Here is a 1052463-nt window from a genome sequence, read left to right on the forward strand (position 1 = left end):
CCTCGGGGCTCTTCCCATGGCAGCGCGGCGCGGGGAGACGCCTGCCCACGCTCACTCTCTCTCGCCTTTCGCCCCGATTTTGGCGGGTTCCCCGCTCGCGGAACGAGCGAACGCCAGAGTCCGGGGCCGAACTGCGACACGGGCAGCGAACATCCGACCGACGGAGGCCACCGGACCGAGCGAAACAAGCGGCGCACCAGAAAGCCGCAACCGAAAAACTCCACAGCCCGGCGGTCAACCGCGCTCGCCTGCGCCCGCTCGTTGCCGCCTCTGGAGACGAGCACGCGCTCGCTCCTGCAGACGAAAAAGGAAGGCGTAAGAAAAAACTGCTTCGGAAAAGAACGGCGCCGACTACCGGCAGCGGCGCCGAGGGTAAGCGGCGCTCTACGTCGACGTAACGGTAGGTAAGAAACAACAGCGACCCCCTAGCAAGCTCCGGAGCTTTAGCGCCCCCCATCTCACAGGGCGGCAAAGCCTAGCCGAAAGCGGGTAGACCTGGCAGCTACACGCAAGCCGCACGGGCAGCGACCCCTAGCCGCCGCCGCCGAGCACCACGGCCCGCTCGGAGCCGGGTAGACCGTGCCGACCTAGTCGAGCCGCATAGGCAGCGACCCCTAGCCGCCGACGCCGAGCACCACGGCCCGCTCGGAGCCGGGTAGACCGTGCCGACCTAGTCGAGCCGCATAGGCAGCGACCCCTAGCCGCCGCCGCCGAGCACCACGGCCCGCTCGGAGCCGGGTAGACCGTGCCGACCTAGTCGAGCCGCATAGGCAGCGACCCCTAGCCGCCGCCGCCGAGCACCACGGCCCGCTCGGAGCCGGGTAGACCGTGCCGACCTAGCCGAGCCGCATAGGCAGCGACCCCTAGCCGCCGCCGCCGAGCACCACGACCCGCTCGGAGCCGGGTAGACCCTGCCGACCTAATCGAGCCGCATGGGCAGCGACGCCTAGCCGCCGCCGCCGAGCACCACGGCCCGCTCGGAGCCGGGTAGACCGTGCCGACCTAGTCGAGCCGCATAGGCAGCGACCCCTAGCCGCCGCCGCCGAGCACCACGGCCCGCTCGGAGCCGGGTAGACCGTGCCGACCTAGTCGAGCCGCATAGGCAGCGACCCCTAGCCGCCGCCGCCGAGCACCACGGCCCGCTCGGAGCCGGGTAGACCGTGCCGACCTAGCCGAGCCGCATAGGCAGCGACCCCTAGCCTCCGCCGCCGAGCACCACGGCCCGCTCTGAGCCGGGTAGACCGTGCCGACCTAGCCGAGCCGCATGGGCAGCGACGCCTAGCCGCCGCCGCCGAGCACCACGGCCCGCTCGGAGCCGGGTAGACCCTGCCGACCTAGCCGAGCCGCATAGGCAGCGACCCCTAGCCTCCGCCGCCGAGCACCACGGCCCGCTCGGAGCCGGGTAGACCGTGCCGACCTAGCCGAGCCGCTTGGGCAGCGACGCCTAGCCGCCGCCGCCGAGCACCACGGCCCGCTCGGAGCCGGGTAGACCCTGCCGACCTAGCCGAGCCGCATAGGCAGCGACCCCTAGCCGCCGCCGCCGAGCACCACGGCCCGCTCGGAGCCGGGTAGACCGTGCCGACCTAGTCGAGCCGCATGGGCAGCGACGCCTAGCCGCCGCCGCCGAGCACCACGGCCCGCTCGGAGCCGGGTAGACCGTGCCGACCTAGTCGAGCCGCATGGGCAGCGACCTCTAGCATCCGCCGCCGAGCACCACGGCCCGCTCGGAGCCGGGTAGACCGTGCCGGAGCACCGGAGGCGCCACGGAGACGCCACTCGGCCGCAGCCGCGGAACGACCAGGGTGCACGTATGAGCCGGCCGCTGTTCGCCGGGTCGGGGCGCACCCGGGCTTCTCGGTTCGGCCTTGCTTGAAGCTGGCCGTCCCGCCACCGCCAACGCGGTTTTGCCCTTTTGTCTGCGTGTTTGTTTGTTCGTCCGTTCGTTCGTACTTTGGTCCGTTCGATTGTTTGTCTGTGCCCCCACGCGCCCTCTCGGTTTTATTATTTTCCGTTTGTTTGTTTGTTTGTTTGTTTTTCTCGTGGGTTCTTCTTTGCTTTCCCCTTTTTTAGATTTTGAAAAAGCCGCCCCGCCCCCCCCGCCTCCCCGGCTCTGCAGGAAGAGCGTGGGCGCGTGCGCGGGCCCCGCCCACCAAGGTCCGTTCGGGCCGGATATCCGGACTGCGGGCAGGCCGCGTGGCGAGGGATGGCGAAAGAGCGGCGGGAAGACGGCAGCGGCGAGAGGTCGGCCGGCGGGAGGCGGCCGCGTCCCCCGCGGGGTTCGCGCCTAGCCTCTCTCCCAGCCGGCAGATGAGGTGGAACGGTACGTGGGATTTTCGGCGAGAGGAGGAGGAGGTGGTGGCGGTGGTGGCGGGTGGGGCTGGGGGGTGGCGAGGCGTTTTGGCGGGCTCCGGTCGCCGAGTCGAGCCGCCATTGGGCCGAGCCGTCAGGAGCACCCCGGCGGAGAAAGGAAAGAAAAGAAAAAAACCAAACGGGCCAATCGGGTCCAAACAAATAACCGAGCGAGTGACCGACCGACCGACCAAACAAAAATAAAAAAACAAAAACAAAGACAAACAAACAAACAAATAAAAAAACACGGTCGCGGGCCGGTCGGGCGAGATGCGTCCGGGAGAGGGCGGGTTGTGGGCGAGGGCCGGGGTGGGGGCAGGCGGAGGCGGGCCGCCGTCGGGTACGGGTCGGGTTCCCGCTCGTGCGGTGTGGACTGGGGGGGGGGGGGGGAAGGTGGAAGACGGACGCGGGGCCGGGAAGATCAGGCGCCGGCCGGCAGCCAGGTCTACCCGCATACCCGCAACCCCGTCGCGGACCCCCGGCCACGCAAGCGACCCCCTTCTTCGTGACAGAGGCCGGGCCGGTCCAGGCCGGGCCGGGCCTACTCACGCGCGGGCGACGAGGAGAAAGAGAAGAAGGGAAGGGAAGGGAAGGGAAGGCAGAAGTCAAAGAAAAGTAGAAGAGAAGAAGGTGTGAAAAAGTACAGATAGATCGTAAAATGTCGCGGTAAAATAAAATAAAATAAAAGTAATAAAAAGATGGGGGTGGGTCAACGGCGGAAGCGGTCGGGTCGGGTCGGGTCGGGTCGGGTCGGGTCGGGTCGGGGGGCGGCTGGTCGTTCGTCGTACCCTTACCGCTTGACACAGCTGCGTGACGCGCGGCTACGGCCGACACGTCTACCCGCGGCACGGACGGGAAACTGCACCGGCCGACAGGTCAACCCCGCTACGGTTGACACGTCTACCCGCGGCACGGACGGGAAACTGCACCCGCCGACCGAGCGGGTGGATGGTCGCTCAGGTCTACCCCGCGCCGCCACGAAGCGGGAAGGTGGATGGATGGGGAAAAACCGGACTAAAGGGGGCCTGGCACACGCCCGCTCGCGACCAGCCGCACACCCCCCCTCTTTCCACGCGCCGGCGCCGGCGCACGGAACCCCCCGAACGGAGGACGCAAGCAACGCAGCGCCGGGTAGACCGTGCCGACCAAGGCGAGAGGCCGTGGCAGCGACCCCTAGACGCAACCACCGGGCCCTCGAGCAGCTCGGAGCCGGGTAGACCGTGCCGACCTAGACGAGACGCACGAGCAGCGAACCCTAGACGCAGCCACCGGGCCCTCGATCACGGTAGGAGCCGGGTAGACCGTGCCGGCCTAGATGAGACGTCAATGAGGGGCAATGGGAGTGAATTGGGGATAATTGGGGCTGGCAGGGGGGGGCAATAAGGGGCAATGGGGGGGATGGTGGCTGTTAGGGGGCAATGGGGGGAAATGGGGGAGGATGGGTGGCAATGGGTGGTAATGGGGGGCTATGGGGGTCTCCAATGGCCAATGGGAGGCAATGGGGGGCAATGGGGGGGTAATGGGGGACAATAAGGGGCAATGGGGGCAATAAGGGGCTGTTGGGGGGCAACGGGGGGATAATAAGGGGCAATGTGGGGCAATAAGGGGCTGTTAGGGGGCAATGGGGGGTAATAAGGGGCAATGGGGGGCAATAAGGGGCTGTTAGGGGGCACTGGGGGGTAATAAGGGGCAATAGGAGGGAATGGTTTGCAATAAGGTGATGTAAGGGGGGAAATGGGGGTAATGGGGGCAATGGGGGGTAAAGGGGGGCGATGAGATAAAATGGGGGGCAATCGAGGGCAATATGGGGCAATGGGCGGGGAATAAGGGACTGTAAGGGGGGCAATTGGGGGGTAAGGGGGGGCAATGAGATACAATGGGGGGCAATGGAGGGCAATATGGGGCAATGGGGGACAATAAGGGACTGTAAGGGGGGCAATAAGGGGCAATAGGGGCAATGAGATACAATGGGGGCAATGGGGAGCAGTTAGGGGCTATGGGGAGTAATAAGGGGTAATGGGGGGCTCTGAAAGCCAATGGGGGGCTAGAAGGGGGGAAATGGGGGGGATAGGGGGCTGGCAAGGGGGCAAAGGGCAATGGGGGGCAATATGGGGCAATATGGGGCAATGGGGTGTAATGGGAAGGAATGGAGGACAATAGGGGGGGATGGGGTTCAATGGGGGGCTAGTTAGGGGTCAGTGTGGGGCTGTTAGGGGGTAATGGGAGATAATAAGGGGCTGTTAGGTGGGCAATGAGGGGCAATGGGGGGCAATGGGAAGGAATGGGGGGCAATGGGGGCAATAAGGGGCAATAAGGGGGGCAGTGGGAGGCAATGGGGGGCAATGAGGGGCTGTTAGGGGGTGACAGAGGGACACAGGGGGGTGTCAGGGGGACTATGGAGGGTAATGGGGAGCAATGGGGGGCTATAACAGCCAATCGGGGGCTGCAATGGCCGATGGGGGGAGGATGGGTGGCAATGGGGGGCAATGGGAGGTAATAAGGGGCAATGGGAGGGTGGCAATATGGGGCAATGGGGGGCTATATGGGGCAATGGGGGGCAATGGAGGTCAATAAGGGGCTGTAATGGGGGCAATGGGAGGGAACGGGGGGAAATGGGGGGCAATGGGGGCAATGAGATACAATGGGGGGTAATATGAGGCAACTGGGGGGCAATAAGGGGTTGTTAGGGGACAATGGGAGGGAATGGGGGACAATAGGGGGCTATGGGGGAGGGATGGGGGGCAATGGGGGGGAAGGGGGCTGGCAGGGGTGAAATGAGGGGCAATAAGGGGCTGTTAGGGGGCAATGGGGGGTGACAGAGGGACGGGGGGAGTAGGGGGGGCAATGGGGGAGGATAGGGGGCAATGGGAGGGAATGGGGGCAATGGGGGGCAATAAGGGGCTAGTTAGGGGGCAATGGGGGACAATGGGAGGGAAAGGGGGGCAATGGGGGGGTAATGGGGGGGGATGAGGGGTAATGGGGGGCAATGGGGGGTAATGAGGTGTAATGGGGGAGATAGGGGGCAATAAGGGACAATAAGGGGCAGTGGGGGGCAATGAGGGGCTAGTTAGGGGACAATGGGGGACATTGGGAGGGAAAGGGGGGCAATGGGGTGTAATGGGGGGGATGGGCGAATGGGGGAAATGGGGGGCAATGGGGGGGAATGGGGAGCAATGAGATACAATGGGGGGCAATGAGGGGCAATATGGGGCAATGCGGGGCTATAAGGGGATGTAGGGCGTGGCAGTGGGGGCACTGGGGGGCAATGGGGGGCTGGTACGGGGGTAATGAGGGGCAATGGGGGGCAATAGGGGGGTATGGGGGGCAATAAGGGGCTGTTAGGGGGCAATGAGGGGCAATGGGGGGCTATGGGAGGGAATGGGGGCAGTGGGGGGCCATAAAGAGCTAGTTAGGGGGCAATGGGGGGGCAATAGGGGCAATGGGGGTGGTTAATTAGTTAATTAATGAGTCAATTAACAATAATTAGCATTAATTACCACATGGTGTCCAATAAGATGTCGATGAGGAAGTTGTGATTAAGTAGTTAATGAGTTAAATAGTGTTAATTAATTACTGTATGGTGTCCAATAGAATGTCAATGAAGAAGTTCATTAGTTAATTAATTAGAGTTAATTAGCGTTAATTAGCGTTAATTACCATATGTTATCCAATAGGATGTCGATAAAGAAGTTGTAGCTCTCGGCCGGGATGTTCCCTTTGGCCAGGAACAGCTTGTTGTAGCTGCCCTCCATTAAATACTGCAGTGACCCATAGCAAACTATTAGCCCCACAGCCAGCCCCATAGCCAGCCCCATAACCCCATAACCAGCCCCATAACCTGCCCCATCACCAGCCTCTTAACCCCATAGCCCCATAACCGGCCCCATAACCACATCAACAGCCCCATAACCGGCCCCATAACCGGCCCTATAGCCCCATAACCAGCTCCATAACCTCCATCAGGTACTGCACGGACCCATAGCGGAGCATCAGCCCCATAGTCAGCCCCATAACCACCTCTATAGCCCTATAACCCCATAACCAGCCCCATAACCTCCATTAAATACTGCACGGACCCATAGAGAAACCATCAGCCCCATAGCCAGCCCCATAACCCCATAGCCAGCCCTGTAGCCCCATAACCAGCCCCATAACCTCCATCAGGTAATGCACGGACCCATAGCGGAACATCAGCCCCATAGCGGGACCCATAACCAGCCCCATAACCAGCCCCATAGCCAGCCCCATAACATTGTTGTAGCTGCCCTCCATTAAATACTGCATGGACCCATAGCAAACATCAGACCCATAGCCAGCACCATAACCACCCCTATATCCCTATAACCCCATAACCAGCCCCATAACCAGCCCCATAACCAGCCCCATAACCAGCCCCATAACCTACATTAAATACTGCAACGACCCATAGAAGATCCATCAGCCCCATAGCCAGCCCCATAGATGCATAACCAGCCCCATAACTTTGTTGTAGCTGCCCTACATTAGATACGGCACGGACACATAGAAGAACCATCAGCCCCATAGCGGGACCCATAGCCAACCCCATCCGCAGGTGCTGAGAGCTGGCGGAGGACGTTGCTGAGCCGCTCTCTGTAATCTATCAGAGGTCCTGGAGAACTGGGGAGGTGCCTAAAGAGTGGAGGACAGCCAGTGTCAGTCCGGTCTTCAAAAAGGGCAAGAAGGAAGACCCAGGTGATTATAGGCAAGTCAGCCTATAGGCAAGTCTCACCACTGTCCCAGGGAAGGTGATGGAACAGTTTGTGCTGGATGCCATCTCCAGACACCTGGGAGATAAGGAGGTTTTCAGGAGTACCCAGCATGGGTTCACCAAGGGGAGGTCGTGCTCGACCAACCTGGTGGCCTTTTATGAAGATGTCACTAGCTGGGTGGACGGGGGGAGAGCGGGAGATGTAGTCCCCTTAGAATAGACTGCTGCGTGAGACAGAAGTCTGATACAACATCACTTGTGTGGGTGGAGTTTTACTATCTCTGTGTTCACGTCTGTTATGTGCTTTGTTTTGTTTAAATTCAACTCTCTGTGTGTATGGGCGCAAGTCTGCCTTTGCTAAATCCTTTTCTTGTGGCCTTAGGCAACAATCAAGGGGATCTCGAGCTTCAGCGCTGAGCAAGAAGCACAGCACTCAGGAAGGCCATGAAGGGCTCTGCTAAGTTGATCTCCCTCCACAGGTCAACTTTATTTCTTGTTTTTTTCCCTAGCACTGGGAATGGCTGCTCTGGTGGTTCGTTCCAGGGAAGCGCAGCTGCTTGCATTGCTCTGCTGCACAGCTGCCCTAAAAATAGTTGGGAAGTGGGAAGACAACTGCCTTTCCTATGTCCTGAAATACAGCTCCTCTGGTGGAGTGTGTCCTGGCAGCTTTGTGTGCATGGATGTAGTCCTGGGGCTGTTGAGAACTGGCTGTGCAGGGGACTGGAGGCGGCACAAGACCAGAGGGCACTTCTGATTCTTGTGCAAGCAGCCTGACTGGCTTCCATTTGTTTCTTGCAGGCACGGATGAAGAGATCATCATTGACATCTTGACCAAAGTAAATGCTTCCCAACGTCAGCAAGTTCCGATCACCTAAAAGGTCTACAGAGATGTGTGAAGGCGGTTGTGTCACTGGGGTGAAAAGTGAAAAAGGACCCAATCTCCGTGAGAGAAAGGTCGGCGGAGAATTTCCTTGACCAAGGTTGTTTTGTTCTTGTTCAGTTCAGAGCAGTTGTTGATGCAAGGAGGGCTAGAGCCTAAAGAGAAGTGGGGAACAGCTCAGTTCTGTCTGTCCTGGAAGGCTGTGCCCAAAGCACATTTGAGATGTGTCACTGTGTTTGTAAGCTAGTATTCCCTTTGAAGGACTCCAATAGCCATCTCCAGCAGCTGTTTCTGAGTGGGGAATTCTCAAGGGTTGCTTCCAGGAGATGCTGTGCTGAGCTGTGTCTTCTGTCCTTGAACCTTTGCAGGGTAACAGAGATGAGGGAATGTATGTGGATGATGCCCTTGCTCAGCAGGATGCTGTGGTGTGTAGGAACGTGCTTCCTTGCAAGTGCAATCTGTTCTTGTGCATGTGATGTGTGGTGAAGAGAAGCCAACCTGTGAAATGGGAATAAATGGGTTCTGCTCTTGTTTGCGAGTCTCTAATGAGACGTCTCTGGGCAGGCAAGTTACTTGGCAGGGGCAATGACATTTCAGCTGTGAGTTGCCATGCCTGGAAGGTGCTTTTTGGAAAACATCCATGATCTGGACACGTACAGGCCAGCAGTTCTCTACCACCAATGAATTAAAGACCTTGTGTATACTCAGGCTTCTCCACGAGCCTTACTTTGCCATCCATAATGTCTATAAGTGCCTGTACGAAGCAGGGGAGAGAATAGATGAGGTACAATTTATGTCTGTCCTCTGTACATGGAACAGGCATCACCTGCTCAGAGGTAGGACCCCTCCACAGCGTCCTGGGTTTTTCTTCCCTTCCTTATTTGTGTGTGATGCTTTTATAGGAGCTTCATAGGTGTTGAGTAAGTGCAAGCTCTTCTGGGTCAACAGGTGTCTTAGCGAGAGCCCCATTGCATCCATTCCCTTCATTTCATTATTTTCCCTTCAACCTTTGTTTCAGGAATGTCTTTATGGCCAAGCCAGGAGCTGTCAGGAGTTCAGGAAATGCTGCCGGCCATCCTGTAAGCCGGCAGATGATCACCAGCAGGTCTTTAAGTCACTCAGCCCCAGGCAACTCACTTACATCTACCTGATGGTGCTGGAAGGGCTGCAATGCCCACGGCCGCCTCCCTTTGCTATTTGCTCCTTTCATTCCTTACTTCAGCATGTGGCAGACCTCAGTAATGCAAATGACTGATAAAGCATCAGCATTTTCTCACTTTGCAGACCCCCATAGGGTGCCAACAGTCCCCAAAGAGCCCCATAGGGACCTCATATCACCCCGTATCATCCCATAGAGCCCCAAGCAGACTCCAAAGAGGCCCACAGGGACTCCAGAGAGCCCCTCAGGGACCCCAGTGAGCTCCGTAGAGCACTATATTACCCCAAAGAGCCCCTTAGGGACCCATGAAGACCTCTTGTGACCCCATAGAGCCCTACAGTGCCCCGATAGACCCCACAGGGACCCCATATTGCCCCTTAGTAACCCCATAATGACCCATAGGGTTCCCATATCACCCCATAGAGACCCTTAGGGATCCCAAAGAGACCCTTAGAGAACCCATATCAACCCAAAGAGGCCCATAGGGGCCCCATATCACCAAACAGAGCCACACTAGGGACCTGATAGAGACCGATAAGGACCCATAGAGATGCATAGGGATCCCAGAGATCCCCAGTGACCACACAGAACACCTCAGTAATGCAAATGAGTGATAAAGCATCAGCGTTTTCCAATGCGCTGATGTTAGAAAGGCTTCAGGGAGCGGCAGCGCATTCCTGTGTGTAGCGGTGAGGAAAAAGGAGTAACAAGAAGGTCTACATAAGGTTTTTAATTAATTTATTAATGACTTACTCCTAACACTAACATCTAATAGTATAATGGGCAAAAGCCCAACTGGATGAAGGGAAATGGGATCAGAAGGAGACTGGATGTTGGCTACTCTCTTCTTCCCCCAACGGCCTTCCAGAATGTGCTGTCTTATTCTACGATGAGGGGGGTTGTGTAGAGGGAATGCCGGATCCCAGAAGTGGAGGCAGGCGCCTGGGGCTTGATCAGCGTCACCTGGAAGGGCAGAAAGGAAAGGCAGATCAGCAAGGGCCCTTCTTTGCTGCCCTTGCTCCCTGCAAGGGAGATGTGGGGAAGGCCCAGGGGAGGGGGGAGAGGCGTGAAGGCTGTGCTTGTGAAGCAGAGGGAAAGAGCTGAGCAGCTGCCTTACCTGGCCTACGTTGTAGTCTGCCGGCCCGGGCTTCACTGCTTTGCCCTCTCCATGTTTTGGTCGGGCTGCCATGGTGTATGCGGGCGCCCTTTTCTTGTACACATCCACGGCCACTCTGGGGAGCGCCGCAGGACCTGGAGTCTGCAAGAGAGTCATGGCCACACGGGGCTGGGGTCACATTCAAGGCTCTCTCTTTCCCTGGAAGGCTGCATTAAGCAAAGCTGCAGCAGGGCTGGAAGCCCCTGTGGCACAGGGAGAGGAGTCTGGTTTTGGACCCTAACATGGAAGAGAGGAGCAGCAGAGCTCACCTTGGCTAAGTCCTCGTCAAAGCGACCGCGCTGGCTCCTTCCCCTGATGGAGTAGCAGGGGCTGGCCGATGTGTAGGCTGTGTTGGGCCCCATCAGCCTGGGCAGTGTGTAAGTGCCAGGACCTGCAGGAGGAGCAGCAGAGAGTGTGTGCGTGAGGGGATGGAGGAGATGGAAGCAGCAGCGAGGGGCAGCCTGCACAGCCCGCTGGTGGGAGCAGGAGGGACGTGTTGCCCCTCTGAGCAGCAGCCCGTCCCTGGAGGATGCTCAGGCTGAAGGGTCTGCCTTTGCCAGGGTCACGTACCTGGAGGGCGGTCTGTGCGGAGGGGCTCCCGCCGGAAGGCCATGGACTGCACCGGTGGGCACTTGAAGACGTGCCTGTTGGCTGCTTCGGTGCGGTAGTCACCTGGGGCGGAGGAGAAGAGGAAGAAAGCTGTGAAGGGCTGGTCTCCTTCTGCAGCCAGAAAGAGTCCTCTGAAGAGCTGCACAATTGCTGGGGGACACAGGCAGCACACGGGGACACTGCAGCACGTGGGGACACTGCAGCAGTGGTACTCACTCGGTCCGGGGGTGACGGTGGTCTTGGTGGTGGGTCGTCCTTGGAGATGGGCGCCTGGAACCACATACTTGCCATTCCTGGTGATGGCCGGCTCCACAAAGTAGCAGGGACCTGGCCCGCAGCTCCCTGCCGCAGGCCGTTTGGTCCCTCTAAAGGTGTAAGCGGGGGCACGGTTTTTGGTGGGGCTGTGGCCCACGTAACCTAGGAGGAAAAGCAGAAGAGAGCACACCCCTGTGCAGCCGCATGTTTCCAGCTCCTTTGGCCCCTTGGGTCACAAGGAGCAGAGCCAGCAGCATTGGCCTTCCTCAGCCAGGCCTGGCTTGCACCTGTGCCAGAGAGCCAGGAGGCTCTGCCAGAATGGGGCAAGGCTGGGGAGCTGCTCTGCCCCGTCATGTCCCCAATGCGCCTCACGCCCTGGGGATGGTCGCTCTACCTGTTGTCCCCGGGATGGAGTATTTGGGCCCGGGGCTGGGGAACTGGGCCGAGATGAGGCCACGTGGCCGATGGGGTCTCCAGGTCCCCACCCAGGCTCCGTCCATGCTGTTAGACATGTGCTCCAAACCTAAAGGCAAGAGCAGAGCAGTTACTGACGGGAGTTCCTGAGCTGGAAGGGCCGGCAGCAATTTCTCCTGCTCACTGCCAGTCCTGCCAGTCTCGTGCTACATGCCCCTCACACACAGCAGAGCCAAGCTGGGCTCTGCAGCCTGAAGTGTGCAGGAGCTCTCCCTCACCTCTCTGAGCCTTGGAGGACGAGCGCGATGAGACTGAGCTGGTCTGCTGCTGGGGCTGCTCTCAGGCACAGGGCACGGCGAGCGGCTGCGGGCTGCACAGCTCACAAATGATGCTCCTGGAGCCAGTGGCCGGCTGTCCTTGGGGAGGGCCCGGCGATGTCATGGCAGCGCATTGTGACAGCACACAGGTTCCGGATGATTCCATCCGTGCTGTGACATCTCCTGGCTGGCCTGCAGCCCTCCACGCCTTCTCGGCCTTGCACCCCAAGCAGGAAGAAGTCGTAGCTCACGCTGCCGACACCTGCAGCTCTTGGTTTGAGCCATGTGCCGCCCGGAGCTCTTGGGGCTTCATCAGCATCACCTGCAAGGGAGAGAATCCCAACGGGGAAATGGACTGAAAGTCCCGTCCCACCCTGGAAAAGTGTGGAAACTGTGCTTTGGAAACCCCATGGCACTGCCATGAGCAGCCAGCAGCCCTGCTGCATGCCTGGAGGGCACTGCTTGTGTTCCCCAACTCCCCGGCCCCATGCTCAAGTTGTGTCTGTTGACCTCCACTGGCTGTATTTGACAGAGCTGCAGAGCACATTGCAATGGCTGCTCTGGGATCAGGTGGCCTTCTGCGGAAGGATCTCCAGCTCCCATCCTTGGCTCCATTGATGCTGATGTGCTGGATGTAGGGATGTCACTGGTGGCTGGCATCTGTCACAGCGGGCACTTCCTGACAGTGACCCCTCAGATCCAGGGGTAGATCACACAGCAGAGCTTAGCCAGGTCCTGCTGGCTGTTCAGATTGGTACTTTCTCTCTTGTTTTGTTTCTTACTGATGGAGTTGTGTGTGTGAATGGGAAGTGCTGTGCAGTCAGGACCGGTCAGTTATGGTCATAGAGAATGCTCAAAGGGAGAGAGGAAATAAAGAGTGAAACTGAAGCCAGCACTTAGCGTCCTGATGTCTGTGTTCTGCAGCAGAGCCTGTGACAGTCACCAGCGTCCTGCAGGGAACTGCAGCAGGAGGCTGTTGCTGGGCACTGGGCCCAGATAGGCCGCCCTGCCCCCTTCTCCTGGGCAAAACCTCTCATCAGCCGTCACCTCTGGTCAGCCATCAAAGAGGAGTGGATCATCAGCGGCCTTGAGGCCTAATTCCTACAGGCCTGTGTGGTGGCCCTGAGGGCCTACGCCTAGTAACCAAGGGGTTAAAGGAGACCTATGGAACAAGAAGCTTTTCAAGAGGCGGAGAGACCAGGAATGCCAATGAGAGAGAGCACTAGACGTGGCCTGCAGGCCAGGAGAGAGGCCTCTAGTCCTCTAGCCATCTCAGCCTTCCTCTGCAGCTCCATGTCTCTAAGCCCTCCCATAGGTGTCTAAGTCCATACACCTCTGCACCTTCTTTGGTGCCTGAGTGCCCCTGGGCCACCCTGTGGCTCTCTTGGCCTCTCTGTCTCAAGACCTCTAGTCCAGCTTCAAGGCCTTCAGGCTTCTTGGGCTGTAGGTGTCCAGACCTCGAGGTACAAGTACAACCCCCAGCTCCTCTTGGCCTCTGCTCTTCTAGGCTTTCTCTTGCTTGGCCTCCATGCCTCCCTTTGGCCTCAAGACTACTAAGCTGCAAGGCCTCTTGGCCAGGCTCTGGGCCTCCCTCCAGGCTGTTTTACCTTAAGGCCTCTAAGCATCCTGGGCAACCTCTAAGCCTTTAGTCCTCCCCCTATGCCTCTAGGACAGCTTGCAGGCATCTATGCCTCCAGGTGTGTTCTCCATTACAGCTGTAAGCCTTCCTTTGTGCCGTCAATGCTCATGGACTCGTGGTCTCTTTTTTGGCCTCCCTCTGTGCATCAGGCCCACAAACCACCACTGCCCCTGATGCTCTGTCCCATAACCCCCACAGCTTTGCCCCGTAAGCTATGCACCATACGCTTCTGCTTTGCCTACAAGCTATGGCCTCTAAGGTTACCTCTGGGGCTCTACACACCACGGCCAGCACTTCCCGGTACAGACAAGAGGACAGGGATGGGGCTGTTTCTGCCCTCCTTATCACCTGCCCCTACCTCTGCCTCTTTGTCCCCTCTGTCCTTGGCAAGTGACAAATTGCCAGGGTGGGGCCACGGGGGTGGTCTGTTCCCACAGTCTGTCAGGGGCAGGAACCCACAGGACCCAAAGAGAACTCTTCTATGACAAAAGCCTGAGAGAAGGGGCTGAGAGGAGCATCCAGTGGAGCCAAGTGCCAGGACCAGAGGTTGCCACCAAACGTCAGGAGCACTCCTGCACTGTGTAAGTGCTGCAGCACTGGCACAGAGACCCAGAGAGGCTGTGGGGTTTCCTCTGGGAGATCTCCAAACCCATCGGATGTGTTCCTGGGCACCAATTCTGCTGGCCCTGTTGCAGCAGGGCCTGGACCAGATGGGCCCAGATCTCCATTCCAACATCAACCATTCCGTGCTTCTGCAACACAACACGACATGCTGTGTTTGGCTCAACCTGGCCATTCACAAACAGGTTTCTTCCTCCTCCTGCTCAGTGCCATCTCTGTGGGATCACACTGCCTCCTATGATCCAACTCTGTTCCAATCAAGGTCAACACCAAAACAGTGCTGACCTTCATGGAGCCTGGGCTTTGGAACACAGGCACAGGAATAACCACTGCATGGGTGGAACCTTGTGTATTTCTAAAACATGCTACTAAGTGCCCTGTTCAAACTGTGATGCAGAACCAAGGTTGCATTCCCAGCACAGCCAGGCAGGCCGGCACCAGCCCCAAGGCATCAAGCCACAGCCTGAGAGGCCATCACCAGCCCCGGGGCCTAAATCCATGCCTGGCAGGGACCCCGGCCTGCAGGCTTTTGGCCTGGAAGGGCTTCCCCAGCCTGCAGGCATTGGAGCTGGCAGTGCCCCCCAGAGCAGACAGCTGGCTTTTAGCCTGGCAGGGCCCCCCTAACCGCATGACCAGCTTCAGGCCTGGCAAGGTCCCCCCCGACTGCCTGGCCGGCTTTTGGCCTCACAGGCCCAGCAGCTCAGGCAGCCATTTTGTTGCCTGGCACTGAGCCCCGGGCAGGCTGCATAGGAATCCCCAGGCCGGCCAGCCGGCTTTTGGCCTTCCAGTGTTTGCACAGAAAGCAGGAAACTCAGCCCACATTTCTCTTCTGGGCATCCCACGGGCTTCCTGTCAATGCAGGATCACTTGTGCTGGTGGTGTCGTATCTCAGGGCCCATCCAAGTTTCTGGAAGCCTCTGGATCCCATGGGGCTGTTTCTGCCCTGCCTGCTGTGCTGCATTTGGGAGGGCGAGAAGAAGGAGATGACTGTGCAGCCCCTTCCCAAAGCTTTTCCTGTGCCCTGGCTTGTGTCTCTGAACAGTGGGAGAGGGCTCCTAAGCTCTGTCCCTACGCTGGATCAACTCCAGCTCTTCCTCCAGCCAGCCCATAACCCTTCCACGCCTCATTTCTCTTTCACTTGCAGGGAGTCTGGATTCCCACCTTCGGCTCCTTTGACATTGTCTCCAAAGAAATCAGGACTGCAAACGGGATCCTCCATCCTGAGTGGAGCTTTACTGGAGCATTTGGATGCCACAGCAACAAATGGACTGTGTACAATAGACTGAGAGTTTGTTGAGTTTTTTGGTTTACAGAAAGCACAACTAGCTCAGCAGCAAGTGAACTGTGTTCAGTTTTTGGTCCCTCACTGCAAGAAAGACATTGAGGCCCTGGAACGCGTTCAGAGGAGGGCTACAAAGCTGGTGAGGGGTCTGGAGCACAGGCCTTATGAGGAGAGGCTGAGGGAGCTGGGATTGTTCAGCCTGGAGAAGAGGAGGCTCAGGGGAGACCTCATTGCTCTCTCTATCTTCCTGAAGGGGGGTTGTAGTGAGCTGGGGGTTGGCCTCTTCTCTCGTGTAATCGATGATAGAACTAGAAGGAATGGTTTTAAGCTGCACCAGGGGAGATTCAGGCTGAACAGTAGGAAGTATTACTTCTTAGAAAGGGTAGTTATGCATTGGAATGCACTGCCCAGGGAGGTGGTGGAATCACCGACCATGGGAATGTTCAAGAAACGTCTGGATGTTGTGTTGATGAATATGATTTAGCCAGGAAGTATTGGGAATGGTTGGACTAGATGATCTTCTAGGTCTTTTCCAACCTTGATAATTCTGTGATTCTGTAATGAGTGATGCACATACACCCTGGTGCATGTACTGGTGCAGAGGCCTCTGCTGGTGGGCACAGCTTCTTCTTGCTCACCCAGCACCTGGCTGAGCTCGAGGCACCAGCAGGGGTCTGCAGGGAGGGACAATATGGGGGTTATGGGCGTCTGGGGGGTGATGATGGGGCTCTGGGGGGAGGGACAACATGGGGGTCAATGGGGGGTTATGGGGCTCCACGGGGTTATGGGGCTCTATGAGGTCATGATGGGGCTCTGTGGGGTGGTTGTGGGGCTCTGTGGGGAGGCACAACATGAGTGTCCATGGGGGGGCTCTGTGGGGTGATGATGGGAACCTACGGTCTATGGGGCTCCATGGGGCAATGATGGGGCTCTATGGGTTATGGGGCTCCATGGGGTGCTGATGGGCACCTATGGTCTATAGGGTGATGATGGGGTACTGACGGGGCTCTATGGTCTCTGGGTCTCTATGTGTTGCTGACAGGCTCTACGGTGCCCCATTTCCCCGCACTCACCCAGTGCTGTCCAGCACCATGTGGGGCAGCAGCAGCAGCGTTCCCATGTGGGGCAGCAGTGACGTTACTGATTGGGGCGCCGTAGTTGCGGTGGAAGAGGTTGGAGAGGCGCTTGTGCTGGCCCACTTTGGCCTTGCCGTGTTGGCGCAGTCGGAGCAGCACCGAGGCGGCGCTGGGCCAGCGGTGCCGGATCTGGGCCAGGAGCTTGCGGAGGTTGTTGACCCACAGCCCCACCGGGAAGTGCAGCTTGGCAAAGCGGGGGCTGCCTTCCTTGCGCTCCTCCGCAAACATGGCGGCTGCAGCAGGGGGAGATGGGGGACATGGGGGCACCGGGTGGGATCACGTGGCACCCACAGCTCAGACACAGGGCCACAATGCACCACACAGGGTCACGTGACCACCCCAACCTACCCCACAGGGTCACGTGACCACCCCAACCTACCCCACCCCCACCCCCCATATGGTCACATGACCTTCATAGCTCACCCCATACAATCACATGAGCTACCCAATCTACCCAATAGGGTCACATGACCTTCTCAACCTACCCCACAGGGTCACGTGACCTCCCCAACCTACCCCTATGGGGTCACATGACCACCCCAACCTACCTCCAAAGGGTCAAGTGACCATCCCAATCTACCCCACAGGGTCACGAGACCTTCTCAACCTACCCCCATAGGGTCACATTACCATCCCAATCTGCCCCATAGGGTCACATCACCTTCATCACCCACCCCATAGGGACCACATTACCCCCCAAGCCCCACATCTCGCCCCCTATTCACCCCACAGGACCCCATTACCCCACCCAGCCCCAAACCTCACCCCCTATTCAACCCATAGGACCCCATTATCACCCCAGCCCCTCACCTCACCCCCTATTCACCCCATAGGACCACGTTCCCACCCCCCAGCCCCACATCTCACCCTCTATTCACCCCATAGGACCCCATTACCTCACCCAGCCCCACACCTCGCCCCCTGTTCAACCCACAGGACCCCATTACCTCTCCACGCCCCACACCTTGTCCCCTATTCACCCCATAGGATCACGTAACCCCCCCAGCCCCACGTCCCACCCCCTATTCACCCCTTATAACCCCATTACCCCACCCAGCCCCACACCTCGCCCCCTATTCACCCCATAGGAACATATTACACCCCCCAGCTTCACACCTCGCCCCCTATTCAACCCATAGAACCCGACTGCCCTCCCCCCCACCCCACACCTCACCCCCTAGTCACCCCACAGGACACCATTACCTCCCCCCGCCCCATACCTTGCCCCCTATTCACCCCATAGGACCCCATTACCCCCCCCCCCACACAACTCGCACCCTAATCGCCCCAAAGGACCACGTTACCCCCCCTCCCCCCAGCTCCACACCTTGCCCCCTATTCACCCCATAGGACCATGTTACCCCCCCCAGTTCCACACCTCGCCCCTGTTCAACCCATAGGACCATATTACCACTCCCAGCTCCACACCTTGCCCCCTATTCACCCCATAGGACCACGTAACCCCCCGCAGACCCACATCTCACCCCCTATTCACCCCATAGGACCATATTACCAACCCCAGCTCCACACCTCGCCCCCTATTCAACTCATAGGACCCCATTACCCCCCTCCCACCCCACACCCTGCCCCCTATTCACCCCATAGGACCATGTTACCACCCCAGCCCCACGTCTCGCCCCCTATTCACCCCATAGGACCCCATTACTCCCCCCACCCCACCCAACACCTCGCCCCCTATTCACCCCATAGGACCCCATTACCCCACCCAGCCCCACACCTTGCCCCCTATTCAACCCCATAGGACCATATTACCACTCCCAGCCACACACCTTGCCCCCTATTCACTCCACAGGACCATATTACACCCCTCAGCTCCACACCTCGACCCCTATTCAACCCATAGGACCCCATTACCCCACCCCCGCCCCACACCTCGCACCATATTCACCCCATAGGACCCCATTACCCCACCCAGCCCCACACCTTGCCCCCTATTCACCCCATAGGACCACGTTGCCCCCCCCAGCCCCACACCTAGACCGTATTCACCCCATAGGACCATATTACCACCCCCAGCCCCACACCTCGCCCCCTATTCACCCCATAGGACCCCATTACCTCCACCCACCCCACACCTCGCCCCCTATTCACCCCATAGGACCATATTACACCCCCCAGCTCCACACCTCGCCCCCTATTCACCCCATAGGACCCCATTACCTCCACCCACCCCACACCTCGCCCCCTATTCACCCCATAGGACTACGTTGCCCCACCTCAGCCCCACACCTTGCCCCTATACACCGCATAGGACCACGTTACCCCCTCCAGCCCCATGTCTCGCCCCCTACTAACCCCATAGGACCCCATTACCCACCCCAGCCCCACACCTTGCCCCCTATTCGCCCCATAGGACCACGTTGCCCCCCCAGCCCCACGTCTCACCCCCTATTCACCCCATAGGACCCCATTACCCCCCCGAGCCCCACACCTCGCCCCCTATTCACCCCATAGGACCATATTACACCCCCCAGCTCCACACCTCGCCCCCTATTCAACCCATAGGACCTCATTACCTCACCCAGCCCCACATCTCACCCTCTATTCACCCCATAGGACCATATTACACCCCCCAGCTCCACACCTCACCCCCTATTCACCCCATAGGACCCCATTACCTCCCCCCAGCTCCACACCTCACCCCCTATTCACCCCATAGGACCCCATTACCTCCCCCCGCCCCACACCTCGCCCCCTATTCACCCCATAGGACCACGTTGCCCCCCCCAGCCCTACACCTTGCCCCTATTCACCGCATAGGACCACGTTACCCCCTCCAGCCCCATGTCTCGCCCCCTATTCACCCCATAGGACCCCATTACCCACCCCAGCCCCACACCTTGCCCCCTATTCACCCCATAGGACCACGTTGCCCCCCCAGCCCCACGTCTCACCCCCTATTCACCCCATAGGACCCCATTACCCCCCCGACCCCCACACCTCGCCCCCTATTCACCGCATAGGACCATATTACAGCACCCAGCTCCATACCTCGCCCCCTATTCACCCCATAGGACCACGTTACCCCCCCAGCCCCAAGTCTTGCCCCCTATTCACCCCATAGGACCCCATTACCCGCCCCCCGCCCCACACCTTGCCCCCTATTCACCCCATAGGACCACGCTGCCCCCCCGCAGCCTCACACCTAGACCGTATTCACCCCATAGAAACATATTACCCCCCGCCCGCCCCACACCTCACCCCCTATACACCCCATAGGCCCCCGTTACCCCCATCCCCACCCCTCACCGTGCCGTGCCCCACACGCAGCTCAGCGCTCCCCACGGCCCCTCCTGGAACAGGACGAGCCTCCCTTTGTCTTCTGCCCGGCTCTGGCCGGGTCACCCAGCAGCGATTTCCCCTCATGGGGGGGGGACAGGAAAGGGCGAGCCGGGCCGGGAGGGCAGAAGCCGGGAAGAGGAGGGGAGGGGCGGCAGGATGGGCGCAGGCTGCTGTGACAGGGAACGGCCGCAGTGCCGGCCCCTCCTGAAGGCTGCTGCCCCCCCCGGAAGGGATTTGTTTCCCCTCTAGCGGCCTTGCAGCGCCCGGCAGCGCCGCGCTCCTCCCACCACCGCCGCCATCGCGGCTTCTGCTCCCTCACGGCTGCGCCCGCCCACTTCACCTCAGCTCCCCCCCAACAGGCCCCAGCCCGGCCTGAGCAGTTCCGGGCCATGGCGGCCATGAGCGGGGCCGGTGAGCGGGGCCGGGAGGAGCGGGCTCTGTGCTGCCAACGGGGTCGGGCCTCGGTGCGGGGGCACGGAGGGGCTGTCGGGGGAGGAGCTCGCGGCGCTGCCGGCACCCAGAGGCGGCTCCCGGGCGGCTCCACGGTCTCGCTGTGCTGCGGAGTCACCCGGCCGGCCCCAAAAGCCTGGAGGCAGAGCCTGAGCCGGCCCCGGCCGTGTCGGTGTGCGTTGTTGTTCCGGGGCTGTGAATGAGGACTCCCCGCTGGAATTGGTGCCGATGGATCCGCACGCCTCGGTGCCGTGTTGGGCTGGGGCAGTGGGCGTGGATGAAGGTTTGTACGGATGGAGTGGGTCTGGATTGCGGTGAGCGGGACGAGTCCGGGCTGCGGTTTGGCGTGGTTGTGTTGGTTGCTTTGAAGGGCTGCCGTCAGAGTGTTGCCCGTAGTTAAAGAACACAAACCAACCTGAGTCGTTTTATGCGGTGCTTTATTGAGGGCCCGGGAGCCTGAGGACGAGCGTCCAAAGTCAGAGCCCCAAACTATAAAGAAGTCACAAGGTTTATATACATTTTCTTCAGGATTGCTTCGTCCTCTTTTGTCATGTTTCCTTGGTTACAATCAGGTAAGACTATCCCACAAAGACCTGAGGAAATGTGCTGTACATTCTTCTCCTCCTTCGATCTGTGACGTTACTGGATGTTCCTGTTAGAGGCCCCCTTTCTGTTTACTATTCATTTTCTCTAAAACGCTTTACCGCTCTACCATCACACCATAAATCTAAACCTAATTTTTACATACGCTGTGCTTTGTTCCTAAGCAAGATTTATTACTTAGATCCGTGCTCGGGTTCATAAGAAACACAACTTGCATTCCTAGATACGTGAGAAACACAGACTAGGCCTAACTACGAGCCTTAGCATGACTACTGCTCCTATTATTTAAAGCACACTGTAACAATAGGGCGGAGGGAGGGAGAGGGAGCTTTGAACAGTGCGGGCAGTCAGGAGCACGTGGCGTTTCATTGAAGCCTCCGTCCCGGAGCCTTGCTTTAACAGGCAGGGCAGCCTGCTCTGGGTATCCCTGCTTGATCAGAGTGGCAGGACTAGGTAAACTCCAGAGATTCCTTCCAGTACCAAACCAACGATGTCATTCAGTGGTTGAATTTCTTTGAAAACCGCTTCATATTTATGCATTTCACTACGTGGATTTCTTCAGAGGGATGTAGTGAGAGACAGATGTCTCTGTGCTCTGCAAGTAGTTATAGTCTTGTTTTCTCTTCAAGCCTTTCACGCTCTGTTGTCATCTATTACGTACTGGTCTACACGGGCAGTTAGACATAAGAATTCCTTGTTTGATTTTTGTACAGGGAGCAACAGACCCCAGAAATTTTGCATTGAGAAAGTTGGAAAGGAAAACTGGTTACCTGGAAGTCTCACCTAGTAAGTACGAAGGATCAAACTCTGCTGTGGTTCTGTTCTTACGGATGGCAATCTACTTTGAGATTTTAGGAAGTGGGTGTGATATGGAAGTGTCTGAGACTGTGTGAAAGCAAAGCACTGGGTTATGGCAGTAAGCTCTGCTGAGTAATAGCTGAACTTCTCAAAAGCAGTTTTGTTGTGGAGCTGATTCCATTGTAAATGCCATGGATTTGCACACCACTAAAACATGAAGTAATAAACAGTACTTTTTGCTAAAGACTTTGGGATTGATCTTTCATTATCACCACACCCGATCTTGGCAATGCAAATAAATAGCCACATTCACGCACCCTCTTGGCTGGTTAAAATGTAGCTTCTGCTCAGTTTCTCAGTTATGCTGGTGCTTTGTGAAGATGCTCAGATTTTAACTCTCAGATACAGAAGAGAGATAAGGTGAGACTTGTTACTAAATACGCTGCCAGTTCTGGAAAGTTATCGCTGCTCGGGTGCTTGTTGTGCTTTAATTCTCACTTTCATAGATAAATGCACGTCAAGATACAGCTGTTTTAGACAAATCCAGTTGTACAAATGCAGTTATCCCTATGAACAGGACAGTTCATATGCCTGTGTTCCTAATGGATTTTTTGGTGGTCTAAACTGTTGTTCAATACTGAAGGTTTCTCTTTGTTTTCAGTTTCAGTCGCTTGGACCTTCCACCCTACAAGAAATATGAGCAGCTGAAGGAAAAGCTGTTATTTGCAATTGAAGAAACAGAAGGTTTTGGGCAGGAATAGCTGCGATTTGCACCTTGAGGAATGTGAACTCAACGTGATGTTCTTCTTCGCTTCTTCTGCTTGTTGCTCACTTCCTTGTAAAGTAGACTTGACTTGGATTATTTAACAGTCGTAGCGTGTAAGTAAATGGATGTTATCCTGAGGTTTTATCCACGTAAACTCTGGATTTCTACCGAGCACTTTCAGAAACCAAAAGAGCAATCAGATATGGTGACAAAGGAATTCTGACCCGAGTAGAGATTTAATACAGCTTTGGGCTCTGCTTTGTTTTACCTTTCATTACTTAGAATGTGTCCTTAACGACTGAGAGATTTTTTACAATAGTTTTGTCTTTCCTTTTTAGTAGCATATTTTGCTGCTGATATACTGGGAACTTCATTAGTAGCTGCAATGCTGCCGCAACGTTCCTCCCTGCAGGGATTGATGGCCATGGGTGGAATCCTCTTGAGCTCCCCTTGTCCAGGCTGAGCAGTCACTTCTCTCAGGCTGTTGTCATAGAAGAGGTGTTCCGTCCCTTCACCATCATGGTAGCCCTCCATTGGACTCTTTTTAGTGTGTCCAGCTGTCTCTTGTACTGGGAGCCCAGACCCGGACACTGTTCTCCAGGTGCAGCCTCACCAGTGCCGAGTAGAGCAAAAGGAATGGTGCTGAGTAATGGTCCTTACCTGCTCCAAGAGAAGGAGCTAGGGCTGTGATGGGAGCACACTGCTTTATGGCTGACACGGAGATCTGCTAGGAAGAAGGCCTGGTGGGACTGAACACAGATGCAAGGTGGTCCAGCTTTTGTTTCACTGCAGACTCTGTGGGCAGCTGCATGGAGTTATGTACTCGATGTAGTTGTGCCCCTGTGGCTTCTTTCTGATGTGCCTGGGAAGTCCCCTTAGAATAGACTGCTGCGTGAGACAGAAGTCTGATACAACATCACTTGTGTGGGTGGAGTTTTACTATCTCCGTGTTCACGTCTATTATGTGCTTTGTTTTGTTTCAATTCAACTCTCTGTGTGCATGGGCGCAAGTCTGCCTTTGCTAAATCCTTTTCTTGTGGCCTTAGGCAACAATCAAGGGGATCTCGAGCTTCAGCGCTGAGCAAGAAGCACAGCACTCAGGAAGGCCATGAAGGGCTCTGCTAAGTTGATCTCCCTCCACAGGTCAACTTTATTTCTTGTTTTTTTCCCCAGCACTGGGAATGGCTGCTCTGGTGGTTCGTTCCAGGGAAGCGCAGCTGCTTGCATTGCTCTGCTGCACAGCTGCCCTAAAAATAGTTGGGAAGTGGAAAGACAACTGCCTTTCCTATGTCCTGAAATACAGCTCCTCTGGTGGAGTGTGTCCTGGCAGCTTTGTGTGCATGGATGTAGTCCTGGGGCTGTTGAGAATTGGCTGTGCAGGGGACTGGAGGCGGCACAAGACCAGAGGGCACTTCTGATTCTTGTGCAAGCAGCCTGACTGGCTTCCATTTGTTTCTTGCAGGCACGGATGAAGAGATCATCATTGACATCTTGACCAAAGTAAATGCTTCCCAACGTCAGCAAGTTCCGATCACCTAAAAGGTCTACAGAGATGTGTGAAGGCGGTTGTGTCACTGGGGTGAAAAGTGAAAAAGGACCCAATCTCCGTGAGAGAAAGGTCGGCGGAGAATTTCCTTGACCAAGGTTGTTTTGTTCTTGTTCAGTTCAGAGCAGTTGTTGATGCAAGGAGGGCTAGAGCCTAAAGAGAAGTGGGGAACAGCTCAGTTCTGTCTGTCCTGGAAGGCTGCACCATCTGCCACCTCCTTCCTCCTCTCTTGGCTTTCTAGGATTTGATTGGTGACTTGACGTTGCTGAGTGGGAATTTTGAGAGGGTGATGGTGGGGATGATGACTCCCACCGCCATGTCTGATGTGCACAAAGTGAGGAGGGCTGTGAAGGTTTGCAAATCTTTCTTTTGTAATTGCTGAAGTTCTGGCCAAGTGAGCCAAGGCGAGGGGAGAAGGAGTTGTATCTTCTTGTGGGTGCAGCTCTGTGCTCAGCGGTGAGGAGCTCCAGGCTGGCTTTTTCTCACCCGATGTGTCTCATGGCCTGCTCCTCAAACCCATCTTGTGCAGGGAGGGGATTCTGACTCTGGGTGTGCATGAATGCCAGGGGCTCTTTTCTCTGTGTTTCAGTAAAGTGGGTTGCTGCTCGTTTCAGAAGGAAGCCCAAAGCACATTTGAGATGCGTCACTGTGTTTGTGAGCTAGTATTCCCTTTGAAGGACTCCAATAGCCATCTCCAGCAGCTGTTTCTGAGTGGGGAATTCTCAAGGGTTGCTTCCAGTAGATGCTGTGCTGAGCTGTGTCTTCTGTCCTTGAACCTTTGCAGGGTAACAGAGATGAGGGAATGTATGTGGATGATGCCCTTGCTCAGCAGGATGCTGTGGTGTGTAGGAACGTGCTTCCTTGCAAGAGCAATGTGTTCTTGTGCATGTGATGTGTGGTGAAGAGAAGCCAACCTGTGAAATGGGAATAAATGGGTTCTGCTCTTGTTTGCGAGTCTCTAATGAGACGTCTCTAGGCAGGCAAGTTACTTGGCAGGGGCAATGACATTTCAGCTGTGAGTTGCCATGCCTGGATGGTGCTTGTTGGAAAATATCCATGATCTGGACACGTACAGGCCAGCAGTTCTCTACCACCAATGAATTAAAGACCTTCTGTATACCCAGGCTTCTCCACGAGCCTTACTTTGCCATCCATAATGTCTATAAGTGCCTGTACGAAGCAGGGGAGAGGAAGTGGGGAGTAGATGAGGTACAATTTATGTCCGTCCTCTGTACATGGAACAGGCATCACCTGCTCAGAGGTAGGACCCCTCCACAGCGTCCTGGGTTTTTCTTCCCTTCCTTATTTGTGTGTGATGCTTTTATAGGAGCTTCATAGGTGCTGAGTAAGTGCAAGCTCTTCTGGGTCAGCAGATGTCTTAGCGAGAGCCCCATTGCATCCATTCCCTTTGGTCTGTTTCATTCCCTTCTGAGACTGGAAGGGACTTCAGAAACCTAAGTACAATTTGCTGCTGCTCCAGCGTGGAAAGCAGAGATCGTGGAGTGTGACCACCATTGGGGCAGGGGGGAGAGGAGCTGAGAAATTCATCTGCCAGCATGAAGTAGAAGGTCTTGAAAATGGTAACAGCTGTGGTAGGCCAATTAGCAGGACTGTTAGCAATGGAAATGAATTATTTTAGTGGGACGGTCCTGATATATCTGGCAGTGCTGCAGGGACGATAGAATGTTCTTGCAGCATGTGAGGAGCTTGTTCTTGCCAAATGGCCCTTTGGATCTCTCTGACTCTCTACCGTGGACTCTTCCTCCTAGTTTTGGATGTGTACAGAGGCATTTCTATCAAGGACATAACAGACAGCATTAAATCTGGGAGGTCTGGAGACCTGGAAGATGCTTTGCTGGTTATGGGTGAGTGCTCTGCTGTTAAACCTTGTCTGCAGAGTAATGAAATGATGAGAGGTGCTGTGTGTCCCCTTGAGTGGCTGTTACAGGTTTCAGGGGGCAGACATGGTTTGTCTTTATGTGCACAAAGCCGGGCTGGGTGGGACTTGGAGCACCCTGGTGTAGAGGGAGGTGTCCCTGCCTACTGCAGGGGGGTTGGAACCGTGTGATCTTCCAGATCTCTTCCAACCCAAACATTGCTTTCTCTATCTTTGTTACTGTCCTTTGCTTTCTATTCACTTTTTGCCTCCGTGTTTCATTATTTTCCCTTCAACCTTTGTTTCAGGAATGTCTTTATGGCCAAGCCAGGAGCTGTCACGGGTACAGGAAATGCTGCCGGCCATCCTGTAAGCCGGCAGATGATCACCAGCAGGTCTTTAAGTCACTCAGCCCCAGGCAACTCACTTACATCTACCTGATGGTGCTGGAAGGGCTGCACTGCCCACGGCCACCTCCCTTTGCTGTTTGCTCCCTTCATTCCTTACTTCAGCACGTGGCAGACCTCAGTAATGAAAATGACTTATAAAGCATCAGCATTTTCTCACTTTGCAGACCCCCATAGGGTGCCAACAGTCCCGAAAGAGCCTCTCAGAAACTCCGAAGAGCCCCATAGGGACCTCATATCACCCCATATCATCCCATAGAGCCCCAAGCAGACTCCAAAGAGACTTACAGGGACCCCAGAGAGCCCCTCAGGGACCCCAGTGAGCTCCGTAGAGCACTATATTACCCCAAAGAGCCCCTTAGGGACCCATGAAGACCTCTTGTGACCCCATAGAGCCCTACAGTGCCCCGATTGACCCCACAGGGACCCCATATTGCCCCTTAGTAACCCCATAATGACCTATAGGGTTCCCATATCACCCCATAGAGACCCTTATGGATCCCAAAGAGACCCTTAGAGAACCCATATCAACCCAAAGAGGCCCATAGGAGCCCCATATCACCACACAGAGCCACACTAGGGACCAGATAGAGACCGATAAGGACCCTTAGAGATGCATAGGGATCCCAGAGATCCCCAGTGACCACACAGAACCCCTCAGTAATGCAAATGACTGATAAAGCATCAGCGTTTTCCTATGCGCTGATGTTAGAAAGGCTTCAGGGAGCGGCAGCGCATTCCTGCGTGTAGCAGGGAGGAAAAAGGAGTAACAAGGTCTACATAAGGTTTTTAATTAATTTATTAATGACTTATCCTAACACTAACATCTAACAGTGTAATGGGCAAAAGCCCAACTGGATGAAGGGAAATGGGATCAGAAGGAAGACAGATGTTGGCTACTCTCCCTTCTCCCTCCTACACAACCTTCCAGACTGTGCTGTCTTATTCCATGATGAGGGGGGTTGTGTAGAGGGAATGCCGGATCCCAAAAGTGGAGGCAGGCGCCTGGGGCTTGATCAGCGTCACCTGGAAGGGCAGAAAGGAAAGGCAGATCAGCAAGGGCCCTTCTTTGCTGCCCTTGCTCCCTGCAAGGGAGATGTGGGGAAGGCTCAGGGGAGGGGGGAGAGGCGTGAAGGCTGTGCTTGTGAAGCAGAGGGGAAGAGCTGAGCAGCTGCCTTACCTGGCCTACGTTGTAGTCTGCCGGCCCGGGCTTCACTGCTTTGCCCTCTCCATGTTTTGGTCGGGCTGCCATGGTGTATGCGGGCGTCCTTTTCTTGTACACATCCACGGCCACTCTGGGGAGCGCTGCAGGACCTGGAGTCTGCAAGAGAGTCATGGCCACACGGGGCTGGGGTCACATTCAAGGCTCTCTCTTTCCCTGGAAGGCTGCATTAAGCAAAGCTGCAGCAGGGCTGGAAGCCCCTGTGGCACAGGGAGAGGAGCCTGGTTTTGGACGCTAACATGGAAGAGAGGAGCAGCAGAGCTCACCTTGGCAAGGTCCTCGTCAAAGCGACCGCGCTGGCTCCTTCCCCTGATGGAGTAGCAGGGGCTGGCCGATGTGTAGGCTGTGTTGGGCCCCATCAGCCTGGGCAGTGTGTAAGTGCCAGGACCTGCAGGAGGAGCAGCAGAGAGTGTGTGCGTGAGGGGATGGAGGAGATGGAAGCAGCAGCGAGGGGCAGCCTGCACAGCCCGCTGGTGGGAGCAGGAGGGACGTGTTGCCCCTCTGAGCAGCAGCCCGTCCCTGGAGGATGCTCAGGCTGAAGGGTCTGCCTTTGCCAGGGTCACGTACCTGGAGGGCGGTCTGTGCGGAGGGGCTCCCGCCGGAAGGCCATGGACTGCACCGGTGGGCACTTGAAGACGTGCCTGTTGGCTGCTTCGGTGCGGTAGTCACCTGGGGCGGAGGAGAAGAGGAAGAAAGCTGTGAAGGGCGGGTCTCCTTCTGCAGCCAGAAAGAGTCCTCTGAAGAGCTGCACAATTGCTGGGGGACACAGGCAGCACGCGGGGACACTGCAGCACGTGGGGACACTGCAGCAGTGGTACTCACTCGGTCCGGGGGTGACGGTGGTCTTGGTGGTGGGTCGTCCTTGGAGGTGGGCGCCTGGAACCACGTACTTGCCATTCCTGGTGATGGCCGGCTCCACAAAGTAGCAGGGACCTGGCCCGCAGCTCCCTGCCGCAGGCCGTTTGTCCCTCTAAAGGTGTACGCGGGGGCACGGTGTTTGGTGGGGCTGTGGCCCACGTAACCTCTGGATGTGGGAATACAAGAAAAGCTGTTCAGAGCAGCAGCTGTGGAGCAAGATAAACAGCATGGGAACCAAGGACACCTCTGCAAGGAGAAGAAGAGTCTCACAGCTCTGATTGGTTATGTGCCTGCATGGACAGTTGAAAAGTGTTTTGTAGAATGCTTTGTTGACATGTAAGATGTTTGGGAAAGTTGTAAGGGCGGATGGGAAAGTTAGAAAATAACAACTTGTGAAGGTATATAAGGGATGTGAGAACTTGTAATAAACGATTTGGATCGTTCACATCTGAGTCCGTGCCGAGTCGCTGCAAATGGCGCCCAACGTGGGGCAAATCAACCCGCGGCTGAGCGAGCCCGGTCCGGCAGCGTCGCCCGACTGAACTTCGGAGAGACTGTTTGCGCGCACCCGCACCGTTCTGCAGGACAGAAGGTGAGCAGTCGGGAACTATGGGGAGCTCACTAACGAAGGAGCAGAAAGTAAATCTCGAAGTATTGCGGTCAGTGTTACCGTATCAGGATAAGACTGTGTCTACTAAAGCATTAGCTACTCTTCTTAAATGGATAAGCAAAAATGTCCCTGAATTTCCAAAAACTGAGTTCTCTCTCGATGGAGAACTTTGGGACAAAATCGGCTCAAAACTCTACGAGGCTTCTCTCGCTAAAGACAGAAAGGCTGCTAAGCTGTTGCCCGTTTGGAGCCGGATAATGGAAGGGCTTAAGCAATCACGACGGGAAAGAATTTATTCCGACCATTCCCTGCCGCCCTCCGTCCCAACCCCGCCGCTGCCTCTCGCTGCGGGAAGCGGCCCGTGCCCGGATCCGACTGGCGGCTCCGACCCCTCCCCGATTCGGGGAGACGAGGGGCCGCGGCCGCCCCCCTTCGCGCTCCCGCCGTTCGCTCCTCCCCCGACGTTCGCCGCGTTGCCGCCCTCTACGGCGCCCTGGCCCTTCGCTCCGCCTACGACGTTCGTCGCGCCGCTTCTGCCCTCCTCCCCCCGCACGTCATGCGCTGCTGCGTCTGTGCAGCCGGCGTGTAACGTGGTTAAAGACACGGACGGATCAAAACCAGGGGATCGTTGTGACCCCGGTCCAGAAGATCCAGAAAGCGAATCGGACACATTTCCTCCTGATGATACTTTGAAGGAAGCAGGAATGACAAATTTCCCTACAGCGTACTGTGATGTCTTAGAGCAATGCAAAAAAGAAACAGTATTAAGAAGTGATGCTGACACGTTGCAGACCTTTCCTAATCAGGTCCCCCGTTTGGAATCTCTGCCTTATGAGGCAGTGAAGGAGCTAAGGGAGTCAGTGAGAACATTCGGAGTTCAGTCAGCCTTTACATACAATCTTTTGGTTACAAACAGTGACAGTTACGCTATGACCCCTCACGATTGGAAAACTGTGTTAAGAATGATCCTCTCTCCTATGCAATACACCGTGTTTATGACTGAATATCAGCTACATAATTTGACTGATAGCTCTTTGCCTCCGACTTGGACAAATCCATGTGGCACAGCACCTCTTCAACTGTGTCAGACAGATGTCACTCACGTTCCTGAATTTGGCCGTCTAAAATATGCACATGTAACAATAGATACTCATTCTTCTTACGTATTTTCCACAGCACATACAGGTGAATGCAGTCTCAAGATTTAGAGTTTAAGGCATTAGCTAGGATGTTGTGTGCTTCTTCTATTTTAGTAATAGATCAGATGTGTATTAAACAGGATTTGATCTAATCAATGCTAGAATCTACAGGAATAGCTCTTTTAATGTTTTAGTACTGTTTGGTTATGATGTTATTAACCTATTAATTAGCTTTTCTCAATTTGCAAAGACAAAACCTGGAAAGGAATCCCAGGCAAAGAGATGACCCAGTATCATAGAACGGATACCTCTTTTACATCCAATTAATTGGGATCTGAAAATATAACCATGCATCATTTTAGACAAAAGTGCACGCTAATAGAACTAAATTTGATGGTTTATTCTGTTTTCCAAGCAGGTGTTCCACTTGGGCTCTATATCACGCACTGGCCATGCGGATGTGGTGTACAACTGGAAGAAATCCTTCAGACCCTGAATGCAGGAGAGAATCTGTGATGGGTGAGAGAGGAAATGTGCACCTTGAAGCAGGGGACGCCCTGCTGGCACTACCTGTCACATCCACCACCAACATGGCTTGCTGTTTCTCAAGGGTCAATAAGTAATAATGCCCTTAGTGATACTCTAGTACATTTGTCCTCTAAAATTGGTTCTATTTGACATGCTATTCCATTAAATTGTGCGATCATTAATCAATTATTAGCCCAGATAACTCAGTTGGTAGAGCATGGTTATGAACATCTTAAAAGCATTTACTGCACAAATTTTAGTGGTCATTAAAAATCAATATATCAGAGTATATAAAAATTGAAGCCTTTTCCTGATCAGTTACGGATTAACACAATGGGACCCTCATGGATTTATTTTCAGGTTGCAGAAACTTAGGTTGCAGTACAAACATGTTTGTTCTTTTTAGTGGGTTTAACAGTAATGTTGTTATGTTGTATTTGACTTGTCTCTTTTTTCACTTTTAGAGTATTGTCAATCGAGGCCTTGATTGAGTTATAATGATTATGTTATTAATATAATTAGTGTTATTATTTTATAGTATGGTAGTAGCTTGTCAATAAACAAAAAAGGGGGAATTGTGGGAATACAAGAAAAGCTGTTCAGAGCAGCAGCTGTGGAGCAAGATAAACAGCATGGGAACCAAGGACACCTCTGCAAGGAGAAGAAGAGTCTCACAGCTCTGATTGGTTATGTGCCTGCATGGACAGTTGAAAAGTGTTTTGTAGAATGCTTTGTTGACATGTAAGATGTTTGGGAAAGTTGTAAGGGCGGATGGGAAAGTTAGAAAATAACAACTTGTGAAGGTATATAAGGGATGTGAGAACTTGTAATAAACGATTTGGATCGTTCACATCTGAGTCCGTGCCGAGTCGCTGCATCTGGAAGCCTCTGGATCCCATGGGGCTGTTTCTGCCCTGCCTGCTGTGCTGCATTTGGGAGGGCGAGAAGAAGGAGATGACTGTGCAGCCCCTTCCCAAAGCCTTTCCTGTGCCCTGGCTTGTGTCTCTGAACAGTGGGAGAGGGCTCCTAAGCTCTGTCCCTACGCTGGATCAACTCCAGCTCTTCCTCCAGCCAGCCCATAACCCTTCCACACCTCATTTTTCTTTCACTTGCCGGGAGTCTGGATTCCCACCTTCGGCTCCTTTGACATCATCTCCAAAGAAATCAGGACTGCAAACGGGATCATGACTCGGCAGTGGCCGATGTTTCACCTGGCCAGCAACCTCATAGCTATGCACCACCTCAAGGAGGGAGTCCTTGCCAGGTTGAAGGGGGATTAAAGCTCTGATGCCTTTATGGATGGTGCAAACAGGGCCACCACCTCCCTTCTCAGAAGTAGACCTCCCCCTCAGAGGAACCCGTCCAAACGTGGGGCCGTTCTGGTTGATGTCCCTTAGTAGCAGTTCTAGGGAAGCAGCTGTGGAACAGCAACCGTATCATCAACTCTGTCCGTGGCATTTTTCAGCCCACAGGAAGGTGGAGCCCCTGAAGTACAGCCAGGTGGCTGCAGCTGCCAAGGTTTGAAATGTAAAGCCTCGCCAGGTCAGAAGCTGTTGTGAGCTTTGATGTGGGTAGCTGCCTCTATCTAGGGCTGCATGAAGGGGTGTGTGTGCTGGAGGAGAGAAGGAAGGACGCTGCAGATGTGTGCTGGCTGCAGAAATGGCACTCCGCTGTAGCAGCAGGAAGGCAAATGGCAGAAAGTACGCTTGAGGAGCAGAAGTTTGTGGTTGGCTGTGCTCAGATCTTCCTCCCAAGAGATGCTCTTCACGTCTTTCTTGTTTCCTTTCTGCCAGAAGCTGAAGCAAACAGGCTTGCAGTGAAGCGTGGCCTTGCAGGAAGGCAGGGCACTGGTGTGGAGTGTGGCCCAGCTGTGAAGAGAGCTACAGACACACAGCAGGCATCTGGGTTCTGGGTCCTGTCTTTCTAGTTAGGCTTGCTGTCTGTCCTTTCCTGGGACTGTTGTCATTGCATGTTGCTTGAGGTCTTGCAGTTGGAGGGGTTGACAGTGACCTTTCCTGTCCAGGACTGGAAATACAAACCCACAGTTCACCCAAGAGCCTAAGATCCATTGCAGTCAACACTGGAGATGAGATGTCCTTGTATCATGGCCCAGCTGGGGCGTTGGTCTCGATGATCTCTGGATGTCCCTTCCAACCCATCTGATTCTGTGATTCTATGCCAGTTTGCAGCCTGAAGGTAGTGCTGGACTCGTTAAATCTTGCAGCTTCCCCTTTCTTTGTTCTAACAGGGAGAGGTGCTGAGCCAAATGGCAAGATCTACGTGAAAGCTGCTCTCCAGGCTGGAGGGCTTCCTGGAACAGCAGGTCCCAGGACAGGGGGACGACCTTCCCCCACAGTTGACAACCATTCCTTCTGCAGGACCGTGGCTGCAAGAAAGCACAAGGGAGTGGAGGAAGAGGAGCAAAAAGCAGAGCTGTGGCCTGCCAAGAAACACTCGAAGGTGGAGCGCAGTGTGGCAAAGGCCCAGAGCCCACATCAGAGCAGAGGCAGTGTGCCAGCTCCAGCAGCACATCCTGGGCCTGCCCCAGTGCCGACTGTGCGGTCCTGGGCCTCAAAGCCAAGAGGTAAGAAGATGCTGTCGTAGCAGCCATGGTGAGGCACTTACTTTATCAAGCGCATGGAGTATGCTTAGGGTTTGCTTTGCTTTTTCCTTCTCTGGACAGAGAAGAGAAAAGAGTTGAAGGCTACCCAGTCCATGTCCTTAACCAGGACCATGCCAGAATGCCTGGCCCCCTCTTTTCCAATTAATTCCACGTCCCACTAGAAACCCCCTTCCCTGAGAGGCTTCCTGGTCTGTTTTCATGGTACCCATGTTTCCGCAGTTTTGCTGTTGACAAAATGAATTTCTCTTTCCTTGCTCTACAGCCAGATGATGATGACAACAGAAAGAGAGGAGAGAGGAAATGAAGAAGGCTTCTCTGAGAGCTGCCGCTGCCCATGCAGAGCTGAGTCCCTGGCGAGCACAGACGTGCTCTTTTTGTTCTCAGGGTCTCTGTCTGTCAGACACGGGCCCCTCCCCGGTCCCCCCCCAAACACCCACCCAACTCAGCCCCGCAGCTCCTCCCTCCCCCCAACCAGCCTCGAGGTGGGCAGAAAGTTATCAACATCTCTTCAGTGAATGATCAGTCCCTAATTAAAACCCTCTGGTAGACATCAGAGTTTAGGGGGTTTTAGGGTTTATTAGGGGTTTTTAGGGATTTTTAGGGGTTTTTAGGGGTTTCCGTGGATTTCCACTCTATACACGCAGGTGTATTCCGCGTTTCCCCAGTTGTTCCGCACATCCAGTTTGAACTTTCGATACGACTGAAGGGGCTTCTCCTGCCAATGCAAAGAGGAGAGGATTCGTTATGGGCCGGAGGGGGACCAGTGCCACATAGTGCCCCACAGATCCCACTGTTCGCCCCACAGATATGTGTGAACCTAATACACAGTCAGTGATTTCCTGGAATTCAGATTCATATTCAATAGTTGTTTAGCATGCAGACCCCCCTCTTGTTATTGCCCATCGTATCAGTGTGGGAATCAAATGTTGTTTCTGCCTTTAGAACAAGAGAAGAATCTTTTCTTTCAAGGTCTCAGTATATAAGTGAAGCAGTTTGTAGTTACTTCAAGGTCTCAGTATACAAGTGAAGCAGTAGCAGAGGAGAGACTTTGTTATGGGCATGGGAAGAGCCACGGCACAACAAGTGCTTCCAAAGGCTTCCAAAAGGGACCCTGCAGGAGTCGGCCATGTTGCAGAGCAGAGGGTGGGCAGGAAAGCTCTTTCTTCCCATGCCATGCAGGCAGCCCGGCCTCCCCCCTTGCACTTGCCATACCTGAACGTGGAAGGTCTGGGAGATCTCTCCGTCCACGTTGTAAACAAATGACCCCAGGAGAGTTTCCTCTTCGTCCTCATCCACTCCCTCAAAGAGAAGAGATGATAGCGGTCACACTTAGGCAGGCCGTGCCATAAAGAACACACTGAGGCCAAAGGTGGGAGCCCTTCCAACCCTCCCTGTGCTCTGGCAGGATTGGAGCACAAAGCAGGGTGAACCTGAGTCAAGGCATGTGGAGCAATTGCTCCCAGCTGCTCGGCCACAAAGAGCCGTAGAGGCTTTTGGAGACATGGAACCACCCGAGGGATTCGGTGCCCTCAGGCAGGATGCTCTGCAGCAGCCCACCACTGAAATTTGGGAGCTCCCAACAGTATGGGTCATATGGGGCTCTGTTGGGTGTCTACTGTGTGGCTCTATGGTGCTCTATGAGCTCTTGTGTGGCTCTATGAGGTCTTACAGGGCTCTATGTGGCAGTTATGGGGCTCTGTTGGGTGTCTGTAGGGCCCTTATGGGGCCCTGTTGGGTGTCTGTTGGGCACCATGAGGCTCTTTAGTTTTCTATGAGCTCTTGTGCAGCTCTACGGGGTCTTACAGAACATTATAGGGCTCTATGGGGCATCTGTGGGGGCTCTACAGGGCTCTTTGGGGTGGCTGTGGGGGTCTATGGGGTCTTATGTTGCGGTTATGGTGTTGTGTTGGTTGTCTCTGGGGCTCTATAGGGGTTCAGTGGGCTCTTATGGGGCTCTATGGCAAAGCTTTTTCCTCGGGGCCCTCCAGAAGCAGCAGCAGGCAGAGACTTACCAAGATGGCAAAGTCTCTGGGGGCACTGCTGACCTCCCCAGAGGGAGACACTGCCTTGGACACGTGCCACACAGTGAAAGCCGTGGGCCAGATGTTCTCTGGCAGCTGGATGACGGCGTGGCCCTGAGATCCTTGGAAAGCCCAGCAGCTCCCAGCAGAAACATCGGGCTGAAAGGAGAAAGACGCGTCCATCAGTGGGGAGGCAAAGAGCCGCCAGAGCTGGATGGTGGGCAAGGAGCACAGACCTTGTCTTCTATGGGGCTGCCCGTCATGGAACGCTACTCAAGGGACGGGAGGGCAATATGCAGAGGTTTGGACAACAGCTCTGGAGTCAATTGCCTTTCTCTGCTTGCACAGAGCCGGCGGGGCAGCCCTCCCCAGCATCTGTCAGCCCAGCACCCTCCCAACGCTGGTGTCAGCGATGTGGGGAAGAGTGTGGGCTGAGCAGAGCAGCTGGGCCAAAGGAAATGGATGTGCAGCCAGAATGGGGTGAGGATTGGGGGGAAGGATGGAAGGGGAAGGACTGGGGGAAGAAAGGACTAAGGGGTGGAGGGGGAGCCCTTATGGGGCTCTGTGGGGTGTCTGTGGGGGGAGGGGGGCGAAAGCAAGGGGGGGAAGCCCACAGTCAGCACTTCTCCTGCCATACCTGCAAGATGGTTTCCGGGGACTTCGCGGAGGAAAAGAGGGGAGAAAGCCGGCCTTTCCCACCATAACTCTTGGTTGTCCTCTCCGCATCAACAGTGGCACCTGAAATAAAGATGGACAGACGTGCACTGGAATGGCCCAGAGATGAGCTGAAGGAGGGAATGCTCAATCCCCAAAGCTCTTGGTGGGGCTCTGGGGTGCAGAATCCCTCCTGCTGTGTATGGGAACTGCTGAGTCCCGGCCTGAAGTGCTGATTGGGGAAAGGAGCCAGTCAGCCCTGGGAGCAGAGGGGAAGGGTTTGTAAAGCCTCAGAGATGGGGGGATTAGATGGGAAGTGAGGAGGAAATTCTGGACCCCCAGTGGACAGTGAGGCCCTGCAATGTGCTGCCCAGAGGAGCCATGGAGGCGTTGGAGACCAGGTTGGATGAAGCCCTGAGCACCTTGATGCAAAGCCCTGTCAATAGCAGGGAGTTGGGCTGGGATGGTCTTAAGGTCCCTTCAGACCTCAGCCAGCCTAAAGCTCTGTGAGATATCTGTGATGGAAAGCAGAGCTGGGCAGGTCTGGGGGAATGCAAAGCTGAGGGTAGTGAAGAGCTGTCTACATACCCAAGGATTTCAGAGCCCAGTTGGGCATCCAGTTGCTCTTTTCCACAGCTGCCTCCATTGCGTGCCGTGTCAGCTGCAGAATTTTCTCTCTCTCGAGTCCGTGGATCCCGTTCTCTTCCAGGACATCAGAGAGTGACTCGACAATGAGCTCCTTCCTGGCCGACAGCTGAACCAATGGGTTCCTGAAGGCAAAGGAAAAGCAAGTCTTGTTCAGCAATGTCCACCCCGCAGGTCAGAGTTCCAGTGCCATGAAGTGAAGGATCCCAGGGGGTTGTGCTCTTCCTTATCCCCCAGCCCCTTTGGTTCCTTTGCTTTGCCAAGGGCCACATAGAGCACACAGCCAGCTGAGGCCACACTGCAGAGCCAGGTGCATGGCAAGGAAGTGTCCTTACCCCATAGACAGGAGCTCTTGCCCAGGTCCTGCAGACACCACCTGGAAGAGAAAGGCATTGATGGGAGGAAGCATGAGGAACACGGCCAGAGCTTCCAAAGCAGCTTCCCAGGGAGCCGCTGGCAGAATTTCCTGCTGCTTCCCAGCACTTTGCAGAGGACCACAGCCTGTGGGCACCATGAGGCTCTTTGGTTCTCTATGAGCTCTTGTGCAGCTCTATGGGGTCTTACAGAGCATTATGGGGCTCTACGGGGTGTCTGTGGGGGCTCTATAGGGCTCTATGGGGTGTCAGAGCATCTGCTGCTTCTCCGTTTGCTTTCCCATCCTTTCCAGACTCCCCAGTCCCACGGATGGGCCAAAGGCTCCTTCTTCCCACGCGCTGTTGCCTTCAGCTCCGTGCTGGGCACTGGGAAGATGCTGCCACACCAAAACCTGTCCTGCTGCCAAGGCAACCCCCAGCCCGGCTCCGTCTCAGCAGTGATGAGCCCATGGCCAAACTGTCCCCACGGAGGCAGAAGGGCAGAGCTTTGGCCTCTGCCGCACAGCGTAGCACTGACCTGCAGGGCGTTCTCTCTCCAAACTCCCAATATCCAGAGGATGGCTCCAGCTGTGGGGGACATCGGTCGGGAGAGACCATTAGTTTGCCAGACTGCTCTGAGCCCTGCAGCCCATTTCCCTCCTCCCAACCCAGCCGTGTGGGACGGTCCTGCTCCTGGGCTGTGCTGGGATGGCTTTGGGTGGGGAACACTCACCAGAAAGGACCACTAGAGGCAGGACAGGAGTCCTCCTTCCCTCCTCTTGGCCGACGCGTTGCCTAAGGGAGAGATCAGATGGTGGTTATCACGGCCCAGCGCAGGGACACACACGGTCTGCTGGGATCCTTGGAGCAGACGGCTGCCATGGCTTCCTCTGCCCAGCAGAGATGTGAGTCCAGGGAGGGCCCGTTAGCAAGAGCTGCTTAGTGCCACAGCACCCATGGGACACGTGAGAGTGAAGGGCTGTGCTGTGCTGTGCCATGGGGGGCAGCAGCCTTGCCCCAGTCGGCTCTCCCCAGAGCAGGAGCAGGGCTGTGCCCACGGAAATGGAGTTTGGGCTGCCTGGCTGGAGAAAGCCCAGCAGCACGCAGCGGTTCTGCCTTCCCCTCCCCACATTCTGGCCCTGCTGCACCCACCTGCCCAGCTGGGCTGGCATTTTGGCTCCTTCACTCGCACAGACACAGAGAATGGCTTGCTCTCCTCCCAGGACACAAGCACCTCTTCTCCACTCGCCTGCTCTGCACTCCTCACAGGACTGCAGTGCTGCACAGCTCTGCAGCGTGCCTCAGCAGGACGGCAGGTTCTGATGTCATAATGGCTGACAGCTGTGAGGGCCAAGTGACGCCTTCTATGAGCTCACAGGGTGTGCCCAGGAGGGACAGACCCTGTGGGTTTGCCCCCAGCCCAAGGCTGGAATACCCTGCGCTCGGAGCTCCTTTGGATGCCCTATTAAAGATGTCTGTGCCATTGCACAGCTGCTCCCGTCCTGGGCACGGACAGGCCGTGTGCTTCTGGTGGGGGCTGTGAGAGTCACAGACTCATAGAATGGCCTGGGTTGAAAAGGAACGTCATGATCATCCAGTTCCAACCCCCTGCTGTGTGCAGGGTCGCCAACCAGCAGCCCAGGCAGCCCAGAGCCACATCCAGCCTGGCCTTGAATGCCTGCAGGGATGGGGCATCCACAGCCTCCTTGGGCAACCTGTTCCAGTGCGTCACCACCCTCTGGGGGAAAAACTTCCTCCTAAGATGCATCCTAAACCTCCCCCGTCTCAGTTTAAAACCATTCCCCCTTATCCTATCACTGCTCACCCTCGTCATGGAGTTATCTGGATCAATCTATGTCCATAACAGGGGGCTAGTTGGCCTTTGGGCTCCCCGGCCCCCAATATTGGGAAGGGAAAGGGGTAGGGAGATGGGAGCTGGGCTAAGGAAACAAACAGAGCAGTGGCAACGATCTAAGGAGGAAGACTTACTTTACTAACTACGATGTTGGGATGCAAGATTACACAATATAATACAGTCTAATTGAACCTGAGGGCCTCTGGAACGTGTAGTTCTTCTCTGAGCTCCACAGGATGTGATGAGGTGGGAAACCCATAGCAAAAGGTACAAATCCATGACAGCTTGGCTGGGGAGGAGTTCCCAGCTCCAGCGCTGCCTTCCATGGTGTTGCTGTGAAAGGGTGGATGAATTTGGAACCTGGAAATGCCAATTTTGGGGGTTGGATACGAAATCTGGGACTGGGGAGAGGGTGGGGAAGGAGGATCCCTTGGGAATAGAGATGGAGAGGAATGGGCTTGGATTTCAGTGCCAAAGGGGTAATGTTGGCCCAAGGGGACACACAGAATCATAGAACAAACCATCCCTGGTGGGAACAAAGCCACAAAGCGCCATCTTCACCACTGATGGGAGGGGAGCTGTCAATGGGGACACCAAAACCATGACAAACAGCAGCAACGATCTGAGGAGAAACAAAGGGATTTACTCAACATGGTGTGGGAATGCAAGGTAGCACGCTGTAATACCATATGATGAAGATTGAAGCTCATCAATCAAATGGAATGAGAGTGTCCAAAAGGTGGAAAGGCCTCACCGTGATGCTGAAGGGAGACGCACCGTCAGGTGGAGCAGCAGGGAGGAGAGCCGAAGGAAAAGGGATGTCAGATGAGCTACTGAGGCCCTACATGTATTATTGCCCCTAAGCAGCAATGAGAACAGCACAGCCAACAGCCTGCTGGGCAATGCAGGAGTTCTTCTTCTGCAGTGCCCCGAGGATTAACTCTTTAACTCCCAGTGCAATACATGGTGCTGTGATGTGGGATACCGATAACCAAAAATCATCAGTGACGTTCCACCCCTTATTCCACATCACTGCAGCGTGTTTAATACAAACCAACAAGAAACAGTCACTCACAAGCATTAAACACACGCACACACAAACCTATATGTGTGCATGGAATTACTGACTGCCCTTCCCCAGCATCAAATTCCCTTCTGGTGCACATTGAACAGCCCCATTTTACTCAATCACCCAACAAGCGCACCCAGCTCCCTGAGCAAAAACAGTTCCACGCAGAGGTTTGCCCTTCCAGAAGCTGGCAAGACCCAAACTGCTTTTCCCAGCATGTTCTTTACATGCACTGCAGGGACCTTCTCTCCCTTGACAGTATGTAGGGAGCTGGCAGGACCACGGAGACTGATAGATCCTCGGGTGTTGGCCAACCAAGTGGCTTCTGCCCAATGCTTCTTCCAGTGCTTCAATGTCCCACCACCCATTGCTTTCAACATGGCTTTTAACAACCCATTTTGGCGTTCAGTTTCACCAGAAGTTGGTGCATGGTAGGGGATGCGATAAATCCACTCCTTGCCATGATCTTTGGCCCGAGTATTTACAAGGACAATGTTGAAATGAGCCCCATTCTCTGACTCGGTTCTTTCTGGAGTGCCATGTCACACAGGACTTGTTTCTTGAGACCTAATATGGTGTTTAGAGGGTAAATGGGGTACTGCGTATGTTTCAAGCCACCCAGCGGTCGCCTCCACCATGGTAAGCACATCAGGATCTGGACAGGCTGGATGTCTGCACTGAAGCCAGTGGGATGAGATTCCACAAGACCAAGAGCCGGGTCCCGCACTTTGGCCACAGCAACCCCAGGCAACGCTCCAGGCGTGGGGCAGAGTGGTTGGAAGGCTGCGTAGAGGAACTGGACCTGGGGGCACTGGTGGATGCTCAGAGGAACATGAGCCAGCAGTGTGCCCAGCAGGCCAAGAAGGACAACAGCATCCTGCCTTGTATCAGAAACAGCGTTGGCAGCAGGAACGGGGCAGTGATTGTCCCCCTGTTCTCAGCTCTGGTGCTGTGTCCACTTTTGGGCCCCTCACTGCACGGAAGACATCACGGCCCTCTAGTGGGTCCAGAGGAGGTGACTGCGGTCATCTGAAGGCTTTGTTGGTATTCGGAGGGCTCCACTGATTGTCAGAGATGTTCACTGACCATCAGAAGGCTTCGTTGATCAACAGGGGGTGTCACTGGTCATCAGAGGGCTTCGTTGGTCATCGGGGATTGGAGGTGTCCATGGGAGGGGATATGCAGACCTTGATCTGGGTGGTGGGGTTGGGGCACTGATGCAAGAGGCCTAAAGCAGACCCAAAGGAGAGACAAGTGGCTGCAGTAAGAGGGGCTAAAAGGAGGGTGACGTGGTCACCTTGTGTCCATGCAGAGGTGGATCAAAGGGTGTAGGGTTCGGGAGGAATTGTATGGAGGAGCTGAGAGAGAACAGAGGGATTGCAGTGGGGCTGATGGCAGCATGAGGAGCTCCATCCTTTAGGACTTTGGAGAAGGTGATGAGAGAGGGTGGGGAAGCCCACAGGGGTGCAGGACATGGTGTGCATGGCATGGAGCTGGGGAAGCCTCCCAGCACTTTGAGGTGGCCACAGCCAGGCAGGAACAGATCCCAGCAGTCCCTGATGAGCATGAGAACAAGGACACAGACACACAGCGTGTAGCTTTGCTGAGGGATTTATTGATCATCAGAGGGTGTCACTGATCATCGGGAACTTCACTGGGCACTAAAGGGCAACACTGGCAAGGAGCAGCCTCGTCCCTGCAGGGTTTGTCTGAAGGACTCAGGGCAGGAGAAGGACTGGCAGCAGCCAAGAGACCCGGGACAGGACGTTGAGTCCCCTGGGGACAGAAGCCACAGCCCCTGTCCCAGCTGCATGGTGACTCTGGGCCATCCATAGGGCACCCTGAGCCTGCCCCCTCCAGATCCGTTCCTCTGCACGGCCCCATAGAGCGCAAGGGAAGGGCTGGAGGTGACAGTGCCCAGGTCCCCCTGGAACAGGCCATGAACAATCCCCTCCATGCCATCAATTCCCAGCCCCTGGTGCCCGGTCCTCAGGGCTGCGGAGACACCCAGGGTCCCCCAAGTGCCCTGTGGGGATGTAGGTGTCCCCTTGCCGCTCACCTGGACGTGTAGATCCAGGGACACACCGAGGGGACTGAGATAGTGGGACACACTGGGGGCAGTAAGACACACTGGGACACCCTGAAGGCACTGGAACAACGAGGCCAAGGCACGGTCCTGTAGCTTGCTGTCATGGCTTTGTAATGTTGCTGTCAATATTCCATATCATAACATCATGTGCAGAATCATTAGAAGGTTCATACTCCAGTTCCATGGAATAACAACATCCTGAATACTCAGCTCTCAGAAGAGAACTACGTATCCCAGAGGACTTCACAGTCAGAGATAAGTCACGGAGAATCTCTCTCTCTGTTTTATTCGATTTATTAGCCTCAATCATATTGCATTCTATTCTGTTATCATGTATTCCGATATCATATTCAGTAAAATAAGTTTTCCTCCTTGGATTGCCGCCGCTGTTCTTTTCCCATTCCCTTTATCCTTCCCTTTTGGGCTGGGGGCCCTATGGGGCGGCTGCCCCTGTCACGGGCACAGGTAGATCCAGGTAACGCATGACAGATGGTGATATCAGGGAGTAACGTTGGAGTGACATTCCTGGGGTGACATTCTCAGGGAGTTTGGTTGGGGACCTGAAGGTCTGTGATTGAAGAACAGTCCTGGGATGGAAGAAAGAATTCTGATCGTTTGAATGGAACTGCTGTTTGTGGCTGTGGCCACAAAGAACTTGCTTTGTAGAGAGAGCTGACCTTGGGCATTTATCTTGATTTGGCAAAGACTTATTTTGCAAGCAGGTGTTTCACCTGGGCTTTGTGTCGTGCAATGGACAAGCGAGTGCAGTGTGCAAGTGGAAAAAGGCCTGCAGACCCTGGGGAGAATAAAAGTAACTGTGACGTTCTCATTCTCTGAAATAGGATTAATGATATATTTTGACCCAAATTGTGGCCCTCACACACTCCAAAATTGGATTTATTGCATATTTTGACATGAGTTGTGAAGTTCTCACCCTCAGAAGTTGGGTTTTGCCCCTATTATGGCCCAATATATGATGTTCTTACACTCCAAAATAGAGCTAATGACATATTCTAACAGAAATTGTGACACACTCACACCCTGAAATTGAGTTTATGATATATTTTGACCAAAATTGGCATGGCAGATATCATTTGTCCTGAAAAAACAAATGGATTTTTCTCAGATTGCTCTGTAATAACAAACTAGAGCCAGGCAGACTGAAGAAATAGGAAAATCTATCAATCAATCCATCAAAATGCTCTGGCAATCGATGGAACTGTTGGTGCTACAGATACCGCTCGATTTGCCGTTTTTGTTAGAGGTTGTGATAACAGATATAGCGTCACTGAAGAAATGGCTTCTTTGGTGCCATTGAAAGTCAAAACTAAATCTCCGGAGCTGTATGAAGCAATAAAAGCAACATTAAAGTGATTTTCTTTCTCCTTTCACAGCACCTGTGTCTCCAGCATCCCTTCCCCCCCACCCCCAAGCCTTTCCACGATTCTGTTTCCATGATGTCAATGTGGAAACCTCAGCTGTGGTCTCCTGCTGCTCCAGATGAGTGCCAATCCTCTCCCACCACACAGTGCACACAAGCCCAGGGGGAACCTGGCCATGGCAGCAGAACAGATCTGCATCCTGGAAGGGATGTGAGGTCACAATGCCTGCCGTGCTCAATGAGGTCACAGTGCTCAGTGTGTGTACCCCAGCTGTTCCGTGCTGGCCCCAGCACTTGCTGTGGCTGCAGCGGTGGTGGTGGCAGCATGGCACGAGTGTGGGGGGCCGTGTCCCCCGCCCGCCTTGCTCTCCTCCTCCTACTGATGGCCATGTGTTCCAAGGAGACTTGTGCTGCGCCGTGGCGAGCTCCAGCAGCAGGTGGGTGGGCAAAGATGGGACCAAGTGTAACTACAGGCCAGAGGTCCAGGCTGTTGTTCCTGTGCCACACTGCCCCGGGACTGCCTTTCTGCAAGGGTTTATTGGGAAGGGGGCCAAGCAGCACCCCAGGAGCCAGGTGTGGGCTGAAGCAGCGCTCCACCAGGGCTGGCTCCAGCTATGCCAGGCCATGGCTCTGCTGCTGGCTGAGCCCACCCTGGAGGAGTCCTATGGGAAAGCTCAGAAGAAGCGTGCTGGGAAAAGCGTGAGCATTTCTGCTCTGGCTTCCCGGTGCTCCCCACAGGCAAATCCCAGTTCCCAACAGAGACACCCAGCTGGAGCCCAGAGGAAGGAACAGGCATCGTTTCCTCTGGTGCTTTAGTGGGAGATCCAGCAAGGAGCTCCCAGTAAGAAAGCCCTGACGGGCTGTATACCCTTCCATGAGGTCCCAGAGGTGTGTTACATGTGGCCTGGAGAGGGCATTTGAAAAGCTGCCGAGTGCCAGGCTCCAGGTCACCCCGGTTATTCTCTAGCTTTGGCAATCACGGTCTGAGTCTCCCATTCCATTACCTGACCAGTACCCAGTCACTAAGGGAGAAGGCGCAACATGCAATGGGAACATCTCTCATCTGTTCTTGATTTTAGATGATGATGTTGGAGTTCCTTATCCAGATGTTTTGATGGATACTGATTTTGTGCCTCAGGGGAAACCCAGAGGTAAGTTGTGTCTGTTTCCTGGAAGACAGAAAAATGAGCGCTGTAATAGTTTATTCAGGTACTTAAGAACCTCCAAAGGTCTTTCAGGTCTCTTTGTGCCTTAAAGGCCGTACACAGATCAGCTGAGAGTAGTTCTTTACTTGGAGAGTTGTCCCATTTCAGTGGGAAGGCAGCCCTTGCCACTCTTTGGAGGAGAGAACCGATGCCTTTGCTGTTTGGGCCATGTCATTCCCCGACCTGCTGCCAGTCTTTGCAGGTCACTGCAGAAAAACCAGGCCCCAGTGTGCAGTGGAAGCTCTCCTCACCTGTGTCTGATCACACTTGTGCCTGCAGGCCCTCCTGGTGGATTACCAGAATGGAGACCTGTCCCTGAACCTGGGGTGGATGCCAGAGGTAAGTCACCAGTCTTCACCTCATGATCTTTACTCATATTTGGTTGTGGAAGTTCAGGAAGGGTTCAGCTTTTTGCTGCCTGGTGGTTTCTCGTCCATGAGAAGCTTGGGCAGTCACTGTTCTTTGGGTGCTGTGTGCACCCACTGTCCCATTGGCTTTCTCTCCATCCATCGGAGATCTTTCTAGTAAGAAAACCCCAATGTTCTTCCATGCTGTCTCTGAGGACTGTTTCACGTGGCCTGGAGAGAGTATCTGCAAAGCTGCTGAGTGCCAGCCAACTGCCCACCTGGCCCCTCTGCAAATTTCAACCCAGCTCTGCCTCCTCTGTGCCTGCGCCATGCCCAAGACTTTGCCTTTCTCTCATTCTTCACAGCGCTGACAAATCCCGGGGAAGCCCACCACAACGGGGTCTATCGTTTTCTGAGGAATCCAGGTAAGCAGCGATCTGGCAGGAGTTCATAAGCAGGAGAAACATCCTGAAAACTAGGAGCGTGCAAGTTGTGCCCATGCCGGGGGGAAGGAAAAGGGGAGAAACAGGTTCAGGTGCTGCTGAGGGGCCCTGACTTTGCCCCCGAGGAGTGGGGTCTGAGTAGGGGGGGAGAGCTCAGGGCAGCACTCCCTGCACAACACGACCGTGGTTCTTGTCCACGTCACTCTTAGCAGGAACTGATTAAACAGATGCCCACACTCTCCTTCTGCTCTAATGAGTTTTGTTTAGTCAGACGACGTGTCCCAAAGGGTCACGGTGTGCCGGCCTGCGGCAGCACTACCCAGCCTCACAAGGCAAGGGTAGGTGAGTGCAAAAGAAATGTTAGAGCATGATGGAGAAGAAGGAGCAAATCTGGCAGAGCCAGAGCGTACCCAAAGCTGAGAGGCAAAATAGAGGCTCCAGAGCGCCTCGATGCGCGTTGCCTTTGGGAGTTCCCTTTGCTTCCCCTGGAAGCAGGGAAGCATTGCAGCCTGAGGATTTTCACTTGTTCCAGGAGGCCAACAAAATGGAAAAGAATTGTGTAGCAATGTCAGACCTCCTTGAGATTTCCCTTAAGGCACGAGACACAGAAATGACCATGTTGTTCCTCCAGGTGTGCCTGGTGCAGGACGTGCAAACGCCGAGCAAGTTAAAGTTGGTTGGAAGTTCTACCTGATAGTTGCTGGAGCTTCCTTGGGTTCCCTATTGCTGGGGATGCTTCTGTGCTGGCTTCTTATTTACTGGTACAGGAACAGAAAGTGAGTTGTTGACCCCCATCCCCATCCTGCCCAACTCTTTACTGTAGGGCTGCTGTGGGCCAGGAGGCGTTTCTAGTTAAAGCAGCGTAAAGAGACCAGTTAATTGTTGGCTCACACGGTCTGTGATTGACGCAGTTAGATGTTGTCATTGGCTTCAGCCCATCCTTACTGCTGGGCCAGAGACAGGCTGGGAGCTGAGGGTGGCTCTTTGCCATGCGCTGTGAGAAAGCAGAGCAGGGGCTCTCCTGTGCCCTCAGCACGTTCCTCTCTTTGCAGGCGCCGCTGGGAAGCTAAAAAATGGGCTAAACAAACCCAGGACAATACCATCATCTACAGGTCACTGCCAAGCTTCCTACCTGGACTGGATGTCTGACAAGTCCAGCAGCCCCCGGTCCCGACGGGCATCAACGCCGCCCCCCCGTCCCCCACCACCATCCTTCGGGGGACAGAAAGAACCCACCCGGGGTGGAGGCTTGCGGTCATCGGCCAGCACTGAAACAACGTCTGACCGGCAGATGAGCGACAGGCCCAGCAGCCCCCGGCCCCACCGGGCATCATCGCCGCCCCCCCCCACCCCCACCGCCATCCTTCAGGGGGCGGGAGCGGTCCCCTCAGCTCCGGAGCATCACCCAGCACCCGGACAACTGCTGCCTTGGGGAAGCATGAGAGGCCCGGCAGCCCCCAGCCCCCAGCACCAACTCTGCCTTCTTCCTCCCCTCCAGCATCCATCAGGGGACGCAGAGTGCAGAGGTGGGGAAACAGTCCAAGAGACAGACAACCACTGCCTGGGGGAAGCACAACCAGCCCAGCAGCCCCCCACCTCCCCAGGCACCGTCACCACCCTCCCCCTCCCCTCCACCATCCTTTATTAGGTAGAAGCGCCCCCGCCCCACCGTGTCAGCTTAGGGGCATCAGACACCTGGAAAACCACTGCCAGGGTGAAACAGACCAGGCCCAGCAGCCCCCAGCCCTTCCCCAGCACCACCTCTGCCCTCCTGCTCATCTCCACCATCGATCAGGAGGTGGGAGCACCCCCAGTGGGTTGGTTTGGGGCACCATCTGACATCCACAGAACCACTGCTGTCATCAACCAGAGTTTTCCAGGCCCCACACTACCAATAAATTGATAGTTATACTACAGTTGTCCGTGTACTGTTGTCGTGTCATTACCTGACCCACTACCAGACCCTCACACAAATGCAGCACAGCAGGCAGGGCAGAAACAGCCCCATGGGATCCAGAGGCTTCCAGAGACTTGGATGGGCCCTGAGATACAACACCACCAGCACAAGTGATCCTGCATTGACAGGAAGCCCGTGGGATGCCCAGAAGAGAAATGTGGGCTGAGTTTCCTGCTTTCTGTGCAAACACTGGAAGGCCAAAAGCCGGCAGGCCGGCCTGGGGATTCCTATGCAGCCTGCCCGGGGCTCAGTGCCAGGCAACAAAATGGCTGCCTGACCTGCTGGGCCTGTGAGGCCAAAAGCCGGCCAGGCAGTCGGGGGGGACCTTGCCAGGCCTGAAGCTGGTCATGCGGTTAGGGGGGCCCTGTTAGGCTAAAAGCCAGCTGTCTGCTCTGGGGGGCACTGCCAGCTCCAATGCCTGCAGGCCGGGGAAGCCCTTCCAGGCCAAAAGCCTGCAGGCCGGGGTCCCTGCCAGGCATGGATTTAGGCCCCGGGGCTGGTGATGGCCTCTCAGCCTGTGGCTTGATGCCTTGGGGCTGGTGCCGGCCTGCCTGGCTGTGCTGGGAATGCAACCTTGGTTCTGCATCACAGTTTGAACAGGGCAGTTAGGAGCATGTTTTAGAAATACACAAGGTTCCACCCATGCAGTGCTTATTCCTGTGCCTGTGTTCCAAAGCCCAGGCTCCATGAAGGTCAGCACTGTTTTAGTGTTGACCTTGATTGGAACAGAGTTGGATCGTAGGAGGCAGTGTGATCCCACAGAGATGGCACTGAGCAGGAGGAGGAAGAAACCTGTTTGTGAATGGCCAGTTTGAGCCAAACACAGCATGTCGTGTTGTGTTGCTGAAGCACGGAATGGCTGATGTTGGAATGGAGATCTGGGCCCATCTGGTCCAGGCCCTGCTGCAACAGGGCCAGCAGAATTGGTGCCCAGGAACACATCCGATGGGTTTGGAGATCTCCCAGAGGAAACCCCACAGCCTCTCTGGGTCTCTGTGCCAGTGCTGCAGCACTTACACAGTGCAGGAGCGCTCCTGATGTTTGGTGGCAACCTCTGGTCCTGCCACTTGGCTCCACTGGATGCTCCTCTCAGCCCCTTCTCTCAGGCTTTTGTCATAGAAGAGTTCTCTTTGGGTCCTGTGGGTTCCTGCCCCTGACAGACTGTGGGAACAGACCACCCCCGTGGCCCCACCCTGGCAATTTGTCACTTGCCAAGGACAGAGGGGAGAAAGAGGCAGAGGTAGGGGCAGGTGATAAGGAGGGCAGAAACAGCCCCATTCCTGTCCCCTTGTCTGTAGCGGCAAGTGCTGGCCGTGGTGTGTAGAGCCCCAGAGGGAACCTTAGAGGCCATAGCTTGTAGGCAAAGCAGAAGCGTATGGTGCATAGCTTACGGGGCAAAGCTGTGGGGGTAATGGGACAGAGCATCAAGGGCACTGGTGTTTCTATGGGACACAGCCAAAAAAGGAGGCTTAGAGGCCTTAACAGCCCTGTAGAGCCTAAAGTCCTTGAAGCTTAAGGGTAGGCCTGGAGCCGAGGTACTAAAGGGCTGGACTGGAAGCACTGAGGTTCTGAAGGCCTGATGCACAGAGGGAGGCCAAAAAAGAGACCACGAGTCCATGAGCATTGACGGCACAAAGGAAGGCTTAGAGCTGTAATGGAGAACACACCTGGAGGCACAGATGCCTGCAAGCTGTCCTAGAGGCATAGGGGGAGGCCTAAAGGCTTAGAGGTTGCCCAGGATGCTTAGAGGCCTTAAGGTAAAACAGCCTGGAGGGAGGCCCAGAGCCTGGCCAAGAGGCCTTGCAGCTTAGTAGTCTTGAGGCCAAAGGGAGGCATGGAGGCCAAGCAAGAGAAAGCCTAGAAGAGCAGAGGCCAAGAGGAGCTGGGGGTTGTACTTGTACCTCGAGGTCTGGACACCTACAGCCCAAGAAGCCTGAAGGCCTTGAAGCTGGACTAGAGGTCTTGAGACAGAGAGGCCAAGAGAGCCACAGGGTGGCCCAGGGGCACTCAGGCACCAAAGAAGGTGCAGAGGTGTATGGACATAGACACCTATGGGAGGGCTTAGAGACATGGAGCTGCAGAGGAAGGCTGAGATGGCTAGAGGACTAGAGGCCTCTCTCCTGGCCTGCAGGCCACGTCTAGTGCTCTCTCTCATTGGCATTCCTGGTCTCTCAGCCTCTTGAAAAGCTTCTTGTTCCATAGGTCTCCTTTAACCCCTTGGTTACTAGGCGTAGGCCCTCAGGGACACCACACAGGCCTGTAGGAATTAGGCCTCAAGGCCGCTGATGATCCACTCCTCTTTGATGGCTGACCAGAGGTGACGGCTGATGAGAGGTTTTGCCCAGGAGAAGGGGGCAGGACGGCCTATCTGGGCCCAGTGCCCAGCAACAGCCTCCTGCTGCAGTTCCCTGCAGGACGCTGGTGACTGTCACAGGCTCTGCTGCAGAACACAGACATCAGGACGCTAAGTGCTGGCTTCAGTTTAACTCTTTATTTCCTCTCTCCCTTTGAGCATCCTCTATGACCATAACTGACCGGTCCTGACTGCACAGCACTTCCCATTCACACACACAACTCCATCAGTAAGAAACAAAACAAGAGAGAAAGTACCAATCTGAACAGCCAGCAGGACCTGGCTAAGCTCTGCTGTGTGATCTACCCCTGGATCTGAGGGGTCACTGTCAGGAAGTGCCTGCTGTGACAGAAGCCAGCCACCAGGGACATCCCTACATCCAGCACATCAGCATCAATGGAGCCAAGGATGGGAGCTGGAGATCCTTAAGCAGAAGGCCACCTGATCCCAGAGCAGCCATTGCAATGTGCTCTGCAGCTCTGTCAAATACAGCCAGTGGAGGTCAACAGACACAACTTGAGCATGGGGCCGGGGGGTTGGGGAACACAAGCAGTGCCCTCCAGGCATGCAGCAGGGCTGCTGGCTGCTCATGGCAGTGCCTTGGGGTTTCCAAAGCACAGTTTCCACACTTTTCCAGGGCGGGACGGGACTTTCAGTCCATTTCCCCATTGGGATTCTCTCCCTTGCAGGTGATGCTGATGAAGCCCCAGGAGCCCAAGGCGGCACGTGGCGCAAACTAAGAGCTGCAGGTGTCGGCAGCGTGAGCTACGACTTCTTCCTGCTTGGGGTGCAAGGCCGAGAAGGCGTGGAGGGCTGCAGGCCAGCCAGGAGATGTCACAGCACGGATGGAATCATCCGGAGCCTGTGTGCTGTCACAATGCGCTGCCATGACATCACCGTGCCCTCCCCAAGGACAGCCGGCCACTGGTTCCAGGAGCATCATTTGTGAGCTGTGCAGCCCGCAGCCGCTCGCCGTGCCCTGTGCCTGAGAGCAGCCCCAGCAGCAGACCAGCTCAGCCTCATCGCGCTCATCCTCCAAGGCTCAGAGAGGTGAGGGAGAGCTCCTGCACACTTCAGGCTGCAGAGCCCAGCTTGGCTCTGCTGTGTGTGAGGGGCATGTAGCACGAGACTGGCAGGACTGGCAGTGAGCAGGAGAAATTGCTGCCGGCCCTTCCGGCTCAGGAACTCCCGTCAGTAACTGCTCTGCTCTTGCCTTTAGGTTTGGAGCACATGCCTATCAACATGGACGAAGCCTGGGTGGGGACCTGGAGACCCCATCGCCCACGTGGCCTCATCTCGGCCCAGTTCCCCAGCCCCGGGCCCAAATACTCCATCCCGGGGACAACAGGTACAGCGACCATCCCCAGGGCGTGAGGCGCATTGGGGACATCACGGGGCAGAGCATCTCCCCAGCCTTGCCCTGTTCTGGCAGAGCCTCCTGGCTCTCTGGCACAGCTGCAAGAAGGAAGGCCAATGCTGCTGGCGCTGATCCTTGTGACCCAAGGGGCCAAAGGAGCTGGAAACATGCAGCTGCACAGGGGTGTGCTCTCTTCTGCTTTTCCTCCTAGGTTACGTGGGCCACAGCCCCACCAAAACCCGTGCCCCCGCGTACACCTTTAGAGGGACCAAACGGCCTGCGGCAGGGAGCTGCGGGCCAGGTCCCTGCTACTTTGTGGAGCCGGCCATCACCAGGAATGGCAAGTACGTGGTTCCAGGCGCCCACCTCCAAGGACGACCCACCACCAAGACCACCGTCACCCCCGGACCGAGTGAGTACCACTGCTGCAGTGTCCCCACGTGCTGCAGTGTCCCCGCGTGCTGCCTGTGTCCCCCAGCAATTGTGCAGCTCTTCAGAGGACTCTTTCTGGCTGCAGAAGGAGACCAGCCCTTCACAGCTTTCTTCCTCTTCTCCTCCGCCCCAGGTGACTACCGCACCGAAGCAGCCAACAGGCACATCTTCAAGTGCCCACCGGTGCAGTCCATGGCCTTCCGGCGGGAGCCCCTCCGCACAGACCGCCCTCCAGGTACGTGACCCTGGCAAAGGCAGACCCTTCAGCCTGAGCATCCTCCAGGGACGGGCTGCTGCTCAGAGGGGCAACACGTCCCTCCTGCTCCCACCAGCGGGCTGTGCAGGCTGCCCCTCGCTGCTGCTTCCATCTCCTCCATCCCCTCACGCACACACTCTCTGCTGCTCCTCCTGCAGGTCCTGGCACTTACACACTGCCCAGGCTGATGGGGCCCAACACAGCCTACACATCGGCCAGCCCCTGCTACTCCATCAGGGGAAGGAGCCAGCGCGGTCGCTTTGACGAGGACCTTGCCAAGGTGAGCTCTGCTGCTCCTCTCTTCCATGTTAGCGGCCAAAACCAGGCTCCTCTCCCTGTGCCACAGGGGCTTCCAGCCCTGCTGCAGCTTTGCTTAATGCAGCCTTCCAGGGAAAGAGAGAGCCTTGAATGTGACCCCAGCCCCGTGTGGCCATGACTCTCTTGCAGACTCCAGGTCCTGCGGCGCTCCCCAGAGTGGCCGTGGATGTGTACAAGAAAAGGGCGCCCGCATACACCATGGCAGCCCGACCAAAACATGGAGAGGGCAAAGCAGTGAAGCCCGGGCCGGCAGACTACAACGTAGGCCAGGTAAGGCAGCTGCTCAGCTCTTCCCCTCTGCTTCACAAGCACAGCCTTCACGCCTCTCCCCCTTCCCCTGAGCCTTCCCCACATCTCCCTTGCAGGGAGCGAGGGCAGCAAAGAAGGGCCCTTGCTGATCTGCCTTTCCTTTCTGCCCTTCCAGGTGACGCTGATCAAGCCCCAGGCGCCTGCCTCCACTTTTGGGATCCGGCATTCCCTCTACACAAGCCCCCTCATTGTGGAATAAGACAGCACAGTCTGGAAGGTTGTGGGGAGGGAAAAGGGAGAGTAACCAACATCTGGCTGTCTTCTGTTTCCATTTCCCTTCATCCAGTCGGGCTTTTGCCCGTTATACTATTAGATGTTAGTGTTAGGAGTAAGTCATAAATAAATTAATTAAAAACCTTATGTAGACCTTCTTGTTACTCCTTTTTCCTCACCGCTACACACAGGAATGAGCTGCCGCTCCCTGAAGCCTTTCTAACATCAGCGCATTGGAAATCGCTGATGCTTTATCAGTCATTTGCATTACTGAGGGGTTCTGTGTGGTCACTGGGGATCTCTGCGATCCCTATGCGTCTCTATGGTGTCCTTATCAATCTCTATCAGGTCCCTAGTGCGGCTCTGTGTGGTGATATGGGGTCCCAATGGGCCTCTTTGGGTTGATATGGGTTCTCTAAGGGTCTCTTTGGGATCCCTAAAAGTCTCTATGGGGTGATATGGGAACCCTATGGGTCATTATGGGGCTACTAAGGGGCAAAATGGGGTCCCTGTGGGGTCAGTCGGGGCTCTATGGGTCTCTATGGGGTCACAAGAAATCTTCATGGGTCCCTAAGGGGCTCTTTGGGGTAATATTGTGCTCTACGGAGCTCACTGGGGTCCCTGAGGGGCTCTCTGGAGTCCCTGTAAGTCTCTTTGGAGTCTGCATGAGGCTCTATTGGATGATATGGGGTGATATGTGGTCCCTATGGGGCTCTTTGGGGCTTCTGAGGAGCTCTTTGGGGATTGTTGGCACCCTATGGGGGTCTGCAATGTGAGAAAACGCTGATGCTTTATCAGTCATTTGCATTACTGAGGTCTGCCACGTGCTGAAGTAAGGAATGAAGGGAGCAAACAGCAAAGGGAGGCGGCCGTGGGCAGTGCCGCCCTTCCAGCACCATCAGGTAGATGTAAGTGAGTTGCCTGGGGCTGAGTGACTTAAAGACCTGCTGGTGATCATCTGCCAGCTTACAGGATGGCCAGCAGCATTTCCTGTACCTGTGACAGCTCCTGGCTTGGCCATAAAGACATTCCTGGAACAAAGGTTGAAGGGAAAATAATGAAACACGGAGGCAAAAAGAGAATGAAAAGCAAAGGACGGCAACAAAGATAGAGAAAGCAATGTTTGGGTTGGAAGAGATCTGGAAGATCACACGGTTCCAACCCCCCTGCAGTAGGCAGGGACACCTCCATCTACACCAGGGTGCTCCAAGTCCCACCCAGCCCGGCTTTGTGCACATAAAGACAAACCATGTCTGCCCCCTGAAACCTGTAACAGCCACTCAAGGGGACACACAGCACCTCTCATCATTTCATTACTCTGCAGACAAGGTTGAACAGCAGAGCACTGACCCGTAACCAGCAAAGCATCTTCCAGGTCTCCAGACCTCCCAGATTTAATGCTGTCTGTTATGTCCTTGATAGAAATGCCTCTGTACACATCCAAAACTAGGAGGAAGAGTCCACGGTAGAGAGTCAGAGAGATCCAAAGGGCCATTGGGCAAGAACAAGCTCCTCACATGCTGCAAGAACATTCTATTGTTCCTGCAGCACTGCCAGATATATCAGGACCGTCCCACTAAAATAATTCATTTCCATTGCTAACAGTCCTGCTAATTGGCCTACCACAGCTGTTACCATTTTCAAGATCTTCTACTTCAAGATCGCAGATGAATTTCTCAGCTCCTCTCCCCCCTGCCCCAATGGTGGGCACACTCCTCAATCTCTGCTTTCCACGCTAGAGCAGCAGCAAATTGTACTTAGGTTTCTGAAGTCCCTTCCAGTCTCAGAAGGGAATGAAACAGACCGAAGGGAATGGATGCAATGGGGCTCTCGCTAAGACACCTGCTGACCAAGAAGCGCTTGCACTTACTCAACACCTATGAAGCTCCTATAAAAGCATCACACACAAATAAGGAAGGGAAGAAAAACCCAGGACGCTGTGGAGGGGTCCTACCTCTGAGCAGGTGATGCCTGTTCCATGTACAGAGGACGGACATAAATTGTACCTCATCTATTCCCCACTTCCTCTCCCCCGCTTCGTACAGGCACTTATAGACATTATGGATGGGAAAGTAAGGCTCGTGGAGAAGCCTGGGTATACACAAGGTCTATAATTCATTGGTGGTAGAGAACTGCTGGCCTGTACGTGTCCAGATCATGGATATTTTCCAACAAGCACCTTCCAGGCATGGCAACTCACAGCTGAAATGTCATTGCCCCTGCCAAGTAACTTGCCTGCCTAGAGACGTCTCATTAGAGACTCGCAAACAAGAGCAGAACCCATTTATTCCCATTTCACAGGTTGGCTTCTCTTCACCACACATCACATGCACAAGAACACATTGCTCTTGCAAGGAAGCACGTTCCTACACACCACAGCATCCTGCTGAGCAAGGGCATCATCCACATACATTCCCTCATCTCTGTTACCCTGCAAAGGTTCAAGGACACAAGACACAGCTCAGCACAGCATCTACTGGAAGCAACCCTTGAGAATTCCCCACTCAGAAACAGCTGCTGGAGATGGCTATTGGAGTCCTTCAAAGGGAATACTAGCTCACAAACACAGTGACGCATCTCAAATGTGCTTTGGGCTTCCTTCTGAAACGAGCAGCAACCCACTTTACTGGGACACTGAGAAAAGAGCCCATGGCATTCATGCACACCCAGAGTCAGAATCCCCTCCCTGCACAAGATGGGTTTGAGGAGCAGGCCATGAGACACATCGGGTGAGAAAAAGCCAGCCTGGAGCTCCTCACCGCTGAGCACAGAGCTGCACCCACAAGAAGATTCAACCCCTTCTCCCCTCGCCTTGGCTCACTTGGCCAGAACTTCAGCAATTACAAAAGGAAGATTTGCAAACCTTCACAGCCCTCCTCACTTTGTGCACATCAGACATGGCGGTGGGAGTCATCATCCCCACCATCACCCTCTCAAAATTCCCACTCAGCAACGTCAAGTCACCAATCCAATCCTAGAAAGCCAAGAGAGGAGGAAGGAGGTGGCAGAAGGTGCAGCCTTCCAGGACAGACAGAACTGAGCTGTTCCCCACTTCTCTTTAGGCTCTAGCCCTCCTTGCATCAACAACTGCTCTGAACTGAACAAGAACAAAACAACCTTGGTCAAGGAAATTCTCCGCCGACCTTTCTCTCACGGAGATTGGGTCCTTTTTCACTTTTCACCCCAGTGACACAACCGCCTTCACACATCTCTGTAGACCTTTTAGGTGATCGGAACTTGCTGACGTTGGGAAGCATTTAGTTTGGTCAAGATGTCAATGATGATCTCTTCATCCGTGCCTGCAAGAAACAAATGGAAGCCAGTCAGGCTGCTTGCACAAGAATCAGAAGTGCCCTCTGGTCTTGTGCCGCCTCCAGTCCCCTGCACAGCCAGTTCTCAACAGCCCCAGGACTACATCCATGCACACAAAGCTGCCAGGACACACTCCACCAGAGGAGCTGTATTTCAGGACATAGGAAAGGCAGTTGTCTTTCCACTTCCCAACTATTTTTAGGGCAGCTGTGCAGCAGAGCAATGCAAGCAGCTGCGCTTCCCTGGAACGAACCACCAGAGCAGCCATTCCCAGTGCTGGGGAAAAAAACAAGAAATAAAGTTGACCTGTGGAGGGAGATCAACTTAGCAGAGCCCTTCATGGCCTTCCTGAGTGCTGTGCTTCTTGCTCAGCGCTGAAGCTCGAGATCCCCTTGATTGTTGCCTAAGGCCACAAGAAAAGGATTTAGCAAAGGCAGACTTGCGCCCATGCACACAGAGAGTTGAATTGAAACAAAACAAAGCACATAATAGACGTGAACACGGAGATAGTAAAACTCCACCCACACAAGTGATGTTGTATCAGACTTCTGTCTCACGCAGCACTCTATTCTAAGGGGACTTCCCAGGCACATCAGAAAGAAGCCACAGGGGCACAACTATATCGAGTACATAACTCCATGCAGCTGCCCACAGAGTCTGCAGTGAAACAAAAGCTGGACCACCTTGCATCTGTGTTCAGTCCCACCAGGCCTTCTTCCTAGCAGATCTCCGTGTCAGCCATAAAGCAGTGTGCTCCCATCACAGCCCTAGCTCCTTCTCTTGGAGCAGGTAAGGACCATTACTCAGCACCATTCCTTTTGCTCTACTCGGCACTGGTGAGGCTGCACCTGGAGAACAGTGTCCGGGTCTGGGCTCCCAGTACAAGAGACAGCTGGACACACTAAAAAGAGTCCAATGGAGGGCTACCATGATGGTGAAGGGACGGAACACCTCTTCTATGACAACAGCCTGAGAGAAGTGACTGCTCAGCCTGGACAAGGGGAGCTCAAGAGGATTCCACCCATGGCCATCAATCCCTGCAGGGAGGAACGTTGCGGCAGCATTGCAGCTACTAATGAACTTCCCAGTGCATCAGTAGCAAAATATGCTACTAAAAAGGAAAGACAAAACTATTGTAAAAAATCTCTCAGTCGTTAAGGACACATTCTAAGTAATGAAAGGTAAAACAAAGCAGAGCCCAAAGCTGTATTAAATCTCTACTCGGGTCAGAATTCCTTTGTCACCATATCTGATTGCTCTTTTGGTTTCTGAAAGTGCTCGGTAGAAATCCAGAGTTTACGTGGATAAAACCTCAGGATAACATCCATTTACTTACACGCTACTATTGTTAAATAATCCAAGTCAAGTCTACTTTACAAGGAAGTGTGCAACAAGCAGAACATCACGTTGAGTTCAAATTCCTCAAAGTTCAAATTGCAGCTATTTCTGCCCAAAACCTTCTGTTTCTTCAATTGCAAATAACAGCTTTTCCTTCAGCTGCTCATAATTCTTATAGGGTGGGAGGTCCAAGTGACTGAAACTGAAAACAAGGAGAAACCTTCAGTATTGAACAACAGTTTAAACCACCAAAAAATGCATTAGGAACACAGGCATATAAACTGTCCTGTTCAGAGGGATAACTGCATTTGTACAGCTGGATTTGTCTAAAACAGCTGTATCTTGACGTGCATTTATCTATGAAAGTGAGAGTTAAAGCACAACAAGCACCCGAGCAGCGATAACTTTCCAGAACTGGCAGCGTATTTAGTAACAAGTCTCACCTTATCTCTTCTGTATCTGAGAGTTAAAATCTGAGCATCTTCACAAAGCACCAGCATAACTGAGAAACTGAGCAGAAGCTACATTTTAACCAGCCAAGAGGGTGCGTGAATGTGGCTATTTATTTGCATTGCCAAGATCGGGTGTGGTGATAATGAAAGATCAATCCCAAACTCTTTAGCAAAAAGTACTGTTTATTACTTCATGTTTTAGTGGTGTGCAAATCCATGGCATTTACAATGGAATCAGCTCCACAACAAAACTGCTTTTCAGAAGTTCAGCTATTACTCAGCAGAGCTTACTGCCATAACCCAGTGCTTTGCTTTCACACAGTCTCAGACACTTCCATATCACACCCACTTCCTAAAATCTCAAAGTAGATTGCCATCCGTAAGAACAGAACCACAGCAGAGTTTGATCCTTCGTACTTACCAGGTGGGACTTCCAGGTAACCAGTTTTCCTTTCCAACTTTCTCAATGCAAAATTTCTGGGGTCTGTTGCTCCCTGTACAAAAATCAAACAAGGAATTCTTATGTCTAACTGCCCGTGTAGACCAGTAGGTAATAGATGACAACAGAGCGTGAAAGGCTTGAAGAGAAAACAAGACTATAACTACTTGCAGAGCACAGAGACATCTGTCTCTCACTACATCCCTCTGAAGAAATCCACGTAGTGAAATGCATAAATATGAAGCGGTTTTCAAAGAAATTCAACCACTGAATGACATCGTTGGTTTGGTACTGGAAGGAATCTCTGGAGTTTACCTAGTCCTGCCACTCTGATCAAGCAGGGATACCCAGAGCAGGCTGCCCTGCCAGGACCACGTCCAAACCATGGATCAAGTCGCTGATGCAAGGCGTGTTCACATTCCCTCCATCCCTTTTTCTGTCACAGCTCTACCAATATGCAAGACTCGGAAAAAGGATTCCATATCAATTCATTACAAAATACCCTTAAACACACACCTTATTAAGAAAAAAAAAAGAATAAACATGAGCATAAAATGGATTAAAGAGGGCTTGTTACCCGTGAGGTCAGCAAATCCTGCCACTGGTAATCTGCACGTTCCAGTAACGAACTGTAGGAGTCTCATTCTCTTCTCGTTCTCTATTTCTTTCACAAACTGAAAGATAATAATTAACACTGATGTCAAGTTTAATATTGAGACGTTCACTTCCCCATCACCCCTAGGACAGCTGGATTAGCAGTTATCAGTTACATTTACACGCTACGTAGCTGTTGAGTAATTCTGACTGTTGCTCACTAAGCTGTTTGTCATGGTTTAATAATGTTGTAGTTTTGCTATCAGTATTCCACATCATAACATCATATAAAGCATGGATAATTTTACTGAATGTGCAGCTTACAGAAGAAGACTACATCTCCCAGAGAACAACACGACAGGTCACGGCCCCTGTCACGGACGCAGGTGGATTTTTAGTTTAGTTTAAACTGTGACACTGCCCCACAAGTTCCAACTCCTGCCCCACAAGTGCCCCCTCCCCTCGACATCATCCACCTCCTGCCCCACAAGTGCCACTTCCTGTCCCACATGTGCCACCTCCCGCCCTACAAGTGCAACCACCTGCCCCTAAAGTGCCACCTCCGGCACCACATCATCCACCTCCTGCCCCACAAGTGCCATTTCGCGCCCCACAAGTGTTAACTCCTGCCCCACAAATTCCACCTCCTGCCCTTCTAGTGCCATGTCCAGCCCCACAAGTGCCACCTCCTGCCCCACAAGTACAATCTCCTGCCCCACAAGTGCCACCTCCTGCACCACAAGCGCCAACTACTGCCCCACAACTGCCCCCTCCTGCACCATAAGTGCCAACTCCTTCCCCACAAGTGCCACCTCCTGCCCGACAAGTGCGACCTCCCGCCCCACAAGTGCCACATACTGCCCCACAAGTGCCACCTCCTGACCCACAAGTGCCACCTCCCGCCCAACAAGTGCCACCTCTTCCCCGACATCATCCACCTCCTGCCCCACAATTGCCACCTCCCACCCAACAAGTGCCACCTCCTGCCCCACAAGTGCAACCTCCTGCCCCACAAGTGCAACCTCCTGCCCCACAAGTGCCACCTCTTCCCCCACATCATCCACCTCCTGCCCCACAAGTGCCACCTCCCACCCAACAAGTGCCACCTCCACCCCACAAGTGCAACCTTCTGCCCCACAAGTGCCACATACTGCCCCACAAGTGCCCACTCCTGCCCACATATGCCACCTCCTGCCCCACAACAGCCATCTCATGCCCCACAAGTACCACTTCCTGCCCCACAAGAGCAACTTCCTGCCCCACAAGTGCCACCTCCTCCCCACAAGTGCCACCTCCTGCCCCACAAGTGCCACCTCCTGCCCCACTACAACCATCTCCCGCCCGACAAGTGCCACCTCCTGCCCCACAAGTGCCACCTCCCGCCCCGCAACTTTCACCTCCTGCCTCACTAGTGCCACATCCCGCCCCACATTTGCCACCTAATACCCCACAACTTCCACCTCCTTCCCCACAACTTCCACCTCCTGCCCCGCAAGTGCCACCACCTGCCCCACAAGTGCCACCACCTGCCCGACAAGTTCCCCCTCCTACCCCACTTCATCCTCCTGCCCCACAACTTCCAACTCCCTCCCGACAAGTACGAACTCCTGACCCACAACTGCCACCTCCTGCCCCACAACTTCCACCTCATGCCCCAAAACATCCATCTTCCGCACCACAACTACCAACTCCTGCCCAACAAGTGACATCTTCATCCCCACTAGTGCCAACTCCCGACTCACAAGTGCCACCTCGTGCCCCACAAATTCCACCTCCTGCCCCACAAGTGCCACCACATGCCGCACAAGTTCCACTTCCTGCCCCACAAGCGCCACCTCGTGCCACACAACTTCCACCTCCTGCCCCAAAACTGCTACCATCTGTCCCACAAGTGCAACCTCCTGCCCCACAAGTGCAACCTCCTGCCCCACAAGTGCCACATCCTGCCCCACCAGTGCCACCTCCCGCCAACATGTTCCACCTCCTGCCCACATTGCCACATCCTATCCCACAAGTGCCACCTCCTGCCCCACATCATCCAACTCCTGCCCCACAAGTGCCACTTCCTGCCCCACAAGAGCCACATCCAGCCCCACAACTTCCACCTCCTGCCCCAAAACATCCATCTCCCGCACCACAACTACCAACTCCTGCCCAACAAGTGCCATCTTCATCCCCACTAGTGCCAACTCCCGACTCACAAGTGCCACCTCGTGCCCCACAAATTCCACCTGCTGCCCCACAAGTGACACCTCCTGCCCCACAAGTGCCACCACATGCCCCACAAGTGCCACCACATGCCCCACAAGTTCCACTTCCTGCCCCACAAGCGCCACCTCGTGCCACACAACTTCCACCTCCTGCCCCAAAACTGCTACCATCTGTCCCACAAGTGCCACCTCCTGCCCCACAATTTAAACCTCCTGCCCCACAAGTGCCACCTTCTGCTGCACAACTTCCATCTCCTGCCTCACAAGTGCCACCTCCTGCCCCACAAGTGCCACTTCCTGTCCCACAAGTGCCACCTCCTGCCCCACAAGTGCCACTTCCCGCCCAAGTATTGCCACATCCTTCCCCAAAACAACCACCTCCCGCCCCACAAGTGCCACTTCCTGCCCCACAAGTGCCACCTCCCGCCACACTAGTGCCAACTCATGCCCCACAAGTGCAACCTCCTGCCCCACAAGTGCCAACTCCTGCCCCACAAGTGCCACATCCTGCCCCACCAGTGCCACCTCCCGCCAACATGTTCCACCTCCTGCCCACATTGCCACATCCTATCCCACAAGTGCCACCTCCTGCCCCACATCATCCAAATCCTGCCCCACAAGTGCCACTTCCTGCCCCACAAGTTCCACCTCCTGCCCCACAGCTGCCACCTCCCACCCCACAAGTGCCATCTCCTGCAAAACAAGCGCTACCAGATGCCTCACAAGTGCCCCCTCCTGCCCCACAAGTGCCAGCTCCTGCCCCAAAAATTCCACCTCTTGCCCTTCAAGTGCCATATTCAGCCCCACAAGTGCCACCTCCTGCCTCACAAGTGCCACCACCTTCCCCACTACTGCTTACTCCTGCCCCACAAAAGCCACCTTCTGGCCCAGAAGTGCCACCTCCAGCCCCATAGGTGCCATCTCCTTGCCCACAAGTGCCACTTCCTGCCCCACATGTTCCACCTCCTGCCCCACATTGCCACATCCTATCCCACAAGTTCCACGTCCTGCCCCACAAGTGCCACATCCTGCCCCACAGCATCCACCTCCCATTCCACAAGTGCCACCTCCAGCACCACATGTACCACATCCTGCCCCACAATGCCATCTCCTGCCCCACAAGTGCCATCTGGTGCCCCAAAAGTGCCACCTCCTTCCCCACAAGTGCCAACTCCTGCCCCAGAATTTCCACCTCCCGCCCCACAAGTGCCAACTCCTCCACCACAAGTGCCACCTCCTGTCCCACAGGTGCCAACTCCTGCCCCACATGTGCCACCTCCCACCCCACAAGTGCCACTTCCCGCCCAACAAGTGCCACATCCTGACCCAAACAACCACCTCCCACCCCACAAGTGCCACCTCCTGCCCCACAAGTGCCACATCCCGTTTCACAAGTGCCACCTCTTCCCCCACATCATCCACCTCCTGCCCCACAAGTGCCACCTCCTGCCCCACAAGTGCCACCTCCTGCCCCACATGTGCCAGCTCCTACCCCACAACTTCCATCTCCTGCCCCACAAGTGCCACCTTTGGCACCACAAGTGCCACCTCCCGCCCCACATGTCCCAGCTCCTACCCCACAACTTCCACCTCCTGACCCACAAGTGCCAGGATGTTCCAACTGCTCCCAGCGGTCTCCGCTTCGCTCGGACATTCCGCGGAGGCGTCCGGGGGTCTCAGCCGCGGAGGCTTCACTGCGCCGGGATGGTCCAACCGCTCCTGGAGGGCTCTGATCGACTCCAACGTTCCGCGGCGGCGTCCGGTGATTTCAGCCGCGGCGGCTCGAGTGCTCCGGCACGGTCCAACGGCTCCATGGCAAGCTCCAATCAGCTCAGACGTTCCGCGGCCGCGTCGGGGCTCTAAGCCGTGACGGTTCGATGACTCCAGCACGGTCCAACCTCTTTCTCCAAGCTACGCTCGGCTCGGACGTTCCGCAGCGGCGTCTGGAGGTCTCAGCCGCGGCAGATCGAGTGCGCGGGCACGATCCAACCTTTCCCGGCAGTCTCCGTTCGGGTCGGACGTTCCGCGGCGGCGTCTGGGGGTATAAGCCGCGATGGCTTGAGTGCTCCAGCACGGTCCAACCTCTCCCGGCAGGCTCCGCTCGGTTCGGACGTTCTGCCACGGAGTCCGGGGGTCTCAGCGGCGGCGGCTCGAGAACGCTGGCACCTTCCAACCTCTCCCTGCGGGCTCCATTCGGTTCGGACGTTCCGCGGCGGCGTCCAGGGGTCTCAGTCGCGGCGGCTCGAGTGCCCCGGCACGGTCCAACCTCTCCTGACAGGCTCCACTTGGCTCGGACATTCTGCGGCGAAGTCCGGGGGTCTCAGCCGCGGCGGCTCAAGTGCGCCAGCACGGTCCAACCGCTCCCGGCGGGCTCCGTTAAGCTCAGACATTCCACGGCGGCGTCTGGTGGTCTCAGCCGCAGCTGACATGTGCCGCCTCCCGCCCCACAAGTGCCACCTCCAGCCCCACAACATCCACATCCTGACACACAAGTTACATCTCCAGCCCCACAAGTGACACCCCCAGCCCCACAACATCCACATCCTGACACACATGTTACATCTCCAGCCCCACAAGTGCCACCTCCCGCCCCACAACATCCACATCCTGCCACACAAGTTACATCTCCAGCCCCACAAGTGACACCCCCTGCCCCACAAGTTCTACCTCCTGCCCCACACGTGCCACCTCCTGCCCGACTAGTGTCAACTCAAACCCACAAGTGCCACCTCCTGCCCCACAATTCCCATTTCCTGCCCCACAAGTGTCACCTCCTGCCCCACAAGTGCCACAACTTCCACCTCCCACCCAGAAAGTGCTACCTCCTGCCCCACAACTTCAACCTCCTTTACCACAAGTGCCTCCTCCTGCCCACAAGTGCCACCTTCTGCCCCACAACTGCCACCTGATGCCCAACAAGTTCCACCTCTCGCCCTACAAGTGCCACCTCCCACCCCACAAGTGCCACCTCCTGCCCCACAAGTGCCACCTCCTGCCCCACAATTGCCACCTCCAGCCCCATTAGTTCCACATCCTGCCCCACAATTTCCACCTCCCGCCCCACAAGCGCCACCTCCTACCCCACAAGTGCTATTTCCTGCCCCAAAAGTGCCTCCTCCCGCCACACAAGTGCCACCTCCTGCCCCACAAGTTCCACCTCCTGCCCCACAACTTCCACCTCCTGCCCCATAACTTCCAACTCCCTCCCCACAAGTGCCACCTCCTGCCCCACAATTTCCAACTCCCACCCCACAATTTCCACCTCCTGCCCCAAAACTTCCACCTCCAGCCCCACAAGTGCCAACTCCTGCCTCACAAGTGCCACATCCTGCCCAACAAGGGCATTGAGGGCCAATGGGGGACTTTGGGGGGCTATGGGGGCCTCCAATGGCCATTGGGGGGGAGATGGGGTCAATGGGGGGCAATGAGGTGCAATGGGGGGCAATGGGGTTTAATGCATGCAATGGGGGGCATTGGGGAGCTATGGGGGCAATGGGGGGCATTATGGGGCAATTGGAGGCAATGGGGGCAATGGGTTGCAATGGGGGGCAATGAGGGGCAATAAGGGGCTGTAAGGGGGGCAATGGGAGGGAATGGGGGGGCAATGGGGGGTAATGGGGGCAATAAGGGGTAATAGGGAGCACCAGGGGGGCTGCAAATTCCAACATGGATGAATGGGGGTCAATGGGGGGCTGTAATGGCCAATGGGGGGGAAATAGGGGCAATGGGGGTCTGGCAGAAGGGTAATGAGGGGCAATGGGGGGCAATGAGATACAATGTGGGGAAATGGTAGGGAATGGGGGGCTGGTATGGGGGTAATGGGGGGTAATGAGGGGGCAATAAGGGGCAATGAGGGGTAATGGGGGCAATGAGGGGCAACACAGGGACACAGTGGGGAGTCAGGCGGGTAATGGGGGGTAATGGGAAGGAATGGGGAGCAATAGGGGGCAGGCAGGGGGGCAATAAGGGGCAATGGGGGGCAATAAGGGGCTGTAAGGAGGGCAATGAGGGGCAATGGGGGGCAATAAGTGGCTGTTGGGGGGCAATGGGAGGCAATGGGGGAGTAATGGGTAGCAATGGGGGGCAATGGGGGGGTAATGGGGGGCAATGAGATACAATGGGGGGCAATGGGGGGCAGTGGGGGGAAATAGGGGGGTAATGGGGGGATAATAAGGGGTTGTAAGGGGGTAAAAACAGGTTGTTAGGGGGTAATGGGGGGCAACAAGGGGCAATAAGGGGCTGTAAGGGGGGCAGTGAGGGGCAATGGGAGGGAATGGGGTGTTAAGTGGTGGCAATGTGGGGCAATGTGATGCAGTGGGGGGCAATAAGGGGTTGTTGGGGGCAATGAGGGGCAGTGGTGGGGAATGCGATATAATGGGGGGTAATGAGGGGCAATGAGATACAATGGGGGGCAATATGGGATATCAGTCTGGACTGTCATCGGGAGTCGCTGTCAAACAACAAACCTCTGATGGCCCATCAGACTGAAGATCCGCACCCGACAGCAGGACGTGGATGGATCTACCAGCGCTGAACCGCCTCGCTTTGCTGCCTCTCTGTCCCTCCTTCCCTGTCTTCTGTCTCTACTCTTGGTCTTCTTTCATTCTATGGCTCATCAGAGCAGCCATGGCCTATAAGAACGGCCTCTAATTGTAATTAGCCCATATTAACCCATTAGCCAATGTTACCCCCAATTGGTTGTTGTTAGTTGTTAAGAAATCCCTCAATGAAATCCATATCATTATTCCCCTCAGTTTGGAGGTTGGGACCCTTTGCTTTGGAGATGGGGGAAGATTCCCCCCTTGAAAAGCACAGAGTGAGAGCAGACGTAGATAGGAAGAGAGATGGGATGGGCAGCATCCATTCTGCACTCAGATGCTGCTTGGTCTGCATGCTTCTCTTCTGCTTTCATATGAAGTTCATACATGAAGTTTACAGATGAAGTTTATAGATGAAGGCTGCAGGAAAGTGTCTCTGCTATGGAGCCCTGGAGGGGGATAGAGATGGAAAACGGGGAAGAAATGGCAACTAAAAGCAGAACCCTGATGCCAAATGGGTCAGCAAAGTGTATAATCCCCCTGTGGCGCAAGTGGTAGAAGTGCCGCTCTGCTGCATAGGAGGCTCGAATCCCGGGGGGTTGGACTCGATGATCTCTAAGGTCCATTCCAACCCGCACGAGACTATGATACTATGATACTATGATAACCCCAAGGAATAAAAGGGCGAACCCCGTTCAAAGGCCTGAACCCAAGGACCAAAGATTGAAGCCCTTTTAGATGCACCCCAATGCCCAGTGGTGCATCCCTGTCACCAAACCCTGAGCCCCAGGGCTGGTAGTTGTGGCTTTAAGGCCCCTTCCAGCAGTGTATGGGGAGAGCAGCTTCAGGGAAGCCAAGGCTGCAGTGGGTAAGGGATGTGAAGGGAAAAAGGGGGACAAAAAGGCTCTTGATGGGTTCTCTGCTCTCTGACATGGCTGTCTGGGATGGGGAGCAGAGCAAACCCCCACGATTCAAGAGGAAACAGAGTCCTGCTGTTCCACCTGCAGCACCACGAGTCCATGGGGCCGGATGGGATCCATCCATGAGTGCTGGGGGAGGTGACAGCTGAGGCTGTTGGTGTCTGTTGGTCTGCATTGACATCAGCAAAACTTCCACACCATCCGCCATGGGTTTCTCCTGAGGAAGCTGCAGCCCATTTGGGGGCACTTACAGGATCATTTGACGGTCATTTGGGGGGATTTCGGGTCATTTGGTGTCATTGGCATGCATTGGTGCACTCTGAGCTGGGTGAGGAACTGATGGAGGATGGGCCCAGACAGTGGTGGTTGAATGGAGCAAGAGCCAGCCAGCAAACAGCCATCAGATAACAGCAAGTGGGGGCATGGATTGATCTGCTATGGGGTAGTGAGGGTCTTATTGCTCCCTATAACCCCAAAAGGGAGGCTGTGGTGAGCTGGGGGTCGGTCATTGGGAGGACACTGGGGTGATGTCGGGAGTGATGCTGTTGGGGTGACATTGGGGAGACGTAGGGATGACGTTGGGATGACATTGGGGTGGTATTGGGGTGACATTGGGGCTGTGTTGGGGTGACGCTGGGGTGATGGTGTTGGGGTGACATTGGGGTGACACTGGTGTGATACTGTTGGGATAACGCTGGAGTAATGTTGGGGAGCGATGTTACGAGCGACGTTGGGGTATCACTGGGGTTGCTATCAGGGAGGGAGAAATGCTTTTGTTGCTGGGGGGCGGCGCTGGGGGGTCCAGTTGGGGTTATGTTGGGGTTATGTTGGGGTATCCCTTAGGGGGCGACATCGCTGGGGTGGCGATGGGGGGTCAGTTTGGGGTGACACCGGGGTGCAGTTCCGCTCTTTGGCCACGCGGTGGCAGCAGAGAGCTCTCCGCTCTCTTGACCACAACGAAACGAAGTCGGGTCAGCAGAACCGGACCGGAACCGCGCATCCGAATCCTTACGGAACACAAAACTCAACACTCCAATCTGCATCGTTCCCATTTACAGAGAAAACCTCCTGAGAAACACCCCTCCTTTTTCCCCCCCAACCCAGAACCGACCCAGACCCATAGATACGTTCCGGAACCAGCCCGTGTGCTGCCCTCAAGCCTCCCCCCTCAATAGGCGACCCAAAGGCACCAGAGCCCCCCAGCGCTGACACCGCACGTCCACTCTCCCCTCCCTGCCCCAAATTAGGGCCAGACCGCGGGGGGGCAACGAGGCGGCCGCCACCCACCCCCCATCTCCGTCCCCTTCATCCAACACGAAGGGGGTGATGGCGGCGGGGGGTCGAACCCCTTCCCACACCAAGCGGCTTTCGGGTCCCCCCCCCAGCGTTTCCCACATGGCGTCGAACATGCGGCGTCGCCTGGAGGCGTCCCAAGGGGGGGGGACGGCCAACGGTCGCAATTGAGCCGCTACGGGTAAAGGAAGGGGGGGCAAAGAGGAGACGGAGACCCCCCCCTTCCCCCCCGAGGAGCTGAATACGGCATTGACCGGGAGGAGGGGGGGGAGGGAGCGGGAGGGGCGCAGGGTGAGCCTTAATTCTGCTCCCCCCGACCCCAACCGCACCGAGCGGCCCTGAGCCCCCCCCCCCACCTGCAGCAGCAGCGCCAGGACGTGGAGGCGATGAGGGGGGGTCGCGTCGTCGGGCTCCAAACGGAGGCAAAGCCGTAACCCCCCCCCCGGGGCTCCCCATCGTGCCAAAGCCCTCCCGTAACCGCGGGGATCCCGGGGGGCACCGAAAGGCGGGGGGAGCGGCGGGGGGGGGTCGGGGAGGCGATGGAGGCGGAAAGGAGGGGGGACAGAGCGGAGGCTGAGAGCCGACCCCCCCAATTCCGTGGTTATCCGATGGGGGGGAAGGCGGAGCGGGGGGGCGGCCAAGACGGTGCCCAACTTGGGGGGACCCAAAGCGGTCGTTAAAGCGGCGTGAAGCGCAGCCCGGTCGCCGACGTCGATGTCCCCCCCCCCGACGCTGTGTGGGCTTAACGGAGGAGCTCCGTGGGGCAGCAGGGGGGCGGCAGCGCTCAGCACCCCCTGCCCCCCCCTCCACTCTCCGTCCCCCCCCCGGCTCCGGGCGGCCAAACGCCGCAGGTAGCGGCTGCACGCTTTGGGCCGGGGGGGGCCGGGCGCCCGAGCCAATACTCTCAGGTACCCCCGCAGCCCCCCCTCGTTTCGGGGGGGGGGCGCCCCCAGCACCCCCTGCCTCAAAGCGGCGCCCAGAGCCCCCCCCCAGCCCCCCGCCCCCCCCGCGGCCTCTAAGATCTGGGGGGCGAAATGGGGGCAGCGCAGCAGCAAAGAGGTGGCGGCTGCGACCAACTCGACGGGGGGGGTCCCGCTGCCCCCCAAGTGTTTAGATAAGGCCACCAGAGCCCGGCAGAAAACACCGGGAGGACCCCCCCGAGCTGCCAAGCCCACCACCAAAGCCCGGAGCCAACAGCTGCCCCGCTGCCCTTCATCCCCTCCCCCGGAACAAGCAGCGGTCGCCAGCTCTAAGTGGGGCAGGAGAAGCTCGGGAGGGTCGGAGAACGTGGGGAAGAGGCTGGCGGCCAAATGGGGGGGTAAGGGGGGCGAGGGGGGGGTCCCCAAGCAGAGGAGGAAGAAGAGGCGCAGGGAGGGGGGCAGAGCTGGGTGCTGGGCTAAGGAAGCCAAGCGCTGTTGGAAGGAGGCAGGGATGGGACAAAGACCCCCCCGGGACCCCCAGAGGGCGGCGTGGAGCAACGCCGGCTCCGCAGTGGGCAGCACTTGGGTTAGAATAGGGGAAGAGCTCGGGGGGGGCTTCTCGGAGCCCCCCAGCACCCACAGCAGCTGGGCCTGGGCTGCGGGGGTCAGGAGGAAGGAGTGGGCAAGGAGGTGGTGTGGAAGGGGGGTAATGGGATCCACCGAGGGGCTGCTATGGGGGTCCCCCCTGGGATCCTGAGGTGCTCCATCATTGGGAGCCCTGGAAGTGGTGCCGTGGGGGGGGTCCTTGTGATCTGGATCCCACAGTGCTTTGCCAGGGGGACCCTTGGGATCCAGCAGTGCGATGCGGAGCGGATCCCCAGCATCCAGTGATGTGACAACACTGGGACCCCCGGGGTCTGTAAGGGCTGCATGGCAGGGAGGTGCATTAGAAGGGGAAGGGGTGCACTGGGATCCAGAGGAGCTCAGCCCCACAGTGACACGAGGCTGCCCAGGGCTGTTGGGACCCAGTGGATCACAGTGTGAGGCTGGGCAGGGATCTGGCAGCAGGTTGTGGAAGGAGCCACCTGCAGACATAGGAGATGCTCCAGGATCTGGTCCAGCAGCATGGCAGGATTCAACAGGATCTGATGAGAAAGAAAAGAGATGGGGGTGAGATCCTCCATCCATACTAAGATCCCCTGGATTCCCCCCCTCCAGCCCCTCCTCCCCAGCCCTATAATGGGATTCCAATGGATCCCTTGATCCCTTCCAGTACCAAGGTGATGATCCCTGGGATCCCATCACCCCAAGTTCAGCCCCCAGACACTCCCCATTACCAATGCAGAGCCCCTCCCCCCCCCAATAAGATTAATCCCCAATCCCACCACGGGATGCCCTGCATCCCCTTCCCGCCCCCCCCACCCTATAATGGGATTCCCATGGATCCTTTCCATTACCAACGTGAGGATCCCTGGGGTCCCATCACCCAAAATTCAGTCCCCAGACCCTCCCCAGTACCAATGCAGAGCCCCCCCCCCCCCCCCCCCCATAAGGTTCTTCCCCCCCCCCCCCCCCCCCCAAAGCTTCTCACCTTCCACCAGCAGCAGCACCAGGGGCTGAATGGCAGAGGCTACAGCCAAGCGAACCAGCATGGACCTCCGAGCCCCACAAGGCAACATCCTGGGGGGGGTCCCCCGGCCCCCGGCCCCTCAGCAGCTCCCGCAGACACTCAGCTGCTGCCGCCGGGGCCCCCCCCTGCTTCACCCCCTCGGCTTCCTGCAGCAGGAGGGTCACAAAGGGGGCAACGACACCCACGGACCCCCCCGTGCCGGTGGCCAATAGGACGGTGACGGTGGCCAGAAGGAGCAGAGCCCGGGGGTGACCCGGAGGGTTGTGGGGCAGAGTCAGCAGCTCCAGTAGAGCCTCGTAGACCGCCGGGACCCCCCCGGGACCCCCGCATGCTTCACGGGGGTACTCGAGCAGCAGCAGCAGCAGCTCCACCTGTAGGGGGGGGACACACAGCCCTCCGTGGAGACACAGCTGACACGTTCCCACCCCTCTGAGGACACCCCCCCTAGCCCTGTAGGGCCGTAGGAACCAAAGCGAGGGCGGAACGCCAGTGAAGCGGATCGCGTTTCCCAGGGGGACCCATTTCCGCAGAGCACGCGTTCCCTCCGGGGGAGCGGGTTACGGCACGGACCCATTGGGGATAATGGGGGGAAACAGGAGAGGCCTCACCTGGCGGCGTGGGGCGGAGGGGGGGGAACGGTGCAGGGAGCGGAGCGCCGGGGGAGCGGAAGAGGTTTGTGGGCTGAGGGCCGCCAACAGCCGCCCCCAAGGCCCCAACATGGCGCTGCGGGCCGCACCGGAAGTGATTGCCCCGCCCCCTTCATAGCCCCGCCCCCTCGGTGCCCTATGGCTCCTATAGGGCCGATACAGCCCTTCGCAGCCTCCCTATATCCGCCCTAGAGCCCCCACAGAGCCCCCTTCAGCCCCCCCGTAGATTCCCCGTGTCCCTCATAGAGTCTCTACAGCCCCATAGAGCCCGCAGAGCTCCGATGGAACCTATACAGCTCCCTCTGTAGGCTCCTATAGAGCCCCCGTATCCCCTCGGAGCCCCCTGTAGCCCCTGTTGAACAGTGAAGCAGGAAACAGATGCTCTGCTGGAATTCGGAATAAAGGGGGGCTAAAAGGGGGATAGTTAAAGGTAGTTTATAGAAACAAGTAAAGGGAACTTAAAGGTAGTTTATAGAAACAAGTAAAGGAAACTTAAAGGTAGTTTGTAGAAATAAGTAAAAGAAAATTAAAGGTAACAAGTAAAAGAAACAAGGGGCCTGAGAGAGCAGGGAGGATGCAGATAAGGAGTGAGACCTCACAGACGACATCAGGCAAAGAGGAGAATAGATAATGTAAATACCAGAAGAGGAGTTGCATCCCCCTGATAAGAACAAGAGGGGTCTGCATGCTAAAGAGCTATTGGATGTGGATCAGAATTCCGAGAACTATTGACTATGTATCAGAATTCCAATAAATCATTGACTATGTATTAGATGTACCTATAATTGTGTCATGATTTTACAAGTCGGTGTGCAAGTTTGCTTGGAGCTATCCCCCTTGCACCCGGCGCTGGAATAAACAGACCTGCTTTATAACCCATCTCTGGGTTATAGAGTTTGATTCCGCAAGTCACTGGAGGTTGATGAGAGAGACTGGGGAATGGGAGATTTCCCTTTTAGTCAGGGAAGAGGTGGTCCGTGAGTGCCTAGGAAACATTAAGGTCTGTAAATCCATGGGATCTGATGGGTCGCATCCGTGGGTGCTGAGAGAGCTGGCGGAGGTCGTTGCTGAGCCGCTCTCTGTAATCTTTCAGAGGTCCTGGAGAACTGGGGAGGTGCCTAAAGAGTGGAGGATGGCCAGTGTCAGTCCGGTCTTCAAAAAGGGCAAGAAGGAAGACCGGGGTAATTATAGGCAAGTCAGCCTCACCTCTGTCCCAGGGAAGGTGATGGAACAGCTTGTGCTGGATGCCATCTCCAGACACCTGGGAGATAAGGAGGTTTTCAGGAGTACCCAGCGTGGGTTCACCAAGGGGAGGTCGTGCTCGACCAACCTGGTGGCCTTTTATGAAGATGTCACTAACTGGGTGGACGGGGGGAGAGCGGGAGATGTAGTCCCCTTAGAATAGACTGCTGCCTGAGACAGAAGTCTGATACAACATCACTTGTGTGGGTGGAGTTTTACTATCTCCGTGTTCACGTCTATGATGTGCTTTGTTTTGTTTCAATTCAACTCTCTGTGTGCATGGGCGCAAGTCTGCCTTTGCTAAATCCTTTTCTTGTGGCCTTAGGCAACAATCAAGGGGATCTCGAGCTTCAGCGCTGAGCAAGAAGCACAGCACTCAGGAAGGCCATGAAGGGCTCTGCTAAGTTGATCTCCCTCCACAGGTCAACTTTATTTCTTGTTTTTTTCCCCAGCACTGGGAATGGCTGCTCTGGTGGTTCGTTCCAGGGAAGCGCAGCTGCTTGCATTGCTCTGCTGCACAGCTGCCCTAAAAATAGTTGGGAAGTGGAAAGACAACTGCCTTTCCTATGTCCTGAAATACAGCTCCTCTGGTGGAGTGTGTCCTGGCAGCTTTGTGTGCATGGATGTAGTCCTGGGGCTGTTGAGAACTGGCTGTGCAGGGGACTGGAGGCGGCACAAGACCAGAGGGCACTTCTGATTCTTGTGCAAGCAGCCTGACTGGCTTCCATTTGTTTCTTGCAGGCACGGATGACGAGATCATCATTGACATCTTGACCAAACTAAATGCTTCCCAACGTCAGCGAGTTCCGATCACCTAAAAGGTCTACAGAGATGTGTGAAGGCGGTTGTGTCACTGGGGTGAAAAGTGAAAAAGGACCCAATCTCCGTGAGAGAAAGGTCGGCGGAGAATTTCCTTGACCAAGGTTGTTTTGTTCTTGTTCAGTTCAGAGCAGTTGTTGATGCAAGGAGGGCTAGAGCCTAAAGAGAAGTGGGGAACAGCTCAGTTCTGTCTGTCCTGGAAGGCTGCACCTTCTGCCACCTCCTTCCTCCTCTCTTGGCTTTCTAGGATTTGATTGGTGACTTGACGTTGCTGAGTGGGAATTTTGAGAGGGTGACGGTGGGGATGATGACTCCCACCGCCGTGTCTGATGTGCACAAAGTGAGGAGGGCTGTGAAGGTTTGCAAATCTTCCTTTTGTAATTGCTGAAGTTCTGGCCAAGTGAGCCAAGGCGAGGGGAGAAGAGGTTGAATCTTCTTGTGGGTGCAGCTCTGTGCTCAGCGGTGAGGAGCTCCAGGCTGGCGTTTTCTCACCCGATGTGTCTCATGGCCTGCTCCTCAAACCCATCTTGTGCAGGGAGGGGATTCTGACTCTGGGTGTGCATGAGTGCCATGGGCTCTTTGCTCAGTGTCCCAGTAAAGTGGGTTGCTGCTCGTTTCAGAAGGAAGCCCAAAGCACATTTGAGATGCGTCACTGTGTTTGTGAGCTAGTATTCCCTTTGAAGGACTCCAATAGCCATCTCCAGCAGCTGTTTCTGAGTGGGGAATTCTCAAGGGTTGCTTCCAGTAGATGCTGTGCTGAGCTGTGTCTTGTGTCCTTGAACCTTTGCAGGGTAACAGAGATGAGGGAATGTATGTGGATGATGCCCTTGCTCAGCAGGATGCTGTGGTGTGTAGGAACGTGTTTCCTTGCAAGAGCAATGTGTTCTTGTGCATGTGATGTGTGGTGAAGAGAAGCTAACCTGTGAAATGGGAATAAATGAGTTCTGCTCTTGTTTGTGAGTCTCTAATGAGACGTCTCTAGGCAGGCAAGTTACTTGGCAGGGGCAATGACATTTCAGCTGTGAGTTGCCATGCCTGGATGGTGCTTGTTGGAAAATATCCATGATCTGGACACGTACAGGCCAGCAGTTCTCTACCACCAATGAATTAAAGACCTTGTGTATACCCAGGCTTCTCCACGAGCCTTACTTTGCCATCCATAATGTCTATAAGTGCCTGTGCGAAGCGGGGGAGAGGAAGTGGGGAATAGATGAGGTACAATTTATGTCCGTCCTCTGTCCATGGAACAGGCATCACCTGCTCAGTGGTAGGACCCCTCCACAGCGTCCTGGGTTTTTCTTCCCTTCCTTATTTGTGTGTGATGCTTTTATAGGAGCTTCATAGGTGTTGAGTAAGTGCAAGCACTTCGGGGTCAGCAGGTGTCTTAGCAAGAGCCCCATTGAATCCATTCCCTTTGGTCTGTATCATTCCCTTCTGAGACTGGAAGGGACTTCAGAAACCTAAGTACAATTTGCTGCTGCTCTAGCGTGGAAAGCAGAGATTGAGGAGTGTGCCCACCATTGGGGCAGGGGGAGAGGAGCTGAGAAATTCATCTGCCAGCTTGAAGTAGAAGGTCTTGAAAATGGTAACAGCTGTGGTAGGCCAATTAGCAGGACTGTTAGCAATGGAAATGAATTATTTTAGTGGGACGGTCCTGATATATCTGGCAGTGCTGCAGGAACGATAGAATGTTCTTGCAGCATGTGAGGAGCTTGTTCTTGCCAAATGGCCCTTTGGATCTCTCTGACTCTCTACCGTGGACTCTTCCTCCTAGTTTTTGATATGTACAGGGGCATTTCTATCAAGGACATAACAGACAGCATTAAATCTGGGAGGTCTGGAGACCTGGAAGATGCTTCGCTGGTTACGGGTCAGTGCTCTGCTGTTAAACCTTGTCTGCAGAGTAAATGATGAGAGGTGCTGTGTGTCCCCTTGAGTGGCTGTTACAGGTTTCAGGGGGCAGACATAGTTTGTCTTTATGTGCACAAAGCCGGGCTGGGTGGGACTTGGAGCACCCTGGTGTAGAGGGAGGTGTCCCTGCCTACTGCAGGGGGGTTGGAACTGTGTGATCTTCCAGATCTCTTCCAACCCAAACATTGCTTTTTCTATCTTTGTTGCCATCCTTTGCTTTTTATTCTCTTTTTGCCTCCGTGTTTCATTATTTTCCCTTCAACCTTTGTTCAAGGAATGCCCCTCAGAAACCGCAAAGAGCCCCATAGGGACCTCTTATCACCCCGTATCATCCCATAGTGCCCCAAGCAGACTCCAAAGAGACCCACAGGGACTCCAGAGAGCCCCTCAGGGACCCCAGTGAGCTCCGTAGAGCACTATATTACCCCAAAGAGCCCCTTAGGGACCCATGAAGACCTTCCTTGACCCCATAGAGCCCCATAGAACCCCGATTGACTCCACAGGGACCCCATATTGCCACTTAGGAACCCCATAATGACCCATAGGGTTCCCATATCACCCCATAGAGACCCTTAGGGATCCCAAAGAGACCCTTAGAGAACCCATATCAACCCAAAGAGGCCCATTGGGACCCCATATCACCACACAGAGCCACGCTAGGGACCTGATAGAGATTGATAAGGACACCATAGAGACGCATAGGGATCGCAGAGATCCCCAGTGACCACACAGAACCCCCCAGTAATGCAAATGACTGATAAAGCATCAGCGTTTTCCAATGCGCTGATGTTAGAAAGGCTTCAGGGGGTGGCAGCGCATTCCTGTGTGTAGCAGTGAGGAAAAAGGAGTAACAAGAAGGCCTACATAAGGTTTTTAATTAATTTATTAATGACTTACTCCTAACACTAACATCTAATAGTATAACGGGCAAAAGCCCAACTGGATGAAGGGAAATGGGATCAGAAGGAAGCCGGATGTTGGCTACTCTCCTCTCCCCCGCAACGGCCTTCCAGACTGTGCTGTCTTATTCCACAATGAGGGGGGTTGTGTAGAGGGAATGCCGGATCCCAAAAGTGGAGGCAGGCGCTTGGGGCTTGATCAGCGTCACCTGGAAGGGCAGAAAGGAAAGGCAGATCAGCAAGGGCCCTTCTTTGCTGCCCTTGCTCCCTGCAAGGGAGATGTGGGGAAGGCCCAGGGGAGGGGAGAGAGGCGTGAAGGCTGTGCTTGTGAAGCAGAGGGGAAGAGCTGAGCAGCTGCCTTACCTGGCCTACGTTGTAGTCTGCCGGCCCGGGCTTCACTGCTTTGCCCTCTCCATGTTTTGGTCGGGCTGCCATGGTGTATGCGGGCGCCCTTTTCTTGTACACGTCTACGGCCACTCTGGGGAGCGCCGCAGGACCTGGAGTCTGCAAGAGAGTCATGGCCACACGGGGCTGGGGTCACATTCAAGGCTCTCTCTTTCCCTGGAAGGCTGCATTAAGCAAAGCTGCAGCAGGGCTGGAAGCCCCTGTGGCACAGGGAGAGGAGCCTGGTTTTGGACGCTAACATGGAAGAGAGGAGCAGCAGAGCTCACCTTGGCAAGGTCCTCGTCAAAGCGACCGCGCTGGCTCCTTCCCCTGATGGAGTAGCAGGGGCTGGCCGATGTGTAGGCTGTGTTGGGCCCCATCAGCCTGGGCAGTGTGTAAGTGCCAGGACCTGCAGGAGGAGCAGCAGAGAGTGTGTGCGTGAGGGGATGGAGGAGATGGAAGCAGCAGCGAGGGGCAGCCTGCACAGCCCGCTGGTGGGAGCAGGAGGGACGTGTTGCCCCTCTGAGCAGCAGCCCGTCCCTGGAGGATGCTCAGGCTGAAGGGTCTGCCTTTGCCAGGGTCACGTACCTGGAGGGCGGTCTGTGCGGAGGGGCTCCCGCCGGAAGGCCATGGACTGCACCGGTGGGCACTTGAAGACGTGCCTGTTGGCTGCTTCGGTGCGGTAGTCACCTGGGGCGGAGGAGAAGAGGAAGAAAGCTGTGAAGGGCTGGTCTCCTTCTGCAGCCAGAAAGAGTCCTCTGAAGAGCTGCACAATTGCTGGGGGACACAGGCAGCACGCGGGGACACTGCAGCACGTGGGGACACTGTAGCAGTGGTACTCACTCGGTCCGGGGGTGACGGTGGTCTTGGTGGTGGGTCGTCCTTGGAGGTGGGCGCCTGGAACCTTGTACTTGCCATTCCTGGTGATGGCCGGCTCCACAAAGTAGCAGGGACCTGGCCCGCAGCTCCCTGCTGCAGGTCGTTTGGTCCCTCTAAAGGTGTAAGCGGGGGCACGGTTTTTGGTGGGGCTGTGGCCCACGTAACCTAGGAGGAAAAGCAGAAGAGAGCACACCCCTGTGCAGCTGCATGTTTCCAGCTCCTTTGGCCCCTTGGGTCACAAGGAGCATCACCAGTAGAACTGGCCTTCCTCGGCCAGGCCTGGCTTGCAGCTGTGCCAGAGAGCCAGGAGGCTCTGCCAGAACGGGGCAAGGCTGGGGAGCTGCTCTGCCCCGTGATGTCCCCAATGCGCCTCAAGCCCTGGGGATGGTCGCTGTACCTGTTGTCCCCGGGATGGAGTATTTGGGCCCGGGGCTGGGGAACTGGGCCGAGATGAGGCCACGTGGGCGATGGGGTCTCCAGGTCCCCACCCAGGCTCCGTCCATGCTGTTAGACATTTGCTCCAAACCTAAAGGCAAGAGCAGAGCAGTTACTGAATGGAGTTCCTGAGCTGGAAGGGCCGGCAGCAATTTCTCCTGCTCACTGCCAGTCCTGCCAGTCTCGTGCTACATGCCCCTCACACACACCAGAGCCAAGCTGGGCTCTGCAGCCTGAAGTGTGCAGGAGCTCTCCCTCACCTCTCTGAGCCTTGGAGGATGAGCGCGATGAGGCTGAGCTGGTCTGCTGCTGGGGCTGCTCTCAGGCACAGGGCACAGCGAGCGGCTGCGGGCTGCACAGCTCACAAATGAAGCTCCTGGAGCCAGTGGCCGGCTGTCCTTGGGGAGGGCCCGGCGATGTCATGGCAGCGCATTGTGACAGCACACAGGCTCCGGATGATTCCATCCGTGCTGTGACATCTCCTGGCTGGCCTGCAGCCCTCCACGCCTTCTCGGCCTTGCACCCCAAGCAGGAAGAAGTCGTAGCTCACGCTGCCAACACCTGCAGCTCTTAGTTTGAGCCACGTGCCGCCCGGGGCTCCTGGGGCTTCATCAGCATCACCTGCAAGGGAGACAATCCCAATGGGGAAATGGACTGAAAGTCCCGTCCAACCCTGGCAAATTGTGGAAACTGTGCTTTGGAAACCCCATGGCACTGCCATGAGCAGCCAGCAGCCCTGCTGCATGCCTGGAGGGCACTGCTTGTGTTCCCCAACCCCCCGGCCCCATGCTCAAGTTGTGTCTGTTGACCTCCACTGGCTGTATTTGACAGAGCTGCAGAGCACATTGCAATGGCTGCTCTGGGATCAGGTGGCCTTCTGCGGAAGGATCTCCAGCTCCCATCCTTGGCTCCATTGATGCTGATGTGCTGGATGTAGGGATGTCCCTGGTGGCCGGCTTCTGTCACAGCGGGCACTTCCTGACAGTGACCCCTGAGATCCAGGGGTAGATCACACAGCAGAGCTTAGCCAGGTCCTGCTGGCTGTTCAGATTGGTACTTTCTCTCTTGTTTTGTTTCTTACTGATGGAGTTGTGTGTGTGAATGGGAAGTGCTGTGCAGTCAGGACCGGTCAGTTATGGTCATAGAGGATGCTCAAAGGGAGAGAGGAAATAAAGAGTGAAACTGAAGCCAGCACTTAGCGTCCTGATGTCTGTGTTCTGCAGCAGAGCCTGTGACAGTCACCAGCGTCCTGCAGGGAACTGCAGCAGGAGGCTGTTGCTGGGCACTGGGCCCAGATAGGCCGCCCTGCCCCCTTCTCCTGGGCAAAACCTCTCATCAGCCGTCACCTCTGGTCAGCCATCAAAGAGGAGTGGATCATCAGCGGCCTTGAGGCCTAATTCCTACAGGCCTGTGTGGTGGCCCTGAGGGCCTACGCCTAGTATCCAAGGGGTTAAAGGAGACCTATGGAACAAGAAGCTTTTCAAGAGGCTGAGAGACCATGAATGCCAGTGAGAGAGAGCACTAGACGTGGCCTGCAGGTCAGGAGAGAGGCCTCTAGTCCTCTAGCCATCTCAGCCTTCCTCTGGACCTCCATGTCTCTAAGCCCACCCATAGGTGTCTAAGTCCATACACCTCTGCACCTTCTTTGGTGCCTGAGTGCCCCTGGGCCACCCTGTGGCTCTCTTGGCCTCTCTGTCTCAAGACCTCTAGTCCAGCTTCAAGGCCTTCAGGCTTCTTGGGCTGTAGGTGTCCAGACCTCGAGGTACAAGTACAACCCCCAGCTCCTCTTGGCCTCTGCTCTTCTAGGCTTTCTCTTGCTTGGCCTCCATGCCTCCCTTTGGCCTCAGGACTACTAAGCTGCAAGGCCTCTTGGCCAGGCTCTGGGCCTCCCTCCAGGCTGTTTTACCTTAAGGCCTCTAAGCCTCCTTGGCAACCTCTAAGCCTTTAGGCCTCCCCCTATGCCTCTAGGACAGCTTGCAGGCATCTGTGCCTCCAGGTGTGTTCTCCATTACAGCTCTAAGCCTTCCTTTGTGCCGTCAATGCTCATGGACTCGTGGTCTCTTTTTTGGCCTCCCTCTGTGCATCAGGCCCTCAAAACCTCAGTGCTTCCAGTCCAGCCCTTTAGTACCTCAGCTCCAGGCCTACCCTTAAGCTTCAAGGACTTTAGGCTCTACAGGGCTGTTAAGGCCTCTAAGCCTCCTTTTTTGGCTGTGTCCGATAGAACCACCACTGCCCTTGATGCTCTGTCCCATAACCCCCACAGCTTTGCCCCGTAAGCTATGCACCATACGCTTCTGCTTTGCCTACAAGCTATGACCTCTAAGGTTCCCCATGGGGCTCTACACACCACGGCCAGCACTTGCCGGTACAGACAAGGGGACAGGGATGGGGCTGTTTCTGCCCTCCTTATCACCTGCCCCTACCTCTGCCTCTTTGTCCCCTCTGTCCTTGGCAAGTGACAAATTGCCAGGGTGGGGCCACGGGGGTGGTCTGTTCCCACAGTCTGTCAGGGGCAGGAACCCACAGGACCCAAAGAGAACTCTTCTATGACAAAAGCCTGAGAGAAGGGGCTGAGAGGAGCATCCAGTGGAGCCAAGTGCCAGGACCAGAGGTTGCCACCAAATGTCAGGAGCACTCCTGCACTGTGTAAGTGCTGCAGCACTGGCACAGAGACCCAGAGAGGCTGTGGGGTTTCCTCTGGGAGATCTCCAAACCCATCGGATGTGTTCCTGGGCACCAATTCTGCTGGCCCTGTTGCAGCAGGTCCTGGACCAGATGGGCCCAGATCTCCATTCCAACATCAGCCATTCCGTGCTTCTGCAACACAACACGACACGCTGTGTTTGGCTCAACCTGGCCATTCACAAACAGGTTTCTTCCTCCTCCTGCTCAATGCCATCTCTGTGGGATCACACTGCCTCCTACGATCCAACTCTGTTCCAATCAAGGTCAACACTAAAACATTGCTGACCTTCATGGAGCCTGGGCTTTGGAACACAGGCACAGGATTAAGCACTGCATGGGTGGAACCTTGTGTATTTCTAAAACATGCTACTAACTGCCCTGTTCAAACTGTGATGCAGAACCAAGGTTGCATTCCCAGCACAGCCAGGCAGGCCGGCACCAGCCCCAAGGCATCAAGCCGCAGCCTGAGAGGCCATCACCAGCCCCGGGGCCTAAATCCATGCCTGGCAGGGACCCCGGCCTGCAGGCTTTTGGCCTGGAAGGGCTTCCCCGGCCTGCAGGCATTGGAGCTGGCAGTGCCCCCCAGAGCAGACAGCTGGCTTTTAGCCTAACAGGGCCCCCCTAACCGCATGACCAGCTTCAGGCCTGGCAAGGTCCCCCCTGACTGCCTGGCCGGCTTTTGGCCTCACAGGCCCAGCAGCTCAGGCAGCCATTTTGTTGCCTGGCACTGAGCCCCGGGCAGGCTGCATAGGAATCCCCAGGCCGGCCAGCCGGCTTTTGGCCTTCCAGTGTTTGCACAGAAAGCAGGAAACTCAGCCCACATTTCTCTTCTGGGCATCCCACGGGCTTCCTGTCAATGCAGGATCACTTGTGCTGGTGGTGTTGTATCTCAGGGCCCATCCAAGTCTCTGGAAGCCTCTGGATCCCATGGGGCTGTTTCTGCCCTGCCTGCTGTGCTGCATTTGTGTGAGGGTCTGGTAGTGGGTCAGGTAATGACACGACAACAGTACACGGACAACTGTAGTATAACTATCAATTTATTGGTAGTGTGGGGCCTGGAAAACTCTGGTTGATGACAGCAGTGGTTCTGTGGATGTCAGATGGTGCCCCAAACCAACCCACTGGGGGTGCTCCCACCTCCTGATGGATGGTGGAGAGGAGCAGGAGGGCAGAGGTGGTGCTGGGGAAGGGCTGGGGGCTGCTGGGCCTGGTCTGTTTCCCCCTGGCAGTGGTTTTCCAGGTGTCTGATGCCCCTAAGCTGACACGGTGGGGCGGGGGCGCTTCTACCTAATAAAGGATGGTGGAGGGGAGGGGGAGGGTGGTGACGGTGCCTGGGGAGGTGGGGGGCTGCTGGGCTGGTTGTGCTTCCCCCAGGCAGTGGTTGTCTGTCTCTTGGACTGTTTCCCCACCTCTGCACTCTGCGTCCCCTGATGGATGCTGGAGGGGAGGAAGAGGGCAGAGTTGGTGCTGGGGGCTGGGGGCTGCCGGGCCTCTCATGCTTCCCCAAGGCAGCAGTTGTCCGGGTGCTGGGTGATGCTCCGGAGCTGAGGGGACCGCTCCCGCCCCCTGAAGGATGGCGGTGGGGGTGGGGGGGGGCGGCGATGATGCCCGGTGGGGCCGGGGGCTGCTGGGCCTGTCGCTCATCTGCCGGTCAGACGTTGTTTCAGTGCTGGCCGATGACCGCAAGCCTCCACCCCGGGTGGGTTCTTTCTGTCCCCCGAAGGATGGTGGTGGGGGACGGGGGGGCGGCGTTGATGCCCGTCGGGACCGGGGGCTGCTGGGCTTGTCAGACATCCAGTCCAGGTAGGAAGCTTGGCAGTGACCTGTAGATGATGGTATTGTCCTGGGTTTGTTTAGCCCATGTTTTAGCTTCCCAGCGGCGCCTGCAAAGAGAGGAACGTGCTGAGGGCACAGGAGAGCCCCTGCTCTGCTTTCTCACAGCGCATGGCAAAGAGCCACCCTCAGCTCCCAGCCTGTCTCTGGCCCAGCAGTAAGGATGGGCTGAAGCCAATGACAACATCTAACTGCGTCAATCACAGACCGTGTGAGCCAACAATTAACTGGTCTTTTTACGCTGCTTTAACTAGAAACGCCTCCTGGCCCACAGCAGCCCTACAGTAAAGAGTTGGGCAGGATGGGGATGGGGGTCAACAACTCACTTTCTGTTCCTGTACCAGTAAATAAGAAGCCAGCACAGAAGCATCCCCAGCAATAGGGAACCCAAGGAAGCTCCAGCAACTATCAGGTAGAACTTCCAACCAACTTTAACTTGCTCGGCGTTTGCACGTCCTGCACCAGGCACACCTGGAGGAACAACATGGTCATTGCTGTGTCTCGTGCCTTAATGGAAATCTCAAGGAGGTCTGACATTGCTACACAATTCTTTTCCATTTTGTTGGCCTCCTGGAACAAGTGAAAATCCTCAGGCTGCAATGCTTCCCTGCTTCCAGGGGAAGCAAAGGGAACTCCCTAAGGCAACGCGCATCGAGGTGCTCTGGAGCCTCTATTTTGCCTCTCAGCTTTGGGTACGCTCTGGCTCTGCCAGATTTGCTCCTTCTTCTCCATCATGCTCTAACATTTCTTTTGCACTCACCTACCCTTGCCTTGTGAGGCTGGGTAGTGCTGCCGCAGGCCGGCACACCGTGACCCTTTGGGACACGTCGTCTGACTAAACAAAACTCATTAGAGCAGAAGGAGAGTGTGTGCATCTGTTTAATCAGTTCCTGCTAAGAGTGACGTGGACAAGAACCACGGTCGTGTTGTGCAGGGAGTGCTGCCCTGAGCTCTCCCCCCCTACTCAGACCCCACTCCTCGGGGGCAAAGTCAGGGCCCCTCAGCAGCACCTGAACCTGTTTCTCCCCTTTTCCTTCCCCCCGGCATGGGCACAACTTGCACGCTCCGAGTTTTCAGGATGTTTCTCCTGCTTATGAACTCCTGCCAGATCGCTGCTTACCTGGATTCCTCAGAAAACGATAGACCCCGTTGTGGTGGGCTTCCCCGGGATTTGACAGCGCTGTGAAGAATGAGAGAAAGGCAAAGTCTGGGCATGGCGCAGGCACAGAGGAGGCAGAGCTGGGTTGAAATTTGCAGAGGGGCCAGGTGGGCAGTTGGCTGGTACTCAGCAGCTTTGCAGATACTCTCTCCAGGCCACGTGAAACAGTCCTCAGAGACAGCATGGAAGAACATTGGGGTTTTCTTACTAGAAAGATCTCCGATGGATGGAGAGAAAGCCAATGGGACAGTGGGTGCACACAGCACCCAAGGAACAGTGACTGCCCAAGCTTCTCATGGACGAGAAACCACCAGGCAGCAAAAAGCTGAACCCTTCCTGAACTTCCACAACCAAATATGAGCAAAGATCATGAGGTGAAGACTGGTGACTTACCTCTGGCATCCACCCCAGGCTCAGGGACAGGTCTCCATTCTGGTAATCCACCAAGAGGGCCTGCAGGCACAAGTGTGACCAGACACAGGTGAGGAGTGCTTCCACAGCACACTGGGGCCTGGTTTTTCTGCAGTGACCTGCAAAGACTGGCAGCAGGTCGGGGAATGACATGGCCCAAACAGCAAAGGCATCGGTTCTCTCCTCCAAAGAGTGGCAAGGGCTGCCTTCCCACTGAAATGGGACAACTCTCCAAGTAAAGAACTACTCTCAGCTGATCTGTGTACGGCCTTTAAGGCACAAAGAGACTTGAAAGACCTTTGGAGGTTCTTAAGTACCTGAATAAACTATTACAGAGCTCATTTTTCTGTCTTCCAGGAAACAGACGCAACTTACCTCTGGGTTTCCCCTGAGGCACAAAATCAGTATCCATCAAAACATCTGGATAAGGAACTCCAACATCATCATCTAAAATCAAGAACAGATGAGAGATGTTCCCATTGCATGTTGCGCCTTCTCCCTTAGTCACTGGGGACTGGTCAGGTAATGGAATGGGAGACTCAGACCGTGATTGCCAAAGCTAGAGAATGACCGGGGTGACCTGGAGCCTGGCACTCGGCAGCTTTTCAAATGCCCTCTCCAGGCCACTTGTAACACACCTCTGGGACCTCATGGAAGGGTATACAGCCCGTCAGGGCTTTCTTACTGGGAGCTCCTTGCTGGATCTCCCACTAAAGCACCAGAGGAAACGATGCCTGTTCCTTCCTCTGGGCTCCAGCTGGGTGTCTCTGTTGGGAACTGGGATTTGCCTGTGGGGAGCACTGGGAAGCCAGAGCAGAAATGCTCACACTTTTCCCAGCACGCTTCTTCTGAGCTTTCCCATAGGACACCTCCAGGGTGGGCTCAGCCAGCAGCAGAGCCATGGCCTGGCATAGCTGGAGCCAGCCCTGGTGGAGCGCTGCTTCAGCCCACACCCGGCTCCTGGGGTGCTGCCTGGCCCCCTTCCCAATAAACCCTTGCAGAAAGGCAGCCCCGGGGCAGTGTGGCACAGGGACAACAGCCTGGACCTCTGGCCTGTAGTTACACTTGGTCCCATCTTTGCCCACCCACCTGCTGCTGGAGCTCGCCACGGCACAGCACAAGTCTCCTTGGAACACATGGCCATCAGTAGGAGGAGGAGAGCAAGGCGGGTGGGGGACACGGCCCCCCACACTCGTGCCATGCTGTCACCACCACCGCTGCAGCCACAGCAAGTGCTGGGGCCAGCACGGAACAGCTGGGGTACACACACTGAGCACTGTGACCTCATCGAGCACGGCAGGCATTGTGACCTCACATCCCTTCCAGGATGCAGATCTGTTCTGCTGCCATGGCCAGGTTCCCCCTGGGCTTGTGTGCACTGTGTGGTGGGAGAGGATTGGCACTCATCTGGAGCAGCAGGAGACCACAGCTGAGGTTTCCACATTGACATCATGGAAACAGAATCGTGGAAAGGCTTGGGTGGGGGGGGGGGAGGGATGCTGGAGACACAGGTGCTGTGAAAGGAGAAAGAAAATCACTTTAATGTTGCTTTTATTGCTTCATACAGCTCCAGAGATTTAGTTTTGACTTTCAATGGCATCAAAGAAGCTGTTTCTTCAGTGACGCTATATCTGTTATCACAACCTCTAACAAAAACGGCAAATCGAGCGGTATCTGTAGCACCAACAGTTCCATTGATTGCCAGAGCATTTTGATGGATTGATTGATAGATTTTCCTATTTCTTCAGTCTGCCTGGCTCTAGGCAGACTGAAGGCTGCCTAGAGGCTCTCAATAGGCTCTCAATGCACGACACAAAGCCCAGGTGAAACACCTGCTTGCAAAATAAGTCTTTGCCAAATCAAGATAAATGCCCAAGGTCAGCTCTCTCTACAAAGCAAGTTCTTTGTGGCCACAGCCACAAACAGCAGTTCCATTCAAACGATCAGAATTCTTTCTTCCATCCCAGGACTGTTTTTCAATCACAGACCTTCAGGTCCCCAACCAAACTCCCTGAGAATGTCACCCCAGGAATGTCACTCCAACGTTACTCCCTGATATCACCATCTGTCATGCGTTACCTGGATCTACCTGTGCCCGTGACAGGGGCAGCTGCCCCATGGGGCCCCCAGCCCAAAAGGGAAGGATAAAGGGAATGGGAAAAGAACAGCGGCGGCAATCCAAGGAGGAAAACTTATTTTACTGAATATGATATCGGAATACATGATAACAGAATAGAATGCAATATGATTGAGGCTAATAAATCGAATAAAACAGAGAGAGAGATTCTCCGTGACTTATCTCTGACTGTGAAGTCCTCTGGGATACGTAGTTCTCTTCTGAGAGCTGAGTATTCAGGATGTTGTTATTCCATGGAACTGGAGTATGAACCTTCTAATGATTCTGCACATGATGTTATGATATGGAATATTGACAGCAACATTACAAAGCCATGACAGCAAGCTACAGGACCGTGCCTTGGCCTCGTTGTTCCAGTGCCTTCAGGGTGTCCCAGTGTGTCTTACTGCCCCCAGTGTGTCCCACTATCTCAGTCCCCTCGGTGTGTCCCTGGATCTACACGTCCAGGTGAGCGGCACGGGGACACCTACATCCCCACAGGGCACTTGGGGGATCCTGGGTGTCTCCGCAGCCCTGAGGACCGGGCACCAGGGGCTGGGAATTGATGGCATGGAGGGGATTGTTCATGGCCTGTTCCAGGGGGACCTGGGCACTGTCACCTCCAGCCCTTCCCTTGCGCTCTATGGGGCCGTCAGAGGAACGGATCTGGAGGGGGCAGGCTCAGGGTGCCCTATGGATGGCCCAGAGTCACCATGCAGCTGGGACAGGGGCTGTGGCTTCTGTCCCCAGGGGACTAAACGTCCTGTCCCGGGTCTCTTGGCTGCTGCCAGTCCTTCTCCTGCCCTGAGTCCTTCAGACAAACCCTGCAGGGACGAGGCTGCTCCTTGCCAGTGCTGCCCTTTAGTGCCCAGTGAAGTTCCCAATGATCAGTGACACCCTCTGATGATCAATAAATCCCTCAGCAAAGCTACACGCTGTGTGTCTGTGTCCTTGTTCTCGTGCTCAGCAGGGACTGCTGGGATCTGTTCCTGCCTGGCTGTGGCCACCTCAAAGGGCTGGGAGGCTTCCCCAGCTCCATGCCATGCACACCACGTCCTGCACCCCTGTGGGCTTCCCCACCCTCTCTCATCACCTGCTCCAAAGTCCTAAAGGATGGAGCTCCTCATGCTGCCAAGCAGCCCCAATACCTTCCCTCTGCTCTCTCTCAGCTCCTCCATACAATTCCTCCCGAACCCTACACCCTTTGATCCACCTCTGCATTGACATAGTGTGACCACGTCACCCTCCTTTTAGCCCCTCTTACTGCAGCCACTTGTCTCTCCTTTGGGTCTGCTTTAGGCCTCTTGCATCAGTGCCCCAACCCCACCACCCAGATCAAGGTCTGCATATCCCCTCCCATGGACACCTCCAATCCCCGATGACCAACGAAGCCCTCTGATGACCAGTGACACCCCCTGTTGATCAACGAAGCCTTCTGATGGTCAGTGAACATCTCTGACAATCAGTGGAGCCCTCCGAATACCAACAAAGCCTTCAGATGACCGCAGTCACCTCCTCTGGACCCACTAGAGGGCCGTGATGTCTTCCGTGCAGTGAGGGGCCCAAAAGTGGACACAGCACCAGAGCTGAGAACAGGGGGACAATCACTGCCCCGTTCCTGCTGCCAACGCTGTTTCTGATACAAGGCAGGATGCTGTTGTCCTTCTTGGCCTGCTGGACACACCGCTGGCTCATGTTCCTCTGAGCATCCACCAGTGCCCCCAGGTCCAGTTCCTCTATGCAGCCTTCCAACCACTCTGCCCCACGCCTGGAGCGTTGCCTGGGGTTGCTGTGGCCAAAGTGCGGGACCCGGCTCTTGGTCTTGTTGAACCTCATCCCATTGGCTTCAGTGCAGACATCCAGCCTGTCCAGATCCTGATGAGCTTACCATGGTGGAGGCGACCGCTGGGTGGCTTGAAACATACGCAGTACCCCATGCTACCCTCTAAACACCATATTAGGTCTCAAGAAACAAGTCCTGTGTGACATGGCACTCCAGAAGGAACCGAGTCAGAGAATGGGGCTCATTTCAACATTGTCCTTGTAAATACTCAGGCCAAAGATCATGGCAAGGAGTGGATTTATCACATCCCCTACCATGCACCAGCTTCTGGTGAAACTGAACGCCAAAATGGGTTGTTAAAAGCCATGTTGAAAGCAATGGGTGGTGGGACATTGAAGCACTGGAAGAAGCATTGGGCAGAAGCCACTTGGTTGGCCAACACCCGAGGATCTATCAGTCGCCGTGGTCCTGCCAGCTCCCTACATACTGTCAAGGGAATGAAGGTCCCTGCAGTGCATGTAAAGAACATGCTGGGAAAAGCAGTTTGGGTCTTGCCAGCTTCTGGAAGGGCAAACCTCTGCGTGGAACTGCTTTTGCTCAGGGAGCTGGGTGCGCTTGTTGGGTGATTGAGTAAAATGGGGCTGTTCAATGTGCACCAGAAGGGAATTTGATGCTGGGGAAGGGCAGTCAGTAATTCCATGCACACATATAGGTTTGTGTGTGTGTGTGTTTAATTCTTGTGAATGACTGTTCCTTGTTGGTTTGTATTAAACACGCTGCAGTGATGTGGAATAAGGGGTGGAATGTCACTGATGATTTTTGGTTATCAGTATCCCACACCACAGCACCATGTATTGCACTGGGAGTTAAAGAGTTAATCCTCGGGGCACTGAAGAAGAAGAACTCCTGCATTGCCCAGCAGGCTGTTGGCTGTGCTGTTCTCATTGCTGCTTAGGGGCAATAATACATGTAGGGCCTCAGTAGCTCATCTGACATCCCTTTTCCTTCGGCTCTCCTCCCTGCTGCTCCACCTGACGGTGCATCTCCCCTTGGCATCACGGTGAGGCCTTTCCACCTTTTGGACACTCTCATTCCATTTGATTGATGAGCTTCAATCTTCATCATATGGTATTACAGCGTGCTACCTTGCATTCCCACACCATGTTGAGTAAATCCCTTTGTTTCTCCTCAGATCGTTGCTGCTGTTTGTCATGGTTTTGGTGTCCCCATTGACAGCTCCCCTCCCACCAGTGGTGAAGATGGCGCTTTGTGGCTTTGTTCCCACCAGGGATGGTTTGTTCTATGATTCTGTGTGTCCCCTTGGGCCAACATTACCCCTTTGGCACTGAAATCCAAGCCCATTCCTCTCCATCTCTATTCCCAAGGGATCCTCCTTCCCCACCCTCTCCTCAGTCCCAGATTTCGTCTCCAACCCCCAAAATTGGCATTTCCAGGTTCCAAATTCATCCACCCTTTCACAGCAACACCATGGAAGGCAGCGCTGGAGCTGGGAACTCCTCCCCAGCCAAGCTGTCATGGATTTGTACCTTTTGCTATGGGTTTCCCACCTCATCACATCCTGTGGAGCTCAGAGAAGAACTACACGTTCCAGAGGCCCTCAGGTTCAATTAGACTGTATTATATTGTGTAATCTTGCATCCCAACATCGTAGTTAGTAAAGTAAGTCTTCCTCCTTAGATCGTTGCCACTGCTCTGTTTGTTTCCTTAGCCCAGCTCCCATCTTCCTACCCCTTTCCCTTCCCATTATTGGGGGCCGGGGAGCCCAAAGGCCAACTACCCCCCTGTTATGGACATAGATTGATCCAGATAACTCCATGACGAGGGTGAGCAGTGATAGGACAAGGGGGAATGGTTTTAAACTGAGACAGGGGAGGTTTAGGATGCATCTTAGGAGGAAGTTTTTCCCCCAGAGGGTGGTGACGCACTGGAACAGGTTGCCCAAGGAAGCTGTGGATGCCCCATCCCTGCAGGCATTCAAGGCCAGGCTGGATGTGGCTCTGGGCTGCCTGGGCTGCTGGTTGGTGACCCTGCACACAGCAGGTGTTGGAACTGGATGATCATTGTGGTCCTTTTCAACCCAGGCCATTCTATGAGTCTGTGACTCTCACAGCCCCCACCAGAAGCACACGGCCTGTCCGTGCCCAGGACGGGAGCAGCTGTGCAATGGCACAGACATCTTTACCAGGGCATCCAAAGGAGCTCCGAGCACAGGGTATTCCAGCCTTGGGCTGGGGGCAAACCCACAGGGTCTGTCCCTCCTGGGCACACCCTGTGAGCTCATAGAAGGCATCACTTGGCCCTCACAGCTATCAGCCATTATGACATCAGAACCTGCCGTCCTGCTGAGGCACGCTGCAGAGCTGTGCAGCACTGCAGTCCTGTGAGGAGTGCAGAGCAGGCGAGTGGAGAAGAGGTGCTTGTGTCCTGGGAGGAGAGCAAGCCATTCTCTGTGTCTGTGCGAGTGAAGGAGCCAAAATGCCAGCCCAGCTGGGCAGGTGGGTGCAGCAGGGCCAGAATGTGGGGAGGGGAAGGCAGAACCGCTGCGTGCTGCTGGGCTTTCTCCAGCCAGGCAGCCCAAACTCCATTTCCGTGGGCACAGCCCTGCTCCTGCTCTGGGGAGAGCCGATTGGGGCAAGGCTGCTGCCCCCCATGGCACAGCACAGCACAGCCCTTCACTCTCACGTGTCCCATGGGTGCTGTGGCACTAAGCAGCTCTTGCTAACGGGCCCTCCCTGGACTCACATCTCTGCTGGGCAGAGGAAGCCATGGCAGCCGTCTGCTCCAAGGATCCCAGCAGACCGTGTGTGTCCCTGCGCTGGGCCGTGATAACCACCATCTGATCTCTCCCTTAGGCAACGCGTTGGCCAAGAGGAGGGAAGGAGGACTCCCGTCCTGCCTCTAGTGGTCCTTTCTGGTGAGTGTTCCCCACCCAAAGCCATCCCAGCACAGCCCAGGAGCAGGACCGTCCCACACGGCTGGGTTGGGAGGAGGGAAATGGGCTGCAGGGCTCAGAGCAGTCTGGCAAACTAATGGTCTCTCCCGACCGATGTCCCCCACAGCTGGAGCCATCCTCTGGATATTGGGAGTTTGGAGAGAGAACGCCCTGCAGGTCAGTGCTACGCTGTGCGGCAGAGGCCAAAGCTCTGCCCTTCTGCCTCCGTGGGGACAGTCTGGCCATGGGCTCATCGCTGCTGAGACGGAGCCGGGCTGGGGGTTGCCTTGGCAGCAGGACAGGTTTTGGTGTGGCAGCATCTTCCCAGTGCCCAGCACGGAGCTGAAGGCAACAGCGCATGGGAAGAAGGAGCCTTTGGCCCATCCGTGGGACTGGGGAGTCTGGAAAGGATGGGAAAGCAAACAGAGAAGCAGCAGATGCTCTGACACCCCATAGAGCCCTATAGAGCCCCCACAGACACCCTGTAGAGCCCCATAATGCTCTGTAAGACCCCATAGAGCTGCACAAGAGCTCATAGAGAACCAAAGAGCCTCATGGTGCCCACAGGCTGTGGTCCTCTGCAAAGTGCTGGGAAGCAGCAGGAAATTCTGCCAGCGGCTCCCTGGGAAACTGCTTTGGAAGCTCTGGCCGTGCTCCTCATGCTTCCTCCCATCAATGCCTTTCTCTTCCAGGTGGTGTCTGCAGGACCTGGGCAAGAGCTCCTGTCTATGGGGTAAGGACACTTCCTTGCCATGCACCTGGCTCTGCAGCGTGGCCTCAGCTGGCTGTGTGCTCTATGTGGCCCTTGGCAAAGCAAAGGAACCAAAGGGGCTGGGGGATAAGGAAGAGCACAACCCCCTGGGATCCTTCACTTCATGGCACTGGAACTCTGACCTGCGGGGTGGACATTGCTGAACAAGACTTGCTTTTCCTTTGCCTTCAGGAACCCACTGGTTCAGCTGTCGGCCAGGAAGGAGCTCATTGTCGAGTCACTCTCTGATGTCCTGGAAGAGAACGGGATCCACGGACTCGAGAGAGAGAAAATTCTGCAGCTGACACGGCACGCAATGGAGGCAGCTGTGGAAAAGAGCAACTGGATGCCCAACTGGGCTCTGAAATCCTTGGGTATGTAGACAGCTCTTCACTACCCTCAGCTTTGCGCTCCCCAAAACCTGCCCAGCTCTGCTTTCCATCACAGATATCTCACAGAGCTTTAGGCTGGCTGAGGTCTGAAGGGACCTTAAGACCATCCCGGCCCAACTCCCTGAAATTGACAGGGCTTTGCATCAAGGTGCTCAGGGCTTCATCCAACCTGGTCTCCAACGCCTCCATGGCTCCTCTGGGCAGCACATTGCAGGGCCTCACTGTCTACCGGGAGTCCAGAATTTCCTCCTCACTTCCCATCTAATCCCCCCATCTCTGAGGCTTTACAAACCCTTCCCCTCTGCTCCCAGGGCTGACCGGCTCCTTTCCCCAATCAGCGCTTCAGGCCGGGACTCAGCAGTTCCCATACACAGCAGGAGGGATTCTGCACCCCAGAGCCCTGCCAAGAGCTTTGGGGATTGAGCATTCCCTCCTTCAGCTCATCTCTGGGCCATCCCAGTGCACGTCTGTCCATCTTTATTTCAGGTGCCACTGTTGATGCGGAGAGGACAACCAAGAGTTATGGTGGGAAAGGCCGGCTTTCTCCCCTCTTTTCCTTCGCAAAGTCCCCCGAGACCATCTTGCAGGTATGGCAGGAGAAGTGCTGACTGTGGGCTTCCCCCCCTTGCTTTCGCCCCCCTCCCCCCACAGAAACCCCACAGAGCCCCATAAGGGCTCCCCCTCCACCCCCCAGTCCTTTCTTCTCCCAGTCCTTCCCCTTCCATCCTTTCCCCCCATCCTCACCCCATTCTGGCTGCACATCCATTTCCTTTGGCCCAGCTGCTCTGCTCAGCCCACACTCTTCCCCACATCGCTGACACCAACGTTGGGAGGGTGCTGGCCTGACAGATGCTGGGGAGGGCTGCCCCGCCGGCTCTGTGCAAGCAGAGAAAGGCAATTGACTCCAGAGCTGTTGTCCAAACCTCTGCATATTGCCCTCCCGTCCCTTGAGTAGCGTTCCATGACGGGCAGCCCCATAGAAGACAAGGTCTGTGCTCCTTGCCCAGCATCCAGCTCTGGCGGCTCTTTGCCTCCCCACTGATGGACGCGTCTTTCTCCTTTCAGCCCGATGTTTCTGCTGGAAGCTGCTGGGCTTTCCAAGGATCTCAGGGCCACGCTGTCATCCAGCTGCCAGAGAACATCTGGCCCACGGCTTTCACTGTGTGGCACGTGTCCAAGGCAGTGTCTCCCTCTGGGGAGGTCAGCAGTGCCCCCAGAGACTTCGCCATCTTGGTAAGTCTCTGCTTGCTGCTGCTTCTGGAGGGCCCCGAGGAAAAAGCTTTGCCATAGAGCCCCATAAGAGCCCATTGAATCCCTATAGAGCCCCCGAGACAACAAACACAACACCATAACCTCAACATAAGACCCCATAGACCCCCACAGACACCCTAATGAGCCCTGTAGAGCCCCCACAGACACCCCATAGAGCCCTATAATGTTCTGCAAGACCCCATAGAGCTGCACAAGAGCTCATAGAAAACTAAAGAGCCTCATGGTGCCCCACAGACACCCAACAGGGCCCCATAAGGGCCCTACAGACACCCAACAGAGCCCCATAACTGCCACATAGAGCCCTGTAAGACCTCATAGAGCCACACAAGAGCTCATAGAGCACCATAGAGCCACACAGTAGACACCCAACAGAGCCCCATATGACCCATACTGTTGGGAGCTCCCAAATTTCAGTGGTGGGCTGCTGCAGAGCATCCTGCCTGAGGGCACCGAATCCCTCGGGTGGTTCCATGTCTCCAAAAGCCTCTACGGCTCTTTGTGGCCGAGCAGCTGGGAGCAATTGCTCCACGTGCCCTGACTCAGGTTCACCCTCCTTTGTGCTCCAATCCTGCCAGAGCACAGGGAGGGTTGGAAGGGCTCCCACCTTTGGCCTCAGTGTGTTCTTTATGGCACTGCCTGCCTAAGTGTGACCGCCATCATCTCTTCTCTTTGAGGGAGTGGATGAGGACGAAGAGGAAACTCTCCTGGGGTCATTTGTTTACAACGTGGACGGAGAGATCTCCCAGACCTTCCATGTTCAGGTATGGCAAGTGCAAGGGGGGAGGCCAGCTGCCTGAAAGGCATGCTAAACAACTATTGAATATGAATCTGAATTCCAGGAAATCACTGACTGTGTATCAGGTTCACCCATATCTATGGGGCGAACAGTGGGATCTGTGGGGCACTATGTGGCACTGGTCCCCCTCCGGCCCATAACGAAGCCTCTCCTCTTTGCATTGGCAGGAGAAGCCCCTTCAGTCGTATCGAAAGTTCAAACTGGATGTGCGGAACAACTGGGGAAACGCGGAATACACCTGCGTGTATAGAGTGGAAATCCACGGAAACCCCTAAAAACCCCTAAAAATCCCTAAAAACCCCTAATAAACCCTAAAACCCCCTAAACTCTGATGTCTACCAGAGGGTTTTAATTAGGGACTGATCATTCACTGAAGAGATGTTGATAACTTTCTGCCCACCTCGAGGCTGGTTGGGGGGAGAGAGGAGCTGCGGGGCTGAATTGGGTGGGTGTTTGGGGGGGGACCGGAGAGGGGGCCGGGGCGAAGGGAGTGGGGGCTGCGGGCCACTCTGCGTTGGCCCTGTGCTGCCTCTGCGGTGCTCAGGGCTTCTGCTTTCTGGGTGAATACAAACTCCACTTGTTTATTGATGAGCTGCAACCAGACTTGGAGCGCCAAGCTGGGCTGCTGCCACGAAGCCGCTGCCTTCTGACGCTCCTCCACTCAGTCTGTCCATTGCAGCTTCTCCGTCTTCATTGTAGAGGACTGAAAAGAAACAAAGCAAGAATCAAGAGGACACCGCTTCCCTCAGCATTCTACAAGCCCCTTCGTGTCTGACAGACAGGGACCCTGAGAACAAAAAGAGCACGTCTGTGCTCGCCAGGGACTCAGCTCTGCATGGGCAGCGGCAGCTCTCAGAGAAGCCTTCTTCATTTCCTCTCTCCTCTCTTTCTGTTGTCATCATCATCTGGCTGTAGAGCAAGGAAAGAGAAATTCATTTTGTCAACAGCAAAACTGCGGAAACATGGGTACCATGAAAACAGGCCAGGAAGCCTCTCAGGGAAGGGGGTTTCTAGTGGGACGTGGAGTTAATTGGAAAAGAGGGGGCCAGGCATTCTGGCATGGTCCTGGTTAAGGACATGGACTGGGTAGCCTTCAACTCTTTTCTCTTCTCTGTCCAGAGAAGGAAAAGCAAAGCAAACCCTAAGCATACTCCATGCGCTTGATAAAGGAAGTGCCTCACCATGGCTGCTACGACAGCATCTTCTTACCTCTTGGCTTTGAGGCCCAGGACCGCACAGTCGTCACTGGGGCAGGCCCAGGATGTGCTGCTGGAGCTGGCACACTGCCTCTGCTCTGATGTGGGCTCTAGGCCATTGCCACACTGCGCTCCACCTTCGAGTGTTTCTTGGCAGGCCACAGCTCTGCTTTTTGCTCCTCTTCCTCCACTCCCTTGTGCTTTCTTGCAGCCACGGTCCTGCAGAAGGAGTGGTTGTCAACTGTGGGGGAAGGTCGTCCCCCTGTCCTGGGACCTGCTGTTCCAGGAAGCCCTCCAGCCTGGAGAGCAGCTTTCACGTAGATCTTGCCATTTGGCTCAGCACCTCTCCATGTTAGAACCAAGAAAGGGGACGCTGCAAGATTTAACGAGTCCAGCAGTACCTTCAGGCTGCAAACTGGCACAGAATCACAGAATCAGATGGGTTGGAAGGGACATCCAGAGATCATCGAGACCAACCCCCCAGCTGGGCCACGATACAAGGACATCTCATCTCCAGTGTTGACTGCAATGGATCTTAGGCTCTTGGGTGAACTGTGGGTTTGCATTTTCAGTCCTGGACAGGAAAGGTCACTGTCAACCCCTCCAACTGCAAGACCTCAAGCAACATGCAATGACAACAGTCCCAGGAAAGGACAGACAGCAAGCCTAACTAGAAAGACAGGACCCAGAACCCAGATGCCTGCTGTGTGTCTGTAGCTCTCTTCACAGCTGGGCCACACTCCACACCAGTGCCCTGCCTTCCTGCAAGGCCACGCTTCACTGCAAGCCTGTTTGCTTCAGCTTCTGGCAGAAAGGAAACAAGAAAGACGTGAAGAGCATCTCTTGGCAGGAAGATCTGAGCACAGCCAACCACAAACTTCTGCTCCTCAAGCGTACTTTCTGCCATTTGCCTTCCTGCTGCTACAGCGGAGTGCCATTTCTGCAGCCAGCACACATCTGCAGCGTCCTTCCTTCTCTCCTCCAGCACACACACCCCTTCATGCAGCCCTAGATAGAGGCAGCTACCCACATCTAAGCTCACAACAGCTTCTTACCTGGCGAGGCTTTACATTTCAACCGTTGGCAGCTGCGGCCACCTGGCTGTACTTCAGGGGCTCCACCTTCCTGTGGGCTGAAAAATGCCACGGACAGAGTTGATGATACGGTTGCTGTTCCACAGCTGCTTCCCTAGAACTGCTACCAAAGGACATCAATCAGAACATCCCTCCCCACTGTAAGGGTAGAGCAAGTCCGAGAGTGCCTCCTTAGACTGAATGAATATAAGTCTATGGGGCCAGATGGCGTGCATCCCAGGGTCCTGAAGGAGCTGGCTGAGGTGGTTGCTGAGCCGCTCTCCATCATATTTGAGAAGTCGTGGCTGTCAGGTGAGGTCCCGGATGACTGGAGGAAGGGTCACGTCACTCCCATTTACAAGAAGGGGAGCAGGGAGGACCCGGGTAACTACAGGCCGGTGAGTCTCTATGTCCAGGTGGAGGCCGGTAACGAGCGGCGTCCCTCAAGGGTCTGTCTTGGGACCGGTGCTCTTTAACATCTTTATTAATGACATCGATGAGGGAATGGAGTGCACCCTCAGCAAGTTTGCTGATGACACCAAGCTGAGTGGTGCAGTCGATACGGTGGAGGGAACGGATGCCATTCAGAGGGACCTTGACAGGCTGGAAAACTGGGCTCGGGTGAACCTAATGAGGTTCAACACGGCAAAGTGCAAATTAGAAAAATGAAAAGCGAAAATGGCAGAGTAGATAGGCTTTCTTTTCAAGTCTGATACACATTCAGTACTGCCTTCCTAGAGAGGATTCTCAGAAAACAGGGAATTTGCTTGTTAGAGCGAAAGAAGGAGATTCTTATTATAGGCTTCAGTGCAGTTGTCAGCCGAGATAACAAATCCTTGTACCAAAGTGGCCTTAGAACAATGAGGCAAGAGCTTTCTTTAAAAAAAAAAAACAAACTTGCAAATAACAGCTTTTCCTTCAGCTGCTCATAATTCTTATAGGGTGGGAGGTCCAAGCGACTGAAACTGAAAACAAAGAGAAACCTTCAGTATTGAACAACAGTTTAAACCACCAAAAAATGCATTAGGAACACAGGCATATAAACTGTCCTGTTCAGAGGGATAACTGCATTTGTACAACTGGATTTGTCTAAAACAGCTGTATCTTGACGTGCATTTATCTATGAAAGTGAGAATTAATGCACAACAAGCACACGAGCAGCGATAACTTTCCAGAACTGGCAGCGTATTTAGTAACAAGTCTCACCTTATCTCTTCTGTATCTGAGAGTTAAAATCTGAGCATCTTCACAAAGCACCAGCATAACTGAGAAACTGAGCAGAAGCTACATTTTAACCAGCCAAGAGGGTGCGTGAATGTCGCTATTTATTTGCATTGCCAAGATCGGGTGTGGTGATAATGAAAGATCAATCCCAAAGTCTTTAGAAAAAAGTACTGTTTATTACTTCATGTTTTAGTGGTGTGCAAATCCATGGCATTTACAATGGAATCAGCTCCACAACAAAACTGCTTTTCAGAAGTTCAGCTATTACTCAGCAGAGCTTACTGCCATAACCCAGTGCTTTGCTTTCACACAGTCTCAGACACTTCCATATCACACCCACTTCCTAAAATCTCAAAGTAGATTGCCATCCGTAAGAACAGAACCACAGCAGAGTTTGATCCTTCGTACTTACCAGGTGGGACTTCCAGGTAACCAGTTTTCCTTTCCAACTTTCTCAATGCAAAATTTCTGGGGTCTGTTGCTCCCTGTACAAAAATCAAACAAGGAATTCTTATGTCTAACTGCCCGTGTAGACCAGTAGGTAATAGATGACAACAGAGCGTGAAAGGCTTGAAGAGAAAACAAGACTATAACTACTTGCAGAGCACAGAGACATCTGTCTCTCACTACATCCCTCTGAAGAAATCCACGTAGTGAAATGCATAAATATGAAGCGGTTTTCAAAGAAATTCAACCACTGAATGACATCGTTGGTTTGGTACTGGAAGGAATCTCTGGAGTTTACCTAGTCCTGCCACTCTGATCAAGCAGGGATACCCAGAGCAGGCTGCCCTGCCAGGACCACGTCCAAACCATGGATCAAGTCGCTGATGCAAGGCGTGTTCACATTCCCTCCATCCCTTTTTCTGTCACAGCTCTACCAATATGCAAGACTCGGAAAAAGGATTCCATATCAATTCATTACAAAATACCCTTAAACACACACCTTGGTCCTTATTAACAAAAAAAAAAGGAATAAACATGAGCATAAAATGGTTTAAAGAGGGCTCGTTACCCGTGAGGTCAGCAAATCCTGCCACTGGTAATCTGCACGTTCCAGTAACGAACTGTAGGAGTCTCATTCTCTTCTCGTTCTCTATTTCTTTCACAAACTGAAAGATAATAATTAACACTGATGTCAAGTTTAATATTGAGACGTTCACTTCCCCATCACCCCTAGGACAGCTGGATTAGCAGTTATCAGTTACATTTACACGCTACGTAGCTGTTGAGTAATTCTGACTGTTGCTCACTAAGCTGTTTGTCATGGTTTAATAATGTTGTAATTTTGCTCTCAGTATTCCACATCATAACATCATATAAAGCATGGATAATTTTACTGAATGTGCAGCTTACAGAAGAAGACTACATCTCCCAGAGAACAACACGACAGGTCACGGCCCCTGTCACGGACGCAGGTGGATTTTTAGTTTAGTTTAAACTGTGACACTGCCCCACAACTTCCAACTCCTGCCCCACAAGTGCCCCCTCCCCTCGACATCATCCACCTCCTGCCCCACAAGTGCCACCTCCCACCCAACAAGTGCCACCTCCCGCCCCACAAGTGCAACCTCCTGCCCCACAAGTGCCACCTCCCGCCCCACAAGTGCAACCTTCTGCCTCACAAGTGCCACATACTGCCCCACAAGTGCCCACTCCTGCCCACATGTGCCACCTCCTGCCCCACAACAGCCATCTCCTGCCCCACAAGTGCCACTTCCTGCCCCACAAGAGCAACTTCCTGCCCCACAAGTGCCACCTCCTCCCCACAACTGCCACCTCCTGCCCCACTACAACCATCTCCCGCCCAACAAGTGCCACCTCCTGCCCCACAAGTGCCACCTCCCGCCCCGCAACTTTCACCTCCTGCCTCACTAGTGCCAAATCCCGCCCCACATTTGCCTCTTAATACCCCACAACTTCCACCTCCTGCCCCACAACTTCCACCTCCTGCCCCGCAAGTGCCACCACGTGCCCCACAAGTGCCACCACCTGCCCGACAAGTTCCACCTCCTACCCCACTTCATCCTCCTGCCGCACAACTTCCAACTCCCTCCCGACAAGTACGAACTCCTGACCCACAACTGCCACCTCCTGCCCCACAACTTCCACCTCATGCCCCAAAACATCCATCTCCCGCACCACAACTACCAACTCCTGCCCAACAAGTGCCATCTTCATCCCCACTAGTGCCAACTCCCGACTCACAAGTGCCACCTCGTGCCCCACAAATTCCACCTGCTGCCCCACAAGTGACACCTCCTGCCCCACAAGTGCCACCACATGCCCCACAAGTTCCACTTCCTGCCCCACAAGCGCCACCTCGTGCCACACAACTTCCACCTCGTGCCCCAAAACTGCTACCATCTGTCCCACAAGTGCCACCTCCTGCCCCACAAATGCCACATAGTGCCCCACATGTGCCACCTCCTGCCCCACAACTTCCAACTCCCTCCCGACAACTACCAACTCCTGCCCCACAAGTGCCACCTCCTGCCCCACAACTTCATCCTCCTGCCCCACAAGTTCCACCTCCTGCCCCACAACTTCCACCTCCTGCCCCACAAGTGCCACTTCCCGACCAAGAAGTGCCACATCCTTCCCCACAACTTCCACCTCCCGCCCCACAAGTGCCACTTCCTGCCCCACAAGTGCCACCTCCCGCCACACTAGTGCTAACTCCAACCCCACAAGTGCCACCTCCTGCCCCACAAGAGCCAACTCCTGCCCCACAAGTGCCACCTCCTGCCCCACACTGCCACATCCTATCCCACAAGTGCCACCTCCCGCCCAACAAGTGCCACCTCCCGCTTCACAAGTGCCACATACTGCCTCACAAGTGTCACCTCCTGCCAAACAAGTGCCACCTCCTGCCCCACAAGAGCCACATCCTGCCCCACAACTTCCACCTCCTGCCCCAAAACATCCATCTCCCGCACCACAACTACCAACTCCTCCCCCACAAGTGCCACCTCCTGCCCACAAATTCCACCTCCCGCCCCACAACTTCCACCTCCTGTCCCACTTGTGTCAACCTCCGACCCACAAGTGCCACCTCGTGCCCCACAAGTGCCATCTCCCACCCCAAAAGTGCCACCTTCCACCCAACAAGTGCCACATCCTGACCCACAACAACCATGTCCCATCCCAGAAGTGCCACCTCCAGCACAAGTGTCACCTCCTGCCCCATAACTTCCACCTCCTGCGCCACAACTTCCCCCTCCTACCCCTCGAGTGCCCCCTCCCCCCCACATCACCATCCTCCTGCCCCACTGGTGCCACTTCCTGCCCCACAAGTGCCACCTCCCGCCCCATAAGTGCCACCTCCCGCCCCATAAGTGCCACCTCCCGCCCCACAAGAGTCACCTCCTGCCCCACAAGTGCCACATCCTGCCCCACAGCATCCACCTCCCATTCCACAAGTGCCACCTCCAGCACCACATGTACCACATCCTGCCCCACAATGCCATCTCCTGCCCCACAAGTGCCATCTGGTGCCCCAAAAGTGCCACCTCCTTCCCCACATGTGCCAACTCCTGCCCCAGAATTTCCACCTCCCGCCCCACAAGTGCCAACTCCTCCACCACAACTGCCACCTCCTGTCCCACAAGTGCCACCTCCCACCCCACAAGTGCCACCTCCCACCCCACAAGTGCCACTTCCCGCCCAACAAGTGCCACATCCTGACCCACAACAACCACCTCCCACCTCACAAGTGCCACCTCCTGCCCCACAAGTGCCACATCCCGTTTCACAAGTGCCACCTCTTCCCCCACATCATCCACCTCCTGCCCCACAAGTGCCACCTCCCGCCCCACATGTGCCAGCTCCTACTCCACAACTTCCATCTCCTGCCCCACAAGTGCCACCTTTGGCACCACAAGTGCCACCTCCCGCCCCACATGTCCCAGCTCCTACCCCACAACTTCCACCTCCTGACCCACAAGTGCCAGGATGTTCCAACTGCTCCCAGCGGTCTCCGCTTTGCTCGGACATTCCGCGGAGGCGTCCGGGGGTCTCAGCCGCGGAGGCTTCACTGCGCCGGGATGGTCCAACCGCTCCTGGAGGGCTCTGATCGGCTCCAACGTTCCGCGGCGGCGTCCGGTGATTTCAGCCGCGGCAGCTCGAGTGCCCCGGCACGGTCCAACCGCTCCATGGCAAGCTCCAATCAGCTCAGACGTTCCGCGGCCGCGTCGGGGCTCTAAGCCGTGACGGCTCGATGACTCCAGCACGGTCCAACCTCTTTCTCCAAGCTACGCTCGGCTCGGACGTTCCGCAGCGGCGTCTGGAGGTCTCAGCCGCGGCAGATCGAGTGCGCGGGCACGGTCCAGCCTTTTCCGGCAGTCTCCGTTCAGGTCGGACGTTCCGCGGCGGCGTCTGGGGGTATAAGCCGTGATGGCTTGAGTGCTCCAGCACGGTCCAACCTCTCCCGGCAGGCTCCGCTCGGTTCGGACGTTCTGCCACGGAGTCCGGGGGTCTCAGAGGCGGCGGCTCGAGAACGCTGGCACCTTCCAACCTCTCCCTGCGGGCTCCATTCGGTTCGGACGTTCCGCGGCGGCGTCCAGGGGTCTCAGTCGCGGCGGCTCGAGTGCACTGGCATGCTCCAACCTCTCCTGACAGGCTCCACTTGGCTCGGACATTCTGCGGCGAAGTCCGGGGGTCTCAGCCGCGGCGGCTCGAGTGCGCCGGCACGGTCCAACCTCTCCCTGCAGGCTCCGCTCGGCTCCGACTTTCCGCGGCGGCATCCGGCCGTATCAACGGTGGCGGCTCGAGTGCGCCGGCACGGTCCAACCGCTCCCGGCGGGCTCCGTTAAGCTCAGACATTCCACGGCGGCGTCTGGTGGTCTCAGCCGCAGCTGACATGTGCCGCCTCCCGCCCCACAAGTGCCACCTGCCGCCCCACAACATCCACATCCTGACACACAAGTTACATCTCCAGCCCCACAAGTGACACCCCCTGCCCCACAAGTTCTACCTCCTGCCCCACATGTGCCATCTCCTGCCTCACAACATCCACGTCCCACCTTACAAGTGCCAACTCCTGCCCCACAATTGCAATCTCCTGCCCCACAAGTGCCACCTCCTGCCTGACTAGTGTCAGCTCAAACCCACAAGTGCCACCTCCTGCCCCACAATTCCCATTTCCTGCCCCACAAGTGCCACCTCCTGCCCCACAAGTGCCACAACTTCCACCTCCCACCCAGAAAGTGCTGCCTCCTGCCCCACAACTTCAACCTCCTTTACCACAAGTGGCACCTCCTGCCCCACAAGTGCCTCCTCCTGCCCACAAGTGAGACCTCCAGCCCCACAAGTGCCACCTCCTGCCCCACAATTGCCATTTCCTGTCCAACAAGTGCCACCTCCCGCCCCACAAGTGCCACAACTTCCACCTCCCACCCAAAAAGTGCTACCTCCTGCCCCACAACTTCAACCTCCTTTACCACAAGTGCCTCCTCCCGCCCACAAGTGCCACCTCCTGCCCTACAACTGCCACCTGATGCCCAACAAGTTCCACCTCTCGCCCTACAAGTGCCTCCTCCTGCCCACAAGTGCCACCTCCCGCCCCACAAGTGCCACCTCCCACCCCACAAGTGCCACCTCCTGCCCCACAAGTGCTATTTTCTGCCCCACAAGTTCCACCTCCAGCCCCATTAGTTCCACATCCTGCCCCACAACTTCCACCTCCTGCCCCACAAGCGCCACCTCCTACCCCACAAGTGCTATTTCCTGCCCCAAAAGTGCCTCCTCCCGCCACACAAGTGCCACCTCCTGCCCCACAAGTTCCACTTCCCGCCCCACAATTGCCACCTCCTGTCCCACAGGTGCCACCTCCCGCCCCACAAGTGCCATTTTCTGCCCCTTAAGTGCCACCTCCTGCCCCACAAGTGCCACCTCCTGCCCCACAAGTTCCAACTCCTGCCCCACGAGTGCCACCTCCTGCCCCAAAACTTCCAAATTCTACCCTACAAGTGCCACCTCCCGCTCCACAAGTGCCAGCTCCTGCCCCACTAGTGTCAGCTCCTGCTCCACCAGTACCACCTGATGCCCAACAAGTTCCACCTCCTGCCCCACAAGTGCCACCTCCTGCCCCACAAGTGCCACCTTCTGCCCCACTAGTGCCACCTCCTGCCCCACAAGTGCCACCTCCTGCCCCACAAGTGCCATCTCCCACCCCACAAGTGCCACCTCTTGCCCCACTAGTGCCACCTGATGCCCAACAAGTTCCACCTCCTGCCCCACAAGTGCCACCTCCTGCCCCACAAGTGCCACCTCCTGCCCCACAAGTGCCATCTCCCGCACGAAAAGTGCCACCTCCTCCCCAAAATTGACATCTCCTGCTCCTAAAGTTCCACCTCCTGCCAGACAAGTGCCACGTCCTGCACCACAACTTCCACCTCCAGCCCCACAAGTGCCACCTCCTGCCCGACAAGTGCCACCTCCTTCCCCACAACTTCAACCTCCTTCCCAACAACTTCCACCTCCTACCCCACATGTGCCACCTTCTGCCCCACAACTTCGACCTCCTGCTTCACAAGTGCCACCTCCCGCCTCAAGTTGCCAATTCCTTCCCCACAACTTTTATCTCCCGCCCCCAAAGTGCCATTTCTTGCCCCACAAAAGCCACCTCCTGCCCACAACTTCCAACTCCTGCCCCACAAGTGCCACCTCCCACCCCACAACTTCCACCTCCTGCCCCACAAGTGCCATTTCTTGCCCAGGGAGGTTGTGGATGCCCCGTCCTTGGAGGTGTTCAAGACCAGGTTGGACAGGGCTCTGGGCAACCTGATCTAGTAAAGGCGTATGTTTGGTGGCCCTGCCAGGCAGGGGGTTGGAACTACATGATCCTTGAGGTCCCTTCCAACCCGGGTCATTCTGTGATTCTGTGTGATTCTGTGATTTCCTGCCCCACAAGTCCCATTTCCTGCCCCCAAGTGCCACCTCCCACCCCACAAGTGCCACTTCCCGCCCCACAACTTCCACCTCCCGCCCTACAAGTGCCACCTCTTGCCCATAAGTGAGACCTCCAGCCCCACAAGTGCCACCTCCTGCCCCACAAGTGCCACCTCCTGCCCCAACAAGGGCATTGAGGACCAATGGGGGACTTTGGGGGGCTATGGGGGCCTCTAATGGCCAATGGGGGGAGATGGGGTCAATGGGGGGCAATGAGGTGCAATGGGGGGCGATGGGGTTTAATGCGTGCAATGGGGGGCATTGGGGAGCTATGGGGGCAATGGGGGGCATTATGGGGCATTTGGAGACAATGGGGGCAATGGGTTGCAATGGGGGGCAATGAGGGGCAGTAATTGGCTGTAAGGGGGGCAATGGGAGGGAATGGGGGGCAATGGGGGGTAATGGGGGGTAATGGGGGCAATAGAGAGCACCAGGGGGGCTGCAAAGTCCAACATGGATGAATGGGGGTCAATGGGGGCTGTAATGGCCAATGGGGGGGGAAATAGGGGCAATGGGGGGCTGGCAGAAAGGTAATGAGGGGCAATGGGGGGCAATGAGATACATTGGTGGGCAATGGGAGGGAATGGGGGGCTTGTATGGGGGTAATGGGGGGTAATGAGGGGGCAATAAGGGGCAATGGGGGGTAATTGGGGCAATGAGGGGCAACGCAGGGACACAGTGGGAGTCAGGGGGTTAATGGGGGGTAATGGGAAGGAATGGGGAGCAATAGGGGGCAGGCAGGGGGGCAATAAGGGGTAATGGGGGGCAATAAGGGGCTGTAAGGAGGGCAATGGGGGGCAATGGGGGGCAATAAGTGGCTGTTGGGGGGCAATGGGAGGCAATGGGGGAGTAATGGGTAGCAATGGGGGGCAATGGGGGGCAATGAGATACAATGGGGGGCAATGGGGGGCAGCGGGGGATAATGGGGGGTAATGGGGGGCAATAAGGGGCTGTAAGGGGACAAAAACAGGTTGTTAGGGGGTAATGGGGGGCAAGAAGGGGCAATAAGGGGCTGTAAGGGGGGCAGTGAGGGGCAATGGGAGGGAATGTGGAGTTAAGGGGGGGCAATGTGGAGTTAACGGGGGGCAATGGGGGGCAATAAGGGGTTGTTGGGGGCAATGAGGGGCAGTGGTGGGGAATGCGATATAATGGGGGGTAATGAGGGGCAATGAGATACAATGGGGGGCAATATGGTGCAATGGGAGGGAATGGGGGGCAATGGGGGGCATGAAGGGGTTATGGGGGGGAATGAGGGGCAATGGGGGGCAATGGGGGACAATGGGGGGTAATGGGGGGCAATGAGATACAATGGGGGGCTATGGGGGGGAATGGGGTTCTGTTCGGGGCCAATGGAAGGGAATGGGGGACATTTAAGGGGCTGATAAGGGGCTGTTAAGGCGCAATAGGGGGCTGTTGGGGGGCAATGAGGGGCAATGGAAGGCAATGGGGGGCTGTAAGGGGGGCAATGTGGAACAATGGGAGGGAATGGGGAGCAATAAGGGGCTGTAAGGGGGGCAATGGGAGGGTAATACGGGGCAATGGGGAGCAATAATGTGCTGTTAGGGGGCAATAAGGGGCTGTAAGGGGAGCAATGGGGGGCAATGGGAGGGAATGGGGGGACAATGGGGGGAAATAAGGGGCTCTTGGGGGGCGTCAGGGGGGCAGTGGGGAGCAAGGGGGTGTATTAGGGGGGTAATAAGTGGCTATGGGGGGGATGAGGGGTAATGGGGGGCAATGGGGACCTCCAATGGCCGATGGGTGGCTGTCAGTGGGGCAATGGGGGGCTGGTAGGCAGCTACAGAGGGACAGGGGGAGTCAGGGGGGCAATGGAGAAGAAGGAGCGGGCGAGGAGACGTGGCTTCTCCTTCTGGATGCAGTGAGTATCCCCTCATTGCTCTTTGCCAACAGCAGCCGGGTTCCCATCAATGTGCTGATGGCCTGGACCCCTCTGCAGCCCCTTTGGCACCATATGGGGCTGTGCTGTCATGGGGCAGGGACGCCTCATTCCCGACCCTCTTTCACCCCACAGGACCATCTGCCTCATCTTCGTCTGCCTCCAGCTGCTGCTCATTGCTGTGCTGGGCTCTGCCCTATTTTACGCCCAGCACTATGACCAGGAGCTGTGGGAATACAAGAAAAGCTGTTCAGAGCAGCAGCTGTGGAGCAAGATAAACAGCATGGGAACCAAGGACACCTCTGCAAGGAGAAGAAGAGTCTCACAGCTCTGATTGGTTATGTGCCTGCATGGACAGTTGAAAAGTGTTTTGTAGAATGCTTTGTTGACATGTAAGATGTTTGGGAAAGTTGTAAGGGCGGATGGGAAAGTTAGAAAATAACAACTTGTGAAGGTATATAAGGGATGTGAGAACTTGTAATAAACGATTTGGATCGTTCACATCTGAGTCCGTGCCGAGTCGCTGCAAATGGCGCCCACAACGTGGGGCAAATCAACCCGCGGCTGAGCGAGCCCGGTCCGGCAGCGTCGCCCGACTGAACTTCGGAGAGACTGTTTGCGCGCACCCGCACCGTTCTGCAGGACAGAAGGTGAGCAGTCGGGAACTATGGGGAGCTCACTAACGAGGGAGCAACGAGTACATCTCGAAGTATTGCGTTCAGTGTTACTGTATCAGGATGAGACTGTGTCTACTTCAGCATTAGCTACTCTTCTTAAATGGATAAGCAAAAACGTCCCTGAATTTCCAAAAACTGAGTTCTCTCTCGATGGAGAACTTTGGGACAAAATCGGCTCAAAACTCTACGAGGCTTCTCTCGCTAAAAACAGAACGGCTGCTAAGCTGTTGCCCGTTTGGAGCCGGATAATGGAAGGGATTAAGCAATCACGACGGGAAAGAATTTATTCCGACCATTCCCTGCCGCCCTCCGTCCCAACCCCGTCGCTGCCTCTCGCTGCGGGAAGCGGCCCGTGCCCGGATCCGACCGGCGGCTCCGACCCCCCCGCGATTCGGGGAGACGAGGGGCCGCGGCCGCCCCCCCTCGCGCTCCCGCCGTTCGCTCCTCCCCCGACGTTCGCCGCGTTGCCGCCCTCTACGGCGCCCTCGCCCTTCGCTCCGCCTACGACGCTCGTCGCGCCGCTTCTGCCCTCCTCCCCCCGCACGTCATGCGCTGCTGCGTCTGTGCAGCCGGCGTGTAACGTGGATAAAGACACGGACGGATCGAAACCAGGGGATCGTTGTGACCCCGGTCCAGAAGATCCAGAAAGAGAATCGGACGCATTTCCTCCTGATGATACTTTGAAGGAAGCAGGAATGACAAATTTCCCTACAGCGTACTGTGATGTCTTAGAGCAATGCAAAAAAGAAACAGTATTAAGAAGTGATGCTGACACGTTGCAGACCTTTCCTAATCAGGTCCCCCGTTTGGAATCTCTGCCTTATGAGGCAGTGAAGGAGCTAAGGGAGTCAGTGAGAACATTCGGAGTTCAGTCAGCCTTTACATACAATCTTTTGGTTGCAAACAGTGACAGTTACGCTATGACCCCTCACGATTGGAAAACTGTGTTAAGAACGATCCTCTCTCCTATGCAATACACCGTGTTTATGACTGAATATCAGCTACATAATTTGACTGATAGCTCTTTGCCTCAGACTCGGACAAATCCATGTGGCACAGCACCTCTTCAACTGTGTCAGACAGATGTCACTCACGTTCCTGAATTTGGCCGTCTAAAATATGCACATGTAACAATAGATACTCATTCTTCTTACGTATTTTCCACAGCACATACAGGTGAATGCAGTCTCAAGATCTGGAGTTTAAGTCATTAGCTAGGATGTTGTGTGCTTCTTCTATTTTAGTAATAGATCAGATGTGTATTAAACAGGATTTGATCTAATCAATGCTAGAATCTACAGGAATAGCTCTTTTAATGTTTTAGTACTGTTTGGTTATGATGTTATTAGCCTATTAATTAGCTTTTCTTAATTTGCAAAGACAAAACCTGGAAAGGAATCCCAGGCAAAGAGATGACCCTGTATCATAGAACAGATACCTCTTTTACATCCAATTAATTGGGATCTGAAAATATAACCATGCATCATTTTAGACAAAAGTGCACGCTAATAGAACTAAATTTGATGGTTTATTCTGTTTTCCAAGCAGGTGTTCCACTTGGGCTCTATATCACGCACTGGCCATGCGGATGTGGTGTACAACTGGAAGAAATCCTTCAGACCCTGAATGCAGGAGAGAATCTGTGATGGGTGAGAGAGGAAATGTGCACCTTGAAGCAGGGGACGCCCTGCTGGCACTACCTGTCACATCCACCACCAACATGGCTTGCTGTTTCTCAAGGGTCAATAAGTAATAATGCCCTTAGTGATACTCTAGTACATTTGTCCTCTAAAATTGGTTCTATTTGACATGCTATTCCATTAAATTGTGCGATCATTAATCAATTATTAGCCCAGATAACTCAGTTGGTAGAGCATGGTTATGAACATCTTAAAAGCATTTACTGCACAAATTTTAGTGGTCATTAAAAATCAATATATCAGAGTATATAAAAATTGAAGCCTTTTCCTGATCAGTTACGGATTAACACAATGGGACCCTCATGGATTTATTTTCAGGTTGCAGAAACTTAGGTTGCAGTACAAACATGTTTGTTCTTTTTAGTGGGTTTAACAGTAATGTTGTTATGTTGTATTTGACTTGTCTCTTTTTTCACTTTTAGAGTATTGTCAATCGAGGCCTTGATTGAGTTATAATGATTATGTTATTAATATAATTAGTGTTATTATTTTATAGTATGGTAGTAGCTTGTCAATAAACAAAAAAGGGGGAATTGTGGGAATACAAGAAAAGCTGTTCAGAGCAGCAGCTGTGGAGCAAGATAAACAGCATGGGAACCAAGGACACCTCTGCAAGGAGAAGAAGAGTCTCACAGCTCTGATTGGTTATGTGCCTGCATGGACAGTTGAAAAGTGTTTTGTAGAATGCTTTGTTGACATGTAAGATGTTTGGGAAAGTTGTAAGGGCGGATGGGAAAGTTAGAAAATAACAACTTGTGAAGGTATATAAGGGATGTGAGAACTTGTAATAAACGATTTGGATCGTTCACATCTGAGTCCGTGCCGAGTCGCTGCAAGGAGCTGCTCCATCGGCTCCTGCTGCGGGTGCTGCCCCAGCCAATGTACGCTTCCGTGGCGTACTTTGCGAGCAGGACCCTGCGTGTGGGCTGTGATGGGCTGCTGCCCATCTGACCACCCAGCTCAGTAACCCCTCCCAGCTCGGGGCTGCGTGCTGGGATAGGGGACAGGGCTCTGTCCCCACGGAAGGGGCCTCTCCTGTGCTCCTGCCCCCAGGCACAGCAGTGGGGCAGTGCTGGCAGGCGGCTGAGTGCCACCACGTTGGACTTGGTGGAAATCAGTCTGGACTGTCATCGGGAGTCGCTGTCAAACAACAAACCTCTGATGGCCCATCAGACTGAAGATCCGCACCCGACAGCAGGACGTGGATGGATCTACCAGCGCTGAACCGCCTCGCTTTGCTGCCTCTCTGTCCCTCCTTCCCTGTCTTCTGTCTCTACTCTTGGTCTTCTTTCATTCTATGGCTCATCAGAGCAGCCATGGCCTATAAGAACGGCCTCTAATTGTAATTAGCCCATATTAACCCATTAGCCGATGTTACCCCCAATTGGTTGTTGTTAGTTGTTAAGAAATCCCTCAATAAAATCCATATCTATTATAGGTTGGGACCCTTTGCTTTGGAGATGGGGGGAGATTCCCCCCTTGAAAAGCACAGAGTGAGAGCAGACGTAGATAGGAAGAGAGATGGGATGGGCAGCATCCATTCTGCACTCAGATGCTGCTTGGTCTGCATGCTTCTCTTCTGCTTTCATATGAAGTTCATACATGAAGTTTATAGATGAAGTTTATAGATGAAGGCTGCAGCAAAGTGTCTCTGCTATGGAGCCCTGGAAGGGGATAGAGATGGAAAACGGGTTGGAAATGGCAACTAAAAGCAGAACCCTGATGCCAAATGGGTCAGCAAAGTGTATAATCCCCCCTGTGGCGCAAGTGGTAGAAGTGCCGCTCTGCTGCATAGGAGGCTCGAATCCCGGGGGGTTGGAATCGATGATCTCTAAGGTCCCTTCCAACCCGCACGAGACTATGATACTATGATACTATGATAACCCCAAGGAATAAAAGGGTGAACCCCTTTCAAAGGCCTGAACCCAAGGACCAAAGATTGAAGCCCTTTTAGATGCACCCCAATGCCCAGTGGTGCATCCCTGTCACCAAACCCTGAGCCCCAGGGCTGGTAGTTGTGGCTTTAAGGCCCCTTCCAGCAGTGTATGGGGAGAGCAGCTTCAGGGAAGCCAAGGCTGCAGTGGGTAAGGGATGTGAAGGGAAAAAGGGGGACAAAAAGGCTCTTGATGGGTTCTCTGCTCTCTGACTTGGCTGTCTGGGATGGGGAGCAGAGCAAACCCCCACGATTCAAGAGGAAACAGAGTCCTGCTGTTCCACCTGCAGCACCACGAGTCCATGGGGCCGGATGGGATCCATCCATGAGTGCTGGGGGAGGTGACAGCTGAGGCTGTTGGTGTCTGTTGGTCTGCACTGACATCAGCAAAACTTCCACACCATCCGCCATGGGTTTCTCCTGAGGAAGCTGCAGCCCATTTGGGGGCACTTACAGGATCATTTGATGGTCATTTGGGGGGATTTCGGGTCATTTGGGGTCATTGGCATGCATTGGTGCACTCTGAGCTGGGTGAGGAACTGACTGGAGGATGGGCCCAGACAGTGGTGGTTGAATGGAGCAAGAGCCAGCCAGCAAACAGCCATCAGATAACAGCAAGTGGGGCATGGATTGATCTGCTATGGGGTAGTGAGGGTCTTATTGCTCCCTATAACCCCAAAAGGGAGGCTGTGGTGAGCTGGGGGTCGGTCATTGGGAGGACACTGGGGTGATGTCGGGAGTGATGCTGTTGGGGTGACATTGGGGTGGTATTGGGGCCATGTTGGGGTGACGTGGTGACATTGGGGCTGTGTTGGGGTGACGCTGGGGTGATGCTGTTGGGGTGACATTGGGGTGACACTGGTGTGATGCTGTTGGGATAACGCTGGAGTAATGTTGGGGAGCGATGTTAGGAGTGATGTTGGGTTATCACTGGGGTTGCTATCAGGGAGGGAGGGATGCTTTTGTTGCTGGGGGGCGGCGCTGGGGGGTCAAGTTGGGGTCATGTTGGGGTTATGTTGGGGTATCCCTTAGGGGGCGACATCGCTGGGGTGGCGATGGGGCGTCAGTTTGGGGTGACACCGGGGTGCAGTTCCGCTCTTTGGCCACGCGGTGGCAGCAGAGAGCTCTCCGCTCTCTTGACCACAACGAAACGAAGTCGGGTCGGCAGAACCGGACCGGAACCGCGCATCCGAATCCTTACGGAACACAAAACTCAACACTCCAATCTGCATCGTTCCCATTTACAGAGAAAACCTCCTGAGAAACACCCCTCCTTTTTCCCCCCCAACCCAGAACCGACCCAGACCCATAGATACGTTCCGGAACCAGCCCGTGTGCTGCCCTCAAGCCTCCCCCCTCAATAGGCGACCCAAAGGCACCAGAGCCCCCCAGCGCTGACACCGCACGTCCACTCTCCCGTCCCTGCCCCAAATTAGGGCCAGACCGCGGGGGGGCAACGAGGCGGCCGCCACCCACCCCCCATCTCCGTCCCCTTCATCCAACACGAAGGGGGTGATGGCGGCGGGGGGTCGAACCCCTTCCCACACCAAGCGGCTTTCGGGTCCCCCCCCCAGCGTTTCCCACATGGCGTCGAACATGCGGCGTCGCCTGGAGGCGTCCCAAGGGGGGGGGACGGCCAACGGTCGCAATTGAGCCGCTACGGGTAAAGGAAGGGGGGGCAAAGAGGAGACGGAGACCCCCCCCTTCCCCCCCGAGGAGCTGAATACGGCATTGACCGGGAGGAGGGGGGGGAGGGAGCGGGAGGGGCGCAGGGTGAGCCTTAATTCTGCTCCCCCCGACCCCAACCGCACCGAGCGGCCCTGAGCCCCCCCCCCCACCTGCAGCAGCAGCGCCAGGACGTGGAGGCGATGAGGGGGGGTCGCGTCGTCGGGCTCCAAACGGAGGCAAAGCCGTAACCCCCCCCCCGGGGCTCCCCATCGTGCCAAAGCCCTCCCGTAACCGCGGGGATCCCGGGGGGCACCGAAAGGCGGGGGGAGCGGCGGGGGGGGGTCGGGGAGGCGATGGAGGCGGAAAGGAGGGGGGACAGAGCGGAGGCTGAGAGCCGACCCCCCCCCTTCCGTGGTTATCCGATGGGGGGGAAGGCGGAGCGGGGGGGCGGCCAAGACGGTGCCCAACTTGGGGGGACCCAAAGCGGTCGTTAAAGCGGCGTGAAGCGCAGCCCGGTCGCCGACGTCGATGTCCCCCCCCCCGACGCTGTGCGGGCTTAACGGAGGAGCTCCGTGGGGCAGCAGGGGGGCGGCAGCGCTCAGCACCCCCTGCCCCCCCCTCCACTCTCCGTCCCCCCCCCGGCTCCGGGCGGCCAAACGCCGCAGGTAGCGGCTGCACGCTTTGGGCCGGGGGGGGCCGGGCGCCCGAGCCAATACTCTCAGGTACCCCCGCAGCCCCCCCTCGTTTCGGGGGGGGGGCGCCCCCAGCACCCCCTGCCTCAAAGCGGCGCCCAGAGCCCCCCCCCAACTCCCCGCCCCCCCCGCGGCCTCTAAGATCTGGGGGGCGAAATGGGGGCAGCGCAGCAGCAAAGAGGTGGCGGCTGCGACCAACTCGACGGGGGGGGTCCCGCTGCCCCCCAAGTGTTTAGATAAGGCCACCAGAGCCCGGCAGAAAACACCAGGAGGAGCCCCCCGAGCTGCCAAGCCCACCACCAAAGCCCGGAGCCAACAGCTGCCCCGCTGCCCTTCATCCCCTCCCCCGGAACAAGCAGCGGCCGCCAGCTCTAAGTGGGGCAGGAGAAGCTCGGGGGGTTCGGAGAACGTGGGGAAGAGGCTGGCGGCCAAATCGGGGGGTAAGGGGGGCGAGGGGGGGGTCCCGAGGCAGAGGAGGAAGAAGAGGCGCAGGGAGGGGGGCAGAGCTGGGTGCTGGGCTAAGGAAGCCAAGCGGTGTTGGAAGGAGGCAGGGATGGGGCAAAGACCCCCCCGGGACCCCCAGAGGGCGGCGTGGAGCAACGCCGGCTCCGCAGTGGGCAGCACTTGGGTTAGAATAGGGGAAGAGCTCGGGGGGGGCTTCTCGGAGCCCCCCAGCACCCACAGCAGCTGGGCCTGGGCTGCGGGGGTCAGGAGGAAGGAGTGGGCAAGGAGGTGGTGTGGAAGGGGGGGGATGGGATCCACCGAGGGGCTGCTATGGGGGTCCCCCCTGGGATCCTGAGGTGCTCCATCATTGGGAGCCCTGGAAGTGGTGCCATGAGGGGGGTCCTTGGGGTCTGGATCCCACAGTGCTTTGCCAAGGAGACCCTTGGGATCCAGCAGTGCTTTACCAGGGGGACCCTTGGGATCCAGCAGTGCTTTGCCAGGGGGACCCTTGGGATCCAGCAGTGCGATGCGGAGCGGATCCCCAGCATCCAGTGATGTGACAACACTGGGACCCCCGGGGTCTGTAAGGGCTGCATGGCAGGGAGGTGCATTAGAAGGGGAAGGGGTGCACTGGGATCCAGAGGAGCTCAGCCCCACAGTGACACGAGGCTGCCCAGGGCTGTTGGGACCCAGTGGATCACAGTGTGAGGCTGGGCCGGGATCTGGCAGCAGGTTGTGGAAGGAGCCACCTGCAGACATAGGAGATGCTCCAGGATCTGGTCCAGCAGCACGGCAGGATTCAACAGGATCTGATGAGAAAGAAAAGAGATGGGGGTGAGATCCTCCATCCATACTAAGATCCCCTGGGTTCCCCCACCCAAGCCCCTCCTCCCCAGCCCTATAATGGGATTCCAATGGATCCCTTGATCCCTTCCAGTACCAAGGTGATGATCCCTGGGATCCCATCACCCCAAATTCAGCCCCCAGACACTCCCCATTACCAATGCAGAGCCCCCCCCCCCCCCCCCAATAAGATTAATCCCCAATCCCACCACGGGATGCCCTGCATCCCCATCACGCCCCCCCCACCCCATCATGGGATTCCCATGGATCCTTTCCATTACCAACGTGAGGATCCCTGGGGTCCCATCACCCAAATTACGTCCCCAGACCCTCCCCAGTAACAATGCAGAGCCCCCCCCCCCCCCCCATAAGGTTCTTCCCCCCCCCCCCCTCCAAAGCTTCTCACCTTCCACCAGCAGCAGCACCAGGGGCTGAATGGCAGAGGCTACAGCCAAGCGACCCAGCAGGGACCTCCGAGCCCCACAAGGCAACATCCTGGAGGGGTCCCCCGGCCCCCGGCCCCTCAGCAGCTCCCGCAGACACTCAGCTGCTGCCGCCGGGGCCCCCCCCTGCTTCACCCCCTCGGCTTCCTGCAGCAGGAGGGTCACAAAGGGGGCAACGACACCCACGGACCCCCCCGTGCCGGTGGCCAATAGGACGGTGACGGTGGCCAGAAGGAGCAGAGCCCGGGGGTGACCCGGAGGGTTGTGGGGCAGAGTCAGCAGCTCCAGTAGAGCCTCGTATACCGCCGGGACCCCCCCGGGACCCCCGCATGCTTCACGGGGGTACTCGAGCAGCAGCAGCAGCAGCTCCACCTGTAGGGGGGGGACACACAGCCCTCCGTGGAGACACAGCTGACACGTCCCCACCCCTCTGAGGACACCCACCCTTCCCCTTAGGGCCGTAGGAACCAAAGCGAGGGCGGAACGCCAGTGAAGCGGATCGCGTTTCCCATGGGGACCCATTTCCGCAGAGCACGCGTTCCCTCCGGGGGAGCGGGTTACGGCACGGACCCATTGGGGATAATGGGGGGAAACCGGAGAGGCCTCACCTGGTGGCGTGGGGCGGAGGGGGGGGAACGGTGCAGGGAGCGGAGCGCCGGGGGAGCGGAAGAGGTTTGTGGGCTGAGGGCCGCCAACAGCCGCCCCCAAGGCCCCAACATGGCGCTGCGGGCCGCACCGGAAGTGATTAGCCCGCCCCCTTCATAGCCCCGCCCCCTCGGTGCCCTATGGCTCCTATAGGGCCGATACAGCCCTTCGCAGCCTCCCTATATCCGCCCTAGAGCCCCCACAGAGCCCCCTTCAGCCCCCCCGTAGATTCCCCGTGTCCCTCGTAGAGTCTCTACAGCCCCATAGAGCCCGCAGAGCTCCGATGGAACCTATACAGCTCCCTCTGTAGGCTCCTATAGAGCCCCCGTATCCCCTCGGAGCCCCCTGTAGCCCCTGTTGAACAGTGAAGCAGGAAACAGATGCTCTGCTGGAATTCGGAATAAAGGGGGGCTAAAAGGGGGATAGTTAAAGGTAGTTTATAGAAACAAGTAAAGGGAACTTAAAGGTAGTTTGTAGAAATAAGTAAAGGAAACTTAAAGGTAGTTTGTAGAAATAAGTAAAAGAAAATTAAAGGTAACAAGTAAAAGAAACAAGGGGCCTGAGAGAGCAGGGAGGATGCAGATAAGGAGTGAGACCTCACGGACGACATCAGGCAAAGAGGAGAATAGATAATGTAAATACCAGGAGAGGAGTTGCATCCCCCTGATAAGAACAAGAGAGGTCTGTATGCTAAAGAGCTATTGGATGTGGATCAGAATTCCGAGAACTATTGACTATGTATCAGAATTCCAATAAATCATTGACTATGTATTAGATGTACCTATAACTGTGTCATGATTTTACAAGTCAGTGTGCAAGTTTGGTTGGAGCTATCCCCCTTGCACCCGGCGCTGGACTAAACAGACCTGCTTTATAACCCATCTCTGGGTTATAGAGTTTGATTCCACAAGTCACTGGAAATTGATGAGAGAGACTGGGGAATGAGAGATTTCCCTTTAGTCAGGGAAGAGGTGGTCCGTGAGTGCCTAGGAAACATTAAGGTCCGTAAATCCATGGGACCTGATGGGTCGCATCCGTGGGTGCTGAGAGAGGTGGCGGAGGTCGTTGCTGAGCTGCTCTCTGTAATCTATCAGAGGTCCTGGAGAACTGGGGAGGTGCCTAAAGAGTGGAGGATGGCCAGTGTCAGTCCGGTCTTCAAAAAGGGCAAGAAGGAAGACCTGGGTAACTATAGGCAAGTCAGCCTATAGGCAAGTCTCACCTCTGTCCCAGGAAAGGTGATGGAACATCTTGTGCTGGATGCCATCTCCAGACACCTGGGAGATAAGGAGGTTTTCAGGAGTACCCAGCATGGGTTCACCAAGGGGAGGTTGTGCTCGACCAACCTGGTGGCCTTTTATGAAGATGTCACTAGCTGGGTGGACGGGGGGAGAGCGGGAGATGTAGTCCCCTTAGAATAGACTGCTGCCTGAGACAGAAGTCTGATACAACATCACTTGTGTGGGTGGAGTTTTACTATCTCCGTGTTCACGTCTATTATGTGCTTTGTTTTGTTTCAATTCAACTCTCTGTGTGCATGGGCGCAAGTCTGCCTTTGCTAAATCCTTTTCTTGTGGCCTTAGGCAACAATCAAGGGGATCTCGAGCTTCAGCGCTGAGCAAGAAGCACAGCACTCAGGAAGGCCATGAAGGGCTCTGCTAAGTTGATCTCCCTCCACAGGTCAACTTTATTTCTTGTTTTTTTCCCCAGCACTGGGAATGGCTGCTCTGGTGGTTCGTTCCAGGGAAGCGCAGCTGCTTGCATTGCTCTGCTGCACAGCTGCCCTAAAAATAGTTGGGAAGTGGAAAGACAACTGCCTTTCCTATGTCCTGAAATACAGCTCCTCTGGTGGAGTGTGTCCTGGCAGCTTTGTGTGCATGGATGTAGTCCTGGGGCTGTTGAGAACTGGCTGTGCAGGGGACTGGAGGCGGCACAAGACCAGAGGGCACTTCTGATTCTTGTGCAAGCAGCCTGACTGGCTTCCATTTGTTTCTTGCAGGCGCGGATGAAGAGATCATCATTGACATCTTGACCAAACTAAATGCTTCCCAACGTCAGCAAGTTCCGATCACCTAAAAGGTCTACAGAGATGTGTGAAGGCGGTTGTGTCACTGGGGTGAAAAGTGAAAAAGGACCCAATCTCCGTGAGAGAAAGGTCGGCGGAGAATTTCCTTGACCAAGGTTGTTTTGTTCTTGTTCAGTTCAGAGCAGTTGTTGATGCAAGGAGGGTTAGAGCCTAAAGAGAAGTGGGGAACAGCTCAGTTCTGTCTGTCCTGGAAGGCTGCACCTTCTGCCACCTCCTTCCTCCTCTCTTGGCTTTCTAGGATTTGATTGGTGACTTGACGTTGCTGAGTGGGAATTTTGAGAGGGTGATGGTGGGGATGATGACTCCCACCGCCATGTCTGATGTGCACAAAGTGAGGAGGGCTGTGAAGGTTTGCAAATCTTTCTTTTGTAATTGCTGAAGTTCTGGCCAAGTGAGCCAAGGCGAGGGGAGAAGGGGTTGAATCTTCTTGTGGGTGCAGCTCTGTGCTCAGCGGTGAGGAGCTCCAGGCTGGCTTTTTCTCACCCGATGTGTCTCATGGCCTGCTCCTCAAACCCATCTTGTGCAGGGAGGGGATTCTGACTCTGGGTGTGCATGAATGCCAGGGGCTCTTTTCTCAATGTCCCAGTAAAGTGGGTCGCTGCTCGTTTCAGAAGGAAGCCCAAAGCACATTTGAGATGCGTCACTGTGTTTGTGAGCTAGTATTCCCTTTGAAGGACTCCAATAGCCATCTCCAGCAGCTGTTTCTGAGTGGGGAATTCTCAAGGGTTGCTTCCAGGAGATGCTGTGCTGAGCGGTGTCTTGTGTCCTTGAACCTTTGCAGGGTAACAGAGATGAGGGAATGTATGTGGATGATGCCCTTGCTCAGCAGGATGCTGTGGTGTGTAGGAACGTGCTTCCTTGCAAGAGCAATGTGTTCTTGTGCATGTGATGTGTGGTGAAGAGAAGCCAACCTGTGAAATGGGAATAAATGGGTTCTGCTCTTGTTTGCGAGTCTCTAATGAGACGTCTCTAGGCAGGCAAGTTACTTGGCAGGGGCAATGACATTTCAGCTGTGAGTTGCCATGCCTGGATGGTGCTTGTTGGAAAATATCCATGATCTGGACACGTACAGGCCAGCAGTTCTCTACCACCACCGAATTAAAGACCTTGTGTGTACCCAGGCTTCTCCACAAGCCTTACTTTGCCATCCATAATGTCTATAAGTGCCTGTACGAAGCGGGGGAGAGGAAGTGGGGAATAGATGAGGTACAATTTATGTCCGTCCTCTGTACATGGAACAGGCATCACCTGCTCAGAGGTAGGACCCCTCCACAGCGTCCTGGGTTTTTCTTCCCTTCCTTATTTGTGTGTGATGCTTTTATAGGAGCTTCATAGGTGTTGAGTAAGTGCAAGCTCTTCTGGGTCAGCAGGTGTCTTAGTGAGAGCCCCATTTAATCCATTCCCTTCAGTCTGTTTCATTCCCTTCTGAGACTGGAAGGGACTTCAGAAACCTAAGTACAATTTGCTGCTGCTCTAGTGTGGAAAGCTGAGATCGTGGAGTGTGACCACCATTGGGACAGGGGGGAGAGGAGCTGAGAAATTCATCTGCCAGCAGGGAGTAGAAGGTCTTGAAAATGGTAACAGCTGTGGTAGGCCAATTAGCAGGACTGTTAGCAATGGAAATGAATTATTTTAGTGGGACGGTCCTGATATATCTGGCAGTGCTGCAGGAACGATAGAATGTTCTTGCAGCATGTGAGGAGCTTGTTCTTGCCAAATGGCCCTTTGGATCTCTCTGACTCTCTACCGTGGACTCTTCCTCCTAGTTTTGGATGTGTGCAGAGGCATTTCTATCAAGGACATAACAGACAGCATTAAATTTGGGAGGTCTGGAGACCTGGAAGATGCTTTGCTGGTTACGGGTCAGTGCTCTGCTGTTAAACCTTGTCTGCAGAGTAATGAAATGATGAGAGGTGCTGTGTGTCCCCTTGAGTGGCTGTTACAGGTTTCAGGGGGCAGACATGGTTTGTCTTTATGTGCACAAAGCCGGGCTGGGTGGGACTTGGAGCACCCTGGTGTAGAGGGAGGTGTCCCTGCCTACTGCAGGGGGGTTGGAACCGTGTTATCTTCCAGTTCTCTTCCAACCCATTGCTTTCTCTATCTTTGTTGCCGTCCTTTGCTTTTTATTCTCTTTTTGCCTCTGTGTTTCATTATTTTCCCTTCAACCTTTGTTTCAGGAATGTCTTTATGGCCAAGCCAGGAGCTGTCACGGGTACAGGAAATGCTGCCGGCCATCCTGTAAGCTGACAGATGATCACCAGCAGGTTTTTAAGTTGCTCAGCCCCAGGCAACTCACTTACATCTACCTGATGGTGCTGGAAGGGCGGCACTGCCCACGGCCGCCTCCCTTTGCTATTTGCTCCCTTCATTCCTTACTTCAGCACGTGGCAGACCTCAGTAATGCAAATGACTGATAAAGCATCAGCATTTTCTCACTTTGCAGACCCCCATAGGGAGCCAACAGTCCCCAAAGAGCCCCTCAGAAACCCCAAAGAGCCCCATAGGGACCTCATATCACCCCATATCATCCCATAGAGCCCCATATAGACTCCAAAGAGACCCACAGGGACCCCAGAGAGCCCCTCAGGGACCCCAGTGAGCTCCGTAGAGCACTATATTACCCCAAAGAGCCCCTTAGGGACCCATGAAGATTTCTTGTGACCCCATAGAGCCCCATAGAGCCCCAGTTGACCCCACAAGGACCTCATATTGCCCCTTAGTAACCCAATAATGATCCTTAGGGATCCCAAAGAGACCCTTAGAGAACCCATATCAACCCAAAGAGGCCCATAGGGACCTTATATCACCACACAGAGCCACGCTAGGGACCTGATAGAGACTGATAAGGACCCATAGAGATGCATAGGGATCCCAGAAATCACCTGTGACCACACAGAACCCCTCAGTAATGCAAATGACTGATAAAGCATCAGCGTTTTCCAATGCGCTGATGTTAGAAAGGCTTCAGGGAGCGGCAGCGCATTCCTGTGTGTAGCGGTAAGGAAAAGGAGTAACAAGAAGGTCTACATAAGGTTTTTAATTAATTTATTAATGACTTATCCTAACACTAACATCTAACAGTGTAATGGGGAAAAGCCCAACTGGATGAAGGGAAATGGAATCAGAAGGAAGACAGATGTTGGCTACTCTCCCTTCTCCCTCCTCACAACCTTCCAGACTGTGCTGTCTTATTCCACGATGAGGGGGGTTGTGTAGAGGGAATGCCGGATACCAAAAGTGGAGGCAGGCGCCTGGGGCTTGATCAGCGTCACCTGGAAGGGCAGAAAGGAAAGGCAGATCAGCAAGGGCCCTTCTTTGCTGCCCTCGCTCCCTGCAAGGGAGATGTGGGGAAGGCCCAGGGGAAGGGGGAGAGGCGTGAAGGCTGTGCTTGTGAAACAGAGGGGAAGAGCTGAGCAGCTGCCTTACCTGGCCTACGTTGTAGTCTGCCGGCCCGGGCTTCACTGCTTTGCCCTCTCCATGTTTTGGTCGGGCTGCCATGGTGTATGCGGGCGCCCTTTTCTTGTACACGTCTACGGCCACTCTGGGGAGCGCCGCAGGACCTGGAGTCTGCAAGAGAGTCATGGCCACACGGGGCTGGGGTCACATTCAAGGCTCTCTCTTTCCCTGGAAGGCTGCATTAAGCAAAGCTGCAGCAGGGCTGGAAGCCCCTGTGGCACAGGGAGAGGAGCCTGGTTTTGGACGCTAACATGGAAGAGAGGAGCAGCAGAGCTCACCTTGGCAAGGTCCTCGTCAAAGCGACCGCGCTGGCTCCTTCCCCTGATGGAGTAGCAGGGGCTGGCCGATGTGTAGGCTGTGTTGGGCCCCATCAGCCTGGGCAGTGTGTAAGTGCCAGGACCTGCAGGAGGAGCAGCAGAGAGTGTGTGCGTGAGGGGATGGAGGAGATGGAAGCAGCAGCGAGGGGCAGCCTGCACAGCCCGCTGGTGGGAGCAGGAGGGACGTGTTGCCCCTCTGAGCAGCAGCCCGTCCCTGGAGGATGCTCAGGCTGAAGGGTCTGCCTTTGCCAGGGTCACGTACCTGGAGGGCGGTCTGTGCGGAGGGGTTCCCGCCGGAAGGCCATGGACTGCACCGGTGGGCACTTGAAGACGTGCTTGTTGGCTGCTTCGGTGCGGTAGTCACCTGGGGCGGAGGAGAAGAGGAAGAAAGCTGTGAAGGGCTGGTCTCCTTCTGCAGCCAGAAAGAGTCCTCTGAAGAGCTGCACAATTGCTGGGGGACACAGGCAGCACGCGGGGACACTGCAGCATGTGGGGACACTGCAGCAGTGGTACTCACTCGGTCCAGGGGTGACGGTGGTCTTGGTGGTGGGTCGTCCTTGGAGGTGGGCGCCTGGAACCACGTACTTGCCATTCCTGGTGATGGCCGGCTCCACAAAGTAGCAGGGACCTGGCCCGCAGCTCCCTGCCGCAGGCCGTTTGGTCCCTCTAAAGGTGTACGCGGGGGCACGGTTTTTGGTGGGGCTGTGGCCCACGTAACCTAGGAGGAAAAGCAGAAGAGAGCACACCCCTGTGCAGCTGCATGTTTCCAGCTCCTTTGGCCCCTTGGGTCACAAGGAGCAGCGCCAGCAGCATTGGCCTTCCTCGGCCAGGCCTGGCTTGCAGCTGTGCCAGAGAGCCAGGAGGCTCTGCCAGAACGGGACAAGGCTGGGGAGCTGCTCTGCCCCGTGATGTCCCTAATGTGCCTCACGCCCTGGGGATGGTCACTGTACCTGTTGTCCCCGGGATGGAGTATTTGGGCCCGGGGCTGGGGAACTGGGCCGAGATGAGGCCACGTGGGCGATGGGGTCTCCAGGTCCCCACCCAGGCTCCGTCCATGCTGTTAGACATGTTCTCCAAACCTAAAGGCAAGAGCAGAGCAGTTACTGACGGGAGTTCCTGAGCTGGAAGGGCCGGCAGCAATTTCTCCTGCTCACTGCCAGTCCTGCCAGTCTCGTGCTACATGCCCCTCACACACACCAGAGCCAAGCTGGGCTCTGCAGCCTGAAGTGTGCAGGAGCTCTCCCTCACCTCTCTGAGCCTTGGAGGACAAGCGCGATGAGGCTGAGCTGGTCTGCTGCTGGGGCTGCTCTCAGGCACAGGGCACGGCGAGCGGCTGCGGGCTGCACAGCTCACAAATGATGCTCCTGGAGCCAGTGGCCGGCTGTCCTTGGGGAGGGCCCGGCGATGTCATGGCAGCGCATTGTGACAGCACACAGGCTCCGGATGATTCCATCCGTGCTGTGACATCTCCTGGCTGGCCTGCAGCCCTCCACGCCTTCTCGGCCTTGCACCCCAAGCAGGAAGAAGTCGTAGCTCACGCTGCCAACACCTGCAGCTCTTGGTTTGAGCCATGTGCCGCCCGGGGTTCCTGGGGCTTCATCAGCATCACCTGCAAGGGAGAGAATCCCAATGGGGAAATGGACTGAAAGTCCCGTCCAACCCTGGAAAAGTGTGGAAACTCTGCTTTGGAAACCCCATGGCACTGCCATGAGCAGCCAGCAGCCCTGCTGCATGCCTGGAGGGCACTGCTTGTGTTCCCCAAACCCCCGGCCCCATGCTCAAGTTGTGTCTGTTGACCTCCACTGGCTGTATTTGACAGAGCTGCAGAGCACATTGCAATGGCTGCTCTGGGATCAGGTGGCCTTCTGCAGAAGGATCTCCAGCTCCCATCCTTGGCTCCATTGATGCTGATGTGCTGGATGTAGGGATGTCCCTGGTGGCCGGCTTCTGTCACAGCGGGCACTTCCCGAGAGTGACCCCTCAGATCCAGGGGTAGATCACACAGCAGAGCTTAGCCAGGTCCTGCTGGCTGTTCAGATTGGTACTTTCTCTCTTATTTTGTTTCTTACTGATGGAGTTGTGTGTGTGAATGGGAAGTGCTGTGCAGTCAGGACCGGTCAGTTATGGTCATAGAGGATGCTCAAAGGGAGAGAGGAAATAAAGAGTGAAACTGAAGCCAGCACTTAGCGTCCTGATGTCTGTGTTCTGCAGCAGAGCCTGTGACAGTCACCAGCGTCCTGCAGGGAACTGCAGCAGGAGGCTGTTGCTGGGCACTGGGCCCAGATAGGCCGCCCTGCCCCCTTCTCCTGGGCAAAACCTCTCATCAGCCGTCACCTCTGGTCAGCCATCAAAGAGGAGTGGATCATCAGCGGCCTTGAGGCCTAATTCCTACGGGCCTGTGTGGTGGCCCTGAGGGCCTACGCCTAGTAACCAAGGGGTTAAAGGAGACCTATGGAACAAGAAGCTTTTCAAGAGGCTGAGAGTCCAGGAATGCCAATGAGAGAGAGCACTAGACGTGGCCTGCAGGCCAGGAGAGAGGCCTCTAGTCCTCTAGCCATCTCAGCCTTCCTCTGGACCTCCATGTCTCTAAGCCCGCCCATAGGTGTCTAAGTCCATACACCTCTGCACCTTCTTTGGTGCCTGAGTGCCCCTGGGCCACCCTGTGGCTCTCTTGGCCTCTCTGTCTCAAGACCTCTAGTCCAGCTTCAAGGCCTTCAGGCTTCTTGGGCTGTAGGTGTCCAGACCTCGAGGTACAAGTACAACCCCCAGCTCCTCTTGGCCTCTGCTCTTCTAGGCTTTCTCTTGCTTGCCCTCCATGCCTCCCTTTGGCCTCAAGACTATTAAGCTGCAAGGCCTCTTGGCCAGGCTCTGGGCCTCCCTCCAGGCTGTTTTACCTTAAGGCCTCTAAGCAGCCTGGGCAACCTCTAAGCCTTTAGGCCTCCCCCTATGCCTTTAGGACAGCTTGCAGGCATCTGTGCCTCCAGGTGGGTTCTCCATTACAGCTCTAAGCCTTTCTTTGTGCTGTCAATGCTCATGGACTCGTGTTCTCTTTCTTGGCCTCCCTTTGTGCATCAGGCCTTCAAAACCTCAGTGCTTCCAGTCCAGCCCTTTAGTACCTCGGCTCCAGGCCTACCCTTAAGCTTCAAGGACTTTAGGCTCTACAGGGCTGTTAAGGCCTCTAAGCCTCCTTTTTTGGCTGTGTCCGATAGAACCAGCACTGCCCTTGATGCTCTGTCCCATAACCCCCACAGCTTTGCCCCGTAAGCTATGCACCATACGCTTCTGCTTTGCCTACAAGCTATGGCCTCTAAGGTTCCCTCTGGGGCTCTACACACCACGGCCAGCACTTCCCGCTACAGACAAGGGGACAGGGATGGGGCTGTTTCTGCCCTCCTTATCACCTGCCCCTACCTCTGCCTCTTTGTCCCCTCTGTCCTTGGCAAGTGACAAATTGCCAGGGTGGGGCCACGGGGGTGGTCTGTTCCCACAGTCTGTCAGGGGCAGGAACCCACAGGACCCAAAGAGAACTCTTCTATGTCAAAAGCCTGAGAGAAGGGGCTGAGTGGAGCATCCAGTGGAGCCAAGTGCCAGGACCAGAGGTTGCCACCAAACATCAGGAGCACTCCTGCACTGTGTAAGTGCTGCAGCACTGGCACAGAGACCCAGAGAGGCTGTGGGGTTTCCTCTGGGAGATCTCCAAACCCATCGGATGTGTTCCTGGGCACCAATTCTGCTGGCCCTGTTGCAGCAGGGCCTGGACCAGATGGGCCCAGATCTCCATTCCTACATCAACCATTCCGTGCTTCTGCAACACAACACGACATGCTGTGTTTGGCTCAACCTGGCCATTCACAAACAGGTTTCTTCCTCCTCCTGCTCAGTGCCATCTCTGTGGGATTACACTGCCTCCTACGATCCAACTCTGTTCCAATCAAGGTCAACACCAAAACAGTGCTGACCTTCATGGAGCCTGGGCTTTGGAACACAGGCACAGGAATAACCACTGCATGGGTGGAACCTTGTGTATTTCTAAAACATGCTCCTAACTGCCCTGTTCAAACTGTGATGCAGAACCAAGGTTGCATTCCCAGCACAGCCAGGCAGGCCGGCACCAGCCCCAAGGCATCAAGCCACAGCCTGAGAGGCCATCACCAGCCCCGGGGCCTAAATCCATGCCTGGCAGGGACCCCGGCCTGCAGGCTTTTGGCCTGGAAGGGCTTCCCCGGCCTGCAGGCATTGGAGCTGGCAGTGCCCCCCAGAGCAGACAGCTGGCTTTTAGCCTGGCAGGGCCCCCCTAACCGCATGACCAGCTTCAGGCCTGGCAAGGTCCCCCCCGACTGCCTGGTCGGCTTTTGGCCTCACAGGCCCAGCAGCTCAGGCAGCCATTTTGTTGCCTGGCACTGAGCCCCGGGCAGGCTGCATAGGAATCCCCAGGCCGGCCAGCCGGTTTTTGGCCTTCCAGTGTTTGCACAGAAAGCAGGAAACTCAGCCCACATTTCTCTTCTGGGCATCCCACGGGCTTCCTGTCAATGCAGGATCACTTGTGCTGGTGGTGTTGTATCTCAGGGCCCATCCAAGTCTCTGGAAGCCTCTGGATCCCATGGGGCTGCTTCTGCCCTGCCTGCTGTGCTGCATTTGGGAGGGTGAGAAGAAGGAGATGACTGTGCAGCCCCTTCCCAAAGCCTTTCCTGTGCCCTGGCTTGTGTCTCTGAACATTGGGAGAGGGCTCCTAAGCTCTGTCCCTACGCTGGATCAACTCCAGCTCTTCCTCCAGCCAGCCCATAACCCTTCCACGCCTCATTTTTCTTTCACTTGCCGGGAGTCTGGATTCCCACCTTTGGCTCCTTTGACATCATCTCCAAAGAAATCAGGACTGCAAAGGGATCGTGACTCAGCAGTGGCCGATGTTTCACCTGGCCAGCAACCTCATAGCTATGCACCACCTCAAGTCCCGCAGGGAGTCCTTGCCAGGTTGGAGGGGGGATTAAAGCTCTGATGCCTTTATGGATGGTGCAAACAGGGCCACCACCTCCCTTCTCAGAAGTAGACCTCCCCCTCGGAGGAGCCCGTCCAAACGTGGGGCCGTTCTGGTTGATGTCCCTTAGTAGCAGTTCTAGGGAAGCAGCTGTGGAACAGCAACCGTATCATCAACTCTGTCCGTGGCATTTTTCAGCCCACAGGAAGGTGGAGCCCCTGAAGTACAGCCAGGTGGCCGAAGCTGCCAACGGTTGAAATGTAAAGCCTCGCCAGGTAAGAAGCTGTTGTGAGCTTTGATGTGGGTAGCTGCCTCTATCTAGGGCTGCATGAAGGGGTGTGTGTGCTGGAGGAGAGAAGGAAGGACGCTGCAGATGTGTGCTGGCTGCAGAAATGGCACTCCGCTGTAGCAGCAGGAAGGCAAATGGCAGAAAGTACGCTTGAGGAGCAGAAGTTTGTGGTTGGCTGTGCTCAGATGTTCCTCCCAAGAGATGCTCTTCACGTCTTTCTTGTTTCCTTTCTGCCAGAAGCTGAAGCAAACAGGCTTGCAGTGAAGCGTGGCCTTGCAGGAAGGCAGGGCACTGGTGTGGAGTGTGGCCCAGCTGTGAAGAGAGCTACAGACACACAGCAGGCATCTGGGTTCTGGGTCCTGTCTTTCTAGTTAGGCTTGCTGTCTGTCCTTTCCTGGGACTGTTGTCATTGCATGTTGCTTGAGGTCTTGCAGTTGGAGGGGTTGACAGTGACCTTTCCTGTCCAGGACTGAAAATGCAAACCCACAGTTCACCCAAGAGCCTAAGATCCATTGCAGTCAACACTGGAGATGAGATGTCCTTGTATCGTGGCCCAGCTGGGGGGTTGGTCTCGATGATCTCTGGATGTCCCTTCCAACACCTCTAATTCTGTGATTCTGTGCCAGTTTGCAGCCTGAAGGTAGTGCTGGACTCGTTAAATCTTGCAGCTTCCTCTTTCTTGGTTCTAACAGGGAGAGGTGCTGAGCCAAATGGCAAGATCTACATGAAAGCTGCTCTCCAGGCTGGAGGGCTTCCTGGAACAGCAGGTCCCAGGACAGGGGGACGACCTTCCCCCACAGTTGACAACCACTCCTTCTGCAGGACCGTGGCTGCAAGAAAGCACAAGGGAGAGGAGGAAGAGGAGCAAAAAGCAGAGCTATGGCCTGCCAAGAAACACGCGAAGGTGGAGCGCAATGTGGCAAAGGCCCAGAGCCCACATCAGAGCAGAGGCAGTGTGCCAGCTCCAGCAGCACATCCTGGGCCTGCCCCAGTGCCGACTGAGCGGTCCTGGGCCTCAAAGCCAAGAGGTAAGAAGATGCTGTTGTAGCAGCCATGGTGAGGCACTTCCTTTATCAAGTGCATGGAGCTTGCTTAGGGTTTGCTTTGCTTTTTCCTTCTCTGGACAGAGAAGAGAAAAGAGTTGAAGGCTACCCAGTCCATGTCCTTAACCAGGACCATGCCAGAATGCCTGGCCCCCTCTTTTCCAATTAACTCCACGTCCCACTAGAAACCCCCTTCCCTGAGAGGCTTCCTGGCCTGTTTTCATGGTACCCGTGTTTCCGCAGTTTTGCTGTTGACAAAATGAATTTCTCTTTCCTTGCTCTACAGCCAGATGATGATGACAACAGAAAGAGAGGAGAGAGGAAATGAAGAAGGCTTCTCTGAGAGCTGCCGCTGCCCATGCAGAGCTGAGTCCCTGGCGAGCACAGACGTGCTCTTTTTGTTCTCAGGGTCTCTGTCTGTCAGACACGAAGGGGCTTGTAGAATGCTGAGGGAAGCGGTGTCCTCTTGATTCTTGCTTTGTTTCTTTCCAGTCCTCTACAATGAAGACAGAGAAGCTGCAATGGACAGACTGAGTGGAGGAGCGTCAGAAGGCAGCGGCATCGTGGCAGCAGCCCAGCTTGGCGCTCCAAGTCTGGTTGCAGCTCATCAATAAACAAGTGGAGTTTGTATTCACCCAGAAAGCAGAAGCCCTGAGCACCGCAGAGGCAGCACAGGGCCAACGCAGAGCGGCCCACAGCCCCCACCCCCTTCGCCCAGGCCCCTTCCCCGGTCCCCCCCCAAACACCCACCCAACTCAGCCCCGCAGCTCCTCTCTCCCCCCAGCCAGCCTCGAGGTGGACAGAAAGTTATCAACATCTCTTCAGTGAATGATCAGTCCCTAATTAAAACCCGCTGGTAGACATCAGAGTTTAGGGGGTTTTAGGGTTTATTAGGGGTTTTTAGGGGTTTTTAGGGGTTTTTAGGGGTTTCCGTGGATTTCCACTCTATACACGCAGGTGTATTCCGCGTTTCCCCAGTTGTTCCGCACATCCAGTTTGAACTTTCGATACGACTGAAGGGGCTTCTCCTGCCAATGCAAAGAGGAGAGGCTTCGTTATGGGCCGGAGGGGGACCAGTGCCACATAGTGCCCCACAGATCCCACGGTTCGCCCCATAGATATGGGTGAACCTAATACACAGTCAGTGATTTCCTGGAATTCAGATTCATATTCAATAGTTGTTTAGCATGCCTTGCAGGCAGCTGGCCTCCCCCCTTGCACTTGCCATACCTGAACGTGGAAGGTCTGGGAGATCTCTCCGTCCACGTTGTAAACAAATGACCCCAGGAGAGTTTCCTCTTCGTCCTCATCCACTCCCTCAAAGAGAAGAGATGATGGCGGTCACACTTAGGCAGGCCGTGCCATAAAGAACACACTGAGGCCAAAGGTGGGAGCCATTCCAACCCTCCCTGTGCTCTGGCAGGATTGGAGCACAAAGGAGGGTGAACCTGAGTCAGGGCACGTGGAGCAATTGCTCCCAGCTGCTCGGCCACAAAGAGCCGTAGAGGCTTTTGGAGACATGGAACCACCCGAGGGATTCGGTGCCCTCAGGCAGGATGCTCTGCAGCAGCCCACCTCTGAAATTTGGGAGCTCCCAACAGTATGGGTCATATGGGGCTCTGTTGGGTGTCTACTGTGTGGCTCTATGGTGCTCTATGAGCTCTTGTGTGGCTCTATGAGGTCTTACAGGGCTCTATGTGGCAGTTATGGGGCTCTGTTGGGTGTCTGTAGGGCCCTTATGGGGCCCTGTTGGGTGTCTGTGGGTCACCATGAGGCTCTTTAGTTTTCTATGAGCTCTTGTGCAGCTCTATGGGGTCTTACAGAACATTATAGGGCTCTATGGGGTGTCGGTGGGGGCTCTACAGGGCTCTTTGGGGTGTCTGTGGGGGTCTATGGGGTCTTATGTTGCGGTTATGGTGTTGTGTTGGTTGTCTCTGGGGCTCTATAGGGGTTCAGTGGGCTCTTATGGGGCTCTATGGCAAAGCTTTTTCCTTGGGGCCCTCCAGAAGCAGCAGCAGGCAGAGACTTACCAAGATGGCAAAGTCTCTGGGGGCACTGCTGACCTCCCCAGAGGGAGACACTGCCTTGGACACGTGCCACACGGTGAAAGCCGTGGGCCAGATGTTCTCCGGCAGCTGGATGACGGCGTGGCCCTGAGATCCTTGGAAAGCCCAGCAGCTTCCAGCAGAAACATCGGGCTGAAAGGAGAAAGACACGTCCATCAGTGGGGAGGCAAAGAGCCGCCAGAGCTGGATGGTGGGCAAGGAGCACAGACCTTGTCTTCTATGGGGCTGCCCGTCATGGAACGCTACTCAAGGGACGGGAGGGCAATATGCAGAGGTTTGGACAACAGCTCTGGAGTCAATTGCCTTTCTCTGCTTGCACAGAGCCAGCGGGGCAGCCCTCCCCAGCATCTGTCAGCCCAGCACCCTCCCAACGCTGGTGTCAGCGATGTGGGGAAGAGTGTGGGCTGAGCAGAGCAGCTGGGCCAAAGGAAATGGATGTGCAGCCAGAATGGGGTGAGGATGGGGGGAAAGGATGGAAGGGGAAGGACTGGGAGAAGAAAGGACTGGGGGGTGGAGGGGGAGCCCTTATGGGGCTCTGTGGGGTTTCTGTGGGGGGAGGGGGGCGAAAGCAAGGGGGGGAAGCCCACAGTCAGCACTTCTCCTGCCATACCTGCAACATGGTCTCGGGGGACTTTGCGAAGGAAAAGAGGGGAGAAAGCCGGCCTTTCCCACCATAACTCTTGGTTGTCCTCTCCGCATCAACAGTGGCACCTGAAATAAAGATGGACAGACGTGCACTGGGATGGCCCAGAGATGAGCTGAAGGAGGGAATGCTCAATCCCCAAAGCTCTTGGCGGGGCTCTGGGGTGCAGAATCCCTCCTGCTGTGTATGGGAACTGCTGAGTCCCGGCCTGAAGCGCTGATTGGGGAAAGGAGCCGGTCAGCCCTGGGAGCAGAGGGGAAGGGTTTGTAAAGCCTCAGAGATGGGGGGATTAGATGGGAAGTGAGGAGGAAATTCTGGACTCCCGGTAGACAGTGAGGCCCTGCAATGTGCTGCCCAGAGGAGCCATGGAGGCGTTGGAGACCAGGTTGGATGAAGCCCTGAGCACCTTGATGCAAAGCCCTGTCAATTTCAGGGAGTTGGGCCGGGATGGTCTTAAGGTCCCTTCAGACCTCAGCCAGCCTAAAGCTCTGTGAGATATCTGTGATGGAAAGCAGAGCTGGGCAGGTTTTGGGGAGCGCAAAGCTGAGGGTAGTGAAGAGCTGTCTACATACCCAAGGATTTCAGAGCCCAGTTGGGCATCCAGTTGCTCTTTTCCACAGCTGCCTCCATTGCGTGCCGTGTCAGCTGCAGAATTTTCTCTCTCTCGAGTCCGTGGATCCCGTTCTCTTCCAGGACATCAGAGAGTGACTCGACAATGAGCTCCTTCCTGGCCGACAGCTGAACCAGTGGGTTCCTGAAGGCAAAGGAAAAGCAAGTCTTGTTCAGCAATGTCCACCCCGCAGGTCAGAGTTCCAGTGCCATGAAGTGAAGGATCCCAGGGGGTTGTGCTCTTCCTTATCCCCCAGCCCCTTTGGTTCCTTTGCTTTGCCAAGGGCCACATAGAGCACACAGCCAGCTGAGGCCATGCTGCAGAGCCAGGTGCATGGCAAGGAAGTGTCCTTACCCCATAGACAGGAGCTCTTGCCCAGGTCCTGCAGACACCACCTGGAAGAGAAAGGCATTGATGGGAGGAAGCATGAGGAGCACGGCCAGAGCTTCCAAAGCAGCTTCCCAGGGAGCCGCTGGCAGAATTTCCTGCTGCTTCCCAGCACTTTGCAGAGGACCACAGCCTGTGGGCACCATGAGGCTCTTTGGTTCTCTATGAGCTCTTGTGCAGCTCTATGGGGTCTTACAGAGCATTATGGGGCTCTACAGGGTGTCTGTAGGGGCTCTATAGGGCTCTATGGGGTGTCAGAGCATCTGCTGCTTCTCCGTTTGCTTTCCCATGCCCTCCAGACTCCCCAGTCCCACGGATGGGCCAAAGGCTCCTTCTTCCCATGCGCTGTTGCCTTCAGCTCCGTGCTGGGCACTGGGAAGATGCTGCCACACCAAAACCTGTCCTGCTGCCAAGGCAACCCCCAGCCCGGCTCCGTCTCAGCAGCGATGAGCCCATGGCCAAACTGTCCCCACGGAGGCAGAAGGGCAGAGCTTTGGCATCTGCCGCACAGCGTAGCACTGACCTGCAGGGCGTTCTCTCTCCAAACTCCCAATATCCAGAGGATGGCTCCAGCTGTGGGGGACATCGGTCGGGAGAGACCATTAGTTTGCCAGACTGCTCTGAGCCCTGCAGCCCATTTCCCTCCTCCCAACCCAGCCGTGTGGGACGGTCCTGCTCCTGGGCTGTGCTGGGATGGCTTTGGGTGGGGAACACTCACCAGAAAGGACCACTAGAGGCAGGACGGGAGTCCTCCTTCCCTCCTCTTGGCCGACGCGTTGCCTAAGGGAGAGATCAGATGGTGGTTATCACGGCCCAGCGCAGGGACACACACGGTCTGCTGGGATCCTTGGAGCAGACGGCTGCCATGGCTTCCTCTGCCCAGCAGAGATGTGAGTCCAGGGAGGGCCCGTTAGCAAGAGCTGCTTAGTGCCACAGCACCCATGGGACACGTGAGAGTGAAGGGCTGTGCTGTGCTGTGCCATGGGGGGCAGCAGCCTTGCCCCAGTCGGCTCTCCCCAGAGCAGGAGCAGGGCTGTGCCCACGGAAATGGAGTTTGGGCTGCCTGGCTGGAGAAAGCCCAGCAGCACGCAGCGGTTCTGCCTTCCCCTCCCCACATTCTGGCCCTGCTGCACCCACCTGCCCAGCTGGGCTGGCATTTTGGCTCCTTCACTCGCACAGACACAGAGAATGGCTTGCTCTCCTCCCAGGACACAAGCACCTCTTCTCCACTCGCCTGCTCTGCACTCCTCACAGGACTGCAGTGCTGCACAGCTCTGCAGCGTGCCTCAGCAGGACGGCAGGTTCTGATGTCATAATGGCTGACAGCTGTGAGGGCCAAGTGATGCCTTCTATGAGCTCACAGGGTGTGCCCAGGAGGGACAGACCCTGTGGGTTTGCCCCCAGCCCAAGGCTGGAATACCCTGCACTCGGAGCTCCTTTGGATGCCCTGGTAAAGATGTCTGTGCCATTGCACAGCTGCTCCCGTCCTGGGCACGGACAGGCCGTGTGCTTCTGGTGGGGGCTGTGAGAGTCACAGACTCATAGAATGGCCTGGGTTGAAAAGGACCACAATGCTCATCCAGTTCCAACCGCCTGCTGTGTGCAGGGTCGCCAACCAGCAGCCCAGGCAGCCCAGAGCCACATCCAGCCTGGCCTTGAATGCCTGCAGGGATGGGGCATCCACAGCTTCCTTGGGCAACCTGTTCCAGTGCGTCACCACCCTCTGGGGGAAAAACTTCCTCCTAAGATGCATCCTAAACCTCCCCCGTCTCAGTTTAAAACCATTCCCCCTTATCCTATCACTGCTCACCCTCGTCATGGAGTTATCTGGATCAATCTATGTCCATAACAGGGGGCTAGTTGGCCTTTGGGCTCCCCGGCCCCCAATAATGGGAAGGGAAAGGGGTAGGGAGATGGGAGCTGGGCTAAGGAAACAAACAGAGCAGTGGCAACGATCTAAGGAGGAAGACTTACTTTACTAACTACGATGTTGGGATGCAAGATTACACAATATAATACAGTCTAATTGAACCTGAGGGCCTCTGGAACGTGTAGTTCTTCTCTGAGCTCCACAGGATGTGATGAGGTGGGAAACCCATAGCAAAAGGTACAAATCCATGACAGCTTGGCTGGGGAGGAGTTCCCAGCTCCAGCGCTGCCTTCCATGGTGTTGCTGTGAAAGGGTGGATGAATTTGGAACCTGGAAATGCCAATTTTGGGGGTTGGAGACGAAATCTGGGACTGGGGAGAGGGTGGGGAAGGAGGATCCCTTGGGAATAGAGATGGAGAGGAATGGGCTTGGATTTCAGTGCCAAAGAGGTAATGTTGGCCCAAGGGGACACACAGAATCATAGAACAAACCATCCCTGGTGGGAACAAAGCCACAAAGCGCCATCTTCACCACTGATGGGAGGGGAGCTGTCAATGGGGACACCAAAACCATGACAAACAGCAGCAACGATCTGAGGAGAAACAAAGGGATTTACTCAACATGGTGTGGGAATGCAAGGTAGCACGCTGTAATACCATATGATGAAGATTGAAGCTCATCAATCAAATGGAATGAGAGTGTCCAAAAGGTGGAAAGGCCTCACCGTGATGCCGAGGGGAGATGCGCCGTCAGGTGGAGCAGCAGGGAGGAGAGCCAAAGGAAAAGGGATGTCAGATGAGCTACTGAGGCCCTACATGTATTATTGCCCCAAAGCAGCAATGAGAACAGCACAGCCAACAGCCTGCTGGGCAATGCAGGAGTTCTTCTTCTGCAGTGCCCTGAGGATTAACTCTTTAGCTCCCAGTGCAATACACGGTGCTGTGATGTGGGATACCAATAACCAAAAATCATCAGTGACGTTCCACCCCTTATTCCACATCACCACAGCATGTTTAATACACACCAACAAGAAACAATCGTTCACAAGCATTAAGCACACGCACACACAAACCTATACGTGTGCATGGAATTACTGACTGCCCTTCCCCAGCATCAAATTCCCTTCTGGTGCACATTGAACAGCCCCATTTTACTCAATCACCCAACAAGCGCACCCAGCTCCCTGAGCAAAAGCAGTTCCACGCAGAGGTTTGCCCTTCTAGAAGCTGGCAAGACCCAAACTGCTTTTCCCAGCATGTTCTTTACAGGCACTGCAGGGACCTTCTCTCCCTTGACAGTATGTAGGGAGCTGGGAGGACCACGGCAACTGATAGATCCTCGGGTGTTGGCCAACCAAGTGGCTTCTGCCCAATGCTTCTTCCAGTGCTTCAATGTCCCACCACCCATTGCTTTCAACATGGCTTTTAACAACCCATTTTGGCGTTCAGTTTCACCAGAAGCTGGTGCATGGTAGTGGATGCGATAAATCCACTCCTTGCCATGATCTTTGGCCCGAGTATTTACAACGACAATGTTGAAATGAGCCCCATTCTCTGACTCGGTCCTTTCTGGAGTGCCATGTCACACAGGACTTGTTTCTTGAGACCTAATATGGTGTTTAGAGGGTAGCATGGGGTACTGCGTATGTTTCAAGCCACCCAGCGGTCGCCTCCACCATGGTAAGCTCATCAGGATCTGGACAGGCTGGATGTCTGGCCTGAAGCCAGTGGGATGAGATTCAACAAGACCAAGAGCCGGGTCCCGCACTTTGGCCACAGCAACCCCAGGCAACGCTCCAGGCGTGGGGCAGAGTGGTTGGAAGGCTGCGTAGAGGAACTGGACCTGGGGGCACTGGTGGATGCTCAGAGGAACATGAGCCAGCGGTGTGCCCAGCAGGCCAAGAAGGACAACAGCATCCTGCCTTGTATCAGAAACAGCGTTGGCAGCAGGAACGGGGCAGTGATTGTCCCCCTGTTCTCAGCTCTGGTGCTGTGTCCACTTTTGGGCCCCTCACTGCACGGAAGACATCACGGCCCTGTAGTGTGTTTAGAGGAGGTGACTGTGGTCATCTGAAGGCTTTGTTGGTATTCGGAGGGTTCCACTGATTGTCAGAGATGTTCACTGACCATCAGAAGGCTTCGTTGATCAACAGGGGGTGTCACTGGTCATCAGAGGGCTTCGTTGGTCATCGGGGATTGGAGGTGTCCATGGGAGGGGATATGCAGACCTTGATCTGGGTGGTGGGGTTGGGGCACTGATGCAAGAGGCCTAAAGCAGACCCAAAGGAGAGACAAGTGGCTGCAGTAAGAGGGGCTAAAAGGAGGGTGACGTGGTCACACTGTGTCCATGCAGAGGTGGATCAAAGGGTGTAGGGTTCGGGAGGAATTGTATGGAGGAGCTGAGAGAGAGCAGAGGGATTGCAATGGGGCTGATGGCAGTATGAGGAGCTCCATCCTTTAGGACTTTGGAGAAGGTGATGAGAGAGGGTGGGGAAGCCCACAGGGGTGCAGGACGTGGTGTGCATGGCATGGAGCTGGGGAAGCCTCCCAGCACTTTGAGGTGGCCACAGCCAGGCAGGAACAGATCCCAGCAGTCCCTGCTGAGCATGAGAACAAGGACACAGACACACAGCGTGTAGCTTTGCTGAGGGATTTATTGATCATCAGAGGGTGTCACTGATCATCGGGAACTTCACTGGGCACCAGAGGGCAGCACGGGCAAGAAGCAGCCTTGTCCCTGCAGGGTTTGTCCCAAGGACATTCTCAGGGAGTTTTGTCGGGGACCTGAAGGTCTGTGATTGAAGAACAGTCCTGGGATGGAAGAAAGAATTCTGATCGTTTGAATGGAACTGCTGTTTGTGGCTGTGGTCACAAAGAACTTGCTTTGTAGAGAGAGCTGACCTTGGGCGTTTATCTTGATTTGGCAAAGACTTATTTTGCAAGCAGGTGTTTCACCTGGGCTTTGTGTCGTGCATTGGACAAGCGAGTGCAGTGTGCAAGTGGAAAAAGACCTGCAGACCCTGGGGAGAATAAAAGTAACTGTGACGTTCTCATTCTCTGAAATAGGATTAATGATATATTTTGACCCAAATTGTGGCCCTCACACACTCCAAAATTGGATTTATTGCATATTTTGACATGAGTTGTGAAGTTCTCACCCTCAGAAGTTGGGTTTTGCCCCTATTATGGCCCAATATATGATGTTATTGCACTCCAAAATAGAGCTAATAACATATTCTAACAGAAATTGTGACACACTCACACCCTGAAATTGAGTTTATGATATATTTTGACCAAAATTGGCATGGCAGATATCATTTGTCCTGAAAAAACAAATGGATTTTAATCAAATTGCTCTGTTATAACAAACTAGAGCCAGGCAGACTGAAGAAATAGGAAAATCTATCAATCAATCCATCAAAATGCTCTGGCAATCGATGGAACTGTTGGTGCTACAGATACCGCTCGATTTGCCGTTTTTGTTAGAGGTTGTGATAACAAATATAGTGTCAATGAAGAAATGGCTTCTTTGGTGCCATTGAAAGTCAAAACTAAATCTCCGGAGCTGTATGAAGCAATAAAAGCAACATTAAAGTGATTTTCTTTCTCCTTTCACAGCACCTGTGTCTCCAGCATCCCTTCCCCCCCCCCCCCCAAGCCTTTCCACGATTCTGTTTCCATGATGTCAGTGTGGAAACCTCAGCTGTGGTCTCCTGCTGCTCCAGATGAGTGCTGATCCGCTCCCACCACACAGTGCACACAAGCCCAGGGGGAACCTGGCCATGGCAGCAGAACAGATCTGCATCCTGGAAGGGATGTGAGGTCACAATGCCTGCCGTGCTCGATGAGGTCACAGTGCTCAGTGTGTGTACCCCAGCTGTTCCGTGCTGGCCCCAGCACTTGCTGTGGCTGCAGCGGTGGTGGTGGCAGCATGGCACGAGTGTGGGGGGCCGTGTCCCCCACCCGCCTTGCTCTCCTCCTCCTACTGATGGCCATGTGTTCCAAGGAGACTTGTGGTGCGCCATGGCGAGCTCCAGCAGCAGGTGGGTGGGCAAAGATGGGACCAAGTGTAACTACAGGCCAGAGGTCCAGGCTGTTGTCCCTGTGCCACACTGCCCCGGGGCTGCCTTTCTGCAAGGGTTTATTGGGAAGGGGGCCAGGCAGCACCCCAGGAGCCAGGTGTGGGCTGAAGCAGCGCTCCACCAGGGCTGGCTCCAGCTATGCCAGGCCATGGCTCTGCTGCTGGCTGAGCCCACCCTGGAGGAGTCCTATGGGAAAGCTCAGAAGAAGCGTGCTGGGAAAAGCGTGAGCATTTCTGCTCTGGCTTCCCGGTGCTCCCCACAGGCAAATCCCAGTTCCCAACAGAGACACCCAGCTGGAGCCCAGAGGAAGGAACAGGCATCGTTTCCTCTGGTGCTTTAGTGGGAGATCCAGCAAGGAGCTCCCAGTAAGAAAGCCCTGACGGGCTGTATACCCTTCCATGAGGTCCCAGAGGTGTGTTACAAGTGGCCTGGAGAGGGCCTTTGAAAAGCTGCCGAGTGCCAGGCTCCAGGTCACCCCGGTTATTCTCTAGCTTTGGCAATCACGGTCTGAGTCTCCCATTCCATTACCTGACCAGTCCCCAGTCACTAAGGGAGAAGGCGCAACATGCAATGGGAACATCTCTCATCTGTTCTTGATTTTAGATGATGATGTTGGAGTTCCTTATCCAGATGTTTTGGTGGATACTGATTTTGTGCCTCAGGGGAAACCCAGAGGTAAGTTGTGTCTGTTTCCTGGAAGACAGAAAAATGAGCGCTGTAATAGTTTATTCAGGTACTTAAGAACCTCCAAAGGTCTTTCAAGTCTCTTTGTGCCTTAAAGGCCGTACACAGATCAGCTGAGAGTAGTTCTTTACTTGGAGAGTTGTCCCATTTCAGTGGGAAGGCAGCCCTTGCCACTCTTTGGAGGAGAGAACCGATGCCTTTGCTGTTTGGGCCATGTCATTCCCCGACCTGCTGCCAGTCTTTGCAGGTCACTGCAGAAAAACCAGGCCCCAGTGTGCAGTGGAAGCTCTCCTCACCTGTGTCTGATCACACTTGTGCCTGCAGGCCCTCTTGGTGGATTACCAGAATGGAGACCTGTCCCTGAACCTGGGGTGGATGCCAGAGGTAAGTCACCAGTCTTCACCTCATGATCTTTACTCATATTTGGTTGTGGAAGTTCAGGAAGGGTTCAGCTTTTTGCTGCCTGGTGGTTTCTCGTCCATGAGAAGCTTGGGCAGTCACTGTTCCTTGGGTGCTGTGTGCACCCACTGTCCCATTGGCTTTCTCTCCATCCATCGGAGATCTTTCTAGTAAGAAAACCCCAATGTTCTTCCATGCTGTCTCTGAGGACTGTTTCACGTGGCCTGGAGAGAGAATCTGCAAAGCTGCTGAGTGCCAGCCAACTGCCCACCTGGCCCCTCTGCAACTTTCAACCCAGCTCTGGGTGCCACATCGTCACCTGAGCCCCTTCCAGTCACTGCAGGTCCCTAAGGAAGAGAGAGATCACAACGCACAATGGGGATGTTTCTCACTGCTGTGTGATTAACGCTGTGCCTATAAGCAGTGCCTTGCCAAAGCCTCCGCATCATCTGGTCCATCTGACAGGAGCTGCTCAGGACGGATCAGAGCCTTGCTCTGGTGATGCCCCTGTGTCTGCACTGGCTTGCGGCATCACCTTCCTCCTAAAGATACCATCCTGATGAGAAGCAGTTACTTACAGCCCTACTCTCTTACCTCCTTTCTAAAGGGACTGATGCAGAGCCTGCTCACATGGATGCATTTCAGCAAGGCATCCGTCGCACAGTGCCCATCCCTCTGGGAGAAAGAGAGGCCTCGCAAGCAGCTGGCACTGCAGGTAAGGGCTGCTGGTAGAGCTCCGTGGCCATGGTTAGAGGTTGCTCCCCTCCCACTGCACCCAGTTCCCAGGGACTTAGGAACTTTGTCCTTTTGGGAACAAGGCCACCAAAGCCACATTCAGAAGAGATGGGAGGGAATAGGACCCTTCAGCGTACCTCCCTCACACAGTCCCTGCATTCTGAGCTTGCTGTGCCTCCCTTGAGGCTCCAGACACACCAGCAGCCCGGAGCGGGGTCCATCCTGCAAACTGAGGTCAAGAGAGATGCACTGACTCACAACTGGCGCAATGGCATAGAGGGAGCCTCCTCGTCCTTCTGCCTCCTCTGTGCCTGCACCATGCCCAGACTTTGCCTTTCTCTCATTCTTCACAGCGCTGTCAAATCCCACGGAAGCCCACCACAACGGGGTCTATCGTTTTCTGAGGAATCCAGGTAAGCAGCGATCTGGCAGGAGTTCATAAGCAGGAGAAACATCCTGAAAACTAGGAGCGTGCAAGTTGTGCCCATGCCGGGGGGAAGGAAAAGGGGAGAAACAGGTTCAGGTGCTGCTGAGGGGCCCTGACTCTGCCCCCGAGGAGTGCGGTCTGAGTAGGGGGGGAGAGCTCAGGGCAGCACTCCCTGCACAACACGACCGTGGTTCTTGTCCACGTCACTCTTAGCAGCAACTGACTAAACAGATGCACACACTCTCCTGCTCTAATGAGTTTTGTTTAGTCAGACGACGTGTCCCAAAGGGTCACAGTGTGCCGGCCTGTGGCAGCACTACCCAGCCTCACAAGGCAAGAGTAGGTGAGTGCAAAAGAAATGTTAGAGCATGATGGAGAAGAAGGAGCAAATCTGGCAGAGCCAGAGCGTACCCAAAGCTGAGAGGCAAAATAGAGGCTCCAGAGCGCCTCGATGCGCGGTGCCTTTGGGAGTTCCCTTTGCTTCCCCTGGAAGCAGGGAAGCATTGCAGCCTGAGGATTTTCACTTGTTCCAGGAGGCCAACAAAATGGAAAAGAATTGTGTAGCAATGTCAGACCTCCTTGAGATTTCCATTAAGGCACGAGACACAGCAATGACCATGTTGTTCCTCCAGGTGTGCCTGGTGCAGGACATGCAAACGCCGAGCAAGTTAAAGTTGGTTGGAAGTTCTACCTGATAGTTGCTGGAGCTTCCTTGGGTTCCCTATTGCTGGGGATGCTTCTGTGCTGGCTTCTTATTTACTGGTACAGGAACAGAAAGTGAGTTGTTGACCCCCATCCCCATCCTGCCCAACTCTTTACTGTAGGGCTGCTGTGGGCCAGGAGGCGTTTCTAGTTAAAGCAGCGTAAAGAGACCAGTTAATTGTTGGCTCACACGGTCTGTGATTGACGCAGTTAGATGTTGTCATTGGCTTCAGCCCATCCTTACTGCTGGGCCAGAGACAGGCTGGGAGCTGAGGGTGGCTCTTTGCCATGCACTGTGAGAAAGCAGAGCAGGGGCTCTCCTGTGCCCTCAGCACGTTCCTCTCTTTGCAGGCGCCGCTGGGAAGCTAAAAAATGGGCTAAACAAACCCAGGACAATACCATCATCTACAGGTCACTGCCAAGCTTCCCGCCTGGACTGGATTTCTGACAAGCCCAGCAGCCCCCGGTCCCGACGGGCATCAACGCCGCCCCCCCGTCCCCCACCACCATCCTTCGGGGGACAGAAAGAACCCACCCGGGGTGGAGGCTTGCGGTCATCGGCCAGCACTGAAACAACGTCTGACCGGCAGATGAGCGACAGGCCCAGCAGCCCCCGGCCACACCGGGCATCATCGCCGCCCCTCCCCACCCCCACCGCCATCCTTCAGGGGGCGGGAGCGGTCCCCTCAGCTCCGGAGCATCACCCAGCACCCGGACAACTGCTGCCTTGGGGAAGCATGAGAGGCCCGGCAGCCCCCAGCCCCCAGCACCAACTCTGCCTCTTCCTCCCCTCCAGCATCCATCAGGGGACGCAGAGTGCAGAGGTGGGGAAACAGTCCAGGAGACAGACAACCACTGCCTGGGGGAAGCACAACCAGCCCAGCAGCCCCCCAACCCCCCAGGCACCGTCACCACCCTCCCCCTCCCCTCCACCATCCTTTATTAGGTAGAAGCGCCCCCCCCCCACCGTGTCAGCTTAGGGGCATCAGACACCTGGAAAACCACTGCCAGGGGGAAACAGACCAGGCCCAGCAGCCCCCAGCCCTTCCCCAGCACCACCTCTGCCCTCCTGCTCCTCTCCACCATCCATCAGGAGGTGGGAGCACCCCCAGTGGGTTGGTTTGGGGCACCATCTGACATCCACAGAACCACTGCTGTCATCAACCAGAGTTTTCCAGGCCCCACACTACCAATAAATTGATAGTTATACTACAGTTGTCCGTGTACTGTTGTCGTGTCATTACCTGACCCACTACCAGACCTTGCATGTCACTTGGCATTGGCAGACAGCGATCATACGAGTGGGAATCGCTTTAAACTCCAAGAGTGGAAATGGAGGTAGATGGGTAGAGGAAATTCCTCCCCCAGAGGCAGTGAGGCCCTGGCCCAGGCTGCCCAGAGGCTGTGGGTGCCCTATGGCCTGTCTCAGGCAGGGGACGAGGTTGGGAGCACATGATGCAAAAGCTCCAGTGTTTCTGCATAAGGTTTCCCAGACAGCAGGCACCATCCTGCTCTGACTAGCAGGCAGTCATTTGCTTTGCAATTAGAAATAAGCAAGCCTTTATTTGAGAAACAGGCTCTATAGGAAAAGATATCAGAAGGAATGAACTCTGGGTGCAGTGCAAGAAAAGAGAAATTCATTTTGTCAACAGCAAAACTGCGGAAACGTGGGTACCATGAAAACAGGCCAGGAAGCCTCTCAGGGAAGGGGGTTTCTAGTGGGACGTAGAGTTAATGGGAAAAGAGGCAGTCAGGCATTCTGGCATGGTCTTGGTCAAGGACATGGACTGGGCGGCCTTCAACTCTTTTCTCTTCTCTGCCCAGAGAAGGAAAAAGCAAAGCAAACCCCTTTAATTCCCCCTCCAACCTGGCAAGGACTCCCTGCGGGACTTGAGGTGGTGCATAGCTATGAGGTTGCTGGCCAGGTGAAACATCGGCCACTGACGAGTCACGATCCCATTTGCAGTCCTGATTTCTTTGGAGATGATATCAAAGGAGCCGAAGGTGGGAATCCAGACTCCCCGCAAGTGAAAGAGAAATGAGGCGTGGAAGGGTTATGGGCTGGCTGGAGGAAGAGCTGGAGTTGATCCAGCGTAGGGACAGAGCTTAGGAGCCCTCTCCCACTGTTCAGAGACACAAGCCAGGGCACAGGAAAGGCTTTGGGAAGGGGCTGCACAGTCATCTCCTTCTTCTCGCCCTCCCAAATGGGAGGGGGCTGGGGGGGTAACATGTGGGGCTGGGGGGGGTAATGTGGTCCCTATGGGGTGGGCGATGAAGGTGATGTGACGCTATGGGGTAGATTGGGATGGTAATGTGACCCTATGGGGGTAGGTTGGGGTGGTCACGTGACCCTGTGTGGTGCATTGTGGCCCTGTGTCTGAGCTGTGGGTGCCACGTGATCCCACCCGGTGCCCCCATGTCCCCCATCTCCCCCTGCTGCAGCCGCCATGTTTGCGGAGGAGCGCAAGGAAGGCAGCCCCCGCTTTGCCAAGCTGCACTTCCCGGTGGGGCTGTGGGTCAACAACCTCCGCAAGCTCCTGGCCCAGATCCGGCACCGCTGGCCCAGCGCCGCCTCGGTGCTGCTCCGACTGCGCCAACACGGCAAGGCCAAAGCGGGCCAGCACAAGCGCCTCTCCAACCTCTTCCACCGCAACTACGGCGCCCCAATCAGTAACGTCACTGCTGCCCCACATGGGAACGCGGCTGCTGCTGCCCCACATGGTGCAGGACAGCACTGGGTGAGTGCGGGGAAATGGGGCACCATAGAGCCCGTCAGCAACACATAGAGACCCAGAGACCATAGAGCCCCGTCAGTACCCCATCATCACCCCATAGACCATAGGTGCCCATCAGCACCCCATGGAGCCCCATAACCCATAGAGCCCCATCATTGCCCCATGGAGCCCCACAGACCGTAGGTTCCCATCATCACCCCACAGAGCCCCCCCATGGACACTCATGTTGTGCCTCCCCACAGAGCCCCACAACCACCCCACAGAGCCCCATCATGACCTCATAGAGCCCCATAATCCCGTGGTTCCCCATAACCCCCCATTGACCCCCATGTTGTCCCTCCCCACAGAGCCCCATCATCACCCCCCAGGCCCCCATAACCCCCATATTGTCCCTCCCTGCAGACCCCTGCTGGCGCCTCGAGCTCAGCCAGGTGCTGGGTGAGCAAGAAGAAGCTGTGCCCACCAGCAGAGGCCTCTGCACCAGTACATGCACCAGGGTGTATGTGCATCACTCATTACAGAATCACAGAATTATCAAGGTTGGAAAAGACCTAGAAGATCATCTAGTCCAACCATTCCCAATACTTCCCGGCTAAATCATATTCATCAACACAACATCCAGACGTTTCTTGAACACTCCCATGGTCGGTGTCTCCACCACCTCCTTGGGCAGTGCATTCCAATGCCTAACTACCCTTTCTAAGAAGTAATACTTCCTAATGTTCAGCCTGAATCTCGCCTGGAGCAGCATAAAACCATTCCCTCTAGTTCTATAATCGATTACATGAGAGAATAGGCCAACCCCCAGCTCACTACAACCTCCCTTCAGGAAGTTAGAGAGAGCAGTAATGTCTCCCCTGAGCCTCCTCTTCTCTAGGATGAAGCATCCCCCAAATGCAGCACAGCAGGCAGGGCAGAAACAGCCCCATGGGATCCAGAGGCTTCCAGAGACTTGGATGGGCCCTGAGATACGACACCACCAGCACAAGTGATCCTGCATTGACAGGAAGCCCGTGGGATGCCCAGAAGAGAAATGTGGGCTGAGTTTCCTGCTTTCTGTGCAAACACTGGAAGGCCAAAAGCCGGCTGGCCGGCCTGGGGATTCCTATGCAGCCTGCCCGGGGCTCAGTGCCAGGCAACAAAATGGCTGCCTGACCTGCTGGGCCTGTGAGGCCAAAAGCCGGCCAGGCAGTCGGGGGGGACCTTGCCAGGCCTGAAGCTGGTCATGCGGTTAGGGGGGCCCTGCCAGGCTAAAAGCCAGCTGTCTGCTCTGGGGGGCACTGCCAGCTCCAATGCCTGCAGGCCGGGGAAGCCCTTCCAGGCCAAAAGCCTGCAGGCCGGGGTCCCTGCCAGGCATGGATTTAGGCCCCGGGGCTGGTGATGGCCTCTCAGGCTGTGGCTTGATGCCTTGGGGCTGGTGCCGGCCTGCGTGGCTGTGCTGGGAATGCAACCTTGGTTCTGCATCACAGTTTGAACAGGGCAGTTAGGAGCATGTTTTAGAAATACACAAGGTTCCACCCATGCAGTGGTTATTCCTGTGCCTGTGTTCCAAAGCCCAGGCTCCATGAAGGTCAGCACTGTTTTGGTGTTGACCTTGATTGGAACAGAGTTGGATCGTAGGAGGCAGTGTGATCCCACAGAGATGGCACTGAGCAGGAGGAGGAAGAAACCTGTTTGTGAATGGCCAGTTTGAGCCAAACACAGCATGTTGTGTTGTGTTGCAGAAGCACGGAATGGTTGATGTTGGAATGGAGATCTGGGCCCATCTGGTCCAGGCCCTGCTGCAACAGGGCCAGCAGAATTGGTGCCCAGGAACACATCCGATGGGTTTGGAGATCTCCCAGAGGAAACCCCACAGCCTCTCTGGGTCTCTGTGCCAGTGCTGCAGCACTTACACAGTGCAGGAGCGCTCCTGATGTTTGGTGGCAACCTCTGGTCCTGCCACTTGGCTCCACTGGATGCTCCACTCAGCCCCTTCTCTCAGGCTTTTGTCATAGAAGAGTTCTCTTTGGGTCCTGTGGGTTCCTGCCCCTGACAGATTGTGGGAACAGACCACCCCCGTGGCCCCACCCTGGCAATTTGTCACTTGCCAAGGACAGAGGGGACAAAGAGGCAGAGGTAGGGGCAGGTGATAAGGAGGGCAGAAACAGCCCCATCCCTGTCCCCTTGTCTGTACCGGGAAGTGCTGGCCGTGGTGTGTAGAGCCCCAGAGGGAACCTTAGAGGCCATAGCTTGTAGGCAAAGCAGAAACATATGGTGCATAGCTTACAGGGCAAAGCTGTGGGGGTTATGGGACAGAGCATCAAGGGCAGTGGTGGTTCTATCGGACACAGCCAAAAAAGGAGGCTTAGAGGCCTCCGCACTGAAGCAGCCAACAAGCACGTCTTCAAGTGCCCACCGGTGCAGTCCATGGCCTTCCGGCGGGAGCCCCTCCGCACAGACCGCCCTCCAGGTACGTGACCCTGGCAAAGGCAGACCCTTCAGCCTGAGCATCCTCCAGGGACGGGCTGCTGCTCAGAGGGGCAACACGTCCCTCCTGCTCCCACCAGCGGGCTGTGCAGGCTGCCCCTCGCTGCTGCTTCCATCTCCTCCATCCCCTCACGCACACACTCTCTGCTGCTCCTCCTGCAGGTCCTGGCACTTACACACTGCCCAGGCTGATGGGGCCCAACACAGCCTACACATCGGCCAGCCCCTGCTACTCCATCAGGGGAAGGAGCCAGCGCGGTCGCTTTGACGAGGACCTTGCCAAGGTGAGCTCTGCTGCTCCTCTCTTCCATGTTAGCGTCCAAAACCAGGCTCCTCTCCCTGTGCCACAGGGGCTTCCAGCCCTGCTGCAGCTTTGCTTAATGCAGCCTTCCAGGGAAAGAGAGAGCCTTGAATGTGACCCCAGCCCCGTGTGGCCATGACTCTCTTGCAGACTCCAGGTCCTGCGGCGCTCCCCAGAGTGGCAGTGGATGTGTACAAGAAAAGGGCGCCCGCATACACCATGGCAGCCCGACCAAAACATGGAGAGGGCAAAGCAGTGAAGCCCGGGCCGGCAGACTACAACGTAGGCCAGGTAAGGCAGCTGCTCAGCTCTTCCCCTCTGCTTCACAAGCACAGCCTTCACGCCTCTCCCCCCTCCCCTGGGCCTTCCCCACATCTCCCTTGCAGAGAGCAAGGGCAGCAAAGAAGGGCCCTTGCTGATCTGCCTTTCCTTTCTGCCCTTCCAGGTGACGCTGATCAAGCCCCAGGCGCCTGCCTCCACTTTTGGGATCCGGCATTCCCTCTACACAACCCCCCTCATTGTGGAATAAGACAGCACAGTCTGGAAGGCCGTTGGGGGGGAGAAGAGAGTAGCCAACATCCAATCTCCTTCTGATCCCATTTCCCTTCATCCAGTTGGGCTTTTGCCCGTTATACTATTAGATGTTAGTGTTAGGAGTAAGTCATTAATAAATTAATTAAAAACCTTATGTAGGCCTTCTTGTTACTTCTTTTTCCTCACTGCTACACACAGGAATGAGCTGCCGCTCCCTGAAGCCTTTCTAACATCAGCGCATTGGAAAACGCTGATGCTTTATCAGTCATTTGCATTACTGAGGGGTTCTGTGTGGTCACAGGGGATCTCTGGGATCCCTATGCGTCTCTATGGGGTCCTTATCGGTCTCTATCAGGTCCCTAGCATGGCTCTGTGTGGTGATATGGGGCCCCTATGGGTCTCTTTGGGTTGATATGGGTTCTCTAAGGGTAACTTTGGGTTCCATAAGGGTCTCTATTGGGCGATATGGGAACCCTATGTGTCATTATAAGGTTTTTCAGGGGCAATATGGAGTCCCTGTGGGGTCACTGGGGATCTATGGGGCTCTATGGGGTCACAAGAGGTCTTCATGGGTCCCTAAGGGGCTCTTTGTGGTAATATTGTGCTCTATGAAGCTCATTGGCGTCCCTGAGGGGCTCTCTGGGGTCCATGTGGGTTTCTTTGGAGTCTGCTTGGGGCTCTATTGGATGATATGGGGTGATACAAGGTCCCTATGGGGCTCTTTGGGGTTTCTGACGGGCTCTTTGGGGATTGTTGCCTCCCTATGGGGGTCTGCAAAGTGAGAAAACGCTGATGCTTTATCAGTCATTTGCATTACTGAGGTCTGCCACATGCTGAAGTAAGGAATGAAGGGAGCAAATAGCAAAGGGAGGTGGCCGTGGGCAGTGCAGCCCTTCCAGCACCATCAGGTAGATGTAAGTGAGTTGCCTGGGGCTGAGCGACTTAAAGACCTGCTGGTGATCATCTGCCAGCTTACAGGATGGCCAGCAGCATTTCCTGTACCCGTGACAACACCTGGCTTGGCCATAAAGACATTCCTGGAACAAAGGTTGAAGGGAAAATAATGAAACACGGAGGCAAAAAGAGAATAAAAAGCAAAGGATGGCAACAAAGATAGAGAAAGCAATGTTTGGGTTGGAAGAGATCTGGAAGATCACACGGTTCCAACCCCCCTGCAGTAGGCAGGGACACCTCCCTCTACACCAGGGTGCTCCAAGTCCCACCCAGCCCGGCTTTGTGCACATAAAGACAAGCCATGTCTGCCCCCTGAAACCTGTAACAGCCACTCAAGGGGACACACAGCACCTCTCATCATTTCATTACTCTGCAGACAAGGTTTAACAGCAGAGCACTGACCCGTAACCAGCAAAGCATCTTCCAGGTCTCCAGACCTCCCAGATTTAATGCTGTCTGTTATGTCCTTGATAGAAATGCCTCTCTACACATCCAAAACTAGGAGGAAGAGTCCACGGTAGAGAGTCAGAGAGATCCAAAGGGCCATTTGGCAAGAACAAGCTCCTCACATGCTGCAAGAACATTCTATCGTTCCTGCAGCACTGCCAGATATATCAGGACCGTCCCACTAAAATAATTCATTTCCATTGCTAACAGTCCTGCTAATTGGTCTACCACAGCTGTTACCATTTTCAAGACCTTCTACTTCATGCTGGCAGATGAATTTCTCAGCTCCTCTCCCCCCTGTCCCAATGGTGGTCACACTCCACGATCTCTGCTTTCCACGCTAGAGCAGCAGCAAATTGTACTTAGGTTTCTGAAGTCCCTTCCAGTCTCAGAAGGGAATGAAACAGACCGAAGGGAATGGATGCAATGGGGCTCTCGCTAAGACACCTGCTGATCCAGAAGAGCTTGCACTTACTCAACACCTACAAAGCTGCTATAAAAGCATCACACACAAATAAGGAAGGGAAGAAAAACCCAGGACGCTGTGGAGGGGTCCTACCTCTGAGCAGGTGATGCCTGTTCCATGTACAGAGGACGGACATAAATTGTACCTCATCTATTCCCCACTTCCTCTCCCCTGCTTCGTACAGGCACTTATAGACATTATGGATGGCAAAGTAAGGCTCGTGGAGAAGCCTGGGTATACACAAGGTCTTTAATTCATTGGTGGTAGAGAACTGCTGGCCTGTACGTGTCCAGATCATGGATATTTTCCAACAAGCACCATCCAGGCATGGCAACTCACAGCTGAAATGTCATTGCCCCTGCCAAGTAACTTGCCTGCCTAGAGACGTCTCATTAGAGACTCGTAAACAAGAGCAGAACCCATTTATTCCCATTTCACAGGTTGGCTTCTCTTCACCACACATCACATGCACAAGAACAGATTGCTCTTGCAAGGAAGCACGTTCCTACACACCACAGCATCCTGTTGAGCAAGGGCATCATCCACATACATTCCCTCATCTCTGTTACCCTGCAAAGGTTCAAGGACACAAGACACAGCTCAGCACAGCATCTACTGGAAGCAACCCTTGAGAATTCCCCACTCAGAAACAGCTGCTGGAGATGGCTATTGGAGGCCTTCAAAGGGAATACTAGCTCACAAACACAGTGACGCATCTCAAATGTGCTTTGGGCTTCCTTCTGAAACGAGCAGCAACCCACTTTACTGGGACACTGAGAAAACAGCCCATGGCATTCATGCACACCCAGAGTCAGAATCCCCTCCCTGCAGAAGATGTGTTTGAGGAGCAGGCCATGAGACACATCGGGTGAGAAAAAGCCAGCCTGGAGCTCCTCACCGCTGAGCACAGAGCTGCACCCACAAGAAGATTCAACCCCTTCTCCCCTCGCCTTGGCTCACTTGGCCAGAACTTCAGCAATTACAAAAGGAAGATTTGCAAACCTTCACAGCCCTCCTCACTTTGTGCACATCAGACATGGCGGTGGGAGTCATCATCCCCACCATCACCCTCTCAAAATTCCCACTCAGCAACGTCAAGTCACCAATCCAATCCTAGAAAGCCAAGAGAGGAGGAAGGAGGTGGCAGAAGGTGCAGCCTTCCAGGACAGACAGAACTGAGCTGTTCCCCACTTCTCTTTAGGCTCTAGCCCTCCTTGCATCAACAACTGCTCTGAACTGAACAAGAACAAAACAACCTTGGTCAAGGAAATTCTCCGCCGACCTTTCTCTCACAGAGATTGGGTCCTTTTTCACTTTTCACCCCAGTGACACAACCGCCTTCACACATCTCTGTAGACCTTTTAGGTGATCGGAACTTGCTGACGTTGGGAAGCATTTAGTTTGGTCAAGATGTCAATGATGATCTCTTCATCCGTGCCTGCAAGAAACAAACGGAAGCCAGTCAGGCTGCTTGCACAAGAATCAGAAGTGCCCTCTGGTCTTGTGCCGCCTCCAGTCCCCTGCACAGCCAGTTCTCAACAGCCCCAGGACTACATCCATGCACACAAAGCTGCCAGGACACACTCCACCAGAGGAGCTGTATTTCAGGACATAGGAAAGGCAGTTGTCTTTCCACTTCCCAACTATTTTTAGGGCAGCTGTGCAGCAGAGCAATGCAAGCAGCTGCGCTTCCCTGGAACGAACCACCAGAGCAGCCATTCCCAGTGCTGGGGAAAAAAACAAGAAATAAAGTTGACCTGTGGAGGGAGATCAACTTAGCAGAGCCCTTCATGGCCTTCCTGAGTGCTGTGCTTCTTGCTCAGCGCTGAAGCTCGAGATCCCCTTGATTGTTGCCTAAGGCCACAAGAAAAGGATTTAGCAAAGGCAGACTTGCGCCCATGCACACAGAGAGTTGAATTGAAACAAAACAAAGCACGTAACAGATGTAGAATGTAGAAATCCATAGTTTACGTGGATAAAACCTCAGGATAACATCCATTTACTTACACGCTACTATTGTTAAATAATCCAAGTCAAGTTTACTTTACAAGGAAGCGTGCAACAAGCAGAAGAAGCGAAGAAGAACATCACGTTGAGTTCACATTCCTCAAGGTGCAAATCGCAGCTATTCCTGCCCAAAACCTTCTGTTTCTTCAATTGCAAATAACAGCTTTTCCTTCAGCTGCTCATAATTCTTATAGGGTGGGAGGTCCAAGCGATTGAAACTGAAAACAAAGAGAAACCTTAAGTATTGAACAACAGTTTAAACCACCAAAAAATCCATTAGGAACACAGGCATATAAACTGTCCTGTTCAGAGGGATAACTGCATTTGTACAACTGGATTTGTCTAAAACAGCTGTATCTTGACGTGCATTTATCTGTGAAAGTGAGAGTTAAAGCACAACAAGCACCCGAGCAGCGATAACTTTCCAGAACTGGCAGCGTATTTAGTAACAAGTCTCACCTTATCTCTCTTCTGTATCTGAGAGTTAAAATCTGAGCATCTTCACAAAGCACCAGCATAACTGAGAAACTGAGCAGAAGCTACATTTTAACCAGCCAAGAGGGTGCGTGAATGTGGCTATTTATTTGCATTGCCAAGATCGGGTGTGGTGATAATGAAAGATCAATCCCAAAGTCTTTAGCAAAAAGTACTGTTTATTACTTCATGTTTTAGTGGTGTGCAAATCCATGGCATTTACAATGGATTCAGCTCCACAACAAAACTGCTTTTCAGAAGTTCAGCTATTACTCAGCAGAGCTTACTGCCATAGCCCAGTGCTTTGCTTTCACACAGTCTCAGACACTTCCATATCACACCCACTTCCTAAAACCTCAAAGTAGATTGCCATCCGTAAGAACAGAACCACAGCAGAGTTTGATCCTTCGTACTTACCAGGTGGGACTTCCAGGTAACCAGTTTTCCTTTCCAACTTTCTCAATGCAAAATTTCTGGGGTCCGTTGCTCCCTGTACAAAAATCAAACAAGGAATTCTTAGGTCTAACTGCCCGTGTAGACCAGTAGGTAATAGATGACAACAGAGCGTGGAAGGCTTGAAGAGAAAACAAGACTATAACTACTTGCAGAGCACAGAGACATCTGTCTCTCACTACATCCCTCTGAAGAAATCCACGTAGTGAAATGCATAAATATGAAGCGGTTTTCAAAGAAATTCAACCACTGAATGACATCGTTGGTTTGGTACTGGAAGGAATCTCTGGAGTTTACCTAGTCCTGCCACTCTGATCAAGCAGGGATACCCAGAGCAGGCTGCCCTGCCAGGACCACGTCCAAACCATGGATCAAGTCGCTGATGCAAGGCGTGTTCACATTCCCTCCATCCCTTTTTCTGTCACAGCTCTACCAATATGCAAGACTCGGAAAAAGGATTCCATATCAATTCATTACAAAATACCCTTAAACACACACCTTATTAAGAAAAAAAAAAGAATAAACATGAGCATAAAATGGATTAAAGAGGGCTTGTTACCCGTGAGGTCAGCAAATCCTGCCACTGGTAATCTGCACGTTCCTGTAACAAACTGTAGAAGTCTCGTTCTCTTCTCGTTCTCTATTTCTTTCACAAACTGAAAGATAATAATTAACACTGATGTCAAGTTTAATATTGAGACGTTCACTTCCCCATAACCCCTAGGACAGCTGGATTAGCAGTTATCAGTTACATTTACACGCTACGTAGCTGTTGAGTAATTCTGACTGTTGCTCACTAAGCTGTTTGTCATGGTTTAATAATGTTGTAATTTTGCTCTCAGTATTCCACATCATAACATCATATAAAGCATGGATAATTTTACTGAATGTGCAGCTTACAGAAGAAGACTACATCTCCCAGAGAACAACACGACAGGTCACGGCCCCTGTCACGGACGCAGGTGGATTTTTAGTTTAGTTTAAACTGTGACACTGCCCCACAAGTTCCAACTCCTGCCCCACAAGTGCCCCCTCCCCTCGACATCATCCACCTCCTGCCCCACAAGTGCCACTTCCTGTCCCACATGTGCCACCTCCCGCCCTACAAGTGCAACCACCTGCCCCTAAAGAGCCACCTCCGGCACCACATCATCCACCTCCTGCCCCACAAGTGCCATTTCGCGCCCCACAAGTGTTAACTCCTGCCCCACAAATTCCACCTCCTGCCCTTCTAGTGCCATGTCCAGCCCCACAAGTGCCACCTCCTGCCCCACAAGTACAATCTCCTGCCCCACAAGTGCCACCTCCTGCACCACAAGCGCCAACTACTGCCCCACAACTGCCCCCTCCTGCACCATAAGTGCCAACTCCTTCCCCACAAGTGCCACCTCCTGCCCGACAAGTGCGACCTCCCGCCCCACAAGTGCCACATACTGCCCCACAAGTGCCACCTCCTGACCCACAAGTGCCACCTCCCGCCCAACAAGTGCCACCTCTTCCCTGACATCATCCACCTCCTGCCCCACAATTGCCACCTCCCACCCAACAAGTGCCACCTCCTGCCCCACAAGTGCAACCTCCTGCCCCACAAGTGCAACCTCCTGCCCCACAAGTGCCACCTCTTCCCCCACATCATCCACCTCCTGCCCCACAAGTGCCACCTCCCACCCAACAAGTGCCACCTCCACCCCACAAGTGCAACCTTCTGCCCCACAAGTGCCACATACTGCCCCACAAGTGCCCACTCCTGCCCACATATGCCACCTCCTGCCCCACAACAGCCATCTCATGCCCCACAAGTACCACTTCCTGCCCCACAAGAGCAACTTCCTGCCCCACAAGTGCCACCTCCTCCCCACAAGTGCCACCTCCTGCCCCACAAGTGCCACCTCCTGCCCCACTACAACCATCTCCCGCCCGACAAGTGCCACCTCCTGCCCCACAAGTGCCACCTCCCGCCCCGCAACTTTCACCTCCTGCCTCACTAGTGCCACATCCCGCCCCACATTTGCCACCTAATACCCCACAACTTCCACCTCCTTCCCCACAACTTCCACCTCCTGCCCCGCAAGTGCCACCACCTGCCCCACAAGTGCCACCACCTGCCCGACAAGTTCCCCCTCCTACCCCACTTCATCCTCCTGCCCCACAACTTCCAACTCCCTCCCGACAAGTACGAACTCCTGACCCACAACTGCCACCTCCTGCCCCACAACTTCCACCTCATGCCCCAAAACATCCATCTTCCGCACCACAACTACCAACTCCTGCCCAACAAGTGCCATCTTCATCCCCACTAGTGCCAACTCCCGACTCACAAGTGCCACCTCGTGCCCCACAAATTCCACCTGCTGCCCCACAAGTGACACCTCCTGCCCCACAAGTGCCACCACATGCCGCACAAGTTCCTCTTCCTGCCCCACAAGCGCCACCTCGTGCCACACAACTTCCACCTCCTGCCCCAAAACTGCTACCATCTGTCCCACAAGTGCAACCTCCTGCCCCACAAGTGCAACCTCCTGCCCCACAAGTGCCACATCCTGCCCCACCAGTGCCACCTCCCGCCAACATGTTCCACCTCCTGCCCACATTGCCACATCCTATCCCACAAGTGCCACCTCCTGCCCCACATCATCCAACTCCTGCCCCACAAGTGCCACTTCCTGCCCCACAAGAGCCACATCCAGCCCCACAACTTCCACCTCCTGCCCCAAAACATCCATCTCCCGCACCACAACTACCAACTCCTGCCCAACAAGTGCCATCTTCATCCCCACTAGTGCCAACTCCCGACTCACAAGTGCCACCTCGTGCCCCACAAATTCCACCTGCTGCCCCACAAGTGACACCTCCTGCCCCACAAGTGCCACCACATGCCCCACAAGTGCCACCACATGCCCCACAAGTTCCACTTCCTGCCCCACAAGCGCCACCTCGTGCCACACAACTTCCACCTCCTGCCCCAAAACTGCTACCATCTGTCCCACAAGTGCCACCTCCTGCCCCACAATTTAAACCTCCTGCCCCACAAGTGCCACCTTCTGCTGCACAACTTCCATCTCCTGCCTCACAAGTGCCACCTCCTGCCCCACAAGTGCCACTTCCTGTCCCACAAGTGCCACCTCCTGCCCCACAAGTGCCACTTCCCGCCCAAGTATTGCCACATCCTTCCCCAAAACAACCACCTCCCGCCCCACAAGTGCCACTTCCTGCCCCACAAGTGCCACCTCCCGCCACACTAGTGCCAACTCATGCCCCACAAGTGCAACCTCCTGCCCCACAAGTGCCAACTCCTGCCCCACAAGTGCCACATCCTGCCCCACCAGTGCCACCTCCCGCCAACATGTTCCACCTCCTGCCCACATTGCCACATCCTATCCCACAAGTGCCACCTCCTGCCCCACATCATCCAAATCCTGCCCCACAAGTGCCACTTCCTGCCCCACAAGTTCCACCTCCTGCCCCACAGCTGCCACCTCCCACCCCACAAGTGCCATCTCCTGCAAAACAAGCGCTACCAGATGCCTCACAAGTGCCCCCTCCTGCCCCACAAGTGCCAGCTCCTGCCCCAAAAATTCCACCTCTTGCCCTTCAAGTGCCATATTCAGCCCCACAAGTGCCACCTCCTGCCTCACAAGTGCCACCACCTTCCCCACTACTGCTTACTCCTGCCCCACAAAAGCCACCTTCTGGCCCAGAAGTGCAACCTCCAGCCCCATAGGTGCCATCTCCTTGCCCACAAGTGCCACTTCCTGCCCCACATGTTCCACCTCCTGCCCCACATTGCCACATCCTATCCCACAAGTTCCACGTCCTGCCCCACAAGTGCCACATCCTGCCCCACAGCATCCACCTCCCATTCCACAAGTGCCACCTCCAGCGCCACATGTACCACATCCTGCCCCACAATGCCATCTCCTGCCCCACAAGTGCCATCTGGTGCCCCAAAAGTGCCACCTCCTTCCCCACAAGTGCCAACTCCTGCCCCAGAATTTCCACCTCCCGCCCCACAAGTGCCAACTCCTCCACCACAAGTGCCACCTCCTGTCCCACAAGTGCCAACTCCTGCCCCACATGTGCCACCTCCCACCCCACAAGTGCCACTTCCCGCCCAACAAGTGCCACATCCTGACCCAAACAACCACCTCCCACCCCACAAGTGCCACCTCCTGCCCCACAAGTGCCACATCCCGTTTCACAAGTGCCACCTCTTCCCCCACATCATCCACCTCCTGCCCCACAAGTGCCACCTCCTGCCCCACATGTGGCAGCTCCTACCCCACAACTTCCACCTCCTGACCCACAAGTGCCAGGATGTTCCAACTGCTCCCAGCGGTCTCCGCTTTGCTCGGACATTCCGCGGAGGCGTCCGGGGGTCTCAGCCGCGGAGGCTTCACTGCGCCGGGATGGTCCAACCGCTCCTGGAGGGCTCTGATCGGCTCCAACGTTCCGCGGCGGCGTCCGGTGATTTCAGCCGCGGCGGTTCGAGTGCCCCGGCACGGTCCAGCCTCTCCCTGCAAGCTCCGCTCTGCTCGGACGTTCCGCGGCGGCGTCCGATGATTTCAGCCGCGGCGGCTCGAGTGCTCCGGCACGGTCCAACCGCTCCATGGCAAGCTCCAATCAGCTCAGACGTTCCGCGGCCGCGTCGGGGCTCTAAGCCGTGACGGCTCGATGACTCCAGCACGGTCCAACCTCTTTCTCCAAGCTACGCTCGGCTCGGACGTTCCGCAGCGGCGTCTGGAGGTCTCAGCCGCGGCGGATCGAGTGCGCCAGCACGATCCAACCTCTCCCGGCGGTCTCCGTTCGGTTTGGATGTTCCGCAGCGGCGTCTGGAGGTCTCAGCCGCGGCAGATCGAGTGCGCGGGCACGATCCAACCTTTCCCGGCAGTCTCCGTTCAGGTCGGACGTTCCGCAGCGGCGTCTGGGGGTATAAGCCGTGATGGCTTGAGTGCTCCAGCACGGTCCAACCTCTCCCGGCAGGCTCCTTTCGGTTCGGACGTTCTGCCACGGAGTCCGGGGGTCTCAGCGGCGGCGGCTCGAGAACGCTGGCACCTTCCAACCTCTCCCTGCGGGCTCCATTCGGTTCGGACGTTCCGCGGCGGCGTCCTGGGGTCTCAGTCGCGGCGGCTCGAGTGCACTGGCATGCTCCAACCTCTCCTGACAGGCTCCACTTGGCTCGGACATTCTGCGGCGAAGTCCGGGGGTCTCAGCCGCGGCGGCTCGAGTGCGCCGGCACGGTCCAACCGCTCCCGGCGGGCTCCGTTAAGCTCAGACATTCCACGGCGGCGTCTGGTGGTCTCAGCCGCAGCTGACATGTGCCGCCTCCCGCCCCACAAGTGCCACCTCCCGCCCCACAAGTGCCACAACTTCCACCTCCCACCCAGAAAGTGCTGCCTCCTGCCCCACAACTTCAACCTCCTTTACCACAAGTGGCACCTCCTGCCCCACAAGTGCCTCCTCCTGCCCACAAGTGAGACCTCCAGCCCCACAAGTGCCACCTCCTGCCCCACAATTGCCATTTCCTGTCCAACAAGTGCCACCTCCCGCCCCACAAGTGCCACAACTTCCACCTCCCACCCAAAAAGTGCTACCTCCTGCCCCACAACTTCAACCTCCTTTACCACAAGTGCCTCCTCCTGCCCACAAGTGCCACCTCCTGCCCTACAAGTTCCACCTGATGCCCAACAAGTTCCACCTCTCGCCCTACAAGTGCCACCTCCCACCCCACAAGTGCCACCTCCTGCCCCACAAGTGCTATTTTCTGCCCCACAAGTTCCACCTCCAGCCCCATTAGTTCCACATCCTGCCCCACAACTTCCACCTCCCGCCCCACAAGCTCCACCTCCTACCCCACAAGTGCTATTTCCTGCCCCAAAAGTGCCTCCTCCCGCCACACAAGTGCCACCTCCTGCCCCACAAGTTCCACTTCCCGCCCCACAATTGCCACCTCCTGTCCCACAGGTGCCACCTCCTGCCCCACAAGTGCCACCTCCTGCCCCACAAGTTCCAACTCCTGCCCCACGAGTGCCACCTCCTGCCCCAAAACTTCCAAATTCTACCCTACAAGTGCCACCTCCCGCTCCACAAGTGCCAGCTCCTGCCCCACAAGTGCCATTTCTTGCCCAGTGAGGTTGTGGATGCCCCATCCTTGGAGGTGTTCAAGACCAGGTTGGACAGGGCTCTGGGCAACCTGATCTAGTAAATGTGTATGTTTGGTGGCCCTGCCAGGCAGGGGGTTGGAACTACATGATCCTTGAGGTCCCTTCCAACCCGGGTCATTCTGTGATTCTGTGTGATTCTGTGATTTCCTGCCCCACAAGTCCCATTTCCTGCCCCCAAGTGCCACCTCCCGCTCCACAAGTGCCACTTCCCGCCCCACAACTTCCACCTCCCGCCCTACAAGTGCCACCTCTTGCCCACAAGTGAGACCTCCAGCCCCACAAGTGCCACCTCCTGCCCCACAACTTCCTTGTCCACCCCACAAGTGCCACTTCCCGCCCCACAAGTGCCATCTCCTGCCCCATAACAAATGCCATCACCTGCCCCATAACTTCCACCTCCCGCCCCACAAGTGCCACCTCCTGCCCCACAAGTGCCATCTTCTGCCGAACAAGTGCCACCTCCTGCCCCACAAGTTCCACCTCCCGCCCCACAACTGACACCTCCTGCCCCACAAGTTCCACCTCCTGCCCCACAAGTGCCACCTCCTGCCCCAAAACTTCCACCTCCTGCCACCCAAGTTCCATTTCCTCCTGCCCCACGTGTCCCCTCCTGCTCCACAAATGCCACCTCCCATTCCATAAGTTTCTGCTCCTGCCCCACAAGTGCCACCTCCTGCCACACAAGTGCCACCTCCTGCCCCAGAACTTCCACCTCCTGCCCCATAACTTCCAACTCCCTCCCCACAAGTGCCACCTCCTGCCCCACAATTTCCAACTCCCGCCCCACAATTTCCACCTCCTGCCCCACAACTTCCACCTCCAGCCCCACAAGTGCCACCTCCCTCTCCACAACTTCCACCTCCTGCCCTACAAGTGTCACCTCCCACCCCACAAGTGCCAACTCCTGCCTCACAAGTGCCACATCCCGCCCAACAAGGGCACTGAGGGCCAATGGGGGACTTTGGGGGGCTATGGGGGCCTCCAATGGCCATTGGGGGGGAGATGGGGTCAATGGGGGGCAATGAGGTGCAATGAGGGGCAATGGGGTTTAATGCATGCAGTGGGGGGCATTGGGGAGCTATGGGGGCAATGGGGGGCATTATGGGGCAATTGGAGGCAATGGGGGCAATGGGTTGCAATGGGGGGCAATGAGGGGCAATAACGGGCTGTAAGGGGGGCAATGGGAGGGAATGGGGGGCAATAAGGTGTAATAGGGAGCACCAGGGGGGCTGCAAAGGCCAACATGGATGAATGGGGGTCAATGGGGGCTGTAATGGCCAATGGGGGGGGAAATAGGGGCAATGGGGGGCTGGCAGAAAGGTAATGAGGGGCAATGGGGGGCAATGAGATACAATGGGGGGCAATGGGAGGGAATGGGGGGCTTGTATGGGGGTAATGGGGGGTAATGAGGGGGCAATAAGGGGCAATGGGGGGTAATTGGGGCAATGAGGGGCAACGCAGGGACACAGTGGGGAGTCAGGGGGGTAATGGGGGGCAATGGGAAGGAATGGGGAGCAATAGGGGGCAGGCAGGGGGGCAATAAGGGGTAATGGGGGGCAATAAGGGGCTGTAAGGAGGGCAATGGGGGGCAATGGGGGGCAATAAGTGGCTGTTGGGGGGCAATGGGAGGCAATGGGGGAGTAATGGGTAGCAATGGGGGGCAATGGGGGGTAATGGGGGGCAATGAGATACAATGGGGGGCAATGGGGGGCAGCGGGGGGTAATGGGGGGTAATGGGGGGCAATAAGGGGCTGTAAGGGGACAAAAACAGGTTGTTAGGGGGTAATGGGGGGCAAGAAGGGGCAATAAGGGGCTGTAAGGGGACAAAAACAGGTTGTTAGGGGGTAATGGGGGGCAAGAAGGGGCAATAAGGGGCTGTAAGGGGGGCAGTGAGGGGCAATGGGAGGGAATGTGGAGTTAAGGGGGGGCAATGTGGAGTTAACGGGGGGCAATGGGGGGCAATAAGGGGTTGTTTGGGCAATGAGGGGCAGTGGTGGGGAATGCGATATAATGGGGGGTAATGAGGGGCAATGAGATACAATGGGGGGCAATATGGTGCAATGGGAGGGAATGGAAGGCATGAAGGGGTTATGGGGGGGAATGAGGGGCAATGGTGGGCAATGGGGGACAATGGGGGGTAATGTGGGGCAATGAGATACAATGGGGGGCTATGGGGGGGAATGGGGTTCTGTTCGGGGCCAATGGAAGGGAATGGGGGACATTTAAGGGGCTGATAAGGGGCTGTTAAGGCGCAATAAGGGGCTGTTGGGGGGCAATGAGGGGCAATGGAAGGCAATGGGGGGCTGTAAGGGGGCAATGGGGGGCAATGTGGAACAATGGGAGGGAATGGGGAGCAATAAGGGGCTGTAAGGGGGGCAATGGGAGGGTAATAAGGGGCAATGGGGAGCAATAATGTGCTGTTAGGGGGCAATAAGGGGCTGTAAGGGGAGCAATGGGGGGCAATGGGAGGGAATGGGGGGACAATGGGGGGAAATAAGGGGCTCTTGGGGGGCGTCAGGGGGGCAATGGGGAGCAAGGGGGTGTATTAGGGGGGTAATAAATGGCTATGGGGGGGATGAGGGGTAATGGGGGGCAATGGGGACCTCCAATGGCCGATGGGTGGCTGTCAGTGGGGCAATGGGGGGCTGGTAGGCAGCGACAGAGGGACAGGGGGAGTCAGGGGGGCAATGGAGAAGAAGGAGCGGGCGAGGAGACGTGGCTTCTCCTTCTGGATGCAGTGAGTATCCCCTCATTGCTCTTTGCCAACAGCAGCCGGGTTCCCATCAATGTGCTGATGGCCTGGACCCCTCTGCAGCCCCTTTGGCACCATATGGGGCTGTGCTGCCATGGGGCAGGGACGCCTCATTCCCGACCCTCTTTCACCCCACAGGACCATCTGCCTCATCTTCGTCTGCCTCCAGCTGCTGCTCATTGCTGTGCTGGGCTCTCCTGTGCTCCTGCCCCCAGGCACAGCAGTGGGGCAGTGCTGGCAGGCGGCTGAGTGCCACCACGTTGGACTTGGTGGAAATCAGTCTGGACTGTCATCAGGAGTCGCTGTCAAACAACAAACCTCTGATGGCCCATCAGACTGAAGATCCGCACCCGACAGCAGGACGTGGATGGATCTACCAGCGCTGAACCGCCTCGCTTTGCTGCCTCTCTGTCCCTCCTTCCCTGTCTTCTGTCTCTACTCTTGGTCTTCTTTCATTCTATGGCTCATCAGAGCAGCCATGGCCTATAAGAACGGCCTCTAATTGTAATTAGCCCATATTAACCCATTAGCCAATGTTACCCCCAGTTGGTTGTTGTTAGTTGTTAAGAAATCCCTCAATAAAATCCATATCATTATTCCCCTCAGTTTGGAGGTTGGGTCCCTTTGCTTTGGAGATGGGGGAAGATTCCCCCCTTGAAAAGCACAGAGTGAGAGCAGACGTAGATAGGAAGAGAGATGGGATGGGCAGCATCCATTCTGCACTCAGATGCTGCTTGGTCTGCATGCTTCTCTTCTGCTTTCATATGAAGTTCATACATGAAGTTTACAGATGAAGTTTATAGATGAAGGCTGCAGCAAAGTGTCTCTGCTATGGAGCCCTGGAGGGGGATAGAGATGGAAAACGGGGAAGAAATGGCAACTAAAAGCAGAACCCTGATGCCAAATGGGTCAGCAAAGTGTATAATCCCCCCTGTGGCGCAAGTGGTAGAAGTGCCGCTCTGCTGCATAGGAGGCTCGAATCCCAGGGGGTTGGACTCGATGATCTCTAAGGTCCCTTCCAACCCGCACGAGACTATGATACTATGATACTATGATAACCCCAAGGAATAAAAGGGTGAACCCCTTTCAAAGGCCTGAACCCAAGGACCAAAGATTGAAGCCCTTTTAGATGCACCCCAATGCCCAGTGGTGCATCCCTGTGACCAAACCCTGAGCCCCAGGGCTGGTAGTTGTGGCTTTAAGGCCCCTTCCAGCAGTGTATGGGGAGAGCAGCTTCAGGGAAGCCAAGGCTGCAGTGGGTAAAGGATGTGAAGGGAAAAAGGGGGACAAAAAGGCTCTTGATGGGTTCTCTGCTCTCTGACTTGGCTGTCTGGGATGGGGAGCAGAGCAAACCCCCACGATTCAAGAGGAAACAGAGTCCTGCTGTTCCACCTGCAGCACCACGAGTCCATGGGGCCGGATGGGATCCATCCATGAGTGCTGGGGGAGGTGACAGCTGAGGCTGTTGGTGTCTGTTGGTCTGCATTGACATCAGCAAAACTTCCACACCATCCGCCATGGGTTTCTCCTGAGGAAGCTGCAGCCCATTTGGGGGCACTTACAGGATCATTTGACGGTCATTTGGGGGGATTTCGGGTCATTTGGGGTCATTGGCATGCATTGGTGCACTCTGAGCTGGGTGAGGAACTGACTGGAGGATGGGCCCAGACAGTGGTGGTTGAATGGAGCAAGAGCCAGCCAGCAAACAGCCATCAGATAACAGCAAGTGGGGGCATGGATTGATCTGCTATGGGGTAGTGAGGGTCTTATTGCTCCCTATAACCCCAAAAGGGAGGCTGTGGTGAGCTGGGGGTCGGTCATTGGGAGGACACTGGGGTGATGTCGGGAGTGATGCTGTTGGGGTGACATTGGGGAGACGTAGGGGTGAAGTTGGGGTGACATCAGGGCTGTGTTGGGGTGACGCTGGGGTGATGCTGTTGGGGTGACATTGGGGTGACACTGGTGTGATGCTGTTGGGATAACGCTGGAGTAATGTTGGGGAGCGATGTTAGGAGTGACGTTGGGGTATCACTGGGGTTGCTATCAGGGAGGGAGGGATGCTTTTGTTGCTGGGGGGCGGCGCTGGGGGGTCAAGTTGGGGTCATGTTGGGGTTATGTTGGGGTATCCCTTAGGGGGCGACATCGCTGGGGTGGCGATGGGGGGTCAGTTTGGGGTGACACCGGGGTGCAGTTCCGCTCTTTGGCCACGCGGTGGCAGCAGAGAGCTCTCCGCTCTCTTGACCACAACGAAACGAAGTCGGGTCAGCAGAACCGGACCGGAACCGCGCATCCGAATCCTTACGGAACACAAAACTCAACACTCCAATCTGCATCGTTCCCATTTACAGAGAAAACCTCCTGAGAAACAGCCCTCCTTTTTCCCCCCCAACCCAGAACCGACCCAGCCCCATAGATACGTTCCGGAACCAGCCCGTGTGCTGCCCTCAAGCCTCCCCCCTCAATAGGCGACCCAAAGGCACCAGAGCCCCCCAGCGCTGACACCGCACGTCCACTCTCCCCTCCCTGCCCCAAATTAGGGCCAGACCGCGGGGGGGCAACGAGGCGGCCGCCACCCACCCCCCATCTCCGTCCCCTTCATCCAACACGAAGGGGGTGATGGCGGCGGGGGGTCGAACCCCTTCCCACACCAAGCGGCTTTCGGGTCCCCCCCCCCAGCGTTTCCCACATGGCGTCGAACATGCGGCGTCGCCTGGAGGCGTCCCAAGGGGGGGGGACGGCCAACGGTCGCAATTGAGCCGCTACGGGTAAAGGAAGGGGGGGCAAAGAGGAGACGGAGACCCCCCCCTTCCCCCCCGAGGAGCTGAATACGGCATTGACCGGGAGGAGGGGGGGGAGGGAGCGGGAGGGGCGCAGGGTGAGCCTTAATTCTGCTCCCCCCGACCCCAACCGCACCGAGCGGCCCTGAGCCCCCCCCCCCACCTGCAGCAGCAGCGCCAGGACGTGGAGGCGATGAGGGGGGGTCGCGTCGTCGGGCTCCAAACGGAGGCAAAGCCGTAACCCCCCCCCCGGGGCTCCCCATCGTGCCAAAGCCCTCCCGTAACCGCGGGGATCCCGGGGGGCACCGAAAGGCGGGGGGAGCGGCGGGGGGGGGTCGGGGAGGCGATGGAGGCGGAAAGGAGGGGGGACAGAGCGGAGGCTGAGAGCCGACCCCCCCCCTTCCGTGGTTATCCGATGGGGGGGAAGGCGGAGCGGGGGGGCGGCCAAAACGGTGCCCAACTTGGGGGGACCCAAAGCGGTCGTTAAAGCGGCGTGAAGCGCAGCCCGGTCGCCGACGTCGATGTCCCCCCCCCCGACGCTGTGTGGGCTTAACGGAGGAGCTCCGTGGGGCAGCAGGGGGGCGGCAGCGCTCAGCACCCCCTGCCCCCCCCTCCACTCTCCGTCCCCCCCCCGGCTCCGGGCGGCCAAACGCCGCAGGTAGCGGCTGCACGCTTTGGGCCGGGGGGGGCCGGGCGCCCGAGCCAATACTCTCAGGTACCCCCGCAGCCCCCCCTCGTTTCGGGGGGGGGGCGCCCCCAGCACCCCCTGCCTCAAAGCGGCGCCCAGAGCCCCCCCCCAACCCCCCGCCCCCCCCGCGGCCTCTAAGATCTGGGGGGCGAAATGGGGGCAGCGCAGCAGCAAAGAGGTGGCGGCTGCGACCAACTCGACGGGGGGGGTCCCGCTGCCCCCCAAGTGTTTAGATAAGGCCACCAGAGCCCGGCAGAAAACACCGGGAGGAGCCCCCCGAGCTGCCAAGCCCACCACCAAAGCCCGGAGCCAACAGCTGCCCCGCCGCCCTTCATCCCCTCCCCCGGAACAAGCAGCGGCCGCCAGCTCTAAGTGGGGCAGGAGAAGCTCGGGGGGGTCGCAGAACGTGGGGAAGAGGCTGGCGGCCAAATGGGGGGGTAAGGGGGGCGAGGGGGGGGTCCCGAGGCAGAGGAGGAAGAAGAGGCGCAGGGAGGGGGGCAGAGCTGGGTGCTGGGCTAAGGAAGCCAAGCGCTGTTGGAAGGAGGCAGGGATGGGGCAAAGACCCCCCCGGGACCCCCAGAGGGCGGCGTGGAGCAACGCCGGCTCCGCAGTGGGCAGCAGTTGGGTTAGAATAGGGGAAGAGCTCGGGGGGGGCTTCTCAAAGCCCCCCAGCACCCACAGCAGCTGGGCCTGGGCTGCAGGGGTCAGGAGGAAGGAGTGGGCAAGGAGGTGGTGTGGAAGGGGGGGGATGGGATCCACCGAGGGGCTGCTATGGGGGTCCCCCCTGGGATCCTGAGATGCTCCATCATTGGGAGCCCTGGAAGTGGTGCCATGGGGGGGGTCCTTGTGATCTGGATCCCACAGTGCTTTGCCAGGGGGACCCTTGGGATCCAGCAGTGCTTTGCCAGGGGGACCATTGGGATCCAGCAGTGCGATGCGGAGCGGATCCCCAGTGTGATAAAATGTTTGCTCATTAAGACCGGGATGTGGTAGCATTGTGGTGGAGTGCTTGTTCATTAGGACCGGGATGTGATGGTGGAATATGGAGGCCACAAGGGTTGCAGAGCACTCTAATTTTATGGGTAGATTGTGTACTCTGCATAGTTACAGGCAAAGCGCGCCCCGATGGATACAAAGTTTCACAGAAGGACCAACCAAGGAATGACACACCAAGTGGCACGATCACGACCGACCAATTAAAGGACAATACACTCGGGATGGACCTTACAAAAGAAGTTGCAAGGGACGGGAAGGTGCGGCAGTTGGAGGAACGAGGATTCCCCTGTCGCCCAGCGCTGAATTGCCTTTTTGTTTTACCCGCTACAATTAATAAAAGTTTCTAATTGGAACATTATCGGCTCATTGCTTGTAAATTGATGACAATTTGGTGCCGTGACTCGGACGGGAATACTGGCGTGGGTACGAGCCTGAGGGGGCGCCCCGCCTAAATAGGTGGCCTCGGCTCCTATCCTCCCGCCCTACTCCTGCCGACGATCCGAAATTTAAAACACAAAGGCAAGGAAAAACCGGTTAACCCTTTAAATTTCGTGCACGAAAGTCCGGACGAAGACGCAGGACAGGTGAGTATAGTCCGGACTGGGTTGGGAATCCGGCGTGTGGCGAGTGTTGTGTGCTTGTGAAGGGGGGCCGGCAGCCGGCACTAACCCGAGCGAGTGTGGACCCCACAGTAGTGCGGTTCCCATTGCCCGCGAGGGCGTGGGCCACGACCTGGGGGAAGCGAGTGAATGCAACACTGAGTGAGGGCACGCCGAAGGGTGGGTACAGGGTATAAGCGGGACCCTTTCACCACCACAACCCCTAGGGCTATGGGCTCTATGGAGGGTTATTCTTTGGTGTTCCCCTAGAGCTACGGGCACTAGGGATGATTATTATTATTTAGGTGTTCCCCTAGAGCTACGAGCACTAGGGATGATTATTATTCAGGTGTTCCCCTAGAGCTACGAGCACTAGGGATGATTATTATTATTTTGGTGTTCCCCTAGAGCTACGAGCACTAGGGATGATTATTATTTAGGTGTTCCCCTAGAGCTACGAGCACTAGGGATGATTATTATTCAGGTGTTCCCCTAGAGCTACGGACACTAGGGATGATTATTATTTAGGTGTTCCCCTAGAGCTACGGGCACTAGGGGGAGCTACAGACGTTGAATAAAACAAGAGAGCAAGAAGTAAAGAACGAGATGGGGCAGTGTAAAACTAAACCACCCACCCCTTCTAAACGACCATCCATTCCTAAGGACTCACCTTTAGGGTTCATGCTAATTGCCTGGACGCACTATCCAGGAACAAGAAATAAAGATAAAGCAAAGATGATTTATTATTGTATAGAAATTTGGAGCGGACAACAAATTGGCCCGGCAGTATGGTGGCCTAAGTATGGTTCTAATGAAGATTGGGTACAACAGCAATTAAATTTTTGGGTAAACTCCAAAACCCCTTTCAATCAAGAAGAAAGTGACTATGCAGCAGTATGGGTCACTCGCCCAGAGGGTTTAGGAGTCCCCATTTTTAATTTGACACGAAAAGAAAAAGATGTCGAAAAACGTAAACCTCGAAGGGAAGAGGAGGCCTTAGTGGGACCCCCACCATATGCTGTACCACCAGCAATTCCCCTACCTTCTCCTCCTCAGTTGGATCATGGGCAGATGGATTCGAGAGAGGGAGAAGTACAAAAGATAGAAGGGGGAGGGCCTGTGACACGGGCAAAGGCACGACAAAATAACCTCTACCCTTTAAGAGAAATGCCCATGGGAGGTCCACAACCTCAGATGGGGTTTATATCAGTGCCCTTAAATTCAGGGGATGTTAGAGATTTTAAGAAGGAAATGGGTAATATACTAGAAGATCCCCTGGGGGTGGCAGACAGAGTAGATCAGTTCTTAGGGCCAAATGTTTATACCTGGGAGGAACTACAATCTATTCTAAGTATACTGTTCACAGCAGAAGAGAGAGGTATGATTAGGCGTGCAGGGATGCGCATTTGGGATGCTCAACATGCCCACGGGCCTGCTGCGGATATTAAATGGCCCTTACAGAATCCGCAATGGGACCATCAAAATCAACATCATAGGACTCACATGCAGGACCTGCGAACTATCATTATCCAGGGCATTAGGGAGGCAGTCCCAAGAGGTCAGAATATAAATAAAGCTTTTAATGAAAGACAAAAGAAGGAGGAAACACCCACTGAATGGCTAGAAAGGTTACGCAAGAATTTACAACTATATTCAGGATTGGATCCCGATACACCGATAGGCCAGGCTCTGCTCAAAACACAGTTCGTAGCTAAGGCTTGGGAAGATATCCGCAAGAAACTAGAAAAGATAGAAAATTGGCAGGATCGGGGGCTTGATGAACTTTTGAGGGAAGCTCAGAAGGTATATGTAAGAAGGGAGGAAGAAAGACATAATAGGCAGGTTAGGATGATGGTAGCAGCGGTCAGAGAAAGTAGGGAATTGGAAAGGAAAATGGGGGGATGGACGCAAAATCGAATTCCAGGACAGCAAAAATTTAGGAAGCCTGAAAACAGGGAGGAGGAGAGAATATGCTATTATTGCAGGAAAAAGGGACACATGAAGAGGGACTGCAGGGTTAGAATGAGAGACGAAAAGTCCTTCCAAGAAGACTAGGGGTGTCAGGGGCTCTATATATTGGGGACCCAGAAACAACAGGAGCCCTTGATAAAATTGAAAATTGGTCCCCAAGCTGAGGAGGTAGAGTTTCTAGTAGATTCAGGAGCAGAAAGGTCTACTATACAACAGATCCCCCTCGGATGCAAACCTTCCCGGGAAACTACCAAAGTAATAGGAGCAAAGGGAGAACCTTTTACAGTAGGAATAGTTAAAAATGTAATGATAGAAGCAGAGTCCAAAGTGGGGTTGGGTGATTTCTTGATACTGCCTGAAGCGGAGTTCAATTTGTTAGGACGGGATCTGATTATTGCATTAGGCATAGGACTAGAAGTAGAGAATAAAGAATTGAGAATCAAACTCTGCCCTCTTAGGGTAGAGGATGAACAAGAGATCAATTCTGATGTCTGGTATACCCCCGAGAGTGTGGGACAACTAAAAATACCCCCTTTCACGGTAAAAATCAAGAATCCTGAAATCCCAGTAAAAATAAAACAATATCCTATTTCCCTGGAAGGAAGGAGGGGTCTCAAACCAGAAATAGATAGATTAGTGAGCAAAGGATTACTGGAACCCTGTATGTCCCCATTTAATACCCCTATATTACCGGTAAAGAAACCTGATGGAACATATCGGTTGGTTCATGATCTGAGGGAAATTAACAAGCGCACTGTATCTAGGTTCCCAGTTGTAGCTAATCCCTATACATTGCTAAGTAAATTAGGGCCCGACAACTTGTGGTATAGTGTCATAGACTTAAAAGATGCTTTTTGGGCTTGCCCTTTAGATGAGACATGCCGCGATTTTTTTGCATTTGAGTGGGAAGACCCAGATACTAACAGAAAACAGCAATTAAGGTGGACTGTACTCCCCCAAGGCTTCACAGAATCCCCTAATTTGTTTGGGCAAGCCCTAGAACAGATCCTGCAAGAGTATCAGCTAGATCCTGATACCAAATTAATACAGTATGTAGATGATCTATTAATTGCTGGAGAGGATGAGGGAAAGGTTCGGAAAGAAAGTATTAAATTGCTGAACTTTTTGGGACTGAAAGGACTTAAAGTATCAAAAAGGAAATTGCAATTTGTGGAAGAGGAGGTTAGATATCTAGGGCATTACCTGAGTAAAGGAGAAAAGAAGATAGATCCTGAAAGGATACAAGGAATATTGTCCCTGACGTCGCCAAGCAATAAGAGACAAATAAGACAATTGCTGGGATTAGTGGGATATTGTAGACAATGGATCGAAAATTATAGCAGTAAAGTAAAGTTCCTATATCAAAAGCTCAGTACCGATGGATTAATAAAGTGGGATAGACAAGATGAAGAGAATCTACAAAAGCTGAAGGAGGATCTCATCAATGCCCCTGTCTTGAGCCTGCCTGACTTAAAAAGACCCTTTTATTTATTCGTTAACATAGACAGTGGTACAGCGTATGGGGTTTTAACACAGGATTGGGCAGGGAAGAAGAAACCCGTTGGATATTTGTCAAAATTATTAGACCCTGTGAGCCGAGGATGGCCCACTTGCTTACAAGCAATTGTTGGGTGTGCGTTATTGGTAGAAGAAGCCAGGAAAATTACTTTTAACAGCAATATAAAGGTACTATCTCCCCACAATATTAGAAATGTGCTCCAACAAAAAGCTGAAAAATGGATATCTGATTCTCGTCTTCTAAAGTATGAGGGTATCTTACTGGAAGCCCCTAACTTAACCCTGGAGACCACAAGTCTCCAGAATCCTGCAGAATTCTTATATGGAAAACCCGAAAATGTGGGACTCATTCATAACTGTTTACATACGATAGAAGAACAAACAAAAATCAGACCAGATTTAGAAGAAGAAGAATTAAGAGAAGGGGAAAAATTATTTGTGGATGGATCCTCTAGAGTAGTGGAGGGAAAGAGAAGATCAGGTTATGCAATAGTAGATGGAAAGACCCTCCGGGTATTGGAATCAGGACCCTTGAGTAACACTTGGTCAGCTCAAGCTTGCGAGTGCTTTTACAGGCTTTTTTGCTTTTGCTGTTTTACAGGCACTAAAAAGATTACAGGGAAAAGAGGGCACTATCTATACCGATTCCAAATATAGTTATGGGGTAATACATACCTTTGGGAAGATTTGGGAAGAAAGGGGATTGATAAATTCCCAAGGAAAGGACTTAATACATCAAGAATTAATAAAGCAACTCTTAGTGGCCCTACGAAAACCAAAGAAGATAGCGGTGGTACACCTTAGAGGACACCAACAGGGGACCGATTACAAGACTAGAGGAAATAATGCAGCAGACCTAGAAGCTAAGCAAGCTGCCCTCAGGGAATTGGTCCTGAGGCAGGAGAGGCAGGAAGAATTGACACATGATGAGGCCCCTTCGTTTACACCGAAGGAAGAACAAAAACTGAATCAAATGGGAATAACTAAAAACACAGAAGGGAGGTGGTATCTAGCTGACGGGAGAGAGGTACTGCCTAAGTCAATAGCATCTCAGGTGCTGACCCAGTTGCACGAACGGACCCACTGGGGAAGCCAAGCTTTAATAGATCATTTTGCCACTAAGTACATGTGTATAGGCCTACATAATCTAGCTAGACATATTACTCAAGGATGTATTACGTGCTTAAAGATAAACAGAGCCGTACAAAGAAAACTGCCTATGGGGGGAAGACCCTTGGCCACTAGGCCATTTTCTAGAGTCCAAATTGACTTTACCGAATTTCCTAAAGTAGGAAGATATAAATATGTATTAGTCATAATAGACCACCTCACACATTATGTAGAGGCATTCCCCACAACTAAAGCAACAGCTCAGGTAGTAACAAAAATATTACTCGAACAAATCATCCCTAGGTATGGGGTAACAGAAGTAATAGATTCAGATCAAGGACCACACTTTACATCAAGAATCACTAGAAATATAGCTGAAGCCTTGGGAATAAAATGGGAAGAACATACTCCCTGGCACCCACAGAGTTCAGGGCGAGTAGAGAGAATGAATGGGGAACTAAAAAAGCAATTGGCCAAATTAACACTAGAAACTAAGCTCTCATGGATAAAATGCATTCCCCTTGCCCTCTTAAACCTTAGGGCCCAGCCCCGGGCTGACATAGGAATATCTCCCTTCGAAATGTTATACGGAATGCCATATGATGCAGGAACCCCTAAAGATCACCCGGGGGTGGTAGATCAGAACATTCAAGCTTATATCACGGAATTAATGAAGTATAAACAGGAATTGTGGAAAAAGGGACAATTGACTCAAAGACCCCCTCTGGACATTACCCTCCATCGAATAAAGCCTGGAGATTGGGTTCTGATAAAGACCTGGAGAGAAACCACACTGCAGCCTCGCTGGGAAGGTCCCTATCTGGTGTTATTGACTACCAATACTGCCATCAGAACTGCTGAAAAAGGATGGACACATGCTAGTCGTGTTAAGGGTCCAGTACAAAATCACGAATGGAGAGTCACTAGTCCAGCGGGTGATTTGAAAGTAAAACTGTCACGAAACCCTCCGTCAAGGAAAATGAGAACATGAATTAACAATGATTGTATAAACGTATCAGTATAGAATTTAATGTAGAAGGGAATATTTTGACTATTGTGAATGCAACTGTTGGGATATGTTTTAGAAAGGTAGTGGACCCACTGCGGAAACAGGGATACACAAATTGGTTATTAGCCTTCAGAGTGGCCGTGGAAATTTTAATAGAAGGGGGTAAACCTGGGGGTGAATTTAGATCCTTACCAGCATCACTTAAGTGTATAACCAGTGGGAAAAAGAATAGGGTGCAGTACCCCAAAGACCCACTTAAAAGGGAAGCAAAACCAGCCCCTCCTGAAGAATACTCTTGCTGCCGAGAAGATTATACACCCCATGGCTCGAGGCAACCGAGTCGATGGGCGAGGCAGAGGAGATAAAACATGTGGAGGGGTCTGCTCCATTATGAATGAATCCAAAGATTTAGAATCCAGAAGATACCCCAAGACTGGAAATAACTCCCCCGAACAATTAAAGACTCACTACTGCAGTGGGAAAACTGCCTATCTAAAACTAGCTCAATTGATAATAATATTAAGTCTCATTAATGAGGGTTGGGGTACAGAGGTACAGACACATGAGTCATTTAAGTGGTCCCATCAGAAGTAGTGTTACAAAATAGAAGGGGGTTGGATCTTCTCCTATTGCAGCAAGGGGGACTATGTGTGGCTCTTAAAGAACAATGTTGCACCTACGTTGATCAAACGGGGGTAGCAATAGATACAATGCCTGAACTAAGAAAACAGTTAGAACAAAGAAAAAGAGCCCAGGAGTCGACAAGAACTAAAACGGTTTAATGAGCAAAACAAAATAGTACAATAAAAGAAAAGGGGGGACTGTGATAAAATGTTTGCTCATTAAGACCGGGATGTGGTAGCATTGTGGTGGAGTGCTTGTTCATTAGGACCGGGATGTGATGGTGGAATATGGAGGCCACAAGGGTTGCAGAGCACTCTAATTTTATGGGTAGATTGTGTACTCTGCATAGTTACAGGCAAAGCGCGCCCCGATGGATACAAAGTTTCACAGAAGGACCAACCAAGGAATGACACACCAAGTGGCACGATCACGACCGACCAATTAAAGGACAATACACTCGGGATGGACCTTACAAAAGAAGTTGCAAGGGACTGGAAGGTGCGGCAGTTGGAGGAACGAGGATTCCCCTGTCGCCCAGCGCTGAATTGCCTTTTTGTTTTACCCGCTACAATTAATAAAAGTTTCTAATTGGAACATTATCGGCTCATTGCTTGTAAATTGATGACACCCAGCATCCAGTGATGTGACAACACTGGGACCCCCGGGGTCTGTAAGGGCTGCATGGCAGGGAGGTGCATTAGAAGGGGAAGGGGTGCACTGGGATCCAGAGGAGCTCAGCCCCACGGTGACACGAGGCTGCCCAGGGCTGTTGGGACCCAGTGGATCATAGTGTGAGGCTGGGCCGGGATCTGGCAGCAGGTTGTGGAAGGAGCCACCTGCAGACATAGGAGATGCTCCAGGATCTGGTCCAGCAGCACGGCAGGATTCAACAGGATCTGATGACAAAGAAAAGAGATGGGGGTGAGATCCTCCATCCATACTAAGATCCCCTGGATTACCCCCCCCCAGCCCCTCCTCCCCAGCCCTATAATGGGATTCCAATGGATCCCTTGATCCCTTCCAGTACCAAGGTGATGATCCCTGGGATCCCATCACCCAAATTCAGTCCCCAGACCCTCCCCATTACCAATGCAGAGCCCCCCCCCCCGCCCATAAGGTTCATCCCCCCCCCAAAGCTTCTCACCTTCCACCAGCAGCAGCACCAGGGGCTGAATGGCAGAGGCTACAGCCAAGCGACCCAGCAGGGACCTCCGAGCCCCACAAGGCAACATCCTGGGGGGGTCCCCCGGCCCCCGGCCCCTCAGCAGCTCCCGCAGACACTCAGCTGCTGCCGCCGGGCCCCCCCCCTGCTTCACCCCCTCGGCTTCCTGCAGCAGGAGGGTCACAAAGGGGGCAACGACACCCACGGACCCCCCCGTGCTGGTGGCCAATAGGACGGTGACGGTGGCCAGAAGGAGCAGAGCCCGGGGGTGACCCGGAGGGTTGTGGGGCAGAGTCAGCAGCTCCAGTAGAGCCTCGTAGACCGCCGGGACCCCCCCGGGACCCCCGCATGCTTCACGGGGGTACTCGAGCAGCAGCAGCAGCAGCTCCACCTGTAGGGGGGGGACACACAGCCCTCCGTGGAGACACAGCTGACACGTCCCCACCCCTCTGAGGACACCCCCCCCTCCCCTTAGGGCCGTAGGAACCAAAGCGAGGGCGGAACGCCAGTGAAGCGGATCGCGTTTCCCAGGGGGACCCATTTCCGCAGAGCACGCGTTCCCTCCGGGGGAGCGGGTTACGGCACGGACCCATTGGGGATAATGGGGGGAAACCGGAGAGGCCTCACCTGGTGGCGTGGGGCGGAGGGGGGGGAACGGTGCAGGGAGCGGAACGCCGGGGGAGCGGAAGAGGTTTGTGGGCTGAGGGCCGCCAACAGCCGCCCCCAAGGCCCCAACATGGCGCTGCGGGCCGCACCGGAAGTGATTAGCCCGCCCCCTTCATAGCCCCGCCCCCTCGGTGCCCTATGGCTCCTATAGGGCCGATACAGCCCTTCGCAGCCTCCCTATATCCGCCCTAGAGCCCCCACAGAGCCCCCTTCAGACCCCCCGTAGATTCCCCGTGTCCCTCATAGAGTCTCTACAGCCCCATAGAGCCCGCAGAGCTCCTATGGAACCTATACAGCTCCCTCTGTAGGCTCCTATAGAGCCCCCGTATCCCCTCGGAGCCCCCTGTAGCCCCTGTTGAACAGTGAAGCAGGAAACAGATGCTCTGCTGGAATTCGGAATAAAGGGGGGCTAAAAGGGGGATAGTTAAAGGTAGTTTATAGAAACAAGTAAAGGAAACTTAAAGGTAGTTTGTAGAAACAAGTAATGGAAACTTAAAGGTAGTTTATAGAAATAAGTAAAAGAAAATTAGAGGTAACAAGTCAAAGAAACAAGGGGCCTGAGAGAGCAGGGAGGATGCAGATAAGGAGTGAGACCTCATGGACAACATCAGGCAAAGAGGAGAATAGATAATGTAAATACCAGGAGAGGAGTTGCATCCCCCTGATAAGAACAAGAGGGGTCTGCATGCTAAAGAGCTATTGGATGTGGATCAGAATTCCGAGAACTATTGACTATGTATCAGAATTCCAATAAATCATCGACTATGTATTAGATGTACCTATATCTGTGTCACAATTTTACAAGTCAGTGTGCAAGTTTGGTTGAAGCTATCCCCCTTGCACCCGGCGCTGGAATAAACAGACCTGCTTTATAACCCATCTCTGGGTTATAGAGTTTGATTCCGCAAGTCACTGGAGGTTGATGAGAGAGACTGGGGAATGGGAGATTTCCCTTTTTGTCAGGGAAGAGGTGGTCCGTGAGTGCCTAGGAAACATTAAGGTCTGTAAATCCATGGGATCTGATGGGTCGCATCCGTGGGTGCTGAGAGAGCTGTCGGAGATCATTGCTGAGCCGCTCTCTGTAATCTATCAGAGGTCCTGGAGAACTGGGGAGGTGCCTAAAGAGTGGAGGATGGCCAGTGTCAGTCCGGTCTTCAAAAAGGGCAAGAAGGAAGACCTGGGTAACTATAGGCAAGTCAGCCTATAGGCAAGTCTCACCTCTGTCCCAGGGAAGGTGATGGAACAGCTTGTGCTGGATGCCATCTCCAGACACCTGGGAGATAAGGAGGTTTTCAGGAGTACCCAGCATGGGTTCACCAAGGGGAGGTCGTGCTCGACCAACCTGGTGGCCTTTTATGAAGATGTCACTAGCTGGGTGGACGGTGGGAGAGCGGGAGATGTAGTCCCCTTAGAATAGACTGCTGCCTGAGACAGAAGTCTGATACAACATCACTTGTGTGGGTGGAGTTTTACTATCTCCGTGTTCACGTCTATTATGTGCTTTGTTTTGTTTAAATTCAACTCTCTGTGTGCATGGGCGCAAGTCTGCCTTTGCTAAATCCTTTTCTTGTGGCCTTAGGCAACAATCAAGGGGATCTCGAGCTTCAGCGCTGAGCAAGAAGCACCGCACTCAGGAAGGCCATGAAGGGCTCTGCTAAGTTGATCTCCCTCCACAGGTCAACTTTATTACTTGTTTTTTTCCCCAGCACTGGGAATGGCTGCTCTGGTGGTTCGTTCCAGGGAAGCGCAGCTGCTTGCATTGCTCTGCTGCACAGCTGCCCTAAAAATAGTTGGGAAGTGGAAAGACAACTGCCTTTCCTATGTCCTGAAATACAGCTCCTCTGGTGGAGTGTGTCCTGGCAGCTTTGTGTGCATGGATGTAGTCCTGGGGCTGTTGAGAACTGGCTGTGCAGGGGACTGGAGGCGGCACAAGACCAGAGGGCACTTCTGATTCTTGTGCAAGCAGCCTGACTGGCTTCCATTTGTTTCTTGCAGGCACGGATGACGAGATCATCATTGACATCTTGACCAAACTAAATGCTTCCCAACGTCAGCAAGTTCCGATCACCTAAAAGGTCTACAGAGATGTGTGAAGGCGGTTGTGTCACTGGGGTGAAAAGTGAAAAAGGACCCAATCTCCGTGAGAGAAAGGTCGGCGGAGAATTTCCTTGACCAAGGTTGTTTTGTTCTTGTTCAGTTCAGAGCAGTTGTTGATGCAAGGAGGGCTAGAGCCTAAAGAGAAGTGGGGAACAGCTCAGTTCTGTCTGTCCTGGAAGGCTGCACCTTCTGCCACCTCCTTCCTCCTCTCTTGGCTTTCTAGGATTTGATTGGTGACTTGACGTTGCTGAGTGGGAATTTTGAGAGGGTGATGGTGGGGATGATGACTCCCACCGCCATGTCTGATGTGCACAAAGTGAGGAGGGCTGTGAAGGTTTGCAAATCTTTCTTTTGTAATTGCTGAAGTTCTGGCCAAGTGAGCCAAGGCGAGGGGAGAAGGGGTTGAATCTTCTTGTGGGTGCAGCTCTGTGCTCAGCGGTGAGGAGCTCCAGGCTGGCTTTTTCTCACCCGATGTGTCTCATGGCCTGCTCCTCAAACCCATCTTGTGCAGGGAGGGGATTCTGACTCTGGGTGTGCATGAATGCCATGGGCTCTTTTCTCAATGTCCCAGTAAAGTGGGTTGCTGCTCGTTTCAGAAGGAAGCCCAAAGCACATTTGAGATGCGTCACTGTGTTTGTGAGCTAGTATTCCCTTTGAAGGACTCCAATAGCCATCTCCAGCAGCTGTTTCTGAGTGGGGAATTCTCAAGGGTTGCTTCCAGTAGATGCTGTGCTGAGCTGTGTCTTGTGTCCTTGAACCTTTGCAGGGTAACAGAGATGAGGGAATGTATGTGGATGATGCCCTTGCTCAGCAGGATGCTGTGGTGTGTAGGAACGTGCTTCCTTGCAAGAGCAATGTGTTCTTGTGCGTGTGATGTGTGGTGAAGAGAAGCCAACCTGTGAAATGGGAATAAATGGGTTCTGCTCTTGTTTGCAAGTCTCTAATGAGACGTCTCTAGGCAGGCAAGTTACTTGGCAGGGGCAATGACATTTCAGCTGTGAGTTGCCATGCCTGGATGGTGCTTGTTGGAAAATATCCATGATCTGGACACGTACAGGCCAGCAGTTCTCTACCACCAATGAATTAAAGACCTTGTGTATACCCAGGCTTCTCCACGAGCCTTACTTTGCCATCCATAATGTCTATAAGTGCCTGTACGAATCAGGGGAGAGGAAGTGGGGAATAGATGAGGTACAATTTATGTCCATCCTCTGTACATGGAACAGGCATCACCTGCTCAGAGGTAGGACCCCTCCACAGCGTCCTGGGTTTTTCTTCCCTTCCTTATTTGTGTGTGATGCTTTTATAGGAGCTTCATAGGTGTTGAGTAAGTGCAAGCTCTTCTGGGTCAGCAGGTGTCTTAACAAGAGCCCCGTTGAATCCATTCCCTTCGGTCTGTTTCATTCCCTTCTGAGACTGGAAGGGACTTCAGAAACCTAAGTACAATTTGCTGCTGCTCTAGTGTGGAAAGCAGAGATTGAGGAGTGTGCCCACCATTGGGGCAGGGGGAGAGGAGCTGAGAAATTCATCTGCCAGCTTGAAGTAGAAGGTCTTGAAAATGGTAACAGCTGTGGTAGGCCAATTAGCAGGACTGTTAGCAATGGAAATGAATTATTTTAGTGGGACGGTCCTGATATATCTGGCAGTGCTGCAGGAACGATAGAATGTTCTTGCAGCATGTGAGGAGCTTGTTCTTGCCAAATGGCCCTTTGGATCTCTCTGACTCTCTACCGTGGACTCTTCCTCCTAGTTTTTGATGTGTACAGGGGCATTTCTATCAAGGACATAACAGACAGCATTAAATCTGGGAGGTCTGGAGACCTGGAAGATGCTTTGCTGGTTACGGGTCAGTGCTCTGCTGTTAAACCTTGTCTGCAGAGTAATGAAATGATGAGAGGTGCTGTGTGTCCCCTTGAGTGGCTGTTACAGGTTTCAGGGGGCAGACATGGCTTGTCTTTCTGTGCACAAAGCCGGGCTGGGTGGGACTTGGAGCACCCTGGTGTAGAGGGAGGTGTCCCTGCCTACTGCAGGGGGGTTGGAACCGTGTGATCTTCCAGATCTCTTCCAACCCAAACATTGCTTTCTCTATCTTTGTAGCCATCCTTTGCTTTTTGTTCTCTTTTTGCCTCCGTGTTTCATTATTTTCCCTTCAACCTTTGTTCAAGGAATGCCCCTCAGAAACCGCAAAGAGCCCCATAGGGACCTCTTATCACCCCGTATCATCCCATAGAGCCCCAAGCAGACTCCAAAGAGGCCCACAGGGACTCCAGAGAGCCCCTCAGGGACCCCAGTGAGCTCCGTAGAGCACTATATTACCCCAAAGAGCCCCTTAGGGACCCATGAAGACCTCTTGTGACCCCATAGAGCCCCATAGATCCCCAGTGACCCCACAGGGACCCCATATTGCCCCTTAAAAACCTTATAATGACACATAGGGTTCCCATATCACCCCATAGAGACCCTTATGGAACCCAAAGATACCCTTAGAGAACCCATATCAACCCAAAGAGGCCCAAAGGGACCCCATATCACCACACAGAGCCACGCTAGGGACCAGATAGAGATTGATATGGACCCCATAGAGACGCATAGGGATCCCAGAGATCCCCTGTGACCACACAGAACCCCTCAGTAATGCAAATGACTGATAAAGCATCAGCGTTTACCAATGCGCTGATGTTAGAAAGGCTTCAGGGAGCGGCAGCGCATTCCTGTGTGTAGCAGTGAGGAAAAAGGAGTAACAAGAAGGCCTACATAAGGTTTTTAATTAATTTATTAATGACTTACTCCTAACACTAACATCTAATAGTATAACGGGCAAAAGCCCAACTGGATGAAGGGAAATGGGATCAGAAGGAGATTGGATGTTGGCTACTCTCTTCTCCCCCCCAACGGCCTTCCAGACTGTGCTGTCTTATTCCACGATGAGGGGGGTTGTGTAGAGGGAATGCCGGATCCCAAAAGTGGAGGCAGGCGCCTGGGGCTTGATCAGCGTCACCTGGAAGGGCAGAAAGGAAAGGCAGATCAGCAAGGGCCCTTCTTTGCTGCCCTCGCTCTCTGCAAGGGAGATGTGGGGAAGGCTCAGGGGAGGGGGGAGAGGCGTGAAGGCTGTGCTTGTGAAGCAGAGGGGAAGAGCTGAGCAGCTGCCTTACCTGGCCTACGTTGTAGTCTGCCGGCCCGGGCTTCACTGCTTTGCCCTCTCCATGTTTTGGTCGGGCTGCCATGGTGTATGCGGGCGCCCTTTTCTTGTACACATCCACGGCCACTCTGGGGAGCGCCGCAGGACCTGGAGTCTGCAAGAGAGTCATGGCCACACGGGGCTGGGGTCACATTCAAGGCTCTCTCTTTCCCTGGAAGGCTGCATTAAGCAAAGCTGCAGCAGGGCTGGAAGCCCCTGTGGCACAGGGAGAGGAGCCTGGTTTTGGACGCTAACATGGAAGAGAGGAGCAGCAGAGCTCACCTTGGCAAGGTCCTCGTCAAAGCGACCGCGCTGGCTCCTTCCCCTGATGGAGTAGCAGGGGCTGGCCGATGTGTAGGCTGTGTTGGGCCCCATCAGCCTGGGCAGTGTGTAAGTGCCAGGACCTGCAGGAGGAGCAGCAGAGAGTGTGTGCGTGAGGGGATGGAGGAGATGGAAGCAGCAGCGAGGGGCAGCCTGCACAGCCCGCTGGTGGGAGCAGGAGGGACGTGTTGCCCCTCTGAGCAGCAGCCCATCCCTGGAGGATGCTCAGGCTGAAGGGTCTGCCTTTGCCAGGGTCACGTACCTGGAGGGCGGTCTGTGCAGAGGGGCTCCCGCCGGAAGGCCATGGACTGCACCGGTGGGCACTTGAAGACGTGCTTGTTGGCTGCTTCGGTGCGGTAGTCACCTGGGGCGGAGGAGAAGAGGAAGAAAGCTGTGAAGGGCTGGTCTCCTTCTGCAGCCAGAAAGAGTCCTCTGAAGAGCTGCACAATTGCTGGGGGACACAGGCAGCACGCGGGGACACTGCAGCACGTGGGGACACTGCAGCAGTGGTACTCACTCGGTCCGGGGGTGACGGTGGTCTTGGTGGTGGGTCGTCCTTGGAGGTGGGCGCCTGGAACCACGTACTTGCCATTCCTGGTGATGGCCGGCTCCACAAAGTAGCAGGGACCTGGCCCGCAGCTCCCTGCCGCAGGCCGTTTGGTCCCTCTAAAGGTGTAAGCGGGGGCACGGTTTTTAGTGGGGCTGTGGCCCACGTACCCTAGGAGGAAAAGCAGAAGAGAGCACACCGCTGTGCAGCTGCATGTTTCCAGGTCCTTTGGCCCTTTGGGTCACAAGGAGCAGCGCCAGCAGCATTGGCCTTCCTCGGCCAGGTCTGGCTTGCAGCTGTGCCAGAGAGCCAGGAGGCTCTGCCAGAAAGGGGCAAGGCTGGGGAGCTGCTCTGCCCCGTGATGTCCCCAATGTGCCTCACGCCCTGGGGATGGTCGCTGTACCTGTTGTCCCCGGGATGGAGTATTTGGGCCCGGGGCTGGGGAACTGGGCCGAGATGAGGCCACGTGGCCGATGGGGTCTCCAGGTCCCCACCCAGGCTCCGTCCATGCTGTTAGACATTTGCTCCAAACCTAAAGGCAAGAGCAGAGCAGTTACTGACGGGAGTTCCTGAGCCGGAAGGGCCGGCAGCAATTTCTCCTGCTCACTGCCAGTCCTGCCAGTCTCGTGCTACATGCCCCTCACACACAGCAGAGCCAAGCTGGGCTCTGCAGCCTGAAGTGTGCAGGAGCTCTCCCTCACCTCTCTGAGCCTTGGAGGATGAGCGCGATGAGGCTGAGCTGGTCTGCTGCTGGGGCTGCTCTCAGGCACAGGGCACGGCGAGCGGCTGCGGGCTGCACAGCTCACAAATGATGCTCCTGGAGCCAGTGGCCGGCTGTCCTTGGGGAGGGCCCGGCGATGTCATGGCAGCGCATTGTGACAGCACACAGGCTCCGGATGATTCCATCCGTGCTGTGACATCTCCTGGCTGGCCTGCAGCCCTCCACGCCTTCTCGGCCTTGCACCCCAAGCAGGAAGAAGTCGTAGCTCTCACTGCCGACACCTGCAGCTCCTAGTATGAGCCATGTGCCGCCCGGAGCTCTTGGGGCTTCATCAGCATCACCTGCAAGGGAGAGAATCCCAATGGGGAAATGGACTGAAAGTCCCATCCCACCCTGGAAAAGTGTGGAAACTGTGCTTTGGAAACCCCAAGGCACTGCCATGAGCAGCCAGCAGCCCTGCTGCATGCCTGGAGGGCACTGTTTGTGTTCCCCAACCCCCCAGCCCCATGCTCAAGTTGTGTCTGTTGACCTCCACTGGCTGTATTTGACAGAGCTGCAGAGCACATTGCAATGGCTGCTCTGGGATCAGGTGGCCTTCTGCAGAAGGATCTCCAGCTCCCATCCTTGGCTCCATTGATGCTGATGTGCTGGATGTAGGGATGTCCCTGGTGGCTGGCTTCTGTCACAGCGGGCACTTCCCGACAGTGACCCCTCAGATCCAGGGGTAGATCACACAGCAGAGCTTAGCCAGGTCCTGCTGGCTGTTCAGATTGGTACTTTCTCTCTTGTTTTGTTTCTTACTGATGGAGTTGTGTGTGTGAATGGGAAGTGCTGTGCAGTCAGGACCGGTCAGTTATGGTCATAGAGGATGCTCAAAGGGAGAGAGGAAATAAAGAGTGAAACTGAAGCCAGCACTTAGCGTCCTGATGTCTGTGTTCTGCAGCAGAGCCTGTGACAGTCACCAGCGTCCTGCAGGGAACTGCAGCAGGAGGCTGTTGCTGGGCACTGGGCCCAGATAGGCCGCCCTGCCCCCTTCTCCTGGGCAAAACCTCTCATCAGCCGTCACCTCTGGTCAGCCATCAAAGAGGAGTGGATCATCAGCGGACTTGAGGCCTAATTCCTACAGGCCTGTGTGGTGGCCCTGAGGGCCTACGCCTAGTAACCAAGGGGTTAAAGGAGACCTATGGAACAAGAAGCTTTTCAAGAGGCTGAGAGACCATGAATGCCAATGAGAGAGAGCACTAGACGTGGCCTGCAGGCCAGGAGAGAGGCCTCTAGTCCTCTAGCCATCTCAGCCTTCCTCTGGACCTCCATGTCTCTAAGCCCTCCCATAGGTTTCTAAGTCCATACACCTCTGCACCTTCTTTGGTGCCTGAGTGCCCCTGGGCCACCCTGTGGCTCTCTTGGCCTCTCTGTCTCAAGACCTCTAGTCCAGCTTCAAGGCCTTCAGGCTTCTTGGGCTGTAGGTGTCCAGACCTCGAGGTACAAGTACAACCCCCAGCTCCTCTTGGCCTCTGCTCTTCTAGGCTTTCTCTTGCTTGGCCTCCATGCCTCCCTTTGGCCTCAAGACTACTAAGCTGCAAGGCCTCTTGGCCAGGCTCTGGGCCTCCCTCCAGGCTGTTTTACCTTAAGGCCTCTAAGCATCCTGGGCAACCTCTAAGCCTTTAGGCCTCCCCCTATGCCTCTAGGACAGCTTGCAGGCATCAGTGCCTCCAGGTGTGTTCTCCATTACAGCTCTAAGCCTTCCTTTGTGCCATAAATGCTCATGGAATCGTGGTCTCTTTTTTGGCCTCCCTCTGTGCATCAGGCCCTCAAAACCTCAGTGCTTCCAGTCCAGCCCTTTAGTACCTCGGCTCCAAGCCTACCCTTAAGCTTCAAGGACTTTAGGCTCTACAGGGCTGTTAAGGCCTCTAAGCCTCCTTTTTTGGCCGTGTCCGATAGAACCACCACTGCCCTTGATGCTCTGTCCCATAACCCCCACAGCTTTGCCCCGTAAGCTATGCACCATACGCTTCTGCTTTGCCTACAAGCTATGACCTCTAAGGTTCCCCATGGGGCTCTACACACCACGGCCAGCACTTGCCGGTACAGACAAGGGGACAGGGATGGGGCTGTTTCTGCCCTCCTTATCACCTGCCCCTACCTCTGCCTCTTTGTCCCCTCTGTACATGGCAAGTGACAAATTGCCAGGGTGGGGCCACGGGGGTGGTCTGTTCCCACAGTCTGTCAGGGGCAGGAACCCACAGGACCCAAAGAGAACTCTTCTATGACAAAAGCCTGAGAGAAGGGGCTGAGTGGAGCATCCAGTGGAGCCAAGTGCCAGGACCAGAGGTTGCCACCAAACATCAGGAGCACTCCTGCACTGTGTAAGTGCTGCAGCACTGGCACAGAGACCCAGAGAGGCTGTGGGGTTTCCTCTGGGAGATCTCCAAACCCATCGGATGTGTTCCTGGGCACCAATTCTGCTGGCCCTGTTGCAGCAGGACCTGGACCAGATGGGCCCAGATCTCCATTCCAACATCAACCATTCCGTGCTTCTGCAACACAACACGACATGCTGTGTTTGGCTCAACCTGGCCATTCACAAACAGGTTTCTTCCTCCTCCTGCTCAGTGCCATCTCTGTGGGATCACACTGCCTCCTACGATCCAACTCTGTTCCAATCAAGGTCAACACCAAAACACTGCTGACCTTCATGGAGCCTGGGCTTTGGAACACAGGCACAGGAATAAGCACTGCATGGGTGGAACCTTGTGTATTTCTAAAACATGCTCCTAACTGCCCTGTTCAAACTGTGATGCAGAACCAAGGTTGCATTCCCAGCACAGCCAGGCAGGCCGGCACCAGCCCCAAGGCATCAAGCCACAGGCTGAGAGGCCATCACCAGCCCCGGGGCCTAAATCCATGCCTGGCAGGGACCCCGGCCTGCAGGCTTTTGGCCTGGAAGGGCTTCCCCGGCCTGCAGGCATTGGAGCTGGCAGTGCCCCCCAGAGCAGACAGCTGGCTTTTAGCCTGGCAGGGCCCCCCTAACCGCATGACCAGCTTCAGGCCTGGCAAGGTCCCCCCCCAACTGCCTGGCCGGCTTTTGGCCTCACAGGCCCAGCAGGTCAGGCAGCCATTTTGTTGCCTGGCACTGAGCCCCGGGCAGGCTGCATAGGAATCCCCAGGCCGGACAGCCGGTTTTTGGCCTTCCAGTGTTTGCACAGAAAGCAGGAAACTCAGCCCACATTTCTCTTCTGGGCATCCCACGGGCTTCCTGTCAATGCAGGATCACTTGTGCTGGTGGTGTCGTATCTCAGGGCCCATCCAAGTCTCTGGAAGCCTCTGGATCCCATGGGGCTGTTTCTGCCCTGCCTGCTGTGCTGCATTTGGGGGATGCTTCAGCCTAGAGAAGAGGAGGCTCAGGGGAGACATTACTGCTGTCTATAACTTCCTGAAGGGAGGTTGTAGTGAGCTGGGGGTTGGCCTATTCTCTCATGTAATCGATTATAGAACTAGAGGGAATGGTTTTATGCTGCTCCAGGCGAGATTCTGACTGAACAGTAGGAAGTATTACTTCTTAGAAAGGGTAGTTAGGCATTGGAATGCACTGCCCAGGGAGGTGGTGGAGTCACCAACCATGGGAGTGTTCAAGAAACGTCTGCATGTTGTGTTGATGAATATGATTTAGCCGGGAAGTATTGGGAATGGTTGGACTAGATGATCTTCTAGGTCTTTTCCACCCTTGATAATTCTGTGATTCTGTAATGAGTGATGCACATACACCCTGGTGCATGTACTGGTGCAGAGGCCTTTGCTGGTGGGCACAGCTTCTTCTTGCTCACCCAGCACCTGGCTGAGCTCGAGGCACCAGGAGGGGTCTGCAGGGAGGGACAATATGGGGGTTATGGGGGCCTGGGGGGTGATGATCGGGCTCTGGGGGGAGGGACAACATGGGGGTCAATGGGGAGGTTATGGGGTGCCATGGGGTTATGGGGCTATATGAGGTGATGACGGGACTCTGTGGGGTGGTTGTGAGGCTCTGTGGGGAGGCACAACATGAGTGTCCATGGGGGGGCTCTGTGCGGTGATGATGGGAACCTACGGTCTGTGGGGCTCCATGGGGCAATGATGGGGCTCTATGGGTTATGGGGCTCCATGGGGTGCTGATGGGCACCTATGGTCTATGGGGTGATGATGGGGTACTGACGGGGCTCTATGGTCTCTGGGTCTCTATGTGTTGCTGACGGGCTCTATGGTGCCCCATTTCCCCGCACTCACCCAGTGCTGTCCAGCACCATGTGGGGCAGCAGCAGCCGCGTTCCCATGTGGGGCAGCAGTGACGTTATTGATTGGGGCACCGTAGTTGCGGTGGAAGAGGCTGGAGAGGCGCTTGTGCTGGCCCGCTTTGGCCTTGCCGTGTTGGCGCAGTCGGAGCAGCACCGAGGCGGCGCAGGGCCAGCGGTGCCGGATCTGGGCCAGGAGCTTGCGGAGGTTGTTGACCCACAGCCCCACCGGGAAGTGCAGCTTGGCAAAGCGGGGGCTGCCTTCCTTGCGCTCCTCCGCAAACATGGCGGCTGCAGCAGGGGGAGATGGGGGACATGGGGGCACCGGGTGGGATCACGTGGCACCCACAGCTCAGACACAGGGCCACAGTGCACCATACAGGGTCACGTGACCTCCCCAACCTACACCTATGGGGTCACATGACCACCCCCAACCTACCTCCAAAGGGTCAAGTGACCATCCCAATCTACCCCACAGGGTCACGAGACCTTCTCAACCTACCCCCATAGGGTCACATTACCATCCCAAACTACCCCATAGGGTCACATCACCTTCACCACCCACCCCATAGGGACCACATTACCCCCCCAGCTCCACGTCTCGCCCCCTATTCACCCCACAGGACCCCATTACCCCACCCAGCCCCTCACCTCAACCCCTATTCACCCCATAGGACCACGTTACCACCCCCCAGCCCCACATCTCACCCTCTATTCACCCCATAGGACCACATTACCCCCCCAGCCCCACGTCTCTCCCCCTAATCACCCCATAGGACCCCGTTACCCCCCCCCGCCCCACACCTCGCCCCCTATTCGCCCCAAAGGACCACATTACCCCCCCTCCCCCCAGCCCCACATCTCGCCCCCTATTCACCCCATAGGACCCCATTACCCCACCCAGCCCCACACCTCGCCCCCTATTCACCCCATAGGACCATATTACACCCCCCAGCTCCACACCTTGCCCCCTATTCAACCCACAGGACACCATTACCTCCCCCCGCCCCACACCTTGCCCCCTATTCACCCCATAGGACCATATTACCACCCCCAGCTCCACACCTCGCCCCCTATTCAACTCATAGGACCCCATTACCCCACCCAGCCCCACACCTTGCCCACTATTCAACCCCATAGGACCATATTACACCCCTCAGCTCCACACCTCGACCCCTATTCAACCCACAGGACCATATTACACCCCTCAGCTCCACACCTCGACCCCTATTCAACCTACAGGACCCCATTACCCCACCCCCGCCCCACACCTCGCACCATATTTACCCCATAGGACCCCATTACCCCACCCAGCCCCACACCTTGCCCCCTATTCACCCCATAGGACCACGTTGCCCCCCCCCCCAGCCCCACACCTAGACCGTATTCACCCCATGGGCCATATTACCACCCCCAGCCCCACACCTCACCCCCTATTCACCGCATAGGACCCCATTACTCCCCCCCGCCCCACACCTCGCCCCCTATTCACCCCATAGGACCATATTACACCCCCCAGCTCCACACCTCGCCCCCTATTCAACCCATAGGACCTCATTACCCCACCCAGCCCCACATCTCACCCTCTATTCACCCCATAGGACCATATTACACCCCCCAGCTCCATACCTCGCCCCCTATTCACCCCATAGGACCCCATTACCTCCCCCTGCCCCACACCTCACCCCCTATTCACCCCAGAGGACCACGTTGCCCCCCCCCAGCCCCACACCATGCCCCTATTCAACGAATAGGACCATGTTACCCCCTCCAGCCCCATACCTCACCCCCTATTCACCCCATAGGACCACGTTACCACCCCCCAGCCCCACATCTCACCCTCTATTCACCCCATAGGACCACGTTACCCCCCCAGCCCCACGTCTCTCCCCCTATTCACCCCATAGGACCCCGTTACCCCCCCCCGCCCCACACCTCGCCCCCTATTCGCCCCAAAGGACCACATTACCCCCCCTCCCCCCAGCCCCACACCTCGCCCCCTATTCACCGCATAGGACCCCATTACCCGCCCCCCGCCCCACACCTCGCCCCCTATTCGCCCCAAAGGACCACATTACCCCCCCTCCCCCCAGCCCCACACCTCGCCCCCTATTCACCCCATAGGACCCCATTACCCGCCCCCCGCCCCACACCTTGCCCCCTATTCACCCCATAGGACCACGCTGCTCCCCCGCAGCCTCACACCTAGACCTTATGCACCCCATAGAACCATATTACCCCCCCCCCCCCGCCCCTCACCTCACCCCCTATTCACCCCATAGGACCACGTTACCACCCCCCAGCCCCACATCTCACCCTCTATTCACCCCATAGGACCCCATTACCCCACCCAGCCCCACACCTCGCCCCCTGTTCAACCCACAGGACCCCATTACCTCTCCACGCCCCACACCTCGCCCCCTATTCACCCCATAGGATCACGTTACCCCCTCAGCCCCACGTCCCACCCCCTATTCACCCCTTATAACCCCATAACCCCACCCAGCCCCACACCTTGCCCCCTATTCACCCCATAGGAACATATTACACCCCCCAGCTTCACACCTCGCCCCCTATTTACCCATAGAACCCGATTGCCCTCCCCCCCGCCCCACACCTCACCCCCTATTCACCCCATAGGACCATATTACACCCCCTAGCTCCACACCTTGCCCCTATTCACCCCATAGGACCACGTTATCCCTCGCAGACCCACATCTCACCCCCTATTCACCCCATACGACCATATTACCACCCCCAGCTCCACACCTCGCCCCCTATTCAACTCATAGGACCCCATTACCCCCCCCCGCCCCACACCCTGCCCCCTATTCAACCCCATAGGACCACGTTGCCTTCCCAGCCCCACGTCTCAGCCCCTATTCACCCCATAGGACACCATTACCCCCCCCAGCCCCACACCTTGCCCCCTATTCACCCCATAGGACCACGTTGACCCCCCCCAGCCCCACACCTAGACCGTATTCACCCCATAGGACCATCTTACCACCCCCAGCCCCACACCTCACCCCCTATTCACCGCATAGGACCCCATTACTCCCCCCAGCTCCACACCTCGTCCCCTATTCAACCCATAGGACCTCATTACCCCACCCAGCCCCACATCTCACCCGCTATTCACCCCATAGGACCATATTACACACCCCAGCTCCACACCTCGCCCCCTATTCACCCCATAGGACCCCATTTCCTCCCCCCGCCCCACACCTCGCCCCCTATTCACCCCATAGGACCACCTTGCCCCTATTCAACGCATAGGACCACGTTACCCCCTCCAGCCCCATGTCTCGCCCCCTATTCACCCCATAGGACCCCATTACCCACCCCAGCCCCACACCTTGCCCCCTATTCGCCCCATAGGACCACGTTGCCTTCCCAGCCCCACGTCTCAGCCCCTATTCACCCCATAGGACCCCATTACCCGCCCCCCGCCCCACACCTCACCCCCTATACACCCCATAGGCCCCCGTTAACCCCCATCCCCACCCCTTACCGTGCCGTGTCCCACACGCAGCTCAGCGCTCCCCACGGCCCCTCCTGGAACAGGACGAGCCTCCCTTTGTCTTCTGCCCGGCTCTGGCCGGGTCACCCAGCAGCGATTTCCCCTCATGGGGGGGGGACAGGAAAGGGCGAGCCGGGCCGGGAGGGCAGAAGCCGATAAGAGGAGGGGAGGGGCGGCAGGATGGGCGCAGGCTGCTGTGACAGGGAAAGGCCGCAGTGCCGGCCCCTCCTGAAGGCTGCTGCCCCCCGCGGAAGGGATTTGTTTCCCCTCTAGCGGCCTTGCAGCGCCCGGCAGCGCAGCGCTCCTCCCACCACCGCCGCCGCCGCCATCGCGGCTTCTGCTCCCTCACGGCTGCGCCCGCCCACTTCACCTCAGCTCCGAGCCCGCCCTGCGCCCCTACTGGCTGGCTCCACGGAGGCGGAAAGGGCTCGGCCAATGGGAGCACGTGCCGCGCGAGGCGTGCACGAGGCATACTTAGGCGGTAAAGGGCCTCACCAGCCAATCAGAATGCGCGCAGCGCTGGCCCCGCCCCCCGGCTCCATGTCCTCACAGAGCGCCGAGCCGTCAGAGCCGCCCCCCCATAGGGACCGCACAGAGACCCCAGATCCTGATCAGAGACCCCAGACCCAACAAAGGAACACCCCCATGGCCACGGAACCCCCACAGCCCCCAGACCTCCTTTAGGCCCCATCCAGAGGCCCCAGGCCCCCTTTAGACCCCCCCCCCAACGCCCCCAGACCCCCTTTAGGACCGCCTCCCAGAGCTCCCAGACCCCATTTGGATCCCCCGCCCCCCTTTAGAGCCCCCAGTCCCCCTCCATCCCCCCTCAGAGCCCCCACACGCCCTTTAGCCCCCTCCCTTTAGAGACCCCAGACCCCCTTAAAGTCTCCTGTCCCCCTTTGAGCTCCCAGACCCCTTTTAGACCCCCCGACCCCCCCACAGCCCCCAATTCCCCCCTTCAGACCCCCAACCTCCCCCTCCCCAATTTCCCCAACTTTGTTGCACCCAGAGGCGGCTCCCGGGCGGCTCCACGGTCTCGCTGTGCTGCGGAGTCACCCGGCCGGCCCCAAAAGCCTGGAGGCAGAGCCTGAGCCGGCCCCGGCCGTGTCGGTGTGCGTTGTTGTTCCGGGGCTGTGAATGAGGACTCCCCGCTGGAATTGGTGCCGATGGATCCGCACGCCTCGGTGCCGTGTTGGGCTGGGGCAGTGGGCGTGGATGAAGGTTTGTACGGATGGAGTGGGTCTGGATTGCGGTGAGCGGGACGAGTCCGGGCTGCGGTTTGGCGTGGTTGTGTTGGTTGCTTTGAAGGGCTGCCGTCAGAGTGTTGCCCGTAGTTAAAGAACACAAACCAACCTGAGTCGTTTTATGCGGTGCTTTATTGAGGGCCCGGGAGCCTGAGGACGAGCGTCCAAAGTCAGAGCCCCAAACTATAAAGAAATCACAAGGTTTATATACATTTTCTTCAGGATTGCTTCGTCCTCTTTTGTCATGTTTCCTTGGTTACAATCAGGTAAGACTATCCCACAAAGACCTGAGGAAATGTGCTGTACATTCTTCTCCTCCTTCGATCTGTGACGTTGCTGGATGTTCCTGTTAGAGGCCCCCTTTCTGTTTACTATTCATTTTCTCTAAAACGCTTTACCGCTCTACCATCACACCATAAATCTAAACCTGATTTTTACATACGTTGTGGTTTGTTCCTAAGCAAGATTTATCACTTAGATCCATGCTCGGGTTCATAAGAAACACAACTTGCATTCCTAGATACGTGAGAAACACAGACTAGGCCTAACTACGAGCCTTAGCATGACTACTGCTCCTATTATTTAAGGCACACTGTAACAATAGGGCGGAGGGAGGGAGAGGGAGGGAGCTTTGAACAGTGCGGGCAGTCAGGAGCACGTGGCGTTTCATTGAAGCCTCCGTCCCGGAGCCTTGCTTTAACAGGCAGGGCAGCCTGCTCTGGGTATCCCTGCTTGATCAGAGTGGCAGGACTAGGTAAACTCCAGAGATTCCTTCCAGTACCAAACCAACGATGTCATTCAGTGGTTGAATTTCTTTGAAAACCGCTTCATATTTATGCATTTCACTACGTGGATTTCTTCAGAGGGATGTAGTGAGAGACAGATGTCTCTGTGCTCTGCAAGTAGTTATAGTCTTGTTTTCTCTTCAAGCCTTTCACGCTCTGTTGTCATCTATTACCTACTGGTCTACATGGTCAGTTAGACCTAAGAATTCCTTGTTTGATTTTTGTACAGGGAGCAACGGACCCCAGAAATTTTGCATTGAGAAAGTTGGAAAGGAAAGCTGGTTACCTGGAAGTCCCACCTGGTAAGTACGAAGGATCAAACTCTGCTGTGGTTCTGTTCTTACGGATGGCAATCTACTTTGAGGTTTTAGGAAGTGGGTGTGATATGGAAGTGTCTGAGACTGTGTGAAAGCAAAGCACTGGGTTATGGCAGTAAGCTCTGCTGAGTAATAGCTGAACTTCTGAAAAGCAGTTTTGTTGTGGAGCTGATTCCATTGTAAATGCCATGGATTTGCACACCACTAAAACATGAAGTAATAAACAGTACTTTTTTTCTGAAGATTTTGGGATTGATCTTTCATTATCACCACACCCGATCTTGGCAATGCAAATAAATAGCCACATTCACGCACCCTCTTGGCTGGAGAAAATGTAGCTTCTGCTCAGTTTCTCAGTTATGCTGGTGCTTTGTGAAGATGCTCAGATTTTAACTCTCAGATACAGAAGAGATAAGGTGAGACTTGTTACTAAATACGCTGCCAGTTCTGGAAAGTTATCGCTGCTCGGGTGCTTGTTGTGCTTTAACTCTCACTTTCATAGATAAATGCACGTCAAGATACAGCTGTTTTAGACAAATCCAGTTGTACAAATGCAGTTATCCCTCTGAACAGGACAGTTTATATGCCTGCGTTCCTAATGGATTTTTTGGTGGTCTCAACTGTTGGTCAGTACTTAAGGTTTCTCTTTGTTTTCAGTTTCAATCGCTTGGACCTCCCACCCTATAAGAATTATGAGCAGCTGAAGGAAAAGCTGTTATTTGCAATTGAAGAAACAGAAGGTTTTGGGCAGGAATAGCTGCGATTTGCACCTTGAGGAATGTGAACTCAACGTGATGTTCTGCTTGTTGCTCACTTCCTTGTAAAGTAGACTTGACTTGGATTATTTAACAATCGTAGCGTGTAAGTAAATAGATGTTATCCTGAGGTTTTATCCACGTAAACTCTGGATTTCTACCGAGCACTTTCAGAAACCAAAAGAGCAATCAGATATGGTGACAAAGGAATTCTGACCCAAGTAGAGATTTAATACAGCTTTGGGCTCTGCTTTGTTTTACCTTTCATTACTTAGAATGTGTCCTTAACGACTGAGAGATTTTTTACAATAGTTTTGTCTTTCCTTTTTAGTAGCATATTTTGCTACTGATGTACTGGGAAGTTCATTAGTAGCTGCAATGCTGCCGCAACGTTCCTCCCTGCAGGGATTGATGGCCATGGGTGGAATCCTCTTGAGCTCCCCTTGTCCAGGCTGAGCAGTCACTTCTCTCAGGCTGTTGTCATAGAAGAGGTGTTCCGTCCCTTCACCATCATGGTAGCCCTCCATTGGACTCTTTTTAGTGTGTCCAGCTGTCTCTTGTACTGGGAGCCCAGACCCGGACACTGTTCTCCAGGTGCAGCCTCACCAGTGCCGAGTAGAGCAAAAGGAATGGTGCTGAGTAATGGTCCTTACCTGCTCCAAGAGAAGGAGCTAGGGCTGTGATGGGAGCACACTGCTTTATGGCTGACACGGAGATCTGCTAGGAAGAAGGCCTGGTGGGACTGAACACAGATGCAAGGTGGTCCAGCTTTTGTTTCACTGCAGACTCTGTGGGCAGCTGCATGGAGTTATGTACTCAATATAGTTGTGCCCCTGTGGCTTCTTTCTGATGTGCCTGGGAAGTCCCCTTAGAATAGAGTGCTGCGTGAGACAGAAGTCTGATACAACATCACTTGTGTGGGTGGAGTTTTACCATCTCCGTGTTCACGTCTATGATGTGCTTTGTTTTGTTTCAATTCAACTCTCTGTGTGCATGGGCGCAAGTCTGCCTTTGCTAAATCCTTTTCTTGTGGCCTTAGGCAACAATCAAGGGGATCTCGAGCTTCAGCGCTGAGCAAGAAGCACAGCACTCAGGAAGGCCATGAAGGGCTCTGCTAAGTTGATCTCCCTCCACAGGTCAACTTTATTTCTTGTTTTTATTTGTTTTTATTTCTTTGCCCTCCTTATCACCTGCCCCTACATCTGCCTCTTTGTCCCCTCTGTCCTTGGCAAGTGACAAATTGCCAGGGTGGGGCCACGGGGGTGGTCTGTTCCCACAGTCTGTCAGGGGCAGGAACCCACAGGACCCAAAGAGAACTCTTCTATGACAAAAGCCTGAGAGAAGGGGCTGAGTGGAGCATCCAGTGGAGCCAAGTGCCAGGACCAGAGGTTGCCACCAAACGTCAGGAGCACTCCTGCACTGTGTAAGTGCTGCAGCACTGGCACAGAGACCCAGAGAGGCTGTGGGGTTTCCTCTGGGAGATCTCCAAACCCATCGGATGTGTTCCTGGGCACCAATTCTGCTGGCCCTGTTGCAGCAGGTCCTGGACCAGATGGGCCCAGATCTCCATTCCAACATCAACCATTCCGTGCTTCTGCAACACAACACAACATGCTGTGTTTGGCTCAACCTGGCCATTCACAAACAGGTTTCTTCCTCCTCCTGCTCAGTGCCATCTCTGTGGGATCACACTGCCTCCTACGATCCAACTCTGTTCCAATCAAGGTCAACACTAAAACAGTGCTGACCTTCATGGAGCCTGGGCTTTGGAACACAGGCACAGGAATAACCACTGCATGGGTGGAACCTTGTGTATTTCTAAAACATGCTCCTAACTGCCCTGTTCAAACTGTGATGCAGAACCAAGGTTGCATTCCCAGCACAGCCAGGCAGGCCGGCACCAGCCCCAAGGCATCAAGCCACAGCCTGAGAGGCCATCACCAGCCCCGGGGCCTAAATCCATGCCTGGCAGGGACCCCGGCCTGCAGGCTTTTGGCCTGGAAGGGCTTCCCCGGCCTGCAGGCATTGGAGCTGGCAGTGCCCCCCAGAGCAGACAGCTGGCTTTTAGCCTGGCAGGGCCCCCCTAAGCGCATGACCAGCTTCAGGCCTGGCAAGGTCCCCCCCGACTGCCTGGCCGGCTTTTGGCCTCACAGGCCCAGCAGGTCAGGCAGCCATTTTGTTGCCTGGCACTGAGCCCCGGGCAGGCTGCATAGGAATCCCCAGGCCGGCCAGCCGGCTTTTGGCCTTCCAGTGTTTGCACAGAAAGCAGGAAACTCAGCCCACATTTCTCTTCTGGGCATCCCACGGGCTTCCTGTCAATGCAGGATCACTTGTGCTGGTGGTGTCATATCTCAGGGCCCATCCAAGTCTCTGGAAGCCTCTGGATCCCATGGGGCTGTTTCTGCCCTGCCTGCTGTGCTGCATTTGGGAGGGTGAGAAGAAGGAGATGACTGTGCAGCCCCTTCCCAAAGCCTTTCCTGTGCCCTGGCTTGTGTCTCTGAACAGTGGGAGAGGGCTCCTAAGCTCTGTCCCTACGCTGGATCAACTCCAGCTCTTCCTCCAGCCAGCCCATAACCCTTCCACGCCTCATTTCTCTTTCACTTGCCGGGAGTCTGGATTCCCACCTTTGGCTCCTTTGACATCATCTCCATAGAAATCAGGACTGCAAACGGGTTCGTGACTCGTCAGTGGCCGATGTTTCACCTGGCCAGCAACCTCATAGCTATGCACCACCTCAAGTCCCGCAGGGAGTCCTTGCCAGGTTGGAGGGGGAATTAAAGGGGTTTGCTTTGCTTTTTCCTTCTCTGGGCAGAGAAGGGAAAAGAGTTGAAGGCCACCCAGTCCATGTCCTTGACCAAGACCATGCCAGAATGCCTGACTGCCTCTTTTCCCATTAACTCCACGTCCCACTAGAAACCCCCTTCCCTGAGAGGCTTCCTGGCCTGTTTTCATGGTACCCACGTTTCCGCAGTTTTGCTGTTGACAAAATGAATTTCTCTTTTCTTGCACTGCACCCAGAGTTCATTCCTTCTGATATCTTTTCCTATAGAGCCTGTTTCTCAAATAAAGGCTTGCTTATTTCTAATTGCAAAGGAAATGACTGCCTGCTAGTCAGAGCAGGATGGTGCCTGCTGTCTGGTAAACCTTATGCAGAAACACTGGAGCTTTTGCATCATGTGCTCCCAACCTTGTCCCCTGCCTGAGACAGGCCATAGGGCACCCACAGCCTCTGGGCAGCCTGGGCCAGGGCCTCACTACCTCTGGGGGAGGAATTTCCTCTACCCATCTACCTCCATTTCCACTCTTGAAGTTTAAAGCCATTCCCACTCGTATGATCGCTGTCTGCCAATGCCAAGTGACATGCAAGGTCTGGTAGTGGGTCAGGTAATGACACGACAACAGTACACGGACAACTGTAGTATAACTATCAATTTATTGGTAGTGTGGGGCCTGGAAAACTCTGGTTGATGACAGCAGTGGTTCTGTGGATGTCAGATGGTGCCCCAAACCAACCCACTGGGGGTGCTCCCACCTCCTGATGGATGGTGGAGAGGAGCGGGAGGGCAGAGGTGGTGCTGGGGAAGGGCTGGGGGCTGCTGGGCCTGGTCTGTTTCCCCCTGGCAGTGGTTTTCCAGGTGTCTGATGCCCCTAAGCTGACACGGTGGGGGGGGGGCGCTTCTACCTAATAAAGGATGGTGGAGGGGAGGGGGAGGGTGGTGACGGTGCCTGGGGGGTTGGGGGGCTGCTGGGCTGGTTGTGCTTCCCCCAGGCAGTGGTTGTCTGTCTCTTGGACTGTTTCCCCACCTCTGCACTCTGCGTCCCCTGATGGATGCTGGAGGGGAGGAAGAGGGCAGAGTTGGTGCTGGGGGCTGGGGGCTGCCGGGCCTCTCATGCTTCCCCAAGGCAGCAGTTGTCCGGGTGCTGGGTGATGCTCCGGAGCTGAGGGGACCGCTCCCGCCCCCTGAAGGATGGCGGTGGGGGTTGGGGGGGGCGGCGATGATGCCCGGTGGGGCCGGGGGCTGCTGGGCCTGTCGCTCATCTGCCGGTCAGACGTTGTTTCAGTGCTGGCCGATGACCGCAAGCCTCCACCCCGGGTGGGTTCTTTCTGTCCCCCGAAGGATGGTGGTGGGGGACGGGGGGGCGGCGTTGATGCCCGTTGGGACCGGGGGCTGCTGGGCTTGTCAGAAATCCAGTCCAGGCGGGAAGCTTGGCAGTGACCTGTAGATGATGGTATTGTCCTGGGTTTGTTTAGCCCATTTTTTAGCTTCCCAGCGGCGCCTGCAAAGAGAGGAACGTGCTGAGGGCACAGGAGAGCCCCTGCTCTGCTTTCTCACAGCGCATGGCAAAGAGCCACCCTCAGCTCCCAGCCTGTCTCTGGCCCAGCAGTAAGGATGGGCTGAAGCCAATGACAATATCTAACTGCGTCAATCACAGACCGTGTGAGCCAACAATTAACTGGTCTCTTTACGCTGCTTTAACTAGAAACGCCTCCTGGCCCACAGCAGCCCTACAGTAAAGAGTTGGGCAGGATGGGGATGGGGGTCAACAACTCACTTTCTGTTCCTGTACCAGTAAATAAGAAGCCAGCACAGAAGGATCCCCAGCAATAGGGAACCCAAGGAAGCTCCAGCAAGTATCAGGTAGAACTTCCAACCAACTTTAACTTGCTCGGCCTTTGCACGTCCTGCACCAGGCACACCTGGAGGAACAACATGGTCATTGCTGTGTCTTGTACTCTAATGGAAATCTCAAGGAGGTCTGACATTGCTACACAATTCTTTTCCATTTTGTTGGCCTCCTGGAACAAGTGAAAATCCTCAGGCTGCAATGCTTCCCTGATTCCAGGGGAAGCAAAGGGAACTCCCAAAGGCACCGCGCATCGAGGCGCTCTGGAGCCTCTATTTTGCCTCTCAGCTTTGGGTACGCTCTGGCTCTGCCAGATTTGCTCCTTCTTCTCCATCATGCTCTAACATTTCTTTTGCACTCACCTACCCTTGCCTTGTGAGGCTGGGTAGTGCTGCCGCAGGCCGGCACACTGTGACCCTTTGGGACACGTCGTCTGACTAAACAAAACTCATTAGAGCAGAAGGAGAGTGTGTGCATCTGTTTAATCAGTTGCTGCTAAGAGTGACGTGGACAAGAACCACGGTCGTGTTGTGCAGGGAGTGCTGCCCTGAGCTCTCCCCTCCCACTCAGACCCCACTCCTCGGGGCAGAGTCAGGGCCCCTCAGCAGCACCTGAACCTGTTTCTCCCCTTTTCCTTCCCCCCGGCATGGGCACAACTTGCACATTCCTGGTTTTCAGGATGTTTCTCCTACTTATAAACTTTTGCCAGATCGCTGCTTACCTGGATTCCTCAGAAAACGATAGACCCCGTTGTAGTGGGCTTCCCTGGGATTTGACAGCGCTGTGAAGAATGAGAGAAAGGCAAAGTCTGGGCATGGCGCAGGCACAGAGGAGGCAGAAGGATAAGGAGGCTCCCTCTATGCCATTGCGCCATCTGTGAGTCAGTGCATCTCTCTGGACCTCAGTTTGCAGGATGGACCCCGCTCCGGGCTGCTGGTGTGTCTGGAGCCTCAAGGGAGGCACAGCAAGCTCAGAATGCAGGGACTGTGTGAGGGAGGTACGCTGAAGGGTCCTATTCCCTCCCATCTCTTCTGAATGTGGCTTTGTTGGCCTTGTTCCCAAAAGGACAAAGTTCCTAAGTCCCTGGGAACTGGGTGCAGTGGGAGGGGAGCAACCTCTAAGCATGGCCACGGAGCTCTACCGGCGGCCCTTACCTGCAGTGCCAGCTGCTTGCGAGGCCTCTCTTTCTCCCAGAGGGATGGGCAGTGTGCGACGGATGCCTTGCTGAAATGCATCCATGTGAGCAGGCTCTGCATCAGTCCCTTTAGAAAGGAGGTAAGAGAGTAGGGCTGTAAGTAACTGCTTCTCATCAGGATGGTATCTTTAGGAGGAAGGTGATGCCGCAAGCCAGTGCAGACACAGGGGCATCACCACAGCAAGGCTCTGATCCGTCCTTTCCTGCTGTGCACACTGCGGATGCTCCATGGATATACATGGAACGGCATCACTGAAGAGCAGATGGTGCCAGGGGGTCGTGCCTGGCTGACATTAGGGCTGTGAGCTGGTATCTCTCAAAGGAAGCAAAAACTCACGGCATACCCTTAGGAGTTGCTGGGGCTTTTGTCCTGGAGCTCAGCAGGGAAGATGGATCCCATCCAACGCTACCCACACCTGTCAACAAACACAGACAGAGCAGCTCCTGTCAGATGTGACCGGATGGTTGTTTAACTGGAATGACAGCACTGCTGCACAGCACTCTTCTCTCCCTACTACGCTGTGTGGAACTGTCTGCAGAAGAGAAGGGGGTAGAAGGAGAAGGGGAAGATCTAAAGGCCCTTTCCTGTGGGATTGCCCTGAGTCTTATGGACCAGATGATGCGGAGGCTTTGGCAAGGCACTGCTTATAGGCACAGTGTTAATCACACAGCGATGAGAAACATCCAAACACAACCAAATATGTGCAAAGATCATGAGGTGAAGACTGGTGACTTACCTCTGGCATCCACCCCAGGCTCAGGGACAGGTCTCCATTCTGGTAATCCACCAAGAGGGCCTGCAGGCACAAGTGTGATCAGACACAGGTGAGGAGAGCTTCCACTGCACACTGGGGCCTGGTTTTTCTGCAGTGACCTGCAAAGACTGGCAGCAGGTCGGGGAATGACATGGCCCAAACAGCAAAGGCATCGGTTCTCTCCTCCAAAGAGTGGCAAGGGCTGCCTTCCCACTGAAATGGGACAACTCTCCAAGTAAAGAACTACTCTCAGCTGATCTGTGTACGGCCTTTAAGGCACAAAGAGACTTGAAAGACCTTTGGAGGTTCTTAAGTACCTGAATAAACTATTACAGCGCTCATTTTTCTGTCTTCCAGGAAACAGACACAACTTACCTCTGGGTTTCCCCTGAGGCACAAAATCAGTATCCATCAAAACATCTGGATAAGGAACTCCAACATCATCATCTAAAATCAAGAACAGATGAGAGATGTTCCCATTGCATGTTGCGCCTTCTCCCTTAGTGACTGGGGACTGGTCAGGTAATGGAATGGGAGACTCAGACCGTAATTGCCAAAGCTAGAGAATAACCGGGGTGACCTGGAGCCTGGCACTCGGCAGCTTTTCAAAGGCCCTCTCCAGGCCACTTGTAACACACCTCTGGGACCTCATGGAAGGGTATACAGCCCGTCAGGGCTTTCTTACTGAGAGCTCCTTGCTGGATCTCCCACTAAAGCACCAGAGGAAACGATGCCTGTTCCTTCCTCTGGGCTCCAGCTGGGTGTCTCTGTTGGGAACTGGGATTTGCCTGTGGGGAGCACCGGGAAGCCAGAGCAGAAATGCTCACACTTTTCCCAGCACGCTTCTTCTGAGCTTTCCCATAGGACACCTCCAGGGTGGGCTCAGCCAGCAGCAGAGCCATGGCCTGGCATGGCTGGAGCCAGCCCTGGTGGAGCGCTGCTTCAGCCCACACCTGGCTCCTGGGGTGCTGCCTGGCCCCCTTCCCAATAAACCCTTGTTGGAAGTAACCGCGGGAGACAAGTCTCATGCTATCATGGTCAACAAGCCTCGTTTATTAGGTGTTACAGCATCTCATTTATACAATCAGTAATAAGTTCATGCATATTGCAAAAGTTAAGCTCAGGATTGGTGAATTAGACATTACTTCATCTGACCTTTGTGGTTAGTCTTATAGATACTTTTTCTTTGCAGCTTTGTCTACACCTTGCTACACATCTTGCTTTTCCCTTAGGCCGTCCTTGCTTCTAGATACATATTTCATCTTTAGCTACATACCCTGTCTTTTCACATACTGATTTCCCCACAGCTGCTTAGCTCGTGACCGTCCCTAGGATAAACCGTCTTTGTCTTTAATCACATTCATTCTTTTACAATTTAACTAGAGGAATCTCTTCATGTCCTTTCTCATGAAGCCATTCTGCATAAACACTCTCCACATTTCCCCCGTTTTCTTTTTGGACGACCAAGGATACATTGTATTTTGAGTCAACCATTCTCATTAGTGCATTTTGCAAGCATTTAAAGAGGCAAGGAACTATTAATATGATAGCTATCAGTACCAGACCGATTGTAATCAAATGCTGTAGTAGAGAAGTAAGCCAGGGGCCTAAACCTAAACTTCTAAGCCAGTCATCAAGACCAAAACCAGATTGCACCTGCAAACGGTTAGTTAATGCGTGCAGCGTTTGTATCTGTTTATGTATAGACACGGAGTGGTCTGATAAGTTCATACAACACATGCCTTCGAACTCCTCACATCCGTGCCCCTGTGCTAGTAATAGAAAATCAATTGCTGCTCTATTCTGGAGTGTAGCATGCCTTACTGAATCCACATCCATCAGTAGTTGAGATAATGCCTCTGAGGTGGCATTCGTTTGTTTTGCTAGCCAGCAGCCTAAACCATTTAGCATGGCTAATGCTTTAGCAGCGGCAACATTAGCTGACAAAATAGAGGCAAATATTCTTCCTGTTGTAGACCAAAATTGTACCTTATCCTTACAGTCTGGGGTAAAGGCATGAGTCACCCTTTTCACTCTAGAATGCTGTCTGTGAATTTGGAGGATCATAGAAGTATTTGGAGTAAGCAGTGTTAAACGACCTAATGTGCATGGTCCTCCTATTATCTTAGAGGGGACTCCTGCCCAAGCCCGATCCCCACATATCAGAAACACTCCATAGGGCAATGTTATAGGGTTGTTAGATGAAACAGATATACTGGTGCTTGTATAGTTACACCATGCTGATTGATTTCTATATACAAGCAGGCTAGAATTTACACTTCTTGGTTTGATTTTTGATCTGTCAGGCCCAATTCGATAACTGCCGGTCCAATTAAAATATATGCACCAATCGGCTTTTACTGATCCCAAAATTTCTAATTCTTGTGGTTCTAGAGGGGCTACAGGAAAGTGTGGTATATATGCATCCCAATGGTCTGCGTAGCCCTTTGTACCTTTTGATTGGCAAGGCAGAACACCTTCTGGACATGGAGGAGTGTCCAAAGGTATGCCTACCAAGCAGGTAGAAAAAGGATTGCCAGGAGATGATAATGCTAAACATATGGCATCTTGACCCGTCTTGTTGGCTAACGTAACCCAGACGTTTTCCTTAGGCTGCGGAGGGGCCCAAAATGCACCACAGCATTGCAGCCAGACCAGAACTCCTAGGGCTGTTAGGCCCCAAGAGCTCTGACTGTACCGCCGCATTGATAGCTTATGATGCGAGACCTCCTAGCAGCTCGAGCTCTCTGAGCGAATCTCTTAAGCACCCAGCAAAGACGGGTCACTGATAAAATATCTTCCGGTTCTGAATCTAGCGGTTGGTCTTCTGCACACCAGGTTTTATCACACTCTCTGCACCACAGATAGTGTTGGTTAATGTAAAAGACTGATTGGTGGTACCAACCCAATTTTCCACAACCACCACAAAGAAGCAACGCTTGAGCCTGATGCTCACGCACACCACATCCCCAACACCTGTAATATCTATTAGATGGAATCAGTCCTCGTATGTTAACCAACGCATGTATCAGTTCCATATATGGACCATAGAAATTTTGAGTCACTGTTGACTGAACATGCCGAATGAAGGTCTGGAGTGGCTCCTCAATCAGCTGGAGACACTCTTCCAACTTTTCTGCAGTCACCGATCTGTAGTCAGTCATCCAGGTTCACTGTGCTCTCCGGGATGCGATGGCGTCACCGGCTTGGTCCAACGAGCAGGAATCCACTCAGAACCTGTAGGGGTTGAAACACAAAGGTAGCCTCGCCCTAAATAAAGCACTCTTGCAGGGCCTTTCCATTCCCCAGTTTTCAAGCATCTATACCTAACCCACATTTCTTCTTCAAGATGCTTCTCTGATTCTGGGCTCTGTAACTTATGTTTTTCGGCTGCAGGACAATCTGAAGATCCTATTATGCATAAATGATTCAATACAAACAGTGCCTTAGCAAGCCTTTCCTGCATGTCCTGAATTTCTGAGAACTTCTTGAGATAAGTTTTCAAGGTGCTATTTGCTCGTTCAACTATTGCCTGCCCTTGTGGATTGTGTGGAATGCCAGTAATATGTTTAACACCCCATTGTTGTAGAAAACGTTGAACCTTTTGACCTATGTAGGCAGGACCATTATCTGTTTTTAACTGTTTGCATACTCCCATGACTGCAAAACATGCTGTGAGGTGTCGGGTTACATGGATGCCCCTTTCCCCAGCCTGAGCTGTTGCCCAGATAAAATTGCTGTAGGTGTCAATGGTGACATGCACATATTTTAACCTTCCCAGACTGGGTTCATGGGTAACATCCATTTGCCATATTTCATTGACTGATAAACCTCTAGGATTAACTCCAATTCCCAGACCCATTCCATTGTTGTGATTTGCACAGACTGGGCAGCTTCTGACAATGGCAGAAGCATCTGTTTGAGAGATCTGAAATTGCCTCTGCAGTCCTCTGGCATTCTGATGGAAGGTAGCATGAGCTTCCCTTGCCAGAGTAAATTGTGACATTGGTACTGCAACTGATACCAGCCGATCTGCCCTCTGATTGCCTTCTCCTAAACCCGTGCTTAATTTATGACTCCTGATATGGATAATGGAGTAAGGCTCTGTTCTGTTCCTGAGGGCTCGCTTGAGTTGTAAAAATAACTCATATAATCGCTTGTTCTGAACCTCCTTAACAATTGCATCCTCAATTCTTGAGGCCACCCCTACTACATAGAGAGAATCTGAAACCACATTCAAAGGCTCAGTGATATTAGAAACAGCCCACACTACAGCAAGAAGTTCTAGTGTTTGTAAACTGTCTTCAGGGACCGCCTCCAGTGTGTGTTGCTGCCAAATTCCCTTCTTTTGCCAAACAATAGCTGCTTTGCGTGTCTTTTTCCCAGCGTCAGTGTAAACAGTTACAGCTTCCGAGATGGGTTTGTCCCTTCGCAAAGGCACGCCAATCCAGCTCCATTCACCGATCCATTGCAATGCTCGTGGAACAAGTGGACCTGTTTCTATTTTAGCTCCCAAGGCTAAAAGCGCTTCAGCTAGATCTGGCGAATTCAGCAAATACCAGTCTAGCGTTGCTTTTTCCATGGGAAGATAAACTGTCTGTGGTTCCAGACCGCTAATTTCCAATATACGCATGCGGCCTTTTTTGACCACTGCTGCCAGATTTTCAATTTTTGTGGTTATTGTTTTCCGTTTTTGAAGAGGTGGCGAAATCCACTCCAGGACCCTTTCCCCCGTTTTCTTTTTATGCTGAGTAACTGCACCAAGGAGATGCATATCGCTGCTCCAAATGGTAAGAGTCAATGGTACTGTAGGGTCCATGCGGGAAACGAACCCTTTGGTAATACAGTCTGAAATTTTTTGTAGCACCTCCTTTTGTTCTGGTATAAGAGTCACTGGGGTGCAAGGGTCCGTGCCTTTCAGCAGGGGCAGCAGTTTTTCTAGCAGCACATTTGGGAGACCTACTATTGGTTTTAGCCATTGTAAGTCTCCAAGGAGTTTTTGTGCATCATTAAGAGTAGAAATGTCTGTAGCAATGGTTAATTTTTGCGGTTTCACCTGCTTATTGGTGATTTGCCATCCCAGATATTTCCAGGGCGTGGATTTCTGTACCTTTTCAGGAGCTATAACTAAAGAGGAGGTTGCCAGCACTGCTTTGATATGTTCAATCTGAGAGTCTGTGAATGGATCCTTTTGAGCCAGAAGAATATCATCCATATAGTGATAAATAATAGTGTCCGGCATTTCTCGGCGTAACGGTTGCAGTGCTGCGTCGACATACAGCTGGCAAATGGTTGGGGAGTTACGCATTCCTTGTGGTAACACTGTCCATTCAAATCGCTTGTCGGGTTCTCCCCTATTTATCGCTGGCAGAGTAAAAGCAAAACGTTTTGTATCCTGGGGGTGTAAGGCAATTGTAAAGAAACAGTCTTTCAGGTCGATGATGAGGATGGGCCAATTCTCGGGAATCATAGAAGGGTTGGGTAATCCGGGTTGTAGCGCCCCCATGGGCTCCATCTGGTCGTTGACAGCCCTTAGGTCGTGCAATAGACGATATTTTCCAGATTTCTTTTTGATTACGAATATCGGAGTATTCCAAGGGCTAGTAGACAGTTTCAAATGCCCCTGGGCAAACTGCTCCTGCACAAGTTGATGTGCTTGCTGAAGACTTTCCCTTTTTAGTGGCCACTGCTTAACCATGACTGGAGTTTCTGTAGTCCATGTAAGTGGTAGTGGGAAAGTCCAAGCAATGGCCATTATACTAAAGGGTGTTCATTGGTAAGAACAAGACCCAGTTGAGCCAGCACGTCCCTGCCGATAAGGCAGGATACCGTAGGTGGAAGTAGTGTAAGTGAAAAAATTGCTGTGGCTCTCCTGCCATCTATTTCCACTGTGAGCATGGGGGTTCGGCTTGCCAGTGTCATTCCTCCGACCCCTGACACTGTGGTAGTTGAAGATTGAAGCGGCCAGTCAGACGGCCACTCCCCTGGGGTGATAATTGATGTATCCGCTCCTGTATCCAAAAGTCCTGTCAGAGTAATACTCTGATCACGGTAGTGCAAAGTGCACGATTTTTTCGGGCGCGTTGATAAATCAAGAGTAAGCAAAGTTAATTTCCCAGTTGAGCCAAATGCTCCCTGTTTTCTTGGCTCTTGTTTAAGGGGAGTCAGTCCTTTTGCTAACTGCGGCAGCGGCACTAATTGAGCTAGACGCTGCCCTTTAAGTATTTTTACAGGCGGGTAAGGGGTGTGTACCATGATCATAATTTCCCCTTGATAGTCCGCATCTATTACTCCAGGTAAAACAAACAGTCCCATCATGCTGACAGACGATCTACCCAATAACAGTCCTCCTACTGCTTGTCCATTAATCATGACAGGGCCAAATAGTCCAGTAGGAATCCGATAGGGCTGATTAGTCAAAATAGTAACATTTACTGAGGCTGCCAAGTCCAAGCCGAGGCTCCCGCTGGTGGCAGGTTGGGGTTGTTGCTGTTGGGGGTTGCCGATACTGCAGCTGCTACTTGTGTCCGAGCGCGGCTGCTGCTCGCGCTGCTTTTCGAGTTTCCCGACCTGCAGGCAGCAGCGTTGTGAGTGTTGGATCGACATTTGCTGCACCAAATCCCAGTGGCTTGGCAATCGCGACGAAAATGTCCAGTTTTTCCACAACGGAAACATTTCATACGGAGGCTGTTCTGCGAGCGTGGGTTTGTAGCGACTGCAGCTTGGAGGGGTGCAAGGGCTGCTAGAACCTGAGTATGTGAGGATTTTGATTGCTCCTGAAATGCTTTTGCCTGCTCCTGCAACCCCTCACTAATTTTCTGCAAAGCACTCACTAAGAATGCCTGGGTTCCAGTTGGAACCGAAGCAGCCTTTTCTAACAACTCAGGGATCGACCAATCTCCGGGCAATGTATTGACCAGGGATCGGGTTGAGGAATTACCATTTTGAAGCACACATTGTTTAATCAAAGCCCCTTGCATATATTCCGGAACACTAGCCTTCTTAATGGCATCCACAACTTTATCTATGAAATTACCTAGCGGCTCCTCACGTCCCTGTTTTATTCCCATGTAAATGGGCGTTCCTCCCGGAGCTTTTATACTATCCATAGCTTTCCTGGCTAAATTCATAGTTTCTCGCAAAACTTCAGGGTCAGAAATCGCCTGAGCCTCTATTCGAGTCCATGCCCCAAGACCCAACAATTGTTCCATTGTTACACCTGCTAAGGGGTCTCCTGGTCCTCTCTGAACTGCTGCAGACGCCACAGCTAACTGATGCCAATGAGCATTAAACAATATTAACTGATGAGGAGTATAAATCAATTTCGTGATACTTCTAATATCTGCTGGGAGAAGGATATGTGCACTAAAAAGATAATCTAGCATTTGCCTGGCCGGTTCACTAGTCACTCCATATGACCCTACAGTAGCTCGCAACTGTGATAACATCTTCCAGTCTAGAGATTGAATCTCAGCCTGAACTCCTCCCTGCGGCAAGGGAGCATAAACAACAGGAAATGCAAGATTCTCAGTCGCTGCCTGTACTAATTCATTATCACCATCCTCTATTCCGCGCCTTGCCAGCATAGACCACAACTTGCGCCTTTCCCTTGCAACAGTCCCCACAAAATCAGACCCAGCTCCAGAGATCGGACCCGACCCGCGCAGAACTGACAGCTCCGGAGCTACCGAAAGCTCAGAGCAGCCGGACGGCTGCGGCTGCGGCACAGACGGTGCCGAGACAGGGAGCGGCGCCGAGTCGGCTCCGGACGGCGGAGCTCCGGACAGCGAAGGGGGGGGGCTAGAGGAGACCTCTGCGGGCTCCGTTGCTAGGTCAGCCTGCACTTCGCGAGGGGGTGCAGAGGGCACTGCGGCTGCAGACGGCAGAGTAACGGAAGAAAAAACAGGGGGGTTTGGAACGCTAGTGCCCCATGGCAGCCCATAATCTTGATTCTGTTTTTGCGCAGCTTGAGCTTCCTGAGCTGCCCTTTTTTCCGCCTGACTCATCAACAACTCATTATGCACTGCTTTCCACAACTTACTTATCTTTTTTGCCGACTTATCATCATCTAAAACTAACTCCCACAACTTATCCCCATACCGCCGCCACTCCTCTAATGTATGCACTAAGTGGGGGTTTGCAAAAAAGCCATATGAGACCGCGTGGCTCAATAAAGCAGGGAGATCCTTTTCTAAGTCTATACCCTTAAACTGTCTCCGCCTAAGAAAAGCGGAAAATAAATCATATGCTGCTTGCCTGTCCATTTTTACTCACGTCGGTACCGTTGCAGCCCTCCAGGCTTCGGCAGCACGTGTCGGTCGAGCCCACCTGTGTGGTCACTCGAGACGCGGAGCTCCAATTTTAGCTCTTTCGTCGTCCGTCGGGCTGTGAAATCCGGACCCGAACCCAACGCAGTTCTTCACCCGTGGCACCCTTTTTTCCTTATCACGTCGAGGGTCACCATTTGTTGGAAGTAACCGCGGGAGACAAGTCTCATGCTATCATGGTCAACAAGCCTCGTTTATTAGGTGTTACAGCATCTCATTTATACAATCAGTAATAAGTTCATGCATATTGCAAAAGTTAAGCTCAGGATTGGTGAATTAGACATTACTTCATCTGACCTTTGTGGTTAGTCTTATAGATACTTTTTCTTTGCAGCTTTGTCTACACCTTGCTACACATCTTGCTTTTCCCTTAGGCCGTCCTTGCTTCTAGATACATATTTCATCTTTAGCTACATACCCTGTCTTTTCACATACTGATTTCCCCACAGCTGCTTAGCTCGTGACCGTCCCTAGGATAAACCGTCTTTGTCTTTAATCACATTCATTCTTTTACAATTTAACTAGAGGAATCTCTTCATGTCCTTTCTCATGAAGCCATTCTGCATAAACACTCTCCACAAACCCTTGCAGAAAGGCAGCCCCGGGGCAGTGTGGCACAGGGACAACAGCCTGGACCTCTGGCCTGTAGTTACACTTGGTCCCATCTTTGCCCACCCACCTGCTGCTGGAGCTCGCCACGGCGCAGCACAAGTCTCCTTGGAACACATGGCCATCAGTAGGAGGAGGAGAGCAAGGCGGGCGGGGGACACGGCCCCCCACACTCGTGCCATGCTGCCACCACCACCGCTGCAGCCACAGCAAGTGCTGGGGCCAGCACGGAACAGCTGGGGTACACACACTGAGCACTGTGACCTCATCGAGCACGGCAGGCATTGTGACCTCACATCCCTTCCAGGATGCAGATCTGTTCTGCTGCCATGGCCAGGTTCCCCCTGGGCTTGTGTGCACTGTGTGGTGGGAGAGGATCGGCACTCATCTGGAGCAGCAGGAGACCACAGCTGAGGTTTCCACATTGACATCATGGAAACAGAATCGTGGAAAGGCTTGGGGGGGGGGGGGAAGGGATGCTGGAGACACAGGTGCTGTGAAAGGAGAAAGAAAATCACTTTAATGTTGCATATATTGCTTCATACAGCTCCGGAGATTTAGTTTTGACTTTCAATGGCACCAAAGAAGCCATTTCTTCATTGACACTATATTTGTTATCACAACCTCTAACAAAAACGGCAAATCGAGCGGTATCTGTAGCACCAGCAGTTCCATCGATTGCCAGAGCATTTTGATGGATTGATTGATAGATTTTCCTATTTCTTCAGTCTGCCTGGCTCTAGTTTGTTATAACAGAGCAATTTGAGAAAAATCCATTTGTTTTTTCAGGACAAATGATATCTGCCATGCCAATTTTGGTCAAAATATATCATAAACTCAATTTCAGGGTGTGAGTGTGTCACAATTTCTGTTAGAATATGTCATTAGCTCTATTTTGGAGTGTAAGAACATCATATATTGGGCCATAATAGGGGCAAAACCCAACTTCTGAGGGTGAGAACTTCACAACTCATGTCAAAATACGCAATAAATCCAATTTTGGAGTGTGTGAGGGCCACAATTTGGGTCAAAATATATCATTAATCCTATTTCAGAGAATGAGAACGTCACAGTTACTTTTATTCTCCCCAGGGTCTGCAGGTCTTTTTCCACTTGCACACTTCACTCGCTTGTCCAATGCACGACACAAAGCCCAGGTGAAACACCTGCTTGCAAAATAAGTCTTTTCCAAATCAAGATAAACGCCCAAGGTCAGCTCTCTCTACAAAGCAAGTTCTTTGTGTCCACAGCCACAAACAGCAGTTCCATTCAAACGATCAGAATTCTTTCTTCCATCCCAGGACTGTTCTTCAATCACAGACCTTCAGGTCCCCGACAAAACTCCCTGAGAATGTTCTTGGGACAAACCCTGCAGGGACAAGGCTGCTTCTTGCCCGTGCTGCCCTCTGGTGCCCAGTGAAGTTCCCGATGATCAGTGACACCCTCTGATGATCAATAAATCCCTCAGCAAAGCTACACGCTGTGTGTCTGTGTCCTTGTTCTGATGCTCATCAGGGACTACTGGGATCTGTTCCTGCCTGGCTGTGGCCACCTCAAAGGGCTGGGAGGCTTCCCCAGCTCCATGCCATGCACACCACGTCCTGCACCCCTGTGGGCTTCCCCACCCTCTCTCATCACCTGCTCCAAAGTCCTAAAGGATGGAGCTCCTCATACTGCCATCAGCCCCAATACCCGCCCTCTGCTCTCTCTCAGCTCCTCCATACAATTCCTCCCGAACCCTACACCCTTTGATCCACCTCTGCATGGACACAGTGTGACCACGTCACCCTCCTTTTAGCCCCTCTTACTGCAGCCACTTGTCTCTCCTTTGGGTCTGCTTTAGGCCTCTTGCATCAGTGCCCCAACCCCACCACCCAGATCAAGGTCTGCATATCCCCTCCCATGGACACCTCCAATCCCCGATGACCAACGAAGCCCTCTGATTACCAGTGACACCCCCTGTTGATCAACGAAGCCTTCTGATGGTCAGTGAACATCTCTGACAATCAGTGGAACCCTCCGAATACCAACAAAGCCTTCAGATGACCACAGTCACCTCCTCTAAACACACTACAGGGCCGTGATGTCTTCTGTGCAGTGAGGGGCCCAAAAGTGGACACAGCACCAGAGCTGAGAACAGGGGGACAATCACTGCCCCGTTCCTGCTGCCAACGCTGTTTCTGATACAAGGCAGGATGCTGTTGTCCTTCTTGGCCTGCTGGGCACACCACTGGCTCATGTTCCTCTGAGCATCCACCAGTGCCCCCAGGTCCAGTTCCTCTACGCAGCCTTCCAACCACTCTGCCCCACGCCTGGAGCGTTGCCTGGGGTTGCTGTGGCCAAAGTGCGGGACCCGACTCTTGGTCTTGTGGAATCTCATCCCACTGGCTTCATCCCAGACATCCAGCCTGTCCAGATCCTGATGTGCTTACCGTGGTGGAGGCGACCGCTGGGTGGCTTGAAACATACGCAGTACCCCATGCTACCCTCTAAACACCATATTAGGTCTCAAGAAACAAGTCCTGTGTAACATGGCACTCCAGAAAGAACCGAGTTATAGAATGGGGCTCATTTCAACATTGTCCTTGTAAATACTCAGGCCAAAGATCATGGCAAGGAGTGGATTTATCACATCCCCTACCATGCACCAGCTTCTGGTGAAACTGAACGCCAAAATGGGTTGTTAAAAGCCATGTTGAAAGCAATGGGTGGTGGGACATTGAAGCACTGGAAGAAGCATTGGGCAGAAGCCACTTGGTTGGCCAACACCCGAGGATCTATCAGTTGCCGTGGTCCTGCCAGCTCCCTACATACTGTCAAGGGAGAGAAGGTCCCTGCAGTGCATGTAAAGAACATGCTGGGAAAAGCAGTTTGGGTCTTGCCAGCTTCTGGAAGGGCAAACCTCTGCGTGGAACTGCTTTTGCTCAGGGAGCTGGGTGCGCTTGTTGGGTGATTGAGTAAAATGGGGCTGTTCAATGTGCACCAGAAGGGAATTTGATGCTGGGGAAGGGCAGTCAGTAATTCCATGCACACGTATAGGTTTGTGTGTGCGTGTGCTTAATGCTTGTGAATGACTGTTTCTTGCTGGTTTGTATTAAACACGCTGCAGTGATGTGGAATAAGGGGTGGAACGTCACTGATGATTTTTGGTTATCGGTATCCCACATCACAGCACCATGTAGTGCACTGGGAGTTAAAGAGTTAATCCTCGGGGCACTGCAGAAGAAGAACTCCTGCACTGCCCAGCAGGCTGTTGGCTGTGCTGTTCTCATTGCTGCTTAGGGGCAATAATACATGTAGGGCCTCAGTAGCTCATCTGACATCCCTTTTCCTTCGGCTCTCCTCCCTGCTGCTCCACCTGACGGCGCGTCTCCCCTCGGCATCACGGTGAGGCCTTTCCACCTTTTGGACACTCTCATTCCATTTGATTGATGAGCTTCAATCTTCATCATATGGTATTACAGCGTGCTACCTTGCATTCCCACACCATGTTGAGTAAATCCCTTTGTTTCTCCTCAGATCGTTGCTGTTTGTCATGGTTTTGGTGTCCCCATTGACAGCTCCCCTCCCATCAGTGGTGAAGATGGCGCTTTGTGGCTTTGTTCCCACCAGGGATGGTTTGTTCTATGATTCTGTGTGTCCCCTTGGGCCAACATTACCCCTTTGGCACTGAAATCCAAGCCCATTCCTCTCCATCTCTATTCCCAAGGGATCCTCCTTCCCCACCCTCTCCCCAGTCCCAGATTTCGTCTGCAACCCCCAAAATTGGCATTTCCAGGTTCCAAATTCATCCACCCTTTCACAGCAACACCATGGAAGGCAGCGCTGGAGCTGGGAACTCCTCCCCAGCCAAGCTGTCATGGATTTGTACCTTTTGCTGTGGGTTTCCCACCTCATCACATCCTGTGGAGCTCAGAGAAGAACTACACGTTCCAGAGGCCCTCAGGTTCAATTAGACTGTATTATATTGTGTAATCTTGCATCCCAACATCGTAGTTAGTAAAGTAAGTCTTCCTCCTTAGATCGTTGCCACTGCTCTGTTTGTTTCCTTAGCCCAGCTCCCATCTCCCTACCCCTTTCCCTTCCCATTATTGGGGGCCGGGGAGCCCAAAGGCCAACTAGCCCCCTGTTATGGACATAGATTGATCCAGATAACTCCATGACGAGGGTGAGCAGTGATAGGATAAGGGGGAATGGTTTTAAACTGAGACAGGGGAGGTTTAGGATGCATCTTAGGAGGACGTTTTTCACCCAGAGGGTGGTGACGCACTGGAACAGGTTGCCCAAGGAGGCTGTGGATGCCCCATCCCTGCAGGCATTCAAGGCCAGGCTGGATGTGGCTCTGGGCTGCCTGGGCTGCTGGTTGGCGACCCTGCACACAGCAGGGGGTTGGAACTGAATGATCATTGTGGTCCTTTTAAACCCAGGCCATTCTATGAGTCTGTGACTCTCACAGCCCCCACCAGAAGCACACGGCCTGTCCGTGCCCAGGACGGGAGCAGCTGTGCAATGGCACAGACATCTTTACCAGGGCATCCAAAGGAGCTCGGAGCGCAGGGTATTCCAGCCTTGGGCTGGGGGCAAACCCACAGGGTCTGTCCCTCCTGGGCACACCCTGTGAGCTCATAGAAGGCGTCACTTGGCCCTCACAGCTGTCAGCCATTATGACATCAGAACCTGCCGTCCTGCTGAGGCACGCTGCAGAGCTGTGCAGCACTGCAGTCCTGTGAGGAGTGCAGAGCAGGCGAGTGGAGAAGAGGTGCTTGTGTCCTGGGAGGAGAGCAAGCCATTCTCTGTGTCTGTGCGAGTGAAGGAGCCAAAATGCCAGCCCAGCTGGGCAGGTGGGTGCAGCAGGGCCAGAATGTGGGGAGGGGAAGGCAGAACCGCTGCGTGCTGCTGGGCTTTCTCCAGCCAGGCAGCCCAAACTCCATTTCCGTGGGCACAGCCCTGCTCCTGCTCTGGGGAGAGCCGACTGGGGCAAGGCTGCTGCCCCCCATGGCACAGCACAGCACAGCCCTTCACTCTCACGTGTCCCATGGGTGCTGTGGCACTAAGCAGCTCTTGCTAATGGGCCCTCCCTGGACTCACATCTCTGCTGGGCAGAGGAAGCCATGGCAGCCGTCTGCTCCAAGGATCCCAGCAGACCGTGTGTGTCCCCGCGCTGGGCCGTGATAACCACCATCTGATCTCTCCCTTAGGCAACGCGTCGGCCAAGAGGAGGGAAGGAGGACTCCCGTCCTGCCTCTAGTGGTCCTTTCTGGTGAGTGTTCCCCACCCAAAGCCATCCCAGCACAGCCCAGGAGCAGGACCATCCCACACGGCTGCGTTGGGAGGAGGGAAATGGGCTGCAGGGCTCAGAGCAGTCTGGCAAACTAATGGTCTCTCCCGACCGATGTCCCCCACAGCTGGAGCCATCCTCTGGATATTGGGAGTTTGGAGAGAGAATGCCCTGCAGGTCAGTGCTACGCTGTGCGGCAGAGGCCAAAGCTCTGCCTTTCTGCCTCCGTGGGGACAGTTTGGCCATGGGCTCATCACTGCTGAGACGGAGCCGGGCTGGGGGTTGCCTTGGCAGCAGGACAGGTTTTGGTGTGGCAGCATCTTCCCAGTGCCCAGCACGGAGCTGAAGGCAACAGCGCGTGGGAAGAAGGAGCCTTTGGCCCATCCGTGGGACTGGGGAGTCTGGAGGGAATGGGAAAGCAAACAGAGAAGCAGCAGATGCTCTGACACCCCATAGAGCCCTATAGAGCCCCCACAGACACCCTGTAGAGCCCCATAATGCTCTGTAAGACCCCATAGAGCTGCACAAGAGCTCATAGAGAACCAAAGAGCCTCATGGTGCCCACAGGCTGTGGTCCTCTGCAAAGTGCTGGGAAGCAGCAGGAAATTCTGCCAGCGGCTCCCTGGGAAGCTGCTTTGGAAGCTCTGGCCGTGCTCCTCATGCTTCCTCCCATCAATGCCTTTCTCTTCCAGGTGGTGTCTGCAGGACCTGGGCAAGAGCTCCTGTCTATGGGGTAAGGACACTTCCTTGCCATGCACCTGGCTCTGCAGCGTGGCCTCAGCTGGCTGTGTGCTCTATGTGGCCCTTGGCAAAGCAAAGGAACCAAAGGGGCTGGGGGATAAGGAAGAGCACAACCCCCTGGGATCCTTCACTTCATGGCACTGGAACTCTGACCTGCAGGGTGGACATTGCTGAACAAGACTTGCTTTTCCTTTGCCTTCAGGAACCCACTGGTTCAGCTGTCGGCCAGGAAGGAGCTCATTGTCGAGTCACTCTCTGATGTCCTGGAAGAGAACGGGATCCACGGACTCGAGAGAGAGAAAATTCTGCAGCTGACACGGCACGCAATGGAGGCAGCTGTGGAAAAGAGCAACTGGATGCCCAACTGGGCTCTGAAATCCTTGGGTATGTAGACAGCTCTTCACTACCCTCAGCTTTGCGCTCCCCCAGACCTGCCCAGCTCTGCTTCCCATCACAGATATCTCACAGAGCTTTAGGCTGGCTGAGGTCTGAAGGGACCTTAAGACCATCCCGGCCCAACTCCCTGCCATTGACAGGGCTTTGCATCAAGGTGCTCAGGGCTTCATCCAACCTGGTCTCCAACGCCTCCATGGCTCCTCTGGGCAGCACATTGCAGGGCCTCACTGTCTTCCGGGAGTCCAGAATTTCCTCCTCACTTCCCATCTAATCCCCCCATCTCTGAGGCTTTACAAACCCTTCCCCTCTGCTCCCAGGGCTGACCGGCTCCTTTCCCCAATCAGCGCTTCAGGCCGGGACTCAGCAGTTCCCATACACAGCAGGAGGGATTCTGCACCCCAGAGCCCCGCCAAGAGCTTTGGGGATTGAGCATTCCCTCCTTCAGCTCATCTCTGGGCCATCCCAGTGCACGTCTGTCCATCTTTATTTCAGGTGCCACTGTTGATGCGGAGAGGACAACCAAGAGTTATGGTGGGAAAGGCCGGCTTTCTCCCCTCTTTTCCTCCGCGAAGTCCCCGGAGACCATCTTGCAGGTATGGCAGGAGAAGTGCTGACTGTGGGCTTCCCCCCCTTGCTTTCGCCCCCCTCCCCCCACAGACACCCCACAGAGCCCCATAAGGGCTCCCCCTCTACCCCTTAGTCCTTTCTTCCCCCAGTCCTTCCCCTTCCATCCTTCCCCCCCATCCTCACCCCATTCTGGCTGCACATCCATTTCCTTTGGCCCAGCTGCTCTGCTCAGCCCACACTCTTCCCCACATCGCTGACACCAGCGTTGGGAGGGTGCTGGGCTGACAGATGCTGGGGAGGGCTGCCCCGCCGGCTCTGTGCAAGCAGAGAAAGGCAATTGACTCCAGAGCTGTTGTCCAAACTTCTGCATATTGCCCTCCCGTCCCTTGAGTAGCATTCCATGACGGGCAGCCCCATAGAAGACAAGGTCTGTGCTCCTTGCCCACCATCCAGCTCTGGCGGCTCTTTGCCTCCCCACTGATGGACGCGTCTTTCTTCTTTCAGCCCGATGTTTCTGCTGGGAGCTGCTGGGCTTTTCAAGGATCTCAGGGCCACGCCGTCATCCAGCTGCCAGAGAACATCTGGCCCACAGCTTTCACCCTATGGCACGTGTCCAAGGCAGTGTCTCCCTCTGGGGAGGTCAGCAGTGCCCCCAGAGACTTTGCCATCTTGGTAAGTCTCTGCCTGCTGCTGCTTCTGGAGGGCCCCGAGGAAAAAGCTTTGCCATAGAGCCCCATAAGAGCCCACTGAACCCCTATAGAGCCCCAGAGACAACCAACACAACACCATAACCGCAACATAAGACCCCATAGACCCCCACAGACACCCCAAAGAGCCCTGTAGAGCCCCCACAGACACCCCATAGAGCCCTATAATGTTCTGTAAGACCCCATAGAGCTGCACAAGAGCTCATAGAAAACTAAAGAGCCTCATGGTGCCCCATAGAAACCCAACAGGGCCTCATAAGGGCCCTACAGACACCCAACAGAGCCCCATAACTGCCACATAGAGCCCTGTAAGACCTCATAGAGCCACACAAGAGCTCACCATAGAGCCACACAGTAGACACCCAACAGAGCCCCATATGACCCATACTGTTGGGAGCTCCCAAATTTCAGTGGTGGGCTGCTGCAGAGCATCCTGCCTGAGGGCACCGAATCCCTCGGGTGGTTCCATGTCTCCAAAAGCCTCTAGGGCTCTTTGTGGCCGAGCAGCTGGGAGCAATTGCTCCACGTGCCCTGACTCAGGTTCACCCTCCTTTGTGCTCCAATCCTGCCAGAGCACAGGGAGGGTTGGAAGGGCTCCCACCTTTGGCCTCAGTGTGTTCTTTATGGCACGGCCTGCCTAAGTGTGACCGCCATCATCTCTTGTCTTTGAGGGAGTGGATGAGGACGAAGAGGAAACTCTCCTGGGGTCATTTGTTTACAACGTGGACGGAGAGATCTCCCAGACCTTCCACGTTCAGGTATGGCAAGTGCAAGGGGGGAGGCCAGCTGCCTGCAAGGCATGCTAAACAACTATTGAATATGAATCTGAATTCCAGGAAATCACTGACTGTGTATTAGGTTCACCCATATCTATGGGGCGAACCGTGGGATCTGTGGGGCACTATGTGGCACTGGTCCCCCTCCGGCCCATAACGAAGCCTCTCCTCTTTGCATTGGCAGGAGAAGCCCCTTCAGTCATATCGAAAGTTCAAACTGGATGTGCGGAACAACTGGGGAAACGCGGAATACACCTGCGTGTATAGAGTGGAAATCCACGGAAACCCCTAAAAACCCCTAAAAACCCCTAAAAATCCCTAAAAACCCCTAATAAACCCTAAAAACCCCTAAACTCTGATGTCTCCCAGAGGGTTTTAATTAGGGACTGATCATTCACTGAAGAGATGTTGATAACTTTCTGCCCACCTCGAGGCTGGTTGGGGGGAGGGAGGAGCTGCGGGGCTGAGTTGGGTGGGTGTTTGGGGGGGGACCGGGGAGGGGGCCGGGGCGAAGGGAGTGGGGGCTGCGGGCCGCTCTGCGTTGGCCCTGTGCTGCCTCTGCGGTGCTCAGGGCTTCTGCTTTCTGGGTGAATACAAACTCCACTTGTTTATTGATGAGCTGCAACCAGACTTGGAGCGCCAAGCTGGGCTGCTGCCACGATGCCGCTGCCTTCTGACGCTCCTCCACTCAGTCTGTCCATTGCAGCTTCTCCGTCTTCATTGTAGAGGACTGGGAAGAAACAAAGCAAGAATCAAGAGGACACCACTTCCCTCAGCATTCTACAAGCCCTTTCGTGTCTGAAAGACAGGGACCCTGAGAACAAAAAGAGCACGTCTGTGCACGCCAGGGACTCAGCTCTGCATGGGCAGCGGCAGCTCTCAGAGAAGCCTTCTTCATTTCCTCTCTCCTCTCTTTCTGTTGTCATCATCATCTGGCTGTAGAGCAAGGAAAGAGAAATTCATTTTGTCAACAGCAAAACTGCGGAAACATGGGTACCATTAAAACAGGCCAGGAAGCCTCTCAGGGAAGGGGGTTTCTAGTGGGACGTGGAGTTAATTGGAAAAGAGGGGGCCAGGCATTCTGGCATGGTCCTGGTTAAGGACATGGACTGGGTAGCCTTCAATTCTTTTCTCTTCTCTGTCCAGAGAAGGAAAAGCAAAGCAAACCCTAAGCATACTCCATGCGCTTGATAAAGTAAGTGCCTCACCATGGCTGCTACAACAGCATCTTTTTACCTCTTGGCTTTGAGGCCCAGGACCGCTCAGTCATCACTGGGGCAGGCCCAGGATGTGCTGCTGGAGCTGGCACACTGCCTCTGCTCTGATGTGGGCTCTAGGCCTTTGCCACACTGCGCTCCACCTTCGAGTGTTTCTTGGCAGGCGACAGCTCTGCTTTTTGCTCCTCTTCCTCTACTCCCTTGTGCTTTCTTGCAGCCACGGTCCTGCAGAAGGAATGGTTGTCAACTGTGGGGGAAGGTCGTCCCCCTGTCCTGGGACCTGCTGTTCCAGGAAGCCCTCCAGCCTGGAGAGCAGCTTTCACGTAGATCTTGCCATTTGGCTCAGCACCTCTCCCTGTTAGAACCAAGAAAGGGGAAGCTGCAAGATTTAATGAGTCCAGCACTACCTTCAGGCTGCAAACTAGCACAGAATCACAGAATCAGATGGGTTGGAAGGGACATCCAGAGATCATCGAGACCAACCCCCCAGCTGGGCCACGATACAAGGACATCTCATCTCCAGTGTTGACTGCAATGGAGCTTAGGCTCTTGGGTGAACTGTGGGTTTACATTTACAGTCCTGGACAGGAAAGGTCACTGTCAACCCCTCCAACTGCAAGACCTCAAGCAACATGCAATGACAACAGTCCCAGGAAAGGACAGACAACAAGCCTAACTAGAAAGACAGGACCCAGAACCCAGATGCCTGCTGTGTGTCTGTAGCTCTCTTCACAGCTGGGCCACACTCCACACCAGTGCCCTGCCTTCCTGCAAGGCCACGCTTCACTGCAAGCCTGTTTGCTTCAGCTTCTGGCAGAAAGGAAACAAGAAAGACGTGAAGAGCATCTCTTGGGAGGAAGATCTGAGCACAGCCAACCACAAACTTCTGCTCCTCAAGCGTACTTTCTGCCATTTGCCTTCCTGCTGCTACAGCGGAGTGCCATTTCTGCAGCCAGCACACATCTGCAGCGTCCTTCCTTCTCTCCTCCAGCACACACACCCCTTCATGCAGCCCTAGATAGAGGCAGCTACCCACATCAAAGCTCACAACAGCTTCTTACCTGGCGAGGCTTTACATTTAAACCGTTGGCAGCTGCGGCCACCTGGCTGTACTTCAGGGGCTCCACCTTCCTGTGGGATGAAAAATGCCACAGACAGAGTTGATGATACGGTTGCTGTTCCACAGCTGCTTCCCTAGAACTGCTACTAAGGGACATGAACCAGAACGGCCCCACGTTTGGACGGGCTCCTCCGAGGGGGAGGTCTGCTTCTGAGAAGGGAGGTGGTGGCCCTGTTTGCACCATCCATAAAGGCATCAGAGCTTTAATCCCCCGTCCAACCTGGCAAGGACTCCCTGCGGGACTTGAGGTGGTGCATAGCTATGAGGTTGCTGGCCAGGTGAAACATCGGCCACTGCCGAGTCACGATCCCGTTTGCAGTCCTGATTTCTATGGAGATGATGTCAAAGGAGCCAAAGGTGGGAATCCAGACTCCCGGCAAGTGAAAGAAAAATGAGGCGTGGAAGGGTTATGGGCTGGCTGGAGGAAGAGCTGGAGTTGATCCAGCGTAGGGACAGAGCTTAGGAGCCCTCTCCCACTGTTCAGAGACACAAGCCAGGGCACAGGAAAGGCTTTGGGAAGGGGCTGCACAGTCATCTCCTTCTTCTCGCCCTCCCAAATGCAGCACAGCAGGCAGGGCAGAAACAGCCCCATGGGATCCAGAGGCTTCCAGAGACTTGGATGGGCCCTGAGATACGACACCACCAGCACAAGTGATCCTGCATTGACAGGAAGCACGTGGGATGCCCAGAAGAGAAATGTGGGCTGAGTTTCCTGCTTTCTGTGCAAACACTGGAAGGCGAAAAGCCGGCTGGCCGGCCTGGGGATTCCTATGCAGCCTGCCCGGGGCTCAGTGCCAGGCAACAAAATGGCTGCCTGAGCTGCTGGGCCTGTGAGGCCAAAAGCCGGCCAGGCAGTCGGGGGGGACCTTGCCAGGCCTGAAGCTGGTCATGCGGTTAGGGGGGCCCTGCCAGGCTAAAAGCCAGCTGTCTGCTCTGGGGGGCACTGCCAGCTCCAATGCCTGCAGGCCGGGGAAGCCCTTCCAGGCCAAAAGCCTGCAGGCCGGGGTCCCTGCCAGGCATGGATTTAGGCCCCGGGGCTGGTGATGGCCTCTCAGGCTGTGGCTTGATGCCTTGGGGCTGGTGCCGGCCTGCCTGGCTGTGCTGGGAATGCAACCTTGGTTCTGCAGCACAGTTTGAACAGGGCACTTAGTAGCATGTTTTAGAAATACACAAGGTTCCACCCATGCAGTGGTTATTCCTGTGCCTGTGTTCCAAAGCCCAGGCTGCATGAAGGTCAGCACTGTTTTGGTGTTGACCTTGATTGGAATGGAGTTGGATCGTAGGAGGCAGTGTGATCCCACAGAGATGGCACTGAGCAGGAGGAGGAAGAAACCTGTTTGTGAATGGCCAGTTTGAGCCAAACACAGCATGTCGTGTTGTGTTGCAGAAGCACGGAATGGTTGATGTTGGAATGGAGATCTGGGCCCATCTGGTCCAGGACCTGCTGCAACAGGGCCAGCAGAATTGGTGCCCAGGAACACATCCGATGGGTTTGGAGATCTCCCAGAGGAAACCCCACAGCCTCTCTGGGTCTCTGTGCCAGTGCTGCAGCACTTACACAGTGCAGGAGTGCTCCTGATGTTTGGTGGCAACCTCTGGTCCTGCCACTTGGCTCCACTGGATGCTCCACTCAGCCCCTTCTCTCAGGCTTTTGTCATAGAAGAGTTCTCTTTGGGTCCTGTGGGTTCCTGCCCCTGACAGACTGTGGGAACAGACCACCCCCGTGGCCCCACCCTGGCAATTTGTCACTTGCCAAGGACAGAGGGGACAAAGAGGCAGAGGTAGGGGCAGGTGATAAGGAGGGCAGAAACAGCCCCATCCCTGTCCCCTTGTCTGTAGCGGGAAGTGCTGGCCGTGGTGTGTAGAGCCCCAGAGGGAACCTTAGAGGCCATAGCTTGTAGGCAAAGCAGAAGCGTATGGTGCATAGCTTACGGGGCAAAGCTGTGGGGGTTATGGGACAGAGCATCAAGGGCAGTGGTGGTTCTAACGGACACAGCCAAAAAAGGAGGCTTAGAGGCCTTAACAGCCCTGTAGAGCCTAAAGTCCTTGAAGCTTAAGGGTAGGCCTGGAGCCGAGGTACTAAAGGGCTGGACTGGAAGTACTGAGGTTTTGAAGGCCTGATGCACAGAGGGAGGCCAAAAAAGAGACCACGAGTCCATGAGCATTTATGGCACAAAGGAAGGCTTAGAGCTGTAATGGAGAACACACCTGGAGGCACAGATGCCTGCAAGCTGTCCTAGAGGCATAGGGGGAGGCCTAAAGGCTTAGAGATTGCCCAGGATGCTTAGAGGCCTTAAGGTAAAACAGCCTGGAGGGAGGCCCAGAGCCTGGCCAAGAGGCCTTGCAGCTTAGTAGTCTTGAGGCCAAAGGGAGGCATGGAGGCCAAGCAAGAGAAAGCCTAGAAGAGCAGAGGCCAAGAGGAGCTGGGGGTTGTACTTGTACCTCGAGGTCTGGACACCTACAGCCCAAGAAGCCTGAAGGCCTTGAAGCTGGACTAGAGGTCTTGAGACAGAGAGGCCAAGAGAGCCACAGGGTGGCCCAGGGGCACTCAGGCACCAAAGAAGGTGCAGAGGTGTATGGACTTAGACACCTATCAGAGGGCTTAGAGACATGGAGGTGCAGAGGAAGGCTGAGATGGCTAGAGGACTAGAGGCCTCTCTCCTGGCCTGCAGGCCAGGTCTAGTGCTCTCTCTCACTGGCATTCATGGTCTCTCAGCCTCTTGAAAAGCTTCTTGTTCCATAGGTCTCCTTTAACCCCTTGGATACTAGGCGTAGGCCCTCAGGGCCACCACACAGGCCTGTAGGAATTAGGCCTCAAGTCCGCTGATGATCCACTCCTCTTTGATGGCTGACCAGAGGTGACGGCTGATGAGAGGTTTTGCCCAGGAGAATGGGGCAGGGCGGCCTATCTGGGCCCAGTGCCCAGCAACAGCCTCCTGCTGCAGTTCCCTGCAGGACGCTGGTGACTGTCACAGGCTCTGCTGCAGAACACAGACATCAGGACGCTAAGTGCTGGCTTCAGTTTCACTCTTTATTTCCTCTCTCCCTTTGAGCATCCTCTATGACCATAACTGACCGGTCCTGACTGCACAGCACTTCCCATTCACACACACAACTCCATCAGTAAGAAACAAAACAAGAGAGAAAGTACCAATCTGAACAGCCAGCAGGACCTGGCTAAGCTCTGCTGTGTGATCTACCCATGGATCTCAGGGGTCACTGTCGGGAAGTGCCCGCTGTGACAGAAGCCAGCCACCAGGGACATCCCTACATCCAGCACATCAGCATCAATGGAGCCAAGGATGGGAGCTGGAGATCCTTCTGCAGAAGGCCACCTGATCCCAGAGCAGCCATTGCAATGTGCTCTGCAGCTCTGTCAAATACAGCCAGTGGAGGTCAACAGACACAACTTGAGCATGGGGCCGGGGGGTTGGGGAACACAAGCAGTGCCCTCCAGGCATGCAGCAGGGCTGCTGGCTGCTCATGGCAGTGCCTTGGGGTTTCCAAAGCACAGTTTCCACACTTTTCCAGGGTTGGACGGGACTTTCAGTCCATTTCCCCATTGGGATTCTCTCCCTTGCAGGTGATGCTGATGAAGCCCCAGGAGCCCAAGGCGGCACATGGCTCAAACTAGGAGCTGCAGGTGTTGGCAGTATGAGCTACGACTTCTTCCTGTTTGGGGTGCAAGGCCGAGAAGGCGTGGAGGGCTGCAGGCCAGCCAGGAGATGTCACAGCACGGATGGAATCATCCGGAGCCTGTGTGCTGTCACAATGCGCTGCCATGACATCGCCGGGCCCTCCCCAAGGACAGCCGGCCACTGGCTCCAGGAGCATCATTTGTGAGCTGTGCAGCCCGCAGCCGCTCGCCGTGCCCTGTGCCTGAGAGCAGCCCCAGCAGCAGACCAGCTCAGCCTCATCGCGCTCGTCCTCCAAGGCTCAGAGAGGTGAGGGAGAGCTCCTGCACACTTCAGGCTGCAGAGCCCAGCTTGGCTCTGCTGTGTGTGAGGGGCATGTAGCACGAGACTGGCAGGACTGGCAGTGAGCAGGAGAAATTGCTGCCGGCCCTTCCAGCTCAGGAACTCCATTCAGTAACTGCTCTGCTCTTGCCTTTAGGTTTGGAGAACATGTCTAACAGCATGGACGGAGCCTGGGTGGGGACCTGGAGACCCCATCGGCCACGTGGCCTCATCTCGGCCCAGTTCCCCAGCCCCGGGCCCAAATACTCCATCCCGGGGACAACAGGTACAGCGACCATCCCCAGGGCGTGAGGCGCATTGGGGACATCACGGGGCAGAGCAGCTCCCCAGCCTTGCCCCGTTCTGGCAGAGCCTCCTGGCTCTCTGGCACAGCTGCAAGCCAGGCCTGGCCGAGGAAGGCCAATGCTGCTGGCGCTGCTCCTTGTGACCCAAAGGGCCAAAGGAGCTGGAAACTTGCAGCTGCACAGGGGTGTGCTCTCTTCTGCTTTTCCTCCTAGGTTACGTGGGCCACAGCCCCACCAAAAACCGTGCCCCCGCGTACACCTTTAGAGGGACCAAACGGCCTGCGGCAGGGAGCTGCGGGCCAGGTCCCTGCTACTTTGTGGAGCCGGCCATCACCAGGAATGGCAAGTACGTGGTTCCAGGCGCCCACCTCCAAGGACGACCCACCACCAAGACCACCGTCACCCCCGGACCGAGTGAGTACCACTGCTGCAGTGTCCCCACGTGCTGCAGTGTCCCCGCGTGCTGCCTGTGTCCCGCAGCAATTGTGCAGCTCTTCAGAGGACTCTTTCTGGCTGCAGAAGGAGACCAGCCCTTCACAGCTTTCTTCCTCTTCTCCTCCGCCCCAGGTGACTACCGCACCGAAGCAGCCAACAGGCACGTCTTCAAGTGCCCACCGGTGCAGTCCATGGCCTTCCGGCGGGAGCCCCTCCGCACAGACCGCCCTCCAGGTACGTGACCCTGGCAAAGGCAGACCCTTCAGCCTGAGCATCCTCCAGGGACGGGCTGCTGCTCAGAGGGGCAACACGTCCCTCCTGCTCCCACCAGCGGGCTGTGCAGGCTGCCCCTCGCTGCTGCTTCCATCTCCTCCATCCCCTCATGCACACACTCTCTGCTGCTCCTCCTGCAGGTCCTGGCACTTACACACTGCCCAGGCTGATGGGGCCCAACACAGCCTACACATCGGCCAGCCCCTGCTACTCCATCAGGGGAAGGAGCCAGCGCGGTCGCTTTGACGAGGACCTTGCCAAGGTGAGCTCTGCTGCTCCTCTCTTCCATATTAGCGTCCAAAACCAGGCTCCTCTCCCTGTGCCACAGGGGCTTCCAGCCCTGCTGCAGCTTTGCTTAATGCAGCCTTCCAGGGAAAGAGAGAGCCTTGAATGTGACCCCAGCCCCGTGTGGCCATGACTCTCTTGCAGACTCCAGGTCCTGCGGCGCTCCCCAGAGTGGCTGTGGATGTGTACAAGAAAAGGGCGCCCGCATACACCATGGCAGCCCGACCAAAACATGGAGAGGGCAAAGCAGTGAAGCCCGGGCCGGCAGACTACAACGTAGGCCAGGTAAGGCAGCTGCTCAGCTCTTCCCCTCTGCTTCACAAGCACAGCCTTCACGCCTCTCCCCCATCCCCTGAGCCTTCCCCACATCTCCCTTGCAGAGAGCGAGGGCAGCAAAGAAGGGCCCTTGCTGATCTGCCTTTCCTTTCTGCCCTTCCAGGTGACGCTGATCAAGCCCCAGGCGCCTGCCTCCACTTTTGGGATCCGGCATTCCCTCTACACAACCCCCCTCATCGTGGAATAAGACAGCACAGTCTGGAAGGCCGTTGCGGGGGAGAAGAGAGTAGCCAACATCCAATCTCCTTCTGATCCCATTTCCCTTCATCCAGTTGGGCTTTTGCCCGTTATACTATTAGATGTTAGTGTTAGGAGTAAGTCATTAATAAATTAATTAAAAACCTTATGTAGGCCTTCTTGTTACTCCTTTTTCCTCACTGCTACACACAGGAATGAGCTGCCGCTCCCTGAAGCCTTTCTAACATCAGCGCATTGGAAAACGCTGATGCTTTATCAGTCATTTGCATTACTGAGGGGTTCTGTGTGGTCACTGGGGATCTCTGGGATCCCTATGCGTCTCTATGGGGTCCTTATCGGTCTCTATCAGGTCCCTAGCGTGGCTCTGTGTGGTGATATGGGGCCCCTATGGGCCTCTTTGGGTTGATATGGGTTCTCTAAGGGTATCTTTGGGTTCCATAAGGGTCTCTATGGGGTGATATGGGAACCCTATGTGTCATTATAAGGTTTTTAAGGGGCAATATGAGGTCCCTGTGGGGTCACTGGGGATCTATGAGGCTCTATGGGGTCACAAGAGGTCTTCATGGGTCCCTAAGGGGCTCTTTGGGGTAATATAGTGCTCTACGGAGCTCACTGGGGTCCCTGAGGGGCTCTCTGGAGTCCCTGTGGGCCTCTTTGGAGTCTGCTTGGGGCTCTATGGGATGATACGGGGTGATAAGAGGTCCCTATGGGGCTCTTTGCGGTTTCTGAGGGGCATTCCTTGAACAAAGGTTGAAGGGAAAATAATGAAACACGGAGGCAAAAAGAGAACAAAAAGCAAAGGATGGCAACAAAGATAGAGAAAGCAATGTTTGGGGTGGAAGAGATCTGGAAGATCACACGGTTCCAACCCCCCTGCAGTAGGCAGGGACACCTCCCTCTACACCAGGGTGCTCCAAGTCCCACCCAGCCCGGCTTTGTGCACATAAAGACAAGCCATGTCTGCCCCCTGAAACCTGTAACAGCCACTCATGGGGACACACAGCACCTCTCATCATTTCATTACTCTGCAGACAAGGTTTAACAGCAGAGCACTGACCCGTAACCAGCAAAGCATCTTCCAGGTCTCCAGACCTCCCAGATTTAATGCTGTCTGTTATGTCCTTGATAGAAATGCCCCTGTACACATCAAAAACTAGGAGGAAGAGTCCACGGTAGAGAGTCAGAGAGATCCAAAGGGCCATTTGGCAAGAACAAGCTACTCACATGCTGCAAGAACATTCTATCGTTCCTGCAGCACTGCCAGATATATCAGGACCGTCCCACTAAAATAATTCATTTCCATTGCTAACAGTCCTGCTAATTGGCCTACCACAGCTGTTACCATTTTCAAGACCTTCTACTTCATGCTGGCAGATGAATTTCTCAGCTCCTCTCCCCCTGCCCCAATGGTGGGCACACTCCTCAATCTCTGCTTTCCATGCTAGAGCAGCAGCAAATTGTACTTAGGTTTCTGAAGTCCCTTCCAGTCTCAGAAGGGAATGAAACAGACCGAAGGGAATGGATTCAATGGGGCTCTTGCTAAGACACTTGCTGACCCAGAAGAGCTTGCACTTACTCAACACCTATGAAGCTCCTATAAAAGCATCACACACAAATAAGGAAGGGAAGAAAAACCCAGGACGCTGTGGAGGGGTCCTACCTCTGAGCAGGTGATGCCTGTTCCATGGACAGAGGACGGACATAAATTGTACCTCATCTATTCCCCACTTCCTCTCCCCTGCTTCGTACAGGCACTTATAGACATTATGGATGGCAAAGTAAGGCTCGTGGAGAAGCCTGGGTATACACAAGGTCTTTAATTCATTGGTGGTAGAGAACTGCTGGCCTGTACGTGTCCAAATCATGGATATTTTCCAACAGGCACCATCCAGGCATGGCAACTCACAGCTGAAATGTCATTGCCCCTGCCAAGTAACTTGCCTGCCTAGAGATGTCTCATTAGAGACTCGCAAACAAGAGCAGAACCCATTTATTCCCATTTCACAGGTTGGCTTCTCTTCACCACACATCACATGCACAAGAACACATTGCTCTTGCAAGGAAGCACGTTCCTACACACCACAGCATCCTGCTGAGCAAGGGCATCATCCACATACATTCCCTCATCTCTGTTACCCTGCAAAGGTTCAAGGACAGAAGACACAGCTCAGCACAGCATCTACTGGAAGCAACCCTTGAGAATTCCCCACTCAGAAACAGCTGCTGGAGATGGCTATTGGAGGCCTTCAAAGGGAATACTAGCTCACAAACACAGTGACGCATCTCAAATGTGCTTTGGGCTTCCTTCTGAAACGAGCAGCAACCCACTTTACTGGGACATTGAGAAAAGAGCCCATGGCATTCATGCACACCCAGAGTCAGAATCCCCTCCCTGCACAAGATGGGTTTGAGGAGCAGGCCATGAGACACATCGGGTGAGAAAAAGCCAGCCTGGAGCTCCTCACCGCTGAGCACAGAGCTGCACCCACAAGAAGATTCAACCCCTTCTCCCCTCGCCTTGGCTCACTTGGCCAGAACTTCAGCAATTACAAAAGGAAGATTTGCAAACCTTCACAGCCCTCCTCACTTTGTGCACATCAGACATGGCGGTGGGAGTCATCATCCCCACCATCACCCTCTCAAAATTCCCACTCAGCAACGTCAAGTCACCAATCAAATCCTAGAAAGCCAAGAGAGGAGGAAGGAGGTGGCAGAAGGTGCAGCCTTCCAGGACAGATAGAACTGAGCTGTTCCCCACTTCTCTTTAGGCTCTAGCCCTCCTTGCATCAACAACTGCTCTGAACTGAACAAGAACAAAACAACCTTGGTCAAGGAAATTCTCCGCCAACCTTTCTCTCACGGAGATTGGGTCCTTTTTCACTTTTCACCCCAGTGACACAACCGCCTTCACACATCTCTGTAGACCTTTTAGGTGATCGGAACTTGCTGACGTTGGGAAGCATTTAGTTTGGTCAAGATGTCAACGATGATCTCTTCATCCGTGCCTGCAAGAAACAAATGGAAGCCAGTCAGGCTGCTTGCACAAGAATCAGAAGTGCCCTCTGGTCTTGTGCCGCCTCCAGTCCCCTGCACAGCCAGTTCTCAACAGCCCCAGGACTACATCCATGCACACAAAGCTGCCAGGACACACTCCACCAGAGGAGCTGTATTTCAGGACATAGGAAAGGCAGTTGTCTTTCCACTTCCCAACTATTTTTAGGGCAGCTGTGCAGCAGAGCAATGCAAGCAGCTGCGCTTCCCTGGAACGAACCACCAGAGCAGCCATTCCCAGTGCTGGGGAAAAAAACAAGAAATAAAGTTGACCTGTGGAGGGAGATCAACTTAGCAGAGCCCTTCATGGCCTTCCTGAGTGCTGTGCTTCTTGCTCAGCACTGAAGCTCGAGATCCCCTTGATTGTTGCCTAAGGCCACAAGAAAAGGATTTAGCAAAGGCAGACTTGCGCCCATGCACACAGAGAGTTGAATTGAAACAAAACAAAGCACATAATAGACGTGAACACGGAGATAGTAAAACTCCACCCACACAAGTGATGTTGTATCAGACTTCTGTCTCAGGCAGCAGTCTATTCTAAGGGGACTACCTCTCCCGCTCTCCCCCCGTCCACCCAGCTAGTGACATCTTCATAAAAGGCCTCCAGGTTGGTCGAGCACGACCTCCCCTTGGTGAACCCATGCTGGGTACTCCTGAAAACCTCCTTATCTCCCAGGTGTCTGGAGATGGCATCCAGCACAAGATGTTCCATCACCTTTCCTGGGACAGAGGTGAGACTTGTCTATAGGCTGACTTGCCTATAATTACCCGGGTCTTCCTTCTTGCCCTTTTTGAAGACCGGACTGACACTGGCCGTCCTCCACTCTTTAGGCACCTCCCCAGTTCTCCAGGACCTCTGATAGATTACAGAGAGCGGCACAGCAACGACCTCCGCCACCTCTCTCAGCACCCACGGATGCGACCCATCAGATCCCATGGATTTACAGACCTTAATGTTTCCTAGGCACTCACGGACCACCTCTTCCCTGACTAAAAGGGAAATCTCCCATTCCCCAGTCTCTCTCATCAACCTCCAGTGACTTGCGGAATCAAACTCTATAACCCAGAGATGGGTTATAAAGCAGGTCTGTTTATTCCAGCGCCGGGTGCAAGGGGGATAGCTCCAACCAAACTGCACACCGACTTGTAAAATCATGACACAGATATAGGTACATCTAATACATAGTCAATGATTTATTGGAATTCTGATACATAGTCAATAGTTCTCGGAATTCTGATCCACGTCCAATAGCTCTTTAGCATGCAGACCCCTCTTGTTCTTATCAGGGGGATGCAACTCCTCTTCTGGTATTTACATTATCTATTCTCCTCCTTGCCTGATGTTGTCCATGAGGTCTCACTCCTTATCTGCATCCTCCCTGCTCTCTCAGGCCCCTTGTTTCTTTTACTTGTTACCTTTAATTTTCTTTTACTTATTTCTATAAACTACCTTTAAGTTTCCATTACTTGTTTCTACAAACTACCTTTAAGTTTCCTTTACTTGTTTCTATAAACTACCTTTAACTATCCCCCTTTTAGCCCCCCTTTATTCCGAATTCCAGCAGAGCATCTGTTTCCTGCTTCACTGTTCAACAGGGGCTACAGGGGGCTCCGAGGGGATACGGGGGCTCTATAGGAGCCTACAGAGGGAGCTGTATAGGTTCCATCGGAGCTCTGCGGGCTCTATGGGGCTGTAGAGACTCTATGAGGGACACGGGGAATCTACGGGGGGGCTGAAGGGGGCTCTGTGGGGGCTCTAGGGCGGATATAGGGAGGCTGCGAAGGGCTGTATCGGCCCTATAGGAGCCATAGGGCACCGAGGGGGCGGGGCTATGAAGGGGGCGGGGCAATCACTTCCGGTGCGGCCCGCAGCGCCATGTTGGGGCCTTGGGGGCGGCTGTTGGCGGCCCTCAGCCCACAAACCTCTTCCGCTCCCCCGGCGCTCCGCTCCCTGCACCGTTCCCCCCCCTCCGCCCCACGCCGCCAGGTGAGGCCTCTCCGGTTTCCCCCCATTATCCCCAATGGGTCCGTGCCGTAACCCGCTCCCCCGGAGGGAACGCGTGCTCTGTGGAAATGGGTCCCCCTGAGAAACGCGGTCCGCTTCACTGGCGTTCCGCCCTCGCTTTGGTTCCTACGGCCCTACAGGGTGGGGGGGGGTGTCCTCAGAGGGGTGGGGACGTGTCAGCTGTGTCTCCACGGAGGGCTGTGTGTCCCCCCCCTACAGGTGGAGCTGCTGCTGCTGCTGCTCGAGTACCCCCGTGAAGCATGCGGGGGTCCCGGGGGGGTCCCGGCGGTATACGAGGCTCTACTGGAGCTGCTGACTCTGCCCCACAACCCTCCGGGTCACCCCCGGGCTCTGCTCCTTCTGGCCACCGTCACCGTCCTATTGGCCACCGGCACGGGGGGGTCCGTGGGTGTCGTTGCCCCCTTTGTGACCCTCCTGCTGCAGGAAGCCGAGGGGGTGAAGCAGGGGGGGGCCCCGGCGGCAGCAGCTGAGTGTCTGCGGGAGCTGCTGAGGGGCCGGGGGCCGGGGGACCCCCCCAGGATGTTGCCTTGTGGGGCTCGGAGGTCCCTGCTGGGTCGCTTGGCTGTAGCCTCTGCCATTCAGCCCCTGGTGCTGCTGCTGGTGGAAGGTGAGAAGCTATGGGGGGGGGGGGGGGGGGGGCTTTGCATTGGTAATGGGGAGGGTCTGGGGACTGAATTTGGGTGATGGGACCCCAGGGATCCTCACGTTGGTAATGGAAAGGATCCATGGGAATCCCATTATAGGGTGGGGGGGGCAGGAAGGGGATGCAGGGCATCCCGTGGTGGGATTGGGGATTAATCTTATTGGGGGGGGGGGGGGGGGGCTCTGCATTGGTAATGGGGAGTGTCTGGGGGCTGAATTGGGGGTGATGGGATCCCAGGGATGATCACCTTGGTACTGGAAGGGATCAAGGGATCCATTGGAATCCCATTATAGGGCTGGGGAGAAGGGGCTGGGGGGGGATAAACCAGGGGATCTTAGTATGGATCTTACCCCCATCTCTTTTCTTTCTCATCAGATCCTGTTGAATCCTGCCGTGCTGCTGGACCAGATCCTGGAGCATCTCCTATGTCTGCAGGTGGCTCCTTCCACAACCTGCTGCCAGATCCCGGCCCAGCCTCACACTGTGATCCACTGGGTCCCAACAGCCCTGGGCAGCCTCGTGTCACCGTGGGGCTGAGCTCCTCTGGATCCCAGTGCACCCCTTCCCCTTCTAATGCACCTCCCTGCCATGCAGCCCTTACAGACCCCGGGGATCCCAGTGTTGTCACATCACTGGATGCTGGGGATCCGCTCCGCATCGCACTGCTGGATCCCAAGGGTCCCCCTGGCAAAGCACTGCTGGATCCCAAGGGTCCCCCTGGCAAAGCACTGTGGGATCCAGACTCCAAGGACCCCCCTCATGGCACCACTTCCAGGGCTCCCAATGATGGAGCACCTCAGGATCCCAGGGGGGACCCCCATAGCAGCCCGTCGGTGGATCCCATCCCCCCCCTTCCACACCACCTCCTTGCCCACTCCTTCCTCCTGACCCCCGCAGCCCAGGCCCAGCTGCTGTGGGTGCTGGGGGGCTCCGAGAAGCCCCCCCCGAGCTCTTCCCCTATTCTAAGCCAACTGCTGCCCACTGCGGAGCCGGCGTTGCTCCACGCCGCCCTCTGGGGGTCCCGGGGGGGTCTTTGCCCCATCCCTGCGTCCTTCCAACAGCGCTTGGCTTCCTTAGCCCAGCACCCAGCTCTGCCCCCCTCCCTGCGCCTCTTCTTCCTCCTCTGCCTCGGGACCCCCCCCTCGCCCCCCTTACCCCCCCATTTGGCCGCCAGCCTCTTCCCCACGTTCTGCGACCCCCCCGAGCTTCTCCTGCCCCACTTAGAGCTGGCGGCCGCTGCTTGTTCCGGGGGGTGGGATGAAGGGCAGCGGGGCAGCTGTTGGCTCCGGGCTTTGGTGGTGGGCTTGGCAGCTCGGGGGGGTCCTCCCGGTGTTTTCTGCCGGGCTCTGGTGGCCTTATCTAAACACTTGGGGGGCAGCGGGACCCCCCCCGTCGAGTTGGTCGCAGCCGCCACCTCTTTGCTGCTGCGCTGCCCCCATTTCGCCCCCCAGATCTTAGAGGCCGCGGGGGGGGCGGGGGGTTGGGGGGGGGCTCTGGGCGCCGCTTTGAGGCAGGGGGTGCTGGGGGCGCCCCCCCCCCGAAACGAGGGGGGGCTGCGGGGGTACCTGAGAGTATTGGCTCGGGCGCCCGGCCCCCCCCGGCCCAAAGCGTGCAGCCGCTACCTGCGGAGTTTGGCCGCCCGGAGCCGGGGGGGGGACGGAGAGTGGAGGGGGGGGCAGAGGATGCTGAGCGCTGCCGCCCCCCTGCTGCCCCACGGAGCTCCTCCGTTAAGCCCGCACAGCGTCGGGGGGGGGGACATCGACGTCGGCGACCGGGCTGCGCTTCACGCCGCTTTAACGACCGCTTTGGGTCCCCCCAAGTTGGGCACCGTCTTGGCCGCCCCCCCGCTCCGCCTTCCCCCCCATCGGATAACCACGGAAGGGGGGGGGTCGGCTCTCAGCCTCCGCTCTGTCCCCCCTCCTTTCCGCCTCCATCGCCTCCCCGACCCCCCCCCGCCGCTCCCCCCGCCTTTCGGTGTCCCCCGGGATCCCCGCGGTTACGGGAGGGCTTTGGCACGATGGGGAGCCCCGGGGGGGGGTTACGGCTTTGCCTCCGTTTGGAGCCCGACGACGCGACCCCCCCTCATCGCCTCCACGTCCTGGCGCTGCTGCTGCAGGTGGGGGGGGGGCTCAGGGCCGCTCGGTGCGGTTGGGGTCGGGGGGAGCAGAATTAAGGCTCACCCTGCGCCCCTCCCGCTCCCTCCCCCCCCTCCTCCCGGTCAATGCCGTATTCAGCTCCTCGGGGGGGAAGGGGGGGGTCTCCGTCTCCTCTTTGCCCCCCCTTCCTTTACCCGTAGCGGCTCAATTGCGACCGTTGGCCGTCCCCCCCCCTTGGGACGCCTCCAGGCGACGCCGCATGTTCGACGCCATGTGGGAAACGCTGGGGGGGGGACCCGAAAGCCGCTTGGTGTGGGAAGGGGTTCGACCCCCCGCCGCCATCACCCCCTTCGTGTTGGATGAAGGGGACGGAGATGGGGGGTGGGTGGCGGCCGCCTCGTTGCCCCCCCGCGGTCTGGCCCTAATTTGGGGCAGGGAGGGGAGAGTGGACGTGCGGTGTCAGCGCTGGGGGGCTCTGGTGCCTTTGGGTCGCCTATTGAGGGGGGAGGCTTGAGGGCAGCACACGGACTGGTTCCGGAACGTATCTATGGGGCTGGGTCGGTTCTGGGTTGGGGGGGAAAAAGGAGGGGTGTTTCTCAGGAGGTTTTCTCTGTAAATGGGAACGATGCAGATTGGAGTGTTGAGTTTTGTGTTCCGTAAGGATTCGGATGCGCGGTTCCGCTCCGGTTCTGCTGACCCGACTTCGTTTCGTTGTGGTCAAGAGAGCGGAGAGCTCTCTGCTGCCACCGCGTGGCCAAAGAGCGGAACTGCACCCCGGTGTCACCCCAAACTGACCCCCCATCGCCACCCCAGCGATGTCGCCCCCTAAGGGATACCCCAACATAACCCCAACATGACCCCAACTTGACCCCCCAACGTCGCCCCCCAGCAACAAAAGCATCCCTCCCTCCCTGACAGCAACCCCAGTGATACCCCAACGTCACTCCTAACATCGCTCCCCAACATTACTCCAGCGTTATCCCAACAGCATCACACCAGTGTCACCCCAATGTCACCCCAACACCATCACCCCAGCGTCACCCCAACACAGCCCCAATGTCACCACGTCACCCCAACATAGCCCCAGTACCACCCCAATGTCACCCCAATGTCACCCCGTCACCCCAACATAGCCACAATACCACCCCAGTGTCACCCCAATGTCACCCCAACACCATCACCCCAGCGTCACCCCAACACAGCCCCAATGTCACCCCAACGTCATCCCTATGTCACCCCAATGTCACCCCAGCAGCATCACTCCCGACATCACCCCAGTGTCCTCCCAATGACCGACCCCCAACTCACCACAGCCTCCCTTTTGGGGTTATAGGGAGCAATAAGACCCTCAGTACCCCATAGCAGATCAATGCATGCCCCCACTTGCTGTTATCTGATGGCTGTTTGCTGGCTGGCTCTTGCTCCATTCAACCACCACTGTCTGGGCCCATCCTCCAGTCAGTTCCTCACCCAGCTTAGAGTGCACCAATGCATGCCAATGACCCCAAATGACCCGAAATCCCCCCAAATGACCATACAATGATCCTGTAAGTGCCCCCAAATGGGCTGCAGCTTCCTCAGGAGAAACCCATGGTGGATGGTGTGGTTTGGTGACAGGGATGCACCACTGGGCATTGGGGTGCATGTAAAAGGGCTTCAATCTTTGGTCCTTGGGTTCAGGCCTTTGAACGGGGTTCACCCTTTTATTCCTTGGGGTTATCATAGTATCATAGTATCATAGTCTCGTGCGGGTTGGAAGGGACCTTAGAGATCATCGAGTCCAACCCCCTGGGATTCGAGCCTCCTATGCAGCAGAGCGGCACTTCTACCACTTGCGCCACAGGGGGGATTATACACTTTGCTGACCCATTTGGCATCAGGGTTCTGCTTTTAGTTGCCATTTCTTCCCCGTTTTCCATCTCTATCCCCCTCCAGGGCTCCATAGCAGAGACACTTTGCTGCAGCCTTCATCTATAAACTTCATCTGTAAACTTCATGTATGAACTTCATATGAAAGCAGAAGAGAAGCATGCAGACCAAGCAGCATCTGAGTGCAGAATGGATGCTGCCCATCCCATCTCTCTTCCTATCTACGTCTGCTCTCACTCTGTGCTTTTCAAGGGGGGAATCTTCCCCCATCTCCAAAGCAAAGGGTCCCAACCTCCAAACTGAGGGGAATAATGATATGGATTTTATTGAGGGATTTCTTAACAACTAACAACAACCAATTGGGGGTAACATTGGCTAATGGGTTAATATGGGCTAATTACAATTAGAGGCCGTTCTTATAGGCCATGGCTGCTCTGATGAGCCATAGAATGAAAGAAGACCAAGAGTAGAGACAGAAGACAGGGAAGGAGGGACAGAGAGGCAGCAAAGCGAGGCGGTTCAGCGCTGGTAGATCCATCCACGTCCTGCTGTCGGGTGCGGATCTTCAGTCTGATGGGCCATCAGAGGTTTGTTGTTTGACAGCGACTCCCGATGACAGTCCAGACTGATTTCCACCAAGTCCAACGTGGTGGCACTCAGCCGCCTGCCAGCACTGCCCCACTGCTGTGCCTGGGGGCAGGAGCACAGGAGAGGCCCCTTCCGTGGGGGCCTCTGTGTCCCTGTGTTGCCCCTCATTGCCCCCTATCCCAGGAGGCACTTGTGGGGCAGGAGGTGGGTGATGTGGGGCAGGAGGTGGCACTTGTGGGGCAGAAGGTGGCACTTGTGGGGCAGGATGTGGGTGATGTGGGGGGTAGGTGGCACTTGTGGGGCAGAAGGTGGATGATGTGGGGGGGAGGGGGCAATTGTGGGGCGGGAGGTGGAAGTTGTGGTGCAGGAGGTGGCAGTTGAAGGGCAGGAGGTGGAACTTGTGGGGCGGGAGGTGGAACTTGTGGGGCAGGATGTGGCATTTGTTGGGTGGGAAGTGGCACTTGTGGGGTGGGAGGTGGCACTTCTGGGGCAGGAGGTCGAAGTTGTGGGGCAGAAGGTGGCACATGTGGAGCAGGACGTGGCACTTGTGGGGCAGGGGGTGGTAATTCTTGGGCAGGAGTTGGCAGCTGTAGGGCAGGAGGTGGCACTTATGGGGCAGGAGGTGGCATTTGTTGGGAAGGAGGTGGAAGTTGTGGGGCAGGATGTGGCACTTGTGGGGCAGGAGTTCGTACTTGTCAGGAGAGAGTTGGAAGTTGTGGGGCAGGTGGTGGCACTTATGGGGCAGGAGGTGGCACCTATGGGGCAGGTGGTGGAAGTTGTGGGCAGGAGGTGGCACTTGTCGGGCAGGAGGTGGAAGTTGTGGGCAGGAGGTGGCACTTGTGGAGCAGGAGGTGGCACTTGTGGGGCAGGAGGTGGAAGTTGTGGGGCAGGAGGTGGCACTTGTGGGGCAGGTGGTGGCACTTGCGGGGCAGGAGGTGGCACTTGTGGGGCTTGAGATGGCACTTGTGGGGCGGGAGATGGTTGTAGTGGGGCAGGAGGTGGCACTTGTGGGGCAGGAAGTGGCACTTGTTGGGCAGGATGTTGCACTTGTGGGGCAGGAGATGGCTGTTGTGGGGCAGGAGGTGGCACATGTGGTGCGGGAGGTTGAACTTGTGGGGCAGGAAGTGGCACTTGTCAGGCAGAATTCAGGAGAATTCTGACCCGAGTAGAGATTTAATACAGCTTTGGGCTCTGCTTTGTTTTACCTTTCATTACTTAGAATGTGTCCTTAACGACTGAGAGATTTTTTACAGTAGTTTTGTCTTTCCTTTTTAGTAGCATATTTTGCTACTGATGTACTGGGAAGTTCATTAGTAGCTGCAATGCTGCCGCAACGTTCCTCCCTGCAGGGATTGATGGCCATGGGTGGAATCCTCTTGAGCTCCCCTTGTCCAGGCTGAGCAGTCACTTCTCTCAGGCTGTTGTCATAGAAGAGGTGTTCCGTCCCTTCACCATCATGGTAGCCCTCCATTGGAATCTTTTTAGTGTGTCCAGCTGTCTCTTGTACTGGGAGCCCAGACCCGGACACTGTTCTCCAGGTGCAGCCTCACCAGTGCCGAGTAGAGCAAAAGGAATGGTGCTGAGTAATGGTCCTTACCTGCTCCAAGAGAAGGAGCTAGGGCTGTGATGGGAGCACACTGCTTTATGGCTGACACGGAGATCTGCTAGGAAGAAGGCCTGGTGGGACTGAACACAGATGCAAGGTGGTCCAGCTTTTGTTTCACTGCAGACTCTGTGGGCAGCTGCATGGAGTTATGTACTCGATATAGTTGTGCCCCTGTGGCTTCTTTCTGATGTGCCTGGGAAGTCCCCTTAGAATAGACTGCTGCGTGAGACAGAAGTCTGATACATCATCACTTGTGTGGGTGGAGTTTTACCATCTCCGTGTTCACGTCTATTATGTGCTTTGTTTTGTTTCAATTCAACTCTCTGTGTGCATGGGCGCAAGTCTGCCTTTGCTAATTCCTTTTCTTGTGGCCTTAGGCAACAATCAAGGGGATCTCGAGCTTCAGCGCTGAGCAAGAAGCACAGCACTCAGGAAGGCCATAAAGGGCTCTGCTAAGTTGATCTCCCTCCACAGGTCAACTTTATTTCTTGTTTTTTTCCCCAGCACTGGGAATGGCTGCTCTGGTGGTTTGTTCCAGGGAAGCACAGCTGCTTGCATTGCTCTGCTGCACAGCTGCCCTAGAAATAGTTGGGAGGTGGAAAGACAACTGCCTTTCCTATGTCCTGAAATACAGCTCCTCTGGTGGAGTGTGTCCTGGCAGCTTTGTGTGCATGGATGTAGTCCTGGGGCTGTTGAGAACTGGCTGTGCAGGGGACTGGAGGCGGCACAAGACCAGAGGGCACTTCTGATTCTTGTGCAAGCAGCCTGACTGGCTTCCATTTGTTTCTTGCAGGCACGGATGAAGAGATCATCATTGACATCTTGACCAAACTAAATGCTTCCCAACGTCAGCAAGTTCCGATCACCTACAGAGATGTGTGAAGGCGGTTGTGTCACTGGGGTGAAAAGTGAAAAAGGACCCAATCTCCGTGAGAGAAAGGTCGGCGGAGAATTTCCTTGACCAAGGTTGTTTTGTTCTTGTTCAGTTCAGAGCAGTTGTTGATGCAAGGAGGGCTAGAGCCTAAAGAGAAGTGGGGAACAGCTCAGTTCTGTCTGTCCTGGAAGGCTGCACCTTCTGCCACCTCCTTCCTCCTCTCTTGGCTTTCTAGGATTTGATTGGTGACTTGACGTTGCTGAGTGGGAATTTTGAGAGGGTGATGGTGGGGATGATGACTCCCACCGCCATGTCTGATGTGCACAAAGTGAGGAGGGCTGTGAAGGTTTGCAAATCTTCCTTTTGTAATTGCTGAAGTTCTGGCCAAGTGAGCCAAGGCGAGGGGAGAAGGGGTTGAATCTTCTTGTGGGTGCAGCTCTGTGCTCAGAGGTGAGGAGCTCCAGGCTGGCTTTTTCTCACCCGATGTGTCTCATGGCCTGCTCCTCAAACCCATCTTGTGCAGGGAGGGGATTCTGACTCTGGGTGTGCATGAATGCCAGGGGCTCTTTTCTCAATGTCCCAGTAAAGTGGGTTGCTGCTCGTTTCAGAAGGAAGCCCAAAGCACATTTGAGATGCGTCACTGTGTTTGTGAGCTAGTATTCCCTTTGAAGGACTCCAATAGCCATCTCCAGCAGCTGTTTCTGAGTGGGGAATTCTCAAGGGTTGCTTCCAGTAGATGCTGTGCTGAGCTGTGTCTTGTGTCCTTGAACCTTTGCAGGGTAACAGAGATGAGGGAATGTATGTGGATGATGCCCTTGCTCAGCAGGATACTGTGGTGTGTAGGAACGTGCTTCCTTGCAAGAGCAATGTGTTCTTGTGCATGTGATGTGTGGTGAAGAGAAGCCAACCTGTGAAATGGGAATAAATGGGTTCTGCTCTTGTTTGCAAGTCTCTAATGAGACGTCTCTAGGCAGGCAAGTTACTTGGCAGGGGCAATGACATTTCAGCTGTGAGTTGCCATGCCTGGATGGTGCTTGTTGGAAAATATCCATGATCTGGACACGTACAGGTCAGCAGTTCTCTACCACCAATGAATTACAGACCTTGTGTATACCCAGGCTTCTCCACGAGCCTTACTTTGCCATCCATAATGTCTATAAGTGCCTGTACGAAGCGGGGGAGAGGAAGTGGGGAATAGATGAGGTACAATTTATGTCCATCCTCTGTACATGGAACAGGCATCACCTGCTCAGAGGTAGGACCCCTCCACAGCGTCCTGGGTTTTTCTTCCCTTCCTTATTTGTGTGTGATGCTTTTATAGGAGCTTCATAGGTGTTGAGTAAGTGCAAGCTCTTCTGGGTCAGCAGGTGTCTTAGCGAGAGCCCCATTGAATCCATTCCCTTTGGTCTGTTTCATTCCCTTCTGAGACTGGAAGGGACTTCAGAAACCTAAGTACAATTTGCTGCTGCTCTAGCGTGGAAAGCAGAGATTGAGGAGTGTGCCCACCATTGGGACAGGGGGAGAGGAGCTGAGAAATTCATCTGCCAGCAGGGAGTAGAAGATCTTGAAAATGGTACCAGCTGTGGTAGGCCAATTAGCAGGACTGTTAGCAATGGAAATGAATTATTTTAGTGGGCCGGTCCTGATATATCTGGCAGTGCTGCAGGAACGATAGAATGTTCTTGCAGCATGTGAGGAGCTTGTTCTTGCCAAATGGCCCTTTGGATCTCTCTGACTCTCTACCGTGGACTCTTCCTCCTAGTTTTGGATGTGTACAGAGGCATTTCTATCAAGGACATAACAGACAGCATTAAATCTGGGAGGTCTGGAGACCTGGAAGATGCTTTGCTGGTTACGGGTCAGTGCTCTGCTGTTAAACCTTGTCTGCAGAGTAATGAAATGATGAGAGGTGCTGTGTGTCCCCTTGAGTGGCTGTTACAGGTTTCAGGGGGCAGACATGGTTTGTCTTTATGTGCACAAAGCTGAGCTGGGTGGGACTTGGAGCACCCTGGTGTAGAGGGAGGTGTCCCTGCCTACTGCAGGGGGGTTGGAACCGTGTGATCTTCCAGATCTCTTCCAACCCAAACATTGCTTTCTCTATCTTTGTTTCCGTCCTTTGCTTTTTATTCTCTTTTTGCCTCCGTGTTTCATTATTTTCCCTTCAACCTTTGTTCCAGGAATGTCTTTATGGAAAAGGCAGGTGTTGTCAGGGGTACAGGAAATGCTGCCGGCCATCCTGTAAGCTGGCAGATGATCACCAGCAGGTCTTTAAGTCACTCAGCCCCAGGCAACTCACTCACATCTACCTGATGGTGCTGGAAGGGCTGCACTGCCCACGGCCGCCTCCCTTTGCTATTTGCTCCCTTCATTCCTTACTTCAGCATGTGGCAGACCTCAGTAATGCAAATGACTGATAAAGCATCAGCGTTTTCTCACTTTGCAGACCCCCATAGGGAGTCAACAATCCCCAAAGAGCCCCTCAGGAACCCCAAAGAGCCCCATAGGGACCACATATCACCCCATATCATCCAATAGAGCCTCATGCAGACTCCAAAGAGACCCACAGGGACTCCAGAGAGCCCCTCAGGGACCCCAGTGAGCTCCGTAGAGCACTATATTACCCCAAAGAGCCCCTTAGGGACCCATGAAGACCTCTTGTGACCTTATAGAGCCCCATAGAGCCCCAATTGACCCGACAAGGACCCCATATTGCCCCATAGGAACCACTTAATGACCCATAGGGTTCCCATATCACCCCATAGAGACCCTTAGGGATCCCAAAGAGACCCTTAGAGAACCCAGTATCAACCCAAAGAGGCCCATAGGGACCCGATATCACCAAACAGGGCCACACTAGGGACCTGATAGAGACTGATAAGGACCCCATAGAGACGCATAGGGATCCCAGAGATCCCCAGTGACCACACAGAACCCCTCAGTAATGCAAATGACTGATAAAGCATCAGCGTTTTCCAATGCGCTGATGTTAGAAAGGCTTCAGGGAGCGGCAGCGCATTCCTGTGTGTAGCAGTGAGGAAAAAGGAGTAACAAGAAGGCCTACATAAGGTTTTTAATTGATTTATTAATGACTTACTCCTAACACTAACATCTAATAGTATAACGGGCAAAAGCCCAACTGGATGAAGGGAAATGGGATCAGAAAGAAGCCGGATGTTGGCTACTCTCCTCTCCCCCCCAACGGCCTTCCAGACTGTGCTGTCTTATTCCACGATGAGGGGGGTTGTGTAGAGGGAATGCCGGATCCCAAAAGTGGAGGCAGGCGCCTGGGGCTTGATCAGCGTCACCTGGAAGGGCAGAAAGGAAAGGCAGATCAGCAAGGGCCCTTCTTTGCTGCCCTTGCTCCCTGCAAGGGAGATGTGGGGAAGGCCCAGGGGAGGGGAGAGAGGCGTGAAGGCTGTGCTTGTGAAGCAGAGGGGAAGAGCTGAGCAGCTGCCTTACCTGGCCTACGTTGTAGTCTGCCGGCCCGGGCTTCACTGCTTTGCCCTCTCCATGTTTTGGTCGGGCTGCCATGGTGTATGCGGGCGCCCTTTTCTTGTACACATCCACAGCCACTCTGGGGAGCGCCGCAGGACCTGGAGTCTGCAAGAGAGTCATGGCCACACGGGGCTGGGGTCACATTCAAGGCTCTCTCTTTCCCTGGAAGGCTGCATTAAGCAAAGCTGCAGCAGGGCTGGAAGCCCCTGTGGCACAGGGAGAGGAGCCTGGTTTTGGACGCTAACATGGAAGAGAGGAGCAGCAGAGCTCACCTTGGCAAGGTCCTCGTCAAAGCGACCGCGCTGGCTCCTTCCCCTGATGGAGTAGCAGGGGCTGGCCGATGTGTAGGCTGTGTTGGGCCCCATCAGCCTGGGCAGTGTGTAAGTGCCAGGACCTGCAGGAGGAGCAGCAGAGAGTGTGTGCATGAGGGGATGGAGGAGATGGAAGCAGCAGCGAGGGGCAGCCTGCACAGCCCGCTGGTGGGAGCAGGAGGGACGTGTTGCCCCTCTGAGCAGCAGCCCGTCCCTGGAGGATGCTCAGGCTGAAGGGTCTGCCTTTGCCAGGGTCACGTACCTGGAGGGCGGTCTGTGCGGAGGGGCTCCCGCCGGAAGGCCATGGACTGCACCGGTGGGCACTTGAAGACGTGCCTGTTGGCTGCTTCGGTGCGGTAGTCACCTGGGGCGGAGGAGAAGAGGAAGAAAGCTGTGAAGGGCTGGTCTCCTTCTGCAGCCAGAAAGAGTCCTCTGAAGAGCTGCACAATTGCTGGGGGACACAGGCAGCACGCGGGGACACTGCAGCACATGGGGACACTGCAGCAGTGGTACTCACTCGGTCCGGGGGTGACGGTGGTCTTGGTGGTGGGTCGTCCTTGGAGGTGGGCGCCTGGAACCACGTACTTGCCATTCCTGGTGATGGCCGGCTCCACAAAGTAGCAGGGACCTGGCCTGCAGCTCCCTGCCGCAGGCCGTTTGGTCCCTCTAAAGGTGTAAGCGGGGGCACGGTTTTTGGTGGGGCTGTGGCCCACGTAACCTAGGAGGAAAAGCAGAAGAGAGCACACCCCTGTGCAGCTGCAAGTTTCCAGCTCCTTTGGCCCTTTGGGTCACAAGGAGCAGCGCCAGCAGCATTGGCCTTCCTCGGCCAGGCCTGGCTTGCAGCTGTGCCAGAGAGCCAGGAGGCTCTGCCAGAACGGGGCAAGGCTGGGGAGCTGCTCTGCCCCGTGATGTCCCCAATGCGCCTCACGCCCTGGGGATGGTCGCTGTACCTGTTGTCCCCGGGATGGAGTATTTGGGCCCGGGGCTGGGGAACTGGGCCGAGATGAGGCCACGTGGCCGATGGGGTCTCCAGGTCCCCACCCAGGCTCCGTCCATGTTGTTAGACATGTGCTCCAAACCTAAAGGGAAGAGCAGAGCAGTTACTGAATGGAGTTCCTGAGCTGGAAGGGCCGGCAGCAATTTCTCCTGCTCACTGCCAGTCCTGCCAGTCTCGTGCTACATGCCCCTCACACACAGCAGAGCCAAGCTGGGCTCTGCAGCCTGAAGTGTGCAGGAGCTCTCCCTCACCTCTCTGAGCCTTGGAGGACGAGCGCGATGAGGCTGAGCTGGTCTGCTGCTGGGGCTGCTCTCAGGCACAGGGCACGGCGAGCGGCTGCGGGCTGCACAGCTCACAAATGATGCTCCTGGAGCCAGTGGCCGGCTGTCCTTGGGGAGGGCCCGGCAATGTCATGGCAGCGCATTGTGACAGCACACAGGCTCCGGATGATTCCATCCATGCTGTGACATCTCCTGGCTGGCCTGCAGCCCTCCACGCCTTCTCGGCCTTGCACCCCAAGCAGGAAGAAGTCGTAGCTCATGCTGCCAACACCTGCAGCTCCTAGTTTGAGCCATGTGCCGCCTTGGGCTCCTGGGTCTTCATCAGCATCACCTGCAAGGGAGAGAATCCCAATGGGGAAATGGACTGAAAGTCCCGTCCAACCCTGGAAAAGTGTGGAAACTGTGCTTTGGAAACCCCAAGGCACTGCCATGAGCAGCCAGCAGCCCTGCTGCATGCCTGGAGGGCACTGCTTGTGTTCCCCAACCCCCCGGCCCCATGCTCAAGTTGTGTCTGTTGACCTCCACTGGCTGTATTTGACAGAGCTGCAGAGCACATTGCAATGGCTGCTCTGGGATCAGGTGGCCTTCTGCAGAAGGATCTCCAGCTCCCATCCTTGGCTCCATTGATGCTGATGTGCTGGATGTAGGGATGTCCCTGGTGGCCGGCTTCTGTCACAGCGGGCACTTCCCGACAGTGACCCCTGAGATCCAGGGGTAGATCACACAGCAGAGCTTAGCCAGGTCCTGCTGGCTGTTCAGATTGGTACTTTCTCTCTTGTTTTGTTTCTTACTGATGGAGTTGTGTGTGTGAATGGGAAGTGCTGTGCAGTCAGGACCGGTCAGTTATGGTCATAGAGGATGCTCAAAGGGAGAGAGGAAATAAAGAGTGAAACTGAAGCCAGCACTTAGCGTCCTGATGTCTGTGTTCTGCAGCAGAGCCTGTGACAGTCACCAGCGTCCTGCAGGGAACTGCAGCAGGAGGCTGTTGCTGGGCACTGGGCCCAGATAGGCCGCCCTGCCCCCTTCTCCTGGGCAAAACCTCTCATCAGCCGTCACCTCTGGTCAGCCATCAAAGAGGAGTGGATCATCAGCGGCCTTGAGGCCTAATTCCTACAGGCCTGTGTGGTGGCCCTGAGGGCCTACGCCTAGTAACCAAGGGGTTAAAGGAGACCTATGGAACAAGAAGCTTTTCAAGAGGCTGAGAGACCATGAATGCCAGTGAGAGAGAGCACTAGACCTGGCCTGCAGGCCAGGAGAGAGGCCTCTAGTCCTCTAGCCATCTCAGCCTTCCTCTGGACCTCCATGTCTCTAAGCCCTCCCAAAGGTGTCTAAGTCCATACACCTCTGCACCTTCTTTGGTGCCTGAGTGCCCCTGGGCCACCCTGTGGCTCTCTTGGCCTCTCTGTCTCAAGACCTCTAGTCCAGCTTCAAGGCCTTCAGGCTTCTTGGGCTGTAGGTGTCCAGACCTCGAGGTACAAGTACAACCCCCAGCTCCTCTTGGCCTCTGCTCTTCTAGGCTTTCTCTTGCTTGGCCTCCATGCCTCCCTTTGGCCTCAAGACTACTAAGCTGCAAGGCCTCTTGGCCAGGCTCTGGGCCTCCCTCCAGGCTGTTTTACCTTAAGGCCTCTAAGCATCCTGGGCAATCTCTAAGCCTTTAGGCCTCCCCCTATGCCTCTAGGACAGCTTGCAGGCATCTGTGCCTCCAGGTGTGTTCTCCATTACAGCTCTAAGCCTTCCTTTGTGCCATAAATGCTCATGGACTCGTGGTCTCTTTTTTGGCCTCCCTCTGTGCATCAGGCCTTCAAAACCTCAGTGCTTCCAGTCCAGCCCTTTAGTACCTCGGCTCCAGGCCTACCCTTAAGCTTCAAGGACTTTAGGCTCTACAGGGCTGTTAAGGCCTCTAAGCCTCCTTTTTTGCTGTGTCCGTTAGAACCACCACTGCCCTTGATGCTCTGTCCCATAACCCCCACAGCTTTGCCCCGTAAGCTATGCACCATACGCTTCTGCTTTGCCTACAAGCTATGGCCTCTAAGGTTCCCTCTGGGGCTCTACACACCACGGCCAGCACTTCCCGGTACAGACAAGGGGACAGGGATGGGGCTGTTTCTGCCCTCCTTATCACCTGCCCCTACCTCTGCCTCTTTGTCCCCTCTGTCCTTGGCAAGTGACAAATTGCCAGGGTGGGGCCACGGGGGTGGTCTGTTCCCACAGTCTGTCAGGGGCAGGAACCCACAGGACCCAAAGAGAACTCTTCTATGACAAAAGCCTGAGAGAAGGGGCTGAGTGGAGCATCCAGTGGAGCCAAGTGGCAGGACCAGAGGTTGCCACCAAACATCAGGAGCACTCCTGCACTGTGTAAGTGCTGCAGCACTGGCACAGAGACCCAGAGAGGCTGTGGGGTTTCCTCTGGGAGATCTCCAAACCCATCGGATGTGTTCCTGGGCACCAATTCTGCTGGCCCTGTTGCAGCAGGTCCTGGACCAGATGGGCCCAGATCTCCATTCCAACATCAACCATTCCGTGCTTCTGCAACACAACACGACATGCTGTGTTTGGCTCAAACTGGCCATTCACAAACAGGTTTCTTCCTCCTCCTGCTCAGTGCCATCTCTGTGTGATCACACTGCCTCCTACGATCCAACTCCATTCCAATCAAGGTCAACACCAAAACAGTGCTGACCTTCATGCAGCCTGGGCTTTGGAACACAGGCACAGGAATAACCACTGCATGGGTGGAACCTTGTGTATTTCTAAAACATGCTACTAAGTGCCCTGTTCAAACTGTGCTGCAGAACCAAGGTTGCATTCCCAGCACAGCCAGGCAGGCCGGCACCAGCCCCAAGGCATCAAGCCACAGCCTGAGAGGCCATCACCAGCCCCGGGGCCTAAATCCATGCCTGGCAGGGACCCCGGCCTGCAGGCTTTTGGCCTGGAAGGGCTTCCCCGGCCTGCAGGCATTGGAGCTGGCAGTGCCCCCCAGAGCAGACAGCTGGCTTTTAGCCTGGCAGGGCCCCCCTAACCGCATGACCAGCTTCAGGCCTGGCAAGGTCCCCCCCGACTGCCTGGCCGGCTTTTGGCCTCACAGGCCCAGCAGGTCAGGCAGCCATTTTGTTGCCTGGCAATGAGCCCCGGGCAGGCTGCATAGGAATCCCCAGGCCGGCCAGCCGGCTTTTGGCCTTCCAGTGTTTGCACAGAAAGCAGGAAACTCAGCCCACATTTCTCTTCTGGGCATCCCACGTGCTTCCTGTCAATGCAGGATCACTTGTGCTGGTGGTGTCGTATCTCAGGGCCCATCCAAGTCTCTGGAAGCCTCTGGATCCCATGGGGCTGTTTCTGCCCTGCCTGCTGTGCTGCATTTGGGAGGGCGAGAAGAAGGAGATGACTGTGCAGCCCCTTCCCAAAGCCTTTCCTGTGCCCTGGCTTGTGTCTCTGAACAGTGGGAGAGGGCTCCTAAGCTCTGTCCCTACGCTGGATCAACTCCAGCTCTTCCTCCAGCCAGCCCATAACCCTTCCACGCCTCATTTCTCTTTCACTTGCCGGGAGTCTGGATTCCCACCTTTGGCTCCTTTGACATCATCTCCAAAGAAATCAGGACTGCAAACGGGATCGTGACTCGTCAGTGGCCGATGTTTCACCTGGCCAGCAACCTCATAGCTATGCACCACTTCAAGTCCCGCAGGGAGTCCTTGACAGGTTGAAGGGGGATTAAAGCTCTGATGCCTTTATGGATGGTGCAAACAGGGCCACCACCTCCCTTCTCAGAAGCAGACCTCCCCCTCGGAGGAGCCCGTCCAAACGTGGAGCCGTTCTGGTTCATGTCCCTTAGTAGCAGTTCTAGGGAAGCAGCTGTGGAACAGCAACCGTATCATCAACTCTGTCTGTGGCATTTTTCATCCCACAGGAAGGTGGAGCCCCTGAAGTACAGCCAGGTGGCCACAGCTGCCAACGGTTGAAATGTAAAGCCTCGCCAGGTAAGAAGCTGTTGTGAGCTTTGATGTGGGTAGCTGCCTCTATCTAGGGCTGCATGAAGGGGTGTGTGTGCTGGAGGAGAGAAGGAAGGACGCTGCAGATTTGTGCTGGCTGCAGAAATGGCACTCCGCTGTAGCAGCAGGAAGGCAAATGGCAGAAAGTACGCTTGAGGAGCAGAAGTTTGTGGTTGGCTGTGCTCAGATCTTCCTCCCAAGAGATGCTCTTCACGTCTTTCTTGTTTCCTTTCTGCCAGAAGCTGAAGCAAACAGGCTTGCAGTGAAGCGTGGCCTTGCAGGAAGGCAGGGCACTGGTGTGGAGTGTGGCCCAGCTGTGAAGAGAGCTGCAGACACACAGCAGGCATCTGGGTTCTGGGTCCTGTCTTTCTAGTTAGGCTTGTTGTCTGTCCTTTCCTGGGACTGTTGTCATTGCATGTTGCTTGAGGTCTTGCAGTTGGAGGGGTTGACAGTGACCTTTCCTGTCCAGGACTGTAAATGTAAACCCACAGTTCACCCAAGAGCCTAAGCTCCATTGCAGTCAACACTGGAGATGAGATGTCCTTGTATCGTGGCCCAGCTGGGGGGTTGGTCTCGATGATCTCTGGATGTCCCTTCCAACCCATCTGATTCTGTGATTCTGTGCTAGTTTGCAGCCTGAAGGTAGTGCTGGACTCATTAAATCTTGCAGCTTCCCCTTTCTTGGTTCTAACAGGGAGAGGTGCTGAGCCAAATGGCAAGATCTACGTGAAAGCTGCTCTCCAGGCTGGAGGGCTTCCTGGAACAGCAGGTCCCAGGACAGGGGGACGACCTTCCCCCACAGTTGACAACCATTCCTTCTGCAGGACCGTGGCTGCAAGAAAGCACAAGGGAGTAGAGGAAGAGGAGCAAAAAGCAGAGCTGTCGCCTGCCAAGAAACACTCGAAGGTGGAGCGCAGTGTGGCAAAGGCCTAGAGCCCACATCAGAGCAGAGGCAGTGTGCCAGCTCCAGCAGCACATCCTGGGCCTGCCCCAGTGACGACTGAGCGGTCCTGGGCCTCAAAGCCAAGAGGTAAAAAGATGCTGTTGTAGCAGCCATGGTGAGGCACTTCCTTTATCAAGCGCATGGCGTATGCTTAGGGTTTGCTTTGCTTTTTCCTTCTCTGGACAGAGAAGAGAAAAGAGTTGAAGGCTACCCAGTCCATGTCCTTAACCAGGACCATGCCAGAATGCCTGGCCCCCTCTTTTCCAATTAACTCCACGTCCCACTAGAAACCCCCTTCCCTGAGAGGCTTCCTGGCCTGTTTTAATGGTACCCATGTTTCCGCAGTTTTGCTGTTGACAAAATGAATTTCTCTTTCCTTGCTCTACAGCCAGATGATGATGACAACAGAAAGAGAGGAGAGAGGAAATGAAGAAGGCTTCTCTGAGAGCTGCCGCTGCCCATGCAGAGCTGAGTCCCTGGCGTGCACAGACGTGCTCTTTTTGTTCTTAGGGTCCCTGTCTTTCAGACACGAAAGGGCTTGTAGAATGCTGAGGGAAGCGGTGTCCTCTTGATTCTTGCTTTGTTTCTTCCCAGTCCTCTACAATGAAGACGGAGAAGCTGCAATGGACAGACTGAGTGGAGGAGCGTCAGAAGGCAGCGGCATCGTGGCAGCAGCCCAGCTTGGCGCTCCAAGTCTGGTTGCAGCTCATCAATAAACAAGTGGAGTTTGTATTCACCCAGAAAGCAGAAGCCCTGAGCACCGCAGAGGCAGCACAGGGCCAACGCAGAGCGGCCCGCAGCCCCCACTCCCTTCGCCCCGGCCCCCTCCCCGGTCCCCCCCCAAACACCCACCCAACTCAGCCCCGCAGCTCCTCCCTCCCCCCAACCAGCCTCGAGGTGGGCAGAAAGTTATCAACATCTCTTCAGTAAATGATCAGTCCCTAATTAAAACCCTCTGGTAGACATCAGAGTTTAGGGGTTTTTAGGGTTTATTAAGGGTTTTTAGGGATTTTTAGGGGTTTTTAGGGGTTTTTAGGGGTTTCCGTGGATTTCCACTCTATACACGCAGGTGTATTCCGCGTTTCCCCAGTTGTTCCGCACATCCAGTTTGAACTTTCGATATGACTGAAGGGGCTTCTCCTGCCAATGCAAAGAGGAGAGGCTTCGTTATGGGCCGGAGGGGGACCAGTGCCACATAGTGCCCCACAGATCCCACTGTTCGCCCCATAGATATGGGTGAACCTAATACACAGTCAGTGATTTCCTGGAATTCAGATTCATATTCAATAGTTGTTTAGCATGCCTTGCAGGCAGCCGGCCTCCCCCCTTGCACTTGCCATACCTGAACGTGGAAGGTCTGGGAGATCTCTCCGTCCACGTTGTAAACAAATGACCCCAGGAGAGTTTCCTCTTCGTCCTCATCCACTCCCTCAAAGAGAAGAGATGATGGCGGTCACACTTAGGCAGGCCGTGCCATAAAGAACACACTGAGGCCAAAGGTGGGAGCCCTTCCAACCCTCCCTGTGCTCTGGCAGGATTGGAGCACAAAGGAGGGTGAACCTGAGTCAGGGCACGTGGAGCAATTGCTCCCAGCTGCTCGGCCACAAAGAGCCATAGAGGCTTTTGGAGACATGGAACCACCCGAGGGATTCGGTGCCCTCAGGCAGGATGCTCTGCAGCAGCCCACCACTGAAATTTGGGAGCTCCCAACAGTATGGGTCATATGGGGCTCTGTTGGGTGTCTACTGTGTGGCTCTATGGTGCTCTATGAGCTCTTGTGTGGCTCTATGGCGTCTTACAGGGCTCTATGTGGCAGTTATGGGGCTCTGTTGGGTGTCTGTAGGGCCCTTATGGGGCCCTGTTGGGTGTCTGTGGGGCACCATGAGGCTCTTTAGTTTTCTATGAGCTCTTGTGCAGCTCTATGGGGTCTTACAGAACATTATAGGGCTCTATGGGGTGTCGGTGGGGGCTCTACAGGGCTCTTTGGGGTGTCTGTGGGGGTCTATGGGGTCTTATGTTGCGGTTATGGTGTTCTGTTGGTTGTCTCTGGGGCTCTATAGGGGTTCAATGGGCTCTTATGGGGCTCTATGGCAAAGCTTTTTCCTCGGGGCCCTCCAGAAGCAGCAGCAGGCAGAGACTTACCAAGATGGCAAAGTCTCTGGGGGCACTGCTGACCTCCCCAGAGGGAGACACTGCCTTGGACACGTGCCACACGGTGAAAGCCGTGGGCCAGATGTTCTCCGGCAGCTGGATGACAGCGTGGCCCTGAGATCCTTGGAAAGCCCAGCAGCTTCCAGCAGAAACATCGGGCTGAAAGGTGAAAGACGCGTCCATCAGTGGGGAGGCAAAGAGCCGCCAGAGCTGGATGGTGGGCAAGGAGCACAGACCTTGTCTTCTATGGGGCTGCCCGTCATGGAACGCTACTCAAGGGACGGGAGGGCAATATGCAGAGGTTTGGACAACAGCTCTGGAGTCAATTGCCTTTCTCTGCTTGCACAGAGCCGGCGGGGCAGCCCTCCCCAGCATCTGTCAGCCCAGCACCCTCCCAACGCTGGTGTCAGCGATGTGGGGAAGAGTGTGGGCTGAGCAGAGCAGCTGGGCCAAAGGAAATGGATGTGCAGCCAGAATGGGGTGAGGATGGGGGGGAAGGATGGAAGGGGAAGGACTGGGGGAAGAAAGGACTGGGGGGTGGAGGGGGAGCCCTTATGGGGCTCTGTGGGGTGTCTGTGGGGGGAGAAGGGCGAAAGCAAGGGGGGGAAGCCCACAGTCAGCACTTCTCCTGCCATACCTGCAAGATGGTCTCCGGGGACTTCGCGGAGGAAAAGAGGGGAGAAAGCCGGCCTTTCCCACCATAACTCTTGGTTGTCCTCTCCGCATCAACAGTGGCACCTGAAATAAAGATGGACAGACGTGCACTGGGATGGCCCAGAGATGAGCTGAAGGAGGGAATGCTCAATCCCCAAAGCTCTTGGTGGGGCTCTGGGGTGCAGAATCCCTCCTGCTGTGTATGGGAACTGCTGAGTCCCGGCCTGAAGCGCTGATTGGGGAAAGGAGCCGGTCAGCCCTGGGAGCAGAGGGGAAGGGTTTGTAAAGCCTCAGAGATGGGGGGATTAGATGGGAAGTGAGGAGGAAATTCTGGACCCCCAGTGGACAGTGAGGCCCTGCAATGTGCTGCCCAGAGGAGCCATGGAGGCGTTGGAGACCAGGTTGGATGAAGCCCTGAGCACCTTGATGCAAAGCCCTGTCAATAGCAGGGAGTTGGGCCGGGATGGTCTTAAGGTCCCTTCAGACCTCAGCCAGCCTAAATCTCTGTGAGATATATGTGATGGAAAGCAGAGCTGGACAGGATTTGGGGAGTGCAAAGCTGAGGGTAGTGAAGAGCTGTCTACATACCCAAGGATTTCAGAGCCCAGTTGGGCATCCAGTTGCTCTTTTCCACAGCTGCCTCCATTGCGTGCCGTGTCAGCTGCAGAATTTTCTCTCTCTCGAGTCCGTGGATCCCGTTCTCTTCCAGGACATCAGAGAGTGACTCGACAATGAGCTCCTTCCTGGCCGACAGCTGAACCAGTGGGTTCCTGAAGGCAAAGGAAAAGCAAGTCTTGTTCAGCAATGTCCACCCCGCAGGTCAGAGTTCCAGTGCCATGAAGTGAAGGATCCCAGGGGGTTGTGCTCTTCCTTATCCCCCAGCCCCTTTGGTTCCTTTGCTTTGCCAAGGGCCACATAGAGCACACAGCCAGCTGAGGCCACGCTGCAGAGCCAGGTGCATGGCAAGGAAGTGTCCTTACCCCATAGACAGGAGCTCTTGCCCAGGTCCTGCAGACACCACCTGGAAGAGAAAGGCATTGATGGGAGGAAGCATGAGGAGCACGGCCAGAGCTTCCAAAGCAGCTTCCCAGGGAGCCGCTGGCAGAATTTCCTGCTGCTTCCCAGCACTTTGCAGAGGACCACAGCCTGTGGGCACCATGAGGCTCTTTGGTTCTCTATGAGCTCTTGTGCAGCTCTATGGGGTCTTACAGAGCATTATGGGGCTCTACAGGGTGTCTGTGGGGGCTCTATAGGGCTCTATGGGGTGTCAGAGCATGTGCTGCTTCTCCGTTTGCTTTCCCATCCTTTCCAGACTCCCCAGTCCCACGGATGGGCCAAAGGCTACTTCTTCCCACGCGCTGTTGCCTTCAGCTCCGTGCTGGGCACTGGGAAGATGCTGCCACACCAAAACCTGTCCTGCTGCCAAGGCAACCCCCAGCCCGGCTCCGTCTCAGCAGCGATGAGCCCATGGCCAAACTGTCCCTATGGAGGCAGAAGGGCAGAGCTTTGGCCTCTGCCGCACAGCGTAGCACTGACCTGCAGGGCGTTCTCTCTCCAAACTCCCAATATCCAGAGGATGGCTCCAGCTGTGGGGGACATCGGTCGGGAGAGACCATTAGTTTGCCAGACTGCTCTGAGCCCTGCAGCCCATTTCCCTCCTCCCAACCCAGCCGTGTGGGACGGTCCTGCTCCTGGGCTGTGCTGGGATGGCTTTGGGTGGGGAACACTCACCAGAAAGGACCACTAGAGGCAGGACGGGAGTCCTCCTTCCCTCCTCTTGGCCGACGCGTTGCCTAAGGGAGAGATCAGATGGTGGTTATCACGGCCCAGCGTAGGGACACACACGGTCTGCTGGGATCCTTGGAGCAGACGGCTGCCATGGCTTCCTCTGCCCAGCAGAGATGTGAGTCCAGGGAGGGCCCGTTAGCAAGAGCTGCTTAGTGCCACAGCACCCATGGGACACGTGAGAGTGAAGGGCTGTGCTGTGCTGTGCCATGGGGGGCAGCAGCCTTGCCCCAGTCGGCTCTCCCCAGAGCAGGAGCAGGGCTGTGCCCACGGAAATGGAGTTTGGGCTGCCTGGCTGGAGAAAGCCCAGCAGCACGCATCGGTTCTGCCTTCCCCTCCCCACATTCTGGCCCTGCTGCACCCACCTGCCCAGCTGGGCTGGCATTTTGGCTCCTTCACTCGCACAGACACAGAGAATGGCTTGCTCTCCTCCCAGGACACAAGCACCTCTTCTCCACTCGCCTGCTCTGCACTCCTCACAGGACTGCAGTGCTGCACAGCTCTGCAGCGTGCCTCAGCAGGACGGCAGGTTCTGATGTCATAATGGCTGACAGCTGCCAAGGCCAAGTGACGCCTTCTATGAGCTCACAGGGTGTGCCCAGGAGGGACAGACCCTGTGGGTTTGCCCCCAGCCCAAGGCTGGAATACCCTGCGCTCGGAGCTCCTTTGGATGCCCTGGTAAAGATGTCTGTGCCATTGCACAGCTGCTCCCGTCCTGGGCACGGACAGGCCGTGTGCTTCTGGTGGGGGCTGTGAGAGTCACAGACTCATAGAATGGCCTGGGTTGAAAAGGACCACAATGCTCATCCAGTTCCAACCCCTGCTGTGTGCAGGGTCGCCAACCAGCAGCCCAGGCAGCCCAGAGCCACATCCAGCCTGGCCTTGAATGCCTGCAGGGATGGGGCATCCACAGCTTCCTTGGGCAACCTGTTCCAGTGCTCCACCCTCTGGGGGAAAAACTTCCTCCTAAGATGCATCCTAAACCTCCCACGTCTCAGTTTAAAACCATTCCCCCTTGTCCTATCACTGCTCACCCTCGTCATGGAGTTATCTGGATCAATCTATGTCCATAACAGGGGGCTAGTTGGCCTTTGGGCTCCCCGGCCCCCAATAATGGGAAGGGAAAGGGGTAGGGAGATGGGAGCTGGGCTAAGGAAACAAACAGAGCAGTGGCAACGATCTAAGGAGGAAGACTTACTTTACTAACTACGATGTGGGGATGTAAGATTACACAATATAATACAGTCTAATTGAACCGGAGGGCCTCTGGAACGTGTAGTTCTTCTCTGAGCTCCACAGGATGTGATGAGGTGGGAAACCCATAGCAAAAGGTACAAATCCATGACAGCTTGGCTGGGGAGGAGTTCCCAGCTTTAGCGCTGCCTTCCATGGTGTTGCTGTGAAAGGGTGGATGAATTTGGAACCTGGAAATGCCAATTTTGGGGGTTGGAGACGAAATCTGGGACTGGGGAGAGGGTGGGGAAGGAGGATCCCTTGGGAATAGAGATGGAGAGGAATGGGCTTGGATTTCAGTGCCAAAGGGGTAATGTTGGCCCAAGGGGACACACAGAATCATAGCACAAACCATCCCTGGTGGGAACGAAGCCACAAAGCGCCATCTTCACCACTGATGGGAGGGGAGCTGTCAATGGGGACACCAAAACCATGACAAACAGCAGCAACGATCTGAGGAGAAACAAAGGGATTTACTCAACATGGTGTGGGAATGCAAGGTAGCACGCTGTAATACCATATGATGAAGATCAGAAGGCTTCAGTGATCAACAGGGGGTGTCACTGGTCATCAGAGGGCTTCGTTGGTCATCGGGGATTGGAGGTGTCCATGGGAGGGGATATGCAGACCTTGATCTGGGTGGTGGGGTTGGGGCACTGATGCAAGAGGCCTAAAGCAGACCCAAAGGAGAGACAAGTGGCTGCAGTAAGAGGAGCTAAAAGGAGGGTGACGTTGTCACACTATGTCCATGCAGAGGTGGATCAAAGGGTGTAGGGTTCGGGAGGAATTGTATGGAGGAGCTGAGAGAGAGCAGAGGGAGGGTATTGGGGCTGATGGCAGCATGAGGAGCTCCATCCTTTAGGACTTTGGAGCAGGTGATGAGAGAGGGTGGGGAAGCCCACAGGGGTGCAGGACATGGTGTGCATGGCATGGAGCTGGGGAAGCCTCCCAGCACTTTGAGGTGGCCACAGCCAGGCAGGAACAGATCCCAGCAGTCCCTGCTGAGCATGAGAACAAGGACACAGACACACAGCGTGTAGCTTTGCTGAGGGATTTATTGATCATCAGAGGGTGTCACTGATCATCGGGAACTTCACTGGGCACTAAAGGGCAGCACTGGCAAGGAGCAGCCTCGTCCCTGCAGGGTTTGTCTGAAGGACTCAGGGCAGGAGAAGGACTGGCAGCAGCCAAGAGACCCGGGACAGGACGTTGAGTCCCCTGGGGACAGAAGCCACAGCCCCTGTCCCAGCTGCATGGTGACTCTGGGCCATCCATAGGGCACCCTGAGCCTGCCCCCTCCAGATCCGTTCCTCTGCACGGCCCCATAGAGCGCAAGGGAAGGGCTGGAGGTGACAGTGCCCAGGTCCCCCTGGAACAGGCCATGAACAATCCCCTCCATGCCATCAATTCCCAGCCCCTGGTGCCCGGTCCTCAGGGCTGCGGAGACACCCAGGGTCCCCCAAGTGCCCTGTGGGGATGTAGGTGTCCCCGTGCCGCTCACCTGGACGTGTAGATCCAGGGACACACCGAGGGGACTGAGATAGTGGGACACACTGGGGGCAGTAAGACACACTGGGACACCCTGAAGGCACTGGAACAACGAGGCCAAGGCACGGTCCTGTAGCTTGCTGTCATGGCTTTGTAATGTTGCTGTCAATATTCCATATCATAACATCATGTGCAGAATCATTAGAAGGTTCATACTCCAGTTCCATGGAATAACAACATCCTGAATACTCAGCTCTCAGAAGAGAACTACGTATCCCAGAGGACTTCACAGTCAGAGATAAGTCACGGAGAATCTCTCTCTCTGTTTTATTCGATTTATTAGCCTCAATCATATTGCATTCTATTCTGTTATCATGTATTCCGATATCATATTCAGTAAAATAAGTTTTCCTCCTTGGATTGCCGCCGCTGTTCTTTTCCCATTCCCTTTATCCTTCCCTTTTGGGCTGGGGGCCCCATGGGGCGGCTGCCCCTGTCACGGGCACAGGTAGATCCGGGTAACGCATGACAGATGGTGATATCAGGGAGTAACGTTGGAGTGACATTCCTGGGGTGACATTCTCAGGGAGTTTTGTCGGGGACCTGAAGGTCTGTGATTGAAGAACAGTCCTGGGATGGAAGAAAGAATTCTGATCGTTTGAATGGAACTGCTGTTTGTGGCTGTGGCCACAAAGAACTTGCTTTGTAGAGAGAGCTGACCTTGGGCGTTTATCTTGATTTGGCAAAGACTTATTTTGCAAGCAGGTGTTTCACCTGGGCTTTGTGTCGTGCATTGGACAAGCGAGTGCAGTGTGCAAGTGGAAAAAGGCCTGCAGACCCTGGGGAGAATAAAAGTAACTGTGACGTTCTCATTCTCTGAAATAGGATTAATGATATATTTTGACCCAAATTGTGGCCCTCACACACTCCAAAATTGGATTTATTGCATATTTTGACATGAGTTGTGAAGTTCTCACCCTCAGAAGTTGAGTTTTGCCCCTATTATGGCCCAATATATGATGTTCTTACACTCCAAAATAGAGCTAATGACATATTCTAACAGAAATTGTGACACACTCACACCCTGAAATTGAGTTTATGATATATTCTGACCAAAATTGACATGGCAGATATCATTTGTCCTGAAAAAACAAATGGATTTTTCTCAAATTGCTCTGTTATAACAAATTAGAGCCAGGCAGACTGAAGAAATAGGAAAATCTGTCAATCAATCCATCAAAATGCTCTGGCAATCGATGGAACTGTTGGTGCTACAGATACCGCTCGATTTGCCGTTTTTGTTAGAGGTTGTGATAACAGATATAGCGTCAATGAAGAAATGGCTTCTTTGGTGCCATTGAAAGTCAAAACTAAATCTCCGGAGCTGTATGAAGCAATAAAAGCAACATTAAAGTGATTTTCTTTCTCCTTTCACAGCACCTGTGTCTCCAGCATCCCTTCCCCCCCACCCCCAAGCCTTTCCACGATTCTGTTTCCGTGATGTCAATGTGGAAACCTCAGCTGTGGTCTCCTGCTGCTCCAGATGAGTGCCAATCCTCTCCCACCACACAGTGCACACAAGCCCAGGAGGAACCTGGCCATGGCAGCAGAACAGATCTGCATCCTGGAAGGGATGTGAGGTCACAATGCCTGCCGTGCTCGATGAGGTCACAGTGCTCAGTGTGTGTACCCCAGCTGTTCCGTGCTGGCCCCAGCACTTGCTGTGGCTGCAGCGGTGGTGGTGGCAGCATGGCACGAGTGTGGGGGGCCGTGTCCCCCGCCCGCCTTGCTCTCCTCCTCCTACTGATGGCCATGTGTTCCAAGGAGACTTGTGGTGCGCCGTGGCGAGCTCCAGCAGCAGGTGGGTGGGCAAAGATGGGACCAAGTGTAACTACAGGCCAGAGGTCCAGGCTGTTGTCCCTGTGCCACACTGCCCCGGGGCTGCCTTTCTGCAAGGGTTTATTGGGAAGGGGGCCAAGCAGCACCCCAGGAGCCAGGTGTGGGCTGAAGCAGCGCTCCACCAGGGCTGGCTCCAGCTATGCCAGGCCATGGCTCTGCTGCTGGCTGAGCCCACCCTGGAGGTGTCCTATGGGAAAGCTCAGAAGAAGCGTGCTGGGAAAAGTGTGAGCATTTCTGCTCTGGCTTCCCAGTGCTCCCCACAGGCAAATCCCAGTTCCCAACAGAGACACCCAGCTGGAGCCCAGAGGAAGGAACAGGCATCGTTTCCTCTGGTGCTTTAGTGGGAGATCCAGCAAGGAGCTCCCAGTAAGAAAGCCCTGACGGGCTGTATACCCTTCCATGAGGTCCCAGAGGTGTGTTACAAGTGGCCTGGAGAGGGCCTTTGAAAAGCTGCCGAGTGCCAGGCTCCAGGTCACCCCGGTTATTCTCTAGCTTTGGCAATCACGGTCTGAGTCTCCCATTCCATTACCTGACCAGTCCCCAGTCACTAAGGGAGAAGGCGCAACATGCAATGGGAACATCTCTCATCTGTTCTTGATTTTAGATGATGATGTTGGAGTTCCTTATCCAGATGTTTTGATGGATACTGATTTTGTGCCTCAGGGGAAACCCAGAGGTAAGTTGTGTCTGTTTCCTGGAAGACAGAAAAATGAGCGCTGCAATAGTTTATTCAGGTACTTAAGAACCTCCAAAGGTCTTTCAAGTCTCTTTGTGCCTTAAAGGCTGTACACAGATCAGCTGAGAGTAGTTCTTTACTTGGAGAGTTGTCCCATTTCAGTGGGAAGGCAGCCCTTGCCACTCTTTGGAGGAGAGAACCGATGCCTTTGCTGTTTGGGCCATGTCATTCCCCGACCTGCTGCCAGTCTTTGCAGGTCACTGCAGAAAAACCAGGCCCCAGTGTGCTGTGGAAGCTCTCCTCACCTGTGTCTGGTCACACTTGTGCCTGCAGGCCCTCTTGGTGGATTACCAGAATGGAGACCTGTCCCTGAACCTGGGGTGGATGCCAGAGGTAAGTCACCAGTCTTCACCTCATGATCTTTGCTCATATTTGGTTGTGGAAGTTCAGGAAGGGTTCAGCTTTTTGCTGCCTGGTGGTTTCTCGTCCATGAGAAGCTTGGGCAGTCACTGTTCCTTGGGTGCTGTGTGCACCCACTGTCCCATTGGCTTTCTCTCCATCCATCGGAGATCTTTCTAGTAAGAAAACCCCAACGTTCTTCCATGCTGTCTCTGAGGACTGTTTCACGTGGCCTGGAGAGAGTATCTGCAAAGCTGCTGAGTGCCAGCCAACTGCCCACCTGGCCCCTCTGCAAATTTCAACCCAGCTCTGCCTCCTCTGTGCCTGCGCCATGCCCAGACTTTGCCTTTCTCTCATTCTTCACAGCGCTGTCAAATCCCAGGGAAGCCCACCACAACGGGGTCTATCGTTTTCTGAGGAATCCAGGTAAGCAGCGATCTGGCAGGAGTTCATAAGCAGGAGAAACATCCTGAAAACTCGGAGCGTGCAAGTTGTGCCCATGCCGGGGGGAAGGAAAAGGGGAGAAACAGGTTCAGGTGCTGCTGAGGGGCCCTGACTTTGCCCCCGAGGAGTGGGGTCTGAGTAGGGGGGGAGAGCTCAGGGCAGCACTCCCTGCACAACACGACCGTGGTTCTTGTCCACGTCACTCTTAGCAGGAACTGATTAAACAGATGCACACACTCTCCTTCTGCTCTAATGAGTTTTGTTTAGTCAGACGACGTGTCCCAAAGGGTCACGGTGTGCCGGCCTGCGGCAGCACTACCCAGCCTCACAAGGCAAGGGTAGGTGAGTGCAAAAGAAATGTTAGAGCATGATGGAGAAGAAGGAGCAAATCTGGCAGAGCCAGAGCGTACCCAAAGCTGAGAGGCAAAATAGAGGCTCCAGAGCGCCTCGATGCGCGTTGCCTTTGGGAGTTCCCTTTGCTTCCCCTGGAAGCAGGGAAGCATTGCAGCCTGAGGATTTTCACTTGTTCCAGGAGGCCAACAAAATGGAAAAGAATTGTGTAGCAATGTCAGACCTCCTTGAGATTTCCATTAGAGTACAAGACACAGCAATGACCATGTTGTTCCTCCAGGTGTGCCTGGTGCAGGACGTGCAAACGCCGAGCAAGTTAAAGTTGGTTGGAAGTTCTACCTGATAGTTGCTGGAGCTTCCTTGGGTTCCCTATTGCTGGGGATGCTTCTGTGCTGGCTTCTTATTTACTGGTACAGGAACAGAAAGTGAGTTGTTGACCCCCATCCCCATCCTGCCCAACTCTTTACTGTAGGGCTGCTGTGGGCCAGGAGGCGTTTCTAGTTAAAGCAGCGTAAAGAGACCAGTTAATTGTTGGCTCACACGGTCTGTGATTGACGCAGTTAGATGTTGTCATTGGCTTCAGCCCATCCTTACTGCTGGGCCAGAGACAGGCTGGGAGCTGAGGGTGGCTCTTTGCCATGCGCTGTGAGAAAGCAGAGCAGGGGCTCTCCTGTGCCCTCAGCACGTTCCTCTCTTTGCAGGCGCCGCTGGGAAGCTAAAACATGGGCTAAACAAACCCAGGACAATACCATCATCTACAGGTCACTGCCAAGCTTCCTACCTGGACTGGATGTCTGACAAGCCCAGCAGCCCCCGGTCCCGACGGGCATCAACGCCGCCCCCCCGTCCCCCACCACCATCCTTCGGGGGACAGAAAGAACCCACCCGGGGTGGAGGCTTGCGGTCATCGGCCAGCACTGAAACAACGTCTGACCGGCAGATGAGCGACAGGCCCAGCAGCCCCCGGCCCCACCGGGCATCATCGCCGCCCCCCCACACCCCCACCGCCATCCTTCAGGGGGCGGGAGCGGTCCCCTCAGCTCCGGAGCATCACCCAGCACCCGGACAACTGCTGCCTTGGGGAAGCATGAGAGGCCCGGCAGCCCCCAGCCCCCAGCACCAACTCTGCCCTCTTCCTCCCCTCCAGCATCCATCAGGGGACGCAGAGTGCAGAGGTGGGGAAACAGTCCAAGAGACAGACAACCACTGCCTGGGGGAAGCATAACCAGCCCAGCAGCCCCCCACCTCCCCAGGCACCGTCACCACCCTCCCCCTCCCCTCCACCATCCTTTATTAGGTAGAAGCGCCCCCGCCCCACCGTGTCAGCTTAGGGGCATCAGACACCTGGAAAACCACTGCCAGGGTGAAACAGACCAGGCCCAGCAGCCCCCAGCCCTTCCCCAGCACCACCTCTGCCCTCCTGCTCCTCTCCACCATCCATCAGGAGGTGGGAGCACCCCCAGTGGGTTGGTTTGGGGCACCATCTGACATCCACAGAACCACTGCTGTCATCAACCAGAGTTTTCCAGGCCCCACACTACCAATAAATTGATAGTTATACTACAGTTGTCCGTGTACTGTTGTCGTGTCATTACCTGACCCACTACCAGACCCTCACACAAATGCAGCACAGCAGGCAGGGCAGAAACAGCCCCATGGGATCCAGAGGCTTCCAGAGACTTGGATGGGCCCTGAGATACAACACCACCAGCACAAGTGATCCTGCATTGACAGGAAGCCTGTGGGATGCCCAGAAGAGAAATGTGGGCTGAGTTTCCTGCTTTCTGTGCAAACACTGGAAGGCCAAAAGCCGGCTGGCCGGCCTGGGGATTCCTATGCAGCCTGCCCGGGGCTCAGTGCCAGGCAACAAAATGGCTGCCTGACCTGCTGGGCCTGTGAGGCCAAAAGCCGGCCAGGCAGTCGGGGGGGACCTTGCCAGGCCTGAAGCTGGTCATGCGGTTAGGGGGGCCCTGTTAGGCTAAAAGCCAGCTGTCTGCTCTGGGGGGCACTGCCAGCTCCAATGCCTGCAGGCCGGGGAAGCCCTTCCAGGCCAAAAGCCTGCAGGCCGGGGTCCCTGCCAGGCATGGATTTAGGCCCCGGGGCTGGTGATGGCCTCTCAGGCTGTGGCTTGATGCCTTGGGGCTGGTGCCGGCCTGCCTGGATGTGCTGGGAATGCAACCTTGGTTCTGCATCACAGTTTGAACAGGGCAGTTAGGAGCATGTTTTAGAAATACACAAGGTTCCACCCATGCAGTGGTTATTCCTGTGCCTGTGTTCCAAAGCCCAGGCTCCATGAAGGTCAGCACTGTTTTAGTGTTGACCTTGATTGGAACAGAGTTGGATCGTAGGAGGCAGTGTGATCCCACAGAGATGGCATTGAGCAGGAGGAGGAAGAAACCTGTTTGTGAATGGCCAGGTTGAGCCAAACACAGCGTGTCGTGTTGTGTTGCAGAAGCACGGAATGGCTGATGTTGGAATGGAGATCTGGGCCCATCTGGTCCAGGACCTGCTGTAACAGGGCCAGCAGAATTGGTGCCCAGGAACACATCCGATGGGTTTGGAGATCTCCCAGAGGAAACCCCACAGCCTCTCTGGGTCTCTGTGCCAGTGCTGCAGCACTTACACAGTGCAGGAGTGCTCCTGACATTTGGTGGCAACCTCTGGTCCTGGCACTTGGCTCCACTGGATGCTCCACTCAGCCCCTTCTCTCAGGCTTTTGTCATAGAAGAGTTCTCTTTGGGTCCTGTGGGTTCCTGCCCCTGACAGACTGTGGGAACAGACCACCCCCGTGGCCCCACCCTGGCAATTTGTCACTTGCCAAGGACAGAGGGGACAAAGAGGCAGAGGTAGGGGCAGGTGATAAGGAGGGCAGAAACAGCCCCATCCCTGTCCCCTTGTCTGTAACGGCAAGTGCTGGCCGTGGTGTGTAGAGCCCCAGAGGGAACCTTAGAGGTCATAGCTTGTAGGCAAAGCAGAAGCGTATGGTGCATAGCTTACGGGGCAAAGCTGTGGGGGTTATGGGACAGAGCATCAAGGGCAGTGGTGGTTCTATCGGACACAGCCAAAAAAGGAGGCTTAGAGGCCTTAACAGCCCTGTAGAGCCTAAAGTCCTTGAAGCTTAAGGGTAGGCCTGGAGCCGAGGTACTAAAGGGCTGGACTGGAAGCACTGAGGTTTTGAGGGCCTGATGCACAGAGGGAGGCCAAAAAAGAGACCACGAGTCCATGAGCATTGACGGCACAAAGGAAGGCTTAGAGCTGTAATGGAGAACACACCTGGAGGCACAGATGCCTGAAAGCTGTCCTAGAGGCATAAGGGGAGGCCTAAAGGCTTAGAGATTGCCCAGGATGCTTAGAGGCCTTAAGGTAAAACAGCCTGGAGGGAGGCCCAGAGCCTGGCCAAGAGGCCTTACAGCTTAGTAGTCTTGAGGCCAAAGGGAGGCATGGAGGCCAAGCAAGAGAAAGCCTAGAAGAGCAGAGGCCAAGAGGAGCTGGGGGTTGTACTTGTACCTCGAGGTCTGGACACCTACAGCCCAAGAAGCCTGAAGGCCTTGAAGCTGGACTAGAGGTCTTGAGACAGAGAGGCCAAGAGAGCCACAGGGTGGCCCAGGGGCACTCAGGCACCAAAGAAGGTGCAGGGGTGTATGGACATAGACACCTATGGGAGGGCTTAGAGACATGGAGGTGCAGAGGAAGGCTGAGATGGCTAGAGGACTAGAGGCCTCTCTCCTTACCTGCAGGCCACGTCTAGTGCTCTCTCTCACTGGCATTCATGGTCTCTCAGCCTCTTGAAAAGCTTCTTGTTCCATAGGTCTCCTTTAACCCCTTGGTTACTAGGCGTAGGCCCTCAGGGCCACCACACAGGCCTGTAGGAATTAGGCCTTAAGGCCGCTGATGATCCACTCCTCTTTGATGGCTGACCAGAGGTGACGGCTGATGAGAGGTTTTGCCCAGGAGAAGGGAGCAGGGCGGCCTATCTGGGCCCAGTGCCCAGCAACAGCCTCCTGCTGCAGTTCCCTGCAGGACGCTGGTGACTGTCACAGGCTCTGCTGCAGAACACAGACATCAGGACGCTAAGTGCTGGCTTCAGTTTAACTCTTTATTTCCTCTCTCCCTTTGAGCATCCTCTATGACCATAACTGACCGGTCCTGACTGCACAGCACTTCCCATTCACACACACAACTCCATCAGTAAGAAACAAAACAAGAGAGAAAGTACCAATCTGAACAGCCAGCAGGACCTGGCTAAGCTCTGCTGTGTGAACTACCCCTGGATCTGAGGGGTCACTGTCGGGAAGTGCCCGCTGTGACAGAAGCCAGCCACCAGGGACATCCCTACATCCAGCACATCAGCATCAATGGAGCCAAGGATGGGGGCTGGAGATCCTTCTGCAGAAGGCCACCTGATCCCAGAGCAGCCATTGCAATGTGCTCTGCAGCTCTGTCAAATACAGCCAGTGGAGGTCAACAGACACAACTTGAGCATGGGGCCGGGGGGTTGGGGAACACAAGCAGTGCCCTCCAGGCATGCAGCAGGGCTGCTGGCTGCTCATGGCAGTGCCTTGGGGTTTCCAAAGCACAGTTTCCACACTTTTCCAGGGTTGGACGGGACTTTCAGTCCATTTCCCCATTGGGATTCTCTCCCTTGCAGGTGATGCTGATGAAGCCCCAGGAGCCCAAGGCGGCACGTGGCGCAAACTAAGAGCTGCAGGTGTCGGCAGCGTGACCTATGACTTCTTCCTGCTTGGGGTGCAAGGCCGAGAAGGCGTGGAGGGCTGCAGGCCAGCCAGGAGATGTCACAGCACGGATGGAATCATCCAGAGCCTGTGTGCTGTCACAATGCGCTGCCATGACATCGCCGGGCCCTCCCCAAGGACAGCCGGCCACTGGTTCCAGGAGCATCATTTGTGAGCTGTGCAGCCCGCAGCCGCTCGCCGTGCCCTGTGCCTGAGAGCAGCCCCAGCAGCAGACCAGCTCAGCCTCATCGCGTTCATCCTCCAAGGCTCAGAGAGTTGAGGGAGAGCTCCTGCACACTTCAGGCTGCAGAGCCCAGCTTGGCTCTGGTGTGTGTGAGGGGCATGTAGCACGAGACTGGCAGGACTGGCAGTGAGCAGGAGAAATTGCTGCCGGCCCTTCCGGCTCAGGAACTCCCGTCAGTAACTGCTCTGCTCTTGCCTTTAGGTTTGGAGAACATGTCTAACAACATGGACGAAGCCTGGGTGGGGACCTGGAGACCCCATCGCCCACGTGGCCTCATCTCGGCCCAGTTCCCCAGCCCCGGGCCCAAATACTCCATCCCGGGGACAACAGGTACAGTGACCATCCCCAGGGCGTGAGGCGCATTGGGGACATCACGGGGCAGAGCAGCTCCCCAGCCTTGCCCCGTTCTGGCAGAGCCTCCTGGCTCTCTGGCACAGCTGCAAGAAGGAAGACCAATGCTGCTGGTGCTGCTCCTTGTGACCCAAGGGGCCAAAGGAGCTGGAAACATGCAGCTGCACAGGGGTGTGCTCTCTTCTGCTTTTCCTCCTAGGTTACGTGGGCCACAGCCCCACCAAAAACCGTGCCCCCGCGTACACCTTTAGAGGGACCAAACGGCCTGCGGCAGGGAGCTGCGGGCCAGGTCCCTGCTACTTTGTGGAGCCGGCCATCACCAGGAATGGCAAGTACGTGGTTCCAGGCGCCCACCTCCAAGGACGACCCACCACCAAGACCACCGTCACCCCCGGACCAAGTGAGTACCAATGCTGCAGTGTCCCCACGTGCTGCAGTGTCCCCGTGTGCTGCCTGTGTCCCCCAGCAATTGTGCAGCTCTTCAGAGGACTCTTTCTGGCTGCAGAAGGAGACCAGCCCTTCACAGCTTTCTTCCTCTTCTCCTCCGGCCCAGGTGACTACCGCACCGAAGCAGCCAACAGGCACGTCTTCAAGTGCCCACCGGTGCAGTCCATGGCCTTCCGGCGGGAGCCCCTCCGCACAGACCGCCCTCCAGGTACGTGACCCTGGCAAAGGGAGACCCTTCAGCCTGAGCATCCTCCAGGGACGGGCTGCTGCTCAGAGGGGCAACACGTCCCTCCTGCTCCCACCAGCGGGCTGTGCAGGCTGCCCCTCGCTGCTGCTTCCATCTCCTCCATCCCCTCACGCACACACTCTCTGCTGCTCCTCCTGCAGGTCCTGGTACTTACACACTGCCCAGGCTGATGGGGCCCAACACAGCCTACACATCGGCCAGCCCCTGCTACTCCATCAGGGGAAGGAGCCAGCGCGGTCGCTTTGACGAGGACCTTGCCAAGGTGAGTTCTGCTGCTCTTCTCTTCCATGTTAGCATCCAAAACCAGGCTCCTCTCCCTGTGCCACAGGGGCTTCCAGCCCTGCTGCAGCTTTGCTTAATGCAGCCTTCCAGGGAAAGAGAGAGCCTTGAACGTGACCCCAGCCCCGTGTGGCCATGACTCTCTTGCAGACTCCAGGTCCTGCGGCGCTCCCCAGAGTGGCCGTGGATGTGTACAAGAAAAGGGCGCCCGCATACACCATGGCAGCCCGACCAAAACATGGAGAGGGCAAAGCAGTGAAGCCCTGGCCGGCAGACTACAACGTAGGCCAGGTAAGGCAGCTGCTCAGCTCTTCCCCTCTGCTTCACAAGCACAGCCTTCACGCCTCTCCCCCCTCCCCTGAGGCTACCCCACATCTCCCTTGCAGGGAGCGAGGGCAGCAAAGAAGGGCCCTTGCTGATCTGCCTTTCCTTTCTGCCCTTCCAGGTGACGCTGATCAAGCCCCAGGCGCCTGCCTCCACTTTTGGGATCCGGCATTCCCTCTACACAACCCCCCTCATTGCGGAATAAGACAGCACAGTCTGGAAGGCCGTTGGGGGGGAGAAGAGAGTAGCCAACATCCCGTCTCCTTCTGATCCCATTTCCCTTCCTCCAGTTGGACTTTTGCCCGTTATACTATTAGATGTTAGTGTTAGGAGTAAGTCATTAATAAATTAATTAAAAACCTTATGTAGACCTTCTTGTTACTCCTTTTTCCTCACTGCTACACACAGGAATGCGCTGCCGCTCCCTGAAGCCTTTCTAACATCAGCGCATAGGAAAACGCTGATGCTTTATCAGTCATTTGCATTACTGAGGGGTTCTGTGTGGTCACTGGGGATCTCTGCGATCCCTATGCGTCTCTATGGTGTCCTTATCGATCTCTATCAGGTCCCTAGCGTGGCTCTGTGTGGTGATATGGGGTCCCAATGGGCCTCTTTGGGTTGATATGGGTTCTCTAAGGGTCTCTTTGGGATCCCTAAGGGTCTCTATGGGGTGATATGGGAACCCTATGGATCATTATGGGGTTACTAAGGGGCAATATGGGGTCCCTGTGGGGTCAATCGAGGCTCTGTGGGGCTCTATGGGATCACAAGAGGTCTTCATGGGTCCCTAAGGGGCTCTTTGGGGTAATATTGTGCTCTATGAAGCTCACTGGGGTCCCTGAGAGGCTCTCTGGAGTCCCTGTGGACCTCTTTGGAGTCTGCTTGGGGCTCTATGAGATGATACGGGGTGATACGAGGTCCCTATGGGGCTCTTTGGGGTTTCTGAGGAGCTCTTTGGGGATTGTTGGCTCCCTATGGGGGTCTGCAAAGTGAGTAAACGCTGATGCTTTATCAGTCATTTGCATTACTGAGGTCTGCCACGTGCTGAAGTAAGGAATGAAGGGAGCAAATAGCAAAGGAAGGCGGCCGTGGGCAGTGCCGCCCTTCCAGCACCATCAGGTAGATGTGAGTGAGTTGCCTGGGGCTGAGTGACTTAAAGACCTGCTGGTGATCATCTGCCAGCTTACAGGATGGCCAGCAGCATTTCCTGTACCCGTGACAACACCTGGCTTGGCCATAAAGACATTCCTGGAACAAAGGTTGAAGGGAAAATAATGAAACACGGAGGCAAAAAGAGAATAAAAAGCAAAGGACGGCAACAAAGATAGAGAAAGCAATGTTTGGGTTGGAAGAGATCTGGAAGATCACACGGTTCCAACCCCCCTGCAGTAGGCAGGGACACCTCCCTCTACACCAGGGTGCTCCCAAGTCCCACCCAGCCCGGCTTTGTGCACATAAAGACAAGCAATGTCTGCCCCCTGAAACCTGTAACAGCCACTCAAGGGGACACACAGCACCTCTCATCATTTCATTACTCTGCAGACAAGGTTTAAAAGCAGAGCACTGACCCGTAACCAGCAAAGCATCTTCCAGGTCTCCAGACCTCCCAGGTTTAATGATGTCTGTTATGTCCTTGATAGAAATGCCCCTGTACACATCAAAAACTAGGAGGAAGAGTCCACGGTAGAGAGTCAGAGAGATCCAAAGGGCCATTTGGCAAGAACAAGCTCCTCACATGCTGCAAGAACATTCTATCGTTCCTGCAGCACTGCCAGATATATCAGGACCGTCCCACTAAAATAATTCATTTCCATTGCTAACAGTCCTGCTAATTGGCCTACCACAGCTGTTACCATTTTCAAGACCTTCTACTTCAAGCTGGCAGATGAATTTCTCAGCTCCTCTCCCCCTGCCCCAATGGTGGTCACACTCCACGACCTCTGCTTTCCACGCTAGAGCAGCAGCAAATTGTACTTAGGTTTCTGAAGTCCCTTCCAGTCTCAGAAGGGAATGAAACAGACCAAAGGGAATGGATGCAATGGGGCTCTCACTAAGACACCTGCTGACCCAGAAGAGCTTGCACTTACTCAACACCTATGAAGCTCCTATAAAAGCATCACACACAAATAAGGAAGGGAAGAAAAACCCAGGACGCTGTGGAGGGGTCCTACCTCTGAGCAGGTGATGCCTGTTCCATGTACAGAGGACGGACATAAATTGTACCTCATCTATTCCCCACTTCCTCTCCCCCGCTACGTACAGGCACATATAGACATTATGGATGGCAAAGTAAGGCTCGTGGAGAAGCCTGGGTATACACAAGGTCTTTAATTAATTGGTGGTAGAAAACTGCTGGCCTGTACGTGTCCAGATCATGGATGTTTTCCAAAAAGCACCTTCCAGGCATGGCAACTCACAGCTGAAATGTCATTGCCCCTGCCAAGTAACTTGCCTGCCTAGAGACGTCTCATTAGAGACTCGCAAACAAGAGCAGAACCCATTTATTCCCATTTCACAGGTTGGCTTCTCTTCACCACACATCACATGCACAAGAACACATTGCTCTTGCAAGGAAGCACGTTCCTACACACCACAGCATCCTGCTGAGCAAGGGCATCATCCACATACATTCCCTCATCTCTGTTACCCTGCAAAGGTTCAAGGACAGAAGACACCGCTCAGCACAGCATCTACTGGAAGCAACCCTTGAGAATTCCCCACTCAGAAACAGCTGCTGGAGATGGCTATTGGAGGCCTTCAAAGGGAATACTAGCTCACAAACACAGTGACGCATCTCAAATGTGCTTTGGGCTTCCTTCTGAAACGAGCAGCAACCCACTTTACTGGGACATTGAGAAAAGAGCCCCTGGCATTCATGCACACCCAGAGTCAGAATCCCCTCCCTGCACAAGATGGGTTTGAGGAGCAGGCCATGAGACACATCGGGTGAGAAAAAGCCAGCCTGGAGCTCCTCACCGCTGAGCACAGAGCTGCACCCACAAGAAGATTCAACCCCTTCTCCCCTCGCCTTGGCTCACTTGGCCAGAACTTCAGCAATTACAAAAGGAAGATTTGCAAACCTTCACAGCCCTCCTCACTTTGTGCACATCAGACATGGCGGTGGGAGTCATCATCCCCACCATCACCCTCTCAAAATTCCCACTCAGCAACGTCAAGTCACCAATCAAATCCTAGAAAGCCAAGAGAGGAGGAAGGAGGTGGCAGAAGGTGCAGCCTTCCAGGACAGACAGAACTGAGCTGTTCCCCACTTCTCTTTAGGCTCTAGCCCTCCTTGCATCAACAACTGCTCTGAACTGAACAAGAACAAAACAACCTTGGTCAAGGAAATTCTCCGCCGACCTTTCTCTCACGGAGATTGGGTCCTTTTTCACTTTTCACCCAAGTGACACAACCGCCTTCACACATCTCTGTAGACCTTTTAGGTGATCGGAACTTGCTGACGTTGGGAAGCATTTAGTTTGGTCAAGATGTCAATGATGATCTCTTCATCCGTGCCTGCAAGAAACAAATGGAAGCCAGTCAGGCTGCTTGCACAAGAATCAGAAGTGCCCTCTGGTCTTGTGCCGCCTCCAGTCCCCTGCACAGCCAGTTCTCAACAGCCCCAGGACTACATCCATGCACACAAAGCTGCCAGGACACACTCCACCAGAGGAGCTGTATTTCAGGACATAGGAAAGGCAGTTGTCTTTCCACTTCCCAACTATTTTATGGCAGCTGTGCAGCAGAGCAATGCAAGCAGCTGCGCTTCCCTGGAACGAACCACCAGAGCAGCCATTCCCAGTGCTGGGGAAAAAAACAAGAAATAAAGTTGACCTGTGGAGGGAGATCAACTTAGCAGAGCCCTTCATGGCCTTCCTGAGTGCTGTGCTTCTTGCTCAGCGCTGAAGCTCAAGATCCCCTTGATTGTTGCCTAAGGCCACAAGAAAAGGATTTAGCAAAGGCAGACTTGCGCCCATGCACACAGAGAGTTGAATTGAAACAAAACATAGCACATCATACACGTGAACATGGAGATAGTAAAACTCCACCCACACAAGTGATGTTGTATCAGACTTCTGTCTCAGGCAGCAGTCTATTCTAAGGGGACTACATCTACCGCTCTCCCCCCGTCCACCCAGCTAGTGACATCTTCATAAAAGGCCACCAGGTTGGTCGAGCACGACCTCCCCTTGGTGAACCCATGCTGGGTACTCCTGAAAACCTCCTTATCTCCCAGGTGTCTGGAGATGGCATCCAGCACAAGCTGTTCCATCACCTTACCTGGGACAGAGGTGAGGCTGACTTGCCTATAATTTCCCAGGTCTTCCTTCTTGCCCTTTTTGAAGACCGGACTGACACTGGCCGTCCTCCACTCTTTAGGCACCTCCCCAGTTCTCCAGGACCTCTGATAGATTACAGAGAGCGGCTCAGCAACGACCTCCGCCAGCTCTCTCAGCACCCACGGATGCGACCCATCAGATCCCATGGATTTACAGACCTTAATGTTTCCTAGGCACTCACGGACCACCTCTTCCCTGACTAAAAGGGAAATCTCCCATTCCCCAGTCTCTCTCATCAACCTCCAGTGACTTGCGGAATCAAATTCTATAACCCAGAGATGGGTTATAAAGCAGGTCTGTTTATTCCAGCGCCAGGTGCAAGGGGGATAGCTCCTCCAAACTTGCACACTGACTTGTAAAATCATGACACAGTTATAGGTACATTTAATACATAGTCAATGATTTATTGGAATTCTGATACATAGTCAATAGTTCTCGGAATTCTGATCCACATCCAATAGCTCTTTAGCATGCAGACCCCCCTTGTTCTTATCAGGGGGATGCAACTCCTCTTCTGGTATTTACATTATCTATTCTCCTCCTTGCCTGATGTTGTCCATGAGGTCTCATTCCTTATCTGCATCCTCCCTGCTCTCTCAGGCCCCTTGTTTCTTTTACTTTTTACCTTTAATTTTCTTTTACTTATTTCTACAAACTACCTTTAAGTTTCCTTTACTTGTTTCTATAAACTACCTTTAAGTTCCCTTTACTTATTTCTACAAACTGCCTTTAAGTTTCCTTTTCTTCTTTCTATAAACTACCTTTAAGTTTCCTTTACTTGTTTCTATAAACTACCTTTAACTATCCCCCTTTTAGCCCCCCTTTATTCCGAATTCCAGCAGAGCATCTGTTTCCTGCTTCACTGTTCAACAGGGGCTACAGGGGGCTCCGAGGGGATACGGGGGCTCTATAGGAGCCTACAGAGGGAGCTGTATAGGTTCCATCGGAGCTCTGCGGGCTCTATGGGGCTGTAGAGACTCTATGAGGGACACGGGGAATCTACGGGGGGGCTGAAGGGGGCTCTGTGGGGGCTCTAGGGCGGATATAGGGAGGCTGCGAAGGGCTGTATCGGCCCTATAGGAGCCATAGGGCACCGAGGGGGCGGGGCTATGAAGGGGGCGGGCTAATCACTTCCGGTGCGGCCCGCAGCGCCATGTTGGGGCCTTGGGGGCGGCTGTTGGCGGCCCTCAGCCCACAAACCTCTTCCGCTCCCCCGGCGCTCCGCTCCCTGCACCGTTCCCCCCCCTCCGCCCCACGCCGCCAGGTGAGGCCTCTCCGGTTTCCCCCCATTATCCCCAATGGGTCCGTGCCGTAACCCGCTCCCCCGGAGGGGACGCGTGCTCTGCGGAAATGGGTCCCCCTGGGAAACGCGATCCGCTTCACTGCCGTTCCGCCCTCGCTTTGGTTCTTACGGCCCTACAGGGGAGGGGGGGGTGTCCTCAGAGGGGTGGGGACGTGTCAGCTGTGTCTCCACGGAGGGCTGTGTGTCCCCCCCCTACAGGTGGAGCTGCTGCTGCTGCTGCTCGAGTACCCCCGTGAAGCATGCGGGGGTCCCGGGGGGGTCCCGGCGGTATACGAGGCTCTACTGGAGCTGCTGACTCTGCCCCACAACCCTCCGGGTCACCCCCGGGCTCTGCTCCTTCTGGCCACCGTCACCGTCCTATTGGCCACCGGCACGGGGGGGTCCGTGGGTGTCGTTGCCCCCTTTGTGACCCTCCTGCTGCAGGAAGCCGAGGGGGTGAAGCAGGGGGGGGCCCCGGCGGCAGCAGCTGAGTGTCTGCGGGAGCTGCTGAGGGGCCGGGGGCCGGGGGACCCCCCCAGGATGTTGCCTTGTGGGGCTCGGAGGTCCCTGCTGTGTCGCTTGGCTGTAGCCTCTGCCATTCAGCCCCTGGTGCTGCTGCTGGTGGAAGGTGAGAAGCTTTGGGGGGGGATGAACCTTATGGGGGGGGGGCTCTGCATTGTTACTGGGGAGGGTCTGGGGACTGAATTTGGGTGATGGGACCCCAGGGATCCTCACGTTGGTAATGGAAAGGATCCATGGGAATCCCATTATGGGGTGGGGGGGGCGGGAAGGGGATGCAGGGCATCCCGTGGTGGGATTGGGGATGAATCTTATGGGGGGGCTCTGCATTGGTAATGGGGAGTGTCTGGGGGCTGAATTTGGGGTGATGGGATCCCAGGGATGATCACCTTGGTACTGGAAGGGATCAAGGGATCCATTGGAATCCCATTATAGGGCTGGGGAGAAGGGGCTGGGGGGGGTAATCCAGGGGATCTTAGTATGGATGGACGATCTCACCCCCATCTCTTTTCTTTCTCATCGGATCCTGTTGAATCCTGCCGTGCTGCTGGACCAGATCCTGGAGCATCTCCTGTGTCTGCAGGTGGCTCCTTCCACAACCTGCTGCCAGATCCCGGCCCAGCCTCACACTGTGATCCACTGGGTCCCAACAGCCCTGGGCAGCCTCGTGTCACCGTGGGGCTGAGCTCCTCTGGATCCCAGTGCACCCCTTCCCCTTCTAATGCACCTCCCTGCCATGCAGCCCTTACAGACCCCGGGGGTCCCAGTGTTGTCACATCACTGGATGCTGGGGATCCGCTCCGCATCGCACTGCTGGATCCCAAGGGTCCCCCTGGCAAAGCACTGCTGGATCCCAAGGGTCCCCCTGGCAAAGCACTGTGGGATCCAGACCCCAAGGACCCCCCTCACGGCACCACTTCCAGGGCTCCCAATGATGGAGCACCTCAGGATCCCAGGGGGGACCCCCATAGCAGCCCCTCGGTGGATCCCATCCCCCCCCTTCCACACCACCTCCTTGCCCACTCCTTCCTCCTGACCCCCGCAGCCCAGGCCCAGCTGCTGTGGGTGCTGGGGGGCTCCGAGAAGCCCCCCCCGAGCTCTTCCCCTATTCTAACCCAAGTGCTGCCCACTGCAGAGCCGGCGTTGCTCCACGCCGCCCTCTGGGGGTCCCGGGGGGGTCTTTGCCCCATCCCTGCGTCCTTCCAACACCGCTTGGCTTCCTTAGCCCAGCACCCAGCTCTGCCCCCCTCCCTGCGCCTCTTCTTCCTCCTCTGCCTCGGGACCCCCCCCTCGCCCCCCTTACCCCCCCATTTGTCCGCCAGCCTCTTCCCCACGTTCTGCGACCCCCCCGAGCTTCTCCTGCCCCACTTAGAGCTAGCGGCCGCTGCTTGTTCCGGGGGGTGGGATGAAGGGCAGCGGGGCAGCTGTTGGCTCCGGGCTTTGGTGGTGGGCTTGGCAGCTCGGGGGGCTCCTCCCGGTGTTTTCTGCCGGGCTCTGGTGGCCTTATCTAAACACTTGGGGGGCAGCGGGACCCCCCCCGTCGAGTTGGTCGCAGCCGCCACCTCTTTGCTGCTGCGCTGCCCCCATTTCGCCCCCCAGATCTTAGAGGCCGCGGGGGGGGCGGGGGGCTGGGGGGGGGCTCTGGGCGCCGCTTTGAGGCAGGGGGTGCTGGGGGCGCCCCCCCCCCGAAACGAGGGGGGGCTGCGGGGGTACCTGAGAGTATTGGCTCGGGCGCCCGGCCCCCCCCGGCCCAAAGCGTGCAGCCGCTACCTGCGGCGTTTGGCCGCCCGGAGCCGGGGGGGGGACGGAGAGTGGAGGGGGGGGCAGGGGGTGCTGAGCGCTGCCGCCCCCCTGCTGCCCCACGGAGCTCCTCCGTTAAGCCCACACAGCGTCGGGGGGGGGGACATCGACGTCGGCGACCGGGCTGCGCTTCACGCCGCTTTAACGACCGCTTTGGGTCCCCCCAAGTTGGGCACCGTCTTGGCCGCCCCCCCGCTCCGCCTTCCCCCCCATCGGATAACCACGGAAGGGGGGGGGTCGGCTCTCAGCCTCCGCTCTGTCCCCCCTCCTTTCCGCCTCCATCGCCTCCCCGACCCCCCCCCGCCGCTCCCCCCGCCTTTCGGTGCCCCCCGGGATCCCCGCGGTTACGGGAGGGCTTTGGCACGATGGGGAGCCCCGGGGGGGGGGTTACGGCTTTGCCTCCGTTTGGAGCCCGACGACGCGACCCCCCCTCATCGCCTCCACGTCCTGGCGCTGCTGCTGCAGGTGGGGGGGGGGGCTCAGGGCCGCTCGGTGCGGTTGGGGTCGGGGGGAGCAGAATTAAGGCTCACCCTGCGCCCCTCCCGCTCCCTCCCCCCCCTCCTCCCGGTCAATGCCGTATTCAGCTCCTCGGGGGGGAAGGGGGGGGTCTCCGTCTCCTCTTTGCCCCCCCTTCCTTTACCCGTAGCGGCTCAATTGCGACCGTTGGCCGTCCCCCCACCTTGGGACGCCTCCAGGCGACGCCGCATGTTCGACGCCATGTGGGAAACGCTGGGGGGGGGACCCGAAAGCCGCTTGGTGTGGGAAGGGGTTCGACCCCCCGCCGCCATCACCCCCTTCGTGTTGGATGAAGGGGACGGAGATGGGGGGTGGGTGGCGGCCGCCTCGTTGCCCCCCCGCGGTCTGGCCCTAATTTGGGGCAGGGAGGGGAGAGTGGACGTGCGGTGTCAGCGCTGGGGGGCTCTGGTGCCTTTGGGTCGCCTATTGAGGGGGGAGGCTTGAGGGCAGCACACGGGCTGGTTCCGGAACGTATCTATGGGGCTGGGTCGGTTCTGGGTTGGGGGGGAAAAAGGAGGGGTGTTTCTCAGGAGGTTTTCTCTGTAAATGGGAACGATGCAGATTGGAGTGTTGAGTTTTGTGTTCCGTAAGGATTCGGATGCGCGGTTCCGCTCCGGTTCTGCTGACCCGACTTCGTTTCGTTGTGGTCAAGAGAGCGAAGAGCTCTCTGCTGCCACCGCGTGGCCAAAGAGCGGAACTGCACCCCGGTGTCACCCCAAACTGACCCCCCCATCGCCACCGCAGCGATGTCGCCCCCTAAGGGATACCCCAACATAACCCCAACTTAACCCCAACTTGACCCCCAAGCGTCACCCCCCAGCAACAAAAGCAGCCCTCCCTCCCTGATAGCAACCCCCAGTGATACCCCAACGTCACTCCTAACATCGCTCCCCAACATTACTCCAGCGTTATCCCAACTGCATCACACCAGTGTCACCCCAATGTCACCCCAACACCATCACCCCAGCATCACCCCAACACAGCCCCAATGTCACCCCAACGTCATCCCTATGTCACCCCAATGTCACCCCAACAGCATCACTCCCGACATCACCCCAGTGTCCTCCCAATGACCGACCCCCAGCTCACCACAGCCTCCCTTTTGGGGTTATAGGGAGCAATAAGACCCTCAGTACCCCATAGCAGATCAATCCATGCCCCACTTGCTGTTATCTGATGGCTGTTTGCTGGCTGGCTCTTGCTCCATTCAACCACCACTGTCTGGGCCCATCCTCCAGTCAGTTCCTCACCCAGCTCAGAGTGCACCAATGCATGCCAATGACCCCAAATGACCCGAAATCCCCCCAAATGACCGTCAAATGATCCTGTAAGTGCCCCCAAATGGGCTGCAGCTTCCTCAGGAGAAACCCATGGCGGATGGTGTGGAAGTTTTGCTGATGTCAATGCAGACCAACAGACACCAACAGCCTCAGCTGTCACCTCCCCCAGCACTCATGGATGGATCCCATCCGGCCCCATGGACTCGTGGTGCTGCAGGTGGAACAGCAGGACTCTGTTTCCTCTTGAATCGTGGGGGTTTGCTCTGCTCCCCATCCCAGACAGCCAAGTCAGAGAGCAGAGAACCCATCAAGAGCCTTTTTGTCCCCCTTTTTCCCTTCACATCCCTTACCCACTGCAGCCTTGGCTTCCCTGAAGCTGCTCTCCCCATACACTGCTGGAAGGGGCCTTAAAGCCACAACTACCAGCCCTGGGGCTCAGGGTTTGGTGACAGGGATGCACCACTGGGCATTGGGGTGCATCTAAAAGGGCTTCAATCTTTGGTCCTTGGGTTCAGGCCTTTGAACGGGGTTCACCCTTTCATTCCTTGGGGTTATCATAGTATCATAGTATCATAGTCTCGTGCGGGTTGGAAGGGACCTTAGAGATCATCGAGTCCAACCCCCCGGGATTCGAGCCTCCTATGCAGCAGAGCGGCACTTCTACCACTTGCGCCACAGGGGGGATTATACACTTTGCTGACCCATTTGGCATCAGGGTTCTGCTTTTAGTTGCCATTTCTTCCCCGTTTTCCATCTCTATCCCCCTCCAGGGCTCCATAGCAGAGACACTTTGCTGCAGCCTTCATCTATAAACTTCATCTGTAAACTTCATGTATGAACTTCATATGAAAGCAGAAGAGAAGCATGCAGACCAAGCAGCATCTGAGTGCAGAATGGATGCTGCCCATCCCATCTCTCTTCCTATCTACGTCTGCTCTCACTCTGTGCTTTTCAAGGGGGGAATCTTCCCCCATCTCCAAAGCAAAGGGTCCCAACCTCCAAACTGAGGGGAATAATGATATGGATTTTATTGAGGGATTTCTTAACAACTAACAACAACCAATTGGGGGTAACATTGGCTAATGGGTTAATATGGGCTAATTACAATTAGAGGCTGTTCTTATAGGCCATGGCTGCTCTGATGAGCCATAGAATGAAAGAAGACCAAGAGTAGAGACAGAAGACAGGGAAGGAGGGACAGAGAGGCAGCAAAGCGAGGCAGTTCAGCGCTGGTAGATCCATCCACGTCCTGCTGTCGGGTGCGGATCTTCAGTCTGATGGGCCATCAGAGGTTTGTTGTTTGACAGCGACTCCCGATGACAGTCCAGACTGATTTCCAGCAAGTCCAACGTGGTGGCACTCAGCCGCCTGCCAGCACTGCCCCACTGCTGTGCCTGGGGGCAGGAGCACAGGAGAGGCCCCTTCCGTGGGGACAGAGCCCTGTCCCCTATCCCAGCACGCAGCCCCGAGCTGGGAGGGGTTACTGAGCTGGGTGGTCAGATGGGCAGCAGCCCATCACAGCCCACACGCAGGGTCCTGCTCGCAAAGTACGCCACGGAAGCGTACATTGGCTGGGGCAGCACCCGCAGCAGGAGCCGATAGAGCAGCTCCTGGTCATAGTGCTGGGCGTAAAATAGGGCAGAGCCCAGCACAGCAATGAGCAGCAGCTGGAGGCAGACGAAGATGAGGCAGATGGTCCTGTGGGGTGAAAGAGGGTCGGGAATGAGGCGTCCCTGCCCCATGGCAGCACAGCCCCATATGGTGCCAAAGGGGCTGCAGAGGGGTCCAGGCCATCAGCACATTGATGGGAACCCGGCTGCTGTTGGCAAAGAGCAATGAGGGGATACTCACTGCATCCAGAAGGAGAAGCCACGTCTCCTCGCCCGCTCTTTCTTCTCCATTGCCCCCCTGACTCCCCCTGTCCCTCTGTCGCTGCCTACCAGCCCCCCATTGCCCCACTGACAGCCCCCCATCAGCCATTGGAGGTCCCCATTGCCCCCCATTACCCCTCATCCCCCCCATAGCCACTTATTACCCCCCTAATACACCCCCTTGCTCCCCATTGCCCCCCTGACGCCCCCCAAGAGCCCCTTATTTCCCCCCATTGTCCCCCCATTCCCTCCCATTGCCCCCCATTGCTCCCCTTACAGCCCCTTATTGCCCCCTAACAGCACATTATTGCTCCCCATTGCCCCGTATTACCCTCCCATTGCCCCCCTTACAGCCCCTTATTGCTCCCCATTCCCTCCCATTGTTCCGCATTGCCCCCCATTGCCCCCCTTACAGCCCCCCATTGCCTTCCATTGCCCCTCATTGCCCCCCAACAGCCCCTTATTGCGCCTTAACAGCCCCTTATCAGCCCCTTAAATGTCCCCCATTCCCTTCCATTGGCCCCAAACAGAACCCCATTCCCCCCCATAGCCCCCCATTGTATCTCATTGCCCCCCATTGTCCCCCATTGCCCCCCATTGCCCCTCATTCCCCCCCATAACCCCTTCATGCCCCCCATTGCCCCCCATTCCCTCCCATTGCACCATATTGCCCCCCATTGTATCTCGTTGCCCCACATTACCCCCCATTATATCGCATTCCCCACCACTGCCCCTCATTGCCCCCAACAACCCCTTATTGCCCCCCATTGCCCCCCGTTAACTCCACATTGCCCCCCCTTAACTCCACATTCCCTCCCATTGCCCCTCACTGCCCCCCTTACAGCCCCTTATTGCCCCTTGTTGCCCCCCATTACCCCCTAACAACCTGTTTTTGTCCCCTTACAGCCCCTTATTGCCCCCCATTACCCCCCATTACCCCCTGCTGCCCCCCATTGCCCCCCATTGTATCTCATTGCCCCCCATTACCCCCCATTGCTACCCATTACTCCCCCATTGCCTCCCATTGCCCCCCAACAGCCACTTATTGCCCCCCATTGCCCCCCATTGCCCTCCTTACAGCCCCTTATTGCCCCCCATTACCCCTTATTGCCCCCCTGCCTGCCCCCTATTGCTCCCCATTACCCCCCATTTTCCCCATTACCCCCCTGACTCCCCACTGTGTCCCTGCGTTGCCCCTCATTGCCCCAATTACCCCCCATTGCCCCTTATTGCCCCCTCATTACCCCCCATTTTCCCCATACAAGCCCCCCATTCCCTCCCATTGCCCCCCATTGTATCTCATTGCCCCCCATTGCCCCTCATTACCTTTCTGCCAGCCCCCCATTGCCCCTATTTCTCCCCCCATTGGCCATTACAGCCCCCATTGACCCCCATTCATCCATGTTGGACTTTGCAGCCCCCCTGGTGCTCTCTATTGCCCCTTATTGCCCCCATTACCCCCCATTGCCCCCCATTCCCTCCCATTGCCCCCCTTACAGCCCCTTACTGCCCCTCATTGCCCCCCATTGCAACCCATTGCCCCCATTGTCTCCAAATGCCCCATAATGCCCCCCATTGCCCCCATAGCTCCCCAATGCCCCCCATTGCACGCATTAAACCCCATCGCCCCCCATTGCACCTCATTGCCCCCCATTGACCCCATCTCCCCCCATTGGCCATTAGAGGCCCCCATAGCCCCCCAAAGTCCCCCATTGGCCCTCAATGCCCTTGTTGGGGCAGGAGGTGGGACTTGTGGGGCAGGAGGTGGGACTTGTGGGGCAGGAGGTGGCACTTGTGGGGCAGGAGGTGGCACTTGTGAGGCGGGAGGTGCCACTTGTGGGGCAGAAGGCGGCACTTGTGGGGTGAACAAGGAAGTTGTGGGGCAGGAGGTGGCACTTCTGGGGCAGGAGGTGGCACTTGTGGGGCTGGAGGTCTCACTTATGGGCAAGAGGTGGCACTTGTAGGGCGGGAGGTGGCACTTGGGGGCAGGAAATGGGACTTGTGGGGCAGGAAATCACAGAATCACACAGAATCACAGAATGACCCGGGTTGGAAGGGACCTCAAGGATCATGTAGTTCCAACCCCCTGCCTGGCAGGGCCACCAAACATACACCTTTATTAGATCAGGTTGCCCAGAGCCCTGTCCAACCTGGTCTTGAACACCTCCAAGGACGGGGCATCCACAACCTCCCTGGGCAAGAAATGGCACTTGTGGGGCAGGAGGTGGAAGTTGTGGGGTGGGAGGTGGCACTTGTGGGGCAGGAGTTGGAAGTTGTGGGCAGGAGGTGGCTTTTGTGGGGCAAGAAATGGCACTTTTGGGGCGGGAGATAAAAGTTGTGGGAAAGGAATTGGCAACTTGAGGCGGGAGGTGGCACTTGTGAAGCAGGAGGTCGAAGTTGTGGGGCAGAAGGTGGCACATGTGGGGTAGGAGGTGGAAGTTGTTGGGAAGGAGGTTGAAGTTGTGGGGAAGGAGGTGGCACTTGTCGGGCAGGAGGTGGCACTTTTGGGGCTGGAGGTGGAAGTTGTGGTGCAGGACGTGGCACTTGTCTGGCAGGAGGTGGAACTTTAGGAGCAGGAGATGTCAATTTTGGGGAGGAGTTGGCACTTTTCGTGCGGGAGATGGCACTTGTGGGGCAGGAGGTGTCACTTGTGGGGCAGGATGTGGAACTAATGGGGCTGGAGGTGGAACTTATGGGGCAGAAAATGGCACTTGTGGGGCAGGAGGTGGCACTTGTAGGGCGAGAGGTGGAACTTGTTGGGCATCAGGTGGCAGTTGTGGGGCAGAAGGTGGCACTTGTGGGCAGGAGGAGGCACTTGTGGTAAAGGAGGTTGAAGTTGTGGGGCAGGAGGTAGCACTTTTTGAGTAGGAGGTGGAAGTTGTGGCACTTGTGGGGCGGGAGGTGGCACTTGTGGGGCGGGAGGCGGCACATGTCAGCTGCGGCTGAGACCACCAGACGCCGCCGTGGAATGTCTGAGCTTAACGGAGCCCGCCGGGAGCGGTTGGACCGTGCCGGCGCACTCGAGCCGCCACCGTTGATACGGCCGGATGCCGCCGCGGAAAGTCTGAGCCGAGCGGAGCCTGCAGGGAGAGGTTGGACCGTGCCGGCGCACTTGAGCCGCCGCGGCTGAGACCCCCGGACTTCGCCGCAGAATGTCCGAGCCAAGTGGAGCCTGTCAGGAGAGGTTGGACCGTGCCGGGGCACTCGAGCCGCCGCGACTGAGACCCCTGGACGCCGCCGCGGAACGTCCGAACCGAATGGAGCCCGTAGGGAGAGGTTGGAAGGTGCCAGCGTTCTCGAGCCGCCGCCTCTGAGACCCCCGGACTCCGTGGCAGAACGTCCGAACCGAAAGGAGCCTGCCGGGAGAGGTTGGACCGTGCTGGAGCACTCAAGCCATCGCGGCTTATACCCCCAGACGCCGCCGCGGAACGTCCGACCTGAACGGAGACTGCCGGGAGAGGTTGGATCGTGCTGGCGCACTCGATCCGCCGCGGCTGAGACCTCCAGACGCCGCTGCGGAACGTCCGAGCCGAGCGTAGCTTGGAGAAAGAGGTTGGACCGTGCTGGAGTCATCGAGCCGTCACGGCTTAGAGCCCCGACGTGGCCGCGGAACGTCTGAGCTGATTGGAGCTTGCCATGGAGCGGTTGGACCGTGCCGGGGCACTCGAGCCGCCGCGGCTGAAATCACCGGACGCCGCCGCGGAACGTTGGAGTCGATCAGAGCCCTCCAGGAGCGGTTGGACCATCCCGGCGCAGTGAAGCCTCCGCGGCTGAGACCCCCGGACGCCTCCGCGGAATGTCCGAGCAAAGCGGAGACCGCTGGGAGCAGTTGGAACATCCTGGCACTTGTGGGTCAGGAGGTGGAAGTTGTGGGGTAGGAGCTGGGACATGTGGGGCAGGAGGTGGCACTTGTGGGGCAGGAGATAGATGATGTGGGGGAAGAGGTGGCACTTGTGAAACGGGATGTGGCACTTGTGGGGCAGGAGGTGGCACTTGTTGGGCGGGAAGTGGCACTTGTGGGGTGGGAGGTGGCACATGTGGGGCAGGAGTTGGTACTTGTGGGACAGGAGGTGGCACTGGTGGTGGAGAAGTTGGCACTTGTGGGGCGGGAGGTGGAAATTCTGGGGCAGGAGTTGGCACTTGTGGGGAAGGAGGTGGCACTTTTGGGGCACCAGATGGCACTTGTGGGGCAGGAGATGGCATTGTGGGGCAGGATGTGGTACATGTGGTGCTGGAGGTGGCACTTGTGGAATGGGAGGTGGATGCTGTGGGGCAGGATGTGGCACTTGTGGGGCAGGAGGTCACTCTTGTGGGGCGGGAGGTGGCACTTATGGGGTGGGAGGTGGCACTTATGGGGCGGGAGGTGGCACTTGTGGGGCAGGAAGTGGCACCAGTGGGGCAGGAGGTTGGTGATGTGGGGGGGAGGGGGCACTCGAGGGGTAGGAGGGGGAAGTTGTGGCGCAGGAGGTGGAAGTTATGGGGCAGGAGGTGACACTTGTGCTGGAGGTGGCACTTCTGGGATGGGACATGGTTGTGGGTCAGGATGTGGCACTTGTTGGGTGGAAGGTGGCACTTTTGGGGTGGGAGATGGCACTTGTGGGGCACGAGGTGGCACTTGTGGGTCGGAGGTTGACACAAGTGGGACAGGAGGTGGAAGTTGTGGGGCGGGAGGTGGAATTTGTGGGCAGGAGGTGGCACTTGTGGGGGAGGAGTTGGTAGTTGTGGTGCGGGAGATGGATGTTTTGGGGCAGGAGGTGGAAGTTGTGGGGCAGGATGTGGCTCTTGTGGGGCAGGAGGTGGCACTTGTGAGACAGTATGTGGCACTTGTGAAGTGGGAGGTGGCACTTGTTGGGCGGGAGGTGGCACTTGTGGGATAGGATGTGGCAATGTGGGGCAGGAGGTGGCACTTGTGGGGCAGGAGGTGGCACTTGTGGGGCTGGAGTTAGCACTAGTGTGGCAGGAGGTGGCACTTGTGGGGCAGGAAGTGGCACTTGTGGGGCAGGAGGTGGATGATGTGGGGGAAGAGGTGGCACTTGTGGGGCAGGAGGTGGCACTTGTGGGGCAGGACGTGGAACTTGTGGAATAGGATGTGGCAATGTGGGGCAGGAGGTGGAACATGTGGGGCAGGAAGTGGCACTTGTGGGCAAGGAGATGGCACCTGTGGGGCTGGAGGTGGCACTTCTGGGCTGGAAAGTGGCATTTGTGGGGCAGGAGTAAGCAGTAGTGGGGAAGGTGGTGGCACTTGTGGGGCAGGAGGTGGCACTTGTGGGGCAGGAGGTGGCACTTGTGGGGCTGAATATGGCACTTGAAGGGCAAGAGGTGGAATTTTTGGGGCAGGAGCTGGCACTTGTGGGGCAGGAGGGGGCACTTGTGGGGCATCTGGTAGCGCTTGTTTTGCAGGAGATGGCACTTGTGGGGTGGGAGGTGGCAGCTGTGGGGCAGGAGGTGGAAGTTGTGGGGCGGGATGTGGCAGTTGTGGGGCAGGAGGTGGCTCTAGTGGGGCAGAAGGTGGCACATATGGGGCAGTATGTGGCACTTGTGGGGCAGGAGGTGGAACTTGTGGGGCAGGAAGTGGCACTTGTGGGGCAGGAGTTGGATGATGTGGGGCAGGAGGTGGCACTTGTGGGATAGGATGTGGCAATGTGGGCAGGAGGTGGAACATGTTGGCGGGAGGTGGCACTGGTGGGGCAGGATGTGGCACTTGTGGGGCAGGAGGTTGCACTTGTGGGGCAGGAGGTGGCACTAATGTGGAGGGAGGTGGCACTTGTGGGGCATGAGTTGGCACTAGTGTGGCGGGAGGTGGCACTTGTGGGGCAGGAAGTGGCACTTGTGGGGCGGGAGGTGGTTGTTTTGGGGAAGAATGTGGCACTTCTTGGGCGGGAAATGGCACTTGTGGGGCAGGAGGTGGAAGTTGTGGGGCAGGATGATGAAGTTGTGGGGCAGGAGGTGGAACTTGTGGGGCAGGAGGATGAAGTTGTGGGGCAGGAGGTGGCAATTGTGGGGCAGGAGTTGGTAGTTGTCGGGAGGGAGTTGAAAGTTGTGGGGCAGGAGGTGGCACTTGTGGGGCAGTATGTGGCATTTGTGGGGCTGGAGGTGGCACTTGTGGGGCAGGAGGTGGCACTTGTGGGGTAAGAGGTGGCACATGTGGGGCAGGAAGTGGTTCTTGTGGGGCAGGAGGTGGCAATTCTGGGTCAGGAGGTAGCACTAGTGAGGCGGGATGTGGCACTTGTGGGGCAGGACGTGACACTTGTGGGGCAGGAGGTGGATGTTGTGGGGTGGAAGGTGGCACTTGTGGGGCAGGAGTAGGCACTAGTGTGGCGGGTGGTTGCTATTTTTTGGGCAGGAGGCTGGCACTTGGGCAGGAGGTGGAACTTGTGGGACAGGAAGTGGCACTTGTGGGGCAGGAGGTGGCACTTGTGAGGCAGGAGATGGAAGTTGTGCGGCAGAAGGTGGCACTTGTGGGGCAGGAGGTTTAAGTTGTGGGGCAGGAGGTTTCACTTGTGGGACAGATGGTAGCAGTTTTTGGGGCAGGAGGTGGAAGTTGTGAGGCACAAGGTGGCGCTTGTGGGGCAAGAAGTGGAACTTGTGGGGCATGTGGTGGCACTTGTGGGGCAGGAGGTGTCACTTGTGGGGCAGCAGGTGGAATTTGTGGGGCACGAGGTGGCACTTGTGAGTCGGGAGTTGGCACTAGTGGGGATGAAGATGGCACTTGTTGGGCAGGAGTTGGTAGTTGTGGTGCGGGAGATGGATATTTTGGGGCACAAGGTGGAAGTTGTGGGGCACGAGGTGAAAGTTGTGGGGCAGGAGGTGGCAGGTGTGGGTCAGGAGTTCGTACTTGTCGGGAGGGAGTTGGAAGTTGTGGGGCAGGAGGATGAAGCGGGGTAGGAGGTGGAACTTGTCGGGCAGGTGGTGGCACTTGTGGGGCACGTGGTGGCACTTGCGGGGCAGGAGGTGGAAGTTGTGGGGAAGGAGGTGGAAGTTGTGGGGTATTAGGTGGCAAATGTGGGGTGGGATTTGGCACTAGTGAGGCAGGAGGTGAAAGTTGCGGGGCGGGAGGTGGCACTTGTGGGGCAGGAGGTGGCACTTGTTGGGCGGGAGATGGTTGTAGTGGGGCAGGAGGTGGCAGTTGTGGGGCAGGAGGTGGCAGTTGTGGGGCAGGAGGTGGCAGTTGTGGGGAGGAGGTGGCACTTGTGGGGCAGGAAGTTGCTCTTGTGGGGCAGGAGGTGGCACATGTGGGCAGGAGGTTGCACTTGTGGGGCATGAGATGGCTGTTGTGGGGCAGGAGGTGGCACATGTGGGCAGGAGTGGGCACTTGTGGGGCAGTATGTGGCACTTGTGAGGCAGAAGGTTGCACTTGTGGGGCGGGAGGTGGCACTTGTGGGGCAGGAGATGGATGATGTCGAGGGGAGGGGGCACTTGTGGGGCAGGAGTTGGAAGTTGTGGGGCAGTGTCACAGTTTAAACTAAACAAAAAATCCACCTGCGTCCGTGACAAGTCCCGTGACCTGTCGTGTTGTTCTCTGGGAGATGTAGTCTTCTTCTGTAAGTTGCACATTCAGTAAAATTATCCATGCTTTATATGATGTTATGATGTGGAATACTGATAGCAAAATTACATTATTAAACCATGACAAACAGCTTAGTGAGCAACAGTCAGAATTACTCAACAGCTACGTAGCGTGTAAATGTAACTGATAACTGCTAATCCAGCTGTCCTAGGGGTGATGGGGAAGTGAACGTCTCAATATTAAACTTGACATCAGTGTTAATTATTATCTTTCAGTTTGTGAAAGAAATAGAGAACGAGAAGAGAATGAGACTCCTACAGTTCGTTACTGGAACGTGCAGATTACCAGTGGCAGGATTTGCTGACCTCACGGGTAACGAGCCCTCTTTAAACCATTTTATGCTCATGTTTATTCCTTTTTTTTTTTGTTAATAAGGACCAAGGTGTGTGTTTAAGGGTAATTTTTAATGAATTGATATGGAATCCTTTTTCCGAGTCTTGCATATTGGTAGAGCTGTGACAGAAAAAGGGATGGAGGCAATGTGAACACGCCTTGCATCAGCGACTTGATCCATGGTTTGGACGTGGTCCTGGCAGGGCAGCCTGCTCTGGGTATCCCTGCTTGATCAGAGTGGCAGGACTAGGTAAACTCCAGAGATTCCTTCCAGTACCAAACCAACGATGTCATTCAGTGGTTGAATTTCTTTGAAAACCGCTTCATATTTATGCATTTCACTACGTGGATTTCTTCAGAGGGATGTAGTGAGAGACAGATGTCTCTGTGCTCTGCAAGTAGTTATAGTCTTGTTTTCTCTTCAAGCCTTTCACGCTCTGTTGTCATCTATTACCTACTGGTCTACACGGGCAGTTAGACCTAAGAATTCCTTGTTTGATTTTTGTACAGGGAGCAACGGACCCCAGAAATTTTGCATTGAGAAAGTTGGAAAGGAAAACTGGTTACCTGGAAGTCCCACCTGGTAAGTACAAAGGATCAAACTCTGCTGTGGTTCTGTTCTTACGGATGGCAATCTACTTTGAGGTTTTAGGAAGTGGGTGTGATATGGAAGTGTCTGAGACTGTGTGAAAGCAAAGCACTGGGTTATGGCAGTAAGCTCTGCTGAGTAATAGCTGAACTTCTGAAAAGCAGTTTTGTTGTGGAGCTGATTCCATTGTAAATGCCATGCATTTGCACACCACTAAAACATGAAGTAATAAACAGTACTTTTTGCTAAAGACTTTGGGATTGATCTTTCATTATCACCACACCCGATCTTGGCAATGCAAATAAATAGCCACATTCACGCACCCTCTTGGCTGGTTAAAATGTAGCTTCTGCTCAGTTTCTCAGTTATGCTGGTGCTTTGTGAAGATGCTCAGATTTTAACTCTCAGATACAGAAGAGAGATAAGGTGAGACTTGTTACTAAATACGCTGCCAGTTCTGGAAAGTTATCGCTGCTCAGGTGCTTGTTGTGCTTTAACTCTCACTTTCATAGATAAATGCATGTCAAGATACAGCTGTTTTAGACAAATCCAGTTGTACAAATGCAGTTATCCCTCTGAACAAAACAATTCATACGCCTGCATTCCTAATGGATTTCTTGGTGGTTTAAACTGTTGTTCAATACTTAAGGATTCTCTTTGTTTTCAGTTTCAATCGCTTGAACCTTCCACCTTATAAGAATTACGAGCAGCTGAAGGAAAAGCTGTTATTTGCAATTGAAGAAACAGAAGGTTTTGGGCAGGAATAGCTGCGATTTGCACCTTGAGGAATGTGAACTCAACGTGATGTTCCTCTTCGCTTCTTCTGCTTGTTGCACACTTCCTTGTAAAGTAGACTTGACTTGGATTATTTAACAATAGTAGCGTGTAAGTAAATGGATGTTATCCTGAGGTTTTATCCACGTAAACTCTGGATTTCTACCGAGCACTTTCAGAAACCAAAAGAGCAATCAGATATGGTGACAAAGGAATTCTGACCCAAGTAGAGATTTAATACAGCTTTGGGCTCTGCTTTGTTTTACCTTTCATTACTTAGAATGTGTCCTTAACGACTGAGAGATTTTTTACAATAGTTTTGTCTTTCCTTTTTAGTAGCATATTTTGCTACTGATGTACTGGGAAGTTCATTAGTAGCTGCAATGCTGCCGCAACGTTCCTCCCTGCAGGGATTGATGGCCATGGGTGGAATCCTCTTGAGCTCCCCTTGTCCAGGCTGAGCAGTCACTTCTCTCAGGCTGTTGTCATAGAAGAGGTGTTCCGTCCCTTCACCATCATGGTAGCCCTCCATTGGACTCTTTTTAGTGTGTCCAGCTGTCTCTTGTACTGGGAGCCCAGACCCGGACACTGTTCTCCAGGTGCAGCCTCACCAGTGCCGAGTAGAGCAAAAGGAATGGTGCTGAGTAATGGTCCTTACCTGCTCCAAGAGAAGGAGCTAGGGCTGTGATGGGAGCACACTGCTTTATGGCTGACACGGAGATCTGCTAGGAAGAAGGCCTGGTGGGACTGAACACAGATGCAAGGTGGTCCAGCTTTTGTTTCACTGCAGACTCTGTGGGCAGCTGCATGGAGTTATGTACTCGATATAGTTGTGCCCCTGTGGCTTCTTTCTGATGTGCCTGGGAAGTCCCCTTAGAATAGAGTGCTGCCTGAGACAGAAGTCTGATACAACATCACTTGTGTGGGTGGAGTTTTACTATCTCCGTGTTCACGTCTATTATGTGCTTTGTTTTGTTTCAATTCAACTCTCTGTGTGCATGGGCGCAAGTCTGCCTTTGCTAAATCCTTTTCTTGTGGCCTTAGGCAACAATCAAGGGGATCTCGAGCTTCAGCGCTGAGCAAGAAGCACAGCACTCAGGAAGGCCATGAAGGGCTCTGATAAGTTGATCTCCCTCCACAGGTCAACTTTATTTCTTGTTTTTTTTCCCCAGCACTGGGAATGGCTGCTCTGGTGGTTCGTTCCAGGGAAGCGCAGCTGCTTGCATTGCTCTGCTGCACAGCTGCCCTAAAAATAGTTGGAAAGTGGAAAGACAACTGCCTTTCCTATGTCCTGAAATACAGCTCCTCTGGTGGAGTGTGTCCTGGCAGCTTTGTGTGCATGGATGTAGTCCTGGGGCTGTTGAGAACTGGCTGTGCAGGGGACTGGAGGCGGCACAAGACCAGAGGGCACTTCTGATTCTTGTGCAAGCAGCCTGACTGGCTTCCATTTGTTTCTTGCAGGCACGGATGAAGATATCATCATTGACATCTTGACCAAACTAAACGCTTCCCAACGTCAGCAAGTTCCGATCACCTAAAAGGTCTACAGAGATGTGTGAAGGCAGTTGTGTCACTGGGGTGAAAAGTGAAAAAGGACCCAATCTCCGTGAGAGAAAGGTCGGCGGAGAATTTCCTTGACCAAGGTTGTTTTGTTCTTGTTCAGTTCAGAGCAGTTGTTGATGCAAGGAGGGCTAGAGCCTAAAGAGAAGTGGGGAACAGCTCAGTTCTGTCTGTCCTGGAAGGCTGCACCTTCTGCCACCTCCTTCCTCCTCTCTTGGCTTTCTAGGATTTGATTGGTGACTTGACGTTGCTGAGTAGGAATTTTGAGAGGGTGATGGTGGGGATGATGACTCCCACCGCCATGTCTGATGTGCACAAAGTGAGGAGGGCTGTGAAGGTTTGCAAATCTTTCTTTTGTAATTGCTGAAGTTCTGGCCAAGTGAGCCAAGGCGAGGGGAGAAGGGGTTGAATCTTCTTGTGGGTGCAGCTCTGTGCTCAGCGGTGAGGAGCTCCAGGCTGGCTTTTTCTCACCCGATGTGTCTCATGGCCTGCTCCTCAAACCCATCCTCTGCAGGGAGGGGATTCTGACTCTGGGTGTGCATGAATGCTATGGGCTCTTTTCTCAATGTCCCAGTAAAGTGGGTTGCTGCTCGTTTCAGAAGGAAGCCCAAAGCACATTTGAGATGCGTCACTGTGTTTGTGAGCTAGTATTCCCTTTGAAGGACTCCAATAGCCATCTCCAGCAGCTGTTTCTGAGTGGGGAATTCTCAAGGGTTGCTTCCAGTAGATGCTGTGCTGAGCTGTGTCTTGTGTCCTTGAACCTTTGCAGGGTAACAGAGATGAGGGAATGTATGTGGATGATGCCCTTGCTCAGCAGGATGCTGTGGTGTGTAGGAACGTGCTTCCTTGCAAGAGCAATCTGTTCTTGTGCATGTGATGTGTGGTGAAGAGAAGCCAACCTGTGAAATGGGAATAAATGGGTTCTGCTCTTGTTTGCGAGTCTCTAATGAGACGTCTCTAGGCAGGCAAGTTACTTGGCAGGGGCAATGACATTTCAGCTGTGAGTTGCCATGCCTGGATGGTGCTTGTTGGAAAATATCCATGATCTGGACACGTACAGGCCAGCAGTTCTCTACCACCAATGAATTAAAGACCTTGTGTATACCCAGGCTTCTCCACAAGCCTTACTTTGCCATCCATTATGTCTATAAGTGCCTGTACGAAGCAGGGGAGAGGAAGTGGGGAATAGATGAGGTACAATTTATGTCCGTCCTCTGTACATGGAACAGGCATCACCTGCTCAGAGGTAGGACCCCTCCACAGCGTCCTGGGTTTTTCTTCCCTTCCTTATTTGTGTGTGATGCTTTTATAGCAGCTTTGTAGGTGTTGAGTAAGTGCAAGCTCTTCTGGGTCAGCAGGTGTCTTAGCGAGAGCCCCATTGCATCCATTCCCTTCGGTCTGTTTCATTCCCTTCTGAGACTGGAAGGGACTTCAGAAACCTAAGTACAATTTGCTGCTGCTCTAGCGTGGAAAGCAGAGATTGAGGAGTGTGCCCACTATTGGGGCAGGGGGGAGAGGAGCTGCGAAATTCATCTGCCAGCTTGAAGTAGAAGGTCTTGAAAATGGTAACAGCTGTGGTAGACCAATTAGCAGGACTGTTAGCAATGGAAATGAATTATTTTAGTGGGATGGTCCTGATATATCTGGCAGTGCTGCAGGAACGATAGAATGTTCTTGCAGCATGTGAGGAGCTTGTTCTTGCCAAATGGCCCTTTGGATCTCTCTGACTCTCTACCGTGGACTCTTCCTCCTAGTTTTGGATGTGTACAGAGGCATTTCTATCAAGGACATAACAGACAGCATTAAATCTGGGAGGTCTGGAGACCTGGAAGATGCTTTGCTGGTTACGGGTCAGTGCTCTGCTGTTAAACCTTGTCTGCAGAGTAATGAAATGATGAGAGGTGCTGTGTGTCCCCTTGAGTGGCTGTTACAGGTTTCAGGGGGCAGACATGGTTTGTCTTTATGTGCACAAAGCCGGGCTGGGTGGGACTTGGAGCACCCTGGTGTAGAGGGAGGTGTCCCTGCCTACTGCAGGGGGGTTGGAACCGTGTGATCTTCCAGATCTCTTCCAACCCAAACATTGCTTTCTCTATCTTTGTTGCCGTCCTTTGCTTTTTATTCTCTTTTTGCCTCCGTGTTTCATTATTTTCCCTTCAACATTTATTCCAAGAATGTCTTTATGGCCAAGCCAGGTGTTGTCAGGGGTACAGGAAATGCTGCCGGCCATCCTGTAAGCTGGCAGATGATCACCAGCAGGTCTTTAAGTCGGTCAGCCCCAGGCAACTCACTTACATCTACCTGATGGTGCTGGAAGGGCTGCACTGCCCACAGCCGCCTCCCTTTGCTATTTGCTCCCTTCATTCCTTACTTCCGCATGTGGCAGACCTCAGTAATGCAAATGACTGATAAAGCATCAGCATTTTCTCACTTTGCAGACCCCCATAGGGAGCCAACAATCCCCAAAGAGCCCCTCAGAAACCCCAAAGAGCCCCATAGAGACCTCATATCACCCCGTATCATCCCATAGAGCCCCATATAGACTCCAAAGAGGCCCACAGGGACTCCAGAGAGCCCCTCAGGGACCCCAGTGAGCTCCGTAGAGCACTATATTACCCCAAAGAGTCCCTTAGGGACCCATGAAGACCTCTTGTGACCCCATAGAGCCCCATAGAGCCCCGATTGACCCCACAGGGACCCCATATTGCCCCTTAGTAACCCCATAGTGACCCATAGGGTTCCCATATCACCCCATAGAGACCCTTAGGGATCCCAAAGAGACCCTTAGAGAACCCATTATCAACCCAAAGAGGCCCATAGGGACCCCATATCACCACACAGAGCCACGCTAGGGAGCTGATAGAGACCGATAGGGACCCCATAGAGACGCATAGGGATCCCAGAGATCCCCAGTGACCACACAGAACCCCTCAGTAATGCAAATGACTGATAAAGCATCAGCGTTTTCCTATGCGCTGATGTTAGAAAGGCTGCAGGGAGCGGCAGCTCATTCCTGTGTGTAGCGGTGAGGAAAAAGGAGTAACAAGAAGGCCTACATAAGGTTTTTAATTAATTTATTAATGACTTACTCCTAACACTAACATCTAATAGTATAACGGGCAAAAGCCCAACTGGATGAAGGGAAATGGGATCAGAAGGAGACTGGATGTTGGCTACTCTCTTCTCCCCCCCAACGGCCTTCCAGACTGTGCTGTCTTATTCCACAATGAGGGGGGTTGTGTAGAGGGAATGCCGGATCCCAAAAGTGGAGGCAGGCGCCTGGGGCTTGATCAGCGTCACCTGGAAGGGCAGAAAGGAAAGGCAGATCAGCAAGGGCCCTTCTTTGCTGCCCTTGCTCCCAGCAAGGGAGATGTGGGGAAGGCTCAGGGGAGGGGGGAGAGGCGTGAAGGCTGTGCTTGTGAAGCAGAGGGGAAGAGCTGAGCAGCTGCCTTACCTGGCCTACGTTGTAGTCTGCCGGCCCGGGCTTCACTGCTTTGCCCTCTCCATGTTTTGGTCGGGCTGCCATGGTGTATGCGGGCGCCCTTTTCTTGTACACATCCACGGCCACACTGGGGAGCGCCGCAGGACCTGGAGTCTGCAAGAGAGTCATGGCCACACGGGGCTGGGGTCACATTCAAGGCTCTCTCTTTCCCTGGAAGGCTGCATTAAGCAAAGCTGCAGCAGGGCTGGAAGACCCTGTGGCACAGGGAGAGGAGCCAGGTTTTGGACGCTAACATGGAAGAGAGGAGCAGCAGAGCTCACCTTGGCAAGGTCCTCGTCAAAGCGACCGCGCTGGCTCCTTCCCCTGATGGAGTAGCAGGGGCTGGCCGATGTGTAGGCTGTGTTGGGCCCCATCAGCCTGGGCAGTGTGTAAGTGCCAGGACCTGCAGGAGGAGCAGCAGAGAGTGTGTGTGTGAGGGGATGGAGGAGATGGAAGCAGCAGCGAGGGGCAGCCTGCACAGCCCGCTGGTGGGAGCAGGAGGGACGTGTTGCCCCTCTGAGCAGCAGCCCGTCCCTGGAGGATGCTCAGGCTGAAGGGTCTGCCTTTGCCAGGGTCACGTACCTGGAGGGCGGTCTGTACGGAGGGGCTCCCGCCGGAAGGCCATGGACTGCACCGGTGGGCACTTGAAGACGTGCCTGTTGGCTGCTTCGGTGCGGTAGTCACCTGGGGCGGAGGAGAAGAGGAAGAAAGCTGTGAAGGGCTGGTCTCCTTCTGCAGCCAGAAAGAGTCCTCTGAAGAGCTGCACAATTGCTGGGGGACACAGGCAGCACACGGGGACACTGCAGCACGTGGGGACACTGCAGCAGTGGTACTCACTCGGTCCGGGGGTGACGGTGGTCTTGGTGGTGGGTCGTCCTTGGAGGTGGGCGCCTGGAACCACATACTTGCCATTCCTGGTGATGGCCGGCTCCACAAAGTAGCAGGGACCTGGCCCGCAGCTCCCTGCCGCAGGCCGTTTGGTCCCTCTAAAGGTGTAAGCGGGGGCACGGTTTTTGGTGGGGCTGTGGCCCACGTAACCTAGGAGGAAAAGCAGAAGAGAGCACACCCCTGTGCAGCTGCATGTTTCCAGCTCCTTTGGCCCTTTGGGTCACAAGGAGCAGAGCCAGCAGCATTGGCCATCCTCGGCCAGGCCTGGCTTGCAGCTGTGCCAGAGAGCCAGGAGGCTCTGCCAGAACGGGGCAAGGCTGGGGAGCTGCTCTGCCCCGTGATGTCCCCAATGCGCCTCACGCCCTGGGGATGGTCACTGTACCTGTTGTCCCCGGGATGGAGTATTTGGGCCCGGGGCTGGGGAACTGGGCCGAGATGAGGCCACGTGGGCGATGGGGTCTCCAGGTCCCCACCCAGGCTTCGTCCATGCTGTTAGACATGTTCTCCAAACCTAAAGGCAAGAGCAGAGCAGTTACTGATGAGAGTTCCTGAGCCGGAAGGGCCGGCAGCAATTTCTCCTGCTCACTGCCAGTCCTGCCAGTCTCGTGCTACATGCCCCTCACACACACCAGAGCCAAGCTGGGCTCTGCAGCCTGAAGTGTGCAGGAGCTCTCCCTCACCTCTCTGAGCCTTGGAGGATGAGCGCGATGAGACTGAGCTGGTCTGCTGCTGGGGCTGCTCTCAGGCACAGGGCACAGCGAGCGGCTGCGGGCTGCACAGTTCACAAATGATGCTCCTGGAGCCAGTGGCCGGCTGTCCTTGGGGAGGGCCCGGCGATGTCATGGCAGCGCATTGTGACAGCACACAGGCTCCGGATGATTCCATCCGTGCTGTGACATCTCCTGGCTGGCCTGCAGCCCTCCACGCCTTCTCGGCCTTGCACCCCAAGCAGGAAGAAGTCGTAGCTCTCGCTGCCGACACCTGCAGCTCCTAGTATGAGCCATGTGCCGCCCGGGGCTCCTGGGGCTTCATCAGCATCACCCGCAAGGGAGAGAATCCCAATGGGGAAATGGACTGAAAGTCCCATCCAACCCTGGAAAAGTGTGGAAACTGCTTTGGAAACCCCATGGCACTGCCATGAGCAGCCAGCAGCCCTGCTGCATGCCTGGAGGGCGCTGCTTGTGTTCCCCAAATCCCCGGCCCCATGCTCAAGTTGTGTCTGTTGACCTCCACTGGCTGTATTTGACAGAGCTGCAGAGCACATTGCAATGGCTGCTCTGGGATCAGGTGGCCTTCTGCAGAAGGATCTCCAGCTCCCATCCTTGGCTCCATTGATGCTGATGTGCTGGATGTAGGGATGTCCCTGGTGGCTGGCTTCTGTCACAGCGGGCACTTCCCGACAGTGACCCCTCAGATCCAGGGGTAGATCACACAGCAGAGCTTAGCCAGGTCCTGCTGGCTGTTCAGATTGGTACTTTCTCTCTTTTTTTGTTTCTTACTGATGGAGTTGTGTGTGTGAATGGGAAGTGCTGTGCAGTCAGGACCGGTCAGTTATGGTCATAGAGGATGCTCAAAGGGAGAGAGGAAATAAAGAGTGAAACTGAAGCCAGCACTTAGCGTCCTGATGTCTGTGTTCTGCAGCAGAGCCTGTGACAGTCACCAGCGTCCTGCAGGGAACTGCAGCAGGAGGCTGTTGCTGGGCACTGGGCCCAGATAGGCCGCCCTGCCCCCTTCTCCTGGGCAAAACCTCTCATCAGCCGTCACCTCTGGTCAGCCATCAAAGAGGAGTGGATCATCAGCGGCCTTGAGGCCTAATTCCTACAGGCCTGTGTGGTGGCCCTGAGGGCCTACGCCTAGTAACCAAGGGGTTAAAGGAGACCTATGGAACAAGAAGCTTTTCAAGAGGCTGAGAGACCATGAATGCCAATGAGAGAGAGCACTAGACGTGGCCTGCAGGCCAGGAGAGAGGCCTCTAGTCCTCTAGCCATCTCAGCCTTCCTCTGGACCTCCATGTCTCTAAGCCCTCCCAAAGGTGTCTAAGTCCATACACCTCTGCACCTTCTTTGGTGCCTGAGTGCCCCTGGGCCACCCTGTGGCTCTCTTGGCCTCTCTGTCTCAAGACCTCTAGTCCAGCTTCAAGGCCTTCAGGCTTCTTGGGCTGTAGGTGTCCAGACCTCGAGGTACAAGTACAACCCCCAGCTCCTCTTGGCGTCTGCTCTTCTAGGCTTTCTCTTGCTTGGCCTCCATGCCTCCCTTTGGCCTCAAGACTACTAAGCTGCAAGGCCTCTTGGCCAGGCTCTGGGCCTCCCTCCAGGCTGTTTTACCTTAAGACCTCTAAGCATCCTGGGCAACCTCTAAGCCTTTAGGCCTCCCCCTATGCCTCTAGGACAGCTTGCAGGCATCTGTGCCTCCAGGTGTGTTCTCCATTACAGCTCTAAGCCTTCCTTTGTGCCATAAATGCTCATGGACTCGTGGTCTCTTTTTTGGCCTCCCTCTGTGCATCAGGCCCTCAAAACCTCAGTGCTTCCAGTCCAGCCCTTTAGTACCTCGGCCCCAAGCCTACCCTTAAGCTTCAAGGACTTTAGGCTCTACAGGGCTGTTAAGGCCTCTAAGCCTCCTTTTTTGGCTGTGTCCGATAGAACCACCACTGCCCTTGATGCTCTGTTCCATAACCCCCACAGCTTTGCCCCGTAAGCTATGTACCATACGCTTCTGCTTTGCCTACAAGCTATGGCCTCTAAGGTTCCCTCTGGGGCTCTACACACCACGGCCAGCACTTGCCGGTACAGACAAGGGGACAGGGATGGGGCTGTTTCTGCCCTCCTTATCACCTGCCCCTACCTCTGCCTCTTTGTCCCCTCTGTCCTTGGCAAGTGACAAATTGCCAGGGTGGGGCCACGGGGGTGGTCTGTTCCCACAGTCTGTCAGGGGCAGGAACCCACAGGACCCAAAGAGAACTCTTCTATGACAAAAGCCTGAGAGAAGGGGCTGAGTGGAGCATCTAGAGGAGCCAAGTGCCAGGACATGAGGTTGCCACCAAACATCAGGAGCGCTCCTGCACTGTGTAAGTGCTGCAGCACTGGCACAGAGACCCAGAGAGGCTGTGGGGTTTCCTCTGGGAGATCTCCAAACCCATCGGATGTGTTCCTGGGCACCAATTCTGCTGGCCCTGTTGCAGCAGGGCCTGGACCAGATGGGCCCAGATCTCCATTCCAACATCAACCATTCTGTGCTTCTGCAACACAACACGACATGCTGTGTTTGGCTCAAACTGGCCATTCACAAACAGTTTTCTTCCTCCTCCTGCTCAGTGCCATCCCTGTGGGATCACACTGCCTCCTACGATCCAACTCTGTTCCAATCAAGGTCAACACTAAAACAGTGCTGACCTTCATGGAGCCTGGGCTTTGGAACACAGGCACAGGAATAACCACTGCATGGGTGGAACCTTGTGTATTTCTAAAACATGCTCCTAACTGCCCTGTTCAAACTGTGATGCAGAACCAAGGTTGCATTCCCAGCACAGCCAGGCAGGCCGGCACCAGCCCCAAGGCATCAAGCCACAGCCTGAGAGGCCATCACCAGCCCCGGGGCCTAAATCCATGCCTGGCAGGGACCCCGGCCTGCAGGCTTTTGGCCTGGAAGGGCTTCCCCGGCCTGCAGGCATTGGAGCTGGCAGTGCCCCCCAGAGCAGACAGCTGGCTTTTAGCCTTGCAGGGCCCCCCTAACTGCATGACCAGCTTCAGGCCTGGCAAGGTCCCCCCCGACTGCCTGGCCGGCTTTTGGCCTCACAGGCCCAGCAGCTCAGGCAGCCATTTTGTTGCCTGGCACTGAGCCCCGGGCAGGCTGCATAGGAATCCCCAGGCCGGCCAGCCGGCTTTTGGCCTTCCAGTGTTTGCACAGAAAGCAGGAAACTCAGCCCACATTTCTCTTCTGGGCATCCCACGGGCTTCCTGTCAATGCAGGATCACTTGTGCTGGTGGTGTTGTATCTCAGGGCCCATCCAAGTCTCTGGAAGCCTCTGGATCCCATGGGGCTGTTTCTGCCCTGCCTGCTGTGCTGCATTTGGGAGGGCGAGAAGAAGGAGATGACTGTGCAGCCCCTTCCCAAAGCCTTTCCTGTGCCCTGGCTTGTGACTCTGAACAGTGGGAGAGGGCTCCTAAGCTCTGTCCCTACGCTGGATCAACTCCAGCTCTTCCTCCAGCCAGCCCATAACCCTTCCACACCTCATTTCTCTTTCACTTGCAGGGAGTCTGAATTCCCACCTTCGGCTCCTTTGACATCATCTCCAAAGAAATCAGGACTGCAAATGGGATCGTGACTCAGCAGTGGCCAGTGTTTCACCTGGCCAGCAACCTCATAGCTATGCACCACCTCAAGTCCCGCAGGGAGTCCTTGCCAGGTTGGAGGGGGGATTAAAGCTCTGATGCCTTTATAGATGGTGCAAACAGGGCCACCACCTCCCTTCTCAGAAGCAGACCTCCTCGGAGGAGGAGCCCGTCCAAACGTGGGGCCGTTCTGGTTGATGTCCCTTAGTAGCAGTTCTAGGGAAGCAGCTGTGGAACAGCAGCCGTATCATCAACACTGTCCGTGGCATTTTTCAGCCCACAGGAAGGTGGAGCCCCTGAAGTACAGCCAGGTGGCCGCAGCTGCCAACGGTTGAAATGTAAAGCCTCGCCAGGTCAGAAGCTGTTGTGAGCTTTGATGTGGGTAGCTGCCTCTATCTAGGGCTGCATGAAGGGGTGTGTGTGCTGGAGGAGAGAAGGAAGGACGCTGCAGATGTGTGCTGGCTGCAGAAATGGCACTCCGCTGAGACAGCAGGAAGGCAAATGGCAGAAAGTACGCTTGAGGAGCAGAAGTTTGTGGTTGGCTGTGCTCAGATCTTCCTCCCAAGAGATGCTCTTCACGTCTTTCTTGTTTCCTTTGTGCCAGAAGCTGAAGCAAACAGGCTTGCAATGAAGCGTGGCCTTGCAGGAAGGCAGGGCACTGGTGTGGAGTGTGGCCCAGCTGTGAAGAGAGCTGCAGACACACAGCAGGCATCTGGGTTCTGGGTCCTGTCTTTCTAGTTAGGCTTGCTGTCTGTCCTTTCCTGGGACTGTTGTCATTGCATGTTGCTTGAGGTCTTGCAGTTGGAGGGGTTGACAGTGACCTTTCCTGTCCAGGACTGGAAATGCAAACCCACAGTTCACCCAAGAGCCTAAGATCCATTGCAGTCAACACTGGAGATGAGATGTCCTTGTATCGTGGCCCAGCTGGGGGGTTGGTCTCGATGATCTCTGGATGTCCCTTCCAACCCATCTGATTCTGTGATTCTGTGCTAGTTTGCAGCCTGAAGGTACTGCTGGACTCGTTAAATCTTGCAGCTTCCCCTTTCTTGGTTCTAACAGGGAGAGGTGCTGAGCCAAATGGCAAGATCTACGTGAAAGCTGCTCTCCAGGCTGGAGACAGTTGACAACCATTCCTTCTGCAGGACCGTGGCTGCAAGAAAGCACAAGGGAGTGGAGGAAGAGGAGCAAAAAGCAGAGCTGTGGCCTGCCAAGAAACACTCGAAGGTGGAGCGCAATGTGGCAAAGGCCTAGAGCCCACATCAGAGCAGAGGCAGTGTGCCAGCTCCAGCAGCACATCCTGGGCCTGCCCCAGTGATGACTGTGCGGTCCTGGGCCTCAAAGCCAAGAGGTAAGAAGATGCTGTCGTAGCAGCCATGGTGAGGCACTTCCTTTATCAAGCGCATGGAGTATGCTTAGGGTTTGCTTTGCTTTTTCCTTCTCTGGACAGAGAAGAGAAAAGAGTTGAAGGCTACCCAGTTCATGTCCTTAACCAGGACCATGCCAGAATGCCTGGCCCCCTCTTTTCCAATTAACTCCACGTCCCACTAGAAACCCCCTTCCCTGAGAGGCTTCCTGGCCTGTTTTCATGGTACCCATGTTTCCGCAGTTTTGCTGTTGACAAAATGAATTTCTCTTTCCTTGCTCTACAGCCAGATGATGATGACAACAGAAAGAGAGGAGAGAGGAAATGAAGAAGGCTTCTCTGAGAGCTGCCGCTGCCCATGCAGAGCTGAGTCCCTGGCGAGCACAGACGTGCTCTTTTTGTTCTCAGGGTCCCTGTCTGTCAGACACGAAGGGGCTTGTAGAATGCTGAGGGAAGCGGTGTCCTCTTGATTCTTGCTTTGTTTCTTTCCAGTCCTCTACAATGAAGACGGAGAAGCTGCAATGAGTGGAGGAGCGTCAGAAGGCAGCGGCATCGTGGCAGCAGCCCAGCTTGGTGCTCCAAGTCTGGTTGCAGCTCATCAATAAACAAGTGGAGTTTGTATTCACCCAGAAAGCAGAAGCCCTGAGCACCGCAGAGGCAGCACAGGGCCAACGCAGAGCGGCCCGCAGCCCCCACCCCCTTCGCCCAGGCCCCTTCCCCGGTCCCCCCCCAAACACCCACCCAACTCAGCCCCGCAGCTCCTCCCTCCCCCCAGCCAGCCTCGAGGTGGACAGAAAGTTATCAACATCTCTTCAGTGAATGATCAGTCCCTAATTAAAACCCGCTGGTAGACATCAGAGTTTAGGGGGTTTTAGGGTTTATTAGGGGTTTTTAGGGGTTTTTAGGGGTTTTTAGGGGTTTCCGTGGATTTCCACTCTATACACGCAGGTGTATTCCGCGTTTCCCCAGTTGTTCCGCACATCCAGTTTGAACTTTCGATACGACTGAAGGGGCTTCTCCTGCCAATGCAAAGAGGAGAGGCTTCGTTATGGGCCGGAGGGGGACCAGTGCCACATAGTGCCCCACAGATCCCACGGTTCGCCCCATAGATATGGGTGAACCTAATACACAGTCAGTGATTTCCTGGAATTCAGATTCATATTCAATAGTTGTTTAGCATGCCTTGCAGGCAGCTGGCCTCCCCCCTTGCACTTGCCATACCTGAACGTGGAAGGTCTGGGAGATCTCTCCGTCCACGTTGTAAACAAATGACCCCAGGAGAGTTTCCTCTTCGTCCTCATCCACTCCCTCAAAGACAAGAGATGATGGCGGTCACACTTAGGCAGGCCGTGCCATAAAGAACACACTGAGGCCAAAGGTGGGAGCCCTTCCAACCCTCCCTGTGCTCTGGCAGGATTGGAGCACAAAGGAGGGTGAACCTGAGTCAGGGCACGTGGAGCAATTGCTCCCAGCTGCTCTGCCACAAAGAGCCGTAGAGGCTTTTGGAGACATGGAACCACCCGAGGGATTCGGTGCCCTCAGGCAGGATGCTCTGCAGCAGCCCACCACAGAAATTTGGGAACTCCCAACAGTATGGGTCATATGGGGCTCTGTTGGGTGTCTACTGTGTGGCTCTATGGTGCTCTATGAGCTCTTGTGTGGCTCTATGAGGTCTTACAGGGCTCTATGTGGCAGTTATGGGGCTCTGTTGGGTGTCTGTAGGGCCCTTATGGGGCCCTGTTGGGTGTCTGTGGGGCACCATGAGGCTCTTTAGTTTTCTATGAGCTCTTGTGCAGCTCTATGGGGTCTTACAGAACATTATAGTGCTCTATGGGGTGTCTGTGGGGGCTCTACAGGGCTCTTTGGGGTGTCTGTGGGGGTCTATGGGGTCTTATGTTGCGGTTATGGTGTTGTGTTGGTTGTCTCTGGGGCTCTATAGGGGTTCAATGGGCTCTTATGGGGCTCTATGGCAAAGCTTTTTCCTCGGGGCCCTCCAGAAGCAGCAGCAGGCAGAGACTTACCAAGATGGCAAAGTCTCTGGGGGCACTGCTGACCTCCCCAGAGGGAGACACTGCCTTGGACACGTGCCACACAGTGAAAGCCGTGGGCCAGATGTTCTCTGGCAGCTGGATGACAGCGTGGCCCTGAGATCCTTGAAAAGCCCAGCAGCTTCCAGCAGAAACATCGGGCTGAAAGGAGAAAGACGCGTCCATCAGTGGGGAGGCAAAGAGGCGCCAGAGCTGGATGCTGGGCAAGGAGCACAGACCTTGTCTTCTATGGGGCTGCCCGTCATGGAACGCTACTCAAGGGACGGGAGGGCAATATGCAGAGGTTTGGACAACAGCTCTGGAGTCAATTGCCTTTCTCTGCTTGCACAGAGCCGGCGGGGCAGCCCTCCCCAGCATCTGTCAGCCCAGCACCCTCCCAACGCTGGTGTCAGCGATGTGGGGAAGAGTGTGGGCTGAGCAGAGCAGCTGGGCCAAAGGAAATGGATGTGCAGCCAGAATGGGGTGAGGATGGGGGGGAAGGATGGAAGGGGAAGGACTGGGGGAAGAAAGGACTGGGGGGTGGAGGGGGAGCCCTTATGGGGCTCTGTGGGGTGTCTGTTGGGGGAGGGGGGCGAAAGCAAGGGGGGGAAGCCCACAGTCAGCACTTCTCCTGCCATACCTGCAAGATGGTTTCCGGGGACTTCGCGGAGGAAAAGAGGGGAGAAAGCCGGCCTTTCCCACCATAACTCTTGGTTGTCCTCTCCGCATCAACAGTGGCACCTGAAATAAAGATGGACAGACGTGCACTGGGATGGCCCAGAGATGAGCTGAAGGAGGGAATGCTCAATCCCAAAGCTCTTGGCGGGGCTCTGGGGTGCAGAATCCCTCCTGCTGTGTATGGGAACTACTGAGTCCCGGCCTGAAGCACTGATTGGGGAAAGGAGCCAGTCAGCCCTGGGAGCAGAGGGGAAGGGTTTGTAAAGCCTCAGAGATGGGGGGATTAGATGGGAAGTGAGGAGGAAATTCTGGACCCCCAGTGGACAGTGAGGCCCTGCAATGTGCTGCCCAGAGGAGCCATGGAGGCGTTGGAGACCAGGTTGGATGAAGCCCTGAGCACCTTGATGCAAAGCCCTGTCAATAGCAGGGAGTTGGGCTGGGATGGTCTTAAGGTCCCTTCAGACCTCAGCCAGCCTAAAGCTCTGTGAGATATCTGTGACGGAAAGCAGAGCTGGGCAGGTTTTGGGGAGCGCAAAGCTGAGGGTAGTGAAGAGCTGTCTACATACCCAAGGATTTCAGAGCCCAGTTGGGCATCCAGTTGCTCTTTTCCACAGCTGCCTCCATTGCGTGCCGTGTCAGCTGCAGAATTTTCTCTCTCTCGAGTCCGTGGATCCCGTTCTCTTCCAGGACATCAGAGAGTGACTCGACAATGAGCTCCTTCCTGGCCGACAGCTGAACCAGTGGGTTCCTGAAGGCAAAGGAAAAGCAAGTCTTGTTCAGCAATGTCCACCCCGCAGGTCAGAGTTCCAGTGCCATGAAGTGAAGGATCCCAGGGGGTTGTGCTCTTCCTTATCCCCCAGCCCCTTTGGTTCCTTTGCTTTGCCAAGGGCCACATAGAGCACACAGCCAGCTGAGGCCACGCTGCAGAGCCAGGTGCATGGCAAGGAAGTGTCCTTACCCCATAGACAGGAGCTCTTGCCCAGGTCCTGCAGACACCACCTGGAAGAGAAAGGCATTGATGGGAGGAAGCATGAGGAGCACGGCCAGAGCTTCCAAAGCAGCTTCCCAGGGAGCCGCTGGCAGAATTTCCTGCTGCTTCCCAGCACTTTGCAGAGGACCACAGCCTGTGGGCACCATGAGGCTCTTTGGTTCTCTATGAGCTCTTGTGCAGCTCTATGGGGTCTTACAGAGCATTATGGGGCTCTACAGGGTGTCTGTAGGGGCTCTCTAGGGCTCTATGGGGTGTCAGAGCATCTGCTGCTTCTCTGTTTGCTTTCCCATGCCCTCCAGACTCCCCAGTCCCAAGGATGGGCCAAAGGCTCTTTCTTCCCACGCGCTGTTGCCTTCAGCTCCGTGCTGGGCAGTGGGAAGATGCTGCCACACCAAAACCTGTCCTGCTGCCAAGGCAACCCCCAGCCCGGCTCCGTCTCAGCAGTGATGAGCCCATGGCCAAACTGTCCCCACAGAGGCAGAAGGGCAGAGCTTTGGCCTCTGCCGCACAGCGTAGCACTGACCTGCAGGGCGTTCTCTCTCCAAACTCCCAATATCCAGAGGATGGCTCCAGCTGTGGGGGACATCGGTCGGGAGAGACCATTAGTTTGCCAGACTGCTCTGAGCCCTGCAGCCCATTTCCCTCCTCCCAACCCAGCCATGTGGGACGGTCCTGCTCCTGGGCTGTGCTGGGATGGCTTTGGGTGGGGAACACTCACCAGAAAGGACCACTAGAGGCAGGACGGGAGTCCTCCTTCCCTCCTCTTGGCCGACGCGTTGCCTAAGGGAGAGATCAGATGGTGGTTATCACGGCCCAGCCCGGGGACACACACGGTCTGCTGGGATCCTTGGAGCAGACGGCTGCCATGGCTTCCTCTGCCCAGCAGAGATGTGAGTCCAGGGAGGGCCCGTTAGCAAGAGCTGCTTAGTGCCACAGCACCCATGGGACACGTGAGAGTGAAGGGCTGTGCTGTGCTGTGCCATGGGGGGCAGCAGCCTTGCCCCAGTCGGCTCTCCCCAGAGCAGGAGCAGGGCTGTGCCCACGGAAATGGAGTTTGGGCTGCCTGGCTGGAGAAAGCCCAGCAGCACGCAGCGGTTCTGCCTTCCCCTCCCCACATTCTGGCCCTGCTGCACCCACCTGCCCAGCTGGGCTGGCATTTTGGCTCCTTCACTCGCACAGACACAGAGAATGGCTTGCTCTCCTCCCAGGACACAAGCACCTCTTCTCCACTCGCCTGCTCTGCACTCCTCACAGGACTGCAGTGCTGCACAGCTCTGCAGCGTGCCTCAGCAGGACGGCAGGTTCTGATGTCATAATGGCTGACAGCTGCCAAGGCCAAGTGACGCCTTCTATGAGCTCACAGGGTGTGCCCAGGAGGGACAGACCCTGTGGGTTTGCCCCCAGCCCAAGGCTGGAATACCCTGCGCTCGGAGCTCCTTTGGATGCCCTGGTAAAGATGTCTGTGCCATTGCACAGCTGCTCCCGTCCTGGGCACGGACAGGCCGTGTGCTTCTGGTGGGGGCTGTGAGAGTCACAGACTCATAGAATGGCCTGTGTTGAAAAGGACCACAATGGTCATCCAGTTCCAACCCCCTGCTGTGTGCAGGGTCGCCAACCAGCAGCCCAGGCAGCCCAGAGCCACATCCAGCCTGGCCTTGAATGCCTGCAGGGATGGGGCATCCACAGCTTCCTTGGGCAACCTGTTCCAGTGCGTCACCACCCTCTGGGGGAAAAACTTCCTCCTAAGATGCATCCTAAACCTCCCCCGTCTCAGTTTAAAACCATTCCCCCTTGTCCTATCACTGCTCACCCTCGTCATGGAGTTATCTGGATCAATCTATGTCCATAACAGGGGGCTAGTTGGCCTTTGGGCTCCCCGGCCCCCAATATTGGGAAGGGAAAGAGGTAGGAAGATGGGAGCTGGGCTAAGGAAACAAACAGAGCAGTGGCAACGATCTAAGGAGGAAGACTTACTTTACTAACTACGATGTGGGGATGCAAGATTACACAATATAATACAGTCTAATTGAACCTGAGGGCCTCTGGAACGTGTAGTTCTTCTCTGAGCTCCACAGGATGTGATGAGGTGGGAAACCTATAGCAAAAGGTACAAATCCATGACAGCTTGGCTGGGGAGGAGTTCCCAGCTCCAGCGCTGCCTTCCATGGTGTTGCTGTGAAAGGGTGGATGAATTTGGAACCTGGAAATGCCAATTTTGGGGGTTGGATACGAAATCTGGGACTGGGGAGAGGGTGGGGAAGGAGGATCCCTTGGGAATAGAGATGGAGAGGAATGGGCTTGGATTTCAGTGCCAAAGGAGTAATGTTGGCCCAAGGGGACACACAGAATCATAGAACAAACCATCCCTGGTGGGAACAAAGCCACAAAGCGCCATCTTCACCACTGATGGGAGGGGAGCTGTCAATGGGGACACCAAAACCATGACAAACAGCAGCAACGATCTGAGGAGAAACAAAGGGATTTACTCAACATGGTGTGGGAATGCAAGGTAGCATGCTGTAATACCATATGATGAAGATTGAAGCTCATCAATCAAATGGAATGAGAGTGTCCAAAAGGTGGAAAGGCCTCACCGTGATGCCGAAGGGAGACGCACCGTCAGGTGGAGCAGCAGGGAGGAGAGCCGAAGGAAAAGGGATGTCAGATGAGCTACTGAGGCCCACGCAGAGGTTTGCCCTTCCAGAAGCTGGCAAGACCCAAACTGCTTTTCCCAGCATGTTCTTTACATGCACTGCAGGGACCTTCTCTCCCTTGACAGTATGTAGGGAGCTGGCAGGACCACGGCAACTGATAGATCCTCGGGTGTTGGCCAACCAAGTGGCTTCTGCCCAATGCTTCTTCCAGTGCTTCAATGTCCCACCACCCATTGCTTTCAACATGGTTTTTAACAACCCATTTTGGCGTTCAGTTTCACCAGAAGCTGGTGCATGGTAGGGGATGCGATAAATCCACTCCTTGCCATGATCTTTGGCCCGAGTATTTACAAGGACAGTGTGGAAATGAGCCCCATTCTCTGACTCGGTCCTTTCTGGAGTGCCATGTCACACAGGACTTGTTTCTTGAGACCTAATATGGTGTTTAGAGGGTAAATGGGGTAAATGGGGTACTGCGTATGTTTCAAGCCACCCAGCGGTCGCCTCCACCATGGTAAGCACATCAGGATCTGGACAGGCTGGATGTCTGCACTGAAGCCAATGGGATGAGGTTCAACAAGACCAAGAGCCGGGTCCCGCACTTTGGCAACAGCAACCCCAGGCAAAGCTCCAGGCGTGGGGCAGAGTAGTTGGAAGGCTGCGTAGAGGAACTGGACCTGGGGGCACTGGTGGATGCTCAGAGGAACATGAGCCAGCGGTGTGTCCAGCAGGCCAAGAAGGACAACAGCATTCTGCCTTGTATCAGAAACAGCGTTGGCAGCAGGAACGGGGCAGTGATTGTCCCCCTGTTCTCAGCTCTGGTGCTGTGTCCACTTTTGGGCCCCTCACTGCACGGAAGACATCACGGCCCTCTAGTGTGTCCAGAGGAGGTGACTGCGGTCATCTGAAGGCTTTGTTGGTATTCGGAGGGTTCCACTGATTGTCAGAGATGTTCACTGACCATCAGAAGGCTTCGTTGATCAACAGGGGGTGTCATTGGTCATCAGAGGGCTTCGTTGGTCATCGGGGATTGGAGGTGTCCATGGGAGGGGATATGCAGACCTTGATCTGGGTGGTGGGGTTGGGGCACTGATGCAAGAGGCCTAAAGCAGACCCAAAGGAGAGACAAGTGGCTGCAGTAAGAGGGGCTAAAAGGAGGGTGACGTGGTCACACTATGTCCATGCAGAGGTGGATCAAAGGGTGTAGGGTTCGGGAGGAATTGTATGGAGGAGCTGAGAGAGAGCAGAGGGAGGGTATTGGGGCTGCTTGGCAGCATGAGGAGCTCCATCCTTTAGAACTTTGGAGCAGGTGATGAGAGAGGGTGGGGAAGCCCACAGGGGTGCAGGACATGGTGTGCCTGGCATGGAGCTGGGGAAGCCTCCCAGCCCTTTGAGGTGGCCACAGCCAGGCAGGAACAGATCCCAGCAGTCCCTGCTGAGCATGAGAACAAGGACACAGACACACAGCCTGTAGCTTTGCTGAGGGATTTATTGATCATCAGAGGCTGTCACTGATCATTGGGAACTTCACTGGGCACTAAAGGGCAGCACTGGCAAGGAGCAGCCTCGTCCCTGCAGGGTTTGTCTGAAGGACTCAGGGCAGGAGAAGGACTGGCAGCAGCCAAGAGACCCGGGACAGGACGTTTAGTCCCCTGGGGACAGAAGCCACAGCCCCTGTCCCAGCTGCATGGTGACTCTGGGCCATCCATAGGGCACCCTGAGCCTGCCCCCTCCAGATCCGTTCCTCTGCACGGCCCCATAGAGCGCAAGGGAAGGGCTGGAGGTGACAGTGCCCAGGTCCCCCTGGAACAGGCCATGAACAATCCCCTCCATGCCATCAATTCCCAGCCCCTGGTGCCCGGTCCTCAGGGCTGCGGAGACACCCACGGTCCCCCAAGTGCCCTGTGGGGATGTAGGTGTCCCCGTGCCGCTCACCTGGACGTGTAGATCCAGGGACACACCGAGGGGACTGAGATAGTGGGACACACTGGGGGCAGTAAGACACACTGGGACACCCTGAAGGCACTGGAACAACGAGGCCAAGGCACGGTCCTGTAGCTTGCTGTCATGGCTTTGTAATGTTGCTGTCAATATTCCATATCATAACATCATGTGCAGAATCATTAGAAGGTTCATACTCCAGTTCCATGGAATAACAACATCCTGAATACTCAGCTCTCAGAAGAGAACTACGTATCCCAGAGGACTTCACAGTCAGAGATAAGTCACGGAGAATCTCTCTCTCTGTTTTATTCGATTTATTAGCCTCAATCATATTGCATTCTATTCTGTTATCATGTATTCCGATATCATATTCAGTAAAATAAGTTTTCCTCCTTGGATTGCCGCCGCTGTTCTTTTCCCATTCCCTTTATCCTTCCCTTTTGGGCTGGGGGCCCCATGGGGCGGCTGCCCCTGTCACGGGCACAGGTAGATCCAGGTAACGCATGACAGATGGTGATATCAGGGAGTAACGTTGGAGTGACATTCCTGGGGTGACATTCTCAGGGAGTTTGGTTGGGGACCTGAAGGTCTGTGATTGAAGAACAGTCCTGGGATGGAAGAAAGAATTCTGATCGTTTGAATGGAACTGCTGTTTGTGGCTGTGGTCACAAAGAACTTGCTTTGTAGAGAGAGCTGACCTTGGGCGTTTATCTTGATTTGGCAAAGACTTATTTTGCAAGCAGGTGTTTCACCTGGGCTTTGTGTCGTGCAATGGACAAGCGAGTGCAGTGTGCAAGTGGAAAAAGGCCTGCAGACCCTGGGGAGAATAAAAGTAACTGTGACGTTCTCATTCTCTGAAATAGGATTAATGATATATTTTGACCCAAATTGTGGCCCTCACACACTCCAAAATTGGATTTATTGCATATTTTGACATGAGTTGTGAAGTTCTCACCCTCAGAAGTTGGGTTTTGCCCCTATTATGGCCCAATATATGATGTTCTTACACTCCAAAATAGAGCTAATGACATATTCTAACAGAAATTGTGACACACTCACACCCTGAAATTTAGTTTATGATATATTCTGACCAAAATTGGCATGGCAGATATCATTTGTCCTGAAGAAAACAAATAGATTTTTCTCAAATTGCTCTGTTATAACAAACTAGAGCCAGGCAGACTGAAGAAATAGGAAAATCTGTCAATCAATCCATCAAAATGCTCTGGCAATCGATGGAACTGTTGGTGCTACAGATACAGCTCGATTTGCCGTTTTTGTTAGAGGTTGTGATAACAGATATAGCGTCACTGAAGAAACAGCTTCTTTGATGCCATTGAAAGTCAAAACTAAATCTCTGGAGCTGTATGAAGCAATAAAAGCAACATTAAAGTGATTTTCTTTCTCCTTTCTCAGCACCTGTGTCTCCAGCATCCCTCCCCCCCCCCCACCCAAGCCTTTCCACGATTCTGTTTCCATGATGTCAATGTGGAATCCTCAGCTGTGGTCTCCTGCTGCTCCAGATGAGTGCTGATCCTCTCCCACCACACAGTGCACACAAGCCCAGGGGGAACCTGGCCATGGCAGCAGAACAGATCTGCATCCTGGAAGGGATGTGAGGTCACAATGCCTGCCGTGCTCGATGAGGTCACAGTGCTCAGTGTGTGTACCCCAGCTGTTCCGTGCTGGCCCCAGCACTTGCTGTGGCTGCAGCGGTGGTGGTGGCAGCATGGCACGAGTGTGGGGGGCCGCGTCCCCCGCCCGCCTTGCTCTCCTCCTCCTACTGATGGCCATGTGTTCCAAGGAGACTTGTGCTGTGCCGTGGCGAGCTCCAGCAGCAGGTGGGTGGGCAAAGATGGGACCAAGTGTAACTACAGGCCAGAGGTCCAGGCTGTTGTCCCTGTGCCACACTGCCCCGGGGCTGCCTTTCTGCAAGGGTTTATTGGGAAGGGGGCCAAGCAGCACCCCAGGAGCCAGGTGTGGGCTGAAGCAGCGCTCCACCAGGGCTGGCTCCAGCCATGCCAGGCCATGGCTCTGCTGCTGGCTGAGCCCACCCTGGAGGTGTCCTATGGGAAAGCTCAGAAGAAGCGTGCTGGGAAAAGCGTGAGCATTTCTGCTCTGGCTTCCCGGTGCTCCCCACAGGCAAATCCCAGTTCCCAACAGAGACACCCAGCTGGAGCCCAGAGGAAGGAACAGGCATCGTTTCCTCTGGTGCTTTAGTGGGAGATCCAGCAAGGAGCTCCCAGTAAGAAAGCCCTGACGGGCTGTATACCCTTCCATGAGGTCCCAGAGGTGTGTTACAAGTGGCCTGGAGAGGGCATTTGAAAAGTTGCTGAGTGCCAGGCTCCAGGTCACCCCGGTTATTCTCTAGCTTTGGCAATCACGGTCTGAGTCTCCCATTCCATTACCTGACCAGTCCCCAGTCACTAAGGGAGAAGGCGCAACATGCAATGGGAACATCTCTCATCTGTTCTTGATTTTAGATGATGATGTTGGAGTTCCTTATCCAGATGTTTTGGTGGATACTGATTTTGTGCCTCAGGGGAAACCCAGAGGTAAGTTGTGTCTGTTTCCTGGAAGACAGAAAAATGAGCGCTGTAATAGTTTATTCAGGTACTTAAGAACCTCCAAAGGTCTTTCAAGTCTCTTTGTGCCTTAAAGGCCGTACACAGATCAGCTGAGAGTAGTTCTTTACTTGGAGAGTTGTCCCATTTCAGTGGGAAGGCAGCCCTTGCCACTCTTTGGAGGAGAGAACCGATGCCTTTGCTGTTTGGGCCATGTCATTCCCCGACCTGCTGCCAGTCTTTGCAGGTCACTGCAGAAAAACCAGGCCCCAGTGTGCAGTGGAAGCTCTCCTCACCTGTGTCTGATCACACTTGTGCCTGCAGGCCCTCTTGGTGGATTACCAGAATGGAGACCTGTCCCTGAACCTGGGGTGGATGCCAGAGGTAAGTCACCAGTCTTCACCTCATGATCTTTACTCATATTTGGTTGTGGAAGTTCAGGAAGGGTTCAGCTTTTTGCTGCCTGGTGGTTTCTCGTCCATGAGAAGCTTGGGCAGTCACTGTTCTTTGGGTGCTGTGTGCACCCACTGTCCCATTGGCTTTCTCTCCATCCATCGGAGATCTTTCTAGTAAGAAAACCCCAATGTTCTTCCATGCTGTCTCTGAGGACTGTTTCACGTGGCCTGGAGAGAGTATCTGCAAAGCTGCTGAGTGCCAGCCAACTGCCCACCTGGCCCCTCTGCAAATTTCAACCCAGCTCTGCCTCCTTTGTGCCTGCGCCATGCCCAGACTTTGCCTTTCTCTCCTTCTTCACAGCGCTGTCAAATCCCGGGGAAGCCCACCACAACGGGGTCTATCGTTTTCTGAGGAATCCAGGTAAGCAGCGATCTGGCAGGAGTTCATAAGCAGGAGAAACATCCTGAAAACTCGGAGCGTGCAAGTTGTGCCCATGCCGGGGGGAAGAAAAAGGGGAGAAACAGGTTCAGGTGCTGCTGAGGGGCCCTGACTCTGCCCCCGAGGAGTGGGGTCTGAGTAGGGGGGGAGAGCTCAGGGCAGCACTCCCTGCACAACACGACCGTGGTTCTTGTCCACGTCACTCTTAGCAGCAACTGATTAAACAGATGCACACACTCTCCTTCTGCTCTAATGAGTTTTGTTTAGTCAGACGACGTGTCCCAAAGGGTCACAGTGTGCCGGCCTGCGGCAGCACTACCCAGCCTCACAAGGCAAGGGTAGGTGAGTGCAAAAGAAATGTTAGAGCATGATGGAGAAGAAGGAGCAAATCTGGCAGAGCCAGAGCGTACCCAAAGCTGAGAGGCAAAATAGAGGCTCCAGAGCGCCTCGATGCGCGGTGCCTTTGGGAGTTCCTTTTGCTTCCCCTGGAAGCAGGGAAGCATTGCAGCCTGAGGATTTTCACTTCTTCCAGGAGGCCAACAAAATGGAAAAGAATTGTGTAGCAATGTCAGACCTCCTTGAGATTTCCATTAAGGCACGAGACACAGCAATGACCATGTTGTTCCTCCAGGTGTGCCTGGTGCAGGACGTGCAAACGCCGAGCAAGTTAAAGTTGGTTGGAAGTTCTACCTGATACTTGCTGGAGCTTCCTTGGGTTCCCTATTGCTGGGGATGCTTCTGTGCTGGCTTCTTATTTACTGGTACAGGAACAGAAAGTGAGTTGTTGACCCCCATCCCCATCCTGCCCAACTCTTTACTGTAGGGCTGCTGTGGGCCAGGAGGCGTTTCTAGTTAAAGCAGCGTAAAGAGACCAGTTAATTGTTGGCTCACACGGTCTGTGATTGACGCAGTTAGATGTTGTCATTGGCTTCAGCCCATCCTTACTGCTGGGCCAGAGACAGGCTGGGAGCTGAGGGTGGCTCTTTGCCATGCGCTGTGAGAAAGCAGAGCAGGGGCTCTCCTGTGCCCTCAGCACGTTCCTCTCTTTGCAGGCGCCGCTGGGAAGCTAAAACATGGGCTAAACAAACCCAGGACAATACCATCATCTACAGGTCACTGCCAAGCTTCCTACCTGGACTGGATGTCTGACAAGCCCAGCAGCCCCCGGTCCCGACGGGCATCAACGCCGCCCCCCCGTCCCCCACCACCATCCTTCGGGGGACAGAAAGAACCCACCCGGGGTGGAGGCTTGCGGTCATCGGCCAGCACTGAAACAACGTCTGACCGGCAGATGAGCGACAGGCCCAGCAGCCCCCGGCCCCACCGGGCATCATCGCCGCCCCCCCCCACCCCCACCGCCATCCTTCAGGGGGCGGGAGCGGTCCCCTCAGCTCCGGAGCATCACCCAGCACCCGGACAACTGCTGCCTTGGGGAAGCATGAGAGACCCGGCAGCCCCCAGCCCCCAGCACCAACTCTGCCCTCTTCCTCCCCTCCAGCATCCATCAGGGGACGCAGAGTGCAGAGGTGGGGAAACAGTCCAAGAGACAGACAACCACTGCCTGGGGGAAGCACAACCAGCCCAGCAGCCCCCCACCTCCCCAGGCACCGTCACCACCCTCCCCCTCCCCTCCACCATCCTTTATTAGGTAGAAGCGCCCCCCCCCCACCGTGTCAGCTTAGGGGCATCAGACACCTGGAAAACCACTGCCAGGGGGAAACAGACCAGGCCCAGCAGCCCCCAGCCCTTCCCCAGCACCACCTCTGCCCTCCTGCTCCTCTCCACCATCCATCAGGAGGTGGGAGCACCCCCAGTGGGTTGGTTTGGGGCACCATCTGACATCCACAGAACCACTGCTGTCATCAACCAGAGTTTTCCAGGCCCCACACTACCAATAAATTGATAGTTATACTACAGTTGTCCGTGTACTGTTGTCTGTCATTACCTGACCCACTACCAGACCTTGCATGTCACTTGGCATTGGCAGACAGCGATCATACGAGTGGGAATGGCTTTAAACTTCAAGAGTGGAAATGGAGGTAGATGGGTAGAGGAAATTCCTCCCCCAGAGGTAGTGGGGCCCTGGCCCAGGCTGCCCAGAGGCTGTGGGTGCCCTATGGCCCGTCTCAGGCAGGTTTTGCACATGATGCAAAAGCTCCAGTGCTTCTGCAGGAGGTTTCCCAGACAGCAGGCACCATCCTGCTCTGACTAGCAGGCAGTCATTTGCTTTGCAATTAGAAATAAGCAAGCCTTTATTTGAGAAACAGGCTCTATAGGAAAAGATATCAGAAGGAATGAACTCTGGGTGCAGTGCAAGAAAAGAGAAATTCATTTTGTCAACAGCAAAACTGCGGAAACGTGGGTACCATGAAAACAGGCCAGGAAGCCTCTCAGGGAAGGGGGTTTCTAGTGGGACGAGGAGTTAATGGGAAAAGAGGCAGTCAGGCATTCTGGCATGGTCTTGGTCAAGGACATGGACTGGGTGGCCTTCAACTCTATTCCCTTCTCTGCCCAGAGAAGGAAAAAGCAAAGCAAACCCCTTTAATTCCCCCTCCAACCTGGCAAGGACTCCCTGCGGGACTTGAGGTGGTGCATAGCTATGAGGTTGCTGGCCAGGTGAAACATCGGCCACTGACGAGTCACGATCCCGTTTGCAGTCCTGATTTCTTTGGAGATGATGTCAAAGGAGCCGAAGGTGGGAATCCAGACTCCCGGCAAGTGAAAGAGAAATGAGGCGTGGAAGGGTTATGGGCTGGCTGGAGGAAGAGCTGGAGTTGATCCAGCGTAGGGACAGAGCTTAGGAGCCCTCTCCCACTGTTCAGAGACACAAGCCAGGGCACAGGAAAGGCTTTGGGAAGGGGCTGCACAGTCATCTCCTTCTTCTCGCCCTCCCAAATGGGAGAGGGCTGGGGGGGTAACATGTGGGGCTGGGGGGGGTAATGTGGTCCCTATGGGGTGGGCGATGAAGGTGATGTGACGCTATGGGGTAGATTGGGATGGTAATGTGACCCTATGGGGGTAGGTTGGGGTGGTCACGTGACCCTGTGTGGTGCATTGTGGCCCTGTGTCTGAGCTGTGGGTGCCACGTGATCCCACCCGGTGCCCCCATGTCCCCCATCTCCCCCTGCTGCAGCCGCCATGTTTGCGGAGGAGCGCAAGGAAGGCAGCCCCCGCTTTGCCAAGCTGCACTTCCCGGTGGGGCTGTGGGTCAACAACCTCCGCAAGCTCCTGGCCCAGATCCGGCACCGCTGGCCCAGCGCCGCCTCGGTGCTGCTCCGACTGCGCCAACACAGCAAGGCCAAAGCGGGCCAGCACAAGCGCCTCTCCAGCATCTTCCACCGCAACTACGGCGCCCCAATCAGTAACGTCACTGCTGCCCCACATGGGAACGCTGCTGCCGCCTCTGCCCCACATGGGAACGCGGCTGCTGCTGCCCCACATGGTGCTGGACAGCACTGGGTGAGTGCGGGGAAATGAGGTACCGTAGAGGCTGTCAGCAACACATAGAGACCCAGAGACCATAGAGCCCCGTCAGTACCCCATCATCACCCCATAGACCATAGGTGCCCATCAGCACCCCATGGAGCCCCATAACCCATAGAGCCCCATCATTGCCCCATGGAGCCCCACAGACCGTAGGTTCCCATCATCACCCCACAGAGCCCCCCCATGGACACTCATGTTGTGCCTCCCCACAGAGCCCCACAACCACCCCACAGAGCCCCATCATGACCTCATAGAGCCCCATAACCCCATGGCACCCCATAACCTCCCCATTGACCCCCATGTTGTCCCTCCCCCCAGAGCCCCATCATCATCCCCCAGGCCCCCATAATCCCCATATTGTCCCTCCCTGCAGACCCCTGCTGGTGCCTCGAGCTCAGCCAGGTGCTGGGTGAGCAAGAAGAAGCTGTGCTCACCAGCAGAGGCCTCTGCACCAGTACATGCACCAGGGTGTATGTGCATCACTCATTACAGAACCACAGAAATATCAAGGTTGGAAAAGACCTAGAAGATCATCTAGTCCAACCATTCCCAATACTTCCCGGATAAATCATATTCATCAACACAACATCCAGACGTTTCTTGAACACTCCCATGGTTGGTGACTCCACCACCTACCTGGGCAGTGCATTCCAATGCCTAACTACCCTTTCTAAGAAGTAATACTTCCTAATGTTCAGCCTGAATCTCCCCTGGAGCAGCATAAAACCATTCCTTCTAGTTCTATCATCGATTACACGAGAGAAGAGGCCAACCCCCAGCTCACTAAAACCCCCCTTCAGGAAGATAGAGAGAGCAATGAGGTCTCCCCTGAGCCTCCTCTTCTCCAGGCTGAACAATCCCAGCTCTCTCAGCCTCTCCTCATAAGACTTGTGCTCCAGACCCCTCACCAGCTTTGTAGCCCTCCTCTGAACGCGTTTCAGGGCCTCAATGTCTTTCTTGCTGTGAGGGACCAAAAACTGAACACAGTTCACTTGCTGCTAAGCTAGTTGTGCTTTCTGTAAACCAAAAAACTCAACAAACTCTCAGTCTATTGTACACACTCCATTTGTTGCTGTGGCATCCACATGCTCCAGTAAAGCTCCACCCAGGATAAAGGATCCCATTTGCAGTCCTGATTCTTTGGAGACAATGTCAAAGGAGCCAAAGGTGGGAATCCAGACTCCCTGCAAGGGAAAGAAAAATGAGGCGTGGAAGGGTTATGGGCTGCCTGGAGGAAGAGCTGGAGTTGATCCAGCGTAGGGACAGAGCTTAGGAGCCCTCTCCCACTGTTCAGAGACACAAGCCAGGGCACAGGAAATGCTTTGGGAAGGGGCTGCACAGTCATCTCCTTCTTCTCGCCCTCCCAAATGCAGCACAGCAGGCAGGGCAGAAACAGCCCCATGGGATGCAGTGGCTTCCAGAGACCTGGATGGGCCCTGAGATACGACACCACCAGCACAAGTGACCCTGCATTGACAGGAAGCCCGTGGGATGCCCAGAAGAGAAATGTGGGCTGAGTTTCCTGCTTTCTGTGCAAACACTGGAAGGCCAAAAGCCGGCTGGCCGGCCTGGGGATTCCTATGCAGCCTGCCCGGGGCTCAGTGCCAGGCAACAAAATGGCTGCCTGACCTGCTGGGCCTGTGAGGCCAAAAGCCGGCCAGGCAGTCGGGGGGGACCTTGCCAGGCCTGAAGCTGGTCATGCGGTTAGGGGGGCCCTGCCAGGCTAAAAGCCAGCTGTCTGCTCTGGGGGGCACTGCCAGCTCCAATGCCTGCAGGCTGGGGAAGCCCTTCCAGGCCAAAAGCCTGCAGGCCGGGGTCCCTGCCAGGCATGGATTTAGGCCCCGGGGCTGGTGATGGCCTCTCAGGCTGTGGCTTGATGCCTTGGGGCTGGTGCCGGCCTGCCTGGATGTGCTGGGAATGCAACCTTGGTTCTGCATCACAGTTTGAACAGGGCAGTTAGGAGCATGTTTTAGAAATACACAAGGTTCCACCCATGCAGTGGTTATTCCTGTGCCTGTGTTCCAAAGCCCAGGCTCCATGAAGGTCAGCACTGTTTTGGTGTTGACCTTGATTGGAACAGAGTTGGATCGTAGGAGGCAGTGTGATCCCACAGAGATGGCACTGAGCAGGAGGAGGAAGAAACCTGTTTGTGAATGGCCAGGTTGAGCCAAACACAGCGTGTCGTGTGGTGTTGCAGGAGCACGGAATGGTTGATGTTGGAATGGAGATCTGGGCCCATCTGGTCCAGGCCCTGCTGCAACAGGGCCAGCAGAATTGGTGCCCAGGAACACATCCGATGGGTTTGGAGATCTCCCAGAGGAAACCCCACAGCCTCTCTGGGTCTCTGTGCCAGTGCTGCAGCACTTACACAGTGCAGGAGTGCTCCTGATGTTTGGTGGCAACCTCTGGTCCTGCCACTTGGCTCCACTGGATGCTCCACTCAGCCCCTTCTCTCAGGCTTTTGTCATAGAAGAGTTCTCTTTGGGTCCTGTGGGTTCCTGCCCCTGACAGACTGTGGGAACAGACCACCCCCGTGGCCCCACCCTGGCAATTTGTCACTTGCCAAGGACAGAGGGGACAAAGAGGCAGAGGTAGGGGCAGGTGATAAGGAGGGCAGAAACAGCCCCATCCCTGTCCCCTTGTCTGTACCGGCAAGTGCTGGCCGTGGTGTGTAGAGCCCCATGGGGAACCTTAGAGGTCATAGCTTGTAGGCAAAGCAGAAGCGTATGGTGCACAGCTTACGGGGCAAAGCTGTGGGGGTTATGGGACAGAGCATCAGGGGCAGTGGTGGTTCTATCGGACACAGCCAAAAAAGGAGGCTTAGAGGCCTTAACAGCCCCGTAGAGCTAAAAGTCCTTGAAGCTTAAGGGTAGGCCTGGAGCCGAGGTACTAAAGGGCTGGACTGGAAGCACTGAGGTTTAGAGGGCCTGATGCACAGAGGGAGACCAAAAAAGAGACCACGAGTCCATGAGCATTGACGGCACAAAGGAAGGCTTAGAGCTGTAATGGAGAACACACCTGGAGGCACAGATGCCTGCAAGCTGTCCTAGAGGCATAGTGGGAGGCCTAAAGGCTTAGAGGTTGCCCAGGATGCTTAGAGGCCTTAAGGTAAAACAGCCTGGAGGGAGGCCCAGAGCCTGGCCAAGAGGCCTTGCAGCTTAGTAGTCTTGAGGCCAAAGGGAGGCATGGAGGCCAAGCAAGAGAAAGCCTAGAAGAGCAGAGGCCAAGAGGAGCTGGGGGTTGTACTTGTACCTCGAGGTCTGGACACCTACAGCCCAAGAAGCCTGAAGGCCTTGAAGCTGGACTAGAGGTCTTGAGACAGAGAGGCCAAGAGAGCCACAAGGTGGCCCAGGGGCACCTAGGCACCAAAGAAGGTGCAGAGGTGTATGGACTTAGACACCTATGGGAGGGCTTAGAGACATGGAGGTCCAGAGGAAGGCTGAGATGGCTAGAGGACTAGAGGCCTCTCTCCTGACCTGCAGTCCAGGTCTAGTGCTCTCTCTCACTGGCATTCATGGTCTCTCAGCCTCTTGAAAAGCTTCTTGTTCCATAGGTCTCTTTTAACCCCTTGGTTACTAGGCGTAGGCCCTCAGGGCCACCACACAGGCCTGTAGGAATTAGGCCTCAAGGCCGCTGATGATCCACTCCTCTTTGATGGCTGACCAGAGGTGACGGCTGATGAGAGGTTTTGCCCAGGAGAAGGGGGCAGGGCGGCCTATCTGGGCCCAGTGCCCAGCAACAGCCTCCTGCTGCAGTTCCCTGCAGGACGCTGGTGACTGTCACAGGCTCTGCTGCAGAACACAGACATCAGGACGCTAAGTGCTGGCTTCAGTTTCACTCTTTATTTCCTCTCTCCCTTTGAGCATCCTCTATGACCATAACTGACCGGTCCTGACTGCACAGCACTTCCCATTCACACACACAACTCCATCAGTAAGAAACAAAACAAGAGAGAAAGTACCAATCTGAACAGCCAGCAGGACCTGGCTAAGCTCTGCTGTGTGATCTACCCCTGGATCTGAGGGGTCACTGTCGGGAAGTGCCCACTGTGACAGAAGCCGGCCACCAGGGACATCCCTACATCCAGCACATCAGCATCAATGGAGCCAAGGATGGGAGCTGGAGATCCTTCTGCAGAAGGCCACCTGATCCCAGAGCAGCCATTGCAATGTGCTCTGCAGCTCTGTCAAATACAGCCAGTGGAGGTCAACAGACACAACTTGAGCATGGGGCCGGGGGGTTGGGGAACACAAGCAGTGCCCTCCAGGCATGCAGCAGGGCTGCTGGCTGCTCATGGCAGTGCCATGGGGTTTCCAAAGCACAGTTTCCACACTTTTCCAGGGTTGGACGGGACTTTCAGTCCATTTCCCCATTGGGATTCTCTCCCTTGCAGGTGATGCTGATGAAGCCCCAGGCGGCACGTGGCTCAAACCAAGAGCTGCAGGTGTCGGCAGCGTGAGCTACGACTTCTTCCTGCTTGGGGTGCAAGGCCGAGAAGGCGTGGAGGGCTGCAGGCCAGCCAGGAGATGTCACAGCACGGATGGAATCATCCGGAGCCTGTGTGCTGTCACAATGCGCTGCCATGACATCGCCGGGCCCTCCCCAAGGACAGCCGGCCACTGGCTCCAGGAGCATCATTTGTGAGCTGTGCAGCCCGCAGCCGCTCGCCGTGCCCTGTGCCTGAGAGCAGCCCCAGCAGCAGACCAGCTCAGCCTCATCGCGCTCGTCCTCCAAGGCTCAGAGAGGTGAGGGAGAGCTCCTGCACACTTCAGGCTGCAGAGCCCAGCTTGGCTCTGGTGTGTGTGAGGGGCATGTAGCACGAGACTGGCAGGACTGGCCGTGAGCAGGAGAAATTGCTGCCGGCCCTTCCGGCTCAGGAACCCCCATCAGTAACTGCTCTGCTCTTGCCTTTAGGTTTGGAGCACATGTCTAACAGCATGGACGGTGCCTGGGTGGGGACCTGGAGACCCCATCGCCCACGTGGCCTCATCTCGGCCCAGTTCCCCAGCCCCGGGCCCAAATACTCCATCCCGGGGACAACAGGTACAGCGACCATCCCCAGGGCGTGAGGCACATTGGGGACATCACGGGGCAGAGCAGCTCCCCAGCCTTGCCCCGTTCTGGCAGAGCCTCCTGGCTCTCTGGCACAGCTGCAAGCCAGGCCTGGCCGAGGAAGGCCAATGCTGCTGGCGCTGCTCCTTGTGACCCAAGGGGCCAAAGGAGCTGGAAACATGCAGCTGCACAGGGGTGTGCTCTCTTCTGCTTTTCCTCCTAGGTTACGTGGGCCACAGCCCCACCAAAAACCGTGCCCCCGCGTACACCTTTAGAGGGACCAAACGGCCTGCGGCAGGGAGCTGCGGGCCAGGTCCCTGCTACTTTGTGGAGCCGGCCATCACCAGGAATGGCAAGTACGTGGTTCCAGGCGCCCACCTCCAAGGACGACCCACCACCAAGACCACCGTCACCCCCGGACCGAGTGAGTACCACTGCTGCAGTTGTCCCCACGTGCTGCAGTGTCCCCGCGTGCTGCCTGTGTCCCCCAGCAATTGTGCAGCTCTTCAGAGGACTCTTTCTGGCTGCAGAAGGAGACCAGCCCTTCACAGCTTTCTTCCTCTTCTCCTCCGGCCCAGGTGACTACCGCACCGAAGCAGCCAACAGGCACGTCTTCAAGTGCCCACCGGTGCAGTCCATGGCCTTCCGGCGGGAGCCCCTCCGCACAGACCGCCCTCCAGGTACGTGACCCTGGCAAAGGCAGACCCTTCAGCCTGAGCATCCTCCAGGGACTGGCTGCTGCTCAGAGGGGCAACACGTCCCTCCTGCTCCCACCAGCGGGCTGTGCAGGCTGCCCCTCGCTGCTGCTTCCATCTCCTCCATCCCCTCACGCACACACTCTCTGCTGCCCCTCCTGCAGGTCCTGGCACTTACACACTGCCCAGGCTGATGGGGCCCAACACAGCCTACACATCGGCCAGCCCCTGCTACTCCATCAGGGGAAGGAGCCAGCGCGGTCGCTTTGACGAGGACCTTGCCAAGGTGAGCTCTGCTGCTCCTCTCTTCCATGTTAGCGTCCAAAACCAGGCTCCTCTCCCTGTGCCACAGGGGCTTCCAGCCCTGCTGCAGCTTTGCTTAATGCAGCCTTCCAGGGAAAGAGAGAGCCTTGAATGTGACCCCAGCCCCGTGTGGCCATGACTCTCTTGCAGACTCCAGGTCCTGCGGCGCTCCCCAGAGTGGCCGTGGATGTGTACAAGAAAAGGGCGCCCGCATACACCATGGCAGCCCGACCAAAACATGGAGAGGGCAAAGCAGTGAAGCCCGGGCCGGCAGACTACAACGTAGGCCAGGTAAGGCAGCTGCTCAGCTCTTCCCCTCTGCTTCACAAGCACAGCCTTCACGCCTCTCCCCCCTCCCCTGAGCCTTCCCCACATCTCCCTTGCAGGGAGCGAGGGCAGCAAAGAAGGGCCCTTGCTGATCTGCCTTTCCTTTCTGCCCTTCCAGGTGACGCTGATCAAGCCCCAGGCGCCTGCCTCCACTTTTGGGATCCGGCATTCCCTCTACACAACCCCCCTCATTGTGGAATAAGACAGCACAGTCTGGAAGGTTGTGGGGAGGGAAAAGGGAGAGTAACCAACATCTGGCTGTCTTCTGTTTCCATTTCCCTTCATCCAGTCGGGCTTTTGCCCATTACAATGTTAGATGTTAGTGTTAGGATAAGTCATTAATAAATTAATTAAAAACCTTATGTAGACCTTCTTGTTACTCCTTTTTCCTCCCTGCTACACACAGGAATGTGCTGCCGCTCCCTAAAGCCTTTCTAACATCAGCGCATAGGAAAACGCTGATGCTTTATCAGTCATTTGCATTACTGAGGGGTTCTGTGTGGTCACTGGGGATCTCTGGGATCCCTATGCATCTCTATGGGTCCTTATCGGTCTCTATCAGGTCCCTAGTGTGGCTCTGTTTGGTGATATGTGGCCCCTATGGGCCTCTTTGGGTTGATATGGGTTCTCTAAGGGTCTCTTTGGGATCCCTAAGGGTCTCTATGGGGTGATATGGGAACCCTATAGGTCATTATGGGGTTCCTAAGGGGCAATATGGGATCCCTGTGGGGTCAATCGGGGCACTGTAGGGCTCTATGGGGTCACAAGAGGTCTTCATGGGTCCCTAAGGGGCTCTTTGGGGTAATATAGTGCTCTATACCATATTACCACCCCCAGCTCCACACCTCGCCCCCTATTCAACTCATAGGACCCCATTAACCCCCCCCCCGCCCCACACCCTGCCCCCTATTCACCCCATAGGACCACGCTGCCCCCCCCCAGCCCCACACCTAGACCGTATTCACCCCATAGGACCATATTACCACCCCCAGCCCCACACCTCGCCCCCTATTCACCGCATAGGACCCCATTACTCCCCCCCGCCCCACACCTCGCCCCCTATTCACCCCATAGGACCATATTACACCCCCCAGCTCCACACCTCGCCCCCTATTCACCCCATAGGACCATATTACACCCCCCAGCTCCACACCTCGTCCCCTATTCAACCCATAGGACCACGTTGCCCCCCCCCAGCCCCACACCCTGCCCCTATTCACCGCATAGGACCACGTTACTCCCTACAGCCCCATGTCTCGCCCGCTATTCACCCCATAGGACCCCATTACTTACCCCAGCCCCACACCTTGTCCCCTATTCGACCCATAGGACCACGTTGCCCCCCCAGCCCCACGTCTCACCCCCTATTCACCCCATAGGACCCCATTACCCCCCCGAGCCCCACACCTCGCCCCCTATTCACCCCATAGGACCATATTACACCACCCAGCTCCATACCTCACCCCCTATTCACCCCATAGGACCACGTTACCCCCCCCAGCCCCACGTCTCACCCCCTATTCACCCCATAGGACCCCATTACCCGCCCCCCGCCCCACACCTTGCCCCCTATTCACCCCATAGGACCACGCTGCTCCCCCGCAGCCTCACACCTAGACCGTATTCACCCCATAGAAACATATTACCCCCCGCCCGCCCCACACCTCACCCCCTATACACCCCATAGGCCCCCGTTTCTCCCCATCCCCACCCCTTACCGTGCCGTGCCCCACACGCAGCTCAGCGCTCCCCACGGCCCCTCCTGGAACAGGACGAGCCTCCCTTTGTCTTCTGCCCGGCTCTGGCCGGGTCACCCAGCAGCGATTTCCCCTCATGGGGGGGGGACAGGAAAGGGCGAGCCGGGCCGGGAGGGCAGAAGCCGGGAAGAGGAGGGGAGGGGCGGCAGGATGGGCGCAGGCTGCTGTGACAGGGAACGGCCGCAGTGCCGGCCCCTCCTGAAGGCTGCTGCCCCCCCCGGAAGGGATTTGTTTCCCCTCTAGCGGCCTTGCAGCGCCCGGCAGCGCCGCGCTCCTCCCACCACCGCCATCGCGGCTTCTGCTCCCTCACGGCTGCGCCCGCCCACTTCACCTCAGCTCCCCCCCAACAGGCCCCAGCCCGGCCTGAGCAGTTCCGGGCCATGGCGGCCATGAGCGGGGCCGGTGAGCGGGGCCGGGAGGAGCGGGCTCTGTGCTGCCAACGGGGTCGGGCCTCGGTGCGGGGGCACGGAGGGGCTGTCGGGGGAGGAGCTCGCGGCGCTGCCGGCACCCAGAGGCGGCTCCCGGGCGGCTCCACGGTCTCGCTGTGCTGCGGAGTCACCCGGCCGGCCCCAAAAGCCTGGAGGCAGAGCCTGAGCCGGCCCCGGCCGTGTCGGTGTGCGTTGTTGTTCCGGGGCTGTGAATGAGGACTCCCCGCTGGAATTGGTGCCGATGGATCCGCACGCCTCGGTGCCGTGTTGGGCTGGGGCAGTGGGCGTGGATGAAGGTTTGTACGGATGGAGTGGGTCTGGATTGCGGTGAGCGGGACGAGTCCGGGCTGCGGTTTGGCGTGGTTGTGTTGGTTGCTTTGAAGGGCTGCCGTCAGAGTGTTGCCCGTAGTTAAAGAACACAAACCAACCTGAGTCGTTTTATGCGGTGCTTTGTTGAGGGCCCGGGAGCCTGAGGACGAGCGTCCAAAGTCAGAGCCCCAAACTATAAAGAAATCACAAGGTTTATATACATTTTCTTCAGGATTGCTTCGTCCTCTTTTGTCATGTTTCCTTGGTTACAATTAGGTAAGACTATCCCACAAAGACCTGAGGAAATGTGCTGTACATTCTTCTCCTCCTTCGATCTGTGACGTTACTGGATGTTCCTGTTAGAGGCCCCCTTTCTGTTTACTATTCATTTTCTCTAAAACGCTTTACCGCTCTACCATCACACCATAAATCTAAACCTGATTTTTACATACGCTGTGCTTTGTTCCTAAGCAAGATTTATTACTTAGATCCGTGCTCGGGTTCATAAGAAACACAACTTGCATTCCTAGATACGTGAGAAACACAGACTAGGCCTAACTACGAGCCTTAGCATGACTACTGCTCCTATTATTTAAAGCACACTGTAACAATAGGGCGGAGGGAGGGAGAGGGAGGGAGCTTTGAACAGTGCGGGCAGTCAGGAGCACGTGGCGTTTCATTGAAGCCTCCGTCCCGGAGCCTTGCTTTAACAGGCAGGGCAGCCTGCTCTGGGTATCCCTGCTTGATCAGAGTGGCAGGACTAGGTAAACTCCAGAGATTCCTTCCAGTACCAAACCAACGATGTCATTCAGTGGTTGAATTTCTTTGAAAACCGCTTCATATTTATGCATTTCACTACGTGGATTTCTTCAGAGGGATGTAGTGAGAGACAGATGTCTCTGTGCTCTGCAAGTAGTTATAGTCTTGTTTTCTCTTCAAGCCTTTCACGCTCTGTTGTCATCTATTACCTACTGGTCTACACGGGCAGTTAGACCTAAGAATTCCTTGTTTGATTTTTGTACAGGGAGCAACAGACCTCAGAAATTTTGCATTGAGAAAGTTGGAAAGGAAAACTGGTTACCTGGAAGTCCCACCTGGTAAGTACGAAGGATCAAACTCTGCTGTGGTTCTGTTCTTACGGATGGCAATCTACTTTGAGGTTTTAGGAAGTGGGTGTGATATGGAAGTGTCTGAGACTGTGTGAAAGCAAAGCACTGGGTTATGGCAGTAAGCTCTGCTGAGTAATAGCTGAACTTCTGAAAAGCAGTTTTGTTGTGGAGCTGAATCCATTGTAAATGCCATGGATTTGCACACCACTAAAACATGAAGTAATAAACAGTACTTTTTGCTAAAGAGTTTGGGATTGATCTTTCATTATCACCACACCCGATCTTGGCAATGCAAATAAATAGCCACATTCACGCACCCTCTTGGCTGGTTAAAATGTAGCTTCTGCTCAGTTTCTCAGTTATGCTGGTGCTTTGTGAAGATGCTCAGATTTTAACTCTCAGATACAGAAGAGATAAGGTGAGACTTGTTACTAAATACGCTGCCAGTTCTGGAAAGTTATCGCTGCTCGGGTGCTTGTTGTGCTTTAACTCTCACTTTCATAGATAAATGCACGTCAAGATACAGCTGTTTTAGACAAATCCAGTTGTACAAATGCAGTTATCCCTCTGAACAGGACAGTTCATATGCCTGTGTTCCTAATGGATTTTTTGGTGGTTTAAACTGTTGTTCAATACTTAAGGTTTCTCTTTGTTTTCAGTTTCAATCGCTTGGACCTCCCACCCTATAAGAAATACGAGCAGCTGAAGGAAAAGCTGTTATTTGCAATTGAAGAAACAGAAGGTTTTGGGCAGGAATAGCTGTGATTTGCACCTTGAGGAATGTGAACTCAACGTGATGTTCTTCTTCGCTTCTTCTGCTTGTTGCTCACTTCCTTGTAAAGTAGACTTGACTTGGATTATTTAACAATAGTAGCGTGTAAGTAAATGGATGTTATCCTGAGGTTTTATCCACGTAAACTCTGGATTTCTACCGAGCACTTTCAGAAACCAAAAGAGCAATCAGATATGGTGACAAAGGAATTCTGACCCGAGTAGAGATTTAATACAGCTTTGGGCTCTGCTTTGTTTTACCTTTCATTACTTAGAATGTGTCCTTAACGACTGAGAGATTTTTTACAATAGTTTTGTCTTTCCTTTTTAGTAGCATATTTTGCTACTGATGTACTGGGAAGTTCATTAGTAGCTGCAATGCTGCCGCAACGTTCCTCCCTGCAGGGATTGATGGCCATGGGTGGAATCCTCTTGAGCTCCCCTTGTCCAGGCTGAGCAGTCACTTCTCTCAGGCTGTTGTCATAGAAGAGGTGTTCCGTCCCTTCACCATCATGGTAGCCCTCCATTGGACTCTTTTTAGTGTGTCCAGCTGTCTCTTGTACTGGGAGCCCAGACCCGGACACTGTTCTCCAGGTGCAGCCTCACCAGTGCCGAGTAGAGCAAAAGGAATGGTGCTGAGTAATGGTCCTTACCTGCTCCAAGAGAAGGAGCTAGGGCTGTGATGGGAGCACACTGCTTTATGGCTGACACGGAGATCTGCTAGGAAGAAGGCCTGGTGGGACTGAACACAGATGCAAGGTGGTCCAGCTTTTGTTTCACTGCAGACTCTGTGGGCAGCTGCATGGAGTTATGTACTCGATGTAGTTGTGCCCCTGTGGCTTCTTTCTGATGTGCCTGGGAAGTCCCCTTAGAATAGAGTGCTGCCTGAGACAGAAGTCTGATACAACATCACTTGTGTGGGTGGAGTTTTACTATCTCCGTGTTCACGTCTATTATGTGCTTTGTTTTGTTTCAATTCAACTCTCTGTGTGCATGGGCGCAAGTCTGCCTTTGCTAAATCCTTTTCTTGTGGCCTTAGGCAACAATCAAGGGGATCTCGAGCTTCAGCGCTGAGCAAGAAGCACAGCACTCAGGAAGGCCATGAAGGGCTCTGCTAAGTTGATCTCCCTCCACAGGTCAACTTTATTTCTTGTTTTTTTCCCCAGCACTGGGAATGGCTGCTCTGGTGGTTCGTTCCAGGGAAGCGCAGCTGCTTGCATTGCTCTGCTGCACAGCTGCCCTAAAAATAGTTGGGAAGTGGAAAGACAACTGCCTTTCCTATGTCCTGAAATACAGCTCCTCTGGTGGAGTGTGTCCTGGCAGCTTTGTGTGCATGGATGTAGTCCTGGGGCTGTTGAGAACTGGCTGTGCAGGGGACTGGAGGCGGCACAAGACCAGAGGGCACTTCTGATTCTTGTGCAAGCAGCCTGACTGGCTTCCATTTGTTTCTTGCAGGCACGGATGAAGAGATCATCATTGACATCTTGACCAAACTAAATGCTTCCCAACGTCAGCAAGTTCCGATCACCTAAAAGGTCTACAGAGATGTGTGAAGGCGGTTGTGTCACTGGGGTGAAAAGTGAAAAAGGACCCAATCTCCGTGAGAGAAAGGTCGGCGGAGAATTTCCTTGACCAAGGTTGTTTTGTTCTTGTTCAGTTCAGAGCAGTTGTTGATGCAAGGAGGGCTAGAGCCTAAAGAGAAGTGGGGAACAGCTCAGTTCTGTCTGTCCTGGAAGGCTGCACCTTCTGCCACCTCCTTCCTCCTCTCTTGGCTTTCTAGGATTTGATTGGTGACTTGACGTTGCTGAGTGGGAATTTTGAGAGGGTGATGGTGGGGATGATGACTCCCACCGCCATGTCTGATGTGCACAAAGTGAGGAGGGCTGTGAAGGTTTGCAAATCTTCCTTTTGTAATTGCTGAAGTTCTGGCCAAGTGAGCCAAGGCGAGGGGAGAAGGGGTTGAATCTTCTTGTGGGTGCAGCTCTGTGCTCAGCGGTGAGGAGCTCCAGGCTGGCTTTTTCTCACCTGATGTGTCTCATGGCCTGCTCCTCAAACCCATCTTGTGCAGGGAGGGGATTCTGACTCTGGGTGTGCATGAATGCCAGGGGCTGTTTTCTCAATGTCCCAGTAAAGTGGGTTGCTGCTCGTTTCAGAAGGAAGCATGATCACCAGCATGTCTTTAAGTCGCTCAGCCCCAGGCAACTCACTTACATCTACCTGATGGCGCTGGAAGGGCTGCACTGCCCATGGCCGCCTCCCTTTTCTATTTGCTCCCTTCATTCCTTACTTCAGCATGTAGCAGACCTCAGTAATGAGAATGACTGATAAAGCATCAGCGTTTTCTCACTTTGCAGACCCCCATAGGGAGCCAACAATCCCCAAAGAGCCCCTCAGAAACCCCAAAGAGCCCCATAGGGACCTTGTATCATCCCATAGAGCCCCAAGCAGACTCCAAAGAGACCCACAGGGACCCCAGTGAGCTCCATAGAACACAATATTACCCCAAAGAGCCCCTTAGGGACCCATGAAGACCTCGTGACCCCATAGAGCCCCACAGAGCCCCGATTGACCCCACAGGAACCCCATATTGCCCCTTAGTAACCCCTTAATGATCCATAGGGTTCCCATATCACCCCATAGAGACCGTTACGGAACCCAAAGAGACCCTTAGAGAACCCATATCAACCCAAAGAGGCCCATTGGGACCCCATATCACCACAAAGAGCCACCCTAGGGACCTGATAGAGATCGATAAGGACCCCATAGAGACGCATAGGGATCCCAGAGATCCCCAGTGACCACACAGAACCCCTCAGTAATGCAAATGACTGATAAAGCATCAGCGTTTTCCAATGCACTGATGTTAGAAAGGCTTCAGGGAGCGGCAGCGCATTCCTGTGTGTAGCGGTGAGGAAAAAGGAGAACCAAGAAGGTCTACATAAGGTTTTTAATTAATTTATTAATGACTTATCCTAACACTAACATCTAACAGTGTAATGGGCAAAAGCCCGACTGGATGAAGGGAAATGGAATCAGAAGGAAGACAGATGTTGGCTACTCTCCCTTCTCCCTCCCCACAACCTTCCAGACTGTGCTGTCTTATTCCACAATGAGGGGGGTTGTGTAGAGGGAATGCCGGATCCCAAAAGTGGAGGCAGGCGCCTGGGGCTTGATCAGCGTCACCTGGAAGGGCAGAAAGGAAAGGCAGATCAGCAAGGGCCCTTCTCTGCTGCCCTTGCTCCCTGCAAAGGAGATGTGGGGAAGCCTCAGGGGAGGGGGGAGAGGCATGAAGGCTGTGCTTGTGAAGCAGAGGGGAAGAGCTGAGCAGCTGCCTTACCTGGCCTACGTTGTAGTCTGCCGGCCCGGGCTTCACTGCTTTGCCCTCTCCATGTTTTGGTTATCATAGTATCATAGTATCATTGTCTCGTGTGGGTTGGAAGAGACCTTAGAGATCATCGAGTCCAACCCCCCGGGATTCGAGCCTCCTATGCAGCAGAGCGGCACTTCTACCACTTGCGCCACAGGGGGGATTATACACTTTGCTGACCCATTTGGCATCAGGGTTCTGCTTTTAGTTGCCATTTCTTCCCCGTTTTCCATCTCTATCCCCCTCCAGGGCTCCATAGCAGAGAAACTTTGCTGCAGCGTTCATCTATAAACTTCATCTGTAAACTTCATGTATGAACTTCATATGAAAGCAGAAGAGAAGCATGCAGACCAAGCAGCATCTGAGTGCAGAATGGATGCTGCCCATCCCATCTTTCTTCCTATCTACGTCTGCTCTCACTCTGTGCTTTTCAAGGGGGGAATCTTCCCCCATCTCCAAAGCAAAGGGTCCCAACCTCCAAACTGAGGGGAATAATAGATATGGATTTCATTGAGGGATTTCTTAACAACTAACAACAACCAATTGGGGGTAACATTGGCTAATGGGTTAATATGGGCTAATTACAATTAGAGGCCGTTCTTATAGGCCATGGCTGCTCTGATGAGCCATAGAATGAAAGAATACCAAGAGTAGAGACAGAAGACAGGGAAGGAGGGACAGAGAGGCAGCAAAGCGAGGCGGTTCAGCGCTGGTAGATCCATCCACGTCCTGCTGTTGGGTGCGGATCTTCAGTCTGATGGGCCATCAGAGGTTTGTTGTTTGACAGCGACTCCCGATGACAGTCCAGACTGATTTCCAACAAGTCCAACGTGGTGGCACTCAGCCGCCTGCCAGCACTGCCCCACTGCTGTGCCTGGGGGCAGGAGCACAGGAGAGGCCCCTTCCGTGGGGACAGAGCCCTGTTCCCTATCCCAGCACGCAGCCCCGAGCTGGGAGGGGTTACTGAGCTGGGTGGTCAGATGGGCAGCAGCCCATCACAGCCCACACGCAGGGTCCTGCTCGCAAAGTACGCCACGGAAGCGTACATTGGCTGGGGCAGCACCCGCAGCAGGAGCCGATAGAGCAGCTCCTGGTCATAGTGCTGGGCGTAAAATAGGGCAGAGCCCAGCACAGCAATGAGCAGCAGCTGGAGGCAGACGAAGATGAGGCAGATGGTCCTGTGGGGTGAAAGAGGGTCGGGAATGAGGCGTCCCTGCCCCATGGCAGCACAGCCCCATATGGTGCCAAAGGGGCTGCAGAGGGGTCCAGGCCATCAGCACATTGATGGGAACCCGGCTGCTGTTGGCAAAGAGCAATGAGGGGATACTCACTGCATCCAGAAGGAGAAGCCACGTCTCCTCGCCCGCTCCTTCTTCTCCTGTAGGTGAAGATGAAGCAGAGATGGAGGTCAGGGTCTGCTGCACAGCAGGGGGATCATGCAGGACTCGGGAGCCCAGCAGCACAACAGTGCTGGAAGGAGCCCTGTCCTCAAGGAGACCCCATTGCATGGGGAGACCAGTGTTGGATGGGGAGACCCCTGTTGGATGGGGTGAGGGTGCTGTGTGTTCTGCCCCTTACCAGCTGTGCCTCCACCAGCTCCGGCAGCACAGCCCCAGGCTCACGCTCCACCTCCAGCTCCATGTGATGCTGCTGCCTGTGTTGAACAAGGCTTGGTTGGAGTCTATCACCACGGGGGGCTCCCCAGCACTGTGTGCCAACCCCCCAGGGCTGGGCTGGGGCTGCTCTGCCACACCGTGCAGTAACCAGAGCCCTATCTCCAGCAGCACTGCAGTCCCATTGCTGCCCCAGGTGTGTCAGAGACCCCCGTGTCCCCCACCTTGCCCCCACTGCCCCCCATTACCCCCCATCCCCCGCATTCCCCCCCATTGCCCCCCATTACCCCCATTACCTCCCATTGCCCCCCATAGCCCCCCCATTGCCCCCCTGACTCTCCCTGTCCCTCTGTCGCCCCCTACCAGCCCCCCTTTGCCCCCCTGCCAGCCCCCCATCGGCCATTGGAGGTCCCCATTGCCCCCCATTACCCCTCATCCCCCCCCATAGCCCCTTATTACCCCCTAATACCCCCTATTGCCCCCCTGACGCCACCCTGTGTCCCTCTGTCGCCCCCCAAGAGCCCCTTATTGCCCCCACTGTCCCTCCATTGCCTCCCATTGCCCCACATTGCTCCCCTTACAACCCCTTATTGCCCCCTAACAGCCCCTTATTTCTCCCCATTACCCCTTATTACCCTCCCATTACCCTCCCATTGCCTTCCTTACAGCCCCTTATTGCCCCCCATTCCCTCCCATTGTTCCCCATTGCACCCCATTCTCTCCCATTGCCCCCCAATGCCCCCCAACAGCCCCTTATTGCCCATTATCATCCCCTTAACAGCCCCCCATTCCCTTCCCTTGCCACCTAACAGAACCCCATTCCCCCCCATAGCACCCCATTGTATCTCATTGCCCCCCATTACCCCCCCACTCTCCCCCATAGCCTCCCATTGTATCTCATTGCCCACCATTACCCCCCCATTTCCCCCCATTACCCACCATTGTCCCCCATTGCCCCTCATCCCCCCCATAGCCCCTTCTTGCCCCCCATTGTCCCCCATTCCCTCCCATTGCCCCCCATTGCCCAATATTGCACCCCAGTGTATCTCATTGCCCTTCATTATCCCCCATTACATCCCATTCCCCACCACTGCCCCTCATTTCCCCCCAACAACACCTTATTGCCCCCCATTGCCCCATATTGCCCCCATTCCCTCCCATTGCACCCCCCTGCCCATCACTGCCCCCCTTACAGCCCCTTATTGCCCCTTGTTGCCCCCCATTACCCCCTAACAACCCGTTATTGCCCTCCTTACAGCCCCTTATTACCTCACATTGCCCCATATTGCCCCCCAGTGTATCTCATTGCCCCTCATTACCCCCCATTACATCCCATTCCCCACTACTGCGCCTCATTGCCCCACAACAACCCCTTATTGCCCCCCATTACCCCCCATTGCCCCCATTGCTCTCCATTCCTTCCCATTGCTCACCATTGCCCCTCATTGCCCCCAAAAAGACCATTAATGCCCCATAAGAGCCCCTTATTGTCCCCCAACAGCCACTTATTGCCCCCCATTGCCCCTCATTGCTCCTTTTACGGCCCCTTATTGCCCCCCATTGCACCCCATTGCCCCTTATTGCCCCCCTGCCTGCCCCCTATTGCTCCCCATTCCTTCCCATTACCCCCCATTGCTCCCCTGACTCCCCCCTGTGTCCCTGTGTTGCCCCTCATTGCCCCCATTACCCCTCATTGCCCCTTATTGCCCCCTCATTACCCCCCATTACCCCCCTACCAGCCCCCCATGCCCTCCCATTGCCCCCCATTGTATCTCATTGCCGCCCCATTGCCCCTCAATGACCCTCTGCCAGCCCCCCATTGCCCTATTGCCCCCCCATTGGCCATTACAGCCCCGCATTGACCCCCATTCATACATGTTGGCCTTTGCAGCCCCCCTGGTGCTCCCTATTACACCTTATTGCCCCCCATTACCCACCATTGCCCCCCATTCCCTCCCATTGCCGCCCTTACAGCCCATTGCCCCCCATTGCACCTCATTGCCCCTCATTGTCCCCATTGCCCCCATAGCTCCCCAATGCCCCCCATTGCACGCATTAAACCCCATCGCCCCCCATTGCCCCTCATTGCCACCCATTGACCCCATCTCACCCCATTGGCCATTGGAGGCCCCCATAGCCCCCCGAAGTCCCTCATTTCCTCTCAATGCCCTTGTTGGGCGGGATGTGGCACTTGTGAGGCAGGAGCTGGCACTTGTGGGTCAGGAAGTGACACTTGTAGGGCAGGAGGTGGAAGTTGTGGGGCGGGAGGTGGCACTTGTGGGATTGGAGGTGGAAGTTGTGGGGCAGGAGGTGGAAATTGTGGGGCGGGGGGAGGAAATTCTGGGGTGGGAAGTGGAAATTGTGGGGCAGGAGGTGGAAGTTGTGGGGCAGGAGGTGGAACTTGTCGGGCAGGAGGTGGAACTTGTGGGGCAGGAGCAGAAACTTATGGAATGGGAGGCAGCACTTGTTGAGTAGGAGGGGACACTTGTGGGGCGGAAGGTGGCAGTTGTGGGGCAGGAAATGTAACTTGTGTGGCAGAAGGTGGAAGTTGTGGGGCAGGAGGTGGCACTTGTGGGTCGGGAGGTGGCACCTGTGGGGCAGGAGGCGGCACTTGTGGGGCAGAAGGGGACACTTGTGGGGCGGGAGTTGGCACTTGTGGGGCAGGAGGTGGCACTTGTGGGGCTGGAGGTGGCATTTGTGGGTCTGGAGGTGGAAGTTGTGGGGTAGGAGGTGGCATTTGTGGGGCAGGAGGTGGAATTTGTTGGGCAGGAGGTGGAAATTGTGGGGCGGGAGGAGGAAGTTGTGGGGCAGGAAGTAGAAATTGTGGGGCAGAAGCAGAGACTTGTGGGGCGGGAGGTGACACTTGTGGGGCAGAAGATGGCACTTGTGGGACGAGAATTGGAACTTGTGGGGTGGGAGGTGGCACTTGTGGGGCAGGAGGTGGCACATGTGGGTAGGAGTGGGCACATGTGGGCAGGAGGTGGCACTTGTGGTGCGGGAGGTGGCACTTGTTGGGCGGGAGGTGGCACTTGTGGGGCAGGAGGTTGAATTTGTGGGGCAGGAGGTTGAACTTGTGGGGCAGGAAGTGGCACTTGTGGGGCAGGAGGTGGCAATTGTGGGGCAGGAGGTTGAACTTGTGGGGCAGGAAGTGGCACTTGTCAGGCAGAATTCAGGACAATTCTGACCCGAGTAGAGATTTAATACAGCTTTGGGCTCTGCTTTGTTTTACCTTTCATTACTTAGAATGTGTCCTTAACGACTGAGAGATTTTTTACAATAGTTTTGTCTTTCCTTTTTAGTAGCATATTTTGCTACTGATGTACTGGGAAGTTCATTAGTAGCTGCAATGCTGCCGCAACGTTCCTCCCTGCAGGGATTGATGGCCATGGGTGGAATCCTCTTGAGCTCCCCTTGTCAAGGCTGAGCAGTCACTTCTCTCAGGCTGTTGTCATAGAAGAGGTGTTCCGTCCCTTCACCATCATGGTAGCCCTCCATTGGACTCTTTTTAGTGTGTCCAGCTGTCTCTTGTACTGGGAGCCCAGACCCGGACACTGTTCTCCAGGTGCAGCCTCACCAGTGCCGAGTAGAGCAAAAGGAATGGTGCTGAGTAATGGTCCTTACCTGCTCCAAGAGAAGGAGCTAGGGCTGTGATGGGAGCACACTGCTTTATGGCTGACACGGAGATCTGCTAGGAAGAAGGCCTGGTGGGACTGAACACAGATGCAAGGTGGTCCAGCTTTTGTTTCACTGCAGACTCTGTGGGCAGCTGCATGGAGTTATGTACTCGATGTAGTTGTGCCCCTGTGGCTTCTTTCTGATGTGCCTGGGAAGTCCCCTTAGAATAGAGTGCTGCCTGAGACAGAAGTCTGATACAACATCACTTGTGTGGGTGGAGTTTTACTATCTCCGTGTTCACGTCTATTATGTGCTTTGTTTTGTTTCAATTCAACTCTCTGTGTGCATGGGCGCAAGTCTGCCTTTGCTAAATCCTTTTCTTGTGGCCTTAGGCAACAATCAAGGGGATCTCGAGCTTCAGCGCTGAGCAAGAAGCACAGCACTCAGGAAGGCCATGAAGGGCTCTGCTAAGTTGATCTCCCTCCACAGGTCAACTTTATTTCTTGTTTTTTTCCCCAGCACTGGGAATGGCTGCTCTGGTGGTTCGTTCCAGGGAAGCGCAGCTGCTTGCATTGCTCTGCTGCACAGCTGCCCTAAAAATAGTTGGGAAGTGGAAAGACAACTGCCTTTCCTATGTCCTGAAATACAGCTCCTCTGGTGGAGTGTGTCCTGGCAGCTTTGTGTGCATGGATGTAGTCCTGGGGCTGTTGAGAACTGGCTGTGCAGGGGACTGGAGGCGGCACAAGACCAGAGGGCACTTCTGATTCTTGTGCAAGCAGCCTGACTGGCTTCCATTTGTTTCTTGCAGGCACGGATGAAGAGATCATCATTGACATCTTGACCAAACTAAATGCTTCCCAACGTCAGCAAGTTCCGATCACCTAAAAGGTCTACAGAGATGTGTGAAGGCGGTTGTGTCACTGGGGTGAAAAGTGAAAAAGGACCCAATCTCCGTGAGAGAAAGGTCGGCGGAGAATTTCCTTGACCAAGGTTGTTTTGTTCTTGTTCAGTTCAGAGCAGTTGTTGATGCAAGGAGGGCTAGAGCCTAAAGAGAAGTGGGGAACAGCTCAGTTCTGTCTGTCCTGGAAGGCTGCACCTTCTGCCACCTCCTTCCTCCTCTCTTGGCTTTCTAGGATTTGATTGGTGACTTGACGTTGCTGAGTGGGAATTTTGAGAGGGTGATGGTGGGGATGATGACTCCCACCGCCATGTCTGATGTGCACAAAGTGAGGAGGGCTGTGAAGGTTTGCAAATCTTTCTTTTGTAATTGCTGAAGTTCTGGCCAAGTGAGCCAAGGCGAGGGGAGAATAGGTTGAATCTTCTTGTGGGTGCAGCTCTGTGCTCAGCGGTGAGGAGCTCCAGGCTGGCTTTTTCTCACCCGATGTGTCTCATGGCCTGCTCCTCAAACCCATCTTGTGCAGGGAGGGGATTCTGACTCTGGGTGTGCATGAATGCCATGGGCTCTTTTCTCAGTGTCCCAGTAAAGTGGGTTGCTGCTCGTTTCAGAAGGAAGCCCAAAGCACATTTGAGATGCGTCACTGTGTTTGTGAGCTAGTATTCCCTTTGAAGGACTCCAATAGCCATCTCCAGCAGCTGTTTCTGAGTGGGGAGTTCTCAAGGGTTGCTTCCAGTAGATGCTGTGCTTAGCTCTACGTGCCTGTACGAAGCAGGGGAGAGGAAGTGGGGAATAGATGAGGTACAATTTATGTCCGTCCTCTGTACATGGAACAGGCATCACCTGCTCAGAGGTTGGACCCCTCCACAGCGTCCTGGCTTTTTCTTCCCTTCCTTATTTGTGTGTGATGCTTTTATAGGAGCTTCATAGGTGTTGAGTAAGTGCAAGCTCTTCTGGGTCAGCAGGTGTCTTAGCGAGAGCCCCATTGAATCCATTCCCTTCGGTCTGTTTCATTCCCTTCTGAGACTGGAAGGGACTTCAGAAACCTAAGTACAATTTGCTGCTGCTCTAGCGTGGAAAGCTGAGATTGTGGAGTGTGACCACCATTGGGACAGGGGGGAGAGGAGCTGAGAAATTCATCTGCCAGCTTGAAGTAGAAGGTCTTGAAAATGGTAACAGCTGTGGTAGGCCAATTAGCAGGACTGTTAGCAATGGAAATGAATTATTTTAGTGGGACGGTCCTGATATATCTGGCAGTGCTGCAGGAACGATAGAATGTTCTTGCAGCATGTGAGGAGCTTGTTCTTGCCAAATGGCCCTTTGGATCTCTCTGACTCTCTACCGTGGACTCTTCCTCCTAGTTTTGGATGTGTACAGAGGCATTTCTATCAAGGACATAACAGACAGCATTAAATCTGGGAGGTCTGGAGACCTGGAAGATGCTTTGCTGGTTACGGGTCAGTGCTCTGCTGTTAAACCTTGTCTGCAGAGTAATGAAATGATGAGAGGTGCTGTGTGTCCCCTTGAGTGGCTGTTACAGGTTTCAGGGGGCAGACATGGCTTGTCTTTATGTGCACAAAGCCGGGCTGGGTGGGACTTGGAGCACCCTGGTGTAGAGGGAGGTGTCCCTGCCTACTGCAGGGGGGTTGGAACCGTGTGATCTTCCAGATCTCTTCCAACCCAAACATTGCTTTCTCTATCTTTGTTACTGTCCTTTGCTTTTTATTCTCTTTTTGCCTCCGTGTTTCATTATTTTCCCTTCAACCTTTGTTCCAGGAATGTCTTTATGGCCAAGCCAGGAGCTGTCATGGGTACAGGAAATGCTGCGGGCCATCCTGTAAGCTGGCAGATGATCACCAGCAGGTCTTTAGGTCGCTCAGCCCCAGGCAACTCACTTACATCTACCTGATGGTGCTGGAAGGGCTGCACTGCCCACGGCCGCCTCCCTTTGCTGTTTGCTCCCTTCATTCCTTACTTCAGCACGTGGCAGACCTCAGTAATGCAAATGACTGATAAAGCATCAGCGTTTCCTCACTTTGCAGACCCCCATAGGGAGCCAACAATCCCCAAAGAGCCCCTCAGAAACCCCAAAGAGCCCCATAGGGACCTCATATCACCCCGTATCATCCAATAGAACCCCAAGCAGACCCCAGAGAGGCCAACAGGGACTCCAGAGAGCCCCTCAGGGACCCCAGTGAGCTCCGTAGAGCACTATATTACCCCAAAGAGCCCCTTAGGGACCCATGAAGACCTCTTGTGACCCCATAGAGCCCCACAGAGCCTAGACTGACCCCACAGGGACCCCATTTTGCCCCTTAGGAACCCCATAATGACCCATACGGTTCCCATATCACCCCATAGAGACCCTTACGGATCCCAAAGAGACCCTTAGAGAACCCATATCAACGCAAAGAGGCCCATAGGGGCCCCATATCACCAAACAGAGCCACACTAGGGACCTGATAGAGACCGATAAGGACCCCATAGAGATGCATAGGGATCCCAGAGATCCCCTGTGACCTCACAGAACCCCTCAGTAATGCAAATGACTGATAAAGCATCAGCGTTTTCCTATGCGCTGATGTTAGAAAGGCTTCAGGGAGCGGCAGCGCATTCCTGTGTGTAGCGGTGAGGAAAAAGGAGTAACAAGAAGGTCTACATAAGGTTTTTAATTAATTTATTAATGACTTACTCCTAACACTAACATCTAACAGTGTAATGGGCAAAAGCCCGACTGGATGAAGGGAAATGGAACCAGAAGGAAGCCGGATGTTGGTTACTCTCCCTTCTCCCTCCCCACAACCTTCCAGACTGTGCTGTCTTATTCCACGATGAGGGGGGTTGTGTAGAGGGAATGCCGGATCCCAAAAGTGGAGGCAGGTGCCTGGGGCTTGATCAGCGTCACCTGGAAGGGCAGAAAGGAAAGGCAGATCAGCAAGGGCCCTTCTTTGCTGCCCTTTCTCCCTGCAAGGGAGATGTGGGGTAGCCTCAGGGGAGGGGGGAGAGGCGTGAAGGCTGTGCTTGTGAAGCAGAGGGGAAGAGCTGAGCAGCTGCCTTACCTGGCCTACGTTGTAGTCTGCCGGCCCGGGCTTCACTGCTTTGCCCTCTCCATGTTTTGGTCGGGCTGCCATGGTGTATGCGGGCGCCCTTTTCTTGTACACATCCACGGCCACTCTGGGGAGCGCCGCAGGACCTGGAGTCTGCAAGAGAGTCATGGCCACACGGGGCTGGGGTCACATTCAAGGCTCTCTCTTTCCCTGGAAGGCTGCATTAAGCAAAGCTGCAGCAGGGCTGGAAGCCCCTGTGGCACAGGGAGAGGAGCCTGGTTTTGGATGCTAACATAGAAGAGAGGAGCAGCAGAGCTCACCTTGGCAAGGTCCTCGTCAAAGCGACCGCGCTGGCTCCTTCCCCTGATGGAGTAGCAGGGGCTGGCCGATGTGTAGGCTGTGTTGGGCCCCATCAGCCTGGGCAGTGTGTAAGTGCCAGGACCTGCAGGAGGAGCAGCAGAGAGTGTGTGCGTGAGGGGATGGAGGAGATGGAAGCAGCAGCGAGGGGCAGCCTGCACAGCCCGCTGGTGGGAGCAGGAGGGACGTGTTGCCCCTCTGAGCAGCAGCCCGTCCCTGGAGGATGCTCAGGCTGAAGGGTCTGCCTTTGCCAGGGTCACGTACCTGGAGGGCGGTCTGTGCGGAGGGGCTCCCGCCGGAAGGCCATGGACTGCACCGGTGGGCACTTGAAGACGTGCCTGTTGGCTGCTTCAGTGCGGTAGTCACCTGGGCCGGAGGAGAAGAGGAAGAAAGCTGTGAAGGGCTGGTCTCCTTCTGCAGCCAGAAAGAGTCCTCTGAAGAGCTGCACAATTGCTGGGGGACACAGGCAGCACGCGGGGACAGTGCAGCACGTGGGGACACTGCAGCAGTGGTACTCACTCGGTCCGGGGGTGACGGTGGTCTTGGTGGTGGGTCGTCCTTGGAGGTGGGCGCCTGGAACCTTGTACTTGCCATTCCTGGTGATGGCCGGCTCCACAAAGTAGCAGGGACCTGGCCCGCAGCTCCCTGCCGCAGGCCGTTTGGTCCCTCTAAAGGTGTAAGCGGGGGCACGGTTTTTGGTGGGGCTGTGGCCCACGTAACCTAGGAGGAAAAGCAGAAGAGAGCACACCCCTGTGCAGCTGCATGTTTCCAGCTCCTTTGGCCCCTTGGGTCACAAGGAGCAGAGCCAGCAGCATTGGCCTTCCTCAGCCAGGCCTGGCTTGCAGCTGTGCCAGAGAGCCAGGAGGCTCTGCCAGAACGGGGCAAGGCTGGGGAGCTGCTCTGCCCCGTGATGTCCCCAATGTGCCTCACGCCCTGGGGATGGTCGCTGTACCTGTTGTCCCCGGGATGGAGTATTTGGGCCCGGGGCTGGGGAACTGGGCCGAGATGAGGCCACGTGGGCGATGGGGTCTCCAGGTCCCCACCCAGGCTCCGTCCATGCTGTTAGACATTTGCTCCAAACCTAAAGGCAAGAGCAGAGCAGTTACTGACGAGAGTTCCTGAGCCGGAAGGGCCGGCAGCAATTTCTCCTGCTCACTGCCAGTCCTGCCAGTCTCGTGCTACATGCGCCTCACACACAACAGAGCCAAGCTGGGCTCTGCAGCCTGAAGTGTGCAGGAGCTCTCCCTCACCTCTCTGAGCCTTGGAGGATGAGCGCGATGAGGCTGAGCTGGTCTGCTGCTGGGGCTGCTCTCAGGCACAGGGCACGGCGAGCGGCTGCGGGCTGCACAGCTCACAAATGATGCTCCTGGAACCAGTGGCCGGCTGTCCTTGGGGAGGGCCCGGCGATGTCATGGCAGCGCATTGTGACAGCACACAGGCTCCGGATGATTCCATCCGTGCTGTGACATCTCCTGGCTGGCCTGCAGCCCTCCACGCCTTCTCAACCTTGCACCCCAAGCAGGAAGAAGTCATAGCTCTCGCTGCCGACACCTGCAGCTCGTAGTATGAGCCATGTGCCGCCCGGAGCTCTTGGGGCTTCATCAGCATCACCTGCAAGGGAGAGAATCCCAATGGGGAAATGGACTGAAAGTCCCATCCAACCCTGGAAAAGTGTGGAAACTGTGCTTTGGAAACCCCATGGCACTGCCATGAGCAGCCAGCAGCCCTGCTGCATGCCTGGAGGGCACTGCTTGTGTTCCCCAACCCCCCGGCCCCATGCTCAAGTTGTGCCTGTTGACCTCCACTGGCTGTATTTGACAGAGCTGCAGAGCACATTGCAATGGCTGCTCTGGGATCAGGTGGCCTTCTGCGGAAGGATCTCCAGCTCCCATCCTTGGCTCCATTGATGCTGATGTGCTGGATGTAGGGATGTCCCTGGTGGCCGGCTTCTGTCACAGCGGGCACTTCCCGACAGTGACCCCTCAGATCCAGGGGTAGATCACACAGCAGAGCTTAGCCAGGTCCTGCTGGCTGTTCAGATTGGTACTTTCTCTCTTGTTTTGTTTCTTACTGATGGAGTTGTGTGTGTGAATGGGAAGTGCTATGCAGTCAGGACCAGTCAGTTATGGTCATAGAGGATGCTCAAAGGGAGAGAGGAAATAAAGAGTGAAACTGAAGCCAGCACTTAGCGTCCTGATGTCTGTGTTCTGCAGCAGAGCCTGTGACAGTCACCAGCGTCCTGCAGGGAACTGCAGCAGGAGGCTGTTGCTGGGCACTGGGCCCAGATAGGCCGCCCTGCCCCCTTCTCCTGGGCAAAACCTCTCATCAGCCGTCACCTCTGGTCAGCCATCAAAGAGGAGTGGATCATCAGCGGCCTTGAGGCCTAATTCCTACAGGCCTGTGTGGTGGCCCTGAGGGCCTACGCCTAGTAACCAAGGGGTTAAAGGAGACCTATGGAACAAGAAGCTTTTCAAGAGGCTGAGAGACCATGAATGCCAATGAGAGAGAGCACTAGACGTGGCCTGCAGGCCAGGAGAGAGGCCTCTAGTCCTCTAGCCATCTCAGCCTTCCTCTGGACCTCCATGTCTCTAAGCCCTCCCAAAGGTGTCTAAGTCCATACACCTCTGCACCTTCTTTGGTGCCTGAGTGCCCCTGGGCCACCCTGTGGCTCTCTTGGCCTCTCTGTCTCAAGACCTCTAGTCCAGCTTCAAGGCCTTCAGGCTTCTTGGGCTGTAGGTGTCCAGACCTCGAGGTACAAGTACAACCCCCAGCTCCTCTTGGCGTCTGCTCTTCTAGGCTTTCTCTTGCTTGCCCTCCATGCCTCCCTTTGGCCTCAAGACTACTAAGCTGCAAGGCCTCTTGGCCAGGCTCTGGGCCTCCCTCCAGGCTGTTTTACTTTAAGGCCTCTAAGCATCCTGGGCAACCTCTAAGCCTTTAGGCCTCCCCCTATGCCTCTAGGACAGCTTGCAGGCATCTGTGCCTCCAGGTGTGTTCTCCATTACAGCTCTAAGCCTTCCTTTGTGCCGTCAATGCTCATGGACTCGTGGTCTCTTTTTTGGCCTCCCTCTGTGCATCAGGCCCTCAAAACCTCAGTGCTTCCAGTCCAGCCCTTTAGTACCTCGGCCCCAAGCCTACCCTTAAGCTTCAAGGACTTTAGGCTCTACAGGGCTGTTAAGGCCTCTAAGCCTCCTTTTTTGGCTGTGTCCGATAGAACCACCACTGCCCCTGATGCTCTGTCCCATAACCCCCACAGCTTTGCCCCGTAAGCTATGCACCATACGCTTCTGCTTTGCCTACAAGCTATGACCTCTAAGGTTCCCCATGGGGCTCTACACACCACGGCCAGCACTTCCCGCTACAGACAAGGGGACAGGGATGGGGCTGTTTCTGCCCTCCTTATCACCTGCCCCTACCTCTGCCTCTTTGTCCCCTCTGTCCTTGGCAAGTGACAAATTGCCAGGGTGGGGCCACGGGGGTGGTCTGTTCCCACAGTCTGTCAGGGGCAGGAACCCACAGGACCCAAAGAGAACTCTTCTATGACAAAAGCCTGAGAGAAGGGGCTGAGTGGAGCATCCAGTGGAGCCAAGTGCCAGGACCAGAGGTTGCCACCAAACATCAGGAGCACTCCTGCACTGTGTAAGTCCTGCAGCACTGGCACAGAGACCCAGAGAGGCTGTGGGGTTTCCTCTGGGAGATCTCCAAACCCATCGGATGTGTTCCTGGGCACCAATTCTGCTGGCCCTGTTGCAGCAGGGCCTGGACCAGATGGGCCCAGATCTCCATTCCAACATCAACCATTCCGTGCTTCTGCAACACAACACGACATGCTGTGTTTGGCTCAACCTGGCCATTCACAAACAGGTTTCTTCCTCCTCCTGCTCAGTGCCATCTCTGTGTGATCACACTGCCTCCTACGATCCAACTCTGTTCCAATCAAGGTCAACACTAAAACAGTGCTGACCTTCATGGAGCCTGGGCTTTGGAACACAGGCACAGGAATAACCACTGCATGGGTGGAACCTTGTGTATTTCTAAAACATGCTCCTAACTGCCCTGTTCAAACTGTGATGCAGAACCAAGGTTGCATTCCCAGCACAGCCAGGCAGGCCGGCACCAACCCCAAGGCATCAAGCCACAGCCTGAGAGGCCATCACCAGCCCCGGGGCCTAAATCCATGCCTGGCAGGGACCCCGGCCTGCAGGCTTTTGGCCTGGAAGGGCTTCCCCGGCCTGCAGGCATTGGAGCTGGCAGTGCCCCCCAGAGCAGACAGCTGGCTTTTAGCCTGGCAGGGCCCCCCTAACTGCATGACCAGCTTCAGGCCTGGCAAGGTCCCCCCCGACTGCCTGGCCGGCTTTTGGCCTCACAGGCCCAGCAGCTCAGGCAGCCATTTTGTTGCCTGGCACTGAGCCCCGGGCAGGCTGCATAGGAATCCCCAGGCCGGCCAGCCGGCTTTTGGCCTTCCAGTGTTTGCACAGAAAGCAGGAAACTCAGCCCACATTTCTCTTCTGGGCATCCCACGGGCTTCCTGTCAATGCAGGATCACTTGTGCTGGTGGTGTTGTATCTCAGGGCCCATCCAAGTCTCTGGAAGCCTCTGGATCCCATGGGGCTGTTTCTGCCCTGCCTGCTGTGCTGCATTTGGGAGGGCGAGAAGAAGGAGATGACTGTGCAGCCCCTTCCCAAAGCCTTTCCTGTGCCCTGGCTTGTGACTCTGAACAGTGGGAGAGGGCTCCTAAGCTCTGTCCCTACGCTGGATCAACTCCAGCTCTTCCTCCAGCCAGCCCATAACCCTTCCACGCCTCATTTCTCTTTCACTTGCAGGGAGTCTGAATTCCCACCTTCGGCTCCTTTGACATCATCTCCAAAGAAATCAGGACTGCAAATGGGATCGTGACTCAGCAGTGGCCAGTGTTTCACCTGGCCAGCAACCTCATAGCTATGCACCACCTCAAGTCCCGCAGGGAGTCCTTGCCAGGTTGGAGGGGGGATTAAAGCTCTGATGCCTTTATAGATGGTGCAAACAGGGCCACCACCTCCCTTCTCAGAAGCAGACCTCCTCGGAGGAGGAGCCCGTCCAAACGTGGGGCCGTTCTGGTTGATGTCCCTTAGTAGCAGTTCTAGGGAAGCAGCTGTGGAACAGCAGCCGTATCATCAACTCTGTCTGTGACATTTTTCAGCCCACAGGAAGGTGGAGCCCCTGAAGTACAGCCAGGTGGCCGCAGCTGCCAACGGTTGAAATGTAAAGCCTCGCCAGGTCAGAAGCTGTTGTGAGCTTTGATGTGGGTAGCTGCCTCTATCTAGGGCTGCATGAAGGGGTGTGTGTGCTGGAGGAGAGAAGGAAGGACGCTGCAGATGTGTGCTGGCTGCAGAAATGGCACTCCGCTGTAGCAGCAGGAAGGCAAATGGCAGAAAGTACGCTTGAGGAGCAGAAGTTTGTGGTTGGCTGTGCTCAGATCTTCCTCCCAAGAGATGCTCTTCACGTCTTTCTTGTTTCCTTTGTGCCAGAAGCTGAAGCAAACAGGCTTGCAATGAAGCGTGGCCTTGCAGGAAGGCAGGGCACTGGTGTGGAGTGTGGCCCAGCTGTGAAGAGAGCTGCAGACACACAGCAGGCATCTGGGTTCTGGGTCCTGTCTTTCTAGTTAGGCTTGCTGTCTGTCCTTTCCTGGGACTGTTGTCATTGCATGTTGCTTGAGGTCTTGCAGTTGGAGGGGTTGACAGTGACCTTTCCTGTCCAGGACTGGAAATGCAAACCCACAGTTCACCCAAGAGCCTAAGATCCATTGCAGTCAACACTGGAGATGAGATGTCCTTGTATCGTGGCCCAGCTGGGGGGTTGGTCTCGATGATCTCTGGATGTCCCTTCCAACCCATCTGATTCTGTGATTCTGTGCTAGTTTGCAGCCTGAAGGTACTGCTGGACTCGTTAAATCTTGCAGCTTCCCCTTTCTTGGTTCTAACAGGGAGAGGTGCTGAGCCAAATGGCAAGATCTACGTGAAAGCTGCTCTCCAGGCTGGAGGGCTTCCTGGAACAGCAGGTCCCAGGACAGGGGGACGACCTTCCCCCACAGTTGACAACCATTCCTTCTGCAGGACCGTGGCTGCAAGAAAGCACAAGGGAGTGGAGGAAGAGGAGCAAAAAGCAGAGCTGTGGCCTGCCAAGAAACACTCGAAGGTGGAGCGCAATGTGGCAAAGGCCTAGAGCCCACATCAGAGCAGAGGCAGTGTGCCAGCTCCAGCAGCACATCCTGGGCCTGCCCCAGTGACGACTGTGCGGTCCTGGGCCTCAAAGCCAAGAGGTAAGAAGATGCTGTCGTAGCAGCCATGGTGAGGCACTTCCTTTATCAAGCGCATGGAGTATGCTTAGGGTTTGCTTTGCTTTTTCCTTCTCTGGACAGAGAAGAGAAAAGAGTTGAAGGCTACCCAGTCCATGTCCTTAACCAGGACCATGCCAGAATGCCTGGCCCCCTCTTTTCCAATTAACTCCACGTCCCACTAGAAACCCCCTTCCCTGAGAGGCTTCCTGGCCTGTTTTCATGGTACCCATGTTTCCGCAGTTTTGCTGTTGACAAAATGAATTTCTCTTTCCTTGCTCTACAGCCAGATGATGATGACAACAGAAAGAGAGGAGAGAGGAAATGAAGAAGGCTTCTCTGAGAGCTGCCGCTGCCCATGCAGAGCTGAGTCCCTGGCGAGCACAGACGTGCTCTTTTTGTTCTCAGGGTCCCTGTCTGTCAGACACGAAGGGGCTTGTAGAATGCTGAGGGAAGCGGTGTCCTCTTGATTCTTGCTTTGTTTCTTTCCAGTCCTCTACAATGAAGATGGAGAAGCTGCAATGGACAGACTGAGTGGAGGAGCGTCAGAAGGCAGCGGCATCGTGGCAGCAGCCCAGCTTGGTGCTCCAAGTCTGGTTGCAGCTCATCAATAAACAAGTGGCGTTTGTATTCACCCAGAAAGCAGAAGCCCTGAGCACCGCAGAGGCAGCACAGGGCCAACGCAGAGCGGCCCGCATCCCCCACTCCCTTCGCCCCGGCCCCCTCCCCGGCTCCCCCCCAAACACCCACCCAACTCAGCCCCGCAGCTCCTCCCTCCCCCCAACCAGCCTCGAGGTGGGCAGAAAGTTATCAACATCTCTTCAGTGAATGATCAGTCCCTAATTAAAACCCTCTGGTAGACATCAGAGTTTAGGGGTTTTTAGGGTTTATTAGGGGTTTTTAGGGATTTTTAGGGGTTTTTAGGGTTTTTAGGGGTTTCCGTGGATTTCCACTCTATACACGCAGGTGTATTCCGCGTTTCCCCAGTTGTTCCGCACATCCAGTTTGAACTTTCGATACGACTGAAGGGGCTTCTCCTGCCAATGCAAAGAGGAGAGGCTTCGTTATGGGCCGGAGGGGGACCAGTGCCACATAGTGCCCCACAGATCCCACTGTTCGCCCCATAGATATGGGTGAACCTAATACACAGTCGGTGATTTCCTGGAATTCAGATTCATATTCAATAGTTGTTTAGCATGCCTTGCAGGCAGCTGGCCTCCCCCCTTGCACTTGCCATACCTGAACGTGGAAGGTCTGGGAGATCTCTCCGTCCACGTTGTAAACAAATGACCCCAGGAGAGTTTCCTCTTCGTCCTCATCCACTCCCTCAAAGAGAAGAGATGATGGCGGTCACACTTAGGCAGGCCGTGCCATAAAGAACACACTGAGGCCAAAGGTGGGAGCCCTTCCAACCCTCCCTGTGCTCTGGCAGGATTGGAGCACAAAGGAGGGTGAACCTGAGTCAGGGCACGTGGAGCAATTGCTCCCAGCTGCTCGGCCACAAAGAGCCCTAGAGGCTTTTGGAGACATGGAACCACCCGAGGGATTCGGTGCCCTCAGGCAGGATGCTCTGCAGCAGCCCACCTCTGAAATTTGGGAGCTCCCAACAGTATGGGTCATATGGGGCTCTGTTGGGTGTCTACTGTGTGGCTCTATGGTGCTCTATGAGCTCTTGTGTGGCTCTATGAGGTCTTACAGGGCTCTATGTGGCAGTTATGGGGCTCTGTTGGGTGTCTGTAGGGCCCTTATGGGGCCCTGTTGGGTGTCTGTGGGGCACCATGAGGCTCTTTAGTTTTCTATGAGCTCTTGTGCAGCTCTATGGGGTCTTACAGAACATTATAGGGCTCTATGGGGTGTCTGTGGGGGCTCTACAGGGCTCTTTGGGGTGTCTGTGGGGGTCTATGGGGTCTTATGTTGCGGTTATGGTGTTGTGTTTGTTGTCTCTGGGGCTCTATAGGGGTTCAGTGGGCTCTTATGGGGCTCTATGGCAAAGCTTTTTCCTCGGGGCCCTCCAGAAGCAGCAGCAGGCAGAGACTTACCAAGATGGCAAAGTCTCTGGGGGCACTGCTGACCTCCCCAGAGGGAGACACTGCCTTGGACACGTGCCACACAGTGAAAGCCGTGGGCCAGATGTTCTCCGGCAGCTGGATGACGGCGTGGCCCTGAGATCCTTGGAAAGCCCAGCAGCTTCCAGCAGAAACATCGGGCTGAAAGGAGAAAGACGCGTCCATCAGTGGGGAGGCAAAGAGCCGCCAGAGCTGGATGGTGGGCAAGGAGCACAGACCTTGTCTTCTATGGGGCTGCCCGTCATGGAACGCTACTCAAGGGATGGGAGGGCAATATGCAGAGGTTTGGACAACAGCTCTGGAGTCAATTGCCTTTCTCTGCTTGCACAGAGCCGGCGGGGCAGCCCTCCCCAGCATCTGTCAGCCCAGCACCCTCCCAACGCTGGTGTCAGCGATGTGGGGAAGAGTGTGGGCTGAGCAGAGCAGCTGGGGCAAAGGAAATGGATGTGCAGCCAGAATGGGGTGAGGATGAGGGGGAAGGATGGAAGGGGAAGGACTGGGGGAAGAAAGGACTGGGGGGTGGAGGGGGAGCCCTTATGGGGCTCTGTGGGGTGTCTGTGGGGGGAGGGGGGCGAAAGCAAGGGGGGGAAGCCCACAGTCAGCACTTCTCCTGCCATACCTGCAACATGGTCTCCGGGGACTTCGCGAAGGAAAAGAGGGGAGAAAGCCGGCCTTTCCCACCATAACTCTTGGTTGTCCTCTCCGCATCAACAGTGGCACCTGAAATAAAGATGGACAGACGTGCACTGGAATGGCCCAGAGATGAGCTGAAGGAGGGAATGCTCAATCCCCAAAGCTCTTGGTGGGGCTCTGGGGTGCAGAATCCCTCCTGCTGTGTATGGGAACTGCTGAGTCCCGGCCTGAAGCGCTGATTGGGGAAAGGAGCCGGTCAGCCCTGGGAGCAGAGGGGAAGGGTTTGTAAAGCCTCAGAGATGGGGGGATTAGATGGGAAGTGAGGAGGAAATTCTGGACCCCCAGTGGACAGTGAGGCCCTGCAATGTGCTGCCCAGAGGAGCCATGGAGGTGTTGGAGACCAGGTTGGATGAAGCCCTGAGCACCTTGATGCAAAGCCCTGTCAATGGCAGGGAGTTGGGCTGGGATGGTCTTAAGGTCCCTTCAGACCTCAGCCAGCCTAAAGCTCTGTGAGATATCTGTGATGGAAAGCAGAGCTGGGCAGGTTTTGGGGAGCGCAAAGCTGAGGGTAGTGAAGAGCTGTCTACATACCCAAGGATTTCAGAGCCCAGTTGGGCATCCAGTTGCTCTTTTCCACAGCTGCCTCCATTGCGTGCCGTGTCAGCTGCAGAATTTTCTCTCTCTCGAGTCCGTGGATCCCGTTCTCTTCCAGGACATCAGAGAGTGACTCGACAATGAGCTCCTTCCTGGCCGACAGCTGAACCAGTGGGTTCCTGAAGGCAAAGCCAAAGCAAGTCTTGTTCAGCAATGTCCACCCCGCAGGTCAGAGTTCCAGTGCCATGAAGTGAAGGATCCCAGGGGGTTGTGCTCTTCCTTATCCCCCAGCCCCTTTGGTTCCTTTGCTTTGCCAAGGGCCACATAGAGCACACAGCCAGCTGAGGCCACACTGCAGAGCCAGGTGCATGGCAAGGAAGTGTCCTTACCCCATAGACAGGAGCTCTTGCCCAGGTCCTGCAGACACCACCTGGAAGAGAAAGGCATTGATGGGAGGAAGCATGAGGAGCACGGCCAGAGCTTCCAAAGCAGCTTCCCAGGGAGCCGCTGGCAGAATTTCCTGCTGCTTCCCAGCACTTTGCAGAGGACCACAGCCTGTGGGCACCATGAGGCTCTTTGGTTCTCTATGAGCTCTTGTGCAGCTCTATGGGGTCTTACAGAGCATTATGGGGCTCTACGGGGTGTCTGTGGGGGCTCTATAGGGCTCTATGGGGTGTCAGAGCATCTGCTGCTTCTCTGTTTGCTTTCCCATCCCCTCCAGACTCCCCAGTCCCACGGATGGGCCAAAGGCTCCTTCTTCCCACGCGCTGTTGCCTTCAGCTCCGTGCTGGGCACTGGGAAGATGCTGCCACACCAAAACCTGTCCTGCTGCCAAGGCAACCCCCAGCCCGGCTCCGTCTCAGCAGTGATGAGCCCATGGCCAAACTGTCCCCACGGAGGCAGAAGGGCAGAGCTTTGGCCTCTGCCGCACAGCGTAGCACTGACCTGCAGGGCATTCTGTCTCCAAACTCCCAATATCCAGAGGATGGCTCCAGCTGTGGGGGACATCGGTCGGGAGAGACCATTAGTTTGCCAGACTGCTCTGAGCCCTGCAACCCATTTCCCTCCTCCCAACCCAGCCGTGTGGGACGGTCCTGCTCCTGGGCTGTGCTGGGATGGCTTTGGGTGGGGAACACTCACCAGAAAGGACCACTAGAGGCAGGACGGGAGTCCTCCTTCCCTCCTCTTGGCCGACGCGTTGCCTAAGGGAGAGATCAGATGGTGGTTATCACGGCCCAGCGCGGGGACACACACGGTCTGCTGGGATCCTTGGAGCAGACGGCTGCCATGGCTTCCTCTGCCCAGCAGAGATGTGAGTCCAGGGAGGGCCCGTTAGCAAGAGCTGCTTAGTGCCACAGCACCCATGGGACACGTGAGAGTGAAGGGCTGTGCTGTGCTGTGCCATGGGGGGCAGCAGCCTTGCCCCAGTCGGCTCTCCCCAGAGCAGGAGCAGGGCTGTGCCCACGGAAATGGAGTTTGGGCTGCCTGGCTGGAGAAAGCCCAGCAGCACGCAGCGGTTCTGCCTTCCCCTCCCCACATTCTGGCCCTGCTGCACCCACCTGCCCAGCTGGGCTGGCATTTTGGCTCCTTCACTCGCACAGACACAGAGAATGGCTTGCTCTCCTCCCAGGACACAAGCACCTCTTCTCCACTCGCCTGCTCTGCACTCCTCACAGGACTGCAGTGCTGCACAGCTCTGCAGCGTGCCTCAGCAGGACGGCAGGTTCTGATGTCATAATGGCTGACAGCTGTGAGGGCCAAGTGACGCCTTCTATGAGCTCACAGGGTGTGCCCAGGAGGGACAGACCCTGTGGGTTTGCCCCCAGCCCAAGGCTGGAATACCCTGCGCTCGGAGCTCCTTTGGATGCCCTGGTAAAGATGTCTGTGCCATTGCACAGCTGCTCCCGTCCTGGGCACGGACAGGCCGTGTGCTTCTGGTGGGGGCTGTGAGAGTCACAGACTCATAGAATGGCCTGTGTTGAAAAGGACCACAATGGTCATCCAGTTCCAACCCCCTGCTGTGTGCAGGGTCGCCAACCAGCAGCCCAGGCAGCCCAGAGCCACATCCAGCCTGGCCTTGAATGCCTGCAGGGATGGGGCATCCACAGCTTCCTTGGGCAACCTGTTCCAGTGCGTCACCACCCTCTGGGGGAAAAACTTCCTCCTAAGATGCATCCTAAACCTCCCCCGTCTCAGTTTAAAACCATTCCCCCTTGTCCTATCACTGCTCACCCTCGTCATGGAGTTATCTGGATCAATCTATGTCCATAACAGGGGGCTAGTTGGCCTTTGGGCTCCCCGGCCCCCAATATTGGGAAGGGAAAGAGGTAGGAAGATGGGAGCTGGGCTAAGGAAACAAACAGAGCAGTGGCAACGATCTAAGGAGGAAGACTTACTTTACTAACTACGATGTTGGGATGCAAGATTACACAATATAATACAGTCTAATTGAACCTGAGGGCCTCTGGAACGTGTAGTTCTTCTCTGAGCTCCACAGGATGTGATGAGGTGGGAAACCTATAGCAAAAGGTACAAATCCATGACAGCTTGGCTGGGGAGGAGTTCCCAGCTCCAGCGCTGCCTTCCATGGTGTTGCTGTGAAAGGGTGGATGAATTTGGAACCTGGAAATGCCAATTTTGGGGGTTGGATACGAAATCTGGGACTGGGGAGAGGGTGGGGAAGGAGGATCCCTTGGGAATAGAGATGGAGAGGAATGGGCTTGGATTTCAGTGCCAAAGGAGTAATGTTGGCCCAAGGGGACACACAGAATCATAGAACAAACCATCCCTGGTGGGAACAAAGCCACAAAGCGCCATCTTCACCACTGATGGGAGGGGAGCTGTCAATGGGGACACCAAAACCATGACAAACAGCAGCAACGATCTGAGGAGAAACAAAGGGATTTACTCAACATGGTGTGGGAATGCAAGGTAGCACGCTGTAATACCATATGATGAAGATTGAAGCTCATCAATCAAATGGAATGAGAGTGTCCAAAAGGTGGAAAGGCCTCACCGTGATGCCGAAGGGAGACGCACCGTCAGGTGGAGCAGCAGGGAGGAGAGCCGAAGGAAAAGGGATGTCAGATGAGCTACTGAGGCCCACGCAGAGGTTTGCCCTTCCAGAAGCTGGCAAGACCCAAACTGCTTTTCCCAGCATGTTCTTTACATGCACTGCAGGGACCTTCTCTCCCTTGACAGTATGTAGGGAGCTGGCAGGACCACGGCAACTGATAGATCCTCGGGTGTTGGCCAACCAAGTGGCTTCTGCCCAATGCTTCTTCCAGTGCTTCAATGTCCCACCACCCATTGCTTTCAACATGGTTTTTAACAACCCATTTTGGCGTTCAGTTTCACCAGAAGCTGGTGCATGGTAGGGGATGCGATAAATCCACTCCTTGCCATGATCTTTGGCCCGAGTATTTACAAGGACAGTGTGGAAATGAGCCCCATTCTCTGACTCGGTCCTTTCTGGAGTGCCATGTCACACAGGACTTGTTTCTTGAGACCTAATATGGTGTTTAGAGGGTAAATGGGGTAAATGGGGTACTGCGTATGTTTCAAGCCACCCAGCGGTCGCCTCCACCATGGTAAGCACATCAGGATCTGGACAGGCTGGATGTCTGCACTGAAGCCAATGGGATGAGGTTCAACAAGACCAAGAGCCGGGTCCCGCACTTTGGCAACAGCAACCCCAGGCAAAGCTCCAGGCGTGGGGCAGAGTAGTTGGAAGGCTGCGTAGAGGAACTGGACCTGGGGGCACTGGTGGATGCTCAGAGGAACATGAGCCAGCGGTGTGTCCAGCAGGCCAAGAAGGACAACAGCATTCTGCCTTGTATCAGAAACAGCGTTGGCAGCAGGAACGGGGCAGTGATTGTCCCCCTGTTCTCAGCTCTGGTGCTGTGTCCACTTTTGGGCCCCTCACTGCACGGAAGACATCACGGCCCTCTAGTGTGTCCAGAGGAGGTGACTGCGGTCATCTGAAGGCTTTGTTGGTATTCGGAGGGTTCCACTGATTGTCAGAGATGTTCACTGACCATCAGAAGGCTTCGTTGATCAACAGGGGGTGTCATTGGTCATCAGAGGGCTTCGTTGGTCATCGGGGATTGGAGGTGTCCATGGGAGGGGATATGCAGACCTTGATCTGGGTGGTGGGGTTGGGGCACTGATGCAAGAGGCCTAAAGCAGACCCAAAGGAGAGACAAGTGGCTGCAGTAAGAGGGGCTAAAAGGAGGGTGACGTGGTCACACTATGTCCATGCAGAGGTGGATCAAAGGGTGTAGGGTTCGGGAGGAATTGTATGGAGGAGCTGAGAGAGAGCAGAGGGAGGGTATTGGGGCTGCTTGGCAGCATGAGGAGCTCCATCCTTTAGAACTTTGGAGCAGGTGATGAGAGAGGGTGGGGAAGCCCACAGGGGTGCAGGACATGGTGTGCCTGGCATGGAGCTGGGGAAGCCTCCCAGCCCTTTGAGGTGGCCACAGCCAGGCAGGAACAGATCCCAGCAGTCCCTGCTGAGCATGAGAACAAGGACACAGACACACAGCCTGTAGCTTTGCTGAGGGATTTATTGATCATCAGAGGCTGTCACTGATCATTGGGAACTTCACTGGGCACTAAAGGGCAGCACTGGCAAGGAGCAGCCTCGTCCCTGCAGGGTTTGTCTGAAGGACTCAGGGCAGGAGAAGGACTGGCAGCAGCCAAGAGACCCGGGACAGGACGTTTAGTCCCCTGGGGACAGAAGCCACAGCCCCTGTCCCAGCTGCATGGTGACTCTGGGCCATCCATAGGGCACCCTGAGCCTGCCCCCTCCAGATCCGTTCCTCTGCACGGCCCCATAGAGCGCAAGGGAAGGGCTGGAGGTGACAGTGCCCAGGTCCCCCTGGAACAGGCCATGAACAATCCCCTCCATGCCATCAATTCCCAGCCCCTGGTGCCCGGTCCTCAGGGCTGCGGAGACACCCACGGTCCCCCAAGTGCCCTGTGGGGATGTAGGTGTCCCCGTGCCGCTCACCTGGACGTGTAGATCCAGGGACACACCGAGGGGACTGAGATAGTGGGACACACTGGGGGCAGTAAGACACACTGGGACACCCTGAAGGCACTGGAACAACGAGGCCAAGGCACGGTCCTGTAGCTTGCTGTCATGGCTTTGTAATGTTGCTGTCAATATTCCATATCATAACATCATGTGCAGAATCATTAGAAGGTTCATACTCCAGTTCCATGGAATAACAACATCCTGAATACTCAGCTCTCAGAAGAGAACTACGTATCCCAGAGGACTTCACAGTCAGAGATAAGTCACGGAGAATCTCTCTCTCTGTTTTATTCGATTTATTAGCCTCAATCATATTGCATTCTATTCTGTTATCATGTATTCCGATATCATATTCAGTAAAATAAGTTTTCCTCCTTGGATTGCCGCCGCTGTTCTTTTCCCATTCCCTTTATCCTTCCCTTTTGGGCTGGGGGCCCCATGGGGCGGCTGCCCCTGTCACGGGCACAGGTAGATCCAGGTAACGCATGACAGATGGTGATATCAGGGAGTAACGTTGGAGTGACATTCCTGGGGTGACATTCTCAGGGAGTTTGGTTGGGGACCTGAAGGTCTGTGATTGAAGAACAGTCCTGGGATGGAAGAAAGAATTCTGATCGTTTGAATGGAACTGCTGTTTGTGGCTGTGGTCACAAAGAACTTGCTTTGTAGAGAGAGCTGACCTTGGGCGTTTATCTTGATTTGGCAAAGACTTATTTTGCAAGCAGGTGTTTCACCTGGGCTTTGTGTCGTGCAATGGACAAGCGAGTGCAGTGTGCAAGTGGAAAAAGGCCTGCAGACCCTGGGGAGAATAAAAGTAACTGTGACGTTCTCATTCTCTGAAATAGGATTAATGATATATTTTGACCCAAATTGTGGCCCTCACACACTCCAAAATTGGATTTATTGCATATTTTGACATGAGTTGTGAAGTTCTCACCCTCAGAAGTTGGGTTTTGCCCCTATTATGGCCCAATATATGATGTTCTTACACTCCAAAATAGAGCTAATGACATATTCTAACAGAAATTGTGACACACTCACACCCTGAAATTTAGTTTATGATATATTCTGACCAAAATTGGCATGGCAGATATCATTTGTCCTGAAGAAAACAAATAGATTTTTCTCAAATTGCTCTGTTATAACAAACTAGAGCCAGGCAGACTGAAGAAATAGGAAAATCTGTCAATCAATCCATCAAAATGCTCTGGCAATCGATGGAACTGTTGGTGCTACAGATACAGCTCGATTTGCCGTTTTTGTTAGAGGTTGTGATAACAGATATAGCGTCACTGAAGAAACAGCTTCTTTGATGCCATTGAAAGTCAAAACTAAATCTCTGGAGCTGTATGAAGCAATAAAAGCAACATTAAAGTGATTTTCTTTCTCCTTTCTCAGCACCTGTGTCTCCAGCATCCCTCCCCCCCCCCCACCCAAGCCTTTCCACGATTCTGTTTCCATGATGTCAATGTGGAATCCTCAGCTGTGGTCTCCTGCTGCTCCAGATGAGTGCTGATCCTCTCCCACCACACAGTGCACACAAGCCCAGGGGGAACCTGGCCATGGCAGCAGAACAGATCTGCATCCTGGAAGGGATGTGAGGTCACAATGCCTGCCGTGCTCGATGAGGTCACAGTGCTCAGTGTGTGTACCCCAGCTGTTCCGTGCTGGCCCCAGCACTTGCTGTGGCTGCAGCGGTGGTGGTGGCAGCATGGCACGAGTGTGGGGGGCCGCGTCCCCCGCCCGCCTTGCTCTCCTCCTCCTACTGATGGCCATGTGTTCCAAGGAGACTTGTGCTGTGCCGTGGCGAGCTCCAGCAGCAGGTGGGTGGGCAAAGATGGGACCAAGTGTAACTACAGGCCAGAGGTCCAGGCTGTTGTCCCTGTGCCACACTGCCCCGGGGCTGCCTTTCTGCAAGGGTTTATTGGGAAGGGGGCCAAGCAGCACCCCAGGAGCCAGGTGTGGGCTGAAGCAGCGCTCCACCAGGGCTGGCTCCAGCCATGCCAGGCCATGGCTCTGCTGCTGGCTGAGCCCACCCTGGAGGTGTCCTATGGGAAAGCTCAGAAGAAGCGTGCTGGGAAAAGCGTGAGCATTTCTGCTCTGGCTTCCCGGTGCTCCCCACAGGCAAATCCCAGTTCCCAACAGAGACACCCAGCTGGAGCCCAGAGGAAGGAACAGGCATCGTTTCCTCTGGTGCTTTAGTGGGAGATCCAGCAAGGAGCTCCCAGTAAGAAAGCCCTGACGGGCTGTATACCCTTCCATGAGGTCCCAGAGGTGTGTTACAAGTGGCCTGGAGAGGGCATTTGAAAAGTTGCTGAGTGCCAGGCTCCAGGTCACCCCGGTTATTCTCTAGCTTTGGCAATCACGGTCTGAGTCTCCCATTCCATTACCTGACCAGTCCCCAGTCACTAAGGGAGAAGGCGCAACATGCAATGGGAACATCTCTCATCTGTTCTTGATTTTAGATGATGATGTTGGAGTTCCTTATCCAGATGTTTTGGTGGATACTGATTTTGTGCCTCAGGGGAAACCCAGAGGTAAGTTGTGTCTGTTTCCTGGAAGACAGAAAAATGAGCGCTGTAATAGTTTATTCAGGTACTTAAGAACCTCCAAAGGTCTTTCAAGTCTCTTTGTGCCGTAAAGGCCGTACACAGATCAGCTGAGAGTAGTTCTTTACTTGGAGAGTTGTCCCATTTCAGTGGGAAGGCAGCCCTTGCCACTCTTTGGAGGAGAGAACCGATGCCTTTGCTGTTTGGGCCATGTCATTCCCCGACCTGCTGCCAGTCTTTGCAGGTCACTGCAGAAAAACCAGGCCCCAGTGTGCAGTGGAAGCTCTCCTCACCTGTGTCTGATCACACTTGTGCCTGCAGGCCCTCTTGGTGGATTACCAGAATGGAGACCTGTCCCTGAACCTGGGGTGGATGCCAGAGGTAAGTCACCAGTCTTCACCTCATGATCTTTACTCATATTTGGTTGTGGAAGTTCAGGAAGGGTTCAGCTTTTTGCTGCCTGGTGGTTTCTCGTCCATGAGAAGCTTGGGCAGTCACTGTTCTTTGGGTGCTGTGTGCACCCACTGTCCCATTGGCTTTCTCTCCATCCATCGGAGATCTTTCTAGTAAGAAAACCCCAATGTTCTTCCATGCTGTCTCTGAGGACTGTTTCACGTGGCCTGGAGAGAGTATCTGCAAAGCTGCTGAGTGCCAGCCAACTGCCCACCTGGCCCCTCTGCAAATTTCAACCCAGCTCTGCCTCCTTTGTGCCTGCGCCATGCCCAGACTTTGCCTTTCTCTCCTTCTTCACAGCGCTGTCAAATCCCGGGGAAGCCCACCACAACGGGGTCTATCGTTTTCTGAGGAATCCAGGTAAGCAGCGATCTGGCAGGAGTTCATAAGCAGGAGAAACATCCTGAAAACCAGGAGCGTGCAAGTTGTGCCCATGCCGGGGGGAAGAAAAAGGGGAGAAACAGGTTCAGGTGCTGCTGAGGGGCCCTGACTTTGCCCCCGAGGAGTGGGGTCTGAGTAGGGGGGGAGAGCTCAGGGCAGCACTCCCTGCACAACACGACCGTGGTTCTTGTCCACGTCACTCTTAGCAGCAACTGATTAAACAGATGCACACACTCTCCTTCTGCTCTAATGAGTTTTGTTTAGTCAGACGACGTGTCCCAAAGGGTCACAGTGTGCCGGCCTGCGGCAGCACTACCCAGCCTCACAAGGCAAGGGTAGGTGAGTGCAAAAGAAATGTTAGAGCATGATGGAGAAGAAGGAGCAAATCTGGCAGAGCCAGAGCGTACCCAAAGCTGAGAGGCAAAATAGAGGCTCCAGAGCGCCTCGATGCGCGGTGCCTTTGGGAGTTCCTTTTGCTTCCCCTGGAAGCAGGGAAGCATTGCAGCCTGAGGATTTTCACTTGTTCCAGGAGGCCAACAAAATGGAAAAGAATTGTGTAGCAATGTCAGACCTCCTTGAGATTTCCATTAAGGCACGAGACACAGCAATGACCATGTTGTTCCTCCAGGTGTGCCTGGTGCAGGACGTGCAAACGCCGAGCAAGTTAAAGTTGGTTGGAAGTTCTACCTGATACTTGCTGGAGCTTCCTTGGGTTCCCTATTGCTGGGGATGCTTCTGTGCTGGCTTCTTATTTACTGGTACAGGAACAGAAAGTGAGTTGTTGACCCCCATCCCCATCCTGCCCAACTCTTTACTGTGGGGCTGCTGTGGGCCAGGAGGCGTTTCTAGTTAAAGCAGCGTAAAGAGACCAGTTAATTGTTGGCTCACACGGTCTGTGATTGACGCAGTTAGATGTTGTCATTGGCTTCAGCCCATCCTTACTGCTGGGCCAGAGACAGGCTGGGAGCTGAGGGTGGCTCTTTGCCATGCGCTGTGAGAATGCAGAGCAGGGGCTCTCCTGTGCCCTCAGCACGTTCCTCTCTTTGCAGGCGCCGCTGGGAAGCTAAAAAATGGGCTCAACAAACCCAGGACAATACCATCGTCTACAGGTCACTGCCAAGCTTCCTACCTGGACTGGATGTCTGACAAGCCCAGCAGCCCCCGGTCCCGACGGGCATCAACGCCGCCCCCCCGTCCCCCACCACCATCCTTCGGGGGACAGAAAGAACCCACCCGGGGTGGAGGCTTGCGGTCATCGGCCAGCACTGAAACAACGTCTGACCGGCAGATGAGCGACAGGCCCAGCAGCCCCCGGCCCCAGCGGGCATCATCGCCGCCCCTCCCCACCCCCACCGCCATCCTTCAGGGGGCGGGAGCGGTCCCCTCAGCTCCGGAGCATCACCCAGCACCCGGACAACTGCTGCCTTGGGGAAGCATGAGAGGCCCGGCAGCCCCCAGCCCCCAGCACCAACTCTGCCCTCTTCCTCCCCTCCAGCATCCATCAGGGGACGCAGAGTGCAGAGGTGGGGAAACAGTCCAAGAGACAGACAACCACTGCCTGGGGGAAGCACAACCAGCCCAGCAGCCCCCCAACCCCCCAGGCACCGTCACCACCCTCCCCCTCCCCTCCACCATCCTTTATTAGGTAGAAGCGCCCCCGCCCCACCGTGTCAGCTTAGGGGCATCAGACACCTGGAAAACCACTGCCAGGGTGAAACAGACCAGGCCCAGCAGCCCCCAGCCCTTCCCCAGCACCACCTCTGCCCTCCTGCTCCTCTCCACCATCCATCAGGAGGTGGGAGCACCCCCAGTGGGTTGGTTTGGGGCACCATCTGACATCCACAGAACCACTGCTGTCATCAATCAGAGTTTTCCAGGCCCCACACTACCAATAAATTGATAGTTATACTACAGTTGTCCGTGTACTGTTGTCGTGTCATTACCTGACCCACTACCAGACCTTGCATGTCACTTGGCATTGGCAGACAGCGATCATACGAGTGGGAATGGCTTTAAACTTCAAGAGTGGAAATGGAGGTAGATGGGTAGAGGAAATTCCTCCCCCAGAGGTAGTGAGGCCCTGGCCCAGGCTGCCCAGAGGATGTGGGTGCCCTATGGCCCGTCTCAGGCAGGGGACGAGGTTGGGAGCACATGATGCAAAAGCTCCAGTGTTTCTGCATAAGGTTTACCAGACAGCAGGCACCATCCTGCTCTGACTAGCAGGCAGTCATTTGCTTTGCAATTAGAAATAAGCAAGCCTTTATTTGAGAAACAGGCTCTATAGGAAAAGATATCAGAAGGAATGAACTCTGGGTGCAGTGCAAGAAAAGAGAAATTCATTTTGTCAACAGCAAAACTGCGGAAACGTGGGTACCATGAAAACAGGCCAGGAAGCCTCTCAGGGAAGGGGGTTTCTAGTGGGACGTGGAGTTAATGGGAAAAGAGGCAGTCAGGCATTCTGGCATGGTCTTGGTCAAGGACATGGACTGGGTCGCCTTCAACTCTTTTCCCTTCTCTGCCCAGAGAATGACAAAGCAAAGCAAACCCCTTTAATTCCCCCTCCAACCTGGCAAGGACTCCCTGCGGGACTTGAGGTGGTGCATAGCTATGAGGTTGCTGGCCAGGTGAAACATCGGCCACTGACGAGTCACGATCCCGTTTGCAGTCCTGATTTCTATGGAGATGATGTCAAAGGAGCCAAAGGTGGGAATCCAGACTCCCGGCAAGTGAAAGAGAAATGAGGCGTGGAAGGGTTATGGGCTGGCTGGAGGAAGAGCTGGAGTTGATCCAGCGTAGGGACAGAGCTTAGGAGCCCTCTCCCAATGTTCAGAGACACAAGCCAGGGCACAGGAAAGGCTTTGGGAAGGGGCTGCACAGTCATCTCCTTCTTCTCGCCCTCCCAAATGCAGCACAGCAGGCAGGGCAGAAACAGCCCCATGGGATCCAGAGGCTTCCAGAGACTTGGATGGGCCCTGAGATACAACACCACCAGCACAAGTGATCCTGCATTGACAGGAAGCCCGTGGGATGCCCAGAAGAGAAATGTGGGCTGAGTTTCCTGCTTTCTGTGCAAACACTGGAAGGCCAAAAACCGGCTGGCCGGCCTGGGGATTCCTATGCAGCCTGCCCGGGGCTCAGTGCCAGGCAACAAAATGGCTGCCTGACCTGCTGGGCCTGTGAGGCCAAAAGCCGGCCAGGCAGTCGGGGGGGACCTTGCCAGGCCTGAAGCTGGTCATGCGGTTAGGGGGGCCCTGCCAGGCTAAAAGCCAGCTGTCTGCTCTGGGGGGCACTGCCAGCTCCAATGCCTGCAGGCCGGGGAAGCCGTTCCAGGCCAAAAGCCTGCAGGCCGGGGTCCCTGCCAGGCATGGATTTAGGCCCCGGGGCTGGTGATGGCCTCTCAGGCTGTGGCTTGATGCCTTGGGGCTGGTGCCGGCCTGCCTGGCTGTGCTGCGAATGCAACCTTGGTTCTGCATCACAGTTTGAACAGGGCAGTTAGGAGCATGTTTTAGAAATACACAAGGTTCCACCCATGCAGTGGTTATTCCTGTGCCTGTGTTCCAAAGCCCAGGCTCCATGAAGGTCAGCACTGTTTTAGTGTTGACCTTGATTGGAACAGAGTTGGATCGTAGGAGGCAGTGTGATCCCACAGAGATGGCACTGAGCAGGAGGAGGAAGAAACCTGTTTGTGAATGGCCAGGTTGAGCCAAACACAGCATGTCGTGTTGTGTTGCAGAAGCACGGAATGGTTGATGTTGGAATGGAGATCTGGGCCCATCTGGTCCAGGACCTGCTGCAACAGGGCCAGCAGAATTGGTGCCCAGGAACACATCCGATGGGTTTGGAGATCTCCCAGAGGAAACCCCACAGCCTCTCTGGGTCTCTGTGCCAGTGCTGCAGCACTTACACAGTGCAGGAGTGCTCCTGATGTTTGGTGGCAACCTCTGGTCCTGCCACTTGGCTCCACTGGATGCTCCACTCAGCCCCTTCTCTCAGGCTTTTGTCATAGAAGAGTTCTCTTTGGGTCCTGTGGGTTCCTGCCCCTGACAGACTGTGGGAACAGACCACCCCCGTGGCCCCACCCTGGCAATTTGTCACTTGCCAAGGACAGAGGGGACAAAGAGGCAGAGGTAGGGGCAGGTGATAAGGAGGGCAGAAACAGCCCCATCCCTGTCCCCTTGTCTGTAGCGGCAAGTGCTGGCCGTGGTGTGTAGAGCCCCAGAGGGAACCTTAGAGGCCATAGCTTGTAGGCAAAGCAGAAGCGTATGGTGCATGGCTTACGGGGCAAAGCTGTGGGGGTTATGGGACAGAGCATCAAGGGCAGTGGTGGTTCTATCGGACACAGCCAAAAAAGGAGGCTTAGAGGCCTTAACAGCCCTGTAGAGCCTAAAGTCCTTGAAGCTTAAGGGTAGGCTTGGAGCCGAGGTACTAAAGGGCTGGACTGGAAGCACTGAGGTTTTGAGGGCCTGATGCACAGAAGGAGGCCAAAAAAGAGACCAGGAGTCCATGAGCATTGACGGCACAAAGGAAGGCTTAGAGCTGTAATGGAGAACACACCTGGAGGCACAGATGCCTGCAAGCTGTCCTAGAGGCATAGGGGGAGGCCTAAAGGCTTAGAGATTGCCCAGGATGCTTAGAGGCCTTAAGGTAAAACAGCCTGGAGGGAGGCCCAGAGCCTGGCCAAGAGGCCTTGCAGCTTAGTAGTCTTGAGGCCAAAGGGAGGCATGGAGGCCAAGCAAGAGAAAGCCTAGAAGAGCAGAGGCCAAGAGGAGCTGGGGGTTGTACTTGTACCTCGAGGTCTGGACACCTACAGCCCAAGAAGCCTGAAGGCCTTGAAGCTGGACTAGAGGTCTTGAGACAGAGAGGCCAAGAGAGCCACAGGGTGGCCCAGGGGCACTCAGGCACCAAAGAAGGTGCAGAGGTGTATGGACTTAGACACCTATGGGAGGGCTTAGAGACATGGAGGTCCAGAGGAAGGCTGAGATGGCTAGAGGACTAGAGGCCTCTCTCCTGGCCTGCAGGCCACGTCTAGTGCTCTCTCTCACTGGCATTCATGGTCTCTCAGCCTCTTGAAAAGCTTCTTGTTCCATAGGTCTCCTTTAACCCCTTGGTTACTAGGCGTAGGCCCTCAGGGCCACCACACAGGCCTGTAGGAATTAGGCCTCAAGGCCGCTGATGATCCACTCCTCTTTGATGGCTGACCAGAGGTGACGGCTGATGAGAGGTTTTGCCCAGGAGAAGGGGGCAGGGCGGCCTATCTGGGCCCAGTGCCCAGCAACAGCCTCCTGCTGCAGTTCCCTGCAGGACGCTGGTGACTGTCACAGGCTCTGCTGCAGAACACAGACATCAGGACGCTAAGTGCTGGCTTCAGTTTAACTCTTTATTTCCTCTCTCCCTTTGAGCATCCTCTATGACCATAACTGACCGGTCCTGACTGCACAGCACTTCCCATTCACACACACAACTCCATCAGTAAGAAACAAAACAAGAGAGAAAGTACCAATCTGAACAGCCAGCAGGACCTGGCTAAGCTCTGCTGTGTGATCTACCCCTGGATCTGAGGGGTCACTGTCGGGAAGTGCCCGCTGTGACAGAAGCCAGCCACCAGGGACATCCCTACATCCAGCACATCAGCATCAATGGAGCCAAGGATGGGAGCTGGAGATCCTTCCGCAGAAGGCCACCTGATCCCAGAGCAGCCATTGCAATGTGCTCTGCAGCTCTGTCAAATACAGCCAGTGGAGGTCAACAGACACAACTTGAGCATGGGGCCGGGGGGTTGGGGAACACAAGCAGTGCCCTCCAGGCATGCAAGCAGGGCTGCTGGCTGCTCATGGCAGTGCCATGGGGTTTCCAAAGCAGTTTCCACACTTTGCCAGGGTTGGATGGGACTTTCAGTCCATTTCTGTATTGGGATTCTCTCCCTTGCAGGTGATGCTGACGAAGCCCCAGGAGCCCAAGGCGGCACATGGCTCAAACTAGGAGCTGCAGGTGTTGGCAGCATGAGCTACGACTTCTTCCTGCTTGGGGTGCAAGGCCGAGAAGGCGTGGAGGGCTGCAGGCCAGCCAGGAGATGTCACAGCACGGATGGAATCATCCGGAGCCTGTGTGCTGTCACAATGCGCTGCCATGACATCGCCGGGCCCTCCCCAATTTGCATTACTGAGGGGTTCTGTGTGGTCACAGGGGATCTCTGGGATCCCTATGCGTCTCTATGGGGTCCTTATCGGTCTCTATCAGGTCCCTAGCGTGGCTCTGTGTGGTGATATGGGGCCCCTTTGGGCCTCTTTGGGTTGATATGGGTTCTCTAAGGGTAACTTTGGGTTCCATAAGGGTCTCTATGGGGTGATATGGGAACCCTATGTGTCATTATAAGGTTTTTAAGGGGCAATATGGGGTCCCTGTGGGGTCACTGGGGATCTATGGGGCTCTATGGGGTCACAAGAGGTCTTCATGGGTCCCTAAGGGGCTCTATGGGGTAATATAGTGCTCTACGGAGCTCACTGGGGTCCCTGAGGGGCTCTCTGGAGTCCCTGTGGGCCTCTTTGGAGTCTGCTTGGGGCTCTATGGGACTATACGGGGTGATAAGAGGTCCCTATGGGGCTCTTTGCGGTTTCTGAGGGGCATTCCTTGAACAAAGGTTGAAGGGAAAATAATGAAACACGGAAGCAAAGGATGGCAACAAAGATAGAGAAAGCAATGTTTGGGTTGGAAGAGAACTGGAAGATCACACGGTTCCAACCCCCCTGCAGTAGGCAGGGACACCTCCCTCTACACCACGGTGCTCCAAGTCCACCCAGCCCGGCTTTGTGCACATAAAGACAAACCATGTCTGCCCCCTGAAACCTGTAACAGCCACTCAAGGGGACACACAGCACCTCTCATCATTTCATTACTCTGCAGACAAGGTTTAACAGCAGAGCACTGACCCGTAACCAGCAAAGCATCTTCCAGGTCTCCAGACCTCCCAGATTTAATGCTGTCTGTTATGTCCTTGATAGAAATGCCTCTGTACACATCCAAAACTAGGAGGAAGAGTCCACGGTAGAGAGTCAGAGAGATCCAAAGGGCCATTTGGCAAGAACAAGCTCCTCACATGCTGCAAGAACATTCTATCGTTCCTGCAGCACTGCCAGATATATCAGGACCGGCCCACTAAAATAATTCATTTCCATTGCTAACAGTCCTGCTAATTGGCCTACCACAGCTGTTACCATTTTCAAGACCTTCTACTTCATGCTGGCAGATGAATTTCTCAGCTCCTCTCCCCCTGCCCCAATGGTGGGCACACTCCTCAATCTCTGCTTTCCACGCTAGAGCAGCAGCAAATTGTACTTAGGTTTCTGAAGTCCCTTCCAGTCTCAGAAGGGAATGAAACAGACCAAAGGGAATGGATGCAATGGGGCTCTTGCTAAGACACCTGTTGACCCAGAAGAGCTTGCACTTACTCAGCACCTATGAAGCTCCTATAAAAGCATCACACACAAATAAGGAAGGGAAGAAAAACCCAGGACGCTGTGGAGGGGTCCTACCTCTGAGCAGGTGATGCCTGTTCCATGTACAGAGGACGGACATAAATTGTACCTCATCTATTCCCCACTTCCTCTCCCCTGCTTCGTACAGGCACTTATAGACATTATGGATGGCAAAGTAAGGCTTGTGGAGAAGCCTGGGTATACACAAGGTCTTTAATTCATTGGTGGTAGAGAACTGCTGGCCTGTACGTGTCCAGATCATGGATGTTTTCCAACAAGCACCATCCAGGCATGGCAACTCACAGCTGAAATGTCATTGCCCCTGCCAAGTAACTTGCCTGCCTAGAGACGTCTCATTAGAGACTCGCAAACAAGAGCAGAATCCATTTATTCCCATTTCACAGGTTGGCTTCTCTTCACCACACATCACATGCACAAGAACACATTGCTCTTGCAAGGAAGCACGTTCCTACACACCACAGCATCCTGCTGAGCAAGGGCATCATCCACATACATTCCCTCATCTCTGTTACCCTGCAAAGGTTCAAGGACAGAAGACACCGCTCAGCACAGCATCTACTGGAAGCATCCCTTGAGAATTCCCCACTCAGAAACAGCTGCTGGAGTTGGCTATTGGAGGCCTTCAAAGGGAATACTAGCTCACAAACACAGTGACGCATCTCAAATGTGCTTTGGGCTTCCTTCTGAAACGAGCAGCAACCCACTTTACTGGGACACTGAGAAAAGAGCCCATGGCATTCATGCACACCCAGAGTCAGAATCCCCTCCCTGCACAAGATGGGTTTGAGGAGCAGGCCATGAGACACATCGGGTGAGAAAAAGCCAGCCTGGAGCTCCTCACCGCTGAGCACAGAGCTGCACCCACAAGAAGATTCAACCCCTTTTCCCCTCGCCTTGGCTCACTTGGCCAGAACTTCAGCAATTACAAATGGAAGATTTGCAAACCTTCACAGCCCTCCTCACTTTGTGCACATCAGACATGGCGGTGGGAGTTATCATCCCCACCATCACCCTCTCAAAATTCCCACTCAGCAACGTCAAGTCACCAATCAAATCCTAGAAAGCCAAGAGAGGAGGAAGGAGGTGGCAGAAGGTGCAGCCTTCCAGGACAGACAGAACTGAGCTGTTCCCCACTTCTCTTTAGGCTCTAGCCCTCCTTGCATCAACAACTGCTCTGAACTGAACAAGAACAAAACAACCTTGGTCAAGGAAATTCTCCGCCGACCTTTCTCTCACGGAGATTGGGTCCTTTTTCACTTTTCACCCCAGTGACACAACCGCCTTCACACATCTCTGTAGACCTTTTAGGTGATCGGAACTTGCTGACGTTGGGAAGCGTTTAGTTTGGTCAAGATGTCAATGATGATCTCTTCATCCGTGCCTGCAAGAAACAAATGGAAGCCAGTCAGGCTGCTTGCACAAGAATCAGAAGTGCCCTCTGGTCTTGTGCCGCCTCCAGTCCCCTGCACAGCCAGTTCTCAACAGCCCCAGGACTACATCCATGCACACAAAGCTGCCAGGACACACTCCACCAGAGGAGCTGTATTTCAGGACATAGGAAAGGCAGTTGTCTTCCCACTTCCCAACTATTTTTAGGGCAGCTGTGCAGCAGAGCAATGCAAGCAGCTGCGCTTCCCTGGAACGAACCACCAGAGCAGCCATTCCCAGTGCTGGGGAAAAAAACAAGAAATAAAATTGACCTGTGGAGGGAGATCAACTTAGCAGAGCCCTTCATGGCCTTCCTGAGTGCTGTGCTTCTTGCTCAGCGCTGAAGCTCGAGATCCCCTTGATTGTTGCCTAAGGCCACAAGAAAAGGATTTAGCAAAGGCAGACTTGCGCCCATGCACACAGAGAGTTGAATTGAAACAAAACAAAGCACATAATAGACGTGAACACGGAGATAGTAAAACTCCACCCACACAAGTGATGTTGTATCAGACTTCTGTCTCAGGCAGCAGTCTATTCTAAGGGGACTTCCCAGGCACATCAGAAAGAAGCCACAGGGGGACAACTATATCGAGTACATAACTCCATGCAGCTGCCCACAGAGTCTGCAGTGAAACAAAAGCTGGACCACCTTGCATCCGTGTTCAGTCCCACCAGGCCTTCTTCCTAGCAGATCTCCGTGTCAGCCATAAAGCAGTGTGCTCCCATCACAGCCCTAGCTCCTTCTCTTGGAGCAGGTAAGGACCATTACTCAGCACCATTCCTTTTGCTCTACTCGGCACTGGTGAGGCTGCACCTGGAGAACAGTGTCCGGGTCTGGGCTCCCAGTACAAGAGACTCACGGACCACCTCTTCCCTGACTAAAAGGGAAATCTCCCATTCCCAAGTCTCTCTCTTCAACCTTCAGTGACTTGCGGAATCAAACTCTATAACCCAGAGATGGGTTATAAAGCAGGTCTGTTTATTCCAGCGCCGGGTGCAAGGGGGATAGCTCCAACCAAACTTGCACACCGACTTGTAAAATCATGACATAGTTATAGGTACATCTAATACATAGTCAATGATTTATTGGAATTCTGATACATAGTCAATAATTCTCGGAATTCTGATACATATTCAGTAGTTCTTTAGCATGCAGACCCCCCTTGTTCTTATCAGGGGGATGCAACTCCTCTTCTGGTATTTACATTATCTATTCTCCTCTTTGCCTGATGTTGTCCATGAGGTCTCACTCCTTATCTGCATCCTCCCTGCTCTCTCAGGCCCCTTGTTTCTTTTACTTGTTACCTTTAATTTTCTTTTACTTATTTCTACAAACTACCTTTAAGTTTCCTTTACTTATTTCTATAAACTACCTTTAAGTTCCCTTTACTTGTTTCTATAAACTACCTTTAAGTTTCTATTACTTATTTCTACAAACTACCTTTAAGTTTCCATTACTTGTTTCTACAAACTACCTTTAAGTTTCCTTTACTTGTTTCTATAAACTACCTTTAAGTTCCCTTTACTTGTTTCTATAAACTACCTTTAACTATCCCCCTTTTAGCCCCCCTTTATTCCGAATTCCAGCAGAGCATCTGTTTCCTGCTTCACTGTTCAACAGGGGCTACAGGGGGCTCCGAGGGGATACGGGGGCTCTATAGGAGCCTACAGAGGGAGCTGTATAGGTTCCATAGGAGCTCTGCGGGCTCTATGGGGCTGTAGAGACTCTATGAGGGACACGGGGAATCTACGGGGGGGCTGAAGGGGGCTCTGTGGGGGCTCTAGGGCGGATATAGGGAGGCTGCGAAGGGCTGTATCGGCCCTATAGGAGCCATAGGGCACCGAGGGGGCGGGGCTATGAAGGGGGCGGGCTAATCACTTCCGGTGCGGCCCGCAGCGCCATGTTGGGGCCTTGGGGGCGGCTGTTGGCGGCCCTCAGCCCACAAACCTCTTCCGCTCCCCCGGCGCTCCGCTCCCTGCACCGTTCCCCCCCCTCCGCCCCACGCCACCAGGTGAGGCCTCTCCGGTTTCCCCCCATTATCCCCAATGGGTCCGTGCCGTAACCCGCTCCCCCGGAGGGAACGCGTGCTCTGCGGAAATGGGTTCTCCTGGGAAACGCGATCCGCTTCACTGGCGTTCCGCCCTCGCTTTGGTTCCTACGGCCCTACGGGGGGGGGGGTGTCCTCAGAGGGGTGGGGACGTGTCAGCTGTGTCTCCACGGAGGGCTGTGTGTCCCCCCCCTACAGGTGGAGCTGCTGCTGCTGCTGCTCGAGTACCCCCGTGAAGCATGCGGGGGTCCCGGGGGGGTCCCGGCGGTCTACGAGGCTCTACTGGAGCTGCTGACTCTGCCCCACAACCCTCCGGGTCACCCCCGGGCTCTGCTCCTTCTGGCCACCGTCACCGTCCTATTGGCCACCGGCACGGGGGGGTCCGTGGGTGTCGTTGCCCCCTTTGTGACCCTCCTGCTGCAGGAAGCCGAGGGGGTGAAGCAGGGGGTGGCCCCGGCGGCAGCAGCTGAGTGTCTGCGGGAGCTGCTGAGGGGCCGGGGGCCGGGGGACCCCCCGAGGATGTTGCCTTGTGGGGCTCGGAGGTCCCTGCTGGGTCGCTTGGCTGTAGCCTCTGCCATTCAGCCCCTGGTGCTGCTGCTGGTGGAAGGTGAGAAGCTTTGGGGGGGGATGAACCATAGGGGGGGGGGGGGGGGCTCTGCATTGGTAATGGGGAGGGTCTGGGGACTGAATTTGGGTGATGGGACCCCAGGGATCCTCACGTTGGTACTGGAAAGGATCCATGGGAATCCCATTATGGGTTGGGGGGGGGCGAGAAGGGGATGCAGGGCATCCCGTGGTGGGATTGGGGATGACTCTTATGGGGGGGAGGCTCTGCATTGGTAATGGGGAGTGTCTGGGGGCTGAATTTGGGGTGATGGGATCCCAGGGATGATCACCTTGGTACTGGAAGGGATCAAGGGATCCATTGGAATCGCATTATAGGGCTGGGGAGGAGGGGCTGGAGGGGGGGAATCCAGGGGATCTTAGTATGGATGGAGGATCTCACCCCCATCTCTTTTCTTTCTCATCAGATCCTGTTGAATCTTGCCGTGCTGCTGGACCAGATCCTGGAGCATCTCCTATGTCTGCAGGTGGCTCCTTCCACAACCTGCTGCCAGATCCCGGCCCAGCCTCACACTGTGATCCACTGGGTCCCAACAGCCCTGGGCAGCCTCGTGTCACCGTGGGGCTGAGCTCCTCTGGATCCCAGTGCACCCCTTCCCCTTCTAATGCACCTCCCTGCCATGCAGCCCTTACAGACCCCGGGGATCCCAGTGTTGTCACATCACTGGATGCTGGGGATCCGCTCCGCATCGCACTGCTGGATCCCAAGGGTCCCCCTGGCAAAGCACTGCTGGATCCCAAGGGTCCCCCTGGCAAAGCACTGTGGGATCCAGACCCCAAGGACCCCCCTCACGGCACCATTTCCAGGGCTCCCAATGATGGATCACCTCAGGATCCCAGGGGGGACCCCCATAGCAGCCCCTCGGTGGATCCCATCCCCCCCATTCCACACCGCCTCCTTGCCCACTCCTTCCTCCTGACCCCCGCAGCCCAGGCCCAGCTGCTGTGGGTGCTGGGGGGCTCCGAGAAGCCCCCCCCGAGCTCTGCCCCTATTCTAACCCAACTGCTGCCCACTGCGGAGCCGGCGTTGCTCCACGCCGCCCTCTGGGGGTCCCGGGGGGGTCTTTGCCCCATCCCTGCGTCCTTCCAACAGCGCTTGGCTTCCTTAGCCCAGCACCCAGCTCTGCCCCCCTCCCTGCGCCTCTTCTTCCTCCTCTGCCTCGGGACCCCCCCCTCGCCCCCCTTACCCCCCCATTTGGCCGCCAGCCTCTTCCCCACGTTCTCCGACCCCCCCGAGCTTCTCCTGCCCCACTTAGAGCTGGCGGCCGCTGCTTGTTCTGGGGGAGGGGATGAAGGGCAGCGGGGCAGCTGTTGGCTCCGGGCTTTGGTGGTGGGCTTGGCAGCTCGGGGGGGTCCTCCTGGTGTTTTCTGCCGGGCTCTGGTGGCCTTATCTAAACACTTGGGGGGCAGCGGGACCCCACCCGTCGAGTTGGTCGCAGCCGCCACCTCTTTGCTGCTGCGCTGCCCCCATTTCGCCCCCCAGATCTTAGAGGCCGCGGGGGGGGCGGGGGGTTGGGCGGGGGCTCTGGGCGCCGCTTTGAGGCAGGGGGTGCTGGGGGCGCCCCCCCCCCGAAACGAGGGGGGGCTGCGGGGGTACCTGAGAGTATTGGCTCGGGCGCCCGGCCCCCCCCGGCCCAAAGCGTGCAGCCGCTACCTGCGGCGTTTGGCCGCCCGGAGCCGGGGGGGGACGGAGAGTGGAGGGGGGGGCAGGGGGTGCTGAGCGCTGCCGCCCCCCTGCTGCCCCACGGAGCTCCTCCGTTAAGCCCGCACAGCGTCGTGGGGGGGGACATCGACGTCGGCGACCGGGCTGCGCTTCACGCCGCTTTAACGACCGCTTTGGGTCCCCCCAAGTTGGGCACCGTCTTGGCCGCCCCCCCGCTCCGCCTTCCCCCCCATCGGATAACCACGGAAGGGGGGGGGTCGGCTCTCAGCCTCCGCTCTGTCCCCCCTCCTTTCCGCCTCCATCGCCTCCCCGACCCCCCCCCGCCGCTCCCCCCGCCTTTCGGTGCCCCCCGGGATCCCCGCGGTTACGGGAGGGCTTTGGCACGATGGGGAGCCCCGGGGGGGGGGTTACGGCTTTGCCTCCGTTTGGAGCCCGACGACGCGACCCCCCCTCATCGCCTCCACGTCCTGGCGCTGCTGCTGCAGGTGGGGGGGGGGGCTCAGGGCCGCTCGGTGCGGTTGGGGTCGGGGGGAGCAGAATTAAGGCTCACCCTGCGCCCCTCCCGCTCCCTCCCCCCCCTCCTCCCGGTCAATGCCGTATTCAGCTCCTCGGGGGGGAAGGGGGGGGTCTCCGTCTCCTCTTTGCCCCCCCTTCCTTTACCCGTAGCGGCTCAATTGCGACCGTTGGCCGTCCCCCCCCCTTGGGACGCCTCCAGGCGACGCCGCATGTTCGACGCCATGTGGGAAACGCTGGGGGGGGGACCCGAAAGCCGCTTGGTGTGGGAAGGGGTTCGACCCCCCGCCGCCATCACCCCCTTCGTGTTGGATGAAGGGGACGGAGATGGGGGGTGGGTGGCGGCCGCCTCGTTGCCCCCCCGCGGTCTGGCCCTAATTTGGGGCAGGGAGGGGAGAGTGGACGTGCGGTGTCAGCGCTGGGGGGCTCTGGTGCCTTTGGGTCGCCTATTGAGGGGGGAGGCTTGAGGGCAGCACACGGGCTGGTTCCGGAACGTATCTATGGGTCTGGGTCGGTTCTGGGTTGGGGGGGAAAAAGGAGGGGTGTTTCTCAGGAGGTTTTCTCTGTAAATGGGAACGATGCAGATTGGAGTGTTGAGTTTTGTGTTCCGTAAGGATTCGGATGCGCGGTTCCGGTCCGGTTCTGCTGACCCGACTTCGTTTCGTTGTGGTCAAGAGAGCGGAGAGCTCTCTGCTGCCACCGCGTGGCCAAAGAGCGGAACTGCACCCCGGTGTCACCCCAAACTGACCCCCCATCGCCACCGCAGCGATGTCGCCCCCTAAGGGATACCCCAACATAACCCCAACATAACCCCAACTTGACCCCCAAGCGTCACCCCCCAGCAACAAAAGCATCCCTCCCTCCCTGATAGCAACCCCCAGTGATACCCCAACGTCACTCCTAACATCGCTCCCCAACATTACTCCAGCGTTATCCCAACAGCATCACACCAGTGTCACCCCAATGTCACCCCAACACCATCACCCCAGCGTCACCCCAACACAGCCCCAATGTCACCCCAACAGCATCACTCCCGACATCACCCCAGTGTCCTCCCAATGACCGACCCCCAGCTCACCACAGCCTCCCTTTTGGGGTTATAGGGAGCAATAAGACCCTCACTACCCCATAGCAGATCAATCCATGCCCCCACTTGCTGTTATCTGATGGCTGTTTGCTGGCTGGCTCTTGCTCCATTCAACCACCACTGTCTGGGCCCATCCTCCAGTCAGTTCCTCACCCAGCTCAGAGTGCACCAATGCATGCCAATGACCCCAAATGACCCGAAATCCCCCCAAATGACGGTAAAATGATCCTGTAAGTGCCCCCAAATGGGCTGCAGCTTCCTCAGGAGAAACCCATGGCGGATGGTGTGGAAGTTTTGCTGATGTCAATGCAGACCAACAGACACCAACAGCCTCAGCTGTCACGTGAGGCAGATGGTCCTGTGGGGTGAAAGAGGGTCGGGAATGAGGCGTCCCTGCCCCATGACAGCACAGCCCCATATGGTGCCAAAGGGGCTGCAGAGGGGTCCAGGCCATCAGCACATTGATGGGAACCCGGCTGCTGTTGGCAAAGAGCAATGAGGGGATACTCACTGCATCCAGAAGGAGAAGCCACGTCTCCTCGCCCGCTCCTTCTTCTCCTGTAGGTGAAGATGAAGCAGAGATGGAGGTCAGGGTCTGCTGCACAGCAGGGGGATCATGCAGGACTCGGGAGCCCAGCAGCACAACAGTGCTGGAAGGAGCCCTGTCCTCAAGGAGACCCCATTGGATGGGGAGACCAGTGTTGGATGGGGAGACCCCTGTTGGATGGGGTGAGGGTGCTGTGTGTTCTGCCCCTTACCAGCTGTGCCTCCACCAGCTCCGGCAGCACAGCCCCAGGCTCACGCTCCACCTCCAGCTCCATGTGATGCTGCTGCCTGTGTTGAACAAGGCTTGGTTGGAGTCTATCACCACGGGGGGCTCCCCAGCACTGTGTGCCCACCCCCCAGGGCTTGGCTGGGGCTGCTCTGCCACACCGTGCAGTAACCAGAGCCCCATCTCCAGCAGCACAGCAGTCCCATTGCTGCCCCAGGTGCGTCAGAGACCCCCGTGTCCCCACCTTGCCCCCACTGCCCCCCATTACCCCCCATCCCCCGCATTCCCCCCCATTGCCCCCCATTACCCCCATTACCCCCTATTGCCCCCCATATCCCCCCCATTGCCCCCCTGACTCCCCCTGTCCCTCTGTCGCCCCCTACCAGCCCCCCTTTGCCCCCCTGCCAGCCCCCCATCGGCCATTGGAGGTCCCCATTGCCCCCCATTACCCCTCATCCCCCCCCATAGCCCCTTATTACCCCCTAATACCCCCCATTGCCCCCCTGACGCCACCCTGTGTCCCTCTGTCGCCCCCCAAGAGCCCCTTATTGCCCCCACTGTCCCCCCATTGCCTCCCATTGCCCCACATTGCTCCCCTTACAACCCCTTATTGCCCCCTAACAGCCCCTTATTTCTCCCCATTACCCCTTATTACCCTCCCATTACCCTCCCATTGCCCCCCTTACAGCCCCTTATTGCCCCCCATTCCCTCCCATTGTTCCCCATTGCACCCCATTCTCTCCCATTGCCCCCCAATGCCCCCCAACAGCCCCTTATTGCCCATTATCATCCCCTTAACAGCCCCCCATTCCCTTCCCTTGCCACCTAACAGAACCCCATTCCCCCCCATAGCCCCCCATTGTATCTCATTGCCCCCCATTACCCCCCCCACTCCCCCCCATAGCCCCCCATTGTATCTCATTGCCCACCATTACCCCCCCATTTCCCCCTATTACCCACCATTGTCCCCCATTGCCCCTCATCCCCCCATAGCGCTTCTTGCCCCCCATTATCCCCCATTCCCTCCCATTGCCCTCCATTGCCCAATATTGCCCCCCAGTGTATCTCATTGCCCCTCATTACCCCCCATTACATCCCATTCCCCACTACTGCCCCTCATTGCCCCCCAACACCTTATTGCCCCCCATTACCCCCCATTGCCCAATATTGCCCCCTATTACCTCCCATTCCCTCCCATTGCTTCCCATTGCCCCTTATTGCCCCCCTTACAGCCCCTATTGCCCCTTGTTGCCCCCCATTACCCCCTAACAACCCGTTATTGCTCCCCTTACAGCCCCTTATTACCCCCATTGCCCCCCATTCCCCCCCACTGCCCCATATTGTATCTCATTGCCCCTCATTATCCCCCATTATACCCCATTCCCCCCCACTGCCCCATATTGTATCTCATTGCCCCTCATTATCCCCCATTATACCCCATTCCCCACCACTGTCCCACATTGCCCCCCAACAACCCCTTATTGCCCCCCACATCCCAACATTACCCCATATTGCCCCCCATTACCCCCCATTCCCTCGCATTGCCCCACATTGCCCCTCATTGCCCTCCTTACAGCCCCTTATTGCCCCTTTACAGTCCCTTACCAGCCCCTTAACAGCCCCCCATTCCCTTCCATTGCCCCCTAACAGACCCACATTCCCCCCCAGTGCCCCCCATTGTATCTCATTGCTCCCCATTACCGCCCCATTACCCCCCATTGCCCCTCATCCCCCCCATAGCCCCTTCTTGCCCTCATTGCCCCCATTCCCTCCCATTGCTTCCCATTGCCCCATATTGCCACCCATTACCCCCATTCCCTCCCATTGCCCCTCATTGCTCCCCTTACAGCCCCTTATTGCCCCTTTTTGCCCCCCATTACCCCCTAACAACCCGTTATTGCCCCCTTACAGCCCCTTATTGCCCCCCATTGCCCCTCTTACAGCCCCTTATTACCCCCCATTGCCCCACATTGCCCCCCACTGCTTCCATTGTATCTCATTGCCCACCATTACCCCCCCATTCCCCTCCATAGCCTCCCATTGTATCTCATTGCCCCTCATTAACCCATTGCCCCCCATCGCCCCCCATTGCCCCCCTTTGCCCCTCATCCCCCCCATAGCCCCTTCTTGCCCCCCATTGCCCCCCATTCCCTCTCATTGCCCCCCATTGCCCCATATTGCCCCCCATTGTATCTCATTGCACCTCATTACCCCCCATTATATCCCATTCCCCATTACTGCCCCATATTGCCCCCCAACAACCCCTTATTGCCCCCCATTACCTCCATTGCCCCATATTGCCCCCTATTAGCCCCCATTCCCTCCCATTGCCCCTCACTGCCCCCCTTACAGCCCCTTATTGCCCCTTGTTGCCCCCCATTACCCCCTAACAACCCGTTATTGCTCCCCTTACAGCCCCTTATTACCCCCATTGCCCCCCATTGCCCCATATTGTATCTCATTGCCCCTCATTATCCCCCATTACACCCCATTCCCCACCACTGCCTCACATTGCCCCCCAACAACCCCTTATTGCTCCCCACATCCCAACATTACCCCATATTGCCCCCCATTACCCCCCATTCCCTCGCATTGCCCCCCATTGCCCCTCATTGCCCTCCTTACAGCCCCTTATTGCCCCTTTACAATCCCTTACCAGCCCCTTAACAGCCCCCCATTCCCTTCCATTGCCCCCTAACAGACCCACATTCCCCCTCATAGCCCCCCATTGTATCTCTTTGCTCCCCATTACTGCCCCATTACCCCCCATAGCCCCCCATTGCCATTCATCCCCCCCATAGCCCCTTCTTGCCCCGCATTGCCCCCATTCCCTCCCATTGCCCCATATTGCCCCCCATTGTATCTCATTGCCCTTCATTATCCCCCATTACATCCCATTCCCCACCACTGCGCCTCATTGCCCCCCAACAACCCCTTATTGCCCCCCATTACCCCCCATTGCCCACATTGCTCTCCATTCCTTCCCATTGCTCACCATTGCCCCTCATTGCCCCCAAAAAGACCATTAATGCCCCATAAGAGCCCCTTATTGCCCCCCAACAGCCACTTATTGCCCCCCATTGCCCCTCATTGCTCCTTTTACGGCCCCTTATTGCCCCCAATTGCTCCCCATTGCCCCTTATTGCCCCCCTGCCTGCCCCCTATTGCTCCCCATTCCTTCCCATTACCCCCCATTACCCGCCTGACTCCCCACTGTGTCCCTGTGTTGCCCCTCATTGCCCCCATTACCCCTCATTGCCCCTTATTGCCCCCTCATTACCCCCCATTACCCCCCTACCAGCCCCCCATGCCCTCCCATTGCCCCCCATTGTATCTCATTGCCCCCCCATTGCCCCTCAATGACCCTCTGCCAGCCCCCCATTGCCCTATTGCCCCCCCATTGGCCATTACAGCCCGCATTGACCCCCATTCATACATGTTGGCCTTTGCAGCCCCCCTGGTGCTCCCTATTACACCTTATTGCCCCCCATTACCCACCATTGCCCCCCATTCCCTCCCATTGCCCCCCTTACAGCCCGTTATTGCCCCCCATTGCACCTCATTGCCCCTCATTGTCCCTATTGCCCCCATAGCTCCCCAATGCCCCCCATTGCACGCATTAAACCCCATCGCCCCCCATTGCCCCTCATTGCCACCCATTGACCCCATCTCACCCCATTGGCCATTGGAGGCCCCCATAGCCCCCCGAAGTCCCTCATTTCCTCTCAATGCCCTTGTTGGGCGGGATGTGGCACTTGTGAGGCAGGAGCTGGCACTTGTGGGGTGGGAGGTGACACTTGTAGGGCAGGAGGTGGAAGTTGTGGGGCGGGAGGTGGCACTTGTGGGATTGGAGGTGGAACTTGTGGGGCAGGAGGTGGAAATTGTGGGGTGGGAGGTGGCACTTGTGGGGCAGGAGGTGGAACTTGTCGGGCAGGAGGTGGAACTTGTGGGGCAGGAGCAGAAACTTATGGAATGGGAGGCAGCACTTGTTGAGTAGGAGGGGACACTTGTGAGGCGGAAGGTGGCAATTGTGGGGCAGGAAATGGAACTTGTGTGGCAGAAGGTGGAAGTTGTGGGGCAGGAGGTGGCACTTGTGGGTCGGGAGGTGGCACCTGTGGGGCAGGAGGCGGCACTTGTGGGGCAGGAGGGGACACTTGTGGGGCGGGAGTTGGCACTTGTGGGGCTGGAGGTGGCACTTGTGGGGCTGGAGGTGGCATTTGTGGGTCTGGAGGTGGAAGTTGTGGGGTAGGAGGTGGCATTTGTGGGGCAGGAGGTGGAATTTGTTGGGCAGGAGGTGGAAATTGTGGGGCGGGAGGAGGAAGTTGTGGGGCAGGAGGTAGAAATTGTGGGGCAGAAGCAGAGACTTGTGGGGCGGGAGGTGACACTTGTGGGGCAGAAGATGGCACTTGTGGGACGAGAATTGGAACTTGTGGGGTGGGAGGTGGCATTTGTGGTGCGGGAGGTGGCACTTGTTGGGCAGGAGGTTGAACTTGTGGGGCAGGAAGTGGCACTTGTCAGGCAGAATTCAGGAGAATTCTGACCCGAGTAGAGATTTAATACAGCTTTGGGCTCTGCTTTGTTTTACCTTTCATTACTTAGAATGTGTCCTTAACGACTGAGAGATTTTTTACAATAGTTTTGTCTTTCCTTTTTAGTAGCATATTTTGCTACTGATGCACTGGGAAGTTCATTAGTAGCTGCAATGCTGCCGCAACGTTCCTCCCTGCAGGGATTGATGGCCATGGGTGGAATCCTCTTGAGCTCCCCTTGTCCAGGCTGAGCAGTCACTTCTCTCAGGCTGTTGTCATAGAAGAGGTGTTCCGTCCCTTCACCATCATGGTAGCCCTCCATTGGACTCTTTAGTGTGTCCAGCTGTCTCTTGTACTGGGAGCCCAGACACGGACACTGTTCTCCAGGTGCAGCCTCACCAGTGCCGAGTAGAGCAAAAGGAATGGTGCTGAGTAATGGTCCTTACCTGCTCCAAGAGAAGGAGCTAGGGCTGTGATGGGAGCACACTGCTTTATGGCTGACATGGAGATCTGCTAGGAAGAAGGCCTGGTGGGACTGAACACGGATGCAAGGTGGTCCAGCTTTTGTTTCACTGCAGACTCTGTGGGCAGCTGCATGGAGTTATGTACTCGATATAGTTGTGCCCCTGTGGCTTCTTTCTGATGTGCCTGGGAAGTCCCCTTAGAATAGACAGCTGCCTGAGACAGAAGTCTGATACAACATCACTTGTGTGGGTGGAGTTTTACCATCTCCGTGTTCACGTCTATTATGTGCTTTGTTTTGTTTCAATTCAACTCTCTGTGTGCATGGGCGCAAGTCTGCCTTTGCTAAATCCTTTTCTTGTGGCCTTAGGCAACAATCAAGGGGATCTCGAGCTTCAGCGCTGAGCAAGAAGCACAGCACTCAGGAAGGCCATGAAGGGCTCTGCTAAGTTGATCTCCCTCCACAGGTCAACTTTATTTCTTGTTTTTTTCCCCAGCACTGGGAATGGCTGCTCTGGTGGTTCGTTCCAGGGAAGCGCAGCTGCTTGCATTGCTCTGCTGCACAGCTGCCCTAAAATAGTTGGGAAGTGGAAAGACAACTGCCTTTCCTATGTCCTGAAATACAGCTCCTCTGGTGGAGTGTGTCCTGGCAGCTTTGTGTGCATGGATGTAGTCCTGGGGCTGTTGAGAACTGGCTGTGCAGGGGACTGGAGGCGGCACAAGACCAGAGGGCACTTCTGATTCTTGTGCAAGCAGCCTGACTGGCTTCCATTTGTTTCTTGCAGGCACGGATGAAGAGATCATCATTGACATCTTGACCAAACTAAATGCTTCCCAACGTCAGCAAGTTCCAATCACCTAAAAGGTCTACAGAGATGTGTGAAGGCGGTTGTGTCACTGGGGTGAAAAGTGAAAAAGGACCCAATCTCCGTGAGAGAAAGGTCGGCGGAGAATTTCCTTGACCAAGGTTGTTTTGTTCTTGCTCAGTTCAGAGCAGTTGTTGATGCAAGGAGGGCTAGAGCCTAAAGAGAAGAGGGAACAGCTCAGTTCTGTCTGTCCTGGAAGGCTGCACCTTCTGCCACCTCCTTCCTCCTCTCTTGGCTTTCTAGGATTTGATTGGTGACTTGACGTTGCTGAGTGGGAATTTTGAGAGGGTGATGGTGGGGATGATGACTCCCACCGCCATGTCTGATGTGCACAAAGTGAGGAGGGCTGTGAAGGTTTGCAAATCTTCCTTTTGTAATTGCTGAAGTTCTGGCCAAGTGAGCCAAGGCGAGGGGAGAAGGGGTTGAATCTTCTTGTGGGTGCAGCTCTGTGCTCAGCGGTGAGGAGCTCCAGGCTGGCTTTTTCTCACCCGATGTGTCTCATGGCCTGCTCCTCAAACCCATCTTGTGCAGGGAGGGGATTCTGACTCTGGGTGTGCATGAATGCCAGGGGCTCTTTTCTCTGTGTCCCAGTAAAGTGGGTTGCTGCTCGTTTCAGAAGGAAGCCCAAAGCACATTTGAGATGCGTCACTGTGTTTGTGAGCTAGTATTCCCTTTGAAGGACTCCAATAGCCATCTCCAGCAGCTGTTTCTGAGTGGGGAATTCTCAAGGGTTGCTTCCAGTAGATGCTGGGCTGAGCGGTGTCTTGTGTCCTTGAACCTTTGCAGGGTAACAGAGATGAGGGAATGTATGTGGATGATGCCCTTGCTCAGCAGGATGCTGTGGTGTGTAGGAACGTGCTTCCTTGCAAGAGCAATGTGTTCTTGTGCATGTGATGTGTGGTGAAGAGAAGCCAACCTGTGAAATGGGAATAAATGGGTTCTGCTCTTGTTTGCGAGTCTCTAATGAGACGTCTCTAGGCAGGCAAGTTACTTGGCAGGGGCAATGACATTTCAGCTGTGAGTTGCCATGCCTGGATGGTGCTTGTTGGAAAATATCCATGATCTGGACACGTACAGGCCAGCAGTTCTCTACCACCAATGAATTAAAGACCTTGTGTATACCCAGGCTTCTCCACAAGCCTTACTTTGCCATCCATAATGTCTATAAGTGCCTGTACGAAGCGGGGGAGAGGAAGTGGGGAATAGATGAGGTACAATTTATGTCCGTCCTCTGTACATGGAACAGGCATCACCTGCTCAGAGGTAGGACCCCTCCACAGCGTCCTGGGTTTTTCTTCCCTTCCTTATTTGTGTGTGATGCTTTTATAGGAGCTTCATAGGTGCTGAGTAAGTGCAAGCTCTTCTGGGTCAACAAGTGTCTTAGCGAGAGCCCCATTGCATCCATTCCCTTCGGTCTGTTTCATTCCCTTCTGAGACTGGAAGGGACTTCAGAAACCTAAGTACAATTTGCTGCTGCTCTAGCGTGGAAAGCAGAGATTGAGGAGTGTGCCCACCATTGGGGAAGGGGGGAGAGGAGCTGAGAAATTCATCTGCCAGCTTGAAGTAGAAGGTCTTGAAAATGGTAACAGCTGTGGTAGGCCAATTAGCAGGACTGTTAGCAATGGAAATGAATTATTTTATTGGGACGGTCCTGATATATCTGGCAGTGCTGCAGGAACGATAGAATGTTCTTGCAGCATGTGAGGAGCTTGTTCTTGCCAAATGGCCCTTTGGATCTCTCTGACTCTCTACCGTGGACTCTTCCTCCTAGTTTTGGATGTGTACAGAGGCATTTCTATCAAGGACATAACAGACAGCATTAAATCTGGGAGGTCTGGAGACCTGGAAGATGCTTTGCTGGTTACGGGTCAGTGCTCTGCTGTTAAACCTTGTCTGCAGAGTAATGAAATGATGAGAGGTGCTGTGTGTCCCCTTGAGTGGCTGTTACAGGTTTCAGGGGGCAGACATGGTTTGTCTTTATGTGCACAAAGCCGGGCTGGGTGGGACTTGGAGCACCCTGGTGTAGAGGGAGGTGTCCCTGCTTACTGCAGGGGGGTTGGAACCGTGTGATCTTCCAGATCTCTTCCAACCCAAACATTGCTTTCTCTATCTTTGTTGCCGTCCTTTGCTTTTTGTTCTCTTTTTGCCCCCGTGTTTCATTATTTTCCCTTCAACCTTTGTTCAAGGAATGCCCCTCAGAAACCGTAAAGAGCCCCATAGGGACCTCGTATCACCCCGTATCATCCCATAGAGCCCCAAGCAGACTCCAAAGAGGCCCACAGGGACTCCAGAGAGCACCTCAGGGACCCCAGTGAGCTCCGTAGAGCACTATATTACCCCAAAGAGCCCCTTAGGGACCCATGAAGATTTCTTGTGACCCCATAGAGCCCCATAGATCCCCAGTGACCCCACAGGGAACCCACATAGCCCCTTAGGAACCACATAATGACCCATAGGGTTCCCATATCACCCCATAGAGACCGTTAGGGATCCCAAAGAGACCCTTAGAGAACCCATTATCAACCCAAAGAGGCCCATTGGGACCCCATATCACCACACAGAGCCACGCTAGGGACCTGATAGAGATCGATAAGGACCCCATAGAGACACATAGGGATCGCAGAGATCCCCAGTGACCACACAGAACCCCTCAGTAATGCAAATGACTGATAAAGCATCAGCGTTTTCCAATGCGCTGATGTTAGAAAGGCTTCAGGGAGCGGCAGCGCATTCCTGTGTGTAGCAGTGAGGAAAAAGGAGTAACAAGAAGGCCTACATAAGGTTTTTAATTAATTTATTAATGACTTACTCCTAACACTAACATCTAATAGTATAACGGGCAAAAGCCCAACTGGATGAAGGGAAATGGGATCAGAAGGAGACGGGATGTTGGCTACTCTCTTCTTCCCCCCAACGGCCTTCCAGACTGTGCTGTCTTATTCCACGATGAGGGGGGTTGTGTAGAGGGAATGCCGGATCCCAAAAGTGGAGGCAGGCGCCTGGGGCTTGATCAGCGTCACCTGGAAGGGCAGAAAGGAAAGGCAGATCAGCAAGGGCCCTTCTTTGCTGCCCTTGCTCCCTGCAAGGGAGATGTGGGGAAGGCTCAGAGGAGGGGGGAGAGGCGTGAAGGCTGTGCTTGTGAAGCAGAGGGGAAGAGCTGAGCAGCTGCCTTACCTGGCCTACGTTGTAGTCTGCCGGCCCGGGCTTCACTGCTTTGCCCTCTCCATGTTTTGGTCGGGCTGCCATGGTGTATGCGGGCGCCCTTTTCTTGTACACATCCACGGCCACTCTGGGGAGCGCCGCAGGACCTGGAGTCTGCAAGAGAGTCATGGCCACACGGGGCTGGGGTCACATTCAAGGCTCTCTCTTTCCCTGGAAGGCTGCATTAAGCAAAGCTGCAGCAGGGCTGGAAGCCCCTGTGGCACAGGGAGAGGAGCCTGGTTTTGGACGCTAACATGGAAGAGAGGAGCAGCAGAGCTCACCTTGGCAAGGTCCTCGTCAAAGCGACCGCGCTGGCTCCTTCCCCTGATGGAGTAGCAGGGGCTGGCCGATGTGTAGGCTGTGTTGGGCCCCATCAGCCTGGGCAGTGTGTAAGTGCCAGGACCTGCAGGAGGAGCAGCAGAGAGTGTGTGCGTGAGGGGATGGAGGAGATGGAAGCAGCAGCGAGGGGCAGCCTGCACAGCCCGCTGGTGGGAGCAGGAGGGACGTGTTGCCCCTCTGAGCAGCAGCCCGTCCCTGGAGGATGCTCAGGCTGAAGGGTCTGCCTTTGCCAGGGTCACGTACCTGGAGGGCGGTCTGTGCGGAGGGGCTCCCGCCGGAAGGCCATGGACTGCACCGGTGGGCACTTGAAGACGTGCTTGTTGGCTGCTTCGGTGCGGTAGTCACCTGGGGCGGAGGAGAAGAGGAAGAAAGCTGTGAAGGGCTGGTCTCCTTCTGCAGCCAGAAAGAGTCCTCTGAAGAGCTGCACAATTGCTGGGGGACACAGGCAGCACGCGGGGACACTGCAGCACGTGGGGACACTGCAGCAGTGGTACTCACTCGGTCCGGGGGTGACGGTGGTCTTGGTGGTGGGTCGTCCTTGGAGGTGGGCGCCTGGAACCTTGTACTTGCCATTCCTGGTGATGGCCGGCTCCACAAAGTAGCAGGGACCTGGCCCGCAGCTCCCTGCCGCAGGCCGTTTGGTCCCTCTAAAGGTGTACGCGGGGGCACGGTTTTTGGTGGGGCTGTGGCCCACGTAACCTAGGAGGAAAAGCAGAAGAGAGCACACCCCTGTGCAGCTGCATGTTTCCAGCTCCTTTGGCCCCTTGGGTCACAAGGAGCAGAGCCAGCAGCATTGGCCTTCCTCGGCCAGGCCTGGCTTGCAGCTGTGCCAGAGAGCCAGGAGGCTCTGCCAGAACAGGGCAAGGCTGGGGAGCTGCTCTGCCCCGTGATGTCCCCAATGCGCCTCACGCCCTGGGGATGGTCGCTGTACCTGTTGTCCCCGGGATGGAGTATTTGGGCCCGGGGCTGGGGAACTGGGCCGAGATGAGGCCACGTGGCCGATGGGGTCTCCAGGTCCCCACCCAGGCTCCGTCCATGCTGTTAGACATGTTCTCCAAACCTAAAGGCAAGAGCAGAGCAGTTACTGATGAGAGTTCCTGAGCCGGAAGAGCCGGCAGCAATTTCTCCTGCTCACTGCCAGTCCTGCCAGTCTCGTGCTACATGCCCCTCACACACAGCAGAGCCAAGCTGGGCTCTGCAGCCTGAAGTGTGCAGGAGCTCTCCCTCACCTCTCTGAGCCTTGGAGGACAAGCGCGATGAGGCTGAGCTTGTCTGCTGCTGGGGCTGCTCTCAGGCACAGGGCACGGCGAGCGGCTGCGGGCTGCACAGCTCACAAATGATGCTCCTGGAGCCAGTGGCCGGCTGTCCTTGGGGAGGGCCCGGCGATGTCATGGCAGCGCATTGTGACAGCACACAGGCTCCGGATGATTCCATCCATGCTGTGACATCTCCTGGCTGGCCTGCAGCCCTCCACGCCTTCTCGGCCTTGCACCCCAAGCAGGAAGAAGTCGTAGCTCACGCTGCCGACACCTGCAGCTCCTAGTATGAGCCATGTGCCGCCCGGAGCTCTTGGGGCTTCATCAGCATCACCTGCAAGGGAGAGAATCCCAATGGGGAAATGGACTGAAAGTCCCGTCCAACCCTGGAAAAGTGTGGAAACTGTGCTTTGGAAACCCCAAGGCACTGCCATGAGCAGCCAGCAGCCCTGCTGCATGCCTGGAGGGCACTGCTTGTGTTCCCCAACCCCCCAGCCCCATGCTCAAGTTGTGTCTGTTGACCTCCACTGGCTGTATTTGACAGAGCTGCAGAGCACATTGCAATGACTGCTTTGGGATCAGGTGGCCTTCTGCAGAAGGATCTCCAGCTCCCATCCTTGGCTCCATTGATGCTGATGTGCTGGATGTAGGGATGTCCCTGGTGGCCGGCTTCTGTCACAGCGGGCACTTCCTGACAGTGACCCCTCAGATCCAGGGGTAGATCACACAGCAGAGCTTAGCCAGGTCCTGCTGGCTGTTCAGATTGGTACTTTCTCTCTTGTTTTGTTTCTTACTGATGGAGTTGTGTGTGTGAATGGGAAGTGCTGTGCAGTCAGGACCGGTCAGTTATGGTCATAGAGGATGCTCAAAGGGAGAGAGGAAATAAAGAGTGAAACTGAAGCCAGCACTTAGCGTCCTGATGTCTGTGTTCTGCAGCAGAGCCTGTGACAGTCACCAGCGTCCTGCAGGGAACTGCAGCAGGAGGCTGTTGCTGGGCACTGGGCCCAGATAGGCCGCCCTGCCCCCTTCTCCTGGGCAAAACCTCTCATCAGCCGTCACCTCTGGTCAGCCATCAAAGAGGAGTGGATCATCAGCGGCCTTGAGGCCTAATTCCTACAGGCCTGTGTGGTGGCCCTGAGGGCCTACGCCTAGTAACCAAGGGGTTAAAGGAGACCTATGGAACAAGAAGCTTTTTAAGAGGCTGAGAGACCATGAATGCCAATGAGAGAGAGCACTAGACGTGGCCTGCAGGCCAGGAGAGAGGCCTCTAGTCCTCTAGCCATCTCAGCCTTCCTCTGCAGCTCCATGTCTCTAAGCCCTCCCATAGGTGTCTAAGTCCATACACCTCTGCGCCTTCTTTGGTGCCTGAGTGCCCCTGGGCCACCCTGTGGCTCTCTTGGCCTCTCTGTCTCAAGACCTCTAGTCCAGCTTCAAGGCCTTCAGGCTTCTTGGGCTGTAGGTGTCCAGACCTCGAGGTACAAGTACAACCCCCAGCTCCTCTTGGCCTCTGCTCTTCTAGGCTTTCTCTTGCTTGGCCTCCATGCCTCCCTTTGGCCTCAAGACTACTAAGCTGCAAGGCCTCTTGGCCAGGCTCTGGGCCTCTTTCCAGGCTGTTTTACCTTAAGGCCTCTAAGCATCCTTGGCAACCTCTAAGCCTTTAGGCCTCCCCCTATGCCTCTAGGACAGCTTGCAGGCATCTGTGCCTCCAGGTGTGTTCTCCATTACAGCTCTAAGCCTTCCTTTGTGCCATAAATGCTCATGGACTCGTGGTCTCTTTTTTGGCCTCCCTCTGTGCATCAGGCCCTCAAAACCTCAGTGCTTCCAGTCCAGCCCTTTAGTACCTCGGCCCCAAGCCTACCCTTAAGCTTCAAGGACTTTAGGCTCTACAGGGCTGTTATGGCCTCTAAGCCTCCTTTTTTGGCTGTGTCCGATAGAACCACCACTGCCCTTGATGCTCTGTTCCATAACCCCCACAGCTTTGCCCCGTAAGCTATGCACCATACGCTTCTGCTTTGCCTACAAGCTATGGCCTCTAAGGTTCCCTCTGGGGCTCTACACACCACGGCCAGCACTTGCCGCTACAGACAAGGGGACAGGGATGGGGCTGTTTCTGCCCTCCTTATCACCTGCCCCTCCTCTGCCTCTTTGTCCCCTCTGTCCTTGGCAAGTGACAAATTGCCAGGGTGGGGCCACGGGGGTGGTCTGTTCCCACAGTCTGTCAGGGGCAGGAACCCACAGGACCCAAAGAGAACTCTTCTATGACAAAAGCCTGAGAGAAGGGGCTGAGTGGAGCATCCAGTGGAGCCAAGTGCCAGGACCAGAGGTTGCCACCAAACGTCAGGAGCACTCCTGCACTGTGTAAGTGCTGCAGCACTGGCACAGAGACCCAGAGAGGCTGTGGGGTTTCCTCTGGGAGATCTCCAAACCCATCGGATGTGTTCCTGGGCACCAATTCTGCTGGCCCTGTTGCAGCAGGGCCTGGACCAGATGGGCCCAGATCTCCATTCCAACATCAACCATTCTGTGCTTCTGCAACACAACACGACATGCTGTGTTTGGCTCAAACTGGCCATTCACAAACAGTTTTCTTCCTCCTCCTGCTCAGTGCCATCTCTGTGGGATCACACTGCCTCCTACGATCCAACTCTGTTCCAATCAAGGTCAACAATAAAACAGTGCTGACCTTCATGGAGCCTGGGCTTTGGAACACAGGCACAGGAATAAGCACTGCATGGGTGGAACCTTGTGTATTTCTAAAACATGCTCCTAACTGCCCTGTTCAAACTGTGATGCAGAACCAAGGTTGCATTCCCAGCACAGCCAGGCAGGCCGGCACCAGCCCCAAGGCATCAAGCCACAGGCTGAGAGGCCATCATCAGCCCCGGGGCCTAAATCCATGCCTGGCAGGGACCCCGGCCTGCAGGCTTTTGGCCTGGAAGGGCTTCCCCGGCCTGCAGGCATTGGAGCTGGCAGTGCCCCCCAGAGCAGACAGCTGGCTTTTAGCCTGGCAGGGCCCCCCTAACCGCATGACCAGCTTCAGGCCTGGCAAGGTCCCCCCCGACTGCCTGGCCGGCTTTTGGCCTCACAGGCCCAGGCAGCCATTTTGTTGCCTGGCACTGAGCCCCGGGCAGGCTGCATAGGAATCCCCAGGCCGGACAGCCGGTTTTTTGCCTTCCAGTGTTTGCACAGAAAGCAGGAAACTCAGCCCACATTTCTCTTCTGGGCATCCCACGGGCTTCCTGTCAATGCAGGATCACTTGTGCTGGTGGTGTCATATCTCAGGGCCCATCCAAGTCTCTGGAAGCCTCTGGATCCCATGGGGCTGTTTCTGCCCTGCCTGCTGTGCTGCATTTGGGAGGGCGAGAAGAAGGAGATGACTGTGCAGCCCCTTCCCAAAGCCTTTCCTGTGCCCTGGCTTGTGTCTCTGAACATTGGGAGAGGGCTCCTAAGCTCTGTCCCTACGCTGGATCAACTCCAGCTCTTCCTCCAGCCAGCCCATAACCCTTCCACGCCTCATTTCTCTTTCACTTGCCGGGAGTCTGGATTCCCACCTTCGGCTCCTTTGACATCATCTCCATAGAAATCAGGACTGCAAACGGGATTGTGACTCGTCAGTGGCCGATGTTTCACCTGGCCAGCAACCTCATAGCTATGCACCACCTCAAGTCCCGCAGGGAGTCCTTGCCAGGTTGGAGGGGGAATTAAAGGGGTTTGCTTTGCTTTTTCATTCTCTGGGCAGAGAAGGGAAAAGAGTTGAAGGCCACCCAGTCCATGTCCTTGACCAAGACCATGCCAGAATGCCTGACTGCCTCTTTTCCCATTAACTCCACGTCCCACTAGAAACCCCCTTCCCTGAGAGGCTTCCTGGCCTGTTTTCATGGTACCCAGGTTTCCGCAGTTTTGCTGTTGACAAAATGAATTTCTCTTTTCTTGCACTGCACCCAGAGTTCATTCCTTCTGATATCTTTTCCTATAGAGCCTGTTTCTCAAATAAAGGCTTGCTTATTTCTAATTGCAAAGCAAATGACTGCCTGCTAGTCAGAGCAGGATGGTGCCTGCTGTCTGGTAAACCCTATGCAGAAGCACTGGAGCTTTTGCATCATGTGCTCCCAACCTCGTCCCCTGCCTGAGATGGGCCATAGGGCACCCACAGCCTCTGGGCAGCCTGGGCCAGGGCCTCACTACCTCTGGGGGAGGAATTTCCTCTACCCATCTACCTCCATTTCCACTCTTGAAGTTTAAAGCCATTCCCACTCGTATGATCGCTGTCTGCCAATGCCAAGTGACATGCAAGGTCTGGTAGTGGGTCAGGTAATGACACGACAACAGTACACAGACAACTGTAGTATAACTATCAATTTATTGGTAGTGTGGGGCCTGGAAAACTCTGGTTGATGACAGCAGTGGTTCTGTGGATGTCAGATGGTGCCCCAAACCAACCCACTGGGGGTGCTCCCACCTCCTGATGGATGGTGGAGAGGAGCAGGAGGGCAGAGGTGGTGCTGGGGAAGGGCTGGGGGCTGCTGGGCCTGGTCTGTTATCCCCTGGCAGTGGTTTTCCAGGTGTCTGATGCCCCTAAGCTGACACGGTGGGGGGGGGGCGCTTCTACCTAATAAAGGATGGTGGAGGGGAGGGGGAGGGTGGTGACGGTGCCAGGGGAGGTGGGGGGCTGCTGGGCTGGTTGTGCTTCCCCCAGGCAGTGGTTGTCTGTCTCTTGGACTGTTTCCCCACCTCTGTACTCTGCGTCCCCTGATGGATGCTGGAGGGGAGGAAGAGGGCAGAGTTGGTGCTGGGGGCTGGGGGCTGCCGGGCCTCTCATGCTTCCCCAAGGCAGCAGTTGTCCGGGTGCTGGGTGATGCTCCGGAGCTGAGGGGACCGCTCCCGCCCCCTGAAGGATGGCGGTGGGGGTGGGGAGGGGCGGCGATGATGCCCGCTGGGGCCGGGGGCTGCTGGGCCTGTCGCTCATCTGCCGGTCAGACGTTGTTTCAGTGCTGGCCGATGACCGCAAGCCTCCACCCCGGGTGGGTTCTTTCTGTCCCCCGAAGGATGGTGGTGGGGGACGGGGGGGCGGCGTTGATGCCCGTCGGGACCGGGGGCTGCTGGGCTTGTCAGACATCCAGTCCAGGTAGGAAGCTTGGCAGTGACCTGTAGATGATGGTATTGTCCTGGGTTTGTTTAGCCCATTTTTTAGCTTCCCAGCGGCGCCTGCAAAGAGAGGAACGTGCTGAGGGCACAGGAGAGCCCCTGCTCTGCTTTCTCACAGCGCATGGCAAAGAGCCACCCTCAGCTCCCAGCCTGTCTCTGGCCCAGCAGTAAGGATGGGCTGAAGCCAATGACAACATCTAACTGCGTCAATCACAGACCGTGTGAGCCAACAATTAACTGGTCTCTTTACGCTGCTTTAACTAGAAACGCCTCCTGGCCCACAGCAGCCCTACAGTAAAGAGTTGGGCAGGATGGGGATGGGGGTCAACAACTCACTTTCTGTTCCTGTACCAGTAAATAAGAAGCCAGCACAGAAGCATCCCCAGCAACAGGGAACCCAAGGAAGCTCCAGCAACTATCAGGTAGAACTTCCAACCAACTTTAACTTGCTCGGCGTTTGCACGTCCTGCACCAGGCACACCTGGAGGAACAACATGGTCATTGCTGTGTCTCGTGCCTTAATGGAAATCTCAAGGAGGTCTGACATTGCTACACAATTCTTTTCCATTTTGTTGGCCTCCTGGAACAAGTGAAAATCCTCAGGCTGCAATGCTTCCCTGCTTCCAGGGGAAGCAAAGGGAACTCCCAAAGGCAACGCGCATCGAGGCGCTCTGGAGCCTCTATTTTGCCTCTCAGCTTTGGGTACGCTCTGGCTCTGCCAGATTTGCTCCTTCTTCTCCATCATGCTCTAACATTTCTCTTGCACTCACCTACCCTTGCCTTGTGAGGCTGGGTAGTGCTGCCGCAGGCCGGCACACCGTGACCCTTTGGGACACGTCGTCTGACTAAACAAAACTCATTAGAGCAGAAGGAGAGTGTGTGCATCTGTTTAATCAGTTGCTGCTAAGAGTGACGTGGACAAGAACCACGGTCGTGTTGTGCAGGGAGTGCTGCCCTGAGCTCTCCCCCCCTACTCAGACCCCACTCCTCGGGGGCAAAGTCAGGGCCCCTCAGCAGCACCTGAACCTGTTTCTCCCCTTTTCCTTCCCCCTGGCATGGGCACAACTTGCACGCTCCTAGTTTTCAGGATGTTTCTCCTGCTTATGAACTCCTGCCAGATCGCTGCTTACCTGGATTCCTCAGAAAACGATAGACCCCGTTGTGGTGGGCTTCCCCGGGATTTGACAGCGCTGTGAAGAATGAGAGAAAGGCAAAGTCTGGGCATGGCGCAGGCACAGAGGAGGCAGAGCTGGGTTGAAATTTGCAGAGGGGCCAGGTGGGCAGTTGGCTGGCACTCAGCAGCTTTGCAGATACTCTCTCCAGGCCACGTGAAACAGTCCTCAGAGACAGCATGGAAGAACATTGGGTTTTTCTTACTAGAAAGATCTCCGATGGATGGAGAGAAAGCCAATGGGACAGTGGGTGCACACAGCACCCAAAGAACAGTGACTGCCCAAGCTTCTCATGGACGAGAAACCACCAGGCAGCAAAAAGCTGAACCCTTCCTGAACTTCCACAACCAAATATGAGTAAAGATCATGAGGTGAAGACTGGTGACTTACCTCTGGCATCCACCCCAGGCTCAGGGACAGGTCTCCATTCTGGTAATCCACCAAGAGGGCCTGCAGGCACAAGTGTGATCAGACACAGGTGAGGAGAGCTTCCACTGCACACTGGGGCCTGGTTTTTCTGCAGTGACCTGCAAAGACTGGCAGCAGGTCGGGGAATGACATGGCCCAAACAGCAAAGGCATCGGTTCTCTCCTCCAAAGAGTGGCAAGGGCTGCCTTCCCACTGAAATGGGACAACTCTCCAAGTAAAGAACTACTCTCAGCTGATCTGTGTACGGCCTTTAAGGCACAAAGAGACTTGAAAGACCTTTGGAGGTTCTTAAGTACCTGAATAAACTATAACAGTGCTCATTTTTCTGTCTTCCAGGAAACAGACACAACTTACCTCTGGGTTTCCCCTGAGGCACAAAATCAGTATCCATCAAAACATCTGGATAAGGAACTCCAACATCATCATCTAAAATCAAGAACAGATGAGAGATGTTCCCATTGCATGTTGCGCCTTCTCCCTTAGTGACTGGGGACTGGTCAGGTAATGGAATGGGAGACTCAGACCGTGATTGCCAAAGCTAGAGAATAACCGGGGTGACCTGGAGCCTGGCACTCGGCAGCTTTTCAAAGGCCCTCTCCAGGCCACTTGTAACACACCTCTGGGACCTCATGGAAGGGTATACAGCCCGTCAGGGCTTTCTTACTGGGAGCTCCTTGCTGGATCTCCCACTAAAGCACCAGAGGAAAGGATGCCTGTTCCTTCCTCTGGGCTCCAGCTGGGTGTCTCTGATGGGAACTGGGATTTGCCTGTGGGGAGCACTGGGAAGCCAGAGCAGAAATGCTCACGCTTTTCCCAGCACGCTTCTTCTGAGCTCTCCCATAGGACACCTCCAGGGTGGGCTCAGCCAGCAGCAGAGCCATGGCCTGGCATAGCTGGAGCCAGCCCTGGTGGAGCGCTGCTTCAGCCCACACCTGGCTCCTGGGGTGCTGCCTGGCCCCCTTCCCAATAAACCCTTGCAGAAAGGCAGCCCCGGGGCAGTGTGGCACAGGGACAACAGCCTGGACCTCTGGCCTGTAGTTACACTTGGTCCCATCTTTGCCCACCCACCTGCTGCTGGAGCTCGCCACGGCGCAGCACAAGTCTCCTTGGAACACATGGCCATCAGTAGGAGGAGGAGAGCAAGGCGGGCGGGGGACACGGCCCCCCACACTCGTGCCATGCTGCCACCACCACCGCTGCAGCCACAGCAAGTGCTGGGGCCAGCACGGAACAGCTGGGGTACACACACTGAGCACTGTGACCTCATCGAGCACGGCAGGCATTGTGACCTCACATCCCTTCCAGGATGCAGATCTGTTCTGCTGCCATGGCCAGGTTCCCCCTGGGCTTGTGTGCATTGTGGTGGTGGGAGAGGATCAGCACTCATCTGGAGCAGCAGGAGACCACAGCTGAGGTTTCCACATTGACATCATGGAAACAGAATCGTGGAAAGGCTTGGGGGTGGGGGGGAAGGGTTGCTGGAGACACAGGTGCCGTGAGAGGAGAAAGAAAATCAGTTTAATGTTGCTTTTATTGCTTCATACAACTCCAGATATTTAGTTTTGACTTTCAATGGCATCAAAGAAGCTGTTTCTTCAGTGACGCTATATCTGTTATCACAACCTCTAACAAAAATCGAGCTGTATCTGTAGCACCAACAGTTCCATTGATTGCCAGAGCATTTTGATGGATTGATTGATAGATTTTCCTATTTCTTCAGTCTGCCTGGCTCTAGTTTGTTATAACAGAGCAATTTGAGAAAAATCTATTTGTTTTCTTCAGGACAAATGATATCTGCCATGCCAATTTTGGTCAGAATATATCATAAACTCAATTTCAGGGTGTGAGTGTGTCACAATTTCTGTTAGAATATGTCATTAGCTCTATTTTGGAGTGTAAGAACATCATATATTGGGCCATAATAGGGGCAAAACCCAACTTCTGAGGGTGAGAACTTCACAACTCATGTCAAAATATGCAATAAATCCAATTTTGGAGTGTGTGAGGGCCACAATTTGGGTCAAAATATATCATTAATCCTATTTCAGAGAATGAGAACGTCACAGTTACTTTTATTCTCCCCAGGGTCTGCAGGCCTTTTTCCACGTGCACACTGCACTCGCTTGTCCAATGCACGACACAAAGCCCAGGTGAAACACCTGCTTGCAAAATAAGTCTTTGCCAAATCAAGATAAATGCCCAAGGTCAGCTCTCTCTACAAAGCAAGTTCTTTGTGACCACAGCCACAAACAGCAGTTCCATTCAAACGATCAGAGTTCTTTCTTCCATCCCAGGACTGTTCTTCAATCACAGACCTTCAGGTCCCCAACCAAACTCCCTGACAATGTCACCCCAGGAATGTCACTCCAACGTTACTCCCTGATATCACCATCTGTCATGCGTTACCTGGATCTACCTGTGCCCGTGACAGGGGCAGCCGCCCCATGGGGCCCCCAGCCCAAAAGGGAAGGATAAAGGGAATGGGAAAAGAACAGCGGCGGCAATCCAAGGAGGAAAACTTATTTTACTGAATATGATATCGGAATACATGATAACAGAATAGAATGCAATATGATTGAGGCTAATAAATCGAATAAAACAGAGAGAGAGATTCTCCGTGACTTATCTCTGACTGTGAAGTCCTCTGGGATACGTAGTTCTCTTCTGAGAGCTGAGTATTCAGGATGTTGTTATTCCATGGAACTGGAGTATGAACCTTCTAATGATTCTGCACATGATGTTATGATATGGAATATTGACAGCAACATTACAAAGCCATGACAGCAAGCTACAGGACCGTGCCTTGGCCTCGTTGTTCCAGTGCCTTCAGGGTGTCCCAGTGTGTCTTACTGCCCCCAGTGTGTCCCACTATCTCAGTCCCCTCGGTGTGTCCCTGGATCTACACGTCCAGGTGAGCGGCACGGGGACACCTACATCCCCACAGGGCACTTGGGGGATCCTGGGTGTCTCTGCAGCCCTGAGGACCGGGCACCAGGGGCTGGGAATTGATGGCATGGAGGGGATTGTTCATGGCCTGTTCCAGGGGGACCTGGGCACTGTCACCTCCAGCCCTTCCCTTGCGCTCTATGGGGCCGTGCAGAGGAACGGATCTGGAGGGGGCAGGCTCAGGGTGCCCTATGGATGGCCCAGAGTCACCATGCAGCTGGGACAGGGGCTGTGGCTTCTGTCCCCAGGGGACTAAACGTCCTGTCCCGGGTCTCTTGGCTGCTGCCAGTCCTTCTCCTGCCCTGAGTCCTTCAGACAAACCCTGCAGGGACGAGGCTGCTCCTTGCCAGTGCTGCCCTTTAGTGCCCAGTGAAGTTCCCAATGATCAGTGACAGCCTCTGATGATCAATAAATCCCTCAGCAAAGCTACACGCTGTGTGTCTGTGTCCTTGTTCTCGTGCTCAGCAGGGACTGCTGGGATCTGTTCCTGCCTGGCTGTGGCCACCTCAAAGGGCTGGGAGGCTTCCCCAGCTCCATGCCATGCACACCATGTCCTGCACCCCTGTGGGCTTCCCCACCCTCTCTCATCACCTGCTCCAAAGTCCTAAAGGATGGAGCTCCTCATGCTGCCAAGCAGCCCCAATACCCTCCCTCTGCTCTCTCTCAGCTCCTCCATACAATTCCTCCCGAACCCTACACCCTTTGATCCACCTCTGCATGGACACAGTGTGACCACGTCACCCTCCTTTTAGCCCCTCTTACTGCAGCCACTTGTCTCTCCTTTGGGTCTGCTTTAGGCCTCTTGCATCAGTGCCCCAACCCCACCACCCAGATCAAGGTCTGCATATCCCCTCCCATGGACACCTCCAATCCCCGATGACCAACGAAGCCCTCTGATGACCAGTGACACCCCCTGTTGATCACTGAAGCCTTCTGATGGTCAGTGAACATCTCTGACAATCAGTGGAGCCCTCCGAATACCAACAAAGCCTTCAGATGACCGCAGTCACCTCCTCTGGACACACTAGAGGGCCGTGATGTCTTCTGTGCAGTGAGGGGCCCAAAAGTGGACACAGCACCAGAGCTGAGAACAGGGGGACAATCACTGCCCCATTCCTGCTGCCAACGCTGTTTCTGATACAAGGCAGGATGCTGTTGTCCTTCTTGGCCTGCTGGGCACACCGCTGGCTCATGTTCCTCTGAGCATCCACCAGTGCCCCCAGGTCCAGTTCCTCTACGCAGCCTTCCAACCACTCTGCCCCACGCCTGGAGCGTTGCCTGGGGTTGCTGTGGCCAAAGTGCGGGACCCGGCTCTTGGTCTTGTTGAATCTCATCCCATTGGCTTCAGTGCAGACATCCAGCCTGTCCAGATCCTGATGTGCTTACCATGGTGGAGGCGACCGCTGGGTGGCTTGAAACATACGCAGTACCCCATGCTACCCTCTAAACACCATATTAGGTCTCAAGAAACAAGTCCTGTGTGACATGGCACTCCAGAAGGAACCGAGTCAGAGAATGGGGCTCATTTCAACATTGTCCTTGTAAATACTCGGGCCAAAGATCATGGCAAGGAGTGGATTTATCGCATCCACTACCATGCACCAGCTTCTGGTGAAACTGAACGCCAAAATGGGTTGTTAAAAGCCATGTTGAAAGCAATGGGTGGTGGGACATTGAAGCACTGGAAGAAGCATTGGGCAGAAGCCACTTGGTTGGCCAACACCCGAGGATCTATCAGTTGCCGTGGTCCTGCCAGCTCCCTACATACTGTCAAGGGAGAGAAGGTCCCTGCAGTGCATGTAAAGAACATGCTGGGAAAAGCAGTTTGGGTCTTGCCAGCTTCTGGAAGGGCAAACCTCTGCATGGAACTGTTTTTGCTCAGGGAGCTGGGTGCGCTTGTTGGGTGATTGAGTAAAATGGGGCTGTTCAATGTGCACCAGAAGGGAATTTGATGCTGGGGGAGGGCAGTCAGTAATTCCATGCACACATATAGGTTTGTGTGTGTGTGTGTTTAATGCTTGTGAATGACTGTTTCTTGTTGGTTTGTATTAAACACGCTGCAGTGATGTGGAATAAGGGGTGGAACATCACTGATGATTTTTGGTTATCGGTATCCCACATCACAGGACCATGTAGTGCACTGGGAGCTAAAGAGTTAATCCTCGGGGCACTGCAGAAGAAGAACTCCTGCACTGCCCAGCAGGCTGTTGGCTGTGCTGTTCTCATTGCTGCTTAGGGGCAATAATACATGTAGGGCCTCAGTAGCTCATCTGACATCCCTTTTCCTTCGGCTCTCCTCCCTGCTGCTCCACCTGACGGTGCATCTCCCCTCGGCATCACGGTGAGGCCTTTCCACCTTTTGGACACTCTCATTCCATTTGATTGATGAGCTTCAATCTTCATCATATGGTATTACAGCGTGCTACCTTGCATTCCCACACCATGTTGAGTAAATCCCTTTGTTTCTCCTCAGATCGTTGCTGCTGTTTGTCATGGTTTTGCTGTCCCCACTGACAGCTCCCCTCCCACCAGTGGTGAAGATGGCGCTTTGTGGCTTTGTTCCCAACAGGGATGGTTTGTTCTATGATTCTGTGTGTCCCCTTGGGCCAACATTACCCCTTTGGCACTGAAATCCAAGCCCATTCCTCTCCATCTCTATTCCCAAGGGATCCTCCTTCCCCACCCTCTCCCCAGTCCCAGATTTCGTCTCCAACCCCCAAAATTGGCATTTCCAGGTTCCAAATTCATCCACCCTTTCACAGCAACACCATGGAAGGCAGCGCTGGAGCTGGGAACTCCTCCCCAGCCAAGCTGTCATGGATTTGTACCTTTTGCTATGGGTTTCCCACCTCATCACATCCTGTGGAGCTCAGAGAAGAACTACACGTTCCAGAGGCCCTCAGGTTCAATTAGACTGTATTATATTGTGTAATCTTGCATCCCAACATCGTAGTTAGTAAAGTAAGTCTTCCTCCTTAGATCGTTGCCACTGCTCTGTTTGTTTCCTTAGCCCAGCTCCCATCTCCCTACCCCTTTCCCTTCCCATTATTGGGGGTCGGGGAGCCCAAAGGCCAACTAGCCCCCTGTTATGGACATAGATTGATCCAGATAACTCCATGACGAGGGTGAGCAGTGATAGGATAAGGGGGAATGGTTTTAAACTGAGACGGGGGAGGTTTAGGATGCATCTTAGGAGGAAGTTTTTCCCCCAGAGGGTGGTGACGCACTGGAACAGGTTGCCCAAGGAAGCTGTGGATGCCCCATCCCTGCAGGCATTCAAGGCCAGGCTGGATGTGGCTCTGGGCTGCCTGGGCTGCTGGTTGGCGACCCTGCACACAGCAGGGGGTTGGAACTGGATGATCATGACGTTCCTTTTCAACCCAGGCCATTCTATGAGTCTGTGACTCTCACAGCCCCCACCAGAAGCACACGGCCTGTCCGTGCCCAGGATGGGAGCAGCTGTGCAATGGCACAGACATCTTTACCAGGGCATCCAAAGGAGCTCCGAGCGCAGGGTATTCCAGCCTTGGGCTGGGGGCAAACCCACAGGGTCTGTCCCTCCTGGGCACACCCTGTGAGCTCATAGAAGGCGTCACTTGGCCTTGGCAGCTGTCAGCCATTATGACATCAGAACCTGCTGTCCTGCTGAGGCACGCTGCAGAGCTGTGCAGCACTGCAGTCCTGTGAGGAGTGCAGAGCAGGCGAGTGGAGAAGAGGTGCTTGTGTCCTGGGAGGAGAGCAAGCCATTCTCTGTGTCTGTGCGAGTGAAGGAGCCAAAATGCCAGCCCAGCTGGGCAGGTGGGTGCAGCAGGGCCAGAATGTGGGGAGGGGAAGGCAGAACCGCTGCGTGCTGCTGGGCTTTCTCCAGCCAGGCAGCCCAAACTCCATTTCCGTGGGCACAGCCCTGCTCCTGCTCTGGGGAGAGCCGACTGGGGCAAGGCTGCTGCCCCCCATGGCACAGCACAGCACAGCCCTTCACTCTCACGTGTCCCATGGGTGCTGTGGCACTAAGCAGCTCTTGCTAACGGGCCCTCCCTGGACTCACATCTCTGCTGGGCAGAGGAAGCCATGGCAGCCGTCTGCTCCAAGGATCCCAGCAGACCGTGTGTGTCCCCGCGCTGGGCCGTGATAACCACCATCTGATCTCTCCCTTAGGCAACGTGTCGGCCAAGAGGAGGGAAGGAGGACTCCCGTCCTGCCTCTAGTGGTCCTTTCTGGTGAGTGTTCCCCACCCAAAGCCATCCCAGCACAGCCCAGGAGCAGGACCGTCCCACATGGCTGGGTTGGGAGGAGGGAAATGGGCTGCAGGGCTCAGAGCAGTCTGGCAACCTAATGGTCTCTCCCGACCGATGTCCCCCACAGCTGGAGCCATCCTCTGGATATTGGGAGTTTGGAGAGAGAACGCCCTGCAGGTCAGTGCTACGCTGTGCGGCAGAGGCCAAAGCTCTGCCCTTCTGCCTCCGTGGGGACAGTTTGGCCATGGGCTCATCGCTGCTGAGACGGAGCCGGGCTGGGGTTGCCTTGGCAGCAGGACAGGTTTTGGTGTGGCAGCATCTTCCCAGTGCCCAGCACGGAGCTGAAGGCAACAGCGCGTGGGAAGAAGGAGCCTTTGGCCCATCCGTGGGACTGGGGAGTCTGGAGGGGATGGGAAAGCAAACGGAGAAGCAGCAGATGCTCTGACACCCCATAGAGCCCTATAGACACCCCACAGAGACCCCGTAGAGCCCCATAATGCTCTGTAAGACCCCATAGAGCTGCACAAGAGCTCATAGAGAACCAAAGAGCCTCATGGTGCCCACAGGCTGTGGTCCTCTGCAAAGTGCTGGGAAGCAGCAGGAAATTCTGCCAGTGGCTTCCTGGGAAGCTGCTTTGGAAGCTCTGGCCGTGCTCCTCATGCTTCCTCCCATCAATGCCTTTCTCTTCCAGGTGGTGTCTGCAGGACCTGGGCAAGAGCTCCTGTCTATGGGGTAAGGACACTTCCCTGCCATGCACCTGGCTCTGCAGTGTGGCCTCAGCTGGCTGTGTGCTCTATGTGGCCCTTGGCAAAGCAAAGGAACCAAAGGGGCTGGGGGATAAGGAAGAGCACAACCCCCTGGGATCCTTCACTTCATGGCACTGGAACTCTGACCTGCGGGGTGGACATTGCTGAACAAGACTTGCTTTTCCTTTGCCTTCAGGAACCCACTGGTTCAGCTGTCGGCCAGGAAGGAGCTCATTGTCGAGTCACTCTCTGATGTCCTGGAAGAGAACGGTATCCACGGACTCGAGAGAGAGAAAATTCTGCAGCTGACACGGCACGCAATGGAGGCAGCTGTGGAAAAGAGCAACTGGATGCCCAACTGGGCTCTGAAATCCTTGGGTATGTAGACAGCTCTTCACTACCCTCAGCTTTGCGCTCCCCAAAACCTGCCCAGCTCTGCTTTCCATCACAGATATCTCACAGAGCTTTAGGCTGGCTGAGTTCTGAAGGGACCTTAAGACCATCCTGGCCCAACTCCCTGCTATTGACAGGGCTTTGCATCAAGGTGCTCAGGGCTTCATCCAACCTGGTCTCCAACGCCTCCATGGCTCCTCTGGGCAGCACATTGCAGGGCCTCACTGTCCACTGGGGGTCCAGAATTTCCTCCTCACTTCCCATCTAATCCCCCCATCTCTGAGGCTTTACAAACCCTTCCCCTCTGCTCCCAGGGCTGACCAGCTCCTTTCCCCAATCAGCGCTTCAGGCCGGGACTCAGCAGTTCCCATACACAGCAGGAGGGATTCTGCACCCCAGAGCCCCGCCAAGAGCTTTGGGGATTGAGCATTCCCTCCTTCAGCTCATCTCTGGGCCATCCCAGTGCACGCCTGTCCATCTTTATTTCAGGTGCCACTGTTGATGCGGAGAGGACAACCAAGAGTTATGGTGGGAAAGGCCGGCTTTCTCCCCTCTTTTCCTCCGCGAAGTCCCCGGAGACCATCTTGCAGGTATGGCAGGAGAAGTGCTGACTGTGGGCTTCCCCCCCTTGCTTTCGCCCCCCTCCCCCCACAGACACCCCACAGAGCCCCATAAGGGCTCCCCCTCCACCCCTTAGTCCTTTCTGCCCCCAGTCCTTCCCCTTCCATCCTTCCCCCCCATCCTCACCCCATTCTGGCTGCACATCCATTTCCTTTGGCCCAGCTGCTCTGCTCAGCCCACACTCTTCCCCACATCGCTGACACCAGCGTTGGGAGGGTGCTGGGCTGACAGATGCTGGGGAGGGCTGCCCCGCCGGCTCTGTGCAAGCAGAGAAAGGCAATTGACTCCAGAGCTGTTATCCAAACTTCTGCATATTGCCCTCCCGTCCCTTGAGTAGCGTTCCATGACGGGCAGCCCCATAGAAGACAAGGTCTGTGCTCCTTGCCCACCATCCAGCTCTGGCGGCTCTTTGCCTCCCCACTGATGGACGCGTCTTTCTCCTTTCAGCCCGATGTTTCTGCTGGAAGCTGCTGGGCTTTCCAAGGATCTCAGGGCCACGCTGTCATCCAGCTGCCAGAGAACATCTGGCCCACGGCTTTCACTGTGTGGCACGTGTCCAAGGCAGTGTCTCCCTCTGGGGAGGTCAGCAGTGCCCCCAGAGACTTTGCCATCTTGGTAAGTCTCTGCCTGCTGCTGCTTCTTGAGGACCCCGAGGAAAAAGCTTTGCCATAGAGCCCCATAAGAGCGCATTGAACCCCTATAGAGCCCCAGAGACAACCAACACAACACCATAACCGCAACATAAGACCCCATAGACCCCCACAGACACCCCATAGAGCCCTATAATGTTCTGTAAGAACCCATAGAGCTGCACAAGAGCTCATAGAAAACTAAAGAGCCTCATGGTGCCCCACAGACACCCAACAGGGCCCCATAAGGGCCCTACAGACACCCAACAGAGCCCCATAACTGCCACATAGAGCCCTGTAAGACCTCATAGAGCCACACAGTAGACACCCAACAGAGCCCCATATGACCCATACTGTTGGGAACTCCCAAATTTCAGAGGTGGGCTGCTGCAGAGCATCCTGCCTGAGGGCACCGAATCCCTCGGGTGGTTCCATGTCTCCAAAAGCCTCTACGGCTCTTTGTGGCCGAGCAGCTGGGAGCAATTGCTCCACGTGCCCTGACTCAGGTTCACCCTCCTTTGTGCTCCAATCCTGCCAGAGCACAGGGAGGGTTGGAAGGGCTCCCACCTTTGGCCTCAGTGTGTTCTTTATGGCACGGCCTGCCTAAGTGTGACCGCCATCATCTCTTCTCTTTGAGGGAGTGGATGAGGACGAAGAGGAAACTCTCCTGGGGTCATTTGTTTATAACGTGGACGGAGAGATCTCCCAGACCTTCCACGTTCAGGTATGGCAAGTGCAAGGGGGGAGGCCAGCTGCCTGCAAGGCATGCTAAACAACTATTGAATATGAATCTGAATTCCAGGAAATCACTGACTGTGTATTAGGTTCACCCATATCTATGGGGCGAACCGTGGGATCTGTGGGGCACTATGTGGCACTGGTCCCCCTCCGGCCCATAACGAAGCCTCTCCTCTTTGCATTGGCAGGAGAAGCCCCTTCAGTCGTATCGAAAGTTCAAACTGGATGTGCGGAACAACTGGGGAAACGTGGAATACACCTGCGTGTATAGAGTGGAAATCCACGGAAACCCCTAAAAACCCCTAAAAACCCCTAAAAATCCCTAAAAACCCCTAATAAACCCTAAAAACCCCTAAACTCTGATGTCTACCAGAGGGTTTTAATTAGGGACTGATCATTCACGGAAGAGATGTTGATAACTTTCTGCCCACCTCGAGGCTGGTTGGGGGGAGGGAGGAGCTGCGAGGCTGAGTTGGGTGGGTGTTTGGGGGGGGACCGGAGAGGGGGCCGGGGCGAAGGGAGTGGGGGCTGCGGGCCGCTCTGCGTTGGCCCTGTGCTGCCTCTGCGGTGCTCAGGGCTTCTGCTTTCTGGGTGAATACAAACTCCACTTGTTTATTGATGAGCTGCAACCAGACTTGGAGCGCCAAGCTGGGTTGCTGCCACGAAGCCGCTGCCTTCTGACGCTCCTCCACGCAGTCTGTCCATTGCAGCTTCTCCGTCTTCATTGTAGAGGACTGAAAAGAAACAAAGCAAGAATCAAGAGGACACCGCTTCCCTCAGCATTCTACAAGCCCCTTCGTGTCTGACAGACAGGGACCCTGAGAACAAAAAGAGCACGTCTGTGCTCGCCAGGGACTCAGCTCTGCATGGGCAGCGGCAGCTCTCAGAGAAGCCTTCTTCATTTCCTCTCTCCTCTCTTTCTGTTGTCATCATCATCTGGCTGTAGAGCAAGGAAAGAGAAATTCATTTTTTCAACAGCAAAACTGTGGAAACATGGGTACCATGAAAACAGGCCAGGAAGCCTCTCAGGGAAGGGGGTTTCTAGTGGGACGTGGAGTTAATTGGAAAAGAGGGGGCCAGGCATTCTGGCATGGTCCTGGTTAAGGACATGGACTGGGTAGCCTTCAACTCTTTTCTCTTCTCTGTCCAGAGAAGGAAAAGCAAAGCAAACCCTAAGCATACTCCATGCGCTTGATAAAGTAAGTGCCTCACCATGGCTGCTACGACAGCATCTTCTTACCTCTTGGCTTTGAGGCCCAGGACCACTCAGTCGGCACTGGGGCAGGCCCAGGATGTGCTGCTGGAGCTGGCACACTGCCTCTGCTCTGATGTGGGCTCTGGGCCTTTGTCACACTGCGCTCCACCTTCGAGTGTTACTTGGCAGGCCACAGCTCTGCTTTTTGGTCCTCTTCCTCCACTCCCTTGTGCTTTCTTGCAGCCACGGTCCTGCAGAAGGAATGGTTGTCAACTGTGGGGGAAGGTCGTTCCCCTGTCCTGGGACCTGCTGTTCCAGGAAGCCCTCCAGCCTGGAGAGCAGCTTTCACGTAGATCTTGCCATTTGGCTCAGCACCTCTCCCTGTTAGAACCAAGAAAGGGGAAGCTGCAAGATGTAACGAGTCCAGCACTACCTTCAGGCTGCAAACTGGCACAGAATCACAGAATCAGATGGGTTGGAAGGGACATCCAGGGATCATCGAGACCAACCCCCCAGCTGGGCCACGATACAAGGACATCTCATCTCCAGTGTTGACTGCAATGGATCTTAGGCTCTTGGGTGAACCGTGGGTTTGCATTTCCAGTCCTGGACAGGAAAGGTCACTGTCAACCCCTCCAACTGCAAGACCTCAAGCAACATGCAATGACAACAGTCCCAGGAAAGGACAGACAGCAAGCCTAACTAGAAAGACAGGATCCAGAACCCAGATGCCTGCTGTGTGTCTGTAGCTCTCTTCACAGCTGGGCCACACTCCACACCAGTGCCCTGCCTTCCTGCAAGGCCACGCTTCACTGCAAGCCTGTTTGCTTCAGCTTCTGGCACAAAGGAAACAAGAAAGACATGAAGAGCATCTCTTGGGAGGAAGATCTGAGCAGAGCCAACCACAAACTTCTGCTCCTCAAGCGTACTTTCTGCCATTTGCCTTCCTGCTGCTACAGCGGAGTGCCATTTCTGCAGCCAGCACACATCTGCAGCGTCCTTCCTTCTCTCCTCCAGCACACACACCCCTTCATGCAGCCCTAGATAGAGGCAGCTACCCACATCAAAGCTCACAACAGCTTCTTATCTGGTGAGGCTTTACATTTCAACCGTTGGCAGCTGCGGCCACCTGGCTGTACTTCAGGGGCTCCACCTTCCTGTGGGATGAAAAATGCCACAGACAGAGTTGATGATACGGTTGCTGTTCCACAGCTGCTTCCCTAGAACTGCTACTAAGGGACATCAATCAGAACGGCCCCACGTTTGGACGGGCTCCACCGAGGGGGAGGTCTACTTCTGAGAAGGGAGGTGGTGGCCCTGTTTGCACCATCCATAAAGGCATCAGAGCTTTAATCCCCCCTCCAACCTGGCAAGGACTCCCTGCGGGACTTGAAGTGGTGCATAGTTATGAGGTTGCTGGCCAGGTGAAACATCGGCCACTGCCGAGTCACAATCACATTTGCAGTCCTGATTTCTTTGGAGATGATGTCAAAGGAGCCGAAGGTGGGAATCCAGACTCCCGGCAAGTGAAAGAGAAATGAGGCGTGGAAGGGTTATGGGCTGGCTGGAGGAAGAGCTGGAGTTGATCCAGCGTAGGGACAGAGCTTAGGAGCCCTCTCCCAATGTTCAGAGACACAAGCCAGGGCACAGGAAAGGCTTTGGGAAGGGGCTGCACAGTCATCTCCTTCTTCTCGCCCTGCCCAATGCAGCACAGCAGGCAGGGCAGAAACAGCCCCATGGGATCCAGAGGCTTCCAGAGACTTGGATGGGCCCTGAGATACGACACCACCAGCACAAGTGATCCTGCATTGACAGGAAGCCCGTGGGATGCCCAGAAGAGAAATGTGGGCTGAGTTTCCTGCTTTCTGTGCAAACACTGGAAGGCCAAAAGCCGGCTGGCCGGCCTGGGGATTCCTATGCAGCCTGCCCGGGGCTCATTGCCAGGCAACAAAATGGCTGCCTGACCTGCTGGGCCTGTGAGGCCAAAAGCCGGCCAGGCAGTCGGGGGGACCTTGCCAGGCCTGAAGCTGGTCATGCGGTTAGGGGGGCCCTGCCAGGCTAAAAGCCAGCTGTCTGCTCTGGGGGGCACTGCCAGCTCCAATGCCTGCAGGCCGGGGAAGCCCTTCCAGGCCAAAAGCCTGCAGGCCGGGGTCCCTGCCAGGCATGGATTTAGGCCCCGGGGCTGGTGATGGCCTCTCAGGCTGTGGCTTGATGCCTTGGGGCTGGTGCCGGCCTGCCTGGCTGTGCTGGGAATGCAACCTTGGTTCTGCATCACAGTTTGAACAGGGCAGTTAGTAGCATGTTTTAGAAATACACAACGTTCCACCCATGCAGTGCTTATTCCTGTGCCTGTGTTCCAAAGCCCAGGCTCCATGAAGGTCAGCACTGTTTTAGTGTTGACCTTGATTGGAACAGAGTTGGATCGTAGGAGTCAGTGTGATCCCACAGAGATGGCACTGAGCAGGAGGAGGAAGAAAACTGTTTGTGAATGGCCAGGTTGAGCCAAACACAGCGTGTCGTGTGGTGTTGCAGAAGCACGGAATGGTTGATGTTGGAATGGAGATCTGGGCCCATCTGGTCCAGGCCCTGCTGCAACAGGGCCAGCAGAATTGGTGCCCAGGAACACATCGGATGGGTTTGGAGATCTGCCAGAGGAAACCCCACAGCCTCTTTGGGTCTCTGTGCCAGTGCTGCAGCACTTACACAGTGCAGGAGTGCTCCTGATGTTTGGTGGCAACCTCTGGTCCTGGCACTTGGCTCCACTGGATGCTCCACTCAGCCCCTTCTCTCAGGCTTTTGTCATAGAAGAGTTCTCTTTGGGTCCTGTGGGTTCCTGCCCCTGACAGACTGTGGGAACAGACCACCCCCGTGGCCCCACCCTGGCAATTTGTCACTTGCCAAGGACAGAGGGGACAAAGAGGCAGAGGTAGGGGCAGGTGATAAGGAGGGCAGAAACAGCCCCATCCCTGTCCCCTTGTCTGTAGCGGGAAGTGCTGGCCGTGGTGTGTAGAGCCCCAGAGGGAACCTTAGAGGCCATAGCTTGTAGGCAAAGCAGAAGCGTATGGTGCATAGCTTATGGGGCAAAGATGTGCGGGTTATGGGACAGAGCATCAAGGGCAGTGGTGGTTCTAACGGACACAGCCAAAAAAGGAGGCTTAGAGGCCTTAACAGCCCTGTAGAGCCTAAAGTCCTTGAAGCTTAAGGGTAGGCCTGGAGCCGAGGTACTAAAGGGCTGGACTGGAAGCACTGAGGTTTTGAGGGCCTGATGCACAGAGGGAGGCCAAAAAAGAGACCACGAGTCCATGAGCATTGACGGCACAAAGGAAGGCTTAGAGCTGTAATGGAGAACACACCTGGAGGCACAGATGCCTGCAAGCTGTCCTAGAGGCATAGGGGGAGGCCTAAAGGCTTAGAGGTTGCCCAGGAGGCTTAGAGGCCTTAAGGTAAAACAGCCTGGAGGGAGGCCCAGAGCCTGGCCAAGAGGCCTTACAGCTTAGTAGTCTTGAGGCCAAAGGGAGGCATGGAGGCCAAGCAAGAGAAAGCCTAGAAGAGCAGAGGCCAAGAGGAGCTGGGGGTTGTACTTGTGCCTCGAGGTCTGGACACCTACAGCCCAAGAAGCCTGAAGGCCTTGAAGCTGGACTAGAGGTCTTGAGACAGAGAGGCCAAGAGAGCCACAGGGTGGCCCAGGGGCACTCAGGCACCAAAGAAGGTGCAGAGGTGTATGGACATAGACACCTATGGGAGGGCTTAGAGACATGGAGGTCCAGAGGAAGGCTGAGATGGCTAGAGGACTAGAGGCCTCTCTCCTGGCCTGCAGGCCAGGTCTAGTACTCTCTCTCACTGGCATTCATGGTCTCTCAGCCTCTTAAAAAGCTTCTTGTTCCATAGGTCTCCTTTAACCCCTTGGATACTAGGCGTAGGCCCTCAGGGCCACCACACAGGCCTGTAGGAATTAGGCCTCAAGGCCGCTGATGATCCACTCCTCTTTGATGGCTGACCAGAGGTGACGGCTGATGAGAGGTTTTGCCCAGGAGAAGGGGGCAGGGCGGCCTATCTGGGCCCAGTGCCCAGCAACAGCCTCCTGCTGCAGTTCCCTGCAGGACGCTGGTGACTGTCACAGGCTCTGCTGCAGAACACAGACATCAGGATGCTAAGTGCTGGCTTCAGTTTAACTCTTTATTTCCTCTCTCCCTTTGAGCATCCTCTATGACCATAACTGACCGGTCCTGACTGCACAGCACTTCCCATTCACACACACAACTCCATCAGTAAGAAACAAAACAAGAGAGAAAGTACCAATCTGAACAGCCAGCAGGACCTGGCTAAGCTCTGCTGTGTGATCTACCCCTGGATCTGAGGGGTCACTGTCGGGAAGTGCCCGCTGTGACAGAAGCCAGCCACCAGGGACATCCCTACATCCAGCACATCAGCATCAATGGAGCCAAGGATGGGAGCTGGAGATGCTTCTGCAGAAGGCCACCTGATCCCAGAGCAGCCATTGCAATGTGCTCTGCAGCTCTGTCAAATACAGCCAGTGGAGGTCAACAGACACAACTTGAGCATGGGGCCGGGGGGTTGGGGAACACAAGCAGTGCCCTCCAGGCATGCAGCAGGGCTGCTGGCTGCTCATGGCAGTGCCATGGGGTTTCCAAAGCACAGTTTCCACACTTTTCCAGGGTTGGACGGGACTTTCAGTCCATTTCCCCATTGGGATTCTCTCCCTTGCAGGTGATGCTGATGAAGCCCCAGGAGCCCAAGGCGGCACATGGCTCAAACTAAGAGCTGCAGGTGTTGGCAGCGTGAGCTACGACTTCTTCCTGCTTGGGGTGCAAGGCCGAGAAGGCGTGGAGGGCTGCAGGCCAGCCAGGAGATGTCACAGCACGGATGGAATCATCCGGAGCCTGTGTGCTGTCACAATGCGCTGCCATGACGTCGCCGGGCCCTCCCCAAGGACAGCCGGCCACTGGTTCCAGGAGCATCATTTGTGAGCTGTGCAGCCCGCAGCCGCTCGCCGTGCCCTGTGCCTGAGAGCAGCCCCAGCAGCAGACCAGCTCAGTCTCATCGCGCTCGTCCTCCAAGGCTCAGAGAGGTGAGGGAGAGCTCCTGCACACTTCAGGCTGCAGAGGCCAGCTTGGCTCTGGTGTGTGTGAGGGGCATGTAGCACGAGACTGGCAGGACTGGCAGTGAGCAGGAGAAATTGCTGCCGGCCCTTCCAGCTCAGGAACTCCCGTCAGTAACTGCTCTGCTCTTGCCTTTAGGTTTGGAGCACATGTCTAACAGCAAGGACGGAGCCTGGGTGGGGACCTGGAGACCCCATCGGCCACGTGGCCTCATCTCGGCCCAGTTCCCCAGCCCCAGGCCCAAATACTCCATCCCGGGGACAACAGGTACAGCGACCACCCCCAGGGCGTGAGGCGCATTGGGGACATCACGGGGCAGAGCAGCTCCCCAGCCTTGCCCTGTTCTGGCAGAGCCTCCTGGCTCTCTGGCACAGCTGCAAGCCAGGCCTGGCCAAGGAAGGCCAATGCTGCTGGCGCTGCTCCTTGTGACCCAAGGGGCCAAATAGCTCAAAACATGCAGCTGCACAGGGGTGTGCTCTCTTCTGCTTTTTCTCCTAGGTTACGTGGGCCACAGCCCCACCAAAAACCGTGCCCCCGCTTACACCTTTAGAGGGACCAAACGGCCTGCGGCAGGGAGCTGCGGGCCAGGTCCCTGCTACTTTGTGGAGCCGGCCATCACCAGGAATGGCAAGTACGTGGTTCCAGGCGCCCACCTCCAAGGACGACCCACCACCAAGACCACCGTCACCCCCGGACCAAGTGAGTACCACTGCTGCAGTGTCCCCACGTGCTGCAGTGTTTCCGCGTGCTGCCTGTGTCCCCCAGCAATTGTGCAGCTCTTCAGAGGACTCTTTCTGGCTGCAGAAGGAGACCAGCCCTTCACAGCTTTCTTCCTCTTCTCCTCCGCCCCAGGTGACTACCGCACCGAAGCAGCCAACAAGCACGTCTTCAAGTGCCCACCGGTGCAGTCCATGGCCTTCCGGCGGGAGCCCCTCCGCACAGACCGCCCTCCAGGTACGTGACCCTGGCAAAGGCAGACCCTTCAGCCTGAGCATCCTCCAGGGACGGGCTGCTGCTCAGAGGGGCAACACGTCCCTCCTGCTCCCACCAGCGGGCTGTGCAGGCTGCCCCTCGCTGCTGCTTCCATCTCCTCCATCCCCTCACGCACACACTCTCTGCTGCTCCTCCTGCAGGTCCTGGCACTTACACACTGCCCAGGCTGATGGGGCCCAACACAGCCTACACATCGGCCAGCCCCTGCTACTCCATCAGGGGAAGGAGCCAGCGCGGTCGCTTTGACGAGGACCTTGCCAAGGTGAGCTCTGCTGCTCCTCTCTTCCATGTTAGCGTCCAAAACCAGGCTCCTGTCCCTGTGCCACAGGGGCTTCCAGCCCTGCTGCAGCTTTGCTTAATGCAGCCTTCCAGGGAAAGAGAGAGCCTTGAATGTGACCCCAGCCCCGTGTGGCCATGACTCTCTTGCAGACTCCAGGTCCTGCGGCGCTCCCCAGAGTGGCCGTGGATGTGTACAAGAAAAGGGCGCCCGCATACACCATGGCAGCCCGACCAAAACATGGAGAGGGCAAAGCAGTGAAGCCCGGGCCGGCAGACTACAACGTAGGCCAGGTAAGGCAGCTGCTCAGCTCTTCCCCTCTGCTTCACAAGCACAGCCTTCACGCCTCTCCCCCCTCCCCTGAGGCTTTCCCACATCTCCTTTGCAGGGTGCAAGGGCAGCAAAGAAGGGCCCTTGCTGATCTGCCTTTCCTTTCTGCCCTTCCAGGTGACGCTGATCAAGCCCCAGGCGCCTGCCTCCACTTTTGGGATCCGGCATTCCCTCTACACAACCCCTCTCATTGTGGAATAAGACAGCACAGTCTGGAAGGTTGTGGGGAGGGAGAAGGGAGTGTAGCCAACATCCCGTCTCCTTCTGATCCCATTTCCCTTCATCCAGTTGGGCTTTTGCCCGTTATACTATTAGATGTTAGTGTTAGGAGTAAGTCATTAATAAATTAATTAAAGACCTTATGTAGACCTTCTTGTTACTCCTTTTTCCTCACCGCTACACACAGGAATGAGCTGCCGCTCCCTGAAGCCTTTCTAACATGAGCGCATTGGAAAACAGTGATGCTTTATCAGTCATTTGCATTACTGAGGGGTTCTGTGTGGTCACAGGGGATCTCTGGGATCCCTATGCATCTCTATGGGGTCCTTATCGGTCTCTATCAGGTCCCTAGCGTGGCTCTGTGTGGTGATATGGGGCCCCTATGGGCCTCTTTGGGTTGATATGGGTTCTCTAAGGGTAACTTTGGGTTCCATAAGGGTCTCTATGGGGTGATATGGGAACCCTATGTGTCATTATAAGGTTTTTCAGGGGCAATATGGAGTCCCTGTGGGGTCACTGGGGATCTATGGGGCTCTATGGGGTCACAAGAGGTCTTCATGGGTCCCTAAGGGGCTCTTTGGGGTAATATAGTGCTCTACGGAGCTCACTGGGGTCCCTGAGGGGCTCTCTGGAGTCCCTGTGGGCCTCTTTGGAGTCTGCTTGGGGCTCTATGGGACTATACGGGGTGATAAGAGGTCCCTATTGGGCTCTTTGCGGTTTCTGAGGGGCATTCCTTGAACAAAGGTTGAAGGGAAAATAATGAAACACGGAGGCAAAAAGAGAACAAAAAGCAAAGGATGACAACAAAGATAGAGAAAGCAATGTTTGGGTTGGAAGAGATCTGGAAGATCACACAGTTCCAACCCCCCTGCAGTAGGCAGGGACACCTCCCTCTACACCAGGGTGCTCCAAGTCCCACCCAGCCCGGCTTTGTGCACATAAAGACAAGCCATGTCTTCCCCCTGAAACCTGTAACAGCCACTCAAGGGGACACACAGCACCTCTCATCATTTCATTACTCTGCAGACAAGGTTTAACAGCAGAGCACTGACCCGTAACCAGCAAAGCATTTTCCAGGTCTCCAGACCTCCCAGATTTAATGCTGTCTGTTATGTCCTTGATAGAAATGCCTCTGTACACATCCAAAACTAGGAGGAAGAGTCCACGGTAGAGAGTCAGAGAGATCCAAAGGGCCATTTGGCAAGAACAAGCTCCTCACATGCTGCAAGAACATTCTATCGTTCCTGCAGCACTGCCAGATATATCAGGACCGTCCCACTAAAATAATTCATTTCCATTGCTAACAGTCCTGCTAATTGGCCTACCACAGCTGTTACCATTTTCAAGACCTTCTACTTCAAGCTGGCAGATGAATTTCTCAGCTCCTCTCCCCCTGCCCCAATGGTGGGCACACTCCTCAATCTCTGCTTTCCACGCTAGAGCAGCAGCAAATTGTACTTAGGTTTCTGAAGTCCCTTCCAGTCTCAGAAGGGAATGAAACAGACCGAAGGGAATGGATTCAATGGGGCTCTTGCTAAGACACCTGCTGACCCAGAAGAGCTTGCACTTACTCAACACCTATGAAGCTCCTATAAAAGCATCACACACAAATAAGGAAGGGAAGAAAAACCCAGGACGCTGTGGAGGGGTCCTACCTCTGAGCAGGTGATGCCTGTTCCATGTACAGAGGACGGACATAAATTGTACCTCATCTACTCCCCACTTCCTCTCCCCTGCTTCGTACAGGCACTTATAGACATTATGGATGGCAAAGTAAGGCTCGTGGAGAAGCCTGGGTATACACAAGGTCTTTAATTCATTGGTGGTAGAGAACTGCTGGCCTGTACGTGTCCAGATCATGGATATTTTCCAACAAGCACCATCCAGGCATGGCAACTCACAGCTGAAATGTCATTGCCCCTGCCAAGTAACTTGCCTGCCTAGAGACGTCTCATTAGAGACTCGCAAACAAGAGCAGAACCCATTTATTCCCATTTCACAGGTTGGCTTCTCTTCACCACACATCACATGCACAAGAACACATTGCTCTTGCAAGGAAGCACGTTCCTACACACCACAGCATCCTGCTGAGCAAGGGCATCATCCACATACATTCCCTCATCTCTGTTACCCTGCAAAGGTTCAAGGACAGAAGACACAGCTCAGCACAGCATCTACTGGAGGCAACACTTGAGAATTCCCCACTCAGAAACAGCTGCTGGAGATGGCTATTGGAGTCCTTCAAAGGGAATACTAGCTCACAAACACAGTGACGCATCTCAAATGTGCTTTGGGCTTCCTTCTGAAACGAGCAGCAACCCACTTTACTGGGACACTGAGAAAACAGCCCATGGCATTCATGCACACCCAGAGTCAGAATCCCCTCCCTGCACAAGATGGGTTTGAGGAGCAGGCCATGAGACACATCGGGTGAGAAAAAGCCAGCCTGGAGCTCCTCACCGCTGAGCACAGAGCTGCACCCACAAGAAGATTCAACCCCTTCTCCCCTCGCCTTGGCTCACTTGGCCAGAACTTCAGCAATTACAAAAGGAAGATTTGCAAACCTTCACAGCCCTCCTCACTTTGTGCACATCAGACATGGCGGTGGGAGTCATCATCCCCACCATCACCCTCTCAAAATTCCCACTCAGCAACGTCAAGTCACCAATCAAATCCTAGAAAGCCAAGAGAGGAGGAAGGAGGTGGCAGAAGGTGCAGCCTTCCAGGACAGACAGAACTGAGCTGTTCCCCACTTCTCTTTAGGCTCTAGCCCTCCTTGCATCAACAACTGCTCTGAACTGAACAAGAACAAAACAACCTTGGTCAAGGAAATTCTCCGCCGACCTTTCTCTCACGGAGATTGGGTCCTTTTTCACTTTTCACCCCAGTGACACAACCGCCTTCACACATCTCTGTAGACCTTTTAGGTGATCGGAACTTGCTGACGTTGGGAAGCATTTAGTTTGGTCAAGATGTCAATGATGATCTCTTCATCCGTGCCTGCAAGAAACAAATGGAAGCCAGTCAGGCTGCTTGCACAAGAATCAGAAGTGCCCTCTGGTCTTGTGCCGCCTCCAGTCCCCTGCACAGCCAGTTCTCAACAGCCCCAGGACGACATCCATGCACACAAAGCTGCCAGGACACACTCCACCAGAGGAGCTGTATTTCAGGACATAGGAAAGGCAGTTGTCTTTCCACTTCCCAACTATTTTATGGCAGCTGTGCAGCAGAGCAATGCAAGCAGCTGCGCTTCCCTGGAACGAACCACCAGAGCAGCCATTCCCAGTGCTGGGGAAAAAAACAAGAAATAAAGTTGACCTGTGGAGGGAGATCAACTTAGCAGAGCCCTTCATGGCCTTCCTGAGTGCTGTGCTTCTTGCTCAGCGCTGAAGCTCGAGATCCCCTTGATTGTTGCCTAAGGCCACAAGAAAAGGATTTAGCAAAGGCAGACTTGCGCCCATGCACACAGAGAGTTGAACTGAAACAAAACAAAGCACATAATAGACGTGAACACGGAGATAGTAAAACTCCACCCACACAAGTGATGTTGTATCAGACTTCTGTCTCAGGCAGCACTCTATTCTAAGGGGACTTCCCAGGCACATCAGAAAGAAGCCACAGGGGCACAACTATATCGAGTACATAACTCCATGCAGCGGCCCACAGAGTCTGCAGTGAAACAAAAGCTGGACCACCTTGCATCTGTGTTCAGTCCCACCAGGCCTTCTTCCTAGCAGATCTCTGTGTCAGCCATAAAGCAGTGTGCTCCCATCACAGCCCTAGCTCCTTCTCTTGGAGCAGGTAAGGACCATTACTCAGCACCATTCCTTTTGCTCTACTCAGCACTGGTGAGGCTGCACCTGGAGAACAGTGTCCGGGTCTGGGCTCCCAGTACAAGAGACTCACGGACCACCTCTTCCCTGACTAAAAGGGAAATCTCCCATTCCCCAGTCTCTCTCTTCAACCTTCAGTGACTTGCGGAATCAAACTCTATAACCCAGAGATGGGTTATAAAGCAGGTCTGTTTATTCCAGCGCCGGGTGCAAGGGGGATAGCTCCAACCAAACTTGCACACTGACTTGTAAAATCATGACACAGTTATAGGTACATTTAATACATAGTCAATGATTTATTGGAATTCTGATACATAGTCAATAGTTCTCGGAATTCTGATCCACATCCAATAGCTCTTTAGCATGCAGACCCCTCTTGTTCTTATCAGGGGGATGCAACTCCTCTTCTGGTATTTACATTATCTATTCTCCTCTTTGCCTGATGTTGTCCATGAGGTCTCACTCCTTATCTGCATCCTCCCTGCTCTCTCAGGCCCCTTGTTTCTTTTACTTGTTACCTTTAATTTTCTATTACTTCTTTCTATAAGCTACCTTTAAGTTTCCTTTACTTGTTTCTATAAACTACCTTTAACTATCCCCCTTTTAGCCCCCCTTTATTCCGAATTCCAGCAGAGCATCTGTTTCCTGCTTCACTGTTCAACAGGGGCTACAGGGGGCTCCGAGGGGATACGGGGGCTCTATAGGAGCCTACAGAGGGAGCTGTATAGGTTCCATAGGAGCTCTGCGGGCTCTATGGGGCTGTAGAGACTCTATGAGGGACACGGAGAATCTACGGGGGGGCTGAAGGGGGCTCTGTGGGGGCTCTAGGGCGGATATAGGGAGGCTGCGAAGGGCTGTATCGGCCCTATAGGAGCCATAGGGCACCGAGGGGGCGGGGCTATGAAGGGGGCGGGCTAATCACTTCCGGTGCGGCCCGCAGCGCCATGTTGGGGCCTTGGGGGCGGCTGTTGGCGGCCCTCAGCCCACAAACCTCTTCCGCTCCCCCGGCGCTCCGCTCCCTGCACCGTTCCCCCCCCTCCGCCCCACGCCACCAGGTGAGGCCTCTCCGGTTTCCCCCCATTATCCCCAATGGGTCCGTGCCGTAACCCGCTCCCCCGGAGGGAACGCGTGCTCTGCGGAAATGGGTCCCCCTGGGAAACGCGATCCGCTTCACTGGCGTTCCGCCCTCGCTTTGGTTCCTACGGCCCTAAGGGGAGGGGGGGGTGTCCTCAGAGGGGTGGGGACGTGTCAGCTGTGTCTCCACGGAGGGCTGTGTGTCCCCCCCCTACAGGTGGAGCTGCTGCTGCTGCTGCTCGAGTACCCCCGTGAAGCATGCGGGGGTCCCGGGGGGGTCCCGGCGGTATACGAGGCTCTACTGGAGCTGCTGACTCTGCCCCACAACCCTCCGGGTCACCCCCGGGCTCTGCTCCTTCTGGCCACCGTCACCGTCCTATTGGCCACCGGCACGGGGGGGTCCGTGGGTGTCGTTGCCCCCTTTGTGACCCTCCTGCTGCAGGAAGCCGAGGGGGTGAAGCAGGGGGGGGCCCCGGCGGCAGCAGCTGAGTGTCTGCGGGAGCTGCTGAGGGGCCGGGGGCCGGGGGACCCCCCCAGGATGTTGCCTTGTGGGGCTCGGAGGTCCCTGCTGGGTCGCTTGGCTGTAGCCTCTGCCATTCAGCCCCTGGTGCTGCTGCTGGTGGAAGGTGAGAAGCTTTGGGGGGGGGATGAACCTTATGGGGGGGGGGCTCTGCATTGGTAATGGGGAGGGTCTGGGGACTGAATTTGGGTGATGGGAGCCCAGGGATCCTCACGTTGGTAATGGAAAGGATCCATGGGAATCCCATTATAGGGTGGGGGGGGGCGGGAAGGGGATGCAGGGCATCCCGTGGTGGGATTGGGGATTAATCTTATTGGGGGGGGGGGGCTCTGCATTGGTAATGGGGAGTGTCTGGGGGCTGAATTTGGGGTGATGGGATCCCAGGGATCATCACCTTGGTACTGGAAGGGATCAAGGGATCCATTGGAATCCCATTATAGGGCTGGGGAGGAGGGGCTGGAGGGGGGGAATCCAGGGGATCTTAGTATGGATGGAGGATCTCACCCCCATCTCTTTTCTTTCTCATCAGATCCTGTTGAATCCTGCTGTGCTGCTGGACCAGATCCTGGAGCATCTCCTATGTCTGCAGGTGGCTCCTTCCACAACCTGCTGCCAGATCCCTGCCCAGCCTCACACTGTGATCCACTGGGTCCCAACAGCCCTGGGCAGCCTCGTGTCACTGTGGGGCTGAGCTCCTCTGGATCCCAGTGCACCCCTTCCCCTTCTAATGCACCTCCCTGCCATGCAGCCCTTACAGACCCCGGGGGTCCCAGTGTTGTCACATCACTGCATGCTGGGGATCCGCTCCGCATCGCACTGCTGGATCCCAAGGGTCCCCCTGGCAAAGCACTGCTGGATCCCAAGGGTCCCCCTGGCAAAGCACTGCTGGATCCCAAGGGTCTCCTTGGCAAAGCACTGTGGGATCCAGACCCCAAGAACCCCCCTCATGGCACCACTTCCAGGGCTCCCAATGATGGAGCACCTCAGGATCCCAGGGGGGACCCCCATAGCAGCCCCTCGGTGGATCCCATCCCCCCCCTTCCACACCACCTCCTTGCCCACTCCTTCCTCCTGACCCCTGCAGCCCAGGCCCAGCTGCTGTGGGTGCTGGGGGGCTCCGAGAAGCCCCCCCCGAGCTCTGCCCCTATTCTAACCCAAGTGCTGCCCACTGCGGAGCCGGCGTTGCTCCACGCCGCCCTCTGGGGGTCCCGGGGGGGTCTTTGCCCCATCCTTGCGTCCTTCCAACAGCGCTTGGCTTCCTTAGCCCAGCACCCAGCTCTGCCCCCCTCCCTGCGCCTCTTCTTCCTCCTCTGCCTGGGGACCCCCCCCTCGCCCCCCTTACCCCCCCATTTGGCCGCCAGCCTCTTCCCCACGTTCTGCGACCCCCCCGAGCTTCTCCTGCCCCACTTAGAGCTGGCGGCCGCTGCTTGTTCCGGGGGAGGGGATGAAGGGCAGCGGGGCAGCTGTTGGCTCCGGGCTTTGGTGGTGGGCTTGGCAGCTCGGGGGACTCCTCCCGGTGTTTTCTGCCGGGCTCTGGTGGCCTTATCTAAACACTTGGGGGGCAGCGGGACCCCCCCCGTCGAGTTGGTCGCAGCCGCCACCTCTTTGCTGCTGCGCTGCCCCCATTTCGCCCCCCAGATCTTAGAGGCCGCGGGGGGGGCGGGGGGTTGGAGGGGGGCTCTGGGCGCCGCTTTGAGGCAGGGGGTGCTGGGGGCGCCCCCCCCCCGAAACGAGGGGGGGCTGCGGGGGTACCTGAGAGTATTGGCTCGGGCGCCCGGCCCCCCCCGGCCCAAAGCGTGCAGCCGCTACCTGCGGCGTTTGGCCGCCCGGAGCCGGGGGGGGGACGGAGAGTGGAGGTGGGGGCAGGGGGTGCTGAGCGCTGCCGCCCCCCTGCTGCCCCACGGAGCTCCTCCGTTAAGCCCGCACAGCGACCCCCCCTCATCGCCTCCACGTCCTGGCGCTGCTGCTGCAGGTGGGGGGGGGGGCTCAGGGCCGCTCGGTGCGGTTGGGGTCGGGGGGAGCAGAATTAAGGCTCACCCTGCGCCCCTCCCGCTCCCTCCCCCCCCTCCTCCCGGTCAATGCCGTATTCAGCTCCTCGGGGGGGGGGGGGGTCTCCGTCTCCTCTTTGCCCCCTCTTCCTTTACCCGTAGCGGCTCAATTGCGACCGTTGGCCGTCCCCCCCCCTTGGGACGCCTCCAGGCGACGCCGCATGTTCGACGCCATGTGGGAAACGCTGGGGGGGGGACCCGAAAGCCGCTTGGTGTGGGAAGGGGTTCGACCCCCCGCCGCCATCACCCCCTTCGTGTTGGATGAAGGGGACGGAGATGGGGGGTGGGTGGCGGCCGCCTCGTTGCCCCCCCGCGGTCTGGCCCTAATTTGGGGCAGGGAGGGGAGAGTGGACGTGCGGTGTCAGCGCTGGGGGGCTCTGGTGCCTTTGGGTCGCCTATTGAGAGGGGAGGCTTGAGGGCAGCACACGGGCTGGTTCCGGAACGTATCTCTATGGGTCTGGGTCGGTTCTGGGTTGGGGGGGAAGAAGGAGGGGTGTTTCTCAGGAGGTTTTCTCTGTAAATGGGAACGATGCAGATTGGAGTGTTGAGTTTTGTGTTCCGTAAGGATTCGGATGCGCGGTTCCGGTCCGGTTCTGCTGACCCGACTTCGTTTCGTTGTGGTCAAGAGAGCGGAGAGCTCTCTGCTGCCACCGCGTGGCCAAAGAGCGGAACTGCACCCCGGTGTCACCCCAAACTGAGCCCCCATCGCCACCCCAGCGATGTCGCCCCCTAAGGGATACCCCAACATAACCACAACATAACCCCAACTTCTCCCCCAAGCGTCACCCCCCAGCAACAAAAGCATTTCTCCCTCCCTGATAGCAACCCCCAGTGATACCCCAACGTCACTCCTAACATCGCTCCCCAACATTACTCCAGCGTTATCCCAACAGCATCACACCAGTGTCACCCCAATGTCACCCCAACACCATCACCCCAGCGTCACCCCAACACAGCCCCAATGTCACCACGTCACCCCAACATAGCCCCAGTACCATCCCAATGTCACCCCAATGTCACCCCAACAGCATCACTCCCGACATCACCCCAGTGTCCTCCCAATGACCGACCCCCAGCTCACCACAGCCTCCCTTTTGGGGTTATAGGGAGCAATAAGACCCTCAGTTCCCCATAGCAGATCAATCCATGCCCCACTTGCTGTTATCTGATGGCTGTTTGCTGGCTCTTGCTCCATTCAACCACCACTGTCTGGGCCCATCCTCCAGTCAGTTCCTCACCCAGCTCAGAGTGCACCAATGCATGCCAATGACCCCAAATGACCTGAAATCCCCCCAAGTGACCGTCAAATGATCCTGTAAGTGCCCCCAAATGGGCTGCAGCTTCCTCAGGAGAAACCCATGGCGGATGGTGTGGAAGTTTTGCTGATGTCAATGCAGACCAACAGACACCAACAGCCTCAGCTGTCACCTCCCCCAGCACTCATGGATGGATCCCATCCGGCCCCATGGACTCGTGGTGCTGCAGGTGGAACAGCAGGACTCTGTTTCCTCTTGAATCGTGGGGGTTTGCTCTGCTCCCCATCCCAGACAGCCAAGTCACAGAGCAGAGAACCCATCAAGAGCCTTTTTGTCCCCCTTTTTCCCTTCACATCCCTTACCCACTGCAGCCTTGGCTTCCCTGAAGCTGCTCTCCCCATACACTGCTGGAAGGGGCCTTAAAGCCACAACTACCAGCCCTGGGGCTCAGGGTTTGGTCACAGGGATGCACCACTGGGCATTGGGGTGCATCTAAAAGGGCTTCAATCTTTGGTCCTTGGGTTCAGGCCTTTGAACGGGGTTCGCCCTTTTATTCCTTGGGGTTATCATAGTATCATAGTATCATAGTCTCGTGCGGGTTGGAAGGGACCTTAGAGATCATCGAATCCAACCCCCCGGGATTCGAGCCTCCTATGCAGCAGAGCGGCACTTCTACCACTTGCGCCACAGGGGGATTATACACTTTGCTGATGAGGCAGATGGTCCTGTGGGGTGAAAGAGGGTCGGGAATGAGGCGTCCCTGCCCCATGGCAGAACAGCCCCATATGGTGCCAAAGGGGCTGCAGAGGGGTCCAGGCCATCAGCACATTGATGGGAACCCGGCTGCTGTTGGCAAAGAGCAATGAGGGGATACTCACTGCATCCAGAAGGAGAAGCCACGTCTCCTCGCCCGCTCCTTCTTCTCCTGTAGGTGAAGATGGGGCAGAGATGGAGGTCAGGGTCTGCTGCACAGCAGGGGGATCATGCAGGACTCGGGAGCCCAGCAGCACAACAGTGCTGGAAGGAGCCCTGTCCTCAAGGAGACCCCATTGCATGGGGAGACCAGTGTTGGATGGGGAGACCCCTGTTGGATGGGGTGAGGGTGCTGTGTGTTCTGCCCCTTACCAGCTGTGCCTCCACCAGCTCCGGCAGCACAGCCCCAGGCTCACGCTCCACCTCCAGCTCCATGTGATGCTGCTGCCTGTGTTGAACAAGGCTTGGTTGGAGTCTATCACCACGGGGGGCTCCCCAGCACTGTGTGCCCACTCCCCAGGGCTGGGCTGGGGCTGCTCTGCCACACCGTGCAGTAACCAGAGCCCTATCTCCAGCAGCACTGCAGTCCCATTGCTGCCCCAGGTGTGTCAGAGACCCCCGTGTCCCCCACCTTGCCCCCACTGCCCCCCATTACCCCCCATCCCCCGCATTCCCCCCCATTGCCCCCCATTACCCCCATTACCTCCCATTGCCCCCCATAGCCCCCCTTTGCCCCCCTGCCAGCCCCCCATCGGCCATTGGAGGTCCCCATTGCCCCCCATTCCCCCTCATCCCCCCCCATAGCCCCTTATTACCCCCTAATGCCCCCCATTGCCCCCCTGACGCCACCCTGTGTCCCTCTGTCGCCCACCAAGAGCCCCTTATTGCCCCCACTGTCCCCCCATTGCCTCCCATTGCCCCACATTGCTCCCCTTACAACCCCTTATTGCCCCCTAACAGCCCCTTATTTCTCCCCATTACCCCTTATTACCCTCCCATTGCCCCCCTTACAGCCCCTTATTGCCCCCCATTCCCTCCCATTGTTCCCCATTGCACCCCATTCTCTCCCATTGCCCCCCAATGCCCCCCAACAGCCCCTTATTGCCCATTATCATCCCCTTAACAGCCCCCCATTCCCTTCCCTTGCCACCTAACAGAACCCCATTCCCCCCCATAGCCCCCCATTGTATCTCATTGCCCCCCATTATCCCCCCCACTCCCCCCCATAGCCCCTCATTGTATCTCATTGCCCACCATTACCACCCCATTTCCCCCCATTACCCACCATTGTCCCCCATTGCCCCTCATCCCCCCCATAGCCCCTTCTTGCCCCCCATTGTCCCCCATTCCCTCCCATTGCCCAATATTGCCCCCCAGTGTATCTCATTGCCCCTCATTACCCCCCATTACATCCCATTCCCCACTACTGCCCCTCATTGCCCCCCAACACCTTATTGCCCCCCATTACCCCCCATTGCCCCATATTGCCCCCTATTACCTCCCATTCCCTCCCATTGCTTCCCATTGCCCCTTATTGCCCCCCTTACAGCCCCTTATTGCCCCTTGTTGCCCCCCATTACCCCCTAACAACCCGTTATTGCTCCCCTTACAGCCCCTTATTACCCCCATTGCCCCCCATTCCCTCCCATTGCCCCATATTGTATCTCATTGCCCCTCATTATCCCCCATTATACCCCGTTCCCCACCACTGTCCCACATTGCCCCCCAACAACCCCTTATTGCCCCCCACATCCCAACATTACCCCATATTGCCCCCATTACCCCCCATTCCCTCGCATTGCCCCACATTGCCCCTCATTGCCCTCCTTACAGCCCCTTATTGCCCCTTTACAGTCCCTTACCAGCCCCTTAACAGCCCCTCATTCCCTTCCATTGCCCCCTAACAGACCCACATTCCCCCCCTTTGCCCCCCATTGTATCTCATTGCTCCCCATTACCGCCCCATTACCCCCCATTGCCCCCCATTGCCCCTCATCCCCCCCATAGCCTCTTCTTGCCCCCATTGCCCCCATTCCCTCCCATTGCCCCCCATTGCCCCATATTGCTCCCCATTACTCCCCATTCCCTCCCATTGCCCCCCATTGCTTCCCATTGCCCCATATTGCCACCCATTACCCCCATTCCCTCCCATTGCCACTCATTGCTCCCCTTACAGCCCCTTATTGCCCCTTTTTGCCCCCCATTACCCCCTAACAACCCGTTATTGCCCCCCTTACAGCCCCCTATTGCCCCCCATTGCCCCTCTTACAGCCCCTTATTACCCCCCATTGCCCCACATTGCCCCCCACTGCTTCCATTGTATCTCATTGCCCACCATTACCCCCCCATTCCCCTCCATAGCCTCCCATTGTATCTCATTGCCCCTCATTAACCCATTGCCCCCCATCGCCCCCCATTGCCCCCCATTGCCCCTCATCCCCCCCATAGCCCCTTCTTGCCCCCTATTGCCCCCCATTCCCTCCCATTGCCCTCCATTGCCCCATATTGCCCCCCATTGTATCTCATTGCCCCTCATTACCCCCCATTACACCCCATTCCCCACCACTGCCCCTCATTGCCCCCCAACAACCCCTTATTGCCCCCCACATCCCCCCATTACCCCCCATTGCCCCCCATTACCCCATAACAACCCCTTATTACCCCTCATTGCCCCCCATTCCCTCCCATTGCCCCTATTGTCTCATAACAGCCCCCCATTGACCCCCAGTATCCCCCATTACGGCTCATCCCCCCCATAGCCCCTTATTGCACCCTTTACAGCTCCTTATTGCAACCCATTGCCCCCGTTACCCCTCATTGCCTCCATTCCATCCCACTGCCCCCCATCTCCCCCCCATTGGCCACTGGAGGCGCCCCTTAGCCCCCCATTGCCCCCCATTGCCCCTCATTGCCCCATATTGCCCCCCATTACCCACCATTCTCTCCCATTGCCCTCCATTGCCCCTCATTGCCCCCCTAACAGCCCCTTATTGCCCCCCATTGTATCTCATTGCCCCCCATTACCACCCATTGACCCCCATTGCCCCTCATCCCCCCCATAGCTCCTTCTTGCCCCCCATTCCCTCCCATTGCCCCCCATTGCCCCATATTGCCCCCCATTGTATCTCATTGCCCTTCATTATCCCCCATTACATCCCATTCCCCACCACTGCCCCTCATTGCCCCCAACAACACCTTATTGCCCCCCATTGCCCCCCATTGCCCCATATTGCCTCCCATTCCCTCCCATTGCACCCCCCTGCCCCTCACTGCCCCCCTTACAGCCCCTTATTGCCCCTTGTTGCCCCCCATTACCCCCTAACAACCCGTTATTGCCCCCCTTACAGCCCCTTATTACCCCACATTGCCCCATATTGCCCCCCACTGTATCTCATTGCCCCTCATTACCCCCCATTACCTCCCATTCCCCACTACTGCGCCTCATTGCCCCCCAACAACCCCTTATTGCCCCCCATTACCCCCCATTGCCCCCATTGCTCTCCATTCCTTCCCATTGCTCACCATTGCCCCTCATTGCCACCAAAAAGCCCCTTAATGCCCCATAAGAGCCCCTTATTGCCCCCCAACAGCCACTTATTGCCCCCCATTGCCCTTCATTGCTCCCCTTACAGCCCCTTATTGCCCCCCATTGCACCCCATTGCCCCTTATTTCCCCCCTGCCTGCCCCCTATTGCTCCCCATTCCTTCCCATTACCCCCCATTGCTCCCCTGACTCCCCCCTGTGTCCCTGTGTTGCCCCTCATTGCCTTCATTGCCCCCATTGCCCCTCAATGCCCCTTATTGCCCCCTCATTACCCCCCATTGCCCCCCTATCAGCCCCCCATGCCCTCCCATTGCCCCCCATTGTATCTCATTGCCCCCCCATTGCCCCTCAATGACCCTCTGCCAGCCCCCCATTGCCCTATTGCCCCCCCATTGGCCATTACAGCCCCGCATTGACCCCCATTCATACATGTTGGCCTTTGCAACCCCCCTGGTGCTCCCTATTACACCTTATTGCCCCCCATTACCCACCATTGCCCCCCATTCCCTCCCATCGCCCCCCTTACAGCCCGTTATTGCCCCCCATTGCACCTCATTGCCCCTCATTGTCCCCATTGCCCCCCATTGCCCCCATTGCCCCCTATTTCACCCAGTACCCCCCATTGCCCCTCATTGCCACCCACTGACCCCATCTCACTCCATTGGCCATTGGAGGCCTCCATAGCCCCCCGAAGTCCCCCATTTCCCCTCAATGACCTTGTTGGGCGGGATGTGGAACTTGTGAGGCAGGAGCTGGCACTTGTGGGGAGGGAGGTGGAAGTTGTAGGGAAGGAGGTGGAAGTTGTGGGGCGGGAGGTGGCACTTGTGGGACTGGAGGTGGCACTTGTGGGGCATGAGGTGGAAATTGTGAGGCAAAAGCTGGCAATTGTGGGGCAGGAGGTGGTACTTGTGGGTCGGGAGGTGGCAATTCTGTGGCAGGAGGTGGCACCTATGGGGCAGGAGGTGGAAGCTGTGGGGTAGGAGGTGGAAGTTGTAGGGCAGGAGGTGGCACTTGTGGTGCAGGAGGTGGCACTTGTGGGGCAGGAGGTGGCACTTGTGGGGCAGGAGGTGGAACTTGTCAGGCAGGAGGTGGAACTTGTGGGGCAGGAGCGGAAACTTATGGAATGGGAGGCAGCACTTGTTGAGTAGGAGGGGACACTTGTGGGGCGGAAGGTGGCAATTGTGGGGCAGGAAATGGAACTTGTGTGGCAGAAGGTGGAAGTTGTGGGGCAGGAGGTGGCACTTGTGGGTCGGGAGGTGGCACCTGTGGAGCGGGAGTTGGCACTTGTGGGGCAGGAGGTGGCACTTGTGGGGCTGGAGGTGGCATTTGTGGGTCTGGAGGTGGAAGTTGTGGGGTAGGAGGTGGCATTTGTGGGGCAGGAGGTGGAATTAGTTGGGCAGGAGGTGGAAATTGTGGGGCGGGAGGAGGAAGTTGTGGGGCAGGAGGTAGAAATTGTGGGGCAGAAGCAGAGACTTGTGGGGCGGGAGGTGACACTTGTGGGGCAGAAGATGGCACTTGTGGGACGAGAATTGGAACTTGTGGGGTGGGAGGTGGCACTTCTGGGGCAGGAGGAGGCACTTGTGGGGCAGGAGGTGGCACTTGTTGGGCGGGAGGTGGCACTTGTTGGGCGGGAGGTTGAACTTGTGGGGCAGGAAGTGGCACTTGTCAGGCAGAATTCAGGAGAATTCTGACCCGAGTAGAGATTTAATACAGCTTTGGGCTCTGCTTTGTTTTACCTTTCATTACTTAGAATGTGTCCTTAACGACTGAGAGATTTTTTACAATAGTTTTGTCTTTCTTTTTTAGTAGCATATTTTGCTACTGATGTACTGGGAAGTTCATTAGTAGCTGCAATGCTGCCGCAACGTTCCTCCCTGCAGGGATTGATGGCCATGGGTGGAATCCTCTTGAGCTCCCCTTGTCCAGGCTGAGCAGTCACTTCTCTCAGGCTGTTGTCATAGAAGAGGTGTTCCGTCCCTTCACCATCATGGTAGCCCTCCATTGGACTCTTTTTAGTGTGTCCAGCTGTCTCTTGTACTGGGAGCCCGGACCCGGACACTGTTCTCCAGGTGCAGCCTCACCAGTGCCGAGTAGAGCAAAAGGAATGGTGCTGAGTAATGGTCCTTACCTGCTCCAAGAGAAGGAGCTAGGGCTGTGATGGGAGCACACTGCTTTATGGCTGACACGGAGATCTGCTAGGAAGAAGGCCTGGTGGGACTGAACACAGATGCAAGGTGGTCCAGCTTTTGTTTCACTGCAGACTCTGTGGGCAGCTGCATGGAGTTACGTACTCGATATAGTTGTGCCCCTGTGGCTTCTTTCTGATGTGCCTGGGAAGTCCCCTTAGAATAGAGTGCCGCGTGAGACAGAAGTCTGATACAACATCACTTGTGTGGGTGGAGTTCTACTATCTCCGTGTTCACGTCTATGATGTGCTTTGTTTTGTTTCAATTCAACTCTCTGTGTGCATGGGCGCAAGTCTGCCTTTGCTAAATCCTTTTCTTGTGGCCTTAGGCAACAATCAAGGGGATCTCGAGCTTCAGCGCTGAACAAGAAGCACAGCACTCAGGAAGGCCATGAAGGGCTCTGCTAAGTTGATCTCCCTCCACAGGTCAACTTTATTTCTTGTTTTTTTCCCCAGCACTGGGAATGGCTGCTCTGGTGGTTCGTTCCAGGGAAGCGCAGCTGCTTGCATTGCTCTGCTGCACAGCTGCCCTAAAAATAGTTGGGAAGTGGAAAGACAACTGCCTTTCCTATGTCCTGAAATACAGCTCCTCTGGTGGAGTGTGTCCTGGCAGCTTTGTGTGCATGGATGTAGTCCTGGGGCTGTTGAGAACTGGCTGTGCAGGGGACTGGAGGCGGCACAAGACCAGAGGGCACTTCTGATTCTTGTGCAAGCAGCCTGACTGGCTTCCATTTGTTTCTTGCAGGCACGGATGAAGAGATCATCATTGACATCTTGACCAAACTAAATGCTTCCCAACGTCAGCAAGTTCCGATCACCTAAAAGGTCTACAGAGATGTGTGAAGGCGGTTGTGTCACTGGGGTGAAAAGTGAAAAAGGACCCAATCTCCGTGAGAGAAAGGTCGGCGGAGAATTTCCTTGACCAAGGTTGTTTTGTTCTTGTTCAGTTCAGAGCAGTTGTTGATGCAAGGAGGGCTAGAGCCTAAAGAGAAGTGGGGAACAGCTCAGTTCTGTCTGTCCTGGAAGGCTGCACCTTCTGCCACCTCCTTCCTCCTCTCTTGGCTTTCTAGGATTTGACTGGTGACTTGACGTTGCTGAGTGGGAATTTTGAGAGGGTGATGGTGGGGATGATGACTCCCACCGCCATGTCTGATGTGCACAAAGTGAGGAGGGCTGTGAAGGTTTGCAAATCTTCCTTTTGTAATTGCTGAAGTTCTGGCCAAGTGAGCCAAGGCGAGGGGAGAAGGGGTTGAATCTTCTTGTGGGTGCAGCTCTGTGCTCAGCGGTGAGGAGCTCCAGGCTGGCTTTTTCTCACCCGATGTGTCTCATGGCCTGCTCCTCAAACCCATCTTGTGCAGGGAGGGGATTCTGACTCTGGGTGTGCATGAATGCCATGGGCTCTTTCCTCAATGTCCCAGTAAAGTGGGTTGCTGCTAATTTCAGAAGGAAGCCCAAAGCACATTTGAGATGCGTCACTGTGTTTGTGAGCTAGTATTCCCTTTGAAGGACTCCAATAGCCATCTCCAGCAGCTGTTTCTGAGTGGGGAATTCTCAAGGGTTGCTTCCAGTAGATGCTGTGCTGAGCGGTGTCTTGTGTCCTTGAACCTTTGCAGGGTAACAGAGATGAGGGAATGTATGTGGATGATGCCCTTGCTCAGCAGGATGCTGTGGTGTGTAGGAACTTGCTTCCTTGCAAGAGCAATCTGTTCTTGTGCATGTGATGTGTGGTGAAGAGAAGCCAACCTGTGAAATGGGAATAAATGGGTTCTGCTCTTGTTTGCCAGTCTCTAATGAGACGTCTCTAGGCAGGCAAGTTACTTGGCAGGGGCAATGACATTTCAGCTGTGAGTTGCCATGCCTGGAAGGTGCTTGTTGGAAAATATCCATGATCTGGACACGTACAGGCCAGCAGTTCTCTACCACCAATGAATTAAAGACCTTGTGTATACCCAGGCTTCTCCACGAGCCTTACTTTGCCATCCATAATGTCTATAAGTGCCTGTACGAAGCAAGGGAGAGAATAGATGAGGTACAATTTATGTCCGTCCTCTGTACATGGAACAGGCATCACCTGCTCAGAGGTAGGACCCCTCCACAGCGTCCTGGGTTTTTCTTCCCTTCCTTATTTGTGTGTGATTCTTTTATAGGAGCTTCATAGGTGCTGAGTAAGTGCAAGCTCTTCTGGGTCAACAGGTGTCTTAGCGAGAGCCCCATTGCATCCATTCCCTTCGTTCTGTTTCATTCCCTTCTGAGACTGGAAGGGACTTCAGAAACCTAAGTACAATTTGCTGCTGCTCTAGCGTGCAAAGCAGAGGTCGAGGAGTGTGCCCACCATTGGGGCATGGGGAGAGGAGCTGAGAAATTCATCTGCCAGCTTGAAGTAGAAGGTCTTGAAAATGGTAACAGCTGTGGTAGGCCAATTAGCAGGACTGTTAGCAATGGAAATGAATTATTTTAGTGGGACGGTCCTGATATATCTGGCAGTGCTGCAGGAACGATAGAATGTTCTTGCAGCATGTGAGGAGCTTGTTCTTGCCAAATGGCCCTTTGGATCTCTGACTACTACTAATGAAATGAAGAGATGTGCTGTGTGTCCCCTTGAGTGGCTGTTACAGGTTTCTGGGGGCAGACATGGTTTGTCTTTATGTGCACAAAGCCGGGCTGGGTGGGACTTGGAGCACCCTGGTGTAGAGGGAGGTGTCCCTGCCTACTGCAGGGGGGTTGGAACCGTGTGATCTTCCAGATCTCTTCCAACCCAAACATTGATTTCTCTATCTTTGTTGCCGTCCTTTGCTTTTTATTCTCTTTTTGCCTCCGTGTTTCATTATTTTCCCTTCAACCTTTGTTCCAGGAATGTCTTTATGGCCAAGCCAGGAGCTGTCACGAGTACAGGAAATGCTGCCAGCCATCCTGTAAGCTGGCAGATGATCACCAGCAGGTCTTTAAGTCACTCAGCCCCAGGCAACTCACTTACATCTACCTGATGGTGCTGGAAGGGCTGCACTGCCCACAGCCGCCTCCCTTTGCTGTTTGCTCCCTTCATTCCTTACTTCAGCATTTCGCAGACCTCAGAAATGCAAATGACTGATAAAGCATCAGCGTTTTCTCACTTTGCAGACCCCCATAGGGAGGCAACAATCCCCAAAGAGCCCCTCAGAAACCCCAAAGAGTCCCATAGGGACCTTGTATCACCCCATATTATCCCATAGAGCCCCATGCAGACTCCAAAGAAACCCACATGGACCCCAGAGAGCCCCTCAGGGACGCCAATGAGCTTCGTAGAGCACAATATTACCCCAAAGAGCCCCTTAGGGACCCATGAAGACCTCTTGTGACCCCATAGAGCCCCACAGAGCCCCGATTGACCCCACAGGGACCTCATATTGCCCCTTAGGAACCCAATAATGACCCTTAAGGATCCCAAAGAGACCCTTAGAGAACCCATTATCAACCCAAAGAGGCCCATAGGGACCCCATATCACCACACAGAGCCACACTAGGGACCTGATAGATACCGATAAAGACCCCATAGAGACGCATAGGGATCCCAGAGATCCCCAGTGGCCACACAGAACCCCTCAGTAATGCAAATGACTGATAAAGCATCAGCGTTTTCCAATGCGCTGATGTTAGAAAGGCTTCAGGGAGCGGCAGCTCATTCCTGTGTGTAGCCGTGAGGAAAAAGGAGTAACAAGAAGGCCTACATAAGGTTTTTAATTAATTTATTAATGACTTACTCCTAACAAGAACATCTAATAGTATAACGGGCAAAAGCCCAACTGGATGAAGGGAAATGGGATCAGAAGGAAGCCGGATGTTGGCTACTCTCTTCTCCCCCGCAACGGCCTTCCAGACTGTGCTGTCTTATTCCACAATGAGGGGGGTTGTGTAGAGGGAATGCCGGATCCCAAAAGTGGAGGCAGGTGCCTGGGGCTTGATCAGCGTCACCTGGAAGGGCAGAAAGGAAAGGCAGATCAGCAAGGGCCCTTCTTTGCTGCCCTCGCTCCCTGCAAGGGAGATGTGGGGAAGGCCCAGGGGAGGGGGGAGAGGCGTGAAGGCTGTGCTTGTGAAGCAGAGGGGAAGAGCTGAGCAGCTGCCTTACCTGGCCTACGTTGTAGTCTGCCGGCCCGGGCTTCACTGCTTTGCCCTCTCCATGTTTTGGTCGGGCTGCCATGGTGTATGCGGGCGCCCTTTTCTTGTACACGTCTACGGCCACACTGGGGAGCGCCGCAGGACCTGGAGTCTGCAAGAGAGTCATGGCCACACGGGGCTGGGGTCACATTCAAGGCTCTCTCTTTCCCTGGAAGGCTGCATTAAGCAAAGCTGCAGCAGGGCTGGAAGCCCCTGTGGCACAGGGAGAGGAGCCTGGTTTTGGACGCTAACATGGAAGAGAGGAGCAGCAGAGCTCACCTTGGCAAGGTCCTCGTCAAAGCGACCGCGCTGGCTCCTTCCCCTGATGGAGTAGCAGGGGCTGGCCGATGTGTAGGCTGTGTTGGGCCCCATCAGCCTGGGCAGTGTGTAAGTGCCAGGACCTGCAGGAGGAGCAGCAGAGAGTGTGTGCGTGAGGGGATGGAGGAGATGGAAGCAGCAGCGAGGGGCAGCCTGCACAGCCCGCTGGTGGGAGCAGGAGGGACGTGTTGCCCCTCTGAGCAGCAGCCCGTCCCTGGAGGATGCTCAGGCTGAAGGGTCTGCCTTTGCCAGGGTCACGTACCTGGAGGGCGGTCTGTGCGGAGGGGCTCCCGCCGGAAGGCCATGGACTGCACCGGTGGGCACTTGAAGACGTGCCTGTTGGCTGCTTCGGTGCGGTAGTCACCTGGGGCGGAGGAGAAGAGGAAGAAAGCTGTGAAGGGCTGGTCTCCTTCTGCAGCCAGAAAGAGTCCTCTGAAGAGCTGCACAATTGCTGGGGGACACAGGCAGCACGCGGGGACACTGCAGCACGTGGGGACACTGCAGCAGTGGTACTCACTCGGTCCGGGGGTGACGGTGGTCTTGGTGGTGGGTCGTCCTTGGAGGTGGGCGCCTGGAACCACGTACTTGCCATTCCTGGTGATGGCCGGCTCCACAAAGTAGCAGGGACCTGGCCCGCAGCTCCCTGCCGCAGGCCGTTTGGTCCCTCTAAAGGTGTACGCGGGGGCACGGTTTTTGGTGGGGCTGTGGCCCACGTAACCTAGGAGGAAAAGCAGAAGAGAGCACACCCCTGTGCAGCTGCATGTTTCCAGCTCCTTTGGCCCCTTGGGTCACAAGGAGCATCACCAGCAGCACTGGCCTTCCTCGGCCAGGCCTGGCTTGCAGCTGTGCCAGAGAGCCAGGAGGCTCTGCCACAACGGGACAAGGCTGGGGAGCTGCTGTGCCCCGTGATGTCCCCAATGCGCCTCACGCCCTGGGGATGGTCGCTGTACCTGTTGTCCCCGGGATGGAGTATTTGGGCCCGGGGCTGGGGAACTGGGCCGAGATGAGGCCACGTGGCCGATGGGGTCTCCAGGTCCCCACCCAGGCTCCGTCCATGCTGTTAGACATGTTCTCCAAACCTAAAGGCAAGAGCAGAGCAGTTACTGACGGGAGTTCCTGAGCTGGATGGGCCGGCAGCAATTTCTCCTGCTCACTGCCAGTCCTGCCAGTCTCGTGCTACATGCCCCTCACACACAGCAGAGCCAAGCTGGGCTCTGCAGCCTGAAGTGTGCAGGAGCTCTTCCTCACCTCTCTGAGCCTTGGAGGATGAGCGTGATGAGGCTGAGCTGGTCTGCTGCTGGGGCTGCTCTCAGGCACAGGGCACGGCGAGCGGCTGCGGGCTGCACAGCTCACAAATGATGCTCCTGGAGCCAGTGGCCGGCTGTCCTTGGGGAGGGCCCGGCGATGTCATGGCAGCGCATTGTGACAGCACACAGGCTCCGGATGATTCCATCCGTGCTGTGACATCTCCTGGCTGGCCTGCAGCCCTCCACGCCTTCTCGGCCTTGCACCCCAAGCAGGAAGAAGTCGTAGCTCTCGCTGCCGACACCTGCAGCTCCTAGAATGAGCCATGTGCCGCCCGGAGCTCCTGGGGCTTCATCAGCATCACCTGCAAGGGAGAGAATCCCAATGGGGAAATGGACTGAAAGTCCCGTCCCACCCTGGAAAAGTGTGGAAACTGTGCTTTGGAAACCCCATGGCACTGCCATGAGCAGCCAGCAGCCCTGCTGCATGCCTGGAGGGCACTGCTTGTGTTCCCCAACCCCCCGGCCCCATGCTCAAGTTGTGTCTGTTGACCTCCACTGGCTGTATTTGACAGAGCTGCAGAGCACATTGCAATGGCTGCTCTGGGATCAGGTGGCCTTCTGTGGAAGGATCTCCAGCTCCCATCCTTGGCTCCATTGATGCTGATGTGCTGGATGTAGGGATGTCCCTGGTGGCCGGCTTCTGTCACAGCGGGCACTTCCCGACAGTGACCCCTGAGATCCAGGGATAGATCACACAGCAGAGCTTAGCCAGGTCCTGCTGGCTGTTCAGATTGGTACTTTCTCTCTTGTTTTGTTTCTTACTGATGGAGTTGTGTGTGAGAATGAGAAGTGCTGTGCAGTCAGGACCGGTCAGTTATGGTCATAGAGGATGCTCAAAGGGAGAGAGGAAATAAAGAGTGAAACTGAAGCCAGCACTTAGCGTCCTGATGTCCGTGTTCTGCAGCAGAGCCTGTGACAGTCACCAGCGTCCTGCAGGGAACTGCAGCAGGAGGCTGTTGCTGGGCACTGGGCCCAGATAGGCCGCCCTGCCCCCTTCTCCTGGGCAAAACCTCTCATCAGCCGTCACCTCTGGTCAGCCATCAAAGAGGAGTGGATCATCAGCGGCCTTGAGGCCTAATTCCTACAGGCCTGTGTGGTGGCCCTGAGGGCCTACGCCTAGTAACCAAGGGGTTAAAGGAGACCTATGGAACAAGAAGCTTTTCAAGAGGCTGAGAGACCATGAATGCCAATGAGAGAGAGCACTAGACGTGGCCTGCAGGCCAGGAGAGAGGCCTCTAGTCCTCTAGCCATCTCAGCCTTCCTCTGGACCTCCATGTCTCTAAGCCCTCCCATAGGTGTCTAAGTCCATACACCTCTGCACCTTCTTTGGTGCCTGAGTGCCCCTGGGCCACCCTGTGGCTCTCTTGGCCTCTCTGTCTCAAGACCTCTAGTCCAGCTTCAAGGCCTTCAGGCTTCTTGGGCTGTAGGTGTCCAGACCTCGAGGTACAAGTACAACCCCCAGCTCCTCTTGGCCTCTGCTCTTCTAGGCTTTCTCTTGCTTGGCCTCCATGCCTCCCTTTGGCCTCAAGACTAATAAGCCGCAAGGCCTCTTGGCCAGGCTCTGGGCCTCCCTCCAGGCTGTTTTACCTTAAGGCCTCTAAGCATCCTGGGCAACCTCTAAGCCTTTAGGCCTCCCCCTATGCCTCTAGGACAGCTTGCAGGCATCTGTGCCTCCAGGTGTGTTCTCCATTACAGCTCCAAGCCTTCCTTTGTGCCATAAATGCTCATGGACTCGTGGTTTCTTTTTTGGCCTCCCTCTGTGCATCAGGCCCTCAAAACCTCAGTGCTTCCAGTCCAGCCCTTTAGTACCTCGGCTCCAGTCCTACCCTTAAGCTTCAAGGACTTTAGGCTCTACAGGGCTGTTAAGGCCTCTAAGCCTTTTTTTTTGGCTGTGTCCGATAGAACCACCACTGCCCTTGATGCTCTGTCCCATAACCCCCACAGCTTTGCCCCGTAAGCTATGCACCATACGCTTCTGCTTTGCCTACAAGCTATGGCCTCTAAGGTTCCCTCTGGGGCTCTACACACCACGGCCAGCACTTCCCGCTACAGACAAGGGGACAGGGATGGGGCTGTTTCTGCCCTCCTTATCACCTGCCCCTACCTCTGCCTCTTTGTCCCCTCTGTCCTTGGCAAGTGACAAATTGCCAGGGTGGGGCCACGGGGGTGGTCTGTTCCCACAGTCTGTCAGGGGCAGGAACCCACAGGACCCAAAGAGAACTCTTCTATGACAAAAGCCTGAGAGAAGGGGCTGAGTGGAGCATCCAGTGGAGCCAAGTGCCAGGACCAGAGGTTGCCACCAAACATCAGGAGCACTCCTGCACTGTGTAAGTGCTGCAGCACTGGCACAGAGACACAGAGAGGCTGTGGGGTTTCCTCTGGGAGATCTCCAAACCCATCGGATGTGTTCCTGGGCACCAATTCTGCTGGCCCTGTTGCAGCAGGGCCTGGACCAGATGGGCCCAGATCTCCATTCCAACATCAACCATTCCGTGCTTCTGCAACACAACACGACATGCTGTGTTTGGCTCAACCTGGCCATTCACAAACAGGTTTCTTCCTCCTCCTGCTCAGTGCCATCTCTGTGGGATCACACTGCCTCCTACAATCCAACTCTGTTCCAATCAAGGTCAACACCAAAACAGTGCTGACCTTCATGGAGCCTGGGCTTTGGAACACAGGCACAGGAATAACCACTGCATGGGTGGAACCTTGTGTATTTCTTAAACATGCTCCTAACTGCCCTGTTCAAACTGTGATGCAGAACCAAGGTTGCATTCCCAGCACAGCCAGGCAGGCCGGCACCAGCCCCAAGGCATCAAGCCACAGGCTGAGAGGCCATCACCAGCCCCGGGGCCTAAATCCATGCCTGGCAGGGACCCCGGCCTGCAGGCTTTTGGCCTGGAAGGGCTTCCCCGGCCTGCAGGCATTGGAGCTGGCAGTGCCCCCCAGAGCAGACAGCTGGCTTTTAGCCTGGCAGGGCCCCCCTAAGCGCATGACCAGCTTCAGGCCTGGCAAGGTCCCCCCCGACTGCCTGGACGGCTTTTGGCCTCACAGGCCCAGCAGGTCAGGCAGCCATTTTGTTGCCTGGCACTGAGCCCCGGGCAGGCTGCATAGGAATCCCCAGGCTGGCCAGCCGGTTTTTGGCCTTCCAGTGTTTGCACAGAAAGCAGGAAACTCAGCCCACATTTCTCTTCAGGGCATCCCACGGGCTTCCTGTCAATGCAGGATCACTTGTGCTGGTGGTGTCGTATCTCAGGGCCCATCCAAGTCTCTGGAAGCCTCTGGATCCCATGGGGCTGTTTCTGCCCTGCCTGCTGTGCTGCATTTGGGAGGGCGAGAAGAAGGAGATGACTGTGCAGCCCCTTCCCAAAGCCTTTCCTGTGCCCTGGCTTGTGTCTCTGAACATTGGGAGAGGGCTCCTAAGCTCTGTCCCTACGCTGGATCAACTCCAGCTCTTCCTCCAGCCAGCCCATAACCCTTCCACGCCTCATTTCTCTTTCACTTGCCGGGAGTCTGGATTCCCACCTTTGGCTCCTTTGACATCATCTCCATAGAAATCAGGACTGCAAACGGGATCGTGACTCGTCAGTGGCCGATGTTTCACCTGGCCAGCAACCTCATAGCTATGCACCACCTCAAGTCCCGCAGGGAGTCCTTGCCAGGTTGGAGGGGGAATTAAAGGGGTTTGCTTTGCTTTTTCATTCTCTGGGCAGAGAAGGGAAAAGAGTTGAAGGCCACCCAGTCCATGTCCTTGACCAAGACCATGCCAGAATGCCTGACTGCCTCTTTTCCCATTAACTCCACGTCCCACTAGAAACCCCCTTCCCTGAGAGGCTTCCTGGCCTGTTTTCATGGTACCCACGTTTCCGCAGTTTTGCTGTTGACAAAATGAATTTCTCTTTTCTTGCACTGCACCCAGAGTTCATTCCTTCTGATATCTTTTCCTATAGAGCCTGTTTCTCAAATAAAGGCTTGCTTATTTCTAATTGCAAAGCAAATGACTGCCTGCTAGTCAGAGCAGGATGGTGCCTGCTGTCTGGTAAACCTTATGCAGAAACACTGGAGCTTTTGCATCATGTGCTCCCAACCTCGTCCCCTGCCTGAGACAGGCCGTAGGGCACCCACAGCCTCTGGGCAGCCTGGGCCAGGGCCTCACTACCTCTGGGGGAGGAATTTCCTCTACCCATCTACCTCCATTTCCACTCTTGAAGTTTAAAGCCATTCCCACTCGTATGATCGCTGTCTGCCAATGCCAAGTGACATGCAAGGTCTGGTAGTGGGTCAGGTAATGACACGACAACAGTACACGGACAACTGTAGTATAACTATCAATTTATTGGTAGTGTGGGGCCTGGAAAACTCTGGTTGATGACAGCAGTGGTTCTGTGGATGTCAGATGGTGCCCCAAACCAACCCACTGGGGGTGCTCCCACCTCCTGATGGATGGTGGAGAGGAGCAGGAGGGCAGAGGTGGTGCTGGGGAAGGGCTGGGGGCTGCTGGGCCTGGTCTGTTTCCCCCTGGCAGTGGTTTTCCAGGTGTCTGATGCCCCTAAGCAGACACGGTGGGGGGGGGGCGCTTCTACCTAATAAAGGATGGTGGAGGGGAGGGGGAGGGTGGCGACGGTGCCAGGGGAGGTGGGGGGCTGCTGGGCTGGTTGTGCTTCCCCCAGGCAGTGGTTGTCTGTCTCTTGGACTGTTTCCCCACCTCTGCACTCTGCGTCCCCTGATGGATGCTGGAGGGGAGGAAGAGGGCAGAGTTGGTGCTGGGGGCTGGGGGCTGCCGGGCCTCTCATGCTTCCCCAAGGCAGCAGTTGTCCGGGTGCTGGGTGATGCTCCGGAGCTGAGGGGACCGCTCCCGCCCCCTGAAGGATGGCGGTGGGGGTGGGGGGGGGCGGCGATGATGCCCGGTGGGGCCGGGGGCTGCTGGGCCTGTCGCTCATCTGCCGGTCAGACGTTGTTTCAGTGCTGGCCGATGACCGCAAGCCTCCACCCCGGGTGGGTTCTTTCTGTCCCCCGAAGGATGGTGGTGGGGGACGGGGGGCGGCGTTGATGCCCGTCGGGACCGGGGGCTGCTGGGCTTGTCAGACATCCAGTCCAGGTAGGAAGCTTGGCAGTGACCTGTAGATGATGGTATTGTCCTGGGTTTGTTTAGCCCATTTTTTAGCTTCCCAGCGGCGCCTGCAAAGAGAGGAACGTGCTGAGGGCACAGGAGAGCCCCTGCTCTGCTTTCTCACAGCGCATGGCAAAGAGCCACCCTCAGCTCCCAGCCTGTCTCTGGCCCAGCAGTAAGGATGGGCTGAAGCCAATGACAACATCTAACTGCGTCAATCACAGACCGTGTGAGCCAACAATTAACTGGTCTCTTTACGCTGCTTTAAGTAGAAACGCCTCCTGGCCCACAGCAGCCCTACAGTAAAGAGTTGGGCAGGATGGGGATGGGGGTCAACAACTCACTTTCTGTTCCTGTACCAGTAAATAAGAAGCCAGCACAGAAGCATCCCCAGCAATAGGGAACCCAAGGAAGCTCCAGCAACTATCAGGTAGAACTTCCAACCAACTTTAACTTGCTCGGCGTTTGCACGTCCTGCACCAGGCACATCTGGAGGAACAACATGGTCATTGCTGTGTCTCGTGCCTTAATGGAAATCTCAAGGAGGTCTGACATTGCTACACAATTCTTTTCCATTTTGTTGGCCTCCTGGAACAAGTGAAAATCCTCAGGCTGCAATGCTTCCCTGCTTCCAGGGGAAGCAAAGGGAACTCCCAAAGGCACCGCACATCGAGGCGCTCTGGAGCCTCTATTTTGCCTCTCAGCTTTGGGTACGCTCTGGCTCTGCCAGATTTGCTCCTTCTTCTCCATCATGCTCTAACATTTCTTTTGCACTCACCTACCCTTGCCTTGTGAGGCTGGGTAGTGCTGCCGCAGGCCGGCACACCGTGACCCTTTGGGACACGTCGTCTGACTAAACAAAACTCATTAGAGCAGAAGGAGAGTGTGTGCATCTGTATAATCAGTTGCTGCTAAGAGTGACGTGGACAAGAACCACGGTCGTGTTGTGCAGGGAGTGCTGCCCTGAGCTCTTCCCCCCTACTCAGACCCCACTCCTCAGGGGCAGAGTCAGGGCCCCTCAGCAGCACCTGAACCTGTTTCTCCCCTTTTCCTTCCCCCCGGCATGGGCACAACTTGCACGCTCCTAGTTTTCAGGATGTTTCTCCTGCTTATGAACTCCTGCCAGATCGCTGCTTACCTGGATTCCTCAGAAAACGATAGACCCCGTTGTGGTGGGCTTCCCCGGGATTTGACAGCGCTGTGAAGAATGAGAGAAAGGCAAAGTCTGGGCATGGCGCAGGCACAGAGGAGGCAGAGCTGGGTTGAAATTTGCAGAGGGGCCAGGTGGGCAGTTGGCTGGCACTCAGCAGCTTTGCAGATACTCTCTCCAGGCCACGTGAAACAGTCCTCAGAGACAGCATGGAAGAACATTGGGGTTTTCTTACTAGAAAGATCTCCGATGGATGGAGAGAAAGCCAATGGGACAGTGGGTGCACACAGCACCCAAGGAACAGTGACTGCCCAAGCTTCTCATGGACGAGAAACCACCAGGCAGCAAAAAGCTGAACCCTTCCTGAACTTCCACAACCAAATATGAGTAAAGATCATGAGGTGAAGACTGGTGACTTACCTCTGGCATCCACCCCAGGCTCAGGGACAGGTCTCCATTCTGGTAATCCACCAAGAGGGCCTGCAGGCACAAGTGTGATCAGACACAGGTGAGGAGAGCTTCCACTGCACACTGGGGCCTGGTTTTTCTGCAGTGACCTGCAAAGACTGGCAGCAGGTCGGGGAATGACATGGCCCAAACAGCAAAGGCATCGGTTCTCTCCTCCAAAGAGTGGCAAGGGCTGCCTTCCCACTGAAATGGGACAACTCTCCAAGTAAAGAACTACTCTCAGCTGATCTGTGTACAGCCTTTAAGGCACAAAGAGACTTGAAAGACCTTTGGAGGTTCTTAAGTACCTGAATAAACTATTACAGCGCTCATTTTTCTGTCTTCCAGGAAACAGACACAACTTACCTCTGGGTTTCCCCTGAGGCACAAAATCAGTATCCATCAAAACATCTGGATAAGGAACTCCAACATCATCATCTAAAATCAAGAACAGATGAGAGATGTTCCCATTGCATGTTGCGCCTTCTCCCTTGGTTACTGGGGACTGGTCAGGTAATGGAATGGGAGACTCAGACCGTGATTGCCAAAGCTAGAGAATAACCGGGGTGACCTGGAGCCTGGCACTCGGCAGCTTTTCAAATGCCCTCTCCAGGCCACTTGTAACACACCTCTGGGACCTCATGGAAGGGTATACAGCCCGTCAGGGCTTTCTTACTGGGAGCTCCTTGCTGGATCTCCCACTAAAGCACCAGAGGAAACGATGCCTGTTCCTTCCTCTGGGCTCCAGCTGGGTGTCTCTGTTGGGAACTGGGATTTGCCTGTGGGGAGCACTGGGAAGCCAGAGCAGAAATGCTCACACTTTTCCCAGCACGCTTCTTCTGAGCTCTCCCATAGGACACCTCCAGGGTGGGCTCAGCCAGCAGCAGAGCCATGGCCTGGCATAGCTGGAGCCAGCCCTGGTGGAGCGCTGCTTCAGCCCACACCTGGCTACTGGGGTGCTGCCTGGCCCCCTTCCCAATAAACCCCTGCAGAAAGGCAGATCGGGGCAGTGTGGCACAGGGACAACAGCCTGGACCTCTGGCCTGTAGTTACACTTGGTCCCATCTTTGCCCACCCACCTGCTGCTGGAGCTCGCCACGGCGCAGCACAAGTCTCCTTGGAACACATGGCCATCAGTAGGAGGAGGAGAGCAAGGCGGGCGGGGGACACGGCCCCCCACACTCGTGCCATGCTGCCACCACCACCGCTGCAGCCACAGCAAGTGCTGGGGCCAGCACGGAACAGCTGGGGTACACACACTGAGCACTGTGACCTCATTGAGCACGGCAGGCATTGTGACCTCACATCCCTTCCAGGATGCAGATCTGTTCTGCTGCCATGGCCAGGTTCCCCCTGGGCTTGTGTGCACTGTGTGGTGGGAGCGGATCAGCACTCATCTGGAGCAGCAGGAGACCACAGCTGAGGTTTCCACATTGACATCATGGAAACAGAATCGTGGAAAGGCTTGAGGGGGGGGCGGGAAAGGAAGCTGGAGACACAGGTGCTGTGAAAGGAGAAAGAAAATCACTTTAATGTTGCTTTTATTGCTTCATACAGCTCCGGAGATTTAGTTTTGACTTTCAATGGCACCAAAGAAGCCATTTCTTCAGTGACGCTATATCTGTTATCACAACCTCTAACAAAAACGGCAAATCGAGCTGTATCTGTAGCACCAACAGTTCCATCGATTGCCAGAGCATTTTGATGGATTGACTGATAGATTTTCCTATTTCTTCAGTCTGCCTGGCTCTAGTTTGTTATAACAGAGCAATTTGAGAAAAATCTATTTGTTTTTTTCAGGACAAATGATATCTGCCATGCCAATTTTGGTCAGAATATATCATAAACTCAATTTCAGGGTGTGAGTGTGTCACAATTTCTGTTAGAATATGTCATTAGCTCTATTTTGGAGTGTAAGAACATCATATATTGGGCCATAATAGGGGCAAAACCCAACTTCTGAGGGTGAGAACTTCACAACTCATGTCAAAATATGCAATAAATCCAATGTTGGAGTGTGTGAGGGCCACAATTTGGGTCAAAATATATCATTAATCCTATTTCAGAGAATGAGAACGTCACAGTTACTTTTATTCTTCCCAGGGTCTGCAGGCCTTTTTCCACTTGCACACTGCACTCGCTTGTCCAATGCACGACACAAAGCCCAGGTGAAACACCTGCTTGCAAAATAAGTCTTTTCCAAATCAAGATAAACGCCCAAGGTCAGCTCTCTCTACAAAGCAAGTTCTTTGTGACCACAGCCACAAACAGCAGTTCCATTCAAACGATCAGAATTCTTTCTTCCATCCCAGGACTGTTCTTCAATCACAGACCTTCAGGTCCCCGACAAAACTCCCTGAGAATGTCCTTGGGACAAACCCTGCAGGGACAAGGCTGCTTCTTGACCGTGCTGCCCTCTGGTGCCCAGTGAAGTTCCCGATGATCAGTGACACCCTCTGATGATCAATAAATCCCTCAGCAAAGCTACACGCTGTGTGTCTGTGTCCTTGTTCTGATGCTCAGCAGGGACTGCTGGGATCTGTTCCTGCCTGGCTGTGGCCACCTCAAAGTGCTGGGAGGCTTCCCCAGCTCCATGCCATGCACACCACGTCCTGCACCCCTGTGGGCTTCCCCACCCTCTCTCATCACCTGCTCCAAAGTCCTAAAGGATGGAGCTCCTCATGCTGCCAAGCAGCCCCAATACCTTCCCTCTGCTCTCTCTCAGCTCCTCCATACAATTCCTCCCAAACCCTACACCCTTTGATCCACCTTTGCATGGACACAGTGTGACCACGTCACCCTCCTTTTAGCCCCTCTTACTGCAGCCACTTGTCTCTCCTTTGGGTCTGCTTTAGGCCTCTTGCATCAGTGCCCCAACCCCACCACCCAGATCAAGGTCTGCATATCCCCTCCCATGGACACCTCCAATCCCCGATGACCAACGAAGCCCTCTGATGACCAGTGACACCCCCTGTTGATCACTGAAGCCTTCTGATGGTCAGTGAACATCTCTGACAATCAGTGGAGCCCTCCGAATACCAACAAAGCCTTCAGATGACTGCAGTCACCTCCTCTGGACAAACTACAGGGCCGTGATGTCTTCTGTGCAGTGAGGGGCCCAAAAGTGGACACAGCACCAGAGCTGAGAACAGGGGGACAATCACTGCCCCGTTCCTGCTGCCAACGCTGTTTCTGATACAAGGCAGAATGCTGTTGTCCTTCTTGGCCTGCTGGGCACACCGCTGGCTCATGTTCCTCTGAGCATCCACCAGTGCCCCCAGGTCCAGTTCCTCTACGCAGCCTTCCAACCACTCTGCCCCACGCCTGGAGCGTTGCCTGGGGTTGCTGTGGCCAAAGTGCGGGACCCGGCTCTTGGTCTTGTTGAACCTCATCCCACTGGCTTCAGCCCAGACATCCAGCCTGTCCAGATCCTGATGTGCTTACCATGGTGGAGGCGACCGCTGGGTGGCTTGAAACATACGCAGTACCCCATGCTACCCTCTAAACACCATATTAGGTCTCAAGAAACAAGTCCTGTGTGACATGGCACTCCAGAAAGGACCGAGTCAGAGAATGGGGCTCATTTCAACACTGTCCTTGTAAATACTCGGGCCAAAGATCATGGCAAGGAGTGGATTTATCGCATCCCCTACCATGCACCAGCTTCTGGTGAAACTGAACGCCAAAATGGGTTGTTAAAAGCCATGTTGAAAGCAATGGGTGGCGGGACATTGAAGCACTGGAAGAAGCATTGGGCAGAAGCCACTTTGTTGGCCAACACCCGAGGATCTATCAGTTGCCGTGGTCCTGCCAGCTCCCTACATACTGTCAAGGGAGAGAAGGTCCCTGCAGTGCATGTAAAGAACATGCTGGGAAAAGCAGTTTGGGTCTTGCCAGCTTCTGGAAGGGCAAACCTCTGCGTGGAACTGCTTTTGCTCAGGGAGCTGGGTGCGCTTGTTGGGTGATTGAGTAAAATGGGGCTGTTCAATGTGCACCAGAAGGGAATTTGATGCTGGGGAAGGGCAGTCAGTAATTCCATGCACACATATAGGTTTGTGTGTGCGTGTGTTTAATGCTTGTGAATGACTGTTTCTTGTTGGTTTGTATTAAACATGCTGCAGTGATGTGGAATAAGGGTGGAATGTCACTGATGATTTTTGGTTATCGGTATCCCACATCACAGCACCATGTATTGCACTGGGAGCTAAAGAGTTAATCCTCAGGGCACTGCAGAAGAAGAACTCCTGCATTGCCCAGCAGGCTGTTGGCTGTGCTGTTCTCATTGCTGCTTAGGGGCAATAATACATGTAGGGCTTCAGTAGCTCATCTGACATCCCTTTTCCTTTGGCTCTCCTCCCTGCTGCTCCACCTGACGGCGTGTCTCCCCTCGGCGTCACGGTGAGGCCTTTCCACCTTTTGGACACTCTCATTCCATTTGATTGATGAGCTTCAATCTTCATCATATGGTATTACAGCATGCTACCTTGCATTCCCACACCATGTTGAGTAAATCCCTTTGTTTCTCCTCAGATCGTTGCTGCTGTTTGTCATGGTTTTGGTGTCCCCATTGACAGCTCCCCTCCCATCAGTGGTGAAGATGGCGCTTTGTGGCTTTGTTCCCAACAGGGATGGTTTGTTCTATGATTCTGTGTGTCCCCTTGGGCCAACATTACCCCTTTGGCACTGAAATCCAAGCCCATTCCTCTCCATCTCTATTCCCAAGGGATCCTCCTTCCCCACCCTCTCCCCAGTCCCAGATTTCGTCTCCAACCCCCAAAATTGGCATTTCCAGGTTCCAAATTCATCCACCCTTTCACAGCAACACCATGGAAGGCAGCGCTAAAGCTGGGAACTCCTCCCCAGCCAAGCTGTCATGGATTTGTACCTTTTGCTATGGGTTTCCCACCTCATCACATCCTGTGGAGCTCAGAGAAGAACTACACGTTCCAGAGGCCCTCAGGTTCAATTAGACTGTATTATATTGTGTAATCTTGCATCCCAACATCGTAGTTAGTAAAGTAAGTCTTCCTCCTTAGATCGTTGCCACTGCTCTGTTTGTTTCCTTAGCCCAGCTCCCATCTCCCTACCCCTTTCCCTTCCCATTACTGGGGGCTGGGGAGCCTAAAGGCCAACTAGCCCCCTGTTATGGACATAGATTGATCCAGATAACTCCATGACAAGGGTGAGCAGTGATAGGACAAGGGGGAATGGTTTGAAACTGAGACGGGGGAGGTTTAGGATGCATCTTAGGAGGAAGTTCTTCCCCCAGAGGGTGGTGACGCACTGGAACAGGTTGCCCAAGGAAGCTGTGGATGCCCCATCCCTGCAGGCATTCAAGGCCAGGCTGGATGTGGCTCTGGGCTGCCTGGGCTGCTGGTTGGCGACCCTGCACACAGCAGGGGGTTGGAACTGGATGATCATTGTGGTCCTTTTCAACCCAGGCCATTCTATGAGTCTGTGACTCTCACAGCCCCCACCAGAAGCACACGGCCTGTCCGTGCCCAGGACGGGAGCAGCTGTGCAATGGCACAGACATCTTTACCAGGGCATCCAAAGGAGCTCCGAGCGCAGGGTATTCCAGCCTTGGGCTGGGGGCAAACCCACAGGGTCTGTCCCTCCTGGGCACACCCTGTGAGCTCATAGAAGGCATCACTTGGCCTTGGCAGCTGTCAGCCATTATGACATCAGAACCTGCCGTCCTGCTGAGGCACGCTGCAGAGCTGTGCAGCACTGCAGTCCTGTGAGGAGTGCAGAGCAGGCGAGTGGAGAAGAGGTGCTTGTGTCCTGGGAGGAGAGCAAGCCATTCTCTGTGTCTGTGCGAGTGAAGGAGCCAAAATGCCAGCCCAGCTGGGCAGGTGGGTGCAGCAGGGCCAGAATGTGGGGAGGGGAAGGCAGAACCGCTGCGTGCTGCTGGGCTTTCTCCAGCCAGGCAGCCCAAACTCCATTTCCGTGGGCACAGCCCTGCTCCTGCTCTGGGGAGAGCCGACTGGGGCAAGGCTGCTGCCCCCCATGGCACAGCACAGCACAGCCCTTCACTCTCACGTGTCCCATGGGTGCTGTGGCACTAAGCAGCTCTTGCTAACGGGCCCTCCCTGGACTCACATCCCTGCTGGGCAGAGGAAGCCATGGCAGCCGTCTGCTCCAAGGATCCCAGCAGACCGTGTGTGTCCCTGCGCTGGGCCGTGATAACCACCATCTGATCTCTCCCTTAGGCAACGCGTCGGCCAAGAGGAGGGAAGGAGGACTCCCGTCCTGCCTCTAGTGGTCCTTTCTGGTGAGTGTTCCCCACCCAAAGCCATCCCAGCACAGCCCAGGAGCAGGACCGTCCCACACGGCTGGGTTGGGAGGAGGGAAATGGGCTGCAGGGCTCAGAGCAGTCTGGCAAACTAATGGTCTCTCCCGACCGATGTCCCCCACAGCTGGAGCCATCCTCTGGATATTGGGAGTTTGGAGAGAGAATGCCCTGCAGGTCAGTGCTACGCTGTGCGGCAGAGGCCAAAGCTCTGCCCTTCTGCCTCCGTGGGGACAGTTTGGCCATGGGCTCATCACTGCTGAGACGGAGCCGGGCTGGGGGTTGCCTTGGCAGCAGGACAGGTTTTGGTGTGGCAGCATCTTCCCAGTGCCCAGCACGGAGCTGAAGGCAACAGCGTGTGGGAAGAAGGAGCCTTTGGCCCATCCGTGGGACTGGGGAGTCTGGAGGGGATGGGAAAGCAAACAGAGAAGCAGCAGATGCTCTGACACCCCATAGAGCCCTATAGAGCCCCCACAGACACCCTGTAGAGCCCCATAATGCTCTGTAAGACCCCATAGAGCCGCACAAGAGCTCATAGAGAACCAAAGAGCCTCATGGTGCCCACAGGCTGTGGTCCTCTGCAAAGTGCTGGGAAGCAGCAGGAAATTCTGCCAGCGGCTCCCTGGGAAGCTGCTTTGGAAGCTCTGGCCGTGCTCCTCATGCTTCCTCCCATCAATGCCTTTCTCTTCCAGGTGGTGTCTGCAGGACCTGGGCAAGAGCTCCTGTCTATGGGGTAAGGACACTTCCTTGCCATGCACCTGGCTCTGCAGCATGGCCTCAGCTGGCTGTGTGCTCTATGTGGCCCTTGGCAAAGCAAAGGAACCAAAGGGGCTGGGGGATAAGGAAGAGCACAACCCCCTGGGATCCTTCACTTCATGGCACTGGAACTCTGACCTGCGGGGTGGACATTGCTGAACAAGACTTGCTTTTCCTTTGCCTTCAGGAACCCACTGGTTCAGCTGTCGGCCAGGAAGGAGCTCATTGTCGAGTCACTCTCTGATGTCCTGGAAGAGAACGGGATCCACGGACTCGAGAGAGAGAAAATTCTGCAGCTGACACGGCACGCAATGGAGGCAGCTGTGGAAAAGAGCAACTGGATGCCCAACTGGGCTCTGAAATCCTTGGGTATGTAGACAGCTCTTCACTACCCTCAGCTTTGCGCTCCCCCAGAACTGCCCAGCTCTGCTTTCCATCACAGATATCTCACAGAGCTTTAGGCTGGCTGAGGTCTGAAGGGACCTTAAGACCATCCCGGCCCAACTCCCTGCCATTGACAGGGCTTTGCATCAAGGTGCTCAGGGCTTCATCCAACCTGGTCTCCAACACCTCCATGGCTCCTCTGGGCAGCACATTGCAGGGCCTCACTGTCCACTGGGGGTCCAGAATTTCCTCCTCACTTCCCATCTAATCCCCCCATCTCTGAGGCTTTACAATCCCTTCCCCTCTGCTCCCAGGGCTGACCGGCTCCTTTCCCCAATCAGCGCTTCAGGCCGGGACTCAGCAGTTCCCATACACAGCAGGAGGGATTCTGCACCCCAGAGCCCTGCCAAGAGCTTTGGGGATTGAGCATTCCCTCCTTCAGCTCATCTCTGGGCCATCCCAGTGCACGTCTGTCCATCTTTATTTCAGGTGCCACTGTTGATGCGGAGAGGACAACCAAGAGTTATGGTGGGAAAGGCCGGCTTTCTCCCCTCTTTTCCTCCGCGAAGTCCCCGGAAACCATCTTGCAGGTATGGCAGGAGAAGTGCTGACTGTGGGCTTCCCCCCCTTGCTTTCGCCCCCCTCCCCCCACAGACACCCCACAGAGCCCCATAAGGGCTCCCCCTCCACCCCTTAGTCCTTTCTTCCCCCAGTCCTTCCCCTTCCATCCTTCCCCCCCATCCTCACCCCATTCTGGCTGCACATCCATTTCCTTTGGCCCAGCTGCTCTGCTCAGCCCACACTCTTCCCCACATCGCTGACACCAGCGTTGGGAGGGTGCTGGGCTGACAGATGCTGGGGAGGGCTGCCCCGCCGGCTCTGTGCAAGCAGAGAAAGGCAATTGACTCCAGAGCTGTTGTCCAAACCTCTGCATATTGCCCTCCCGTCCCTTGAGTAGCGTTCCATGACGGGCAGCCCCATAGAAGACAAGGTCTGTGCTCCTTGCCCACCATCCAGCTCTGGCGGCTCTTTGCCTCCCCACTGATGGACGCGTCTTTCTCCTTTCAGCCCGATGTTTCTGCTGGAAGCTGCTGGGCTTTCCAAGGATCTCAGGGCCACGCCATCATCCAGCTGCCAGAGAACATCTGGCCCACGGCTTTCACCGTGTGGCACGTGTCCAAGGCAGTGTCTCCCTCTGGGGAGGTCAGCAGTGCCCCCAGAGACTTCGCCATCTTGGTAAGTCTCTGCTTGCTGCTGCTTCTTGAGGACCCCGAGGAAAAAGCTTTGCCATAGAGCCCCATAAGAGCCCATTGAACCCCTATAGAGCCCCAGAGACAACCATCACAACACCATAACCGCAACATAAGACCCCATAGACCCCCACAGACACCCCATAGAGCCCTATAATGTTCTGTAAGAACCCATAGAGCTGCACAAGAGCTCATAGAAAACTAAAGAGCCTCATGGTGACCCACAGACACCCAACAGGGCCCCATAAGGGCCCTACAGACACCCAACAGAGCCCCATAACTGCCACATAGAGCCCTGTAAGACCTCATAGAGCCACACAAGAGCTCATAGAGCACCATAGAGCCACACAGTAGACACCCAACAGAGCCCCATATGACCCATACTGTTGGGAGCTCCCAAATTTCAGTGGTGGGCTGCTGCAGAGCATCCTGCCTGAGGGCACCGAATCCCTCGGGTGGTTCCATGTCTCCAAAAGCCTCTAGGGCTCTTTGTGGCCGAGCAGCTGGGAGCAATTGCTCCACGTGCCCTGACTCAGGTTCACCCTCCTTTGTGCTCCAATCCTGCCAGAGCACAGGGAGGGTTGGAAGGGCTCCCACCTTTGGCCTCAGTGTGTTCTTTATGGCACGGCCTGCCTAAGTGTGACCGCCATCATCTCTTCTCTTTGAGGGAGTGGATGAGGACGAAGAGGAAACTCTCCTGGGGTCATTTCTTTATGACGTGGACGGAGAGATCTCCCAGACCTTCCATGTTCAGGTATGGCAAGTGCAAGGGGGGAGGCCAGCTGCCTGCAAGGCATGCTAAACAACTATTGAATATGAATCTGAATTCCAGGAAATCACTGACTGTGTATTAGGTTCACCCATATCTATGGGGCGAACCGTGGGATCTGTGGGGCACTATGTGGCACTGGTCCCCCTCCGGCCCATAACGAAGCCTCTCCTCTTTGCATTGGCAGGAGAAGCCCCTTCAGTCGTATCGAAAGTTCAAACTGGATGTGCGGAACAACTGGGGAAACGCGGAATACACCTGCGTGTATAGAGTGGATATCCACGGAAACCCCTAAAAACCCCTAAAAATCCCTAAAAACCCCTAATAAACCCTAAAACCCCCTAAACTCTGATCTCTACCAGAGGGTTTTAATTAGGGACTGATCATTCACTGAAGAGATGTTGATAACTTTCTGCCCACCTCGAGGCTGGTTGGGGGGAGGGAGGAGCTGCGGGGCTGAGTTGGGTGGGTGTTTGGGGGGGGACCGGGGAGGGGGCTGGGGCGAAGGGAGTGGGGGCTGCGGGCCACTCTGCGTTTGCCCTGTGCTGCCTCTGCGGTGCTCAGGGCTTCTGCTTTCTGGGTGAATACAAACTCCACTTGTTTATTGATGAGCTGCAACCAGACTTGGAGCGCCAAGCTGGGCTGCTGCCACGAAGCCGCTGCCTTCTGACGCTCCTCCACTCAGTCTGTCCATTGCAGCTTCTCCGTCTTCATTGTAGAGGACTGGAAAGAAACAAAGCAAGAATCAAGAGGACACCGCTTCCCTCAGCATTCTACAAGCCCCTTCGTGTCTGACAGACAGGGACCCTGAGAACAAAAAGAGCACATCTGTGCTCGCCAGGGACTCAGCTCTGCATGGGCAGCAGCAGCTCTCAGAGAAGCCTTCTTCATTTCCTCTCTCCTCTCTTTCTGTTGTCATCATCATCTGGCTGTAGAGCAAGGAAAGAGAAATTCATTTTGTCAACAGCAAAACTGCGGAAACGTGGGTACCATGAAAACAGGCCAGGAAGCCTCTCAGGGAAGGGGGTTTCTAGTGGGACGTGGAGTTAATTGGAAAAGAGGGGGCCAGGCATTCTGGCATGGTCCTGGTTAAGGACATGGACTGGGTAGCCTTCAACTCTTTTCTCTTCTCTGTCCAGAGAAGGAAAAAGCAAAGCAAACCCTAAGCATACTCCATGCGCTTGATAAAGGAAGTGCCTCACCATGGCTGCTACGACAGCATCTTCTCACCTCTTGGCTTTGAGGCCCAGGACCGCTCAGTCGGCACTGGGGCAGGCCCAGGATGTGCTGCTGGAGCTGGCACACTGCCTCTGCTCTGATGTGGGCTCTGGACCTTTGCCACACTGCGCTCCACCTTCGAGTGTTTCTTGGCAGGCCACAGCTCTGCTTTTTGCTCCTCTTCCTCCACTCCCTTGTGCTTTCTTGCAGCCACGGTCCTGCAGAAGGAGTGGTTGTCAACTGTGGGGGAAGGTCGTCCCCCTGTCCTGGGACCTGCTGTTCCAGGAAGCCCTCCAGCCTGGAGAGCAGCTTTCACGTAGATCTTGCCATTTGGCTCAGCACCTCTCCCTGTTAGAACCAAGAAAGGGGAAGCTGCAAGATTTAACGAGTCCACCACTACCTTCAGGCTGCAAACTGGCACAGAATCACAGAATCAGATGGGTTGGAAGGGACATCCAGAGATCATCGAGACCAACCCCCCAGCTGGGCCACGATACAAGGACATCTCATCTCCAGTGTTGACTGCAATGGATCTTAGGCTCTTGGGTGAATTGTGGGTTTGTATTTCCAGTCCTGGACAGGAAAGGACACTGTCAACCCCTCCAACTGCAAGATCTCAAGCAACATGCAATGACAACAGTCCCAGGAAAGGACAGACAGCAAGCCTAACTAGAAAGACAGGACCCAGAACCCAGATGCCTGCTGTGTGTCTGTAGCTCTCTTCACAGCTGGGCCACACTCCACACCAGTGCCCTGCCTTCCTGCAAGGCCACGCTTCACTGCAAGCCTGTTTGCTTCAGCTTCTGGCAGAAAGGAAACAAGAAAGACGTGAAGAGCATCTCTTGGCAGGAAGATCTGAGCACAGCCAACCACAAACTTCTGCTCCTCAAGCGTACTTTCTGCCATTTGCCTTCCTGCTGCTACAGCAGAGTGTCATTTCTGCAGCCAGCACACATCTGCAGCGTCCTTCCTTCTCTCCTCCAGCACACACACCCCTTCATTCAGCCCTAGATAGAGGCAGCTACCCACATCAAAGCTCACAACAGCTTCTTACCTGGCGAGGCTTTACATTTCAACAGTTGGCAGCTTCGGCCACCTGGCTGTACTTCAGGGGCTCCACCTTCCTGTGGGCTGAAAAATGCCACGGACAGAGTTGATGATACGGTTGCTGTTCCACAGCTGCTTCCCTAGAACTGCTACTAAGGGACATCAACCAGAACGGCCCCACGTTTGGACGGGCTCCTCCGAGGGGGAGGTCTGCTTCTGAGAATGGAGGTGGTGGCCCTGTTTGCACCATCCATAAAGGCATCAGAGCTTTAATCCCCCTTCAACCTGGCAAGGACTCCCTCCTTGAGGTGGTGCATAGCTATGAGGTTGCTGGCCAGGTGAAACATCGGCCACTGCCGAGTCATGATCCCGTTTGCAGTCCTGATTTCTTTGGAGATGATGTCAAAGGAGCCAAAGGTGGGAATTCAGACTCCCGGCAAGTGAAAGAAAAATGAGGCGTGGAAGGGTTATGGGCTGGCTGGAGGAAGAGCTGGAGTTGATCCAGCGTAGGGACAGAGCTTAGGAGCCCTCTCCCAATGTTCAGAGACACAAGCCAGGGCACAGGAAAGGCTTTGGGAAGGGGCTGCACAGTCATCTCCTTCTTCTCGCCCTCCCAAATGCAGCACAGCAGGCAGGGCAGAAACAGCCCCATGGGATCCAGAGGCTTCCAGAGACTTGGATGGGCCCTGAGATACGACACCACCAGCACAAGTGATCCTGCATTGACAGGAAGCCCGTGGGATGCCCAGAAGAGAAATGTGGGCTGAGTTTCCTGCTTTCTGTGCAAACACTGGAAGGCCAAAAGCCGGCTGGCCGGCCTGGGGATTCCTATGCAGCCTGCCCGGGGCTCAGTGCCAGGCAACAAAATGGCTGCCTGAGCTGCTGGGCCTGTGAGGCCAAAAGCCGGCCAGGCAGTCGGGGGGGACATGGCCAGGCCTGAAGCTGGTCATGCAGTTAGGGGGGCCCTGCCAGGCTAAAAGCCAGCTGTCTGCTCTGGGGGGCACTGCCAGCTCCAATGCCTGCAGGCCGGGGAAGCCCTTCCAGGCCAAAAGCCTGCAGGCCGGGGTCCCTGCCAGGCATGGATTTAGGCCCCGGGGCTGGTGATGGCCTCTCAGGCTGTGGCTTGATGCCTTGGGGCTGGTGCTGGCCTGCCTGGCTGTGCTGGGAATGCAACCTTGGTTCTGCATCACAGTTTGAACAGGGCACTTAGTAGCATGTTTTAGAAATACACAAGGTTCCACTAATGCAGTGGTTATTCCTGTGCCTGTGTTCCAAAGCCCAGGCTCCATGAAGGTCAGCACTGTTTTGGTGTTGACCTTGATTGGAACAGAGTTGGATCGTAGGAGGCAGTGTGATCCCACAGAGATGGCACTGAGCAGGAGGAGGAAGAAACCTGTTTGTGAATGGCCAGTTTGAGCCAAACACAGCATGTCGTGTTGTGTTGCAGAAGCACGGAATGGTTGATGTTGGAATGGAGATCTGGGCCCATCTGGTCCAGGACCTGCTGCAACAGGGCCAGCAGAATTGGTGCCCAGGAACACATCCGATGGGTTTGGAGATCTCCCAGAGGAAACCCCACAGCCTCTCTGGGTCTCTGTGCCAGTGCTGCAGCACTTACACAGTGCAGGAGTGCTCCTGACATTTGGTGGCAACCTCTGGTCCTGGCACTTGGCTCCACTGGATGCTCCACTCAGCCCCTTCTCTCAGGCTTTTGTCATAGAAGAGTTCTCTTTGGGTCCTGTGGGTTCCTGCCCCTGACAGACTGTGGGAACAGACCACCCCCGTGGCCCCACCCTGGCAATTTGTCACTTGCCAAGGACAGAGGGGACAAAGAGGCAGAGGTAGGGGCAGGTGATAAGGAGGGCAGAAACAGCCCCATCCCTGTCCCCTTGTCTGTAGCGGGAAGTGCTGGCCGTGGTGTGTAGAGCCCCAGAGGGAACCTTAGAGGTCATAGCTTGTAGGCAAAGCAGAAGCGTATGGTGCATAGCTTACGGGGCAAAGCTGTGGGGGTTATGGGACAGAGCATCAGGGGCAGTGGTGGTTCTATCGGACACAGCCAAAAAAGGAGGCTTAGAGGCCTTAACAGCCCCGTAGAGCTAAAAGTCCTTGAAGCTTAAGGGTAGGCTTGGAGCCGAGGTACTAAAGGGCTGGACTGGAAGCACTGAGGTTTTGAGGGCCTGATGCACAGAGGGAGGCCAAAAAAGAAACCACGAGTCCATGAGCATTGACGGCACAAAGGAAGGCTTAGAGCTGTAATGGAGAACACACCTGGAGGCACAGATGCCTGCAAGCTGTCCTAGAGGCATAGGGGGAGGCCCTAAAGGCTTAGAGGTTGCCCAGGATGCTTAGAGGCCTTAAGGTAAAACAGCCTGGAGGGAGGCCCAGAGCCTGGCCAAGAGGCCTTGCAGCTTAGTAGTCCTGAGGCCAAAGGGAGGCATGGAGGCCAAGCAAGAGAAAGCCTAGAAGAGCAGAGGCCAAGAGGAGCTGGGGGTTGTACTTGTACCTCGAGGTCTGGACACCTACAGCCCAAGAAGCCTGAAGGCCTTGAAGCTGGACTAGAGGTCTTGAGACAGAGAGGCCAAGAGAGCCACAGGGTGGCCCAGGGGCACTCAGGCACCAAAGAAGGTGCAGAGGTGTATGGACTTAGACACCTATGGGAGGGCTTAGAGGCATGGAGGTCCAGAGGAAGGCTGAGATGGCTAGAGGACTAGAGGCCTCTCTCCTGGCCTGCAGGCCACGTCTAGTGCTCTCTCTCATTGGCATTCATGGTCTCTCAGCCTCTTGAAAAGCTTCTTGTTCCATAGGTCTCCTTTAACCCCTTGGTTACTAGGCGTAGGCCCTCAGGGCCACCACACAGGCCTGTAGGAATTAGGCCTCAAGGCTGCTGATGATCCACTCCTCTTTGATGGCTGACCAGAGGTGACGGCTGATGAGAAGTTTTGCCCAGGAGAAGGGGGCAGGGCGGCCTATCTGGGCCCAGTGCCCAGCAACAGCCTCCTGCTGCAGTTCCCTGCAGGACGCTGGTGACTGTCACAGGCTCTGCTGCAGAACACGGACATCAGGACGCTAAGTGCTGGCTTCAGTTTCACTCTTTATTTCCTCTCTCCCTTTGAGCATCCACTATGACCATAACTGACCGGTCCTGACTGCACAGCACTTCCCATTCACACACACACAACTCCATCAGTAAGAAACAAAACAAGAGAGAAAGTACCAATCTGAACAGCCAGCAGGACCTGGCTAAGCTCTGCTGTGTGATCTACCCCTGGATCTGAGGGGTCACTGTCGGGAAGTGCCCGCTGTGACAGAAGCCAGCCACCAGGGACATCCCTACATCCAGCACATCAGCATCAATGGAGCCAAGGATGGGAGCTGGAGATCCTTCCGCAGAAGGCCACCTGATCCCAGAGCAGCCATTGCAATGTGCTCTGCAGCTCTGTCAAATACAGCCAGTGGAGGTCAACAGACACAACTTGAGCATGGGGCCGGGGGGTTGGGGAACACAAGCAGTGCCCTCCAGGCATGCAGCAGGGCTGCTGGCTGCTCATGGCAGTGCCATGGGGTTTCCAAAGCACAGTTTCCACACTTTTCCAGGGTGGGACGGGACTTTCAGTCCATTTCCCCATTGGGATTCTCTCCCTTGCAGGTGATGCTGATGAAGCCCCAGGAGCTCCGGGCGGCACATGGCTCATTCTAGGAGCTGCAGGTGTCGGCAGCGAGAGCTACGACTTCTTCCTGCTTGGGGTGCAAGGCCGAGAATGCATGGAGGGCTGCAGGCCAGCCAGGAGATGTCACAGCACGGATGGAATCATCCGGAGCCTGTGTGCTGTCACAATGCGCTGCCATGACATCGCCGGGCCCTCCCCAAGGACAGCCGGCCACTGGCTCCAGGAGCATCATTTGTGAGCTGTGCAGCCCGCAGCCGCTCGCCGTGCCCTGTGCCTGAGAGCAGCCCCAGCAGCAGACCAGCTCAGCCTCATCACGCTCATCCTCCAAGGCTCAGAGAGGTGAGGAAGAGCTCCTGCACACTTCAGGCTGCAGAGCCCAGCTTGGCTCTGGTGTGTCTGAGGGGCATGTAGCACAAGACTGGCAGGACTGGCAGTGAGCAGGAGAAATTGCTGCCGGCCCATCCAGCTCAGGAACTCCCGTCAGTAACTGCTCTGCTCTTGCCTTTAGGTTTGGAGAACATGTCTAACAGCATGGACGGAGCCTGGGTGGGGACCTGGAGACCCCATCGGCCACGTGGCCTCATCTCGGCCCAGTTCCCCAGCCCCGGGCCCAAATACTCCATCCCGGGGACAACAGGTACAGCGACCATCCCCAGGGCGTGAGGCGCATTGGGGACATCACGGGGCACAGCAGCTCCCCAGCCTTGTCCTGTTGTGGCAGAGCCTCCTGGCTCTCTGGCACAGCTGCAAGCCAGGCCTGGCCGAGGAAGGCCAGTGCTGCTGGTGATGCTCCTTGTGACCCAAGGGGCCAAAGGAGCTGGAAACATGCAGCTGCACAGGGGTGTGCTCTCTTCTGCTTTTCCTCCTAGGTTACGTGGGCCACAGCCCCACCAAAAACCGTGCCCCCGCGTACACCTTTAGAGGGACCAAACGGCCTGCGGCAGGGAGCTGCGGGCCAGGTCCCTGCTACTTTGTGGAGCCGGCCATCACCAGGAATGGCAAGTACGTGGTTCCAGGCGCCCACCTCCAAGGACGACCCACCACCAAGACCACCGTCACCCCCGGACCGAGTGAGTACCACTGCTGCAGTTGTCCCCACGTGCTGCAGTGTCCCCGCGTGCTGCCTGTGTCCCCCAGCAATTGTGCAGCTCTTCAGAGGACTCTTTCTGGCTGCAGAAGGAGACCAGCCCTTCACAGCTTTCTTCCTCTTCTCCTCCGCCCCAGGTGACTACCGCACCGAAGCAGCCAACAGGCACGTCTTCAAGTGCCCACCGGTGCAGTCCATGGCCTTCCGGCGGGAGCCCCTCCGCACAGACCGCCCTCCAGGTACGTGACCCTGGCAAAGGCAGACCCTTCAGCCTGAGCATCCTCCAGGGACGGGCTGCTGCTCAGAGGGGCAACACGTCCCTCCTGCTCCCACCAGCGGGCTGTGCAGGCTGCCCCTCGCTGCTGCTTCCATCTCCTCCATCCCCTCACGCACACACTCTCTGCTGCTCCTCCTGCAGGTCCTGGCACTTACACACTGCCCAGGCTGATGGGGCCCAACACAGCCTACACATCGGCCAGCCCCTGCTACTCCATCAGGGGAAGGAGCCAGCGCGGTCGCTTTGACGAGGACCTTGCCAAGGTGAGCTCTGCTGCTCCTCTCTTCCATGTTAGCGTCCAAAACCAGGCTCCTCTCCCTGTGCCACAGGGGCTTCCAGCCCTGCTGCAGCTTTGCTTAATGCAGCCTTCCAGGGAAAGAGAGAGCCTTGAATGTGACCCCAGCCCCGTGTGGCCATGACTCTCTTGCAGACTCCAGGTCCTGCGGCGCTCCCCAGTGTGGCCGTAGACGTGTACAAGAAAAGGGCGCCCGCATACACCATGGCAGCCCGACCAAAACATGGAGAGGGCAAAGCAGTGAAGCCCGGGCCGGCAGACTACAACGTAGGCCAGGTAAGGCAGCTGCTCAGCTCTTCCCCTCTGCTTCACAAGCACAGCCTTCACGCCTCTCCCCCCTCCCCTGGGCCTTCCCCACATCTCCCTTGCAGGGAGCGAGGGCAGCAAAGAAGGGCCCTTGCTGATCTGCCTTTCCTTTCTGCCCTTCCAGGTGACGCTGATCAAGCCCCAGGCACCTGCCTCCACTTTTGGGATCCGGCATTCCCTCTACACAACCCCCCTCATTGTGGAATAAGACAGCACAGTCTGGAAGGCCGTTGCGGGGGAGAAGAGAGTAGCCAACATCCGGCTTCCTTCTGATCCCATTTCCCTTCATCCAGTTGGGCTTTTGCCCGTTATACTATTAGATGTTCTTGTTAGGAGTAAGTCATTAATAAATTAATTAAAAACCTTATGTAGGCCTTCTTGTTACTCCTTTTTCCTCACGGCTACACACAGGAATGAGCTGCCGCTCCCTGAAGCCTTTCTAACATCAGCGCATTGGAAAACGCTGATGCTTTATCAGTCATTTGCATTACTGAGGGGTTCTGTGTGGCCACTGGGGATCTCTGGGATCCCTATGCGTCTCTATGGGGTCTTTATCGGTATCTATCAGGTCCCTAGTGTGGCTCTGTGTGGTGATATGGGGTCCCTATGGGCCTCTTTGGGTTGATAATGGGTTCTCTAAGGGTCTCTTTGGGATCCTTAAGGGTCATTATTGGGTTCCTAAGGGGCAATATGAGGTCCCTGTGGGGTCAATCGGGGCTCTGTGGGGCTCTATGGGGTCACAAGAGGTCTTCATGGGTCCCTAAGGGGCTCTTTGGGGTAATATTGTGCTCTACGAAGCTCATTGGCGTCCCTGAGGGGCTCTCTGGGGTCCATGTGGGTTTCTTTGGAGTCTGCATGGGGCTCTATGGGATAATATGGGGTGATACAAGGTCCCTATGGGACTCTTTGGGGTTTCTGAGGGGCTCTTTGGGGATTGTTGCCTCCCTATGGGGGTCTGCAAAGTGAGAAAACGCTGATGCTTTATCAGTCATTTGCATTTCTGAGGTCTGCGAAATGCTGAAGTAAGGAATGAAGGGAGCAAACAGCAAAGGGAGGCGGCTGTGGGCAGTGCAGCCCTTCCAGCACCATCAGGTAGATGTAAGTGAGTTGCCTGGGGCTGAGTGACTTAAAGACCTGCTGGTGATCATCTGCCAGCTTACAGGATGGCTGGCAGCATTTCCTGTACTCGTGACAGCTCCTGGCTTGGCCATAAAGACATTCCTGGAACAAAGGTTGAAGGGAAAATAATGAAACACGGAGGCAAAAAGAGAATAAAAAGCAAAGGACGGCAACAAAGATAGAGAAATCAATGTTTGGGTTGAAAGAGATCTGGAAGATCACACGGTTCCAACCCCCCTGCAGTAGGCAGGGACACCTCCCTCTACACCAGGGTGCTCCAAGTCCCACCCAGCCCGGCTTTGTGCACATAAAGACAAACCATGTCTGCCCCCAGAAACCTGTAACAGCCACTCAAGGGGACACACAGCACATCTCTTCATTTCATTAGTAGTAGTCAGAGATCCAAAGGGCCATTTGGCAAGAACAAGCTCCTCACATGCTGCAAGAACATTCTATCGTTCCTGCAGCACTGCCAGATATATCAGGACCGTCCCACTAAAATAATTCATTTCCATTGCTAACAGTCCTGCTAATTGGCCTACCACAGCTGTTACCATTTTCAAGACCTTCTACTTCAAGCTGGCAGATGAATTTCTCAGCTCCTCTCCCCATGCCCCAATGGTGGGCACACTCCTCGACCTCTGCTTTGCACGCTAGAGCAGCAGCAAATTGTACTTAGGTTTCTGAAGTCCCTTCCAGTCTCAGAAGGGAATGAAACAGAACGAAGGGAATGGATGCAATGGGGCTCTCGCTAAGACACCTGTTGACCCAGAAGAGCTTGCACTTACTCAGCACCTATGAAGCTCCTATAAAAGCATCACACACAAATAAGGAAGGGAAGAAAAACCCAGGACGCTGTGGAGGGGTCCTACCTCTGAGCAGGTGATGCCTGTTCCATGTACAGAGGACGGACATAAATTGTACCTCATCTATTCTCTCCCTTGCTTCGTACAGGCACTTATAGACATTATGGATGGCAAAGTAAGGCTCGTGGAGAAGCCTGGGTATACACAAGGTCTTTAATTCATTGGTGGTAGAGAACTGCTGGCCTGTACGTGTCCAGATCATGGATATTTTCCAACAAGCACCTTCCAGGCATGGCAACTCACAGCTGAAATGTCATTGCCCCTGCCAAGTAACTTGCCTGCCTAGAGACGTCTCATTAGAGACTCGCAAACAAGAGCAGAACCCATTTATTCCCATTTCACAGGTTGGCTTCTCTTCACCACACATCACATGCACAAGAACAGATTGCTCTTGCAAGGAAGCACGTTCCTACACACCACAGCATCCTGCTGAGCAAGGGCATCATCCACATACATTCCCTCATCTCTGTTACCCTGCAAAGGTTCAAGGACACAAGACACCGCTCAGCACAGCATCTACTGGAAGCAACCCTTGAGAATTCCCCACTCAGAAACAGCTGCTGGAGATGGCTATTGGAGTCCTTCAAAGGGAATACTAGCTCACAAACACAGTGACGCATCTCAAATGTGCTTTGGGCTTCCTTCTGAAACGAGCAGCAACCCACTTTACTGGGACATTGAGGAAAGAGCCCATGGCATTCATGCACACCCAGAGTCAGAATCCCCTCCCTGCACAAGATGGGTTTGAGGAGCAGGCCATGAGACACATCGGGTGAGAAAAAGCCAGCCTGGAGCTCCTCACCGCTGAGCACAGAGCTGCACCCACAAGAAGATTCAACCCCTTCTCCCCTCGCCTTGGCTCACTTGGCCAGAACTTCAGCAATTACAAAAGGAAGATTTGCAAACCTTCACAGCCCTCCTCACTTTGTGCACATCAGACATGGCGGTGGGAGTCATCATCCCCACCATCACCCTCTCAAAATTCCCACTCAGCAACGTCAAGTCACCAGTCAAATCCTAGAAAGCCAAGAGAGGAGGAAGGAGGTGGCAGAAGGTGCAGCCTTCCAGGACAGACAGAACTGAGCTGTTCCCCACTTCTCTTTAGGCTCTAGCCCTTCTTGCATCAACAACTGCTCTGAACTGAACAAGAACAAAACAACCTTGGTCAAGGAAATTCTCCTCTGACCTTTCTCTCACGGAGATTGGGTCCTTTTTCACTTTTCACCCCAGTGACACAACCGCCTTCACACATCTCTGTAGACCTTTTAGGTGATCGGAACTTGCTGACGTTGGGAAGCATTTAGTTTGGTCAAGATGTCAATGATGATCTCTTCATCCGTGCCTGCAAGAAACAAATGGAAGCCAGTCAGGCTGCTTGCACAAGAATCAGAAGTGCCCTCTGGTCTTGTGCCGCCTCCAGTCCCCTGCACAGCCAGTTCTCAACAGCCCCAGGACTACATCCATGCACACAAAGCTGCCAGGACACACTCCACCAGAGGAGCTGTATTTCAGGACATAGGAAAGGCAGTTGTCTTTCCACTTCCCAACTATTTTTAGGGCAGCTGTGCAGCAGAGCAATGCAAGCAGCTGCGCTTCCCTGGAACGAACCACCAGAGCAGCCATTCCCAGTGCTGGGGAAAAAAACAAGAAATAAAGTTGACCTGTGGAGGGAGATCAACTTAGCAGAGCCCTTCATGGCCTTCCTGAGTGCTGTGCTTCTTGCTCAGCGCTGAAGCTCGAGATCCCCTTGATTGTTGCCTAAGGCCACAAGAAAAGGATTTAGCAAAGGCAGACTTGCGCCCATGCACACAGAGAGTTGAATTGAAACAAAACAAAGCACATAATAGACGTGAACACGGAGATAGTAAAACTCCACCCACACAAGTGATGTTGTATCAGACTTCTGTCTCAGGCAGCACTCTATTCTAAGGGGACTTCCCAGGCACATCAGAAAGAAGCCACAGGGACACAACTATATCGAGTACATAACTCCATGCAGCTGCCCACAGAGTCTGCAGTGAAACAAAAGCTGGACCACCTTGCATCTGTGTTCAGTCCCACCAGGCCTTCTTCCTAGCAGATCTCCGTGTCAGCCATAAAGCAGTGTGCTCCCATCACAGCCCTAGCTCCTTCTCTTGGAGCAGGTAAGGACCATTACTCAGCACCATTCCTTTTGCTCTACTCGGCACTGGTGAGGCTGCACCTGGAGAACAGTGTCCGGGTCCGGGCTCCCAGTACAAGAGACAGCTGGACACACTAAAAAGAGTCCAATGGAGGGCTACCATGATGGTGAAGGGACGGAACACCTCTTCTATGACAACAGCCTGAGAGAAGTGACTGCTCAGCCTGGACAAGGGGAGCTCAAGAGGATTCCACCCATGGCCATCAATCCCTGCAGGGAGGAACGTTGCGGCAGCATTGCAGCTACTAATGAACTTCCCAGTACATCAGTAGCAAAATATGCTACTAAAAAGGAAAGACAAAACTATTGTAAAAAATCTCTCAGTCGTTAAGGACACATTCTAAGTAATGAAAGGTAAAACAAAGCAGAGCCCAAAGCTGTATTAAATCTCTACTCGGGTCAGAATTCTCCTGAATTCTGCCTGATAAGTGCCACTTCCTGCCCCACAAGTTCAACCTCCCGCCCAACAAGTGCCACCTCCCGCACCACAAGTGCCACCTCCTGCCCCACAAGTGCCCACTCCTACCCACATGTGCCACCTCCTGCCCCACAAGTGCCACCTCCCACCCCACAAGTTCCAATTCTCGTCCCACAAGTGCCATCTGCTGCCCCACAAGTGTCATCTTCTGCCCCACAAGTGTCACCTCCCGCCCCACAAGTCTCTGCTTCTGCCCCACAATTTCTACCTCCTGCCCCACAACTTCCTCCTCCCGCCCCACAATTTCCACCTCCTGCCCAACAAATGCCACCTCCTACCCCACAAATGCCACCTCCAGACCCACAAATGCCACCTCCAGCCCCACAAGTGCCACCTCCTGCCCCACAATTGCCACCTTCCGCCGCACAAGTGTCCCCTCCTTCTCAACATGTGCTGCCTCCCGTTCCATAAGTTTCTGCTCCTGCCCCACAAGTTCCACCTCCTGCCCGACATGTTCCACCTCCTGCCCCACAAGTGCCACCTCCTGCCCCACAAGTTCCACCTCCTGCCCCACAAGTGCCACCTCCTGCCCCACAAGTTCCACCTCCTGCCCCACAATTTCCACCTCCCACCCCACAATTTCCACCTCCCACCCCAGAATTTCCACCCCCTGCCCCACAATTTCCACCTCCTGCCCCACAACTTCCACCTCCAATCCCACAAGTGCCACCTCCCGCCCCACAACTTCCACCTCCTGCCCTACAAGTGTCACCTCCCACCCCACAAGTGCCAGCTCCTGCCTCACAAGTGCCACATCCCGCCCAACAAGGGCATTGAGAGGAAATGAGGGACTTCGGGGGGCTATGGGGGCCTCCAATGGCCAATGGGGTGAGATGGGGTCAATGGGTGGCAATGAGGGGCAATGGGGGGCGATGGGGTTTAATGCGTGCAATGGGGGGCATTGGGGAGCTATGGGGGCAATGGGGACAATGAGGGGCAATGAGGTGCAATGGGGGGCAATAACGGGCTGTAAGGGGGGCAATGGGAGGGAATGGGGGGCAATGGTGGGTAATGGGGGGCAATAAGGTGTAATAGGGAACACCAGGGGGGCTGCAAAGGCCAACATGTATGAATGGGGGTCAATGCGGGGCTGTAATGGCCAATGGGGGGGCAATAGGGCAATGGGGGGCTGGCAGAGGGTCATTGAGGGGCAATGGGGGGGCAATGAGATACAATGGGGGGCAATGGGAGGGCATGGGGGGCTGGTAGGGGGGCAATGGGGGGTAATGAGGGGGCAATAAGGGGCAATGAGGGGTAATGGGGGCAATAAGGGGCAACACAGACACAGTGCGGAGTCAGGCGGGTAATGGGAAGGAATGGGGAGCAATAGGGGGCAGACAGGAGGGCAATAAGGGGCAATGGGGTGCAATGGGGGGCAATAAGGGGCCGTAAAAGGAGCAATGAGGGGCAATGGGGGGCAATAAGTGGCTGTTGGGGGGCAATAAGTGGCTCTTATGGGGCATTAATGGTCTTTTTGGGGGCAATGAGGGGCAATGGTGAGCAATGGGAAGGAATGGAGAGCAATGGGGGCAATGGGGGGTAATGGGGGGCAATAAGGGGTTGTTGGGGGGCAATGAGGCGCAGTGGTGGGGAATGGGATGTAATGGGGGATAATGAAGGGCAATGAGATACAATGGGGGGCAATATGGGGCAATGGGAGGGAATGGGGGCAATGCGGGGCAAGAAGGGGCTATGAGGGGGATGAGTGGCAATGGGGGGCTATGGGGGGTAATGGGGCAGTAATGGGGAGCAATGAGATACAATGGGGGGCTATGAGGGGGAATGTGGGTCTGTTAGGGGGCAATGGTAGGGAATGGGGGGCTGTTAAGGGGCTGGTAAGGGACTGTAAAGGGGCAATAAGGGGCTGTAAGGAGGGCAATGAGGGGCAATGGGGGGCAATGCGAGGGAATGGGGGGTAATGGGGGGCAATATGGGGTAATGTTGGGATGTGGGGGGCAATAAGGGGTTGTTGGGGGGCAATGTGGGGCAGTGGTGGGGAACGGGGTGTAATGGGGGATAATGAAGGGCAATGAGATACAATATGGGGCAATGGGGGGCAATGGGGGGCAATGGGGGTAATAAGGGGCTGTAAGGGGAGCAATAACGGGTTGTTAGGGGGTAATGGGGGGCAACAAGGGGCAATAAGGGGCTGTAAGGGGGGCAATAAGGGGCAATGGGAAGCAATGGGAGGGAATGGGAGGTAATAGGGGGCAATATGGGGCAATGGGGGGTAATGGGGGGCAATAAGGTGTTGGGGGGCAATGAGGGGCAGTAGTGGGGAATGGGATGTAATGGGGGGTAATGAGGGGCAATGAGATACACTGGGGGGCAATATTGGGCAATGGAGGGAAATGGGAGGGAATGGGGGACAATGGGGGGCAAGAAGGGGCTATGGGGGGGATGAGGGGCAATGGGGGACAATGGTGGGTAATTTGGGGAATTGGGGGGGTAATGGTGGGCAATGAGATACAATGGGGGCCTATGGGCGGGAGTGGGGGGGGTAATGGGGGGCAATGAGATACAATGGGGGGCTATGGATGGGAATGGGGTTCTGTTAGGTGGCAAGGGAAGGGAATGGGGGGCTGTTAAGGGGGTGATAATGGGCAATAAGGGGCTGTTGGGGGGCATTGGGGGGCAATGGGAGAGAATGGGGTGCAATGGGGAACAATGGGAGGGAATGGGGGGCAATAAGGGGCTGTAAGGGGGGCAATGGGAGGGTAATGGGAGGGTAATAAGGGGTAATGGGGAGAAATAAGGGGCTGTTAGGGGGCAATAAGGGGTTGTAAGGGGAGCAATGTGGGGCAATGGGAGGCAATGGTGGGACAGTGGGGGCAATAAGGGGCTCTTGGGGGGCGACAGAGGGACACAGGGTGGCGTCAGGGGGGCAATGGGGGGCATTAGGGGGTAATAAGGGGCTATGGGGGGGGATGAGGGGTAATGGGGGGCAATGGGGACCTCCAATGGCCGATGGGGGGCTGGCAGGGGGGCAAAGGGGGGCTGGTAGGGGGCGACAGAGGGACAAGGGGAGTCAGGGGGGCAATGGGGGGGCTATGGGGGGCAATGGGAGGTAATGGGGTTAATGGGGGGCAATGGGGGGGAATGCGGGGGATGGGGGGTAATGGGGGGCAGTGGGGGCAAGGTGGGGGACACGGGTTCTCTGACACACCTGGGGCAGCAATGGGACTGCAGTGCTGCTGGAGATGGGGCTCTGGTTACTGCACGGTGTGGCAGAGCAGCCCCAGCCCAGCCCTGGGGGGTGGGCACACAGTGCTGGGGAGCCCCCCGTGGTGATAGACTCCAACCAAGCCTCGTTCAACACAGGCAGCAGCATCACATGGAGCTGGAGGTGGAGCGTGAGCCTGGGGCCAACAGCAGCCGAGTTCCCATCAATGTGCTGATGGCCTGGACCCCTCTGCAGCCCCTTTGGCACCATATGGGGCTGTGCTGCCATGGGGCAGGGACGCCTCATTCCCGACCCTCTTTCACCCCACAGGACCATCTGCCTCATCTTCGTCTGCCTCCAGCTGCTGCTCATCGCTGTGCTGGGCTCTGCCCTATTTTACGCCCAGCACTATGACCAGGAGCTGCTCTATCGGCTCCTGCTGCGGGTGCTGCCCCAGCCAATGTACGCTTCCGTGGCGTACTTTGCGAGCAGGACCCTGCGTGTGGGCTGTGATGGGCTGCTGCCCATCTGACCACCCAGCTCAGTAACCCCTCCCAGCTCGGGGCTGCGTGCTGGGATAGGGGACAGGGCTCTGTCCCCACGGAAGGGGCCTCTCCTGTGCTCCTGCCCCCAGGCACAGCAGTGGGGCAGTGCTGGCAGGCGGCTGAGTGCCACCACGTTGGACTTGCTGGAAATCAGTCTGGACTGTCATCGGGAGTCGCTGTCAAACAACAAACCTCTGATGGCCCATCAGACTGAAGATCCGCACCCGACAGCAGGACGTGGATGGATCTACCAGCGCTGAACCGCCTCGCTTTGCTGCCTCTCTGTCCCTCCTTCCCTGTCTTCTGTCTCTACTCTTGGTCTTCTTTCATTCTATGGCTCATCAGAGCAGCCATGGCCTATAAGAACGGCCTCTAATTGTAATTAGCCCATATTAACCCATTAGCCAATGTTACCCCCAATTGGTTGTTGTTAGTTGTTAAGAAATCCCTCAATAAAATCCATATCATTATTCCACTCAGTTTGGAGGTTGGGACCCTTTGCTTTGGAGATGGGGGAAGATTCCCCCCTTGAAAAGCACAGAGTGAGAGCAGACGTAGATAGGAAGAGAGATGGGATGGGCAGCATCCATTCTGCACTCAGATGCTGCTTGGTCTGCATGCTTCTCTTCTGCTTTCATATGAAGTTCATACATGAAGTTTACAGATGAAGTTTATAGATGAAGGCTGCAGCAAAGTGTCTCTGCTATGGAGCCCTGGAGGGGGATAGAGATGGAAAACGGGGAAGAAATGGCAACTAAAAGCAGAACCCTGATGCCAAATGGGTCAGCAAAGTGTATAATCCCCCCTGTGGCGCAAGTGGTAGAAGTGCCGCTCTGCTGCATAGGAGGCTCGAATCCCGGGGGGTTGGACTCGATGATCTCTAAGGTCCCTTCCAACCCGCACGAGACTATGACACTATGATACTATGATAACCCCAAGGAATAAAAGGGCGAATCCCGTTCAAAGGCCTGAACCCAAGGACCAAAGATTGAAGCCCTTTTAGATGCACCCCAATGCCCAGTGGTGCATCCCTGTCACCAAACCCTGAGCCCCAGGGCTGGTAGTTGTGGCTTTAAGGCCCCTTCCAGCAGTGTATGGGGAGAGCAGCTTCAGGGAAGCCAAGGCTGCAGTGGGTAAGGGATGTGAAGGGAAAAAGGGGGACAAAAAGGCTCTTGATGGGTTCTCTGCTCTCTGACTTGGCTGTCTGGGATGGGGAGCAGAGCAAACCCCCACGATTCAAGAGGAAACAGAGTCCTGCTGTTCCACCTGCAGCACCACGAGTCCATGGGGCCGGATGGGATCCATCCATGAGTGCTGGGGGAGGTGACAGCTGAGGCTGTTGGTGTCTGTTGGTCTGCACTGACATCAGCAAAACTTCCACACCATCCGCCATGGGTTTCTCCTGAGGAAGCTGCAGCCCATTTGGGGGCACTTACAGGATCATTGTATGGTCATTTGGGGGGATTTCGGGTCATTTGGGGTCATTGGCATGCATTGGTGCACTCTGAGCTGGGTGAGGAACTGACTGGAGGATGGGCCCAGACAGTGGTGGTTGAATGGAGCAAGAGCCAGCCAGCAAACAGCCATCAGATAACAGCAAGTGGGGCATGGATTGATCTGCTATGGGGTAGTGAGGGTCTTATTGCTCCCTATAACCCCAAAAGGGAGGCTGTGGTGAGCTGGGGGTCGGTCATTGGGAGGACACTGGGGTGATGTCGGGAGTGATGCTGTTGGGGTGACATTGGGGTGACGTAGGGATGACGTTGGGGTGACATTGGGGCTGTGTTGGGGTGACGCTGGGGTGATGGTGTTGGGGTGACATTGGGGTGACATTGGGGTGGTACTGGGGCTATGTTGGGGTGACGTGGTGACATTGGGGCTGTGTTGGGGTGACACTGGTGTGATACTGTTGGGATAACGCTGGAGTAATGTTGGGGAGCGATGTTAGGAGTGACGTTGGGGTATCACTGGGGGTGATATCAGGGAGGGAGGGATGCTTTTGTTGCTGGGGGGTGACGCTTGGGGGTCAAGTTGGGGTCATGTTGGGGTTATGTTGGGGTATCCCTTAGGGGGCGACATCGCTGGGGTGGCGATGGGGGCTCAGTTTGGGGTGACACCGGGGTGCAGTTCCGCTCTTTGGCCACGCGGTGGCAGCAGAGAGCTCTCCGCTCTCTTGACCACAACGAAACGAAGTCGGGTCAGCAGAACCGGACCGGAACCGCGCATCCGAATCCTTACGGAACACAAAACTCAACACTCCAATCTGCATCGTTCCCATTTACAGAGAAAACCTCCTGAGAAACACCCCTCCTTTTTCCCCCCCAACCCAGAACCGACCCAGCCCCATAGATACGTTCCGGAACCAGCCCGTGTGCTGCCCTCAAGCCTCCCCCCTCAATAGGCGACCCAAAGGCACCAGAGCCCCCCAGCGCTGACACCGCACGTCCACTCTCCCCTCCCTGCCCCAAATTAGGGCCAGACCGCGGGGGGGCAACGAGGCGGCCGCCACCCACCCCCCATCTCCGTCCCCTTCATCCAACACGAAGGGGGTGATGGCGGCGGGGGGTCGAACCCCTTCCCACACCAAGCGGCTTTCGGGTCCCCCCCCCAGCGTTTCCCACATGGCGTCGAACATGCGGCGTCGCCTGGAGGCGTCCCAAGGGGGGGGGACGGCCAACGGTCGCAATTGAGCCGCTACGGGTAAAGGAAGGGGGGGCAAAGAGGAGACGGAGACCCCCCCCTCCCCCCCGAGGAGCTGAATACGGCATTGACCGGGAGGAGGGGGGGGAGGGAGCGGGAGGGGCGCAGGGTGAGCCTTAATTCTGCTCCCCCCGACCCCAACCGCACCGAGCGGCCCTGAGCCCCCCCCCCCACCTGCAGCAGCAGCGCCAGGACGTGGAGGCGATGAGGGGGGGTCGCGTCGTCGGGCTCCAAACGGAGGCAAAGCCGTAACCCCCCCCCCGGGGCTCCCCATCGTGCCAAAGCCCTCCCGTAACCGCGGGGATCCCGGGGGGCACCGAAAGGCGGGGGGAGCGGCGGGGGGGGGTCGGGGAGGCGATGGAGGCGGAAAGGAGGGGGGACAGAGCGGAGGCTGAGAGCCGACCCCCCCCCTTCCGTGGTTATCCGATGGGGGGGAAGGCGGAGCGGGGGGGCGGCCAAGACGGTGCCCAACTTGGGGGGACCCAAAGCGGTCGTTAAAGCGGCGTGAAGCGCAGCCCGGTCGCCGACGTCGATGTCCCCCCCCCCGACGCTGTGCGGGCTTAACGGAGGAGCTCCGTGGGGCAGCAGGGGGGCGGCAGCGCTCAGCACCCCCTGCCCCCCCCTCCACTCTCCGTCCCCCCCCCGGCTCCGGGCGGCCAAACGCCGCAGGTAGCGGCTGCACGCTTTGGGCCGGGGGGGTCGGGCGCCCGAGCCAATACTCTCAGGTACCCCCGCAGCCCCCCCTCGTTTCGGGGGGGGGGCGCCCCCAGCACCCCCTGCCTCAAAGCGGCGCCCAGAGCCCCCGCCCAACCCCCCGCCCCCCCCGCGGCCTCTAAGATCTGGGGGGCGAAATGGGGGCAGCGCAGCAGCAAAGAGGTGGCGGCTGCGACCAACTCGACGGGGGGGGTCCCGCTGCCCCCCAAGTGTTTAGATAAGGCCACCAGAGCCCGGCAGAAAACACCGGGAGGACCCCCCCGAGCTGCCAAGCCCACCACCAAAGCCCGGAGCCAACAGCTGCCCCGCTGCCCTTCATCCCCTCCCCCGGAACAAGCAGCGGCCGCCAGCTCTAAGTGGGGCAGGAGAAGCTCGGGGGGGTCGGAGAACGTGGGGAAGAGGCTGGCGGCCAAATGGGGGGGTAAGGGGGGCGAGGGGGGGGTCCCGAGGCAGAGGAGGAAGAAGAGGCGCAGGGAGGGGGGCAGAGCTGGGTGCTGGGCTAAGGATGCCAAGCGCTGTTGGAAGGAGGCAGGAATGGGGCAAAGACCCCCCCGGGACCCCCAGAGGGCGGCGTGGAGCAACGCCGGCTCCGCAGTGGGCAGCAGTTGGCTTAGAATAGGGGAAGAGCTCGGGGGGGGCTTCTCGGAGCCCCCCAGCACCCACAGCAGCTGGGCCTGGGCTGCGGGGGTCAGGAGGAAGGAGTGGGCAAGGAGGTGGTGTGGAAGGGGGGGGATGGGATCCACCGAGGGGCTGCTGTGGGGGTACCCCCTGGGATCCTGAGATGCTCCATCATTGGGAGCCCTGGAAGTGGTGCCGTGGGGGGGGTCCTTGTGATCTGGAACCCACAGTGCTTTGCCAGGGGGACCCTTGGGATCCAGCAGTGCTTTGCCAGGGGGACCCTTGGGATCCAGCAGTGCTTTGCCAGGGGGACCCTTGGGATCCAGCAGTGCGATGCGGAGCGGATCCCCAGCATCCAGTGATGTGACAACACTGGGACCCCCGGGGTCTGTAAGGGCTGCATGGCAGGGAGGTGCATTAGAAGGGGAAGGGGTGCACTGGGATCCAGAGGAGCTCAGCCCCACGGTGACACGAGGCTGCCCAGGGCTGTTGGGACCCAGTGGATCACAGTGTGAGGCTGGGCAGGGATCTGGCAGCAGGTTGTGGAAGGAGCCACCTGCAGACATAGGAGATGCTCCAGGATCTGGTCCAGCAGCACGGCAGGATTCAACAGGATCTGATGAGAAAGAAAAGAGATGGGGGTGAGATCCTCCATCCATACTAAGATCCCCTGGATTACCCCCCCCCAGCCCCTCCTCCCCAGCCCTATAATGGGATTCCAATGGATCCCTTGATCCCTTCCAGTACCAAGGTGATGATCCCTGGGATCCCATCACCCCAAATTCAGCCCCCAGACACTCCCCATTACCAATGCAGAGCCCCCCCCCCCCCCCCCCCAATAAGATTAATCCCCAATCCCACCACGGGATGCCCTGCATCCCCATCACGCCCCCCCCACCCCATCATGGGATTCCCATGGATCCTTTCCATTACCAACGTGAGGATCCCTGGGGTCCCATCACCCAAATTACGTCCCCAGACCCTCCCCAGTAACAATGCAGAGCCCCCCCCCCCCCCCCATAAGGTTCTTCCCCCCCCCCCCCCCCAAAGCTTCTCACCTTCCACCAGCAGCAGCACCAGGGGCTGAATGGCAGAGGCTACAGCCAAGCGACCCAGCAGGGACCTCCGAGCCCCACAAGGCAACATCCTGGGGGGGTCCCCCGGCCCCCGGCCCCTCAGCAGCTCCCGCAGACACTCAGCTGCTGCCGCCGGGGCCCCCCCCTGCTTCACCCCCTCGGCTTCCTGCAGCAGGAGGGTCACAAAGGGGGCAACGACACCCACGGACCCCCCCGTGCCGGTGGCCAATAGGACGGTGACGGTGGCCAGAAGGAGCAGAGCCCGGGGGTGACCCGGAGGGTTGTGGGGCAGAGTCAGCAGCTCCAGTAGAGCCTCGTATACCGCCGGGACCCCCCCGGGACCCCCGCATGCTTCACGGGGGTACTCGAGCAGCAGCAGCAGCAGCTCCACCTGTAAGGGGGGGGACACACAGCCCTCCGTGGAGACACAGCTGACACGTCCCCACCCCTCTGAGGACACCCCCCCCCCCACCCTGTAGGGCCGTAGGAACCAAAGCGACAGCGGAACGCCAGTGAAGCGGATCGCGTTTCTCAGGGGGACCCATTTCCGCAGAGCACGCGTTCCCTCCGGGGGAGCGGGTTACGGCACGGACCCATTGGGGATAATGGGGGGAAACCGGAGAGGCCTCACCTGGCGGCGTGAGGCGGAGGGGGGGGAACGGTGCAGGGAGCGGAGCGCCGGGGGAGCGGAAGAGGTTTGTGGGCTGAGGGCCGCCAACAGCCGCCCCCAAGGCCCCAACATGGCGCTGCGGGCCGCACCGGAAGTGATTAGCCCGCCCCCTTCATAGCCCCGCCCCCTCGGTGCCCTATGGCTCCTATAGGGCCGATACAGCCCTTCGCAGCCTCCCTATATCCGCCCTAGAGCCCCGACAGAGCCCCCTTCAGCCCCCCCGTAGATTCCCCGTGTCCCTCATAGAGTCTCTACAGCCCCATAGAGCCCGCAGAGCTCCTATGGAACCTATACAGCTCCCTCTGTAGGCTCCTATAGAGCCCCCGTATCCCCTCGGAGCCCCCTGTAGCCCCTGTTGAACAGTGAAGCAGGAAACAGATGCTCTGCTGGAATTCGGAATAAAGGGGGGCTAAAAGGGGGATAGTTAAAGGTAGTTTATAGAAACAAGTAAAGGGAACTTAAAGGTAGTTTGTAGAAACAAGTAATAGAAAATTAAAGGTAACAAGTAAAAGAAACAAGGGGCCTGAGAGAGCAGGGAGGATGCAGATAAGGAATGAGACCTCACGGACAACATCAGGCAAAGAGGAGAATAGATAATGTAAATACCAGAAGAGGAGTTGCATCCCCCTGATAAGAACAAGAGGGGTCTGCATGCTAAAGAACTACTGAATATGTATCAGAATTCCGAGAATTATTGACTATGTATCAGAATTCCAATAAATCATTGACTATGTATTAGATGTACCTATAACTGTGTCATGATTTTACAAGTCGGTGTGCAAGTTTGGTTGGAGCTATCCCCCTTGCACCCGGCGCTGGAATAAACAGACCTGCTTTATAACCCATCTCTGGGTTATAGAGTTTGATTCCGCAAGTCACTGAAGGTTGAAGAGAGAGACTTGGGAATGGGAGATTTCCCTTTTAGTCAGGGAAGAGGTGGTCCGTGAGTGCCTAGGAAACATTAAGGTCTGTAAATCCATGGGATCTGATGGGTCGCATCCGTGGGTGCTGAGAGAGCTGGCGGAGGTCGTTGCTGAGCCGCTCTCTGTAATCTATCAGAGGTCCTGGAGAACTGGGGAGGTGCCTAAAGAGTGGAGGACGGCCAGTGTCAGTCCGGTCTTCAAAAACAGCAAGAAGGAAGAGCCAGGTAATTATAGGCAAGTCAGCCTATAGGCAAGTCTCACCTCTGTCCCAGGGAAGGTGATGGAACAGCTTGTGCTGGATGCCATCTCCAGACACCTGGCAGATAAGGAGGTTTTCAGGAGTACCCAGCATGGGTTCACCAAGGGGAGGTCGTGCTCGACCAACCTGGTGGCCTTTTATGAAGATGTCACTAGCTGGGTGGACGGGGGGAGAGCGGTAGATGTAGTCCCCTTAGAATAGAGTGCTGCGTGAGACAGAAGTCTGATAGAACATCACTTGTGTGGGTGGAGTTTTACTATCTCCATGTTCACGTCTATTATGTGCTTTGTTTTGTTTCAATTCAACTCTCCGTGTGCATGGGCGCAAGTCTGCCTTTGCTAAATCCTTTTCTTGTGGCCTTAGGCAACAATCAAGGGGATCTCGAGCTTCAGCGCTGAGCAAGAAGCACAGCACTCAGGAAGGCCATGAAGGGCTCTGCTAAGTTGATCTCCCTCCACAGGTCAACTTTATTTCTTGTTTTTTTCCCCAGCACTGGGAATGGCTGCTCTGGTGGTTCGTTCCAGGGAAGCGCAGCTGCTTGCATTGCTCTGCTGCACAGCTGCCCTAAAAATAGTTGGGAAGTGGAAAGACAACTGCCTTTCCTATGTCCTGAAATACAGCTCCTCTGGTGGAGTGTGTCCTGGCAGCTTTGTGTGCATGGATGTAGTCCTGGGGCTGTTGAGAACTGGCTGTGCAGGGGACTGGAGGCGGCACAAGACCAGAGGGCACTTCTGATTCTTGTGCAAGCAGCCTGACTGGCTTCCATTTGTTTCTTGCAGGCACGGATGAAGAGATCATCATTGACATCTTGACCAAACTAAATGCTTCCCAACGTCAGCAAGTTCCGATCACCTAAAAGGTCTACAGAGATGTGTGAAGGCGGTTGTGTCACTGGGGTGAAAAGTGAAAAAGGACCCAATCTCCGTGAGAGAAAGGTCGGCGGAGAATTTCCTTGACCAAGGTTGTTTTGTTCTTGTTCAGTTCAGAGCAGTTGTTGATGCAAGGAGGGCTAGAGCCTAAAGAGAAGTGGGGAACAGCTCAGTTCTGTCTGTCCTGGAAGGCTGCACCTTCTGCCACCTCCTTCCTCCTCTCTTGGCTTTCTAGGATTTGATTGGTGACTTGACGTTGCTGAGTGGGAATTTTGAGAGGGTGATGGTGGGGATGATGACTCCCACCGCCATGTCTGATGTGCACAAAGTGAGGAGGGCTGTGAAGGTTTGCAAATCTTCCTTTTGTAATTGCTGAAGTTCTGGCCAAGTGAGCCAAGGCGAGGGGAGAAGGGGTTGAATCTTCTTGTGGGTGCAGCTCTGTGCTCAGCGGTGAGGAGCTCCAGGCTGGCTTTTTCTCACCCGATGTGTCTCATGGCCTGCTCCTCAAACCCATCTTGTGCAGGGAGGGGATTCTGACTCTGGGTGTGCATGAATGCCATGGGCTGTTTTCTTAATGTCCCAGTAAAGTGGGTTGCTGCTCGTTTCAGAAGGAAGCCCAAAGCACATTTGAGATGCGTCACTGTGTTTGTGAGCTAGTATTCCCTTTGAAGGCCTCCAATAGCCATCTCCAGCAGCTGTTTCTGAGTGGGGAATTCTCAAGGGTTGCTTCCAGTAGATGCTGTGCTGAGCTGTGTCTTCTGTCCTTGAACCTTTGCAGGGTAACAGAGATGAGGGAATGTATGTGGATGATGCCCTTGCTCAGCAGGATGCTGTGGTGTGTAGGAACGTGCTTCCTTGCAAGAGCAATGTGTTCTTGTGCATGTGATGTGTGGTGAAGAGAAGCCAACCTGTGAAATGGGAATAAATGGGTTCTGCTCTTGTTTGCGAGTCTCTAATGAGACGTCTCGAGGCAGGCAAGTTACTTGGCAGGGGCAATGACATTTCAGCTGTGAGTTGCCATGCCTGGATGGTGCTTGTTGGAAAATATCCATGATCTGGACACGTACAGGCCAGCAGTTCTCTACCACCAATGAATTAAAGACCTTGTGTATACCCAGGCTTCTCCACGAGCCTTACTTTGCCATCCATAATGTCTATAAGTGCCTGTACGAAGCGGGGGAGAGACTAGATGAGGTACAATTTATGTCCGTCCTCTGTACATGGAACAGGCATCACCTGCTCAGAGGTAGGACCCCTCCACAGCGTCCTGGGTTTTTCTTCCCTTCCTTATTTGTGTGTGATGCTTTTATAGGAGCTTCATAGGTGTTGAGTAAGTGCAAGCTCTTCTGGGTCAGCAGGTGTCTTAGCAAGAGCCCCATTGAATCCATTCCCTTCGTTCTGTTTCATTCCCTTCTGAGACTGGAAGGGACTTCAGAAACCTAAGTACAATTTGCTGCTGCTCTAGCGTGGAAAGCAGAGATCGTGGAGTGTGCCCACCATTGGGACAGGGGGGAGAGGAGCTGAGAAATTCATCTGCCGGCTTGAAGTAGAAGGTCTTGAAAATGGTAACAGCTGTGGTAGGCCAATTAGCAGGACTGTTAGCAATGGAAATGAATTATTTTAGTGGGACGGTCCTGATATATCTGGCAGTGCTGCAGGAACGATAGAATGTTCTTGCAGCGTGTGAGGAGCTTGTTCTTGCCAAATGGCCCTTTGGATCTCTGACTACTACTAATGAAATGATGAGAGGTGCTGTGTGTCCCCTTGAGTGGCTGTTACAGGTTTCAGGGGGCAGACATGGTTTGTCTTTATGTGCACAAAGCCGGGCTGGGTGGGACTTGGAGCACCCTGGTGTAGAGGGAGTTGTCCCTGCCTACTGCAGGGGGGTTGGAACTGTGTGATCTTCCAGATCTCTTCCAACCCAAACATTGCTTTCTCTATCTTTGTTGCCATCCTTTGCTTTTTGTTCTCTTTTTGCCTCCGTGATTCATTATTTTCCCTTCAACCTTTGTTCAAGGAATGCCCCTCAGAAACCGCAAAGAGCCCCATAGGGACCTCTTATCACCCCGTATAGTCCCATAGAGCCCCAAGCAGACTCCAAAGAGGCCCACAGGGACTCCAGAGAGCCCCTCAGGGACCCCAGTGAGCTCCGTAGAGCACTATATTACCCCAAAGAGCCCCTTAGGGACCCATGAAGACCTCTTGTGACCCCATAGAGCCCCATAGATCCCCAGTGACCCAAAAGGGACCCCATACTGCCCCTTAAAAACCTTATAATGACACATAGGGTTGCCATATCACCCCATAGAGACCCTTAGGGATCCCAAAGAGACCCTTAGAGAACCCATATCAACCCAAAGAGGCACATAGGGGCCCCATATCACCACACAGAGCCACGCTAGGGACCTGATAGAGACCGATAAGGACCCCATAGAGACGCATAGGGATCCCAGAGATCCCCTGTGACCACACAGAACCCCTCAGTAATGCAAATGACTGATAAAGCATCAGCGTTTTCCAATGCGCTGATGTTAGAAAGGCTTCAGGGAGCGGCAGCTCATTCCTGTGTGTAGCAGTGAGGAAAAAGGAGTAACAAGAAGGCCTACATAAGGTTTTTAATTAATTTATTAATGACTTACTCCTAACACGAACATCTAATAGTATAACGGGCAAAAGCCCAACTGGATGAAGGGAAATGGGATCAGAAGGAGATTGGATGTTGGCTACTCTCCCCCCCAACGGCCTTCCAGACTGTGCTGTCTTATTCCACAATGAGGGGGGTTGTGTAGAGGGAATGCCGGATCCCAAAAGTGGAGGCAGGCGCCTGGGGCTTGATCAGTGTCACCTGGAAGGGCAGAAAGGAAAGGCAGATCAGCAAGGGCCCTTCTTTGCTGCCCTTGCTCCCTGCAAGGGAGATGTGGGGAAGGCCCAGGGGAGGGGGGAGAGGCGTGAAGGCTGTGCTTGTGAAGCAGAGGGGAAGAGCTGAGCAGCTGCCTTACCTGGCCTACGTTGTAGTCTGCCGGCCCGGGCTTCACTGCTTTGCCCTCTCCATGTTTTGGTCGGGCTGCCATGGTGTATGCGGGCGCCCTTTTCTTGTACACATCCACGGCCACTCTGGGGAGCGCCGCAGGACCTGGAGTCTGCAAGAGAGTCATGGCCACACGGGGCTGGGGTCACATTCAAGGCTCTCTCTTTCCCTGGAAGGCTGCATTAAGCAAAGCTGCAGCAGGGCTGGAAGCCCCTGTGGCACAAGGAGAAGAGCCTCGTTTTGGACGCTAACATGGAAGAGAGGAGCAGCAGAGCTCACCTTGGCAAGGTCCTCGTCAAAGCGACCGCGCTGGCTCCTTCCCCTGATGGAGTAGCAGGGGCTGGCCGATGTGTAGGCTGTGTTGGGCCCCATCAGCCTGGGCAGTGTGTAAGTGCCAGGACCTGCAGGAGGAGCAGCAGAGAGTGTGTGCGTGAGGGGATGGAGGAGATGGAAGCAGCAGCGAGGGGCAGCCTGCACAGCCCGCTGGTGGGAGCAGGAGGGACGTGTTGCCCCTCTGAGCAGCAGCCCGTCCCTGGAGGATGCTCAGGCTGAAGGGTCTGCCTTTGCCAGGGTCACGTACCTGGAGGGCGGTCTGTGCGGAGGGGCTCCCGCCGGAAGGCCATGGACTGCACCGGTGGGCACTTGAAGACGTGCTTGTTGGCTGCTTCGGTGCGGTAGTCACCTGGGGCGGAGGAGAAGAGGAAGAAAGCTGTGAAGGGCTGGTCTCCTTCTGCAGCCAGAAAGAGTCCTCTGAAGAGCTGCACAATTGCTGGGGGACACAGGCAGCACGCGGGGACACTGCAGCACGTGGGGACACTGCAGCAGTGGTACTCACTCGGTCCGGGGGTGACGGTGGTCTTGGTGGTGGGTCGTCCTTGGAGGTGGGCGCCTGGAACCTTGTACTTGCCATTCCTGGTGATGGCCGGCTCCACAAAGTAGCAGGGACCTGGCCCGCAGCTCCCTGCCGCAGGCCGTTTGGTCCCTCTAAAGGTGTAAGCGGGGGCACGGTTTTTGGTGGGGCTGTGGCCCACGTAACCTAGGAGGAAAAGCAGAAGAGAGCACACCCCTGTGCAGCTGCATATTTCCAGCTCCTTTAGCCCCTTGGGTCACAAGGAGCATCACCAGTAGCACTGGCCTTCCTCGGCCAGGCCTGGCTTGCAGCTGTGCCAGAGAGCCAGGAGGCTCTGCCAGAACGGGACAAGGCTGGGGAGCTGCTCTGCCCCGTCATGTCCCCAATGTGCCTCACGCCCTGGGGATGGTCGCTGTACCTGTTGTCCCCGGGATGGAGTATTTGGGCCCGGGGCTGGGGAACTGGGCCGAGATGAGGCCACGTGGGCGATGGGGTCTCCAGGTCCCCACCCAGGCTTCGTCCATGTTGACAGGCATGTGCTCCAAACCTAAAGGCAAGAGCAGAGCAGTTACTGACGGGAGTTCCTGAGCTGGAAGGGCCGGCAGCAATTTCTCCTGCTCACTGCCATTCCTGCCAGTCTCGTGCTACATGCCCCTCACACACAGCAGAGCCAAGCTGGGCTCTGCAGCCTGAAGTGTGCAGGAGCTCTCCCTCACCTCTCTGAGCCTTGGAGGACGAGCGCGATGAGACTGAGCTGGTCTGCTGCTGGGGCTGCTCTCAGGCACAGGGCACGGCGAGCGGCTGCGGGCTGCACAGCTCACAAATGATGCTCCTGGAGCCAGTGGCCGGCTGTCCTTGGGGAGGGCCCGGCGATGTCATGGCAGCGCATTGTGACAGCACACAGGCTCCGGATGATTCCATCCGTGCTGTGACATCTCCTGGCTGGCCTGCAGCCCTCCACGCCTTCTCGGCCTTGCACCCCAAGCAGGAAGAAGTCGTAGCTTTCGCTGCCGACACCTGCAGCTCCTAGTATGAGCCATGTGCCGCCCGGAGCTCTTGGGGCTTCATCAGCATCACCTGCAAGGGAGAGAATCCCAATGGGGAAATGGACTGAAAGTCCCGTCCAACCCTGGAAAAGTGTGGAAACTGTGCTTTGGAAACCCCATGGCACTGCCATGAGCAGCCAGCAGCCCTGCTGCATGCCTGGAGGGCACTGCTTGTGATCCCCAACCCCCCGGCCCCATGCTCAAGTTGTGCCTGTTGACCTCCACTGGCTGTATTTGACAGAGCTGCAGAGCACATTGCAATGGCTGCTCTGGGATCAGGTGGCCTTCTGCAGAAGGATCTCCAGCTCCCATCCTTGGCTCCATTGATGCTGATGTGCTGGATGTAGGGATGTCCCTGGTGGCCGGCTTCTGTCACAGCGGGCACTTCCCGACAGTGACCCCTCAGATCCAGGGGTAGATCACACAGCAGAGCTTAGCCAGGTCCTGCTGGCTGTTCAGATTGGTACTTTCTCTCTTGTTTTGTTTCTTACTGATGGAGTTGTGTGTGTGAATGGGAAGTGCTGTGCAGTCAGGACCGGTCAGTTATGGTCATAGAGGATGCTCAAAGGGAGAGAGGAAATAAAGAGTGAAACTGAAGCCAGCACTTAGCGTCCTGATGTCTGTGTTCTGCAGCAGAGCCTGTGACAGTCACCAGCGTCCTGCAGGGAACTGCAGCAGGAGGCTGTTGCTGGGCACTGGGCCTAGATAGGCTGCCCTGCTCCCTTCTCCTGGGCAAAACCTCTCATCAGCCGTCACCTCTGGTCAGCCATCAAAGAGGAGTGGATCATCAGCGGCCTTGAGGCCTAATTCCTACAGGCCTGTGTGGTGGCCCTGAGGGCCTACGCCTAGTAACCAAGGGGTTAAAGGAGACCTATGGAACAAGAAGCTTTTTAAGAGGCTGAGAGACCATGAATGCCAATGAGAGAGAGCACTAGACCTGGCCTGCAGGCCAGGAGAGAGGCCTCTAGTCCTCTAGCCATCTCAGCCTTCCTCTGCACCTCCATGTCTCTAAGCCCTCCCATAGGTGTCTAAGTCCATACACCTCTGCACCTTCTTTGGTGCCTGAGTGCCCCTGGGCCACCCTGTGGCTCTCTTGGCCTCTCTGTCTCAAGACCTCTAGTCCAGCTTCAAGGCCTTCAGGCTTCTTGGGCTGTAGGTGTCCAGACCTCGAGGTACAACTCCCAGCTCCTCTTGGCCTCTGCTCTTCTAGGCTTTCTCTTGCTTGGCCTCCATGCCTCCCTTTGGCCTCAAGACTACTAAGCTGCAAGGCCTCTTGGCCAGGCTCTGGGCCTCCCTCCAGGCTGTTTTACCTTAAGGCCTCTAAGCATCCTGGGCAACCTCTAAGCCTTTAGGCCTCCCCCTATGCCTCTAGGACAGCTTGCAGGCATCTGTGCCTCCAGGTGTGTTCTCCATTACAGCTCTAAGCCTTCCTTTGTGCCATAAATGCTCATGGACTTGTGGTCTCTTTTTTGGCCTCCCTCTGTGCATCAGGCCCTCAAAACCTCAGTGCTTCCAGTCCAGCCCTTTAGTACCTCGGCTCCAGGCCTACCCTTAAGCTTCAAGGACTTTAGGCTCTACAGGGCTGTTAAGGCCTCTAAGCCTCCTTTTTTGGCTGTGTCCGACAGAACCACCACTGCCCCTGATGCTCTGTCCCATAACCCCCACAGCTTTGCCCCGTAAGCTATGCACCATACGCTTCTGCTTTGCCTACAAGCTATGGCCTCTAAGGTTCCCTCTGGGGCTCTACACACCACGGCCAGCACTTGCCGCTACAGACAAGGGGACAGGGATGGGGCTGTTTCTGCCCTCCTTATCACCTGCCCCTACCTCTGCCTCTTTTTCCCCTCTGTCCTTGGCAAGTGACAAATTGCCAGGGTGGGGCCACGGGGGTGGTCTGTTCCCACAGTCTGTCAGGGGCAGGAACCCACAGGACCCAAAGAGAACTCTTCTATGACAAAAGCCTGAGAGAAGGGGCTGAGTGGAGCATCCAGTGGAGCCAAGTGCCAGGACCAGAGGTTGCCACCAAATGTCAGGAGCACTCCTGCACTGTGTAAGTGCTGCAGCACTGGCACAGAGACCCAGAGAGGCTGTGGGGTTTCCTCTGGGAGATCTCCAAACCCATCGGATGTGTTCCTGGGCACCAATTCTGCTGGCCCTGTTGCAGCAGGGCCTGGACCAGATGGGCCCAGATCTCCATTCCAACATCAACCATTCCGTGCTTCTGCAACACCACACGACACGCTGTGTTTGGCTCAACCTGGCCATTCACAAACAGGTTTCTTCCTCCTCCTGCTCAGTGCCATCTCTGTGGGATCACACTGCCTCCTACGATCCAACTCTGTTCCAATCAAGGTCAACACTAAAACAGTGCTGACCTTCATGGAGCCTGGGCTTTGGAACACAGGCACAGGAATAACCACTGCATGGGTGGAACCTTGTGTATTTCTAAAACATGCTACTAACTGCCCTGTTCAAACTGTGATGCAGAACCAAGGTTGCATTCCCAGCACAGCCAGGCAGGCCGGCACCAGCCCCAAGGCATCAAGCCACAGCCTGAGAGGCCATCACCAGCCCCGGGGCCTAAATCCATGCCTGGCAGGGACCCCGGCCTGCAAGCTTTTGGCCTGGAAGGGCTTCCCCGGCCTGCAGGCATTGGAGCTGGCAGTGCCCCCCAGAGCAGACAGCTGGCTTTTAGCCTGGCAGGGCCCCCCTAACGGCATGACCAGCTTCAGGCCTGGCAAGGGCCTTCCCGACTGCCTGGCCGGCTTTTGGCCTCACAGGCCCAGCAGGTCAGGCAGCCATTTTGTTGCCTGGCACTGAGCCCCGGGCAGGCTGCATAGGAATCCCCAGGCCGGCCTGCCGGCTTTTGGCCTTCCAGTGTTTGCACAGAAAGCAGGAAACTCAGCCCACATTTCTCTTCTGGGCATCCCACGGGCTTCCTGTCAATGCAGGGTCACTTGTGCTGGTGGTGTTGTATCTCAGGGCCCATCCAAGTCTCTGGAAGCCTCTGGATCCCATGGGGCTGTTTCTGCCCTGCCTGCTGTGCTGCATTTGGGAGGGCGAGAAGAAGGAGATGACTATGCAGCCCCTTCCCAAAGCCTTTCCTGTGCCCTGGCTTGTGTCTCTGAACAGTGGGAGAGGGCTCCTAAGCTCTGTCCCTACGCTGGATCAACTCCAGCTCTTCCTCCAGCCAGCCCATAACCCTTCCACGCCTCATTTCTCTTTCACTTGCCGGGAGTCGGGATTCCCATCTTTGGCTCCTTTGACATCATCTCCAAAGAAATCAGGACTGCAAACGGGATCGTGACTCAGCACTGGCCGATGTTTCAATTGGCCAGCAACCTCATAGCTATGCACCACCTCAAGTCCCGCAGGGAGTCCTTGCCAGGTTGAAGGGGGATTAAAGCTCTGATGCCTTTATGGATGGTGCAAACAGGGCCACCACCTCCCTTCTCAGAAGCAGACCTCCCCCTCGGAGCAGCCCGTCCAAACGTGGGGCCGTTCTGATTGATGTCACTTAGTAGCAGTTCTAGGGAAGCAGCTGTGGAACAGCAACCGTATCATCAACTCTGTCCGTGGCATTTTTCAGCCCACAGGAAGGTGGAGCCCCTGAAGTACAGCCAGGTGGCCGCAGCTGCCAACGGTTGAAATGTAAAGCCTCGCCAGGTAAGAAGCTGTTGTGAGCTTTGATGTGGGTAGCTGCCTCTATCTAGGGCTGCATGAAGGGGTGTGTGTGCTGGAGGAGAGAAGGAAGGACGCTGCAGATGTGTGCTGGCTGCAGAAATGGCACTCCGCTGTAGCAGCAGGAAGGCAAATGGCAGAAAGTACGCTTGAGGAGCAGAAGTTTGTGGTTGGCTGTGCTCAGATCTTCCTGCCAAGAGATGCTCTTCACGTCTTTCTTGTTTCCTTTCTGCCAGAAGCTGAAGCAAACAGGCTTGCAGTGAAGCGTGGCCTTGCAGGAAGGCAGGGCACTGGTGTGGAGTGTGGCCCAGCTGTGAAGAGAGCTACAGACACACAGCAGGCATCTGGGTTCTGGGTCCTGTCTTTCTAGTTAGGCTTGCTGTTTGTCCTTTCCTGGGACTGTTGTCATTGCATGTTGCTTGAGCTCTTGCAGTTGGAGGGGTTGACAGTGACCTTTCCTGTCCAGGACTGGAAATGCAAACCCACAGTTCACCCAAGAGCCTAAGATCCATTGCAGTCAACACTGGAGATGAGATGTCCTTGTATCGTGGCCCAGCTGGGGGGTTGGTCTCGATGATCTCTGGATGTCCCTTCCAACCCATCTGATTCTGTGATTCTGTGCTAGTTTGCAGCCTGAAGGTAGTGCTGGACTCGTTAAATCTTGCAGCTTCCCCTTTCTTGGTTCTAACAGGGAGTGGTGCTGAGCCAAATGGCAAGATCTACGTGAAAGCTGCTCTCCAGGCTGGAGGGCTTCCTGGAACAGGAGGTCCCAGGACAGGGGGACGACCTTCCTCCACAGTTGACAACCATTCCTTCTGCAGGACCGTGGCTGCAAGAAAGCACAAGGGAGTGGAGGAAGAGGAGCAAAAAGCAGAGCTGTGGCCTGCCAAGAAACACTCGAAGGTGGAGCGCAGTGTGGCAAAGGCCCAGAGCCCACATCAGAGCAGAGGCAGTGTGCCAGCTCCAGCAGCACATCCTGGGCCTGCCCCAGTGCCGACTGAGCGGTCCTGGGCCTCAAAGCCAAGAGGTAAGAAGATGCTGTTGTAGCTGCCATGGTGAGGCACTTCCTTTATCAAGCGCATGGTTTGCTTTGCTTTTTCCTTCTCTGGACAGAGAAGAGAAAAGAGTTGAAGGCTACCCAGTCCATGTCCTTAACCAAGACCATGCCAGAATGCCTGGCCCCCTCTTTTCCAATTAACTCCACGTCCCACTAGAAACCCCCTTCCCTGAGAGGCTTCCTGGCCTGTTTTCATGGTACCCATGTTTCCGCAGTTTTGCTGTTGACAAAATGAATTTCTCTTTCCTTGCTCTACAGCCAGATGATGATGACAACAGAAAGAGAGGAGAGAGGAAATGAAGAAGGCTTCTCTGAGAGCTGCCGCTGCCCATGCAGAGCTGAGTCCCTGGCGAGCACAGATGTGCTCTTTTTGTTCTCAGGGTCCCTGTCTGTCAGAAACGAAGGGGCTTGTAGAATGCTGAGGGAAGCGGTGTCCTCTTGATTCTTGCTTTGTTTCTTTCCAGTCCTCTACAATGAAGACGGAGAAGCTGCAATGGACAGACTGAGTGGAGGAGCGTCAGAAGGCAGCAGCTTCGTGGCAGCAGCCCAGCTTGGCACTCCAAGTCTGGTTGCAGCTCATCAATAAACAAGTGGAGTTTGTATTCACCCAGAAAGCAGAAGCCCTGAGCACCGCAGAGGCAGCACAGGGCAAACGCAGAGTGGCCCGCAGCCCCCACCCCCTTCGCCCAGGCCCCCTCCCCGGTCCCCCCCCAAACACCCACCCAACTCAGCCCCGCAGCTCCTCCCTCCCCCCAGCCAGCCTCAAGGTGGGCAGAAAGTTATCAACATCTCTTCAGTGAATGATCAGTCCCTAATTAAAACCCTCTGGTAGACATCAGAGTTTAGGGGTTTTTAGGGTTTATTAGGGGGTTTTAGGGATTTTTAGGGGTTTTTAGGGGTTTTTAGGGGTTGCCGTGGATTTCCACTCTATACACGCAGGTGTATTCCGCGTTTCCCCAGTTGTTCCGCACATCCAGTTTGAACTTTCGATACGACTGAAGGGGCTTCTCCTGCCAATGCAAAGAGGAGAGGCTTCGTTATGGGCCGGAGGGGGACCAGTGCCACATAGTGCCCCACAGATCCCACTGTTCGCCCCATAGATATGGGTGAACCTAATACACAGTCAGTGATTTCCTAGAATTCAGATTCATATTCAATAGTTGTTTAGCATGCAGACCCCCCTCTTGTTATTGCCCATCGTATCAGTGTGGGAATCAAATGTTGTTTCTGCCTTTAGAACAAGAGAAGAATCTTTTCTTTCAAGGTCTCAGTATATAAGTGAAGCAGTTTGTAGTTATTTCAAGGTCTCAGTATGCAAGTGAAGCAGTAGCAGAGGAGAGACTTTGTTATGGGCATGGGAAGAGCCACGGCACAACAAGTGCTTCCAAAGGCTTCCAAAAGGGACCCTGCAGGAGTCGGCCATGTTGCAGAGCAGAGGGTGGGCAGGAAAGCTCTTTCTTCCCATGCCTTGCAGGCAGCCCGGCCTCCCCCCTTGCACTTGCCATACCTGAACGTGGAAGGTCTGGGAGATCTCTCCGTCCACGTTGTAAACAAATGACCCCAGGAGAGTTTCCTCTTCGTCCTCATCCACTCCCTCAAAGAGAAGAGATGATGGCGGTCACACTTAGGCAGGCCGTGCCATAAAGAACACACTGAGGCCAAAGGTGGGAGCCCTTCCAACCCTCCCTGTGCTCTGGCAGGATTGGAGCACAAAGGAGGGTGAACCTGAGTCAGGGCACGTGGAGCAATTGCTCCCAGCTGCTCGGCCACAAAGAGCCCTAGAGGCTTTTGGAGACATGGAACCACCCGAGGGATTCGGTGCCCTCAGGCAGGATGCTCTGCAGCAGCCCACCACTGAAATTTGGGAGCTCCCAACAGTATGGGTCATATGGGGCTCTGTTGGGTGTCTACTGTGTGGCTCTATGGTGCTCTATGAGCTCTTGTGTGGCTCTATGGGGTCTTACAGGGCTCTATGTGGCAGTTATGGGGCTCTGTTGGGTGTCTGTAGGGCCCTTATGGGGCCCTGTTGGGTGTCTGTGGGGCACCATGAGGCTCTTTAGTTTTCTATGAGCTCTTGTGCAGCTCTATGGGGTCTTACAGAACATTATAGGGCTCTATGGGGTGTCGGTGGGGGCTCTACAGGGCTCTTTGGGGTGTCTGTGGGGGTCTATGGGGTCTTATGTTGCGGTTATGGTGTTGTGTTGGTTGTCCCTGGGGCTCTATAGGGGTTCAGTGGGCTCTTATGGGGCTCTATGGCAAAGCTTTTTCCTCGGGGCCCTCCAGAAGCAGCAGCAGGCAGAGACTTACCAAGATGGCAAAGTCTCTGGGGGCACTGCTGACCTCCCCAGAGGGAGACACTGCCTTGGACACGTGCCACACGGTGAAAGCCGTGGGCCAGATGTTCTCTGGCAGCTGGATGACAGCATGGCCCTGAGATCCTTGAAAAGCCCAGCAGCTTCCAGCAGAAACATCGGGCTGAAAGGAGAAAGACGCGTCCATCAGTGGGGAGGCAAAGAGCCGCCAGAGCTGGATGGTGGGCAAGGAGCACAGACCTTGTCTTCTATGGGGCTGCCCGTCATGGAACGCTACTCAAGGGACGGGAGGGCAATATGCAGAGGTTTGGACAACAGCTCTGGAGTCAATTGCCTTTCTCTGCTTGCACAGAGCCAGCGGGGCAGCCCTCCCCAGCATCTGTCAGCCCAGCACCCTCCCAACGCTGGTGTCAGCGATGTGGGGAAGAGTGTGGGCTGAGCAGAGCAGCTGGGCCAAAGGAAATGGATGTGCAGCCAGAATGGGGTGAGGATGGGGGGGAAGGATGGAAGGGGAAGGACTGGGGGAAGAAAGGACTGGGGGGTGGAGGGGGAGCCCTTATGGGGCTCTGTGGGGTGTCTGTGGGGGGAGGGGGGCGAAAGCAAGGGGGGGAAGCCCACAGTCAGCACTTCTCCTGCCATACCTGCAAGATGGTTTCCGGGGACTTCGCGGAGGAAAAGAGGGGAGAAAGCCGGCCTTTCCCACCATAACTCTTGGTTGTCCTCTCCGCATCAACAGTGGCACCTGAAATAAAGATGGACAGACGTGCACTGGGATGGCCCAGAGATGAGCTGAAGGAGGGAATGCTCAATCCCCAAAGCTCTTGGCAGGGCTCTGGGGTGCAGAATCCCTCCTGCTGTGTATGGGAACTGCTGAGTCCCGGCCTGAAGCGCTGATTGGAGAAAGGAGCCGGTCAGCCCTGGGAGCAGAGGGGAAGGGTTTGTAAAGCCTCAGAGATGGGGGGATTAGATGGGAAGTGAGGAGGAAATTCTGGACCCCCAGTGGACAGTGAGGCCCTGCAATGTGCTGCCCAGAGGAGCCATGGAGGCGTTGGAGACCAGGTTGGATGAAGCCCTGAGCACCTTGATGCAAAGCCCTGTCAATAGCAGGGAGTTGGGCCGGGATGGTCTTAAGGTCCCTTCAGACCTCAGCCAGCCTAAAGCTCTGTGAGATATCTGTGATGGAAAGCAGAGCTGGGCAGGTTTGGGGGAGCGCAAAGCTGAGGGTAGTGAAGAGCTGTCTACATACCCAAGGATTTCAGAGCCCAGTTGGGCATCCAGTTGCTCTTTTCCACAGCTGCCTCCATTGCGTGCCGTGTCAGCTGCAGAATTTTCTCTCTCTCGAGTCCGTGGATCCCGTTCTCTTCCAGGACATCAGAGAGTGACTCGACAATGAGCTCCTTCCTGGCCGACAGCTGAACCAGTGGGTTCCTGAAGGCAAAGCCAAAGCAAGTCTTGTTCAGCAATGTCCACCCCGCAGGTCAGAGTTCCAGTGCCATGAAGTGAAGGATCCCAGGGGGTTGTGCTCTTCCTTATCCCCCAGCCCCTTTGGTTCCTTTGCTTTGCCAAGGGCCACATAGAGCACACAGCCAGCTGAGGCCACGCTGCAGAGCCAGGTGCATGGCAAGGAAGTATCCTTACCCCATAGACAGGAGCTCTTGCCCAGGTCCTGCAGACACCACCTGGAAGAGAAAGGCATTGATGGGAGGAAGCATGAGGAGCACGGCCAGAGCTTCCAAAGCAGCTTCCCAGGGAGCCGCTGGCAGAATTTCCTGCTGCTTCCCAGCACTTTGCAGAGGACCACAGCCTGTGGGCACCATGAGGCTCTTTGGTTCTCTATGAGCTCTTGTGCAGCTCTATGGGGTCTTACAGAGCATTATGGGGCTCTACAGGGTGTCTGTAGGGGCTCTATAGGGCTCTATGGGGTGTCAGAGCATCTGCTGCTTCTCCGTTTGCTTTCCCATCCCCTCCAGACTCCCCAGTCCCACGGATGGGCCAAAGGCTCCTTCTTCCCACGCGCTGTTGCCTTCAGCTCCGTGCTGGGCACTGGGAAGATGCTGCCACACCAAAACCTGTCCTGCTGCCAAGGCAACCCCCAGCCCGGCTCCGTCTCAGCAGCGATGAGCCCATGGCCAAACTGTCCCCACGGAGGCAGAAGGGCAGAGCTTTGGCCTCTGCCGCACAGTGTAGCACTGACCTGCAGGGCGTTCTCTCTCCAAACTCCCAATATCCAGAGGAAGGCTCCAGCTGTGGGGGACATCGGTCGGGAGAGACCATTAGTTTGCCAGACTGCTCTGAGCCCTACAGCCCATTTCCCTCCTCCCAACCCAGCCATGTGGGACAGTCCCACTCCCCGGCTGTGCTGGGATGGCTTTGGGTGGGGAACACTCACCAGAAAGGACCACTAGAGGCAGGACGGGAGTCCTCCTTCCCTCCTCTTGGTTGACGCGTTGCCTAAGGGAGAGATCAGATGGTGGTTATCACGGCCCAGCGCAGGGACACACACGGTCTGCTGGGATCCTTGGAGCAGACGGCTGCCATGGCTTCCTCTGCCCAGCAGAGATGTGAGTCCAGAGAGGGCCCGTTAGCAAGAGCTGCTTAGTGCCACAGCACCCATGGGACACGTGAGAGTGAAGGGCTGTGCTGTGCTGTGCCATGGGGGGCAGCAGCCTTGCCCCAGTCGGCTCTCCCCAGAGCAGGAGCAGGGCTGTGCCCACGGAAATGGAGTTTGGGCTGCCTGGCTGGAGAAAGCCCAGCAGCACGCAGCGGTTCTGCCTTCCCCTCCCCACATTCTGGCCCTGCTGCACCCACCTGCCCAGCTGGGCTGGCATTTTGGCTCCTTCACTCGCACAGACACAGAGAATGGCTTGCTCTCCTCCCAGGACACAAGCACCTCTTCTCCACTCGCCTGCTCTGCACTCCTCACAGGACTGCAGTGCTGCACAGCTCTGCAGCGTGCCTCAGCAGGACGGCAGGTTCTGATGTCATAATGGCTGACAGCTGTGAGGGCCAAGTGACGCCTTCTATGAGCTCACAGGGTGTGCCCAGGAGGGACAGACCCTGTGGGTTTGCCCCCAGCCCAAGGCTGGAATACCCTGCGCTCGGAGCTCCTTTGGATGCCCTGGTAAAGATGTCTGTGCCATTGCACAGCTGCTCCCGTCCTGGGCACGGACAGGCCGTGTGCTTCTGGTGGGGGCTGTGAGAGTCACAGACTCATAGAATGGCCTGGGTTGAAAAGGACCACAATGATCATCCAGTTCCAACCGCCTGCTGTGTGCAGGGTCGCCAACCAGCAGCCCAGGCAGCCCAGAGCCACATCCAGCCTGGCCTTGAATGCCTGCAGGGAAGGGGCATCCACAGCTTCCTTGGGCAACCTGTTCCAGTGCGTCACCACCCTCTGGGTGAAAAACTTCCTCCTAAGATGCATCCTAAACCTCCCCCGTCTCAGTTTAAAACCATTCCCCCTTGTCCTATCACTGCTCACCCTCGTCATGGAGTTATCTGGATCAATCTATGTCCATAACAGGGGGCTAGTTGGCCTTTGGGCTCCCCAGCCCCCAATAATGGGAAGGGAAAGGGGTAGGGAGATGGGAGCTGGGCTAAGGAAACAAACAGAGCAGTGGCAACGATCTAAGGAGGAAGACTTACTTTACTAACTACGATGTTGGGATGCAAGATTACACAATATAATACAGTCTAATTGAACCTGAGGGCCTCTGGAACATGTAGTTCTTCTCTGAGCTCCACAGGATGTGATGAGGTGGGAAACCCATAGCAAAAGGTACAAATCCATGACAGCTTGGCTGGGGAGGAGTTCCCAGCTTTAGCGCTGCCTTCCATGGTGTTGCTGTGAAAGGGTGGATGTATTTGGAACCTGGAAATGCCAATTTTGGGGGTTGAAGACGAAATCTGGGACTGGGGAGAGGGTGTGGAAGGAGGATCCCTTGGGAATAGAGATGGAGAGGAATGGGCTTGGATTTCATTGCCAAAGGGGTAATGTTGGCCCAAGGGGACACACAGAATCATAGAACAAACCATCCCTGGTGGGAACAAAGCCACAAAGCGCCATCTTCACCACTGGTGGGAGGGGAGCTGTCAATGGGGACACCAAAACCATGACAAACAGCAGCAACGATCTGAGGAGAAACAAAGGGATTTACTCAACATGGTGTGGGAATGCAAGGTAGCACGCTGTAATACCATATGATGAAGATTGAAGCTCATCAATCAGATGGAATGAGAGTGTCAAAAAGGTGGAAGGGCCTCACCGTGATGCCGAGGGGAGATGCGCCGTCAGGTGGAGCAGCAGGGAGGAGAGCCGAAGGAAAAGGGATGTCAGATGAGCTACTGAGGCCCTACATGTATTATTGCCCCAAAGCAGCAATGAGAACAGCACAGCCAACAGCCTGCTGGGCAATGCAGGAGTTCTTCTACTGCAGTGCCCTGAGGATTAACTCTTTAGCTCCCAGTGCAATACATGGTGCTGTGATGTGGGATACCGATAACCAAAAATCATCAGTGACATTCCACCCCTTATTCCACATCACCACAGCATGTTTAATACACACCAACAAGAAACAATCGTTCACAAGCATTAAGCACACGCACACACAAACCTATACGTGTGCATGGAATTACTGACTGCCCTTCCCCAGCATCAAATTCCCTTCTGGTGCACATTGAACAGCCCCATTTTACTCAATCACCCAACAAGCACACCCAGCTCCCTGAGCAAAAGCAGTTCCACGCAGAGGTTTGCCCTTCCAGAAGCTGGCAAGACCCAAACTGCTTTTCCCAGCATGTTCTTTACATGCACTGCAGGGACCTTCTCTCCCTTGACAGTATGTAGGGAGCTGGCAGGACGACGGCAACTGATAGATCCTCGGGTGTTGGCCAACCAAGTGGCTTCTGCCCAATTCTTCTTCCAGTGCTTCAATGTCCCGCCACCCATTGCTTTCAACATGGTTTTTAACAACCCATTTTGGCGTTCAGTTTCACCAGAAGCTGGTGCATGGTAGTGGATGCGATAAATCCACTCCTTGCCATGATCTTTGGCCCGAGTATTTACAAGGACAGTGTGGAAATGAGCCCCATTCTATGACTCGGTTCTTTCTGGAGTGCCATGTCACACAGGACTTGTTTCTTGAGACCTAATATGGTGTTTAGAGGGTAGCATGGGGTACTGCGTATGTTTCAAGCCACCCAGCGGTCGCCTCCACCATGGTAAGCACATCAGGATCTGGACAGGCTGGATGTCTGGGCTGAAGCCAGTGGGATGAGATTCCACAAGACCAAGAGCCGGGTCCCGCACTTTGGCCACAGCAACCCCAGGCAACGCTCCAGGCGTGGGGCAGAGTGGTTGGAAGGCTGCGTAGAGGAACTGGACCTGGGGGCACTGGTGGATGCTCAGAGGAACATGAGCCAGCGGTGTGCCCAGCAGGCCAAGAAGGACAACAGCATCCTGCCTTGTATCAGAAACAGCGTTGGCAGCAGGAACGGGGCAGTGATTGTCCCCCTGTTCTCAGCTCTGGTGCTGTGTCCACTTTTGGGCCCCTCACTGCACAGAAGACATCACGGCCCTGTAGTGTGTTTAGAGGAGGTGACTGCGGTCATCTGAAGGCTTTGTTGGTATTTGGAGGGCTCCACTGATTGTCAGAGATGTTCACTGACCATCAGAAGGCTTCGTTGATCAACAGGGGGTGTCACTGGTCATCACAGGGCTTCGTTGGTCATCGGGGATTGGAGGTGTCCATGGGAGGGGATATGCAGACCTTGATCTGGGTGGTGGAGTTGGGGCACTGATGCAAGAGGCCTTGAGCAGACCCAAAGGAGAGACAAGTGGCTGCAGTAAGAGGGGCTAAAAGGAGGGTGACGTGGTCACACTGTGTCCATGCAGAGGTGGATCAAAGGGTGTAGGGTTTGGGAGGAATTGTATGGAGGAGCTGAGAGAGAGCAGAAGGAAGGTATTGGGGCTGCTTGGCAGCATGAGGAGCTCCATCCTTTAGGACTTTGGAGCAGGTGATGAGAGAGGGTGGGGAAGCCCACAGGGGTGCAGGACGTGGTGTGCATGGCATGGAGCTGGGGAAGCCTCCCAGCACTTTGAGGTGGCCACAGCCAGGCAGGAACAGATCCCAGCAGTCCCTGCTGAGCATGAGAACAAGGACACAGACACACAGCGTGTAGCTTTGCTGAGGGATTTATTGATCATCAGAGGGTGTCACTGATCATCGGGAACTTCACTGGGCACCAGAGGGCAGCACGGGCAAGAAGCAGCCTTGTCCCTGCAGGGTTTGTCCCAAGGACATTCTCAGGGAGTTTTGTCGGGGACCTGAAGGTCTGTGATTGAAGAACAGTCCTGGGATGGAAGAAAGAATTCTGATCGTTTGAATGGAACTGCTGTTTGTGGCTGTGGTCACAAAGAACTTGCTTTGTAGAGAGAGCTGACCTTGGGCGTTTATCTTGATTTGGCAAAGACTTATTTTGCAAGCAGGTGTTTCACCTGGGCTTTGTGTCGTGCACTGGACAAGCGAGTGCAGTGTGCAAGTGGAAAAAGGCCTGCAGACCCTGGGGAGAATAAAAGTAACTGTGACGTTCTCATTCTCTGAAATAGGATTAATGATATATTTTGACCCAAATTGTGGCCCTCACACACTCCAACATTGGATTTATTGCATATTTTGACATGAGTTGTGAAGTTCTCACCCTCAGAAGTTGGGTTTTGCCCCTATTATAGCCCAATATATGATGTTCTTACACTCCAAAATAGAGCTAATGACATATTCTAACAGAAATTGTGACACACTCACACCCTGAAATTGAGTTCATGATATATTCTGACCAAAATTGGCATGGCAGATATCATTTGTCCTGAAAAAAACAAATAGATTTTTCTCAAATTGCTCTGTTATAACAAACTAGAGCCAGGCAGACTGAAGAAATAGGAAAATCTATCAGTCAATCCATCAAAATGCTCTGGCAATCGATGGAACTGTTGGTGCTACAGATACAGCTCGATTTGCCGTTTTTGTTAGAGGTTGTGATAACAAATATAGTGTCAATGAAGAAATGGCTTCTTTGGTGCCATTGAAAGTCAAAACTAAATCTCCGGAGCTGTATGAAGCAATAAAAGCAACATTAAAGTGATTTTCTTTCTCCTTTCACAGCACCTGTGTCTCCAGCTTCCTTTCCCGCCCCCCCCTCAAGCCTTTCCACGATTCTGTTTCCATGATGTCAATGTGGAAACCTCAGCTGTGGTCTCCTGCTGCTCCAGATGAGTGCTGATCCGCTCCCACCACACAGTGCACACAAGCCCAGGGGGAACCTGGCCATGGCAGCAGAACAGATCTGCATCCTGGAAGGGATGTGAGGTCACAATGCCTGCCGTGCTCGATGAGGTCACAGTGCTCAGTGTGTGTACCCCAGCTGTTCCGTGCTGGCCCCAGCACTTGCTGTGGCTGCAGCGGTGGTGGTGGCAGCATGGCACGAGTGTGGGGGGCCGTGTCCCCCGCCCGCCTTGCTCTCCTCCTCCTACTGATGGCCATGTGTTCCAAGGAGACTTGTGCTGCGCCGTGGCGAGCTCCAGCAGCAGGTGGGTGGGCAAAGATGGGACCAAGTGTAACTACAGGCCAGAGGTCCAGGCTGTTGTCCCTGTGCCACACTGCCCCGGGGCTGCCTTTCTGCAAGGGTTTATTGGGAAGGGGGCCAGGCAGCACCCCAGGAGCCAGGTGTGGGCTGAAGCAGCGCTCCACCAGGGCTGGCTCCAGCTATGCCAGGCCATGGCTCTGCTGCTGGCTGAGCCCACCCTGGAGGTGTCCTATGGGAGAGCTCAGAAGAAGCGTGCTGGGAAAAGTGTGAGCATTTCTGCTCTGGCTTCCCAGTGCTCCCCACAGGCAAATCCCAGTTCCCAACAGAGACACCCAGCTGGAGCCCAGAGGAAGGAACAGGCATCGTTTCCTCTGGTGCTTTAGTGGGAGATCCAGCAAGGAGCTCCCAGTAAGAAAGCCCTGACGGGCTGTATACCCTTCCATGAGGTCCCAGAGGTGTGTTACAAGTGGCCTGGAGAGGGCCTTTGAAAAGCTGCCGAGTGCCAGGCTCCAGGTCACCCCGGTTATTCTCTAGCTTTGGCAATCACGGTCTGAGTCTCCCATTCCATTACCTGACCAGTCCCCAGTCACTAAGGGAGAAGGCGCAACATGCAATGGGAACATCTCTCATCTGTTCTTGATTTTAGATGATGATGTTGGAGTTCCTTATCCAGATGTTTTGATGGATACTGATTTTGTGCCTCAGGGGAAACCCAGAGGTAAGTTGTGTCTGTTTCCTGGAAGACAGAAAAATGAGCGCTGTAATAGTTTATTCAGGTACTTAAGAACCTCCAAAGGTCTTTCAAGTCTCTTTGTGCCTTAAAGGCTGTACACAGATCAGCTGAGAGTAGTTCTTTACTTGGAGAGTTGTCCCATTTCAGTGGGAAGGCAGCCCTTGCCACTCTTTGGAGGAGAGAACCGATGCCTTTGCTGTTTGGGCCATGTCATTCCCCGACCTGCTGCCAGTCTTTGCAGGTCACTGCAGAAAAACCAGGCCCCAGTGTGCAGTGGAAGCTCTCCTCACCTGTGTCTGGTCACACTTGTGCCTGCAGGCCCTCTTGGTGGATTACCAGAATGGAGACCTGTCCCTGAACCTGGGGTGGATGCCAGAGGTAAGTCACCAGTCTTCACCTCATGATCTTTACTCATATTTGGTTGTGGAAGTTCAGGAAGGGTTCAGCTTTTTGCTGCCTGGTGGTTTCTCGTCCATGAGAAGCTTGGGCAGTCACTGTTCCGTGGGTGCTGTGTGCACCCACTGTCCCATTGGCTTTCTCTGCATCCATCGGAGATCTTTCTAGTAAGAAAACCCCAATGTTCTTCCATGCTGTCTCTGAGGACTGTTTCACGTGGCCTGGAGAGAGTATCTGCAAAGCTGCTGAGTGCCAGCCAACTGCCCACCTGGCCCCTCTGCAAATTTCAACCCAGCTCTGCCTCCTCTGTGCCTGCGCCATGCCCAGACTTTGCCTTACTCTCATTCTTCACAGCGCTGTCAAATCCCGGGGAAGCCCACCACAACGGGGTCTATCGTTTTCTGAGGAATCCAGGTAAGCAGCGATCTGGCAGGAGTTCATAAGCAGGAGAAACATCCTGAAAACTAGGAGCGTGCAAGTTGTGCCCATGCCGGGGGGAAGGAAAAGGGGAGAAACAGGTTCAGGTGCTGCTGAGGGGCCCTGACTCTGCCCCCGAGGAGTGGGGTCTGAGTAGGGGGGGAGAGCTCAGGGCAGCACTCCCTGCACAACACGACCGTGGTTCTTGTCCACGTCACTCTTAGCAGCAACTGATTAAACAGATGCACACACTCTCCTTCTGCTCTAATGAGTTTTGTTTAGTCAGACGACGTGTCCCAAAGGGTCACGGTGTGCCGGCCTGCGGCTGTAGGTGAGTGCAAAAGAAATGTTAGAGCATGATGGAGAAGAAGGAGCAAATCTGGCAGAGCCAGAGCGTACCCAAAGCTGAGAGGCAAAATAGAGGCTCCAGAGCGCCTCGATGTGCGGTGCCTTTGGGAGTTCCCTTTGCTTCCCCTGGAAGCAGGGAAGCATTGCAGCCTGAGGATTTTCACTTGTTCCAGGAGGCCAACAAAATGGAAAAGAATTGTGTAGCAATGTCAGACCTCCTTGAGATTTCCATTAAGGCACGAGACACAGAAATGACCATGTTGTTCCTCCAGGTGTGCCTGGTGCAGGACGTGCAAACGCCGAGCAAGTTAAAGTTGGTTGGAAGTTCTACCTGATAGTTGCTGGAGCTTCCTTGGGTTCCCTATTGCTGGGGATGCTTCTGTGCTGGCTTCTTATTTACTGGTACAGGAACAGAAAGTGAGTTGTTGACCCCCATCCCCATCCTGCCCAACTCTTTACTGTAGGGCTGCTGTGGGCCAGGAGGCGTTTCTAGTTAAAGCAGCGTAAAGAGACCAGTTAATTGTTGGCTCACACGGTCTGTGATTGACGCAGTTAGATGTTGTCATTGGCTTCAGCCCATCCTTACTGCTGGGCCAGAGACAGGCTGGGAGCTGAGGGTGGCTCTTTGCCATGCGCTGTGAGAAAGCAGAGCAGGGGCTCTCCTGTGCCCTCAGCACGTTCCTCTCTTTGCAGGCGCCGCTGGGAAGCTAAAACATGGGCTAAACAAACCCAGGACAATACCATCATCTACAGGTCACTGCCAAGCTTCCTACCTGGACTGGATGTCTGACAAGCCCAGCAGCCCCCGGTCCCGACGGGCATCAACGCCGCCCCCCCGTCCCCCACCACCATCCTTCGGGGGACAGAAAGAACCCACCCGGGGTGGAGGCTTGCGGTCATCGGCCAGCACTGAAACAACGTCTGACCGGCAGATGAGCGACAGGCCCAGCAGCCCCCGGCCCCACCGGGCATCATCGCCGCCCCCCCACACCCCCACCGCCATCCTTCAGGGGGCGGGAGCGGTCCCCTCAGCTCCGGAGCATCACCCAGCACCCGGACAACTGCTGCCTTGGGGAAGCATGAGAGGCCCGGCAGCCCCCAGCCCCCAGCACCAACTCTGCCCTCTTCCTCCCCTCCAGCATCCATCAGGGGACGCAGAGTGCAGAGGTGGGGAAACAGTCCAAGAGACAGACAACCACTGCCTGGGGGAAGCATAACCAGCCCAGCAGCCCCCCACCTCCCCAGGCACCGTCACCACCCTCCCCCTCCCCTCCACCATCCTTTATTAGGTAGAAGCGCCCCCCCCCCACCGTGTCAGCTTAGGGGCATCAGACACCTGGAAAACCACTGCCAGGGGGAAACAGACCAGGCCCAGCAGCCCCCAGCCCTTCCCCAGCACCACCTCTGCCCTCCTGCTCCTCTCCACCATCCATCAGGAGGTGGGAGCACCCCCAGTGGGTTGGTTTGGGGCACCATCTGACATCCACAGAACCACTGCTGTCATCAACCAGAGTTTTCCAGGCCCCACACTACCAATAAATTGATAGTTATACTACAGTTGTCCGTGTACTGTTGTCGTGTCATTACCTGACCCACTACCAGACCCTCACACAAATGCAGCACAGCAGGCAGGGCAGAAACAGCCCCATGGGATCCAGAGGCTTCCAGAGACTTGGATGGGCCCTGAGATACAACACCACCAGCACAAGTGATCCTGCATTGACAGGAAGCCTGTGGGATGCCCAGAAGAGAAATGTGGGCTGAGTTTCCTGCTTTCTGTGCAAACACTGGAAGGCCAAAAACCGGCTGGCCGGCCTGGGGATTCCTATGCAGCCTGCCCGGGGCTCAGTGCCAGGCAACAAAATGGCTGCCTGAGCTGCTGGGCCTGTGAGGCCAAAAGCCGGCCAGGCAGTCGGGGGGGACCTTGCCAGGCCTGAAGCTGGTCATGCGGTTAGGGGGGCCCTGTTAGGCTAAAAGCCAGCTGTCTGCTCTGGGGGGCACTGCCAGCTCCAATGCCTGCAGGCCGGGGAAGCCCTTCCAGGCCAAAAGCCTGCAGGCCGGGGTCCCTGCCAGGCATGGATTTAGGCCCCGGGGCTGGTGATGGCCTCTCAGGCTGTGGCTTGATGCCTTGGGGCTGGTGCCGGCCTGCCTGGCTGTGCTGGGAATGCAACCTTGGTTCTGCATCACAGTTTGAACAGGGCACTTAGTAGCATGTTTTAGAAATACACAAGGTTCCACCCATGCAGTGGTTATTCCTGTGCCTGTGTTCCAAAGCCCAGGCTCCATGAAGGTCAGCACTGTTTTAGTGTTGACCTTGATTGGAACAGAGTTGGATCGTAGGAGGCAGTGTGATCCCACAGAGATGGCATTGAGCAGGAGGAGGAAGAAACCTGTTTGTGAATGGCCAGGTTGAGCCAAACACAGCGTGTCGTGTTGTGTTGCAGAAGCACGGAATGGCTGATGTTGGAATGGAGATCTGGGCCCATCTGGTCCAGGACCTGCTGTAACAGGGCCAGCAGAATTGGTGCCCAGGAACACATCCGATGGGTTTGGAGATCTCCCAGAGGAAACCCCACAGCCTCTCTGGGTCTCTGTGCCAGTGCTGCAGCACTTACACAGTGCAGGAGTGCTCCTGACATTTGGTGGCAACCTCTGGTCCTGGCACTTGGCTCCACTGGATGCTCCACTCAGCCCCTTCTCTCAGGCTTTTGTCATAGAAGAGTTCTCTTTGGGTCCTGTGGGTTCCTGCCCCTGACAGACTGTGGGAACAGACCACCCCCGTGGCCCCACCCTGGCAATTTGTCACTTGCCAAGGACAGAGGGGACAAAGAGGCAGAGGTAGGGGCAGGTGATAAGGAGGGCAGAAACAGCCCCATCCCTGTCCCCTTGTCTGTAACGGCAAGTGCTGGCCGTGGTGTGTAGAGCCCCAGAGGGAACCTTAGAGGTCATAGCTTGTAGGCAAAGCAGAAGCGTATGGTGCATAGCTTACGGGGCAAAGCTGTGGGGGTTATGGGACAGAGCATCAAGGGCAGTGGTGGTTCTATCGGACACAGCCAAAAAAGGAGGCTTAGAGGCCTTAACAGCCCTGTAGAGCCTAAAGTCCTTGAAGCTTAAGGGTAGGCCTGGAGCCGAGGTACTAAAGGGCTGGACTGGAAGCACTGAGGTTTTGAGGGCCTGATGCACAGAGGGAGGCCAAAAAAGAGACCACGAGTCCATGAGCATTGACGGCACAAAGGAAGGCTTAGAGCTGTAATGGAGAACACACCTGGAGGCACAGATGCCTGAAAGCTGTCCTAGAGGCATAAGGGGAGGCCTAAAGGCTTAGAGATTGCCCAGGATGCTTAGAGGCCTTAAGGTAAAACAGCCTGGAGGGAGGCCCAGAGCCTGGCCAAGAGGCCTTGCAGCTTAGTAGTCTTGAGGCCAAAGGGAGGCATGGAGGCCAAGCAAGAGAAAGCCTAGAAGAGCAGAGGCCAAGAGGAGCTGGGGGTTGTACTTGTACCTCGAGGTCTGGACACCTACAGCCCAAGAAGCCTGAAGGCCTTGAAGCTGGACTAGAGGTCTTGAGACAGAGAGGCCAAGAGAGCCACAGGGTGGCCCAGGGGCACTCAGGCACCAAAGAAGGTGCAGAGGTGTATGGACTTAGACACCTATGGGAGGGCTTAGAGGCATGGAGGTGCAGAGGAAGGCTGAGATGGCTAGAGGACTAGAGGCCTCTCTCCTGACCTGCAGGCCACGTCTAGTGCTCTCTCTCACTGGCATTCATGGTCTCTCAGCCTCTTGAAAAGCTTCTTGTTCCATAGGTCTCCTTTAACCCCTTGGTTACTAGGCGTAGGCCCTCAGGGCCACCACACAGGCCTGTAGGAATTAGGCCTCAAGGCCGCTGATGATCCACTCCTCTTTGATGGCTGACCAGAGGTGACGGCTGATGAGAGGTTTTGCCCAGGAGAAGGGAGCAGGGCGGCCTATCTGGGCCCAGTGCCCAGCAACAGCCTCCTGCTGCAGTTCCCTGCAGGACGCTGGTGACTGTCACAGGCTCTGCTGCAGAACACAGACATCAGGACGCTAAGTGCTGGCTTCAGTTTAACTCTTTATTTCCTCTCTCCCTTTGAGCATCCTCTATGACCATAACTGACCGGTCCTGACTGCACAGCACTTCCCATTCACACACACAACTCCATCAGTAAGAAACAAAACAAGAGAGAAAGTACCAATCTGAACAGCCAGCAGGACCTGGCTAAGCTCTGCTGTGTGATCTACCCCTGGATCTGAGGGGTCACTGTCGGGAAGTGCCCGCTGTGACAGAAGCCAGCCACCAGGGACATCCCTACATCCAGCACATCAGCATCAATGGAGCCAAGGATGGGGGCTGGAGATCCTTCTGCAGAAGGCCACCTGATCCCAGAGCAGCCATTGCAATGTGCTCTGCAGCTCTGTCAAATACAGCCAGTGGAGGTCAACAGACACAACTTGAGCATGGGGCCGGGGGGTTGGGGAACACAAGCAGTGCCCTCCAGGCATGCAGCAGGGCTGCTGGCTGCTCATGGCAGTGCCTTGGGGTTTCCAAAGCACAGTTTCCACACTTTTCCAGGGTTGGACGGGACTTTCAGTCCATTTCCCCATTGGGATTCTCTCCCTTGCAGGTGATGCTGATGAAGCCCCAGGAGCCCAAGGCGGCACGTGGCGCAAACTAAGAGCTGCAGGTGTCGGCAGCGTGAGCTATGACTTCTTCCTGCTTGGGGTGCAAGGCCGAGAAGGCGTGGAGGGCTGCAGGCCAGCCAGGAGATGTCACAGCACGGATGGAATCATCCAGAGCCTGTGTGCTGTCACAATGCGCTGCCATGACATCGCCGGGCCCTCCCCAAGGACAGCCGGCCACTGGTTCCAGGAGCATCATTTGTGAGCTGTGCAGCCCGCAGCCGCTCGCCGTGCCCTGTGCCTGAGAGCAGCCCCAGCAGCAGACCAGCTCAGCCTCATCGCGTTCATCCTCCAAGGCTCAGAGAGTTGAGGGAGAGCTCCTGCACACTTCAGGCTGCAGAGCCCAGCTTGGCTCTGGTGTGTGTGAGGGGCATGTAGCACGAGACTGGCAGGACTGGCAGTGAGCAGGAGAAATTGCTGCCGGCCCTTCCGGCTCAGGAACTCCCGTCAGTAACTGCTCTGCTCTTGCCTTTAGGTTTGGAGAACATGTCTAACAACATGGACGGAGCCTGGGTGGGGACCTGGAGACCCCATCGCCCACGTGGCCTCATCTCGGCCCAGTTCCCCAGCCCCGGGCCCAAATACTCCATCCCGGGGACAACAGGTACAGTGACCATCCCCAGGGCGTGAGGCGCATTGGGGACATCACGGGGCAGAGCAGCTCCCCAGCCTTGCCCCGTTCTGGCAGAGCCTCCTGGCTCTCTGGCACAGCTGCAAGAAGGAAGACCAATGCTGCTGGTGCTGCTCCTTGTGACCCAAGGGGCCAAAGGAGCTGGAAACATGCAGCTGCACAGGGGTGTGCTCTCTTCTGCTTTTCCTCCTAGGTTACGTGGGCCACAGCCCCACCAAAAACCGTGCCCCCGCGTACACCTTTAGAGGGACCAAACGGCCTGCGGCAGGGAGCTGCGGGCCAGGTCCCTGCTACTTTGTGGAGCCGGCCATCACCAGGAATGGCAAGTACGTGGTTCCAGGCGCCCACCTCCAAGGACGACCCACCACCAAGACCACCGTCACCCCCGGACCAAGTGAGTACCAATGCTGCAGTGTCCCCACGTGCTGCAGTGTCCCCGTGTGCTGCCTGTGTCCCCCAGCAATTGTGCAGCTCTTCAGAGGACTCTTTCTGGCTGCAGAAGGAGACCAGCCCTTCACAGCTTTCTTCCTCTTCTCCTCCGCCCCAGGTGACTACCGCACCGAAGCAGCCAACAGGCACGTCTTCAAGTGCCCACCGGTGCAGTCCATGGCCTTCCGGCGGGAGCCCCTCCGCACAGACCGCCCTCCAGGTACGTGACCCTGGCAAAGGCAGACCCTTCAGCCTGAGCATCCTCCAGGGACGGGCTGCTGCTCAGAGGGGCAACACGTCCCTCCTGCTCCCACCAGCGGGCTGTGCAGGCTGCCCCTCGCTGCTGCTTCCATCTCCTCCATCCCCTCACGCACACACTCTCTGCTGCTCCTCCTGCAGGTCCTGGTACTTACACACTGCCCAGGCTGATGGGGCCCAACACAGCCTACACATCGGCCAGCCCCTGCTACTCCATCAGGGGAAGGAGCCAGCGCGGTCGCTTTGACGAGGACCTTGCCAAGGTGAGTTCTGCTGCTCTTCTCTTCCATGTTAGCATCCAAAACCAGGCTCCTCTCCCTGTGCCACAGGGGCTTCCAGCCCTGCTGCAGCTTTGCTTAATGCAGCCTTCCAGGGAAAGAGAGAGCCTTGAACGTGACCCCAGCCCCGTGTGGCCATGACTCTCTTGCAGACTCCAGGTCCTGCGGCGCTCCCCAGAGTGGCCGTGGATGTGTACAAGAAAAGGGCGCCCGCATACACCATGGCAGCCCGACCAAAACATGGAGAGGGCAAAGCAGTGAAGCCCGGGCCGGCAGACTACAACGTAGGCCAGGTAAGGCAGCTGCTCAGCTCTTCCCCTCTGCTTCACAAGCACAGCCTTCACGCCTCTCCCCCCTCCCTTGAGGCTACCCCACATCTCCCTTGCAGGGAGCGAGGGCAGCAAAGAAGGGCCCTTGCTGATCTGCCTTTCCTTTCTGCCCTTCCAGGTGACGCTGATCAAGTCCCAGGCGCCTGCCTCCACTTTTGGGATCCGGCATTCCCTCTACACAACCCCCCTCATTGCGGAATAAGACAGCACAGTCTGGAAGGCCGTTGGGGGGGAGAAGAGAGTAGCCAACATCCCGTCTCCTTCTGATCCCATTTCCCTTCCTCCAGTTGGACTTTTGCCCGTTATACTATTAGATGTTAGTGTTAGGAGTAAGTCATTAATAAATTAATTAAAAACCTTATGTAGACCTTCTTGTTACTCCTTTTTCCTCACTGCTACACACAGGAATGCGCTGCCGCTCCCTGAAGCCTTTCTAACATCAGCGCATAGGAAAACGCTGATGCTTTATCAGTCATTTGCATTACTGAGGGGTTCTGTGTGGTCACTGGGGATCTCTGCGATCCCTATGCGTCTCTATGGTGTCCTTATCGATCTCTATCAGGTCCCTAGCGTGGCTCTGTGTGGTGATATGGGGTCCCAATGGGCCTCTTTGGGTTGATATGGGTTCTCTAAGGGTCTCTTTGGGATCCCTAAGGGTCTCTATGGGGTGATATGGGAACCCTATGGATCATTATGGGGTTACTAAGGGGCAATATGGGGTCCCTGTGGGGTCAATCGAGGCTCTGTGGGGCTCTATGGGATCACAAGAGGTCTTCATGGGTCCCTAAGGGGCTCTTTGGGGTAATATTGTGCTCTATGAAGCTCACTGGGGTCCCTGAGAGGCTCTCTGGAGTCCCTGTGGGCCTCTTTGGAGTCTGCTTGGGGCTCTATGAGATGATACGGGGTGATACGAGGTCCCTATGGGGCTCTTTGGGGTTTCTGAGGAGCTCTTTGGGGATTGTTGGCTCCCTATGGGGGTCTGCAAAGTGAGTAAACGCTGATGCTTTATCAGTCATTTGCATTACTGAGGTCTGCCACGTGCTGAAGTAAGGAATGAAGGGAGCAAATAGCAAAGGAAGGCGGCCGTGGGCAGTGCCGCCCTTCCAGCACCATCAGGTAGATGTGAGTGAGTTGCCTGGGGCTGAGTGACTTAAAGACCTGCTGGTGATCATCTGCCAGCTTACAGGATGGCCAGCAGCATTTCCTGTACCCGTGACAACACCTGGCTTGGCCATAAAGACATTCCTGGAACAAAGGTTGAAGGGAAAATAATGAAACACGGAGGCAAAAAGAGAATAAAAAGCAAAGGACGGCAACAAAGATAGAGAAAGCAATGTTTGGGTTGGAAGAGATCTGGAAGATCACACGGTTCCAACCCCCCTGCAGTAGGCAGGGACACCTCCCTCTACACCAGGGTGCTCCCAAGTCCCACCCAGCCCGGCTTTGTGCACATAAAGACAAGCAATGTCTGCCCCCTGAAACCTGTAACAGCCACTCAAGGGGACACACAGCACCTCTCATCATTTCATTACTCTGCAGACAAGGTTTAAAAGCAGAGCACTGACCCGTAACCAGCAAAGCATCTTCCAGGTCCCCAGACCTCCCAGGTTTAATGATGTCTGTTATGTCCTTGATAGAAATGCCCCTGTACACATCAAAAACTAGGAGGAAGAGTCCACGGTAGAGAGTCAGAGAGATCCAAAGAGCCATTTGGCAAGAACAAGCTCCTCACATGCTGCAAGAACATTCTATCGTTCCTGCAGCACTGCCAGATATATCAGGACCGTCCCACTAAAATAATTCATTTCCATTGCTAACAGTCCTGCTAATTGGCCTACCACAGCTGTTACCATTTTCAAGACCTTCTACTTCAAGCTGGCAGATGAATTTCTCAGCTCCTCTCCCCCTGCCCCAATGGTGGTCACACTCCACGACCTCTGCTTTCCACGCTAGAGCAGCAGCAAATTGTACTTAGGTTTCTGAAGTCCCTTCCAGTCTCAGAAGGGAATGAAACAGACCAAAGGGAATGGATGCAATGGGGCTCTCACTAAGACACCTGCTGACCCAGAAGAGCTTGCACTTACTCAACACCTATGAAGCTCCTATAAAAGCATCACACACAAATAAGGAAGGGAAGAAAAACCCAGGACGCTGTGGAGGGGTCCTACCTCTGAGCAGGTGATGCCTGTTCCATGTACAGAGGACGGACATAAATTGTACCTCATCTATTCTCTCCCCCGCTTCGTACAGGCACTTATAGACATTATGGATGGCAAAGTAAGGCTTGTGGAGAAGCCTGGGTATACACAAGGTCTTTAATTCATTGGTGGTAGAGAACTGCTGGCCTGTACGTGTCCAGATCATGGATATTTTCCAACAAGCACCATCCAGGCATGGCAACTCACAGCTGAAATGTCATTGCCCCTGCCAAGTAACTTGCCTGCCTACAGACGTCTCATTAGAGACTCGCAAACAAGAGCAGAACCCATTTATTCCCATTTCACAGGTTGGCTTCTCTTCACCACACATCACATGCACAAGAACACATTGCTCTTGCAAGGAAGCACGTTCCTACACACCACAGCATCCTGCTGAGCAAGGGCATCATCCACATACATTCCCTCATCTCTGTTACCCTGCAAAGGTTCAAGGACAGAAGACACAGCTCAGCACAGCATCTACTGGAAGCAACCCTTGAGAATTCCCCACTCAGAAACAGCTGCTGGAGATGGCTATTGGAGTCCTTCAAAGGGAATACTAGCTCACAAACACAGTGACGCATCTCAAATGTGCTTTGGGCTTCCTTCTGAAACGAGCAGCAACCCACTTTACTGGGACATTGAGAAAAGAGCCCATGGCATTCATGCACACCCAGAGTCAGAATCCCCTCCCTGCACAAGATGGGTTTGAGGAGCAGGCCATGAGACACATCGGGTGAGAAAAAGCCAGCCTGGAGCTCCTCACCGCTGAGCACAGAGCTGCACCCACAAGAAGATTCAACCCCTTCTCCCCTCGCCTTGGCTCACTTGGCCAGAACTTCAGCAATTACAAAAGGAAGATTTGCAAACCTTCACAGCCCTCCTCACTTTGTGCACATCAGACATGGCGGTGGGAGTCATCATCCCCACCATCACCCTCTCAAAATTCCCACTCAGCAACGTCAAGTCACCAATCAAACCCTAGAAAGCCAAGAGAGGAGGAAGGAGGTGGCAGAAGGTGCAGCCTTCCAGGACAGACAGAACTGAGCTGTTCCCCACTTCTCTTTAGGCTCTAGCCCTCCTTGCATCAACAACTGCTCTGAACTGAACAAGAACAAAACAACCTTGGTCAAGGAAATTCTCCGCCGACCTTTCTCTCACGGAGATTGGGTCCTTTTTCACTTTTCACCCCAGTGACACAACCGCCTTCACACATCTCTGTAGACCTTTTAGGTGATCGGAACTTGCTGACGTTGGGAAGCATTTAGTTTGGTCAAGATGTCAATGATGATCTCTTCATCCGTGCCTGCAAGAAACAAATGGAAGCCAGTCAGGCTGCTTGCACAAGAATCAGAAGTGCCCTCTGGTCTTGTGCCGCCTCCAGTCCCCTGCACAGCCAGTTCTCAACAGCCCCAGGACTACATCCATGCACACAAAGCTGCCAGGACACACTCCACCAGAGGAGCTGTATTTCAGGACATAGGAAAGGCAGTTGTCTTTCCACTTCCCAACTATTTTTAGGGCAGCTGTGCAGCAGAGCAATGCAAGCAGCTGCGCTTCCCTGGAACGAACCACCAGAGCAGCCATTCCCAGTGCTGGGGAAAAAAACAAGAAATAAAGTTGACCTGTGGAGGGAGATCAACTTACCAGAGCCCTTCATGGCCTTCCTGAGTGCTGTGCTTCTTGCTCAGCGCTGAAGCTCGAGATCCCCTTGATTGTTGCCTAAGGCCACAAGAAAAGGATTTAGCAAAGGCAGACTTGCGCCCATGCACACAGAGAGTTGAACTGAAACAAAACAAAGCACATAATAGACGTGAACACGGAGATAGTAAAACTCCACCCACACAAGTGATGTTGCATCAGACTTCTGTCTCAGGCAGCAGTCTATTCTAAGGGGACTTCCCAGGCACATCAGAAAGAAGCCACAGGGGCACAACTACATCGAGTACATAACTCCATGCAGCTGCCCACAGAGTCTGCAGTGAAACAAAAGCTGGACCACCTTGCATCTGTGTTCAGTCCCACCAGGCCTTCTTCCTAGCAGATCTCCGTGTCAGCCATAAAGCAGTGTGCTCCCATCACAGCCCTAGCTCCTTCTCTTGGAGCAGGTAAGGACCATTACTCAGCACCATTCCTTTTGCTCTACTCGGCACTGGTGAGGCTGCACCTGGAGAACAGTGTCCGGGTCTGGGCTCCCAGTACAAGAGACAGCTGGACACACTAAAAAGAGTCCAATGGAGGGCTACCATGATGGTGAAGGGACGGAACACCTCTTCTATGACAACAGCCTGAGAGAAGTGACTGCTCAGCCTGGACAAGGGGAGCTCAAGAGGATTCCACCCATGGCCATCAATCCCTGCAGGGAGGAACGTTGCGGCAGCATTGCAGCTACTAATGAACTTCCCAGTACATCAGTAGCAAAATATGCTACTAAAAAGGAAAGACAAAACTATTGTAAAAAATCTCTCAGTCGTTAAGGACACATTCTAAGTAATGAAAGGTAAAACAAAGCAGAGCCCAAAGCTGTATTAAATCTCTACTCGGGTCAGAATTCTCCTGAATTCTGCCTGACAAGTGCCACTTCCTGCCCCGCAAGTTCAACCTCTCGCACCACAAGTGTCACCTCCTGCCCCACAAGTGCCCACTCCTACCCACATGTGCCACCTCCTGCCCCACAACAGCCATCTCATGCCCCACAAGTGCAACATCCTGCCCAACAAGTGCCACTTCCTGCCCCACAAGTGCCACCACCTGCCCCATGGGTGCCACCTCCTGCCCCACAAGTGCCACCACCTGCCCCACAACTTCCAACTCCCTCCTGATAAGTACGAACTCCTGCCCCACAAGTGCCACCTCGTGCCCCACAACTTCCACCTCCCGCCCAACAGCTGCCAACTCCTGCCCAAGAATTACCACCTCCTGCCCCACAAGTGCCACCTCCTGCCCCACATGTGCCACCTTCTGCCCCACAACTTCGACCTCCCACCCCACAAGTGCCACTTCCCACCCAACAAATGCCACATCCTGCCCCACAACTTCCACCTCCCGCCCCACAAGTTCCACCTCCTGCCCTTCAACTGCCACCTCCTGCACCACAACTTCCACCTCCCGCCCCACAATTGCCCCCTACCCCCCCACATCATCCACCTTCTGCCCCACAAGTGCCACCTCCTGCCCCACAAGTGCCACCTACCCCCCAAATCACCCAACTCCTGCCCCACAAGTGCCACTTCCTGCCCCACAAGTGCCACCCTCTGCCTCACAAGTGCCACCTCCTGCCCCACATCACCCACCTCCTGCCCCACAAGTGCCACCTTCTGCCCCACATGTGCCACCTCCTGCCCCACAACACCCACCTCCTGCCCCATAAGTGCCACCTCAAGCCCCACAAGTGCTACATCCTGCCTCACAAGTGTTACCTCCTGCCCTACAGTTGCAAACTGCTTCCCCACAAGTGCAACCTCCCGCCCCACAAGTGCCATCTGCTGCCACACAAGTGCCACCTGATGCCCCACAAGTGCCACCTCCCACCCTACAAGTGCCACCCCCTGCCCCTAAAGTGCCACCTCCGGCACCACATCATCCACCTCCTGCCCCACAAGTGCCATTTCCCGCCCCACAAGTGTCAACTCCTGCCCCAGAAATTCCACCTTCCGCCCTACTAGTGCGATGTCCAGCCCCACAAGTGCCACCTCCTGCCCCACAAGTGCTACCTCCAACCCCACAAGTGCCACATCCTGCCCAACAAGTGCCACCTTCTGCCCCACAAGTGCCACCTCCAGCCCCACAAGTGCCACATCCTGCCCCACAAGTGCCACCTGATGCCCCACAAGTGCCACTTCCTGCTCCAGAAGTGCCACCTCCTGCCCCACAACTGCCACTTCCTGCCCCACAATTTCCACCTCCTGCCCACAACTTCATTCTCCTGCCCCACAAGTTCCACCTCCTTTCCAACAAGTGCCACATCCTGCCCCATAAGTGCCACCTCGTGACCCACAACTTCCACCTACCGCCCAACAGCTGCCACCACCTGCCCCAGAACTGCCACATCCTGCCCCACAAGTGCCACCTCCTATACCACAACTTCGACCTCCTGCCCCACAAGTGCCACCTCCTGCCCTACAAGTGCCACCTCCTGACCCACAAGTGCCACCTCCTGCCCTACAAGTGCCACCTCTTGCCCCATAATACCAACTCTTGCCCGAGAAGTGCCACCTCGTGCCCCACAAGTGCACAAGTGCCCCACAAGGGGATGGGGGGTAATGGGGGGCAGAGGGGGCAAGGTGGGAGACACGGGGTCTCTGACACACCTGGGGCAGCAATGGGACTGCAGTGCTGCTGGAGATAGGGCTCTGGTTACTGCACGGTGTGGCAGAGCAGCCCCAGCCCAGCCCTGGGGGGTGGGCACACAGTGCTGGGGAGCCCCCCGTGGTGATAGACTCCAACCAAGCCTTGTTCAACACAGGCAGCAGCATCACATGGAGCTGGAGGTGGAGCGTGAGCCTGGGGCTGTGCTGCCGGAGCTGGTGGAGGCACAGCTGGTAAGGGGCAGAACACACAGCACCCTCACCCCATCCAACAGGGGTCTCCCCATCCAACACTGGTCTCCCCATCCAATGGGGTCTCCTTGAGGACAGGGCTCCTTCCAGCACTGTTGTGCTGCTGGGCTCCCGAGTCCTGCATGATCCCCCTGCTGTGCAGCAGACCCTGACCTCCATCTCTGCTTCATCTTCACCTACAGGAGAAGAAGGAGCGGGCGAGGAGACGTGGCTTCTCCTTCTGGATGCAGTGAGTATCCCCTCATTGCTCTTTGCCAACAGCAGCCGGGTTCCCATCAATGTGCTGATGGCCTGGACCCCTCTGCAGCCCCTTTGGCACCATATGGGGCTGTGCTGCCATGGGGCAGGGACACCTCATTCCCGACCCTCTTTCACCCCACAGGACCATCTGCCTCATCTTCGTCTGCCTCCAGCTGCTGCTCATTGCTGTGCTGGGCTCTGCCCTATTTTACGCCCAGCACTATGACCAGGAGCTGCTCTATCGGCTCCTGCTGCGGGTGCTGCCCCAGCCAATGTACGCTTCCGTGGCGTACTTTGCGAGCAGGACCCTGCGTGTGGGCTGTGATGGGCTGCTGCCCATCTGACCACCCAGCTCAGTAACCCCTCCCAGCTCGGGGCTGCGTGCTGGGATAGGGGACAGGGCTCTGTCCCCACGGAAGGGGCCTCTCCTGTGCTCCTGCCCCCAGGCACAGCAGTGGGGCAGTGCTGGCAGGCGGCTGAGTGCCACCACGTTGGACTTGCTGGAAATCAGTCTGGACTGTCATCGGGAGTCGCTGTCAAACAACAAACCTCTGATGGCCCATCAGACTGAAGATCCGCACCCGACAGCAGGACGTGGATGGATCTACCAGCGCTGAACCGCCTTGCTTTGCTGCCTCTCTGTCCCTCCTTCCCTGTCTTCTGTCTCTACTCTTGGTCTTCTTTCATTCTATGGCTCATCAGAGCAGCCATGGCCTATAAGAACGGCCTCTAATTGTAATTAGCCCATATTAACCCATTAGCCAATGTTACCCCCAATTGGTTGTTGTTAGTTGTTAAGAAATCCCTCAATAAAATCCATATCATTATTCCCCTCAATTTGGAGGTTGGGACCCTTTGCTTTGGAGATGGGGGAAGATTCCCCCCTTGAAAAGCACAGAGGGAGAGCAGACGTAGATAGGAAGAGAGATGGGATGGGCAGCATCCATTCTGCACTCAGATGCTGCTTGGTCTGCATGCTTCTCTTCTGCTTTCATATGAAGTTCATACATGAAGTTTACAGATGAAGTTTATAGATGAAGGCTGCAGCAAAGTGTCTCTGCTATGGAGCCCTGGAGGGGGATAGAGATGGAAAACGGGGAAGAAATGGCAACTAAAAGCAGAACCCTGATGCCAAATGGGTCAGCAAAGTGTATAATCCCCCCTGTGGCGCAAGTGGTAGAAGTGCCGCTCTGCTGCATAGGAGGCTCGAATCCCGGGGGGTTGGACTCGATGATCTCTAAGGTCCCTTCCAACCCGCACGAGACTATGATACTATGATACTATGATAACCCCAAGGAATAAAAGGGTGAACCCCGTTCAAAGGCCTGAACCCAAGGACCAAAGATTGAAGCCCTTTTAGATGCACCCCAATGCCCAGTGGTGCATCCCTGTCACCAAACCCTGAGCCCCAGGGCTGGTAGTTGTGGCTTTAAGGCCCCTTCCAGCAGTGTATGGGGAGAGCAGCTTCAGGGAAGCCAAGGCTGCAGTGGGTAAGGGATGTGAAGGGAAAAAGGGGGACAAAAAGGCTCTTGATGGGTTCTCTGCTCTCTGACTTGGCTGTCTGGGATGGGGAGCAGAGCAAACCCCCACGATTCAAGAGGAAACAGAGTCCTGCTGTTCCACCTGCAGCACCACGAGTCCATGGGGCTGGATGGGATCCATCCATGAGTGCTGGGGGAGGTGACAGCTGAGGCTGTTGGTGTCCGTTGGTCTGCATTGACATCAGCAAAACTTCCACACCATCCGCCATGGGTTTCTCCTGTGGAAGCTGCAGCCCATTTGGGGGCACTTACAGGATCATTTGACGGTCATTTGGGGGGATTTCGGGTCATTTGGGGTCATTGGCATGCATTGGTGCACTCTGAGCTGGGTGAGGAACTGACTGGAGGATGGGCCCAGACAGTGGTGGTTGAATGGAGCAAGAGCCAGCCAGCAAACAGCCATCAGATAACAGCAAGTGGGGGCATGGATTGATCTGCTATGGGGTAGTGAGGGTCTTATTGCTCCCTATAACCCCAAAAGGGAGGCTGTGGTGAGCTGGGGGTCGGTCATTGGGAGGACACTGGGGTGATGTTGGGAGTGATGCTGTTGGGGTGACATTGGGGAGACGTAGGGATGACGTTGGGATGACATTGGGGTGGTATTGGGGTGGTATTGTGGCTATGTTGGGGTGACGGGATGACATTGGGGTGACATTGGGGTGGTACTGGGGCTATGTTGGGGTGAAGTGGTAACATTGCGGCTGTGTTGGGGTGACGCTGGGGTGATGGTGTTGGGGTGACATTGGGGTGACACTGGTGTGATGCTGTTGGGATAACGCTGGAGTAATGTTGGGGAGCGATGTTAGGAGTGACATTGGGGTATCACTGGGGGTTGCTATCAGGGAGGGAGGGATGCTTTTGTTGCTGGGGGGCGGCGCTGGGGGGTCAAGTTGGGGTTATGTTGGGGTTATGTTGGGGTATCCCTTAGGGGGCGACATCGCTGGGGTGGCGATGGGGGGTCAGTTTGGGGTGACACCGGGGTGCAGTTCCGCTCTTTGGCCACGCGGTGGCAGCAGAGAGCTCTCCGCTCTCTTGACCACAACGAAACGAAGTCGGGTCAGCAGAACCGGACCGGAACCGCGCATCCGAATCCTTACGGAACACAAAACTCAACACTCCAATCTGCATCGTTCCCATTTACAGAGAAAACCTCCTGAGAAACACCCCACCTTTTTCCCCCCCAACCCAGAACCGACCCAGCCCCATAGATACGTTCCGGAACCAGTCCGTGTGCTGCCCTCAAGCCTCCCCCCTCAATAGGCGACCCAAAGGCACCAGAGCCCCCCAGCGCTGACACCGCACGTCCACTCTCCCCTCCCTGCCCCAAATTAGGGCCAGACCGCGGGGGGGCAACGAGGCGGCCGCCACCCACCCCCCATCTCCGTCCCCTTCATCCAACACGAAGGGGGTGATGGCGGCGGGGGATCGAACCCCTTCCCACACCAAGCGGCTTTCGGGTCCCCCCCCCAGCGTTTCCCACATGGCGTCGAACATGCGGCGTCGCCTGGAGGCGTCCCAAGGGGGGGGGACGGCCAACGGTCGCAATTGAGCCGCTACGGGTAAAGGAAGGGGGGGCAAAGAGGAGACGGAGACCCCCCCCTTCCCCCCCGAGGAGCTGAATACGGCATTGACCGGGAGGAGGGGGGGGAGGGAGCGGGAGGGGCGCAGGGTGAGCCTTAATTCTGCTCCCCCCGACCCCAACCGCACCGAGCGGCCCTGAGCCCCCCCCCCCACCTGCAGCAGCAGCGCCAGGACGTGGAGGCGATGAGGGGGGGTCGCGTCGTCGGGCTCCAAACGGAGGCAAAGCCGTAACCCCCCCCCCGGGGCTCCCCATCGTGCCAAAGCCCTCCCGTAACCGCGGGGATCCCGGGGGGCACCGAAAGGCGGGGGGAGCGGCGGGGGGGGGTCGGGGAGGCGATGGAGGCGGAAAGGAGGGGGGACAGAGCGGAGGCTGAGAGCCGACCCCCCCCCTTCCGTGGTTATCCGATGGGGGGGAAGGCGGAGCGGGGGGGCGGCCAAGACGGTGCCCAACTTGGGGGGACCCAAAGCGGTCGTTAAAGCGGCGTGAAGCGCAGCCCGGTCGCCGACGTCGATGTCCCCCCCCCCGACGCTGTGTGGGCTTAACGGAGGAGCTCCGTGGGGCAGCAGGGGGGCGGCAGCGCTCAGCACCCCCTGCCCCCCCCTCCACTCTCCGTCCCCCCCCCGGCTCCGGGCGGCCAAACGCCGCAGGTAGCGGCTGCACGCTTTGGGCCGGGGGGGGCCGGGCGCCCGAGCCAATACTCTCAGGTACCCCCGCAGCCCCCCCTCGTTTCGGGGGGGGGGCGCCCCCAGCACCCCCTGCCTCAAAGCGGCGCCCAGAGCCCCCGCCCAACCCCCCGCCCCCCCCGCGGCCTCTAAGATCCGGGGGGCGAAATGGGGGCAGCGCAGCAGCAAAGAGGTGGCGGCTGCGACCAACTCGACGGGTGGGGTCCCGCTGCCCCCCAAGTGTTTAGATAAGGCCACCAGAGCCCGGCAGAAAACACCGGGAGGACCCCCCCGAGCTGCCAAGCCCACCACCAAAGCCCGGAGCCAACAGCTGCCCCGCTGCCCTTCATCCCCTCCCCCAGAACAAGCAGCGGCCGCCAGCTCTAAGTGGGGCAGGAGAAGCTCGGGGGGGTCGGAGAACGTGGGGAAGAGGCTGGCGGCCAAATGGGGGGGTAAGGGGGGCGAGGGGGGGGTCCCGAGGCAGAGGAGGAAGAAGAGGCGCAGGGAGGGGGGCAGAGCTGGGTGCTGGGCTAAGGAAGCCAAGCGCTGTTGGAAGGACGCAGGGATGGGGCAAAGACCCCCCCGGGACCCCCAGAGGGCGGCGTGGAGCAACGCCGGCTCCGCAGTGGGCAGCAGTTGGGTTAGAATAGGGGAAGAGCTCGGGGGGGGCTTCTCGGAGCCCCCCAGCACCCACAGCAGCTGGGCCTGGGCTGCGGGGGTCAGGAGGAAGGAGTGGGCAAGGAGGTGGTGTGGAAGGGGGGGGATGGGATCCACTGAGGGTCTGCTATGGGGGTCCCCCCTGGGACCCTGAGATGCTCCATCATTGGGAGCCCTGGAAGTGGTGCTGTGGGGGGGGTCCTTGTGATCTGGATCCCACAGTGCTTTGCCAGGGGGACCCTTGGGATCCAGCAGTGCTTTGCCAGGGGGACCCTTGGGATCCAGCAGTGCTTTGCCAGGGGGACCCTTGGGATCCCGCAGTGCGATGCGGAGCGGATCCCCAGCATCCAGTGATGTGACAACACTGGGACCCCCGGGATCTGTAAGGGCTGCATGGCAGGGAGGTGCATTAGAAGGGGAAGGGGTGCACTGGGATCCAGATGAGCTCAGCCCCACGGTGACACGAGGCTGCCCAGGGTTGTTGGGACCCAGTGGATCACAGTGTGAGGCTGGGCCGGGATCTGGCAGCAGGTTGTGGAAGGAGCCACCTGCAGACATAGGAGATGCTCCAGGATCTGGTCCAGCAGCACGGCAGGATTCAACAGGATCTGATGAGAAAGAAAAGAGATGGGGGTGAGATCCTCCATCCATACTAAGATCCCCTGGATTACCCCCCCCCAGCCCCTCCTCCCCAGCCCTATAATGGGATTCCAATGGATCCCTTGATCCCTTCCAGTACCAAGGTGATGATCCCTGGGATCCCATCACCCCAAATTAAGCCCCCAGACACTCCCCATTACCAATGCAGAGCCCCCCCCCCCCCCCATAAGATTCATCCCCAATCCCACCACGGGATGCCCTGCATCCCCTTCCCGCCCCCCCACCCCATAATGGGATTCCCATGGATCCTTTCCATTACCAACGTGAGGATCCCTGGGGTCCCATCACCCACATTCAGTCCCCAGACCCTCCCCATTACCAATGCAGAGCCCCCCCCCCCCGCCCATAAGGTTCATCCCCCCCCCAAAGCTTCTCACCTTCCACCAGCAGCAGCACCAGGGGCTGAATGGCAGAGGCTACAGCCAAGCGACCCAGCAGGGACCTCCGAGCCCCACAAGGCAACATCCTGGGGGGGTCCCCCGGCCCCCGGCCCCTCAGCAGCTCCCGCAGACACTCAGCTGCTGCCGCCGGGGCCCCCCCCTGCTTCACCCCCTCGGCTTCCTGCAGCAGGAGGGTCACAAAGGGGGCAACGACACCCACGGACCCCCCCGTGCCGGTGGCCAATAGGACGGTGACGGTGGCCAGAAGGAGCAGAGCCCGGGGGTGACCCGGAGGGTTGTGGGGCAGAGTCAGCAGCTCCAGTAGAGCCTCGTATACCGCCGGGACCCCCCCGGGACCCCCGCATGCTTCACGGGGGTACTCGAGCAGCAGCAGCAGCAGCTCCACCTGTAGGGGGGGGACACACAGCCCTCCGTGGAGACACAGCTGACACGTCCCCACCCCTCTGAGGACACCCCCCCCTCCCCTTAGGGCCGTAGGAACCAAAGCGAGGGCGGAACGCCAGTGAAGCGGATCGCGTTTCCCAGGGGGACCCATTTCCGCAGAGCACGCGTTCCCTCCGGGGGAGCGGGTTACGGCACGGACCCATTGGGGATAATGGGGGGAAACCGGAGAGGCCTCACCTGGTGGCGTGGGGCGGAGGGGGGGGAACGGTGCAGGGAGCGGAGCGCCGGGGGAGCGGAAGAGGTTTGTGGGCTGAGGGCCGCCAACAGCCGCCCCCAAGGCCCCAACATGGCGCTGCGGGCCGCACCGGAAGTGATTAGCCCGCCCCCTTCATAGCCCCGCCCCCTCGGTGCCCTATGGCTCCTATAGGGCCGATACAGCCCTTCGCAGCCTCCCTATATCCGCCCTAGAGCCCCCACAGAGCCCCCTTCAGCCCCCCCGTAGATTCCCCGTGTCCCTCATAGAGTCTCTACAGCCCCATAGAGCCCGCAGAGCTCCTATGGAACCTATACAGCTCCCTCTGTAGGCTCCTATAGAGCCCCCGTATCCCCTCGGAGCCCCCTGTAGCCCCTGTTGAACAGTGAAGCAGGAAACAGATGCTCTGCTGGAATTCGGAATAAAGGGGGGCTAAAAGGGGGATAGTTAAAGGTAGTTTATAGAAACAAGTAAAGGGAACTTAAAGGTAGCTTATAGAAAGAAGTAATAGAAAATTAAAGGTAACAAGTAAAAGAAACAAGGGGCCTGAGAGAGCAGGGAGGATGCAGATAAGGAATGAGACCTCATGGACAACATCGGGCAAGGAGGAGAATAGATAATGTAAATACCAGAAGAGGAGTTGCATCCCCCTGATAAGAACAAGAGAGGTCTGCATGATGAAGACAAGAGGGGGTCTGCATGCTAAAGAGCTATTGGATGTGGATCAGAATTCCGAGAACTATTGACTATGTATCAGAATAACTGTGTCATGATTTTACAAGTCAGTGTGCAAGTTTGGAGGAGCTATCCCCCTTGCACCCGGCGCTGGAATAAACAGACCTGCTTTATAACCCATCTCTGGGTTATAGAATTTGATTCCGCAAGTCACTGGAGGTTGATGAGAGAGACTGGGGAATGGGAGATTTCCCTTTAGTCAGGGAAGAGGTGGTCCGTGAGTGCCTAGGAAACATTAAGGTCTGTAAATCCATGGGACCTGATGGGGTGCATCCGTGGATGCTGAGAGAGGTGGCGGAGGTCGTTGCTGAGCCGCTCTCTGTAATCTATCAGAGGTCCTGGAGAACTGGGGAAGTGCCTAAAGAGTGGAGGATGGCCAGTGTCAGTCCGGTCTTCAAAAAGGGCAAGAAGGAAGACCTGGGTAATTATAGGCAAGTCAGCCTCACCTCTGTCCCAGGGAAGGTGATGGAACAGCTTGTGCTGGATGCCATCTCCAGACACCTGGGAGATAAGGAGGTTTTCAGGAGTACCCAGCATGGGTTCACCAAGGGGAGGTCGTGCTCGACCAACCTGGTGGCCTTTTATGAAGATGTCACTAGCTGGGTGGACGGGGGGAGAGCGGGAGATGTAGTCCCCTTAGAATAGACTGCTGCCTGAGACAGAAGTCTGATACAACATCACTTGTGTGGGTCGAGTTTTACTATCTCCATGTTCACGTGTATGATGTGCTATGTTTTGTTTCAATTCAACTCTCTGTGTGCATGGGCGCAAGTCTGCCTTTGCTAAATCCTTTTCTTGTGGCCTTAGGCAACAATCAAGGGGATCTCGAGCTTCAGCGCTGAGCAAGAAGCACAGCACTCAGGAAGGCCATGAAGGGCTCTGCTAAGTTGATCTCCCTCCACAGGTCAACTTTATTTCTTGTTTTTTTCCCCTGCACTGGGAATGGCTGCTCTGGTGGTTCGTTCCAGGGAAGCGCAGCTGCTTGCATTGCTCTGCTGCACAGCTGCCCTAAAAATAGTTGGGAAGTGGAAAGACAACTGCCTTTCCTATGTCCTGAAATACAGCTCCTCTGGTGGAGTGTGTCCTGGCAGCTTTGTGTGCATGGATGTAGTCCTGGGGCTGTTGAGAACTGGCTGTGCAGGGGACTGGAGGCGGCACAAGACCAGAGGGCACTTCTGATTCTTGTGCAAGCAGCCTGACTGGCTTCCATTTGTTTCTTGCAGGCACGGATGAAGAGATCATCATTGACATCTTGACCAAACTAAATGCTTCCCAACGTCAGCAAGTTCCGATCACCTAAAAGGTCTACAGAGATGTGTGAAGGCGGTTGTGTCACTGGGGTGAAAAGTGAAAAAGGACCCAATCTCCGTGAGAGAAAGGTCGGCGGAGAATTTCCTTGACCAAGGTTGTTTTGTTCTTGTTCAGTTCAGAGCAGTTGTTGATGCAAGGAGGGCTAGAGCCTAAAGAGAAGTGGGGAACAGCTCAGTTCTGTCTGTCCTGGAAGGCTGCACCTTCTGCCACCTCCTTCCTCCTCTCTTGGCTTTCTAGGATTTGATTGGTGACTTGACGTTGCTGAGTGGGAATTTTGAGAGGGTGATGGTGGGGATGATGACTCCCACCGCCATGTCTGATGTGCACAAAGTGAGGAGGGCTGTGAAGGTTTGCAAATCTTCCTTTTGTAATTGCTGAAGTTCTGGCCAAGTGAGCCAAGGCGAGGGGAGAAGGGGTTGAATCTTCTTGTGGGTGCAGCTCTGTGCTCAGCGGTGAGGAGCTCCAGGCTGGCTTTTTCTCACCCGATGTGTCTCATGGCCTGCTCCTCAAACCCATCTTGTGCAGGGAGGGGATTCTGACTCTGGGTGTGCATGAATGCCAGGGGCTCTTTTCTCAATGTCCCAGTAAAGTGGGTTGCTGCTCGTTTCAGAAGGAAGCCCAAAGCACATTTGAGATGCGTCACTGTGTTTGTGAGCTAGTATTCCCTTTGAAGGCCTCCAATAGCCATCTCCAGCAGCTGTTTCTGAGTGGGGAATTCTCAAGGGTTGCTTCCAGTAGATGCTGTGCTGAGCTGTGTCTTCTGTCCTTGAACCTTTGCAGGGTAACAGAGATGAGGGAATGTATGTGGATGATGCCCTTGCTCAGCAGGATGCTGTGGTGTGTAGGAACGTGCTTCCTTGCAAGAGCAATGTGTTCTTGTGCATGTGATGTGTGGTGAAGAGAAGCCAACCTGTGAAATGGGAATAAATGGGTTCTGCTCTTGTTTGCGAGTCTCTAATGAGACGTCTCTAGGCAGGCAAGTTACTTGGCAGGGGCAATGACATTTCAGCTGTGAGTTGCCATGCCTGGATGGTGCTTGTTGGAAAATATCCATGATCTGGACACGTACAGGCCAGCAGTTCTCTACCACCAATGAATTAAAGACCTTGTGTATACCCAGGCTTCTCCACGAGCCTTACTTTGCCATCCATAATGTCTATAAGTGCCTGTACGAAGCAGGGGAGAGGAAGTGGGGAATAGATGAGGTACAATTTATGTCCGTCCTCTGTACATGGAACAGGCATCACCTGCTCAGAGGTAGGACCCCTCCACAGCATCCTGGGTTTTTCTTCCCTTCCTTATTTGTGTGTGATGCTTTTATAGGAGCTTCATAGGTGCTGAGTAAGTGCAAGCTCTTCTGGGTCAACAGGTGTCTTAGCGAGAGCCCCATTGCATCCATTCCCTTTGGTCTGTTTCATTCCCTTCTGAGACTGGAAGGGACTTCAGAAACCTAAGTACAATTTGCTGCTGCTCTAGCGTGGAAAGCAGAGATTGAGGAGTGTGCCCACCATTGGGGCAGGGGGGAGAGGAGCTGAGAAATTCATCTGCCAGCATGAAGTAGAAGATCTTGAAAATGGTAACAGCTGTGGTAGACCAATTAGCAGGACTGTTAGCAATGGAAATGAATTATTTTATTGGGACGGTCCTGATATATCTGGCAGTGCTGCAGGAACGATAGAATGTTCTTGCAGCATGTGAGGAGCTTGTTCTTGCCAAATGGCCCTTTGGATCTCTCTGACTCTCTACCGTGGACTCTTCCTCCTAGTTTTTGATGTGTACAGAGGCATTTCTATCAAGGACATAACAGACAGCATTAAATCTGGGAGGTCTGGAGACCTGGAAGATGCTTTGCTGGTTACGGGTCAGTGCTCTGCTTTTAAACCTTGTCTGCAGAGTAATGATATGATGAGAGGTGCTGTGTGTCCCCTTGAGTGGCTGTTACAGGTTTCAGGGGGCAGACATGGTTTGTCTTTATGTGCACAAAGCCGGGCTGGGTGGGACTTGGAGCACCGTGGTGTAGAGGGAGGTGTCCCTGCCTACTGCAGGGGGGTTGGAACCGTGTGATCTTCCAGATCTCTTCCAACCCAAACATTGCTTTCTCTATCTTTGTTGCCATCCTTTGCTTTTTATTCTCTTTTTGCCTCCGTGTTTCATTATTTTCCCTTCAACCTTTGTTCCAGGAATGTCTTTATGGCCAAGCCAGGTGTTGTCCCGGGTACAGGAAATGCTGCCGGCCATCCTGTAAGCTGGCAGATGATCACCAGCAGGTCTTTAAGTCGCTCAGCCCCAGGCAACTCACTTACATCTACCTGATGGTGCTGGAAGGGCGGCACTGCCCACGGCCGCCTCCCTTTGCTATTTGCTCCCTTCATTCCTTACTTCAGCACGTGGCAGACCTCAGTAATGCAAATGACTGATAAAGCATCAGCGTTTTCTCACTTTCCAGACCCCCATAGGGAGCCAACAATCACCAAAGAGCCCCTCAGAAACCCCAAAGAGCCCCATAGGGACCTCTTATCACCCAGTATCATCCCATAGAGCCCCATATAGACTACAATGAGACCCACAGGGACCCCAGAGAGCCCCTCAGGGACCCCAGTGAGCTCCGTAGAGCACTATATTACCCCAAAGAGCCTCTTAGGGACCCATGAAGACCTCTTGTGACCCCATAGAGCCCCATAGAACCCCGGTTGACCCCACAGGGACCTCATATTGCCTCTTAGTAACCCAATAATGACCCTTAGGGATCCCAAAGAGACCCTTAGAGAACCCATATCAACCCAAAGAGACCCATAGGGACCTTATATCACCACACAGAGCCACGCTAGGGACCTGATAGAGACTGATAATGACCCATAGAGATGCATAGGGATCCCAGGGTTCCCCTGTGACCACACAGAACCCCTCAGTAATGCAAATGACTGATAAAGCATCAGCGTTTTCCTATGCGCTGATGTTAGAAAGGCTTCAGGGAGCGGCAGTGCATTCCTGTGTGTAGCAGGGAGGAAAAAGGAGAACCAAGAAGGTCTACATAAGGTTTTTAATTAATTTATTAATGACTTACTCCTAACACTAACATCTAACAGTGTAATGGGCAAAAGCCCGACTGGATGAAGGTAAATGGAATCTGAAGGAAGACAGATGTTGGCTACTCTCCCTTCTCCCTCCCCACAACCTTCCAGACTGTGCTGTCTTATTCCACAATGAGGGGGGTTGTGTAGAGGGAATGCCGGATCCCAAAAGTGGAGGCAGGCGCCTGGGGCTTGATCAGCGTCACCTGGAAGGGCAGAAAGGAAAGGCAGATCAGCAAGGGCCCTTCTTTGCTGCCCTCGCTCTCTGCAAGGGAGATGTGGGGAAGGCTCAGGGGAAGGGGGAGAGGCGTGAAGGCTGTGCTTGTGAAGCAGAGGGGAAGAGCTGAGCAGCTGCCTTACCTGGCCTACGTTGTAGTCTGCCGGCCCGGGCTTCACTGCTTTGCCCTCTCCATGTTTTGGTCGGGCTGCCATGGTGTATGCGGGCGCCCTTTTCTTGTACACGTCTACGGCCACTCTGGGGAGCGCCGCAGGACCTGGAGTCTGCAAGAGAGTCATGGCCACACGGGGCTGGGGTCACATTCAAGGCTCTCTCTTTCCCTGGAAGGCTGCATTAAGCAAAGCTGCAGCAGGGCTGGAAGCCCCTGTGGCACAGGGACAGGAGCCTGGTTTTGGACGCTAACATGGAAGAGAGGAGCAGCAGAGCTCACCTTGGCAAGGTCCTCGTCAAAGCGACCGCGCTGGCTCCTTCCCCTGATGGAGTAGCAGGGGCTGGCCGATGTGTAGGCTGTGTTGGGCCCCATCAGCCTGGGCAGTGTGTAAGTGCCAGGACCTGCAGGAGGAGCAGCAGAGAGTGTGTGTGTGAGGGGATGGAGGAGATGGAAGCAGCAGCGAGGGGCAGCCTGCACAGCCCGCTGGTGGGAGCAGGAGGGACGTGTTGCCCCTCTGAGCAGCAGCCCGTCCCTGGAGGATGCTCAGGCTGAAGGGTCTGCCTTTGCCAGGGTCACGTACCTGGAGGGCGGTCTGTGCGGAGGGGCTCCCGCCGGAAGGCCATGGACTGCACCGGTGGGCACTTGAAGACGTGCCTGTTGGCTGCTTCGGTGCGGTAGTCACCTGGGGCGGAGGAGAAGAGGAAGAAAGCTGTGAAGGGCTGGTCTCCTTCTGCAGCCAGAAAGAGTCCTCTGAAGAGCTGCACAATTGCTGGGGGACACAGGCAGCACACGGGGACACTGCAGCACGTGGGGACACTGCAGCAGTGGTACTCACTCGGTCCGGGGGTGACGGTGGTCTTGGTGGTGGGTCGTCCTTGGAGGTGGGCGCCTGGAACCACGTACTTGCCATTCCTGGTGATGGCCGGCTCCACAAAGTAGCAGGGACCTGGCCCGCAGCTCCCTGCCGCAGGCCGTTTGGTCCCTCTAAAGGTGTAAGCGGGGGCACGGTTTTTGGTGGGGCTGTGGCCCACGTAACCTAGGAGGAAAAGCAGAAGAGAGCACACCCCTGTGCAGCTGCATGTTTCCAGCTCCTTTGGCCCCTTGGGTCACAAGGAGCAGAGCCAGCAGCATTGGCCTTCCTTCTTGCAGCTGTGCCAGAGAGCCAGGAGGCTCTGCCAGAACGGGGCAAGGCTGGGGAGCTGCTCTGCCCCGTGATGTCCCCAATGCGCCTCACGCCCTGGGGATGGTCGCTGTACCTGTTGTCCCCGGGATGGAGTATTTGGGCCCGGGGCTGGGGAACTGGGCCGAGATGAGGCCACGTGGGCGATGGGGTCTCCAGGTCCCCACCCAGGCTCCGTCCATGCTGTTAGACATGTGCCTCCAAACCTAAAGGCAAGAGCAGAGCAGTTACTGACGGGAGTTCCTGAGCTGGAAGGGCCGGCAGCAATTTCTCCTGCTCACTGCCAGTCCTGCCAGTCTCGTGCTACATGCCCCTCACACACACCAGAGCCAAGCTGGGCTCTGCAGCCTGAAGTGTGCAGGAGCTCTCCCTCACCTCTCTGAGCCTTGGAGGATGAGCGCGATGAGGCTGAGCTGGTCTGCTGCTGGGGCTGCTCTCAGGCACAGGGTACGGCGAGCGGCTGCGGGCTGCACAGCTCACAAATGATGCTCCTGGAGCCAGTGGCCGGCTGTCCTTGGGGAGGGCCCAGCGATGTCATGGCAGCGCATTGTGACAGCACACAGGCTCCGGATGATTCCATCCGTGCTGTGACATCTCCTGGCTGGCCTGCAGCCCTCCACGCCTTCTCGGCCTTGCACCCCAAGCAGGAAGAAGTCGTAGCTCACGCTGCCGACACCTGCAGCTCTTAGTTTGAGCCACGTGCCGCCCAGGGCTCCTGGGGCTTCATCAGCATCACCTGCAAGGGAGAGAATCCCAATGGGGAAATGGACTGAAAGTCCCATCCCACCCTGGAAAAGTGTGGAAACTGTGCTTTGGAAACCCCATGGCACTGCCATGAGCAGCCAGCAGCCCTGCTGCATGCCTGGAGGGCACTGCTTGTGTTCCCCAACCCCCCGGCCCCATGCTCAAGTTGTGCCTGTTGACCTCCACTGGCTGTATTTGACAGAGCTGCAGAGCACATTGCAATGGCTGCTCTGGGATCAGGTGGCCTTCTGCAGAAGGATCTCCAGCTCCCATCCTTGGCTCCATTGATGCTGATGTGCTGGATGTAGGGATGTCCCTGGTGGCTGGCTTCTGTCACAGCGGGCACTTCCCGAGAGTGACCCCTGAGATCCAGGGGTAGATCACACAGCAGAGCTTAGCCAGGTCCTGCTGTCTGTTCAGATTGGTACTTTCTCTCTTGTTTTGTTTCTTACTGATGGAGTTGTGTGTGTGTGAATGGGAAGTGCTGTGCAGTCAGGACCGGTCAGTTATGGTCATAGAGGATGCTCAAAGGGAGAGAGGAAATAAAGAGTGAAACTGAAGCCAGCACTTGGCGTCCTGATGTCTGTGTTCTGCAGCAGAGCCTGTGACAGTCACCAGCGTCCTGCAGGGAACTGCAGCAGGAGGCTGTTGCTGGGCACTGGGCCCAGATAGGCCGCCCTGCTCCCTTCTCCTGGGCAAAACCTCTCATCAGCCGTCACCTCTGGTCAGCCATCAAAGAGGAGTGTATCATCAGCGGCCTTGAGGCCTAATTCCTACAGGCCTGTGTGGTGGCCCTGAGGGCCTACGCCTAGTAACCAAGGGGTTAAAGGAGACCTATGGAACAAGAAGCTTTTCAAGAGGCTGAGAGACCAGGAATGCCAATGAGAGAGAGCACTAGACGTGGCCTGCAGGCCAGGAGAGAGGCCTCTAGTCCTCTAGCCATCTCAGCCTTCCTCTGCACCTCCATGTCTCTAAGCCCTCCCATAGGTGTCTAAGTCCATACACCTCTGCACCTTCTTTGGTGCCTGAGTGCCCCTGGGCCACCCTGTGGCTCTCTTGGCCTCTCTGTCTCAAGACCTCTAGTCCAGCTTCAAGGCCTTCAGGCTTCTTGGGCTGTAGGTGTCCAGACCTCGAGGTACAAGTACAACCCCCAGCTCCTCTTGGCCTCTGCTCTTCTAGGCTTTCTCTTGCTTGGCCTCCATGCCTCCCTTTGGCCTCAAGACTACTAAGCTGCAAGGCCTCTTGGCCAGGCTCTGGGCCTCCCTCCAGGCTGTTTTACCTTAAGGCCTCTAAGCATCCTGGGCAACCTCTAAGCCTTTAGGCCTCCCCCTATGCCTCTAGGACAGCTTGCAGGCATCTGTGCCTCCAGGTGTGTTCTCCATTACAGCTCTAAGCCTTCCTTTGTGCCATAAATGCTCATGGACTCGTGGTCTCTTTTTTGGCCTCCCTCTGTGCATCAGGCCTTCAAAACCTCAGTGCTTCCAGTCCAGCCCTTTAGTACCTCGGCTCCAAGCCTACCCTTAAGCTTCAAGGACTTTAGGCTCTACAGAGCTGTTAAGGCCTCTAAGCCTCCTTTTTTGGCTGTGTCCGATAGAACCACCACTGCCCTTGATGCTCTGTCCCATAACCCCCACAGCTTTGCCCCGTAAGCTATGCACCATACGCTTCTGCTTTGCCTACAAGCTATGGCCTCTAAGGTTCCCCATGGGGCTCTACACACCACGGCCAGCACTTGCCGCTACAGACAAGGGGACAGGGATGGGGCTGTTTCTGCCCTCCTTATCACCTGCCCCTACCTCTGCCTCTTTGTCCCCTCTGTCCTTGGCAAGTGACAAATTGCCAGGGTGGGGCCACGGGGGTGGTCTGTTCCCACAGTCTGTCAGGGGCAGGAACCCACAGGACCCAAAGAGAACTCTTCTATGACAAAAGCCTGAGAGAAGGGGCTGAGTGGAGCATCCAGTGGAGCCAAGTGGCAGGACCAGAGGTTGCCACCAAACATCAGGAGCACTCCTGCACTGTGTAAGTGCTGCAGCACTGGCACAGAGACCCAGAGAGGCTGTGGGGTTTCCTCTGGGAGATCTCCAAACCCATCGGATGTGTTCCTGGGCACCAATTCTGCTGGCCCTGTTGCAGCAGGTCCTGGACCAGATGGGCCCAGATCTCCATTCCAACATCAACCATTCCGTGCTTCTGCAACACAACACGACATGCTGTGTTTGGCTCAACCTGGCCATTCACAAACAGTTTTCTTCCTCCTCCTGCTCAGTGCCATCTCTGTGGGATCACACTGCCTCCTACGATCCAACTCTGTTCCAATCAAGGTCAACACCAAAACAGTGCTGACCTTCATGGAGCCTGGGCTTTGGAACACAGGCACAGGAATAACCACTGCATGGGTGGAACCTTGTGTATTTCTAAAACATGCTCCTAACTGCCCTGTTCAAACTGTGATGCAGAACCAAGGTTGCATTCCCAGCACAGCCAGGCAGGCCGGCACCAGCCCCAAGGCATCAAGCCACAGCCTGAGAGGCCATCACCAGCCCCGGGGCCTAAATCCATGCCTGGCAGGGACCCCGGCCGGCAGGCTTTTGGCCTGGAAGGGCTTCCCCGGCCTGCAGGCATTGGAGCTGGCAGTGCCCCCCAGAGCAGACAGCTGGCTTTTAGCCTGGCAGGGCCCCCCTAACGGCATGACCAGCTTCAGGCCTGGCAAGGTCCCCCCCGACTGCCTGGCCGGCTTTTGGCCTCACAGGCCCAGCAGGTCAGGCAGCCATTTTGTTGCCTGGCACTGAGCCCCGGGCAGGCTGCATAGGAATCCCCAGGCCGGCCAGCCGGCTTTTGGCCTTCCAGTGTTTGCACAGAAAGCAGGAAACTCAGCCCACATTTCTCTTCTGGGCATCCCACGGGCTTCCTGTCAATGCAGGGTCACTTGTGCTGGTGGTGTTGTATCTCAGGGCCCATCCAAGTCTCTGGAAGCCTCTGGATCCCATGGGGCTGTTTCTGCCCTGCCTGCTGTGCTGCATTTGGGAGGGGGAGAAGAAGGAGATGACTGTGCAGCCCCTTCCCAAAGCCTTTCCTGTGCCCTGGCTTGTGTCTCTGAACAGTGGGAGAGGGCTCCTAAGATCTGTCCCTACGCTGGATCAACTCCAGCTCTTCCTCCAGCCAGCCCATAACCCTTCCACGCCTCATTTCTCTTTCACTTGCCGGGAGTCTGGATTCCCACCTTCGGCTCCTTTGACATCATCTCCAAAGAAATCAGGACTGCAAACGGGATCGTGACTCGGCAGTGGCCGATGTTTCACCTGGCCAGCAACCTCATAGCTATGCACCACCTCAAGTCCCGCAGGGAGTCCTTGCCAGGTTGAAGGGGGATTAAAGCTCTGATGCCTTTATGGATGGTGCAAACAGGGCCACCACCTCCCTTCTCAGAAGCAGACCTCCCCCTCGGAGGAGCCCGTCCAAACGTGGGGCCGTTCTGGTTGATGTCCCTTAGTAGCAGTTCTAGGGAAGCAGCTGTGGAACAGCAACCGTATCATCAACTCTGTCCGTGGCATTTTTCATCCCACAGGAAGGTGGAGCCCCTGAAGTACAGCCAGGTGGCCGAAGCTGCCAACGGTTGAAATGTAAAGCCTCGCCAGGTAAGAAGCTGTTGTGAGCATTGATGTGGGTAGCTGCCTCTATCTAGGGCTGCATGAAGGGGTGTGTGTGCTGGAGGAGAGAAGGAAGGACGCTGCAGATGTGTGCTGGCTGCAGAAATGGCACTCCGCTGTAGCAGCAGGAAGGCAAATGGCAGAAAGTACGCTTGAGGAGCAGAAGTTTGTGGTTGGCTGTGCTCAGATCTTCCTGCCAAGAGATGTTCTTCACGTCTTTCTTGTTTCCTTTCTGCCAGAAGCTGAAGCAAACAGGCTTGCAGTGAAGCGTGGCCTTGCAGGAAGGCAGGGCACTGGTGTGGAGTGTGGCCCAGCTGTGAAGAGAGCTACAGACACACAGCAGGCATCTGGGTTCTGGGTCCTGTCTTTCTAGTTAGGCTTGCTGTCTGTCCTTTCCTGGGACTGTTGTCATTGCATGTTGCTTGAGGTCTTGCAGTTGGAGGGGTTGACAGTGACCTTTCCTGTCCAGGACTGGAAATGCAAACCCACAGTTCACCCAAGAGCCTAAGATCCATTGCAGTCAACACTGGAGATGAGATGCCCTTGTATCGTGGCCCAGTTGGGCCTTTGGTCTCGATGATCCCTGGATGTCCCTTCCAACCCATCTGATTCTGTGATTCTGTGCCAGTTTGCAGCCTGAAGGTAGTGCTGGACTCGTTAAATCTTGCAGCTTCCCCTTTCTTGGTTCTAACAGGGAGAGGTGCTGAGCCAAATGGCAAGATCTACGTGAAAGCTGCTCTCCAGGCTGGAGGGCTTCCTGGAACAGCAGGTCCCAGGACAGGGGGACGACCTTCCCCCACAGTTGACAACCACTCCTTCTGCAGGACCGTGGCTGCAAGAAAGCACAAGGGATTGGAGGAAGAGGAGCAAAAAGCAGAGCTGTGGCCTGCCAAGAAACACGCGAAGGTGGAGCGCAGTGTGGCAAAGGCCCAGAGCCCACATCAGAGCAGAGGCAGTGTGACAGCTCCAGCAGCACATCCTGGGCCTGCCCCAGTGCCGACTGTGCGGTCCTGGGCCTCAAAGCCAAGAGGTAAGAAGATGCTGTCGTAGCAGCCATGGTGAGGCACTGACTTTATCAAGCGTGTCATCAATTTACAAGCAATGAGCCGATAATGTTCCAATTAGAAACTTTTATTAATTGTAGCGGGTAAAACAAAAAGGCAATTCAGCGCTGGGCGACAGGGGAATCCTCGTTCCTCCAACTGCCGCACCTTCCCGTCCCTTGCAACTTCTTTTGTAAGGTCCATCCCGAGTGTATTGTCCTTTAATTGGTCGGTCGTGATCGTGCCACTTGGTGTGTCGTTCCTTGGTTGGTCCTTCTGTGAAACTTTGTATCCATCGGGGCGCGCTTTGCCTGTAACTATGCAGAGTACACAATCTACCCATAAAATTAGAGTGCTCTGCAACCCTTGTGGCCTCCATATTCCACCATCACATCCCGGTCCTAATGAACAAGCACTCCACCACAATGCTACCACATCCCGGTCTTAATGAGCAAACATTTTATCACAGTCCCCCGTTTTCTTTTATTGTACTATTTTGTTTTGCTCATTAAACCGTTTTAGTTCTTGTCGACTCCTGGGCTCTTTTTCTTTGTTCTAACTGTTTTCTTAGTTCAGGCATTGTATCTATTGCTACCCCCGTTTGATCAACGTAGGTGCAACATTGTTCTTTAAGAGCCACACATAGTCCCCCTTGCTGCAATAGGAGAAGATCCAACCCCCTTCTATTTTGTAACACTACTTCTGATGGGACCACTTAAATGGCTCATGTGTCTGTACCTCTGTACCCCAACCCTCATTAATGAGACTTAATATTATTATCAATTGAGCTAGTTTTAGATAGGCAGTTTTCCCACTGCAGTAGTGAGTCTTTAATTGTTTGGGGGAGTTATTTCCAGTCTTGGGGTATCTTCTGGATTCTAAATCTTTGGATTCATTCATAATGGAGCAGACCCCTCCACATGTTTTATCTCCTCTGCCTCGCCCATCGACTCGGTTGCCTCGAGCCATGGGGTGTATAATCTTCTCGGCAGCAAGAGTATTCTTCAGGAGGGGCTGCTTTTGCTTCCCTTTTAAGTGGGTCTTTGGGGTACTGCACCCTATTCTTTTTCCCACTGGTTATACACTTAAGTGATGCTGGTAAGGATCCAAATTCACCCCCAGGTTTACCCCCTTCTATTAAAATTTCCACGGCCACTCTGAAGGCTAATAACCAATTTGTGTATTCCTGTTTTCGCAGTGGGTCCACTACCTTTCTAAAACATATCCCAACAGTTGCATTCACAATAGTCAAAATATTCCCTTCTACATTAAATTCTATACTGATACGTTTATACAATCATTGTTAATTCATGTTCTCATTTTCCTTGACGGAGGGTTTCGTGACAGTTTTACTTTCAAATCACCCGCTGGACTAGTGACTCTCCATTCGTGATTTTGTACTGGACCCTTAACACGACTAGCATGTGTCCATCCTTTTTCAGCAGTTCTGATGGCAGTATTGGTAGTCAATAATACCAGATAGGGACCTTCCCAGCGAGGCTGCAGTGTGGTTTCTCTCCAGGTCTTTATCAGAACCCAATCTCCAGGCTTTATCTGATGGAGGGTAATGTCAAGAGGGGGTCTTTGAGTCAATTGTCCCTTTTTCCACAATTCCTGTTTATACTTCATTAATTCCGTGATATAAGCTTGAATGTTCTGATCTACCACCCCCGGGTGATCTTTAGGGGTTCCTGCATCATATGGCATTCCGTATAACATTTCGAAGGGAGATATTCCTATGTCAGCCCGGGGCTGGGCCCTAAGGTTTAAGAGGGCAAGGGGAATGCATTTTATCCATGAGAGCTTAGTTTCTAGTGTTAATTTGGCCAATTGCTTTTTTAGTTCCCCATTCATTCTCTCTACTCGCCCTGAACTCTGTGGGTGCCAGGGAGTATGTTCTTCCCATTTTATTCCCAAGGCTTCAGCTATATTTCTAGTGATTCTTGATGTAAAGTGTGGTCCTTGATCTGAATCTATTACTTCTGTTACCCCATACCTAGGGATGATTTGTTCGAGTACTTTAAGTCCTTTCAGTCCCAAAAAGTTCAGCAATTTAATACTTTCTTTCCGAACCTTTCCCTCATCCTCTCCAGCAATTAATAGATCATCTACATACTGTATTAATTTGGTATCAGGATCTAGCTGATACTCTTGCAGGATCTGTTCTAGGGCTTGCCCAAACAAATTAGGGGATTCTGTGAAGCCTTGGGGGAGTACAGTCCACCTTAATTGCTGTTTTCTGTTAGTATCTGGGTCTTCCCACTCAAATGCAAAAAAATCGCGGCATGTCTCATCTAAAGGGCAAGCCCAAAAAGCATCTTTTAAGTCTATGACACTATACCACAAGTTGTCGGGCCCTAATTTACTTAGCAATGTATAGGGATTAGCTACAACTGGGAACCTAGATACAGTGCGCTTGTTAATTTCCCTCAGATCATGAACCAACCGATATGTTCCATCAGGTTTCTTTACCGGTAATATAGGGGTATTAAATGGGGACATACAGGGTTCCAGTAATCCTTTGCTCACTAATCTATCTATTTCTGGTTTGAGACCCCTCCTTCCTTCCAGGGAAATAGGATATTGTTTTATTTTTACTGGGATTTCAGGATTCTTGATTTTTACCGTGAAAGGGGGTATTTTTAGTTGTCCCACACTCTCGGGGGTATACCAGACATCAGAATTGATCTCTTGTTCATCTTCTACCCTAAGAGGGCAGAGTTTGATTCTCAATTCTTTATTCTCTACTTCTAGTCCTATGCCTAATGCAATAATCAGATCCCGTCCTAACAAATTGAACTCCGCTTCAGGCAGTATCAAGAAATCACCCAACCCCACTTTGGACTCTGCTTCTATCATTACATTTTTAACTATTCCTACTGTAAAAGGTTCTCCCTTTGCTCCTATTACTTTGGTAGTTTCCCGGGAAGGTTTGCATCCGAGGGGGATCTGTTGTATAGTAGACCTTTCTGCTCCTGAATCTACTAGAAACTCTACCTCCTCAGCTTGGGGACCAATTTTCAATTTTATCAAGGGCTCCTGTTGTTTCTGGGTCCCCAATATATAGAGCCCCTGACACCCCTAGTCTTCTTGGAAGGACTTTTCGTCTCTCATTCTAACCCTGCAGTCCCTCTTCATGTGTCCCTTTTTCCTGCAATAATAGCATATTCTCTCCTCCTCCCTGTTTTCAGGCTTCCTAAATTTTTGCTGTCCTGGAATTCGATTTTGCGTCCATCCCCCCATTTTCCTTTCCAATTCCCTACTTTCTCTGACCGCTGCTACCATCATCCTAACCTGCCTATTATGTCTTTCTTCCTCCCTTCTTACATATACCTTCTGAGCTTCCCTCAAAAGTTCATCAAGCCCCCGATCCTGCCAATTTTCTATCTTTTCTAGTTTCTTGCGGATATCTTCCCAAGCCTTAGCTACGAACTGTGTTTTGAGCAGAGCCTGGCCTATCGGTGTATCGGGATCCAATCCTGAATATAGTTGTAAATTCTTGCGTAACCTTTCTAGCCATTCAGTGGGTGTTTCCTCCTTCTTTTGTCTTTCATTAAAAGCTTTATTTATATTCTGACCTCTTGGGACTGCCTCCCTAATGCCCTGGATAATGATAGTTCGCAGGTCCTGCATGTGAGTCCTATGATGTTGATTTTGATGGTCCCATTGCGGATTCTGTAAGGGCCATTTAATATCCGCAGCGGGCCCGTGGGCATGTTGAGCATCCCAAATGCGCATCCCTGCACGCCTAATCATACCTCTCTCTTCTGCTGTGAACAGTATACTTAGAATAGATTGTAGTTCCTCCCAGGTATAAACATTTGGCCCTAAGAACTGATCTACTCTGTCTGCCACCCCCAGGGGATCTTCTAGTATATTACCCATTTCCTTCTTAAAATCTCTAACATCCCCTGAATTTAAGGGCACTGATATAAACCCCATCTGAGGTTGTGGACCTCCCATGGGCATTTCTCTTAAAGGGTAGAGGTTATTTTGTCGTGCCTTTGCCCGTGTCACAGGCCCTCCCCCTTCTATCTTTTGTACTTCTCCCTTTCTCGAATCCATCTGCCCATGATCCAACTGAGGAGGAGAAGGTAGGGGAATTGCTGGTGGTACAGCATATGGTGGGGGTCCCACTAAGGCCTCCTCTTCCCTTCGAGGTTTACGTTTTTCGACATCTTTTTCTTTTCGTGTCAAATTAAAAATGGGGACTCCTAAACCCTCTGGGCGAGTGACCCATACTGCTGCATAGTCACTTTCTTCTTGATTGAAAGGGGTTTTGGAGTTTACCCAAAAATTTAATTGCTGTTGTACCCAATCTTCATTAGAACCATACTTAGGCCACCATACTGCCGGGCCAATTTGTTGTCCGCTCCAAATTTCTATACAATAATAAATCATCTTTGCTTTATCTTTATTTCTTGTTCCTGGATAGTGCGTCCAGGCAATTAGCATGAACCCTAGAGGTGAGTCCTTAGGAATGGATGGTCGTTTAGAAGGGGTGGGTGGTTTAGTTTTACACTGCCCCATCTCGTTCTTTACTTCTTGCTCTCTTGTTTTATTCAACGTCTGTAGCTCCCCCTAGTGCCCGTAGCTCTAGGGGAACACCTAAATAATAATCATCCCTAGTGTCCGTAGCTCTAGGGGAACACCTGAATAATAATCATCCCTAGTGCTCGTAGCTCTAGGGGAACACCTAAATAATAATAATCATCCCTAGTGCCCGTAGCTCTAGGGGAACACCTAAATAATAATCATCCCTAGTGTCCGTAGCTCTAGGGGAACACCTGAATAATAATCATCCCTAGTGCTCGTAGCTCTAGGGGAACACCTAAATAATAATAATCATCCCTAGTGCCCGTAGCTCTAGGGGAACACCAAAGAATAACCCTCCATAGAGCCCATAGCCCTAGGGGTTGTGGTGGTGAAAGGGTCCCGCTTATACCCTGTACCCACCCTTCGGCGTGCCCTCACTCAGTGTTGCATTCACTCGCTTCCCCCAGGTCGTGGCCCACGCCCTCGCGGGCAATGGGAACCGCACTACTGTGGGGTCCACACTCGCTCGGGTTAGTGCCGGCTGCCGGCCCCCCTTCACAAGCACACAACACTCGCCACACGCCGGATTCCCAACCCAGACCGGACTATACTCACCTGTCCTGCGTCTTCGTCCGGACTTTCGTGCACGAAATTTAAAGGGTTAACCGGTTTTTACTTGCCTTTGTGTTTTAAATTTCGGATCGTCGGCAGGAGTAGGGCGGGAGGATAGGAGCCGAGGCCACCTATTTAGGCGGGGCGCCCCCTCAGGCTCGTACCCACGCCAGTATTCCCGTCCGAGTCACGGCGCCAAATTGTCATCAATTTACAAGCAATGAGCCGATAATGTTCCAATTAGAAACTTTTATTAATTGTAGCGGGTAAAACAAAAAGGCAATTCAGCGCTGGGCGACAGGGGAATCCTCGTTCCTCCAACTGCCGCACCTTCCCGTCCCTTGCAACTTCTTTTGTAAGGTCCATCCCGAGTGTATTGTCCTTTAATTGGTCGGTCATGATCGTGCCACTTGGTGTGTCATTCCTTGGTTGGTCCTTCTGTGAAACTTTGTATCCATCGGGGCGCGCTTTGCCTGTAACTATGCAGAGTACACAATCTACCCATAAAATTAGAGTGCTCTGCAACCCTTGTGGCCTCCATATTCCACCATCACATCCCGGTCCTAATGAACAAGCACTCCACCACAATGCTACCACACCCCGGTCTTAATGAGCAAACATTTTATCACAAAGCGCATGGAGTATGCTTAGGGTTTGCTTTGCTTTTCCTTCTCTGGACAGAGAAGAGAAAAGAGTTGAAGGCTACCCAGTCCATGTCCTTAACCAGGACCATGCCAGAATGCCTGGCCCCCTCTTTTCCAATTAACTCCACGTCCCACTAGAAACCCCCTTCCCTGAGAGGCTTCCTGGCCTGTTTTCATGGTACCCATGTTTCCGCAGTTTTGCTGTTGACAAAATGAATTTCTCTTTCCTTGCTCTACAGCCAGATGATGATGACAACAGAAAGAGAGGAGAGAGGAAATGAAGAAGGCTTCTCTGAGAGCTGCCGCTGCCCATGCAGAGCTGAGTCCCTGGCGAGCACAGACGTGCTCTTTTTGTTCTCAGGGTCCCTGTCTGTCAGACACGAAGGGGCTTGTAGAATGCTGAGGGAAGCGGTGTCCTCTTGATTCTTGCTTTGTTTCTTTCCAGTCCTCTACAATGAAGACGGAGAAGCTGCAATGGACAGACTGAGTGGAGGAGCGTCAGAAGGCAGCGGCATCGTGGCAGCAGCCCAGCTTGGTGCTCCAAGTCTGGTTGCAGCTCATCAATAAACAAGTGGAGTTTGTATTCACCCAGAAAGCAGAAGCCCTGAGCACCGCAGAGGCAGCACAGGGCCAACACAGAGCGGCCCGCAGCCCCCACTCCCTTCGCCCCGGCCCCCTCCCCGGCTCCCCCCCAAACACCCACCCAACTCAGCCCCGCAGCTCCTCCCTCCCCCCAACCAGCCTCGAGGTGGGCAGAAAGTTATCAACATCTCTTCAGTGAATGATCAGTCCCTAATTAAAACCCTCTGGTAGACATCAGAGTTTAGGGGGTTTTAGGGTTTATTAGGGGTTTTTAGGGATTTTTAGGGGTTTTTAGGGTTTTTAGGGGTTTCCGTGGATTTCCACTCTATACACGCAGGTGTATTCCGCGTTTCCCCAGTTGTTCCGCACATCCAGTTTGAACTTTCGATACGACTGAAGGGGCTTCTCCTGCCAATGCAAAGAGGAGAGGCTTCGTTATGGGCCGGAGGGGGACCAGTGCCACATAGTGCCCCACAGATCCCACTGTTCGCCCCATAGATATGGGTGAACCTAATACACAGTCAGTGATTTCCTGGAATTCAGATTCATATTCAATAGTTGTTTAGCATGCCTTGCAGGCAGCTGGCCTCCCCCCTTGCACTTGCCATACCTGAACGTGGAAGGTCTGGGAGATCTCTCTGTCCACGTTGTAAACAAATGACCCCAGGAGAGTTTCCTCTTCGTCCTCATCCACTCCCTCAAAGAGAAGAGATGATGGCGGTCACACTTAGGCAGGCCGTGCCATAAAGAACACACTGAGGCCAAAGGTGGGAGCCCTTCCAACCCTCCCTGTGCTCTGGCAGGATTGGAGCACAAAGGAGGGTGAACCTGAGTCAGGGCACGTGGAGCAATTGCTCCCAGCTGCTCGGCCACAAAGAGCCGTAGAGGCTTTTGGAGACATGGAACCACCCGAGGGATTCGGTGCCCTCAGGCAGGATGCTCTGCAGCAGCCCACCTCTGAAATTTGGGAGCTCCCAACAGTATGGGTCATATGGGGCTCTGTTGGGTGTCTACTGTGTGGCTCTATGGTGCTCTATGAGCTCTTGTGTGGCTCTATGAGGTCTTACAGGGCTCTATGTGGCAGTTATGGGGCTCTGTTGGGTGTCTGTAGGGCCCTTATGGGGCCCTGTTGGGTGTCTGTGGGGCACCATGAGGCTCTTTAGTTTTCTATGAGCTCTTGTGCAGCTCTATGGGGTCTTACAGAACATTTTAGGGCTCTATGGGATGTCTGTGGGGGCTCTACAGGGCTCTTTGGGGTGGCTGTGGGGGTCTATGGGGTCTTATGTTGCGGTTATGGTGTTCTGTTGGTTGTCTCTGGGGCTCTATAGGGGTTCAATGGGCTCTTATGGGGCTCTATGGCAAAGCTTTTTCCTCGGGGCCCTCCAGAAGCAGAAGCAGGCAGAGACTTACCAAGATGGCAAAGTCTCTGGGGGCACTGCTGACCTCCCCAGAGGGAGACACTGCCTTGGACACGTGCCACACAGTGAAAGCCGTGGGCCAGATGTTCTCCGGCAGCTGGATGACGGCGTGGCCCTGAGATCCTTGAAAAGCCCAGCAGCTTCCAGCAGAAACATCGGGCTGAAAGGAGAAAGACGCGTCCATCAGTGGGGAGGCAAAGAGCCGCCAGAGCTGGATGGTGGGCAAGGAGCACAGACCTTGTCTTCTATGGGGCTGCCCGTCATGGAACGCTACTCAAGGGACGGGAGGGCAATATGCAGAGGTTTGGACAACAGCTCTGGAGTCAATTGCCTTTCTCTGCTTGCACAGAGCCGGCGGGGCAGCCCTCCCCAGCATCTGTCAGCCCAGCACCCTCCCAACGCTGGTGTCAGCGATGTGGGGAAGAGTGTGGGCTGAGCAGAGCAGCTGGGCCAAAGGAAATGGATGTGCAGCCAGAATGGGGTGAGGATGGGGGGGAAGGATGGAAGGGGAAGGACTGGGGGAAGAAAGGACTGGGGGGTGGAGGGGGAGCCCTTATGGGGCTCTGTGGGGTGTCTGTGGGGGGAGGGGGGCGAAAGCAAGGGGGGGAAGCCCACAGTCAGCACTTCTCCTGCCATACCTGCAAGATGGTCTCCGGGGACTTCGCGAAGGAAAAGAGGGGAGAAAGCCGGCCTTTCCCACCATAACTCTTGGTTGTCCTCTCCGCATCAACAGTGGCACCTGAAATAAAGATGGACAGACGTGCACTGGAATGGCCCAGAGATGAGCTGAAGGAGGGAATGCTCAATCCCCAAAGCTCTTGGCGGGGCTCTGGGGTGCAGAATCCCTCCTGCTGTGTATGGGAACTGCTGAGTCCCGGCCTGAAGCGCTGATTGGGGAAAGGAGCCGGTCAGCCCTGGGAGCAGAGGGGAAGGGTTTGTAAAGCCTCAGAGATGGGGGGATTAGATGGGAAGTGAGGAGGAAATTCTGGACCCCCAGTGGACAGTGAGGCCCTGCAATGTGCTGCCCAGAGGAGCCATGGAGGTGTTGGAGACCAGGTTGGATGAAGCCCTGAGCACCTTGATGCAAAGCCCTGTCAATGGCAGGGAGTTGGGCTGGAATGGTCTTAAGGTCCCTTCAGACCTCAGCCAGCCTAAAGCTCTGTGAGATATCTGTGATGGGAAGCAGAGCTGGGCAGGTCTGGGGGAGCGCAAAGCTGAGGGTAGTGAAGAGCTGTCTACATACCCAAGGATTTCAGAGCCCAGTTGGGCATCCAGTTGCTCTTTTCCACAGCTGCCTCCATTGCGTGCCGTGTCAGCTGCAGAATTTTCTCTCTCTCGAGTCCGTGGATCCCGTTCTCTTCCAGGACATCAGAGAGTGACTCGACAATGAGCTCCTTCCTGGCCGACAGCTGAACCAGTGGGTTCCTGAAGGCAAAGACAAAGCAAGTCTTGTTCAGCAATGTCCACCCCGCAGGTCAGAGTTCCAGTGCCATGAAGTGAAGGATCCCAGGGGGTTGTGCTCTTCCTTATCCCCCAGCCCCTTTGGTTCCTTTGCTTTGCCAAGGGCCACATAGAGCACACAGCCAGCTGAGGCCACACTGCAGAGCCAGGTGCATGGCAAGGAAGTGTCCTTACCCCATAGACAGGAGCTCTTGCCCAGGTCCTGCAGACACCACCTGGAAGAGAAAGGCATTGATGGGAGGAAGCATGAGGAGCACGGCCAGAGCTTCCAAAGCAGCTTCCCAGGGAGCCGCTGGCAGAATTTCCTGCTGCTTCCCAGCACTTTGCAGAGGACCACAGCCTGTGGGCACCATGAGGCTCTTTGGTTCTCTATGAGCTCTTGTGCAGCTCTATGGGGTCTTACAGAGCATTATGGGGCTCTACGGGGTGTCTGTGGGGGCTCTATAGGGCTCTATGGGGTGTCAGAGCATCTGCTGCTTCTCTGTTTGCTTTCCCATCCCCTCCAGACTCCCCAGTCCCAAGGATGGGCCAAAGGCTCCTTCTTCCCACGCGCTGTTGCCTTCAGCTCCGTGCTGGGCACTGGGAAGATGCTGCCACACCAAAACCTGTCCTGCTGCCAAGGCAACCCCCAGCCCGGCTCCGTCTCAGCAGCGATGAGCCCATGGCCAGACTGTCCCCACGGAGGCAGAAGGGCAGAGCTTTGGCCTCTGCCGCACAGGGTAGCACTGACCTGCAGGGCATTCTGTCTCCAAACTCCCAATATCCAGAGGATGGCTCCAGCTGTGGGGGACATCGGTCGGGAGAGACCATTAGTTTGCCAGACTGCTCTGAGCCCTGCAGCCCATTTCCCTCCTCCCAACCCAGCCGTGTGGGACGGTCCTGCTCCTGGGCTGTGCTGGGATGGCTTTGGGTGGGGAACACTCACCAGAAAGGACCACTAGAGGCAGGACGGGAGTCCTCCTTCCCTCCTCTTGGCCGACGCGTTGCCTAAGGGAGAGATCAGATGGTGGTTATCACGGCCCAGCGCGGGGACACACACGGTCTGCTGGGATCCTTGGAGCAGACGGCTGCCATGGCTTCCTCTGCCCAGCAGAGATGTGAGTCCAGGGAGGGCCCGTTAGCAAGAGCTGCTTAGTGCCACAGCACCCATGGGACACATGAGAGTGAAGGGCTGTGCTGTGCTGTGCCATGGGGGGCAGCAGCCTTGCCCCAGTCGGCTCTCCCCAGAGCAGGAGCAGGGCTGTGCCCACGGAAATGGAGTTTGGGCTGCCTGGCTGGAGAAAGCCCAGCAGCACGCAGCAGTTCTGCCTTCCCCTCCCCACATTCTGGCCCTGCTGCACCCACCTGCCCAGCTGGGCTGGCATTTTGGCTCCTTCACTCGCACAGACACAGAGAATGGCTTGCTCTCCTCCCAGGACACAAGCACCTCTTCTCCACTCGCCTGCTCTGCACTCCTCACAGGACTGCAGTGCTGCACAGCTCTGCAGCGTGCCTCAGCAGGACGGCAGGTTCTGATGTCATAATGGCTGACAGCTGCCAAGGCCAAGTGATGCCTTCTATGAGCTCACAGGGTGTGCCCAGGAGGGACAGACCCTGTGGGTTTGCCCCCAGCCCAAGGCTGGAATACCCTGCGCTCGGAGCTCCTTTGGATGCCCTGGTAAAGATGTCTGTGCCATTGCACAGCTGCTCCCGTCCTGGGCACGGACAGGCCGTGTGCTTCTGGTGGGGGCTGTGAGAGTCACAGACTCATAGAATGGCCTGGGTTGAAAAGGACCACAATGCTCATCCAGTTCCAACCCCTGCTGTGTGCAGGGTCGCCAACCAGCAGCCCAGGCAGCCCAGAGCCACATCCAGCCTGGCCTTGAATGCCTGCAGGGATGGGGCATCCACAGCCTCCTTGGGCAACCTGTTCCAGTGCGTCACCACGCTCTGGGGGAAAAACTTCCTCCTAAGATGCATCCTAAACCTCCCCCGTCTCAGTTTAAAACCATTCCCCCTTATCCTATCACTGCTCACCCTCGTCATGGAGTTATCTGGATCAATCTATGTCCATAACAGGGGGCTAGTTGGCCTTTGGGCTCCCCGGCCCCGAATAATGGGAAGGGAAAGGGGTAGGGAGATGGGAGCTGGGCTAAGGAAACAAACAGAGCAGTGGCAACGATCTAAGGAGGAAGACTTACTTTACTAACTACGATGTGGGGATGCAAGATTACACAATATAATACAGTCTAATTGAACCTGAGGGCCTCTGGAACGTGTAGTTCTTCTCAGCTCCACAGGATGTGATGAGGTGGGAAACCCATAGCAAAAGGTACAAATCCATGACAGCTTGGCTGGGGAGGAGTTCCCAGCTCCAGCGCTGCCTTCCATGGTGTTGCTGTGAAAGGGTGGATGAATTTGGAACCTGGAAATGCCAATTTTGGGGGTTGGAGACGAAATCTGGGACTGGGGAGAGGGTGGGGAAGGAGGATCCCTTGGGAATAGAGATGGAGAGGAATGGGCTTGGATTTCAGTGCCAAAGGGGTAATGTTGGCCCAAGGGGACACACAGAATCATAGAACAAACCATCCCTGGTGGGAACAAAGCCACAAAGCGCCATCTTCACCACTGATGGGAGGGGAGCTGTCAATGGGGACACCAAAACCATGACAAACAGCAGCAACGATCTGAGGAGAAACAAAGGGATTTACTCAACATGGTGTGGGAATGCAAGGTAGCACGCTGTAATACCATATGATGAAGATTGAAGCTCATCAATCAAATGGAATGAGAGTGTCCAAAAGGTGGAAAGGCCTCACCGTGACGCCGAGGGGAGACGCGCCGTCAGGTGGAGCAGCAGGGAGGAGAGCCGAAGGAAAAGGGATGTCAGATGAGCTACTGAGGCCCTACATGTATTATTGCCCCTAAGCAGCAATGAGAACAGCACAGCCAACAGCCTGCTGGGCAGTGCAGGAGTTCTTCTTCTGCAGTGCCCCGAGGATTAACTCTTTAACTCCCAGTGCAATACATGGTGCTGTGATGTAGGATACCGATAACCAAAAATCATCAGTGACGTTCCACCCCTTATTCCACATCACTGCAGCGTGTTTAATACAAACCAACAAGAAACAGTCATTCACAAGCATTAAACACACACACACACAAACCTATATGTGTGCATGGAATTACTGACTGCCCTCCCCCAGCATCAAATTCCCTTCTGGTGCACATTGAACAGCCCCATTTTATTCAATCACCCAACAAGCGCACCCAGCTCCCTGAGCAAAAGCAGTTCCACGCAGAGGTTTGCCCTTCCAGAAGCTGGCAAGACCCAAACTGCTTTTCCCAGCATGTTCTTTACATGCACTGCAGGGACCTTCTCTCCCTTGACAGTATGTAGGGAGCTGGCAGGACCACGGAGACTGATAGATCCTCGGGTGTTGGCCAACCAAGTGGCTTCTGCCCAATGCTTCTTCCAGTGCTTCAATGTCCCACCACCCATTGCTTTCAACATGGCTTTTAACAACCTATTTTGGCGTTCAGTTTCACCAGAAGCTGGTGCATGGTAGGGGATGTGATAAATCCACTCCTTGCCATGATCTTTGGCCCGAGTATTTACAACGACAATGTTAAAATGAGCCCCATTCTATGACTGTTCTTTCTGGAGTGCCATGTCACACAGGACTTGTTTCTTGAGACCTAATATGGTGTTTAGAGGGTAGCATGGGGTACTGCGTATGTTTCAAGCCACCCAGCGGTCGCCTCCACCATGGTAAGCTCATCAGGATCTGGACAGTCTGGATGTCTGCACTGAAGCCAATGGGATGAGGTTCAACAAGACCAAGAGCCGGGTCCCGCACTTTGGCCACAGCAACCCCAGGCAAAGCTCCAGGCGTGGGGCAGAGTGGTTGGAAGGCTGCGTAGAGGAACTGGACCTGGGGGCACTGGTGGATGCTCAGAGGAACATGAGCCAGCGGTGTGCCCAGCAGGCCAAGAAGGACAACAGCATCCTGCCTTGTATCAGAAACAGCGTTGGCAGCAGGAACGGGGCAGTGATTGTCCCCCTGTTCTCAGCTCTGGTGCTGTGTCCACTTTTGGGCCCCTCACTGCACGGAAGACATCACGGCCCTGTAGTGTGTCCAGAGGAGGTGACTGCGGTCATCTGAAGGCTTTGTTGGTATTCGGAGGGCTCCACTGATTGTCAGAGATGTTCACTGACCATCAGAAGGCTTCGTTGATCAACAGGGGGTGTCATTGGTCATCAGAGGGCTTCGTTGGTCATCGGGGATTGGAGGTGTCCATGGGAGGGGATATGCAGACCTTGATCTGGGTGGTGGGGTTGGGGCACTGATGCAAGAGGCCTAAAGCAGACCCAAAGGAGAGACAAGTGGCTGCAGTAAGAGGGGCTAAAAGGAGGGTGACGTGGTCACACTGTGTCCATGCAGAGGTCGATCAAAGGGTGTAGGGTTCGGGAGGAATTGTATGGAGGAGCTGAGAGAGAGCAGAGGGATTGCAATGGGGCTGCTTGGCAGCATGAGGAGCTCCATCCTTTAGGACTTTGGAGCAGGTGATGAGAGAGGGTGGGGAAGCCCACAGGGGTGCAGGACATGGTGTGCATGGCATGGAGCTGGGGAAGCCTCCCAGCACTTTGAGGTGGCCACAGCCAGGCAGGAACAGATCCCAGCAGTTCCTGCTGAGCATGAGAACAAGGACACAGACACACAGCGTGTAGCTTTGCTGAGGGATTTATTGATCATCAGAGGGTGTCACCGATCATCGGGAACTTCACTGGGCACTAAAGGGCAGCACTGGCAAGGAGCAGCCTCGTCCCTGCAGGGTTTGTCTGAAGGACTCAGGGCAGGAGAAGGACTGGCAGCAGCCAAGAGACCCGGGACAGGACGTTGAGTCCCCTGGGGACAGAAGCCACAGCCCCTGTCCCAGCTGCATGGTGACTCTGGGCCATCCATAGGGCACCCTGAGCCTGCCCCCTCCAGATCCGTTCCTCTGCACGGCCCCATAGAGCGCAAGGGAAGGGCTGGAGGTGACAGTGCCCAGGTCCCCCTGGAACAGGCCATGAACAATCCCCTCCATGCCATCAATTCCCAGCCCCTGGTGCCCGGTCCTCAGGGCTGCGGAGACACCCAGGGTCCCCCAAGTGCCCTGTGGGGATGTAGGTGTCCCCGTGCCGCTCACCTGGACGTGTAGATCCAGGGACACACCGAGGGGACTGAGATAGTGGGACACACTGGGGGCAGTAAGACACACTGGGACACCCTGAAGGCACTGGAACAACGAGGCCAAGGCACGGTCCTGTAGCTTGCTGTCATGGCTTTGTAATGTTGCTGTCAATATTCCATATCATAACATCATGTGCAGAATCATTAGAACGTTCATACTCCAGTTCCATGGAATAACAACATCCTGAATACTCAGCTCTCAGAAGAGAACTACGTATCCCAGAGGACTTCACAGTCAGAGATAAGTCACGGAGAATCTCTCTCTCTGTTTTATTCGATTTATTAGCCTCAATCATATTGCATTCTATTCTGTTATCATGTATTCCAATATCATATTCAGTAAAATAAGTTTTCCTCCTTGGATTGCCGCCGCTGTTCTTTTCCCATTCCCTTTATCCTTCCCTTTTGGGCTGGGGGCCCCATGGGGCGGCTGCCCCTGTCACGGGCACAGGTAGATCCAGGTAACGCATGACAGATGGTGATATCAGGGAGTAACGTTGGAGTGACATTCCTGGGGTGACATTCTCAGGGAGTTTGGTTGGGGACCTGAAGGTCTGTGATTGAAAAACAGTCCTGGGATGGAAGAAAGAATTCTGATTGTTTGAATGGAACTGCTGTTTGTGGCTGTGGTCACAAAGAACTTGCTTTGTAGAGAGAGCTGACCTTGGGCGTTTATCTTGATTTGGCAAAGACTTATTTTGCAAGCAGGTGTTTCACCTGGGCTTTGTGTCGTGCATTGAGAGCCTATTGAGAGCCTCTAGGCAGCCTTCAGTCTGCCTAGAGCCAGGCAGACTGAAGAAATAGGAAAATCTATCAATCAATCCATCAAAATGCTCTGGCAATCAATGGAACTGTTGGTGCTACAGATACAGCTCGATTTGCCGTTTTTGTTAGAGGTTGTGATAACAGATATAGCATCACTGAAGAAACAGCTTCTTTGATGCCATTGAAAGTCAAAACTAAATCTCTGGAGCTGTATGAAGCAATAAAAGCAACATTAAAGTGATTTTCTTTCTCCTTTCACAGCACCTGTGTCTCCAGCATCCCTCCCCCCCCCCCACCCAAGCCTTTCCACGATTCTGTTTCCATGATGTCAATGTGGAAACCTCAGCTGTGGTCTCCTGCTGCTCCAGATGAGTGCCAATCCTCTCCCACCACACAGTGCACACAAGCCCAGGGGGAACCTGGCCATGGCAGCAGAACAGATCTGCATCCTGGAAGGGATGTGAGGTCACAATGCCTGCCGTGCTCGATGAGGTCACAGTGCTCAGTGTGTGTACCCCAGCTGTTCCGTGCTGGCCCCAGCACTTGCTGTGGCTGCAGCGGTGGTGGTGGCAGCATGGCACGAGTGTGGGGGGCCGTGTCCCCCGCCCGCCTTGCTCTCTTCCTCCTACTGATGGCCATGTGTTCCAAGGAGACTTGTGGTGCGCCATGGCGAGCTCCAGCAGCAGGTGGGTGGGCAAAGATGGGACCAAGTGTAACTACAGGCCAGAGGTCCAGGCTGTTGTCCCTGTGCCACACTGCCCCGGGGCTGCCTTTCTGCAAGGGTTTATTGGGAAGGGGGCCAAGCAGCACCCCAGGAGCCAGGTGTGGGCTGAAGCAGCGCTCCACCAGGGCTGGCTCCAGCTATGCCAGGCCATGGCTCTGCTGCTGGCTGAGCCCACCCTGGAGGTGTCCTATGGGAAAGCTCAGAAGAAGCGTGCTGGGAAAAGCGTGAGCATTTCTGCTCTGGCTTCCCAGTGCTCCCCATAGGCAAATCCCAGTTCCCAACAGAGACACCCAGCTGGAGCCCAGAGGAAGGAACAGGCATCGTTTCCTCTGGTGCTTTAGTGGGAGATCCAGCAAGGAGCTCCCAGTAAGAAAGCCCTGACGGGCTGTATACCCTTCCATGAGGTCCCAGAGGTGTGTTACAAGTGGCCTGGAGAGGGCCTTTGAAAAGCTGCCGAGTGCCAGGCTCCAGGTCACCCCGGTCATTCTCTACCTTTGGCAATCACGGTCTGAGTCTCCCATTCCATTACCTGACCAGTCCCCAGTCACTAAGGGAGAAGGCGCAACATGCAATGGGAACATCTCTCATCTGTTCTTGATTTTAGATGATGATGTTGGAGTTCCTTATCCAGATGTTTTGGTGGATACTGATTTTGTGCCTCAGGGGAAACCCAGAGGTAAGTTGTGTCTGTTTCCTGGAAGACAGAAAAATGAGCGCTGTAATAGTTTATTCAGGTACTTAAGAACCTCCAAAGGTCTTTCAAGTCTCTTTGTGCCTTAAAGGCTGTACACAGATCAGCTGAGAGTAGTTCTTTACTTGGAGAGTTGTCCCATTTCAGTGGGAAGGCAGCCCTTGCCACTCTTTGGAGGAGAGAACCGATGCCTTTGCTGTTTGGGCCATGTCATTCCCCGACCTGCTGCCAGTCTTTGCAGGTCACTGCAGAAAAACCAGGCCCCAGTGTGCAGTGGAAGCTCTCCTCACCTGTGTCTGATCACACTTGTGCCTGCAGGCCCTCTTGGTGGATTACCAGAATGGAGACCTGTCCCTGAACCTGGGGTGGATGCCAGAGGTAAGTCACCAGTCTTCACCTCATGATCTTTACTCATATTTGGTTGTGGAAGTTCAGGAAGGGTTCAGCTTTTTGCTGCCTGGTGGTTTCTCGTCCATGAGAAGCTTGGGCAGTCACTGTTCTTTGGGTGCTGTGTGCACCCACTGTCCCATTGGCTTTCTCTCCATCCATCGGAGATCTTTCTAGTAAGAAAACCCCAAATGTTCTTCCATGCTGTCTCTGAGGACTGTTTCACGTGGCCTGGAGAGAGTATCTGCAAAGCTGCTGAGTGCCAGCCAACTGCCCACCTGGCCCCTCTGCAAATTTCAACCCAGCTCTGCCTCCTCTGTGCCTGCACCATGCCCAGACTTTGCCTTTCTCTCATTCTTCACAGCGCTGTCAAATCCCACGGAAGCCCACCACAACGGGGTCTATCGTTTTCTGAGGAATCCAGGTAAGCAGCGATCTGGCAGGAGTTTATAAGCAGGAGAAACATCCTGAAAACTAGGAGCGTGCAAGTTGTGCCCATGCCGGGGGGAAGGAAAAGGGGAGAAACAGGTTCAGGTGCTGCTGAGGGGCCCTGACTCTGCCCCCGAGGAGTGGGGTCTGAGTAGGGGGGGAGAGCTCAGGGCAGCACTCCCTGCACAACACGACCGTGGTTCTTGTCCACGTCACTCTTAGCAGCAACTGATTAAACAGATGCACACACTCTCCTTCTGCTCTAATGAGTTTTGTTTAGTCAGACGACGTGTCCCAAAGGGTCACGGTGTGCCGGCCTGCGGCAGCACTACCCAGCCTCACAAGGCAAGGGTAGGTGAGTGCAAAAGAAATGTTAGAGCATGATGGAGAAGAAGGAGCAAATCTGGCAGAGCCAGAGCGTACCCAAAGCTGAGAGGCAAAATAGAGGCTCCAGAGCGCCTTGATGCGCGTTGCCTTTGGGAGTTCCCTTTGCTTCCCCTGGAAGCAGGGAAGCATTGCAGCCTGAGGATTTTCACTTGTTCCAGGAGGCCAACAAAATGGAAAAGAATTGTGTAGCAATGTCAGACCTCCTTGAGATTTCCATTAAGGCACGAGACACAGCAATGACCATGTTGTTCCTCCAGGTGTGCCTGGTGCAGGACGTGCAAACGCCGAGCAAGTTAAAGTTGGTTGGAAGTTCTACCTGATACTTGCTGGAGCTTCCTTGGGTTTCCTATTGCTGGGGATGCTTCTGTGCTGGCTTCTTATTTACTGGTACAGGAACAGAAAGTGAGTTGTTGACCCCCATCCCCATCCTGCCCAACTCTTTACTGTAGGGCTGCTGTGGGCCAGGAGGCGTTTCTAGTTAAAGCAGCATAAAGAGACCAGTTAATTGTTGGCTCACACGGTCTGTGATTGACGCAGTTAGATGTTGTCATTGGCTTCAGCCCATCCTTACTGCTGGGCCAGAGACAGGCAGGGAGCTGAGGGTGGCTCTTTGCCATGCGCTGTGAGAAAGCAGAGCAGGGGCTCTCCTGTGCCCTCAGCACGTTCCTCTCTTTGCAGGCGCCGCTGGGAAGCTAAAAAATGGGCTAAACAAACCCAGGACAATACCATCATCTACAGGTCACTGCCAAGCTTCCTACCTGGACTGGATGTCTGACAAGCCCAGCAGCCCCCGGTCCCGACGAGCATCAACGGCGCCCCCCCGTCCCCCACCACCATCCTTCGGGGGACAGAAAGAACCCACCCGGGGTGGAGGCTTGCGGTCATCGGCCAGCACTGAAACAACGTCTGACCGGCAGATGAGCGACAGGCCCAGCAGCCCCCGGCCCCACCGGGCATCATCGCCGCCCCCCCCCACCCCCACCGCCATCCTTCAGGGGGCGGGAGCGGTCCCCTCAGCTCCGGAGCATCACCCAGCACCCGGACAACTGCTGCCTTGGGGAAGCATGAGAGGCCCGGCAGCCCTCAGCCCCCAGCACCAACTCTGCCCTCTTCCTCCCCTCCAGCATCCATCAGGGGACGCAGAGTGCAGAGGTGGGGAAACAGTCCAAGAGACAGACAACCACTGCCTGGGGGAAGCACAACCAGCCCAGCAGCCCCCCACCTCCCCTGGCACCGTCGCCACCCTCCCCCTCCCCTCCACCATCCTTTATTAGGTAGAAGCGCCCCCGCCCCACCGTGTCAGCTTAGGGGCATCAGACACCTGGAAAACCACTGCCAGGGGGAAACAGACCAGGCCCAGCAGCCCCCAGCCCTTCCCCAGCACCACCTCTGCCCTCCTGCTCCTCTCCACCATCCATCAGGAGGTGGGAGCACCCCCAGTGGGTTGGTTTGGGGCACCATCTGACATCCACAGAACCACTGCTGTCATCAACCAGAGTTTTCCAGGCCCCACACTACCAATAAATTCATAGTTATACTACAGTTGTCCGTGTACTGTTGTTTTGTCATTACCTGACCCACTACCAGACCTTGCATGTCACTTGGCATTGGCAGACAGCGATCATACGAGTGGGAATGGCTTTAAACTTCAAGAGTGGAAATGGAGGTAGATGGGTAGAGGAAATTCCTCCCCCAGAGGTAGTGAGGCCCTGGCCCAGGCTGCCCAGAGGCTGTGGGTGCCCTATGGCCTGTCTCAGGCAGGATTTGCACATGATGCAAAAGCTCCAGTGCTTCTGCAGGAGGTTTCCCAGACAGCAGGCACCATCCTGCTCTGACTAGCAGGCAGTCATTTGCTTTGCAATTAGAAATAAGCAAGCCTTTATTTGAGAAACAGGCTCTATAGGAAAAGATATCAGAAGGAATGAACTCTGGGTGCAGTGCAAGAAAAGAGAAATTCATTTTGTCAACAGCAAAACTGCGGAAACGTGGGTACCATGAAAACAGGCCAGGAAGCCTCTCAGGGAAGGGGGTTTCTAGTGGGACGAGGAGTTAATGGGAAAAGAGGCAGTCAGGCATTCTGGCATGGTCTTGGTCAAGGACATAGACTGGGTGGCCTTCAACTCTTTTCCCTTCTCTGCCCAGAGAATGAAAAAGCAAAGCAAACCCCTTTAATTCCCCCTCCAACCTGACAAGGACTCCCTGCGGGACTTGAGGTGGTGCATAGCTATGAGGTTGCTGGCCAGGTGAAACATTGGCCACTGATGAGTCACGATCCCGTTTGCAGTCCTGATTTCTATGGAGATGATGTCAAAGGAGCCAAAGGTGGGAATCCAGACTCCCGGCAAGTGAAAGAGAAATGAGGCGTGGAAGGGTTATGGGCTGGCTGGAGGAAGAGCTGGAGTTGATCCAGCGTAGGGACAGAGCTTAGGAGCCCTCTCCCAATGTTCAGAGACACAAGCCAGGGCACAGGAAAGGCTTTGGGAAGGGGCTGCACAGTCATCTCCTTCTTCTCGCCCTCCCAAATGCAGCACAGCAGGCAGGGCAGAAACAGCCCCATGGGATCCAGAGGCTTCCAGAGACTTGGATGGGCCCTGAGATACAACACCACCAGCACAAGTGATCCTGCATTGACAGGAAGCCCGTGGGATGCCCAGAAGAGAAATGTGGGCTGAGTTTCCTGCTTTCTGTGCAAACACTGGAAGGCCAAAAACCGGCTGGCCGGCCTGGGGATTCCTATGCAGCCTGCCCGGGGCTCAGTGCCAGGCAACAAAATGGCTGCCTGACCTGCTGGGCCTGTGAGGCCAAAAGCCGGCCAGGCAGTCGGGGGGGACCTTGCCAGGCCTGAAGCTGGTCATGCGGTTAGGGGGGCCCTGCCAGGCTAAAAGCCAGCTGTCTGCTCTGGGGGGCACTGCCAGCTCCAATGCCTGCAGGCTGGGGAAGCCCTTCCAGGCCAAAAGCCTGCAGGCCGGGGTCCCTGCCAGGCATGGATTTAGGCCCCGGGGCTGGTGATGGCCTCTCAGGCTGTGGCTTGATGCCTTGGGGCTGGTGCCGGCCTGCCTGGCTGTGCTGGGAATGCAACCTTGGTTCTGCATCACAGTTTGAACAGGGCAGTTAGTAGCATGTTTAAGAAATACACAAGGTTCCACCCATGCAGTGGTTATTCCTGTGCCTGTGTTCCAAAGCCCAGGCTCCATGAAGGTCAGCACTGTTTTAGTGTTGACCTTGACTGGAACAGAGTTGGATCGTAGGAGGCAGTGTGATCCCACAGAGATGGCACTGAGCAGGAGGAGGAAGAAACCTGTTTGTGAATGGCCAGGTTGAGCCAAACACAGCATGTCGTGTGGTGTTGCAGAAGCACGGAATGGTTGATGTTGGAATGGAGATCTGGGCCCATCTGATCCAGGCCCTGCTGCAACAGGGCCAGCAGAATTGGTGCCCAGGAACACATCCGATGGGTTTGGAGATCTCCCAGAGGAAACCCCACAGCCTCTCTGGGTCTCTGTGCCAGTGCTGCAGCACTTACACAGTGCAGGAGTGCTCTTGATGTTTGGTGGCAACCTCTGGTCCTGCCACTTGGCTCCACTGGATACTCCACTCAGCCCCTTCTCTCAGGCTTTTGTCATAGAAGAGTTCTCTTTGGGTCCTGTGGGTTCCTGCCCCTGACAGACTGTGGGAACAGACCACCCCCGTGGCCCCACCCTGGCAATTTGTCACTTGCCAAGGACAGAGGGGACAAAGAGGCAGAGGTAGGGGCAGGTGATAAGGAGGGCAGAAACAGCCCCATCCCTGTCCCCTTGTCTGTAGCGGCAAGTGCTGGCCGTGGTGTGTAGAGCCCCAGAGGGAACCTTAGAGGCCATAGCTTGTAGGCAAAGCAGAAGCGTATGGTGCATAGCTTACGGGGCAAAGCTGTGGGGGTTATGGGACAGAGCATCAAGGGCAGTGGTGGTTCTATGGGACACAGCCAAAAAAGGAGGCTTAGAGGCCTTAACAGCCCTGAAGAGCCTAAAGTCCTTGAAGATTAAGGGTAGGCTTGGAGCCGAGGTACTAAAGGGCTGGACTGGAAGCATTGAGGTTTTGAGGGCCTGATGCAGAGAGGGAGGCCAAAAAAGAGACCACGAGTCCATGAGCATTGACGGCACAAAGGAAGGCTTAGAGCTGTAATGGAGAACACACCTGGAGGCACAGATGCCTGCAAGCTGTCCTAGAGGCATAGGGGGAGGCCTAAAGGCTTAGAGGTTGCCCAGGATGCTTAGAGGCCTTAAGGTAAAACAGCCTGGAGGGAGGCCTTGCCAAGAGCCCTTGCAGCTTAGTAGTCTTGAGGCCAAAGGGAGGCATGGAGGCCAAGCAAGAGAAAGCCTAGAAGAGCAGAGGCCAAGAGGAGCTGGGGGTTGTACTTGTACCTCGAGGTCTGGACACCTACAGCCCAAGAAGCCTGAAGGCCTTGAAGCTGGACTAGAGGTCTTGAGACAGAGAGGCCAAGAGAGCCACAGGGTGGCCCAGGGGCACTCAGGCACCAAAGAAGGTGCAGAGGTGTATGGACTTAGACACCTATGGGAGGGCTTAGAGGCATGGAGGTGCAGAGGAAGGCTGAGATGGCTAGAGGACTAGAGGCCTCTCTCCTGGCCTGCAGGCCACGTCTAGTGCTCTCTCTCATTGGCATTCCTGGTCTCTCAGCCTCTTGAAAAGCTTCTTGTTCCATAGGTCTCCTTTAACCCCTTGGTTACTACGCGTAGGCCCTCAGGGACACCACACAGGCCTGTTGGAATTAGGCCTCAAGGCCGCTGATGATCCACTCCTCTTTGATGGCTGACCAGAGGTGACGGCTGATGAGAGGTTTTGCTCAGGAGAAGGGAGCAGGGCAGCCTATCTGGGCCAAGTGCCCAGCAACAGCCTCCTGCTGCAGTTCCCTGCAGGACGCTGGTGACTGTCACAGGCTCTGCTGCAGAACACAGACATCAGGACGCTAAGTGCTGGCTTCAGTTTCACTCTTTATTTCCTCTCTCCCTTTGAGCATCCTCTATGACCGTAACTGACCGGTCCTGACTGCACAGCACTTCCCATTCACACACACACAACTCCATCAGTAAGAAACAAAACAAGAGAGAAAGTACCAATCTGAACAGCCAGCAGGACCTGGCTAAGCTCTGCTGTGTGATCTACCCCTGGATCTGAGGGGTCACTGTCGGGAAGTGCCCGCTGTGACAGAAGCCGGCCACCAGGGACATCCCTACATCCAGCACATCAGCATCAATGGAGCCAAGGATGGGAGCTGGAGATCCTTCCGCAGAAGGCCACCTGATCCCAGAGCAGCCATTGCAATGTGCTCTGCAGCTCTGTCAAATACAGCCAGTGGAGGTCAACAGACACAACTTGAGCATGGGGCCGGGGGGTTGGGGAACACAAGCAGTGCCCTCCAGGCATGCAGCAGGGCTGCTGGCTGCTCATGGCAGTGCCATGGGGTTTCCAAAGCACAGTTTCCACACTTTACCAGGGTGGGATGGGACTTTCAGTCCATTTCCCCATTGGGATTCTCTCCCTTGCAGGTGATGCTGATGAAGCCCCAGGAGCCCCGGGCGGCACGTGGCTCAAACCAAGAGCTGCAGGTGTTGGCAGCATGAGCTACGACTTCTTCCTGCTTGGGGTGCAAGGCCGAGAAGGCGTGGAGGGCTGCAGGCCAGCCAGGAGATGTCACAGCACGGATGGAATCATCCGGAGCCTGTGTGCTGTCACAATGCGCTGCCATGACATCGCCGGGCCCTCCCCAAGGACAGCCGGCCACTGGCTCCAGGAGCATCATTTGTGAGCTGTGCAGCCCGCAGCCGCTCGCCGTGCCCTGTGCCTGAGAGCAGCCCCAGCAGCAGACCAGCTCAGTCTCATCGCGCTCGTCCTCCAAGGCTCAGAGAGGTGAGGGAGAGCTCCTGCACACTTCAGGCTGCAGAGCCCAGCTTGGCTCTGCTGTGTGTGAGGGGCATGTAGCACGAGACTGGCAGGACTGGCAGTGAGCAGGAGAAATTGCTGCCGGCCCTTCCAGCTCAGGAACTCCATTCAGTAACTGCTCTGCTCTTGCCTTTAGTTTTGGAGCACATGTCTAACAGCATGGACGGAGCCTGGGTGGGGACCTGGAGACCCCATCGCCCACGTGGCCTCATCTCGGCCCAGTTCCCCAGCCCCGGGCCCAAATACTCCATCCCGGGGACAACAGGTACAGCGACCATCCCCAGGGCGTGAGGCGCATTGGGGACATCACGGGGCAGAGCAGCTCCCCAGCCTTGCCCCGTTCTGGCAGAGCCTCCTGGCTCTCTGGCACAGCTGCAAGCCAGGCCTGGCCGAGGAAGGCCAATGCTGCTGGCTCTGCTCCTTGTGACCCAAGGGGCCAATGGAGCTGGAAACATGCAGCTGCACAGGGGTGTGCTCTCTTCTGCTTTTCCTCCTAGGTTACGTGGGCCACAGCCCCACCAAAAACCGTGCCCCCGCTTACACCTTTAGAGGGACCAAACGGCCTGCGGCAGGGAGCTGCGGGCCAGGTCCCTGCTACTTTGTGGAGCCGGCCATCACCAGGAATGGCAAGTACAAGGTTCCAGGCGCCCACCTCCAAGGACGACCCACCACCAAGACCACCGTCACCCCCGGACCGAGTGAGTACCACTGCTGCAGTGTCCCCACGTGCTGCAGTGTCCCCGCGTGCTGCCTGTGACCCCAGCAATTGTGCAGCTCTTCAGAGGACTCTTTCTGGCTGCAGAAGGAGACCAGCCCTTCACAGCTTTCTTCCTCTTCTCCTCCGCCCCAGGTGACTACCGCACCGAAGCAGCCAACAGGCACGTCTTCAAGTGCCCACCGGTGCAGTCCATGGCCTTCCGGCGGGAGCCCCTCCGCACAGACCGCCCTCCAGGTACGTGACCCTGGCAAAGGCAGACCCTTCAGCCTGAGCATCCTCCAGGGACGGGCTGCTGCTCAGAGGGGCAACACGTCCCTCCTGCTCCCACCAGCGGGCTGTGCAGGCTGCCCCTCGCTGCTGCTTCCATCTCCTCCATCCCCTCACGCACACACTCTCTGCTGCTCCTCCTGCAGGTCCTGGCACTTACACACTGCCCAGGCTGATGGGGCCCAACACAGCCTACACATCGGCCAGCCCCTGCTACTCCATCAGGGGAAGGAGCCAGCGCGGTCGCTTTGACGAGGACCTTGCCAAGGTGAGCTCTGCTGCTCCTCTCTTCCATGTTAGCGTCCAAAACCAGGCTCCTCTCCCTGTGCCACAGGGGCTTCCAGCCCTGCTGCAGCTTTGCTTAATGCAGCCTTCCAGGGAAAGAGAGAGCCTTGAATGTGACCCCAGCCCCGTGTGGCCATGACTCTCTTGCAGACTCCAGGTCCTGCGGCGCTCCCCAGAGTGGCTGTGGATGTGTACAAGAAAAGGGCGCCCGCATACACCATGGCAGCCCGACCAAAGCATGGAGAGGGCAAAGCAGTGAAGCCTGGGCCGGCAGACTACAACGTAGGCCAGGTAAGGCAGCTGCTCAGCTCTTCCCCTCTGCTTCACAAGCACAGCCTTCACGCCTCTCCCCCCTCCCCTGAGCCTTCCCCACATCTCCCTTGCAGAGAGCGAGGGCAGCAAAGAAGGGCTCTTGCTGATCTGCCTTTCCTTTCTGCCCTTCCAGGTGACGCTGATCAAGCCCCAGGCGCCTGCATCCACTTTTGGGATCCGGCATTCCCTCTACACAACCCCCCTCATCGTGGAATAAGACAGCACAGTCTGGAAGGCCGTTGGGGGGGAGAAGAGAGTAGCCAACATCCAATCTCCTTCTGATCCCATTTCCCTTCATCCAGTTGGGCTTTTGCCCGTTATACTATTAGATGTTAGTGTTAGGAGTAAGTCATTAATAAATTAATTAAAAACCTTATGTAGACCTTCTTGTTACTCGTTTTTCCTCACTGCTACACACAGGAATGAGCTGCCGCTCTCTGAAGCCTTTCTAACATCAGCGCATTGGAAAACGCTGATGCTTTATCAGTCATTTGCATTACTGAGGGGTTCTGTGTGGTCACAGGGGATCTCTGGGATCCCTATGCGTCTCTATGGGGTCCTTATCGGTCTCTATCAGGTCCCTAGCGTGGCTCTGTGAGGTGATATGGGGTCCCTATGGGCCTCTTTGGGTTGATAATGGGTTCTCTAAGGGTCTCTTTGGGATCCCTAAGCGTCTCTATGGGGTGATATGGGAACCCTATGGGTCACTATGGGGTTCCTAAGGGGCAATATGGGGTCCCTGTGGGGTCAATCGGGGCTCTATGGGGTAACAAGAGGTCTTCATGGGTCTCTAAGGGGCTCTTTGGGGTAATATTGTGCTCTACGGAGCTCACTGGGGTCCCTGAGGGACTCTCTGGAGTCCCTGTGGGCCTCGTTGGAGTCTGCTTGGGGCTCTATGGGATGATACGGGGTGATACGAGGTCCCTATGGGGCTCTTTGGGGTTTCTGAGGGGCTCTTTGGGGATTGTTGGCACCCTATGGGGGTCTTCAAAGTGAGAAAACGCTGATGCTTTATCAGTCATTTGCATTACTGAGGTCTGCCACATGCTGAAGTAAGGAATGAAGGGAGCAAATAGCAAAGGGAGGCGGCCGTGGGCAGTGCAGCCCTTCCAGTGCCATCAGGTAGATGTAAGTGAGTTGCCTGGGGCTGAGCGACTTAAAGACCTGCTGGTGATCATCTGCCAGCTTACAGGATGGCCGGCAGCATTTCCTGTACCCGTGACAGCTCCTGGCTTGGCCATAAAGACATTCCTGAAACAAAGGTTGAAAGGAAAATAATGAAACACCGAGGCAAAAAGAGAATAAAAAGCAAAGGACGGCAGCAAAGATAGAGAAAGCAATGTTTGGGTTGGAAGAGATCTGGAAGATCACACGGTTCCAACCCCCCTGCAGTAGGCAGGGACACCTCCCTCTACACCAGGGTGCTCCAAGTCCCACCCAGCCCGGCTTTGTGCACATAAAGACAAGCCATGTCTGCCCCCTGAAACCTGTAACAGCCACTCAAGGGGACACACAGCACCTCTCATCATTTCATTACTCTGCAGACAAGGTTTAACAGCAGAGCACTGACCCATAACCAGCAAAGCATCTTCCAGGTCTCCAGACCTCCCAGATTTAATGCTGTCTGTTATGTCCTTGATAGAAATGCCTCTGTACACATCAAAAACTAGAAGGAAGAGTCCACGGTAGAGAGTCAGAGAGATCCAAAGGGCCATTGGGCAAGAACAAGCTCCTCACATGCTGCAAGAACATTCTATCGTCCCTGCAGCACTGCCAGATATATCAGGACCGTCCCACTAAAATAATTCATTTCCATTGCTAACAGTCCTGCTAATTGGCCTACCACAGCTGTTACCATTTTCAGGACCTTCTACTTCAAGCTGGCAGATGAATTTCTCAGCTCCTCTCCCCCTGTCCCAATGGTAGGCACACTCCACGATCTCTGCTTTCCACGCTATAGCAGCAGCAAATTGTACTTAGGTTTCTGAAGTCCCTTCCAGTCTCAGAAGGGAATGAAACAGACTGAAGGGAATGGATTCAATGGGGCTCTTGCTAAGACACCTGCTGACCCAGAAGAGCTTGCACTTACTCAACACCTATGAAGCTCCTATAAAAGCATCACACACAAATAAGGAAGGGAAGAAAAACCCAGGACGCTGTGGAGGGGTCCTACCTCTGAGCAGGTGATGCCTGTTCCATGTACAGAGGACGGACATAAATTGTACCTCATCTACTCCCCACTTCCTCTCCCCTGCTTCGTACAGGCACTTATAGACATTATGGATGGCAAAGTAAGGCTCGTGGAGAAGCCTGGGTATACACAAGGTCTTTAATTCATTGGTGGTAGACAACTGCTGGCCTGTACGTGTCCAGATCATGGATATTTTCCAACAAGCACCATCCAGGCATGGCAACTCACAGCTGAAATGTCATTGCCCCTGCCAAGTAACTTGCCTGCCTAGAGACGTCTCATTAGAGACTCGCAAACAAGAGCAGAACCCATTTATTCCCATTTCACAGGTTGGCTTCTCTTCACCACACATCACATGCACAAGAACACATTGCTCTTGCAAGGAAGCACGTTCCTACACACCACAGCATCCTGCTGAGCAAGGGCATCATCCACATACATTCCCTCATCTCTGTTACCCTGCAAAGGTTCAAGGACAGAAGACACAGCTCAGCACAGCATCTACTGGAAGCAACCCTTGAGAATTCCCCACTCAGAAACAGCTGCTGGAGATGGCTATTGGAGTCCTTCAAAGGGAATACTAGCTCACAAACACAGTGACGCATCTCAAATGTGCTTTGGGCTTCCTTCTGAAACGAGCAGCAACCCACTTTACCGGGACACTGAGAAAAGAGCCCCTGGCATTCATGCACACCCAGAGTCAGAATCCCCTCCCTGCACAAGATGGGTTTGAGGAGCAGGCCATGAGACACATCGGGTGAGAAAAAGCCAGCCTGGAGCTCCTCACCGCTGAGCACAGAGCTGCACCCACAAGAAGATTCAACCCCTTCTCCCCTCGCCTTGGCTCACTTGGCCAGAACTTCAGCAATTACAAAAGGAAGATTTGCAAACCTTCACAGCCCTCCTCACTTTGTGCACATCAGACATGGCGGTGGGAGTCATCATCCCCACCATCACCCTCTCAAAATTCCCACTCAGCAACGTCAAGTCACCAATCAAATCCTAGAAAGCCAAGAGAGGAGGAAGGAGGTGGCAGAAGGTGCAGCCTTCCAGGACAGACAGAACTGAGCTGTTCCCCACTTCTCTTTAGGCTCTAGCCCTCCTTGCATCAACAACTGCTCTGAACTGAACAAGAACAAAACAACCTTGGTCAAGGAAATTCTCCGCCGACCTTTCTCTCACGGAGATTGGGTCCTTTTTCACTTTTCACCCCAGTGACACAACCGCCTTCACACATCTCTGTAGACCTTTTAGGTGATCGGAACTCGCTGACGTTGGGAAGCATTTAGTTTGGTCAAGATGTCAATGATGATCTCTTCATCCTTGCCTGCAAGAAACAAATGGAAGCCAGTCAGGCTGCTTGCACAAGAATCAGAAGTGCCCTCTGGTCTTGTGCCGCCTCCAGTCCCCTGCACAGCCAGTTCTCAACAGCCCCAGGACTACATCCATGCACACAAAGCTGCCAGGACACACTCCACCAGAGGAGCTGTATTTCAGGACATAGGAAAGGCAGTTGTCTTTCCACTTCCCAACTATTTTTAGGGCAGCTGTGCAGCAGAGCAATGCAAGCAGCTGCGCTTCCCTGGAACGAACCACCAGAGCAGCCATTCCCAGTGCTGGGGAAAAAAACAAGAAATAAAGTTGACCTGTGGAGGGAGATCAACTTAGCAGAGCCCTTCATGGCCTTCCTGAGTGCTGTGCTTCTTGCTCAGCGCTGAAGCTCGAGATCCCCTTGATTGTTGCCTAAGGCCACAAGAAAAGGATTTAGCAAAGGCAGACTTGTGCCCATGCACACAGAGAGTTGAATTGAAACAAAACAAAGCACATCATAGACATGAACACGGAGATAGTAAAACTCCACCCACACAAGTGATGTTGTATCAGACTTCTGTCTCAGGCAGCAGTCTATTCTAAGGGGACTACATCTACCGCTCTCCCCCCGTCCACCCAGCTAGTGACATCTTCATAAAAGGCCACCAGGTTGGTCGAGCACGACCTCCCCTTGGTGAACCCATGCTGGGTACTCCTGAAAATCTCCTTATCTCCCAGGTGTCTGGAGATGGCATCCAGCACAAGCTGTTCCATCACCTTCCCTGGGACAGAGGTGAGGCTGACTTGCCTATAATTACCCGGCTCTTCCTTCTTGCCCTTTTTGAAGACCGGACTGACACTGGCCATCCTCCACTCTTTAGGCACCTCCCCAGTTCTCCAGGACCTCTGATAGATTACAGAGAGCGGCTCAGCAACGACCTCCGCCAGCTCTCTCAGCACCCACGGATGCGACCCATCAGATCCTATGGATTTACAGACCTTAATGTTTCCTAGGCACTCACGGACCACCTCTTCCCTGACTAAAAGGGAAATCTCCCATTCCCCAGTCTCTCTCATCAACCTCCAGTGACTTGCGGAATCAAACTCTATAACCCAGAGATGGGTTATAAAGCAGGTCTGTTTATTCCAGCGCCGGGTGCAAGGGGGATAGCTCCTCCAAACTTGCACACTGACTTGTAAAATCGTGACACAGTTATAGGTACATTTAATACATAGTCAATGATTTATTGGAATTCTGATACATAGTCAATAGTTCTCGGAATTCTGATCCACATCCAATAGCTCTTTAGCATGCAGACCACTCTTGTTCTTATCAGGGGGATGCAACTCCTCTTCTGGTATTTACATTATCTATTCTCCTCTTTGCCTGATGTTGTCCATGAGGTCTCACTCCTTATCTGCATCCTCCCTGCTCTCTCAGGCCCCTTGTTTCTTTTACTTGTTACCTTTAATTTTCTATTACTTCTTTCTATAAGCTACCTTTAAGTTCCCTTTACTTGTTTCTATAAACTACCTTTAACTATCCCCCTTTTAGCCCCCCTTTATTCCGAATTCCAGCAGAGCATCTGTTTCCTGCTTCACTGTTCAACAGGGGCTACAGGGGGCTCCGAGGGGATACGGGGGCTCTATAGGAGCCTACAGAGGGAGCTGTATAGGTTCCATAGGAGCTCTGCGGGCTCTATGGGGTTGTAGAGACTCTATGAGGGACACGGGGAATCTACGGGGGGGCTGAAGGGGGCTCTGTGGGGGCTCTAGGGCGGATATAGGGAGGCTGCGAAGGGCTGTATCGGCCCTATAGGAGCCATAGGGCACCGAGGGGGCGGGGCTATGAAGGGGGCGGGCTAATCACTTCCGGTGCGGCCCGCAGCGCCATGTTGGGGCCTTGGGGGCGGCTGTTGGCGGCCCTCAGCCCACAAACCTCTTCCGCTCCCCCGGCGCTCCGCTCCCTGCACCGTTCCCCCCCCTCCGCCCCACGCCACCAGGTGAGGCCTCTCCGGTTTCCCCCCATTATCCCCAATGGGTCCGTGCCGTAACCCGCTCCCCCGGAGGGAACGCGTGCTCTGCGGAAATGGGTCCCCCTGGGAAACGCGATCCGCTTCACTGGCGTTCCGCCCTCGCTTTGGTTCCTAAGGGGGGGGGGGGGGGCGTCCTCAGAGGGGTGGGGACGTGTCAGCTGTGTCTCCATGGAGGGCTGTGTGTCCCCCCCCTACAGGTGGAGCTGCTGCTGCTGCTGCTCGAGTACCCCCGTGAAGCATGCGGGGGTCCCGGGGGGGTCCCGGCGGTCTACGAGGCTCTACTGGAGCTGCTGACTCTGCCCCACAACCCTCCGGGTCACCCCCGGGCTCTGCTCCTTCTGGCCACCGTCACCGTCCTATTGGCCACCGGCACGGGGGGGTCCGTGGGTGTCGTTGCCCCCTTTGTGACCCTCCTGCTGCAGGAAGCCGAGGGGGTGAAGCAGGGGGGGGCCCCGGCGGCAGCAGCTGAGTGTCTGCGGGAGCTGCTGAGGGGCCGGGGGCCGGGGGACCCCCCCAGGATGTTGCCTTGTGGGGCTCGGAGGTCCCTGCTGGGTCGCTTGGCTGTAGCCTCTGCCATTCAGCCCCTGGTGCTGCTGCTGGTGGAAGGTGAGAAGCTCTGGGGGGGGATGAACCTTATCGGGGGGGGGCTCTGCATTGGTACTGGGGAGGGTCTGGGGACTGAATTTGGGTGATGGGACCCCAGGGATCCTCACGTTGGTAATGGAAAGGATCCATGGGAATCCCATTATGGGGTGGAGGGGGCAGGAAGGGGATGCAGGGCATCCCGTGGTGGGATTGGGGATGAATCTTATGGGGGGGGGGGGGGGGCTCTGCATTGGTAATGGGGAGTGTCTGGGGGCTGAATTTGGGGTGATGGGATCCCAGGGATGATCACCTTGGCACTGGAAGGGATCAAGGGATCCATTGGAATCCCATTATAGGGCTGGGGAGGAGGGGCTGGAGGGGGGGGAAACCAGGGGATCTTAGTATGGATGGAGGATCTTACCCCCATCTCTTTTCTTTCTCATCGGATCCTGTTGAATCTTGCCATGCTGCTGGACCAGATCCTGGAGCATCTCCTATGTCTGCAGGTGGCTCCTTCCACAACCTGCTGCCAGATCCCGGCCCAGCCTCACACTGTGATCCACTGGGTCCCAACAGCCCTGGGCAGCTTCGTGTCACCGTGGGGCTGAGCTCCTCTGGATCCCAGTGCACCCCTTCCCCTTCTAATGCACCTCCCTGCCATGCAGCCCTTACAGACCCCAGGGGTCCCAGTGTTGTCACATCACTGGATGCTGGGGATCCGCTCCGCATCGCACTGCTGGATCCCAAGGGTCCCCCTGGCAAAGCACTGCTGGATCCCAAGGGTCCCCCTGGCAAAGCACTGTGGGATCCAGACTCCAAGGACCCCCCCCACGGCACCACTTCCAGGGCTCCCAATGATGGAGCACCTCAGGATCCCAGGGGGGACCCCCATAGCAGCCCCTCGGTGGATCCCATTACCCCCCTTCCACACCACCTCCTTGCCCACTCCTTCCTCCTGACCCCCGCAGCCCAGGCCCAGCTGCTGTGGGTGCTGGGGGGCTCCGAGAAGCCCCCCCCGAGCTCTTCCCCTATTCTAACCCAAGTGCTGCCCACTGCGGAGCCGGCGTTGCTCCACGCCGCCCTCTGGGGGTCCCGGGGGGGTCTTTGCCCCATCCCTGCGTCCTTCCAACAGCGCTTGGCTTCCTTAGCCCAGCACCCAGCTCTGCCCCCCTCCCTGCGCCTCTTCTTCCTCCTCTGCCTCGGGACCCCCCCCTCGCCCCCCTTACCCCCCCATTTGGCCGCCAGCCTCTTCCCCACGTTCTGCGACCCCCCCGAGCTTCTCCTGCCCCACTTAGAGCTGGCGGCCGCTGCTTGTTCCGGGGGAGGGGATGAAGGGCAGCGGGGCAGCTGTTGGCTCCGGGCTTTGGTGGTGGGCTTGGCAGCTCGGGCGGGTCCTCCCGGTGTTTTCTGCCGGGCTCTGGTGGCCTTATCTAAACACTTGGGGGGCAGCGGGACCCCCCCCGTCGAGTTGGTCGCAGCTGCCACCTCTTTGCTGCTGCGCTGCCCCCATTTCGCCCCCCAGATCTTAGAGGCCGCGGGGGGGGCGGGGGGTTGGGGGGGGGCTCTGGGCGCCGCTTTGAGGCAGGGGGTGCTGGGGGCGCCCCCCCCCCGAAACGAGGGGGGGCTGCGGGGGTACCTGAGAGTATTGGCTCGGGCGCCCGGCCCCCCCCGGCCCAAAGCGTGCAGCCGCTACCTGCGGCGTTTGGCCGCCCGGAGCCGGGGGGGGGACGGAGAGTGGAGGGGGGGGCAGGGGGTGCTGAGCGCTGCCGCCCCCCTGCTGCCCCACGGAGCTCCTCCGTTAAGCCCACACAGCGTCGGGGGGGGGGACATCGACGTCGGCGACCGGGCTGCGCTTCACGCCGCTTTAACGACCGCTTTGGGTCCCCCCAAGTTGGGCACCGTCTTGGCCGCCCCCCCGCTCCGCCTTCCCCCCCATCGGATAACCACGGAAGGGGGGGGGTCGGCTCTCAGCCTCCGCTCTGTCCCCCCTCCTTTCCGCCTCCATCGCCTCCCCGACCCCCCCCCGCCGCTCCCCCCGCCTTTCGGTGCCCCCCGGGATCCCCGCGGTTACGGGAGGGCTTTGGCACGATGGGGAGCCCCGGGGGGGGGGTTACGGCTTTGCCTCCGTTTGGAGCCCGACGACGCGACCCCCCCTCATCGCCTCCACGTCCTGGCGCTGCTGCTGCAGGTGGGGGGGGGGGCTCAGGGCCGCTCGGTGCGGTTGGGGTCGGGGGGAGCAGAATTAAGGCTCACCCTGCGCCCCTCCCGCTCCCTCCCCCCCCTCCTCCCGGTCAATGCCGTATTCAGCTCCTCGGGGGGGAAGGGGGGGGTCTCCGTCTCCTCTTTGCCCCCCCTTCCTTTACCCGTAGCGGCTCAATTGCGACCGTTGGCCGTCCCCCCCCCTTGGGACGCCTCCAGGCGACGCCGCATGTTCGACGCCATGTGGGAAACGCTGGGGGGGGGACCCGAAAGCCGCTTGGTGTGGGAAGGGGTTCGACCCCCCGCCGCCATCACCCCCTTCGTGTTGGATGAAGGGGACGGACATGGGGGGTGGGTGGCGGCCGCCTCGTTGCCCCCCCGCGGTCTGGCCCTAATTTGGGGCAGGGAGGGGAGAGTGGACGTGCGGTGTCAGCGCTGGGGGGCTCTGGTGCCTTTGGGTCGCCTATTGAGGGGGGAGGCTTGAGGGCAGCACACGGGCTGGTTCCGGAACGTATCTATGGGGCTGGGTCGGTTCTGGGTTGGGGGGGAAAAAGGAGGGGTGTTTCTCAGGAGGTTTTCTCTGTAAATGGGAACGATGCAGATTGGAGTGTTGAGTTTTGTGTTCCGTAAGGATTCGGATGCGCGGTTCCGCTCCGGTTCTGCTGACCCGACTTCGTTTCGTTGTGGTCAAGAGAGCGGAGAGCTCTCTGCTGCCACCGCGTGGCCAAAGAGCGGAACTGCACCCCGGTGTCACCCCAAACTGACCCCCCATCGCCACCCCAGCGATGTCGCCCCCTAAGGGATACCCCAACATAACCCCAACATGACCCCAACTGGACCCCCAAGCGTCACCCCCCAGCAACAAAAGCATCCCTCCCTCCCTGATAGCAACCCCAGTGATACCCCAACGTCACTCCTAACATCGCTCCCCAACATTACTCCAGCGTTATCCCAACAGCATCACACCAGTGTCACCCCAATGTCACCCCAACACCATCACCCCAGCGTCACCCCAACACAGCCCCAATGTCACCACGTCACCCCAACATAGCCCCAGTACCACCCCAATGTCACCCCAATGTCACCCCAACAGCATCACTCCCGACATCACCCCAGTGTCCTCCCAATGACCGACCCCCAGCTCACCACAGCCTCCCTTTTGGGGTTATAGGGAGCAATAAGACCCTCAGTACCCCATAGCAGATCAATCCATGCCCCACTTGCTGTTATCTGATGGCTGTTTGCTGGCTGGCTCTTGCTCCATTCAACCACCACTGTCTGGGCCCATCCTCCAGTCAGTTCCTCACCCAGCTCAGAGTGCACCAATGCATGCCAATGACCCCAAATGACCCGAAATCCCCCCAAATGACGGTAAAATGATCCTGTAAGTGCCCCCAAATGGGCTGCAGCTTCCTCAGGAGAAACCCATGGCGGATGGTGTGGAAGTTTTGCTGATGTCAATGCAGACCAACAGACACCAACAGCCTCAGCTGTCACCTCCCCCAGCACTCATGGATGGATCCCATCCGGCCCCATGGACTCGTGGTGCTGCAGGTGGAACAGCAGGACTCTGTTTCCTCTTGAATCGTGGGGGTTTGTTCTGCTCCCCATCCCAGACAGCCAAGTCAGAGAGCAGAGAACCCATCAAGAGCCTTTTTGTCCCCCTTTTTCCCTTCACATCCCTTACCCACTGCAGCCTTGGCTTCCCTGAAGCTGCTCTCCCCATACACTGCTGGAAGGGGCCTTAAAGCCACAACTACCAGCCCTGGGGCTCAGGGTTTGGTGACAGGGATGCACCACTGGGCATTGGGGTGCATCTAAAAGGGCTTCAATATTTGGTCCTTGGGTTCAGGCCTTTGAACGGGGTTCACCATTTCATTCCTTGGGGTTATCATAGTATCATAGTATCATAGTCTCGTGCGGGTTGGAAGGGACCTTAGAGATCATCGAGTCCAACCCCCCGGGATTCGAGCCTCCTATGCAGCAGAGCGGCACTTCTACCACTTGCGCCACAGGGGGATTATACACTTTGCTGATGAGGCAGATGGTCCTGTGGGGTGAAAGAGGGTCGGGAATGAGGCGTCCCTGCCCCATGGCAGCACAGCCCCATATGGTGCCAAAGGGGCTGCAGAGGGGTCCAGGCCATCAGCACATTGATGGGAACCCGGCTGCTGTTGGCAAAGAGCAATGAGGGGATACTCACTGCATCCAGAAGGAGAAGCCACGTCTCCTCGCCCGCTCCTTCTTCTCCTGTAGGTGAAGATGAAGCAGAGATGGAGGTCAGGGTCTGCTGCACAGCAGGGGGATCATGCAGGACTCGGGAGCCCAGCAGCACAACAGTGCTGGAAGGAGCCCTGTCCTCAAGGAGACCCCATTGCATGGGGAGACCAGTGTTGGATGGGGAGACCCCTGTTGGATGGGGTGAGGGTGCTGTGTGTTCTGCCCCTTACCAGCTGTGCCTCCACCAGCTCCGGCAGCACAGCCCCAGGCTCACGCTCCACCTCCAGCTCCATGTGATGCTGCTGCCTGTGTTGAACAAGGCTTGGTTGGAGTCTGTCACCACGGGGGGCTCCCCAGCACTGTGTGCCCACCCCCCAGGGCTGGGCTGGGGCTGCTCTGCCACACCGTGCAGTAACCAGAGCCCTATCTCCAACAGCACTGCAGTCCCATTGCTGCCCCAGGTGTGTCAGAGACCCCCGTGTCCCCCACCTTTCCCCCATTACCCCCCATCCCCCACATTACCTCCCATTACCCCCCATTGCTCCCCATAGCCCCCCCATTCCCCCCCTGACTCCCCCTGTCCCTCTGTCGCCCCCTACCAGCCCCCCATTGCCCCCCTGCCAGGCCCCCATCGGCCATTGGAGGTCCCCATTGCCCCCCATTACCCCTCATCCCCCCCCATAGCCCCTTATTACCCCCTAATACCCCCCATTGCCCCCCTGACGCCACCCTGTTTCCCTCTGTCGCCCCACAAGAGTCCCTTATTGCCCCCCATTGTCCCCCCATTCCCTCCCATTGCCCCCCATTGCTCCCCTTACAGCCCCTTATTGCCCCCTAACAGCACATTATTGCTCCCCATTGCCCCTTATTACCCTGCTATTGCCCCCCTTACAGCCCCTTATTGCTCCCCATTCCCTCCCATTGTTCCACATTGCCCCCCATTGCCCCCTTACAGCCCCCCATTGCCCCTCATTGCCCCCCAACAGCCCCTTATTGCGCCTTAACAGCCCCTTATCAGCCCCTTAAAAGTCCCCCATTCCCTTCCATTGCCCCCGAACAGAACCCCATTCCTCCCCATAGCCCCCCATTGTATTTCATTGCCCCCCATTACCCCTCCACTCCCCCCTCTAGCCCCCCATTGTATCTCATTGCCCCCCATTACCCTCCCATTACCCCCCATTGTCCCCCATTGCCCCCCATTGCCCCTCATCCCCCTCCATAACCCCTTTATGCCCCCCATTGCCCCCCATTCCCTCCCATTGCCCCATATTGCCCCCCATTGTATCTCATTGCCCCTCATTACCCCCCATTATATCCCATTCCCCACCACTGCCCCTCATTGCCCCCCAACAACACCTTATTGCCCCCCACTGCATCACATTGCCCCACATTGCCCCCCCTTAACTCCACATTCCCTCCCATTGCCCCTCATTGCTCCCCCTACAGCCCCTTATTGCCCCTTGTTGCCCCCCATTAACCCCTAACAACCTGTTATTGCCCCACTTACAGCCCCTTATTACCCCCCCATTACCCCCCTATTACCCCCACTGCCCCCCATTGCCCCCCATTGTATCTCATTGCCCCCCATTACCCCCCCATTGCCCCCCATTGCCCCCCATTGCCCCTCATTGCCCTCCTTACAGCCCCTTATTGCCCCCCATTGCCCCTTTTTGCCCCCCTGCCTGCCCCCTATTGCTCCCCATTCCTTCCCATTACCCCCCATTACCCCCCTGACTCCCCACTGTGTCCGTGTTGCCCCTCATTGCCCCAATTACCCCCCATTGCCCCTTATTGCCCCCTCATTACCCCCCATTACCCCCATACCAGCCCCCCATTCCCTCCCATTGCCCCCCATTGTATCTCATTGCCCCCCATTGCCCCTCATTACCCTTCTGCCAGCCCCCCATTGCCCCTATTTCCCCCCCATTGGCCATTACAGCCCCCCATTGACCCCCATTCATCCATGTTGGATTTTGCAGCCCCCCTGGTGCTCCCTATTGCCCCTTATTGCCCCCATTACACCCCATTGCCACCCATTCCCTCCCATTGCCCCCCTTACAGCCCCTTACTGCCCCTCATTGCCCCCCATTGCAACCCATTGTCTCCAAATGCCCCATAATGTCCCCCATTGCCCCCATAGCTCCCCAATGCCCCCCATTGCATGCATTAAACCCCATCGCCCCCCATTGCACCTCATTGCCCCCCATTGACCCCATCTCCCCCCATTGGCCATTAGAGGCCCCCATAGCCCCCCAAAGTCCCCCGTTGGCTCTCAATGCCCTTGTTGAGTGGGATGTGGCACTTGTGAGGCAGGAGGTGGCACTTGTGGGGCAGGAGGTGGCACTTCTCGGGCAAGAGTTGGTATTATGGGGCAGGAGGTGGTACTTGTGGGTCAGGAGGTGGCACTTGTGGGGCAGGAGTTGGTAGTTGTAGGGAGGGAGTTGGAAGTTGTGGGGCAGGAGGTGGAAGTTGTGGGGCAGGAAGTGGCAGTTGTGGGGCAGGAGGTGGCACTTCTGGAGCAGGAAGTGGCACTTGTGGGGCATCAGGTGGCACTTGTGGGGCAGGATGTGGCACTTGTGGGGCTGGAGGTGGCACTTGTGGGGCAGGAGGTTGCACTTGTGGGGCAGAAGGTGGCACTTGTGGGGCAGGATGTGGCACTTGTGGGGTTGGAGGTAGCACTTGTGGGGCAGGAGGTGGCACTTGTGGGGCTGGACATCGCACTAGTAGGGCGGAAGGTGGAATTTGTGGGGCAGGAGTTGACACTTGTGGGGCGGGAAATGGCACTTGTGGGGCAGGAGGTGGATGATGTGGTGCCGGAGGTGGCACTTTAGGGGCAGGGGGTGGCACTTGTAGGGTGGGAGGTGGCACTTGTGGGGCATCAGGTGGCACTTGTGTGGCAGCAGATGGCACTTGTGGGGCGGGAGGTTGCACTTGTGGGGAAGCAGTTTGCAACTGTAGGGCAGGAGGTGGCAGTTGTGGAGCAGGAGGTGTCTCTAGTGGGGCACAAGATGGCACTTGTGGGGCAGGGTGTGGAACTTGTGGGGCAGGGTGTGGAACTTGTGGGGCAGGATGTGGCACTTGTGGGGCTTGAGGTGGCACTTGTGGGGCAGGAGGTGGGTGATGTGGGGCAGGAGGTGGCAAATGTGGGGCAGGAGGTGGGTGATGTGGGGCAGGAGGTGGCACTTCTGGGGCAGGAGGTGGCACTTGTGAGGCAGGATGTAGCACTTGTGGGGCTTGAGGTGGCACTTGTGGGGCAGGAGGTGGGTGATGTGGGGCAGAAGGTGGCACTTGTGGGGCAGGAGGTGGGTGATGTGGGGCAGGAGGTGGCACTTGTGGGGCAGAAGGTGGCACTTTGTGGGGCAGGATGTGGGTGATGTGGGGGGTAGGTGGCACTTGTGGAGCAGGAGGTGGCACTTGTGGGGCAGAAGGTGGATGATGTGGGGGGGTGGGGGGCAATTGTGGGGCGGGAGGTGGAAGTTGTGGTGCAGGAGGTGGCAGTTGAAGGGCAGGAGGTGGAACTTGTGGGGCGGGAGGTGGAAGTTGTGGGACAGGATGTGGCATTTGTTGGGTGGGAAGTGGCACTTGTGGGGTGGGAGGTGGCACTTGTGGGGCAGGAGGTCGAAGTTGTGGGGCAGAAGGTGGCACATGTGGAGCAGGACGTAGCACTTGTGGGGCAGGAGGTGGTAATTCTTGGGCAGGAGTTGGCAGCTGTAGGGCAGGAGGTGGCACTTATGGGGCAGGAGGTGGCATTTGTTGGGAAGGAGGTGGAAGTTGTGGGGCAGGATGTGGCACTTGTGGGGCAGGAGGTGGCAGCTATGGGGCAGGTGGTGGAAATTGTGGGGTGGGAGGTGGAAGTTGTAGGGCAGGAGGTGGCACTTGTCGGGCAGGAGGTGGAAGTTGTGGGCAGGAGGTGGCACTTGTGGGTCAGGAGGTGGCACTTGTGGGGCAGGAGGTGGAAGTTGTGGGGCAGGAGGTGGAAGTTGTGGGGCAGGAGGTGGCACTTGCGGGGCAGGAGGTGGCACTTGTGGGGCTTGAGATGGCACTTGTGGGGCGGGAGATGGTTGTAGTGGGGCAGGAGGTGGCACTTGTGGGGCAGGTGGTGGCACTCGTGGGGCAAGAAGTGGCACTTGTTGGGCAGGATGTTGCACTTGTGGGGCATGAGGTGGCTGTTGTGGGGCAGGAGGTGGTACTTATGGGGCAGGAGGTGGCACATGTGGGTAGGAGTGGGCACTTGTGGGGCAGGAGGTGGCACTTGTGGGGCAAGAGGTGGGTGATGTGGGGCAGGAGGTGGCAAATGTGGGGCAGGAGGTGGCACTTCTGGGGCAGGAGGTGGCACTTGTGAGGCAGGATGTAGCACTTGTGGGGCTTGAGGTGGCACTTGTGGGGCACGAGGTGGCACTTCTCGGGCAAGAGTTGGTATTATGGGGCAGGAGGTGGCACTTGTGGGTCAGGAGGTGGCACTTGTGGGGCAGGAGGTGGCACTTGTAGGGCAGGAGGTGGCACTTGTGGGGCAGGAGGTGGCACTTGTAGGGCAGGAGGTGGCACTTGTGGGGCAGGAGGTGGCAATTGTGGGGCAGGACGTGGCACTTGTGGGGCATCAGGTGGCACTTGTGTGGAAGGAGATGGCACTTGTGGGGCAGGAGGTCGAAGTTGTGGTATAGGAGGTGGCACTTGTGGGGCAGGATGTGGCAGTTCTGGGGCAGGTGGTGGCAGCTGTTGGGCGGGAGGTGGAAGTTGTGGGTCACGAGGTCGCACTTATGGGGCAGGATGTGGCGCTTGTTGGAAAGGAGGTGGAACTTGTGGGGCAGGAGAATGAAGTTGTGGGCAGGTGGTGGCACTTTAGGGGCAGGAGTTGGTAGTTGTCGGGAGGGAGTTGGAAGTTGTGGGGCAGGAGGTGGAAGTTGTGGGGCAGGAAGTGGCAGTTGTGGGGCAGGAGGTGGCACTTCTGGAGCAGGAAGTGGCACTTGTGGGGCATCAGGTGGCACTTGTGGGGCAGGATGTGGCACTTGTGGGGCTGGAGGTGGCACTTGTGGGGCGGGAGGTTGCACTTGTGGGGCAGAAGGTGGCACTTGTGGGGCAGGATGTGGCACTTGTGGGGTTGGAGGTAGCACTTGTGGGGCAGGAGGTGGCACTTGTGGGGCTGGACATCGCACTAGTAGGGCGGAAGGTGGAATTTGTGGGGCAGGAGTTGACACTTGTGGGGCGGGAAATGGCACTTGTGGGGCAGGAGGTGGATGATGTGGTGCCGGAGGTGGCACTTTAGGGGCAGGGGGTGGCACTTGTAGGGTGGGAGGTGGCACTTGTGGGGCATCAGGTGGCACTTGTGTGGCAGCAGATGGCACTTGTGGGGCGGGAGGTTGCACTTGTGGGGAAGCAGTTTGCAACTGTAGGGCAGGAGGTGGCAGTTGTGGAGCAGGAGGTGTTTCTAGTGGGGCAGAAGATGGCACTTGTGGGGCAAAAGTTGACACTTGTGGGGCAGGGTGTGGATCTTGTGGGGCAGGGTGTGGAACTTTTGGGGCAGGATGTGGCACTTGTGGGGCTTGAGGTGGCACTTGTGGGGCAGGAGGTGGGTGATGTGGGGCAGGAGGTGGCAAATGTGGGGCAGGAGGTGGCACTTCTGGGGCAGGAGGTAACACTTGTGAGGCAGGATGTAGCACTTGTGGGGCTTGAGGTGGCACTTATGGGGCAGGAGGTGGGTGTTGTGGGGCAGAAGGTGGCACTTGTGGGGCAGGAAGTGGCACTTGTGGGGCAGGAGGTGGGTGATGTGGGGCAGGAGGTGGCACTTGTGGGGCAGGAGGTGGCACTTGTGGGGCAGAAGGTGGATGATGTGGGGGGGGAGGGGGCAATTGTGGGGTGGGAGGTGGAAGTTGTGGTGCAGGAGGTGGCAGTTGAAGGGCAGGAGGTGAAACTTGTGGGGCGGGAGGTGGAAGTTGTGGGGCAGGATGTGGCATTTGTTGGGTGGGAAGTGGCACTTGTGGGGTGGGAGGTGGCACTTGTGGGGCAGGAGGTCGAAGTTGTGGGGCAGAAGGTGGCACATGTGGAGCAGGACGTGGCACTTGTGGGGCAGGAGGTGGTAATTCTTGGGCAGGAGTTTGCAGCTGTAGGGCAGGAGGTGGCACTTATGGGGCAGGAGCTGGCATTTGTTGGGCAGGAGGTGGAAGTTGTGGGGCGGGATGTGGCACTTGTGGGGCAGGAGTTCGTACTTGTCAGGAGGGAGTTGGAAGTTGTGGGGCAGGTGGTGGCACTTGCGGGGCAGGAGGTGGCACTTGTGGGGCTTGAGATGGCACTTGTGGGGCGGGAGATGGTTGTAGTGGGGCAGGAGGTGGCACTTGTGGGGCAGGTGGTGGCACTCGTGGGGCAAGAAGTGGCACTTGTTGGGCAGGATGTTGCACTTGTGGGGCATGAGGTGGCTGTTGTGGGGCAGGAGGTGGTACTTATGGGGCAGGAGGTGGCACATGTGGGTAGGAGTGGGCACTTGTGGGGCAGGAGGTGGCAGTTGTGGTGCGGGAGGTGGCACTTGTTGGGTGGGAGGTGGCACTTGTGGGGCAGGAGGTTGAACTTGTGGGGCAGGAAGTGGCACTTGTCAGGCAGAATTCAGGAGAATTCTGACCCGAGTAGAGATTTAATACAGCTTTGGGCTCTGCTTTGTTTTACCTTTCATTACTTAGAATGTGTCCTTAACGACTGAGAGATTTTTTACAATAGTTTTGTCTTTCCTTTTTAGTAGCATATTTTGCTACTGATGTACCGGGAAGTTCATTAGTAGCTGCAATGCTGCCGCAACGTTCCTCCCTGCAGGGATTGATGGCCATGGGTGGAATCCTCTTGAGCTCCCCTTGTCCAGGCTGAGCAGTCACTTCTCTCAGGCTGTTGTCATAGAAGAGGTGTTCCGTCCCTTCACCATCATGGTAGCCCTCCATTGGACTCTTTTTAGTGTGTCCAGCTGTCTCTTGTACTGGGAGCCCAGACCCGGACACTGTTCTCCAGGTGCAGCCTCACCAGTGCCGAGTAGAGCAAAAGGAATGGTGCTGAGTAATGGTCCTTACCTGCTCCAAGAGAAGGAGCTAGGGCTGTGATGGGAGCACACTGCTTTATGGCTGACACGGAGATCTGCTAGGAAGAAGGCCTGGTGGGACTGAACACAGATGCAAGGTGGTCCAGCTTTTGTTTCACTGCAGACTCTGTGGGCAGCTGCATGGAGTTATGTACTCGATATAGTTGTGCCCCTGTGGCTTCTTTCTGATGTGCCTGGGAAGTCCCCTTAGAATAGACTGCTGCCTGAGACAGAAGTCTGATACAACATCACTTGTGTGGGTGGAGTTTTACTATGTCCGTGTTCACGTCTATTATGTGCTTTGTTTTGTTTCAATTCAACTCTCTGTGTGCATGGGCGCAAGTCTGCCTTTGCTAAATCCTTTTCTTGTGGCCTTAGGCAACAATCAAGGGGATCTCGAGCTTCAGCGCTGAGCAAGAAGCACAGCACTCAGGAAGGCCATGAAGGGCTCTGCTAAGTTGATCTCCCTCCACAGGTCAACTTTATTTCTTGTTTTTTTCCCCAGCACTGGGAATGGCTGCTCTGGTGGTTCGTTCCAGGGAAGCGCAGCTGCTTGCATTGCTCTGCTGCACAGCTGCCCTAAAAATAGTTGGGAAGTGGAAAGACAACTGCCTTTCCTATGTCCTGAAATACAGCTCCTCTGGTGGAGTGTGTCCTGGCAGCTTTGTGTGCATGGATGTAGTCCTGGGGCTGTTGAGAACTGGCTGTGCAGGGGACTGGAGGCGGCACAAGACCAGAGGGCACTTCTGATTCTTGTGCAAGCAGCCTGACTGGCTTCCATTTGTTTCTTGCAGGCACGGATGAAGAGATCATCATTGACATCTTGACCAAACTAAATGCTTCCCAACGTCAGCAAGTTCCGATCACCTAAAAGGTCTACAGAGATGTGTGAAGGCGGTTGTGTCACTGGGGTGAAAAGTGAAAAAGGACCCAATCTCCGTGAGAGAAAGGTCGGCGGAGAATTTCCTTGACCAAGGTTGTTTTGTTCTTGTTCAGTTCAGAGCAGTTGTTGATGCAAGGAGGGCTAGAGCCTAAAGAGAAGTGGGGAACAGCTCAGTTCTGTCTGTCCTGGAAGGCTGCACCTTCTGCCACCTCCTTCCTCCTCTCTTGGCTTTCTAGGATTTGATTGGTGACTTGACGTTGCTGAGTGGGAATTTTGAGAGGGAGATGGTGGGGATGATGACTCCCACCGCCATGTCTGATGTGCACAAAGTGAGGAGGGCTGTGAAGGTTTGCAAATCTTCCTTTTGTAATTGCTGAAGTTCTGGCCAAGTGAGCCAAGGCGAGGGGAGAAGGGGTTGAATCTTCTTGTGGGTGCAGCTCTGTGCTCAGCGGTGAGGAGCTCCAGGCTGGCTTTTTCTCACCCGATGTGTCTCATGGCCTGCTCCTCAAACCCATCTTCTGCAGGGAGGGGATTCTGACTCTGGGTGTGCATGAATGCCATGGGCTCTTTTCTCAATGTCCCAGTAAAGTAGGTTGCTGCTCATTTCAGAAGGAAGCCCAAAGCACATTTGAGATGCGTCACTGTGTTTGTCAGCTAGTATTCCCTTTGAAGGACTCCAATAGCCATCTCCAGCAGCTGTTTCTGAGTGGGGAATTCTCAAGGGTTGCTTCCAGTAGATGCTGTGCTGAGCTGTGTCTTGTGTCCTTGAACCTTTGCAGGGTAACAGAGATGAGGGAATGTATGTGGATGATGCCCTTGCTCAGCAGGATGCTGTGGTGTGTAGGAACGTGCTTCCTTGCAAGAGCAATGTGTTCTTGTGCATGTGATGTGTGGTGAAGAGAAGCCAACCAGTGAAATGGGAATAAATGGGTTCTGCTCTTGTTTGCGAGTCTCTAATGAGACGTCTCTAGGCAGACAAGTTACTTGGCAGGGGCAATGACATTTCAGCTGTGAGTTGCCATGCCTGGATGGTGCATGTTGGAAAATATCCATGATCTGGACACGTACAGGCCAGCAGTTCTCTACCACCAATGAATTATAGACCTTGTGTATACCCAGGCTTCTCCACGAGCCTTACTTTGCCATCCATAATGTCTATAAGTGCCTGTACGAAGCAGGGGAGAGGAAGTGGGGAATAGATGAGGTACAATTTATGTCCGTCCTCTGTACATGGAACAGGCATCACCTGCTCAGAGGTAGGACCCCTCCACAGCGTCCTGGGTTTTTCTTCCCTTCCTTATTTGTGTGTGATGCTTTTATAGGAGGAGTAAGGATTCCTTACTTCAGCACGTGGCAGACCTCAGTAATGCAAATGACTGATAAAGCATCAGCGTTTTCTCACTTTGCAGACCCCCATAGGGAGCCAACAATCCCCAAAGAGCCCCTCAGAAACCCCAAAGAGCCCCATAGGGACCTCTTATCACCCCGTATCATCCCATAGAGCCCCAAGCAGACTCCAAAGAGGCCCACAGGGACTCCAGAGAGCCCCTCAGGGACCCCAGTGAGCTCCGTAGAGCACTATATTACCCCAAAGAGCCCCTTAGGGACCCATGAAGACCTCTTGTGATTCCATAGAGCCCCATAGAGCCCAAATTGACCCCACAGGGACCCCATATTGCCCCTTAAAAACCTTATAATGACACATAGGGTTCCCATATCACCCCATAGAGACCCTTATGGAACCCAAAGATACCCTTAGAGAACCCATATCAACCCAAAGAGGCCCAAAGGGGCCCCATATCACCACACAGAGCCACGCTAGGGACCTGATAGAGACCGATAAGGACCCCATAGAGACGCATAGGGATCCCAGAGATCCCCTGTGACCACACAGAACCCCTCAGTAATGCAAATGACTGATAAAGCATCAGCATTTTCCAATGCGCTGATGTTAGAAAGGCTTCAGGGAGCGGCAGCTCATTCCTGTGTGTAGCAGTGAGGAAAAACGAGTAACAAGAAGGCCTACATAAGGTTTTTAATTAATTTATTAATGACTTACTCCTAACACTAACATCTAATAGTATAACGGGCAAAAGCCCAACTGGATGAAGGGAAATGGGATCAGAAGGAGATTGGATGTTGGCTACTCTCTTCTCCCCCCCAACGGCCTTCCAGACTGTGCTGTCTTATTCCACGATGAGGGGGGTTGTGTAGAGGGAATGCCGGATCCCAAAAGTGGAGGCAGGCGCCTGGGGCTTGATCAGCGTCACCTGGAAGGGCAGAAAGGAAAGGCAGATCAGCAAGGGCCCTTCTTTGCTGCCCTCGCTCTCTGCAAGGGAGATGTGGGGAAGGCTCAGGGGAGGGGGGAGAGGCGTGAAGGCTGTGCTTGTGAAGCAGAGGGGAAGAGCTGAGCAGCTGCCTTACCTGGCCTACGTTGTAGTCTGCCGGCCCGGGCTTCACTGCTTTGCCCTCTCCATGTTTTGGTCGGGCTGCCATGGTGTATGCAGGCGCCCTTTTCTTGTACACATCCACAGCCACTCTGGGGAGCGCCGCAGGACCTGGAGTCTGCAAGAGAGTCATGGCCACACGGGGCTGGGGTCACATTCAAGGCTCTCTCTTTCCCTGGAAGGCTGCATTAAGCAAAGCTGCAGCAGGGCTGGAAGCCCCTGTGGCACAGGGAGAAGAGCCTGGTTTTGGACGCTAACATGGAAGAGAGGAGCAGCAGAGCTCACCTTGGCAAGGTCCTCGTCAAAGCGACCGCGCTGGCTCCTTCCCCTGATGGAGTAGCAGGGGCTGGCCGATGTGTAGGCTGTGTTGGGCCCCATCAGCCTGGGCAGTGTGTAAGTGCCAGGACCTGCAGGAGGAGCAGCAGAGAGTGTGTGCGTGAGGGGATGGAGGAGATGGAAGCAGCAGCGAGGGGCAGCCTGCACAGCCCGCTGGTGGGAGCAGGAGGGACGTGTTGCCCCTCTGAGCAGCAGCCCGTCCCTGGAGGATGCTCAGGCTGAAGGGTCTGCCTTTGCCAGGGTCACGTACCTGGAGGGCGGTCTGTGCGGAGGGGCTCCCGCCGGAAGGCCATGGACTGCACCGGTGGGCACTTGAAGACGTGCTTGTTGGCTGCTTCGGTGCGGTAGTCACCTGGGGCGGAGGAGAAGAGGAAGAAAGCTGTGAAGGGCTGGTCTCCTTCTGCAGCCAGAAAGAGTCCTCTGAAGAGCTGCACAATTGCTGGGGGACACAGGCAGCACGCGGGGACACTGCAGCACGTGGGGACACTGCAGCAGTGGTACTCACTCGGTCCGGGGGTGACGGTGGTCTTGGTGGTGGGTCGTCCTTGGAGGTGGGCGCCTGGAACCACATACTTGCCATTCCTGGTGATGGCCGGCTCCACAAAGTAGCAGGGACCTGGCCCGCAGCTCCCTGCCGCAGGCCGTTTGGTCCCTCTAAAGGTGTAAGCGGGGGCACGGTTTTTGGTGGGGCTGTGGCCCACGTAACCTAGGAGGAAAAGCAGAAGAGAGCACACCCCTGTGCAGCTGCATGTTTCCAGCTCCTTTGGCCCTTTGGGTCACAAGGAGCAGCGCCAGCAGCATTGGCCTTCCTCGGCCAGGCCTGGCTTGCAGCTGTGCCAGAGAGCCAGGAGGCTCTGCCAGAACGGGGCAAGGCTGGGGAGCTGCTCTGCCCCGTGATGTCCCCAATGCGCCTCACGCCCTGGGGATGGTCGCTGTACCTGTTGTCCCCGGGATGGAGTATTTGGGCCCGGGGCTGGGGAACTGGGCCGAGATGAGGCCACGTGGGCGATGGGGTCTCCAGGTCCCCACCCAGGCTCCGTCCATGTTGTTAGACATGTGCTCCAAACCTAAAGGGAAGAGCAGAGCAGTTACTGACGGGAGTTCCTGAGCTGGAAGGGCCGGCAGCAATTTCTCCTGCTCACTGCCAGTCCTGCCAGTCTCGTGCTACATGCCCCTCACACACACCAGAGCCAAGCTGGGCTCTGCAGTCTGAAGTGTGCAGGAGCTCTCCCTCACCTCTCTGAGCCTTGGAGGACGAGCGTGATGAGGCTGAGCTGGTCTGCTGCTGGGGCTGCTCTCAGGCACAGGGCACGGCGAGCGGCTGCGGGCTGCACAGCTCACAAATGATGCTCCTGGAGCCAGTGGCCGGCTGTCCTTGGGGAGGGCCCGGCGATGTCATGGCAGCGCATTGTGACAGCACACAGGATCCGGATGATTCCATCCGTGCTGTGACATCTCCTGGCTGGCCTGCAGCCCTCCACGCCTTCTCGGCCTTGCACCCCAAGCAGGAAGAAGTCGTAGCTCATGCTGCCAACACCTGCAGCTCCTAGTTTGAGCCATGTGCCGCCTTGGGCTCCTGGGGCTTCATCAGCATCACCTGCAAGGGAGAGAATCCCAATGGGGAAATGGACTGAAAGTCCCGTCCAACCCTGGAAAAGTGTGGAAACTGTGCTTTGGAAACCCCAAGGCACTGCCATGAGCAGCCAGCAGCCCTGCTGCATGCCTGGAGAGCACTGCTTGTGTTCCCCAACCCCCCGGCCCCATGCTCAAGTTGTGTCTGTTGACCTCCACTGGCTGTATTTGACAGAGCTGCAGAGCACATTGCAATGGCTGCTCTGGGATCAGGTGGCCTTCTGCGGAAGGATCTCCAGCTCCCATCCTTGGCTCCATTGATGCTGATGTGCTGGATGTAGGGATGTCCCTGGTGGCCGGCTTCTGTCACAGCGGGCACTTCCCGACAGTGACCCCTCAGATCCAGGGGTAGATCACACAGCAGAGCTTAGCCAGGTCCTGCTGGCTGTTCAGATTGGTACTTTCTCTCTTGTTTTGTTTCTTACTGATGGAGTTGTGTGTGTGAATGGGAAGTGCTGTGCAGTCAGGACCGGTCAGTTATGGTCATAGAGGATGCTCAAAGGGAGAGAGGAAATAAAGAGTGAAACTGAAGCCAGCACTTAGCGTCCTGATGTCTGTGTTCTGCAGCAGAGCCTGTGACAGTCACCAGCGTCCTGCAGGGAACTGCAGCAGGAGGCTGTTGCTGGGCACTGGGCCCAGATAGGCCGCCCTGCCCCCTTCTCCTGGGCAAAACCTCTCATCAGCCGTCACCTCTGGTCAGCCATCAAAGAGGAGTGGATCATCAGCGGCCTTGAGGCCTAATTCCTACAGGCCTGTGTGGTGGCCCTGAGGGCCTACGCCTAGTATCCAATGGGTTAAAGGAGACCTATGGAACAAGAAGCTTTTTAAGAGGCTGAGAGACCAGGAATGCCAGTGAGAGAGAGCACTAGACGTGGCCTGCAGGCCAGGAGAGAGGCCTCTAGTCCTCTAGCCATCTCAGCCTTCCTCTGCACCTCCATGTCTCTAAGCCCTCCCATAGGTGTCTAAGTCCATACACCCCTGCACCTTCTTTGGTGCCTGAGTGCCCCTGGGCCACCCTGTGGCTCTCTTGGCCTCTCTGTCTCAAGACCTCTAGTCCAGCTTCAAGGCCTTCAGGCTTCTTGGGCTGTAGGTGTCCGGACCTCGAGGTACAAGTACAACCCCCAGCTCCTCTTGGCCTCTGCTCTTCTAGGCTTTCTCTTGCTTGGCCTCCATGCCTCCCTTTGGCCTCAAGACTACTAAGCTGCAAGGCCTCTTGGCCAGGCTCTGGGCCTCCCTCCAGGCTGTTTTACCTTAAGGCCTCTAAGCATCCTGGGCAACCTCTAAGCCTTTACGCCTCCCCCTATGCCTCTAGGACAGCTTGCAGGCATCTGTGCCTCCAGGTGTGTTCTCCATTACAGCTCTAAGCCTTCTTTTGTGCCGTCAATGCTCATGGACTCGTGGTCTCTTTTTTGGCCTCCCTCTGTGCATCAGGCCCTCAAAACCTCAGTGCTTCCAGTCCAGCCCTTTAGTACCTCGGCTCCAGGCCTACCCTTAAGCTTCAAGGACTTTAGGCTCTACAGGGCTGTTAAGGCCTCTAAGCCTCCTTTTTTGGCTGTGTCCGTTAGAACCAGCACTGCCCTTGATGCTCTGTCCCATAACCCCCACATCTTTGCCCCATAAGCTATGCACCATTCGCTTCTGCTTTGCCTACAAGCTATGGCCTCTAAGGTTCCCTCTGGGGCTCTACACACCACGGCCAGCACTTGCCAGTACAGACAAGGGGACAGGGATGGGGCTGTTTCTGCCCTCCTTATCACCTGCCCCTACCTCTGCCTCTTTGTCCCCTCTGTCCTTGGCAAGTGACAAATTGCCAGGGTGGGGCCACGGGGGTGGTCTGTTCCCACAGTCTGTCAGGGGCAGGAACCCACAGGACCCAAAGAGAACTCTTCTATGACAAAAGCCTGAGAGAAGGGGCTGAGAGGAGCATCCAGTGGAGCCAAGTGCCAGGACCAGAGGTTGCCACCAAACGTCAGCAGCGCTCCTGCACTGTGTAAGTGCTGCAGCACTGGCACAGAGACCCAGAGAGGCTGTGGGGTTTCCTCTGGGAGATCTCCAAACCCATCGGATGTGTTCCTGGGCACCAATTCTGCTGGCCCTGTTGCAGCAGGGCCTGGACCAGATGGGCCCAGATCTCCATTCCAACATCAACCATTCCGTGCTTCTGCAACACAACACGACATGCTGTGTTTGGCTCAACCTGGCCATTCACAAACAGGTTTCTTCCTCCTCCTGCTCAGTGCCATCTCTGTGGGATCACACTGCCTCCTACGATCCAACTCTGTTCCAATCAAGGTCAAAACTAAAACAGTGCTGACCTTCATGGAGCCTGGGCTTTGGAACACAGGCACAGGAATAACCACTGCATGGGTGGAACCTTGTGTATTTCTAAAACATGCTCCTAACTGCCCTGTTCAAACTGTGATGCAGAACCAAGGTTGCATTCCCAGCACAGCCAGGCAGGCCGGCACCAGCCCCAAGGCATCAAGCCACAGCCTGAGAAACCATCACCAGCCCCGGGGCCTAAATCCATGCCTGGCAGGGACCCCGGCCTGCAGGCTTTTGGCCTGGAAGGGCTTCCCCGTCCTGCAGGCATTGGAGCTGGCAGTGCCCCCCAGAGCAGACAGCTGGCTTTTAGCCTGGCAGGGCCCCCCTAACCGCATGACCAGCTTCAGGCCTGGCAAGGTCCCCCCCGACTGCCTGGCCGGCTTTTGGCCTCACAGGCCCAGCAGGTCAGGCAGCCATTTTGTTGCCTGGCACTGAGCCCCGGGCAGGCTGCATAGGAATCCCCAGGCTGGCCAGCCGGCTTTTGGCCTTCCAGTGTTTGCACAGAAAGCAGGAAACTCAGCCCACATTTCTCTTCTGGGCATCCCACGGGCTTTCTGTCAATGCAGGATCACTTGTGCTGGTGGTGTCGTGTCTCAGGGCCCATCCAAGTCTCTGGAAGCCTCTGGATCCCATGGGGCTGTTTCTGCCCTGCCTGCTGTGCTGCATTTGGGAGGGCGAGAAGAAGGAGATGACTGTGCAGCCCCTTCCCAAAGCCTTTCCTTTGCCCTGGCTTGTGTCTCTGAACAGTGGGAGAGGGCTCCTAAGCTCTGTCCCTACGCTGGATCAACTCCAGCTCTTCCTCCAGCCAGCCCATAACCCTTCCACGCCTCATTTCTCTTTCACTTGCCGGGAGTCTGGATTCCCACCTTCGGCTCCTTTGACATCATCTCCAAAGAAATCAGGACTGCAAACGGGATCGCGACTCGTCAGTGGCCGATGTTTCACCTGGCCAGCAACCTCATAGCTATGCACCACCTCAAGTCCCGCAGGGAGTCCTTGCCAGGTTGGACGGGGGATTAAAGCTCTGATGCCTTTATGGATGGTGCAAACAGGGCCACCACCTCCCTTCTCAGAAGTAGACCTCCCCCTCGGAGGAGCCCGTCCAAACGTGGGTCCGTTCTGGTTGATGTCCCTTAGTAGCAGTTCTAGGGAAGCAGCTGTGGAACAGCAACCGTATCATCAACTCTGTCTGTGGCATTTTTCAGCCCACAGGAAGGTGGAGCCCCTGAAGTACAGCCAGGTGGCCGAAGCTGCCAACGGTTGAAATGTAAAGCCTCGCCAGGTAAGAAGCTGTTGTGAGCTTAGATGTGGGTAGCTGCCTCTATCTAGGGCTGCATGAAGGGGTGTGTGTGCTGGAGGAGAGAAGGAAGGACGCTGCAGATGTGTGCTGGCTGCAGAAATGGCACTCCGCTGTAGCAGCAGGAAGGCAAATGGCAGAAAGTACGCTTGAGGAGCAGAAGTTTGTGGTTGGCTGTGCTCAGATCTTCCTGCCAAGAGATGCTCTTCACGTCTTTCTTGTTTCCTTTCTGCCAGAAGCTGAAGCAAACAGGCTTGCAGTGAAGCGTGGCCTTGCAGGAAGGCAGGGCACTGGTGTGGAGTGTGGCCCAGCTGTGAAGAGAGCTACAGACACACAGCAGGCATCTGGGTTCTGGGTCCTGTCTTTCTAGTTAGGCTTGCTGTCTGTCCTTTCCTGGGACTGTTGTCATTGCATGTTGCTTGAGGTCTTGCAGTTGGAGGGGTTGACAGTGACCTTTCCTGTCCAGGACTGGAAATGCAAACCCACAGTTCACCCAAGAGCCTAAGATCCATTGCAGTCAACACTGGAGATGAGATGTCCTCGTATCGTGGCCCAGTTGGGCCTTTGGTCTCAATGAGGGGGGTTGGTCTCGATGACGGGGGTTGGTCTCGATGATCTCTGGATGTCCCTTCCAACACCTCTAATTCTGTGATTCTGTGCCAGTTTGCAGCCTGAAGGTAGTGCTGGACTCATTAAATCTTGCAGCGTCCCCTTTCCTGGTTGTAACAGGGAGAGGTGCTGAGCCAAATGGTAAAACGTGAGAAGTTTAAAATGTGAAAGCTGCTCTCCAGGCTGGAGGGCTTCCTGGAACAGCAGGTCCTAGGACAGAGGGACGACCTTCCTCCACAGTTGACAACCACTCCTTCTGCAGGACCGTGGCTGCAAGAAAGCACAAGGGAGTGGAGGAAGAGGAGCAAAAAGCAGAGCTGTGGCCTGCCAAGAAACACGCGAAGGTGGAGCGCAGTGTGGCAAAGGCCCAGAGCCCACATCAGAGCAGAGGCAGTGTGCCAGCTCCAGCAGCACATCCTGGGCCTGCCCCAGCGCTGACTGAGCGGTCCTGGGCCTCAAAGCCAAGAGGTAAGAAGATGCTGTTGTATCTGCCTTGGTGAAGCACTTCCCTTATCAAGCGCATGGAGTTTGCTTGGGGTTTGCTTTGCTTTTTCCTTCTCTGGGCAGAGAAAGGAAAAGAGTTGAAGGCTACCCAGTCCATGTCCTTGACCAAGACCATGCCACAGTGCATGACTCCCTCTTTTCCCATTAACTCCACATCCCACTAGAAACCCCCTTCCCTGAGAGGCTTCCTGGCCTGTTTTCATGGTACCCATGTTTCCACAGTTTTTCTGTTGACAAAATGAATTTCTCTTTACTTGCACTGCACCCAGAGTTCATTCCTTCTGATATCTTCTCCTATAGAGCCTGTTTCTCAAATAAAGGCTCTTTCATTTGCCCAACGGGTGGGAACAGACCCTTTTGTCTGAAGTGGAACTACTTAATCAGTCTAGTGCTCTCTGTTACTTCTGGTACTGCATGTGTTTCCCAGGCAGCATTTCGCCATGTACAGACTGGTGTACGTTTATTTGCCTGAGTGATTCATCCACAGCGTAACTGGGGAGGTGAAAGTCAGTGTGAAAAAGTGAATGTGATTCACGCTCTCTCAAGTAGTGCTTTAAGATGCTTTCAGATGATCTTTATTTGTGAGGTACAAAGTGCTCTCTGAGGCCTCTTCTAAAATGGTCCATCTAGCAGTTACAGGTTATTGGCATGTGTTTTTAATTCAGTGCTGCTTTTCTTAGATGCCAGTTTCTGCCCTGGTATCCTTTGCAGAAGCTCTGGAGGGTGGATACAGCAAATACAAGAGTCCTTATCACCATCAAATGCGAGCTACAGGTGTCACACAGGCAGTCCGTTGCCTCCTTTTCAAGACAGGCGCAGTGGTAGGTCCAGGAGTTGGCATCCTTAATACACAGTGGGATTACAGCCATCTTTGTTCAGTAAGGAGGTTACCATTACCTACAATAGAGCCCATCTGTGCTACAGGAATGTTTATATGGAATGACTGTGCTGATGAAGGTAAGATTTTCGCTTTAGGATTCCCAGTCCAGCCCACAAAGCAAAATGAAATGGAGGAGGGAGAAAATGTGCTCATAGTTCTTGCTTAGTTCTAATTGCAAAGCAAATGACTGCCTGCTAGTCAGAGCAGGATGGTGCCTGCTGTCTGGGAAACCTGCAGAAGCACTGGAGCTTTTGCATCATGTGCTCCCACCCTCATCCCCTGCCTGAGACGGGCCATAGGGCACCCACAGCCTCTGGGCAGCCTGGGCCAGGGCCTCACTGCCTCTGGGGGAGGAATTTCCTCTACCCATCTACCTCCATTTCCACTCTTGAAGTTTAAAGCCATTCCCACTCGTATGATCGCTGTCTGCCAATGCCAAGTGACATGCAAGGTCTGGTAGTGGGTCAGGTAATGACACGACAACAGTACACGGACAACTGTAGTATAACTATCAATTTATTGGTAGTGTGGGGCCTGGAAAACTCTGGTTGATGACAGCAGTGGTTCTGTGGATGTCAGATGGTGCCCCAAACCAACCCACTGGGGGTGCTCCCACCTCCTGATGGATGGTGGAGAGGAGCAGGAGGGCAGAGGTGGTGCTGGGGAAGGGCTGGGGGCTGCTGGGCCTGGTCTGTTTCCCCCTGGCAGTGGTTTTCCAGGTGTCTGATGCCCCTAAGCTGACACGGTGGGGGGGGGGGCGCTTCTACCTAATAAAGGATGGTGGAGGGGAGGGGGAGGGTGGTGACGGTGCCTGGGGGGTGGGGGGCTGCTGGGCTGGTTGTGCTTCCCCCAGGCAGTGGTTGTCTGTCTCTTGGACTGTTTCCCCACCTCTGCACTCTGCGTCCCCTGATGGATGCTGGAGGGGAGGAAGAGGGCAGAGTTGGTGCTGGGGGCTGTGGGCTGCCGGGCCTCTCATGCTTCCCCAAGGCAGCAGTTGTCCGGGTGCTGGGTGATGCTCCGGAGCTGAGGGGACCGCTCCCGCCCCCTGAAGGATGGCGGTGGGGATGGGGGGGGGCGGCGATGATGCCCGGTGGGGCCGGGGGCTGCTGGGCCTGTCGCTCATCTGCCGGTCAGACGTTGTTTCAGTGCTGGCCGATGACCGCAAGCCTCCACCCCGGGTGGGTTCTTTCTGTCCCCCGAAGGATGGTGGTGGGGGACGGGGGGGCGGCGTTGATGCCCGTCGGGACCGGGGGCTGCTGGGCTTGTCAGACATCCAGTCCAGGCGGGAAGCTTGGCAGTGACCTGTAGATGATGGTATTGTCCTGGGTTTGTTTAGCCCATTTTTTAGCTTCCCAGCGGCGCCTGCAAAGAGAGGAACGTGCTGAGGGCACAGGAGAGCCCCTGCTCTGCTTTCTCACAGCGCATGGCAAAGAGCCACCCTCAGCTCCCAGCCTGTCTCTGGCCCAGCAGTAAGGATGGGCTGAAGCCAATGACAACATCTAACTGCGTCAATCACAGACCGTGTGAGCCAACAATTAACTGGTCTCTTTACGCTGCTTTAACTAGAAACGCCTCCTGGCCCACAGCAGCCCTACAGTAAAGAGTTGGGCAGGATGGGGATGGGGGTCAACAACTCACTTTCTGTTCCTGTACCAGTAAATAAGAAGCCAGCACAGAAGCATCCCCAGCAATAGGGAACCCAAGGAAGCTCCAGCAAGTATCAGGTAGAACTTCCAACCAACTTTAACTTGCTCGGCGTTTGCACGTCCTGCACCAGGCACACCTGGAGGAACAACATGGTCATTGCTGTGTCTCGTGCCTTAATGGAAATCTCAAGGAGGTCTGACATTGCTACACAATTCTTTTCCATTTTGTTGGCCTCCTGGAACAAGTGAAAATCCTCAGGCTGCAATGCTTCCCTGATTCCAGGGGAAGCAAAGGGAACTCCCAAAGGCACCGCACATCGAGGTGCTCTGGAGCCTCTATTTTGCCTCTCAGCTTTGGGTACGCTCTGGCTCTGCCAGATTTGCTCCTTCTTCTCCATCATGCTCTAACATTTCTTTTGCACTCACCTACCCTTGCCTTGTGAGGCTGGGTAGTGCTGCCGCAGGCCGGCACACCGTGACCCTTTGGGACACGTCGTTTGACTAAACAAAACTCATTAGAGCAGAAGGAGAGTGTGTGCATCTGTTTAATCAGTTCCTGCTAAGAGTGACGTGGACAAGAACCACGGTCGTGTTGTGCAGGGAGTGCTGCCCTGAGCTCTCCCCCCCTACTCAGACCGCACTCCTCGGGGGCAGAGTCAGGGCCCCTCAGCAGCACCTGAACCTGTTTCTCCCCTTTTCCTTCCCCCCGGCATGGGCACAACTTGCACGCTCCTAGTTTTCAGGATGTTTCTCCTGCTTATGAACTCCTGCCAGATCGCTGCTTACCTGGATTCCTCAGAAAACGATAGACCCCGTTGTGGTGGGCTTCCGTGGGATTTGACAGCGCTGTGAAGAATGAGAGAAAGGCAAAGTCTGGGCATGGTGCAGGCACAGAGGAGGCAGAAGGACAAGGAGGCTCCCTCTATGCCATTGCGCCAATTGTGAGTCAGTGCATCTCTCTTGACCTCAGTTTTCAGGATGGACCCCGCTCCGGGCTGCTGGTGTGTCTGGAGCCTCAAGGGAGGCACAGCAAGCTCAGAATGCAGGGACTGTGTGAGGGAGGTACGCTGAAGGGTCCTATTCCCTCCCATCTCTTCTGAATGTGGCTTTGGTGGCCTTGTTCCCAAAAGGACAAAGTTCCTAAGTCCCTGGGAACTGGGTGCAGTGGGAGGGGAGCAACCTCTAACCATGGCCACGGAGCTCTACCGGCGGCCCTTACCTGCAGTGCCAGCTGCTTGCGAGGCCTCTCTTTCTCCCAGAGGGATGGGCACTGTGCGACGGATGCCTTGCTGAAATGCATCCATGTGAGCAGGCTCTGCATCAGTCCCTTTAGAAAGGAGGTAAGAGAGTAGGGCTGTAAGTAACTGCTTCTCATCAGGATGGTATCTTTAGGAGGAAGGTGATGCCGCAAGCCAGTGCAGACACAGGGGCATCACCACAGCAAGGCTCTGATCCGTCCTGAGCAGCTCCTGTCAGATGGACCAGATGATGCGGAGGCTTTGGCAAGGCACTGCTTATAGGCACAGCGTTAATCACACAGCAGTGAGAAACATCCCCATTGTGCTTTGTGATCTCTCTCTTCCTTAGGGACCTGCAGTGACTGGAAGGGGCTCAGGTGACGATGTGGCACCCAGAGCTGGGTTGAAAGTTGCAGACGGGCCAGGTGGGCAGTTGGCTGGCACTCAGCAGCTTTGCAGATACTCTCTCCAGGCCACGTGAAACAGTCCTCAGAGACAGCATGGAAGAACATTGGGGTTTTCTTACTAGAAAGATCTCCGATGGATGGAGAGAAAGCCAATGGGACAGTGGGTGCACACAGCACCCAAGGAACAGTGACTGCCCAAGCTTCTCATGGACGAGAAACCACCAGGCAGCAAAAAGCTGAACCCTTCCTGAACTTCCACAACCAAATATGAGTAAAGATCATGAGGTGAAGACTGGTGACTTACCTCTGGCATCCACCCCAGGTTCAGGGACAGGTCTCCATTCTGGTAATCCACCAAGAGGGCCTGCAGGCACAAGTGTGACCAGACACAGGTGAGGAGAGCTTCCACTGCACACTGGGGCCTGGTTTTTCTGCAGTGACCTGCAAAGACTGGCAGCAGGTCGGGGAATGACATGGCCCAAACAGCAAAGGCATCGGTTCTCTCCTCCAAAGAGTGGCAAGGGCTGCCTTCCCACTGAAATGGGACAACTCTCCAAGTAAAGAACTACTCTCAGCTGATCTGTGTACGGCCTTTAAGGCACAAAGAGACTTGAAAGACCTTTGGAGGTTCTTAAGTACCTGAATAAACTATTACAGCGCTCATTTTTCTGTCTTCCAGAAAACAGACACAACTTACCTCTGGGTTTCCCCTGAGGCACAAAATCAGTATCCACCAAAACATCTGGATAAGGAACTCCAACATCATCATCTAAAATCAAGAACAGATGAGAGATGTTCCCATTGCATGTTGCGCCTTCTCCCTTAGTGACTGGGGACTGGTCAGGTAATGGAATGGGAGACTCAGACCGTGATTGCCAAAGCTAGAGAATAACCGGGGTGACCTGGAGCCTGGCACTCGGCAGCTTTTCAAAGGCCCTCTCCAGGCCACTTGTAACACACCTCTGGGACCTCATGGAAGGGTATACAGCCCGTCAGGGCTTTCTTACTGGGAGCTCCTTGCTGGATCTCCCACTAAAGCACCAGAGGAAATGATGCCTGTTCCTTCCTCTGGGCTCCAGCTGGTTGTCTCTGTTGGGAACTGGGATTTGCCTGTGGGGAGCACCGGGAAGCCAGAGCAGAAATGCTCACGCTTTTCCCAGCACGCTTCTTCTGAGCTTTCCCATAGGACACCTCCAGGGTGGGCTCAGCCAGCAGCAGAGCCATGGCCTGGCATGGCTGGAGCCAGCCCTGGTGGAGCGCTGCTTCAGCCCACACCTGGCTCCTGGGGTGCTGCCTGGCCCCCTTCCCAATAAACCCTTGCAGAAAGGCAGCCCCGGGGCAGTGTGGCACAGGGACAACAGCCTGGACCTCTGGCCTGTAGTTACACTTGGTCCCATCTTTGCCCACCCACCTGCTGCTGGAGCTCGCCACGGCGCAGCACAAGTCTCCTTGGAACACATGGCCATCAGTAGGAGGAGGAGAGCAAGGCGGGCGGGGGACACGGCCCCCCACACTCGTGCCATGCTGCCACCACCACCGCTGCAGCCACAGCAAGTGCTGGGGCCAGCACGGAACAGCTGGGGTACACACACTGAGCACTGTGACCTCATCAAGCACGGCAGGCATTGTGACCTCACATCCCTTCCAGGATGCAGATCTGTTCTGCTGCCATGGCCAGGTTCCCCCTGGGCTTGTGTGCACTGTGTGGTGGGAGAGGATCGGCACTCATCTGGAGCAGCAGGAGACCACAGCTGAGGTTTCCACATTGACATCATGGAAACAGAATCGTGGAAAGGTTTGGGGGGGGGGGGGGAAGGGATGCTGGAGACACAGGTGCTGTGAAAGGAGAAAGAAAATCACTTTAATGTTGCTTTTATTGCTTCATACAGCTCCGGAGATTTAGTTTTGACTTTCAATGGCACCAAAGAAGCCATTTCTTCATTGACACTATATTTGTTATCACAACCTCTAACAAAAACGGCAAATCGAGCGGTATCTGTAGCACCAACAGTTCCATTGATTGCCAGAGCATTTTGATGGATTGATTGATAGATTTTCCTATTTCTTCAGTCTGCCTGGCTCTAGTTTGTTATAACAGAGCAATTTGAGAAAAATCCATTTGTTTTTTCAGGACAAATGATATCTGCCATGCCAATTTTGGTCAAAATATATCATAAACTCAATTTCAGGGTGTGAGTGTGTCACAATTTCTGTTAGAATATGTCATTAGCTCTATTTTGGAGTGTAAGAACATCATATATTGGGCCATAATAGGGGCAAAACCCAACTTCTGAGGGTGAGAACTTCACAACTCATGTCAAAATATGCAATAAATCCAATTTTGGAGTGTGTGAGGGCCACAATTTGGGTCAAAATATATCATTAATCCTATTTCAGAGAATGAGAACATCACAGTTACTGTTATTCTCCCCAGGGTCTGCAGGCCTTTTTCCACTTGCACACTGCACTCGCTTGTCCAATGCAAGACACAAAGCCCAGGTGAAACACCTGCTTGCAAAATAAGTCTTTGCCAAATCAAGATAAACGCCCAAGGTCAGCTCTCTCTACAAAGCAAGTTCTTTGTGACCACAGCCACAAACAGCAGTTCCATTCAAACGATCAGAATTCTTTCTTCCATCCCAGGACTGTTCTTCAATCACAGACCTTCAGGTCCCCGACAAAACTCCCTGAGAATGTCCTTGGGACAAACCCTGCAGGGACAAGGCTGCTTCTTGCCCGTGCTGCCCTCTGGTGCCCAGTGAAGTTCCCGATGATCAGTGACACCCTCTGATGATCAATAAATCCCTCAGCAAAGCTACACGCTGTGTGTCTGTGTCCTTGTTCTGATGCTCAGCAGGGACTGCTGGGATCTGTTCCTGCCTGGCTGTGGCCACCTCAAAGTGCTGGGAGGCTTCCCCAGCTCCATGCCATGCACACTATGTCCTGCACCCCTGTGGGCTTCCCCACCCTCTCTCATCACCTGCTCCAAAGTCCTAAAGGATGGAGCTCCTCATGCTGCCAAGCAGCCCCAATACCTTCCCTCTGCTCTCTCTCAGCTCCTCCATACAATTCCTCCCGAACCCTACACCCTTTGATCCACCTCTGCATGGACACAGTGTGACCACGTCACCCTCCTTTTAGCCCCTCTTACTGCAGCCACTTGTCTCTCCTTTGGGTCTGCTTTAGGCCTCTTGCATCAGTGCCCCAAACCCACCACCCAGATCAAGGTCTGCATATCCCCTCCCATGGACACCTCCAATCCCCGATTACCAACGAAGCCCTCTGATGACCAGTGACACCCCCTGTTGATCAACGAAGCCTTCTGATGGTCAGTGAACATCTCTGACAATCAGTGGAACCCTCCGAATACCAACAAAGCCTTCAGATGACCGCAGTCACCTCCTCTAAACACACTACAGGGCCGTGATGTCTTCCGTGCAGTGAGGGGCCCAAAAGTGGACACAGCACCAGAGCTGAGAACAGGGGGACAATCACTGCCCCGTTCCTGCTGCCAACGCTGTTTCTGATACAAGGCAGGATGCTGTTGTCCTTCTTGGCCTGCTGGGCACACCGCTGGCTCATGTTCCTCTGAGCATCCACCAGTGCCCCCAGGTCCAGTTCCTCTACGCAGCCTTCCAACCACTCTGCCCCACGCCTGGAGCGTTGCCTGGGGTTGCTGTGGCCAAAGTGCGGGACCCGGCTCTTGGTCTTGTGGAATCTCATCCCACTGGCTTCAGTGCAGACATCCAGCCTGTCCAGATCCTGATGTGCTTACCATGGTGGAGGCGACCGCTGGGTGGCTTGAAACATACGCAGTACCCCATTTACCCCATTTACCCTCTAAACACCATATTAGGTCTCAAGAAACAAGTCCTGTGTGACATGGCACTCCAGAAAGAACCGAGTCATAGAATGGGGCTCATTTCAACACTGTCCTTGTAAATACTCGGGCCAAAGATCGCATCCACTACCATGCACCAGCTTCTGGTGAAACTGAACGCCAAAATGGGTTGTTAAAAACCATGTTGAAAGCAATGGGTGGTGGGACATTGAAGCACTGGAAGAAGCATTGGGCAGAAGCCACTTGGTTGGCCAACACCCGAGGATCTATCAGTTGCCGTGGTCCTGCCAGCTCCCTACATACTGTCAAGGGAGAGAAGGTCCCTGCAGTGCATGTAAAGAACATGCTGGGAAAAGCAGTTTGGGTCTTGCCAGCTTCTGGAAGGGCAAACCTCTGCGTGGAACTGCTTTTGCTCAGGGAGCTGGGTGCGCTTGTTGGGTGATTGAGTAAAATGGGGCTGTTCAATGTGCACCAGAAGGGAATTTGATGCTGGGGAAGGGCAGTCAGTAATTCCATGCACACATATAGGTTTGTGTGTGTACGTGTTTAATGCTTGTGAATGACTGTTTCTTGTTGGTTTGTATTAAACACGCCGCAGTGATGTGGAATAAGGGGTGGAACGTCACTGATGATTTTTGGTTATCGGTATCCCACATCACAGCACCATGTATTGCACTGGGAGTTAAAGAGTTAATCCTCGGGGCACTGCAGAAGAAGAACTCCTGCACTGCCCAGCAGGCTGTTGGCTGTGCTGTTCTCATTGCTGCTTAGGGGCAATAATACATGTAGGGCCTCAGTAGCTCATCTGACATCCCATTTCCTTCAGCTCTCCTCCCTGCTGCTCCACCTGACGGTGCGTCTCCCCTTGGCATCATGGTGAGGCCTTTCCACCTTTTGGACACTCTCATTCCATTTGATTGATGAGCTTCAATCTTCATCATATGGTATTACAGCGTGCTACCTTGCATTCCCACACCATGTTGAGTAAATCCCTTTGTTTCTCCTCAGATCGTTGCTGTTTGTCATGGTTTTGGTGTCCCCATTGACAGCTCCCCTCCCATCAGTGGTGAAGATGGTGCTTTGTGGCTTTGTTCCCACCAGGGATGGTTTGTTCTATGATTCTGTGTGTCCCCTTGGGCCAACATTACCCCTTTGGCACTGAAATCCAAGCCCATTCCTCTCCATCTCTATTCCCAAGGGATCCTCCTTCCCCACCCTCTCCCCAGTCCCAGATTTCGTATCCAACCCCCAAAATTGGCATTTCCAGGTTCCAAATTCATCCACCCTTTCACAGCAACACCATGGAAGGCAGCGCTGGAGCTGGGAACTCCTCCCCAGCCAAGCTGTCATGGATTTGTACTTTTGCTATGGGTTTCCCCACCTCATCACATCCTGTGGAGCTCAGAGAAGAACTACACGTTCCAGAGGCCCTCAGGTTCAATTAGACTGTATTATATTGTGTAATCTTGCATCCCAACATCGTAGTTAGTAAAGTAAGTCTTCCTCCTTAGATTGTTGCCACTGCTCTGTTTGTTTCCTTAGCCCAGCTCCCATCTCCCTACCCCTTTCCCTTCCCAATATTGGGGGCCGGGGAGCCCAAAGGCCAACTAGCCCCCTGTTATGGACATAGATTGATCCAGATAACTCCATGATGAGGGTGAGCAGTGATAGGACAAGGGGGAATGGTTTTAAACTGAGACGGGGGAGGTTTTGGATGCATCTTAGGAGGAAGTTTTTCACCCAGAGGGTGGTGATGCACTGGAACAGGTTGCCCAAGGAGGCTGTGGATGCCCCATCACTGCAGGCATTCAAGGCCAGGCTGGATGTGGCTCTGGGCTGCCTGGGCTGCTGGTTGGTGACCCTGCACACAGCAGGGGGTTGGAACTGGATGATCATTGTGGTCCTTTTCAACCCAGGCCATTCTATGAGTCTGTGACTCTCACAGCCCCCACCAGAAGCACACGGCCTGTCCGTGCCCAGGACGGGAGCAGCTGTGCAATGGCACAGACATTTTTACCAGGGCATCCAAAGGAGCTCCGAGCGCAGGGTATTCCAGCCTTGGGCTGGGGGCAAACCCACAGGGTCTGTCCCTCCTGGGCACACCCTGTGAGCTCATAGAAGGCATCACTTGGCCCTCACAGCTGTCAGCCATTATGACATCAGAACCTGCCGTTCTGCTGAGGCACGCTGCAGAGCTGTGCAGCACTGCAGTCCTGTGAGGAGTGCAGAGCAGGCGAGTGGAGAAGAGGTGCTTGTGTCCTGGGAGGAGAGCAAGCCATTCTCTGTGTCTGTGCGAGTGAAGGAGCCAAAATGCCAGCCCAGCTGGGCAGGTGGGTGCAGCAGGGCCAGAATGTGGGGAGGGGAAGGCAGAACCGCTGCGTGCTGCTGGGCTTTCTCCAGCCAGGCAGCCCAAACTCCATTTCCGTGGGCACAGCCCTGCTCCTGCTCTGGGGAGAGCCGACTGGGGCAAGGCTGCTGCCCCCCATGGCACAGCACAGCACAGCCCTTCACTCTCACGTGTCCCATGGGTGCTGTGGCACTAAGCAGCTCTTGCTAACGGGCCCTCCCTGGACTCACATCCCTGATGGGCAGAGGAAGCCATGGCAGCCGTCTGCTCCAAGGATCCCAGCAGACCGTGTGTGTCCCCACGCTGGGCCGTGATAACCACCATCTGATCTCTCCCTTAGGCAACGCGTCGGCCAAGAGGAGGGAAGGAGGACTCCCGTCCTGCCTCTAGTGGTCCTTTCTGGTGAGTGTTCCCCACCCAAAGCCATCCCAGCACAGCCCAGGAGCAGGACCGTCCCACACGGCTGGGTTGGGAGGAGGGAAATGGGCTGCAGGGCTCAGAGCAGTCTGGCAAACTAATGGTTTCTCCCGACCGATGTTCCCCACAGCTGGAGCCGTCCTCTGGATATTGGGAGTTTGGAGACAGAATGCCCTGCAGGTCAGTGCTACGCTGTGCGGCAGAGGCCAAAGCTCTGCCCTTCTGCCTCCGTGGGGACAGTTTGGCCATGGGCTCATCGCTGCTGAGACGGAGCCGGGCTGGGGGTTGCCTTGGCAGCAGGACAGGTTTTGGTGTGGCAGCATCTTCCCAGTGCCCAGCACGGAGCTGAAGGCAACAGCGCGTGGGAAGAAGGAGCCTTTGGCCCATCCGTGGGATTGGGGAGTCTGGAGGGGATGGGAAAGCAAACAGAGAAGCAGTAGATGCTCTGACACCCCATAGAGCCCTATAGAGCCCCCACAGACACCCTGTAGAGCCCCATAATGCTCTGTAAGACCCCATAGAGCTGCACAAGAGCTCATAGAGAACCAAAGAGCCTCATGGTGCCCACAGGCTGTGGTCCTCTGCAAAGTGCTGGGAAGCAGCAGGAAATTCTGCCAGCGGCTCCCTGGGAAGCTGCTTTGGAAGCTCTGGCCGTGCTCCTCATGCTTCCTCCCATCAATGCCTTTCTCTTCCAGGTGGTGTCTGCAGGACCTGGGCAAGAGCTCCTGTCTATGGGGTAAGGACACTTCCTTGCCATGCACCTGGCTCTGCAGCGTGGCCTCAGCTGGCTGTGTGCTCTATGTGGCCCTTGGCAAAGCAAAGGAACCAAAGGGGCTGGGGGATAAGGAAGAGCACAACCCCCTGGGATCCTTCACTTCATGGCACTGGAACTCTGACCTGCGGGGTGGACATTGCTGAACAAGACTTGCTTTTCCTTTGCCTTCAGGAACCCACTGGTTCAGCTGTCGGCCAGGAAGGAGCTCATTGTCGAGTCACTCTCTGATGTCCTGGAAGAGAACGGGATCCACGGACTCGAGAGAGAGAAAATTCTGCAGCTGACACGGCACGCAATGGAGGCAGCTGTGGAAAAGAGCAACTGGATGCCCAACTGGGCTCTGAAATCCTTGGGTATGTAGACAGCTCTTCACTACCCTCAGCTTTGCGCTCCCCCAGACCTGCCCAGCTCTGCTTTCCATCACAGATATCTCACAGAGCTTTAGGCTGGCTGAGTTCTGAAGGGACCTTAAGACCATCCCGGCCCAACTCCCTGAAATTGACAGGGCTTTGCATCAAGGTGCTCAGGGCTTCATCCAACCTGGTCTCCAACGCCTCCATGGCTCCTCTGGGCAGCACATTGCAGGGCCTCACTGTCTACCGGGAGTCCAGAATTTCCTCCTCACTTCCCATCTAATCCCCCCATCTCTGAGGCTTTACAAACCCTTCCCCTCTGCTCCCAGGGCTGACCAGCTCCTTTCCCCAATCAGCGCTTCAGGCCGGGACTCAGCAGTTCCCATACACAGCAGGAGGGATTCTGCACCCCAGAGCCCCGCCAAGAGCTTTGGGGATTGAGTATTCCCTCCTTCAGCTCATCTCTGGGCCATTCCAGTGCACGTCTGTCCATCTTTATTTCAGGTGCCACTGTTGATGCGGAGAGAACAACCAAGAGTTATGGTGGGAAAGGCCGGCTTTCTCCCCTCTTTTCCTCTGCAAAGTCCCCAGAAACCATCTTGCAGGTATGGCAGGAGAAGTGCTGACTGTGGGCTTCCCCCCCTTGCTTTCGCCCCCCTCCCTCCACAGACACCCCACAGAGCCCCATAAGGGCTCCCCCTCCACCCCCCAGTCCTTTCTTCCCCCAGTCCTTCCCCTTCCATCCTTCCCCCCCATCCTCACCCCATTCTGGCTGCACATCCATTTCCTTTGGCCCAGCTGCTCTGCTCAGCCCACACTCTTCCCCACATCGCTGACACCAGCGTTGGGAGGGTGCTGGGCTGACAGATGCTGGGGAGGGCTGCCCCGCCGGCTCTGTGCAAGCAGAGAAAGGCAATTGACTCCAGAGCTGTTGTCCAAACCTCTGCATATTGCCCTCCCGTCCCTTGAGTAGCGTTCCATGACGGGCAGCCCCATAGAAGACAAGGTCTGTGCTCCTTGCCCACCATCCAGCTCTGGCGGCTCTTTGCCTCCCCACTGATGGACGCGTCTTTCTCCTTTCAGCCCGATGTTTCTGCTGGAAGCTGCTGGGCTTTTCAAGGATCTCAGGGCCACGCTGTCATCCAGCTGCCAGAGAACATCTGGCCCACAGCTTTCACCCTATGGCACGTGTCCAAGGCAGTGTCTCCCTCTGGGGAGGTCAGCAGTGCCCCCAGAGACTTTGCCATCTTGGTAAGTCTCTGCCTGCTGCTGCTTCTGGAGGGCCCCGAGGAAAAAGCTTTGCCATAGAGCCCCATAAGAGCCCATTGAACCCCTATAGAGCCCCAGAGACAACCAACAGAACACCATAACCGCAACATAAGACCCCATAGACCCCCCACAGACACCCCAAAGAGCCCTGTAGAGCCCCCACAGACACCCCATAGAGCCCTATAATGTTCTGTAAGACCCCATAGAGCTGCACAAGAGCTCATAGAAAACTAAAGAGCCTCATGGTGCCCCACAGACACCCAACAGGGCCCCATAAGGGCCCTACAGACACCCAACAGAGCCCCATAACTGCCACATAGAGCCCTGTAAGACCTCATAGAGCCACACAAGAGCTCATAGAGCACCATAGAGCCACACAGTAGACACCCAACAGAGCCCCATATGACCCATACTGTTGGGAGCTCCCAAATTTCAGTGGTGGGCTGCTGCAGAGCATCCTGCCTGAGGGCACCGAATCCCTCGGGTGGTTCCATGTCTCCAAAAGCCTCTATGGCTCTTTGTGGCCGAGCAGCTGGGAGCAATTGCTCCACGTGCCCTGACTCAGGTTCACCCTCCTTTGTGCTCCAATCCTGCCAGAGCACAGGGAGGGTTGGAAGGGCTCCCACCTTTGGCCTCAGTGTGTTCTTTATGGCACGGCCTGCCTAAGTGTGACCACCATCATCTCTTCCTTTTGAGGGAGTGGATGAGGACGAAGAGGAAACTCTCCTGGGGTCATTTCTTTATGACGTGGACGGAGAGATCTCCCAGACCTTCCATGTTCAGGTATGGCAAGTGCAAGGGGGGAGGCCAGCTGCCTGCAAGGCATGCTAAACAACTATTGAATATGAATCTGAATTCCAGGAAATCACTGACTGTGTATTAGGTTCACCCATATCTATGGGGCGAACAGTGGGATCTGTGGGGCACTATGTGGCACTGGTCCCCCTCCGGCCCATAACGAAGCCTCTCCTCTTTGCATTGGCAGGAGAAGCCCCTTCAGTCGTATCGAAAGTTCAAACTGGATGTGCGGAACAACTGGGGAAACGCGGACTACACCTGCGTGTATAGAGTGGAAATCCACGGAAACCCCTAAAAACCCCTAAAAATCCCTAAAAACCCCTAATAAACCCTAAAACCCCCTAAACTCTGATGTCTACCAGAGGGTTTTAATTAGGGACTGATCATTCACTGAAGAGATGTTGATAACTTTCTGCCCACCTCGAGGCTGGTTGGGGGGAGGGAGGAGCTGCAGGGCTGAGTTGGGTGGGTGTTTGGGGGGGGACCGGGGTGGGGGCCGGGGCGAAGGGGGTGGGGGCTGCGGGCCACTCTGCGTTTGCCCTGTGCTGCCTCTGCGGTGCTCAGGGCTTCTGCTTTCTGGGTGAATACAAACTCCACTTGTTTATTGATGAGCTGCAACCAGACTTGGAGCGCCAAGCTGGGCTGCTGCCACGAAGCCGCTGCCTTCTGACGCTCCTCCACTCAGTCTGTCCATTGCAGCTTCTCCGTCTTCATTGTAGAGGACTGAAAAGAAACAAAGCAAGAATCAAGAGGACACCGCTTCCCTCAGCATTCTACAAGCCCCTTCGTGTCTGACAGACAGAGACCCTGAGAACAAAAAGAGCACGTCTGTGCTCGCCAGGGACTCAGCTCTGCATGGGCAGCGGCAGCTCTCAGAGAAGCCTTCTTCATTTCCTCTCTCCTCTCTTTCTGTTGTCATCATCATCTGGCTGTAGAGCAAGGAAAGAGAAATTCATTTTGTCAACAGAAAAACTGCGGAAACATGGGTACCATGAAAACAGGCCAGGAAGCCTCTCAGGGAAGGGGGTTTCTAGTGGGACGTGGAGTTAATGGGAAAAGAGGGGGCCAGGCATTCTGGCACGGTCCTGGTTAAGGACATGGACTGGGTAGCCTTCAACTCTTTTCTCTTCTCTGTCCAGAGAAGGAAAAGCAAAGCAAACCCTAAGCATACTCCATGCGCTTGATAAAGTAAGTGCCTCACCATGGCTGCTACATCAGCATCTTCTTACCTCTTGGCTTTGAGGCCCAGGACCGCACAGTTGGCACTGGGGCAGGCCCAGGATGTGCTGCTGGAGCTGGCACACTGCCTCTGCTCTGATGTGGGCTCTGGGCCTTTGCCACACTGCGCTCCACCTTCGAGTGTTTCTTGGCAGGCCACAGCTCTGCTTTTTGGTCCTCTTCCTCCACTCCCTTGTGCTTTCTTGCAGCCACGGTCCTGCAGAAGGAATGGTTGTCAACTGTGGGGGAAGGTCGTCCCCCTGTCCTGGGACCTGCTGTTCCAGGAAGCCCTCCAGCCTGGAGAGCAGCTTTCACGTAGATCTTGCCATTTGGCTCAGCACCTCTCCCTGTTAGAACCAAGAAAGTGGAAGCTGCAAGATTTAACGAGTCCAGCACTACCTTCAGGCTGCAAACTAGCACAGAATCACAGAATCAGATGGGTTGGAAGGGACATCCAGAGATCATCGAGACCAACCCCTCAGCTGGGCCACGATACAAGGACATCTCATCTCCAGTGTTGACTGCAATGGATCTTAGGCTCTTGGGTGAACTGTGGGTTTACATTTACAGTCCTGGACAGGAAAGGTCACTGTCAACCCCTCCAACTGCAAGACCTCAAGCAACATGCAATGACAACAGTCCCAGGAAAGGACAGACAGCAAGCCTAACTAGAAAGACAGGACCCAGAACCCAGATGCCTGCTGTGTGTCTGCAGCTCTCTTCACAGCTGGGCCACACTCCACACCAGTGCCCTGCCTTCCTGCAAGGCCACGCTTCACTGCAAGCCTGTTTGCTTCAGCTTCTGGCAGAAAGGAAACAAGAAAGACGTGAAGAGCATCTCTTGGCAGGAAGATCTGAGCACAGCCAACCACAAACTTCTGCTCCTCAAGCGTACTTTCTGCCATTTGCCTTCCTGCTGCTACAGCGGAGTGCCATTTCTGCAGCCAGCACACATCTGCAGCGTCCTTCCTTCTCTCCTCCAGCACACACACCCCTTCATGCAGCCCTAGATAGAGGCAACTACCCACATCAAAGCTCACAACAGCTTCTTACCTGGCGAGGCTTTACATTTCAACCGTTGGCAGCTTCGGCCACCTGGCTATACTTCAGGGTCACCACCTTCCTGTGGGCTGAAAAATGCCACGGACAGAGTTGATGATACGGTTGCTGTTCCACAGCTGCTTCCCTAGAACTGCTTCTAAGGGACATCAACCAGAACGGACCCACGTTTGGACGGGCTCCTCCGAGGGGGAGGTCTACTTCTGAGAAGGGAGGTGGTGGCCCTGTTTGCACAATCCATAAAGGCATCAGAGCTTTAATCCCCCCTCCAACCTGGCAAGGACTCCCTGCGGGACTTGAGGTGGTGCATAGCTATGAGGTTGCTGGCCAGGTGAAACATAGGCCACTGCCGAGTCACGATCCCGTTTGCAGTCCTGATTTCTTTGGAGACAATGTCAAAGGAGCCAAAGGTGGGAATTCAGACTCCCGGCAAGTGAAAGAGAAATGAGGCGTGGAAGGGTTATGGGCTGGCTGGAGGAAGAGCTGGAGTTGATCCAGCGTAGGGACAGAGCTTAGGAGCCCTCTCCCACGGTCCAGAGACACAAGCCAGGGCACAGGAAAGGCTTTGGGAAGGGGCTGCACAGTCATCTCCTTCTTCTCGCCCTCCCAAATGCAGCACAGCAGGCAGGGCAGAAACAGCCCCATGGGATCCAGAGGCTTCCAGAGACTTGGATGGACGCTGAGATATGACACCACCAGCACAAGTGATCCTGCATTGACAGGAAGCCTGTGGGATGCCCAGAAGAGAAATGTGGGCTGAGTTTCCTGCTTTCTGTGCAAACACTGGAAGGCCAAAAGCCGGCTGGCCGGCCTGGGGATTCCTATGCAGCCTGCCCGGGGCTCAGTGCCAGGCAACAAAATGGCTGCCTGACCTGCTGGGCCTGTGAGGCCAAAAGCCGGCCAGGCAGTCGGGGGGGACCTTGCCAGGCCTGAAGCTGGTCATGCGGTTAGGGGGGCCCTGCCAGGCTAAAAGCCAGCTGTCTGCTCTGGGGGGCACTGCCAGCTCCAATGCCTGCAGGCCGGGGAAGCCCTTCCAGGCCAAAAGCCTGCAGGCCGGGGTCCCTGCCAGGCATGGATTTAGGCCCCGGGGCTGGTGATGGCCTCTCAGGCTGTGGCTTGATGCCTTGGGGCTGGTGCCGGCCTGCCTGGCTGTGCTGGGAATGCAACCTTGGTTCCGCATCACAGCTTGAACAGGGCACTTAGTAGCATGTTTTAGAAATACACAAGGTTCCACCCATGCAGTGCTTAATCCTGTGCCTGTGTTCCAAAGCCCAGGCTCCATGAAGGTCAGCACTGTTTTGGTGTTGACCTTGATTGGAACAGAGTTGGATCGTAGGAGGCAGTGTGATCCCACAGAGATGGCACTGAGCAGGAGGAGGAAGAAAACTGTTTGTGAATGGCCAGTTTGAGCCAAACACAGCATGTCGTGTTGTGTTGCAGAAGCACGGAATGGTTGATGTTGGAATGGAGATCTGGGCCCATCTGGTCCAGGCCCTGCTGCAACAGGGCCAGCAGAATTGGTGCCCAGGAACACATCCGACGGGTTTGGAGATCTCCCAGAGGAAACCCCACAGCCTCTCTGGGTCTCTGTGCCAGTGCTGCAGGACTTACACAGTGCAGGAGTGCTCCTGATGTTTGGTGGCAACCTCTGGTCCTGGCACTTGGCTCCACTGGATGCTCCACTCAGCCCCTTCTCTCAGGCTTTTGTCATAGAAGAGTTCTCTTTGGGTCCTGTGGGTTCCTGCCCCTGACAGACTGTGGGAACAGACCACCCCCGTGGCCCCACCCTGGCAATTTGTCACTTGCCAAGGACAGAGGGGACAAAGAGGCAGAGGTAGGGGCAGGTGATAAGGAGGGCAGAAACAGCCCCATCCCTGTCCCCTTGTCTGTACCGGGAAGTGCTGGCCGTGGTGTGTAGAGCCCCAGAGGGAACCTTAGAGGCCATAGCTTGTAGGCAAAGCAGAAGCGTATGGTGCATAGCTTACGGGGCAAAGCTGTGGGGGTTATGGGACAGAGCATCGGGGCAGTGGTGGTTCTATCGGACACAGCCAAAAAAGGCTTAGAGGCCTTAACAGCCCTGTAGAGCCTAAAGTGCTTGAAGCTTAAGGGTAGGCCTGGAGCCGAGGTACTAAAGGGCTGGACTGGAAGCACTGAGGTTTTGAGGGCCTGATGCACAGAAAGAGGCCAAAAAAGAGACCACGTGTCCATGAGCATTGACGGCACAAAAGAAGGCTTAGAGCTGTAATGGAGAACACACCTGGAGGCACAGATGCCTGCAAGCTGTCCTAGAGGCATAGGGGGAGGCGTAAAGGCTTAGAGGTTGCCCAGGATGCTTAGAGGCCTTAAGGTAAAACAGCCTGGAGGGAGGCCCAGAGCCTGGCCAAGAGGCCTTGCAGCTTAGTAGTCTTGAGGCCAAAGGGAGGCATGGAGGCCAAGCAAGAGAAAGCCTAGAAGAGCAGAGGCCAAGAGGAGCTGGGAGTTGTACCTCGAGGTCTGGACACCTACAGCCCAAGAAGCCTGAAGGCCTTGAAGCTGGACTAGAGGTCTTGAGACAGAGAGGCCAAGAGAGCCACAGGGTGGCCCAGGGGCACTCAGGCACCAAAGAAGGTGCAGAGGTGTATGGACTTAGACACCTATGGGAGGGCTTAGAGGCATGGAGCTGCAGAGGAAGGCTGAGATGGCTAGAGGACTAGAGGCCTCTCTCCTGACCTGCAGGCCAGGTCTAGTGCTCTCTCTCACTGGCATTCATGGTCTCTCAGCCTCTTGAAAAGCTTCTTGTTCCATAGGTCTCCTTTAACCCCTTGGATACTAGGCGTAGGCCCTCAGGGCCACCACACAGGCCTGTAGGAATTAGGCCTCAAGGCCGCTGATGATACACTCCTCTTTGATGGCTGACCAGAGGTGACGGCTGATGAGAGGTATTGCTCAGGAGAAGGGAGCAGGGCAGCCTATCTTGGCCCAGTGCCCAGCAACAGCCTCCTGCTGCAGTTCCCTGCAGGACGCTGGTGACTGTCATAGGCTCTGCTGCAGAACACAGACATCAGGACGCTAAGTGCTGGCTTCAGTTTAACTCTTTATTTCCTCTCTCCCTTTGAGCATCCTCTATGACCATAACTGACCGGTCCTGACTGCACAGCACTTCCCATTCACACACACAACTCCATCAGTAAGAAACAAAACAAGAGAGAAAGTACCAATCTGAACAGCCAGCAGGACCTGGCTAAGCTCTGCTGTGTGATCTACCCCTGGATCTGAGGGGTCACTGTCAGGAAGTGCCCGCTGTGACAGAAGCCGGCCACCAGGGACATCCCTACATCCAGCACATCAGCATCAATGGAGCCAAGGATGGGAGCTGGAGATCCTTCCGCAGAAGGCCACCTGATCCCAGAGCAGCCATTGCAATGTGCTCTGCAGCTCTGTCAAATACAGCCAGTGGAGGTCAACAGACACAACTTGAGCATGGGGCCGGGGGTTGGGGAACACAAGCAGTGCCCTCCAGGCATGCAGCAGGGCTGCTGGCTGCTCATGGCAGTGCCATGGGGTTTCCAAAGTACAGTTTCCACACTTTTCCAGGGTGGGACGGGACTTTCAGTCCATTTCCCCATTGGGATTGTCTCCCTTGCAGGTGATGCTCATGAAGCCCCAGGAGCCCCGGGCGGCACGTGGCTCAAACTAAGAGCTGCAGGTGTCGGCAGCTTGAGCTACAACTTCTTCCTGCTTGGGGTGCAAGGCCGAGAAGGCGTGGAGGGCTGCAGGCCAGCCAGGAGATGTCACAGAATGGATGGAATCATCCGGAGCCTGTGTGCTGTCACAATGCGCTGCCATGACATCGCCGGGCCCTCCCCAAGGACAGCCGGCCACTGGCTACAGGAGCATCATTTGTGAGCTGTGCAGCCCGCAGCCGCTCGCCGTGCCCTGTGCCTGAGAGCAGCCCCAGCAGCAGACCAGCTCAGCCTCATCGCGCTCATCCTCCAAGGCTCAGAGAGGTGAGGGAGAGCTCCTGCACACTTCAGGCTGCAGAGCCCAGCTTGGCTCTATTGTGTTTGAGGGGCATGTAGCACGAGACTGGCAGGACAGGCAGTGAGCAGGAGAAATTGCTGCCGGCCCTTCCGGCTCAGGAACTCCCGTCAGTAACTGCTCTGCTATTGCCTTTAGGTTTGGAGCACATGTCTAACAGCATGGACGGAGCCTGGGTGGGGACCTGGAGACCCCATCGCCCACGTGGCCTCATCTCGGCCCAGTTCCCCAGCCCCGGGCCCAAATACTCCATCCCGGGGACAACAGGTACAGCGACCATCCCCAGGGCGTGAGGCGCATTGGGGACATCACGGGGCAGAGCAGCTCCCCAGCCTTGCCCCATTCTGGCAGAGCCTCCTGGCTCTCTGGCACAGCTGCAAGCCAGGCCTGGCCGAGGAAGGCCAATGCTGCTGGCGCTGCTCCTTGTGACCCAAGGGGCCAAAGGAGCTGGAAACATGCAGCTGCACAGGGGTGTGCTCTCTTCTGCTTTTCCTCCTAGGTTACGTGGGCCACAGCCCCACCAAAAACCGTGCCCCTGCTTACACCTTTAGAGGGACCAAACGGCCTGCGGCAGGGAGCTGCGGGCCAGGTCCCTGCTACTTTGTGGAGCCGGCCATCACCAGGAATGGCAAGTACGTGGTTCCAGGCGCCCACCTCCAAGGACGACCCACCACCAAGACCACCGTCACCCCCGGACCGAGTGAGTACCACTGCTGCAGTGTCCCCACGTGCTGCAGTGTCCCCGCGTGCTGCCTGTGTCCCCCAGCAATTGTGCAGCTCTTCAGAGGACTCTTTCTGGCTGCAGAAGGAGACCAGCCCTTCACAGCTTTCTTCCTCTTCTCCTCCGCCCCAGGTGACTACCGCACCGAAGCAGCCAACAGGCACGTCTTCAAGTGCCCACCGGTGCAGTCCATGGCCTTCCGGCGGGAGCCCCTCCGCACAGACCGCCCTCCAGGTACGTGACCCTGGCAAAGGCAGACCCTTCAGCCTGAGCATCCTCCAGGGACGGGCTGCTGCTCAGAGGGGCAACACGTCCCTCCTGCTCCCACCAGCGGGCTGTGCAGGCTGCCCCTCGCTGCTGCTTCCATCTCCTCCATCCCCTCACGCACACTCTCTGCTGCTCCTCCTGCAGGTCCTGGCACTTACACACTGCCCAGGCTGATGGGGCCCAACACAGCCTACACATCGGCCAGCCCCTGCTACTCCATCAGGGGAAGGAGCCAGCGCGGTCGCTTTGACGAGGACCTTGCCAAGGTGAGCTCTGCTGCTCCTCTCTTCCATGTTAGCGTCCAAAACCAGGCTCCTCTCCCTGTGCCACAGGGGCTTCCAGCCCTGCTGCAGCTTTGCTTAATGCAGCCTTAATGCAGGGAAAGAGAGAGCCTTGAATGTGACCCCAGCCCTGTGTGGCCATGACTCTCTTGCAGACTCCAGGTCCTGCGGCGCTCCCCAGAGTGGCCGTGGATGTGTACAAGAAAAGGGCGCCTGCATACACCATGGCAGCCCGACCAAAACATGGAGAGGGCAAAGCAGTGAAGCCCGGGCCGGCAGACTACAACGTAGGCCAGGTAAGGCAGCTGCTCAGCTCTTCCCTTCTGCTTCACAAGCACAGCCTTCACGCCTCTCCCCCCTCCCCTGAGGCTTTCCCACATCTCCCTTGCAGGGAGCAAGGGCAGCAAAGAAGGGCCCTTGCTGATCTGCCTTTCCTTTCTGCCCTTCCAGGTGACGCTGATCAAGCCCCAGGCGCCTGCCTCCACTTTTGGGATCCGGCATTCCCTCTACACAACCCCCCTCATCGTGGAATAAGACAGCACAGTCTGGAAGGCCGTTGGGGGGGAGAAGAGAGTAGCCAACATCCAGTCTCCTTCTGATCCCATTTCCCTTCATCCAGTTGGGCTTTTGCCCGTTATACTATTAGATGTTAGTGTTAGGAGTAAGACATTAATAAATTAATTAAAAACCTTATGTAGGCCTTCTTGTTACTCCTTCTTCCTCACCGCTACACACAGGAATGCGCTGCCGCTCCCTGAAACCTTTCTAACATCAGCGCATAGGAAATCGCTGATGCTTTATCAGTCATTTGCATTACTGAGGGGTTCTGTGTGGTCACAGGGGATCTCTGGGATCCCTATGCATCTCTATGGGGTCATTATCGGTCTCTATCTGGTCCCTAGTGTGGCTCTGTGTGGTGATATGGGGTCCCTATGGGCCTCTTTGGGTTGATAATGGGTTCTCTAAGGGTCTCTTTGGGTTCCATAAGGGTCTCTATGGGGTGATATGGGAACCCTATCTGTCATTATGGGGCTCCTAAGGGGCAATATGGGGTCCGTGTGGGGTCACTGGGATCTATGGGGCTCTATGGGGTCACAGGAGGTCTTCATGGGTCCCTAAGGGGCTCTTTGGGGTAATATAGTGCTCTACGGAGCTCACTGGGGTCCATGAGGGGCTCTCTGGAGTCCCTGTGGGCCTCTTTGGAGTCTGCTTGGGGCTCTATGGGATGATACGGGGTGATAAGAGGTCCCTATGGGGCTCTTTGCTGTTTCTGAGGGGCATTCCTTGAACAAAGGTTGAAGGGAAAATAATGAAACACGGAGGCAAAAAGAGAACAAAAAGCAAAGGATGGCAACAAAGATAGAGAAAGCAATGTTTGGGTTGGAAGAGATCTGGAAGATCACACGGTTCCAACCCCCCTGCAGTAGGCAGGGACACCTCCCTCTACACCAGGGTGCTCCAAGTCACACCCAGCCCGGCTTTGTGCACATAAAGACAAACCATGTCTGCCCCCTGAAACCTGTAACGGCCACTCAAGGGGACACACAGCACCTCTCATCATATCATTACTCTGCAGACAAGGTTGAACAGCAGAGCACTGACCTGTAACCAGCAAAGCATCTTCCAGGTCTCCAGACCTCCCAGATTTAATGCTGTCTGTTATGTCCTTGATAGAAATGCCCCTGTACACATCCAAAACTAGGAGGAAGAGTCCACGGTAGAGAGTCAGAGAGATCCAAAGGGCCATTTGGCAAGAACAAGCTCCTCACATGCTGCAAGAACATTCTATCATTTCTGCAGCACTGCCAGATATATCAGGACCGTCCCACTAAAATAATTCATTTCCATTGCTAACAGTCCTGCTAATTGGCCTACCACAGCTGTTACCACTTTCAAGACCTTCTACTTCAAGCTGGCAGATGAATTTCTCAGCTCCTCTCCCCCCTGCCCCAATGGTGGTCACACTCCACGATCTCTGCTTTCCATGCTAGAGCAGCAGCAAATTGTACTTAGGTTTCTGAAGTCCCTTCCAGTCTCAGAAGGGAATGAAACAGACCGAAGGGAATGGATGCAATGGGGCTCTTGCTAAGACACCTGCTGACCCAGAAGAGCTTGCACTTACTCAACACCTATGAAGCTCCTATAAAAGCATCACACACAAATAAGGAAGGGAAGAAAAACCCAGGACGCTGTGGAGGGGTCCTACCTCTGAGCAGGTGATGCCTGTTCCATGTACAGAGGATGGACATAAATTGTACCTCATCTATTCCCCACTTCCTCTCCCCTGCTTCGTACAGGCACTTATAGACATTATGGATGGCAAAGTAAGGCTCGTGGAGAAGCCTGGGTATACACAAGGTCTTTAATTCATTGGTGGTAGAGAACTGCTGGCCTGTACGTGCCCAGATCATGGATATTTTCCAACAAGCACCATCCAGGCATGGCAACTCACAGCTGAAATGTCATTGCCCCTGCCAAGTAACTTGCCTGCCTAGAGACGTCTCATTAGAGACTCGCAAACAAGAGCAGAACCCATTTATTCCCATTTCACAGGTTGGCTGTTGGAAGTAACCGCGGGAGACAAGTCTCATGCTATCATGGTCAACAAGCCTCGTTTATTAGGTGTTACAGCATCTCATTTATACAATCAGTAATAAGTTCATGCATATTGCAAAAGTTAAGCTCAGGATTGGTGAATTAGACATTACTTCATCTGACCTTTGTGGTTAGTCTTATGGATACTTTTTCTTTGCAGCTCTGTCTACACCTTGCTACACATCTTGCTTTTCCCTCAGGCCGTCCTTGCTTCTAGATACATATTTCATCTTTAGCTACATACCCTGTCTTTTCACATACTGATTTCTTCTCAGCTGCCTAGCCCGTGATCGGCCCTAGGATAGACTGTCTTTGTCTTTAATCACGTTCATTCTTTTACAATTTAACTAGTGGAATCTCTTCATGTCCTTTCTCATGAAGCCATTCTGCATAAACACTCTCCACATTTCCCCCGTTTTCTTTTAAAATGAAAAGGCTCAGTTCAACGACCGATTAATCATATTTAACAAGCAGTCCAGTTCATTTGTTCAATCAGTTCTCAAGTAGTTTTATCCTGCTCCATAGCTGCTGCTCTGTGAACTCCTTATCTTGATCCATGGCTGCTGCTCCATAAAATTCTTCTTGTATTACAACAATTCCAAGATTCTGCCTATAGAGTAACAACACTACTTATATTAATAACATAACTATTATAACTCAATCAAGACCTCGATTGACAATACTCTAAAAGTGAAAAAAGAGACAAGTCAAATACAACATAACAACATTACTGTTAAACCTACTAAAAAGAACAAACATGTTTGTACTGCAACCTAAGTTTCTTCAACCTAAAAATAAATCCGTGAGGGTTCCATTGTGTTAATCTGTAACTGATCAGGAAAAGTCTTCAATTTTCATATACTCTGATATATTGATTTTAATGACCACTAAAATTTGTGCAATAAATGCTTTTAGGATGTTCTACCAACTGAGTTATCCGGGCTAATAATCGATTAATGATTGTGCAATTTTATGAAGTAGCATGTCAAATAGAACCAATTTTAGAGGACAAATGTACTAGAGTATCACTAGGGGCATTAATACTTATTGACCCTTGAGAAACAGCAAGCTGTGTTGGTGGTGGATGCGACAGGTAGTGCCAGCAGGGCGTCCCCTGCTTCAAGGTGCACATTTCCTCTCTCACCCATCACAGATTCTCTCCTGCATTCAGGGTCTGAAGGATTTCTTCCAGTTGTACACCACATCCGCATGGCCAGTGCGTGATATAGAGCCCAAGTGGAACACCTGCTTGGAAAACAGAATAAACTATCAAATTTAGTTCTATTAACGTGCACTTTTGTCTAAAATGATGCATGGTTATATTTTCAGATCCCAATTAATTGGATGTAAAAGAGGTATCTATTATATGATACAGGGTCATCTCTTTGTCTGGAATTCCTTTCCAGGTTTTGTCTTTGCAAATTAAGAAAACCTAATTAATAGGCTAATAACATCATAACCAAACAGTACTAAAACATTAAAAGAGCTATTCCTGTAGATTCTAGCATTGATTAGATCAAATCCTGTTTAATACACATCTGATCTATTACTAAAATAGAAGAAGCACACAACATCCTAGCTAATGCCTTAAACTCTAAATCTTGAGACTGCATTGGTAGAACAGAAAATCACACACTATGTCAAACTATTAGTAATATTATCTATAACACAGCAAGTTACAAAGCAATACCACTAAGTAATAAACACACAATTACAATTACTATAAAGGCTGGATGCTATTTTCTGCCTTCAGATGAGACTGAAGATATCATGCTGGAACCCACATAGGGCCAGTCCCTGTGGAAATATGAGCATATTCATGACCCCAAGTTGTCAGTGGTAGGGGACAGTCCCAAAGTCCTGTGGCCATATTCCAAACATTAACCATAGGCTGTTCCTTTAGCACCGGGGAAGCCTCAAAATGATGATCCACATAAGCTGTATCTCTATGAACACGATTCAAAAGCTTCATCACAAGCACAAGCAAAACCTTGCATAATATTTCTTGTAGTGTGTCTCCCATATTCCCCCTTTTTTGTTTAATAATAAGAATGGATTTCAATGTTTGATAAATGTGATCAGTGATAGCTTGTTCAGTGGGAGAATGAGCAATGGCTGTAGTATGTTTAACACACCCTTCTTGGAAGAAAGTTTGAGTAGCCTTAGAGGTATATGCAGGCCCATTATCTGTTTTTGTAGTATGTGGGATTCCCATAGCAGCATAAGCAGATAACCAGTATTTACGGGTGTCATGACTGAGTTCACCTGTATGTGCTGTGGCAAATATGTAAGAAGAATGAATATCTATTGTTACATGTGCATATTTTACACGGCCAAATTCAGGAATGTGAGTGACATTTGTCTGATACAGTTGAAGAGGTGCTGTGCCACATGGATTTGTCCGAGTCTGAGGCAAAGAGGTATCAGTCAAATTATGTAGCTGATATTCAATCATAAACACAGCATATTGCATAGCAGAGAGGATCATTCTTAACGCAGTTTTCCAATCGCGAGGGGTCATAGCGTAAGTGTCACTGTTTGTAACCAAAAGATTGTATGTAAAGGCTGACCGAACTCTGTATGTTCTTATTGACTCCCTTAGCTCCTTCACTGCCTCATAAGGCAGGGATTCCAAATGGGGGACCTGATTAGGAAAGGTTTGCAACGTGTCAGCATCACCCCTTAATATTGTTTCTTCTCTGCATTGCTCTAAGACATCACAGTACGCTGTAGGGAAATTTGTCATTCCTGCTTCCTTCAAAGTATCATCAGGAGGAAATGCGTCCGATTCGCTTTCTGGATCTACTGGACCTGGGTCATAACGACCCCCTGGTTTCAGTCCATCCGTGTCTTTAACCACGTTACACACGGGCTGCAGAGACACAGCCGCGCAGGACGAGGGAGGGGCGGCATGGAGAGGCGCAGAGAACGACGTGGGCGAAGCAGAGGGCGGGGGTGCTGTAGAGACCGACAACGCGACGAGCGACGTGTGCGGGGGGGCAGGCGGCCGCTGGCTGGGAACGGCAGCTTGTATCGGAGCGTGGCCGCTGTTCTTTCGTGCGCTGCTTCTCACGTTTCCCGACTTCCTATAGCATACAGCAGCGTTGTGGGTGTTGGATTGACACTTGCTGCGCCAAATCCCAGTGGCTTGGCACTCGTGACGGATGTGGCCAGTTTTTCCACAACGGAAACATTTCATGAGGGAGCTGTTCTGCGAGCGTGGGCTTGTAGCGACTGCAGCTTGGAGGGGTGCAAGGGCTGCTAACACTTGATTCTGAGAAGCCTCAGCCTGTGCCTTTAATCCTGCCCCTAACTCTTTAATAGCCTCAACTATGAAAGCCTGAGCCCCCGTGGGCACGCTCGATAGTCTGTCTAACGCCTCCTCTATTGTCCATTTACTCCTCAAAGTACTTAGAATGCCATGAGCTGTAGCATTACAATTCTGAAGTGCACAGTGTTTTAGCATTATTTCCCTCATGTACTCTGGTACTCCAGCCTTCTCTATGGCTCCAGCTACCTTATCTAGAAACGCTCCAAAATCCTCATTTCTTCCCTGCCGGATTCCCATATAAGACGACAACCCACCTGGTGCCTTGATCTTATCTACAGCCTGCCTGGCCAGATACATTGACTCCCTACATTTAACTGGTCCTAATAAGGCCTGGGCCTCCGCCCGGATGAAAGGACCCACCCCTAAAAGTTCTTCAACAGTGACATTATACAAGGGATCTCCGGGCTGCCTAACTATCGCAACTCTCTGTTGGCACATCTCTTCCCAATAAGCATTAAATAGCAGCTGTTGGTGCTGCGAAAAAATCAACCTAGCTATAGCCCGACAATCAGATGGCAACAAAACCTGAGTACTCCAGATATAATCCAGTATCTGTCTCGCTGGCTCACTTTTTACTCCAAACTGACTGACCGTAGACCGCAATAGTGACAACAACTTCCAATCTAAAGCACTGATAGCAGCCTGTGTCCCACCTGCAGGATTAGGCGAATACCCCACCGGCAGCACCGCTTCCAACCCCTCACCGTCTCCTGCCTCTAAACAAGCCCGCGCCAGCGCAGCCCAAGCCCCGCCCCGCTCCCGCGCGACGGCCTCCGCCAGGTCACTCTGTGCCCCAGGGAGCGGCTCATTGCAAAGGGGGGTCGAGGGGGCCGGCTGTAGCGCCATGGTCGATGCAGGCGGCTCGTCTGATACAGACGTGCAGGGAGACGGAGACGGGGCACTCGGCTCCGCAGCCACCGGTAACTCAGGCTCGGCGGCCGGCGGCAACTTTACGGTGGACACTGTAGGGGGCCCCGGGCAATCTGACCATTCATTATAATTCTTATTCCTCTCCTGCACAGCACTAGCTTGTTCTGCCGCTTCCTTTTCTGCCTGATATTGCAACAAATCATTATAAACCACACGCCACCACTTCCCGCATTCTTTAGCCATTTTCTCCCCATCTATCATTCCCTGAAAAATTACATCTCCAAATTTACGCCACTCAGCAAGATCATGCACTAAATGCGGATTCTGAAATAACCCTTTAGCATACCCATACACTAATAACTTAGGGAGTTCCTTTTCCGAGTCTACCCCCTTAAACTGTCTCCGCCTAAGAAAAGCGGTAAATAAATCATATGCTGCTTGCCTGTCCATATTTACTCACGTCGGTACCGTTGCAGCCCTCCAGGCTTCGGCAGCACGTGTCGGTCGAGCCCACCTGTCGTGGTCACTCGAGACGCGGAGCTCCAATTTTAGCTCTTTTCGTCGTCCGTCGAGCTGCGAAATCCGGACCCGAACCCAACGCAGTTCTTCACCCGTGGCACCCTTTTTTTCCTTATCACGTCGAGGGTCACCATTTGTTGGAAGTAACCGCGGGAGACAAGTCTCATGCTATCATGGTCAACAAGCCTCGTTTATTAGGTGTTACAGCATCTCATTTATACAATCAGTAATAAGTTCATGCATATTGCAAAAGTAAAGCTCAGGATTGGTGAATTAGACATTACTTCATCTGACCTTTGTGGTTAGTCTTATGGATACTTTTTCTTTGCAGCTCTGTCTACACCTTGCTACACATCTTGCTTTTCCCTTAGGCCGTCCTTGCTTCTAGATACATATTTCATCTTTAGCTACATACCCTGTCTTTTCACATACTGATTTCTTCTCAGCTGCCTAGCCCATGATCGGCCCTAGAATAGACCGTCTTTGTCTTTAATCACGTTCATTCTTTTACAATTTAACTAGTGGAATCTCTTCATGTCCTTTCTCATGAAGCCATTCTGCATAAACACTCTCCACAGGTGGGCACAGCTTCTTCTTGCTCACCCAGCACCTGGCTGAGCTCGAGGCGCCAGCAGGGGTCTGCAGGGAGGGACAATATGGGGGTTATGGGGGTCTGGGGGGTGATGATGGGGCTCTGGGGGGAGGGACAACATGGGGGTCAATGGGGGGTTATGGGGCACCACGGGGTTATGGGGCTCTATGAGGTCATGATGGGGCTCTGTGGGGTGGTTGTGGGGCTCTGTGGGGAGGCACAACATGAGTGTCCATGGGGGGGCTCTGTGGGGTGATGATGGGAACCTACGGTCTATGGGGCTCCATGGGGCAATGATGGGGCTCTATGGGTTATGGGGTTCCATGGGGTGCTGATGGGCACTTATGGTCTATGGGGTGATGATGGGGTACTGACGGGGCTCTATGGTCTCTGGGTCTCTATGTGTTGCTGACGGGCTCTATGGTGCCCCATTTCCCCGCACTCACCCAGTGCTGTCCAGCACCATGTGGGGCAGCAGCAGCAGCGTTCCCATGTGGGGCAGAGGCGGCAGCAGCGTTCCCATGTGGGGCAGCAGTGACGTTACTGATTGGGGCGCCGTAGTTGCGGTGGAAGAGGCTGGAGAGGCGCTTGTGCTGGCCCGCTTTGGCCTTGCCGTGTTGGCGCAGTCGGAGCAGCACCGAGGCGGCGCTTGGCCAGCGGTGCCGGATCTGGGCCAGGAGCTTGCGGAGGTTGTTGACCCACAGCCCCACCGGGAAGTGCAGCTTGGCAAAGCGGGGGCTGCCTTCCTTGCGCTCCTCCGCAAACATGGCGGCTGCAGCAGGGGGAGATGGGGGACATGGGGGCACCGGGTGGGATCACGTGGCACCCACAGCTCAGACACAGGGCCACAGTGCACCATACAGGGTCACGTGACCACCCCAACCTACCCCCATAGGGTCACATTACCATCCCAATCTAACCCATAGCGTCACATCACCTTCATCGCCCACCCCATAGGGACCACACTACCCCCCCCAGCCCCACATGTTACCCCCCCAGCCCCCTCCCATTTGGGAGGGCGAGAAGAAGGAGATGACTGTGCAGCCCCTTCCCAAAGCCTTTCCTGTGCCCTGGCTTGTGTCTCTGAACATTGGGAGAGGGCTCCTAAGCTCTGTCCCTACGCTGGATCAACTCCAGCTCTTCCTCCAGCCAGCCCATAACCCTTCCACGCCTCATTTCTCTTTCACTTGCGGGGAGTCTGGATTCCCACCTTCGGCACCTTTGACATCATCTCCAAAGAAATCAGGACTGCAAACGGGATCGCGACTCGTCAGTGGCCGATGTTTCACCTGGCCAGCAACCTCATAGCTATGCACCACCTCAAGTCCCGCAGGGAGTCCTTGCCAGGTTGGAGGGGGAATTAAAGGGGTTTGCTTTGCTTTTTCCTTCTCTGGGCAGAGAAGAGAAAAGAGTTGAAGGCCACCCAGTCTATGTCCTTGACCAAGACCATGCCAGAATGCCTGACTGCCTCTTTTCCCATTAACTCCACGTCCCACTAGAAACCCCCTTCCCTGAGAGGCTTCCTGGCCTGTTTTCATGGTACCCACGTTTCCGCAGTTTTGCTGTTGACAAAATGAATTTCTCTTTTCTTGCACTGCACCCAGAGTTCATTCCTTCTGATATCTTTTCCTATAGAGCCTGTTTCTCAAATAAAGGCTTGCTAATTTCTAATTGCAAAGCAAATGACTGCCTGCTAGTCAGAGCAGGATGGTGCCTGCTGTCTGGTAAACCTTATGCAGAAACACTGGAGCTTTTGCATCATGTGCTCCCAACCTCGTCCCCTGCCTGAGACGGGCCATAGGGCACCCACAGCCTCTGGGCAGCCTGGGCCAGGGCCTCACTACCTCTGGGGGAGGAATTTCCTCTACCCATCTACCTCCATTTCCACTCTTGAAGTTTAAAGCCATTCCCACTCGTATGATCGCTGTCTGCCAATGCCAAGTGACATGCAAGGTCTGGTAGTGGGTCAGGTAATGACACGACAACAGTACACGGACAACTGTAGTATAACTATCAATTTATTGGTAGTGTGGGGCCTGGAAAACTCTGGTTGATGACAGCAGTGGTTCTGTGGATGTCAGATGGTGCCCCAAACCAACCCACTGGGGGTGCTCCCACCTCCTGATGGATGGTGGAGAGGAGCGGGAGGGCAGAGGTGGTGCTGGGGAAGGGCTGGGGGCTGCTGGGCCTGGTCTGTTTCCCCCTGGCAGTGGTTTTCCAGGTGTCTGATGCCCCTAAGCTGACACGGTGGGGGGGGGGCGCTTCTACCTAATAAAGGATGGTGGAGGGGAGGGGGAGGGTGGTGACGGTGCCTGGGGAGGTGGGGGGCTGCTGGGCTGGTTGTGCTTCCCCCAGGCAGTGGTTGTCTGTCTCTTGGACTGTTTCCCCACCTCTGCACTCTGCGTCCCCTGATGGATGCTGGAGGGGAGGAAGAGGGCAGAGTTGGTGCTGGGGGCTGGGGGCTGCCGGGCCTCTCATGCTTCCCCAAGGCAGCAGTTGTCCGGGTGCTGGGTGATGCTCCGGAGCTGAGGGGACGGCTCCCGCCCCCTGAAGGATGGCGGTGGGGGTGGGGGGGGGCGGCGATGATGCCCGGTGTGGCCGGGGGCTGCTGGGCCTGTCGCTCATCTGCCGGTCAGACGTTGTTTCAGTGCTGGCCGATGACCGCAAGCCTCCACCCCGGGTGGGTTCTTTCTGTCCCCCGAAGGATGGTGGTGGGGGACGGGGGGGCGGCGTTGATGCCCTTTGGGACCGGGGGCTGCTGGGCTTGTCAGACATCCAGTCCAGGTAGGAAGCTTGGCAGTGACCTGTAGATGATGGTATTGTCCTGGGTTTGTTGAGCCCATTTTTTAGCTTCCCAGCGGCGCCTGCAAAGAGAGGAACGTGCTGAGGGCACAGGAGAGCCCCTGCTCTGCTTTCTCACAGCGCATGGCAAAGAGCCACCCTCAGCTCCCAGCCTGTCTCTGGCCCAGCAGTAAGGATGGGCTGAAGCCAATGACAACATCTAACTGCGTCAATCACAGACCGTGTGAGCCAACAATTAACTGGTCTCTTTACGCTGCTTTAACTAGAAACGCCTCCTGGCCCACAGCAGCCCTACAGTAAAGAGTTGGGCAGGATGGGGATGGGGGTCAACAACTCACTTTCTGTTCCTGTACCAGTAAATAAGAAGCCAGCACAGAAGCATCCCCAGCAATAGGGAACCCAAGGAAGCTCCAGCAACTATCAGGTAGAACTTCCAACCAACTTTAACTTGCTCGGCGTTTGCACGTCCTGCACCAGGCACACCTGGAGGAACAACATGGTCATTGCTGTGTCTCGTGCCTTAATGGAAATCTCAAGGAGGTCTGACATTGCTACACAATTCTTTTCCATTTTGTTGGCCTCCTGGAACAAGTGAAAATCCTCAGGCTGCAATGCTTCCCTGCTTCCAGGGGAAGCAAAGGGAACTCCCAAAGGCACCGCGCATCGAGGTGCTCTGGAACCTCTATTTTGCCTCTCAGCTTTGGGTACGCTCTGGCTCTGCCAGATTTGCTCCTTCTTCTCCATCATGCTCTAACATTTCTTTTGCACTCACCTACCCTTGCCTTGTGAGGCTGGGTAGTGCTGCCGCAGGCCGGCACACTGTGACCCTTTGGGACACGTCGTCTGACTAAACCAAACTCATTAGAGCAGAAGGAGAGTGTGTGCATCTGTTTAATCAGTTGCTGCTAAGAGTGACGTGGACAAGAACCACGGTCGTGTTGTGCAGGGAGTGCTGCCCTGAGCTCTCCCTCCCCACCTACTCAGACCCCACTCCTCGGGGGCAGAGTCAGGGCCCCTCAGCAGCACCTGAACCTGTTTCTCCCCTTTTCCTTCCCCCCGGCATGGGCACAACTTGCACGCTCCTAGTTTTCAGGATGTTTCTCCTGCTTATAAACTCCTGCCAGATCGCTGCTTACCTGGATTCCTCAGAAAACGATAGACCCCGTTGTGGTGGGCTTCCGTGGGATTTGACAGCGCTGTGAAGAATGAGAGAAAGGCAAAGTCTGGGCATGGTGCAGGCACAGAGGAGGCAGAAGGACGAGGAGGCTCCCTCTATGCCATTGCGCCAATTGTGAGTCAGTGCATCTCTCTGGACCTCAGTTTGCAGGATGGACCCCGCTCCGGGCTGCTGGTGTGTCTGGAGCCTCAAGGGAGGCACAGCAAGCTCAGAATGCAGGGACTGTGTGAGGGAGGTACGCTGAAGGGTCCTATTCCCTCCCATCTCTTCTGAATGTGGCTTTGGTGGCCTTGTTCCCAAAAGGACAAAGTTCCTAAGTCCCTGGGAACTGGGTGCAGTGGGAGGGGAGCAACCTCTAACCATGGCCACGGAGCTCTACCAGCGGCCCTTACCTGCAGTGCCAGCTGCTTGCGAGGCCTCTCTTTCTCCCAGAGGGATGGGCACTGTGCGACGGATGCCTTGCTGAAATGCATCCATGTGAGCAGGCTCTGCGTCAGTCCCTTTAGAAAGGAGGTAAGAGAGTAGGGCTGTAAGTAACTGCTTCTCATCAGGATGGTATCTTTAGGAGGAAGGTGATGCCGCAAGCCAGTGCAGACACAGGGGCATCACCACAGCAAGGCTCTGATCCGTCCTTTCCTGCTGTGCCGGATGGTTGTTTAACTGGAATGACAGGACTGCTGCACAGCACTCTTCTCTCCCTACTACGCTGTGTGGAACTATCTGGGGAAGAGAAGGGGAAGATCTAAAGGCCTTTTCCTGTGGGATTGCCTTGAGGCTTATGGACCATATGATGCGGAGGCTTTGGCAAGGCACTGCTTATAGGCACAGCGGTAATCACACACCCATTGTGCGTTGTGATCTCTCTCTTCCTTAGGGACCTGCAGTGACTGGAAGGGGCTCAGGTGACGATGTGGCACCCAGAGCTGGGTTGAAAGTTGCAGAGGGGCCAGGTGGGCAGTTGGCTGGCACTCAGCAGCTTTGCAGATACTCTCTCCAGGCCACGTGAAACAGTCCTCAGAGACAGCATGGAAGAACATTGGGGTTTTCTTACTAGAAAGATCTCCGATGGATGGAGAGAAAGCCAATGGGACAGTGGGTGCACACAGCACCCAAAGAACAGTGACTGCCCAAGCTTCTCATGGACGAGAAACCACCAGGCAGCAAAAAGCTGAACCCTTCCTGAACTTCCACAACCAAATATGAGTAAAGATCATGAGGTGAAGACTGGTGACTTACCTCTGGCATCCACCCCAGGTTCAGGGACAGGTCTCCATTCTGGTAATCCACCAAGAGGGCCTGCAGGCACAAGTGTGACCAGACACAGGTGAGGAGAGCTTCCACTGCACACTGGGGCCTGGTTTTTCTGCAGTGACCTGCAAAGACTGGCAGCAGGTCGGGGAATGACATGGCCCAAACAGCAAAGGCATCGGTTCTCTCCTCCAAAGAGTGGCAAGGGCTGCCTTCCCACTGAAATGGGACAACTCTCCAAGTAAAGAACTACTCTCAGCTGATCTGTGTACGGCCTTTAAGGCACAAAGAGACTTGAAAGACCTTTGGAGGTTCTTAAGTACCTGAATAAACTATTACAGCGCTCATTTTTCTGTCTTCCAGGAAACAGACACAACTTACCTCTGGGTTTCCCCTGAGGCACAAAATCAGTATCCACCAAAACATCTGGATAAGGAACTCCAACATCATCATCTAAAATCAAGAACAGATGAGAGATGTTCCCATTGCATGTTGCGCCTTCTCCCTTAGTGACTGGGGACTGGTCAGGTAATGGAATGGGAGACTCAGACCGTGATTGCCAAAGCTAGAGAATAACCGGGGTGACCTGGAGCCTGGCACTCGGCAGCTTTTCAAAGGCCCTCTCCAGGCCACTTGTAACACACCTCTGGGACCTCATGGAAGGGTATACAGCCCGTCAGGGCTTTCTTACTGGGAGCTCCTTGCTGGATCTCCCACTAAAGCACCAGAGGAAACGATGCCTGTTCCTTCCTCTGGGCTCCAGCTGGGTGTCTCTGTTGGGAACTGGGATTTGCCTGTGGGGAGCACTGGGAAGCCAGAGCAGAAATGCTCACGCTTTTCCCAGCACGCTTCTTCTGAGCTTTCCCATAGGACTCCTCCAGGGTGGGCTCAGCCAGCAGCAGAGCCATGGCCTGGCATGGCTGGAGCCAGCCCTGGTGGAGCGCTGCTTCAGCCCACACCTGGCTCCTGGGGTGCTGCTTGGCCCCCTTCCCAATAAACCCTTGCAGAAAGGCAGCCCCAGGGCAGTGTGGCACAGGGACAACAGCCTGGACCTCTGGCCTGTAGTTACACTTGGTCCCATCTTTGCCCACCCACCTGCTGCTGGAGCTCGCCACGGCACAGCACAAGTCTCCTTGGAACACATGGCCATCAGTAGGAGGAGGAGAGCAAGGCGGGCGGGGGACACGGCCCCCCACACTCGTGCCATGCTGCCACCACCACCGCTGCAGCCACAGCAAGTGCTGGGGCCAGCACGGAACAGCTGGGGTACACACACTGAGCACTGTGACCTCATCGAGCACGGCAGGCATTGTGACCTCACATCCCTACCAGGATGCAGATCTGTTCTGCTGCCATGGCCAGGTTCCCCCTGGGCTTGTGTGCATTGTGGTGGTGGGAGAGGATCAGCACTCATCTGGAGCAGCAGGAGACCACAGCTGAGGTTTCCACATTGACATCATGGAAACAGAATCGTGGAAAGGCTTGGGTGGGGGGGAAGGGATGCTGGAGACACAGGTGCTGTGAAAGGAGAAAGAAAATCACTTTAATGTTGCTTTTATTGCTTCATACAACTCCAGAGATTTAGTTTTGACTTTCAATGGCACCAAAGAAGCTCTTTCTTCAGTGACGCTATATCTGTTATCACAACCTCTAACAAAAACGGCAAATCGAGCGGTATCTGTAGCACCAACAGTTCCATTGATTGCCAGAGCATTTTGATGGATTGATTGATAGATTTTCCTATTTCTTCAGTCTGCCTGGCTCTAGTTTGTTATAACAGAGCAATTTGAGAAAAATCCATTTGTTTTTTCAGGACAAATGATATCTGCCATGCCAATTTTGGTCAAAATATATCATAAACTCAATTTCAGGGTGTGAGTGTGTCACAATTTCTGTTAGAATATGTCATTAGCTCTATTTTGGAGTGTAAGAACATCATATATTGGGCCATAATAGGGGCAAAACCCAACTTCTGAGGGTGAGAACTTCACAACTCATGTCAAAATATGCAATAAATCCAATTTTGGAGTGTGTGAGGGCCACAATTTGGGTCAAAATATATCATTAATCCTATTTCAGAGAATGAGAACGTCACAGTTACTTTTATTCTCCCCAGGGTCTGCAGGCCTTTTTCCACTTGCACACTGCACTCGCTTGTCCAATGCACGACACAAAGCCCAGGTGAAACACCTGCTTGCAAAATAAGTCTTTGCCAAATCAAGATAAATGCCCAAGGTCAGCTCTCTCTACAAAGCAAGTTCTTTGTGGCCACAGCCACAAACAGCAGTTCCATTCAAACGATCAGAATTCTTTCTTCCATCCCAGGACTGTTCTTCAATCACAGACCTTCAGGTCCCCAACCAAACTCCCTGAGAATGTCACCCCAGGAATGTCACTCCAACATTACTCCCTGATATCACCATCTGTCATGCGTTACCTGGATCTACCTGTGCCCGTGACAGGGGCAGCCGCCCCATGGGGCCCCCAGCCCAAAAGGGAAGGATAAAGGGAATGGGAAAAGAACAGCGGCGGCAATCCAAGGAGGAAAACTTATTTTACTGAATATGATATCGGAATACATGATAACAGAATAGAATGCAATATGATTGAGGCTAATAAATCGAATAAAACAGAGAGAGAGATTCTCCGTGACTTATCTCTGACTGTGAAGTCCTCTGGGATACGTAGTTCTCTTCTGAGAGCTGAGTATTCAGGATGTTGTTATTCCATGGAACTGGAGTATGAACCTTCTAATGATTCTGCACATGATGTTATGATATGGAATATTGACAGCAACATTACAAAGCCATGACAGCAAGCTACAGGACCGTGCCTTGGCCTCGTTGTTCCAGTGCCTTCAGGGTGTCCCAGTGTGTCTTACTGCCCCCAGTGTGTCCCACTATCTCAGTCCCCTCGGTGTGTCCCTGGATCTACACGTCCAGGTGAGCGGCACGGGGACACCTACATCCCCACAGGGCACTTGGGGGACCGTGGGTGTCTCCGCAGCCCTGAGGACCGGGCACCAGGGGCTGGGAATTGATGGCATGGAGGGGATTGTTCATGGCCTGTTCCAGGGGGACCTGGGCACTGTCACCTCCAGCCCTTCCCTTGCGCTCTATGGGGCCGTGCAGAGGAACGGATCTGGAGGGGGCAGGCTCAGGGTGCCCTATGGATGGCCCAGAGTCACCATGCAGCTGGGACAGGGGCTGTGGCTTCTGTCCCCAGGGGACTAAACGTCCTGTCCTGGGTCTCTTGGCTGCTGCCAGTCCTTCTCCTGCCCTGAGTCCTTCAGACAAACCCTGCAGGGACGAGGCTGCTCCTTGCCAGTGCTGTCCTTTAGTGCCCAGTGAAGTTCCCAATGATCAGTGACAGCCTCTGATGATCAATAAATCCCTCAGCAAAGCTACACGCTGTGTGTCTGTGTCCTTGTTCTCATGCTCAGCAGGGACTGCTGGGATCTGTTCCTGCCTGGCTGTGGCCACCTCAAAGGGCTGGGAGGCTTCCCCAGCTCCATGCCAGGCACACCATGTCCTGCACCCCTGTGGGCTTCCCCACCCTCTCTCATCACCTGCTCCAAAGTTCTAAAGGATGGAGCTCCTCATGCTGCCAAGCAGCCCCAATACCCTCCCTCTGCTCTCTCTCAGCTCCTCCATACAATTCCTCCCGAACCCTACACCCTTTGATCCACCTCTGCATGGACATAGTGTGACCACGTCACCCTCCTTTTAGCCCCTCTTACTGCAGCCACTTGTCTCTCCTTTGGGTCTGCTTTAGGCCTCTTGCATCAGTGCCCCAACCCCACCACCCAGATCAAGGTCTGCATATCCCCTCCCATGGACACCTCCAATCCCCGATGACCAACGAAGCCCTCTGATGACCAATGACACCCCCTGTTGATCAACGAAGCCTTCTGATGGTCAGTGAACATCTCTGACAATCAGTGGAACCCTCCGAATACCAACAAAGCCTTCAGATGACCGCAGTCACCTCCTCTGGACACACTAGAGGGCCGTGATGTCTTCCGTGCAGTGAGGGGCCCAAAAGTGGACACAGCACCAGAGCTGAGAACAGGGGGACAATCACTGCCCCGTTCCTGCTGCCAACGCTGTTTCTGATACAAGGCAGAATGCTGTTGTCCTTCTTGGCCTGCTGGACACACCGCTGGCTCATGTTCCTCTGAGCATCCACCAGTGCCCCCAGGTCCAGTTCCTCTACGCAGCCTTCCAACTACTCTGCCCCACGCCTGGAGCTTTGCCTGGGGTTGCTGTTGCCAAAGTGCGGGACCCGGCTCTTGGTCTTGTTGAACCTCATCCCATTGGCTTCAGTGCAGACATCCAGCCTGTCCAGATCCTGATGTGCTTACCATGGTGGAGGCGACCGCTGGGTGGCTTGAAACATACGCAGTACCCCATTTACCCCATTTACCCTCTAAACACCATATTAGGTCTCAAGAAACAAGTCCTGTGTGACATGGCACTCCAGAAAGGACCGAGTCAGAGAATGGGGCTCATTTCCACACTGTCCTTGTAAATACTCGGGCCAAAGATCATGGCAAGGAGTGGATTTATCGCATCCCCTACCATGCACCAGCTTCTGGTGAAACTGAACGCCAAAATGGGTTGTTAAAAACCATGTTGAAAGCAATGGGTGGTGGGACATTGAAGCACTGGAAGAAGCATTGGGCAGAAGCCACTTGGTTGGCCAACACCCGAGGATCTATCAGTTGCCGTGGTCCTGCCAGCTCCCTACATACTGTCAAGGGAGAGAAGGTCCCTGCAGTGCATGTAAAGAACATGCTGGGAAAAGCAGTTTGGGTCTTGCCAGCTTCTGGAAGGGCAAACCTCTGCGTGGGCCTCAGTAGCTCATCTGACATCCCTTTTCCTTCGGCTCTCCTCCCTGCTGCTCCACCTGACGGTGCGTCTCCCTTCGGCATCACGGTGAGGCCTTTCCACCTTTTGGACACTCTCATTCCATTTGATTGATGAGCTTCAATCTTCATCATATGGTATTACAGCGTGCTACCTTGCATTCCCACACCATGTTGAGTAAATCCCTTTGTTTCTCCTCAGATCGTTGCTGCTGTTTGTCATGGTTTTGGTGTCCCCATTGACAGCTCCCCTCCCATCAGTGGTGAAGATGGCGCTTTGTGGCTTTGTTCCCACCAGGGATGGTTTGTTCTATGATTCTGTGTGTCCCCTTGGGCCAACATTACTCCTTTGGCACTGAAATCCAAGCCCATTCCTCTCCATCTCTATTCCCAAGGGATCCTCCTTCCCCACCCTCTCCCCAGTCCCAGATTTCGTATCCAACCCCCAAAATTGGCATTTCCAGGTTCCAAATTCATCCACCCTTTCACAGCAACACCATGGAAGGCAGCGCTGGAGCTGGGAACTCCTCCCCAGCCAAGCTGTCATGGATTTGTACCTTTTGCTATAGGTTTCCCACCTCATCACATCCTGTGGAGCTCAGAGAAGAACTACACGTTCCAGAGGCCCTCAGGTTCAATTAGACTGTATTATATTGTGTAATCTTGCATCCCAACATCGTAGTTAGTAAAGTAAGTCTTCCTCCTTAGATCGTTGCCACTGCTCTGTTTGTTTCCTTAGCCCAGCTCCCATCTTCCTACCTCTTTCCCTTCCCAATATTGGGGGCCGGGGAGCCCAAAGGCCAGCTAGCCCCCTGTTATGGACATAGATTGATCCAGATAACTCCATGACGAGGGTGAGCAGTGATAGGACAAGGGGGAATGGTTTTAAACTGAGACGGGGGAGGTTTAGGATGCATCTTAGGAGGAAGTTTTTCCCCCAGAGGGTGGTGACGCACTGGAACAGGTTGCCCAAGGAAGCTGTGGATGCCCCATCCCTGCAGGCATTCAAGGCCAGGCTGGATGTGGCTCTGGGCTGCCTGGGCTGCTGGTTGGCGACCCTGCACACAGCAGGGGGTTGGAACTGGATGACCATTGTGGTCCTTTTCAACACAGGCCATTCTATGAGTCTGTGACTCTCACAGCCCCCACCAGAAGCACACGGCCTGTCCGTGCCCAGGACGGGAGCAGCTGTGCAATGGCACAGACATCTTTACCAGGGCATCCAAAGGAGCTCCGAGCGCAGGGTATTCCAGCCTTGGGCTGGGGGCAAACCCACAGGGTCTGTCCCTCCTGGGCACACCCTGTGAGCTCATAGAAGGCGTCACTTGGCCCTCACAGCTGTCAGCCATTATGACATCAGAACCTGCCGTCCTGCTGAGGCACGCTGCAGAGCTGTGCAGCACTGCAGTCCTGTGAGGAGTGCAGAGCAGGCGAGTGGAGAAGAGGTGCTTGTGTCCTGGGAGGAGAGCAAGCCATTCTCTGTGTCTGTGCGAGTGAAGGAGCCAAAATGCCAGCCCAGCTGGGCAGGTGGGTGCAGCAGGGCCAGAATGTGGGGAGGGGAAGGCAGAACCGCTGCGTGCTGCTGGGCTTTCTCCAGCCAGGCAGCCCAAACTCCATTTCCGTGGGCACAGCCCTGCTCCTGCTCTGGGGAGAGCCGACTGGGGCAAGGCTGCTGCCCCCCATGGCACAGCACAGCACAGCCCTTCACTCTCACGTGTCCCATGGGTGCTGTGGCACTAAGCAGCTCTTGCTAACGGGCCCTCCCTGGACTCACATCTCTGCTGGGCAGAGGAAGCCATGGCAGCCGTCTGCTCCAAGGATCCCAGCAGACCGTGTGTGTCCCCGCGCTGGGCCGTGATAACCACCATCTGATCTCTCCCTTAGGCAACGCGTCGGCCAAGAGGAGGGAAGGAGGACTCCCGTCCTGCCTCTAGTGGTCCTTTCTGGTGAGTGTTCCCCACCCAAAGCCATCCCAGCACAGCCCAGGAGCAGGACCGTCCCACACGGCTGGGTTGGGAGGAGGGAAATGGGCTGCAGGGCTCAGAGCAGTCTGGCAAACTAATGGTCTCTCCCGACCGATGTCCCCCACAGCTGGAGCCATCCTCTGGATATTGGGAGTTTGGAGACAGAATGCCCTGCAGGTCAGTGCTACGCTGTGCGGCAGAGGCCAAAGCTCTGCCCTTCTGCCTCCGTGGGGACAGTTTGGCCATGGGCTCATCACTGCTGAGACGGAGCCGGGCTGGGGGTTGCCTTGGCAGCAGGACAGGTTTTGGTGTGGCAGCATCTTCCCAGTGCCCAGCACGGAGCTGAAGGCAACAGCGCGTGGGAAGAAGGAGCCTTTGGCCCATCCGTGGGACTGGGGAGTCTGGAGGGGATGGGAAAGCAAACAGAGAAGCAGCAGATGCTCTGACACCCCATAGAGCCCTATAGAGCCCCCACAGACACCCCGTAGAGCCCCATAATGCTCTGTAAGACCCCATAGAGCTGCACAAGAGCTCATAGAGAACCAAAGAGCCTCATGGTGCCCACAGGCTGTGGTCCTCTGCAAAGTGCTGGGAAGCAGCAGGAAATTCTGCCAGCGGCTCCCTGGGAAGCTGCTTTGGAAGCTCTGGCCGTGCTCCTCATGCTTCCTCCCATCAATGCCTTTCTCTTCCAGGTGGTGTCTGCAGGACCTGGGCAAGAGCTCCTGTCTATGGGGTAAGGACACTTCCTTGCCATGCACCTGGCTCTGCAGCGTGGCCTCAGCTGGCTGTGTGCTCTATGTGGCCCTTGGCAAAGCAAAGGAACCAAAGGGGCTGGGGGATAAGGAAGAGCACAACCCCCTGGGATCCTTCACTTCATGGCACTGGAACTCTGACCTGCGGGGTGGACATTGCTGAACAAGACTTGCTTTGGCTTTGCCTTCAGGAACCCACTGGTTCAGCTGTCGGCCAGGAAGGAGCTCATTGTCGAGTCACTCTCTGATGTCCTGGAAGAGAACGGGATCCACGGACTCGAGAGAGAGAAAATTCTGCAGCTGACACGGCACGCAATGGAGGCAGCTGTGGAAAAGAGCAACTGGATGCCCAACTGGGCTCTGAAATCCTTGGGTATGTAGACAGCTCTTCACTACCCTCAGCTTTGCGCTCCCCCAGAACTGCCCAGCTCTGCTTTCCATCACAGATATCTCACAGAGCTTTAGGCTGGCTGAGGTCTGAAGGGACCTTAAGACCATTCCAGCCCAACTCCCTGAAACTGACAGGGCTTTGCATCAAGGTGCTCAGGGCTTCATCCAACCTGGTCTCCAACACCTCCATGGCTCCTCTGGGCAGCACATTGCAGGGCCTCACTGTCCACTGGGGGTCCAGAATTTCCTCCTCACTTCCCATCTAATCCCCCCATCTCTGAGGCTTTACAAACCCTTCCCCTCTGCTCCCAGGGCTGACCGGCTCCTTTCCCCAATCAGCGCTTCAGGCCGGGACTCAGCAGTTCCCATACACAGCAGGAGGGATTCTGCACCCCAGAGCCCCACCAAGAGCTTTGGGGATTGAGCATTCCCTCCTTCAGCTCATCTCTGGGCCATTCCAGTGCACGTCTGTCCATCTTTATTTCAGGTGCCACTGTTGATGCGGAGAGGACAACCAAGAGTTATGGTGGGAAAGGCCGGCTTTCTCCCCTCTTTTCCTTCGCGAAGTCCCCGGAGACCATGTTGCAGGTATGGCAGGAGAAGTGCTGACTGTGGGCTTCCCCCCCTTGCTTTCGCCCCCCTCCCCCCACAGACACCCCACAGAGCCCCATAAGGGCTCCCCCTCCACCCCCCAGTCCTTTCTTCCCCCAGTCCTTCCCCTTCCATCCTTCCCCCTCATCCTCACCCCATTCTGGCTGCACATCCATTTCCTTTGCCCCAGCTGCTCTGCTCAGCCCACACTCTTCCCCACATCGCTGACACCAGCGTTGGGAGGGTGCTGGGCTGACAGATGCTGGGGAGGGCTGCCCCGCCGGCTCTGTGCAAGCAGAGAAAGGCAATTGACTCCAGAGCTGTTGTCCAAACCTCTGCATATTGCCCTCCCGTCCCTTGAGTAGCGTTCCATGACGGGCAGCCCCATAGAAGACAAGGTCTGTGCTCCTTGCCCACCATCCAGCTCTGGCGGCTCTTTGCCTCCCCACTGATGGACGCGTCTTTCTCCTTTCAGCCCGATGTTTCTGCTGGAAGCTGCTGGGCTTTCCAAGGATCTCAGGGCCACGCCGTCATCCAGCTGCCGGAGAACATCTGGCCCACGGCTTTCACCGTGTGGCACGTGTCCAAGGCAGTGTCTCCCTCTGGGGAGGTCAGCAGTGCCCCCAGAGACTTTGCCATCTTGGTAAGTCTCTGCCTGCTGCTGCTTCTGGAGGGCCCCGAGGAAAAAGCTTTGCCATAGAGCCCCATAAGAGCCCACTGAACCCCTATAGAGCCCCAGAGACAACCAACACAACACATTAACCGCAACATAAGACCCCATAGACCCCCACAGACACCCCAAAGAGCCCTGTAGAGCCCCCACAGACACCCCATAGAGCCCTATAATGTTCTGTAAGACCCCATAGAGCTGCACAAGAGCTCATAGAAAACTAAAGAGCCTCATGGTGACCCACAGACACCCAACAGGGCCCCATAAGGGCCCTACAGACACCCAACAGAGCCCCATAACTGCCACATAGAGCCCTGTAAGACGCCATAGAGCCACACAAGAGCTCATAGAGCACCATAGAGCCACACAGTAGACACCCAACAGAGCCCCATATGACCCATACTGTTGGGAGCTCCCAAATTTCAGAGGTGGGCTGCTGCAGAGCATCCTGCCTGAGGGCACCGAATCCCTCGGGTGGTTCCATGTCTCCAAAAGCCTCTACGGCTCTTTGTGGCCGAGCAGCTGGGAGCAATTGCTCCACGTGCCCTGACTCAGGTTCACCCTCCTTTGTGCTCCAATCCTGCCAGAGCACAGGGAGGGTTGGAAGGGCTCCCACCTTTGGCCTCAGTGTGTTCTTTATGGCACGGCCTGCCTAAGTGTGACCGCCATCATCTCTTCTCTTTGAGGGAGTGGATGAGGATGAAGAGGAAACTCTCCTGGGGTCATTTGTTTACAACGTGGACGGAGAGATCTCCCAGACCTTCCACGTTCAGGTATGGCAAGTGCAAGGGGGGAGGCCAGCTGCCTGCAAGGCATGCTAAACAACTATTGAATATGAATCTGAATTCCAGGAAATCACCGACTGTGTATTAGGTTCACCCATATCTATGGGGCGAACAGTGGGATCTGTGGGGCACTATGTGGCACTGGTCCCCCTCCGGCCCATAACGAAGCCTCTCCTCTTTGCATTGGCAGGAGAAGCCCCTTCAGTCGTATCGAAAGTTCAAACTGGATGTGCGGAACAACTGGGGAAACGCGGAATACACCTGCGTGTATAGAGTGGAAATCCACGGAAACCCCTAAAAACCCCTAAAAATCCCTAAAAACCCCTAATAAACCCTAAAACCCCCTAAACTCTGATGTCTACCAGAGGGTTTTAATTAGGGACTGATCATTCTCTGAAGAGATGTTGATAACTTTCTGCCCACCTCGAGGCTGGTTGGGGGGAGGGAGGAGCTGCGGGGCTGAGTTGGGTGGGTGTTTGGGGGGGGACCGGAGAGGGGGCCGGGGCGAAGGGAGTGGGGGCTGCGGGCCACTCTGCGTTGGCCCTGTGCTGCCTCTGCGGTGCTCAGGGCTTCTGCTTTCTGGGTGAATACAAACTCCACTTGTTTATTGATGAGCTGCAACCAGACTTGGAGCGCCAAGCTGGGCTGCTGCCACGAAGCCGCTGCCTTCTGACGCTCCTCCACTCAGTCTGTCCATTGCAGCTTCTCCGTCTTCATTGTAGAGGACTGAAAAGAAACAAAGCAAGAATCAAGAGGACACCGCTTCCCTCAGCATTCTACAAGCCCCTTCGTGTCTGACAGACAGAGACCCTGAGAACAAAAAGAGCACGTCTGTGCTCGCCAGGGACTCAGCTCTGCATGGGCAGCGGCAGCTCTCAGAGAAGCCTTCTTCATTTCCTCTCTCCTCTCTTTCTGTTGTCATCATCATCTGGCTGTAGAGCAAGGAAAGAGAAATTCATTTTGTCAACAGCAAAACTGCGGAAACATGGGTACCATGAAAACAGGCCAGGAAGCCTCTCAGGGAAGGGGGTTTCTAGTGGGACGTGGAGTTAATGGGAAAAGAGGGGGTCAGGCATTCTGGCATGGTCCTGGTTAAGGACATGGACTGGGTAGCCTTCAACTCTTTTATCTTCTCTGTCCAGAGAAGGAAAAGCAAAGCAAACCCTAAGCATACTCCATGCGCTTGATAAAGGAAGTGCCTCACCATGGCTGCTACAACAGCATCTTCTTACCTCTTGGCTTTGAGGCCCAGGACCGCTCAGTCGGCACTGGGGCAGGCCCAGGATGTGCTGCTGGAGCTGGCACACTGCCTCTGCTCTGATGTGGGCTCTGGGCCTTTGCCACACTGCGCTCCACCTTCGAGTGTTACTTGGCAGGCCACAGCTCTGCTTTTTGCTCCTCTTCCTCCTCTCCCTTGTGCTTTCTTGCAGCCACGGTCCTGCAGAAGGAGTGGTTGTCAACTGTGGGGGAATGTCGTCCCCCTGTCCTGGGACCTGCTGTTCCAGGAAGCCCTCCAGCCTGGAGAGCAGCTTTCATGTAGATCTTGCCATTTGGCTCAGCACCTCTCCCTGTTAGAACCAAGAAAGGGGAAGCTGCAAGATTTAACGAGTCCAGCACTACCTTCAGGCTGCAAACTAGCACAGAATCACAGAATCAGATGGGTTGGAAGGGACATCCAGAGATCATCGAGACCAACCCCCCAGCTGGGCCACGATACAAGGACATCTCATCTCCAGTGTTGACTGCAATGGATCTTAGGCTCTTGGGTGAACTGTGGGTTTGCATTTCCAGTCCTGGACAGGAAAGGTCACTGTCAACCCCTCCAACTGCAAGACCTCAAGCAACATGCAATGACAACAGTCCCAGGAAAGGACAGACAGCAAGCCTAACTAGAAAGACAGGACCCAGAACCCAGATGCCTGCTGTGTGTCTGCAGCTCTCTTCACAGCTGGGCCACACTCCACACCAGTGCCCTGCCTTCCTGCAAGGCCACGCTTCACTGCAAGCCTGTTTGCTTCAGCTTCTGGCAGAAAGGAAACAAGAAAGACGTGAAGAGCATCTCTTGGGAGGAAGATCTGAGCACAGCCAACCACAAACTTCTGCTCCTCAAACGTACTTTCTGCCATTTGCCTTCCTGCTGCTACAGCGGAGTGCCATTTCTGCAGCCAGCACACATCTGCAGCGTCCTTCCTTCTCTCCTCCAGCACACACACCCCTTCATGCAGCCCTAGATAGAGGCAGCTACCCACATCTAAGCTCACAACAGCTTCTGACCTGGCGAGGCTTTACATTTCAACCCTTGGCAGCTGCGGCCACCTGGCTGTACTTCAGGGGCTCCACCTTCCTATGGACTGAAAAATGCCACGGACAGTGTTGATGATACGGTTGCTGTTCCACAGCTGCTTCCCTAGAACTGCTTCTAAGGGACATCAACCAGAACAGACCCACGTTTGGACGGGCTCCTCCTCCGAGGAGGTCTGCTTCTGAGAAGGGAGGTGGTGGCCCTGTTTGCACCATCCATAAAGGCATCAGAGCTTTAATCCCCCCTCCAACCTGGCAAGGACTCCCTGCGGGACTTGAGGTGGTGCATAGCTATGAGGTTGCTGGCCAGGTGAAACACTGGCCACTGCTGAGTCACGATCCCATTTGCAGTCCTGATTTCTTTGGAGATGATGTCAAAGGAGCCGAAGGTGGGAATTCAGACTCCCTGCAAGTGAAAGAGAAATGAGGCGTGGAAGGGTTATGGGCTGGCTGGAGGAAGAGCTGGAGTTGATCCAGCGTAGGGACAGAGCTTAGGAGCCCTCTCCCACTGTTCAGAGTCACAAGCCAGGGCACAGGAAAGGCTTTGGGAAGGGGCTGCACAGTCATCTCCTTCTTCTCGCCCTCCCAAATGCAGCACAGCAGGCAGGACAGAAACAGCCCCATGGGATCCAGAGGCTTCCAGAGACCTGGATGGGCCCTGAGATACAACACCACCAGCACAAGTGATCCTGCATTGACAGGAAGCCCGTGGGATGCCCAGAAGAGAAATGTGGGCTGAGTTTCCTGCTTGCTGTGCAAACACTGGAAGGCCAAAAGCCGGCTGTCCGGCCTGGGGATTCCTATGCAGCCTGCCCGGGGCTCAGTGCCAGGCAACAAAATGGCTGCCTGACCTGCTGGGCCTGTGAGGCCAAAAGCCGGCCAGGCAGTCGGGGGGGACCTTGCCAGGCCTGAAGCTGGTCATGCGGTTAGGGGGGCCCTGCCAGGCTAAAAGCCAGCTTTCTGCTCTGGGGGGCACTGCCAGCTCCAATGCCTGCAGGCCGGGGAAGCCCTTCCAGGCCAAAAGCCTGCAGGCCGGGGTCCCTGCCAGGCATGGATTTAGGCCCCGGGGCTGGTGATGGCCTCTCAGCCTGTGGCTTGATGCCTTGGGGCTGGTGCCGGCCTGCCTGGCTGTGCTGGGAATGCAACCTTGGTTCTGCATCACAGTTTGAACAGGACAGTTAGGAGCATGTTTTAGAAATACACAAGGTTCCACCCATGCAGTGGTTATTCCTGTGCCTGTGTTCCAAAGCCCAGGCTCCATGAAGGTCAGCACTGTTTTGGTGTTGACCTTGATTGGAACAGAGTTGGATCGTAGGAGGCAGTGTGATCCCACAGAGATGGCACTGAGCAGGAGGAGGAAGAAACCTGTTTGTGAATGGCCAGGTTGAGCCAAACACAGCATGTCGTGTGGTGTTGCAGAAGCACGGAATGGTTGATGTTGGAATGGAGATCTGGGCCCATCTGGTCCAGGCCCTGCTGCAACAGGGCCAGCAGAATTGGTGCCCAGGAACACATCCGATGGGTTTGGAGATCTCCCAGAGGAAACCCCACAGCCTCTCTGGGTCTCTGTGCCAGTGCTGCAGCACTTACACAGTGCAGGAGCGCTCCTGATGTTTGGTGGCAACCTCTGGTCCTGCCACTTGGCTCCACTGGATGCTCCACTCAGCCCCTTCTCTCAGGCTTTTGTCATAGAAGAGTTCTCTTTGGGTCCTGTGGGTTCCTGCCCCTGACAGACTGTGGGAACAGACCACCCCCGTGGCCCCACCCTGGCAATTTGTCACTTGCCAAGGACAGAGGGGACAAAGAGGCAGAGGTAGGGGCAGGTGATAAGGAGGGCAGAAACAGCCCCATCCCTGTCCCCTTGTCTGTAGCGGCAAGTGCTGGCCGTGGTGTGTAGAGCCCCAGAGGGAACCTTAGAGGCCATAGCTTGTAGGCAAAGCAGAAGCGTATGGTGCATAGCTTACGGGGCAAAGCTGTGGGGGTTATGGGACAGAGCATCAAGGGCAGTGGTGGTTCTATCGGACACAGCCAAAAAAGGAGGCTTAGAGGCCTTAAGAGCCCTGTAGAGCCTAAAGTCCTTGAAGCTTAAGGGTAGGCTTGGAGCCGAGGTACTAAAGGGCTGGACTGGAAGCACTGAGGTTTTGAGGGCCTGATGCACAGAGGGAGGCCAAAAAAGAGACCACGAGTCCATGAGCATTGACGGCACAAAGGAAGGCTTAGAGCTGTAATGGAGAACACACCTGGAGGCACAGATGCCTGCAAGCTGTCCTAGTGGCATAGGGGGAGGCCTAAAGGCTTAGAGGTTGCCCAGGATGCTTAGAGGCCTTAAGGTAAAACAGCCTGGAGGGAGGCCCAGAGCCTGGCCAAGAGGCCTTGCAGCTTAGTAGTCTTGAGGCCAAAGGGAGGCATGGAGGCCAAGCAAGAGAAAGCCTAGAAGAGCAGAGGCCAAGAGGAGCTGGGGGTTGTACTTGTACCTCGAGGTCTGGACACCTACAGCCCAAGAAGCCTGAAGGCCTTGAAGCTGGACTAGAGGTCTTGAGACAGAGAGGCCAAGAGAGCCACAGGGTGGCCCAGGGGCACTCAGGCACCAAAGAAGGTGCAGGGGTGTATGGACATAGACACCTATGGGAGGGCTTAGAGACGTGGAGGTGCAGAGGAAGGCTGAGATGGCTAGAGGACTAGAGGCCTCTCTCCTGGCCTGCAGGCCAGGTCTAGTACTCTCTCTCACTGGCATTCATGGTCTCTCAGCCTCTTAAAAAGCTTCTTGTTCCATAGGTCTCCTTTAACCCCTTGGATACTAGGCGTAGGCCCTCAGGGCCACCACACAGGCCTGTAGGAATTAGGCCTCAAGGCCGCTGATGATCCACTCCTCTTTGATGGCTGACCAGAGGTGACGGCTGATGAGAGGTTTTGCCCAGGAGAAGGGGGCAGGGCGGCCTATCTGGGCCCAGTGCCCAGCAACAGCCTCCTGCTGCAGTTCCCTGCAGGACGCTGGTGACTGTCACAGGCTCTGCTGCAGAACACAGACATCAGGACGCTAAGTGCTGGCTTCAGTTTCACTCTTTATTTCCTCTCTCCCTTTGAGCATCCTCTATGACCATAACTGACCGGTCCTGACTGCACAGCACTTCCCATTCACACACACAACTCCATCAGTAAGAAACAAAACAAGAGAGAAAGTACCAATCTGAACAGCCAGCAGGACCTGGCTAAGCTCTGCTGTGTGATCTACCCCTGGATCTGAGGGGTCACTGTCGGGAAGTGCCCGCTGTGACAGAAGCCAGCCACCAGGGACATCCCTACATCCAGCACATCAGCATCAATGGAGCCAAGGATGGGAGCTGGAGATCCTTCCGCAGAAGGCCACCTGATCCCAGAGCAGCCATTGCAATGTGCTCTGCAGCTCTGTCAAATACAGCCAGTGGAGGTCAACAGACACAACTTGAGCATGGGGCCAGGGGGTTGGGGAACACAAGCAGTGCCCTCCAGGCATGCAGCAGGGCTGCTGGCTGCTCATGGCAGTGCCATGGGGTTTCCAAAGCACAGTTTCCACACTTTTCCAGGGTGGGATGGGACTTTCAGTCCATTTCCCCATTGGGATTCTCTCCCTTGCAGGTGATGCTGATGAAGTCCCCGGAGCCCCGGGCGGCACGTGGCTCAAACCAAGAGCTGCAGGTGTCGGCAGCGTCAGCTACGACTTCTTCCTGCTTGGGGTGCAAGGCCGAGAAGGCGTGGAGGGCTGCAGGCCAGCCAGGAGATGTCACAGCACGGATGGAATCATCCGGAGCCTGTGTGCTGTCACAATGCGCTGCCATGACATCGCCGGGCCCTCCCCAAGGACAGCCGGCCACTGGCTCCAGGAGCCTCATTTGTGAGCTGTGCAGCCCGCAGCCGCTCGCCGTGCCCTGTGCCTGAGAGCAGCCCCAGCAGCAGACCAGCTCAGCCTCATCGCGCTCGTCCTCCAAGGCTCAGAGAGGTGAGGGAGAGCTCCTGCACACTTCAGGCTGCAGAGCCCAGCTTGGCTCTGCTGTGTGTGAGGGGCATGTAGCACGAGACTGGCAGGACTGGCAGTGAGCAGGAGAAATTGCTGCCGGCCCTTCCGGCTCAGGAACTCCCGTCAGTAACTGCTCTGCTCTTGCCTTTATGTTTGGAGAACATGTCTAACAACATGGATGGAGCCTGGGTGGGGACCTGGAGACCCCATCGCCCACGTGGCCTCATCTCGGCCCAGTTCCCCAGCCCCGGGCCCAAATACTCCATCCCGGGGACAACAGGTACAGCGACCATCCCCAGGGCGTGAGGCGCATTGGGGACATCACGGGGCAGAGCAGCTCCCCAGCCTTGCCCCGTTCTGGCAGAGCCTCCTGGCTCTCTGGCACAGCTGCAAGCCAGGCCTGGCCGAGGAAGGCCAGTGCTGCTGGCGCTGCTCCTTGTGACCCAAGGGGCCAAAGGAGCTGGAAACATGCAGCTGCACAGGGGTGTGCTCTCTTCTGCTTTTCCTCCTAGGTTACGTGGGCCACAGCCCCACCAAAAACCGTGCCCCCGCGTACACCTTTAGAGGGACCAAACGGCCTGCGGCAGGGAGCTGCGGGCCAGGTCCCTGCTACTTTGTGGAGCCGGCCATCACCAGGAATGGCAAGTACGTGGTTCCAGGCGCCCACCTCCAAGGACGACCCACCACCAAGACCACCGTCACCCCCGGACCGAGTGAGTACCACTGCTGCAGTGTCCCCACGTGCTGCAGTGTCCCCGCGTGCTGCCTGTGTCCCCCAGCAATTGTGCAGCTCTTCAGAGGACTCTTTCTGGCTGCAGAAGGAGACCAGCCCTTCACAGCTTTCTTCCTCTTCTCCTCCGCCCCAGGTGACTACCGCACCGAAGCAGCCAACAGGCACGTCTTCAAGTGCCCACCGGTGCAGTCCATGGCCTTCCGGCGGGAGCCCCTCCGCACAGACCGCCCTCCAGGTACGTGACCCTGGCAAAGGCAGACCCTTCAGCCTGAGCATCCTCCAGGGACGGGCTGCTGCTCAGAGGGGCAACACGTCCCTCCTGCTCCCACCAGCGGGCTGTGCAGGCTGCCCCTCGCTGCTGCTTCCATCTCCTCCATCCCCTCACGCACACACTCTCTGCTGCTCCTCCTGCAGGTCCTGGCACTTACACACTGCCCAGGCTGATGGGGCCCAACACAGCCTACACATCGGCCAGCCCCTGCTACTCCATCAGGGGAAGGAGCCAGCGCGGTCGCTTTGACGAGGACCTTGCCAAGGTGAGCTCTGCTGCTCCTCTCTTCCATGTTAGCGTCCAAAACCAGGCTCCTCTCCCTGTGCCACAGGGGCTTCCAGCCCTGCTGCAGCTTTGCTTAATGCAGCCTTCCAGGGAAAGAGAGAGCCTTGAATGTGACCCCAGCCCCGTGTGGCCATGACTCTCTTGCAGACTCCAGGTCCTGCGGCGCTCCCCAGAGTGGCCGTGGATGTGTACAAGAAAAGGGTGCCCGCATACACCATGGCAGCCCGACCAAAACATGGAGAGGGTAAAGCAGTGAAGCCTGGGCCGGCAGACTACAACGTAGGCCAGGTAAGGCAGCTGCTCAGCTCTTCCCCTCTGCTTCACAAGCACAGCCTTCACGCCTCTCCCCCCTCCTCTGAGGCTTCCCCACATCTCCCTTGCAGAGAGCGAGGGCAGCAAAGAAGGGCCCTTGCTGATCTGCCTTTCCTTTCTGCCCTTCCAGGTGACGCTGATCAAGCCCCAGGCACCTGCCTCCACTTTTGGGATCCGGCATTCCCTCTACACAACCCCCCTCATTGTGGAATAAGACAGCACAGTCTGGAAGGTTGTGGGGAGGGAGAAGGGAGAGTAGCCAACATCCCGTCTCCTTCTGATCCCATTTCCCTTCATCCAGTTGGGCTTTTGCCCGTTATACTATTAGATGTTAGTGTTAGGAGTAAGTCATTAATAAATTAATTAAAAACCTTATGTAGGCCTTCTTGTTACTCCTTTTTCCTCACTGCTACACACAGGAATGAGCTGCCGCTCCCTGAAGCCTTTCTAACATCAGCGCATTGGAAAACGCTGATGCTTTATCAGTCATTTGCATTACTGAGGGATTCTGTGTGGTCACAGGGGATCTCTGGGATCCCTATGCGTCTCTATGGTGTCCTTATCAGTCTCTATCAGGTCGCTAGTGTGGCTCTGTGAGGTGATATGGGATCCCTATGGGCCTCTTTGGGTTGATAATGGGTTCTCTAAGGGTCTCTTTGGGATCCCTAAGGGTCTCTATGGGGTGATATGGGAACCCTATGGGTCATTATGGGGTTCCTAAGGGGCAATATGGGGTCCCTGTGGGGTCAATCGGGGCTCTCTGGGGCTCTATGGGGTCACAAGAGGTCTTCATGGGTCCCTAAGGGGCTCTTTGGGGTAATATAGTGCTCTACGGAGCTCACTGGGGTCCCTGAGGGGCTCTCTGGAGTCCCTGTAAGTCTCTTTGGAGTCTGCATGAGGCTCTATTGGATGATATGGGGTGATATGTGGTCCCTATGGGGCTCTTTGGGGTTTCTGAGGGGCTCTTTGGGGATTGTTGGCACCCTATGGGGGTCTGCAAAGTGAGAAAACGCTGATGCTTTATCAGTCATTTGCATTACTGAGGTCTGCCACGTGCTGAAGTAAGGAATGAAGGGAGCAAACAGCAAAGGGAGGCGGCTGTGGGCAGTGCAGCCCTTCCAGCACCATCAGGTAGATGTGAGTGAGTTGCCTGGGGCTGAGCAACTTAAAAACCTGCTGGTGATCATCTGCCAGCTTACAGGATGGCCAGCAGCATTTCCTGTACCCGTGACAGCTCCTGGCTTGGCCATAAAGACATTCCTGGAACAAAGGTTGGAGGGAAAATAATGAAACACCGAGGCAAAAAGAGAATAAAAAGCAAAGGACGGCAACAAAGATAGAGAAAGCAATGTTTGGGTTGGAAGAGATCTGGAAGATCACACGGTTCCAACCCCCCTGCAGTAGGCAGGGACACCTCCCTCTACACCAGGGTGCTCCAAGTCCCACCCAGCCCGGCTTTGTGCACATAAAGACAAGCCATGTCTGCCCCCTGAAACCTGTAACAGTCACTCAAGGGGACACACAGCACCTCTCATCATTTCATTACTCTGCAGACAAGGTTTAACAGCAGAGCACTGACCCACAACCAGCAAAGCATCTTCCAGGTCTCCAGACCTCCCAGATTTAATGCTGTCTGTTATGTCCTTGATAGAAATGCCTCTGTACACATCCAAAACTAGGAGGAAGTGTCCACGGTAGAGAGTCAGAGAGATCCAAAGGGCCATTTGGCAAGAACAAGCTCCTCACATGCTGCAAGAACATTCTATCGTTCCTGCAGCACTGCCAGATATATCAGGACCGTCCCACTAAAATAATTCATTTCCATTGCTAACAGTCCTGCTAATTGGCCTACCACAGCTGGTACCATTTTCAAGACCTTATACTTCATGCTGGCAGATGAATTTCTCAGCTCCTCTCCCCCCTGTCCCAATGGTGGGCACACTCCTCAATCTCTGCTTTTCACGCTAGAGCACAGCAAATTGTACTTAGGTTTCTGAAGTCCCTTCCAGTCTCAGAAGGGAATGAAACAGACCGAAGGGAATGGATTCAATGGGGCTCTTGCTAAGACACCTGCTGACCCAGAAGAGCTTGCACTTACTCAACACCTATGAAGCTCCTATAAAAGCATCACACACAAATAAGGAAGGGAAGAAAAACCCAGGACGCTGTGGAGGGGTCCTACCTCTGAGCAGGTGATGCCTGTTCCATGTACAGAGGACGGACATAAATTGTACCTCATCTATTCCCCACTTCCTCTCCCCTGCTTCGTACAGGCACTTATAGACATTATGGATGGCAAAGTAAGGCTCGTGGAGAAGCCTGGGTATACACAAGGTCTTTAATTCATTGGTGGTAGAGAACTGCTGGCCTGTACGTGTCCAGATCATGGATATTTTCCAACAAGCACCATCCAGGCATGGCAACTCACAGCTGAAATGTCATTGCCCCTGCCAAGTAACTTGCCTGCCTAGAGACGTCTCATTAGAGACTCGTAAACAAGAGCAGAACCTATTTATTCCCATTTCACAGGTTGGCTTCTCTTCACCACACATCACATGCACAAGAACACATTGCTCTTGCAAGGAAGCACGTTCCTACACACCACAGCATCCTGCTGAGCAAGGGCATCATCCACATACATTCCCTCATCTCTGTTACCCTGCAAAGGTTCAAGGACACAAGACACAGCTCAGCACAGCATCTACTGGAAGCAACCCTTGAGAATTCCCCACTCAGAAACAGCTGCTGGAGATGGCTATTGGAGGCCTTCAAAGGGAATACTAGCTCACAAACACAGTGACGCATCTCAAATGTGCTTTGGGCTTCCTTCTGAAACGAGCAGCAACCCACTTTACTGGGACACTGAGAAAAGAGCCCCTGGCATTCATGCACACCCAGAGTCAGAATCCCCTCCCTGCACAAGATGGGTTTGAGGAGCAGGCCATGAGACACATCGGGTGAGAAAAAGCCAGCCTGGAGCTCCTCACCGCTGAGCACAGAGCTGCACCCACAAGAAGATTCAACCCCTTCTCCCCTCGCCTTGGCTCACTTGGCCAGAACTTCAGCAATTACAAAAGGAAGATTTGCAAACCTTCACAGCCCTCCTCACTTTGTGCACATCAGACATGGCGGTGGGAGTCATCATCCCCACCATCACCCTCTCAAAATTCCCACTCAGCAACGTCAAGTCACCAATCAAATCCTAGAAAGCCAAGAGAGGAGGAAGGAGGTGGCAGAAGGTGCAGCCTTCCAGGACAGACAGAACTGAGCTGTTCCCCACTTCTCTTTAGGCTCTAGCCCTCCTTGCATCAACAACTGCTCTGAACTGAACAAGAACAAAACAACCTTGGTCAAGGAAATTCTCCGCCGACCTTTCTCTCACGGAGATTGGGTCCTTTTTCACTTTTCACCCCAGTGACACAACCGCCTTCACACATCTCTGTAGACCTTTTAGGTGATCGGAACTTGCTGACGTTGGGAAGCATTTAGTTTGGTCAAGATGTCAATGATGATCTCTTCATCCGTGCCTGCAAGAAACAAATGGAAGCCAGTCAGGCTGCTTGCACAAGAATCAGAAGTGCCCTCTGGTCTTGTGCCGCCTCCAGTCCCCTGCACAGCCAGTTCTCAACAGCCCCAGGACTACATCCATGCACACAAAGCTGCCAGGACACACTCCACCAGAGGAGCTGTATTTCAGGACATAGGAAAGGCAGTTGTCTTTCCACTTCCCAACTATTTTTAGGGCAGCTGTGCAGCAGAGCAATGCAAGCAGCTGCGCTTCCCTGGAACGAACCACCAGAGCAGCCATTCCCAGTGCTGGGGAAAAAAACAAGAAATAAAGTTGACCTGTGGAGGGAGATCAACTTAGCAGAGCCCTTCATGGCCTTCCTGAGTGCTGTGCTTCTTGCTCAGTGCTGAAGCTCGAGATCCCCTTGATTGTTGCCTAAGGCCACAAGAAAAGGATTTAGCAAAGGCAGACTTGCGCCCATGCACACAGAGAGTTGAATTTAAACAAAAAAATGCACATAACAGATGTAGAATGTAGAAATCCATACTTTATGTGGATAAAACCTCAGGATAACATCCATTTACTTACACGCTACTATTGTTAAATAATCCTAGTCAAGTCTACTTTACAAGGAAGTGTGCAACAAGCAGAACATCACGTTGAGTTCACGTTCCTCAAGGTGCAAATCGCAGCTATTCCTGCCCAAAACCTTCTGTTTCTTCAATTGCAAATAACAGCTTTTCCTTCAGCTGCTCATAATTCTTATAGGGTGGAAGGTCCAAGTGACTGAAACTGAAAACAGAGAAACCTTCAGTATTGAACAACAGTTTAAACCACCAAGAAATCCATTAGGAACGCAGGCGTATGAATTGTTTCGTTCAGAGGGATAACTGCATTTGTACAACTGGATTTGTCTAAAACAGCTGTATCTTGACGTGCATTTATCTGTGAAAGTGAGAATTAACGCACAACAAGCACCCGAGCAGCGATAACTTTCCAGAACTGGCAGCGTATTTAGTAACAAGTCTCACCTTATCTCTTCTGTATCTGAGAGTTAAAATCTGAGCATCTTCACAAAGCACCAGCATAACTGAGAAACTGAGCAGAAGCTACATTTTAACCAGCCAAGAGGGTGCGTGAATGTGGCTATTTATTTGCATTGCCAAGATCGGGTGTGGTGATAATGAAAGATCAATCCCAAACTCTTTAGCAAAAAGTACTGTTTATTACTTCATGTTTTAGTGGTGTGCAAATCCATGGCATTTACAATGGAATCAGCTCCACAACAAAACTGCTTTTCAGAAGTTCAGCTATTTCTCAGCAGAGCTTACTGCCATAACCCAGTGCTTTGCTTTCACACAGTCTCAGACACTTCCATATCACACCCACTTCCTAAAATCTCAAAGTAGATTGCCATCCGTAAGAACAGAACCACAGCAGAGTTTGATCCTTCGTACTTACCAGGTGGGACTTCCAGGTAACCAGTTTTCCTTCCCAACTTTCTCAATGCAAAATTTCTGGGGTCTGTTGCTCCCTGTACAAAAATCAAACAAGGAATTCTTAGGTCTAACTGCCCGTGTAGACCAGTAGGTAATAGATGACAACAGAGCGTGAAAGGCTTGAAGAGAAAACAAGACTATAACTACTTGCAGAGCACAGAGACATCTGTCTCTCACTACATCCCTCTGAAGAAATCCACGTAGTGAAATGCATAAATATGAAGCGGTTTTCAAAGAAATTCAACCACTGAATGACATCGTTGGTTTGGTACTGGAAGGAATCTCTGGAGTTTACCTAGTCCTGCCACTCTGATCAAGCAGGGATACCCAGAGCAGGCTGCCCTGCCAGGACCACGTCCAAACCATGGATCAAGTCGCTGATGCAAGGCGTGTTCACATTGCCTCCCTCCCTTTTTCTGTCACAGCTCTACCAATATGCAAGACTCAGAAAAAGGATTCCATATCAATTCATTAAAAAATACCCTTAAACACACACCTTGGTCCTTATTAACAAAAAAAAAAGGAATAAACATGAGCATAAAATGGATTAAAGAGGGCTCGTTACCCGTGAGGTCAGCAAATCCTGCCACTGGTAATCTGCACGTTCCAGTAACGAACTGTAGGAGTCTCATTCTCTTCTCGTTCTCTATTTCTTTCACAAACTGAAAGATAATAATTAACACTGATGTCAAGTTTAATATTGAGACGTTCACTTCCCCATCACCCCTAGGACAGCTGGATTAGCAGTTATCAGTTACATTTACACGCTACGTAGCTGTTGAGTAATTCTGACTGTTGCTCACTAAGCTGTTTGTCATGGTTTAATAATGTAATTTTGCTCTCAGTATTCCACATCATAACATCATATAAAGCATGGATAATTTTACTGAATGTGCAGCTTACAGAAGAAGACTACATCTCCCAGAGAACAACACGACAGGTCACGGCCCCTGTCACAGACGCAGGTGGATTTTTAGTTTAGTTTAAACTGTGACACTGCCCCACAACTTCCAACTCCTGCCCCACAAGTGCCCCCTCCCCTCGACATCATCCACCTCCTGCCCCACAAGTGCCACCTCCCACCCAACAAGTGCCACCTCCCGCCCCACAAGTGCAACCTTCTGCCTCACAAGTGCCACATACTGCCCCACAAGTGCCCACTCCTGCCCACATGTGCCACCTCCTGCCCCACAACAGCCATCTCCTGCCCCACAAGTGCCACTTCCTGCCCCACAAGAGCAACTTCCTGCCCCACAAGTGCCACCTCCTCCCCACAACTGCCACCTCCTGCCCCACTACAACCATCTCCCGCCCAACAAGTGCCACCTCCTGCCCCACAAGTGCCACCTCCCGCCCCGCAACTTTCACCTCCTGCCTCACTAGTGCCAAATCCCGCCCCACATTTGCCTCTTAATACCCCACAACTTCCACCTCCTGCCCCACAACTTCCACCTCCTGCCCCGCAAGTGCCACCACGTGCCCCACAAGTGCCACCACCTGCCCGACAAGTTCCACCTCCTACCCCACTTCATCCTCCTGCCGCACAACTTCCAACTCCCTCCCGACAAGTACGAACTCCTGACCCACAACTGCCACCTCCTGCCCCACAACTTCCACCTCATGCCCCAAAACATCCATCTCCCGCACCACAACTACCAACTCCTGCCCAACAAGTGCCATCTTCATCCCCACTAGTGCCAACTCCCGACTCACAAGTGCCACCTCGTGCCCCACAAATTCCACCTGCTGCCCCACAAGTGACACCTCCTGCCCCACAAGTGCCACCACATGCCCCACAAGTTCCACTTCCTGCCCCACAAGCGCCACCTCGTGCCACACAACTTCCACCTCGTGCCCCAAAACTGCTACCATCTGTCCCACAAGTGCCACCTCCTGCCCCACAAATGCCACATACTGCCCCACATGGGCCACCTCCTGCCCCACAACTTCCAACTCCCTCCCGACAACTACCAACTCCTGCCCCACAAGTGCCACCTCCTGCCCCACAACTTCATCCTCCTGCCCCACAAGTTCCACCTCCTGCCCCACAACTTCCACCTCCTGCCCCACAAGTGCCACTTCCCGACCAAGAAGTGCCACATCCTTCCCCAAAACAACCACCTCCCGCCCCACAAGTGCCACTTCCTGCCCCACAAGTGCCACCTCCCGCCACACTAGTGCTAACTCCAACCCCACAAGTGCCACCTCCTGCCCCACAAGAGCCAACTCCTGCCCCACAAGTGCCACCTCCTGCCCCACACTGCCACATCCTATCCCACAAGTGCCACCTCCCGCCCAACAAGTGCCACCTCCCGCTTCACAAGTGCCACATACTGCCTCACAAGTGTCACCTCCTGCCAAACAAGTGCCACCTCCTGCCCCACAAGAGCCACATCCTGCCCCACAACTTCCACCTCCTGCCCCAAAACATCCATCTCCCGCACCACAACTACCAACTCCTCCCCCACAAGTGCCACCTCCTGCCCACAAATTCCACCTCCCGCCCCACAACTTCCACCTCCTGTCCCACTTGTGTCAACCTCCGACCCACAAGTGCCACCTCGTGCCCCACAAGTGCCATCTCCCACCCCAAAAGTGCCACCTTCCACCCAACAAGTGCCACATCCTGACCCACAACAACCATGTCCCATCCCAGAAGTGCCACCTCCAGCACAAGTGTCACCTCCTGCCCCATAACTTCCACCTCCTGCGCCACAACTTCCCCCTCCTACCCCTCGAGTGCCCCCTCCCCCCCACATCACCATCCTCCTGCCCCACTGGTGCCACTTCCTGCCCCACAAGTGCCACCTCCCGCCCCATAAGTGCCACCTCCCGCCCCATAAGTGCCACCTCCCGCCCCACAAGAGTCACCTCCTGCCCCACAAGTGACACATCCTGCCCCACAGCATCCACCTCCCATTCCACAAGTGCCACCTCCAGCACCACATGTACCACATCCTGCCCCACAATGCCATCTCCTGCCCCACAAGTGCCATCTGGTGCCCCAAAAGTGCCACCTCCTTCCCCACATGTGCCAACTCCTGCCCCAGAATTTCCACCTCCCGCCCCACAAGTGCCAACTCCTCCACCACAACTGCCACCTCCTGTCCCACAAGTGCCACCTCCCACCCCACAAGTGCCACTTCCCGCCCAACAAGTGCCACATCCTGACCCACAACAACCACCTCCCACCTCACAAGTGCCACCTCCTGCCCCACAAGTGCCACATCCCGTTTCACAAGTGCCACCTCTTCCCCCACATCATCCACCTCCTGCCCCACAAGTGCCACCTCCCGCCCCACATGTGCCAGCTCCTACTCCACAACTTCCATCTCCTGCCCCACAAGTGCCACCTTTGGCACCACAAGTGCCACCTCCCGCCCCACATGTCCCAGCTCCTACCCCACAACTTCCACCTCCTGACCCACAAGTGCCAGGATGTTCCAACTGCTCCCAGCGGTCTCCGCTTTGCTCGGACATTCCGCGGAGGCGTCCGGTGATTTCAGCCGCGGCGGCTCGAGTGCCCCGGCACGGTCCAACCGCTCCATGGCAAGCTCCAATCAGCTCAGACGTTCCGCGGCCGCGTCGGGGCTCTAAGCCGTGACGGCTCGATGACTCCAGCACGGTCCAACCTCTTTCTCCAAGCTACGCTCGGCTCGGACGTTCCGCAGCGGCGTCTGGAGGTCTCAGCCGCGGCGGATCGAGTGCGCGGGCACGGTCCAACCTTTCCCGGCAGTCTCCGTTCAGGTCGGACGTTCCGCGGCGGCGTCTGGGGGTATAAGCCGCGATGGCTCGAGTGCGCCAGCACGGTCCAACCTCTCCCGGCGGGCTCCGCTCGGTTCAGACATTCTGCGGCGGCGTCTGGTGGTCTCAGCCGAAGAGGCTCCAGTGCGCCGGCACGGTCCAACCGCTCCCGGCGGGCTCCGTTAAGCTCAGACATTCCACGGCGGCGTCTGGTGGTCTCAGCCGCAGCTGACATGTGCCGCCTCCCGCCCCACAAGTGCCACCTCCCGCCCCACAACATCCACATCCTGACACACAAGTTACATCTCCAGCCCCACAAGTGACACCCCCAGCCCAACAAGTTCTACCTCCTGTCCCACATGTGCCATCTCCTGCCTCACAACATCCACGTCCCACCTTACAAGTGCCACCTCCTGCCCCACAATTGCAATTTCCTGCCCCACAAGTGCCACCTCCTGCCTGACTAGTGTCAACTCAAACCCACAAGTGCCACCTCCTGCCCCACAATTCCCATTTCCTGCCCAACAAGTGCCACCTCCTGCCCCACAAGTGCCACAACTTCCACCTCCCACCCAAAAAGTGCTACCTCCTGCCCCACAACTTCAACCTCCTGCCCCACAAGTGGCACCTCCTGCCCCACAAGCGCCACCTCCTGCCCCACAAGTGCCTCCTCCTGCCCCACAACTGCCACCTGATGCCCAACAAGTTCCACCTCTCGCCCTACAAGTGCCACCTCCTGCCCCACAAGTGCCACCTCCTGCCCCACAAGTGCCATTTTCTGCCCCACAAGTTCCACCTCCAGCCCCATTAGTTCCACATCCTGCCCCACAAGTGCCACCTCCTGCCCCACAAGTGCCATCTCCCGCACGAAAAGTGCCACCTCCTCCCCAAAATTGACACCTCCTGCTCCTAAAGTTCCACCTCCTGCCCGACAAGTGCCACCTCCTTCCCCACAACTTCAACCTCCTTCCCAACAACTTCCACCTCCTACCCCACATGTGCCACCTTCTGCCCCACAACTTCGACCTCCTGCTTCACAAGTGCCACTTCCAGCACCACAAGAGCCTCCTCCTGCCACACAACTTCGAACTTCTGCCCCTCAGTTGCCAACTCCTGCCCCACAAGTGCCACCTCCTGCCCCAAAAATTCCACCTCCTGCCCCACAAGTGACACAACTTCCACCTCCCACCCCAAAACTGCCACCTCCTGCCCCACAATTGCCACTTCCTGCCACACAAGTGCCACCTCCTGCCCCACAACTTCCACCTCCTGCCCAAAAAGTGCCACCTAGTGACCCACATCTTTCTCCTCCCAACCCACAACTTCCACCTCCCACCCCAAAGTGCCACATCCTGCCCTACAGGTGCCATTTCTTGCCCCACTACTTCCACCTCTTGCCACACAATTTCCACCTCCTTCCCCACAAGTTCCACCTCCTGACCCACAAATGCCACCTCCCACCCCACAAGTGCCAACTCCTGCCTCACAAGTGCCACATCCTGCCCAACAAGGGCATTGAGGGCCAATGGGGGACTTTGGGGGGCTATGTGGGCCTCCAATGGCCACTGGGGGAGAGATGGGGTCAGTGGGGGGCAATGAGGTGCAATGGGGGGCAATGGGGTTTAATGCATGCAATGGGGGGCATTGGGGAGCTATGGGGGCAATGGGGGGCATTATGGGGCAATTGGAGGCAATGGGGGCAATGGGTTGCAATGGGGGGCAATGAGGGGCAATAAGGGGCTGTAAGGGGGGCAATGGGAGGGAATGGGGGGCAATGGGGGGTAATGGGGGCAATAAGGGGCAATAGGGAGCACCAGGGGGGCTGCAAAATCCAACATGGATGAATGGACGTCAATGGGGGCTGTAATGGCCAATGGGGGGGAAATAGGGGCAATGGGGGGCTGGCAGAAGAGTAATGAGGGGCAATGGGGAGCAATGAGATACAATGGGGGGCAATGGTAGGGAATGGGGGGCTGGTATGGGGGTAATTGGGGGTAATGAGGGGGCAATAAGGGGCAATGGGGGGTAATGGGGGCAATGAGGGGCAACACAGGGACACAGTGGGGAGTCAGGCGGGTAATGGGGGGTAATGGGAAGGAATGGGGAGCAATAGGGGGCAGGCAGGGGGGCAATAAGGGGCAATGGGGGGCAATAAGGGGCTGTAAGGGTGGCAATGAGGGGCAATGGGGGGCAATAAGTGGCTGTTGGGGGGCAATGGGAGGCAATGGGGGAGTAATGGGTAGCAATGGGGGGCAATGGGGGGTAATGGGGGGCAATGAGATACAATGGGGGGCAATGGGGGGCAGTGGGGGGTAATAGGGGGGTAATGCGGGGGTAATAAGGGGCTGTAAGGGGGCAAAAACAGGTTGTTAGGGGGTAATGGGGGGCAACAAGGGGCAATAAGGGGCTGTAAGGGGGGCAGTGAGGGGCAATGGGAGGGAATGGGGGGCAATAAGGGGTTGTTGGGGGCAATGAGGGGCAGTGGTGGGGAATGCGATATAATGGGGGGTAATGAGGGGCAATGAGATACAATGGGGGGCAATATGGGGTAATGGGAGGGAATGGGGGGCAATGGGGGGCATGAAGGGGCTATGGGGGGGGGATGAGGGGCAATGGGGGGCAATGGGGGACAATGGGGGGTAATGGGGGGCAATGAGATACAATGGGGGGCTATAGGGGGGAGTGGAGGGGTAATGGGGGGCAATGAAATACAATGGGGGGCTATGGGGGGGAATGGGGTTCTGTTAGGGGGCAATGGAAGAGAATGGGGGACTTTTAAGGGGCTGATAAGGGGCTGTTAAGGCGCAATAAGGGGCTGTTGGGGGGCAATGAGGGGCAATGGGGGGCTGTAAGGGGGCAATGGGGGGCAATGTGGAACAATAGGAGGGAATGGGGAGCAATAAGGGGCTGTAAGGGGGGCAATGGGAGGGTAATAAGGAGCAATGGGGAGCAATAATGTGCTGTTAGGGGGCAATAAGGGGCTGTAAGGGGAGCAATGGGGGGCAATGGGAGGGAATGGGGGGACAATGGGGGGCAATAAGGGGCTCTTGGGGGGAGTCAGGGGGGCAATGGAGAGCAAGGGGGTGTATTAGGGGGGTAATAAGTGGCTATGGGGGGGATGAGGGGTAATGGGGGGCAATGGGGACCTCCAATGGCCGATGGGGGGCTGTCAGTGGGGCAATGGGGGGCTGGTAGGCAGCGACAGAGGGACAGGGGGAGTCAGGGGGGCAATGGAGAAGAAGGAGCGGGCGAGGAGACGTGGCTTCTCCTTCTGGATGCAGTGAGTATCCCCTCATTGCTCTTTGCCAACAGCAGCCGGGTTCCCATCAATGTGCTGATGGCCTGGACCCCTCTGCAGCCCCTTTGGCACCATATGGGGCTGTGCTGCCATGGGGCAGGGACGCCTCATTCCCGACCCTCTTTCAGCCCACAGGACCATCTGCCTCATCTTCGTCTGCCTCCAGCTGCTGCTCATTGCTGTGCTGGGCTCTCCTGTGCTCCTGCCCCCAGGCACAGCAGTGGGGCAGTGCTGGCAGGCGGCTGAGTGCCACCACGTTGGACTTGCTGGAAATCAGTCTGGACTGTCATCGGGAGTCGCTGTCAAACAACAAACCTCTGATGGCCCATCAGACTGAAGATCCGCACCCGACAGCAGGACGTGGATGGATCTACCAGCGCTGAACCGCCTCGCTTTGCTGCCTCTCTGTCCCTCCTTCCCTGTCTTCTGTCTCTACTCTTGGTCTTCTCTCATTCTATGGCTCATCAGAGCAGCCATGGCCTATAAGAACGGCCTCTAATTGTAATTAGCCCATATTAACCCATTAGCCAATGTTACCCCCAATTGGTTGTTGTTAGTTGTTAAGAAATCCCTCAATAAAATCCATATCTATTATTCCCCTCAGTTTGGAGGTTGGGACCCTTTGCTTTGGAGATGGGGGAAGATTCCCCCCTTGAAAAGCACAGAGTGAGAGCAGACGTAGATAGGAAGAGAGATGGGATGGGCAGCATCCATTCTGCACTCAGATGCTGCTTGGTCTGCATGCTTCTCTTCTGCTTTCATATGAAGTTCATACATGAAGTTTACAGATGAAGTTTATAGATGAAGGCTGCAGCAAAGTGTCTCTGCTATGGAGCCCTGGAGGGGGATAGAGATGGAAAACGGGGAAGAAATGGCAACTAAAAGCAGAACCCTGATGCCAAATGGGTCAGCAAAGTGTATAATCCCCCCTGTGGCGCAAGTGGTAGAAGTGCCGCTCTGCTGCATAGGAGGCTCGAATCCCGGGGGGTTGGACTCGATGATCTCTAAGGTCCCTTCCAACTCGCACGAGACTATGATACTATGATACTATGATAACCCCAAGGAATAAAAGGGCGAACCCCTTTCAAAGGCCTGAACCCAAGGACCAAAGATTGAAGCCCTTTTAGATGCACCCCAATGCCCAGTGGTGCATCCCTGTCACCAAACCCTGAGCCCCAGGGCTGGTAGTTGTAGCTTTAAGGCCCCTTCCAGCAGTGTATGGGGAGAGCAGCTTCAGGGAAGCCAAGGCTGCAGTGGGTAAGGGATGTGAAGGGAAAAAGGGGGACAAAAAGGCTCTTGATGGGTTCTCTGCTCTCTGACTTGGCTGTCTGGGATGGGGAGCAGAGCAAACCCCCACGATTCAAGAGGAAACAGAGTCCTGCTGTTCCACCTGCAGCACCACGAGTCCATGGGGCCGGATGGGATCCATCCATGAGTGCTGGGGGAGGTGACAGCTGAGGCTGCTGGTGTCTGTTGGTCTGCACTGACATCAGCAAAACTTCCACACCATCCGCCATGGGTTTCTCCTGAGGAAGCTGCAGCCCATTTGGGGGCACTTACAGGATCATTTGACGGTTATTTGGGGGGATTTCGGGTCATTTGGGGTCATTGGCATGCATTGGTGCACTCTGAGCTGGGTGAGGAACTGACTGGAGGATGGGCCCAGACAGTGGTGGTTGAATGGAGCAAGAGCCAGCCAGCAAACAGCCATCAGATAACAGCAAGTGGGGGCATGGATTGATCTGCTATGGGGTAGTGAGGGTCTTATTGCTCCCTATAACCCCAAAAGGGAGGCTGTGGTGAGCTGGGGGTCGGTCATTGGGAGGACACTGGGGTGATGTCGGGAGTGATGCTGTTGGGGTGACGTTGGGGTGACGTAGGGATGACATTGGAATGACATGGGGGTGGTATTGGGGTGACATTGGGGCTGTGCTTGGCATGCTGGGGTGATGGTGTTGGGGTGACATTGGGGTGACATTGGGGTGGTATTGGGGCTGTGTTGGGGTGACGTGGTGACATTGGGGCTGTGTTGGGGTGACGCTGGGGTGATGGTGTTGGGGTGACATTGGGGTGACACTGGTGTGATGCTGTTGGGATAACGCTGGAGTAATGTTGGGGAGCGATGTTAGGAGTGACGTTGGGGTATCACTGGGGTTGCTATCAGGGAGGGAGGGATGCTTTTGTTGCTGGGGGGCGACGCTTGGGGGGTCAAGTTGGGGTTATGTTGGGGTTATGTTGGGTAATTCTGCTCCCCCCGACCCCAACCGCACCGAGCGGCCCTGAGCCCCCCCCCCCACCTGCAGCAGCAGCAGCGCCAGGACATGGAGGCGATGAGGGGGGGTCGCGTCGTCGGGCTCCAAACGGAGGCAAAGCCGTAACCCCCCCCCCGGGGCTCCCCATCGTGCCAAAGCCCTCCCGTAACCGCGGGGATCCCGGGGGGCACCGAAAGGCGAGGGGAGCGGCGGGGGGGGGGTCGGGCAGGCGATGGAGGTGGAAAGGAGGGGGGACAGAGCGGAGGCTGAGAGCCGACCCCCCCCCTTCCGTGCTTATCCGATGGGGGGGAAGGCGGAGCGGGGGGGCGGCCAAGACGGTGCCCAACTTGGGGGGACCCAAAGCGGTCGTTAAAGCGGCGTGAAGCGCAGCCCGGTCGCCGACGTCGATGTCCCCCCCCCCCGACGCTGTGTGGGCTTAACGGAGGAGCTCCGTGGGGCAGCAGGGGGGCGGCAGCGCTCAGCACCCCCTGCCCCCCCCTCCACTCTCCGTCCCCCCCCCGGCTCCGGGCGGCCAAACGCCGCAGGTAGCGGCTGCACGCTTTGGGCCGGGGGGGGCCGGGCGCCCGAGCCAATACTCTCAGGTACCCCCGCAGCCCCCCCTCGTTTCGGGGGGGGGGCGCCCCCAGCACCCCCTGCCTCAAAGCGGCGCCCAGAGCCCCCGCCCAACCCCCCGCCCCCCCCGCGGCCTCTAAGATCTGGGGGGCGGAATGGGGGCAGCGCAGCAGCAAAGAGGTGGCGGCTGCGACCAACTCGACGGGGGGGGTCCCGCTGCCCCCCAAGTGTTTAGATAAGGCCACCAGAGCCCGGCAGAAAACACCAGGAGGAGCCCCCCGAGCTGCCAAGCCAACCACCAAAGCCCGGAGCCAACAGCTGCCCCGCTGCCCTTCATCCCACCCCCCGGAACAAGCAGCGGCCGCCAGCTCTAAGTGGGGCAGGAGAAGCTCGGGGGGGTCGGAGAACGTGGGGAAGAGGCTGGCGGCCAAATGGGGGGGTAAGGGGGGCGAGGGGGGGGTCCCGAGGCAGAGGAGGAAGAAGAGGCGCAGGGAGGGGGGCAGAGCTGGGTGCTGGGCTAAGGAAGCCAAGCGGTGTTGGAAGGAGGCAGGGATGGGGCAAAGACCCCCCCGGGACCCCCAGAGGGCGGCGTGGAGCAACGCCGGCTCCGCAGTGGGCAGCAGTTGGGTTAGAATAGGGGAAGAGCTCGGGGGGGGCTTCTCGGAGCCCCCAGCACCCACAGCAGCTGGGCCTGGGCTGCGGGGGTCAGGAGGAAGGAGTGGGCAAGGAGGTGGTGTGGAAGGGGGGGGATGGGATCCACCGAGGGGCTGCTATGGGGGTCCCCCCTGGGATCCTGAGATGCTCCATCATTGGGAGCCCTGGAAGTGGTGCCATGGGGGGGGTCCTTGTGATCTGGATCCCACAGTGCTTTGCCAGGGGGACCCTTGGGATCCAGCAGTGCTTTGCCAGGGGGACCCTTGGGATCCAGCAGTGCTTTGCCAGGGGGACCCTTGGGATCCAGCAGTGCGATGCGGAGCGGATCCCCAGCATCCAGTGATGTGACAACACTGGGACCCCCGGGGTCTGTAAGGGCTGCATGGCAGGGAGGTGCATTAGAAGGGGAAGGGGTGCACTGGGATCCAGAGGAGCTCAGCCCCACGGTGACACGAAGCTGCCTAGGGCTGTTGGGACCCAGTGGATCATAGTGTGAGGCTGGGCCGGGATCTGGCAGCAGGTTGTGGAAGGAGCCACCTGCAGACATAGGAGATGCTCCAGGATCTGGTCCAGCAGCACGGCAGGATTCAACAGGATCTGATGACAAAGAAAAGAGATGGGGGTGAGATCCTCCATCCATACTAAGATCCCCTGGATTCCCCCCCCCCAGCCCCTCCTCCCCAGCCCTATAATGGGATTCCAATGGATCCCTTGATCCCTTCCAGTACCAAGGTGATGATCCCTGGGATCCCATCACCCCAAATTCAGCCCCCAGACACTCCCCATTACCAATGCAGAGCGCCCCCCCCCCCCCCCCCCAATAAGATTAATCCCCAATCCCACCACGGGATGCCCTGCATCCCCTTCCCGCCCCCCCCACCCCATCATGGGATTCCCATGGATCCTTTCCATTACCAACGTGAGGATCCCTGGGGTCCCATCACCCAAACTACGTCCCCAGACCCTCCCCAGTAACAATGCAGAGCCCCCCCCCCCCCCCATAAGGTTCTTCCCCCCCCCACCCCCCCAAAGCTTCTCACCTTCCACCAGCAGCAGCACCAGGGGCTGAATGGCAGAGGCTACAGCCAAGCGACCCAGCAGGGACCTCCGAGCCCCACAAGGCAACATCCTGGGGGGGTCCCCCGGCCCCCGGCCCCTCAGCAGCTCCCGCAGACACTCAGCTGCTGCCGCCGGGGCCCCCCCCTGCTTCACCCCCTCGGCTTCCTGCAGCAGGAGGGTCACAAAGGGGGCAACGACACCCACGGACCCCCCCGTGCCGGTGGCCAATAGGACGGTGACGGTGGCCAGAAGGAGCAGAGCCCGGGGGTTGTGATAAAATGTTTGCTCATTAAGACCGGGATGTGGTAGCATTGTGGTGGAGTGCTTGTTCATTAGGACCGGGATGTGATGGTGGAATATGGAGGCCACAAGGGTTGCAGAACACTCTAATTTTATGGGTAGATTGTGTACTCTGCATAGTTACAGGCAAAGCGCGCCCCGATGGATACAAAGTTTCACGGAAGGACCAACCAAGGAACGACACACCAAGTGGCACGATCACGACCGACCAATTAAAGGACAATACGCTCGGGATGGACAATACAAAAGAAGTTGCAAGGGACGGGAAGGCGCGGCAGTTGGAGGAACGATAATCCCCCTGTCGTCCAGCGCTGAATTGCCTTTTTGTTTTACCCGATACAATTAATAAAAGTTTCTAATTGGAACATTATCGGCTCATTGCTTATAAATTGATGACAATTTGGCGCCGTGACTCGGACGGGAATACTGGCGTAGGTACGAGGAGCCTGAGGGGGGCGCCCCGCCTAAATAGGCGGCCTCGGCTCCTATCCTCCCGCCCTACTCCCGCCGACAATCCGAAATTTAAAACACAAAGGCAAGGAAAAACCGGTTAACCCTTTAAATTTCGTGCACGAATGTCCGGACGAAGACGCAGGACAGGTGAGTATAGTCCGGTCTGGGTTGGGAATCCGGCGTGTGGCGAGTGTTGTGTGCTTGTGAAGGGGGGCCGGCAGCCGGCACTAATCCGAGCGAGTGTGGACCCCACAGTAGTGCGGTTCCCATTGCCCGCGAGGGCGTGGGCCACGACCTGGGGGAAGTGAGTGAACGCAACACTGAGTGAGGGCACGCCGAAGGGTGGGTACAGGGTATAAGCGGGACCTTTTCACCACCACAACCCCTAGAGCTACGGGCACTAGGGAGGATTACTATTAGGTGTTCCCCTAGAGCTACGGGCACTAGGGATGATTACTATTAGGTGTTCCCCTAGAGCTACGGGCACTAGGGGGAGCTACAGACGTTGAATAAAACAAGAGAGCAAGAAGTAAAGAACGAGATGGGGCAGTGTAAAACTAAACCATCCACCCCTTCTAAACGACCATCCATTCCTAAGGACTCACCTCTAGGGTTCATGCTAAGTGCCTGGACGCACTATCCAGGAACAAGAAATAAAGATAAGGCAAAGATGATTTATTATTGTGTAGAAATTTGGAGCGGACAACAAATTGGCCCGGCAGTATGGTGGCCTAAGTATGGTTCTAATGAAGATTGGGTACAACAGCAATTAAATTTTTGGGTAAACTCCAAAACCCCTTTCAATCAAGAAGAAAGTGACTATGCAGCAGTATGGGTCACTCGCCCGGAGGGTTTAGGAGTCCCCATTTTTAATTTGACACGAACAGAAAAAGATGTCGAAAAACGTAAGCCTCGAAGGGAAGAGGAGGCCTTAGTGGGACCCCCACCATATGCTTTACCACCAGCAATTCCCCTACCTTCTCCTCCTCAGTTGGATCATGGGCAGATGGATTCGAGAGAGGGAGAAGTACAAAAGATAGAAGGGGGAGGGCCTGTGACACGGGCAAAGGCATGACAAAATAACCTCTACCCTTTAAGAGAAATGCCCATGGGAGGTCCACAACCTCAGATGGGGTTTATATCAGTGCCCTTAAATTCAGGGGATGTTAGAGATTTTAAGAAGGAAATGGGTAATATACTAGAAGATCCCCTGGGGGTGGCAGACAGAGTAGATCAGTTCTTAGGATACCTGGGAGGAACTACAATCTATTCTAAGTATACTGTTCACAGCAGAAGAGAGAGGTATGATTCTGGAGAGGATGAGGGAAAGGTTCGGAAAGAAAGTATTAAATTGCTGAACTTTTTGGGACTGAAGGGACTTAAAGTATCAAAAAGGAAATTGCAATTTGTGGAAGAGGAGGTTAGATATCTAGGGCATTACCTGAGTAAAGGAGAAAAGAAGATAGATCCTGAAAGCATACAAGGAATATTGTCCCTGATGTCGCCAAGCAATAAGAGACAAATAAGACAATTGCTGGGATTAGTGGGATATTGTAGACAATGGATTGAAAATTATAGCAGTAAAGTAAAGTTCCTATATCAAAAGCTCAGTACCGATGGATTAATAAAGTGGGATAGACAAGATGAAGAGAATCTACAAAAGCTGAAGGAGGATCTCATCAATGCCCCTGTCTTGAGCCTGCCTGACTTAAAAAGACCCTTTTATTTATTCGTTAACATAGACAGTGGTACAGCGTATGGGGTTTTAACACAGGATTGGGCAGGGAAGAAGAATTAAGAGAAGGGGAAAAATTATTTGTGGATGGATCCTCTAGAGTAGTGGAGGGAAAGAGAAGATCAGGTTATGCAATAGTAGATGGAAAGACCCTCCGGGTATTGGAATCAGGACCCTTGAGTAACACTTGGTCAGCTCAAGCTTGCGAGCTGTATGCTGTTTTACAGGCACTAAAAAGATTACAGGGAAAAGAGGGCACTATCTATACCGAATTTCCTAAAGTAGGAAGATATAAATATGTATTAGTCATAATAGACCACCTCACACATTATGTAGAGGCATTCCCCACAACTAAAGCAACAGCTCAGGTAGTAACAAAAATATTACTCGAACAAATCATCCCTAGGTATGGGGTAACAGAAGTAATAGATTCAGATCAAGGACCACACTTTACATCAAGAATCACTAGAAATATAGCTGAAGCCTTGGGAATAAAATGGGAAGAACATACTCCCTGGCACCCACAGAGTTCAGGGCGAGTAGAGAGAATGAATGGGGAACTAAAAAAGCAATTGGCCAAATTAACACTAGAAACTAAGCTCTCATGGATAAAATGCATTCCCCTTGCCCTCTTAAACCTTAGGGCCCAGGTTCCTAAACATAGGAATATCTCCCTTCGAAATGTTATACGGAATGCCATATGATGCAGGAACCCCTAAAGATCACCCGGGGGTGGTAGATCAGAACATTCAAGCTTATATCACGGAATTAATGAAGTATAAACAGGAATTGTGGAAAAAGGGACAATTGACTCAAAGACCCCCCCTTGACATTACCCTCCATCAGATAAAGCCTGGAGATTGGGTTCTGATAAAGACCTGGAGAGAAACCACACTGCAGCCTCGCTGGGAAGGTCCCTATCTGGTATTATTGACTACCAATACTGCCATCAGAACTGCTGAAAAAGGATGGACACATGCTAGTCGTGTTAAGGGTCCAGTACAAAATCACGAATGGAGAGTCACTAGTCCAGCGGGTGATTTGAAAGTAAAACTGTCACGAAACCCTCCGTCAAGGAAAATGAGAACATGAATTAACAATGATTGTATAAACGTATCAGTATAGAATTTAATGTAGAAGGGAATATTTTGACTATTGTGAATGCAACTGTTGGGATATGTTTTAGAAAGGTAGTGGACCCACTGCGAAAACAGGGATACACAAATTGGTTATTAGCCTTCAGAGTGGCCGTGGAAATTTTAATAGAAGGGGGTAAACCTGGGGGTGAATTTGGATCCTTACCAGCATCACTTAAGTGTTAACCAGTGGGAAAAAGAATAGGGTGCAGTACCCCAAAGACCCACTTAAAAGGGAAGCAAAACCAGCCCCTCCTGAAGAATACTCTTGCTGCCGAGAAGATTATACACCCCATGGCTCGAGGCAACCGAGTCGATGGGCGAGGCAGAGGAGATAAAACATGTGGAGGGGTCTGCTCCATTATGAATGAATCCAAAGATTTAGGATCCAGAAGATACCCCAAGACTGGAAATAACTCCCCCGAACAATTAAAGACTCACAACTGCAGTGGGAAAACTGCCTATCTAAAACTAGCTCAATTGATAATAATATTAAGTCTCATTAATGAGGGTTGGGGTACAGAGGTACAGACACATGAGCCATTTAAGTGGTCCCTAATCAGATGGGAAGATCAGAAGGTGATAAGCACAGACGTGACCCCAGGCGCTCCCATCCTTAAAAGTCAAGTATGTGACCTAGTACCAACACAACCATGCCTGAATCGCAAGGCAATCTATGCTTGCCCAGCATCAAATCCAGGGAAAAGTTATTGTAATTACCCAGGGGAATATTATTGTGGATACTGGGGTTGTGAAACGGTTTCACTGGGATTTCTGCCAGGGGGGGGACGAGATGAATATATAACAATTAGTTGGGGTCCCTCAGGTTGTACACCTCCGACTTATGGGACTGACTCTGGTATCGGTAGTGAAGGAACATGCCAACATTTAGAGATAAAAATCCTTAAAACAGAAAACACAGTGTGGTGGATAGGAAAGACTTGGGGGGTACGAATGTGGGAGCCTGGAAGAGACCAAGGGGGCCATTTCCTTATTAAAAAAGAAAGAGTTCCGCCAGACCCCCCAATAGGTATAGGACCTAACGTAGTAATAAATAACAATCAGAATAAGACAGAAGCTGTTACTGTAGGCCCGACCGAAGCAAACCCTTATATTACTGAATATGGCACCCTTTGGAAAATAATTCAGTCTAGTTTCAAGGTGTTAAACAACACCCACCCAGAATTAACTAAGGAGTGTTGGCTATGCTATGATATAAGACCCCTTTTTATGAAGCAATAGGATCCGTAGCGAAGATTAGGAGAAGAAATGGGACTAACCCAGCAGAGTGCCTATGGAAAAAGGGAAGGCCTAATGTTCCAGGGATAACTCTAGCACATGTTACTGGAAATGGTGTGTGTGTGGGAACTATACCTCTAGAAAAACGACATCTATGTAATAAAACTATAGAACTACAAAGTCAGGAGAAACCCTCAGACTGGCTCCTACCCGCAGTCAATGCTAAATGGATATGTGCCAAATTAGGGGTCACTACATGCTTATCGACTAAGATATTTAATCAAACCACCAATTACTGTGAACAAGTAATTATAGTTCCACGAATCATATATCACCCTAAAGATTATGTGATCAGTCAACAAGAAACCTCTGAACATCACCTGATTAAAAGGGAGCCATTCACAGCCCTAACCGTTGCAATGCTATTAACTATAGGAGGGGCCGGGCTGGGGACCGGAGTAGCATCTTTAATAAACCAGCCACAAGGACTGAAAAACCTTAGACAATCTGTGGATGAAGATCTACAGAAAATAGATGAAGCCATTGATGCGCTTACAAAATCGGTACGGTCTTTATCAGAAGTAGTGTTACAAAATAGAAGGGGGTTGGATCTTCTCCTATTGCAGCAAGGGGGACTATGTGTGGCTCTTAAAGAACAATGTTGCACCTACGTTGATCAAACGGGGGTAGCAATAGATACAATGGCTGAACTAAGAAAACAGTTAGAACAAAGAAAAAGAGCCCAGGAGTCTCAAAGAAGTTGGTATGAGAGTTGGTTTAATGGTTCCTCCTGGTTCACTACATTATTATCCACAATAATGGGACCAGTTATTATGATAATATTAGGTTTGACCTTTGGACCCTGTATTTTAAATAGACTAATCGTTATCGTTAAGAACAGGCTAGAGGCAGCCCACCTAATGGTAATTAGAGAAAGATATGAACCCCTTGATGGGGAACCAGAAGAGGATGCTCTAGAATGGAGTCGACAAGAACTAAAACGGTTTAATGAGCAAAACAAAATAGTACAATAAAAGGGGGGACTGTGATAAAATGTTTGCTCATTAAGACCGGGATGTGGTAGCATTGTGGTGGAGTGCTTGTTCATTAGGACCGGGATGTGATGGTGGAATATGGAGGCCACAAGGGTTGCAGAGCACTCTAATTTTATGGGTAGATTGTGTACTCTGCATAGTTACAGGCAAAGCGCGCCCCGATGGATACAAAGTTTCACGGAAGGACCAACCAAGGAACGACACACCAAGTGGCACGATCACGACCGACCAATTAAAGGACAATATGCTCGGGATGGACAATACAAAAGAAGTTGCAAGGGACGGGAAGTCGCGGCAGTTGGAGGAACGATAATCCCCCTGTCGTCCAGCGCTGAATTGCCTTTTTGTTTTACCCGCTACAATTAATAAAAGTTTATAATTGGAACGTTATTGGCTCATTGCTTATAAATTGATGACAGGGCAGAAGTTCGTACTTGTCAGGAGGGAGTTGGAAGTTGTGGGGCAGGTGGTGGCACTTGTGGGGCAGGAGGTGGAAGTTGTGGGGCAGGAAGTGGCACTTGTGGAGCAGGAGGTGGCACTTGTGGGGTGTGAGGTGGATGTTGTGGGGCAGGAGGTGGCACTTGTGGGGCAGGTGGTGGCACTTGCGGGGCAGGAGGTGGCACTTGTGGGGATTGAGATGGCACTTGTGGGGCGGGAGATGGTTGTAGTGGGGCAGGAGGTGGCACTTGTGGGGCAGGTGGTGGCACTCGTGGGGCAGGAAGTGGCACTTGTGGGGCAGGATGTTGCACTTGTGGGGCATGAGGTGGCTGTTGTGGGGCAGGAGGTGGTACTTATGGGGCAGGAGGTGGCACATGTGGGTAGGAGTGGGCACTTGTGGGGCAGGAGGTGGCAGTTGTGGTGCGGGAGGTGGCACTTGTTGGGCGGGAGGTGGCACTTGTGGGGAAGGAGGTTGAACTTGTGGGGCAGGAAGTGGCACTTATCAGGCAGAATTCAGGAGAATTCTGACCCGAGTAGAGATTTAATACAGCTTTGGGCTCTGCTTTGTTTTACCTTTCATTACTTAGAATGTGTCCTTAACGACTGAGAGATTTTTTACAATAGTTTTGTCTTTCCTTTTTAGTAGCATATTTTGCTACTGATGCACTGGGAAGTTCATTAGTAGCTGCAATGCTGCCGCAACGTTCCTCCCTGCAGGGATTGATGGCCATGGGTGGAATCCTCTTGAGCTCCCCTTGTCCAGGCTGAGCAGTCACTTCTCTCAGGCTGTTGTCATAGAAGAGGTGTTCCGTCCCTTCACCATCATGGTAGCCCTCCATTGGACTCTTTTTAGTGTGTCCAGCTGTCTCTTGTACTGGGAGCCCAGACCCGGACACTGTTCTCCAGGTGCAGCCTCACCAGTGCCGAGTAGAGCAAAAGGAATGGTGCTGAGTAATGGTCCTTACCTGCTCCAAGAGAAGGAGCTAGGGCTGTGATGGGAGCACACTGCTTTATGGCTGACACGGAGATCTGCTAGGAAGAAGGCCTGGTGGGACTGAACACAGATGCAAGGTGGTCCAGCTTTTGTTTCACTGCAGACTCTGTGGGCAGCTGCATGGAGTTATGTACTCGATATAGTTGTGCCCCTGTGGCTTCTTTCTGATGTGCCTGGGAAGTCCCCTTAGAATAGAGTGCTGCCTGAGACAGAAGTCTGATGCAACATCACTTGTGTGGGTGGAGTTTTACTATCTCTGTGTTCACGTCTATTATGTGCTTTGTTTTGTTTCAATTAAACTCTCTGTGTGCATGGGCGCAAGTCTGCCTTTGCTAAATCCTTTTCTTGTGGCCTTAGGCAACAATCAAGGGGATCTCGAGCTTCAGCGCTGAGCAAGAAGCACAGCACTCAGGAAGGCCATGAAGGGCTCTGCTAAGTTGATCTCCCTCCACAGGTCAACTTTATTTCTTGTTTTTTTCCCCAGCACTGGGAATGGCTGCTCTGGTGGTTCGTTCCAGGGAAGCGCAGCTGCTTGCATTGCTCTGCTGCACAGCTGCCCTAAAAATAGTTGGGAAGTGGAAAGACAACTGCCTTTCCTATGTCCTGAAATACAGCTCCTCTGGTGGAGTGTGTCCTGGCAGCTTTGTGTGCATGGATGTAGTCCTGGGGCTGTTGAGAACTGGCTGTGCAGGGGACTGGAGGCGGCACAAGACCAGAGGGCACTTCTGATTCTTGTGCAAGCAGCCTGACTGGCTTCCATTTGTTTCTTGCAGGCACGGATGAAGAGATCATCATTGACATCTTGACCAAACTAAATGCTTCCCAACGTCAGCAAGTTCCGATCACCTAAAAGGTCTACAGAGATGTGTGAAGGCGGTTGTGTCACTGGGGTGAAAAGTGAAAAAGGACCCAATCTCCGTGAGAGAAAGGTCGGCGGAGAATTTCCTTGACCAAGGTTGTTTTGTTCTTGTTCAGTTCAGAGCAGTTGTTGATGCAAGGAGGGCTAGAGCCTAAAGAGAAGTGGGGAACAGCTCAGTTCTGTCTGTCCTGGAAGGCTGCACCTTCTGCCACCTCCTTCCTCCTCTCTTGGCTTTCTAGGATTTGATTGGTGACTTGACGTTGCTGAGTGGGAATTTTGAGAGGGTGATGGTGGGGATGATGACTCCCACCGCCATGTCTGATGTGCACAAAGTGAGGAGGGCTGTGAAGGTTTGCAAATCTTCCTTTTGTAATTGCTGAAGTTCTGGCCAAGTGAGCCAAGGCGAGGGGAGAAGGGGTTGAATCTTCTTGTGGGTGCAGCTCTGTGCTCAGCGGTGAGGAGCTCCAGGCTGGCTTTTTCTCACCCGATGTGTCTCATGGCCTGCTCCTCAAACCCATCTTGTGCAGGGAAGGGATTCTGACTCTGGGTGTGCATGAATGCCAGGGGCTCTTTTCTCAGTGTCCCAGTAAAGTGGGTTGCTGCTCATTTCAGAAGGAAGCCCAAAGCACATTTGAGATGCGTCACTGTGTTTGTGAGCTAGTATTCCCTTTGAAGGACTCCAATAGCCATCTCCAGCAGCTGTTTCTGAGTGGGGAATTCTCAAGGGTTGCTTCCAGTAGATGCTGTGCTGAGCTGTGTCTTGTGTCCTTGAACCTTTGCAGGGTAACAGAGATGAGGGAATGTATGTGGATGATGCCCTTGCTCAGCAGGATGCTGTGGTGTGTAGGAACGTGCTTCCTTGCAAGAGCAATGTGTTCTTGTGCATGTGATGTGTGGTGAAGAGAAGCCAACCTGTGAAATAGGAATAAATGGGTTCTGCTCTTGTTTGCGAGTCTCTAATGAGACGTCTCTAGGCAGGCAAGTTACTTGGCAGGGGCAATGACATTTCAGCTGTGAGCTGCCATGCCTGGAAGGTGCTTGTTGGAAAATATCCATGATCTGGACACGTACAGGCCAGCAGTTCTCTACCACCAATGAATTATAGACCTTGTGTATACCCAGGCTTCTCCACGAGCCTTACTTTCCCATCCATAATGTCTATAAGTGCCTGTACGAAGCGGGGGAGAGGAAGTGGGGAATAGATGAGGTACAATTTATGTCCGTCCTCTGTACATGGAACAGGCATCACCTGCTCAGAGGTAGGACCCCTCCACAGCGTCCTGGGTTTTTCTTCCCTTCCTTATTTGTGTGTGATGCTTTTATAGGAGCTTCATAGGTGTTGAGTAAGTGCAAGCGCTTCTGGGTCAGCAGGTGTCTTAGCGAGAGCCCCATTGCATCCATTCCCTTTGGTCTGTTTCATTCCCTTCTGAGACTGGAAGGGACTTCAGAAACCTAAGTACAATTTGCTGCTGCTCTAGCGTGGAAAGCAGAGATTGAGGAGTGTGCCCACCATTGGGGCAGGGGGGAGAGGAGCTGAGAAATTCATCTGCCAGCATGAAGTAGAAGATCTTGAAAATGGTAACAGCTGTGGTAGGCCAATTAGCAGGACTGTTAGCAATGGAAATGGATTATTTTATTGGGACGGTCCTGATATATCTGGCAGTGCTGCAGGAACAATAGAATGTTCTTGCAGCATGTGAGGAGCTTGTTCTTGCCAAATGGCCCTTTGGATCTCTCTGACTCTCCACCGTGGACTCTTCCTCCTAGTTTTTGATGTGTACAGAGGCATTTCTATCAAGGACATAACAGACAGCATTAAATCTGGGAGGTCTGGAGACCTGGAAGATGCTTTGCTGGTTACGGGTCAGTGCTCTGCTGTTAAACCTTGTCTGCAGAGTAATGAAATGATGAGAGGTGCTGTGTGTCCCCTTGAGTGGCTGTTACAGGTTTCAGGGGGCAGACATGGTTTGTCTTTATGTGCACAAAGCCGGGCTGGGTGGGACTTGGAGCACCCTGGTGTAGATGGAGGTGTCCCTGCCTACTGCAGGGGGGTTGGAACCGTGTGATCTTCCAGATCTCTTCCAACCCAAACATTGCTTTCTCTATCTTTGTTGCCATCCTTTGCTTTTCATTCTCTTTTTGCCTCCGTGTTTCATTATTTTCCCTTCAACCTTTGTTCCAGGAATGTCTTTATGGCCAAGCCAGGAGCTGTCACAGGTACAGGAAATGCTGCTGGCCATCCTGTAAGCTGGCAGATGATCACCAGCAGGTCTTTAAGTCACTCAGCCCCAGGCAACTCACTTACATCTACCTGATGGTGCTGGAAGGGCTGCACTGCCCACGGCCGCCTCCCTTTGCTGTTTGCTCCCTTCATTCCTTACTTCAGCACGTGGCAGACCTCAGTAATGCAAATGACTGATAAAGCATCAGCGTTTTCTCACTTTGCAGACCCCCATAGGGTGCCAACAATCCCCAAAGAGCTCCTCAGAAGCCCCAAAGAGCCCCATAGGGACCACATATCACCCCATATCATCCAATAGAGCCTCATGCAGACTCCAAAGAGACTTACAGGGACTCCAGAGAGCCCCTCAGGGACCCCAGTGAGCTCCGTAGAGCACAATATTACCCCAAAGAGCCCCTTAGGGACCCATGAAGATTTCTTGTGACCCCATAGAGCCCCATAGAGCCCCGACTGACCCCACAGGGACCCCATTTTGCCCCTTAGTAGCCCCATAATGACCCATAGGGTTCCCATATCACCCCATAGAGACTTTTAGGGATCCCAAAGAGACCCTTAGAGAACCCATATCAACCCAAAGAGGCCCATTGGGACCCCATATCACCACACAGAGCCGCACTAGGGACCTGATAGAGATTGATAAGGACACCATAGAGATGCATAGGGATCGCAGAGATCCCCAGTGACCACACAGAACCCCTCAGTAATGCAAATGACTGATAAAGCATCAGCGTTTTCCTATGCGCTGATGTTAGAAAGGCTTCAGGGAGCGGCAGCGCATTCCTGTGTGTAGCGGTGAGGAAAAAGGAGTAACAAGAAGGTCTACGTAAGGTTTTTAATTAATTTATTAATGACTTATCCTAACACTAACATCTAACATTGTAATGGGCAAAAGCCCGACTGGATGAAGGGAAATGGAAACAGAAGACAGCCAGATGTTGGTTACTCTCCCTTTTCCCTCCCCGCAACCTTCCAGACTGTGCTGTCTTATTCCACAATGAGGGGGGTTGTGTAGAGGGAATGCCGGATCCCAAAAGTGGAGGCAGGCGCCTGGGGCTTGATCAGCGTCACCTGGAAGGGCAGAAAGGAAAGGCAGATCAGCAAGGGCCCTTCTTTGCTGCCCTCGCTCCCTGCAAGGGAGATGTGGGGAAGGCCCAGGGGAGGGGGAAGAGGCGTGAAGGCTGTGCTTGTGAAGCAGAGGGGAAGAGCTGAGCAGCTGCCTTACCTGGCCTACGTTGTAGTCTGCCGGCCCGGGCTTCACTGCTTTGCCCTCTCCATGTTTTGGTCGGGCTGCCATGGTGTATGCGGGCGCCCTTTTCTTGTACACATCCACGGCCACTCTGGGGAGCGCCGCAGGACCTGGAGTCTGCAAGAGAGTCATGGCCACACGGGGCTGGGGTCACATTCAAGGCTCTCTCTTTCCCTGGAAGGCTGCATTTAGCAAAGCTGCAGCAGGGCTGGAAGCCCCTGTGGCACAGGGAGAGGAGCCTGGTTTTGGACGCTAACATGGAAGAGAGGAGCAGCAGAGCTCACCTTGGCAAGGTCCTCGTCAAAGCGACCACGCTGGCTCCTTCCCCTGATGGAGTAGCAGGGGCTGGCCGATGTGTAGGCTGTGTTGGGCCCCATCAGCCTGGGCAGTGTGTAAGTGCCAGGACCTGCAGGAGGAGCAGCAGAGAGTGTGTGCGTGAGGGGATGGAGGAGATGGAAGCAGCAGCGAGGGGCAGCCTGCACAGCCCGCTGGTGGGAGCAGGAGGGACGTGTTGCCCCTCTGAGCAGCAGCCCGTCCCTGGAGGATGCTCAGGCTGAAGGGTCTGCCTTTGCCAGGGTCACGTACCTGGAGGGCGGTCTGTGCGGAGGGGCTCCCGCCGGAAGGCCATGGACTGCACCGGTGGGCACTTGAAGACGTGCCTGTTGGCTGCTTCGGTGCGGTAGTCACCTGGGGCGGAGGAGAAGAGGAAGAAAGCTGTGAAGGGCTGGTCTCCTTCTGCAGCCAGAAAGAGTCCTCTGAAGAGCTGCACAATTGCTGGGGGACACAGGCAGCACGCGGGGACACTGCAGCACGCGGGGACACTGCAGCAGTGGTACTCACTCGGTCCGGGGGTGACGGTGGTCTTGGTGGTGGGTCGTCCTTGGAGGTGGGCGCCTGGAACCACGTACTTGCCATTCCTGGTGATGGCCGGCTCCACAAAGTAGCAGGGACCTGGCCCGCAGCTCCCTGCCGCAGGCCGTTTGGTCCCTCTAAAGGTGTACGCGGGGGCACGGTTTTTGGTGGGGCTGTGGCCCACGTAACCTAGGAGGAAAAGCAGAAAAGAGCACACCCCTGTGCAGCTGCATATTTCCAGCTCCTTTGGCCCCTTGGGTCACAAGGAGCATCACCAGCAGCATTGGCCTTCCTCGGCCAGGCCTGGCTTGCAGCTGTGCCAGAGAGCCAGGAGGCTCTGCCAGAACGGGGCAAGGCTGGGGAGCTGCTCTGCCCCGTGATGTCCCCAATGCGCCTCACGCCCTGGGGATGGTCGCTGTACCTGTTGTCCCCGGGATGGAGTATTTGGGCCCGGGGCTGGGGAACTGGGCCGAGATGAGGCCACGTGGCCGATGGGGTCTCCAGGTCCCCACCCAGGCTCCGTCCATGTTGATAGGCATGTGCTCCAAACCTAAAGGCAAGAGCAGAGCAGTTACTGACGGGAGTTCCTGAGCCGGAAGGGCTGGCAGCAATTTCTCCTGCTCACTGCCAGTCCTGCCAGTCTCGTGCTACATGCCCCTCACACACACCAGAGCCAAGCTGGGCTCTGCAGCCTGAAGTGTGCAGGAGCTCTCCCTCACCTCTCTGAGCCTTGGAGGACGAGCGCGATGAGGCTGAGCTGGTCTGCTGCTGGGGCTGCTCTCAGGCACAGGGCACGGCGAGCGGCTGCGGGCTGCACAGCTCACAAATGATGCTCCTGGAGCCAGTGGCCGGCTGTCCTTGGGGAGGGCCCGGCGACGTCATGGCCGCGCATTGTGACAGCACACAGGCTCCGGATGATTCCATCCGTGCTGTGACATCTCCTGGCTGGCCTGCAGCCCTCCACGCCTTCTCGGCCTTGCACCCCAAGCAGGAAGAAGTGGTAGCTCTCGCAGCCGACACCTGCAGCTCCTAGTATGAGCCATGTGCCGCCCAGAGCTCTTGGGGCTTCATCAGCATCACCTGCAAGAGAGAGAATCCCAATGGGGAAATGGACTGAAAGTCCCGTCCAACCCTGGAAAAGTGTGGAAACTGTGCTTTGGAAACCCCATGGCACTGCCATGAGCAGCCAGCAGCCCTGCTGCATGCCTGGAGGGCACTGCTTGTGTTCCCCAACCCCCCGGCCCCATGCTCAAGTTGTGTCTGTTGACCTCCACTGGCTGTATTTGACAGAGCTGCAGAGCACATTGCAATGGCTGCTCTGGGATCAGGTGGCCTTCTGCGGAAGGATCTCCAGCTCCCATCCTTGGCTCCATTGATGCTGATGTGCTGGATGTAGGGATGTCCCTGGTGGCTGGCTTCTGTCACAGCGGGCACTTCCTGACAGTGACCCCTCAGATCCAGGGGTAGATCACACAGCAGAGCTTAGCCAGGTCCTGCTGGCTGTTCAGATTGGTACTTTCTCTCTTGTTTTGTTTCTTACTGATGGAGTTGTGTGTGTGAATGGGAAGTGCTGTGCAGTCAGGACCGGTCAGTTATGGTCATAGAGGATGCTCAAAGGGAGAGAGGAAATAAAGAGTGAAACTGAAGCCAGCACTTAGCGTCCTGATGTCTGTCTTCTGCAGCAGAGCCTGTGACAGTCACCAGCGTCCTGCAGGGAACTGCGGCAGGAGGCTGTTGCTGGGCACTGGGCAACAAAACAGTGTTGACCTTCATGGAGCCTGGGCTTTGGAACACAGGCACAGGAATAACCACTGCATGGGTGGAACCTTGTGTATTTCTAAAACATGCTCCTAACTGCCCTGTTCAAACTGTGATGCAGAACCAAGGTTGCATTCCCAGCACAGCCAGGCAGGCTGGCACCAGCCCCAAGGCATCAAGCCACAGCCTGAGAGGCCATCACCAGCCCCGGGGTCTAAATCCATGCCTGGCAGGGACCCCGGCCTGCAGGCTTTTGGCCTGGAAGGGCTTCCCCGGCCTGCAGGCATTGGAGCTGGCAGTGCCCCCCAGAGCAGACAGCTGGCTTTTAGCCTGGCAGGGCCCCCCTAACCGCATGACCAGCTTCAGGCCTGGCAAGGTCCCCCCCGACTGCCTGGCCGGCTTTTGGCCTCACAGGCCCAGCAGGTCAGGCAGCCATTTTGTTGCCTGGCACTGAGCCCCGGGCAGGCTGCATAGGAATCCCCAGGCCGGCCAGCCGGCTTTTGGCCTTCCAGTGTTTGCACAGAAAGCAGGAAACTCAGCCCACATTTCTCTTCTGGGCATCCCACGGGCTTCCTGTCAATGCAGGGTCACTTGTGCTGGTGCTGTCGTATCTCAGGGCCCATCCAAGTCTCTGGAAGCCTCTGGATCCCATGGGGCTGTTTCTGCCCTGCCTGCTGTGCTGCATTTGGGGGATGCTTCAGCCTAGAGAAGAGGAGGCTCAGGGGAGACATTACTGCTCTCTATAACTTCCTGAAGGGAGGTTGTAGTGAGCTGGGGGTTGGCCTACTCTCTCATGTAATCGATTATAGAACTAGAGGGAATGGTTTTATGCTGCTCCAGGTGAGATTCATGCTGAACATTAGGAAGTATTACTTCTTAGAAAGGGTAGTTAGGCATTGGAATGCACTGCCCAAGGAGGTGGTGGAGACACCGACCATGGGAGTGTTCAAGAAACGTCTGGATGTTGTGTTGATGAATATGATTTAGCCGGGAAGTATTGGGAATGGTTGGACTAGATGATCTTCTAGGTCTTTTCCAACCTTGATAATTCTGTGATTCTGTAATGATGGATGCACATACACCCTGGTGCATGTACTGGTGCAGAGGCCTCTGCTGGTGGGCACAGCTTCTTCTTGCTCACCCAGCACCTGGCTGAGCTTGAGGCACCAGCAGGGGTCTGCAGGGAGGGACAATATGGGGGTTATGGGGGTCTGGGGGGTGATGATGGGGCTCTGGGGGGAGGGACAACATGGGGGTCAATGGGGAGGTTATGGGGTGCCATGGGGTTATGGGGCTATATGAGGTCATGATGGGGTCTGTGGGGTGGTTGTGGGGCTCTGTGGGGAGGCACAACATGAGTGTCCATGGGGGGGCTCTGTGGGGTGATGATGGGAACCTACGGTCTGTGGGGCTCCATGGGGCAATGATGGGACTCTATGGGTTATGGGGCTCCATGGGGTGCTGATGGGCACCTATGGTCTATGGGGTGATGATGGGGTACTGACGGGGCTCTATGGTCTCTGGGTCTCTATGTGTTGCTGACGGGCTCTACGGTGCCCCATTTCCCCGCACTCACCCAGTGCTGTCCAGCAGCATGTGGGGCAGCAGCAGCAGCGTTCCCATGTGGGGCAGCAGTGACGTTACTGATTGGGGCGCCGTAGTTGCGGTGGAAGAGGCTGGAGAGGCGCTTGTGCTGGCCCGCTTTGGCCTTGCCGTGTTGGCGCAGTCGGAGCAGCACCGAGGCGGCGCTGGGCCAGCGGTGCCGGATCTGGGCCAGGAGCTTGCGGAGGTTGTTGACCCACAGCCCTACCGGGAAGTGCAGCTTGGCAAAGCGGGGGCTGCCTTCCTTGCGCTCCTCTGCAAACATGGCGGCTGCAGCAGGGGGAGATGGGGGACATGGGGGCACCGGGTGGGATCACGTGGCACCCACAGCTCAGACACAGGGCCACAGTGCACCACACAGGGTCACGTGACCACCCCAACCTACCCCCATAGGGTCACATTACCATCCCAATTTACCCCATAGCGTCACATCACCTTCATCGCCCACACCATAGGGACCACATTACCCCCCCCAGCCCCACCTGTTACCCCCCCAGCCCCCTCCCATTTGGGAGGGCGAGAAGAAGGAGATGACTGTGCAGCCCCTTCCCAAAGCCTTTCCTGTGCCCTGGCTTGTGTCTCTGAACAGTGGGAGAGGGCTCCTAAGCTCTGTCCCTACGCTGGATCAACTCCAGATCTTCCTCCAGCCAGCCCATAACCCTTCCACGCCTCATTTTTCTTTCACTTGCCGGGAGTCTGGATTCCCACCTTCGGCTCCTTTGACATCATCTCCAAAGAAATCAGGACAGCAAACGGGATCGTGACTCGGCAGTGGCCGATGTTTCACCTGGCCAGCAACCTCATAGCTATGCACCACCTCAAGTCCCGCAGGGAGTCCTTGCCAGGTTGGAGGGGGAATTAAAGGGGTTTGCTTTGCTTTGTCATTCTCTGGGCAGAGAAGGGAAAAGAGTTGAAGGCCACCCAGTCCATGTCCTTGACCAAGACCATGCCAGAATGCCTGACTGCCTCTTTTCCCATTAACTCCACGTCCCACTAGAAACCCCCTTCCCTGAGAGGCTTCCTGGCCTGTTTTCATGGTACCCACGTTTCCGCAGTTTTGCTGTTGACAAAATGAATTTCTCTTTTCTTGCACTGCACCCAGAGTTCATTCCTTCTGATATCTTTTCCTATAGAGCCTGTTTCTCAAATAAAGGCTTGCTTATTTCTAATTGCAAAGCAAATGACTGCCTGCTAGTCAGAGCAGGATGGTGCCTGCTGTCTGGTAAACCTTATGCAGAAACACTGGAGCTTTTGCATCATGTGCTCCCAACCTCGTCCCCTGCCTGAGACGGGCCATAGGGCACCCACATCCTCTGGGCAGCCTGGGCCAGGGCCTCACTACCTCTGGGGGAGGAATTTCCTCTACCCATCTACCTCCATTTCCACTCTTGGAGTTTAAAGCCATTCCCACTCGTATGATCGCTGTCTGCCAATGCCAAGTGACATGCAAGGTCTGGTAGTGGGTCAGGTAATGACAAAACAACAGTACACGGACAACTGTAGTATAACTATCAATTTATTGGTAGTGTGGGGCCTGGAAAACTCTGGTTGATGACAGCAGTGGTTCTGTGGATGTCAGATGGTGCCCCAAACCAACCCACTGGGGGTGCTCCCACCTCCTGATGGATGGTGGAGAGGAGCAGGAGGGCAGAGGTGGTGCTGGGGAAGGGCTGGGGGCTGCTGGGCCTGGTCTGTTTCCCCCTGGCAGTGGTTTTCCAGGTGTCTGATGCCCCTAAGCTGACACGGTGGGAGGGGGGGGCCGCTTCTACCTAATAAAGGATGGTGGAGGGGGGGGGGAGGGTGGTGACGGTGCCTGGGGGGGTGGGGGGCTGCTGGGCTGGTTGTGCTTCCCCCAGGCAGTGGTTGTCTGTCTCTTGGACTGTTTCCCCACCTCTGCACTCTGCGTCCCCTGATGGATGCTGGAGGGGAGGAAGAGGGCAGAATTGGTGCTGGGGGCTGGGGGCTGCCGGGCCTCTCATGCTTCCCCAAGGCAGCAGTTGTCCGGGTGCTGGGTGATGCTCCGGAGCTGAGGGGACCGCTCCCGCCCCCTGAAGGATGGCGGTGGGGGTGGGGGGGGGCGGCGATGATGCCCGGTGGGGCCGGGGGCTGATGGGCCAGTCGCTCATCTGCCGGTCAGACGTTGTTTCAGTGCTGGCCGATGACCGCAAGCCTCCACCCCGGGTGGGTTCTTTCTGTCCCCCGAAGGATGGTGGTGGGGGACGGGGGGGCGGCGTTGATGCCCGTCGGGACCGGGGGCTGCTGGGCTTGTCAGACATCCAGTCCAGGTAGGAAGCTTGGCAGTGACCTGTAGACGATGGTATTGTCCTGGGTTTGTTGAGCCCATTTTTTAGCTTCCCAGCGGCGCCTGCAAAGAGAGGAACGTGCTTAGGGCACAGGAGAGCCCCTGCTCTGCTTTCTCACAGCGCATGGCAAAGAGCCACCCTCAGCTCCCAGCCTGTCTCTGGCCCAGCAGTAAGGATGGGCTGAAGCCAATGACAACATCTAACTGCGTCAATCACAGACCGTGTGAGCCAACAATTAACTGGTCTCTTTACGCTGCTTTAACTAGAAACGCCTCCTGGCCCACAGCAGCCCTACAGTAAAGAGTTGGGCAGGATGGGGATGGGGGTCAACAACTCACTTTCTGTTCCTGTACCAGTAAATAAGAAGCCAGCACAGAAGCATCCCCAGCAACAGGGAACCCAAGGAAGCTCCAGCAACTATCAGGTAGAACTTCCAACCAACTTTAACTTGCTCGGCGTTTGCACGTCCTGCACCAGGCACACCTGGAGGAACAACATGGTCATTGCTGTGTCTTGTACTCTATTGGAAATCTCAAGGAGGTCTGACATTGCTACACAATTCTTTTCCATTTTGTTGGCCTCCTGGAACAAGTGAAAATCCTCAGGCTGCAATGCTTCCCTGCTTCCAGGGGAAGCAAAGGGAACTCCCAAAGGCACCGCGCATCGTGGTGCTCTGGAGCCTCTATTTTGCCTCTCAGCTTTGGGTACGCTCTGGCTCTGCCAGATTTGCTCCTTCTTCTCCATCATGCTCTAACATTTCTTTTGCACTCGCCTACCCTTGCCTTGTGAGGCTGGGTAGTGCTGCCGCAGGCCGGCACACCGTGACCCTTTGGGACACGTCGTCTGACTAAACAAAACTCATTAGAGCAGAAGGAGAGTGTGTGCATCTGTTTAATCAGTTGCTGCTAAGAGTGACGTGGACAAGAACCACGGTCGTGTTGTGCAGGGAGTGCTGCCCTGAGCTCTCCCCCCCTACTCAGACCCCACTCCTCGGGGGCAGAGTCAGGGCCCCACAGCAGCACCTGAACCTGTTTCTCCCCTTTTCCTTCCCCCCGGCATGGGCACAACTTGCACGCTCCTAGTTTTCAGGATGTTTCTCCTGCTTATGAACTCCTGCCAGATCGCTGCTTACCTGGAGTCCTCAGAAAACGATAGACCCCGTTGTGGTGGGCTTCCATGGGATTTGACAGCGCTGTGAAGAATGAGAGAAAGGCAAAGTCTGGGCATGGCGCAGGCACAGAGGAGGCAGAAGGACAAGGAGGCTCCCTCTATGCCATTGCGCCATCTGTGAGTCAGTGCATCTCTCTGGACCTCAGTTTGCAGGATGGACCCCGCTCCGGGCTGCTGGTGTGTCTGGAGCCTCAAGGGAGGCACAGCAAGCTCAGAATGCAGGGATTGTGTGAGGGAGGTACGCTGAAGGGTCCTATTCCCTCCCATCTCTTCTGAATGTGGCTTTGGTGGCCTTGTTCCCAAAAGGACAAAGTTCCTAAGTCCCTGGGACTCTGGAAGCCTCTGGATCCCATGGGGCTGTTTCTGCCCTGCCTGCTGTGCTGCATTTGGGAGGGCGAGAAGAAGGAGATGACTGTGCAGCCCCTTCCCAAAGCCTTTCCTGTGCCCTGGCTTGTGTCTCTGAACAGTGGGAGAGGGCTCCTAAGCTCTGTCCCTACGCTGGATCAACTCCAGCTCTTCCTCCAGCCAGCCCGTAACCCTTCCACGCCTCATTTTTCTTTCACTTGCAGGGAGTCTGGATTCCCACCTTTGGCTCCTTTGACATCATCTCCAAAGAAATCAGGATTGGAAATGTGATCGTGACTCGGCAGTGGCCGATGTTTCACCTGGCCAGCAACCTCATAGCTATGCACCACCTCAAGTCCCGCAGGGAGTCCTTGCCAGGTTGGTGGGGGGATTAAAGCTCGTATGCCTTTATGGATGGTGCAAACAGGGCCACCACCTCCCTTCTCAGAAGCAGACCTCCCCCTCGGAGGAGCCTGTCCAAACGTGGGGCCGTTCTGGTTGATGTCCCTTAGTAGCAGTTCTAGGGAAGCAGCTGTGGAACAGCAACCGTATCATCAACTCTGTCTGTGGCATTTTTCAGCCCACAGGAAGGTGGAGCCCCTGAAGTACAGCCAGGTGGCTGCAGCTGCCAAGGGTTGAAATGTAAAGCCTCGCCAGGTCAGAAGCTGTTGTGAGCTTAGATGTGGGTAGCTGCCTCTATCTAGGGCTGCATGAAGGGGTGTGTGTGCTGGAGGAGAGAAGGAAGGACGCTGCAGATGTGTGCTGGCTGCAGAAATGGCACTCCGCTGTAGCAGCAGGAAGGCAAATGGCAGAAAGTACGCTTGAGGAGCAGAAGTTTGTGGTTGGCTGTGCTCAGATCTTCCTCCCAAGAGATGCTCTTCACGTCTTTCTTGTTTCCTTTCTGCCAGAAGCTGAAGCAAACAGGCTTGCAGTGAAGCGTGGCCTTGCAGGAAGGCAGGGCACTGGTGTGGAGTGTGGCCCAGCTGTGAAGAGAGCTGCAGACACACAGCAGGCATCTGGGTTCTGGGTCCTGTCTTTCTAGTTAGGCTTGCTGTCTGTCCTTTCCTGGGACTGTTGTCATTGCATGTTGCTTGAGGTCTTGCAGTTGGAGGGGTTGACAGTGACCTTTCCTGTCCAGGACTGGAAATGCAAACCCACAGTTCACCCAAGAGCCTATGATCCATTGCAGTCAACACTGGAGATGAGATGTCCTTGTATCGTGGCCCAGCTGGGGGGTTGGTCTCGATGATCTCTGGATGTCCCTTCCAGCCCATCTGATTCTGTGATTCTGTGCCAGTTTGCAGCCTGAAGGTAGTGCTGGACTCGTTAAATCTTGCAGCTTCCCCTTTCTTGGTTCTAACAGGGAGAGGTGCTGAGCCAAATGGCAAGATCTACGTGAAAGCTGCTCTCCAGGCTGGAGGGCTTCCTGGAACAGCAGGTCCCAGGACAGGGGGACGACCTTACCCCACAGTTGACAACCACTCCTTCTGCAGGACCGTGGCTGCAAGAAAGCACAAGGGAGTGGAGGAAGAGGAGCAAAAAGCAGAGCTGTGGCCTGCCAAGAAACACTCGAAGGTGGAGTGCAGTGTGGCAAAGGTCCAGAGCCCACATCAGAGCAGAGGCAGTGTGCCAGCTCCAGCAGCACATCCTGGGCCTGCCCCAGTGCCGACTGAGCGGTCCTGGGCCTCAAAGCCAAGAGGTAAGAAGATGCTGTCGTAGCAGCCGTGGTGAGGCACTTCCTTTATCAAGCGCATGGAGTATGCTTAGGGTTTGCTTTGCTTTTTCCTTCTCTGGACAGAGAAGAGAAAAGAGTTGAAGGCTACCCAGTCCATGTCCTTGACCAGGACCATGCCAGAATGCCTGGCCCCCTCTTTTCCAATTAACTCCACGTCCCACTAGAAACCCCCTTCCCTGAGAGGCTTCCTGGCCTGTTTTCATGGTACCCATGTTTCCGCAGTTTTGCTGTTGACAAAATGAATTTCTCTTTCCTTGCTCTACAGCCAGATGATGATGACAACAGAAAGAGAGGAGAGAGGAAATGAAGAAGGCTTCTCTGAGAGCTGCCGCTGCCCATGCAGAGCTGAGTCCCTGGCGAGCACAGACGTGCTCTTTTTGTTCTCAGGGTCCCTGTCTGTCAGACACGAAGGGGCTTGTAGAATGCTGAGGGAAGCGGTGTCCTCTTGATTCTTGCTTTGTTTCTTTCCAGTCCTCTACAATGAAGATGGAGAAGCTGCAATGGACAGACTGAGTGGAGGAGCGTCAGAAGGCAGCGGCTTCGTGGCAGCAGCCCAGCTTGGCGCTCCAAGTCTGGTTGCAGCTCATCAATAAACAAGTGGAGTTTGTATTCACCCAGAAAGCAGAAGCCCTGAGCACCGCAGAGGCAGCACAGGGCCAACGCAGAGTGGCCCGCAGCCCCCACTCCCTTCGCCCCGGCCCCCTCTCCGGTCCCCCCCCAAACACCCACCCAACTCAGCCCCGCAGCTCCTCCCTCCCCCCAACCAGCCTCGAGGTGGGCAGAAAGTTATCAACATCTCTTCAGTGAATGATCAGTCCCTAATTAAAACCCTCTGGTAGACATCAGAGTTTAGGGGTTTTTAGGGTTTATTAGGGGTTTTTAGGGATTTTTAGGGGTTTTTAGGGGTTTTTAGGGGTTTCCGTGGATTTCCACTCTATACACGCAGGTGTATTCCGCGTTTCCCCAGTTGTTCCGCACATCCAGTTTGAACTTTCGATACGACTGAAGGGGCTTCTCCTGCCAATGCAAAGAGGAGAGGCTTCGTTATGGGCCGGAGGGGGACCAGTGCCACATAGTGCCCCACAGATCCCACGGTTCGCCCCATAGATATGGGTGAACCTAATACACAGTCAGTGATTTCCTGGAATTCAGATTCATATTCAATAGTTGTTTAGCATGCCTTGCAGGCAGCTGGCCTCCCCCCTTGCACTTGCCATACCTGAACGTGGAAGGCCTGGGAGATCTCTCCGTCCACGTTGTAAACAAATGACCCCAGGAGAGTTTCCTCTTCGTCCTCATCCACTCCCTCAAAGAGAAGAGATGATGGCGGTCACACTTAGGCAGGCCGTGCCATAAAGAACACACTGAGGCCAAAGGTGGGAGCCCTTCCAACCCTCCCTGTGCTCTGGCAGGATTGGAGCACAAAGGAGGGTGAACCTGAGTCAGGGCATGGGAGCAATTGCTCCCAGCTGCTCGGCCACAAAGAGCCGTAGAGGCTTTTGGAGACATGGAACCACCCGAGGGATTCGGTGCCCTCAGGCAGGATGCTCTGCAGCAGCCCACCACTGAAATTTGGGAGCTCCCAACAGTATGGGTCATATGGGGCTCTGTTGGGTGTCTACTGTGTGGCTCTATGGTGCTCTATGAGCTCTTGTGTGGCTCTATGAGGTCTTACAGGGCTCTATGTGGCAGTTATGGGGCTCTGTTGGGTGTCTGTAGGGCCCTTATGGGGCCCTGTTGGGTGTCTGTGGGGCACCATGAGGCTCTTTAGTTTTCTATGAGCTCTTGTGCAGCTCTATGGGGTCTTGCAGAACATTATAGGGCTCTATGGGGTGTCTGTGGGGGCTCTACAGGGCTCATTAGGGTGTCTGTGGGGGTCTATGGGGTCTTATGTTGCGGTTATGGTGTTGTGTTTGTTGTCTCTGGGGCTCTATATGGATTCAATGGGCTCTTATGGGGCTCTATGGCAAAGCTTTTTCCTCGGGGTCCTCCAGAAGCAGCAGCAAGCAGAGACTTACCAAGATGGCAAAGTCTCTGGGGGCACTGCTGACCTCCCCAGAGGGAGACACTGCCTTGGACACGTGCCACACAGTGAAAGCCGTGGGCCAGATGTTCTCTGGCAGCTGGATGACAGCATGGCCCTGAGATCCTTGGAAAGCCCAGCAGCTTCCAGCAGAAACATCGGGCTGAAAGGAGAAAGATGCGTCCATCAGTGGGGAGGCAAAGAGCCGCCAGAGCTGGATGCTGGGCAAGGAGCACAGACCTTGTCTTCTATGGGGCTGCCCGTCATGGAACGCTACTCAAGGGACGGGAGGGCAATATGCAGAGGTTTGGACAACAGCTCTGGAGTCAATTGCCTTTCTCTGCTTGCACAGAGCCGGCGGGGCAGCCCTCCCCAGCATCTGTCAGCCCAGCACCCTCCCAACGCTGGTGTCAGCGATGTGGGGAAGAGTGTGGGCTGAGCAGAGCAGCTGGGCCAAAGGAAATGGATGTGCAGCCAGAATGGGGTGAGGATGGGGGGGAAGGATGGAAGGGGAAGGACTGGGGGAAGAAAGGACTAAGGGGTGGAGGGGGAGCCCTTATGGGGCTCTGTGGGGTGTCTGTGGGGGGAGGGGGGCGAAAGCAAGGGGGGGAAGCCCACAGTCAGCACTTCTCCTGCCATACCTGCAAGATGGTTTCCGGGGACTTCGCGGAGGAAAAGAGGGGAGAAAGCCGGCCTTTCCCACCATAACTCTTGGTTGTCCTCTCCGCATCAACAGTGGCACCTGAAATAAAGATGGACAGACGTGCACTGGGATGGCCCAGAGATGAGCTGAAGGAGGGAATGCTCAATCCCCAAAGCTCTTGGCGGGGCTCTGGGGTGCAGAATCCCTCCTGCTGTGTATGGGAACTGCTGAGTCCCGGCCTGAAGCGCTGACTGGGGAAAGGAGCCGGTCAGCCCTGGGAGCAGAGGGGAAGGGTTTGTAAAGCCTCAGAGATGGGGGGATTAGATGGGAAGTGAGGAGGAAATTCTGGACCCCCAGTGGACAGTGAGGCCCTGCAATGTGCTGCCCAGAGGAGCCATGGAGGCGTTGGAGACCAGGTTGGATGAAGCCCTGAGCACCTTGATGCAAAGCCCTCGTAGAATGGCCTGGGTTGAAAAGGACCACAATGATCATCCAGTTCCAACCCCCTGCTGTGTGCAGGGTCGCCAACCAGCAGCCCAGGCAGCCCAGAGCCACATCCAGCCCGGCCTTGAATGCCTGCAGGGATGGGGCATCCACAGCTTCCTTGGGCAACCTGTTCCAGTGCGTCACCACCCTCTGGGGGAAAAACTTCCTCCTAAGATGCATCCTAAACCTCCCCCGTCTCAGTTTAAAACCATTCCCCCTTGTCCTATCACTGCTCACCCTCGTCATGGAGTTATCTGGATCAATCTATGTCCATAACAGGGGGCTAGTTGGCCTTTGGGCTCCCCGGCCCCCAATAATGGGAAGGGAAAGGGGTAGGAAGATGGGAGCTGGGCTAAGGAAACAAACAGAGCAGTGGCAACGATCTAAGGAGGAAGACTTACTTTACTAACTACGATGTCGGGATGCAAGATTACACAATATAATACAGTCTAATTGAACCTGAGGGCCTCTGGAACGTGTAGTTCTTCTCTGAGCTCCACAGGATGTGATGAGGTGGGAAACCCATAGCAAAAGGTACAAATCCATGACAGCTTGGCTGGGGAGGAGTTCCCAGCTCCAGCGCTGCCTTCCATGGTGTTGCTGTGAAAGGGTGGATGAGCAGGTGATGAGAGAGGGTGGGGAAGCCCACAGGGGTGCAGGACTTGGTGTGCATGGCATGGAGCTGGGGAAGCCTCCCAGCACTTTGAGGTGGCCACAGCCAGGCAGGAACAGATCCCAGCAGTCCCTGCTGAGCATGAGAACAAGGACACAGACACACAGCGTGTAGCTTTGCTGAGGGATTTATTGATTATCAGAGGGTGTCACTGATCATCGGGAACTTCACTGGGCACCAGAGGGCAGCACGGGCAAGAAGCAGCCTTGTCCCTGCAGGGTTTGTCCCAAGGACATTCTCAGGGAGTTTTGTCGGGGACCTGAAGGTCTGTGATTGAAGAACAGTCCTGGGATGGAAGAAAGAATTCTGATCGTTTGAATGGAACTGCTGTTTGTGGCTGTGGTCACAAAGAACTTGCTTTGTAGAGAGAGCTGACCTTGGGCGTTTATCTTGATTTGGCAAAGACTTATTTTGCAAGCAGGTGTTTCACCTGGGCTTTGTGTCGTGCATTGGACAAGCGAGTGCAGTGTGCAAGTGGAAAAAGACCTGCAGACCCTGGGGAGAATAAAAGTAACTGTGACGTTCTCATTCTCTGAAATAGGATTAATGATATATTTTGACCCAAATTGTGGCCCTCACACACTCCAAAATTGGATTTATTGCATATTTTGACATGAGTTGTGAAGTTCTCACCCTCAGAAGTTATGTTTTGCCCCTATTATGGCCCAATATATGATGTTCTTACACTCCAAAATAGAGCTAATGACATATTCTAACAGAAATTGTGACACACTCACACCCTGAAATTGATTTTATGATATATTTTGACCAAAATTGGCATGGCAGATATCATTTGTCCTGAAAAAACAAATGGATTTTTCTCAAATTGCTCTGTTATAACAAACTAGAGCCAGGCAGACTGAAGAAATAGGAAAATCTATCAATCAATCCATCAAAATGCTCTGGCAATCAATGGAACTGTTGGTGCTACAGATACCGCTCGATTTGCCGTTTTTGTTAGAGGTTGTGATAACACATATAGCGTCACTGAAGAAATGGCTTCTTTGGTGCCATTGAAAGTCAAAACTAAATCTCCGGAGCTGTATGAGCAATAAAAGCAACATTAAAGTGATTTTCTTTCTGCTTAGACAGCACCTGTGTCTCCAGCATCCCTTCCCCCCCAAACCTTTCCATGATTCTGTTTCCATGATGTCAATGTGGAAACCTCAGCTGTGGTCTCCTGCTGCTCCAGATGAGTGCTGATCCGCTCCCACCACACAGTGCACACAAGCCCAGGGGGAACCTGGCCATGGCAGCAGAACAGATCTGCATCCTGGAAGGGATGTGAGGTCACAATGCCTGCCGTGCTCGATGAGGTCACAGTGCTCAGTGTGTGTACCCCAGCTGTTCCGTGCTGGCCCCAGCACTTGCTGTGGCTGCAGCGGTGGTGGTGGCAGCATGGCACGAGTGTGGGGGGCCGTGTCCCCCGCCCGCCTTGCTCTCCTCCTCCTACTGATGGCCATGTGTTCCAAGGAGACTTGTGCTGCGCCGTGGCGAGCTCCAGCAGCAGGTGGGTGGGCAAAGATGGGACCAAGTGTAACTACAGGCCAGAGGTCCAGGCTGTTGTCCCTGTGCCACACTGCCCCGGGGCTGCCTTTCTGCAAGGGTTTATTGGGAAGGGGGCCAGGCAGCACCCCAGGAGTCGGGTGTGGGTTATGGAAGCAGTGCTCCCCAGGGCTGGCTCCAGCTATGCCAGGCCATGGCTCTGCTGCTGGCTGAGCCCACCCTGGAGGTGTCCTATGGGAGAGCTCAGAAGAAGCGTGCTGGGAAAAGCGTGAGCATTTCTGCTCTGGCTTCCCAGTGCTCCCCACAGGCAAATCCCAGTTCCCAACAGAGACACCCAGCTGGAGCCCAGAGGAAGGAACAGGCATCGTTTCCTCTGGTGCTTTAGTGGGAGATCCAGCAAGGAGCTCCCAGTAAGAAAGCCCTGACGGGCTGTATACCCTTCCATGAGGTCCCAGAGGTGTGTTACAAGTGGCCTGGAGAGGGCATTTGAAAAGCTGCCGAGTGCCAGGCTCCAGGTCACCCCGGTTATTCTCTAGCTTTGGCAATCACGGTCTGAGTCTCCCATTCCATTACCTGACCAGTCCCCAGTCACTAAGGGAGAAGGCGCAACATGCAATGGGAACATCTCTCATCTGTTCTTGATTTTAGATGATGATGTTGGAGTTCCTTATCCAGATGTTTTGATGGATACTGATTTTGTGCCTCAGGGGAAACCCAGAGGTAAGTTGTGTCTGTTTCCTGGAAGACAGAAAAATGAGCGCTGTAATAGTTTATTCAGGTACTTAAGAACCTCCAAAGGTCTTTCAAGTCTCTTTGTGCCTTAAAGGCTGTACACAGATCAGCTGAGAGTAGTTCTTTACTTGGAGAGTTGTCCCATTTCAGTGGGAAGGCAGCCCTTGCCACTCTTTGGAGGAGAAAACCGATGCCTTTGCTGTTTGGGCCATGTCATTCCCCGACCTGCTGCCAGTCTCTGCAGGTCACTGCAGAAAAACCAGGCCCCAGTGTGCAGTGGAAGCTCTCCTCACCTGTGTCTGATCACACTTGTGCCTGCAGGCCCTCTTGGTGGATTACCAGAATGGAGACCTGTCCCTGAACCTGGGGTGGATGCCAGAGGTAAGTCACCAGTCTTCACCTCATGATCTTTACTCATATTTGGTTGTGGAAGTTCAGGAAGGGTTCAGCTTTTTGCTGCCTGGTGGTTTCTCGTCCATGAGAAGCTTGGGCAGTCACTGTTCCTTGGGTGCTGTGTGCACCCACTGTCCCATTGGCTTTCTCTCCATCCATCGGAGATCGTTCTAGTAAGAAAACCCCAATGTTCTTCCATGCTGTCTCTGAGGACTGTTTCACGTGGCCTGGAGAGAGTATCTGCAAAGCTGCTGAGTGCCAGCCAACTGCCCACCTGGCCCCTCTGCAACTTTCAACCCAGCTCTGGGTGCCACATCGTCACCTGAGCCCCTTCCAGTCACTGCAGGTCCCTAAGGAAGAGAGAGATCACAACGCACAATGGGTGTGTGATTACCGCTGTGCCTATAAGCAGTGCCTTGCCAAAGCCTCCGCATCATATGGTCCATAAGCCTCAGGGCAATCCCACAGGAAAAGGCCTTTAGATCTTCCCCTTCTCTTCCCCAGATAGTTCCACACAGCGTAGTAGGGAGAGAAGAGTGCTGTGCAGCAGTCCTGTCATTCCAGTTAAACAACCATCCGGCACAGCAGGAAAGGACGGATCAGAGCCTTGCTGTGGTGATGCCCCTGTGTCTGCACTGGCTTGCGGCATCACCTTCCTCCTAAAGATACCATCCTGATGAGAAGCAGTTACTTACAGCCCTACTCTCTTACCTCCTTTCTAAAGGGACTGACGCAGAGCCTGCTCACATGGATGCATTTCAGCAAGGCATCCGTCGCACACTGCCCATCCCTCTGGGAGAAAGAGAGGCCTCGCAAGCAGCTGGCACTGCAGGTAAGGGCCGCCGGTAGAGCTCCGTGGCCATGGTTAGAGGTTGCTCCCCTCCCACTGCACCCAGTTCCCAGGGACTTAGGAACTTTGTCCTTTTGGGAACAAGGCCACCAAAGCCACATTCAGAAGAGATGGGAGGGAATAGGACCCTTCAGCGTACCTCCCTCACACAGTCCCTGCATTCTGAGCTTGCTGTGCCTCCCTTGAGGCTCCAGACACACCAGCAGCCCGGAGCGGGGTCCATCCTGCAAACTGAGGTCAAGAGAGATGCACTGACTCACAACTGGCGCAATGGCATAGAGGGAGCCTCCTCGTCCTTCTGCCTCCTCTGTGCCTGCACCATGCCCAGACTTTGCCTTTCTCTCATTCTTCACAGCGCTGTCAAATCCCACGGAAGCCCACCACAACGGGGTCTATCGTTTTCTGAGGAATCCAGGTAAGCAGCGATCTGGCAGGAGTTCATAAGCAGGAGAAACATCCTGAAAACTAGGAGCGTGCAAGTTGTGCCCATGCCGGGGGGAAGGAAAAGGGGAGAAACAGGTTCAGGTGCTGCTGAGGGGCCCTGACTCTGCCCCCGAGGAGTGGGGTCTGAGTGGGAGGGGAGAGCTCAGGGCAGCACTCCCTGCACAACACGACCGTGGCTCTTGTCCACGTCACTCTTAGCAGCAACTGATTAAACAGATGCACACACTCTCCTTCTGCTCTAATGAGTTTTGTTTAGTCAGACGACGTGTCCCAAAGGGTCACGGTGTGCCGGCCTGCGGCAGCACTACCCAGCCTCACAAGGCAAGGGTAGGTGAGTGCAAAAGAAATGTTAGAGCATGATGGAGAAGAAGGAGCAAATCTGGCAGAGCCAGAGCGTACCCAAAGCTGAGAGGCAAAATAGAGGCTCCAGAGCGCCTCGATGCGCGTTGCCTTTGGGAGTTCCCTTTGCTTCCCCTGGAAGCGGGGAAGCATTGCAGCCTGAGGATTTTCACTTGTTCCAGGAGGCCAACAAAATGGAAAAGAATTGTGTAGCAATGTCAGACCTCCTTGAGATTTCCATTAAGGCACGAGACACAGCAATGACCATGTTGTTCCTCCAGGTGTGCCTGGTGCAGGACGTGCAAACGCCGAGCAAGTTAAAGTTGGTTGGAAGTTCTACCTGATAGTTGCTGGAGCTTCCTTGGGTTCCCTATTGCTGGGGATGCTTCTGTGCTGGCTTCTTATTTACTGGTACAGGAACAGAAAGTGAGTTGTTGACCCCCATCCCCATCCTGCCCAACTCTTTACTGTAGGGCTGCTGTGGGCCAGGAGGCGTTTCTAGTTAAAGCAGCGTAAAGAGACCAGTTAATTGTTGGCTCACACGGTCTGTGATTGACGCAGTTAGATGTTGTCATTGGCTTCAGCCCATCCTTACTGCTGGGCCAGAGACAGGCTGGGAGCTGAGGGTGGCTCTTTGCCATGCACTGTGAGAAAGCAGAGCAGGGGCTCTCCTGTGCCCTCAGCACGTTCCTCTCTTTGCAGGCGCCGCTGGGAAGCTAAAAAATGGGCTAAACAAACCCAGGACAATACCATCATCTACAGCTCACTGCCAAGCTTCCCGCCTGGACTGGATTTCTGACAAGCCCAGCAGCCCCCGGTCCCGACGGGCATCAACGCCGCCCCCCCGTCCCCCACCACCATCCTTCGGGGGACAGAAAGAACCCACCCGGGGTGGAGGCTTGCGGTCATCGGCCAGCACTGAAACAACGTCTGACCGGCAGATGAGCGACAGGCCCAGCAGCCCCCGGCCCCACCGGGCATCATCGCCGCCCCTCCCCACCCCCACCGCCATCCTTCAGGGGGCGGGAGCGGTCCCCTCAGCTCCGGAGCATCACCCAGCACCCGGACAACTGCTGCCTTGGGGAAGCATGAGAGGCCCGGCAGCCCCCAGCCCCCAGCACCAACTCTGCCTCTTCCTCCCCTCCAGCATCCATCAGGGGACGCAGAGTGCAGAGGTGGGGAAACAGTCCAGGAGACAGATAACCACTGCCTGGGGGAAGCACAACCAGCCCAGCAGCCCCCCACCCCCCCAGGCACCGTCACCACCCTCCCCCTCCCCTCCACCATCCTTTATTAGGTAGAAGCGCCCCCCCCCCACCGTGTCAGCTTAGGGGCATCAGACACCTGGAAAACCACTGCCAGGGGGAAACAGACCAGGCCCAGCAGCCCCCAGCCCTTCCCCAGCACCACCTCTGCCCTCCTGCTCCTCTCCACCATCCATCAGGAGGTGGGAGCACCCCCAGTGGGTTGGTTTGGGGCACCATCTGACATCCACAGAACCACTGCTGTCATCAACCAGAGTTTTCCAGGCCCCACACTACCAATAAATTGATAGTTATACTACAGTTGTCCGTGTACTGTTGTCGTGTCATTACCTGACCCACTACCAGACCTTGCATGTCACTTGGCATTGGCAGACAGCGATCATACGAGTGGGAATCGCTTTAAACTCCAAGAGTGGAAATGGAGGTAGATGGGTAGAGGAAATTCCTCCCCCAGAGGCAGTGAGGCCCTGGCCCAGGCTGCCCAGAGGCTGTGGGTGCCCTATGGCCTGTCTCAGGCAGGGGACGAGGTTGGGAGCACATTGTCATCAATTTACAAGCAATGAGCCGATAATGTTCCAATTAGAAACTTTTATTAATTGTAGCGGGTAAAACAAAAAGGCAATTCAGCGCTGGGCGACAGGGGAATCCTCGTTCCTCCAACTGCCGCGCCTTCCCGTCCCTTGCAACTTCTTTTGTAAGGTCCATCCCGAGTGTATTGTCCTTTAATTGGTCGGTCGTGATCGTGCCACTTGGTGTGTCATTCCTTGGTTGGTCCTTCTGTGAAACTTTGTATCCATCGGGGCGCGCTTTGCCTGTAACTACGCAGAGTACACAATCTACCCATAAAATTAGAGTGCTCTGCAACCCTTGTGGCCTCCATATTCCACCATCACATCCCGGTCCTAATGAACAAGCACTCCACCACAATGCTACCACATCCCGGTCTTAATGAGCAAACATTTTATCACAGTCCCCCCTTTTCTTTTATTGTACTATTTTGTTTTGCTCATTAAACCGTTTTAGTTCTTGTCGACTCCTGGGCTCTTTTTCTTTGTTCTAACTGTTTTCTTAGTTCAGGCATTGTATCTATTGCTACCCCCGTTTGATCAACGTAGGTGCAACATTGTTCTTTAAGAGCCACACATAGTCCCCCTTGCTGCAATAGGAGAAGATCCAACCCCCTTCTATTTTGTAACACTACTTCTGATGGGACCACTTAAATGGCTCATGTGTCTGTACCTCTGTACCCCAACCCTCATTAATGAGACTTAATATTATTATCAATTGAGCTAGTTTTAGATAGGCAGTTTTCCCACTGCAGTAGTGAGTCTTTAATTGTTCGGGGGAGTTATTTCCAGTCTTGGGGTATCTTCTGGATTCTAAATCTTTGGATTCATTCATAATGGAGCAGACCCCTCCACATGTTTTATCTCCTCTGCCTCGCCCATCGACTCGGTTGCCTCGAGCCATGGGGTGTATAATCTTCTCGGCAGCAAGAGTATTCTTCAGGAGGGGCTGGTTTTGCTTCCCTTTTAAGTGGGTCTTTGGGGTACTGCACCCTATTCTTTTTCCCACTGGTTATACACTTAAGTGATGCTGGTAAGGATCTAAATTCACCCCCAGGTTTACCCCCTTCTATTAAAATTTCCACGGCCACTCTGAAGGCTAATAACCAATTTGTGTATCCCTGTTTCCGCAGTGGGTCCACTACCTTTCTAAAACATATCCCAACAGTTGCATTCACAATAGTCAAAATATTCCCTTCTACATTAAATTCTATACTGATACGTTTATACAATCATTGTTAATTCATGTTCTCATTTTCCTTGACGGAGGGTTTCGTGACAGTTTTACTTTCAAATCACCCGCTGGACTAGTGACTCTCCATTCGTGATTTTGTACTGGACCCTTAACACGACTAGCATGTGTCCATCCTTTTTCAGCAGTTCTGATGGCAGTATTGGTAGTCAATAACACCAGATAGGGACCTTCCCAGCGAGGCTGCAGTGTGGTTTCTCTCCAGGTCTTTATCAGAACCCAATCTCCAGGCTTTATCTGATGGAGGGTAATGTCCAGAGGGGGTCTTTGAGTCAATTGTCCCTTTTTCCACAATTCCTGTTTATACTTCATTAATTCCGTGATATAAGCTTGAATGTTCTGATCTACCACCCCCGGGTGATCTTTAGGGGTTCCTGCATCATATGGCATTCCGTATAACATTTCGAAGGGAGATATTCCTATGTCAGCCCGGGGCTGGGCCCTAAGGTTTAAGAGGGCAAGGGGAATGCATTTTATCCATGAGAGCTTAGTTTCTAGTGTTAATTTGGCCAATTGCTTTTTTAGTTCCCCATTCATTCTCTCTACTCGCCCTGAACTCTGTGGGTGCCAGGGAGTATGTTCTTCCCATTTTATTCCCAAGGCTTCAGCTATATTTCTAGTGATTCTTGATGTAAAGTGTGGTCCTTGATCTGAATCTATTACTTCTGTTACCCCATACCTAGGGATGATTTGTTCGAGTAATATTTTTGTTACTACCTGAGCTGTTGCTTTAGTTGTGGGGAATGCCTCTACATAATGTGTGAGGTGGTCTATTATGACTAATACATATTTATATCTTCCTACTTTAGGAAATTCGGTAAAGTCAATTTGGACTCTAGAAAATGGCCTAGTGGCCAAGGGTCTTCCCCCCATAGGCAGTTTTCTTTGTACGGCTCTGTTTATCTTTAAGCACGTAATACATCCTTGAGTAATATGTCTAGCTAGATTATGTAGGCCTATACACATGTACTTAGTGGCAAAATGATCTATTAAAGCTTGGCTTCCCCAGTGGGTCCGTTCGTGCAACTGGGTCAGCACCTGAGATGCTATTGACTTAGGCAGTACCTCTCTCCCGTCAGCTAGATACCACCTCCCTTCTGTGTTTTTAGTTATTCCCATTTGATTCAGTTTTTGTTCTTCCTTCGGTGTAAACGAAGGGGCCTCATCATGTGTCAATTCTTCCTGCCTCTCCTGCCTCAGGACCAATTCCCTGAGGGCAGCTTGCTTAGCTTCTAGGTCTGCTGCATTATTTCCTCTAGTCTTGTAATCGGTCCCCTGTTGGTGTCCTCTAAGGTGTACCACCGCTATCTTCTTTGGTTTTCGTAGGGCCACTAAGAGTTGCTTTATTAATTCTTGATGTATTAAGTCCTTTCCTTGGGAATTTATCAATCCCCTTTCTTCCCAAATCTTCCCAAAGGTATGTATTACCCCATAACTATATTTGGAATCGGTATAGATAGTGCCCTCTTTTCCCTGTAATCTTTTTAGTGCCTGTAAAACAGCATACAGCTCGCAAGCTTGAGCTGACCAAGTGTTACTCAAGGGTCCTGATTCCAATACCCGGAGGGTCTTTCCATCTACTATTGCATAACCTGATCTTCTCTTTCCCTCCACTACTCTAGAGGATCCATCCACAAATAATTTTTCCCCTTCTCTTAATTCTTCTTCTTCTAAATCTGGTCTGATTTTTGTTTGTTCTTCTATCGTATGTAAACAGTTATGAATGAGTCCCACATTTTCGGGTTTTCCATATAAGAATTCTGCAGGATTCTGGAGACTTGTGGTCTCCAGGGTTAAGTTAGGGGCTTCCAGTAAGATACCCTCATACTTTAGAAGACGAGAATCAGATATCCATTTTTCAGCTTTTTGTTGGAGCACATTTCTAATATTGTGGGGAGATAGTACCTTTATATTGCTGTTAAAAGTAATTTTCCTGGCTTCTTCTACCAATAACGCACACCCAACAATTGCTTGTAAGCAAGCGGGCCATCCTTGGCTCACAGGGTCTAATAATTTTGACAAATATCCAACGGGTTTCTTCTTCCCTGCCCAATCCTGTGTTAAAACCCCATACGCTGTACCACTGTCTATGTTAACGAATAAATAAAAGGGTCTTTTTAAGTCAGGCAGGCTCAAGACAGGGGCATTGATGAGATCCTCCTTCAGCTTTTGTAGATTCTCTTCATCTTGTCTATCCCACTTTATTAATCCATCGGTACTGAGCTTTTGATATAGAAACTTTACTTTACTGCTATAATTTTCAATCCATTGTCTACAATATCCCACTAATCCCAGCAATTGTCTTATTTGTCTCTTATTGTTTGGCGACTTCAGGGACAATATTCCTTGTATCCTTTCAGGATCTATCTTCTTTTCTCCTTTACTCAGGTAATGCCCTAGATATCTAACCTCCTCTTCCACAAATTGCAATTTCCTTTTTGATACTTTAAGTCCTTTCAGTCCCAAAAAGTTCAGCAATTTAATACTTTCTTTCCGAACCTTTCCCTCATCCTCTCCAGCAATTAATAGATCATCTACATACTGTATTAATTTGGTATCAGGATCTAGCTGATACTCTTGCAGGATATGTTCTAGGGCTTGCCCAAACAAATTAGGGGATTCTGTGAAGCCTTGGGGGAGTGCAGTCCACCTTAATTGCTGTTTTCTGTTAGTATCTGGGTCTTCCCACTCAAATGCAAAAAAATCGCGGCATGTCTCATCTAAAGGGCAAGCCCAAAAAGCATCTTTTAAGTCTATGACACTATACCACAAGTTGTCGGGCCCTAATTTACTTAGCAATGTATAGGGATTAGCTACAACTGGGAACCTAGATACAGTGCGCTTGTTAATTTCCCTCAGATCATGAACCAACCGATATGTTCCATCAGGTTTCTTTACCGGTAATATAGGGGTATTAAATGGGGACATACAGGGTTCCAGTAATCCTTTGCTCACTAATCTATCTATTTCTGGTTTGAGACCCCTCCTTCCTTCCAGGGAAATAGGATATTGTTTTATTTTTACTGGGATTTCAGGATTCTTGATTTTTACCGTGAAAGGGGGTATTTTTAGTTGTCCCACACTCTCGGGGGTATACCAGACATCAGAATTGATCTCTTGTTCATCTTCTACCCTAAGAGGGCAGAGTTTGATTCTCAATTCTTTATTCTCTACTTCTAGTCCTATGCCTAATGCAATAATCAGATCCCGTCCTAACAAATTGAACTCCGCTTCAGGCAGTATCAAGAAATCACCCAACCCCACTTTGGACTCTGCTTCTATCATTACATTTTTAACTATTCCTACTGTAAAAGGTTCTCCCTTTGCTCCTATTACTTTGGTAGTTTCCCGGGAAGGTTTGCATCCGAGGGGGATCTGTTGTATAGTAGACCTTTCTGCTCCTGAATCTACTAGAAACTCTACCTCCTCAGCTTGGGGACCAATTTTCAATTTTATCAAGGGCTCCTGTTGTTTCTGGGTCCCCAATATATAGAGCCCCTGACACCCCTAGTCTTCTTGGAAGGACTTTTCGTCTCTCATTCTAACCCTGCAGTCCCTCTTCATGTGTCCCTTTTTCCTGCAATAATAGCATATTCTCTCCTCCTCCCTGTTTTCAGGCTTCCTAAATTTTTGCTGTCCTGGAATTCGATTTTGCGTCCATCCCCCCATTTTCCTTTCCAATTCCCTACTTTCTTTGACCGCTGCTATCATCATCCTAACCTGCCTATTATGTCTTTCTTCCTCCCTTCTTACATATACCTTCTGAGCTTCCCTCAAAAGTTCATCAAGCCCCCGATCCTGCCAATTTTCTATCTTTTCTAGTTTCTTGCGGATATCTTCCCAAGCCTTAGCTACGAACTGTGTTTTGAGCAGAGCCTGGCCTATCGGTGTATCGGGATCCAATCCTGAATATAGTTGTAAATTCTTGCGTAACCTTTCTAGCCATTCAGTGGGTGTTTCCTCCTTCTTTTGTCTTTCATTAAAAGCTTTATTTATATTCTGACCTCTTGGGACTGCCTCCCTAATGCCCTGGATAATGATAGTTCGCAGGTCCTGCATGTGAGTCCTATGATGTTGATTTTGATGGTCCCATTGCGGATTCTGTAAGGGCCATTTAATATCCGCAGCGGGCCCGTGGGCATGTTGAGCATCCCAAATGCGCATCCCTGCACGCCTAATCATACCTCTCTCTTCTGCTGTGAACAGTATACTTAGAATAGATTGTAGTTCCTCCCAGGTATAAACATTTGGCCCTAAGAACTGATCTACTCTGTCTGCCACCCCCAGGGGATCTTCTAGTATATTACCCATTTCCTTCTTAAAATCTCTAACATCCCCTGAATTTAAGGGCACTGATATAAACCCCATCTGAGGTTGTGGACCTCCCATGGGCATTTCTCTTAAAGGGTAGAGGTTATTTTGTCGTGCCTTTGCCCGTGTCACAGGCCCTCCCCCTTCTATCTTTTGTACTTCTCCCTTTCTCGAATCCATCTGCCCATGATCCAACTGAGGAGGAGAAGGTAGGGGAATTGCTGGTGGTACAGCATATGGTGGGGGTCCCACTAAGGCCTCCTCTTCCCTTCGAGGTTTACGTTTTTCGACATCTTTTTCTTTTCGTGTCAAATTAAAAATGGGGACTCCTAAACCCTCTGGGCGAGTGACCCATACTGCTGCATAGTCACTTTCTTCTTGATTGAAAGGGGTTTTGGAGTTTACCCAAAAATTTAATTGCTGTTGTACCCAATCTTCATTAGAACCATACTTAGGCCACCATACTGCCGGGCCAATTTGTTGTCCGCTCCAAATTTCTATACAATAATAAATCATCTTTGCTTTATCTTTATTTCTTGTTCCTGGATAGTGCGTCCAGGCAATTAGCATGAACCCTAGAGGTGAGTCCTTAGGAATGGATGGTCGTTTAGAAGGGGTGGGTGGTTTAGTTTTACACTGCCCCATCTCGTTCTTTACTTCTTGCTCTCTTGTTTTATTCAACGTCTGTAGCTCCCCCTAGTGCCCGTAGCTCTAGGGGAACACCTAAATAATAATCATCCCTAGTGTCCGTAGCTCTAGGGGAACACCTGAATAATAATCATCCCTAGTGCTCGTAGCTCTAGGGGAACACCTAAATAATAATAATCATCCCTAGTGCCCGTAGCTCTAGGGGAACACCTAAATAATAATCATCCCTAGTGTCCGTAGCTCTAGGGGAACACCTGAATAATAATCATCCCTAGTGCTCGTAGCTCTAGGGGAACACCTAAATAATAATAATCATCCCTAGTGCCCGTAGCTCTAGGGGAACACCAAAAAATAACCCTCCATAGAGCCCATAGCCCTAGGGGTTGTGGTGGTGAAAGGGTCCCGCTTATACCCTGTACCCACCCTTCGGCGTGCCCTCACTCAGTGTTGCATTCACTCGCTTCCCCCAGGTCGTGGCCCACGCCCTCGCGGGCAATGGGAACCGCACTACTGTGGGGTCCACACTCGCTCGGGTTAGTGCCGGCTGCCGGCCCCCCTTCACAAGCACACAACACTCGCCACACGCCGGATTCCCAACCCAGACCGGACTATACTCACCTGTCCTGCGTCTTCGTCCGGACTTTCGTGCACGAAATTTAAAGGGTTAACCGGTTTTTACTTGCCTTTGTGTTTTAAATTTCGGATCGTCGGCAGGAGTAGGGCGGGAGGATAGGAGCCGAGGCCACCTATTTAGGCGGGGCGCCCCCTCAGGCTCGTACCCACGCCAGTATTCCCATCCGAGTCACGGCACCAAATTGTCATCAATTTACAAGCAATGAGCCGATAATGTTCCAATTAGAAACTTTTATTAATTGTAGCGGGTAAAACAAAAAGGCAATTCAGCGCTGGGCGACAGGGGAATCCTCGTTCCTCCAACTGCCGCGCCTTCCCATCCCTTGCAACTTCTTTTGTAAGGTCCATCCCGAGTGTATTGTCCTTTAATTGGTCGGTCGTGATCGTGCCACTTGGTGTGTCATTCCTTGGTTGGTCCTTCTGTGAAACTTTGTATCCATCGGGGCGCGCTTTGCCTGTAACTACGCAGAGTACACAATCTACCCATAAAATTAGAGTGCTCTGCAACCCTTGTGGCCTCCATATTCCACCATCACATCCCGGTCCTAATGAACAAGCACTCCACCACAATGCTACCACATCCCGGTCTTAATGAGCAAACATTTTATCACACACATGATGCAAAAGCTCCAGTGTTTCTGCATAAGGTTTCCCAGACAGCAGGCACCATCCTGCTCTGACTAGCAGGCAGTCATTTGCTTTGCAATTAGAAATAAGCAAGCCTTTATTTGAGAAACAGGCTCTATAGGAAAAGATATCAGAAGGAATGAACTCTGGGTGCAGTGCAAGAAAAGAGAAATTCATTTTGTCAACAGCAAAACTGCGGAAACGTGGGTACCATGAAAACAGGCCAGGAAGCCTCTCAGGGAAGGGGGTTTCTAGTGGGACGTAGAGTTAATGGGAAAAGAGGCAGTCAGGCATTCTGGCATGGTCTTGGTCAAGGACATGGACTGGGCGGCCTTCAACTCTTTTCTCTTCTCTGCCCAGAGAAGGAAAAAGCAAAGCAAACCCCTTTAATTCCCCCTCCAACCTGGCAAGGACTCCCTGCGGGACTTGAGGTGGTGCATAGCTATGAGGTTGCTGGCCAGGTGAAACATCGGCCACTGACGAGTCACGATCCCGTTTGCAGTCCTGATTTCTTTGGAGATGATATCAAAGGAGCCGAAGGTGGGAATCCAGACTCCCCGCAAGTGAAAGAGAAATGAGGCGTGGAAGGGTTATGGGCTGGCTGGAGGAAGAGCTGGAGTTGATCCAGCGTAGGGACAGAGCTTAGGAGCCCTCTCCCACTGTTCAGAGACACAAGCCAGGGCACAGGAAAGGCTTTGGGAAGGGGCTGCACAGTCATCTCCTTCTTCTCGCCCTCCCAAATGGGAGGGGGCTGGGGGGGTAACATGTGGGGCTGGGGGGGGTAATGTGGTCCCTATGGGGTGGGCGATGAAGGTGATGTGACGCTATGGGGTAGATTGGGATGGTAATGTGACCCTATGGGGGTAGGTTGGGGTGGTCACGTGACCCTGTGTGGTGCATTGTGGCCCTGTGTCTGAGCTGTGGGTGCCACGTGATCCCACCCGGTGCCCCCATGTCCCCCATCTCTCCCCACTGCAGCCGCCATGTTTGCGGAGGAGCGCAAGGAAGGCAGCCCCCGCTTTGCCAAGCTGCACTTCTCGGTGGGGCTGTGGGTCAACAACCTCCGCAAGCTCCTGGCCCAGATCCGGCACCGCTGGCCCAGCGCTGCCTCGGTGCTGCTCTGACTGCGCCAACACGGCAAGGCCAAAGCGGGCCAGCACAAGCGCCTCTCCAGTATCTTCCACCGCAACTACGGCGCCCCAATCAGTAACGTCACTGCTGCCCCACATGGGAACGCGGCTGCTGCTGCCCCACATGGTGCAGGACAGCACTGGGTGAGTGCGGGGAAATGGGGCACCGTAGAGCCTGTCAGCAACACATAGAGACCCAGAGACCATAGAGCCCCGTCAGTACCCCATCATCACCCCATAGACCATAGGTGCCCATCAGCACCCCATGGAGCCCCATAACCCATAGAGCCCCATCATTGCCCCATGGAGCCCCACAGACCGTAGGTTCCCATCATCACCCCACAGAGCCCCCCCATGGACACTCATGTTGTGCCTCCCCACAGAGCCCCACAACCACCCCACAGAGCCCCATCATGACCTCATAGAGCCCCATAATCCCGTGGTTCCCCATAACCCCCCATTGACCCCCATGTTGTCCCTCCCCACAGAGCCCCATCATCACCCCCCAGGCCCCCATAACCCCCATATTGTCCCTCCCTGCAGACCCCTGCTGGCGCCTCGAGCTCAGCCAGGTGCTGGGTGAGCAAGAAGAAGCTGTGCCCACCAGCAGAGGCCTCTGCACCAGTACATGCACCAGGGTGTATGTGCATCACTCATTACAGAATCACAGAATTATCAAGGTTGGAAAAGACCTAGAAGATCATCTAGTCCAACCATTCCCAATACTTCCCGGCTAAATCATATTCATCAACACAACATCCAGACGTTTCTTGAACACTCCCATGGTCGGTGTCTCCACCACCTCCTTGGGCAGTGCATTCCAATGCCTAACTACCCTTTCTAAGAAGTAATACTTCCTAATGTTCAGCCTGAATCTCGCCTGGAGCAGCATAAAACCATTCCCTCTAGTTCTATAATCGATTACATGAGAGAATAGGCCAACCCCCAGCTCACTACAACCTCCCTTCAGGAAGTTAGAGAGAGCAGTAATGTCTCCCCTGAGCCTCCTCTTCTCTAGGCTGAAGCATCCCCCAAATGCAGCACAGCAGGCAGGGCAGAAACAGCCCCATGGGATCCAGAGGCTTCCAGAGACTTGGATGGGCCCTGAGATACGACACCACCAGCACAAGTGATCCTGCATTGACAGGAAGCCCGTGGGATGCTCAGAAGAGAAATGAGGACTGAGTTTCCTGCTTTCTGTGCAAACACTGGAAGGCCAAAAGCCGGCTGGCCGGCCTGGGGATTCCTATGCAGCCTGCCCGGGGCTCAGTGCCAGGCAACAAAATGGCTGCCTGACCTGCTGGGCCTGTGAGGCCAAAAGCCGGCCAGGCAGTCGGGGGGGACCTTGCCAGGCCTGAAGCTGGTCATGCGGTTAGGGGGGCCCTGCCAGGCTAAAAGCCAGCTGTCTGCTCTGGGGGGCACTGCCAGCTCCAATGCCTGCAGGCCGGGGAAGCCCTTCCAGGCCAAAAGCCTGCAGGCCGGGGTCCCTGCCAGGCATGGATTTAGGCCCCGGGGCTGGTGATGGCCTCTCAGGCTGTGGCTTGATGCCTTGGGGCTGGTGCCGGCCTGCCTGGCTGTGCTGGGAATGCAACCTTGGTTCTGCATCACAGTTTGAACAGGGCAGTTAGGAGCATGTTTAAGAAATACACAAGGTTCCACCCATGCAGTGGTTATTCCTGTGCCTGTGTTCCAAAGCCCAGGCTCCATGAAGGTCAGCACTGTTTTGGTGTTGACCTTGATTGGAATGGAGTTGGATCGTAGGAGGCAGTGTGATCCCACAGAGATGGCATTGAGCAGGAGGAGGAAGAAACCTGTTTGTGAATGGCCAGTTTGAGCCAAACACAGCATGTTGTGTTGTGTTGCAGAAGCACGGAATGGTTGATGTTGGAATGGAGATCTGGGCCCATCTGGTCCAGGCCCTGCTGCAACAGGGCCAGCAGAATTGGTGCCCAGGAACACATCCGATGGGTTTGGAGATCTCCCAGAGGAAACCCCACAGCCTCTCTGGGTCTCTGTGCCAGTGCTGCAGCACTTACACAGTGCAGGAGCGCTCCTGACATTTGGTGGCAACCTCTGGTCCTGGCACTTGGCTCCACTGGATGCTCCACTCAGCCCCTTCTCTCAGGCTTTTGTCATAGAAGAGTTCTCTTTGGGTCCTGTGGGTTCCTGCCCCTGACAGACTGTGGGAACAGACCACCCCCGTGGCCCCACCCTGGCAATTTGTCACTTGCCAAGGACAGAGGGGACAAAGAGGCAGAGGTAGGGGCAGGTGATAAGGAGGGCAGAAACAGCCCCATCCCTGTCCCCTTGTCTGTACCGGGAAGTGCTGGCCGTGGTGTGTAGAGCCCCAGAGGGAACCTTAGAGGCCATAGCTTGTAGGCAAAGCAGAAACATATGGTGCATAGCTTACAGGGCAAAGCTGTGGGGGTTATGGGACAGAGCATCAAGGGCAGTGGTGGTTCTATCGGACACAGCCAAAAAAGGAGGCTTAGAGGCCTCCGCACTGAAGCAGCCAACAAGCACGTCTTCAAGTGCCCACCGGTGCAGTCCATGGCCTTCCGGCGGGAGCCCCTCCGCACAGACCGCCCTCCAGGTACGTGACCCTGGCAAAGGCAGACCCTTCAGCCTGAGCATCCTCCAGGGACGGGCTGCTGCTCAGAGGGGCAACACGTCCCTCCTGCTCCCACCAGCGGGCTGTGCAGGCTGCCCCTCGCTGCTGCTTCCATCTCCTCCATCCCCTCACGCACACACTCTCTGCTGCTCCTCCTGCAGGTCCTGGCACTTACACACTGCCCAGGCTGATGGGGCCCAACACAGCCTACACATCGGCCAGCCCCTGCTACTCCATCAGGGGAAGGAGCCAGCGCGGTCGCTTTGACGAGGACCTTGCCAAGGTGAGCTCTGCTGCTCCTCTCTTCCATGTTAGCGTCCAAAACCAGGCTCCTCTCCCTGTGCCACAGGGGCTTCCAGCCCTGCTGCAGCTTTGCTTAATGCAGCCTTCCAGGGAAAGAGAGAGCCTTGAATGTGACCCCAGCCCCGTGTGGCCATGACTCTCTTGCAGACTCCAGGTCCTGCGGCGCTCCCCAGAGTGGCAGTGGATGTGTACAAGAAAAGGGCGTCCGCATACACCATGGCAGCCCGACCAAAACATGGAGAGGGCAAAGCAGTGAAGCCCGGGCCGGCAGACTACAACGTAGGCCAGGTAAGGCAGCTGCTCAGCTCTTCCCCTCTGCTTCACAAGCACAGCCTTCACGCCTCTCCCCCCTCCCCTGAGCCTTCCCCACATCTCCCTTGCAGGGAGCAAGGGCAGCAAAGAAGGGCCCTTGCTGATCTGCCTTTCCTTTCTGCCCTTCCAGGTGACGCTGATCAAGCCCCAGGCGCCTGCCTCCACTTTTGGGATCCGGCATTCCCTCTACACAACCCCCCTCATTGTGGAATAAGACAGCACAGTCTGGAAGGCCGTTGGGGGGGAGAAGAGAGTAGCCAACATCCAATCTCCTTCTGATCCCATTTCCCTTCATCCAGTTGGGCTTTTGCCCCTTATACTATTAGATGTTAGTGTTAGGAGTAAGTCATTAATAAATTAATTAAAAACCTTATGTAGGCCTTCTTGTTACTCCTTTTTCCTCACTGCTACACACAGGAATGCGCTGCCGCTCCCTGAAGCCTTTCTAACATCAGCGCATTGGAAAACAGTGATGCTTTATCAGTCATTTGCATTACTGAGGGGTTCTGTGTGGTCACAGGGGATCTCTGGGATCCCTATGCGTCTCTATGGGGTCCTTATCGGTCTCTATCAGGTCCCTAGCATGGCTCTGTGTGGTGATATGGGGCCCCTATGGGCCTCTTTGGGTTGATATGGGTTCTCTAAGGGTAACTTTGGGTTCCATAAGGGTCTCTATGGGGTGATATGGGAACCCTATGTGTCATTATAAGGTTTTTCAGGGGCAATATGGAGTCCCTGTGGGGTCACTGGGGCTCTATGGGGCTCTATGGGGTCACAAGAGGTCTTCATGGGTCCCTAAGGGGCTCTTTGGGGTAATATAGTGCTCTACGGAGCTCACTGGGGTCCCTGAGGGGCTCTCTGGAGTCCCTGTGGGCCTCTTTGGAGTCTGCTTGGGGCTCTATGGGACTATACGGGGTGATAAGAGGTCCCTATGGGGCTCTTTGCGGTTTCTGAGGGGCATTCCTTGAACAAAGGTTGAAGGGAAAATAATGAAACACGGAGGCAAAAAGAGAACAAAAAGCAAAGGATGACAACAAAGATAGAGAAAGCAATGTTTGGGTTGGAAGAGATCTGGAAGATCACACAGTTCCAACCCCCCTGCAGTAGGCAGGGACACCTCCCTCTACACCAGGGTGCTCCAAGTCCTACCCAGCCCGGCTTTGTGCACATAAAGACAAGCCATGTCTGCCCCCTGAAACCTGTAACAGCCACTCAAGGGGACAAACAGCACCTCTCATCATTTCATTACTCTGCAGACAAGGTTTAACAGCAGAGCACTGACCCGTAACCAGCAAAGCATCTTCCAGGTCTCCAGACCTCCCAGAATTAATGCTGTCTGTTATGTCCTTGATAGAAATGCCTCTGTACACATCCAAAACTAGGAGGAAGAGTCCACGGTAGAGAGTCAGAGAGATCCAAAGGGCCATTTGGCAAGAACAAGCTCCTCACATGCTGCAAGAACATTCTATCGTTCCTGCAGCACTGCCAGATGTATCAGGACCGTCCCACTAAAATAATTCATTTCCATTGCTAACAGTCCTGCTAATTGGCCTACCACAGCTGTTACCATTTTCAAGACCTTCTACTTCAAGCTGGCAGATGAATTTCTCAGCTCCTCTCCCCCTGCCCCAATGGTGGGCACACTCCTCAATCTCTGCTTTCCACGCTAGAGCAGCAGCAAATTGTACTTAGGTTTCTGAAGTCCCTTCCAGTCTCAGAAGGGAATGAAACAGACCGAAGGGAATGGATTCAATGGGGCTCTTGCTAAGACACCTGCTGACCCAGAAGAGCTTGCACTTACTCAACACCTATGAAGCTCCTATAAAAGCATCACACACAAATAAGGAAGGGAAGAAAAACCCAGGACGCTGTGGAGGGGTCCTACCTCTGAGCAGGTGATGCCTGTTCCATGTACAGAGGACGGACATAAATTGTACCTCATCTATTCCCCGCTTCCTCTCCCCTGCTTCGTACAGGCACTTATAGACATTATGGATGGCAAAGTAAGGCTCGTGGAGAAGCCTGGGTATACACAAGGTCTTTAATTCATTGGTGGTAGAGAACTGCTGGCCTGTACGTGTCCAGATCATGGATATTTTCCAACAGGCACCATCCAGGCATGGCAACTCACAGCTGAAATGTCATTGCCCCTGCCAAGTAACTTGCCTGCCTAGAGACGTCTCATTAGAGACTCGCAAACAAGAGCAGAACCCATTTATTCCCATTTCACAGGTTGGCTTCTCTTCACCACACATCACATGCACAAGAACACATTGCTCTTGCAAGGAAGCACGTTCCTACACACCACAGCATCCTGCTGAGCAAGGGCATCATCCACATACATTCCCTCATCTCTGTTACCCTGCAAAGGTTCAAGGACACAAGACACAGCTCAGCACAGCATCTACTGGAAGCAACCCTTGAGAATTCCCCACTCAGAAACAGCTGCTGGAGATGGCTATTGGAGGCCTTCAAAGGGAATACTAGCTCACAAACACAGTGACGCATCTCAAATGTGCTTTGGGCTTCCTTCTGAAACGAGCAGCAACCCACTTTACTGGGACATTGAGAAAAGAGCCCCTGGCATTCATGCACACCCAGAGTCAGAATCCCCTCCCTGCACAAGATGGGTTTGAGGAGCAGGCCATGAGACACATCGGGTGAGAAAAAGCCAGCCTGGAGCTCCTCACCGCTGAGCACAGAGCTGCACCCACAAGAAGATTCAACCCCTTCTCCCCTCGCCTTGGCTCACTTGGCCAGAACTTCAGCAATTACAAAAGGAAGATTTGCAAACCTTCACAGCCCTCCTCACTTTGTGCACATCAGACATGGCGGTGGGAGTCATCATCCCCACCATCACCCTCTCAAAATTCCCACTCAGCAACGTCAAGTCACCAATCAAATCCTAGAAAGCCAAGAGAGGAGGAAGGAGGTGGCAGAAGGTGCAGCCTTCCAGGACAGACAGAACTGAGCTGTTCCCCACTTCTCTTTAGGCTCTAGCCCTCCTTGCATCAACAACTGCTCTGAACTGAACAAGAACAAAACAACCTTGGTCAAGGAAATTCTCCGCTGACCTTTCTCTCACGGAGATTGGGTCCTTTTTCACTTTTCACCCCAGTGACACAACCGCCTTCACACATCTCTGTAGACCTTTTAGGTGATCGGAACTTGCTGATGTTGGGAAGCATTTAGTTTGGTCAAGATGTCAATGATGATCTCGTCATCCGTGCCTGCAAGAAACAAATGGAAGCCAGTCAGGCTGCTTGCACAAGAATCAGAAGTGCCCTCTGGTCTTGTGCCGCCTCCAGTCCCCTGCACAGCCAGTTCTCAACAGCCCCAGGACTACATCCATGCACACAAAGCTGCCAGGACACACTCCACCAGAGGAGCTGTATTTCAGGACATAGGAAAGGCAGTTGTCTTTCCACTTCCCAACTATTTTTAGGGCAGCTGTGCAGCAGAGCAATGCGAGCAGCTGCGCTTCCCTGGAACGAACCACCAGAGCAGCCATTCCCAGTGCTGGGGAAAAAAACAAGAAATAAAGTTGACCTGTGGAGGGAGATCAACTTAGCAGAGCCCTTCATGGCCTTCCTGAGTGCTGTGCTTCTTGTTCAGCGCTGAAGCTCGAGATCCCCTTGATTGTTGCCTAAGGCCACAAGAAAAGGATTTAGCAAAGGCAGACTTGCGCCCATGCACACAGAGAGTTGAATTGAAACAAAACGAAGCACATAATACACGTGAACACGGAGATAGTAAAACTCCACCCACACAAGTGATGTTGTATCAGACTTCTGTCTCAGGCAGCACTCTATTCTAAGGGGACTTCCCAGGCACATCAGAAAGAAGCCACAGGGGCACAACTATATCGAGTACATAACTCCATGCAGCTGCCCACAGAGTCTGCAGTGAAACAAAAGCTGGACCACCTTGCATCTGTGTTCAGTCCCACCAGGCCTTCTTCCTAGCAGATCTCCGTGTCAGCCATAAAGCAGTGTGCTCCCATCACAGCCCTAGCTCCTTCTCTTGGAGCAGGTAAGGACCATTACTCAGCACCATTCCTTTTGCTCTACTCGGCACTGGTGAGGCTGCACCTGGAGAACAGTGTCCGGGTCCGGGCTCCCAGTACAAGAGACAGCTGGACACACTAAAAAGAGTCCAATGGAGGGCTACCATGATGGTGAAGGGACGGAACACCTCTTCTATGACAACAGCCTGAGAGAAGTGACTGCTCAGCCTGGACAAGGGGAGCTCAAGAGGATTCCACCCATGGCCATCAATCCCTGCAGGGAGGAACGTTGCGGCTGCGAAGGGCTGTATCGGGGGGGCTGAAGGGGGCTCTGTGGGGGCTCTAGGGCGGATATAGGGAGGCTGCGAAGGGCTGTATCGGCCCTATAGGAGCCATAGGGCACCGAGGGGGCGGGGCTATGAAGGGGGCGGGGCAATCACTTCCGGTGCGGCCCGCAGCGCCATGTTGGGGCCTTGGGGGCGGCTGTTGGCGGCCCTCAGCCCACAAACCTCTTCCGCTCCCCCGGCGCTCCGCTCCCTGCACCGTTCCCCCCCCTCCGCCCCACGCCACCAGGTGAGGCCTCTCCGGTTTCCACTGCCCCCTTCCCCCCATTATCCCCAATGGGTCCGTGCCGTAACCCGCTCCCCCGGAGGGAACGCGTGCTCTGCGGAAATGGGTCCCCCTGGGAAACGCGATCCGCTTCACTGGCGTTCCGCCCTCGCTTTGGTTCCTACGGCCCTACAGGGTAGGGGGGGGGGGTGTCCTCAGAGGGGTGGGGACGTGTCAGCTGTGTCTCCACGGAGGGCTGTGTGTCCCCCCCCTACAGGTGGAGCTGCTGCTGCTGCTGCTCGAGTACCCCCGTGAAGCATGCGGGGGTCCCGGGGGGGTCCCGGCGGTCTACGAGGCTCTACTGGAGCTGCTGACTCTGCCCCACAAGCCTCCGGGTCACCCCCGGGCTCTGCTCCTTCTGGCCACCGTCACCGTCCTATTGGCCACCGGCACGGGGGGGTCCGTGGGTGTCGTTGCCCCCTTTGTGACCCTCCTGCTGCAGGAAGCCGAGGGGGTGAAGCAGGGGGGGGCCCCGGCGGCAGCAGCTGAGTGTCTGCGGGAGCTGCTGAGGGGCCGGGGGCCGGGGGGCCCCCCCAGAATGTTGCCTTGTGGGGCTCGGAGGTCCCTGCTGGGTCGCTTGGCTGTAGCCTCTGCCATTCAGCCCCTGGTGCTGCTGCTGGTGGAAGGTGAGAAGCTTTGGGGGGGGATGAACCTTATGGGTGGGGGGGCTCTGCATTGGTACTGGGGAGGGTCTGGGGACTGAATTTGGGTGATGGGACCCCAGGGATCCTCACGTTGGTAATGGAAAGGATCCTTGGGAATCCCATTATGGGTTGGGGGGGGCAGGAAGGGGATGCAGGGCATCCCGTGGTGGGATTGGGGATGAATCTTATGGGGGGGGGGGGGGGGGCTCTGCATTGGTAATGGGGAGTGTCTGGGGGCTGAATTTGGGGTGATGGGATCCCAGGGATCATCACCTTGGTACTGGAAGGGATCAAGGGATCCATTGGAATCGCATTATAGGGCTGGGGAGGAGGGGCTGGAGGGGGGGAAACCAGGGGATCTTAGTATGGATGGAGGATCTCACCCCCATCTCTTTTCTTTCTCATCAGATCCTGTTGAATCCTGCCGTGCTGCTGGACCAGATCCTGGAGCATCTCCTATGTCTGCAGGTGGCTCCTTCCACAACCTGCTGCCAGATCCCTGCCCAGCCTCACACTGTGATCCACTGGGTCCCAACAGCCCTGGGCAGCCTCGTGTCACCGTGGGGCTGAGCTCCTCTGGATCCCAGTGCACCCCTTCCCCTTCTAATGCACCTCCCTGCCATGCAGCCCTTACAGACCCCGGGGGTCCCAGTGTTGTCACATCACTGGATGCTGGGGATCCGCTCCACATCGCACTGCTGGATCCCAAGGGTCCCCCTGGCAAAGCACTGCTGGATCCCAAGGGTCCCCCTGGCAAATCACTGTGGGATCCAGACCCCAAGGACCCCCCTCACGGCACCACTTCCAGGGCTCCCAATGATGGAGCACCTCAGGATCCCAGGGGGGACCCCCATAGCAGCCCCTCGCTGGATCCCATCCCCCCCCTTCCACACCACCTCCTTGCCCACTCCTTCCTCCTGACCCCCGCAGCCCAGGCCCAGCTGCTGTGGGTGCTGGGGGGCTCCGAGAAGCCCCCCCCGAGCTCTTCCCCTATTCTGACCCAAGTGCTGCCCACTGCGGAGCCGGCGTTGCTCCACGCCGCCCTCTGGGGGTCCCGGGGGGGTCTTTGCCCCATCCCTGCCTCCTTCCAACACCGCTTGGCTTCCTTAGCCCAGCACCCAGCTCTGCCCCCCTCCCTGCGCCTCTTCTTCCTCCTCTGCCTCGGGACCCCCCCCTCGCCCCCCTTACCCCCCCATTTGGCCGCCAGCCTCTTCCCCACGTTCTCCGACCCCCCCGAGCTTCTCCTGCCCCACTTAGAGCTGGCGGCCGCTGCTTGTTCCGGGGGAGGGGATGAAGGGCAGCGGGGCAGCTGTTGGCTCCGGGCTTTGGTGGTGGGCTTGGCAGCTCGGGGGGGTCCTCCCGGTGTTTTCTGCCGGGCTCTGGTGGCCTTATCTAAACACTTGGGGGGCAGCGGGACCCCCCCCGTCGAGTTGGTCGCAGCCGCCACCTCTTTGCTGCTGCGCTGCCCCCATTTCGCCCCCCAGATCTTAGAGGCCGCGGGGGGGGCGGGGGGTTGGGCGGGGGCTCTGGGCGCCGCTTTGAGGCAGGGGGTGCTGGGGGCGCCCCCCCCCCGAAACGAGGGGGGGCTGCGGGGGTACCTGAGAGTATTGGCTCGGGCGCCCGGCCCCCCCCGGCCCAAAGCGTGCAGCCGCTACCTGCGGCGTTTGGCCGCCCGGAGCCGGGGGGGGGACGGAGAGTGGAGGGGGGGGCAGGGGGTGCTGAGCGCTGCCGCCCCCCTGCTGCCCCACGGAGCTCCTCCGTTAAGCCCACACAGCGTCGGGGGGGGGGACATCGACGTCGGCGACCGGGCTGCGCTTCACGCCGCTTTAACGACCGCTTTGGGTCCCCCCAAGTTGGGCACCGTCTTGGCCGCCCCCCCGCTCCGCCCTCCCCCCCATCGGATAACCACGGAAGGGGGGGGGTCGGCTCTCAGCCTCCGCTCTGTCCCCCCTCCTTTCCGCCTCCATCGCCTCCCCGACCCCCCCCCGCCGCTCCCCCCGCCTTTCGGTGCCCCCCGGGATCCCCGCGGTTACGGGAGGGCTTTGGCACGATGGGGAGCCCCGGGGGAGGGGTTACGGCTTTGCCTCCGTTTGGAGCCCGACGACGCGACCCCCCCTCATCGCCTCCACGTCCTGGCGCTGCTGCTGCAGGTGGGGGGGGGGGCTCAGGGCCGCTCGGTGCGGTTGGGGTCGGGGGGAGCAGAATTAAGGCTCACCCTGCGCCCCTCCCGCTCCCTCCCCCCCCCTCCTCCCGGTCAATGCCGTATTCAGCTCCTCGGGGGGGAAGGGGGGGGTCTCCGTCTCCTCTTTGCCCCCCCTTCCTTTACCCGTAGCGGCTCAATTGCGACCGTTGGCCGTCCCCCCCCCTTGGGACGCCTCCAGGCGACGCCGCATGTTCGACGCCATGTGGGAAACGCTGGGGGGGGGACCCGAAAGCCGCTTGGTGTGGGAAGGGGTTCGACCCCCCGCCGCCATCACCCCCTTCGTGTTGGATGAAGGGGACGGAGATGGGGGGTGGGTGGCGGCCGCCTCGTTGCCCCCCCGCGGTCTGGCCCTAATTTGGGGCAGGGAGGGGAGAGTGGACGTGCGGTGTCAGCGCTGGGGGGCTCTGGTGCCTTTGGGTCGCCTATTGAGGGGGGAGGCTTGAGGGCAGCACACGGGCTGGTTCCGGAACGTATCTATGGGTCTGGGTCGGTTCTGGGTTGGGGGGGAAAAAGGAGGGGTGTTTCTCAGGAGGTTTTCTCTGTAAATGGGAACGATGCAGATTGGAGTGTTGAGTTTTGTGTTCCGTAAGGATTCGGATGCGCGGTTCCGGTCCGGTTCTGCTGACCCGACTTCGTTTCGTTGTGGTCAAGAGAGCGGAGAGCTCTCTGCTGCCACCGCGTGGCCAAAGAGCGGAACTGCACCCCGGTGTCACCCCAAACTGACCCCCCATCGCCACCCCAGCGATGTCGCCCCCTAAGGGATACCCCAACATAACCCCAACATAACCCCAACTTGACCCCCAAGCGTCACCCCGCAGCAACAAAAGCATCCCTCCCTCCCTGATAGCAACCCCCAGTGATACCCCAACGTCACTCCTAACATCGCTCCCCAACATTACTCCAGCGTTATCCCAACAGCATCACACCAGTGTCACCCCAATGTCACCCCAACACCATCACCCCAGCGTCACCCCAACACAGCCCCAATGTCACCACTTCACCCCAACATAGCCCCAGTACCACCCCAATGTCACCCCAATGTCACCCCAACAGCATCACTCCCGACATCACCCCAGTGTCCTCCCAATGACCGACCCCCAGCTCACCACAGCCTCCCTTTTGGGGTTATAGGGAGCAATAAGACCCTCACTACCCCATAGCAGATCAATCCATGCTCCCACTTGCTGTTATCTGATGGCTGTTTGCTGGCTGGCTCTTGCTCCATTCAACCACCACTGTCTGGGCCCATCCTCCAGTCAGTTCCTCACCCAGCTCAGAGTGCACCAATGCATGCCAATGACCCCAAATGACCCGAAATCCCCCCAAATGACCGTCAAATGATCCTGTAAGTGCCCCCAAATGGGCTGCAGCTTCCTCAGGAGAGACCCATGGCGGATGGTGTGGAAGTTTTGTTGATGTCAGTGCAGACCAACAGACACCAACAGCCTCAGCTGTCACCTCCCCCAGCACTCATGGATGGATCCCATCCGGCCCCATGGACTCGTGGTGCTGCAGGTGGAACAGCAGGACTCTGTTTCCTCTTGAATCGTGGGGGTTTGCTCTGCTCCCCATCCCAGACAGCCAAGTCACAGAGCAGAGAACCCATCAAGAGCCTTTTTGTCCCCCTTTTTCCCTTCACATCCCTTACCCACTGCAGCCTTGGCTTCCCTGAAGCTGCTCTCCCCATACACTGCTGGAAGGGGCCTTAAAGCCACAACTACCAGCCCTGGGGCTCAGGGTTTGGTGACAGGGATGCACCACTGGGCATTGGGGTGCATCTAAAGGGGCTTCAATCTTTGGTCCTTGGGTTCAGGCCGTTGAACGGGGTTCGCCCTTTTATTCCTTGGGGTTATCATAGTATCATAGTATCATAGTCTCGTGCGGGTTGGAAGGGACCTTAGAGATCATCGAGTCCAACCCCCCGGGATTCGAGCCTCCTATGCAGCAGAGCGGCACTTCTACCACTTGCGCCACAGGGGGATTATACACTTTGCTGACCCATTTGGCATCAGGGTTCTGCTTTTAGTTGCCATTTCTTCCCCGTTTTCCATCTCTATCCCCCTCCAGGGCTCCATAGCAGAGACACTTTGCTGCAGCCTTCATCTATAAACTTCATCTGTAAACTTCATGTATGAACTTCATATGAAAGCAGAAGAGAAGCATGCAGACCAAGCAGCATCTGAGTGCAGAATGGATGCTGCCCATCCCATCTCTCTTCCTATCTACGTCTGCTCTCACTCTGTGCTTTTCAAGGGGGGAATCTTCCCCCATCTCCAAAGCAAAGGGTCCCAACCTCCAAACTGAGGGGAATAATGATATGGATTTCATTGAGGGATTTCTTAACAACTAACAACAACCAATTGGGGGTAACATTGGCTAATGGGTTAATATGGGCTAATTACAATTAGAGGCCGTTCTTATAGGCCATGGCTGCTCTGATGAGCCATAGAATGAAAGAAGACCAAGAGTAGAGACAGAAGACAGGGAAGGAGGGACAGAGAGGCAGCAAAGCGAGGCGGTTCAGCGCTGGTAGATCCATCCACGTCCTGCTGTCGGGTGCGGATCTTCAGTCTGATGGGCCATCAGAGGTTTGTTGTTTGACAGCGACTCCCGATGACAGTCCAGACTGATTTCCACCAAGTCCAACGTGGTGGCACTCAGCCGCCTGCCAGCACTGCCCCACTGCTGTGCCTGGGGGCAGGAGCACAGGAGAGGCCCCTTCCGTGGGGACAGAGCCCTGTCCCCTATCCCAGCACGCAGCCCCGAGCTGGGAGGGGTTACTGAGCTGGGTGGTCAGATGGGCAGCAGCCCATCACAGCCCACACGCAGGGTCCTGCTCGCAAAGTACGCCACGGAAGCGTACATTGGCTGGGGCAGCACCCGCAGCAGGAGCCGATAGAGCAGCTCCTGGTCATAGTGCTGGGCGTAAAATAGGGCAGAGCCCAGCACAGCAATGAGCAGCAGCTGGAGGCAGACGAAGATGAGGCAGATGGTCCTGTGGGCTGAAAGAGGGTCGGGAATGAGGCGTCCCTGCCCCATGGCAGCACAGCCCCATATGGTGCCAAAGGGGCTGCAGAGGGGTCCAGGCCATCAGCACATTGATGGGAACCCGGCTGCTGTTGGCAAAGAGCAATGAGGGGATACTCACTGCATCCAGAAGGAGAAGCCACGTCTCCTCGCCTGCTCCTTCTTCTCTATTGCCCCTCTGACTCCCCCTGTCCCTCTGTCGCTGCCTACCAGCCCCCCATTGCCCCACTGACAGCCCCCCATCAGCCATTGGAGGTCCCCATTACCCCCCATTACCCCTCATCCCCCCCATAGCCCCTTATTACCCCCCTAGTACACCCCCTTGCTCTCCATTGCCCCCCTGACGCCCCCCAAGAGCCCCTTATTGCCCCCCATTTTCCCCCCATTCCCTCCCATTGCCCCCCTTTGCTCCCCTTACAGCCCCTTATTGCCCCCTAACAGCACATTATTGCTCCCCATTGCCCCTTATTACCCTCCCATTGCCCCCCTTACAGCCCCATATTGCTCCCCATTCCCTCCCATTGTTCCACATTGCCCCCCTTACAGCCCCCCATTGCCTTCCATTGCCCCTCATTGCCCCCCAACAGCCCCTTATTGCGCCTTAACAGCCCCTTATCAGCCCCTTAAAAGTCCCCCATTCTCTTCCATTGCCCCCTAACAGAACCCCATTCCCCCCTATAGCCCCCCATTGTATCTCATTGCCCCCCATTACCCCCCATATTCCCCATTGCCCCCCATTGCCCCTCATCCCCCCCTCATAGCCCCTTCATGCCCCCCATTGCCCCCCATTCCCTCCCATTGCCCCATATTGCCCCCCATTGTATCTCATTGCCCCTCATTACCCCCCATTATATCGCATTCCCCACCATTGCCCCTCATTGCCCCCAACAACCCCTTATTGCCCCCCACTGCATCACATTGCCCCACATTGCCACCCCTTAACACCCCATTCCCTCCCATTGCCCCTCACTGCCCCCCTTACAGCCCCTTATTACCCCCCATTACCCCCCTATTACCCCCCACTGCCCCCCATTGCCCCCCATTGTATCTCATTGCCCCCCATTACCCCCCATTGCCCCCCATTGCTACCCATTACTCCCCCATTTCCTCCCATTGCCCCCCAACAGCCACTTATTGCCCCCCATTGCCCCCCATTGCCCCTCATTGCTACCCTTACAGCCCCTTATTGCCCCCCATTGCCCCTTATTGCCCCCCTGCCTGCCCCCTATTGCTCCCCATTCCTTCCCATTACCCCCCATTACCCCCCTGACTCCCCAATGTGTCCCTGTGTTGCCCCTCATTGCCCCCATTACCCCCCATTGCCCCTTATTGCCCCCTCATTACCCCCAATTACCCCCATACCAGCCCCCCATTCCCTACCATTGCCCCCCATTGTATCTCATTGCCCCCCATTGCCCCTCATTACCCTTCTGCCAGCCCCCCATTGCCCCTATTTCCCCCCCATTGGCCATTACAGCCCCGCATTGACCCCCATTCATACATGTTGGCCATTGCAGCCCCCCTGGTGCTCCCTATTACACCTTATTGCCCCCCATTACCCACCATTGCCCCCCATTCCCTCCCATTGCCCCCCTTAGAGCCCCTTATTGCCCCTCATTGCCCCCCATTGCCCCCATTGCCCCATATTGCCCCATATTGCCCCCCATTGCCCCCATAGCTCCCCAATGCCCCCCATTGCACGCATTAAACCCCATCGCCCCCCATTGCACCTCATTGCCCCCCATTGACCCCATCTCCCCCCATTGGCCATTAGAGGCCCCCATAGCCCCCCAAAGTCCCCCATTGGCCCTCAATGCCCTTGTTGGGGCAGGAGGTGGCACTTGTGGGGCAGGAGGTGGGACTTGTGGGGCAGGAGGTGGCACTTGTGGGGCAGGAGGTGGCACTTGTGAGGCGGGAGGTGCCACTTGTGGGGCAGAAGGCGGCACTTGTGGGGTGAACAAGGAAGTTGTGGGGCAGGAGGTGGCACTTCTGGGGCAGGAGGTGGCACTTGTGGGGCTGGAGGTCTCACTTATGGGCAAGAGGTGGCACTTGTAGGGCGGGAGGTGGAAGTTGTGGGGCGGGAAGTGGCACTTGTGGGGCGGGAGGTGGCACTTGGGGGCAGGAAATGGGACTTGTGGGGCAGGAAATCACAGAATCACACAGAATCACAGAATGACCCGGGTTGGAAGGGACCTCAAGGATCATGTAGTTCCAACCCCCCTGCCTGGCAGGGCCACCAAACATACACCTTTACTAGATCAGGTTGCCCAGAGCCCCGTCCAACCTGGTCTTGAACACCTCCAAGGACGGGGCATCCACAACCTCCCTGGGCAAGAAATGGCACTTGTGGGGCAGGAGGTGGAAGTTGTGGGGTGGGAGGTGGCACTTGTGGGGCAGGAGGTGGAAGTTGTGGGGTGGGAGGTGGCACTTGTGGGGCAAGAAATGGCACTTTTGGGGCGGGAGATAAAAGTTGTGTGGAAGGAATTGGCAACTTGAGGCGGGAGGTGGCACTTGTGAAGCAGGAGGTCCAAGTTGTGGGGCAGAAGGTGGCACATGTGGGGTAGGAGGTGGAAGTTGTTGGGAAGGAGGTTGAAGTTGTGGGGAAGGAGGTGGCACTTGTCGGGCAGGAGGTGGCACTTTAGGAGCAGGAGATGTCAATTTTGGGGAGGAGGTGGCACTTTTCGTGCGGGAGATGGCACTTGTGGGGCAGGAGGTGGCAGTTGTGGGGCAGGAGGTGGCACTTGTGGGGCAGGAGGTGGAACTTGTTGGGCATCAGGTGGCAATAGTGGGGCAAGAGGTGGCACTTGTGGGGCGGGAGATGGCACTTGTGGGGCAGGAGGTGGCACTTGTGGGCCAGGAGGTGGAACTTGTTGGGCATCAGGTGGTACTGGTGGAGCAGGAGGTGACACTAGTGGGGCAGGAGCTGGCACTTGTGGAGCGGGAGGTGGCACTTGTAGGGTAGAATTTGGAAGTTTTGGGGCAGGAGGTGGCAATCGTGGGGCAGGAGTTGGAACTTGTGGGGCAGGAGGTGGCACTTGTGGGGCAGGAGGTGGCACTTAAGGGGCAGAAAATGGCACTTGTGGGGCAGGAGGTGGCACCTGTGGGACAGGAGGTGGCAATTGTGGGGCGGGAATTGGAACTTGTGGGGCAGGAGGTGGCACTTGTGTGGCGGGAGGAGGCACTTTTGGGGCAGGAAATAGCACTTGTGGGGTAGGAGGTGGCGCTTGTGGGGCGGGAGGTGGAAGTTGTGGGGCAGGATGTGGAACTAATGGGGCTGGAGGTGGAATTTGTGGGGCAGAAAATAGCACTTGTGGGGCAGGAGGTGGCACTTGTGGGGTGGGAGGTGGCACTTGTAGGGCGAGAGGTGGAACTTGTTGGGCATCAGGTGGCAGTTGTAGGGCAGGAGGTGGCACTTGTGGGCAGGAGGAGGCACTTGTGGTAAAGGAGGTTGAAGTTGTGGGGCAGGAGGTAGCACTTTTTGGGTGGGAGGTGGAAGTTGTGGCACTTGTGGGGTGGGAGGTGGCACTTGTTGGACAGGAAATGGCAATTGTGGGGCAGGAGGTGCCACTTGTGGGACTGGAGGTGCCACTTGTGGTAAAGGAGGTTGAAGTTGTGGGGCAGGAGGCAGCACTTTCTGGGTGGGAGGTGGAAGTTGTGGCACTTGTGGGGCAGGAGGTGGCACTTGTGGGGCAGGAAATGGGAATTGTGGGGCAGGAGGTGGCACTTGTGGGTTTGAGTTGACACTAGTCGGGCAGGAGGTGGCACTTGTGGGGCAGGAAATTGCAATTGTGGGGCAGGAGTTGGCACTTGTAAGGTGGGACGTGGATGTTGTGAGGCAGGAGATGGCACATGTGGGGCAGGAGGTAGAACTTGTGGGGCTGGGGGTGTCACTTGTGGGGCTGGAGATGTAACTTGTGTGTCAGGATGTGGCACTTGTGGGGCGGGAGGTGGCACTTGTGGGGCGGGAGGCGGCACATGTCAGCTGCGGCTGAGACCCCCAGACGCCGCCGTGGAATGTCTGAGCCTAACGGAGCCCGCCGGGAGCGGTTGGACCGTGCCGGCGCACTCGAGCCGCCACCGTTGATACGGCCGGATGCCGCCGCGGAAAGTCGGAGCCGAGCGGAGCCTGCAGGGAGAGGTTGGACCGTGCTGGCGCACTTGAGCCGCCGCGGCTGAGACCCCCGGACTTCGCCGCAGAATGTCCGAGCCAAGTGCAGCCTGTCAGGAGAGGTTGGACCGTGCCGGGGCACTCGAGCCGCCGCGACTGAGACCCCTGGACACCGCCGCGGAACGTCCGAACCGAATGGAGCCCGCAGGGAGAGGTTGGAAGGTGCCAGCGTTCTCGAGCCGCCGCCTCTGAGACCCCCGGACTCCGTGGCAGAACGTCCGAACCGAGCGGAGCCTGCCGGGAGAGGTTGGACCGTGCTGGAGCACTCAAGCCATCGCGGCTTATACCCCCAGACGCCGCCGCGGAACGTCCGACCTGAACGGAGACTGCCGGGAAAGGTTGGACCGTGCCCGCGCACTCGATCCGCCGCGGCTGAGACCTCCAGACGCCGCTGCGGAACGTCAGAGCCGAGCGTAGCTTGGAGAAAGAGGTTGGACCGTGCTGGAGTCATCGAGCCGTCACGGCTTAGAGCCCCGACGCGGCCGCGGAACGTCTGAGCTGATTGGAGCTTGCCATGGAGCGGTTGGACCGTGCCGGAGCACTCGAGCCGCCGCGGCTGAAATCACCGGACGCCGCCGCGGAACGTTGGAGTCGATCAGAGCCCTCCAGGAGCGGTTGGACCATCCCGGCGCAGTGAAGCCTCCGCGGCTGAGACCCCCGGACGCCTCCGCGGAATGTCCGAGCGAAGCGGAGACCGCTGGGAGCAGTTGGAACATCCTGGCACTTGTGGGTCAGGAGGTGGAAGTTGTGGGGTAGGAGCTGGGACATGTGGGGCGGGAGGTGGCACTAGTAGGGTGGGAGCTGGCACTTGTGGGGCAGGAGGTGGCACTAGTGGGGCAGGAGTTGGTAGTTGTGGTGCGGGAGATGGATGTTTTGGGGCACGAGGTGGAAGTTGTGGGGCAGGAGTTGGCACTTGTGGGGCAGTAGGTGGCACTTGTGGGGCTGGAGGTGGAAGTTGTGGGGCAGGAGGATGAAGTTGTGGGGCAGGAGTTGGTAGTTGTCGGGAGGGAGTTGGAAGTTGTGGGGCAGGAGGTGGAAGTTGTGGGGCAGGAGGTTTAAGTTGTGGGGCAGGAGGTGGCACTTGTGGGACAGGAGTTGGTCGTTGTGGTGCGGGAGATGGATGTTTAGGGGCAAGAGGTGGAAGTTGTGGTGCAGGATGTGGCTCTTGTGGTGCAGTAGGTGGCACTTGTGGGGAAGGAGTTGGTAGTTTTGAGGCAGGAGGTGGAAGTTTTGTGGAACGAGGTGGCACTTGTGTGGCGGAAGGTGCATGTTGTGGGGCAGGAGGTGGCACTTTTGGGGCAGGAGGTGGCACTTGTGGGGCAGGAGGTGGCACTTGTGGGGCGGGAGGTGGAAGTTGTGGGGCAGGAGGTGGCACTTGTGGGGCATGAGGTGGCACTTGTAAGGCAGGAGGTGGCACTTGTGTGGAAGGAGATGGCACTTGTGGGGCGGGAGGTGGCACTTGTGGGGCAGGAGGTCGAAGTTGTGGTATAGGAGGTGGCAGTTCTGGGGCAGGATGTGGCAGTTCTGGGGCAGGTGGTGGCAGCTGTTGGGCGGGAGGTGGAAGTTGTGGGTCACGAGGTGGCACTTATGGGGCAGGATATGGCATTTGTTGGAAAGGAGGTGGAACTTGTGGGGCAGGAGAATGAAGTTGTGGGCAGGTGGTGGCACTTTTGGGGCAGGAGTTGGTAGTTGTCAAGAGGGAGTTGGAAGTTGTGGGGCAGGAAGTGGCAGTTGTGGGGCAGGAGGTGGCACTTCTGGAGCAGGAAGTGGCAGTTGTGGGGCATCAGGTGGCACTTGTGGGGCAGGATGTGGCACTTGTGGGGCTGGAGGTGGCACTTGTGGGGCGGGAGGTTGCACTTGTAGGGCAGAAGGTGGCACTTGTGGGGCAGGATGTGGCACTTGTGGGGCTGGACATCTCACTAGTAGGGCGGGAGGTGGAATTTGTGGGGCAGGAGTTGACGCTTGTGGGGCGGGAAATGGCACTTGTGGGGCAGGAGGTGGATGATGTGGTGCCGGAGGTGGCACTTTAGGGGCAGGGGGTGGCACTTGTAGGGTGGGAGGTGGCACTTGTGGGGCATCAGGTGGCACTTGTGTGGCAGCAGATGGCACTTGTGGGGCGGGAGGTTGCACTTGTGGGGAAGCAGTTTGCAACTGTAGGGCAGGAGGTGGCAGTTGTGGAGTAGGAGGTGTCTCTAGTGGGGCAGAAGATGGCACTTGTGGGGCAGGAGGGGGCACTTGTGGGGCAGGGTGTGGAACTTGTGGGGCAGGAGTTGGAACTTGTGGGGCTTGAGGTGGCACTTCTGGGGCAGGAGGTGACACATGTGAGGCAGGATGTAGCACTTGTGGGGCTTGAGGTGGCACTTGTGGGGCAGGAGGTGGGTGTTGTGGGGCAGGAGGTGGCACATGTGGGGCAGAAGGTGGCACTTGTGGGGCAGGAGGTGGGTGATGTGGGGCAGGAGGTGGCACTTGTGGGGCAGAAGGTGGCACTTGTGGGGCAGGAAGTGGCACTTGTGGGGCAGGAGGTGGGTGTTGTGGGGCAGGAGGTGGCACATGTGGGGCAGAAGGTGGCACTTGTGGGGCAGGAGGTGGGTGATGTGGGGCAGGAGGTTGCACTTGTGGGGCAGAAGGTGGCACTTGTGGGGCAGGAAGTGGCACTTGTGGGGCAGGAGTTGGGTGATTTGGGGGGTAGGGGGCAATTGTGGGGCGGGAGGTGGAAGTTGTGGGGCAGGAGGATGAAGTTGTGGGGCAGGAGGTGGAACTTGTTGGGCGGGAGGTGGAAGTTGTGGGGCAGGATGTGGCATTTGTTGGGTGGGAAGTGGCACTTGTGGGGTGGGAGGTGGCACTTCTGGGGCAGGAGGTCGAAGTTGTGGGGCAGAAGGTGGCACATGTGGAGCAGGACGTGGCACTTGTGGGGCAGGAGGTGGTAATTCTTGGGCAGGAGTTGGCAGCTGTAGGGCAGGAGGTGGCACTTATGGGGCAGGAGGTGGCACTTATGGGGCAGGAGGTGGCATTTGTTGGGAAGGAGGTGGAAGTTGTGGGGCAGGATGTGGCACTTGTGGGGCAGGTGGTGGAAATTGTGGGGTGGGAGGTGGAAGTTGTAGGGCAGGAGGTGGTACCTATGGGGCAGGAGGTGGCACTTGTCGGGCAGGAGGTGGAAGTTGTGGGCAGGAGGTGGCACTTGTGGAGCAGGAGGTGGCACTTGTGGGGCAGGAGGTGGCACTTGTGGGTCGGGAGGTGGCACTTGTGGTGCGGGAGGTGGCACTTGTTGGGCGGGAGGTTGAACTTGTGGGGCAGGAAGTGGCACTTGTCAGGCAGAATTCAGGAGAATTCTGACCCGAGTAGAGATTTAATACAGCTTTGGGCTCTGCTTTGTTTTACCTTTCATTACTTAGAATGTGTCCTTAACGACTGAGAGATTTTTTACAATAGTTTTGTCTTTCCTTTTTAGTAGCATATTTTGCTACTGATGTACTGGGAAGTTCATTAGTAGCTGCAATGCTGCCGCAACGTTCCTCCCTGCAGGGATTGATGGCCATGGGTGGAATCCTCTTGAGCTCCCCTTGTCCAGGCTGAGCAGTCACTTCTCTCAGGCTGTTGTCATAGAAGAGGTGTTCCGTCCCTTCACCATCATGGTAGCCCTCCATTGGACTCTTTTTAGTGTGTCCAGCTGTCTCTTGTACTGGGAGCCCAGACCCGGACACTGTTCTCCAGGTGCAGCCTCACCAGTGCCGAGTAGAGCAAAAGGAATGGTGCTGAGTAATGGTCCTTACCTGCTCCAAGAGAAGGAGCTAGGGCTGTGATGGGAGCACACTGCTTTATGGCTGACACGGAGATCTGCTAGGAAGAAGGCCTGGTGGGACTGAACACAGATGCAAGGTGGTCCAGCTTTTGTTTCACTGCAGACTCTGTGGGCAGCTGCATGGAGTTATGTACTCGATATAGTTGTGCCCCTGTGGCTTCTTTCTGATGTGCCTGGGAAGTCCCCTTAGAATAGACTGCTGCGTGAGACAGAAGTCTGATACAACATCACTTGTGTGGGTGGAGTTTTACTATCTCCGTGTTCACGTCTATTATGTGCTTTGTTTTGTTTCAATTCAACTCTCTGTGTGCATGGGCGCAAGTCTGCCTTTGCTAAATCCTTTTCTTGTGGCCTTAGGCAACAATCAAGGGGATCTCGAGCTTCAGCGCTGAGCAAGAAGCACAGCACTCAGGAAGGCCATGAAGGGCTCAGCTAAGTTGATCTCCCTCCACAGGTCAACTTTATTTCTTGTTTTTTTCCCCAGCACTGGGAATGGCTGCTCTGGTGGTTCGTTCCAGGGAAGCGCAGCTGCTTGCATTGCTCTGCTGCACAGCTGCCCTAAAAATAGTTGGGAAGTGGAAAGACAACTGCCTTTCCTATGTCCTGAAATACAGCTCCTCTGGTGGAGTGTGTCCTGGCAGCTTTGTGTGCATGGATGTAGTCCTGGGGCTGTTGAGAACTGGCTGTGCAGGGGACTGGAGGTGGCACAAGACCAGAGGGCACTTCTGATTCTTGTGCAAGCAGCCTGACTGGCTTCCATTTGTTTCTTGCAGGCACCGATGACGAGATCATCATTGACATCTTGACCAAACTAAATGCTTCCCAACGTCAGCAAGTTCCGATCACCTAAAAGGTCTACAGAGATGTGTGAAGGCGGTTGTGTCACTGGGGTGAAAAGTGAAAAAGGACCCAATCTCCGTGAGAGAAAGGTCGGCGGAGAATTTCTTTGACCAAGGTTGTTTTGTTCTTGTTCAGTTCAGAGCAGTTGTTGATGCAAGGAGGGCTAGAGCCGAAAGAGAAGTGGGGAACAGCTCAGTTCTGTCTGTCCTGGAAGGCTGCACCTTCTGCCACCTCCTTCCTCCTCTCTTGGCTTTCTAGGATTTGATTGGTGACTTGACGTTGCTGAGTGGGAATTTTGAGAGGGTGATGGTGGGGATGATGACTCCCACCGCCATGTCTGATGTGCACAAAGTGAGGAGGGCTGTGAAGGTTTGCAAATCTTCCTTTTGTAATTGCTGAAGTTCTGGCCAAGTGAGCCAAGGCGAGGGGAGAAGGGGTTGAATCTTCTTGTGGGTGCAGCTCTGTGCTCAGCGGTGAGGAGCTCCAGGCTGGCTTTTTCTCACCCGATGTGTCTCATGGCCTGCTCCTCAAACCCATCTTGTGCAGGGAGGGGATTCTGACTCTGGGTGTGCATGAATGCCATGGGCTCTTTTCTCAGTGTCCCAGTAAAGTGGGTTGCTGCTCGTTTCAGAAGGAAGCCCAAAGCACATTTGAGATGAGTCACTGTGTTTGTGAGCTAGTATTCCCTTTGAAGGACTCCAATAGCCATCTCCAGCAGCTGTTTCTGAGTGGGGAATTCTCAAGGGTTGCTTCCAGTAGATGCTGTGCTGAGCTCTACGTGCCTGTACGAAGCAGGGGAGAGGAAGTGGGGAATAGATGAGGTACAATTTATGTCCGTCCTCTGTACATGGAACAGGCATCACGTGCTCAGAGGTAGGACCCCTCCACAGCGTCCTGGGTTTTTCTTCCCTTCCTTATTTGTGTGTGATGCTTTTATAGGAGCTTCATAGGTGTTGTGTAAGTGCAAGCTCTTCTGGGTCAGCAGGTGTCTTTGCGAGAGCCCCATTGAATCCATTCCCTTCGGTCTGTTTCGTTCCCTTCTGAGACTGGAAGGGACTTCAGAAACCTAAGTACAATTTGCTGCTGCTCTAGCGTGGAAAGCAGAGATCGTGGAGTGTGACCACCATTGGGACAGGGGGGAGAGGAGCTGAGAAATTCATCTCCCAGCATGAAGTAGAAGGTCTTGAAAATGGTAACAGCTGAGGTAGGCCAAATAGCAGGACTGTTAGCAATGGAAATGAATTATTTTAGTGGGACGGTCCTGATATATCTGGCAGTGCTGCAGGGACGATAGAATGTTCTTGCAGCATGTGAGGAGCTTGTTCTTGCCAAATGGCCCTTTGGATCTCTCTGACTCTCTACCGTGGACTCTTCCTCCTAGTTTTGGATGTGTACAGAGGCATTTCTATCAAGGACATAACAGACAGCATTAAATCTGGGAGGTCTGGAGACCTGGAAGATGCTTTGCTGGTTACGGGTCAGTGCTCTGCTGTTAAACCTTGTCTGCAGAGTAATGAAATGATGAGAGGTGCTGTGTGTCCCCTTGAGTGGCTGTTACAGGTTTCAGGGGGCAGACATGGCTTGTCTTTATGTGCACAAAGCCGGGCTGGGTGGGACTTGGAGCACCCTGGTGTAGAGGGAGGTGTCCCTGCCTACTGCAGGGGGGTTGGAACCGTGTGATCTTCCAGATCTCTTCCAACCCAAACATTGCTTTCTCTATCTTTGTTGCCGTCCTTTGCTTTTTATTCTCTTTTTGCCTCCGTGTTTCATTATTTTCCCTTCAACCTTTGTTTCAGGAATTTCTTTATGGCCAAGCCAGGAGCTGTCACGGGTACAGGAAATGCTGCTGGCCATCCTGTAAGCTGGCAGATGATCACCAGCAGGTCTTTAAGTCACTCAGCCCCAGGCAACTCACTTACATCTACCTGATGGCTCTGGAAGGGCTGCACTGCCCACGGCCACCTCCCTTTGCTATCTGCTCCCTTCATTCCTTACTTCAGCACGTGGCAGACCTCAGTAATGCAAATGACTGATAAAGCAACAGCGTTTTCTCACTTTGCAGACCCCCATAGGGTGCCAACAATCCCCAAAGAGCCCCTCAGAAACCCCAAAGAGCCCCATAGGGACCTCGTATCGCCCCGTATCATCCCATAGAATCCCAAGCAGACTCCAAAGAGACCCACAGGGACTCCAGAGAGCCCCTCAGGGATCCCAGTGAGCTCCGTAGAGCACTATATTACCCCAAAGAGCCCCTTAGGGACCCATGAAGACCTCTTGTGACCCCATAGAGCCCCATAGAGCCCCGACTGACCCCACAGGGACCCCATATTGCCCCTTAGGAACCCCATAATGACCCATAGGGTTCCCATATCACCCCATAGAGACCCTTAGGGATCCCAAAGAGACCCTTAGAGAACCCATATCAACCCAAAGAGGCCCGTAGGGGCCCCATATCACCAAACAGAGCCACACTAGGGACCTGATAGAGACCGATAAGGACCCCATAGAGATGCATAGGGATCCCAGGGTTCCCCTGTGACCACACAGAACCCCTCATTAATGCAAATGGCTGATAAAGCATCAGCGTTTTCCTATGTGCTGATGTTAGAAAGGCTTCAGGGAGCGGCAGTGCATTCCTGTGTATAGCAGGGAGGAAAAAGGAGTAACAAGAAGGTCTACATAAGGTTTTTAATTAATTTATTAATGACTTACTCCTAACACTAACATCTAATAGTATAACGGGCAAAAGCCCAACTGGATGCAGGGAAATGGAACCAGAAGGAAGCCGGATGTTGGTTACTCTCCCTTCTCCCTCCCCACAACCTTCCAGACTGTGCTGTCTTATTCCACAATGAGGGGGGTTGTGTAGAGGGAATGCCGGATCCCAAAAGTGGAGGCAGGCGCCTGGGGCTTGATCAGCGTCACCTGGAAGGGCAGAAAGGAAAGGCAGATCAGCAAGGGCCCTTCTTTGCTGCCCTCGCTCTCTGCAAGGGAGATGTGGGGAAGCCTCAGGGGAGGGGGGAGAGGCGTGAAGGCTGTGCTTGTGAAGCAGAGGGGAAGAGCTGAGCAGCTGCCTTACCTGGCCTACGTTGTAGTCTGCCGGCCCGGGCTTCACTGCTTTGCCCTCTCCATGTTTTGGTCGGGCTGCCATGGTGTATGCGGGCGCCCTTTTCTTGTACACATCCACAGCCACTCTGGGGAGCGCCGCAGGACCTGGAGTCTGCAAGAGAGTCATGGCCACACGGGGCTGGGGTCACAATCAAGGCTCTCTCTTTCCCTGGAAGGCTGCATTAAGCAAAGCTGCAGCAGGGCTGGAAGCCCCTGTGGCACAGGGAGAGGAGCCTGGTTTTGGACGCTAACATGGAAGAGAGGAGCAGCAGAGCTCACCTTGGCAAGGTCCTCGTCAAAGCGACCGCGCTGGCTCCTTCCCCTCATGGAGTAGCAGGGGCTGGCCGATGTGTAGGCTGTGTTGGGCCCCATCAGCCTGGGCAGTGTGTAAGTGCCAGGACCTGCAGGAGGAGCAGCAGAGAGTGCGTGCGTGAGGGGATGGAGGAGATGGAAGCAGCAGCGAGCGGCAGCCTGCACAGCCCGCTGGTGGGAGCAGGAGGGACGTGTTGCCCCTCTGAGCAGCAGCCTGTCCCTGGAGGATGCTCAGGCTGAAGGGTCTGCCTTTGCCATGGTCACGTACCTGGAGGGCGGTCTGTGCGGAGGGGCTCCCGCCGGAAGGCCATGGACTGCACCGGTGGGCACTTGAAGACGTGCTTGTTGGCTGCTTCGGTGCGGTAGTCACCTGGGGTGGAGGAGAAGAGGAAGAAAGCTGTGAAGGGCTGGTCTCCTCCTGCAGCCAGAAAGAGTCCTCTGAAGAGCTGCACAATTGCTGGGGGACACAGGCAGCACGCGGGGACACTGCAGCACGTGGGGACACTGCAGCAGTGGTACTCACTCGGTCCGGGGGTGACGGTGGTCTTGGTGGTGGGTCGTCCTTGGAGGTGGGCGCCTGGAACCACATACTTGCCATTCCTGGTGATGGCCGGCTCCACAAAGTAGCAGGGACCTGGCCCGCAGCTCCCTGCCGCAGGCCGTTTGGTCCCTCTAAAGGTGTAAGCGGGGGCACGGTTTTTGGTGGGGCTGTGGCCCACGTAACCTAGGAGGAAAAGCAGAAGAGAGCACACCCCTGTGCAGCTGCATGTTTCCAGCTCCTTTGGCCCCTTGGGTCACAAGGAGCAGAGCCAGCAGCATTGGCCTTCCTCGGCCAGGCCTGGCTTGCAGCTGTGCCAGAGAGCCAGGAGGCTCTGCCAGAACGGGGCAAGGCTGGGGAGCTGCTCTGCCCCGTGATGTCCCCAATGCGCCTCACGCCCTGGGGATGGTCGCTGTACCTGTTGTCCCCGGGATGGAGTATTTGGGCCCGGGGCTGGGGAACTGGGCCGAGATGAGGCCACATGGGCGATGGGGTCTCCAGGTCCCCACCCAGGCTCCGTCCATGCTGTTAGACATGTTCTCCAAACCTAAAGGCAAGAGCAGAGCAGTCCCGTCCAACCCTGGAAAAGTGTGGAAACTGTGCTTTGGAAACCCCATGGCACTGCCATGAGCAGCCAGCAGCCCTGCTGCATGCCTGGAGGGCACTGCTTGTGTTCCCCAACCCCCCGGCCCCATGCTCAAGTTGTGTCTGTTGACCTCCACTGGCTGTATTTGACAGAGCTGCAGAGCACATTGCAATGGCTGCTCTGGGATCAGGTGGCCTTCTGCGGAAGGATCTCCAGCTCCCATCCTTGGCTCCATTGATGCTGATGTGCTGGATGTAGGGATGTCCCTGGTGGCTGGCTTCTGTCACAGCGGGCACTTCGCGACAGTGACCCCTCAGATCCAGGGGTAGATCACACAGCAGAGCTTAGCCAGGTCCTGCTGGCTGTTCAGATTGGTACTTTCTCTCTTGTTTTGTTTCTTACTGATGGAGTTGTGTGTGTGAATGGGAAGTGCTGTGCAGTCAGGACCGGTCAGTTATGGTCATAGAGGATGCTCAAAGGGAGAGAGGAAATAAAGAGTGAAACTGAAGCCAGCACTTAGCGTCCTGATGTCTGTGTTCTGCAGCAGAGCCTGTGACAGTCACCAGCGTCCTGCAGGGAACTGCAGCAGGAGGCTGTTGCTGGGCACTGGGCCCAGATAGGCCGCCCTGCCCCCTTCTCCTGGGCAAAACCTCTCATCAGCCGTCACCTCTGGTCAGCCATCAAAGAGGAGTGGATCATCAGCGGCCTTGAGGCCTAATTCCTACAGGCCTGTGTGGTGGCCCTGAGGGCCTACGCCTAGTAACCAAGGGGTTAAAGGAGACCTATGGAACAAGAAGCTTTTCAAGAGGCTGAGAGACCAGGAATGCCAATGAGAGAGAGCACTAGACGTGGCCTGCAGGCCAGGAGAGAGGCCTCTAGTCCTCTAGCCATCTCAGCCTTCCTCTGCAGCTCCATGCCTCTAAGCCCTCCCATAGGAGTCTAAGTCCATACACCTCTGCACCTTCTTTGGTGCCTGAGTGCCCCTGGGCCACCCTGTGGCTCTCTTGGCCTCTCTGTCTCAAGACCTCTAGTCCAGCTTCAAGGCCTTCAGGCTTCTTGGGCTGTAGGTGTCCAGACCTCGAGGTACAAGTACAACCCCCAGCTCCTCTTGGCCTCTGCTCTTCTAGGCTTTCTCTTGCTTGGCCTCCATGCCTCCCTTTGGCCTCAAGACTACTAAGCTGCAAGGCCTCTTGGCCAGGCTCTGGGCCTCCCTCCAGGCTGTTTTAACTTAAGACCTCTAAGCATCCTGGGCAACCTCTAAGCCTTTAGGCCTCCCCCTATGCCTCTAGGACAGCTTGCAGGCATCTGTGCCTCCAGGTGTGTTCTCCATTACAGCTCTAAGCCTTCCTTTGTGCCGTCAATGCTCATGGACTCGTGGTCTCTTTTTTGGCCTCCCCCTGTGCATCAGGCCCTCAAAACCTCAGTGCTTCCAGTCCAGCCCTTTAGTACCTCGGCTCCAGGCCTACCCTTAAGCTTCAAGGACTTTAGGCTCTACAGGGCTGTTAAGGCCTCTAAGCCTCCTTTTTTGGCTGTGTCCGATAGAACCACCACTGCCCTTGATGCTCTGTCCCATAACCCCCACAGCTTTGCCCCATAAGCTATGCACCATACGCTTCTGCTTTGCCTACAAGCTATGGCCTCTAAGGTTCCCTCTGGGGCTCTACACACCACGGCCAGCACTTCCCGCTACAGACAAGGGGACAGGGATGGGGCTGTTTCTGCCCTCCTTATCACCTGCACCTACCTCTGCCTCTTTGTCCCCTCTGTCCTTGGCAAGTGACAAATTGCCAGGGTGGGGCCACGGGGGTGGTCTGTTCCCACAGTCTGTCAGGGGCAGGAACCCACAGGACCCAAAGAGAACTCTTCTATGACAAAAGCCTGAGAGAAGGGGCTGAGAGGAGCATCCAGTGGAGCCAAGTGGCAGGACCAGAGGTTGCCACCAAACATCAGGAGCACTCCTGCACTGTGTAAGTGCTGCAGCACTGGCACAGAGACCCAGAGAGGCTGTGGGGTTTCCTCTGGGAGATCTCCAAACCCATCGGATGTGTTCCTGGGCACCAATTCTGCTGGCCCTGTTGCAGCAGGACCTGGACCAGATGGGCCCAGATCTCCATTCCAACATCAACCATTCCGTGCTTCTGCAACACAACACGACATGCTGTGTTTGGCTCAACCTGGCCATTCACAAACAGGTTTCTTCCTCCTCCTGCTCAGTGCCATCTCTGTGTGATCACACTGCCTCCTACGATCCAACTCTGTTCCAATCAAGGTCAACACTAAAACAGTGCTGACCTTCATGGAGCCTGGGCTTTGGAACACAGGCACAGGAATAACCACTGCATGGGTGGAACCTTGTGTATTTCTTAAACATGCTACTAAGTGCCCTGTTCAAACTGTGATGCAGAACCAAGGTTGCATTCCCAGCACAGCCAGGCAGGCCGGCACCAGCCCCAAGGCATCAAGCCACAGCCTGAGAGGCCATCACCAGCCCCGGGGCCTAAATCCATGCCTGGCAGGGACCCCGGCCTGCAGGCTTTTGGCCTGGAAGGGCTTCCCCGGCCTGCAGGCATTGGAGCTGGCAGTGCCCCCCAGAGCAGACAGCTGGCTTTTAGCCTGGCAGGGCCCCCCTAACCGCATGACCAGCTTCAGGCCTGGCAAGGTCCCCCCCGACTGCCTGGCCGGCTTTTGGCCTCACAGGCCCAGCAGGTCAGGCAGCCATTTTGTTGCCTGGCACTGAGCCCCGGGCAGGCTGCATAGGAATCCCCAGGCCGGCCAGCCGGCTTTTGGCCTTCCAGTGTTTGCACAGAAAGCAGGAAACTCAGCCCACATTTCTCTTCTGGGCATCCCACAGGCTTCCTGTCAATGCAGGATCACTTGTGCTGGTGGTGTCGTATCTCAGGGCCCATCCAAGTCTCTGGAAGCCTCTGGATCCCATGGGGCTGTTTCTGTCCTGCCTGCTGTGCTGCATTTGGGAGGGCGAGAAGAAGGAGATGACTGTGCAGCCCCTTCCCAAAGCCTTTCCTGTGCCCTGGCTTATGTCTCTGAACAGTGGGAGAGGGCTCCTAAGCTCTGTCCCTACGCTGGATCAACTCCAGCTCTTCCTCCAGCCAGCCCATAACCCTTCTACGCCTCATTTTTCTTTCACTTGCGGGGAGTCTGGATTCCCACCTTCGGCTCCTTTGACATCATCTCCAAAGAAATCAGGACTGCAAACGGGATCGTGACTCAGCAGTGGCCGGTGTTTCACCTGGCCAGCAACCTCATAGCTATGCACCACCTCAAGTCCCGCAGGGAGTCCTTGCCAGGTTGGAGGGGGGATTAAAGCTCTGATGCTTTTATGGATGGTGCAAACAGGGCCACCACCTCCCTTCTCAGAAGCAGACCTCCTCGGAGGAGGAGCCCATCCAAACGTGGGTCCGTTCTGGTTGATGTCCCTTAGTAGCAGTTCTAGGCAAGCAGCTGTGGAACAGCAACCGTATCATCAACTCTGTCCGTGGCATTTTTCAGCCCACAGGAAGGTGGAGACCCTGAAGTACAGCCAGGTGACCACAGCTGCCAAGGGTTGAAATGTAAAGCCTCGCCAGGTCAGAAGCTGTTGTGAGCTTTGATGTGGGTAGCTGCCTCTATCTAGGGCTGCATGAAGGGGTGTGTGTGCTGGAGGAGAGAAGGAAGGACGCTGCAGATGTGTGCTGGCTGCAGAAATGGCACTCCGCTGTAGCAGCAGGAAGGCAAATGGCAGAAAGTACGCTTGAGGAGCAGAAGTTTGTGGTTGGCTGTGCTCAGATCTTCCTGCCAAGAGATGCTCTTCACGTCTTTCTTGTTTCCTTTCTGCCAGAAGCTGAAGCAAACAGGCTTGCAGTGAAGCGTGGCCTTGCAGGAAGGCAGGGCACTGGTGTGGAGTGTGGCCCAGCTGTGAAGAGAGCTACAGACACACAGCAGGCATCTGGGTTCTGGGTCCTGTCTTTCTAGTTAGGCTTGCTGTCTGTCCTTTCCTGGGACTGTTGTCATTGCATGTTGCTTGAGGTCTTGCAGTTGGAGGGGTTGACAGTGACCTTTCCTGTCCAGGACTGGAAATGCAAACCCACAGTTCACCCAAGAGCCTAAGATCCATTGCAGTCAACACTGGAGATGAGATGTCCTTGTATCATGGCCCAGCTGGGGGGTTGGTCTCGATGATCTCTGGATGTCCCTTCCAACCCATCTGATTCTGTGATTCTGTGCTAGTTTGCAGCCTGAAGGTAGTGCTGGACTCGTTAAATCTTGCAGCTTCCCCTTTCTTGGTTCTAACAGGGAGAGGTGCTGAGCCAAATGGCAAGATCTACGTGAAAGCTGCTCTCCAGGCTGGAGGGCTTCCTGGAACAGCAGGTCCCAGGACAGGGGGACGACCTTCCCCCACAGTTGACAACCACTCCTTCTGCAGGACTGTGGCTGCAAGAAAGCACAAGGGAGTGGAGGAAGAGGAGCAAAAAGCAGAGCTGTGGCCTGCCAAGAAACACGCGAAGGTGGAGCGCAGTGTGGCAAAGGCCCAGAGCCCACATCAGAGCAGAGGCAGTGTGCCAGCTCCAGCAGCACATCCTGGGCCTGCCCCAGTGCCGACTGAGCGGTCCTGGGCCTCAAAGCCAAGAGGTAAGAAGATGCTGTCGTAGCAGCCATGGTGAGGCACTTCCTTTATCAAGCGCATGGAGTATGCTTAGGGTTTGCTTTGCTTTTTCCTTCTCTGGACAGAGAAGAGAAGAGAGTTGAAGGCTACCCAGTCCATGTCCTTGACCAGGACCATGCCAGAATGCCTGGCCCCCTCTTTTCCAATTAACTCCACGTCCCACTAGAAACCCCCTTCCCTGAGAGGCTTCCTGGCCTGTTTTCATGGTACCCATGTTTCCGCAGTTTTGCTGTTGACAAAATGAATTTCTCTTTCCTTGCTCTACAGCCAGATGATGATGACAACAGAAAGAGAGGAGAGAGGAAATGAAGAAGGCTTCTCTGAGAGCTGCCGCTGCCCATGCAGAGCTGAGTCCCTGGCGAGCACAGACGTGCTCTTTTTGTTCTCAGGGTCCCTGTCTGTCAGACACGAAGGGGCTTGTAGAATGCTGAGGGAAGCGGTGTCCTCTTGATTCTTGCTTTGTTTCTTTCCAGTCCTCTACAATGAAGACGGAGAAGCTGCAATGGACAGACTGAGTGGAGGAGCGTCAGAAGGCAGCAGCTTCGTGGCAGCAGCCCAGCTTGGCGCTCCAAGTCTGGTTGCAGCTCATAAATAAACAAGTGGAGTTTGTATTCACCCAGAAAGCAGAAGCCCTGAGCACCGCAGAGGCAGCACAGGGCCAACGCAGAGCGGCCCGCAGCCCCCACCCCCTTCGCCCAGGCCCCCTCCCCGGTCCCCCCCCAAACACCCACCCAACTCAGCCCCGCAGTTCCTCTCTCCCCCCAGCCAGCCTCGAGGTAGGCAGAAAGTTATCAACATCTCTTCAGTGAATGATCAGTCCCTAATTAAAACCCGCTGGTAGACATCAGAGTTTAGGGGTTTTTAGGGTTTATTAGGGGTTTTTAGGGATTTTTAGGGGTTTTTAGGGGTTTTTAGGGGTTGCCGTGGATTTCCACTCTATACACGCAGGTGTATTCCGCGTTTCCCCAGTTGTTCCGCACATCCAGTTTGAACTTTCGATACGACTGAAGGGGCTTCTCCTGCCAATGCAAAGAGGAGAGGCTTCGTTATGGGCCGGAGGGGGACCAGTGCCACATAGTGCCCCACAGATCCCACTGTTCGCCCCATAGATATGGGTGAACCTAATACACAGTCAGTGATTTCCTAGAATTCAGATTCATATTCAATAGTTGTTTAGCATGCAGACCCCCCTCTTGTTATTGCCCATCGTATCAGTGTGGGAATCAAATGTTGTTTCTGCCTTTAGAACAAGAGAAGAATCTTTTCTTTCAAGGTCTCAGTATATAAGTGAAGCAGTTTGTAGTTATTTCAAGGTCTCAGTATACAAGTGAAGCAGTAGCAGAGGAGAGACTTTGTTATGGGCATGGGAAGAGCCACGGCACAACAACTGCTTCCAAAGGCTTCCAAAAGGGACACTGCAGGAGTCGGTCAAGTTGCAGAGCAGAGGGTGGGCAGGAAAGCTCTTTCTTCCCATGCCTTGCAGGCAGCCCGGCCTCGCCCCTTGCACTTGCCATACCTGAACGTGGAAGGTCTGGGAGATCTCTCCGTCCACGTCGTAAACAAATGACCCCAGGAGAGTTTCCTCTTCGTCCTCATCCACTCCCTCAAAGAGAAGAGATGATGGCGGTCACACTTAGGCAGGCCGTGCCATAAAGAACACACTGAGGCCAAAGGTGGGAGCCCTTCCAACCCTCCCTGTGCTCTGGCAGGATTGGAGCACAAAGGAGGGTGAACCTGAGTCAGGGCACGTGGAGCAATTGCTCCCAGCTGCTCGGCCACAAAGAGCCCTAGAGGCTTTTGGAGACATGGAACCACCCGAGGGATTCGGTGCCCTCAGGCAGGATGCTCTGCAGCAGCCCACCACTGAAATTTGGGAGCTCCCAACAGTATGGGTCATATGGGGCTATGTTGGGCGTCTACTGTGTGGCTCTATGGTGCTCTATGAGCTCTTGTGTGGCTCTATGAGGTCTTACAGGGCTCTATGTGGCAGTTATGGGGCTCTGTTGGGTGTCTGTAGGGCCCTTATGAGGCCCTGTTGGGTGTCTGTGGGGCACCATGAGGCTCTTTAGTTTTCTATGAGCTCTTGTGCAGCTCTATGGGGTCTTACAGAACATTATAGGGCTCTATGGGGTGTCTGTGGGGGCTCTACAGGGCTCTTTGGGGTGTCTGTGGGGGTCTATGGGGTCTTATGTTGCGGTTATGGTGTTCTGTTGGTTGTCTCTGGGGCTCTATAGGGGTTCAATGGGCTCTTATGGGGCTCTATGGCAAAGCTTTTTCCTCGGGGCCCTCCAGAAGCAGCAGCAGGCAGAGACTTACCAAGATGGCAAAGTCTCTGGGGGCACTGCTGACCTCCCCAGAGGGAGACACTGCCTTGGACACGTGCCACACGGTGAAAGCCGTGGGCCAGATGTTCTCTGGCAGCTGGATGACAGCGTGGCCCTGAGATCCTTGGAAAGCCCAGCAGCTTCCAGCAGAAACATCGGGCTGAAAGGAGAAAGACGCGTCCATCAGTGGGGAGGCAAAGAGCCGCCAGAGCTGGATGCTGGGCAAGGAGCACAGACCTTGTCTTCTATGGGGCTGCCTGTCATGGAACGCTACTCAAGGGATGGGAGGGCAATATGCAGAGGTTTGGACAACAGCTCTGGAGTCAATTGCCTTTCTCTGCTTGCACAGAGCCGGCGGGGCAGCCCTCCCCAGCATCTGTCAGCCCAGCACCCTCCCAACGCTGGTGTCAGCGATGTGGGGAAGAGTGTGGGCTGAGCAGAGCAGCTGGGCCAAAGGAAATGGATGTGCAGCCAGAATGGGGTGAGGATGGGGGGGAAGGATGGAAGGGGAAGGACTGGGGGAAGAAAGGACTGGGGGGTGGAGGGGGAGCCCTTATGGGGCTCTGTGGGGTGTCTGTGGGGGGAGGGGGGCGAAAGCAAGGGGGGGAAGCCCACAGTCAGCACTTCTCCTGCCATACCTGCAAGATGGTTTCCGGGGACTTCGCGGAGGAAAAGAGGGGAGAAAGCCGGCCTTTCCCACCATAACTCTTGGTTGTCCTCTCCGCATCAACAGTGGCACCTGAAATAAAGATGGACAGACATGCACTGGAATGGCCCAGAGATGAGCTGAAGGAGGGAATGCTCAATCCCCAAAGCTCTTGGTGGGGCTCTGGGGTGCAGAATCCCTCCTGCTGTGTATGGGAACTGCTGAGTCCCGGCCTGAAGCGCTGATTGGGGAAAGGAGCCGGTCAGCCCTGGGAGCAGAGGGGAAGGGTTTGTAAAGCCTCAGAGATGGGGGGATTAGATGGGAAGTGAGGAGGAAATTCTGGACCCCCAGTGGACAGTGAGGCCCTGCAATGTGCTGCCCAGAGGAGCCATGGAGGCGTTGGAGACCAGGTTGGATGAAGCCCTGAGCACCTTGATGCAAAGCCCTGTCAATAGCAGGGAGTTGGGCCGGGATGGTCTTAAGGTCCCTTCAGACCTCAGCCAGCCTAAAGCTCTGTGAGATATCTGTGATGGAAAGCAGAGCTGGGCAGGTTTTGGGGAGCGCAAAGCTGAGGGTAGTGAAGAGCTGTCTACATACCCAAGGATTTCAGAGCCCAGTTGGGCATCCAGTTGCTCTTTTCCACAGCTGCCTCCATTGCGTGCCGTGTCAGCTGCAGAATTTTCTCTCTCTCGAGTCCGTGGATCCCGTTCTCTTCCAGGACATCAGAGAGTGACTCGACAATGAGCTCCTTCCTGGCCGACAGCTGAACCAGTGGGTTCCTGAAGGCAAAGGAAAAGCAAGTCTTGTTCAGCAATGTCCACCCCGCAGGTCAGAGTTCCAGTGCCATGAAGTGAAGGATCCCAGGGGGTTGTGCTCTTCCTTATCCCCCAGCCCCTTTGGTTCCTTTGCTTTGCCAAGGGCCACATAGAGCACACAGCCAGCTGAGGCCACGCTGCAGAGCCAGGTGCATGGCAGGGAAGTGTCCTTACCCCATAGACAGGAGCTCTTGCCCAGGTCCTGCAGACACCACCTGGAAGAGAAAGGCATTGATGGGAGGAAGCATGAGGAGCACGGCCAGAGCTTCCAAAGCAGCTTCCCAGGGAGCCGCTGGCAGAATTTCCTGCTGCTTCCCAGCACTTTGCAGAGGACCACAGCCTGTGGGCACCATGAGGCTCTTTGGTTCTCTATGAGCTCTTGTGCAGCTCTATGGGGTCTTACAGAGCATTATGGGGCTCTACAGGGTGTCTGTAGGGGCTCTATAGGGCTCTATGGGGTGTCAGAGCATCTGCTGCTTCTCCGTTTGCTTTCCCATGCCCTCCAGACTCCCCAGTCCCACGGATGGGCCAAAGGCTCCTTCTTCCCACGCGCTGTTGCCTTCAGCTCCGTGCTGGGCACTGGGAAGATGCTGCCACACCAAAACCTGTCCTGCTGCCAAGGCAACCCCCAGCCCGGCTCCGTCTCAGCAGCGATGAGCCCATGGCCAAACTGTCCCCACGGAGGCAGAAGGGCAGAGCTTTGGCATCTGCCGCACAGCGTAGCACTGACCTGCAGGGCGTTCTCTCTCCAAACTCCCAATATCCAGAGGATGGCTCCAGCTGTGGGGGACATCGGTCGGGAGAGACCATTAGTTTGCCAGACTGCTCTGAGCCCTGCAGCCCATTTCCCTCCTCCCAACCCAGCCGTGTGGGACGGTCCTGCTCCTGGGCTGTGCTGGGATGGCTTTGGGTGGGGAACACTCACCAGAAAGGACCACTAGAGGCAGGACGGGAGTCCTCCTTCCCTCCTCTTGGCCGACGCGTTGCCTAAGGGAGAGATCAGATGGTGGTTATCACGGCCCAGCGCAGGGACACACACGGTCTGCTGGGATCCTTGGAGCAGACGGCTGCCATGGCTTCCTCTGCCCAGCAGAGATGTGAGTCCAGGGAGGGCCCGTTAGCAAGAGCTGCTTAGTGCCACAGCACCCATGGGACACGTGAGAGTGAAGGGCTGTGCTGTGCTGTGCCATGGGGGGCAGCAGCCTTGCCCCAGTCGGCTCTCCCCAGAGCAGGAGCAGGGCTGTGCCCACGGAAATGGAGTTTGGGCTGCCTGGCTGGAGAAAGCCCAGCAGCACGCAGCGGTTCTGCCTTCCCCTCCCCACATTCTGGCCCTGCTGCACCCACCTGCCCAGCTGGGCTGGCATTTTGGCTCCTTCACTCGCACAGACACAGAGAATGGCTTGCTCTCCTCCCAGGACACAAGCACCTCTTCTCCACTCGCCTGCTCTGCACTCCTCACAGGACTGCAGTGCTGCACAGCTCTGCAGCGTGCCTCAGCAGGACGGCAGGTTCTGATGTCATAATGGCTGACAGCTGTGAGGGCCAAGTGATGCCTTCTATGAGCTCACAGGGTGTGCCCAGGAGGGACAGACCCTGTGGGTTTGCCCCCAGCCCAAGGCTGGAATACCCTGCGCTCGGAGCTCCTTTGGATGCCCTATTAAAGATGTCTGTGCCATTGCACAGCTGCTCCCGTCCTGGGCACGGACAGGCCGTGTGCTTCTGGTGGGGGCTGTGAGAGTCACAGACTCATAGAATGGCCTGGGTTGAAAAGGACCACAATGATCATCCAGTTCCAACACCTGCTGTGTGCAGGGTCGCCAACCAGCAGCCCAGGCAGCCCAGAGCCACATCCAGCCTGGCCTTGAATGCCTGCAGGGATGGGGCATCCACAGCTTCCTTGGGCAACCTGTTCCAGTGCGTCACCACCCTCTGGGGGAAAAACTTCCTCCTAAGATGCATCCTAAACCTCCCCCGTCTCAGTTTAAAACCATTCCCCCTTATCCTATCACTGCTCACCCTCGTCATGGAGTTATCTGGATCAATCTATGTCCATAACAGGGGGCTAGTTGGCCTTTGGGCTCCCCGGCCCCCAATAATGGGAAGGGAAAGGGGTAGGGAGATGGGAGCTGGGCTAAGGAAACAAACAGAGCAGTGGCAACGATCTAAGGAGGAAGACTTACTTTACTAACTACGATGTCGGGATGCAAGATTACACAATATAATACAGTCTAATTGAACCTGAGGGCCTCTGGAACGTGTAGTTCTTCTCTGAGCTCCACAGGATGTGATGAGGTGGGAAGCCCATAGCAAAAGGTACAAATCCATGACAGCTTGGCTGGGGAGGAGTTCCCAGCTCCAGCGCTGCCTTCCATGGTGTTGCTGTGAAAGGGTGGATGAATTTGGAACCTGGAAATGCCAATTTTGGGGGTTGGAGACGAAATCTGGGACTGGGGAGAGGGTGGGGAAGGAGGATCCCTTGGGAATAGAGATGGAGAGGAATGGGCTTGGATTTCAGTGCCAAAGGGGTAATGTTGGCCCAAGGGGACACACAGAATCATAGAACAAACCATCCCTGGTGGGAACAAAGCCACAAAGCGCCATCTTCACCACTGATGGGAGGGGAGCTGTCAATGGGGACACCAAAACCATGACAAACAGCAGCAACGATCTGAGGAGAAACAAAGGGATTTACTCAACATGGTGTGGGAATGCAAGGTAGCACGCTGTAATACCATATGATGAAGATTGAAGCTCATCAATCAAATGGAATGAGAGTGTCCAAAAGGTGGAAAGGCCTCACCGTGATGCCGAGGGGAGATGCGCCGTCAGGTGGAGCAGCAGGGAGGAGAGCCAAAGGAAAAGGGATGTCAGATGAGCTACTGAGGCCCTACATGTATTATTGCCCCAAAGCAGCAATGAGAACAGCACAGCCAACAGCCTGCTGGGCAATGCAGGAGTTCTTCTTCTGCAGTGCCCTGAGGATTAACTCTTTAGCTCCCAGTGCAATACATGGTGCTGTGATGTGGGATACCAATAACCAAAAATCATCAGTGACGTTCCACCCCTTATTCCACATCACCACAGCATGTTTAATACACACCAACAAGAAACAATCGTTCACAAGCATTAAGCACACGCACACACAAACCTATACGTGTGCATGGAATTACTGACTGCCCTTCCCCAGCATCAAATTCCCTTCTGGTGCACATTGAACAGCCCCATTTTACTCAATCACCCAACAAGCGCACCCAGCTCCCTGAGCAAAAGCAGTTCCACGCAGAGGTTTGCCCTTCTAGAAGCTGGCAAGACCCAAACTGCTTTTCCCAGCATGTTCTTTACATGCACTGCAGGGACCTTCTCTCCCTTGACAGTATGTAGGGAGCTGGCAGGACAACGGCGACTTATAGATCCTCGGGTGTTGGCCAACCAAGTGGCTTCTGCCCAATGCTTCTTCCAGTGCTTCAATGTCCCACCACCCATTGCTTTCAACATGGTTTTTAACAACCCATTTTGGCGTTCAGTTTCACCAGAAGCTGGTGCATGGTAGTGGATGCGATAAATCCACTCCTTGCCATGATCTTTGGCCCGAGTATTTACAACGACAATGTTGAAATGAGCCCCATTCTCTGACTCGGTACTTTCTGGAGTGCCATGTCACACAGGACTTGTTTCTTGAGACCTAATATGGTGTTTAGAGGGTAGCATGGGGTACTGCGTATGTTTCAAGCCACCCAGCGGTCGCCTCCACCATGGTAAGCACATCAGGATCTGGACAGGCTGGATGTCTGGCCTGAAGCCAGTGGGATGAGATTCAACAAGACCAAGAGCCGGGTCCCGCACTTTGGCCACAGCAACCCCAGGCAACGCTCCAGGCGTGGGGCAGAGTGGTTGGAAGGCTGCGTAGAGGAACTGGACCTGGGGGCACTGGTGGATGCTCAGAGGAACATGAGCCAGCGGTGTGTCCAGCAGGCCAAGAAGGACAACAGCATCCTGCCTTGTATCAGAAACAGCGTTGGCAGCAGGAACGGGGCAGTGATTGTCCCCCTGTTCTCAGCTCTGGTGCTGTGTCCACTTTTGGGCCCCTCACTGCACGGAAGACATCACGGCCCTGTAGTGTGTTTAGAGGAGGTGACTGTGGTCATCTGAAGGCTTTGTTGGTATTCGGAGGGTTCCACTGATTGTCAGAGATGTTTACTGACCATCAGAAGGCTTCGTTGATCAACAGGGGGTGTCACTGGTCATCAGAGGGCTTCGTTGGTCATCGGGGATTGGAGGTGTCCATGGGAGGGGATATGCAGACCTTGATCTGGGTGGTGGGGTTGGGGCACTGATGCAAGAGGCCTAAAGCAGACCCAAAGGAGAGACAAGTGGCTGCAGTAAGAGGGGCTAAAAGGAGGGTGACGTGGTCACACTGTGTCCATGCAGAGGTGGATCAAAGGGTGTAGGGTTCGGGAGGAATTGTATGGAGGAGCTGAGAGAGAGCAGAGGGCGGGTATTGGGGCTGATGGCAGCATGAGGAGCTCCATCCTTTAGGACTTTGGAGAAGGTGATGAGAGAGGGTGGGGAAGCCCACAGGGGTGCAGGACATGGTGTGCATGGCATGGAGCTGGGGAAGCCTCCCAGCACTTTGAGGTGGCCACAGCCAGGCAGGAACAGATCCCAGCAGTCCCTGCTGAGCATGAGAACAAGGACACAGACACACAGCGTGTAGCTTTGCTGAGGGATTTATTGATCATCAGAGGGTGTCACTGATCATCGGGAACTTCACTGAGCACCAGAGGGCAGCACGGTCAAGAAGCAGCCTTGTCCCTGCAGGGTTTGTCCCAAGGACATTCTCAGGGAGTTTTGTCGGGGACCTGAAGGTCTGTGATTGAAGAACAGTCCTGGGATGGAAGAAAGAATTCTGATCGTTTGAATGGAACTGCTGTTTGTGGCTGTGGTCACAAAGAACTTGCTTTGTAGAGAGAGCTGACCTTGGGCGTTTATCTTGATTTGGCAAAGACTTATTTTGCAAGCAGGTGTTTCACCTGGGCTTTGTGTCGTGCATTGGACAAGCGAGTGCAGTGTGCAAGTGGAAAAAGACCTGCAGACCCTGGGGAGAATAAAAGTAACTGTGACGTTCTCATTCTCTGAAATAGGATTAATGATATATTTTGACCCAAATTGTGGCCCTCACACACTCCAAAATTGGATTTATTGCATATTTTGACATGAGTTGTGAAGTTCTCACCCTCAGAAGTTGGGTTTTGCCCCTATTATGGCCCAATATATGATGTTATTGCACTCCAAAATAGAGCTAATAACATATTCTAACAGAAATTGTGACACACTCACACCCTGAAATTGAGTTTATGATATATTTTGACCAAAATTGGCATGGCAGATATCATTTGTCCTGAAAAAACAAATGGATTTTTCTCAAATTGCTCTGTTATAACAAACTAGAGCCAGGCAGACTGAAGAAATAGGAAAATCTATCAATCAATCCATCAAAATGCTCTGGCAATCGATGGAACTGTTGGTGCTACAGATACCGCTCGATTTGCCGTTTTTGTTAGAGGTTGTGATAACAGATATAGCATCACTGAAGAAATGGCTTCTTTGGTGCCATTGAAAGTCAAAACTAAATCTCCGGAGCTGTATGAAGCAATAAAAGCAACATTAAAGTGATTTTCTTTCTCCTTTCACAGCACCTGTGTCTCCAGCATCCCTTCCCCCCCCCCCCCAAGCCTTTCCACGATTCTGTTTCCATGATGTCAGTGTGGAAACCTCAGCTGTGGTCTCCTGCTGCTCCAGATGAGTGCTGATCCGCTCCCACCACACAGTGCACACAAGCCCAGGGGGAACCTGGCCATGGCAGCAGAACAGATCTGCATCCTGGAAGGGATGTGAGGTCACAATGCCTGCCGTGCTCGATGAGGTCACAGTGCTCAGTGTGTGTACCCCAGCTGTTCCGTGCTGGCCCCAGCACTTGCTGTGGCTGCAGCGGTGGTGGTGGCAGCATGGCACGAGTGTGGGGGGCCGTGTCCCCCACCCGCCTTGCTCTCCTCCTCCTACTGATGGCCATGTGTTCCAAGGAGACTTGTGGTGCGCCATGGCGAGCTCCAGCAGCAGGTGGGTGGGCAAAGATGGGACCAAGTGTAACTACAGGCCAGAGGTCCAGGCTGTTGTCCCTGTGCCACACTGCCCCGGGGCTGCCTTTCTGCAAGGGTTTATTGGGAAGGGGGCCAGGCAGCACCCCAGGAGCCAGGTGTGGGCTGAAGCAGCGCTCCACCAGGGCTGGCTCCAGCTATGCCAGGCCATGGCTCTGCTGCTGGCTGAGCCCACCCTGGAGGAGTCCTATGGGAAAGCTCAGAAGAAGCGTGCTGGGAAAAGCGTGAGCATTTCTGCTCTGGCTTCCCGGTGCTCCCCACAGGCAAATCCCAGTTCCCAACAGAGACACCCAGCTGGAGCCCAGAGGAAGGAACAGGCATCGTTTCCTCTGGTGCTTTAGTGGGAGATCCAGCAAGGAGCTCTCAGTAAGAAAGCCCTGACGGGCTGTATACCCTTCCATGAGGTCCCAGAGGTGTGTTACAAGTGGCCTGGAGAGGGCCTTTGAAAAGCTGCCGAGTGCCAGGCTCCAGGTCACCCCGGTTATTCTCTAGCTTTGGCAATCACGGTCTGAGTCTCCCATTCCATTACCTGACCAGTCCCCAGTCACTAAGGGAGAAGGCGCAACATGCAATGGGAACATCTCTCATCTGTTCTTGATTTTAGATGATGATGTTGGAGTTCCTTATCCAGATGTTTTGGTGGATACTGATTTTGTGCCTCAGGGGAAACCCAGAGGTAAGTTGTGTCTGTTTCCTGGAAGACAGAAAAATGAGCGCTGTAATAGTTTATTCAGGTACTTAAGAACCTCCAAAGGTCTTTCAAGTCTCTTTGTGCCTTAAAGGCCGTACACAGATCAGCTGAGAGTAGTTCTTTACTTGGAGAGTTGTCCCATTTCAGTGGGAAGGCAGCCCTTGCCACTCTTTGGAGGAGAGAACCGATGCCTTTGCTGTTTGGGCCATGTCATTCCCCGACCTGCTGCTAGTCTTTGCAGGTCACTGCAGAAAAACCAGGCCCCAGTGTGCAGTGGAAGCTCTCCTCACCTGTGTCTGATCACACTTGTGCCTGCAGGCCCTCTTGGTGGATTACCAGAATGGAGACCTGTCCCTGAACCTGGGGTGGATGCCAGAGGTAAGTCACCAGTCTTCACCTCATGATCTTTACTCATATTTGGTTGTGGAAGTTCAGGAAGGGTTCAGCTTTTTGCTGCCTGGTGGTTTCTCGTCCATGAGAAGCTTGGGCAGTCACTGTTCCTTGGGTGCTGTGTGCACCCACTGTCCCATTGGCTTTCTCTCCATCCATCGGAGATCTTTCTAGTAAGAAAACCCCAATGTTCTTCCATGCTGTCTCTGAGGACTGTTTCACGTGGCCTGGAGAGAGTATCTGCAAAGCTGCTGAGTGCCAGCCAACTGCCCACCTGGCCCCTCTGCAAATTTCAACCCAGCTCTGCCTCCTCTGTGCCTGCGCCATGCCCAGACTTTGCCTTTCTCTCATTCTTCACAGCGCTGTCAAATCCCGGGGAAGCCCACCACAACGGGGTCTATCGTTTTCTGAGGAATCCAGGTAAGCAGCGATCTGGCAGGAGTTCATAAGCAGGAGAAACATCCTGAAAACTCGGAGCGTGCAAGTTGTGCCCATGCCGGGGGGAAGGAAAAGGGGAGAAACAGGTTCAGGTGCTGCTGAGGGGCCCTGACTTTGCCCCCGAGGAGTGGGGTCTGAGTAGGGGGGGAGAGCTCAGGGCAGCACTCCCTGCACAACACGACCGTGGTTCTTGTCCACGTCACTCTTAGCAGGAACTGATTAAACAGATGCACACACTCTCCTTCTGCTCTAATGAGTTTTGTTTAGTCAGACGACGTGTCCCAAAGGGTCACAGTGTGCTGGCCTGCGGCAGCACTACCCAGGCTCACAAGGCAAGGGTAGGTGAGTGCAAAAGAAATGTTAGAGCATGATGGAGAAGAAGGAGCAAATCTGGCAGAGCCAGAGCGTACCCAAAGCTGAGAGGCAAAATAGAGGCTCCAGAGCGCCTCAATGCGCCGTGCCTTTGGGAGTTCCCTTTGCTTCCCCTGGAAGCAGGGAAGCATTGCAGCCTGAGGATTTTCACTTGTTCCAGGAGGCCAACAAAATGGAAAAGAATTGTGTAGCAATGTCAGACCTCCTTGAGATTTCCATTAGAGTACAAGACACAGCAATGACCATATTGTTCCTCCAGGTGTGCCTGGTGCAGGACGTGCAAACGCCGAGCAAGTTAAAGTTGGTTGGAAGTTCTACCTGATACTTGCTGGAGCTTCCTTGGGTTCCCTGTTGCTGGGGATGCTTCTGTGCTGGCTTCTTATTTACTGGTACAGGAACAGAAAGTGAGTTGTTGACCCCCATCCCCATCCTGCCCAACTCTTTACTGTAGGGCTGCTGTGGGCCAGGAGGCGTTTCTAGTTAAAGCAGCGTAAAGAGACCAGTTAATTGTTGGCTCACACGGTCTGTGATTGACGCAGTTAGATGTTGTCATTGGCTTCAGCCCATCCTTACTGCTGGGCCAGAGACAGGCTGGGAGCTGAGGGTGGCTCTTTGCCATGCGCTGTGAGAAAGCAGAGCAGGGGCTCTCCTGTGCCCTCAGCACGTTCCTCTCTTTGCAGGCGCCGCTGGGAAGCTAAAACATGGGCTAAACAAACCCAGGACAATACCATCATCTACAGGTCACTGCCAAGCTTCCTACCTGGACTGGATGTCTGACAAGCCCAGCAGCCCCCGGTCCCGACGGGCATCAACGCCGCCCCCCCGTCCCCCACCACCATCCTTCGGGGGACAGAAAGAACCCACCCGGGGTGGAGGCTTGCGGTCATCGGCCAGCACTGAAACAACGTCTGACCGGCAGATGAGCGACAGGCCCAGCAGCCCCCGGCCACACCGGGCATCATCGCCGCCCCCCCCCGCCCCCACCGCCATCCTTCAGGGGGCGGGAGCGGTCCCCTCAGCTCCGGAGCATCACCCAGCACCCGGACAACTGCTGCCTTGGGGAAGCATGAGAGGCCCGGCAGCCCCCAGCCCCCAGCACCAACTCTGCCCTCTTCCTCCCCTCCAGCATCCATCAGGGGACGCAGAGTGCAGAGGTGGGGAAACAGTCCAAGAGACAGACAACCACTGCCTGGGGGAAGCACAACCAGCCCAGCAGCCCCCCAACCCCCCAGGCACCGTCACCACCCTCCCCCTCCCCTCCACCATCCTTTATTAGGTAGAAGCGCCCCCCCCCCACCGTGTCAGCTTAGGGGCATCAGACACCTGGAAAACCACTGCCAGGGTGAAACAGACCAGGCCCAGCAGCCCCCAGCCCTTCCCCAGCACCACCTCTGCCCTCCTGCTCCTCTCCACCATCCATCAGGAGGTGGGAGCACCCCCAGTGGGTTGGTTTGGGGCACCATCTGACATCCACAGAACCACTGCTGTCATCAACCAGAGTTTTCCAGGCCCCACACTACCAATAAATTGATAGTTATACTACAGTTGTCCGTGTACTGTTGTCGTGTCATTACCTGACCCACTACCAGACCTTGCATGTCACTTGGCATTGGCAGACAGCGATCATACGAGTGGGAATGGCTTTAAACTTCAAGAGTGGAAATGGAGGTAGATGGGTAGAGGAAATTCCTCCCCCAGAGGTAGTGAGGCCCTGGCCCAGGCTGCCCAGAGGCAGTGGGTGCCCTATGGCCCGTCTCAGGCAGGGGACGAGGTTGGGAGCACATGATGCAAAAGCTCCAGTGTTTCTGCATAAGGTTTACCAGACAGCAGGCACCATCCTGCTCTGACTAGCAGGCAGTCATTTGCTTTGCAATTAGAAATACGCAAGCCTTTATTTGAGAAACAGGCTCTATAGGAAAAGATATCAGAAGGAATGAACTCTGGGTGCAGTGCAAGAAAAGAGAAATTCATTTTGTCAACAGCAAAACTGCGGAAACGTGGGTACCATGAAAACAGGCCAGGAAGCCTCTCAGGGAAGGGGGTTTCTAGTGGGACGTGGAGTTAATGGGAAAAGAGGCAGTCAGGCATTCTGGCATGGTCTTGGTCAAGGACATGGACTGGGTGGCCTTCAACTCTTTTCCCTTCTCTGCCCAGAGAATGAAAAAGCAAAGCAAACCCCTTTAATTCCCCCTCCAACCTGGCAAGGACTCCCTGCGGGACTTGAGGTGGTGCATAGCTATGAGGTTGCTGGCCAGGTGAAACATCGGCCACTGACGAGTCACGATCCCGTTTGCAGTCCTGATTTCTATGGAGATGATGTCAAAGGAGCCAAAGGTGGGAATCCAGACTCCCAGCAAATGAAAGAGAAATGAGGCGTGGAAGGGTTATGGGCTGGCTGGAGGAAGAGCTGGAGTTGATCCAGCGTAGGGACAGAGCTTAGGAGCCCTCTCCCACTGTTCAGAGTCACAAGCCAGGGCACAGGAAAGGCTTTGGGAAGGGGCTGCACAGTCATCTCCTTCTTCTCGCCCTCCCAAATGCAGCACAGCAGGCAGGGCAGAAACAGCCCCATGGGATCCAGAGGCTTCCAGAGACTTGGATGGGCCCTGAGATACAACACCACCAGCACAAGTGATCCTGCATTGACAGGAAGCCCGTGGGATGCCCAGAAGAGAAATGTGGGCTGAGTTTCCTGCTTTCTGTGCAAACACTGGAAGGCCAAAAGCCGGCTGGCCGGCCTGGGGATTCCTATGCAGCCTGCCTGGGGCTCAGTGCCAGGCAACAAAATGGCTGCCTGACCTGCTGGGCCTGTGAGGCCAAAAGCCGGCCAGGCAGTCGGGGGGGACCTTGCCAGGCCTGAAGCAGGTCATGCAGTTAGGGGGGCCCTGCCATGCTAAAAGCCAGCTGTCTGCTCTGGGGGGCACTGCCAGCTCCAATGCCTGCAGGCCGAGGAAGCCCTTCCAGGCCAAAAGCCTGCAGGCCGGGGTCCCTGCCAGGCATGGATTTAGGCCCCGGGGCTGGTGATGGCCTCTCAGGCTGTGGCTTGATGCCTTGGGGCTGGTGCCGGCCTGCCTGGCTGTGCTGGGAATGCAACCTTCGTTCTGCATCACAGTTTGAACAGGGCACTTAGTAGCATGTTTTAGAAATACACAAGGTTCCACCCATGCAGTGGTTATTCCTGTGCCTGTGTTCCAAAGCCCAGGCTCCATGAAGGTCAGCACTATTTTAGTGTTGACCTTGATTGGAACAGAGTTGGATCGTAGGAGGCAGTGTGATCCCACAGAGATGGCACTGAGCAGGAGGAGGAAGAAAACTGTTTGTGAATGGCCAGTTTGAGCCAAACACAGCATGTCGTGTTGTGTTGCAGAAGCACGGAATGGTTGATGTTGGAATGGAGATCTGGGCCCATCTGGTCCAGGCCCTGCTGCAACAGGGCCAGCAGAATTGGTGCCCAGGAACACATCCGATGGGTTTGGAGATCTCCCAGAGGAAACCCCACAGCCTCTCTGGGTCTCTGTGCCAGTGCTGCAGCACTTACACAGTGCAGGAGTGCTCCTGACATTTGGTGGCAACCTCTGGTCCTGGCACTTGGCTCCACTGGATGCTCCACTCAGCCCCTTCTCTCAGGCTTTTGTCATAGAAGAGTTCTCTTTGGGTCCTGTGGGTTCCTGCCCCTGACAGACTGTGGGAACAGACCACCCCCGTGGCCCCACCCTGGCAATTTGTCACTTGCCAAGGACAGAGGGGACAAAGAGGCAGATGTAGGGGCAGGTGATAAGGAGGGCAGAAACAGCCCCATCCCTGTCCCCTTGTCTGTAGCGGCAAGTGCTGGCCGTGGTGTGTAGAGCCCCAGAGGGAACCTTAGAGGCCATAGCTTGTAGGCAAAGCAGAAGCGTATGGTGCATAGCTTACAGGGCAAAGCTGTGGGGGTTATGGGACAGAGCATCAAGGGCAGTGGTGGTTCTATCGGACACAGCCAAAAAAGGAGGCTTAGAGGCCTTAACAGCCCTGTAGAGCCTAAAGTCCTTGAAGCTTAAGGGTAGGCTTGGAGCCGAGGTACTAAAGGGCTGGACTGGAAGCACTGAGGTTTTGAGGGCCTGATGCACAGAGGGAGGCCAAAAAAGAGACCACGAGTCCATGAGCATTGACGGCACAAAGGAAGGCTTAGAGCTGTAATGGAGAACACACCTGGAGGCACAGATGCCTGCAAGCTGTCCTAGAGGCATAGGGGGAGGCCTAAAGGCTTAGAGGTTGCCCAGGCTGCTTAGAGGCCTTAAGGTAAAACAGCCTGGAGGGAGGCCCAGAGCCTGGCCAAGAGACCTTGCAGCTTAGTAGTCTTGAGGCCAAAGGGAGGCATGGAGGCCAAGCAAGAGAAAGCCTAGAAGAGCAGAGGCCAAGAGGAGCTGGGGGTTGTACTTGTACCTCGAGGTCTGGACACCTACAGCCCAAGAAGCCTGAAGGCCTTGAAGCTGGACTAGAGGTCTTGAGACAGAGAGGCCAAGAGAGCCACAGGGTGGCCCAGGGGCACTCAGGCACCAAAGAAGGTGCAGAGGTGTATGGACTTAGACACCTATGGGCGGGCTTAGAGACATGGAGGTGCAGAGGAAGGCTGAGATGGCTAGAGGACTAGAGGCCACTCTCCTGGCCTGCAGGCCAGGTCTAGTGCTCTCTCTCATTGGCATTCATGGTCTCTCCGCCTCTTGAAAAGCTTCTTGTTCCATAGGTCTCGTTTAACCCCTTGGTTACTAGGCGTAGGCCCTCAGGGCACCACACAGGCCTGTAGGAATTAGGCCTCAAGGCCGCTGATGATCCACTCCTCTTTGATGGCTGACCAGAGGTGACGGCTGATGAGAGGTTTTGCCCAGGAGAAGGGGGCAGGGCGGCCTATCTGGGCCCAGTGCCCAGCAACAGCCTCCTGCTGCAGTTCCCTGCAGGACGCTGGTGACTGTCACAGGCTCTGCTGCAGAACACAGACATCAGGACGCTAAGTGCTGGCTTCAGTTTCACTCTTTATTTCCTCTCTCCCTTTGAGCATCCTCTATGACCATAACTGACCGGTCCTGACTGCACAGCACTTCCCATTCACACACACAACTCCATCAGTAAGAAACAAAACAAGAGAGAAAGTACCAATCTGAACAGCCAGCAGGACCTGGCTAAGCTCTGCTGTGTGATCTACCCCTGGATCTGAGGGGTCACTGTCAGGAAGTGCCCGCTGTGACAGAAGCCAGCCACCAGGGACATCCCTACATCCAGCACATCAGCATCAATGGAGCCAAGGATGGGAGCTGGAGATCCTTCTGCAGAAGGCCACCTGATCCCAGAGCAGCCATTGCAATGTGCTCTGCAGCTCTGTCAAATACAGCCAGTGGAGGTCAACAGACACAACTTGAGCATGGGGCCAGGGGTTTGGGAAACACAAGCAGTGCCCTCCAGGCATGCAGCAGGGCTGCTGGCTGCTCATGGCAGTGCCATGGGGTTTCCAAAGCACAGTTTCCACACTTTTCCATCGTTGGACGGGACTTTCAGTCCATTTCCCCATTGGGATTCTCTCCCTTGCAGGTGATGCTGATGAAGCCCCAGGAGCCCCGGGCGGCACATGGCTCAAACTAAGAGCTGCAGGTGTCGGCAGCGAGAGCTACGACTTCTTCCTGCTTGGGGTGGAAGGCCGAGAAGGCGTGGAGGGCTGCAGGCCAGCCAGGAGATGTCACAGCACGGATGGAATCATCCGGAGCCTGTGTGCTGTCACAATGCGCTGCCATGACATCGCCGGGCCCTCCCCAAGGACAGCCGGCCACTGGCTCCAGGAGCATCATTTGTGAGCTGTGCAGCCCGCAGCCGCTCGCCGTGCCCTGTGCCTGAGAGCAGCCCCAGCAGCAGACCAGCTCAGCCTCATCGCGCTCGTCCTCCAAGGCTCAGAGAGGTGAGGGAGAGCTCCTGCACACTTCAGGCTGCAGAGCCCAGCTTGGCTCTGGTGTGTGTGAGGGGCATGTAGCACGAGACTGGCAGGACTGGCAGTGAGCAGGAGAAATTGCTGCCGGCCCTTCCGGCTCAGGAACTCCATTCAGTAACTGCTCTGCTCTTGCCTTTAGGTTTGGAGAACATGTCTAACAGCATGGACGGAGCCTGGGTGGGGACCTGGAGACCCCATCGCCCACGTGGCCTCATCTCGGCCCAGTTCCCCAGCCCCGGGCCCAAATACTCCATCCCGGGGACAACAGGTACAGCGACCATCCCCAGGGCGTGAGGCGCATTGGGGACATCACGGGGCAGAGCAGCTCCCCAGCCTTGCCCCGTTCTGGCAGAGCCTCCTGGCTCTCTGGCACAGCTGCAAGCCAGGCCTGGCCGAGGAAGGCCAGTGCTGCTGGCGCTGCTCCTTGTGACCCAAGGGGCCAAAGGAGCTGGAAACATGCAGCTGCACAGGGGTGTGCTCTCTTCTGCTTTTCCTCCTAGGTTACGTGGGCCACAGCCCCACCAAAACCCGTGCCCCCGCGTACACCTTTAGAGGGACCAAACGACCTGCGGCAGGGAGCTGCGGGCCAGGTCCCTGCTACTTTGTGGAGCCGGCCATCACCAGGAATGGCAAGTACGTGGTTCCAGGCGCCCACCTCCAAGGACGACCCACCACCAAGACCACCGTCACCCCCGGACCGAGTGAGTACCACTGCTGCAGTGTCCCCACGTGCTGCAGTGTCCCCGCGTGCTGCCTGTGTCCCCCAGCAATTGTGCAGCTCTTCAGAGGACTCTTTCTGGCTGCAGAAGGAGACCAGCCCTTCACAGCTTTCTTCCTCTTCTCCTCCGCCCCAGGTGACTACCGCACCGAAGCAGCCAACAGGCACGTGTTCAAGTGCCCACCGGTGCAGTCCATGGCCTTCCGGCGGGAGCCCCTCCGCACAGACCGCCCTCCAGGTACGTGACCCTGGCAAAGGCAGACCCTTCAGCCTGAGCATCCTCCAGGGACGGGCTGCTGCTCAGAGGGGCAACACGTCCCTCCTGCTCCCACCAGCGGGCTGTGCAGGCTGCCCCTCGCTGCTGCTTCCATCTCCTCCATCCCCTCACGCACGCACTCTCTGCTGCTCCTCCTGCAGGTCCTGGCACTTACACACTGCCCAGGCTGATGGGGCCCAACACAGCCTACACATCGGCCAGCCCCTGCTACTCCATCAGGGGAAGGAGCCAGCGCGGTCGCTTTGACGAGGACCTTGCCAAGGTGAGCTCTGCTGCTCCTCTCTTCCATGTTAGCATCCAAAACCAGGCTCCTCTCCCTGTGCCACAGGGGCTTCCAGCCCTGCTGCAGCTTTGCTTAATGCAGCCTTCCAGGGAAAGAGAGAGCCTTGAATGTGACCCCAGCCCCGTGTGGCCATGACTCTCTTGCAGACTCCAGGTCCTGCGGCGCTCCCCAGAGTGGCTGTGGATGTGTACAAGAAAAGGGCGCCCGCATACACCATGGCAGCCCGACCAAAACATGGAGAGGGCAAAGCAGTGAAGCCCGGGCCGGCAGACTACAACGTAGGCCAGGTAAGGCAGCTGCTCAGCTCTTCCCCTCTGCTTCACAAGCGCAGCCTTCACGCCTCTCCCCCCTCCCCTGAGCCTTCCCCACATCTCCCTTGCAGGGAGCGAGGGCAGCAAAGAAGGGCCCTTGCTGATCTGCCTTTCCTTTCTGCCCTTCCAGGTGACGCTGATCAAGCCCCAGGCGCCTGCCTCCACTTTTGGGATCCGGCATTCCCTCTACACAACCCCCCTCATTGTGGAATAAGACAGCACAGTCTGGAAGGCCGTTGGGGGGGAGAAGAGAGTAGCCAACATCCAATCTCCTTCTGATCCCATTTCCCTTCCTCCAGTTGGGCTTTTGCCCGTTATACTATTAGATGTTAGTGTTAGGAGTAAGTCATTAATAAATTAATTAAAAACCTTATGTAGACCTTCTTGTTACTCCTTTTTCCTCACTGCTACACACAGGAATGAGCTGCCGCTCCCTGAAGCCTTTCTAACATCAGCGCATTGGAAAACGCTGATGCTTTATCAGTCATTTGCATTACTGAGGGGTTCTGTGTGGTCACTGGGGATCTCTGGGATCCCTATGCGTCTCTATGGGGTCCTTATCGGTCTCTATCAGGTCCCTAGTGTGGCTCTGTGAGGTGATATGGGGTCCCTATGGGCCTCTTTGGGTTGATATGGGTTCTCTAAGGGTCTCTTTGGGATCCCTATGGGTCTCTATGGGGTGATATGGGAACCCTATGGGTCATTATGGGGTTCCTAAGGGGCAATATGGGGTCCCTGTGGGGTCAATCGGGGCACTGTAGGGCTCTATGGGGTCACAAGAGGTCTTCATGGGTCCCTAAGGGGCTCTTTGGGGTAATATAGTGCTCTACGGAGCTCACTGGGGTCCCTGAGGGGCTCTCTGGAGTCCCTGTGGGTCTCTTTGGAGTCTGCATGAGGCTCTATTGGATGATATGGGGTGTTACAAGGTCCCCATGTGGCTCTTTGGGGTTTCTGAGGGGCTCTTCGGAGATTGTTGGCTCCCTATGAGGGTCTTCAAAGTCCCATTGTGGCTCTTTGTGGTTCCTATGGAACTCTTTGGAGTCCCTGTGGGGTGATATGGGGCTCTGTGGAGTCCCTAAGGGGCTCTGTGTGGTACCTAACGGGCAATATGGGGTGATACGAGGTCCATAAGGGGCTCTTTGGGTACCTAAGGGGTGACACAGGGCGATACGGGGTGATATGAGGTCTCTCTGGGGCACTATGGGGTCCCTAAGGTGCTCTGCGTGGTCCCTATGGGTCTCTATGTGGGATCCATGTGGTCACAAGGGTTTCCTGTGGGGCGATTTGGGACTCTGCGGTGTCTTTATGGGTCACTTTGGGATCCTTAAGGGGCACTATGGGGTCACAAGGAGTCTTTATGGGTCCCTAAGGGGCTCTATGAGGTCACAAGGGGTCCCTGTGGGGCTCAGTGGGGTGATACGGGGCTCTATGGTGTCCTTGTGGATGACTTTGGGATCCCTAAGAGTCTCTGTGTAATCACAAGGGGTTTTCATGGGTCCCTAAGAAGCTCTATGGGGTCACAAAGGGTCTTCATGGGTCTCTAAGGGGCTCTGTGGGGTCTCAAGGGGTATTGATGGGTCACAAGGGGCTCTGTGGGGTCTCAAGGGGTATTGATGGGTCACAAGGGGCTCTGTGTGTTCACAAGGGCTCTTCATGGGTCCCTACGTGTCTCAGTTCTCACAAGGGGTCCCTGTGGGGCTCAGTGGGGTCCTTATGGGTCACTTTGGGATCCCTAAGGGGCTCTATGGGGTCCAAGCCCCCCCCTCACCGACGCGGCACGGTGCAGTTCCGCACTTTGTCCACGAGGTGGCGGTAGAGACCGCGGAAAGGGCTTCTCCAGCGGGGTCGGCGAAGTTAAAACAAGGATGGGGTCGGGGGGAGCCAAGTGACTCCCTGGGGCTGACCTCAAAGTCACCTCGGGCAGGATGGCTCCTGGGACAGGCTTATAAGAGGAGGTGACCCCCCCTTGTGCCATCCCTATGTGGAAACCCCCCCAAGTTCAACCAGAGGCCAGAAAGAATCCTTCCAGACCCATAGCCTGGATGCCTCAGCCCAACTCCTTGCAGAGGGCATCTCAGGGACCTCCCCAAAACCTCAGCACCGACCCTATTGGCTGCTGGTGCCAACCGGTGCCACCAGCGAGGCAAGAGCTGCCTGGAGAAGTGAGCAGCCCCTCCATCATCCCACTGCATCCGTGTGGAGCTGCACCATACAGACACCATGCAGCCCCATGCCATCCTCCTCCTCCTCTTCTTCTTCTTCCCTGGGACCTGGGCAGAGCCAGAGAGTAAGTGGGAACCACGGCTAACCCTAACCCTTCCTTCTTACCTCACCCTTATGGGGGGACTTTGGGTCAAGCTTGGGGACAGGAGATGGAGCTGAGGCAGTGGCAAGCTATGGGGGCGTCCCAAGGAGCCATCAGGGGTGACAAAGCTGGGGACACATCCCCCAGCTCTCTTCCTATCTCCTGCAGGCTCCTACATGCTCAAGCTTCTCCATTTTGCCACCTTCCAAAACAGCACCTCTGTGCTTGTGGGAGGAGTGGGGCTCTTGGGGGACATGGAACTGGGATCTCTGGACATCAGCACTGGGAATATCCACTACTACCGAGCCTGGCTGCGCCCAGCCTTGCCAAAAGAAGACTGGGACGTCATTGAAAGCTCCATCAAGTCATACATCAGGGATTTCAACAGGCTGGTGGAGATGTACGCCACGATGCCCTGTACGTGTGTCCTTTCCCCACCCCATTTCCAAGGTCCCCTCTGGGACATGAGGGGACTCTGGGGATCAAGCTTTGATGTAATAAGGACAAATGGTCACATTGTGGCTGGTTGTGATAAATGGTGCATGTCTGCTGGGCAGACTTGGGACTTATGGTCACCTGTGGCAACTTTGGGCACCCTCAGCAGCCATTCTAAGGCCACCCCTTGCCAGCCCACTGGCTGCACTCTACTGTCCTTCCAGATATTAGTAACCCTGATGGGAGGGACAGAGGGACAGTTCCAGGGCTGGACACCTCCTGGATGGGCCTTGCAGGAAATCAGACCACAGGTGCCAGATTTGAGCTTTCAGGGACACTTTGGCATCACCACTTCTCTCTGTGGAGTAGTTCCAGAGAAGGGAAGTGATGCTCTGTGCTCATTCCCCTGGGGCTGACTCAGTGTCACTGGGTGCCAGGGCTCAGCCCCAGCAGCCCTGCATGGGCTGTCCCCGTGTCACCACTGTGGCAGGGGACATCCCAGAAGGAACAGGTTGGGCTTGGAAGGGGGATGGGGGGCAGTGAGACACTGGAGCAGCACCGGATCCATTCCCCAGAGCCCAGCAGCACCTTGGGGACTCATAGATTTCCCCCATGGCACTGAGGGGATGACAGTGCTGGGACAACATGCACAGAGGGAGGACACAAACATTCATTTTGGACCCTTGTTTTGACACTGGATACAAGAGCCAGAGGTTTGGTTTTTTTTTTGCATGGGGACAACACTCAGTCAGACCTTAAGCAGCCACGAAGCTGAGTGCCCGCTCATATGGTATCATAAAGGTGATGCATATCAACTCCCCCACTCTACCCCTTGCCCCCAGACCCTTTTGTCTTCCAGACCTCCGTGGGCTGTGAGCTCCAGTCCAACAGGACCGTCAGGACCTTCTTCAACATCGCTTACGAGGGCCAGAATTTCATCCGCTTCTGCCTGGATACAGGCACTTGGGAGCAGATGCAACATAACCAGTTGTCAGCCACAGCCGAGCAGCTGATGGCCAACGCCAGCACTCTCAATGAGGTGATCCAAGTGCTCCTCAACTACACCTGTGTGGATGTTCTGAGGCTTTTCATCCGGGCTGGCAAAGCAGATCTGGAGAGACAAGGTGAGCTGACCCACATCAGCTCCCGACGTAGGGGGGGTCTGAGCAGTGCCGCACTGCAGTCCCCTCATATCCATCCCTCAGTGCCCCCCATCGCCGTGGTCTTTGCCCGCACTGCCGGCCCAGAGCAGCTCCTGCTGGTTTGCCGTGTCACCAGCTTCTACCCGCGGCCCATCACCGTCACCTGGCTGCGGGACGGCCAGGAGCTGCCCCCGAACACCAGCACAGTGTTACCCAACGCCGACCTCACCTACCAGCTCCGCAGCACCCTGCTGGTGTCCCCCCGGGACGGGCACAGCTACGCCTGCCGTGTACAGCACCGCAGCCTGGGTGACCGCAGCCTCCTCGTCCCCTGGGGTAGGTTGTCCCCCTCGGGGGATGCGGCTCCCGAGCCCCGTTCCCTCGGCACGAGGAGCAGGAGAGCTGACAGGCTGTTTGTTGTCAGAGCGCTCCAAGAGGGGACTGAGTGCGGGGATCGGGGCCGTCCTGCTGCTGGCCGCGGCCGCCATGGCCGCACTGTTGGTACGGAGATACAGGTGAGACCACGTCCTGCCCCGCCGCTCCTCTCACAGCCCCCCGCCCCTCCCCGCAGCGCCCACTCTCGTTGCAGGAAGCAGCAGCGGATGGACGAGGGGCGCAGCGTCCCACTGGCGGAGACCACGGCGGGGCGATACGGGGGATGCGGCCGCGGAACAGCCGGGGAGGGGAGTGGGCACGTCTGAGTGCTTCTCAGAACCCCCCAGTGCTCGTGGCGGCTCCCCCAGCCCTGATAAAGGAACCCACCTGCCCACGAGTAACGAACCGCGACCTCCCGTCGGCACCTTCTGCGTTTTATCGCCCAACCACCGCCTTTATTAACCCCCTTCCGGAAATATTTGTACAAATATTTGTACAAACCCTCCCTCCAGCGACGCCCACCGACGGCGCTGGATGCGCTGAGCTGCACTGAGCTCCCAAAGGAAGGAGGCGCTCAAACATTGCACGGAGGTGCGAGTGTGAGCGGGGTTTTGAAGCAGGTTTCAAACCGGGCGGGTTTGAGGCGAATGGAGCACGGAATAAACGGATAATTTGACCCACGGGTTACCCGGTTTGTGAGGAAATCCCACTTTCTCTGTAGGCATAACCGTGCTGTGGGGGCGAGGTGCTCCCAGGAGATGGAGGCAGCACCCCGATTACAGCCGGGGGAGGAACCCATTGAACGATTCCAGCTCTGGAAGCAGAGGATCCCGAGAGCGCCTCTGCACTCGTCAGGGCAGAACGGGGCTGGGAAGGGGAGTGCTGAGGGAGGGGGCTGGAGGGAAAGGCGAGGGGGAGTGAGGAGAAGCGATGCTCTGGGGGTACACACACCTGAGGGCCGCCGGGGCTCAGCCTTTACCTGGGTCACACATCCTGTGGTCACCTCAATGCCACCGGGGTCTGAGTGGGCAGAAGCCCCGCAGCCCCTCAGGGACACCAGCTGAGCTCTGGAAGGAACAGCACTGCGACCATCCACCCCGGCTCTGCTCTTGTACGAAGGAGGACTTCACTTCCCCTCGGCTGTGTTTTGGTTCTGCTTTTGCTCCAGTGTGGGGCCCATGGGAAAGGGGAAGAGAAACACATCTGTTCGTGCCTGGGGTTGCTGGCTAGGAGGGTAGGGGGAGATGGGGGCTCCTGGTCACCCCGTATCCCCATGCCCAGCACCCATCACATGCTGCAGCACCCCAGTGTGCTGCACATTGGGCACAAGAGTCTCCACCCTATGCCACCAGACAAGGGGTGCAGATGCTGCACGGTGACCCAAAAGGAAACAAGTTCAGCCTCATTCCCTCCTATGCTTCTGCAGCCCTCAGCTTAGACCCTCCCAGAAACCTCACCAGCATCAGCCCCATTGGTGGAGCATGGCCTTTGGGACCCCACGGTTCTTCCTCTTCCCACCATCCCCGCTGCGCTGCCTTCGCTGCGGGCACCATGTGGCCCCACTGCCTCTTCCTTTTCCTTCTCTTCCACAAGACATGGACAGAAGCAGAAAGTAAGTGGGAGCCCCAGCTCACCCCGGCCTCCATCATGGGACCCTATAGCAGTTTGGGGGGAGGGGGGTGGAATGGCTAAGAGACCTTTTCCTTTGTGATGGGGATGGTCTCCAGCATCGAGAGGCTGTCCCCGGCCTCACAGCACACAAAGGCACCCCTGTCCATGCCCACTTGCCCCTAGATTGGGAATCATGTGGATGAGCTTTTTGCCAGGACACCCTGCGTGTCCTATGACAGAGATAGTCACCTGGGCTTGGGGTTTGCTGTGTGTGGGTCAAAGTACATCCCCCATTCACCTCCCCCTCTTTCCTGCAGCCTCATGCTTTCCCTCTGAAGAAACACAGTTTTTCCAGTTCTTCTTCACGATGCTCTTGGACAACATCAGCTCCACAGAACTGACTGGGATGGCTACGCTGGCAGATTTACCCATAATAGTGCTGGACCCCCACACCTGGAGCTTAAACATCTGCTGGCCATGGGTCCAAGAGGTCACAGCTGATAGTGAAGTGAAGAAGCTTCTGTCCTTCTCCATGATCGTCATACGCAATGCCATTCGGTTCTTGCATGAGATGGTCACAAAGGCAGGGTTGGACTGTGAGTAGGAGGGACAGCTGCAGACCAAACAACCCAACCCCATGAGCACAGAGTTTGTGGGACCTGCTGGGGGTCTGACAGCCTCCAAAAAGTGATGGGTTGTGGGGTCTTTTGGCAGGGGCCAACAGCCTCCAAAGGGTGATGGGAAACGCTCTGTCTCCTGAGGCTTGTGGTTCAGTGGAGCACTGAAATGTATTGTGGGGTTTCTGCCCTCTACATATGGAGGACATGTGGGAGCTGCTCCCAAAATTAACAGGGCCATGGGAATCACCTGGCATGGATCAGGGAAGGGGAAACATGAAGGAAAATATTGCAGAGGGACATTCTGGGGGACAAAGTGCTTAAGCTGACACCCTGCACTGCTCAGCCTTTCTCCCTTGGCAACTCATGTGGTCGTGATGCCCATCGTACCCTCACCTCTCCAGCCATCCCCATGTCCCCTTGCTCACATAGCCTTCTGCCCCTTGCAGACCCGCTGATTTTCCAGATCCATGCAGGCTGCAAGCTTTACGCCAATGGAACGAGATGGAGCTTTGTCAACGCTGGGGAAGGTGGAAGAGACCTGGTGACATACAAGATCAATAGGGAGCTCTGGCTTCCCCAGACTTCCACCCCTCTGGCCAAGCTGATAAGCAAAACTCTCACTGACAACCGGGCTGTGTCAGGGCTTTTGGAGGACATCCTCTCCAGCCCCATCCCAAATTTCATCCTCATGCTGCACCAGAAAGGGAGAAAAGACCTGGAGAGACAAGGTGAGCAATCCTTGGCCCTTGGATAACCAACCTATTGCTCCCAGTCTGAGCTGTGCTCACACTGATCTACCATTCCTGTTGTCCCCAGTGCCCCCCATCGCCGTGGTCTTTGCCCGCACTGCCGGCCCAGCACAGCTCCTGCTAGTTTGCCGTGTCACCAGCTTCTACCCGCGGCCCATCACTGTCACCTGGCTGCGGGACGGCCGGGAGCTGCCCCCGAGCCCAGCACTGAGCACCAGCACAGTGTTACCCAATGCTGACCTCACTTACCAGCTCCGCAGCACCCTGCTGGTGTCACCCCAGGATGGGCACAGCTACGCCTGCCGCGTACAGCACTGCAGCCTGGGTGACCGCAGCCTCCTTGTCCCCTGGGGTAAGGGATGGGGATGGGATATGGGGTGGCCTGGAGTTGCCACACGCTCACAGCTATCCTCTGCTCTCTCTCCATTCAAGAAAACCCCAGTGGGTCTTCCGCTGTTGGCGTCACCATCACCGTGCTGTTCCTCATTGCCATCATCATCGGGGGAGTTTGGTGGTGGAGGCGCAGGTGAGGGCTCCACCTGTGGGGTCTGAGCTCCCCAGAGCATTCAGCATGGCTTACAGTGGTATCCTCTTGCAGGAAACTCACTGGGTCTGGTAGAGATTCCCGGATGTTCCTCATCTGATGTCTGCTTTGAACCGAGACCTTCAGTCCCTGCTCCATTTCCAAGCCAGCTGCACCGATGGTGGTGACAAAGCAGTGCCACGCCAGTAGGGGACAGAGCAGGACACAGAGGAGTGTGGAGAGATGGCCAAGCAACATCCCAGTTCCCAAGTCCAGACCCCATAATTTAGGGGAATTCATTGCCTTATGACAAAGTGCCCCTCTCCTCTTACCCTAACTGTGTACTGTGTCCCCATCCCTGTCCCAGTGTCTCTTCCTCATCCCTTCCCCTACACCCACCTTATGTCCTTCCTCTGCCCCCTCATGGCCCCAGTCCTGTCCCTGCACCCCTTCTACAGCCCATGTCCTTCCATGTCCCAATCTGTCCCCGCCACACAACACCCTGTCCCTCTTCCACACCGCCTGTCTTTCCCATCCCATGCTCCCATCCTGTCCCTGTCTCTCTTCCCAGTCCCCACATCACTCTGCTGTCCCTGTGTCCCCTACCCTGTGGCTCTGGGGTGAGGTTGCCTTGTTGGCTCCCAGCAAAATGGGGAAGAATGAGACAAAACTGTGAAGTTACGTATTTTATTTTTTCTTCCTGTAAAAACACAAACAGGCACAGGTGTTGCCATCACTGACCCTGGGAGGCAGGGCTGGGCCCATTGGGAGGGTATGAAGTAATGTCACCAAAGGATGGGGTGGCCAAGGGAAAGGGACACGTGGCCCCATCCAGCAGTGACATCATCAGCTGTGCCGCAGCTTTGACCCCATGATGACACTCCGATGGCATTCCAGATTAATTTCCTGGGACCCCGCTGTGACATCCCAATGACACAATGGTGACACCCTGTGGCCCCCAAGACACTTGTCTTATGCCATGGGGACACCTCTGTGTGTGGTGGTGACATCCTGGGCATCCTTCAGGACATCCCCGGGCCCCCCAGCATCCTTCAGCAATCCCAGTTCCTCCCTGATTGTCCTCACTGAGACTCACATGTTGAGACTCCCTGATATCCCCTGGGTTCTCCCAGTAACCCCTAAAGGCCGCCCCCTCCCCCCCCAGAGCTCCCACGATTACCCCTGAGAATTCCTAATACAACCCTAGAGTACTCCAGGGACCCCTCCCCACAGCACCCCACAATATAACAGCATCCATCCCAAAGCCTTCCAATCCATCACGCCCTCCCACTGTCCCCCATCACAGTGCTCTCCACCACTGTCCCCTCATCTGTTGTCACCGTTCCTTCTGCCACTGTCCTCCCATCCCCTGTCCCCACATCTTCCCCAGCCACCTCCTTGCCTCCATTCTCCTGCTGTCCCCGTGAGCTCCTGGCCCGATGTGTGACAGTCCTACGGGCACTGCTGGAGGCCGTGGAGCCCTCTAAGAGCCGGGGCAGGAGTGCAGCCCCTGCAGTGCGACACAGTCCCCTCCCAGCACAGGCATAGAGCAGCGGATTTAGTGCACTGCTAAGAAATGCCAGCGCAGTGGCCGGCGGTCGGATGGCTTTGGCAACCTTTCTTAGAGTCCCAGTGCAGCTCTTCAGCTCCACCACCACCTCCAACAAGCTGCCAACGTGGTAGGGTCCCCAGGTGACGGCAAAGGCGACCACCACAGCGGCGACCAACCTCAACGTGCGTCCCCGCCGCGCCAATCGCGTCCTCCGCAGCCTCCGCAGCAGCAGCCCGTAACCAACAGCCACGGCGGTCAATGGCACAGCCCAGCCCAGCCCAGTCTCCAGCAGGTTGTGGGTCACCAGCCAAGCGGTGGAATTGTGGTTCCTCTTGCACATCCCGTTCTCCACGTGCCGAAAAGCGATAGAAGGGGTGGCCAACACCAAGGCCACCAGCCAAGTGATGGCAGCAGCCCCGTGGGCCAGATGGGTGGCACGGTCACCTGTCAGCACAGCAGTGGATGGCCGGGACACCACCAGGCAGCGGTGCAGGCCGAGCAGGGCAATGAGGAAGATGCTGGTGTACATGGCAGCTGCACAGATGTAGTTGCAACCGCGGCACGCGGCTGGGCCCAGGTCCCATCTGCCAGTGCTGAGGAATCGGATGTAAACGGGGCCAGTGAGCAGCGTAGCCACGTCAGCCAGGGCCAGATGGGCCACCAGAAGCATGGGGATGCTGCGGCGACGGGTGACGACCCAGCTCCAGAGCACGAAGGCATTCCCCGGCAGCCCTACGACCATTGCTAGAGACAGCAGGGTCAGTCCCAGGGCAGAATTGGGGATTGCAGAGACAGTCGCATTGGAAGGAGGTGTGGGCATGGCAGGAGACCTGTGGGGAGAGGGGTAACCAGCATCCTGCAGAGCAGATTCATGCCTACCTCCTTTGCTCAGACTCCCCATCCCTCCCCTCCAATATTGCCCTTCTTCATCTGACCCAGCATCCTCCCTTCCTTCCCCCCACCCTCTGAGGTCTCTACTTCTTCCTTTGCTACTCTCACCTCTTCCTCCTTATCTTGGCATTCTCCAGACCTTGGACTCAACATACCCCACAAACCTCGCAGCTGATCCCTTAGACATCCCAATTTTTTCACCCAAACTCTCTAGTTGCCCCCCAAAACCTCCCAGTCACCTTCCAGCCTTGCTGGAAAAGATCACGCATCCTCAAGACCTCCCAGCCATCCACCTATCCCTCCCAGTTGTCCCAGGTGACCCTCACCGATAGCCCCCACCCCTCCAGCCTTCCCCCACTACCTCAGGGACTCACATATCCCTTCCCAGGGACCTTGGCCAGAGTGATGGGTCCTCGGTGCCCCTGTTGCCAACAGTGACCACGAACACTAGGTGCTACTTCCCCTCTGCTCAGCCCCAGGAAGGAAACACTCGCGCAAGAGGAAGAAGGCACGGAAACCACAGGCAGGAAGGGGGCATATGGGCATATGGGGAGTGACTGCCGACCTTAATTTTCCCCTGCCTGAGCAGGGAAATAAAAGCACTGGTGGCACTGCCAGCAGGTAATGAGATCCTCCCAGATGTCCTCCAGGAGGACATTGCCTGGCTGTGGGGTTGGTAGGAGCACATTGAGATAGCATGGAGGGCACAGGGATGGTCTTCTATGTGCCTTCTGACATGTATGGCTAACGCACCTTCCTTCCCTTCATTCCTCCCTCCACCTCTCTACCCCTACAGATGAATCACAGCCTGAAAACTGGGAACCCCATAGATGATCGTGCAATGGGGCACAATCCCAAGCAAGACAAAGATCTGTTACCCAGCTCATTGAATGTCAACTTCCCCCCCTTCTACCACCACACCAAGGAGAGGAAGGACTGGAGATCTCTGACAACAGCACTCAGCTTCGTATCTCCCACCCAGTTCCTACAGTGCTGCTGACTGACAAAAAGTACCAAGACTAAAAACAGCCATTTTTGCTCTCTGCTGATTCCTCCTCCCCAGTTCCCCCCCAACCAGCCTCGAAGTCAAAGGCCTGAGGATCAACAGATGTTACCCAACAGAAAGATATGAACGGTGTCACGGGCAGGATTGTCACAGATAAACTGCTGCAAAAACACAACGTGTCCCTCCCCAGGAAGGAGCGGGTTCAGAAGTTTGGAAGGACCAAGAGAAATTGGTGTCATAAATAAACAGGAACAGGGAACAGAAACAAAAGCAAAGGGAAGTTAATCTAAAGACTAACCTCTAAAAGTGGAGTGATTTGCCCCAGGGGCAAAGAAAAAAAGAAAAAACACTGCTGAATAATTACAGCTCACATCGGATCCAATTAGACCTTAAAGATTCTTGGTTTTACATACTGAAGCAGAGATCTTAAGGGTCTGAGTAGTTCAGTTCAGTTCGGATGAGCCATGCAAACAGAACAAAACATGATGTGCCAAAGTGCCAGAACCAATTTCTGGCTCCCAGGTGAGAAATGTACATTGATGACTCGCTCTGCCATGAGAAATAAGTCGTGTTTCAGTCTTTTTAAACAGCCCTTCAGCATGAGCATCCATCCATCCCACCCCTTGTAGATACCAGGAGGCTGAATGGATTTTACTCGGACCCCTCCTCCTCCCCCACAGCTCAGCCTGTAGTTTTTAACCCCTTGTTGTCCCTCAATGAGGCTCAGTGACAAACCTGAGTCGGGTCCTGCATTATCCCATGCAATGGAATGGGGTGCCAGGCAGTAAAGCAGGGAGCAAGCACACCCAGAGCAGCATAAAGGTGAGGATCAGGCTCTGCTTTGTGAGCTGCTGGTTGTTTGCTGTCCCTGACATCCATCTCTCATTAGCAGAAAGCTGCCCTGGGGCATTGGTGCAGGATTTCACACAGCTTTGGTGTGTGTTCTAACACACTGATCAGGGTGATGTCATTAAGTCTCGCTTCCTTTTTGTGGCGATGTTACACACAGTCGCGTCCTGCTATTGACATTCTTGTATTGCTGCACTGTCACTGCTGCGGCCAACCACGAGATTCCCCGCATGGAATTTCTCCTGGAGTTTCTGCATATTTGCCAGCACAAGGAACGATTCCCCGCTGCTGCTCTTCATCACCGTGACGCGCTGGGACCTCTGACACAGCCTTTGAGAATCCCAGAAACCACCAACACAACCCTTAAAAACACAAACAGCACAAACAAACAGTGCTTTCAGCTGCCCAAAGTGAGGGAGCCACGCGCTCAGGCCGGCTGTTCTGCTTCACCTCCCCGGGCCAATTGATGGAGCTGTTCCATCTCCCCTTTGACTCCTTATCTGACAGCTTAAATCTGTCCCTTTCAACTCCTCCCATCCATCACCGTGTCTGGGTGGGTCTTAGTGGGGACAATTGAGGAGAGATTGGGAGGGCTGAAGGATGTTGGGGTCCCAGAGGTGTCCTGAAGGATGTCACCATCACACACAGGGGTGTCCCCCAGGCATATGAGGGGCATCCAAGGGGGCTCAGGGTGTCACTGGGATGTCACAGTGTGTGTAGTGAATGGCAGTGTTAAGTCAGGGCTTGAAGCAGTGATTGAGAACCTGATGGGGTCAACCAGGGGGGCTCAGATGTGTGCATTGCACCTGAATGCTTGGGAAGGATGGAGCCACCATCCACCCCTTCCCAGTCCTCATTTAAGGACTAGCAATGGGGGGGGGGGGTTACCTGGAAGTGCATCCAGAACTTCTGTGTTTGGGCTTGGCCTTATTTGCTTCAGCCTAGAACCTTGCTAACCCCACTATGGGACCTGTGGGGACAGCAGGGTGATGTGGGAATCAGGAAAGGAGACAGGGACAGGACGGGGGACATGCGATGGGGGGGACAGGTGGTGTGGATGCGGCAGGGTCAGTTCAGGACGGCGCAGCTCCTGCTGTTTTGTTGTGCCACCTGCTTCTCTCCTATCTTTTATGGCCTCACTTATTCCATATGGCACCAAAAGGGTTCCACATGCTGCTGTGTTGGGGTCAGTGGGGAAGGGGGGGGATGGAGGGGGGGAAGAAGCTGTGGAGCCACATTTAGGGTCACCTCCTGACCCCTACTTGTCATGCACACCACGCACCCCTCCCCCCCCAGCCCCACGCGTGTTCCTCAGCCCTACACGTGTCCCATGTCTCAGCCCCACATGTATCCCTCAGCCCCCCCCCGGGTTGGGTCCGCCCAGCCGGAGGCAAAGAGCAAAACACGATCACGAGCCAGTGAACCCTGGCGGCCGTTTCTCCCACCCCGTGGGTTCTGCCCCTCCCCCCGAGGCCCTGGGGACCCCAAGCATCCGCCTCCTCCCTTCCCCAGCTCTGCCCCATAACTCCTACACTGGGGGACCCAAGACGGAGGGACCCCATTGAACACCCCTCCATCCCACTGTCCCATGGGGATGTGGGTGTCTGGGTGACTCCAACCCCCCCCCCATAGGGTGGACCCGTGCCGAGCCCACGCTCCCCACCCCCCCGCGTCCCACAGCAACAACAACAGCTCGGGAGGGGGGAGGAAACGGGGGGGGGGGGGGGGAGTGCAGGGCCAGGCTGAGTCATGGCCCCACCCGGCCCTGTCTGTGGCTCAGCCCTAACCCCATATGGCACTGTCACGCAGCATGGCCCCATGGCATGGCCCCATAACCTCAAGGCTCTGCCCCATAGCAAACCCCTGCAACATGACTTCATAGCCTGGCCCCACAGCCAACCGCATAAAACCCTGAAATTGTAGTGTGTTGTTTTTACTGGGAGAGCTGGGGGATATGGGGCAAATAGCGCTGTGGTTACTGGGAACTGTGGAGCAGGTGGCACTGACTGAATGGGAGCACTGGGATTATGGGGACAGGTAGAACTGTAGTTACTGGGAGTGCTGGGGGCTGTGGCTACTGGGAGCACTGGGATGACTGGAGCAGGTGGCACTGTGCTTACTGGGACCCACAGGACATGTGGCAGGGAATGCAAAGCTGGGTGTCCTGGGATCATCAGTGCAGGCAGCGCTTGGTTGCTGGGATAGGCAGCACTGAGATACTGGGAGCGCTGGGATGAGCCACGCCGTGTTACTGGGAGCACTGGGATCACCAGGACAGGCAGTGCTGGGTCACTGGGAGTGCTCCGGGCTGCAGCCCCCCCCCCTTCATTCCCCCACGCGTTGTGTCACTGCTCTGCTATGGCAGCTGGACCCCACATCTGGCTGCGCCGCCCAGATGTTTGGTTGCCGCAGCGACCGCCGCCTGTAAACACATCGCGGCCCCCTCTGGGTCCGCCCGGTTCTGCTCAGCCCTGCAGGACTTAGAGGAGGGGGGAGGGCTGTCCTTCACTCCATGGGGAGGTGGTCCCCGCACCCCCCCCAGCGCGTGGCCGATGTGAGGACACGGCTGTGTTGGTTCTGCTGCTGGTCGCTGTGTCCTGGAGCTGCCCGCTGTGCAGCCCGCAGGTGCCGTGGCCACGCCATGAGCTCAGCGCTGGACCTGAGCCCGACCCGGGGCTATGAAAGGGCCGGAGCCGCCCCGGAGCCCTCAGTGCCGTGCTGCCGCCCGCCGAGCCGGGCCTGGCCCAGCAGAACCCAGCAGAACCCAAGGGGGCCGAACGGGGGCCGAGGTGAGCAGAACCGAACCGAGCCAAAGTGGGTTGAACCAAACCAACCGGACCCAACTGGGCACAGCTGGGCTCACCTGAACCCAACTGGGCCAGTTCCAGGCTCCACCCACAGATTGCATCCCGACCCCCCCCCTCCCCCCCCATCCCGGGAGCAGCTGGGAAAGTACCAGGGGGTGATGGGTGGAGGGGGGGGAAGGAAGGAAGGAAGGGATGGGGCTGCAGCATCACTGCGATACGGGGCTGCTGGGGTTACTGGAGGAGCTGGCTGGTGCTGCTGGTGCTACTGGAGCTGCTGGAGCTGTCGGAGTTATCAGAGTTAGTGGAGCTGCTGGGATTGCTGGAGCTGCTGCTGGAGTTATTGGGGTTACTGGGGTGACTGGTCCTGCTGCAGTGACTGGAATTATTGAAGCTCCTGGAGGAATTGATTTGTTGGTGCTACTGGAGTTGCTGGTGCTGCTGGCAGTACTGGAGTTACTGGTGTTGTCACTGGAATTAGTGGATGAATCGTCATGCTGGTGCTGCCAATGTTGCTGACATCACTGGTGTTACTGGTGTTGTTGCTGTTGGTGTCAGTGGAATTATTGCGCCGTGGTGTTAACGAGCTCCTGATGTTATTTGTGTTCCCCATGGTGTTGCTGGGCAGGGTTACTGATGGTTACTGGAGTTCATGTGCACTGAAGCAGAGGGGTGCATGAACCTACTGGAGTCAGAACTGGGATCACTGGGGTGTACCTGGCAGCACCGGGGACCACCCCACAGCCCCAGCTCTCTATGGGGCCCTTGGAGTCTTGGGGGGGGGGGTGAATGTGACACCACGGATGGGAGCTGGGTGCAGCCCCACGGTGTATGAGACCCGTCTTTGTCCCTGCGCCGCTGCCATCCATCCCCTCCCCATAGGACCATGACCCCAGGGCTGCCGCTGCTGCTGCTGGCGCTGGCGCTTCGGAGGGCACAGGGGAATCCTGGAGCATCCCCCGGTCCTCCCCCGGCATCCCCGGAGCTCTCCTGTGGGGCAGAGGTGTTGGAGGCGGTGTTGGGACGGCTGCGGGCGCTGGAGGGAGAAGTGCGGGCACTGCAGGGGCAGTGCGGGGACAGCCTGGGACCCCAGGCTGGCACTGGTATGGGGGGGAGGGGGGAATGGTGCTTTGAGGGTGTGGGGGTCAGGGATGTGGGGGAGAATGGGAGATATGGGAAGGCTTCGGAGATGAGGGTTGTGGGGGGAGAGTGGGGATATGAGGGACGCGGTGGGGAGCATGGGGGTAGGGATGTGGGGGCTATGGGGATGGTTGGGGGGACATGGGAGCTATGTAGGGGGTGTGGGCGAGGGAACGTGGGTGATGTGGGATGCAAGGGGATGTGGGATATAGGATGATGGGGAGTAATGGGGAAAGTGAAGAACATGGGTGATGTGGACAAGGGAACATTGTGGGACATGGGCATATGGAGATGTGTGGGTGCTGGGACATGGGGGATATGTGAAACACGGTGGGGACAGGGGGAGGACAGTGAGATATTGGGACATGGAGGACATGGGGGTGTGGGGGGGACATATGGGGAGACATGGAGAAGTCCAAGGGAGGTATGTGGCACACAGGGACCCTGCTCATCCCCACAGGGAGCACAGCGGCGTGGAAGCTGTGTGACACCCCTGGGGCAGGGGGCTGCTGTGGGTGCCGCCCTGGGGAGGCTGGGAATGGTCTCCCGTGTCCCGCACCCCGCTGTCCCCTCGACTGCAGTGACCAGGGCCGCTGCCGGGCTGGACGCTGCCACTGCTTTGAGGGCTTCACGGGACCCTTCTGTGCAACCCCTGTCTGCCCCCCTGGCCGTGGTGGGCCCCACTGCACCCTCGGTATGTCCTGTATGTCCCCAAGCCTGCTGACCCCTTGGCACCTGGACCTGATGCCACCTCCATGTATCCTTGTCTGTCCCCTGGTTCCCTCTGCTGTCCTCCAGTGCTCTCCCAGTATCCCCATCCCAATGCTTTCAGTTGTTCCTCCAATGCCCTGAGTGTCCCTGTATCATGGTGTCCCCATGGCTTGGGCACTTTTGTACCATGGAAACTCCCTCTGTGTTCCCTCAGTGTCCCCATCCCCTGGGTCCCCCATCCTGTTGTGTCCCCACCCAATGGGTTCCCCCTATCCTGGTGTCTTCGTGGCTTAGACACCCTTGTTCATTGGAAACTCCCTCCATGTCCCCATATTGACTCCATCCCTTTGGTCCACTGTCCTGTGATGTCCCACATGTGTCCCCACGCTGTGGCTGCCTCATCATGCAGGGCTCCTGTGGGGCCACCTCCCATCTGGGCTCTTTCCCTGCAGAGATCCCCTCGGTGACACTACGCCTGGCTGCGCGCAACCAGACGTCCTTCCGTGTGACCTGGCCGAGGCCAGCCAAGCCTGTGGATGGCTATGAGGTGGCCGTCATCCCTATGGTGAGCTGGAGATGGGGATAGGGATGAGGATACTTGTGCCCAGGATTAGCTGTAGTGGTGTCACCTGTCTGCTGCTTATCCCCAGCACATCCTCTGTCACAGTTATGGCCTCTCTTCCACTGCCCAGCGTGGGGGCATTGATGGCCCCACTGCATCCCTGAGGCATCTCCTGGCTCTAGGAGAAGCTGTTGACTGTGGCCAGCTGCCTGGTTCAGGAAGAGGTCCCACGTGATATCCTCAGTGTGTCTTTGACATCTCCTTTGTCCCCAGGATGAACCAACGGCACTGACCACCCATGAGCTGCCTGGCTCTGCTGTCACCTTTGAGGTGACGGGGCTGACACCTGGACAAGCTTTTGAGATCTTCATCCAGGCCCAGCGGGACCAGCACCTCGGGGCGCCGGGCACCCTGCGTGTCCGCACCCGTATGTGCCACCTGCTGTGGGACAGGCATGGGGACAGAAGGGGCATGGGGTGGCATGGGGAGGCATGGGGACAGCAGGGGTTTGGAGGTGGCATGGGGACAACATGGGGGACAGAAGGGGTCTGGGGTGGCGTGGGCACAAGAATGAGGGCAGAGATGACATTGAGAGGGGGAAACATATGGGGACAGCATTCTGGACAGAGAGGGGAATGAGCATAGCGCAAGGAGGCAGGAATAATGCAGGCACGGGGGTGGGGACATCATGGGAATGGGGTTTGAGGTGGGAACAGGGATGAGTGAGGTGGGGACAAGCATGGAAGTGAAGATGGGAATGTCACAGCTAAAGAGATGAAGGAAGGAGCAGTCTTGGGGATAGGGTTAGGACTGGAGGCAGACATGGGGCAGGGATGGATACTGGAGGGGGAGTGGAGATGGGCAGTGTTTGCAGCCTCTGTCTGTCCCCATGTGTCTTTATTGTTCCCATGGCTCTGCGGGTCCACATGCATCTGTCTGTCTTGCAGAGGTCTGTGTGTCAGCAGTCTGTCCCTGTGGGTCCATTTGTCTCCCTGGGCCTGTTCATCTGCATCTATCCCCATGGGGCTGTGTGTCCCGTGGGCTCATCTGTTCACTTGAGGCCTTGTGTCCCTTCAGGTCCGTGTGACCCCTGTCTGTCCCCATGTGTCCCCATGGGTCCACTTGTCTCCACATATCCTGTGTGTCCCTCTGTCCCTGTCTGTCTGTCCCCATGAGTCTGGATACCTCCAGGCTCTCCCTATGGTTCCCCAATGTCCACAGTCTGTCCCTCGGCACCTGTTTGTCCTCCTGTGTTCCTGTGTTCATCCATCCCCATGTCCCTGGGCTGTGGCAGATGAGGGATTTTGGGGATGGGCTAGTGACCTGGATCCCCTTTGTTTTCACAGTGCTTGCCCCATCTCAGCCCACCCATGGGGGGTCACGGAAGACCCCTACATTTCTTGCACCTCCAGTGGCCCCAGCATCACCATCAGCCCGAGGGTCTCCAGCATCCCCACGGTCCCCAGTGTCACCGGCATCCCCAGGGTCACCAGGGTCCTTGGGGTCACCGGCATCCTCAACATCTCCAAAGTCACCAGCATCCCTGAGGTCTCCAGTGTCTCCGGAGTCCTCTGCAGCACCAACTTCCCTGGAATCCCCATGGTCCCCAGAGTCCCCAGTGTCCCCGAGGTCACCTACATCTCCATGGCCCCCAGCATCCCCACAGTCCCCACTATCCCCAGCATCCCCTGTGTCCCCAGTGCTCCCGAATGTCCCATCCCTGCATGAGCTGGGGGTCAAGCTTTCATCCTACAATGGCTCCCTGCTGCAGCGCTTGGAAAGCCACCTCCGGGCCACAAATTACCCACTCCGAGGCAACCAGACAGTGCCTGCAGTGGCCCGTGCCATCCTTTCCTACCTGCTTCGCCGCAGCCCGGCCTCATTGCGTTATCAATTCCTCCGCCACCTCCAGCAGAGCCCTCACCCCAAACCCCAGGTGTTGCCAGGGTCTGCTGGTGAGGCCCTGGTGGACTTGGATGGGCTGCGGGGTCACGCGGAGACTGTAGTGATCCGTTACAGGCTGCTGGAGGAGCCAGAGGGGGAGGAAGGGGAGATGAGGGTGCCAGGGGACACCACAGTGGCCCGGGTGCCAGGGCTGGTGCCAGGGGCCACATACCGGGTGGAGGTGCATGGTGTGGTGCGGGGACGTGTCTCCAAGTCCTACACTTCCGTAGTGACCGCAGGTAGGTGACAGGGATGGGGATGGGGACAGTGTTGCTTGGTGGCATCCGATAACCCCACACTGCTCTTCGGGTTTCAGGGCTGGGTGACACCAGTGAGCCTCCACCAGAGTGGAAGAACCTGTATGAGGTGGAGGTGACTGAGCCCCAGGGGGCCATGGCCAAAGCAGGTAACCCCCAGTGGTGGCAGTGGTGCCAATAGGGTAACTCAGGTGTTCACCGGCACTTGATTTGGTTGAATGTTTGGATGGTGAGATGGGTAGATGAGGGAGTGGTTAGAGGGATGAATGGAAGGACAGACTGAAAGCTGAGTGCAGTGTAGATGGGAGCATAGATATTTATACCTTGCATCATGTCGTGAATGTTGCAGCCCCATCAGAGGAGGAACCACCACAGCGACCCCGCCTGGGCACACTCACAGTCTCCCATGTGACTCCTAGCTCCATCCAGCTGGAATGGAGTGTCCTTGAGGGCACTTTTGACTCCTTCACAGTGCAGTACAGGGATGCACAAGGCCAGCCACAGGCACTTGCTGTGGATGGTGGGTCACGCACAGTGACCGTGCCCGGGCTGGCACCATCCCGCCGCTACAAGTTCAACCTGTACGGGGTGTGGGGGCGGAAGCGCATTGGTCTCATCTCCACTGATGCTGTCACCACAGGTGAGGCTACTGTGAGCCCCATCCATGCCCCCTTTGGATCCCTCCATGAGAACTTTGAACTTGGGAGATGTGGGAACAAAACTTGGGCCTTGGTTTGGTGCTGTGTGTGCAAGGTATGAGGGCTGGAGAGCTGAAAGGATGGAAAGATGAGTGAGGGTGAGAGTGGCTCTTTGGGTGGTTGTAGGTAGATGGATAGTTGTGCAGGTGGTGAGTACTGAAAAACATGGACAAATGGGTTTATGAATGAGTGTAGAAAGTGGGTGGAAGGAAGGAAGAAAGGAAGGAAGAAAGGAAGGAAGGAAAGGCAAAACTGAGTATGTATGAGACTCTGGGTGAGATGTCAAAGAAGATAATTAAGTAGGTGAGAACAGATTGGGAAAAATGGAGAAACAGGAAGAAAGATATATTGCTTTCTGAGCTGGGTGGCTAATGGGTCATAGATGGATGGATGCACATAAAGATAGATCAACAGTCACACAGATGAGTGGGTAAGTGAATGGCTCCCTGACTCATATGTGTATTCTGTTGCTCCCATTGAAGCTTCAGCAAAACCAAATGAAGAACCACCATCCCCACCACGCCTGGGTGAGCTGACAGCGTCCCATGTCAGCCCCGACTCCGTCCAGCTGCAGTGGAGCGTCCCCGAGGGCTCCTTTGACTCCTTCACGGTGCAGTACAAGGATGCACAAGGCCAGCCACAGGTGCTGCCTGTGGATGGTGGGTCACGCACAGTGACTGTGCCCGGGCTGGCGCCGTCCCGCCGCTACAAGTTCAACCTTTATGGAGTGTGGGGACGAAAACGGCTGGGCCCCATCTCCACTGATGCAGTCACAGGTGAGGGCAGGAATTGGTACCTGCTGGGTTCTGGGTTTGCAGCAGATAGGTACTGAATCATGGCCTGTGCTGGGGATGTTGATTTCCTCTGGCAACAGGAACAGCTGTTGGGTGCCTCTTTAGGAGAAGATCAATTAATCGGTGCATGAAGTACAAAGTGACCAATGGGGAATGGATGGAGTGATGACTGTTGAGATGAGATGGTGGTTGCTTGAAAAAATCTCTGTTGGAATGGATGAACTGAGACATGAAGGTGTGAAAGGATGAATGGTATGATTTAGGAATAGATTGACGGGTGAGGAATGGATAGGTAGATCCTTAGTGGACTGGCAAAATGGATGGATGTGTGCAAAGGTGAATGAGTTAATTCTTCAGTGGAAGGGGATAATTGTCCCTTAGTCTGTTGGACTGAATGTGTGGTAGCATAGAAAAATGATTGAACAGAAGTACAGAGAGAATTATTGTGTGAATTGTGGGACAGGAACCTGAGTGTCTGGATGGTGGTGGTGTGAAGGTATGGCAGCTGTGTTCCATGGTCCAAGTAAGAAGGAGATACAAAGATGAGTGGAAAAAGGGAACAGAGAGAGGCTGATTGGATGGATGGATGTGAACAACGGACAGGACCATGAGTTTATCCTGCATTGTGCCTTCCATGTTGCTGCTGCAGAAGAGTTGGAGAAGGAGGAACCACCATCCCAGCCACACCTAGGAGAGCTGACAGCATCCCATGTCAGCCCCAGCTCTGTCCAGCTGGAGTGGAGCATCCCCGAGGGCACCTTTGACTACTTCACAGTGCAGTACAAGGATGCACAAGGCCAGACGCAGGAGCTGCACTTGGATAGTGGGTCGCGCACAGTGACCGTGTCTGGTTTGCTGCCATCCCACCCCTACAAGTTCAACCTGTACGGCATGTGGGGGCAGACACATCTGGGCCCCATCTCCACTGACATCATCACAGGTGAGGGCCCCTGCATGCTGCTCATCTCTTGGCCTTGAGCTTGGTGCATGGCAGGAGCTGTGCGCTGGGCTGTGCTGGTGACTGGGTTCTAAATGGGAATGCAAACAGCGTGCAGGATTGGAGGAGTAGTGGGTAGTGATGAATGTTGAGGACTTTATTGCATGGATTTTGGATGGATGAGTTGTTGAGTAGATAACTTTTCAGTGAGGAGAGGTGGATGCGTGGGTGAATGCTTTATAACTTGATGAACACGTGGCTAGTTGGGTGTGTGGACATTTGCTTTGCATTGCAGCTGCAGCTCCAGCACAGGAGAAGCCACCTTCCCCACCACGCCTGGGTGAGCTGACAGCATCCCATGTCAGCCCCGACTCCGTCCAGCTTGAGTGGAGCGTCCCCGAGGGCTCCTTTGACTCCTTCACGGTGCAGTACAAGGATGCACAAGGCCAGCCGCAGGTGCTGCCTGTGGATGGTGGGTCGCGCACAGTGACCGTGCCTGGGCTGTCACCGTCCCGCCGCTACAAGTTCAACCTGTATGGGGTGTGGGGGCGAAAAAGGCTGGGCCCCATCTCCACTGATGCCATCACAGGTGAGAATGCTGTGTGCTCATCCATGTCATTTGGCTGGCTGTAGCATTGTCCTGTGGCAGGAGCCTTTCACAGCAGCCCTAGTTTATATTCATCTTGCATAGGGAAGGAAATGTTTCCTTCTTGTTGATTTGGAAACTCTGTAGGGATGGGACCCTGCAAGACCCGTGGGAGAACAGAGTAAAGAGAGATTGGTAATTGGTCTGTTAAGGTTGGAAGGAACAGTGGATGGATGAATAGAATGTTGTGGTGATAATTTGTTCTCAGGGCACGGCTGTAGAGTTGCATGCAAGATGCATTGGTTCTTGCATAGATGGGCATCTGTTGCGTGGATATTGTTACCATGAATTCCCCACTCTTCATTGCAGCTGCAGCTCCAGCTCAGGAGGAACCACCATCCCAACCTCGCCTGGGTGAGCTGACAGCATCCCACGTCAGCCCCGACTCCGTCCAGCTGCAGTGGAGTGTCCCCGAGGGCTCCTTTGACTCCTTCACGGTGCAGTACAAGGATGCACAAGGCCAGCCACAGGTGCTGCCTGTGGATGGTGGGTCGCGCACAGTGACTGTGCCTGGGCTGGTGCCGTCCCGCCGCTACAAGTTCAACCTGTATGGGGTGTGGGGACGAAAACGGCTGGGCCCCATCTCCACTGATGCTGTCACTGGTGAGGATGCTGTGTGCTTATCCATGTCCTTTGGCTGACTGTGGTGTTGTCTTGTGGTGGGAGCCTTTCATGGCCCATCCTGCTTACAGTCATTTTGCTTGAGAAGGAAACTTTTCCTTGTTGATCTGGAATGTATGTAGCAATGCAAGCATGCAAGAGGAAGAACAAAATAGGGAATGAGTGATAACAGTTGCATTATGGATGGAAGAAAGGACGGATGCTTGGAATGGTGCCTAAGTAGTTTGGTGCTTGGAGTACAGCTGGATGGTTGGATGTATGTTTGCTTAGTTGTTGAATAAATGGAGAGCTGGATGGGTAGATCCTTTCACTGCTCTTTCTTCCCTCTGTATTGCAGCTGTTAGTCCAGCAAAGGATGTACAACCAACCCAGCCACGCCTGGGTGAGCTGACAGCATCCCATGTCAGCCCCGACTCCGTCCAGCTGGAGTGGAGTGTCCCCGAGGGCTCCTTTGACTCCTTCACGGTGCAGTACAGGGATGCACAAGGCCAGCCACAGGTGCTGCCCGTGGATGGTGGGTCGCGCACAGTGACCGTGCCTGGGCTGGCGCCATCCCGCCGCTACAAGTTCAACCTGTACGGGGTGTGGGGGCGGAAACGGCTGGGCCCCATCTCCACTGATGCTGTCACAGGTGAAGGCAGGAATTGGCACCTTTTGGGCTCTGGGTTTACTGCAGATAGAAACTGAAACATGACCTGTGCTGGGGATGTTAATTTCATCTGCCAATGGGAACAACTGTTAGGTGCACATTTGGCAAAGCATCCATTGAAAGATATGAATAAATATGAGGAGATCAATTGGGAATGGATGGAATGCTGGCTGTTGAGATGAGACGGTGCCTGCTTGAATAACTGTGTGTTAGAGTTGATAGACAGATACACTAAAGAGTGAAAGGATGGGTGCTATAATTTAGGAGTAGGAAGTTGTTTGATGAATGGGAAGGTAGATCCTTGGTCCACAGGCAATGTGGATGAACATTCCTTGGGTGACTTATTGAGTCATAAGGAACTTATTCAGTCCCTTGCTCTGTTGGACTGAACGTGTGCTTGCATAGAAAAATGATTGGTTAGAAGTTCATAGAGAATTAATTTGTGAAGATAGGGACAGTGACCTACCATCTGGCGGTGTGAAAGAATGGCAGTTGTGCTACATGGTTCAAAGATGGGTGAAAAAAGGGAACAGAGCAAGGGTGTTTGGATTGGTGGATAGATGTGAAAGATGGACAGACCCATGCTTCTATCGTATATTGTGCCTTCTGTGTTGCAGCTGCAGAAGAGATGGAGGAAGAAGAACCACCTTCCCAGCCACGCCTCGGAGAGCTGACAGCATCCCATGTCAGCCCAAACTCTGTCCAGCTGGAGTGGAGCATCCCCGAGGGCTCCTTTGACTCCTTCACAGTGCAGTACGAGGATGCACAAGGCCAGACGCAGGAGCTGCACTTAGATAGTGGGTCGCGCACAGCGACCGTGTCTGGTTTGCTGCCATCCCACCCCTACCAGTTCAACCTGTATGGCATGTGGGGGCAGACACGTCTGGGCCCCATCTCCACTGACACCATCACAGGTGAGGGCCCCTGCATGCTGCTCCTCTCTCAGCCTTGAGTTTGGTGCATGGCAGGAGCTGTGCTCTGGGCTGTGCTGGTGACTGGGTTCTGAATGGGAATGCAAACATTCTATGTCAGATTGGGAAAGTACAAAAGGAAGGGAGCCTGCAGGATTGGAGGAGTAGTGGGTAGCTATCAGTGGTGAGGGCTTGGTTGCATGGATGTTTGGATGAATGGGTTGTTGAGTAGATAACTTTTCAATGAGCACAGGTGTACATTTGTGTGAATGCTTCGTAAGTTGTTGAACACACGGATACTTTGGTGGGAGGACATCTGCTTTTCATTTCAGCTGCAGCTCCAGCACAAGAGGAACCGCCATCCCCACCACGCCTGGGTGAGCTGACAGCATCCCATGTCAGCCCCAAGTCCGTCCAGCTTGAGTGGAGCGTCCCCAAGGGCTCCTTTGACTCCTTCACGGTGCAGTACAAGGATGCACAAGGCCAGCCGCAGGTGCTGCCCGTGGACGGAGGGTCACGCACAGTGACCGTGCCTGGGCTGTCACCGTCCCGCCGCTACAAGTTCAACCTGTATGGAGTGTGGGGGCGAAAAAGGCTGGGCCCCATCTCCACTGATGCTGTCACAGGTGAGAATGCTGTGTGCTCATCCATGTCATTTGGCTGGCTGTGGTTTTGTCTTGTGGCAGGAGCCTTTCACAGCAGCCCTAGTTTATATTCATCTTGCTTAGGGAAGGAAATGTTTCCTTCTTGTTGATTTGGAAACTCTGTAGGGATGGGAGCCTGCAAGACATGTGGGAGAACAGAGTAAAGAGAGATTGGTAATTGGTCTGTTAAGGTTGGAAGGAAGGGTGGATGGATGAATTGAATGTTGTGGTGATAGATTTGTTCTCAGGGCACGGCTGTAGAGTTGCATGCAAGTTGCATTGGTTCCTGTATAGACGGACATCTCTTGCATGGATATTGTTACCATGAATTCCCCACTCTTCATTGCCACTGCAGCTGCAGCACAGGAGGAACCACCTTCCCCACCACGCCTGGGTGAGCTGACAGCATCCCATGTCAGCCCCGACTCCGTCCAGCTTGAGTGGAGCGTTCCCGAGGGCTCCTTTGACTCCTTCACAGTGCAGTACAAGGATGCACAAGGCCAGCCGCAGGTGCTGCCTGTGGACGGTGGGTCACGCACAGTGACTGTGCCCAGGCTGGCACCGTCCCGCCGCTACAAGTTCAACCTGTACGGGCTGTGGGGGCGGAAACGGCTGGGCCCCATCTCCACTGATGCTGTCACAGGTGAGAGCAGGAATTGGCACCTCGTGGGCTCTTGGTTTGCGGCAGGTAGAAACTGAAACCTGGTCTGTGCTGGGGATCTTGATTCCCACTTGCATCAAGAACAGCTGTTAGGTGCCTGTTTAGGGACGGGTCCATTGAAAGTTATGCATAAGTATGCAGTGAATGATGGGGAATGGATGGAGTGCTGTCTGTTGAGATGAGATGGTGACTGCTTGAATGGATGGACAGATACATGAATGAATGAAAGGATGGGTGCTATAATTTAGGAGTAAGTAGTTGGTTGATGAGTGGGTAGGTTGATCCTTGGTCCACTGGCACCGTGAAGGTACACACCTTGGGTGACATATTGAGTAAGTGTCCCTTACTCTGTTGGACTGAGCATGCGGTTGCATAGAAAAATGATTGGTTAGAAGTACGTATTGACCTACTGTCTGGTGGTATGATAGAATGGCAGTTTCATTAAATGGTTTAAAGATGGATGGAAAAAGGGAACAGAGAAAGGGTGTTTGGATTGATGGATAGATGGAAAGATGGACAGACTCAAGCTTCTATCCTGCATTGTGCCTTCTGTGTTGCAGCTGCAGAAGAGATGGAGGAAGAAGAACCACCTTCCCAGCCACACCTAGGAGAGCTGACAGCATCCCACGTCAGCCCCAACTCTGTCCAGCTGCAGTGGAGCGTCCCCGAGGGCTCCTTTGACTCCTTCACAGTGCAGTACAAGGATGCACAAGGCCAGCCGCAGGTGCTGCCCGTGGACGGTGGGTCACGCACAGTGACCGTGCCTGGCCTGGCGCCATCCCGCCGCTACAAGTTCAACCTGTATGGGCTGTGGGGGCGGAAACGGCTGGGCCCCATCTCCACTGATGCTGTCACAGGTGAGGGCAGGAATTGGCACCTTTTAGGCTCTGGCTTTGCAAGGGGAAGGAACTGAAACGTGGCCTGTGCTGGGGATGTTAATTTCATCTGCCAATGGGAACAGCTGTTGGGTGCATGTTTGGCAAAGCATCCATTGAAAGATATGAATAAATATGAAGAGATCAATTGGGAATGGATGGAATGCTGGCTGTTGAGATGAGACGGTGCCTGCTTGAATAACTGTGTGTTAGAGTTGATAGACAGATACACAAAAGAGTGAAAGGATGGGTGCTATAATTTAGGAGTAATTAGGAATAATTTAGGAGCTATAATTTAGGAGTTGGTTGAAGAATGGGTAGGTAGATCCCCAGTCCAGTGCTGCAGTGGATGTACGTACATTCCGTGGCATACTGAGTAAGTGTCCTTTGCTCTGTTGGACTGAACATGTGGTTGCATAGAAAAATGGTTGGATATAAGTTCGTAGAGAATCCTTGTGTGAATGGTGGGACAGGAACCTGGGTATCTGAATGCTGGCGGTACGAAAGAATGGCAGCTGGGTTACGTGTTTAAAAGATGAATGAAGAAAGGAAACAGAGATGGGACGGACGGATCCTTGGTTGGATGTGAGCCATGGACAGGACCAAGCCTCTATCCTGCATTGTGGCTTCTGTGTTGCAGCTGCAGAAGAGATGGAGGAAGAAGAACCACCATCCCAGCCAAGCTTAGGAGAACTGACAGCATCCAACGTCAGCCCCGACTCCATCCAGCTGCAGTGGAGCGTCCCCGAGGGCTCCTTTGACTCCTTCACAGTGCAGTACAGGGATGCACAAGGCCAGCCACAGGTGCTGCCTGTGGACGGTGGGTCACGCACAGTGACCGTGCCCGGGCTGGCGCCATCCCGCCACTACAAGTTCAACCTGTACGGGGTGTGGGGGCGGAAACGGCTGGGCCCCATCTCCACTGATGCCGTCACAGGTGAGGGCAGGAATTGGCACCTTTTGGGCTCTGGCTTTGCAAGAGGAAGGAACTGAAACGTGGCCTGTGCTGGGGATGTTAATTTCATCTGCCAATGGGAACAACTGTTAGGTGCACATTTGGCAAAGCATCCATTGAAAGATATGAATAAATACGAGGAGATCAATGGGGAATGGATAGAATGCTGGCTTTTGAGATGAGAAGGTGCCTGCTTGAATAACTGTGTGTTAGAATGGATGAACAGATACACAAAAGAGTGAAAGGATGGGTGCTATAATTTAGGAGTAGGTAGTTGGTTGAAGAATTTGTAGGTAGATCCCCAGTCCAGTGGTACAGTGGATGTACGTACCTTGGGTGGCATACTAAGTGTCATTTGGTATGTTGGACTGAACATGTGGTTGCATAGAAAAATGGTTGGATATAAGTTCATAGAGAATAGATATAGATTCATAGAGAATCCTTGTGTGAATGGTGGGACAGGAACCTGGGTGTCTGAATGCTGGCGGTATAAAAGAATGGCAGCTGGGTTACGTGTTTAAAAGATAAAAGAAGAATGGGAACAGAGATGGGTTGGACGGATCCTTGGTTGGATGTGAGCCATGGACAGGACCAAGCTTCTGTCCTGCATTGTGCCTTCTGTGTTGTAGCTGCAGAAGAGACGGAGGAGGAGGAAGCGCCATCCCAGCCACACCTTGGCGTGCTGACAGCATCCCACATCAGCCCCAACACCGTCCAGCTGCAGTGGAGTGTCCCCGAGGGCTCCTTTGACTCCTTCACAGTGCAGTACAAGGATGCACAAGGCCAGCCGCAGGTGCTGCCCGTGGATGGTGGGTCACGCACAGTGACCGTGCCTGGGCTGTCGCCATCCCGTCGCTACAAGTTCAACCTGTACGGGGTGTGGGGACGAAAACGGCTGGGCCCCATCTCCACTGATGCTGTCACAGGTGAGGGCAGGAATTGGAACCTGCTGGACTCTGGGTTTGCTGCAGATAGAAACAGATAAATGGCCTGTGCTGGGGATCTTGATTTTTTCTGGCAATAGAAACAGCCTTTGGGTGCCTCTTTAGGGATGTATCCATTGAAAGATACGCATAAATGTGAAGTGACCAATTGGGAATGGATGGAGTACTGGCAGTTGAGATGAGATGATAGCTGCTTAAGTAACTGTGTGTTAGAATGGATGGACAGACACACAAAGGAGTGAAAGGATGGGTGGTATAGTTAAGGAATAGGTAGTTGGTAAAACAATGGGTAGGTAGATCCTTGGTCCACTCACACAGTGGATGAACATTCCTTGGATGATATATAGTTAATAAGTGTCCCTTGCTCTGTTGGACTGAGCATGCGGTTGCATAGAAAATTGATTGGGTAGAAGTACAGGGAGAATCCTTGTGTGAATGGTGGAACAGGAACCTGGGTGTCTCGATGCCGGTGACGTGAAAGAATGGCAGCTGGGTTACACGATTCAAAGATGAATGAAGAAAGGAATCAGAGAGAGGGAGATTGGATGGACGGATCCTTGGTTGGAGGTGAGCCATAGACAGGACCAAGCTTCTATCCTGCATTGCGGCTTCTGTGTTGCAGCTGCAGAAGAGACGGAGGAGGAGGAACCGCCATCCCAGCCACGCCTCGGAGAACTGACAGCATCCCATGTCAGCCCAAACTCTGTCCAGCTGGAGTGGAGCGTCCCTGAAGGCTCCTTTGACTCCTTCACAGTGCAGTACAAGGATGCACAAGGCCAGCCACAGGAGCTGCACTTGGATAGTGGGTCCCGTACAGCGACTGTGTCTGGTTTGCTGCCATCCTACCCCTACAAGTTCAACCTGTATGGGGTGTGGGGGCAGACACGTCTAGGCCCCATCTCCACTGACGCCATCACAGGTGAGGGCCCCTGCATGACAGGGTTCTGAATGGGAATGCAAACATTCTGTGTCAGATTGAGAATGTATGCAGGGATTGGAGACTGCAGGATTGGAGGAGTAGTAGGTAGTGATCAGTGGTGAGTTATTTATTGTATGTATGTCTGGATGTATGGGTTGTTGAATAGATAACTTTTCAGTGAGCACAGGTGAATGCTTGGCTGAATGCTTGGCTGAATGCTTTGTGAGTTGTTGAACATGTGGCTAGTTGGGTGGGTTGACATTTACTTTGACTTGCAGCTGCAGCTCCAGCAAAGGAGGAGCCACCTTCCCCACCACGCCTGGGTGAGCTGACAGCATCCCATGTCAGCCCCGACTCCGTCCAGCTGCAGTGGAGCATCCCCGAGGGCTCCTTTGACTCCTTCATGGTGCAGTACAAGGATGCACAAGGCCAGCCACAGATGCTGCCTGTGGACGGTGGGTCGCGCACAGTGACCGTGCCTGGGCTGGTGCCATCCCGCCGCTACAAGTTCAACCTGTATGGAGTGTGGGGGCGGAAAAGGCTGGGCCCCATCTCCACTGATGCCATCACAGGTGAGGGCAGGAATTGGCACCTTTTGGGCTTTGGGTTTGCTTCAGATAGAAACTGGAATGTGGCCTGTGCTGGGGATCTTGATTTCCTCTGGCAGTGTGAACAGCTGTTGGGTGCCTCTTTTGGGAAGTATCCATGAGCTGGTGCGTGAAGTTGGCAGGAACCAATGGGGAATGATGGAGTGCTGGCTGTTGAAATGAGATGGTAGCTGCTTGAATAACTCTGTGTTGGAATGTATAGACAGATAAATGAAGGAGGGAAAGAATGGGTGCTATAATTTTGGATTAGGCAGTTGGTTGAAAGATGGATATGTAGAACCTTGGTGAATTGGTACAGTGGAAGGGTATGTGCACAGGTGAATGAGATAATCCCTGGGTATCATTTTGAATAAGTGTCCCTTGGTCTGTTAGACAGAACGTATACTTGCACAGAAAAATGATTGGATAGAGGTACGGAAAGAATCCTTGTGTGAATGGTGGGAGAGGAACCTGGGTGACTGGATGGAACTGTTGTAATGTAATAGCAGCTGGGTTACATAGTTCAAGTAAGGAGTAGATTCAAAGTTATATAGAAAATGGGAACAAAGAGAGGGTGATTGGATGGATCTACAGATGTGACCAATGGATTGGACGAAGCTTCTATCCTGCATTGTGCCTTCTGTGTTGCAGCGGCAGAAGACATGGAGGAGGAGGAACCGCCTTCCCCACCACGCCTGGGTGAGCTGACAGCATCCCATGTCAGCCCTGACTCCGTCCAGCTGCAGTGGAGCGTTCCCGAGGGCTCCTTTGACTCCTTCACGGTGCAGTACAAGGATGCACAAGGCCAGCCACAGGTGCTGCCCGTGGATGGTGGGTCGCGCACAGTGACCGTGCCCGGGCTGGTTCCGTCCCGCCGCTACAAGTTCAACCTGTACGGAGTGTGGGGGCGGAAAAGGCTGGGCCCCATCTCCACTGATACTGTCACAGGTGAGGGCAGGAATTGGCACCTTTTGGGCTTTGGGCTTGCTTCAGATAGAAACTGGAATGTGGCCTGTGCTGGGGATCTTGATTTCCTCTGGCAGTGTGAACAGCTGTTGGATGCCTCTTTAGGGAAGTAACCATTAGTTGGTGCATGAAGTTAGCAGGAACCAATGGGGAATGGATGGAGTGCTGGCTGTTGAGATGAGATGGTGGCTGCTTGAATAACTATGTGTTGGAATGTATAGACAGATAAACAAAGGAGAAAAAGAATGGGTGCTATAGTTTAAGCATTGCTGTTGGTTGAAGGATGGACATGTAGAACCTTGGTGAACTGGTGCAGTGGATGGGTATGTGCACAGGTGAATGAGATAGTCCTTGCGTAGCATACTACACAGAATCACAGTATCACAGAATGACCCGGGTTGGAAGGGACCTCAAGGATCATGTAGTTTCAACCCCCCTGCCTAGCAGGGCCACCAAACATACACATTTACTAGATCAGGTTGCCCAGGGCCCCGTCCAACCTGGCCTTGAACACCTCCAAGGACGGGGCATCCACAACCTCCCTGGGCAGCCTGTTCCAGGGCCTAACCACTCTCCTAGTAAAGAACTTCCCCCTAATATCCAACCTAAATCTTCCCTCCTTCAACTTGGATCCATTTCCCCTAGTCCTGCTATTGTCAGCCCTTTCCAAGAGTTTACTCCCCTCCTGGGTGTAGGTTGCCTTTAGGTATTGAAAGGCTGCAATGAGGTCACCCTGCAACCTTCTCTTCTCCAGGCTGAACAAGCCCAACTCCCTCAGCCTGTCCTCATAGGGGAGGTGCTCCAGCCCCCTGATCATCTTTGTGGCCCTCCTCTGGACCCTTTCCAAAATCTCTGTGTCTTTTTTGTACTGAGGGCTCCACACCTGGACACAGTACTCCAGATGGGGCCTCACAGGAGCCGAGTAGAGAGGGACAGTCACCTCCCTATCCCTGCTGACCACCCCTCTCCTGATGGAGCCCAGGATCCCATTTGCTTTCCGGGCTGCCAGAGCGCACTGCTGGCTCATGTTAAGTCTCTCGTCCATTAGGACCCCCAGGTCCTTCTCAGCCAAGCTGCTCTCAAGGACCACTCCTCCCAGCCTGTACAGGTGCCTGGGGTTCTTCCGGCCCAAGTGCAAAACCTTGCACTTTGCTGTGTTGAACCTCATTAGGTTCACCCGAGCCCAGCTTTCCAGCCTGTCGAGGTTCCTCTGAATGGCATCCCTTCCTTCCACTGTATCGACTGCACCACTCAGCTTGGTGTCGTCAGCAAACTTGCTGAGGGTGCACTCAATTCCCTCATCAGTGTCATTAATAAAGATGTTAAAGAGCACCGGTCCCAAGACAGACCCTTGGGGGACACCGCATGTTACCAGCCTCCACCTGGACATAGAGCCATTGACCACCACCCTCTGTCTGCGGCCTTCCTGTTAGACAGAATGTATACTTGCACAGAAAAATGATTGGATGAAAGTATGGAGAAGTCCTTGTGTGAATGATGGGAGAGGAACCTGGGTGACTGGATGGATCTGTTGTAAAGTAATGGCAGCTGGGTTACATGGTTCAAGTAAGGAGTAGATTCAAAGTTGTATGGAAAATGGGAACAAAGAGAGGGTGATTGGATGGATGTAAGGATGTGACCGATGGATTTTTAAGAAGCTTCTATCCTGCATTGTGCCTTCTGTGTGGCAGCTACAGAAGAGATGGAGGAGGAAGAATCACCATCCCAGCCACGCCTTGGAGAGCTGACAGCATCCCATGTCAGCCCCGACTCCGTCCAGCTGGAGTGGAGTGTCCCTGAGGGCTCCTTTGACTCCTTCACAGTGCAGTACAAGGATGCACAAGGCCAGCCGCAGGTGCTGCCTGTGGATGGTGGGTCACGCACAGTGACCGTGCCCAGGCTGGTGCCATCCCGCCGCTACAAATTCAACCTGTACGGGGTGTGGGGGCGGAAACGGCTGGGCCCCATCTCCACTGATGCAGTCACAGGTGAGGATGCTGTGTGCTCATCCATGTCATTTGGCGGACAGTGGTGTCATCTTGTGGCAGGAGCCTTTCATGGCTCCTCCTGCTTACACTCATCTTGCTTGAGAAGGAAACTTTTTCCTGTTGTTGATCCGGAACGTATGTAGGGCTGCAAGCATGCAAGATTGGAGGAGGAACAAATTAGGGAATAATAGATAACAGCTGAATTATGGATGGAAAATAAGGAAGGATGAAGTGAATGGTGTCTAAGTAAATGCCTAAGTAAATTGGTGCTTGGAGTACAGCTGGGTGGTTGGATCAATGTTTGGTTGGTTGTTGAATAGATGGAGAGATGGATGGGCAGAAGCTTTCACTGTGAATTCCTCCATCTTTACTGCAGCTGCTAGTCCAGCAAAGGATGTACAACCACCCCAACCACGCCTGGGTGAGCTGACAGCATCCCACGTCAGCCCTGACTCTGTCCAGCTGCAGTGGAGCATCCCCGAGGGCTCCTTTGACTCCTTCACGGTGCAGTACAAGGATGCACAAGGCCAGCCACAGATGCTGCCTGTGGACGGTGGGTCGCGCACAGTGACCGTGCCTGGGCTGGTGCCGTCCCGCCGCTACAAGTTCAACCTGTATGGGGTGTGGGGGCGGAAAAGGCTGGGCCCCATCTCCACTGATGCCATCACAGGTGAGGGCAGGAATTGGCACCTTTTGGGCTCTGGGTTTGCTGCAGGTTGTAACTGAAATATGGCCTGTGCTGGGGATCTTGATTTCCTCTGGCAGTGTGAACAACTGTTGGGTGCCTCTTTAGGGAAGTAACCATTAGCTGGTGCATGAAGTTGGCAGGAACCAATGGGGAATGATGGAGTGCTGTCTGTTGGGATGAGATGGTGGCTGATAGATAACTGTGTGTTGGAATGTATGGACAGGACAGATAAACAAAGGATAGAAAGAATGGGTGGTATAATTTAGGAATAGGTAGTTCATTGAAGGATGGACAGGTAGAGAACCTTGGTGAACTGGTACAGTGGATGGGTATGTGAACGGGTGAGTGAAATAATCCTTTGGTGACATATTGAGTAAGTGTCTCTTGGTCTGTTGGACTGAACATGTGATTGCATAGAGAAATGATTGGATAGATGTACAGAGAGAATCCTTGTGTGAATGGTGTGACAGTAACCTGGGTGTCTGGATGCTGGAATGGCAGCTGCCTTACAAGGTACAAATAAGGAGTAGATTCAAAGATGGATGAAGAAAGGGAACAAAGAGAGGGTGACGGGATGGATGGATGGCTGTGAGCCATGGACATCACCTTGCTTCTATCCTGCATTGTGCCTTCTGTGTTGCAGCTGCAGAAGAGGTGGAGGAGGAAGAACCACCATCCCAGCCACGCCTAGGAGAACTGACAGCATCCCATGTCAGCCCAAACTCTGTCCAGCTGCAGTGGAGCATCCCCGAGGGCTCCTTTGACTCCTTCACAGTTCAGTACATGGATGAGCATGGACAGCCACAGGAGCTGCACTTGGATAGTGGGGCGCGCACAGCGACTGTGTCTGGTTTGCTGCCATCCCACCCCTACAAGTTCAACCTGTATGGCGTGTGGGGGCAGACACGTCTGGGCCCCATCTCCACTGACACCATCACAGGTGAGGGCCCCTGCATGCTGCTCCTCTCTGGGCCTTGAGCTTGGTGCATATGGCAGGAGCTGTGCGCTGAGCTGTGCTGGTGACTGGGTTCTGAACGGGAATGCAAATGTTCCATGTCAGATTGGGAATGTACGAAGCGATGTGAGCCTGCAGGATTGGAGGAGTAGTTGGTAGTGATCAGTGGTGAGGGCTTGGTTGCACGGATGTTTGGATGGATGGAAGGTTGGGTGGTTGAGTAGATAACTTTTCAGTGAGCACAGGTGGATGTTTTGATGAATGCTTGGTAAGTTGTTGAACACGTGGCTTGTTGGGTGTGTGGACACTTACTTTCTCTTGCAGCTGCAGCTCCAGCAAAGGAGGAGCCACCTTCCCCACCACGCCTGGGTGAGCTGACAGCATCCCACGTCAGCCCAGACTCCGTCCAGCTGCAGTGGAGCATCCCCGAGGGCTCCTTTGACTCCTTCACGGTGCAGTACAAGGATGCACAAGGCCAGCCACAGGTGCTGCCTGTGGATGGTGGGTCACGCACAGTGACCGTGCCTGGGCTGGTGCCGTCCCGCCGCTACAAGTTCAACCTGTACGGAGTGTGGGGACGAAAAAGGCTGGGCCCCATCTCCACTGATGCTGTCACAGGTGAGGGCAGGAATTGGCACATGCTGGGCTCTGGGTTTGCAGCAGGTAGAATCTGAAACATGGCCTGTGTTGGGGATCTTGATTTCCTCTAGCAACGGGAGCAGCTTTAGGTGCCTCTTTATGGAAGGATCCATTGAAAGTTATGCATAAGTGTGAGGTGACCGATGGGGAATGGATGGAGTGATGGCTGTTGAGATGACATGGTAGCTGCTTAAATAACTGTGTGTTAGAATAGATGGACAGATACACAAAGGAGTGAGAGGATGGGTGGTATAGTTAAGGAATAGGTAGTTGGTGTAACAGTGGGTAGGTTGATCCTTGTTCCACTGGCACAGTGGATGTACATGCCCTGGTGGAATATTAAGTAAGTGTCCCTTGCTCTGCTGGACTGAGAGTGTGGTTGCATAAAATAATAATAGAAGTTCGTAGAGAATCCTTGTGTGAATGGTGGGAAAGGAACCTGGGTGTCTGGAGGTTGGCCATGTAAAAGAATGGCAGCTGAGTTACATGTTTCAAAGATGAATGAAGAAAGGAAACAGAGATGGGATGGAAGAATCCTTGGTTGGATGTGAGCCATGGACAGGACCAAGCCTCTATCCTGCATTGTGGCTTCTGTGTTGCAGCTGCAGAAGAGATGGAGGAGGAGGAACCACCATCCCAGCCACACCTAGGAGAGCTGACAGCATCCAACGTCAGCCCCAACTCCATCCAGCTGCAGTGGAGCGTCCCTGAGGGCTCCTTTGACTCTTTCACAGTGCAGTACAAGGATGCACAAGGCCAGACGCAGGTGCTGCCCGTGGACGGTGGGTCACGCACAGTGACCGTGCCCGGGCTGTCGCCATCCCGCCGCTACAAGTTCAACCTGTATGGGATGTGGGGGCAAAAACGGCTGGGCCCCATCTCCACTGATGCTGTCACAGGTGAGGGCAGGAATTGGCACCTGCTGGGCTCTGGCTTTGCTGCAGATAGAAACTGAAATGTGGCCTTTGCTGGGAATGTTGAATTCCTCTGACCACGGGAGCAGCTTTTGTGTGCCACTTTAGGGGGGATCCATTAATCAGTGTGTGAAGTATGAAGTGACCAATAGGGAATGGATGAAGTGTTGTCTGTTGAAATGGTATGGTGTCTGGTTGATTCATTATCTGTTGGAATGGATGAACAGAATCACGAAGTTGTGAAAAGGTAAATGGAATAAAGGAGAAATAGATGAATGGGTGAAAAATCAATAGGTAGATCCTTAGTGGACTGGCAGAATGGATGGTTATGTTCACAGGTTGATGACTTAGTTCTTGAGTGGATGGAGCTAATTGTCCAATTATCCCTTGGTCTGATGGGCTGAATGTGTGGATGCATAGAAAAGTGATTGCCTAGAAGTATGAAGAGAATCTTTGTATGAATGGTGGGTGAGTAACCTGGGTGTCTGGATGCTGGTGGTATGAAGGAGTGGCAGTTGGGTTACATGATTCAAAGATGAAGAGGAAAGGAAACAGAGAGGGTGATTGAATGGACAGATACTTGTTTGGATGTGAGCTGTAGACAGGACCATGCTTATGTCCTGCATTGTGCCTTCTGTGTTGCAGCTGCAGAAGAGGTGGAGGAGGAAGAACCACCTTCCCAGCCACGCCTAGGAGAACTGACAGCATCCCATGTCAGCCCAAACTCTGTCCAGCTGGACTGGAGCATCCCCGAGGGCTCCTTTGACTCCTTTACAGTTCAGTACATGGATGAGCATGGACAGCCAGAGGAGCTGCACTTGGATAGTGGGGCGCGCACAGCGACTGTGTCTGGTTTGCTGCCATCCCACCCCTACCAGTTCAACCTGTATGGCATGTGGGGTCAGACACGTCTGGGCCCAATCTCCACTGACACCATCACAGGTGAGGGCCCCTGCATGCTGCTCCTCTCTGGGCCTTGAGCTTGGTGCATGGCAGGAGCCGTTTGCTGGGCTGTGCTGGTGACTGGGTTCTGAATGGGAATGCAAATGTTCTGTGTCAGATTGGGAATGTACAAAGTGATAGGAGCACGCAGGATTGGATGAGTAGTGGGTAGTAATCAGTGGTGAGGGCTTGGTTGCACGGATGTTTGGATGGATGGAAGGTTGGGTGGTTGAGCAGATAACTCTTCAGTGAGCACAGGTGGATGCTTGGCTGAATGTTTGGTAAGGTGATGAACAGATGACTAGTTGGGGTGGGTGGACATTTACTTTGTCTTGCAGCTGCAGCTCCAGCACAGGAGGAGCCACCTTCCCCACCACGCCTGGGTGAGCTGACAGCATCCCATGTCAGCCCTGACACCGTCCAGCTGCAGTGGAGCGTCCCCGAGGGCTCCTTTGACTCCTTCACGGTGCAGTACAAGGATGCACAAGGCCAGCCGCAGGTGCTGCCCGTGGACGGTGGGTCACGCACAGTGACTCTGCACGGGCTGGCGCCATCCCGCCGCTACAAGTTTAACCTGTATGGGCTGTGGGGGCGGAAACGGCTGGGCCCCATCTCCACTGATGCCATCACAGGTCAGTGCTCCTACTCACCCTATGTCTCTTTTATTCTGTGTGACTGGAATACAGCTACTACCTTGCCTGGGGCTGCACTCATTACTTCTTGCACTGTGGGAACTGTGGTTAAATTTTGGGCAATGGTTTGGTATTGGATAGGTGAATGGGTGGCTGTGTGAAGGTTGGAGAGCCTGTATACAGCTTTACTTAAAGGTGGGTGGTTAGAGCAATGAGAATTAGGGGAAGGGATGAGTGCAAGTAAAATCTAGAGTGTCAAGATATACTGGTTTCTGGTAGGGTCAATAGTTAAATGGCAGAAAGAGGGAAATAATGGACCTTAGGATGTATGTCCATCTCTTTTTGTGGATGGTTGGTCTTTTTTGTGTGGATGGCTGGTATATTTGATGGATGGGTCAGATCTTTCTATGTACTCAAAGATGGGATAAATGGGTGATTGAATATGGAAATGGGGAATTGGGTGGATGGAGTATTGCATAAGCACATGGTTTTAATAATGTTAATGAAATAAGTTAATTAGTAAGTTGAGGAAGGGAGGGGTGTGAAAAGAGCTCAAGCAATGTCTCAGTCACTGGTCGGTTGTTTTGATGGTTGTTGGTTTGTTGGTTGATGGTTGGTTGGAGGGTGGTGACTTGGTTGGGTGGTTGGATGGTTGGTGGATGTTTGGGTGGTTAAATTGTTGTCACTGTTCCTCCAACTCCTGACGATTACATGGATGAATGGCTGGGGAGAATTATGTTAAGGCTGTAGACTGGAAGATTGTAGGAGTGATCTGTTTTGCAGTTAAAGAAGTGCATGTAAGTATAGGTGGGTGAGTGTTTGGGTGAATAAAGGGACTGCAGGATGCTGAGTTGATTCTAAGGCTATATGATTAGAATGCTGGTACATTAATGGATGGATACTACCATTGGGGTTAGGATGTATTGATTTTTGGAGGTTAATGTATTAATGCATTGATGGTTAGGTCTATGGTTCATTCAGTGCCGATCAGGACAGAGTCCATAATATATGGTATATGGGTACATAGAGTACTGAGTAGGCAGAATGACAGGTTAAATTAGTGGCCAGAGTTATGGAATAGTGTGTATGCAAATAGATGGAGGCATGTATGAATGGGTGGAGGGAAAGATGGACCAGAAACGTTTAAGCACAACATTGTGCCCAATGTGTTGCACCAACAGCAAGGAAAGATGAGGACTCACCATCCAAACCACGCCTAGGTGAGCTGACAGCGTCTCACATCAGTCCCAACTCCATCCAGCTGCAGTGGAGCGTCCCCGAGGGCTCCTTCGACTCCTTCACAGTGCAGTACAAGGATGCACAAGGCCAGCCGCAGGTGCTGCCCGTGGATGGTGGGTCGCGCACAGTGACCGTGCACGGGCTGGTGCCGTCCCGCCGCTACAAGTTCAACCTGTATGGAGTGTGGGGACGAAAAAGGCTGGGCCCCATCTCCACTGATGCTGTCACAGGTGAGGGCAGGAATTGGCACCTGCTGGGCTCTGGGTTTGCTTCAGATAGAAACTGAAGTGTGATCTGTGCTGGGGTTCTTGATTTCCTCTGGCAGTGTGAACAGCCATTGAGTGCCTCTTTAGAGAAGTATCCATTAGTTGGTGTGTGAAGTAAGCAGGAAACAATGTGGAATGGATGGAGTGCTTGCTGCGCATATTAGATAGTGGCTGTTTGGGTATTTGCTTGAATGAATGGGCAGATACATGGAAGAATTAAAGGAAGGGTGGAATATTTTGGGAATAGATGGATGGGTGAATGTTGGGTTGGTAGATCCTTGGTGGACTGATAAAATAAATGGGTATGTGCACAGGTGAATGAGTTAATTATTGGGTGGAGGGAGTTAACTGACCCTTGGTCTGTAAGACTGAATATGTAGTTGCATAGAAAAATGATTGGGTAGACATACAGAGAGAATCCTTGTGTGAATGGTGGGACAATAACCAGGGTGTCAGGAAGGTGGCGGTGTGGAGGAATGACAGCTGTGTTACACGGTTCAAGTAAGGAGTAGGTTCGAAGAAAGATGGAAGAGGGTGTTTGGATGGATGGATGTGACTGATGGACATGACCAAGCTTCAATCCTACATTGTGCCTTCTGTGTTGCAGCTGCAGAAGAGATGGAGGAGGAGGAACCACCATCCCAGCCACGCCTTGGAGAACTGACAGCATCCCATGTCAGCCCAAACTCTGTCCAGCTGGAGTGGAGCGTCCCTGAGGGCTCCTTTGACTCCTTCACGCTGCAGTACACGGACGAGCATGGACAGCCACAGGAGCTGCACTTGGATAGTGGGTCCCGTACAGCGACCATGTCTGGTTTGCTGCCATCCCACCCCTACCAGTTCAACCTGTATGGCATGTGGGGGCAGACACGTCTGGGCCCCATCTCCACTGACACCATCACAGGTGAGGGCCCCTGCATGCTGCTCCTCTCTGGGCCTTGAGCTTGGTGCATGGCAGGAGCCGTTTGCTGGGCTGTGCTGGTGGCTGGGTTCTAAATGGGAATGGAAATGTTCTGTGTCAGATTGGGAATGTACGAAGGGATAGGAGCACGCAGGATTGGATGAGTAGTGGGTAGTAATCAGTGGTGAGGGCTTGGTTGCACGGATGTTTGGATGGATGGAAGGTTGGGTAGTTGAGCAGATAACTCTTCAGTGAGCACAGGTGGATGCTTGGCTGAATGTTTGGTAAGGTGATCAACAGATGGCTAGTTGGGTGGGTGGACATTTACTTTGCATTGCAGCTGCAGCTCCAGCACAGGAGGAGCCACCTTCCCCACCACGCCTGGGAGAGCTGACAGCATCCCATGTCAGCCCCGACACCGTCCAGCTGCAGTGGAGCGTCCCCGAGGGCTCCTTTGACTCCTTCACGGTGCAGTACAAGGATGCACAAGGCCAGCCGCAGGTGCTGCCCGTGGACGGTGGGTCACGCACAGTGACCGTGCCTGGGCTGGTGCCGTCCCACCGCTACAAGTTCAACCTGTATGGAGTGTGGGGGCGGAAACGGCTGGGCCCCATCTCCACTGATGCCATCACAGGTGAGGGCAGGAATTGGCACCTTTTGGGCTCTGGGTTTGCAGCAGTGATAGAAACTGAAGCGTGATCTGTGCTGGGGATCTTGATTTCCTCTGGCATTGGGAACAACCGTTGGGTGCCTCTTTAGGGAAGATTCCATTGAAAGTTATGCCTAAGTGTGAAGTAACCGATGGGGAATGGATGGAGTGCTTGCTGCCCATATAAGATAGTTGCTGTTTGAGTATGTGCTTGAATGCATGGACAAAAACTTGAAGAAAGGAAGGGCAGAATATTTTGGGAATAGATGAATGGGTTGTGAAGAATGTATAGGTAGATCCTTGGTGGACTGATAAAATAAATGGGAATGCACACAGGGGAATGAGTTAATTCTTGGGTGGAAGGACTTATGTGTCCCTTGGTCTGTTGAACTGAATGAGTGACTGAATAGAAAAATGATTGGGTAGAGGAACAGAGAGAATCCTTGTGTGAATGGTAGGAAGGAATCTGGCTGTCTGGATGGTAATAGTGTGAAGGTATGGCAGCTGGGTTACATGGTTCAAGTAGGTTCAAAGAAAGATGGAAGACAGTGATTGGATGGATGGATGTGACCGATGGAAAGGACCAAGCTTCAATCCTACATTGTACCTTCTGTGTTGCAGCTGCAGAAGAGACGGAGGAGGAGGAACCACCATCCCAGCCACGCCTCGGAGAGCTGACAGCATCCCATGTCAGCCCAAACTCTGTCCAGCTGGAGTGGAGCATCCCCGAGGGCACCTTTGACTCCTTCACAGTGCAGTACATGGACGTGCAAGGCCAGACGCAGGAGCTGCACTTTGATAGTGGGTCCCGCACAGCGACTGTGTCTGGTTTGCTGCCATCCCACCCCTACAAGTTCAACCTGTATGGGGTCTGGGGGCAAACACGTCTGGGCCCCATCTCCACTGACACCATCACAGGTGAGGGCCCGTGCATGCTGCTCCTCTCTGGGTCTTGAGCTTGGTGCATGGCAGGATTTGTGCGCTGAGCTGTGCTGGTGACTGGGTTCTAAATGGAATGGAAATGTTCTGTGTCAGATTGGGAATGTACGAAGGGATGGGAGCATGCAGGATTGAAGGAGTAGTTGGTAGTGATGAGTGTTGAGGGCTTGGTTGCATGGATGTTTGGATGGATGGAAGGTTGGGTGGTTGAGTAGATAACTCTTCAGTGAGCACAGGTGGATGATTTTGTGAATGCTTTGTAAGGTGATGAACACGTGGCTTGTTGGGTGTGTGGACATTTACTTTGTCTTGCAGCTGCAGCTCCAGCAAAGGAGGAGCCACCTTCCCCACCACGCCTGGGTGAGCTGACAGCATCCCACGTCAGCCCCGACTCCGTCCAGCTGCAGTGGAGCATCCCCGAGGGCTCCTTTGACTCCTTCACGGTGCAGTACAAGGATGCACAAGGCCAGCCGCAGGTGCTGCCCGTGGATGGTGGGTCACGCACAGTGACCGTGCCCGGGTTGGCACCGTCCCGCTGCTACAAGTTCAACCTGTATGGGATATGGGGGCGAAAAAGGCTGGGCCCCATCTCCACTGATGCTGTCACAGGTGAGGGCAGGAATTGGCACCTTTTGGGCTCTGGGTTTTGCAGCAGAAGTAGAAACTGAATCATGGCCTGTGCTGGGGATCTTGATTTCCTCTGGCAATTGGAACAGCTGGTGGGTGCCTCTTTAGGGAAGGATTCGTAATTCAGTGTATGAAGAATGAAGAGACCGATGGGGAATGGATGGAGTGGTGGCTGTTGAGATGAGACGTTGGCTGTTAGAGCAATTGACTGATTGGTGCATGGAGGGATACTTGAATGAAGAGCTTTGGGCTCCTATATCATTGCCTCTTTGAACCTGTGTGTAGAGTGGGCAGGGTCCTGGCAAGGTCAACTTGCTCTTTTTTTGTTGCAATATCAACATTATTTGACCTTTGAGAGATTTTGTTTTAGTAGTGGATGGATCATTCACGCTGTGGTTTGTATGCGGATGACTTGCGCAATGGATTGTTTTTAATAGAAGAGATTGTAGGATGAATCTATGGTGACATATGGCTGGTGGTTGGATGGAAGGCTGTGTTTCTGTGGAGCAGTGGATGGTTGGAAGGACTATTGGATGCGCTGTTGAGAGTTGGAGGGATCTACAATGGATGGTTGGACTCTTCCAGTATAGACTATAGCTGAGTTGGAAAGGACCAGGAAGGACCGTTGTTTTTTGCTCCTGGCTTCATACAGGGTCACCCAAGAATTAAACCCTACTTATGAAAGCAGTTTAAATGCTAGGAGAGCTGAATAGTTGATGGTGTGGAGTCTCGGGTGGGAGGTGTCCCAGTGGAAGCTATAGGAGATCTATAAGGCACCCCAATGCCCCCTGGGTGTGGGAGTAGTGTGGGTGGGGGTCACTGGGATACTACAGCGGGGTGGGAGTGTCTCTGTGGTCAGTGGGTGCTATAGGGGGATGAGCAGGGCTCTCTTGGAGGCATTTGGGGGGTCCAAAAGGAGTTGATAGAAGGAGGGAGAGTGTGGAAGATCCACAGGGGGCTGCAGGTCTCAGTGCCCTCAATCTCTTCCCAGGTGCCCCAGGAACACTATGGGTGGGGACGCTGTGGCCCCGCGGTGCTCAGCTGCATTGGGCACCTCTCCATATTCCCCCTGATGGCTACGAGCTCATCTACGGGCCCCCCAGTGGCCCTGTGAAGGTAAGACCCCATAGCTCTCCCTGAACTTCCTAGGGGACCTCAGTATCTCTCAGGGTACCCCAGTATTCCTATGGGGGTCCCAGTAACATCCTAGGGCTCCCCTACAACCCTGTTTGTGACCCTAGGACTTCTTCTGGGGACCAGCATGGCATCCCTGAAGACCACAGTATTATTCTGGGTACCCCCACAGCCCTGTGAGAACCCCATTCACCCCTTTGGAAACTTCAGTATTCCTTGTGGAGACACAGATTTCCCCTCGGGGATCCCAATGTCCCTTTGGAGACCCAAATAACCTCCTTGGAGACATTGTTCCTACCCTGGGTGAACCCAAAAGCCCCACACCACCCAGGCACCCTAAGAACCCCACTGCACCCCACCATCCCATGAGATCCTTAATACTACTTTTGCAGCACTCCCATCCTCCTGGGCCCCTTTATGCTCCCTGGAGACATTAAATACCCCTGTAATGCCCTTTGGGGACCCCTGTAGCAACCCAATAACCCTCCCATGCTTCCCCTCCCCTCTCCCCCCCAGACACTGAAGCTGCCCCCCGAGGCAACATCCAAGGAGCTGTGGGGCCTGGAGCCCACTGGACACTATAAGGTGCAGCTCCGGGGCCGGGGGCTGGAGCCCCTCGAGACCACTTTTGACACCCGTGAGCTGGGAAAGGAGGTCCTGTGGGGTGGGAGGGGGCACTTTGGGAGGGGGACCCCGGGGTACCCAAATACCTGGATGCTTTGGGGTGATGGGGACGCATGGATGCTGGGTCCTGAAGTATGGAGGGGGTACACAGGAATCTGCATCCTTGGGTAGGGGGCACTGTTGGGGTTCCTAAGTACCTGAATAATGATAATATTTAATAATAATAATAACAATAATAACATAGGGGGGTTCATTAGGTGGGGGGACAGCGGGATGCCCTAATCCCTTGGTAGGTGAACCAACTGGTTGGGTCCCGTGGGTGGGGGCACCTACACTGCTCTGTCCCACAGCTCCCCTTCCACATCCACACCCTCGGGACTGCGCTGAGGAGCAGCTCAATGGACCAGGGCCTTCACGAGAGGTTCTCATCTTCCTCGGAGGCGACCGACGGCGGCCACTGAGAGTCTTCTGCGACATGGAGAGCGATGGAGGCGGCTGGCTGGTGGGGCTGGGGACGAGGGAGAGAAATGGGGGATCTAGTGGGTCTGTGGGGTGCTATGAGTCTGGTGGGCAATGAGGGTCATGGAGTCTGGTGGATGGCTCCATGGTTGCCATTATAGGAGTATTGGCAAGAGGAGTCCCATGGAGCAACTGGGGGCATTTGGGGTATATGGGGGGCGGAGGGAGTTCTGTGGGGGTTGAGAAGCAATGGGGAGTGGAGTGAGGGAGGCTGGAAGATTTAGGGGAGTTTAATGGGAAGGGTCTTGTGGGGCAGTTGGGGTAATTCTGGGAACTGCAGGGGATCCCAGTGTTCCTATGAGACTCACATTCCCCCTATACCATCCATGGGGATCCCAGTAACCCCCCTGGAACTATAAATGGGGGAGAACCCACGGAGCAATTTGGGGCTATGGTGGGCCTGGGAGAGGCAATAGGATGCCCTAGAGGACAATATGAAGGTTTTAGGGTGCAATGCTGGAGGTTTATGGGAAGGTAATGGGGGGTCAAGGGGCAGTGGTGGGGATTCTGACCCCCCTCCTCACTATCCCCCAAAGGTATTCCAGCGTCGCATGGATGGGAGCACTGACTTCTGGAGGGGGTGGGAGGAGTACGTCCGTGGCTTCGGGAACGTCTCTGGGGAGTTCTGGCTGGGTGAGGACCCCAAAACATGGGGAGATTGAGGTCTGGTGTGAGGGGGGTGGTGGGAGGGGGACAAACTGGGTTGAGGATGGCTGATGGCTGCAAGGTGTGGGACAAAACCCCACTAGGACAGGGGGTGAGATCCCAGATGGGTGTGTGGGGAGGGGGCTGGTGGGGGGGGATGGTATGGGGCAGGACTCCAGGTGGGCCTGTAGGGTAGGGATGATGACGGCTGTGGGATGTGGGGCAGGGAATGTGGCGCTGCACACACTGACGGCCTTTGGGCCCACGGAGCTGCGCGTGGATCTCCGGACGCCGTCGGAAAATGCCTTCGCCCGCTATCGGGATTTCGCTGTCGGTGGCCCTGAAGACAATTTCCGCCTCCATCTCGGAGCCTACAGTGGCACAGCTGGTGTGTGTGGGGCAGTGAGGGGTCCTGGGGGGTATTAGGGTTGACTTTGACGCATGGGGGGGCTCTTGGGGATACCCAGATCATGGGGAGGTGGGGGGAATCCTGGGGAGAATAGGGGATGGTCTGCTTGCCCACAATGAGGGGGCCTTGCAGGGGTCTCAGATCATTGACCCATTGGGACCGCAGGGAGCCCCAGGGGGTTCCTGGGGATGCTCTGCTCCCATAGGGTGGTCTGTACGAGGATGTGGGGGCTCCTGGGGGGGGTCTGTGGCTCATCCTTGGGACTCTGAACCCAATGTGGGCATCCTGGAGGGCTCTCTTTAGGGGTCCCCATAACCTTGCTGTGGGTCCTACAGGGGATGCATTGTCCTACCATGCTGGGAGCCCCTTCTCCACGAAGGACCACGACCCCCGGGGCCGTCCCAGGCCCTGTGCTGTTGCCTACACCGGAGCCTGGTGGTACCGCAACTGCCACTACGCCAACCTCAACGGGCGCTATGGGGTGCCCACAGACCACCAGGTACTATGGGGACTGTAAAGGGGTCTGTGGGGATCGTAAAGGGGTCTTTGGGGGCATACAAACACCCAATGTGACAGGAGGGAGTCACCATGGGGGTTATGTGGGCTAAATATGGAGGGTTACCCCCTGTGAAGTCCTTTTAGCCCCATGTCTCTCCTATATGAGTATGGGGCCCTCTAAAGAGTTCTAAAAGCTGGGGCAGGGGAGTAGGGGGTATTTTGGGGCCCCCTGTAGGGCCTATTTATGTCTATAGGGCATGACCAAGTCTCCCCTCCCTCTCTGCAGGGCATCAACTGGTACCCCTGGAAGGGCTTCGAGTACTCCATCCCCTTCACAGAGATGAAGCTGCGGCCGCAGCGTGACTGAGAGCACTAGAAAGGTTGTGGGGTGCAGTGGAGCCTTTTATGGGGTCAATAAAGCTGCGAGTAACCAGCACTGACCCATGCATCCCACACACTGGGCTCAGGAGCTGTGGGGTGGGCAGGGCACGAGGCGCACGCGGAACGGGGCACAGCGCAGCACGGTGCCAGCGGTGACCCCCAAGTGGGGCAGAGCCCCATCAGATGGTGGTTCCAGGCGGAATCGCTGTAGGATGTGCCCCAAAAACACAAAGAGCTCTGCCCGAGCCAACGCCTCCCCCACACACGAGCGTGCCCCACAACCAAAGGGCAGCAGCGCTCGCCATGGGGCCCCCGGCTGCAGGAACCGCTCTGTGGGGCAGAACAGAGGTCAGAGAGTGGGTGTATGGAAAGGAACCCACCCTAGGTTTCAGAGCCCACATCTATAGGGTGGACCCACACATACCGGGCAGGAACTCATCAGGACGGTCCCAGACCTTGGGGTCGTGGTGTGCAGCGAAGAGGTTTGGGATAACGATGGATCCCGCAGGCACCAGCATTCCTGCAATGCTGGGAAGGGACAGAGTGCTGCTGGGACGGACCAGAAGCTACAGCAGCCAACTGGGACATACTGGGACTTACTGGGACCGGCTGAACTTTATTAGGGCTTACTGGGTGCTGATGAGCTCTACTGGGGCCGACCTACTGGTAGGTCCATGCTGGTCTGTAGTGGTGTACAGTGGTTCATTCTAATGCAAAACACTGACACAGTGCTGCATGGTTCTGCAGGTGGATGTGTGGCCCACACTGGTTGGTGCTGGCTCCCCCTGGTCTTTATGGCCCCGTACTGGTCCATACTGGTGTTACTGGCCTTACCTGGAGTGGCGCCGGGCACAGTGGGGCAGCGCAAGGGGCGCAGTGGGACGCAGGCGGAGGGTCTCAGTGATGGTGGCACGGAGCAGAGGCAGTCGCCCCATATCCCCCGGCTTTGGGGTCCCTGTGGGGCCCAGCACCTGGCGTAGCTCTGCACGCACCCGGTCCTGCACCTGGGACAGGAGACATGTCAGTGTGTGTCACCAAGTGCCACCATTGAGTCATTCATGGGGCAGCCCTCCCCTGCATGGGGACACAGACATGGATGTGACAATTTGGCGATGGCCATGGGGACACCAGGGACACGGGTAGGGGCACCACAGGGACATTATCCACATAGGGATGTAGGCATGGATGTGACGTGCACGTGGTGCTATGGGGAAGTGCAGTGGGGCTACAGGAGGGGACACTCATGGGACCTGTGGGGAAGCAGATGTGATACAGATGTGACGTGGAGTCACCTGGGGATGGTGCAGCAGAAAGGCCACAGCCCACAGCAGAGCCGCCGCCGTCGTCTCAGTGCCACCAATGAAGAGGTCCACGAGGGTCATGTGCAGGCGGTCCCCCCCCAGTGGCCCCATAGGGACAGTGGGGTCCCCCCCCAGCAGTGCCCCCAGCACTGTGTCCGCAGGGGGGGAAGCGCAGCCCTGTGAGGACACATGTGTCACCCCCTGGGGCTGTGTGCCCCCCCTCTGTCCCTACATCCTCACATCCCCACCTGGTGCCATCGGATTTGGGTCTCCACGAAGGCGTCACGGCTCTTCACCAGGCGCAGCAGCTCCCGCAGCCCCGGGTTGGGCAGCACCTGTGGGATATAAGGGACCCCCCCCACAGTGCCCTACAGAGCACCCCTGGGTCCATAGTGGCCCCATATTCCCTCCCAGCACCATACAAACCCCATAGATCATTTCCAACCTAAGACAGCCATAGAGAATCCCCCCCCCCAGCCCCATACAGACCCTGTAACACCCTCCCAGGGCTCTATGACCCCTTTAACACCCCTCAACCCCATACAGACACCCCAGCACCATCTATAACTCCCCCCCATCCTCATTACAGACCCCTGAAGCCCCACATGGACCTATACCACCTCCTCCCATGCCTGTATCCCCCCTTCCCAGCCCCACGCTGATCCCATATGCCCTATAGGGCCCTGCAGGGCTCACCCTTAGTGGAGGCAGCACATCCAGAGCCCGCACACTGGCCCGGCCCCAAACCTCCAGCAGTTCCACCACACAACGTGTAAAGGAGCGCACCTCCGCCTCAGGGGGCATCTGTGGGGCACAGGGCTTGGGGTCACCCTACAGGGACACCAGGGTCCCCCCAGAGACTCCTGAATCTAAACACGTATGTGGTCGTTTGGGTCCCTCTAGAGGTGGCTGCATCCCCAAAGGGAAACCTCAACACTTGCATCCCCTTAAGGAGCATCTGGATAGCTGACACCCCAAGTGGCACCTGAGCATTTGGGATCCACCCTCCTTGGACACCTGGGTCACCCCAAAGACACCTGGGACCCCCTGAGTAGAACCTGGACATCTGAGCCCCCCTGTAAGTGGCACCTGAGCCCCACTGCTCCCCCAGGTGGCATCCAGACCCCACAGCCCCCCTTGTGTACCCACCAGATCCCCGAAGGCGAGACGGCAGATGGTGCTGCAGGTATGGAACGCAAACGCCTCAAAAAGATCCACTGGGGCAGCCCCGTAAGAGCTCAGCTCCTGTGGGGCAGGAAATGGAGTCACTGAGGATGTATGAGTGCCCCACAGGGGGGGGTTAGCATGAGTAAAGGGGAAGGGCAGCACGGCCCTGGGGCTGATGGGGTCCACCTGGGGTTGGAGGGCCCCATGTTGGGGTGCTCACACTGCACAGCGCCCATCCCTGCAGTTCCAGGATGGGCTCCAGGTGTCTCACAGCTCGTGCCAGCGCTCCCCGCGTTGCCCCCAGCTGCCGTCTCCACTCTGGGGATGCATCCCCCAGTGCCAGGTCCTGCCCCCCACGGGACACCAGGGACGCTGTGGGGTGACACCCGTATCACCCATGGGACCTCCCAGAGCCCCCTCAGAGAGATATAGGGATCCTATGGGACCCATCTGGTGTACCCCAGGCACCCACAGCAACCCCTCCATCACCCATAGGGAATGTTAGAGACCTTTTCCCCCCCCAAAATCCAACCAGACTCCTTCAGAGATCATGGGGACCCCCGCCCAGTACCTCCTCCAGATAACCAACAGTGACCTATAGGGTCACCCCCTCTCCTAGCTCCATCCCCCCTCCACCCAAATCCCATGGGAACCCCTCAGACACCAATTAGGACCCCCTAGAACCCTCAAACCCCCTCAGATACCCATAGAGATCTTTACAGATCCCTCCTGGGACCCTTCCCAGAAGCACAAATCCCAAAGAACCCCCCTTGAAGATTCACAGAGACCTCCCTCTGACTCAAACCTCATGGGGACCCCCCCCAACCCCTACAGACCCCCCATACCCAGGTAACTATGAGGGCGTCCCACGAAGTCCCCCCAGCGTCGTGCCAGAGCCTCACGGATGGCGGCTGCAGAGCTCAGCACCACCACCTCTATGGGGGGGGAGGAGAAAGAGGGGCAAAAAATGAGTGGGTTGGAGGGAAGGGACCCTCATGGGGACCCTGAAAGCAGGGAGGGGGGGAGGTGAGGGGTACCAGGATGGAGTTGGGGGGGGGAGGGAGGTGAGGGGTGCCAGGATGGAGTTGGGGGGGGGGGACGAGGGCTCCCTCCATCCTCTCAATGGGTAATTCTGGGGAGCCTGTGAGTTTGGGGGTCTTAAAGGGGGAAGGTTCAATGTCCCAAGGAGTAGGGGGTTACGGGGAAGAGAGGGTCAGGGGGGCCTCAAGGGGGGTCAGGGGGATTGGGGGGGGGTCATGAAGGTGCCCCCCCTACTCACCTCGCCCCCCCAGGCGCAGGCATAAGGGGTCCCCATAGGTTCGGGTGAGGATGTGGAGGTGCTGTGGCCCCTCTGGGTGCAGAAGGTGGAAGACCCCCCACCACGGTGCCCCCCCCCGCCTGGCTGACCCCCCCCAGATCAGGGCCAGGAGGAGCAGCAGCAGAAGCATCACCGCCACCATTGCTCTATGGGGTGTGTGTGGGGGGGGGGCCCAGCTCTGCCCCTATAACACCTTATGAGGGGGAGGGACCCCAAAAGCTCCACCCCCACACACCCAAAACCCTCCTCCCAGAACAGGGGCATGGAGTTGCAACCCCCCCCCCCCCCAAAATTCATTATAAAACATACAGGTTTTTCTCATAAAAATACATCAGTGTGTGGCCCCCCTCAAAGTGCTTCCAGAGCCACGGGGTGCCCCCTCCCCTCTCCCCCCCCCCCCCCCCCCAAAAGAAATCACTGAAGCTCCCATTGCGTGCCCCCCCCCTCCCCATTATCATAACCCCACCCCAGCAGCAGAACCCCATGAGTATGAATAGGGGAGGGGGTATTTATTACGGGGGGGGGGGGGGGCTGCTCAGAAGCCCTCCCCCTGCAGCCCCCGTAGGCGCCGTGCCAGCTGCAAGTCTTTGGGAAACAGAGTGACTCGCCGAGCGTGCAGTGAACACAGGTAGGCGTCCTCCAGCAGATGCACCAGGAACGCCTCTGCTGCCTATAGGACCCCGGGGTGGGCATCCCCCATAAAGCAAAGTGGGGAGGGGGGGGGGTGTCAATTCCTACCTCCAAACCACCCCATAAATACCACGTCCTCCAAAACAACACCCCCCCCCCATAAAACCAACCACAAACTCCTTCCCTACAACCTCAATAATTCCATATCTCATCAACCTCCAACCCGCCCCCCTCCAAAACTCCCCACCCCCATAGAGCCCTTCCCAAGCCCCAAAGAGACCCCCAGGCACAAAAGGGACCCCAAAATCAGCCTCCCCCCACCAATAAACCCTTTTTGGGCACTACAAAGCCCGCCAGCAACACCCAAAGTGTCCCCCACGCTATGGGGGGGTATCCTAAAACACCCCCCCAACACCACCCAAAAAAAGAGAATCCATAGGGCCACCCCACCTCCTGTAGGGCCAATAGGGCCATAGCCTGCCACTTGTAGTCCACGCCCCGTGTGAAGAGTAGGCAGATCTCCCGTACCTGGGGGGGGGAGGGGGAGGGGAATTAGGGGGGGATAGAGGGGGGGGCCATGAGGACATTGAAGGGGGGGGACACGATGGTGGCATTGCATCAAGGGATGTGACAGGGAGGCACAAGGACACGAGGGGGGGAAGGGGGGGGACACACTGAGTCAAGGATGCGGCGTCCCTGGTAAGGGGGGGGCACAAGGACATGGGGGATGCCCATTGGGTGGGGGGGAGGAGGCCAATAGTGGGGGTGCATAGGAGTTGGGGGGGGGTCTCATTTTGAAGGGGGGTTCATTTTGGGGGAAGACCCCAATTTTGGGGGGGGAGGTTCTCATTTTGGGTATGAAGGGTCCCGTTTTGGGTATGGGCCCAGTTGGGGGTGTTCCATTTGGAGGGGGGGGGGAATGCCCACTTTTGGGGGTGGGGTCCCCACTTTGAGAGGGGTCCCCACTTTTTGAGGGAGTCCCCACTTTTGGAAGGGGGTCCCTACTTTTGGGGGGGTTCCCACTTTTAGGGGGGGGTCTCCACTTCTGGGGGGGTTCCTACTTTTGGGGAGGGGTCCCTACTTTTTATTGGGGGGTCCCCACTTTTGGGGGGGTCCCAACATTGGGTGGGGGTCCCATCTTTTAGGGGGGGTCCCCACTTTGAGGGGGTTCCTAGTTTTGGGGGGGGTTCCTTCTTTGGGGGGAGTCTCCACTTTGGGGCTGGGGTCCCTACTTTTGGAGTGTCCCCACTTTTAGGGGGGGTCTCCACTTCTGGGGGGGTTCCTACTTTTGGGGAGGGGTCCCTGCTTTTTTATGGGGGTCCCCACTTTTGGGGGGGTCCCAACACTGGGGGGGGTCCCCACTTTGGGGGGGTTCCTAATTTTGGGGGGGGGTCCCTTCTTTGGGGGGAGTCTCCACTTTGGGGCTGGGGTCCCTACTTTTGGGGGTGGTCTCCACTTTGGGTGGAGGTCCCTACTTTTGGGGGGGGGTCCCTATTTTGGGGGGGATCCTTAGTTTTGGGAGGGGGTCTCCCCTTTTGGGGTGGTCCCTACTTTGGGGCTGGGGTCCCTTCTACTGGGGAGGTACCTACTTTTGGGGGGTTACCCAGTTTGGGGGGGTCCCTACTTTTGGGGAGGGGTCCCTAGTTTTGGGTGATGTCCCTACTTTTGGGCAGGGTCTCCACTTTTTTGGGGGGTTCCCTCTTTTGGGGGGGTCCCACTTATTTGGGGGGTCCCTACTTTGGGGCTGGGGTCCCTACTTCTGGGATGGGTCCCCACTTTTAGGGGGGTCCCTACTTTTTTGGGTGTCCCCACTTTGGGGGTGTCCCATCTTTGGGGGGGGTCCGCACTTTGGGGCTGGGGTCCCTACTTCTGGGGTGGGTCCCCACTTTGGGGAGGGATCCCTAGTTTGGGTGGTGTCCCTACTTTTGGGGGTGTCCCCACTATTGGGGGGGTGTCCCATCTTTTCGGGGGTTCCCACATTGGGGCTGGAGTCCCTACTATTGGGGGGGGGTCTCCACTTCTGGGGGGGTCCCTATTTCGGGGGGGGTCCCTACTTCTGGGGTGGGTCCCCACTTTTGGGGGGGGGGGGTCCCAACATTTGGGGAGGACCCCACTTCGGGGGTGTCCCATCTTTTGGGGGGGTCCTCACTTTGGGGCTGGGGTCCCTACTATTGCGGGGGTGTTCTCCATTTCTGGGGTGGCCCCAACTTTTGGGGGGGGTCCCCACATTGGGGCTGGGGTCCCTACTATTGGGGGGGTGTTCTCCATTTCTGGGGTGGCCCCAACTTTTGGGGGGGGTCCCCACATTGGGGCTGGGGTCCCTACAATTGGGGGGGGGGTCCCATCTTTTGGGGGGGTCCTCACTTTGGGGCTGGGGTCCCTACTATTGGGGGGTAGGGTCTCCACATCTGGGGGGGGTCCCTACTTTTGGGAGGGGGTCCCCACTTTGGTTGGAGGTCCCTACTTTTGGGGGGGGGTCCTCACTTTGGGGCTGGGGTCCCTACTATTGGGGGGGGTCTCCACTTCTGGGGTGTCCCTACTTTTGGGGGGGGGGGGGCACTTTTGGGGGGTCCCAACATTTGGGGGGGTCCCCACTTTTAGGGGTGTCCCATCTTTTGGGGGGGGTCCTCACTTTGGGGCTGGGGTCCCTACTTCTGAGGTGGGTCCCCACTTTTGGGGGGATCCCTACTTTTTTGGGGGTCCCCACTTTTGGGGGGGTCCCAACATTTGGGGGGGGTCCCCACTTTGCGGGTGTCCCATCTTTTGGGGGGTTCCCACTTTGGGGCTGGTGTCCCTACTATTTGGGGGCGGGGTCTCCACTTTTGGGGGGTCCCTATTTTGGGGGGGGCGTCCCTACTTCTGGGGTGGGTCCCCACTTTTGGGTGGGTCCCAACTTTTTTGGGGGTCCCCACTTTTGGGGGGTCCCCACTTTTAGGGGGGTCCCTACTTTGGGGCTGGGGTCCCCACTTTCGGGCTGGGGTGCCTACTTCTGGGGTGGGTCCCTACTTTTGAGGGGGAGTCCTCACTTTGGGCTGGGGTCCCCACTTCGGGGGTGTCCCATCTTTTGGGGGGTTCCCACATTGGGGCTGGGGTCCCTACTATTGGGGGGGGGGGGTCTCTACTTCCGGGGGGGTCCCTATTTTTGTGGGGGTCCCAACATTTGGGGGTGTCTCCACTTCGGGGGTGTCCCATCTTCTGGGGGGTCCCCACTTTGGGGCTGGGGTCTCCACTTTTATGGGGGGGTCCCTACTTCTGGGATGGGTCCCCACTTTTAGGGGGGGTTCCCACTTTGGGGCTGGGGTCCCTACTATTGGGGGGTAGGGTCTCCACTTCTGGGGGGATCCCTACTTTTGGGGGGGTCCCCACTTTGGGGGTGTCCTCACTTTGGGGCTGGGGTCCCTACTATTGGGGGGTAGGGTCTCCACTTCTGGGGGGGTCCCTACTTTTGGGAGGGGGTCCCCACTTTGGTTGGAGGTCCCTACTTTTTTGGGTGTCCCCACTTCGGGGGTGTCCCATCTTTTGGGGGGGGTCCTCACTTTGGGGCTGGGGTCCCTACTATTGGGAGGGGGGGTCCTCCACTTCTGGGGGGGGGCCCTACTTTTGGGGGGGGTCCCTACTTCGGGGGATGTCCCATCTTTTGGGGGGTTCCCACTTTGGGGCTGGGGTCCCTACTACTGGGGGGTAGGGTCTCCACTTCTGGGGGGATCCCTACTTTTGGGAGGGGGTCCCCACTTTGGGCTGGGGTCCCTAGTTTTGGGGGGGGCGGTCCTCACTTTGGGACTGGGGTCCCTACTATTGGGGGGGGGTCCCCACTTCTGGGGGGTCCCAACATTTGGGGGGGTCCCCACTTTTAGGGGTGTCTCATCTTTTGGGGGGGGGTCCTCACTTTGGGGCTGGGGTCCCTACTATTGGGGGGGGGGATCTCCAGTTCTGAGGGGGTCCCTATTTTTGGGGGGGGTCCCCACTTTTGGGGGGGTCCTATTTTTTGGGGGGGGGGTCCTCACTTTGGGGCTGGGGTCCCTACTATTGGGGGGGGGTCTCCATTTCTGGGGGGGTCCCTATTTCGGGGGGGGTCCCCACTTTTATGGTCCCCCGTTATGTGTTATGGGGGTGGGTTCCGTTTCGGGCCCGTCCCGTTACCACACGAGCGAAGGGCCGTCGGCGCAGCAGCAACGCGGTGCTGCTCTGATAGCGGCGGATCTCCTTCAGCGCTCTCTGACCGGGCCGATACCGGCGGACTAAAATAAAGGCGAAAAGACGGGATAGAAAACAAACAACACCCCCCTCTCAATCCCACCCCCCCCATCGCCGGCTGCACTCACCGCGGGGTCTCCGGGGGGTCGGGGGGGGGGCTGTGGGGGGGCGGCTCCGGCGCCGCGGGGAGTGCGGTTTAGGCCGCGGCATAATGGCGGCCGCCGGAGTTCGAATCGCGCGCCCTGGAGTGACGTCACATCCGCTCAGCGCCGGGAAGCCGGAAATGGCGCTGAGCCGCTCTAGGCTGCGGGAGGGAGGGGGGTAGACTCTATGGTGGATCGGAGGACTGTGCGTTGATTAAAGCCGTTCTGATTCCAGTTCAACCCATTTATAACCCATTGTGATCTTTTTTGACCAGATGGGCCTTTTATGACCCAGTGTGATCCAATCTAACCACAATATGATCCCAATTGTGCTGCATGTGCACCTCTGGCACAGAGAAGAGAAGGTTGCGGGGTGACCTCATTGCAGCCTTTCAATACCTGAAGGGAACTTACTCCCAGGCGGGGAGTAAACCCTTGGAAAGGGCTGACAATAGCAGGACACGGGGAAATGGCTTTAAGTTAAAAGAGGGAAGATTTAGGTTGGATGTTAGGGGGAAGTTCTTCACTAGGAGAGTGGTTAGGCCCTGGAACAGGCTGCCCAGGGAGGTTGTGGATGCCCCGTCCTTGGAGGTATTCAAGGCCAGGTTGGACAGGGTCATGGGCAACCTGATCTATGGGGTCTCTATGGGGATCTATGGGGTCTATGGGGTCTCTATGGGGATCTACGGGGTCTATGGGGTCTCTATGGGGATCTATGGGGATCTATGGGGTCTCTATGGGGATCTACGGGGTCTATGGGGTCTCTATGGGGTCTCTATGGGGATCTACGGGGTCTATGGGGTCTCTATGGGGATCTATAGGGTCTCCTGGGCAACCTGATCTAGTAAAGGTGTATGTTTGGTGGCCCTGCTAGGCAGGGGGGTTGGAACTACATGATCCTTGAGGTTCCTTCCAACCTGGGTCATTCTGTGATTCTGTGGCACCTTCCTTCCAGAAAAAGGGAAAACACATTAAAATCTACATGATTTGCGGAGAGATCACCATGAGGAAATAAGTGAGAACTGCTCTTTAAGAAGAAAATAATAACTGGAAAGTCCCAAGCACCCGAGCAGCTTCTGCCCTTCCTAAAGCAACAGAGGACACTGGTCAGGAGTGGCAGAGAGCTGAATCTGTGCCTGGTTCATGGGCTGCTGCTCGTGTGTGCACTGTAGGTGTGTTGTAGGGTCTCCACAGCCAAAGGAGTTATGTTTGATCTTCCCTCATTCTGTCTTCCCAGTATTATGCCGCACACTGGGCATGTGCAGTGCTGCAGTTAGGATGGGAGAACCTATGATTCTGTGATCTCTGCTGCTTGGCAGCATGATGTAGATGTGCCCCGCATGATGGCAGGCCAGTACATCACCCCTCCAAGCTGTATGTACCCACAGCTGTGAATGTAAACACAGCCACACAGCCTTGCCTGCTGCCTTTGGAATGCCTGAGGATGACTGCAGTGAAGAGACTGTTGTGCCTGTACCACACATCAATGATGCCGCACACAAGTTCAGTTGTCTGGGGATCCAGTGTGTCCGAGGCTTCAGAATTAGCACTTACAGTATATTGCAATAAAGTTTGGCTTCTGGGCAATTTTAGAAAGAAAAGCCCTTTCTGAAACACCTGGATAAATTTCTGCATGGCACCTAAATCTCCATTCATTACTGTTTCGCTTAAAATGCATAAAATGACTGAGCTCTCTAATAACAGCTCCAAATTGTGCATTTTGCCCCTCTTGGGAGGCAAGCACATGCAAACTTTGGCTCATTGAGCTTACCCTCTGACTGAATGAAACAGCTTGGCAAATTGCTGATCTCTCGCAATGACTAACAAGCTTTGTAGGAGAATATACACTACTCCTGTTTTCTGATTCTCAGTTACCGTGGTAAAGGGTAAGTCAGTCTCATTCTTGAATTGGCACATTTTTGTAGGGTGGAATAGCTGCTCACCCATAGTGTCCAACGATTACATCAGAGTAACCCATAGAATTTCTGAGGTTGACAAATATGATGTTCAACAACTCCAAGTGCAAGGTCTTGCATGTGGGTTGGAGCAACTAGCAGTTCAGTAAGGATGTAAGGGGATGTAAGGATGGAGCCAAAAAGACCTTGGGAGTACTGGTGGATAGAAAGCTGGACATGGGCCAGCACTGTGCCCTCACAGCACAGAAAGCCATCTGTGTCCTGGCCTGCATCAAAAGCTGCGTGGCCAGCAGGGTGAGGGAGGTGAAGTTTTTTACACTAGGGGTGGTGAGGTACTGGCATGGGTTGCTCAGAGAGGTGGTGGATGCCCCATCCCTGGAGACACTGAAGGTCAGGCTGGATGGGGCTCTGAGCACCCGATGGAGCTGTAGGTGTCCCTGTTCATTGCAGATGGTGGGACAAGATGGCCTTTAAAGGTCCCTTCCAACTCAAACAATTCTATGATTCCATGATTCAATGAATTGGTCCCAGTGTGATCCCTGTTTGTTCCAACACAATTCCAGTTGCTCCCATTCAAACCCAGTTTGAGCACACTCCCAGTTGATCCCAGTAACACGGTCACAATCAGTACTGGTTTATTCCCAGTTGATCCCAACCGATCCAACAGTGGTGCCAGTTGACTTCAAAAATGGCCCCAGCTGCACCCAACATGCTCCCAGTAGCTCCCAGTGGCTCCCAATGTCTCCCAGTTGCTCCCAGTTGCTCCCAATGGCTCCCAGTGGCTCCCAGTGGCTCCCAGTTGCTCCCAGTGGCTCCCACGGGCTCCCAGTTGCTCCCACTGGCTCATAGCTGGCATCCCAGTTGGCTCAGGCGGGTGATGAACTCCTGCAGTTGGGTGCAGTGACCCCGTAGCCGTGTGGCCCTACAGTGTCCAGGGGACGGCACCTCCTCCACCCAAGAGTTGGGGCCCAGTAGGAACTGGGGGCTGTGAATGGGGACAGAGTCAGGGATAGCAGGGCATGAGGTCAGGACACGGGGTAAGGAACACTGGGATATGGGATATGGGAACACGTGGACTTGGGGATATGGGGATGTGGGGCACAGCCCCTTCTCACCGCCCCTCAGGGTCCCGCGTGCCCCCACTACCCCCCATCACCAGGTAGATGTTATGGGGTTGCAGGCGTAGTGGGCAGCTCTTCCGCACCAGAAGCCGTCTCCGCTCCCCAGGGGCCGCTGTTGTGTCCTGCCCTGTACCAGTACACACCAGTATGAACCCTCTAAACTTCCCCAGTACCACCCAGTATACTCTCACATTGTTCAAGTATGGCTGAGAGACACCCCTGCCATAGCACAACATGATGCTACCCTACTATGGTCAAATGTAGCCCAGCGCCCACTTCTCACCCCATAACCTCTTCCAGTGTTCCCAGTATACCCATTCAGTCTCTACCGGAGTTCCTATCCACCCAGTCTCAGTTCCCAGTCCTTCCCAGTCCCTCCCAGTACTCCCTACCTCTCCCAGTCCCTCCCAGTGCCCTCAGTCTCACCTCCAAACAGCACCTCCTTGATTTCTGTCTCAAATGCCACAAAGGCCCCAATCTCACTCTGGGACAGCACCCGAACCACCAGCGCTGGAGGTCAGAGGGGGGGTATGTGGTCAAAGGGGTCATAAAAATGGGGTCATAGGGGTTATTGTATCAGAGGAGTTATGGGGGACATCATAGGGCAGCTGTGGCTTTCTTGGGGTCAGAAGGACAACTGGGGTACAGGGAGAAATCTACAGGATCCTAGTGAATGTTTTTAGGGTTCAGGGGTCACTTGTGGGGTACAGTGCACAGCTGTAGGGCTCAGGGGCAGCGGATGGGATTGAGGGCAGTCAGGGTTTGGGATGCAGCCAATTTGGGGTCAGCAGGTTTGAGGTGCAGTGATTTGGGGGTCTCACCGTAGTCCACACGTGGGCTGTAGCAGGCAAAGTCATGGCGGTCATCAGCCGTCACATCTTGTGTCTTCCTCTGGGCATGGGGACACCCCCCTGAGGACCCCCAACATCAATAGGGTCCCCCAACATCATCAGGGACCCAAAATACAAGGTTCTTGGTGAGGCTTCCCTCTATGTCCTTCATGTCCCTCCCCCACGTTCCCGCATAAATCCCATAACCTCACCCCAAGATCCTCCAAAGTTGGGCGGAGGATGTGGGGGGGTGTTCACTGAATGGGGGCCCTATATATGGGGGTCACAGTGGGGTCCCACCTTGGGCGCATTCACAGATCTTGGGGGAGCACAGCGTGGCGATGGTGCTGCTCCTTTGTGGGGCGTTGTAGAAGATGGTGCAGCGCTGACCTGGATGAGGCACAGAGGGGTCAGAGTGGCCATTCCTCCTTCAATGGCCACACCCACAAGGACCCCCACCTATTTAGGCCCCGCCCATTGAAGACCCCACCCACCAGGCTCATAGTAGTCATAGATGGCCGCCATTGCTGGCTGCATGTGACCCACGGCCACGTCCTGGGTGGCACCAAAACTGAGACACTGCCGCTCGGAGGGGACCTGGGGACAAGGACAGGAATGAGGACACGTGGGGAAACATGGGGATATGTGGGGAGAACGGGATATGGTATGGGGACACATGGACACGGGGGATATAGGATCATAGGACCACTGAGGTTATAGGGTGACATAGGGGGACACACCTCGTCCAGGTACAGCACCAACTGGTTCCCATCCAGCTCATAGTGACTGATCCAGTGATCCACCACGTCCCGCAGCTGTTGTGGGGATAGCAGCACCCGGATACGTCCTCCACCCCAACACCCACATTGAACTATCCAACACCCCAACAGTCCAACTCAACAACTCCAACTCAACATCCCCAAACCCCAACACCCTCAAACCCAACAACCCCAACTCAGCGTCCAAACCCAACATCACAACACCTCAACAGTCCAACCCAACAGCTCCACCTCAACACCCCCACACCCCGACACCCTCAAACCCAACAACCCCAACTCAACGTTCCAACCCAACATCACAACACCTCAATAACCCCATATCCCACAACTCCAACATTCCACTACCCCAAACAACTCCAACATCCCCATACCCCATAACTCCCCTAAGCTATTCTATGTCCCCCAGTTCCCCCCAGGCCCCTACCTTGTCCAGATCTGTCCTATGGGGTGAGAAGCCACTGAGCAGAGAGATCTCCACCACCACCATCCCTGTTAGCACCACCTCTGGGCTCCGCCTACAACAAGCCACGCCCATTATATCAAGCCACGCCCATCAACAAGAAGCCCCGCCCCCAATTAAAGGAAGCCCCGCCCCTCACCAGAAGCAGACCAGGAAGGCCACCTCGTGGGCTGAGCTTTGTGTGCTGCGGCGATGGCGCTTCCGGGCATCCCATGAGGATATGGGGCTGAATGGGGTGGGGTCATCTGCTGCCCCCTCCCCTTCAATAGGCCCCGCCCCTTCCACAGGCTCCTCCCCCTCTTTAGGCTCCGCCTCCTCGTAGTCATAGCCCTCATAGTCCTCATCTGCTGGGGGTTGGGATATGCAAAACAGGGTCGAGGCCACGCCCCCTTGTGATGAAAAGGGGTAGGGGGCTTTGGGGTGGGAGGGGTCTCACCGTGGTATAAGATGGGGCCGGTGATGGCCACCTCTAGGTGCAGTGCCTGGCAGGTGGCATTGGGAGGTGACAGCAGGCGGAACTGGCGGAGCACCTGGGGACAGCAGGGGGACAGCGTGAGACCGTGATGGGACAGCAAAGGGACAGTGTGATGCCATGATTGGACAGCAAGGAGACAGTGTGACACCATGATGGGACAGCAAGGGGACAGCGTGAGACCATGATGGGACAGCATGGGGACAGAGTGACACCATGATGGGACAGCAGGGGGACAGCATGACACCATGATGGGACAGCAAAGGGACACCATGATGGGACAGCAAGGGGACCCCACCACAGCATGAGGGGATACCACGAGGGTTGGTGACCTCTTGGAGGTGACACTGATATCCACACAGCCACCCACCGTCAACGTTCCTTCACCATGTCCCTCCACCTGCACCGTCACTGGGCTGCCCAGAGGCACCTGGGGACATGGGGACAGAGTGAGAACCCCAAAGCCATCACATCCTGCCATGTCCCCTCATAACCCCTGCGTTCATCGTGTCCCCAAGTTCTACCATGTCCCCAATGTCTTCATGTCCCCACTGTCTTCACATTACATCCCACCAGGTCCAGATATGTCCCCTATGTCCTCACGTCCCCCCATGTCTCCACGTCCCACCATGTCCCCACCTGCAGCTCCTGCTCCAGCGGCTCCAGTCCTGGCTTCAGCGTCACCTGAGTGCCACCAGCCTTCCCCCGGGCACTCCCCGGCCAGGAGAGCCCCAAGTTCATCTCCGATGAGCTCCCGCGGCCCCAATGCAGCCACATTTGGGCCAGTGCCTCCAGGGCCACCACTGTGTCCTGTGGGAACGCCAAACAGCTTAGGGACACTGCCACCAAAGGGGACCCTGGGGATCAAATCACCCCAAGGCACCCTGGAGGGATGGGGGGGAGATAATTGACCCCCACCTACCTGCGTGGAATGGAAGCCACCACCATAATTGCTCTGCTGTCGGAGCCATCGTGCTGCCCTCCCAGCCCCAGCAATGTCGCGGCTCTGCAGCAGTGCCAGCAGGGCATAACCTGTCGCCTCCACTGTGGCTGCAGGGCCACCGGATGGCCAGAAGGTTGCACGGCCACCTGGGGGGCATGGGGGGGACATGGGTACATATGGGGTCATAGGGGTTCATGGGGGGAGGAATTAATCAGGAGAACGAACTGAAGAATGAATATGAGGGAGAGTAACGTCAATAGGAATGGATGCGAAGAACATGAAGAAGAGCTCAAGGGAGAATAAAACATAAGGGTTCGAATCTGAGGAAAGGGATGGAGACATCCAGGAGATACACAGAGAGACAGAGATGACACCACTCCATGGGGATGAAGGCATCCAAGTGCCATCACCCCATTGGGGACGCACCGTGGGCGCTCCGGGCCATGCCCCGCAGACGTTCCACTGCTGGATGTGGCCCCGGAGGAGTGGTGTCCACCAGTGTCAAAGCATAGGAGGTGATGGCTGTCCCATAGGTCCCCAACTGCTCCACGTGGCCCCGGAGGAACGTGGAGGCCCGGGACAGGGATTTGTCCTGTGGCAGTGGGAGATGGAATGTGAAGACATGAAGATATGAGGGATAATGGGGACACAGACATGGGAAGATGGGGGACACTGGGGGTCGTGGAGACATACAGGGACACGGGGTACACTGGGGGATGGGGGACACAGAGGGATGGGGGGCAGGCTGGGACGTGGAGGGATGGGAGGACATAGAGGGATGGGGGAATAGTGGGAACAGGGAGGACGGGGTGAATGAAAGATGGTGGAATATATGGGGGGGCACAGTGGGGTATGGGAATATATGGGAGACATGAGGATGTGGGGTATGGGGGGCACAAGGGACACACGGATATGGGGACCAAGACACAGGGATGGGGATATGGGACTCACCAAGAGGGGCAGCTCGGGGCTGTCTGGGGGCAGCAGAGCACGGGCACCATGGAGGGCCACCACCACGAAGGCTGTCAGCGACACGGTGGCCTCTGGACCAGGGTCTGCCACACCACCCTGGGGACATGGGGACATGTGGGTGACACGATGTCAGCCTGCAGGGACCTTTAGGGGAGACACCGCATGGGGACATGGCACACAGCAGCTATGTGTCACCCACCTGCATCTCACGGTGAATCACAGCCCTGTGCTCCAAGAAGGCACCATCTGGGCGCTGCTGTTCCAGCACCCACCGCAGGGACTCAGCGGGACCGCTGGCAGCCACTGGTAAATAGGTCCGGGATAGAGCCAGCACACGCAGCACCAGAGCCGTCAGCCTGTGCCAGGACACCGTGTCACCATGTCCCCAAAGCCACATGGCCACATGTCCCTATGATGTCCTCACATCCCCATACCCCACATCCCCTTGCTGTCCCCATGCCCCACTGTTGTCCCCCCCTGCTCCCCTCACCAGGTGCTGCTGTCCCGGTGCAGCCATGCCCCATAGGAGCCATCGCTCTTGCGGAAGCTCTGAACCCTCTCAAAGCCTGTGGGGACATCAGAGACCATTGGGGACACCACAGACATCCCCTACATGGCATTGCAGCCCCACAGGGCTCTGCATCTCCACATAGAGCATTGCACACCCCATTGCAAACACCGCAGAGAAATGCAATCCATGGAGGAGAAATGCGAACCCCATAAAGCACTGCGCATCCCTTAGAGCACCCCACACACCATAAGGGACAACCCGCCCCATCAAGCACAGACCACCCCATAGCTCACCCTGCTGCAGGGTTCTGAGGCCGCGCTGTCGGTGCCCGGGGGGCAGCTGCCCCCATCCTTCACTCTCATCCAGGAACCGCAGAGCAGCAGCAGTGGGTGCCATTGACATCAGGGACTGCTCCCCACAGCCCCGGGGGGAGCGGAGCAGGGTGTCCCCCACCCCCAGAGCGCCCTGCAGTGCCCAGCCTGGCACTCGGCCTGGGACAGGGACAGCAGGGACAGGGGGACATGGAGATGGTGTGGGGTCAGGGGGACATGGGGACAGTGTGGGACAGGGGGACATGGAGATTGTGTAGGAACAGGGGGACATGGGGATAGTGTGGGGACAGGGGGACATGGGGATGGTGTGGGGAAAGGGGGACATGGAGATGGTGTAGGGACAGGGGGACATGGAGATGGTATGGGGATGGGGACATGGGGATGGTGTGGGGACAGGGGGACATGGAGATGGTGTGGGGATGGGAGGGGAGTGGGGGCACAGGGATATGAGGTCACAGAGGTGTGGGGATATGGGATATGTGACATGGAGACAGGATTTGGGATAGGCATGAGGACACGGATGGGAATGAGTAGGGGGATACTGGGGACACTGGGACACCCATGGGGATGTTTGGGGGACACAGGGTTGTACACGGGACATGGGGATGTAATAAGGACATGGGGACGTGTGGGGACACCCAGGGGACACACACACAGGGACATGGCCACACACATGGGTATGGGGACACAGGGACAGTCCCCATGTCCCTCATGCCCACCACCACATCCCAACCCCATGTTCCCATCCCCACACACCACTGACACGGATGCTCATGCTGAAGTCCCCATCAGGGACGATCTCAGCAGGGACGTCCCCTGGCAGCTTCAGGCTCCGGCTCCGTTTATCTGTAGGGACACCACACCACGAGGTCCAGCCCCACGTCCCCAATGTCCCCAGTGTCCCCCAGACCTCACACCCACCATCTGTGTCCAGGACATAGGTGCTCTCCTCCAGGTGCAGCTCTCCCTCGGGCTGTGAGAATGGGTGACATCATTCCCACCAAGGACATGGGGACACAGTGTCCACGAGGGGACAACTGCAGTATCCAAGGCCACCAAGGACCCCATGTCCCCAAATCCCATAAGGACCAACATGTCCATGGCCACCATGGACGCGGTGACATGGTGTCTGTGAACCTCAAAGTGACAGTCCCAGTATCCAGGGCTACCAGAGACCCATGAGGACAGCAGTGTCCAGGAGGTCACAGGGTTTAGGGTACCCCAAAGGTGACCAGAGGGGAACCCACTGATCTCACCTCGACATGCAGGACTCGTGTGACGCGGTCCCCCAGCCCCCATGGCCCGCGAGCAGTGATGGTGATGGGGATGTCCCCAGGGTGAAGGGCCACCAGGGTGAGGGGTGCAGCCACTGCCCGCCCCGGGGGCAGCTCTAGCATTTGGGGGACCCCTTCCAGCGCTGCGCACACCCCCTCCACTGCTGACAGTGTCACTGTCACCTGCATCACCAATAATATCACCTGATGTCACCAGGCTGTGGGTGGCCATGGGGCAGTGGGTGGGGGCTATGGGACAGTGGGGTAGGAAGGGGGGGGCATCTGTGGGGCAGAAGTGGTATCTATGTGCCACATGGGGCAGAAGTGGTTCCAGGTGTCTAAGGGGTTACCTGTGGGGTAGAAGGGGATATATGAGGGGAGGGGGTACCTATTGAAAGGAAAGGGGAATCTGTGGGACACAGGGCATTATCCATGGGACAGAAAGAAGGTATCTATGGGGCAAGGCGTATCTGTTGGAGGGAAAGGGGTATGTATGGGGCAGCAGGACAAGTATGGAGCACAGGGGTACCTACGGGGCAGGGGGGTTATCTATAGGAAGCAAAGGGGTATTTATTGGAGGGAAAGAGGTATCTCTGGGGTTCCTATGGGGTCTCTATAGGGCTTACGTTGATGCTGCGGGGCAGCCTGCTGTGGATGAGGGGCTGCAGCTGCAGCTGCTCTCGGGGACGGATGCTGGGGGGAAGCCGAAGAGCCACGCGCACGTCCTGTGTCACCGTCACCCGCTGCGGCTCCGCCACACACAGCCCTGCCAGGACCTCATCACTGCGGGGCAGTGCAGGGACACCAAAGGGACATTCCAGGGGGAGGGGGGATGTTGGAACACCATAGGAATTTGGGGACATGGGAAGATCAAGATGGGGATGTCAGGGGGACACTGTAGGGCCACTGGCGGGTGGTGATGCTCACCATGCCCGGGGACGATGGCGACCGCCTGAATCTCCCATGTAGTGACGGAGTCGGGGAGCAGCACTGAGAGCCTGGGGAGATGGGGACAGGGGGGACATGGGGACATGGAACATGGAGACGTGGGCCATGGGGCCATAGGGATGTAAGGGTATATGGGGACATATGGGGACACACCGCTTGGTGCCGGTGACACGGATGCGTCGCCACAGCCAGCTCTCAGGGAAGAAGCTCCTTGTGGGGACGTCCTCATCATCATCCAACAGCTGCTCTGCCAGCTGTGCCTCCAGCACTGCCATGGGGACAGCAGGGGGACATCCTCCCATGTATTGATCCCAGGTATGGGATGGCCCCAACCACAGGATCCCAGAGTATGGGATGGCCCCCTGTGCCACCACCCATGGGGACCCCCTATCCAAACATCCCCACACCAACGGGATCCCCATTTCTACAACCCCTCCATCATTCCCCACTGCAACACCAGGTCACCCCTTCCCCGCTTTGGGGACACTGCTGACACTCACCCCGTCCCAATCCCCTGCTCTGTCCCTTCCTCCTCAGGTTCTGTGCCACCTCACAGCACTGCAGGAAGGTGTCTTGGCAGCCCCCAACCTTTGTCACCCGCTGTCCCCTCTGCTGGCACGTGGCTCGGATGGGCAGCACCGTGGCTCCATCCCGGCAGCAGCGCCACATCACTGTGTTATTGCGCCATGGCCCCGCTGGGGAGATATGGGGACACATGGGGATGGGGCAAGGGATGAAGGGGGACAAAGCATAGATGGGGACAGGAGGAGATGGCAGATGGGGGGACATGATGGGAATTGGGACACCAGTGGCTGAGGGTGGCAGGGATGAAGAGACATGAGTCTGTGGGAATGTGGTGACACAGAGATAAAGTGACACCAAGATGGAGTGACATAGGGATGAGGTGACATATGGACATGGTGTTGGGGGACACAGAGACACGCTGAGACACAGGGATGGGGTAACATGGGGAAATTGAGGGCTCACCCTTCTCCTCCAGCAGTTTCAGCAGCTCCAGAGAGCGGCGTTGACGGGTGGGGGCCAGGGGACAGTGGGGAGCTGCAATGGGGACAACCCCGTCACCGCATCCTCATGGCTCCATGTCCCCAAATCTCAATGTCTCCATATCAGTACCTCCCCATATCCCAACATCCCCATGTCCCATATCCACCTGTACTCCCCTGTGTCCCCACGTCCCCACTCACCTACTTGCGCTGTGGGGCTGCCACCCCGCCATCCCAGCACAAGTCCTGCAGCCCCAAAGACCCCAACAGCATCGGGGCCACCCCTGTGGCTGCACCCCAAATCACTGCTGCCCAGAACCGCCTCCACCTGGAACACAGAACAGGGTCACCCTCTGTCCCCAAATGTCCCCAATGCAGCCACATGGCCCCATCACCTCCAGGCATCCCTAAAGTGTCGCCAGGATTTGGGGGATCCTGACAGTTTGAGGGAGATCTCAGGGCTCTGAGTGTCGGGGCTTTGGGTTTTGGGTGCGCGAGGATTTGGGGCATCCCCAATTTGAGGGGTTTTGGGGTTATGGAGGGTTTGAGGATTTGGGGTCGGGGGATTTGTGGTCACCTTGGCAGCATTCAGGCGGTGCCGTGGTTCCAGGTTCAGCACTGTGGTGTCAATGGCTCCAATGGCCACTGTGACTGGAGTCCCCGTTGTCACCGTCACCATCATTGGGTCCTGAGGGCGAAGGGTGGTCCCGCGTGGAGGGACCTTCACCTGCACCTGCAACCATGGAACCCAGTATGTCCCAGTATGTCCCAGTATGTCCCAGTGTTCCCAGTGCCACCAGAGCTCCCAGTGCTCCTGGCCCCTCCCAGCACCACTAGTATGGCTCAGTTCCTCCAGTACATTCCAGCCCCCACAATCCCTCCCAGTCCTCCCAGTCTCCCCAGTACATCCCAGTACATCCCAGTCCCCACAGTCCCTCCCAGTCCTCCCAGACTCCCCAGTTCTCCCAGTACATCCCAGTACATCCCAGTACATCCCAGTCCCCACAATCCTTCCCAGTCCTCCCAGTCTCTCCAGTACATCCCAGTACATTCCAGCCCCCACAATCCCTCCCAGTCCTCCCAGTCTCCCCAGTACATCCCAGTACATCCCAGTCCCCACAGTCCCTCCCAGTCCTCCCAGACTCCCCAGTTCTCCCAGTACATCCCAGTACATCCCAGTACATCCCAGTCCCCACAATCCCTCCCAGTCCTCCCAGTCTCTCCAGTTCTCCCAGTGCATCCCAGTACATCCCAGTACATCCCAGTCCCCACAGTCCCTCCTACTCCTCCCAGTCTTTCCAATTCCCCCAGTATACCCAGACCCTCCCATCCCTTTAAGTCCTTCCCAGTCCCCCTAACCCCCTCAATACACCCACCTGCTCATCACAGCCCCCCTGCACAGCCCCCCCCCACGCAGCAGCCACCACATTTCCCCCACTCAGGAAGAAGGCAACAACGTGGAGATATGGGGCCATGTCCGCTGTCACCGGCAGTGCCACCTCTGTCAGTGTCACCTGCGAGGCCACCGTGTGGGCCGCCACCACCCTCCCACGGGCCATTGCCTGCGGGGACAGGGAGTGTGTGACAGCATGTGCAGTGAGTGCAACGTAACCTGCACAACACACACATCCAACATGCTGGATGTGCAGCGTGTGAGCAATGCATGTGCAATGCAGCATGCATACCAGGGCATGCAACCCCCACACACATACTGCAAAGCACATGCGTAATACACAGTGTGTGTGCAACACGTAACACAACACGTAACACAAGACATAACACAGCATATAACACAGCACACAACGTGCACACGTGGCAATGCGCGTGCACAACATGCAACGCTCAAGCAACACAAATTGTGTGCAAAATGGAGTGTTCAACACACAACATGCAACACAACGTGTGTGCAACACCAAAGTGCCAGAGCTCACCAGGAGGTGGAAGCGCTTTGGAGTAGGGGGCGGCCCCATATGGTGCAGCTGCAGCCTCAGCTCTTCCCCTGGACGGACAGACCCCCGGGGACCCCCCAGCACCAGGAACTGCCCTGACACCGCTGTCATTGGGGTCACCATCAGCTGTGCCCGCGCTGGGGTGGCACCGGGTTGTCCTGCCTCCACCTGAGGGTCCCACAGACATCAGAGTGCATGGAGTCCCATAGCACACATCCCACACCCCCACGTCCCCCGCCCCGCGTCCCCACTCACGCTCAGCTCCATCCTGTTGGCTCCTTTGGGGACGTTGATGGGGACGATGATGTCCCCACTGTTGTCTGCCCGCAGCTCTATGAGGGGCGGTGAGGGGGCTCCGGTCACCCCCACTGTCACCTTCACAGGGACCCCCGGGGCTGTGGCCCCACCGGCCTGCAGCACCCGGCCCTGTGGGAGCACCAGAACATGCAGCAGGTGTGCACCAGGGCATGCAAAAGGCACCATTACCTTGCACGTGTGCACAGTTGCACATAGAAGTATGCACAGGTGGGTCTCAAGCATGCACACATAAGCATGCACACACATGCACCGCCTCGCACGAGTGTGCACAAGAAGGCATCACCTTGCAGAAGCATGCACAAGGATGCTCTAAGCATGCACAAGGCTTTGCACAAGCATCTACATGTTACATACCCCCCCTTGCACAAATATCTGCTCAAAGCACACATTGCCTTGCACAAGCATCCACAGCTGCACCTGGAGGATGCACAAGGCTTTGCACAAGCATGCACATATTACATACCCCCCCTTGCACAAATATATGTGCAAAGCAGGCACTGCCTTGCACAAGCACCCATATCTGCACCACCTTGCACAAGTGAGCCCAGAGCACGCACGCAGCCTTGCACAAAGCATGCATCTCCTTGCACAAGAATGCAAGAGCATGTCCCAGATACAAAGACATCCACACTCCTTTGCACGAGCACGCACAGATTTGCACACGTGCTCACCAGAAGGGTGTAGGGTGCTCCGGGCACGAAGAACCGTGCGCTCTTTTGCAGCTGCAGCACCCATTGGGACAGAACCAGCGGTACCAGCAGCTCCCGCTCCACGAGCTCCCCCCCTGTAATACAGTGCCAGGACATGCCCCCCATCGTGACCATGGGGACATGTAGCCACGCCCATTCAGGACCCCAAATCCTACTGAGATCACATGGGAACCCAAAAACCCCAAAGGACCCCAAAATCTTCCTGGAACCCTCAAACTCGAAAACCATAAAGACCCCAAAATGCTCCAAAACCCCTTTGGGACCCCAGAATATCCTTTTGGACCCCAAAAACCCCATTAAGACCCCAAAAGCTTCCTGGAATTCTAAAACTCAAAAACCCCAAAGCCCCCAAAATACTCCAAAACCCTTTTGGGACCCCAAAAAGCCCTTTGGGACCCCAAATACCCTTTTGGGACCCCAAAAGCTTCCTGGAACCCTCAAACTCAAAAACCATAAAGCCCCCAAAATGCTCCAAAACGCTTTTGGAACCCCAGAATCCCCTTTGGGACCCCCAAAAACCCCTTTAGAACCCCAAAAACTTCACTGGGACCCCAAAAACCACTTTGGGACCCCAAAAACCCCTTTAAGACCCCAAAAGCTTCCTGGAACCCTCGAACTCAAAAACCTCAAAGTCCCCAAAATGCTCCAAAACCCTTTTGGGACCCCAGAATCCCCTTTGGGACCCCAAAAATTTCACTGGGACCCCAAAAACCCCTTAAAGACCCCAAAATTTCTTTGGGACCCCAAATACCCCTTTAAGACCGCAAAATGTTCCTGGAACCCTCAAACTTGAAAACCATAAAGCCCCCAAAAGGCTCCAAAACCCTTTTGGGACCCCAAAAACCTCTTTGTGACCCTCCAAAACCCCTTTGAAACTCCAAAAAGCCCTTAAAGACCCCGAAAGTTTCTTGGCCCCGCCCCCTTTCCCGAAGCCACGCCCACCTGCCGATTCGACCACGCCCACCGTCAGGCGCAGTAGCGCCCCCTGCAGGTCGGTCAGCGCAACGCCAGCTGCTTTAGCTACACCCACCGGGGATACCTCCATGGAGGCGTGGCCTTCCGTCACCTGAGGGGCGGGGTCACATGGGGGGCGGGGTCAGTGATAAGGGATTATGGGGAAGGGGTGGGATCAAATCCCCCTTGTAGGGTTGGGGGTCTCACCTGGCATTGCTGCTCCAGACCCCTCAGGAAGCGACCCCCCTGGCCCCCGGCATCCCGCAGCCCCACACGCAGCTGTGCACGGCCCCACACTGGAGCCCCATCTGGGAATCTGGGGGGTCAAAGGGTCAGTGGGGTCAAGGGGGCCCAAAGATCAATGGGGTCAAGGGGAGGGGTCCCAATAGGGTCAAGGTCAGAGAAGGAGGGGTCCCAATAAGGTCAATAAGGTCAAGGGAAGAGATCCCAATAGGGACAAGATCAGAGGGGGAGGGGTCCCAATAAGGTCAATAAGGTCAAGGGTAGAGATCCCAATAGGGTCAAGGTCAGAGGGGGAGGGGTCCCAATAAGGTCAATGGGGTCAGGAGGTCCCTAGAGATCAATAGGGTCAGGGGAAGGAGTCCCAGTAGTCAATAAGGTCAAGGGGAGAGATCCCAATAGGGTCAAGGTCAGAGGGGGAGGGGTCCCAATAAGGTCAATAAGGTCAAGGGGAGAGATTCCAATAGGGTCAAGAGGTCAATAGGTTTGGGGGAACTCAAAGCTTATAGGGTCAAGGAGTGACTCCAAAGGACATCAGGGACACTGATTAAGGGTGGATTGGAGGGGAATTTGGGGGATTCAGGAGAGTTGGGAGGTTTTGGAGGAGACAGGTGGGGACTTGGGTGGGAATATTGGGGGAGATTGGGTGGGATTTGGGGTTTGGGTGGGATTTAAGTGGGGATCTGGGGGGATTTTGGCCCTGAGGGTCCCATACTGGACATGCAGGTGGACGCGCAGTGGGGCCGGTTCAGGGTCGCTCAGCACAATGAAGCCACGTTCAGGGCGGATGCGCACCTCGAAGCCAGGCAGCACTGGGGACAACATATGGGGTTATAGGGAGGGTATGGGAACACAACAGGGACCCCCAAGACCCCACTCACCGTATTTGCGCACCTCAAAGGCGGTGGAGCTGTTGGTGTTGGGACTGGCAGCCAACTGTGCCCGTATGTGCCATGTCCCTGGGCTGGGGACATGGGGACATGATGACCCTATGGCTCTCACAGAGCCCCTCTGGTGTCCTATAAGGCTCCTGACATTCCCTATAGGCTCCTATAGCCACTCATAGGCCCTATAGTCCACCAGAGCCCCTGTCATAGACCTCTATGGTCCTCTAGAGCTTCCCAGAGCCCTTATGGTCCCTATGGTGTGCTACAGCCCTCCAGAGTCCCTATGGCCCTCATGATTCCCCATACTCCCCTATAACCATTGTAGACCCCTATAGCCCCTAAGGCAACCTATAGTTCCCCCACAACTCCCTATAGCCCCACCTAGACTGCCATAGTCCTCCATAGTCCCTATCAACCCTATGGTGCCCTATAGCTCGCCACAGCCCCCTATGGCTTCTACAGCCACTAAAATGTCCCAGTAACCATATAACCCCCCCACTGCTCTGGCCCGTCTGCAACCCCTGTAGCCCCACATCCCCATAGCCCCCATCCCACCCCATAGCCCCCAATAGCCCCCTATAGCCCCACTCACAGGGCAATGTCAGGCAGCACCAGCTGGTCACTCAGCACCGTGTCCAGGGGCACCCGCTGCACCTCCCGCACTCGTGCACCCAATGGGTTCTAGGGGGATATGGGGGTACACAGTGAGACCCCAGCCTTGTAGGGCCACCCAAACCCCATAGGGTCACCAACAGCCTCAACCTTATAGGACCCATACCGTGATGGTGACCAGGACAGGTTCAGGGTTCGGCTGTAGGTCGGGGTCCATGGAGAAGACCCGGAAACGCACTGGAGACAAAGGGATATATGGGAACAGGATGGAGTTATGGATTTAAGGAACTTGGAGTTGGACTTTGGGTGACTGGGAGCATTTGGGGTGAGTCTGGGGGGAAATGGGTGAATGTAGGGTGAAAATGGGTGGATATGGGGTGAAAATGGGTGGATATGGGGGAATTTGGGGAATTGATGGTGGATTTGGAGGGGTTTGGGGGAGAATTTTGGGGTTGTTTTAAGGGAGTTGGAGCATTTGGGCCACTAGGGGTGGATTTGGGGTATTTAATGGAGGTGGATCGGGCAGATCTTTGGGGTTTGGGGTGCATTTGGGGCACTCACCAGTCTGTCGGGGGGCGTAGAGAGGTTTGTCTGTCTGCACAATGAGGTGACCCCGCGGCCCCCCCAGGGCCACACGTAGACTCTGGGTGCTGGGGGGGGGCAAGCGGGGGCTGTGGGCCTCCAGGAGCAGCCCCCGACCCCACAGCGCCCCACAACGCTCTGCCTGCACTGGGGTGACCTATGGGGGACATGGGAAGGAGGTGTGAGGTGACGTGGCAGGAGGGCACCCAAGGGTGCACATGCCCCTGTGTGCCATGGGGGTGTTCCCAACCCCCTCACCCCAGAGGACATCCCCCAATATCCCCATATCCCCCAGTGTCCCCATACCTCAATTTGTAGGAGTTGGTTGAAGTTGTTGTGGGCTGTGAGGGCAAATGGGACAGGGAGGGCACAGGGCCCAGCCCCACGGTCACCCTCAGCCCACGCCGTCACTGTCCCCGTCACCGGCCCCATAGCTGCCACAAAAAGCCCCATGGGGGTCCCCAGGGCCACACGCCGGGGGGCCACCAGCACCAACCTGAGGAAACACTGCTTGAGCCACCAGCCCCACAGCAGCCCCATAAGCCCTCCCCGATCCCATAAATACACAGATCCCACAAGAATCCCCCACCAAGCTCTGTCCCCATAACCTCCCCAACCACACAGAAATCTCCCTCAGTCCCACCAGACTCCATCACAACCCAATCCTACAACTGCCCTCAGCCCCACCAGCACCCCATAGTCCCCATAGTGGACACTGCGGGACATTCATAGTCCCATAGCTACCCCACAATCACCCCCAACCCCATAACCCAGCCCCATAGGTGCCTCATAACCCCATACTCAGGGTCCTGGGAGCTGCCCTCCATTAACAGAGTGAGGAAGAGGAGGAGGAAGAGGCTGAAGGCCCATGGAGGCCCCATGGCTCCGGCGGTGTGGGGCAGATCGGGGCAGTGCCACAGGGACACCAGGATTGGGGTCAATCATTAACGGGGGGGGTGGACATCAGGGTCCACCTACAGACCCGGAGAGCATCGACCCCAGACGGACCCACGTGGATGTGGGGAAGAGGGGCAGGGCGGCCCTGGGGGGAAAAGGCACCGACCCCAAAGGAAGCTCGTTGTCACTGCCACCCCCCTGGACACGGTGCCGCTGACCCTATAGATGAGACCCCATAACAGTTCCTTGAATGGAATGCAGAACGAATCCTTTCACTGCCCACGTCCCTCAAGACAGAGGTCCTCGGCCCCCCCCGGGGTAGGGACACGGCCGGGGTGGGGACATTGCCCGGGTGCCCCCCCGGTGTTCGATGGGCCGGGGGTTTCCCACACCGCTCCCATCCCATCCCCCCCCCCCCGCAAACACACCGCTCAGCGCTTTCGCTTTCGATTCACAACCTGCAAGACCTTATTCTGCCTGACTCCCGGTGACGTCACGCAAGATCTCGTTTACTATTGGCGAGGCACAGGCGGAGGAGCCAATGAGAGTGCGGGGAGGTCCGGAAAGTCCCCAAAAGCCGAAGGAGCGGCGCGGGGTGCGTTGTTTCCCGGAGCGCAGCGATGGGGCTGTGCGGGATGCTGGGGCTGCTGCTGTGCGCCGTGTGCGGGGCGGCGGGCGGTGAGTGCGGCCGGACCGGGACCCCTCCGTCCCCGTAACCCCAGCCCGGGGCTGTGCCCGTGGGACCCCCACCCGCGGCTCACGGCCCCGCTGCGCTCCGTCCCCGCAGAGCACCATAAACTGCGGTACTTCTCTACCGCAATGACGGATCCCGGCCCCGGGCTGCCCTGGTTCGTGACAGTGGGGTACGTGGACGGCGAAATCTTCGTGCACTACGACAGCACCGCGCGGAGGTACGTGCCCCGCACCGAGTGGATGGCGGCCAACATGGACCAGCAGTACTGGGATGGGCAGACGGAGATCGCACAGAGCAATGAGCAGATTGACCGCGTGAGCCTGGACAATGTAGGACGGCGCTACAACCAGAGCGGCGGTGAGCACGGCCGGCACCGCGGCTCCGTGCTGTGGGATGGGGCTCCATGGCGCAGTGCCGCCCGCACCCCCCAGGGCTGGTCCTGCCCGGCGGCACCGTCCCGGGGCTGCCCGTCACAGCCCCACCGAGCTCGGGGTGCTGCGACCCGGGGGGACCCCAACCCCATCCCCACTACAGTGGGACCCCTGGAAATGGAGGGGCCCCTCACCCCCTGCCCGGCTGTGTTTCAGGGTCTTTAACACGGCAGCAGATGTATGGCTGTGACATCCTCGAGGATGGTACCACCCGCGGTTATGATCAGGTGGCCTATAATGGGAGAGACTTCATTGCCTTCGACAAAGACACGATGACATTCACTGCGGCGGTTCCAGAGGCAGTTCCCACCAAGAGGAAGTGGGAGGAAGGTGATTATGCTGAGAGAGATAAACATTACCTGGAGGAAACCTGTGTGCAGTGGCTGCGGAGATACGTGGAGCACGGGAAGGCAGAGCTGGGGAGGACAGGTGAGGGGGGGGCTGCGGTGAGCGGCTGGACGTAGGGCGGGGGCTCAATGTGGGGAGCTCAGCCCGGCCCTCACTGCCGCCCACCTTCAGTGCAACCCGAAGTGCGAGTGTGGGGGAAGGAGGCCGACGGGATCCTGACCTTGTCCTGCCGCGCTCACGGCTTCTACCCGCGGCCCATCGCTGTCAGCTGGGTGAAGGACGGCGCGGTGCTGGGCCAGGACACCCACTCGGGGGGCATCGTACCCAACAGCGACGGCACCTACCACACCTGGGTCACCATCGATGCGCTGCCGGGGGATGCAGACAAGTACCAGTGCCGCGTGGAGCACGCCAGCCTGTCCCAGCCCGGCCTCTACTTGTGGGGTGAGTGAGGGGATGTGGGGCTGGGGGGCCCTGGGCTGCCCCTTCCCCTGCTGACGGCCCTGCCTTCTCCCAGAGCGGCCACAGTCCAACGTGCTGCCCATCGTGGTTGGGGTAGTTGGTGCCATTGTGGCCATTGCCATCTTGGCTGGTATTGGATTCTTCATCTACAGACGCCATGCAGGTAAAAGTGGAGGGGTGTGGGAGGACAGTGGGGGCTTTGAGGGCATTTAGGACTCCCTCATGAGCCCCCAGCCAGGCTGTGATTTGAACCTGTGCTGATACATCTCTCTGTCTTCAGGGAAGAATGAGAAAGGCTACAACATGGCGCCCAGTGAGTGATGAGGGCAGCACTGTCCCCCACCTCTGCCCGGTGCCAGGGCAGCGTTGGGGTCCCCACTTTCTCCCAGGGCTCCCCTTCCTGTTTCTTGGGGCTGCTCCATGCCCCACAGTGAGCACAGGGCTGGGGCTCATGGCTCTTCTTCTCTTTCAGGTCAGGATGGTGGATCCAGCAACTCAAGCAAAGGTGCGGTGTGGGGATGGGGGTTGGGAGGGGTCCCTGTGCTTCCTGTGGTGCTGCACTTGGGCTGGGCTGGGACTCTGCAGGGGGCAGAGTGTTGGGATGTGAACATGGCCCTATGGGACACCATCTCTTCTCCTCCACACAGGGAGCAACCCCAGCATCTGAGTGCTGTGCTTCAGCCTGCAATTGGCCATCTGGCCACATGAACTTTTGGGATCGGTGATGGACACAGCCCCATCCTCTGAACCTCTCACATCTCCCTCTGCTTCCTATGCTGTTATGCTTTGCCTGTGCTGCTTCCTGTGAAATAAAGTGATGTGATGTTCAGTGCTCAGCCTGCCTGCATTCTGCTCTGTGCTGAGGACCCGCTGCCCTCTCCTCTTCTACTCCACCTGCTGCTCACTGCCCCCATGAATCCCCTCATCCCTCATCACCTCCCCTCTGTGACCCCATGCTGATGGCTGCCTGCTCCCCATCCTACTTTTCCAGCTGCCATCCTTATGTGCTGGAATGTGGTCTCTCCTTGTCGCTCTTCCCAGGTGTCCCCTCCCACCCCCATCCTGCTGCCTTTCTAATCCTCACCCACACACTTGCCCACTCCACATCCCTCCTCCCACCCTTCCTCACGTTCTCGTGTCCCTGCTGTGCCCCCTCTGGCTTCGTAACCCCCCCATATTGTACCCCACTACCAAATAAAAACGATTCTTCTGCTGCCCTCCAACCCTCTTCTGGTTCTTTTTCCTCCCCCGTCTTTTGTTGTTGGGAACTCCGCTCTTCCTATTAGGGGGGCTGGGCGTCCCTCCCCCTCCCTGCGCTTCTTACGGCACCGGGACTCCGTCCGGTGTCTCCACCTCCACCCTCAGCGTCCCCATTCTCAGTCCCAACGCGCAGCGTAGATTCAGCGCAGATTGAGGGAACGCACGAGATACAGGGATCAACCCCACCAACTGAGCGCTGCGCACAGAGCACTGCACCCCACGCCTGCACCCGGGGAGGGGGCTCATCGCTGCCCCCCGGCCGTGCTCTGACCTACGGCTTCCCATTGCCCCTCGTATCCCCGATACCCCCGACAGAGGCCCTCGGCCCCTCCCCTGGGTAGGGACACGGCCCCGGTGGGGACACAGCCCGGGATGCCCCCGCTGGGCTGGGGTCGGCTCCGCACCGCCCCCGTCACCACCCCCGTTTCGCTTCACAACCTGCAAGACCGAATTCTGCCTGGCGCCCGGTGACGTCACGCACGCTTTCCCGTCAGCAATTGGTCGGGCTGCGGTGGAGGAACCAATGGGATCGCGGGGGGGTTCCCGGAACGAGGATGTGCGGAGCGGTGCGGAGCGGTGCGGAGCGAAGGGGTCGTGGGGGGCTTTGGAGCTGGGGCTGCTGCTGTGCGCCGTGTGCGGGGCGGCGGGCGGTGAGTGCGGCCGGACCGGGACCCCTCCGTCCCCGTAACCCCAGCCCGGGGCTGTGCCCGTGGGACCCCCACCCGCGGCTCACGGCCCCGCTGCGCTCCGTCCCCGCAGAGCTCCATACCCTGCGGTACGTTGAAACGGGTATGACGGATCCCGGCCCCGAGCTGCCCTGGTTCTTTGAAGTGGGGTACGTGGACGGCGAAATCTTCGTGCACTACAACAGCACCGCGCGGAGGTACGTGCCCCGCACCGAGTGGATAAAGGCACCTGGAGCTGTGGATCCCGAGAACTGGGACAGGAACACCCGGATCGCACAGCGCAATGAGCAGATTAACCTTACTACAACCAGACCAGCGGTGAGTATGGCCGGCATCGCTGCTCCGTGGTGTGGGATGGGGCCAAAAAATTTAATGTAGGGTTGGGCAGCCTCCTTCCTGTCTAATATAAGTGAGGCGTTAGATAAACTAGTATCACGGAGCTGACGGATAACACGTAACACCGAAGTCTAAGTTTCATTAAGCCATTGCCTGCCCATCTGTGCCTGGGCATGAAGTATTGCCAGACCCAAAATAGCATCTGGGGTGGAAATTGGACAGCAGTGTGTGTTGGTGGTGGGGGGGGAATGAGACACGGGTTGAATCCAGGCAGGAACAGTCTGAAGACATTCTTCCTTGTCGGATTTGATTAAGCCCTTCCGATATTTGGTAGCAAAGAGACAACAGTTGAGCAGCCGTTCTGTCTTTAGCAATAGAAGTCTGATGGAGTTTTGGACCAATTTTAACCCAAAGCTCCTCATCAAGAGAAAACACAGTTCTCAGCAATTCAGAAACATTTTTACTGCAACATTGAAATAAATCTCTAAAGGGTCCCATTCTGTGTTATCTGTAACTGACAAGAAAAAGGCCTTCAACGTTTGCATACTCTGATATATCGATTTGAATGATCACTGCAATTTGTGAAGCAAATCCTTTTAGAGTGCTCACAGCCATGCCTTTGAAACTAATAGGTAATTAGTGGTCGTACAAGTTTATGAAGTTGCATGTCAGATAGAATAATTATTAGTGGGCAAATGTGCCAAATGTGTTCTGGGATTTGACTTCTCAAATTAAGAAAAGGCTAATTGACAGCTAATAATAACTGAGCAATACTAATGCATTCAATGATTATTCCCATAGATTCCAGCATTGGTAACATTAGATCCTATTTGATTCACACCCAAATCCCCTGGAGACGGAGGAGCCCCTCACCCGTCACTATGCCCGGCTGTGTTTCAGGGTCTCACACATGGCAGAAGATGTAGAGGGCAGCTCAGATAACAGTGCAGCAGAGCAAGCTTTCTGTGCAGTCCAATCCCTCTCCACAGTTGAGTGGAGTGATGGAAGTGGAAAACTCCGAGAATGTCCCAAGCCCGACACATCCTCCAGCTGTAATCAATGCTGCAGATGATGATGGTGAGTGTGGTTGCTGCTGCTTTTGATCTTGAAGGTGTTTGTGCTGGATGACTCGCTGAACACCCGCAGGTTGACTAGGAAGGGGCAGCAGCCTGGCCAGCTCACTGGGGTTTGCCTGGCAGCAGTGAGCAGAAATGGGAATGCAGGAGGGAAGCTCTGAGCCTTTCCTGCTGCAGCCGCTCTGCAGTGTGGAGCTCTGCCTTAAATCAGGGGGGAGTTTTCTCTGTTCTGTCAGAAGAATAAAAGAGTATGCGTTGCTTAAAGCCATGTGGAGAGTCTGGAGCCCGAAATGCTTTTCCCTGTTCTCTACTAGTTACTCTATTCACTTAGGTTGCTTCTATGGGTTTACCAGGTAAAAATAGCTGTTTAAATAAGGAATCCATCTGTAATCACTTACATTTGTAGTTAAGAATATGAACTGTGGGCTGAAGTGTCATTGTATGAGCTACATAAATGTGGGAAATCTGATTGAATTCCTACCGCGTAACTGAAGAGGCTGATTTTTTCTTTCCCTCTACAGAGCAGCTTCCTGAGGAGGGAGAAGAAACAAAACCACCTGTCCAGTACCAGCTGAAGGAAACCATCATGGATTGTGGGTCATTTCCACTAGGAAATCTAATGCTGAGACCAAACAAGGTATTCCAGGATGAATCAGAAGAACTTGCCAATTAACTCCAAAGTAATTCATTGTACACTACAGAACATGGGGTTGCTGAATGGATTCGGCTATCTTCATGATCTGTTCCTACCTATTAACATCATGTGCCTTTCAGATTAGGAAGGTCAACTCCTTTGGTCCTCAGCGTGTGCCTCTGTCCCTCAGTCTCATTCACTGCTCTGTGTTCCCAGATCACAGTTTGAATTTTGGAATGAAAACACTTGAAGAAATCAAATTGAAGAAACAAAAGGACAAAAGAAAACAACAAAGCGGTGAGTTCATATGCACTACTTTGTTCTCCTTCTGATCATACCCAGATAGCTGGAATTGTGTTGGGGAATAGAGCCGATCACAGAAGCGAACCTGTATCTTGCACTGCTGGTTTTGGAGTAGCAGTTGCTGGTGGCTGGGAGCTCCATGAGAGATAGACTTTGATTTTTAGCTGGGGATATCAAGCTACTTCAGCATGCAACATGGTGTTTTAAATCCAGACACCTGCTCTTCTAGATGGGAATTGCAAGAGCAAATTGGAGGCAAATTATTCACCTCTCTTACTGACGTGCAGGGGTCGCTGCAGATTGGACAGTAATGAGTAACAAATGCGCTTTGGTCTTTGTGACGGCTCTGTCAGGTTTGTTCTTATTGCTGGCTTTTCTTTTTCTTGTTGTAAGCACTGTCTGTTTGTTCACTTGGATCAGAAGGTCCTTCAGGACTTCCTGCTCATCCGCCCCAATCTCGGACTGTTCTTGTGCCAGAGGAGAATATGCAGACAGTGGTCAGAGCTGTGACGCTGTCTGCAAAGCAGGGTAATGCTGAGTCCCTTTGTTTCCATGTTGTGGCTCCTAAGTGGAGTGGATCAATAACAGTCAAGGGAGTTGGGCCATGTTATTCTGCTGGTGTTGCTTTTTTGTATTCAGACAGTGCTTTTATACTGAAAGTCTGTGGTTGTGTTGGAAAGGTTGGCTCTTGTAGGTGCTCTGTTCTGTTGTCAGAAAGGATCAAGAAGCAATTTCTGTGAACCTCTGGTGGGCTGTTGGTGAGCCTTTTGTTACTGCTACTTGCAAACTCCCAGAGGTGCTGACCCTGTGCCTGCTGTGCTACTGAAATGGAGTGGTGTTAATAAGCTGACAGTGATGACAAAACTAGTGCTCAGATGAAGAACACCGGCAGGATTGAGGGGCTAATGGTGGAGTAATAGCGTGCAGCTCAGGAGCCAACTCAAAACCAGAGTAACTTGGAAATGAGAGGGAAGAGCCCAGGAGGTGGTGCTGCACAAAGAGCTTTGGAGCCACTGAAGAGGCATTTAAAGTGAGGAATGAAACAAGAGGGACTTACTCTGAGTGCATTCCAGTTGCAATATTATTTTGTGTCAAGGCTGTCCAAGTGGTGTCTTTTGGGTGTACTTTTTGGTTGGGAAACTAGCTGACAGGACAGTAATTCTTTTGGCTGCTGGTTTCTGTCAAAGAAGCACTTTGTTTTTCTTTGTTTTAGGGGAGGAGCCCGTGATTCGATGGAATACTGCTGAGAAACATGGAAAACGGAAATCCTCTGTAGGTAAGGGCTGCTTGTGAGTTGTTGTTTGGCTGCCTCTTCGTCATAAGAAATGTTGTGTACTGATTGTTCTCCTACTTGTTCTACCAAGCCTGGAACTGCAGCTGGGAAGCCAAGCAGACTGTGTGGAGCAGTTGGAGGACTCGAGTTCAGCTTCTTCCCAATCAGTGGCCAAAGCGCAGCAGCTGAGCTCCACTGGGGCTGGGAAGACCCCCTTATCTGTGGAATATGACTTCAGAAAGCTCATCTGGGAAGTCTCAGGAGGGAAACTGGAAGCAGAAATTGACTTGGACCCAGGGAAGGATGTGGATGAGCTCCTTCTTGAACTTGCTGAGATGATTGACAGTTGAACTGTGTAGTCCTATAGTGTATATGAATATATATAAAGCAACAATTAAAACCTTTTCTTTTTGGTTGGATATCCGAGGGTGATAGTTCTCTAAAGGGGGCTTCACAATGAGTCTTAAAGCACAGCTGAACTGGTAAAAACAATTGGCAGACTGCATTCCATTGTCCCGAGTTCTCCTGCTGGTCAAAGCTGAGGTCCTGTGCATCCATTCCCTGCTCCTGGTTGGAGAACCAAGAGGACAAAGCGGTTCTGTGACTCAGCCCAGAAGGACGTCCATCTGTGTGCTGCAGTACTTGGGAATTGATCTCCTGATTCATTGACGTTCTGAAGGCTTCAACCTTCCTTCCTCTTCCCTTGGCCATGCTCAGCGTTGGGTGCAGCTGGAGGCTTCTTGGGTGCTCCCATTTCTTGAGCAGTCCCCATGTCTAGCCTGGAGTTCTGCCAGCTCTTGAGTTTGGTTTGTGTTTGCTTTTGTTTTTGACTTGAATTCTTTAAAGCAATTTAATGACAACGTGGGGGTGGGAGGGAGCAGAATGATTCTGGTATTTTTGGACCAAATGTACCACCAAGGATGGGGGATGAGGGGCTGTACCCCTGCCTTCCAATTATCAGCAGTGATGCAGCAGCAGTGTGTGGAAATGAAATGTTGTTTCTGCATTTAGAATAAGATAAAAATATTTTATTTGAAGGTCTCATGATAGAAGTGAAGCAGTTTGTAGTTAATAGGTAGAAGTCATAGGTACAAAGACTGCAGCTCCTGTCTGTCCAACTCTCTGAAGTAGAACTAGTGATTTTTGGTGCTGCACAAATAAGAGCTGGGTAATAAAGAATCCGAAAAGTCGTGACATACCTGAGGATGTGCCTGAAGAGATACTGGGAAGGACTGGAATCATCCTCCCCCGGGCTCTTTGTGTAATAAAGCCCTCTGGGACAGAATGGAAGCTTTTATCAGAGATACCGTCCTTATCAAAGATTACTGAGGATAGTTCCAACAAATGGAATGCAGAACGGCTTCTTTTCACTGCCCCCGTCTCTCAATACAGAGGTCCTCGCCCCCTCCGGGGTAGGGACACGGCCGGGGTGGGGACACAACCCGGTGCCCCCCCGGTGTTCGATGGGCCGGGGGTTTCCCACACCGCTCCCATCCCATCCCCCACCCCCCCGCAAACACACCGCTCAGCGCTTTCGCTTTCCATTCACAACCTGCAAGACCTTATTCTGCCTGGCGCCCGGTGACGTCACGCACGCTCTCGTTTACTATTGGCGAGGCACAGGCGGAGGAGCCAATGAGAGTGCGGGGAGGTCCGGAAAGTCCCAAAAACCGAAGGAGCGGCGCGGGGTGCGTTGTTTCCCGGAGCGCAGCGATGGGGCTGTGCGGGATGCTGGGGCTGCTGCTGTGCGCCGTGTGCGGGGCGGCGGGCGGTGAGTGCGGCCGGACCGGGACCCCTCCGTCCCCGTAACCCCAGCCCGGGGCTGTGCCCGTGGGACCCCCACCCGCGGCTCACGGCCCCGCTGCGCTCCGTCCTCGCAGAGCTCCACTCCATGCGGTACATCCAAACGGCGATGACGGATCCCGGCCCCGGGCTGCCCTGGTTCGTGACAGTGGGGTACGTGGACGGCGAAATCTTCGTGCACTACGACAGCACCACAAGGAGGACTGTGCCCCGCACCGAGTGGATGGCGGCCAACATGGACCAGCAGTACTGGGATGGGCAGACGGAGATCGCACAAGGCAATGAGCAGAATAGCCGCGTGAGCCTGGACAATGTAGGACGGCGCTACAACCAGAGCGGCGGTGAGCACGGCTGGCACCGCGGCTCCGTGCTGTGGGATGGGGCTCCATGGCGCAGTGCCGCCCGCACCCCCCAGGGCTGGTCCTGCCCGGCGGCACCGTCCCGGGGCTGCCCGTCACAGCCCCACCGAGCTCGGGGTGCTGCGACCCGGGGGGACCACAACCCCATCCCCACTACAGTGGGACCCCTGGAGATGGAGGAGCCCCTCAACCCGTCCCTGGCTGTGTTTCAGGATCTTTAACACGGCAGTTGATGGCTGGCTGTGACATCCTCGAGGACGGCACTACCCGGGGGTACTTTCAGACTGCCTATAATGGGAGTGACTTCATTGCCTTCGACAAAGACACGATGACGTTCACTGCGGCGGTTCCAGAGGCAGTTCCCACCAAGAGGAAGTGGGAAGAAGGTGATGTTGCTGAGGGATGGAAACATTACCTGGAGGAAACCTGTGTGCAGTGGCTGCGGAGATACGTGGAGCACGGGAAGGAAGAGCTGGGGAGGACAGGTGAGGGGGGGGCTGCGGTGAGCGGCTGGACGTAGGGCGGGGGCTCAGCGTGGGGAGCTCAGCCTGACTCTTAATGCCGCCCACCTTCAGTGCAACCCGAGGTGCGAGTGTGGGGGAAGGAGGCTGATGGGATCCTGACCTTGTCCTGTCGCGCTCACGGCTTCTACCCGCGGCCCATCGCCGTCAGCTGGGTGAAGGACGGTGATGTGCTGGGCCAGGACACCCACTCGGGGGGCATCGTGCCCAACAGCGACGGCACCTACCACACCTGGATCACCATCGATGCGCTGCCGGGGGATGCAGACAAGTACCAGTGCCGTGTGGAGCACGCCAGCCTGCCCCAGCCCCGCCTCTACTCGTGGGGTAAGTGAGGGGATGTGGGGCTGTGGGGCTCCAGGCTGCCCCTTCCCCTGCTGACAGCCCTGCCTTCCCCCAGAGCGGACACAGTCCAACGTGCTGCCCATCGTGGTTGGGGTAGTCGGTGCCATTGTGGCCATCGCCATCTTGGCTGCTATTGGATTCTTCATCTACAGATGTTTTGCAGGTAAAAGTGGAGGGGTGTGGGAGGACAGTGGGGGCTTTGAGGGCATTTAGGACTCCCTCATGAGCCCCCAGCCAGGCTGTGATTTGAACCTGTGCTGATGCATCTCTCTGTCTGCAGGGAAGAATGAGAAAGGCTACAACATGGCGCCCAGTGAGTGATGAGGGCAGCACTGTCCCCCACCTCTGCCCAGTGCCAGAGCAGCTTTGGGGTCCCCGCTTTCTCCCAGGGTTCCCCTTCCTGTTTTTTGGGGCTGCTCCATGCCCCACAGTGAGCACAGGGCTGGGGCTCATGGCTCTTCTTCTCTTACAGGCCAGGATGGTGGATCCAGCAACTCAAGCAAAGGTGCGGTGTGGGGATGGGGGTTGGGAGGGTTCCCTGTGCTTCCTGTGGTGCTGCACTTGGGCTGGGCTGGGACTCTGCAGGGAGCCGAGGGTTGGGATGTGAACATGGCCCTATGGGACACCATCTCTTCTCCTCCACACAGGGAGCAACCCCAGCATCTGAGTGCTGTGCTTCAGCCTGCAATGGGCCAACTGGCCACATGAACTTTTGGGATCGGTGATGGACACAGCCCCATCCTTGCTACCTCTCACATCACCCTCTGCTTCCTATGCTGTTATGCTTTGCCTGTGCTGATTCCTGAAATATAAAGTATTGGGTTGTTCTGTGCTCAGCCTGACTGCATTCTGCTCTGTGCTGAGGACCCTCTGCCCTCTCTTCTTCTGCTCCACCTGCTGCTCACTGCCCCCATGAATCCCCTCATCCCTCATCACCTCCCCTCTGTGTCCCCATGCTGATGGCTGCCTGCTCCCCATCCTACTTTTCCAACTGCCATCCCTGTGAGCTGGAATGTGGTCTCCTTGTCGCTCCTCCCAGGTGTCCCTACATATCCCCTCCCAACTTGGTGTCCTGCAGCACTTCCCCTCCCACCCCCATCCTGCTGCCTTTCCAATCCTCACCCACAAACTTGCCCACTCCACATCCCTCCTCCCACCCTTCCTCACGTTCTCGTGTCCCTGCTGTGCCCCCTCTGGCTTCGTAACCCCCCCATATTGTACCCCACTACCAAATAAAAACGATTCTTCTGCTGCCCTCCAACCCTCTTCTGGTTCATTTCCCTCCCCCGTCTTTTGTTGTTGGGAACTCCGCTCTTCCTATTAGGGGGGCTGGGCGTCCCTCCCCCTCCCTGCGCTTCTTACAGCACCGGGAGTCCGTCCGGTGTCCCCAACTCCACCCTCAGCGTCCCCATTCTCAATCCCAACGCGCAGCGTAGATTCAGCGCAGATTGAGGGAACGCACGAGATACAGGGATCAACCCCTCCAACTGAGTGCTGCGCACAGAGCACTGCACCCGGGGAGGGGGTCATCGTGCTCTGACCTACGGCTTCCCATTGCCCCTCGTATCCCCGATACCCCCGACAGAGGCCCTCGGCCCCCTCCCCTGGGTAGGGACACGGCCCCGGTGGGGACACAGCCCGGGATGCCCCCGCTGGGCTGGGGTCGGCTCCGCACCGCCCCCGTCACCACCCCCGTTTCGCCTCACAACCTGCAAGAGCGAATTCTGCCTGGCGCCCGATGACGTCACGCAAGCTTTCCCGTCAGCAATTGGTGGGGCTGTGGTGGAGGAACCAATGGGATCGCGGGGGGTTCCCGGAACGAGGATGTGCGGAGCGGTGCGGAGCGATGGGGTCGTGGGGGGCTTTGGAGCTGGGGCTGCTGCTGTGCGCCGTGTGCGGGGCGGCGGGCGGTGAGTGCGGCCGGACCGGGACCCCTCCGTCCCCGTAACCCCAGCCCGGGGCTGTGCCCGTGGGACCCCCACCCGCGGCTCACGGCCCCGCTGCGCTCCGTCCCCGCAGAGCTCCATACCCTGCGGTACTTCCAAACGGCGATGACGGATCCCGGCCCCGAGCTGCCCTGGTTCTTTGAAGTGGGGTACGTGGACGGCGAAATCTTCATGCACTACAACAGCACCGCGCGGAGGTACGTGCCCCGCACCGAGTGGATGGCGGCCAGCATGGACCAGCAGTACTGGGATGGGCAGACAGAGATCGCACAGAGCAATGAGCAGAAAGACCGCATGAGCCTGGTCAATTTAGCATGGCTCTACAACCAGACCAGCGGTGAGCACGGCCGGCACCGCGGCTCCGTGGTGTGGGATGGGGCTCCATGGCGCAGTGCCGCCCACACCCCGCAAGGCTGGTCCTGCCCGGCGGCACAGGGGGGATCACAACCCCATCCCCACTACAGTGGGACCACTGGAGCCAGAGGAGCCTCTCACCCCCTGCCTGGCTGTGTTTCAGAGTCTCACACATGGCAGCGGATGGCTGGCTGTGACATCCTTGAGGATGGCACCAACCGGGGGTATTATCAGTATGGCTATGATGGGAAAGACTTCATTGCCTTCGACAAAGACACGATGACGTTCACTGCGGCGGTTCCAGAGGCAGTTCTCACTAAGAGGAAGTGGGAGGAAGGCGGTGATGCTGAGAGACAGAAACTTTACCTGGAGGAAACCTGTCCACAGTGGCTGCGGAGATACCTGGAGCATGGGAAGGCAGAGCTGGGGAGGACAGGTGAGGAGGGGGCGGGATGGGCTGCAATGTGGGGCTGGAGGTGGGGCAGGGGCTCAGCGTGGGGAGCTCAGCCCGGCCGTCACTGCCGCCCACCTTCAGTGCAACCCGAGGTGCGAGTGTGGGGGAAGGAGGCCGACGGGATCCTGACCTTGTCCTGCCGCGCTCACGGCTTCTACCCGCGGCCCATCGCTGTCAGCTGGGTGAAGGACGGCGCTGTGCTGGGCCAGGACACCCACTCGGGGGGCATCGTGCCCAACAGCGACGGCACCTACCACACCTGGGTCACCATCGATGCGCTGCTGGGGGACAGGGACAAGTACCAGTGCCGTGTGGAGCACACCAGCCTGTCCCAGCCCGGCCTCTACTTGTGGGGTGAGTGAGGGGATGTGGGGCTGGGGTGCTCCAGGTTGCTGCTGCTTCCCCTGCTGACGGCCCTGCCTTCCCCCAGAACGGCCACAATCCAGCTTGGTGCCCATCATAGTGGGGGTGGTCATCCCCATTGTGGTCATAGCCATCACAGCTGGTATTGGATTCACCATCTACAGACGCCATGCAGGTAAAAGTGGAGGGGTGTAGGAGGACAGTGGGAGCTGTAGGGGGGTCTGAGCCTCCCTTGGGTACCCCCAGCCTGGCTGTGATGTGAACCTGTGGTGATGTATCTCTCTGTCTTCAGGGAAGAAGGAGAAAGGCTACAACGCAGCGCCCAGTGAGTGATGAGGGCAGCTCTGTCCCCAACCTCTGCCCAGTGCCACGGAAGCATTTGGTCCCCACTTTCTCCCAGGGTTCCCCTTCCTGGTGCTCGGGGCTGCTCCATGCCCCACAGTGAGCACAGGGCTGGGGCTCATGGCTCTTCTTCTCTTACAGGCCAGGATGGTGGATCCAGCAGCTCATGCACAGGTGTGGTGTGTGGCTGGGGAGGGGTCCCTGTGCTCTTTGTAGTGTTGCACCAGTGCTGAGCTGCACTGGGACTCTGCAGGAAGACCCCCATAGAAAAGGGTTGGGATGTGAACACAGCCTTATCAGACTCCATCTCTTCTCATCCCCACAGGGAGCAATCAAACCCTCTGAGTGCTGTGCTTCAGCCTGCAAGGGGCCAACTGACCACACGAACCCTTGGGATCAGTGATGGACACAGCCCCATCCTCTCAACCTCTCACATCACCCTTTGCTTCCTATGCTGTTATGCTTTGCCTGCATGGCTTCTTGTGAAATAAAGTGTTGTGATGTTCAGTTTTCACCTGTCTGCATTCTGCTCTGTGCCATGCTTTGAGTTGGTGTGGATTAGGGGACCTCCCCTCATCCCCCCTCCTCCCACCCCACACTCTTTGCTCATCGCTTCATTGCACACTGCTGCTCTCCTCCTCCCCTTTGCACTCTCTGTGCTATCTGCACCACTTTGGCATGAAGACATGGCTGTAAAGTTTATCCCACTTTGGGCTGAGCTGTGCTTCCCCCCCATAACCCACAGTGCTGCCACAGCCACATTCTGAGGGCAGACACCCAGCTTCCATAACCAACCATGCACACTGAGGCTGAGCTGCCCACGCCCCACATCCCAACCCGCTCCTCTACCAAACATCTCCACTTTATTCCATACAAGTCCGAGAGCATCCCACTCTTCCCGTTCTGTAGGTGGCAGCGGAGACAGCCACAGCTCCCCGTGTCCCATCGCATCCCACTCCAGCTGCCCTGTGGTCCTCAGTGCTGCAGCAGCCGGCTGTAGGGTCCACCACGGGTCCTCAGCTCGGTGGGTGTCCCCATCTCAGCCACCATGCCATGCTCCAGCACCACAACACGGTCTGCCTTCTCCAGCATCCGGGGTTGATGGCTGATGAGCAGCACTGTCCGATCCCCCCCATTCCGTACCCATTGCTGTAGCTGTAGGACACACAGCTGCCCATATCAGCACACGCTGCATGGCCAGACACCCTACCCCCACATGCTGCTCAGTGCTCACCATCACATCGCCGTCCCCATCCAGGGCACTGGTGGCTTCATCGAGGATGAGGACAGTGGGATGCCGCACCAAAGCGCGGGCAATGGCGATGCGCTGCTTCTGCCCTGCTGACAGCTGCCCCCCTCTCTCCCCTACATCTGTAGGATGGGGGCGGGGATGAGTGTGGTCAGACACCCGGGTCCCCCCCTCCATCTCCTCAGCCCTCACCGGTGCCGAATCCTTGCTCCAGCGCAGAGATGAAGCCCAAAGCACCCGCAGCCCTTGCAGCTGCTATGATCTCCTCCTCCTCACAGTCCTCCATCCCATAGGCAATGTTATCCCGAATGGAGCCGGAGAAGAGCACGGGTTCCTGCCCCACGAGTGCCACCTGCCCCAGGGCAGAGGCTCAGCCCCAGCACCACTCAGTGCAGCCACATCTCCCCCCCACACCCCACCCCCTCACCTGGCGGTGCAGGTAGCAGTGCTCGTAGTCCCGCAGTGGCACCCCATCCAGCAGCACCTCCCCAGCCTTGGGCTCATAGAATCTCTCCAGCAGTGCCACACAGGTGCTCTTCCCGCTGCCATTCAGCCCTGCCAATGCCGTCACCTCACCGGGGCGCAGCTCAAAGGTGACATCTTGCAGGACGAGGTGCTCGGGGCGAGTGGGGTAGGCGAAGGACACCCGATGGAAGGTGATGTGGCCCTGCAGCTTGGTGGGCACGTAGGTGCCACCAGTGCCCACTGCTCGCTCCTGGTCCAGGTAATCAAAGACCTTGCAGGCAGCTGCTGCATTGCTCAGAAGTTCACCATAGCAATACGCCAGAGCCTGCATGGAACAGCACCCAGGGTGGGGACATGGGGATGTGACCCTCAGGTACAGCACCCAGGGTGGGGACTCAGGGATGTGACCTCAATCATGGGGATCCACTGGCAGAGGACTCACTGCCTGACCTCACCTGCACGCAGCTGCCAGCATTAGTCTGGTAGAGGATGAAAGCAACGAGGCTGCCGGCAGTGAGGGTCCCATCATGGAGCTGCTGGTGCCCACAGTACAGCACCAGAGCCTGCACAGCCAACTGCAGCACCTGCAGAGATGGGGCTGATCAGGGATGTCCCCATCCCATCCAGACACAGGGGTGTCCCCTCATGCTAGCCTCACCCTCCGGATAAGAAGGAATATGGCCTTCTCTGTGTCCCGCTGGTCCCGCAGCCGTAGGGTCCTGTCCAGTGCCTGTCTGTAGCGGCGCTCCTCCTCCTCCTCACCATTGAAGACTCGTACCGTCTCAATGGAAGAGATGGACTCCTGCACTGCTGTTCCGGCATTGGCTGCTGCATCCAGCACGGCCCGCTGCAGCATCTGGTTGGGGACAATGGGTGTCAGCACCCATAGGATGGCCAAGTCCTCACCATCCCACTTCCATTCCTGCCCTGCTCTTCTCTGCCATCTCATCCTGGCTGTGCTGGACCACAATCCCCATCCTGCACTCCCCACTCCCATTGTTCCCATCCCATTGCAGCTGACCTTATCCCTGCTGTCCTGACCCCATAGTCCCCACCTCACTACCCCCACTCCCACTGCTCCCTTCCCATTGCCACTGTCTCCATCCCTGCCATCCCATCCCCACCATCCCATCCCCACCATCACCTGGTGCCGGCTGTTGTAGACTTTCCGTGCAGCGATAGCGAGCGGCACTTCGAGCAGTGCCAGCAAAGTCAGCCGTGGGGACAAGCCCAGCATGAAGGCACAGAGCCCCAACACCTGCCCCAGTGTCCGCAGCATGACGTTGATATTGGGTGTCAACACGTTGCTCGCCAGCGTCACGTCAGTGGTCAGCCGGGAGGACAACTCAGCTGCGGGGTTGAGCGGGGTGAGCTGGGGGTACAGCACAGGGAAAGGGACAAAGGTGTCCCCAGTCTTTACCTGCTGTGGTCTTCTGGAAGAAGGCGAGGTCCCGGTAAACGAGGCTGGAGAAGAGCTGGTCACGGGTGCGCAAAACGAAGCGGTACCTGATGAAGGTGAAGAGGCCACCACGGCAACCGGCAAACAGAGAGCTGGGAAGGAATTGGGGGTTGACCCAAAAACACATCAGGGGTCAATGGAGAGCCCAGAACCCTTCAGACAATTGCCAAGGGTCAATGAAGAGCCCCAAAGCCATCAAACAACCACCAGAGGTCAGTGGAGACCCCAGAACCCAGCAGGCAACTGCTAGGGTTGGAAGGGGTCTGGGAATGGAGACCCTAAAAGCCATCAGACAAACACTAGCAGTTAGAGGGGTCCAGGGACAGAGATGCCCAAATTTATCAGACAACCAATAGAGGTTGGCTACATATGGGGATGGAGATCCCAGATGCCCTTAGATGACCACCAGAAATGGACAGAGACCCCCAAATCCATCAGATGACCACCAGGAATGGACAGAGACCCCCAAACCCATCAGATGACCACCAGGAATGGACAGAGACCCCCCAAACCCATCAGATAACCACCAGGAATGGAAAGAGACGCCCCAAACCCATCAGACGACCGCCAGAGCTGGATGGGGTTTTGTGGAGAGATACAGGATCCCTACCTGCTGGCAGAGGCCAGGCACATGAGGCCGACAGCAGCAGTGAAGGTGGTGAGCCCGTCCCCCTGGCGGAGGACATCCAGGGCCCTCCCGGTGAAGTAGGGCACTGAGGTCTCACTCAGTGCAGCCAAGGCGAGGAAGAGGAAGGCACAGCTGAGGAGGGGCCACTCGGGCCAGGCGAGGGCCAGCAACCTCTTCAGGGGCACCCAGGTCTCTGCATCCTTTGCCCCCACAGCCACAGTCGGGGCAAGGAGGCTCCAGGTGAGCAATGCCACCACAGCTGTCCCGTGGGTCAGCACCAGCCAGGATGGTGTGGCTGTGGCCAGCAGCACCGGGGCAGCTCCAGGTAGCCCCATGTAGCCCCGTAGGGTCAGGAAGATGGCTGGGGTCAGGCTCAGCAGCACTGCAGCCCCATGGGGTCCTTTGGGGGCCAGCAGCTGCTTGGCCCCCCCCAGCACCAGGAGGCGCAGCCCAGCCTCCAGCCAGGAGCCCATTTGGCCCAACTGGGCCAGTGCTGGGAAGAAGTGGGTCAGAACCAACATAAGGGCCAGGTCGGCCAGGAGCAGCGTGCACGACAGGCGCAGAATGTGGGGTGGCAAGGCCATGGCTGCAGGGTGGAGACCCCCAGAGCCTCTGGTGCACAGCTGGACTGGGTGGGCTCCCTGGGGTGCTCCTGGTGCAGGTCCTCAGCTCCCCTCAGTGCCTGGAACACACAGCAGTGCTTTGAGAATGGCCTCCAGTTCCAGCCCAGCTCCCCACAGCCCTGCCTGGAGCACACACCAGCAGCCAACAGACCCCTACCAGCCCCCACCAGCCCCTCAACAGTTTCCACCAGTAACCACCAGTCCACTCCAGCTCCTACCAGCCCCCTCCAGCTCCCCACCAGTCCATTCCAGCCCCCCCCAGCTAACTTCATCCCCCCCCACCAGCCCCCTCCAGCTCCTCACCAGTCCATTCCAGGCCCCCCCAGCTCACTCCATCCCCCCCCACCAGTCCACTCCAGCCTCCACCAACCCCCTCCAGTTCCCCTCTAGTCCACTCCAACCCCCCACCAGTCCACCCCAGTCCCTACAAGGCCCCTCCAGTCCCCCCACCAGTCCACTCCACCTCCTACCAGCCCCCCACCAGCCCCCTTCAGTCCCCCACCAGTCCACTCCAGCTCCTACCAGCCACCACGAGCCCCCTCTAGTCCAGTCCATCTCTTACCAGTCCCCACCAGCCCCCCACCAGTCCACTCCAACCAACTCCAGTCCGTCACCGCCGCCGCTCCCCATCTCCTCCCCGCTCCGCCGTTGCTTTCGCTTTCAATTTCCCCACCCCTCTCCAACCTATTCCGTTCCGATCTGCCTGGCAACTGATGACTTCACCCCGTCTCGGCCAATGAGAGGAGCCGCTGCCGCATCGCCTCAGCCAATGAGCGACTCTCCCGTTTCCGAGAAGCTGCGGCCGCTGCCGGGCATTGGGATCGGGGTCGGAGTGGGATCGGGGGCTGCAATGGGGACGATGGGCGCAGGTCGCCGCCTCCTCCTCTCGCTGAGCCCCGAGAGCCGGCGCTGCGCTGCGGGGATGGGTCTGATGGCTGCCTCGGCGCTGGGTACGGGGCGGGGGGAGTGAGGGGGGGGATCGGAGTGGGATTGGGATTTGAATGAATGAGGATGGGGTTGTGGTGGGGATGGGGGTGAGGATAGGGATGGGGATGGGTTGGGAAGGGGATGGGGTGGGGGTGGAGATAACCATGGAATGGGATGGGGAATGGGAATGGGAATGGGAATGGGAATGGGAATGGGAATGGTGTGGGGGTAGGCTGGGCACTGGGAATGGGGTTGGGATGGAGTGGGAATGGTGTGGGTTTGGAACTGGGAATGGGGGTAGGATGGGGTGGGAATAGGGAGAATGGAAACTGGGGCTGGCTTTGGGATGGGGATGGGGATTGAGGGCAGGGTGATTATGGGGGTGTGATGGAGTGAGGATGGAGATGGGATTGGGGTTGGGTTGGGGTGAGGATGGTGATTGAATGGAGATGGTGGGGATTGAATGGAGATGAGTGGATGGGTGGGTGCAGCCCACTGGAGGGCAATGCTGAACTTTGGAGGGTTTCACCTCTGAGCTTTGGGGGTACAGCACCAAACTGGGGGTGCAGCACAGAACTTCTGGGGCACCATTCCTTGTTGGGAGGGGTCACCCCCTTGTCCTGACCCTGCTGTGGTGACAGGTGAGATGGCTGTCCCCTACTACATGGGCCGTGCCAGCGACTGGGTGGCCCGCGAGGACGAGCTGGCAGCCATCCTGCCCATGGTGCTGCTGGGCCTCAGCAGGTATTGACACAAGGGGGGTGAGGGGGATGCGGTGTGGGTGGGGAGCAGCGTGGGACCCCCTGACACCTCAGTGCCATCACAGCGCCGTCACCGAGCTGGTGTGTGATGTGATCTTCGTGGGGACTCTGAGCCGCACGCAGAGCCGCCTGCAGCGCCGTGTCTTTGCCACCGTCCTGAGGCAGGACATTGCCGATCTGCGAGCTGATGGGGCCGGTGAGAGGCCAAGGGGGTTTGGGGGGGTGATATAGGGAGGGAAAAGGGACAGGGGTGGCACTGATGGCACCATTACCCTGCAGGGGATGTGGCCACGCGGGTGACGCGGGATGCAGAGGACGTGCGCGAAGAGCTGGGTGAAGCACTGAGCCTCCTGCTGTGGTATCTGGCACGTGGCATCTGCCTCTTTGCCACCATGGCCTGGTTGTCCCCACGCATGGCACTGCTCACCGTGCTGCTGCTACCCCTGCTGCTGGCCCTGCCCAGGGCTATGGGGCGCTTCCGGCAGGTATGGGCTGCTGGCTGTGCCCCCACGTGCCTGTTGTCCCATTCATGTGCCCGCTGTCCCCTCCACGTACCCACTGTCCTCCTTCCTGTTGTCCCCTCTGTGTGACCATTGTCCCTTCGCGTGCCCCCTGTCCCTTCCATGTGCTCACCACCCCTGCCACGTGCTCACTATCCCCTATGTGTGACCATTATCCCTTCCATGTAGGTACTATCCTCTGCGTGCCCCCACTGTCACCTCCACGCGCCCACCATCCCCATTATGTCCCCTCCATTTCTCAGTCCCCTCTATGCCTTCACTGTCCCCTCCCACAGCCTCCATTCCTCTCCCACCCACCCTGCAGTGACACTGCTGTCCCCAGGGCCTGGCACCACAGATGCAGAAGGCTCATGCCCGGGCCAGCGAGGTGGCAGTGGAGACCTTCCAGGCCATGGCCACTGTGCGTAGCTTCGCCAATGAGGACAGGGTGGCCGCATGTTACCGGCAGCGCCTGCAGCAGAGCCACAGCCTGGAGAAGAAGGATGTAGCCTTCTACATTGTCAATCTCTGGACCAGCGGTGTATGAGATGGGGCCCTTCAGTTGGATGGGGATGTGATGTGATGGGGCTGGGGGACATGGGGACTTGACAGGATAGGGACTGGGTGACATGGGGACATGATGGTATTGAGACATGAGGAGATGGGTACATGATGCTGAGGGGCTGGGGGCCATGATGGAGGCAGGGCATGGGGATATGATGGAATGGGGACTGTGGGATGGGGATGTGATGGCATGGGGACATCAGGATGTGGCAGGCACAGCAGTAGAGGAGTGGTGGGGCAGGAGGATGCGGTGATGTGGGAATGGAGTGGCACAGGGGCTCCAGAACATGATGGCATGAAGGGATGGATAGCACAGCTGTGGGGCATTGGGACATGGGGGACACTGACAGCAGGGCAAGATGACAGAGTAGGGCTGGGAACTCAGTGTATCATTGGGAAGGTGTCCCCCGTTGACCTCATGGCGTCCTCAGTTCTCAGCACTGGCTCTGAAGATGGGGATCCTCTACTATGGGGGGCAGCTGGTGGCTGCGGGGACCGTCAGCACCGGGGACCTCGTTACCTTCCTCCTCTACCAGATGCAGTTCACTGATGTCATAGAGGTGAGCCCGAGGGGATGCCCATGTCCCCACGTCCCCATGTCCCCATGCCGCTTCCCCTTAACCCCTGGCTGTATCACTGCGCTGTCCCCAGGTCTTGCTCTGTTATTACCCCACACTGACAAAGGCTGTGGGCTCTTCAGAGAAGATCTTTGAGTTCCTGGACCGGGAGCCCAAGGTGGCACCCTCGGGGACAATGGCACCCGGTGATCTGCAGGGCCACCTCCAGCTGGAGGACGTCTGGTTCTCCTACCCTGGGCGCCAGGAGCCCGTCCTCAAGGTGGGCACAGGGACAGAGCCAGGGGACACAGGGATGTGGTGGAACAGCGTGACAGGTGTGGGGACACAGCGGGGCGATCCAGGGCCACAGGGATGTGATGGACATGATGGGTGTGAGGATATGAAGCAAAGAGGTGCAAGGAGGAGGTGGTTTGGGGACGTGGCATTGAGGGCGCAGGGACATGGCGGGTGGTGGGTATGTGGCATGGGGACACAATGAGTGACAGAGACATGGTGGGGAGGGCATGGGTGTATAGATGTGGTAGCAGAGGTATGGGAACAAAACAAGAGATTGGGGAAGGGGGGGGGGGAAAGGGGACAGAAGGACACAGCAGGAAGGCCATGGGGCCATGGAGGGGTGGGTACAGGGACACCATGGGTGTGACATCCATGTCCCCAGGGTGTATCACTGGAGCTTCACCCTGGGGAGGTGCTGGCCCTGCTGGGACCCCCAGGTGCAGGGAAGAGCACTCTGGTGGCCCTCGTGTCCCGCCTACATCAGCCCACAGCCGGACGCCTGCTGCTGGATGGACACCCCCTCCCCACCTATCAGCACTCCTACCTGTGCCGCCAGGTGAGTCACCGCACATCCCCACAGCTCATTGTTGTCCCTGTGGGGCACCGGGTGTTCTTGCATATCAGCAGCCATCCCCGTTGGGTCACCAGTTGTCTGGGTCCACAAGCATCACCACATTCCCCACCATATCCCCACTGTATCCATCCCCAGCTGTCCCCAGTCCATCCCCAGCCACCCCCACAGCTGCATCCCTCTCCTGCAGGTTGCCGTCGTCCCCCAGGAGCCGCTGCTCTTTGCCCGCTCCCTCCATGACAACATCTCCTATGGGTCGGGGGGCTGCAGCCGCGATCAGGTGACAGCTGCTGCCTGCCGGGTGGGTGCCCACAACTTCATCACCCGCCTGCCCCAAGGCTACGACACAGGTATGGCATCGCCGCTCTATTCCGGGTCCCCTCTGGGGTCCCCTCCCAGCCTGACCCCGTTGTCCCCGCAGAGGTGGGTGAGTTGGGGGGCCAGCTCTCCGGGGGACAAAGGCAGGCGGTGGCCATTGCCCGTGCGCTGCTGCGGGACCCCCGCATCCTCATCCTGGACGAGCACACCAGTGCCCTGGACGCTGAGAGCCAGCAGCAGGTGGGATGTCCCCCACGTCCCCGTGTCCCCACATCCCCCTCAGCCCTGCGTTCCCTCCGTCTGCGACCCCACCACACTGCGTGGTGTCCCCTCGGTCCCTGGCTGTGGCTGTGCCCATCCCCCAGGCGACCGTTTCTCCTCCCACAGGTGGAGCAGGAAATGCTGGCAGCCAGAGGGAAGGGGCGTGCAGTGCTGATGGTGACGGGTCGGGCAGCTCTGGCGGCGCGGGCACAAAGGGTGGCGGTGCTGGAGGGGGGAGAGGTGCGCCAGCAGGGACCCCCCGACGAGGTGCTGCGCCCCGGCAGCCGCACGTGGCACCTTCTGCAGGACTGGGGACAAAAAGGAGCAACGGGGGAGGGGGACAGAGGGAGCAGGGGGGAGGGATAGCGGGAGAGATGGATGGGGACAGCGGGGGGCGGCGGCTGTGGGAGGGGGGATGGAGACGCTGCGCGTTGGGACTGAGAATGGGGACGCTGAGGGTGGAGGTGGGGACACCGGGACGGCGACAAGGGACCAGCAGAGCTGTGCCGTGGGCACGTGGATGGCGAGCCGGGCGCGCTGCGGTATCGCTGCTGTGTGACACGCAACGGCCGCTGCATGGACTGCGGTGCCACTGAGTGCCACCAGGGCCGGGGGTGGGACGCAGAAGTGGGAATAAAGCCGCGTGTTTGTAGCCGGGCGGTGCTGGGATGTCAGGGCGGGGAGTCCCGGTGCTGTAAGAAGCGAAGGGAGAAGGAAGGGATGCCCAGTCCCCCAAGCAGGAAGAACGAAGCTCCCAACAACATCAAACGCGAGGGGGGTGGGGGAAATGAACCAGAAGAGGTATTGGGGGCAGCAAAACAATCATTTATTTGGGTGTAGGGCACATTGTGTGGGGGTCACGGAGCCAGAGAGGGCACAGCAGGGACAGGAGAGCGTGAGGAAGGGTGAGAGGAGGGATGTGGATTGGGCAAGTTTATCGGTGAGGATTGGAAAGGCAGCAGGATGGGGGGTGGGAGGGGAAGTGCTGCAGGACACCAAGTTGGGTGGGGATATGTAGTGACAGCTGGGAGGAGCACTAAAAAGACCACATTCCAGCACACAAGGATGGCAGTGGGAAAACTAGGATGGGGAGCAGGCAGCCATCAGCATGGGGACACAGGGGGGAAGTGATGAGGGATGAGGGGATTCATGGGGGCAGTGAGCAGCAGGTGGAGCAGAAGAGGAGAGGGCAGAGGGTCCTCAGCACAGAGCAGAATGCAGGCAGGCTGAGCACAGAACATCACAACACTTTATTTCACAAGAAGCCGTGAAGGCAAAGCATAACAGCATAGGAAGCAGAGGGAGATGTGAGAGGTTGAGAAGATGGGGCTGTGTCCATCACTGACCCCAAGTGCTTGTGTGGCCAGTTGGCCCATTGCAGACTGTAGCACAGCACTCAGATGGTTTGGTTGCTCCCTATGAGGATGAGAAGAGATGGTGTCTCCTAGGGCCGTGTTCACATCACAACACTCTGCTCCCTGCAGAGTCCCAGCCCAGACCTGGTGCAGCACCACAGGAAGCACAGGGACCCCTCCCAACCCCCATCCCCACACCGAACCTTTGCTTGAGTTGCTGGATCCACCATCCTGGACTGTAAGAGAAGAAGAGTCATGAGCCCCAGCCCTGTGCTCACTGTGGGGCATGGAGCAGCCCCAAGCACCAGGAAGGGGAACCCTGGGAGAAAGTGGGGACCCCAACACTGCCCTGGCACTGGGCAGAGGTTGGGGACAGAGCTGCCCTCATCACTCACTGGGCACCATGCTGTAGACTTTCTCCTTTTCCGTGCAGACAGAGAGATGCATCAGAACAGGTTCAAATCACAGCCTGGCTGGGGGTTCATGAGGGAACCCTAAATCCCCTCACAGCCCCCACTGTCCTCCCACAGACCCCACTTTTACCTGCATGGCATATGTAGTGGAATCCAGTACCAGCTGTGATGGCTATGACCACAATGGGGATGACCACCCCCACTATGATGGGCACCAAGCTGGATTGTGGCCTCTCTGGGGGAAGGCAGGGCCGTCAGCAGGGGAAGGGGCAGCCTGGGGCCCCCCAGCCCAAATCCCCTCACTCACCCCACGAGTAGAGGCCAGGCTGGGGCAGGCTGGCGTGCTCCACACAACACTGGTACTTGTCCCCGTCCCCCAGCAGCGCGTCGATGGTGACCCAGGTGTGGTAGGTGCCGTCGCTGTTGGGCACGATGCCCCCCGAGTGGGTGTCCTGGCCCAGCACCGCGCCGTCCTTCACCCAGCTGGCGGCGATGGGCCGCGGGTAGAAACCGTGAGCGCGTCAGGACAAGGTCAGGATCCCGTCGGCCTCCTTCCCCCACACTCGCACCTCGGGTTGCTCTGAAGGTGGGAGGCAGTGAGGGCTGGGCTGAGCTCCCCCCTCTGAGCCCCCACCCCACCTCCAGGCCCACATCGCAGCCCCCCCTCACCTGTCCTCCCCAGCTCTGCCTTCCCGTGCTCCACATATCTCCGCAGCCACTGCACACAGGTTTCCTCCAGGTAATTTTTCCATCTCTCAACTTCACTCCCTTCCTCTTGGTGGGAACTGCCTCTGGAACCGCCGCAGTGAACGTCATCGTGTCTTTGTCGAAGGCAATGAAGTCTTTCCCATCATAGCCATACTGATAATACCCCCGGTTGGTGCCATCCTCAAGGATGTCACAGCCAGCCATCCGCTGCCATGTGTGAGACTCTGAAACACAGCCAGGCAGGGGGTGAGAGGCTCCTCTGGCTCCAGTGGTCCCACTGTAGTGGGGATGGGGTTGTGATCCCCCCTGTGCCGCCGGGCAGGACCAGCCTTGCGGGGTGTGGGCGGCACTGCGCCATGGAGCCCCATCCCACACCACGGAGCCGCGGTGCCGGCCGTGCTCACCGCTGGTCTGGTTGTAGAGCCATGCTAAATTGACCAGGCTCATGCGGTCTTTCTGCTCATTGCTCTGTGCGATCTCTGTCTGCCCATCCCAGTACTGCTGGTCCATGCTGGCCGCCATCCACTCGGTGCGGGGCACGTACCTCCGGCCGGTGCTATTGTAGTGCATGAAGATTTCGCCGTCCACGTACCCCACTTCAAAGAACCAGGGCAGCTCCGGGCCGGGATCCGTCATCGCCGTTTGGAAGTACCGCAGGGTATGGAGCTCTGCGGGGACGGAGCGCAGCGGGGCCGTGAGCCGCGGGTGGGGGTCCCACGGGCACAGCCCCGGGCTGGGGTTACGGGGACGGAGGGGTCCCGGTCCGGCCGCACTCACCGCCCGCCGCCCCGCACCCGGCGCACAGCAGCAGCCCCAGCTCCAAAGCCCCCCACGACCCCATCGCTCCGCACCGCTCCGCACATCCTCGTTCCGGGAACCCCCCGCGCTCCCATTGGTTCCTCCACCGCAGCCCCACCAATTGCTACTGGGAAAAAATGCGTGACATCACCAGTCGCCAGGCAGAATTCCCTCCCGAAGTTTGGGACGGGAAAGTGAGAGTGCGGAGCGGGGGAGGTGACGGGGGCGGTGCGGAGCCGACCCCAGCCCAGCGGGGGCATCCCGGGCTGTGTCCCCACCGGGGCCGTGTCCCTACCCAGGGGAGGGGGCCGTGGGCCTCTGTCAGGGGTATCGGGGATACGAGGGGCAATGGGAAGGCAGGGAGCCGTAGGTCAGAGCACGGCCGGGGGGCTGCGATGAACCCCCTCCCCGGGTGCAGGCGTGGGGTGCACGGAGCGATCCTTCCAGCACGGAGCCGTCGGACACGGAGAGGCTGTTAAAAGAATTTCGGTGGCTTTCGGTGAACTGTCGGTTCTTTATCTCAGGCAGTGCAAATTCAGGCTGCACAACAGCAGCGGGAGCTCGGTTCAGCAAAGCCCTTAAAGATCCGGTGGACGATTAAGATCGGTGATGGCTAAAGTCCCTCCTGCCAAGCTCTATTGGACATGATACAGATGGAGCTCATCACCCCCTTTGATTGGCATAGTGTGAGCAGGGCGGTCCCATCACCCCCCCTAATGGGAGTTGTTAGGACTGGCCCTATGTGGGTTTCAGTACGACATGTTTGGCCTCATCTCAAGGCAGAAACTAGTATTCAGCTTTCATAGTGACTGGGACTGTGTGCTTTTTACTTATGGTTAGTGCTTTGTAACCTGTTATACTGCAGATAACAGTGGTGTGACATAATGGGAGAATTTCTAGCATTTCCAATGCAGTCTCAGGAATTAGAATTATTTGGCATTATCCAGGTTATTGTGCGCTTCTGTTCTATTAATAGATTGGGTGTGAATCAAATAGGATCTAATATTACCAATGCTGGAATCTATAGGAATAAACATTGAATGTATTAGTAATGCTCAGTTATTATTAGCTATCAATTAGCCTTTTCTTAATTTGAGAAGTCAAAACCCAGAACACATTTGCCCACCAATAATTATTCTATCTGACATGCAGCTTCATAAACTTGTACGACCACTAATTACCTATTAGTTTCAAAGGCATGGCTGTGAGCACTCTAAAAGGATTTGCTTCACAAATTTTAGTGATCATTCAAATCAATATATCAGAGCATGCAAACGTTGAAGTCCTTTTTCTTGTCAGTTACAGATAACACAGAATGGGACCCCTTAGAGATTTATTTCCAGGTTGCAGTAAAAATGTTTCTGAATTGCTGAGAACTGTGCTTTCTCTTGGTGAGGAGCTCTGGGTTAAAATTGGTCCAAAACTCCATCAGACTTCTATTGCTAAAGACAGAACGGCTGCTCAACTATTGTCTCTTTGCTACTAAATATTGGAAGGGCTTAACGGATGGGGAGGAGGATGGGGATGGTCAGCAGCAGGGGATGGGGATAGAGATCTGGATGTTGAGCAATGGGGATGGTCAGCAACAAGGAATGGTAACGGTGAATTGCAGGGGACCAGGACAGTGAGTAGCTGGGCCTGGGGATGGTGAGCAGCAAGGGGTACGGATGGGAGAGAGAGCAGGAGGGTGTGGGGATGGGATGGTGAGCAGCAGGGGGGGTGACGGTCAGCAGAAGGGGAGGGGGATGGTCAGCAGCATGGAATGGGAAGGGTTCTGTGCAGGCTGAGCACAGAACAACACAACACTTTATTTCTCAGGAAGCAGCACAGGCAAAGCAGAACAGCAAAGGAAGCAGAGGGGGATGTGAGAGGTTGAGAGGATGGGGCTGTGTTCATCACCGACCCCAAAGGCTCATGTGGCCAGTTGGCCCCTTACTGGCTGAAGCACAGCACTCAGATGATGGGGTTGCTCCCTGTGTGTAGGAGAAGAGATGGTGTCCCACAGGCCGTGTTCACATCCCAACCATCTCCTCCCTGCAGAGTCCCAGCCAAGACCTGGTGCAGCACCACAAGGAGCACAAGGAGCACAGGGACCCCTCCCAACCCCCAGCCCCACACCGCAGCTGTGCTCGAGTTGCTGGTTCCACTTTCCTGGCCTGTAAGATAACAAGAGCCATTGTCTCACACCAGTTTATAGGAGGCAGGCAAGGTTCTTTGATACATGTCTACCTGGCATGAGATTAAGAAACAACAGTTCAAATGTTGGTCCAACCAGTTTATTACAAGATTTTATCAGGGAGATGGGGAAGGGGAGGACGGACACTATTATGATGTTGGATGATGGGGAAGGGAAGGCGGACAATACTATAAATATTAAATAGAAGCAAGGAGTCACTGTAGGAAGCAAGAGGGAGATAGTCACCACCATGGATCCAGTGAGGTTTGCAGTTCAGGCATTGATCTTCAGTAGTGGTGGGTCGTCAGGCTTTGTTGTTCCAGTGATGATGACGGTGACCAGGATGACAATTAACAATGGTAGCACCAACTCATTTCTATGTCCAAAGTGGTCCAGTCAGCTCTCTTTGGAGTGACAGCTCGAATCCAAACTAGTTGAGCCAGCTCTCCTTGGAGAGGAAACTTTTGGCTCTGGGATCTTAGCAGAAATTCCTTTGTTCCCATCTTCTGGGCCTTGCCAGCAGATTAGAGGGAGCAGAGATACCCATTTGCATCCTGTTTTTCACAGGACACGATGGCTTCATTCCCCAATTTTCCCATACCAAGATGGAGCTATTTAATCCCAGGCCAGATCTTCTGCACTGAAGGAAGGTGCTTTCAAATACCCACAAAGTGATGGTGATTGTCACATGGTAGCAACCATTACTTGCCACCTCCATGAAGCAGTGAGAGTCTTATCACAACAAACACCCTAGGAAACAATCTTGGAGCCAGAAAACAAAGGACTCTCACAGCCATGAGCCACAGCCCTGTGCTCGCTATGGGGCATGGAGCAGCTCCAAGAACCAGGAAGGGGATCTCTAGGAAACAGTGGAGACCCCAATGCTGCCCTGGCACCAGGCAGAGCTGGCGGACAGCACAGCCCTCATCACTCACGGCACACCACATTGTACCCATTCTCATTCATCCCTGCAGACAGAGAGATGCATCAGCACAGGTTCACATCACAACCAGGCTGGGGGTACCCAAGGAAGACCCAGACCCCCCCCACTCCCCACTGTCCTTCTACACACCCCTCCACTTTTACCTGCATGGTGTCTGTAGATGGTGAATCCAATGCCAGCCACGATGATTATGACCACAATGGCGATGACCACCCCCACCACAATGGGCAGCAAGTTGGACTGTGACCGCTCTGGGGGAAGGCAGAGTCGTCAGCAGGGGAAGGGGCAGCCCAGAGCCCCCCAGCCCCACATCCCCTCACTCACCCCATGAGTAGAGGCGGGGCTGGGGCAGGCTGGCGTGCTCCACACGGCACTGGTACTTGTCTGCATCCCCCGGCAGCGCATCGATGGTGATCCAGGTGTGGTAGGTGCCATCGCTGTTGGGCACAATGCCCCCCGAGTGGGTGTCCTGACCCAGCACCGCGCCGTCCTTCACCCAGCTGACAGCGATGGGCCGCGGGTAGAAGCCGTGAGCGCGGCAGGACAAGGTCAGGATCCCGTCGGCCTCCTTCCCCCACACTCGCACCTCGGGTTGCTCTGAAGGTGGGCAGCAGTGAGGGCCGGGCTGAGCTCCCCACTCTGAGCCCCCACACCCCACCAGCCCCACACCGCAGCCCCCCTCACCTGTCCTCCCCAGCTCTGCCTTCCCATGCTCCACGTATCTCCGCAGCCACTGTGGACAGGTTTTCTCCAGGTAATGTTTCCATCCCTCAGCATAATCACCTTCCTGTAATGCCCTCTTGGATGGAACTGCCTCTGGAACCGCCGCAGTGAACGTCATCGTGTCTTTGTCGAAGGCAATGAAGTCTCTCCCATCATAGGCAATCTGATAATACCCCCGGATGATGTTGTCCTCGAGGATGTCACAGCCAGACATCCGCTGCACCGTGTGAGACCCTGAAACACAGCCGGGCAGGGGATGAGGGGCTCCTCAGGCTCCAGGTGTCCCACTGTAGTGGGGATGGGGTTGGGGTCCCCCCGGGTCGCAGCACCCCGAGCTCGGTGGGGCTGTGACGGGCAGCCCCAGGACGGTGCCGCCGGGCAGGACCAGCCCTGGGAGGTGCGGGCGGCACTGCGCCATGGAGCCCCATCCCACAGCGCGGAGCCGCGGTGCCGGCCGTGCTCACCGCCAGTCCGGTTGTACAGCCGTGCTGCAGTGACCAGGTTCTCGCGGTTAATCGGCTCACTGATATGTCCGATCTCTGTCTGCCCATCCCAGTACTGCTGGTCCATGCTGGCCGCCATCCACTCGGTGCGGGGCACAGTCCTCCGTGTGGTGCTGTCGTAGTGCACGAAGATTTCGCCGTCCACGTACCCCACAGACACGTACCAGGGCTGCTCGGGGCCGGGATCCGTCATTGCGGTAGTAAAGTACCGCAGGGTATGGAGCTCTGCGGGGACGGAGCGCAGCGGGGCCGTGAGCCGCGGGTGGGGGTCCCACGGGCACAGCCCCGGGCTGGGGTTACGGGGACGGAGGGGTCCCGGTCCGGCCGCACTCACCGCCCGCCGCCCCGCACACGGCGCACAGCAGCAGCCCCAGCTCCAAAGCCCCCCACGACCCCATCGCTCCGCACCGCTCCGCACATCCTCGTTCCGGGAACCCCCCGCGATCCTATTGGTTCCTCCACCGCAGCTCCACCAATTGCTACTGGGAGAGCGTGAGTGACATCACCAGTCGCCAGGCAGAATGAGCTCCCGAAGTTTGGGACGGGAGAGTGCGGAGCGGGGGAGGTGACGGGGGCGGTGCGGAGCCGACCCCAGCCCAGCGGGGGCATCCCGGGCTGTGTCCCCACCGGGGCCGTGTCCCCACCCAGGGGAGGGGGCCGAGGGCCTCTGTCGGGGGTATCGGGGATACGAGGGGCAATGGGAAGGCAGGGAGCCGTAGGTCAGAGCACGGCCGGGGGGCTGCGATGAGCCCCCTCCCCGGGTGCAGGCGTGGGGTGCACGGAGCGATCCTTCCAGCACGGAGCCGTCGGACACAGAGAGGCACTGAGGGCCAAGGAAACCTCGGGGAATGAGGGGTTCATCCAATGGATGATTCGGTGGGGCGCTGAGTGAGTCAGCCGCACAGGTTATGGACCTCGATAAGGTTCAAGGCGCAGGAGCGGAGTTACTATCATCCGAGAGAGCAGGAAATGATGCTGCTCTACAGTGTATCCCTGTTAGGGGTGTGCTACAAACTTGCCTTTACAAACTTTGCTTGTCGTGGCGGCTGCGGGTGTCGTTTATGGCTTTGCCGAAAGCGGCAGAGCCGGGGAATTCGAGCTCTAATAGCTCGGGGGAGAGTTTTCAGCTGCTCTCTGTTGACTGGTCTTAGAAATGAGGAGTGATAAAAGGAGAGAAGAAGGGGGAGGACGGTGTTGATTCTCCGCAGTCAGCACTTTTCAGTCACTGAGGGAAAAGCCTTGGAATCGTTGTTTGCAGAGGAGGGCGATGATTTGTCTGAGAGGCTGTTAAAAGAATTTCGGTGGCTTTCGGTGAACTCTCAGTCTTTATCTCAGGCAGTTCAAATTCAGGCTGCACAACAGCAGCGGGAGCTTGGTTCAGCAAAGCCCCTTAAAGATCCGGTGGACGATTAAGATCGGTGATGGCTACATCAGGCTTGGAAAGTCCCTCCTGCCAAGCTCTATTGGACATGATACAGATGGAGCTCATCACCCCCTTTGATTGGCATAGTGTGAGCAGGGCGGTCCCATCACTGGCCCTAATGGGAGTTGTTAGGACTGGCCCTATGTGGGTTTCAGTACGACATGTTCGGCCTCATCTCAAGGCAGAAACTAGTATTCAGCTTTCATAGTGACTGGGACTGTGTGCTTTTTACTTATGGGTATTGCTTTGTAACCTGTTATACTGCAGATAACAGTGGTGTGACATAATGGGAGAATTTCTAGCATTTCCAATGCAGTCTCAGGAATTAGAATTATTGGGCATTATCCAGGTTATTGTGTATTTCTGTTCTATTAATAGATTGGGTGTGAATCAAATAGGATCTAGTGTTACCAATGCTGGTATCTATGGGAATAAACACTGAATGCATTAATAATGCTCAGTTATTATTAGCTATCAATTAGCCTTTTCTTAATTTGAGAAGTCAAAACCCAGAACACATTTGGCACATTTGCCCACCAATAATTATTCTATCTGACATGCAGCTTCATAAACTTGTACGACCACTAATTACCTATTAGTTTCAAAGGCATGGCTGTGAGCACTCTAAAAGGATTTGCTTCACAAATTGCAGTGATCATTCAAATCGATATATCAGAGTATGCAAACGTTGAAGGCCTTTTTCTTGTCAGTTACAGATAACACAGAATGGGACCCCTTAGAGATTTATTTCCAGGTTGCAGTAAAAATGTTTCTGAATTGCTGAGAACTGGGTTTTCTCTTTATGAGGAGCTCTGGGTTAAAATTGGTCCAAAACTTCATCAGACTTCTATTGCTAAAGACAGAACGGCTGCTCAACTGTTGTCTCTTTGCTACTAAATATCGGAAGGGCTTAATGGATGGGGAGGAGGATGGGGATGGTCAGCAGCAGGGGATGGGGATAGAGATGTGGATGTTGTGCAATGGGGATGGTCAGCAACAAGGAATAGTAACAGTGAATTGCAGGGGACCAGGACAGTGAGTAGCTGGGCCTGGGGATGGTGAGCAGCAAGGGGTACGGATGGGAGAGAGAGCAGGAGGGTGTGGAGATGGGATGGTGAGCAGCAGGGGGGGTGACGGTCAGCAGAAGGGGATGGGGATGGTCAGCAGCATGGAATGGGAAAGGTTCTGTGCAGGCTGAGCACAGAACAACACAACACTTTATTTCTCAGGAAGCAGTACAGGCAAAGCAGAACAGCATAGGAAGCAGAGGGGGATGTGAGAGGTTGAGAGGATGGGGCTGTGTCCATCACCAACCCCAAAGGCTCATGTGGCCAGTTGGCTCCTTACTGGCTGAAGCACAGCACTCAGATGATGGGGTTGCTCCCTGTGTGGAGAAGAGATGGTGTCCCATAGAGCCATGTTCACATCCCAACCATCTCCTCCCTGCAGAGTCCCAGCCCAGACCTGGTGCAGCACCACAAGGAGCACAAGGAGCACAGGGACCCCTCCCAACCCCCAGCCCCACACCGCAGCTGTGCTCGAGTTGCTGGTTCCACTTTCCTGGCCTGTAAGATAACAAGAGCCATTGTCTCACACCAGTTTATAGGAGGCAGGCAAGGTTCTTTGATACATGTCTACCTGGCATGAGATTAAGAAACAACAGTTCAAATGTTGGTCCAACCAGTTTATTACAAGATTTTATCAGGGAGATGGGGAAGGGGAGGACGGACACTATTATGATGTTGGATGATGGGGAAGGGAAGGCGGACAATACTATAAATATTAAATAGAAGCAAGGAGTCACTGTAGGAAGCAAGAGGGAGATAGTCACCACCATGGATCCAGTGAGGTTTGCAGTTCAGGCATTGATCTTCAGTAGTGGTGGGTCGTCAGGCGTTGTTGTTCCAGTGATGATGACGGTGACCATGATGACAAATAACAATGGTAGCACCAACTCATTTATATGTCCAAAGTGGTCCTGTCAGCTCTCTTTGGAGTGACAGCTGGAATCCAAACTAGTTGAGTCAGCTCTCCTTGGAGAGGAAACTTTTGGCTCTGGGATCTTAGCAGAAATTCCTTTGTTCCCATCTTCTGGGCCTTGCCAGCAGATAAGAGTGAGCAGGGATACCCATCTGCATCCTGTTTTTCACAGGACACGATGGCTTCATTCCCCAATTTTCCCATACCAAGATGGAGCTATTTAATCCCAGGCCAGATCTTCTGCACTGAAGGAAGGTAGCAACCATGTGCACCCCGGGTTGCCACCTCCATGAAGCAGTGAGAGTCTTATCACAACAAACACCCTAGGAAACAATCTTGGAGCCAGAAAACAAAGGACTCTCACAGCCATGAGCCACAGCCCTGTGCTCGCTATGGGGCATGGAGCAGCTCCAAGAACCAGGAAGGGGATCTCTAGGAAACAGTGGAGACCCCAATGCTGCCCTGGCACCAGGCAGAGCTGGCGGACAGCACAGCCCTCATCACTCACGGTGCACCACATTGTACCCATTCTCATTCATCCCTGCAGACAGAGAGATGCATCAGCACAGGTTCACATCACAACCAGGCTGGGGGTACCCAGGGAAGACCCAGACTCCCCCACTCCCCACTGTCCTTCTACACACCCCTCCACTTTTACCTGCATGGTGTCTGTAGATGGTGAATCCAATGCCAGCCACGATGGCGATGGCCAAAATGGTGCCGACCACCCCCACCACGATGGGCAGCACGTTGGACTGTGGCCGCTCTGGGGGAAGGCAGAGTCGTCAGCAGGGGAAGGGGCAGCCCAGAGCCCCCCAGCCCCACATCCCCTCACTCACCCCACAAATAGAGGCCAGGCTGGTGCAGGCTGGCGTGCTCCACACGGCACTGGTACTTGTCTGCATCCCCCGGCAGCGCATCGATGGTGATCCATGTGTGGTAGGTGCCGTCGCTGTTGGGCACGATGCCCCCCGAGTGGGTGTCCTGGCCCAGCACCGCGCCGTCCTTCACCCAGCTGACAGCGATGGGCCGTGGGTAGAAGCCGTGAGCGCGGCAGGACAAGGTCAGGATCCCGTCGGCCTCCTTCCCCCACACTCGCACCTCGGGTTGCTCTGAAGGTGGGCGGCAGTGAGGGCCGGGCTGAGCTCCCCAAGCTGAGTCCCCGCTCCACCTCCAGCCCCACATCGCAGCCCCTCCTGCCCCCCCCTCACCTGTCCTCCCCAGCTCTGCCTTCCCGTGCTCCACGTATCTCCGCAGCCACTGCACACAGGTTTCCTCCAGGTAATGTTTCCTTCTCTCAGCATAATCACCGTCCTCCCACGACCTTTTGGTGGGAACTGCTTCTGGAACCGCCGCAGTGAACGTCATCGTGTCTTTGTCAAAGGCAATGAAGTCTCTCCCATCATAGGCATACTGATCATACCCCCAGGTGGTGCCGTCCTCGAGGATCTCACAGGCAGACATCTGTTGCACCGTGTGAGACCCTGAAACACAGCCGGGCAAGGGGTGAGGGGCTCCTCTGGCTCCATGGGTCCCACTGTAGTGGGGATGGGGTTGGGGTCCCCCCGGGTTGCAGCACCCCGAGCTCGGTGGGGCTGTGACGGGCAGCCCCGGGACGGTGCCGCCGGGCAGGACCAGCCCTGGGGGGTGCGGGCGGCACTGCGCCATGGAGCCCCATCCCACAGCGCGGAGCCGCGGTGCCGGCCGTGCTCACCGCCAGTCCGGTTGTAGAGCCGTGCTGCATCGGCCAGGCGCACGCGGTTATTCTGCTCACTGATCTGTACGAACCGGGTGTTCCTCTCCCAGTACTCAGGATCCACAGCTCCAGGTGCCTTTATCCACTCGGTGCGGGGCACGACCCTCCGTGTGGTGCTGTCGTAGTGCGCGAAGATTTCGCCGTCCACGTACCCCACAGACACGAACCAGGGCAGCCCGGGGCCGGGATCCGTCATTGCGGTAGTGAAGAACCGCAGTTTATGGTGCTCTGCGGGGACGGAGCGCAGCGGGGCCGTGAGCCGCGGGTGGGGGTCCCACGGGCACAGCCCCGGGCTGGGGTTACGGGGACGGAGGGGTCCCGGTCCGGCCGCACTCACCGCCCGCCGCCCCGCACACGGCGCACAGCAGCAGCCCCAGCATCCCGCACAGCCCCATCGCTGCGCTCCGGGAAACAACGCACCCCGCGCCGCTCCTTCGGCTTTTGGGACTTACCTGCCCCTCCCCGCACTCTCATTGGCTCCTTCGCCTCCGCCTCGCCAATGGTGAACGGGAGCGTGCGTGACGTCACCGGGTGCCAGGCAGAATTCGCTCCCGCAGTTTGTGAAGCTAAACCTAAAGTGCGGAGCGTGGGAGGTGACGGGAGGCACTGAGGGCGTGTTGCCGAACCTGAAGGGAAACCTTGGTCACATACAGCTGTGTCCATTTATTGCCCGAAAATCCAAACTTTTATAGCAGACAGACGAGGGGATCCAAAAATCACACACACTTATTGGAGGAATGAATAATTCATTCTATGATACAGGTTCATTCCTTTGCCTGGGATTCCTTTCCAGGTTTTGTCTTTGCAAATTAAGAAAAGCTAATTAATAGGCTCATAACATCATGACAGAGCAGTACCAATATACTAAAAGAGCTATTCCCATAGATTCTAGCATTGATTACATCAAATCCTGTTTGATACACATTTGATCTATTACTAAAATAGAAGAAGCACACAACAATCTGGATAATGCCTAAGATTCTAATTCTGGAGACTGCATTGGTAACACAGAACATCACACACTGTGTCAAACCATTACTAACATTATCTGTAACACAGCAAGTTACAAAGCAATACCACTAAGTAAGAGGCACACAATCACTGTTACTATAAAGGCTGGATGCTATTTTCTGCCTTCAGATGAGTCTGAACATATTCATACTGGAACCCACGTAGGGCCAGTCCCTGTGGAAATACGAGCATATTCAGAGCCCCAAGTTATCAGTGGTAGGGGACGGTCCCAAAGTCCTGTGGCCATATTCCAAACATTAACCATAGGCTGTTCCTTGAGCATTGGGGAGGCCCCAAAATGACAAACCATGAGTCGTATTTGTATGATCACGATTCAAAAAATTCAGCACAAACAAAGCCTTGCATAATTTTTCTTGTGGTGTGTATTTCTCCTGTATTCCCCCTTATTTGTTTAATAAGAATGGATTTCAGTGTTTGAGTGTGCTCAATGATAGCTTGTCCAGTGGGAGAATAAGCAATGCCTGTAATATGTTTAACCCCCCATTCTTGGAGGACAGTTCGAGTGGCCGGTCCATCCTGGTCTATAGTGAAGTAATGTGCAGGCTGCAGAGACATCCATTCCTGAACAAACAAGTATTCTGATGGTGTTAGTAACAACAGCCCAAGATTACAAGCATCTGGTGGCATTTGAAGAACCTCAGTGAAAATCCATTGAATGATTTGCTAGCTGCTGATCGTATATCACCGGGCAAGCGAGCTGAAACAAAGCTTGCCACTGTCCCTCCAATATTGCATCTCTAATAACCCTGGACCAACGTGTAGGGGGGGAAGTGGCATAGGCAGGGGCTGTAAAGACATCAGTGAAACGCTTGGAGAGACCGATGCCTCCTACATTTGCAGCCCTAAGTTCTGCAGCTCCTCAGTTAATGAATTAATATCTTCCTCTAACACTTTCCCATTCCCACCATCATCCGAGTCGCTTTCGCTCTCAGGAGCTTCTTATTGCTCTACACACCTCTCAAACCCCCCCAACGCACCTTCCTCACCAGCCAACACCGGATCTGACAGAGACATTGAAGAGGTCGAAGACAGGGGAGTATTCGGGGCTTCTGCAGCAGCCCTGACTTGTGAGATTGATGAGCAAACGGAGTACGAAACTCCTGGTAACAGGGAGTCAAGTTCTGACCTTGACTGAGCACTAGGTCCGGATAGAGCTTGTACCGCAGCAGCAGTGATCTGCCACTCCGCTTGCATCGGGTTTTGCGTAGCGGGTGTATGTGTCTGTGTGGGATTTAGGATGGTATATGAGGAATGTGATGCAGCAATAAATAGAGAGAAGACTTCATGGCATCCATGTTTATGTCCCTCTCCCCTGGATGGTCGAGGTCCTGGGATAAGTCGGGTTAATTGGCGGCTATGTCACCTAGGGCTGAGCTGGAGTGGGGACAGGGATGTTGAGCAGCAGAGGATGGGGATGGTCAGCAGAAGGGGATGGGGATGGTCAGCAGCAGGGAATGGGATGGTCAGAGCAAGAAATGGGAATGGTGAGCAGCAGGGGATGGGGATGGTGAGCAGCGGGGGAATGGGAATGGTGAGCAGCACGCCTTTTTACTTAGACTACCCCCTGGACCTCCTGCAATTTCTTGCCAATGTGCTAAAAGACACCTGAGGGGTGTTTTCTCAGGTACTTCCTTTCCTTGCAAACTACCCATTTTACTCCTCTGTTGATAACTCCTCATACTTCAAAATTTCCCTAAAAGAATCCCCAAAACTCGTTCCACCAGTTGCACCCGCACTCTGGGTACGAATGACACCTACAACCTTAATATATTTTCATACAGACTAAACAAATTATCACATATACAGGACAACACTCGTTAGTTCTGTGAAAACGATACTGTTCCTCCAGTCTGTCACTATAATTTAGAACGTATAATCTTCCGTTCTCATTCCACTCCAAATATTTACTCATATAACACACACAACCACTTCAGTTCCTCCCTAAAACACGCCAACCATTTCTCTTATGGGAAAACCAACTTACAAAGCAAGAACTCCAACTCACTCACTCTAGTACACAAACAATTATGAGTATTGCCAGCAGTTTTATATATCATAATTAAACAAACAATCAGCTGATGGTATATTTCATACTCTCAGTCACACACACTGCCAGCTTCACACTTCACTGAGTCAGAGCTGCAGACCCTTTTTCAAGCACTTTGATAGCAATTACTCAAATACACGGTACCTGGCCATAAACAATAGACGGTAAGAGCAGCAATAACATAACCTTAGGATTTTCACTGATGATAACAGTAATAAGGCTACTAAAGCTCCTGCTACTACAGTCCCAGAAATCCATAAATCATTCCACAAGGTACCTTCACCCCGTGTACGACTTATGTTCCCCGCATACGAATTATGGGTCCCTTTGTAGGAACTCCCAAGGAGTTTTCCTACCCCAGCCAGCAACTAACTGTGAGCTCACCTTTCAAGGGGAAGCGACAACCGCTTTGCTTATACCCCGTGTAGGACATCTCCTTATGGCTTACGGGCTCCTCTTATCCCATACACATACCTTTCCGAAAATGGATGGTCCTTGTCTGCTCCTGTGATGATCAGGTGAGGAAGGGGAGTCCTTTCAAGAAACCATGGAGTGTGCCAAAGGTGTCCCCTCTCTCAGCTGGTCCCACAGCCAAGCAGAGATTGTCCCATCTGGGGTGCCAAAATTGACGTGCGGAATCTGCGGAATCAGACTCTATAACCAGAATTAGGTTATAAAGCAGGTATGTGTTTATTCAGCTCTGGGCACTTGGGGGATCACTCCTCCTATCATGTGACCCGATAGACAGGAGCGTTAGGAAGTTATAGAGCAAGTGTATACATATTCATATTTATTATTTTTCTGGGAACTCATTTACATGCTGTCCCTCCTACTGACGTGTGTGCAGTCCATAGTGGGGGTCTCGCTCCGGTGGTTGTTGGGATGAAGTCAGAAGTCTTCCTCAGGTTGCTTTGACCCAACTCCTCCACTCAATCAGTCAAAACCAGTTTCTTCAGCTACCTTTCCCTTACGTATACCCAGCTGTATTGTCTTAACTATAGACCCAGATGTATTGTAACTATAGCAATGTTGACATGTCCCACTGGTCCTTTTCTTCTGACATTCCCCAAAGCCTAGGATGCTTAATCTTCATGAAAGGCCCCTATTTACCCAATTACTACTTTCAATTCCCCCCTTTTCTTGAACCTAGCAAAATCTTTTGCTAAATGATTCTATTTCTAGAAAGAGCATTTCTAAAATAACTTCCATTTTCCATCTTCTGCTGTAATCGATGTCTTTTCCAATCCTCATAGCTATTTCCTGTATTTTTGCAAAGCCACATAATACATCGCAATATTATACACATCAAAACAAGCAAAGCCAATATTGCAACGCAAGCCAGAAACAATTGTTTTAACCAGGCAAAATTGGGGAGCCAATCAGTTAACTTTTCCAGCAACTCTGTAAAACCAAGGGATGTGTCATCTCATGAAACCTGATGGAGCACGTTAGTACGTTTCCACATAGCCTGCAAATCAATCTCTACTCTTTGCGTCTCATCAATATAAGCACAGCAGCTCTGATAAATAACTACACAAACTCCCCCTTCCTTTGCTGTTAGTTAAGTCCAGCACCATCCTGTTCTGAAATACTACCTTACTTAATGTTGAAACATCTATTTGTAGTCCTCGAATGGCAACCATAGGTGTCAGGAAGGTGTGGTATATCCACAGGATAAGTCCTTCCACCTTAGCTGCCATATGAGAGGTCTGAAGCACTTGGTAGGGCCCTTCGTATTTTGATTCCTTGTTTGTAGCTGGGCAGTGCTGGGGGGGGGGGGCTTGAATGAACCAGAAGAGGGCTGGAGGGCTTCAGAACAATTGTATTTCTTTGGGTATGGAGTACAGTGTGGGAGGGTCACGGAGCTGGAGGGGACATAGCAGGGACACGAGAGCGTGGGGATGTGTGGGAGGAGGGATGTGGAGTGGGGAAGTTTGTGGGTGAGGATTGGAAAGGCAGCAGGATGGGGAGTGGGAGGGGAAGTGCTGCAGGACACCAAGTTGGGTGGGGAGATGTAGGGACAGCTGGGAGGAGCAAAAGGAGACCACATTCCAGCTCACAGGGATGGCATTGGGAAAACCAGAATGGAGAGTAGGCAGCCATCAGCATGGGGACACAGAGGGGAGGTGATGAGGGATGGGGGGACACATGGGGAAGGGGAAGAGGAGAGAGCAGCGAGTACTAAACACAGAGCAGAATGCAGGTAGGCTGAGCACAGAACAACCCAACACTTTCACAGGAAGGAGCACAAGCAAAGCATAACATCATAGGAAGCAGAGGGAGATGTGAGAGGTTGAGAGGATGGGGCTGTGTCCATCACCAGTCCCAAGTGCTCGTGTGGCCAGTTGGCCCATTGCAGACTGCAGCACAGCACTCAGATGGTTTGGTTGCTCCCTGTGTGGAGGAGAAGAGATGGTGTCCCATAGTGCCATGTTCACATCCCAACACTCTGCTCCCTGCAGAGTCCCAGCCCAGGCCAAGTGCAACATCACATGAAGCACAGGGAACCCTCCCAACCCCCATCCCCACACCGCACCTTTACTTGAGTTGCTGGATCCACCATCCAGGCCTGTAAGAGAAGAAGAGTTATGAGCCCCAGACTTGTGCTCGCTGTGGGGCATGGAGCAGCTCTGAGCACCAGGAAGGGGAAACCTGGGAGAAAGCGGGGACCCCAACGCTGCCCTGGCACCGGGCAGAGGTGGGGGACAGCGCAGCCCTCATCACTCACTGGGCGCCATGTTGTAGCCTTTCTCATTCTTCCCTGCAGACAGAGAGATGGATCAGCACAGGTTCAAATCACAGCTTGGCCGGGGTTACACAAGGGAGACCCAGACCCCCCACAGCCCCTGCTGTCCTCCTACAGCCCTCCACTTTTACCTGCATGGCATCTGTAGATGATGAATCCAATACCAGCCATGATGGCCACAAGGGCGACGACCACCCCAACCACGATTGGCAGCACGTTGGACTGTGGCCGCTCTGGGGGAAGGCAGGGCTGTCAGCAGGGGAAGGGGCAGCAACCTGGAGCCCCCCAGCCCCACATCCCCTCACTCACCCCACGAGTAGAGGCCGGGCTGGGGCAGGCTGGCGTGCTCCACGCGGCACTGGTACTTGTCTGCATCCCCCGGCAGCGCGTCGATGGTGACCCAGGTGTGGTAGGTGCCATCGCTGTTGGGCACGATGCCCCCCGAGTGGGCGTCCTGGCCCAGCACCGCGCCGTCCTTCACCCAGCTGACAGCGATGGGCCGCGGGTAGAAGCCGTGAGCGCGGCAGGACAAGGTCAGGATCCCGTCGGCCTCCTTCCCCCACACTCGCACCTCGGGTTGCACTGAAGGTGGGCGGCAGTAAGAGTCAGGCTGAGCTCCCCACGCTGAGCCCCCACCCCACCTCCAGGCCCACACCTCAGCCCGCTCCTCACCTGTCCTCCCCAGCTCTGCCTTCCCGTTCTCTACATGTCTCCGCAGCCACTGCACACAGGTTTCCTCCAGGTAATGCTTCTTCTGCTCAACATAATCACCTTCCTCCCACTTCCTCTTAGTGGGGACTGCCTCTGGAACCGCTGCTGTGTACGTCATCGTTTCTTTGTCGAAGGCAATGAAGTCTTTCCCATCATAGGCATACTGATCATACCCCCGGGTAGTGCCGTCCTCGAGGATGTCACAGCCATACATCCGCTGCCATGTGTGAGACCCTGAAACACAGCCGGGCAGGGGGTGAGGGGCCTCTCCATCTCCATGGGTCCCACTGCAGTGGGGATGGGGTTGGGGTCCCCCCGGGTCGCAGCACCCCGAGCTCGGTGGGGCTGTGACGGGCAGCCCCGGGACGGTGCCGCCGGGCAGGACCAGCCCTGGGGGGTGCGGGCGGCACTGCGCCATGGAGCCCCATCCCACAGCACGGAGCCGCGGTGCCGGCCGTGCTCACCGCCGCTCTGGTTGTAGAGCCGTGCGTTATTGCCCAGGCTCACGCGGCTATTCTGCTCATTGCCCTGTACGATCTGGGTGGTCCTCTCCCAGTACTCGGGATCCACAGCTCCAGGTGCCTTTATCCACTCGGTGCGGGGCACGTTCCTCCTTGTGGTGCTGTCGTAGTGCGCGAAGATTTCGCCGTCCACGTACCCCACTTCATAGAACCAGGGCAGCCCGGGGCCGGGATCCGTCATCGCCGTTTGGAAGTACCGCATGGAATGGAGCTCTGCGGGGACGGAGCGCAGCGGGGCCGTGAGCCGCGGGTGGGGGTCCCACGGGCACAGCCCCGGGCTGGGGTTACGGGGACGGAGGGGTCCCGGTCCGGCCGCACTCACCGCCCGCCGCCCCGCACACGGCGCACAGCAGCAGCCCCAGCATCCCGCACAGCCCCATCGCTGCGCTCCGGGAAACAACGCACCCCGCGCCGCTCCTTCGGCTTTTGGGGACTTTCCGGACCTCTCCGCACTCTCATTGGCTCTTCCGCCTCCTCTTCGCCAATAGTAAACGAGAGCGTTCGTGACGTCACCGGGAGTCAGGCAGAATAAGGTCTTGCAGGTTGTGAATCGAAAGCGAAAGCGCCGAGCGGTGTGTTTGGGGGGATGGGGCTGGGACGGGCGTGGTGTGGGAAACCCCCGGCCCATCGAACACCGGGGGGGCACCGGGTTGTGTCCCCACCCCGGCCGTTTCCCTACCCCGGGGGGGGCGAGGACCTCTGTCTTGAGGGACGTGGGCAGTGAAAAGAAGCCGTTCTGCATTGCATTTATTGGAACTGTCCTCAGTAATCTTTGATAAGGACGGAATCTCTGATAAAAGCTTCCATTCTGTCCCAGAGGCCTTTGTTACACAAAGAGCCCGGGGGAGGATGATTCCAGTCCTTCCCGATATCTCTTCAGGCACATCCTCAGGTATGTCCTGACTTTTCTCTTTGGATCCTTTATTACTCAGGTCTTATTTGTGCAGCACCAAAAATCACTAGTTCTATTTCAGACATTTGGACAGACAGGAGCTGCAGTCTTTGTACCTATGACTTCTACCTATTAACTACAAACTGCTTCACTTCTATCGTGAGACCTTGAAATAAAATATTCTTATCTTATTCTAAATGCAGAAACAACGTTTGATTCCCACACACTGATGCTGCATCTCTGCTGATAACTGGAAGGCAGGGGTGCAGCCCCCCATCCCCCATCCATCCCCCTCGCCCTCCATTCTTTAGTGCCAGCAGTGCTGAGTCTTTGCCCCCATCCTGTGCCCCAACAGCAGTGAAGAACAGTGCCAAGGGCTCACACCGCGACAAGCGGGTGCAGGTGGTTTACAATAAGGACCTTTCTGGGGGGCAATAAAGGTTTAGTGCACACAGCAATGGTGTGGCAGGGTGACAATGGGACAGCGTGAGAATGGGGATGGGGGAACTGGGACATGGGGAGCTGCAATGGGGGAGGCTGAGTGGTGACCAGCTGCACACACAGTCATAACTGAACTGTCAGCCTCACCTGGCTGTGGTGCTGAGCATGCTGGGCTGCCTGGTTCTGCTCTCAACAGCACCTTGTCAGCTCCAGGAATCCCTCCCAGCCCCTACAGTTCCACTGAGACAGTTATGTCTGTTAGAGAGATTCACACTGCACTGAATGTGCCACAGCCAATAGCAACTGAAGGCTTCAGAACCAAATAAGTGAGATGAGGCAATGTTGAAGCTCATCTCTTCCACGGAGCACATAAGGGCAGCACAGCAGTAACCCTGGTGGCAGCAGCACCAAGGGCTGTTGTTGGAGCAGCACTCCTGGCTCCCCTCCTGCTCCCTCCAAGAGCTGCAGCAAGATGTTGCTCACTGTCACCATCACGAACCCCAACCCAACCTCTCCACGGTGACACCACCCTGATCCCAAAAGCCCACGGAGACACCAACAGAGGCTGCAGAGTGTCTTTAATGTCAGCACCACGGCTCAGGGTCAGGGATGGGGACACGCAGGGACAGCTGGTGACAGAAGGTGTCCATCAGATGCTGCCTGCGGGGACATGGGGTGAAAGATGGGGTCACTCAGCCCTCACTGATGGCAGTGGGGACAGGGTCAGGTTGGGGATGTGTTACCTGAAGGGTAGTTGTGACCAGGAAGCGGGGTGTAACCTGTTGGGGAAATAGGATGGGGGTGAGTGGGGTTCTTATCCCATAACAAACCACATAGATCCATAGGGACACATAGAGACTAACTGAAGGACACGCAGAGACCCCACACCAACCCATAGGAACCAACAGAGACCCCAGAGGGACCCATAAGGACCCGTAGAGAAAAGAAAGATCCACAGCAACCCATAGAGACCCATAGGAACCCCACAGAGACCCTCCTAGAGGTCCATGGAGTCCTTCAGGGTCCCTCCCATTCACCCACCTGGGGCAGGGGGTTGGGCCCGCCAGTAGTGGACACCAACGAGGAGCAAGCTGAGCCCCAACAGCATCACTACAGTAGCCACAGCCACCATCAGCGTCACCTCCAGAGTCAACCCAGGACCTGTGGGGACACAGACAGCAGTGACAGCCAGCAGGGACACCGCTATCCCTATGCCACCCCCTGGACCCCAACTCACGCCAGTCCTCCAGGAGGGGCTCCTCCAGGCTGTCGTGCTGCACTGAACACGTGTAGATGTCCCCAACCTTCGGGGCCACCGAAAGGGTGACCTGTGTCTGGTAGGTCCAATTCCCATTGGGGATGGATGACACGGGTGAGTGGTCTCCAGGCCCCACCATATCCCCATTGTGGAACCAGACGATGGTCACCTCTGGGGGGTAGAAGCCCCACACGTGGCAGGTGAGGCGGATGGGCATGCTGGGGTTCCCTGTCTGCGAGGGGATGATGCGGACCTGGGGCTGAGCTGGAGTGGGGACAGGGATGGTGAGCAGAATGGGATGGGGATGATGATCAGCAGGGGATGGGGATGGTCCCTGCCCCATTCTTCATGCAACTGTTCTAAGCAACAGCCCCCTGATTGAGAACCCCATGTAATGCCCTGTGCAATGCCTCCATGCAACAACACCCCCATGCAACACCCTATGCATCACTGCTATGCAACATCCCCATGCAACGCCCCATGCAACATCATCTCCATGCAATGCGCGATGCAACACAATCTTTCATGCAGCACCCCATGCAATGCCATCTTCATGCAATACCCCATGCAACACCATGCCCATGCAACACCCCATGCAACGCCATCTCCATGCAATGTCGTCCCTGTGCAACGCCCCATGCAACACCATGTCCATGCAACGCCCCATGAAACATCATCTCCATGCAGTACCCCATGCAACGCCATAACCATGCAACACCATCTCCATGCAACGCCCCATGCAATGCCATGTCCATGCTATGCCACGTCCATGCAATGCCACGTCCATGCAACACCCCATGCAATGCCATGTCCATGCAACACCCCACACAACGCCATCTCCATGCAATGCTCCATGCAACACCATCCCCATGCAATGTCTCCATGCAACACCCCATGCAACGTCATCCCCATGCAATGTCACCCCCATGCAGCATCATCCCCATCCATGCCATCTCCATGCAACGCTCCATGCAACGCCTCATGCAACACCCCATGCAATGCCATCTCCATGCAACGCCATCCCCATGCAATGGCATCCCCATGCAATGCCATCTCCATGCAACGCCCCATGCAACAGCATCTCCCTGCAACGCCCCATGCAACGCCATCTCCATGCAACACCCCATGCAACAACACCCCCATGCAATGCCATCTCCATGCAACCCCCCCATGCAGCAGCCCCATTTGCAAAGCTCACTCCTGCGCAGCGCCGTCTGTGCCCAGAACTGTGCAGCCAGTTTGCTGCATGCCTGTCTCCGTGCCTCTGCACGCTTCACCCAGGTGCTGTCATTATTGAGGGCAATGGCAATCTGTTCAGCCGCGCCTTGCAGCAGCTTCCAGTCGCAGGCATTGAAGCGCTGGACATCGGGGTCGTAGCACACCAAGGGGTTCTTGTTGAAGGCCACGGTGAGCTCGAAGTCCAATAGGGAGCCATTGGCTGCCAGCGGGCAGGAGCTGGCTACGTGCATCACGAAGGCTCCTGCATTGGGGGGGGACAGATGGCAGCACAGGCAGTTGACCCCATCCCCATTCGAAGCACCCTGAGGTCCCCATGGGGACACAACGGCGAGCTGAGCTCAACACTGGAATCCCATGAGATTCCTAAAGCCCTCCCTTGGAGTCCTAAGGGTTGAAAGTTCCCCATAGTGGTCCCAATATCCCATAGAGCTGAGCTCTACACAAAGTGCCCCCACCATCCCATAAGGCTGAGCATCCCCAAATCATCCCCAGCAACCCAAAAGGCTGAGACCCCCCCCATCACCCTCAAATCCTCCCTTGAGTTCCAAAACCCCATTGCCCCCAAATATTCCCTTGAGTTCCAAAGGGCTGAGATCCCCCAAATTGTCCCCAATATCCCTCAGAACTCAGATCCCCTCCAAACTCTCCACAACAACCCATAAAGTTGAGACCCTCCCCCCCAAAATGACCACACTAACCCAAAAAGGCTGAGCCCACCCTAAAGCCCTCCCTGAGGGTACTAAGGGCTGAGAAGACCCCACGATTCCAAAGTGGCCTCAATACCCCAAAGGCTGAGACCCCCACAAATCATCCCCAACTTCCTATAAGGCTGAGACCCCCCCAATGCCCCCCCCCCCCCCACGATGCCATTAAGCAGAGCCTCCCCCCCCCAAGCCACTACCATAATCCCATAGAGCAGAGACCCCCCCAAAGTCCCATAAAGCAGAGACCCCACTCTCCCCCCCATCCCCCAAGAGTCTCATAAAGCAGAGCATCCCCTCCAACCACCCCAACCCCAAAACCCCACCTGCCCCCCGAGCTCCCAGCAGCAGCCCCAATAACAGCAACATCGCGGTGGGGGGAGCGGGGGGGGGGTGCAGGAGGGGGGTGGCCCTTCTGCTCCCTCCACCCCACATCCCCCCCTTCACGGATATGGGGCTGGGATGAGGGCAATGATCAGCCAATCAGAGGCGGCGCAGCAGCAGCGTCATCTGTTACCGGAGCAGAATGCAGAGGAGCCGACGCTTACGGGACATAGACGGCTGGAAGCTCTGGGAGCACTGGGAGCACTGGGACCCCCACCCACCCAATGTGGGAACGAAGAATCGGAGCGAGGTTGGGGCTGCAGATGGTTTTATTGGGGAGTGAGAGCCCCTCACCCCAAGTTTGGGGTTACCGTGTTGGGAGATGGGAGTTCCAGTCATTGAGGTCCCCAAACATCCCCCAAGATGGGGACCAGGTTTGGGACCAGAAGCAGGGTCAGGAATAGGAATCAGGAGCAGAACCAGGACCAAGACCAGAATGGGGTCCAGAACCAGGATGGGGTCCAGGACTGGGATGGAGACCAGGACTGGGATGGGGTCCAGAACCGGGATGGGGACCAGGACTGGGATGGGAACCAGAACCAGGATGGGGTCCATAACTGGGATGGGGACCAGAACCAGGATGGGGTCCAGGACCAGGATGGGGACCAGAACTTGGGCCAGGATCATTTTGGGTACCAGGATTGGAATCAGAACCTGCATCATGTTGGGGACTGGGACCGGCACCAGGACCTGCCATAAAGAAGATGATGAATGAGGTGGGACATGCCATGCTGGACACCAGACCCTCGTTGTCACACACGTCCCCAGCACCCTGTCCCCATCCCTCACCCCGTGGCCGCTGACAGAAGCTGAATATCCCAGCACTGAGTACCACCAACCCCAACGTCAGCACCATGGCCGCCACTGCCACCATCGCCATCGTCCTCAGGGATAAATTGGGACCTGTGGGGACAGCACAATGAGCCATGGGGGGGCTGTGGGGTGAAGGTGCCACATCCCCATCCCCAAACTCACTCCAGTCCTCCTGCATTGGCTGCTCCAGGCTGGGGTGCCACACTGAGCATGTGTAGGTGCTCCCTGCTGCAGTGCTGGCCCTGAGGCTCATCTGTGTCCTGTAGGTCCAGTCCCCGCTGGGCAGCAGTTTGGTGTCACCTGAGGCCACCACGAGGCCGTTGTGCAGCCACTGGATGGTCACTGAGGGTGGGTAGAAGCCCCAAACGTGGCAGATGAGTTGGACGGTGTCGGGGTTGTTGGAGATGGGGACGGGGACAATGCGGACCTGGGGTGGTGCTGCAGCAAAGGGGGGATGGTCAGAGCTGGGGATGGTCCCCTCTGTCACCCTGCAGGTGGGACAGTCCCCGTGCATCATGCAGGTGCACCACACTATGCCATGTCCCCATGCAACGTCCTGGTGCAATCTCCCACTCAGTTTGCTTGCAGTGTGCCCATGCAATGTCCCCACACAGTGTCCCCATGCAATGACCCCATGTAACATCCCTATGCAGTGTCCCCATGCAATGACCCATGCAATGTCCCCATGCAATGACCCCATGCAATGTCCCCATGCAATGACCCCACGCAGTGTCCCCATGCAATGTCCCCATGCAGTGTCCCCATGCAATGATCCCATGCAATGACCCCATACAACGTCCTCATGCACTGTCCCCATGCAATGACCCCATGCAACATCCCCATGCAGTGTCCCCATGCAATGACCACATGCAGTGTCCCCATGCAGTGTCCCTTTGCAATGCCCCTGCTCCATGTCCCCTTTTGATGCCTCTTTGCATTTCCATGTGCAATGATCCCATGCTGCATTCCCATGCAATGTCCCTGTGCATTCCCTATGCAAACTCCTTGCATGGCATCCCATTGCAATGCTCTGTGCAAAGTCCCCGTGCAACATCCCTTTGCAACCTCCCACTCCATTTCTTCGGGATATCCCCATGCAACGTCCCATCCGACCCCCTGTGTGATGTCCTCATGCAATTCCCTTTGCAACATTCCCATGCAATGCCCAGCAGTGCATCACCCCATTGCAACACCCCCCATTTGCAACTCTCCACTTGCATGCAGCAGTGCTCACTCTTGCGCAGTGCTGTGTGTGTCCAGAACTGTGTAGCCAGCTCGGTGCACGCCTGTCTCCGCGCCTCTGCACGCTGCACCAAGGTGGTGTCATTATTGATTCTAGCAGCCAGCAAAATGGCACAGTCATGGAGCAGCCCCCAATCGCAGGCAATGAAGCGCTGGACATCGGGGTCGTAGCACAGCAGTGGGTTCTTGTTGAAGGCCACGGTGAACTCATAGCCCCCCAGGGAGCCATTGGCCAGCAGCGGGCAGGAGCTGGCCATGTGCAACACGAAGGCACCTGTGTTTGGGGCACGGGGTGGGCACAGCAATGGGGATGCACCCCAAAGATCTATGCTGCATCCTAAAACCCCATGCTGTAACCCCAAAACTCCTTTTTGTACCCCAAGAATCCATGCTGCACCTCAAAACCCCTTCTTGCACCCTACGAATCCACGCTGCACCCCAAAACCCCATGAGGTAACCCAAAAACCCTTTTTGTACCCTAAGAATTCATGCTGCACCACAAAACCCCATGCTGTACCCCCAGAGCCCCTTCTTGTACCCTAAGAATCCATGCTGTACCCCCAAAAGTCCATGTTGTACCCTAAGAATCAATGCTGCACCCCCAAAACCCCATGCTGTACCCCAAAAAGCCCATGTTATACCCCCAAAACCTCATGTTGTACCCTAAGAATCCATACTGCACCCCCAAAACCCCATGCTGTACCCCAAAGCTCCATGTTGTACCTTAAGAATCTATACTGCACCCCCAAAACCCCATGCTGTACCCCGAAAAGCCCATGTTATACCCCCAAAACCCCATGTTGTACCCTAAGAATCCATACTGCACCCCCAAATCCCCATGTTGCACCCTAAGAATCCATACTGCACCCCCAAATCCCCATGTTGTACCCCCAAAAGCCCACGTTATACCCCCAAAACCCCATGTTGTACCCTAAGAATTCATGCTGCACCCCAAAACCCCATGCTGTACCCCAAAACCCCTTGTTGTACCCTAAGAATTCATGCTGCACCCCAAAACCCCATGCTGTACCCCCAGAGCCCCTTCTTGTACTCTAAGAATCCATGCTGCACCCCTAAACCCCATGCTGTACCTCAAAACCCCTTGTTGTATCCTAAGAATCCATGCTGCACCCCAAGAACCCCATGTTGTGCACTATGAATACATGACACACCCCGTGCTGCACTCCAAAGCCCCACTCTGTACCCTAAAATCTCATGTTCCGCCCTAAAACCCCCATGCTTCGCCCTATAAACCCCACACTGCTCCACATCCTACCTGCTGCCCCACAGTTCAGCACCAGCGCCATTGCCCCCAGCACCCCAAAACCCGTCGGCCCCATCGGGAGTGTTGCAGCCTTCATCCTCTTTGTGCCATCTCTTCCTCCTCCCCCCACGTCACCCCATGGGAGGTACAATGGGATCAGACTTTGCCACCTGAGGCTGTGGGGACAACGCCCAACCCCATTAATCCCCACCCTTTCCCAGAGTAGGGACAAAGGAGGACGCCGCAATGCAAACAAAGGGTTTTAATTACATCGCCGTCATTGTTCCCACGTCGTTGAGGGATCAACTTATAGGACATTGATGAGGACGGGGTGGGTGTCCCCCCTGTCCCTATTTTCCCCAATTACTGCGCCGACGGGCAGACACCAGCAGCCCCAAACCCAGCAGTGCCAGCAGGATGCCCAACGCCGTCACCGCGCCGCACACCGCCATGGCCAACACATCGGAAGGGATGGGGTTCTGTGGCACTGTGGGGACACAGAGCATTGTCCCCACGTCCCCATTGCTCGCCCCAATCAGCCATCGCTACTGGGACACAGCATCACCCCCCATGTCGTCCCCACTCACCCCAATAAGCCACCACGGAGGTGTTGTCCCTCTCACGGGTGACAATGCAGGAGTAGATATCACCGGAGCGCGGTGTCACCTCCAGGTAGGAGAAAAGCATGAAGCCCAGGTCATCAACGGGGGTGTAGGTGAGGTGGGTGATGCCTTCGGTGATGGGGATGCCATCCCGCTGCCAGCTGATGGTGATGGCTGGGGGGAAGACATTGCCCACCATACAGACCAGGGTGTTGGGGTAGCCCAGCTGCAGCGGCTGCTGAAGGAAGATGTCGGCCACTGGGATGCCTGTGGGGGGGACATGTCAATGGGGACAAGTCAATGGGGACACATCAGTGGGGACATGTCAGTGGAGAGGCATCAATGGGGATGCATCAGTAGGGACACATCAGTGGGGATGCATCAATGGAGAGGCATCAGTGGGGACGCGTCAATGGGGACACATCAATGGGGACACATCAATGGGGACACAGCAGTAGAGATGTGTCAATGGAGAGGCATCAATGAGGACACATCAGTAGGGACACATCAGTGGGAATGCATCAGTGGAGAGGCATCAGTGGGGACGCGTCAATGGGGACACATCAGTAGGATGTGTCAATGGAGAGGCATCAATGAGGACACGTCAGTGGGGACACATCAGTAGGGATGTGTCAATGGGGACATGTCAGTGGAGAGGCATCAGTGGGGACACATCAGTGGGGTAACATCAATGGGGACATATCAGTAGTGAAGCATCAATGGGGACACATCAATAGAGAGGTATCAGTGGGGACACATCAGTAGGGAGGCATCAGTGGGGATGCATCAATGGGGACATCAATGGGGATGCATCAGTAGGGAGGCGTCAATGGAGAGGCATCAATAGGGACACATCAATGGGGATGCATCAGTGGGGACGTGTCAATGGGGACACATCAATAGGGAGGCACAATGGAGAGGCATCAATGGGGTCACATCAATGGGGACACATCAGTAGGGACAAGTCAGTGGGGATGCATCAATGGGAGCACATCAATGGGGATGCAACATTAGGGAGGTGTCCATGGAGAGGCATCAGTGGGGAAACATCAATGGGGTCACATCAGTGGGGACACATCAGTGAGGACACATCAATAGAGAGGCATCAATGGGGGCACATCAGTAGGGATGTGTCAATGGAGAGGCACCAGTGGGGACACATCAGTGGGGACACGTCAGTGGAGAGGCATCAATGGGGACGCATCAGTAGGGACACATCAATGGGGACACATCAGTAGGGAGGCATCAGGGTCTCATCAATGGGGACTCATCAGTGGGGACACATCAGTGGGGACGCATCAGTGGGGATACATCAATGGGGACACATCAGCAGGGACGCGTCAATGGAGAGGCATCAATGGGGACACATCAGTAGGGATGTGTCAATGGAGAAGCATCAATGAGGTCACATCAATGGGGACACATCAGTAGGGTCATGTCAATGGAGAGGCATCAGTGGGGACACGTCAATGGGGATGCATCAGTGGGGACACATCAGTGGGGACTCATCAGTGGGGACACATCGATGGCGACATTAATGGGGACACATCAGTGGGGACACATCAGTAGGGAGGCATCAGTGGGGACACATCAATAGGGAGGCATCAGTGGGGATATATCAATGGAGAGGCATCGATGGGGACACATCAGTGGGGAAGCATCAATGGGGATGCATCAGTAGGGAGGCGTCATTGGAGAGGCATAAATGGGGACATGTCAATGGAGAGGCATCAATGGAAACACATCAATAGGGACACAGCCTTGGGATCAGCATCAGTGGGATCAGCATTAATTGGGGGCATCCACTGAGGATGCATCAATGGGGACAGGATCAATTGGGGATGTCCATTGGGAATACACATCAATGTGGACACATCCTTGGGGACAGCATCAATTGGGATGTCTATGGGGGTTGCATCAATGGGGACAGGATCAACTGAGGACATCTATGAGGGTTGCATCAATGGAGACAGCATCAGTAGGGCCATCTATGGTGGTTGCATCAATGGGGAAAGCATCAATAGGGATGTCTATGGGGGTTGTATAAATAGGGACAGGATCGACTGGGGGTGTCCATTGGGGATGCATCAATGGGGACAGCATCAATAGGGATGTCTATGGGGATGCATCAATGGGGACAGGATCAATGGGGATGTCTATGGGGGTTGCATCAATGGGGACAGCATCAGTAGGGCCATCTATGGTGGTTGCATCAATGAGGACAGCATCAATAGGGGATGTCTATGAGGGTTGTATAAATAGGGACAGGATCAACTGGGGGTGTCCATTGGGGATGCATCAATGGGGACAGCATCAATAGGGATGTCTATGGGGATGCATCAATGGGGACAGGATCAATGGGGATGTCTATGGGGGTTGCATCAATGGGGACAGCATCAGTAGGGGATGTCTACGAGGATTGTATAAATGGGGACAGGATCAATCTGGGATGTCCATTGTGGATACATCAATGGGGACAGCATCAATAGGGATGTCCATTGGGGATGCATCAATGGGACAGGATCAATAGGGGGTGTCCATTGGGGATGCATCAATGGGACAGGATCAATAGGGGTGTCCATTGGGGATGCATCAGTGGGGACAGGTTCAAATGGGGATATCTATGGGAAATGAATCAATGGGGATGTCCGTAGGGGTCAGCATCCCTGAGAGCACATGGTTGGGGACCCATCAGCGGGGATATAGGGTGGGACATCAGCACCCACCAGCGGCTTCAGGCATCTGCCCGCTGGCGATCTGGTTGAGTACATGAAGCAGGTCGAGGCACAGCGACGTGTCGAAATTCAGCTCGTCGCGCTGCTCGATGCCTGAGGGCCACGAGGGGGCATCGGGGAGCTGCGGCAGCCACTGCCACTTGGGGAAGTCGAATGAGAAGAGCTGCTCTGAGTCAAAGGCCATTGACAGTCCCATTGTCGGTGTGTCCGGCTGGCAGAAGAGCACCTCGGACAGGGTGTGCAGCGATGGCTCTGCGGGCACAGACAGGGGGTGGGACAGGGGGACACAGCAGGCACACACACACACTGTGCATGGACACGTCTGCTGCATGCACACTCACTGCGTGTACATCGTGCATGCACTTGCTCACACTCCTCACACTAATGCACCAGCCACCCCTTGCACAGCCTCCTTGCACTGATGCTCAGAGCCCCTTGCACGAGTGCACGCCTTGCACTAAAGCACAACGCATCCCTTGCACAACCCCTTGAACCCTCAAACTCACACTCAGTCCTGTTGCACTAATGCACCAACCACACCATGCACAGCCCCCTGCACGCGTGCATGCCCCCTCGTGCTCACCCTCCCCTTGCATCAATGCACAAACACCCCATGCACAACTCCTTGCACCAGCGCATCCCCACCCTTGCCCCGGTGCACCATTCACTCCTTGCACAGTCCCTTGCACTCCCCACACACACACCTTGGACACACCTGGCACAACCCCATGCCCACCCTATGCCCCCCCCGCCCCATACCGGCTCTGACGCTCCCCAGGGCCGCCCCCAGCAGCGCTGCCACCAGCGCCCCGCGACCGCTCGCAGCCCCCATTCCTCTGCTGCCGGCAGCAGTTCAGCCAATGGCCGTGCCTCGCGGCTGCACGCATCAGCGGTTGCCAGGCAGAACAAGCCCGCAGGGAACCCTTGCGCGTCAGCGGTTGCTAGGCAGAATAGATCTGCGGGGAACACCAGCGCAGTGATAAGAGGCCATCGTGCTGCTCAGCCAATGGCCGAGCTCCGCAGTTAACGTGCGTCACTTGTTGCTAGGTAGAAAAAAACAGCGGGGAGCTCCGAGGTTGTGATAGGCGCTGAACCATCCGCAAGCAATTAACAAGCAGCGCTAATTAACGAAGCAGAGAACGAGTGGGCTGTGCAGATCAATGGAGCGTCTCATCCCAGCGCGGATGTTGCCTTTACGAGGGATTCGGGGTGGAAAAGCGTTAATTTTGGTGGTCAAAACGTGTTTTGTATGCAAAAGTACCTCTTTAGGGGAGCAAAGGGTGGGATTTGGGGCTAAAAGTTGGGATTTGAGGCCAAAGGGAGCGTGCATTGCACACTCTGCAGCAATAGCTGCTCGCACTGCAATGCACCGCACTGCAATGCGCCCCTCCGAGCTGCAAGCGCTGCAATGCCGGCTTTGCACAGCCCTAAAGGCGGCTACGGCGCTCTGCAATGCACCCCTGCAACGCCGCACGCCTCCTTGCAACGCTATAGGAGCACCCTTGCAACGCCAAGCACCACCGCGATGCCATGCAGCCCCACGCGTGCACGCTTGCAACGCCAGGCACGCCCATAGGTGCGCCCATAGCAATGCTGTACGCTGCTATGGATACACCATTGCAATGCCTTGCACAGCTGCACCCTTTGCAATGATATAAGCGTCCAAAGGTGCAACCTTGCAACGCCGGGTGCTCCCATAGGTGCAACTTTGCAATGTAAGGCAACACCATAGGTGCAACCTTGCAATGTAGGTGCACCCTTGCAATGCTATTCACAGCTGCACCCTTTGCAATGATATAAGTAAGCATCCAAAGGTGCAACCTTGCAATGCCGGGTTCTCCCATAGGTGCAACTTTGCAATGTAAGGCAACCCCATAGGTGCACCATTGCAATGTAAGGCAACCCCATAGGTGCACCACTGCAATGTAAGGCAACCCCATAGGTGCATCATTGCAATGCCAGGCGCTCCCATAGGTGCAACTTTGCAACACCAGGCACTCCCATAGATGCACCCTTGCAACGCCAGGTGCTCCCATAGGTGCAATCTTGCAATGTAAGGCAACCCCATAGGTGCACCATTGCAATGCTGGGCGCTCCCATAGGTGCAACCTTGCAATGTAGGTGCACCCTTGCAATGCTATTCACAGCTGCACCCTTTGCAATGATATAAGCGTCCAAAGGTGCAACACTGCAACGCCGGGCGCTCCCATAGATGCACCACTGCAATGTAAGGCAACCCCATAGGTGCAACCTTGCAATGTAAGGCAACCCCATAGGTGCACCATTGCAATGCCAGGCAACCCCATAGGTGCAACCTTGCAATGTAAGGCAACCCCATAGGTGCAACCTTGCAATGTAAGGCACTCCCATAGGTGCACCATTGCAACGCCAGGCACTCCCATAGGTGCAACCTTGCAATGTAAGGCACTCCCATAGGCGCACCACTGCAATGTAAGGCAACCCCATAGGTGCACCATTGCAATGTAAGGCAACCCCATGGGTGCAATCTTGCAATGTAAGGCAACCCCGTAGGTGCAACTTTGCAATGTAAGGCAACCCCATAGGTGCACCCTTGCAATGTAAGGCACTCCCATAGGCACAACCTTACAATGTAGGTGCACCCTCGCAATGCCATTCACAGCTGCACCCTTTGCAATGATATAAGCGTCCAAAGGTGCAACCTTGCAACGCCAGGCACTCCCAAAGGTGCACCATTGCAATGCCAGGCGTGCCCATAGGTGCACCATTGCAATGCCAGGCGCCCCCATAAGTGCACCATTGCAATGCCAGGTGCTCCCATAGGTGCAACTTTGCAATGTAAGGCAACCCCACAGGTGCAACCTTGCAACGCCAGGCGCTCCCATAGGTGCAACCTTGCAATGTAAGGCACTCCCATAGGCGCAACCTTGAAATGTAAGTGCACCCTTGTAATGTAAGGCACTCCCATAGGCTCACCCTTGCAATGTAGGTGCACCCTTGCAATGCCAGGGGATCCTACAGCCTCACAACGCCGTCCGTCTGCACGGCTGCACCCTCGCAATGCAATACAACCCCACAGCAGCTCTCCAGCAACCCCTCCCCCCATATACCCCCATACTGCGCATGCGCCCCTTTAGAGCGGCATTAGGACCCTGCGGAGCCGCCCGGGTTCCATGAATGGGGCCGTCGAAGCGGCGTGGGAAAGGGGGGGGGAATCACGTGACGTGAAGCGACCAATCGCCAAGCAGCTGACGTAGCTCGTGGCTCCTTTTTCTGCCCTGGGATGTTTTTTTTGCTTTTTTGCCCCAAAAAAGGGGTTTTAAAGGGGGGACGACAGGATGGTACCCGGATGGGGGTCGTGGATGCACGTAGAAGAGGCTCAGGTGAGTAAAGATGGAAAAAATCCGCCTTTTTTTAATGATTTTATCTTCTTTTTTAAACCCAAAAGACCCAATGGGGGGGGCAGGCCACGTGAGCGCCAGCTGTCAATCAAACCTTAATCCCGCCCCACCTCCGCCTCAACAACCAATCGGAAGCGAGGACGGCGGGCGGGCGACCAATGGGCGGCGCCGCTTTTGTTGAGAGGGCGCGTTTTTGGGGCGAAAAGCGCCATGTTTGGGTGTTCGCGCGGGGGCGGCCCCGAGGGGGGATGGAAAGTGCTGTGTCATAGGGGGGGGACCGGCCCTATAAACCCTATTGGGGTCCGATATGGGGCCGGATGGGGGGGGGGGACCGGCCCTATAAACCCCTATTGGGGTCCGATATGGGGCCGGAGGGGGGACTATGGGTCATAGGGGGGCTGGGGGGTTTGTCCGACCCTATAAACCCCTATTGGGGTCCGATATGGGGCTGGAAGGGGGGACTTGGGGGGCGGGGGGGGGGGGACCGACCCTATAAACCCTATTGGGGTCCTATATGGGGCCGGAGGGGGGGGGGGGGGGGGAATTGGGGGATTGGGGGGGACCGACCCTGTAAACCCTATTGGGGTCTGACCCTATAAACTCCTATTGGGGTCCGATATGGGGCCGGAGGGGGGGACTTGGGGGGGGGGCTATGGGTCATGGGGTTGTTTGGGGGGGGATGGGGGGTGCATTGAGCAGCTTGTTGTAAGGTATTGGGGTGTCTATAGGGTATATAGGAGTGGTATGGGGGGGGTGTGGGGTAAGAACAACCCGGCTTGGGGTTGTATTGGGGGTGGGGGTGGCGTTGAGTTGAGATGGGGGGGTTGTGGTGGCTCTAAGGTTGTTGTATAAGGTGGCATTGCTGTGGGATTGTTGTATAGGGTGGCATTGGTGTGGGGTTGTTGTATAGGGTGGCATTGAGCACCTTAAGGTCGGTGTGGGGTGGCCTAGGGGACAGCTGGATTGTTGTGTGGGGTCTCTGAGGGCCCCTAAATTGCTATAGGGTTGCATTGAGCCTCTATGTTAGCAATGGGGGAGGCAGAGGAGCTCTTTATGTTATGGCATGGCCTTGAGAAGCTATAAGGACTATGGAAGGGCTGTGGATCGTGCCACGATCGTTATAGGGTGGTTTTAAGGACTATAGAACCGCTGTGTGTGCGTATAGAGGGTTATGGGGGGGGGTTCAGACCTCAGTGTTGTTATACGGTGGCCTTAAACTGGTTTTATAAGGGGGGGCAGGGGTTGGAAGGCTCTGAGTGCTATGGGGTGGTATTGAGGCCCCACAGAGCTGTTGTGGGGCTGCTTTGGAGTAGCTTTAAGCCTTCTAATATTACTATATAAAGGAGGGGACCGGAGCACCTCTGAATAGCCATAGGGTGGTCTCAAACCCCCCACCCCCCCCTCGTATCGTTATGGAGGAGGGATAGAGACGGTGTGAGGGCCGCAGAACCACCATAGAGCGGCACTGAACCCCCCCAGCACCGCCTTAAGGGCCGCAGTTACCTCAGGACCCCTCAGGATCCCCGGGGCCCAGCTCACCACCTCACCACAGCCGAGCCCACGGTTCACGGACCGCCTCAGCTCCGCTGCCCGATGGCCAATGCCGGCTTAGAGAGCCCCACGAGCCCCATTGGGACTGATTGGGATCCGCTGAGATCCTTAATGAGCCTTTGGGTGGAGGGTCGGAGCCCCCCGACCGCCCGCGCCCGTTGGCCGCCGCCACACAAAATGGCGGCGCCCGCCTCAGCCCTCCCCCTCCCTCTGCACCTTCGCGCGCGACAACAACAGCCAACAGCGCCGCCCTCACGTGATGTGAGGTAGCCAATCGCCGCGCCGGGAATGGCAGCGCCGACCAATGACAGCCCAAGCTGTGGGTGGAAGGGCGGGGGGGAGCGGAGTGGATGAGTGGCGTGTGTGTCGGCCAATCAGAGCGCAGCGCGGTGAGCGCCGCCGCCCAATGAGGCAGCGGCGGGGCGGGTGCAAGCGGGTGGCTGACGTCAGCGCGCCCGCCCACCAATCAGCATCCAGGTGGTGTCTATATAAGGGCGGCCGGGGGCAGGCCGAGCGGCGCCATTTCGTGGGGACGAAGGGACGGTGCGGGTCGGGCTCGGCGCGCGCTGGGGGGCGGCCCCAATCCGCCTCCATCCTCCACCGGGCGGGCCCAACCCCCGCCTTCGCGCTCCCGGACGGCTCCACCGGACCCTCCCCGGCCTCCGTAGCGACCCCTGCCTGCGGCCTCCGGCACCGATCCGTCTTCGGGGCCTACGAGCCAAGATGGAGCCCTCCCGCTGAACCATCCGCTTCCATCCACCCTCTGCCCGCCTTCCATCCGCCTCACACCGCCCTTCCGAGGATCCATCTGCTTCCCACCGGTTTTCCCGGCTCGATATCGGCGGCGTCCCGGCTGGTTCTGAACGACTCGGAGAGCTTGAAGACCTCCCCCCCCCCCCCCCCCCGCCTCCGTCTCCCATCTAGGCCCCGCCGCCATTTTCTCCGCTGATGTGAGGGCGCGCGGCGGGGCCCGGCCGGAGCCGCCGCCTCATGCCCGGCCGAAGGCCGCTGCCTTAACGGGCGCTGCTCGGTGGGCAAAGTGGGGGGGACGTCGGAGGAGGCGGCGGCGGGTGGAGGAGGAGGAGGAGAAGGTGGAGGAGGAAGGCCGGGAGCCAGGGCCGGGCACGAAGCCGCCGGCATGTTGCAGAATGTGAATCCCCAGAGCAAGTAGGTGATATGGGGAGGGGTAGGAATGGGGACCGGGGGTTTTGGGGTGTTAGTAGTTATGGAAAGGGATGGCAGTGCTGTGGGGTGGCCGTATGGGGCCGGTTGGAGCTCGTTCGTTTGCGTTTATGTGTTTATTATCCCCGTGGATCGATTGGTTTGGGATGGGGACGTGCCCCGCTGTCCCTAATGGGAACGTGGGGAGCTGGATCCTACAGATCTATCGCTGTTTATCTGGTGTGTGTCCCTGTGGATCCTAATGGGAACGTGGGGAGCTGGATCCTACAGATCTATCGCTGTTTATCTGCTGTGTGTCCCTATGGATCCTAATGGGAACGTGGGGAGCTGGATCCTACAGATCTATCGCTGTTGTTCTACTCTGTGTGTCCCCATCGATTCTTTGGGGTCAGGGACACAAGGACTCGGTCCTATAGGGAATCCTACAGATCTGTCGGTGTTCATCTGCTGTGTGTCCTCATCGATTCTTTGGGGTCAGGGACACAAGGACTCGGTCCTATAGGGAATCAAAGGATTCAGTCCTCCATCAGCCTCTCTGTCCCCACAGTTCTGACAGGATTCAGCTCCCCGTGCCCCTATGGGGTAATGGGGCTGGTGTGTGTTAAAGCTCTGCGCCTGATATCGGTTGTATCCCATTGAGTGCTGTTTGTCCCTTGGGCACTTTGGGGACGTGGTGACCTGGCAGCCTTTAGGGACATGCTGTGCCCTCCCATTTGTCAACCGAGTTGCTTATAGGGCTGTGGATCCTACGGGGGACCTGCTGTCCCCATGGATCCTAATAGGGACATGGGGAGGTGCATAGTACAGAGTCATTCCCTTCGGTATTTAGGGACAGGGACTTGTAGGCCCTGCATCCCCATGGATCTTTGGGTACAGGCATGGGACCCGGATCTTACCGGGCCATCCCTATTTATCATCCCCATAGATTGTTTGGGGTCAGGGATATAGGGATACAGCGGCTCCCTGCTGCTGTCCCTTCATTGCTCAGGGATTGGGGTGCGGTGTTATGGGATGTTTGTGTCTGGATCTGGGCTTGCTGAATCCCATTGATCTGCTGCTTGTTCCTATTTGTCCCATTCCTATTGATCCTTTAGGGATGTGGGGACTCGGCAGCTCTGCAGTCCATATGAATTCTATCAGGGATCCTACAGGGAACCTGGCAGCTCTGCTTTCCCCATAGATCCTGCTTGGGCCACCCTCATTTATCCACCCCTCAACCCCTTGTTCTTTTGGGGTCAGCATCACAAGGGCCTGGCAGCCTTTATAGGGCCCTGCTGTTAACCGAGCTGCTTCAGGGTCACTGTCCCCATACTAAAGGAGCTCACCCTGGCCTCCCAGCCTTGAACACTGCTATGGGGGCCACTGTGTCCTTCTATCACCTTCCTCCCTTGTCATTCCTACCACGTCCTTGGTGGGACGGGGAACACACTGAGAGCTCAAGCAGCCTCAGTGCTCAACATCCCCCTTTATTTTCCTTGTGCTACAGATACCCTGCTTCTCCAGCTGCTTCAACCCTTGTTTCCCACTTAAACTCAGCGCCTATCACTACACATTTGGTGTCCAATGTTGTGTTTCCAGCTCAGGGCTCTCAGTGCTTGGGTGCTGCCTTATCATGTTGTCATAACCCAGCATAGTAAAACTACTGGGCACTGATATCGCCCCCTTGCACCGCCTTTTTTATATGCTCCCATCTTCTTTTTGGGTTATTTTAAGCTGGTTTTTATGCACTTTAGAGGTGGAATGTTGGCCCCGTCCTCATTGATGATGTCTTTTACTCCCTTGCAGGATTCTGGGGGAGGGAAATGCCGGGCTTATGGGTTTGGCAACGGAATCGACGCCGGGCAAACGCATCCGCAAACCCTCACTGCTTTACGAGGGCTTCGAGAGCCCCACCATGGCCTCGGTGCCGGCCCTACAGACCCCCCAAGCGAATCCCCCTCCTCCAGAAGTTTCGAATCCCAAAAAGCCCGGCCGGGTCACCAACCAGCTGCAATACCTGCACAAAGTGGTGATGAAAGCCCTGTGGAAGCATCAGTTCGCTTGGCCTTTCCGTCAACCTGTCGACGCTGTCAAGCTGGGTCTGCCGGTAACGTGCCCTAATCCTACGGGTTCCCCAGCATGGCTGTGTGTCCCCAAACTTATCCCCCCCCCATCCATGGGTGCTGAGGGTCACCCCGAGCCGAGGTCCCCAGCCTGAGAGTGCCACAGGGACGGCGTTGTCCCCTCTATGGGCTCCACCACAGAGATGCAGCTGCAGGTGCCTGGGCTGTGCTGGCCTCGCCCTCTCATAGGGGTGTAATCCCAACCCTATGGGATCTGAAGGCCCACCCCATCCCCAAGTAGGTGACCTGATGTCCTCAGAGCTGCTGTCCCCTCCCAGTGCCACCGCACGGGTATGGGTGAGGTGACGCAGCTGCTCTAGAGGGAACCCGGACGTTTCCTCACCTAATCTCTTGTGCCCTAAATGCGTTTTGCAGATTCCCATCCATGAATTTGTAGAAGACATCTTGTGACCCCAATATTAAACGCCAGCCCCCCGTGCACCTGTGGCGCCCAAGGATTTAAAGCCCAGAGGTAAATTCCACATAGGTTTACTCTTACTTTAGCGTTAGCGGCCCCCATTGCGCCTCATGCTGCCGACAGCGGTGTTTTGGCTGTCCCTATAGAGCAGGCACCCTACAAAGAGCACCCAAAGGTCCCTATAGAGCAGCACGGTGGCACTCTCGGGCGGGGACCAGACCCGGAGGTGTTGTTTTTTTACCATCCCTTTGCACCCCTTTGCCCTGCTTTTGATGCATGGTGCGAGAACGGATCTGTGTGCATGTCAACGTCCTGATGCTTTGGGGGATGTTGAGGTCTTAAAAAGTCCTAAACCACTGCTTACGGGGCCGGGAAGGTTGTGATGTGGTCACCAATGAGGTGCTGAATGTCCCTCCATCCCTTTGTACAGGATTACCACAAGATCATCAAGCAGCCCATGGACATGGGGACGATCAAACGGCGCTTGGAGAACAACTATTACTGGGGGGCAGCTGAGTGCATGCAGGACTTCAACACCATGTTCACCAACTGCTACATCTACAACAAGGTGAGGGGCTGCGATGTGAATGCTTTGTGGCCTGTGATATCATCTCTAGCATCCTGTGACGTTTTGGTTGTCCTTGTAGCCCACAGATGACATCGTTCTGATGGCCCAAACCCTGGAGAAGATCTTCCTCCAGAAGGTGGCCCAAATGCCACCAGAAGAGCAGGAGATCGTGGTCCCGGTGGCCAAAAACAGCCACAAGAAGGGAGCATCACGGGCAGCAGGTACCTGGGGAGTGGGGAAGGTTCTTTAGGTTGCACTTCAGGTGGAGCATTGAAGCTAATGGGGCTGGTTCTGCCTGTCCACAGCGCTCCTGGCAGGCCTCACAGCTGCTCAGCAAGTGCCAGCTGTCTCCTCCGTGTCCCACACCGCTGTGTACACCCCAAGCCCTGACATTGCAACCACCATCGTCAACATTCCCCACCCTTCAGTCATCTCCGCTCCGCTCCTCAAGTCTCTGCACTCCGCTGCCCCGGCTGTGCTGGCTGCGCCCGCACCCACCCAACCCGTGGCCAAGGTGGGAGATGGGATCTCATTACTCACAGCTGGAGGCTCTTTGAGCTGTGTTGGGTTGTGCTGAGCCTCATATTGATCAACCTTCCTATGTTTTTTGGTAGAAAAAGGGTGTGAAGCGGAAAGCAGACACCACCACCCCCACCACCACCGCCATCATCGCCACCAGCGGCGAATCCTCCCCGTCGGCCACGTTGCTGGAGGCCAAGGCGGCCAAAATCCCTGCACGGCGTGAGAGCGGCCGCCCCATTAAACCCCCTAAGAAAGACTTGCCGGATTCCCAGCAGCACCAGACCTCTAAAAAGGGCAAATTATCAGAGCAGCTGAAATACTGCAATGGTATCCTGAAGGAGCTGCTCTCCAAGAAACATGCTGCCTATGCCTGGCCGTTCTACAAGCCGGTCGATGCCTCGGCGCTGGGGTTGCACGATTACCACGAGATCATCAAACACCCCATGGACCTCAGCACCATTAAGGTTGGCTTAGGAACCCTGTAGGTGTTGGCATAGCCTCCTATGGGGGGTTTTATGACTTGCTCACACCCTTCCCTCCCCACAGAGGAAGATGGAGAACCGGGACTACCACGACGCACAGGAGTTCGCCGCTGATGTCCGGTTAATGTTCTCCAACTGCTACAAATACAACCCACCCGACCACGATGTGGTGGCCATGGCCCGCAAGCTGCAGGTGGGTGAGGGTCACCCAGCAGCCCCATAGCCCCCAACCCACCCCACTTACCCCTCTGTGTCCTCTCTATCAGGATGTGTTTGAGTTCAGCTACGCCAAGATGCCCGATGAGCCGCAGGACGCCAGCCCTCCCTCAGTGTCCGCCCCGCTGCTCGGAGCCCTCTCCAAATCTTCCTCTGAGGAATCTTCCAGTGATGAAGATGATGAAGATGAAGACGATGAGGATGATGATGAGGACGAGAGCAGCAGTGAGAGCTCATCAGAGAGCGAGGAGAGCTCTGATTCGGAGGAGGAACGCGCCAACCGCCTGGCAGAGCTGCAGGAGCAGGTGAGGGCCGGAGCTGGGCTGGTGCTGCTGCCTGTGCCCGCTCCCCATGCCCGCCTCAAACCCCCCCTGTCTCCCCCCACAGCTGCGGGCCGTGCACGAGCAGCTGGCTGCCCTCTCACAGGGCCCCGTTTCCAAACCTAAAAAGAAGAGGGAGAAGAAGAAAAAGAAGAAATCGGAGAAGCACAAAGGGAGAGGAGGAGGAGGAGACGACGAGAGCAGAGCGCGGCAGGCTCAGCTCCGCAAAGCCAAGAAGGGCGGCGGTGGGGGGAGCGGCGGGGGCAGCTCCAAGTGAGTGCAGTCTGATTTTAGGATGGGGATGGTTGAGTTGTGAGGTTGATTCTTAAGCTCTGTTATCCTGATGGTGCTTTGCTTTCCTGCAGGAACTCAAAGAAAGCAGCAAAAACAGCTCTGCCTCCTCCCCCTGCCCTCTATGATTCGGAGGAGGAAGAGGAAAGCAAACCCATGACGTACGATGAGAAAAGGCAGCTTAGTCTGGATATTAACAAACTGCCTGGGGAGAAGCTGGGCCGTGTGGTGCACATCATCCAATCCCGGGAGCCTTCGCTGCGTGATTCTAACCCCGAAGAGATTGAGATTGACTTTGAGACCCTCAAACCTTCCACGCTGCGTGAGCTGGAGCGTTACGTGCTGTCCTGCCTGAGGAAGAAACCCCGTAAACCCTACAGTGAGAGTGAGTGGGGGGCTGCACTAAGGGGAGGGTGGTGGGCCCTGCTAAGGGGGTGTTGGGCCAGCATGGGGCTGAACCTGATCTCTCACAGCCATGAAGAAGCTGGTGGGGAAGACGAAAGAGGAACTGGCGTTGGAGAAGAAAAGAGAGCTGGAGAAGAGGCTGCAGGACGTCAGCGGGCAGCTGAACTCTGCTAAGAAACCCCCTAAAAAGGGTGAGCAGTGGGGGTCCGAGGTTGGCTGGTGGGATTGGGGGGGGTCTGGGGGTTGGCTGGTGGGATTGGGGGGGTCCAAGTTTGGCTGGTGGGATTGGGGGGGGTCTAAGGTTGGCTGGTGGGATTGAGGGGGTCTAAGGTTGGCTGGTGGGGTTTGAGGGGGTCCAAGGTGGGATTGGGGGGGGGAAGTCCAAGGTTGGCTGGTGGGATGGGGGGTGTCTTGGGGGTTGGTTGGTGGGATTGGGGGGGGGTCCAAGATTGGCTGGTGGGATTGCGGGGGTCCAAGGTTGGCTGGTAGGATTGGGGGTGTCCAGGGTTGGCTGGTGGGATTGGGGGGCGTCTGAGGGTTGGCTGGAGGGGATTAGGGGTGTCCAAGGTTGGCTGGTGGGATTGAGGGGATTAGGGGTGTCCAAGGTTGGCTGGTGGGATTGAGGGGATCCAAGGTTGGCTAGTGGGATTGGGGGGGGTCCAAAGTTGGCAGGTGGGATTGGGGGGGTTCTATACATGATGGTGATGATGCTGAGCATCCTGTTGTCCCATTGCAGCCAATGAGAAGCCCGAGTCAGCTCAGCAGGTGGCTGTTTCACGGCTCAGCGCCTCCAGCTCCAGCTCAGACTCCAGCAGCTCCAGTTCCAGCTCTTCATCCTCGGACACCAGCGACTCAGATTCGGGTTAAACCCCCCCACCCCATGACCCCCACCACCACCCCACAGCACCAACAAAGGGGCAACATCCCAAGCGGCTCTGCGGGACCGGGCCGGTGTGGAACGGACTGAGAGCCCCCCATAGAGCCCACAGGGGATGCCCCATGGACTCAGCCTTGGTGGGGGGGTTTAAAAAAGAGGGGTTGGGGGTCCTGGTGTGACCGGAGCTCCCCAAGCATCCCCAGGGCGCAATGTGGGGTCAGATAAATAAGGGGGGGGTTGGGGGGGTTGTTTGATGCCCTCCCAGCAGGTTTTACTGTTTGTTGTGTTAGGGTTGGCTGGAAAACTAAAGTGTGGGGGAGGGGGGAGGGTAGGGAGGGAGGGGGGTAAAAAAAACAGGTTTTGGGGTTTTTAATAAAAAAAAAAGAAATAAAAATAATAAATAAAGAAGCATTTAAAGAAGGAAAAAAAACCACCCAGGCAGAGAAAAAAGGGGCAAAACTTGCCCCCACCCCATTGTTGTAGCTGGAGGGGTTTTAATTTATTGGAGCTGCCCGGCCCCCCCATCCCCCCCACACCCTGTATATAATAAACCCCCCCCTCGCCCCCCCATATCCCCCATCCCGGCACGCAGCGCCGCATGTTCCCATTGGGGGAGGGAGGGCCACCCCCTTTTTTACGTTGACTGTATCATTGTTTTTTCTACTCGTTTTGGTTTTGTTTTTTTCCCCCTCCCCCCCATCCCCCTCTTCTTTCACCCTCCTACTCCCCCATTAGCCCCCTTTAGAGCCGTGTTTTCATCTTTACTGTATGGTTTCTCCGACCTTTCGATTCTTTAACGTGTAAATAAAGAAAATATTATTCGAGTTGAGCTGGGGCTGCTGCTTTGTGGTGTCTGGATGGTGACAAGTGATGGGGCAGAGTGACACGGTGCCATTGGCTGGGCTGCTTCACCACCCTGTGCTTGTAGGGACAGATCCGGGACCCCATATCTGCCTCCTGACCCCATGCCTGCTTCTGGACCCCATAACTTCCTCCTAACCCCATATCTGCCTCCCAACCCTATACCTGCCTCTATCTGCCTCTAGACACTGTACCTGCCTCCTGATCCCATATCTGCCTCCTGACCCCATATCTACTTCTGGACCCCATACCTTTCTCCTGACCCCATATCTGCCTCTGGACCCCTTATCTGCTTCCCAACCCATATCTGCTTCCTGATCCCATATCTGCCTCCTGCACTCATACCTGTTTCATGACCCCATATCCCATACCTGCCTCCTGACCCCATATCTGCCTCTGGACCTTATATCTGCCTCCCAGCCCATATCTGCTTCTTGATCCCATATCTGCCTCCTGACCCCATTCCTGCCTCTGGACCCATATCTGCCTCCAGACTCTGTACCTGCCTCCTGATCCCATATCTGCTTCCTGCATCTGTATCTGCCTCTGGACCCCATATTTGTCTCCTGACCCTATGCCTGCCTCCAGACCCTGTGCCTTCCTGACCCCATATCTACTTCTGGACCCCATACCTTCCTCCTGACCCCATGCCTCCCTCCGGACCTGTATCTGCCTCTGGATCCCCTTCCTGTCTCCTGCACCCCATACCTGCCTCTTGACCCTATATCTGCCTCCGCACCCCATACCTGCCTGCCTCTGGACCGACCCCTATGTGCCTCCTGACCCTATGCCTGCCACCAGCCCCCTTACCTTCCTCCTGCACCCGTATCTGCCTCCTGCCCTCATACCTGTTTCATGACCCCATATCCCATACCTTCCTCCCAACCCCATGCCCATCTCTTGCCCCCATATCTGCCTCCGGACCTTATATCTGCGACCTGACCCCATATCTGCCTCCAGACCCTGTACCTTCCTCCTGACCCCATATCTGCCTCCAGACCCTGTACCTTCCTCCTGACCCCATATCTGCCTCCAGACCCTGTACCTGCCTCCTGACCCCATATCTGCCTCTGGACCCCGTATTTGTCTCCTGACCCTATGCCTTCCCCCAGACCCTGTATCTGCCTCCAGATCCCAAATCTGCCTCTTGCCCCCATACCTGTTTCATGACCCCGTATCTGCCTCTTGCCCCTGTATCTGCCTCGGTACCCCATACCTACCTCCTGTCCCTGTATCTGCCTCTGGACCCTGTATTTGTTTCCCAACCCCATATCTGCCTCTAGACCCTGTACCTTCCTCCTGACACTGTACCTGCTTCCAGACCCCATACTTGCCTCCTGCCCCCTTATCTGCCTCCTGATCCCATATCTGCCTCCTGCCCTCATACCTGCTTCATGACCCCGTATCTGCCTCCCAAACCCATACCTGCCTCCTGCTCCCATATCTGCCTCCCCACACCTGTATCTGCCTCCTGATCCCATATCTGCCTCCCAACCCTATACCTGCCTTTTGCCTCTATCTGCCTCTAGACCCCGTACCTTGCTTCTGACACTGTACCTGCTTCCAGACCCCATACCTGTCTCCTGACCCCATATCTGCCTCCAGACCCTGTACCTTCCTCCTGACCCCATATCTACTTCTGGACCCCATACCTACCTCCTGCCCCCATATCTATCTCCTGACCCCATGCCTCCCTCTGGACCCGTATCTGTCTCCTGCCCCATATCTGCCTCCTGACCCCATATCTACTTCTGGACTCTATACCTGCCTTCTGATCCCATGCCTGCCTCTGGACCCTGTATTTGTCTACTGACCCTATACATGCCTCCAGACCCTGTACCTTCCTCCTGACCACATATCTGCTTCTGGACCCCATACCTTCCTCCAGACCCCATACCTTCCTCCTGACCCCATATCTCTCTCCCAACCCATATCTGCTTCCTGATCCATAACTGCCTCCTGCCCTCATACCTGTTTCATGACCCCATATCTGCCTTCTGCTCCCGTACCTGCCTCCAGACCCCATACCTTCCTCCTGACCCCGTACCTTCCTCCTGAACCCATGCCTGCCATCTGACCCCAGACCTGCCTCCTCACCTCATACCTGCCTGCTGCCCCCATTTCTGCCTCCCAACCCCACACCTGCCCCCATATCTGCGTCCTGATCCCATATCTCCACCCAACCCCCCCTGCTGTTGTGGCTTTGGGTTACCCATAGGCTGCATGGTCAATGATGGAAGGGATGAGGAGCCCTTAGGATGATCACATATGGATCCCGCAGGTAACACAAGGAAAATGGAGTGACCAAAAGCGGGTAGTGGGGTAAATACAGGGGCTGTATGGGGGTCGTTGGAGGCCACGAGGCTGAGTCCAACCCCACCCCATCTGCAGTCCCGTGGGGCCCATAGGGCGGCTTATGGGTTCGCTTCCCCACTCAGCTTTCACTTCCCTCCCCCCTCCCCACGCGACGGAAAGTCCCCAAATGATTCACGGGCAGCGAACGGCAGCTTCCAAGTCAGCGCGTTTAATAGGATGGGGACTAAAAAACGCATCGCGGTGACAGCTCGAAGGGACGCGGTGACAGCCCGAGGGGAGCCGGGGCGGCAGCCGGGAGTGCGGGGGGTGCGGGGAGAGCGGATCGGTGGGACAGCAGCTAATTCAGCATCCCTGCGGGGAGACGGGCAGAGCTGAGCCCAGCTCGGGGCCGGGAATAGGAAGAGGAAAAGGAATGGGATGTTACCTGGAGCGGTGGCCACGGGTTGCCCTGAAACACAGCGAGACGAGGTCAGAGCGGTCGTAACCCCCCTCCCATAGACTCAGCCCCGCTCCCCAGCGCTCACCTTTCTGACTGCGCAGGAACATGAAGAGCCCCAGCGCCAGGAAGACGAGCCCCAGCACGAAGCCCCCCACGCCCGTCAGCATTTTGCTCCTGCCCGCGTCCGACGGCGGCTCTGCGGGGACCAAGGCGGGGGCTCAGCGCCGGGGGACGACGCTCCGCCCTTCCCCCCTTCCTTCTCCCCTTCCTCATCCCCGGCTCGGGCCTTACCCCAGGGCTGGCTGATGCCTTGCGGCAGGCTGGCGTGCTCCACCCGGCACTCGTAGCTGTCCCCGCGCCGCGGGACGGTCTCCAGCACCACCAGCACCTGGTACGTCCAGTCCCCGTTCTGCATCACGTCCGTGGACACCACGCGCTCCGTCTCCTCCCTCCCGTTCTGGAACCACTTCACCTCGATCTCCGGCGGGTAGAAGCCCGTCACGTAGCACGCCAGCCGGTCGCTTTCGCCCAGGGAGCCCGACTGCAGCGCCGAGACCCTCACCTTGGGCTGCACTGCGGGGCACGGCGGGAGCGCTGCGGACCGACCGACACAGCGCGGCGCCTGCCCGTCCGTCCGCGCTGTGCCCCGCCGCACTCACCGCTCCTCTGCACCGTGAAGGACTCCAGAATCTCGTAGTTGTGCCGGCAGACCGTGTCCACTTCTGCCCGTTTGACCTCCATAAACTCGGTCTGGCTGTTCCAGTCCTCAGCCCAACTCTCTCCCATCGGTGTATCGGCCACAAATTTCCCCACGTCGCTGTCGAAGTGCGTGAACTGCTGCCGGTTGTAGATATACCTATCCAGAAGTCTCACCCGCTGGGTGCCGTTGAGGAAGTAGCAATCACTTTGCGCACTGTGGTGGAAGAACGCTGCGGGCAGACAGCACGGTCAGGGCTCACAGCCCCCCCGCGCCCCCTCATGTCCTCGCTGCCCCCCACCCACTGCTCTCCCGCCCCCCGCCCTCCATCCCTCCGGATCCCCGAGCGCGGCTCCGAGCTCACCCGAGGGCCGCGTTCCGTAGGCAGACCGGGCTCCCAGCGCCAGCAGTGCCACCAGCACGGCCACCGCCGCCGGGACGCGCCCGCTCCCCATGGCTGCTGCCGCCCGACGATGGGGGACCCGGCACCCCACGCCAGCACCCAGCCCGGGGCCGGGCGGGGAGGGCCAATGAGGGGCCGCGGGGCGGGGAGGTGTCACCCGTCTCCAGGCAGAGCTGGGCGCAGCGGGGCTCCGTCTGACACTTCCCCCGTCACATCCCATCACGGTGGTCTCCACGCCCCTAGTACAACCGGATGGTCCCCCCACGATATCACCACGGTCATTCAGTGTTCACCCCACTGTATAGCTGTGGTCTCTCAATGGTCTCAACGTTATGATGCCACTTTGTGACCCCATTCTCATCCCATACTCCTCCTTTTTGTCCCTCTGCCCCTTCATGCTCTCCTCATGGCTAACAGTCCTGTCATCAGGTCATCTTCAGCTCATGCTCCTACAGCGTTCCCATAATAGTGACCTCACCATCACCCAACCATGTCCCCAGTGTCCCCGATGGGTACCAGCTGTCCTCAGTGCAACAGGACCTGGCCATTCCCAATGCCATCCAGGTGTCCATGCAGCATGGGACACAGATGTGCACATGGGATGGGACCCAGCTGTCCACTCTGTCATCCATGACACTGTCCTGAAACCTGATGGGGTGCATCCATGTGTGCTGAGCGAGCTGGCAGAGGTCATTGCTGAACCGCTCTCTGTCAGCTTTGAGTGGTCTTGGAGAACAGAGGAGGTGACTGAAGACTGGAGGACAGCCAGTGTTACTCTGGTCTTCAAGAAGGGCAAGAAGGAAGACCCGGGTAATTATAGGCCGGTCAGCCTCACTTCTATCCCTGGAGAGGTGATGGAACAGCTTGTGCTGGATGCCATCTCCAGACAACTGGGAGATAAGGAGGTTATCAGGAGTAGTCAACATGGGTTCACCAAGGAGAGGTCGTGCTTGACCAACCTGGTGGCCTTTTATGAAGATGACACTAGCTGGGTGGATGGGGGGAGAGTGGTAGATGTAGTCTACCTTGATTTCAGTAAGGCTTTTGATACTGTCCCCCATGACATCCTTATAACAAAGCTGAGGTAGTGTGGCATAGACAAGTGGACAGTGAAGTGGGTTGAGAATTGGCTGACTGGCAGAGTGCAGAGGGTTGTCGTTGGCGGTGCGGTGTCTGGCTGGAGGCCTGTAACTAGCGGCATCCCCCAGGGGTCTGTACTGGGTCCAATCTTGTTCAACATCCTCATCAATGACCTTGATGAGGGGATAGTGACCACCCTCAGCAAGTTTGTGATGACATGAAGTTGGGAGGATTGGCTGACACGCCTGAAGGCTGTGCTGCCATTCAGCAAGACCTGGACAGGCTGGAGAGCTGGGCAGCAAGACACAGGGTGAGGTTTAACAAAAGCAAGTGTAGATGTAGATGTCTTACATCTAGGGAGGAAGAACTGCATGAACCAGTACTGGCTGGGGGATGAGCTGCTGGAGAGGAGCTCTGCTGAGAGGGACTTGGGCCTCGTGGTGGATGATAGAATGGCCTTGAGTTAGCAGTGTGCCCTCATGGCCAAAAAGGCCAATGGCATTCTGGGGTGCATTAGAAAGAGCATGTCCAGCAGGTCGAGGGAGGTGATCCTCCCCCTCTACTCTGCCCTGGTGAGACGTCATCTGGAATATTGTGTCCAGTTCTGGGCTCCCCAGTACAAAAAAGACAGGGATCTCTTGGAAAGAGTCCAGCGGAGGGCCACAAAGATGGTGAAGGGCCTGGAGCATCTCCCCTATGAGGAGTTACTTAGGAACTGGGTCTGTTTAGCCTTGAGAAAAGAAGGCTGAGAGGGGATTGGATCCAGGTTTATAAATACTGGAGGTGTGGGGGCCATAGTGGTGAGGCTGGTCTCTTTTCAGTAGTGCATGGGGACAGGACATGGGGTAATGGGATGAATGTACAGCATAGGAAGTTCCGCACTAATTTGAGCAAGAACTTCTTTACGGTGAGGGTGACGGAGCACTGGAATAGGCTGAACAGGGGGGTTATGGAGTCTCCTTCTCTGGAGATATTCAGGTCCCAGTTGGATGCCTACGTGTGTGATGTGGTGTAGGGAACCTGCTTTGGCAGAGGGGTGGACTCGATGATCTCTAGAGGTCCCTTCCAACCCCTACAGTTCTGCGATGATGAGCTTCAGTAATGGATTGGGCAATTTCAAGCACTGAGATCAGTGGTTGAAAGGGTTCTGCAGGCAATGAAATATCCCAAAGCATCCCATGATCTGTTCCCTCTCCTCTCTTTGCAGAGCTTCGCAATGAGACACATAGGCAGCTCCCCACACTGGGTTGGCCTCACACGGGAAGGCCAAGAGCATCCATGGCAATGGCTGAACCGCTCTCCTTCATCTCACCCGTGAGTTCCCATCCTTGTCTTGGAAGCTGCAGCTTTTCCAGCCATGAAATGTCCATTTCTGAGCCTCGGGACCATTTCTGGTGCTGCTTTATGGGGTGAGGAGATGTGGGGAAGGCGCTTTGCACCGCTTGGAGTCATACAAGTTCATTCGGCAGCAGAAATGGGGCAGGAAAAAGAGATTCCTATTGACTTAATCACATTCTGTTTGGTTTCACCACTGCGATTCCCCACCACCTGAGGTCTGTCTGTGTGTGTCTGTCTGTCCATCCATCCAGGTTCCAGGTGCAAGGCGATGGTCCCTGTGCATACCTGGGGGACGCCGGGCTCAGCTCCTCCCACTGAAGCCAGCGCAGGAATTGGGTTTGCACCAAACCCGCCTTGCAAAACCCGAGCAAGAACTTCTGCATCAGCACCTGAGCTGCTCCCGGACCCCAACACGCCGTGCAAGAAGGAAGAAACCAAGGCAAAGAGCTCCGCTTTCAGCTGCTCTCGGAAGCAACGGGAGGGCAATGCGCTCCTGCAGCCCAAGTCCCACAGTGCCGCCTATGGGGCTGCGCGGACCAAAGCGAATCCCAGGCGGAGCTTCGGCTCCGATTAACATTTGTTGCACCGTTTGAGTCTTGTAGGAGCGCTATAACCCCTGTTTTAGGGGCTATCCGTGCGCTGCTTGCAACCCCTGAGCGATGCAGCAGCAGATTTGGGGGGGGAACCCTATACGTGTGGGAGAGGACCCCTATACAGGAAGGGCAGTGAGCCCAATTGATCCCTAATGCATCTGAATTCACAGGTAACGAGTTTTAATGCTGATTGCTCACAGGAAACGCCTCTTCTATTCTCTCCAACACTCCTACGTGTACAACAGACCAATTCCTTCCGGCCATTTGATGCAATTAAAGAGTATATTTGGTGAAAGGACCCAAACCACCTTCTGGGACTGAACGGAATAGAAGAGCACAGACCGCCCGCTTCCTTCCCCTGCCGTCGCACAACAGAAGGTCCCCATGGATGTGCAGACAACGGGACAGCGTCGGAGCGGCTTCTTCTTGGGGAGGGCACGGAGCGGGCGCTGCGGCGGCACGGGGGAAGCGTGGGGGGGCAACACGAGGGAGAGCCGCGGCCGGGAGTGCGGGGGGTGCCGGTGGAGCGGCTCGGCGGAGCAGCAGCTAATTCAGCATCCCTGCGGGGAGACGGGCAGAGCTGAGCCCAGCTCGGGGCCGGGAGTGGGAACGGGAATGGGAACGGGACTTTACCTGCAGCGGCGGCCTCGGGGCGACCTGAAACACAGCGAGACGAGGTCAGAGCGGTCGTATTCCCCCTCCCATAGACTCAGCCCCGCTCCCCAGCGCTCACCTTTCTGACTGCGCAGGAACATGAAGAGCCCCAGCGCCAGGAAGACGAGCCCCAGCACGAAGCCCCCCACGCCCGTCAGCATTTTGCTCCTGCCCGCGTCCGACGGCGGCTCTGCGGGGACCAAGGCGGGGGCTCAGCGCCGGGGGACGACGCTCCGCCCTTCCCCCCTTCCTTCTCCCCTTCCTCATCCCCGGCTCGGGCCTTACCCCAGGGCTGGCTGATGCCTTGCGGCAGGCTGGCGTGCTCCACCCGGCACTCGTAGCTGTCCCCGCGCCGCGGGACGGTCTCCAGCACCACCAGCACCTGGTACGTCCAGTCCCCGTTCTGCATCACGTCCGTGGACACCACGCGCTCCGTCTCCTCCCTCCCGTTCTGGAACCACTTCACCTCGATCTCCGGCGGGTAGAAGCCCGTCACGTAGCACGCCAGCCGGTCGCTTTCGCCCAGGGAGCCCGACTGCAGCGCCGAGACCCTCACCTTGGGCTGCACTGCGGGGCACGGCGGGAGCGCTGCGGACCGACCGCCACAGCGCGGCGCCTGCCCGTCCGTCCGCGCTGTGCCCCGCCGCACTCACCGCTCCTCTGCACCGTGATGGACTCGAACACCCCGTAGTTGTGCCGGCAGAACGTGTCCACTGCACCCCGTATGTAGTCCATAAACTCGGTTTTGCTGTTGATGCATTCAGCTTGCTTCTCTCCCATCGGTGTATCGGCCACAAATTTCCCCACGTCGCTGACGAAGTGCGTGTACTGCTGCCGGTTGTAGATGTACCCCTGCGTAAACCTCACCCGCTGGGTGCCGTTCAGGAATTGGCACTCCGATATAGTAGACAAATAGAAGAACGCTGCGGGCAGACGGCACGGTCAGGGCTCACAGTCGCCCCCCGCCCCCTCCCCGTCCCCGCTGCCCCCCAAGCTCACCCGAGGGCCGCGTTCCGTAGGCAGACCGGGCTCCCAGCGCCAGCAGTGCCACCAGCACGGCCACTGCCGCCGGGACGCGCCCGCTCCCCATGGCTGCTGCCGCCCGACGATGGGGGACCCGGCACCCCACGCCAGCACCCAGCCCGGGGCCGGGCGGGGAGGGCCAATGAGAAGCAGCGACGGTGGCGGCGTGTCACCCGTCTCCAGGCAGAGCTGGGCGCAGAGGGGCTCTGTCTGACACTCTTCCCCTCTCCCATCGCCACACGGGGGTCCCATCGCCCTTCGTCCCACCCGATTGTCCCCCACGATATCACCACGGACATTCAGTCTTCAAACCACTGTATGGCTGTGGTCACCCAATGGTCTCACCGTTATGATGCCACTTTGTGACCCCATTCTCATCCCATACTCCTACTTCTTGTCCCTCTGCCCCTTCATGCTCTGCTCATGGTCAACAGACCTGTCATGTTTAGCTCATGTTCCTACAGCGTTCCCTTCATAGTGACCTCACCATACCCAACCATATCCCCAGTGTCCCCAATGGGTACCAGATGTCCTCAGTGCAACAGGACCTGGCCATTCCCAATGCCATCCAGGTGTCCATGCAGCATGGGGCACAGATGTGCACATGGGATGGGACCCAGCTGTCCCTACTTTCATCCATGACACTGTCCTGGGACCTGATGGGGTGCATCCACGTGTGCTGAGCGAGCTGGCAGAGGTCATTGCTGAACCGCTCTCTGTCAGCTTTGAGTGGTCTTGGAGAATGGAGGAGGTGACTGAAGACTGGAGGACAGCCAGTGTTACTCTGGCCTTCAAGAAGGGCAAGAAGGAAGACCCGGGTAATGATAGGCCGGTCAGCCTCACTTCTATCCCTGGAGAGGTGATGAACAGCTTGTGCTGGATGCCATCTCCAGACAATTGGGAGACAAGGAGGTTATCAGGAGTACCCAGCATGGGTTCAGCAAGGGGAGATCGTGCTTGACCACCCTTGTGGCCTTTTATGAAGATGTCATATCCTGGGTGGATGGGGGGAGAGTGGTAGATGTGGTCTACCTTGATTTCAGTAAGGCTTTTGATACTGTCCCCCATGACATCCTTATAACAAAGCTGAGGTAGTGTGGGATAGATGAGCGGACAGTGAAGTGGGTCGAGAATTGGCTGACTGGCAGAGTGCAGAGGGTTATTGTTGGCGGTGCAGTGTCTGGCTGGAGGCCTGTAACTAGCGGCATCCCCCAGGGGTCTGTACTGGGTCCGGTCTAGTTCAACATCCTCATCAATGACCTTGATGAGGGGATAGTGACCACCCTCAGTAAGTTTGTGATGACACGAAGTTGGGAGGATTGGCTGACACGCCTGAAGGCTGTGCTGCCATTCAGCGAGACCTGGACAGGCTGGAGAGCTGGGCAGTAAGAAACAGGGTGAGGTTTAACAAAAGCAAGTGTAGATGTAGATGTCTTACATCTAGGGAGGAAGAATTGCATGCACCAGTACAGGCTGGGGGATGAGCTGCTGGAGAGGAGCTCTGCTGGGAGGGACCTGGGTGTTCTGGGAGATGATAGAATGGCCTTGAGTTAGCAGTGTGCTCTCATGGCCAAAAAGGCCAATGGCATTCTGAGGTGCATTAAATGCCAATGGCATACTGGGGTGCATTAAAAAGAACATGTCCAGCAGGTCGAGGGAGGTGATCCTCCCCCTCTACTCTGCCCTGGTGAGGCCTCATCTGGAATATTGTGTCCAGTTCTGGCTCCCCAGTACAAAAAGGACAGGGATCTCTTGGAAAGAGTCCAGCAGATGGCCACTAAGATGGTGAAGGGCCTGGAGCATCTCCCCTATGAGGAGTTACTTAGGAACTGGGTCTGTTTAGCCTTGAGAAAAGAAGGCTGAGAGGGGATTGGATCCAGGTTTATAAATACCGAAGGTGTGGGGCCATAGTGGTGAGGCTGGTCTCTTTTCAGTAGTGCGTGGGGACAGGACTAGGGGTAATGGGATGAAAGTACAGCATAGGAAGTTCCGCACTAATGTGAGCAAGAACTTCTTTACGGTGAGGGTGACGGAGCACTGGAATAGGCTGAACAGGGGGGTTATGGAGTCTCCTTCTCTGGAGATATTCAGGTCCCAGTTGGATGCCTACGTGTGTGATGTGGTGTAGGGAACCTGCTTTGGCAGGGGGGTGGACTCGATGATCTCTAGAGGTCCCTTCCAACCCCTATAGTTCTGCGATGATGAGTTTCAGTAATAGATTGGGCAATTTCAAGCACTGAGATCAGTGGTTGAAAGGGTTCTGCAGGCAATGGAACATCCCAAAGCATCCCATCATCTGTTCCCTCTCCTCTCTTTGCAGAGCTTCGCAATGAGACACAAAGGCAGCTCCCCACACTGGGTTGGCCTCACACGGGAAGGCCAAGAGCATCCATGGCAATGGCTGAACTGCTCTCCATCTCACCCGTGAGTTCCCATCCTTGTCTTGGAAGCTGCAGCTTTTCCAGCCATGAAATGTCCGTTTCTGAGCCTCGGGAGCATTTCTGGTGCTGCATTATGGGGTGAGGAGATGTGGGGAAGGCGCTTTGCACCGCTTGGAGTCATACAAGTTCATACAGCAGCAGAAGTGGGGCAGGAAAAAGAGATTCCTATTGACTTAATCACATTTGTTTGGGTTCACCACTGCGATTCCCCACCACCTGAGCTCTGTCTATGTGTGTCTGTCTGTCCATCCATCCAGGTTCCATGTGCAAGGCGATGGTCCCTGTGCATACCTGGGGGACGCCGGGCTCAGCTCCTCCCACTGCAGCCAGCGCAGGAATTGGGTTTGCACCAAACCCGCCTTGCAAAACCCGAGCAAGAACTTCTGCATCAGCACCTGAGCTGCTCCCGGACCCCAACACGCCGTGCAAGAAGGAAGAAACCAAGGCAAAGAGCTCCGCTTTCAGCTGCTCTCGGAAGCAACGGGAGGGCAATGCGCTCCTGCAGCCCAAGTACCACAGTGCCGCCTATGGGGCTGCGCGGAACAAAGCGAATCCCAGGCGGAGCTTCGGCTCCGATTAACATTTGTTGAACCGTCTGACTCTTGTATGAGCGCTATAACCCCGGTTTTAGGGGCTATCCGTGCGCTGCTGGCAACCCCTGCGCGATGCAGCAGCAGATTTGAGTGGGGACCCCTATACGTGTGGGAGAGGACCCCTATACAGGGAGGGTAGTGAGCCCAAGGGACCCATAAAGCAGCTGAATTCACAGGTAACGACTTTTAATGCTGATTGCTCATAGGAAATGCTTCTTGGACGCTCTCCAACACTCCTACGTGTACAACAGACCAATTCCTTCCAGCCATTTGATGCAATTAAAGAGTATATTTGGTGAAAGGACCCAAACCACCTTCTGGGACTGAACGGAATAGAAGAGCACAGACCGCCCGCTTCCTTCCCCTGCCGTCGCACAACAGAAGGTCCCCATGGATGTGCAGACAACGGGACAGCGTCGGAGCGGCTTCTTCTTGGGGAGGGCACGGAGCGGGCGCTGCGGCGGCACGGGGGGAGGGTGGGGGGGCAACACGAGGGAGAGCCGCGGCCGGGAGTGCGGGGGGTGCCGGTGGAGCGGCTCGGCGGAGCAGCAGCTAATTCAGCATCCCTGCGGGGAGACGGGCAGAGCTGAGCCCAGCTCGGGGACAAGAATAGGAAGAGGAAAAGGAACGGGAAAAGGAATGGGATGTTACCTGGAGAGGTGGCCACGGGTTGCCCTGAAACGCAGCGAGACGAGGTCAGAGCGGTCGTAACCCCCCTCCCATAGACTCAGCCCCGCTCCCCAGCGCTCACCTTTCTGACTGCGCAGGAACATGAAGAGCCCCAGCGCCAGGAAGACGAGCCCCAGCACGAAGCCCCCCACGCCCGTCAGCATTTTGCTCCTGCCCGCGTCCGACGGCGGCTCTGCGGGGACCAAGGCGGGGGCTCAGCGCCGGGGGACGACGCTCCGCCCTTCCCCCCTTCCTTCTCCCCTTCCTCATCCCCGGCTCGGGCCTTACCCCAGGGCTGGCTGATGCCTTGCGGCAGGCTGGCGTGCTCCACCCGGCACTCGTAGCTGTCCCCGCGCCGCGGGACGGTCTCCAGCACCACCAGCACCTGGTACGTCCAGTCCCCGTTCTGCATCACGTCCGTGGACACCACGCGCTCCGTCTCCTCCCTCCCGTTCTGGAACCACTTCACCTCGATCTCCGGCGGGTAGAAGCCCGTCACGTAGCACGCCAGCCGGTCGCTTTCGCCCAGGGAGCCCGACTGCAGCGCCGAGACCCTCACCTTGGGCTGCACTGCGGGGCACGGCGGGAGCGCTGCGGACCGACCGCCACAGCGCGGCGCCTGCCCGTCCGTCCGCGCTGTGCCCCGCCGCACTCACCGCTCCTCTGCACCGTGATGGACTCGAACACCCCGTAGTTGTGCCGGCAGAACGTGTCCACTGCACCCCGTATGTAGTCCATAAACTCGGTTTTGCTGTTGATGCATTCAGCTTGCTTCTCTCCCATCGGTGTATCGGCCACAAATTTCCCCACGTCGCTGACGAAGTGCGTGTACTGCTGCCGGTTGTAGATGTACCCCTGCGTAAACCTCACCCGCTGGGTGCCGTTCAGGAATTGGCACTCCGATATAGTAGACAAATAGAAGAACGCTGCGGGCAGACGGCACGGTCAGGGCTCACAGTCGCCCCCCGCCCCCTCCCCGTCCCCGCTGCCCCCCAAGCTCACCCGAGGGCCGCGTTCCGTAGGCAGACCGGGCTCCCAGCGCCAGCAGTGCCACCAGCACGGCCACTGCCGCCGGGACGCGCCCGCTCCCCATGGCTGCTGCCGCCCGACGATGGGGGACCCGGCACCCCACGCCAGCACCCAGCCCGGGGCCGGGCGGGGAGGGCCAATGAGAAGCAGCGACGGTGGCGGCGTGTCACCCGTCTCCAGGCAGAGCTGGGCGCAGAGGGGCTCTGTCTGACACTCTTCCCCTCTCCCATCGCCACACGGGGGTCCCATCGCCCTTCGTCCCACCCGATTGTCCCCCACGATATCACCACGGACATTCAGTCTTCAAACCACTGTATGGCTGTGGTCACCCAATGGTCTCACCGTTATGATGCCACTTTGTGACCCCATTCTCATCCCATACTCCTACTTCTTGTCCCTCTGCCCCTTCATGCTCTGCTCATGGTCAACAGACCTGTCATGTTTAGCTCATGTTCCTACAGCGTTCCCTTCATAGTGACCTCACCATACCCAACCATATCCCCAGTGTCCCCAATGGGTACCAGATGTCCTCAGTGCAACAGGACCTGGCCATTCCCAATGCCATCCAGGTGTCCATGCAGCATGGGGCACAGATGTGCACATGGGATGGGACCCAGCTGTCCCTACTTTCATCCATGACACTGTCCTGGGACCTGATGGGGTGCATCCACGTGTGCTGAGCGAGCTGGCAGAGGTCATTGCTGAACCGCTCTCTGTCAGCTTTGAGTGGTCTTGGAGAATGGAGGAGGTGACTGAAGACTGGAGGACAGCCAGTGTTACTCTGGCCTTCAAGAAGGGCAAGAAGGAAGACCCGGGTAATGATAGGCCGGTCAGCCTCACTTCTATCCCTGGAGAGGTGATGAACAGCTTGTGCTGGATGCCATCTCCAGACAATTGGGAGACAAGGAGGTTATCAGGAGTACCCAGCATGGGTTCAGCAAGGGGAGATCGTGCTTGACCACCCTTGTGGCCTTTTATGAAGATGTCATATCCTGGGTGGATGGGGGGAGAGTGGTAGATGTGGTCTACCTTGATTTCAGTAAGGCTTTTGATACTGTCCCCCATGACATCCTTATAACAAAGCTGAGGTAGTGTGGGATAGATGAGCGGACAGTGAAGTGGGTCGAGAATTGGCTGACTGGCAGAGTGCAGAGGGTTATTGTTGGCGGTGCAGTGTCTGGCTGGAGGCCTGTAACTAGCGGCATCCCCCAGGGGTCTGTACTGGGTCCGGTCTAGTTCAACATCCTCATCAATGACCTTGATGAGGGGATAGTGACCACCCTCAGTAAGTTTGTGATGACACGAAGTTGGGAGGATTGGCTGACACGCCTGAAGGCTGTGCTGCCATTCAGCGAGACCTGGACAGGCTGGAGAGCTGGGCAGTAAGAAACAGGGTGAGGTTTAACAAAAGCAAGTGTAGATGTAGATGTCTTACATCTAGGGAGGAAGAATTGCATGCACCAGTACAGGCTGGGGGATGAGCTGCTGGAGAGGAGCTCTGCTGGGAGGGACCTGGGTGTTCTGGGAGATGATAGAATGGCCTTGAGTTAGCAGTGTGCTCTCATGGCCAAAAAGGCCAATGGCATTCTGAGGTGCATTAAATGCCAATGGCATACTGGGGTGCATTAAAAAGAACATGTCCAGCAGGTCGAGGGAGGTGATCCTCCCCCTCTACTCTGCCCTGGTGAGGCCTCATCTGGAATATTGTGTCCAGTTCTGGCTCCCCAGTACAAAAAGGACAGGGATCTCTTGGAAAGAGTCCAGCAGATGGCCACTAAGATGGTGAAGGGCCTGGAGCATCTCCCCTATGAGGAGTTACTTAGGAACTGGGTCTGTTTAGCCTTGAGAAAAGAAGGCTGAGAGGGGATTGGATCCAGGTTTATAAATACCGAAGGTGTGGGGCCATAGTGGTGAGGCTGGTCTCTTTTCAGTAGTGCGTGGGGACAGGACTAGGGGTAATGGGATGAAAGTACAGCATAGGAAGTTCCGCACTAATGTGAGCAAGAACTTCTTTACGGTGAGGGTGACGGAGCACTGGAATAGGCTGAACAGGGGGGTTATGGAGTCTCCTTCTCTGGAGATATTCAGGTCCCAGTTGGATGCCTACGTGTGTGATGTGGTGTAGGGAACCTGCTTTGGCAGGGGGGTGGACTCGATGATCTCTAGAGGTCCCTTCCAACCCCTATAGTTCTGCGATGATGAGTTTCAGTAATAGATTGGGCAATTTCAAGCACTGAGATCAGTGGTTGAAAGGGTTCTGCAGGCAATGGAACATCCCAAAGCATCCCATCATCTGTTCCCTCTCCTCTCTTTGCAGAGCTTCGCAATGAGACACAAAGGCAGCTCCCCACACTGGGTTGGCCTCACACGGGAAGGCCAAGAGCATCCATGGCAATGGCTGAACTGCTCTCCATCTCACCCGTGAGTTCCCATCCTTGTCTTGGAAGCTGCAGCTTTTCCAGCCATGAAATGTCCGTTTCTGAGCCTCGGGAGCATTTCTGGTGCTGCATTATGGGGTGAGGAGATGTGGGGAAGGCGCTTTGCACCGCTTGGAGTCATACAAGTTCATACAGCAGCAGAAGTGGGGCAGGAAAAAGAGATTCCTATTGACTTAATCACATTTGTTTGGGTTCACCACTGCGATTCCCCACCACCTGAGCTCTGTCTATGTGTGTCTGTCTGTCCATCCATCCAGGTTCCATGTGCAAGGCGATGGTCCCTGTGCATACCTGGGGGACGCCGGGCTCAGCTCCTCCCACTGCAGCCAGCGCAGGAATTGGGTTTGCACCAAACCCGCCTTGCAAAACCCGAGCAAGAACTTCTGCATCAGCACCTGAGCTGCTCCCGGACCCCAACACGCCGTGCAAGAAGGAAGAAACCAAGGCAAAGAGCTCCGCTTTCAGCTGCTCTCGGAAGCAACGGGAGGGCAATGCGCTCCTGCAGCCCAAGTACCACAGTGCCGCCTATGGGGCTGCGCGGAACAAAGCGAATCCCAGGCGGAGCTTCGGCTCCGATTAACATTTGTTGAACCGTCTGACTCTTGTATGAGCGCTATAACCCCGGTTTTAGGGGCTATCCGTGCGCTGCTGGCAACCCCTGCGCGATGCAGCAGCAGATTTGAGTGGGGACCCCTATACGTGTGGGAGAGGACCCCTATACAGGGAGGGTAGTGAGCCCAAGGGACCCATAAAGCAGCTGAATTCACAGGTAACGACTTTTAATGCTGATTGCTCATAGGAAATGCTTCTTGGACGCTCTCCAACACTCCTACGTGTACAACAGACCAATTCCTTCCAGCCATTTGATGCAATTAAAGAGTATATTTGGTGAAAGGACCCAAACCACCTTCTGGGACTGAACGGAATAGAAGAGCACAGACCGCCCGCTTCCTTCCCCTGCCGTCGCACAACAGAAGGTCCCCATGGATGTGCAGACAACGGGACAGCGTCGGAGCGGCTTCTTCTTGGGGAGGGCACGGAGCGGGCGCTGCGGCGGCACGGGGGGAGGGTGGGGGGGCAACACGAGGGAGAGCCGCGGCCGGGAGTGCGGGGGGTGCCGGTGGAGCGGCTCGGCGGAGCAGCAGCTAATTCAGCATCCCTGCGGGGAGACGGGCAGAGCTGAGCCCAGCTCGGGGACAAGAATAGGAAGAGGAAAAGGAACGGGAAAAGGAATGGGATGTTACCTGGAGAGGTGGCCACGGGTTGCCCTGAAACGCAGCGAGACGAGGTCAGAGCGGTCGTAACCCCCCTCCCATAGACTCAGCCCCGCTCCCCAGCGCTCACCTTTCTGACTGCGCAGGAACATGAAGAGCCCCAGCGCCAGGAAGACGAGCCCCAGCACGAAGCCCCCCACGCCCGTCAGCATTTTGCTCCTGCCCGCGTCCGACGGCGGCTCTGCGGGGACCAAGGCGGGGGCTCAGCGCCGGGGGACGACGCTCCGCCCTTCCCCCCTTCCTTCTCCCCTTCCTCATCCCCGGCTCGGGCCTTACCCCAGGGCTGGCTGATGCCTTGCGGCAGGCTGGCGTGCTCCACCCGGCACTCGTAGCTGTCCCCGCGCCGCGGGACGGTCTCCAGCACCACCAGCACCTGGTACGTCCAGTCCCCGTTCTGCATCACGTCCGTGGACACCACGCGCTCCGTCTCCTCCCTCCCGTTCTGGAACCACTTCACCTCGATCTCCGGCGGGTAGAAGCCCGTCACGTAGCACGCCAGCCGGTCGCTTTCGCCCAGGGAGCCCGACTGCAGCGCCGAGACCCTCACCTTGGGCTGCACTGCGGGGCACGGCGGGAGCGCTGCGGACCGACCGCCACAGCGCGGCGCCTGCCCGTCCGTCCGCGCTGTGCCCCGCCGCACTCACCGCTCCTCTGCACCGTGAAGGACTCTCCAACCCCGTAGTTGTGCCGGCAGAACCTGTCCACTGCACCCCGTACGTACTCCATAATCTCGGTTTGGCTGTTCCAGTACTCAGCCGAACGCTCTCCCAGCGTTGTATCGGCCACAAATTTCCCCACGTCGCTGTCGAAGTGCGTGTACTGCTGCCGGTTGTAGATGTACCTCTCCACATATCTCACCCGCTGGGTGCCGTTCAGGAAGTGGCACTCCGGTCTCTGAGACAAATAGAAGAACGCTGCGGGCAGACGGCACGGTCAGGGCTAACAGTCGCCCCCCGCCCCCTCCCCGTCCCCGCTGCCCCCCAAGCTCACCCGAGGGCCGCGTTCCGTAGGCAGACCGGGCTCCCAGCGCCAGCAGTGCCACCAGCACGGCCACCGCCGCCGGGACGCGCCCGCTCCCCATGGCTGCTGCCGCCCGACGATGGGGGACCCGGCACCCCGCGGTCGCAAAGAGGACGTGTCCGGGCGGGGAGGGCCAATGAGGGGCGACGGTGGGGGGCGTGTCACCCGTCTCCAGGCAGAGCTGGGCGCAGCGGGGCTCCCTCTGACACTTCCCCCGTCCCACCGCCACATGGGGGTCCCCTTGGCCGTCGATGGTCCCCCCACGATATCACCAAGGTCATTCAGTGTTCACCCCACGGTATGGCTGTGGTCACTCAATGGACTCACCGTTATGATGCGAATTTGTGACCCCATTCTCGTCCAGCACTCCTCCTTTTTGTCCCTCTGCCCCTCATGCTCTGCTCATGGTTAACAGACCTGTCATGTTTAGCTCATGTTACTACAGCATTCCAATTATAGTGACCTCACCATCACCCAATCATGTCCCCGATGTGTCCCAGATGTCCCCAGTGGGACCCAGATGTCCTCAGTGCAACAGAACCTGGCCATTCCCAATGCCATCCAGGTGTCCATGCAGCATGGGACACAGATGAGCACATGGGATGGGACCCAGCTGTCCACACTATCATCCAGATGCCTCCGTGGGTTGGGAAATGACCATCCCTGATGTCACCCAGATGTCCACTTGCGATGGGACCTGTCATTCCTCATGGCATCCCAATGTCCAGCTTGGGATGGGATCCCAATGTCACCCAATCCTCCTGCTGAAGGATTCAGAGTCTGCTGAACCCCCTCCCATCCTCACCATGAGCAGAGGAATGGGTGATCCTGTGCTTACTGCTATGGGTCTCACCCCACAGCTGGCACTGCTCCTTCAGGGTCACCTCTGTGATCCTGGCTGCATCCCCATCCCCTCCAATATGGATTTCCTATTGCAGGAAGACAAAGGCAACGAAGCAGAGTGTGAACGGGGCATACAGATGCATTCTGCTTGAACAACAGCCCTGTTTTATTTATTCATGTAATTATTATGGCAAGAAATAACACGGGATGATGAGCTGATTGCATGAGTGCATACAGTGATGTCCCCCTGTGTGCCCAGGCAGGGCTGAGCTCCGCTGTCACGGAGTTCTCTCTAGAGCTCACTCCGGGACAGTAGGCACAAACCCGGGGCAGCAGGAACAAAAGCCCCCCCCCCTTTTCTCTAGCGGCACTGCAGCGTGGCCCGGCCATGTGCGCTTAGGGAGAGAGGAAGGGAAGGGAGATTGCGATTAGGTCTAACAAAAAAATGAGGGAGAAAAAAAGGTGATCTGATAACGAATGGCAGTTTAACAATCTAATAACGCTAAACAACAACAAGAGAGTTTCAACAAAGAGAATACCAAGTCCCGAATCTCACCGATGGAGCTGTGGAAGGTGGGAAGCTCCGACCACGTTGTCTCCTCGCAGGGAGCCGGGCCAGCAACCCCGTCCCCTTCCTCACTTCCCTTCCGGTGCCACCCCCCACATGAACATTTAAGGCAGTCCACAGGAAAAAAAAACTTGTCCCCTTTACTACCATTATAAGGCATGGTGTTCTGATGTGGAATACCAACACCAACCAAATTACAAAACCATAACATCCGCACACGCCAAACTCCTTCCAGAGCCGTATTGCAGAGCTTCACCCCAGTGCTTGGAGTTTTTGGGATGGGCACACATCAGGGTGAGGGGCTGCGTTCCCCTCCATCTCCTACATGTTACGGCTGGAGATGCAATGGTTCTTTCTGGCAGACCCACTTGTGTTCACCGTTACACTCATCCTCCTCCACTTGGCTGTTCTTGAAGGTCCCGCAGTGATTCTCCACCACGGGAAGGTGACCAAAGCTGCCAAATAAGGCTGTTTGCACCCAAAACACCCAACCAGAAATAGACAGTCAATGCTTGTAGAAACACTCACTCTGTGCTGTTGAAGGACGACTTGTCCACCCATTGCCATTCATTTCTGGACACTTGTAATCCAATCCACACCGGCTGATTCCCCACACCTGCCATTTCCTTCAGCTCATCCTGGGAAAAGGCACCAAAATCCTTCTGCAAGGGGCTGGTGGGGTGCAGGGCTGCCAAGTCTGCCTTGTTGGACCCCCAGCAGATGGGATGCAGACAGCAGCCATGCTTGGAATGCTGCCTGGCTGTGGAGGAGGTTCAATGGGTGGGAATGGCTTCAATCCAAGATGGTGGCACTGCTGTGACCACCTGAGCTCTGCTTCCATCCCTCATCTTGTTTGAAGGGTGGGAAGGGGACACAACCCCCATGTGCCCACCCCGAACCTCAACACTGATGCTCTTATATAGTAATGAGCCCAACCCCAAGGTGCCTGACCCCACCCCCATGTGCCTACTGCCATGTGCTGATCCCTAACCCTAAAGGACATAATCCAGACCACAACCCCTCTGCTGATACTTCAGCCCCATTTGGGTTTGGAAACACTCACCCTCCTGCTGACACCCAGTCACTCCAGAGCACTTTTCTCCCACCAAACCCAAACGTTTTCAGGTCCCTTCCAGTTCCGTGCTCTATACAGACCCTTTCTGCCACGTTCCAGAGCACCACGAGCTGAGACTGCTGATATTCACACTCCTTTTGAGCTCGTGTCCACACCCCCTTTTCTATGGAAAGCCTGTAGCATCGGTCCCCTAAAAACCTCCAGAACTGGGGGCAGAGCAGGCAGGCAGCAGGGGCTGCAGAGAAAGAGCCGTGAGCATCTCCAGGTGGTGAGAAATCCCAGCCAGGAGGATTTCCTTGGGAAGGCCATTACCTGCAGAGCTGTTCCATGTCTGTTGGCAGAAGTACTGCTCAATGGCGGGATTCCCACTCAGCTCCATCCCGTTCCTCCCGCTGGGCTCAGGGCAGTGCAGGGCAGCGCTTGGAGGTGGGGATGTTTGCTGAAAGACTTTTGGGCACAAAGTGGGGTGAGACGTGGCCCTATGGGGACAACCCCATGGAAAGGAAGCAGGGTAGGGCTTGAATCCTACAGCTCTTGTGCAAACCCTTTCTTGTTCCGGTTACTTTCAGTCAATTCAGCCATATAAATCATATACCAGCATTGCTTTTATGCCCCACCCAGGTTTTAGCATGCGGTGTTTCTCATAGAGGGGAATTGCTCTCATTGAGTGCTGCTTTGGGATTGCAGGTTCATGCCCCCAACCCCACTGCAAAGCCCCAACCTGGCTTTGGGCAGAAAGAAGGTGTTTTCTGCTCAGAAGAGCTTTGGTTTCCTGTGCAGCGGATGTGGTTGGGATCTGGTCACTCACCCCACATGCTGAGCCCCACCAGCAGCAGCAGCAGCAGCAGCAGCTCCAGCATGCAGGACTTCAGGAGGATTTGGTGCCAGTGGGGGCACACGGTAGGACCTGGAGGAGTCCACAAGTGTGAAAAATGACATTTGGTTTGTAAGTAAACATGTATTTAAAGGCATATAAATCATTTTCCATGTCAAATCTCTTTAAATAAAGCTTCTGTGTTGGCCCAGAAGTTGATGGCTGCTTCCTTTCCTCCGCAGTATGGGGTCCCCAGACCCTTCCCATTGGTTCGCAGGCCGTGTATAAGCAGAACATGATGGCACCAGTTCTTGATTCCTTCTGTTCTGGGGTTCCCAGATCCTTCTCAGTGGCTCCCAGTGGTTCCCAATGAGGAAGGAGGTGGTGCAGAGGGGTGACAACAGCAGGGAGCACGGGATGGGCTCCCATTGGAGGTGGGCTGGACACAGGGACATCGCCTCCTTTTGTGGCTTTGGAGGTGGGGAAGGCCCTGCATGTCCCATAGAGCACAGCGTGGAAGCTCAGCAGCCCCCAGGCCTTGTGAAACCAGCCAGCTGTGGGGCAGCTGGTGGCTGGCAGGACTGGCATCTCCGCAGCCCTTCTGCTACATGGACCCAGGATGCGTTTGCCACCATCTCATGCATTGTCTTCCATTTGCTCACATTGGCTTTCCCGATTTGGGATTATTTTGGCCCCAAGCCATCGCACCTCAGGCCGTTCCCAGGCTTCCTTCTCCCCCATCCCTTCCTTCTTTCCCCTACATTAGCCAGGATCCACCCGCAACCCAAACAACAAGAGCCCAAACCCAGCCTGCAATGAGCACCCACCACACAAAGCACCCCTTATCTCGCTGCCGCTGAGCAGGAGACCAACAGCCCATAGGATGCCCTACATCAGCGTTCATCATTTCCTCATCCATGGCTCAGAAGTTCACCAGAACGGCCCTAAAATGACAAAGTCCTGCAGCAACTTCTTGCTTTGTGACCAACCCACCTGCGTCCACTGCCAGGAAATGGCATTGGCTGTGCTTGGTCGTCTTGGTTTTGCCTTCAGATAACAACAGAACCAAACACCAACACAACCAATAGGGGTAGATGCAGCCCTGCAGCCTTTCCCTTTGGGGCGCCACGGCCCATGTCTCATCTTGCAGCTCTCTGAGGGATGGAAACATCTCTGGGTTCAGCGGTGGCAGTGAGCGACGCGGTGCTGAGCTGTGGGGTAAGCAGCGTGGAACAGGGTCATCACTAATAATATACACTTAAATATCCCCATAAGGAGTAAGAAAGGATGGAGATGGAGGTGGGTTTTGCACGGGGTCTGTGGGAATAAGGGCTGCAAAGGAGAGCTGAGCAGCTGCTTTGCAGGCTGGCAGGACCCAGTGGTTGTGAGGGAGGGAGAAGTGATCTGTGAGGGGATGCAAAGTGTGCTGTGAGCTGGAAGAAGTGTGCAAAACTGGGGTGAGAAGCATGAAGAAAGGCAGCAAAAAGGAGTGATTTCCCAGCAGGAAAAGAGGGGAAGCTGCTTCCTGGTGCTGGCAGCAAAACTGCTATGCCTGCATGGGAACTCTGCTGCTGGGCATCTCCCCTCACCTCTTCCCCATCTGCCCTGCAGCATCCACGTGGAAATCCCCCACTGAAAAAGCCCATTTTGTGAACATTTCTTTTTACATCCAGCATCAGATGGACACAGGCAACAGGTTGGGGTCAGCAGGGAGGTTTTGGGGTTACAACTTGTTGCTTGAGCCTGGCTTTGAGTCAAGGGGGATAATCCCATTGCAAGGGGAGGGGGGTGTTTAACTGCAGGTGGTAACAATGAGTGGCAATGAGAGTTGATGTGATTGAAATGGGGGGGGGGGAGGGCGTGGGGGGGGGGGGTGGTTGTGGGGGTGTGGGGAAAGCTCTGATTTTCCCCATAGACTTGGGCTGATGTGGCTGTTCTTGTTGTTTATTTATGGGGGGAGGGTTGTGGGGGGATGGGTTCCCCTATATTACACTGTGTTTACATTCCCCTATTGCCTATCCCTGGCAATGCTGGGACTTCTCCTTACTGTCTTCTGTATGACGATCATTGCCACAGAGGCAGGAATTGCGTTTCCTTTCAGTCTCTGCAATGAGTTTTAGCAACCAGAAATGGAGCCTTCATGGGTCTCTGCTTGTGGGGTGCTGCTGATGGGGGCAAGTTTTGCTTTGCAGGTGAAGTAGAAGCACCAGAATGGAAGAAATGCGGGAATATTCCAACTTTGGGGGCACAGAACGGAGCAGGAGGGAAGGTAACAGCAGAGCCATGCCCTGAAAACACCTCTTTGTTTATATTATTGTCATTAATTACTTATTAATTCAATTCTATGATGGTTTCGTTGTCATTAATTATAATTAACCCTCCCTTAGGAACTATTTGGGGTGAGAAAAAAGGCATTTTGGGGGTCTGCTGCTCACACCTGGGCTGCGTTGTTGACCCATTGGAGGTCTCTTCTCCCATAGGTCCCAGCCATAGGCCATGCGTTACCATCCAGCTCACGTTGGCAGCGCTGTCCGCGGTGCTGCTCATCACTGCTGTTGCCTTTGCAGGTGAGTGCTGAGGGTACCAAAAAGCAGAGAAAATCCTTTGGGGTCATTGTGTGCATCCCACCTTGGGATCTGTGCCCTCAGGATACACAACCACAGGGCTGTGCCCTATGTAGGATCATCTGTGCCCCCACAACCACATACAAGGAGCTGTGCCCTATAAGTGTAGGACATCACAGTGGGCAGGAAAACCTTCCTCCACAAGACCAACCCCATCTCTGGGGTTTCGTTGCACCTGGCGTTGACCAAAATTGGATTATTTATGAGGAAAAAATGGGCCGTGTTTCTGTTGGCTGTCCATGAAGCAAGAGATGCTGGCACGAATCTCACCAAGCCCAGAGCTCTGGAGGACCAAAAGAACTCTTTTCTCACCCATTAGCAACTGATAATTCCACCTGAGGGCACTTTTAGGCTGGAAATCTACACTGGCAGCAGTTTTGAAGGTGCAGCTCCTGCCATTTCTCTTCCCTTTGTCTCTGTCCATGGCAGTGCAGGCATTCCAGCCCCATCCCCAGCACTGTGCTCAGTGTCCCTTCGACTGGATTGGATTCAGAGGAAAGTGCTACCGCTTCTCAGAGGATGAAAGCAATTGGACTTCCAGCCACAACAACTGCTCTGCTCTCGGTGCTTCCTTGGCTGTGTTGGACAGCGCTGAGGACTTGGTGAGGGGGACACAAAAGAGCCACCAATGGATCTTGTCCTCTTGGGGGCTTCTTGGCTGCTCTGTCAGTGTTTCCTTTCTGATTTCAGGCTGAGGAGGTGGATGGTGGTTGCCTTGAGGGTAGGTTGGTCCACTGCTCCAAATTCAAGGGGAAAAGGATACGTCTGCCTATAAAACTATCAACTAGCCACTCTGTCTTAACGATGATGAGCTTCAGCAATGGACTGGGTCATTTCAAGCACTGAGATCATTGGTGGAAAGGGTTCTGCAGGCAATGGAACATCCCAAAGCATCCCATTATCTGTTCCCTCTCTTTGCAGAGCTTCGCCATGAGACACAAAGGCAGCTCCCCACACTGGGTTGGCCTCACACGGGAAGGCCCAGAGCATCCATGGCAATGGCTGAACCGCTCTCCTTCATCTCACCCGTGAGTTCCCATCCTTGTCTTGGAAGCTGCAGCTTTTCCAGCCATGAAATATCCATTTCTGAGCCTCGGGACCATTTCTTGTGCTGGTTTAAATGGGTGAGGAAATGTGGGGAAGGTGCTTTGCTCCGCTTGGAGTCATAGAAATTCATTCAACAGCAGAAGTGGGGCAGGAAAAAGAGATTCCCATTGACTTCATCATTTTCTGTTTGGCTTCACCACTGCGATTCCCCACCACCTGAGGTCTGTCTGTGTGTGTCTGTCTGTCCATCCATCCAGGTTCCAGGTGCAAGGCGATGGTCCCTGTGCATACCTGGGGGACGCCGGGCTCAGCTCCTCCCACTGCAGCCAGCGCAGGAATTGGGTTTGCACCAAACCCGCCTTGCAAAACCCGAGCAAGAACTTCTGCATCAGCACCTGAGCTGCTCCCGGACCCCAACACGCCGTGCAAGAAGGAAGAAACCAAGGCAAAGAGCTCCGCTTTCAGCTGCTCTCGGAAGCAACGGGAGGGCAATGCGCTCCTCCAGCCCAAGTCCCACAGTGCCGCCTATGGGGCTGCGCGAACCAAAGCGAATCCCAGGCGGAGCTTCGGCTCCGATTAACATTTGTTGCACCGTCTGACTCTTGTACGAGCGGTATAACCCCGATTTTAGGGGCTATCCGTGCGCTGCTGGCAACCCCTGCGCGATGCAGCAGCAGATTTGAGTGGGGACCCCTATATGAGTGGGAGAGGACCCTATACAGGGAGGGTAGTGAGCCCAAGGGACCCCTAAAGCAGATGAATTCACAGGTAACGACTTTTAATGCTGATTGCTCATAGGAAACGCTTCTTCTATTCTCTCCACCACTCCTACGTGTACAGCAGACCAATTCCTTCTGGCCATTTGATGCAATTAAAGAGTATATTTGGTGAAAGGACCCAAACCACCTTCTGGGACTGAACAGAATAGAAGAGCACAGGCCGCCCGCTTCCTTCCCCTGCCGTCGCACAACAGAAGGTCCCCATGGATGTGCAGACAACGGGACAGCGTCGGAGCGGCTTCTTCTTGGGGAGGGCACGGAGCGGGCGCTGCGGCGGCACGGGGGGAGTGTGGGGGGGCAACACAGGGTGAGGGAGAGCCGCGGCCGGGAGTGCGGGCGGTGCCGGTGGAGCAGCTCGGCGGAGCAGCAGCTAATTCAGCATCCCTGCGGGGAGACGGGCAGAGCTGAGCCCAGCTCGGGGCCGGGAATGGCAACGGGAATGGGAACGGGACGTTACCTGGAGCGGCGGCCACGGGTTGCCCTGAAACACAGCGAGACGAGGTCAGAGCGGTCGTAACCCCCCTCCCATAGACTCTGCCCCGCTCCCCAGCGCTCACCTTTCTGACTGCGCAGGAACATGAAGAGCCCCAGCGCCAGGAAGACGAGCCCCAGCACGAAGCCCCCCACGCCCGTCAGCATTTTGCTCCTGCCCGCGTCCGACGGCGGCTCTGCGGGGACCAAGGCGGGGGCTCAGCGCCGGGGGACGACGCTCCGCCCTTCCCCCCTTCCTTCTCCCCTTCCTCATCCCCGGCTCGGGCCTTACCCCAGGGCTGGCTGATGCCTTGCGGCAGGCTGGCGTGCTCCACCCGGCACTCGTAGCTGTCCCCGCGCCGCGGGACGGTCTCCAGCACCACCAGCACCTGGTACGTCCAGTCCCCGTTCTGCATCACGTCCGTGGACACCACGCGCTCCGTCTCCTCCCTCCCGTTCTGGAACCACTTCACCTCGATCTCCGGCGGGTAGAAGCCCGTCACGTAGCACGCCAGCCGGTCGCTTTCGCCCAGGGAGCCCGACTGCAGCGCCGAGACCCTCACCTTGGGCTGCACTGCGGGGCACGGCGGGAGCGCTGCGGACCGACCGCCACAGCGCGGCGCCTGCCCGTCCGTCCGCGCTGTGCCCCGCCGCACTCACCGCTCCTCTGCACCGTGAAGGACTCGAACACCCCGTAGTTGTGCCGGCAGAACGTGTCCACCTCATTCCTTCTATACTCCATTTCCTCGGTGTCGCTATTCCAGTACTCAGCCGGACGCTCTCCCAGCGGTGTATCGGCCACAAATTTCCCCAAGTCGCTGTCGAAGTGCGTGTACTGCTGCCGGTTGTAGATGTACCTCACCACAAATCTCACCCGCTCGGTGCCGTTCAGGAAGTGACACTCCCCAATAAAAGTATGTTGGAAGAACGCTGCGGGCAGACGGCGCGGTCAGGGCTCACAGTCGCCACCCGCCCCCTCCCCGTCCCCGCTGCCCCCCAAGCTCACCCGAGGGCCGCGTTCCGTAGGCAGACCGGGCTCCCAGCGCCAGCAGTGCCACCAGCACGGACACCGCCGCCGGGACGCGCCCGCTCCCCATGGCTGCTGCCGCCCGACGATGGGGGACCCGGCACCCCGCGGTCGCAATGAGCACGGGTCCGGGCGGGGAGGGCCAATGAGAAGCGGCGGGGCGGGGACGTGTCACTCGTTTCCAGGCAGAGTTGGGCGCAGCGAGTCTCCCTACGGCACTCTGTCCCCGTTCCACCGCCCCACGGGGTCCCCACGGCCCTCGTCCCACCCGATGGTTCCTCCATGATCCCAGCATGGCCATCCAGTGTTCACCCCACTATGTGGCCATGGTCACCCCGTTGTCACCCAATGGTCTCCCCATAGTCGTGCCACGGTCACCTCTTTGTCACCCTTTTCTCACAGATGACAAATGGTGTCCCCAGGGGGTCTGTCTGGGAGCGGTGCTCCTTAACATCTTTATCAAAGACCAATGAAGATCACCAAAGACCACTGAAGATTAGCAAAGGCCACTGAAGACCTCTGAAGACCACCAAAGACAATCAAAGATCGCCAAAGACCACCAAAGATCACCAAAGACCACCAAAGATCACCAAAGATCACCATAGATCACCAAAGACCACCAAAGATTACCAAAGATCTCCAAAGATCACCATAGATCACCAAAGATCGCCAAAGACCACCAAAGATCACTGAAGGCCACTGAAGGCTTCTGAAGACCACCAAAGACCACCAAAGATGGCCAAAGACCACCATAGATCACCAAAGATCGCCAAAGACCACCAAAGATCACCAAAGACCACCAAAGACCACTGAAGATCACAAAGACCCCCCCGAAGACCCCCCCATGGAAGCACTGAAGGGTCAAATATGTGCTTTAATCTGATCTTTATGTCACCCATGGCTCTGGGGTGGGTGATAGTGGCTGGTTTAGATCAGCATGTGGGGAAAACAGGGATATCCCACCCACGTCCCCTCTCCACCACCGTTTCTGAATGAGTTTCCCCTCTCCGACCCCCCCGACCCCCCATTTTTTAATGGTTTTCAGGGATTTATAATCAATATTGACGAAGTAACAGGGGAGGGGGCGGGAGGGAGGTGTGGCCACAGCGGAGCTGAAAGCGAAAGCAGTGGAGAGCGATGGCTGCGGGGCTGCGGCTGCTGCTGGCGGGTGAGACCCGAGCCCCCCACGACCCCCTTATGTCCCACCCTTAAATTGCCCCCCCCATCCTCCGTGCTGAGCTTATCCTCCACCCCCAGGGCTCTGCTGGTCCCAATTTAGGGTTAAAGACGCCGCTTCTTCTCCGCCCCCCCCCGCTCCGATTCGGTGCGCTCTGCTGGAGGGGGTGGGGCGCGGGGGTGCGCTGCCGGGGGGGGGCAATACCCGTCCCGCACTGCTGCGCTTTGGGGGGGACGCGGAGACCCCCCCCGAACCCGGCCCGGAGCCTGAAGTCACCTTCAATATCAGCGGTACGTGGGGTGCTGTGACCATCCTTTGTCCTCCCCCCCACCCCCATGTCCCCATCTCCTTTACTTTCCATAATACTCCCATCGCCCCCCAAAATATCCCCTATGTCCCCATCAGCCCAACGTTCCCAATGTCCCTGTCTCTCCTCCATGTCCCCACGGTCCCTTATCATCCCCAAAATGGCACCAATGTCCCCCAAAATCCCCATTACCCCCCCCAAGATCCCCAAGAGTCCCATTACTCCCAATATCCCCTATACCCCCAAACTTCCCCAATGTCCCCCCTATATCCCCCAGAGACCCCATTAACCCCCAATAGCTCCCATACTGTCCCCAGTGTCCTCCCTATGTCCCCCAGAGACCCCATTAACCCCCAATAGCTCCCACACTATCCCCAGTGTCCCCATTAACCCCAAAACGACCCCATTACGCCCCCCTTCCCCCCCATCCCTTCATCCCTCTCATTCCTTTCTCCCCCCGCAGACCCCTGGGGAGCTCTGACCCCACTCGGGGTCCCCCCCCGGACACCCCCCAGCTGTGAATTGAACCCTACCAACCCCCAAACCGGCTCTGCCCCATGGAGCCGCCCTCTGCACCCCGACGCCCGCAGCCCCCCAACGGCGGGGGGGCAGTGGTGGGTGGCGGCGGTGGGGACCCCCCAGTACGGTGCCACTGCGCTGCTGCAGGGGGGGACGAGCACAGAAGGAACCATCACTGCTGCCGGTAAGGGGGGGACGGGACTGGGGTATCCCTCCCTGGGTGTCCCCATGTCCCCTCAGCTCCCCATGTCCCCCAATGTCCCTATGCCCTGTGTCCCCTCACCTCCCCATGTCCCCCCAGTATCCCTATATCCCCCTGGTGTCCCCATGTTTCCCTAGTGTCCCTATGTACCCCTAGTATCCCCATGTCCCCTCAGCTCCCCATGTCTTCTCAGTGTCCCTATGTCCCTTCACCTTCCCATGTCCCCCCACTGCCCCCATGTCCCCCCATTGTCCCCATGCCCCCCCACCTCCCTGTGTCCCACCATTGTCCCCAATGTTCCCTCACCTCCCCATGTCCCCCATTGTCCCTATGTCCCCCCAGTTTCCCTGTGTCCCCCCAATGTCCCCATATCCCCTCAGCTCCCCATGTCCCACCATTGTCCCCATATCCCCCCAGTATTCCCATGTCCCCTCACCTTCCCATGTCCCCCTATTGTCCCTGTGGCCGCCTGGTGTCCCTATGTCCCCCTGGTGTCCCTATGTCCCCCTATACCCCCATGTCCCCTCACCTCCCCGTGTCCCCTCAGCTCCCCATGTCTCCCAGTATCCCCGTGTCTCCTCGTATCTCCATATCCCCTCACCTCCCTATGTCCCCACAGTGTCCCCATGTCCCCTCAGCTCCCCATGTCCCCCTGATGTCCCTATGCCCCCTTATATCCCCATATTCCCTCACCTCCCCATGTCCCCCCATTGTCCCTATGTCCCCCTGGTATCCCCGTGTCCCCTCCTGTCCACATGTCCTCCCAGTGTCCCTATGTCCCCCCATTGTCTCTATGTCCCCCTGGTATTTCCGTGTCCCCTCATGTCCCCATGTCCCCTCACCTGCCCATGTCCCCCCAATGTCCCCATGTCCTCTCACCTCCCTACATCACCCAATGTCCCCATGTCCCCCCAGTGTTCTCATCTCCATGTCCCCTCACTTTCCCATATCCACCAATGTCCTCATGTCCCCTCACCTCCCCATGTCCCCCCAGTGTCCCTATGTCCCCTTGGTATCCCCATATCCCCTCACCTCCCCATGTCCCACCATTGTCCCCAATGTCCCCTCACCTCCCCATGTCCCCCCAGTGTCCCCAATGTCCCCTCACCTCCCCATGTCCCCACAGTGTCCCTGGCGGTGCTCACCCACACCCCGACCCTCCATGGTCGTGTGGGGTCCCCCATCCACCTTCACTGCGCCTTCGCTGCCCCTCCATCCCCTTTTGTCCTCGAGTGGCGTCACCAAAGCAGGGGTGCAGGGCAGGTCCTGCTGGCCTATGACAGCACCAGCGCCCGTGCCCCCCGTGCCACCCCTGGGGCTGAACTGCTGCTGGGGACACGGGATGGGGACGGGGTGACAGCGGTGACACTGCGCCTGGCGAGGCCATCACCAGGGGATGAGGGCACCTATATCTGCTCAGTGTTCCTGCCCCATGGGCACGCGCAGACGGTGCTGCAGCTCAATGTCTTTGGTGAGTCCATGTGGGGCTGGTGGTGTTCCTATGGGGTGTGGGGTTGAGTGCTGTTTCTATGGGGTGTGTGTGAATGTGTGGTATTCATGTTGGTCATATAGGACTTATGGGACCTGGTGGTATTCCTACGGGGGCTACAGGGTGGATGGGACTGGGTGGTATTCCTATGGGGGCTGTAGTGTGGATGGGACTGGGTGGTATTCCTATGGGGGTTATAGGGTGGGTGGGACTGGGTGATATTCTTATTAGGGCTATAGGGTGGATGGGACTGGGTGGTATTCCTATGGGGGCTGTAGGGTGGATGGGACTGGGTGGTATTCCTATGGGGGCTGTAGGGTGGATGGGACCAGGTGGTATTTCTATGGGGGTTGTAGGGTGGATGGGATTGGGTGGTATTCCTATGGGGGCTATAGGGTGGATGGGACTTGGTGGTGTTCCTATGGGGGATGTGAGTCCTATAGGATGATATGATGATATATATAATATCCTATAGGATGATGATATGATATGATATGATATGATATGATATGATATGATATGATATGATATGATATGATATATGGGATGATGATTCCCATAGGATGGGTTGGCATCACACCACAGTTCCCCTGTAGGTCCATAGGCATGGATGAGCCCAATAGGATGGAGCCCTATGGGCTATATAGGACCAATGTCCCCCTATGTGTCTCCCAGCACCCCCCAAGGTGACACTGTCCCCAAAGAACCTGGTGGTGACCCCGGGGATGTCAGCAGAACTGCGGTGCCACGTGTCTGGCTTCTACCCCTTGGATGTGACCGTGACGTGGCAGCGCCGTGCAGAGAAGTCGAGGCCATCGCGATCAACAGGGGGCTCAGTGATGGACAGCTGGACATCAAGTCATCGCCGGGCTGCTGATGGAACCTACAGCAGGACAGCAGCAGCACAGCTGGTCCCTGCACATCCCCAACACCATGGGGACGTCTACAGCTGCGTTGTCACCCACGGTGCATTGGACAAACCAATACGAGTCTCCGTTCGACTCCTCTTGGCTGGTGAGGGGGGATGTGGGGATATGGGAGGTATTGGGATAGTGGGACCATGGTTAGGAGGGTCTAAGGGACATTGGGATCGTGGCTGAGGACACCAAGGGACACTGGAACTGAGGCTGGGGACAGCAAGAGATACTGGGATTGTGGTTAGGAGGGTCTAAGGGACACTGAGATTATGGCTGGGGACATCAGGGGACACTGGGACCGTGGTTAGGAGTGTCTAAGGGACATTGAGATTGTGGCTGGGGACACCAAGGGACACTAAAACTGAGGGTGGGGACACCAAGAGACACTGGGACCATGGTTAGGAGGGTCTAAGGGACATTGGGATTGTGGCTGGGGACACCAAGGGACATTGGGACTGTGGTTAGGAGGGTCTAAAGGACATTGGGATCATGGCTGGGGACACCAAGAGACACTGGGACCGTGGTTAGGAGGGTCTAAGGGACAGTGGGATCGTGGCTGGGGACACCAAGAGACATTGGGATTGTGTTAAGGAGTGTCTAAGGGACATTGAGATCGTGGCTAGGGACACCAAGGGACACTGGAACTGAGGTTGGGGACACCAAGAGATACTGGGACCGTGGTTAGGAGGGTCATGGGGACATTGGGATTGTGGCTGGGACACTGGAACTGAGGTTGGGGACACCAAGAGATACTGTGACCTTGGTTAGGAGGGTCATGGGGACATTGGGATCATGGCTGGGGACACCAAGGGACACTGGAACTGAGGCTGGGGACATCAAGGGACACTGGGACCATGGTTAGGAGAGTCATGGGGACATCAGGAGGATGGCTTGGGACGACCAGAGATCATGGATTTGGATTGGGGACACCAAAGGACCCCAGCCCCAGGGTTGGAGACCGAACCCAAGGTGGTGCCTCTATGCTTAGGGCTGTCATTGTCCCCACAGGCACTGAGGGGCCGCACCTGGAGGACATCACAGGACTCTTCTTGGTGGCTTTTATCCTCTGTGGCCTCATCCGTTGGCTCTACCCGAAAGGTGAGGGCTGTTCCCAGCTCCCAGTGCCCCCACATACTCACACCCCAATATCCCAATGGCCCTATGACCCCATGAACAACGTCACTATGTCCCAATATCTTAATGATGCTGTGTCCCCATGTCCCCACATCCCCATCCACTCACTCTTTCTCTCCCCTCAGCTGCACGACCCGAAGAGGAAACCAAGGTAACATCCCCCCCAAGAAACCCCAAATACCCCCCAAAACCCCAAATACCCCCCCAAAACACCTCCAAGCACCCCAAAACTCACCATTCTCATCCCACCCTCCAACCCTCCGTGTCTTGCAGAAATCACAGTGACCTCCACTCCAGCTCTCAGCACTTCAGCTCCAGATAATAAAGGGGTTTTCACCCCAAAGTTCTCTCTTGTCTCCATGTGTCCACACAAACCAGACTGGGGGGGGGGGGGGAAGGGAGGGAACTGGGAGCAAACTGGGAGCAATGGGAGGAAGTCTTGGGTTGGTGAGGTAGCTGAGTGGTGCTGGGGACAACTGGGTGACACTGGGATTAGATTGGGCTGACAAAAAGGGGGAGTATGGGATGAGAATGGGGTCAGAAAGTGGCATCGTTACGGTGAGACTATTGAATGACCACGGCCATATAGTGGTGAACAATGAATGACCGTGGTGATATCGAGGGGGGACCATAGGGTGGGACGAGGGCCGTGGGGCGGTGGGATGGGGGCAGAGTGTTAGGGAGCCCCGCTGAGCTCAGCTCTGCCTGGAGACGGGTGACACGCCCCCCACCGTCGCCCCTTATTGGCCCTCACCGCCCGGCCCCGGGGTCTCTGTTGGAGCGTGATGCCGGGTCCCCCATCGTCGGGCGGCAGCAGCCATGGGGAGCGGGCGCGTCCCGGCGGCGGTGGCCGTGCTGGTGGCACTGCTGGCGCTGGGAGCCCGGTCTGCCTACGGAACGCGGCCCTCGGGTGAGCTTGGGGGGCAGCGGGGACGGGGAGGGGGCGGGGGAGTCTGTCTGAGGGCGGCTGTGAGCACTGACCGTGCCGTCTGCCCGCAGCGTTCTTCCAATGGTTGGGTAGAGCGGAGTGCCAGTTCCTCAACGGCACCCAGCGGGTGAGATATGTAGACAGGCACATCTATAACCGGCAGCAGTTAATGCACTTCGACAGCGACGTGGGGAAATATGTGGCCGATACAACGCTGGGGGAGCTGCAAGCTGAGCACTTCAACAGCGACACCGAGTATCTGGAGTACAAACGGGGACAGGTGGACAGGTATTGCCGGCTTAACTACGGGGCGCTTGAGCCCGTAACGGCGCAGAGGAGCGGTGAGTGCGGCGGGGCACAGCGCGGACGGACGGGCAGGCGCCGCGCTGTGGCGGTCGGTCCGCAGCGCTCCCGCCGTGCCCCGCAGTGCAGCCCAAGGTGAGGGTCTCGGCGCTGCAGTCGGGCTCCCTGGGCGAAAGCGACCGGCTGGCGTGCTACGTGACGGGCTTCTACCCGCCGGAGATCGAGGTGAAGTGGTTCCAGAACGGGAGGGAGGAGACGGAGCGCGTGGTGTCCACGGACGTGATGCAGAACGGGGACTGGACGTACCAGGTGCTGGTGGTGCTGGAGACCGTCCCGCGGCGCGGGGACAGCTACGAGTGCCGGGTGGAGCACGCCAGCCTGCCGCAAGGCATCAGCCAGCCCTGGGGTAAGGCCCGAGCCGGGGATGAGGAAGGGGAGAAGGAAGGGGGGAAGGGCGGAGCGTCGTCCCCCGGCGCTGAGCCCCCGCCTTGGTCCCCGCAGAGCCGCCGTCGGACGCGGGCAGGAGCAAAATGCTGACGGGCGTGGGGGGCTTCGTGCTGGGGCTCGTCTTCCTGGCGCTGGGGCTCTTCATGTTCCTGCGCAGTCAGAAAGGTGAGCGCTGGGGAGCGGGGCTGAGTCTATGGGAGGGGGGTTACGACCGCTCTGACCTCGTCTCGCTGTGTTTCAGGGCAACCCGTGGCCACCGCTCCAGGTAACATCCCATTCCTTTTCCCGTTCCTTTTCCTCTTCCTATTCTTGTCCCCGAGCTGGGCTCAGCTCTGCCCGTCTCCCCGCAGGGATGCTGAATTAGCTGCTGCTCCGCCGAGCCGCTCCACCGGCACCCCCCGCACTCCCGGCCACGGCTCTCCCTCCCACTGTGTTGCCCCCCCACGCTCCCCCCGTGCCGCCGCAGCGCCCGCTCCGTGCCCTCCCCAAGAAGAAGCCGCTCCGACGCTGTCCCGTTGTCTGCACATCCATGGGGACCTTCTGTTGTGCGACGGCAGGGGAAGGAAGCGGGCGGTCTGTGCTCTTCTATTCCGTTCAGTCCCAGAAGGTGGTTTGGGTCCTTTCACCAAATATACTCTTTTATTGCATCAAATGGCTGGAAGGAATTGGTCTGCTGTACAGGTAGAAGTGGAGGAATGGAGGAGAGTGGAGAAGAAGCGTTTCCCGTGAGCAATCATCATTGCTTTGTTCCGCGCAGCCCCATAGGCGGCACTGTGGGACTTGGGCTGGAGGAGCGCATTGCCCTCCCGTTGCTTCCGAGAGCAGCTGAAAGCGGAGCTCTTTGCCTTGGTTTCTTCCTTCTCGCACGGCGTGTTGGGGTCCGGGAGCAGCTCAGGTGCTGATGCAGAAGTTCTTGCTCGGGTTTTGCAAGGCGGGTTTGGTGCAAACCCAGTTCCTGCACTGGCTGCAGTGGGAGGAGCTGAGCCCGGCGTCCCCCAGGTATGCACAGGGACCATCGCCTTGTACCTGGAACCTGGATGGATGGACAGACAGACACACACAGACAGAGCTCAGGTGGTGGGGAATCGCAGTGGTGAAACCAAACAGAAAACGATGAAGTCAATAGGAATCTCTTGTTCCTGCCCCACTTCTGCTGCTGAATGAATTTGTATGACTCCAATCGGTGCAAATCGCCTTCCCCACATCTCCTCACCCCATAAAGCAGCACCAGAAATGCTCCCGAGGCTCAGAAACGGACATTTCATGGCTGGAAAAGCTGCAGATTCCAAGACAAGGATGGGAACTCACGGGTGAGATGAAGGAGAGCGGTTCAGCCATTGCCATGGATGCTCTTGTCCTTCCCGTGTGAGGCCAACCCAGTGTGGGGAGCTGCCTTTGTGTCTCATGGCGAAGCTCTGCAAAGAGAGGGAACAGATGATGGGATGCTTTGGGATGTTCCATTGCCTGCAGAACCCTTTCAACCACTGATCTCAGTGCTTGAAATGGCCCAATCCATTACTGAAGCTCATCATCGTTAAGACAGAGTGGCTAGTTGATAGTTTTATAGGCAGACGTATCCTTTTTCCCCTTGAATTTGGAGCAGTGGACCAACCTACCCTCAAGGAAACCACCATCCACCTCCTCAGCCTGAAATCAGAAAGGAAACACTGACAGAGCAGCCAAGAAGCCCCCAAGAGGACAAGATCCATTGGTGGCTCTTTTGTGTCCCCCTCACCAAGTCCTCAGCACTGTCCAACACAGCCAAGGAAGCACCGAGAGCAGAGCAGTTGTTGTGGCTGGAAGTCCAATTGCTTTCATCCTCTGAGAAGCGGTAGCACTTTCCTCTGAATCCAATCCAGTCGAAGGGACACTGAGCACAGGGCTGGGGATGGGGCTGGAATGCCTGCACTGCCATGGACAGAGCCAAAGGGATGAGAAATGGCAGGAGCTGCACCTTCCAAACTGCTGCCAGTGTAGATTTCCAGCCTAAAAGTGCCCTCAGGTGGAATTATCAGTTGTTAATGGGTGAGAAAAGAGTTCTTTTGGTCCTCCATACCTTTGGGCTTGGTGAGATTCGTGCCAGCATCTCTTGCTTCATGGACAACCAGCAGAGACACGGCCCATTTTTTCCTCATAAATAGTCCAATTTTGGTCAACGCTGGGTGCAAAGAACCCCCAGAGAAGGGGTTGGTGTTGTGGAGAAATATTTTCCTGCCCACTGTGATGCCCTACACTTATAGTGCACAGCACCTTGTATGTGGTTGTGGGGGCACAGACGATCCTACATAGGGCACAGCCCTGTGGTTGTGTATCCTGAGGGCACAGATCCCAAGGTGGGATGCACACAATGACCCCAAAGGGTTTTCTCTGCTCTTTGGTACCCTCAGCACTCACCTGCAAAGGCAACAGCAGTGATGAGCAGCACCGTGAACAGAGCTGCCAACGTGAGCGGGATGGTAACGCATGGCCTATGGCTGGGACCTATGGGAGAAGAGACCTCCAATGGGTCAACAATGCAGCCCAGGTGTGAGCAGCAAACCCCCCAAAATGCCTTTTTTTCCCCAAATACTGCCTCAGGAAGTGTTAATTCTAATTAATGACAACGAAACTGTCATAGAATTGCATAAATAAAAAGTAATTAATAACAATATTAACAAAGAGGTGTTTTCAGGGCATGGCTCTGCTGTTACCTTCCATCCTGCTCCGTTCTGTGCCCCCAAAGTTGGGATGTTCCCTCATTTCTTCCATTCTGGGGCTTCCACTTCACCTGCAAAGCAAAACTTGCCCCCACCAGCAGAGCCCCAGAAGCAGAGAGCCATGAAGGATCCATTATTGAGGGCTGAAACTCATTGCAGTGAGTGAAAGGAAATGCAATTCCTCCCTCTGTGGTTATGATTGTCATGCAGAAGACAGCAAGGAGAAGTCCCATCATTGCCAGGGATAGGCAATAAGAGAGGACTGAATATAAAGGCAGTTTAATATATGGGTAAAAAACTCCCCATGGCCCTCCCCCCATAAATAAACAAGAACAGCTACATCAGCCCCTGTCTATGGGGAAAATCAGAGCTTCCCCCCTCCCCCCCCCAACCCCATGCAATCACATCACCTCCCATTGCCACTCATTATTATCACCTGCAGTTAAACACCCCCCTCCCCTTGCAATGGGATTATCCCCCTTGACTCAAAGCCAGGCTCAAGCAAGAAGATAGAACCCCAAAACCTCCCTGCTGACCCCAACCTGTTGCCTGTGTCCATCTGATGCCGAATGTGAAAAGAAATGTTCACAAAATGGGCTTTTTCAGTGGGGGATTTCCACGTGGATGCTGCAGGGCAGATGGGGAAGAGGTGAGGGGAGATGCCCAGCAGCAGAGTTCCCATGCAGGATGCAGCTGTTTTTCTGCCAGCACCTGGAAGCAGCTTCCCCTCCTTTCCCTGCTGGGAAATCACTCCTTTTTGCTGCCTTTCTTCATGCTTCTCACCCCAGTTTTGCACACTTATTCCAGCTCACAGCACACTTTGCATCCCCTCACAGATCACTTCTCCCTTCCTCACAACCAGTGGGTCCTGCCTGCCTGCAAAGCAGCTGCTCAGCTCTCCTTTGCAGCCCTTATTCCCACAGACCCCGTACAAAACCCACCTCCATCTCCATCCTTTCTTACTTCTTATGGGGATATTTAAGTGTACGTAAGTAGTGATGACCCTCATTGCAGGCTGGGTTTGGGCTCTTGTTGTTTGGGTTGCAGGTGGATCCTGGCTGGTGTAGGGGAGAGAAGGAAGGGATGGGGGAGAAGGAATCCTGGGAATGGCCAGAGGTGTGATGGTCTGGGGTCAAAATCAGCCCGAATCGGGAAAGCCAATGTGAGAAAATGGAAGACGATGCATGAGATGGTGGCAAACGCATCCTGGGTCCATGTAGCAGAAGGGCTGCGGAGAGGCCAATCCTGCCAGCCACCAGCTGCCCCACAGCTGGCTGGTTTCACAAGGCCTGGGGGCTGCTGAGCTTCCACCCCGTGATCTATGGGACCTGCAGGGACTTCCCCACCTCCAAAGCCACACATGGAGGCGATGTCCCTGTGTCCAACCCACCTCCAATGGGAGCCCATCCCGTGCTCCATGCTGCTGTCACCCCTCTGCACCACCTCCTTCCCCATTGGGAACCACTGGGAGCCACTGGGAAGGGTCTGGAAAGCCCAGAACTGGAGGAAACCAAACAGACACCAACTTCTGCTCATACACAGCCTGGGAACCAATGGGAAGGGTCTGGGGACCCCATATTGTGGAGGAAGGGAAGCAGCCGTCAACTTCTGTGCCATCAGAGCAGCTTAATTAAAGAGAACTGACTTGGAAAATGTTATTAAATGCTTTAAATACGTGTTTACTTAAGAACCAAATGTCATTTTTCACACTGTTGGACTCCTCCAGGTCCTACCGTGTGCCCCCACTGGCACCAAATCCTCCTGAAGTCCTGCATGCTGGAGCTGCTGCTGCTGCTGCTGCTGCTGGTGGGGCTCAGCATGTGGGGTGAGTGACCAGATCCCAACCACATCCGCTGCACAGGAAACCAAAGCTCTTCTGAGCAGAAAACACCTTCTTTCTGCCCAAAGCCGGGCTGGGGCTTTGCAATGGGGTTGGGGTCGGGAATCCCAAAACAGCACTCCGTGAGAGATACACCAAACACTTAAAGCTGGGTGGGGGATTAATGAAATGCTTGTATATGATTTTATATGGCTGAATTGACTGAATGCAACCGGAACCAGAAAGGGTTTGCACTAGAACTGGAGGATCCAAGCCCTACCCTGCTTGCTTTCCATGGGGTTGTCCCCATAGGGCCACGTCTCACCCCACTTTGTGCCCAAAAGTCTTTCAGCAAACATCCCCACCTCCAAGCGCTGCCCTGCACTGCCCTGAGCCCAGCGGGAGGAACGGGATGGAGCTGAGTGAGAATCCCTCCATTGAGCAGTACTTCTGCCAACAGACATGGAACAGCTCTGCAGGTAATGGCCTTCCCAAGGAAATCCTCCTGGCTGGGATTTCTCACCACCTGGAGATGCTCACGGCTCTTTCTCTGCAGCCCCTGCTGCCTGCCTGCTCTGCCCCCAGTTCTGGAGGCTTTTAGGGGACTGATGCTACAGGCTTTCCATAGAAAAGGGGATCTGGACACGAGCTAAAAAGGAGTGTGAATATCAGCAGTCTCAGCTTGTGGTGCTCCGGAACGTGGCAGAAAGGGTCAGTATAGAGCACGGAATAGGATGGGACCTGAAAACGTGTGTGTTTGGAGGGAGAAAAGTGCTCTGGAGTGACTGGGTGTCAGCAGGAGGGTGAGTGTTTCCAAACCCAAATGGGGCTGAAGCATCAGCAGAGGGGTTGTGGTCTGGATTATGGCCTTTAGGGTTAGGGGTCAGCACAGGGCAGTAGGCACATGGGGTTGGGGTCAGGCACACTGCGGTTGGGCTCGTTACTATATAAGAGCATCAGGGTTGAGGTTCGGGGTGGGCACATGGGGGTTGTGTCCCCTTCCCACCATTCAAACAGGATGAAGGATGGAAGCAGAGCTCAGGTGGTCACAGCAGTGCCACCATCTTGGCTTGAAGCCATTCCGACCCACTGAACCTCCTCCAGAGCCAGGCAGCATTCCAAGCATGGCTGCTGTCTGCATCCCATCTGCTGGGGGTCCAACAAGGCAGACTTGGCGGCCCTGCATCCCACCATCCACTTGCAGAAGGATTTTGGTTCCATTTCCCAGGATGAGCTGAAGGCAATGGCAGGTGTGGGGAATCAGCCGGTGTGGATTGGATTACAGGTGTCCAGAAATGAATGGCAATGGGTGGACAAGTCATCCTTCAACAGCACAGAGTGAGTGTTTGTGCAAGCATTGCCTGCCTCCTTCTGGTCGGGTGTTTTGGGTGCAAACAGCCTTATTTGGCAGCTTTGGTCACCTTCCCGTGGTGGAGAATCACTGCGGGACCTTCAAGAACAACCAAGTGGAGGAGGATGAGTGTAACGGTGAACATGAGTGGGTCTGCCAGAAAGAACCTTTACGTCTCCAGCCATAATGTGTAGGAAATGGAGGGGAACGCAGCCCCTCACTCTGATGTGTGCCCACCCCAAAAGCCCCAAGCATTGGGGTGAAGCTCTGCAATACGGCTATGGAAGGAGTTTGGGGCGTGCAGAGCCCAGCACTGCCCGGGCACACAGGGGGACATCACTGTGTGCACTCATGCAATCAGCTCATCATCCTGTGTTATTTCTTGCCATAATAAATACATGACTAAATAAAACAGGGCTGTTGTTCACACAGAATGCATCTGTTTGGCCTGTTCCCTCTCTGCTTCATTTCCTTTGTCTTCCTGCAATAGGAAATCCATCTTGGAGGGGATGGGGATGCAGCCAGGATCACAGAGATGACCCTGAAGGAGCAGTGCCAGGTGTGGGGTGAGACCCATAGCAGTGAGCACAGGATCTCTTATTTCTCTGCTCATGTTGAGGATGGGAGGGGGTTCAGCAGACGCTGAATCCTTCAGCAGGAGGATGGGGTGACAATAGGATCCCATCCCAAGCTGGACGTTGGGATGCCATGAGGGATGAGCAGATCCCATTGCACGTGGACATCTGGGTGACATCAGGGATGGTCATTTCCCAACCCACGGAGGCATCTGTATGACAGTGTGGACAGCTGGGTCCATGTGCACATCTGTGTCCCATGCTGCATGGACACCTGGATAGCATTGGGAATGGCCAGGTCCTGTTGCACTGAGGACATCTGGGTCCCACTGGGGACATCTGGGACACATCAGGGACATGACTGTGTGATGGAGAGGTCGCTGTTATGGGAAAAGTGGAGGAACATGAGCTGAACATGACCTGATGACAGGCCTGTTAACCATGAGCAGAGCATGAAGAGACTGGGGGACAAAAAGGAGAAGAGTTGCGGGAACATAGGATGAGAAAGGGATCACAAAGTGGCATCATAACGGTGAGACCATTGAGTGACCACAGCCATACAGTGGTTTGAACACTGAATAACCGTGATGATATCGTGGGGAGATCCATCGACGGCCAAGGGGACCCCCGTGTGGCGATGGGACGGGGGAAGTGTCAGACGGAGCCCCGCTGCGCCCAGCTCTGCCTGGAGACGGGTGACTCCTCCCCGCCCCGCCGCCCCTCATTGGCCCTCACAGACCGGCCCCGGGGTCTCTGCTGGAGCGTGATGCCGGGTCCCCCATCGTCGGGCGGCAGCAGCCATGGGGAGCGGGCGCGTCCCGGCGGCGGTGGCCGTGCTGGTGGCACTGCTGGCGCTGGGAGCCCGGTCTGCCTACGGAACGCGGCCCTCGGGTGAGCTTAGGGGGCAGCGAGGACGGGGAGGGCGTGGGGGGTCTGGATGAGGGCGGCTGTGAGCACTGACCGTGCCGTCTGCCCGCAGCGTTGTTCCAGTGGTCTTTTATAGCGGAGTGCCACTTCCTCAACGGCACCCAGCAGGTGAGATTGGTGGTGGGGTACATCTACAACCGGCAGCAGTACATGCAATTCGACAGCGACGTGGGGAAATTTGTGGCCGATACACCGATGGGAGAGAGTTGGGCTGAGGACTTCAACAGCGATACCGAGTATACGGAGTATTCACGGGGTTTAGTGGGCACGTTCTGCCGGGTCGCCTACGAGATTGGGGAGTCCTTCACGGTGCAGAGGAGCGGTGAGTGCGGCGGGGCACAGCGCGGACGGACGGGCAGGCGCCGCGCTGTGTCGGCCGGTCCGCAGCGCTCCCGCCGTGCCCCGCAGTGCAGCCCAAGGTGAGGGTCTCGGCGCTGCAGTCGGGCTCCCTGGGCGAAAGCGACCGGCTGGCGTGCTACGTGACGGGCTTCTACCCGCCGGAGATCGAGGTGAAGTGGTTCCAGAACGGGAGGGAGGAGACGGAGCGCGTGGTGTCCACGGACGTGATGCAGAACGGGGACTGGACGTACCAGGTGCTGGTGGTGCTGGAGACCGTCCCGCGGCGCGGGGACAGCTACGAGTGCCGGGTGGAGCACGCCAGCCTGCCGCAAGGCATCAGCCAGCCCTGGGGTAAGGCCCGAGCCGGGGATGAAGAAGGGGAGAAGGAAGGGGGGAAGGGCGGAGCGTCGTCCCCCGGCGCTGAGTCCCCGCCTTGGTCCCCGCAGAGCCGCCGTCGGACGCGGGCAGGAGCAAAATGCTGACGGGCGTGGGGGGCTTCGTGCTGGGGCTCGTCTTCCTGGCGCTGGGGCTCTTCATGTTCCTGCGCAGTCAGAAAGGTGAGCGCTGGGGAGCGGGGCTGAGTCTATGGGAGGGGGGTTACGACCGCTCTGACCTCGTCTCGCTGTGTTTCAGGGCAACCCGTGGCCACCGCTCCAGGTAACGTCCCGTTCCCGTTCCCGTTCCCATTCCCGTTGCCATTCCCGGCCCCGAGCTGGGCTCAGCTCTGCCCGTCTCCCCGCAGGGATGCTGAATTAGCTGCTGCTCCGCCGAGCCGCTCCACCGGCACCCCCCGCACTCCCGGCCGCGGCTCTCCCTCGTGTTGCCCCCCCACACTCCCCCCGTGCCGCCGCAGCGCCCGCTCCGTGCCCTCCCCAAGAAGAAGCCGCTCCGACGTTGTCCCGTTGTCTGCACATCCATGGGGACCTTCTGTTGTGCGACGGCAGGGGAAGGAAGCGGGCGGTCTGTGCTCTTCTATTCCGTTCAGTCCCAGAAGGTGGTTTGGGTCCTTTAACCAAATATGCTCATTTATTGCATCAAATGGCCGGAAGGAATTGGTCTGTTGTACACGTAGGAGCGGTGGAGAGCATCGAAGAAGCGTTTCCCGTGGGCAATCAGCATTGCTTTGTTCCGCGCAGCCCCATAGGCGGCACACAGAATGTGATTAAGTCAATAGGAATCCCTTTTTCCTGCCCCACTTCTGTTGCTGAATGAACTTGTATGACTTCAAGTGGTGCAAATCGCCTTCCCCACATCTCCTCACCCCATAAAGCAGCAGCAGAAATGCTCCCGAGGCTCAGAAATGGACATTTCATGGCTGGAAAAGCTGCAGATTCCAAGACAAGGATGGGAACTCACTGGTGAGACGAAGGAGAGCGGTTCAGCCATTGCCATGGATGTTCTTGGCCTTCCCGTGTGAGGCCAACCCAGTGTGGGGAGCTGCCTATGTGTCTCATTACAAAGCTCTGCAAAGAGAGGGAACAGATGATGGGATGCTTTGGGATGTTCCATTGCATGCAGAACCCTTTCAACCAATGATCTCAGTGTTGAAATGGCCCAATCCATTACTGAAGCTCATCATCGTTAAGGCAGAGTGGCTGCTTGATGGTTTTATTGCCAGACGTATCCTTTTTCCCCTTGAATTTGGAGCAGCAGACCAACCTACCCTCAAGGAAACCACCATCCACCTCCTCAGCCCGAAATCAGAAAGGAAACACTGACAGAGCAGCCAAGAATCCCCCAAGAGGACAAGATCCATTGGTGGCTCTTTTTTGTCCCCCTCACCAAGTCCTCAGCGCTGTCCAACACAGCCAAGGAAGCACCGAGAGCAGAGCAGTTGTTGTGGCTGGAAGTCCAATTGCTTTCATCCTCTGAGAAGCGGTAGCACTTTCCTCTGAATCCAATCCAGTCGAAGGGACACTGAGCACAGGGCTGGGGATGGGGTTGGAATGCCTGCACTGCCATGGACAGAGCCAAAGGGAAGAGAAATGGCAGGAGCTGCACCTTCAAAACTCAGTAACTTTGATGATTTCCAGCCTAAAAGTGCCCTCAGGTGGAGTTGTCAGTTGTTAATGAGTGAGAAAAGAGTTCTTTTGGTCCTCCATAACTTTGGGCTTGGTGAGATTCGTGCCAGCATCTCTTGCTTCATGGACAACCAGCAGAGACACGGCCCATTTTTTCCTCATAAATAGTCCAATTTTGGTCAACGCCGGGTGCAAAGAAGCCCCAGAGAAGGGGTTGGTCTTGTGGAGGAAGGTTTTCCTGCCCACTGTGATGCCCTACACTTATAGGGCACAGCTCCTTGGCCGTGGTTGTAGGGGCACAGATGATCCTACATAGGGCACAGCCCTGTGGTTGTGTATCCTGAGGGCACAGATCCCAAGGTGGGATGCACACAATGACCCCAAAGGGTTTTCTCTGCTCTTTGGAACCCTCAGCACTCACCTGCAAAGGCAACAGCAGTGATGAGCAGCACCGTGAACAGCGCTGCCAACGTGAGCGGGATGGTAACGCATGGCCTATGGCTGGGACCTATGGGAGAAGAGACCTCCAATGGGTCAACAACGCAGCCCAGGTGTGAGCAGCAAACCCCTCAAAATGCCTTTTTTTCCCCAAATTGTGCCTCAGGGAGGGTTAATTATAATTAATGACAACGAAACCATCATAGAATTGTATAAAAAAGAAGAAATTAATAACAATATTAACAAAGAGGTGTTTTCAGGGCATGGCTCTGCTGTTACATTCCCTCCTGCTTTGTTCTGTTCCCCCAAAGTTGGGATATTCTCTCATTTCTTCCATTGTGGTTCTTCCACTTCACCTGCAAAGCAAAACTTGCCCCCATCAGCAGCACCCCACAAGCAGAGACACATGAAGGCTCCATTTCTGGTTGCTAAAACTCATTGCAGTGAGTGAAAGGAAACGCAATTCCTGCCTCTGTGGTTATGATCGTCATGCAGAAGACAGCAAGGAGAAGTCACATAATTTCCAAGGGTAGGCAATAAGAGAGGACTGAATATAAAGGCAGTTTAAAATATACGTAAAAACCTCCCCATAGCCCTCCCCCCATAAATAAACAACAAGAACAGCCCCATCAGCCCCAGTCTATGGGGAAAATCAGAGCTTCTCCCCCCTCGCCACCCCCCCATGCAATCACATCGCCTCCCATTGCCACTCATTATTATCACCTGCAGTTAAACACCCCCCTCCCCTTGCAATGGGATTATCCGCCTTGACTCAAAGCCAGGCTCAAGCAAGAAGATAGAACCCCAAAACCTCCCTGCTGACCCCAACCTGTTGCCTGTGTCCATCTGATGCTGAATGTAAAAAGAAATGGTCATCAAATGGGCTTTTTCAGTGGGGGATTTCCACGTGGATGCTGCAGGGCAGATGGGAAGGGGTGAGGGGAGATGCCCAGCAGCAGAGTTCCCATGCAGGATGCAGCAGTTTTGCTGCCAGCAACAGGAAGCATCTTCCCCTCCTTTCCCTGCTGGGAAATCACTCCTTTTTGCTGCCTTTCTTCATGCTTCTCACCCCAGTTTTGCACACTTCATCCAGCTCACAGCACACTTTGCATCCCCTCACACATCACTTTTCCTTTTTCACAACAAGTGGGTCCTGCCAGCCTGCAAAGCAGCTGCTCAGCTCTCCATTGCAGCCCTTATTCGCACAGACCCCATGCAAAACCCACCTCCATCTCCATCCTTTCTTACTTCTTATGGGGATATTTAAGTGTACATAAGTAGTGATGACCCTGTTCCATGCTGCTTACCCCACAGCTCAGCACCGCGTCGCTCACTGCCACCGCTGAACCCAGAGATGTTTCCATCCCTCAGTGAGCTGCAAGACAAGACGTGGGCTGTGCCGCCCCAAAGGGAAAGGCTGCAGGGCTGCATCTACCCCTATTGGTTGTGTTGGTGTTTGGTTCTGTTGTTATCTGAAGGCAAAACCAAGATGAGCAAATGCAAGCAATGCCATTTCCTGGCAGTGGACGCAGGCGGGTTGGTCAGAAAGCAAGAAGTTGCTGCAGGACTTTGTCGTTTTGGGGCCGTTCTGGTGAACTTCTGAGCCATGGATGAGGAAATGATGAACGCTGATGTAAGGCATCCTATGGGCTGTTGGTCTCCTGCTCAGCGGCAGCGCGGTAAGGGGTGCTTTGTGTGGTGGGTGCTCATTGCAGGCTGGGTTTGGGTCTTGTTGTTTGGGTTGTGGGTGGATCCTGGCTAACGTAGGGGAGAGAAGGAAGAGATGGGGAGAAGGAAGCCTGGGAATGGCCAGAGGTGCGATGGTTTGGGGCCCAAATCATCCCAAATCGGGAAAGCAAATGTGAGCAAATGGAAGACGATGCATGAGACGGTGGCAAACGCATCCTGGGTCCATGTAGCAGAAGGGCTGCGGAGATGCCTGTCCTGCCAGCCACCAGCTGCCCCATAGCTGGATGGTTTCACAAGGCCTGGGGGCTGCAGAGCTTCCACAACGTGCTCAATGGGACCTGCAGGGCCTTCCCACCTCCAAAGCCACACATGGAGGTGATGTCTCTGTGTCCAACCCACCTCCAATGGGAGCCTATCCCATGCTCCATGCTGCTGTCACCCCTCTGCACCACCTCCTTCCCCATTGGGAACCACTGGGAGCCACTGGGAAGGGTCTGGGAAGCCCAGAACTGGAGGAAACCAAACAGACACCAACTTCTGCTCATACACAGACTGGGAACCAATGGGAAGGGTCTGTGGACCCCATATTGTGGAGGAAGGGAAGCAGCCATCAACTTCTGTGCCATCAGAGAAGCTTTATTAAGGAGAACTGACTTGGAAAATGTTATTAAATGCTTTAAATACGTGTTTACTTAAGAACCAAATGTCATTTTTCACTTCACTTGTGGACTCCTCCAGGTCCTACCGTGTGCCCGCACTGGCACCAAATCCTCCTGAAGTCTTGCATTCTGGAGCTGCTGCTGCTACTGCTGCTGGTGGTGGGGCTCAGCATGTGGGGTGAGTGACCAGATCCCAACCACATCCGCTGCACAGGAAACCAAAGCTCTTCTGAGCAGAAAACACCTTCTTTCTGCCCAAAGCCAGGTTGGGGCTTTGCAATGGGGTTGGGGGCATCAACCAGCAATCCCAAAGCAGCACTCAATGTGAGGAATTCCCCTCTATGAGAAACACCCCATGCTTAAACCTGGGTGGGGGATTAATGAAATGCTTGTATATGATTTTATATGGCTGAATTGACGGAATGCAACTGGAACCAGAAAGGGTTTGCACAAGAGCTGTAGGATCCAAGCCCTACCCTGCTTGCTCTCCATGGGTTTGTCCCCATATGGCCACGTCTCACCCCACTTTGTGCCCAAAAGTCTTTCAGCAAACATCCCCACCTCCAAGCGCTGCCCAGCACTGCCCTAAGCCCAGCGGGAGATACAGGATGGAGCTGAGTGGGAATCCCTCCATTGAGCAGTACTTCTGCCAACAGACATGGAACAGCTCTGCAGGTAATGGCCTTCCCAAGGAAATCCTCCTGGCTGGGATTTCTCCCACCTGGAGATGCTCACGGCTCTTTCTCTGCAGACCCTGCTGCCTGCCTGCTCTGCCCCCAGTTCTGGAGGCTTTTAGGGGACCGATGCTACAGGCTTTCCATAGAAAAGGGGATGTGGACACGAGCTAAAAAGGAGTGTGAATATCAGCAGTCTCAGCTCGTGGTGCTCCGGAACGTGGCAGAAAGGGTCAGTATAGAGCAGGGAACTGTAAGGGACCTGAAAACGTGTGGGTTTGGAGGGAGAAAAGTGCTCTGGAGTGACTGGGTGTCAGCAGGAGGGTGAGTGTTTCCAAACCCAAATGGGGCTGAAGCATCAGCAGAGGGGTTGTGGTCTGGATTACGTCGTTTAGGGTTAGGGGTCAGCACATGGCAGTAGGCACATGGGGGTGGGGTCAGGCACACTGGGGTTCGGCTCATTACTATATAAGAGCATCAGGGTTGAGGTTCGGGGTGGGCACATGGGGGTTGTGTCGCCTTCCCACCCTTCAAACAGGATGAAGGATGGAAGCAGAGCTCAGGTGGTCACAGCAGTTCCACCATCTTGGATTGAAGCCATTCCCACCCCTTGAGCCTCCTCCAGAGCCAGGCAGCATTCCAAGCATGGCTGCTGTCTGCATCCCATCTGCTGGGGGTCCAACAACGCAGACTTGGCGGCCCTGCACCCCACCAGCCCCTTGCAGAAGGATTTTGGTGCCATTTCCCAGGATGAGCTGAAGGAAATGGCAGGTGTGGGGAATCAGCCGGTGTGGATTGGTTTACAAGTGTCCAGAAATGAATGGCAATGGGTGGACAAGTCGTCCTTCAATAGCACAGAGTGAGTGTTTGTGCAAGCATTGCCTGCCTCCTTCTGGTCGGGTGTTTTGGGTGCAAACAGCCTTATTTGGCAGCTTTGGTCACCTTCCCGTGGTGGAGAATCACTGCGGGACCTTCAAGAACAGCCAAGTGGAGGAGGATGAGTGTAACGGTGAACACGAGTGGGTCTGCCAGATGGAACCTCTACGTCTCCAGCCATAATGTGTAGGAGATGGAGGGGAACGCAGCCCCTCACCCTGATGTGTGCCCATTCTATAAGCCCTGAGCATTGGGTGAAGCTCTGCAATACGGCTCTGGAAGGATTTGGGGGCGTGCAGAGCCCAGCGCTGCCCGGGCACACGGGGGGACATCACTGTATGCACTCATGCAATCAGCTCATCATCCTGTGTTATTTCTTGCCATAATAAATACATGACTAAATAAAACAGGGCTGTTGTTCACACAGAATGCATCTGTTTGCCCCGTTCCCTCTCTGCTTCATTTCCTTTGTCTTCCTGCAATAGGAATCCATCTTGGAGGGGTTGGGGACGCAGCCAGGATCACAGATGTGACCCTGAAGGAGCAGTGCCAGGTGGGGGTTAGACCCATAGCAGTGAGCACAGGATCTCTCATTCCTCTGCTCATGGTGAGGATGGGAGGGGGTTCAACAGAAGCTCTCCCTTGGAGTTCCATACGGCTGTCCCATAATTAGGAAGCGTCCCTTGAGAGAGAGTCCTGAATGGAATCTCGGCAACAGAGTAGGGGAAAATTGGGCCACTGAGATGCAAAGGACAGAAAAGTTAGATTTATTTTTATTAATTTTCCATCTTTCCAATGGGCTTTGGAATGAGATGAACCAATATGGGGTGATGCCTTTGGAATGATCTGAGACAGCCAGCACGGCTTCACCAGTGGAAGGTCATACTTAACTAATCTTGTGGCCTTGGGAAATTTAGCCGCTTCTCCCACCCGCTATCAAAGGGTAATTCCAACCCCTCTCTTTGGCCTCGCCCCCATATGGGGCGGGATGGTGGGCGGTTTAAGGAGGTGGAGCCATTTTAAGATCTGAGCTTCTTCAGCTATTGCTTGGCAGAGCTTTAAGGTGCTGGATGAGGTCTTGGGTTAATGGGTTGGAATGAGGCCCAGGCTGCTGAACCACCAGGAGGAACCTTCATGGCTGGTGTTTCTTTGGGCGTTCAATGTGAGTGATAGGGGTTGTTTCGGAGGGGAGACCCCCCTCCCTTCCCACCCACTGTGTGGCTCAGAGGGTCCGCTCTGATATGCAGGGCTGTTCTCATAGCACCACGATGGGACACGAAGGGCTGCCATCTCTGCTTCTGCATTGAGGAAGGATGGTGAGGCTTCTCTGAAGTTATTGTTATAATAATAGTTTTATTTAAAGTGTCATTTATTTAATTTTCTTGGTTTTGTGTATTTTTTGGCTATTAATTTATTTTTTTCCTTTTTAGCCTTGTTCTGCTGGGAAGGCAATGCGTTGTGAGAAGGGTTGGCTTGTTATCCTATGGAGCCCACGTTGCTTTGGTGCCAGGATGAAGACTCAGCCTGTTCCATGGAACCAAACTCCCAGTAACGGATAACAATCAATGACTGACAACCACCAGCAGGTGTTGTTTATTATATTACAAAAGAGAATGGTGTTAGCACCCAAAGCAGTTCTCTCCCTCTGTGCATTCGTAAGTATGCAAAAGTGTAATATATTGATTAGATGTCCACAAACCCTGATACATGGCCATATTATTTCCCTATGTGACTGTATCTTATCCAGGCTCTCTGCCTTCCTCCTGTGTTCTTTCTTAGGATGGTTATTCTCTTGCAATTGGATTTGAGTTGGAGGTCGCACATCCTCAGCTTGGTGCTCCCTTGGGCAGCTTTGGCTCACAGAACTGCAGGGTTCTCACTCAATACAAATGCTCCTCTTGGTCCTGATGTGGGTTTCCTTGGACTTATTGTGGGTTTGGTATAATGTGCAGACTGTGATCTATGAAGCTGAGCTCCTGTCGATGCTGTGAAATGCGGCTCATCTCTCAGTCGTCTTCTCGATGGTTCTTCTGGAACAGAAAAGCAACGGATGCTGAGATGGGACAGCCTGTCATCCCATGGGAAACCCCACATTGCTTTGGGTTGGGGAAGACTCACCAAATGCTTCAGTTTGTTGCACTGGAAAAGAGAAAGGAAAGGAACACGTGATGAGAGGAATGTCTCACCCCACAGCTCACACAGATAGGACACCTTTTTTTTTTTTATTTGGGTAGGAGCACTCACCCTGTTCTGCAACTTGTTTCTCTGCAAAAGGAACCAATAAATGCATGATGAGAAGGGTCAGATGCTCATCCCTTGGTGATCCCATGGGAAGACCACAAGATCCTTCGGTGGATGGAGTGTGACTTACTCAGCATGGCAGCAAGTGAACCTGCAAAGGAAAAGCAGAAACAGTGTGTGATGAGAGAAACATCTCATCCCACAGCTCTCACAGGCAGTCTCCAGTGTTTTAAGTTTGGGAGGGGAGACTCACTCGTGGTTCTATAGAGCATCTCTGGGAATGGAAGAGAAATGCAGTGTATGGTCAGAGGGGAATTTTCATCCCGTATACCGTCCCTTGGGAAGACCCCGAATTCCCTGTTTAGTATCTGCAACTTACTCATATCACAATTGCAATTGTCTGCAAAAAGAGAGAAGAATCTCTCTGTGATGAGGTTTGGTAGCTTGTCATCCCATGAGAAACTCCATGGTCCATTTTTTTTGGAAAGAAGACTCACCGAATTTTTCAGTTATTTCCACTGGAAAAGAAAGAGAAAAGCAATGCACAATGAGAGGAACGTCTCATCCCATGGCTCACACAGGCAAAGTCCCCTTTTTCTTTTCGTATATGGAGGGAGTTCTCACCCAGTTTTGCAGCCAGTGTATCTGTGAAAGAAACAAATGAGAAAAGCACAGTGAGAAAGGTCAGACGGTCATCCCATGGCTGATCCCATGAGAGGTTACTAAATCTCTTTGGTTTGGGGAGGGTAACTCACCCAACTTTGCATCACCGCTCTCTGCAAAGGAAAAACAGAAATAATGTGTGATGAGAGGAACGTCCCATCTCACAGCTCACATTAGTAGAACATTGTAAAAATATGAAAAGGGAGACTCACTCAACATCCTAGATAGCTCCACTGGAAAAGAAAGAGCAGAGCAGCACGTGGTTGGGGTGGGGGAGGGGGTAGATGCTCATCCCACAGCCGATGCTATGGGGAGATCCAGAATTCCCACAGCATGGGGAAGGAGACTCACCCAGCATTGCATCTTTTCTCTCTGCAAAATAGAAGCAAAAGAAATGCATGGTCAGAGGGAGTAGGTTGTCATCCCATGACTGCTGCCATGCCCAGACTCCAAATCATATTATTCTGGGAAGGGGCCAAAGAGCACTTGGGTCCCAAGAAGGGATTAAACCAATAGGAAGGAAAAAACAAAGCACAATGGCAGCAGATGTTCAGAGAGAACTGCTTCCGATAGGAATACACAAAGTTCTTTTGTATGTCAAATAAAACTCACCCATTTTTTCAGCTAGTTCCTCTGGAAAAGAAAGAGAAAAGCAGTGCATGGTCAGAGAGGGCAGCTGCACATCCCACAGTTGGTGCCATCGGGAGCCCCCGAATTCCCTCAGTATGGGAAAGGAGTCTCACCCAACACTGCATCTTTTCTCTCTGCAAAATAGAAGCAAAGGAAATGCATGGTCACAGGATGCAGCTTCTCATCCCATGGCTGCTCCCATACCCGGACTCCAGATCATATTGTTCTGTTGAATGGCCAAATGACCACTTTGGTCCCAAGAAGGAATTAAACCAACAGTAAGGAAAATACAAAGCACAGTGCCTGCAGATGGTCAGAGAGAACAGCTTCCCATAGGAAGACCCAAAGTTCTTTGGTTTATCAAATAAAACTCACCCAGTTTTGCAGCTAGTTCCACTGGAAAAGTAAGAGCAGAGCAGTCCATGGAGAGGGGGGCAGCTGCTCATCCCATGCCTGATGCCAGGGGGAGTGCCAAATTCCCTCACTTTGGGGAAGGAGACTTACCCAACATTGCATCTTTTCTCTCTGCAAAATGGAGGCAAAGGAAATGCATGGTCAGAAAGGACAGCTTCTGATCCCATCACAGCTGCCATGCCCTGAACCCAGATGTTTTTCTTCTGGGAAAGGGCCAATGACCACTTGGGTCCCAAGAAGGAATTAAACCAATAGGAAATAAAAAAAAAAAAAAAAAAAGCACAATGTCTGCAGATGGTCAGAGAGAACAACTTCCCATAGGAAAACCCAAAGTTATTTGCTTTGTCAAATAAAACTCACCCAGTTTCTCAGCTTGTTCCGCTAGGAAAAAAAGAGCAGAGCAGTCCATGGAGAGGGGGGCAGCTGCTCATCCCACGGCTGGTGCCATGGGGAGTCCACAAATTCCCTCACTTTGGGGAAGGAGACTTACCCAACACTGCATCTTTTCTCTCTGCAAAATTGAAGCAAAAGAAATAAATGGTCAGAGGGAACAGCTTCTGATCCCATGGCTGCTGCCATGCCCTGAATCCAAATCTTTTTGTTCTGGGAAGCGGCCAATGACCACTTGGGTCCCAAGAAGGAATTAAACCAGTAAGAAGGAAAAAACAAGCACAATGGCTTCAGATGGTCAGAGAGAACAGCTTCCCATAAGAAGACCCTAAGTTCTTTGCTTTGCCAAATAAAACTCACTCCGTTTCTCAGCTTGTTCCGCTGGAAAAGAACCCCATGTTCACCCCATGGTTAATGTCATGGGGAGACCATGAATTGCTTCTGATTAAAAAAGACACTTACCCAATGCTGCATCTTTTCCCTCTGCAAAATAGAAACACAAGAAATGCATGGTCAGAGGGATGAGATACTCTTCCCATGGCTACACCCATGCCCAGACCCCAAATTTTTTGTTCTGGGAAGTGGCAAATAACCACTTTGGTCCCAAGAAGAAATTAAACTAATAGGAAGGAACAGACAGGGCAAGAGTTTTGTATGTGGATCAATCGGGATCGACACATCCCATTACACCAATGCATCCCACAACACCAACGTATCCCAAGGCCCTAAAGATCCCATGGTCCCAGCACATGGCATAAACCCAGCACTCTGCAGTCTTCTATCAGTTCCATTAAAGGGACATTGGTGCTGGAAGGGGCTGGAAGGACTCACTCAGCTCTCTGCTCTGTACCACTGGAAAACAAGGCAGAGGAAGAGGTGGTCAGTGGGGCAGCTTGGATTTGGGGGACATCACCAGAGGGTCTGGACCTTTCCACCTGCCCACAGTCCAACCACGTTCCTATCCTCCCACTCCTCTACTTTTACCCCTTCCTTCTTTCCCAGAAGAAATGCAAACCTGATTTAATGAGCAATATGGGAACCTCAGGAAAAATCTCCTTTCCTCCTTCTGTGTAGCTCCATGGAGCACAGCTCAGCACCACCCCAACCATCCCTGTCCCTGCACAACACCTCCCTGTGCTCTGTCCCCTCTGCTCTCAGCTCACCTTGCTTTCTCAGGAGAAAAGCAATGATGACAAATAACCCAACCAGAAGTGTGACGACCACAGCCAGAGCCACCTTCCAGGGATGGGTGACCTGGGAAAAGGGATCTGGACAAAATGAGAGGAAAAGGGTTCCTTTTTCATTCCCATACGTGGAAACACAAGACTCAGACTTTTCAAGTTCACAGAACACAAAGGGGCAGCAACCAGGGAGCACAGAGACTGAGACAAGAAGCACCCCTTCTCAGAAACCCAACCCATCCATGCAGATCCACCCCCAAATCACACTGTGCACCCACTGCAACTCTGGCACTCCATGGAGCAATTCAGCCCAGACCCCTTCCAAAAGTTGCTTGTTGAAAGGCAGCTCTCCATGCATGGATACCCCAGCCACTGACCTGACACCTCCAGCTCCACCACAGCATCTGCATAGCCATCACCATCTTCCACAGCACAGATATAGGACCCACTATCAGCAGAGCTCACTGCAGTGATGCGCAGATCCAAGTTTCCATCAGACAGGCCATCCCTGAGCAGTTCTGTTCTCCCTTTGTATTCCTGCATCTGTTCCAGGTCCAATCCATTTCGGTAGTGGTGCACGAGACCAGCAGACCGGTGCTGGATCCATCTGATTTCTGAGCTCCAAGCATCCTTGCAAGGGGACAAATGACAGCGCAGCACGACGTCCTGTCCCATGATGGCAGTGACATGAAGGTTTGGTGCCACCACCCTGAACTGGGCTGGGCAATGAGAAGGGCACAGAGAGATGGTGAGATGGTGGCTGTGTGAATGTGGGGGCATGGAGAAGCACAGGGTGAGTCGGTGTGTGCTCCATCCCATGTCAAAGCATCGGAGAGGGAGCAGGAGGGAGTAGGGAAGGATTGCTGGGGGTGGGTGCCCACTCACAGCGTGTGGTGGAGGTGGAGAAGAGTCAGAAATTCCACCCCAAATCACACGTTTCATGAAAGAACCAAAGTGAAAGCGAAACCCAAACAGGGCTGGGTGCTGGGATTGGGTACTCCTTGCCCCATGGCTACTGCCTGGCCCCACAGCAACACCTGTTCCTGGCATAGCTGCCCCACAGGACCCCTACCTGATCCCAGGTGCAGGAGATGAAGAGCCACGAGATGCGCCAGGAGGGTCCTCCATTGATGGGAGAAACTGGGGTTACTGCAGCCCAATGTGAAGCCCATCTGTGCTTGAGAAGAGGAAGGAGGAAGAAGTTGGGGAAAGGAGAGAGAGGAAGGAGACTGAGAAGGAGATAGTGGAGGAAATGGAGTAGAAGATGGATAAAAAATGGTTAAACGATGAGAAAAGGAGACAGGGAAATGAGGTGGTGAATGAGAGGGAGAAGGAGTTGGCAAAGGAGATGATGGAGAAGAAGGGGAAGAAGATTTGGAAAGAAGATGGGGAGAAGTTTGAGATGGATATTCAGGAAGAAGCTGTAGGAGAACAGAAAGGCTCAGAGGGTTACAGCCAGCAGTGGAGGAGGGGATGGGGTCACTCCAACACGAGTTCCATGAGCACAGCCACCACCGCCTTGGGCAGTGCCGGTGCTCCTCACAGGCTGCGGGGCAGAGCAGGTGATCCCAGAAGGATTTCCCCTACAAGGAGACCCACAGAGACAGAAACCCCTCACCTGAGCTGCAGGAAACTCACAGCTATGCCCAGCTTCTACCTTTGTTCAGCTACAGGGTGTGGTAATTCCCTTTGATGAACTTTACCCCTTTGGCAATGGTGCAGACAGTTGGAGATCTCTGAACGCCAGCATCCCACTGGAGCTTCATGCACAGCCCTGGGGCTCTACAGCCATCACCAGCAGCATGGATCCAGAAGAAGCATTGCCATGGCACAGCTGTGGGCTACACTACATCGGCTTGATCTGAGCTATACCCAAGGTGTGATGGCTTCTTTGGTCAATGAGAATTTGTAATTAACCAACCATTAATGCAGGAAGTATTGAATCTTTGCCACTGTGGCAACCCCAGAGCCACTATTCCCATGGTGAGGGGTTTGTGGTACCAGGACAGGTTTGTGGGGAATGCGGGCAATGGCTCGGAGCAATCAGTGCATGCAATCTGGATTGCTTTAATGAAGGAGAGCTGTAATGGTGGGGAGTGAAAGGAGGAGGGCCGTCCCTTGGGATGTGTGCTGGAAGCATTTTAGGCTCCAGGCTTGTTCAGCAGCTCCCAGTGGAGCCACAAGCATCTGGGTGAGCTCTTTGTTAATGGTTACCATCAGCACAGCGCAATGAGGAGCACGTGGCTGAACCGCCAGGAGGAACCATTGGGTCTGCTGTTGTTTCTTTGGGCGTTCAGTGTGAGTGATGGGGGTCCTTGTGCAGGGGAGACCCCCCCCCCCACAACGCTCTCTGGGGCTCACGGGGTCAGCTCTGAAGTGTGGGGCTGTTCTCAAAGCACCGTGATGGAACACGATGGGCTGCCATCACTGCTCCCTCCTTGAGGAAGGATGGTGTGTTGGTTTTTTAAGTTATTATAATAATTATAGATTTTTTTCAGTATCCTTTATTTAATTTTCTTGGTTTTGTGTATTTTTTGTCTATTAATTTCTTTTCTTCCTTTTTAGCTCCCTGGAGGGAGCCTTGTTCTGCTGGGAAGGCAATGGGTGGTAAGAAGGTTTGGCTTGTTATCCCATGGAGCCCATGGTCCTATGGTGCCAGGATGAAGACTCAGCCTGTTCCATGGAACCAAACCCCCAATAACTGATAACAATCAATGATTTATTACCGTCAGCAGGCTGTCTTTATTGCAGTGCAAAAGAGAATAGTGTTAACACCCAAAGCAGTTCTCTACCTCAGCTTCTGTGTGCATGCATATATTTCCAAAAGCATTACATATTCATTGGATTCCACAAACTCTGATACATGATCACATTATTTCCCGACATGTCCATATCTTATCCAGGCTTTCTGCCTTCCTCCTGTATTCTTCCTTTCTATGGTTATTTTCTTGCAATTGGATTTGCGTTGGAGGTTGCACATCCTCAGCTCGGTGCTCCCTTGGGGAGCTTTGGCTCACAGAACTGCAGGGTTCTCCCTCAATACAGAAACTGGTTCCTCTTTGTCCTGCTGCGGGTTACCTTGCTGGCTTGGACTTATCGTGGGTTTGATATCCTGTGCAGTCTGGTCTATGAAGCTGAACTCCTGTGGTTACTGTGAGGCGCAGTCCATCTCTCAGTCCTCTTCTTTAGATGGCTTTTCTGGAACAAAAAAGCAACGGATGCTGAGGTGGGAGAGCCTGTCATCCCATGGGAAACCCCACATTGCTTTGGGTTGGGGAAGACTCACGAAATGCTTTGTTTCGGTCCACTGCAAAGAAGGAAGAAAAGCAACACATGATGAGAGGAACATTTCATCCCATAGCTGACACAGATAGGACCCCTTCTTTTTAATTTGGGTAGGAGCACTCACCCAGCTTTGCAACTTGTACCTCTGCAAAAGAAGTAAATAGAAATGCATGATGAGAGGGGTCAGATGATCACTGCATGGCTGTTCACATGGGAGTAACCCAAATGTCTTCGATTTGGGAAGGGAGACTCACCCAACATTATATCCCTTCTCTCTGCAAAGAGAAGCAGAAATAACGCATGATGAGAGGAACAGCACAACCTAAAGCTCACACAAGCAGATGCCCTTTTATTTCTGCTTGGAGATGGAGGACTCACCCAGTTCTGCAGTGTATTTCTCTGCAAAAGAAACAAAAAATAAACAAGTGATCAGAAGGGTCAGATGATCATCCCATGGCTGATCCCATGGGAAGAACACACATTCCTTCAGTACAGGGATGGAGACTCACTCAGATCTGCAACAGTTGAATCTATAAAGGAAAAGCAGAAACAATTTGTGATGGGAGGAGCATCTCATCCCACAGCTCTCAAAGGAAGATCCCAGAGTTTTTGGAGGGGAGTCTCACCCATCTCTTCACAGTGGTTCTCTGGCAAAGAAAGAGAAAAGCAGTGCACGGTCAAAGGGGGTTTTTTATCATACACAGCCTGTTGGGAAGGCTCCAGATTCCCTCAGTTCAGTGACTGCAACTTACTCAGCTGTAACCTCCGTATCACTGCAAAAAAAAAAAAAAAAAAAAAAGAAGAAGGAGAAAGCACTGCATGTTGAAGTGCGAGAGCTTGTCATCCCATCGGAAGCCCCATATGCTTTGGGTTTGGGGAAGAAGACTCACTCAGTGCTTTGGTTCGTTCCACTAGACAGAAAAAGAAAAGCCGCGCATGGTGAAAGGAGCATCTCATCCCACAGCTCACATAGAAAGAAACCCCCTTTTTTTAATCAAATTTGGAAGGGTGGACTCACCAAGTTTTACAGCTTGGTTCTCTGCAAAAGGGAGACATAAGCAATGGATGATGCAGTGGGTCAGATTATCATTGCATGGCTGATCCCATGGGAAGACCCCAAATCACTTTGGTTTAGAGAGGGAGACTCACCCAACACTGCATCCCTTGTCTCTGGAAAGAAAAAGCAGAAACAGTGCATGATGAGAGCAACATCTTATCCCACACTTCACGCAGGGAGACCCCAGAATTTTTAATTTGGGAGGGAGGACTCACCCAATACTGCAACATGATTCTCTGCAAAAGAAACCAGTACATTCATGATGAGAAGGGTCAGATGCTCCCATGGCTGATCCCGTGGGAAGACCCCAAAATCCTTCAGTGCAGGGAGAGTGACTTACTCAGCTCTAAAGCACGTCTACCTGCAAAGGAAAAGTAGAAACATTGCATGACAGGAGCAACATCTCATCCCACAGTGCACGCCGTCAGTCTCGAGTGTTTTTAGCTTGGGAGGGGAGACTCACTCATATATCCATAGTGCATCTCTGGAAATGGAAGAGAAATGCAATGCATGGTCAGAGGGGAATTATCATCCCATATGTAGTCCCTTGGAAAGACCCCGAATTCCCTGTTTAGTAACTGCAACTTACTCAGATCAAGATTCCAGTTGTCTGTAAAAAAGAAAGAAGAATCTCTGTGTGATGAGGTTGGACAGCTTGTCATCCCATGGCAAACTCCATGGTCCATTGTTTTCAAAAAGAAGACTCACTGATTTTTTTTGTTATTTCCACTGGAAAAGAAAGAGAAAAGCAATGCATGATGAGAGGAACGTCTCAACCCACGTCTCACACAGGCAGAGCCCCCTTTTTCTTTTCGTATATGGAGGGAGTTCTCACCCAGTTTTGCAGCCAGTGTATCTGTGAAAAAAACAAATGAGAAAAGCTCAGTGAGAAGGGTCAGATGGTCATCCCACATGTGATCCCATAGGAGGTTCCTAAATGTCTTTGTTTTGGGGAGGGTGACTCACCCAACTTTGCATCACTTCTCTCTGCAAAGGAAAAAGAGAAATAATGCGTAATGAGCGGAACAGCCCATTCCACAGCTCACACTGGTAGAATATTGTAAAAATAGGACTGTAAAGGGGGACTCACTCAACATCGGAGGTAGATCCACTGGAAAAGAAAGAGCAGAGCAGTCCATGATGAAGGCGGGCAGCTACTCATCCCACGGCTGATGCCATGGGGAGACCCTGTTTTCCCTCACGTTTGGGGAAGGAGACTTACCCAGCATTGCATCTTTTCTCTCTGCAAAATGGAAGCAAAAGAAATGCACGGTCAGATGGAACATCTTCTGATCCCATGGCTTCTGCAATGCCCAGACCTCAAATCTTTATGTTTTGGGAAGGGGCCAATGACCACATGGGTCCCAAGAAGGAATTAAGCCAATAGGAAGGAAAAAACAAAGCACAATGGCTGCAGATGGTCAGAGAGAACAGCTTATCATACGAAGACCCAAAGTTCTTTGCTTTGCCAAATAAAACTCACCCAGTTTCTCAGCTAGTTCCTCTGGAAAAGAAAGAGAAAAGTAGTGCATGGTCAGAGTGGGCAGCTGCTCATCCCAAATCTGATGCCATGGGGAGATCCCAAATTCCCTCAGTATGGGGAAGGAGACTTACCCAGCATTGTATCTTTACTGTCTGCAAAATGGAAGCAAAATAATTGCATGGTCAGAGGAAAGAGCTTCTGATACCATGGTTTCTGCCATGCCCAGACCCCAAATCTTTTTGTTCTGGGAAGTGGCCAATGAGAACTCTCATTCCAGGAAGGAATTAAACCAATAGGAAGGAACAGATTGGGCAAGAGTTCTACATGTGAATCAATCCAGATCAACACATCCCATTACCCCAGTGCATCCCACAGCACCAACACATCCCATGACCCCAAGACATCCCATGACCCCAAAGTCTCGTGGCATAAACCCAGCACTCTGCAGTCTTATATCAGTTCCATTAAAGGGACTTTGGTGGTGGGAGGTGCTAGATGGACTCACTCAGCTCCCTGCTCTGTGCCGCTGGAAAACAAAGCAGAGGAAGAGGTCAACGAGGCAGCTTTATTCTTTGGGATGACTCCAGAGGGTCTGGAACTTTCCACCTGCCCCATGGTCCAGCCATTATCCATTATTATCCATTATTGTCCATTATTTTCTTCCCACCAACACCCATTTCCTTTTTTGCCTTCCTTCATTCCCAAAAGAAAGGCAAACATTATTAAATGAGCAATACAGGAATTTCAGGAAAAATCCCCCTTCCTCCTCCTTTGTAGCTCCATAGAGCAGAGCTCAGCATCACCCTGACCATTCCTGTACCTACACCACACCTCCCTGTGCTCCGTCTCCTCTGCTCTCATCTCACCTTGCTTTCTCAGGAGAATAGCAATGATGACCAATGACCCAACTAGAAGTGTGACGACCAGACCCAGAGCCACCTTCCAGGGATGAACGATCTGGGAAATGGGATCTGGAAAAAATATCATGAATTAGGTTCCTTTTACATTCCCATAAGTGCAAAAGCAAGACTTAGCCTTGGGAGATGGCAGAACAAAGGGGCAGCAACCAGGGAGCAGTGACACACAATGGCAGCATCTACAGCTTGGCACATGTGGAGGAGCAGCTCAATATCGTATGCCCACTGCCATAGAGACACGAAGAAGCCCATCCCGCAAGCCCAACCCAATCACCTCATCCATGTAGATCCATCCCCAAATCACTCTATGCGCCCGCTGAAACAGCACCTCATGGGGCTATTCAGACCAGACCTCTTCCAAAAGCTACTGTCCTTCAGCTCTCCATCCATGGACATCCCTGCCACTTACCTGACACCTCCAGCTCCACCACAGCTTCTGCATAGTCATCACCATCTTGCACAGCACAGATGTAGGACCCACTATCAGCAGAGCTCACTGCAGTGATGCGCAGATCCAGGTATCCATCAATCAGGCCATCCCTGAGCAGTTCTGTCCTCCCTTTGTATTCCTCCATTTGCTCCAGGTCCAGTCCATTTTGGTAGTGGTGCTCGAGACCAGAGGACTGGTGCAGGATCCATCTGATGTCTGAGCTCCAAGCATCCTTCCATGGGGATAAATGGCAGTGCAGCATAACATCCTGTCCCACGTTGGCAGTGACATGAACGTGTGGTGCCATGAACCACCATGAACTTGGCTGGGTAATGAGAAGGGCACAGAGAGATGGTGAGATGTTGGCTGTGTGAATGTGGGGGAATGGAGCAGCACAGGGTGAGTGGGTCTGTGCTCCATCCCATGTCAAAGCACTGGAGAGGGAGAAGGAGGGAGTAGGGAAGGAGTCCTGGGAGTGGGAGCCCACTCACAACGTGTGATGGAAGAGAACAGGAGACAAAAATTCTACCCAAAATCACACGTTTCATGAAGAACCGAAGTGAAAGCAAAACCCAAGCAGGGCTGGGTGCTGGGCTTGGGTACTCCTTGCCCTATGGCCACTCCCTGGCCCCACAGCAACACCTGTGCCAGGAACAGCAGCCCCACAGGACCCATACCTGATCCCAGATGGAGGAGGTGCAGAGCCAGGAGATGAGCCAGGAGGGTACTTAAAAACTTAACATGAGCCAGCAGTGCGCTCTGGCAGCCCGGAAAGCAAATGGGATCCTGGGCTCCATCAGGAGAGGGGTGGTCAGCAGGGATAGGGAGGTGATTGTCCCTCTCTACTCGGCTCTTGTGAGGCCCCATCTGGAGTACTGTGTCCAGGTGTGGAGCCCTCAGTACAAAAAAGATATAGAGATTTTGGAAAGGGTCCAGAGGAGGGCCACGAAGATGATCAGGGGGCTGGAGCACCTCCCCTATGAGGACAGGCTGAGGGAGTTGGGCTTGTTTAGCCTGGAGAAGAGAAGGTTGTGGGGTGACCTCATTGCAGCCTTTCAATACCTGAAGGGAACTTACTCCCAGGAGGGGAGTAAACTCTTCGAAAGGGCTGACAATAGCAGGACTAGGGGTAATGGTTTTAAGTTAAAAGAGGGAAGATTTAGGTTGGATGTTAGGGGGAAGTTCTTTACTAGGAGAGTGGTTAGGTCCTGGAACAGGCTGCCCAGTGAGGTTGCGGATGCCCCGTCCTTGGAGGTGTTCAAGACCAGGTTGGACGGGGCCATGGGCAACCTGATCTAGTAAAGGCATATGTTTGGTGGCCCTGCTAGGCAGGGGGGTTGGAACTACATGATCCTTGAGGTCCCTTCCAACCCGGGTCATTCTGTGATTCTGTGATTCTGTGTGGTACTCCAGGGATGGGAAAAACTGGGGTGTTTGCATTCCGATGTGAAGCCCATCTGTGCTGGAGGAAAGGAGGGGGAAGAAGTTGGGAAAACGACAGAGAGGAAGGAGACTGAGATGGAAATGATGAAGGAGATGGAGTAGAAGATGGATAAATGGTTAAATACTGAGAAAAGAAGACTCAGAAATGAGGTGTTGAATGAAATGGAGAAGAAGTTGTTGAAGGAGATGATGGAGAAGAAGGGGAAGAAGATCTGGAAAGAAGATGGGGAAATAGTTTGGGAAGGATATACAGGAATAACCTGTAGGAGAACAGAAAGGCTCAGAGGGTTACAGCCAGCAGTGGTGGAGGGGATGGGGTCACTCCAACACGAGTTCCATGAGCACAGCCAGCACCGCCTTGGGCAGTGCCGGTGCTCCTCACAGGCTGAGGGGAAGAGCAGGTGACGCCCCAAGGATTTCGCCTACAAGGAGCCCCACAGAGGCAGAAACCCCTCACCTGAGCTGCAGGAAACTCACAGATACGCCCAGCTTCTACCTTTGCCCAGTATCTTCCTGTGCCCACCTACTACCTTTGCCCAGCTCCAGGGTATGGTAATTCATTCAGAGGAACTTTACCCCTTTGGCAATGGGGCAGACAGTTGGGGACCTCTGAACCCCAACCTCCCATTGCAGCTTCATGCACAGCCCTGGGGCTCTGCAACCACTAGCAGCATGGAGCCAGGAGAAGCATTGCCATGGCACAGCCATAGGGTGTGCTCAATGAGCTGGCTCTGTGCCTTACCCAATTTGTGATGGATTCTATGGTCAGTGGGAATTTGTAATTAACCAACCATTAATGCAGGAAGTATTGAATCTTTTCATAGGGTGTGCTCAATGTGCTGGCTTTGAGCCGTACCCAATTTGTGATGGATTCTATGGTCTATGGGTATTTGTAATTAACCAACCATTAATGCAGGAAGTATTGAATCTTTTCCCCAGTGGCAACCCCAGAACCACTCTTCCCATGGTGAGGGTTTTGAGGGAAATAGAAAGGTTTGTGGGGAGGGTGAGCGATGGCTTGAAGCACTCAGTGCATGCAATCTGGATTGCTTTAATTAAGGAGAGCTGCAATGGCAGGGAGTGAAAGGAGGAGGGCCGTCCCCTGGGATGTGTGCTGGAAGCATTTTAGGCTCCAGGCTCGTTCAGCAGCTCCCAGCCGAGCCACAAGCAGCTGGATGAGCTCTTGGTTAATGGTTACCATCAGCACAGCGGGATGAGGAGCAGGCGACTGAAGCGCCAGGAGGAGCCTTTGCAGCTGCTGTTGTTTCTTTGGGCGGACAATGTGAGTGTTGGGGGTCACTGTGGAGGAGAGACCCTCCCCCCCCCCCAGCCCCTTTTGGGGCTCATGGGGTCATCTTTGAAGTGCAGGGCTGTTCTCATAGCACCGCAATGGGACACGATGGGCTGCCATCGTTGCTCCCCCCCTTGAGGCAGAATGGTGATTCTTTTCTTAAGTTATTGTTGTAATTATAGATTTTTTAAAAAAATATCCTCTATTTAATTTTCTTGGTTTTGTGTATTTTTTGGCTATTAATTTCTTTTCTTCCTTTTTAGCCTTGTTCTGCTGGGAAGGCAATGCATGGTGAGAAGGGTCGGCTTGTTATCCTATGGAACCCACGTTGCTTTGGTGCCAGTATGAAGACTCACCATGGAACCAAACCCCCAATAACAGATAACAACCAATGATTGATAACCACCAGCAGGTATTGTTTATTATATTACAATAGAGAATGGTGTTAGCACCTACAGCTGATCTCTCCTTCTGTGCATTCTTATGTATCCTAAAATGTTAGATATTGCATAGATGACCACAAACACTGATACATGGCCATATTACTTCCCAATGTGACCATATCTTATCCAGGCTCTCTGCCTTCCTCCTGTGTTCTTTCTTACTATGGTTATTCTCTTGCAATTGCATTAGAGTTGGAGGATAGGTTGAGCAGATCCTCAGCTCGTTGCTCCCTTGGGCAGCTTTGGCTCACAGATCTGCAGGGTTCTCACTCAATATAAACACTGGCTCCTCTTGGTCCTGCTGTGGGTTTCCTTGCTGGCTTGGACTCATTGTGGGTTCGGTATCCTGTGCAATCTGTGGTCTATGAAGCTGAACTCCTGTGGTTACTGATAGGCACTGCTCGTCTCTCCGTCCTCTTCTTTAGATGGTTCCTCTGGAACAAAAAAGCAGCAGATGCTGAGGTGGGACAGCCTGTCATCCCACGGGAAACCCCACATTGCTTTGGGTTGGGGAAGGCTCACCAGATGCTTCAGTTTGTTCCACTGCAAAAGAGAAAGAAAAGCAACACGTGATCCCTTCTGCTGACACAGATTGGACCCCTTCTTTTTAATTTGGGTAGGAGCACTCACTCAGCTTTGCAACTTGTTCCTCTGCAATAGAAGTAAAAAGATGAGAAGGGGCAAATGATCACCCCATGGCTGATCATGTGAGAATGCCCCAAATCTCTTTGATTTTGGAAGGGAGACTCACCCAACATTGCATCCCTTCTCTCTGCAAAGACAAGCAGAAACAATGCATGATGAGAGGAACAGCTCAACCTAAAACTCACACAGGCAGATGCCCTTTTATTTCTACTTTGAGAGGCAGAACTCACCCATTTCTTCAGTGTGTTTCTCTGCAAAAGAAACAAAAAAGAAACACGTGATGAGAAGGGTCAGATGATCATCCCATGGCTGATCCTACAGGAAGAGCCCTCATTCCTTCATTACAGGGAGGGAGACTTACTCAGATCTGCAACAATTGAATCTATAAAGGAAAAGCAGAAACAGTGCATGATGGGAGGAGCATCTCATCCCATAGCTCCCATAGGAAGATCCCAGTGTTTTTGGAGGGGAGACTCACCCATCTCTTCACAGTCTTTATCTGGCAAAGAAATAGAAAAGCAGTGCATGGTCAGAGAGGGTTTTTCATCCTATACTCAGTCCTTTGGGAAGACTCCAGATTCCCTCAGTTCAGTGACTGCAGCTTACCCAGCTGTGATCCCCGTATCTCTGCAAAATGAAGAAGTAAGCAGCACATTGTGAGGTGGGTCTGCTTGTCTTCCCATGAGAAACACCATATTCTTTGGGTTTAGGGAAGAAGACTCACCCAGTGCTTCGGTTCGTTCCACTGGAAAGAAAAGGAAAAGTAGTGCATGGTGAGAGGAGCATCTCATCTCACAGCTCACACAGAAAGAACCCCCGTTTTTTTTTCATCAAATTCAAATGAGGTTGAACTCACAGAATCTTACGGCTCGTTCCTCTGCAAAAGATAGACATAAGCAGTGCTTGATGCAAAGGGTCAGATTATCATTGCATGGCTGATCCCATGGGAAGACCGCAAATCTCTCTGGTTTAGAGAGGGAGACTCACCTAACACTGCATCCCTTATCTCTGGAAAGAAAAAGCACAAACAGTGATGAGAGCAACATCTCATCCCACTGGTCACTCAGGGAGACCCCAGCATTTTTAATTTGGGAGGAAGGACTCACTCAGTTCTGCAATTTGATTCTCTGCAAAATAAACCAACAAAGGCATGATGAGAATGGTGAGATGCTCATCCCATGGCTGATCCCGTGGGAAGACCCCAAATTCATTCAGTGCAGGGAGAGTGACTTACTCAACTCTGAAGCATGTGAACCTGCAAGGGAAAAAGCAGAAACAGTGTGTGATGAGAACAACATCTCATCCCACAGCTCACACAGGCAGTCTCTGGTGTTTTTAGTTTGGAAGGGGAGACTCACTCATAGTTGTATAGTGCATCTCTGGAAATGGAAGAGAAATGCAGTGAAGGGTGAGGGGAATTTTCATCCCATATGTAGTCCCTTGGGAAGACCTTGAATTCCCTGTTTAGTAACTGCAACTTACTCAGCTGAGAATTCCAAACGTCTGCAAAAAAGAAATTCCAAATGTCTGGAAAACCTCATCTCTGTGTGATGAGGTTTGGTAGCTTGTCATCCCATGGGAAACTCCATGGTCCATTGTTTTGGGAAAGAAGACTCACTGAATTTTTTGCTTATTTCCACTGGAAAAGAAAGAGAAAAGCAATGCACAATGAAAGGAAGTCTCATCCCATGGCTCACACAAGCAGAGCCCACTTTTCCTTTTCTTATATGGGAGGGACTTGTTACCCAGTTTTGAAGCCAGCATATCTGCCAAAGAAACAAGAGAAAAGCACAGTGAGAAGGGTCAGATGGTCATCCCATGGCTGATCCCATGGGAGGTTCCTAAATCTCTTAAGTTTGGGGAGGGTGACTCACCCAACTCTGTATCACTACTCTCTGCAAAGGAAAAATAATGTCTGATAAGTGGAACAGATCATCCTACAGCTCACACTGTTAGAGCATTGTAAAAAATAGGATTTAAAAAAATATATATTTTTTCCCCAATTTTAAAAAATAGGGAGACTCACTCAACATCGAAGGTAGTTTCACTGGAAAAGAAAGAGCAGAGCACCGTGTTGTCAGGGGAGGCAGCTGCTCATCCCATGGCTGATATCATGGGGAGAGCCTGCATTCCCTCACTTTGGGGAAGGAGACTTACCCAGCATTTCATCTTTTCTCTCTGCGAAATAGAAGGAAAGGAAATGCACAGACAGAAGGAACAGCCTCTGATCCCATGGCTGCTGCCGTGCCCAGTACCCAAATCTTTTTGTTCTGGGAAGGGGCCAATGACCACTTGGGTCCCAAGAAGGAATTAAGGCAATAGGAAGGAAAAAACAAGCACAATGCCTGCAAATGGTCAGAGAGAACAGCTTCCCATTGAAAGACCCGAAGTTGTTTGTCTTATGAAAGAAAACTCACCCATTCTTTCAGCTTGTTCCACTGTAAAAGAAAGAGAAAAGCAGTGCATGGTCAGAGGGGGCAGCTGCTCATTCCGTGGCTGCTGCCATGGGGAGACCCTGAATTCCCTCAGAATGGGGAAGGAGACTTACCCAGCATTGCATCTTTTCTCTCTGCAAAATGGAAGCAAAAGAAATGCACGGTCAGAGGGAACAGTTTCTGATTCCATGGCTGCTGCCAAGCTCTGACGCCAATCTTTTTGTTCTGGGAAGGGGCCAATGACTTCTTTTATCCCAAGAAAGAATTAAACCAATAGGAAGGATCAGACTGGGCAAGAGTTTTCCATGTGGATCAATCAGGATCAACTCATCCCATTACCCCAGTGCATCCCACAGCACCAGTACTTCCCAATGGCCCCAACACAGCCCAGTGCCCAAAAGATCCCATGGCATAAACCCAGCACTCTGGAGTCTTCTATCAGTTCCATTAAAGGGACTTTGGTGGTGGAAGGGTCTGGAAGGACTCACTCAGCTTTCTGCTCTGTGCCGCTGGCAAAAAAAAAAGCAGAGGGAAAGGTGGTCAGCAGGGCAGCTTGGTTTGTTGGGGTGACTCCAGAGGGTCTGGAACTTCTCCACCTGTGCCACAGTCCAGCCATGTTCCTATTTTCACCCACACCCCTATTCTTTTTCCCCTTTTTCCATTCCCAAAAGAAAGGCAAACATTATTAAACAAGCAATATGGGAATCAGGAAAAATCCCCCTTCCTCCTCCTGTGTAGCTCCATGGAGCAGAGCTCAGCACCACCCCGACCATCCCTGTCCCTGCACAACACCTCCCTGCGCTCCGTCCCCTCTGCTCTCAGCTCACCTTGCTTTCTATGGAGAAAAACTATGATGACAGCAGATGACCCAACCAGAAGTGTGACGACCACAACCAGAGCCACCTTCCAGGGATGGGTGATCTGGGGAGAGGGATCTGGAAAAAAACTCAGGAAAAGGGTTCCTTTTACATTCCCTTAAGTGGAAAAGCAAGACAGCATTGGGAGATCAGGGAACCCAAAGGGGCAGCAACCAGGGAGCAGTGGCGCACAATGGCAGCAACAGCAGCTTGGCACAGGCAAAAGAGCAGCTCAGCATCGTGTGCCCACTGTCACTGAGACATGAAGAAGAAATCCATTGCAGAAACCCAACCCAACCACCTAATCCATGCAGATCCATCCCTAAATCACGCTATGCACCCGCTGAAACTCCAGAATCTCATGGGGCAATTCAGCCCAGACCTATTCCAAAGGCTGCTGTCCTTCAGGTCTCCATCTATGGACACCCCAGACACTGACCTGACACCTCCAGGTTAAGCACGTCTTCTGCATAGCCTTCACTATCTTGCACAGCGCAGAGGTAGGACCCACTATCGGCGGAGCTCACTGCATTGATGCGTAGATCCAGGTATCCATCAGAGAGGCCATCCCTGAGCAGTTCTGTCCTCCCTTTATATTCCTCCATCTGCTCCAGGTCCAATCCATTTTGGTAGTGGTGCACAAACCCAGAAGAGTGGTGCTGGATCCATGTGATTTCTGAGTTCCAAGCATCCTTGCAAGGGGATAGCTGACAGCGCAGCACGACATCCTGTCCCACGATGGCAGTGTAATGAAGATTTGGTGCCACCACCCTGTACTGGGCTGAGCAATGAGAAGGGCACAGAGAGATGGTGAGATGTTGGCTGTATGAATGTGGGGGCATGGAGTAGCACAAGGTGAATTGGTGTGTGCTCCATCCCATGTCAAAGCACTGGACAGGGAGCAGGAGGGAATGGGGAAGGATTCCTGGGGGTGGGTGCCCAGTCACAACGTGTCGTGGAGGTTTAGAAGAGACAGAAATTCCACCCAAATCACACGTTTCATGAAAGAACTGAAGTGAGAGCTAAGCCCAAGCAAGGCTGGGTGCTGGGATTGGGTCCTCCCTGCCCCATGGCCACTTTCCGGCCCCACAGCAACATCTGTGCCAGGCACAGCAGCCCCACAGGACCCCCCTACCTGATCCCAGGTGGAGGAGGTGCAGAGCCAAAAGATGAGCCAGGAGGGTCCTCCAGGGATGGGAGAAACTGGAGTGGCTGCAGCGCGATGTGAAGCCCATCTGTGCTGGTGGAGAGGAGGGGGGAAGGACTTCGGGAAATGAGAGAGGGAAAGGAGACTGAGAAGAAAATGATGGAAGAGATGGAGTAGAAGATGGATAAAAAATGGTTAAACGATGAGAAAAGAAGACTCAGAAATGAGGTGGTGAATGAAATGGAGAAGGAGTTGGTGAAGGAGATGATGGAGAAGAAGAGGAAGAAGATTTGGAAAGAAGATGGGGAAAAGTTTGGGAAGGATATGCAGGAAGAAGCTGTAGGAGAACAGAAAGGCTCAGAGGGTTACAGCCAGCAGTGGAGGAGGGGATGGTGTCACTCAAACACGAGTTCCATGAGCACAGCCACCACCGCCTTGGGCAGTGCCGGTGCTCCTCACAGGCTGCGGGGCAGAGCAGGTGACCCCAAAAGGATTTCCCCTACAAGGAGCCCCACAGAGACAGAAACCCCTCACCTGAGCTGCTGGAAACTCACAGCTATGCACAACTTCTACCTTTGTTCAGCTCCAGGGTGTGGTAATTCCTTCTGATGAACTTTACACCTTTGGCAATGCGGCAAATGGTTGGAGATCTCTGAACACCGATATCCCCATTGCAGCTTCATGCACAGCCCTGGGGCTCTGCAGCCACTAGCAGCATGGATCCAGAAGAAGCATGCAGGTTGCACTCCATGAGCTTGATCTGAGCCGTACCCAAGTTGTGATGGTTTGTTTGGTCGATGAGAATTTGTTATTAGCCAACCATTAATGAAGGAAGTATCGAATTTTTGCCCCCGAGGCAACTCCAGAGCCGCTCTTCCCATGTTGAGGGGTTTGAGGGACATAGAAAGGTCTGTGGGGAATGTGAGCCATGGCTTGATGCACTCAGTGCATGAAATCTGGATTGCTTTAATTAAGGAGAGCTGCAATGGCAGGGAGTGAAAGGAGGAGGGCCGTCCCCTGGGATGTGTGCTGGAAGCATTTTAGGCTCCAGGCTCGTTCAGCAGCTCCCAGACGAGCAACAAGCATCTGGATGAGCTCTTGGTTAATGGCACAGCTGGATGAGGAGCACGTGACTGAACTGCCAGGAGGATGCTTTGGGGCTGCTGTTGTTTCTTTGGGCGTTCAGTGTGAGTGATGGGGGTCATCGTGAAGGAGAGACCACAACCCCCAACCCCTTTTGCGGCTCACGGGGTCAGCTCTGAAGTGTGGGGATGTTCTCATAGCACCACAAAGAGACATGAGGAAGGATGGTGTAGGTTTCTTAAATTATACTTATAATTATAGATTTTTTTTTTCAGTATCCTTTATTTAATTTTCTTGGTTTTGTGTATTTTTTGGCTATTAATTTCTTTTCTTCCTTTTTAGCTCCCTGGAGGGAGCCTTGTTCTGCTCGGAAGGCAATGCATGGTAGAAGGTTCCTCTTGTTCTCCCATGGATCCTGCGATGCTTTGGTTCCAGGATGAAGAATCAGCCTGTTCCATGGAACCAAACCCCCAGTAACTGATAACGATCAATGATTGATAACCAGCAGCAGGTATCCTTTATTGTGTTACAAAAGAGAATAGTTTTGTATTATTACAGAGAGAACAGAGAATAGAACTCCCAAAGCAGTTCTCTACCTCAGCTTCTGTGTGCATGCATATATTTCCAAAAGTATTTACATATTCACTAGATTTCCACAAACCCTGATACATGATCACACTATTTCCCAACATGTCCGTATCTTTTACACGCTCTCTGCCTTCCTCCTGTATTCTTCCTTTCTATGGTTATTTTCTTGCAATTGGATTTGAGATGGAGGTTGCACATCCTCATCTCGGTGCTTTCTGGGCCAGCTTTGGCTCACAGAACTGCAGGGTTCTCACTCAATACAAACACTGGCTCATCGTAGTCCTGCTGTGGGTTTCCTTGCTGGCTTGGACTTATCGTGGATTCGGTATCCTGTGCAATTTGTGGTCTATGAAGCTGAACTCCTGTGGTTTCTGTGAGGCAAAGTTCATCTCTCAGTCCTCTTCTGGATGGTTCTTCTGGAGAATAAAGAGAAAAGCAACGGATGCTGAGGCAGGACAGCCTACTATCCCATGGGAAACCCCACATTGCTTTGGGTTGGGGAAGACTCACCCGATTCTTCTGTTTCTACCATTGGAAAAGAAGGAGAAAAGTAATAAATGATGAGATGGTACAACTTGTCATCCTGCGGGAAACTGCATATTCCTTTGGTTCAGAGGAGTAGACTTACCTAATTCTTCAGTTCGTTCTATTGGATAGGGATGAGAAAAGCAGTCCATGATGGGGGAAACATCTCATCCCCAGCTCAGAATACCCCCGTGTTTTTTGGGGGGGGCTGGGAGGAAGGAAGACTCACCCTGTCCTATAGTGTGTTTTTCTAAAGAAGCACATAAGCAATGCATGATGAGAAGTCTCAGGTTATCATCCCACAGTTGATGCCATGAAAAGACCCCAGATCTGTTTGGTTCAGGAAGGGAGACTCACCCATCTTTGCCTTTTGTCATCCCTGCAAAGGAAAAGCAGAAATGCACGATGAGAGGAACATCTCATCCCACAGCTCACACAGGAAGACCGCAATGTTTTCAATTTTGGAGGGGAGTCTCACTCATCTCTTTACTTTTTTCCTCTGAAAATGAAAGAGAAAAGCAGTGCATGGTCAGAGGGGATTGGTCATCCCATATGCAGCTACTTGGGAAGACCCCAAATATCATCAGTTCCATGACTACAACTTACTCAGTGATGAATTCTCTTTCTCTGCAAAAAATAAAGAAACATGGGATGAGGAATGACATCCCACAACTCCCACATGCAGACCCGTTTGTTTTTTAATATGGGAGGGAGAACTCACCCAAGTTTTCAGCTTCTTTCTCTGCAAAAGAAACAAACAAGTAAGAAACACATGATGGGAAGGGTCTGATGATCATCCCGTGGCTGATCCTGTGGGAGGACTCCAAATCTCTGTGGTCTGGGGAGAGGGACTCACCCAACTTTGCATTCCTTTTCTCTACAGCCCTCTCTCCAGTTCACCCATCCCTGAAAGGTGGCTCTGGTTGTGGTCGTCACACTTCTGGTTGGGTCATCTGCTGTCATCATTGTTTTTCTCCATAGAAAGCAAGGTGAGCTGAGAGCAGAGGGGACGGAGCTCAGGAAGGTGTTGTGCAGGGACAGGGATGGTCGGATGGTGCTGAGCTCCTCACCATGGAGCTAAACAGGAGGAGGAAGGGGGATTTTTCCTGAGATTCCCATATTGCTCATTAAATAATGTTTGCCTTTCTTTTGGGAATGAAGAAAGGGGAAAATTGAAAGGGGTGTTGGTGGGAAGACAATAATGGATAATAATGGATAATGGCTGGACGATGGGGCAGGTGGAAAGGTCCAGACCCTCTGGAGTCGTCCCTACAAACAAAGCTGTCCCACTGACCACCACTTCCTCTTCTTTGTTTTCCAGTGGCACAGAGCAGAGAGCTGAGTGAGTCCTTCCAGCCCCTTCCACCAAAGTCCCTTTAATGGAACTGATAGAAGTCTGCAGAGTGCTGGGTTTATGCCGTGGCATCTTTGGGGCCTTGGGATGTGTTGGGGTCATGGGATGTGTTGGTGCTCTGGGATGCACTGAGGTAATGGGTTGTGTTGTTCTGGATTGATCCACATGTAGAACTCTTGCCCAATCTGTTCCTTCCTATTGGTTTAATTCCTTCTTGGAATGTGAGTTCTCATTGGCCACTTCCCAGAACAAAAACATCTTGGTTGTGCATATGGCAGCAGCCATGGGATCAGAAGCTGTTTCCTCTGACCATGCATTTCTTTTGCTTCCATTTTGCAGAAAGAAAACATGCAATGCTCGATAAGATATGGACAGACTGGGAAAGCGTGTGACCATGTATCACGCTTTGTGGAAATCCAATGAATACATAATGCTTTTGGAAATACAAGCATGCACACAGAAGCTGAGACAGAGAACTGTGTTGGGTGTTAAAACTATTCTCATTTGTAATATAATAAAGGATACCTGCTGATAGTTATCAGTCACTGATTGTTCTCCGTTACTGGGGGTTTGGTTCCATGGAACAGGCTGAGACTTCATTCTGGAACCAAAGGACTGTGGGCTCCATGGGATAACAAGCTGGCCCTTCATACCATGCATTGCCTTCCCAGCAGAACAAGGCTCCCTCCAGGGAGCTAAAAGGGAAGAAAAGAAATTAGTAGACAAAAAATACACAAAACCAAGAAAATTAAATAAAGGATACTGAAAAAAATCTATAATTATAACAATAACTTAAAAAAAACACACCATCATTCCTCAAGGGAGGAGCAGTGCTGGCAACCCATTGTGTCCTTTCTTGGTGCTATGAGAACAGCCCCACACCTCAGAGCTGACCTCGTGAGACCCAAAAGGAGTTGTGGGGGGGGGTCTCTCTTCTACAGCGCCCCCCATCACTCACACTGAACGCCCAAAGAAACAACAGCTGCCCCAAAGCATCCTCCTGGCAGTTCAGTCACGTGCTCCTCATCCAGCTGTGCCATTAACCAAGAGCTCATCCAGCTGCCTGTTGTTTGGCTGGGAGCTGCTGAACAGGACTGGAGCCTAAAATACTTCCAGCACACATCCCAGGGGACAGCCCTCCTCCTTTCCCGCCCTGCCATTACAGCTCTCCTTCATTAAAGTAATCCAGATTTCATGCACTGAGTGTACCAAGCCATGGCTCACCTTCCCCACAAACCCCTCACCATGGGAAGAGTGGCTCTGGAGTTGCCACGGGGGAAAAGATTCAATACTTCCTGCATTAATGGTTGGTTAATTACAAATTCTCATTGACCAAAGAAACTATCACAACTTGGGCAATACTCAGAGCAAGCTGATGGAGTGTAGTCCGCAGATGTGCCAAGGCAATACTTCTCCTGGCTCCATGCTGCTGGTGTCTGCAGAGCCCCAGGGCTGTGCATGAAGTTGCAATGGGAGGTCGGGGTTCAGAGTTCCCCAACTGTCTGCCCCATTGCCAAAGGGGTAAAGTTCATCAGAGAGAATTATCGCAGTTTGGACCTGGGCACAGGAAGATGCTGGGCAAAGGTAGAAGCTGGGCGTAGCTGTGAGTTTTCTGCAGCTCAGGTGAGGGGTTTCTGTCTCTGTTGGGCTCCTTGTAGGCGAAATCCTTGGGGGGTCACCCGCTCTGCCCTGCAGCCTGTGAGGAGCACTGGCACTGCCCAAGGCAGTGGTGGCTGTTCTCATGGAACCTGTGTTTGAGTGACCCCATCCCCTCCTCCACTGCTGGCTGCAACCCTGTGAACTCTTCTGCTCTCCTACAGCTTCTTCAAGCATATCCTTCCCAAACGTTTTCCCCATCTTCTTTCCTAATCTTCTCCCCCTTCTTCTCCATCATCTCCTTCACCAACTCCTTCTTCATTTCATTCACCACCTCATTTCCCTGTCTTCTTTTCTCATCGTTTAACCATTTTTTATCCATCTTCTACTCCATCTCCTCCATCATTTCCTTCTCAGTCTCCTTCCTCTCTCTCCTTTCCCCAACTCCTTCCCCGCTCCTCTCCTCCAGCACAGATGGGCTCTACATCGGGCTGCAGTCACCCCAGTTTCTCCCATCCCTGGAGGACCCTCCTGGCTCATCTTGTGGTTCTGCACCTCCTCCATCTGGGATCAGGTAGGGGTCCTGTGGGGCTGCTGTGCCTGGCACAGATGTTTCGGTGGGTCTGTGGAGCTGCCATTGTGCAAGGAGGACCCACGCCGAGCACCCAGCCCTGCTTGGGTTTCACTTTCACTTCAGTTCTTTTATGAAACATGTGATTTGGGGTAGAATTTCTGTCTCTTCTCCACCTCCACCACACGTTGTGAGTGGCTCCCACCCCCAGGAATCCTTCCCCACTCCCTCCTGCTCCCTCTCCAGTGCTTTTACGTGGGATGGAGCACACACCTATTCACCTTGTGCCGCTCCACGCCTCCACATTCACACCGTCACAATCTCACCACTTCTCTGTGCCCTTCTCATTGCCCAGCCCAGTTCAGGGTGGTGGCACCAAACCATCGGGTCACTGCCATCATGGGACAGGACGTCGTGCTGCGCTGTCATTTGTCCCCTTGCAAGGATGCTTGGAGCTCAGAAATCAGATGGATCCAGCACGGATCTGCTGGGCTTGTGCATCACTACCAAAATGGAGAGGACCTGGAGCAGATGGAGGAATATAAAGGGAGGACAGAACTGCTCAGGGATGGCCTGTCTGATGGAAGCCTGGATCTGCGCATCACTGCAGTGAGCTCTGCTGACAGTGGCACATATAGCTGTGTTGTGGAAGATGGTGATGCCTATGCAGAAGCTGCGGTGGAGCTGGAGGTGTCAGGTCAGTGGCTAGGGTGTCTGTGGATGGAGAGATGCCTTTGAACAAGCAGCCTTTGGTAGAGGTCTGGGTTGAATGGCCCCATGAGTTGGCGCAGGCACATAGTATGATTTGGGGACAGATCTGCATGGATGAGGTGGTTGGGTTGGGTTTCTGGGATGTGTTTCTTCATGTCTCAGTGGCAGTGGTCACACGATGCTGAGCATCTCCTCCAACTGTGCCAATCTGGGGATGCTGCCATTGTGTGTCACTGCTCCCTGGTTGCTGCTCCTTTGGGTTCACTGGTCTCCCAAGGCTGACTCTTGCTTTTCCACTTATGGGAATGTAAAAGGAACCTAATTCCTGAGATTTTTTCCAGATCCCTCTCTCCAGTTCACCCATCCCTGGAAGGTGGCTCTGGTTGTGGTCGTCACACTTCTGGTTGGGTCATCTGTTGTCGTCATTGTTTTTCTCCATAGAAAGCAAGGTGAGCTGAGAGCAAAGGGGATGGAGCTCAGGAAGATGTTGTGCAGGGACAGGGATGGCCGAGGTGGTGCTGAGCTCCTCACCATGGAGCTAAACAGGAGGAGGAAGGGGGATTTTTCCTGAGATTCCCATATTGCTCCTTAAATAATGTTTGCCTTTCTTTTGGGAATGAAGAAAGGGGAAAATTGAAAGGGGTGTTGGTGGGAAGACAGTAATGGATTATAATGGATAATGGCTGGACCATGAGGCAGGTGTAAAGGCCCAGACCCTCTGGAGTCGTCCCTACAAACAAAGCTGTCCCACTGACCACCACTTCCTCTTCTTTGTTTTCCAGTGGCACAGAGCAGAGAGCTGAGTGAGTCCTTCCAGCCCCTTCCACCAAAGTCCCTTTAATGGAACTGATAGAAGTCTGCAGAGTGCTGGGTTTATGCCGTGGCATCTTTGGGGCCTTGGGATGTGTTGGGGTCATGGGATGTGTTGGTGCTCTGGGATGCACTGAGGTAATGGGTTGTGTTGTTCTGGATTGATCCACATGTAGAACTCTTGCCCAATCTGTTCCTTCCTATTGGTTTAATTCCTTCTTGGAATGAGAGTTCTCATTGGCCGCTTCCCAGAACAAAAATATCTTGGTTGTGCATATGGCAGCAGCCATGGGATCAGAAGTCGTTTCCTCTGACCATTACTTTTGCTTCCATTTTGCAGAGAGAAAAGATGCAATGCTGGGTAAGTGTCCTTCCCAATAATGAGGGAATTCAGGATCTCCCCATGGCATCAACCGTGTGATGAGCAGATGCCCCCTCTGACCATGCACTGCTTTTCTCTTACTTTTCCAGTGGAAAAAGCTGAAAGAATGGGTGAGTTTTATTTGACAAACCAAATACCTTTGGGTCTTCCTATGGGAAGCTGTTCTCTCTGACCATCTGCAGCCATTGTGCTTTGTTTTTTCCTTCTTATTGGCTTAATTTCTTCTTGGGACTCAAGTGGTCATTGGCCTCTCCCCAGAACAAAAATATTTGGGGTCTGGGCATGGTAGCAGACATGGGATCAGAAGCTGTTCCCTCTGACTGTGCATTTCCTTTCCATCTGTTTTGCAGTGAGAAAAGATGCAGCGCTGGGTGAGTCTCCTTCCCCATACTGGGTGAATCTGTGGTCTCCCCATGGCATCAGCCATGGGATGAGCAGCTGCCCCCACTGACCACACGGTGCTCTGCTCTTCCTTTTACAGTAAAACTACCTCCGATGTTGAGTGAGTCTCACTTTACAGTCCTATTTTTACAGTGTTCTACCAGTGTGAGCTGTGGGATGAGCTGTTCCACTCATCACACATTATTTCTGTTTTTCCGTTGCAGAGAGAAGTCATGCAGAGTTGGGTGAGTCACCCTCCCCAAACCAAAGAGATTTAGGAACCTCCCATGGGATCACATGTGGGATGACCGTCTGACCCTTCTCACCATGCTTTTTTGTTTCTTTCACAGATGCACTGGCCGGAAAACTGGGTGAGAACTCCCTCCCATAGAAGAAAAGTAAAAGGGGGCTCTGCCTGTGTGAGCAGTGGGTTGAGACGTTCCTCTCATCGTGCATTGCTTTTCTCTTTCTTTTCCAGTGAAAATAACAAAAAAATTTGGTGAGTATTCTTTCCCAAAACAATGTACCATGGAGTTTCCCATGGGATGAGAAGCTATCAAATGTCATCACACAGAGACTCTTCTTTCTTTTTTGCAGACAAGTGGAAACTTTATCTGAGTAAGTTGCAGTTACTAAACAGGGAATTCAGGGTCTTGCAAGGGACTGCATATGGGACGAAAATTGCCCTCTGACCATGCACTGCACTTCTCTTCCATTTCCAGAGCTGTACTACAGAATTACGAGTGAGTCTCCCCTCACAAACTAAAAACACCGGAGACTGCCTGTATGAGCTGTGGGATGAGATGTTGCTCTCATCATGCACTGTTTCTGCTTTTCCATTGCAGATTTACGTGCTTTACTGATGAGTAAGTCACTCTCCCTTCACTGAAGGAATTTGGGGTCTTCCCACGGGATCAGCCATGGGATGAGCATCTGACCCTTCTCATCATGTGTTTATTGGTTTATTTTGCAGGGAATCAAGTTGCAGAACTGAGTGAGTCCTCCATCCCAAATTAATAATGCTGGGATCTCCCTGTGTGAGCTGTTGGTTGAGATGTTGCTCTCATTGTGCAGTTTTTCTGCTTTTTCTTTCCAGAGAAAACGGACACAGTGTTGGGTGAGTCTCCCTCTCTAAACCAGAGAGATTTGGGGTCTTCCCATGGGATCAGCCATGAGATGATAATCTGACCCTTTGCATCATCCACTGCTTATGTCTCTTGTAGAGATAAAAGCTGAAGAACTTGGTGAGTCCACCTTCACAAATTTGATTTAAAAAAATGGGTGTTCTTTCTGTGTGAGCTGTGGGATGAGATGCTCCTCTCACCATGCATTGCTTTTCTTTTTCTTTCCAGTGGATCAAACTGAAGCACTGAGTGAGTCTTCTTCCCCAAACCCAATGAATATGGGGCTTCCCATGGGATGACAAACTGTCCCATCTCATCATGCAGTGTTTTCCCCTTTTTTTTTTTTTTTTTTTTTTTTTTTTCCAGTGACACTGAGGTTTCAGCTGAGTAAGTCACTGAACTGAGGGAATCTGGAGCCTTCCCAACAGGCTGTGTATGATGAGAAACACCCTCTGACCATGCACTGCTTTTCTCTTTCTTTGCCAGAGCATCACTGTGAAGAGATGGGTGAGTCTCCCCTCCAAAAACTCTGGGATCTTCCTATGGGAGCAGTGGATGAGATGCTCCTCCCATCACACACTGTTTCTGCTTTTCCTTTACAGATTCAATTGTTGCAGATCTGAGTGAGTCTCCCTCCCTGTACTGAAGGAATGTGGGGTCTTCCCATGGGATCAGCCATGGGATGATTTATTGACCCTTCTGATTACTTGTTTATCTTTTGTTTCTTTTCCAGAGAAACACACTGCAGAACTGGGTGAGTCCTGCATCTCCAAGTAGAAATAAAAGGGCATCTGCCTGTGTGAGTGTTAGGTTGAGCTGTTCCTCTCATCATGCGTTGTTTCTGCTTGTCTTCGCAGAGAGAAGGGATGCAATGTTGGGTGAGTCTCCCTTCCCAAATCAAAGAGATTTGGGGTATTCCCATGTGATAAGCCATGCGGTGATCATCTGACCCTTCTCATCTTTTTACTTCAATTGCAGAGGAACAACTTTCAAACCTGGGTGAGTGCTCCTGCCCAAATTAAAAAGAAGGGGTCCTATCTATGTGAGTTGTGGGAAGAGATGTTCCTCTCATCACATGTTGCTTTTCTTTCTCTTTTCCAGTGGAACAAACTGAAGCATCTGGTGAGTCTTCCCCAACCCAAAGCAATGTGGGGTTTCCCGTGGGATGACAGGCTGTCCCACCTCAGCATCTGCTGCTTGTTTGTTCCAGAAGAACCATCCAGAAGACGACTGAGAGATGAGTCGCGCCTCGCAGAAACCACACGAGTTCAGCTTCGTAGAGCACGCAATGCACAGGATACTGAACCCACGCTAAGTCCAAAGCCACAGCAGGACCAAGAAGAGCAAGTGTTTTTTATTGAGTGAGAACTCTGCAGTTCTGTGAGACAAAGCTGCCCAAGGGAGCACCGAGATGAGGATGTGCGACCTCCAACTCAAATCCAATTGAAAGGAATACAGGAGGAAGGCAGAGAGCCTGGATAAGATATAGATACGTAGGGAAATAATATGACCATGTATCAGGATTTGTGGAAATCCAATGTGTACATAACACTTTTGGAAATAGAAGACTGCATGCGTTACCTAAGATAGAAAACCGCTTTGGTTGTAAACCCTGTTGGCTCCTACCATATAATAAAGAATACCTGCTGATTGTAATGGATCATTGATTGTTATCAGTGATTGGGGGTTTGGTTCCATGGAACATGCTGAGCCTTCATCCTTGAGTGATAGGACCGTGGGCTCTATTGGAGAACAAGCTGTCCCTTATCACCCTGAGTGGTATTCCCAGTAAAACAAGGCTCCCTCCAGGGAGCAAAAAAGGAAGAAAAGAAATTAATAAACAAAAAAATACACAAAACCAAGAAAATTAAATAAAGGATACTGGAAAAAAAAAATCTATAATTATAAGAATAACTTAAAAAACCCACAACATCCTTCCTCAAGGAGGGAGCAGCGATGGCAGCCCTTCGTGTCCCTTCTTGGTGCTATGAGAACAGCTCCACACTTCAGAGCTGACCCTGTGAGCACCATAGAAGGCTATGGTGAAGGGTCTCTCCTACACAAGGACCCCCATCACTCACACTGAACGCCCAAATAAACAACAGCTGCCCCAATGGTTGCTCCTGGCAGTTCAGCCACGTGCTCCTCATCCCAGTAGTTCTGATGGTAACCATTAATGAAGAGCGCATCCAGCTGCTTTTTGCTTGGGTGGGAGCTGCAGGATGAGCCTGGAGCCTAAAATGCTTCCAGCACACATCCCAGGGGACGGCCCTCCTCCTTTCACTCCCTGCCATTACACCTCTTCTTCATTAAAGCAATCCAGACAGCATGCACTGAGTGCTCCGAGCCATTTCCCACATTCCCCACAAACCCTTCCTGATATCCACAAACCCTTCACCATGGGAAGAGTGGTTCTGGGATTTCCATGGGGGCAAAGATTTGATTCTTCCTGCAGTAATGGTTGGTTAATTACGAATTCTCATTGACCAAAGAAAACATCACAACTTGGGTACGGCTCAGAGCAAGCTCATCGAGCACACCCCATGGCTGTGCTATGGCAATGCTTCTCCTGGCTCCATGCTGCTGGTGGTGGTTGCAGAGCCCAAGGGCTGTGCATGAAGCTGCAATGGGAAGTTGGGGTTCAGAGGTCCCCAACTGTCTGCCCCATTGCCAAAGGGGTAAAGTTCCTCTGAATGAATTATCGCAGTCTGGAGCTGGGCAAAGGTAGTAGGTGGGCACAGAAATATAATGGGCAAAGGTAGAAGCTGGGCGTAGCCGTGCAGTTCCTGCAGCTCAGGTGAGGGGTTTCTGTCTCTGTGGGGCTCCTTGTAGGGGAAATCCTTGGGGGTCACCTGCTCTGCCCTGCAGCCTGTGAGGAGCACTGGCACTGCCCAAGGCGGTGCTGGCTGTGCTCATGGAACTCGTGTTTGAGTGACCCCATCCCCTCCTCCACTGCTGGCTGTAACCCTCTGAGCCTTTCTGTTCTCCTACAGCTTCTTCCTGCATATCCTTCTCAAACTTTTCCCCTATCTTCTTTCCAAATCTTCTTCTCCATCATCTCCTTCACCAACTCCTTCTCCATTTCATTCACCAACTCATTTCCCGGTCTTCTTTTCTCATCGTTTAACCATTTTTTAATCCATTTTCTACTCCATCTCCTCCACCATCTCCTTCTTAGTCTCCTTCCTCTCTCTTCTTTCCCCAACTCCTTCCCCCCTCCTCTCCTCCAGCACAGATGGGCTTCACATCGGGCTGCAGACACCCCAGTTTCTCCCATCCCTGGAGGACCCTCCTGGCTCATCTTTTGGCTCTGCACCTTCTCCATTTGGGATCAGGTAGGGGTCCTGTGGGGCTGCTGTGCCTGGCACAGGTGTTGCTGTGGGTCTGGGGAGTAGCCATGGGGCAGGGAGTACCCAAGCCCAGCACCCAGCCCTGCTTGGGTTTCACTTTCACTGTGGTTCTTTCATGAAACGTGTGATTTTGGGTAGAAATTCTGCCTCTTCTGCAACTCCACCACATGTTGTGAGTGGGCTCCCACCCCCAGGAATCCTTCCCCACTCCCTCCTGCTCCCTCTCCAATGCTTTGACATGGGATGGAGCACACACCGACTCACCCTGTGTTGCTCCATGCCCCCACATCCACACAGCCACCATCTCACCATCTCTCTGTGCCCTTCTCATTGCACAGCCCAGCTCACAGTGGTAGCACCAAACCCTCATGTCACTGCCATTGTGGGACAGGATGTCGTGCTGCGCTGTCATTTGTCCCCTTGCAAAGATGCTTGGAGTTCAGACATCAGATGGATCCAGCACGGATCTGCTGAGCTCTTGCACCACTACCAAAATGGAGAGGACCTGGAGCAGATGGAGGAATATAAAGGGAGGACAGAACTGCTCAGGGATGGCCTGTCTGATGGAAACCTGGATCTGCGCATCATTGCAGTGACCTCCGCGGATAGTGGCACATATAGCTGTGTTGTGCATGATGGTGATGACTATACAGAAGCTGTGATGAATCTGCAGGTGTCAGGTCAGTAGGGGGGGTGTCTATGAATGGAGAGCTGAAGGACAGCAGCCTTTGGAAGAGGTCTGGGCTGAATTGCCCCATGAGATTCTGGAGTTGCAGTGGGTGCACGTTGTGATTTGGGGATGGATCTGCATGGATGAGGTGGTTGTGCTGGCTTTCTGGGATGGGTTTCTTCTTCATGTCTCAGTGGCAGTGGGCACACGATGCTGAGCTTCTCCTCCACCTGTGCCAAGCTGGTGTTGCTGCCATTGTATGTCACTGCTCCCTGGTTGCTGCCCCTTAGGTTCCCTGATCTCGCACAGCTGTCTTGCTTTTCCACTAATGGGAATGTAAACTGAAACCTATTCCTGAGGTTTTTTTCCAGATCCCTCATCCCAGTTCACCCATCCCTGGAAGGTTGCTCTGGGTCTGGTCGTCACACTTCTGGTTGGGTCATTTGTCATCATTGCTTTTCTCCTGAGAAAGCAAGGTGAGATGAGAGCAGAGGGGACGGAGAGCAGGGAGGTGTTGTATAGGTACAGGGATGGTTGGGGTGGTGCTGAGCTCTGCTCCATGGAGCTACACAGAAGGAGGAAGGGGGATTTTTCCTGAGATTCCCATATTGCTCATTAAATAAGGTTTGCCTTTCTTTAGGGAAGAAAAAAAAAAGGGGAAAAAGGAAAGGGGTGTGGGTGAAGATAGGAATGTGGCTGGACCATGGCGCAGGTGGAAAGGTCCAGACCTTTTGGAGTCGTCCCAACAAACCAATCTTTTCTGCTGACCACCTCTTCCTCTGCTTTGTTTTCCAGTGGCACAGAGAAGAGAGCTGAGTGAGTCCTTCCACCCCCTTCCACCACCAAAGTCCCTTTAATAGAACTGATAGAAGACTGCATAATGCCGGGTTTATGCCATGGGATCTTTGGGGCCTTGGGATGTGTTGGGGTCATGGGATGTGTTGGTGCTGTGGGATGCACTGGGGTAATGGGTTGTGTTGATCTGGATTGATCCACATGTAGAACTCTTGCCCAATCTGTTCCTTCCTATTGGAATGAGAGTTCTCATTGGCCACTTCCAAGAACAAAAACATCTGGGTTGTGCATATGGCAGCAGCCATGGGATCAGAAGCTGTTCCCTCTGACCGTGCATTTCTTTTGCTTCCATTTTGCAGAGAGTAAAGATGCAATGCTGGGTAAGTCTCCTTCCCCATACTGAGGGAATTTGGGATCTCCCCATGGCATCAGCCGTGGGATGAGCACCTACCCCCTCTGACCATGCACTACTTTTTTCTTTCTTTTCCAGTGGAACAAGCTGAAAGAATGGGTGAGTTTTATTTGGCAAACCAAAGAACTTTAGGTCTTCATACGATAAGCTGTTCTCACTGTCCATCTGTAGCCATTGTGCTTTGTTTTTTCCTTCTTATTGGCTTAATTCCATCTTGGGACCCAAGTGGTCATTGGCTCCTTCCCAAAACAAAAAGATTTGGGGTCGGGGCATGGCAGCAGTCATGGGATCAGAAGCTCTTTCCTCCAACCATGCATTTCTTTTGCTTCCATTTTGCAGAGAGAAAAGATGCAATGCTGGGTAAGTCTCCTTCCCAATGCTATGGGAATTTTTTATCTCCCCGTGGCATCAGCTGTGGGATGAGCAGCTGCACCCCCTGACCATGGACTACTCTGCTCTTTCTTTTCCAGTGAAACTACCTCCGATGTTGAGTGAGTCTCCCTTTACAGTCTTATTTGTTACAGTGTTTTACCACTGTGAGCTGTGGGATGAGCTGTTCCCCTCATCACACATTATTTCTTTTTTTCCTTTGCAGAGAGTAGTGATGCAAAGTTGGGTGAGTCACCCTCCCCAAACTAAAGAGATTTAGGAACCTCCCATGGGATCAGCCATGGGATGACCGTCTGACCCTTCTCACTGTGCTTTTCTCATTTGTTTCTTTCACAGATACACTGGCTGCAAAACTGGGTAAGAACTCCCTCCCATATGAGGAAAGAAAAAGGGGCTCTGCCTGTGTGAGCCGTGGGATGAGACGTTCCTCTTATCGTGCATTGCTCTTCTCTCTTTTCCAGTAGAAATAACTGAAAAATTCGGTGAGTCTTCTTTCCCAAAACAATGGGCCATGGAGTTTGCCATGGGATGAGAAGATACCAAACCTCATCACACAGAGATTCTTCTTTCTTTTTTGCAGACATTTGGAATTATCAGCTGAGTAAGTTGCAGTTACTAAACAGGGAATTTGGGGTCTTCCCATGGCACTACATATGGGATGAAAATTCCCCTCTGACCATGCACTGCATTTCTCCTCCATTTCCAGGGATGCAGAATGTATCAATGCGTGAGTCTCCCCTCCCGAACTAAAAACACCAGAGACTGCCCGTGTGAGCTGTAGGATGAGATGCTGCTCTCATCACACACTGTTTCTGCTTTTCCTTTGCAGACTTTCATACTTCAGACTTGAGTAAGTCACACTCCCTGCACTGAAGGAATTTGGGTTCTTCCCACGGGTTCAGCCACGAGATGAGCATCTCACCATTCTCATCATGCGTTTAATGGTTTATTTTGCAGAGAATCAAGTTGCAGAACTGGGTGAGTCCTCCCTCCCAAATTAAAAATGCTGGCGTCTCCCTGTATGAGCTGTGGGATGAGCTCTTCCTCTCACTGTGCACTGTTTCTGTTTTTTCTTTCCAGAGAAAAGGGACACAGTGTTGGGTGAGTCTCTAAACCAAAGAGATTTGGGGTCTTCCCATGGGAGCATCCATGCAATGATAATCTGACCCTTTGCATCATCCATTGCTTTTGTCTCCCTTTTGCAGAGAAACAAGCCGTAAAACTCGGTGAGTCCATCCTCCCAGATTTGATTTTAAAAAAAGGGGGTTCTTTCTGTGTGAGCTGTGGGATGAGATGATCCTCTCACCATGCACTACTTTTCCTTTTCTTTTCAGAGGAACAAACCAATGCACTGGGTGAGTCTTCTTCTCCTAACCCAAAGAATATGGGGTTTCCCATGAGATGACAAGCTGTCCCACCTCATCATGCGGTGCTTTCTCCTTTTTTGCAGAGATATGGAGATCACTGCTGGGTAAGTAGCAGTCACTGAACTGAGGGAATCTGGAGTCTTCCCAAGGGGCTGCGTATGGGATAAAAAACTCCCTCTGACCATGCACTGCTTTTCTCTTTCTTTGCCAGAGGATCACTGTGAAGAGATGGGTGAGTCTCCCCTCCAAAAACACTGGGATCTTCCTATGGGAGCTGTGGGATGAGATTTTCCTCCCATCACAAACTGTTTCTGCTTTTCCTTTACAGATTCAATTGTTGCAGATCTGAGTGAGTCTCCCTTCCTGTACTGAAGGAGTGTGGGCTCTTCCGATGGGATCAGCCATGGAATATCATCTGACCCATCTCACCATGTCTTTCTCTTTCTTTTGCAGAGAAACACACTGCAGAATTGGGTGAGTCCTCCCTCTCAAAGTAGAAATAAAAGGGTATCAGCCGTGGAATGAGATGCTGCTATCATCCTGTGTTACTTTACTCTTTCTTTTCCAGAGGACCACAGTTTCAAAATAGGTTAGTCTCCCCTCCCGAATAAAAAATGCTGGAGTCTTCCTGTGTGAGCTGTGGGTTGAGCTGTTCCTCTCATCATGCATTGTTTCTGCTTCTCTTTGCAGAGAGAAGGGATGCAATGTTGGGTGAGTCTTCCTTCCCAAATCAATGAGATTTGGGGTATTCCCATGTGATCAGCCATGCGGTGATCAGGTGACCCTTCTCATCTTTTTAATTCAATTGCAGAGGAACAAGTTGCAAACCTGGGTGAGTGCTCCTACCCAAATTAAAAAGAAGGGGTCCTATCTATGTGAGCTGTGGGATGAGACTTTCCACTCATCACGTGTTGCTTTTCTTTCTATTTTCCAGTGGAACAAACTGAAGCATCTGGTGAGTCTTCCCCAACCCAAAGCAATGTGGGGTTTCCCATGGGATGACAGGCTGTCCCACCTCAGCATCTGCTGCTTGTTTGTTCCAGAAGAACCATCCAGAAGACAACTGAGAGATGAGTCGCGCCTCGCAGCAACCACACGAGTTCAGCTTCGTAGAGCACGCACTGCACAGGATACTGAACCCACGCTAAGTCCAAAGCCACAGCAGGACCAAGAAGAGCAAGTGTTTTTTATTGAGTGAGAACTCTGCAGTTCTGTGAGACAAAGCTGCCCAAGGGAGCACCGAGATGAGGATGTGCGACCTCCAACTCAAATCCAATTGAAAGGAAGAATACAGGAGGAAGGCAGAGAGCCTGGATAAGATATGGATACGTAGGGAAATAATATGACCATGTATCAGGATTTGTGGAATTCCAATGTGTACAAAACACTTTTGGAAACAGAAAACTGCATGCAGAACCCAAGGTAGAAAACTGCTTTGGTTGTAAACCCTGTTGGCTCCTACCATATAATAAAGAATAACTGCTGATTGTAATGGATCATTGATTGTTATCATTTACTGGGGGTTTGGTTCCATGGAACATGCTGAGCCTTCATCCTTGAACGATAGGACTGTGGGCTCTATTGGAGAACAAGCTGACCCTTATCACCCTGAGTGGCATTCCCAGTATAACAAGGCTCCCTCCAGGGAGAAAAAAAGGAAGAAAAGAAATTAATAAACAAAAAAATACACAAAACCAAGAAAATTAAATAAAGGATACTGGAAAAAAAATCTATAATTATAACTTAAAAAACCCACACCATCCTTCCTCAAGAAGGGAGCAGCGATGGCAGCCCTTCGTGTACCATTGCGGTGCTATGAGAACAGCCCCACACTTCAGTGCTGGTCCCATGAGCCCCAAAGTGTGTGTGTGGGGGATTCTCCTCTGAGTCAACCACCATCACTCACATTGACAGTCCAAAGAAACAGCAGCCCCAATGGTTCCTCCTGGCGGTTCAGTTGCACACTCCTCATCCCGCTGTGCTGATGGTAACCATTAACCAAGAGCTCACCCAGCTGCTTGTGGCTCGGCTGGGTGCTGCAGAATGAGCCTGGAGCATAAAATGCTTCCAGCACACATCCCAGGGGATGGCCCTCCTCCTTTCACTCCCTGCCATTACAGCTCTCCTTCATTAAAGCAGTACAGATTGCATCCACTGAGTGCACTGAGCCATTACCCACCTTCCCCACAAACCCTTCCTGGTCCCCACAAACCCTTCACCATAAGAAGAGTGGTTCTGGGGGCAAAGATTCAATACTTCCTGCATTAAAGGTCGGTTAATTACAAATTCTCATTGACCAAAGAAACCATCACAACTTGGGTATGGCTCAGAACAAGCTCATTGAGTACACCCCATGGCTGTGCCATGGCAATGCTTCTGGCTCCATGATGCTGGTGGCTGCAGAGCCCCAGGGCTGTGCATGAAGCTGCAATGCGATGTTCAGAGGACCTCAACCATTTGCTCTGTTGCCAAAAGGAGTAAAGTTCATCAAAGGGAATTACCACACCCTGGAGCTGAACAAAGGTCGAAGCTGGGTGTAGCCGTGCAGTTCCTGCAGCTCAGGTGAGGGGTTTCTGTCTCTGTGGGGCTCCTTGTAGGCGAAATCCTTGGGGGGTCACCTGCTCTGCCCTGCAGCCTGTGAGGAGCACTGGCACTGCCCAAGGCGGTGGTGGCTGTGCTCATGGAACTCGTTTGAGTGACCCCATCCCCTCCTCTACTGCTGGCTGTAATCCTCTGAGCCTTTCTGTTCTCCTACAGCTTCTTCCTGCATATCCTTCCCAAACTTTTTCCCCACCTTCTTTCCAAATCTTCTTCTCCATCATCTCCTTCACCAACTCCTTCTCCATTTCATTCACCACCTCATTTCTGAGTCTTCTTTTCTCATAGTTTAACCATTTTTTATTCATCTTCTAATCCATCTCCTCCACCATCTCCTTCTCAGTCTCCTTCCTCTCTCTCCTTTCCCCAACTCCTTCCCCCCTCCTCTCCTCCAGCACAGATGGGCTTCACATCAGACTGCAACCACCCCAGTTTCTCCCATCCCTGGAGGACCCTCCTGGCTCATCTCGTGGCTCTGCACCTCCTCCATCTGGGATCAGGTAGGAGTCTGGTGGGGCTGCTGTGCCTGGCACGGGTGTTACTGTGGGTCCAGGGAGTGGCCGTGGTTCAGGGAGGACCCAAACCCAGCACCCAGCCCACCATCTCATCATCTCTCTGTACCCTTCTCATTGCACAGCCCAGTTCTGGCTGGTGGCACCAAACCCTCATGTCACTGCCATCGTGGGACAGGACGTTGTGCTGCGCTGTCATTTGTCCCCACGTAAGAATGCTTGGAGTTCAGACATCAGATGGATCCAGCACCGGTGTGCTGGGCTTGTGCACCACTACCAAAATGGACTGGACCTGGAGCAGATGGAGGAATATAAAGGGAGGACAGAACTGCTCAGGAATGGCCTGTCTGATGGAAACCTGGATCTGCTCATCACTGCAGTGACCTCCGCAGATAGTGGCACATATAGCTGTGTTGTGCAAGATGGTGACCACTTTGCAGAAGCTGAGCTGAACTTGGAGGTGTCAGGTCAGTGGCTGGGGTGTCTATGGATATAGAGCTGAAGGACAGCAGCCTTTGGAAGAGGTCTGGGTTGAACTGCCCCATGAGATTCTGGAGTTGCAGTGGGTGCATGGTGTGATTTGGGGATGGATCTGCATGGATGAGGTGGTTGGGTTGGGTTTCTGGGATGGGTTTCTTCGTGTCTCAGTGGCAGTGGGCACACGATGCTGAGCTTCTCCTCCACTTCTCTCCTGTGCCAAGCTGGTGTTGCTTGTTGTGTGTCACTGCTCCCTGGTTGCTGCCCCTTTGGGTTCCCTGGTCACCCAAGGCTGAGTCTTTCTTTTCCACTGATGGGAATGAAAAAGGAACCATTTTCCTGTTGCATTTTCCAGATCCTTTTTGTGAGAATGAAGGACCCTGGAAGGTGGCTCTGGTTGTGGTCATCACACTTCTGTTTGGGTCAGGTTTCTTCAACGTTTTTCTCTATAGAATGCAAGGTGAGCTGAGAGCAGAGGGGACGGAGCACAGGGAGGTGTTGTGCAGGAACAGGGATGGTTGGGGTGGTGCTGAGCTCTTCTCCATGGAGCTACACAGGAGGAAGTGGGGGGATTTTTCTTAGATTTTCATGTTGCTCATTTAATAATGTTTTCCTTTCTTTTGGGAATGAAGGAAGGGGTAAAAGGAGAGGATTAATAGGATAAGAATGTGGCTGGACCTTGGAGCAGGTGGAAAGGTCCAGACTCTGTGGAGTTGTCCCAACAAACCAAGCTGCCCCACTGACCACCTCTTCCTCTGCTTTGTTTTCCAGCGGCACAGAGCAGAGAGCACAGAGCAGAGAGTGAGTCCTCCCAGCCCCTTCCACCACTTTCCAATAATCTTTGAATATTTATTACCATCTTTCTATTATTTTGCCTTACAATAATCTTTGAATATTTATTACTAACTTTGTACTATTCTACCTTACAATAATCTTTGGGTATCTGTTTCCAAAACATGTAACATGAGCCTATTTGTCTGCCAAAGCCACACTAGATCACCAATGTGAAACAGTATAGACTCCCGGGTAAGCAAGAGGAAATAATGAAAATGGTGCAGGAATTAGAAAGAATTATAAGGCCTGCACATAGCCCATATAATTCCCCAATATGGCCAGTGCGGAAGTCGGATGGAACGTGGAGAATGACAGTAGATTATAGAGAACTGAATAAGGTCACACCGACTATTCATGTGGCTGTACCCAATATTGCCTCCCTAATGGACACACCAAGTAGAGATATTAAAGCATACCATTGTGTCCTAGATTTAGCAAATGCATTCTTCAGTTTTCCAATCAGTGAAGAATTGCAAGATCAGTTTGCATTTACATGGGAGGGCAGGCAATGAACTTTTCTGGTCCTACCACAAGGGTACGTGCACTCTCCCACCTATTGTCATAATTTGGTGGTGCATGACCTGGCTAATTGGGAGAAACCGGATAACATCAATTTATATCATTATATTGACGATCTCCTGTTGAAATCTGACTCATTAGAGGCAGTGGGACAAGCAGCAGGTTTGTTAACAGCTTATCTGCAGAAAAGAGGATGGGCTATAAACCCACAGAAGGTGCAAGGTCCAGGGTTATCTGTGAAATTCCTGAGAGTAGTTTGACCCAAGATAAGAATATGGCCTGTATCTTACCCAGGAAGGCGGACCTTCCCCTCCTAGTACCCTTGAAACATTTGTACTACTCTCCCTAAGACTCTAAGCCTCTAGGACCATCACAGGACGATTTGTTTGGACTGATGAAACGCAGATAGACTTGCACCTTAAGATGGCTTGTCTCTAGTAACATCTATCAAGCACTGGCCCACAGAAGATTATGAAAATTGTATCAGCATCGTGTTGGGTCTCTGTAATAGGGAAAACTCACCTAATCATTGGTTCACACTGTGAAGGGGTGGAGTGTATGGGAAATCACAGCTTGAACCTCTGATTAATCAGCTGAGGCAAGTACTGGGTCAGCTGTGGGAGCACAGGTGAGAGTAATCTAGCTGTGCTCCCAGAAGGGGTGGACCTCAACTCCACCTCCTCTGAGACCTCATTTAAGGGCTGACCACCTCTAAGGCAGCATCTCTTGGAGGCTGCTCCACAGTGGAGACTTCCTCAGTTTTCTGGTCAAGGCATTGATGTTGGTGAGTTTTCCTTTGCTAATAACCTGTGACTATCTACCACCATCTTTGTTAACACATTTATATTAGCAACCCTTATGTTACAGCAAATTTTAAATGACTTAATATTTTTGATCAGAGAACAGTATTCATAATTTTAATAATTATATCATTGTATTTATCTGCCATTGTATGTATATATCTGCCATTGTATGCATTTATCATCTGCCATTGTATGCATTTATCATCTGCCATTGTATGCATTTATCATCTGCCATTGTATGCATTTATCATCTGCCATTGTATGCATTTATCATCTGCCATTGTATGCATTTATCATCTGCCATTGTATGCATTTATCATCTGCCATTGTATGCATTTATCATCTGCCATTGTATGCATTTATCATCTGCCATTGTATGCATTTATCATCTGCCATTGTATGCATTTATCATCTGCCATTGTATGCATTTATCATCTGCCATTGTATGCATTTATCATCTGCCATTGTATGCATTTATCATCTGCCATTGTATGCATTTATCATCTGCCATTGTATGCATTTATCATCTGCCATTGTATGCATTTATCATCTGCCATTGTATGCATTTATCATCTGCCATTGTATGCATTTATCATCTGCCATTGTATGCATTTATCATCTGCCATTGTATGCATTTATCATCTGCCATTGTATGCATTTATCATCTGCCATTGTATGCATTTATCATCTGCCATTGTATGCATTTATCATCTGCCATTGTATGCATTTATCATCTGCCATTGTATGCATTTATCATCTGCCATTGTATGCATTTATCATCTGCCATTGTATGCATTTATCATCTGCCATTGTATGCATTTATCATCTGCCATTGTATGCATTTATCATCTGCCATTGTATGCATTTATCATCTGCCATTGTATGCATTTATCATCTGCCATTGTATGCATTTATCATCTGCCATTGTATGCATTTATCATCTGCCATTGTATGCATTTATCATCTGCCATTGTATGCATTTATCATCTGCCATTGTATGCATTTATCATCTGCCATTGTATGCATTTATCATCTGCCATTGTATGCATTTATCATCTGCCATTGTATGCATTTATCATCTGCCATTGTATGCATTTATCATCTGCCATTGTATGCATTTATCATCTGCCATTGTATGCATTTATCATCTGCCATTGTATGCATTTATCATCTGCCATTGTATGCATTTATCATCTGCCATTGTATGCATTTATCATCTGCCATTGTATGCATTTATCATCTGCCATTGTATGCATTTATCATCTGCCATTGTATGCATTTATCATCTGCCATTGTATGCATTTATCATCTGCCATTGTATGCATTTATCATCTGCCATTGTATGCATTTATCATCTGCCATTGTATGCATTTATCATCTGCCATTGTATGCATTTATCATCTGCCATTGTATGCATTTATCATCTGCCATTGTATGCATTTATCATCTGCCATTGTATGCATTTATCATCTGCCATTGTATGCATTTATCATCTGCCATTGTATGCATTTATCATCTGCCATTGTATGCATTTATCATCTGCCATTGTATGCATTTATCATCTGCCATTGTATGCATTTATCATCTGCCATTGTATGCATTTATCATCTGCCATTGTATGCATTTATCATCTGCCATTGTATGCATTTATCATCTGCCATTGTATGCATTTATCATCTGCCATTGTATGCATTTATCATCTGCCATTGTATGCATTTATCATCTGCCATTGTATGCATTTATCATCTGCCATTGTATGCATTTATCATCTGCCATTGTATGCATTTATCATCTGCCATTGTATGCATTTATCATCTGCCATTGTATGCATTTATCATCTGCCATTGTATGCATTTATCATCTGCCATTGTATGCATTTATCATCTGCCATTGTATGCATTTATCATCTGCCATTGTATGCATTTATCATCTGCCATTGTATGCATTTATCATCTGCCATTGTATGCATTTATCATCTGCCATTGTATGCATTTATCATCTGCCATTGTATGCATTTATCATCTGCCATTGTATGCATTTATCATCTGCCATTGTATGCATTTATCATCTGCCATTGTATGCATTTATCATCTGCCATTGTATGCATTTATCATCTGCCATTGTATGCATTTATCATCTGCCATTGTATGCATTTATCATCTGCCATTGTATGCATTTATCATCTGCCATTGTATGCATTTATCATCTGCCATTGTATGCATTTATCATCTGCCATTGTATGCATTTATCATCTGCCATTGTATGCATTTATCATCTGCCATTGTATGCATTTATCATCTGCCATTGTATGCATTTATCATCTGCCATTGTATGCATTTATCATCTGCCATTGTATGCATTTATCATCTGCCATTGTATGCATTTATCATCTGCCATTGTATGCATTTATCATCTGCCATTGTATGCATTTATCATCTGCCATTGTATGCATTTATCATCTGCCATTGTATGCATTTATCATCTGCCATTGTATGCATTTATCATCTGCCATTGTATGCATTTATCATCTGCCATTGTATGCATTTATCATCTGCCATTGTATGCATTTATCATCTGCCATTGTATGCATTTATCATCTGCCATTGTATGCATTTATCATCTGCCATTGTATGCATTTATCATCTGCCATTGTATGCATTTATCATCTGCCATTGTATGCATTTATCATCTGCCATTGTATGCATTTATCATCTGCCATTGTATGCATTTATCATCTGCCATTGTATGCATTTATCATCTGCCATTGTATGCATTTATCATCTGCCATTGTATGCATTTATCATCTGCCATTGTATGCATTTATCATCTGCCATTGTATGCATTTATCATCTGCCATTGTATGCATTTATCATCTGCCATTGTATGCATTTATCATCTGCCATTGTATGCATTTATCATCTGCCATTGTATGCATTTATCATCTGCCATTGTATGCATTTATCATCTGCCATTGTATGCATTTATCATCTGCCATTGTATGCATTTATCATCTGCCATTGTATGCATTTATCATCTGCCATTGTATGCATTTATCATCTGCCATTGTATGCATTTATCATCTGCCATTGTATGCATTTATCATCTGCCATTGTATGCATTTATCATCTGCCATTGTATGCATTTATCATCTGCCATTGTATGCATTTATCATCTGCCATTGTATGCATTTATCATCTGCCATTGTATGCATTTATCATCTGCCATTGTATGCATTTATCATCTGCCATTGTATGCATTTATCATCTGCCATTGTATGCATTTATCATCTGCCATTGTATGCATTTATCATCTGCCATTGTATGCATTTATCATCTGCCATTGTATGCATTTATCATCTGCCATTGTATGCATTTATCATCTGCCATTGTATGCATTTATCATCTGCCATTGTATGCATTTATCATCTGCCATTGTATGCATTTATCATCTGCCATTGTATGCATTTATCATCTGCCATTGTATGCATTTATCATCTGCCATTGTATGCATTTATCATCTGCCATTGTATGCATTTATCATCTGCCATTGTATGCATTTATCATCTGCCATTGTATGCATTTATCATCTGCCATTGTATGCATTTATCATCTGCCATTGTATGCATTTATCATCTGCCATTGTATGCATTTATCATCTGCCATTGTATGCATTTATCATCTGCCATTGTATGCATTTATCATCTGCCATTGTATGCATTTATCATCTGCCATTGTATGCATTTATCATCTGCCATTGTATGCATTTATCATCTGCCATTGTATGCATTTATCATCTGCCATTGTATGCATTTATCATCTGCCATTGTATGCATTTATCATCTGCCATTGTATGCATTTATCATCTGCCATTGTATGCATTTATCATCTGCCATTGTATGCATTTATCATCTGCCATTGTATGCATTTATCATCTGCCATTGTATGCATTTATCATCTGCCATTGTATGCATTTATCATCTGCCATTGTATGCATTTATCATCTGCCATTGTATGCATTTATCATCTGCCATTGTATGCATTTATCATCTGCCATTGTATGCATTTATCATCTGCCATTGTATGCATTTATCATCTGCCATTGTATGCATTTATCATCTGCCATTGTATGCATTTATCATCTGCCATTGTATGCATTTATCATCTGCCATTGTATGCATTTATCATCTGCCATTGTATGCATTTATCATCTGCCATTGTATGCATTTATCATCTGCCATTGTATGCATTTATCATCTGCCATTGTATGCATTTATCATCTGCCATTGTATGCATTTATCATCTGCCATTGTATGCATTTATCATCTGCCATTGTATGCATTTATCATCTGCCATTGTATGCATTTATCATCTGCCATTGTATGCATTTATCATCTGCCATTGTATGCATTTATCATCTGCCATTGTATGCATTTATCATCTGCCATTGTATGCATTTATCATCTGCCATTGTATGCATTTATCATCTGCCATTGTATGCATTTATCATCTGCCATTGTATGCATTTATCATCTGCCATTGTATGCATTTATCATCTGCCATTGTATGCATTTATCATCTGCCATTGTATGCATTTATCATCTGCCATTGTATGCATTTATCATCTGCCATTGTATGCATTTATCATCTGCCATTGTATGCATTTATCATCTGCCATTGTATGCATTTATCATCTGCCATTGTATGCATTTATCATCTGCCATTGTATGCATTTATCATCTGCCATTGTATGCATTTATCATCTGCCATTGTATGCATTTATCATCTGCCATTGTATGCATTTATCATCTGCCATTGTATGCATTTATCATCTGCCATTGTATGCATTTATCATCTGCCATTGTATGCATTTATCATCTGCCATTGTATGCATTTATCATCTGCCATTGTATGCATTTATCATCTGCCATTGTATGCATTTATCATCTGCCATTGTATGCATTTATCATCTGCCATTGTATGCATTTATCATCTGCCATTGTATGCATTTATCATCTGCCATTGTATGCATTTATCATCTGCCATTGTATGCATTTATCATCTGCCATTGTATTTTTTTTTATTATTGTATTATAAAATTAATAATTTCATAAGCATCATGATATATGATAAGATAGTAGGGTTAGAATTTGCGTTCCTGTTGTAACGGGGCAAGGCTTTATGGATCATGGGGAGGGAGAGATGTTGTAGTAGGCGTGCGTGAATAATCGGGCTGTGATGTGACAGGACCACCCCTGCTCTGTGATTGGATAATATTATGCATAGCTTATAGGAGTGTGCACGAAGTAGGGCCTGTTTATAAACAAACACCACGAGGCAATAAAGAAGCCTTTTTTTTACTGTTCACAAAATTAGTGTCTGTATGTAGTTATTGGTCTTGACCTGGTGATTGGTGACAGAAGAACGTGTAGTCTCTGATTCTACAGACCATCGGGTGGGACGAGGGGCGTGGGGACCCCCTTAAAGCGGTGGGATGGGGACAGTGAGTCAGAGGGAGCCCCGCTGCGCCCAACTCTGCCTGGAAACGAGTGACGCCTCCCCCTCGCCGCGGCCGCTCATTGGCCCTCCCCGCCCAGGGCTCGTTGGTGCCATGGTGTGCCGGGTCCCCCATCGCCGGGCGGCAGCAGCCATGGGGAGCGGGCGCGTCCCGGCGGCGGTGGCCGTGCTGGTGGCACTGCTGGCGCTGGGAGCCCGGTCTGCCTACGGAACGCGGCCCTCGGGTGAGCTTGGGGGGCAGCGGGGACGGGGAGGGGGCGAGGGTTCTGGTGGGGAGCGGCTGTGAGCACTGACCGTGCCGTCTGCCCGCAGCGTTCTTCCAGTGGTCTTTTATAGCGGAGTGCCACTTCCTCAACGGCACCGAGCGGGTGAGATTTGTAGATAGGTACATCTACAACCGGCAGCAGTACATGCACTTCGACAGCGACGTGGGGAAATTTGTGGCCGATACACCGATGGGAGAGAGTTGGGCTGAGGACTTCAACAGCGATACCGAGTATACGGAGTATTCACGGGGTTTAGTGGACACGTTCTGCCGGGTCGCCTACGAGATTGGGGAGTCCTTCACGGTGCAGAGGAGCGGTGAGTGCGGCGGGGCACAGCGCGGACGGACGGGCAGGCGCCGCGCTGTGGCGGTCGGTCCGCAGCGCTCCCGCCGTGCCCCGCAGTGCAGCCCAAGGTGAGGGTCTCGGCGCTGCAGTCGGGCTCCCTGGGCGAAAGCGACCGGCTGGCGTGCTACGTGACGGGCTTCTACCCGCCGGAGATCGAGGTGAAGTGGTTCCAGAACGGGAGGGAGGAGACGGAGCGCGTGGTGTCCACGGACGTGATGCAGAACGGGGACTGGACGTACCAGGTGCTGGTGGTGCTGGAGACCGTCCCGCGGCGCGGGGACAGCTACGAGTGCCGGGTGGAGCACGCCAGCCTGCCGCAAGGCATCAGCCAGCCCTGGGGTAAGGCCCGAGCCGGGGATGAGGAAGGGGAGAAGGAAGGGGGGAAGGGCGGAGCGTCGTCCCCCGGCGCTGAGCCCCCGCCTTGGTCCCCGCAGAGCCGCCGTCGGACGCGGGCAGGAGCAAAATGCTGACGGGCGTGGGGGGCTTCGTGCTGGGGCTCGTCTTCCTGGCGCTGGGGCTCTTCATGTTCCTGCGCAGTCAGAAAGGTGAGCGCTGGGGAGCGGGGCTGAGTCTATGGGAGGGGGGTTACGACCGCTCTGACCTCGTCTCGCTGTGTTTCAGGGCAACCCGTGGCCACCGCTCCAGGTAACGTCCCGTTCCTTTTCCTCTTCCTATTCCCGGCCCCGAGCTGGGCTCAGCTCTGCCCGTCTCCCCGCAGGGATGCTGAATTAGCTGCTGCTCCGCCGAGCCGCTCCACCGGCACCCCCCGCACTCCCGGCCGCGGCTCTCCCTCGTGTTGCCCCCCCACACTCTCCCCGTGACGCCGCAGCGCCCGCTCCGTGCCCTCCCCAAGAAGAAGCCGCTCCGACTCTGTCCCGTTGTCTGCACATCCATGGGGACCTTCTGTTGTGCGACGGCAGGGGAAGGAAGCGGGCGGTCTGTGCTCTTCTATTCCGTTCAGTCCCAGAAGGTGGTTTGGATCCTTTCACCAAATATACTCTTTTATTGCATCAAATGGCCAGAAGGAATTGGTCTGTTGTACACGTAGGAGTGGAGGAGAGAACAGAAGAAGCGTTTCCCGTGAGCAATCATCATTGCTTTGTTCCGCGCAGCCCCATAGGCGGCACTGTGGGACTTGGGCTGGAGGAGCGCATTGCCCTCCCGTTGCTTCCGAGAGCAGCTGAAAGCGGAGCTCTTTGCCTTGGTTTCTTCCTTCTCGCACGGCGTGTTGGGGTCCGGGAGCAGCTCAGGTGCTGATGCAGAAGCTCTTGCTCGGGTTTTGCAAGGCGGGTTTGGTGCAAACCCAATTCCTGCGCTGGCTGCAGTGGGAGGAGCTGAGCCCAGCTTCCCCCAGGTATGCACAGGGACCATCGCCTTGCACCTGGAACCTGGATGGATGGACAGACAGACACACACAGACAGAGCTCAGGTGGTGGGGAATCGCAGTGGTGAAACCAAAGAGAAAACGATGAAGTCAATGGGAATCTCTTTTTCCTGCCCCACTTCTGCTGCTGAATGAACTTGTACAACTCCAAGTGGTGCAAAGCACCTTCCCCACATCTCCTCACCCCATAAAGCAGCACCAGAAATGCTCCCGAGGCTCAGAAATGGACATTTCATGGCTGGAAAAGCTGCAGTTTCCAAGACAAGGATGGGAACTCACGGGTGTGATGAAGGAGAGCAGTTCAGCCATTGCCATGGATGCTCTTGGCCTTCCCGTGTGAGGCCAACCCAGTGTGGGGAGCTGCCTATGTGTCTCATTGGAAAGCTCTGCAAAGAGAGGAGAGGGAACAGATGATGGGATGCTTTGGGATGTTCCATTGCCTGCAGAACCCTTTCAGCCACTGATCTCAGTACTTGAAATGGCCCAATCCATTACTGAAGCTCATCATCGTTAAGGCAGAGTGGCTGCTTGATAGTTTTATAGCCAGACGTATCCTTTTCCCCTTGAATTTGGAGCAGTGGACCAACCTACCCTCAAGGAAACCACCATCCACCTCCTCAGCCTGAAACCAGAAAGGAAACACTGACAGAGCAGCCAAGAAGCCCCCAAGAGGACAAGATCCATTGGTGGCTCTTTTGTGTCCCTCTCACCAAGTCCTCAGTGCTGTCCAACACAGCCAAGGAAGCACCGAGAGCAGAGCAGTTGTTGTGGCTGGAAGTCCAATTGCTTTCATCCTCTGAGAAGCGGTAGCACTTTCCTCTGAATCCAATCCAGTCAAAGGGACACTGAGCACAGGGCTGGGGATGGGGCTGGAATGCCTGCACTGCCATGGACAGAGACAAAGGGATGAGAAATGGCAGGAGCTGCACCTTCCAAACTGCTGCCAGTGTAGATTTCCAGCCTAAAAGTGCCCTCAGGTGGAATTATCAGTTGGTAATGGGTGAGAAAAGAGTTCTTTTGGTCCTCCAGACCTTTGGGCTTGTTGAGATTCGTGCCAGCATCTCTTGTTCTTGGATAACCCGCATAGAAATGGCCCATTTTTCTGCTAAATAATCCAGTTCAAGGCAAGGCCGGGTGCAAAGAAGCCCCAGAGATGGGGTTGGTCTTGTGGAGGAATGTTTTCCTGCCCACTGTGATGCCCTACACTTATAGGGCACAGCTCCTTGTATATGGTTGTAGGGGCACAGATGATCCTACATAGGGCACAGCCCTGTGGTTGTGTATTCTGAAGGCACAGATCCCAAGGTGGGATGCACACAATGACCCCAAAGGATTTTCTCTGCTTTTTGGAACCCTCAGCACTCACCTGCAAAGGCAACAGCAGTGATGAGCAGCACCGCGGACAGCGCTGCCAACGTGAGCGGGATGGTAACGCATGGCCTATGGCTGGGACCTGTGGGAGAAGAGACCTCCTATGGGTCAACAACGCAGCCCAGGTGTGAGCAGCAAACCCCCCAAAATGCCTTTTTTTCCCCAAATAATGCCTCAGGGTGGGTTAATTATAATTAATGACAACGAAACCATCATAGAATTGCATAAATAAAAAGTAATTAATAACAATATTAACAAAGAGGTGTTTTCAGAGCATGGCTCTGCTGTTACCTTCCCTCCTGCTCCGTTCTGTGTCCCCAAAGTTGGGATATTCCCGCATTTCTTCCATTCTGGTGCTTTTACTTCACCTGCAAAGCAAAACTTGCCCCCATCAGCAGCACCCCACAAGCAGAGACCCATGAAGTCTCCATTTCTGGGTGCTAAAACTCATTGCAGTGAGTGAAAGGAAACACAGTATCTCTCTCTGTGGTTATGATTGTCATGCAGAAGACAACAAGGAGAAGTCCCATCATTGCCAGAGATAGGCAATAAGAGAGGACTGAATATAAAGGCAGTTTAATATATGGGTAAAAAACTCCCCATGGCCCTCCCCCCATAAATAAACAACAAGAACAGCTACATCAGCCCCAGTCTATGGGGAAAATCACAGCTTTCCCACCCCCACCCCCCAAGCAATCACATCACCTCCCATTACCACTCATTATTATTACCTGCAGTTAAACACCCCCCTCCCCTTGCAATGGGATTATCCCCCTTGAATCAAAGCCAGGCTCAAGCAAGAAGACAGAACCCCAAAACCTCCCTGCTGACCTCAACCTGTTGCCTGTGTCCGTCTGATGCTGAATGTAAAAAGAAATGGTCATCAAATGGGCTTTTTCAGTGGGGGATTTCCACGTGGATGCTGCAGGGCAGATGGGGAAGGGGTGAGGGGAGATGCCCAGCAGCAGATTTCCCATGCAGGATGCTGCAGTTTTGCTGCCAGCACCTGGAAGCAGCTTCCTTTCCTTTCCCTGCTGGGAAGTCACTCCTTTTTACTGCCTTTCTTCATGCTTCTCACCCCAGTTTTGCACACTTCTTTCAGCTCACAGCACACTTTGCATCCCCTCACAGATCACTTCTCCCTTCCTCACAACCAGTGGGTCCTGCCTGCCTGCAAAGCAGCTGCTCAGCTCTCCTTTGCAGCCCTTATTCCCAGAGACCATGTGCAAAACCACCTCCAAATTCAGCCGCTTCTCCCACCCGCTATCAAAGGGTAATTCCAACCCCTCTCTTTGGCCTCGCCCCCATATGGGGCGGGACGGTGGGCGGTTTAAGGAGGTGGAACCATTTTAAGATCTGAGCTTCTTCAGCTATTGCTCGGCAGAGCTTTAAGGTGCTGGATGAGGTCTGGGCTTAATGGGTTGGAATCAGGCCCAGGCTGCTGAACCACCAGGAGGAACCTTCATGGCTGGTGTTTCTTTGGGCGTTCAATGTGAGTGATAGGGGTCGTTTTGGGGGGGAGAGCCCCCTCCCTTCCCACCCACTGTGGGGCTCGGAGGGTCAGCTCTGATATGCAGGGCTGTTCTCATAGCACCACGATGGGACACGAAGAGCTGTCATCTCTGCTTCTGTATTGAGGAAGGATGGTGAGGCTTTTCTGAAGTTATTGTTATAATAATAGTTTTATTTAAAGTGTCCTCAATTTTCTTGGTTTTGTGTATTTTTTGGCTATCAATTTATTTTTTTCCTTTTTAGCCTTGTTCTGCTGGGAAGGCAATGCGTGGTGAGAAGGGTCGGCTTGTTATCCTATGGAGCCCACGTTGCTTTGGTGCCAGGATGAAGACTCAGCCATGGAACCAAACCCCCAATAACGGATAACAATCAATGACTGACAACCACCAGCAGGTATTGTTTATTATATTACAAAAGAGAATGGTGTTAGCACCCAAAGCAGTTCTCTCCCTCTGTGCATTCGTAAGTATGCAAAAGTGTAATATATTGCTTAGATGTCCATAAACCCTGATACATAGCCATATTATTTCCCTATGTGACTGTATCTTATCCAGGCTCTCTGCCTTCCTCCTGTGTTCTTTCTTAGGATGGTTATTCTCTTGCAATTGGATTTGAGTTGGAGGTCGCACATCCTCAGCTTGGTGCTCCCTTGGTCAGCTTTGGCTCACAGAACTGCAGGGTTCTCACTCAATACAGACACTGGCTCCTCTTGGTCCTGCTGTGGGTTTCGTTGCTGGCTTGGACTTTCCATGGGTTCAGTATCCTGTGCAATCTGTGGTGTATGAAGCTGATCTCCTGTGGTTACTGATAGGCACTGCTCGTCTCTCAGTCCTCTTCTGGATGTTTCTTCTGGAGAATAAAGAGAAAAGCAATGGATGCTGAGGTCGGACAGCCTGTCATCCCATGGGAAACCCCACATTGCTTTGGGTTGGGGAAGACTCACCTGATTCTTCAGTTTCTACCAATGGAAAAGTGAGAGAAAAGTAACAAGTGATGAGATGGTACAGCTTGTCATCCTGTAGAAAACTACATATTCCTTTGGTTCAGAGGAGCAGACTTACCTGATTCTTCAGTTTGTTCTAGTGGATAGAGATGAGAAAAGCAGTCCATGATGGGGGGAACATCTCATCCCCAGGTCAGAATATCCCCGTGGTTTTTTGCGGGGGCTGGGAGGAAGGAATACTCACCGTGTTCTACAAAGTGTTTCTCTAAAAAGCACATAAGCAATGCATGATGAGAAGGCTCAGGTTATCATCCCACAGTTGATGCCATGAAAAGACCCCAGACCTGTTTGGTTCAGCAAGGGAGACTCACCCTTCTTTGCCTTCATCATCCCTGCAAAGGAAAAGCAGAAATGCATGATGAGAGGAACATCTCATCCCACTGCTCACACAGGAAGACCCCAATGTTTTCAGTTTGGGAGGGGAGACTCACCCATCTCTTCACACTGTTGCTCTGGAAAAAAAAAAAAAAGAGAAAAGCAGTGCATGGTCAGAGGGGACTTGTCATCCCACATGCAGCCTCTTGGGAAAACCCCAGATACTCTCAATTAAATGACTGCAACTTACTCAGAGATGAATTCTCTTTGTCTACAGAAAAGAAAGAAAAAGCACCACACAATGATGTGGGACAGCATGTCATCCCATGGAAAGCTCGTATAGCTTTGGTTTGGGGAAGAAGACTAACCCATCTCTTCACTGTGTTTCTCTGAAAAAGAAGGACAAAAGCAGTGCATGGTCAGAGGGGATTTGTCATCCTGTATGTATCCACTTGGGAAGGCCCCTGATTCCCTCAGTTCAGTGACTACTACTTACTCAGTGATGAATTCTCTTTCTCTGCAGAAAAGAAAGAAAAAGCACCGCACAATGAAGTGGGACAGCTTGTGATCCCACGGAAAGCTCATATAGCTTTTTTTGGGGGAAGAAGACTCACCCGTCTCTTCACATTTTTCCTCTGAAAAAGAAAGACAAAAGGAGTGCATGGTCACAGCGGATTTGTCATCCCACATATAGCCCCTTGGGAACACCCCCCCCAAATTATTTCAGTTCAGTGGCTGCAACTTACTCAGTGATAAATTCTCTTTCTCTGCGGAAAAGAAAAAAGCACCGCACAATGAGGTGGGACAGCTTGTCATCCCATGGAAACCCCGTATAGTTTTGGTTTGGAGAAGAAGACTCACCCACTGCTTCACATTTTTGCTCTGGAAAAGAAAGAGAAAAGCAGTGCATGGTCAGAGGGTATTTGTCTTCCCAAATGCAGCCTGCTGTGAAGACCCCAATTTCCCTCAGTTTAACAACTGCAACTTAATCAGTGATGAATTCTCTTTGTCTGCAGAAAAGAAAGATAAAGCACCACACAATGATATGGGACACCTTGTCCTCCCATGGAAACCTCATATTGCTTTGGTATGAGGAAAAAGACTCACCTGCTGCTTCACATTTTTTTGCTGGAAAAGGAGAAAAGCAACTCATAATGAGAGGAACATCTTATCCCACAGCTCACACAGGAAGAACCCAATGTTTTCAGTTTGGGAGGGGAGACTCACCCATCTCTTCACATTTTTCCTCTGGAAAAGAAAGAGAAAAGCAGAGCATGGTCAGAGGGGATTTGTCATCCCATATGCTGCCCCTTGGGTAAACCCCAAATTCCTTCAGTTCAATGACTGCAACTTACTCAGTGATGAATTCTCTTTCTCTGCAAAAAATAAAGAAAAAAAACACGTGATGAGGAATGACATCACACATCTACCACATGCAGACCCCTTTGTTTTTTTGAATATGGGAGCGAGAACTTACCCAATTTTTCCGCTTCTTTCTCTGTAAAATAAACAAGTAAGAAACACATGACGGGAAGGGTCAGATGATCATCCCATGGCTGATCCTGTGGGAGCACTCCAAATCTCTGTGGTCTGGGGAGAGAGACTCACCCAACTTTGCAATCCTCTGCTCTGCAAAGGAAGAGCAGAAGGAATGCATGATGAGAGGCACTGCTCATCCCACAGCTCCCAGAATAAGAGCATTTTTAAAAGAATTAAAGGATTGGGAGACTCACTCAATTCCAGATCTTGTTCCACTAGGAATGGAAAGAGAAGGGCAGTACATGGTCAGAGGGGGCAGCTTCTCATCACCTGGCTGATGCCATGGGGAGACTGTGTTTTCCTTCTGACTGGGGAAGGACACTTACCAAATGCTGCATCTTTTCTCTCTGTGAAACAGAAGAAAAGGAGAAGTATGCTCAGAGGGATGAGATACTCATCCCAAGGCTACTCCCACGCCCAGACCCCAAATCATTTTGTTCTGTGAAGCAGCTAATTACCACTTTGGTCCTAAGAAGAAATTAAACTAATAGGAAGGAATGGATAGGGCAAGAGCTTGTATGTGGACCAGTCAGGATCAACATATTCCATTACACCAATGCATCCCACAACACCAACACATCCCAAGGACCCAAATATCACATGGTCCAGCACATGACATAAACCCAGCACTATGCAGTCTTCTATCAGTTCCATTACAGGTATTTTGTCGGTGGAAGGGGCTGGAAGGACTCACTCAGCTTTCTGCTCTGTCCCACTGGAAAACAAAGCAGAGGAAGATATGGTCAGCGGGGCAGCTTGGATTTGGGGGACATCACCAGAGGGTCTGGGCCTTTCCACCTGCCACATGGTCCAGCCATTATGCATTATTATCCATTATTGTGGTCCTACCAACAGCCCTTTCCTTTTTCACCTTCCTTCAATACCAAAAGAAAGGCAAACATTTTTTAAAGAGAAATACAGAAATCTCAGGAAAAATCCCCCTTCCTCCTTCTCTGTAGCTCCATGGAGCAGAGCTCAGCACCACCTCGACCATCCCTGTACCTACACCACACCTCCCTGTGCTCTGTTCCCTCTGCTCTCAGCTCACCTTGCTTTCTCAGGAGAAAAGCAATGATGACAAATAACACAACCAGAAGTGTGACGACCACAGCCAGAGCCACCTTCCAGGGATGGTTAATTTGGGAAAAGGGATCTGGACAAAACGAGAGGAAAAGGGTTCCTTTTTCATTCCCATACGTGGAAACACAGACTTTTCAAGTTCACAGAACACAAAGGGCCATCAACCAGGGAGCACAGCCTGAGACACGAAGAAACCCATCACAGAAACCCAACCCAACCACCTCATCCATGCAGATCCATCCCTAAATCACAATGTGTGCCTGCTGCATTTCCAGCAATCCATGAGGCAATTCAGCCCACACCTCTTCCAACGGCTGCTCTTTCAAAGGAAGCTCTCCATCTGTGTACACCCCAGCCACTGACCTGACACCTCCAAGTTCAGCACAGCTTCTGCATAGGCGTCACCATCTTGCACAATGCAGATATAGGACCCACTATCGGAAGAGGTCACTGCAGTGATGCGCAGATCCAAGTTTCCATCAGTCAGGCCATCCCTGAGCAGTTCTGTCCTCCCTTTATATTCTTCCATGTGCTCCAGGTCCTCTCCATTTTGGTAGTGATGCACGAGACCAGAGGACTGGTACTTGATCCATTTGATTTCTGAGCTCCAAGCATCCTTGCAAGGGGACAAATGACAGCGCAACACAACATCCTGTCCCACGTAGGCAATGACACGAAGGTTTGGTGCCACCACTGTGAGCTGGGCTGGGCAATGAGAAGGGCACAGAGAGATAGTGAGATGGTGGCTGTGTGAATGTGGGGGCATGGAGCAGCACAGGGTGAGTCGGTGTGTGCTCCATCCCACGTCAAAGCACCGGAGAGGGAGCAGGAGGGAGTTGGGAAGGAGTCCTGGGGGTGTGGGAGCCCTATCATGGGTGCTGGAGGTGTAGAAGTGACAGAAATTCCACCCCAAATCACACGTTTCATGAATGAACTGAAGTGAAAGCAAAACCCAAGCTGGGCTGGGAGCTGGGCATGGGTCCTCCCTGACCCACAGCTGCTTTCTGGCCCCACAGCAAAACCTGTGCCTGGCACAGCAGCTCCACAGGACCCCTACCTGATCCCAGATGGAGGAGGTGCAGAGCCACGAGATGAGCCAGGAGGGTCCTCCAGAGATGAGAGAAACTGGGGTGGCTGCAGCCCGATGTGAAGCCCATCTGTACTGGAGGAGAGGAGGGGGGAAGGAGTTGGGGAAAGGAGAGAGAGGAAGGAGACTGAGAAGGAGATGGTGAAGGAGATGGAGTAGATGGATAAAAAATGGTTAAACAATGAGAAAAGAAGACAGGGAAATGAGGTGGAGAATGAAATGGAGAAGGAGGTGGCAAAGGAGATGACGGAGAAGAAGGGGAAGAAGATTTGGAAAGAAGTTGGGAAAAGTTTTGGAAGGATATGCAGGAAGAAGCTGTAGTTGAACAGAAAGGCTCAGAGGGTTACAGCCAGCAGTAGAGGAGGGGATGGGGTCACTCCAACACGAGTTCCATGAGCACAGCCACCACCGCCTTGGGCAGTGCCGGTGCTCCTCACAGGCTGCGGGGCAGAGCAGGTGACGCCCCAAGGATTTCGCCTACAAGGAGCCCCACAGAGACAGAAACCCCTCACCTGAGCTGCAGGAACTGCACAGCTACGCCCAGCTTCTACCTTTGCTCAGTATCTTCCTGTGCCCACCTACTACCTTTGCCCAGCTCCAGACTGCAATAATTCATTCAGAGGAACTTTACCCCTTTGGCAATGGGGCAGACAGTTGGGGACCTCTGAACCCCAACCTCCCATTGCAGCTTCACGCGCAGCCCTGGGGCTCTGCAACCACCACCAGCAGCATGGAGCCAGGAGAAGCATTGCCATGGCACAGCCATGGGGTGTGCTCAATGAGCTTGCTCTGAGCTGTACCCAAGTTGTGATGGCTTCTTTGGTCAATGAGAATTTGTAATTAACCAACCATTAATGCAGGAAGTATCAAATCTTTCCTCCTACACAACAGAACCATTACTCCCCTGGTGAATGGTTTCTGGGACCAGGAAGGGTTTGTGGGGAAGGTGTGCAACGGCTCGGAGCACCCAATGCATGCAGTCTGGATTGCTTTAATGAAGGAGAGGTGTAATGGCAGGGAGTGAAAGGAGGAGGGCCGTCCCCTGGGATGTGTGCTGGAAGCATTTTAGGCTCCAGGCTCGTTCAGCAGCTCCCAGCCGAGCCACAAGCAGCTGGATGAGCTCTTGGTTAATGGTTACCATCAGCACAGCGGGATGAGGAGCAGGCGACTGAAGCGCCAGGAGGAGCCTTTGCAGCTGCTGTTGTTTCTTTGGGCGGACAATGTGAGTGTTGGGGGTCACTGTGGAGGAGAGACCCTCCCCCCCCCCAGCCCCTTTTGGGGCTCATGGGGTCATCTTTGAAGTGCAGGGCTGTTCTCATAGCACTGCAATGGGACACGATGGGCTGCCATCGCTGCTCCCCCCCTTGAGGCAGAATGGTGAGGCTTTTCTTAAGTTATTGTTATAATTATAGATTTTTTTTAAAATATCCTCTATTTAATTTTCTTGGTTTTGTGTATTTTTTTGCTATTAATTTCTTTTCTTCCTTTTTAACCTTGTTCTGCTGGGAAGGTAATGCATGGTGAGAAGGGTCGGCTTGTTATCCTATGGAGCCCACGTTGCTTTGGTGCCAGAATGAAGACTCAGCCATGGAACCAAACCCCCAGTAATGGATAACAATCAGTGATTGATAACCACCAGCAGGTTTCCTTTATTATATTACAATAGAGAATGGTGTTAGCACCCAAAGCAGTTCTCTCCCTCTGTGCATTCTTATGTATCCCAAAGTGTTAGATATTGCTTAGATGTCCACAAACCCTGATACATAGCCATATTATTTCCCTATGTGACTGTATCTTATCCAGGCTCTCTGCCTTCCTTCTGTGTTCTTTCTTAGGATGGTTATTCTCTTGCAATTGGATTTGAGTTGGAGGTCTTACATCCTCATCTCGGTGTTCCCTGGGGCAGCTTTGGCTCACAGAACTGCAGGGTTCTCACTCAATATAAACACTGGCTCCTCTTGGTCCTGCTGTGGGTTTCCTTGCTGGCTTGGACTTATTGTGGGTTCGGTATCCTGTGCAATCTGTGGTCTATGAAGCTGAACTCCTGTGGTTACTGATAGGCACTGCTCGTCTCTCCGTCCTCTTCTTTAGATGGTTCCTCTGGAACAAAAAAGCAGCAGATGCTGAGGTGGGACAGCCTGTCATCCCACGGGAAACCCCACATTGCTTTGGGTTGGGGAAGGCTCACCAGATGCTTCAGTTTGTTCCACTGCAAAAGAGAAAGAAAAGCAACAAGTGATCCCTTCTGCTGACACAGATTGGACCCGTTCTTTTTAATTTGGGTAGGAGCACTCACTCAGCTTTGCAACTTGTTCCTCTGCAATAGAAGTAAAAAGATGAGAAGGGTCAAATGATCACCCCATGGCTGATCGTGTGGGAATGCCCCAAATCTCTTTGATTTTGGAAGGGAGACTCACCCAACATTGCATCCCTTCTCTCTGCAAAGACAAGCAGAAACAATGCATGATGAGAGGAACAGCTCAACCTAAAACTCACACAGGCAGATGCCCTTTTATTTCTACTTTGAGAGGCAGCACTCACCCATTTCTGCAGTGTGTTTCTCTGCAAAAGAAACAAAAAAGAAACACGTGATGAGAAGGCTCAATTGATCATCCCATGACTGATCCCATGGGAAGAACGGACATTCCTTCAGTACAGGGAGGGAGACTCACTCAGATCCGCAACAATTGAATCTATAAAGGAAAAGCAGAAACAGTGTGTGATGGGTGGAGCATCTCATCCCACAGCTCCCATAGGAAGATCCCAGAGTTTTTGGAGGGGAGACTCACCCATCTTTTTACAGTCTTTATCTGGCAAAGAAAGAGAAAAGCAGTGCATGGACTGAGAGGGTTTTTCATCCCATACGCAGTCCTTTGGGAAGGCCCCAGATTCCCTCAGTTCAGTGACTGCAACTTACCCAGTGGTGATCCCTGCATCTCTGCAAAATGAAGAAGTAAGCAGCACATTGTGAGGTGGGTCTGCTTGTCTTCCCATGAGAAACCCCATATTCTTTGGGTTTGGGGAAGAAGACTCACCAACTGCTCTGTTTCGTTCCACTGGAAAGAAAAGGAAAAGTAGTGCATGGTGAGAGGAGCATCTCATCCCACAGCTCACACAGAAAGAACCAACCTTTTTTTTTCATCAAATTCAAATGAGGTTGAACTCACAGAATCTTACGGCTCGTTTCTCTGCAAAAGATAGACATAAGCAGTGCTTGATACAAAGGGTCAGATTATCACTGCATGGCTGATCCCATGGGAAGACCCCAAATCAATTTGATTAAGAGAGGGAGACTCACCCAAGACTGTATTACTTATCTCTGGAAAGAAAAAGCAGAAATGTGCACGATGAGAGCAACATTTCATCCCACTGGTCACTCAGGGAGACCCCAGCATTTTTAATTTGGGAGGAAGGACTCACCCAGTTCTGCAACTTGATTCTCTGCAAAATAAACCAATAAAAGCATGATGAGAATGGTGAGATGCTCATCCCATGGCTGATCCCGTGGGAAGACCCCAAATTCATTCAGTGCAGGGAAAGTGACTTACTCAACTCTGAAGCACGTGAACCTGCAAGGGAAAAGCAGAAACAGTGTGTGATGAGAGCAACATCTCATCCCACAGTGCACACAGGCAGTCTCTGGTGTTTTTAGTTTGGGAGGGGAGACTCACTTATAGTTCTGTAGTGCATCTCTGGAAATGGAAGAGAAATGCAATGCCGGGTGAGGGGAATTTTCATCCCATATGTAGTCCCTTGGGAAGACCTTGAATTCCCTGTTTAGTAATTGCAACTTACTCAGCTGAGAATTCCAAACGTCTGCAAAAAAGAAATTTCAAATGTCTGCAAAACCTCATCTCTGTGTGATGAGATTTGGTAGCTTCTCATCCCATGGCAAACTCCATGGTCCATTGTTTTGGGAAAGAAGACTCACTGAATTTATTTGTCATTTCCACTGGAAAAGAAAGAGAAAACCAATGCACGATGAGAGGAACGTCTCATCCCACGGCTCACACAGGCAGAGCCCCCTTTTTCTTATATGGGAGGGAGTGCTCACCCAGTTTTCTGGCCAGTGTATCTGTGAAAGAAACAAATGAGAAAAGCACAGTGAAAAGAGTCAGACAGTCATCAAATGGCTGATCCCATGGGAGGTTCCTAAATCTCTTGGGTTTGGGGAGGGTGACTCACCCAACTCTGCATCACTACTCTCTGCAATGGAAAAACAGAAATAATGTGTGATAAGTGGAACAGATCATCCCACAGCTCACACTGGTAGAACATTGTAAATAGTAGGATTTTAAAAAATAATTATAATTTTTTTCCCCTATTTTAAAAAATAGGTAGACTCACTCAACATCGGAGGTAGTTTCACTGGAAAAGAAAGAGCAGAGCACCATGTTGTCAGGGGAGGCAGCTGCTCATCCCATGGCTGATGTCATGGGGAGAGCCAAATTCCCTCACTTTGAGGAAGGAGACTTACCCAGCATTTCATCTTTTCTCTCTGCAAAATAGAAGGAAAGGAAATGCACAGACAGAAGGAACAGCCTCTGATCCCATGGCTGCTGCCATGCCCAGTACCCAGATCTTTTTCTTCTGGGAAGGGGCCAATGACCACTTGGGTCCCAAGAAGGAATTAAGGCAATAGGAAGGAAAAAAAACAAGCACAATGGCTTCAAATGGTCAGAGAGAACTGCTTCCCATAGGAAGACCCAAAGTTGTTTGTCTTATGAAAGAAAACTCACCCATTCTTTCAGTTTGTTTCGCTGGAAAAGAAAGAGAAAAGCAGTGCATGGTCAGAGGGGGCAGCTGCTCATCACACGGCTGCTGCCATGGGGAGACCCTGAATTCCCTCAGTATGGGGAAGGAGACTTACCCAGCATTGCATCTTTTCTCTCTGCAAAATGGAAGCAAAAGAAATGCATGGTCAGAAGGAACAGTTTCTGATTCCATGGCTGCTGCCAAGCCCTGACCCCAATCTTTTTGTTCTGGGAAGGGGCCAATGACTTCTTTGATCCCAAGAAAGAATTAAACCAATAGGAAGGATCAGACTGGGCAAGAGTTTTCCATGTGGATCAATCAGGATCAACTCATCCCGTTACCCCAGTGCATCCCACAGCACCAGTACTTCCCAATGGCCCCAACGCATCCCAGTGCCCCAAAGATCCCATGGCATAAACCCAGCACTCTGCAGTCTTCTATCAGTTCCATTAAAGGGACTTTGGTGGTGGAAGGGGCTGGAAGGACTCACTCAGCTCTCTGCTCTGTGCCGCTGGCAAAAAAAAGCAGAGGGAAAGGTGGTCAGCAGGGCAGTTTGGTTTGTTGGGGTGACTCCAGAGGGTCTGGAACTTTTCCACCTGCGCCACAGTCCAGCCATGTTCCTATTTTCACCCACACCCCTATTCTTTTTCCCCTTTTTCCATTCCCAAAAGAAAGGCAAACATTATTAAACAAGCAATATGGGAATCTCAGGAAAAATCCCCCTTCCTCCTCCTGTGTAGCTCCATGGAGCAGAGCTCAGCACCACCCCGACCATCCCTGTCCCTGCACAACACCTCCCTGCGCTCCGTCCCCTCTGCTCTCAGCTCACCTTGCTTTCTATGGAGAAAAACTATGATGACAGCAGATGACCCAACCAGAAGTGTGACGACCACAACCAGAGCCACCTTCCAGGGATGGGTGATCTGGGGAGAGGGATCTGGAAAAAAACTCAAGAAAAGGGTTCCTTTTACATTCCCTTAAGTGGAAAAGCAAGACAGCATTGGGAGATCAGGGAACCCAAAGGGGCAGCAACCAGGGAGCAGTGGCGCACAATGGCAGCAACAGCAGCTTGGCACTGGTGGAGGAGCAGCTCAGTATCGTGTGCCCACTGCCACAGAGACACGAAGAAACCCATCCCACAAGCCCAACCCAACAACCTCATCCATGCAGATCCATCCTCAAATCACACCGTGTGCCCACTGCAACTCCAGAATCTCATGGTGTAATTCAGCCCAAACCTCTTCCAAAAGCTGCTTGTTCAAAGGCAGCTCTCCATCCATGGACATCCCAGCCACTGACCTGACACCTGCAGGTTCATCACAGCTTCTGCATATCCATCACCATCTTGCACAACACAGCTATATGTGCCACTATCGGCAGAGCTCACTGCAGTGATGCGCAGATCCAGGTTTCCATCAGCCAGGCCATCCCTGAGCAGTTCTGTCCTCCCTTTATATTCCTTCATCTGCTCCAGGTCCAATCCATTTTGGTAGTGGTGCACAAGGCCAGCAGACCCATACTGGATCCATCTGATGTCTGAACTCCGGGCATCCTTGCAAGGGGACAAATGACAGCGCAGCACAACATCCTGTCCCACGTTGGCAGTGACATCAAGGTTTGGTGCCACCACCCTGAACTGGGCTGGGCAATGAGAAGGGCACAGAGAGATGGTGAGATGTTGGCTGTGTGAATGTGGGGGCGTGGAGCAGCACAGGGTGAGTCGGTGTGTGCTCCATCCCATGTTGAAGCATTGGAGAGGGAGCAGGACGGCGTGGGGAAGGATTCCTGGGGGTGGGAGCCCACTCACAACATGTGGTGGAGGTGGAGAAGAGTCAGAAATTCCACCCAAAATCACACGTTTCATGAATGAACCAAAGTGAAAGTAAAAGCAGAGCAGGCGTGGTTGCTGGGCTTGGGTACTTCTTGCCCCAAGGCCGCTCCCTGGACCCACAGCAACACCTGTGCCAGGCACAGCAGCCCCCCAGGACCCCTACCTGATCCCAGATGGAGGAGATGCAGAGCCACGAGATGAGCCAGGAGGGTCCTCCAGGGATGGGAGAAACTGGAGTGTCTGCAGCCCGATGTGAAGTCCATCTGTGCTGGAGGAGAGGAGGGGGGAAGGAGTTGGGGAAAGGAGAGAGAAGAAAGAGACTGAGAGGGAGATAGTGGAGGAGATGGACTAGAAGATGGATAAAAAATGGTTAAATGATGAGAAAAGAAGACAGGGAAATGGGGTGGTGAATGAAATGGAGAAGGAGTTGGCAAAGGAGATGATGGAGAAGAAGGGGAAGAAGATTTGGAAAGAAGATGGGGAAAATGTTGGGGAAGGATATACAGGAAGAAGCTGTAGGAGAAGAGAAAGTCTCAGAGGGTTACAGCCAGCAGTGGAGGGGATGGAGTCACTCAAACACGAGTTCTATGAGCACAGCCACCACCGCCTTAGGCAGTGCTGGTGCTCCTCACAGGCTGTGAGGCAGAGCAGATGACCCCCTAAGGATTTCCCCTCCAAGGAGCCCCACAGAGACAGAAACCCCTCACCTGAGCTGCAGGAGACTCACATCTACGCACAGCTTCTACCTTTGCCCAGCTCCAGGGTGTGGTAATTCCCTCTGATGAACTTTACGCCTTTGGCAATGGGGCAGACGGTTGGGGACCTCTGAACACTGACATCCCACTGCAGTTTCATGTAAAGCCCTGGAGCTCTGCAGCTACTAGGAGCATTGCCATAGCATAGCCATGGGGTGTGCTCCATGAGCTTGCTCTGAGCTGTACCCAAGGTGTGATGGTTTCTTTGGTCAATGAGTATTTGTAATTAACCAACCATTAATGCCAGAAGTATCGATTCTTTGCCACTGTGGCAACCCCAGAGCCACTCTTCCCATGGTGAGGGGTTCGTGGGGACCAGGAAGAGTTTGTGGGGAAGGTGGGCAATGGCTCGGTGCACTCAGTGCAGGCGATCTGGATTCCTTTATTGAAGGAGAGCTGTAATGGCAGGGAGTGAAAGGAGGAGGGCCATTCCCTGGGAAGTGTACTGGAAGCATTTTAGGCTCCAGGATCGTTCAGCAGCTCCACCCGAGCCACAAGCAGCTGGATGAGCTCTTGCTTAATGGTTACCATCAGGAAAGCGGGATGAGGAGCACGTGGCTGAACGGCCAGGAGGAGCCTTTGGGGCTGTTGTTTCTTTGGGTGTTCTGTGTGATGGGGGTCATCGTGGAGGAGGGACCACAACCCACTACCCCTTTTGGGGCTCACGGGGTCAACTCTGAAGTGTGGTGCTGTTCTCATAGCACCAAGATGGGACATGATATGCTGCCATTGCTGCTTCCCCCTTGAGGAAAGATTGTGTGGGTTTTATAAGTTATTATAATAATTATGGAATTTTTTTTCAGTATCCTTTATTTAATTTTCACACACCATCCTTCCTCAAGGGGGGATGCAGTGATGGCAGCACTTCATGTCACTTCTTGGTGCTATGAGAACAGCCACACTCTTCAGAGCTGACCCCGTGAGCTCTGAGCTCACAGGGGCAATGGGAGGGTGAGGGGGGGCTCTCCTCCACGATGACCTACATCACTCACACTGAACACCCAAAGAAACAACAGCTGCCCCAAAGGATCCTCCTGGCGGTTCAGTCATGTGCTCCTCATCCCGCTTTGCTGATGGTAACCATTAACAAAGAGCTCATCCAGCTGCTTGTGGCTCAGCAGGGTGCTGCTGAACAAGATTGGAGCCTAAAATGCTTCCAGCACACATCCGAGGGGACAGTCTTCCTCCTTTCACTCCCTGCCATTGCAGCTCTTCTTCATTAAAGCAATCCAGACAGCATGCACTGAGTGCTCCGAGCCATTTCCCGTATTCCCCACAAACCCTTCCTGATATCCACAAACCCTTCACCATGGGAAGAGTGGCTCTGGGGTTGCGACAGGGGCAAAGATTTGATTCTTCCTTCAGTAATGGTTGGTTAATTACAAATTCTCACTGACCAAAGAAACCATCACAACTTGGATATGGCTCAGAGCAAGCTCATTCAGCACACCAGATGGCTGTGCCATGGCAATGATTCTCCTGGCTCCATGCAGCGGTTGGCTGCAGAGCTCCAGGGCTGTGCATGAAGCTGCAATGGGAGGTTGGGGTTCAGAGGTCCCCAACTGTCTGCCCCATTGCCAAAGGGGTAAAGTTCCTCTGAATGAATTATTGCAGTCTGGAGCTGGGCAAAGGTAGTAGGTGGGCACAGGAAGATACTGGGCAAAGGTAGAAGCTGTGTGTAGCTGTGCAGTATCTGCAGCTCAGGTGAGGGGTTTCTGTCTCTGTGGGGCTCTTTGTAGGGGAAATCCTTTTGCAGTTACCTGCTCTGCCCCGCAGTCTGTGAGGAGCACCGGCTCTGCCCAAGGCGGTGCTGGCTGTGCTCATGGAACTCATGTTTGAGTGACCCCATCCCCTCCTCCACGGCTGGCTGTAACCCTCTGAGCCTTTCTGTTTTCCTACATCTTCTTCCTGCATATCCTTCCCAAACTTTTCCCAACTTCTTTCCAAATCTTCTTCCCCTTCTCCATCGTCTCCTTTGCCAACTCCTTCTCCATTTCATTCACCACCCCATTTCCCTGTCTTCTTTTCTCATCATTTAACCATTTTTTATCCATCTTCTACTCCATCTCCTCCACCATCTCCTCTTCAGTCTCCTTCCTCTGTCTCCTTTCCCCAACTCCTTCCCCCCTCCTCTCCTCCAGTACAGATGGGCTTCACATCAGGCTGCAGACACTCCAGTTTCTCCCATCCCTGGAGGAACCTCCTGGCTCATCTAGTGGCTCTGCATCTCCTCCATCTGGGATCAGGTAGGGGTCCTGTGGGGCTACTGTGCCTGGCACAGGTGTAGCTGTGGGGCTAGGAAGCAGCTGTTGGGCAGGGAGGACCAAAGCCCAGCAACCAGCCCTGCTTGGCTTTCACTTTGTTTCTTTCAAGAAATGTGTGATTTTAGGTAGAATTTCTGACTCTTCTCCACCTCCACCACATGTTGTGAGTGGGCTCCCCCCCAGGAATCCTTCCCCACTCCCTCCTGCTCCCTCTCCAGTGCTTCAACATGGGATGGAGCACACACCAACTCACCCTGTGCTGCTCCACGCCCCCACATTCACACAGCCAACATCTCACCATCTCTCTGTGCCCTTCTCATTACCCAGCCCAGCTCACAGTGGTGGCACCAAACCATCGTGTCACTGCCAACGTGGGACAGGACGTTATGCTGCGCTGTCATCTATCCCCTTGCAAGGATGCCTGGAGCTCAGACATCAGATGGATCCAGCACGGGTCCGCTGGCCTTGTGCACCACTTCCAAAATGGATTGGTCCTGCAGCAGATGAAGGAATATAAAGGGAGGACAGAACTGCTCAGGGATGGCCTCTCTGATGGAAACCTGGATCTACGCATCACTGCAGTGAGCTCCGCCGATAGTGGCACATATAGCTGTGTTGTGCAAGACGGTGATGGCTATGCAGAAGCTGTGATGAACCTGGAGGTGTCAGGTCAGTGGCTGGGGTGTCTATGGATGGAGAGCTGAAGGACAGCAGCCTTTGGAAGAGGTTTGGGCTGAATTGCACCATGAGATTCTGGAGTTGCAGCAGATGCACAGTGTGATTTGAGGATGGATCTGCATGGATGAGGTGGTTGGGTTGGGCTTGTCGGATGGGTTTCTTCGTGTCTCTGTGGCAGTGGGGACACGATACTGAGCTGCTCCTCCACCGGTGCCAAGCTGCTGTTGCTGCCACTGTGCGCCACTGCTCCCTGGTTGCTGCCCCTTTGGGTTCCCTGATCTCCCAATGCTGTCTTGCTTTTCCACTTAAGGGAATGTAAAAGGAACCCTTTTCCTGAGTTTTTTTCCAGATCCCTCTCCCCAGATCACCCATCCCTGGAAGGTGGCTCTGGTTGTGGTCGTCACACTTCTGGTTGGGTCATCTGCTGTCATCATGGTTTTTCTCCATAGAAAGCAAGGTGAGCTGAGAGCAGAGGGGACGGAGCGCAGGGAGGTGTTGTGCAGGGACAGGGATGGTCGGGGTGGTGCTGAGCTGTGCTCCATGGAGCTACACAGGAGGAGGAAGGGGGATTTTTCCTGAGATTCCCGTATTGCTTGTTTAATAATGTTTTCCTTTCTTCTGGGAATGGAAAAAGGGGAAATTGGAAAAGGGTGGAGGTATGAAGCCAATAATGGATAATAATGGATAATGGCTGGACCATGGGGCAGGTGGAAAGTTCCACACCCTCTGGAGTTATCCCAACAAACCAAGCTGCCACACTGACCACCACTTCCCCTGCTTTGTTTTCCAGTGGCACAGAGCAGAGAGCTGAGTGAGTCCTTCCAGCCCCTTCCACCACCAAAGTCATTTTAGTGGAACTGATAGAAGACTGCAGAGTGCTGGGTTTATGCCATGGGATCTTTGGGGAATTGAGTTGTCTTGGGGTCATGGGATGTGGTGGTGCTGTGGGATGCACTGAGGTAATGGGTTGTGTTGATCTGGATTGATCCACATGGAGAACTCTTGCCCAGTCTGTTCATTACTATTGGTTTAATTCCTTCCTGGAATGAGAGTTCTCATTGACACCTTCCCAGAACAAAAACATCTTGGTTGTACATATGGCAGCAGCCATGGGATCAGAAGCTGTTTCCTCTGACCATGCATTTCTTTTGCTTCCATTTTGCAGAGAGAAAAGATGAAATGCTCGGTAAGTCTCCTTCCCAATAATGAGGGAATACTAGGTCTCCCCATGGCATCAGCCATGTGATGAGCAGATGCCCCCTCTGACCATGCACTGCTTTTCTCTTACTTTTCCAGTGAAACAAGCTGAAAGAATGGGTGAGTTTTCTTTCATAAGATAAACAACTTTGGGTCTTCCTATGGGAAGCAGTTCTCTCTGACCATTTGAAGCCATTGTGCTTGTTTTTTTCCTTTCTATTGCCTTAATTCCTTCTTGGGACCCAAGTGGTCATTGGCCCCTTCCCAGAAGAAAAAGATCTGGGTACTGGGCATGGCAGCAGCCATGGGATCAGAGGCTGTTCCTTCTGTCTGTGCATTTCCTTTCCTTCTATTTCACAGAGAGAAAAGATGTAATGCTGGGTAAGTCTCCTTCCCCATACTGAGGGAATGCAGGCTCTCCGCATGGCATCGGCCATGGGATGAGCGGCTGCCTCCCCTGACAACACGGTGCTCTGCTCTTTCTTTTCCAGTGAAACTACCTCCGATGTTGAGTGAGTCTCCCTATTTTTTAAAATAGGGGAAAAAAAATATTATTATTTTTTTAAATCCTATTATTTACAATGTTCTACCAGTGTGAGCTGTGGGATGATCTGTTCCACTTATCACACATTATTTCTGTTTTTCCATTGCAGAGAGAAGTCATGCAGAGTTGGGTGAGTCACCCTCCCCAAACCAAAGAGATTTAGGAACCTCCCATGGGATCTGCCATTTGATGACTGTCTGACTTTTCTCACTGTGCTTTTCTCATTTGCTTCTTTCACAGATACACTGGCCAGAAAACTGGGTGAGCACTCGCTCCCATATAAGAAAAAGGGGGCTCTGCCTGTGTGAGCCGTGGGATGAGACGTTCCTCTCATCATGCATTGGTTTTCTCTTTCTTTTCCAGTGGAAATGACAAATAAATTCAGTGAGTTTTCTTTCCCAAAACAATGGACCATGGAGTTTGCCATGGGATGAGAAGCTATCAAACCTCATCACACAGAGATTCTTCTTTCTTTTTTGCAGACAATCGGTATTTGGATCTGAGTAAGTGGCTGTTACTAAACAGGGAATTCGGGGTCTTCCTAAAAGGAATGGATATGGGATGAAACCTCTCCTCTGACCATGCACTGCATTTCTCTTCCATTTCCAGGGTTGCAGAATATAACAATGCGTGAGTCTCCCCTCCCAAACTAAAAACACTAAGACTGCCTGTGTGAGCTGTGGGATGAGATGTTGCTCTCATCACACAATGTTTCTGCTTTTCCTTTGCAGTATTATGTGCTTTAGAGCTGAGTAAGTCACTCTCTCTTCACTGAAGGAATTTGGGGTCTTTCCACGGGATCAGCCATGGGATGAGCATCTGACCCTTCTCATCATGTGTTTATTGGTTTCTTTTGCAGGGAATCAAGTTGCAGAACTGAGTGAGTCCTCCATCCCAAATTAATAATGCTGGGATCTCCCTGTGTGAGCTGTTGGTTGAGATGTTGCTCTCATTGTGCAGTTTTTCTGCTTTTTCTTTACAGAGAAAAGGGACAGAGTGTTGGGTGAGTCTCCCTCTCTAAACCAGAGAGATTTGGGGTCTTCCCATGGGATCAGCCATGAGATGATAATCTGACCCTTTGCATCATCCACTGCTTATGTCTCTTGTAGAGATAAAAGCTGAAGAACTTGGTGAGTCCACCTTCACAAATTTGATTTAAAAAAATGGGTGTTCTTTCTGTGTGAGCTGTGGGATGAGATGCTCCTCTCACCATGCATTGCTTTTCTTTTTCTTTCCAGTGGATCAAACTGAAGCACTGAGTGAGTCTTATTCCCCAAACCCAATGAATATGGGGCTTCCCATGGGATGACAAACTGTCCCATCTCATCATGCAGTGTTTTCCCCTTCTTTTTTTTTTTTTTTCAGTGACACAGAGGTTTCAGCTGGGTAAGTTGCAGTGATTCCCTCTGAACTGAGGGAATCTGGAGCCTTCCCAACAGGCTGTGTATGATGAGAAACACCCTCTGACCATGCACAGCTTTTCTCTTTCTTTGCCAGAGCATCACTGTGAAGAGATGGGTGAGTCTCCCCTCCAAAAACTCTGGGATCTTCCTATGGGAGCAGTGGATGAGATGTTCCTCCCATCACAAACTGTTTCTGCTTTTCCTTTACAGATTCAATTGTTGCCGATCTGAGTGAGTCTCCCTCCCTGTACTGAAGGAATATGTGTTCTTCCCATGGGATCAGCCATGGGATGATTTATTGACCCTTCTGATTACTTTTTTATCTTTTGTTTCTTTTCCAGAGAAACACACTGCAGAACTCGGTGAGTCCTCCTTTTCAAAGTAGAAATTAAAGAGGCATCTGCCTGTGTGCGCTGTGGGATGAGCTGTTCCTCTCATCATGCGTTGTTTCCGATCTCTTTGCAGAGAGAAGGGATGTAATGTTGGGTGAGTCTCCATTCTCAAATCAAATTGATTTGGGGTATTCCCATGCAATCAGTCATGGAGTGATCATCTCACCTTCTCATCATGAGTTACTATTTACTTCTTTTGCAGAGGCACAAGTTGCAAAACTCGGTGAGTGCTCATATCCAAATTAAAAAGAAGGGTTTCATTCTGTGTGAGCTGTGGGATGAGATGCTCCTTACACCATGCACTCCTTTTCCTTTTCTTTCCAGTGGAACGAAATGAAGCACTGGGTGAGTCTTCTTCTCCAAACCCAAAGAATATGGGGTTTCCCATGGGATGACAAGCTGTCCCACCTCATCATGTGGTGCTTTCTCCTTCTTTTTCTTGCAGAGATACAGAGATCACAGCTGGGTAAGTTGCAGTCACTGAACTGAGGAACCTGGAGTCTTCCCAAAGGACTGCGTATGGGATGAAAAACCCCTCTGACCATGCACTGCTTTTCTCTTTCTTTGCCAGAGGATCACTGTGAAGAGATGGGTGAGTATCCCCTCCAAAAACACCGTGATCTTCCTATGGGAGCTGTGGATGAGATGCTCCTCCCATCACACACTGTTTCTTCTTTTCCTTTATAGATTCAATTGTTGCAGATCTGAGTGAGTCTCCCTCCCTGTACTGAAGGAATATGTGTTCTTCCCATGGGATCAGCCATGGGATGATTTATTGACCCTTCTGATTACTTTTTTATCTTTTGTTTCTTTTCCAGAGAAACACACTGCAGAACTCGGTGAGTCCTCCTTTTCAAAGTAGAAATTAAGAGGCATCAGCCTGTGTGAGCTGTGGGATGAGATACTGCTATCATCCTATGTTGCATTTCTCTTACTTTTCCAGAGGTCCACAGTACTGAAATGGGTGAGTGTCCCCTCTCAAATAAAAAATGCTGGAGTCTTCTTGTGTGAGCTGTGGGTTGAGCTGTTCCTCTCATCATGTATTCTTTCTGCTTTTCTTTGCAGAGATAAGGGATGAAATGTTGGGTGAGTTTCCCTTCCCAAAATCAAAGTGATTTGAGTCATGCTGTCAGCCATGGGGTGATCATCTGACTCTTTTCATCATACACTTCTTTTTACTTCTATTGCAGAGGAACAAGTTGCAAAGCTGGGTGAGTGCTCCTACCCAAATTAAGAAGAAGGGGTCCTATCTATGTGAGCTGTGGGATGAGACTTTCCACTCATCACGTGTTGCTTTTCTTCCTCTTTTCCAGTGGAACAAACTGAAGCATCTGGTGAGTCTTCCCCAACCCAAAGCAATGTGGGGTTTCCCATGGGATGACAGGCTGTCCCACCTCAGCATCTGCTGCTTTTTTGTTCCAGAAGAACCATCCAGAAGACGACTGAGAGATGAGTCGCGCCTCGCAGAAACCACACGAGTTCAGCTTCGTAGAGCACGCACTGCACAGGATACTGAACCCACGCTAAGTCCAAAGCCACAGCAGGACCAAGAGGAGCAAGTGTTTTTTATTGAGTGAGAACTCTGCAGTTCTGTGAGACAAAGCTGCCCAAGGGAGCACCGAGATGAGGATGTGCGACCTCCAACTCAAATCCAATTGAAAGGAATACAGGAGGAAGGCAGAGAGCCTGGATAAGATATAGATACGTAGGGAAATAATATGACCATGTATCAGGATTTGTGGAAATCCAATGTGTACATAGCACTTTTGGAAACAGAAGACTGCATGCATTACCTAAGATAGAAAACCGCTTTGGTTGTTAACCCTGTTGGCTCCTACCATATAATAAAGAATAACTGCTGATTGTAATGGATCATTGATTCTTATCCTTTACTGGGGGTTTGGTTCCATGGAACATGCTGAGCCTTCATCCTTGAACGATAGGACTGTGGGCTCTATTGGAGAACAAGCTGACCCTTATCACCCTGAGTGGCATTCCCAGTAAAACAAGGCTCCCTCCAGGGAGAAAAAAAGGAAGAAAAGAAATTAATAAACAAAAAAATACACAAAACCAAGAAAATTAAATAAAGGATACTGGGAAAAAAAATCTATAATTATAACTTTAAAAACCCACACCATCCTTCCTCAAGAAGGGAGCAGCGATGGCAGCCCTTCGTGTACCATTGCGGTGCTATGAGAACAGCCCCACACTTCAGAGCTGACCCTGTGAGCACCATAGAAGGCTATGGTGGGGGGTCTCTCCTACACAAGGACCCCCATCACTCACACTGAACGCCCAAATAAACAACAGCTGCCCCAATGGTTGCTCCCGGCAGTTCAGCCACGTGCTCCTCATCCCAGTAGTTCTGATGGTAACCATTAATGAAGAGCGCATCCAGCTGCTTTTTGCTTGGGTGGGAGCTGCAGGATGAGCCTGGAGCCTAAAATGCTTCCAGTACACATCCCAGGGGACGGCCCTCCTCCTTTCACTCCCTGCCATTACAGCTCTCCTTCATTAAAGCAATACAGATTGCATGCACTGAGTGCACTGAGCCATTGCCCACCTTCCCCACAAACCCTTCCTGGTCCCCTCAAACCCTTCACCACGGGAAGAGTGGCTCTGGGGTTGCGACAGGAGTAAAGATTCAATACTTCATGCATTAATGGTTGGTTAATTACGAATTCTCATTGACCAAAGAAACCATCACAACTTGGGCATGGCTCAGAGCAAACTCATTGAGCACACGCCATGGCTGTGCTTTTCAATGCTTCTCCTGGCTCCATGCAGCGGTTGGCTGCAGAGCCCCAGGGCTTTACATGAAACTGCAGTGGGATGTCAGTGTTCAGAGGTCCCCAACTGTCTGCCCCATTGCCAAAGGGATAAAGTTCATCAAAGGTAATTACCACACCCTGGAGCTGAACAAAGGTCGAAGCTGGGCGTAGCCGTGCAGTTCCTGCAGCTCTGGTGAGGGGTTTCTGTCTCTGTGGTGCTCCTTGTAGGGGAAATCCTTGGGGGGTCACCTGCTCTGCCCCGCAGCCTGTGAGGAGCACCGGCACTGCCCAAGGCGGTGGTGGCTGTGCTCATGGAACTCGTGTTTGAGTGACCCCATCTCCTCTACTACTGCTGGCTGTAACCCTGTGAACCCTTCTGTTCTCCGACAGGTTATTCCTGCATATACTTCCCAGGATTTTCCCCATCTTCTTTCCAAATCTTCTTCCCCTTCTCCATCATCTCCTTCACCAACTCCTTCTCCATTTCATTCACCACTTCATTTCTGAGTCTTCTTTTCTCATCGTTTAACCATTTTTTATCCATCTACTACTCCATCTCCTTCTCAGTCTCCTTCCTCTCTCTCCTTTCCCCAACTCCTTCCCCCCTCCTCTCCTCCAGCACAGATGGGCTTCACATTGGGCTGCAGACACTCCAGTTTCTCCCATCCCTGGAGGGCCCTCCTGGCTCATCTTGTGGCTCTGCACCTCCTCCATCTGGGATCAGGTAAGGGTCCTGTGGGGCTGCTGTGCCTGGTACTGGTGTAGCTGTGGGGCCGGGGAGTAGCCATGGGGCAGGGAGTACCCAAGCCCAGCACCCACCCCTGCTTGGGTTTTGGGTTTCGCTTTCACTTCGGTTCATTCATGAAACGTGTGATTTTTGGGTTCAATTTCTGCCTCTTCTCCTCTATCACATGTTGTGAGTGGGCTCCCACCCCCAGAAATCCTTCCCCACTCCCTCCTGCTCCCTCTCCAGTGCTTTGACATGGGATGGAGCACACACCAACTCACCCTGTGCTGCTCCACGCCCCCACGTTCACACAGCCACCATCTCACCATTTCTCTGTGCCCTTCTCATTGCCCAGCCCAGATGAGGGTGGTGGCACCAAACCTTCATTACACTGCCATCGTGGGACAGGATGTTGTGCTACGTTGCCAGTTGTCCCCTTGCAAGGATGCTTGGAGCTCAGACATCAGATGGTTTCAGCGCCGGTCTGCTGGGCTTGTGCACCACTACCGAAATGGAGAGGACCTGGAGCAGATGGAGGAATATAAAGGAAGGATAGAACTGCTCAGGGATGGCCTGTCTGTTGGAAACCTGGATCTGCGCATCACTGCAGTGATTTCCGCTGATAGTGGGTCCTACATCTGTGCTGTGGAAGATGGTGATGGCTATGCAGATGCTGTGGTGGAGCTGGAGGTGTCAGGTCAGTGGCTGGGTTGCCCACAGATGGAGAGCTGCCTTTGAACAAGCAGCCTTTGTAAGAGGTCTGGTCTGAATTGCTCCATGAGATTCTGGAGTTGCAGTAGTTGCACGGTGTGATCTGGGGATGGATCTGCATGGATGAGGTGGTTGGGCTGCATTTCTGGGATGGATTTCTTCATACTTCAGTAGCTGTGCTCCCTGGTTGCTGCCTCTTTGTGTTCTGTGAACTTGAAAAGTCTGAGTATTGTGTTTCCATTTATGGGATTGTAAAAGGATCTCTTTTCCTGTTGTTTTCTCCAGATCCCTTTTCCCAAATCACCCATCCCTGGAAGGTGGCTCTGGCTGTGGTCGTCACACTTCTGGTTGGGTCATCTGTTCTCATCATTGTTTTTCTCCATAGAAAGCAAGGTGAGCTGAGAGCAGAGGGGTCGGAGCGCAGGGAGGTGTTGTGCAGGGACAGGGATGGTTGGGGTGGTGCTGAGCTCTGCTCCATGGAGCTACACAGGAGGAGGAAGGGAGATTTTTCCTGAGATTCCCACTGTTCATTAAATAACATTTAGCTTTAGTTTTTGGGGAAGAAGAAAGGGGAAAAAGGACTGGTAAGATGGGATAGTGGGTCGACCATTTGGCAGGTGGAATGTCCCAGACACTCTGAAGTCGTTCAAACAAACCAAGGTGCCCCGCTGACCACCTCTTCCTCTTCTTTATTTTCCAGCGGCAAAGAACAGAGTGCTGAGTGAGTCCTTCCAGCCCCTTCCAGCACTAATGTCCCTTTAATTGAACTGATAGAAGACTGCATAATGCTGGGTTTATGCCACGTGCTGGGAGCATGGGATTTTTGGGTCCTTGGCTTGTGTTGGTGTAATGGGATGCATTGTGTAATGGGATGTGTCAGTCCTGATCGATTCTCATACACAACTCCTGCCCTATCCTTTCCTTTCTATTAGTTTAATTTCTTTTTGGGACCAAAGTGGTTATTATCCACTTCCCCGAACAAAAAGATCTGGGATCTGGGCATGGGAGTAGCTATGGTATGAGGATCTCATAACTCTGACCATGCATTCCCTTTGTTTCTATTTTACAGAGGGAAAAGATGCAGCATTGGGTAAGTGTCTTTCCTAATCAGAAGGAATTCAAGGTCTCCCAATGACATTAACCATTGGGGGAACATCTGTCCCCTCTGACCAAGCACTGCTCTTCTCTTTTTTCCTAGCGGAACAAACTGAGAAACTGGGTGAGTTTTATTTGACAGAGCAAAGAACTTTGGGTCTTCATATGGGAAGCTGTTCTCTCTGACCATTTGCAGCCATTGTGCTTGTTTTTTACTTCCTATTGGTTTAATTCCTTCTTGGGACCCAAGTGGTCATTGGCCCCTTCCCAAAACAAAAAGATTAGGGTTCAGGGCATGGCAGCAGCCATGGGATCTGAAGCTGTTCTTTCTGACCGTGTATTTCTTTGCTTCCATTTTGCAGAGAGAAAAGTTGCAGTGTTGGGTAAGTCTCCTTCCCCAAAGTGAGGGAATTCAGGGTCTCCCCATGGCATCAGCCTTGGGATGAGCAGCTGCCCCCCCTGACCAAGCACTGCTCTTCTCTTTCCTTTCCAGCGGAACAAGCTGAAAGAATGGGTGAGTTTTATTTGTCAAACCAAAGAACTTTGAGTCTTCCTATGGGAAGCATTTCTCTCTGACCATCTGCAGCCATTGTGCTTTGTTTTTTCCTTCCTATTGGTTTAATTCCTTCTTGGGACCAAAGTGGTCTTTGGCCCCTTCCCAAAACTAAAAAGATTGGGTTCTGGGCACGGCAGCAGCCATTGGATGACAACCTATTCCCTATTACCATGCATTTCCTTTCTTTCTATTTTGCAGAGAAAAAAGATGCAATGCTGGGTGAGTCTCCATCCACGTGCTGTGGGAATTTAGGATCTCCCCATGGCATCAGCCGTGGGATGAGCAGCTGCCCCCACTGACCAAGCACTGCTTTTCTCTTTCTTTTCCAGAGGAACAAGCTGAAAAAATGAGTGAGTTTCACTTGCAAACCAAAGAACTTTGTGTCTTCTTATGGGAAGCATTTCTCTCTGACCATCTGCAGCCATTGTGCTTTGTTTTTTCCTTCCTATTGGTTTAATTCCTTCTTGGGACCAAAGTAATCTTTGGCCCCATCCCAGAACAAAAAAGACTGGGTTCTGGGCACGGCAGCAGCCATTGGATGACAACCTACTCCCTGTTACCATGCATTTCCTTTCTTTCTATTTTGCAGAGAAAAAAGATGCAATGCTGGGTGAGTCTCCATCCACGTGCTGTGGGAATTTAGGATCTCCCCATGGCATCAGCCGTGGGATGAGCAGCTGCCCCCCCTGACCATGCACTGCTTTTCTCTTTCTTTTCCAGAGGAACAAGCTGAAAAAATGAGTGAGTTTCACTTGCAAACCAAAGAACTTTGTGTCTTCCTATGGGAAGCATTTCTCTCTGACCATCTGCAGCCATTGTGCTTTGTTTTTTCCTTCCTATTGGTTTAATTCCTTCTTGGGACCAAAGTGGTCTTTGGCCCCTTCCCAAAACTAAAAAGATTGGGTTCTGGGCACAGCAGCAGCCATTGGATGACAACCTACTCCCTATTACCATGCATTTCCTTTCTTTCTGTTTTGCAGAGAAAAAAGATGCAATGCTGGGTGAGTCTCCATCCACGTACTGTGGGAATCTGGGGTCTCCCCATGGCATCAGCTGTGGGATGAGCAGCTGCCCCCACTGACCACGTGCTGCTCTGCTCTTTCTTTTCCAGTGGAGCTATCTAGGATGTTGAGTGAGTCTCCCTTTACAATCATATTTTTACAATGTTCTACCAGTGTGAGCTGTGGGATGAGCAGTTCCCCTCATCACACATTATTTCTGTTTTTCCCTTGCAGAGAGTAGTGATGCAGAGTTGGGTGAGTCACCCTCCCCAAACCAAAGAGATTGAGGAACCTCCCATGGGATCAGCCATGGGATGACCGTCTGACCCTTCTCACATTTCTTTTCTCTTTTGCTTTGTTCACAGATACACTGTCCAGAAAACTGGGTGAGAACTCCCTCCCATATGAGGAAAGAAAAACGGGGCTCTGCCTGTTTGAGCTGTGGGTTGAGACATTCCTCTCATCGTGCATTGCTTTTCTCTTTCTTTTCCAGTGGAAATAAGCACAAAATTCAGTGAGTCTTCTTTCCCAAAACAATGGACCATGAAGATTCCCATAGGATGAGAAGATACCAAACCTCATCACACAGAGATTCTTCTTTCTTTTTTGCAGACAGTCGGAATTCTCAGCTGAGTAAGTTGCAGTTACTAAAAAGGGAATTCGGGGTCTTCCCAAGGGACTGCATATGGGATGAAAATTCCCCTCTGAACATGCACTGCATTTCTCTTCCATTTCCAGTGATGCACTGTGGAACTATGAGTGAGTCTCCCCTAACAAACTAAAAACACTGGAGACTGCCTGTGTGAGCTGTGGGATGAGATTTTGCTCTAATCACACACTGTTTCTGCTTTTCCTTTGCAGATTTAAGTGCTTTAGAGCTGAGTAAGTCACTTTCCCTGCACTGAAGGAATTTAGGGTCTTCTTACGGGATCAGCCTTAAGATGAGCATCTGACCCTTCTCATCATGCGTTTATTGGTTTATTTTGCAGAGAATCAAGCTGAAAAACTGAGTGAGTCCTCCCTCCCAAATTAAAAATGCAGGGGTCACCCTGTGTAAGCTGTGGGATGAGATGTTGCTCTCATTGTGCACTCTTTATGCTTTCTCTTTCCAGGGAAAAGGGATACAGTGTTGGGTGAGTCTCCCTCTCTAAACCAAAGAGATTTCGGGTCTTCCCATTGGATCAGACATGGGGTGATAATCTGACCCTTTGCTTATGTGTCCCTACTCCCTCCCTGTCCCTCATCCATTGCTTATGTCTCCCTTTTACAGAGAACCAAGCTGTAAAACTTGGTGAGTCCACCATCCCAAATTTGATTAAAAAAAGGGGGTTTCTTTCTGTGTGAGCTGTGGGATGAGATGCTCCTCTTACCATGCACTGCTTTTCTTTTCCTTTCCAGTGGAACAAACTGAAGCACTGAGTGAGTCTTCTACCCCAAACCCAAAGAATATGGGGCTTCCCATGGGATGACCAACTGTCCCATCTCATCATGCAGTGTTTTCCCCTTCTTTTTTTTTTTTTTTTTCAGTGACACAGAGGTTTCAGCTGGGTAAGTTGCAGTCACTGAACTGAGGGAATCTGGAGCCTTCCCAACAGGCTGTGTATGATGAGAAACACGTTCTGACCATGCACCGCTTTTCTCTTTCTTTGCCAGAGCATCACTGTGAAGAGATGGGTGAGTCTCCCCTCCAAAAACACTGGGATCTTCCTATGGGAGCTGTGGATGAGATGCTCCTCCCATCACACACTGTTTCTTCTTTTCCTTTATAGATTCAATTGTTGCAGATCTGAGTGAGTCTCCCTCCCTGTACTGAAGGAATATGTGTTCTTCCCATGGGATCAGCCATGGGATGATTTATTGACCCTTCTGATTACTTGTTTATCTTTTGTTTCTTTTCCAGAGAAACACACTGCAGAACTGGGTGAGTCCTCATCTCCAAGTAGAACTAAAAGGGCATCTGCTTGTGTGAGCTGTGGGTTGAGCTGTTTCTCTCATCATGCATTGTTTCTGCTTCTCTTTGCAGAGAGACGGGATGCAACGTTGGGTGAGTCTCCCTTCCCAAATTAAAGAGATTTGGGATATTCCCATGTGATCAGCCATGCAGTGATCATCTGACCCTTCTCATCTTTTTACTTCTATTGCAGAGGAACAAGTTGCAAAGCTGGGTGAGTTCTCCTACTCAAATTAAAAAGAAGGGGTCCTATCTATGTGAGCTGTGAGATGAGACTTTCCACTCATCACGTGTTGCTTTTCTTTCTATTTTCCAGTGGAACAAACTGAAGCATTTGGTGAGTCTTCCCCAACCCAAAGCAATGTGGGGTTTCCCATTGGATGACAGGCTGTCCCATCTCAGCATCCACTGCTTTTCTGTTCCAGAAGAACCATATAGAAGACTACTGAGAGATGAGCAGCACCTTGCGGTAACCACAGGAGCTCATAGACCACAGATTGCACAGGATATCTAACCCACAATAAGTCCAAGACAGCAAGGAAACCCACAGCAGGACCAAGAGGAGCCAGTGTCTGTATTGAGGGAGAACCCTGCAGTTCTGTGAGCCAAAGCTGCTCCAGGGAGCACCGAGCTGAGGATGTGCGACCTCCAACGCAAATCCAATTGCAAGAGAATAACCATAGTAAGAAATGGTAACAGGATGAAGCCAGAGAGCCTGGATAAGATACAGTCACATTGGGAAATAATTTGGCCATGTATCAGGGTCTGTGGACATCTAAGCAATATCTAACACTTTTGGACACATAAGAATGCACAGAGGTATAGAACTGCTTTGGGTGCTAACAGCATTCACTATTGTAATATAATAAACAATACCTGCTGGTGGTTGTCAACCATTGACTGTTATCCGTTATGGGGGGTTTGGCTCCATGGCTGAGTCTTCATCCTGGCACCAAAGCAACATGGGCTCCATAGGATAACAAGCCAACCCTTCTCACCATGCATTGCCATCCCAGCAGAACAAGGCTAAAAAGGAAGAAAAGAAATTAATAGCCAAAAAATACACCAAACCAAGAAAATTAAATAGAGGATACTTTAAAAAAAAAAATCTGTAATTATAACAATAACTTAAGAAAAGCCTCACCAACCTTCCTCAATGGGGGAGCAGAGATGGCAGCCCTTTGTGTCCCATCGTGGTGCTATGAGAACAGCCCTGCATATCAGAGCTGACCCTCTGAACCCCACAGCGGGAGAGGGGTTCCTCATTCCACCCCATTAACCAAATCCTCATCAAGCAGCTTAAAGCTCTGACAAGCGGTAACAGAACAAGTTCGGATCTTAAAATGGTTCCACCTCCTTACACCGCCCACCGTCCCGCCCCCTATGGGGGCGAGGCCAAAGAGAGGGGTTGGAATTACCCTTTGATATCATCACCCATTGGATCCACAACCACAGAGCCCAAATGGGGAGGGGGGGCATTGGGGATTCCGTCATGCTTTACCCCCCCCGCCCCCCTCCCCACGTTCTATCCCCCCCAATGTAAGGGGGGGAGTTGGGGTTGGTCTATATCCCCTTCATTAAGGCTATTGGGGCTCCCATCGTTCTTCCCCCCCCCCCCTCCGACCCCCTCCGCACGCCCCATCGGGGCTGGGATGGACTCCCCCCAATATAAGGGGGGGTTTGGGGTGTATCCCCGTCCCTGGGGCCATTGGGGTTCACATCGTGCTTTGCCCCCCCCGACCCCCTCCCCACGTCCCATCGGGGCTGGGATGGACTCCCCCCAATATAAGGGGGGGGTTGGGGTTGGTCTATATCCCCCACCTTGGGGGGTTTGTCCCCCCCGGACCCCATCCCCACCTCCCAGGGACCAGGTTGGACTCCCCCCTATGATGGGGGGGGGGTTTGGGTTGGCTGCGGGTGGGAGAAGCAGCTGAATTCCACATCCCCCCCCCCCCCCCCAATTTCCTTTTAATTACTTCTTTATCGTCTTCCGTCAAGATTTTGGGGGGGTTTTTAACGGGGTAGCGTGGCCGAGCGGTCTAAGGCGCTGGATTAAGGCTCCAGTCTCTTCGGGGGCGTGGGTTCGAATCCCACCGCTGCCAGGAAGATTCTTTTTGGTGCGGGGGGGCAGCCCCAACCCCGGCTGGCTTCACTTTCGCTGCGGTTATTCTACAAAAGCTTTGGTTTTGGGTAGAATTTCTGTCTCTTTTTTTACTTCCAGAACAAGTGGGGGATGGGGAGACTCTAAAAGAGGCAGAGGAGGGGTTTCTGCTCCCTCCTGCCCCCCAAAATAAGGGATAGGGAGACCTAAATGAGACGAAAAAGGGATAGGGAGACCCATAGGAGACCTAAAGGAGCACATAAAAGGGATGGGGAGACTCTAAAAGAGGCATAGGAGGGGTTTCTGCCCTCTCCCCCCCCTTAAAAAAAGGGATAGGGAGACCTAAAGGAGCCCAAAAAAGGGGTATTTCCATCCCAAAAATGGGATGTGGAGACCCAAATCTGCCCCATTCTGTGCTATGACCCTACATCCATCCACCCTCTGTCCCCTCTATGCTACCTCCAGTCCCCAAGGCTTGGTAGGGGACATTGAGAAATGGTCCTTCCCCCAACCCTGGATCCCATTAAACACAACAAGAAAATTCCATGCTTTGTTTTGCTGGTTTTTTGGTCTTTTTCTTGTTAATTTGTGACAATGTTTTTGTTCCATCCTCTTACAGTGTCATAAATACAATACAGGACCATCTTAGGATGCCATTAAAGTAATGGCACAACGAGCACAAACCCCTAAAGATCTTTGGAAGACCCCATTGCGTTGCAGATGAGCTGATGGAGATTCTCACCCCAAAGATTCAGCCTTCCCTTTTCCTTCTATCAGGGGCAGAGGCGGAGGTGAGATCCTCTCCCCACCCAGAAGAAAGGGAAGATACTCTCCCCATAGAAAGAAGCATTTTGGAAGGCATATATGGGATCTTTTTGGACAGCAAGATAGAAAATCACCCGTCCCCCTCCATAATCCAACACCACTCGAATCCTATTAGGATTCCCACTCACTGGAAGGGTGGATGGGGGAGATGTGAAAGCTCGGTAGCCGTTCCTACAGCATCCCATAGCCCAAATCCCATAATCAGGGTGGAAAGTGAGCCAACCCTTTCTGGGCACAGAGCTGCGTGCCACCCCAAGTGCCCAAGTGCCACCAGATATCACTTCTACATCCCAAAAGTGCTGCCCTGAGGTGAAGCCTTGACAGCCCAACACACAGCAGGAGACATCGAAGCGTTGGGGACAAGGGGACACGTCGTGCCCTATATCCATCCATCTCACCCCACGTCGGTCCCGGGACAGGACGAGCCCTGCAGTGGCAGTGGTGGGGTCCAGGGTGACAAATGCTATTGGGGATGGAGAAATAAAATAGGTGAGCATCAGCCTAAAGATGGAACAGCACCTCAAATCTGCTTTGGGATCGGCGATATCTCCGTGTTTTCCAGCTCTGAAAACTCTTGCTGAAATTTATATCCTCAGAAAACCCAAAATGAGCTCAAAACCATCATTTTCCAGATGCTCTGAAGCAGTATTTGGGCTAAAAAAATGACCAAAAGGAAAGCAAAAAGCTTTATTTAAGGACTCACCTTTTCCCTCTTCCTCAGATGTTCCCTCCTCCCTCTCCAGCTCAGATGATAAAAGATCTGGGGACGAACAGAAGGTTGGATGTCATGTTCCACATCTGCTTGCTTCAGTTCCCACCATATTTTTTTATGGATATCTGTGCAGGACGTTATATGGGATCTGTGGGATTTTGTCCTAATAAAACAGATGCTCTTAGGCCTAAAAATGATTGATAGCGTGAGTTAATGCGAACTGTTTCCAACAGCGTATACAACTCCTATTAAAAACAACAAGAAGAAACAAACTTTAGTACAAAACAACTTCTAGGTGGTAGGAATATTATGGACCATAATACCTTGAAATCTCCCCAATGCGTCACAGAGGATTTGATGTTGCTGGGAGATGATACGGAGCCTCTGTTCCACGTCTGTGAAGTTCTCCACCGTCCTTCGGGTTCTGCCCATCTCCCACCTGGATAAAAACCTCATCAGTGCTGGGACTGGTGGTCAGGTTGAGATGTGGGGATCTCTGCTGATGTAGGGATGGCGGATGAGGTGGTTGTCCCCAAAATGTCCCTTTGTCACAAGTTTGGGGGATGCCAACCAGCTCCGTAACAGAATGCGGTCCCTTGGGTAGCCCCAATGGCCATGAGGTCTTCCTCTTGGGCCATAGGGGCTCAAGGGCACTTTCTGATCCCCATGGGACTTCTAACCTTGCCTCAATCACACACAGTTCTCATTTTCATGCCAGAATTCAACCACTGAATGAGGTTGAGGGAGCACATACCTGTCCAGCGTCCTTCTGGCATCCTGGAATTGAAAGAGATGGGAAAAAAAATGGTTCAATCTCCATCCCAGAAGGTTGGGCAAGAAGGGAGAAGGTTTAATGGAATATCTAACCTATAGAAATCCAACCTGTAGGAATCCATGTGTGGGTCGCTTGAGTTTCTCCTCCATCTCGCAGATGAGGATGCTGAGGAGAGAAATGTCCCCCTCCACCTTGGCTTCCTCCTCCTCTTGCCTCCTCAGCACAGCCCTGTCCAGCTCTCCCAGCTGTGCCAGGAGCATCACCTCCTTCTCCTTCAGAAAACAGCGGATCTGACGGAATCCTGACACGATTTTCTGCCTCTCAGCCTCCGTCCGTGTCTGTAGGGTGTGGAAAAACAAGAGTATAGATCTCAAAAAGATCTTCCAGCTTGAAGGCAACAGCTTCTTACCATAAAGTCTTGGCATCGCCTTTCCCCATTCATTTTGAGTTCTAAGAGCTCCTCCTTGTGTTTCTTGAGGTTCTCCAAATAGCTGCAAATCTGCTCCTGGAGGAAGAAAAAACAGGTTGGGGAGGATATTGTGGTGGGAAGAAAGAAGGGAAGAGATGCGATGAGTTGGACATTGCAGAGTAGAAATTTGCAGCAGGGACATGAAGGATAAAACAGGGCCTTAAGGAATAACACGGGGCTGACCCCATCCTCCTGCACTGACTCCTTTATGGGGGCTCCATTGGGATCTCCATCATCCCGTGGTCCATTGGAGAGGAACGTCCGCTTGCGCCACGAGCAGATTTTCTCCTTCTCCCCTTTGTCTCCATCCAGCCCCAAAAGCTTCAGCTTCTCTGCCAGGTGCTCCAAATGGAGTTTTGTATGGAAATTCCCTTTCCTGAGATGGTTTCGGTGGCTGATGCCACCTCCATGACCCACAGAGCTGCTGCATCCATTGCCCATCTGATGCTCTGGGATGGGGTGGTGAGAGCCCTCATCTCCCTTTTCCTTTGCTCCAGGAACAGCAGAGGCCATGGTGGTGTGTTCTCCAATCTCTTGCAGTCCTCCTTCTTTTCCTTGGGGTGAAAATACAGAAGGGTTCAGTGTGGAAGCTGTATTTCTTCCCTAATTCCTTCTAAATGTTGAGTTTTGGGAAGGATGAATCACTCACTTCTTTCTTTATTGGGCTTTAACCAAAATTTAATACCTCTTTTGGGCACCTGGCCTGAAGTTCATCCTACTTAAGGCTCCAACATGCAGTTTGACATCTTAAATTGGTATCTCCAATCTCAGTATGGATAAAGGTGAAGGATCCAATCATCCCATCCAGATTTCAACCCCAAGATCTCAAATTCTGACCTTCCCACCCAGATTTCATCCCCCTAAAAACTTGAATTCTAACCTCGTTCTTGGCACCTTCTCTTTATAATCTGATAGAAGAGAGACCTTGGTGAAGCCTTCCCAAGGGACTGGGAAGCAAATTGCTTTGTAGGAAGAAAGGCAATGGCACAGCCAACAAAACACTCCTTTCCAAGGCCCATTCTGAAGGTGAAAACCACCTTTATATGCCAAATATCCCCCCCAAACAGAACCCAAACCCTCCTGAAGGCACACCCCCCTTGATAACAGCTTGCTCCCTACAGGTGGATCATGGAAAAAAGGGCAAAAAAAACCAATTTTAAAGCTTTTCATAGAACTCTGGGAGAACTCAGAGCAATGTTCCCGATTCCCATAGCCAAAATGGTGCCAAATAGCCCCAAAAAGACACTCACCTTCAGGCAGCAGAATAAGATCCTTGCAGATTTATACAGGCTGTGTAAGCTCAGATGGATCACATGTGGGACAGAGGGAAATATCAGCCCTATTTAAGGAAACATAGAATGTGCTGTCTGGAATCTCCCTGCGGATCGGTGTCTCCATTGTGGAATTTGGCTGGATGAAGCTTTGGGCTTAAAATGCTCCGTCATCATTGGCCATAAGGGAAAATATCCTCAATTTCCAGGAGAGATGGGGGCATTTGCACAGTGCTTGCTTCCTCCAGTCACCATAGCACAACATTCACCAAGCTGCTTTAATTAAACAGCTGAGCAGCTTCTAATCTCCCTAGTTTCTGCTTTGAATTAGGGAGAAATAGGGACACATACGCTATGTCTTCCCCCTTTCTCCTGCTTGGATCGTCTCCTGCCTCCCTTATCCTATCACTAATTATTGCAGTAATGAAACTTCTCAGCCCAATAAGCTGCAGAAAGAGAACTGAAACCCCACAAGGGCTGAGAGCTTTGAGCATTACCCACAGGTGGGGGACATTCACAAAATAGGATCCATCTCAAATAGGATCCATCTCAAATATCCCCTTTTTCAGCAATAGGTGGAGTAGAGACTGTGAAGAAAAGCCTATGAGCTGCAAAGGGGTTGGAGGACCCTGCATAGAACCAGCTGGAAAAAGCAAATGAATTCCCCAGAGAGTCTCAAGTGGTTTATTGTGAGCTGGGAACCACCAGCCAATCCCATAGCGGGCCAAAATGCAAGATTTAATGGTTATTATTTTAAGCAGGTGGCCAAGAACATGCAGAAATCCTATTAAAGTGCAGCAAAAGGTGAAAACCAAAGTTCCCCAAAGCTTGGGGTGGCTTCGGAGATGTCCATAATTGCCTCCTTCCATTGCAGATGGGCCCACAATGATCTCAAGGTTTGACTTCTCCATGGGTTTAGGGCATCCCAGTGCCTTGCTGGAAGCAGAGCTGTAAGTTGTGAGCCACCCCAAACCTTAAAACCATGTAGTGTTATGGGTTTTCACCCCAGAGCATCGTGCCAGCTTGCTCTTGGATGAAGGGTTATCCATTCTCCCATAGGATTCATGCGTTCCCCAAAGTCTCCTGGACTCTGGTTGGAATTGGATCATCTTCTCAAACCAGATCTGAGCCCAATTTAATGTCAGTGGGGGGCCACCTCATGTCATTGGGGCCCACCAGACATCAACAGTTGGCACCCCACATGTCAATGGGGCCCACCTCACATCAATGGGGTGCTACCTCACGTCAATAGGGGCCACCCCATACATCAATGGGGCCCACCAGACATGACACATGGAGGATGTTGACGATGTTGAGGATGAGTTTCCTTTCCTTTGCACAGCAATGGCTGATTGGGAAGAGGGAGAATGAGGTTTTGATGCTGCTTTTCCTGAGTTATTCCACCCCTGGTCTTGATGAGCTGCTGTAAAAGCACCTTCAAGTGATTGTGGGGTTATCGGGGCAGTGAGAGGGAGCCCAGCTCCACCCAGAACCACGGCCGGAGCCGTTCTCCACCGAAGCGGGCCAGAGGAAAAGTGAAGATGGGGATTTGATTCTCCGCATCAAAAAACGCCACCTCGCCCCATTCGTAGTCCAGAGAGATGCGGATCTTTTTAGGAACCCTTGGAAGGTTCAGTGGGGTTGGAGGGGAGGTGAGGGCTCTGTTCTTGAAGCCCCATTGCTGCACAGCCCAGATCCCTTCATCAGGGTTAAAGCTGACGGCTCCTTTCCTCTGTAGGGACTCTCTGCTGACCCCGATGGCGCAGTACTGCCCTTCTGAGAGATCCACCACCCAGCAGTGCCTCCCAGAGGTGAAAGATTCACAACCCAACACACAGGGATCCACATCAAAGCGCTCGGGGCCATCGGGGGATTCCTGAAAGCTGTATTCCCATCTGACGCTCTTTTGGTCTTCGGAGAGGATGAGGCGAGGGTGGGCTGTATCCGGGTCCAGAGTCACGTTTACTATGGAAAAGAAAGAATTAAATCTATTTAACTCAGCTTTCCTTGAGATCTAATAGTGTGGTTTATCTCTGTGCAGCTTAAGGCTTAATAGCTTGACGTTCTACTTCCCCTGTACATAAATAGGGTCTCCAACACCTCCATGCAGGTCCAATATTTTCTACCTATATGTCTGATCTGGTTATTTCTACAATGGAGATATTTAAAGGAGGATTTGAGCTCTTGGATGGGGCCTGCAAGCAGAAACCCAATTAACCCAATGACTTACCCAACTTTTCTTCGCTTCTCCCTAAAAATGCATAATGAGAAGATGGATTATTAACTGTGACGCAGACTTAAATGAAATGTGATACCTAAAGAAGGGAGAAAAGGGAACTTACCATGTTCCTCAAAACATTTTACTAAAAAGAGAAAAAAAGAAGAAATTAGTTTTAATATATATATATTTCCTATTTACTGAGGAAGGTGTGTGGGTGCTCTGGAAAACCATGACCCATTTGTGGGCCTTGATGCTAACAGCCCATCTTATAACTTACATGGGGGTTAATTAACCCATTTTTGGGTTACTTTCTTGATACTGAAAGCCCATCTTTTAACTTACATGGGGTTTAACTGACCATTTGTGGGCTAGTGATGCTAAAAGCCCATCTTTTAACTTACACGGGGGTTAATTGACCCATTCCTGGGTTACTTCCTTGATGCTGAAAGCCCATCTTTTAACTTACGTGGGGGTTAATTGACCATTTGTGGGCTACTTCTTTGATGCTGAAAGCCCATCTTTTAACTTACATGGGGATTAATTGACCATCTGTGGGCTAGTGATGCTAAAAGCCCAACTTTTAACTTATATGGGGGTTAAATGAAAAAATGAACAATTATTTTAAGCTTAAGTCTGGTGGACTTCAAGCTTGATGGAGGCATGAGAAAATTCAATGCTACTTTCCTGGGTAGGCTGTAATTAATCCCATCATATAATTGGGTATGGGGGAGATCTGAAATATCTTCCATTTCAAACCAGCTTGAATTCAAGGTGCCTTCTCATCTTGTGCTGTTCTATGTGTAAATCTCCCAAAAACCCCCAAAATCTCTTCAGAGCCGAAGATGAGGAAGGAGACACTCACTTGCTTTCGCTTTGTAGTGCTCTGAAAAGAGAAATAACAGAAATGGTTATTTTTCTCTTCCCTTTGTGTTATTACTTCCCAAGATTCGGCTCTCAAAGCAAACCCATATTTCTATGCCTTATTATATACAACTCATTATGAAGTATAGTTATAATATATAACAGGTATATTATATATAACTCGTTATGAGTTATAATCACAACTTACCGAGCTCTGCAGTGAGTTCATCTGAAAACATAAGGATGAAATAAAGGATTTCCATTAAGTTTGGCACCAATGTGGTGTTATGGATCTTCCCAACGCACCAAAGTCCACTTCTGGGGGAGAAGTTTGATACTCACCAATTCTTCTCTCTTGTTTTTCTGAAGAAAAGAAGGAGAAAAGTAAGAAAGAATTGTTATATAGGTTTATATACCCATATACCCATGTACAACATGTACAACATGTATTCAAAACAGACTGTAAATTGAGTGTTTTGGTTTTGGGCAGAAAAATACTCACCAACTTCTGCGGAGAGTTCACCTTAAAAGAGAATAAAAACACTGAATTTCATTTTTTTTTTGTAATTAAAGTAAAAGTCATGATTTCACGCACAGGATCCCTGAATGGTGACATTCAATCACTGGGTATTTTTGCCATGGTTAACCAGAAAATAGGATCTAAAGTACATATAGACTATTTACTTGTATTCTATGGATATATCATGAATGGATGTGTTACATCTAATGGCGTATTATGGATTTCAGATATTCTTAGGTACATAAGAGAAGGATCCAAGCCTATAGGAAAACAGAATATGGGACCTAATGCTGTTTTTGGGCACCTGAATCCTCCCCCAGATTCTATCATGAACCAAATCCTAAACAACCCCAGTTGACCCCACAGGGCTCCTTGAAGACACTACAAATACAGGAGGAGATGGACACATACCAATTTTGGCATCACGTTCCTCTGAAAAGGGGGAAAAAGAGAAAAGAAAGGAAAGATCTGTGTATAAAAAAATGAAGAAATTATAATAACTGTGTATCAGTACAAGAGCTCCTGAAGAATTCCCATCCCATCAGCATGTTTATGGGGGATTCCTTCAGCCAAAGGGTTTTCCAGCAATAGAATGGCAATGATGCTTACCCGTCTCCAGATCACTCTCCTCTATGAACATAAAGGGAGGAAAAAAATAAGATCAGAATCCAAATTATCACTTATCCTACTGGAGAGAAGAAGGGAAGGAATCTCACTTACCAACTTCTTGACCCCTTAATTCCTCTAAAGAGAAGAGAACAAGCAAAATGTGAAACACACCATCACCGTTTGTGCCATAGATTATTACATCTCATTGCTATCCCATTCATTTTCCCTGTTATTTACCCCCAAAACCCTTTGTTCCATCCCATTTATCTCTTAAAATACCACGAGGCAAAGCAGGAAAATGAACAAAAAGAATATCCCAAAGTAGTTTTGTGGAAGGAAGGGGAAATAACTCACCGAGCTCTTCTGACAGCTTCCCTTAATAAGGAGAAAACAGAATCAGGTGTCAGCAGTAAATTTGGTCCTTCCAAATTTATTATATAAAATAATAATATATATATATATTATATATATACACATAATATATATATAAAATAATACATATATTATATACATGTGTTCTTCCCAAGGACGCTCAGATGGTCTTAATGGGGGAATTCAATGATACCAAACCCTCTGATATGGGCTGAAACCTTCATAACTGTATTTCTAAAAGAAATCCATCCCCTTTCCCTATTTTTTTCCCCCAAATCATTCAATTCCTCTCCCTTTTCTTCCTCCTCCCCAAACAATTCCATCTCATTTGCTCTTTTTCCCGACAAATAATTCCCCTTTCCCTTCCCCAAATTCCATTCCATTTTTTGTAAATAAATCCCCTCTATTTCACATTTTTCCCCCCAATATTTCCATTCTGTTCCATCTTTTTTGTCCAACCAATTCCATTTATTCCCATTTTTTCTCTAAATAATTCCATTCTGCTCCTCTTTCTTTCGAAGTCATTCCATATCCAACACAAAGCCAACAATGACAGCGCCCACAGCACCCAAACATCCCCAGAAACTGCATTTCTTAGCAAACCAAAGTGCCAACTTACTAATGAGGATGTCCTGTTCTCCTAAAAATTAAACAGAATAACAACAGAATTGAATGAATATCACCATTCCCTCCTATTTTGTGTTATTATTTCTATCATGTTCAGCAGAAAAGAGCCACCCAGTGTGTAAATAAGGAAATAAATAAACATGTTTCTCCTTATTTCCTCATTAAAGACATTTCTCTTTATTTCCTCATCTCTTGTTGTCTCATAAAGGACATTTTTTGGGGGGCAAACACTGAAATCTTGCATTTCCCATTGAAGGATTCACAGCCTTGTGATAAATAAAGGGACTTACGGGCATCGGAATCGCGGTCTTCTGCAAACAGAAGGGAAAAGAAAGGATTCATTTTCAGGAAAAAATAATAATTACACCCTTTCCAAAGCACTTATTTTATCAATATTGTGTTTAATCTCCACTTTTCCACCCCAAAACTGCATTTGTTTTGTTGCTGGATTTACAGATGGAAGGAAGGAAATGCACGTACCGAGCAGCTCAGTGAGGCGCCCTTGAAGCAAAACAGAGAGAAAAAGGAAAAGGGAAGAAAAAAGAACAAAAAAAAGAAGGAAAGAAAAAGAAAAACTAATTAGAAAAGAAATATTAGTCCAAGACAGCACTTTTTCTTAGTTAAAAACAGCACTTTTTAACACCAGTGATAGAGAAATAAAGGACTGAGATACAGATTTTGTTGGGCTGAACCCAAAACAAAGTGTTGACATCACCATTCAGGTTCCCACACGTTTAATGACAGATTCTTGAGGGAAAAAATTCAATTTTCATGACTTTTCCCCCTTTTCATTCAGTTTTTCATCAAGGAAGTGAAACTGTTTCCTTCCAGCCCCAAAATGGCCCTTTTTTTCCAATAGGAAATGCTCTATTCAGTATGCAAGATTTAAAATACTCCTCGTTTAGTTTAAGTGAAAAAAAAAAGCCAAACCCTCAAATAATAGAGCTTATTTGTTAAATTACAGAGATTTTCCATCATAAAAATAGAGAAAATAACACTCACTTATCTCTGCTTCGTATTCCCCTGGAAGGAAATAAAAGGACAAAGAAATAGGGATACTGCTTTTGTACCCACGTTGCATCATTGTGTTACTATTCATCCTAAGATTCTTATTTTATTCTTATTACTCCCATTGTTACCTTCTGTTTTGAAATATCGCTAATGTCAAATAAATATAGTAGAAAATATGTTAAAATCCATGTTGTGGGGATGAAGCCCAGTACAGCTTTGGGGTGGCACTTACTGATTTTCAGATCACGTTCCTCTGTAAATAAGAGAGAAATAAAGAGAGATTAGAGCCCAACTGTGCTCTGTCCTCAGTGCAGACATTCAGGTTCATTTTGAGGTGTCTTTTTGGCTCAAAATCTGTGTTTTTGGGTCTATTTATTCACTTGAGCCTTTGCTTTGAAATGTCAGTCAAATGGAAATTCCCCCGTCCCATTCAAAACTTCAAAAATGTAAAGGAAAACAACCCAAAACCAACCCAACTGTGCCAAAGGGAAGAGGAAGGGAAGAGGAAGGGAGGAGGAAGGAAGGAAGAGGAAGAAAAAAGGAAAGACAGAGGAAGGAAAGAGAGGAAGGAAGAGGAAGGAAGAGGAAGGAAAGAGGAAGGGAAGGGGAAGGGAAGGGGAAGGAAAGGGGAAAGAGGAAGGAAAGAGGAAGGGAAGGGGAAGGAAAGGGGAAAGAAAAAGGAAGGAAAGAGGAAGGAAAGAGAGGAAGGGAAGAGGAAGGAAGGAGGAAGGAAGATGAAGGAAGAGGAAGGAAAGGAGAAGGGAAGGGGAAGGAAAGAGGAAGGAAAGAGGAAGGAAAACAAGGAAAGATAGGAAGGAAAGAGGAAAGAAGAGGAAGGGAAGGGGAAGGGAAGAAGAAGGGAAGAGAATGGGAAGAGGAAGGGAAGAGGAAGGAGAAAAAAAAAGCCATACAAAAAATCCCCCCAAAAAAGAAAAATATGGGAACAAACCCAAGGAGGGAAATTCCTTACCGAGTTCTGCTGCGTGTTTCCCTTAAAATAAAGAGAAATGTGAATTAAATGATATGGATCTTTTTCTGGTGACATCGCTGACCAATGCAAACACATCCAGATTAATCAATATTATGAAGAATACTATAAATTCATAAATATTATGAGGAATATTATGAAGATATTATAAATTCATAAATATTATGAAGAATATTAAGAATATATATCAGCTCTAGAATTAAAACAGGTTTTTGGTGGTTTCAGCACATTGAAGCATCAAAACAACATTATTAGGTTTAACTCTTAACAGGGAAAATTAAAGGCACTTACGAAGTTTTCTATCGTAGTCCCCTAAAAATAGGCAGAAATAAGGGATTATTATATATCTGATGAACCATTTTTTGCGTAAATTGATAGGAAAGAGACTTACCAACTTCTGCAGTGAGTTCCCCTTAAAAGAGAGATGGAAAAAAAAATGTTATTTCCAGGTTTAGCCTTTTTTTTCTGTTAATTCATTGACAATCAGTGGCGATTTATGAGTTATTTGATAACAACTTCACATTGGACAGAGGCATTTTTAATGCATTTTTTCCTTTTAAATGATGGAAGCAAATGCCTCACATACCTATTTTGGTGTGACGCTCTCCTATAGGAAGAAAAAAGCCATTGGGGGTTATTTGTCATCGTTTTTACTTTCCACATTTAAACCTTTTTACAATTAATTTGGTGATGAAGGTGATTTTGCTTTGATAGGGTCTGTAGCTCCAATTATTTGGTGTTAATCTGGGGGTTTTCATCTTCTTCTGCCTTTAGGATTTAGTTAGTTTATAATCAGGTCAATGAAACACGTGGAAAAAGGCAGAAATAAGTAAATGTATAATAATAATAATATAATGTATATGTATTATAATATATATAACATAAATTATCACATTATTTTATTATATATATATTATATATATATATATTAAATTATACTATTATATTACATTATACACATATACATATATTATACATATTATATACATATATAATATAAAATATTATATATAATATATACTGTACATTATATATATTACATATTATATGATTATTATATACTAGATACTATATATATTATTATATATTACATATGTGTATGTATCATATATTATAAATAATACATATAGTATAGAGTATATAATAATCATATATGTAATGTAATATATGATATGTTATTATATGTATTATATGTTATACGTTATATGTTTTATATATATAAAAATATATTAAAAATACATATATTATGTAATAATATAATATATATTATGTATTATACCCCATCCAATAATAACAGTTAATATAAAAATATACATAGGCAGACATCGATGTACAATAAAAACAATTAACAAAGTGCTACAACAATATGTATAGACAGCAATAATAATACTGATACATAATACTACTAATAAATAATAATTAAGAAACACACTAAAAGGAAACGGACTTACCAAGTTCCACTGTAAATAGCCCTGAGGGTGGAAAATACCGTCAAATTCCATTTTATTACTGAAATACCCCTGAGATTTTCCTTCCAACCCCTCAAAATCTGGCTCAACTTTCCCCCATATCTTCGAGAGACCCCAATTTTATTGGAATTAAGGAATTCCGGCCTCATTTTAGTGCCGAAACAGCAGAAAATGACCCAAGTTGGAGGTACCCCCACATAGAGCATCACTTACTGATCGTTGCGTCGCACTTTGCTATAAAAAATAAGAAGAAAAATGAGTAAAAGGAGAATTTGATCAGTTTTCGGATTATTCTAGCGCAAAGCTGACCTCAGTTAATTGCTTTACTTCCATCCATCCATAAATAATTTCATGTATTATATGGGAATGGGGGAAAAAATGGCTTACCGAGTTCAGATGTCAGTTTGCCTAAAAAAGGGAGAAATTGAAGTTAATTTTAAATCAGATCCCTTCATTTCCTTCATGGGGACATCAGAAATCAATAGGGAGATCTATTCTATATTAAATATATCTCCTGATTCACACACAGGGCAGGTAATGGTAATAAGGTCAATGGGCATTATAGCACAATACGCCATAGCAATATATAGCGTAATAAAACAGGATAGGAAATGGGGAAGAAAACCACTGATTCAGGCAATACACCCATTTAGGAGCAATGTAAGGGGTTAGGTGGAAAAACTCAAAGTTTGGGGAAAAAAGGAGAGGTTTTAGGGGCACGCTGAGGAAAATCCACGTCTTCAATCAGATTTTAATCAGGAATAAAATGGCACTCACGGAGCTTTGAGTCGCGGTCCCCTAAATAGGGCAAAAAAGAAGGAAAAAGGGTTAAAATCTATATTTTTTACACAGCCCTCCTGCCCCAAGACAACAGCTCTGCTCACTGCAGTGCTCATTTTGCCCATTTCCCCCAATTTTATTTGATTAGAAATGAATGTGAGTTCCCATTTTTAAGGGCTTTCAGCCCAAAACCGCATAGGGATTTAACGGCGCCACTCACTCACCCAGCAATGAAGTCAGTCTGCCTATCAAATAGGGGGAAAAAAAGGATAATTTTAATTAAAACAGAAAAAAAAAAAAAAGGAAGTCTAAGAAAACAAAGAAACGGTTCAGATTGGGGAAGAAAAGGACTTACGTATTTCTGCTGATAGTTTGGCTGCAAAGAGGAAAAATCAACAGGATTAATGACTTTTATCAGTCATCTCTCCCCCAAATAAAAGGGTTTTGGCCCCAAAAAAGTGACACTCACTGATTTTCCTATCGCGTTCCTCTGGGAAAAGAAGAGAAAGAAGACAAATAATATTAAACCTTCTCTTTTCTTTCACCCATTGGCCCCAACACACTCAGATCACTGCTTTTATTTTTAACTTCTCAGTCTATAAAAGCTCAAAAAACAAAGTTGTTTTGTTTTTTGTTTTTTTGTGGTTTTTTTTTTTTTTTTTTGCAGACCAGAAGTTCATTTTCCACAGGAAACGTCCAAATATTCTTAAATAGTCTTAAAAATACCCCAAATCTTCTTAAATATGGGGGAGGAAAAACATCTCCACTCACTGAGCTTTGTGTCAACGTCACCTGAAAGCAAAGAGAGAAAATAAATGGAGAAATGCAGAGCAACCCAAACCCAACCAAAAATGTCATTTCTCGCCTCCTTTCTCTATACTTTTTGCACTTCTAAATATTTTACCCATTTCTTGCATTTCTTTTTCCCATTTTTGAGCTTTATTCCCAATTCTTCTTATTGGTATTTTAAAAACAAAGCTTATTGAGGACTTATCTTCTTTCATTCACCCTCTCTTCAAGCAGAGGAAACCCCAAACCCTTCACACATATGCATATGTATGCAAATATATGCAAATACACACAAACATACACAAATACACACGAATATACACATATATATGAATCAATGAGCACATATATAGCAATTAACGAGTACATATATAGCAATTAATGAGCACACACATAGGAATGATTATATGCATATACACACTTTCATATGCATAGTTTCCTATTTCACACCCAGCAATATTGAAGAATTAAGGATAATTTAAAGGAAATAAACCTTACCAAGATCTGATGTGAGCTTCCCTTAAAACAAAGAAATAGATTAACATTAGTTTCAATTATAAGGCATAATAAAATGCATTACCTTATTCCCCCCCAAGCATGAACCCAGCACATCCAATGAATTAAATGGAAGGAAAATGGCACTTACTGATTTTCCTATCGCGTTCCTCTGGAAGAGAAAATAAAAGGAAACACTGTCAGAATTCCCTTGTGCTCACGATGGAACCACCTTCCAATTTGTCATTGCAGTTTGGAATGGTTGGACCCTCCTTCCAGCCCAGGTTGGGTTACACGTGTGTGTGTTCATGGGAGGAATAAGTATTTTTCCTCCTTAAAAAACCCAACAGTGAAACAAAGCAGAAAGGAAAGGAAGGCACTCACCAAGCTCTGCAGTCAGATTGTCTTTAGAAAGAGAAAGAAAGAACCATTCTCATGAGCTTCACCCTCCCTTGGATCAGAACACGGCACCATTCTACACCCAACACCCGCCCCTCCTGCAATCTCTCTGCTCTTTCTGTGCCATTTTGTTGGTTTTTACCCCCATAAATCATGTGAAAAGAGGGAGAAAAACCCCATGGGAACCAACTCAAGCTGCATAAAACCGTTTGATGGGAGGCACAAATAGGAGTGTATGACCACACATGACTTACCGATCTCAGCCGCGAGTTCCCCTTAAAACAGAGAAATACATCAGAATACACATTAAAAGGGCTAGATTTGCTGGATGTTGTTCTCTGGCCAACCCTGAGCCCTCCCATGGAGGACACTCACCATCTTCTGTGTCACATTCCTCTGAAAACAACAGAGAAATGGACATGGGTTAATCCTGGGAGCTCTCAAGGAGTGAAAAGAACCCCCCAAATACCCCAAACCTTGGCCCTCCTCCTTCAGTTCTGTGTCCTGATTCCATATAGGTATCAAATGTGGATAAACTGAAGGGCTGAAGGGCTTATTCCAATCCCCATTATTACATAGAGGGGCATCTTTCCACCTTGATAAGAACCCCAAAGCACTCACCAAGCTCTGTGTCGCTCTCTTCTAAATGGAATAAGAGAAAAGCACACACACGTTGGTCATCACTGATGGTAAAGGTGTAGAAACGCACGTTCAGATTGAGGATAATAAGCAACTTACCAAAATCTTCCGTTAGCTTCCCTTAAAACAGAGGAATTCATGTTAATTCGGGCCCTCCACACCCATATCTTACAATGAAGGAGGAGGAAAAAAGGGCACTCACTGATTTTGGCGTCCCATTCTTCTAAAAGAGAGACAGAGAGAACACTCAGCCCTACACCCTTGTATTTGGGTGATGCAGAAGTCACCTCCAGAGGCACTTCTGCACTAATTCAATGTTTTTCTATTGAAAACAACAGCCCCAAAATCGCACTGTTTATGAGTTTATTTCATGTGGGCTTGGTTTTCATGTGTTTAAAATAGGGGGCAGTAAAAATGCAAGGGAAGAATAAAGGAAATGGGTATCAGCGGGGGGTACATCCATCCAGTTCTATACACAGAAAGGGAGTTTTTGATGGTAAAAGGAAGAGAATCACTCACCAAGATCCGCGTTCCTCTTCCCTGAATAAGAAAAAATATGGGAAAAATGGGGAAAAGAACCATATCTGGAACACTGCTTTGCTGATAAATACCACTTTCTGAGCTCTACCTGATGCCATCATCACGTCCTCTTCCCAATTAAACCACTTCCAAATGCCTGCCTGATGGGAGAAGAAGAGAAGTCATTAAGAGATCACAATTAAGGACAAACAGATCTGGAATCTCCCACCTTCCTGATGCCCAGAACACATTTGCTCATAGGAATAAATGGGATAAGGGTATAAATATTTGGGGTCACTGATGATTTATGTTGCTTTTCTCAGTTCATCAACTTGGTCTACATTGGGAGGACTGGTGAAATTGAGGATGAGATGATTTATAACTGAATAAAAGGAATCTGCTGACCCCTAAAGGGGCACATAAATAGCCCAGCCCTCAGGTATCTCTGTTAGTTGCCCACAGCACCATGAACTCCTCCCTATCCCACATGCAAACCACACCAGGAAGTTGTTACGAGTTCATCCCTACGTTCATAACAGCATCAATGTCCTAAAAGCACTAGAAATTCCTATTTGTTACAGCAGTGGAGGTGAGAAAGCTTTAAAAAAGCAAAAAGCCCATAGGAAATGCAGAAATCTTGATGAGAAAAAGCAACAAATCGCACAGGAAAGGCAACAGATCTCATAGGAAACATCAATCCCTTTTTGTCTGCTGTCTTCTACCCCTGTCGATCCTATTGGGGTCTCAATCAGATAAATGCTGTTATGAGAACCTAAATTAGTGCCAAGAAAGCAAAGGAAGCAGCCCCAATGTTTACTGTGTTGTATTTTCCTAAGGGAAAAATAACACAGAAGGACTCTTTAAACCTTCGCCTGCTTTCCAGTACTGTCAGATTCAGGTGCATGATCCTAAAAGGTTGTTTTGCTCCATGCTACCGCAAACGGATCACGTTTCTCCTGTATATCCAAGATCCCATAGAGCCAATAGGATCCCCCCAAATCCTGAGCTGTGGGAAGAAAGAGAAAGTCTTACCCCAGACCTGCACCGTAATCACGTTGCGGTTGCTTCGCTCCTTGGTGCTGTGATGGTCACGTCTGTTGGGGGGCTGGAGATTTTTGGCAGCTCCCAGTTTGTCCCAGGACTTCAGGAAATAGGTATTTAGGATTGCTGGAGGGTTTACGTGTCCGTAGGGAGCTGGAAGGATCATTGTAGACACAACAGCTGTGCTGGCAGAAGAGGGACGTTCCCAGAGCCTAATTATAGCCAAGCTAAATGCTGAGGATGGAAGGAGGGCTGGGGGAGGGATGGGGATCCCTATATAGACAGCAACAGGTTTCTGCAGAGAGGGGTAGAAATGGAGGGTTGACTTGGTCGCCTCTCTGCTAACGGCCATAGGTTGGTTGGTGGATGTGGTTTGTGAGTAGACCCCAATTCCAAATGGGGCAGCATTGGTTTCTGGGCACCAGTGGGGCAGCAGCCACTCCTGGCCCCAAATAACGTGGCAGCATCACTTAGCATCGTCCTAAAATAAAGACATATGAGATGAGCTCGTGTCTTCTCCCTTCTGCCCCTATCTCATCAGAGGGGACCTCTTCCCATACCCACAATTTCTCATCATTTGGGATTATTTCATCCTCCCAGCTTCCTTTTATCAGCCAAACAAGCATGAAAATGCAGAGCACTCCCAGAGATAAACTCCTATTCCTTCATGGTTGTTTCTTTTAGCTGCTGATCAACATGAGATGATATGAAGTTCATAAAAGATGTCTAAAATTGCTGATCTCACTCTGAATGAAGTCACGGTGCGATCTTTGTTAATGAATTGCTGCCTCAGAAATAAAGAATGAAGGATGTGTTCAATATAGCAATTTCAGAAGGGATTTAACAACCTCCAAACCCAAAAAGGGGATGGGTGGATGGAGAAGGGCTTTGTTATGGTGATAGAAAGGGTGTAGACGGGTTTTCCCTTGGAATTATGTGGCCATTGGCTCCAATTTGAGCTCTTCATGTCACTCGGAGCTTTAGGAACGCGAATCCTCTCGCTGTGATCCAACCAGAAAACCCTGGAAGAGATTCCTTCATCCCTGGAGAGCTGACGTTCACCTTTGCCATTTGAGCTCTCCATATCTGGAACGTCAGGAGTGAAACCTAAGACTCTTGAGCTCACAGGGGCCGTAAAAACCACATCGCGGCGTCCAACAAATGGCTCCTTACCTACGGGGTCATCCAAGTTAATCATTTCCATTATGGTTTCTTGCTGAGTCATGCCTATTTTGGGGTAATTTTCTGCGTTTTGAGGCATGTTGGCACTTTCCATTGCAGTTCTTGCTAAGCCATGCCTATTTGGGGGCAATTTTCTGCATTTTGAGGCATGTTGGTAATTCCTATTGCAGTTCTTGCTGATTCATGACTATTTTGGGACAATTTTCTGCGTTTTAAGGCATGTTGGCACTTCAAGATGTGTTATATCTGGCTCTGGAAGCATCTCTTGGCTTCAAGATGTGTTATTTCTGGTTCTGGAAGCATATTTTGGCTGGATGATGCCAAAAAACTGAATCAAAATTAAAAGCTTTAATTTAGTTAAATTTAATTTAATTAAAAGGCTTTAAAAGGGCTAAAACTGAATTCTTTCCTGCTTCAGGGATTTCTCTGTGCAAATGGGGATAAAAAAAACGTAATGTTAGGGGATAAAAAATGTTAGGGGATAAAATCAAGGTGAAAAGGCAAAACTGCCTATTGGGGAAAAGAAAAAGAGGATTAAATAACAACAAATGTGAAATAAAATGCTCTACCCACACATCGTATCCCTGCAGAGGCAGATAAAAGCTTCCCCTGATCGCCTCTAAAGCCCGTTCGCCGCCATCTTGCGGCCGCCATCTTGCGGCCGCCATCTTGTCTCCACCCACCCGGTGTCTACTTCCGCTTCCGCCGGAAGTTCCCGCCCTCTTTCTCTCTCCGCGCTGGCGGCCATTACGGGTGGCTGAAGCGGGACCGGGCCGGGCCCTTTGATTGAATCCGCCGCCATCCTCCCTTCCTACCGCCGCCATGACGGAACAGATGACTCTACGGGGTACCCTGAAGGGCCACAATGGGTGGGTGACGCAGATCGCCACCACTCCGCAGTTCCCGGACATGATACTCTCCGCTTCGCGGGGTGAGGGCCGCGATTGAAGGGGTTCGGGCCTAGTCTGAGGTGGGGAATAGGGGAGGGGGGGAGGGGAGGAACTATGGGGTCTATGGGGGGGAGAGTGATGGGGGGAGGTCATTAGTGGTAGGGGAGGGGAAGAATGGGGGGGAAAGGGGGAAATGGAGGGGGAATAGAGGAGACCATCAGTGGTAGAGGAGGGGGGAGAGGGTGGGGGGAGGAACTATGGGGTCTATGGGGGGAGTGATGGGTGGAGATCATTAGTGGTAGAGAAAGGGGCAGAGAGGGAAGCATAGTTGGGATAGGGGGAGATGGAAGGGGGATAGGGGAAGACCATCAGTGGTAGAGGAGGGGGGCAGAGGGGGAAGTATAGGGGGGAATGGGGTTGATGGAGGGGAGAAAGGGGGAGACCAGTGGTAGAGGAGAGAGAAGCATGGAGAGGAAAGGGGGAGATGGAGGGAGGATAGGGGGAGACCATCAGTGGTTGGGTAGAGGGAAGTATGGGGGAGATAAGGGGAAATGGAGGGGGGATAGAGGGAGACCATCAGTGGTAGAGGAAGGGGGTAGAGAGGGAAGCATGGGGAGGAAAGGGGGAGATGGAAGGGAGAAAGGGGGGATAGGGGGAGACCATCGGTGGTAGAGGATGGGGGTAGTGAGGGAAGCATGGGGGAGATGGAGGGGAGGAAGGGGGGATGGGGGAGACCATCAGTGGTAGAGGAGAGGGACAGAGAGGGAAACGGGGGGGGTAAAGGGGGACATGGAGGGGAGATAGAAAGGGGGGATGGGGGAGACCATCAGTGGTAGAGGAGGGGGGCAGAGACGGAAGCATGGGGGGGAAAGGGGGAGATGGAGGGGGGATAGGGGGAGACCATCGGTGGTAGAGGAGGGGAAGAATGGGAGGGAAAGGGGGAGATGGAGTGGAGAGGGAAAGGGGGGATAGGGGGAGACCATCAGTGGTAGAGAAGGGGGCAGAGAGGGAAGCATGGGGGGGAAAGGGGGGATAGGGGGAGGCCATCAGTGGTTGGGTAGAGGGAAGTATAGGGGAGATGGAGGGGGGATAGAGGGAGACCATCAGTGGTAGAGGAGGGGGGTAGAGAGGGAACATGGGGCGGAAATGGGGGGGATAGGGGGAGACCGTCAGTGGTAGAGGAGGGGGGTAGAGAGGGAAGCATGGGGGGGGTGGGGGGAGATGGAGGGGGGATAGGGGAGACCACCAGTGCTAGAGGAGGGGGGAGAGAGGGAAGCATAAGGGGGATGGGGGATAGGGGGAGATGGAAGGGAGAAAAGGGGGATAGGGAAAGACCATCGGTGGTAGAGAAGGGGGCAGAGAGGGAAGCATAAGGGGGATAGGGGGATAGGGGGAGATGGAAGGGAGAAGGGGGATAGGGGGAGACCATCGGTGGTAGGGGAGGGGGGCAGAGAAGGAAGCATGGGGGTGAAAAGGGGGAGATGGAGGAGGGATAGGGGGGATGGGGGGAGACCATGAGTGGTGGAGGAAGGGGAAGAATGGGGGGGAAAGGGGGAGATGGAGGGGAGAAAGAGGGGATAGAGGGAGTCCATGAGTGGTGGAGGAAGGGGGCAGAAAGGGAAGTATGTGGGGGGAAAAGGGGGAGGTGGAGGGGGGATAGAGGGAGATTATCAGTGGTAGAGGAGGGGGGCAGAGAGAGAAGCATGGGGGGGATAGGGGGAGATGGAGGGGGGGTAGAGGGAGACCATCAGTGGTAGAGGAGGGGGCATGGGGGGGGGGAAGAGGGAGGGGAAAGGGGGGATAGGGGGAGAACAGCAGTGGTTGGGGGTGGGAGAGGGTGGGGGGTGGAACTGTGGGGCCTATGGAGGGGAGAGTGATAGGGGGAAAGCATCAGTGGTAGAGGTGGGGGGAGACAGGGAAGCTTGGGGAGGGGGGGGGGAATGGAGAGATGGAGGGGAGACCATCAGTGGTAGAGGAGAGGGGCAGAGAGGGAACATGGGGGGTAAAGGGGGAGATGGAGGGGAGAGATAAAGGGGAGGGATAGGGGGAGACCATCAGTGGTGGAGGAAGGGGACAGAAAGGGAAGCATGGGGGGGATAGGGGGAGACCATCAGTGGTAGAGGGGCAGAGAGGGAACCATAAGGGGGGGAAAGGGGGGAGATGGGGGTGCAGGGTGGGGAGATCCCTGTGCATGAGGATATGGGGAGGGTGTTGGGCTGAGAGGAAAGGGGTGCAGTGCCTCTGTGTTACCCCCATGTTGCTATTGGGGAATTAAAGCCCGGTGAGGACAGGAATATGAGAAGGGATGGAGCTGAAGGTGCTGCCTTTTAACTCCCCTTTCCCAGACAAAACCATCATCATGTGGAAGCTGACCCGAGATGAGACCAACTATGGGATCCCGCAGCGCGCCCTGCGCGGCCATTCGCACTTTGTCAGCGACGTGGTCATCTCCTCTGATGGGCAGTTTGCACTGTCGGGTTCCTGGGATGGCACCTTGAGGCTGTGGGACCTCACCACGTGAGTCTTGGGGACAAAAAGGGCTTTGGGATGGGGGGGTTTGGGGCAGAGCTGGGCTCTGTGCTTTGTTTGGGTGTTGGGGTATGTGGTACAGGGTGAAAATGAGGTGATTATGTCTCAGGTTTGGAGATAAATCCTGTTGGGAGGGAGAACCAAAGTGATTCCTCCTTCAGCTCATTCTCCCAGTGATTATATCAGACACAACCTGCTGATCCTCCGGGATCTGAGGACACGTCCTGCAATTATGATGGGAGAGAAAAGCAGGTGGAGCAGCAGAGGGGGATTTGGTTCTTCCTTTACAATCACTGTGGGGTATAGACAGGAGAACAAGCAAGCTTTTCCTTCAGTGTGATTATGGGGTACAGAGTTTGGGGTGAGGTTGGAGCACCTTCATCTCCTTGACTGTGATTGTGGGGATACCGAAGGAGAAGAAAGGAAGCAGAGCTACCCCAACCCTCCATAAGGGTTCAGCATTTACACTGCTGCGTGTCCACAGAAGCTTGAGTTTTATATCCTTAAAACTCATGATTATTCCAATCCTGGATCTAAAGCTTTGGCAGCCTTTAATTCCCCTTTGGAAAGAGGAAACACCCCTCCTCATCCACATGGAAGGCACAGATTGCTCCATTCAATCTTACTTTCCCCTTCTATCAGTTGAGTTCATTAAGTCACAGCACAATCTCAATTTAAGGGAGGGTTAATTAAGTTAATTATGGTTTTCTGAGCTTTGTCCCTCCTGTTTTTAACCCTCCTGTTGTCCCTACAGAGGAACCACCACCCGCCGCTTTGTTGGCCACACTAAGGATGTACTGAGCGTCGCCTTCTCCTCCGACAACCGTCAGATCGTTTCGGGCTCCAGGGATAAAACCATCAAACTCTGGAACACTTTGGGTGTCTGCAAATACACGGTGCAGGTGAGACAACAGATCTGAGCTTCCACATTATGAGAATCAACCTCTTTCTATTCATTCCTGAGTCTCTATTCCCACATTTCTCTTTGCTTTGTTGCTTTTGATCCATAATCCACACCTCCCAGCTCCATCCTAATGATTATAAGTGACACAGTGTCTGCTGACCTCTGTTTTTTAGGGGGGGGTTGAGGACACGTCCTGCAATTATGAGGGGCTCAGGGAGCAGTGGGATGTAGCAGCTCGGAATGGGGATGCTTTTCATTGCTCTCAACCCAACACTGTTCTCTCCTTAGGACGAGAGCCACTCTGAGTGGGTTTCCTGCGTGCGCTTCTCCCCCAACAGCAGCAACCCCATCATTGTGTCCTGTGGTTGGGACAAGCTGGTGAAGGTAAGGTGAGAAGAGCAGCTCCTCTGGGGTCTGCAATGTTCTGGATAGGATTTGAGCGGTGATAATTAAAGGGTTTGGTTTTTTTTCCTCCCCCATATATCTGACCCTGTCACATTTATCCTCATCTAGGTTTGGAACTTGGCTAACTGCAAGCTGAAGACAAACCACATCGGTCACACGGGATATCTGAACACAGTGACTGTCTCTCCTGACGGCTCCCTCTGTGCTTCTGGAGGCAAGGTAAACCCTAAGGGAAAGCAGAGGCTGAATTGAAGCCTATTTTGGTGTCCTCACAGCTCAGTGCTGTTCCTGTGACCATCATCTCAGTCACAAATTGATGCTGTTTCCAAGCTGGAAGGTTTTAGGATGGGCAACTGGAACAAAGCCACAGGTTTGATGATTACCTTTGATTTCTTTTTGCTGCCTGCCCCCAGGATGGCCAGGCCATGCTGTGGGACCTGAATGAAGGCAAGCACCTGTACACCCTGGATGGAGGGGACATCATCAACGCGTTGTGCTTCAGCCCCAACCGCTACTGGCTCTGTGCTGCCACCGGCCCCAGCATCAAGATCTGGGTATGTGACATCCCCATTTCCCCCCTCCCAAAGAATCATCCTTCTTATCCCATGGCTTTGGAGGCAGTGTTGTGGTCAAAATCCTCACCCTGCCACACAGATCTCTTGGTTCGGAGCCCTTTTGGTTGTATGGGATGGGTCACACTGGTGGCACCATCATCCCCTGCACATTGGAGGGTGGTGTGGGGCACAACCACCACTCTGCTGTGATGAAACTTCAATGCCATCTGACTGCATCCCCGTGCGGAAACACAGAGGCTGTTTCTGAGCACCCTGAGCCCATTCTGAGTTAGAAGGGTTTGGTTTGGCTACAACAATATCCCTGCAGGATCTCACTCTCTCTTCTGTCCCACACAGGACCTGGAAGGCAAAATCATCGTGGATGAGCTGAAGCAGGAGGTGATCAGCACCAGCAGCAAAGCTGAGCCTCCCCAGTGCACCTCTCTGGCGTGGTCTGCAGATGGGCAGGTAGAAACATCTCCTTGCTCTGTTCACTGCTCCTCCAGCACCTCTGCTTTGGGGAGCTGCCTTCTGAGCTCTTTATATTAATACCCTAAGGGCTGATTTCTATCTTTTCACCATCCAATTTCTCCATTTCTCTCCTCAGACTCTGTTTGCTGGCTACACAGATAACCTCGTCCGAGTGTGGCAAGTCACCATTGGAACCAGATGAGGACGTGGTAACAACACACAGATTTTATGCACAAAACTCAATAAAAAAGAGCACTCTCTTGAGCTCATGGCTGCCTTATGTCCCATTCTGGACTTGCCCCTGCTGTGCCCACAACTTTAAAGATGGGGACATCAGTGCTCTCCTCCCATGTGTGGAAGAAGGGACCTGAGCCCTTTCAGTGATAGCAGCCCACAGTGAGTGCACACAACAGAGCCATGGCCAGATAGAAAACGACCACCACCACCACAAATAGAGGCACTAAAGATGCTGGGAGTGCAGGAGAGGTGATAACAGAGCTTGGTTCACCCAGCAGTCTCCATGCCTTCTCATGCTGCTGAAGGGAAGCAGCCCAATCCAAATTACTGCTTGTTAAGATGAACGATACAAGGCTTAAGTCAGGATGTGAAGTTAACAACGCAAGGCTTAAGTCACATTTTAACAGCAGGAGTTAACAGCAAAATGAAGGGGGCTGCACCCCATCTCCTGCCCTCTGCAGGCTCTCAATAAGCGAGAGGCTCAGCTTTAAAACTTTTATTCTTTATTATTATTATTATTCTTTATTATTATTATTTCTCAACATTTCAAAAAACTAGATCTCCATTTAATTCTTATTTTAGCCAAAAATATTTTGAACTAGCTCTGTAACGCCAACAGGAAAAAAAAAAATTAATAATAATAATACCAATCCACCAACAAAAAAAAAAGAAGTAAAACACAACTGGGTGCGATCAGAGTCTCTCCGGTGGGACAGGATTCAGCTGGAAACTCAACAAGCAGCTGAAAAAAGGGAAGAGAAAATAAATATCCCCACCTCAGAGAGCTCCTTAAGCTGCGAGGGGAAACCAGGCTGCTTCCCACTCTGAGTGGCCTCAGGGGTGGAAGTTGCCTGGTTGGTTTCTTTTTTTGCACCCTCCCTGGCCTACGTGGCCCTAAATAAAGTGCCAGGCCCACAAGAAATGGTTGGCGAGGGAATGATGGGGCAGGGGGAGAGCTGGAGACCCCAACCACAGAGGGGGGAAGAAGAGCAAAAGGGGAAGGTGGGCAAGCAGCAAAGTAGGAAGGTTTGAGGTCCAAGTGGTGGCTGGGTGGGAGGTGGGCAGAAGGTGATGCCCCAAAACTGGAAAATAAAGAAATGAGGCTCCTTGGTGCATCTGAGTGACTTTGAGAAAGCGATGTCCAATAGGGCACAACGTACAGAGCCCAGCATCCTCAACTCGAGCTCTGTATCCAGAGAGCAAACAACGCAAAGCTCGACCACAGGCTTTAAATAAAACAGGGCAGAGCGCATTGAAAAGCTGCTGCGAGGACTGGGAAAGGCAAGAGGGGAGCCCATAGCACCAAGAGCTGAAGGGAAAACCTCCAGCAAGGAGATTGGATCCCTTCTGCAAACCAAACCACAGCCTGGGATCGTGACCCCATCGAAGAGCTGGGATGAGGACAGGAGAAAGGAGGGAAGAGGCCTTGTGAGCAAGCAGGTGCGAGACAACAAGTGCAGCTGTTGGGTCCCAAAGTGAGACCCAAAAGATGAGGCAGGGGGGGCAAAAAAAACAAAAAGGGGGAGAAAAGATGAAATCAGAAGCTGGAGGGTCATCAGGTGCAGATTTTGATACGAGTGCCCTTAGCCAGGATTCGGAAGAAGGGGAAGATGCGCTCACGGAAGGAAGCGTTGAAGGTGTGGATGTGGGTCATGCTCTCAGCGTTGTAGAAGCAAAGCTGACCCCGTTCATAGTCCAAGTAGACACCGAAGCGCCTGGGTCGCTCGCTGGGTGACAAAGCCGTCTGCTCCGTGGCCGTCAACGCTTGGTACTTCTTCCCATTAGTGCCAACGCACCAGATCTCCCTTTTTGGATGAGGCCCCATGGGTTTTTCTTTACGTCGAGCCGTCTCACGTGCAGCCCCGACCGCCCAACCTTTGCGACCCCCGACTTCTACCTCCCAATAGTGACGACCTGTGGTGAAACCCTGGGATCCCAGGACGCAATAATCGGAGTCGAAACGTTTGGGGTTGTCGGGGAGTTCCTGACGTCGCTCTGCCAGCTTCACGCTGCGACGGTCCAGGGAGAGGCTGAGGCGAGGGTGAGCGGTGTCAGGATCCAGTGTGATGTCAGCTGGAAGGAAGGGCACATAAAGAGGTTGGTTTGGGGATCATCTAATGCCTTTTTTATCCCCCCACCCTTGCACCCCAGCCCTAAATATTCATCTAGTCGTGCGTCTGAGTTTGAGGCACCCACCTCTCCTTTATGGTGAATCCGCATCACCCCCTGTTATATGGAGGAGCGACAATTTATAGTAAATCCAGATCCACACCGCCCCATTATATGGAGGAGCTATGATTTATAGTAAATCCAGATCCACACCGCCCCATTATATGGAGGAGCTATGATTTATAGTAAATCCAGATCCACACCGCCCCATTATATGGAGGATCTACAATTTATATTGAATTCAGATCCACATCACCCCCTGTTTTAAGGAGGAGCTATGATTTATGGTGAATCCAGATCCACATCACCCCATTATATGGAGGATCTACGATTTATGGTGAATCCAGATCCAGATCCCCCCGTTTTATGGAGGAGCTACGATTTATGGTGAATCCAGATCTACATCACCCCCTGTTATATGGAGGAGCTATGATTTATGGTGAATCCAGATCCATATCACCCCGTTTTTATGGAGGAGCTATGATTTATGGTGAATCCAGATCCCCATCACCCCCTGTTATATGGAGGAGCTATGATAGGGGGAAACCCAGGACAAGGCAGAAAGGAAAAGCATAGGGAGAACAGAGCTTAAAGGATCACAGGGCTGCAAACCATGGGAGCACAGAGATGGAAGGGGAACCCCAAGAAGGGAAAGGCCAGGCCAAGTGGGAGGCAGCCCCCAGGCCAAAGTGGGTGGATCTATGGAAGGAAAAGGACTTTCTCACCCCGTGGGACTTTGCTGAAGGCTTTCTCCATCTTTCTCATCACCACATCCTGCAGGAAATAGTTGCGGTATTTCTTCCCCACGTCCACCAGCACCATCTCGGGCTCCTGGAATTTGATGTTCTCACATCTTGGTGTTTTTTTTGGTGGGGAAGAGGAAAACAGAGAATTTCAGCAGCAGGAAGGAAGTGAGGAGGCCCTGCATGAAGCCAATACGTGCTTTGGATACACCAGAGTAGGGCACGGATCGGCTAAACTGGTTGCACTGGTGCAGCCAGCCTCCCCCACCCAGCAGACAGAGCTGGGATAGAACCACACGCATCCAGCATGGCTGAGAACTCCCAGCACTGCCCCATTTGTCTGACAAGATGGGGAGAATCATTCCTCCAGATTTAAGGACTTTTGCTATGGCACGAGGTCTGCATGGGCTCAACCATGCTACCAAAAACCAAGGCCAAGATCTCCCCACCCTTCTCCTCTCCTAAACAGCCCCACTTGTTCTCCAGATCCTATTTATACCCCCCATCAACCAGAAGTTTCCATCACCAACACAGCTTTCCCCTTCATTACCAGGCCCCAAACGTGCCGGTCTCACGGGATTTAAAATAAAAAAGCTCAAATGCTGTTTTTTAACATTAAAAAAAGGTTATTTACAGTGAAAAAAAAAGATGCAAACAAAGTCACTGACCTGATAAAAGTGCCTTTGATGTCCTGTGGGAAGGAGGCAGCGAGGTGGGAAAGAGAAGGAAAGGATTAGGGAGGGCTGATGCCAATCCCACCACCGTTGCTCCCAATAAATCCTCTTATCAGCCACAACTCAGCACACTGAGCCAGGATGATTCCCTTCCCCATAGGGAACAAAGCACTAAAGACACAGCCCTCACATTGCTGGAGGCTTTCCTTGCTAAAACAGACCCTAAATCACTCAGGGCATCCCCTTTTCTTCCTATTTTCCCCTCAAAAACCACCACAAGGAAGGGTAGGGAAGCACCCATCCCACCAACTAAAGGCATTTTCTTAACGACACAGGAGCTTTCTGGAGCATTATTCCCACCATCGTGTTATCACACCTTGCCATAAAGACAAGGAAAGGGATGGAAGAAGACCTTGAGCAGCTGCAGTCCGTCCTGTTTGCTCTTATCTTCTGCCTCCGCGATAAGGCGGCTGAGGGCTGCACTCTGCTCCTCCAGCTGGCTGATATTGCTGCTCTGCCGGGCTAACAGGCTTTCATAGCGCTCCTCCAGCTGGTGCAGCAGCAGCACGTGCTCCCCAATGAGGAACTGGTGGAGCAGCTCGAAATCGGACTCGAATTCCTTGATTTCCAGCTTCATCTTCTCCTGCAGAGGGAGAAAAAGCATTGAGGGAGTTGCTGTAAGAGGGGGGAGGGTGAGAGATCAACTCGTTTTCATGGTGCTGTGCTATGCTTCCCTTTGGTTTTTAATCACACACCATAAGCTCAATGCATCTAAATGCACCGCAGCCAGAACTAAGCGAAGCCTGCACAGGTTTAGATGTAGAGCATCCTCAAATGAGGGACATCAGTTCCCAAAACACCAATTCCCACTCAACACAAAGCTCTTGTTAAGCTCTAAATTCAACTGGGAAACAGTTTCCATGCCCTCACAGCTTAATAATTACAGGAAAGGGAATATGATGCCTCCATGAGAGCTCAGAGCAGCAGCAAAGCTTCTCTCCCTGCTCAGCCACCAAGGCACAACACCCAGCAGTAGCAATAGTTGGAAATGATGATCTTTGTGGCCTTTCCCAACCCTTATGATTCTTTTATATGAGCCTACAAAGCACAGAAACCTTCATCTCTTACCCTCAGCTCTGTGATCTTCTCCTGCTCGTTCGACTTCTGCTTCAGCACCGCATCCAGCTTCTTCTTCAGCGGCTCCAAGTGACTCTGGAGTTTGTACTGAGGGAAGAAAACACAACTCAGCAAACCCTGTTTGCATCAATCCCCTCTTGTCCTCTCCTCCTTTTGTCCCTTAATTTAATGGCAGACCTGAAAACGGAACCTCAGAGCCAACTTTCACACCACTTCCCTTTTGAGGAACTGCGCTGGGAAGGTGTTTTCAAGCAGAAAATGGATACCCAGACCTTTCCACCTCCTCATAGCAGCGTGTGGTTTCTCAGCCTCCCACGATTCCAACCCAACCAGCCCAGCAAGACATACCAAGCTTGATCCCAACCTCACTTTCCCTTTAAGCCTCCACTTCCCCCACCACAACTCTTCCCTCCAACCCCCACCTTCTCCACTAACAACCCTTCCCCAAACTCCACCTTATAATCCTGCACCACCTCCTCCAAGGGCACGACGCTGTGATGCTTGTGGCTCCTCGACTCCCTGCACACCACGCAGATCGCTTGCTCATCCACCTCACAGAACAGCTTCAAAGGTTCCTGGTGTTTCTCACAAAGATTCGGACGCCCCCGACCTCCCGTTGCCGCCAGGATCCCCGTGTTCCCCCCAGGACCCCCTGAAGCTGATGGGCTGGTGGGTGGAGCGAGGCGTTGAGGGTGAGGATGGAGCTGTCGGATGATCTGCACCATGTTGGCCAACTGGAGGTTGGGTCTGAAATTCCTCTGGAAGAAGGTTTTGCGGCATTGGGGGCAGGTGAAGGTTTGAAGGCGTCGAGGGCGGGCGGGAGGAGGGCTCTGAGCTTCGTCTTCCTCCTCCTCCTCTTCCTCCACGTCCTCCTCCATCACGTCCTCATCGTAATCGTCGTCCCCAAAGTAGAGCTCTCCTTGCACCCCTCCTCCGTCCCACAGCTCCTCTTCCACAGGGTCTGAGAATCACAGAATCATTAGGGCTGGAATAGGGATCATTGAATCCAACCCCCCACAATGTGCCCTCCGTGTCTTTCTTGTAGGGAGAATGAGACCCATATCTGAGGGGTGGCCTCACCAATGCCAATACAGAGGGACAGTCATCTCCTGCTTCCATTATCTGCTCTATTTCTGATACAAACCAAGATACCACAGGCCTTTCTGGCTCACGTTCACCCCCAAATCCTTCTCCCTCTCAGCCCCTCTGCTCCAGGTAGAGCTGCATGGGGTTGCTGTGACCTCAGTGCAAGACCTGGCCCTTGCTCCTCCTCTATTCCAACCTATTGCCATCAGCCCAAATCCAAACCCCTCTATAAGGCCCCTGCTTTGCTGTATTCCACCCTATTGCCCTCAGCCCCAATCCAGACCCCCCTATAAGGTCCTTGGTCCTGCTCTATTCCACCCTACTGCCCTCAGCCCATCAGGCTCAGCCCAGACCCCTCTATAAGGCCCCTGCTTTGCTGTATTCCACCCTATTGCCCTCAGCCCCAATCCAGACCCCTCTATAAGGCCCTTGGTCCTGCTCTATTCCACCCTCAGCCCATCAGGGTCAGCCCAGACCCCTCTATAAGGCCCTTGTACCTGCTGTATTCCACCCTATTGCCATCAGCCCCAATCCAGACCCCTCTATAAGGCCCTTGGTCATGCTCTATTCCACCCTATTGCCCTCAGCCCATCAGGCTCAATCCAGTCCCCTCTATAAGGCCCTTGGTCCTGCTCTATTCCACCCTATTGCCCTCAGGCCCAATCCAGACACCTCTATAAGGCCCTTGGTCCTGCTCCATTCCACCCTCAGCCCATCAGGCCCAGTCCAGACCCCTCTATAAGGCCCTTGGACCTGCTCTATTCCACCCTATTGCCCTCAGCCCATCAGGCTCAGTCCAGACCCCTCTATAAGGCCCTTGGACCTGCTCTATTCCACCCTCAGCCCATCAGGCCCAATCCAGACCCCTCTATAAGGCCCTTGGACCTGCTGTATTCCACCCTATTGCCCTCATGCCCAATCCAGACCCCTCTATAACGCCCTAGATCCTGCTCTATTCCACCCTATTGCCCTCAGCCCCAATCCAGACCCCTCTATAAGGCCTTTGCGTCCTGCTGTATTCCACCCTCAGCCCATCAGTCTCAGTCCAGACCCCTCTATAAGGCCCTTGGTCATGCTCTATTCCACCCTATTGCCCTCAGCCCATCAGGCTCAATCCAGTCCCCTCTATAAGGCCCTTGGACCTGCTCTATTCCACCCTATTGCCCTCCGCCCCAATCCAGACCCCTCTATAAGGCCCTAGATCCTGCTCTATTCCACCCTATTGCCCTCAGGCCCAATCCAGACCCCTCTATAAGGCCCTTGGTCCTGCTGTATTCCACCCTATTGCCCTCAGGCCCAATCCAGACCCCTCTATAAGGCCCTTGGACCTGCTCTATTCCACCCTATTGCCCTCAGCCCATCAGGCTCAGTCCAGACCCCTCTATAAGGCCCTTGGACCTGCTCTATTCCACCCTCAGCCCATCAGGCCCAATCCAGACCCCTCTATAAGGCCCTTGGGCCTGCTGTATTCCACCCTATTGCCCTCATGCCCAATCCAGACCCCTCTATAAGGCCCTAGATCCTGCTGTATTCCACCCTATTGCCCTCAGCCCCAGTCCAGACCCCTCTATAAGGCCTTTGATCCTGGTGTATTCCACCCTCAGCCCATCAGAGTCAGTCCAGACCCCTCTATAAGGCCCTTGGTCCTGCTCTATTCCACCCTCGGCCCATCAGGCCCAGTCCAAACCCCTCTATAAGGCCCTTGGTCCTGCTGTATTCCACCCTATTGCCCTCAGCCCCAATCCATACCCCTCTATAAGGCCCTAGATCCTACTCTATTCCACCCTATTGCCCTCAGACCCCTCTATAAGGCCCTAGATCCTGCTCTATTCCACCCTATTGCCCTCAGACCCCCCTCTAAGACCCTCCAACCCTCAACAGACCAACACAACCCCCCCATCTTCCCACCCCCTACAACCTGACCCCCCATAAACCCACCCAACAAACCCCCCAATACCTTCCCACAACTCTCCCTCCTCCTCCTCCTCCTCCACGTCGCTCCACATGTCGTCGTCATCCTCCTCCCCTCCTCCATCCTCCTCCTCCTCCTCCTGCTCCACGTCCAGCTCTTCCTCCCCCAGCTCCTCTTCCTCCTCCTCCTCCAGCTCTTCCTCCTCTTCCTCCTCCTCCAAAGCCGCGGCCCCTCCGCTCTCTTCCAGCTCGGCCTCTCCTCCTCCTCCTCCTCCCCACAGCTGAGCGATGCAAACCCGGCAGAAATTATGGCCGCAACCGATCGACACCGGCTCCACGAAGTAATCCAAACAAATGGCGCAGATCGCCTCTTCCTGAAGAGTCTCCACCGGGTTCAACCGACCCGAAGACGCTCCATCTTCACCCACCGGATCCATGGGGAGGCCCCGAGGCCTCACAGCAACCCCCGGTAAGCTCCGGTCCTATCTCGGGCCTAGTGAGGCCTAGTGCGGCCTAGTCGGGCCTAGTGAAGCCTACGCCGCTCCTCACAGCGCTCCCCCCGCAGCGCCGCTCTATCCCCCCCCTTCCCACCGCCGCCGTCGTTCCTCTATGGTACGAACTCCGCCAACCCAACGGCGGCACTTCCGCTTTCCGGTCTTAAGCCACGCCCCCTTTTCTCCATTATCACATGACAGGAAGTTCCCGTTGGACGTCAATCAACCCACGCCCCCTCTTTGCTAATCACATGACCGGATGTGGCTAGAGCGTCGCTAAGCAATAAGTGGACGCTCTAGGCAGGGGGAGGGGAGGACTTCCGGTTTCTCTATGTCCCGGTAGTTCCAATGGGGCCTATGAGTTGTATGCGGGTTTCTGTAGTGTAGTGGTTATCACGTTCGCCTCACACGCGAAAGGTCCCCGGTTCGAAACCGGGCAGAAACACGGCTCACCCTTTTCATATCTCCACTTTTAAACGTTTTATTTTGCCCCTTTTTTTCACTTTTAAACGCTTAATTTCGCCTTTTTTCCCCTTTAAACGCTTAATTTCGCCCTTTTCACCTTTTAATCATTCCATTTTGCCCTTTTCCCCCACTTTTCACCCCATTTCTTCTCCCCCCCCGCCCTGCAGCGCTGGGATCCCATAAGGATAGACCCCATTTCCCAACGCAGTCCTTATAGCCCTTAATTACCAGGATAATTAACACAGCGATTAATTAGCGCCTCAATTAAGGTAATTAGTGCCTCTATAACCACCATGTAATAGCGCTTATAGAGGGCTGTATATAGGAGCCCGGCTAGCTCAGTCGGTAGAGCATGAGACTCTTAATCTCAGGGTCGTGGGTTCGAGCCCCACGTTGGGCGCTTCCATTTATGCTGCTTTTTTTTGGCCCGTTTTTCCCTGTTCTAAACCCAAAACCCAACAGGAACCTCATGGCCACTCAGAACCCAACAAGAACCCCATAGCAGAACCGAACCGGAACCTCATAGCAGAACCCATGGCCACTCAGAACCCAACAGGAACCCCATATCAGAACCCAAAAAGCACCCCATGGCAAAACCCAATAGGAACCCCACATCAGAACCCAACAAGAACTCCATAGCAGAACCGAACCAGAACCCAATGGCCACTCAGAACCCAATAGGAACCCCATATTAGAACCCAATAGGAACCCCATATCAGAACCCAACAAGAACCCCATAGCAGAACCCAATGGAACCCCATAGCAGAACCCAGCACCACTCAGAACCCAATAGGAACCCCATATCAGAACCCAACAAGAACCCCATAACAGAACCCAATAGGAACCCAATATCAGAACCCAATAGGAACCCAACAGGAACCCCATAGCAGAACTGAACCAGAACCCCATGGCCACTCAAACCCAATAGGAACCCCATAGCAGAACCCATAAGAACCCCATACCAGAACCCAACAAGAACCCTATATCAGAACCCAACAGAACCCCATAGCAGAACCCAACAAGGACCCCATAGCAGAACCCAATAGGAACCCCATAGCAGAACCAAACCAGAACCCAATGGCCACTCAGAACCCAACCGGAACCCTATATCAGAACCCATAAGAACCCCATACCAGAACCCAACAAGAACCCCATAGCAGAACCCAGCACCACCCCATATCAGAACCCAACAGGAACCCAACAAGAACCTCATAGCAGAACCCAACAAGAACCCTATATCAGAACCCAAATAGAACTCCATAGCAGAACCAAGCCAGAACCCAATGGCCACTCAGAACCCAATAGGAACCCCATAGCAGAACCCAACAAGAACCCTATATCAGAACCCAATAGGAACCCCATAGCAGAACCCAACAAGGACACCATAGCAGAACCCAACAGGAACCCCATAGCAGAACCGAACCAGAACCCAATGGCCACTCAGAACCTAATAGAAACCCCATATCAGAACCCATAAGAACCCCATACCAGAACCCAACAGAACCCAACAAGAACCCCGTAGCAGAACCCAATGGAACCCCATATCAGAACCCAGCACCACTCAGAACCCAATAGGAACCCCATATCAGAACCCAACAAGAACCCCATAACAGAACCCAATAGGAACCCAATATCAGAACCCAATAGGAACCCAACAGGAACCCCATATCAGAACTGAACCAGAACCCCATGGCCACTCAGAACCCAACCGGAACCCTATATCAGAACCCATAAGAACCCCATACCAGAACCCAACAAGAACCCCATAGCAGAACCCAGCACCACCCCATATCAGTACCCAACAGGAACCCAACAAGAACCTCATAGCAGAACCCAATAGGAACCCTATAGCAGAACCCAACAAGAACCCTATATCAGAACCCAAATAGAACTCCATAGCAGAACCAAGCCAGAACCCAATGGCCACTCAGAACCCAATAGGAACCCCATAGCAGAACCCAACAAGAACCCTATATCAGAACCCAATAGGAACCCCATAGCAGAACCCAACAAGGACACCATAGCAGAACCCAACAGGAACCCCATAGCAGAACCGAACCAGAACCCAATGGCCACTCAGAACCTAATAGAAACCCCATATCAGAACCCATAAGAACCCCATACCAGAACCCAACAAAACCCCATACCAGAACTCAACAGAACCCAACAAGAACCCCATAGCAGAACCCAGCACCACTCAGAACCCAACAGGAACCCCATATCAAAACCCAGCAGGAACCTCATAGCAGAACCCAATAGGAACCCCATAGCAGAACCCAACAACAACCTTATATCAGAGCCCAACAAGAACTCCATAGCAGAACCGAACCAGAACCCAATGGCCACTCAGAACCCAATAGGAACCCCATATCAGAACCCAACTGGAGCCCCATACCAGAACCCAACAGAACCCCTTATCAGAACCCATAAGAACCCCATACCAGAACCCAACAGAACCCCATAGCAGAACCCAACAGGAACCCCATATCAGAACCCAACAGAACCCAACAAGAACCCCATAGCAGAACCCAACAGGATCCCCATAGCAGAACCGAACCAGAACCCCATGGCCACTCAGAACCCAATAGGAACCCCATATCAGAACCCAACAGACCCCATAGCAGAACCCAACAAGAACCCCATAGCAGAACCCAATGGAACCCCATATCAGAACCCAGCACCACTCAGAACCCAACAGGAACCCCATATCAAAACCCAGCAGGAACCTCATAGCAGAACCCAATAGGAACCCCATAGCAGAACCCAACAAGAACCCTATATCAGAACCCAACAAGAACTCCATAGCAGAACCGAACCAGAACCCAATGGCCACTCAGAACCCAATAGGAACCCCATATCAGAACCCAACCGGAGCCCCATATCAGAACCCAACAAGAACCCCATAGCAGAACCCAATGGAACCCCATATCAGAACCCAGCACCACCCCATATCAGAACCCAACAGGAACCCAACAAGAACCTCATAGCAGAACCCAATAGGAACCCTATAGCAGAACCCAACAAGAACCCTATATCAGAACCCAAATAGAACTCCATAGCAGAACCAAGCCAGAACCCAATGGCCACTCAGAACCCAATAGGAACCCCTTATCAGAACCCATAAGAACACCATACCAGAACCCAACAGAACCCCATAGCAGAACCCATTGAACCCCATATCAGAACCCAACAGAACCCAACAAGAACCCCATAGCAGAACCCAACAGGATCCCCATAGCAGAACCGAACCAGAACCCCATGGCCACTCAGAACCCAACCAGAGCCCCATATCAGAACCCATAAGAACCTCATACCAGAACCCAACAGAACCGAACAAGAACCCCATAGCAGAACCCATTGAACACCACTCAGAACCCAACAGGAACTCCATATCAGAACCCAACAAGAACCCCATAGCAGAACCCAATAGGAACCCAACAGGAACCCCAAAGCAGAACCGAACCAGAACCCAATGGCCACTCAGAACCCAATAGGAACCTCATATCAGAACCCAACAGAACCCAACAGGAACCCCATATCAGAACCCCATGGCCACTCAGAACTCAACAAGAACCTCATTTCAGAACACAATAGGAACCCCATGGCCACTCAGAACCCAACCGGAACCCCATATCAGAACCCAACACCACTCAGAACCCAACTGGAACCCCGTAGCAGAACCCAATGGAACCCCATATCAGAACCCAGCACCACTCAGAACCCAACAGGAACCCCATATCAAAACCCAGCAGGAACCTCATAGCAGAACCCAATAGGAACCCCATAGCAGAACCCAACAAGAACCCTATATCAGAACCCAACGAGAACTCCATAGCAGAACCGAACCAGAACCCAATGGCCACTCAGAACCCAATAGGAATCCCTTATCAGAACCCATAAGAACCCTATACCAGAACCCAACAAGAACCCCATAGCAGAACCCAACAGGATCCCCATAGCAGAACCAAACCAGAACCCCATGGCCACTCAGAACCCAACTGGAACTCCATATGAGAACCCAACACCACTCAGAGCCCAACTGGAACCCCATAAACAAGAACCTCATATCAGAACCCAACAGAACCCAACAAGAACCCCATATCAGCTCAAGGCTCAGCCTTTGGGGCCGGATTCTTATCAGCAAGGAGATAAGGAGGACTAAGGGTTCCCTATGGATTAGGAACCTAAGGGTTCCTCTATGGATCAGAACCCATATCAGAACCCAACACCACTCAGAACCCAACTGGAACCCCATAAACAAGAATCTCATATCAGAACCGAACCAGAACTCCATATCAGAACCCAACCCTATTCAGAACCCAACTGGAACCCCATAAACAAGAACCTCATATCAGAACCGAACCAGAACTCCATATCAGAACCCAACCCCACTCAGAACCCATTGAACCCAATGGCAGCTCCGTCCCCGTTGCACACCCTGCACATCGAATCCTCGTGCTCCATCTGCCTGTGTTACTTCCACGACCCCGTTTCCATCCCATGCGGACACAACTTCTGCCGCGGTTGCATCACGCGCTGCTGGGCCGGGCTGGACTCTCATTTCCCATGTCCTCAATGCAGGAAAATCACATCGCAACCGAGTTTTCGTCCGAGTATTGAACTTGCCAACATCGCCAGCATCGCGAGGCAGCTCCGCGCTCAATGCAACGCCTGGTGCAACCAGCACCCGGAGGGTTCGAGGCTGTTTTGTAAGGAGGATGGAGAGCCCGTGTGTGCTCAATGCGATGGGTTCAGGGATCATGGGGGTCACACGGTGCTGCCGGCGCAACAGGCGGCGCGGGAGTACAAGGTATGGGGATAAAGCTGCGTGTATCATCCCCATATGTCCCCTATATCCCCCCATATCAACCCATATCTCCCCATATCATCCCACATCCCCCTGTATATACCCTATGTACCCCAATATCCCCCTATATCCCCCCATAACCCTCCATATCCCCCCATATCTCCCCATATCATCCCCATATACCCCCATATCCTCCCCATATCCCCCCACAACCCCCCTATGTCCCCCCATAACCGCCATATCCCCCCATATCTCCCCATATCATCCCCATATACCCCCATATCCCCCTATATTCCCCTATATCCCCCCATATCTCCCCATATCCACCCCACATCCCAACTATATCCCCCCATAGCCCCCTGTATCCCCCCAAATCCCCCCCTATCTCTCCATATCCTCCCCATATCCCCCCATAACTCCCCATATCCTCCCCATATCCCCCCCATTCCCCCCACAGCCCCCCTATATCCCCCCATATTCCCCTATATACCTCCATAACCCCCCTATGTCCCCCCTATCTCCCCATATCCTCCCCATATCCCCCCATAACTCCCCATATCCTCCCCCATATACCCCCATATCCTTCCCATATACCCCATATCCCCCCCACAACCCCCCCATATCCCCCTATATACCTCCATAACCCCCCCATATCCCCCTATATCCCTCCATAACCCCCCCATAACCCCCATATCTCCCCATATCCTCCCCATAACCCCCATATCTCCCCATATCCTCCCCATATACCCCCATATCCCCCCACAACCCCCCTATTTTCCCCCATATCCCCCCATATCCCCCCATATCTCCCCATATCACCCCACTTTCCCGTATATCCCCCCCATATCCACCCCACATCTCCCCTATATCCCCCCATAACCCCCCATATCTCCCCATATCCTCCCCACATACAAAGCCCCTCCCATCCATAAGGAGGAATTTTAAGTGGGAAAACGGGTTTTTCCTCCCTTCTTTTGGCACAGGAAGAAATCCAGGCCCGACTCCGAGCTTCAAAGGAGGAGAGGGAGAAATACCTGGAGAGCAGGAAAACTGGGGGGAGGACAGGGCTGTATTTGGTGGGTAACGTATAACAACACATAACAACACATAACAACACATAACAACACATAACAACACATAACACCCCGCTTCCATCCTACCCTGTTTGTTACGCTGTTATTTTGGGGGCAGATCTTGTGTTTTTGGCTCATATCTGTGTTGGGAACGGGGCCAAACTTGTGGTTATCAGCTGGGGTTATAAAGTAAGGACTGTGTTAATGAGATAAGGGTGGAGAGACTCCTAAAGTGCTGTAAATAAACCTATTTGGGTAAGGTCCCATTGACCCTAATGGTAAATTCCCACTGGGTTTGGTGTTCGGATCCCATTGGTTTTGGGGTTCAGTTCCCATTGACCCTAATGGTAAATTCCCATTGGGTTTGGTGTTCAGATCCTATTGATCCCAGTGTTAAATTCCCACTGGGTTTAGGGTTCAGACCCCATTGACCCTAATGTTAAATCCCAATTGAGTTTAGGGTTCAGATCCCATTGACCCCAATGGTAAATTCCCATTGGGTTTGGGGTTCAATCCCCATTGGTTTTGGGGCTCAGAACCCATTGACCCTAATGGTAAATTCCCATTGGGTTTGGTGTTCGATTCCCATTGGGTTTAGTGTTCAGATCCCATTGATCCCAATGCTAAATCCCCATTGGGTTTGGTGTTCAGATCCCATTGACCCTAATGGTAAATTTCCATTGGGTTTAGTGTTCAGATCCCATTGTTTTGGGGGTTCAGTTCCCATTGACCCTAATGGTAAATTCCCATTGGGTTTGGTGTTCAGATCCCATTGATCCCAGTGTTAAATTCCCACTGGGTTTAGGGTTCAGATCCCATTGACCCTAATGTTAAATCCCAATTGAGTTTAGGGTTCAGATCCCATTGACCCTAATGGTAAATTCCCATTGGGTTTGGGGTTCAATCCCCATTGGGTTTGGGGTTCAGATCCAATTGACCCTAATGGTAAATTCCCATTGGGTTTGGTGTCCAATTCCCATTGGGTCTGGGGTTCAGATCCCATTGATCCCAGTGTTAAATTCCCACTGGGTTTAGGGTTCAGACTCCATTGACCCTAATGTTAAATCCCAATTGAGTTTAGGGTTCAGATCCCATTGACCCTAATGGTAAATTCCCATTGTTTTTGGTGGTAAATTCCCATTGACCCTAATGGTAAATTCCCATTTGGTTTGGGGTTCAATCCCCATTGCTTTTGGGGCTCAGATCCCATTGACCCTAATGGTAAATTCCCATTGGGTTTGGGGTTTGATTCCCATTGGGTTTTGGTGTTAAGATCCCATTGACCCCAATGCTAAATCCCCATTGGGTTTGGTGTCCAATTCCCATTGGGTCTGGTGTTCAATTCCCATTGGGTTTAGTATTAAATCCCCATTGCTTTTCCTTACCTATCCCCCATACCACCCCATCCCAATCCCCCATAGGATCCTCCTGCCCCTATTCCACCCCACTGACTTTCCCTCTCATCCCAATAGGATCAAACCAAGAAGGAAGGGAAGCGGATCGTGTGCGAATTCGATCAATTGCGTCAATTCCTAAAGGAAAAAGAACGTTTCCTCCTGCTCCAGTTATCGGACCTGGATCGAACCGTCACCAAAGTGCAGGAGGACGCGGTGACGAAGGTGTTGGAAGAGATATCGCACCTGGACACCCTGATATGGGAGATGGAGGGCAAATTCCAACAGCCCGATAGTAAATTCCTACTGGTGAGAGAACCCAGTGGGTTGGCTGGGGAATGGGGGGATGGAGCAGAGCCTAAGAACCTGAACTCAGCCTATATGGGGGGATATAGGGGGTTATGGGGGGATATAGGGGGATATGAGGGTATATAGGGGACATATGGGGAGATATGGGGAGATATGGGGGGATATGGGGAGATATGGGGAGATATGGGGGGTTATGTGGATATAGGGGGGGATATGGGGGGATATGGGGGGATGTGGGGCAATATGGGGGGATATGGGGAGATATGGGGGGATATGGCAGGATATGGCAGGATATAGGGGGATATGGGGGGATATAGGGGGATATGAGGGTATATAGGGGACATATGGGGTGATATGGGGAGATATGGGGGGATGTGGGGTGGATATGGGGGGATATGGGGGGATATGGCAGGATATGGAGGGATATAGGGGGATATGGGGGGATATAGGGGGATATGAGGGTATATAGGGGACATATGGGGAGATATGGGGGGATGTGGGGTGGATATGGGGGGATATGGGGGGATATGGCAGGATATGGAGGGATATAGGGGGATATGGGGGGATATAGGGGGATATGAGGGTATATAGGGGACATATGGGGTGATATGGGGAGATATGGGGGGATGTGGGGTGGATATGGGGGGTCATGGGGGGATATGGCAGGATATGGCGGGATATAGGGGGGTTGTGTGGGGATATAGGGGGATATGAGGGTATATAGGGGACATATGGGGAGATATGGGGGGATGTGGGGGGATATGGGGAGATATGGGGGGATATGGCAGGATATGGTGGGATATAGGGAGATATGGGGTGATATAGGGGGATATGAGGGTATATAGGGAACATACGTGGTGATATGGGGAGATATGGGGGGTTATGGGGTTATGGGGGGATATAGGGGGATATAGGGTTGCTGCTTGGGGAGGGGGGGGGGTCACACCACGGGTCGGGTGGTCTTTGCTGCTCATTGCCTTATGAAGGGGCAACCCTTGGTGCTCATCTTCTGACCCATCTCTCCTCTCTCCTCCCACCTTTAGGACATCAGGAGGCTCTTGAATAGGTAATGTGGCCCCTTCCTATTCCCACCCTGTTGTTTTTATGGCTCCTGGGGGAGGATTACAGAGGGATCCTATGGGACAAAGGGATGTTGTCCCCAGGCAAATATCCTCATCTTAAAGCTTCTCCCGTTGAGAATATAATGAACAACCAACCCAACAGGACACAATGTTCCCCCCATCCCCATCCTTCCTTCGCAGCTGTGAGATGATGAAGTTCAACCCCCCAGCAGAGATTTCCCATGTTCTGGAAAGAAGATTGGAGGATTTCCTTCAGAAGAACGTCGCGGTGAGACGGACCCTGAGGCAATGCCAAGGTATCGAGTTGGGTTGGGGTCTCCATGTTGAATAGGGTCATGGGGCTCTTGTGTTGGGGTCTCCATGATTAAGTGGGTCTTGGGGCTCTTGTGTTGGGGTCTCCATGTTTATGAGGGTCATGGGGCTCTTGTGTTGGGGTCTCCATGATTAAGTGGGTCTTGGGGCTCTTGTGTTGGGGTCTCCTCTATGTTTAAGAGGGTCTTGGGGCTCTTGCGTTGGGGTCTCCATGTTTAAGTGGGTCATGGGGCTCTTGTGTTGGGGTCTCCATGATTAAGTGGGTCTTGGGGCTCTTGCGTTGGGGTCTCCATGTTTAAGAGGGTCATGGGGCTCTTGTGTTGGGGTCTCCATGATTAAGAGGATCATGGGGCTCTTGTGTTGGGGTCTCCTTCAGGTTTAGGAAGGTCATGGGGCTCTTGTTTTGGGGTCTCCATGTTTATGAGGGTCATGGGGCTCTTGTGTTGGGGTCTCCATGTTTAAGAGGGTCATGGGGCTCTTGTGTTGGGGTCTCCCCCATGTTTAAGAGGGTCATGGGGCTCTTGTGTTGGGGTCTCCTCTATGTTTAGGAGGGTCATGGGGCTCTTGTGTTGGGGTCTCCATGTTTAAGAGGGTCATGGGGCTCTTGTGTTGGGGTCTCCATGTTTAAGAGGGTCATGGGGCTCTTGAGTTGGGGTCTCCTCCATGTTTAGGATGGTCATGGGGCTCTTGCATTAAACTCTTTGCACTGTGAAGCCCCCAGACCCTTATGGTTTCCCTTCCCCCATCTCCCATAAGGACAAAGCTGAGCTGCAGCCCCTTGGCCTGATGCATGAAGGTGACGTTGTGAATTTGTTCTTCCTTTCAGACAGCCTGATGTTCCAACTGCAAGAGCCAGGTATGGCAGTAATGACAGCCTTGGGGTGGAAGGGTGTGTAGATGGGTCAAAACAATGCAATCCCATAGGGAAGGGTGGAAATGGGGTCCAAATCCTGGTGCTGGTGGTCCTATAAAGCAAAACCTAATAGCATTTTGCTTCCCAACCATGAATGTTGAGCTGTCCCCTTCCCATGTCTTTGCTCCTTAATGCTGCCCTAAAATATGTCTTCTCCCCCATTCTCCTATATCTCCCTTGGGGGACACCCAGGTTGGTGGCAGCCCCACACACCCCATAGAATCCCAAAGGTTGGATGGCAGCCCCACACACCCCATAGAATCCCAATGGTTGGAACAGACGCCAAAGATCACCCAACCCAACCATCAACCCAACACCAACCCATGTCCAAAAGCACCCAGAGAAAGGATGGAAGGAAGGAACCTCTCCATCTCTTCCCAAGCCTAAATCCTATCTTCATTCCCCCTTATGTCCTACAGCCAACGTCACCATGGACCCCACCACCGCTCACCCCAACCTTTATCTCTCCGAAGACCGAAAACAAGTCCGGGGCCAACTGATACCACAAGACCTCCCCGATAACCCCGAGAGGTTCAGCTTTGAGACCTGTGTGTTGGGTTGCCAAGGTTTCACCTCAGGGAGGCATTTCTGGGAGGTCGATGTGGGTCAGGGGGGTGTGTGGGCCTTAGGGGCGGCCCGAGCTTCCATAAAGAGGAAGGGACCCATGAGCTTTAGCCCCAAAGAAGGTGTGTGGGCTCTGGAGGCCTATCACTCCCTTACGTCCCCCCGTGCTAATCTACGTCTGAATGCACTTCCAAGGAGGATTCGGGTCTCTCTGGACTACGAAGGGGGTCGGGTGGCGTTTTTCAGCTCAGATGATGACACCCCCATCTTGGTCTACACCAGAGCTTCGTTCAATGGGGAGAGGGTCCTGCCTTGGTTCAAGATAGGGATGGGGGCTCGCTTGCAAGAAATCACCCCAAATTCCCCCTTAGAGGAGCAGACCGCAAGCGGGCAGCTGATGTCCCATCTGGATTGGGTTGGGTTCAGGTCTCCCCTCAAGATCTGCCCTTGAGATGTCCTTTAGTGAATGGAAGCATCTGATGGGACGTGTGATGTGGTTGCTTGGAGCATCGTGCCAATGGGACCCTCTGCTCTGTGTCTGTTCCCATTGGGGAGCACTGGGATGATCCCTCTACAGGATGGGGAAGCCACCAGAGTGCACTGAAGAGTTGGAAGGAGGTTTATACATCTATCTGGCATCAATAATGGGGCAGATGTGGGGTGTTCTTCAGCCTTTGGTTGCAAATAGCAGCTCCTAGTGTGGGGAGATGGTCTCTGACTTTGTTTTTGATAGTTAATTTCAATTAAACATGTGTTGTGTGTACTCCATTTTCTTCCTCTCTATGGGCTCTGGGTTTGCTTTGGGTCAACAAAGTGAAGAAGAAGAAGAGTTTCTTGGGGTGAGAACTCAACTGAATGGATTCCCTCAAAAACCCATTTTCCCTTCTGAGAAAGCCCAAAAGAGGAAGAAGAGGCACCAAAATAAAGACGGGTCGGTGATTGTAGAACCAAGAAGAGGAACTAAAAGCGAGTGGGAGGGAGCAGGCGACAGAACAACAGATGCGATATGAGTGGGTACCCCATGACCAAACCTCACCTCACCACCTCCCAAAGGTCAAATCTGCAGCTGAAACTTCAATGTTGCTCTTTGATGTGTCGGTATCTTTTCTCATTCCCATTCATCGCTGCTGGTTGGTCTCATTTAATGGGGGAATTTGGTTAAAGAAGCTCTGATTCTCTTCCAAGGTCCTTTTTTTGCACCATAAATCTGCAATGCAGATGGTTTCCAGCCCAGCTGGTTTATCAGGCTCTGCAATCAGTGCTTTTCAGGACACGATGAAACTCATTTGCCCAACGATGTGACTCATTTACCCCATGATCTGACTCATTTACCCAACGATGTGACTCATTTGCCCAACGATTTGACTCATTTACCCAACTACGGGCTCCTTATTTGGGGATGAAAGGCTCTGTGCCCCATAGGAGCTGTTGTAGGGTGTTGGCTTCCAGTTCTTCACCTCCCCAAGCGCCATCCTTCTGGCTCTTCCCCATGGGAAGGGTTTGCTGGGAGTGGAGTTCAACCCCTTCAAACTTACCCAAGAGAATGGGAGTTATCTCCTTCAGTTGGGTCTCAATGGTTGCCATGCAATAATTAAGCATACACATAATGAATGGATTTATTTTAGAGGCAAGTCTGTTTGGCCATGGGGCTCAACACAAGGACAGTGGGGTAGAGATGGTTGGAAAGGTTTCCTCAAGGGCTCAGAGCCAGGACTGTGAGTTCTATGAGTTATAGTTATTGAGAGAGAGAGGTCAAATCCCAAAGACCCTCAGCTTGTGCTTCTCCACATCCCCTTCCCTATTTCCTTTATGGTTTCCCCATCTACAGCCCCTAAAACCCCACACCCCGACAGCTTTTATCCTAAAAGGAAGGTGACAGCGCTGCAAGGTGACATCTCTCAGCATCACCCCAGGACAAGAAACTGGGAGAAAGCTAAAGGACAAACCCAAAGCTCCCAGCCACTAAGAGCAGACCTTGAAGGCTCAACGCATCCATCCCACAGCTCTAACCCCAGACTGGGAAGGAACAGGAAGGGAAAACCCCAACCCCATCAAAGGGTTGAAAGCAACAGGTTCTGTGGGTTACACGGGGGATGAAATTCAGAGGGATATTAGGTTTTCTGAAGGAGGAGAGAGAAGGTCTGTGAGGAAGAAGAGCGCCCTGGAGTGCCCAAACCTGGAGGATCTGGTAGGTGTCAGCTGTTGGGTGGCAACGTGTCATCATTAGGGTCATTCCTCTCCATCCTTTTTGCCCCCTGTGCTTGTAGGACCCTCTTCTTTCTGCCCCAAATTAATGCCATTCTATTTTATGACTTTCTGAGTCTGATTTCTTCCCTTCCTCCACCACCAAATTCAATCATTCGGGTCATTCCTCTCCATCCTTTTTGCCTCTTGTGCTTTTAGGACCCTCATCTTTCTGCCCCAAATTAATGCCATTCTATTTAACGACTTTCTGAGTCTGATTTCTTCCCCTCCTCCAATGAAATTTAATAAGGATTCCAATTCACCATTGAGCTCCTCCAGTGGGTGATGCCCACCCATGAGGTCCCCATATTTCCAGTCCCGCTGCTCTTTATATCCACTTCTTACATCAGAAAGGAAAGCTGAACCCCAACAGAGAGAGTTCAGATTCCAGGCAGCAAAACATTAAACTCTTCTTGCTCTGACAGCTGGAAGACCTGAAAAATGAGATTGAGAAGAGGCAGAAAAACACCATCAAACTCTCCGAGGCGGAAACGAAAGCACAGGGAGAGAAGAGTCAGCATTCGGTGAGTGAATTCCTCTTTATAAGGGGAAAAATCCTTTAGGGATGTCCTCCCCACCCCGACCAATTGGATGGTGGCTTAATTCAGGTGTTTTCCTCTTATTTTACACCATTCCATCAGCCTGAAACCCCCACCAGAATGAGAAGATGGAGGTTTGCAGCCTCCTCTTTCCCCCATCGTTTTCTCCTCATCTCAGTACTCCCAATATTGTAATAGTATTATATTAATGCTATATATTATTATAATATATAATATCAACTTACTGCAGAAGGTCCTCATGTTGTTCTGTTTTAAAAGGGGAAATCCATGGCTGGGTTGGGAGATTAAAATGGGATAGATCTACAGGATTCATTGCCTTGCATGGATGTTCTTGAGTTGGTTCACCTTCTTCATGGAGGGAGACCCAAGATGTCCATCTCTGGTCAAACAGTTCTTTATTGCTATCATTTAAAGACAATTCTTTATCATTTAAAGACAAAATGGACCATATGTTGGAAGACCCAAGAGGTCCATCTCTGGTCAAACAGTTCTTTATTGCTATAATTTAAAGGCAAAATGGACCACATGTCGGATGACCCAAGAGCTCCATTTCTGGTCAATTTTTTATTGCTATCATTTAAAGACAATCCTTTATCATTTAAAGACAAAATGAGCCACATTTTGGGAGACCCAAGAGGTCCATCTCTGGTCAAATAATTCTTTATCATTTAAAGGCAAAATGGACCATATATTGGGAGACCC

At 54.5% G+C, this 1052463-nt stretch overlaps 122 protein-coding genes, 18 long non-coding RNA genes, 3 other non-coding genes and 1 pseudogene across 382 annotated transcripts in view; 65 read left to right on the forward strand and 79 right to left on the reverse strand.

Moving 5' to 3' along the window:
- Positions 1–9838: 9838 nt before the first annotated feature.
- On the reverse strand, positions 9839–10526 carry LOC146752109 (ciliary microtubule associated protein 1A-like). Its single transcript, XM_085532719.1, has 2 exons — positions 10235–10526; positions 9839–10080 (listed from the first exon to the last, which is right to left on the reverse strand). Exons 1-2 carry the CDS (start codon positions 10388–10390, stop codon positions 9997–9999), a joined length of 240 nt encoding a protein of 79 aa, XP_085388845.1. The 5' UTR covers positions 10391–10526; the 3' UTR covers positions 9839–9996.
- Positions 10527–10533: 7 nt separating this feature from the next.
- LOC146752110 (ciliary microtubule associated protein 1A-like) lies at positions 10534–11992 on the reverse strand. Its single transcript, XM_085532649.1, has 4 exons — positions 11935–11992; positions 11512–11660; positions 11099–11363; positions 10534–10945 (listed from the first exon to the last, which is right to left on the reverse strand). Exons 1-4 carry the CDS (start codon positions 11990–11992, stop codon positions 10836–10838), a joined length of 582 nt encoding a protein of 193 aa, XP_085388775.1. The 3' UTR covers positions 10534–10835.
- On the reverse strand, positions 11363–20158 carry LOC146752111 (uncharacterized). Of its 6 annotated transcripts, XR_014940860.1 has the most exons (4): positions 19817–20158; positions 16484–16779; positions 11830–12190; positions 11363–11660 (listed from the first exon to the last, which is right to left on the reverse strand). XR_014940860.1 is itself a non-coding variant. In XM_085532716.1 (3 exons), the coding sequence occupies exons 2-3, from the start codon at positions 16772–16774 to the stop codon at positions 12116–12118; spliced, it is 366 nt and encodes a 121-aa protein (XP_085388842.1). In that variant the 5' UTR covers positions 16775–16779; positions 19817–20158; the 3' UTR covers positions 11363–12115. The 6 variants fall into 6 exon arrangements, 5 of the variants coding, with proteins under 5 accessions (XP_085388842.1, XP_085388844.1, XP_085388843.1 ...); XM_085532716.1 differs by having other exon boundaries at positions 11363–12190; XM_085532718.1 differs by lacking the exons at positions 11363–11660; positions 11830–12190 and adding an exon at positions 15340–15396.
- Positions 20159–20295: 137 nt separating this feature from the next.
- Positions 20296–33823, forward strand: LOC146752112 (uncharacterized). Of its 4 annotated transcripts, XM_085532710.1 has the most exons (7): positions 20296–20582; positions 21616–21688; positions 22362–22579; positions 23513–23609; positions 23929–24084; positions 33031–33236; positions 33538–33823. In XM_085532710.1, exons 5-7 carry the CDS (start codon positions 23971–23973, stop codon positions 33788–33790), a joined length of 573 nt encoding a protein of 190 aa, XP_085388836.1. In that variant the 5' UTR covers positions 20296–20582; positions 21616–21688; positions 22362–22579; positions 23513–23609; positions 23929–23970; the 3' UTR covers positions 33791–33823. The 4 variants fall into 4 exon arrangements, with proteins under 4 accessions (XP_085388836.1, XP_085388838.1, XP_085388835.1 ...); XM_085532712.1 differs by lacking the exon at positions 23513–23609 and having other exon boundaries at positions 20296–20871; XM_085532709.1 differs by lacking the exon at positions 23513–23609.
- On the forward strand, positions 28985–31502 carry LOC146752113 (uncharacterized). The gene is made up of 2 exons (XM_085532704.1): positions 28985–30170; positions 30543–31502. The coding sequence occupies exons 1-2, from the start codon at positions 28985–28987 to the stop codon at positions 30638–30640; spliced, it is 1284 nt and encodes a 427-aa protein (XP_085388830.1). The 3' UTR covers positions 30641–31502.
- Positions 33824–33831: 8 nt separating the features above from the next.
- LOC146752114 (SUN domain-containing protein 2-like) lies at positions 33832–37786 on the reverse strand. 3 transcript variants are annotated; one of them, XM_085532708.1, is made up of 8 exons: positions 37682–37786; positions 37487–37536; positions 36931–36971; positions 36539–36720; positions 35934–36034; positions 35288–35455; positions 34488–34574; positions 33832–33990 (listed from the first exon to the last, which is right to left on the reverse strand). In XM_085532708.1, the coding sequence occupies exons 3-8, from the start codon at positions 36933–36935 to the stop codon at positions 33883–33885; spliced, it is 651 nt and encodes a 216-aa protein (XP_085388834.1). In that variant the 5' UTR covers positions 36936–36971; positions 37487–37536; positions 37682–37786; the 3' UTR covers positions 33832–33882. The 3 variants fall into 3 exon arrangements, with proteins under 3 accessions (XP_085388834.1, XP_085388833.1, XP_085388832.1); XM_085532707.1 differs by lacking the exon at positions 37682–37786 and having other exon boundaries at positions 37487–37651; XM_085532706.1 differs by lacking the exons at positions 37487–37536; positions 37682–37786 and having other exon boundaries at positions 36931–37109.
- An 11977-nt stretch (positions 37787–49763) lies between these two features.
- LOC116652610 (AP-5 complex subunit beta-1-like) lies at positions 49764–70954 on the reverse strand. 14 transcript variants are annotated; one of them, XM_085532694.1, is made up of 8 exons: positions 70787–70942; positions 70140–70549; positions 65344–69693; positions 58651–58747; positions 58056–58128; positions 57181–57384; positions 55676–56247; positions 49764–53563 (listed from the first exon to the last, which is right to left on the reverse strand). In XM_085532694.1, exons 2-3 carry the CDS (start codon positions 70225–70227, stop codon positions 67490–67492), a joined length of 2292 nt encoding a protein of 763 aa, XP_085388820.1. In that variant the 5' UTR covers positions 70228–70549; positions 70787–70942; the 3' UTR covers positions 49764–53563; positions 55676–56247; positions 57181–57384; positions 58056–58128; positions 58651–58747; positions 65344–67489. The 14 variants fall into 14 exon arrangements, 11 of the variants coding, with proteins under 11 accessions (XP_085388820.1, XP_085388823.1, XP_085388827.1 ...); XM_085532697.1 differs by lacking the exon at positions 49764–53563 and having other exon boundaries at positions 54801–55831; positions 56151–56247; XM_085532701.1 differs by lacking the exon at positions 49764–53563 and having other exon boundaries at positions 54801–56247; positions 69634–69693; positions 70787–70954.
- A 43-nt stretch (positions 70955–70997) lies between these two features.
- LOC146752115 (uncharacterized) lies at positions 70998–72976 on the forward strand. Its single transcript, XR_014940861.1, has 2 exons — positions 70998–71255; positions 71290–72976. It is a non-coding gene; the product is annotated as an uncharacterized LOC146752115 (long non-coding RNA).
- A 2845-nt stretch (positions 72977–75821) lies between these two features.
- LOC146752116 (ciliary microtubule associated protein 1A-like) lies at positions 75822–76460 on the reverse strand. The gene is made up of 3 exons (XM_085532650.1): positions 76368–76460; positions 76060–76200; positions 75822–75905 (listed from the first exon to the last, which is right to left on the reverse strand). The coding sequence occupies exons 1-3, from the start codon at positions 76458–76460 to the stop codon at positions 75822–75824; spliced, it is 318 nt and encodes a 105-aa protein (XP_085388776.1).
- LOC146752117 (ciliary microtubule associated protein 1A-like) lies at positions 76222–79280 on the reverse strand. The gene is made up of 4 exons (XM_085532989.1): positions 77655–79280; positions 77357–77485; positions 76924–77124; positions 76222–76770 (listed from the first exon to the last, which is right to left on the reverse strand). Exons 2-4 carry the CDS (start codon positions 77472–77474, stop codon positions 76661–76663), a joined length of 429 nt encoding a protein of 142 aa, XP_085389115.1. The 5' UTR covers positions 77475–77485; positions 77655–79280; the 3' UTR covers positions 76222–76660.
- Positions 79281–89146: 9866 nt separating this feature from the next.
- Positions 89147–93871, forward strand: LOC146752118 (SUN domain-containing protein 2-like). Of its 3 annotated transcripts, XM_085532914.1 has the most exons (8): positions 89159–90316; positions 90462–90511; positions 91027–91067; positions 91278–91459; positions 91964–92064; positions 92543–92710; positions 93424–93510; positions 93713–93871. In XM_085532914.1, exons 3-8 carry the CDS (start codon positions 91063–91065, stop codon positions 93818–93820), a joined length of 651 nt encoding a protein of 216 aa, XP_085389040.1. In that variant the 5' UTR covers positions 89159–90316; positions 90462–90511; positions 91027–91062; the 3' UTR covers positions 93821–93871. The 3 variants fall into 3 exon arrangements, with proteins under 3 accessions (XP_085389039.1, XP_085389040.1, XP_085389038.1); XM_085532913.1 differs by having other exon boundaries at positions 89147–90511; XM_085532912.1 differs by lacking the exons at positions 89159–90316; positions 90462–90511 and having other exon boundaries at positions 90518–91067.
- Positions 93872–94106: 235 nt separating this feature from the next.
- Positions 94107–101291, reverse strand: LOC146752119 (E3 ubiquitin-protein ligase Itchy-like). The gene is made up of 6 exons (XM_085533012.1): positions 100983–101291; positions 98054–98150; positions 97451–97523; positions 95143–96779; positions 94755–94960; positions 94107–94454 (listed from the first exon to the last, which is right to left on the reverse strand). The coding sequence occupies exons 2-4, from the start codon at positions 98118–98120 to the stop codon at positions 96518–96520; spliced, it is 402 nt and encodes a 133-aa protein (XP_085389138.1). The 5' UTR covers positions 98121–98150; positions 100983–101291; the 3' UTR covers positions 94107–94454; positions 94755–94960; positions 95143–96517.
- A 4525-nt stretch (positions 101292–105816) lies between these two features.
- LOC146752120 (uncharacterized) lies at positions 105817–109068 on the forward strand. Of its 2 annotated transcripts, XM_085532863.1 has the most exons (3): positions 105817–105865; positions 106019–107736; positions 108109–109068. In XM_085532863.1, the coding sequence occupies exons 2-3, from the start codon at positions 106551–106553 to the stop codon at positions 108204–108206; spliced, it is 1284 nt and encodes a 427-aa protein (XP_085388989.1). In that variant the 5' UTR covers positions 105817–105865; positions 106019–106550; the 3' UTR covers positions 108207–109068. The 2 variants fall into 2 exon arrangements, with proteins under 2 accessions (XP_085388989.1, XP_085388988.1); XM_085532862.1 differs by having other exon boundaries at positions 105849–107736.
- Positions 109069–111418: 2350 nt separating this feature from the next.
- LOC146752121 (AP-5 complex subunit beta-1-like) lies at positions 111419–115063 on the reverse strand. Of its 5 annotated transcripts, none has more exons than XM_085532743.1 (3): positions 114892–115063; positions 114247–114655; positions 111419–113773 (listed from the first exon to the last, which is right to left on the reverse strand). In XM_085532743.1, the coding sequence occupies exons 1-3, from the start codon at positions 115000–115002 to the stop codon at positions 111537–111539; spliced, it is 2757 nt and encodes a 918-aa protein (XP_085388869.1). In that variant the 5' UTR covers positions 115003–115063; the 3' UTR covers positions 111419–111536. The 5 variants fall into 5 exon arrangements, with proteins under 5 accessions (XP_085388869.1, XP_085388868.1, XP_085388870.1 ...); XM_085532742.1 differs by having other exon boundaries at positions 111419–113806; positions 114892–115062; XM_085532744.1 differs by lacking the exon at positions 114247–114655 and having other exon boundaries at positions 111419–113806; positions 114892–115025.
- A 100-nt stretch (positions 115064–115163) lies between these two features.
- Positions 115164–122963, forward strand: LOC146752122 (uncharacterized). Of its 2 annotated transcripts, none has more exons than XR_014940942.1 (2): positions 115164–117080; positions 119189–122963. It is a non-coding gene; the product is annotated as an uncharacterized LOC146752122 (long non-coding RNA). The 2 variants fall into 2 exon arrangements; XR_014940943.1 differs by lacking the exon at positions 119189–122963 and adding an exon at positions 117793–117955.
- On the reverse strand, positions 120200–121840 carry LOC146752123 (ciliary microtubule associated protein 1A-like). The gene is made up of 6 exons (XM_085533021.1): positions 121735–121840; positions 121302–121502; positions 121047–121148; positions 120746–120867; positions 120438–120578; positions 120200–120283 (listed from the first exon to the last, which is right to left on the reverse strand). Exons 1-6 carry the CDS (start codon positions 121838–121840, stop codon positions 120200–120202), a joined length of 756 nt encoding a protein of 251 aa, XP_085389147.1.
- A 4997-nt stretch (positions 122964–127960) lies between the features above and the next one.
- On the reverse strand, positions 127961–151973 carry LOC146752124 (SUN domain-containing protein 2-like). Of its 2 annotated transcripts, XM_085532901.1 has the most exons (15): positions 151436–151973; positions 151095–151191; positions 150500–150572; positions 149609–149826; positions 149359–149455; positions 148884–149039; positions 131935–138178; positions 131516–131577; positions 131321–131370; positions 130765–130805; positions 130373–130554; positions 129768–129868; positions 129122–129289; positions 128322–128408; positions 127961–128119 (listed from the first exon to the last, which is right to left on the reverse strand). In XM_085532901.1, the coding sequence occupies exons 7-15, from the start codon at positions 131952–131954 to the stop codon at positions 128012–128014; spliced, it is 819 nt and encodes a 272-aa protein (XP_085389027.1). In that variant the 5' UTR covers positions 131955–138178; positions 148884–149039; positions 149359–149455; positions 149609–149826; positions 150500–150572; positions 151095–151191; positions 151436–151973; the 3' UTR covers positions 127961–128011. The 2 variants fall into 2 exon arrangements, with proteins under 2 accessions (XP_085389027.1, XP_085389026.1); XM_085532900.1 differs by lacking the exons at positions 131321–131370; positions 131516–131577; positions 131935–138178; ... (4 more) ...; positions 151095–151191; positions 151436–151973 and having other exon boundaries at positions 130765–131296.
- Positions 141959–261225, forward strand: LOC146752125 (uncharacterized). Of its 3 annotated transcripts, none has more exons than XM_085532980.1 (2): positions 141959–142433; positions 261143–261225. In XM_085532980.1, the coding sequence occupies exons 1-2, from the start codon at positions 142143–142145 to the stop codon at positions 261212–261214; spliced, it is 363 nt and encodes a 120-aa protein (XP_085389106.1). In that variant the 5' UTR covers positions 141959–142142; the 3' UTR covers positions 261215–261225. The 3 variants fall into 3 exon arrangements, with proteins under 3 accessions (XP_085389106.1, XP_085389107.1, XP_085389105.1); XM_085532981.1 differs by lacking the exon at positions 261143–261225 and adding an exon at positions 220219–220655 and having other exon boundaries at positions 141960–142433; XM_085532979.1 differs by lacking the exon at positions 261143–261225 and adding an exon at positions 142833–143045 and having other exon boundaries at positions 141976–142433.
- On the reverse strand, positions 170875–172668 carry LOC146752126 (uncharacterized). Of its 3 annotated transcripts, XM_085532886.1 has the most exons (3): positions 172530–172668; positions 171885–172293; positions 170875–171636 (listed from the first exon to the last, which is right to left on the reverse strand). In XM_085532886.1, exons 1-3 carry the CDS (start codon positions 172638–172640, stop codon positions 171299–171301), a joined length of 858 nt encoding a protein of 285 aa, XP_085389012.1. In that variant the 5' UTR covers positions 172641–172668; the 3' UTR covers positions 170875–171298. The 3 variants fall into 3 exon arrangements, with proteins under 3 accessions (XP_085389012.1, XP_085389010.1, XP_085389009.1); XM_085532884.1 differs by having other exon boundaries at positions 170875–171603; positions 171885–172668; XM_085532883.1 differs by having other exon boundaries at positions 171885–172668.
- On the reverse strand, positions 177580–187583 carry LOC146752127 (ciliary microtubule associated protein 1A-like). Its single transcript, XM_085532679.1, has 7 exons — positions 187212–187583; positions 179413–179773; positions 179115–179243; positions 178427–178882; positions 178126–178247; positions 177818–177958; positions 177580–177663 (listed from the first exon to the last, which is right to left on the reverse strand). The coding sequence occupies exons 3-7, from the start codon at positions 179230–179232 to the stop codon at positions 177580–177582; spliced, it is 921 nt and encodes a 306-aa protein (XP_085388805.1). The 5' UTR covers positions 179233–179243; positions 179413–179773; positions 187212–187583.
- LOC146752128 (E3 ubiquitin-protein ligase Itchy-like) lies at positions 187792–193413 on the forward strand. The gene is made up of 4 exons (XM_085533009.1): positions 187792–188441; positions 189479–189551; positions 190224–190427; positions 191361–193413. The coding sequence occupies exons 1-3, from the start codon at positions 188387–188389 to the stop codon at positions 190321–190323; spliced, it is 228 nt and encodes a 75-aa protein (XP_085389135.1). The 5' UTR covers positions 187792–188386; the 3' UTR covers positions 190324–190427; positions 191361–193413.
- Positions 203326–205803, reverse strand: LOC146752129 (uncharacterized). Its single transcript, XM_085532787.1, has one exon. It carries the CDS (start codon positions 205159–205161, stop codon positions 203329–203331), a length of 1833 nt encoding a protein of 610 aa, XP_085388913.1. The 5' UTR covers positions 205162–205803; the 3' UTR covers positions 203326–203328.
- LOC146752130 (uncharacterized) lies at positions 209720–211290 on the forward strand. The gene is made up of 3 exons (XR_014940947.1): positions 209720–210674; positions 211032–211093; positions 211239–211290. It is a non-coding gene; the product is annotated as an uncharacterized LOC146752130 (long non-coding RNA).
- LOC146752131 (SUN domain-containing protein 2-like) lies at positions 211392–214651 on the forward strand. Its single transcript, XM_085532910.1, has 6 exons — positions 211392–211844; positions 212055–212236; positions 212741–212841; positions 213320–213487; positions 214194–214280; positions 214483–214651. The coding sequence occupies exons 1-6, from the start codon at positions 211666–211668 to the stop codon at positions 214588–214590; spliced, it is 825 nt and encodes a 274-aa protein (XP_085389036.1). The 5' UTR covers positions 211392–211665; the 3' UTR covers positions 214591–214651.
- On the reverse strand, positions 219649–227250 carry LOC146752132 (uncharacterized). The gene is made up of 2 exons (XR_014940940.1): positions 226959–227250; positions 219649–226924 (listed from the first exon to the last, which is right to left on the reverse strand). It is a non-coding gene; the product is annotated as an uncharacterized LOC146752132 (long non-coding RNA).
- Positions 220759–222571, forward strand: LOC146752133 (ciliary microtubule associated protein 1A-like). The gene is made up of 6 exons (XM_085533018.1): positions 220759–220877; positions 221110–221310; positions 221464–221565; positions 221745–221866; positions 222034–222174; positions 222329–222571. Exons 1-6 carry the CDS (start codon positions 220760–220762, stop codon positions 222410–222412), a joined length of 768 nt encoding a protein of 255 aa, XP_085389144.1. The 5' UTR covers position 220759; the 3' UTR covers positions 222413–222571.
- Positions 227287–241161, forward strand: LOC146752134 (AP-5 complex subunit beta-1-like). 4 transcript variants are annotated; one of them, XM_085532757.1, is made up of 5 exons: positions 227288–227461; positions 227699–228107; positions 228519–232695; positions 234680–234776; positions 235096–241161. In XM_085532757.1, the coding sequence occupies exons 1-3, from the start codon at positions 227351–227353 to the stop codon at positions 230600–230602; spliced, it is 2604 nt and encodes an 867-aa protein (XP_085388883.1). In that variant the 5' UTR covers positions 227288–227350; the 3' UTR covers positions 230603–232695; positions 234680–234776; positions 235096–241161. The 4 variants fall into 4 exon arrangements, with proteins under 4 accessions (XP_085388884.1, XP_085388883.1, XP_085388882.1 ...); XM_085532758.1 differs by lacking the exon at positions 234680–234776 and having other exon boundaries at positions 227287–227461; positions 228552–232695; XM_085532756.1 differs by lacking the exon at positions 234680–234776.
- On the reverse strand, positions 239237–240061 carry LOC146752135 (ciliary microtubule associated protein 1A-like). Its single transcript, XM_085532990.1, has 3 exons — positions 239933–240061; positions 239500–239700; positions 239237–239346 (listed from the first exon to the last, which is right to left on the reverse strand). Exons 1-3 carry the CDS (start codon positions 240048–240050, stop codon positions 239237–239239), a joined length of 429 nt encoding a protein of 142 aa, XP_085389116.1. The 5' UTR covers positions 240051–240061.
- On the forward strand, positions 243507–245930 carry LOC146752136 (uncharacterized). Its single transcript, XR_014940941.1, has 3 exons — positions 243507–244231; positions 245068–245273; positions 245575–245930. It is a non-coding gene; the product is annotated as an uncharacterized LOC146752136 (long non-coding RNA).
- On the reverse strand, positions 246158–251720 carry LOC146752137 (SUN domain-containing protein 2-like). 2 transcript variants are annotated; one of them, XM_085532906.1, is made up of 9 exons: positions 250142–251720; positions 249723–249784; positions 249528–249577; positions 248972–249012; positions 248580–248761; positions 247975–248075; positions 247329–247496; positions 246529–246615; positions 246158–246326 (listed from the first exon to the last, which is right to left on the reverse strand). In XM_085532906.1, exons 1-9 carry the CDS (start codon positions 250159–250161, stop codon positions 246219–246221), a joined length of 819 nt encoding a protein of 272 aa, XP_085389032.1. In that variant the 5' UTR covers positions 250162–251720; the 3' UTR covers positions 246158–246218. The 2 variants fall into 2 exon arrangements, with proteins under 2 accessions (XP_085389032.1, XP_085389031.1); XM_085532905.1 differs by lacking the exons at positions 249528–249577; positions 249723–249784; positions 250142–251720 and having other exon boundaries at positions 248972–249521.
- Positions 261226–261455: 230 nt separating the features above from the next.
- Positions 261456–263096, forward strand: LOC146752138 (ciliary microtubule associated protein 1A-like). The gene is made up of 6 exons (XM_085532652.1): positions 261456–261573; positions 261794–261994; positions 262148–262249; positions 262429–262550; positions 262718–262858; positions 263013–263096. The coding sequence occupies exons 1-6, from the start codon at positions 261456–261458 to the stop codon at positions 263094–263096; spliced, it is 768 nt and encodes a 255-aa protein (XP_085388778.1).
- Positions 263097–268149: 5053 nt separating this feature from the next.
- On the forward strand, positions 268150–336383 carry LOC146752139 (AP-5 complex subunit beta-1-like). Of its 9 annotated transcripts, none has more exons than XM_085532748.1 (8): positions 268150–268495; positions 268733–269141; positions 269589–273919; positions 282282–282378; positions 282910–282982; positions 321197–321414; positions 322348–330392; positions 330712–336383. In XM_085532748.1, exons 1-3 carry the CDS (start codon positions 268385–268387, stop codon positions 271790–271792), a joined length of 2724 nt encoding a protein of 907 aa, XP_085388874.1. In that variant the 5' UTR covers positions 268150–268384; the 3' UTR covers positions 271793–273919; positions 282282–282378; positions 282910–282982; positions 321197–321414; positions 322348–330392; positions 330712–336383. The 9 variants fall into 9 exon arrangements, with proteins under 9 accessions (XP_085388874.1, XP_085388873.1, XP_085388876.1 ...); XM_085532747.1 differs by having other exon boundaries at positions 322348–322444; positions 322764–336383; XM_085532750.1 differs by lacking the exons at positions 321197–321414; positions 322348–330392; positions 330712–336383 and adding exons at positions 283656–283873; positions 284807–284903; positions 285224–291297.
- LOC146752140 (uncharacterized) lies at positions 285242–296004 on the forward strand. The gene is made up of 3 exons (XM_085532974.1): positions 285242–285379; positions 295159–295364; positions 295666–296004. The coding sequence occupies exons 1-3, from the start codon at positions 285314–285316 to the stop codon at positions 295847–295849; spliced, it is 456 nt and encodes a 151-aa protein (XP_085389100.1). The 5' UTR covers positions 285242–285313; the 3' UTR covers positions 295850–296004.
- On the reverse strand, positions 296240–300975 carry LOC146752141 (SUN domain-containing protein 2-like). 2 transcript variants are annotated; one of them, XM_085532899.1, is made up of 9 exons: positions 300213–300975; positions 299794–299855; positions 299599–299648; positions 299043–299083; positions 298651–298832; positions 298047–298147; positions 297401–297568; positions 296601–296687; positions 296240–296398 (listed from the first exon to the last, which is right to left on the reverse strand). In XM_085532899.1, exons 1-9 carry the CDS (start codon positions 300230–300232, stop codon positions 296291–296293), a joined length of 819 nt encoding a protein of 272 aa, XP_085389025.1. In that variant the 5' UTR covers positions 300233–300975; the 3' UTR covers positions 296240–296290. The 2 variants fall into 2 exon arrangements, with proteins under 2 accessions (XP_085389025.1, XP_085389024.1); XM_085532898.1 differs by lacking the exons at positions 299599–299648; positions 299794–299855; positions 300213–300975 and having other exon boundaries at positions 299043–299542.
- LOC146752142 (uncharacterized) lies at positions 309150–358499 on the forward strand. 3 transcript variants are annotated; one of them, XM_085532967.1, is made up of 2 exons: positions 309150–310530; positions 358155–358499. In XM_085532967.1, the coding sequence occupies exons 1-2, from the start codon at positions 310210–310212 to the stop codon at positions 358203–358205; spliced, it is 372 nt and encodes a 123-aa protein (XP_085389093.1). In that variant the 5' UTR covers positions 309150–310209; the 3' UTR covers positions 358206–358499. The 3 variants fall into 3 exon arrangements, with proteins under 3 accessions (XP_085389093.1, XP_085389090.1, XP_085389089.1); XM_085532964.1 differs by lacking the exon at positions 358155–358499 and adding an exon at positions 314951–315389 and having other exon boundaries at positions 310210–310530; XM_085532963.1 differs by lacking the exon at positions 358155–358499 and adding an exon at positions 310931–311083 and having other exon boundaries at positions 310210–310530.
- On the reverse strand, positions 311605–321835 carry LOC146752143 (uncharacterized). Its single transcript, XM_085532639.1, has 4 exons — positions 321656–321835; positions 320510–320577; positions 318653–319689; positions 311605–311741 (listed from the first exon to the last, which is right to left on the reverse strand). Exons 1-3 carry the CDS (start codon positions 321833–321835, stop codon positions 318675–318677), a joined length of 1263 nt encoding a protein of 420 aa, XP_085388765.1. The 3' UTR covers positions 311605–311741; positions 318653–318674.
- LOC146752144 (ciliary microtubule associated protein 1A-like) lies at positions 315140–316297 on the forward strand. The gene is made up of 4 exons (XM_085532638.1): positions 315140–315197; positions 315472–315600; positions 315761–316033; positions 316188–316297. The coding sequence occupies exons 1-4, from the start codon at positions 315140–315142 to the stop codon at positions 316295–316297; spliced, it is 570 nt and encodes a 189-aa protein (XP_085388764.1).
- Positions 325652–326349, reverse strand: LOC146752145 (uncharacterized). Its single transcript, XM_085533005.1, has 3 exons — positions 326254–326349; positions 326007–326053; positions 325652–325853 (listed from the first exon to the last, which is right to left on the reverse strand). The coding sequence occupies exons 1-3, from the start codon at positions 326314–326316 to the stop codon at positions 325652–325654; spliced, it is 312 nt and encodes a 103-aa protein (XP_085389131.1). The 5' UTR covers positions 326317–326349.
- On the forward strand, positions 330737–341380 carry LOC146752146 (uncharacterized). 2 transcript variants are annotated; one of them, XM_085532944.1, is made up of 3 exons: positions 330737–330867; positions 340292–340497; positions 340799–341380. In XM_085532944.1, the coding sequence occupies exons 1-3, from the start codon at positions 330754–330756 to the stop codon at positions 340980–340982; spliced, it is 504 nt and encodes a 167-aa protein (XP_085389070.1). In that variant the 5' UTR covers positions 330737–330753; the 3' UTR covers positions 340983–341380. The 2 variants fall into 2 exon arrangements, with proteins under 2 accessions (XP_085389070.1, XP_085389071.1); XM_085532945.1 differs by having other exon boundaries at positions 341005–341380.
- Positions 334699–339024, reverse strand: LOC146752147 (uncharacterized). Its single transcript, XR_014940934.1, has 2 exons — positions 335453–339024; positions 334699–335283 (listed from the first exon to the last, which is right to left on the reverse strand). It is a non-coding gene; the product is annotated as an uncharacterized LOC146752147 (long non-coding RNA).
- LOC146752148 (SUN domain-containing protein 2-like) lies at positions 341382–348287 on the reverse strand. Of its 2 annotated transcripts, XM_085532904.1 has the most exons (9): positions 345365–348287; positions 344946–345007; positions 344751–344800; positions 344195–344235; positions 343803–343984; positions 343198–343298; positions 342552–342719; positions 341752–341838; positions 341382–341549 (listed from the first exon to the last, which is right to left on the reverse strand). In XM_085532904.1, the coding sequence occupies exons 1-9, from the start codon at positions 345382–345384 to the stop codon at positions 341442–341444; spliced, it is 819 nt and encodes a 272-aa protein (XP_085389030.1). In that variant the 5' UTR covers positions 345385–348287; the 3' UTR covers positions 341382–341441. The 2 variants fall into 2 exon arrangements, with proteins under 2 accessions (XP_085389030.1, XP_085389029.1); XM_085532903.1 differs by lacking the exons at positions 344946–345007; positions 345365–348287 and having other exon boundaries at positions 344195–344766.
- A 2433-nt stretch (positions 358500–360932) lies between the features above and the next one.
- On the reverse strand, positions 360933–362894 carry LOC146752149 (uncharacterized). Its single transcript, XR_014940929.1, has 2 exons — positions 361420–362894; positions 360933–361100 (listed from the first exon to the last, which is right to left on the reverse strand). It is a non-coding gene; the product is annotated as an uncharacterized LOC146752149 (long non-coding RNA).
- A 32-nt stretch (positions 362895–362926) lies between these two features.
- LOC146752150 (uncharacterized) lies at positions 362927–366580 on the forward strand. Of its 2 annotated transcripts, none has more exons than XM_085532786.1 (3): positions 362927–363159; positions 363394–363802; positions 364260–366580. In XM_085532786.1, exons 1-3 carry the CDS (start codon positions 363049–363051, stop codon positions 365537–365539), a joined length of 1800 nt encoding a protein of 599 aa, XP_085388912.1. In that variant the 5' UTR covers positions 362927–363048; the 3' UTR covers positions 365540–366580. The 2 variants fall into 2 exon arrangements, with proteins under 2 accessions (XP_085388912.1, XP_085388911.1); XM_085532785.1 differs by having other exon boundaries at positions 362928–363159; positions 364227–366580.
- Positions 366581–376647: 10067 nt separating this feature from the next.
- On the reverse strand, positions 376648–378643 carry LOC146752151 (ciliary microtubule associated protein 1A-like). Its single transcript, XM_085532653.1, has 7 exons — positions 378586–378643; positions 378183–378311; positions 377750–377950; positions 377495–377596; positions 377194–377315; positions 376886–377026; positions 376648–376731 (listed from the first exon to the last, which is right to left on the reverse strand). The coding sequence occupies exons 1-7, from the start codon at positions 378641–378643 to the stop codon at positions 376648–376650; spliced, it is 837 nt and encodes a 278-aa protein (XP_085388779.1).
- Positions 378644–382848: 4205 nt separating this feature from the next.
- Positions 382849–385222, reverse strand: LOC146752152 (uncharacterized). 2 transcript variants are annotated; one of them, XM_085532915.1, is made up of 2 exons: positions 384783–385222; positions 382849–383712 (listed from the first exon to the last, which is right to left on the reverse strand). In XM_085532915.1, exons 1-2 carry the CDS (start codon positions 385003–385005, stop codon positions 383117–383119), a joined length of 819 nt encoding a protein of 272 aa, XP_085389041.1. In that variant the 5' UTR covers positions 385006–385222; the 3' UTR covers positions 382849–383116. The 2 variants fall into 2 exon arrangements, with proteins under 2 accessions (XP_085389041.1, XP_085389042.1); XM_085532916.1 differs by having other exon boundaries at positions 382849–384133.
- A 19-nt stretch (positions 385223–385241) lies between these two features.
- Positions 385242–408353, reverse strand: LOC146752153 (uncharacterized). Of its 6 annotated transcripts, none has more exons than XR_014940900.1 (3): positions 406540–407560; positions 399460–405827; positions 395920–396295 (listed from the first exon to the last, which is right to left on the reverse strand). XR_014940900.1 is itself a non-coding variant. In XM_085532977.1 (3 exons), exons 2-3 carry the CDS (start codon positions 406651–406653, stop codon positions 395960–395962), a joined length of 450 nt encoding a protein of 149 aa, XP_085389103.1. In that variant the 5' UTR covers positions 406654–406695; positions 407014–407561; the 3' UTR covers positions 395920–395959. The 6 variants fall into 6 exon arrangements, 2 of the variants coding, with proteins under 2 accessions (XP_085389103.1, XP_085389102.1); XM_085532977.1 differs by lacking the exon at positions 399460–405827 and having other exon boundaries at positions 406540–406695; positions 407014–407561; XR_014940898.1 differs by lacking the exons at positions 395920–396295; positions 399460–405827 and adding exons at positions 396302–396501; positions 396802–397007 and having other exon boundaries at positions 406540–407558.
- On the forward strand, positions 391262–395648 carry LOC146752154 (SUN domain-containing protein 2-like). 3 transcript variants are annotated; one of them, XM_085532923.1, is made up of 7 exons: positions 391262–392416; positions 392562–392611; positions 393126–393166; positions 393377–393558; positions 394063–394163; positions 394642–394809; positions 395461–395648. In XM_085532923.1, exons 3-7 carry the CDS (start codon positions 393162–393164, stop codon positions 395593–395595), a joined length of 591 nt encoding a protein of 196 aa, XP_085389049.1. In that variant the 5' UTR covers positions 391262–392416; positions 392562–392611; positions 393126–393161; the 3' UTR covers positions 395596–395648. The 3 variants fall into 3 exon arrangements, with proteins under 3 accessions (XP_085389049.1, XP_085389048.1, XP_085389047.1); XM_085532922.1 differs by lacking the exon at positions 391262–392416 and having other exon boundaries at positions 392544–392611; XM_085532921.1 differs by lacking the exons at positions 391262–392416; positions 392562–392611 and having other exon boundaries at positions 392840–393166.
- Positions 402021–403677, forward strand: LOC146752155 (ciliary microtubule associated protein 1A-like). Its single transcript, XM_085532640.1, has 6 exons — positions 402021–402143; positions 402375–402575; positions 402729–402830; positions 403010–403131; positions 403299–403439; positions 403594–403677. Exons 1-6 carry the CDS (start codon positions 402026–402028, stop codon positions 403675–403677), a joined length of 768 nt encoding a protein of 255 aa, XP_085388766.1. The 5' UTR covers positions 402021–402025.
- A 48-nt stretch (positions 408354–408401) lies between the features above and the next one.
- On the forward strand, positions 408402–425539 carry LOC146752156 (uncharacterized). Of its 6 annotated transcripts, none has more exons than XR_014940865.1 (4): positions 408444–409228; positions 409652–409711; positions 419654–419809; positions 421760–425539. XR_014940865.1 is itself a non-coding variant. In XM_085532768.1 (3 exons), the coding sequence occupies exons 1-3, from the start codon at positions 408473–408475 to the stop codon at positions 411433–411435; spliced, it is 2304 nt and encodes a 767-aa protein (XP_085388894.1). In that variant the 5' UTR covers positions 408402–408472; the 3' UTR covers positions 411436–411706. The 6 variants fall into 6 exon arrangements, 4 of the variants coding, with proteins under 4 accessions (XP_085388894.1, XP_085388892.1, XP_085388893.1 ...); XR_014940864.1 differs by lacking the exon at positions 421760–425539 and adding an exon at positions 420522–421738; XM_085532768.1 differs by lacking the exons at positions 419654–419809; positions 421760–425539 and having other exon boundaries at positions 408402–408583; positions 408820–409228; positions 409652–411706.
- Positions 422773–423411, reverse strand: LOC146752157 (ciliary microtubule associated protein 1A-like). The gene is made up of 3 exons (XM_085532654.1): positions 423319–423411; positions 423011–423151; positions 422773–422856 (listed from the first exon to the last, which is right to left on the reverse strand). Exons 1-3 carry the CDS (start codon positions 423409–423411, stop codon positions 422773–422775), a joined length of 318 nt encoding a protein of 105 aa, XP_085388780.1.
- Positions 423612–427153, reverse strand: LOC146752158 (uncharacterized). Its single transcript, XM_085532655.1, has 6 exons — positions 427060–427153; positions 424711–424966; positions 424606–424615; positions 424308–424436; positions 423875–424139; positions 423612–423721 (listed from the first exon to the last, which is right to left on the reverse strand). The coding sequence occupies exons 1-6, from the start codon at positions 427151–427153 to the stop codon at positions 423612–423614; spliced, it is 864 nt and encodes a 287-aa protein (XP_085388781.1).
- Positions 427154–428982: 1829 nt separating this feature from the next.
- Positions 428983–431138, reverse strand: LOC146752159 (uncharacterized). 2 transcript variants are annotated; one of them, XR_014940897.1, is made up of 2 exons: positions 430122–430247; positions 428983–429845 (listed from the first exon to the last, which is right to left on the reverse strand). XR_014940897.1 is itself a non-coding variant. In XM_085532968.1 (2 exons), exons 1-2 carry the CDS (start codon positions 431136–431138, stop codon positions 429604–429606), a joined length of 465 nt encoding a protein of 154 aa, XP_085389094.1. In that variant the 3' UTR covers positions 428983–429603. The 2 variants fall into 2 exon arrangements, 1 of the variants encoding a protein (XP_085389094.1); XM_085532968.1 differs by lacking the exon at positions 430122–430247 and adding an exon at positions 430916–431138.
- A 236-nt stretch (positions 431139–431374) lies between these two features.
- LOC146752160 (uncharacterized) lies at positions 431375–462979 on the reverse strand. 7 transcript variants are annotated; one of them, XM_085532778.1, is made up of 7 exons: positions 462816–462979; positions 462167–462575; positions 457269–461724; positions 451895–452050; positions 443098–443174; positions 442056–442391; positions 441407–441754 (listed from the first exon to the last, which is right to left on the reverse strand). In XM_085532778.1, exons 1-3 carry the CDS (start codon positions 462924–462926, stop codon positions 460379–460381), a joined length of 1866 nt encoding a protein of 621 aa, XP_085388904.1. In that variant the 5' UTR covers positions 462927–462979; the 3' UTR covers positions 441407–441754; positions 442056–442391; positions 443098–443174; positions 451895–452050; positions 457269–460378. The 7 variants fall into 7 exon arrangements, with proteins under 7 accessions (XP_085388907.1, XP_085388904.1, XP_085388906.1 ...); XM_085532780.1 differs by lacking the exon at positions 443098–443174 and having other exon boundaries at positions 442056–442261; positions 461665–461724; positions 462816–462978; XM_085532779.1 differs by lacking the exon at positions 443098–443174 and having other exon boundaries at positions 461665–461724; positions 462816–462978.
- On the forward strand, positions 438001–441171 carry LOC146752161 (SUN domain-containing protein 2-like). Its single transcript, XM_085532907.1, has 6 exons — positions 438001–438399; positions 438610–438791; positions 439296–439396; positions 439875–440042; positions 440724–440810; positions 441013–441171. The coding sequence occupies exons 1-6, from the start codon at positions 438221–438223 to the stop codon at positions 441118–441120; spliced, it is 825 nt and encodes a 274-aa protein (XP_085389033.1). The 5' UTR covers positions 438001–438220; the 3' UTR covers positions 441121–441171.
- A 1239-nt stretch (positions 462980–464218) lies between the features above and the next one.
- LOC146752162 (uncharacterized) lies at positions 464219–487911 on the forward strand. 8 transcript variants are annotated; one of them, XM_085533007.1, is made up of 5 exons: positions 464326–464971; positions 485107–485178; positions 485512–485571; positions 485944–486003; positions 486627–487911. In XM_085533007.1, the coding sequence occupies exons 2-5, from the start codon at positions 485142–485144 to the stop codon at positions 486773–486775; spliced, it is 306 nt and encodes a 101-aa protein (XP_085389133.1). In that variant the 5' UTR covers positions 464326–464971; positions 485107–485141; the 3' UTR covers positions 486776–487911. The 8 variants fall into 8 exon arrangements, 2 of the variants coding, with proteins under 2 accessions (XP_085389133.1, XP_085389134.1); XR_014940917.1 differs by lacking the exons at positions 464326–464971; positions 485107–485178; positions 485512–485571; positions 485944–486003; positions 486627–487911 and adding exons at positions 473156–473495; positions 473977–474149; positions 474332–474537; positions 474826–474992; XM_085533008.1 differs by lacking the exon at positions 464326–464971 and having other exon boundaries at positions 484098–485178.
- On the reverse strand, positions 467550–468076 carry LOC146752163 (ciliary microtubule associated protein 1A-like). Its single transcript, XM_085533013.1, has 2 exons — positions 467905–468076; positions 467550–467750 (listed from the first exon to the last, which is right to left on the reverse strand). The coding sequence occupies exons 1-2, from the start codon at positions 468058–468060 to the stop codon at positions 467667–467669; spliced, it is 240 nt and encodes a 79-aa protein (XP_085389139.1). The 5' UTR covers positions 468061–468076; the 3' UTR covers positions 467550–467666.
- LOC146752164 (ciliary microtubule associated protein 1A-like) lies at positions 468185–469662 on the reverse strand. Its single transcript, XM_085532656.1, has 3 exons — positions 469605–469662; positions 469180–469330; positions 468185–469007 (listed from the first exon to the last, which is right to left on the reverse strand). The coding sequence occupies exons 1-3, from the start codon at positions 469660–469662 to the stop codon at positions 468506–468508; spliced, it is 711 nt and encodes a 236-aa protein (XP_085388782.1). The 3' UTR covers positions 468185–468505.
- Positions 469090–656650, reverse strand: LOC146752165 (uncharacterized). 6 transcript variants are annotated; one of them, XM_085532985.1, is made up of 3 exons: positions 601119–601554; positions 469500–469860; positions 469090–469330 (listed from the first exon to the last, which is right to left on the reverse strand). In XM_085532985.1, exons 1-2 carry the CDS (start codon positions 601437–601439, stop codon positions 469810–469812), a joined length of 372 nt encoding a protein of 123 aa, XP_085389111.1. In that variant the 5' UTR covers positions 601440–601554; the 3' UTR covers positions 469090–469330; positions 469500–469809. The 6 variants fall into 6 exon arrangements, with proteins under 6 accessions (XP_085389111.1, XP_085389112.1, XP_085389113.1 ...); XM_085532986.1 differs by lacking the exons at positions 469090–469330; positions 469500–469860; positions 601119–601554 and adding exons at positions 512771–513003; positions 513173–513533; positions 656285–656650; XM_085532987.1 differs by lacking the exons at positions 469090–469330; positions 469500–469860; positions 601119–601554 and adding exons at positions 512771–513003; positions 566101–566461; positions 656285–656648.
- LOC146752166 (SUN domain-containing protein 2-like) lies at positions 475414–479203 on the reverse strand. 2 transcript variants are annotated; one of them, XM_085532889.1, is made up of 7 exons: positions 479074–479203; positions 478518–478558; positions 478126–478307; positions 477521–477621; positions 476875–477042; positions 476075–476161; positions 475414–475577 (listed from the first exon to the last, which is right to left on the reverse strand). In XM_085532889.1, the coding sequence occupies exons 1-7, from the start codon at positions 479134–479136 to the stop codon at positions 475470–475472; spliced, it is 750 nt and encodes a 249-aa protein (XP_085389015.1). In that variant the 5' UTR covers positions 479137–479203; the 3' UTR covers positions 475414–475469. The 2 variants fall into 2 exon arrangements, with proteins under 2 accessions (XP_085389015.1, XP_085389014.1); XM_085532888.1 differs by having other exon boundaries at positions 475459–475577; positions 478518–479113.
- LOC146752167 (AP-5 complex subunit beta-1-like) lies at positions 490422–506254 on the reverse strand. 4 transcript variants are annotated; one of them, XM_085532738.1, is made up of 4 exons: positions 506096–506254; positions 505451–505859; positions 500521–505021; positions 490422–496478 (listed from the first exon to the last, which is right to left on the reverse strand). In XM_085532738.1, the coding sequence occupies exons 1-3, from the start codon at positions 506204–506206 to the stop codon at positions 502752–502754; spliced, it is 2790 nt and encodes a 929-aa protein (XP_085388864.1). In that variant the 5' UTR covers positions 506207–506254; the 3' UTR covers positions 490422–496478; positions 500521–502751. The 4 variants fall into 4 exon arrangements, with proteins under 4 accessions (XP_085388864.1, XP_085388865.1, XP_085388863.1 ...); XM_085532739.1 differs by having other exon boundaries at positions 504962–505021; positions 506096–506251; XM_085532737.1 differs by having other exon boundaries at positions 500521–504988; positions 505451–506240.
- LOC146752168 (uncharacterized) lies at positions 499476–500529 on the forward strand. Its single transcript, XM_085533006.1, has 3 exons — positions 499476–499713; positions 499914–499960; positions 500114–500529. Exons 1-3 carry the CDS (start codon positions 499651–499653, stop codon positions 500313–500315), a joined length of 312 nt encoding a protein of 103 aa, XP_085389132.1. The 5' UTR covers positions 499476–499650; the 3' UTR covers positions 500316–500529.
- LOC146752169 (uncharacterized) lies at positions 507556–524842 on the forward strand. Of its 3 annotated transcripts, XM_085532948.1 has the most exons (4): positions 507556–507750; positions 508070–508225; positions 518013–518218; positions 524263–524842. In XM_085532948.1, the coding sequence occupies exons 2-4, from the start codon at positions 508112–508114 to the stop codon at positions 524444–524446; spliced, it is 504 nt and encodes a 167-aa protein (XP_085389074.1). In that variant the 5' UTR covers positions 507556–507750; positions 508070–508111; the 3' UTR covers positions 524447–524842. The 3 variants fall into 3 exon arrangements, 2 of the variants coding, with proteins under 2 accessions (XP_085389074.1, XP_085389073.1); XM_085532947.1 differs by lacking the exon at positions 507556–507750 and having other exon boundaries at positions 507767–508225; XR_014940895.1 differs by lacking the exons at positions 507556–507750; positions 518013–518218; positions 524263–524842 and adding an exon at positions 517883–518004 and having other exon boundaries at positions 507767–508225.
- Positions 512056–513335, reverse strand: LOC146752170 (protein CIMAP1D-like). Its single transcript, XM_085532641.1, has 5 exons — positions 513278–513335; positions 513173–513227; positions 512874–513003; positions 512453–512717; positions 512056–512299 (listed from the first exon to the last, which is right to left on the reverse strand). The coding sequence occupies exons 1-5, from the start codon at positions 513333–513335 to the stop codon at positions 512190–512192; spliced, it is 618 nt and encodes a 205-aa protein (XP_085388767.1). The 3' UTR covers positions 512056–512189.
- On the reverse strand, positions 521310–523720 carry LOC107306237 (uncharacterized). Its single transcript, XM_085532811.1, has 2 exons — positions 523110–523720; positions 521310–523062 (listed from the first exon to the last, which is right to left on the reverse strand). Exon 2 carries the CDS (start codon positions 522759–522761, stop codon positions 521313–521315), a length of 1449 nt encoding a protein of 482 aa, XP_085388937.1. The 5' UTR covers positions 522762–523062; positions 523110–523720; the 3' UTR covers positions 521310–521312.
- On the reverse strand, positions 524846–526287 carry LOC146752171 (SUN domain-containing protein 3-like). Its single transcript, XM_085532642.1, has 4 exons — positions 526261–526287; positions 526016–526183; positions 525216–525302; positions 524846–525013 (listed from the first exon to the last, which is right to left on the reverse strand). The coding sequence occupies exons 1-4, from the start codon at positions 526285–526287 to the stop codon at positions 524906–524908; spliced, it is 390 nt and encodes a 129-aa protein (XP_085388768.1). The 3' UTR covers positions 524846–524905.
- LOC146752172 (uncharacterized) lies at positions 526347–529552 on the reverse strand. Its single transcript, XM_085532643.1, has 7 exons — positions 528829–529552; positions 528410–528471; positions 528215–528264; positions 527659–527699; positions 527267–527448; positions 526662–526762; positions 526347–526424 (listed from the first exon to the last, which is right to left on the reverse strand). Exons 1-7 carry the CDS (start codon positions 528846–528848, stop codon positions 526347–526349), a joined length of 534 nt encoding a protein of 177 aa, XP_085388769.1. The 5' UTR covers positions 528849–529552.
- On the forward strand, positions 542165–543819 carry LOC146752173 (ciliary microtubule associated protein 1A-like). Its single transcript, XM_085532644.1, has 6 exons — positions 542165–542285; positions 542518–542718; positions 542871–542972; positions 543152–543273; positions 543441–543581; positions 543736–543819. The coding sequence occupies exons 1-6, from the start codon at positions 542168–542170 to the stop codon at positions 543817–543819; spliced, it is 768 nt and encodes a 255-aa protein (XP_085388770.1). The 5' UTR covers positions 542165–542167.
- LOC146752174 (AP-5 complex subunit beta-1-like) lies at positions 548932–580087 on the forward strand. Of its 3 annotated transcripts, XR_014940863.1 has the most exons (5): positions 548932–549107; positions 549338–549746; positions 550205–550231; positions 561993–562148; positions 580070–580087. XR_014940863.1 is itself a non-coding variant. In XM_085532755.1 (4 exons), exons 1-4 carry the CDS (start codon positions 548997–548999, stop codon positions 562067–562069), a joined length of 624 nt encoding a protein of 207 aa, XP_085388881.1. In that variant the 5' UTR covers positions 548933–548996; the 3' UTR covers positions 562070–567031. The 3 variants fall into 3 exon arrangements, 2 of the variants coding, with proteins under 2 accessions (XP_085388880.1, XP_085388881.1); XM_085532755.1 differs by lacking the exon at positions 580070–580087 and having other exon boundaries at positions 548933–549107; positions 561993–567031; XM_085532754.1 differs by lacking the exons at positions 561993–562148; positions 580070–580087 and having other exon boundaries at positions 550205–552524.
- Positions 564268–565927, reverse strand: LOC146752175 (ciliary microtubule associated protein 1A-like). The gene is made up of 5 exons (XM_085532646.1): positions 565803–565927; positions 565115–565570; positions 564814–564935; positions 564501–564646; positions 564268–564433 (listed from the first exon to the last, which is right to left on the reverse strand). Exons 1-5 carry the CDS (start codon positions 565918–565920, stop codon positions 564268–564270), a joined length of 1008 nt encoding a protein of 335 aa, XP_085388772.1. The 5' UTR covers positions 565921–565927.
- LOC146752176 (uncharacterized) lies at positions 574090–576215 on the reverse strand. Its single transcript, XR_014940936.1, has 3 exons — positions 576100–576215; positions 574977–575766; positions 574090–574603 (listed from the first exon to the last, which is right to left on the reverse strand). It is a non-coding gene; the product is annotated as an uncharacterized LOC146752176 (long non-coding RNA).
- On the forward strand, positions 581420–585548 carry LOC146752177 (SUN domain-containing protein 2-like). Of its 2 annotated transcripts, XM_085532909.1 has the most exons (9): positions 581420–581573; positions 581931–581992; positions 582138–582187; positions 582703–582743; positions 582954–583135; positions 583640–583740; positions 584219–584386; positions 585101–585187; positions 585390–585548. In XM_085532909.1, exons 1-9 carry the CDS (start codon positions 581554–581556, stop codon positions 585495–585497), a joined length of 819 nt encoding a protein of 272 aa, XP_085389035.1. In that variant the 5' UTR covers positions 581420–581553; the 3' UTR covers positions 585498–585548. The 2 variants fall into 2 exon arrangements, with proteins under 2 accessions (XP_085389035.1, XP_085389034.1); XM_085532908.1 differs by lacking the exons at positions 581420–581573; positions 581931–581992; positions 582138–582187 and having other exon boundaries at positions 582194–582743.
- LOC146752178 (uncharacterized) lies at positions 585784–588644 on the reverse strand. 2 transcript variants are annotated; one of them, XR_014940939.1, is made up of 3 exons: positions 587474–588644; positions 586432–586767; positions 585784–586131 (listed from the first exon to the last, which is right to left on the reverse strand). It is a non-coding gene; the product is annotated as an uncharacterized LOC146752178 (long non-coding RNA). The 2 variants fall into 2 exon arrangements; XR_014940938.1 differs by lacking the exon at positions 587474–588644 and having other exon boundaries at positions 586432–587432.
- On the forward strand, positions 606305–611063 carry LOC146752179 (uncharacterized). The gene is made up of 2 exons (XR_014940937.1): positions 606305–606427; positions 608225–611063. It is a non-coding gene; the product is annotated as an uncharacterized LOC146752179 (long non-coding RNA).
- LOC146752180 (SUN domain-containing protein 2-like) lies at positions 611580–616267 on the forward strand. 3 transcript variants are annotated; one of them, XM_085532897.1, is made up of 9 exons: positions 611580–612293; positions 612651–612712; positions 612858–612907; positions 613423–613463; positions 613674–613855; positions 614360–614460; positions 614939–615106; positions 615820–615906; positions 616109–616267. In XM_085532897.1, the coding sequence occupies exons 1-9, from the start codon at positions 612274–612276 to the stop codon at positions 616214–616216; spliced, it is 819 nt and encodes a 272-aa protein (XP_085389023.1). In that variant the 5' UTR covers positions 611580–612273; the 3' UTR covers positions 616217–616267. The 3 variants fall into 3 exon arrangements, with proteins under 3 accessions (XP_085389023.1, XP_085389021.1, XP_085389022.1); XM_085532895.1 differs by having other exon boundaries at positions 611580–612712; positions 612858–613463; XM_085532896.1 differs by having other exon boundaries at positions 612651–613463.
- LOC146752181 (uncharacterized) lies at positions 616503–640937 on the reverse strand. 11 transcript variants are annotated; one of them, XR_014940891.1, is made up of 6 exons: positions 632250–632556; positions 629387–629483; positions 628784–628856; positions 627911–628114; positions 627661–627757; positions 626139–627341 (listed from the first exon to the last, which is right to left on the reverse strand). XR_014940891.1 is itself a non-coding variant. In XM_085532880.1 (3 exons), the coding sequence occupies exons 1-3, from the start codon at positions 640732–640734 to the stop codon at positions 627265–627267; spliced, it is 489 nt and encodes a 162-aa protein (XP_085389006.1). In that variant the 5' UTR covers positions 640735–640925; the 3' UTR covers positions 626139–627264. The 11 variants fall into 11 exon arrangements, 3 of the variants coding, with proteins under 3 accessions (XP_085389006.1, XP_085389005.1, XP_085389004.1); XR_014940885.1 differs by lacking the exons at positions 627661–627757; positions 627911–628114; positions 628784–628856; positions 629387–629483; positions 632250–632556 and adding exons at positions 616503–616850; positions 617151–617356; positions 639880–639939; positions 640383–640927 and having other exon boundaries at positions 627186–627341; XR_014940890.1 differs by lacking the exon at positions 627661–627757 and having other exon boundaries at positions 632250–632552.
- Positions 640949–642759, forward strand: LOC146752182 (uncharacterized). The gene is made up of 2 exons (XR_014940946.1): positions 640949–641574; positions 641618–642759. It is a non-coding gene; the product is annotated as an uncharacterized LOC146752182 (long non-coding RNA).
- On the forward strand, positions 647072–670051 carry LOC146752183 (uncharacterized). Of its 10 annotated transcripts, none has more exons than XR_014940923.1 (4): positions 647075–648680; positions 660353–661439; positions 661622–661827; positions 662129–662708. It is a non-coding gene; the product is annotated as an uncharacterized LOC146752183 (long non-coding RNA). The 10 variants fall into 10 exon arrangements; XR_014940920.1 differs by having other exon boundaries at positions 647196–648680; positions 660353–660785; positions 661492–661827; XR_014940924.1 differs by having other exon boundaries at positions 647200–648680; positions 660353–660785.
- Positions 651835–653828, reverse strand: LOC146752184 (ciliary microtubule associated protein 1A-like; the record flags this gene model as incomplete). Its single annotated transcript, XM_085533016.1, has 7 exons — positions 651835–651920; positions 652075–652215; positions 652383–652504; positions 652684–652785; positions 652939–653139; positions 653372–653492; positions 653670–653828. Coding segments are annotated over 7 exons (930 nt in total), but the record flags the coding sequence as incomplete, so codon positions are not given.
- Positions 662773–665261, reverse strand: LOC146752185 (SUN domain-containing protein 2-like). The gene is made up of 6 exons (XM_085532647.1): positions 665253–665261; positions 664881–664993; positions 664528–664780; positions 663882–664049; positions 663083–663169; positions 662773–662880 (listed from the first exon to the last, which is right to left on the reverse strand). The coding sequence occupies exons 1-6, from the start codon at positions 665259–665261 to the stop codon at positions 662773–662775; spliced, it is 738 nt and encodes a 245-aa protein (XP_085388773.1).
- Positions 665800–687978, reverse strand: LOC146752186 (uncharacterized). Its single transcript, XR_014940935.1, has 2 exons — positions 686685–687978; positions 665800–666183 (listed from the first exon to the last, which is right to left on the reverse strand). It is a non-coding gene; the product is annotated as an uncharacterized LOC146752186 (long non-coding RNA).
- On the reverse strand, positions 671791–680789 carry LOC146752187 (uncharacterized). Its single transcript, XR_014940944.1, has 2 exons — positions 678613–680789; positions 671791–673272 (listed from the first exon to the last, which is right to left on the reverse strand). It is a non-coding gene; the product is annotated as an uncharacterized LOC146752187 (long non-coding RNA).
- A 34-nt stretch (positions 687979–688012) lies between the features above and the next one.
- On the forward strand, positions 688013–691633 carry LOC146752188 (AP-5 complex subunit beta-1-like). Of its 3 annotated transcripts, none has more exons than XM_085532760.1 (3): positions 688013–688189; positions 688443–688851; positions 689311–691633. In XM_085532760.1, exons 1-3 carry the CDS (start codon positions 688079–688081, stop codon positions 691362–691364), a joined length of 2574 nt encoding a protein of 857 aa, XP_085388886.1. In that variant the 5' UTR covers positions 688013–688078; the 3' UTR covers positions 691365–691633. The 3 variants fall into 3 exon arrangements, with proteins under 3 accessions (XP_085388886.1, XP_085388887.1, XP_085388888.1); XM_085532761.1 differs by having other exon boundaries at positions 688014–688189; positions 689278–691633; XM_085532762.1 differs by lacking the exon at positions 688443–688851 and having other exon boundaries at positions 688042–688189; positions 689278–691633.
- A 9849-nt stretch (positions 691634–701482) lies between these two features.
- LOC146752189 (uncharacterized) lies at positions 701483–712733 on the forward strand. Of its 3 annotated transcripts, XR_014940932.1 has the most exons (4): positions 701483–702520; positions 702840–702995; positions 711741–712076; positions 712378–712733. It is a non-coding gene; the product is annotated as an uncharacterized LOC146752189 (long non-coding RNA). The 3 variants fall into 3 exon arrangements; XR_014940931.1 differs by lacking the exons at positions 701483–702520; positions 702840–702995 and adding an exon at positions 708686–711034; XR_014940930.1 differs by lacking the exons at positions 701483–702520; positions 702840–702995 and having other exon boundaries at positions 708686–712076.
- On the reverse strand, positions 705587–707392 carry LOC146752190 (ciliary microtubule associated protein 1A-like). The gene is made up of 6 exons (XM_085533020.1): positions 707283–707392; positions 706850–707050; positions 706595–706696; positions 706294–706415; positions 705986–706126; positions 705587–705831 (listed from the first exon to the last, which is right to left on the reverse strand). Exons 1-6 carry the CDS (start codon positions 707386–707388, stop codon positions 705748–705750), a joined length of 756 nt encoding a protein of 251 aa, XP_085389146.1. The 5' UTR covers positions 707389–707392; the 3' UTR covers positions 705587–705747.
- Positions 712734–712960: 227 nt separating the features above from the next.
- On the reverse strand, positions 712961–737105 carry LOC146752191 (SUN domain-containing protein 2-like). Of its 4 annotated transcripts, XM_085532894.1 has the most exons (9): positions 717240–720099; positions 716821–716882; positions 716626–716675; positions 716070–716110; positions 715678–715859; positions 715073–715173; positions 714427–714594; positions 713627–713713; positions 712961–713129 (listed from the first exon to the last, which is right to left on the reverse strand). In XM_085532894.1, the coding sequence occupies exons 1-9, from the start codon at positions 717257–717259 to the stop codon at positions 713022–713024; spliced, it is 819 nt and encodes a 272-aa protein (XP_085389020.1). In that variant the 5' UTR covers positions 717260–720099; the 3' UTR covers positions 712961–713021. The 4 variants fall into 4 exon arrangements, with proteins under 4 accessions (XP_085389020.1, XP_085389018.1, XP_085389017.1 ...); XM_085532892.1 differs by adding an exon at positions 736717–737105 and having other exon boundaries at positions 716070–720781; XM_085532891.1 differs by having other exon boundaries at positions 716070–716882.
- Positions 721814–723145, forward strand: LOC146752192 (uncharacterized). Its single transcript, XM_085533002.1, has 3 exons — positions 721814–722012; positions 722655–722726; positions 723060–723145. The coding sequence occupies exons 1-3, from the start codon at positions 721814–721816 to the stop codon at positions 723143–723145; spliced, it is 357 nt and encodes a 118-aa protein (XP_085389128.1).
- On the forward strand, positions 733475–736413 carry LOC107321561 (antigen-presenting glycoprotein CD1d-like). The gene is made up of 6 exons (XM_085533014.1): positions 733475–733767; positions 733933–734202; positions 735063–735344; positions 735426–735698; positions 735787–735877; positions 735952–736413. Exons 1-6 carry the CDS (start codon positions 733701–733703, stop codon positions 736061–736063), a joined length of 1095 nt encoding a protein of 364 aa, XP_085389140.1. The 5' UTR covers positions 733475–733700; the 3' UTR covers positions 736064–736413.
- Positions 737106–737193: 88 nt separating the features above from the next.
- On the forward strand, positions 737194–739917 carry LOC107321564 (T-cell surface glycoprotein CD1b-3-like). The gene is made up of 6 exons (XM_015878586.3): positions 737194–737349; positions 737666–737944; positions 738415–738696; positions 738785–739069; positions 739150–739243; positions 739316–739917. Exons 1-6 carry the CDS (start codon positions 737289–737291, stop codon positions 739359–739361), a joined length of 1047 nt encoding a protein of 348 aa, XP_015734072.2. The 5' UTR covers positions 737194–737288; the 3' UTR covers positions 739362–739917.
- On the reverse strand, positions 739914–743894 carry LOC107321562 (leukotriene B4 receptor 1-like). 3 transcript variants are annotated; one of them, XM_015878584.3, is made up of 2 exons: positions 743425–743894; positions 739914–741622 (listed from the first exon to the last, which is right to left on the reverse strand). In XM_015878584.3, exon 2 carries the CDS (start codon positions 741610–741612, stop codon positions 740518–740520), a length of 1095 nt encoding a protein of 364 aa, XP_015734070.2. In that variant the 5' UTR covers positions 741613–741622; positions 743425–743894; the 3' UTR covers positions 739914–740517. The 3 variants fall into 3 exon arrangements, with proteins under 3 accessions (XP_015734070.2, XP_085388995.1, XP_032303875.2); XM_085532869.1 differs by lacking the exon at positions 743425–743894 and adding an exon at positions 742045–743328; XM_032447984.2 differs by lacking the exon at positions 743425–743894 and adding an exon at positions 742058–743327.
- A 2105-nt stretch (positions 743895–745999) lies between these two features.
- Positions 746000–778411, forward strand: TNXB (tenascin XB). 3 transcript variants are annotated; one of them, XM_085532720.1, is made up of 41 exons: positions 746001–746327; positions 747225–747445; positions 747943–748176; positions 748646–748758; positions 749029–749182; positions 750102–750938; positions 751016–751105; positions 751306–751596; positions 752137–752430; positions 753098–753388; positions 753681–753974; positions 754341–754634; positions 754990–755283; positions 755919–756215; positions 756545–756838; positions 757212–757499; positions 758078–758374; positions 759033–759329; positions 759977–760273; positions 760914–761210; positions 761489–761782; positions 762449–762745; positions 764455–764751; positions 765128–765421; positions 766083–766379; positions 766719–767012; positions 767636–767932; positions 768593–768889; positions 769228–769521; positions 770703–770990; positions 771634–771930; positions 772268–772561; positions 773198–773494; positions 773831–774124; positions 775134–775258; positions 775793–775913; positions 776251–776402; positions 776956–777052; positions 777291–777452; positions 777809–777972; positions 778258–778411. In XM_085532720.1, exons 2-41 carry the CDS (start codon positions 747229–747231, stop codon positions 778336–778338), a joined length of 10503 nt encoding a protein of 3500 aa, XP_085388846.1. In that variant the 5' UTR covers positions 746001–746327; positions 747225–747228; the 3' UTR covers positions 778339–778411. The 3 variants fall into 3 exon arrangements, with proteins under 3 accessions (XP_085388847.1, XP_085388846.1, XP_085388848.1); XM_085532722.1 differs by lacking the exon at positions 759977–760273; XM_085532721.1 differs by lacking the exons at positions 762449–762745; positions 764455–764751; positions 765128–765421; ... (8 more) ...; positions 773198–773494; positions 773831–774124 and having other exon boundaries at positions 746000–746327; positions 747922–748176.
- On the reverse strand, positions 776103–782526 carry CYP21A2 (cytochrome P450 family 21 subfamily A member 2). 13 transcript variants are annotated; one of them, XR_014940877.1, is made up of 11 exons: positions 782100–782526; positions 781666–781755; positions 781041–781192; positions 780803–780898; positions 780350–780457; positions 779902–779988; positions 779645–779830; positions 779187–779356; positions 778983–779093; positions 778777–778880; positions 776103–776408 (listed from the first exon to the last, which is right to left on the reverse strand). XR_014940877.1 is itself a non-coding variant. In XM_085532805.1 (11 exons), exons 1-10 carry the CDS (start codon positions 782278–782280, stop codon positions 778435–778437), a joined length of 1455 nt encoding a protein of 484 aa, XP_085388931.1. In that variant the 5' UTR covers positions 782281–782526; the 3' UTR covers positions 776103–776408; positions 778413–778434. The 13 variants fall into 13 exon arrangements, 7 of the variants coding, with proteins under 7 accessions (XP_085388931.1, XP_015734065.2, XP_085388930.1 ...); XM_085532805.1 differs by lacking the exon at positions 778983–779093 and adding an exon at positions 778413–778682 and having other exon boundaries at positions 779902–780021; XR_014940878.1 differs by lacking the exon at positions 776103–776408 and adding an exon at positions 778353–778682 and having other exon boundaries at positions 778983–779034.
- Positions 782527–782626: 100 nt separating this feature from the next.
- Positions 782627–787211, reverse strand: CENPA (centromere protein A). The gene is made up of 4 exons (XM_015878589.3): positions 787091–787211; positions 786909–787006; positions 783219–783296; positions 782627–782808 (listed from the first exon to the last, which is right to left on the reverse strand). The coding sequence occupies exons 1-4, from the start codon at positions 787170–787172 to the stop codon at positions 782674–782676; spliced, it is 393 nt and encodes a 130-aa protein (XP_015734075.1). The 5' UTR covers positions 787173–787211; the 3' UTR covers positions 782627–782673.
- Positions 787212–789639: 2428 nt separating this feature from the next.
- On the reverse strand, positions 789640–805874 carry LOC107321557 (complement C4-like). 3 transcript variants are annotated; one of them, XM_015878576.2, is made up of 41 exons: positions 805721–805874; positions 805226–805415; positions 804899–805076; positions 804504–804574; positions 804318–804406; positions 803720–803802; positions 803554–803650; positions 802806–802914; positions 802587–802710; positions 801606–801718; positions 800872–801042; positions 800599–800784; positions 800044–800229; positions 799245–799400; positions 798869–798995; positions 798651–798722; positions 798164–798358; positions 797817–797931; positions 797643–797713; positions 797342–797481; positions 796698–796898; positions 796363–796414; positions 796198–796287; positions 795403–795600; positions 795089–795164; positions 794798–794954; positions 794578–794694; positions 794053–794218; positions 793606–793772; positions 793323–793493; positions 793054–793113; positions 792648–792741; positions 792351–792555; positions 792176–792266; positions 791713–791787; positions 791467–791569; positions 791273–791362; positions 790964–791053; positions 790569–790652; positions 790137–790269; positions 789640–790006 (listed from the first exon to the last, which is right to left on the reverse strand). In XM_015878576.2, the coding sequence occupies exons 1-41, from the start codon at positions 805798–805800 to the stop codon at positions 789865–789867; spliced, it is 5115 nt and encodes a 1704-aa protein (XP_015734062.2). In that variant the 5' UTR covers positions 805801–805874; the 3' UTR covers positions 789640–789864. The 3 variants fall into 3 exon arrangements, with proteins under 3 accessions (XP_015734062.2, XP_015734061.2, XP_085388850.1); XM_015878575.2 differs by having other exon boundaries at positions 792351–792558; XM_085532724.1 differs by lacking the exons at positions 798164–798358; positions 798651–798722; positions 798869–798995; ... (12 more) ...; positions 805226–805415; positions 805721–805874 and having other exon boundaries at positions 792351–792558; positions 797342–797498.
- Positions 805875–806415: 541 nt separating this feature from the next.
- LOC146752193 (class I histocompatibility antigen, F10 alpha chain-like) lies at positions 806416–808974 on the forward strand. The gene is made up of 8 exons (XM_085532874.1): positions 806416–806494; positions 806604–806867; positions 807098–807370; positions 807461–807733; positions 807807–807914; positions 808032–808064; positions 808224–808256; positions 808399–808974. The coding sequence occupies exons 1-8, from the start codon at positions 806437–806439 to the stop codon at positions 808416–808418; spliced, it is 1062 nt and encodes a 353-aa protein (XP_085389000.1). The 5' UTR covers positions 806416–806436; the 3' UTR covers positions 808419–808974.
- Positions 808975–809204: 230 nt separating this feature from the next.
- On the forward strand, positions 809205–812910 carry LOC107321565 (class I histocompatibility antigen, F10 alpha chain-like). Its single transcript, XM_085533011.1, has 6 exons — positions 809205–809661; positions 809771–810015; positions 810934–811110; positions 811631–811746; positions 811960–812040; positions 812440–812910. Exons 1-3 carry the CDS (start codon positions 809535–809537, stop codon positions 810973–810975), a joined length of 414 nt encoding a protein of 137 aa, XP_085389137.1. The 5' UTR covers positions 809205–809534; the 3' UTR covers positions 810976–811110; positions 811631–811746; positions 811960–812040; positions 812440–812910.
- Positions 812911–815011: 2101 nt separating this feature from the next.
- Positions 815012–817608, forward strand: LOC107321569 (class I histocompatibility antigen, F10 alpha chain-like). Its single transcript, XM_085532870.1, has 8 exons — positions 815012–815090; positions 815200–815463; positions 815694–815966; positions 816057–816329; positions 816403–816510; positions 816628–816660; positions 816820–816852; positions 816995–817608. Exons 1-8 carry the CDS (start codon positions 815033–815035, stop codon positions 817012–817014), a joined length of 1062 nt encoding a protein of 353 aa, XP_085388996.1. The 5' UTR covers positions 815012–815032; the 3' UTR covers positions 817015–817608.
- A 554-nt stretch (positions 817609–818162) lies between these two features.
- Positions 818163–820320, forward strand: LOC146752194 (class I histocompatibility antigen, F10 alpha chain-like). Its single transcript, XM_085532868.1, has 8 exons — positions 818163–818257; positions 818367–818630; positions 818811–819083; positions 819183–819455; positions 819532–819639; positions 819757–819789; positions 819948–819980; positions 820132–820320. The coding sequence occupies exons 1-8, from the start codon at positions 818194–818196 to the stop codon at positions 820149–820151; spliced, it is 1068 nt and encodes a 355-aa protein (XP_085388994.1). The 5' UTR covers positions 818163–818193; the 3' UTR covers positions 820152–820320.
- Positions 820321–820652: 332 nt separating this feature from the next.
- TAP2 (transporter 2, ATP binding cassette subfamily B member) lies at positions 820653–824906 on the reverse strand. Of its 4 annotated transcripts, none has more exons than XM_085532772.1 (10): positions 824845–824906; positions 823590–824289; positions 822941–823071; positions 822665–822870; positions 822179–822376; positions 821976–822104; positions 821483–821845; positions 821248–821407; positions 821041–821177; positions 820653–820961 (listed from the first exon to the last, which is right to left on the reverse strand). In XM_085532772.1, the coding sequence occupies exons 2-10, from the start codon at positions 824189–824191 to the stop codon at positions 820782–820784; spliced, it is 2106 nt and encodes a 701-aa protein (XP_085388898.1). In that variant the 5' UTR covers positions 824192–824289; positions 824845–824906; the 3' UTR covers positions 820653–820781. The 4 variants fall into 4 exon arrangements, with proteins under 4 accessions (XP_085388898.1, XP_085388899.1, XP_032303868.2 ...); XM_085532773.1 differs by having other exon boundaries at positions 824793–824887; XM_032447977.2 differs by lacking the exon at positions 824845–824906 and having other exon boundaries at positions 823590–824393.
- Positions 824907–824984: 78 nt separating this feature from the next.
- Positions 824985–829638, forward strand: TAP1 (transporter 1, ATP binding cassette subfamily B member). Its single transcript, XM_015878578.3, has 11 exons — positions 824985–825180; positions 825799–825901; positions 825984–826114; positions 826198–826403; positions 826762–826959; positions 827414–827542; positions 827634–827819; positions 828219–828392; positions 828598–828757; positions 828829–828965; positions 829113–829638. Exons 1-11 carry the CDS (start codon positions 825000–825002, stop codon positions 829350–829352), a joined length of 1845 nt encoding a protein of 614 aa, XP_015734064.3. The 5' UTR covers positions 824985–824999; the 3' UTR covers positions 829353–829638.
- Positions 829639–829790: 152 nt separating this feature from the next.
- On the reverse strand, positions 829791–849222 carry LOC107321531 (class I histocompatibility antigen, F10 alpha chain-like). Of its 3 annotated transcripts, none has more exons than XM_085532872.1 (8): positions 849144–849222; positions 848765–849034; positions 848262–848534; positions 847899–848171; positions 847721–847822; positions 847572–847604; positions 847380–847412; positions 829791–830402 (listed from the first exon to the last, which is right to left on the reverse strand). In XM_085532872.1, exons 1-8 carry the CDS (start codon positions 849199–849201, stop codon positions 830383–830385), a joined length of 1062 nt encoding a protein of 353 aa, XP_085388998.1. In that variant the 5' UTR covers positions 849202–849222; the 3' UTR covers positions 829791–830382. The 3 variants fall into 3 exon arrangements, 2 of the variants coding, with proteins under 2 accessions (XP_085388998.1, XP_085388997.1); XM_085532871.1 differs by lacking the exon at positions 829791–830402 and adding an exon at positions 846646–847237; XR_014940884.1 differs by lacking the exons at positions 847380–847412; positions 847572–847604; positions 847721–847822; ... (2 more) ...; positions 848765–849034; positions 849144–849222 and adding exons at positions 830545–830761; positions 830885–830989; positions 831062–831334; ... (1 more) ...; positions 831867–832130; positions 832240–832382.
- On the reverse strand, positions 834521–837034 carry LOC146752195 (class I histocompatibility antigen, F10 alpha chain-like). The gene is made up of 6 exons (XM_085532877.1): positions 836940–837034; positions 836567–836830; positions 836064–836336; positions 835704–835976; positions 835523–835630; positions 834521–835404 (listed from the first exon to the last, which is right to left on the reverse strand). Exons 1-6 carry the CDS (start codon positions 837001–837003, stop codon positions 835364–835366), a joined length of 1023 nt encoding a protein of 340 aa, XP_085389003.1. The 5' UTR covers positions 837004–837034; the 3' UTR covers positions 834521–835363.
- On the reverse strand, positions 839698–845516 carry LOC146752196 (class I histocompatibility antigen, F10 alpha chain-like). Of its 4 annotated transcripts, none has more exons than XM_085532849.1 (7): positions 845318–845516; positions 842217–842390; positions 841723–841992; positions 841220–841492; positions 840848–841120; positions 840667–840774; positions 839698–840549 (listed from the first exon to the last, which is right to left on the reverse strand). In XM_085532849.1, exons 2-7 carry the CDS (start codon positions 842236–842238, stop codon positions 840509–840511), a joined length of 987 nt encoding a protein of 328 aa, XP_085388975.1. In that variant the 5' UTR covers positions 842239–842390; positions 845318–845516; the 3' UTR covers positions 839698–840508. The 4 variants fall into 4 exon arrangements, with proteins under 4 accessions (XP_085388975.1, XP_085388973.1, XP_085388976.1 ...); XM_085532847.1 differs by lacking the exon at positions 845318–845516 and adding an exon at positions 843774–844084; XM_085532850.1 differs by lacking the exon at positions 845318–845516 and having other exon boundaries at positions 841797–841992; positions 842102–842234.
- Positions 849223–850715: 1493 nt separating the features above from the next.
- Positions 850716–853823, reverse strand: LOC107321549 (HLA class II histocompatibility antigen, DM beta chain). 2 transcript variants are annotated; one of them, XM_015878564.3, is made up of 6 exons: positions 853679–853823; positions 852611–852892; positions 851392–851676; positions 851196–851315; positions 850898–850933; positions 850716–850814 (listed from the first exon to the last, which is right to left on the reverse strand). In XM_015878564.3, the coding sequence occupies exons 1-6, from the start codon at positions 853785–853787 to the stop codon at positions 850804–850806; spliced, it is 843 nt and encodes a 280-aa protein (XP_015734050.2). In that variant the 5' UTR covers positions 853788–853823; the 3' UTR covers positions 850716–850803. The 2 variants fall into 2 exon arrangements, with proteins under 2 accessions (XP_015734050.2, XP_085389013.1); XM_085532887.1 differs by having other exon boundaries at positions 850716–850933.
- A 164-nt stretch (positions 853824–853987) lies between these two features.
- On the reverse strand, positions 853988–857459 carry LOC107321545 (HLA class II histocompatibility antigen, DM beta chain). Of its 3 annotated transcripts, XM_015878557.3 has the most exons (6): positions 857326–857459; positions 857068–857231; positions 855784–856065; positions 854712–854987; positions 854526–854639; positions 853988–854426 (listed from the first exon to the last, which is right to left on the reverse strand). In XM_015878557.3, the coding sequence occupies exons 1-6, from the start codon at positions 857334–857336 to the stop codon at positions 854131–854133; spliced, it is 1143 nt and encodes a 380-aa protein (XP_015734043.2). In that variant the 5' UTR covers positions 857337–857459; the 3' UTR covers positions 853988–854130. The 3 variants fall into 3 exon arrangements, with proteins under 3 accessions (XP_015734043.2, XP_085388991.1, XP_085388993.1); XM_085532865.1 differs by having other exon boundaries at positions 854526–854987; XM_085532867.1 differs by lacking the exon at positions 857068–857231 and having other exon boundaries at positions 854526–854987; positions 857326–857453.
- Positions 857303–865416, reverse strand: LOC107321548 (class II histocompatibility antigen, M alpha chain). Of its 2 annotated transcripts, none has more exons than XM_085532924.1 (4): positions 865276–865416; positions 860384–860644; positions 857643–857924; positions 857303–857542 (listed from the first exon to the last, which is right to left on the reverse strand). In XM_085532924.1, exons 2-4 carry the CDS (start codon positions 860586–860588, stop codon positions 857406–857408), a joined length of 624 nt encoding a protein of 207 aa, XP_085389050.1. In that variant the 5' UTR covers positions 860589–860644; positions 865276–865416; the 3' UTR covers positions 857303–857405. The 2 variants fall into 2 exon arrangements, with proteins under 2 accessions (XP_085389050.1, XP_015734049.2); XM_015878563.3 differs by lacking the exon at positions 865276–865416 and adding an exon at positions 861152–861230.
- LOC146752197 (uncharacterized) lies at positions 858193–858715 on the forward strand. The gene is made up of 2 exons (XR_014940945.1): positions 858193–858494; positions 858578–858715. It is a non-coding gene; the product is annotated as an uncharacterized LOC146752197 (long non-coding RNA).
- BRD2 (bromodomain containing 2) lies at positions 863594–873535 on the forward strand. 8 transcript variants are annotated; one of them, XM_015878534.3, is made up of 13 exons: positions 863608–863754; positions 868291–868591; positions 868983–869079; positions 869456–869593; positions 869673–869814; positions 869899–870107; positions 870208–870579; positions 870662–870790; positions 870864–871118; positions 871201–871406; positions 871499–871809; positions 871898–872020; positions 872566–873535. In XM_015878534.3, exons 4-13 carry the CDS (start codon positions 869483–869485, stop codon positions 872694–872696), a joined length of 1989 nt encoding a protein of 662 aa, XP_015734020.2. In that variant the 5' UTR covers positions 863608–863754; positions 868291–868591; positions 868983–869079; positions 869456–869482; the 3' UTR covers positions 872697–873535. The 8 variants fall into 8 exon arrangements, with proteins under 8 accessions (XP_015734019.2, XP_085388889.1, XP_015734020.2 ...); XM_015878535.2 differs by lacking the exon at positions 863608–863754 and adding an exon at positions 865839–866490; XM_085532765.1 differs by lacking the exon at positions 863608–863754 and adding an exon at positions 865839–866490 and having other exon boundaries at positions 871240–871406.
- A 2535-nt stretch (positions 873536–876070) lies between these two features.
- LOC107321546 (class II histocompatibility antigen, B-L beta chain-like) lies at positions 876071–877539 on the reverse strand. Its single transcript, XM_015878560.3, has 6 exons — positions 877384–877539; positions 876982–877251; positions 876614–876895; positions 876408–876518; positions 876308–876331; positions 876071–876234 (listed from the first exon to the last, which is right to left on the reverse strand). Exons 1-6 carry the CDS (start codon positions 877472–877474, stop codon positions 876221–876223), a joined length of 792 nt encoding a protein of 263 aa, XP_015734046.2. The 5' UTR covers positions 877475–877539; the 3' UTR covers positions 876071–876220.
- LOC107321556 (class II histocompatibility antigen, B-L beta chain-like) lies at positions 876071–882192 on the reverse strand. Of its 2 annotated transcripts, XM_085532859.1 has the most exons (7): positions 882087–882192; positions 881741–882010; positions 881373–881654; positions 881167–881277; positions 881067–881090; positions 880949–880993; positions 876071–876180 (listed from the first exon to the last, which is right to left on the reverse strand). In XM_085532859.1, exons 1-6 carry the CDS (start codon positions 882175–882177, stop codon positions 880980–880982), a joined length of 792 nt encoding a protein of 263 aa, XP_085388985.1. In that variant the 5' UTR covers positions 882178–882192; the 3' UTR covers positions 876071–876180; positions 880949–880979. The 2 variants fall into 2 exon arrangements, with proteins under 2 accessions (XP_085388985.1, XP_085388984.1); XM_085532858.1 differs by lacking the exon at positions 876071–876180 and having other exon boundaries at positions 879980–881090.
- Positions 882193–885313: 3121 nt separating this feature from the next.
- LOC146752198 (class II histocompatibility antigen, B-L beta chain-like) lies at positions 885314–886921 on the reverse strand. The gene is made up of 6 exons (XM_085532918.1): positions 886816–886921; positions 886470–886739; positions 886102–886383; positions 885896–886006; positions 885796–885819; positions 885314–885710 (listed from the first exon to the last, which is right to left on the reverse strand). Exons 1-6 carry the CDS (start codon positions 886904–886906, stop codon positions 885697–885699), a joined length of 792 nt encoding a protein of 263 aa, XP_085389044.1. The 5' UTR covers positions 886907–886921; the 3' UTR covers positions 885314–885696.
- A 3121-nt stretch (positions 886922–890042) lies between these two features.
- On the reverse strand, positions 890043–891655 carry LOC146752199 (class II histocompatibility antigen, B-L beta chain-like). The gene is made up of 6 exons (XM_085533015.1): positions 891545–891655; positions 891199–891468; positions 890831–891112; positions 890625–890735; positions 890525–890548; positions 890043–890439 (listed from the first exon to the last, which is right to left on the reverse strand). The coding sequence occupies exons 1-6, from the start codon at positions 891633–891635 to the stop codon at positions 890426–890428; spliced, it is 792 nt and encodes a 263-aa protein (XP_085389141.1). The 5' UTR covers positions 891636–891655; the 3' UTR covers positions 890043–890425.
- A 34-nt stretch (positions 891656–891689) lies between these two features.
- Positions 891690–895793, reverse strand: LOC146752200 (killer cell lectin-like receptor subfamily B member 1F). Its single transcript, XM_085532657.1, has 7 exons — positions 895636–895793; positions 895133–895364; positions 894869–895019; positions 894373–894507; positions 894141–894295; positions 893514–893623; positions 891690–893440 (listed from the first exon to the last, which is right to left on the reverse strand). The coding sequence occupies exons 1-7, from the start codon at positions 895791–895793 to the stop codon at positions 893314–893316; spliced, it is 1068 nt and encodes a 355-aa protein (XP_085388783.1). The 3' UTR covers positions 891690–893313.
- Positions 895794–895960: 167 nt separating this feature from the next.
- Positions 895961–900971, reverse strand: LOC107321554 (class II histocompatibility antigen, B-L beta chain-like). 2 transcript variants are annotated; one of them, XM_085532875.1, is made up of 6 exons: positions 900802–900971; positions 900456–900725; positions 900088–900369; positions 899882–899992; positions 899782–899805; positions 895961–896085 (listed from the first exon to the last, which is right to left on the reverse strand). In XM_085532875.1, the coding sequence occupies exons 1-6, from the start codon at positions 900890–900892 to the stop codon at positions 896054–896056; spliced, it is 810 nt and encodes a 269-aa protein (XP_085389001.1). In that variant the 5' UTR covers positions 900893–900971; the 3' UTR covers positions 895961–896053. The 2 variants fall into 2 exon arrangements, with proteins under 2 accessions (XP_085389001.1, XP_085389002.1); XM_085532876.1 differs by lacking the exon at positions 895961–896085 and adding an exon at positions 899407–899708.
- LOC107321555 (C-type lectin domain family 2 member B-like) lies at positions 897086–899119 on the forward strand. Its single transcript, XM_085532648.1, has 5 exons — positions 897086–897143; positions 897262–897441; positions 897928–898100; positions 898420–898526; positions 898803–899119. Exons 1-5 carry the CDS (start codon positions 897086–897088, stop codon positions 898942–898944), a joined length of 660 nt encoding a protein of 219 aa, XP_085388774.1. The 3' UTR covers positions 898945–899119.
- Positions 900972–901925: 954 nt separating the features above from the next.
- Positions 901926–906910, forward strand: TAPBP (TAP binding protein). Its single transcript, XM_015878556.3, has 8 exons — positions 901926–901990; positions 902080–902289; positions 902770–903009; positions 904154–904498; positions 905192–905530; positions 906442–906531; positions 906693–906718; positions 906841–906910. Exons 1-8 carry the CDS (start codon positions 901960–901962, stop codon positions 906850–906852), a joined length of 1293 nt encoding a protein of 430 aa, XP_015734042.2. The 5' UTR covers positions 901926–901959; the 3' UTR covers positions 906853–906910.
- A 420-nt stretch (positions 906911–907330) lies between these two features.
- LOC146752201 (class II histocompatibility antigen, B-L beta chain-like) lies at positions 907331–908897 on the forward strand. Its single transcript, XM_085532919.1, has 6 exons — positions 907331–907477; positions 907567–907836; positions 907923–908204; positions 908300–908410; positions 908487–908510; positions 908596–908897. Exons 1-6 carry the CDS (start codon positions 907387–907389, stop codon positions 908607–908609), a joined length of 792 nt encoding a protein of 263 aa, XP_085389045.1. The 5' UTR covers positions 907331–907386; the 3' UTR covers positions 908610–908897.
- A 59-nt stretch (positions 908898–908956) lies between these two features.
- Positions 908957–911034, reverse strand: LOC146752202 (C-type lectin domain family 2 member B-like). The gene is made up of 5 exons (XM_085533023.1): positions 910930–911034; positions 910640–910726; positions 909981–910153; positions 909554–909660; positions 908957–909278 (listed from the first exon to the last, which is right to left on the reverse strand). The coding sequence occupies exons 1-5, from the start codon at positions 910991–910993 to the stop codon at positions 909137–909139; spliced, it is 573 nt and encodes a 190-aa protein (XP_085389149.1). The 5' UTR covers positions 910994–911034; the 3' UTR covers positions 908957–909136.
- Positions 910143–922738, forward strand: LOC116654151 (C-type lectin domain family 2 member B-like). 6 transcript variants are annotated; one of them, XM_085532926.1, is made up of 7 exons: positions 917869–918526; positions 918795–918940; positions 919726–920090; positions 920839–921434; positions 921511–921665; positions 922183–922292; positions 922366–922738. In XM_085532926.1, the coding sequence occupies exons 4-7, from the start codon at positions 921182–921184 to the stop codon at positions 922490–922492; spliced, it is 645 nt and encodes a 214-aa protein (XP_085389052.1). In that variant the 5' UTR covers positions 917869–918526; positions 918795–918940; positions 919726–920090; positions 920839–921181; the 3' UTR covers positions 922493–922738. The 6 variants fall into 6 exon arrangements, with proteins under 6 accessions (XP_085389056.1, XP_085389055.1, XP_085389052.1 ...); XM_085532927.1 differs by having other exon boundaries at positions 918798–918940; XM_085532930.1 differs by lacking the exons at positions 917869–918526; positions 918795–918940 and adding an exon at positions 910143–910769.
- LOC146752203 (C-type lectin domain family 2 member B-like) lies at positions 911963–914545 on the forward strand (annotated as a pseudogene). The gene is made up of 5 exons (XR_014940894.1): positions 911963–912766; positions 913105–913239; positions 913317–913471; positions 913989–914098; positions 914172–914545. The product of XR_014940894.1 is annotated as a C-type lectin domain family 2 member B-like (transcript).
- On the forward strand, positions 915451–916991 carry LOC146752204 (class II histocompatibility antigen, B-L beta chain-like). Its single transcript, XM_085532917.1, has 6 exons — positions 915451–915577; positions 915666–915935; positions 916022–916303; positions 916399–916509; positions 916586–916609; positions 916695–916991. Exons 1-6 carry the CDS (start codon positions 915487–915489, stop codon positions 916706–916708), a joined length of 792 nt encoding a protein of 263 aa, XP_085389043.1. The 5' UTR covers positions 915451–915486; the 3' UTR covers positions 916709–916991.
- On the reverse strand, positions 917305–918748 carry LOC146752205 (C-type lectin domain family 2 member E-like). The gene is made up of 4 exons (XM_085532658.1): positions 918691–918748; positions 918395–918481; positions 917735–917907; positions 917305–917415 (listed from the first exon to the last, which is right to left on the reverse strand). Exons 1-4 carry the CDS (start codon positions 918746–918748, stop codon positions 917305–917307), a joined length of 429 nt encoding a protein of 142 aa, XP_085388784.1.
- A 1570-nt stretch (positions 922739–924308) lies between the features above and the next one.
- Positions 924309–928788, reverse strand: LOC107321542 (uncharacterized). The gene is made up of 9 exons (XM_085532660.1): positions 928206–928788; positions 927811–927915; positions 927479–927499; positions 926748–926768; positions 926219–926239; positions 925957–925977; positions 925511–925518; positions 924681–924757; positions 924309–924339 (listed from the first exon to the last, which is right to left on the reverse strand). Exons 1-9 carry the CDS (start codon positions 928768–928770, stop codon positions 924309–924311), a joined length of 870 nt encoding a protein of 289 aa, XP_085388786.1. The 5' UTR covers positions 928771–928788.
- A 1758-nt stretch (positions 928789–930546) lies between these two features.
- On the reverse strand, positions 930547–931880 carry LOC146752206 (uncharacterized). Its single transcript, XR_014940954.1, has 3 exons — positions 931368–931880; positions 931238–931258; positions 930547–931135 (listed from the first exon to the last, which is right to left on the reverse strand). It is a non-coding gene; the product is annotated as an uncharacterized LOC146752206 (long non-coding RNA).
- A 1370-nt stretch (positions 931881–933250) lies between these two features.
- Positions 933251–935307, reverse strand: LOC146752207 (butyrophilin subfamily 3 member A2-like). The gene is made up of 4 exons (XM_085532962.1): positions 934980–935307; positions 934520–934624; positions 934159–934179; positions 933251–933413 (listed from the first exon to the last, which is right to left on the reverse strand). The coding sequence occupies exons 1-4, from the start codon at positions 935305–935307 to the stop codon at positions 933325–933327; spliced, it is 543 nt and encodes a 180-aa protein (XP_085389088.1). The 3' UTR covers positions 933251–933324.
- A 2826-nt stretch (positions 935308–938133) lies between these two features.
- Positions 938134–939001, reverse strand: LOC146752208 (uncharacterized). Of its 4 annotated transcripts, XR_014940953.1 has the most exons (4): positions 938929–938948; positions 938808–938828; positions 938700–938720; positions 938134–938611 (listed from the first exon to the last, which is right to left on the reverse strand). It is a non-coding gene; the product is annotated as an uncharacterized LOC146752208 (long non-coding RNA). The 4 variants fall into 4 exon arrangements; XR_014940951.1 differs by having other exon boundaries at positions 938700–938828; positions 938929–939001; XR_014940952.1 differs by having other exon boundaries at positions 938134–938720; positions 938929–938949.
- A 28-nt stretch (positions 939002–939029) lies between these two features.
- Positions 939030–943844, reverse strand: LOC107321532 (myelin-oligodendrocyte glycoprotein-like). The gene is made up of 12 exons (XM_085532661.1): positions 943250–943844; positions 942554–942895; positions 942085–942192; positions 941746–941766; positions 941371–941391; positions 941240–941260; positions 941078–941092; positions 940062–940148; positions 939810–939830; positions 939547–939567; positions 939301–939321; positions 939030–939073 (listed from the first exon to the last, which is right to left on the reverse strand). Exons 1-12 carry the CDS (start codon positions 943347–943349, stop codon positions 939030–939032), a joined length of 822 nt encoding a protein of 273 aa, XP_085388787.1. The 5' UTR covers positions 943350–943844.
- A 991-nt stretch (positions 943845–944835) lies between these two features.
- On the reverse strand, positions 944836–1004590 carry LOC146752209 (uncharacterized). 18 transcript variants are annotated; one of them, XR_014940905.1, is made up of 16 exons: positions 1004308–1004576; positions 1004036–1004185; positions 978688–978708; positions 978556–978576; positions 978300–978451; positions 978178–978198; positions 978050–978070; positions 977930–977950; positions 977569–977704; positions 977437–977457; positions 977319–977339; positions 977191–977211; positions 977073–977093; positions 976939–976959; positions 976819–976839; positions 976695–976712 (listed from the first exon to the last, which is right to left on the reverse strand). XR_014940905.1 is itself a non-coding variant. In XM_085532999.1 (15 exons), exons 8-15 carry the CDS (start codon positions 977636–977638, stop codon positions 976630–976632), a joined length of 279 nt encoding a protein of 92 aa, XP_085389125.1. In that variant the 5' UTR covers positions 977639–977704; positions 977930–977950; positions 978050–978070; positions 978178–978451; positions 978556–978576; positions 978688–978708; positions 1004036–1004185; positions 1004308–1004583; the 3' UTR covers positions 975656–976629. The 18 variants fall into 18 exon arrangements, 8 of the variants coding, with proteins under 8 accessions (XP_085389125.1, XP_085389122.1, XP_085389124.1 ...); XM_085532999.1 differs by having other exon boundaries at positions 975656–976712; positions 978178–978451; positions 1004308–1004583; XM_085532996.1 differs by having other exon boundaries at positions 975656–976712; positions 977930–978070; positions 1004308–1004582.
- On the forward strand, positions 948622–965273 carry LOC107321550 (myelin-oligodendrocyte glycoprotein-like). Of its 2 annotated transcripts, none has more exons than XM_085532933.1 (4): positions 948622–948981; positions 949334–949675; positions 963313–963417; positions 963729–965273. In XM_085532933.1, exons 1-4 carry the CDS (start codon positions 948882–948884, stop codon positions 963800–963802), a joined length of 621 nt encoding a protein of 206 aa, XP_085389059.1. In that variant the 5' UTR covers positions 948622–948881; the 3' UTR covers positions 963803–965273. The 2 variants fall into 2 exon arrangements, with proteins under 2 accessions (XP_085389059.1, XP_085389058.1); XM_085532932.1 differs by lacking the exons at positions 948622–948981; positions 949334–949675 and adding exons at positions 961891–962468; positions 962606–962947.
- Positions 951620–996215, forward strand: LOC146752210 (uncharacterized). 2 transcript variants are annotated; one of them, XM_085532960.1, is made up of 21 exons: positions 951625–951761; positions 951860–952128; positions 952236–952256; positions 952359–952379; positions 952486–952506; positions 952615–952635; positions 952753–952773; positions 952873–952893; positions 952989–953009; positions 994297–994317; positions 994421–994441; positions 994550–994570; positions 994672–994692; positions 994793–994813; positions 994919–994939; positions 995035–995055; positions 995166–995186; positions 995291–995311; positions 995413–995433; positions 995538–995558; positions 995661–996215. In XM_085532960.1, the coding sequence occupies exons 2-21, from the start codon at positions 952080–952082 to the stop codon at positions 995726–995728; spliced, it is 495 nt and encodes a 164-aa protein (XP_085389086.1). In that variant the 5' UTR covers positions 951625–951761; positions 951860–952079; the 3' UTR covers positions 995729–996215. The 2 variants fall into 2 exon arrangements, with proteins under 2 accessions (XP_085389087.1, XP_085389086.1); XM_085532961.1 differs by lacking the exons at positions 994297–994317; positions 994421–994441; positions 994550–994570; ... (7 more) ...; positions 995538–995558; positions 995661–996215 and adding exons at positions 953120–953140; positions 953244–953264; positions 953365–953385; positions 953488–953508; positions 953597–954167 and having other exon boundaries at positions 951620–951761.
- On the forward strand, positions 955524–956506 carry LOC107321551 (butyrophilin subfamily 3 member A2-like). The gene is made up of 2 exons (XM_085532978.1): positions 955524–955721; positions 956075–956506. Exons 1-2 carry the CDS (start codon positions 955622–955624, stop codon positions 956422–956424), a joined length of 450 nt encoding a protein of 149 aa, XP_085389104.1. The 5' UTR covers positions 955524–955621; the 3' UTR covers positions 956425–956506.
- LOC146752211 (uncharacterized) lies at positions 957298–960821 on the forward strand. Of its 7 annotated transcripts, XM_085532937.1 has the most exons (20): positions 957298–957581; positions 957692–957712; positions 957953–957973; positions 958084–958104; positions 958209–958229; positions 958340–958485; positions 958584–958730; positions 958833–958981; positions 959084–959104; positions 959209–959229; positions 959338–959358; positions 959454–959474; positions 959582–959602; positions 959699–959719; positions 959824–959844; positions 959939–959959; positions 960061–960081; positions 960182–960202; positions 960305–960325; positions 960414–960821. In XM_085532937.1, exons 8-20 carry the CDS (start codon positions 958936–958938, stop codon positions 960566–960568), a joined length of 432 nt encoding a protein of 143 aa, XP_085389063.1. In that variant the 5' UTR covers positions 957298–957581; positions 957692–957712; positions 957953–957973; positions 958084–958104; positions 958209–958229; positions 958340–958485; positions 958584–958730; positions 958833–958935; the 3' UTR covers positions 960569–960821. The 7 variants fall into 7 exon arrangements, with proteins under 7 accessions (XP_085389063.1, XP_085389069.1, XP_085389067.1 ...); XM_085532943.1 differs by lacking the exons at positions 957298–957581; positions 957692–957712; positions 957953–957973; ... (2 more) ...; positions 958340–958485; positions 958584–958730 and having other exon boundaries at positions 958731–958853; positions 958961–959104; XM_085532941.1 differs by lacking the exons at positions 957298–957581; positions 957692–957712; positions 957953–957973; ... (2 more) ...; positions 958340–958485; positions 958584–958730 and having other exon boundaries at positions 958731–958853; positions 958961–958981; positions 959338–959474.
- On the forward strand, positions 970696–972252 carry LOC146752212 (class II histocompatibility antigen, B-L beta chain-like). Its single transcript, XM_085532882.1, has 6 exons — positions 970696–970850; positions 970939–971208; positions 971295–971576; positions 971672–971782; positions 971859–971882; positions 971956–972252. Exons 1-6 carry the CDS (start codon positions 970721–970723, stop codon positions 971967–971969), a joined length of 831 nt encoding a protein of 276 aa, XP_085389008.1. The 5' UTR covers positions 970696–970720; the 3' UTR covers positions 971970–972252.
- Positions 978721–980800, reverse strand: LOC116654145 (myelin-oligodendrocyte glycoprotein-like). Its single transcript, XM_085533022.1, has 4 exons — positions 980499–980800; positions 979805–980146; positions 979410–979514; positions 978721–979076 (listed from the first exon to the last, which is right to left on the reverse strand). Exons 1-4 carry the CDS (start codon positions 980596–980598, stop codon positions 979015–979017), a joined length of 609 nt encoding a protein of 202 aa, XP_085389148.1. The 5' UTR covers positions 980599–980800; the 3' UTR covers positions 978721–979014.
- LOC146752213 (myelin-oligodendrocyte glycoprotein-like) lies at positions 983955–987433 on the reverse strand. The gene is made up of 4 exons (XM_085533019.1): positions 987278–987433; positions 986583–986924; positions 986113–986220; positions 983955–985794 (listed from the first exon to the last, which is right to left on the reverse strand). The coding sequence occupies exons 1-4, from the start codon at positions 987375–987377 to the stop codon at positions 985733–985735; spliced, it is 612 nt and encodes a 203-aa protein (XP_085389145.1). The 5' UTR covers positions 987378–987433; the 3' UTR covers positions 983955–985732.
- On the forward strand, positions 997709–1004052 carry LOC107321534 (uncharacterized). Of its 5 annotated transcripts, XM_085532857.1 has the most exons (32): positions 997709–997842; positions 998201–998542; positions 998842–998949; positions 999257–999277; positions 999626–999646; positions 999755–999775; positions 1000014–1000034; positions 1000145–1000165; positions 1000406–1000426; positions 1000537–1000557; positions 1000797–1000817; positions 1000928–1000948; positions 1001188–1001208; positions 1001319–1001339; positions 1001443–1001463; positions 1001574–1001594; positions 1001702–1001722; positions 1001821–1001841; positions 1001947–1001967; positions 1002070–1002090; positions 1002198–1002218; positions 1002321–1002341; positions 1002479–1002499; positions 1002607–1002627; positions 1002736–1002756; positions 1002862–1002882; positions 1002978–1002998; positions 1003109–1003129; positions 1003232–1003252; positions 1003353–1003373; positions 1003476–1003496; positions 1003585–1004052. In XM_085532857.1, the coding sequence occupies exons 1-32, from the start codon at positions 997743–997745 to the stop codon at positions 1003671–1003673; spliced, it is 1227 nt and encodes a 408-aa protein (XP_085388983.1). In that variant the 5' UTR covers positions 997709–997742; the 3' UTR covers positions 1003674–1004052. The 5 variants fall into 5 exon arrangements, with proteins under 5 accessions (XP_085388983.1, XP_085388979.1, XP_085388980.1 ...); XM_085532853.1 differs by having other exon boundaries at positions 1001821–1001967; XM_085532854.1 differs by lacking the exons at positions 1000537–1000557; positions 1000797–1000817 and having other exon boundaries at positions 1001821–1001967.
- Positions 1004591–1005179: 589 nt separating the features above from the next.
- On the forward strand, positions 1005180–1005261 carry TRNAL-AAG (transfer RNA leucine (anticodon AAG)). Its single transcript has one exon. It is a non-coding gene; the product is annotated as a tRNA-Leu (tRNA).
- A 548-nt stretch (positions 1005262–1005809) lies between these two features.
- On the reverse strand, positions 1005810–1009843 carry LOC107321540 (E3 ubiquitin-protein ligase TRIM7). Of its 5 annotated transcripts, XM_015878540.3 has the most exons (8): positions 1009292–1009843; positions 1008225–1008595; positions 1007982–1008077; positions 1007680–1007910; positions 1007552–1007574; positions 1007121–1007236; positions 1006789–1006845; positions 1005810–1006548 (listed from the first exon to the last, which is right to left on the reverse strand). In XM_015878540.3, exons 2-8 carry the CDS (start codon positions 1008552–1008554, stop codon positions 1006034–1006036), a joined length of 1368 nt encoding a protein of 455 aa, XP_015734026.2. In that variant the 5' UTR covers positions 1008555–1008595; positions 1009292–1009843; the 3' UTR covers positions 1005810–1006033. The 5 variants fall into 5 exon arrangements, 2 of the variants coding, with proteins under 2 accessions (XP_015734026.2, XP_085388928.1); XR_014940870.1 differs by having other exon boundaries at positions 1006789–1006984; positions 1007982–1008595; XM_085532802.1 differs by having other exon boundaries at positions 1007982–1008595.
- A 137-nt stretch (positions 1009844–1009980) lies between these two features.
- On the reverse strand, positions 1009981–1024506 carry LOC107321541 (uncharacterized). Of its 29 annotated transcripts, none has more exons than XM_085532814.1 (39): positions 1024408–1024506; positions 1022644–1024144; positions 1021721–1021772; positions 1021612–1021632; positions 1021295–1021315; positions 1021075–1021212; positions 1020829–1020849; positions 1020708–1020728; positions 1020439–1020459; positions 1020206–1020226; positions 1020058–1020078; positions 1019542–1019562; positions 1019240–1019260; positions 1019126–1019146; positions 1018995–1019015; positions 1018768–1018788; positions 1018378–1018398; positions 1018204–1018224; positions 1017973–1017993; positions 1017108–1017128; positions 1016913–1016933; positions 1016813–1016833; positions 1016504–1016524; positions 1015766–1015786; positions 1015525–1015545; positions 1015003–1015023; positions 1014813–1014833; positions 1014515–1014535; positions 1013878–1013898; positions 1013635–1013658; positions 1013524–1013544; positions 1013326–1013382; positions 1012897–1012917; positions 1012737–1012757; positions 1012603–1012623; positions 1012396–1012416; positions 1011655–1011675; positions 1011543–1011563; positions 1009981–1011277 (listed from the first exon to the last, which is right to left on the reverse strand). In XM_085532814.1, exons 3-39 carry the CDS (start codon positions 1021731–1021733, stop codon positions 1010766–1010768), a joined length of 1416 nt encoding a protein of 471 aa, XP_085388940.1. In that variant the 5' UTR covers positions 1021734–1021772; positions 1022644–1024144; positions 1024408–1024506; the 3' UTR covers positions 1009981–1010765. The 29 variants fall into 29 exon arrangements, 25 of the variants coding, with proteins under 25 accessions (XP_085388940.1, XP_085388945.1, XP_085388943.1 ...); XM_085532819.1 differs by having other exon boundaries at positions 1022644–1022805; positions 1024408–1024425; XM_085532817.1 differs by lacking the exon at positions 1024408–1024506 and having other exon boundaries at positions 1022644–1022805; positions 1023826–1024401.
- Positions 1024507–1024554: 48 nt separating this feature from the next.
- RACK1 (receptor for activated C kinase 1) lies at positions 1024555–1029856 on the forward strand. The gene is made up of 8 exons (XM_015878561.3): positions 1024555–1024765; positions 1027070–1027241; positions 1028008–1028155; positions 1028446–1028541; positions 1028671–1028781; positions 1028976–1029116; positions 1029474–1029584; positions 1029724–1029856. The coding sequence occupies exons 1-8, from the start codon at positions 1024657–1024659 to the stop codon at positions 1029787–1029789; spliced, it is 954 nt and encodes a 317-aa protein (XP_015734047.1). The 5' UTR covers positions 1024555–1024656; the 3' UTR covers positions 1029790–1029856.
- A 454-nt stretch (positions 1029857–1030310) lies between these two features.
- On the reverse strand, positions 1030311–1039087 carry TRIM41 (tripartite motif containing 41). The gene is made up of 7 exons (XM_085532777.1): positions 1037591–1039087; positions 1035003–1035508; positions 1034539–1034634; positions 1033823–1034053; positions 1033405–1033427; positions 1032719–1032846; positions 1030311–1031897 (listed from the first exon to the last, which is right to left on the reverse strand). Exons 1-7 carry the CDS (start codon positions 1037979–1037981, stop codon positions 1031380–1031382), a joined length of 1893 nt encoding a protein of 630 aa, XP_085388903.1. The 5' UTR covers positions 1037982–1039087; the 3' UTR covers positions 1030311–1031379.
- TRNAV-CAC (transfer RNA valine (anticodon CAC)) lies at positions 1038411–1038483 on the forward strand. Its single transcript has one exon. It is a non-coding gene; the product is annotated as a tRNA-Val (tRNA).
- Positions 1038831–1038903, forward strand: TRNAK-CUU (transfer RNA lysine (anticodon CUU)). The gene has a single exon. It is a non-coding gene; the product is annotated as a tRNA-Lys (tRNA).
- Positions 1039088–1042514: 3427 nt separating the features above from the next.
- On the forward strand, positions 1042515–1050851 carry LOC107321537 (E3 ubiquitin-protein ligase TRIM39-like). 7 transcript variants are annotated; one of them, XM_085532792.1, is made up of 7 exons: positions 1042515–1043313; positions 1044294–1044386; positions 1045856–1046086; positions 1047130–1047152; positions 1047349–1047464; positions 1048307–1048336; positions 1049772–1050851. In XM_085532792.1, exons 1-7 carry the CDS (start codon positions 1042702–1042704, stop codon positions 1049798–1049800), a joined length of 1134 nt encoding a protein of 377 aa, XP_085388918.1. In that variant the 5' UTR covers positions 1042515–1042701; the 3' UTR covers positions 1049801–1050851. The 7 variants fall into 7 exon arrangements, 5 of the variants coding, with proteins under 5 accessions (XP_085388918.1, XP_015734022.2, XP_085388919.1 ...); XM_015878536.3 differs by lacking the exon at positions 1049772–1050851 and adding an exon at positions 1048813–1049725; XR_014940867.1 differs by having other exon boundaries at positions 1042516–1043313; positions 1048237–1048336.
- A 72-nt stretch (positions 1050852–1050923) lies between these two features.
- The window catches only part of LOC107321535 (E3 ubiquitin-protein ligase TRIM39-like), a gene marked incomplete at its 5' end in the record, with an annotated part of 4227 nt that continues 2687 nt past the window's right edge, over positions 1050924–1052463 (forward strand). The window contains 2 exons of the mRNA XM_032448010.2: positions 1050924–1051145; positions 1051627–1051725. Coding sequence (XP_032303901.2) covers positions 1050924–1051145; positions 1051627–1051725 — 321 coding nt within the window. The remainder of the gene's footprint in view (positions 1051146–1051626; positions 1051726–1052463) is intronic.

Source organism: Coturnix japonica, unplaced genomic scaffold, assembly GCF_054131305.1.
Source record: "Coturnix japonica strain WE unplaced genomic scaffold, WE-NBRP24 Scf050, whole genome shotgun sequence".
In the NCBI taxonomy this organism is placed as follows: domain Eukaryota; kingdom Metazoa; phylum Chordata; class Aves; order Galliformes; family Phasianidae; genus Coturnix; species Coturnix japonica.

What these genes read in the sequence shown, in the direction of transcription:
- LOC146752109 (XM_085532719.1), bottom strand. Translation starts at nt 10,390, where the DNA reads ATGACTCTCTTGCAGACTCCAGGTCCTGCGGCGCTCCCCAGAGTGGCC. An exon ending in CAGACTACAACGTAGGCCAG is followed by an intron (nt 10,081 to 10,234) that starts GTAAGGCAGCTG and finishes CTGCCCTTCCAG; the next exon opens with GTGACGCTGATCAAGCCCCA.
- LOC146752110 (XM_085532649.1), bottom strand. Translation starts at nt 11,992, where the DNA reads ATGACATCGCCGGGCCCTCCCCAAGGACAGCCGGCCACTGGCTCCAGG. An exon ending in TGGCTCCAGGAGCATCATTT is followed by an intron (nt 11,661 to 11,934) that starts GTGAGCTGTGCA and finishes TCTTGCCTTTAG; the next exon opens with GTTTGGAGCACATGTCTAAC. An exon ending in CACCGTCACCCCCGGACCGA is followed by an intron (nt 10,946 to 11,098) that starts GTGAGTACCACT and finishes CCTCCGCCCCAG; the next exon opens with GTGACTACCGCACCGAAGCA.
- LOC146752111 (XM_085532713.1), bottom strand. Translation starts at nt 16,774, where the DNA reads ATGTTTGCGGAGGAGCGCAAGGAAGGCAGCCCCCGCTTTGCCAAGCTG. An exon ending in ATGGTGCTGGACAGCACTGG is followed by an intron (nt 16,085 to 16,483) that starts GTGAGTGCGGGG and finishes CCCTCCCTGCAG; the next exon opens with ACCCCTGCTGGTGCCTCGAG.
- LOC146752112 (XM_085532712.1), top strand. Translation starts at nt 23,971, where the DNA reads ATGCTTCCCAACGTCAGCAAGTTCCGATCACCTAAAAGGTCTACAGAG. An exon ending in CCAATCTCCGTGAGAGAAAG is followed by an intron (nt 24,085 to 33,030) that starts GTCGGCGGAGAA and finishes TTCCTTCTGCAG; the next exon opens with GACCGTGGCTGCAAGAAAGC. An exon ending in CTGGGCCTCAAAGCCAAGAG is followed by an intron (nt 33,237 to 33,537) that starts GTAAGAAGATGC and finishes CTTGCTCTACAG; the next exon opens with CCAGATGATGATGACAACAG.
- LOC146752113 (XM_085532704.1), top strand. Translation starts at nt 28,985, where the DNA reads ATGGGGAGCTCACTAACGAAGGAGCAGAAAGTAAATCTCGAAGTATTG. An exon ending in ATTTTCCACAGCACATACAG is followed by an intron (nt 30,171 to 30,542) that starts GTGAATGCAGTC and finishes TTTTCCAAGCAG; the next exon opens with GTGTTCCACTTGGGCTCTAT.
- LOC146752114 (XM_085532706.1), bottom strand. Translation starts at nt 37,109, where the DNA reads ATGGTGCCCACAGGCTGTGGTCCTCTGCAAAGTGCTGGGAAGCAGCAG. An exon ending in CAAGAGCTCCTGTCTATGGG is followed by an intron (nt 36,721 to 36,930) that starts GTAAGGACACTT and finishes CTTTGCCTTCAG; the next exon opens with GAACCCATTGGTTCAGCTGT. An exon ending in CCAGAGACTTTGCCATCTTG is followed by an intron (nt 34,575 to 35,287) that starts GTAAGTCTCTGC and finishes CTTCTCTTTGAG; the next exon opens with GGAGTGGATGAGGACGAAGA.
- LOC116652610 (XM_085532694.1), bottom strand. Translation starts at nt 70,227, where the DNA reads ATGTTGCCTTGTGGGGCTCGGAGGTCCATGCTGGTTCGCTTGGCTGTA. An exon ending in GGTGCTGCTGCTGGTGGAAG is followed by an intron (nt 69,694 to 70,139) that starts GTGAGAAGCTTT and finishes CTTTCTCATCAG; the next exon opens with ATCCTGTTGAATCCTGCCAT.
- LOC146752116 (XM_085532650.1), bottom strand. Translation starts at nt 76,460, where the DNA reads ATGGGGCCCAACACAGCCTACACATCGGCCAGCCCCTGCTACTCCATC. An exon ending in TTGACGAGGACCTTGCCAAG is followed by an intron (nt 76,201 to 76,367) that starts GTGAGCTCTGCT and finishes ACTCTCTTGCAG; the next exon opens with ACTCCAGGTCCTGCGGCGCT. An exon ending in CAGACTACAACGTAGGCCAG is followed by an intron (nt 75,906 to 76,059) that starts GTAAGGCAGCTG and finishes CTGCCCTTCCAG; the next exon opens with GTGACGCTGATCAAGCCCCA.
- LOC146752117 (XM_085532989.1), bottom strand. Translation starts at nt 77,474, where the DNA reads ATGTCTAACAGCATGGACGGAGCCTGGGTGGGGACCTGGAGACCCCAT. An exon ending in CTCCATCCCGGGGACAACAG is followed by an intron (nt 77,125 to 77,356) that starts GTACAGCGACCA and finishes TTTTCCTCCTAG; the next exon opens with GTTACGTGGGCCACAGCCCC. An exon ending in CACCGTCACCCCCGGACCGA is followed by an intron (nt 76,771 to 76,923) that starts GTGAGTACCACT and finishes CCTCCGCCCCAG; the next exon opens with GTGACTACCGCACCGAAGCA.
- LOC146752118 (XM_085532912.1), top strand. Translation starts at nt 90,889, where the DNA reads ATGGTGCCCACAGGCTGTGGTCCTCTGCAAAGTGCTGGGAAGCAGCAG. An exon ending in CAAGAGCTCCTGTCTATGGG is followed by an intron (nt 91,068 to 91,277) that starts GTAAGGACACTT and finishes CTTTGCCTTCAG; the next exon opens with GAACCCACTGGTTCAGCTGT. An exon ending in CCCCCGAGACCATCTTGCAG is followed by an intron (nt 92,065 to 92,542) that starts GTATGGCAGGAG and finishes TTCTCCTTTCAG; the next exon opens with CCCGATGTTTCTGCTGGAAG.
- LOC146752119 (XM_085533012.1), bottom strand. Translation starts at nt 98,120, where the DNA reads ATGAGACTCCTACAGTTCGTTACTGGAACGTGCAGATTACCAGTGGCA. An exon ending in AGGATTTGCTGACCTCACGG is followed by an intron (nt 97,524 to 98,053) that starts GTAACGAGCCCT and finishes ATTTTTGTACAG; the next exon opens with GGAGCAACAGACCCCAGAAA. An exon ending in TTACCTGGAAGTCCCACCTG is followed by an intron (nt 96,780 to 97,450) that starts GTAAGTACGAAG and finishes CTTTGTTTTCAG; the next exon opens with TTTCAGTCGCTTGGACCTCC.
- LOC146752120 (XM_085532863.1), top strand. Translation starts at nt 106,551, where the DNA reads ATGGGGAGCTCACTAACGAGGGAGCAACGAGTACATCTCGAAGTATTG. An exon ending in ATTTTCCACAGCACATACAG is followed by an intron (nt 107,737 to 108,108) that starts GTGAATGCAGTC and finishes TTTTCCAAGCAG; the next exon opens with GTGTTCCACTTGGGCTCTAT.
- LOC146752121 (XM_085532740.1), bottom strand. Translation starts at nt 114,805, where the DNA reads ATGGGTCCCCATGGGAAACGCGATCCGCTTCACTGGCGTTCCGCCCTC. An exon ending in GGTGCTGCTGCTGGTGGAAG is followed by an intron (nt 113,807 to 114,246) that starts GTGAGAAGCTTT and finishes CTTTCTCATCAG; the next exon opens with ATCCTGTTGAATCCTGCCGT.
- LOC146752123 (XM_085533021.1), bottom strand. Translation starts at nt 121,840, where the DNA reads ATGGACGGAGCCTGGGTGGGGACCTGGAGACCCCATCGCCCACGTGGC. An exon ending in CCGCACAGACCGCCCTCCAG is followed by an intron (nt 120,868 to 121,046) that starts GTACGTGACCCT and finishes CTCCTCCTGCAG; the next exon opens with GTCCTGGCACTTACACACTG. An exon ending in TTGACGAGGACCTTGCCAAG is followed by an intron (nt 120,579 to 120,745) that starts GTGAGCTCTGCT and finishes ACTCTCTTGCAG; the next exon opens with ACTCCAGGTCCTGCGGCGCT.
- LOC146752124 (XM_085532900.1), bottom strand. Translation starts at nt 130,943, where the DNA reads ATGGTGCCCACAGGCTGTGGTCCTCTGCAAAGTGCTGGGAAGCAGCAG. An exon ending in CAAGAGCTCCTGTCTATGGG is followed by an intron (nt 130,555 to 130,764) that starts GTAAGGACACTT and finishes CTTTGCCTTCAG; the next exon opens with GAACCCACTGGTTCAGCTGT. An exon ending in CTGGGCTCTGAAATCCTTGG is followed by an intron (nt 129,869 to 130,372) that starts GTATGTAGACAG and finishes TCTTTATTTCAG; the next exon opens with GTGCCACTGTTGATGCGGAG.
- LOC146752125 (XM_085532979.1), top strand. Translation starts at nt 142,143, where the DNA reads ATGTTTGCGGAGGAGCGCAAGGAAGGCAGCCCCCGCTTTGCCAAGCTG. An exon ending in ATGGTGCAGGACAGCACTGG is followed by an intron (nt 142,434 to 142,832) that starts GTGAGTGCGGGG and finishes CCCTCCCTGCAG; the next exon opens with ACCCCTGCTGGCGCCTCGAG.
- LOC146752126 (XM_085532883.1), bottom strand. Translation starts at nt 172,443, where the DNA reads ATGGGTCCCCCTGGGAAACGCGATCCGCTTCACTGGCGTTCCGCCCTC. An exon ending in GGTGCTGCTGCTGGTGGAAG is followed by an intron (nt 171,637 to 171,884) that starts GTGAGAAGCTTT and finishes CTTTGTCATCAG; the next exon opens with ATCCTGTTGAATCCTGCCGT.
- LOC146752127 (XM_085532679.1), bottom strand. Translation starts at nt 179,232, where the DNA reads ATGTCTAACAGCATGGACGGAGCCTGGGTGGGGACCTGGAGACCCCAT. An exon ending in CTCCATCCCGGGGACAACAG is followed by an intron (nt 178,883 to 179,114) that starts GTACAGCGACCA and finishes TTTTCCTCCTAG; the next exon opens with GGTACGTGGGCCACAGCCCC. An exon ending in CTGCACAGACCGCCCTCCAG is followed by an intron (nt 178,248 to 178,426) that starts GTACGTGACCCT and finishes CTCCTCCTGCAG; the next exon opens with GTCCTGGCACTTACACACTG.
- LOC146752128 (XM_085533009.1), top strand. Translation starts at nt 188,387, where the DNA reads ATGGATCCGCACGCCTCGGTGCCGTGTTGGGCTGGGGCAGTGGGCGTG. An exon ending in GGCAGTGGGCGTGGATGAAG is followed by an intron (nt 188,442 to 189,478) that starts GTTTGTACGGAT and finishes ATTTTTGTACAG; the next exon opens with GGAGCAACGGACCCCAGAAA. An exon ending in TTACCTGGAAGTCCCACCTG is followed by an intron (nt 189,552 to 190,223) that starts GTAAGTACGAAG and finishes CTTTGTTTTCAG; the next exon opens with TTTCAATCGCTTGGACCTCC.
- LOC146752129 (XM_085532787.1), bottom strand. Translation starts at nt 205,161, where the DNA reads ATGGACAGGCAAGCAGCATATGATTTATTTTCCGCTTTTCTTAGGCGG.
- LOC146752131 (XM_085532910.1), top strand. Translation starts at nt 211,666, where the DNA reads ATGGTGCCCACAGGCTGTGGTCCTCTGCAAAGTGCTGGGAAGCAGCAG. An exon ending in CAAGAGCTCCTGTCTATGGG is followed by an intron (nt 211,845 to 212,054) that starts GTAAGGACACTT and finishes CTTTGCCTTCAG; the next exon opens with GAACCCACTGGTTCAGCTGT. An exon ending in CCCCGGAGACCATCTTGCAG is followed by an intron (nt 212,842 to 213,319) that starts GTATGGCAGGAG and finishes TTCTTCTTTCAG; the next exon opens with CCCGATGTTTCTGCTGGGAG.
- LOC146752133 (XM_085533018.1), top strand. Translation starts at nt 220,760, where the DNA reads ATGTCTAACAGCATGGACGGAGCCTGGGTGGGGACCTGGAGACCCCAT. An exon ending in CACCGTCACCCCCGGACCGA is followed by an intron (nt 221,311 to 221,463) that starts GTGAGTACCACT and finishes CCTCCGCCCCAG; the next exon opens with GTGACTACCGCACCGAAGCA. An exon ending in CCGCACAGACCGCCCTCCAG is followed by an intron (nt 221,566 to 221,744) that starts GTACGTGACCCT and finishes CTCCTCCTGCAG; the next exon opens with GTCCTGGCACTTACACACTG.
- LOC146752134 (XM_085532757.1), top strand. Translation starts at nt 227,351, where the DNA reads ATGTTGGGGCCTTGGGGGCGGCTGTTGGCGGCCCTCAGCCCACAAACC. An exon ending in CCTCCGCCCCACGCCGCCAG is followed by an intron (nt 227,462 to 227,698) that starts GTGAGGCCTCTC and finishes CCCCCCCTACAG; the next exon opens with GTGGAGCTGCTGCTGCTGCT. An exon ending in GGTGCTGCTGCTGGTGGAAG is followed by an intron (nt 228,108 to 228,518) that starts GTGAGAAGCTAT and finishes CTTTCTCATCAG; the next exon opens with ATCCTGTTGAATCCTGCCGT.
- LOC146752135 (XM_085532990.1), bottom strand. Translation starts at nt 240,050, where the DNA reads ATGTCTAACAACATGGACGGAGCCTGGGTGGGGACCTGGAGACCCCAT. An exon ending in CTCCATCCCGGGGACAACAG is followed by an intron (nt 239,701 to 239,932) that starts GTACAGCGACCA and finishes TTTTCCTCCTAG; the next exon opens with GTTACGTGGGCCACAGCCCC. An exon ending in CACCGTCACCCCCGGACCGA is followed by an intron (nt 239,347 to 239,499) that starts GTGAGTACCACT and finishes CCTCCGCCCCAG; the next exon opens with GTGACTACCGCACCGAAGCA.
- LOC146752137 (XM_085532905.1), bottom strand. Translation starts at nt 249,150, where the DNA reads ATGGTGCCCACAGGCTGTGGTCCTCTGCAAAGTGCTGGGAAGCAGCAG. An exon ending in CTGGGCTCTGAAATCCTTGG is followed by an intron (nt 248,076 to 248,579) that starts GTATGTAGACAG and finishes TCTTTATTTCAG; the next exon opens with GTGCCACTGTTGATGCGGAG. An exon ending in CCCAGACCTTCCACGTTCAG is followed by an intron (nt 246,327 to 246,528) that starts GTATGGCAAGTG and finishes TTGCATTGGCAG; the next exon opens with GAGAAGCCCCTTCAGTCATA.
- LOC146752138 (XM_085532652.1), top strand. Translation starts at nt 261,456, where the DNA reads ATGTCTAACAACATGGACGAAGCCTGGGTGGGGACCTGGAGACCCCAT. An exon ending in CCGCACAGACCGCCCTCCAG is followed by an intron (nt 262,250 to 262,428) that starts GTACGTGACCCT and finishes CTCCTCCTGCAG; the next exon opens with GTCCTGGTACTTACACACTG. An exon ending in TTGACGAGGACCTTGCCAAG is followed by an intron (nt 262,551 to 262,717) that starts GTGAGTTCTGCT and finishes ACTCTCTTGCAG; the next exon opens with ACTCCAGGTCCTGCGGCGCT.
- LOC146752139 (XM_085532745.1), top strand. Translation starts at nt 268,385, where the DNA reads ATGTTGGGGCCTTGGGGGCGGCTGTTGGCGGCCCTCAGCCCACAAACC. An exon ending in CCTCCGCCCCACGCCGCCAG is followed by an intron (nt 268,496 to 268,732) that starts GTGAGGCCTCTC and finishes CCCCCCCTACAG; the next exon opens with GTGGAGCTGCTGCTGCTGCT. An exon ending in GGTGCTGCTGCTGGTGGAAG is followed by an intron (nt 269,142 to 269,588) that starts GTGAGAAGCTTT and finishes CTGCTGGACCAG; the next exon opens with ATCCTGGAGCATCTCCTGTG.
- LOC146752140 (XM_085532974.1), top strand. Translation starts at nt 285,314, where the DNA reads ATGTGTGAAGGCAGTTGTGTCACTGGGGTGAAAAGTGAAAAAGGACCC. An exon ending in CCAATCTCCGTGAGAGAAAG is followed by an intron (nt 285,380 to 295,158) that starts GTCGGCGGAGAA and finishes TTCCTTCTGCAG; the next exon opens with GACCGTGGCTGCAAGAAAGC. An exon ending in CTGGGCCTCAAAGCCAAGAG is followed by an intron (nt 295,365 to 295,665) that starts GTAAGAAGATGC and finishes CTTGCTCTACAG; the next exon opens with CCAGATGATGATGACAACAG.
- LOC146752141 (XM_085532898.1), bottom strand. Translation starts at nt 299,221, where the DNA reads ATGGTGCCCACAGGCTGTGGTCCTCTGCAAAGTGCTGGGAAGCAGCAG. An exon ending in CAAGAGCTCCTGTCTATGGG is followed by an intron (nt 298,833 to 299,042) that starts GTAAGGACACTT and finishes CTTTGCCTTCAG; the next exon opens with GAACCCACTGGTTCAGCTGT. An exon ending in CTGGGCTCTGAAATCCTTGG is followed by an intron (nt 298,148 to 298,650) that starts GTATGTAGACAG and finishes TCTTTATTTCAG; the next exon opens with GTGCCACTGTTGATGCGGAG.
- LOC146752142 (XM_085532963.1), top strand. Translation starts at nt 310,210, where the DNA reads ATGTTTGCGGAGGAGCGCAAGGAAGGCAGCCCCCGCTTTGCCAAGCTG. An exon ending in ATGGTGCTGGACAGCACTGG is followed by an intron (nt 310,531 to 310,930) that starts GTGAGTGCGGGG and finishes CCCTCCCTGCAG; the next exon opens with ACCCCTGCTGGTGCCTCGAG.
- LOC146752144 (XM_085532638.1), top strand. Translation starts at nt 315,140, where the DNA reads ATGACATCGCCGGGCCCTCCCCAAGGACAGCCGGCCACTGGCTCCAGG. An exon ending in CTCCATCCCGGGGACAACAG is followed by an intron (nt 315,601 to 315,760) that starts GTACAGCGACCA and finishes GCTGCTCCTTGT; the next exon opens with GACCCAAGGGGCCAAAGGAG. An exon ending in CACCGTCACCCCCGGACCGA is followed by an intron (nt 316,034 to 316,187) that starts GTGAGTACCACT and finishes CCTCCGGCCCAG; the next exon opens with GTGACTACCGCACCGAAGCA.
- LOC146752143 (XM_085532639.1), bottom strand. Translation starts at nt 321,835, where the DNA reads ATGGAGGGCTACCATGATGGTGAAGGGACGGAACACCTCTTCTATGAC. An exon ending in ATGAACTTCCCAGTACATCA is followed by an intron (nt 320,578 to 321,655) that starts GTAGCAAAATAT and finishes ACCTCAAAGTAG; the next exon opens with ATTGCCATCCGTAAGAACAG. An exon ending in TTACCAGGTGGGACTTCCAG is followed by an intron (nt 319,690 to 320,509) that starts GTAACCAGTTTT and finishes ATTGTAACCAAG; the next exon opens with GAAACATGACAAAAGAGGAC.
- LOC146752145 (XM_085533005.1), bottom strand. Translation starts at nt 326,316, where the DNA reads ATGGAGCTGGAGGTGGAGCGTGAGCCTGGGGCTGTGCTGCCGGAGCTG. An exon ending in AGCTGGTGGAGGCACAGCTG is followed by an intron (nt 326,054 to 326,253) that starts GTAAGGGGCAGA and finishes CTTCACCTACAG; the next exon opens with GAGAAGAAGGAGCGGGCGAG. An exon ending in GGCTTCTCCTTCTGGATGCA is followed by an intron (nt 325,854 to 326,006) that starts GTGAGTATCCCC and finishes TTCACCCCACAG; the next exon opens with GACCATCTGCCTCATCTTCG.
- LOC146752146 (XM_085532944.1), top strand. Translation starts at nt 330,754, where the DNA reads ATGCTTCCCAACGTCAGCAAGTTCCGATCACCTAAAAGGTCTACAGAG. An exon ending in CCAATCTCCGTGAGAGAAAG is followed by an intron (nt 330,868 to 340,291) that starts GTCGGCGGAGAA and finishes TTCCTTCTGCAG; the next exon opens with GACCGTGGCTGCAAGAAAGC. An exon ending in CTGGGCCTCAAAGCCAAGAG is followed by an intron (nt 340,498 to 340,798) that starts GTAAGAAGATGC and finishes CTTGCTCTACAG; the next exon opens with CCAGATGATGATGACAACAG.
- LOC146752148 (XM_085532903.1), bottom strand. Translation starts at nt 344,373, where the DNA reads ATGGTGCCCACAGGCTGTGGTCCTCTGCAAAGTGCTGGGAAGCAGCAG. An exon ending in CCCCGGAGACCATGTTGCAG is followed by an intron (nt 342,720 to 343,197) that starts GTATGGCAGGAG and finishes TTCTCCTTTCAG; the next exon opens with CCCGATGTTTCTGCTGGAAG. An exon ending in CCCAGACCTTCCACGTTCAG is followed by an intron (nt 341,550 to 341,751) that starts GTATGGCAAGTG and finishes TTGCATTGGCAG; the next exon opens with GAGAAGCCCCTTCAGTCGTA.
- LOC146752150 (XM_085532785.1), top strand. Translation starts at nt 363,049, where the DNA reads ATGTTGGGGCCTTGGGGGCGGCTGTTGGCGGCCCTCAGCCCACAAACC. An exon ending in CCTCCGCCCCACGCCACCAG is followed by an intron (nt 363,160 to 363,393) that starts GTGAGGCCTCTC and finishes CCCCCCCTACAG; the next exon opens with GTGGAGCTGCTGCTGCTGCT. An exon ending in GGTGCTGCTGCTGGTGGAAG is followed by an intron (nt 363,803 to 364,226) that starts GTGAGAAGCTTT and finishes CTTTCTCATCAG; the next exon opens with ATCCTGTTGAATCTTGCCGT.
- LOC146752151 (XM_085532653.1), bottom strand. Translation starts at nt 378,643, where the DNA reads ATGACATCGCCGGGCCCTCCCCAAGGACAGCCGGCCACTGGCTCCAGG. An exon ending in TTGACGAGGACCTTGCCAAG is followed by an intron (nt 377,027 to 377,193) that starts GTGAGCTCTGCT and finishes ACTCTCTTGCAG; the next exon opens with ACTCCAGGTCCTGCGGCGCT. An exon ending in CAGACTACAACGTAGGCCAG is followed by an intron (nt 376,732 to 376,885) that starts GTAAGGCAGCTG and finishes CTGCCCTTCCAG; the next exon opens with GTGACGCTGATCAAGCCCCA.
- LOC146752152 (XM_085532915.1), bottom strand. Translation starts at nt 385,005, where the DNA reads ATGCTGTCTCTGAGGACTGTTTCACGTGGCCTGGAGAGAGTATCTGCA. An exon ending in TCGTTTTCTGAGGAATCCAG is followed by an intron (nt 383,713 to 384,782) that starts GTAAGCAGCGAT and finishes CTCTCTTTGCAG; the next exon opens with GCGCCGCTGGGAAGCTAAAA.
- LOC146752154 (XM_085532921.1), top strand. Translation starts at nt 392,988, where the DNA reads ATGGTGCCCACAGGCTGTGGTCCTCTGCAAAGTGCTGGGAAGCAGCAG. An exon ending in CCCCGGAGACCATCTTGCAG is followed by an intron (nt 394,164 to 394,641) that starts GTATGGCAGGAG and finishes TTCTCCTTTCAG; the next exon opens with CCCGATGTTTCTGCTGGAAG. An exon ending in CCAGAGACTTTGCCATCTTG is followed by an intron (nt 394,810 to 395,460) that starts GTAAGTCTCTGC and finishes CTTCTCTTTGAG; the next exon opens with GGAGTGGATGAGGACGAAGA.
- LOC146752155 (XM_085532640.1), top strand. Translation starts at nt 402,026, where the DNA reads ATGTCTAACAGCAAGGACGGAGCCTGGGTGGGGACCTGGAGACCCCAT. An exon ending in CACCGTCACCCCCGGACCAA is followed by an intron (nt 402,576 to 402,728) that starts GTGAGTACCACT and finishes CCTCCGCCCCAG; the next exon opens with GTGACTACCGCACCGAAGCA. An exon ending in TTGACGAGGACCTTGCCAAG is followed by an intron (nt 403,132 to 403,298) that starts GTGAGCTCTGCT and finishes ACTCTCTTGCAG; the next exon opens with ACTCCAGGTCCTGCGGCGCT.
- LOC146752153 (XM_085532977.1), bottom strand. Translation starts at nt 406,653, where the DNA reads ATGCTTCCCAACGTCAGCAAGTTCCGATCACCTAAAAGGTCTACAGAG. An exon ending in CCAATCTCCGTGAGAGAAAG is followed by an intron (nt 396,296 to 406,539) that starts GTCGGCGGAGAA and finishes GTTTCTTTTCAG; the next exon opens with TCCTCTACAATGAAGACGGA.
- LOC146752156 (XM_085532766.1), top strand. Translation starts at nt 408,670, where the DNA reads ATGGGTCCCCCTGGGAAACGCGATCCGCTTCACTGGCGTTCCGCCCTC. An exon ending in GGTGCTGCTGCTGGTGGAAG is followed by an intron (nt 409,229 to 409,651) that starts GTGAGAAGCTTT and finishes CTTTCTCATCAG; the next exon opens with ATCCTGTTGAATCCTGCTGT.
- LOC146752157 (XM_085532654.1), bottom strand. Translation starts at nt 423,411, where the DNA reads ATGGGGCCCAACACAGCCTACACATCGGCCAGCCCCTGCTACTCCATC. An exon ending in TTGACGAGGACCTTGCCAAG is followed by an intron (nt 423,152 to 423,318) that starts GTGAGCTCTGCT and finishes ACTCTCTTGCAG; the next exon opens with ACTCCAGGTCCTGCGGCGCT. An exon ending in CAGACTACAACGTAGGCCAG is followed by an intron (nt 422,857 to 423,010) that starts GTAAGGCAGCTG and finishes CTGCCCTTCCAG; the next exon opens with GTGACGCTGATCAAGCCCCA.
- LOC146752158 (XM_085532655.1), bottom strand. Translation starts at nt 427,153, where the DNA reads ATGGTTGATGTTGGAATGGAGATCTGGGCCCATCTGGTCCAGGCCCTG. An exon ending in CCCAGGAACACATCCGATGG is followed by an intron (nt 424,967 to 427,059) that starts GTTTGGAGATCT and finishes TCTCCCTTGCAG; the next exon opens with GTGATGCTGATGAAGCCCCA. An exon ending in CTCCATCCCGGGGACAACAG is followed by an intron (nt 424,140 to 424,307) that starts GTACAGCGACCA and finishes TTGTGACCCAAG; the next exon opens with GGGCCAAAGGAGCTGGAAAC.
- LOC146752159 (XM_085532968.1), bottom strand. Translation starts at nt 431,138, where the DNA reads ATGCTGTCTCTGAGGACTGTTTCACGTGGCCTGGAGAGAGTATCTGCA. An exon ending in TCGTTTTCTGAGGAATCCAG is followed by an intron (nt 429,846 to 430,915) that starts GTAAGCAGCGAT and finishes CTCTCTTTGCAG; the next exon opens with GCGCCGCTGGGAAGCTAAAA.
- LOC146752161 (XM_085532907.1), top strand. Translation starts at nt 438,221, where the DNA reads ATGGTGCCCACAGGCTGTGGTCCTCTGCAAAGTGCTGGGAAGCAGCAG. An exon ending in CTGGGCTCTGAAATCCTTGG is followed by an intron (nt 438,792 to 439,295) that starts GTATGTAGACAG and finishes TCTTTATTTCAG; the next exon opens with GTGCCACTGTTGATGCGGAG. An exon ending in CCCAGACCTTCCATGTTCAG is followed by an intron (nt 440,811 to 441,012) that starts GTATGGCAAGTG and finishes TTGCATTGGCAG; the next exon opens with GAGAAGCCCCTTCAGTCGTA.
- LOC146752160 (XM_085532778.1), bottom strand. Translation starts at nt 462,926, where the DNA reads ATGTTGGGGCCTTGGGGGCGGCTGTTGGCGGCCCTCAGCCCACAAACC. An exon ending in CCTCCGCCTCACGCCGCCAG is followed by an intron (nt 462,576 to 462,815) that starts GTGAGGCCTCTC and finishes CCCCCCTTACAG; the next exon opens with GTGGAGCTGCTGCTGCTGCT. An exon ending in GGTGCTGCTGCTGGTGGAAG is followed by an intron (nt 461,725 to 462,166) that starts GTGAGAAGCTTT and finishes CTTTCTCATCAG; the next exon opens with ATCCTGTTGAATCCTGCCGT.
- LOC146752163 (XM_085533013.1), bottom strand. Translation starts at nt 468,060, where the DNA reads ATGACTCTCTTGCAGACTCCAGGTCCTGCGGCGCTCCCCAGAGTGGCC. An exon ending in CAGACTACAACGTAGGCCAG is followed by an intron (nt 467,751 to 467,904) that starts GTAAGGCAGCTG and finishes CTGCCCTTCCAG; the next exon opens with GTGACACTGATCAAGCCCCA.
- LOC146752164 (XM_085532656.1), bottom strand. Translation starts at nt 469,662, where the DNA reads ATGACATCGCCGGGCCCTCCCCAAGGACAGCCGGCCACTGGCTCCAGG. An exon ending in TGGCTCCAGGAGCATCATTT is followed by an intron (nt 469,331 to 469,604) that starts GTGAGCTGTGCA and finishes TCTTGCCTTTAG; the next exon opens with GTTTGGAGCACATGCCTGTC. An exon ending in ACAGCGACCATCCCCAGGGC is followed by an intron (nt 469,008 to 469,179) that starts GTGAGGCACATT and finishes GGAAATATGCAG; the next exon opens with CTGCACAGGGGTGTGCTCTC.
- LOC146752166 (XM_085532888.1), bottom strand. Translation starts at nt 478,696, where the DNA reads ATGGTGCCCACAGGCTGTGGTCCTCTGCAAAGTGCTGGGAAGCAGCAG. An exon ending in CAAGAGCTCCTGTCTATGGG is followed by an intron (nt 478,308 to 478,517) that starts GTAAGGATACTT and finishes CTTTGCCTTCAG; the next exon opens with GAACCCACTGGTTCAGCTGT. An exon ending in CCCAGACCTTCCACGTTCAG is followed by an intron (nt 475,578 to 476,074) that starts GTATGGCAAGTG and finishes TTGCATTGGCAG; the next exon opens with GAGAAGCCCCTTCAGTCGTA.
- LOC146752162 (XM_085533007.1), top strand. Translation starts at nt 485,142, where the DNA reads ATGGATACTGATTTTGTGCCTCAGGGGAAACCCAGAG. An exon ending in GCCTCAGGGGAAACCCAGAG is followed by an intron (nt 485,179 to 485,511) that starts GTAAGTTGTGTC and finishes TTGTGCCTGCAG; the next exon opens with GCCCTCTTGGTGGATTACCA. An exon ending in TCGTTTTCTGAGGAATCCAG is followed by an intron (nt 486,004 to 486,626) that starts GTAAGCAGCGAT and finishes TTGTTCCTCCAG; the next exon opens with GTGTGCCTGGTGCAGGACGT.
- LOC146752168 (XM_085533006.1), top strand. Translation starts at nt 499,651, where the DNA reads ATGGAGCTGGAGGTGGAGCGTGAGCCTGGGGCTGTGCTGCCGGAGCTG. An exon ending in AGCTGGTGGAGGCACAGCTG is followed by an intron (nt 499,714 to 499,913) that starts GTAAGGGGCAGA and finishes CTTCACCTACAG; the next exon opens with GAGAAGAAGGAGCGGGCGAG. An exon ending in GGCTTCTCCTTCTGGATGCA is followed by an intron (nt 499,961 to 500,113) that starts GTGAGTATCCCC and finishes TTCACCCCACAG; the next exon opens with GACCATCTGCCTCATCTTCG.
- LOC146752167 (XM_085532736.1), bottom strand. Translation starts at nt 506,009, where the DNA reads ATGGGTCCCCCTGGGAAACGCGATCCGCTTCACTGGCGTTCCGCCCTC. An exon ending in GGTGCTGCTGCTGGTGGAAG is followed by an intron (nt 505,022 to 505,450) that starts GTGAGAAGCTTT and finishes CTTTCTCATCAG; the next exon opens with ATCCTGTTGAATCCTGCCGT.
- LOC146752169 (XM_085532948.1), top strand. Translation starts at nt 508,112, where the DNA reads ATGCTTCCCAACGTCAGCAAGTTCCGATCACCTAAAAGGTCTACAGAG. An exon ending in CCAATCTCCGTGAGAGAAAG is followed by an intron (nt 508,226 to 518,012) that starts GTCGGCGGAGAA and finishes CTCCTTCTGCAG; the next exon opens with GACCGTGGCTGCAAGAAAGC. An exon ending in CTGGGCCTCAAAGCCAAGAG is followed by an intron (nt 518,219 to 524,262) that starts GTAAGAAGATGC and finishes CTTGCTCTACAG; the next exon opens with CCAGATGATGATGACAACAG.
- LOC146752170 (XM_085532641.1), bottom strand. Translation starts at nt 513,335, where the DNA reads ATGACATCGCTGGGCCCTCCCCAAGGACAGCCGGCCACTGGCTCCAGG. An exon ending in ATCCTCCAAGGCTCAGAGAG is followed by an intron (nt 513,004 to 513,172) that starts GTGAGGGAGAGC and finishes TCTTGCCTTTAG; the next exon opens with GTTTGGAGGCACATGTCTAA. An exon ending in CACCGTCACCCCCGGACCGA is followed by an intron (nt 512,300 to 512,452) that starts GTGAGTACCACT and finishes CCTCCGCCCCAG; the next exon opens with GTGACTACCGCACCGAAGCA.
- LOC107306237 (XM_085532811.1), bottom strand. Translation starts at nt 522,761, where the DNA reads ATGGGGCAGTGTAAAACTAAACCACCCACCCCTTCTAAACGACCATCC.
- LOC146752171 (XM_085532642.1), bottom strand. Translation starts at nt 526,287, where the DNA reads ATGACGGGCAGCCCCATAGAAGACAAG. An exon ending in CCAGAGACTTTGCCATCTTG is followed by an intron (nt 525,303 to 526,015) that starts GTAAGTCTCTGC and finishes CTTCTCTTTGAG; the next exon opens with GGAGTGGATGAGGACGAAGA. An exon ending in CCCAGACCTTCCACGTTCAG is followed by an intron (nt 525,014 to 525,215) that starts GTATGGCAAGTG and finishes TTGCATTGGCAG; the next exon opens with GAGAAGCCCCTTCAGTCGTA.
- LOC146752172 (XM_085532643.1), bottom strand. Translation starts at nt 528,848, where the DNA reads ATGCCAGCCCAGCTGGGCAG. An exon ending in GCCTCTAGTGGTCCTTTCTG is followed by an intron (nt 528,265 to 528,409) that starts GTGAGTGTTCCC and finishes TGTCCCCCACAG; the next exon opens with CTGGAGCCATCCTCTGGATA. An exon ending in CAAGAGCTCCTGTCTATGGG is followed by an intron (nt 527,449 to 527,658) that starts GTAAGGACACTT and finishes CTTTGCCTTCAG; the next exon opens with GAACCCACTGGTTCAGCTGT.
- LOC146752173 (XM_085532644.1), top strand. Translation starts at nt 542,168, where the DNA reads ATGTCTAACAGCATGGACGGAGCCTGGGTGGGGACCTGGAGACCCCAT. An exon ending in CCGCACAGACCGCCCTCCAG is followed by an intron (nt 542,973 to 543,151) that starts GTACGTGACCCT and finishes CTCCTCCTGCAG; the next exon opens with GTCCTGGCACTTACACACTG. An exon ending in CAGACTACAACGTAGGCCAG is followed by an intron (nt 543,582 to 543,735) that starts GTAAGGCAGCTG and finishes CTGCCCTTCCAG; the next exon opens with GTGACGCTGATCAAGCCCCA.
- LOC146752174 (XM_085532754.1), top strand. Translation starts at nt 548,997, where the DNA reads ATGTTGGGGCCTTGGGGGCGGCTGTTGGCGGCCCTCAGCCCACAAACC. An exon ending in CCTCCGCCCCACGCCACCAG is followed by an intron (nt 549,108 to 549,337) that starts GTGAGGCCTCTC and finishes CCCCCCCTACAG; the next exon opens with GTGGAGCTGCTGCTGCTGCT. An exon ending in GGTGCTGCTGCTGGTGGAAG is followed by an intron (nt 549,747 to 550,204) that starts GTGAGAAGCTCT and finishes CTGCTGGACCAG; the next exon opens with ATCCTGGAGCATCTCCTATG.
- LOC146752175 (XM_085532646.1), bottom strand. Translation starts at nt 565,920, where the DNA reads ATGTCTAACAACATGGACGGAGCCTGGGTGGGGACCTGGAGACCCCAT. An exon ending in CTCCATCCCGGGGACAACAG is followed by an intron (nt 565,571 to 565,802) that starts GTACAGCGACCA and finishes TTTTCCTCCTAG; the next exon opens with GTTACGTGGGCCACAGCCCC. An exon ending in CCGCACAGACCGCCCTCCAG is followed by an intron (nt 564,936 to 565,114) that starts GTACGTGACCCT and finishes CTCCTCCTGCAG; the next exon opens with GTCCTGGCACTTACACACTG.
- LOC146752177 (XM_085532908.1), top strand. Translation starts at nt 582,565, where the DNA reads ATGGTGCCCACAGGCTGTGGTCCTCTGCAAAGTGCTGGGAAGCAGCAG. An exon ending in CTGGGCTCTGAAATCCTTGG is followed by an intron (nt 583,136 to 583,639) that starts GTATGTAGACAG and finishes TCTTTATTTCAG; the next exon opens with GTGCCACTGTTGATGCGGAG. An exon ending in CCCCAGAAACCATCTTGCAG is followed by an intron (nt 583,741 to 584,218) that starts GTATGGCAGGAG and finishes TTCTCCTTTCAG; the next exon opens with CCCGATGTTTCTGCTGGAAG.
- LOC146752180 (XM_085532895.1), top strand. Translation starts at nt 613,285, where the DNA reads ATGGTGCCCACAGGCTGTGGTCCTCTGCAAAGTGCTGGGAAGCAGCAG. An exon ending in CCCCGGAGACCATGTTGCAG is followed by an intron (nt 614,461 to 614,938) that starts GTATGGCAGGAG and finishes TTCTCCTTTCAG; the next exon opens with CCCGATGTTTCTGCTGGAAG. An exon ending in CCAGAGACTTTGCCATCTTG is followed by an intron (nt 615,107 to 615,819) that starts GTAAGTCTCTGC and finishes CTTCTCTTTGAG; the next exon opens with GGAGTGGATGAGGATGAAGA.
- LOC146752181 (XM_085532878.1), bottom strand. Translation starts at nt 640,734, where the DNA reads ATGAACAAGCACTCCACCACAATGCTACCACATCCCGGTCTTAATGAG. An exon ending in GGTGCTGCTGCTGGTGGAAG is followed by an intron (nt 639,940 to 640,382) that starts GTGAGAAGCTTT and finishes CTTTGTCATCAG; the next exon opens with ATCCTGTTGAATCCTGCCGT.
- LOC146752165 (XM_085532983.1), bottom strand. Translation starts at nt 656,575, where the DNA reads ATGTTTGCAGAGGAGCGCAAGGAAGGCAGCCCCCGCTTTGCCAAGCTG. An exon ending in ATGCTGCTGGACAGCACTGG is followed by an intron (nt 655,886 to 656,284) that starts GTGAGTGCGGGG and finishes CCCTCCCTGCAG; the next exon opens with ACCCCTGCTGGTGCCTCAAG.
- LOC146752185 (XM_085532647.1), bottom strand. An exon ending in GGCCTCACTGTCCACTGGGG is followed by an intron (nt 664,781 to 664,880) that starts GTCCAGAATTTC and finishes TCCTTTCCCCAG; the next exon opens with TCAGCGCTTCAGGCCGGGAC. An exon ending in CCCCGGAAACCATCTTGCAG is followed by an intron (nt 664,050 to 664,527) that starts GTATGGCAGGAG and finishes TTCTCCTTTCAG; the next exon opens with CCCGATGTTTCTGCTGGAAG.
- LOC146752188 (XM_085532761.1), top strand. Translation starts at nt 688,079, where the DNA reads ATGTTGGGGCCTTGGGGGCGGCTGTTGGCGGCCCTCAGCCCACAAACC. An exon ending in CCTCCGCCCCACGCCACCAG is followed by an intron (nt 688,190 to 688,442) that starts GTGAGGCCTCTC and finishes CCCCCCCTACAG; the next exon opens with GTGGAGCTGCTGCTGCTGCT. An exon ending in GGTGCTGCTGCTGGTGGAAG is followed by an intron (nt 688,852 to 689,277) that starts GTGAGAAGCTTT and finishes CTTTCTCATCAG; the next exon opens with ATCCTGTTGAATCCTGCCGT.
- LOC146752190 (XM_085533020.1), bottom strand. Translation starts at nt 707,388, where the DNA reads ATGGACGGAGCCTGGGTGGGGACCTGGAGACCCCATCGCCCATGTGGC. An exon ending in CCGCACAGACCGCCCTCCAG is followed by an intron (nt 706,416 to 706,594) that starts GTACGTGACCAT and finishes CTCCTCCTGCAG; the next exon opens with GTCCTGGCACTTACACACTG. An exon ending in TTGACGAGGACCTTGCCAAG is followed by an intron (nt 706,127 to 706,293) that starts GTGAGCTCTGCT and finishes ACTCTCTTGCAG; the next exon opens with ACTCCAGGTCCTGCGGCGCT.
- LOC146752191 (XM_085532892.1), bottom strand. Translation starts at nt 716,248, where the DNA reads ATGGTGCCCACAGGCTGTGGTCCTCTGCAAAGTGCTGGGAAGCAGCAG. An exon ending in CTGGGCTCTGAAATCCTTGG is followed by an intron (nt 715,174 to 715,677) that starts GTATGTAGACAG and finishes TCTTTATTTCAG; the next exon opens with GTGCCACTGTTGATGCGGAG. An exon ending in CCAGAGACTTTGCCATCTTG is followed by an intron (nt 713,714 to 714,426) that starts GTAAGTCTCTGC and finishes CTTCTCTTTGAG; the next exon opens with GGAGTGGATGAGGACGAAGA.
- LOC146752192 (XM_085533002.1), top strand. Translation starts at nt 721,814, where the DNA reads ATGAGGTCACAGTGCTCAGTGTGTGTACCCCAGCTGTTCCGTGCTGGC. An exon ending in ATGGCGAGCTCCAGCAGCAG is followed by an intron (nt 722,013 to 722,654) that starts GTGGGTGGGCAA and finishes TCTTGATTTTAG; the next exon opens with ATGATGATGTTGGAGTTCCT. An exon ending in GCCTCAGGGGAAACCCAGAG is followed by an intron (nt 722,727 to 723,059) that starts GTAAGTTGTGTC and finishes TTGTGCCTGCAG; the next exon opens with GCCCTCTTGGTGGATTACCA.
- LOC107321561 (XM_085533014.1), top strand. Translation starts at nt 733,701, where the DNA reads ATGCAGCCCCATGCCATCCTCCTCCTCCTCTTCTTCTTCTTCCCTGGG. An exon ending in CAGCCTCCTCGTCCCCTGGG is followed by an intron (nt 735,699 to 735,786) that starts GTAGGTTGTCCC and finishes GTTTGTTGTCAG; the next exon opens with AGCGCTCCAAGAGGGGACTG. An exon ending in CTGTTGGTACGGAGATACAG is followed by an intron (nt 735,878 to 735,951) that starts GTGAGACCACGT and finishes CTCTCGTTGCAG; the next exon opens with GAAGCAGCAGCGGATGGACG.
- LOC107321564 (XM_015878586.3), top strand. Translation starts at nt 737,289, where the DNA reads ATGTGGCCCCACTGCCTCTTCCTTTTCCTTCTCTTCCACAAGACATGG. An exon ending in CAGCCTCCTTGTCCCCTGGG is followed by an intron (nt 739,070 to 739,149) that starts GTAAGGGATGGG and finishes TCTCCATTCAAG; the next exon opens with AAAACCCCAGTGGGTCTTCC. An exon ending in GTTTGGTGGTGGAGGCGCAG is followed by an intron (nt 739,244 to 739,315) that starts GTGAGGGCTCCA and finishes ATCCTCTTGCAG; the next exon opens with GAAACTCACTGGGTCTGGTA.
- TNXB (XM_085532720.1), top strand. Translation starts at nt 747,229, where the DNA reads ATGACCCCAGGGCTGCCGCTGCTGCTGCTGGCGCTGGCGCTTCGGAGG. An exon ending in AGGTGGCCGTCATCCCTATG is followed by an intron (nt 748,759 to 749,028) that starts GTGAGCTGGAGA and finishes CTTTGTCCCCAG; the next exon opens with GATGAACCAACGGCACTGAC. An exon ending in CTCCACTGATGCCATCACAG is followed by an intron (nt 769,522 to 770,702) that starts GTCAGTGCTCCT and finishes TTGCACCAACAG; the next exon opens with CAAGGAAAGATGAGGACTCA.
- CYP21A2 (XM_085532805.1), bottom strand. Translation starts at nt 782,280, where the DNA reads ATGGTGGCGGTGATGCTTCTGCTGCTGCTCCTCCTGGCCCTGATCTGG. An exon ending in TTCTGCTGCACCATCCCCAG is followed by an intron (nt 779,357 to 779,644) that starts GTGACTCCACGT and finishes CTCCTGTCCCAG; the next exon opens with GTGCAGGACCGGGTGCGTGC. An exon ending in TGTGCCCGGCGCCACTCCAG is followed by an intron (nt 778,881 to 779,186) that starts GTAAGGCCAGTA and finishes GTCCCTTCCCAG; the next exon opens with CATTGCAGGAATGCTGGTGC.
- CENPA (XM_015878589.3), bottom strand. Translation starts at nt 787,172, where the DNA reads ATGCCGCGGCCTAAACCGCACTCCCCGCGGCGCCGGAGCCGCCCCCCC. An exon ending in GACCCCCCGGAGACCCCGCG is followed by an intron (nt 787,007 to 787,090) that starts GTGAGTGCAGCC and finishes CCTTTATTTTAG; the next exon opens with TCCGCCGGTATCGGCCCGGT. An exon ending in GACGGCCCTTCGCTCGTGTG is followed by an intron (nt 783,297 to 786,908) that starts GTAACGGGACGG and finishes TCCCCCCCCCAG; the next exon opens with GTACGGGAGATCTGCCTACT.
- LOC107321557 (XM_015878575.2), bottom strand. Translation starts at nt 805,800, where the DNA reads ATGGGGCCTCCATGGGCCTTCAGCCTCTTCCTCCTCCTCTTCCTCACT. An exon ending in ACCAACTCCTACAAATTGAG is followed by an intron (nt 805,077 to 805,225) that starts GTATGGGGACAC and finishes TGTCCCCCATAG; the next exon opens with GTCACCCCAGTGCAGGCAGA. An exon ending in TGATTCACCGTGAGATGCAG is followed by an intron (nt 794,695 to 794,797) that starts GTGGGTGACACA and finishes CCATGTCCCCAG; the next exon opens with GGTGGTGTGGCAGACCCTGG.
- LOC146752193 (XM_085532874.1), top strand. Translation starts at nt 806,437, where the DNA reads ATGGGGCTGTGCGGGATGCTGGGGCTGCTGCTGTGCGCCGTGTGCGGG. An exon ending in AGGCTACAACATGGCGCCCA is followed by an intron (nt 808,065 to 808,223) that starts GTGAGTGATGAG and finishes CTTCTCTTTCAG; the next exon opens with GTCAGGATGGTGGATCCAGC. An exon ending in ATCCAGCAACTCAAGCAAAG is followed by an intron (nt 808,257 to 808,398) that starts GTGCGGTGTGGG and finishes TCCTCCACACAG; the next exon opens with GGAGCAACCCCAGCATCTGA.
- LOC107321565 (XM_085533011.1), top strand. Translation starts at nt 809,535, where the DNA reads ATGGGATCGCGGGGGGGTTCCCGGAACGAGGATGTGCGGAGCGGTGCG. An exon ending in CGTGTGCGGGGCGGCGGGCG is followed by an intron (nt 809,662 to 809,770) that starts GTGAGTGCGGCC and finishes CCGTCCCCGCAG; the next exon opens with AGCTCCATACCCTGCGGTAC. An exon ending in TTACTACAACCAGACCAGCG is followed by an intron (nt 810,016 to 810,933) that starts GTGAGTATGGCC and finishes GCTGTGTTTCAG; the next exon opens with GGTCTCACACATGGCAGAAG.
- LOC107321569 (XM_085532870.1), top strand. Translation starts at nt 815,033, where the DNA reads ATGGGGCTGTGCGGGATGCTGGGGCTGCTGCTGTGCGCCGTGTGCGGG. An exon ending in AGGCTACAACATGGCGCCCA is followed by an intron (nt 816,661 to 816,819) that starts GTGAGTGATGAG and finishes CTTCTCTTACAG; the next exon opens with GCCAGGATGGTGGATCCAGC. An exon ending in ATCCAGCAACTCAAGCAAAG is followed by an intron (nt 816,853 to 816,994) that starts GTGCGGTGTGGG and finishes TCCTCCACACAG; the next exon opens with GGAGCAACCCCAGCATCTGA.
- LOC146752194 (XM_085532868.1), top strand. Translation starts at nt 818,194, where the DNA reads ATGGGGTCGTGGGGGGCTTTGGAGCTGGGGCTGCTGCTGTGCGCCGTG. An exon ending in GCCCGGCCTCTACTTGTGGG is followed by an intron (nt 819,456 to 819,531) that starts GTGAGTGAGGGG and finishes GCCTTCCCCCAG; the next exon opens with AACGGCCACAATCCAGCTTG. An exon ending in CATCTACAGACGCCATGCAG is followed by an intron (nt 819,640 to 819,756) that starts GTAAAAGTGGAG and finishes CTCTGTCTTCAG; the next exon opens with GGAAGAAGGAGAAAGGCTAC.
- TAP2 (XM_085532772.1), bottom strand. Translation starts at nt 824,191, where the DNA reads ATGGCCTTGCCACCCCACATTCTGCGCCTGTCGTGCACGCTGCTCCTG. An exon ending in ATGCTGGCAGCTGCGTGCAG is followed by an intron (nt 821,846 to 821,975) that starts GTGAGGTCAGGC and finishes TGTTCCATGCAG; the next exon opens with GCTCTGGCGTATTGCTATGG. An exon ending in ATGGGGACGGCGATGTGATG is followed by an intron (nt 820,962 to 821,040) that starts GTGAGCACTGAG and finishes TGTGTCCTACAG; the next exon opens with CTACAGCAATGGGTACGGAA.
- TAP1 (XM_015878578.3), top strand. Translation starts at nt 825,000, where the DNA reads ATGAGCGACTCTCCCGTTTCCGAGAAGCTGCGGCCGCTGCCGGGCATT. An exon ending in ACTCCTACCTGTGCCGCCAG is followed by an intron (nt 828,393 to 828,597) that starts GTGAGTCACCGC and finishes CCTCTCCTGCAG; the next exon opens with GTTGCCGTCGTCCCCCAGGA. An exon ending in GCCCCAAGGCTACGACACAG is followed by an intron (nt 828,758 to 828,828) that starts GTATGGCATCGC and finishes TTGTCCCCGCAG; the next exon opens with AGGTGGGTGAGTTGGGGGGC.
- LOC146752195 (XM_085532877.1), bottom strand. Translation starts at nt 837,003, where the DNA reads ATGGGGTCGTGGGGGGCTTTGGAGCTGGGGCTGCTGCTGTGCGCCGTG. An exon ending in CGTGTGCGGGGCGGCGGGCG is followed by an intron (nt 836,831 to 836,939) that starts GTGAGTGCGGCC and finishes CCGTCCCCGCAG; the next exon opens with AGCTCCATACCCTGCGGTAC. An exon ending in CATCTACAGACACCATGCAG is followed by an intron (nt 835,405 to 835,522) that starts GTAAAAGTGGAG and finishes CTCTGTCTGCAG; the next exon opens with GGATGAATGAGAATGGGTAC.
- LOC146752196 (XM_085532847.1), bottom strand. Translation starts at nt 843,990, where the DNA reads ATGCAAGCGGAGTGGCAGATCACTGCTGCTGCGGTACAAGCTCTATCC. An exon ending in GCTCTACAACCGGACTGGCG is followed by an intron (nt 841,493 to 841,722) that starts GTGAGCACGGCC and finishes GCTGTGTTTCAG; the next exon opens with GGTCTCACACGGTGCAACAG. An exon ending in GGCAGAGCTGGGGAGGACAG is followed by an intron (nt 841,121 to 841,219) that starts GTGAGGGGGGGG and finishes GCCCACCTTCAG; the next exon opens with AGCAACCCGAGGTGCGAGTG.
- LOC107321531 (XM_085532872.1), bottom strand. Translation starts at nt 849,201, where the DNA reads ATGGGGCTGTGCGGGATGCTGGGGCTGCTGCTGTGCGCCGTGTGCGGG. An exon ending in GGCAGAGCTGGGGAGGACAG is followed by an intron (nt 848,172 to 848,261) that starts GTGAGGAGCGGG and finishes GCCCACCTTCAG; the next exon opens with TGCAACCCGAGGTGCGAGTG. An exon ending in CATCTACAGATGCCATGCAG is followed by an intron (nt 847,605 to 847,720) that starts GTAAAAGTGGAG and finishes CTCTGTCTGCAG; the next exon opens with GGAAGAATGAGAAAGGCTAC.
- LOC107321549 (XM_085532887.1), bottom strand. Translation starts at nt 853,787, where the DNA reads ATGTGGGGTGGAGGGAGCAGAAGGGCCACCCCCCTCCTGCACCCCCCC. An exon ending in GCTGGGAGCTCGGGGGGCAG is followed by an intron (nt 852,893 to 853,678) that starts GTGGGGTTTTGG and finishes CCCCCAATGCAG; the next exon opens with GAGCCTTCGTGATGCACGTA. An exon ending in GCCCCTCCTGGAGGACTGGC is followed by an intron (nt 851,316 to 851,391) that starts GTGAGTTGGGGT and finishes GTGTCCCCACAG; the next exon opens with GTCCTGGGTTGACTCTGGAG.
- LOC107321545 (XM_085532865.1), bottom strand. An exon ending in GCTGAACTGTGGGGCAGCAG is followed by an intron (nt 856,066 to 857,067) that starts GTAGGATGTGGA and finishes CCCCAAACACAG; the next exon opens with GTGCCTTCGTGTTGCACATG. An exon ending in ACACACAGCACTGCGCAAGA is followed by an intron (nt 854,988 to 855,783) that starts GTGAGCACTGCT and finishes CCTTTGCTGCAG; the next exon opens with CACCACCCCAGGTCCGCATT.
- LOC107321548 (XM_015878563.3), bottom strand. Translation starts at nt 861,224, where the DNA reads ATGGGGGCTGCGAGCGGTCGCGGGGCGCTGGTGGCAGCGCTGCTGGGG. An exon ending in CCTGGGGAGCGTCAGAGCCG is followed by an intron (nt 860,645 to 861,151) that starts GTATGGGGCGGG and finishes CTGTGCCCGCAG; the next exon opens with AGCCATCGCTGCACACCCTG. An exon ending in CTCCGTGGTGGCTTATTGGG is followed by an intron (nt 857,543 to 857,642) that starts GTGAGTGGGGAC and finishes GTGTCCCCACAG; the next exon opens with TGCCACAGAACCCCATCCCT.
- BRD2 (XM_015878531.2), top strand. Translation starts at nt 866,462, where the DNA reads ATGTTGCAGAATGTGAATCCCCAGAGCAA. An exon ending in AATGTGAATCCCCAGAGCAA is followed by an intron (nt 866,491 to 868,290) that starts GTAGGTGATATG and finishes ACTCCCTTGCAG; the next exon opens with GATTCTGGGGGAGGGAAATG. An exon ending in ACTGCTACATCTACAACAAG is followed by an intron (nt 869,594 to 869,672) that starts GTGAGGGGCTGC and finishes TTGTCCTTGTAG; the next exon opens with CCCACAGATGACATCGTTCT.
- LOC107321546 (XM_015878560.3), bottom strand. Translation starts at nt 877,474, where the DNA reads ATGGGGAGCGGGCGCGTCCCGGCGGCGGTGGCCGTGCTGGTGGCACTG. An exon ending in AGGCATCAGCCAGCCCTGGG is followed by an intron (nt 876,519 to 876,613) that starts GTAAGGCCCGAG and finishes TGGTCCCCGCAG; the next exon opens with AGCCGCCGTCGGACGCGGGC. An exon ending in GTTCCTGCGCAGTCAGAAAG is followed by an intron (nt 876,332 to 876,407) that starts GTGAGCGCTGGG and finishes GCTGTGTTTCAG; the next exon opens with GGCAACCCGTGGCCACCGCT.
- LOC107321556 (XM_085532858.1), bottom strand. Translation starts at nt 882,177, where the DNA reads ATGGGGAGCGGGCGCGTCCCGGCGGCAGTGGCCGTGCTGGTGGCACTG. An exon ending in CTACGGAACGCGGCCCTCGG is followed by an intron (nt 882,011 to 882,086) that starts GTGAGCTTGGGG and finishes GTCTGCCCGCAG; the next exon opens with CGTTCTTCTATTTGTCTACT. An exon ending in AGGCATCAGCCAGCCCTGGG is followed by an intron (nt 881,278 to 881,372) that starts GTAAGGCCCGAG and finishes TGGTCCCCGCAG; the next exon opens with AGCCGCCGTCGGACGCGGGC.
- LOC146752198 (XM_085532918.1), bottom strand. Translation starts at nt 886,906, where the DNA reads ATGGGGAGCGGGCGCGTCCCGGCGGCAGTGGCCGTGCTGGTGGCACTG. An exon ending in CTACGGAACGCGGCCCTCGG is followed by an intron (nt 886,740 to 886,815) that starts GTGAGCTTGGGG and finishes GTCTGCCCGCAG; the next exon opens with CGTTCTTCTATTTGTCTACT. An exon ending in GTTCCTGCGCAGTCAGAAAG is followed by an intron (nt 885,820 to 885,895) that starts GTGAGCGCTGGG and finishes GCTGCGTTTCAG; the next exon opens with GGCAACCCGTGGCCACCTCT.
- LOC146752199 (XM_085533015.1), bottom strand. Translation starts at nt 891,635, where the DNA reads ATGGGGAGCGGGCGCGTCCCGGCGGCGGTGGCCGTGCTGGTGGCACTG. An exon ending in CTACGGAACGCGGCCCTCGG is followed by an intron (nt 891,469 to 891,544) that starts GTGAGCTTGGGG and finishes GTCTGCCCGCAG; the next exon opens with CGTTCTTCTATTTGTCTCAG. An exon ending in CTTCACGGTGCAGAGGAGCG is followed by an intron (nt 891,113 to 891,198) that starts GTGAGTGCGGCG and finishes CGTGCCCCGCAG; the next exon opens with TGCAGCCCAAGGTGAGGGTC.
- LOC146752200 (XM_085532657.1), bottom strand. Translation starts at nt 895,793, where the DNA reads ATGGATGAGGAAATGATGAACGCTGATGTAGGGCATCCTATGGGCTGT. An exon ending in GCGGGTGGATCCTGGCTAAT is followed by an intron (nt 895,365 to 895,635) that starts GTAGGGGAAAGA and finishes TGGGACATGCAG; the next exon opens with GGCCTTCCCCACCTCCAAAG. An exon ending in GGTGGGGCTCAGCATGTGGG is followed by an intron (nt 894,508 to 894,868) that starts GTGAGTGACCAG and finishes TGTGCCCAAAAG; the next exon opens with TCTTTCAGCAAACATCCCCA.
- LOC107321555 (XM_085532648.1), top strand. Translation starts at nt 897,086, where the DNA reads ATGGAAGAAATGCGGGAATATTCCAACTTTGGGGGCACAGAACGGAGC. An exon ending in AGAACGGAGCAGGAGGGAAG is followed by an intron (nt 897,144 to 897,261) that starts GTAACAGCAGAG and finishes ACCCTCCCTTAG; the next exon opens with GAACTATTTGGGGTGAGAAA. An exon ending in CACTGCTGTTGCCTTTGCAG is followed by an intron (nt 897,442 to 897,927) that starts GTGAGTGCTGAG and finishes TGTCCATGGCAG; the next exon opens with TGCAGGCATTCCAGCCCCAT.
- LOC107321554 (XM_085532875.1), bottom strand. Translation starts at nt 900,892, where the DNA reads ATGGGGAGCGGGCGCGTCCCGGCGGCGGTGTCCGTGCTGGTGGCACTG. An exon ending in AGGCATCAGCCAGCCCTGGG is followed by an intron (nt 899,993 to 900,087) that starts GTAAGGCCCGAG and finishes TGGTCCCCGCAG; the next exon opens with AGCCGCCGTCGGACGCGGGC. An exon ending in ACCCGTGGCCGCCGCTCCAG is followed by an intron (nt 896,086 to 899,781) that starts GTAACGTCCCGT and finishes CTTACCCCACAG; the next exon opens with CTCAGCACCGCGTCGCTCAC.
- TAPBP (XM_015878556.3), top strand. Translation starts at nt 901,960, where the DNA reads ATGGCTGCGGGGCTGCGGCTGCTGCTGGCGG. An exon ending in AGTCACCTTCAATATCAGCG is followed by an intron (nt 902,290 to 902,769) that starts GTACGTGGGGTG and finishes CTCCCCCCGCAG; the next exon opens with ACCCCTGGGGAGCTCTGACC. An exon ending in CGTTCGACTCCTCTTGGCTG is followed by an intron (nt 905,531 to 906,441) that starts GTGAGGGGGGAT and finishes TTGTCCCCACAG; the next exon opens with GCACTGAGGGGCCGCACCTG.
- LOC146752201 (XM_085532919.1), top strand. Translation starts at nt 907,387, where the DNA reads ATGGGGAGCGGGCGCGTCCCGGCGGCGGTGGCCGTGCTGGTGGCACTG. An exon ending in CTACGGAACGCGGCCCTCGG is followed by an intron (nt 907,478 to 907,566) that starts GTGAGCTTGGGG and finishes GTCTGCCCGCAG; the next exon opens with CGTTCTTCCAATGGTTGGGT. An exon ending in AGGCATCAGCCAGCCCTGGG is followed by an intron (nt 908,205 to 908,299) that starts GTAAGGCCCGAG and finishes TGGTCCCCGCAG; the next exon opens with AGCCGCCGTCGGACGCGGGC.
- LOC146752202 (XM_085533023.1), bottom strand. Translation starts at nt 910,993, where the DNA reads ATGGAAGAAATGAGGGAACATCCCAACTTTGGGGGCACAGAACGGAGC. An exon ending in CACTGCTGTTGCCTTTGCAG is followed by an intron (nt 910,154 to 910,639) that starts GTGAGTGCTGAG and finishes TGTCCATGGCAG; the next exon opens with TGCAGGCATTCCAGCCCCAT. An exon ending in CGCTCTCCTTCATCTCACCC is followed by an intron (nt 909,279 to 909,553) that starts GTGAGTTCCCAT and finishes CCATCCATCCAG; the next exon opens with GTTCCAGGTACAAGGCGATG.
- LOC146752204 (XM_085532917.1), top strand. Translation starts at nt 915,487, where the DNA reads ATGGGGAGCGGGCGCGTCCCGGCGGCGGTGGCCGTGCTGGTGGCACTG. An exon ending in CTACGGAACGCGGCCCTCGG is followed by an intron (nt 915,578 to 915,665) that starts GTGAGCTTAGGG and finishes GTCTGCCCGCAG; the next exon opens with CGTTGTTCCAGTGGTCTTTT. An exon ending in GTTCCTGCGCAGTCAGAAAG is followed by an intron (nt 916,510 to 916,585) that starts GTGAGCGCTGGG and finishes GCTGTGTTTCAG; the next exon opens with GGCAACCCGTGGCCACCGCT.
- LOC146752205 (XM_085532658.1), bottom strand. Translation starts at nt 918,748, where the DNA reads ATGGAAGAAATGAGAGAATATCCCAACTTTGGGGGAACAGAACAAAGC. An exon ending in AGAACAAAGCAGGAGGGAAT is followed by an intron (nt 918,482 to 918,690) that starts GTAACAGCAGAG and finishes CTTCTCCCATAG; the next exon opens with GTCCCAGCCATAGGCCATGC. An exon ending in CACTGCTGTTGCCTTTGCAG is followed by an intron (nt 917,908 to 918,394) that starts GTGAGTGCTGAG and finishes TGTCCATGGCAG; the next exon opens with TGCAGGCATTCCAACCCCAT.
- LOC116654151 (XM_085532930.1), top strand. Translation starts at nt 921,182, where the DNA reads ATGCAACTGGAACCAGAAAGGGTTTGCACAAGAGCTGTAGGATCCAAG. An exon ending in TCCGGAACGTGGCAGAAAGG is followed by an intron (nt 921,666 to 922,182) that starts GTCAGTATAGAG and finishes GCCATTTCCCAG; the next exon opens with GATGAGCTGAAGGAAATGGC. An exon ending in TCGTCCTTCAATAGCACAGA is followed by an intron (nt 922,293 to 922,365) that starts GTGAGTGTTTGT and finishes CTTATTTGGCAG; the next exon opens with CTTTGGTCACCTTCCCGTGG.
- LOC107321542 (XM_085532660.1), bottom strand. Translation starts at nt 928,770, where the DNA reads ATGAAACGTGTGATTTGGGGTGGAATTTCTGACTCTTCTCCACCTCCA. An exon ending in GGTGGAGCTGGAGGTGTCAG is followed by an intron (nt 927,916 to 928,205) that starts GTCAGTGGCTGG and finishes CATTTTGTCCAG; the next exon opens with ATCCCTTTTCCCAGGTCACC. An exon ending in TTCACTTGCTGCCATGCTGA is followed by an intron (nt 924,340 to 924,680) that starts GTAAGTCACACT and finishes TTTCTGTTCCAG; the next exon opens with AAGAACCATCGAGAAGACGA.
- LOC146752207 (XM_085532962.1), bottom strand. Translation starts at nt 935,307, where the DNA reads ATGGCACCACACGTTCATGTCACTGCCAACGTGGGACAGGATGTTATG. An exon ending in TATTCTCCTGAGAAAGCAAG is followed by an intron (nt 934,180 to 934,519) that starts GTGAGATGAGAG and finishes TTTGTTTTCCAG; the next exon opens with CGGCACAGAGCAGGGAGCTG. An exon ending in GGCACAGAGCAGGGAGCTGA is followed by an intron (nt 933,414 to 934,158) that starts GTGAGTCCATCT and finishes TCCATTTTGCAG; the next exon opens with AGAGAAAAGATGCAATGCTG.
- LOC107321532 (XM_085532661.1), bottom strand. Translation starts at nt 943,349, where the DNA reads ATGGGCTTCACATCGCGCTGCAGCCACTCCAGTTTCTCCCATCCCTGG. An exon ending in GGAACGAACCGAAGCACTGG is followed by an intron (nt 939,322 to 939,546) that starts GTGAGTCTTCTT and finishes TTTCTTTGCCAG; the next exon opens with ATAAAGACTGTGAAGAGATG. An exon ending in TAAAGACTGTGAAGAGATGG is followed by an intron (nt 939,074 to 939,300) that starts GTGAGTCTCCCC and finishes TTTCTTTTGCAG; the next exon opens with AGAAACACACTGAAGAAATG.
- LOC107321550 (XM_085532933.1), top strand. Translation starts at nt 948,882, where the DNA reads ATGGGCTCTACATCGGGCTGCAGTCACCCCAGTTTCTCCCATCCCTGG. An exon ending in CCTCCTCCATCTGGGATCAG is followed by an intron (nt 948,982 to 949,333) that starts GTAGGGGTCCTG and finishes CTCATTGCCCAG; the next exon opens with CCCAGTTCAGGGTGGTGGCA. An exon ending in GGTGGAGCTGGAGGTGTCAG is followed by an intron (nt 949,676 to 963,312) that starts GTCAGTGGCTAG and finishes TGCATTTTCCAG; the next exon opens with ATCCTTTTTGTGAGAATGAA.
- LOC146752210 (XM_085532960.1), top strand. Translation starts at nt 952,080, where the DNA reads ATGCACTGTTTCTGCTTTTCCATTGCAGATTTACGTGCTTTACTGATG. An exon ending in GATACAGAGATCACAGCTGG is followed by an intron (nt 994,814 to 994,918) that starts GTAAGTTGCAGT and finishes TTTCTTTGCCAG; the next exon opens with AGGATCACTGTGAAGAGATG. An exon ending in GGATCACTGTGAAGAGATGG is followed by an intron (nt 994,940 to 995,034) that starts GTGAGTATCCCC and finishes TTTCCTTTATAG; the next exon opens with ATTCAATTGTTGCAGATCTG.
- LOC107321551 (XM_085532978.1), top strand. Translation starts at nt 955,622, where the DNA reads ATGGGCTTCACATCGGGCTGCAGACACCCCAGTTTCTCCCATCCCTGG. An exon ending in CCTTCTCCATTTGGGATCAG is followed by an intron (nt 955,722 to 956,074) that starts GTAGGGGTCCTG and finishes CTCATTGCACAG; the next exon opens with CCCAGCTCACAGTGGTAGCA.
- LOC146752211 (XM_085532937.1), top strand. Translation starts at nt 958,936, where the DNA reads ATGCGTTTAATGGTTTATTTTGCAGAGAATCAAGTTGCAGAACTGG. An exon ending in GAAACAAGCCGTAAAACTCG is followed by an intron (nt 959,230 to 959,337) that starts GTGAGTCCATCC and finishes TTTTCTTTTCAG; the next exon opens with AGGAACAAACCAATGCACTG. An exon ending in TTCAATTGTTGCAGATCTGA is followed by an intron (nt 959,720 to 959,823) that starts GTGAGTCTCCCT and finishes TTTCTTTTGCAG; the next exon opens with AGAAACACACTGCAGAATTG.
- LOC146752212 (XM_085532882.1), top strand. Translation starts at nt 970,721, where the DNA reads ATGGTGTGCCGGGTCCCCCATCGCCGGGCGGCAGCAGCCATGGGGAGC. An exon ending in CTACGGAACGCGGCCCTCGG is followed by an intron (nt 970,851 to 970,938) that starts GTGAGCTTGGGG and finishes GTCTGCCCGCAG; the next exon opens with CGTTCTTCCAGTGGTCTTTT. An exon ending in GTTCCTGCGCAGTCAGAAAG is followed by an intron (nt 971,783 to 971,858) that starts GTGAGCGCTGGG and finishes GCTGTGTTTCAG; the next exon opens with GGCAACCCGTGGCCACCGCT.
- LOC116654145 (XM_085533022.1), bottom strand. Translation starts at nt 980,598, where the DNA reads ATGGGCTTCACATCGGGCTGCAGCCACCCCAGTTTCTCTCATCTCTGG. An exon ending in CCTCCTCCATCTGGGATCAG is followed by an intron (nt 980,147 to 980,498) that starts GTAGGGGTCCTG and finishes CTCATTGCCCAG; the next exon opens with CCCAGCTCACAGTGGTGGCA. An exon ending in GCTGAACTTGGAGGTGTCAG is followed by an intron (nt 979,515 to 979,804) that starts GTCAGTGGCTGG and finishes CGTTTTGTCCAG; the next exon opens with ATCCCTTTTCCCAAATTAAC.
- LOC146752213 (XM_085533019.1), bottom strand. Translation starts at nt 987,377, where the DNA reads ATGGACTTCACATCGGGCTGCAGACACTCCAGTTTCTCCCATCCCTGG. An exon ending in TCTCCTCCATCTGGGATCAG is followed by an intron (nt 986,925 to 987,277) that starts GTAGGGGTCCTG and finishes CTCATTGCCCAG; the next exon opens with CCCAGTTCAGGGTGGTGGCA. An exon ending in TTTTCTCCATAGAAAGCAAG is followed by an intron (nt 985,795 to 986,112) that starts GTGAGCTGAGAG and finishes TTTTTTTGCCAG; the next exon opens with CGGCACAGAGCAGAGAGCTG.
- LOC107321534 (XM_085532853.1), top strand. Translation starts at nt 997,743, where the DNA reads ATGGGCTTCACATTGGGCTGCAGACACTCCAGTTTCTCCCATCCCTGG. An exon ending in CCTCCTCCATCTGGGATCAG is followed by an intron (nt 997,843 to 998,200) that starts GTAAGGGTCCTG and finishes CTCATTGCCCAG; the next exon opens with CCCAGATGAGGGTGGTGGCA. An exon ending in GACACAGAGGTTTCAGCTGG is followed by an intron (nt 1,002,757 to 1,002,861) that starts GTAAGTTGCAGT and finishes TTTCTTTGCCAG; the next exon opens with AGCATCACTGTGAAGAGATG.
- LOC146752209 (XM_085532993.1), bottom strand. Translation starts at nt 1,004,056, where the DNA reads ATGGTTGACAACCACCAGCAG. An exon ending in AAAAAAATGTGAAGCAGCAG is followed by an intron (nt 977,705 to 977,929) that starts GTGAGTCTTTTT and finishes TTTCTTTTCCAG; the next exon opens with AGCAAAAATGTGAAGCAGTG. An exon ending in GCAACAGTGTGAAGAGATGG is followed by an intron (nt 976,840 to 976,938) that starts GTGAGTCTCCCC and finishes TTTCCTTTGCAG; the next exon opens with GGATGATGAAGGCAAAGAAG.
- LOC107321540 (XM_085532802.1), bottom strand. Translation starts at nt 1,008,554, where the DNA reads ATGGCCTCTGCTGTTCCTGGAGCAAAGGAAAAGGGAGATGAGGGCTCT. An exon ending in GGCGATGCCAAGACTTTATG is followed by an intron (nt 1,007,911 to 1,007,981) that starts GTAAGAAGCTGT and finishes CACACCCTACAG; the next exon opens with ACACGGACGGAGGCTGAGAG. An exon ending in CGCATTGGGGAGATTTCAAG is followed by an intron (nt 1,006,846 to 1,007,120) that starts GTATTATGGTCC and finishes GTTCGTCCCCAG; the next exon opens with ATCTTTTATCATCTGAGCTG.
- LOC107321541 (XM_085532814.1), bottom strand. An exon ending in AGAATGGGACGCCAAAATCA is followed by an intron (nt 1,021,213 to 1,021,294) that starts GTGAGTGCCCTT and finishes CTCTGTTTTAAG; the next exon opens with GGAAGCTAACGGAAGATTTT. An exon ending in GGAACTCGCGGCTGAGATCG is followed by an intron (nt 1,020,460 to 1,020,707) that starts GTAAGTCATGTG and finishes CTCTTTCTAAAG; the next exon opens with ACAATCTGACTGCAGAGCTT.
- RACK1 (XM_015878561.3), top strand. Translation starts at nt 1,024,657, where the DNA reads ATGACGGAACAGATGACTCTACGGGGTACCCTGAAGGGCCACAATGGG. An exon ending in AGGCTGTGGGACCTCACCAC is followed by an intron (nt 1,027,242 to 1,028,007) that starts GTGAGTCTTGGG and finishes TTGTCCCTACAG; the next exon opens with AGGAACCACCACCCGCCGCT. An exon ending in TCTGCAAATACACGGTGCAG is followed by an intron (nt 1,028,156 to 1,028,445) that starts GTGAGACAACAG and finishes TTCTCTCCTTAG; the next exon opens with GACGAGAGCCACTCTGAGTG.
- TRIM41 (XM_085532777.1), bottom strand. Translation starts at nt 1,037,981, where the DNA reads ATGGATCCGGTGGGTGAAGATGGAGCGTCTTCGGGTCGGTTGAACCCG. An exon ending in ACGGACTGCAGCTGCTCAAG is followed by an intron (nt 1,033,428 to 1,033,822) that starts GTCTTCTTCCAT and finishes TCCTTCCCACAG; the next exon opens with GACATCAAAGGCACTTTTAT. An exon ending in CTTCAGCAAAGTCCCACGGG is followed by an intron (nt 1,031,898 to 1,032,718) that starts GTGAGAAAGTCC and finishes CCTTCCTTCCAG; the next exon opens with CTGACATCACACTGGATCCT.
- LOC107321537 (XM_015878536.3), top strand. Translation starts at nt 1,042,702, where the DNA reads ATGGATCAGAACCCATATCAGAACCCAACACCACTCAGAACCCAACTG. An exon ending in AGGCGGCGCGGGAGTACAAG is followed by an intron (nt 1,043,314 to 1,044,293) that starts GTATGGGGATAA and finishes CTTTTGGCACAG; the next exon opens with GAAGAAATCCAGGCCCGACT. An exon ending in GTTCCAACTGCAAGAGCCAG is followed by an intron (nt 1,048,337 to 1,048,812) that starts GTATGGCAGTAA and finishes TATGTCCTACAG; the next exon opens with CCAACGTCACCATGGACCCC.